At 38.4% G+C, this 1,153,433-nt stretch overlaps 1 protein-coding gene and 1 pseudogene across 5 annotated transcripts; one reads left to right on the forward strand and one right to left on the reverse strand.

Annotated features, from left to right (window-relative positions):
• The first annotated feature begins 217,149 nt into the window (after positions 1-217,149).
• On the forward strand, positions 217,150-217,220 carry LOC112918269 (U4 spliceosomal RNA; annotated as a pseudogene).
• Positions 217,221-265,124: 47,904 nt separating this feature from the next.
• On the reverse strand, positions 265,125-760,861 carry SORCS1 (sortilin related VPS10 domain containing receptor 1). Of its 5 annotated transcripts, none has more exons than XM_072739948.1 (27): positions 759,904-760,603; positions 577,381-577,448; positions 493,716-493,815; positions 444,673-444,831; positions 427,936-428,009; positions 400,770-400,834; positions 385,164-385,282; positions 382,587-382,676; positions 376,144-376,323; positions 367,812-367,958; positions 360,075-360,177; positions 359,738-359,814; positions 357,619-357,710; positions 356,162-356,269; positions 354,306-354,423; positions 352,326-352,456; positions 348,984-349,097; positions 336,495-336,666; positions 316,438-316,624; positions 308,676-308,809; positions 306,352-306,475; positions 299,550-299,662; positions 296,709-296,840; positions 287,026-287,125; positions 270,516-270,621; positions 270,233-270,393; positions 265,125-268,695 (listed from the first exon to the last, which is right to left on the reverse strand). In XM_072739948.1, the coding sequence occupies exons 1-27, from the start codon at positions 760,489-760,491 to the stop codon at positions 268,688-268,690; spliced, it is 3,570 nt and encodes a 1,189-aa protein (XP_072596049.1). In that variant the 5' UTR covers positions 760,492-760,603; the 3' UTR covers positions 265,125-268,687. The 5 variants fall into 5 exon arrangements, with proteins under 5 accessions (XP_072596049.1, XP_072596051.1, XP_072596050.1 ...); XM_072739951.1 differs by having other exon boundaries at positions 265,193-265,408; XM_025990732.2 differs by having other exon boundaries at positions 268,212-268,426; positions 759,904-760,861.
• Positions 760,862-1,153,433: the final 392,572 nt, after the last annotated feature.

Consider the following 1,153,433-nt stretch of genomic DNA (forward strand, 5'->3'; position numbering starts at 1 on the left):
GCCAGTACTTAAGATGCTTAAGTCATGTTTATGTGTGTGACTTACTCCTCAGTGTTTTGATGGATCCTGCCAGATGCATAGTTAGAATAACCAAGTATTGCATGTTTAGCTTATGTTCTGCACAGAGTTAAAACTTTCATATAGTTATACTTAGCCTTAGAAGCAGCATTTTGAAATAAAATAGTATTAATCTCATTTTATAGATGAGGAAGTTAATGTGTAAACATGCTCAGGTGTTTGCCTCAGGTCCCCAGAACAAGTATGAGGACTTCTAATACAGTTTTAGGTTCTGAAGGCATTGAACTTATCCACTATCTTTGATTTCTTACAATCTTCAGCTTCTTTGGAAATGTTGTCCAAACTCATCAGAAGAATTCCTCATTTAATCTGTCAATCAGTCTACAAAATCAACAAGCATTTTAAGAGCCACATACTCTGAAAGCAGAATGTTAAAGACTTAAAAACAATGAAGGCAGCACGTCTATCTTCAAGAAAGTCTTATTCTTTTATGTTCATGATTCAATATGTAGTTAATTTTTAAAATTTAGGTGAGAAAAGAATACATATTCTTTGTATTATAACAAGGGATTATAACACCGCTTATAACATTGGGATTATTATTAATAATTGCCAACTTTTTGCAACATCACCTATAAATTAAGTTCTTTACAAAAATTATGCCATGCAATTCTTTCACCTAACCTATTTTCATTGAATAGACACTATTATCATTGCCTTTTATAATTATAAAAAAATCATGAGGGCTTAAATATGTTAAAAAACTTGCCCATGTCCGGTAACTAATAGGTAGCAAAGTTAAGATTTCAGGGTGATACATTGAATTTCACCTACAAACTTAGTACATTTAACTAAAATCCTAATAGAACGTACATGCTTTAGGATTCAAACCATTATGTATTTTTATTTCTATCTCCACATCTCTCAGTATAGATGTATTATATGTTACAAATGTTCAACAAGTATTTCTTGGAAAAATAATGGGTAACTATTACATGCTCTGCAATGACCCCAGGGTGAATTCTGAGAAGGCTATAGAAAAATCAACCATCTGAGTCACTGAAAAATAATTTAACTGAAAACAAATCAAGGGATTCAATGAACAATGAATGATAATATAGTGTAATAGTACTTTCCACAAACCCTCAAGCCACTATTAGTTGTTAAATTTTTAAACTGTAGTGATAAATTGCCCATAATTACCAATCATCAATCCATACCTTTCTTTCTTGGAATCAAACTATACCTCCCCCATTTACCTAGAAACAATGGTAGCTATAAAATGTTTTTTTTTATCCCAAAGAGGATGCTATTACTGCATTTCACATTTGTCCTAGAAAAATGAGACACCATTTCTCAGAAAAAAAAATTAGCATAATCCATCCCAGCATAGGATTACATGGCTATTCCCAGCATCAGCTGGTACAACCCAACCCAGGTGAGACTAGCATAACCCACACAGCTGAGGCTATCAGAGCCCACTCACAGAACAGAATGGCACAACCCAACTCAGTCACAGGACTGAACATGCCCATCTAACTCATCCAGGAAGAAGATTGGCAATACTAATTTCACAGTATCCCTGTGAGAGCCAGTATCCCAAGAAGAGTATTACCTCTCCCAAAATGAAATCAAGTGCCCATTCAGCTGAAAGACATGCAATGTGATATTTGGGCTTTCAAATTCTAAAATCATAAACTAATCTAAAATCAAATCATGATAGGATTCCATCATATTATATTTTACTTCTACCTCATCCAATGTGAAGTTAAACTACAATAGCTAAACTTGGACCCCTCTCCTTTGATGATGATAAGGAAGTCAGTTTGAAATTCTAAGCAAACAAGCCTTTTTTATTCCATCTAAAAATTCCAAAATGGCTATGTTGGTGGCAGCAGGCTGCATACAGAAGAGGGAACAAGAGAAATTATCTCTAGGAGCTCCCATACCAAAGCCCTCCAACTCTTCTACATTCTAATCCAGTTAAAGGGAGTGAGCTAATGGTCATATAGCCACTTGGTGTTTGCAATGCCTTGTTAAGAGTTTTGAAAAATGAAAGTTTAAGTAACTTTACATGAAACAAAATATTTGTGTGTGTGTGTGTGTGTGTGTGTGTGTGTATGAATGCCCACCAACTTGGGGTAATTCGGAAACATGAGTCTGACCCTGAGTTGAAAACATTGTCATTGTTAGTAAAAGACAACTATTGCATGAAAAAAAAAATATGTTGTTTGGTATTCTGCTCTGTTGATGATTCAGAGAAGTAGACAAAACCCTAAAAAGGGAATTTCTGTACCCTTGTTGTGATATGGTGAACGTTACAGATAGCAAAAACAGAGGATTGGCTGTCAGCCCACCTGTAACCTGAAGAAATGCACAAAATTAATCCACCTGTTATAGGAATCCAGATGCATCTATGAAGGGAAATGCTGCAGGTAGTTATCACCAGTGAGGGACTGACTCCCCCTGCTGGCTATGCAGGTAGTTCATACACATGAGTCCAGGATTTAAATTGTAGTTTCCCAGCGCTAGGACTCCTTTCTGTGTTTGGCCTCTTTTCTGTATACAGTAAAGTGAGGGAGGGAGAAGAGAGTGTCTCATCTGAAGACAGAGATCACTCCTGTGTACATTCAACCCAGAAAACCCAACCTAAGGTACCTGGATGACTTGAACCTAATCTCCTTTTTGCTTGGGAACTTCAAGTGGGTCTCAATATGGGGAAACTCCTTCACCTGGTATGAAATAATATGGTGAATCCCCTCATGGAAATATTTGATAGGCCAAGAGGGAGTCCAGGAAGATATCAGATGTACCAGCCATTTGGTAGCAAAAAGTGTGGTAGAAGGCAAGGGAACTGGCCTGAGCTTCACTGTCACTAAAGCCCTTCTCAGATTCAGGTTTTTGGTCCTATCTTCCTAAGACACTGAAAATTTATAAATAGTGTCAACTTTTCAAATGGAAAATTGTTTCAGTGGAGATTTTAAAGCACCAATGTATTAAGTGGGAAATTTAAAATTAACTCAATTTGCATAACATTTTCTCATCTTATAATGTGAAAAACTCAAAAAATGGGACACCTATACCTTGGTTTATATAGACCATGAGATGCTGATTGTAGGATTTGTACATATCCTTTGCAAACTTGTATCGGCTCTGTTTGTAATTTCTGTTAATGTTTTTCTCGTTTGTGAATAAAATTCTTTTCTAATACCAATATCTCAGCTTTTCGAACATGACTGGCTAAAAGATTCATGTTCATTCTGAAGTTAGTGAGGTAGAAACAGGGCTGATAAGAGGAAGAACTGAAGAACTATTATGTGTCAGTTCCAGGATCAAATGCAGGGACACACTTAACAGTGCCTTGGCGAACTCAAATTTAGGTGACTCTGCGTATTATCCATTTTCATAAGGATATGAAGGCTGCTCATGTACAGCACAATGTATCCTCTGAGGACCCTGTTTGAACAAGATTACATCCAGCTGTTCCATTTGGCAGAGATAGGGATGAATCCAAGCGTCCCTGCTTCTGAGTGACCACAGGAAGCTCAAGCCAGGGTTACAGCCTTCTCTGGCTGCCTTGCAATTAGCTAATACAAAAATCTCCTCAGTCAACTCACAAGCAAGCAGTAAAAACAGCAAAATTCTCTGTTTTTCTTCTTTTGGCCTGTCACAGAACCCAGACGCTGGAAAAAGACCAAATCTGCATAATATCACACATATTATTTGGTACTTCTAAAGAAAGTTTGCAACAAATGTTTCTATTAGAGGGTCACTAAAAGGTACATGCTCATTGAAATCTTGAGGAGAGGGGCTGCATGAATCAAGAGATGCTTTCTGGCTTTGGAGAGGCATTTGTCACAGACAACACCACTGGAAACAGAGCTTACCCGCTGATCCTCCGACAAGCTGAGCAAGGAGAGGCTCCCTATCTCTATGCCTACCCTGCAGACTAGCTTTCAGGCATAAAGCACTAGGGCTCCTACTGCTTCAGGATAAAGCAGATCAGATGCTAATGCTTCTTGTCTGTGTACAATGTCTCAGAACATGTTCCCATAGAAGGGAAGCGGCTTTCAGCTCAGAGAAATCCGGCTTTATCTGCTCTGCTGCAGTGTCATTAAATGAATACACTCGCAGAGGTGATAAAGGAAGGAGGTAAGGAGAGGGGGTAGAAAGAGATGCAAACTGATGAATGAAAAGTGAGCTTTCAGGCTCAGTATACAACATCTGCCTGTGGTCAAATGAGGTTTGAAAAGTAGAGAGGACAGGCAACTGCTCACTGGGATAAGTCCCTGAAGAGGGAAGATACTTCTTTAACCCCAAGACATCACTGACAGGTAAAAGACCCTCAAACAAATACAGCTAATCCTTGAACAGTATGGGTTTGAAAAAGACAGGTCCACTTATATGTGGTTTTTATTCAGTTAATATAATACAGTACTGTAAATATATTTTCTCTTATGATTTTTTAAACACAGTGGGTATTTTAAGATTTTTATTTATTTATTCATGAGAGACACAAAGAGAAAGGCAGAGACATAGACAGAGGGAGAAGCAGGCTTCCCTCAGACAGCCTGATGCAGGACTCCATCCCAGGACCCCAGGATCACTACTTGAGCCGAAGGCAGACACTCAACCACTGAGACACCCATGTGCCCCTCTTATGATTTTCTTAATAATATTTTCTTTTCTCTAGCTTACTTTATTGTGTGAATACAGCATATAATACATATAACATATAAAAAATGTTAATTAACTGTTTTAGTAAAGTCAGCAGTAGGCTCTTAGTAATTAAGTTTCAGGGGAGTCAAAAGTTGTATGTGGATTTGTGATCATGTGGGGTGTCAGTGCCCCAGCCCTGCCATGTTGTCCAAGGATCAACTGTATTTGAAAGGATCTGAATTAAAGTCTTTAGTGTTTGTTGAAGGATTGCAGAGATTACTTAATTCCGCTGCTTTTAAAATCAGTATGTTTGAAATGCATGCTGCCAGATGAACATCCCCACCAGAATCAGTTGGACTTTATTATTTATTTATTTATTTATTTAAGATAATCACACAAAGAGAGAGAGAGAGGCAGAGGGAGAAGCAGGCTCCATGCACCAGGAGCCCGACGTGGGATTCGATCCCGGGTCTCCAGGATCGCGCCCTGGGCCAAAGGCAGGCACTAAACCGCTGCGCCACCCAGGGATCCCTCACTTGGACTTTAATTCAGCTATACAAATTACAATCCCTGGGGTAGAGTCCAGAAGGAAGGCCCCAACCCAGGCACCCAGGCCTGGGGGGATATTAGACATCCTAATGTTGGAGATCCACTGCCGCAGAACTTGCAGGGAGGATTTATCCCTGAAAAACTATTGGATTGTCCCTCTTCTGAATCTGGCCATTCATGCCCTGCATCTTTCTGAATTTTTTTATCGCCTGATATCATTTCCTTAATTTCTGTATCTTGAAATTGCTTGTTTAGATATATTTTCCTTTTTTTTTTTTTTTTAATTTTTATTTATTTATTTATGATAGTCACACAGAGAGAGAGAGAGAGGCAGAGACACAGGCAGAGGGAGAAGCAGGCTCCATGAACCGGGAGCCTGACGTGGGATTCGATCCCGGGTCTCCAGAATCGCGCCCTGGGCCAAAGGCAGGCGCCAAACCGCTGCGCCACCCAGGGATCCCTATATTTTCCACCCTATGTTTTCAAGTGCATCATTGATACAAAAACTACCCTATGAGTTTCAGGTCTATCCTCACAGTGCCCAGGCCACAATTATCTTTTTTTAAAATATTTTATTTATTTATTCATGAGAGACACACACACAGAGAGAGAGAGGGGCAGAGACACAAGCAGAGGGAGAAGCAGGCTCCGTGCAGGGAGCCCGATGTGGGACTCGATCCCAGGTCTCCAGGGTCATGCCCTGGGCTGAAGGTGGCGCTAAACCACTGAGCCACCCTGGCTGCCCTCCAGAGTGGCTTTTAACAGGATTATCTTCAGAGCCTGCCTGACTTGGCACTGCTATTCCTCGCAGCCTTCAGAGAGGTTTCAGCATTAAAGAGTACCCCTACTCCCATTAGAGAGACATTCTTATTAATGGTGAGCAATTTAGCAATATTTATGAAACAAGATTTTTAACTGTATTTACTTATCCAGTAAATACATAATTAGTGACATACACTAAGATGACAGTATTCAATCTATAATGGCTAAAACTTGAAAGCAACTTCAATGTATATTAAGTAAAATTTTATATTCCAAATAAATGAATGATATTAATATTTAAATATCTTTGCCATGTAATATGAAGGGCAATCTTTTTTAAACAATGTTAAATCTGATCATTTAGTTTGGGCTCTACAGCTTCTGTTCCCAAAGCTACCAGTGCCATTAAAAAATGAGAGTAAGAGTAAAAAAGAGAGAAGGAAGGAAGGAAGGAAGGAAGGAAGGAAGGAAGGAAGGAAGGAAGGAAGGAAACTAAAATTTAGAACAGGCTGTAGGGAAGAAGAAAAGAGAGCAGGAAATAAAAATTAATAAATAAAATTATTAAGCACCAAAATAGGTAGAATATGATTCCAAAGAGTTCATTAAACAGGCTGTCACTCAGCCCCCACCAGCAGGCCCCAGAATGCTCTCACCTACACGTAATTCATAAGGGATTCAGTGAAATCACTGGCCTAGCTGCTGGACATGAAAGAGCTCTAAACTATGAGCATTGCCAAAGGCAGTAGAATTTCAGAAAAGACATCTCCCCTCCTCCCCACAAAAAAAAAAAAAAAAAGATAAGAAAATAATGCAGTTTTTGGTGTTTGCCACATAAAAGCAGGTTTTCCCCTGACCTAACATGTATAATAAACATGGTTGCAGGAGACAAATTGAATAAATAGCTGTAGAAAATTCAACTATGAGAATGAGTCTTAGACCACAAACAGAGGTGCAAAAAATAGAACATTCTTTAATTTTTTGTATTGCACTAAATTTCTATTTCAACCCTTCCTCTGCCAAGGTATAGGAATACCAGATCTATTTCAATTTATCTGCCCTTCACAGCTTTTTCTCTCTACACTGACTCTGAATACCAAGTCATGAGGCCTCATCATGCTGTTAGTTCAGCTTGTCATTGTTAAGTCATCCTTTGTAACCGTCCACAAAACCCCTTTATATTAACCAGCTTTTTCTATTAACTTTGTGCCATTCATGGGTACAAAGGAATCTTCCTGACACTTCAGGGCCTTGCTATGCCCTGGAAATATCTGCAAAACTGCCTAAGCTCCATTTGTCTAGGCACATCAGATAGTCATTTACTTTCTGGGGGGTCTTAAGAGTTACATTTTGGGACACCTGGGTGACTTAGTGGTTGAGCTTCTGCCTTCAGCTCAGGGCGTGATCCTGGAGTTCCGGGATCAAGTCCTGCATCAGGTTCTCTGTGTGGAGCCAGCTCCTCCTCCCTCTGCCTATGGCTTTGCCTCTCTCTGTGTCTCTCATGAATAAACAAATAAATATCTTTAAAAAATAAAAATAAGGGTTAATTACATTTTAAATATTAAAATTTTAAAAATATTGACACAAGATTTAAATAGGCATTTCACCAAAGATCTACCAATGGCTAATAAGCACAAGAAGGGAAGCTCAGCATCGTCAGTCACTAGAAAAATGCAAATTAAAACATTAATGAGACAATGGGGGACTAGGTGGCTCAGCTGGTTAAGCATTTAACTCTTGATTTCAGCTCAGGTCCTGATCTTGGGGTCCTATGATCAAGCTTCGCTGTCTGGCTCCATGCTCAGCAGGAAGTCTGCTTAAGATTTTCCCTCTTCATCTCCCTCTGCCTTCCCCTGCCCCACTCTCTCTCTCTCTCTCTCTCTCTCTCTCTCTCTCAAATAAATAAATCTTTTTAAAAAAACATAATGAGACACCACTAGAGTGGAGACGATGATAGTAGCTCATTTTAGTTTTAATTTGCATTTTTAAGATACTGATAGTACTAAATGTCAGTGAGAACATGGAGAACACAAAATTCTCTTATACTGCAATTTTGGAAAAAATTTAGTAGTTCCTCAAAAAAATAAACATGTACTTCCCATACTGCATGCCTGCAATTCCACTCCTACATCTCTTTTCAGAGATATGAAGATATATGTATGCACAAATGTTCATTGCAGCAATTATTCATAATTGCTAAAAAAAATGTTTGTCAATGAATGAATAAATGAAATTTAGGATAGCAACACAATGGAAAACTACTCAGTAATGAAAAAAACTCATTATTTTTACAAGCAAAAAAAAAATAAATATATATATATGCCTGCAAAAATGTTCCATGAAACAGAAGAAGCCAGATACAACAGATGATATGGTGCATGATTCCATTTATGTGAAATTTATTTATAAACACAAAACTATACAAACAGAAAGCACAGTAGTTTTTTCTTGGGGCTGAGATTAGGTGGAGAAATGACCTGAATACACTAGAGGGAACTCATTTGTGTAATGAAACTCCTCAAAAACTAGATAGAGACGATGCATGTACAATAATATAAATGTATCAATAATAAATTATCTGTACATTCACAATACATAGAACATTTAGATAAAATGGACAAATTCTTAGAAAGACTCAAACTACTTAAACAAACTTCAGGAAAGAGGAAATCTGAATAGACCTATAAGATATAAAATGCTTAGGAGCACCTGAGTGGCTGTCACTTAAGCATTTGCGTTTGGCTCAGGTCATGATCCCAGGGTCCTAGGATCCAGTCCTGAGCCAAGCTCCCTGCTCAGCAGGGAGTCAGCCTCTCACTCTCACTCTGCCCCCTCTCCCTCCTTCTGCTAGTGCTCTCTCTCTCCCTTTCTCTCTCAAATAAATAAATAAAATCTCTGAAAGAAAGAAAGAAAGAAAGAAAGAAAGAAAGAAAGAAAGAAAGAAAAAACTGCCTAAGTTAGTAAATAAAAAAAATTTTTTTTAAAGAAAAACCCAGAAATAGTGTCATTGGCAAATTCTATCACACGTTAAAAAAAAGAAGGAGAGAATTAACACCAACACTGTACAAATTCTTCCATAAAGCAAAATAGGGAATTCTTCTCTATTCATTTTTTTAAAGATTTTATTTATTCATTCATGAGAGACAGAGAGAGAGAGAGAGGCAGAGACACAGGCAGAGGGAGAAGCAGGCTCCACGCAGGGAGCCCGACGTGGGACTCAATCCTGAGTCTCCAGGATCACGCCCTGGACTGAAGGTGGCGCTAAACCTCTGAGCCACCGGGGCTGCCCTCTATTCATTTTCTGAGGTCAAGTATTTGGACTTAGCAGCCTCCCAACTATGTGAACCAAATCCTTAAATCAATTTCTGTCTGTTTTTTTCTCTCACATTCACACACAAAAAAAAATATATATATATATATATATATATATATACACACACACACACACACACACACAACAGGATATAAATAAATAAATATATATAACATACATGCATATACATACACACAGAAACATATTAGCATAGATAAACATGTTTGTATCTGTATTTATCTGATTATCCCTTTTTCTGAAGAACCTTGAGTAGCATAATCCCTTATGAATATAAATGCAAAAATCCTCAACAAGTATTAGCGAAATAAATCTAGCTATATATAAAATGATTATACAGTATGACCACATACAATTTATCCTAGGTGAGGTTGGTTCAATATATGGAAATCAATCAATGTAACGGAGCATATTTAATAAAGGAGAAAAACTCACAATGATCTCAACAGATGTAAAAAAATCATTTCACAAAAATTAATATTCTTTCATTATAAATACACCCAACAAACTAGAAGTAGAAGAGAACTTCCTCAACACGATAAAGAATATGTATGAACAAATTCATAGCTAACATCATATTTAATAGTGAAAGACTAAAACATTTTCCTCTAAGATCAGGAATAAGATAAGAATGTCAACACTCATGAGCCATTTTAGTTCAACATTGTAGTGGAGCACTAGTAGCATCCAAGTACAGAAGAAAGAAGTAAAAATGTGTCTAATCAGAGATGATGTAATATTGTATATGAAAAATCCTGAAGAATCCACACACAAAAGAAGGTATTGAATCTATTAAATGAATTCAGCAAGATTGTAGGTTACCAGAGAGAGAGAGAGAGAGAGAGAGAGACATGGAAAAAGTGATGATACAAGAAAGCCAAGGAACAGTAGCAGGAGAGAAGTCCTTGAGTAAACAAGAAACAATGGAACTTAGAACCTGAGTGTCAGATCTGGCTGGTCACACATACAGAGCAATGAGAAGAAATACCAAGAATGTGAGTGCGGTTGTATAAAGGTTGGCAGATTCAGTGGTGGATGATGATGCTTTTCTTTACGACTTCATCAAAAGTGCAGGGATCTGGTGGAAGATATGAGGTTTAAAGAAAGAAGACAAGTAAAACATTCTGGGAAGAGAGAAAGTGATCTGGCTGGGGAAATTTAGAAGAGTATTTGGACACTTCTGATAAGTTCTGAGTCCACACTTTAGATTTGTTGTTAAAAATTTAAACTGAATCCTAGCAGTAAGGTTATATGATTTCTCTAGACACTGCTTTACGGAAACAAAAACAGAGTAGGGAGAGTTAGGTTTAGGAAATACTGAACTTTTGTGAGATTCATGGTGGTAGGAAGGGTGCAAGGGAATTGAAAGAAAATTAAAAATAAATGACAATGATGGTGGACTATGGAAACTAAGCTTGGTAAGAGGGACTGCGTGCACACACCAGGAGAGAGTGGAAAATGATGGGGGGAAATGGGTGAAAAGTTCACGTGGAGTTGAGCTGTTGTCATGGAGGGAGTAAAATAAATGAGCAGAAATACAGGAGGTGGTGGCCAGAGACATTTGAAATTTTGGAGATGGTATCATTATTACTAGTGGTGTGTAAGCAATGAATTTAGGACTAGATAGCCAAGGTAGGATGGTAAAAATATGAGAGCCCAGGGTGTACTAGAGAAAAGCCCATTACTGCCAATATCACCAAGAATTATTTCAAATTATGAGTCAAAAGAAAATCAGTGAACCAGGTGCTAAAATTGCAGGATTGGTAGATGATAGCAATAAGAAGGAGGAGTAGGTAGTCAAGAGCAATGACAAGCCCTTTATAGGAACAGGAGTTTTTGAGGAAGAAAGATCTAGAAATTACTATTAGAATCAAGAAGTAATCCTGGTTCTGGAATTTGTGGTATAAGAAGTATACAAGTGAAAATACAATACAACTTCATAGAGCTGCAAGTGAAGCCATGGATTCAGGATGGATTCAGTATTCATAAGAAAGATACCAGTAACTTATACTAAACAAAGCAGCAATAAAATATAATCACCCTAAAAAAAAAAAAAAGAAAGAAAGATACCAGTAACTGAAGAAATTAAAGACATGGAGGACTTACATGCTGACAGATTATGAGATTCTGAGGGTTTTGAGTCTTTGAGGGGAGTGAGTTAAAGTGTAGAATGGAATCAAAGTGGGGTATATACATATTCATATGGGAAATAAGCCATCTATCTACACATAGAAATATGGAATTTTAGACTTCCCACAGTGATGGAGGTAAACAAGAATATAAAAATGGTTCTTTCCAAATATTTTACCAGAGAAAGATGGAAATATTCTAATGATATCCTCTCCTAGAGATTACCTGAGATAATAAATCATAGTCTTTGTGTCATGACATGGGTTAGTGGCTTACCAAGAAAAAGAAGAGCTAAAGAAACACCTTGTTTCTTATTAAATGATATATGATAGCCAGGAAGAACATGTGAGGTACTAAGGCTTCTGTCTACATTCAGAATTCGTTTTTAGTAAATCACCCTATGTTAGCCCTGCAGAAATGGATCTGTGCCCACTGTACTTACAAAACTATCTTGGATTTTGCAGAAGAACTCTGAATCTTGATGATTTGATCAGCAATTCCTTAAGGAAAGCCATGGTTTTACTCTTTCTCCAATTTTTTTGTCATGAGCCTATTCCCTTGCATGTGAGTAATGCAGAAGGAACAAACTGAAATTAGCATGGCTTTTTAGCAAAACAGCACTGGTGTGCTTAGTGCAGTCTATGAAATCTAAAGAGGACCTAAGTAATTGGGCCGTGGAGTCCTAACATCTCCTCCACCTCTCCTCCTAACACATTCATTTTCAAATGTCAACGTTAATACTTTTCCACCTGAACTTGCTAAAATGGTGCAGGAGGATTATAACCTTATCAATAAAGTCAGAATGAAAAAAAAAATGCACTGCAAGATTTAATTTTCAGATCCCATGAATTTCTATTGATTTGGGAGTACACAGCCAAGAGTAGTGAGAAAGTAATCTGCAATTTGTATCAAGGATGCCTATTTCAAATGCCTTTGTGTTCCCAAGCTGTTATATCGCAGAAAAATGGTAACTCTGCTGATGGGAAAACTCATGAGAACCTTCCTAGATAATGTATTTTCCTAAAATTAGTTTTAAATGTGAGAATAAGAAATAGTGATAACCTAGTAATGCTGTGAATGTATATATATTTTTTAAATGTAAGTGAGGCCGTGAAGATTAAAAAAAAAAAAAAGATCACATTCAAAATGACCTTACAAGAAAAACTTATATGTGGAAGAAAGGTTTTCTTGTAATTGTATCTTAGAATTTATCCTTCAGGCTTTAAATGGCCAATTATTAGAATTAAATAAGAACAAGTAAAAAAAATAACTGCCAAAGAAATAATTTTGCCTAGAGATATGGCATTGTATATTTCCATGTGTGTCTGACTTTTCCGGTTGAACTAGAATAAAAGCAGATGAGTAAATTTAGAGACTCAAACAAATGAGGATCATGCAAATAGTTGCTTCAACAACAGTGTTTACTCAGTTTCCTTTACAATATCTAATTTGGGCACTTTTACTTCTAGATCAAGGGTAAACAGAACAAAGAGTGGGAGCAAATGAACATTGATGTTTTCTTCCTCATTTGCTGTGGGAAGAATACACAGGCAGCAAAAACATGGTCTCTGCCAGCAGAGAACTTATCCTCTACTTGCAGAGAGAACTTATGTAAGTGTACATCTAGAAATCTGAAAGTTGCTCAAAAGAGTTCTTAGAGTTCAACATTGCTCAGGGTGAGTTGGAGGAGGCTGTGGTCCAGAAGGGAGATTGCCTTAAATGAGTGAGGGGACATGGTCTAGAGAGGAGGCGTTTGAGTCTAAGAATTTGAACAAAGCCCAGATAATGAAAACCTCAGGTACATAGGATACATCACTGTTTCTGCTCAAACAGCAGCTTTGCCTTAAATTATACATTGGTATGCTTGGATTTGACAAAATGAAAACATGTTCTTGATCTAATAAGTTATTTTGAAAACACCTTTTTTTTTTATTTTCTACATCATACTAAGAAATCAATATTTCTCTGGAGTCTCTTAAAAAAATAATGTCTAAGAATTTTTTGTTCTTACAATCTTTTGGTTTATGGAGTCCTTTGACCTTCAAAATGCAGAAACACATACAACCAAAATGAATTTTGCATACTTCTGGATAGTTATGGGTTCCCTGAATCACTGGTGGATCAATACACCAGGTTAAAAGTCTGTAGATTGCTACTTAGTAGTGCATAGTTTCTGTAGAAAATACAGACAAATACAATGAAATGCACACATTTCTCTCTCTGAAAATTAATATATTAGGTTTTATGAAGAAATGTTTATATTGATTAATATATTGTCTTTCCCTCTAGTATTTTTCAAAGTATTTTTATGAAGGCTGTGAAACAAATACAATATAGATAGAATAGTATATATGAACTCCCATACACCTATCTCCTAGCTTCAACAATTATGAACTCATGGTGAACTATGTTGAATCTATGCCCCATCTACTATCTCATCATCCATATTATTTTGAAGTAAATCTCATCTACCATATAATTTCATTCACAAATATTTTAGTATGTATCTCTAAAACATAAGGACCATTTTCAGATCTAAGAACAATACCTCTTTATACCAAAAATATGTTATTTCTTAATATAATCAAATTACAGCTGTTTTCAAATTTAGCTGTCTTAAAGAAATCTTATTTTTGCCATTTATTAGAATCAGGATTCAAATAATACCCTCACACTGGGATTAATTGACACGTGCTTCAAATCTTTTTTTACTCTATATTTTCTCTCTCCCTTTCCTCTGTCTCTGTCCTACAATTTATTAGTCAAACTAGGTCATTTTTTGTGTGGAGTATTATAAAATCAAGATTTTGTTGACTATACTCCATGGTAGAGTTTAACATGCTCCTTTGTTATCTATATTTCTTATAAATTAGAATTTGGATCTAGAAGCTTGATCGAATTTGATCAGATTTTAAGTATTTTTTAAGACTTTTATAAATGATGTGTTTTTCCATTAGAAAGCAGAAAATATCTGATTGTTGCTCTCTCTTTTTTCTTTTAAGAGTTTTATTTTATTTTATTTTATTTTTTTATTTAAAGGGGAGAAGAGCAGAAGGGGAGGGAGAGGGACAAGCAGACTCTGCACTGAGCACAGAGCCCAATGCAGAGCTTGATCTCAGAACCCTGAGATCACAACCTGAGCCAAAATCAAGAGTCAGACACTTAATTGACTGAGCCACCCAGGTGCCCCCTCTCTCTTTTTTAATATAGGCAGTCTTTGATGTTGAATGTTTAGACTCATTTCTTGATTAGAGATTGAAAATGTTTAGTATTTTAACATTAACATTCATTTTTATTCATTATTTCCCTTCATCTATTTGGTTACTCAATTAGACAATGGCATAGCAAAGCAGCATAAATTCTGGACTCTTCCTTTATTTAGCACTTTCCAAATGATGAACTGATTTCTACTATATTTTAATGATAAACACTATTTCATTAAGATCTACTATTTAATCAGCAGGAAAATGCAAATTAAAATTACAAGAAGATACTGCCTTACACCTGTCAGAACAGCTAGTATCAAAAAGATAAGAAATAACAAGTGTTGCTGAGATATGGAAAAACGGGAACCCTCATCTACAGTTGGTGGTAATATAAATTGATGCAACCACTATGGAAAACAGCTTTTTCCTCAAAAAACTAAAACTAAAAATATTATATGAGGGGTGCCTGAGTGGATCCGTTGGGTAAGCATCTGACTCTCAATTTCAGCTTAGGTCATGATCTTAGAGTTGTGAGATGGAGTCTTGTGTTGGGCTCTACACTAGACATGGGGTGTCCTCAAGATATTCACTCTCCCTCTCCATCTGTCTCCCCTCTCCCCACCCTTTCTAAACAAACAAACAAACAAACAAAAAACATATGAATCAGTAATTCCACTATTGGGTATTTACCCAAAGAAAGCAAAAACAGTAATTGAAAAAGATATATACACTTCTATATCTATTGCAGCTTTATTTACAATAGGCAGAATATCGAAGCAGCATGACTTTCCCCTGATAGGTGAATGGATAAATATGTGGCATATGCATACAATAGAATATTACTCAGATATAAAAAAAAGAATGAGATCCTGCCATTTGTGACAATATAGATGGACCTATATTAAGTGAACTAAGTCAGAGAAAAACAAACACCATATGATTTTACTTACATATGTATCTAATAAAACAAATTAACAAGCAAATAAACAAGACAGAATCATAAATACAGAGACCTGGTGGTTCCCAGAGTGGGGCGGGGGGGGCTCAGGGGATGGGCAAAATAAGTAAAGAGGATAAAAAGGTACGTATTTCCAGTTATAAAATAAGTAAGCCATGAGGATGAAAAGTACAGCATAGTATAGTCAGTCATATTGTAATAACATGGTACAGTGACAGATGGTATCTATACTTATCACAGTGAGCACAGCATCATGTACAGAACTATCAAATCACTGTATTGTATACCTGAAACTAATATAGTATGTCAACTATAATTCAATTAAAATCAGATTTAAACACATTTGATATGCTTTAATTGTTTCCTGTTGTCTTTATAGAGGATCAAATTCTCACATCATTGGCCAATTTTTTTGGCCTTTTTTTTTTATAAAAAAGATTTGTTTGTTTTTAGAGAAAAAGAGAGAGAGCACAAGCAGGGGTAGGGACACAGGAAGATGAGGAGGGGGAGGGGGAAAAAGAATCCTCAAGCAGACTCCTGCTGAGTGTGGACCTTGATGCAGGGCTTGATCCCACCAACCTGAGATCATGACCTGAGTCAAAATCATGAGTCAGACACCTAACCAACTGAGCCATTCAGGCGTTTGAGTGGAAGCCTCTTAAAGTTGACTCCTGGCTGGTTGTGACTTGACTCTTGCTACTTACTATAAAAATATTTTTCTCATAATAGGAACGCAATGAATAAACAAAGAAAGGAAAGCTGGTTATTAGTCAGTGGTCACTAATTGAGCACTTAAAATTTGTAAGCTTAAATTTAAGGACTTTACAGGAGAATACAAAGACATATTCTTTGACACTTTGAATGAAAAATAATTGTGGAAACAAAACATACAAATGTGGATTATATAAATGGTGATGCCTCCTTGAACTGAAAGGTCAGAGCCCAGTGAGAGGTACAGATAGCAGGTACCATGAACTTAAATGAAGAGATTTCCAAAGCACCAGAGTGCAAAGTTGCTGCTGCCACCCTTCAAACTATATCCAAGACAATCAAGGAGCCCCAGTGACAGAATGGTAAACGTCAGGTTTGGCTTTTGCTGAGAACTTGTGTTCTATCTGGTAAATGTGTAACTCTGTATATAGTTTCTATCATCAATGAATGTAAAACATTCAGCAGTTTCCTCACTATTTTGCTTCATTCTCCACAAGGTTGTGTTCACCTGTATATATTCACTGAATCTATGCATTTGTATGATATCTAGTAATAACAATGGTTCATTTCTTTTCTCTAGTAATAGACTCTACCTCCAATTAAGCAATGCTCATTCAAGAAAGACCCCAGCCAGTCAATGTTGCAAACTCAAATGAGAGCAGATATATGTCAGTATGGGAGAGGCAACTGCTGATCTAATATTATTAAATAATATACTTTTTAATGCAACAGCAATTTAAAATGAGACTGTGTCTCATCTTTCACTGATTCCCCAAAGGCCTAGACTAATACAGTAAATTGTGTAGAGAAATTAGGCGCTAGGCCTACTAGTCAGGACGTGGAAAGAGATTGTAAAAATGTCCATACTGCCTTTACCTTACACCCCGCCTCAAGAATATAAAAGGCTTTAGGTGGGAAGGCTAGAAGGGAAAGGGCAGTGTTTGAAGAAAGATGTTAATGTTACTTGCTGTGTGTTCTTTCTCTCCAGAGAAGAGGAGATTGGAGGACTTTTCAATCACCCTGTGCCCAACCAGATAGGCTTCAAGGGAGTCTGGAGTGTTCACTGCATTTCCTCTCAAGTGTGGGGATTTGTGACTTGGCTTCTGATGCACTCCTGAGAAAAAATGGAAGTGACAGCCTGGCCACGACTGACAGAGCAAAGAGAGAGAGGATTTATTTAGAGAGAGCAGGTACTGTGCTATTTATATTGCCAACCATGAGGGAAAGTAGAGGCAGACTTCCTCAATTCAAATTAAGACAGAAGGATTGCAGAAGACTGTTCAGTGACCCTGAAAGATACCATCTGGAATATAAGGACCATGGTGACTTGTGTTTGCCCCACACTTGGGTGTTTAAAGTTGAGAGTTTATGACTCCGGAACTGTGGAGTATGGAGGGCTGTGTTGAAGATCAAGCTGCCTTTTCTTTCACATTTTGTAAAGTAAAAACCTGCATATTTTCTGGAAATTTGATGTGGAACCCCAAAAAGTGAAGTGGACTGAGTTCTTCTTCAATTCCTACAAAAGAACACAGAAAAAGATAAAGGGGCTCCACTTACAGCAAGTGGAAAGTGGGTCATAACTGATCAAAGGAGGTACAATAATCAGGAGGAGGAAAGGACCCGAGCCTTGAAGATATTTAAAGAACTTGCAAAAATGTCTCTGAAGAAAAGTCATCTTTGGCCAACTCATGCCAAGCGGACACTGACACTAGACTGCATCTGTACTAGCCATGTAAAGCTTTACCCTTCTCTCCCTAAACTCCCCTCCCCTAGACCCAACCCTGGAGGGGTACAGATCAGCAGCAAGCTAATGGGATAGGTAGTGAATGAAAAGAGGAATGAAGCCAACCAAGACCCCCTTCTCTACTGCAGTCTTCCAACCTTGAAGCAGGCTGGATCATGGGAGGGGAAAAGTTTTAGCTTTGAAAAATTTTAGAGTTGTGACATCACGTCATTAATGCTTGAACATGAACAAAGTTCTTTTTATTGTCTCAAAATAACTGAAATAGCCAAGAGGTCTGCCTGAGATTAATCCAGAGACTGAGAAAATGGGGAACCATAAGGCAAGTTAGTGGGAAAAGGCAAGGAAGAATGACATTTTCATGATTGCACCTTAATTAAGTTTAGCTCTTTCCAAAATCTGGATATGTTCAACTATTATATCCAATGGGTAGGAAATAAAGGACAAGTTCAAGGAGAAAGCATAATGCCTATAGATGGCTCTAACTGTTCCCAGAAATTCCTAATTTAGGCCATATGTGGTAATGATATTTTATTAGACATATAATCATTCAAACTTTCATCATCTACTGTATGCCAGGTACTGTTTTGAGTTCTAGGGATATGACAATGAATAAGACACATGGACCTATCTTTTAATAAAGCTTAAATTGTAGCAAATGGAGATATGATAACTTAAAAAAATAATGGGGTGCCTGGAGGCTCAGTCAGTTAAGTGGTCGACTCTTGATCACAGCTCAGGTTTTGATCTCAGGGTTATGAGTTCAGGCCTCACATAGGGTTCCTTGCTGTGTATGGAGCCTACTAAATAAATGTATAAAAACACAAATAAAAACTAGGAATTTTAGATCGTGGTAAATGTTACAGAAAAATGACAGAGAAATGTGACAGAGAGTAACTGGCATGTGTTTGTGGGGAGGGAGGGTTAATAGAGCTAACCATGGAAAATCTCTCTCAAGAGATGATTGATGAGGTAAATAATGAAGAAGCAAGACAGGAAAATCTAGACGATGGGTGCTTTTAGTAAAAAGAATGTCAGATATAAAAGGCCCCAATACAGGGAAAAACAGGGTGCAAAGAAACCTATCAGTCTGAAGCAGAAGAATTGGAGGGACAGTGAAATAAAACTGGGAAAGGCAAAAGGACATAAGATCTTGCAGACCACAATAATGCTATGCTGAGTATTTTTGCAATGTCAGAATTAGGGGTATTATGCAGACAGGTTACAGAGATTAATATTACTTCAGATCACTCACATGTGACAGCCTTTCGAATTAGAATAAACCATGAAACATGCCCTTGTAAATCTATGAATAAGCAATTGCTTGCTGCCACTAAGCACCATGTGACTCTTGAAATCCTCCCATTTTCATGTCATAATTACCATTGAACACAACTCAAAGCATATCATCATGTATCTATGTGCCATGGACTTGCTGAGGCATGAACTCCAGCTAGAAAGAAAACCATCTATCTCAGATATACTCTCGCCTTGTATCACACAAGTTAATTTCTGACATTAGTAGTGAGGAGATGAGTTCCCAAGGTATCTCAGACAAGATACTGGATATAGTTGTCTACACAATGAGGGTTGATGAGTTAGTTCCTAAAGCATTCAAAGAACCTCTCCATCGAAACTTTAATTCTAAGATAATTGCTTTAAAAGTATTCCCTCTCCATCAGAACTTTTTGCTGGGGTTGTTTTAAATGATCAGTCACAGTAGGATGCAATATTACTATTATCTTCAATAATCCCAGAGTCTATGCATCTTAATTGTAAAGTAAATACTTTTAAAAAAGTTTTTCTATAATATTCAAAATCTCATTCAGAAGTATATATGAGATATATATGTGATATATGTTATTTTTAAATATATCTTTTCATAGATTGTAAATATATATAGATGTGAATATATATACATACAGATGTATATATATTACCCTTGTACAACTACAAAATGCTCTTATAAGCTCATTATGAGACAAAATCAAGATATACCTTACTATGTCTCACCATAGGCAGACATACATGTCTCCCCTACTCCCCAAATTCCTATGGAAGGATGAAATGCAAAAATACTATACAGGATTAGTTGTGATTGGCAATGTACCTTCTAAGAAAGAAAGATTAAGACTTAAAATAAATCACCACCAAGAAGTAAGCAAAATTCTCCTAAACCCCAGACTTGTATCTGCAAGGTTAGTGGTTAGAAAAGTCTTTGGACTTAGTCTATTGTTGTATTTCACATAAAATTAGCTTGAAGACATCTAGAGATCTCTGCTGTAACTTCTGGAGCTCCTTGAAAATATTTTAACTTAATCTCCCAACCTCACCCAAGTCCCAGTAAATTTCCTAGGGAAATAAGCCAGGAAAAAAAAAAAAAATATATATATATATATATATATATATATATGTATATTTCATTAGCATGTAGACTTCTTCAATACTAGAACCCCACTCCCCAAACTTCACAAATTTTATATCCATTAGACAATAATAGCTCCAGAAATGTAGAGAACCTAATGCTATGGATCCCTCTACAGGGGACTGGTGAGGGATCACTTAAAGTTTACTATGTTTGGACAGCCTGGGTGGCTCAGCGGTTTAGCGTTGCCTTCACGTCGGGTTGTGATCCTGGAGTCCCGGGATCCAGTCCCTGTTGGGCTCCCTGCATGGAGCCTGCTTCTCCCTCTGCCTGTGTCTCTGCCTCTCTCTCTCTGTCTCTCATGAATAAATAAATAAAATAGAATCTTTTAAAAATAAATAAATAAAGTTGACTATGTTTGAAGTCTGTGTGGGAAGTTCATCCGTTGTTTGTTTTAACATCTTAATTCTTTGATTCCTTTCTGACATTCACTAAAATTGCATCAGTGCTGGAAATGGTGCAGACATTTGCATATCCAGGTTATAGTCGGTGGGTGTTTTTCAATAGCCAGTGAAAATGATTTTACTACTGCTTTCCAAGCAAGCTGAGCCCAGGGTCCTCTAGGACCAGGGTCATGCCTGAGAGCACTGCGAATTGAGCTGGTTCTTACCAATAGTCTAGTGACATTATCCTTGATTTCGTTTTGCATAAAATAAGAAATGCATAGAGTAGATACTCATTAAAAGTTCATCTCCTCCCACTTTCCTAACTGAGATCTTTCTACTTCTGGGAATCTCTAATTGGAATGCCAAGAGAGACTAGTAAGGAACCGGTGTTGATGGCTATCCTTATATCCAGAATACATGGTACAGCTTTGCAGGATGCCTGTTACATGGTGGTTACTCCATTGTTACCTACTGAAGAAATATGAATGAATCTTTTAGACAGTTGGCACCATTTTAAACATGCAATACTTTCTAGCAAAATAATAGTCCAGCCCCGGTGGCGCAGCGGTTTAACGCCGCCTGCAGCCCAGGGCGTGATCCTGGAGACCCTGGATTGAGTCCCACGTCAGGCTCTCTGTATGGAGCCTGCTTCTCCCTCTGCCTGTGTCTCTGCCTCTCTCTCTGCATCTCTATGAATAAATAAATAAAATCTTAAAAAAAATTAAAATACACACCTAATTTTTCATGAATTCAGCTCAACAATATTCATGAAATGAGCAAAGGTAGGGTAAGACACAGATAAGACCTGATTGTACCCTCACAGAATCTGCAACTACATCGGGGAAACAGACATGTTAAATAAAATGTGTAAGGTGGTAGGATGCACACCACTCTAGAGATGGTACAGCAGCAGAATGAAGAGGGAAAGCCCAGCCTGTGTGGCTCAGGGAAGGTTTCTTAGAAGAAAGGGGCAAGTGCCCAGCAGGCAGATCAATTTTGGGGCAAAGGCACTGCAATCACAGGAGACAGCATGTGTCAGGGCACAGAGGCATGATAGCATGGTGCATTTGAGGATTCTAAGTGGTTTACTATGGCTGAAGAACTGAGAGGCATGTTTTGTTTGTTTCTGATGAAGATGAACAGATAGATGCCAGGACACAGAACTTTTTACATACAGAATTTGGAGTTTACCCTAGAGGAAATGAGGAACCATTGAAGATTTCCCAAGCTGGGCCAAGATACTGCTAGATTTAGGTTTTAGAAAGATCATATGGTAACTAAATATACATAGGAGGTGGGTTAGACAGGAGTTTGAGAAATTAGTTACAAAACTATGGGTAAACATAGCATAATGTAGAAACTTGTCAAATCACTATGTTGTATCCCTAAAACTAATGGAACATAGTGTGTCAACTGAACCTAAATTAAAATATATTTTTATTAAATATATATTATTTATTAAATAATATTATTATTTAATAATATTATATTTATTGATATTATATTTTCAACATTTATATTATTTTATAGATTTATATAAATTTATTAATATAAATAATTATTTATATAAATTATTAAAAAATATATATATATGGGATGTAATTATTTTAGGGCAACTTCACCTAAAATGCTTTTTACTATCTCCCAATATAGGTTGTCATACGACTTATGATCTCAGAGGATGCTTTTCAGGGTGAAATTAGGTGCCATCAATAATTACTTGAAAATAACAGAAGTAAACCAGAATTATCCCAACAGACCAAGACATGTAGGATGATCTTAAATTTAGAGTACCTCAGGTACTTAAATGGCACTGTTTTCTTGAGGGTCTATAATGCCATAGTTTTCATGCATTGTTTTTCTTGTCTACTGCCCTCACTGAACTCTATGGTTACTAAAAAGGGAGTATCTTTCATTATATTTCTAGTCCCTAATATTGTACCAGCCCATGTGAGGTTCCCAATAAGTTTGATTGAAGTTAACTGAAAATCAGTGAATTAGAATTTAATTGTAATTGGAATTAGAAGAGTTGATACTGGATTGCATCAGAATGAAAGAATTTTTTATTTTGGTTATTGACGTTCTTGCTCTTGGCTACAACCTCCATTCAATAAATGTCCTTAACGTCTCTGAAACTGTAGTTTCTAGTCTGTAAAATGATGATAGGTATTTCCGACTTTCCATATAATGCAGAATATCAGATGAGACAACAGATGGGAGAATGCTATATACATATGAGGGTTAACTAGCTTTTTTCTATCTACTATGTTCCTAGAACATGATTTCTTTCTTCTATTCTCCATAGCCATTTGCAGAGATATAGCAATTACTATATCTAGTCAATCAGAAAAGAATTGGGGAAAATTATTTTTTCTCAATTTTGCCTGTTAGCCCCTTATCAATTTTGTACTTTGCTAACAAAGCCAGAATGCCTTAGATTTTCTTGCACTTTAGAAAACAGTAATTCTAAAAATCCCAGCAACTTAATTTCCCTTCCATTAACATCTATTCAACCAAAACTACAAACTAATAGTCATTACTGCTTTTCTCACCAGAATTCTAGATATAATTTTTCTTCACAAATTAAGTGTCTGACTTGCAAGGAAGATTACAAGCAGTGCTTGTAATCCCTGCTTTGTTTTCATACTTTAAGAAACAAGGGTCCCTAATCAAGCCAACTAGTTATTTTTGCTTTCAGAGAATGAAGAATATTTTTTTAATGTTAGTTTGAGGCTGTAACAAGATCCATGAAACCCTAATACAACTTAAATTTGATGGGTGTGATTAGTTTTATTTATTTTTAAATTTCTATTTACCTATTTGAGCAAAAGAGAGCAGCAGAGGGAGAAGAAGAAGCAGACTCCTCACTGAACAAGGAGCCCAACATGGGGCTTGATCCAAGGATCTGGAATCATGACCTGAGCTAAAGGTAAATCCTTAATCAGTTGAGCCACCCAGGTGCCCTGATAAGATTAATTTTAATGTTAAAGTTATTCCAAACAGGACTGGGGTGGGGTAATCTGTATTCACTTAAAGAAAAATACCAATACAGAAATTAGAGTTACCTTTTGAAATATCCTCATTTGAGGGCCACCTGGGGGGCTCAGTTGGGTAAGTGTCCAACACATTGGGCTTGGTCCCAGGAACCTAGGATCATGACCTGAGGTGAAGTCAGACAGAACCAACTGAGCCACCCAGGTGCCCCTAAATAAATCTCTTAAAATAGATAAAATAAAATATCCTCTTTTGATTTTTTATCATGACCTAAGATTATTTTAGCTAACAGTTCTCCCTACCATGTCTGACAATCTTCAACTATAGATATTTTGCTTATTATGGTGATTAAATTACTTTAAATGGCCAATCATATACTCCTACATTTCTCTTCTTTTAAATCATCATGGTTGTGTGGTGAAGGTAATTAATTAACTCTCTGGAATTGGAGAAGTATTGACCAGATACTCCAGCAGAGCAAAATTAATATTTACAAGGAAAGAGGCCAGACTGGAGGTCCTGTCCATTTTTTTTTTAATTGTTGCCAATTAGGTAACCAGCTCTTAATATCTAAGTACTACTGTCCTGCAGAGCTCTTACTGACTAAAGACCAAAGGTTCTGGCTCAAAAAGTTTTTATAAACTTTAAAGATGAGACTGATCCTTGCTTGTTTGGTTTTGCAGCACTAGAGATGAGGGTTAAGTCCTCAAACCTTCCTCCACTTAGAGAAACAAAGTGAATAAGAGGTCCAAAATCTTCTCTGACATTTCACAGCACAGATGGGGAAAGGAAGAGTAAAGGGGAGAGGAAAAATTAAAATAATCTCTTAAAAAGTAGATTTAAACTCTACCACTCAGATATTCTATGCCAAGCACTATAATTTCTTTCACATTATTTTATAGGCAGGTGTCATAAGGGAGGGTGGTAGACACTCCAATCTTCAGGAACTGATGTTCTTCCTCACTGAATAGCAATGTCTGATCATTGAAGAAAGCCTAAATGCCTGGGAAGCCTATCTGTCTGGGAAGAAACATATGAAATGAAGAACTCATCTCTGATGTCATAAAGCTTTGTGATCCTTTAGAGGAAGCACATATACACAGGTATGACTTTTGTAAACCTCTACTGAATTAAAGGCAAAAATTCATTCATGGTCAGTTGTGTTTTTTTATGGTCAGTTGTTTTATATTTAAATTATTTACATTAATTGGGGTATAGGTGGGAAAAATCACTATTTTTTTAACCAACAAAGTCTCTACCTATGACAGGTGCTAATTCCAAATCTAAGGATACAAACTGGTTTTGAGATGTATTGACTGAGAACAAGATTGAGATCCCTAAGATCTTGACTTTCATCTAGGCTCCATTCCAAAAGGGCTGTGTGACCCTGAGCCAAGGTATTTCTCTTCCTTAGACTAAGATGGTCACCTAGGGAGATGGAGATTACATTTTTACATTCTTTGAATTCTAAAAGTCTGTGATACATTGTGCCAGAGGATCATGAATATCAGTCAATATCCAGACTATCATATCTTGTTAAGGTCTTTTCGTGCCATTGATTTACTGCTTTTCCCATATTAGTGTTGCTTGCAGGAGGTGGACTATTCCTTCACAGTTTAGATACAATTTAGGATCCCCTTGTGTTACACAATATTGCCGAGTGATTAAATTTTAAGTAATGTTAATGGGTAAAATTCTAGATGTCAGAATACTGGGATCAATATATAAGAACTTAGTCTTCATTATTTCTTTAGGGGAACCATAGATAAGAGATCTCTAAGGGAGAGCTGACCTTCAACTTCATCTCTACATATACAACATTTCAATATTTTGAATAGATCCAAAATGCAAGCACAAAGAGTATTTTCATCTTCCATTACCATGTGCGAAAACCAGATACCTCTTTAAATAGAAAAACTACTTTGGAATTCTGTTTGCTGGCTGTGGATACTGATTAGCTCTCTGCGGAAGAATTTTTGTTTCAAGTATAAGAAGAAAAATGCTTATTGTCACTAATGAGTACTTCCATATGGGAATGATAAAGATCCCTATTACATTTGGTCCTTAGGCTGCCCAAAGCCTGGGCTATGTCCTCTGAAGTTTGAGGGTGAGACTCCAGGTTGAGGTCTGCAGTAATTTAGACAAAGCATTGGAAATGATCTTAGCCATGCTAATACAAATGGGTTTAATTGAACCATTTGGTTTAAGGGCCAAAGCAAATCAAATATTGTGAGATGTTTCAATTATAGTGATTGATTCTCTTGAAAGAAAGGTTTCATATGCAATAATTTCATTCTATGTTCCATTTGCTTCTCTGAGCTCTTAGAAAACCCATTCAATGTCAAGTTTCCTTGCTATCATGAAGGGTAATTAGATCTCACTGTGGTATGGATGACAAGCACCATTTTATTGCAGCACACGTTTACCTGACTTATATATGTGGACAGGGTATCCAATTTTACCTCTCTAGGAGTCGTCCTCAACCTATGTTGCACCAGATAATTCACTCGGATAAACAAGAAAATATTAACGTATGTTTGTATTTATTTAAAATCAAAAAATTAAAAAAGTAAGTTTTACTAGTATTTATATTGCTTCTATAGTTGCTGTTATGGTTACTGGTGCACTTACCCAGCATATGTGATAAGAGATGTCCTGAAAGAAAAGGTGACTTAAAAAGTGAAAAGATTTAAACTATTAAGCATTTACCCAAAGACTATTAAAAACACAAATTCTAAAAGATATATGCACCCCTATGTTAATTGCAGCATTATTTACAATAACCAAATTATGGAAGCAGCTCCAGTGCCCACTGATAGGTGATGAAAGATTTATATTTATGTATGTATGAACATATACATACACAGCAGAATATTACACAGCCATAAAAAAAGAATGAAATTGTGCCACTTACAACAACATGGGTGGATCTAGAGAGTATAATGCTAAGTGAAAAAAGAATGAAATTGTGCCACTTACAACAACATGGGTGGATCTAGAGAGTATAATGCTAAGTGAAAAAAGAGAAAAACAAATACCATATAATTTCAATCATATGTGGCATTAAAGATACAAAACAAACAAAGAAAGAGTCAAACCAAAAACCAAACTCTTAACCACAGGAAACAAATGGTTCTCTGGTTACAAGAAGGGGGGGTGGTGTTGAGTGAAATAGTTGAAGGGGAATAAAAAGCACACTAATTTTGATCAACACTGAGTAATAGAATTGTTGAATCACTATATTATATACTTGATTATAACACTGCATGTTACATGTACTGGAATTCTTTTTTAAGTCAAAGGATTTAGTAAAGGCATTCTAAAATCCTTGTTTATTTTCAATGTTTTGCAACTTAATTCATTTATGGCTTTCCAGTTAAGACAAATAATAGGGAAATTAACTGATTTTACTAACTCTCACAAAGTATCTGTGTGGCTTGAAAAATACATAGAAAGTCATTGGGGATTAAATAAAATATAATGTAAGCACAAGCAAACAACAAGAAAATAGCAAAGGACACTTCTCAGAACTAATTTAAGTCCCCTCCTCTCCACTTTTTACCCTGTACCTGATGTCTAAAATACTTTACCTAAATCTCTATTATTCCAAATTAAAATTTTCTTTGACAACCCCCTTCAAATTCCATTCTATCCATCATACCTAAACTTCTGATTACAGACTTCCATGGATTGACACCACCTTAGCTGAACTCAGAGCCTAAACTGCCAGTCATGTTCCTTTGATGATTAAATAGGCAGGGCCTTATGATAGTTATTCTACTGTTATTTAACAATGAGTTTTTGCATCTTCTTTCTCCAGTTGTGATGGAGTATATGAGTTTTGTGTTCCCCATTAAAGGACTTTCTGTCCAATAAAACTATGCAATGAGGAAATGTTTTATATCTGCACTGTCCTACGTGGTGAACATTGGGCATAGGTGACTTCCTGAGCCCTTGAAAAAATCATTAGTGCAACTGAGATTTTATTTAGTTTTAAGTAATTTCAATGGAAACAGGTTCATATGCCCAGTACCTATCATATTAGATACCCTGACTCTAAAACATCTGATATGGTCTTCTTTATATAGTAAGTGTTAATTTTTACTCCTTTCCTTCCAAAACAAGAAAAGCCTCACTCCGTTACAACCCATGCCTCAGTGTCCCCCAAACTGAAAATCTGATATCACTTATTAGTGAATCCTTTTCCTTACTTGAAACCTGCCTTGCTTCCACGTCACTGAGCAGTTTGGGAGCAAGTTTTAATTTGTCACAAAGATTCTACTACATTCAGCTTTATATTTTTCACTATGTAGATGATTTTTGAGAAACTATTTAACTCTCAACTCTCTTTTCACTCTGAATCTTGACCTTCTTTTTTCACATGTTGCACATGCAAAAACATTTTAATATCCACCTCATTAAAATGTGTAATTGGAAATAAAAGTATGGATCAGCCACACACACACGCAGAGTATTTTTTATGACGTCATGATTCAGTTCAGAATATCTGTGCCTTTTTTCAGAATAAAAATGATTGCTACATTAACATTCTCACATCAATTGGCTATCATCAAACCACAAGTTCACAAGTTCACAGAAATTAGACAGTAAAGAGAAAGGCCTCAAGCAAGAGAGGGTAAAAACCAACTTAATATTTTCTCATTTTAATTTTTAAAAAGTAATAACACAGATACGTATTTTGACATAGGAAAATTTGGATGTATATAAACGAAAATGTTAATGGTAGTTTTATCTAGAGGGTAGAATTTCTAATGGTTCCTTTAACATGTTCATGTATTTCAAGCATACTAACTTATAAAAATTGAATATATTTTGCATGTGTAATGAAAACACTCATAAAAATAAAATAATGAATGCATACACATTTTGTAGTCTGGTATGTTGATTATATATCAAGCTATTAGGAATTTAGTTATCTGATACTTTGCATCTCACTATATTCTCTGATTTCAGAGGTCACATCCTAGGACATATTCCTCCAATCTCCTGAGGAAGCTCACACACATGGTCACAGCACATCGGCCTTTTGATTCGAGCATATTGCTGAAGCAGCTGTGTCCAGCACTGCTCTCCACTGTGTCACCAACTCACTATTTTCCAAACTCTTCCCTAAACTTTTCTAATCTAGCAAGTCTTTAAATCTCAAATAGTTCCTGGTCATTCATCTTGGACAGTTTTCTCTACACTTGTACCTCATAGTCAATCACTGAGCCCCCATTATAAATGGTTTGACTTCCTGTCCATTTGTTCTCAGAGCCATCCTCTTCATTAGCAGGAAGGATTGAAAGAAAACCACAATCCAAGAGAAACAGCTGCAGTGAGCTGGAACAGGGAAACTACAGCTATGCCATTACCACATTCATTTATCAGTTCATTCCCCAAGGTCACATTTGTGGCTACATACCAGATATTTGTTCCATATCTAGGGAATGATAGTGAGAGGGAAAGACCCAAGTGTCTGCCCCAGTGTTTGACTCTGGTTGAGCCATAACACTTCTCTAACTTGTGCTCTCTCTTCTGCTCTCTAGGACTTGGGAGGCTCTCAAAGGTCCTCTTTAGCTCTATATCCCATGGATTTACACCTTCTTTTCTCTCTATTAAGAGAGAAGTATTTCTCTCAGAGAAGACTATGCTTGTGTCAACTCTAAGACAAAAACACAATTATGGGGAAAACAGAAGGGGAAGAGGAATGTGAACTAGAGAAGTTTCTCTTACTGTGGTGTGTCCTGTGAGAGTCCTCCCTCATCTCTAGGAATAAATGTAGCAATGGTAATGACATTTCCTGTTAATGACCTCATAAATATTTTTACTATCTTGCCTTGAAATGCTAGACATTATTGAGTCAAGTTAAAAGAAAATGAAATTATCCCATGATATTTGATATCTGGCTAGGATAATGGCCAATGCTGTCTAGGAACAGGACCACATACTGTGTATTGTTTTTGTATATATTTGTATTCTAGAGTGCAATGGCTTCAGTTCAACAGGGATATCTAAAACTTTGCATCTTCTTGTCCCATACCTAGATACAGCCTTCAATTTCTATTGCTTGGAATGTCCATGTGATTGAAAGTATAGTTCCCACACAGGTCATTAAATGAATTTCTCCTTGCTGAGGCTATGATTAACAGACCTTGATTGTCTGTGTTGCAGTGTTAAAAAGTTAACGGTCATATACATGTATCTCAACAAATCAAGTTAATGATCTGAGATGTTATGACATTGAGCAAAGTGAGGAATAAGGGGTTAGAATCACACACACACAAAATATGAAAAATGTTTTGTGGTCAGGCAATCTACTCTAATTAAAAATAAACTTCTATAAGTGCACTATCATGAGATTTAAAATGAAATGCAATGAGGAAAATCTTCCCATGCCTCATCAGTAATTAATTGGTGCTCTTTTAGTGAAATATGGAAGTATTGAAGGACCTGCCATCTCTAAATAGTGTGATTAGCAGAGCCTGGTCTGTAGACAGCTGACTGTAGTTAGTAAACTGCCCCTTACTTACAAGGTGGTTGTTTCTTGGTGGACATAATTCTAGAGATGTTACTGAATATAGAAGGATTTTAAAGACATTTTGTTTTATGCTTGTTGTGTAACTTCCCTTTGATACCCCCTTAAGAAAATCTTCTGTAAAGATGTACATGATTGTTTCAAATCTTTTGGAGTTGTTATGTGGCCATTTGTTTGTATCACTGTGTTGAGACCAGGCCATTTCTGTGATGAGAGCAAAACAAGCCAGTTTTATTTAGATTACCCATGAATGTTGGTGAGGTGGAACAATGACGTACAAATTGCAGTACTGACTTTTAAGTCTAATATGCAAAACTTACAAAATATCTTTCCTATTGCCCTCTGAACAGTAATGATTTCTGATCTGAAATTAGATGCAAACAATTCAGAAGACTGATTTTATTATTACCATCTGTTCCTAGAGTGTATTGGAGACTGTTTTTTTGTGCCCAAATCCATTTCCAATCATTTCTGACTACCTTACATATTTTTTCCACCCCAATCCATAGAGGGTCAAAGTATTATAATTTATGATTATTATTAATTTTAATAGCATGAAATTAAATAACGTAAAAGGATACCAATTAAGAACATTCAATTTTAAGGAAAAGCAAATCTGACTGCATTTTAATTTTGGCAAAATAGCTTAAGCATTTGATATTTCAGAATGTCCTTTTTTTACACCATTCTTTTTGGCTCATCTAAAATGGATTTTTTAAATTATTTTTTGAAGTGACTACAACATGGCCCTTTATGCCAAACGTCTTTGTCTGGAAAACTCTGACAGACCACTTGTGTCTTAGGAAGACATGACATGACGGAAAGTGGAATTTTATAGACCTGAATTCAAATTCTGACTTTAATTTTAAATTTTCAATCTCTTTATCTTTTTAACTATGCAAAGCAAGGCATGTTATTTAATTTCACTGAGACCCACTTATCTACAAAGTAATATTTTTAAGAGTATTAGATATATAGATTTACATGGAGACATACATATCTCTCAAAAATATAATTTTTTTGCTTCTCAGTTCAAATTTTTTAAATTCCAAGAACTACTTTTTGTTCACAGAAAATAATATGGTGATTCACTTTATCTGATTTTTTTTTTTACAATATTACTCTAATAACATTATCTCCTTTGCTATTTGGGTAATATTTTTCTTTTAGTTCAGAAGAATTAGGGGGATTTTTTTCTCTTTTGTGAAAAAAATTTTCTCCTTCCAAAAAGGAAATCGCACTGATTTTGATAATCCTCTACTTGACATTAGCCATTCTGAATTAGCAGCTGAGCTACTATTTTTCTGTAGCTAGAGTTGAAGTTGCCTGCAGTTTTGTGGAACTACTTTGCACAGCAACATAAAAATGTATATTATATATTATATTTATATTATAAATATAATAAATATATAATGAATATAAATAAATATATAATGGTATATAAATATATAAAATATAATAAATATATAATATTATATAATATATATACTACCTATATATATATAATATATATATACTACCTATATATATATGCACTTGAAGCTCTGAGCATGTACCTGATCTTTCCATGAAGCATTTTATAATTTTATTATTTAATTGATCTAGGGTCAACACATACTTTGGTCAGTAAGCAAGATGATGTTACAAATGTCTGTTCCCCCTATTCATACAATGTAGGGGTTCCTAGTCTGTAATAATCTGGATTTGAGTAACCAGTAGTACAAATCAGGATGGGGTGAGGGTAGCAAGCCAAGAGGTAAGCCATTAAAATGAAGGTAACTTCATTAAATCTACTTTATGTACATGGCTATCGACCTCTGCTCCTAGCAAATATCTAGATCTTAGCCAGACCTAATAACACAGACCTTAATAATACAGACCTGTATATCCATTTCACCAACTTATGCAAGAGACTATTAATTGCTTTGAAGGAAAAGTCACAATATAATCAGCCTGAGATTTTGATGAAATCATCTCTCTTCAAAATACAGGATGTAAAAATGTAACTCAGTGATTGAGTCTTGCTCCATATAACTCTGAGGTAAATAGGTTTCCTATGCCTTGGGGTAAAGATGACAAATGAGAGAGCTCAGTTGCAGGACACGTAGTGGGGTGCCTCAGATAATTCCAGGGCATAATCTTAAAGTCAACAAAAGATATGTCAATCACAACTTCATTCCTGGCTTGCCTACAAACAACTGGCTAAGTACTTTCTTGAGAAGTCTTAAACTGTTTCCTCTATTGTTTTTCTTCTTCAGAATCTTAGCAATAAAAAATCTTATGTATCTTCCAAAACAATTTGGGTCTATGCAGATGCAAGTGTAGCAATTGGTCCCCTTGCTTCTGGAGGGATTAAGGGAGAAAGTTTTAGAAAGCAAATAATCAAACATAAAAATGTAATTTTATGTATGTATTAAAAAGACAACAGTGGTGTTTATTGCACAAATTACAGAAAGTAAAATTTAACAAAATCTGTGTGGCTGGGGAAAGAGGCAGGTTTTTGTTTTCCAAAGTAGATGGTAGATGGTGGATGGCCATATCATAATCTGGAGGAAAGTAGGTGGTTTTTTTTTTTGGTGTTGAGATAGATTGGATTAACCAAATAATCCCATTACAAGGCAGAGAGCAGAAGAAGAATATTTGTTTGCAGTGTAGTAGTCCAAAATAAGTGTGCAAGCCTCAAGAAACTACTAATATTTGTCTTGTGAGGCTATAGTCTCAGGACCCTACCATTAAATTAGGATGCACACTCAGTGTATCACCTATGCCACCAGCTTCTTGTGATGCTTTAGCACATTAGTTGACAGTTCTTTGCTCCATTAATGAATCACTCATGACAAAAATAAGTAGAACTGAAAGTAATTTTTAGATGGCCTGAGAGTGACTTTTAGTCACTGTAGATGTTTTGCTTTAGAATTGAAGAAAGCCTTCCCTGCTGCATTGGTGTGCTTGAGCTCATTAGTAATGGAGGGTAGTCGGAAGAAAGGCAGGTTGGGGCAAAGGGCTCCTGTCCTAAGAAGAAACCACCTGTGAAAGGAAAAAGAACCCCCCAAAACCATCTGTTATTCTACACCACTCTGAAAATAGCCCTCCACACTTTCCCACATAAACAACTACTAGATCGTTAGATGAGCACATGGACAAAAACTTGACGAGGTGACAGGCACATGGAGGGCTAAGCAGCCTAAAACAGCCCACCAACATTTGCATAGAAACCCCTAGACTTAGAAACTCCAAAGGCAACCGTCCCAGGTCTCCTCCCTCTTTGGGAGTTTTGTACTGCAGCCCAATAAATGTTGATTTGCTGCTCACCATTCTTCATCTGGTCTACCTCTTCATTCTTTGAAGTAGTGTGACCAAAAACAGAGGGCACTAAAGGAAAAGAAATCCTGAAACATCAGGATCAAACTTCTATTATCTTATTACCTTTCCATAAAATGAGATAACAACACCTTCCTCAAAAACATGTCATCAGACACGTTAAAAGACACCTCCAACTACTTTCATTTTGACCTCAGTTTGTACTTCCAATTAAATTCCTCTTTCCAATTTATCTCTTAACTCAGGCAAAAGACCCTCTGGGCAAAGCATCCCCTGATGGGAACCAAAACCACCCCCTTAAACAATAAGGACTTGAGCCTGAAAGTCCCCTCCCATTATTGACTTCAAGATAAGGATAAACTTGACCTTCACTTCCCACCTGCTGTACCCACTGACCTTTGTCCCACATTTTCCTTATATACACCAAGTAGCATTTTTTGCACTTCAGAGATAGTCTTTGAGACCACTCCAGTCTGCTGTCTTCCCAGGGTTGGCCTCACTGGAACAAATCCCATTCTTGTTTCGCCACCACCTGTCCCTCTGCCTTTGGATTTTGTTAGCAGTGAGTCTGCCCTGGAGCCAGGCACTCTTGCACCCCTGTACCCCAGTGACAATGTGACAGCAAATGTAACTCTGTCCACTTAGAAAAATCTCCTGCCACTTTCCAACAGCTAAATGTGTTCCCTAGGATTGCATTTTAAACAACTCTTGTGGACTAAAAATATATCTATTGGTTTTAAGAATACCTATTTGGATCAGAGACCCTAATGATACAGGAAAAACTACTTGGGAAAACCAATGATGGCAGTTTTGTTTTGTTTTTTGTTGTTGTTGACATTTTTTAAGCACCAAGGAAAAAGAATAAACTAAATATTTATGTGGAGTTTTATGCCCCCAATAATCAATTTTAAAAAGGTTCCATATATGGAGTTTTATGCCCCCAATAATCAATTTTAAAAAGGTTCCTCTTGTGATAAGTTTTGGAGAAAGCAAACTCATTTGGGCAATGGCCAGGAGAATTTCAGTAAAAGTTTGAAGAACGAAGCAGAGAAATAAAACTAAACAACTTATTTTTTTAAAAAAGAAGTAGACAGAGAATAGCAGAATAACAGTAAATGGTATACCTAAAAATCAGTTTTTATCAAACATTAAAAGGTGACTTGTGAGTTAAAACAATAACAAATATTTACCCAAATTTCTGGGAGCTTTTCCAAGCTACTCTACAATTTAGAATTGGTGGGATTTTACTCCTTACACATTTTTTAATAAGTTGTTAGTAATGAAAATAATATATTATTGTTATTTTTAATCTCACAATGAATCATTTAGAATGAGTTCTCCAAAAATAGCTTCTATTACCTCACATTAAACAAACTACTGACAGTTATTATTTTGAGAACCAGCATATGCCCTTGTACCGACTGTTCTGTAATAGAAAAAAAAAATATTTAAATTTAGAATACGAAATTATTTTTTTGGAACCAGGTGGCTTCTGGTATAAAAAATGAAACCAGTGTCCAATGCCACTTGGGGAATTACAGAAGACAAACATAGGATGTTAACGTAAAAGAGATTTTGGCCACCTGAGTTTTGCAGATGAGGTTATTGAGGCCCAAAGAGACAAATTGTCTTCCAATATGGGTACTTAGAAAAAGAGAGAGAGAGAGAGAGAAGCAAAGTAATTGCTAATCAAATTCAAGAAAACAAATTTGAATCAAAGACAAAGCTGAGAATAGAAGGAACTGTCACAATTATTAACACAATCAGCCTTTAGAAGTCAGAACCATATCTATGCAAATATGAGGCTGAGTAAGGGTGGTGGGCATTATAGATTGAGTAGAAACATTAGCTTCTCTGCATGGCTCTGAGCAGAAATAAAAGAAACACAGATTTTTCTCCATAAATGTAGAAAATGTTTGACTAATCTCTGATTGCTATTTTGCCCCTATGGTCCTACCTATTATTAAGTTTCCTGGCAAATCAGATTCTTTCATTTGCTTTGGCTATAATCATATGAATTACAGGTTTCATTTAGACTCATCTCACCTCTCCCAGTAGGAAATATCCTTCTGTCATTTTCACCAGACAAAAATAACATTTGCCAATATGAATAAGGAATCAAATATGCTCAATTACACAGTTGATCTCTATGGACATCTGAGAACCTTGTGCCTTGCCCAGAGCTGTGTCCAGATGGAAAAATGCATAATGAATGTTTGATTTTTAGAACTTCCTTTTGGGTAATATGCACACGATAGCTATCAAGACCTATTATACCCTGCATTCTGTTATCAAAAACTACACCTTTGCCTCCCTAGGCTATTAATCTTCCTGAGACCTCAAAATTGCTGAACAGTATTCAAACTTGAAAATAGATTATTGGTTTTGTAAGAAGTTTCATTTCCCATTTATTCTGACATTTCCATTTCAGCCCTGCATTCTAAATGACTACACAAGAAGCTAAATGAAAGCACTTTTAGAATCTAACTAGCAAGGTGGACACACATGTACAGGTATGGTGCATACTTATTAAAATCATTATGAGGATGAACGGGAGACAGAGGAATGGCCATTGCTTTGTACAATCTATGGCCAGGTGGGACTCCATGCCCTTGTAATGGGTGAAGTTTCTCAGTGACTTGTCTGAAGCCCTATAAATTAGGAACCAACTTATGTATCACCTCCTCCAAAAAGCTTCTCAAATAATTTACTTTTATTTTTTTATTTTTTTAATGATTGTATTTATTTATTTGAGAAAGAGAGACAGAGCATGAGTGGGGAGGAGGGGCAGAGGGAGAAGGAGAAGCATGCGCCATGCTGAGCAGGGAGCCAATGTGGGGCTTGATCCCAGGACTCAAGGATCATGACCTGAGCTGAAGGCATTTGCCTAACCCAGTGAGTCACCCAGGCATCTCAAATTCTAAATAATTCTCAAAGGGACATTTAGAGGTGGGTAGTGGTAGAAGGAAAAGCATAATGAAAAAAGAAGGATACTTCAGGAAATAGGAATGAGGTAGCTTCTTTTCCTTATGCAAACTACTGCTTGTCTTATTAAATGTGTGTGTTCTACAGTATGAAGCAGCTCACAAAAGTTTTTAAATAGCCCAAAGATTTAAACATTTAATGACAGAGAACTGTTAACCTAAGCTATAATCTAAAACCAAAGAGAATGGTTCCTTTCATTTCTAAGAATTTAGAAGCAGTGAAAGCCAAACCCTATAGGAAAGTAATGAGCTTCACATTTTGTGCATGTATTTTTACAGATATCCTTAAGGCATGAGAATTTATCCTTTCACCAGAGACTATAATTAATATTTCAAGGCTGAATTAGATCTGTTCACCAAAGATGGAACAGAAGACCCCAAGGAAAACACTGTTGGGAGGAGGGTGTATAAAAAGACAAGATACGGTCTGAAAATGTACTTTTAAAAAAGTATGGGAAGCTTCGACAAGAAAGGAAAATGCTGCCAACTTTTTCCTGAGAAAACGTAACAGAAATTCCTGTCCAGGTCCCTTTTGCCTGAGGTAAATATTTAAAATCTAAATGCAGTATATTCCTTTTGGAGGTAGACTATCAAATCGCTTGAGAGTCTTTTTTTTTTTTTTTTTTTTTTTTTGAGAGTCTTTGAATATCACACACAGAACCAAGCAAATCCAGAGAATAGTTTAAAAGGTAAAGTTTTCCCCTATAGCCCAAGTTAGTCTTCCCAGGCCTCCAACTTAACCTAATTCCCCAGTCCATAAATAACAAAACAGATGTCTAAATACTGATTCACAAGAAAAAAATCAATCCCCTGCAGGCCAACTCTACCCTGGAGATAGTTGGTTTCTGCATAGAGTTCTTATAGTTAATAACCATTTTAGAAATAGCTTCAGATAGAGAAAGCAATTAGAACCCTGGCATCTAAGAATAAGGATAACCTCTTCATTTAAAATAGAATATACCAAAACTGACATAATTCTTATTTAAGTCCTTTTCATTGACACTGTTTTATTTGGCTTTCTGAGCTCATGGTACATCCACAACTGGCAAACTATAACCCATGGGCCAGATCTGGCCTGCTGACTACTTTTGGATGGCCTATGAATGGAGGATGGTTTTTACATCTTTAAACCACTGAAAAACATTGAAAACAAACAGTATTTCACAGCATGAAAAAATTATGTGAAATTCAAAGAGTATACCTAAATAAAGTTTTATTGAAAGAGTTCTCATTCATTTATGTATTATGCATGATTACTTCACTCTATAACAGCCAAACTGAGTAGTTATAACAAAGAATGTATGACCCACGTAGCCTAATATAGTCACTATCTGATCCCTTACAGAAAAATGTTGTTGATCTTTGATCTACAATTCTGATTTTCTGGAACAGAACTAATTTTCAAAGTTATCTTCTTTTGTGAATGCATGTGTCCTAATTGTTGGATAAAACGTGTGCTAACTCTAAATCTTTATCTGTATGTTATAAAATGACTCGACTCTCAAAATAATCAAGTTTGTGACATTAAGTAGGCACCAAGAACAGGAATTTGTTATATACTGAGTGAGCCCTCTTTCACACTAACACCCTAGAGAAGAGTCCAAATTTTGACCCATTTTTATCTAACACCAAATGACTGGGAATCATTCATAGTAAAACACCCATAGGAATGATCTGTGAGTCAATTCATTTAACAGCTGTGTTTAGAAAATCATCCACATTCTCTCGTGTATAGGACTTAATCCAAAGAATGGGACAGTTTCTACCCTCAAAAAAACTTACAACATATAGAAGAACACCTAAGGTGAGAAATCACATTAGGTGTCTGGGTAATAAACTGATTCTACAGTTTATATGCCATTATGGGAATTTTTTATAGGTTGTTGGCCAAATTAGGAAAATAAGCACAGAATTGTTAGTGTTTTATGAAGACAGGTTGGCCCAATTTAAAAACAGCCATTTATTCCAAATTTGTAATCTTTATAGTTTTTTAAAGTTAAAAGTCTTCATTTTATGAAATAATGATGATATAATTATAGGAGATGGCATTTTTATTTCTATTTTTTTCTGTTAGTCTTATGTATTATAATCTTCGATATTAAGCATATGTCCAAAGCCCAAAATCAAAATTATAATTAATAATCATAACAATAATATAAAAACTCATGAAATCCTGAAGTCTGGAAACTACTGGTCTGGTTGGCAAGACTAGAGTGTCCAAGAAATACAATAGTTAGTAAGGTTCAAAGGTGAGTTTGGTGTATTCAAATTATCCAGAATCATGACAGTCAAGTGGAAATTTTTAAATTTAATTTGTAAGTCAAAGGGGAAGGCATTAAATTTTTGCATTAGAGAATAATATAATTAGAGCTGTGCTTCAGGGTGATAAATTTGGCAGCAGCGAGGATGGGTGAGTAAGAGACTGGAAGTGGGGTATCATTTAGGATAAGATGGTCCAAATGAAAAGTAATGAAGTCCTGAAACTGATAGTGACCACGGGAGTGGAAAGGAAAGAACAGAAAGCAAAGATCAGATACTTATGGAGTCAAACTTGACAGGACCTTGTGACAAACTAGATAGAAGAAATGGGAGGACAAAGTCAAAGAAGATGCCATAGTTCAGAGCTAGGCAACCAGGTAGACATGCATGCTATTAGAAACTGCAAATGGTAAAAAAGAAACAGATCTGGGAGAAATCTAAATGCAATATGAATTCTAAAATAAAGAACAAAACCTAGGCTAGATATAAGGCGTAGGGTATGGCCACTGGAAATATGAATTTGATTATGTAAATGCTGTAACACTACTGTGGCCTCTTTATTATAATTTCTGCCCACAGGAACAGAAACCTAAAGAATTGTATTTCCAAAAGACTATGGCATTTTACAAATTGAAGTAAACAAATACAGTGAGAGCTATCCTTCCTTAACTGACAAAGTACCCTAGAGGAAATGTAGATCATAAAAGTTGAGCATCTTTGCAGATTCCTTAGTTTTCTGGACATGATAACAGCTCTTTAAATTCCCACAAGAAACCAGCACTTTCTGTGTATGTGCTGCCTGGCTCCATCAGCTACCTATTTGGCTCAGAGAAACAGTCAGTGTCAGTGTGCTATAGTATAAAACTATCACTCCCACTGCCTAGTTACCAGCACCTAAGACCATGGATCATAAATAATTCTAACAATTCTAAACTTCAAGAATGTAATGAATTATGAGCTTTTCATCAGAAGACATGAGGATCAATAGAAGCAGAAGGTTTCTAGATAAGCACATTCCATAATTACTGCTTAGGACTGAATAAATCAATTTAATACCACACTTCAGAAAAGTTTTCAAAATGTATTTTCCCCCAGATTTATTAGAGTAATGGTGTATTGGTTCATGGTTCCATCCCATCTCCTTCTTAATATAACCTTTTAAGGAAATTTAATTTCTACTTCAAAAGGAGTTACATAAAACATCAATTCTCTGTAACTGGATTTGACACATTTCTGTTTTATTTTTTTCCCCTGGAGGAGATGAATCAATCATCCAGTTACTTCTCAATTTATCTTATTTTTTCACTGTGCCGTTAACTTAAATTTATCAGGCTTATTTTGCAATTAGATAATAAATAGGTATTTAAATATTCTTTACTTACAATCTAATCGCCTAGGTAATGAGGCTGAAATAGACTGCATGATGCATGACAAGCTAGCCACTTCTTTCACATTTAATAAACCTTTTTTAGAGCAATTAAAAATGCATACTTACTGATCACCTAACCAGTCTACAATACTGTAAATAATTGAACATTTTAATGCTCAGTGCCAATAACTGTAAAAAAAAATTATTTGGGTTATTATTTCTGTTGTAAGAGCACATTAAAGATTAACAGAGACCATAATTCAAATGTATATATTTGATTTGTGATGAGTGTGTTTGTATCATAGTATATATAATTAAAAATTCACTGGTCTTCTAAAGAATTGTCTGCAGCATATAAAATAGGATTGTTTAACAGCTCAACACTGCAAAATGCTTCAAGGTTAAATAACTGATGATGTCTTTGAAAGTGAAAAAAGAATCTTGATAAAACTAGTGCCATCAAACTCTTCAAGGCTTTCTTATGTTCTTGTCAAATGACTATTGTATTTGCTATTTTTAAGTGTGTAGGACTTTTAAAAAATATTCTATAAGAAAATAAAATGAGAAATCTATGAGTATACAAAATAAAAAATAATCAGGATAAATATCAGCAAGGTCTTGTAGAAGAGATCTTAGTTATTAAAGCAAGTTGTCAATAATGCCCACAGAAATTCTTTTGCTATTGAATTAGATATTAAAGATCTATGAGCCAAAGAAGATCAAGAACTCAGAGTGAAAGGGGAAATAACAGATCTTGGTAGTCAAAAAACTCCTTACCCAAAGACTTGAAATGGAAGGAATAGGAAGTGAAGGCTCTCTCTATCTATCTTTCTCAATCCAAAGGACCCCACAAAGGCACAACCTCTCCAAACCAGGGTCCTAGGCCACATCATTATAACTCAACCCTAAGAAAAATCAGAGCATTTGGAAGCAAATGGAAATTTTGGGGGACGGGGAAAGGTAATCAACATAGTTATAGAAATAGCTGTTTTAGAATTTTCAATCAGGCAAGGATTTTTTTCTAAGTGAGATGTTGAAAGAAACATTTGGGGAGAGTGTCATATTGCTTTGTATCATGTACTTTTTTATCCCTGACAGTGTGAAGCAGTTCCTCACTCTGTAGTTTGTTTTATTTTGCTTTATTCTAACAAGCAATTTTCAGAAGACGATGATTTTATTCTTTAATTATCAGGGCTTTTTAAAAAATCTTACTTTTTTGGTTAATCATATATTGAATAAAATAAGACCCTGGAAATGGAGTAGTGATTCTTCATTCTTTATGAAATGTTTCTAATAAATAGAGAATCTGGTATTAAGAATACATCGTGGAATACCTGGCTGGCTCAGTGGCAAGAACATGCAAATCTTGATCTCAGGGTTATGAGTTCATGCCCATGTCAGGTGTAGTGATTACTAAATAAATAAATATACTTTTTTTAAAAAGAAAAGTTCCCACAGCAAAACAAAGATACAGAATAAGAATTTGGTCTAACCTTGGAAGTATTAGCCAACATCCTGAATTTTGCTGGATTAAAAAAGAGGCCGGTCCTTCAAAGCACTATAAAAAAGGCTTTTTAAAAAATTATTTATTTATTCATAGAGACAGAGAGAGAGAGAGCGGCAGACACAGGCAGAGGGAGAAGCAGGCTCTATGCAGGAAGTCTGACGTGGGACTCGATCCTGGGACTCTAGGATCACACCCTGGGCCGAAGGCAGCGCTAAACCACTGAGCCACCCAGACTGCCCAAATAAAGGCTTTAGAAATCAAGAACTTGAATTAAATAATTAGTAACTCACAGAAGTTCTAACTACAAAGTAGCATATTTATATACATTCCAATTTTCATTCTCTTTCTTTAATATTTTACAGTAGATGTGATGATTGTTAATTTCTGAAAATGACACTTACCAAAACAAGTGAAGGCAAACAAATAGAAAAAGATGGCTTTGAGTTATCAATGTCCCAGGGATTAAGGTTGTAATTGGAGTTAAGGACCAGTTTCTACCTTGAAACACTTACTAAAATTGTGTTGAGATTGATTCTAAGCATGAATTAAACTGGAGGTTCTCTTTTCAGATACTTACCTGAAATAATGAGTTTCCCTCCCCTTCTCTGGGCCTTTGTACCATTAGCATGGTTAGTTCAGGGTGACTTTCTGCCAATATTACAAGTGCAACTAATCTTACCAAAGGGAAGATATGTTGAAACCTTTTCATTAAATCACATGTCTGCTTACAACATCCTTCTCAGCCACAGTAAACAATCTTCCCAGAGAGAGGGAAAACAGAAATAGAAAGAGAGGAACATCTTACAGGAAGGTTTCTGAACTCCAGACACACTGGTCCTTCTGCATGGCTGCTTCTGACTGTGCACTTCATTTAAGCTCTCTTGAGCCAGGGTAACAGGAGCAACCTGCTCAGTACACAACCTAGTCAGCTCAGTAATTTAAAAGCTTTGTAAGTACCAAAAATAAAAAATAAATCTAGAAAACAACAATTGGGAGGAAGTTAAATTCTGAATTCCAGACACCCTGATGAATTTGCTTGTGGTAGAACAAGAGTAGAATCACATCCCTTTAGGAACAGACTATAACCAGAATAATCATTGTTTGGAAGGGACATCTACAATAGCCCTAGTTATGAAAGAAAAGCAAAAGAAAAAAAGAAAAGAGGGAAAGGAAAGGAAAGGAAAGGAAAGGAAAGGAAAGGAAAGGAAAGGAAAGGAAAGGAAAGGGAAGGGAAGGGAAGGGAAGGGAAGGGAAGGGAAGGGAAGGGAAGGGAAGTGAGAGAGAGAAAGAAAGGAGGAAGGAAGAAAGAACGGGAGGAAAAGAGGAAGAGACAAAGAGAGGGAGAGAGAGAGAGGGAGGGAGGGAAGGAAAAGATTCCCAAGAAGTCACACTGGTTAAAAAAAAATTGAATGATTAACGTACAGAAAATTCTTCTTTAGAGGGTTTTAGGACACTCTCAATGGGAAATTCCAATCTGACCATAGTAGCACCCAAAAGTATTTTAACTTATGCTCCGTATATATTTAGATCTCAGGTTCTGAAAAAAAAAAAAAAAAGAAAGAAAGAAAGAAAAGAAAGAAAGAATTAAAGTGAGCCTGAATTGTTCTAATTATTTTATAGAAAAAGTATTATTTTATGATATTTTGTGTCATATTCTTTGTGTTCCTTTCTACAAAGTCTTACCCCTACTTTAATGAGGAGGGGAAATGCAGTGCAATAACGTAAAGTATTGGTTTGAAAGTCAGAAAAGCATCAGTTTCATGTCCAAATCCCTTTTTTCTAGCTATGGAATCTTAGGAAGGTAATTTGGCTTTTCATGCCTCAGTTTTCTCACCCATAAAATGATAATAATAATAGTGATCTAAAAAAATTTTTTTAATTAATTGTGGGTCTTAAGTGAGATAATGTAGATGGTTCCTGAAATGGATATGTTCAATGTTACATATAATTCTCATTCTGGTTTTTTTTTTTTTTTTTAAGATTTTATTCATTTACTCATGAGAGACACAGAGAGAGAGGCAGAAACACAGGCAGAGGGAGGAGCAGGCTCTATGTAGGGAGCCCGATGCGGGACTCGATCTGGGTCTCCAGGATCATGCCCTGGACGGAAGGCGGCGTTAAACTGCTGAGCCACCCGACTGCCCGTCGTCATTCTGCTATTGATAGTAAGATTTTTTACTGTTGAAAATTATTTACATAACCCACATACTCCCTAGGGAAAGTATATTATACTATGTAAAGAAAATAGAGACATCCTTAGCTTCAGGTTCACATACCATAACTATCTTAATATTTTTCCCCTCCATGTTGGTTTAAAAAAGGAATATTGGTATTTGGGGAAGGAATTTCTGTACTATGACTGCCTTTCCTTATCTGCATTAGAACACTTTTAAATATATCTTACAGTAAAATGGAAAATAAAATAAGAAATATTCAAATTATATTTATCAGGGAGAGGATTAGTGGAAAACACTCAGACCAAGTGGTACAACTGCAAACGTGTGAGTGGCAACTTGACCTTCCTGAGACAGGAACCATTAAGAGAAAAAACAAAAGGCTCTTTTTGAAAAAAGTTCTGTGAGATCTCCATAAGTAGACTCTTTACAGACTTAGTGAATTTCTTTTAGTACTCAAAAAAATATTTTATTCATATTCCAAAGGCACCATAAAAATCAAAAGTCCTCGGACTTGAGAAGGTCTTTGTCCAACCTTGAAAAGACATTAAGAATAAATCAATGCCTATTCTTGCAATTTTATTTAAATTGCAAATTCAAATATCTCTTCAGTACAGGGTTTTTCTTTTATTTGTTAATGTTATCCTTGCTCTAGGAGAATTCATGAGTCCAAATGCTCTACCTGATGGGTAGACAGACATCTCCAGAGGTTACTTGCAAGAGTCAGGGCAGAATAAATCTGGAATAAATCCACGTCTGGAAAAATTTTGGAGAAACATTTAAAGATTTAGTGTTTTCATGGTCAAGTTCAGATCATTGCCATTTCAAAGCTTGTCCTTGATTGGTAGTGTAGCTACCTCTAAACAGTTTTCATCTCAGGAAAGGATAAGTAGGTATAAGGAATCCATCAAGGCTTCAGTTACTACTAATGCTGCAGAGCTGGAGACCTGAATAAGTTTCAAGCAGTAGATTGTAAATGTTGCAAAGGGACCCATCTATGACCATTTAGTTCTGCCAGCCAAGTCCACGGTCCAGAAGCAAAAGAATCTCTTTAATTTCTACCAATCTCATTTGATAGATCAGGTAACAGCAGAGAGAAATGGTCCACAAAGGACTTTTTAATGATATACAACAATAGGAATTGAAACAGTCATTTAGTCACTCCTCCAAACACCTGACATTTATTGAAAACGTGCAATATATGTCACCCAGAGAGTTTATAATCTAAACTTGAAGACAGACGTGTAAACATCTAATTACATAAGAAAGATTTTTGGAAGTGTGGTTATTAACTAGGGCTGTGGCATGGCTCCTAATAAAAAAAATACATTCACATTACCACCAAAAATAATAAGAATGAAATACTCAGGAATAAACCCAATAAAAAATAAATGCATATGTCTTTATAGAGAAAAGTGCAAAATTTAAAGTTACTTTCTTAATTAAATTAATTAAACCAATGCAAATTATATTAAAATCTAAATAGAGTATTTCATGAAACGATGAATCTATCTCCATCTACCTTTCTATTTGGCTTGCTACCTAGCAACACAACACCAAGAATAATAAAGATAACCTTAAAAAATAAGGGTAGAGAGAGAAAACTTACTCTACTATATATCAACATTTATAACATCATTGTAATTAAAATACAAGATAGTGTTAGCAGAGAGATAGACAAATTGACCAGTAACTAGACGAGCAATTACAGAAAGAAAAAAAAAACTCATGAATATATTAATATTTCATTTGATATCTTCTTTATTATATCATTTAACAAATATCAAATTATATATTATTTAGAGGTAGTATTACTTAATAATGATGCTGAGTAATTACTCATATGGATCTGTACTTTAAATGGTACACAAAAATAATTTCCAGACATATTAAACATCTCTATGTAAAAACAAAAAAAAAGATTTTTGAAAAGAAACTGTAGGAACACACTTAATGACCAGGACATTGAGAAAAACTTAGAAAGACAGAAAAAAAGTGTGAACTTTAAGGGTAAAGATTGATACATTAAAATAATTATGTAAAGATAAAACATTTTTATAATAAATAAAACCCTGCAAACAATTTTGAGATGGTATCAGCAACACACAAAACTGACAATGTTTTGTGTTTAGGATATATAAATCTCTTTCTCCCTCATACCTTATAAATCAATAAAAAATAAATAAAATAAACAAGGAATATGAACAAACAATTTACATAGGAGAAAGCACTAATGGCCAGGAAAAAAATGAACATATGCTCAATTTCACTGGAAGTCTAAGAAACGAAAATAAAAACAATAATATATCATGACCATAAGTCTTTCTTTTTGTCTTAAATCTCAAAATGCCACATGTTGCCAAAATCACAGAGGAACTAGAATTCTTATACTCTATTTAAGGGAGTGTAAAGTGTTCTAAAACTATTATTAAAAAGTATTCTAGCAATATTGTGTAAAGCAGAAGATAATAGAAGTTCCATCTACAGGTAATTCCTTTCCTGAAAAATTTTAAGGAATGTTCAGGGAGACATATGAAGAATATTTTTCATACCATTGTTTTCAATAGTGAAAAAAGAGCCCAAATATTTATCACAGGAGAGAGGATAAATATATTATGGTAAAACTTCATAATGGAGTACCACATAAACATTAATGCAAATGACCAATATCTCTATTTATACCTACACCTATATCATTACCTATTGGCCTAGGTAAATCTCCAAAAGTAATTTTAAGTAAATAAAGAAAGTTATAGATTGGAAATATACTATTCATATAAAATGTAACAATGGAGAATATATGACTATACTACATATTTTATAAAATATATGTTAAAATGTCTATATATTTTGTTTTCAAATTATAGAAATGTTTATGAGGAATATAAACAAGTCCAAAAAAGAGATTACCTAAGGAGTAAAAAAGAAAATATTGGAAAAACATACAAAGACAGGACCAACCATACCTATAAAGAGAGAACAAGAATAGAAAGCAAATGTGCAAGCTATATTTAAAATGGAAAAATATAAGATGTGTTAAAATTGTGTGATAGGCACAGGTGCTGGTAACATTCTCCAAACTTTCCCTTATATTTGAAATAATTCACTAAAATTACTTAAGAGGTTGAGTCAAAATTATTAAGAATTTCTAGGCTAAAATATTTTAATTTGAACTGCTTAATGGGAAGTCCATGAAGGTTCTTAAATCATAGAGTAGCTAAATAAAGATCCCAATTTCCTCAGCTTAGCAGCAGAAAGTTTTCATTTCCTGCAAATAATTATGATCAGCCCTGACCTATTTTTTGAACTCACATAAAGAGCTGTATTCTTTACATCTGTACTTGCATGTTCTACCTCTAAACGTCCCAGATAGGGTTCCTGGACTCCCTACTAAGGTGTGCTTCTCCTTTAGTCTTCTCATTTTCAAATAATGGCAATCCCATTTTTTGAGTTGCTTTACAAACCTTGGAATCATTTACCACACTTTTGTTCATTTGCCCCTATTTTCAAATTGTACCAGCTCTAAATCAAAATATGCTCAGGTTCTTAGCATTTCTTAGCACTTCTATTACTTGTACATTTCTTCCAAACCACCATCTCTCTTGCCTTGGTTCTTGAAATGACCTCCACAGGGGTCCCTCTATTTCTATTCTTAATATTTTATATGTTAAAACAGATCCAGAATTATGAGAAAAATAAGTTAATCTCAATACTTTACTTAAAAAATCCCCAATACCTCCCTGAACTGAATGCCATGGTGTCACTCAGACATCTATCTAATGCAGTAAAAGCACATTTATTTTCCCAGCTGCTGGGAGCGTGGGCTGCTAAGAACTTATATCTGAGTCTCTTTCCAGTAATTGTCTTTGGCCAAAGCAAGTAGCCTCACCCAAGCCTGGACTCCCTTCCCAGAAGCAGCTCCCATCTAATGGCTGGTTAATGCATGTGTACAAAGGTCCAGACTCTTTTGCCTCAATTTGGAACTGAAGGATCCACTTAGCTCTAAACTTCCTCATATGATTTTTGGAAGTTCTACTGCAATTACATCATGGTTCAACTTCTCTCTTTGCAAAATCCCACTTCCCTCACTTCCTTCAGGTTTTCTTCCAGAGAGCACTCCCCTGTCGACCTCCCTGTTCATCTCTGCCTGCAAATCCCTGCACAATTTGCTTTCCTTCTACTCCCTTGCTTCTTTTCCTTTACTCTCTCCCTCACTCCTGCTCCAACCCACTGGTCTGCTGGTCGTTTCTGGGAGGTACAAGGCACAGCCTTACCTCAGAGCATCTCCACTCATGCTTACTTTTGCCGGGAATACTGCAGAAATACCTTACTCCTCTGTCATAACCTTCAGCTCCCTGTGCTCAAAGTTTACTGCACCTTATTTAGAAATTGTAATCCTCCTCCACTGCCTGACTCCCACATCCTATGCCCTTTACTTTGCTTTTTTCCCCCATATTGAATTCATCACAATGTTATATCAATATATCTTATGTTATTTAATGTCTCTATCTCCACCTGTAACAAAGATCGAGGACAGGGGATTTTGTAGGGCCCAGAACATGACCTAACTAACACACACTGAATGAATCAATGAATTAAAGTGCATTCAGGACCAAATTAAAGAGGATATTCGCATTTCAAAGAAACTTCCAAATGATTCTATTTCCTGCCCCAAATGTTTCCATTCCTCCTCAAATAAGTATCTGAAATAATATCCTTACCCCAAGTGCACCACAAATGCTCCTGAGAAGGTAGGAATTGGTACCCACCTGGGAAAATATAAGTAAATTTTCATTAAATCATAGGTTCCTAAATGGATTTTTTTTTCTTTTTGTTAAACTAAATTTTTGTATTAAATAAGATCATTCCCCTTACCTTCCCAAATATGGAGGTGGGTAAGGGAGAGGCAGAGGAAGGGTTGATTTTAAAAGAAGTCCCACATCACAGTCTTGAGTACAAGGATTGAAGCAAAGGATGGCAGAAGTTTCAAGGCTATAAAAGTGTAATGAAAGCAAAGATCCAAACTTACTCCTTACTAATGGATGGCTCACAGGTCACAAGGTCATCAAAACTTACATTGCTTACTCGGCATTGATTTAGATTTTCCATACAAGAAAAAAATTACCTCCCCAGAGTCTCTTTGATAAGATAATAGTAATATTCTGCATTTTGAATACATTTAATGCATGTCTAAAATGATTTTATATCCATTATCTCATGTGATCTTCACACAAAGTCACTAGCAAAATCAATAGGACCAACTTTATTCCCATATGACATCAAAGGACAGTCAAACACAAAAGCTTTGTTAAATGTTCAAGATCATACTAAATTCATCAAGGACTTTGAATCTTTCTACTAAATATATTGCTCCTTACTGTTTTCTGTTAGAACTGCTGAGCTCTGAAAAGGGGACTGAAAAGCTCCAATGGATAATTATGAATCTAAGATCAAAAGGTGTTTTCAGGTTTGTGTCAGAAAAGATATGTTAAAAAAAAAAAAAAAGCAAACTATGAAGACATTAAAGAACCACACAGGAAAAACCATAAGCTCACAGTGGGAAAGGAAATTTTTTTTAAAAAAGGCCTTTCTTGACAGGAGATATTCAGTACAAGTAAAATTGTCATTTATTGCACATTAAAAAAGTATATCCCCCTTTGTTTTGTTTCTAAATTATAAGTAATATCAGTCACTGGAGAAAAGCAGTAGAGCAGAATGTCTTAAATCCCCTAGATTCAATAAAATTCTTAATTGGTATAATTCAGAGTACCCTCCCCTTAGATTTCTTAAAATCTCATTTTATTATAATTGAAATTTAATCAACATGCAGTTCAGATTACTTATACTTGTGAACAAGTTATTAAGACGGTGCTTACAGGATACCATAACTACCAGTTAGTTAAGTAAAGGGGGGAGAAAAGGCAAACTCACTGTTAGTGCTCTGGAGAAGAAATAACAGTGACTTGACTCAGAATTTTATTTTTAATGACTGTGTGTAGGTAGAATTTAAATCATTTCTCAATTATCTTCACTCATTTGCCTAAGATATAACAAGCTATAATTTCTTTGCCAGAAATGTATCCTACCAAGTGAATATAAGCTTGTGAAATACTCTACAGCATTAGTCAGGTCAGTACTAAAAAATATCCAGTCCTACCTCACCCAATAGTACGTGATTACTGTTATCATCATGTGTTCAGCAAGCATTTAAGTTTTTGAATAAATAATTTTTAAAAATTGAGGAACACTGCTAACAGTCCACCTTGTGAATATACAGACATCCATATAAAGATAAAACACTGTAAAGAGAGAAGAAAAAAATCTATGATGGACAAAGGAATGTTAGGCTTTAGCTGTGCCATGTGGTTTTTAACCACAGGCCACCACATTCTTGGTCTATTAGAAAATTAGTATGTACGTGGGTCCCTAATTTCTACCGCTAGTCTAGACCAGCATTTATCAAACCATTTATGGTAAAGGAAAATTGTTCCTTTTTCTTCCCTTTCAAATCCGCCACTGATGGATGTTTTTGTAAAACACAGTAAATTCATAGATTACTAGAAAAATGAAATAAAATGCCAAAAATGTGTTAAACTCAGCCCTTTTTCATTATTAGATTCAAAAGGCATAAAATTGCCCTGGCAAATTGCCATAAAACTATTTAAACGCTTATGCTCAATTTTGGTACTTATCATGGACTAGCGACAGTTTGAAGACTGACAACTATCTGAGGAACACCTACCATATAGCACTAATATGTTGCTTAGAGGTCATAATGAGAATGTTAATAGTGATAGGTAAGGGTTATGAAAGTCTTACTACCTGTGAGACGTCGTGCTAAATTATTTCTACACATTCTTCATTCATCAGTAAATGGAAACTCGGGCTACTCTCATAGTTGAGCTATTGTAGATAATGCTGATAAACATACATTTCTTCAAAATTAATGTTTTTGTCTCACCCTCACCTTTGATGTCTAAGTCTTTGGCCTACTTTTAGCAAGAATCTTGTTTGATTCAGAAAGAATCCTCTTAAGATCGAGGTCTTCTCTTAGTGATTTTCCATCCACTGGGCTTCTCGCTCTGCTCCTTGTCTACAAATTCCCAACTGTCTTCACTGTACTTGGATTTGAGCCTTATCTATCTCCCCTATTATGATAGCTTTGAACAAAGTCTTCCTTACTGTTCTAATAAGTATCAGAAGAATTTTTTTCTTTAAATGAAGGTAAGCCTTTCTTACCCATAAACCACAAGCCTTACAAGGAAAACAAAATGTTGAATGTATATTTTAAGTAAACCACATAGGCAGTACACCAGGGTGGTTAAGAGCATGAGCACTAAAGACAAACTGTACCATTTACTGGCTGTAGGACTTTGACCAATTCTATGTAGAAAGCACCTCTATTCTTCATTCATCAGTAAAATGGGAGTGTGATACCTCATACGACTGTTGTTAGATATCAAGATGTATAAAACGTGTACAAAATTGCCTATCTCAGAGTAAATGTTTCAGTGTTAGTTATTTTTATTCTTATCACACTCCTACTCAAGTAAGGGTTTTAGATATCAGATATGAAATGTGATACTCTTGAAAAGTTTTTCTTATTGTATAAAATCCCACTCCATCTTATGGATCATTCATCCATAAATATTACTGATGAATACTCAGGTGCTCTAAAAATCACCAACATTTTTTATCCTTCATTTAGATCACTTATTTCAGGGCTTGGCTAAGGAAAATGTATTTTTAACCAATTCTTGATTTTTACTGGGTATAAACACAGGCATTTTCCTTCTTGCTATATTCCCATAAGGAAAACCAAGCTTCAGAAAAGAAAGCTTGCTTCAAATCATTATATTAATATAGTGGCCCTTAATAAAGGGGAAAGGAGAAAAAATGAGAGGGAAATGTCAGAGAGGGAGACAGAACATGAGAGACTCCTAACTCTGGGAAACGAACTAGCGGTGGTGGAAGGGGAGGTGGGCCGGGGGGCGGGGGGGTGACTGGGTAACGGGTACTGAGGAGGGCACTTGACTGGATGAGTACTGGGTGTTATATGTTGGCAAATTGAACTCCAATAAGAAAATAAACAACAACAAAAAAGAATGATAAAGGGGAAAGGAGAAAAATGAGTGGGAAGTATCAGAAAGGAAGACAGAACATGAGAGACTCCTAACTCTGGGAAACGAACTAGGGGTGGTGGAAGGGGAGGTGGGCAGGGGGTGGGAGTGACTGGGTTACGGGCACTGAGGGGGGCACTTGATGGGATGAGTACTGGGTGTTATTCTATATGTTGGCAAATTGAACACCAATAAAAAATAAATTTATAAAAAAATAAATAATCTAAAAAAAATAATATAGTGGCCCTTTAAATATTTCATAGTACATTTTAGCCTTTGGTTACATTACTTAAATTCCTAACTAGAGGGGCAATTTGCACACTTCAAATCCCTGTCAATTGTGGGTGAAAGGAAAATATACCACATAATTACTACTGACCAAGAAATAACTTTATTTGCATAAATGGACATCTTTTGCATATTTGTATTCCTTTTCATTATGGAGTCACATGAATAATAAAGTTGTAAAGGGCAAGAAGAAAATTGTCTCTCCCCACAGATCTCCCAGCTATTACCAGATATTCTGTGATAGAGCCTACCTACTCTTTTAGAGAAAGAGAGAGTGTCAGAAAGTTTGTCAATCTTCCAAGGCCACTGAATCAGATGGATGCATGACACATTCTATCATTTTGGCAGCCAGAGGCATCTCATGATGTCCAGGTGTAAAGGGAGATATTTAAACCACACTTGGTACCTTTCTGAAAAAGTCTTCATGCAACCAGTACCACAGATTCATATATATAACATTACCCTTTCAAACTCATACCCTAACACATAGACACATATTTGCAAGTCTAGTAAAGAACAGATCACGGCAGGACTTATTTCAGAATTCACTATGTCTTTACTATTTTCTAAACTGATACTAACCTCCAGGATGGCAGAAATCACCTTTCCTTTAGCTGTACATCAACCACATTATCAAAGCCTGATGCTTTGTGCCCAGAGGCATTCAATATATATATATATATATATATATATATATATATATATATATATATATATATATAATTTAGCCGATTATTGTTCATCTCTAGAACCAGAAATGGTGTGTTTATTTAGGGAAAAGGGGACTTTGATGACTTAAAATCTTTATATAAATAAAGATAAAATGTACATTATTTCATTATATTAGTAATCATAGCTCTGTGAATACAGTTACACAGGGATGGCTTTAACATAATCAAGGACAAGAAATAATTGTCTCCTCAGTCCAAAATGCCAACATTTTGCAAATTATGTCACAAAAATCACCATAGAAACATGGGTTTTTTTCTTTCCCAAGACCAATTTAAAGGAGGAAGAATACTATTCAGTTTCAATAATGCAAGTGAGTAGAATTTGTCCTTAAAAGTCATGTTGAAATTGTTTTTAAAGTTTGCATGACTGTAATTACCCTGGGGCTGAATGTTGTAAATACAATCTATAAAGCAAAACAAAACAAAATAAATAGAATTAGCCTCACTCCTCAAATGATTATGCCTTCTGACTATGAGGGGGGAGGATTTCTTTTTTAGAAGCACATTCCTCTTTAGATTGCTAAACAGAATAGCTCATTAGAAGGACTTCTCCTAAACAGAAATATGGAAATCTAATGGTCTCCTTTTAAATAAAATAAAAATTGAAAATAGATAATGCAGTGGATTTTTAAAGTGTTTATCAGAGAAGGAAAATTGAAGTAATGAGGTCCTAATATGTTTTCTGCGATATTTAAGATTTAATCCATATCAAAAATAAATAAATAAAAATAAAAAGGTTTAACACATATCCAAAGATTCCCTTTTGCTAAGGCTTTATGCATGTATATATGTATCATAAATCATCAACAAAGCTTGTCTTTGTAGACTGTATGATAGAAACCTATGATAGATATAGGTTTATCATAGATAGCTCTATGGTATAGAGCTATTTGTCTAGCTCCGTAGAATCCAGTTCCCACTCTCTTCTTATGAGACCATCTTCATGAATCTGAGCAACTACGACCCACTCAAAATTGGGCTGGTTTCTGGTTATACTATGGTGGCACAAAAATAGGCTAAGTCATAGATACCTATGGAAATAAAGAAGCCTTTGTCATCTTTAAAAAAGAGGTGAGAAACCAGAGTCTAATATCATCAAAGGATTAGAGTGAACTGGCCCTACCTCCCCTAATGATCTTGGAAATATCAACATATATGGATGAGAGTTAGGGAAGAACTATTGACACAGGAATGCTAAAGGAAATGGTTTTGTTTTCTATTATATCCACCTGTGTGTGCAGCTAATACAAACAGGTAAAAATGTCATGCCAGTATTAGAGGTTCTAAAATCTATTATTCAAGGCAACTTAGCCCTAACTTGTGGTCCTCCTACAACCCACTCCTGTAGAATAATGTCTACAAATTTTATTATATTCAATCATCTTATAAATATCTGTTGTGCACCTACACTTTAGCAGACACTATGTGAAACACAGAGAATAACCCCTAGTTGCTCAGAATCTCATGGTAACATGTCTAAGGAAAACAACTGTGGTATTAAAAAAAAAACCCTGTTATGTAGAAGCACACATAAGTGAGTAGTCAATTCCTTATTGAAAATCCATGGAACACTTCAACAGACAATCAATCGCTGTATGTATTTACAAGTTGAAGAAGAGAAGGAGGATCTGTGAAGCTTAATAGTTTAACTCTCTAGATTAAAGCCATCCATGGATTCTTATTGCTCTCAAAACTAACTTTAACACCTATTAGTAAAGTATTTAGGGTCTACAGGATTTGTCTTCTCATGATTTGTTCCACATTATCACTGGATTTTTATCCACTATGTTTTTAGAATATGCATTAATAAGTATTTATTATGCTTCTACCATGAACTAAGAATTGTGTTAGGCACTGAGAGCACAATTGTGAATCAAAGAGACATACTGCTACATGGCATCTAAAGTCTAGTGGGGGAGAAAGACAATAAGCAAGTGAATACCTAAATAAAATTATGTTATATAGGAGGTGTGATGAAATAAAGTGGGAGTTAGTCCAGGGATAGGAATTGGACTTACTACATAAGCAATACTTAAACAGAGATCTGAAGCTTAAGAAGGAACTTACCTTGCTAAAAGCCTGAAAAACATCTTTCCAGTCTTAGGGAACTGTTAATATAAAGGTCATGAAATAGAAATTAGTTTATTGTAATATTTTTTTAAAAAGTAATATTAGGAGGGAGGGGTGAGCTCAACAAAACAGATCTTTGTAGGTCCCTACTAACAACAAGGCATAAAATAATATGCACTGTATTCTTTCTCATACTGAGATTTTGCACATATGGTCCCCTCTGCCTGACCTAGTCTCCCTCTCCTGTCTTCACCTGCTGTTAGTCACTGATATGAGAGACCAGGTATGAATTCACTTTTGCATCTTCAGGGCTTGCTTATATTATTCTGTTCCATAATTGAAGAATGGAAATATGGCGATCATCCTCTTGCTTAATAAGACCTTGAATACACTGTAGAAAAATCTCTTCTGAACTTTAGTGAGAACATAGCAAATAATATTAAGATCTGATGAAATAGGAGGGAATTAACTCAAGTTTGAGGAAGGAATACACCTGCCCTCTTTGAGAAATATACATACTATGTATATACATATATATATACATATATATGTATACATATATATATATACTCTTTACTTTTGAATTAGCAAAGTCTAATTCCTTACCTTTTGCACACTCAGTATTTTAAAATCAATATTTTGGTCTTGATTTATCCCACCACTTTTGAAAAAATATATATAAACATAGGTATATGTCAGTTTTATAATGTGAAAAAAATGAACACTTTTGCATTAGGTCACCAAGGATATTGAAGAACACCAAAGCAGATACAATTCCAGTGAACACTCAGCCTGTCTCTCCTTCATGAAGATGATTATTGTTTTAATTATGAATGGGTCATTGGTTATTATATAGTCTATAGGATGCATGTTACAATCTAATGATACACTTCTTTTTTTTTAATTTTTATTTATTTATGATAGTCACAGAGAGAGAGAGAGAGAGAGAGAGAGAGAGAGAGAGAGAGAGAGACAGGCAGAGGGAGAAGCAGGCTCCATGCACCGGGAGCCCGAAGTGGGATTCGATCCCGGGTCTCCAGGATCGTGCCCTGGGCCAAAGGCAGGCGCCAAACCGCTGCGCCACACAGGGATCCCTAATCCCTAATCCCCACACAGGGATCCCTCACTTCTAATGATGCTGTCATGGTACTTACCACCAATGGGAATGTATCCATCACTGCTGTTATTGTTAAGGATATCCTTAACACATTTCACAAGGAATTCCCTAACTACAAGATGGAACCTCATAGAGCAAATTTCCAGAACAACTGGTGAGCAGAAGCATCACACTTTCTCAGTGCAGAGAACTCCAATTGTGCAAAGGGAAAAGGAGCCAGTTGCCATGAATAATGACTAATTAGGAAAATTTTGACAAGGGTATAATTTCAATTGGTGGTTTTCAGCACTGAGATAATTTCATGCTTTGTGAAAACCATTTGGTGAAAAGTTAATTCAAGTCTAAACTTTATTTTTGTAGGAATTCAGTGAAATTGATTTGACATTGGCTAATGGTTTTTTAACAAGCAATCAAGATGAGAGGCCTTTAGGGAAAAATTTTTAAATCCCTCTTTTTCTTGGTTTGCTTATCTCCTTTTTTTCTCCTATGATCATTTGACTCTTAATAGAGAAAAAACTGATGATTACCAGAGGGGAGGTGGGTGGGGGAATGGGTTAAATAGGTGATAGGATTAAGAAGGGCATTTGTTGTGATGAGCACCAGATGTTGTATGGGGGTGTTGAATCATTACGTTGTATACCTGAAACTATATTATATAGTATGTTAACTACCTGGAATTTAAATAAAAACTGTAAGAGACACCTGGGTGGCTCAGCGATTGAGCGTCTGATTTTGGCTCAGGACGTGATCCCGGGATCCAGGATGGGGCTCCCTGTGTGGAGCCCTGCTTCTCCCTCATCTTGTCTCTCTCTGTGTCTCTCATGAATAAATAAATAATAAATAAATAAATAAATAAATAAATAAATAACACTTTGTGAAAATCTCTTTTGCTTATGTGATGTCTCGGTAGTATCAGAAAGAATTTCACTGATATCAATAAGATAGAAAAACATATAATTCAATCTTGGCTAGATGGGTGTGGGGAAAAGCCTGTATATTTATTTAACCTTATTCACTGTTCCACAAGCAGAACATCTGTAAACATTCATTTGATTTAACTTATGTATTTGAAAATTTCAATTTACTACATTTAAGACAGTCTTTGAATCCTTAAATGTGAGATAGATGAACCTCTTTACAGAATTTGGCATCCAAAAGTAATATCAAATTCTATACAAATTCTCTACTTCTTGAGATATCGGAAGGGAATTGTATTTTTAAAACTTGATCCAGCTAATGTAATTATTCTTCCCTTTGTAGCAACTACTTTCAATGACAAATAGATCATTTTAAATCCTTTAATGCAATGAGGATTGTGATGAACATTAAAAAATTCACAATTCCACAATGTGACTCATATTCTATGCTGCAAAATACCCTGTAAGAAGTGTATTAATCAACTAAGTAAAGAAATATCATAAGATCTATTCATGCCCTAATAGAGCAGGAATTGGCAAATATTCTATAATTGGCCAAATAGTAAATATTGTAGACATTGTGGGCCATACAGTCTCTATCATAACTATTCAGTGCTGCTTTTATAGTTCAAAAGCAGCCATAGATAATAGGAAAAGGGGTGTGTTTGTGTTTTAATAAAACTTTATTTACAAAAATAGGAGATGAGGTGAATTTGACCCATGGGCTAAAGTTTACCAAATTCTCCTATATAGGAATAAGAGATGGTTTATATTAAATATGTTATAAAGGCGATTTTATCATATTGAAGCCATTAGCTTTTATACAAGCTTCAGAAAGGGCCAGATATTAAATGATATTTCATAGTAATATTTCATATATATATGAAAGCAGGTATCAAAGCAATTAGTAATACTTTGTAGCCATTTGTGCTAACACACAGTAAAAGTATTGCTTTAAAGTTATTGTAGATTTTTAAAATAATTTAGATCACTCCTTATGCACAATAACTCAAAAATGCACAGCCAACTCCCATAAAGTCTACTTCCACAATCATTCAGATCTGTTCACTCCTCTGTATCCCTACAGTGGCTCACGTCATCAGCATCATCTCCTTTCTTGACCACAGAAACAGTTTCCTAACTTCTATCCCTGAAGTCAGTTATCCATTTTGTTCCACAAGTCCCTGGCAATTCTCCATTCAGTTGCCAGAATGATCTGTGATAAATGAAAATCTAATCATATCTTCTGTCTCCTGTTTAAACATTCCAAAGCTTCCAACTATGTTCAGGGTAAAATTGTATGTTAAGGTGGCTTGCAAAGTCTTAGCTTGATCTTGCCTGTCCTCTTGAGCACTGTATTCTTTCAACTCATCATGATCCTTTTGCTTAAAGACATTTGCACACATGGTTCACTTTGCCTAGACTTCATTGGTAAGTAATGATCTCCCCACCAGGCTCCATGAGGGGAAGAGTGGTAATGAATATTTCAGCACTTGACCCAGGGCTGACATAAAATAGATCGCTGATATAATAGGTCCTCAATAAATATATGTAAGTCATGAATAATTGAATGAATGAATGATATTCTAGAAGATCTATTTAGACATTTGTTCAAGATACATCATAGTGGAAATGGGGCAAAACCATTCATATTGCTCTTACCAATGGTTATATGTATACTGTTGTTTCCTAGTTTATATTTTTTTTTCTGTAAAATCTTATAAGAGTTCCTTTCCCTTCCCCTGCCATATAGTATATCAATCAGCTTTCAAAATACCCAACTGAGATTTTGTAACTTTTTTTTCCCAGACCACTATTACTAATTATCAAGCAGGATCTTTCATTCCCTAAAGCATTCCCAATCTGAGATCCTTGCAGAGAGTTCAGAATAATGGAAAGCTGGACACCTTTCCAGGTCTTAGATTCAACCCGCTGATGGCTTACAGTTACAAACTATTCAGAGAAGCAAAGCTGTTAGATCAATTTGTCTTGTGGAAGTTCTAAGACAGTTGGCTCATGAACACTTTCTGATATGTTCAGCAGTCTACAGCTCTTTTGCTGAGTTGATGAGAGATGTGATTTCCCAGATGTTAAAACAGCTGTCATATTCACCCCTAAGGGATCACAGCAATTGCTAAAGTTTTGCATTTTTTTTTTTTTTACCTTCTGGATGAAATTTGCAAAATGTTTGAAACTTTGCCCTATGAGAACTGATCTTCAGCATTTAATGTTGCTACAAAGCCTCTTATACATTTGTGAGCTGTGTGAGCGCAGTTGTGAAATTAGGATAGAAAGGTCATAAATGAACTTGGGATAGGATTTGTAGGGGATACTTTTATTTCTTGATGCAGTGGACTGAAGGGTATCTTCACTTACTTCAAAATTCAGATAAAAGCCCAGTATTTAAAGAGGGTGTACTGGGGTGGCTGGCTGACTCAGTCAGTGGAGGATATGATTCTTGATCTCAAGATTGTGAGTTTGAGCCCCACATTCAGCACAGAGTTTACTTAAAAATAAAATCTTTTTAAAAAATAAAGAAAGAAGGCCCACTGGAAAGAAATTTGAAGTGCCAGAAAGACACTAATATGTAACTGGGGCTCAATGTATCTTCAAATCCCTATGCATGTCTGAATATATACAATCATAAGTTAAATATTCTTGATTAGGAATCTAAGTGCGTTCAATAATTTTTAACAGTTTCTTATTAGCATTTTTGTGATGATAAGAGGAGAGGAAATATATATAACATATATATTCAGATATATTTATATATATAATATATAATTATAGATATGTTATATCTATATAATATATATATCTATTTATATACTTCTGAATATATATGTTCACAAATATTTTTGGAGAAACCAGAAATCATATTATCAAAATACCTTATTTTGCCAATAATTAACTTAAATAAAAATATGAAATGTTAAATAATTTGCCTAATATCACAGAACCAGTGGCACAGTCTGAACCAGCAACTAGATATCCTGATTAATATCTAAGCTATTTTCCATTATATCACATAGATAGTTGTATTTTTAAAAATCCCTTCAATTCTATCATTTTGCAAATAAATTTCTAGTTGAATTAAGATGCATGATGGTTTATTTTTTCACTGTACTTTAAAAATTACAACTCTAAGTCTCATGCAACTAAGATTTCCTTCCTCTTGTCTCAAGAAACTGAATAAGAGTCACATATTAATTTATACTAATTAGATGCATTTGACATCCAAAGGAATAGAAGCTTTCAAAACATAAAGAAACAAGAAAAATAATTCTATGTATTTAAAAAACACACATGTATATTATTTTTTGAAAGAAAGATTTTTGTGCTAAACCAGAATGAACAAATTGCAAAATAAAAACCTAGGGACATTTTACTCCAACTAATATTTTATCTTCAAATGCAGTTTTAGACATTCCTGCCTTCTGCTCTCCTGAAACTAGGACAGGTTACTTACAGTAAACCACCAGGGTAGTTCCTAAAGCCTCCAGCTCTGTATTTACATGTACAAAGCAAGCATAAACTTACATATATAAAGCAAGTAACACCCAAAGGGATGTTGAACAAAAAAACATTATTTTCTGGTGAAGACAAAAAGTGACATAAATGTACATCAACAGGTTCTATCTACGTAAAGGAGAAAAGTTTTAACATAAGTGGAGGTGACTGATATAATCCCTACTGTTAGTAATTACAGTAATAATGACACTAATACTGCCAGGAATTATGGCTATGCTTTCCATTTTGCCCCAAACAGAAAGAAGTTTTGACATATCTACTTGCTATATGGATCCTGTGCAATGAAGCAGCTGATAAGGATCCTTGTCCTAAAGGGTGAAATGTTTTATACTTTGTCACACAATTATGCAGTCATACATTGATTCATATCCTGAGCTGAAGGAAGTGATCTAGAGAAAGGACATTAATTTATGAAATCTCTTGGGTTAGGATCATCCCAAAAGGGCATTCAGGACTGCAGATTGAGCACTTAACCCAACCAGAAGCTCCATATTAGGTCATCTGAAGTCAAGATGGCACAGTTGCTGATACAGAGTGAATACTAATAAATAAAACTAATATTCCAAGTTGGTACAGGTGTTTTTTTAGATTATTTCATTTTATTTTCACATCAACCCCTAAATCCAGGTCAACATGGGAGAAGACAAGCTGAGGGATGAGAATGACACATTGTTAGAAACTGCTTTTGGGTTACAGAGATGTTCTGGATGAAAGCTATTTTTCTGTAAGGTATCACTGACGAGTTACTGAGGTCACTTCCTGAGCTTCTGGACTTCATTACTCAAAGTTCCTCCCCCTAGACAATCTCTGTCTTCACCATCTGATAGAGCCTAATTCTGTAGAAGAAGCTACCAGTGAGGTATCTTGAATACATTATGTCAGAGAAGACATTGAATATGCTTGGGAAGAGGGAGTATTACTGCACTCTCAACTTTCTACCCCTTAACCTTGTTTAGTGAACATGTTAATCACTTTGATGGAAGTAAATGTCTTTCTCTTCATAAATGTCTAAAATTCAGGAGTATAACTTATGTAAGTAGGCATTATAACCTCATGTACCTGCCACTCTTCCAGTTTGTCTGAATAACCAAAGAATATTTTGAGAGAAAACTCAAGGTCTAAGAAAGTTGAAAACTCAAGACTTTATGAATTGACTGGTCCTTTAAGGATATACTTAGAAATGGCTGCTGTGTGGGTTCTTTTTTCTTTCACTATTTGTGGACAGAGCTGAAAGCAATAATTAGTTATGGTCCATACATCATCATATGCCAATAATTCCTATAATTGAGAAAAGTAGCCCAATATATTTGAAGGCAGTACCATATTATAAAATGTACCCAAACTGCAGAATGTCATAATACCATCAAATAAGAGCACCACATTGTAATTCTTGTCCTTGATAATGGTATGATGACAATAGCATACCTGCTTTCTTTTTACCTCAATAAAAGTAAGAGTTGAACTATTAAAGATCCAGAAACATAAAGTAATTCATAAGTCTGGATACAACATTTACAATGAAGAGGTTTCACATAGAGGTTCTAAGGAGGGAAAAAAGCTAGGACAGACTTAATCGAGGGATTTAACTTTGTGAAGGTCATACACTAACATGGTTTCTATGTGTGCTCATTCTTATTCTTTCTCTCTCTCTCTCTCTCTTTTTCTATCTCTCTATCCATGATTTTACAAAACTATGAACTAAAAATTACTTTCTCAAATTAAAGGCCTAACATTCAGAGAAGCTGCACTGAAGAGTTTCTGTAAGCGGTATGTAAGCAGTATGTATTTCGGAGTTAACTTTGGTAGATGACCTTGGGGATATGGTATTCAGGATTTCCTGATTTGTAATGCTTAATTTTAGAACCTGAAGGGACTTTAGATAATTATCATTTATCAAGCACAGATGATGAGCTAGGCATTTTATTTAGATTATTTCATTTTATCCTCACATCAACCCCCAAGTCCCTGAAGACTATTATTATTTCTATTTTAAAGATACAATATACAAGGTTTGGTGAGGTCAAGTGATTTATGCAAGAAAAGATCTATGACTAGTGGAATTGAACTTCCTTTTGAGGCTTTAAAGCCTCTACTTTTAGCTTTTGTCTTTGGGTATCACTTAGTCTAACCCCTACTCCTTCCCCTAGGAAAGATTTTTTTCTTTTCAAAAATAAGATTTTGAAACATTAAGTAATTGACTAAGGTCATATGACAAGTTCATGATGGAAGTGGAATGGAAATTAGTGCTATTAATTCAGAACACTATCCTTCCAGTCACTTGATGTTATGGCTTTAGTTTAAAGGACACTAGTGCCTGCCAGGAGGTCATGTGGCATAAATCCTCACCTGGTAGGTGATCTTAGATAAGTCAATTAGTCTTTCTGTGTTCCATTTACTTCTTGTTTAAGATGAGGACATTGTGCTGTTAATGAAGACTCTTACCATTTCTAAAATGTGACACTTCTGTTTCTGTGGCCTATGATGCTAATGTCAATTTATGTAGCAAATGCCTCAGCTATGATCTCAACTTTGAGCAATCAAATCAGTAGAGTATGATTTCTGGGACTCTAGTCATGGTCTAAGGACCCCAGACTCTAGGTTCCAAACTGAGCACCATTTCCTAATTATGAGAACTTGGAGAATTTCCTTAACAGTTCTAAATCCCCGATTTCTGATTTGTAAAGTGAAATCCAAAATCATCCCTACATCAGAGGGTGGTAAGGGTTAAATGAGATATCTCACACAAATTCTGAAGAACTGCCACTCAACAAGTGGCAAATGGTGATGTGAGGATGTTGACAACAATGGTGAGGAGGATGGTGACATTGAGATGTGTCATCCTATAATTACAAGGCTTTTAAGTCTGTTTTTATGCTGCTAACCATAACATAAATTTCTTCCCAGTGTGGAGATAATCTTTTATAGTGATGTTCTGCAAAGACTTAAATTAAAAAAAATTCTAGATGGAGATGAATGATTGCAGTTGTAATTAAGGCTGATAGAGACAGAAGTCCTAGGACTAATTTGACTACATTCTCTGTGTCTTGGTTCCCCCAATCTCTCCTTCCCCTCATATCCTCTCTCTCTTCCACATCCCTCCATTCTTTTATCTGATTTAAATGGATGACTTCCCTAGCAAAACAATAATAATGAATTTATGAGGATATGAAGTTATACATAAGATATGTAAAATTATTACAAAATATCTAAAATTTACACACTCTTACAAATATGTATATGTATGCATTTGTATAAAATTTCACTCAAATGTTAACATATCTGTATAATGGAATTACTGGTGATTTTAACTTTTTTCTTTATAAATTCCTGCCTTTCACAAATAAGTCTGCATTACTTCTAGTTTACGAGGGAGACTTTAAATCTGTTAAAGTCATAACAAAAAGACTAGAATTAATCAAAATGTCTTAATGCCTATTTCAAGATGACAGGATTAAAGATGTGTTCATTTTGCTCTTTATCAGCAACTGTTTTCTAAATTTTCTAGTTGAGTGTGCATCTTTTTAAAATTATTTTTAAAGTATTTAAAACCACATACAATACTGTATTATAATATGGTAGATTTCTACCAGTATTCCCCCACTTGATTTATGGGCTTAAACAGCTCCGCCTGAGACACAGGGACATCTTCAAACTTCAAAGAGGTTTCAAGTTGTTTGACAGTAAGCAAGTTATTTATGTCTCCCTTTCCTTTCCTGGGTGATCTAAGATAAACACATCCCTTTCAGAGTGATCATGAGGATTAACTGAGAAAATATACATGGAGTGTCTGTAACAATACTTGTCACTCAATCAACTCCAAAACATTAGCACTACCCCTGATCCAACATGCTCTCCGACCTCTGCTGCTGTCTACAGAAAGAAGACAGAAGCCTTCAAGCCAACAAATCGCTATAGAATTCAACCTTCCCTGGAGTCTCTAGTACATCTCTGCACTCCCATCCCATTGTAACCTGTTAAGAGTTCTGCAAAAGATCATAACCATTAAGATGACACCACATAATTGAAGAATTAATGTGTAAGTTAACAAAGCCGGTATAAATGTCTTCAAAAGCACAAATAGAGAGTTGCATTATGATCCTGAATCAAAGAACTGTTTACCCCCATGCTTGTTTTCAGGCTTAAGTGCAGGACAATTTGTCTACACAGAGTGGTCTCAATGCACGGTTGCTCTATCAGTACTGTGCCCTTCTCCAATGATGTGGCTTTGAAAGGAATTGCTTTGGGTAAAAAACATCAATTCACTACACATTTAAATTTCACACTGTTCTTTCATCGTCTCTGCCACATGAATTCTACTGCTCCTTGTTTACTGACAAACCAAAACAGCAGAATAAACTTAAACTTGGATCTAGCTTCTCAGTCTGAGAAAAACTTGAGACTTGGGGCTGTCATCTCACCTGTATCCAAGTGCCTATTTGATTGGGAAGATGCAAGTTCTACCACAAACTTCTTGCTAGAAAGGGTAGTGCTACTAAATCAGAAACTGCAGTAACTATTTTGCTGAGGCCAAAGGCAAAGCAGACATTTTCCCCATGGCTGATTATCATGAGGTGCATCCCAGGTCCCAGTACATAGGAGGCATTTGATGTTTATTTGGATACATGGGAAAATATACACATAATTAATAGTAGGTTCTCATTTGGATTTTAGTTTCTTGAATAGTGAACATTAAGTGTTACTAACCACCTGCTTTATACGATGTCTGAGCTTGGTATTCTTAAATCTATAGTCTCTATTTGAGAGGCAGTAAGGCTGGGTGCATGGGGTGCTGCAGAGAAGGGGAATATAAAACCCAGTCATAAATGAAAAAATGTCAGAATTAAATAATTGTTCTCAGGAACAATTTTCAGGAATTATTAAAAATTACATTATTTGCTTATTATAGATCAGACATTTTAGTATTTTATTATTTCATTTAGTCTTCCCACACAATTGTCTTCCATTTATGACTAGTGTTTCCATTCTGCAGATGATGGAACAGTTTTGTTGTTGCTAAACAAACTGTAATCATTTTATTGCTAAACAAACTGTAATCATTTTGTTGCTAAACAAACTGTAATCATTTTATCATTTATTTTACATTTTATTATTTATGAGAATGGTTTTTCATGGCTTCATGATATCTCAGATCTCTTTTGGGAGGTTCAAAAGCTGGGTGATTCGAGAATTGGAAGATGAAATGCTCTGAAGTCTTTCATTCTCATGTCAGGCTCCATGATGACTTACAAACCAATAGGCTTGTCTTCCTCAAAATATGTCACCTTGGTTTTGGCAGACTTCTCACCTGGTGGCTCAGGGCTCCAAGAGCAAGTATTCCAGAAAGCAAGGTATAAGCTGCATCATCTTTAATGACCATGCTTCGTGAGCCATATAGAGCCATTGCTTTTGGTTGGAGAATCATAAGCTACCCATACTCCAAGGAAAGGTTCATAGCCCCCACTACCTGACGGGAGGAAGATCAAAGTCTTTGAAAACTATTGGACATCAAGGAGTTAAGGAATATGACATGTCTCAGACATGGAATTGGGGCCTAGTTCTTTTAAATTCAATGCACAGGCCATTGGTCTTTTACTCACATGGCAACCTAAGGTTTTCATGGAGGACATTTTTGGGGATCAATTTCAACAGCAAACAAAAAAAAAAGGTAGGGGGAATGTTGTAATTAACTTTATTATTTAAGAGGGTTCAGTTTATAAGGTAAAATATTCCCCCCAAAACTCTTTTGTTATGTACATCTTCCAACAAATCCTTAGAGGAAAAAAACAAGCAATAATGGTGCATTAGAGCTCAGTCTGCCTGAATTATAACAAATATTGAGTTAATGAAGTCTGAACTAATCAAGTTTAATGCAGCAATAATTGTGCAGTCCCAGTGAGAGAAAGAAGAATGGTCATTTAGGCTTTATTTGATTTTAGAAGAGTATGCTGTGGCTTTCAAGATACTTGCTAAGCAACTAAGCATGTGCACATGCAAAACCCTCAATCCAGTATTTGTCAGGAAGACAAATGTATCATAGTTTGGAAGACTTTCACTGATGAACTCTATAGAACACGGCTCTAATAAAAATCAGAATCCACTTCTAGACTTGTGGGTTATTTTAATTGCTTGAGAAATCCAGCTCATGGTAGGCAAATTTGTTTTATAAGAGATGGATAGTAAATAGTTTTCACTTTACAGGACATCTAATCTCTGTTGTACCTACATAATTCACCTGTCATCACCCCCAAAGCTGCCACAGACAGCACATAAACAAATAGGAATGTCTGCATTTAGTAAGACTTTATTTACAAAGACTTGCAACAAGCCAGATTTGGCTTTTGGGCTATAATTTTCTGATCCTTGTCCAAACCTTTCATTTTACAAGTGGGAAGACTGATTTTCAAATCACTAATTTGTGAATTAGTGAATCACTAATTTGAAAGGATACATGCACTGAGGCTCAAGGACCACAGTTTATTCTTCCATTGAAACTAAAAACAATGGATGAGATAGTAGAGATCTAAAAAATATAAAATAATAAAAACACATATGCCTGATTTCCTAAGTCCTAAATTGTCCTCTGAGTTTCATCATTGTCAATGAACATTTTTTGAATATCCTCCTGAATGCAAAGTTCTGTTCCTTGCCTTTGGCTTGTCAAGTGTCCCTTTAGCTAGGTTATATTCACTGTACTGTTTTGTTGTTGTTGTTGTTGTTCTATTTTCTTGCCAAAGATATTCAAAACCCCTTCAAATTTCATCAATTTTCAGTATGCAAGTTTGAATTTGTTTAATTTTCTTATATTGAAGTCTCTAACACTCTTTGAATCTCTTTACCGCTACTTTATTAAAGGATTCAGAAAACCAATGATAGTGGCCTGTTAATGATGTCAAATCTCCTAGCTCATAGCTGTCAATATTTTCTACTCATATCAAGCATCAAACATCTCCATCTGAGCATCTACAAGACAGAGATGTTTGCACTAGCCAGGGAACAACCATCTATTTCATTGCTCTGGCCCATGTCTATTCTTCTGAGAATCAACATCTGAAAACACAATAATCTTCCAGGTGCATGCTCCACTCAAGAACACTTGACAAAGAGTGATGAAGTGTAGTTTTGCTCTTCAGTGATTAGCTGTATCAAATAATAAGGAAATATTTCTATCCTGGCTAATTTGTGGGGGAAAGTGAATATATAAAAGAATGTGACAGAGACAACATACAGATAGCTAGCAGACACATGAAAAGATGTTCAGCTCATCAGCAGGGAAATGCAAATCAAAACTACAATGAGATACCACCTCACGCCTGTCAGAATGGCTAAAATCAACAACACAAGAAATAATGAGTATTGGTGAGAATGTGGAGAAAAAGAGACCCTCATGCACTATTGGTAGGAATGCAAACTGGTGCAGCCACTGTGGAAAACAGTATGGCGATTCCTCAAAAAATTAAAAACAGAATTACCAAATGACCTAATAATTCCACTACTGGATATTTACCCAAACACAACAAAATCACTAATTTGAAAAGATATATGCACTCCTATGTTTACTGCAAAATTATTTACAATATTCAAGATATGAAAGCAACCCAAGTGCCCATCGATAGATGAAGATATGTTATAGATACACAATGTAATATTATTTAGCCATCAAAAAGAATGAAATCCTGCCATTTGCAACAAGATGGATGGATCTGGAGTGTATAACGTTAAGTGAAATCAATCAGAGAATGACAAATACCATGATTTCACTCACATGTGGAACTTAAGAAACAAAACTAACAAACAAGAAAAAAGATGCAAAAAATTAGAAAGGAAGACAAACCATGAGAGACTCCTGACTCTGGGAAGCAAACAAAGGCTGCAGAAGGGGACGTGGGTGGGGGGATGGGGTAACTGGGTGACAGGCATTAAGGAGGGCACGTGATGAGATGAGCACTGGGTGTTATGCTATAGGTTGGCAAATTGAATTTAAATAAATTAAGTTTTTAAAAAGATAAAAGATACAAATAAAATATAGATCTTTAAAGGCTTATTTTTCTGAGAAAGAGAGAGTGGTGGGGGAGGGGCAGAAGGAAAGGGAGAGAGAAAATCTACAAGCAGACTCCTCAGCTTGGACTTGATCCCAGGACCCTGAGATCATGACCTGAGCCAAAACCAAGAGTCAACCACTTAACCATCTGAGCTACCCAGATGCCTTGCCCCAAGATAGATTCTTAAATGTAGAGAACAAAGTGGTGGTCACCAGAAGGGAGGTAAGTGGGGGGGGGGGGGGGGGGGGGCGCTGGGTGGTGGATGAAATAAGTGAAGAGGATTAAGAGCATACTTACAGTGATGAGCACTGAGTAATATACAGCATTGTTGAATCATTATATTATAAACCTGAAAGCAACATAATACTGTATGATAATTATTCTTGAATAAATAAAAGAATGTGACAGTTTAGAGTAAACCACCTTTTCCATCTTTGTGGGTACATTGTCTTTCTTAAAGTCAGGTAGAGATGTATAAAAGAAAACTTTGTCTTTAAGACATAATTGAATAAATAGCTGAACTCTGTTTTGCAGTCTTTGGGGCCAAAGAGGACATAAGCATCAGCAGATTAATTGCTGATACTTCTGATAACCTATTTATGTTCCATCTATTGAACAGAGGAAATGACCAAAACTCATTAACTTGGCATTCAAGGTACCCAACATGCTTACTTTAGTCTTTCTTTTCAGTTCTATTGTCTGCAGTTTTTATTTTTATTTATTTTTATTTTTTATTTTTATATTTTTACCAATTCTATATTTACCAAACTGCTTTTCGATGTGTTAATTCACTTCCTCCCTGTCCAATATCTCTTAAACTTTGCCCTTTCTGGAGGATCTTCCAAATGTCTATTTTATCATGGGATCATTCTTGATCCACCTGGCTAATGTTATTCATCCAGCCAACTTCTTCCATATTTAACTCAGAAATCACATTAATACTATATTTGTTACAAATTTAACACACACTGTTTTGTATTGTAATTGTTTATATGGATCCTTCAAGATTTTTATTTTATGCACCTCTGCGTCTTATTCAAACACAAACAGCTTCCCCCTACTATAGATAATTATAAATAGTTTAAGGATGAAAGGATAGTTGGATAAATACATTTTAAATTTTGCCTCAGGATTCAAATTTTGCATTATTACTCTTCATAATGACATTCAGAACATCTCTTGTATATGTTAGAAAGAGATGTGAAATTTAATTTTACATTTACTTTTTTAAATGCCTAAACCTACTCTATCATTTGAGAACACAATAAGACAACTCCTTGTGGGGCACCTGGATGTTTCAGTCAGTTAAACATCTGACACTTGGTTTTGGCTCAGGTCATGATCTCAGGGTTGTAAGATCAAGCCCCACATCAGATGCCATACTTAGCAGGGAGTCTTCTTAGAATTCTCTCTTCCCCTTGGCCTCCCTGAAATAAATAAAATCTTTAAAATAAAAAAGACCACCTCTCTCAGAGAATGAGCCATGTCCCAAGACACTTATAAAATAAAAGAAATTATAAAAATCCCAAAACTAATTTAACCCTAGAATATATTTTATATTCTATAAAAAAATGTACTCAGTCATGACCAATAACTAAAAACGATTAAATTTTGAAGAATTTTATCTCTCTCCTTTCACACAACATATCATCTCATTTACTCCTTTTTCTTTTATATATGGTCCATTTTAAATATACTCAAATTCCTCAAGAAATTGGCAAATTTATAGTAATAAATAATATTGTTTCATTATTTGGAAACAATGTTCTGAAGATAATATTTTTAATATTTGATCTAATAGAACTCATGCATTTTTATTAAAGCCAACCAAATATAGTCTACATTGGCTGGGTTTCATGTAGATTTCAGTGGCCATGTCACTACATAGTATTTCTGTCTTGCCCTTGATTGAAGCTAAACCCATGTCTCATCAGATTATTCTTAATATGAGAAGGAATTTAAATGTTAATGCCCACAACTTGTAAATTACTCTGAATCCACCTGTCCCCAAGGAAGTTTAAAGCAAGAGTTTTGTCATTTATTATTAATCAAGAGAGAGTTTGGGGTTTTTTTCTAAAGATTTTTTATGTATTTATTCATGAGAGACACAAGAAAGAGAAGCAGAGACACAGGCAGAGGGAGAAGCAGGCTCCCCACAGGGAGCAAATGTGGGACTAGATCCCAGATCCCAGGATCATGCCATGCCCTGAGCCGAAGGCAGATGCTCAACCACTGAGCCACCCAGGTGTCCCAATCAAGAGAGAGTTAAAGTGAGAAAGTCAGAGTATAAAAAAGTCATGGATCTTTCATGTTGAAGACAATTGGAAAAGTTCAAAACCATAAGAGAGAAAAATGCAAGGATCCTTGGAAACAATTCTTGCTAAAGTAGCTTTGGTTCTGGCTGCAGTTTTATCTGAATGATGTACAGGATATTAGCTGACTATTGTATAGTGAAGTGGAGAATACTCTTTTTTTTTTTCTGGAACTAAACAATTGATGGTAAATAGACCCATTTTCAGATTGCCTACCAGAGCCACAGCCCCCTTCTGTGTAAACTATCTCACCCACAGCTCCTATTTATTCTTTGCAAAACCCCCTAAAGACTCTATGACCTTGTCTTATCCCCAAGGATGATGGGGTTCTAAGACAATAATACCCCAAACAGTAAACTTTCAGGTTATCAGGTGAAGTGTTAGAGCCCCCCCAAAAATATAATGTTCTGAGTCAAATAGAGTCTCAAGAATTCAAGCTAAAATCAAAGCAGCAGAAAATCAAAAAAGCAGAAAATTAAACTATTAGCAGATTGAAGGATAATCAAAGAATACCTTAAAACAGAATTTGATCCATGACAGTTCTCATATGCCAAAGCTGTGAATGAACCAAAGTTACAAGCAGCAGCATGAAGGAAAGATCAACAGTATATGGCAAGGGAAAGCTATCAGAAAAGGAGAGAACTTAGACATTTCAGTCGTCCCAGTGTTACTGAATTTCTTTCCCTCCTGTTGGTCTGTCTTGTCAGTCGCATCATATTTTACTCAGAATTTAGATTCTATAGTGAGTGCATACAATATACACTGAAGACAGTCATCTTTTCCCCTGAAAATTCATTGGGAGAAATGCCACTACAGATACTAAAGTATCTCTTTTCTCCCCTTCTTTTTCTTCTAGCTTTGGAGCACATCATAGTTTCTTCCATTGAGTACCAGATGAAGTGACTGTCTTTCAGAATAAATTGTATGTGAAAAATATGCTTTTTTAAAGATTATAATCTCCTCAGGGTTTTATGTGATATTCTTGCTATGAGAGAGAATGACCAAGGAAACAGAAGATTCCCATCTTCCAGCTCATTCTCACTCCTGGGTGTCTATTTTTTAAATGGAGCAGTCACAAGAATGCCCCACACATTCTGAATGTTCCACTTCTCTCCCCTCTGAGAAAAGCAAGTACAGTGGAATTTGCACAAATTGACAATGCCTACCTCAAGATGTGCCCTGGGTTATCATACATGTGTAGCTTCCTAAATAATCCTGGTGCTTTAAGTAAAATGAGAAAGCCTCAGTCCCTTGCAACCAAAAGAATCTAATAGAATGGGAAAAATCATGTGTTTTATCACTTTATCTTCTTACAGAGAAATAGACAATCAAATATCTAAAATTAGCCCTGTTCTTAAATCATCAAGTAGAATTAGAAAGTATGTAGCCTAAAAAAATGCTATACTTCTGAGATGAAAAATCAATAAGCTAGCTGTGGTTTTATTAAAAATAACCCCTTATTTCTAAGATGGATTTGCCCATTATTGGATAGTCACTTCTCTTCCATTTCACTTAGCATACTCTACTGGACAAACCATGTGCTCCCCCCTCACCATCCTTTCGGCCCACCTTGTATTCGAATCACTGCTGTAGCAACCAGCCTCTTCAGGTGTAACTACAAAGCATCTCACCCAGGAGCGCCACTGCTCTGGCTCTTTGCCCTTTTGCCTCTTTGGCTTTGCAATTTTGGTATTATTGGATAGCTTTGGAAACCAACCAGCACTCACGCACATGCAGACTAGAAGGGAAAAGGAGTTAACATCCCAATTAGGTGGGTGGAGGGAAGTGCCCAAAGATAAATTTCCCTTTCTTCTTTTCCTCCGATGAGTAATCCTGAAGCATATTCAATGTGTTCCTTAGTCCACATCTATACAAAAACTTTCTCCTTTTTCCTGATTCCCTCTCTCCTGCCTTCCATTTATGTTTCCTGAAATCACTTCCCAAAATAAACTACAACATGAAAGCTCTTGGTGAAGCCTTGTTATCCAAGAGTCCTCAAATTAAGACATACCCCAAAGCATGAGAGAGGATATAGAAGACAACTATCTACTGAGAATATACTATGTATGGGATGTTCAACATGTGTTATGTCATTTAATCTTCCCAGTCTTATTGGTTGGGTATTAGGACTCCCTTGCTTCTCATGAGATAGCTGAGATTCTCAAAAGTAATGGGATTTGCAGAGGTCACACAGCTAATTAGAGATAAAATAAGGACTTTAAATCATTTCTCTGATTCCAAACTCACCTTCTTTCCACCATTACCAGAGTCTCCCTGTTATATAAATGAGCCAAGGTTGATTTCCACATATTCATCCATTGGTAGTTTAGTTTCTCATAAGAGACTGAGACTCAATAGATCAAAAGCCTACTGGCATCAACTTCTTTTAAACACATTGTTATTTTAGACATTACCTAAATAAGCAGATCTTTATCCACTTAGAGTCTGCCTACTTTGCATACCCATGAAACTTTACCCAACATATGCTGCTATAGATAAACCCTATGGCTGTGCATACCCCAAGCTGCTGCCACCTTTTGCATATTTCTAACTCAGAGACTTTCCACCATGCTGCTGAGCAATGTCATCCATTACCTAGATAGATATTAAGCCTCCTCTCTTATCCACCTCTCCTGGGAGTGCCTTGCCCTGTTTCCCTTCCGAGTGGAGCTCCTCCTCCTAAAGTCTCTATGTAGTGTTTTTTTTTTTTTAATAAGGAAATGTTTTTAAGATTCTATTTATTCATTCATGAGAGACAGAGAGGAGAGAGAGAGAGAGAGAGAGAGAGAGAGAGGCAGAGACACAGGCAGAGGGAGAAGCAGGCTCCATGCACCGGGAGCCCGACGTGAGACTTGATCCAGGGTCTCCAGGATCACCACCTGGGCTGAAGGCGGCACTAAACCGCTGAGCCACCCAGGCTGCCCTCTATGTAATCTTAGGCTGTAAGAGATTTCTGCACCTGCAAACCTGTCAGAGGGTCACCAAAACAAACCTTGTGTGTGCTACTGCCACCTCGTGGCCATATATTTTTGGGGCTCCGTTCCCAATCCCTCAATGTCACACACTCTGTTCTCTAGCTTGACTACGCTTCCAGTCCCTCTGGCTAGTATGATAAAAGTTCCCCTTAAAAGTCAAAAGTGAAATTGTGGAGTGACAAAAGCAACACTTATTTGAGAGATAAATGAACAAATCTATAAAATGTATTATCGTAAGAGGTGACCCACACTGAAAATACAAATTTATGTCAAGATGTATGAAAAGATGACAAGACCATTCTGAGTTAAGACTGTGACTTTTTAATTATATAGGTATTTTCCATATCTACCTAGTACAATTCTTTTTTTTTTTTAAGATTTTATTCATTTATTCATGGGAGACACACACACACACAGAGAGAGAGAGAGAGAGAGAGAGAGAGAGAGAAGCAGAGACACAGGCAGAGGGAGAAGCAGGCTCCACGCAGGGAGCCCGACGTGGGACTCGATCCCGGGTCTCCAGGATCATGCCCTGGGCCGAAGACGGCGCTAAACCGCTAAGCCACCCGGGCTGCCCCCTAGTACAATTCTTAATAACAATGCTTAATGGATGCTCATTGAGAAGAAATCAATGATTTTTCACAGCCCATTCTTCAGTGTTACTAATGGAGAAATATTCTAATTCTGTGGCTTAAAGGTGCATGAGGCAAGACTATGGGAACAATTTTAAGGCTTTTGTGCCCATGCCCAGTTTTGGCCCAAATCTATTTTATTCTATTTTATATAATGTATGCTACTAATTTTCATAAGGCTTATGTGCTAACCAAGATTCAATCCACTTGATTCAAGGACATGAGCTGGAACAATTTAAGACCTTAAACACTTTTATTGCCATCAAAGTTTCCAAAATATTCCAAAATGTTATAAGGTTTCACAACCTGACTTGAGTCATGATAATCCTCAAATTACTTATCACAAATAAGAATAATTACTGTATGGATTTAGAATAAGAGTGCATCCAAGGAAATTTTGAGTATGTTTTGGTTTATCACAGTGAATGAGGTTATGACTAGAATCTACTAGATGAGTGCCGGGATGCTAAATATCCTGCAGTGCATGACTGCATCATCCAATAAAGTATTATTCTAAATCCTTCATGACTTTTGAATATAACTTATTTGCAAAGACTTTAATTCTTCCTCATTTCTCCACTTCAAGATTTCACAATTTCTCCTGGCATATTTTCCCTATTTCACATAAGCATTATCTTTCCTTCTTGTACTATACTCAAATCTAGTTGATGGATACTTAAACTGATAGTTTTATTCTAACCTGTACTCATATAATTTTATTTTAAATTCCTGACTGTCTCCTATGGAAAAGCTTCTGATCTTTTACATCTAAATTAGTTAATTATAAGTGGTGCTACTATTATAATCTAATATGATCATGCATAAGTATTTTTATACATGTAAATTTGTATTTTTCTCTTTCCTCTTATTTCTCCTTTATACTACAGGGTTTTATATTATTTTATTATGTGTTTAAGTGGGTTATATTATTTACAAGTATCATTTTGTGACAGTAAATAAAATATAAAAATATTTATAACAAAAAAAATGGAGTAGTTGGGTCTGATAGGTCTGAAAACCACTTTTAGAGTCTATTAGAAAAAGGTCATCTTGGATGCCTGGGTAGCTCAGTGGTTGAGTGTTTGCCTTTGGCCCAGGGCATGATCCCAGGATCTAGGATGGAGTCCTGCATCAGGCTCCCTGCATGGAGCCTGCTTCTCCCTCTGCCTGTGTCTCTGTCTCTGTGTGTGTGTGTGTGTGTGTCTCTCATGAATAAATAAATAAAATCTTAAAAAAATAAGAAGTCCATCTTACCTCTTACTGGCTGTTGGTTTAGTGATTGTGTGTTCAAATATTAAATTTGAATGCTATCACAGATTTTTATATGCAAAAAAGGACTCATGATACTTGTTTCATTAGAATAAGTTTAGGTTGAAATGAAATAATACATGCCAGGGTGCTAGGCTCATACAGATAGTCCTTCCTACACGATAGTTTCAAATTCTACATTAAAAAACAGATGTTCACTCCCAAATAACAACACAAATCACCCAATTTTTAAAATAGGCAAGACATCTAAACATGTATCTTGCCAAAAAAAATACACAAATGGGAAATAAGCATATGAGAAAATACTTAACATTACTCGTCATTAGGGAAATCAAATTAAAATGATAAGATATCCCTGTAGACCTATAGAATGACTCAAATCCAAAACAAAAAATAAAGAAACAAACAAACAAAAAAACCTGACAGCATCAACTGCCGATGAGGATACAGAGCAGTGGGGACCTTTTATCAATTGTGGGAATGCAAAATGGTACATCCACTTTGAAGAACAGCTTTCGGCAGGCAGTATCTTACAAAGCTAAACATGGTCTTACCTACAATCCAACAAATGTACTTCTAGTTATTTACCTAATTTTAACCTGTTTCACACATAACTGTGTAACTTGAGTATTTACAAAAAGCTTAATTCAAAATCACCTAAAAGTGGAAGCAACCACAAGATTCCTTCAATAAGTGAATGGATAAGCAAATTGCCGCACATCCACCCAAAGGAATATCATTAAACTGATTTAAAATAAAAAGCTCTTAAGTCACCAAACACATGGATGACATTCAAAAGCATATTGCTAAGTAGAAGAAACTGTTCTGAAAGGGCTACATTATCTGATTTCATTTAGATGACATTCTAGAAAAGGCAAAACTATAGAGACAACAATCAGATCAGTGGTTGGCAGATGTTAGATAGGAGAAGTTTGAAGAAGTGATGCACAGGTTGTTTCTCGAGGTAGTGTAACTATTCTTTTTTTTTTTTTAAGATATCATTTATTTATTCATGAGAGACACACAGAGAGAGAGGCAGAGACATAGGCAGAGGGCGAAGAAGGCTCATGCATGGAGCCCAATATGGCACTCAATCCCACATCCCGGAATCACACCCTGAGCTGAAGGCAAATGCTCAACCACTGAGCCACCCAGGTGTCCCAACAGTGTAACTATTCTAGAGAATAGTGTAATGGTGGTACATGATATGTGACATTCACCAAGACCTACAGAACTTTACAGCACAAAGAGTGAAACTTAATTTATGCAAATTCTTAAAAATCATTTAAGAGGGCAGCCCCAGTGGCTCAGCGGTTCAGCGCCACCTTCAGCCCCGGAGTGTGATCCTGGAGACCCAGGAACAAGTCCCACATTGGGCTCCCTGCATGGAGCCTACTTCTCCCTCTGCCTCTCTCTGTCTCTCTCTTTCTGTCTCTCATGAATAAATAAAATTTTTTTAAAAAAAGGAAGAAAGATTTTAAAAAATCATTTAAGAAGTCGGGGCATCTGAGTGCAGAATGCAAAATATGAAAAATCTAAATGTATTGAAATGTATGAAACAATCTCATTGAAGAGGATGGATGAAAGGTGTTGATAGAACTAAGGGAAGGAGTGGACTCTATAAGACTAAAGGCAAAAGAAACTGTATTTAAGAACTATACTCCAGCTGAAAAAGTTGTTTCCCATGGAAATATGGGCTAACAATTCTGAAACCACTCTACCTATTGTTAATGGGTTGAATTGTGTCCCTTCCAAGGAATTATGTTGATGTTGTAACCCCCAGTATCCGTGCGTGTGACTTTATGTGGAAACACAGCTTTTGCAGATGTAATCAAGTTAAGATGAGGTCATCTAAAAATAATTAAAAAAAAAAAAGATGAGGTCATCTGGAAGGGCCCTAATCCAGTATGACCTGTGTACCTGTAAGAAGAGATGAGATGCAGAGATAGGGACAGAGGGAAGACAGTCACATGAAGACAGAAGCAGAGATTGGAGTTATGCTATCTCAAACCAAGGAATACCTAAGATTATTAGAAGCTGGAGAGATGGGGCACCTGGATGGCTCAGTCAGTTAAGTGTCTGCCTTCGGCTCAGATCATAATCCAGGATCCTGGGATTGAGCCCTGCATCAGGCTCCCTACTTAGCAGGTAGTCAGCTTCTCCTTCTCCCCCTGTCCCTCCTGCTTGTATGCATACTCTCTCTCTCTCTCTCTCTCTCTCATTCTCTCTTTCTCAAATAAATAAATGAAATCTTAAAAAAAAAAAAAAAAACAAAGCTGGAGAGACAAGAAAGGATCCCTCTCCTAGAGGTTTTGGAGGGAGTATGGTCTGATCAACATCTGGATTTCAGTCTTGTAGCAACAAAGTAGAAATGTATTATAACCCCATAGTGTAAAATAAATATCCATGAGTACACACTAATATAAATAAATACATGGGGGAAACAACAAGAGAGAAATTACAAATTTCCCATGCAAAAGAATTCCAAGTAATTTATCTAGGTAATTATCCAAATTTGGATAATTTATCCAAATAATGTATCCACTTTTAAGGGGGCTTAGCTTAACTACCCATTCTATAAGTAACATTAAAGAAAACCTTAGGAAATCTGGAGGGAAAAAGGATATAATTAACAGTAATGTTTCAATACTGATTAATAGTGAATACAACTTAGTAATGTGAAATGTTAATAATGATGGAATCTTTGGTGTGGGGTATGTCAGAAATATCAATTACTTATTATTGTAAAATAAGAAGTATACTATACAAGTAAAGTAGATGTTTAAGTCTGAGTCTAAATACAGTTCCAGAACTTCTTTATATGTGATGGGCAAGAATTTAGATGATCCCTAGTCTAGAAGACAGTGGTAAGGATTAATAAATTAACATATATGAAGGGTCTACCAGCTAAATTCTAACATAATGCCCTTAAGGATTCTGGAACTTTTAAATGTTTCTTTTCTTCTGTCTTTGTGAATATATTTTCATACCTAGAGAAGCCAATTAATTTGTAGGAAAAGAGAATAATATAAAAAATAATTGTGATTTGAAAGCTGGGCTTTCCAAACTGTTTCTAATGTGAATTTAGCTAAATATGAATTTCTTGTTGGTTTAAGGGAGAAGTTGACTGGAAGTTGAATTTCTCTTGGATGAGGCACAAAGTCAAGCCATCTCCTAGATCTTGGCTACTGGCTGTGCTTTGTCAATGTTTGTGACTTAAAGTGATGATATCATGTGGCCTACAGATAAAATGAAAATGCCTGCTCGTGGAATGTTCATTTGAGTCACTTAAGAGTAAATATGGAATTGTACATCAATTCCAAACTTATTGAAGCACTATCACCCAGTAAAATGGTGTTAGTAATTAATATTTCCTACACAGAACCTATTACAAACCATCTCCATATAAACCTCAATAAAATAGAGAAGGTTTCTTGTTTAAATCAGCTAGCCCACCTCGGTAGTTGGGCAGACAAGCTACAATTAATGTAATGGAAATCTTGTCTTTATTTACCATCATCTCTGCTTACCCACATGGGTAATTATAACAGCTTTATTTCAGTTTGAAAGGATTGTGTAATATGGAAAAAATTCAGAGAGTTATTATGAGTCTGTGTACTTTTGTTTCCAATACCATCTGGACAAGCTCTAATAATGAACATTTTCAAACTCTGGAGTCTCCAAAATATATGCCATCATCAATGCCTTTAAACGTGTAACAATAATGTAATCAAACAAAAGCTAGTACCACATGAGTGCTTCAAGTTCTACCTCCCTTTGCCCATTAAGAGTAATTTTGGCTTGACTCTCAATATCCTTTTCCCTGCCCCCAACCCTACATTTCAAGAATGGGATTGGGAAGAAGACAAGAGACTTCTGGAGGGCCTTAGGGAAATTATTGTTGCAGTAACACATTCTATCTCATGGTGCTCCAAAACCCAAGGAAAGAACTTGAGTCATGTTCATGTTGCCCTTGGTTTTTAGATTGTTTTATTTTGAAATCTATTGCATCTATGAGAAGAATTAAAGAAGCAAAATGAAACATTTGCTGGGGGGTGGAATCCCAGTTTTACTCCTCATTGGTTACAAAGGCTTCCCTACTTCCACTACATTAAAAATTATGGTTAGCTCAGGTGGGAATATACCTATCAATATTTGATTCCAGCTCCTTCACTAGTTGAGATTTAGATCCCAAATTTCTGGCTTTTGGCTAAATTGTTTCATCTCTCATTATCTCACATTCCTCATGTGTAAAATGGAGATAATAGTAGTGCATAGCTGATAAGACTAGTAATAAGAAAGAAACTGTATAACCTGTGTATAAACAACAGAATAGAAACTGTATAGTAAGCACACAAGAAATGTTAGCCAAGATTACATTTTCCTTTATATCACTTCTCAATAATTATCTCTATCTCATTGTTCTGTTAAAGCTTTTTACCTGTAAGGAAGTAAGATATTTATATTAAACAAATATGTATTTCTTTTGTAATAAATTTTCCCTTATTGGGACAGCTAAGTCTTGAAAGTATAGTTAGAATGTTCAACCCAACGTTTGTGCCATTATATTGATTCCTGCTCCTGACCGGCTACAAAGATGATATATTTTGTATTCAGTGAATATAAAATGTAAAATAACCAATTTTCTGAGTACCAGGATTTTAAGAGACATATCTTAATTTAAATAAAGGGCTTTCTAATTTTCTTTGCTTTGATGAAATGATGACACCCATCAAGTTGAACTCATGTCTATGATGCTTAATATTTCTGATGTAGGGATCCCTGGGTGGCACAGCGGTTTGGCGCCTGCCTTTGACCCAGGGCGCGATCCTGGAGACCCGGGAACGAATCCCACGTCAGGCTCCCTGCATGGAGCCTGCTTCTCCCTCTGCCTATGTCTCTGCCTCTCTCTCTCTCTCTCTCTCTCTCTCTCTCTCTCTCTGTGACTATCATAAATAAATAAAAAATAAAAATAAAAACAAAATTAAAAAAAATACTTCTGATGTAGGCTGGCCACCAATACAGAAAGAAAATTAACCCAAATGGAGCTATCACAAATGGTTCAGCCAGCAGCAAAAATAGTCTATGAGCTGAAAAATCAGCCAATAGGGAAAATATACAACAACAATAAAAATATCTCTCACCATTTAGATCTTTTAAAAAATATTATTAACTTTACAGAAGCAGCTGAACCACAGTCTGCACCCAATTGCTGACACTTTTTTCTAACCATATTGAGAATCCTTTCTCCCCAAGATATGCTTTTGCATCTTACCGCTTTGGGGAACCAATGGACGAAAAACAGTATTATTTATGTTAATTGTGCTGTGAACTGTATTAATAAAAGAGTTTAAAAAACATTTGTGATATTATGCATTTAAATTCTGTCTGTATCTTCACCCTTCGGTGACAGCAGCATTTGCACAAATGGTAGAGGACTGAAAATAAATTCATTTTTTGTGACAAGCTTGCAAATGTGAAGGGGAATATTAATGGCAAAGCATGGTCGAGTGGAAAACATTGAATTTTCACAAAAGAAAATTTCAAGTAGCAATGCACCCAAGAACAGAATTTAAGGGTAAGCAGGTAATTCATCCAGGTGAATTTCTATAAATTAGGCCTGCAGTAATGCAGCTGCCCTTGCTTAAAATGGAGGGCTACCCTGAGTGCTATTAAGGATATTAACAATTGATCTCTTCTTAACTCAAAGAAAAACAAAACAAAACAAAAAAATTCTAAGTAAAAAATCTTCCCAAGGTAGATGTATAATTAATAGTAGCTCACAGGAAGTAGAGGAGAACTCATTAACACTGTTCATACTTCCACTTAAATAGCTAGCATTCTATAGTTGCCATTGGCTTCCATGTGTTCTATGTGATAATTATTTAAATAAATAATTTCAATTTAATCTTATAATAATCCTTTATGTAAGAAGGGCAAATATTATCTTTCCAGAGTTAAGAAAACAGACCAGAGAAGTAGTGATTTGCCCAAGTTGACAGGCAGCTATTCTCTGCATTCAGACAATTAACTTTGTGAGAACAAACCCTTTCAGAGAAAATCCGTAGATACTGCTAAATCAAGTCTCTCAAGTTAGTCAGTCTTCCATACATTTACTGACTAGTAACATTTTATCTGTTTCAACAGAGATACTTTCTGCCATATACAGTATACTTCTGGCCTCATCACTAGTGCTACATAACAATATTACCACAAACATAGCAGCATAAAATGACACACATTCACTATCTCACAGGGTCTGTAGGTCAAAAATCTGAATATGATTAACCTGGATCTTCTGCCTACGGTCTCATAAGGCTGCAATAAAGGCTAATTTGTCTGGGCTTGCAGTTTTACCAGAGGATCAACTGGGGAAGCTTCTGCTTTGTAAGCTCACTCATGCCATTGGAAGAATTTAACCTTTTGCAGTTGTAGAACTGAGGGCTTCAATTTCTTCCTGACTATTGACCAGAGGCCATTCTCAGTTCCTAGAGGTCATCTATGGTTCCCTGCAATATGGAATTCTCCAACAGGGCCACTTGCTTCCTCAAACTAGCAAAGGAGGGAGAAATTCTAGCAAGAAGAGCACTACAATCTTGTGTAAATCATATAATCACATACAAATAATCATGCACATCCTCTCATTTATCATATTCTACTAGAAGAAAATCATATGTGTGGTCCACACTCACGGGTAGAGGATCACATAACAGTATGAATACCAGGAACCCAGAATCTCTAGGGCTACCCTAAAAGCACATTTGCCACAATCGTTATCAACTTATCCAATGATATGAGTTATTCATTGTATTTTTGCCCTTATGAAAAGGTTAGAAAAAATTTAAGTGTGCTGATGTTACTGATAACAACTATTAAATATAGCAATTCCATACAAAGCTAGAAACTTATATAAATATTAAGTCTGAAAAAAAAATATTAAGTCTGCCAGGTGCTATAGTTTAAATTGAAATGAAGAAAACAGGAAATTAAACATGTACAAAGTTCTAAATATATATTGACATGGTATCTTAAAGAAAATTGGGAATTTATAATTTGTTGTAGTTCTCTTAAAACTCTTATAAAGTATAAAGATACAGTTTAATTTTTGTACAAATTTCATACAATTACACATACATTCACTGGACATGAAAGCATTGCTTCTAGTTAATAAGTGGCCAAAAACTCAAAAGTAGATTCTGCAATACTTACGAGAGGTTTTTTCATCTCAAGGTTTTACTATCAAAGCTTAGATCTAATTATGGTAATGCTGCTTAAAATTGTCCAAAGGCTTGCTGTTGCATATAAAATAGAAAATCCCTAATAGTGCTGCAAAGAAGTGTAATCTGATTTCTGTTCATCCTTTCCAGGACTCTCCCCATACTCTTACCTCAACACTGTTGGCTTCTCATATAACCTACACCCTTGGTATATATCACTTGGGCAGCAATGAATGCTCCTTCATCGCTCTCCTGTTAATTTATCACTTACTAATATTGCAAGTAGGCTTTTCTCAGTAAAGGCAAGTTATTTTGTTAGTTCCTTAAGAGTGATGTTCCTTTCCTTTATAGAATTTATCTCAGCTCATAAGTATGTAGTTATTTAAAAGATGCATGGTTTGATAAATGCCTTCCAAGCCATTAGAGCAAAAGTTGGTAAAGGCAGGATTCATCAAGTCTAGTAATGTACATTACTGTATCCTTAGTGCAAGCATTGTACTCAAGACATACATGATCAGTAAATATGTTCATAGATGAATCAACCAACCAACTGACCAATCTATCAGTGATTACCAATGCTTTTACCCCTTCCCATCTCTTAATTCAATCTCTATTTTTTGCCCCATTGGAATCATTGATTTTTCTATGTACTTTTATTTTTTTAAGATATTATTTATTTCTTTGAGGGACACCTGGGTGGCTCTGCCATTGAGCATCTGCCTTCGGCTCAGGGTGTGATCCTGGAGACCTGGGATCAAGTCCCACATCAGGCACCCTGCATGGAGCTTGCTTCTCCCTCGGCCTATATGTCTGCCTTGCTCTGTGTGTCTCTCATGAATAAATAAATATTTTTTTTTAAAAAAAGATATTACTTATTTCTTTGAGAGAGAGAACATGAGCAGGGGGAGGAAAAGAGGGAGAAGCAGATTGCCCACTGATTAGGGAGCCCCAGGTGGGGCTCAATCCCAGGACCCCAAGATCATGACCTGAGCTGAAGGCAGACCCTTAACCAACTGAGACACCCAGGTGCCCCTCTATGTACTTTTAGAAGTAAACCATAACCCATTTTTATTATTATTATTTTTTAAGATTTTATTTATTTTATTCATGAGAGACACAGAGAGACAGAGAGGCAGAGACACAGGCGAGGGAGAAGCAGGCTCCATGCAGGGAGCCTGACGTGGGACTCGATCCTGGGTCTCCAGGATCACGCCCTGGGCTGCAGGCGGTGCTAAACCACTGGGCTACCAGGGCTGCCCCATAAACTTTTCTTTTTTTTAAGAACTTTATTTTTTTTTAAGATTTTATTTATTTATTCATGATAGAGAGAGAGAGAGAGAAAGGCAGAGACACAGGCAGAGGGAGAAGCAGGCTCCATGCCGGCAGCCCGATGTGGGACTCGATCTTGGGACTCCAGGACTGTGCCCTGGGCCAAAGGCAGGAGCCAAACCACTGAGCCACCCAGGGATCCCCTAACCCATTTTTAATATGTAAACAGGATGTGGGTTTTTGTTTTGTTTTGTTTTGGAGAATAAAGGGATGTGATTAAAACCTTGAAATTACAAGTACTTAAGAATTTTTTTTTGGGGGGGGTCTATTTTCAATGACGATTCGGCATTAAGCTTCTTGAAAGAAGAAGGTAATATGGAAGGAAGAAGATACTGGAATTTCTGGTATCAATTTCATCATGGGAAAGTAGGGCCCAATCTTTTATCTTCTGTAGCTTGCAAGAAAGAACTTTTGGAATTGGGGGATGGGGGGGGGGGGCTCTTGTTAAAGTCTTTGTTTTCTCCTGAATTTTTTGAATTGTAGTAAAGTAGCAAAACCTATTTTTTAAGAAATAAATTTCCTGAAAACTAAATATAGGAAGCAGTCCTCATAGAAGTTAAATATCTAAAGAGAATCCACTTTTTATATTAAAAGGAAATTTTAAAAGTAAAAAGAAATTAAAAGTTTTGTATCATGATCTCCTATTTAATCAGCAATTACATTCAAAATCAGAAGAAAGAAATTCACAGTGATTCTGAGATGAGTCTGCATGATTTACCCATTGTTATTTCATGCCAGTCTTGACATGGAGATTTAAATCTTAGAATAAATGCTGATTGTATACAGATCTCGGATAGCCACTCCCTCCTACATTCTATAATAACTATTTCAGCCGAGTTTCCCATTTGCTAGCTCTATAAGCGAACTACATGGGTTCTGCAATTGCAAATTGTTTTGTTGACCAGACTTAAGCAAATATGTGTTAAAATCAAATGAGTACATCACATGGGTCTTTTTGGATATCTCCTTTAACCTCTAAGAAATTTCTGTAGAGAAAATTTGGTTAAACTATCTCCATTAAACCCAGGATGGATGTTGCAATCAAAATCACAAAGAGTAAACACATCTGCTATATAAAAGGAAGCAACAGTGTCTGGAATCAGCTACCCTTTTCTCCTACTTCTGCTGCACAGAAAACTAGAGCAAGACACACTTTTCCCCAAAGCATTAATGGTACACTTAATCCAAAGAAAGAAGGTTCTTAAAACTTCAAATTGATTTTAACATTATTTTCTCTACACATAGCATCTCTGCTAAATTTCCCCCATTGTAACAAGACATTTGAGTCCCCAAACCATTTTTTATGTCATTGTTCAAATCTTCTATTATCAGTATTATTTGAAGTGAATGCCTAGATTTTAATGGGAAATGTTGCAATTATGTCTAAGGTTTTTAATCTCTTTGTAAGTAGGTTGAGCTTTTAAGAAATCTAGACACTTTTCATAAGGAAACAGAGGATTTATCTTCAGAGAGATCAATAGGGCAGAGCTTTCAGGCTGCCTCTAGTTACAAAACAGAAAGAAGTGTGAAGGCCATTTATTCGGAGCATTTGTTCCACACTGGGTCAACCAAGCCCCAAGCACCTGTTTTCTCTATTAGCACACACAGTGCCTGAATTACCCTGATTATTGTCTCAATTCTTCCTTTTACTTTGCCTATGGGGACAGTCTGCCAACATTCAGGGTTTCAACCAAGAATGACAAAAACCCACAGGAGGCTCCATTTAGCTCTTGCCAGCCAAGGAGAGAACTGGAGCAGAAATATGAGCTACTCATTAGACTTTCCCAGTTGATTTCAGCCTTTATCTATCCTTCTAACAATAACCGTAGGTATTTTTCAAATGTATATTATAGGTCAAATCACATAATTCACGTCAACTGTCCTCTAAGGCAGCTATTTTAAATAGCACCCAAATTTCCAAGTAAATGAGAATTTACTGATTCAAAGTTCCCAAGTCTATCAATAAGGTGTTGGCAGTTTCAGGATGGAAAGTATCACTGAGGAGGGTATTATGCTGAGTGAAGTAAGTCAATCGGAGAAGGACAAACAGTGTATGTTCTCATTCATTTGGGGAATATAAATAATAGTGAAAGGGAATAGAAGGGAAGGGAGAAGAAATGGGTAGGAAATATCAGAAAGGGAGACAGAACATAAAGACTCCTAACTCTGGGAAACGAACTAGGGGTGGTGGAAGGGGAGGAGGGCGGGGGGTGGGGGTGACTGGGTGACGGGCACTGAGGGGGACACTTGACGGGATGAGCACTGGGTGTTATTCTGTATGTTGGTAAATTGAACACCAATAAAAAATAAATTTATTATAAAAAAAATTTCTTACTACCCACCAAAGACAATTTAAAAAAAAAAAAGGAAAGTATCACTGAAACCTCAACAAGAAATGCATCAATGGACCTGTTTTGCTAGATTGCAAAATATGTGACTGTGGGATGTGGGATATGTGGGCTTGAAAAGTACACAGTTCAACATCACTTCCATTTCTACATCCAAGTAGCTAAGAAGAGCACATCCTGCCCAAAATGTGGAGGCAGTTAGATATGAGAACAGGCTATAAAGACATACATGGGGGTGCCTGGATGGTTCAGCTGGCAGAGCATGTAACTTTTGATTTCAGCGTTATAAGTTTGAGCCCTATGTTGGGTGTAGAGGTTACTAAAAAAATAAACTCTTTTAAAAAAAGGACATACATGACTTTATTTCTGTCCCTGCCTCCAGCCTATATTTTAAAAGAATACAATTTGATTAGGAAAGGAAGGGTACATATACAAATGCTAAGTAAAGGATAAAGGAAAAAGAACTTTAAAATCAGATCAACAAAAACGGTTTATGTATTAAAAGAGGGAGAGAGTATTTCTGCAGAGTCAAATGGCAAAGTAAGATATCAGAAAGACTTCAGAGAAGTAAGTGTACCTGTGAAGAATAAATTAGGAAGAAAAGGGGACACATCATGAGCAAGGTATTCAAAAAATCTGAGCATCTTTGAATGTGATCATCTTCATTCAGTTATAGTAAATCAAATAAGTAATTTTTTAACAAAAGACTTTACTCAAATAAAGAATGAATTTAGTATTCTTAAAGCTTGCTATCCAGTGCTAACAAGAATAGAGTGATTACTTTTAACAGCTGTAGGAAAGACTAAGCATGAGAAAGACAAAAAAGAACAAATGTCCAAACTCCAAAGAACTGGTACACTAGTTTCCTTATGCTGTTTAACAAGTTATCACAAACCTAGTAGCTTCAAATAACACATATGCATTTTTTTTACAGTGTTAGAAATCTGGGTTCAGTATAAATGGGTTTTTAGCTCACGGTATTACAAGCCTACAGTGATGGTATCAACCATCACTGTATCTGTGATCTTTTGTAGAGCTAATGGTCATCTTTCAAGTTCCTGTGCTTTTGGGCAAAATTTAGTTCCTTATGGTTGTAGGACTAAGGACTTTGCAAGGGCTTACTCAGTTCCTTGCCATGTGCACATCTCCATAGGCAATTCACAACACAGCAGTTTGCTTCTTCAAGACTAGCAGGAGAGTCTCTCTCTCCAGCCTGCCAAGATAGAGTCTTAGATAAGCATTCCATCATCTTTGACATTTAACATAACCAATAACATCTAATTACCTTTGCAATATTTTGCTGGTTAGAAATAAATTACAGATCCCATTCATACTTAAGGAGAAGGGTTTATACAAGGGTATGGATCACTGGGGCATCGCCTTACAGTATGCCCAATCCCACAAATGGAAATAACAATGATATCGACCTAAAGGCACAACTGGGCACTTCTATTTGAACAAGTATGGACTATGGTAATTCATTTTCTTTCTGTGTTTATAAAAGAATAAAATTTACACACAGTAACAACCTTAGACTCAGGCAACTGGACACTGTCCTGGGTCTTATGTATGATGTTGAATCCCCTCTTACGGCACTCTCTAGTTCTGTCCCTCCATATAGGAAGGGGGACGTGTGGGGCCAAAGAAATAAACCCAACTTGAGCTCACATATCTGTTTTATGCTGCTCTCTAGGTACTGGAGTCTCCAGAACTCCCTAGCTGAATAGCACCAGGCCTGCTTCCTATAGCATGTAGTCCTTTTCCTCAGTCTGCACTCCAAACCGAGAGCACCCTAATGATGTACATACCTTTAAATCCCGAGAGTTAGTCAAGAGGTGGCTCTTTTCAAGAAGGCACTGGCTGACAGGACTGGGACTTATGGTCTGAGGTCTCCACAAACATGCTCCTGGATCTCTACAGTACCACCTGGAATAAGGGGAAAGAATTGAAACTATAGACATTAGATGAAGGACTCTCCATTTGTTCTCTTTCCCTGTTATCAGTGGGCCTGTTTACATATAGAAAACAGAAATCCCACTTTGACCAGGTAATTTTATTCACGCTTATGGTGTGAAGTGACAGCCGACTCAAATATTTTCACTCTATGGTGAGTGAAGAATGGTCTCTTGAGGAGTTGGAATAAAAATGCTATCTCATCAATAAAAGCAAACACATGAAAACAAACAAACAAAACCTCACAACTGTTCAGGGGAAAAATAATTCCCATAAGGTAACTGATACTTAAATGTTTTATACCATGCATTTTTTTAAGGAAGTGAAAGGATATATGAGAATCAATTTAGACTCTTATCATATAAAGCATAAGAGATACAATAAAATATTGAATATAAAACTCAAAAGAGATACTGGAGAAAAATATCTCAAAAACACATTAATTAGATATACTGTTCAGAGATGAAAAAGACATGTCTGACTTGGGGTTTTAGTGCTAAGCACATGTGCTTTTGTGCATCCTCTATTACTAGAAGAATGCAAGAGTATCAGGTATTAATGCTACCCCTTGGAGGCTGTCCTGCCTGTTTACAATATGGTATTGGAGAGGTTTGAAAACTCAATAGCTCCCTTCCAAGTTTTCGGTTTCCAACTTCATGGCCATTCCAGATAAACATCTGTGCTTCATATCGTGTGCTGGGCACATTGCTACTGATGTGATATCAAATGGCTTTCCCTCCATCTGTTGCCTGCTGATATAACACTTGATTAAAAAATTTTTTTAAAGCAGTTCAGTCAAATCTCCACTTCCACAACATTTGACCCCTAAGAGGAAAGAAAATCTGGGCGAGAACTCACTTAACATTAATAGCAAAATGAATTTGCATAGATTGGACTTTTTGTAAGTTATTATCATTTAAGCGTCTTGGGAGGTATATATAATAATTGGCCACAGTTTTCACTTATTATATGCATCCTCACGCTGAAAACTTATGGCAGAAAATACATTTAATAAAAAGCCACAGAGAGTGTAGATGTGTATGCATGATGTTACACAGAAATATTCACTCCTTAGCTTATAACCTTTTTTTTTTCCAGGAGTATTCTGACAATATAGCTGGGTCACATCTAAAGTATAGTGAAAGTTAAGAAGATAAAGTCAAATGTGGTTAAACTTTTCACTTTAGTCTCATCAGTACTGACTTAACCGCCAGTTCAGCTTGCCAAACAATTTTTTAATTAAAAAAATGGCAATAATTTTTTTCATGAGACCCATGGCTTGAAAGTTTGTTTCCATTAATTAAACAGCACCTATCTACTCTTAATATGATCATTGTTTATTACAAAGGCATATTTGCAATTGCTAATCAATGTCCTTCAATATTCTGATACTACTTACATACTACAGGAATGTAGCTTGAGCTCTCCAGAAGTACGTTTTGAAAAAGAGTTAACAGGGGAAATCAAGCATGAGAAGGGGTGAAAGGGCAATTTTTATTGTGTAAGCATTTGGAAGGCAAAATTTATAAACTGATTTGCATAATAAACAGTGTTATGCTAATCTAGCATCAGAGAAACAGCTGTCACAGATCCAGAGAGAAACACAATTCTCCATTATATATTCTTGCCTCCTTTGTCATAAATTAATTGGTCATATACACTTGGGTTTATTTCTGGGTTTCCTATTCTTTTCTAAAGGTCTATCTATCTGTTTTTATGTCAGTACCATACTGTTTTGATTACTATACCTTTGAAATAGAGTTTCAAACAGGAATAGTGATGACGCCAAATTTGTTCTTTTTATTAAAGTTTGCTTTGGGTATTCTGAGTCTTTGTAGTTCCATATAAATTCTAGGATTATTTTCCTCTCTATTTCTGTGGAAAATGCCACTGGGATTTTGACAGCAGTTGTATTGAATCTTTAGATCACTTTTGGTAGTATTGACATTTTAATAATATGAATCCTCCCAATCTGTGAACATGGGATATCTTGCCATTTGTCTTTATCAACTTCTTTCATACATTTTGGTGTACAAATCTTTCACCTCCTTGGTTAAGTTTATCCCTAAATATTTTATTCTTTTTAATACTATTGTAAATCGGATTGTACTTAGTATCTTTTTTGCATAGTCTGTTCTAAATCATAAAAATGCAACCAATGTTTGTATATTGACTTTGTGTACTGCAAGTTTATTTCATTTATTAGTTCTAACAGGTTTAGAGTCTGTATGATATTTTATATACAAGATGTCATCTGTGGAGACAATTTTACTTTTCTGATTTAGCTGTCTTTTATTTAATTTTCTTGATTAATTATCCTTGCTAGAATTTCCAGGACTATGATGAGTAGAAGTGGTGAGAGTGGCAATACTTGTTATTTTACTGATCCTAAAGGAAAAGTGTTTAGCTTTTAACCATTGAGTATGATGGTATCTGTGGGCTTGCCATTTATGGCCTTTATTATGCTGATGTATTCCCTTGGTTTTTATTATTATTATTATTATTATTATTATTATTATTATTATTATTTTAGAGAGGGAGTGAGTGCAAGCAGAGGAGGGGCAGAAGGAGGAAGAGAGAGAGAATCCCAAGCAGGCTCCAAGCCCAACTCAGGGCTTGATCTTAAGATCCTGAGATCATGACCTAAGTTGAAATCAAGATGCTCAACCAACTCAGCCACCCCAGGCACTTCTTTCCTTTATTTTTTAACCAGAATATTTCAAAAGTTAACACTTGAAGAAAATACTCCTCTCATCATAAAGAACTAATCATCCAATAAAAAACAGTTACAAATTTAAGCAATTAGAGGTACATCATTCTCTGCATTTATCTTTATTATAAACCTATTCTTTAAAATATCACTGTAGATAATTTTTTAAAGATTTTATTTATTTATTCATGAGAGACACAGAGAGAAAGGCAGAGACATAGGCAGAGGGAGAAGCAGGCTCCCTAGGGGGAGCCTGATGTGGGATTCGATCCCAGGACCCCAGGATTATAAACTGAGCCAAAGGCAGATGTTGAACCACTGAGCCACCCAGGTGCCCCTGTACATAATATTTTTTTCAAAAAAAGGAAAAGCTCATTTTCACCAGTGATATTGAGGTATGTTCAATCTATCTTTATCAAACTCGTGAGCAATCTTTAAATCAATGCTATCAATCGAGGCCAATAGATTGCATGTTATATATGATAGAAACAATTATTCTCCTTAGGGGAACCTTGTTATTTAGAGCTTCTGCATCCATTCTCCAGGAAGGACTGGCAGCACACTACTAGTACTCACTGCACCTTCAGTATGTGAGGCAACACTCACTTTGTTGGAAGAATTCAGTTCTTTGCAACAGCCAGAAAAGGGCTTCAGTTTCTTGCTGGCTGTTGGCTGGAAGCCACGCTTACTTTTAGGAGCTGCCCACAATTTCTTGTTATGTGAGAATTCCCAAAACAACCACTTGCTTCCTCACAGTGAGCTAAGAAAGATTCCAGCAAGATGGACTACTATTTTATCAGGTATAATTATTTACATCCCATCTTTGCTATGTCCTATTGTTGAAGCAAGTCACAGGTTCTTCCCACACTCAAGCAAAGGAAATCATGTGATAGCATGACCAACAGGAAGTAAGGACCACCTTAATTTCGGTCTGCCACATAGGGGCAGAGCAAATATTTGTTGAAGTGAACCAGTGCCCCCCCCCCAAAGAACTCTGCCTCAGTTAGTCCTCAAATGCAAGATCAAAATGGGGGTAAGAAGGGTTTTAGACATTACATGCAAAGTTAGGGAAGTGAAGATTGGGGAGAGGATGGAGACATTAATTAAAACATGTAATTAGAACTTTGGTTTGATCGGTTTAAAATATTCTATTCCCTCATGCATTTATCTATATTATGTGCACTGTTTAATTCAAAGGGAAAAAATGCAAAATACAATGACTAAGATAGTTTATAAGGATTTCTGAAGATCTGCTTCTGTACCCATTTTCTCTGAGCACATCTGTCAAAATACCCTGTTTCTATCAGATGAGGTAAAAAGACTTCTGACATTTCAAATGCATCACCCTAATCAAATACTCATCCTCCAGATTGATTTCAGAGAATGTATTACAGACCTAAGGAATGTTCCAAATGCCTAACGTTTCAAGCACAATAGACCAACCTGGAAAAAAAGTTAGAGATAAAACTAAGAGGTTAGGGGTTTTAGATCAGGTGCCTTCATATTTGTTATGATAGAGGCAGGAAATTGTCCATATATGTTTTGGAGCAAATGAAAGCATATATCTGTGCAGGAATAGAACAACTCTTTGAATGACACATTTTAGTTTTGCTATTTGTAGTGCCAATTCAAAAACTGTCTGGGGCAAAGGAGAAGCTCTCTGTGTAAAACTTAAAACTTTCATTGGTCAGAAGATATGAGCTGCTGGTCTTCCTAGACTCTAAACTGTCATGGTAGAGAGACTGTACTGCAGATACTAGGTTGATAACATTTACTCTATTAAATATGACTTGGGAAAAGTAGTTTACCTCCTTTGAAACCCAGTATCGCTCTATAAAACGAGGATATATGTCTATCATTTCCATAGTCAGCCGATTGATCTTTAAAGACATTGTTTTGGGATGGGGCATCTGGCAACTGGCTCAGTCAGTTCAGTGTCTAGATCTTGGTTTTGGGTCAGGCAATGATCTCAGGGTTATGGGATCCAACCCTGAGTTGGACTCCTTGCTCAGGAAGGAGTCTGCTCAAGATTCTCTCTCTCCCTCCCCCTGCTAGCACACGCATGCACACACACACATTCTCTCTTCCAAATAAACAGATCTTTAAAAGATAATAAAATACAAAATAAAAGCATTGTCTGGGAAGCTTATTTAAAAATACTGACTCACCAATCTCTCCGCTAGAAATTGAGACAGCAGGATGGGCTGATCTGAGAATATGTATTTTTTTTTAATTTTTCCCCAGGAGATTATAATGTAGGTTTGGAAACTGCTGATCATTAAGTATATTTTATAATCAATACTTTGTGATTCTCCTATCAACAGACTACCAGGTCTTACAGGTCTTAGGGAGAAATGCTAATCATGAAAGTGTGAACCCTAAGGTTGACTTGATTTAGAAAACTAAATTATTGGTTCTTATTGTAAGAATAATGAGAGGATTTCTGGCTGATCAGAATTTGCCTCCATTTTAAACTCTTGTTATTTATTTTAGGTTGTGATTACTCTCCTTTATTTACCCACACCATAGACTATTTGTGTCCCCCCAAAATTCCTATGCTGAAACCTAATCTTCAATGTAATGTTATTTGGAGGTTTGGTCTTTGGAAGTGCTTAAATCATGAGGGTGGAGCCCTTATGAATGGGATTAATTAATGCATTTATAAAAGAGACTCCAGAGAGCTCCCTTGTCCTCTCCTCTGTGTGAGGACACAGCACAAAAGATGGTTGTCTACAAACTTGGAAGTGAGCACTCACCAGACACTAAATCTGCTGGTACATTGATCTTTGACTTCGCAGCCTCCAGAACTGTGAAGAGCTCATTTCTGTTGTTTAATAAGCCACCCAGTCTATGGTAATCTGTTACAGCTGCCTCTAAGGACTAAGACAATCCATTTCAAAACCTTAACTTCCGGTCAGTCATCATCATTTTTCTGAAGAAATACTTCATCTTACCTTCTGTTTTATTCCTTGGCTACAAGTTCCTTGTCACTTCCAGCCCTAGTTTATTTGCTTTCCACTTTGATTCACAGCACATATACAAAGAGGGTGCCAAAACTCCCACTATATAATTTGGCGTTCATAGGATCTGGGTTGCATTGTACCTGTGGCATAGGTATGGGGGGGATCAAATGGGCAATAAGAAATGTTAGAACAAAAGGAAAAATGGAAATAAACTTGAAACCTACTAAAGTGATGGAAACATACTTTCATATATGGAATGATGATCTGAGTTTATGAAACTTGATTCCCCTTCAATAGCTTCTGCTTCTCTACACACTTCAGGCATTACCCTTTAGCAAATGCAAAGGGTTTTTGCATTTAGACATTTTATTTGGTAGGTAGAATAATACCCTTCCCCAAATATGCCCCCCTTCATCATAATCTTAGAAGCTGTAAATGTTACTTAATATGCAAAAGGGACTTTGTAGATATGATTAAGTTAAAGACGCTGGGATAAAAAGATTTTAGTGGATTACCTGGGTAGGCTGAATCTAATCTCATGCATCTTTAAAGTTGGAGAACTTTTGCTATAATTAGAGAACCAGAGAAATGGCAGCCTAAGAAAGACCTCACTTGCTATTATTGGGTTTGAGAAAGAAGGAAGAGGGCCATGAGTCAAGGAATCCAAGATCTCCAGAAGCTAGAATAGGTGAGGAAACAGATTCTCTTCTACAGCCCCAAGGAAAAATGTAGACCTGCCAATTGCTTTATTTTAGCCCAATGAGGACTTTTAACTTACAATTATAAACACAAAATGTGTTGTCATTTGTGTCATCTTAAGCCTATAAGTTTGAGGTAATTTGTTATAGCAGCTAAACAACAACAATTTATCACCCAATAAAATGCTCACCATTTCCCTTGAAACTTCTTCAGCTGACTGGTAAACAAAGAGTGAATACCTCCTCCAAATACTTTGCTTTCTGAAGTTTTGCAACTTTTGTTCACAAATAGTTTAACCATTTGTGGTTTCCCCACACTCTTTGCCTCTCCATTTGATCCTACATTTCCTTTAAATTCCAAAGTCCTACTTTATTAACCTCGCTCATATTACATTAAATGCTATGTATGTTATTTAAATTTTCATAGCACTGTATTCACCATTAAATTCACTTTTTTTATAAGCTTATATTGTTGGTACTTTTGTCAGTATTTAACTCTTAAAAAATATTCTTTAAAAGGCAAATTCTATCTCATAACAATTTAAAATCCCAATTATGCCCCAAAGGGAGATAGAGTAGCTCTGTATTTAAATACTATAAACATTTGCTATAAAATCCATTCACCTGGAGGCTGAAGTCTAATAAAAAAAAAAAAGAGGTATTTAAAGATAAAGATGAGAGAAAAAATATTTTATGACAGCTACTTAACCAAAAGGGGGAAGGGATGATGAATTACTGTTACATAATGCTCTAGTCAAAGAGGGGAAGTGTGCTTGAGAAATGGTAAAGCAAATGACAAAGACCTTGACTGGAAATTCCATCTCCTAGAGAACAAAGCAATCTAGGAGAGCAGTAGTTCTCAACCAGTGTAATATAACTGCTAACAAGACACGTGACAATGTCTGGAGACATTATTACTGGAGGAAGGTGCTACTGTCATCTGATGGACAGAAACCAGGATATTGCAAAACAGCATGCAATACATAGGATGGCACCTCACAACAAAAACTTATCCAGCCTAAAATTCAATAATGTTGAAGTTGAGAGATTTTTTTTTAAGATTTTATTTATTTATTTATTCATGAGAGACACAGAGAGAAAGAGAGGCAGAGACACAGGCAGAGGGAGAAGCAGGCTCCATGCAGGGAGCCTGACGTGGGACCCGATCCTAGGACTCCAGGATCATGCCCCGGGCTGAAGGCAGGCGCTAAACCAGCTGAGCCACTCAGGGATCCCAAGTTGAGAGATTTAAACTGACTTTGGCCTGAAAAGGAGTATTGATTGGTGAAATAAAAGTGGCATAATTTCACAATGGGCTTTGAAATAACAGTTAACTGTGAATAAAATGAACAATTTCCTTGTTCAGCTCTAATATATGTGGCTATCAAATATCTAACATGGATTTTCAAGGAGCCAACTTTTTCTATATTTAGGTCATAGGAGTGATTCCATAACATTTCACACTGGAAGGATGTTGGCTTGAGGAGATTGTGATGTTCTAAGAAACATAATTTGAAGTCACAGGTATAAAAGGTACCAACACAGGGAATGTAATTTAATGGTATAAGAGCATTGTGTGGTGAAAGGTGGCAGCTCCACTTGTGGTGAGCATAGACTACTGTATTGAGTCATTGAATCACTGTTGTACACCTGAAACTAACACAATGTGTATCAATCATACTTCATTTTTTTTAAAAAAGGAAAACACATAATTCTAACCATGCAATTGTAAAGCACCTCAGTGATATAGAAAAAGGAAACCAGGGTGGTTGTGTAACAAAACCTGTAAAAAGATCAAATGAATGAGGAAATATAGAGACAATATAAAAAATGATATCATGACAAGCCGTGATGACTATTGTCAGCAAAACCAAAACTACTTTGTAAAAAGGATTAAGAAATGAGAAAACATCAATTGTTTTAATGTCAGTGATTGAGAAAGATACACTTGAGCTATTCTACACCTACATTTTCTGCCTTTTCTGATAAAGAAAATTACATGCAAGTAATTGTGGTAAATGGTTAGGGAAGGTCTAAAATGGGTGAGGAGACTAAACAATATTATAGCAATTACAGTCTGAAGGACTGCATCCTGGGATGCTGAGGGACCCAAGTGAGTTTTCCAGTCTAAAATCGGGCTCTTGGAAGAATCATATAGAATGGGAATGATGCAAAGAAACTGGAAATGGGCTGATGTCTTTTCAAGACTCAGAAGGAAACAGGTAGAGTTTCAAACTTCTCACAGGCAAACTTTATGTCATTTCCAGGAAAAATTCAAGAAAGATGTTTTAATGGAGTGGTGTGTGAGCATTGGGAGGCAGAAATGGATTTGTTAAATACATGAGTAATTGAAAATGAGCAGTCTCATACTAATCACATTCCATTTTTTGTAGAATTGAGAGATAGTTAAGTTAAACATTGTACACATGGGATAGCTGGGTTGCAGTAAATTTGGAAATCTTTTATTGATATCTATGTGTAGTATATAAAAATGAGTTTGAAACAAGGAAAATTTAGGAGATTCATAATTGATTAAAGTTCCCTATTTAAAGAGTAGCACCTAAAGAAATGACTCCTAATTGGGCTTATCTCGATCAATATTTTAATCAGTGATCCTGCTGAAGGTGTCGGAGACCCTATTTATCAAATTTGCAGTGACATAAGCCTGAGATTATGACTACAATACATAAAATTATCAGGATCTTAAATTAACTAGATGGAATCCTAGAAAAAGAAACATAGTAAATCTTCACAAATTCATAGTGTATTAGGGTTGGAGAAAATTTTAGTTGAAATCTTCTTTTGTAGGCCAAGAAAATAGGCCACAGAACGTTAACTGTAAGTAGTTCACATATGGTTTACAGGAAAGCAGGAACCCAATGAGTTTCTAGGAAGATAAAGGGCTGATTCATTTAAAACATGCACATACAGCCACAATAGGGATGATTGTCTCAAGCAATTATTTACATTTCAATAACTTACAAATTATTGAGCTAACAAATATAGCAGAAACAAAACAAACTATCAAAAATTAAAAGACCTGGGCAGCCCTGGTGGCGCAGCAGTTTAGCGCCGCCTGCAGCCCAGGGCGTGATCCTGGAGGTCCAGGATAGAGTCCCACGTCGGGCTCCCTGCATGGAGCCCGCTTCCCCTCTGCCTGTCTCTCTGCCTGTCTCTCTCTCTCTCTCTCTCTCTGAATGAATAAATAAATAATCTTTAAAAAAAATTAAAAGACCTACTGCATCTTATTCTGCATAAGTAAAGCTATAGTTCTTGATGACAAAAAGGTAACCATGTCCAGATTTCTTCCCTTTAGTTTCAGTACATTTAGGAAGTGTACTATAGCTATTTACAGACACTAAAAAGAGAAATCAATCACCCTGTATACTGAGGCTTTGTTTTTGAAAAAAATGATCCACATGGGACTAAACATATAAAGAATGCCTTTGTAAGGCAAACAGATGTGCTGGGGGGAAAAAATTAAACTTTATTGTTAGCAATGCTTATTATAGAAATGAAAATACACTATGATATCCTGAGTTCCTGGGTAATGCCAATAAAATGTATGTGCTGGCAAAAGAACTTGCTGTCACTACCAGATAACATCAGATCAGATCGAACAGAAAGCCATGGGCTTTTATTTTTTTATTTATTTTTTTTTAGCCATGGGCTTTTAAAAAGTCTTCAGGTAAGAGTGTTGATAAAACAAACAAACGAAAACAAATTAGCAACTATTATGACATGAACAAGTACCATCATGATATGTCATAAAAGAAATAATTTCAAAATCAAAAAAGTAGGAAAGGGAAATATTAAAGAACCATTTAAAATTAATGGCAATAGCATTAAGAATTGACAACGTTCTCATTTTGCTATAAACCAGTAAAAGTAGCACTGGGAAAAATGCTCCATAATCTTAATACCCCCCTACTCAAAATCATACTGTCTAGAACAATCATCTTAAATGTTTTGGAAATCATATCTTACCATACTGGACATAGAAGACCTTAGCATATCATTCTTTCTTTGACAGAAGGAACCATTCATTAAAAGTCACGACTGTCAATCACATTATGTATACTTGAAACAATTCTTGAATTGAAAGATTTACCTCCCCTCATACAAATTTCCTAAATCTCTTCAAACCTTGCTTGCCCAGTCCTCAAAGTGAGTGACATGGTTGGCAGGCAAAGGCATTCACTTAGTATCTGAAGGAAATGAGATTATGCCTCCCTTCAAAACCCCTTAGAACCATTTCAGTTATTAGAGATTATTTTTATTATCAGTGTTGAAATGTTTTCTATGGTAAGAGAATGGCAAATGTTACATTAGCTACAGAATTAGGAGTTTTGCCCAGACTAATGAAACTGAAAATAGTTTTAAAAGTCAGAAAAAGCTTTATGTTGTAAGTAGATGGCATAGAGCTGTCAAAATAAGAATAATTTTGGAGGGGATGGTTGTCGGTGGGAAAGGAAAGAAAAAGAGTTTAAGAAAGAATTGTAGCGGGCAGCCTGGGTGACTCAGCGGTTTAGCGCTGCTTTCATCCAGGGTGTGATCCTGGAGACCCGGGATCGAGTCCCACGTCCAGCCCCTTGCATGCATGGGGCCTGCTTCTGCCTCTCTGTGTCTCTCATGAATAAATAAAATAAAATCTTTAAAAAAATAAAAAAGAAAGAAAGAATTGTAGCAAATTGCATAATCCGAAGGAAGGCTCTCTAGATCCACTATCTCCAAAGTACTAGCTTAATTTGTTTTCTGGTCTGAGCATCAGTTGGGAATTCACTTCAAAAGCATGATTTTACTTATAATTAGAAGCTTATTACACTTTATGTGTAATAAGTTAGCTTATGAACAACCACTTAAAAAAGGGACTGGTAATCCTTTATTACATTAAAGATCTCTCCTAGGAAAGAATTGCCAGTGTTCATTCAATGTTGATGCCACTGCAGGGCTAGTATTTATGCAGAATTATATAGGAAGAGCAGATCTCATTTCATAAGTATTCTTCTTGAAAAAATATAGGGGTCTCCCATAGAGAAGCCCCATGTCATATATTATTCTTTTCAACCTAAGTTCTAAATATATTTGCTATCTGCAAAAAGAGACTAACTGGAGTTTAGCCACTGAGCAGTACATAAGGACCTAGTTACACAGCACTGTCTTGGTAAAGGCGGTGAACTAAGTCTCATTTGAATTTAAAACTTGAAATGACTGTTCACTTGAAATTACATAAGATTTGATTGAGTTACACATTTCCATCCATGCTCAGTGTATATGTGTGGTAATGAGCCATCATTCCTTATAATAGACCTTCTGTATCCCTTGCTACATTTTTATATAAAAATGGATTCTATAATCTGTTATGGTCTAAATATTTACCTTGTATGAGTATGAATGATCATCCCAATTCTATATTTATACGGCACATTTTGTTTCCCTCAAAAAATCACATTACTTCATTTCAACCTGCTAACATAATTAACCAGTAATCATTAGCCCCCACATCTGGTACTCAACTCACTTAAACAACTTATCCCATAACACTAAACAGAAAAGCTCTGGGAACCTCTACTCAGAAACGAAAAGATCCTACTTCTCTCCCACAAATAACATCTTTTCAAGCATGTATAGTGTCTCTATAATCACACGCATGATATATTGTCTGACAGAATGAGCTGTTTTTCATGCATCATTCCAAACCATGTCATCTTAAGGGCATCAACTTAGACTTCTTTGAATCTCTGATATACACTATAACGTATTTGGCTTAAATGAGTATGAAAATCAGTTTGGCAAAAATACACCTAATTATTACTGTAAGATAATAAGCTATCTAACTACTGGAAAATTGCAAAATGGGATCTGTTTAATGTTAAGGTCCCAAATATGAAGTGACTTTTCCCTTCAAAGAGTCAAGAAAACTCTCTCATTGGTAAGTATTGACATCATAAGTCACATGAATGCCCTGCTCCAAGTTCTATCAGAAATGGATAGAAACTTAGATGTGATGGATTCTATTTGAGTGAAATAATGACACAAAAGAATATAAACTCTATGCTTCTATGTATATAAAATTAAAAAAAAAAAAAACTAGACTATTCTATGGTGCCAGAAATCAGGATGGTGGTTGGTTGCTTTTGGGGAGAAGTTAGAAAAGGATGATTGGGAGTGGTTTCTAGAATGCAATAATGTTCTGTCTCTTGATTTTTGTGGTGGTTACATGGGTGTGTTTATTTCATAATAATTCACAAAACCTTTCATTTATAATTTGTGAACTTTTTGTGAAGGTTAGATTTCATTACAAAATTTAATATACACAAATGCCTAAGCCTACTTCCAACCAATTAAATCAGAATCTCTAGAGATTGAGCCCAAGCACTGGTAATTTTTCAAAGCTCAGAGTGCTGATTATGCTTTATTTGCTTCCCCACTCCTGGCCATTCTTGGATTTGTACTGTGGGAGGCTTACAGCTAAGAACTGCCTTACCCAGCCCCCTTACCCACTGTCTTACCCACCCCCCAATGGATTTGGGAATAGTAGAAATCTGGAGAAGAGGAAGGATATCATAGGATTTGTTCCTTCCGCCATGCTGTCCTCCTGATTGACTGTGATTCTGGGTATGGCAGTGTTTCCTCCAGTGACCACGACAGTGACTTTTACTGGGCTCAAATTATACTCTTCCTTTCCTTTGCTTCATTGGTCTAGGTGTAATAATGGCATCTGAGAAACCTGACTCTTGTAAAAAACCTATTTGTGAATTTTCAGGCCTGACCATAGGCAATCACAAGTGCTTTTACCTGGGTGGGCCTCATGGGGGAAAGTTGCCCTGCCCACACTTGACGTCGTATACAACTAATACATTCCATGCCCTGGAGAGAGTTGAAGGCAAAGGTTCAGACCTCTCTGGTTGGACATGTTCTTAACACATTTGTATTCTATGCCTTTTGACTTCATTCCTGGGTCTCTATCTGAGGCCTGGGGCATAGGTCTTCTTCAGGTGCTTCCACTGAGACTTCTTGGGGGAGAACAGAGAAACCCTGAGATGTTTGCCCACCCTATCTCAATACCTAACACTTTTCATTCCTAGCCCTTCTCACTTACCCACTCTCTCCCCATTTCTCCCCAACTCAAGGGTCTATTAAACTGCCACAGGCTTTTATTTGGGGCTCCCTCAACATTGAGATGACCTTCACATCCAGGCTAACCTATTTGACTCTTGACTGGAGTGCCATTCCATGTAGAACAATGGAACACTGAGAGTCTAGACTTTTTCTGGTTTTAGATTTTTGCTTGTCTTACCATCTCAGTCAACTGACTGAGGCTTAACTCTCATTCTTGGCTTGTTCCTTTAATTGGATACTCCAACACTTCGCAGTTCAGCTCTCCCTCTCTCAGCTCAAGGGAGCTCCTGACGGCATGTTGCTGCTGATACTGCTAGAGGCTTCACTATCATTTGGTGGTTCTCATAATCCTGCCCACACCTCTGTAAATAATAACTTTATTAAATTCTTTTCAGTTATTCCCATAGAGCATGCCATGTATCCTGAGAATCTAAATGATACACTACCTGAACAGTTCCAGTGTGCAGTGTTGAGCAGTACTGATGGAAAACTTATGTGCCATTAGAAAGCATAAGCACTTGACCTTTGCATTTGTTTCCCACATCTCCCATAACAAGGTTTCATAAACTGGGCAGTAGTAACAGCATGAATTTACTGTGTCAAAACTTTGATGGCTAAGAGTCCATAAACCAAGATGTTGGCAGGGCCATGCTCCATCTGAAGCTGCTAGGGAAGGATCTGATCCATACCTCTTTTCCTAGCCTCTGGTAGCTTCTTGGCTGGTAGCAACATACATCCAATTTTCACATGAGGACTCTTGGATCTCTGTTCAAGTTTTCCTTTTTCTTTTTCTTTTTTTTTTAAGATTTTATTTATTTATTCATGAGAGACCCCGCGAGACAGACAGAGAGAGAGAGAGGAGAGAGAGAGAAAGAAGCAGAGACACAGGCAGAGGGAGAAGCAGGCTCCATGCAGGGAGCCTGATATGGGACTCAGTCCCAAGATTCTAGGATCACACCCTGGGCTGAAGGCAGGCACTAAACTGCTGAGCCACCCAGACATCCCAAGTTTTCCTTTTTCATTAGGGCACCACAAATACTGCATTAGGGGCCCACCCTTCTCTAGTATGGCCTCACCTAAACTAATACTATCTGCAATGACACTATTTCCAAATAAGGCTAAATTCCGAGGTGAGAGAGGTTAGGACTTAAATATATAAATTTTGGGGGCTCACAATTCAATCCACAACATCCCTGTAAGGGAAATGAACTTCTGTTTCAATGTTGTTGCTCTTATTTTTCATTTCTTCCTTTGGGAAAATTATCTTAGTAAATGTGGTTCAAGTGGTGCTGATACCACTTACTGACTCCATGTAGAACAATGACCCAAATATGATTATTCAGAACATTCCATCTGCTGGGCTAAATTGATCATTAGTTCAGGGATGGCAACTGACTCCGGAGAGACCAGTGAGAGGAATCCCCCCTCAAACTCTAAAGCAGCCAGAAAAAAAAGTAAAGGTCTGAGAACTATCAAAGCCTAGAGCTGCCAGTGCCCCTCTTTGTATGTAAAGAACTTGTCTATAAAAGAAATAACCTTGAGTAAAACAACTCCAATTGCTCAAGAAAAGCACTGCTATAATGATAACATTTGAACTCCAGTATGGTGAGGTATACCTTTGACTTCCAAATAGGGGAAACAACAAAAATACTCTAGGCTTAAATTAATACTCTAGTGTTTCTTTTTTTCAATGATGTCCAAAACAAAACCAAGTCCCAAGCTCCAGGGCTTCAAATGACTAGATCTGTGGGTTGTTTTCTCAGTATCAGAAACCATTTGCACACCTCTTTCTTGACACTTGTAAACAGCGTAGTCCTCATATATATACCCAGGATGACACAAATAGGTGTCAATTTTAAGGCATTGGTTCTTAAACTTTAGTGAACTTCAGTATTACCTGGAAGGCTTGATTTAAAAAGAAAAAAAAAAAAAAGGAGAGACGGATTCCTGGCTCCTGTCCTCGAAATTTCTGGTTCCATAGATTTAGGGAAATTCTTGAGAATTTCATTTGTGACAAATTCACAGGTGATGCTAAAGCACCCAAGGCTGGTGATCCAGGAACTACATTCTGAGAGCTACTGTTTCAGAGAGATCATTTAGGTAGTAGTTTGGTGGATGGAATAATTTCAGCCAGGAGGACAGAGGATTATATTACCTTTATTCTTCTTATCAGTTTTAAAATTACAACTGATTCAATGAAAATGTTATTTGGTATCTGGCATCATCTAAGTGTTTCTCTTTTTCAGTGATGTCCAAAACAAAAGCAAGTCCCAAGCTCCAGGGCTTCATCTAATTTCCATGCAAATGACTAGATCTGTGGGTTGTTCTCTCGGTATCAGAAATCATTTGCACACCTCTTTCGGAGTAGTACTTCATTGCTACTAAACTGATGAAATTTTCCATAGCAGAACTCAAGCTGTAACAAATCCCTTGAGGCTAAAGGAATTTATTATTACCTAGCATCGACACCAACTGAAAAATGTAATCACATGCTGCCTGTTCATGTATGATGGATCAATTCTGACACAAGGCACTCACCTATGACCTCTCTAATGTGAAAGCATTCCTCCAGGGATATTCATTTCGATGACAACTTTTCCTGAACCTTAATAAGGTCAAAGTGTTTGATCAGTGAATATATTTCTGGATTCAATATAGTATATACTTCAATATAGTATAGGCTCTCAGAGAAGACAGGGGAAAGAATGTAATGACTAAGACTCCAAATTCTCAAAGCCTCAACACTCAGTGGCCTGGTCGAAAGGATCTAAGATCTAGGAGCATAGTACTGACCTAGGAATCTAGAGACCCACCTTCCATAATGGTTTTAGCAACAATGGAATGGATTACCTGGGACAGTTACCTAACTTCTCTGAGCTAATCTGAAAAGACAATGAATTAAAATACTTGAATTCTATATTTTCTTTTATCTCTTTGTGTTCTGCCTATGTATAGTTTCGATTCCAACTGGAGAGGTGACATGCTGACTTGGTATCTCATTAGATAAAGGGAAAGCAGGGTAAGGGAGTTCAGAGAAAACCAAACCAGATCTGGATTCAAGCACAACTGGCTCTGAATCATGGCTCTGCCACACAACCGTATAACCCCAGATATATTTTCCAAATCACTGTGAGTTAGAAATTCCTCATCAGTAAAACCGAAGTAAAAATACCTACCTCGAGGGTTCTTATGAGGATTAAAGATAATATATGCAAAGTACTATGCATGAGTTTTAAATCAAGGGTCGTATAAATCACTTGGCATCTTAAAGAATTTCTGGAAGTAGAAGCTTCTGAATGTGGAACAGGTTTTAAAAAAAATAAAATCCAGCAGCATCAGGAACCAGCCCAATAGAGCAGTGTTTCTTTGCACTGATGAAGCATCCAATGTGTGCTGGGTTTGACCCACATTGGCTTTCTACCTTCTGCTTCTGCATTGCCCTGAATTATTCTTGCTCTTCAGTTCTAGCTTTACCTTGGCTTCATTTCTATTTCCCTGTAATGGCTAGCACCTGTCTCTATTCTCTCCAGCTTTGGACTCCTCTTTAAATGAGAATTTTGGTGCCTGTCACTGGCTCACAACATGGCTGCTATATCCCTTGATTCCACCTCAGCCTTAGTTCTAATATGCATAAGGGTTTATGTAACCAGTATTCCTAATAAAAATCAACTAAAACGAAACACTGTGTTTGCAGCTTACTGATTCCTCAGTTCCAGTATGAAAGCAAAAGAGCAAAATTGCTGCTATGACAGCAGCAACAGATAATGGAAATAATCAGAAAAACCAAAGCAAGACTGGAAAGGAGCTTTAGAGGCAAAGGAACGGGTGCCCACAGGACAGTGCTGTGGGCAGATACCCATTTCTAAATTTAATGGTGAGAGACAGAGACATAGATCTCCATAGAAAAGATTATATCCTATAATAAATAACAAGAGACTGGCATTCCCATACCCTGGTAACCAAGACAAGGACAGGTTCTGCAAAATAACTCTAAAGCTGGTAAGACTTTGAACATCTGAATGTAGCAGTCACTCTGGAATCACCAAGCCTAATGTTGCATTTCTGATAGCTATAAACAAACTAGAATTATTCAGCAGGGCAGTCCAAATGTCTGAGCCACTCCTAAATTGGCCTAGAGGTAGGAAGATGATCTTAATGATGTATGACAAGACTTGCATTACAAAATCATTTCAATTACTGGACACGTTAAAAAACCACTTTGCAGCTGTTAGAAAAATTTACAAATAGACTTTAAATACATCTAATGGAGAACAGGCTTTAACCTTCCTGTTCCAATTCTAATTTCACTCTAACCTTTGGAAACAAGCTGGAGAACTGATCCAGGGATGAAGATAGGATGTTCTCAGGGAAACTGGGATGAAACAGAGGCAAATAAAGCCTTCACCAACTGAGAAATACTTCCTTATCAGAGTCACATCAAGGACCAGAGGATGTCTCATTATTTATGTTGCAAATTGCACCAAAATCCTAACTCAACTTAAAAACTTCACTCTCTAGGCCACTAAAAAACTTCTTAGAGACTCTTCCATAGAATTCTCACTGGAATACTCAACTCTCTGACTGCCTCCACTGAACCTGTGCAAGCTCTGTGTTTAAACACGAGGTGCATTTTTACTTATCACAGGTAATTTACAGAATTACCCTTTAAACTAGGTAATAATTCCGGCATGTTAAAGAACTGCAGAAAACCTAACTTTCTGGATTGTAAACTAGATATAAAGCCTTCTAATGTAAATTTGTTTTGAGATTTGACAAAACCACATTCCTCAAATGACTGATTAGACACATTAGAATAAGAATAGCTCTTATTATTAAGGGACATCCTCAGCTTGAATCACACTGCATTATTGTTCTCCAAAGGCATCAAGGTTTTGCTTTTTGATTCTCACCAAAAAGAGTGCCTTGAATCTTCCCCAACTACACACTGTCTACCTAAGTTTTAAGATCTAATTCAAGTCTCCAATCCTCCATGTATCTTCTGCATACCCAAAACATATTGATTTCTCACTTTTCTGAACCATCAAATTCAATGATTCTTCTCATTTTGACAATTATATAAACCAGTTTGCCCTATTCAACTGCTTCAACTGAGCAAACCAGAAATGAATGTTTGAGATGATAAAATGTTTTGTGTATTGTGCTGTTGTTTTTGTTTGTTTGCTTTTTGAGTAGAGTTGCCACACAATATTACATTAGTTTCAGGTGTACAACCTAATGATCTGACCTGATTTTTAAATCTCTTTGTTATTCAAGTCCTAATGCCATGAGATCCACAAAGTAGTGTAAAAAGATAATTCTCAATTATATATCTACATTTAATAAATATTTTCTCACCACAAAGACAGCCATGAATACAACTTAAAAACCAATACAAGTTAACTCATATTGTAAGCATAAAAATGAACAGGATATTAAATCTGTTTTCCTTGGTTGCAATTTACAAGTTCCCATAACTAAATGCCAGGAATAGGGACAGCAGAATAACACAACCTGGTCTCTGTCTGTCTACTGGGCCTGTTTAGCTGAATTCTCACTGTCTTTGAGGTACTACTATGGTATAGAGATCCAGGCCCCCAGCCCATCTTGAGGAAGATGGAAAAAACAGAAAGGAAAACTTTTCTCCCAGCAATCCTAACAAAAGCCTTATTCATCTTATTGACACTGATTACATGCATATCATTGAACCAATTACTTCAGCCAGGGGCATGTGATATTCTCTTTGGCTAGACTAAGAAATATACCCACCCTAGGGCTGTCAATTTAGACTCTACAGAAAACCTACAACCTGAAAGTGGGATAACAAGATGGTTCTCCTCAGGAAAGCTGAAGCACTGTTAGAAGAAGAGTGAACACTTCTGGGTAATATAATACAATACAGGTCTCTGCTACAGATGCCCATTTACTTGGTTAATATTTAAATCTGTAGATATGGAAACCCTCTAAGTCTCCCACCTTGTACTTTCTTTTTAATTTCTGAAGAAAACATCCATGAGTACATTGTATAAAGTTAAGAACAATTCTTTGAAGAGCCACAGTTCACTGAGTTTTCCCCATTATGTGACCTATTGATTTCCCCAGATCATTCAGTGGTATGACTGGAATTCCTAAAGTCCATCTGCCTGGGCTATGATTAGGCCAGAGAGGAGATCAAAGGACAAAGTACCAGTATGATTTCAATCTTCCCACACAGAATATACCACAGAGCTCTGGAAGGTCACGAACAGTAAAAAATAGTCTTCCACTATGAAATTATTTTTCTTTCCACTAAGCATCCTGTAAAAACAGGATGCTAAGAACCACAGTCATTATGAATTCTCATCTCCACCCCATATTCTCAAAAGCAGATTTCCATTTTGGTTAATTACATGCTGCCTCTGAAAATATTCAATTTAAGGTCCAGTTTTCTCACTCTATTTTCAGTCACACTTTTGTATTGTGATTTATTTACTCTAATTCAAATCAAATTAGATGTTGTTCTTATTTCTTCAAAAAAAGAAAATAAACCCATGCCCTACAAAATGTCAGCAATGTAGAAAAAGAGCAACAGCTAATATTTACTGAGAATATACCATAAAGCAGATACTGTTTTAGTCTCAAAAGATAAGGGCTCTTCAGGGAATGAAAACAGGGCAATATGGTAGAAAGGATGTCATAGTCAAAGGAATTTTTTTTTCAAAAGGCTATAGTAATGTTGAAATATCAATGTCAAGAAAGGTAGACAAGGCTGAATAAGGGAAAAAGCATTCCAGAGAAATTAGTGCAAAGACACTGAATATTTCTGTCCTCCCCAAATTAATGCTGAATCCCTATTGTAATGGCATTTGGAGGTGGCCCACCATGACACTATATGAGAGATTGGGCTCTCATGAACAAGAGTTTAGTTTAGTACCTTCGTAAGAGGACAGAACGCAAGCTCTCTTTCCATCACGTGAGAACATAGCAAGAATTCAGTTATCTGCAAACCCGGAAGTAAGCACTCTCCAGACACCATATCTGCTGTCACCTTGATTTTGATTTTTTTAGCCTCCAGCTTTCTGAGAAATAAATATTATATAAGCTATCCGGTTTCTGGTATTTTGTTATAATAGCTGGAACTGACTAACACCTTGAAATGTGACCAAGGTCAATGTGTTGAAAATAAAAGAAGTAATTTGTGTGTGTGTGTGTGTGTGTCTGTGTGTGTGCGTGTGCGTGTGTGTGATTGTTGTTTTGGGGTTTTTTCTTGATTACATTATACTCAGGGAAGACTAGAATGAAATGAGTTCTGAGACTGGTCAGAGGCCTGGTCTTGTAGAATTCTGTAAATAAGAATAAGGGGTTAGATTAAAATTTGAAATTCCATCTGAGGGTTTTATTTGCAGCAACAGAAGTCAGATTATCTGTAAGTTTTTTTAAAAGACTTATCATAGAAAGTATATAGAGAAAGGGTTATAGTAGAAGAAATTGAAAGCCAAATATTTATTCAAGATAAGTAAGCAGGATAGGATGATTATTTGGATGAGAGCTATCACAATAGAGAGACAAAAGTAGGGATGCCGGGGTGGCTCAGTGGTTGAGCGTCTGCCTTTGGCCCAGGATGTGATCCTGGAGCCTGGGGATCCAGTCCCACTTTGGGCTCCCTGCATGGAGCCTACTTCCCCCTCTGCCTAGGTCTCTGCCTCTCTCTCTCTTTCTCTGTGTGTGTCTCTCATGAATAAATAAATGCAATCTTTTTAAAAAGAGAGAGAGAGAGAGAGAGAGGCAGAAGTGGATGAATACTTGATACAGGAGTAAAATTAAAAAAAAAAAAACTTTGGTAGTGGATCTCATATGGTAAAAGGAGGAAAATGTAAGGCTGAAAATTATTGACATAAACAACTGAGTGGGTGATTTTAATGTTTACTTGAATGGAAAAGAATACAAGATAAGTAGAGTAAGTCTAGGCAACAATCGAGAATTCTAGTTCATAACTTTTAAGCTTGAGATCTAAGACAGTATCTAAGCAGTGTGATAAGTAGGTACTTACATATACTGGTGTAGCACTGAGAGAATAGATCATGCTGTGACTAGTAAATTTGAAGGTTCAGGGAAAATAGATGCCATTTGTAAATAAGAGGCCAAATTTATCTAGGAAGAAGGAGTAGTTAAAAAAGAAAATTACCCCATGGTTTATCACTGAACCTGGGACAATGCAACATTTGAAAGTTGAAAAGAGGAGTAGTTAATAAAGTGGGTCAAGAACAAGAGGCCTTCAAAGTAGAAGAAAGCCAGGAGAATGTTCTGTCACAGAAGGCAAGGGGAGAGATTTTGAGGAGTAGTGGAATCACCAGCCATGGTTAGTGTTTAGGTAAGTTTAAGATAAAGACAGAGAATTAATTATTGAATTAGCAACATAGATGTCTTTGATAGCTTTGGGGAAATGGTCTCAGTGGAGTGGCAGGGATAAGAGAACAATCATAGCAGGTTGATAAAAGAATGCAAGATGATCATGTGGAAATAGCAACCACATCCCACACTATTAAGAATCTCACAAAGAAAGGAAAAATTTTAAAATAGGTATTGGTAACAGGAAGTCTGGTAGAGTCCACAGAATGCATTTTATTTATTTTTTTTAATTTTTATTTATTTATGATAGTCACAGAGAGAGAGAGAGAGAGAGAGAGAGAGAGAGAGAGGCAGAGATACAGGCAGAGGGAGAAGCAGGCTCCATGCACCGGGAGCCCGACGTGGGATTCGATCCCGGGTCTCCAGGATCGCGCCCTGGGCCAAAGGCAGGGGCCAAACCGCTGCGCCACCCAGGGATGCCACACAGAATGCATTTTAAAAGAGGAAATATTTGAAAATGGTTTTGTAATGATATGGGTAACTAACCATGGAAGGGAGAAATTGGTGCTCAGGAATATGTGTATAAAGCAGGAATGAGGCCCTTGAGCACAAGGGTATAGATTCAGGGGTCCAAATGGAAGGGTCAGCCTTGTCTAAGAACAGAAAAATACCAGTCATTGTAAGATGAGAGTTTCAGAATGAGTGGAAACTCAGGTAGGTCATTGGTAAATGAGATGGTGGAAAGATGAGGAAGTGTCTATTGATTCATAAGCTCAATAAATTATGAGGGAAGTTATCAGCTGAAGGTAAAGAATTATTAAAATGGAAGACACTTGAGGAGAGCCAATAAGGTCATATATAGTTGTTTGGAGAGTGGGAAAATATACATAGTTGACATGTATAATAGGATGCCTGGAGAATACTATGTTTGTGTTTAAGATAGAAAATGAATAGAGTAAACAAAATCAGTATGTTTAATTATTCTTCACCAATCCTTGCCATCCCCCTATAAGCAGGAAAGAAAGTAATGTTTTGAAGTAACTCCATTATTTCTGTAACAGAGATATAAGCCACGAAAAACCAAGGAATGCAGATCCCTGGGTGGCTCAGCGGTTTAGCACCTGCTTTTGGCCCAGGGCGTGATCCTGGAGTCCCGGGATGGAGTCCCACATCAGGCTCCCGGCATGGAGCCTGCCTCTCCCTCTAACTGTGTCTCTGCCTCTCTCTCTCTCTCTCTCTATGTCTATAATAAATAAATAAAACCTTAAAAAAAAAAAAGAAAGAAAAACCAAGGAATGTTTTCTCAATAAAGGACAAAAAGTTGTAAATATTGACCATCCAGAGCCAGAAGATACTGATAAGGGAACACTGAACTTTCAGAGCAGAGTGAAAGGTAGGAGGCTGCATTGTACACAAAGAGTAAATTTCCCAGAAAGTAACAAGCAACACGCAGGACTGAAGATTAATATATTAAAGGAGAGTGAAGCTTCTTGCATCTACTAAGAAATGACAACCATACTAGCAGTGTGTACTTTTTGTAGTGATTGCCTAGCCCACAACTTCTGTCTGTGGTATTTTCCCCTGCTCAACTCAAGGGATGGGATCCTGCAGCCTATTTGCCCTAATGATCTTCTCTCCATGGTCCTTGCCAATTCACGCAGAGATGGATATCTCATCCAAATTGGTCAATCTACTTTGTCTTTGTTATTTGAATATTTTATTTATTTATTTATTTATTTATTTATTTATTTATTTATGACACACAGAGAGAGAGAGAGAGGCAGAGATATAGTCAGAGTGAGAAGCAGGCTCCTCACAGGGAGCCCGATGTGGGACTTAATCCCAGGACCTGAGATCATGACCTGAGCCAAAGGCAGATGCTCAACTACTGAGCCACCAAGGCATCTCTGTCTTGGTTATGTGAATCAGGATTAATTGCTGCTTATCACTGGCTCATCATTTGGGCTAGACTTGCAAACTCAGGACCTAAAGAAAAAAGGAGAAATGCTGATAAAAAAGCAGTCATGAAACTGTTTCTAGGTAGGAAACTCATTCTTTCAATATGTTTTTGTTCTTGAGAGCTTTATAGTCCCAAGTTTCAGGCCTCCTCAGACTTGATTTCACTCCCTAAACCAGGGTTCTGGGAGGAAGTCCTACATTCTTATGATCAAGTTTATTCCGTGGTTAAGCATTTTGAGTAGGTTTTTGTAATTTGTAACAAAGAGATAAGGCTAAAATTGAACTTTAAGTACATCAGCAATAATGAGACTCTCCCAAAAATCATAAGATATGATGAGGAAATAAAAGCTCAGTGTGGACTCCCACGTGCTTAGTCACAGGACATAGAGAAGAACATAAGTAGAAATTCAGGTTCTATCAAAACAGGACTCTTTTCTCAGCCATACTCAGCTGAGAGATTTCATCTGCTACTTAATTAGGAACAATAAAAACGCAATATTCCTCTCTATAAAATCAAAGTTGCCTTAATCAAGCTAATCTAGAAAATGTAGCACAATATATATACTTATTCAACTATGTGGATTCATGCAGTCTCAATCTTTCTGTTGTTTTCTTGAAGTTCTAAACACTGAAATCTTTTCTAGAAAATGTTAAAGACAACTCAATGGAATGGCTTTTTCATAGATATGATTCTTATGGTCAGAGTGGATAAAATAAGATAAGCAGTGTATCTGGAAAAGAAATATTTAACCACACATATCATTTTAGATGCATTATGAGTTGTATTGCAATTAAATATTGAGATGAATCCTGGCATCTTGGAAGAGACATGGGAGAAAAAGGTCTGAGGTAATTGCCATTGCTGCCAAAATCTGCTATTAACTGAAACTTGCTCTTTGATGTCAGCATGGATGCCTTGGGAAATGCATAGGAATCCACCATATTTTCCCTACCAGGTCTCCCTATGCCTCTCATGTCATCTTTCTAATCAAGAACGAAGACAAGACAGACTCATGAACAAACTCCAAAAACAAATGTCAGGAAAACAGAAGTTTTTCATTTTAACATTGCCAGTACTCCGTTGTTTTGGATTTCATCCATGGAGTCTGTAAGAACTTTGGGAATTCTGTTAGTTTTTCTCATTTGCAGTTGTTTTTTTTTTTTTTTTTTTTTTTTTAATCTCTAAGTAGATTTAGTTAATCTCTAGTAGTCATCTGTGCTTTTACAATTTATTACAATCAATGCAGAATTTCAATTTACTTAACTCAAAGTTGGCAATAAAAATATTTACTCAATACCTACCTTAAAGGTTTGCTACTATGTAAGCTACCAGAGTGAATCTTTAAAGCAAGGATTGGTATTTAATTGAAAGCAGAGAACTAAACCTGTATTTCTATTTTAACTATTTTAATGTTTCGTATGAGCCTGCAAAGATGGACTACTTAATCTTTTAGTCAATTTAAAAATCTATACAAGCAAATGAGTAATAAATGTGAAGGGCACTGAATTGATTCAATTCAATTTGACAAACATTTATTGAGTAATTATTATATGCTGATCTGTGCAATAGGTACAGACTGTGAAATGTTCCCAGATCTTGAGGTGTTCATAATCTTGAAGGGAAAGAGTTTTATAAGGAAATATATATTAAGGAAATATACTACATAAGTCACATAATAAATTAGTATATAGATATATGTTTACACGTACATGTGTGTATAATTTCAGGTGAAGATAAAGAATGGTTACAAATAGATAGGTAACAGGAAGAGGAGGTGGATATTCTAGCATGGTCAGTCAGATGAGAATTCTGAAAAGGTAACATTTTTAAAAGATGCAAATGAAGTGAGGGGGTGAGTCATTTGAAGATGTAGTGGAATAGTGTTCCAGACAATAGAATACCATGCTGCTAAAGTACAATCAAGTCAATGTGCTTGGGAAACCATGAAATGGCCAGTGTGGCTAAAGCAATATGAATGGGGAATAGGGCAGGAACAGTGGTCAAGGTGGTAAACCAGGACCAAAAAGAGAGTTTTTAGTCACAGAATTTTATTCTGAGTGTGATGGGAAACCACTGAATGGCTCTGAGAAATTAGTAACATGATGTGATTTTTTTAAATGTCACCTTAGATATTGCTTGGAAAATTGATGTGAAGAGGGCCAGGAATAAAACTGGGAGGCCAGGTTAGAGATCAACATAACCAGCTAGCTCAGAGAGAATGTCTGTTTGGATTAGGGTGTTAATAGGAGAAGTGGTCAGACTTGGGATAGGTTTTGGAAATAATGCTCATGAAGCTTGTTGATTGGAGATGTATGTGAAGAATCTAGAATGACATGCTGGCTTTTTATTTGAACAAGTCATTTAAAAATAGAGCTTAAAATTCTATAGAAAGGAAATTTTGTGAGAAAATTAGTAAGGTATGTTTGTCAAGGATGTATCAGTAGTTCTGCTTGGGACATGTTACTATCAAGATATTCAGTAGATGTTGAATCTACAACTGGATGCTCATGCATGGAGCTCAAGAGAGAGGTCAGAGCTAGAAATAAACTGGAGAGTCATCAGCAAATGCATGACATTGAAAGTCATAAGACTGAATTAAATCACTTCTGGAGTGAGTATAGAATGAAATAAAGAATAATGAGTAACTAAGATTAAATGACATCATATATGTAAAACAGAGCCCAGTCAAAAATGACTTTAGGAGTTTGGGCATTGATAAAGTTATGATCTAAGAGGTTTAACATAAATGATGGAAGATATATACACACACACACTGAAAATTCCCTATACACCTCAACAGGACAAAATAGTTACAACTTTTTGTATTGTCCTTTACTATGTTTTTTCACATACCTTTATATTTTTTTGTAGAACTGTAATAATACACTATATAACTGTTTGTTACTCAGGTATGTATCATAAGCATGTGACTCATACTGAATGAAGGGCAAAAAGTATAATTTCCACATGATGGAAGAGACTACAGCAAAGAGTTCAAAAAATATTTGCTAAAGTAGTGAAAAAGTAGGTGTCCTCCATATCCAGTCTCCAAGTCAGAAGTTCTATTTATGAATCACTAAAGGAAAAAAAGTCAGAATTGCCCCCTATACTCATTCAAACTCCTTAGGAATTGGAATTATTATTGGAATACTATTTTCTCTTTGAGCAAATGTGTCACAAAGTCACAAAGGCCAGATGGCTGTGCACATTCCTCCCAGCTTCCACATGACTCACTTCATTTAAATAAAAACATATCATTTAACTGTGAAAGTAGAGCCTCCTTATCCTGGTATTTTGCTTTGTACCCCATCACTGGGGGCTTTGTAAGAAGATCTCAGGTGTGTAAGAGTAGTAGAGATCAGTCCATGTGACACTGAAGCATTTTCCAAGGAGTAGATTAGCATACTTGGCACATGGCCTTACTGACATTGCTTATACTAAGTTGCTTTTACTAGGGAAAATTAAAGGGAACTCTCCCTGGGAGCACTATTTTAGATAAAAATATCCCTTGTGCTATGAGGATACTTAGAGAAATCTATGGTCACTAACTGATGTCATTCCATATTGATAACATATAATTTTCTCAGGGAACCCACCCAGAAAGACTGTGTGTGTGTGTGTGTGTGTGTGTGTGTGTGTGTGTGTAACAGTTCATACTAACTAAAAGAATGAGAATCAAGTATGACAATGACAAAATTCAACTGACCTCCCAATCTGGAAGAAGCTCAGATCTGCCAACAAAGCAGGGGAGTCATAGGGACACTGGTATAATTAAATAAGCAATGAGTCAGGGCAATAATCAACATAACATAGGGACTTGCCACACCAAACATATTGGGAGAGGTTCTATTGACAGAGGATATGACACCAAAAAACAACAAGAGTAGACAAGATAGAGGCCAATGTTTTCTTTTTTTTTTTTAATTTTAATTTATTTATGATAGTCACAGAGAGAGAGAGAGAGAGAGAGAGGCAGAGACATAGGCAGAGGGAGAAGCAGGCTCCATGCACCGGGAGCCCGACGTGGGATTCAATCCCGGGTCTCCAGGATCCCGCCTTGGGCCAAAGGCAGGCGCCAAACCGCTGTGCCACCCAGGGATCCCGAGGCCAATGTTTTCAATGAAGTCTCAGTCTTTTAAATTATGGGAGTGAGAAAGACCTGGGCTTGAGTCCAGCTCTTTCGTTTACTAGTTGAATGACCTTGGCCAAGCAAATTCTACGTTTCAGTTTCCTCATCTATAAAGGGGAATGGTAACAATACCCAGTTTATGGAGCTGTTAGGTGGTTTGTAATGACAATGCAAGCACAATACCAGGCATTTATTAAAAACCCAATAAAGGTTGGTGGAAGTGGTGATAGCAGTCCATGTTCAATAAATGTGGTGCTGGTCTAGGAACTGGACTAAATGCATTTAATCCTCCTAATAACCTTGTGAGATAAATGCAGTCATTTTCCGCCTGTAGCACAGGAAGAGACTGAGGCACAAAAACCTAAATTAACTTAACTGTGGATCTCTGGCTTACATGTAGTCTAGTGAAACTGAAAGCAAGGCCAGATGGCTCTAGTATCTAGGCTCCTAACAGCTAGGGCATGGAAATAACACCAGTAGATCTATAGAAGAGTAGTAGTTTATTAAAAAGAATTAATATCATCTTACTTTAATAATACATTTAATAATTCATTCATTTATTCCTAAAATATAAAATAAGTATTTTCTTCCTGTCAGATACTCTGTGACATTTAGACAGCAGTGACTGTTCACATTAGCCTGAGGATATCCATATTGCATACATGCACTGGGATTTGAATTCAAGCTCTGCTGGTGCTGTGGGACATGGGGAATGTTGCTTAACTTCTTCAGCTTCAACTTCTTCTTTGGTGAAACTTCATAGCATTGCTATGAAGACTAAATTAAAGAGGATAATCACATAAGACACCCAGCATATCATAGAGTATGTGATAAACGTTAAGCCTGCTGTCATCTCTCTTTCTTGTAAACTAGTTGGGTTGATTTGTAACTATATCTGAAAAGTTAAACCAAACAATGGAAGTTTAGGGATACCTTAACATAATACATGCAGTTTCAAATTTCTTCCTTCTGTCTTTCCTTCTGCCCGTCTTCCTTCCTTCATTGTGTTGTCTACCCACTCCATGTACTATATAACCAATGCATACCGTGCCTTGTGCATAGGACCAAGGATATAACAGACAATAAACATATGATTAAGTGCCACACTTAGTGTTCCAGAGGGAGAGATCACTCTGTGCTGAAGCGATCAGGGACAGTCTCACACATAAGGGTTTGCCCTTGAGGATGAAAGACCTGGATAGAGAATAATAGTCTAGGGTAGGGGGTAAGGACAGAAAAAATAAATTAAAAGCCTGAATGTGTGAGGTACTTGCTTGTCAGTAAAGGGACATCATTTGGCTAAAAAAAACAGCTCATAGAGGACAACCAATATAATGAATTCCCCCAACACTCCTATGGAAACGCATTTTTAACAATAACCTTGTAGTGAAACCCAATGCATAAACCAGATAAGGTTGACGTATTCTAATTGAAGTCAGAGGGAAAAGTGCAAAGATCTTTCCAGGAGCATGTCTTTAGCTCCAGGACATCTATGAAGATTCCTTAGCACTTTTTAGAATAAAATGTAAAGTAAAGAAAAACAAAATCTCCCTTAAGAGAGTCATCAAAGTTTAAAAATTCATCTAGGAACAGCCTAAGGAGAATTGAGTGCAAGTCTGAGTAAGCTTGTATACAATAGAATTGAATGGAAAATTTGAACAGGAAAATAGTATAATGAAAGTCATGTTGAAGAAAAATAACCTGACTTAGATGAACAGTCTGACTTGGGGAACTAAAATGTTGCCTGCAAGGTGATTAAATGGATTTTACTACAATATAGTCTTAAAGCACCCTAAGATTCATGGAGGGAAATCAAGAAGGTCTGAGTTGTAATAAGGATCCAACCACAAATTTGCATAAAGCTCTAAGTGTCTTCTTCAAAAAGGAAAATGGAGCCCTCCTACTATTTTCTCTCCACTTTTGAAGTGTGAATGAATACTTTTGTGTATGAAATCAAACACATGAAACCATTCTTCCATAATAATTTCTCAGATCCACGACAATGTGAACCTCCCTCAGTAGTTTCTATCTTTATCCATAAATCCAGAATCTCAAATACAGGCAAAATTGCACTCAGTAAAGTAGCATTTGATTTTATTCAAAACATTTCTCATTGAACAATGCTAATAATCTGTTGCTTTTAGATTGATAGTGCTGATTGGTTTATCTCTTAAGGAATTCAAATAAAACATCTGAGGTATTTTCCCAACTTATTGTTATTCTCTGTATGGACCATATAGTAGGTAGAATAATGAGCCCTGACAGATGTCCATGTTCTAATCCCTGGAGCCTTTGAATAGGTGACTTCACGTAACAAAAGGAAAATTTTCTGTTGTGATTAAGCTAAAAGTCTTTAGTTAGGAGATGGTTCTGGATTATCTGAGAGGCCCAATGCAATTATAAGAGCCCTTCCAGGGATGCCTGGGTGACTCAGTGGTTGAGCGCCTGCCTTTGGCCCAGGGAGTGATCCTGGAGTCGTGGGATCGAGTCTCACGCCGGGCTCCCTGCATGGAGCCTGTTTCTCTCTCTGCCTGTGTCTCTGCCTCTCTCTCTCTCTCTCTCTCTCTCTCTCTCTCTCTGTGTGTGTGTGTGTGTGTTTGTCTCTTATGAATAGATAAATAAAATCTTTTAAAAAATTTAAAAAATAAAAAAAAGAGCCTTTCCAAGTGAAAGAGGGAGCAATAGTCAGAGAGAGAGGTGAGACTGAAAGCTAGAGCCACATTTATTCCAACTGAGAGAACTCCATTGGCTACTTCTGGAAGATGGCAGGGAGATTACAAGCCGAGGAAGGTGAACAGCCTCTAAAAGCTGAAAAAGGAAAGGCAATAGATTCTCTTTTAGTTTCCAGAAGAAACAAGGCCCTGTCAACACTTACATGTTAGCCTACTGAGAAACTCATTTTGTTCTGATCTTCAGAGCCCTATGATTAAAAAAAAAAAAAAAAAAAGTGTGTTGTTTTAAGCCACCAAGTATGTGGTAATTTGTTGTATCAGCAATAAGAGACTAATACAGAACAATCTCAATATCTAACTTGAAAGATCTTTTACTAGAGAGAAAATCTTGAAGTCAAAGAGGCTCATTGACTTGTTCCAAGATTATATTCTTAAAACATCTCTTTTCTGGCCATTATTCTTAAAATTTCCCAATGATTAGCTATGTCCTCAAGTATTCAAACCATCTTGAAAACAATACTCCAAGGCACTAATCAGTTGCATGTTTATGAAAAAAGTAATAATCCTCTCTAGATTTCAATTTCAATTTCTTTAAAACAAGTTTAGTAAAAGCACCCACTTCAAGATTTTTCTAGGGGAAAGGGAGACTGAAAGCAAGAACTGTATAACTTAATATGTTCATCTTAAAAATGTGTACATAAGAAATATAACTACTCTGTACTAGACATTTTCTTAAACAATACAGTCAGGGCCTCTACATCAAGGACCTCACAGTCTTACACATTGCAGATGTTCTATCAATATTGGCCCTACAGTGTTAGCATATAGTAAGTACTTATAATGATGACATTTAGCCAAGTTTTTATGATGTTGGAGATAGTAAATGTCAGTAAATATTTACCAGCATTGTTGGTAAATATACATTTAGCTAATAAAGACATGGTGGGTCACTCAATAATTTTACACAGTATGAAGTATCTTAAACACATGCAAGGATACTGTAAAAGTGTATGAATATTTTCTCCATGACTACACATAACTCATCTAATTATTGAAAATTTACTACAATATGGTCTGTGTCATGGTGATAGTAAATCCTACTATAATAGTTATTCTTGGCTTAAAAAATGAAAAATTCCTTTGTAGTTGTAGCATACCATGAATTGTCTTTTCTGGTCCATGATGTTATGCAGAAGTATGAATGTATTATCAATGTGCACTAATGCTCAAATTAATGAGCTGTAACAGCTTGTCTTATATGTCAAATTGACATGAGGCAGTTAGCAAATTCAAGGAAATTTCTAAGCAAAAGGGAGATCCTTACTTTACTCACCTCCAAATTTTTCCAATGTTCAAGTCTCCCCAGCAACAGCAACATGCACGCACTCCATAGAAGCTGCCAAATGGAAAGAGGAATACAAATAGAGTGGTATACTGTCACTTCAGTAAATCACACCAGCCTTGAAGGCTGGGGAAGGTAGTAGGGCAAGCTGGACTTTCTTGAAGACAAGATTAAAGTGCAGTTCAGGGAAAAGTCACTGAAATGAATACTTCATATTCGAAGGCAACATATATTTACAGAAAATGAAATCTTGGTTAAAACATTTTTGAATCATGTCTAAGTGTTCCCTATAAACTAGAAAGATTTTGCTTGATTTACTTGGTTCAATTTCTAGGCTTTTTCCCTCTCTGTGTTAATGGCAAGCTATCAATCATCAAAGCTGTAATCAGATTTTGCAGAAGGCCACCGGCATCATTTTCAATCATTTAAACTTTGCCAGCCTGCCTCCCTTCTTTATGAATCACAGAGATTAATGTGAAAGGATTTTTAAATGCATTTTAGAAAAATTAGCAAATTATGAGTGTTCTTTAACTCACAGCTCACCATTTCACCAGGCATTATGCATAGTCTTTATTGTGGCTTCTAACAGCTTTATTGCTGGGAGGAAGAAAAATAGCAAAGGCATTCTATACTTAATGTTGGGATGGCTCTTTGGACAGATAATGCATATATTCAAAATAGAAAGCTTTAGATAAATGTGCTTTGGCGGTTATATTTTTCCTCCAAGTGATTTTCCTGAATAAATACCTCCCAAAGTAGTCTATGGTTTAAATAGCAACAGCAACTTTTTTTTTTTTTAATCATGTAAATTTTTTTTTCTTTAGGCTGATCACCTTTTGAAATTCACAGAATCTTCAGGTGCAAGAGTTTTGTTTCAAATTAAAAAAGAACATTTTTAGATTTCAACCATAAATGTTTTATTTTAAAAACTTTTTTGATCCACTGAAATCAGATTTGTTTTCCTCTTTATGTAAACACTGCATGTTCATTCTAAAATAAGAAATGAAAGAATAAAGTAGGGCAATAAATTTAAAGTGACCTAAAATCCCATCAGCATGGTATCATCTGTTAATTTTAGACAGTTATTACATATATGTAGATTTATTTTGACCTCTTTATTCTTCATCATTCCTTCTCTTTCTCTTATTTTCTTTTCTTTTTTTTCTCTCTCTTATTTTCTTAAATATTTTCCCTTTTGTCCTCATACTTCAATACCCTTATTCTCTTTGTTCTTCCTCCTTAAAACTAAAGTTAGCAGCTTGATGAGTTCCTTCATATTTTCCCCAAATTCATATAAAACATACAAATAATTATATAGAATATACACATACGTATGCACACACACAGCAAGCAAAAAGTCAGCAAAGATGTACTTGAACACAACCATAAAAACAGTCATTTGGATATAATCAATATCTTTAGGCTAATTAATCTAACAATAGCAGAATACACATTCTTCTCAAGCTAATACTAAATATCCACCAAGAAAGACTCTGGGCCATAGAACATACCATAACATATTTAACATATTTAAAAGAAATCAAGCAATGTCTTCTTTCAGACAGCAATGGAATTAAACTACAAGCCAGTAACAGAAAGATGACTGGAAAATGTCAAAATATGCAGAGATTTAAAAACATAAATCTAAATAACACAGGAGTCAAAGAAGAAATCTCAAGAGAAATTAAACATTTTTTAATTAAATGGAAATGAAATGCAACTTATCAAAATTAGTGGGATGCAGCAAAAGCAGTGTGTGGAGGGAAATTTATAGCTTTGGAGGTATATTTTAGGAAGGAAGAAAGATCTAAAGCTAAGCATATAAGTTTCCACATTGGGAAACTAGAAAGAGCAAATTCAAACAAATTTAATCACTAATTAATAACTTTCCAAAACAGAAAACACCAAACTTTGATGGGTTCACTGGTGAATTCTACCAAACATTTAAGGAAGAAATTATACCAACTTTCTAAAATCTCTTAAGGAGAACAGTAGCAGAAAGAATACTTCCTAAACTTCTGAGGACAGTATTATTTTAATACCAAAACCAGACAAGAAATTACAAGAAAACTACATGCCAATATTTCTCATGAACATTAATGCAAAACTCCTCAACAAAATATTAACAAATCAAGTCCAATAATGGGTAAAATGAATTATACATTATGATTAAGTGAGCTTTAATCCATGTATATAAGGCTGTTTCAACATCTGAAAATCAATTACTATAATCATCATATATAGAAACTGAAAGAAAAATCACATAATCTTGTCCAAAAACACAGTAAGAGAATTCAACAAAATCCAACAGTGATGCATCAAAAAAACAAAAAACAAAATACAAACAAATATTAAAAACTAGGTAAACTAGGAATAAAGGGATAATCCTCAACTTGATAAAGAAAATTTTAAAATCATATGGTTAAAATCAAACTTGCTTGTAAGAAATTTGCACTTTCCAGCTAAGATCAGAAACAAGGTAAGGATGTCCCCTTACACCGCTTATTTTCAACACTGTGCTGGAGTACAAATACCTAACGCAATAAGGTATAATGGCGCCTGGGTAGCTCTGTCAGTGAAGTGTCTGTCTTCAGCTCAGGTGTGATCCCAGGGTTCTGGGATGGAGACCCATGTCTGGCTCCCTGCCCCCTCATCTGCTTCTCCCTCTCCCTTTGCCACTCTCCCTGCTTCTGCTCTCTCTCTCTCTCAAATAAATAATATCTTTTTTTTAAAAGACTTTTTAGGTACAGCATCAATGGCAAGATCTATGAAAGAAATAACCGAGAAGCTGAATTTTATTAAAATTAGAAACTTTTGCTCTGTGAAAGACACTGTCAAGAGAATGAGAATACAAGCCACAGAATGGGAGAAAGTATTTGTGAAAGACACATCTAATAAAGGACTGCTAAACAAAATAGACAAAAAACAAAGCTCAGCAATAAGAAAACAAACTAGATTAAGTAATAGGCCAAAGACCTTAACACATACTTCATCAAAGATAGACAGATGACAAGCATATGAAAAGATGCTCCACATTATATATCAAAAGAAATACAAATTAAAATAACAATGAGATACTAGTACATACCTATTATAATGGCCCAAATCTGGAATACTGAAAACACTGGTGAAGACTTGGAACTAGAGGAAATCTCTTCATTACTGAAGAGAATGGGATTGGAAAATGGTACAGTCCCACTGGCAGACTGTTGGGCAGCTTCTTAAAAAACCAAACCTACTATTACCATATGATCCAGCAGGTAATTAACCTTGGTTAATTAACCAAAAGAGTTGATTACTCATGTCTACACAAAAATCTGCTCTTCATATTTATAACAGCTTTATCAATAATCATCAAAATTTGGAGGCAACCCAGATGTCCTTCAATAGGTGAATGGATAAATAAACTATGGTACATATAGACAATGGATTATTATTCAGTCCTAAATTCAAATGAATTGTCACATCATGAAAAGACATGGGGGAACCTTAAATGCCTATTATTAAATGAAAGAAGCCATCTGAAAAGGCCACATACTTTATGATTCCAACTACATAACATTCTGGAAAAAGAAAAACTATGGGTACAATACAAAAATGAGTAGTTGCCAATATTTGGAAGAGTGAGGAAGCAAAGATTAGGAAGAGCATGAAGTTATTTTAGGGCAGTGAAATCTTATGATACTATAATGATAGACACATATCATTATATATCCAAACCCATAGAACATACAACACCAAGAGTGAACTCTAATGTAAACTATGGACTTTGGAGGATCATGACGTGTCAGCGTAGTTTCAATGATTGTAACAATTGTATAAGTATGATGGACGATGCTGTTAATAGGAAAAAAAATATTCATTTGTGAGGGTGGATGTATATGGGTAATCTCTCTACATAAAAATGTTCTTAAATAGTCTCTTAAGAAGCAGTTTGAAGGATAATTTTGACTCTGTAAGAGAAATTAATTTGTTTTTGGATATATAGTGAGGACAGAGAGCCATTGTCTTAACTCAGTGTTTGAAATTATTCAAAGCTTTGTTTATTCCTTTAAGAGGGATTTCAATGTCCAGTTTGCTTCTATTTGCAGGAAGTAGCACATCCAGGTTCAAAGCTTAGGTTGCCTATTAGTGTCCTTTCTACTTGGTGGGCAATGAATTCTAATATTTTGTTCTCCTAGATATTGTAAAATTATGTAAAGCTCTGCTTCATTTCTCAGCCATGATTTTTACTTTCAGAAATCACAGGGATAACCAATGTTTAGAAATTATCTCAAAGGGAAAAACAGCACCAGGCAAAGTCAACTTTTTTTTTAAAATTCTTTTGTCTTCTAAATTGGCTCAGCAAATTAACAGTGTCTTTGATACCTCTCTCATTCCTTCAAAGAAATTCCTATTTAATACTTGATTTAGTTTAATATTTGTTCTTAGCAGGAAAGCCTGTCTGAAACAAAATAAATAATCTGGAAGCAGTTTCCTTTTGTAAATTTTCCCTCCATGTCCTTGTTCACTTTTTTTCTTTTGGATCAGTTGTCTTCCAAAATAAATTATTATCTATTAATATTGCATAATGTTTAGATCATTTTAATTAGCATCAGTAACTATACCTTTCACAAGTGAAGAAAGCTTTACTTTCCTTTTAATTTTTTAACCAAAAATATTTAATGTTTTCCTATTTGTGAAATACTACACCAGGTGCTAGGAATACAGTAAGACAGTGAGTGTGTGTGTATACATACTATATATATATGTAATATATATAGTATATATATAAATATATATTATATATAATTATATGTCTGTGTATATGTGTATATACATATATAAATATATATATTAGGGAGCTACTATATATGTCTGTGTATATATGTATAGTAGCTCCCTAATATATATATTTATATATGTATATATATGCATTTATACACATATATATTTACATACATACACACATATACACATATATGAATATTAAGTGGTAATGCATAACCCTTATTCATATTTCAGCCAGCTAATTCCTGGCCTGTATGTGCCTTTTCATGACATATCCTTCCTAGATTTACAGAGCTTTTTTCTGAAATACTATTTCTTGAGCATTCAGACTTAACTTGTTGGGAAAATTTCTTGCAGAGCAGCTAGATAAACCTTATGTATTTGAGGGTCTTTGATTTATTGTTTCTTCAGTTTCAGGGGCTTCTCAAAGGGCGCTTTAAAATTAGTATTAGAATGAAGTGTGCCCTTGGAAAAGTAACTTTTATACACAGATGGACCATCTGTCTTTGTTCTAAAGCAATATCATATAAGCATAAAATAATCTTCATTGAATTCTCTTGGATCATATAACATTCTGGACAACTGAAAAGACTCTTTCCTGGAATTAGATATGGAACACTGCAGAATATTCCTGGCTCTCTTTGGTTGCAGGAGTACATTATGTGCTAGGGCCAACACTTTTATGGCTCAAGAAAGTCATGATCTGCATCATCTGGAGTTCAGAAACTTGTTTAAATATTTCGGAGAAGAAATAAATTGTAGGCAAAATGTGATATGAATGCTAGCATGCAGGAGCTCATCTAAGACATTGATAGTCTCCCATCTCATTTGTTTTAAGGATAAATCTATTGCAAATAGAAATCCAATGCTTTTAACAGAGTAGATGCTGACAATCTAAAACTAAGTGGAACAAACCACCTCCAATAAATTCATCAGTCAGTGATCATTATTCTTTCATTTTATCAAATTCCCAGAAATAAACTTGAATTTAATTCATAGAACTTCAGGAATCTGCTATTAGCAGAGTAAAAGCAGCAAGAACTTGATCTTACAGGGTACATTATTCACTGCTATAATATGAGCTATTTGATACCCAGACTTTGAACTTCATCTCAAACTAGGCATTTGATGAAGTTAAAAAGAAAAAAAAATGAAAAATAGTATCTTTGTTTACATATTTACTATTTTAATAAGAAAAAAATAGAAAATATTGGCAAATAATTTTTAAATGCTGTTTTGGGTAGATTTTAAATTATGGAGTCTATCTTGAAGGCTAGGATTCAGTTTGTTAAAGTTTTGGCATCATGTAGAATATTTACCCTCTTTTTAATCTCAAAAAGTTGCTCAAAAATATGAGAATTTTAGGTTCTCTTTAGAAGTCACATGTGATAGAACCCGAAGGATGGTTCTACATGTCCACTTTGGCAAATTGCCACATTCTCTTACAACTGCTAAAGATAAGAAAGTAACCCAAATTAGTGGAGCCCTTCCAGGCCTCAAAACCCTCCCCTCTTTAAATGAAAGTTTGTTAATCCAAACAGCACAATTATTTTAAAATGAGTTAATCAGAGGGTGACTATGTCAGGAATTTCATCAATCTTGTGATAAGGTAGCATCACAAATGTCCCTTCAATGTCCTTTAGTCGACTCTACTGTTTTGTTCATAAGGAACCTGAAACCCATAGATATTTGAAAAGTCAAAGTGATCTAAGTAAAAGGAAAGATTTCATTCCATTATTCTTAGACTAGGACTCTTTCTACTCCAGTACACAAGCTTGCTAGCTTGAGCTAGCCCAGATTTTAAAATTCCATGCTGAAACTTCCATTACACATTGCCTATCCACAAATTTGAAATGATATTGAGAAACTATGCTGTTTCAAGAGATTTTCATAAGCCAATAAGATAGAAATAGATTAAGTAATTTCACCTTAATGTCTAATCTGGCATTTCTCCTAAAACTTGTTTGTTTGTTTCTATCACCACCAGATTCAAATACAGTTATAAATAATTTTTAGAAATTACTTGTCTGGTGATCCTCTGGGTCCTGTCAATGAATTGGGATTCTGAGAACCCAGGAGGAATAATCTTTATATAGCCACATCCTTCATAGCATCATTTATTTACATGAATTACAGCATAAACACATTTTAAAAGGAGTCATTATGAATTTTCCAACATACCAAAGAATAGTTAAGTAGTCTGTGTGACATATCAGCATATTTGGACAGGGAGGGTGGGGTAGTGGATAGGATCATATATACCATAACATGTAAATATTCACAGGCCTATGTGGTTTTCTTCAGAAAAATGAATTTCGCCATTCCTACTCATTTTCATGCAATATTTTAATTGTGGTAGAAACACAAAATTGTATAATGTGAGAAGTAATCAGTTATGTACTACTTTTTCAAGAAGCCTACTGAAGATTTTTAATAATCACAAGATGACATGAAAATTTCTGCTCTATAAAAGCAATAGAGCTCTTTTCTCTTTGACCTCTTTCATTTAAATTTTACCCAGAACTTCTGAGGTGAAAGTCGAACTTACAATTTGTCCTTTTTACCTTTTTCATTAATAGCATACTATTGCCTACATATTGAGTTTAAGGCAATAGTTTGGAAATATACAAATGTAGCTCTCATTTTAAGTGAACAAGAAGAACTGTAATTAAAAAACCTAGGCATCCAAAATGACTGCACTTCATAATTCATTCAAGAAAAGACATATCCTCACTACTCTACTATTGTATTGTCCATGGCTGATTTTTAAAATCATCAAATGGGTATTGAGTCTTTGCCATGTCCCAAACATTGTGCTTCCCATATTCTAGTAAGAAGAGAATTTGAAATTCTGAAATTTTGTCATTGTAACAATGACAAAAACAATGACAAAAAATGACAATGACAAAAAAAATAGAAAACATATAGCATGTCTAGGGGTGGCACATGAGAAGGAAAATAAAGCAGGAGAAGGGACACAGAGAATGAGGCACCATGTGGGTGCTATTTTATATACAGTCATGGGAAGAGAACTCTCTACTAAAAGTGCTATTTGAATAGAGTTTGGAAGCCAATGGAAGAGTGAATCATGAATATGTCTGGAAGAAGAGCAAAATACAAGTGCAAAGCACACTCCCTGAACTGGGAGTGTGATTAGCATGTTAGAGGAAAATAATGGAGACCAAGGTAGCTGAAGAGGAATGACTGAGAGGGCAAGTGGCAGGGCATGAGGTAGGATAGATGCTAGGGGTTAGGACATAAGACTTTGACTTTTTCTCTAAGATGGAAAGCCATCTGGTTTTGAAGGGTTTTGAGTATAGGGTTAATAAATAATGGCTGATGGAGGCATAGGCTAACCAGATAAAAGTGGAAACAGGGAGCCAAGTTAGGAGTCTACTGTAATGATCTGCATGAGAAATATGGCAGCTTGGCTCAAGTAATAACTGAGGAACATGTGGTCTATTCTTTCTCAGGAGGCCTTCCCTAACCTGGTAGACTCTACCTACTCAAGCAGCCTTCTCTCTGCTGAATCTACCACCAAGAACTTCTGGAGTCTGCCACATTCTCTTTCTCTTCTCTAGCCTGGACCATCACCACTACTGTGATGAGCATGATAAGCACTGAGGTGACTCTCAACTCTATTCAAATATTTGGAGACCTAGGGAAGCTCACAATTGCAGATTATTAAATTCATTCTGTTCTCCCTATGGACATCCCCCTACCCCCTTTTAGCTCTGCTTGGGTCTCACATTATTAGGTTTCTTCCAGACTGTAGGAGAAAGCACCTGCGCCACTGGTTTTCCCCTCCACTGATACCTATAGAGAAGGATATATGTATGAGCAGCTCTTCTCCCCTCCTTCCTTTTAAAAGGAACAAAAAAGATAAAAGAGGTAACTTCTGGGATAAAAGGCTTAACTTTTGTTCAATGATCTTTGTGGCATATTATTGTAGTTTTTAAGTAGGAAGAGTTTGCCTAAGTATAATAGGAATGCTTTTTCTCTAAGGGAGGAGAAATACAAAGATCTGAGTCTGAGCTTTGTTCTTTGTTCTTTACAGACTTGCTAAAGACAACTGATGGCTTTGTTAAAGAAGTCATGTATCTACTTTCTCATTATTTGGGGTAAAATATCCAACAGTTCAAATCTATTGGCTGACTTGGTTCATGGTTCATCTTTCTTAGAGATCTTTTGATCAAATATTGAAGTATTGACAGTCCAAGACTGTTATGATATTGTCACCAACTGAAAATCAAGAGCTCACAGTTGTCATTCAAGGATTTAGTGAAAGCTAATAACATTTATACATCTCTCACTCTTTCTCAAAATTATTATCTCTAAATATACCATAATTACTTATACAATTTGTGGAAAGGCCATAATAAGCTTGTGGAAGCATACACAAAAAGACTCATACCATGAAGCATATTTTTGCAGTCAGCAAAAAGGATAGAGTAAGGATCAAATTCAAATCAAATCATCTCCCCTATAAAAGCAACAAGAACACCTTCAAAAACAGAATCAAAACTTTTTAGAACTCTGGAGATTAACCAAAGGTATGCAGCAATCTGGGGAATGCTTAGTACAGAAAAACAGCTGACTCTCGGGAAGAACTCCAAGATTTGTGGCAATTTAACATGCACTATTCCCAGGTCTATCCTCCCCAGATCGGCAGTATCCTTGAAAACCGAAAGTCCATAGTCACAGTAAAAAACAACCAGGAAAAGATAGAACAGTGTTAGAGCTACTTCAAAGCCCAATTTCCATGGGTTTCTTATTATTTGACCTGTCTTTTGGCTTCCTGGAATATCACTTTTGCCAAAAGGACTTTATTTTACTGGACTCAGCATACACAATACAAAAAGCCTTTTGTCCCAAGGTATTTATTGAAAACTGTATGTAATTGTTAAACATTAAGGCTGCCTAAAATTCTTTAACAGGGTAAGTAATTGGCTAGCCAAAATTCTTAGTAGGAAAAGCTGAGGAATGAAATGTCCATAAGTGGATTTGAAAAGCTCAAAAATATTTCTGGGAAACTAGGTCGTGCATATGTATTGGGCAGTGAATATGCTCAGTAAAGACCTAAGAAGGCCCTGAACTCCCACTTCTGGCTAATCTTGAGGCTCTGTGCAAGCAGAAATTGAAGTTTAATAAGGAATTGTAAACTGTCTGGCTGAGTGAAACACCAAACCCACATATGGATGTCTTAACAAAAACTAAGAGACTTGCTGGCTCTAGACATCAAAGGAAATACCTGTCCAATCATTGACTATTGAGCCAACAGAGCAAAGGCTTTAATGACCAGAGATGAAAAAGAATACAAAAATCACATAATTTTAAAAAGTCAATAAACAAACAATAACAATAAAAACAGGAAATGAGAAGAGTCTGATTTCCAGAATTGACACATTATACTATTTAAAATGCCCATTTTTCAACAAAACCCCCCCCAAGTTTTGCAAGTTAATAAGAAAGCATGTCCCATAGAGAGAAAAATACAGCAATCAATAGAAACAGAACCTCAAGAAGCCTAGACATTGGATTAACTAGAAAACGACTTTAAATCGGGTGTATTAAGCATCTTTAAAGTCCTAAAGAAAACTGTGTCTAAAGAAATAAGGGAACTACAAAAATGTTATGTAACCAAATAGAGAATACCAAAAAATATATAGAAGTCATTTAAAAAATATGGATTGTGGAGTTCAAAAAGATAATAACTGAAATGAAAAAATAATCACCACAAGGGCATAACAGATTTTAACAAGCAGAAGAAAAAATCAGCAAAATAAAGACAAGTCAGTTGAGATGATCCAGAGTGAAAACCAAAGTGAATGAGAAAAATGAACAGAGTGTTAGAAATCTGTGAGATACCATCAAATACCAATATATGCATACACACTCTGTAGGAATCTCAGAGCACAGGAGAAAGAAAGGATCTGAAAGAGAACTTAAAAAATAATGGCTAAGATATGCCAAATTTAATAACATTAAACCATGTTTCCAAGAACTCAACAAATTCCAAGTAGAGAAATTCAAAGATCTCTATACCTAGACATAACATAATCAAACTGTTGAAGACGAAGAACCTTAAAAACAGTAAAGGAGGGACATCTTTCCATGTACAAGGGTGTGTCGATAATCAACACCTGATTTAACATCAGAAATCATGGAGACCAGAAGAATGTGAGGTGACATTCAAACTGGTTAAAAAAAAAAAAGCTGTCAACCTAGAATTCTATATAAAACCTAATTACCCTTTAAATATGAAAGTAAAATGAAGAAAACATTCTCAAATAAATAAAGCTAAGAAAATTTGTCCATAGCAGATCTGCCATAAAGAGGCAGATTATTAGGAAATCTAAGGAAATTCTTAAGAGTGGAGAGAAACAGAGACACTATAATAAATCCCCATAAACAATTAACAACACTATTAAAATGATGATTTAGGTAAATATAAAAGACAATAAATATCTCTTTGATTGTAACAAGTTTTTTTCTATTTAATTTAAAAAGATAACTGCATAAAGTACAAATTATATCTGGAATGATGTATATACAATGTACAAATATGCAATTTATAAGACAATAACACAAAGAAAGTAGGGAATGGGGGCTATCAAAAGGAAAAATTTTGCCATATCATTATCATTAATCATAATCCTCAGAGAAGCCACTATAAAATAATTTTTTCATAATATAGTAAAGGAAATGAAAAGGGAATTAAAATAGGATGCTAGAATATATACATTTAATACAAAATAAAGTAGTAATGGAGAAATAGATATGTGAAAAAATAGAAAATAACCAGTAGCAGATATAATTATATTAAATTCAAATGAATTAATTATTACAATTATAATAAAGAGATTGGTACAAAGGTGTTTTAAATAATCCAATTATATACTGATTCAAATACACAAATAGGTTGAAGGTAAAAAGATGAAAACATATACATACCATGAAACATCAACAGAAGAAAACTTGGAATGGGTATACCAGTATTGGACAAATGGACATTAAGACAAAATTGTTTTGTAGGGACAAAGAAAGGCATTTTATGATAAGCCTAGCAACCTGCTTAGAAAATATGCAAGCCTCTAACATAAGAGTCCCATAGAAGCAGAATTGTGCTTCGTGTATTATGTGACACGAATTGTGCTGACAGAATTGTGAAGTGAAGGGAGAAATAAACAATTCAGTAATGATATTTGCAGACTTTAGTACTACAATTCAATAATGTATTGAGTGACAAGACAGAAACGAACTGTCAAGATTACACAAGGAGAAACCAAGTCATGTAATGAGGCCAATGTTACCCTGATAACAATACCAGACAAAAATTTAAAAGGAAAGCAAAAACAAAACACTAAACACCAACTTTGCTCATGAATATTGCCACAAAAATTCTCAATAAAAATAACAAACCTAGAAACCCAGAAACACATCAAAAACATACACCATGACCATGTGGAATGTATCCCAGACTAACTCAACATGCGATTAATTAATAAAGAAAAACCTACATGATTAATAATGGAGAAAACTCAATACAAACAAAAATACAGAAAAATCATTTGAGGGATCCCTGGGTGGCGCAGCGGTTTGGCGCCTGCCTTTGGCCCAGGGCGCGATCCTGGAGACCCGGGATCGAATCCCACGTCGGGCTCCCGGTGCATGGAGCCTGCTTCTCCCTCTGCCTATGTCTCTGCCTCTCTCTCTCTCTCACTGTGTGCCTATCATAAATAAATAAAATTTAAAAAAAAATTTTTTTAAAAAAAAAGAAAAATCATTTGATAAAGTCCAATACACTTGAATCAGAAAAACTTTCCACAGACTGGGAATAGAACTTCCTCCACATGATAAAGTTATCTAAGAAAACCCATAATAACTATATACTACATGTTGACAGACTGAAAACTTTCCAAGATCAGGAACAAGCCATAGATGTCCATTCTCACCACTTTTATTCAACATTGTACTGAAGGTTGAAAAATTAGGCAAGAAAAAAAAAACACACAAGATATTTTGCTATTTTGGAAAGGAAAATTATTGCTATTTGCAAATGATGTGAACTTACATGTAGAAAATTCTAAGGAACCCATCAAAAAAGCTATTAGAACAATAAAAAAGTATATCAAGTTGAAGGATAAAAGATACAAAATTCAATTGTTCTTCTATATATTAGAAGTGATGAATCCAAAAATGAAATTTGAAAAATAATTCTTTCTGAAATAGCATCAGCAATAAAATACTTATGAATAAATTTATCAACTCATTCCTACAAAATAAGAGTAGTTTAAGACATACACTGAAAACTGTGAAATGCTGTTGAAAAAAAAAATAATGAAGTCCTCGATAAATGGAAAGACTTAATGTTGTTAAAATTGCAATACATCTCAAATTCACTATCAAAATTTCAATTGCCTTTAGAATTTTTTTTAATGTTTCTTTTTTCACTTTTTAATTGCTTTTTTGCAGGAACTAACTGATCCTAAAATTCATTTTGAAGTGCAATGGACCCAAAATAGCCAAAACTTGAAAAAGAATAAAATTAGAGGACTCTCTCTACCGAATTTCAAAAGGTACTACAAAGCTACATAATCCAGATAACAATAGTACTGGCATAAGAACAGACGTATAGATCAATGGAATAAAATTGAGAGTTGATAGACTGGTAGATAGGCAGGTAATGAGACAGATGGATATCCACATGCCCATGATCTCACAGAACCATTTATATATATGTGTGTGTGTTAATAATGTATAGTGCTGTCAGGATACAGTTGACCCTTGAACAATTCAGAGGTTAGGGGTGCTGACTCTGCAGACAGCTGAAAATCTATATTAAACTTTTATTCCCCCAAAACTTAGCTAATAGCCTTATCAATAATGTAAATACTTGATTGACACATATTTCTTAAACCACATTATGTACTATATTCTTACAACAAGGCTAGTAAAAAATGTTAAGAAAATCATGAGAAAATAAATTTGCAGTACTGTATTTATCAAAAAAAAAAAAAAAGTCGATGGATATGTAGACCTGTGTGGTTCAAACCTGTGTTGTTCAAGGATCTACTACTGTATTATCCTTGAAATATAGGTTGAGGCTATGACTGCAAAACAATGTCCACCAGGTAAAAGTATACGTAAATTTCAATAGAGTCATTTTATATATAAAGAAATCAGCCCTGCCAAAGAATGTAAGTGCTTCCATGCAACTGATAAAAATCAACCTAGATGTAGGGACTACTGGGTAGCACAGTGGTTGAGCCTCTGCTTTTGGCTGGGGTTGTGTGATCCCTGGGTCTTAGGATTGAGTCCCATATCAGGCTTCCCCAGGGTTGCCTGCTTCTCCCTCTGCCTGTGTCTCTGCCTCTCTCTGTCTCTCATGAATAAGTAAATAAATTTTTTTTAAAATCAACCTAGATGTTGATCCAAATAGACTTATGAAATTATGTTTTTTCTTAGTATCATCTGATAGTTCTAAACAGGCTTTATTAACTTTTCTGCAGTTATATCCCAAATAAGTGTAGAAAATAAAGTTAGCGCTATCCTAGTAAATACATAAAGAAAAAGTTAAATTATCTTTTTAAGAGAGGCAAAATAAATATGATTGGACAGAGAAAGCAATGCAGTAATCTTTCTGATAATTGGACAATCTTTATCTGTATGCAATAATGCAGACCTTCTTCTTTACCAACCAATGTGCCTAATTGACTTCTACATTATGTGGCTACAACTTTCCTTCTAGCCACTGATTGGAAATATTTTATATCATTGTCCTACTTTAAAGATCGAGACACCTGCCTTGAGCTATAACAACTGAACAGTGAATAACAAGGCAAATAAATTATCAAGCCCCAGAAGCCTGGCTTCTGTAATGAAGTTCTTTGTTATTTTTCAAAAGTAATCCTTGGGATATGTAGAATGGGAAACAGTACTTTTATTGATGAGAAATGAAGATTATTCTCTTTCCTATGATGAAAATTTATGAGAATGGCAAAAAAGGAATTGCATAATGCCAATGTGTTAAACAGAAAAGTCTTTTCTCCACAAAGTATGCTGTCTGGAGGGAAAAAGTGAAAGTTCGTTTCCATAAAGCCCACGGCCAACCCAGAAGATTAAGATGATGTTGCAAACTTAAATTGCTATTTCTTAATTACATGGTTCAGGTAAACAAATGTCAGCTAGGATTATTTATTAGTTTAAAAGCCCCCCTGAGGTCTTTGCTTATTTTAGTCTTATATCACTGCATAATTAATTACCACAAATTTAGTGCCTTAAGACAAAACCTTTTTTCATAGTTTCTATAGGTCAAAAGTCTGGATATGGCTTAGCTTAGTCCTCTGCTCTGGGTCTTAAAAATACTATAATTAACAATTCACTTGGACTACATTCTCATCTGAAGGCTTGATTGGGAAATAATTAGTTTCAAACTCAATCAGGTTGTTGGCAAATTTCTTTCTTAAGGTTGTATGACTTGAGTCCAAACTTTTTGCATATGGACTAGAAACCATCCTCGACCCCTGGAAGCCATGCATGGTTCCTAATGTCCCCTATAGTATCTTACCACACAGACTTCTCCAACATGCTACTTACTTCTTAAAAACCATAAAGTCTCAAACTGCTAAAATGGAATCTCATAATAAAATATAACATCCCATGATCTTTTCCACATAACATAAACTAATTAGGGGAGTGAGACCTCACACCTTTTTCATATTCATAGGGGAAAAAAACACAAGTTCTGCCTACACTCAAGGGGACACACAAGCCTATATATGTCAGAAGATAGGGATGGTTGAGTATAACTCTATAGTCTGCCTACCACACTGCTCTTTGGCTACTTCAAAACTTGAAAACGTATTCCAAAGACCTAGAAGTTAAAAAAAATCTATCCTCAAAATAAGGCAGACATTTCTGGGACTCATTTTATGCTTCAATAACTAATAGGCATTACTTCCTTCAGGAATACCACTGCAATAACAACCCGTTAATTGGTACCGACATGCTGAAACACTAATTTCCTCATCAACACCGCTATTGGTTATATCCATGAACCTCGCATCAAAACTCCAGTGATAGGAATACAAATACCACTCCTAAATAGAGATCAATTTAAAAGATAGCAACCACAAGCTGCAGTGTAATCTCCCATGGGAGGATGATGTGTGTATCCTTATGCCTTTGTATTCTGGGCATAACTTCCTTTTGCTTCTAAAACTAGTAGGCTCAGCTCTTGGTGCCTTGAGGACCCAATTAATTGAAGGCCAAAATAGAACATTCTCTCTCACTTTTTTTTTTTTTCAACTGCAATTACCTGAAGCTGAAAACACATGCACCTGTGGTATCCTAGGGATGAGTGGAACCACACCTGTCACCTGTACACCTCTAAGAAGGCGAAAGTCCAGAAAGCCACCCAGGTGCTTGTCTTGCTTTAACAATATTTATATATGCTTTGTCTTCTTTCATTTTGAGGGACTAAATTATGCATCAGACTCAGGTCTCGAATTGATGACAGGTTGATTCAAAAGCAAGCATTCATTGCTGCTTTGACCTAGCAGTGAATCATTTCCAAAGCAAATCTCAGTTCTGGCAAAAGTGATAAATTCTTAGGGAAAAAAGGCATGAAGGTCTCAGGTGGGAAAAATACAGTTGTGGACTGAGGGGGCAGGGCAGCTTTGGTTTCCAGGAAACACCCAACGTATTCACAGGTATTTGTTTTCCTTTGTAATTCTTGAAACTAACTTTCCAGGCTGACCTATTTGAAACAAAGAATTAGTCCCCACTGGCATTTAAGCACAGGTCATTATCTTGTTAATATAAAGCATTTTAAAAGATTTTCTTTTTTTTTTAACCTCCCTTGCTCATTAAGAAAATAAAAAGGATGGTAAAATTGTTCTCTATACATCTCAAAACCCACTTCCCTCCCCCTGCAAGCAGCCTTCAGAGGTGAACTCATCTGCTCAATATTTTCATCAAACACAAGCTTGTGGGTGTGGGGAGAGGTGAGATAACTCCAGAGAAGAAAGTACCTCCTGGTTTGGGCGGGAGGTAGAGTGAAATGAGAGAGGGGGATGTAAAAGGATGGTAAATGGCTTAGAGGCACAATAATATATTTCCAGTGTTTTTAATGAATTGCATTTTAAAAGATGTCAATTCGGTAGTTCTCAATCCTGGCTGCACATGAGAACTACCTGGGGACCTTTTAAAAATGCTAATACCAGGGCCTAATCTAGACTAATTATACCAGCATCTCGAAAGGTGAGGCCCTGGTATGAGCTTGATTTGAAAGCATCCCAGGTGATTATAATGTGCAGCTATGGTGGAAAAACCTCTGCTTCAAGCTAGAAAATATCAATTTTGTACGAACACACATGCCTTCCTCTGTGCTAATTCTCTTGGGCTACACTTGCAAATGCTGGGGCACATCCACAAATCATCACCAAGTTCTCTGAGGTGGTGCTCAGAATAATTTTTTTGAGCTTTCAAAATTATGATGCAATCCTCTTGACTGATCTATGATTCATAGGCTTTTAGAAACCACTGCTCTAGGCTGATGATCCTGTTTTTTTCTTATTAACCAATAACCATTTGGGGTTTAGGATAAAACATTGTCTTGGAAAAATTGTTATTTACTAGACTCACTAACATTTATGTCCTATCAGTTTTGGGCTTACATATAAAAAGATGCATAATACTTGGTTGCCAGCAATCTGGGAAGCCTCTTATTTAGTGGTATTGATGGGGGAATCGAGGACTAGCTCAGGACAAAGCATATTGACAAATCCTCGAAACAGGCAGAGTGACATTTTTCTATGGACTCAACTACCTCTATGTTAATACTTTGCTAAGGGCGAAAGGCAATCTTAGCCTGACCTCCAGGGTCCTGTAAGTCTACTTTAACATATAAAAATTCCTTGAAATTTCCTTTATCTATAAACCCCCCAAGAAACGTGTTGGCAATCATCCTCCAAGCACATGGCCCACTGATATACATCGGAAGGGTCTCATGACTCAGGTTTTATTAGATGGTAATAAGTGACCTTTACCCAACAATAGCTAGCTCCCTAAAGGACCTGGAAACTTTGCTTCCAAAATGCCTATCCTCAAACCCCTCCCATTTCCCAGGTATATAATCAGCCACTCCTCACAGGCTTGGGGCAGCATTTCTTCCTGCCCATGGATCTTGTCCCCATGCTTTAATAAAACCACCACTTTGGACCAAAGATGTCTCAAAAATTCTTTCTTGGTCATTGGCTCCAGACCTCATCTATATTCCAAAACTTCATCAGTATGAGTTATTGCTCCCGAATGGGGAGCTAGTGAAGTTAGATAAATCCCACATAAGGAGTACACATAAGAGGAAGCTAAGATTAGAGGTACTAATGAAAGAAGTATACAGAGAGGTGTTTACAGAATAAAAACAGAGAGATAAAAGATTAAGGTACCTTGGGAAATGGTAAACATGTTATGCTGAGCCATAGGGTTAGAAAATACTGAAAATAGAGCCCAAGAGATGATTGAATGCCAGCATTTAGGGTTTATATCCTAGAGGCAACAGATCATGGTTTAAGTTTATGAGAACGTATTCACATTTATTAAAGTGGACAATAACAACTAACCACAAACAGGCACATTTTGTGACTAATTATTGATAGACATATTAGCCAAAGATGAGATGAATATCTATAGACTTTGTGTGAGTCAATTGGACATTTATTCAGCATCCATATTGTCTATGTACTAGCTTTTTCCATCTGCTTCTTGTCATATTTTTGCAAAGCAAATATACATACACGTGAACACATGCATAATTCAATGTGGGGTGAAAAAATAAATTCTTTCTACATGTTGCTTGTCCTCTAAAAAGGATCATGCCAAGAGGGTACAATAAAAATATTCAAAATTGTAGCTTTGGGGATTTTAGTTTCATTCTAGTAGCACTTAGCAGTGTCATCTTAGGAAGATTGCTTCCAATTCAAATAGTAAATTTCTACATATGCACACAGAGATGGGGGGGAAGTAGGAGAGGGAGACAGTGGTGAAAGGGAGGTGAGAAAGAGAAAGTCTTTAATATTTCCAGGATTATATGGCATAAATGTTTTATGCCTTAGTGGATGTACCTAGATACTCTTCAATGAATAAACCTTACCTTCCTGCTAACAGTAAGATCATCAAACATCTATTTTCAAGCGAGTTATTAGAATACATTTGAGATCAATTGGCTGACAACATGATTATTCGCAGTTTGCCAAAATTCAGACTTTTCCCTCACAATGACCACAATCTAAAACTCTGAAAAACATATACAGGTGCAAAAAAAAAAAAAGAAGGAAAAAATAAATACCAACTGGTCATAATTGATCATAGCACATCTGTAGAGCAGTCTCATCCTATTTCCAAATTAAAACCAAGCTATTTTCGCTACATTTAAAGACTTCTATATATTTACCATGGATTGAAAAGCAGCTGTTACTATCTTTCAAAAATTGCATAAAGCAGATTAAATGATTGCTTACCACAGTGATAATTTTCAGGGAAAAAAGTGGGGCACCTGGGTGGCTCAGTTGGTTAAATGTCCGACTACTGATTTGGGCTCAGATCATGATCTCAGGGTTGTGAGATTGAGTCCCATGTTGGGCTCTGTGCTGGGCATGGAACCTGTTTAATTCCGATTCCGATTCTCTCTCTCCCTTTCCCTCTGCACTTCCCACCATTTCTCTCCCTCTCAAAAAAATAAAGAAAGAAAAATTTCAGGGAACTATTTTTTGAATTGCATCATAATTAACATACAGTGTTGTGTATGTTGATATAATGATATAATGATTCAACAGTTCTATATATTACTCAGTGCTCATCATGGTAAATGTACTCTTTAATCCATCACCTAGTTCACCCCCCCCCACTCTGATAGCCATCAGTTTGTTCTCTATATTTAAGTCTCTTTTGTCTCATTTTTTTCTTTCTTAAATTCCACATGAGTGAAATCATATGGTAGTTGTCTTTCTCTGACTGACTTATCTGACTTAGCATTATACCCTCCAGATGCACCCATGTTGTTGCAAACAACAAGATTTCATTCTTTTTTTTTTTCTCTTTTGTGGCTAAGTAATATTCTATTCCACACTCATACACATATTACTTCTTTATCCATTCATTTATCTAGGACACTTGGCCTTCTTCCATAATTTGGAAATAATGCTTCAATAAACATAGGGATGCACATATCCTTTCGAATTACTGGCTTTGTATTCTTGGGTAAATATCCAGTAGTGGAATTAGTGGATCATATATATAGTGACTCTATTTTTAATTTTTTTGAGGAATCTCCATGCCGTTTTCCATAATGGCTACACCAATTTGCATTCCCACTAACAGTATCTAAGGGTTCCTTTACAGAGAGAGAACTTTTATTCAATGTATAGATATAAAAAGATGTTTCATATAAATATAAAAGTTATATATGTAAAAGATGTTTTATATACAAATATATATATATAAGTGTTTTTAAGCACTTTCTTACTTTCAGGCACTCCAGTCTCATCCCGTATGTTTCTCCACAGAAGTCCTAGAATCAGCCATTTCTCTAAGGATCTAAGTTCCTTTTAGTGGAGAATGGTATTAGAAACCAAATTCTGCATACTAGGGGTGCTCATCATTGTTCCTGAGGTATCATTTCTTTTAGGCCTTCTCAGCTGACAGAGCAAAGAATTGTTCAGGTAGGTATTAGTCCATGTGCATTCATCTACCTATATAGATGTGTTTCTATGTAACCATCTCTATTTAAAACTAAACCTAAGTTCATATCAATGTCTCCAACTCTAACTCATTACCACGGGAATCATTCCTGCCACCTCTTCTCATCTGTAAATTCCCATTCCAGCAGTGAGAAACCTAGTTTGCATGAGGTCATCCATTTACTTAATTGTTCAATTCTGTTGTATATGTATTGTAGTATCAGACTTGTTAACTTATATCCTTCTGAGAAACTTTCTCAATGGCATACAGTACTTGCATACAGTTTCTTTCACTTGTTTTTTACAAACTTCATTTCCAACGTTATTTGTGCTAGCACTTTCCCCTACTGCCTCAGGGAACTGCTTCATATTTTTGTAATACAGATTGTTTTGGTACATTCCGCATTCCATCATGAAATCCCTCCACTTTCTATATGATTTTTAAAATTTGTATACAGTAAGGTTTATGCTTTGTTATAAAGCTCACTTTTGACAATTGCATACAATCATAAATCTGCACTTAGTATCACACAGAATAGTTGAAGCACCCTAAAAAGTCCTCTATGTGTCATATACTTAATCCTACTCCCTCCTTCCAAATTCGTGACAACCATAAATTTTTTTAAACTGTCTTCAGGTTTGCTTTTTCCAGGACATTAGCTAGTTAGAATCATATGATATCTAACCTTTCTTGTGGTCTTCTTTTATTTAGGAATATCCATCTAATATCCATCCATGTCAATTCATTACTTGATAGCTCATCCATTTTTATCACTGACTATTCCATTGTAAGGATATACCAGTTTGCTTATGCATTCACCTATTGAAGGACATCTTGATTGCTTTCAGTTTTTGGTGATTATGAATAAAGTTGTTATGTGCATACATAAGCTTTGTGGCAAATGTAAGTTTTCAAATCAGTCGTGTAAATACATAGGAGCACAATCTCTGCACCATGTTATAAGACTTTATTTAGTTTTGAAAGAAACTGACAAACTGTCTTCCAACATGGTTGTAAATTTTTCAATTCCACCAGAAATGAATTAGAGTTCCAGTTGCTTCACATTTTTGCTAGCAAAATGTTTGTTATTTTCCTTTTTAATTCTCATTTACTCAATATGTTCTTCCTTCTTTCTTTTCTTGCGATTAATATGTTAAAGAAACTGGATTTTTCTTCTCTGCTATTTTATGGATTTTTATGATTTGCATCCCCATATTTTTCTGTCCCTTATATTGTTTGGAATTGAATATTAAATCTTGGAGTATTATCAGATTTACATTTTACTTTTTGGCAAAAACACTTTATAGATTGTTTAATATGCTATCTATTGCAACCAAAATGGTCACATATAGTTTTTGGTTGACTCTTTTTGTGACCTTAAGCTAGATCAATAAACTTAGGTATAGTCATTCTGATGCATCATTTATTATAGTCCTTATCAGTTTATTTTGTAAATGCCTTGATCTATTATTAACAGTTGTCTCCCATTTTAGACCAGTGTCCCAATGGAAATTATTCTGACTTCAGTATTTTCCACCTCTTAGTATTTGTTCAACTTCTTGTCAACTTTGCTGACAAGTATTAATTTTAAAATAACAAAAATTTGTTATATATTTTTTTAAGATTTTATTTATTTATTCCTGAGAGACACAGAGAGAGAGAGGCAGAGACATAGGCAGATGGAGAAACAGGCTCCATGCAGGCAGCCCAATGTGGGACTTGATCCTGGGACCCCAGGATCATGCCCTGAGCCAAAGGCAGACACTCAACCGCTGAGCCACCCAGGCATCCCCAAAAATTTGTTTTCAAACTATAGGACACTCATTGGATTCAGATATAACCCCCTAATGGGATTTTTTTTTTCATAGCCCACTATCCCATGGCAATTCAATACCTTCCACCAATTTTACTTGCTCTACTCTTTAAATAATTGTGTCATGTTATGTCCTCACTTTATCTCTTTTGGACCACATTTTTGCCTGACAGAACCTCCTCTAAAGTGTTTCACATCATAAATCACCACCTGAAGCTCTTTCATCATTCTTCTCTTTTCTAAACTGCCTCTGATTTATTCATTTGACATCTTTCCATCAATGTATTACCCCAAACCCAAAGCCATATTATAAAAGGACAATTAAAATTGACATCTATCTCAAGGGATTATCTTAAAGATGAAAGGAAATTATATATATATATATATATATATATATATATATATATATATATATATAGTTCCCATCACATTTTTAACACATAATACTTAAAAATTGCTTGCTTTTAAGTCCCCCAATTTTATGACTTTTCTCAAGAAAAATTCATATATATATATATGCTTTATATACATATATACATATATATATATGCTATATATATATATACATATATATGAAGGAAGGAAAGGAAGAAATGGCCACTGTGTACAGGTCTCACTGGCGTCACTAATGTGTTAAATTTTTCATTCTTCTAAACTGGTAAGAGTTTCTAGCCATAAAATTGTCTCTTTGAGACCTCAAATGAGGTATTAAAATTCAGTTTCTCTCCAAAGTGGGGGAAAAAAATTAGTTTCGCTTTAAACCCAAATGAATCAGAATAGCTTACTCTTTTCCAAACTAGATACTTTGCTGTTGATATTTTACTGTTTGAGACCTTAAGTAGTTTTCCACCCACAGGCACTACTCATTTTCCAGAAAATTTGAATTGATATAAATTTCACTAGAGACTATCACATATAATAAAATAAAAACATATTACAATCACTTCCTTTCCATAGTCTATTAATTTAGTAATCCTATCAAAAAGCTATTAAATTCCATCTGTCAAAAATTTTTTTTTATAAACCAATTCTATTTATTGTTCATGATTTTGTTACCTTTGAGAGGTTTTTACAGGTTCTTCTTTTTAATAGTTATCCCATTATTGAAGGATTTAAGTTACATTCACTGAACCATAATTACCATGATAGCAGTTCTTTCTACCCTGGAAAATTGATACAATGTTGGCATTCAATTTTGTCATTTCCCAGTTCTCAGTAAATTTTCATAAATAACCATCAGCAGTGGTTCAGTAAGTTTTCAACAAAATCTATTAACACCTTAGCTAGTAGATCATTCAGACCTTGCACGCTTATTTTGCCCAAGTGTACCCTTACCTGTTTTTAATCAACAGCTATTTTTGAAAGTATTATGTTATATTGAAATCTTAGAGTAAGAATAATGATTTTGTGTAAAGTAATTTCTTGGCATGAAATAGAATTCTTGTATTTGTACTGTACAATAAGAGTGCCTGTATTCTGAGGATAGATAACATAGGTAGGCTTATAACAAATAGTTTGTGGTTTGTATTTAGAGAATATCTCCTCCCTGACTATGAGTAGTCCAACTTACACTTTTCCCTCTTGGTTGTATGGAAGATATCCGATTATGCCAGCAAAACATCTTTAGTCTGAATTTGAAAATAAATCACATTTATCCAAAAAAATAAAAAGAAATTTTACTAGGCTAGATAGCAATCCGCAAAAGACAGAAGCTTACAACTTTACCTCCAAAATCTGTGAAGTGATTGGAAAATGGTTCTTTGCAGATAGTATTAAGGTAAGGCTCTCAGGATGAGATTCTAATTTAAGAGTCCATATAAGAGAAAGAAAGGTGGGGGAAGGAGACCTGAGACAGGAATACAGAGGGCAAGATCACATGGGGACTGAAGAAGGGATTAAGTGTGTCACTATAAATCAAGGGATGCCAAGAGTTGCTGGTCACCAAAAGCTGGCAGAGAAACATGGAATAATATTCTTTCTGAGCCTCCAGAAAGAACTAATCCTGCCAATACTTTGATCCTGAACTTCTAGCCTCCAAAACATGAAAAGAATATATTTCTGTTCTCTTTAAGCTAACCATTTTGAGGTAAATTCTTACAACAGCCATAGGAAATGGCTACATATCCTTTGGGAAGAAATGATAAAACTGTGGTCAATAATATTTAAATATACAATCGCTTCTCAGCCTTTTGGCTCAGATCAAGTGTAATAATATCTAAATATACAAATATATATTTTTTAAAAGATTTTATTTATTTATTCATCGAAACACAGAGAGAGAGACAGAGACAGAGGCAGAGGGAGAAGCAGTCTCCATGCAAGGAGCCCGACGAGGGACTCTATCCCAGGTCTCCAGGATCAGACCCTGGGCTGCAGGCTGCGCTAAACCGCTGCACCACCAGGGCTGCCTTACAAATCTATTTTTAATCAATTTATGTTCAAGTAAAAGCATGAGGTTATTTTTTAACTAGAATTTTTATAAAGCTGATACTTCTTGGTAAGAGTTCTTAATTTCTTTTTTTTTTTTCCCCCCCAGAGGCCTATCTTTTTACCTACAATCCAACAAACTCACCTTGAGGGTAAATTGGAAAGGTGGATCTTTCCCCAGACTTGGCTAACATTATTTGTGCTCAGAGTCCACTACTTTATCCATAGAAAAATAGGATTAGTGAGGGATTTGAGTGTTCAGCTATTTGTTGCCCTTACTAGGTATTGTCACAATTCTGATCCTTACCCCATAGACTTTAAGAGAGATTGACTACAAATGAATACTTGCAAAACTTTAAAAATTATTCTATGGAGGAAAAAATGAAGGTCTCAGTTGAATATCATTGCTCTATAAAGAAACTAAAGTATTCATAGATCCTAAGTTGCATATGTTTTACTGCAAAGTAATAAAGTAACTCATCCAAAACTATTTTTCTAGGTCTTTAAAACAGGTGAAGTCATCTAACTGGTTTCCAAGCCAAGGCACTTTCTTTGAGCAATAGTTTTCTCTTCTCATGTATGTGTGAGAATCTAGAAAACCATGTTGAAACTAGTATAGAATATTTTAAAAAACAAAAATTTTAACATGCAGTGATGGCAAAGGCACAAGGAAACTTCCAGATGGATAATGGACTTGAAAGGGGAGATGGAAGATCTCAATGAGAAAACAAGAAATAAATCTATCTATCTATCTATCTATCTATCTATCTATCTATCTATCTATCTATGAGGCAGGGCAGGAGGAGCAGAGAGAAAGGGAGTGAGGGAATCATAAGTAGACTCCACACACAGCACGGAGCCAAACACTGGGCTTGATCTCCTGACTCTCAGATCATGACCTAAGCCAAAATCAACCCCTCAAGGAATCTATTTTAAAGTGACCTGTGATAAAAATTTAATTGTTGTGGACAAGACATAAGATCACCATTCATCAATAGGTTAAGTGAAAAGAACTGAAGAAAACATCTACAGATGCTCAATAAAACCTGCAGACATAAGTTCAAAAAGTAGTGATGTTTACCACCATGACACATCATATATACTAAAAATGAAGATAGAGAAAAACAAAATGCCATAAGGCTGTAACTAGAATTATGTTTAGGTAGGTAACAGAAATTCTAAAACAATGGCACTTTAAGCAAAATAAAAATCTGTATTATATATACATATATTTTTAAATCTGGTTGATCAGTCAGGGCTGGTGTGCTACTTTGTTCTACAAAGTTCCCAGAGATCCACATTTCCTTTGGTATTCTACTGCACTGTCAAAAAGGAATGATCCACATTCTTATGAGCCAAGATAGAATTTGGATGATAAAATGATAAGCAGTATTATTATATTCTAAGACACAGAGTGGGAAAAAATGAGGAAAACAGGCCAATAATGCCTCACATCTATCTCTTAAGAATTTCCTCAAGATTGATAGAGGATATGCTTATATTCCATATAGCTGCATGGAGGTAGAACTTATTGTCTTTATTCTAAGAGATAATGGCCTGTCAAAAAGTTAGATTATAGGGGTACCTGGGTTGTTCAGTCACTTAAGCATCTGCATTCAGCTCAGGTAATGATCCTGGGGTCCTGAGATTGAACCCTCAGCAGGGAGACTGCTTTTCTCTCTCCCTCAGCCCCTCCCCACCCACTCATGTTCTCTCTTATGCATTCTCTCTCTCTCTCAAATAAATAAATAAAACCTTTTTTTAAAAAAAGTTATAGAAGAGATGAATGGTTAGATAGTAACATATGACATATATAAATCCTGAAATAAGAGAAAATATTTTTTCAACTATCTATCACACATATACTAAAATTGACTAAAATAAAATAGATTCTCCAAAATAAAAGTAGTACTCTATAAGTTATATTCAATACAATTAAAACTTAATCTCAAATGATAGGAAACAAAATCTCTAATTTTAAGAATAAATAAAAATTATAATTGCAATAATGAAAACCTATCTCTGAGCAGTTAAGGTACAGATCAATAAAAAAATTATAGCTTTTAATATTTACATTGTAAATAGAAAGTGACAAGAAAAAATTAAATAGTAACATTTAAAGCAAAGAGACAGCTGGACTGGCTATATTAATAGCAGAAAAGTAGATTTTATAAGATGGGAAATTAAATAGGATAAGGAAAAACACTGCATAATGGTAAAAAAAAAAAAAATCTGCTCTCCAAAAATAGGTAACAATGTCAAATGTGTATCCACCTAATAACAGAGTTTCAAAATACATGAAGCAGAAAATGAAAGAACTGAAGGGAGAAATGGACAAATGTATAATTATAGTTGGAGACTTTAACACTCCTCTCCCCATAATCAAAAGTAGATTGAAAATTAGCAAAAATATAAAACTGAGCAACATCAACTAATAAGATTTAATTGACATTTATAGGACACTCAACTAACAGCAGAACACACATTTTTTTTCCAATTGCACATGAGACATCTACCAAAATAAATCATATTTGGGGCCATAAACTTTAACAGGTATAAAGTAGTTGACATCATACAAAGTATGTTTTCTGAGTATATGGAATTAACCTAGAAATTAATTACAAAAAGATAACAACGATCGGAAATATTTGGAAATTAAGGAATATATGCCCATAATCTATGGACCTGTGTGAGTCTCATGGGTTTTAGAAAATATTTTCAATTAAACAAATATGGAAGTACAGAATGTCAAAATTTGTGGAATGCTACTAAAGCAATAAATAGGAAGAGTTTGATAGCAACAAAGCTTATATTAGAAAAGAAGGGGGTAGAGGAAATGGGAATATATTGGCCAAAGGGTACAAAGTTTCAGTTACCCAAGATGAATAAATTCTAGAGATCTATTTTACAGCACAGTGATTATAGTTAGCAATATTATATACTTGCAGTTTGACAGGACTACTGATCCCTTTTTTTTTTTTTTTTTTTTTTTTTTTTGAAAGAAACAACAATGCAGTATTTATTCAGCTGAACTGGGTAAAGTAAGCTCTAAAAATTCCAAATAGTTATCTCTAAAGGAAATCCCTCATTTACATTGTTTTACATATTAATTACTCTGGAAAGTTTTTGAACTCTGTTTAGTAGAAGATCTCCTTTCTTGATAGTTTCTTGGTACTGCCAGTTCTTGCTATCGGGTCTGTTGGTCTCCACTATTTCATTAACTTTATCTATTTTGCAGTGTAGTCTCCCTGCAGCAATAAATCTGGAGAGCTCCTGATCAATGAATTCCACGCCAACACCAAAGGCTTCTGCCATATAGCCAAGAGTCAGTGACCTATATGATTCCAGCAGCTGGCTATATGCATGGATCCTCATTTCTCTTACGTAGTATCGATAATGAGGAGCAAAAAGCCAGTGATATTAAGTAATCTCACTACAAGAAAAAGAAGTAACTAAGGTGATAGATATTTTAACTAGCTTAATAGTGGTAATCGTTTCACAATGTATACGTTTATCAAAATATCCAGTGTACAACTAAAATATAAAGCTGAGGAAGGGGGTAGTTTTCAAAGCAATAATCTTCTTTTTTTCTTTCAGAGTTTTTATTTAAATTCCAGTTCACTAACATATAGTGCAATATCAGTTTCAAGTGTAGAATGTAGTGATTCATCATCAAGTGCCCTCCTTAATACCCATCACCTATTTAACCCATTCTCTCACCCACCTCCCCTCCAATAACCATTGGTTTGTTCTCTATAGTTAAGAGACTATCTCCTGGAGGCACCTGGGTGGCTCAGTCATTAAACAGCTGCTTTTGGTTCAGGTCATGATCCTGGGGTTCTGGAATCAAGCCCCCCATCAGGCTCTCTGCTCAGTGGGGAGTCTGCTTCTCCCTCTCCTTGAGCCCCTCCACCCATCTCCAGCTCCCCCCCCTCTCTCTTTTTCTCCTAAATTAACAAATTTAAAAAGAGTCTATTTCCTGGTTTGCCTCTCTTTCTCCCCCCACCAAGGTTCATCTGTTTTGTTTTGTAGCTTCCGTATATGAGTGAAATCATATAGTATTTGTCTTTCTCAGACTGACTTATTTCATTTAGCATAATACTCTCTAGCTCCATCTCCATCATTGCAAATGGCAAGATTTCATTTTTTGATGGCTGCGTAATATTCCATTCTATTATGCATAACTGCATGTACACACACACACACACCACATCTTCTTTATCCATTCATCAGTCAATGGACATTTAGGTTCTCTTCATAATTTGGCTATTGTTAATGTTTCTGCAAACATCAGGGTGTATGTTCCCCTTAGAATCAGTATCTTTGTATCCTTTGGGTAAATACCTGGTAGCATAACTGCTGGTTGTAGAGTAGCTCTATTTTTAACTTTCTGGGGGAACCTCCATACTGTTTTCTACAGTGGCTATATCCCACCAACAGTTCCCCTTTCTCTGCATCCTCACCAATAGCTATTGATTCCTGTGATGTTAATTTTAGCCATTCTGATGAGTGTAAGATGATAGCTCATTGTAGTTTTGATTTGTATTTCCCTGATGATGAGTGCTGTTGAGTATCTTTTCATGTAGCTGTTAGCCATCTGTATGTCTTCTTTGGAAAAATATCTATTCATGTCTTCTACTCAATTTTTATTTGGATTATTTCTTTTTTACATGTTCAGTTTGATATATTTTTTTAAGATTTTATTTATTTATTAATGAGAGACAGAGAGACAGACAGACAGACAGAGGCACAGGCGGAGAAGCAGGCTCCATGCAGGCAGCAAGACATGGGACTGGATCCTGGGTCTCCAGGATCCGGCCCTGGGCTGAAGGCGGTGGTAAACCACTGAGCCACCCAGGCTGCCCGATAAATTCTTTATATATCTTGGATACTAACCCTTTATCAGATATGTCATTTGCAAATATCTTCTCCCACTCCAAAGGTTGCTTTTCAGTTTTGTTGATTGTTTCTTTTGATTGTTTCTTTGTTTAGGAGCTTTCTATTTTTATGAAGTTCCAATGGTTTATTTTTGCTTCTGTTTCCCTGGCCTCAGGAGACATATATATTAATAAGTTGCTACAGCCAATGTCAAAGAGGTTACTGTCTATGTTCTCCTCTAGCATTTTTATGGTTTCCTGTCTCACATTTAGGACTTTCATCAATTTTGAATTTGATTTTTGTGTGTGATGTAACAAAGTGGTCCACTTTCACGCTTGCATTTTGCTGTCTAGTTTTCCCAGCACCATTTGTTGAAACGACTATCTTTTTTCCACTGGATATTCTTTCCTACTTTCTCAAAGATTAGTTGGCCGTAACTAATGGGGTCCCTTTCTGGGTTTTCTCTTCTGTACCATTGATCTATGTGTCTGTTTTTGTGCCAGCACCATACTGTCTTGATCACTACAGTTTTGGAACATAACTTGAAGTACAGACTTGTGATGCCTCTGGTTTGGCTTTGCTTTTTCAAGATTGCTTTGACTATTTGGGATCTTTTGTGGCTCTGTACAATTTTTTTTTATTGTTTGTTCTAGCTCTGTGAAAAACACTGGTGGTATTTTGATAGGAACTGCATTAAATGTGTAGATTGCTTTAGGTCGTATAGACATTTTACCAATATTTGTTCTTCCAATCCATGAGCATGGAATGTTTTTTCTATTTCTTTATGTCTTCTTCATTTTCTTTCATAAGTGTTTATACAGTGTTCAGAATATAGACATTTTACCTTTTTCATTAGGTTTATTCGGAGCATCTTATTGATTTGGGTACAGCTATAGATAGGATTGATTCCTCTTTACAATCAATATTTCTGCTACTTCATTATAGAAGCACAGTAGGTTTCTGTACATTGATTTGTAGTCTGTGACTTTACTGAATTCATGTATCAGTTCTAGCAATTTTTTGGTGGAGTCTTTTGGGTTTTCTATGTACAGTGTCATGTCATCTGCCAATAGTGAAAGTTTGACTTCCTCCTTGCTGATTTGGAGGTCTTTTATTTCTTTTTGTTGTCTGCCGAGACTAGCACTTCCCCTTCTATGTTAAACAATACTGGTGAGAGTGGACATCCCTGTCTTGTTTCTACCATAGAGGAAAAGCTTTCTGTTCTTCCTCATTGAGGGTAATATTAGCTGTGGGTCTTCCATAAATGGGCTTTATGATGTTGAGGTATTTTCTTTCTATCACTACTTTGCTGAAGGCTTTTATCAAGAGAGGATGCTGTACAACATCAATGCTTTTTCTGAATCTGTTGAGAGGCTCATGTGGTTCTTATCCTTTCTTTCATGAATGTGATGAATCACAATGATTGATTTCTGAATATTGAACCACCCCTGCAGCCCAGGAATAAATCCCACCTGATCGTGATGAAGGATTCTTTTAATGTACTCCTGGACTTGATTTCTAGTACTTTGTTGAGAATTTTTGTATCCACGTTCATCAGGGGTATTGGCCTGTCATTCTTTTTTAACAGGGTCTTTTTCAAGTTTTGGATTCAGGATACTGCTGGCCTCATAGAATGAGTTTGGGAGTTCTCCTCCCGCTTCTGTTTTTTGGAGCAGTTTGAGAAGAATAGGTATTAATTCTTTTTTAAATGTCTGATAATTCCCCTATGAAGCCATTTGCCCTGAACTCTTGTTTGTTGGGAGACTTTTTATTACGAATTCAATTTCTTTGCTGTTATTGGTCTAAGTTTTCTATTAAAACATAGAAATCAATCGTTTATATATTTCTAGGAATTTATCCACTTCCTTCAGATTGTCCAGTTTGTTGGCATATAATCTTTCATAATATTCTCTTATAACTGTTTGTATTTCTGTGGTGCTAGTTGTTTTTCTCCTCTCACATTTGTGATTTTATTTACTTGGGTCCTTTCTTCTTTCTTTTTGATAAGTCTGGCCTGGGGTTTATCAATTTCATTAATTTTTTCAAAGAACCAGCTCCTGGGGCACCAGGGGGGCGGGGGGCTCAGTGGTCAAGCATGTGCCTTTGGCTCAGGGTATGATCCCAGGTTCCTGGGAATGAGTTCTGCATCGGGCTCCCCATGGGGAGCCTGCTTCTCCCTCTACCTATATCTCTGCCTCTCTATATATATTTCTCATTAATAAATAAATAAAGTCTTAAAAGAAAAAAGAACCAGCTCCTGATTACATTGATCAGTTCTGTTTTTTTAATGTTGTTTTTATTTGTTTATCATTTATTTCTGCTCTGATATTTATTATTTCCATTATCCTGCTGGCTTTAGGCTTCATTTGTTCTTTTTTTAGCTCCTTTAGATTCTCCCATAGGTTAAACTCTTTGAGATTCTTCTGGCTTCTTGAGGTAGGTCTGTATTGCTATATACTTCCCTCTTGTGACCACTTTTGCTGCATCCCAAAGGTTTTGGACTATCGTGCTTTCATTTTCATTTGCTACCATGTATATTTTTTATTTCTTCTTTAATTTCTTACTTGACTCATTCATTCTTTAGTAGGATATTCTTTAACTTCCATGTATTTGTTTCTTGTGTTTGACTTCAAGTTTCATAGCACTGTGGTTGGAAAATAAACACGGGATGATCTCAATCTTTTTGTACTTGGTGAGCCTTGATTTGTGACCCAGTATGAGATCTATTCTGGACAATGTCCCATGCACACTTGAAAAGAATATATCCTGCTGCTTTAGGATGAAATGTTCTCAATATATCAGTTAAGTCCATCTGGTCCAGTGTGTCATTCAAAGTCACTGTTTCTTATTGATTTTCTGCTTAGATGATATGTCCATTGCTGTAAGTAGGGGCTAAAGTCCCCTACTATTATTGTATTCTTATCAATGAGTTCCTTTATATTATTTTTATATTTGGGTGCTCCCATTTTGGGGCATAAATATTTATAATTGTTAGGTCTTCTTGTTGGATAGTCCCCTTTATTATGATATAGTGACCTTCTTCATCTCTTGTTATAGTCTTTGGTTTAAAATCAAGTTTGTTGGGGGACTTGGGTGGCTCAGTGGTTGAGCATCTGTCTTCAGCTCAGAGCGTGATCCCAGGGTCCTGGGACTCAGTTCTGCACTGGGATCCCGCAGGCAGCCTGCTTGTCCCTCTGTCTATGTCTCTGCCTCTCTCTCTCTATGTCTCTCATGAATAAATGAATAAATAAAATCTAGTTCATCTAAGTATTGCTATTCTAGCTTTCTTTTCATGTCCATTGGCATGATAAATGTTTCATCATCACTCCGCTTTCAATCTGCAGGTATCATTAGGTCTAAAGTGTAGATAGCATATGGATGGGATATTTTATCCATCTGACACCCTATATCTTTGGAGTGTTTAGGACATTCATATTCAGAAAATGATTGATAGTTATATATTTAGTGCCATTTTGTTATGTGTTTTGCCATTATTTCTGGAGTTTTTCTCTGTTCCTTCTAGTCCTTGTCACTTTTGGTCTTTCCTTTTCACTCAAAGGGTCCCTTTAATATTTCTTGCAGGGTTGGTTTAGTGGTCATAAAATCCTTTAGTTTTTGTTTGTCTAGGAAAGTTTATCTCTCCTATTCTGAATAATAACTTTTCTGGATAGAGTATTCTTGGCTACAGATTTTTCCCATTCAGCACATTGAATATATTATGCTACTCCTTTCTGGCTTACCAAATTCCTGTGGAGAGAACTGCTGCTACCCTTACAGGTCTTCCCTTGTAAGTTAGAGACTGCTTTTAGGACTTCTTTTTTTATCACTAAATTTTGTAAATTTAACTACATTATATCTTGGTGTTGGCCTGCTTTTGTTAATTTTAATGGGAGTTCTCTGTGCCTCCTGGATTTGGATCTCTATTTGCTTCCCCAGATTAGGGAAATTTTCAGCTCTTATTTCCTCAAATAAGCCTTCTGCCCACTTTTGTCTCTTCTTCTTCTTCTAGGATTCCTATGATCTGATATTTATTATATTTTAAGAAGTTGTTGAGTTCCCTAAGTCTACTTTTATGATCCATCATTCTTTCTTTTTTGCTCAATTTTATTATTGCGCATAATTCTGTTTTCTGTATCATTTATTTGTTCCTCGGCTTCTTCTATCCTTGTATTCATTACATCCAGTCAGCTTTGAATCTCAGTTATTGCATTTTTCATTTCTGCCTGATTTTTTTTTAGCTCTTTTATCTCTGCAGTAAGGGTTTCCCTCATGTCTTCCATACTTTTCTCAACCTGGTAGGTATCCTTAGGATTGTTGCTTTAAAATCTGTATCAGGAGCACCTGGGTGGCTCAATTGGTTGAATGTCTGCCTTTGGCTCAAGTCATTATCTCAGGGTCCTGGGATCAAGCCCCACATCAGGCTCCCTGCTCAGTGGGGAGTCTGCTACTGCCTCTCACTCCGCCCTTCTCCTCTGCTCATGCTTACTCTGACTCTCTCACTCTTTCTCTCCCTCCCAAATAAATTAATACAATTAAAAAAAATCTGCAGCAGGCATATTACTTCTACCTGTTTTGATTAGATATTTGGCCATGACCTTTTATTTCTTCTTTTTTTGGTATGACTTCCTCCATCTTGGTATTTTGTCTAGGTCTCTTTCTTCTTCAGTATGTTAGAAAATCCTGTTATGTTTCCTGCTTTATGAAAAAGTGGTCATATAGTATCCAGGCCTAGGGCTTCATAGTGTCTCATGTGTGCTCCATGCATTCTGTTTCTGTGTTTTGACTGCTCTATCCCTTAGGTCAGTCCTCTGCAGAGGCTTTCCTTGCCTGCAGTAGTCAGTGTTTGGCCCTTGGCTAGAGTGTGGTGAGTTTGAACCAGATGTGTTCTGGTCTGCTTGTTAAATGACACCTGATGCTATTTCCACTAGAATTGAAGCTTCGCAGAGGCTATGGTCAGTAGACATGGTGCATGAGGGTGTTTGTGCTGGTCTAGGGAAAGGTGCTGGTACTTGCCCAAGAAAAGCAGTACCAATGGAGCACAGGGGGCAGGACTTGGTGTGAGCAGGTTAGGCAGCCAGTGTTGGCACTGTGCCGTTTCCTGAAGTTGGTTTATTCTGAGAGGTGGGGGATGGAAATGGCACCAGCCATCTCTTTTGTCCCCAGAGAGAGGAATCCATGCTTGCTCCTCTCAGGGAACCCTCTCAGAAAAGAAAATAATTCCTCTTTGTGCATCTTAGGTATTTTTCAGATGCTGTTTTTACATTGTATGTCTCCATGTTGTTTGCCTACCTAGAGCAGCACAGTACACTTTGGGCTCTATCTTAGCCAGGCTGGTTGGGTTTTAAAACTCCAAATTTTAGTGACCTTGTATGGCAAGGACCTGTGCTTGTCTTCTGGGGGAAGGTCTCATCATACTGGGAATGATGCAGGTTTGACCCAGAAGGGCAGTCATGCCAGAGCACAAAGGTGTGGAATTTGGAGCAAAGCAGGCTAAACAGCAGTGTCTGGGTTAGCCACCCTCTGCAGATGTCTCTGTGCCTATCAAAACAATCATCTCAGATTTTATCTTAAGAAATAAGAGAAAGTAGAACAACATGAATCCAAAGCAAGGAGAATAAAACAATGAAGTATAGAAACTAATGAAATTGAAAAATAGATTCTTGAAAAGACCAGTAAAATTGATAAACCTCAAACAAGACAAGACTAACTAAAGAAAACAAACAAACAAACAAATTACTCCTATTAAGACTGAAGGCAGACTATTACTAGAGACTCTGAAAATATTAAAACCATAATGAAAGAATACTAAAATAACTCTGTACATTTGATGAATTAGATGAAGTTGTCCAATGCCTTGAAAGCCACAAATCACCCAAACTCACTCAAGATATATTAGATAACCTGACTTTTCCTGTAATTGTTAATATATTGAAATGACAGTTAAAGTCCTTCTAAAATAGGAATCCTCAGGCCCAGACAATTTCACTGGTTAATTCTACCAATAACTAATATGATATGTCAATTCTACATGAACTTTTCCAACAAGTCTCAAACAAGAGAATATTCCCTACTCATAACATAAGGCCAAAATTAATGATACCAAAACCAAAGGGTACAACAAAATAATGCTACAGGTAAATTTATCTTATGAAAAGATCCCAAAGTCCTTATATTCACTAATATAAGTGAATCAAATTTAGCATCATATAAAAATAATACATGATGACCAAATAGAGTTCATTTAAGAATGCAAAACTGATACAACATTCAAAAATCAATGTAACCTAATGGAATATTATTCAGCCACCAGAAAGGAAGAAAACTTACTATTTACATTGATGTGGATGGAACTGGAGGGTTTTATGCTGAGCAAAACAAGTCAGTCATAGAAAGACAATTATCACATAGTTTCACTTATATGTGGAATATAAGAAACAGCACAGAGTATCATAGGGGAAGGGAGGGAGAATGGAATGGAAAGAAATCAGAAAGGGAGACAAACCTTGAGAGACCTTTAACTATAAGAAACAAACTGAGGGTTGCTGGAGGGGGGTGTAGAGAGGGAATGGGATAATTGGGTGATGGGCATAAAGGAGGGCATGTAATGTAATGAGCACTGGTGTTACATGCAACTGATGAGTTACTGAACTCTACATCTGAAACTAATAATGTATTTATTATATGTTGACTAATTGAATTTAAATTAAAAAATCGATGTAATCTACCACATTAATAGTCTAAAAGGAGAAAAACTATGTAATCTTGTCAGCTCATGATAAAACTTTTGACAATTCAATATTTGTGATAAAATTTTCAACAAACCATAATTTCTAAAAAAATGATCAAGAGCATTTATGCAAAAAAAGAAGCCTACAGCTAGCATCAACCTTTGCTATAAAAGACTTAATATTTTTCTTCTATTATCAGTGTCAAGGCAGGGTTGTCCATTTTCCTTGTTACTAATCAACTTTTTATGAGAAGTTCCAGCCTAACATTAAGTCAAGAGAAAAAAAATAAAGGAATACAAATTGGAAGAAATAGGTATCCCTATTCATAGATGACATGTCTACCTAGAAAATTTCAACAAATCTATCAAAAAGAAATTTCCAGAACTAATCTGGGTTTACCAAGGTCACAAGATGCAATATGACAATTAATCATATTTCTATACACTATTAATGTATGATTATATACTGATAGTAAATGATCTCACTTAAAATAGTTTCAAAATATTTTGTTATGAATATAAGAAAACATCTAAAGGATCTACATGCTGAAAACTTCAAAATGCTGATAAAAGAAATCAAATGATCCAAATAAATAAAAGGATATACTATGTTGGTAGATTTGAAGATTCAAGGAAGTTCAGAATCTGGCAGAAATCTACAAATAGGTCTAGATATCTTAAATTCAGTTTCTCATATTCTCCTTTCTACCTTCTGTCCAAATTCAAGTCCTAATCATAAAAAAAGGCAAGAGAAAAGGAAGCCTCCATAAAGTATTCTGCAACTTCTTGTGATCACTGACAGATGTAAAATGGTTGCCCTTGGTTGGATAAGGTCAAGTTAAGAGCTTTGGAAGCATTTGTGAAACAAGAAAATCGATAGTTTTGTGTATTTAATGTCTCCTCTGCAAGCAGAGTCACAGAAGAAAAACAATGCCACTTTGGATGTAGTGTTCTAAAGGAGATAAATCCTTTCAAAGGATCTAGTTGGAGGTATACATTATCTGAGAATTGGCAATTTAGCACGAGCTGATAAATCATTTCACTTGACTGAAAAACGTGTAGAGAAGAGGTGATAAAATGGCACCCAATCCACACTCTCTTGATGCGCATATTTTACTTGGATGACTGATGGCTTTTTTCACTCCTTCTCTGTAACATAAATTTAATGTACTATTTCTGATATGGGAAGCAATTTTTTTCACTCACAATTCAACCACATTGAAAATATTAAATGTCAACAAGTTTTGTCATTGCTGGTTTTCTCTGGTAATAGTAACGCATCTCCCATGTGGTTGTCCCACATCCAAGTGGAACATCCCCACACATTCACTCTTGGATTTACTTCAACATGCAATTATAGATCCAAAATATATCTGCAAGTAAGAATAATTCACAAACCCTTATACAATCTCCCTTTACAATAGAACTCACATTTATTATGCCCTTTACATTCCATCCCTTGCTATCTTAACTCATGTCCTACATGCTCCTGTCTTATCCTAATACAAGTCCCTTAAGAGTTGTTCCCAGTCTTCTTTCCCAACTCCAATGCTATGCTAGATTGTTTTAAAAGATTTTATTTATTTATTTGAAAGATAGGGAGCCCAACCTCACATGAATCCCAAAACTCCAGGATCTTGGCCCAAGCAGAAGGCAGATACTTAACTGACTGAGCAACCTAGTCACCCTGGATTTTTTTTTAAACACTGTTCTATTAATAGTTTTCCCTCTTCAAATTAGTGGTTGTTTATTACTCTTTTAATCAATCAACACCAATGCATACATTCAGAACCCTCTGTAATCTGGCCAAAGTCTGTCCTATACATACAAACATACTCTAAACTCAGCCACACTGAACTATTTTTCATTTCCTGAACATATTAGATTCATCTTCATAAGTTACTGATATACATAAAGTTCTCTCCCTTCTAATTTAATCATATCTACTTAAATGCTTCCATTCATTAAGGCAAATTTCAAATGCACCTTCCCCCATGAAGCCTTCTCTCATCATTTCACAGATAAAGGTGATCTTCTAGGTCTTATTACTTACATAATATTTTCTATTTAAGTTCTGTGATAACTACTGGTTAAACATCTAACAGAACAAAAGTATTGCCCATTTTCTATCCCTTAATGATTACAAAGGTCCCAGTCTCCTTTCTAAATCTAGGGATGCTTAGTCTATTTCTGGTACACAGAAGTATTCAGTAAAAACATGTGGAAAGAGAGAATATAAAATCAGCCATGATATATCTAGATTTACAATACATATTTCCCTCCTAACACATAAAATACTTAGATTTAATAATTATGTCTTTGTTTTAACAAATTTTCTCTCACAGAAAACCCATTTTAAAGTACAGATCCCACTTGGAGAAGAAAAAGATTTCCTGATATTTTTTATTTATCAGATTTCTATTTTTGATAAAAATTGTGTCCCTTCATAGAAGAGCTCTTTAGAGGTATATGAAGGGGATCTGAACTCATAAAGTGAAGTCCTGAAGACAAAGGTGTCTTGGCTTTAACACTAATGAGAGGTGTGGTGTATAATAATAAACAGATATTATATAAAATGAGTAAGGAGGGCTAGAGAGCGATAAAATGTTAACCCATGAAGGAAAATAATAGCAGAATTAAGCCTTTAAGAATGGCCCATAAAGGGAGTATAGTAAAAATGGCAGTTGTGCATTTGAAACAAATAATCTTCCCCAGATAGTAGGAAATGGGAATTTAAAGAAAGCTAATGTTTACCAAGTTCCAACCATAAGCTATGTACTTATATCCATTATTTTATTTGGTCTCCATGGAATATAGATATCACTACCCTCCTTATATAGAGACAAGAAGTGATATTGATATACTTTTTAAAGCACATGCTATTTGGGCAGCCTGGGTGGCTCAGTGGTTTAGCTCTGCCTTCAGCCCAGGGCCTGATCCTGGAGACCCAGGATCAAGTCCCACGTCGGGCTCCCTGCATGGAGCCTGCTTCTCCCTCTGCCTATCTCTCTCTCTCTATCTATCTCTGTGTCTGTGTGTGTGTGTGTGTCTCATGAATAAATAAATAAATTTTTTTTAAAAAAAATAAAGCACATGTTGTTAGAAACGATGTTACAAGGTTTTGAAACCAGTTCTGTCTGATGTTAATTCTATGCTCTTTTCAGTACATCACATTGATCTAGCAGAGGTTATTTTTCCAGGATAGCTTACTTTAAGACATGACTAAATTGTGGCACGTTAAGATTAGGAGGAGGTAACTTTGTATAGTAGGCATTAATAGCTGATAATAGTACTCTGAGTTCAGATTCTGCGTCAGCAAATCTAGGAGAGGCCACTAAAAATAAGAGTTCTTGGGGCACCTGAGTGGCTCAGTCAGTTCAGTGTTCAGCTCTTGGTTTCAGCTCGAGTCATGATCTCATGGGTTGTGGGATCAAGCCCCACCCCAGGCTCCACAATGAGTGGAGCTTGCAGATTTTCTCCCTCTGTCCCTCTTCCCACTCTCACGCACACACTCTCTCACTCAAATAAATAAATGAATCTTGAAAAAAAACAGCACCAAAAATATAATAAGAGTTTATTGTGTATTAAGCTTATGGAAAATTCCTAATGCCGGTGACGTTTTTAGCAGAAATGAAATGAGCACTGTGATTGCTGAGATTCTCTGGCCTAGAAACTATGTCAACATCAACAACAACCAGCTAACCTAATGAAAATTCAAACTCATTTATTCTTAAGTAACACTTTTTAAACAAGGACATCTGGAGAAATCTATTATGGAGGCAATTTTTTTTTATACACACTTCAAAACTAGTTCACTACAAAACTCATTATGAGAATTTACAATAATCACTATTACTCAGCACATTTTAAGGGCTGAGCACTGGACCAGACTTTTAAAATATATCATCCCTAATTAAGTCTGGTTAACATTTGCTGTTCTTTCCTGCCTAGATCAGCAGGGTTCATTTGACAGATCACTATGAGCACAAAAGTGTTCCCTTCTTCACCAGTTTGTCTCTTTATAGATTCTTCAAAATCAGTATAAGTATTTGAAGAGGGCCTTACCAAATAGAGGATACTCTGCAGTCAGAGCTACATGCTATCCACCAGAAATTCCCATATGGTTTCCTCGAGTCCATTTGTAAGAAATTAAAGAAGCAGCCGTGGCAGCCTGTAGAAGTACTTGAATTAGCTTAAGACACCACCTCTGAATAGTTATTTGGCAATTACAGAATGTATGGCAATTAAGAACTGGGCCTATCAGTTGACTAATCAGTTTCCCCTTCATCTTTCTTTTCTTTGGGGTGTATATCAAATTTATCAATTCACATTGCTTAAAACATTCCTGTGTATTGCCTGTTTTCTTAGAATGTCTAAAATACAAAACGTCTTCCTGACCTAGCATCATTCCACTTTTTCAACTTTATCTTCACCATTCTGTCCACTGCTCACACTGTCCTCATTTTGTTGTTTAGTCTCTGCAGCCATTTCTTCCACTGTCTATCTTCACTTCTTATTCTCTCTGCCTAGAATATTCTTTCCTCATTGCTTCTCAGGCTTAGTCTTCCCCTGGTAGGTCTCAGATCAAGCATGCCTAAAGATAGCTCTACCTTACCACCCTGGTTACTGTTACTGCCTTCAGAGACTGTATCACAATGTCTATTAGGCTTTTTTCCTAGCTTACTGCAATTCTCACCATACTAACATTGCATTTCTCTCATAATAGGATTCTCTTTGATTATATCATTAAGTATGTACTGAGCACCTATTATGTGTCAGGCACTGTTCTAAGTGTTGGACATGTAGGAGTAGACACAAAGTCCTTGCTCCTAAGTTTATACTATGGGGGCAGGGGTTGGTGGACAAAATGCAATCAATTCTCATTATTAAGCAGCAGTTACATTCTATAATGTCACCACAAACACTGAATTAATGAATACTTAACCATTGTTCCTAAGGGAAAAGAGGTTAGATACCTGCAAGCCTCTGATTACATTTTCATCAAGCAATCAATACATACCTTGTTTTATGTGCGTTTCTGTTTAGAAACACTTTATTTAATATATATTATCCATTCATTAACAGTGAACTCATAGCAAGCAACTAAACTAAGCTTATCTAATACAGGTATTTTCTCTTTAAGGAATAGTAGAGCCACTTAAGTGATTTTAAACTGTGAACTCACCAACAACAGACAAAAATGAGAAAAATCTGGCACTAATCAACTACAAAGACAGTTGTTTACAGTTTGAGAACTGAAGTAAGAAATCAGAGCATCAGGTTGTCTGACCTCAGCTAGGACATGCATGCATCATGCACTCCAATTTTTCACCACTTTGCACATGTCTGTGAATGGCCATGAAAATGCTGCAAGTATTGACTTGGGAATTACAAACCCATTTTATCAGGGGGAGAATTCACAAATATGTAATCTATGAATAATGGAAGATCAACTATAATTACAGATGATTGCAAAGATGAGAAATACTAAGAAAAATTTAAAGGCAGAAAAAGGAGAATGAACACATTAGTCCAGGTGTCTTGGTCAGGGAAGGTCACCCAGAGGAAGTAAAATTTCAATAGTCACTTAAAATGAAAGACAAATTGTGCAGGTATTTGTGGGGGAGAATAAACCAAACAAAGGGAAGACCAAGTGCAAAATCTGGGGAAGATGTGCTTAGAGTTGGAGGTGGACAAGGAATAATAGTTTGGGGCAAGGGGTGGGGGAATGGTGAAAGCAAACCATGTATGAGGTCACGATTGGGCCTCTGTTACCTAGAACAAGATGGGAAAATCCCAAGAGAGTTTTGACCAGTTATATCAAGTTCTAAAATTTTTTAAATGTCCTTGCTGGCTGCTCAATGGAAAATAGAGTCTAAGGGTCAACATTGGAAACTGAGACCAATTGGGAGTAAGTACAATATGCCAAATAAGAAAATTTGATGGTTTAATGTAGCCTAAGAGGAGAGATAATATTTAGAAGCCATGGAACAGGAAATCTATTTCAGGTTTGCCATTAATAGAATATATCCTAGACTGGATTTAGGGAAATGCAGTGAGATGGAATGAGGGAAAGAAGGAGGGAGAATGATTACAGAGGAGTGCAAGATTTTTAGCCAGATCAACCAGAATGAAGTTAGTATTCTGTGGATGGAGAAGGGAAGAGGAATAATAGACTGGAAGATATATGGATGATGAGAGGGAAAAAAGTTCCATTGTTGCAGTTAATTTAAGTACCAAGTCATCAGCCCAGTGAAGAGGTCATCAAGGAGATATATACCTGAAGTTCAAGAAACAGGTCCACAGGAAAGATCATTTGTGAGTCAACTCTTTATACATGACATTAAAGCCATAAGTCTGAGGAAATTGACTAGGGAGTGCCAAACCAGGAGGTGTGAAGAGGTCAGAGGACAATGGAACACAAGCTTCAAGAGGGCAGAGATCTTATCTGTCTTATGCCCTTAAAACCTATCATCATTTTCAGGGCACTGGGGTGGCTCAGTTGGTTAAGGATCTGACTCTTAATTTCAGCTCAGGTCATGATCTCAGGGTTGTGAGATCAAGCCCCATATCCATCTCCGTGCTTGGGTGTGGAGCCTGCTTCAGGTTCTCTCTCTGCAACCTCTACCCCCACAAAAACCTAACATTTCAGTGTCTACACAAAAATATCCTCAGTGAATGTTGAATTATTTGAAAATACATTAATATTTTGTGCCAATAAAAATATATACAATTTATTTTTTATTTTGCTTTTTAAAAATCCTGTAAATATATTTTCCATATAGAAAATATGTATGTAGAGAAAATATGTCTGTAGAGCCAGAAAGAATAATTCTGCAGTAGCTAAGGTTTTTTCCCTTAATTTCATTTTATTTTAACAGAATTCATATATTCTTAGGCCTTGCTTACTGTTCAGAAGAAATGGTTTCTATAAATCTAGGTTGATGATTAGGGTAAAAAAGAATTGCCTCCAAAATGTCAATCAAACAGAGGAAGTTTATTCTCCTGTTTGACTTTCCACACCCACTTCGAAACTAACAGCTTTCTGAAATAACAATGGTAATTACTGTTGTTGTTACCAATGTTGTGAGCTGGTACAGAAGCAATTTTAAAATGTTAATTCTTATGTTGGCTCATCAGCATTTCATCTTTTTTCAAAGGTTATCGTATCCTCCTAATTGAGCAGCCTTCTCTGGAGAATGAGCCAGCCCATCTGACTCATCATTAGAATACAGCCTGAGAGGCATCAAAAGGAAAAATAAAAGAGACAAGGCAGCACAAAGCCCTGTTATAGCCTATTGCATTGTACATATCAGAGATTTAAAATTTCCAAAATAAAAGTGCTGTCTTGAAGATTTTGAAATCAGAGTACAATGATAAATCTCCTTGCCCTTGTCTGTAAATTTTCTTGTGCAGCTGAGCACTTCTCAGCATAATCAGGACTTGTATTTAGTAACTGCATTTCCAGTTCAGACCTCAAGATTGAATTACTTGCCCAGGCCTACTCACTTTGAAGAAAGGTCCCCATTCAGAGCCGGAGACTTAGTCTAAAGTTCTACTAGCTTATACATAGCAGCAGAAGCACAAGCTTTTTTTGTTTTTAATCAAATGTGGTTACTGATTTTGGTCCACTTATAAGCTCTTAGTGAACAGTATTTTATTCATTTACCCCTGAATCTCACGGCAAAGCACTCTTAAAATGTCTGTCAAATGAATGTAGGCTTAAACTAGCTGTATCATAATTTCACTTTGGCAGTTCTGATTTCTCCAAGAGAGGAGTCCAGTTAGCATTATCCAATAATCCCTAGTTAATCAAGCATCTCTGATGAGATTACAAGAACAAAGCTAACAACCTGAGACAGGTGGGCATGAGGACTACTTATTTCAATGAGTTCTTGAAATCGTGCCTTGACAAAAACCACTTTTCCTGATGTCAGATGGTAGATGAATAAGATATCATGTGTCTTCCTAGCTATCTATATCCTGAGACACAAGTGCCTCTGAATGGCTCACAATTGCCTTAATTTTCCATTCTTGAACAAATATCAATTAAAAGCACTATCTATATGCTTTGATGGAATATGTGCAAATGCTTTGTCATGGGCATTATCATTTCATGGTAAAGGCATCTCTAACCCATGGCACTATCCTTAGTAAGGATTCAACAAAGGCCTTTTACTGCTTCAAGTAAATACAGCATCAGAAGATCTAAAATATTAATATATCCTTTCAAATCAGCTAAGGATGAGGGCGTTCCTCTGAGTAGGAAAGCCAAGTGGGAATAACAGACTCTGGGTAGGGCATAAAGGTGAACGTAAACGTTTGCACTCAAGTGAATTACAGATAAAATGAACAGTTGATAAACTTTTAGGTGCAGGAAATAAGTGGTGAGCTGTCTCACAGAGAAATTGCTAGGAGGGGAAGAAATCCAAATATGGCCTTATAAAACTGCTCTAAATCTGAACCATAGATTATCTTTAGAGGAGCAGCAGGACCCTGTGTTGTGTAAGCCTCACTAACTGTAGGGCTCTCATTTTGTGTTCCTCCTATTGTTGCTTAATATTTAAAATAATTCTTTTTGAAAATGGTAATCTCTCATGAATGCACTATTAGAAGGCTAAGAGAGGCTGGATATAGTGATGGTAACAAAAGTAAAAGTTAAGGGAAGGAAAACCCAGTGCCTACTTGGGGGGCTTGTTACAAATTCCTATTACTGGCCCTCCCTCTAGACCTACTAAGTCTGAATGCATGAATAAGAAAACCCAGAAACAATTTTTTAAAAACATCCCAATGAGTCTCCAGATCATTCAATATTGATCCTTAACTTGAGAGGAAGTTACAACCCAGAAGTATCACCTTCATTACCTTCTCTTTCTACCCAGCTCACTACGGATTCTTTTCTGCGAGATATTCTGGGTTCAACATTTTCTTTACATAGATTTTTTTTCCGGAGTTTTTTCAATGGATCTTGATTTCACCACATTTCTATCAATAGTAAGAATTCTAAGCCTCAAAAAAAGTATATTTGAACAGCCCTTCTTTACCTAGCCAACATCCACCTATCTTTTGAGACTCATTTCAGATGTCAATTTCCCCCCTAAAACGTCCCCTATCTCCCACTAAATTAGGTAGCCCTCCTCCATATTCCTGGAACACGCTGTATTTACCACCGAGACACTGTGTTTGTACTGAGATGTACATATCATCTATGTACTTGTCTGTTTCTTAAACCGAGAGTCCTCCGTATCAGATTTTGCACTATTTGTCATTCATAGTTTTACCTTCAGCTTCTCAAACAGCACCTGGGACATGGTAAGTATTCAATAAGTGTTGGTTGAAAATAAATATGCATGCATAGATGCAAGCATGAAAATACGATTCTGAAAGAATCATTGGACTAAGCAAGCCTGAAGCTGCAATTTTAGGAACTAGAGCTCCAATTTCTAGTTGACACTTAACAACATAGAATTACCTAGGAAACAGATCAGATTATTGGAGTTCTAGGACCTTGATAAAATAAAATCTAGTAGTTATCTTGTCATGGCATCTATTTCCCAAAGCAACTGAAGGAAACAACCAAACCCATTATTCTTTTTTTCTGGTTCCAAGATTACTAATGTCTCGGGTGTTTTACCAACAGCAACTAACATGCTTTTACACCAGATGGGTTTCCTATTTGCCATGAAATGCAGACTGGAAAATACAATTAACCAACTAACAAATATAGGGTAATAAAAGAAGAACCAAAGATACTGGGGAGAGAAACTCCAAACTGTTACTCTACCATAGGCCCCTTATGCTTTTAGAGTATGCTACCTGGCCAAGATGGAGAGAGATTTTCCTACCAAGGTGAAATAAATGTTACGGCCACATACATATATACTAAAGTAGTACACTTAACTGTATACAGTACAGACATTTAAGAAAAAGTATATTTCCTAGTGTTAAAAGGTGGGGGTTTTTTGGTTTGTTTTTTTGTTTGTTTGTTTTACATGGTATGAGGTTAGATTGTACTAGGAGAGCAAGTTTTCAATGGAGAGCCACTTTCTAAGCTCATTTCCAATGGATGGCCTCAGAGTCACCAGCTCAGACACTAATGAGCTATAGTCTAGCTGCTTTCCCACAAATCACCAATTAAAGGTAGCCTCTCATTGGTCTAGGTACAGCAGAAAAAAATAAAACAAGCTTCCCTAGTACCAGTCTGCTGAAATTAAGTGGGATATAGATTGACTCATGGTAGCTTCTATAAAAAAAATCCATAAAAAAAAAAATCCATAAATAATGTCTAAAGAAGATCAAGATGAGAAAAATGGCCTAAGTCATCTAGCTGACGATTGCCTCTTCAAGACTCTAATTTTTCTGCCCTAATTTAACACTAGAAAAACATGTAACTTTATCCAGTGCATAGTTAAAACATTTTCAAACTCACTATAATGATTCTGGTTTTGTTTGATGGTTGCTTAATGGCATAAGGGAATCAGACTTTTCTTTTTTAAATTATAGTTTGGAGGACCAAAATTAACTTGTATACTCTTAGCTCTAAGGCACACATTCCTCTCCTGTGATGTCCCCCCTTCAAGTGAAAATTTTAAATCAAGCACATAATAGGATTATAGCTCCCCAAAGGAAAGCATAGGGCCAGGAAATCTCATTTTGGTGAAGAATCTCAGGAACACCTGGAGACCCATTCTCTAAACTCTTTCTAGCCTGATAACATGAAAATGAGTGCCCTCGCATAACTACAGATCATTAGTAGATTAGGAAATCATGGGGAGAAACCAACAATAACCATGCACATAAACCACACCATGCAAAACATGATTTATCTTCCCCTCAAAATGGAGGCAGCTAAGTGATACAAATGGTAGATTATTCATAATTCTAATGCCCCATCCTTCCATAGTCACTCATTTTTCATCCATTCTATATAATTCTATTGAAATCCAAAGGAAATTTTATTAATATTGTCATAGGCAGTGTTTTAGAGGGCTTTTTAACTACTAAGCAAAATGTTAACATACCTATAATCTCATTTAATCTTCTCAATTTATAGGACAGGAGCTCTTCACATCCTCATGCTTTCCTTCATTTTATTTTTATTTTGAATTGAAAAGAGTACACAAATGATTATATATATATATATATATATTTTTTTTTTATTGGTGTTCAATTTGTCAACATATAGAATAACACCCAGTGCTCATCCTGTCAAGTGCCCACCTCAGTGCCTGTCACCCAGTCACCCCCACCTGCTGCCCACCTCCCCTTCCACCACCCCTAGTTCGTTTCCCAGAGTTAGGAGTCTTTCATGTTCTGTCTCCCTTTCTGATATTTCCCACTTATTTTTTCTCCTTTCCCCTTTATTCCCTTTCACTATTTTTCATATTCCCCAAATGAATGAGACCATATAATGTTTGTCCTTCTCCGATTGATTTATTTCACTCAGCATAATACCCTCCAGTAAATGATAAAATTTTTAACAGAACAAAGAAAAATACAGTAAAATGTGATTCTTTTTACTTATGATCTATGGTGTCCCAGGCAACTTCCATAGTGGAATGATTACAACCAATTTTTTATTCTTCCAGAAATATGCAAGAAAATATATTTTTCATGCAAATGGGCAGACACTGTGCATTACATTTTACAGATTGTTTATAATTAACTGCTGATTTTTAACATCCTGCCTTTTTGGCACATGAAGCTCTATCAGACTCTTTTCAATGGCATCATAGATTAGATGTACCATTTCATCTTGATAGATGCCCAGCACAATAAAAATAGAATAAAAACAACTTTTTAAAAACATATTAGCTAATTTAATCCTCATAATAACACAGTGAGATAGATGCTATTAATTTCAATATATGGATGAAGAAATAATCTTGAAAGATGAATAACTTCTCCCAAGTCACAGAGATAATATATAAAATCTATGTACTTAATCATGATGTCTGAGTAAGCACCCTGTTTATTTTCTCTCTCCTCTCTTTCTTGCTTTTTCCATCACTCCTCCCTACTCCTCTATCATGCACACATATTACCAGTTATTCTCTTATGATGGTTGGCCAGGTGTGTGGGCAAAGCTCAGTTAAGTCCAGAGTGAATGGGCTTCCAAACCTTAAAAGAGCCCCTCAAGAATGAATTGCATTGATACAAATTCCATCACACCTTCCCAAGAAATTCTGCTATGTGCCTTATTCTTAGTGGAAGAAATCACCACCTATAGCTCATCTCCCTGCATTCTCTTCCCTCCTCCCCCATCCTTTTGTTCTAATTATCTTTAGTTGTGGTCAATCCCATATAAAAAGTAGATACTTTTGATTCAGAAGGAAATAAAGATACACAACCATGAATGCAGATCTCTTTCTTATCAGTAAGATGCTCAATTTCCATTTTGTCCGCAATCAAATCACTAAGTTGTTTTGACTTTTGTGTTTTATTTCACATGTTAATTTGCTTTTCTGAAGATGTCAGATGTTGTTTCTTCATCTCTGAAGCTCTTGCTCTTCTCTGCTGGTCTGTCCTGTCAGCATCCAACTCTACATGGGACTGGTTGTAGTAGTTCCAAAATGAACCTGCCAATACTCATAGCTATGAGTAACTGTGCACCACACATTGCATCATACCTCTGGTTTTCCTGTCCTTGACTCCTAGAATAATACCCACTCACCAAATGACCAATGTCGGATTGGCAGAATGAGTAGGAAACTAGGACTGTGAGGAAATAGTATTAACAGTAAGAAAAACTAATAATAATTGAGAATTTATTATGGCCAACTATGTGTATGTATTAGTTTGCTGAGGCTGCTGTACTGAAATGCCACAAACTAAAGGCAAAAAAGACTTGAAATGCATGATCTCAGAGTTTGGAAGGCTAGAAATCTAAGATCAAACTGTTAGCATGATTGGTTCCTTTTCAGGACTGTAAGGGACAATCAGTTCCATGCCTATCTTAGCATCTGCTGACTTGCTGGCAAACTTTGGTGTTTCTTAGCTTGAAGATACATGACCCTAATCTCTGCCTTCGTGTTCAGAGGCTTTCTGTGCGCCTATCTCTACATCCAATTCTCCCCTTGCATTAGAACACTAATCATAGTGGATAAGTGCCCTAAAGAATTATTTAAACTTGATTATCTCTATCCAGACTATTTCCAAATCAGGTCATGATCTAAGGTCATACCTTCTTAGGGGTTAAGACTTCAATATGTTTTTTTGGGGGGCGGGGGGGACACAATTCAACTCATAACAATGTATTATCAGGGCAGCCCTGGTGGCGCAGCGGTTTAGCACTGCCTGCAGCCCGGGGTGTGATCCTGGAGACCCAGGATCGAGTCCCACATCGGGCTCCTTGCATGGAAACTGCTTCTCCCTCTGCCTGTGTCTCTGCCTCTGTGTGTGTGTGTGTGTGTGTTTCTCTCATGAATAAACAAATAAAATCTTTTTAAAAAGTGTATTATCAAATTTTAACTACTCTTGAGAAGTAGGTGTATTATCATCCACACTAAAAAAACAAAAGCAAAAACCAAAAACAAACAAACAAACAAAAAAAACACAGTATACTGAGACTTAGGAGGATTAGTAATTTACCAAAGGTCATACAGAACATAGTAGGGCTCAGACTTACCCAGGGCACATGAATCTACATCCTGAGTCCCCAGTCACCATGCACTATTGTCTCTACATATAATAGTTTCCTCTTGTGTAGACTTAGCTGGGCTAATATATATTCTCTAATATAGCATCACCTGTGCATGCGAGGGTATCTTTATTCCAAAAGCATAATTCAGTTCACGTAATATCACCCATTAATTTTATCTGTTTATTTCAGAGATGAAATTCTGAGTGACTACTGCCAAAGAGGGTTCACTGTTATCCACAAGAGAAGAAAAAATTATGCCTTATTCCTAAACTGCAAACTGCTTTGATGGGCAAAAACTTTTACCACTTAATACTATTACATGTTAATTTTGTGCCAGCTCTAGCATGAGTATGTCTAAAACAAATCCTTTTGTCAACCTTTCCTTTGTTTTCAGGACAAAATCCATAGTTCTAAATATGAAATTTGAAGTTTGCTTTTTTCTCTAGACTTATCTTCAGAATCACCTAATATGTGTTATCTCCAAAAACATGACTTTGCCAGAAAGAACTTTCCCTACCCTATCCTGCTTTCCCTTCCTCTCAAATACCTCAATGTCCAAAAGGCTGCTCATCACTTCAGAATCACATCTCTTTTTATCTCCTTCAGAATGTATTTCTTGACCACCCCCAACCCCTCACCCCCAACATCCCTGATGCTAGGCTAGATGATCTGCCACAGGGCCTACTTTGAGTATATCTCACAGATTACTGACCAGAAATAGGTATTTATTAGCTTGTCTGTATCTTTTACTTGACCATGAGCATCTGAAAGACTGGATCCATGACTTCAGGACCAGATATTCTAACTTGACAGGGGGTCACTACTAAATAAATGTTATAAAAACTAGGCTCAAGTTCCTATTAACTGAAGCAGCTCTGAACACCCAAGAATAAGTTTATTTTCAAAAAGGTAAAAAATATCACTAGTAGCAAAAGATCAGTATGTTGAAAATTACATGACATTGATGAAAGAAATTGAAGAGAAATTAATGGCAAGGTAACTGGTGTTCATGGATTGAAAGAATAGTTAAAATACCTGTATTAACCAATGTAATCTACAGTTTCAGTGCAATCTCTGTCAAAATTCCAATGTCATTTTTCATAGTAATAGAATAATCCTAAAAATTTATATGGAACCACAGAACACCTTGAATAGCCAAAGCAATCTTGAACCAGAAGAATGAAACTACAGGCACCACACTTCCTGATTTCAAATTATTTTACAAAGCTAAAGTAACCAGAGCAGCATGGTATTGGCATAGGCCAGTGGTACAGAATACAGAGCTGAGAAATGGATTCACACATATACAGTCAAGTAGTCTTTGAGCAAAGGTGTGAAAAAACAAAACAACGACAACAACACAATGGGGAAAGATGTAAAAAAAAAAAAAAGTGAAAACATCATCAATAATGGTGTTGGGAAAACCAGATATCTAATATCCAGTTTTAAGAATTAAACTGGACCCACATTTTACACCACTTACAGAAATTAATTTGAAATGAATAAAATTTCAGATGTAAAACTAAAATTCCTAGAAGTAAACATAGGAAGAAAGCTTTTTGACATTGGTCTTAGCAATAATTTTTTGAATGTGACCCCAAAAGTATAGTCAACAAAAACAAAATAAGACTACATCATATTAAAAAGCTTCTACACAGCAAAGAGAACAATCAACAAAATAAAAAGGCAACCTACAGAATGAGAGAAAACATTCACAAGCCTCTGATAAGCGGTTAATATCCAAAATATGTATGGAAGTCATACAACTTAATAGCAAACAAAAACAAAAATTAAATGATCTGAATGAAAGTTGAACAAAGGACCAGAATAAAAATTTTTCCAAAGATTATATACAAATGGCAAACAGGAAAAAAAAAAGAAAAACAAATGGCAAACAGATGCATAAAAATGTGCTTAATATCTCAAATTATCAGGCGTATGCAAATCAAAACCACAATGAGATGTCAGTTCACACTTCTTAGGATGGCTTTATTCAAGAAAAGCAACAGATAAAAAATATCAATGAGGATAAAAAGAAAAGGGAAGTCTTGTACATTGTTGAATGGGAATGTAAATTGGTACAGTCATTATGGAAAACAGTATGGAACTTCCTAAGAAATTAAAAATAGAACTGCCAGATGATCCAGTAATCTCACTTTTAGATATATCCAAAGGAACTAAAGTCAGGATCTTGAAGAGACACCTGTACACCCACTTTTATTGCAGCATTATTTACAATAGCCAAGATATGGACACAACCTAAGAATCTGTCAAAGGATAATGGATAAAAATGTGAGATGACAGATTATAGATAATGTAATATTACTCAGCCAAAAAAAAAAAAAAAAGAGTAAGATCTTGCCTCTTGTCATTTGTGAGAACATGCATGGAACTAGAAAGTATTAAGCTAAATGAAATAAGTCAAAGAGAGAAAAATACCACATCATTTCATTTATATGCAGAATCTAAAAAATGAACAACCACCACAACAAAAGACATAAATGCAGAAAAAACTGGTGCTTGCCAGAGGGGAGGTGGGTTGGGGGAAGGGCAAAATAGGTGAAGGAGATTAAGAAATACAAACTTCCAATTATAATATAGTCACAGAGATAGGGCGCCTGGGTGGCTCAGTCTGTTAAGCAACTAGCTCTTGATTTTGGCTCAAGTCATGATCTCAGAATCATGAGATTGAGCACCACACTGGGCTCTGTGCTGGGCAGAGAGCATGCTTAAGATTCTCTCCCTCTGCTTCTGCTCCTCCCCCACCTCATTTGCACCATCTCTAAAGAAGTATACATATAAAACAGTCACAGAGATAAAGATAGGACAAAGAATATAGTTAACAATATTGCAATAACATTGTATGATTACATATGGTGACTATATTTATAAGAATCAAATAATGTATAGAATTGTTGAATCATTATGTTGTACACCTGAAACTAAGACAACATTGTATGTCAACTGTTTCAGTAATAAAAATTTTAGGGGCACCTGGGTGGCTCAATTGGTTAAGTGTCTCTTGATTTTGGCTCAGGTCATGATCCCAAGGTCATGAGATCTTGTGCTGGGCTCTGCACTGGGTGTGGAGTGTGCTTCAGATTCTCTCTTCCTCTCCCTCTGCCCCTCCCTCCCTTCCTACACAGTGCATACTCTCTCTCTCTCTCTCTCTCTCTCTTAGAAGAAGAAGGAGGAGGAGGAGGAGGAGGAGGAGGGAGAGGAAGGACAGAAAGAAAGAAAGAAAGAAAGAAAGAAAGAAAGAAAGAAAGAAAGAAAGAAAGAAAGAAAGAAAAGGAAGGAAGGAAGGAAGGAAGGAAGGAAGGAAGGAAGGAAGGAAGGAAGGAAGGAAGGAAGAAAGAAATATTTAGCAAAGGCAAATTAGAGAAAAAGAAAAATGAGGAGAGAATTCATGCCAGCTACTTTCTAACTTCATTGTGCATATGCTTCAGAGTCTTCTTTTAGGAGTTCTTAGGTGAGACAAAGACATTTGCCATTTTAATAGGCATCAGGAGTGACTATTATAAGCACTAAACTCAGAATAATTGCTGTAGGCCTTATAGTGAGTTGATAACAAAAAAAAAAAAAAAAAGCAACACAACTATTGCCCCCCCTTTTCTTTTTTTATTCCTTTTCAAGGCATAATGTTATAATTTAAAACAAGAGCAGATTCATTAGTCATTCTAGCTGCATGATTTTCTCCTTGTCACACATCTCCACTTTCCTTTGTGCAAAGCCTGGCTAAGTCATTCCTCCTACTTCTAATTCAACACAAAGCCCTTCCTGAAAACCTGAGCTTCATTACTTAATTACATGTCATGGGGGCTCTGATTGAGAAATTCATCCAAAGACATTTTATTAAGTTGTCTTGAAATAAAGAAGAATTGTAGCTAAAGACATGAGTTTGTAAAAAAATCAGGTAATGAATGCAGGAAACTACCTCCCATTTCTAAAAAGCAGTATAAAAGTATCTTTCTTAAAGATGATCATAATTAGAATTTTTTAATGTAAATTTATTCCTGGTCTCAATAGAAAAGAACCATAAACACAGATATGAGGGCGTTTGTTCAAATAGTTCCATCTCAAAAAAAAAAAAAAAGAAAGAAAAGAAAAGAAATGAAATGAAATGAAATGAAATGAAATGAAAAGAAAAGAAAAGAAAAGAAAAGAAAAGAAAAGGAAAGGAAAGGAAAGAAAAAAAGAAATCTGACCTTGTGTTGGCGAACTATCCAAGCTTCCACCTCTCAAACACCCTACAAATTCTCTATCTTTAAGGGGTGTTAAAATAATCAAATCTATTCCCTGGATGAAAGATGCTGCTGCCATAAAGTACAAATGCTGTGAGAAATCACAGGCCCCAGAGGGTTCCCCTGTCTCTTGTGGTTTACTAGTTTTATCACATTAACAAATCACTTAGTACTTACTCCAGGTCAGCGATATTATCTAAAAGGAATTTCACATCCAGAGATTTAAGAGAATTAGGAACTCTAACAACCTCTCTGGCTATACACCCAAAGTAAAATGAATCATCTTTCAGGAACTGAAAATGACTTTAGGAATAAATATAACCCTGGTGGAAGATTAAAGCCTATCAAGAGAACATGTTGGCTCCATACCCAAACACTCCACAACTACTTCAAGAACTTTTGCCCGTCTATACCACAACAAGCTGGCCCTTCTCACTTTCCAAGAAGTGTGTTTAATCTCTTGATACAGAATGCTGGAGAGCTCTCCAGAGTGGATTTGTGGACCCCTATCCACTTAAGATTGAAATGTCATCAAGACACTTAAGATTTATACCTTGATGATTTGAACAGTTCTGAAGAATTCAATGTTACCTATTTTGTAAAAAAGAGAAAAATAGGAGTTAGCAGAGTATAGCATGCAAAGGGACTTCTTAGTAATAAACTAAATTAGAGCTGTTTAAAGATATTGAATATTATGTGTCAAGAACTGTTCTTTTTATGTATCAACTTTCTTCACACTCCTGACACTCTAGGAAGTAGGATTATTCCATCTGACTTTGCTCAGAGGTACTAGGGGTTGAGCAACCTGCCCACAATCATACTACCAGTAGTGGCAGAACAGAAATTCAACCCGGTAGGCCTGATTTTCAAGCCCAAATACTTAACCACTGTGTATAGTGCCTCTGCCTACCTCTCATGAGTGCCCCAGTATCCCCAACTCCTTCATAGTAAAAGAAAGAAAAGTTAGTCTTCATGAAGATGAGATTTTATAGAAATTGCAAACTATTTCATTTACAAAGGACCCTGAATAGGGCTTGAGTTAGGAATAGATTTTAAAACTCCTCTGCCAAAGTCAATGTGAGCTATTTTGAGCTTTAAAATAATTTTCACTCTTGAAGTTTTCCCTCGCCTATCTTCAGAGCAGTATTTGTAGTTCTGAGTTTTGACAGATACCCAATGAGCCAAAATTCTGTTGGAGCAGCTGTTCTTGAAGCATTTCTAGATTGACTGGAACCACGAGACATTGAGTACACCCTATTTGTTCGTAAGCATTGAAAATGGAGGCTGTTTGTTGCTTAAAATCACCAAAGACAGTTGATCAAAATTTACCAGTGTGATATATGTGGATGACAGATTTCTAGGCTTTTAAATTGGTTTTCTTGAATTACAATGCTCCTCGAGGCCATCCCAAACACTAATAGTAGCTAGTGAATTTTTTAATATATAATACAAACAACGGTGAATATTTGTCATCATCATGTGAACCAGAAAGTGCTAATACCTCTATATTCCAGATGTTCCAGATGGATGGGTTTATTAAATTCTAACGGTCTCCTTTGACAATCTGGCATGGAGATTTGACTATAGAGTTAAAAGGTTTTTCTGGCCATTGTGTTAATGGGTAAATGAAATCCCAAGCTTGCCAATACTGCATCTGTGTTTCAAATTATGATCTTCAGTTATCTTAAATTCATTTTCAATGTGTATTTTATAATTATTTGAATGAACTTAATTAACTTTTCCCCCTATTATAATTTTGGTGAATTCTTTGCTCACAACATTAAAGTGCTATTAAATTCATGTGTAGCCTACTATTTCTGCCAAACATATCTTTCTTCATACCAGAATTTCTCAGACAGAAAGAAACCCTTCAGCATTATAGTTTAGTTCAGCAGGTGTTCTCAAGAAGTTTCCAGATTGAAAGACATATAGGCTTTTCTCTACAATAAATTCAGATAGGATAAATCAGAATTTTATAACCTAAAGAAATATGGAAATGAATCTAGTTCAGAGGTCTTCAAATCATGCTCAGTGAAATTCTATTGTTTGGTAGATTAGCCTCAGATGCAAAGCCAATTTCCCAAGGAATGCACAACCTAAATGTGGAAAGAATTTGAATCTCAAATAATATCATGGAACCTACCCTAGGACCCTCTACCTCTGTATTTCTCATCCATTTTGAGTGGTTTCTTCTGTGACCCATCAAAAGCATCCTAACTGATATTCCCTCTAAACTTCTATTGTCCAATATAGTAGCCACAACTCCTGGATGTGAGTAAGATGTACTGGCCAAAGCTGAATACCCATTTGAACCAAAACCATAAGAACTCCACTTTTCCCTGACATTTAGCAGTGCATGTGCACACACACACATCACATATTCAATTTCTTTACTCCCTGTTTCATTAACAGATTAACTCAACTTTTAAAGGGAAAGAGATTATCATACAAGTTCTGAACCTCAATACAACAATTGTCAAATTGAAAGAAAATTAAATGGAAGCAATGTAAAATTCTCTCCAACCATTCATCAAGCTGCTCTAAGGATTGGTTATTAATGCTCTTAACTTGCATCCTGATGTTAATGCTGTATTGGTTTTTGTTTGTGCTTTCTTTTCCCTAGCAAAAGGAATATGTGTGGTTTCTTTTGTGAAATTTCCAACATAAATCAAATATGCTTTTTCTACTAGCTTTATGTCTAAGAATACATACTCTCTTGACAACTCAAGTCTTGAAAGTTCATCAGGACTATAGTTCCTTTGGAACCATACTTTAACCCGTGTGTGTGTGTATATCAACACACCACATATACATCAAACTATCTGATTCAGTTTGCATCAAAATGGCACATCTTTTTGTGACAATTTCTAATTTGCACTGCTTGTTCAGGTGAAAGCAATCTTCAGAAGAATTAATATGTGCATGTGTGTGCTAAACTATGTTTTACTACAATTAAGTATGTGAGAAGCTCGTGCTAAGATCTCCAGTTTGTAGTCAAAACACAGTTCAATAAATTTGCTAAAACTTTCTAGATCTGTGTGGTTTCATCATTTGTTATTATGAATTTTGCCTATGTTTTCTGCTCTGCTCTCTTTTCTGAGGTCTATGCCCAGAGCCTTCTGTTTTGAAACAATGACAACATTTAAGATGTTGCTTGATTCAATTCCAGATATGTGATTTGAATAATACCAGTTAGCGGTCCTACTGTGCTTTAGTTTTCAACAAGTTTCTTTCTACACTTCCTCATTTACAAATTGGACGTAAGAACATATGTCAACAAGAAGTGACAGGACTTTTTGCCCCCTCTGTGTTTAGTTCTCTAGAAAGGCAGACTATTCCCTAGAGCATTGCTGAAACGATCCCATGATCTAGGCTTTCAGATTTTCTTCCTATTCTATCTTACTGACTACTTAAGCACACTCTCATCTTCTTGGAGAAACTGGGAAGGCAGATGTTCAGTTGTTACATCTTATATAATCACACAAAATCCAACTCATTTTGAGTTGAATTCCTCAATATTAAGGAAAATAACTCCTAAGAAACACCAAGGTGGGGCAGCTCCAATGTAGCTCACTCATTAACACAATAACATCAAGGACACATGTAACCTCCCTTTTCCCCTTAGCCATTTCAGTCTGCTGGCTGTCTTGACAGTCATCAAATGGGTTCCACAATTCTAGATACAGCTTTCAGATACAAAAAATTTCAACAGAAGGACAATGGTCTTTGTGTCTGTTATTTCAAGTAGGGCTAACTTTCCCAGAAGCCTTTTCCTTGCCTGCCATTGGTCAGAATTCTATCATGTAATTATTTCCAAACACAGGGAAGGAAAGAGGAAATTACTGGGAATGGCTTAGTTGGATATAGAACCACACTTAGAAGAGTGAATTCACAAGAAAAAGCATTGTTTTATTAGAATCTACTGGAGAGGCAACTGGCCATATCTACATGTCCATTGAAGTGTAGAAGGATAAAGGCAGTTATTGTGCTTTTACTCAGTAGCTCAGAATTCATGTCCAATTGCAGACTCAGCAAAAACACACCAAAATACACTGAAAAAAAATGTACAATTTCTTAAGTCATTCAGAGTAACTAGTAGAAGATTAGGCCAGTCTAAAGAAGGTAGGGCAATGAATTCATTTCAAATATGGCATGGTTATAGTCATATTTTCCTAATGCTTTGTAAGTCAAATCTGAAGAAATATGCCAAACATCCAGAACAGCTCTAAGAAAGAAGCAGCACACAGCAGCTTAACTGTGATCCAAGGGGCACTGCAAGTCTTCTCCAGGGCAAACACAGCTCCCCAAATCCCGACCATCAGGGACTCCAGATTTCTAAAAAAATGCAAAGAAGGCATCTTCAAACATAAGCAGTATCAAGTTGAGAACTGAACCTCACTCTTTATCTCTATGTACATTTTAATGTGCCCTGCTCCTGAATATAATAAATTTGCAACATACTTTTTAATGTAATACTAAAGTACAAGGGAGAAAATGTGGTTTTCATAAATATTGTGGAAACATCTAGGAAATGCTTGCTGTATTGGGATTATTAGTTTTTCAACAGTGTACAGTTTTTATAATGATGAAAAATTAAAGTATAAATCTGACTATCATCCCATTTAGTTACAGACCAGTATCACACCTATGTACTGTGTAGATACCTAATACTACTGGTTTTATGGTTATGCCTAAGGCTGCCATCAGCCAAGGGATTCTGGGAAAATGAAGTAGTGCAAATATCCACTTTTCCCCTTAATGTAATTTTCCTTGTGTACAAGAGATAGTCAATAATCTAATGATCTGTTACACAACAAGAGCCTTCTCTTAGCTTTCACCCCCTGTCAATTTGTCTTCTGACTTACTGGGAAAAGAATTTCTTGAAAGAATGTGAGTGTTAAAAGAGCAAATGTAGGAGGTCAAATCTTTTTTTAATTCAAGAGTAGTATTTTTTAATATCTAGGGGTCTTAGTGGATCATAAGCCACCTAGCTCAAGTTGACAAATCCTTTTGCAATTCAAACTTAAGTCCATTTTCTCACAGGGTTCAGTTCAAACTTAAGTCTATTCACAGGGTTCAAAGTCCTGTTTAAGGGAAGAGTTTGAGCTAAACCAAAAGAACCCTTAATTTCTGCTATTAATCATTCCCAGGCACACTTAAGACTAGCTCATAACAGTACATTTTTAAATTTCAAATATCATTAACATCCTAAGTATTATTGATTTTCCTACTGTTTGCTAAACCAGAACTTTTTTTGCTTTCACAACAGATTCTTAGAGCAGAAGGCAGCTCTGAGGAACTTAGTCCATTTCTCAATTCTATTAAACTTGACTCTATTTCTAAATCCTCCCTAAAAGTGAAATTTTCAGCTAAATCTCTATATCATTGAATCTCTTAACTGTTACAACCTTATTAGATACAACCAGAGACCCTTTTTATTTTGGAAACCAACCCACAAAATCCATTATCAAATGCGAGATAAATGCTGCCCAACTGTTTTAATTAAACCAACCAAATTAATTAGTTCCTTGGGTATCTTCTAGCTCTAGTCACACGATGCAAAGGTGATCCACTGGGGGTATTACTGAGTGTTGTTGGTGTACAGAGTGACTTCACTCAGTTTAAGGTCCTAGAGGAATTAATGTTCCAACACGAGGTCAGGAGTCTCAAAAGAGTCATTTACTTAGCCATTACTGTTTATCACTTATGTCTACCCTCAGAGCCAGCAGCTGGGCAAACTTGGGCCTATTTCTTCATCTATACAATGAGAGAGCTGCTCTATATCAAAAGCTTCTTCCACCTTGAAAATTTGATAGTTAAATGAATGATAACTGGGACACCTGGGTAGCTCAGTGGTTGAGCTGCTGCCTTTGGCTCAGGGCATGATCCTAGGGTCCTGTGATTGAGTCCTGCATCAGGCTCCTCTCGGGAGCCTGCTTCTCCCACTGTGTATGTCTCTGCCTCTCTCTGTGTCTCTCATGAATAAATAAATAAAATCTTTAAATAAAATCTTTCAATAAATAAACAAATAAAATGAACAATAACTGTATCTGCCAAACTAATCAAAAATTGGTTTTACAAACAGTCATGGAAATATTTCAGAACAGTGAGGATAAAGGACATTATCAAAAATGTCTTCAGGAAGGTTTCCTTAGCTGACATTCTAGGAGACCTCAGAGACTATGGTCATTTGCACACCTGTACTTCAGGCAGATAGAGCAGTAACTTCTACAGAGTTCTTTTATAGTTTTACCAAGTTCTTCCATGCCTGTCGCACTGATAGACTCTCAAAATAAGCCTGTAAAGTAAATGGTTCATGTTTCCCATTTTACAAGTAAGTAAATTTGACTCAGCTAAAAAAAATAATAATAATAATTTACTCAAGCCTTAACATTTGTACATGGAAAGCAGGGCTAAGCATTTTGCCATGGCAACACATTTAGAACATCAAAGATGCTCCCTGAAACTCACTGTGATGGCAGAGACTGTGTACAGCCCTTCCCCTGGTCTGGGTGCCAGTATCTCTCTGATGATCTAGCTCTCTCTTGTTTGCTAAGTTGTCATGCAATTGATGGATATGGCATTTTCCAATATCATCTCCCCATTAAATAATGCAGACCGGGTCTCCACTTCTCAATGTTTTTTGTCTCTCAGTAGTTTTTTTTTCCCATGTAATTACATTTTTTATTTGACTTTTTAAAAAAGATTCATTTACTTATTCATGAGACACAGAGAGAGAGGCAGACACACAGGCAGAGGGAGAAGCAGACTCCCTGCAGGGAGCCTGATACAGGACTTGATCCCAGGACCCCAGGATCACAACCCCAGCCAAAGGCAGCAGCTCAACCACTGAGCCACCCAGGTACCCCTATTTGAAGTTTTAAAAGAGTATTATATTCTCTTCCTCCTGTATTTTCCAATTTATTACAAATATGTGGAAAATGTGTTTTTACTTGTAGTTGGTTACTTTAATGAAACATCTGCTTATTCTTATCAGTTTTAATTTTGTACACCTTGCTTTTATTCTATTCTTTAACAGAACAAGACCAATTTATTGTAAAATAAATTTATGCTTAGTATCAATGAAAAATGCTAAAAGCAAATAAGAAAAATTTAAATCCCATTCATGGTAGTTCCATTCAAGTTACCATTCATGGAAAGATAAACTTGAAAAGTATTTTGATATATCATGATACAAATTTTCTTTCCACTTCTTTTTTCTGTGTCTTCATGGGATATATTTTTTTTAATTTCTTTCTGCAAAATTGGAATTCTATAGCATATACAATTCTATCTTCCCATGTTTGCTCAATATTCTTCAGGTCATTTCCTCATGCCATTTCAATGTGTTTTCAATGACTATATATTTCAATGAATGGATATAGCAAAACTTAATAGCAGTAAGTGAGTTGAATTGTGGTCCTCAAAAAGATATAGTATAGTCCGATCAGAAACTCTGAAACCTGAAAATATTACCTTATCTGGAAAAAGGATCTTTTGGTAGATGTTATTAAATTTGGGATATCATCCTGGATTACATAGGTAGTCCCTAAATCTAGTAACAAGTGTCCTTAGAAGGACACATACAGAAAAAAAGGAGGTAACATGACCATGGAGGCAGAGAATGGAATGATACAGCCACAATTCAAGGATTTCCATCAGCCACTGGAAGACAGAAGATGCAAAACTCAAATTCTCCCCTACAGCCTTGCCCACACTGATTTCAGACTTCTAACCTCCAGATTGAGAGAGTTCTGTTCTTCTAAACCCCCATGCTTGTAGTAATTTGTTACAGTACCCATATCCAACAAGTACAATGGCTAACCTAATATTGTTCAATGTTTACACTAGTTTCAATCGTAAAACTATAAATAACACTATAGTTTACGTTCATCTGATTTTGCACTAGATTGTAACTGCTAGATGAGAGTATATGAAAAGGGTATGAACAGGGTAAGATCATTTCCAGGGAAGTTGTACTTACAACAAAATGTACTCCCAAAAGTCATAGATGATGTTCTCTTTTTTTTTTTTTTTTAAGGTGAAATCGATTTTTAAAGTCGGCGATTTACTTTTTTTTTTTTTATGATAGTCACACAGAGAGAGAGAGAGAGAGAGAGAGAGGCAGAGACACAGGCAGAGGGAGAAGCAGGCTCCATGCTCCGGGAGCCCGACGTGGGATTCGATCCCGGGTCTCCAGGATCACGCCCTGGGCCAAAGGCAGGCGCCGAACCGCTGCGCCACCCAGGGATCCCTGATGTTCTCTTTTCACTGTATCCTTGTCTATAACATATAATGTAATTTTGCATATTTGATGACAAATGTTTTGATATTTTAATTTAAAGTACTTTAATTATTGGCATATTTGGATATGTTTCCATAAGCTTATGAACTATATTTATTCTTTGATTTATTGTTATTTAAAATCATTTTCTTTTGGGTTGTTTATATAGGAACTCAACGTAGTATTAGTGTACTAATACTTTGCCTTGTAAATATTAGCAAATTTAATTTTTGATTTGATATTTCATTTGTCTTTCAATTTTATCACAATTTTATCATAATTTATGCAAAAAACTTTATCCTTTTGAAGCAGTCAATATTATGTTATTTCCCCATTTTGAAGACATGGATATAGATGCATATTTCACACTTGCATGATCATATCTTGCTATTGGAGATACCTTGATCCAAAAAAATGAAATTGAAACATACCCCGCAAATAGGTTAATGGGCTGAAAATTATGCATTTGTGTGATAAGTTTTGGTTTAGCCTGAAAAAGGGAGGGCGTTTACAGGTAACTGGGAGCTGTATGGTAAACCAATTAACAACATGATGTGGAAGCTATTTTTAGCTGAATGAACCCAGTTTCTGACCCCTGTGAAAATAATTACAGGTACCAGCTTTCATAACTGTTGACATGTTTTGAGACATGCGGACACAAGCAAGACAGCCTCTGGAGAAGAGCTATCCTCCCCTTTCTGCATGGATTCAACAGCTCAAACTATCAGGAGGCAGCTCTGGAGGCAGATCTGTTGCTGTCTCACAGGAGAATGTGGAAAGAGTGGCACTCCTGTGTCACATTCCAGCGCGTTATTGGCCATCAGGCATCATTTGAGGGAGAGAGTTATCGACACAGGAGAAGAACGAAACTAGATGCTCCATGGCATGTGCAACTAACCGATGGGCTTGTGAACACATGCCCACAAGATTTTCTAGGAGCTGAAGGTCCTATGGAGACATGAAATGACAAGATGGAGCCAAGTTTGTGTCAGTTTCACCTAAATTTAGCAAGTCCTAGGGAAGTTTAACCAGTATGAACATCATTCCTCTAAGGAGCCCTCTCAAACTCCAGCAAAGTGAGAAGAATAGGAGTTCTTCCTGTATTGGCCAAGTGTCTCCAGTGTTGACTAGAGAAATGTTTATTTAACTGCTAAGATGTCTAACTGTCCCTACAAAAATAAGGAAGCATAAAAGATCCAAGTATGGGAAGCTGAGGTCCTGCCATAAATATTTACACATGTAAATATTTTTACATCAATTCATAGCATCTCTTGAGACAATGCAAGATATTTCAATTGAACAATTCTACAATTAAAAAAATGTTTAAATTAGATGTAAATAAGAGTCTGGGTATTTTTCCCCTTATTAAATCAATAGCTATGTCTCTTCATTTTTTATTTTTATTCAAGAGCACATTTGATTGGGGGGGGTGCTTCGTGCAATTTAGAAGAAAGGTTCTGTGCTTTCTCTTTATTCAGGAATAGCACAAATAATATTCATTTTGATTTTTTTTTCAACATCAGAATTAATCGCCAGACACTAACCTGTGACATTCTGAAAACAGGGCACTCCACTGTGAAAGTGTTCTTTCCAGATAAAAGATTACTATTGCCTCCCTTTTTCTGGCAACTCAAAGAATATTTTTTAGGGAAAACTCTCAAAAAAAGCCAATGAAAAGGAGACTAGATTTCCTTTCCTTGCCATTTCCTGAATTATCTAGGTATTTTAAAGCCAAGAAATTTTTGTTTATTGGGGACTTTTAGTGGACACCAGTCGGGAGATTTTTTTTTCCCAAATGAAAGGCATAGTTAAAAACACAGCTACATGTATTTGCCACAATATTGAGATCATCATTTGCTTGAGATCTTGTTCCCATCTGTTAGAGCAAACTGGTTTCTGGTCAACTTCTCATGCTTGCCAAAGACAGAAATAAACTAATTTTTCTGCAGTTTACATCACTGATCATTTCCTTTGTAAAATCTCTCCACCTCTTTGGCACTGAATTTTCCTTCTCCCTCTTCTAGGACTTTGGCTGTTCTTTCTCAGTTTCGATCACTGGACACTGTTATTTCTACTCACAAGATGCAGACATTTTTCAAAGTTTTATTTTCAACCTCTCCTTGTGTTCCCTCCCCATCTCCTCCCCAGTCTCTCACTGGTCTCATGTGTCCCCATACTTTGGCATCACCTCACTGTGGATAGCTGCAATGGTCTCTAGCCACATTACATCCCCACCTGTTAGACAACTCCTTTCTGAAACCATGCAAACAAACCTCAACCTCCTTCACATGCATTATGCTCCCTGTTTCAGTTATAGCACTACCTTGTTCCTAACCACCTGGGCTGGGAATCCCAGAATCCCAGCCATTCCTGACCCCTCCCTGCTCATTCATTTTCCTGCCTAAATACTCAGGAGCCAAATCTTTTACATTTGATCCCAGTAGGATTTCATAGTTGTCCCTCTAGATATATTTACTACTAAAAACAAGATTATATCTTATTAAAATGACCATGACAGTTACAATAACCTGTCACAACTGGAACCCATATTTCCTGTACCTTCTCCCAAACAAAATTGGCTGATGTTCTGCAGAATTCCACATTTGTATACATTATACAAGTGCCTATTAGGCAACAACTGCCTGTTGTGTAATGTATAGAAGCACAGACTTCTCTCTCTTTTTTTTAAGATTTTACTTATATATTCATGAGAGACACACAGAGAGAGGCAGAGACATAGGCAGAGGAAGAAGCAGGCTCCCTGTGGGGAACACAACACAGGACTTGATCTCAGGACCCCAAGATCACTTTCTGAGCCAAAGGCAGATTCTCAACTGCTGAGCCACCCAGGTGCCCCAGAAGTGTAGAATTCTGATTTCATTACTGCTCTGCACAAGTTCCCTATTACTTTCATCCCTGGCATATAAATCTTTCCAACAACTATTATATCTGTCCATCTGTCTCTCTCTACTGTTGTTTTTTTCATAAGAACTTTATTTCTCAAAAAGAGGGAAGAATCTAAAGTATTAAAATAACCCTCTAATTTTTGTTTTGGAGGGAGAGGGTACGATGACAAAATAATTCATATAAAAATTTCAAGCATAATTGCTATAGATCCTTCATCTTGGGACTTGTAGCTCCAGGTTCCAACTGCATCCCCAGTTAATGCGAAATCTTCTGGGTCTGGAGAGGCACGAGCAACTGGAATGCTGCTTTATATTTACCCGACAATAAGTATAAAAAGTCAGTCTTCCCAGTGGAAAAGATTCAGTCCACCTTTGCAACTGTTTCTAATGAGAATGCAAAAAAGAAGAGCTTCCCCTCTTCTAAATTCTTCCTTATCTATTGCCTTATTTTTATTAAAAAAAGGACTAATTTTCTAATGCATCCCCTGTGGTAGGTCAAATTCTAAAGAGTCCTCCCACCCCAGATTTCTATCCTCTGGTTACCCAAACACTTATCTCGATACTGCAGGAAAACTTTGCAGATGAATTACTAATCAGTAAATATGAATCAGCTGATTTGAAACTAGGGTGCTTATCTTTCATTATCCAGTTGGGTACAATGTAATCACAGGAGCCCTTAAAAGCAGAATGGGAAAGTAAAAGAATCAGGTGGGGAGATAGGAAGGATGAGGAGACAAGTCACTCACTAACCCAACTGCCACAGCAGGAGACAAGGGAGGCCAAAGGCAGCCTGAGAGGAGGCTAGTCCACAGCTGACAGCCAGCAAGGAAAGGGGACCTAAGATTGCAAGGAATCAAATCTGGCCAACGCATTAACTGAACCTGGATGTGGATCCATGTCCAGGACCTCCAGAAAAGGACACAGCTCTGTCTTCCCTTACTATAGCCTTGTGAGATTCCAAGCAGAAAGCCAGCTACATGAGACTGCACCTAGACTTCGACCTACACAACTAGATGGTAGGTGGGCATGGTTTTAAACCACTAAATTTGGGATAAATCATTTGAGATAGAAATCAAATACATCACCCCCTGCATACATTGCTTTCTTTCTGCAGTGGATTCTACTTTCTAAACTGAGATACTGCTCTGTGGCCTAGTCACAGCCTTTCCACTGCCACATTATTGTCTAGAAATGCCTCGGGCCACTCACCTACGCCCAAGCACCCCCATATAGATTTCCCTCTTCACAGTCAATGTTGCAGCTGGACCAGCCCTTGTGCTTCTTATTATGATTACAAGACACACCTCAGCCATGACTATCAAATAAATGAAAAACAAACAAACAAACAAATCTTATTACACAGAAGTCCTGGAGGGTACGCTGTATACTCGGGGCCCCATAGCAGGGTGGAAGGGAGAGGGAGCCTTCGCACGCGCATACAGCATGCAGGCCAGCATTCTGCTTTTATGGGAGGCCGGTTGCCTCAAGGTTTCTCAAGTGCACTCTTTATTGGTGAAGGTAAAACATATGAGTGGGAAGGGAAAACAAGCAATCAAATGGTCAGTTACTGCATCAACCAGAGATCTCTAAAACAGAGAAACGTCAGTGGAGGAAGCCTGGCTGTTTTTCTAGGTCTATATCTGGCAAAGTGTGTATTGGGGATAGCTGTGTTGGAAGTGGATGCTTCCTCTAAGCAATCAAAAGCTTAATATCAGGCACTTGTGTTACCAAAAATAAATAAAAAGCAACTGTCAGTTGCTTACACCAGATACTTTCTCTTTGCTTCCCTTGTCTCCCCACAATCGGATCAAATCTTACCCTCCCTTCAAGAGTACTGCTATCCTACTCATGAAGTCTTTGTAAACATGAGGCCTCTCGCTGCCTCTGTGACATCACTTCCCCAGCATACTTTTTTTTTTTTAAGATTTTATTTATTCATTCATGAGAGACACAGAGAGAGGCAGAGACATAGGCAGAGGGAGAAGCAGGCTGGTGTCAGACTTGATCCCAGGACCCCAGGGTCACGCCCTGAGCAGAAGGCAGATGCTCAACCACTGACTCACCTAGGTGCCCCTCCCCAGCACACTTAATACTACTTTCAAGACACTTATTTACTGAATAGGACAGTCATTTAATAGTATAGTTATTTAAACAAACCATTATTTCCCCCTCTAGATTCAAATATATATGAGGGCAACCTGAATTCCTATTTTCTCTTTTTCTCAGTCACCTTTTGCTGTGTAGCAAAAACTCCAATATCTTAGTGGCTTAAAACATTTATTCTCCTGCTCTTTATCAGGTTAAAAATAAATTAGCTGATCTCAAATGAGCTCTGCTGGGGAGTTGTGCTTTTGCATAATGGGGCCCAGCTGTTCTAGGATACAGTCTGGTGCTGGGCATGGATCTGCTCCGTATATGTTCATCTCAGGTCTAGGCAGAGGGCGAAGTATTCCAGCAACTTGCTTTATGTGGCAGATCTAAAGACACAAGAATGAGTTGGACAATACCCACGCATGCCATTCTTCTGCTTCCATCACATCCATTAACAACTCATTTGCCACAGGAAGTCACATAGCCACCACCAAAGGGAAAGAAAGTATATACACCACCACATGCCAGTTATGAGTGTAGATGTAGAATTCTATTATAGGAAAATGAAAAATTGGAAACTTCCATTTGATTTACCTAGGTATTCCTCATGATAATACCTTTATTCTTCCCCCAACCAATATAAATAAAATATCTAACACATAACCTTCTGTTATGTTAGGTGGTCAGGAAGGAATTGACTTAATCTCTCCTTGTGAGCACAGTTCTTTTCTCCATATCTGCTCCCTTCCTGATCACTCAAAACATGCATTCCCTTTATTATACACTTACATACACTTGCCTATGTTCTGATAAGCATTCAGTTCATTTATGATTTTAAAAATTATTTCCCATATATATGTTTCACCTCCCCAGAGAAGTGACGAATTCCTAAAAGGCAACTCTGCTTCATTTGCTTATTCTAAGTCTCCCGCACAGTGTCTAGCCAAGGGCTGAATAAAAAAGTAGATATCCAATATGTTTCTGATGACTGCTATTTCACAGTAAAAATGATGGCTCTTCTCTGGGAATTTTCAGAATCTGTTCCCTGCCTTACTATACAGAAAACATCAATGGTGTTCATCTCATTACAAACATGAGTGTCAGCTTTAGCTGTATTTCATTTAAAGGTGAATAATGATACATAAAAGCTTTCATAGAGCCTTAAAAAGCTGATATGTGGCATTTCCTGCCATTCTGAGCTTGTTCTGTCAGAGTAACTGACACTGTTATTGAAATCCCCACTGGTAGAGAGCACAACTGTACTGTTGAGGAATTAAAGAAATTCTTTCTTTTAACAAGTTATTGGTGATAATCTTATGCTACTATTTGTTTGTTGGACACTGATATTGAGTTGTTGAGGCAAGGCAGCAAGGAAGGAAGCACAGGGGTTGGGAAGAGTGTGAGTGCTGTATTTGATTACATCCTACAGGATGGAAGTGAGGGCAGGAAAAGCTCTTCAGCACTCCTTTAATGCAGCAAGGTAATCTCATCTCCTGACTTCATTATTATTCATAGATATGCCTCTGACAGGTTAATAAACCATTGCAAAAGGCTTTGGCATTGTAATCCATGCTATTAGGAAGAACCATGACATTAGAAGTTAAGCTGAACATGTTTCTTAAAGACCTCCAGCTATTTTATGCCTCAGCAGGTGACTGAGTCATGCTCTGGCTTCATCACATCAGCTGACACCAGAGGTATTGGCACAATAATTGCTTTGGTAGATGCATATGAAAATGAGTGGCTCTCCTTAAACCAGAAGAGCAGAATACATGTGTGCAACGTTCACAGCAATACATCAAGGTCACATGTTCAGATTGACTTACGTATAGTGTAATATGATAACATTATATAGGCCTGCAGCTACTATGGAATCAGAGAAAGACGGATTTAATGAGTGACTGCCTGCCCACTAACTTCAAAGTTTCAAAAGGACAGAAACTCTATAAGCATCTTTATGTTGGAGATTCTAGAAATCATGCTACAAAGTATACAGGAGTTAATGCCGCCATATATATTGCATTGACGGCGTGGTGTTACAATGGCTTTAGGCAATCAGTTAATCTCTCTGAGGCTCTAATGTCTCATCCATAAAATGGAAAACTGTCTTTTTACCTGCCTTCTCTACTTCCTAGTATTGTTGTGAAGGTTGCATGATGTCACATTTGGAAATGGCCCTGTAAACTAGAAATAATCACATATAGAGATCGATGGTTAAAAGTTTGCATTTATAGGAGAGGCAAATAGGATACAGAGAAACTGACTTTTCCAAAGCAAATATTTATTGTTATCTGTGCATACTTATCAGATAGCAATAATAATTTTTAAAATTGCTAGCACTTAGTGGAAATTTACTAATGTGCAGACATTCTTAAGCCTTCTATACTATAGTACCAAAATTAATCTTCTCAGAAACAAACTACGAAGTAGCTACTGTTATTATCTCCATTTTCCAGATGCAGAGTCTCAGAGATTTTAAGTCACTTTTCTAAGGTTATACAATTAGCAAAAGGTGGGGCCAGTATTTGAACCAAGAAGTTTACATTCAAAGTCTCTACTTACTGAACAAAATGACAGTAGTATTGTTTTTACAGATATCCAAGATCTGCTTTTAATCAATTTGTAAGAGTTTGCTGGGTGTCTATTATGAAAGCTAGAATAGTGCTTTGTACTTTTTGGAAGTCCCATAAGGAAATGTGACCTTTTTCTCAGGCTATTCACTCTTTCTCCTCTAGGTCGTCTATAGAAATTTGGTGGTGATGAATTTGTTTTATTTTGTTGTTTTATTTTAGTGTGTTTTATTTTCCTCATGGCTCTGTCAATCAGTTTGCTGAGTATTATATCTGAACAGTAAACGAGCTGATTCATGGATCAACTGAACATGAGCTGATTCATATTGTCTGTGAATCAACCACACTGAACCCTGACTTTTCATGCCACAAATACCTTAGAAATGAAGGACCTTTCAGTCAACATGAAATTAATCACCAGGCTAAGCTAGTAGCTTCCCTAGATTAAAAATACATTGTGATTTCTATGCAAGTCTAGTGACAACCTGCCCTTGCTAAAACCACATTTAGTTTTTTTAAAATACCTCTCCCTCTTTCCTTCTCTGTGTCTCCTATTTCTTTTCCTCTTTTTCTCTCTCTTGCTCTCTCTCCGACACATGCACACACACACACACACACACACACACACACTCAGCAAATTTCTTGAAGTGAATTGCTTTTTGACTAAAAGATTTAGGCTTAATCCTATAGATCACACTTTAGCTTTGTTACTAAACATCTGAAATATAACCTCCTTTTTGTTGAGGGGAAGTCTCTCATACTTAACCCCTGCCTGTTCCCTTGCCAGAACAAATGAGAGAAAATATAAGGCTAGAGAGAAATATTTCTGCAGAGTTGCTCATAAAGTTGAAGATTGCCAGGAAGTCTTCTTAGAGGACATTGTCTCTCTTTTATGTAAACGCATGGATTAGGTTAGTTACAAAGAGTCAGCCGCACCTTCCTGACTTCCCCTGCTACTGCACCCCAGGCTGGGCTCCTGAGAAATACGTTACATAAGTATACGGGAAGAATTATGTTATATAACTATTAATATTTCTGCTTGACAAAGAATGAAAAATATATATCAAAGTGACACCAAGTGGCTACTTTGCAGATTGGCCATGAGAATTTTTGGCATAGAACTGCACTTATGGGGATATCCAAATCTGTAATATTCTCATACACTTTGTTTTGTAGTGTGCTAAGTTTTCTAGGTAAGTATCATACATAGAGTAAACCACTGTTGTCTCTACCTACTTAATATTTTACTCCAATTTTTGGACCAAGATCACAGCTTTTATCTGAGGAATCATCTTTCCTCCTTTATATATGTTATTGGTGGGACTTCTCATCAGGAAACCCAACATACTTTTTGGTAATTTGAATCAGGCAGGGCTGATTCTCTGTCCCCAGAATTTATCTCTTGAGAGGAATAATGTAAGGACAAGAAACAGATGGAGCTGATCGCTCTAAACTCTTGGAGATCTAAACCAACTTTCCGTTAAGTCTGGTTATTACTATTTAGAACTTGTCCTTTTTAAGATCTATTTATTCATTTAACTATTTTCTGTCCTTGAAGTGTTCACATCTTCTTTTGATTTTCTCTACAAGCTTTTGTCAAATTTAAAAGAAATTTAAAACTAAAAATCAGGACTTAGTAAGGACAGGCTATTCAAAAGGAATGGGAAGGGATTGTTTCAATAAGGAGAACGCTCAGACCATAAAATATCCAAGTGTTCTCAAAGGTTGGGCAAAAACATTTTCTTTTATAGAGAGGAGTAAACAAATTTAGAAAGAATCAGGCATAGAAAAGTGAGGGGAAAGGCTGGTTTGATGGATAGGAGGTTAGAGAATATTTTACCCTAAGAGTAATCTATTCCATGAGGGCTGTCAAGCAAAGTTGGTTGAAGGTTCAAGCTGAGGATGGGCCAAAGTTCAGGGACCTGGAGAAGGAAAGAAACTTAATCAAATTTGATGAATGACCCATTTTGTTCCAGATGATCAGTGGGGATGAGCATTTCAGCTCATCCTTTAGGAGGCAAAAAGAATAGGAATTTGGAATGTCTTTATCTGGTCTTCTCATAAGTAAACAAGAGGGGTATCTGTGAGTCTATTTAAGTTCTATGGGGATGGGTCACTCTTTAAACTGTTTCCCAGAACATAAAAGGATCAGAGGATTTCCTAAAAGTCAGTGTTTTCCAGAACTGCAGAAGTCCTGTGAAATTCAGTATTGTTAGTTTCCATTGCCTGCAACAAAAGAGTAGAAAATAATGCACTATGTTAATTTCCAGATTATTTGATCTAGAGTTGCCATTAATTTCTTATGTCAACTTATGCCTGGTGCAGGAAAGATAGAAGGGAGGAAGGAAAAAAGGAAGGAAGGAGGGAGGGAGGAAGGGAAGAGGGAAGGAAGACAAGCATGCTAACTTTAACCACATGATGCAAGCTGAAGAGAATGACTTTACCCTGGACTCATAAAAGGGTATTGTTGGACCCTGGCTCACGGGTGCCAACGTGTCCCGGCAGATGTCCCAGGGACTCAGACCCCAGACAGGCAGATGCAATTAGCAAGAGGGTTTATTGGATGTTTGCGCAAACGGGCTCTCCACCTCCGAGGAGGAAGAGAGCCCCGATTAGCAATTACAGGCATCTTTTAAAGGCAAAAAGACCGCTTAAAGGCAAAGAAACGGGGGGAGTAGCATAGCATCCAGGTTATTGATTTCTCAACATGAACCTGTTCAGGGACATTTCAGTCAGGGCGTGGGGGGGAATGGTTTTCTTATCTCGGACAACCAGAATATTTTTTTGTTGCTTAAATTCCAGGGAGGTGCAGGGATGGGCTGCCTCTGGATTAGGGCTGGTCCTACTCACAAGGGGGGCAGGGGTTCTTCAGTATATTACTCACAATCTTAAAAATATGCAAACCTGCAAAGGCTAGCAGAGACCCAGATTACTACTTTACATGCTTAATCTAGCCTGAGAAATCTTTGGGGACATTCTGACCATCTCTTTAGTGCATCTCAGAAAAAAACTGCCAAAAGTTTGCCTTGCATATGCATTCTGGTGTAAGAACTACACACACATGATGTAATGAATTTCCCCAAATGCCTCATCCTCCAGAATATGAAAAGAAAGGACATGAAGTGTGAGATACTTTGATAATAAAAAGACCTTTCCTCTTGAGTTCATTTCCTAGTCTGCTGCCAAGCCTTGCAGAGAGGATATTGTAAATTTTTCAGTATCATTCTAAATAGGATTGCATGCTAAAATAATCCTTCAGAAAATCTGGTGGGCCCATTGCATGATGATCCATAATCACTCTAGAAAGAAAATGAAGAACAATTTAACATATCCCCTTTCTTGCAATAAAGCATATCACAATATAGTATCTTCTCGGAAAAAGTGAGAATATGAAAATCTCATCACTACTCCTTTGACCACCATTGTAGATGGTAATTGATCAGGGAAGAGAAAACTTGTTAATAATATTCAAAGAACCATACAACATCAACATGTTTTTTAAAGGAAAGGGAAATAATCACACTTGGCTTAAAATACCTATAAATGCCTCATTAAAATCTCAAAAGTACGTTGTAAATTCCCATTTGTCCCCTAGGACATGACTTAATTATTCCTGGCTTGTAAGTGTTCATCACCTCTTTATGCCTATTTTAACCTCTTTATGCCTGTTCTATGAAGTTCCATCATGAACAACAATCTGCTTCTCTTAATAGCACCTCCTTTATAGACACATCATTTCCATTTATCTGCTCTTGGACTGTGTGTTAAATCCAACTAAATCAATTTTAACAAGCCCCTTCTTCAATTCTGAAGAAGCAATTAGCACCCAGTGATGTCACCCAAATTCCGGTAATTGTGAAGCAAATGTCTTCCATCTTTTCTCACAGGTTTTAAAATTCTGACAACTTGGCATTACTGATCCATTTGCAAATGGAATTTAATTTGTCTTTTTTAAAAAGTACCATTTTCCCTAAGAAGTGTGAGTTATATAAGAAAAGAAAATATCCTGACACCCAGAGAAATATCTATGAAGTATCTTGGCTTTTATGCCAGTCCTGCCTCAGAGGCATTCTCTTTTTAAAGCTGGGGACCAATTCTCAGAGAATATGGTATCCGATTGGCCTTCCATTCATCCCTACATTGATTTGTTGTGGCCTAAGTGAAGGATCTTCACTACTCTTCTTTCTGGTTTTTTGCTCCCTTAATTCTGGTCTCATTACATTATGCTAATCCTCATCTTGCTGACTTTGTTGCCTATTAGACCACATGCCGAAATAATCAAAACCCTTCAGTGTTTCAATGTCATGGACTTCTTATTTTCCCCTTACTGAATCCCTCCAATATCATTTCAGGCTTCCAGATGACTGCAAGTCTCCCTTCTCATCCCAGCCTCCCCTATAGGAAATGTCATGGGGATGACAGTGAGCTCTCTGAAAATGCGGTGTCTTTGGTTATTTAACAGAGACCTTGTGCACAAAGTTCCCATTATTTTGGAGAGGAGGTAAATTTGGTTTCGATTTGGGAGTGGATTTCAAGTTGTCTCAACTCCACCTCTAGAGCAAGGGCCCAGAATCTAAAAGCATGTCCCCATGTTTGAATCTACTTTCATTATTATTGAACACTTAATGCCAAGTAAGACTGGAAGATGAAAGGAAGAGTAAAAGGAGCACAGAGAGGACTCCATACTTCCCCACCTACACTAACAGTAATAGTCCAGTAGGGAAAAAGAGAGAGAGAGAGAGAGAGAGAGAGAGAAGAGAGAGAAGATTTTAGAAAGCGATCATTTTGAAAAACATGAGTTTTCAGAGATTCTTTGGATAAAGCAATGAAGGGCAAACACAGCTGGCTCATGAACAGACCCCTGAGAACGCTGGGTCTGCATGCTTTCTGGGCCTCGGAGCCTTAAATCCAACCCCCATACTACCTGTACTTGTGCATTTTTCCTCAAACCATCATTGCATACTTTGGGTTAAATCATTTTTTAATAGAAGTGCTTCAAGGAGTGTTGTCATTCCAGTAGCAGCTCTGACTTTAGTGTAAATTCGTTGTTTACTTTTCCTTCACAAATAGGTTAGACCAAAAATACTGAGGAGACAGAACATGAGAGGGATATATACTCCTGGAGCATAAAGTACCTTGAAGAGGAAAGTAGGCACAGGTTTAGAGACATAAAAGCCTGAGGTGAAAAATAGAAGGACAAAGAACTATAGAGACACAGGATGCTTCCAGAACAGCTCTTCTTAGTTTGCCTGGGGTCAGCCATCTGCTCTGGAATTGGAGAGAAGTTGTACTCCTTTCTTTTTATAATCTCTGCCTTCGTGTGCTTTCTGTTTATTTGCTTTCTACCTTCTTTCTCCTTCACTTTCAACTCATCCTCTGCTCTCCTTCTCTTCTTTCCCTGCCTTGATTCTTTCACCCAAAGGTTCAAAAACCAAGCCACTATTATGCAGATTGAATTGCATTATAAGATAAATCAGTTTGGAGGTCTCCTTTGACAAAAACATATATATACAACCCATCAATCTGAAGAAAAAGTATTAAGAGTTTGTAATAACCAAATTACAATCAGATTTTGGGACAAAAAGAGTGTGCAAATTGGGTCTTGAATTCTTCTGTTCTCCAAGGCACAGATTATACATCTTCTGATTTTTAAAATTTTATTCATTTATTCATGAAAGACACACAGAGAGGCAGAGACACAGGCAGAGAGAGAAGCAGGCTCTCCACAAGGAGCCCAATGCGGGACTCAATCCCGGACTCCGGGATCACGCCCTGAGCCGAAGGCAGAAGCTCAACTGCTGAGCCACCCAGGTGCCCCACATCTTCTGATTATACTGATCCTGATGGAATGATTTTCCCAAACATAGCTGACTCTGAACAACATGGTCCACGCCTCAGCTCCAGGACAAAAATGTTAGAAAATTATTGAAATATAAGAGATAAAACACACTTTTTTCCTTCCCAAAATTGCCACAGCTTTGACTGTTTCTGTTGACTATAATCATCAAATGTAATTATATTAGTTCAACTGTATCATAAATACTTCCCTGTTTTTGTTTTATTGAATTTGCTTGGAATCCATCCAAAATACTTTCTATTCTTGATCACTTCATTACAACTGCAAAAGAACATATTCAGGGCTTAAATCCTCTGCCCTGAGATTTTGTGCATGAACATTATGACCCCATAGGTTGGCCAGAGATGAAAGAAATAGACCTTTCCTTTATAGAGAAGCTAATTCAGTGGAACAGAGTGTTTCCTCCAAACGTAACATTTCTACATGTTGCTGGTTACTTCATGGGTATGTGGCTATTCTTGACTTTATCCCATAATTAGATTAAATAATAACTGCTGATAACCCTTTAGCTTATCAAGGTTTAAATTCCTATCATGTAAGCCACATTACTAGACAAAAAGGTATAAAGATCCAAAAACTCTAGAGCTACAGCAGTATTCTGTGTGCTAGTGTTTCAATAGAGAGTTACAGGTGTGGGTCCCTCCTGTAGAGCTACTATCCCCATTACAACGCATAAGGCCAAATCCTGACATTAAGTAGCTTCTTTCTTCTCATCCTCATTTAAGCTTTCCTACTGCCATTGAATTTTTATCTACAACCACAGAGAAGTACAATTTAAACCCACGATTTCATTTTGATCATTTTATAATTAACTCTTCTGACTCCCACAATAAACTGGCATTACATGAAACAGACAAAAGATAGTATTATTCAGGAAGAGGTATTAGATCATAAGAATTATAAAACAATGCCATTTATTCAATAAGGTAGATTTCATTGTGAACTAACAAAAACATCAAGATAATTTTACCACCATTTAAGAACAAGTCAGCCCTTAAAGAGCTAGCAGATGATCCAGCTTGGATTTAGAGGTCTTCGTATCATCTTGGTGCCCTCTTACCTATTCATTTAGGCATGCAAGATGCATCCCACCAATAAGATGCTTTTGGAAGTGCTGCTTTAGAGGACAGAATGAATTTATGCAAATCAAGGGAGAAATAAGAATACAGAATTTGTGTTTAGCCTTACCTACAGAGGTCTATTTATCTCTAATCTCTGGCAGTCGGACTGATAGACTTACCTACAGATTGACCCCATAAACAAAGTTCAATCCCTCAAATGCCAAAAGAACCTTTTCTGTTTAGAGTTTCATCTCTGGACTGTTCTTTATACTTTAGTCCTATTTATGCAAGTCAGTTTAAATGTCCCTTCCTGGACTAACACAGATCGTATGGCCTCATGATAAACTCTCAAAGCATCCTCTGTGTTTCCTGGTAACAACCACACATTATAATAAATTCAGTTCATAGAATAGCACAAGAGATTTGAAGATAAGACACTTTCAAGCTGGCTTCTAAAATTAGACAACTGTCTTCAGAGTTTCTCTGAGTCCTGTAAGGTGTGGTAGCCTGCCAGCTGGCACTGTCTTTGAACATTCTGTGGTCACTATGAAGTTCTCCAAACACTCTTGATGGATTCATTTCCACCTTTGGCTCTTGGTGTCAGTGAACATACATGAGAAAGAATTTCATCCAAAAGTGGAGTTAAGTTCCAGGATGGGCTGGGCACACTAAAAAAGTCTAGTCTTGAAGGGAGAAACAAAGAAAATTCCCCATGTGTATAAACAGTGATGCTGCAGAAATGAACAGGTTAAATCACAAGGACAGAAGGGGATAGTGATTCCAAAAATGGTGTGAGACTCTCTTTTTTTTTTTTTTTTAAGATTTTATTTATTTATTTGACACAGAGAGAGCACAAGCAATGGGAGTGAGGGCGGCAGAAGGAGAGGGAGAAGCAGACTCCCCAGGGAATGGGGAGCCTGATGTAGGAATCCATCCCAGGACCCTGGAATCCTGACCTGAGTTGAAGGCAGATGGCTGAGCCACCCAGGCACCCTTACCATATCTTTAACCCAGACTCTGCTTCTATCAGTTGAGGCCCCTGGACAAATATCTTATGAAGATGTGATTCTCTCTTTCTGAGGACTAACTTTCATTTACAACATATACTGTTTTGGGGGAGAAGGCAGTAAATATATTATCAGATTTGTCACAAAAGGCAGTTGTTTCTGCTCTCTGTCACATTTGATATCACCTCTTATGTACCCATTCAGTTATCTGCTTTTGTTTTCATTTTTCAAGGAGTTTTCTGGCCACTAAATAATTGTGCCAATCAGCCCATTCTTTACTTACAGTTTCTAGAAATGTGCCAGGAAGTGAGTCCTAAATTCTTTTGGCTGTAATTTCCATTTTAGTCTCTGTCTACATGGCTTTCTCTTGACTATTAGATTCATCTCTGGGTCCTGATCATTTCCTTATTCCTTTCTCCTTAATGACTATTGCTGGGACTTAAAAAATTCCTAGCCAAATCTCCTAACTCCACCTTAATTTATGGATTAATTTTATGGTATCACACAACATTTTGTTAGGAAGCTTTTCTCCCAAATAATAATATCTGTTGAGTCTTCACTATGGAAACAGGCACTGTTTTGAACATTTGCTATGTATTCACTGATTTGATCTTTATAGCACTTGTGGTGAAAGTAATCCATATTCTATAAATGAGGATACTGAGGCACAAATGCAGCTAGTAAATGGTAGATTAAGATCCAAACCCCATCTGTCTAGTTTCAGAGCCCAAATCCTAGCTTCATCATTTTAATAAAATTTAAGTATTATTGATGGGGTAAATATATGCCAGCTCTATCACCAGATACTTACAACAGAATAGCATTTCAGACAAAGTTAAGATTCAAATATAAAGCTTGTGTTGAAGTCACTTAATTATCAATTTAAACTTCTGAAATATAAATTAGATTATAATAGAGCTTAATGGAAGGTCTTGGTTTCATTCTTTAGGGACAGTAATTATAGTCAACAACAGAATGGCTCCTAGAAGATCAAAAACACAGTCAAAGATTTCCATCAATGTCTAGTGTTGTGGAATGACTATCGTATTTAGTGTCATGATCTGGATTTAATTTTATCTCCAACACTTAATACTTGTATGATTCTTAAAAGTTTACTTTTCTAATACTCCATTTCCTCATGGCACTGGAAATTAATGTTTTGCTGACTGTCTACCACATGCCAGGCTCCCTGCTGGTGCTGTATTTGCATTACTTCATTGAATTGTCAGATCTCTTGGGTTTAATATAGTCTCCATTATCTAGGTTGGAAACTGAAAGGTCAAAGACATTAAGTAACTTGAGCAGAGACAATATTCAATAGTATAGCTAGATTTTTAATCTAGTTCTGCTTGGCTTCAAGATCTCTAGCTGGTACCATATCAACTTGGATAGCAACGACCTTCAGAACTAACTAGCTATTTCCTCAGTCTCAGGTAGCCATGGACAGGGCTTCTCCTACCTCTCTCCTTGGTCAGGGGCTGACCCTGATAGGAAATATGGCATGAAGAGAAGAAAATTAAAAAGTCTAGAGCACGTTAATATTCAAGACAACACTTTAAACTTTAATGCCAACATTCCTTTTTTTTTTCCAAAATGTTGGATTAAAATTTTTAATCTAATGACACTCAGAGAACAATTAGACTTGAAGTACAACTTTTCCATTTCCTGTATTTCTTTAACTAGATTTCAAGAATAAAGAGAGATTGTTCATACTATTACCTGATCTGTTGTCAGCCTTAGATTCTACAGATACCAACAAAGTCAAGGTTTATAATCTCAAAACAAACAATAAACTGGTAATGTGTCTCAAAGTCTGCCTATTTAAAAAACTGGACAAACATTACATTATAGGTTACATTCTAATACAAAATGCCCATCTATATCTTAAATGCTCACCCCAAAATATAAAATTGTACTTAAACAATGAGCTAATTGTTATCATTTAAAATCATGTTTTTCTGCTATGGCAAATAAAAGTTAAGAATAGTTTAATGATGATTGTGATTTTATAATTGTAAAATTAAGAAGTTTGAAGATATCCTAAGATGTCGAGTTTATTGATAAATTATAATGGAACAGAAGACTTTATTTAATACTTGCTAAATCAAAATTTAAGAAAAAAACATATTTAGTAGATATTCTCCAAAAAGCAATTGACCAATGCCAAATAATTTTAATTTTACTTTACTATAAAGAAATAATTGTGATCAACATCTTGCTAATAGGCACACTGTAATTCAGAGTTCTAAACATCAGATGTTCTACTGGAAACCATAAAGACCCCTTCACCTATCCTCCACCTGGCCTTTGCCCCTCACCTATCCTCCACCTGGCCTTTGCCTTTTATAGGTCCCCTTGACTTAAATCTAGAGTCAGTTGTCCACTGAACCCCAACACAGCCACCAGAGTCTCTTGAAACCACCATCATCACTGCACATGACACACTCTATTATGATATAATAGAGCTTCCTGTATAATATTATGTCTAATATAGCCTCTGTATAATTATGTACCCTATATAATATATTTCTCTGTTATGTATAATATAGCACCCTATAGCATATTTTCAGGTCACTGATGACAGTTACTATATATTATCTATCACCTGCCTCAACCATTCTAATCAGAGGTGAGCAACTTATAAACTATCAGTATTTTTTTTCAATGATTATAGAAGCCCCCTGAAAATACTTTCATAGAGTTGAGGCATCTAATTTGAAATACATACCATTAACATTGTCATGTATAAACTATCTATCCTAACTGAAATACCACAAAACTCTGAGAGTCTCAACTAAATATTTACCCAGAAAAATTTTAATGTATCCTTTTGATTCTTTCTTTATTTAGGTCATCAAGAACATAAATGGAATACATATGCAGAATATAAACTTATTCTATCTAAGCATGATATTCTAAAACATGTGGATCTCTCCTTATCAAAATTAAAGAATATAGGGCTCTTAACACACTCATCAGACACATGTATCACAAACTGACTGTGATCCTTTCTTTGCAACATTTAATGCAGAGTTTAGGGAATTATTATCCAATTTTTAGGTCTCCTACTTATCCACTGAGGTAATTACTATAAGGTAATTACTATAATATTTAAAAACTATTCCTTGATCTTTTGAAAGCTCTAGACAAAAAGATTATTACCTATAGGATTTTGTATGGAAATTAATACAATAATATTTCCAATAATATGAAGTCCTTATTAAGTTGAAATACCACTAATTCTAATTTTTTTCAGAATTTGAAATAGCCATGACCAGAAATTAATTTGTAGTTTATCTTTACAAACATTATGTAATCACACACATAGACATAAACACACATACATATATACACATTCAATAGGATAATTGATATTGACAAAATTATAATATTAGAGTAAATATGAATAATACAAAACCAAATTACTCCCTTTGGATTTTCCTAAAACCTGCTTTTGATCTAACTACACAAGAAAACATATCTGTGGCAGAATATTAGGAAATTAAGAATTGTCACCTCTTTTCACCTTCAGATAGATTGGACTATTGGTATTTCAGTTGACATCATTAATATGTATATTTAGCTGAGTTCTTTTCAGCCATCTCTAACTTCAAGATATATTTTTCTCTTTGATTTCTTGTGTTTCACTCTTTTCCTTATGTCATATGCTAACCAAGTGTTCATGTAATTGCTCTCAAGAACGGCAGAGGAAGGGTTGAGCTCAGTGTGGCTCAGTGGTTGAGCATTTGTCTTCAGCTCAGGGCATGATGTCAGGGTCCTGGGATTGAGTCCCACATCAGGCTCCCCATAGGAAGCCTACTTCTCCCTCTGCCTGTGTCTCTGCTCTCTCTGTGTATCTCTCATGAGTAAATAAATAAAATCTTAAAAAAACAAAACAAAACAAAAAACCTGTGGAGGAATAGGGGGTAAGTTATGGCATTTTAGTATAGTTGACTAGACAGGATATAAAAGCACATAAAGTGGTGTTAAAATAGTAAGAAAGGATGTTATTAACACATTTAAGAAACAGGCAATGATTTTTTTTTTTAATTAATTTTTATTGGTGTTCAATTTACCAACAGGCAATGATTATAAAGACCAGGGTACCTAAGAAAGATTTCATGGAGGCGATGACATGAGGTTTCCCTTATTGATCTAATAAATCAATGAAATTTTAGAAAATAGTAAAAATAAGAATCATTTGTACAATCTTCTCAGAGGAAGAAAAACCAGATTTCACTGTGAGGGGGAGAAAAAAAGGGAAATTTTAGAAAATAAACAGTAAAAGTAAGAATCATTTGTACAATCTTCTCAGAGGAAGAAAAGCCAGAATTCACTGTGAGGGGGAGAAAAAAAGGGCAAATAAGTCCAATAGTTTGAATAGGGCAGAACCAACTACGGAATCATTTGTGCCACATTTGGAGATTACGTAAGACAAAAAAGAAGTACTTTGTCTTTGCTCTCACGAATCTCATGTTTCTATAGAAGAGAAAGCTATGGAAATAGTAATGTCAACAATAATTATGTGGCAATATAATAAAGGCTATGGTCAAAACACATTTGAGTGCCATGAAAATACCAGGAGATGAGAGATTTGCTCTGCCCAACAACTGATAGGAAAGCCACTGATTAAAGCATTTCAAAGGCTAGTAGATTTTTGACATTGTATGTGTCTGGCATCCATTCACCCATATATCAATAACTACGCTTGTATACTAATAACTGAAATAAATGTTGTTGTGTGTGTTTTTTCATTTGTTTGTTTTCCAGCGAGAAACGATCCTTCTTCTACTTCTATCCCAAGTTTTGACAAATGACCCATGCCTGGTCAATTAGATGCACTCCATGACACCTAGTTGGAGTAATAGATTCAGAGATGGGCCTGGGAGCCAAGCCAATGAAAGGCAGGTGTGGGAATTGCTGATTATGCTCAGCTGATGAGACAAAGCCTGGAGCTGCATATACTTTCACAAAGTGTAAACCTGCTTAAGAATACAGCCCAAGAGAAGGACAAGCTGATATATGGAGACAAATAGACTAAGTTCTAATGACATTACATAAGGTCCTGAATATAGTTGTGAAAAAAGCAAACTCCAACGTGGGCTTCTCAGGAGCATGATTTTGAGAAGAGAAGGTGTGCAAGAAAGTCCCTTTTGCTTAACCACCCCCCCCCCCCTTTGAGTTTTCCATTCAGCAAAGAGGAGAAAATGTTGAGTGTTATAAGGAATTAATGATGAGCAGGTTATTCTCAATGAAGAGTCAAAAAACCAAAAAACTACACATTAGCCCAAGTGAACAAAGAAAGAAATTTTCTGAGAGAGCCTGTAGTTTTAAGATACTATGACCAGCAACACCTGGCATGTGATTGTGTATTTTGCTTTCAAACATACCCACCAATCACAAGAAACTCTATTCCTCATTCTGTGAAACATCACCACTAAACTGATACTGTTTGTGCTGATAAAAATCCTCTTAGAGACTTTCCTTTGTTTGTTTGGTTTCAGACACAGAATTTTTTTCTCTGTGCAATTTCTCTTATTTTCATTGACACGCCAGCGGTATGAGAGACAGATTGGTGTGATTCCACTCATTGGCACCTCCTGAAATGAAAGCTGCCACATAATAATTACTGGTGAGAGGGTGCCTGGTTGTAGAGTCGCCAGTTCCAACAAAATAGAAATGAGTTTTACTTAATCTCCCTTTCCAGGAGGCTATTTGTCTCATTATAGAACCTGGAAGTACCTTTCTTTCTTTCTTTTTTTTTTTTTTTTTTTTTTTTTTTTTTTTTTTTTTTAAGGGAACAGGATAAAGATGCAGTAAGGATTTGCATGCTTTCATTGAGTAGAGAACTAGAAATTGTTCCTGAGCTGGAAAACTATTCAGCACTAATAATACCAGGGGGAATGAGTAAAGATAATAAAAGGTATTTGTCACTATCAAATGCAGTGTCTTTCTTTAATCTGATTGTAAATCCCCACTGGGAAGTCTAAAGGTACCTTTAGCCGTCAACACAATCTGGTTAGTTCAATGAAACAACTGGTTATTTAAAAAGGCTCCCTAGGAGGAGCCTGCTTCTCTCACTGCCTATGTCTCTGCCTCTCTGTGTCTCTCATGAATAAATAAATAAATCTTTAAAAAATATAAAAGTAACTACCTCAACAGCCACTATTAATGGGACACTGGAGCAAGCCATGGTTGTGGTAGATTATGGGGACAATTATGCTGACATTACTTACTGATGGTTTTTCAAAAGGGCTAGAAAATGAAACAAAATTGAATAGAGCTGCAGAAAAAAAAATGATTATACCAGCATCAGCTTCATTAACACAATCCCACAATGTGTTCATTGTAAATAAAGGCTACCAAAATGCCAAGTAAGAACTTCTGAATTTATTCCAACAAGTGATTACTAACTAGTTTTGTAAAACTGGGTGTCAAGGAATTCATGAGTTCAGCTGCTCTTTTATGTTTTGCTTTTGTCTCTTTTGTCTTTTTTGCTTTTTATTTTATTTTATTTTTTATTTTTTATTTTTTATTTTTTTTGAGGGTAGCAGTTGTCAGGTTGTGGTCATGGAACAGTGGAAGATTTAGTTCTGCCATCCTAGGTAAAAGGTCACCATGAGGAGGACCATCTTACAGATCATTTCACCACAATCTATTGTCAGCATCCATCTCATTTCGTAGGCTACTTGTGGGCATAGAACGAAGCTTAGCAAAAAATAAAGATAAAATAAAAATAAATGCAGCTTTCTTCAAACAGGTCAGGGTCTCAGAGTCCTAGAATAGCCCCACATTGAGCTCCACACTCAATGGGGAGTCTGCTTAAAGATCCTCCCTCCCTCTCCTCTCTCTCAATCTCGGTGACTCTCTAAAATAAATAGATGAATCTTTTAAAGAATATTTGATTTATTCACATTTTTGGTGTCCATTCTCCTTGAGATAAGTATATCAAATGTATCAACTATAAAATGAGAAAACAAAAACAAAATTAACTAGCTTACTGTCACACACAGATCTGATCTAAGAACTATTAAGTAAAACTCTCCCCTTAATGGAGACAGGTTGAGAAAAACACCTTACCCTATGCATACAGTTAGAATACATTAATGATTTGCAAGAGTGAATTAGGCTTCTTGCATAATCAAGTCTATCCTTTATCATTTCCTTGCCCTGACCAAAATCTTGAGTTAACAGGAAAGAATGAAGTAGTAGTATGCTCCACTGGAAAACTTACCCATAGTTTTTCATAGTTATCCAATTTACGGAATTATGGGGTTCCCATTTGGTTTTGATTAATTTTCACATTTCCATGTGTCTGCAAGATAGCTCTGCTCTGAATACCTCCAACAGAACATGGTCAAATGAAATCAACCACAAATCGACTACAACTTCACTGCAAATCACCTCCTCAAGACTTCCCTAGGTTTGCTAATGACTCCACTATTTAGAAAACACTGATTTAGACTTTTTATATTTCTTGCCATTCAACCAAATTCTCCTTAATAATGATGTTAAACTTATCAAGACTCTTAAATCTGTGTTCCCCTTTATATTTCTGATACATTCACGATAAGATTCTCATAGCTTCTTAGCTGGAAAGCTTCACTGAGCTCTGGTTTCCTCTCTCCCGTTTGAATCTACCCAACATTCCACGGCTCTGCTTCCAGGAACATGGGTCCCACCTTAGTTCAAAACTTCCTATGACTTCATTTGCGAAGGCATTAGGCCTAAATAAAATAATCTGTGGACAGAATTATTAGTACACTGTTATGAAACTGACAGGCTTGGCACCACCTTTGCCTTATTTCCATGTTTTAGCATTTTATCCCCTAAAAACCGGTAAAGAATGCCTGATGTACATGCATCTATAATTGTCTTCTAGAGCTGTGTTGCACTAGACAAACGAATAAACAAAAACTTGTTAAAGGCTAGATAATGGTTTCATATTATTTATGGAACAGTAATAATTCCTACACAATCCTAACCCTTTGCCAGACAATGCTCTAAAAGCCTTACTAAATTAACTCATTTAATCATTACAACTCTATGAAATGAGTAGAATAAAGAAACAATACCATAGTTCCCTTCTTCCACTGTCAGATTAATCTTTCTAAATTGTAGCTCAAAATATACCATCACCTTAAACCTTAAATATTTCTCTCTTGATTTATAAGTTTAACTGCCTAACGTGGAAATCTGAGCCCTGGATGTTCTGACTCTAAGCTGCCTTATCACCTTCTACTCCACCAGCACAAGGCCACGTCAAGGCCTCCTTCCATAAACACATCTCCTGCTTCCCCACTTCCACACCTTTTTCCAACTTCCTTCCACTACTCCCAAATCTGCAAAATGAAATTACATTCAGCCTTTATCCACCATTTTTTTCTACCAGTTGTTTTTCTGAAGATTTTAATTAACACGTTTCTATGTGATTCTCCTTCTTCAATACCTAATATATATTAGCATTGATCACTTTACCATGTTCCCTTCTGAAATATAGCAATTTATGAATTCTTTTTCTCCATTGTGGTGGAAACTCACTGAAGACAAGTCTGTGCCATTTTTTTTTTAATCTCCACCCCCCCCCCCCCGCCCAGGACAATGTGTTGTGCCCAAGATTTCGAATCTGAGAAGCCACCAAGGAGCTGACACCGATGCAAGCGCACGAGGGTTTATTAGCAAGCTCAAGCTTGGGTCCAAGTATACCTGACCCAGGAGAGCAGGGACTTGGACCCCCAAGTGGGTTACAGCTGGTTTTTTTATAGGCTGGTCTAGGGGATTTTCAGAAGGGGGGGAGGAATTTCTCAAGTTCTGTTTACATTTTGATATGGGGCTTTCAAGGGCATTGAGCTCTGTTCTCATTCTAATATGAGACTTTCTACCACGGTGTGGGCTCTGTTGTCTTTCTGATATGGGATTACCTGACATTGAGGACATTCTGCAGTTTTCCTCATAAAGTTCAGCTCTTATTCACAGGGGCCTAAGATGGCTGTACTTGTGCTAATGCTAAACTTGAGGTAGAATGGCCTTGATTTTTCTCGACCTCCACAAATGAAATAAGCTGAGTATAAATGATTAGAACTGCACCTACTATATGGTAAATGCTCAATATAGTGAGGTATTATTAGCTAGAGAAACTACTGAATTTTCATGAGAAATTCAGCAGCACCATGGTCCCTTTGTCACCAGCGAGATCCCAAAACCTGATGTTTACTGCCTACCTGCTTGTACTCACTGACGTTTGTCCCACATTTTTCCTTAAGCTCTGATTTCCAGCTTATCTCTTCACTCAGGCAAATGAAAACCAAAACTGTCCCTGAGGGCTAGCAGTGCTCAAACAAGACTTTCAGATGGGCCAGACCACCCAGACCAATTTGAGCTTATTTCCTGACTCACATCTGTGAAGATGAACCATGGAGTGACCTAGAATGACCACCAGCTACCTTTAGCTCATTATAATACTAAAATCTCCATTCCAGATAAAGATTCAGCCTCATTTGCATAACATAACAGTCAGTATAGACAGGTTTCCTTAAGACACATGCAGGGCCTTTATGCCTGTCCCTACATTTAATAACAGGGCTTCCCTATCTAAATATTCATCCTAACCCTAAAAAAAGGAACCCCCTTTTACCCTTTCTGGGGGAGTCACAGCTTTGGAAGCCTGTCTCTGTGATCTCATTTGCTGCAAATCAGATTTTCTTTGTGCAACAACACCTGGTGCAGTTTCTGACTCACCAAGGTGTGAACTCACATTAGGTCAGTTACACATTGACTTACATATGGCTATTCCCATTTTAGAAGTGAAGAATCTGTAGGTCACACAGACTAAATGGGGTTCTCACATTTTACACAGCACACAGTGGCAGTGCAAGCAAGGTTTTGAACCAAGATATTTTTTACTTTAAAGCTGTCTCTAGCTAGACCCCGCTGTGGTGCCTAAATGGGATGTCTCTCAATCAGATGGGGGCCCCCAAATGTGGAGCGATGATCCAGTGGAAGCTGGTGGGGGAGAAAGTGGAAGAATCCACCTGGAGAAGAACAAAGGAGATAGAAGTTTATTGAATACACCGCAAGGGAGCTGAGGGCAGGGCAGCAGCAGAGGTCGTGAGTTGAGATCAAGAATTAGATGCTTAACCAACTGAGCCACCCTGATGCCCCTTGTAGGCTTTTAAAGGGGGAAGATGAGGAGGTGGGGTGCTGTATGAAATTCTCCTTTTTTGGGCACCTGTGCCTGGTTGTCCGTAGCCCATGAATCCATGGGTATTTTGAGGAGGGGCGCGTGATGAGCCCTTTCTACATTCCATTGCTCAAGGCCATTTGCCTGAAAGTGGCTCCACACCCAAGACCTGACCTTTTTTTACTGCTCACCTGCCTGTACTCACTGACATTTGTCCCATGTCATTCCTTAAACTCTTCTTTCCAGATTATCTCTTCATTCAGGCAAGAACCCTGTGGGCATAACACCCCAGGATGGAAATAGAAAGCATCCCTCAAGCAGTAAGGACTCCAGCAGGCAGGAAGAGCTCTGGTGGTCCAGGCCACTCAGACTAGTTGGAATGTAACCCCAGACTCACACCTGTGCAGACAGACCATGAAGTGACCTCTAGAATGACCAACAATTACCTTCACCTCATTCTAATACTAAAATCTCTGCCCAAGGAGGAGCACAAACCTCACTTACATAACATACAAGGTACATATAGGCACGTTTCCTCAAGGGGCACACAAGGCCTTATGCCCACCTCACCTACCGTGACTAAGTTCCCCTTTCTAAACATTCACCCTAACCCTCAATAAAAGGAACCCATTCCACCTTGCTCAGAGAGTTCCAGCTTTGGAAATCATCCCCTTTGTTCTCCTCATTGTCTGCAGAGAAAGTTTCCTTAGGGCCACAACTCCACCTGGTGTGTCTGTGACTTACCAAAGGGCCAGCTCACATTGGTTCATTTACAAAACCAATGCTCTCTTCGTGTATTTTGCTGTCTGACAACACATATCGGTTAGGTTAGTGCTCATGTATTAAGTTAATTATGGATTCTGAGGCTAAAAGTAGGATTAAGGGTTGCTGATCCAAATCCTTAATATCAGGCCAAGTGTGGCTTGTTAATGCTAAAAAGAAAAGCACAGGCCTGAAATGAGTCATTTAAGCCAAGTCCCCAAACTGGGGTTTAATACCTAATCAAAATTTCAACCTCCCCCAGAAGGGCGGTCTTAACTGGCCAGGAATTTCCTTTTCAACACCAGTGAGGTAACCTGTCACATTCCTGACCCCCACCCTGACCCCCCAACAGCTGGCAGACCTGACAGATGAGGTCATCTGCATGGTGACACCCCTTGCTCTTTTCCCCTAAGGGACATGACCTTGTCTCAAACAATCCTCCCTTTTTTTTTTTTTTTTTTGTTATTTCCTTGCCTCACCTTCCTTCCTATAAAAACCTCCCATTCCACACAACTCCTTGGAGTTCCCCTCTACTTGATAGATGGGATGTTGCCTGATTCATGAGTCAATCATTTTTTTTCATGAGTCAATCATTAAAGCCAATCAGATCTTTGAAATTTAGTCAGTTGAATTTTAATATAGCCTTTCCCAATTTTCTGACCTCAGCTGGACGTCCTATAATTCAACTCAATTCTGACACCGCCCAGAGACAGCCTCCGATTCTGTGGATTATGGGCTCCAGTCCCACAGGACTGCCTCACCCTCCCTGCTTTAGATGCCAGTCACAATCTCAGGTCCTTAACTGTGCTTCTGACCCACCAGCTATAGATTGAGCTTCCAACGCCCCCCTCCTTGGGTTTGATTAATTTGCTAGAGGGGCTCAGGACTCAGAATAACATTTTATTTACTGGATAATGGTTTCTTATAAAAGGATATAACTCAGAAACAGCCAGATGGGAGAAAAGCCTAGGGCAAGATGTGGAGGAAGGGCAGTTTCCGCGCCTCTCCTGAGCATGGCACTACCCAGGTCTCATTTTCATTAACCCAGAAGCTCTCCAAACCCTGTCCTTTTTGGATTTTATGGAGGCTTCATTACTTAGGCACAATCGATTAAAGCATAGGCCATTGGAGATTGATTCAAACTCCAGTCCCTCGCCCCTCCTCAGAGGTCCGGCATCCTTTGGTGCATTCCAAAAATCACCTCATTCACATAACAAAAGACACGGGTCTGCTCATCATTTAGAAAATGCCACAAGTTTCAGCTCTGTGCCAGAAATGAGGACCAGATATCTACTTCTTATTATAAATCACAATTTCACGGTTGTGTATAAAGTTTTACAGGGATGCAGCCAGACCCCTTCGTTTACATATTGTTTATGGCTGCTTTCATGGGCAGTTGCTTAGTTATTACAGAGCTGTACAGTTGTGACAGGGCCTAAAATATTTCCCATCTGGGCCTTTACAGGAAAAAAAAAAATGCTGACCTTTGGTCTCTGTCAGTGATTCTCAACTCTGTTGCATATTAGAATCACCTACCATCGGGTTCTCCTACCTCTAGAGACTCATTACATTGCTCTGGAATGGGAATGTGGGCATTTATGGTTTTTAAAAACCTTTCAGGTGATTCTAATGTGCAGTCAGGCTTAAGAATCACTGGCTAGGAAATGCTTTTACAAGCTGATTGTGATAACAATCAAAACCACTGGAGACAAAATTAGAAAATATGACCAAGTCCCAATTCAGAATTTTGTAATATGCCTGGTTGGTAAAGATACTGGTATGATTTACTCAGTGATTGCATGAAACTCGCAATGTATAAGCACTAATTTTCTGGCCCTGATGATAAAGCCACTGGAAAGCAGAGAGAGGAGCCCCATAATAAAGTCTGGGATGAGTCTAACACCTACTTGATTTCCCTAAACAAAACTACATTTTATTTCAGAGGATCAGACAAAGGCAGTTAATTAGAAGATCATTTATGTCTTGATTAGAAGTCTTACTCTGTGAACAGTACAGAATGCCATTCACATTAAACACAATTGAAACAAGAGGAACTCTACTTCAGTGCACTTGTATTATTGATCATCTACCTAATCGGCTTATAATTGTAGCTACTGTTGTCATATTTATAACATAATGAAGAATAATTCTTTATAAAGAATAGGCCCCCTACACACAAACACACACACACACACACACACACACACACACACAAACACACACTCACCCTCCAGTCCCTATTTATACAGAAAGGTTTATAAGTCACGCAATCACAATTTTTTTGGCTGTGAGTATGTGGAGGGGTATACATGTGTAGGTGAGAGAGAGAGAATCACCTAACAACACTATTACGATATTCTATAGCTTGTGTCCTAATTTTATAGAAATGTGGTAGTCCCTGTGAATTACAAAAAGAGATCCAAAACGGAATCAATCTGTGAAGAGAATTTCTCTAGAGTTTCCATACTCACTCATCTCCTAACAGATACTCCCAATACTCCCAATATTGGTATCTCACCCCAATACTTCCCACAGAGTTTAGGGAGTTCATAGAAATGTAAACTAGGAGGAAGGATATTCAGAGTACAACACAACCAGAGTCTAGAATTTACTATCCAGTGTCATTAGAATGAGTTATGGTAGCCAGAGAGAAATCATGCCAAAAGCTTCCCTATTCACTGTGAAAGTATTTACAGTCCTGCTCACCACTAAGACCTGTGCCCCTAAGATCCTCACAGAGAGTTGGATCCTGTGTCACTGAAAGAGAGGGGAGGCCACAATGATAATGGAGATTATAATATTAACAGAAATCATTTCCTTCCCCTTAATTCCCCCCACCGCCCCCACCCCCCCACAACCTGTATGCAAGGAACTTCTACTGCTCAGAGGTCAAGGGAAGAAATAATATACCCTTCTTCCCTCTCTCTCTGTTGGAAGAGGGATCATTTATTCGATTGGTGAGACCACAGAAGGACTGCAGTCACTGGTCCTTACTTCTCTCTCAGGCAGCACTGATGTGTTAAACGCTGACTGTGTCACCTGAGTCTCAGAATCTTGCCCTTTTTGTGCTTGATAAGGTGTGAGGCTGGCCACCACCTTCCACAGATCCAGTTAGGTGAATGTGTGCTCTGCAGATGCAGACCCCTTCCCTACCCAAATTTTAGGTTTAGAGAGGAGAGAGGATCTGTTAGGAAACCTAGATTCATGTTCCAGCTATGCTTTTGAACCAAAAGAGGCAGAAATAAAACTGGCCCACTGATTCAGAATTTGGAGTGGAAATGCATGTAATTAACTAGCAGTTTCAAACCCCCAACAATACCATTTGAGGTGTTTACTATTCTTCCCATGATTCAGGGCACAAGTTCTTTATAATAATCCTATGAGGTCACTCAAATAGGACTTGTTTCAAATCATTTTTGAAAGTCTGGCTATCCCTTGTCAATGCACTCATACATCTGCTGAAGAATCTACAGCAACTTATTTCTCCCTCTGCCTATCCCTCTGCCACACCTCCAGCAAACTTATTTCTTTTGACAATATGCATTGATTATTATTCCAGAGAAGTTCTCAGTCCCTTAACTAAGCATGAGGAGTCACGAACTGCTTTTAAGAATACACCTAGATGTAGAAAGTGGAATATAATGGGACTGCCAGTTTCATTCTTTAAATAAGTTATTGACTTTTTCTACCATGTGCCAGGCACTGGAGATACAGAAGCAACACATCTGCTGTCTCTACTTTCAGAGACATCATGTCCAATGCTTAAAGTTTAATGGTATGTTATCTTGACCAATCATTGGATCTTATACAAGTCCCATCTTGTGCTTTTGTTTCCCTGTTCTGTGCTGCCCCATGATGGTGCATGTGGTACCTTGAGAAGAATAATATGCTGATATAATAGTACAGCTGCAGAGAAGAAAGGCAAGAGCAAAAGCCATTTGGGGAACTATAATGGGAGTTCTATTTCTCGTTCCTCATCTTTGCTTTATTCTAAGTAAGGATGTGAAGGGGATTTTGTGGAATCTGTTCCTCTTCTTTGCCAGATCACAGAACAAGAAAACTACCCATCAGATGGAACAAAGCAACTCATTCATCCTCATGGCAACTAATGAGAAAAACAAAGAAAAAAAATTAGAACTTCAAGTAGGAATAGAGTACTAGAATTTAATAAACTTTTAAAAGCAAAAATTATTTCTCTATTCAACTGTCTTAGAGAAGAATTAGCTAAAACTAGAAAGTAAATAAATAATGAATATGAACAAGACTGAAGATAGTAAATAGCCAGAATCGTTTCAAATTACTACTGAACATTTTTTTAGAGATGGCCCTGAAGCATCAAAGACTCCTTTAACGATGCAGCAATCAAATAAACACAATTTGCACAACACTCTGAATTATTATTATTTTAGTAATGAGAAGCACTTTTCAGAGATTGGTTCTACATTAACATACTGGAAGGCAGATGGTCATCATAATTTTAAGAACATCATGAGTTAATCTTGGCCATGGCTTCCTTCAAACATTACAAATCACGCAACTTTAAAATCTGCCAGTTAGAGTGCAAATTGTATCTTTTATGTTCTTTTTTTTTTTTTTTTTAATAAGCTCTAAAGTTTTCTTCTTGAAGGAATTAATCAATCTCTCACGGATTGTGGAGCAAGCACGGAATCTGGAAGAGGTCTGCTCAGTTTGGGTAATTGCACTGAACACTGTAATCTTCACTAACTTAGTCATAAACATTGATCTGATTTTTGAAAAGAACTAGAAGACAACCATCAAATTATATAGGCCCACAGTACTTCGGCATGTTAACAATATATTAGTGCAATTTTGGTTTTGGTGGTTGTTTCCTTTTATGTATGTTTCCCTTTATGACTTTTATCATGACATTCTATTTACAGTTTTTAAAAATCAAGTCTGAAATCACCAATGCTCCTTCTCTAAGAGCACACAGAAATGTAAAAAAAAAAAATCTATTTTGGAATCCTAACGCTGCTATTTCTCAGCTGAATGTCTTTGGAAAAGTGACTTAACTTCTCTGAAGATTTCTCATCTATAAAATAAGAATGATAGTACCTACCTTAAAGGTTAGCATAAGGAATAAAGAAATTTTATAATATTCTCACTTCTCCAAGCAGCCCACATCAAACCAATCTTCACAGTAATTCATATATTTCAGCATTTTCCCAACTATTCTTCTCTGATATGTGTGTCAGTTCTCATGGAAAAAGGAGATAATTTTGCTGAAAGGTATTTTCATTGCTGAAAAATGCTAGAAACCAAATTATTTATGGTTCTCCCACTGAGTTCAGGTTTTAGGCTTGAGATGTGAGTTTTGACCCTGGAGTGGTAATGGTTAATGGCTGCCAAGAAATGCTGCTGGCCTCTAAATATATAATCATTTACCCATGTGAATTATCTCCTCATGTTTGTTGAGAGAACAGTGCTTACCTGAAATGCTGCAGTTATCATAAAATCATTCTTCAATAATACATTCTGGGTGAAGGGGGATATGTCTGTCAGACAGGATTCTCAGGCCATAAGATTTAAGTAATCAAGTCAAGTAATCAATGGGTTTTATAGCTCATAATGGATAAATTCAACTTTCACTTAAATAACCTGAGTAGCTAAAAGCTTTTGGTAATTTTCTCATTATAAAATTCAGTTGTTTAAAGACAAACTGTTTTTCTAAAATCGACCAAGCATATTCTATAAATCGCAGTTCTGGCACCTTGCTCTTATAACCCCATATAAATACCTTCCTTTCTGAAGTAGATTTTGGATTCATAGAATATTCATTTGTGTGCCTGGACACTCCATCAAACAAACAAAAAAATTCTGCATGATTAAACAGAATATATTGTTCTGCCTCTGTATTTGCATAATAAATCAGACCCACACTGTGGGTCACTGAGTGTTAGTTACAGCATCTAAGAAGTTGTACCTTCAACCTAGCTCTCAATTTTCAAATTAAAATAATTTTAAAGGGATACAAAGTTTCCACAATTATTGAATTGCAAATGGGTATTCAAGAACATGTGAACTATTTTAATATGAACAATGCAGCTATGTGATGCCAAAGTAAATAATTCTATCCATTACACGGTTCAGGGTTTGACCTACTATACAAAGACTCATATAGCTACTTTTGAGATTGAATACTGTATTAGGGTATCATAGATATAAAATTCTTTCACAGTCCAGACTCAAGTATCAACAATAGGATGTTTTTGCTTATATCACTCTGTGTTCCGCTTTTTTTTTTTTTAAGAGTTTATTTATTTATTCATGAGAGACACGGAGAGAGAGAGAAAGGCAGAGACACGGGCAAAGGGAGAAGCAGGCTCCATGCAGAGAGCCCGATGTGGGACTCGATCCCGGGTCCCCAGGATCACGCCCCGGGCTGAAAGCAGGTGCCAAACCGCTGAGCCACCGGGGCATCCCCTGTGTTCCATTTATTGCCTGTTTAGGTAAAAAGGTATTAACCATACTATCCTCAATAGAGGTATATATCAAGAAAACTGGACTCAAGTCATAACACATTCAACTACTAAGTGTTTAATTTTTAAGATATTAAAATTGAGAGTAACAATGATCCAAAACTGATCTTCTTTCTGTTCGTAATTAACTATTTAAAGCATAATATGTGAAAAAATGTTATTCAGGGCCTCTGTGATAGTATGGCAATTGAAATCTATTTTACACGTGGATACTTGTCAACAATGAAGAAATATCTTGAATGTAAAACATACAACTAATAATAGAGCACCTCTATATTAAAGCAGGTACTTCCAAGTTGGAAGCTAAATTATTTCAAGGTTTCAGATTTATCTGATCATGTCTGAAATGGGTAAGGAAGGTCCTCCAGAAGTCTATTCATATAATGGATCCAATAGCCTTCTGAGAAATATCTAATCTCAAGAGAAAAGAGAGTTGAGCAGCATTAAGCTGGTCCAAGAACAATAAAATAATGCCAAAGAAGAAGAGTGGTCTTGAGTAGAGAAGAGTATTGATCACTTACAGTTTTATAATCCAATCTTCATGAATTTATGTCTGACAGTTGAGTAGACTGGTTAGAATTTTTTTTTAAATCACTAAAAAATAGCTGTTATACTGAACTTTGTGAAAATATTAAAGAATTGAAGTAGTTCTACATTGTACCTGGGAAACACAGTAAGTCAAAAGTAGGGGAATGGCTATCATCTCTCTTGGTCTTATATATGTGGATGTGAAATATGAAAGTTCATGTGAGTGAAGATATAGACCAGAGAAAGCAGGAAAGAATATAGAACATCAATAAATTTTTGGTGACCTTAAGAGAAGACAATGGAACAGAGCAGAAACAAACAAACAAACAAAACAGTAAAAGGCATATAAGATGCCCCTGGAAAATGTGATGTCAGCTTTGCACAGTGGCAGTATTGTAGCCAATGAGGTTTATCCAAGGCGCGATTATTGCTAATTGAAAATGTGATGTCTATTTGGGTTGAACTACTTGTTTGCAACTTTTCTCCCTCTGATTTTATAATATACAAACAGTATAGGAAAATGAATAGAAAAGACACATATTAGAGAAAATATAATTAACTTCTGACCTTACGAAAATCAGGAAGAATTAGAGGAAAATGGAGTTCTTGGAGGTGAATACAACAAACAATAACCACAACAAAATCTTATTGCTGATATAGTGATCTCATGTTTACTCTTAACTGGGATAATCTCGTTAATTTCATATGTTTACCTTAGCATACTGTAATTACCCTAAATACATTTCTTATTGCAGTCATTGACTTATTCCTTGAATAAACCATTTCTCCCTAATTACTTAGAAGTCAGCTTTTCTTGTCATGTCTCTATCTGCAAATGTAGGCAGTGGCATCCTAGAAACATGAATCATGAGGCCAACACAGTATCTAGACAGTCTCAGATGAATTTGTTCTTAGTTGAGCGCTGATGATTCTTGGCTTACTTTTTTCCCCCTTGAATTTCTTTAATACATACTACAGCAGCCTACCTCCTCCAGAAAAAGTCAACATAGTGATTAATACTGACCCTTGGGGTATAATTTCATGTCATTAGCAGAGTGAAACCAACAGCAGTAGCAAAGTGATGCATTTTTTAAGCTTCTCTGCTCAGCCCCATTTCTATGATTTTTAATATGCCATTATAAGTCAAGTTTTGTCATTTTCTCAGAAAACTGAATGTCTGGGATGATATTGCCTTCATTTATTGTTGCTCCAACAAATGTTCATGTCTGCAATATCATCAGACAGGTCCCTAAAAATTGCACCACAACAATATAACACAATTGAGTTTGGTATTGTGGTATAAAAGACATCAATGCCAAGGCATTATAAAAGGAAGAGTCCTTTGTTTGAAAATTGTATAGGTAAAATTAGTTAGGGATTTGAGCTGAACATTTTAAGGCAGAGTGCATCAGCTCCGTATCTTTAATCAGTTTCTGAACATTTGAATCCCCACAAATTGCATATTACCTGACACATAACAGATTTTCAAGAAATGTATATTGAATAAATGAATGAATAAATCCTTCAATTTTGAGAGTGCAGGAGAGTTGCAAGTGCCTAGTTTCATTAGACTAAATAGCCTCTCTAAGATGGACCATAGAGGATGGAGTCAGATGACTGGTAGTCATTACGTCACTGCTTGATTCCTGGCACCAGTCACTTGGGATTTATCTGGTTGGTTTTCTTGTTCATTCTGCACCTACCTGTCTGTCCAAATCCCATGCTTTGTCATTGTCTCCGCCATTTCACTCATCTGACCAAAGCTCCTCATTCCCTATTGCAATAGCTGTGAATTTCAATTCCTTTTCTTGACTTTTCTGGATGTCTATGATTTGTGGCCTATTGTACCCCATTTCCCATCCTTCTCTTTCCAATGACTTTATCCTTTCCTTGTCTTAGTGTTCATGCCTTACTGATCCATGGCCATTCAACAACCACTCCTATCTCTGTAATTTATATCGTAAAGCTCTCCATTGTTACAAATACTCTGTTCCTTTCTGTCCTTTCAAATGCTAATCAGTGTTCAATACTTAGATACAGGGCTTCTACGAAGTCTTTTCAAACTCATTGATATCTCTTTAACCTTTCAGTCATTCACTGCTCATTTACTATGTGTTGAGATATAAAGTTACCAGCTGCCAGGGATGCAAATACTAGTATAATGTAGGTCCAAGTTTCGAAATTCTTATATTTTAGTGGGAAAGATGAACATGTAAATAAGTGATTACAATGTAGATAGATAAGAACAAATCTGAATATATACAGATGGCTACAGGAGCACATTTACAATTCTTAAATGTCTTTCACATACTTGAGAACACATTGTATATTTATTGCCTTGTTGTCTTTTGATGTTGTATATGCGTTCAGTATGGTTTTCAGGACATGCAGCTTGAGGACAAAAACAATGACTGATTGTACTGTTTGTATGTTCTTCCCACTGCTTAGCATAGGGATTCTTACTTGTTGATTTTTCTTTTCTCCCTGTGGTTACCTAGATTTATAGAAATAAACAAATTGACAAATGAAACTATTATTTTTTGGCATCATTCTTCAATATGTTCTCTTTTAAAAATCCTTTGATTTATACAAGGAGAATAAGCAGATAATTCATACAAGGAGAATAAAACTAGAAACTACAAGTATAGAAAGATACTCACAAATTATTAAAGTTTTGTAAGATAAATTAATGGGTTATCATTTGATACAAAATTTTATAGCTTTAGAATATTCTGGGTTATATATTACATAAATCATACGATATTTGTTGGTAAATAACATCTACATTGTACCTGGGAGACACAGTAAGTCAAAAGCCACCTGGGTAGAAGCCATTTAAATACTAAGGGTTTATAAGAAATCTAGAGGCATGTATAGCACCTCAATAATTCTGTCAGAGAGTCATTCATTCATTCATCCCACTGGGGATTCAGCAGTGAACACAATCATTGTTATTCTCTTGAACGTTTATTCTAGCTATATTGGGGTTTGGAAGTAAGAGACAAGTGGAAATAGATAGATAGGTAGACAGGTGGTTAGATGACAGAAGAGAGATGCAAATACTAGTATAATGCAGGTCCAAGTTTTGAAATTCTTATATTTTCAAAGAGAGATGAGAGATAAAGAAATGTAGAAAGACATGTGTGTATAAATATATACACATAAGCATACACATGCATATTAGAGCAGGTAGTGATAACAATTAAGAACGATAAAGCAATGTCATCTGGGTGGCTCAGTGGTTGAGTGTCTCCCTTTGGCTCAAGTCATGATCTAGGAGTCCTGGGATCAAATTCCATATGGGGTCCCTGCAGGGAGCCTGCTTCTCCCTCTGCCTATGTCACTGCCTCTCTCTGTGTCTCTCATGAATAAATTAAAAAAAAAAAAAAAAAAGAACAATAAAGCAAGATAAGATAGTTTGGCATTTCTAACTTTCTACTCCTCCATATTAGTCAGCAAGATCTCGATTCATATTCACAGGATGACTACAGCAGTATCATTCACTCATGTGATAGCTTTTTTTTTTTTAATATTTTATTTATTTATTTATTTATGAAAGACACAGAGAGAAAGAGAGAGAGAGGCAGAGACACAGGCAGAGGGAGAAGCAGGCTCCATGCAGGGACCCCGATATAGGACTCGACCCCAGGTCTACAGGATCAGGCCCTGGGCTGAAGGTGGCACTAAACCACTGAGCCACCCCGGCTGCCCATGTGATAGCTTTTAATAGAGGAACTGTAAGAATAGAGGGGGGATGGGTGGATCTTTTCCTGAATCTTTCTGTTGCATGGGATGTTTCCCAGAATTCACTCAGCCAGCCTCCCCCTATTTCTGGTCAGGCAGCAATGAGTCACATGTCCTCCCCTACACCAATGATTGAGAACAGTGGGAATATCGTGACTGGCATAAAAATGGTTCATCCTCTGGAGCCACACAAGGGGTGCACATTCCCCAAGCACCATGCTCAGTTTGACATGGGAACCAAATCAGTCCTCTGTTATCAGGGAAAGGAGGAGGAAGATGGCTTTAGAGGAAGTAAAAAAATGTTGCCAGTCACAATTAATTTAGAAAGTTAAACTGGCTGCCCAGAGTCACATGGCTATTAATTTGCAGAGCTCTAACTGGAATCCAAGTCTTTTGACTCAGGTCTCAGGGGTTTTTCACTACTGAGCACACTGTAGCTCCCTGCTGTCTTTTTCTACAACGTATGCACGCACAGCTAGCCTAGTCACGAACTAAATGTGTGTGGAAGGAACAGGTGAATGCAGAGAATACACTGAATAGAAACACTATCATGTTTCTACAGAATGTGTTTGGGTTTTTTAAAATACATTTCCATTTTTCAATTGCCTTCCTAAAATGTGTACACAGAACTGAATACAGTGCTGAATTTCAGGGGTTTTCTTATTATAAAACAAAGGGTTAAACCTTACAATTTCAATGGCCTCTCAGCTTTATGTCCTCTAAGTGAAGATGTATTCTTACTTTCCCCAGGGAAAAAAATTCTTATTCCTAATCGATAGAGCTCTAAGGACCTTAATATTTCCTAAAAATGCATCATTTCAGTCTCATTATAAACAAATTATTAAATAGCTTACTTTTTCAGAGGGATACAGCATTATAGGAGCTTGCACCCTAGAACAGGAACACATAATGAGGTAGAGAGAAAACACACATCTCTACCATGGACTATTTTTCAACTAATCTCATTCCATACTGATTTCCCATTGGCTTTCAGCTTGACTTTCTGTACGTGTAAGAGATTTTCTAAAAAAGTGGATAGACCCTGGACTTCCCATTTTACCTCTACCATTAACTTGGCAAGTGGGCTTACCAAGTCATGTGATCACTTATAATCTCTATTTCTTTCCCTTAGAAAGAAACTAGCTGCATCTTCCTGTTGAATTTTGGCTAAGAGCACATGTGATTTTTATATGTGATAATAAATACACAGTACCCGGCACATAGCTATCATTTATTAAGTGATAACTACTGTTTTTAATAATACATTGCAGTTTTTATGTCTATAATTTTACTTTATTCCTTAGTAACTTAGTTTTACCCACTAGTCATGCCTTACTGGATCATTTCTAAGAGCTTAGAAAGCAAGAAAAACAACAAATTATATCTTTATTATTTTTGCTTTGCAGATTTCTTGATGCACAGCAATTAATAGTAAATATATGTTAAGTTAAACTATCTATATATGAATGAATATAGTGCTTGCTGTGGACCCTCCTCATAAAGAAATGATCAATAAGTAACACCAAAACTCAAAAATCTTCTGAGTTGATGGTCCTAAAATCATAGATTTTGATTAGCTATGAATCTTATAAATGATATAGAAAGCCCTAAAAAAATTCATTTTTTTTCCAATTAAAGCCAAAACAGGGATAAATAACAAAAACTGATATGAACTATTTTCTCAATCTGCAAAGACTGGGGGCTTTTTGATATAAAATTCTTTTTTTTTTTTTAATTTTTTATTTATTTATGATAGTCACACACACACAGAGAGAGAGAGAGAGAGGCAGAGACATAGGCAGACTCCATGCACCGGGAGCCCGACATGGGATTCGATCCCGGGTCTCCAGGATCGCGCCCTGGGCCAAAGGCAGGCACCAAACCACTGTGCCACCCAGGGATCCCTTGATATAAAATTCAAAGAAGCTAGCTAGTAGAACCTCTCATTGTGGAGGCCGAGAAAATTAAGGCCATTCCACTTTAAGTTCAGCGTTAGCACAAGTACAGCCATCCCAGGCCCCTGTGGATAAGAGCTGAACTTTACCTTACTTCAGTTACAGGAAGAAGACAGCTTACAGCTTAACATCCTAGAAAGCCCCATATTAGAATAAAAACAGAGCCCAAGCCAAGGGCAGGAAGCCCCTATTAGAATAAGAACAGAGCTCAATGCCCTTGAAGGCCTCATAACAAAATGTAAACAGGACTTGAGGAATCCCTCCACCCCTTCTGGAGGTCCCCTAGACCAGCCCTTAAAACTAAGCTGAAACTCACCTCGGGGTCCAAGTCCCTGCTCCGTTGTGTTGGATACACTTGGACCCAAGCTCGAGCTTGTAAATAAACCCTCGTGTGTTTGCATCGGTGGTGTCGGCTCCTCGGTGGTTTCTCGGATTTGGCACAACACTCATGAAATGTTGGACAGAAAACTATCAGATTTAGCCAAGGTATTTGAAATGAAGCCCTGTGTGGAAATAGGAGGAAGTACATTAACCTGGTTAAGTCTTCTCTTATTTTATGCTAGAAGAATAAAAATTACTTTTATCAAAAGTATCCTTTGATGTTGATGGCAGTTCAGTTGCCCTCCCAAAGCAAAAGTTCAGTGTGGGGGTTGGGGAGGTGGGGGGGTGGGAAGTTTATATTTCCCATTCAATTATCTCCAAGGAAGATATATGAAGCATATATTTGCATGAGTCTGAAACCAGCCTCAGGGAAAGGAACTGAAGCCTATCTGCTTGTGAACAATGGGCTGCATTTCATGCTTTGTTCTAGCAGACAATGGACTTTATTCAATCGCTGAAGAACAGTAGCTAATTTTCCCTTCCAGTCCCCAGGGCACACTTGGTATTAAGTGAAAACAGTAAACTGGCATATAGAAAGCATTCAATAAATGGTGGATAACTTCTTATCTAACCTTTAGATCAGTCCTATTGAAGTAGGCTTTATTCTCATTTCATAGATAATGAGATGGAAGCTCAGGTGTTTTATATACATTTGACATCCAACAGACCTGGATTTGAATCATAGCTTTGCCATATTCTAACCCTGTATCCTTGGGTAAGTCTGTCCTCTCTCCACTACTCCGTAATAAGTTCATTTTTTCCCTCCAAAAGACAATTGACTTCCATGGAACTCATATTTTGTGAACCTTCCACATCTACCACCCGATCTTTACTTTGAACTCCATGGAGTGGGTACAGACCTGCACTGAGCTCTCTGGATTTATTCTCATCACGTCAGGATGCATAACCTTGCTCTTACACTGTTAGTGCCAAGGGGATTTAGAGCTTATTGTTCTGCTTATGTAAAGCTTAAACTCATGGGCTAGGGCATTGTTCCAGCTTTTCATAAATGATTTGTCTTTTTGATAAAATTTCATCTGATAATTCATAAAAAATGAGGAAAAGCCATCACCGCAGGGCACCTTGGGTAGATCAGAGCCTAATATCACAGAAACTTTTCTCCAATCTTTTTAGATCATCAAGCTAAATAATGGATCTGAAGTTTCCCGATGTCTTTTCTGCCATGAAGTTTAAATTAGATGTGGTCTCCCCTGGGTACCATTCAAAAGAGTTCTAATGACAGTGTAAAAATATTGAAAGAAGCTAAACGAGATTCTTTTATTTAAATATACATAACTATATATGTACTAACTTCACTTGATTGAAATGAAAAGGAAAGAGCTAACTTCAGTGTTAATATCATTCTCTCATTGCTTGACTTTATATGTAAATGCCAATAATTCTGAGGTTTTGCAAGATGGATATTTATAATTACTGCAGATTTCATTAGCTAAAAAGCCAGCATTAGAAGGTAAAAATTAGATTTTAATGAACAATTCTTTGGAAGGATGTCATGAATTGGTATCTGGAGGATATAAGCACAACTTAAAAATCAAGCAGATTAAATGAGTCCAGAAAGGACTGTCTAGAATAAAGATTAAAATAACTTCAAAGACAGGCCCCTCTTGAACCACTTTTCCTACCCCCTGGGGAAAATGACACAGTAAGAAAAGAAATAAGAAAGAATAAGAAATGTAGGCTTTAAAAATGTAATTTGTGTTTTAAGGCTTTTTATTTGATGGGGAAAATTTCGGTTGACAATTTTTACAGTTGTGATTTAACACAGCAAATTAAAGGGTTTGGCAGCAAATAAATAGATTCACAATGATTGGTGCTGAAATTCGATGGCCTTCCACAGGATATTGTCCAAACTCTGCCTTGTCAGACTTCATGAATCCAGCAGCATCTCGGGCGAGGTTAATGATCAAAATAAATTTAGGGTATGGGCTTTCCAATCAAGCCGAGCCTGGGAGGAGATCTTCCGCTGAGGATGATAGAAATAATAACAAGTAATATTGTTATCATAGCCAAATGCACAGAGCAGTTTTCTATGCCACATACTGTTCTGAACGTTTTATATACATAAAGCATGTTTACTTGAAGACATGATTTAACAAGGAGATTGAAGAGCCGAAAAGTAAGGAGAACCTGGCTTTGTAGTCCTAGTTTATTTCTGTTGAGTATTGTGTATTGGGTCATAATAGCTTCACATCAGTTAGACTTGAAATTGCATTTATATTTTTAAAATAAAGTTTTTTTAAATATAAGAAATGGGAAAACAACCACCTCTATCTATGCAGTGGTAATCATGAAGCAAGAGCATTTTATTCTAGAAGCTAACACTTACTTATAAGAAGTTATGGAATCTCTATGACCACCTCACAGTATGTGCTTGGCAATAGATTGTAGTGAGTGTGTGTTACTCTGGCAGAAGACTGAGAATTATAATTCAGTCTAGGTAGTGGGCCAGTAATTCTCAGCTCACACTCATGGCCATTCATAATCCCCTTCCCTTTTGCTAAAATACATCTTCCTTTCTATGGTCTCATTCGGAAATATCTCTATCTCCTGTGATTCTTATTTTATAAATAGCAAGGAAAGGAGATTCTTTATGGCTCAGTCTTTGATTATTCACAATTCTGTTGTGGGCACTAATAGCAAATCATTTCAAAAACTGACCCTGCTTACCTGTTTGAGATATTCTGGCCCTTCTGGAAAGTTCCTGTTTGGTGTTGTTATTATTTTTGTGGAAGTGTGTGTGTGTATGTGTGTGCGTGTGATGATTAGTGAGTGGAGTTATAATTACAACAGGGAGAAAACAGAACATGTTAGCATCCCAGCCTAGCCCTCAGATATCTTCTATTCCTCTGCAGATCCTACTTACAAAATAACTGGGCTATTCCTGGTATTTGCCACAAGATAGTCTCTTCTGCCACAAAACTCTTGCTTGCCCAGACCTCTAGTACTTTCAATATCTGTCCACTGAAATAACCTATATTTGGGGGGTGTAGGTAAAAATGACACCATGTCTGTCAAGTCATCCATTAACTGTTAGTCAAATTTTCCATTCTAATACCAAAACCTTTAGAAACATCCCATGGAACTGCTCTATATGATACATCACTAGTCATGCACTTTCTCTTACTGACTAAAAGGACCTTGAGGATGGCATCCATGATTTATATGTCTTTATCCTCATCATTGCTCCTTATTCAGAGCTCTGCATTTTGAACACATTCAATCAATGTTACCCAGTGATATATATCTAAAATAAAATTGAAGTCCTATAGAATTCTGTCCTTCAAGACTCCATTAAAAAAAAAAAATGGTTCCTATAAACAAGAGGAATTCCTTATTTCGTTCTGCAAACCTGGGGTCAAATGCAGAAACTTGGCTGTCAGATTACCCATATCAAATCCCAGTTCCTTGTCTGAACAAGTTACTTCTCTTTTCCTTGGTTTCCTCATCTGTGAAGTGAACTTGATAATAATAAAACTGATTATTAACACCAATCTTATAGGGCCATCAGAAGGTGTAAATACATTGTTACATATAAAGTACTTAGAAGTGTGCTCACCCAGCATGTGGTATGTGCTATATAAGCATTAACTGCATTGTTATCTATTGTATGGATGAAGATTTCAAAGTCTCATCCACAGACATCCACAGGCTAGATCTGTCCTTCAACCATGCTGTGTTTTACATAACACTGTTGTTAAACACAATAATTTTTAGTTTGTTGCCAACACTTAAATAGGATATTTTACATTAAACCCAGATTTCTGGATTTCCTTGGGAAATCATGGAAGGCTTGGTTAACATTGAAACCTTTGTTTACTAAATGGAAAAAATTCAGCTGGAAGCATGTAATCTCTGCTCTGTGTAGGCAGTACAAGTGTTTTCTAGCATTCTAGGCTTCACAGCTGCTTGTGATTCCCTACCCAGGATCCTGAACACCACATGCCATTCCTCACATCACACCTATTCTGAGACTTTTTTACGCTATCTAGCTGGAACATGTGGGCACTGGATTTAAAAGACTGAAATTTAAAAATTAATAATAATAATAATAATAATAATAATAATAATAATAATAATTTGGGAATACATGACTGATAATCACTTCTACAAAATGACAAGCCCTGGATGTTAATGTTACTGTTGTAATAACTATGACCTTGACTGTCTCTACCATTGCTGCTCCACGTATACTGAGTACACATTATTTACCAGGCACTGTAATAGATGCTTTACATAAATCATGTCTGCTACTCATGAGAAACTTGCAAGGTAGGTATCATTAATTTACTTATTTTATAACTGAGGAAATGGAAGGAAGCTCAGTAAAATATAACCACTTGCCCAAGGTCAATGATGTTGTCAGCAAGGAAGCACAGGACTACCAAGCTCCAAACTCAATCCTTTTCCATCATATTCACCTATCTTCCTCTTGTCAATCTTTCTGGTCTTCTCTCACAATATTTATCTACATACCGAGGAAGACCAAAAGAGGTTAATTTTAGCTTTATTGTACATATGAGGAATTAAAGCATAGACTGACCCCTAAGGAAGAAAGAGACAGAAATAAGTCAGCATTGCCCTGGGACAAATGCAGACCCGGTTTCTCTATTAGAAGTACTATGTAGGGCAGCCCCGGTAGCTTAGTGGTTTAACGCTGCCTTCAGCACAGGTTTAACGCTGCCTTCAGCACAGGGCGTGATCCTGGGCATCGAGCTCCCTGGATGGAGCCTGCTTCTTCCTCTGCCTGTCTCTCTCTCTCTCTCTCTCTCTCTCCCTGTCTCTCTCTCTCTCTCTAATAAATAAATAAAATCTTAAAAAAAAAAACAACAGAAATACTATGAAAATTAACTCAGAAAAAGATTTTGCCATTATCCATAGTAGAGCCTCTTCCAATTGATTCCTCTTCCAATTGAGACAAAAACCTTTAAAGATATAATTTTCCAATTGCTAATGCTCAGCCCTATTTTAGAAAATATAAAACTTCTCTTTTGAAAGCATAACAACTCATTTCTAATGAGGCAAGAAACAATGTATTTCCATTAACATTACAAACTGGGATGGGTATTTCAAGTAAGGGAAAACTCACTACATGTATAGTGAATTAGTTATCCATTATTCATTCTCATTAGGATACATAACAAACATTTTCATAATTTTACCAAGAATAATTTTCAGTTGCTGGTTAATTTTTGTTTACAGCTTTATTGAGCTCTTTGGAGCTCAAACTATTATTGTTTTGCTGGATCATTTGTAATATTACTAGAAATTATACTTTATGTCTGTTGGAGAGAGAGGAACCATTTTCTACAAATCCTGACTACCTTTTCTGATTCTCCAAGAAGCAAAGTATTCAACGCCATGCTTTAGTTTCAGAATCAATTACTCGAGGTGCCCTGAAGTTGTTTTCTCTACTTCTCTCTCTGGATAAAAAGGAAAGCAAGCTATGAATTGCCACAACAATTGTATGGCTGCTCTGATGTCCAGTTATCAAATCATATTTATGCTGGATTAGTTAATATTTTCAAAAGATAACATTATATGTAGATGAGCTGGATAATGTTTAGGAGAAAAGAAACAAACAAAATATTGAAATATTGCAGGGATGGGACACCTGGGTGGCTCAGTGGTTGAGCATCTGCCTTTGGCTCAAGTCATAATCTCCACCCTGGGATGGAGTCGCACATCAGGCTCCCCAGAGGGAGCCTGCTTCTCTTTCTGCCTTTGTCTCTGTCTCTCTTTCTCTGTCTCTCATGAATAAATAAATAAAATCTTAAAAAAAAAAAGAAATATTGAAATATTGCAGGGAAATCACTTAGAGACCAATTCCTGCAAGCTCCAGAATAATTAAATTCAAAGAGTTCATGACCTCTTGAATGTTGATGGGCATTCCACCATGGCAGGCACTAAATAAATTCACCCAAATTATTTACAAATAAATGAGCTTTTGCTTCAGATAACAGGAAAACTATATATATCAAAATTCTTTATACTTGTTCAAATTTCCATGCTTGCTATGCTCTGAGCAGGCGTAAAAGGAAGGAAAACCCTAATAAGTAACACAGAGGAAGAATCCCTTGATCTCTATTTAAATGACAATGAGAATTGATAGCCATAAGCAAAGTAAACAAGTGACTAAGCTCTGAGTTCTATTGGAATTCACCTGACTCTTACTCTGATTTTGCTAACTCATTCTACAGTAATTGAAAATGTCACAAAAATAATTCCTCCCTTACTATAGTGTGAGATTAAGCAATTACTGTAAATAAGGAATAATCAAGTTCAACTATTTTAACAATAAATTGTCATAATGCTGTTTTTAATCTATATGTACAAAATAATTTATCATTTATATAGCACCTTCTCCCTTGAATATGTCAACACATCAATCTGGTTTTCTGTCTCCTGCAAGTTTTCAATCATCTTTACATGAGCAAACAGTCACATTCTAAGGGAAGCAAACATCCTAATATATTCATGCTATTATTGTTCCTTGGAAAAGATCCAGAGCCTCAATAAGGCAGTGATTGGAAATGCACAAAGTATTTTAATATCCTAATTATTTTGATTTAACTTCCTCTAATAGTTTAAATTGATACTGAATTTATTTAGAACCCATTAGGTTTTTTTTCTTTTTTTCAACAGATCATAAACACAGACTGAACTTAATCTCAAGACAAAATTAATTATTCATGCTTCAAATTGCCAATACACTTTCCAAAAACCTGCCACCCCCTTCTGCATTCAGGCTTTTATTTTAATTCTTTTTCCATTTTAGGAAAGTAATTACTGGCAATGTATATGTCATTCTGAAGAGAAGTGAAGCTTTCTACTTACTGATCTGAACACAAAACAGACACTCAGAGCCACAAGGAGAAAAGTTAGTAGTTGTCATCAATTCGAGTTCATTATGACAGCCTACCATCATTCCCCTGAATCTAAGTTACCATGTAAAAAGGACAGAAGTTACAGGAACCATCTCTCCTGCATTAATAACAGGAGAATCAATTATTAAATTATCTCACACACTACGGAAGACTCAAGGTGGTGTTTTCAATGAACACAGCGTATATCTTTATAAGTTAATTCTCACCTTTTGGTTTTTGTGCTGAGTTCAAATGGCTGTTTTCAAGAGGAGTAGGTGTTTGATTCAATGAAAACATTACATATTCAGACTTAATAGCCAACTATGGCAATCCAAATCTTTTTGACCCCTGTTTTCCCAAACATGAGATAATTATAGCTACGATTAACCAAAAACCTACCAATACCACAGATGGTGCTAAGCATTTCACATGCATTATTAATCCATTTCAATTCTCAAAGAATCTTATGAGATTAAGTTCTATTAGTATCTCTATTTTACAAAGGATTTTTAAAAATCTCAAAATCAGGAAGGTGAAGCAACTTGCTCAAAATTCTACAAATTGTAAGCAACAGAGCCAGGTCTGTTTACCTTTTAACCCTGATGTGAATAACTACATCATGGTGCCTCTCTGCTACAGGGGCACATGTACATTTAATTATTCATTCAACACATAACGCAGGACATCCTTGTGTAGGGCTCTGGTATATGCCAGAGGCTATGAAAAATACCAAGATGGTTAAGACATGGCCCCAGTGCTCAAGAAACTCCTAATGTAAGAAAACAGGAATACTTAACAAATATATGTTTTGTTTGTAAGAAATGAAATTGGTGATTTTGAAGAAAATTTATTTTTTTCCTTAAAATGAGAGATAGCCAATAATGTAAATAGAAGAAAGTTAAGACAAAGGCATACACCATCTAGTTCGATGAGGCAGTATCTAGACATGCAGCCCTGGTTAGCCCTGTCACTCACATCAGCATTACCTTGGCAAAATCTTTGACTCTTGGCCCAGATTCCTCAACTGTGAAGAGGAATTACTGATCAAATTAAAACAAAAACAAAAACCAACAAAAATACCCCAAACATACTAAAAACCACTTAGGAAAAGAATAAAACGTGATCCAATTATGGAATGATATTATCTCTAGGTTCAGGGACACTGTTCATTTCATCTCTGTCTTCTCTTGTAGGGGACAAGAATTGCTTTTAAAAAGCTGGAATGCTGAATTGTTTTGTGTTACTTTCTGGGTGAAGGAAAGATTTTTTTTTTTTTTTTTTTTTGTCTATTTTTTCTTTCCAGACTCATGTTCCTTAAGCAGAGAGGGTCACATCAGAAATATTACCCACAAGCCAGGACAGAGAAAATGGTGCCATAAAAGACAAATAACAGGATGATTCAACAGGCCCATGCTTCTTTTATTCTTATAGAGGTAACAAATAGAGAGTAACTATGCACATCATCTGTCCTGATATGGGATGTAATCTATTTCCGTGCTTGCCTTTCTGGTATTCTGAACAACTGCCCTGGTGGGCCCTGCTACAATGCAGGACCAGCATGCCAAGGATATGATCCCAGTAGATTTGACTTTGGCATAAATTATAAGCTTCCTGAATCATTGAGTTCTCCCTTTCCTTCTTCTTCCCTCCAGTGATTTACCCTTCTCTTTCACATCCAACCTCTTCACAACCAACCTCTTGTTCACTTCTTGCCTCCCATGCTGCCTTCGTTGGCCGGAGTTTGACTGTTAATGAAAATCTCTGAAGCTGACTTTTGACTCTAATACTTCATAGCTGCTGTAAGTTTAGGCTGGTTACTTAGAGATCTATCATCTATCTATCTATCTATCTATCTATCTATCTATCTATCTATCATCTATCATCTATCTATCATCTATCTATCTGTGAGCGAGAGAGCCAGCAGGGGGATGGACAGAGGAAGAGGTAGAAGGAGAGAAGCAGAGTCCCCTCTGAGCACAGAGCCTGAGGTGGGGCTATATCCCATGACCCATGAGATCACCACCTGAGCCAAAATCCAGTCAGATGCTCAATCAACCAAGCTACTTAGGCACCCCTGGGCTAGTTACTTAAAACGTAGTAAGGGGGGATCCCTGGGTGGCGCAGCAGTTTGGCAACTGCCTTTGGCCCAGGGCGCAATCCTGGAGACCCAGGATCGAATCCCACATCAGGCTCCCGGTGTATGGAGCCTGCTTCTCCCTCTGCCTGTGTCTCTGCCTCTCTCTCTCTCTCTGTATGACTATCATAAATTAAATAAATAAATAAATAATAAATAAAAAATTAAATTAAAAAAATTAAAAATTAAAAAAATAAAAAATAAAAAATAAAATGTAGTAAGGTATCTTTATTCCTAAAATGAGAAATATATAGTAAATAAATATATATATAGTAATAGTTATATATAGTATATATAGTATATAGTAAATAAATAATAAATAAAAAATTAAATTAAAAAAAATAAAAATTAAAAAAATAAAAAAAATAAAAAATAAAACGTAGTAAGGTATCTTTATTCCTAAAATGAGAAATATATAGTCCACTGTAAGAATTTAAACAAGCTAACATAGGTAAATGTATTTAGCACAGTGCTCTGTTCTATTTTTGACAGCACGTCTAGAATTTTTTTTAGGTGTGGCTCTCTAATTCAATTTTAAGGATAAAAATATATGAGCTATTCATTTTTGTATTCTCTATAGTATCTAGTAGAGTGCATTCATATAAGAGGTGCTCGGTAATATTTTTTTGTATGAATAAATGAATAAATAGGTGAAATACTTGGCTCCTGGAGTATAGCCTATGGCAAAGCTTCATCTAAATATTTTACTTGTTGGTTCTTCTGCCCCCATAAGAGTCTGAAATTTGGATTATCTCCCAGCCTGTGAAAAGTTCCTTCCCTTTTCATATTCCACTGCATGAACTACTCAGCCAGGATTCAGCTCTCAGCCCATTGCGGCCCATTAAGAAAGGACAAAACTCACACTGGCAGTGCTCAGGCAGTTAAGACTCCAGGACACACAGCAGAACAGGAGTCAGGACATTTGGTGGATTGACAAGAAGATACATTAACATTTTAAGAGTAACTTTGAGGCAAGTGTGGAAAATAATGTAGTTACCAAACACTCAAGATATTCTTTCTAGAGGGAACAAAGCAGTCTTCTCTTGTATACAGATCCTGCACCTGCTGAGACAGAGACATGTCATGGAAATCATCCTGACCTGAGAGTGAAAGCAGGAAAGACTGGAATTCCTGAATGGCTTTCTGTGAGCTTGGGGAAATGACTCCTCTCTGCTGCACAGTTTCCCTTGTGCAAAGGAGAGTAAACCAGATGTCCTCTCAGATTCATTCCAAAATGTACAGTTGTATGAATATAAAGTGTATAACACATATAATAATGAATAACATAATAAGCCAGACCAGCATGAAGAAAGAGGTGGTTAAAAATAGGAGAAGTAGGAGTGCCTGGCTGGTTCAGTTGGTAGGGCATGCAACTCTTGATCTCAGGGTTGTGAGTTCAAGACCCACATTGGGTATAGAGATTACTTAAAAATAAAATCTTTAAGAAAAATAGGAAAAGTGTTTTGAAGTCCACTTTAGAAAAATAAAAGCCCCATTTCAATGGATCAAGTTCATACAATTCAGTCAAGATTTAACATTGTCAAAGAGTCACTTGATTTGGAGTCAGAATATAAGGGACAGAGGAAAAGATGTTAGGTCCCAAGTGAGACAAATTAGAGCCCATTTTGAAATAGTGCAAAAGATAACTTTTTTTTTTCAAAAAAGTTTAAAAAGTTAAAATTTGTATTGAACTTAGAGAAACAGTGTACAATATTGTTCTTATAGGTTTTTGGGTAGAGTAGGTAATGGAAACAGGCTTTTTTTTTTTTTTTTTTTTTTTTTTTTTTTAATCATTGCTATCCCAAGGAATGTGAATTCAAGGGTAGGTATCTGAATTTAAGCAGTTCCTATTGTTTAAAATCTGGGAGCTGAAAATTCTTCATGTGAAATTCAGATAGGAACAATCTAACAATTTTCTATAGTCATCCCAGGACCCTTTGATACCCATCATTCTCCTCACCTGCTCCAACACCCACACAGACCCAGTATCCCTGTCTCTTCCAAAGGAGATGCTATAGGGGAGAGGGGAGGATAAGGCAGTGAAGGAAGCTATTTTCCATTTGTAACTATTTCCCAACAACCTGCAAATGTTCCAAGTTGCTTGGCAGTATGCTGCACATAAAATTAAATTTGAAGTGCTAATTTGGCACAATTTTTTATTCATAACACCAATTCTCAACATTAATTTTGACATGTCCTTTTTTTTTTTTTTTTCTTTTTAAGATTCCAACTGGAACTGAAAAAAATCACTTGGCGAAAGAAGTATCTGGTAAGAAGTGTGAAGTCCCTGCTTCTGGCTACAGGTGAGCTGTGTTCCCGCCTGGGTAGGTGGGAGCTATTTTCTTATTAGGCTTAGGAGCCAGCTCTTACTCTGTCTGCCATTGATTCCAGAAAGCTGATAAATGGCACTTATTTCTTACTCATGACCTAGTTTGTAAGCTCATAAATCACTGTGAGCACTCTGAAATTCATTTGCTGGAGCCTCTACTTGATAAACCAGAGTTAGGTACCTACATAGGAGAGGTCAAGAAGCCTGCTCAGAGATCTGGGTTTGACTCCGAGAGGCTATTAGGTTGAGAAGTAAGTCATTTCTGTCATTAAACACTGGCCAACTGGAATGTTTAGCATTAGAAGTGTATGTGCATGGTTGTGGCCAAGGAGGAGGGTTGTTTGTGCTTGCAGCACAGAGGAAGTAAGGGCAATGCAGAGGGTAGTTACGTAATAACACTAAAAATCAGAGTACGTAATGAATCACCCTAGCCTGTGTCTTAAACTAGTTTCCTGACCCATAAACTCCAAGCCTTCCCATATCACCTCTCCATATGGTCTTTGCCACATCTGTATTCCCCATGTATTAATTAAAATTCTTACTTATATTTCTATTTTCAACTCAATATCTGCCTCAAGTCTTGTCTTTAAAAATATCAACTGTGAAATTAAGAAATTTATGTTCTGCCTATGTATTTTATAATGTATACAAAATAAACACAGAACTACTAGAAGTTTTTTAAAAATGATCTGTGTGGCATCTGAAATCATGTATTTCTCATTAGTAAATTGTTTACCACACTCTGGGAAATTGCTCTAGAAGATTCACCATCAGTGACATTAAAGGTCAGAGTACTACAAAAAAGCAAAGTTCTTGATGAGTGTTTTTGCCTGTTGTACTACTAAGACCAAGTAACCAAATGGAACACTGCTGGGATTATGTTGCAGAATTCAGACTTGCAAGGGGCCTCTAGAGACTTAAAATCCAGCTGAGAAACTTTAATAGATAAGACTCTTAGAGTACATTAGTTAATCCAAAAGAAAATGGTTTATGATTGGAAAGGCAATATACCAACACAGAGCAGTGAGTGTTACCAAGGAAGGATTTTAGGCTATTGAGAGAAATTAGCTCAACAGTAGTTCTTTTACCTTTGGGAGAAAGTGAGAGGCCTAAAGTTATCAGCAGTATTGCAAATGAGTCTTGGATCAAAATTGGTTATAAATGACTTTCTAAACCACACTATATTGAATTCATTTAATTAATTCACTTAGATTTTTCACGGTGGAACAGGCTTGGCTTATAGGCACAGACCTTGCTCAGAATTAAAGGTAGAACAGAAAGGATGAGGCCCTGATTTTACTGAGCATCATGTATTGGGTACGGTGGCTCTCTTGGTCTTTAGGAACTCCTGAACTCTAGCCATTTACCCTGCTAATTGTGCTTACTGAGCTTGGAGTGAGATCAAAGTGCTGTGTAGGCAAGTAGCTTGGTCATGCTCTATTAGCACATATCATAAGAAGTCTTGTGTAAATGGGAGCTTTATGCCACAAGCAGAGCAGAGGCAGAATGTAGATGGCTTGGTCCAACTCAGCTTTAATCCTGGGAAAAGTCTGTATGCTTGCTCTAGGGTCAATGAGGAAACAGAAGAATATTCCTGAAAGTGCTAAAGCCATTAGTCCATACAACAAATTTTACTACAAAGACTTGGATGGCATTTGGCTACATGAAAGCAGAATATTTCTGATCATGACTATATTTTAAAATGGATTTGTTTTGATTTTTAAAATTCAACTTTACTCTTTTAAAATTCAAAGAAATATTGTTGTCATCTTCATTATAATGTATTATCTATAATGTAACATAAATTATATGCAACAAAATGCACTCATTTAAGTGTATAACCAGAAGGGTCTGAGCTATGTACTTGTGAAACTAACATTGCAATCAAGATAAAAAATATCAATCACACCAACTTTATCTTCCTATCAACACTTCTCTGTGGATTTATATTTTAAATGGTTTTATTGTAGACAGTTTACAGTTGGCACTCCCTTTGTCCAATTTGAAAAAAATCTATGCTTTCAAGTATAATATCTATATCATTTAAATTTATGATTTTCAAATATGAATAGGATTAAATCCATAATCTTTTGTCTCCTATTTATCATGTCTCTGTTTTTCCCCCCCTCTCTTTTCCCTTGCATTTTATTGGATTGAATTATTCTATTCCACCTCCTCTGTCAGTTTAGTTGGTGCTTCAGAGTTTATAATATGCATCCAAAATGTAAAAATGTATAAGCCTTACTGGAATATTCTTTAATTTTCCTCTTCTTGTTCTTTGAGATATTCTTGTCATACATTTTTCTACATATATTATAAACCCCACAATGCATTGCTATTGTTGTTTTAAATGGTTGTCTTTTAAAGACACCTAAAAATGATGGAAAATAATTATTATATTTATGATTTGTGGTGGTCTTCATTCATTTATATAAACTCAGGTGTCCCTCTGGTGTTATTTCCCTCCACCTGAAGAACTTTTAAAATACCCTCCATGGTATGAATCTGTGGGCATGAAATTCCTTCAGCATTTGTTGTCTGAAAATTTTTCACTTCACCTTAATTTTTGAATTTCTTAATTTTTAATTTAATTTTAATTAATTTCTTAATTTTTGAATTTCTTAATTTTCTTTTCTTGGTTGGATATAGAATTCTAGGTTACCAGATTATCCTCACAGACACTTGCCAGTTTGGCTCCAAGATCTTCTGATGTGCATACTCTGTAAGACATCTTCAGTTATTCTTACCCTTGTTCTGCATTTCCTATGTCTGTTTTCTCTGTGGTAATTCTGATCTTTATTCCTCCATATTTCAAATGTCTGTTAATATTCTGGTGCTTTCATGTTATTTTTCCTTTTTCACTGTTTTTTTATCCATTTGATTATGATGTCCCTTGGTATGGTTTCATATAATCTGTGTGTTAGAGTTTGCATCAAATCTGGAAAAATTTGGTCATTATTTCTTCAAATATTTTTCTGCCCCTCTCCTTTGTTTTCTGAGACTCAAATTCTGTGTATGTTGTACCAAGTGGTATTATTCCATAGGTCACTGAGGCAATGTTCTTCTTGTAGATTTTCTTTTTGTCTCTATGTTTCAGTTGGGGTAACTTCTAGTATTCTTTGTTGAGGTTAGATCATAATTTCTTTTGTAATCTCTAATCTTGTATTAATTCCATGCTGTGAATTTTTCAATTCAGATATTTTTTATTTCTAGATGTACCATTGGTTCTTTTATATGTCATTTCTTTTTTTTTTGAAGATTTCATTTATTTATTCATGAGAGACACAGAGAGACAGAGAGAGACAGAGACACAGGCAGAGGGAGAAGCAGGCTCCACGCAGGGAGCCCAACGTGGGACCCAATGCCAGGACTCCTTGAGCTAAAGGCAGATGCCCAACTGCTAAGCCATCCAGGCATCCCTATATGTCATTTCTTTTTATCATGCTAGTCTTTAAAAATTTTTGCATAACCATAAAAGTTGTTTTTACATCCTACTGAGCTAGTTGTATTATCATTGTCCTTTCTGGATTTTTTTTTATGCAGACTTAAGTTTTTATAACAGCTTTAGATTCACAGCAAAATTGAGAGGAAGGCACAAAGATTTTCCATATATTTCCTGCCCCCACACATACGTGACCTCTATCATCAATATCCTGCATCAGAGTGGAACACTTGTTACAACTGGTGAACCTACACTGACACATCATTATTACCTACAGTTTATAGTTTACATTATAGTTCACTCTTAGCATTGTATATTCTATAAGTTTAGACAAATAAGTGATGGCTGGCATGTATCTACCATTACTGAAACATACTAAATATTTTCATTCCCCTAAAAATCCTCTGTGCTCAATCTATTCATCCTTCCCTATCCCCAAACTTTGGAAACTACTGATCATTTTACTTTCTTTGTAGTTTGCCATTTCCAGAACCCCATATAGTTACAATTATGTAGTAGGCAGCATTTTCAGATTGACTTCTTTCCCTTAGTAATATGCATTTAAGATTCCTCTGTGTTTTTACATTCCTCCTGGCTTTAACAGCTCATTTCTTTTTTAGCATTGAATATTTCAATGCTTGGATGTACCATAGTTTATTTATCCATTCACCTATTGAAGGACATCTTGGTTGCTTTCTGGTTTTGACAATGATGCATAAAGTTGCTGTAAACATCTTGTGCACGATTTTTGTGCAGATATAGGTTTTAACCTCTTTTAGATAAACAACAAGGAGTGTGATTGCTCAATCACATGGTAAGAGTATGTTTAGTTCTATAAGAAACTGCCAAATTGTCTTCCAAAGTGGCTGTACCATTTTGCATGCCGATCAGTGATTAATGAGAGTGCCTATTGCTCCACATCTTCTCCAGCATTTGAGGTTGACATTCTTCCATATTTTGGCCATTCTAATAAATGTGTAGTGAAATCTCACTGTTATTTTAATTTGCATTTTTCTGATGACAAAGATGTGGAACATCTTTTCGTATGCTTATTTGTCATTTGGGTATCTTCTTTGGTGAAGTGTCTGTTTGGATCTCTGGTCCATTTTAAAATAGGGCTTTTTGCTTTCTTATTCTTGAGTTTTAAGCCTGTTTTACATATTGTGAAATCAGTCCTTCATCAGATATTCTCTCCCATTCTGTGGCTTCTGTTTTCATTCTCTGGACATTGTCTTTCTTTCACAGAGCACAAGTTTTTAATATTAATGAAGTAAGTCCACCTTATCAATTCTTTAATGGATCATGTCTTTGGTGTTATATCAAAAAATGCACTGCTGTGCCCAACTAGGTTTTCTCTAAAGTTATCTTCTAGGAGTTTTATGGGGTTTTGTGTTTTATGTTTAGGCCTATGTCTACTGTGAATTAATTTTGTGAAAGGTGTATGGTCTGTGTCTAGATTCATGTTTTTGCATACTCATCTAGTTGTTTTAGAACAATTTGTTGAAAAGACTATTCTTGCTCTATTTTCTTGTCCTTGTTCCTTTGTCAAAGATCAGTGGAGTATATTTATGTTATGATTATATTTATGATTATGTGAATTTTCTTTTCTTTTTTTCTTAAGATTTATTTATTTATTTATTTATTTATTTATTTATTTATTTATTTATGATAGACATAGAGAGAGAGAGAGAGGCAGAGACACAGGAGGAGGGAGAAGCAGGCTCCATTCCAGGAGCCTGACGCGGGACTCGATCCCGGGACTCCAGGATCGCGCCCTGGGCCAAAGGCAGGCACCAAACGGCTGAGCTACCCAGGGATCCCCACTATGTGAATTTTCTATTCTCTTTTATTGATCCATTTGCCCACTGTTTTACTAACATTACACTCTCTTGATTATTGTGGCTTTATAGTAAGTCTTGAAATCAGGTACTGTCAATCTTCCTACTTTGTTTTATCAAAATTGTGTTGTCTATTCTGGGTCTTTTGCCTTTCCATATAAACTTTAGAATAACTTTGTCAATATCCACAAAAGAACTTGCTGAGATTTTTATTGTGATTGCTGTGAATCTATAGGTCAATTTGGGAAGGACAGACACCTTGATAATATTGAACATGGGATATATCTTCATTTATTTAGTTCTTCTTTGATGAATCTGTTTTTAATTACTGGTCTTTCTCCTGGTTACAGATTGCCTTTACCTGCTTTTTGACTTGCCTGGTTATAGCTTGATTTTGTGGAAATTATATTGCTGAATGTCTAGAATTAAAAGAGCACTGGGATTTATTCTGTCAGGCGGTTATTACTTGTTGATCCATATGATCCCTTCATGGGTGTGATTTAAGTTCGTTTTTTTTGTTGTTGTTGTTTAGGTGGGGCTAGAACTACAGTAGCTTTCACTCCAGGGTAGTTCAGCCTTCCTCCTAGAATGTAAGATATTTGGAATTCACTCATTGCTGTGGGCATCACAAAGGACTCTCCATTCTGGATGGTTGAAGCTTGAACATCTCTTTACCCTCTGTGACATTTGAGTCTGGTTCACCTTAATCTTCTGCGATCCTTATTTGTTCATCTCTTTGGTTTCATGCTGTAGAAGGGTAGCTTATTACTTAATAATTACTCAAGAAGGGATGTCTGGGTGGCTCAGCGGTTTGGCGCCTGCCTTCGGCCCATAGCTGATCCTGGAGTCCCAGGATTGAGTCCCACGTCCAGCTCCCTGCATGGAGCCTGCTTCTCCCTCTGCCTGTATCTCTGCCTCTCTCTCTCTCTCTCTCTCTCTCTCTCTCTCTCTCTGCGTGTCTCATGAATAAATGAACAAAATCTTTAAAAAAAATAAAATAAAAAAATAATTATTTAAGAAGATCCTTATATAGATTTCTAGAGTTCATTTTTTACATTGCTCTGTTTCAGAGTTCTATGTACACTTCCAGAGGCCTCACCCTCCTTGAATTTTGATCTCTATGCCCTCCATTCAGCAAGTTTACCAGCCCCTGTTCATTCACTCTTCCCTGTAGTATTGTTCAAAAATTGCCCCAAGAAATTTATTCAGGGAAATTGTAGAACTCACTTCATTTATTTCCCATCTCTCAGGCATTATATTACAGCATTTCCTAGTGCCCAGTGTATGAATGAAGTCAGTTAATATATTTTGCCCAGTTTTATAGTTGTTTGTGGAGGTTTTTGATACTTCATTATGGCCAAGAATGAAAGGAATCCCTTAACTTCCCATATGTATTTTAAATTTTGATGAAGTTGAGTATGTTCACAAGATAGTCTGAATTTTCAACTTTCTGAATCTCATATAAAACACTGAATTTTGTATTTATGTCATGCCAAGTAGCTAATAAACCATAGTCTTTATCTTTTCCAAAGCCATAGAGAAATTCCATTGTTAAAAGAGAATAAAAGGAACATTTAAGTTAATCCTTGCATGATATCTGGATGACCTTCTACAGAATTCTTCTGTCTTATTAGGAGCTTATATCTGAACATCTGTAATGGTGTGGAACTCCATTCTTTCAGAGGAATCATATCCCATGGTAAGACAGAAGTGTTATAAAATGCCTTCTTAAGTGAGCCTAACTTCTTTCCTCTTGTACTTTCCAATATCTGACCTTTTTGCCAGACACTGGAATCATCTGGAATGTAATTTTTAAAAAAATCATTGATATCGTACCTGCTTCCAAATCAGATTTGAAGCAGTATATTTAGAAGATACGCATGGCAGATATTTGATGGTTAAGAATAGCTCTCAGGTCCCTTAGGCATACTCTAGCCCAAATTAAGTATTCCTGGTCCCTCAATTATTTCTCATATGAATAGGAAATAGAGCCTTTATAAGAGACAATGGAGAGTAGAATGGTGGTTGCCAAAGGCTTGGAGAAGGGGGAAAATGAGAAACAGATTCATATTTCATATCAACTTTATATTGAGTGAATATAGAGTTTTAGTTTTGCAAGATAAAAAAGTTATAGAGAACTGTTATTCTACTGTACTGTGCACTGAAAAATGATTAAGATGGGAAATATGTTATATATTTTTTGCCAAAATAAAAAAAAAAATTACAATGGATCCATGTAATAAAAGCAGTTAAAGAAATAAGCAAAAATAGAGATCTCTTCCAAAGCTCATGGTGATGTTTTCATTCTATAGGCATAGACGGTAGATCTTATCAATGGACATTGTCAGATCAAACTTTGTTTTAGAGATCTTTTGAATCGGCAACAGAAAAGAAAAGGGAATTTGGATTATGGCAGGGGGTCCAAGAATGAGGGAATCAGTTAAGGCAGGTAGGCCTTCAGAACCAAAATTGCAAGCTCTACTGTTGCTACTATACTGACCAGGGATTTAGGGGTTTTTACAGTAGATAAAAATCAACATTTTGACTTCAACTTAGAAACTAACAGAGTCAGTGTAAATTAAAACATTAATGTCTGGGCTTCTGGGTGGCTCAGTTGGTTAAGCTACAGACTTTTTTTTTTTTTTTTAAACTACAGACTCTTGATTTCGGTTCAGTTCATGATTTCAGGTCCTGAAATTGAACCCCGCATTGGGCTCTGTGCTCAGTGGGGAGTCTGTTTGCCCCTCTGCCCCTTCCCCTGTTCATGCTCTCTCTGTCTCAAATAAATAAATAAATAAAATCTTTAAAAATATATATAAAGTTAATGTTGTGGGCTGGAAGTCAGCCAGCTAGCTCTGGAATAAGCTGCACACTAGATTCAGACCAAGGAAAGCATCTGTGTCATCCACAAAGTGAGTTTACCTTTGAGCTCTTACTGTGACAAGCCTCGTCACTGAGTCGGGCCACATGACACTGCACACCATGGTTCTGTGGTCTTTTGAGAAGATTCTGTTGTTCTGTCCATGCAGCATCCACTTCTCTCTCATCTAGTTTGAGCATCTGATTTTCATTTTGGAAACTCCCAATCTTAGTATATGGATGATGCTGACCTACTCCAATACTCAACTAGACAGACAACCTGGGCCTTGTCAATAAGTGAATTTCTGGCTGTAGAGATAGATTCAGGGATTGCACATAATCTAAACAATGACTATAAGACTCAAATTTTCTGAAATTACTGAAAAAATATATTTCTTCAGCTACAGTTACTAAGCTAAAAGAAGATAAGGTTCTAGAAGCCATTGGAGAGACAGAGAGTGAAGTGGAACCAAGGCACAGGTAAGTTCCAGGTGACACTTTTGGACTTCTGGATTTGGCTGGGCCAAGTCCAGGGGTTTGAAATTCCCTTTTGTGCCTAAGTAAGTCTGAGCTGGTATTCTGTCCTTTACAATAAAGAGTGATTTGAAAATAGTACTACACCAAGTGAGATTATTCCATAGATGTTTCTACTCATTCCATATGTTTGTAACTCATGCCCCAAATTAGTTCATAAATTCCTAGAGCTCCAACAGAAGGCCTTGCTCTCCTTTGTTATTTATCATAATGCATATCACAGTCCCTGAAACATAATAGATACTCAATAAATAATTGATGATTAACTTCTATTTCCCTCACCATCCCCACATTAATTGCATTATTCCTGAGTTTGGAAGTTCAATGTTTTTCTTTTTTAAGACTTTATTTTTCATTTATTTGAGAAAGAGAGAGAGAGAGCTCAAGTAGAGAAAAGGGAAGAGGGATAGGGAGAAGCAGACTCCTCACTGAGGGGGAGTCCAACTTGGGTCTCAACCCCAGCATCCTAGGATCGTGACCTGCGCTAAAGGCAGACACTTAACCGATTGAGCCACCCAGGGGCCCCTCTGGGTGTTTTATTTATTTTTTTCTTTGTTTTCTTTCTCATGAAAGTGAAACTCTAGTGTGTGTCTTTAGAAAATGTATTAGGTTTTTCTTTTGTATCAAAACCAAGTCCCCCAGGAAAAACAAACAAGCAAACGGGCACAAGAATAAAAATCGATCTCTTTAGACATCTTTATATCTCAGTACACCGTCTCTCTGCCAAAACCTAGATGATATGTTTTAGAACTTCTATTGCAGACACAACCTAAACATTGCTTTCCATGTTAGGGATTTAAAGATTCCTAACCATGAGTATACCAAGTCTTTAAACGTGCTGTATGTTTCCATTAAATGCTTTGAATATTTAAGATTAACATGCTTCATTTTCTTATATCTCTAGGAATAAGAAGGAAGTGATAAATGGATATTTTAATATCAAAAGGAAAGAGGGCCTCGGACAAGCAGATTGCTTGAATCATAACTTCAGTTTACCTATTGGCTACAACAGGTTTTTTGAAAAAAAAAAAAAGAGAGAGAGAGAGAGAGTGAGGGAGGGTGAGGAAGGGAGAAAGAGAGGAGGGAAGAAAGGAAGGAAAGAAAAAAGTAAAGAGAAAGAAAGAAGGAAAGAGAGAAAAAAAGAAAAGAAAAAAGAAAAGAAAGAAAGAAATTACAAAAGACATGGTAGTTGTCTTAGTGATTTAAGCAATATCATGGTGGTGGGGGCAGGAAGGGTTTGTCTGGTCCTATTCTGGTGATGTGATTGAGAGTGTTAGATTGTTTGAATCATCCCTAATTAGCTCTATCACTTGGAGTAAAATAGTCACCTCACTGTGACTTTATTTTCTCCTCTGTAAAATGCATTCATCTTAAAATCTACCTCAATGGGTTATTATGAACATCAAGCAATCCAATACACATAAAACTTGTAAAACAGTGCACAAAGTAGGCTTTCAATACATGCCAGCTTTATATTACAGAGGAATGTAAGGATGAGTAAAGGCTCTTTGCATAGGGAAAGAAAATCCTCCTCAGTGAAAGATGATTAAAACAAGGAAAAAAAAAAATAGAACAAACAAAAGCAAAAAAAAAAAAACCATCCTCTCATTTTCTCCAGAGTGTTCTTCCTTTCTTTCCCTTAGTGGGTGGAAAAAGGCAAGACATTTCTGAAAACAAATAAGCAAGAGATACGTTTATATGGGTAACTCCTACAATCTTCCCTAGTTGCTAAGAACTTCAATGCCAATGCCCCAGATTGGGGAATATCATTTCACGTCTATCTTGATGTGCCATGCTTATTTTCTCTGTTGGTATCTTAAAAGAACGGTAAAAGTCAATATTGATAGAAACTGTGTACATTTTTCTCATTGTTTTGGTAGTAACATGCTATTCACTAGAGGGTAAAGATTCGTTTTTTAATTTGAGTGCAATGGACTAGTGGAACAGGTAGAAAAATAGGTAACCCATTTAGGCAGGGACACCCCCATGGTTTCCCTGTGTGTTGGAAGAGGTCATTGAGAGGACATGCCTGCCAGTTGACTAGCAAGCTAACCCTGTGCCCCTTTGCTACTTCACTTTGCCCAATCATGGGCACTGACTGATAATTTGTAGAAGTGGGGCTTAGCCGCTGGAACTCATCCTCCAATTTACTACCAAAGAGTCAATCTTTGCCCCTTTCTGAACTGAGCCCAATAACTGCATTGCCTTATTCATTTATCCTCAAATTTACACTTTGCTGCTTTACTGCTTATTTACAAAGCCAGGGCTTGCATTTCCTTTCTCTATTGTTTCCTTTTCTATTTTATTGGGGGGAGACTATAAGACTAAAAAAAGTCTTTTTTATAAGACTATAAAAAATGATGGAGAAGGAATTTAAGGTTTTTCTAGGAGACAGCATTGTGTAGAGTAGTTGTATTCAAATTTAACCTTTAAAGACACACACACACAAACAACATTTCTTCCAAGTCATTGAGATTTCAGTTCATATCCCAACATAAGAATCATCGATAGGAGGGAGAAAGAAAGAGACATAGGAGTTATCTACTTCAAAATCAATGGCTAGGATTCTCTTGAATTCCTACATGATTTTTTTAAAAAATTGGCATACATTAAGTTCACTTTCATTCATTAAAGTTCAATGGTTTTGAAAGATGTACAATGTATATATTCACAATTGCAGTATTGGACAGAATAGTATCACCTTTCTATTCAACCCTCCTTCCTCTTCCCTAGAATCCTTTGCACCCAGTTTTTGATAATTATGAATCAAGCTGCTATAAACATTTGTGTACAGGTTTTTGTGTGGACATAAGTTTTTAACTCATTTGGGTAAATACCTAAGAGCCTGATTATTGGACATATGGTACGGCTATGTTGAGCTTTGTAAAAAACCGACAAACTGTCTTCCAAATGTCTGTACTCTTTTGCATTTTCATCAGCAATGAATGGGCGTTCCTGTTGCTTTGCATTTTTGCCAATGTTTGGCATGGTCAAATGTTTTGAAATTTAGGCATTCTAATAGGTATAAAGCCATATTTCATTACTTACTTTGCAATTTCCTAATGACGTCTGATGTTAAACATCTCATATGCTTATTTCCCATTTGTGTATATTCTTTGATGAGAGGTCACTTGAAGGCTAGGGTCCCTATTTTTGTGCTTTTGTCATCTTTGGGTTACAAAGTTTTCCTTAGAGTCTATATTTGCAGTTCTCTTAGCTGCAATCCCCTATTATCATCCTGCAGCCTTGTTGGTATGGGGGTTAAGTGTGGGGAGTGGGAAACATTCTTTGTCCCAGACTTTTAGTGGATCTATGTTCCTAAGCTGTGACCTCCACAGGGCTGCTTAGCATTTTCCCCATTAGGTGAATAGGAAAGCTAGAGATGTTTGGAGTGGGGGAAAGCCCCCAAATCCAGCTCACTGAAGGTTCTGATAAAGTACTTTGCTCCTGAGAGCCAGCCATTGTTATGAAGATTCTGGGGGTTTCCACAAGGATTACTTATCCTACCTCTGGCAAAGTCACGAGAGTAGAGAGTATCTTTCTTGGTTATTAACCAGGAGAACCTGGAAGTCAAACTCAAAAAATTGGGGGAGCCCCAACTCAGCACCCCGGGAGTCTCTTCAATGATTCATCAAAATTACCATCAAAATGTTTTTACCATGTTATGGCTCTCGTGGATTCTGCTCCAAGTAAGCGTGTTTTGGCTATGACTTTTGGGGTTCATCTGTTCATTTGTCTCAACACGTTTGGGGGTGGTAGTTTGCCTTTGACTTCCGTTCTCTGATAGGTCAAAGAAAAGCCTTTGTTTCAGTTTGTTGAAAAGCCTTTGTTTCAGTTTGTTCAGGTTTCTGTTGCTGTTGTATGGATGGCAGTGACAACTTCAAATCTCTTTACAGCTCAGAGCTAAAACCAGATGTCTGTATTTCATTTACTTCATTCTTAGAAAAGCCCTTTGATGCAGTTTTCCCCATTCCTACTTCCCCATTTCCTACAAGGAAAATAGTTTTGACCAGGGCAGCTGGTAGCCTCGTAATCAATCCAGAGCAATTTGCACACTCAGGTTTCAGGGTTTAAGGCCAGTGTTCTTTGCAACACACTTTCATCTTCCTCAATACCTTTTGCAAAACAGGCTAATTATGCATTTGTTCCATCAACAAATGTTCCTGCATACCTAGTGTCCACCAGTATTCTCAATGCTCTTCTATAGCAGTGAACAAAACAGCCAAGGATTTCTGCAAAGGGGCTCACATTCTAATGAAGGAGATAAATGATGTAATTTATTTGCCTTATTTGTGTTTTTATTGGTGTTGTTTAGAGAGTTATGTCATAAGAAAAATAAAGCAGGGAGGATTTTAGACAAATATGTTGATTATTGGGTATCCTTCCGATGGAAAACTGGGTTTTATGTAACTGACTCATAGACACTGTAAGTATGATTTATGTTAGAACCTGCCTTTACATTTTACTGGTTCAATCATTAATTGATGAATTAAATGAAATATTTGATATCTGTTAATTTGATGTTGTATTGCTCCAGGCTATTCAAAGAAACAGAATCAATAGGATACATAGACACACACACACACACACACACACACACACACACACACACAGATTGAGAGAGAGAAAGAGAGAGACAGAGCCAGAGAGACTAAGAAATGGAGAGACAGAGAGATTATAAGGAATCAACTCATAAAGTTAGGAAGGCTGGCATGTCCAAAACCTGGAGGGTGGGCCAACAGGTTGGACTCAGGAGAGCTGTTGGTGCAGTTCTAGTTTGAAGGACACAACCTGGAGATCTAGAACTGATGGTTCAGTCCCATTTTAAAAGAAGGCAGCTTCTTTTTATGCTAGTCAAAACTTCAACTGATTGGATGAGGCCCACCCACACCATGGAAGGCAATCTGCTAACTTGAAGTTCACCAATTTAAATGATAATCTCTCCAGAAACATCTCCCAAGTCACACATTAAAATGAAGCATCATGGATATTCATATGAAGCTGAAAGATTTTCAAATAAATTATCTTTTAACCATCACAAATATTTATATGAACCGAAAGGTTTTCAAATAAATTATCTTTTAACAAGAAGGATAGGAAGTGCCAGCAGTAGTGTTGAAATTTCAGAAAACCCCATTGAGATTTAAGTGAGGCAAGTCCTATAGAAAATTAAGGGAAGAACATTATAAACATTGTTGGAGTTTATTTCTCAAGGAACAGGGAATAGGCTAGTGTGGCTGGAGCAGCAAGAACACAGAAAAGTGAAGTGGGGTCAGAGTGGCAGATGCAGAGTCAGATCACAGACCATTGAAAGGACATGAGATTTTGATTTGAGTGAAATAGCAAGCCGTTCCATGGTAGGAGCAGAGAAATAATATAATTTTATATTATGATTTTATTGATATTATTTCAATGAAAGTAGTCCTAAATGGCAGAAAGGTAGGCACTATTTCAGACATGTCTCAGATGTCATTTGAACTGAGTTCAAAGCATTTAAGTGAACTATTAAAGGTCACAAAGGTAGCAAGTGACAGCCAGTTCTGATTTTCTTTTCTTTCTCATAATATGCTGATGTCCAGGTTGTTCTGTACCTTTTAATGACCTGCAGGGCCTCCAGGTCATTATTTGGTCATTTGGGGTAATGATTATTAGATCTATAATTTCGAATTCTCAGAAAGGAGAATCAAATTAGTCCAAACTTGAAACAATCCATATCTTCTTTCCCTTTTTTTGTGAGCTCCAGACTAGGATTTATATGCTGTTATGGAAACCATTCCTACCTTCTACTAATGTTCTTTGCTTAAAAATGTCAGCTTGTTCATTTTCCCAGATTTCAATCTACTTAGTGATATAAAGAAACATGTTTTTCCCCTTTCCTCTAGACAGGAAGGTAAGAAATATTTCCCTGGATGATGCTATTACAATATTCAACAGCAGGTCCCTGGAGAGCAAGGATAATTCAAAATCTTAAATAAGATATTCAATTTGAGATTAGTTAAGTGGCTATTTGGCTAAAAGGGATTTGACAAACAAGAAGCACTTCTATATCTTCAGGTAAAGGAAATATTCAGTTGGATTTAATTAGCAGCGGGATTTTTCTGGCACCTCTCCATTATGAACCTTCAAGCATTGAAAGGATAATTAAAATTTCTGCAGGTTAATAATCACAATAAAGTTTCATTTTAAAAATGAGGATTCTAGGCTCAAGTGTAAACACTGGTGTGAGATTCCCAAGGGTATTTCCTCTGAGATCATAGTTAATATACAGACTGTAGTCATGCATTTTATTAACAGTTGTGGTCTTGATCAATTTGCTTTAAACTCACACAGCTTTCAAGTCCTGTAATTTTAGGCTTGGGAGAACATGCATCGTGAATAATGTTGGCACTGAGTTTCTTCAAAATTTCCCAATAAGCACGTTATCCCCAATAAGCACAGAAGAAATATTTACAGTTTAGAAGAGTACTCTTTCTTTGTATTGCTTTTGTTGGGATTCCTTTGTAGAGAGGTGGTGGCTCAGGACCAAGAATGCCATTGACCCAAATCACCATGATGTGAGAAATAGGAGTGTTCTAGCATAAAGAGGTAGTGGGTAGCTAGTCTTTCACTATGAAACCTCATTTTACATATTCTGAGTGTGGGAGGACATGCTTCTACCTTCTTTGTCCTTTTATCCCTCACTGTTCTTATCCCTGGTTGATAATCTACTACTAGATGACAGATATTAGAAAGTTCTTTTTTCTTTCTTTCTTTCTCTTTCTTTCTTTCTTTCTTCTTTCTTTCTTTCTTCTTTCTTTCTCTTTCTTTCTTTCTTCTTTCTTTCTTCTTTCTTTCTTTCTTTCTTTCTTTCTTTCTTTCTTTCTTTCTTTCTTCTTCTTCTTCCCTCTTTTCCTTCCTTCCTTCCTTCCTTCCTTCCTTCCTTCCTTCCTTCCTTCCTTCCTTCCTTCTTCTTCTTTCCTGCCTTCCTGCCTCCTGCCTTCCTTCCTCCATGAAGAATGTGAGTGTTCAAGGCAAAAGGTTCATCCTGGAGAAATATGGCTGCTGTGAGGTGAAGTCAGCCCTGGTGAAGGAGTGATGGAAGGAAGGAGGGAGAGACACTAAAAGAAAGTGAGCTGCAGGTGGACATGTGACACCAACAGAAAGGGACACAGAGAGTACAGGGGGGAAAAAGCTTTCCTCTGTCCTTCTGGATATTGTGAAGAGTACTAGAGGCTTTCTCAGAGTACGCTGTGCCTTTCCACAGTTAGAAGCCATTAAGTGTAAGTTACCATATCTATTTCCAAAAGTCTAAAAGAATGTCTTATATATACCCATTCACCTCTTAGTTCCCTTCAATGATATGCTGCAAGCAGCTCATACAGATTCATGAGAATCAACTGTCAAATCTTCAGGAGTTTTGTGAGTCAACTCTTAAACCACTGATAGCTTATAATTGGCTATGATGGATTTATTGACATTGTGAAGTCAGCAAATGCTACAAATCAGGGACTGCCCTCACCTACACAGAGAGCCAGATGAAACCTTTTTCATCACAGCACTGAAGTCTTGCACTCATTACTTGACTCCATAACATGTGGGTTTGCCTCCCTTTCCATTCCCATTTATAATCCTCCTTTAGATATCACAGAAGACATAACTTTCAAGTACAATGTCCCATACAGTCCACATCCTTCCTGACTTCTCAGCATTTGAGAGTATAATCTGACTCCGCCTACCTTTCTTCCCACAATACTGTTATCTCTTGGGTCCCATGCAGTTCTGAACTCTCTTAGTTTCTACAGCTTTCTTTCTTCTTTCCTTCCCAGACTCATTCCTCATGAGTCTGAACTTAACCGTCTGCATTCTCTCTTCCTTGGTCAACTCATTCATTACCTGGTTTATGTTCCTCCTCAGTGCAGATCATGGCCACATTCACCCCTCTATCTCAGGCTCACTGATTAGTTCCCGGTATTTCAACAACCTGTTGATGTTTGCACATGGGCGACCTGCTGATAATGCACACTCAGCCTTTCCAAAAACAAACACACTATCTCCCCATCTTTCTTCTGCTCATTCTTAGAGTTTTTTATTTATCCAACATCATCATCAGACCAATCCAGTTTACAATATCTGATGATCACATGTAATTTATAAATAAATAAATTGAATATCTTTCTTCCTTCCTGCTTGTATAATTTATTGCATGCTTTCCTGAAATCTTTCTTCAAAATGTATCTTGCATGTGTTGCCGCTAACATTTCTTTTACTACCACATTGTGTTAGCTAAGATCTGCTTGTTTGGTCCCTTTCACTACTGCACTAGCTTTCTGATTTGTTTTCCTGTCCCAGACACCTGTTGGGATGGGACACACCAGGTATAAAGTAGAAAATCTTTGGACATTCTGATGCTCAACTACTTATATTGGTTTTAATTTGGGCCCTTAAATTACTATCTTTCTCTTCAAGAGATGGAACCTAATTATACTCCCCCTGAGTATAGGCTGGACACAGTGACCTACTTCTAATGAATGGACTAGAGCAAAAGGAGTAGTATGAGACTTTGGGGACCACTCATTAGAAGTTCCAGGCTTCCTCCTCACTCATTTTATCCTGGATCATCCATGCTAAAGGAAGTCAGCCTCTATGTCATACAGAGAAGTTATTTAGGAAGCCTTGTAGAGAATTCCATGTGACAAGAATCTAAGGATTTCTGTATCCTCCAGCCCACTGAAGTCCTGGCCAACAGCCTGATTGCTACCTCATGACTGCCTCACTAACTATTCCTGGATTCTTGCCCCTTGAAGATTGTGAGACAATAAATGTTTGTCATTTTAAACTGGTAAATTTGGGGGTAATGTCTTATGCAGCAGTAGATACCTAAGAGACCGTCTGTCTATCACTCTATTCCAAAGCAAACTTTGGAATTTACTGCATGCTTAAAAGTAGAATTCTGACTATGCCATATTATTGTTGAAAATTTCCAAAGGCTTTAGACATGAACTTTCTACTAGACACAAGTCCTGTCTTTTTTGTCTGGTATTCAAAGGCTTCTACAATACATCACCAATTCAACCTTTAAGCTGTATATCCCAGAAAACTGACTACTGGAGTCCATATTTCAGCATATCTGGAAGATCATCCTCTCTGTATAATAGGCCCTGTATTTCCTATCACATTCCTATTCCTACAGAGGGATGTAATGGCTTTGTTAGAATAATTACAGAGACTTTTAGCTTCACCATCTTTTTAAAGCTTCCTCATTGAGGAAATCCAGATACTAATGCTTAAGTATAGCAGAAGGATAGAACTTTGAAGGAAGATGAGGACTAGAATGTACTTCAGGCTATCTGTCCTTTTGCAGTTGAAGACTCTGGAATCATTCTGTTTTACTTGGTCAGGAGTGTGACTCTGTCCTCTTTCACTGCTCTTACCCTTTACTGCCTATGGCTTGGGTCGATCTCTCAGGAGCTGCTACTTTTTGGAGTACCCTGTCTAAATATCCATTGCCTTGACTCCTACTTGATCATGACACTTTGTTCCAACCTCCCAAATATTAGAGAATTACTCTATTCCCAGTTTGACAGTAGGAATGACTAGTTTTTGTTTTCTTCAATAGCCAATTTCTAATTCTATAGCTCTTCTACTTAGACTTATAATTAAATTCAGTTCAGCATCTTAGTTTCATAAAAAACAAAGTATCCAACACACACTCCCTCTTTCTCAGAGGGTCTCCCAGACACCTTCACCCTGCCTGGAGGTTTGAGAAACAATATAAAAGCGGTGAGTTTCCCCTCCACCCTTCTGGAAGCTTCTCCCCACATATGGAGCAATGACTTCCTGGAGTTGGTGATGATTATTGCATGTACCATCTGCCTAGAAACATTTCTCCCTACTCCCTCCCTTTCTCCCCTGCTCTTTTATCTTGTTCTTGCTTTCAATTTGTAAATCTTTATCTCTCTTGCTTAAGTGCCATTCTTCATGCTTTCACCTGTGGAAAATGTGCTTCTGGAAAAAAAAAAGCCAGTTAATATTTTTAAATTTAGTGAAAATGATACAACAGGAGTTCAATCCTTGTGGATGAGCAGCTGCTGTTGCAAGGGCTGATTTTTTACTTCTCCTGCTTGGTATCTTTGGGTTCGCAAAGGGGATATCTCCAGTCCTGATGTGCACTGCCCCTTGAGCCATCTTGATTTACTCATATGAATAAATTAAGGCCTATTTTTACTCAATTCTCTCATGAGAACAGAGCTGTCAGGTGAGCCAGCCATCCAGCTATACCTTTAAGGCGGGCCATGCCTTGTCAATCCTTCTCACCCCCTGAAGTATCAGACTCTGCTAATTTTATATCTGGAAGAGGAAAAAGAAAGGTTATATTTGGTTCTTCAAACTGGTTACATATTTGTGTTATATTTCTTACACAATGAACAACTTTCCTATATGAAGATAATTCCTAGAAAGGGGCAACTTTCCTATATGAAGATAATTCCTAGAAAGTTTCCTTCAGACAACTGAGGGTCAAGTGGCTTGCCAAGGAGACCAAGAAGAAAGGAGAATCAAAGGGACAAACAAGAGTTTACCCAATTGTCATACCAGTTCAGAGTCCAGGGAGTTACACTGATGACATGTGATGATTAATTAATTTTATGTGTCAGTTTGGCTCTCGTGCCCAATTATTTGGTCAAAGACAGTTCTAATTGCACTGTGAAAGTTATTTTTTAGTCATGATTAACAATGAAATCAGTAGACTTTGAGTAAAGCAGATTATTCTTCATAATGTCAGTGGGCCTCATCCAAACAGTTGAAAGCATTAAGAGAAAAGACTGAGCTCCTCAGAAGAGAAAGAAATTGTGCCTCCAGATTGCCTGATGAATCAAAACTATAACATCAACTCACCAGAATTTCTAGCCTGCTGGTATGTCTTGCAAATATCAGACTTGCCAGCCCCAACAACTGCATGAGCCAATTTAAAATCTCTCATGTACATATCTCTTTGGTTCTATTTCTCTGGAGAACTCTGATTAATATATGACAATACTGCACTAATGCCATGCGTATCATCCATGACCTGAAATAATCAGGTAAAGGAACATTTGGCACACTGTATTGCTACCAATACTGCTATTACTAGATTTCCTGGCCAGCATTTATTGAGTTCTTACTATATACCAGACTGTGCACTAAGTATTTTCCATAGATTATATTTTTAAACCATACATGACTCATTTGAAGTTGTTGTATACCTTATTTTGTACATTTGGATTTAAAGAGAAAAAAGAAATGAGAGTAGAGGAAGGGCAAGGAAAGAAATGAAACATTTGCCTATGCCACAGTCATTTAAGAGGAAGATCCAGTACATAAATCCAGATTAACTCTAAATTCACATTGATACCAGTACACTGAATTTAGAGGCAGGAAAATCCATTAGTAACTTGTGAATTGATGCTCTGATATTAGGAACTCCAAGCACATCGACAGAAATCCAGTTTAGTAATCCTATTTACCAGCATTACGACTGCAATTTCTAAGTAGCTGGCCCTTGTGAAAATGGGTTACACCTGAACTGAAAAGAAAAAAAAAAGATGAACAGTCTTCACCGAAAGATAATTCATAACTCAAACCTCCAAATTTGTAGGTTTCTTTAGAATAATTGAAATATAGTAGGTTCACACTCCACTTAGTTTATTTATGTGGCAACTTTGGGGCATCAGGAGTTTTACATACGTGAAGTTTTATTAGTTTTCATTTTAAAATAACTAAACTATATCATTGTAAATGCCAAAATATTTTTTAAATTATTGTCAATGGGTTTTTCGAAAATACACTACACTTGCCATCCCCTTCCTCCATAAAGAGACTCTGAATAATACAAATGCATCTTTCTGATGTAGATCATCATTATGACTATATATCTTTGTTCATAGAGACACCTTCCAGAACTAAGTAATGACGTACTTAGAATTTTTTCCTCGGCACTAAAAAGCCCCAGGTGTCTAGGATTTTATATTTTTGTCTACTTCTTATGTTTCAATTTCCTTATACTATCTGCTGGAACTGCTCGCCATAGCTGTCAGAGGGTCCTTACTGCCTCTTGCATGCAATGTATCTAAATCTGAAATCAGTATCTTTGCCAAGATCCTCTTTTGCAAATAGCATCATTATTCTCCAAACTCCAAATCTGGCATTACTGTTTAACTCCTTTTTATTTCTTGTTTCTCATGTTTGACATATTGCCAAATCATACTGGATCTACTTCCTCCTATTAATACATATCATTCTCAGGCAAGATTTATGGGAGCATAAATGTTCCCTCCCTTCCTTTCATCCATGTGTTAAAGAGATCATTTGGAAAGCAGAATCAAGTGAATAGGAAGAGTCTGGCCAGAAGCAGGGTTTAAGCAGTCTGAGTTGACATCCACAATCAAGAGTCCTGGGTGGTTGGTACAAGCCAGAATGGAGCATACAAAAAGAGTTACCAGGAGCTTGGGTTTTGCTGCAAGAGATGCCAAAATAATCAGGAGAAGGAGAAAATTGGGACATGTCAAAATGCTTTTGAAAATTGTTGTTAGGGTTATGAATCATTTCCCCAATAATGGTCCTTGAAAGATGCAAGCAAAGGTTAGAATTGCTTTTTAAAAAATTGCTAGTTGATAACAAGGCTGCTGCTTTGGAAGCTACATACCTCAGAGACTGTCTTGTGGTTCAGTAGTTAGATTGTCGAAGAAATGAATGGGTACACAAATGCTCTATTTTTCATGGATTGGGGGCCACGCCCCATCCTCAAAGCCTGGGTTTGAGGGCAGTCGTTTTTCTCACCTATCCTGGATCCTCTTCTCTTCACTCCAAGGATCTTGGCTGTGTTCTATACAAATGAGGGTGGAAGAAGGTATCACAGAGAAAGGAACAAAGACTAGCAATGTGATATCAGAAAGAGGGTTTAATCTGGATGCAGGAGTCTTTGCTCTGTTGATAGCTTGCTATGTGTCCATGAGAAAACAGCTGGATCTCTATCAGATGAGGTGATTGGCCAACTTGATAGTCTAACATGATACATAGCACTTAACCAGTGCTCAAGAAATACTTAAAGAATGATTTTTTAACTTCCCTTCTAGTTCTAGAATTCTGAACCTATGATTCTAGCAAAGCAGTTGTGGCAGACATGACTCTTAATAGAGATATCCTCTGAGTGCTGAGAATTTTGGATTCAGGCTGAGTTTTCTGCCTCTGCTTCCCATGAGTGGATGGATGGTGGTCCCATTTGAAAGGTCTCTGAAATTACACAGAATGGGCATGATAATATGGTTAATAAACTATCCTGGTGTTGCTTTTGTTTTGTTCCTAAAAACTGCCTACCACACATTGTACCAAAAAGAGTGCATCTGCATATACAGAGTAAACAAAAGTGCTTGTTCACTAAAAAGCTTTCCCTGAAAAAGAGTCGAAGGTGAGTTGGTGACATGTTTACTGGCTTTATTTGTTACCCTCTAAAACTACACAGAGGTAGGCCCCAGATCAATGCTGATGGCAAAGAGAGACAAATGGTACAGAGAACGGGGGAAAAGGAAGTGCAGACAAAATCTATTTGGGCCTACTAACAGATGAGCAGTTACTCTCATTTGCTTGGTTCTTTCTTCACGTCACTTTTTGGGAGATTGTCAAAGGGATTCAGACATAACCAGAGAATCCATTCCCAGAGGGTTTGGAGAAAGTGGAATCCATTTTATCCCAGAACCAAGACTATCAAGGGTTGAAGAATATAGTAGAAGTCTCCAGCTCACTTCTTTAGTCCAGGAGAAATTGTGATGCTCTTAGCTCTGGTTCCCACGTGCCTGGGATTAGCTCTTAATGCTTGTTTTTACTGAATCCCCACTAGTCTCTTGTCTCTACCACATGGCTCAGGCCTAGGTATTTGGCCTTTGCCTCAGCATTTTGCTTAGATTCCAGACCCTGCTCTGTCCTGCTAACAGCCCACTTGAAATGGAACCTAGATGCTCTGATTTGTTCCTGTCATCTTGTCTTTCAGGGTCAGACCTCACCCACCTCCCAAACACGGGTGCTTCAGTAGAGTTTTATTCATAATAGACTTATACTGATGGCTGAGGACACACAGAGGCCACAGGGATCATAGCCACCAGCCTGGCTTCTAGGGTAATCACTGACCAGAATCTTCAAGGACATGTTTCATCTATGGGATTATGCCTAACACAGCCTAAGATTTTTATGCCTCTATGGCTACTACATTCAAGAAACAGCCATTCAGCTGGGTCAGTCCTGTCTTACCAGTGTCCTTTCCAGTCTTGCTGTCTTTGTCCTTCCCACCTATATCTCATGCTGACTCAGCAGGACATCCCCAACCAAGTAGGTTTTTTTTCCTATTTATACTAATACTGGATTCTCATCAGTTAAAACACAAAAACAAAACCCTGCTTCCTCAAATATGCTCATACATAATAGAGCACAAGGCTTCATTGTGAGTTATTACAAGAAATTTCTTACTCCATGGGGAAAGGTCATGCCCTGCAGTGAGGCTGCAGAGGCATGAGGATCACAGTAAATAGTCTAAACTCCAATGAGCTAAGCCATGTCTGTTTCTATGGTGTACTCTGGGTGATGTATGAGCTCCTGGGTTTCAGATATCTTAGTGTTGGTATTTGGAAAACACTTCCTCTATATCCACTTGTTTGCCAAAGTTAGTAGCAAATATCACTTCTTTCCTCTGGGAGAGCTTAGACGGCCTATCTTCCCTGTGTACCACATCAAGTAAGGTCAAAGGAATAAGTCTTCATTTGTGTAACTCAGCAGCAAAGGCTGAGATGAGATTTGATGTGTGCTGTCGAAAGAATGGTAACTCTTCCTGGTGTAAACTCTTTCCCACAACCGCATGTGGCGCAGGGAACTGAGTAAAGGTACAATTTCTCATTTTAAACCGTCTCCTGTTTGTGGCTTACCTGTAGAAGGACTGGGAGGGAAGAGAGGGTAAAGTGGAAGGAGGAGTGGGTACGTCCTTTAGGAGTCCTGGGTTAAAATTCAGACTTTATTATTTTACCAGCTAGATGACCTTGGACATGCACCTTAAACTTTCCAGACACAGATTTCTGCATTATTAAATGAACTTACTACCTTAAAGCATCTGCAGGTTTTAAATCATTTATTCCTTATAACATAGCAGATGTACCACACATCAACCACCAACTTATTCTCTTCTCCTTTTTTGCCTTATTTTCCCCTTGTTACACACACAAAAAAATTGCCATATCCACCTGTCCCATAGCCCCAACACACTTGTATATAATGCATGGAGTTAAGAGGCTAAAAAGAAGAAATAATGCATATAACACATTTGTAAATACATCTAAAAATTAGGAATGATATACTGGGCAGACCAATGAACTGATTTGTTTCTCTGCCATAATTAAAAACAGAAACCGGTAATAGTTCCCCACCCTTCTAGATCCTGGGAGCATTTCCAGATTATTTCTTGGGGAAAAATCTCATGTTTTTTCTTCATTCTTGCTAGTCCAGCAATTTACCTCCCTCCCAAAACCAAATGCAAATGTGTGAGAGAGATGCATTTTACCAGTTTATGTCCACCCTCCCTCCCTAGATGCCCAGAGATTTAATTCCATAAATCCCCAGGGACATCTATCCAATCCCAACCAGGGGGAAAGCTCTGCAGAGCTAGAAGGAAGAACTGAATCTTTTCTGGGCATTTTTCCAGACAGCAGTTTGGCCAGGCATGTCACTGAGGATGACTGTGTCTTTGTTTTGAGCCATCTGAAATGCGGCACACTGCAGGATTCAGAAAACAGTCCTCCTATCGAGCAGCTTTCTTTTCTTTAGTCCAGCGCATGAGAGGCTTTGATTTAGAAGAGATCCAGGAGCATTTCTAAGCTGTCCAAGCCCCAGGCCTGTCTGGTCTTTGAGTCTCCACCCACCCTTTGGGTCAGCCCACACCACCAATTACCCAGCCACCTACTAACCACAGCGATGAGTTTAAAATATTGCTCATCTTGTAGGAAGCACAGCACAGAAGGAAAAGTGAACTTTTTGATGTCATACAGATCTGCTACCCTGTGATCATGAGTGAGTCATGTTACTTCTCTGAGCCCTCTTTTCACCAAATGTAAAAGAAGAAACCCATTCTTACTTTGGGAACTTGTGTGGATTAAATGAGACAATGACATATTAATAATGTTACAAAAGGCTAGCTGCTTTGTTATTGTCGTTAATATGTTTTCCACTCACAACTTCCTCGTTTTTATGCTTTTGCTTCATTCACATCTTTTATGTAACGCTGAACTCTTGGCTTAGGAATTAAAGCCATGATAGCCTTTGGCTCTTTGGGCTTAGTGTTCAAATATATTCATACCAGTGCTTGGACCTAGACTTTACACTATGAATTTGGTTTGCTTCTACCTCTGGCTGTCAGTGTGGCCTCTGTGTTCTGGCCTGGACAATGAGAACATCCTGCCTAGTTATTTAGTGAACATGTGGTTAAGCCAGTCCCAGCCATTTGTCATGTGCATGCATGTGTGTGTGTGTGTGTGTGTGTGTGCACGTGCGCGCTTGTGTGTAGTATTATATATTACATGCTGGTGCTATTAGGAGGTAGGGTTGGCACCTTCTTGTGGCCAGAAGATGGTGGGGAGAGTGAATACCTGCTGGTTGAACAATTAACAATACTACTACAGAAATTAACTCAGGGTATCCTCCAGAAGCGTCCACATTTTTTTTCCTCTAGAAGTAACTCTTCTGTTTATGCATACCTTCCTCAAAATAGTTAGGGTACTGACCATGAATACGTAAGAGTGCGAAATATTCTTCAGAGAGCGCTGGCTTGCAATACCCAATATGCAGCCTAACCAACAGGTCTAGACTCACTAATAGGACATGTTTCTGTACGTGTATGGCCTGTAATTCATTACTGTACTTCATTATTGTGTATGTCTATGTGTGGAGGTTCATTTCCACAGGTATGTACATATATGTAAATATGTATGTATATTTACATTGTATTTATACTTTAAACTTTTGTTAATCATGTAAATATATATGTATGTATGTATGTATGTATGTAATACCTATATACACATGCCTGGTAACTTACACAGCTTAAAGATTTTAAACTTTGAAATTTCATGGATTAAATTGCAAGTATGAGAGTAGCAAAATAACGTTTTCATCTCAATATGAACTTAAATTGAAAAATGGGATAAAATTTGTCTTTTTATGTATAGGAACTATTTTTAATTTATTAAAGGAATTTAATTGAACAATCTTGAACTTTTCTATAAACTACATAGTAGGTTAAATATATTATTCATAAAAAAGTAGTTGCATAATAAAATAAGCAAATATAATATAGATTAACTTCACAGTATATTTCTTGTAATTTTTGGTTAAAATAAAACTTTTTCAACCTTACAACTAATATATGGTCATTTTAGAAAAATTTAGAAAATATGCAAAAAGGAACAGAATTTTCAAAACCTAGAATTTTATGCATTAGAAATAAGCAGTGTTGGGGTGTCTGAGTGGCACATTTGGTTAAGTGTACCACTCTTGGTCTTAGTTCAGGTCATGACCTCAGGGTGGTAAGATTAATCCCTGTGTTGGGCTCTGAGCTCAGCACAGAGTCTACTTGAGATTGTCTCTCCTTCCCTACCCTGCCCCTCTCACTCATACTCACTCATACTCTCTCTCTCTAAAATAAACAAATAAATCTTTTTTAAAATTTATTTTATTTTATTTTTTTAAAAATTTATTTATGATAGTCACACAGAGAGAGAGAGAGAGAGAGAGAGAGAGGCAGAGACATAGGCAGAGGGAGAAGTAGGCTCCATGCACCGACGTCGGTGCCCCACATGGGATTTGATCCTGGGTCTCCAGGATCGTGCCGTGGGCCAAAGGCAGGCGCTAAACCGCTGCGCCACCCAGGGTTCCCAACAAATAAATCTTTTAAAAAAGGAAGCAATGTTACTATATTTCAAGCTCTCAGCCTGTCCCTATATATTTTCTGTATAAATTGCTTTTATACTATGTAAAGTCTTAAATTCTGCATGCTTCTAATATCGCAGGAAAATGTTCTCGTGCCATTAAGTATTCTTTAGAAAAATAGTGGAAGCATTCTATTTTATTATATGGACATATAAAAATTTATCACTAATTAGTTTATAAATACTGTTTATTTACTGCATCCCTTTTCTCTACGTGCAAGCTGTATTCATGCTTCCATTGGCAGGGAAATTTCATGATGCTCTCTGTATGTGCATACATTGAAATATCTTACTCAGGATTGCCCATAAAGTGTTTTTATGATCTAGATAGTTTATTTTTAAATATTTCAACATTTTTCCTCTTTCATTCTTCATAGAACATTTATATAAATGTCTTTTTCATACTATTCTAACAAAGTTTTGACCACAATTTAACATTCTTTGAGCCAAAGACATTTCTAAACACAAGTAGCTATAGTACACAGAAGCTAAGTGATGCTCTGAGGTCTGTGTAAGTGGTCAGGCTGCTGGCCTCACAGCAAAAATACTCAGGTTGGTGTGATGATAATGAGGATCGGTGCTCTATTCTTTTTTTCCCTCCGAGGTCAAGTTAGACTCTTCCTTCTAACAGTATATCCAAATTACTTTTAAACTAACATCTGAATTACTCTTAGGCGTGTGACGAAACTTTTCTGAAGATGGACATTTATTTTAATGGGATTGATAGAGAATTCGAAGATAATGTAAAATTTGTGTGTATGTGTGATTCTGCCAGTAAGAAACCTTAATCAGATGAAACTGAACTCTGCTGGATTCAGCTACATAACCACACACACATACCCTTCTAACATCTACCAGCTACCTCCATTTGTCTCATGTGTTCCAGTCCATACCATCCATTTGGTGTTACTGCTTTCTTTTGGATTTCAGGTAACTCTCCTTTTTTGTAATAACTCACTTCACAATAACCCATGCCACAATAACTCACTTTACAATGCTATAAGCACTCTAATGCCCACTTTCATAAACCAACACTGGGTCTTTTTCGAGGTGTTTTATCTGTGTATTTTGTAAGCATTTTACACCATGGAAATGTGTTACCATTTTTGTCACGTTTTGCTATAGTCTAAATGTTTGTGTCTTCTCCCAAACTCTCATGTCCAAAATTTCATGCCCAGAGTGAAAGTATTCAGGGGTGGGGCCTTTGGGGGGGTGATTATAGCCTTTACAGAAAAGATGCCAGAGAGCTCCCTTACTCTTTCTACCCTGTGAGGACCCAGGGAAGAAATTCTGTGTATGAGATGGAAAGCAAGTCCTTGTTCTCAGACTTCCAAGCCTCCATAACCATGAGAAATAAATGCCTGTTATTTTGAAGCCACACTGTCTCTCGTATTATAATAGCAGAATGAGCTAAGACAGGTTTGTATCTTTTTTTAATGTGTCTTAGTATGACGCATTACATATGTGACACATTACGTGTGAAGTTAACACATAAGAAAGTTTGTGTATATTGTATGTTGTGTCTTGGTCCCATTTCTCTTCCTAAGCCTTGTGTTTTTATTGTGCTCTTCTGCGCTGTGAGGTCAGTTTTTAGGAGCATGCATACCACATAACAAAACTAATCATATATACAATTCCTTGGAGAAATGCCTGTACAGGACCATTGTGAAAGCTAATTTTCCTTAAACTCAGAAGCATTTCCAATTGCTGTGCTGAGAGGTCCAAAACTGTTTGTTTTCTTTGAGGTGGATCTAAGACTGACACGGAACAAGTTGGGACAATGTATGTCTCCCAATGGCTGGCTCTTTTTCAGCTTTCAGATCTCCAAGAAGCTGGGGACCAACTCCCCCTCTCCTGGCCCCATCCCTAGTCACTCTGCTCTCTGCTGTGTTTTCTTTGATTTTTACTTATCAAAATTATCTTAATGTATGATAACATTGTATATGTTATGTTACATGTTACTTGTTTATTGTTCCTACTAGAATATACACTCATAAAGGCAGACAGCTTATCTGCCTTGTTTATAGTTGTATTATCACCACCTAAAGAAGTCTGCAAACACATGGGGATTAACACATGTTTGTATTTTGTCAACCAAAGATTCCTTTTCTGGTGTTTAACATGAAAACTGTAATGCCTATTTCCTTGTATAGGTCCATCCAGAATTATTTTGGGATTTTCCCTGTTATGAAAGTGTCAGGCTTACATGCATTTTAACACTATTAACTTCTAAGAAATAAGTAAACACATAATGATTCAGAAGCCAAACTTAGGCCTTTGTTTATCATACTGTTTTCTAACCAGTTTTTCTTCTTTTTCTAAACTACAATTATTTCACTTAAGTTAATATCTAAGAATAGGCCCCTGAATTCAGCAGCTTGAGTAGTAAGAGAAAGGAAGGGCAAGGATGTTGTTGGCTCTTGACAAACACCAACTGAACATGTAATTAGACGTGCTGGCTGGGTAAGGGGAGTTGGGCCAAAGGCAACTTAGAGACTTGCTCCTGACACAAAGCTGAAAATGAGTTTCAGCAAACATTTATCTAGTGCCCCCTAATGGCAATGTCCAGTGTTAGAGGCTGAAGGAGTAAAATGAAAAATAAAATAAACATCCTTTGCTACATGAATGTAGAATTCGGTGAGAAAGGTGTATAAAGGGGCCCACGTAAACAGATTCCCATTTGAAATACATATTGTTCAAAAGGAAATACTATTTAACTACTGTTTAACGAATTGCCTTTGGACTGGGGGGAGACTGGATTTGATGTGGGCTGAACCTGAAAGAGGGACCATGCCAGTCACCTGCCTGTGTCCTCTCAAGCCATTCCCCACTCCTCCCTGCTATGCTTTGTATTTCAGGAACCTATATTTATTTCCCAGGGTCCCAGGGTCCAGTGCCCACTGTCTTGTAGATGGGTTTGTCCGGTGGGAAGCTTTGGCTGAAGATGGGAGGGCCAGAGCAAGGGGAAGAATAAGCTCCCTCTCTCTATCTCCTTTGCTTGGGCAGCACACAGCAGATTGTAGCTGTGACTTCTCTGTGGTTCCAGAAAGTACCAGCCATGTCCTCCATGATTTCAGTGTCAAGTTGATGCTCCTGGTCCTGGGCTCTGAGAGGATCTGTGTCCTTTTAGACCAGGGAAGGCACAGGCTCCCCTCTACTGATGCTCATTTTGGTGTTGCCTCACTTGCTTTGATTTGGCATCTTGGCTCTTCAGTTACTCGAGCAAAAAAATTCCCTGTATTAATTAAATCTCCTCTGAGATCTCCAGGGATGATTTTTGTGTGATTGCCTACAATCTCGACGAAATAGGAGATAAATTCCTGATGGGGAAGTACCACACAGGCTCTTGTCTGGAAAAGAATGAGGGTCCAGGAGGAAGGTTTAGCCCACAGGAAAGGAGAAGTTCAAGGCTACCTAAAAGCAGGGATTCTCAGACATGCGGAGACCATGTTGTTGAGGCAAAACCATCCTGATCCTGGTGGGTCTTTGGAAGGCTAAGGAAGGTTCTCTTTCTACAAAAATATCAGGGCGAAATGTTGCCCAAGAAGGGATGCCACCTACGTAGGTAAGCCACAAGGCTGGAGGATTTTGGATGCAGTCAACCTCTTTGTTTTCTATGGAGTTTAAATCTGCTATAAGGGGCTCTCGGGAATGACTCACTCACTCAGAACACCAAAACTGGAAGTTGTCTTCTTCCTTCAGATTATATGCATGAGGACACTAAAGCGGTTGTATGGGAAAGTGCTTTGCTCAAGGTCACACAGCTGGCATAGCTGGAAGGAGAACTCCACTCTAATTTCAGGGGCAAAGCCTTTTTGATGATGTCACTGGAGCCTTTACCTCTCCTCCAGTTTTGGCTCATTACATTACATGCAAGTTTGCTCCTTCTGTAACTACAAGATTCTAAACAAATTTGAATGGGTTGATCACATGTTAATAATTTCTAATTTTGAGCTAAACATAATAAGCATGTTACTCATTCCAAAGTAACCCATTTGGGGTGGTTTTTAAAGTAGAATAAAGTAATTTAATAAAGCAACAGACATTATGTAGTCAACTAAAATGCAGGTAGAATTCAGGTAGTAGAATATATTCTCCTTTGTTAACAAAACCAAAAACCAAGCAAGCAAGCAAACAAAAATAAACCTTCGAGACTGGTATTTACTACATTCTCACACAATTAGCCTTTAAAAAATCCTACAGTTGTATCACTTCTGTATGAAGACTGCCCGTCATGGTTTGGTTTGAGATAAAATAAACTCCTGGAGGCCAAGACTTTAGAGACATTATCTGTTTAATAAATATGATTGTAAAAGCAATAAACAAGAGCAAGTATACATTACACTACATAGTATTTAACAAAAAATACATCAAAAAAGTCATTTTAAAATTAGAAGTAGTTCCAATACTATAAGAAAACTTTCTCTCTTTTTTTTTTTAAATTGGCTTCCTATAAAAATAAGTTGGCAAATGAGGGATTTCAATGCTCAGTTGGAATCCTGGAAAACACAGAACAGCTGCCAAACACCCCATTGCTCTCAAAGTTGCTGTTTGGAACTTCTGAAAAAAAGCAAAGCAAACCTCTACATTTTGGACAGTGAATCCAATTAGGAATAAGGCAAAGGAGAAAATGTCGGTTGGGTAGTTCAAGGTAGAGCGCGCACAATTTGCCTTCTGGGATTTTCGGAAAATGTTTTAATATCAGATTTTTAGCTTGCCCTGAATCCACATCCATCCCTCCCCCGCCACTCCTCTGGCCAGAAGCCCACCACACTCCTCTTTGTACTGTTTGCACCTGCTGTTAGCGAGTCAGTAGGCACTTGGGTCCCTCCCATTTGTAGGCTCTCATTACTACCTTCTCTTTGGGACTGAGCTGGAGTGGCAGAGTGCAGCAGTTCCCAAACTTCTGTGTATATCACCATAAACTGAAGATCTGGGCCCTACGCCCTGGAGTTTCTGATTCAGCAGGTCTGCAGTAAGGGAACCCCAAATTTTCATTTTCTAGTAAGTCTGAGGTGATGCTGATTCTGCTGGGTCCAGGTACCACACTTTGAGAATCACAGAGCTAGATCATAAGAACAATGAGGTCCCCTCTGAGCAGTACCTTGCCTTGCTCATCTCCTACAGGTGGGAGGGAGCTTTGATGAGAGGCACATGAGGATGCTGGAGATGCTGAATAAAGAGCTGGCCATCTGTAATCATGTTCCAAAATGCCAGGCATCTCATGTCTACCTGTATTCTTAATTAGGATTTATATACCCATTTTTTCTTATGTTTTCTCATGTATTCTTCCATTTATTCCTTCCACAAGTAATTTTCTTAATACCTATTCTAGGCAAGGCACTGTGCGAGATTAAGAGGGTTATTCCCTTTTTCATAATTTTCCAATTAAAATTAATTGAATTGCAACTCTGAGGACTCCCTGTGCTGTTTTGAGTGAGCCTCTTGGTTTCCAAACATTTTGTCTTCCAGATTAAACTTGGAAGGCTCCAACTGAAGCGGATCGATGAGGATGTTTCCTATGGGATAGGAAGCCTGGCAGGTTGGGGATCAATTGAGTTCTACAAACAGATGGCTGCCTCAGGCATAATCCATTTCCCAGATTCATACTGGGCATCCTCAGCCACAAAAACTTCTGTTTAACTTCTGACTGCAGCTTTGCTACTCTTCCCCTGCAGGGATCGTCAGGATCTTTGGGACACCCCCATTATCACCAGGACCCTGTCATAGACTGTGATTGGCTTGGGAACATGGCCCAGAAGGAGGCTGCTCTCTGTGAATGGTTTTCAAAACCGCTTCCTCCTATATTTTAGAGTGGGCTTTGCCCCATTCATAATCCTCCAAGGACTTCTGCTCAACAGACTTTTGTTTCCTTCTTTCTCTGGGCCTTCTTTGATTATTGCCCTGGGCAAATGGGGATTGTTTATACTCTGAGCCAATCTGCTTTGTTTAGACATCTACCTCCTCCCTTTGAAGCTTACTAATTTTTCCTTTGCCAATACTATGATACTCAGAGATAAGAGAGCACACCTGTGAAACGTCTGGGATCATCCTACATAATCAAAATCTTATCCTAATGTAAGATAAGACTTCCATATACTCTCATATTTTTTGACACTCTTAAATATTAAATCCATTAACCTGCTTCTTCTTCTGGTTAAAATCAGTTTTATTTTACAAATATTTTTACTGTACTGTGAGAGAACAAATACTGGGTAATAGCAACCATTACAGAAGGAGATTGCCCTGCCACATAGTAACATGTTTGAAACATTTCTCACAAGCATATTCTGGAATCTGCACATGAGATTTTTGTTAAGGTGTGAGAATACCACCATTCATCTGTCTGCTTTCTTTCCCAGTGTACATGGCCAGGTCTGAATTGCTTTGCATACATCAAACTCTTTCACACACTTTGCATGTTTCCAGGTGGGACAAGGCAAGGCTATTTGGAAGAGGCAGGTTCTATAGGAGAAGACAAAGGAAACATGGAGCCGAACCCTGCAGGGCAGGATGCAGCCTGGTCAGTGTGCAGGAAAGCGGGCATGCTGACAGATCATAAAGTTGTGAGTGTTGGGGGGGCGGCGGGCAAGTCTGGCAGAGGCTAGGCCAGTATTTAGGGAACACCAAGGTTAATGTCTAGAATTCAGTAACATGTTTGGGAAGAAAAAGGAGGACGAGTTGAAAGACAACTTGGAGTTTGGAAGGAAGAGGTACAAAGACATCAACAGAATCATGACCACACCTGGGTAGCAAACAAATGGGGAGGCCAGATGCTGGAACTGGGATTCTATTTTCTATGTTAACTTGGGATGAGAGTATAAAAGCTACCAGGGGAAGCCTTGGTGACAGAAAGGGGTGAACAGGAAACAGAGGTCCACGTCTGACATGTTTGCCCCTCCTGCCTGCCTTCCCTACTCTGCCTGCGTACATGGAACTTCACCTGGCTCCTTCTTCCCTGTGGCCACACAGAATGCAACACGCAAGCAGCCTTGTGGCCACTGCTGGCCGCCAGAGCTACCAGAGAAAACTTAGAAAAGAAATTGGCAATGAGGAAAGTGGGACAGAGAAACAGCTCAGGGTTTCACACTCCTGTGCATGTCTTTGTGTCTTATGAAAGGGGCTGGGGCGGCTACTCCCCCCCATCAGCCTCTAGTGCTAAAATAGCTGTTAAATCTAGAGCCAAGAATATTTCCAAAAACACATGCAGATTTCCTTGGCCTCTATATGTTATGAATTTTCTACAAACACGACCGATCAGAAAAAAGAGAGAGAAGAGGAAAGGGGGAGGGGAGTGTTTTTTCCATTAAAATAGAGCACCTGTACACTGCCCCTCCAGCATGTTCTCAAGGTATTGTCCACATGCACAGGCTTAAAGCTAAAAACCCTTGTTGTCTGTGTCTGAAGAATTAAAAAGTCCCGATGCAGTGAGTGTTTGTTTGTCTGTTTGTTTGGATTTTTGATTGTTTTTATTTTATTTTTGTTTGTTTTTGTTTTTACTGGCGTCCTCCATTCAAACATTTACATAGGTAGGGATTTCTTTTGTGCTTTGATTCTCAGCAACTATGGAAATACTTCCTGGCAAAATAGGAAACAGAACAACAAAGGAAAGAAAAAAACATAAAGTTAGTGGTCATGAAGGATGGTGCACTTGACAAGAGCGAAATTCTTTCCTGATCAGCAGGTCGCCTGTAGCCTTTGGGGGTTTTCCTTAAATTGCAAATTGTGCCCCAGCAGATCCCCGCTTTGGCGTTGAAGGTGGAGTGGCGTGTCTTGCTCTTTGCAATCGGAGAGATGAGTCACCAGGTTGAGTAGAAGGGGAGGGAGGGGAGGGTAAAGCTACTCTCCTAAGAGAAAACGTGTAACACTTACTCATTTAATGACACTGACAATGGAAAGGTGTCAGAGACTGTGCAATGTGCTGCGGGATGCTCCTCTCCTGGTGAGGGAGGGATTGCTACTCTCATAAAGTCAACAGCACTGTGCTTCATACCCCGTGGAAATGGGATTGAAAACCAAATGACCCACAAAAATGCACTTAGAAGCTTTAGAAGTAAATAGGGTAAACGCTTCTCTGGACTTGAAGACAGAGAAGCCTTTTCTTTTGAACCTAGAGCAATTACACATTTATCACCCTGTCTCCCCAAATAAAAGCAAGCACGCTGTGAACACTGGACCCCAGATGTGGCTCCAGCTGCTATTATTACCTCCGATACAAGCCTGCCCTGAAATTTCGCCCAGTGCCGCCACAGTACTCTTCCACAGCCATTGAAAGAGAGGGTCATGTTTCCATTTAGGCGCTCATTTCCCCTTCTAAGTAACAGATTAAAAATCTGAGGTAGTGGCCTTCTAGACATTATTTGGTATTCAGACATTAGAGCGAGGCACGAATGGTTATCTAAGGATTTATCCATCTTGGTCAGCAATGCAGGACTTGAGGTGGCAAGATGACAGCTTCAAGTCCTGGCACCAACAGACAGGAGGAAACAAGGGCAGCCATGGATCACAGTGGTGGCTTCACGGCTTTCTCTACTTTCCTGGAAAATTTTCTCTGCCATAGATAGTAGACTTAGCAATTTCGCCTGAGACTCTAGACCTAGCTGTTGGGTTCCCAGCTTACTTCATAGGCAGAGAGAGAGAGAGCTCGCTCTAGTGATATATGGTAAGTCCACTGTAAGACTTCAGGATAGGGGTAGGCAAACAGGAGGAAGAAATCTCCCCATGTGCTCTCTAACAGTCTAACTCTTCCAGTGGTCTCCCTTAGGAAACCTCTCTCTTGGGATGTTCTGCAAATTTTATACCTCTTGTCCTCAAAATTCTCAGGTTTCATATTTCCATATTTCCATTCCTGGGTGTAGTTTTTAGATTCCAGCGAATTAAAAAAAATCCCAGGGTGATCAGCTTGGCCCTCCTCTATCCTGTCTCATGATGTCACTTCTCTACAAGTATTCTAGAGCAATTTGCCCTCCAAAGAGTTGTCTTGGGCCCAGGCTGCTCTGTCCTATCCTGTCCTTCCCTACCCTGCCTGGCCCTCCAGATCCCCAGAGCCAGCCTCTGAGGCCTGTCCTTCTTGTACATTGTTAGAGCAAATGCTCTGCTCTTTGCCCACGAACATTCTGAAGCCCCGTATTTTAGAGCAAGAGTTTTTGCAAAAGGAGGAATAAAGTCACGAGAAAGAGAAAACAAAACACTACATAGGAGCAAGAAGGCTTTTTTTCCCCTCCTTATTCCAATGGCAGGAAGCAGGGGGAGAGACATCTTAGCTGTTTGTCTCAGGAATGTTAGAGCAGGAGAAAGTGGTTACGTGAAGCCAGAAAGGGGTTAGATAGAGTCAGCCGCAGACTACCCAGGCTGAACAGCTGATGGCTACTAGGAATCATTTACCTATGAGCTGTGATTCCACCTTCTCATCTATCAGTTGGCCAGGCCTCCTTAGTTCAGTCTGAGGGATATGGGCCCTGCTTTCAGGGTGAATGACCCGACTGACCATCTCTCGTTCTTTCTCATTCTGCATCTGGGCATAAACATTAATCCCCGGGATCTTCCTAAAACATTAACAAACAGCATCATTGCTATGCACGGGAGCTGTACATCACGGCAGCACATGCTTCTGAACCTGTCAGGGAGAGGGAAGGGCGAGGGGAGATGTGGCTGGGGGCCCACGTACCTTTTAAACTTGTAGATGACGAACACGGCCAGCCCCACAAACACCACTGAGAGCAGCATCAGCATGGCAGATCCACTGTGGGTCGGAGTGAGGTCCACCAATGGGGCTAGGGGAGAACACAGGCACGGTCATGGGCAGAGATGCGGGCATGCCTGACCCTGTAAGATGCTCACACTCTTCATGCAGAGGCATTGTGAGTCCCAGGAAAGCACGTGGGGCCTACACACACTGATGCGGGTCACCCGGCAGACCTTGGGGTGCATTTGAGCCTGTCCGAGCCCCCAGAATGCTCCAGCTGGCCTATTCACCAGAAGCAAAGACCCTGGAGCCAGGCCTGCTCTACAGCATCCTGGCCCTGTGCTTCCAGGCAAGTTATTTCACCTCAATGGGCTTATGTGGTGAGAGAATAACAGCACGTATCTCATCGGGTTTGCGTGAGAACCAGGTGAGTTCATGTACGTAAAGCACTGCTAACAACGTGGGACACACATTAAGTCTTTCATAAGTATTAGCTTTTATTGCTATTGCTGCTGCTATTCCTTCTAATCAATATTGATGAGACTATAATTATCACACTTTCCTGTCCTGGAATGTAAGCTTTTCTCACACTAAGCAACACACATCACCAGAAAAACCAACAGGAAGATTTTTATGAATTATCTGCTCTCACTCCTGTCCTTACACCTGTCATGTGAGACAAAGACCTGGAGAGTAATGGAGCACGCTTATCTTTCCTGCATGCAGGAAACTGATGGCTCAGTGAGTATTTCACAAGAGCAGCCATGGTGGTGCAGGCAGAGGGGTGTGCCGTCCAATATTGTCTCTACAACTTTCCAAAGCCCTGACAGCCATGCCAGGAAGCGCCAGCCTCTCAGATGCCCTAAGTTCTCCTTTTGGACCAAATAGACGTCTTTGCATCCATTAAAGATTCTCTCTCCCTAAGTTTACCCTTAGATCGTAGCTCTCAGGAGCTTCTCTTTCCACCTGCAAATCCTCCCTAGTCTTAGAGTCAAATCTGTTGTGCTTTAAGGACTCTGTTTGCAATTAATTTTCACCCTCTCAAAAACTGACATTTTGCAAAAACAGCATAGCTCAAGCATAAAAGACAAGCCACATGTACAATTAGAAGGCCCGGATGCTGAACTTGACCTTCCACCATTTAGTAAAGTCTGATGTTTAGAAATATAGGTGCCCTCCAAGCACCATTTTCTGTTGCTTTTTTTCTATTGAGAACCAAGAAGGCAATGCTCTGGTCACCTGGGTACAAAAGTTCAAGAAGAGGTGCCTGTATACTGATGGACTCCAAAAAGACTCGAGGCTCCAATCAGTGCAACTGGAGAGCATGTTCCAGATACCAAACAGTTTTGGTGGGAATGAGGTCAAGCCCTCTTTCTCAGAAAACAAGTTTAGTTGTTTTAGTAGACTGAACTTTTAAGAAGCAGGAAAATTATGCAACCCCTTGATTCTCTCTCTCTCCTAAGTCAAGCAGAGCTTATGCTGTGCAGGGCTCGTGGGTGAGTGAGTCTGTGTGTGAGGAGGCCGCAGGCAGACACCCAAGGCACATGTGCTTCTAGGTCAAAATGAGAAAATAGAAGTGTCTTTTATTTACTTAGGCAAATATGGCACCATCAGCAAAGGAGTCCAGAAATACTTCAGAACTCACACCACAATGGGTAGGATGTCACTGGAGAAAGGGACACCGTCGGTTTTTCATAGATATTATTGCAATCGACTTCCACAAATGGAAGGCAAGGGCTGTGACCTCCACTGAACAGATAAGAACAGGGAGGCTCTCACTGGTTTATGTCCTTCCAGAGCACTCAGAAGTAGGAAATGGAAGAACTAAGAGTCCTATCACTGAACCTGAGTCCTATCACAAATACACACCCACACAGAGCTAATTTCAGTGAAGATACTAGAAATTTAAGAATATATTTCTGAGACAGGGAATTAGGGCTCAAACTATAGTGTGAGAAGCAAATTAAGTGACCCAAGTTAAAATATTATCAAGTCTTAAAAGGACTAATTAGAATCCTAAAGCATACACTCCTATGCGTAGGTGATGTATGTACATACATAAGCGTATGTGTATACACATGCATGCTCCAGGTGCAGGGAGAAATGTACCCAGAACCTGGCTGCAACAAACATCGACCCACAGACAGTATTATTCTATTTTTATCCCCATCCAGTCCCCACAACCTCAACGGTTGGATTATTCTGAAGCAAATCTTAGCCATCATGTAATTCCATCCCTAATTGCAAAAGATAAGGTCTTTCTCTTGACATTATCACAATACTGTTATCACACACAAGGAAATAAAAATGGGAAGATATTTTATAAGTAATCTTCTAAGGCAAACCCTTAGCTTGACGGGGAACATATGTGGGTTCAGGGAGGGGCCCCTCTGTTTAGGACGGTTGGAGGCAGGTTAGCTTTATTAAGCTAAACTTCTAATTCCTAGCTGCATGCTCTTTCAGAATAAGCAGAGAGCAGTGCTATGGAGTAACCAGGAGGGATACTAAGCCTGCTTGAAAGGGTTGGCATTTGAAATAAATGGAAAAGTAAAGAGAGGAAATTGCTTTGGCCAGGTTCTTGCTACCAGAGAAAGCAAACACACACACACACACACACACACACACACACTCTTTCCCTTTTCTTCCCTTCATCCTCTTTCTCCATATCACAAGCTTCTGTCATTCAATTTTAAATCATTCCTACTTAAAACATCATCCAAAAACAAGGAACATTAGCACTAGTAAGTAATTAGCATAGTATTTCGGGAAAATGAGCTTCTGTATTCTGAGTTCTAAGGCAGCTGCACCCCCCTCACGTAGCCTCAGAGGCAGGCAGGCAGCAGCCGGCAGAGCAGGGGCAGGCCCGACGCCGCTGTCCTGTGTTCTGCGGTGCTGCTGGCTCACCGCACCTGAACATAAGCGGGCCTATTACTGCCGCACACAACAGCAGCTGCATTATCTTAGTGTGCCCGACGTTTAGGTGAGTTTGTGTGTATTCTGCTGAGGAATGGAAACTTGTGATAAATGGGCTTTAGCTTGTTGTGTGGAATTAGCATAAATTAATCCTCTCCAGTTGCAGCCTAAACAAGGTAGAAGCGTTAAGGAAAGTGCTGAGCAGTTTATTTGCCATCATCCACACACAGAGTAAAGCATGGGCACATCAGTACTGTAGGTGACTCCACATTTCCTTTTTTTTTTTTTTTTTTTTAAAGAGAGGGAGTGGGGAAGGGGTGGAGAGAATCTTAAACAGGTTCCACACCCAGCACGGAGCTGGATGTGGGGATCGATCCTTACAACCCTGAGATCCTGCAGCTGAAGTCAAGAGTGAGAGAGTTTACTGACCAAACCACCCAGGTACCACTAACTTCACATTTCTAAGTCTGGGCCCTGGCACACACAGTTTCTGAAATCCTGGGAGAACTTAGAAATGCAATGAATTATGTTCTATTCATGAGGACCTAGGGTGATTATAACAGCAGCACTGCTACAGAAATGACAATAGTCTTCCTGTGAAAAGTGACTGAAAGATATAGTGAGTGCTAAATAAATGCTCACAGCCTGTGTGAACAGCAGCAATCTCAAAACGTCATGTCTGGGGTGAAGAAATTGATATGGTCTCATTTTGGAATCAGATTCTGAGTCTGCCACTTGTGGGCTTAAGTGACTTAAATAGAACCTCAGTTCCATCATCTGCATAATGGAGATAAAACTAAGTGCTAGTTTTAGAAAGTTGTGAGAATAAAACAAGATGGAATTTTTATAGCACTTGGCATAGTGTCCAGGACATAGTACATACTCAGTATTTGTAACATTGTCATATCATTGTTAGTCCCAAAAGATGGTGAAAGTTCTATGGTTAAATAATTTTGGAAAGTGGTATATACAGCATTCCTGAGGATTTGCAATCCTCATCAGTAATTAAAAGTTCACAGCTGTCCTAGGGGGCACCTGGGTGACTCAGTCAGTTCAGTGCCTGACTCTTGGTTTCGGCTCAGGCCATGATCTCAGGGTTGTGGGATCGAGCCCCATGTTAGGCTCTGTACTGGATGTGGAGTCTACTTGGGATTCTCTCTCGCTTTCCCTTTGCCCACCACCCCTGCCTCTAAAATAAATAAATATACCTTAAAAAAAAAGTTCACAGTAGTCCTGCAGTAAAGAAACTCATTGAACTCTATACCACAGTGTTTCTGAAACTCATATGGCCACAGCCCCTTTGCAGACCAAGGTGCCACACAACATGCTTGAGGAAAAGTTTTACCTGCGGTGCCACTTTCCCCTTTGCTGCAGCCCTGCCCCTTTGTTGAGTTTATTTCCAAGTTGTAGCATCAATAATGTGGTGGCATTAGCTGGTGAAACCATGCTAAAAAACCCTATAGCTCTTTGTATTCACTCCCATTCTATCAAAGGGACTTCCTTGGAGAACTTCTACCTGCATTCTGACTCAGAAACCCTGAACTACATTTTTAATCCATTTCTACATTTCTAATCCAAAAGTTAGTGTGGTCAAGAATTTACAAAAGCAAGTTTGCCAAATCTTGATTTTCTTTTTGGCTCTCCTGCCTCCAAGGCAGAACTACGCTGGGCTTTAGTAACATGCCTTGAATATCACAATCCATGTGGTCTGAAATCTCTTTTTCAGAAATTAAAGTGATATGGGAATGGCACAAAGTTTATTTAGAAAACAGAAAGAGCAAAAGGTTTTCATTTACAAAGCATTCTTTCTTGGCCAACAGGCCTTTCTGTCAGTTCAAATCCAAACCCAATCATGACAGTCTTTTTATTTTTTTTTAAAGATTTATCAGAGACACAGGAGGAGGGATAAGCAGGCTTCATGCCAGGAGCCCGACATGGGACTCGATTCCAGGACTCCAGAATCGCGCCCTGGGCCAAAGGCAGGTGCCAAACCACTGAGCCACCCAGGGATTCCCTAATCATGACAGTCTTAAGGCCTGTCATACCCTTTTGGGATGAAACCATGATCCTGGAGGCCTAACGGCCAGTGTGAGGATTCCAGAGAAGACTCTAATGACCAGTGAAGCATTGCTGCTGGTTTTAAACTGAAGATGAGTCTTCAAGAACATCCAGTCATAGAGTTTAGGTCACTTGGTCAAGTAATGACAACTATGGGCACCTCGAATACCAAACTTAATTGTAATTGACAGGAAGAGAAAGATGCATTTTAGTTTTCTAGGGTTGAAAGTCAACAAGAAATCCTGTTTACTTTGTAGTGTTTCTCAAAGTATAAGTTTACAGACTACCTGAATCAGAATTACCTGGAGAATGTGTGAAAATGCAGTCTCTTAGGCTTCAGTTAAGAAAAAAAAAATCTATCTATCTGAGAATCAATACCAGAAATCTGTATATGTAACACACTACAAATGTTATTGTTATGCATACTAGTTTGAAAGTACTACATGTTAGGTCCCACCTACTATTATTCATAAAGCATCCAGTCCTTATTTTTAGGGTGTGCCTGACCTTTATGTTCTCTGGGTCACTAACACAAAATGAACAAATAAAAACATACCCCTTGATTATTAACAGTCGCTTAATCTGGTTATGACTTCAGGAGAGCCTGTGAGACTACCTAAAAGCATGTGAAGTCTCCCCTAAGAGAGTGTGGAAAGTGATCACATTGCTGGGTCAATTTTCTACCCTTCTCTATGTCCAAACCTTCTGCAATTTGATTTTGAAGGTTTTTTGCACCAAGAGGTGAAATCTGTTTCCTCATCCCTTGAATCTGGGCTAGTATTATGATATCCTGTGGCCATGGAATGAAATGGGAATGAGGGTGTGCTGATTGTAAGCGAGGCTTCTGCACTTTTGCTCTCTCTCTCTTGGAATCCTATCATTATCATGTATGAAAATGTCCAGAGTAGCCTGATAAAGTATGACATACCATGTGTAGGAGAACTTTCTCCTAATCAATCTTGTTCTAGAGCAGTGTAGAGCCAACAGACGCCCATCACCTGGGGCAGCCCCGCTAAGACCAGGAGAACTCCCTACCTAATGACCAATAGCTGACTGTAGACACATAGTGAGCACAGATAAAACCAGGACCATCGAATTAATCCATAGACTCAACAGCAATAAATAAATGCTCCCTGTCAAGCCACTGAATTTCTGGATGGTCTTTGTTACACAGCAATAGCTTACTAATACGGTCTCTGTTCAAAACTCTTCCCTTTCAACTGGTTAAACATTCAATTAACCAATTCTTATGTTTGGGCTCTACATTACTCAATTCTTGCTATGGATCTCTGCCCTCATTGGCAGGGTGGCAGGATATAAGTAAGATAATCCTAACTATTCTCTTCTAAACCACAACACGTTAACTAATGAAAAGGAAGGCTACTGAAATTTATGCACACATTACAGATATAATCCAGGACAGTTCTGGTCATTCTAGATATAAGAAACTCAGTGTCTAAAAGTAGGTCCTCATAGGTTTTGGTGTCTTCTTTGTCTTTTATATGTGTTCTCCTGCCTTCTGTTTCCTGCCAGTTTCTCTGGACAATACGCCTTGCCTTTCCCTTGGGGAACTGTATCTCCTGCATCCAAATTACTTATTACTTCTACTTATTTCCAATGTGATACATTTTTGTACCCTGTCTCTGAATTGTTCATCTGATCATTCCCTCTTGACCATTTCCCACCCAAGAATTTCTAGAAGCATCCTCAGGCTGGGCCAACTCAAGACAGCTACCAAGTAGATATTTCAGGCTTTTTTATGGGTCCAGAAAAATCTTAGGAAAAAAAAAAACAACGAAAAAGAATCTATTAGAAACTAAAAAGCAACCTCAGTGCTGGCCCCTAGTATATTTATGAAAGCATCACATTCATGTAACTGCACTGGGGAAAGGGGGATGTTTAGGTATTTTGGTACCTATTCTTTCTTGCCATAACACCATAATGGCTTAGCAGTTGTCAAAAGCCACTGGGTCCACATGTTGTGAAAAAGTCTAAATATTTGTGGAGGAAAAAAATATATATATTTATCTGGGGGACAAAAAAGTAGAAGAAAGGAAAAATACTACTAGAATGACTTTACTCACAAAGACTTGTAAATAACTGTGTAGATAACAAGGAAGCCAGAGACTAAAGGGATGGATGAATTTATTGGCCGTGGAAGAATTTCACTAGCACTAATTTCACCCCTAAATGGAAAATGTTATTGCAACAATTTATTTCACTTTACAGTTCAGAGCCTCACAACTCCACAAAGTGGCATCTGCATCCATAATGATGTGGCTTACATTATATTGTATTTTTCTAAGCTTCTCAACTAATGCTAATTCTGCCTTCAAGTGGAAAGGATCCTTCGCAATGTGAAACTGTCAGGCAGAAATCATGCTGTTTCCTGATCTAGGTTGAAATTCTGATTCCTTATCCCCTCCCACGTTTACTCATAACATATCCAAGGGAAGCAACTGAAGCCCGGAAATATTAATTCTCTAATATCTCTGTGATAATATCTTTTTATTACACCAAAAAAAAAAAAAAGAAAAGAAATTGAACCAGTCAGCAGCAACCACGGAGGGCCAAGATCACACAAGATAACAGTTTTATTAAAAACCCACACATACCCTTGACAAAGGACAGCTTTCCTAAACCTAAAAGCTTATATCAGGTGACTGCCAGGCAGACAGGAGGGGGTAGGAGCAGTTACTGTGTATGTATTAAATTTTTTTTTAATTCAACCTGGAATTTGAGGCTCTTCCTTTGAGAAATATTAACCTTTCTCATTTTTTATGATATGTATCCAAAACTCAAGAAGAGCAGAGACCCCACCGGAAAGCTGAGGGTGGAAGGGCACCCAGATTCTCTAACACATGCAAAATTACAGGGAGATGCAGATGTATCATTTTCTGCTCACACTAGCACATTAATAGCATCTAGATAATATAATTTGTTCAACTTTCATAAAACTCATGGCTATTCAATTACATCTGCCACTAAGATTCTAGTTCACTCTTTAATCATTTTTCAACTGCCTCACAGCCACAGCTCTTGGCTGCCCTTTGCCATTCATCTAAGTTATGGATATAGTAGATCTCAGATTCAGAGACATGTTCCATTTTTTTCCCCTTCCTCCCACTGTCATCTACCCATTCTGCCAATTAGGTTGGCTCCAGATATGCAGAAAAATTAGATTTTAATGTTTATTACTAATTTCCTCCTACACCTAATATCACAGACCCTTCTTTTTCAATGCATGCCTCTCTTTTAGTCAATGCCCTGAGCTGTAAATCAGATTTATTGCTGGTGAGAGACTTGCACCTCCCCTTGTTATGCAGATGGAGGTGTGTCTCTGGAATGTTCCAATGGAGTGGTTGGTAAACCTGGGGATAGGCCTAGCTGTTTATGCATCATCAGAGGCACTTGTTAAAAACACAGATTTCCAGGTATTATTCATTGGGATTCAGATTCAGGGTGTGTGCAGGGAAACCTGAAAAATCTCTGTTTTTGTAAATCTGCCAAAATAACCACAAAGTAGAGTGGGGGGCGAGGGGGGGGGGCAAGAACAGTTGTTTTATCGCTGGAATTATCTACGCTGGTTTGTATGGAGTCTTTCCAACCATATCTCTTTTGAGGGAATGATCAGTTCCAGCCCTTCTAGCTCTTCTAGGTCCTCTGTGGAGCAGCCCCTACACTTAAGTTTTAGTTTTTCTGTCCAATAAATCACTCCTGTGAAATTCAAATCATCCTCACAATGCTGTTGTTTGTAATTTAGTGTGAATCAATCTAGTTAGGTCTTGTGTTCTCAAATAAGATGCCAGTGTTACCCCTTGCTTGCTGGATGAGCAAGTTCCATTCTTGTACAGAATCTCTCCTCTTCTACCTTGAAAGAATCAACACATTTTTAAGTTACTTTCCCCCATTCCCACTCTCAAATATAATCATTGAATTTATTCATGACCACAGGTCCTCACAGCAACAAAGATAAACAGGGTGTGAAGTAGCTTGAAAGATTTGTACCAGCAATTAGGGCTTTGATCTATCCACTGCCAGCCTACCCCTCCCACTCAGGAACTTGCTAAAAGGTGGTAAATCAAAGCTCTGAGTTGAATGTGCAGTCTGCTCCTGGGCTCACCTGAGTTTCATCCTCTTATTCCCCAGCCTTGAAGTGGGGTTTTCCACTCTTAGGCTTTATGACATCAAACCCAACATGAATCTTTGGCAACGCAAAAAGAGGCTCCTACTTCTAGGTCTCTATTTCTATCAGATAAATTATCATCTCTTGCCTCTTAGGTTAAAAATGTCTTGTAAAATGCGTACATACTTTGATAAAAAGAGAAATGATTATTGACTGATGCCCAAACTTTTTATTTAAAAAATCCTTCCATCTGCCCCTTCTTTCTTTTTCCATATTCATCATACTTTGTAATTTCAAAGATGCATTAATGAGAGTTGTCTCACTGGTCTGTGTGGATGATGAATGACAAAGTTTATAATATAAATGAAGTATCAAATAATGGCAGATTTGATTTCCCTGAATTTATCCCTCTCTCTATCCTCTGCTCATAATTTTCCCTTCAATAGTATACCAATTAGGATATCTAAGGATATATATCTAGATATTCCAAACCATGTCAAACTATGCATCACTTTGTACAGAAACCACATGTGACCTTGCTCTGCCTCTGCTCAACACAGTCCCTCAACCTGGTATGCTTATTTTCTCTTTCTCTCTCTCTCTCTTTTCTTTTTTTTTTGAACTCATATCAACATTGAGGCTCATCTTTATTGAACCTTCTGCATGGGATATTCTTCATCTTCTTTATTTAGAATTAGTAAAGCTTCATGCAAATCATTTTTGTGCCTCAGGTCAAGCCAGTGTGGATTGAGTGAGGGTCCTAGCTCATCTCACATCCTCAGACGAACCAGATTTTTTTTTTAAAGGAATCACTGCAAAGTGAGGCACAGAGTCATGTGAGGCATAAGACAATAAATCTTAAATGGACCTTGTCCTTCAGTAAATTCCAAGTTACTAGGGGCAATGAGGAAACTATTGGCATTTCAAGGGTATTTTCTTAATAGCTCAGGCTTGTTCTTCCATAAGGACCTGCAGAGATGAAATGCTCTGCATCAGATTTGAAGCCTTCTAGTGAGTCTTACTGGAAAAACTCTCCCTGGTATGACATCATAGCTCTTAAAATGTAGGAGAGTCAAGATTCATAAAAGTAATCTAAATAAACAAATAGTTGAAGGCCAGGGTAAAATCACGGATGAGGGAGAGCTCTGGGGAGATGTCACAGAAGATGTGAAGAAGGGTCTAATCTGATGGGGTCAGGAGAGTGCAATCAAAGGTATTGATCCTGAGCTCTGCCATGACGTGAGGCTGCTCTCTGACAGGGGAAACACTCCTGCCAGACCAAGGCTGATAGGTAGACTTGCTGCAGTCTCCTTCAGGAATAGCCCTCCTGCAGGTCCTTCTCTCTCCATCTCTAGGTTCTCTTGTTCCAAGACACAGTACTCTAATTTTTCTTCAACCTAGTCATTTCTCACAATGTGTATATAAATGATTATGATACCTCCTGAAGGGATACCTGACATAAGAAAAACACCAAGATGCATTTTCCTCAGATGCTTGTCGGGTAAATGAAGGCAAGGCTCCCCTCACGGGCTATTTGGTAAGAAAGAGCATGTCATGGAACAGGTTCACAATTGAATAAATGGCACAATTTACAACTGAATAAACTAAAGATGAACTGAGGAAAGGGGATTTTTAATATCTCTCTCTAGTGGTTATAAACTGATTACATACCTAATTATTTATAAAAGTAATAGTTACTGAACACTTAATATGTGCAAGTTCTCTGCAAGGTACAATAGTTACCATCACCATCATCAGACAAAATAAGTTTTAAAAATCCATGTGAGTTAAGAGAAGGGATAGATGATATCCAGGTAAGAGTCTCTAGAAAGACACCAGGCAAATGTTGGTGAGTTGAGCCTTAAAATACAAAGAGACTTAGGAGATGGAAAGAGGTGGCTAATGGGGGAGAAATATTCCACTTGGGAACAGCATGAGCAAAGGTATCCTTCAGTCAAAATACCAGTGTTTCTAGTCCTGGACCCAGCTTGATCGATATCTCTTCCTGGGCCGTGTAACATCATGGCCTGTGTCCACTCAACACGGCTGCTTTTAGGTCCCCAAAGCCAAAGAGAGCTATTCCGCTCATAGCCCTCCCTCAACTTCTCCTGAACAGCTTCTCATTCTCACCCTCTTCACATGCAATTTCAAATCCCTCTTTCCCTCAAAGAAAATTTCAGAAACACAGTTATCATGAGTGGCTGGGCTCTCAAGAGGAATTGAAGAGAAAGGGAGAAGCACAAGAATTGATAAGAACCAAACAAGGACAGCATTCTATGTTTACCTCAGTGTAGACACCAAAGCTAATGAATTCCAGGTAGACCATGGGAGGAAACAGCCTAAAGCCAGTCTCTAATGACATCCAGACCTAGAAGTGCTTACCTGGTGTTCCCATAAAAGCAAACAGGGAACTGAATTTAAAAAAAATAATAAAATAAGGCCAGTAAATTCCTGAAAGGAGACAGTTCTTTTTCCTTGGAGACAAACCAAATTATGCACTGCCTCTCTCACTAGCAACACACTCTGGCTCAAACATTTTTAAAAGAAGGCTGCTGAACATCTGCTGGGCAATTAATGGAATGCAGCAGCGTGCTGTAATAGTCCCTGGGAAGGTATTAGCAATCCTGCTTATGAGACATGAAATGTTGCAAACAGTGGTCCTTTCTCTCTCTCTCTCTCTCTCTCTCACTCTCTCTCTCTCTTTTTTTCCCCCAATTTTTATGTCTTCCTGCCTGCAGGAGGGATGAAAAGAAGGGAAAGGGAGTGAGGTAGAAGTTTGGCATCATATATTCTTCCTCACTGTGTCCTCTTTTCCCCTGGTATCTTCCTCCTCCTCTTCCTAGCCATCCAAATAAGAGTGTGCTGATTTTCACTTACAGAAATTGAGGCAAGTGTCTCTATCCACTGGTCTCCCACCTCAGTGTCCCCCTTTTTCTAGGTATAAAAGGAGAGTATTCTCCTCCACAGTCTTAATAGACATAATCTACTACTCTGTTCAAATAGTTTACAACAATCCAGATGGGCCAGGGCTAACGTAGGGGCACTCTCCAGTGGGAGACTGATCCCTCACATGTTTCACTTCCTCACCAGGGGCATTGAGGAGGGCCCATCTTCACATAAACCTTGTCTTTTGTGGTGAAAGTCAGCCTGAGAGTGACGCTGCACCTGTGTGTGGGGCCAATTCTACCATTCTTTTGAGGAACCTGGCAACACTCAACGCAGCCAAAGTTTCCAATTCCATTATCCTGTCCGCCTTTGATGTCTTCTCCCCATATTCTTCAAACTGGAGCTGATTATTCACATATAAGGCTACCTCTACTGCAGGCACTGAGCCAGTCATCATAGGAAGATCAATAAGGCCAGTTATTGAGGTTTTGAATTATCCTGCCAAAAGGTCCTACTAACTATTCCAATAGAGAAGAACCCTGAACAACCCATAATGGTTGGAAGTCAAGGACTTTTCTCACTTTCTCTCAATTGCCTAGTCTAACACTGGGGTTTGGCCTCAACTGCATTTTTATTTTAGTCTCTTGGTAATCCTGCATCATACTGATCTCTGTTGCCAGGTGTCTTCAAATCTTAGGGTGTTTACATGAGCTCCCAGTAACATAGCTTCCTTTGGCCACCCTCTTCTTCCCATAGATCAGAGTACTGCTTCCCAAGTTCCCAGTGATGGAATGAACCATGAACATTAATTAGAGAAGTTTTCCAGATCTTCCCAACTTTGCTATCTGGAACTTACATTAGTGGAATTAAGCCTTCATGGTTATCGGGAATGGACTTTCTTTCCCACATGAAACTATGAATTCCACACGGATGCCTTCGCGTGCCGTTGCTGTGTTGGTTTCCCTGGCCAGGCCCTGGCTAAATCAGCTTCAGCTAATTACCACTTTTTTGATCCCTATTTTTCAGCCTGATCTCAGCTCTACCAATGGCCATTATAGGGAAGCTTCCTTAAGTAACATCTGAAATAAGGTTTCAAATTCAGCAAGATATTCAGAACCATCTATAGTGTGTGATGTGAAAGCCAGTTAAATAAAAATCAAGCACATAAAATAACTGATGGAAGAGAAGTATGGCAGGAAACAAATGTGTGAAATGCAGGTGGCCTTCAGAGCTATAGGGGTGAGCTTAGTTCTCTGCCGAATTTAACCTAAGATGGTCCCCTTTCCACCAGAGGCCCCTGGTAAACAGTAGGGGACTTCTTTCTAATAAAATCAAGTTACTCCACAGCAAAATATGTTGTCTGAAGATAGCATTCATTTAGAAACTGACTAGCTGTAAACCAAATGTTGTACTACAAGGGATGGTCTAGTTGGCCACATCCCTTCAACTCCAGAATTCATTATGGAATATCAGGCTCAGTTGTTTTTTACCTCTAAACTGAAAGGGAGCAAGTAGCTCTAGCTATTATAGGAGAGGATGATAGATTCAGTCTGCCACCTAAACAGGCTGGGCTGTCTAATTAGATTAATCAGTAAGTCTATTTAATATTTAAAAAAACCTCAAGTTGTTACTTTGCATTCATTTGAAAAATGTGTCAGTGGCTTGACTATCAGGATGACTACCACTGATGTTTTTGAACTCTGCTTCCTGGGATAGCCAGCCATATGTCATTGCCATGTGTCACCATCATTCACCAAAGACCAAAGGTCAACCTTTTGGTAGAAACAGCTAATCTATATTTTCAAATGCCTTGAGAGAAATTGGCAGCTTTCTTTCATGCCTTAGGGTTAAAGGGTGCTGTCCTAGGTTTTGCTAAATTGTTTTCTATGCTCTCACACCTTCTAATTTTTTAAAAAAAAATTTTAAATTTAAATCCAATTTGCCAACATATAATACCCAGTGCTTATCTTATCATGTGCCCTCCTTAATGCCTGTCACCCATTTCCCCATCCTCCCATCTACCTCCCCTTCAGCAACCTTAGTTTGTTTTCCAGAGTTAAAAGTCTCTTATGGTTTGTCTTCCTCTCTAATTTTTCCCCACTCAGTTTGATCCCCTTCCCTTATGGTCCCTTTCACTATTTCTTATAATCCACATGTGAGTGAAACCATATGATAATTGTCTTACTCTGACTGACTTATTTCACTCAGCATAATACCCTTCAGTTCCATCTATGTAGATGTAAATGGTAGGTATTCGTCCTTTATGATGGTTGAGTAATATTCCACTGTATATATAAGCCACATCTTCTTTATCCATTCATCTGTTGAAGGACATTGTGGCTCCTTCCACAGTTTAGCTGTTGTGGGCAATGCTCCTATGAACACTGGAGTGCAGGTGTCCCATCGTTTTACTATATCAGTATCTTTGGGGTAAATGCCCAGTAGTACAATTGCTGGATCATAGAGTAGCGTTATTTTTAACTTCTTGAGGAACCTCCACACAGTTTTCCAGAGTAGCTGTACCAGTTCACATTCCCACCAACAGTGCAAGAGGGTTCCCCTTTCTCCACATCCTCTCCAACATTTGTGGTTTCCTGTCTTGTTAATTTTAGCCATTCTGACTGGTGTAACACTTTCTCATTTTCTTCATGGCATTTTCATCAGCAATACAATTCAGAAAGTGGCATTTGTTAATTTGTTCCCTGCATGGCTTCCTTTCCCCAGTGATGGAAGCTTCATGAAGGCACAGACTATCCTATGCTGAAGACATTCCTTGGTTCAGAGTTAGCAGGTGCTCAGTAAATGCCTGTTCACTGGATGAATTAGGATGGCAGGCTGGAGAATACAAAGTCGGCCCTCCTCAATCTTTCTAGCTCTTAAGAATCATCCTTCTCAAGGGATACTCTGAATTGGTCACACCTCATTCAAACATCTTGACAGCTTCCCAGAGCACACCAAAGTAAGTACAAACTGCAGCCTGGCATAGTCCACACTCCCCTTCCATATTCCATGCTCACAACAGTGACTTTTAAATATTTGTTTTATGTTTTTAAGGCAGTGGGATTTTTTTCTAAACAAAGTATTTCATGAAACCCTAATAAACAAACCAACAAAAAAGAGAACAGAAAAGAGGTCAGCAGCTAACCTGCTTGGCTTTCTTCTAGGCCTAGGCACTCCAGAAATACAAAGAATGGAGAATCTCCAGAAATCTCTAGAAATCCAAAGAATGGAGGTGGGAACTGCTGCTATTTCCACTTATCCAGCATCCCCAAAGCCCTGGAGACTTTCATACTCCATCCTTGGGGTTTTGGTGCCTGAAATGGTCTCCTGAGGTCAATCCTTTCCATCCTTTCCCAAAGGCCACCTTCTCCGTGAAGCCTTGCTGCATCATTCTGACTACACACACTTTCTTTCTGCTTTAAGTTTTCTATACAACTTTGATTGTTAATAATAAAAAAAGAAGGAAAATAATAACTTACTATGTGCCAAGCACTACTCTGAGTGCATTACCTGAATTAACTTCATCCTCATGCAATCTCATGGACATAGATGCTCATGCCATTTCTAAGCCTCCAAGAAGTTAGGTCTCTTCTTAAGATCTACATGGCAAGTATGTGAGGGAGATAAGACCAATGATCTGGCTGCAAAATTGTAGAATCTAAGTGCTTAAGTATAGTGCCTCTCTATATAAGCATTTATTCATTTTGCTCATCAAGATACCCTGCTATTGCCCACTTTCTGCACCACACCACACCACCATGACCATTACATTACCCTCAAACTATATCACACCACAATCAGATTATATGTTTTTTGAGGATAAAGACTATTTCCTATTGGCCTTTGTATTCCATGCAGCACCAGCACTGTACTCTGAAAAATAATTACTCAATAAATATTGTTAATTTATTATTAACATAATACAATAACACCTATTTCTATACACTCGCAATTACCTGAATTATCACTGAGATTTCTATAGAGCCTTAGCAGGAGGATCTCCCCAACCCCAACCTTTTCCAGGTGAAGAGACAGAAGCTTAATGCTACTAAGATCATGCATGGCTCATTCAGGATTAATCTTGGTTAGGGCCCTGTGCAACTCGTGAGTCCTATTTAATCCTACTCATTATCCCAAAACTTAAAGAAAGAAAATTCTTCATAACGTAAACAACTGAAAATAAGGTTGTGCAGCAAGATCGGAAAAAAATTATTTGTAAGGTTAATTTTATTTTTGAGACTTCTGTTGAGATGCAGCGTGCCGTCATTTCAGGATTAAGTATCTAGTTGATTCCCTGACAGCTTTTCCCAGCAACTAGGTAAGAAAGTCACCTTATTCTGCTGTCTTACGAGTCCCTATTAGGGCAAAAATGCCAAGCAAGGGAACCTCCAAAGACTGGTGCTCTTATTTGTCATGAGCGGTGCCATCATTTCATCTATGCTGAAAAGGGAGACTGGGATCCCTCTGTGCTAGAGCCACCAGCCAGAAGCCAGGGACCTGAAAACTGACCTGCTGTTAAGTGGGCTGCGTGGACAAGGATTTGGACCCCGGGCTTCAGCTCAAAGTGCACCGAGTTTTGGTTGAGCTTGTGGATCAGCAATTCTGATATCTGAAAGAAGAAGTGTTACAATGAGTGCCAGCAAAATCACCATATCAAGTATAAACAAAAATGCTCAGAAATATTGACTGTAGTTACCAAGGCATTCTAATATTATACCTGTGAATTACATAAATGAGTCTTGTATGATTTTGAGTTTTTATTTATTTTTATTTTTAAAAGGATATTTATTTATTTATTCATTCATTCATTCATTCATTCATTCATTCATAAGAAACACAGAGAGGCAGAGACATGGGCAGAGGGAGAAGCAGATTTCCCATGGGGAACCCGATGTGGGATTCTGTCCCAGGATCACATTGAACTGAAGGCAGATGCTCAACCACTGAGCCACCCAGGCATCTCTGATTTTGAGTTTTATTCCAGAATATGCATGCATAATGATTTTTAAACCATCATCTGAGTTTACATCCTCATTGCTACAAAATGGGACAAACTCTTAATAAACACAAACATTTCTGCTCTTAAAAAGTCATCCTGTGTTATCCTACAGAAGTCACCCAGTTGTTGTTTTTTTCTTTTTTTAATATTTTTCATTTATTAGAGATTCAGAGAGAGAGAGAAGCAGGCTCCATGCTGGGAGCCTGACGTGGGACTCGATCCCAGGTCTCCAGGATCACACCCTGGGCTGAAGGAGGCACTAAACCGCTAAGCCACCAGGGCTGCCCTCACCCAGTTTTTTGAAAGAGCATTTGTTATACATGAACACTTAAAAGAAGTAATTATGTACAATTTATACATTCTGGTAAGATTTGTATGCATTTATTTTACTTTTTGAGAGCAGACTCCATCTTATTCCTCTCTATGCTTGCTTCCCCTTCCCCTAACTGTACCCTGTGGCTTTCACAGAATAGATACTTTATGAATATTTATTGAACGGTAAATATAGTTCCACAAAAATAATAAATTATACAGTTGGAAAAAACTGTAAGCACAGTCTAAGTAATGCATGGGCTGATCCTGGTTTCCTGCTTACGGACATTAGCTGAGCTGCTCTCCGCTGACACATGTGTACTGGGCAGACCTCTGGCATTCCTGGCCATGAAATATTTAACCCCAACAAAGGGCAAAGAACCATGTTTGGGTAATAACAGCATAAGGACAGGTTTTATAGAAAAGGTAAAACTCTGTTCTGTTCACTTGCCTAAAGTAGAAAATTCAGCTCAATTTTCTTATCCTTCTGGACAATTTCTGAAAAACTATTAGGGAAAACTACACTCCTATTATTTTTCTAGACTCTTTATTTTTAATATTTTATTTAACATGCTATTGAGGTCTAATTAGATGCTTTTTGAGCACCATTTTTTCCCCTTTTATAAAAATTTGTTGAGATTCATTTAGCGCAGTGAGTTGCCAAAACAACACCTTTGATTGATCCTTTTATCAATTAAGCAGGGCCTGACGGCTTGGTTTGGATGCAGAGAGTCGCTGGCAGACCCTCCGATGGGTAATGGAACTGAACTGCCCTACAGATGAACTTCTTTGCTTAACAACAGGAACTTGGGATGACTGGCGGTGACCCGTGGTTGAGCACCTGGGATCCAGTGCAAGCTCAGCATCTCAAATGCTTTCATTTGGCAAACCATGCAGAAAAACAAGGTTGTGATACAATTATGTTGAAAACAACTTTATCTTATATGTTTGGCTCTATATTACTCTTTTTTCCTGGGCCCTGGGAATCTTCTGGAATGCTCCAGCTTTATAGGGACAGATTTCTAGCACAGACTATGTAGAAAGTTTTTCCTTTGTGATCTCTAAAGTATTGCAATATATAGGTTCTTACTCTATCTTATAATTCAATTGGTAAGGTCTTTACAGGAATCCGACAGGATGTTTGGTAGAGATTAATCAGAAAGGTTTTGGCTAACGAAACAGACACACACAGACACACAGCCAGAAATGTGTGTGTGTATATATGTGTGTGTGTGAAATATACACGTTTACATACAAATACATATGTGTGTATGCATATGTACATTTATATTTGCAGAAAAATATTTTTATTCAAATGGGAAAGACTTGTCAGAAGTAATTAAAGAATTGCTCTGTTTTGCTGAGTCCATCATGTGGCCAAAAGGGAAATATGTATTCGCAAGAGAAAGATCTCTCAACTAGTTGAAGTGATATTTATTTCTTATTCCTGAGGATGTTTTTTCCTCAAGTGAGAGGTACAAATAACTAAACCAGAAAGTAGGGTTCGTCAGAACAGCCTATTTCTAATTTATAATCTCCATGAGAGTTCCTTGTGAAAAATAATTAACTTCTTGGATTTGTTTTGGTTTATAGAATTGGTTCAATGGATTTATCTGTATCATTTACAAAATTAAGCAGGCTATGCCAAAATAATCTGGTACGTTTCATGTATTTAACTTGCATCAAAGGACATGCAGTAAAGAACCCGTATCTATGGGAAAGAAATTATGCACAAAAACAAAACTAAATGAAATGTACGTTGCATACAATAATCTCAATTAGAACCATGTAATTCTCTACTCAAATAAACAAGTAGGAAACTGTTGACAGATTTTCATAATTTTAAATGTTTTTCAAGCCACTTGCAGAATTGTTTATTCTGTATTTTTCCATTAGATCATGAGCTGTTATATATTTTATATATAATATACATAAATCTTATACATGCCACATATATCATACATATATATTGAACACGTTATATTTGCAAAGTTGCACATTTCTGTCTTTCTAACATAGCATGTCTTAGGTATTAGGGCTGGTATCTCTACGTAAAGGCCCATGGAGCTTACAGGACATACCTAAGTTTACTCAGTTAATATTTGAAGAGTTGACACCAGACTTCAGTTATGTTTGACTCCTAATCCTGGGGCATTTTCATTAGAAATATTTTCCTTGAACCAGCTGGCAAAAAAGAGAGAGCAAAAGATATGGGGAAGAGGACTGGCTGACCAGGCTTAGGATATTAAAAAAAAAAAAAAAAAACAGAAAAAAACCTGCAGCATTTCACTAATTATGCTGCCATCTCTTATTCATCTGTGAGATGCACAACTTGTAACACCAGTCCCATGTCAGCTGACCAGTATGAGCTCCGTGACCAGGCAATTGCCAACCCTATCCTCTGGACTGCCACATTCTGTTCACCAGTCAATATAATTTGCAACATCTGGGAGAGACTTTGGCTATGAAAGAAGTGGAATAAACTGGAATCTGTCAGACAGGTGGCAGCAGCCTAAGTAGGAAGAACAAAACTTTGCATGATAGAAACTAAGTGGGATAATGTGTGACTGCTGGGACATTGAACTGCTAAAGCCAGTTCAATATATTTATTTTTCTCTCTCCATCCAGGGAAAGTGTGTTGTCTTAGCAAATTTTACGTATCCTTTGTGCTGTGATCCCTCTCCTGCTGCTCACCGACAGAGTCCATTTTCTACTCTCCTTCAGCTAAATAATCATGACCAAAGAAACATGTTATTCTTGGTATCCGCCTACTGGTAGACTCTGCCTGGGAGTCCAGTACAACCAGTTCCTACTGCAATTAAAGTACCGGTTAAAAATGCAGTGGGATGCAATAAAAACACTTGGAAAGCCACTATCCACAGGGCATAGCAGGAGGGATCTGCTACAGGAAAGACACCAATTCCTTTCTGTATCCTCTTCACAATGTATAAAATTTAGGTATGGCAATCAGAACAGGCTAGGTTAGGCTGGGGTAACAGTGTTAAAGCCAGAATTGGTCACATGGTTCTGCCACAGAAGAGGTGCCTGGTGCCACCCTACTATGTATCCAGAAGGAAATGAGCTGGAAATAGCCAACAGCAGTGATGGTTGCCACACAAAGAACACATTTGACACCTTAACAATGTTTAATGAAACCAATAGGAGAAAACACACTCTCAGATTATACGAATGAAGTGTCAAACACTGAAACGTGAAAAAAGAGAAGTTTAAGAACAGAGCAGTTGGTAAATTTATGGAACATATAAGCCAAATAAGTGGTACAAGGTGAAGCTCTAGGTGCAAAATGGTCTTTGGCAGGTTTATCAATGATAGAGCTATACTGGGCCAAAATACTAACATTTATCTCTGAGGTGGGCAGGAGGATGCAAACCCTGCTGAACATAAACAGCATTCTGGTGCCACGTTCAGAGATACTTGCCTGTAATGACCTTGGAGCTGACCCACTGGATCATTCCTGATCCTGTTACATTATTAAGCTCCTTTGAAATAGCAGTTGAAGAATCTTCCTTTTGGATTCAACAAAGAAAGAACTTTCCCAAATCAATCATACAGCCTAATTTTTGGATTAAATCATAGGGGGGTGGCGGCCAATGAAATAAACACTAATTCTAGTTAACACTAGCTTACCCAGATCCCTTCATTCTTAGCACAAAAGAATCATCTTGATTAAAGTGACTAAGAAGTTGCCTGGGTGATATACTGAAGAAACACATTGGCTATACATATTTCCTGTATTCCCCATCACCTGCTCTAAATTTCTGTCTCCCTTTGCCATATTCCTTCCAGTCCAACTCTTAACCTAATTGACTCTATTTCTTTTTTTTTTTTAAAGATTTTTATTAATTTATTCATATGAGAGAGAGAGAGAGAGAGGCAGAGACACAGGCAGAGGGAGAAGAGGGCTCCATGCAGGGAGCCTGATGTGGGATTTGATCCTGTGACTACAGGATCACGCCCTGGGCCGAAGGCAGGTGCTAAACTGCTGAGCCACCCCGGGATCCCCATCAAATCTACTTTCAATGATAGTTTCCTGCTTTCATGATCTTCCTCATTAACTCCAGAGTATTTCTATGATTCAATTTCCCATGTTAAAAAAATATGAACAGGACAGATTATGTGGGTAATAGTCTGAGATTATCAATTATAGTTCATAATGAATCTTTAATTCCTTAAAATGTCAATTAGACTGTTCCATTTTCATAGGCACCTTTCCTTTTCTCTGGATTTTGGTTGTCCATTGGTCAAAGCATATGGTAACAGAAAGAGCCAAGGAGGAAATTCAATGTTAATGGTTGACAATTTTTTTCATGATCTTTTTGTTTCTTTTAAACGTTTTCATGCCCTTTAAGGATTCTGCAAGACAACATGCAGGCTCCATATCTCTCCAGCACAGTATCACAAATAATCTTGACAGAACATGATGGTCTTTCCTCCCTCCAGGAGAGCCAGATACAAATCTGCTCACCTCTGAGGACTCAGAGAGATGCGCAGCAGTACAGGCCTGGGGGAGGGGGAGGTTGCTCCATACCTGAGCAGCTGGGGCAGCAGGATGCACTAACCCTGATGAGGTCAGCTAAGGGCAAGTGAGCCTTTTCTCACTCCCCAGAGATCTGAAATAAAGACTGGTGGAACCCTTCCAGACAGAGGTCACTTGATTAACCCTGCCCACGTTATCCTGATAACAAGGTCAAGTACTTCTCACTGTGAGGAATTTTCAATTTATTTCACAGACAAGATAGCTTGATCTGAGCCAGCATGGCTTCTCCCCTGGGGAAGCTAAAGGGAGGAGAGCCCAGAGCCCTTTGTAGAGGCCTCATCCTTGCAGGCTTCCAGGCCCATCTGGCTGGGGTCCCTCTTCTTCCTCTGCTGGGGGTTCTGTGTGGAAAGCTTACAAGAAAGGAGCCAGAGCATTAAGAGAGGGATAAGGTCAGCCCTTCCCAAATTCCATCTGGGATTTGGAGTGCAGACCTTGAGGGGGCTGCGGGGAACATTTCCTTCTGTTGTTTGGTTCTGCTTTGCATTCATTTAAAATTTCTGTGGAATTTATTACTGAAGGAGGCAGCTGCTTTTGTCTGCCTGCTGTTACCTCTCTCTCTCCCCATATCTCTTTGAGGAGCCATATCCTTCTCCATTCTCTGGAGGAACCATGTCTTCTCCATTCCCTTAATTCTGAAGAGGCTTCCTGAGCCCCCTGACCCAGGCAGCATATAAAACATCTGAGTGGTTAGAGCCAGCCCTCCATCCCTCTGACTACAGGACAGGGTAAGGGCTGCCCACTTCACCCAGGTTGGGCCAGTGAGAACCATCCACCCGGAGCTCTTGGGGTGCTCTCAGGGGAGAGGCACTGCTTTTCGGATGGGGCTGGAGGTGGATTAGACAAAGCCCAGGGCCCTATGTGGCCATCCTTGCCCTCCTCCACACTGGCTTCATCCTCAGGCATATCCTTCACGTGGTAATAAAGAAAAGAGATGGGGAAAGAGGGAGAGAAGGGAGTATTTGGTGGTATTTTTGAGTGGCTCTGAATTCCCTGAATGAATCCATGCTTGAACTGTATCCCTGGACTCCCCTATTAGGTTTGCCCACAGCTTCACTGTTTTTGCTTAAACTGGTTTGAATTGCCTATCAATTGCATCAGAACTTTAAGAAAAAGATACAAAAACTCATAACAAAGCATTTGTCCGGGCAGCCCTGGTGGCACAGAGGTTTAGCGCCGCCTGCAGCCCAGGGCGTGATCCTGGAGACCCTGGATCGAGTCCCACGTCAGGCTCTCTGCATGGAGCCTGCTTCTCCCTCTGCCTGTGTCTCTGCCTCTCTCTCTCTCTGTGTCTCTATGAATAAATAAATAAAATATTTAAAAAAACAAAACAAACAAAGCCAAAGCATTTGTCCTTTGCTTCCTGGTGCAACAGCCTTGGTATTTTCAGGCCCATGGAAGCAAAGTGGCATCCAGTCCACATCTGCAGCAGGGAGGAGTGGGGCGGCCACGGGCTTGAGTTCCTTGCAGAAACACAGCTAGCCTATCATTCTCTGGAAGAGCCATGTCACCTCAGGCAATCACTTCTCCATGTCTGGGCCTGAATTCCTTTACTTTAAAGGTGCTGAATCAGAGAAAAGAGTCAAAGAACCCCCTTCAGTTGAAAACTGCAGGTTCCCAAAGGCAGCCGCTGTTTCATAGCATCTCCACACATGGCTCACTTTTATATGTCAACTTTGTTATTGCACATTTTATATCAGGGTGAGAATATTCGCCACAACAAGGACACTCATTTCTTATGTGCCGGGTTCTGTATTTGTTTGGGTAGAGTCCTATATAAGGCTGTTGGACTTGGGATTTCCTTAAACAGATGTGCAATGCTAGCCTGGTAGCTTGCTTTCCTTCATGCTGCAAATCCTCGTGAAAGGTCAGAGGGGTCCCCCTGGCTCCTGTGTAGTCACTCAGGCACACTCCTTCAGTTTCTTGCTGTCCTTGTTCTCTTCTCGATTTTGTATCATTTCATGCGGTCATCTCCTGCCAGCCTCTCTCTTCCAGTATCTGCCCTTAACTCTACCAAATAGTCCCTTTCACAAGCTTCACCTTCCCTTTTGCATTTCCAGATATTCTGTTCCTATCATGAGATGGCCACATATATCTCCAGAATTTATTCACCACTTACTCAACATATATAAGGAGCCAAGTACTTTGCATATCATTTCTTTAATATTCTCTCAAACACCCTAGTAAATGGGAACTATAGATTGTGTCAATTTGGCGAACTTATATGACTTTCCTAGTCCTAAATTACTTTATCTATAAATAATAGATACAGTGGATATCAGAGGTGAAACTAGAAACTTGGTTTATATTTCTCCACTACCGTGTTCCTTTTTCTGAAGGGTTTTATTTATTTGGGGGGGGGGGAATTACTGGGAGGAGGAGCAGAGGGAGGAGAAGCAGACTCCCTACTGAGCGTGAAGCCTGATGTGGGAGTTGATCCCAGGACCCTGAGATTATGACCTGAGCTGAAGGCAGACGCTTAACTGTCTGACTCACCCAGGCACCCCACTCCCGTCTTCTTTCTAGTAAAATGGCTGGTCTTCAATAATGTGTGCCAAATGCTAAGTCATATAGCCTTCAAACAAGCCAGCTGCCTTCAGAGCTCTGACTCAGTGGTTCATCAATGACATCAGGCTGCCTCAGGGACTGTCACTCAACTCTCAGAATGTCTTTACAGGACACACCCTTCTTTCCACATGTCTCAAGGGAAAAAAAAAACCCTAGGAAATATGATACTTCTAGAAAAAAATGGAAAGTGTGAGAAACAGAGATGCACAGATGATGTGATGCCTCAGATACTGGCTGGCTCTAAGTCCGGACTCTCTTCCATCCTTGAAAAGATGATAATCTGGAATTCATGGAAGATCCATACGATTTCTAGAGGAGCAACAATTGTACACGCTCAAATCTGAAGGTCTTGGATACTCATCCACCTCCCCTCCAGTTTCTCAGCAGTGCTGGGATAAGAGGCAATCCATCTCATTCTCCCACAAAGTTGCAGGTGCAGATAATAATTTATGGAAAACAATGGGAAGCTGAGTGCCAGAGCTGAGCAGAGTCACATGCAAATCCGAGGAACTACCTGCTGCTGGCTCTTCAATTGCAGTTCACTAGAAACGGAGTTCAACAGGGCTTTCCAGGGCAGCTTTGTTCTTCATTACTTGCATGTGGAGAAAATTACAGGGGTGAACCTTCTGCCAAGTGAGAAAGCTCAGTTGAAAGGAGGGTGTGTGCTGGGAGGTGGGCCATGCTGTAATTTGGGGTTGTTGTTAATAAGGTTGTCATGGGAGGATCTCAAGCCATCCTTGAAGACTGGTGATCATGGGACTAGATTATGGGCTCATTCTAAGCAAATTAAAAACTCCACATACTGGAGGGGAAAAAGCCAGTATTTATTCAGTGTCTGAGAAGAATCTTATTTTTAATCGTTCTGCCAGAAAGCACTGAGAAACCAAAATCATGCCGTTTCTAACAGGGTAACCAGAGCAGGACTGATGATTTTAACTGAATGGATGATGAAGAGGAAGGGGAAGGAGAATGGGAAGAGGAAGAAGAGAAAGAGGAAGGATATAATAATCATCCTCACTATACAGATTAAAGACTCCTTTGAAGGAGGAGAGGGGGAAACAGAGATGGAAGGAGGCAGGAGACACAAGCGTGCATGTGCACACACACACGAGCACACACGTGCGCACATACACACATAGTCTACTACTCCAGAAGGTGGTGGACATGGAGAAAAGATGGGCCCTACATAGCCAGGAGAGGTGGTCTGGAGCCAATATTACTTCATTTATTATAAACACAAATCAGGTCATCTTAGCATGATGCATTATGATGATAATAAAGAGGATTCATGATTTGTACAAAAGTCGTACCTTTTAAAAACAATATGCATAGCACATCATTGGATTCTAATGACACTCGTGATGGAAGTGAGAGAAGGAATAAATGGGTTCAACTTCCATGTATTATTCAGCAACTTGCCTTTCTCCCCAGTTAATATCTTGGGCAGTTTGTCCTATAGATTTATCGAATTCATTGTAAATGCTCTACAGTGTGGAGATATATTCTGAGTAGGTTAGCCACTGCCTACAATAACCACTCTTGCACGTGTTTTGTGGTAAAGCCGTAGTTAGTATCAGCAGACTGTGGATGTGAAACAGAGGACAACAGAGTCGAGGACTCCACAAATAGCCAGCACCCTCACCCTCAAGGCCAGATCCTTCAGAGCGGCTCAGAGTTGCTTTGCGGGTGGTGAGGCCCCAGCAGGGTGTGTGGCTCAGCTGGCTGTGGAAGCTGAATGTCACCTGGGGGGGGACTCACCTGCTCCAGATCTTCAGCTGACCTTTTGTTTTCTCCAGTCGGATCCTGATAGGGTAAGACAAAGAGCTCAGCGGCGGTGGGTAAGCCAGGGAGCACCGCCACCAAGATGTGCTGGCCTGGGACCCCTGTGGCCTGAGGGAGAAACAGAAGCTCACATAAGTCCCACAGGAAGAGCTGGTGAGAATGCATGGAGTACTCAGTGGGCAGGAGGGCGGCACAGGGACACCAGGGGTGGGGTGTGCAGGTAGGCAGGCAGGCAGGATGTGAGCCTCCAGGATTGGGCCATGACGTGGGGCGAGGCAGCGGAAGCCTGTGCCAAGGGCACCACCAGGGGCTAGGATACTGATTTCTCCCTCAGGGATGTGGGTGCTGCATCTCTATTTCTGCCACAGCACAGATGGCAGATGCAAGAAGGTTAAACAGTGGCTCAAGGCCATCCAGGCAGCGTGTGGTGATGCTGAGTTTGGAACTTTGGTCTGACCACGAAGCTTTTCTTCTTAAGCAGTGCTCTACTGCCTCCCTTCGCCTGACACTTCGCATGCAGGAGCCCCTATCACAGCTAACATTCTGTTTTATGGCCCTTCCAGATTTTAAACTCAGAGATTGTATCTGAATCATCCTCCTTATATGCAAACCTGTTGACTCAATGACATCTGATTAAGGATTTCATTGTGAAACATCAGCAGAAAAACCCCATTGGATGAGGTAAAGGGAACTGATTTTACATCCAATTCTGTTACACAGTAAAAAGGAAGAAAACTGCAAATAAATTGGCCCCAAGTTGTACCTCTTGTAGGGTTTATTGGAGTCCTCTTGACAGTATGGTACCTCAGGGCTTAAGGAAGTAGCCAAATACAAATACTCATCTCAAAGACAGGGTGGGACGCTAGGAACTAGGGGCTGGGTCAGCTGCCTCCTGAGATGGGGTAAACAGGGAGCCTTTGAAGCTGGAAGGAATTGACTCGCTCTACCCTATTATACACTGTCCTGAGAGATGTTGAGCCAAACTGTTTATTCTGCCTTTATCTGATTATGCTACACAGCAGCCTGGAAATATTGATGAGCAGTAATTTCCAGCCCTCTGGACAGCTGGTGGAAAGGTAGAGGCCCAGGGGATGTGTTCCCTAGGCTATAAATGTGAAGAGAAAGCAGCCTGGAAGATGGGTCACTGCTGAGCTAATGCCTGGTGGATAAGTCACCTGGGAGAATGGGGCAGCTACCTGGGAGGTCTGTGGGGACATGGATGCCTAGAACACTACAGATGGAAGGAAGGGGACTGTGGACTCATCAAGAGGTGTCAGTCATCTCTCTTGGACAGCACAGGAGAGAAACCAGTTGTCACACCAGGGACAAACAGCTCCAAGGGCAGAAGGATTTATTCTGGGGGGCCTGTAGTCTAGTAGCTGTGTCCCTTGGGGGCCATGGTGTTTAGCCACATGGAGGTGGTGGATGCCGAGGCACGAAGACAAAGGTGAGGTGGCCTTTCTGCAGAGGTGCATGAAGACAGCCCTTCTTCACCCCACAGTTCCACGTATCCCTGTTTCTCCATGTGAGAAACCAAATGATGGCCAAAGACTGGAAAGGTTAGGAAACCATGAGGGTAGTCTGACTCCCGGGTTTGACCTTTAACAGTGTGGTTGTGGACAGAACAGCTGAAGTCTCTATGTTCACTTTCCTCATCTGCAAAATGGGAATGATTACAGTAGCTGCATAAGCTACTTCTGTGATTAAATGTGCTGAATAATGCAAAGCACCGAGGAGAGGTTTGGGAATACTGTAAGTGTGAAATAAATATCAACAAAGAGCATGGCGTGAGAATGGGGAAGGCTAGCCCTTTGCCAACGGGCTGGATGTAGAGATCTGTTTTCTGAGCAGGCATTATCTGAATGCTTTTATCCCATCAGCGCTTTGTGTCACAAGGCATCATGTGCTGGGTACAGGAAACAATGTATAAAACACCCTAAATTGATTTTCCTGTTAGGCTAAGAAGATGCCCTGGGGAGGGAGAGCTCATCTCTGATTTTCTGGGTTTGTACAATAAATCTGAGCAGCTCCATGAGCAGATATTCTGTTTCTCTGCTCACTCATGAAAGTGGAGTATGCAGGGGGTGATGTGCCTAAAAGAAAGTGTTTTCTCAAACTGTCAGCGATACTTACTCAGACAGGGCTAAGCTTCACCGCCTTGGTGTTCTCCCAGAAACCACAGGGGACCGTGTTTTATGTGTTCAATCCCAGTCACTGGACTCAGACCCTTCGCTTCAATTCAATACCTTCATCACTCATCGGCTGTGAGACCTAAGCAAGTTATTTAACCTCTTTGAACCTCAGTTGCTTTGCCTGCAACATGAGGACAATAATACCTTCCTCTTGGGGCTGTGGCAGGAGAGACATGCCTTTGAAACAACTAGGACAGAGAGAGATGACTGACCATCCAGGGCTGAGTGCTCACTGCCGGCCAGGCTGGAGCCCAGGGCTGCTCTCACTAGGTATACTCACGCTGCGTCCCATAAGTCCTGGGCACAGTGGCGGATTGTACACTTGCTAGTGACCTGATCCAGAACCCTGCCTTGTGAAGATGACTGTCTTTCTTCTCGAGGCAGAAGGAAAGTTTCACAAGGCACAAGGGCCATGTGTTTGATCCCAGTTTCATCCCTCCACCCAGAGCATCTTGGCTGCATCTGCCCATGCAGGATTGGCCATGCAGACAGCAGGTGGTCAGCCAGACCTCCGGTGGGCTCCAGCCCTTCCCAGCAGTCTTCGCACAAGGCTCCCTCACCATGCAGCTCTTGGAGGATAGAGAGAAGATGTGCTCCGGCGAGAGAAGAACCTGCCTGCACTCACCTCCACCAGGGATTTTTTGATGACTCGGCTGATGTCCCTCCTCCACTCAGGGATATCAGGGTTGTAGTCGTCCAAGTTCGGAGAGAAGGAGAGGCGAAGGGATCGAAATTCCTCTGGGGATACAATAGGAGGGTGATTATGGAGAGTTCAATGGTTTTCTCAAAAGCGTGTTATATTTTATGCAAAGCCTTACTAAAGGGCCCTTTCCCTCCACACTCGCCAAAGATAACCTTCCAGAAGGCAAACTGGATATCCCATTTGAAATCTGCTGTCTGTCCCAGCCCTCATTTTCTAAACAAAGCCCTAGGTCTGGCCCAGGCCTCGCTCTGTAGCCTTTCCCCACTGGTCCTAGTTCTAGACTGAGCACTCCAGGACACAAGAGCCTCGGAATGCCCTGAATGCACTGCAGGTTTGTGACCTTGGCCTCTGCACACACTGTCCCCCTGTACAACACCCATCCTTCCTACCTGCCCTGCACACAGTATTCAAGCTCTAGTTGGAGCACTTCCCCACGGCATACTCTCTCCTGCCATGATGCAGTGTTCCTTGTTATGGCACCACTGTGTGTGCACATACTCCCATTATCGTTGTATGATTGTACCATTATTATTATATGATTACATGATTATAATTATGATGAGAGTCATTCTACTGCTATGTTTTGTTTGAATGGAGTTTTATTTCATGGAATTTTAAACTCCTTCCCTCAAAGAATTTGTTCATTGTCTCTGTAGCCTCTGAGTCTGTCTTGGTCATCCTGAAAGTAGGATGGGATTGTCAAAGCAAAGGTCCTATGAGGAGAATATGGGAAGCCTGAGGAGCACGGAACACTGCAGCACGGAGAAGCATTCATGACACTTATGGAAGACAGGGAGGAAGGCTTGGTAACCACCCTGTGGTGTCAGGAAGGCTCAGCAGGACTGGCAGGGGATCTCTGTGCCCACATCAGTGACGGAGGAGTCCCCTGAGCATCAGGAATGAGTCTGCTTTCATGTCCCTGTAGCATTCAGGTCATTAGCTGGGATCAGCACATGGGAGGTGTGGCCTTGGCCCAAGCAGAGTGATGGGTTTCAGAGCCCAGCCCAGTACCAGTCAGGTCATGTCACTGCCCTAAAATCTGCTAGTGGCTCCACATGGCTTTCAGAATAAAAGCTTAGCTTCCTAACCACAGCTTTCCTAGTCCACATAAGCTGGGCCAGACTTTCTCTGCTGCCTTACATCTTGAGGTTCCTGGGTGTAGCAGGACCATATCCATCCCCATGCTCTTCCATGCTGCCGTGTTCCTTCCCGTGTTAGTGCATTTCCACTTTGCCAGATACAGCACGGTCAGCTCCTTCTCATCATCATTCAGTCTCTCCCAGGAGAAACCTCTGCCACTAGCAACCTGAGTTATCCTCCCTTCTGCTACATCAGACACCCCTCATCATATGACCCTATCTGTTATCCTCATACTTCTTGCCACTTAACTGATTTTGTCTTTACTGTCTGTCTCCCACATGGGAATAAAAGGTCAATGAGGCCAGGAAGACCATGTTCCTGGCCCTGTGAGATGGTGCCCAGCACATGGTAGGTTTTTGATCATTATCTAGTCATTTAATTAAGAAGTTTGTTAAATAAATAAATACACAAATTACACTGGAGGCTCTCTGTAATTTATGCATTTACTTATTCAACAAACATTTCTTTCTTGTTTTAAGCATCTCCTCATGCTTCAGTAGGGGCTCAGTGACATCGGCAGTGCTGATTATACATTCGGGAAACATAATAGCCCACTTGCGCATTTCCTAACAACGCTAAAGACGTATCAGACACAGGCTTTGAAGACTCTTAAATTATAAGGAGCGTATTATGGCAGTTAGCCTATTTCAAAGGTGTATTTTTCGAAGCTTGACTATTTTATGAGATACTGGTCACCTGTGTGAATATCACCACTTTGGTTCTGGTGGAGAATAATGAAATGCATCTTACTTAGCAGCATGGTCAATGGGAGCACAAAGGTATCACCCACTCAGCCCTAACTTTTCACTTTAAAGATATAAACCAATGCCACTTTCCCTTTCCCTGAACCTCTTACTAAATCATAGAAACTTCACCTACAAGGGAAGCTGTTTATCTTAATTAAAAAAAAAAAAAAAAACAAAGAGAAAAATCATGCAGCTCTCTCTGTAATAACTTAGCATGCTCAATAGCAGGACACAGGTGTGCTACACCTATGTTTACTCAACAAACAGGGGATACATGTGGGAACACTGAAAAAGGTAAACACCAGTGATAAATAAATACATAAATACACACACATATGAAGAGATGAGCCTTGAACAATGTAGGGGTTAGGATGCCATCCCTCACCCCAGTAGTTGAAAATCCACATTGAACTTTTGACTCCCCAAAAGCTTACCTACCAATACCATACTGTTGACCAGGAGATATAATGATAACATAAACAGTCAACACATATTTTCTTTTCTTTTTTTTTTTTTTCAACACATATTTTCTATGTTATGCTTCATATACAGTATTCTTACAGTACACTTAGCTAGAGAAAATGTTATTAAGAAAACCATAAGGAAGAGAAAATACATTTATAGTACTGTACCAAAAAATATATTTATGTATAATTTATAATTATATATAATATAATTTATAATTTATAATTTATATATAATATATATTTTAAAATATATATTTTATATATGTGTATATATATACTTACCAAAAAAAATCCATGTATAAACAGATCCTTAAAGTTCAAACCTGTGTTATTCAAGGGCCAACTCTGTGTGTGTGTTTGCAACTGCTGAGGCAGATGAATTCTCACATTTACATTGTCTTTTTTGTATTTAAGAGCAAACTTTGCCGTAAAGCAAACGAAAGAAAATGATACAAACTAGATTTTCTTTCCTATGGTCTGTTTTGTGGGTTTGAGTGGACAATGTTTCCCCTGACTGTGATGGCCTCACTGTTCCCCTCAGCTTAACTAAATTTTAGACAAGTTTCTTCCTGACTGCAGGTCTCTTACCTCCCTTTACTTATAGCATTTACTTTAGAAAACCTGGAATTGTAAATTCCTTCCCTGTTCTTTTGAGATACACATCTTCTCCAACCCAGGAACATCTTTCTCAGGGACCTGGGAGCCACCTTTTTGAAAAGTACCATTGAGGGCTCCTGGGTGGCTCAGTGGGTTAAGTGTCTGCCGTCCACTCCAGTCGTGATCTTGGGGTCTTGGGACAGAGCCCCATGTAGAGCTCTCTGCTCAGCAGGGAGTTTGCTTCTCCCTCTCCCTCTGCCTCTGTGTTCCTGCCCTTTCTCTCTCTCAAATAAATAAAATCCTCCCCTCCCCAACAAAAAAGAAATGTAACCATTAAGAAAGAGAGAAAATTAGTGTGGAGGTTCCTCAAAAAATTGTAAATAGAACTACCTATGATTTAAGAACTCCCATTTCTGAGTATTTACTAAAAATAAACAAAAAAGCTAACTTGAAAAGATATCTTCACCCCATGTTCATTTCAGCATTATTTACAATAGTCAATATATGGAAATAACCTAATTATCCATAGACAGATGAATGGATAAAGAAAGTATGGTATATACGTAGAGTGGAATATTATTCAGCCATAATGAAAAGAAATCCTGCCATTGGGTGACAACATGGAGGAACCCTAAGGGTACTGTGCAAAGTGGAATAAATCAGACAGAGAAAGACAAATACTGTATGATCTCACTTACATGTGGAATCTAAAAACAAAAGCAAAACCAAAACCTCAGATACAGAGGACTGATGGTTGCTAGAGGTGGGGGTGGAAGGTGGGCAAAATGGGTGAAGGGATCAAAAGGTACAAACCTCTGGATATAAAATAATAAGTCATGGGGATATAATATACAGCATGGTGACTATAATTATTAAGGCTGGATTGTATATTTGGAATTGTTAAGAGAGTAGATCTTAAAACTTATCATTATAAGGAATAAAAGAATTGTAACTACATATGGTGCTGGAGGTTCACTAGACTTGTGATTATTTCACAATATCTACAAATACTGAATCATTATGTTGTACACTTGAGATTAATATAATGTTATATGTTAATTGTATTTCAACAAAAGAGTAAGATTGATACTACTGTCATGTATGCTAGAAAGGGGATTGGAGGGGAAGGAGATAGGACCTCTGTCTCCTAGAGGGTAGGTGCCTAATTTCCATAAGCACCAATTAACAAACACAGATGATCTAATCACATTGATAATCCCCTCACCCCCATATTCCTCCAGTACTTTTCCACTAGGTCATCCCAGGATTTAAAAATATTCCTGACTTTGGGAATCCTGGGTGGCTCAGTGGTTGAGAGTCTGCCTTTGGCTCAGTGCGTGATTCTGGTCCAGGGATCGACTCCAGCATCAGGCTCCCTGCAGGAGCCTGCTTCTCCCTCTGTCTATGTCTCTGCCTCTCCCTCTGCATCATGAATAAATAAATAAAATCTTTAGAAAACTATTCCTGACTTTTGTTTTAGTTGAGATCAATCTTGCCTGTTTAACTCTGTGCGATATAATTTGTCTTTAATAGGTCACACATGTCATTAAGATTTTCCACTAATACATAGGAAACTCTGACACTTCATCTGACTGAAGACAAATTGACGATGTTTGCTCAGAAATTTGGTTTTAGGAGGGAAGACCACTTCCTTGCTTAAGCTTTGGATGAAGAAACTGTTTTTAGTGAAGGTAACTCATCTGATGGAGACTGATCCACTCTTGGAGGACACCTTTCAAGACATTTTAGGAAGAACAGTAACTAAGCCTGGTGAGGGAGCAAGGTGGTTAGAAATATTCCCTCTGGATTCAATTCTAAGGCTCTATTTGTTTATTACAGTTATCTCATATTTTCTCATTTGTAAAATAAGAGTAAATATAGCATATTTCTCGTATAAGTCTGCTCAGAGGATTCAATAAGACGTCCTATTTATCAAGTGTTTAGAACAGATGCTGATAAGGCCTTTGTCAATGTTAATTTCTACCACTACCATCACTGTTATTACCAGAGCTGTCACTGAAGAGCAGAATGACTTGAAAGCAGCAATTTCCCACTTCTGGGCTACAATCTCCTATCTGTGAAATGATGGGATGGGCCAGATAAGCCCCAAAACCTTCTGGGTTTAACGTTCTCTCCATGGTTCTGATGAGGTGACTGATAGATTTAATCAAGAGGGCATGTGTTGGGAATCACGGGTCAGTGCCTGTCAGTGACACCCAGGATATGCAGGAAGGAGAGCCTCACATGGAACAGACATGAGAGCTGGTTAGTGGGGCAATTTCAGAGCATGGGCCCTGTGTCTAGATGGACCGTGTGAGGAGCCCAGCTCCACCATATATGAGCTGGGGCAAGTTGCCTGCCTCACCGAAGTAAGGAGAGGAATAACATCACCTACCCTATGCTAGGGTTGCTGAGAGGATTCGGTGCATTCCCAAAGCACAGAAAGGAGATGGGGAAGGAAAGAGAAGTGAAAGCTCTCTTCCATTCTGGCCACCTGGCTGAGAGGTCTCCTCACTGATGGGACCTTGTGAGGAAAACCAGAGCCCTGGTTTGCTTTTACTTACTGTTTGGGCTTATCAAGCCTCTTGTAGGGGGCCCGGGTGGGGGATGGGGGCAGGAGGAGGTAGGAGGGAGGAGATATTATGAATGTAACACCTGGCATGGGAGGAACATTGTCCTCAAACTTGTTCAAAGTTGCTTACAAATTACATTTTGAATTTGAAGGTCACGTTGGCAGAATGAAAAATGAAAAAGCAGAACCTGCATTAAGGATTCTGCGACTGGGGCAACTGATTATTTGGACCACTGGCTAGTTTGTCTCTGTCTCAGTCTCTGTCTCACCCTTCCTCCTTTCATTCCTCCTTTTACTCTTTCTCTGCACAGCATTCATCTTTCTTATCTTATATTAAATTCTTGTTGTTGTTGTTGTTTTTTAACTTTTCCATGATGCGTAATTTTACATTCTTACTATCTACTAATAATACTCAGCGCAAACTTATCTCCCTGGGCAGGGAAAAATTACCAAAATGAGATCCAATTTGTATAAACTGCTCTTAATCCCTCATTTTCAGCTGGGGATCCTACCTTTCCACTTTGGTAAATTTTCATTTTGTGCAATATTGACTATATTTAACTTCCCCCACTGATTAGAAGATTTCTGTGTAGTTGTTCTTTCAAACTCATATCCCATCTCTGGCAATATGTGACATCTGCTTATTTGGGGCCTCCATCGCTTTTAATCCAGCAGGGTTTGTTTGTCTGTTTTTTGTTTTGTTTTGTTTTGTTTTGTTTTTGTGTGTGTGTGATACATATTTGAGGAAGAGATTTTCAGAATATTTAGATACTGATAGATTCTTCTTAACAATCAAGACTCTTAAAAGTTGAACTTAAAAAAAAAAGCCTCAATATTAACTCTTTTTTTTAATAATGGGTTTTAGTTATTCGAACACCATAAAAATACAAATAGAATGAAGTAGCTTTACCCGTAATGAAACTCATTCTGCCCCACTTCAGGTGAGTGAGGGTAGAGTTGCCCTATGTGCACCTGAGCCATTTGCAGAAAACAAACTTATAAATGCTCTCGGGGTCTTGTGACCATAATTGTGCTGGTGAACCACATCTCTCCTAGAGGGCGAGACCAGACCTGACTTGGCTCTTTCTCTACTACTATTCTCCGTTCTCTGGGTAGAGGACTGGTGGCTTCTGGTACCCTACAAGCACATTGCCTCATCTGAGCTTGGGACCAACCAGGGCTTGATGCCCAGGGGCACTCACCATACACTGCGATGGTCTTTGTGTCTTGCAGGATGGCATTCCCAGCGGACACCTGCACTGTGATGGTGTTCATCCCTTCAGAAGTAAATTTGAATGATATGCTTCCTTCCAGGGTGATCAGAGGCTAAAATAGGTGAGGGTATACAGAGTGAGTGGACAACTGTTCAGTTCCAGAAGAGACAGCCACTAGCTCGGAGCCACCAACAAGCCAGTTAAATTGACACAGGATTTTCCTGGCATGTCTCAGTGCAACTGGCTCCATCTGGGCTTCCCCATCAACTCCATCCAGGCCAGAAAGGAGCTATGAGAGCTATGACCCCACATGACTCTGCCCATCCCTTGTGAATGTGACACCTTTCTTCTGGTGTCATCCTGATTCAGGGCTGGTGAGATTGATAGGTCTTGCTCACTGGTGGGATAGATCTCTCTATTGTAACCTACTCATAACAGGTGGATCTCTTAATACAAAGAAATACTCAAATCAGATGAAAACAGGTAGTTCATATTAACCCAGATTTAAGCAAATCTTAAGATTTAAGAAAATCTATAGGCTTCCAGTCATTCATCTCCAGGGTTTACTATTCATAGAAAAACAATGGAACACAGCAACCATGCACACCAAGAATGTTCTAGTTGGACTGGAGTGGCCTTGTGTGGCTTGGCCCCTCTGAGAAGCCCTATCAGCAGTTTCTGGAAGTAGCTGCTATGGAAACAAGTACTAATTGGATAGTGGTTTGAGGGCTGGAAAAAAAAGAAAAACCACAACAATTTGGAGTAGTGCCTGTAATATAATCGGACACCGGGGTCCTGCAGGAAAAGATAATTAGCCTATTGACCTCCCTCAACTCATTCCCCATAAACATTTCTTTCCTCTCTTTTCTTAATTAATTTTAAAATCCAAATTCATGTAACTCCCTATATGGCAGAGGGAAGACTAAAGCCCAGCACATGACATAAGAAGTCTACTCAACATAATCTGTTGAGAATTTGGTTTCCTGCTGTAAGGTCAAAAAACATTTAAAAAGGAGACACAGGAGAAAGTTCTTTAGTACATTCACCTCCTAGCACTAGATTTTAGGCAAATAACTTAGATTTCTCTTCTGTCACTGTGGGTAGTGGGCCCAATGTGGGCCAAATTTATATGCATAATTTCAGAAGAAATAATAAAAAAAAGCCTTCTTTTCAGAGGAGTTAAATTAGCAGTAGAGGTGAAGAGTTTCCTTCCTCTGCCAGGCATGTAGCAGGTTTGGCATCAGAAGAGATTTCCTCTCTGGGCCTGTGCAAAATCATGTCTCTAGTTAAAGCCAACATTCAGCTCTGGGGTAGGAAAAGATTTGTATCAGAAGAAGATGCACTGTATTTGAAGAGCAAAGTCACCAAGTTCAAGAGAGCAGCTCTGCTGGAGAAAGATGAAGCCTTCTAATCCTGAGCAACTCCTGTAAGTGCCCTTTCTGGGGGCCTTAGACTGGACCGCCTGAACTGATATATAGAAGCAAACTAATCCCTGAGAATGGAGGAAATTCAAAACAGAGCTTGCAGCCTGGTAGGAGGGCAAGAAAAATCCCCATAGGTATGGGAAGGCCTCGGATCTGGCCTCCACATGAAGCAGTCGAATGAGGCAGGAGGAAATCACTTCATGTGTGTCCGCCTGACTTTTTTATCTGCACAATGAGGGACTTAGAGTAAATAAGATTTAAGGCCTCTGCTGGTTTTAGAGTTGCTGCTGACTTTTGCTCATGGGGCATGTTTCGGGAAAACATAAAGGGTGAAATTGAGAGAAAGGAGAGGCCACATGAGGAGGGCCGCATGGGGGTTGGGTTATAATAAATAAGTCTTTGTTGCTTTTGACCATCCGGTATCCACTGGTTTTTTTTCCTTTTGAGGACCATTTCTTAGTCCATGTGGTTCCAAGGAGGCTGACTTCAACACCTCTTCTTCCACCCAGCCCTGGGAAGGCGAGATCACTAATGCTCCATTCTGGGACTTCTTTTCAAACTTCTGTTAAAGCCAGTTTATGTTCTCTGCTCAGTTGTGAGAGTATAAAGCTCAGGCTGCTGCTAAGGCTCTTTGCAAAGGGAAGTCCAACTGGAGAAGAAGGCTAACATAGAGGAAGCAGAGATGAGGTGTAGAAGTGGCGTGGTGAGACAGGGACAGAGGGATAAAAGGAACACACGGATGAGACTACTGGAGCACTATGAGCCTGCTGTCCCCGAAGCTAGGACTACCCCTAGACTCCTGAGTTCCATAATCCCCTTCACTTCCTTTATTTCCTCAGCCAGTTTGAGCTGGGGTGCCAAGGGATCCTATGTGGAAGGCTGACCTACCTCGGTGTTGTTTCCGTACCACCACACGTAAGTGAGGGTGCCCACTTGGCTGGGCCACAGCACTGCCGTCGCGTTGACCTCTTTGTTCTTTGTGGTGACAAAGGGAAGAGACAGGTGTACATGCTCCAGGGGACCTGAGGCATAAGAGAAAAGACGAGGCATAGAGAAGGAAGAGCTTTCTCTGCTTCACCTTTCCTGCTCTGAAGAGAATACATATTCATTCTGGAAGTCTCCAAAACATCAGTCATACTCCCTAAGGAAGGTGCCAAGGGGCTTTCCCTACCTTAGAAAAAAGATATAATGTGACCCATTGTGTCTCAATATTTTCTATTTACTGATCTTTCTTCTAGGCCTAAAACTTGAGTTATTTATGTGTGAAACTTAAAAAAAAATACAAGTAATTTATGAAGTCCTCAAATGAACAGGCATAATATGAGAATTCAAAGGAAGATGTGAAGTGTTTCCAAGAGGTCAAACCCATGGTGGTAAACCAGGATGATGAAAACCTCATGGACTGGATGTGGTGACAGCAGGAGCTGGTGGTAGTGGTGGTTACAGCAACAAATCCCCAAACCATTTTAGATATAATTATTCTTGAGGCTTTGTTGGCATTGTAAAGATCAATATATATGTGTAAATCTGTATTTTTATGTATGAGAGCATGTGTGAGTGTCCCTCTGCATGAGTATACGTAACACTACCTGGTTCAAACTGTTTGGTGTTGAGTTCAGCTTGTCCAGGACCACATATGTGTGAGCAAGTAGAGACAGCCCTGTGGTTCTCAGATGTATTCAACTAAAAAAGGGGATGATTCTACCTATGGAGGCCCATTAGACAGAAGCCTTAATCAGATGCCCAAACCCACAAAGCTATGAGTACCCTCTTCATAGAGAACCAGTAGGGCTCTTCCTCTGACCCCTGGTCTTCCCTTTGAGCTACTTCTCCCAGGCAAAATGCAGTTTCCTTTGAGGTGAATGTGGCAAAATTCTGTCATCCCATCATTATTCCATGAAGTGGAGAAGAAAGTGATAGCTTTCCATCTGATTTAATCACCACTTAATGTGTTTCCAAGGGTATATACGTTGGCCTTTTTTCCCCACCATATACTCAGCATTCTGCTGAGTAATATCATCCACACCCTGGCCTTCAACTATTATAGGACGTGCTTAGAACTCAAAAACCACCTACTTAACTCGGGACTCAATTAGAAGCCAGATGTTGAATAATGAATAAGAAATTCATTATTTCCCCCGCATTCTGTATTCTCCATATCTTGATGAATGAAACCAATATTTATCCAGGGGACCAACCCAGAAGCAAAAAGTCAATCTGGATTCCTTATTCCTTGTCATCCAGTCTATGTTGGGAATCAATTACTTGGTTTCATAAATATCTCTCAGTTAGAGTTCCCCTCACCATCTCCACTCCTTCCCTGGCTCATACAGCTGGGCTGTCATGACCCGCACAGATCTTCCTGCCTCCAACCTGCCCCCACACTAATAATCCAACCTCTGGCTACGTGTTCAGTGCCTGCATTCCTAAGTAGTAGATAAGCTGCACCAACTTCCAGGGTCCTCAGCACCTGGAATAAAACATACACTCCAGGGTGAGAGTAGAGCAAGTGCAAAGATCTTGAGGGGGAGATGGTTCTCCATGTTTGCAGAAGAAAAGAGAGCCTAAGTGACTGCAGTAGAGAGATGGAGGGAAACAGAGGGAGCCAATGAGATCTAAGAGGGATTCAGGACACAGAGCATGTTGTTTTGTAGGCTCTGAAGTATGCATATGTGTGTTTGTCTGAGTCCATTCTTACATGTAGACACATTATACATTCATACGATATATGGCGATGACTATGTACCTTTTCACACCACAAAGTGTTGTGAGCGTGATGTTTCTAGAAAGCCAAGTTGATCATACTACTCACTTGTTCAAAATTAAAATTCCCATTACCTAATAATGATGATGATAGTTAACACATATTGATCTAAAATTTGTGAGACAGAGAACACAGGCTGCAAACTTTTGGAGGGTAAGAGTTTCTCCTATCTTTGAATATAAAAAGATTAGAAGAGTTCCTGAGATGTAGCAGACAATCGAATGTTTGTTGGGTAGATGATACAATTTCTCATTTCTGCTTTTGTCTGTGCTTCTCTCTCTTCCTAGAATTAGAGGCTTGGTGACCAGCATACAGAACAGAATTGATTTTCTGGCTTATAAGCCATATGATAAGAAGTAGTTGTTCATAAGTCAGAATGGTTCAATGTACTAATAAAAGGGCAGCATTTACTGAGTGATGACCATGTACCACATATTCTGCTAATGACTCTTTTTACTCTCATTTGCTCCTCACAACAACCTCGTGAAGTAGGCACTACTATCGCTTCCATTTAGAGATGAACAAACAGAGGAAAATGACTTTCCCAAGGTCATGAAGCTAGGAAACATCAATTCCAGGGTGTGAGCCCAAGTAGTTTGATTTTAAAGCCCATGCTCTGGCCAGCTGACAAATGCTCAAAAAGATCTTTCCCATCTTCACAAAAGAGCTATTGAGAGTCAGTATCTACCGATCACTTAAATACATGCCAGGCATTAGCAAATGCACTTTACACATGCTCTCATTTCTTACATGGCTCTTGCTGTTCCCTATCACTCAGTCTGCTCCAGCAGGCTATGCCCTGTTCTCCCCTGCAGTCTTGGCTTAGACACCTCTCTGAGGGCACCTGCCAGCCTTCAGTCTCCGCTCCAGTGACCAGGCTTCTGGAATGTCCTTCCTGTCTCCCCTGATCTGAGTGAATGACTCCGCTAGAATGCAAGGACTAGATAAGCTCTCTTAGACATGCCAGTTCCATTCTAAAGGGGTTCAGCATTTTTGTCTCTCTCACATGAGTATTTAATATTTTTTAAAGTCAGAACATCAAAATAAGAGTGGTGCCAGTGTGTCCTGTTAATAACAAAAATGGGATCTTTTCAGTGAAATGTGGTCATTAATTCATTCAATAGTTTTGGAGTGTTGCCACATGTCGGGCAGCACTCTAGGTGCTCGAGACACCTGGTACTTGGTGGAGGTTATGTATTATTGAGGGAGGGAGGCAGGCACTAAACACATAGAGCAGAGGTAGGTGCTATTTTTGTCTCTCAGAAGGAATGACATTTGAGCAGTGACCTGAATAAACTGAAGGAGTTCACCACATACTATCTGTGATGCTCCAGGATGAGGGTAGAGCAAGTGCAAAGATCTTGCAGAGGAAGTTTGAACAGCAAGAAAGCCCAAGATGCTGCAGGGGAGAAATGGAGGGAAAGAGTGGAAGCCAATGAGATCTAAGAAGGATTCAGGACACACAGCATATCGGCTTGTAGGCCCTGAAGGATGCATATGTGTGCTCGTATGAAATCATTCTTGCATGTTTGTACATTACACGTTCATTCAAATATGTGCGATTTACTTTTCATATTCCCACCTTGTCCTCTTGTAGTCATTTAATTTTCATGTGTTTAACACATCTAGTTCCTGATGCCCAAAAGCCTATCTTTTAAGCATCTCTTCTATGTGCAGAAGGTGCAGTCTGCACTAAGTGAGTTGTGGAAGTGGAACTCCAGCCCCTGGAGGCCCTCAGCTGGCTGGATGCACTAAATCCAGAGCTGAACAAGCCAGCAGATGTGGCTCCATCAGACAGGTGCCTGTGATGCACAAAAGGGACGGCAGGTGGCGCTGCATCACTCCATATGAATCTTCCTGACTAGGTGGGTGAGGGAACTGGGAAAATACTTGTGTGAATTGGGTCTCCCTCCTCTTTTCTTGTTTAGCCTTAATGTGCTACAGGATGCAGCTGATGTTTGTGAGGCTGAACATTGTGTGTGTGTGTGTGTGTGTGTGTGTGTGTCTGTGCGTGTGTGCACGCATGTGTATGCACACAAGTAATGATTGCTCTGGACTGTAATGACTGCTCTGCCATTTGTTTTGGAGACTTCCTTTGACCACCAAATTAAATATTGTGTATGCATTATATTGCTGATTGTCTGAAATGTTCAAGAGCGTCTAGAAGAAATAAAAGTAGTTCAAAGAATAAAGATGAGGTCCTAAAGCAGAGTTCCTTAAACTTCAACATACATAAGGATTATACTAATCTGTTCAAGGCAGATTATGATGCATACTACTAGGAATTCCAATTCAGCAGGTCTGGGAGAAGGCATAGGACACTACATTTTTATCATGTGATTCTGGGGCAGGGGGCTCATTAAACCACATTTTACAAAACTCAAGTCTGACATTCTCTGGCCAATATAATAATCATATGAAAAGTTGTAAAGCCACAAAAATTGATCAAGAAAATGATCCATTTACCGTAAGATAGAAACAGAAAGACATCTACCTATGTAGGGAGGTAGTTGGAGAGAAGAGATGGGAAGAACTAGAAAATCCGTATCATCTTTTTTTTTTTTTTTTAAATCTCCCATTCTGCAAATTTGCATAGTTTTCAGTGACTTTTTTCTGCAAGACTTGCTGAGGTGGGGTGGCTTTCTGAGCAGAAATCTGCATGTCCTCTAAATTCTACCCCCTGCCCCGCCAGCTAAAGGCAACACTGGCTGCACCACATGTCTCCTTAGTTTGCAAACTAGCAGAGCACAGTAAATCCTATCCCCAAGGACTTTCCAAATGTCAGGCTACAACAGATTACCCAGCCTCCCAGTGAGAAAGGCTGGCCCACTCTTGGAAACATTAGAGCTGGCACATCATCTCCATTTGTTTCTGATAACCTTTGCAAACCCATATTAAAAAACAAAACCAAAACTAAAAAACCCTCTGATTTGGAACGAAGTCACTTTTCTGACCTGGAGAGTACAGAGAGAGCATGCCATCAAGTCAGGCATTGGGGGTGAATTGCAGCAAAAGGGAGGGGGTATTGGTGAGAGAGGCAGAGGGCAGGCTTCACAAAGGGAACCAAGAACTGCTGCTCAGAACCCACTAAATAGAAACACACATGTTATTTTGTGATGGTGGAAAAGAAAGCTTTACTAGTTGACAGACCACAGCATATTTTGCTGGAAAGAACCTTTGAGAAACAAGATGTGTGTTCCTCACATGCCAGGGGAGAAAACCTAGGCTCAGAGAAATGGAGTGAGTTGGCTGGGAGTCCAGGCTAGCATCTGTACCTAACAACTGCCAATTCAATCGAGTGTTTGTTTTTTTTCTAAAAAGACCACCCAAACCCCTCTCCCCCCACACTGTGGCACCAAAAGTTGCCATGATCCTCTTCAGGTTTGAGGTCTGGGGGAATGTTGATCAATTATAGTCTTGTTCTGACTTCCTGTAAGTGTAAAACAGTGTCAAAGAGAAAGTACTTCTCCAATCTTTGCTTTCTCCATCTGAAAGACATGCTTGTCATGGTAGAGGTGTCAGGTGAGGCAAAGGAGTCCTGCTTTGATACAGTTAGTACGAAAGAGTTAATTCTTAGGCCCAAAGTTAGGCTTAGGAAGGGGTTCCATTATATGAAGTATGCTTATCCAAACACTTAACCCAAGATGAGGCTAACAAAATTAAATCGGAACACAAAACTTTCCATTATAGATCATCTGCTACTAGGGTGAAAGTCAAACTGCCGAGCCACTCAACTAGGCTAATGAGGAAAAAAAAAAACAAGAACAAAGAGCTTTATTTCTTTTAGAAGTCCTGGCTTCAGCAACCTCTGATCTTTGTGCTGTTTTCCTTCCCAGGGGTGAGCAAACCTAGCAGAGGGCCAGGGTAGAGTGTTAGCCCTCAAGGGATATGATCATTTTTCCAGGTGAGGAAGAATCCAAAGGGTGACCAGGAAGGCAAGGTGTGGATGATCTATGGGAGAGCCTGAGAAACAGAGACCAAAAAGCTGCTGAATTTGAAATCAGTATTCACATACAGTTAGAGTGTGGAAGATGTTTCATACATATGCAAGATATGGAGCAAAATCGCCGTAATTCTTCAGGAGAGCAGCTCTCAAACAAAAATCCCCCTTGTAGAATAAGTCAGGATATGACAGGCTGCTAGGTAGGTGGCCATTCTCAGCAAATGTACTGGCGTTTATGTTAGTTTTGCTACCAATAACCAATGTTTGTGATGTATTTCTGATAGATTTGCTGACCGTTACTTAGTAAGGAAGATTATTTCTTAGGAAGAGACAACTCCAGAAAGTCCATACAGGTCAGCCTGGAGGTGAGGGTAGCCATGGTGTCAGCAGGAAGGGAGCCTATGAAATGTGCCCTGAACCTATGTAGTTGTATAGCAAGTTGCTCATGCTCCTTTAGGACAATCTGCAAAGTGGAGGGGACAAGGCTGCTGGAGACAAGTGCCATCACTGACAACAACCTTAGTGATCAAGAGACAGGCAAACCTGAATCTAAAGCCTGGCTTTGTAGGCTGCAATTTCAAATATATTATTCAAGCCCTCTGATGCCCACTGTTCTGGGTATAGGAGGGTTTCTAATAGTGCCTTCTTCATCAGGTTATTTTGAAAAGTGAAATCATACAGGTAAAGAGCTTGCTTAGCTTAAGGCCCGGCACATAGTAATTGCTTAATAAACATCAGCTGAAAAGACGTAGGAGGAACCATGCAGGTTGGGAATCTTGTAAGGGTTTGTTTAAACCTAAAGAAGGGAGGATGTGTTTCTTCAAAGCACCTTTGTCATGAATGTGTGGGAGAGAAAGACCAAGAATCACTAATACTGCCGGAATTGTCGGTAATGAACAATTGCTCAGGGACTCCCTAAATAGTCATGTCCTCCCACTGGACCACAGTAGCTTAAGAAAAAAAGATTCTAGTTGGTATTCTAGTTGATACTCAGTTCAGTGTGCAGGTAAGAGGCATGGAATATGGCCCAGCCTTAATGCTCTTGGTCTAGAATTTAGAATTAATTTGGACAAGGCCATTCATAGAAGGAGCTACTTTCATTTTAGAAGGCCAGCACCCTATCCATTAGGTCACTGGCACTTCACATAGCTACTTTTATTTCAAAGCAAAGCATTTCTGTAGCAACTGAAACAAGTCCTAAGCCTGTTTGGGGACATTCACACACCTGCCACAAGAGGCATTTGTGGCACACAGTTGTACTACACAGAACTTAGAAGCTGTCACAATCTCCCCATATTTAGTACATCTTTACATTCCTTGATGGGACAAACACTTCAATACTTCTTGGAATTACTTCTAAATGCAGCTCTTTCCCTCTCTCAATATCACCTTGCCTCTAACACCAAACATTACAGATTGAAAAAAAAAACAAACAAACAGGAAATACTTTACAAAAAGGAGCAAAGGTCTTTAGAAGTGTTATAAACAGTGAGATATATCATGAAAAGAGAAGAATAACTAAATGGGTAGAAATTCCATTGCTTGCGCTAATTCTCATTGTATTAGATTGAGCCATATGTGAAAATTGTTTTCAAATGGTTTTGACTAAGAAAAAAAAAAAAAAGACAAATTCACATGCAATCAGAGAGCTCAGCAAGCTGCTCTGGCCCAGCCCGCAGACCCAGGTATGCAGTCTCGGAGGCCCCCTGGAAAAGGCACAGTACGTACAGCGTGCATAATTTCAAGCAACACAAATTCTAGGATTATTCAAGTTCCACTCCCTGACTTTCTTTGTACTTTCTCCCCACTTGGCTCTCTTTTTCTCCTTCCCCATCTCCTTAGAGATAACTGGTGAGCTGCTTCTAGACATGAAACTTTGGGTTATACTTTAAAAGGACGCAATATTTTAAATATGTCATAAACCAACAACAGTAATAACATACAAGTTACATGTAAGTACAGGACGGCGCTGTCAGAGCCCAGACTGTTGTCCACCTGCACGGTCACTCGGAAAATGCCCACGTTGTGATAGACGTGTTTGATCCCGTCTTCCATGGAGCTGAGGTTGACATAAGACACTGCGATGCCATCACCAAAGTCCACTTGGATGAGTGTCCTCTGGACGTCACCCTGAAAAACAGCCCACCATCAGAGAAGGGGAGTTGGTGCTGGCTGCCTCCCTCCAGAGGCTGGGGCTTGTTCTGCTCCCTGGCTCAGGGCTAATGGCAGACTCTGGCTCCCTCTGACAGCTGGGAGCATCTGTCTGCCTCTGACAGAATCTCTGTGACAGTCCCTGGCAGACAGGAGCTCACCAACATGGATGTTCTCCAAACGTGAAGGGCACCGACATCCGAAAGTTTCAAGGTTTGGAAAACTAAGTGTTTGATAATCAGCTCCAATTTGATATTCAACTTCCCTGAGGCATCTGTTTATACTGTTATCATTCACATGAATAAAAGGTGTCCACACACAGCTTTAGAGATTAAGCCTCCCTTACATGGTCATAGACCCCTTCCCATATGTTCAGGACTCCTGAATCCCATTCTTATTTCTGGTTCCCTAACCATGTTAGAGGAAATATAAAAGACACCTTGCCTCACACCTGATATGACATTGGACTCAACCCTATCATTATTTAAGACAATGATGGTTAATTCTTTTATACTTCGGTATTTTGTGCAATCAAAATGTTATCATTCTATTCTTCATGGAATCTTAGTGGGGAGAGAAAAATAGGCAATGCTTGCCCATTTTATAGGTAGAGAAACTGAAGTATGGAAAGATTTATGTATTTATTTATTTTTTTAGTATGGAGAGATTTAATTATCAAAGTTAATACAGCTAGTCAGCAGCAGACCTAGATGTGAATCCATCTCTCTGGACATGCATTTCATTCATTATAGATGGATAAAGCACAGATGGCTCCTCCAGGCTTGAATCCCAGGGTGCCATTAACAAGCCATATGACTTCATGCAGACTCCTTGGGTCTCAGTTACCTCATCTATGAAATGGGCATAGATGTCTTAACTCAAAGGTTTGTTATACAACATGTGAGTTAATTAGTCATCTGTAAAAATCTGGATCAAAAAAATGACTGTCAAAACCATGCAACTGTATAAAAGGCGTGCCATATTCCTTTTACAGTGGGACTGGAATCATACAATTCTAAATTGCCTCCCATGGGAGGCAAGGAGAAGAAGGATAAAAGTCGGCTTTCCAAAATCCCACACCTGTAAGAAGAACACTTTTGGAATAACAGAGATTCCTAAAGAAACCAGCTTCCTTCTCATGCAGCCCATCCTTTATCAAGTTCCTCTTGTTTTGTTAGCTTTTCCCATTCTTAGGAGGAAAAAGCCCTAAAAACATACATATATACACACATACAAAAAAAAAAAAAACCCTTTGAAGTAAAAAAAGTATTTTCGATTAAGTAAGGTTCATATGGTATCATATTTTTTGAAAAGGCCAAGTTTAAAATGCTGACATTTAAAAGATTAATTCACAGGGAAAGGAAAAGCAGTTCAAATTCTATGAATCTCTGTGACCTACTCTTCTGATCTATGCCCAGCCAAGCATTGTGTGTGTGTGGGGGGGGGGGGGCGGGGGGTAGGGGAGTGTACTCAGGGGCCAACTCTCTGGGAGGACGTGTCCGGTGGACAAAGAAACTCCATTCAGAACTATAAGAGCAATGATCCACAAGCCCAGACTTTGTGTAATTATTTGAATTCCCTTCACCAATAAACATAAATGTCAACCATTCTTTCTGACTTGTCCTTCATTTGCACAAATCAGACTGGTCAATTTCTCGGTGCCATGTCTGGTCAGTTCTCCCCTGTTTTCTAGATTGTCCACAGAGCTGCTGCCAGCCAAACCCAGGTACAGGCACAGAGGAAGAAACCACCTTAAAATCTACTCGCATGTTTTGGGATGAGTATCTGAGCAAAATACAGGAATAACTACCTGGGTTAGCCATGGAATAAAACAAGCAATATAATTTCTGAGAGAGGGGCGGGTAGTGAAGAGGGAAGGAGAAAAAGGGAGAGAGGGAGAGGGAGAAAGGGAGGCAGTGAGGGAGGGAGAGAGGATAGGGAGGAGAGAGGGGGAGGGAGAGGGAGAAAGGGAGGGAGGAGGAAGGGGAAAGAGGGAGGGAAGGAGGCAGGGAGGGGCAAAGAGAGAGATACTGAGAAATAGAGAGCAGACATGACATAAGGGTCACCATGGGCAAGAGCACAGAGGGGAGGCTCACAGGTCAGTCCCCACGAGTGACAGCAGCTACCCACACACCTGGGGAAAGTCTGGCTGGGGCTGCCCTCAAGTCTCCCTGCCTGGCTTTTTCTGTCTGGTATTCACCAGTCTGCTTTGGTGGGCCTGGACTTCGATCTCTTTCCACTACCTAAAACTCCTCCCAAGCTCTGTCTGGATGTCCACTGTGTGTCATGCTATTCTCTCTGGCCTGACAGTATTCCTCATTATCCATCCTGACAAGGTTCCCCGTGTATGTAGCAGTCACAATGTTGGGACTGCTCTAGCAGTAGAGCTGCCTTCAGAGGAGTCATGCTTTTAGAGTCGGTCAGGTATTAGGAAGCTCTGTTGATGTGAATACAGGCCCCTGGGCTTGCTACTCTGCACAGGAGACAAAAGCATCAAGGGGCCAAGGCAGAGGATTTCATCCCTGCTGTTGCAGCTTTGCCCACTCAAGTGAAACAAACTAGATGTCATGCTTTTGCCTTCAGAAGCTCTCAGGTGCTTCACAAGCCTAACACGGCTGTCAATGCATCTTTTTTGGGCTCATCAGTCATCAGCCTCTGACTTCTTTGGGCTGTAATTATCATCTGAAACAGGGATGGCAACTCCTTTCAGAGAATAGGAAGGAGAGCAAAGGCAAGAGAGCCTAAGTCCTAGATCACCATGGATTTCTGGTCATTCATTCATCCAACCAACCAACCAACCAACCAACCAATCAGCCAACTGGCAGATATTTATTGAGTGTCTATCTTATGTCAGGCATGACATGGGAAAATGATGGCAAGTAAATTATAACAAACCAAGCAAAACAGATATGGTCTGGGCTTTCATGAGCTTCTAGACTACTAAGTGAGACAGATGAAATAATCACAGATAAATAAAATGTTTTTACAGGGGATGATATGAAAGAAAGAACACGGTATTGTAAGTTGCACAGTAGGGAAAGGCAGAGAGCTAAAAACATGATCTGATTGAGAACTTCAAGGAAAGTTTCCCAGAAGTTATATCTGAGCTGAGATGATCTTAAGGAAAGAAATAACTTAATCAAACAAAGGACACAAGTGAGTGAGATGAAGGTAAGGAGTTCAGGCAATGGTGACAGAGGGAATCAGATGTGCAAAGGACCTATGGCAAAAGGGGGATAGTACAGTCATAGGAAGCTGAAGATAAAGACACCGTGGGAACAGGTTATGAAATCAGACTGAAGGGGAGAAAATGACATTTTAGGAATCGTGGCTGAGTTTCTGATTTTCATTTTCTTCCTAAGAGCAGTAGGAAGCCATTAAAGTATTTTAAGCAGAGATTTAGCAGAAGATGGCATGATGATGTTTTTAATTCAAAAAGATCACTCTGGTTACAATATGGAGGGTGAATTGGAAGGAGGCCCAAGTATTCTGGGAAGCTAATTAGGGGTAGTTCAGGGTAGATGATGGTAGATTGAAATATGAGTTGCAACAGGAAATTATACGTACCTTCCTGTCAAAATTAACTCCCATAGTTTATTGGTTTTGAAACCAATGAATCTCAGGATTTGATATCAGCACCTCTTATAGAAATTAAAAGAAAACGTACTGATGCCCAGCTACCACCCAAGACGCCCCTTTTCCTCAGGGCCTCTGGGGAAGATCTCGGGTTGGTCCTGCTGTGGTCTGAGAAGGTCCACAGCAGATGCTGGGTTGCACCACAGGTTTTGCCCCTTGGGATCAGATTGTAAAATATTAGGTTTTCTCATCATTTAATCCATCTGAAGATGAAGACCACTCAACACAGGCTGATGTGACCACATTCCATTTTGATGTGGGGGCAACACTTCTGTAGGATGTTTTAGGATGCTAAGTGTGAAGGGGGCATTAATGAAGAAAGAATGAAAGAACTAAACTCGTTTTTAAGTGACTGGTGCATAACTACAAACAAAAGTTCCACAATGCATGTAGTCAAGGTTCGTTAACTTCTGCAGGAAAACAAGTTGCTGACTAGTACCCGAGTAGTTTGTATAAACTCCTGGGTGCTGAGATGTGTCCTTCCTAGGTGTATCCTCAGTACCTAACACGGTGCCTGCAGGTCACTCTTTCCCATTCAGTAGATTTTGAATAAGTATGTCTGCTTGTTCATCCAAGTGCTTTCTTATATTTCTTATATATTATCTCAGTTGGCTGTTAGGACTCCAGGGAGATAGCAAGAGCAGATGTGCTTTTGGTTGCTCCCCCAGGAGAACTGGGACAAAGGCAGGTTAAGCAGGATGCCAGCAGTCCGCTGAGGCATCCTGTGAGGCTGAAGGAAAAGTTTAAGATGATCTGTGGTTTAACTTTGTCCATGCAGCTCGGTCCTTGGTGAGCTTCTTTAATTAAAAGTTACTTGTAATACCTTTCAGAGTTAAAGGTGAGAACAAAAGCAAAGTATCACTTTCTTTTCTTGTTAGACTCCATCCCTGGTTTTGACTCTTTCCGCCTCTCACAACAGCTTTGTTTAGAAGTGGAAAGATGGATTGGCATGAAGGCCATACTGCATTCTGAGGTCTTCCCTCTAGTGAAGCAGTATTGTGTTCAAGCCATAAGGAAGACAGAGAATATGGGGAACAACAGGTATTCATAATTCAGTAGTCAGGAAAACGTGCTGTATAATTGAGAGTTACTTTAATAAATCACAAGTCATCATTCCCAAAATGGCACCTAGGCTGGCAAATATCTAAACTGTCATATAAAATTTTTTAGACCTACTGCCCTTTTGTCACCTGCCCTGATATAGATATAGAACTGAGAATATTAGCTCAAAAGATGTGCCCAAGAAAAGCACAAAAGCCACATGAAATCCATATGGGGATTCTCCAAGGGCAGCACTGACTTCGGTAATAGAAAAACAAATATATCAAGTGGCCACTAAGGAGCCAAGATTAACCTGAGGAATGGAAGGTGTGTGAACCTATCAGTTCTTGCAATGTGGCTTGGGAGAAAAATGGGAAAACAAATGCTACAGTAACTCAACACTGGCAGCCTCATCCAAAAATGAGACTCCGAGACATTCCTGAAGGCATTATAGACTCACTGCAGATAGGAACGTCAGAGTCTGGGTCTGGCAAAGCTCAGGCTTGCCTCAGACTTCACTGGAATTCAGTCTTGAAAGTGATCTTAAAGTTCACGTAGCAAAAACTACATTGTAGAAATCCATTTTTTTTTTTTTGTCAAAAACAAAACCACAACAGATAACAATATATGCACTGTGTGTGTGTGTTTGTATGAGCCTAAAAGTGCTGGCAAATGTAACCCAGTCTGTTAACACTGACTCCCCCGGGATGGGGGGTGAAGTGAAGTGAGGGGCAGTGAGAGACAGCATGTAGGATTAAAAGAGGGAGGGGGGAAATGAGGGGAACTAGAGAGTTCACCAATTTTAAAAGGAGGAGGTGGTGTTGGGTGGAATACAATAAGATGCAAGGAACATTGCAAAACACATTCTATTTCTACCATTTCTGTCAATATTTAAATATTGATTAAGTATACGAGAAATAACCAGAAGTAACACAGATTGATAGCAGATTGATGAGGGAATACAACCAACTTTGGTTTTAGATTTTTCTTTTTAATGCTTTTTTGACCACAAAGTAAGATTTAAAAAAAAATGATTAAGCAGCATTGAATGACAGAAACAAAAATCAGATATTTCAGCCCTTTCTTTTTTCTTTTTTTAAAGGTTTTATTTATTTATTCATGAGAGACACAGAGAGAGAAGCAGAGACACAGGCAGAAGGAGAAGGAGGCTCCATGCAGGGAGTCCAATGTGGGACTCGATCCCAAACCCTGGGATCACACTCTGAGCCACAGGCAGAGGCTCAACTGCTGAGCCACCCAGGTGTGCCTCAGCACTTTCTTTCTTAAGAGTAAAAATATTTAGCAGAGTGGGGAGCATGAAGTGAAAATAACCCACCTATGCTTTGCATACCCTACTCCAGGTACATTTACTTAGTTTAGACTCAGGTTAGTGGAGTCTTGACAAGAAAGAGGAAAGGAGATCACTACAGTACAATGAGCTCTGGCTTTCAAAGAAGAGATTTCATCAGCTGGTAGAAATAAGTTCAGGGGGAGAAGTGCTATCCACCTTGTGCTTTTCAGTAAGGCCGACCTACGGCATATGACTTCTGATATAAAGTATGCAAGTAGGATTGTTCTAGAACATCCCCTGGTGGTCACTACGGGAAAAGATAGAGAACATTTCCTGAAAGTTGACTGTGGCAGAAATATTAACTGCTCTCTAGATAGTATCTCATTTAATCTTAACCCTAAAAGATTGCTAAAATTTGCCCAGTCACAAGATTAGTTTGAACCAAGTTCTCCCTAACTCCAAGTTCAGCACTCCTATTTTATTGTCCTCATTCCCAGTGGGAGCTCTTAAAGAATGGATTCACTCATATGTGAAACCAGAAAACTTTTATAAGCTTCAGTAACCAAAACCCTTTAGAGGAATGCCAACATGGATTAAATTCTTCATTAAGTAGCGATAAAAGAGGAGCCCAGTGTAATATGCCAGGCTCTATAAAATACTGTTAGCTGCAAAACTTGTTTGTAAAGACCCTGCCCATGTGAATGCTCAACAGAGTGAGAGGACTATAACCAAGAATCAACTGCTGTAACTGTGTCAAGCCTGTCCTTTTACAATGGTAAACTGAGTGCTTCCAGCATAGACAACACCAGTCTATGACAAAAAGTAGCTGCAAATGCCCTATCTTCTGTTCCTAAGCAAGTCCTGGGTCTCTCTGGTATCCTTTTCAAGAGGTGCTACCATTGTTGAAAGCTAAGGCTGCCTCACTAGATAAGCTGGGAAAGTATTTCCTGAATATTTGGTTCAATTCATGCTCGATGAGCTTCTCTTCAGCTTCAAAACTGAGCTCTGGACAGAGTCCCAAGATACTTAGATATTGGCATAATTACAAATTAAAGAGTCAGTCTCTCTCCTTGTCTATTCAGAGACAGTTATCTATAGCATAGGTGCCTCTCTGAAGATGCCAACCCCCCTGCCTCTTACAAAAAAAGGCAGCAGTGGGCTTGGATGCTCTGACTGGGAGGAAGAATATTCACAACAGTGAGGATGGTAGTGCATACATGGGGTTTTATTTTTTATTTATTTTTTTAATTTTTTTATTGGAGTTCAATTTGCCAACATATAGCATAAGACCCAGTGCTCATCCCGCCAAGTGCCCCTCTCAGTGCCCATCACCCAGTCACCCCAACCCCCGCCCACTTCCCCTTCCACTACCCCTTGTTCATTTCCCAGAATTAGGCATACTTGGGGTTTTAGATTTCACCAGAGAATTCATGTCTGACAAGGTCAGCGATGTCAGAAGACCAGACTATGGATCTACCAAACCACTTGCCTGGTTCTGTATTTTACTTTCTCTAGGATGAAATGCAGATGGCTCAGCCCTTCCATGAGGACTCTGAGCCTTGAGACTTGCCTCATTAAATATCCAAAAACTTCTGCATCTAATGCTCAGACCAAGAATTTCCAACTGAAGAATCATCACAAAATGGTTTAATCCTTCACTTGCAAATGAGCCACACCACCATGTGTTTGAATGAAGAGCAAATTTCCACATTCCTTTTTTATGTCTTCCGTACTAGGTGTCTGGCTTAGAATGGGACAGAACCCATAAGGCTGGAGGAACATTTGGCTTGTGAAGCAGATAAATAATTGTAAGCTGAGGTCTCTTTACTCTATCTAGACAGTGTGGTAGAGAGAGGTCAGAACTTTGACCCATTATGTTTTGAAAACACTTTTTAGGTAATAAAGGACATTACTATACTGTTACCACTACATAGTGACTTTATGAATTAGCTCAGCAGGATTTGGTATGAAAACTATGGTGCCACCAAATAATAAAAACTATAAAGATGTTTTTGAATGTCTTCAAAAATCACTGTAAAGGTAAAGCATTCAGGTGTGTAATAAGAATAAGATTATGCTTTTTTAAAAAAAGAAAAGAAGGAGGATTGCTTTAGGAATAAACCTATGCAATAAGTTTTTCCTACTAGTAAGATATGTAATGGAAATATGTAAGGTCAATTAGAAGAAAGAAGAAAAAAGAGAAAGCCATGGAGAATTTATAAAGAGAATATAAGAAACACATAAAATGAGGAAAAAGGAAATTCAAAGTACTCATAAGCCTACCATCCAGAGAGATCACCGTTAGATTGGTAAATACCACATTAATAGATGAGAAGCATATGAACATGCACACACACACAAACAACACTGTCAGGTCATGCTTTCAAAATTTCTAAACAGCTCTCTGAACTTTTATATCTAGCATCACTTGCTAGACTTAACCAAGTCATAAGATCTTATCTATGAAATGGATATATGATTTCTTACCCTGGATGTTACTTCATCACTTTTCCAAATTATTAGGTTCTTGAGAGGTCTCAGTGACTTTACAGAGCTCTACAGAGGTATTGTACATGGCAGTGCCCTCCAGAAGTCAGGTAGTAAGCTGGGAGTTATGTGCCCTTTGAAATTCAATTTATATTTAAACCTCAATTTCTTTACTTATAAAGATAGGCAGAATGATCATGATCCTAATCATCAAATCTAGTGTAGGTGACCATCTGTTTTTATAATTCTACTATCCGTGTTATGGGTATTATTGAAGATACACTCATATTCCAGCATGGAATAAAGGCAGTTAAAATAATCTCAGCTCTCAGGTGAAGATGGAGAGCTCATTTAAATGCTGTTGGGTGGATGGCAGAAATTTTCTATCACCCATAAATGGTGGATCACACTAAGGATGAACTGATACGGCCCAGAGTCACAAGATAACAAAGGGCAAAGTGCAAAGCCAGAAATCTGAGGAAGTCACATACTTGGGCAAAAATTGTTTTGTTTGGGTGAAGTTATCATTCTGGGGTGGTGGCCACCCGTATGGATGGAAGGGGGGCACCAGTGCTGCAGGCCTAACACAGACAGGCCGAGAGACTGCAAATCCATCTGAAACTAATTTCCTATATGAAGACGATGACCCCCAGTCCTTGGAATGTGCACTGAACTGAAACTCTCAGAAATAAGCCATGTATCGCTCCTTGCTTACCAAGGGAGGGAGAATGAAGTCCTTCGCAAACACACATTCCCTAAAACTGTAAAGAAGAGCAAAATGCCAATGTTTGTGGACCAGAACTGAGGAAGGAAAAGCAGAGCCTTAGGAAGAGTTGCTCACCAAGCCAACCTGAACTTCAGCTGCTAGGCCTCTGGCTAAAGACAACCTATACTGCCCGCCTCATTTCCCTCTTTCCTTTGTAAGCCGAAGCAGCCAGGGAGAAGAAATGAAGTGGCTCAATTACCTTGCTCGACTCAAAGAGAATAAAGCTGAATGGAGTAAGGAATAATACATGAGAAAGGCTCTTAAGTCTCCACGGCTCATTGAAATCATCTCCCGTTCCTTTGTGTGGAAGACCGAGGGTTCTGAGTCAGATCTGGGCCGGCTTAGAAAACTCATACCTGCCTAGATGAACAGTGCTTGCGGACTCTTTGTGTAGTTTCTAAAAGCCCTGATTTTCTCCCAGATGAAAAAGTAGGTCAAATTCTTTTATGAATTCAACAAATGAGGGTCTCACAGCAAATTTTATCAAGAGTCATCTTCTCTACCATCCGACGGCTGGTAGCATCCTGCAATATTTATGAAGTGTTATTACATTGTGGTTACTTTTATGCTGCCATAAGTCTTTCAATGTATGTGAAATTACAGATCATTGAAATTCATTTAATGAGGACACAGCCTTCACGTTTTAGAGTTAAATCTCACAGAAGAAGTTATAATCATGAATTTTCCTTATTAAGTTCCAGTCTTTGTATGTAAATTGAAGTATTAAGACAATGAGATACAGATCAAAGTTTTAATTTTAGTCCCTTGCCTCAGATTTAATTTAAAAGTCTTAAATTATGCAGCGAATTGCATCTCTTTATTCTTACAGCTGTTTAAAACAGATTTAATTATCTTCTGTAACACGCAGACACTACTTCTGCCTAGCAGTCCTCTCAAATGAATGCCTTCCAAATCGGTTTTGTTGAGTTCTTAAGACTGATTAGGCCCTTTGCCATCCATCCTGTGCCTTCAGGTTCTCGCATTGGATTTCTCCAGGAAGCGGAGTTATCGCATTGAAAGTCTATAGGCTCATTAGGTGCTCATTAGTGGTCCAGAGAACATCCGTCTTAAGCAAGTCTCCAGAGACAGATGCCACCTCTCATTGGATACCTGGATCTCAGTGCAAAATACCTTTGATCAGCTTCCTCAAATGCAGGCGTACTTGGAAAATGTTTGGCTAGTTAGATACATCTCTATGGACCCTTCCTCTCCCCTCTTTGTTGATTTCTGGATCAACTGTTCTTTGCCCTCAAGGAAACAGTGATGCATACATACAGAGTGTATGTGAACGTGTGTGTATCCGTGTTCTTGGATTAGCCATACTGAAGGAGTCTGGGATGGAAGAAATATTGTCTCCTTTGACTTATTGCTTCTGATCAAGGTTCCTTCATTACAGTGCAGGAGAGAACCCTGAAAAGGGCAGGGATATACTTCTCAACAATGGGGCTTTTCATCAACTTCCATTGAATTATGTGGTTCTCTGGGTAATGGGTGTGAGCCAAGCTTTGGGATTTTGATGGAGTCATGTTATAGAGCCATTTCTGTTACCTAGATGTGGAGGGTGGCCTCTCGTGCTATATGCAGGAAGGGATTCTATAGCTTGCATATGTCAAATCTGCAAAATTGTGACTTGGTTACTGTGCATGGAGTTGCAAGCTAGCATCAGTGTACCTAGCCTTTGATAATCTTCTGTCAATAAGAAGTTCTCTTTTGCTCTGATTTTAGCATGGTTTTCATTGATACTCTTATGTTAGAATTAGGACATGCATTAGTACTGAATAAAGGAAGGGGTTTAGATTTCAAATGAAGACTTTAACATGTTTTGGATGTTATTCACATTTTAAGAGTCTTTCCCTTTTAAGTTTGGGCTTTATCTCCACTCTTCTTGGGGAAGTCTATCCAAATCCACACACATTTATTGAGTTCCTATCAACGCATTAGTCACAGTGAGAGGAGATGCTAGAGCTGTGACCAGGCACAGCTTGATTCCTACCTTAATGATATTTATAATGTTATGGGGGCTGCCAAAAATATTTTTTTACAATCTAATGCAATAAATTAAATTTTATTTTTGTTTTGAATGAATATAAAATATTTACTATTTTCTATTTCATGCAGTTAGATTTTTATTTAAAACTTGATAGAGAGGAGGGCCTAGTTAATCTAAATACATAATTCCACAAAATGAATATGTCTTGAAGGAAAAGTACATGATATAAAATTGAAACTTGGTAAAATAGGGATCCCTGGGTGGCGCAGCGGTTTGGCGCCTACCTTTGGCCCAGGGCGCGATCCTGGAGACCCGGGATCAAATCCCACATCGGGCTCCCAGTGCATGGAGCCTGCTTCTCCCTCTGCCTGTGTCTCTGCCTCTCTCTCTCTCTCTCTCTGTGACTATCATAAATAAATAAAAAAATTAAAAAAAAAAAGAAACTTGGTAAAATATGTGTTGAAGAACAAATAAACACATACGCCTAACTACTTGGTGGGACAGTTCATTGCTCAGGTCACTCACACTTCAGTTGGTATGCACAGGAGATGGAGCCTACACAGAGGGGTTCGTATGCACATACCTGGGGACAAAAAAGGGGTGATGCTTCAGTTCCTAACCTAACTCAACCCAACCCCACAGAGAGAAGACAAGTCTATGGGAGAAAGTGGAATTATGACTAAGCCATGAGACACAGAGGCATAATTCTTGCCCAAATGACAAAATATGATACTGACCTGGAGAGTCTTCTGCCAATCAGAATGTAGTGGGTACCTCTTGGTTCCCTTGTCACCTTGAGGACTTACTGCTCAAGGAGTATCAGAAGCTTGGCATTAATGTCACTACTGCTATGAAAAATTGGCACTAGGTATGGTGGCAAGAGCCAAATGTTATATTCAAAGTAAATTTAGGACCATCAAACCCAAATGAGAAGTGGATTCAGAGATTTGAGGGGGATAATACAGACCCCACGTATTGCCAATGGTATATGTCAGGGGTATTTGCTTTTGTTTTGGATTTGATAGCCTAATTCATACCCAAGACTCTGGAGAGGTTTGGTATACAAGAATGACAAAGTCCTTGAGTGTTGCATTCATATCCTACGTTTTACAGTATTCTTTAGAATGGATAAAGTAATACCAGATACACAGAAGCCATTCAATAAAGATGTAATTTTGCAAAGAGAAGGAAACCTAGAGAGGATTTGGAATCTCTCTTTGCTGAAATGGCTTTTAATGAACTAATTACAAGCCATGAATACTCTAAGAAAATCCAGGAGGAAAATCATATTTTATATATTGACTAGTGTCTAAGAATATAGCAGCAGCCATGGTATAGGCCAGATTGGCTAGGGCATAGATAATTTTGCCGATTCTTTCTATCCTTGGCCTTTGTTACTACCTGTCCCCAGTGAAGTGTTACTAGGGAGTTTTAGGAACTACATGAAATTATTTCCCAGAAAATGGTTCTTTCCACCAAAGAGAAGTAATAAAAAGGTAGGATACTGTAGAGCCTGGATTTGACTCCTGACTTGATACTTTAGTTGCTGTGTAATCTTAGGCAAGTTCTTTTGCCTTTCTGTGCTTTGGCTGTGCCATTTGTAAACTGCAATGAGGACAATAACACCTACTCACATAGGGTTGCTATGGCATCTAAATGAGACAATCCGAAAAAAGCATTCTCAAACTGGACTACAGTTAGTGCTCAATAAGTGTTGGATATCCAGATTGTTATCACTGTGTCAAATTTCAATGCTCCTCAGCTTCTCAGAGCCACTCTGCTTTCCTTTGTTTTGTATCACTCATTACATGCATCCCCCATGCCTATGTGTAGAATCCCCAGAGGTTAATAGAGAAACAGGTTGTTTCTGTAAGGAGATCTTGTGAATCAGCACAGAATCCCACAGCTGAATGTGAGGTCCCCAGGGCCTCTTGATGGGGGGACAATCTTTTTGGCTTCTACTCTGCCCTAGGAGATGAGCATCAAGGGGCCAGGTCTGACAGCTGAAGACAGCAGATTTCCTCTCTGCTGTTGTAGCTTTGCCCACTCAAGTGGAATGAAGTAACTTGTGATTTTTTTTTTCCCTTCTTGTGCCCAGAAGGCATGAATTTACACATCTTAAACCAGATTCCCCAATCTGTTCTCACATCACTCAGCCAAATCTGAGATGCCTGATGATCTTTGTTACACAGAAAGGAAAGCTGAATGGAGGAGAGCCTGGCCTCTGTCTCTGGAGGGTGGACAAAGGTCAGAAGTGACCAGGTGTGAGTTCCTGTTTCAGATCTTGCCCTATTGTGTTCTTAGAAATGGAACAAAAATCTGAATTCTGAAGCCTGCTCCAGCACAAACATCTGCTGCTTCAAAAGATCATGTTCTTCTAAGTTATCATAATCAGGTTCCTTTTATCTCTGGGAAAGGGACTTCACTATACAGGGAAATACAGGGTATAGGATTGGCTCAGAAAATAAATCTTTCCCTAAATGTCCCCAAAGTTTTCTTTCTTTTTTCTTTTTTCTCTAAAGATTCAAATACAAAATGTATAAATAAATGCTATTTGAATTTCCCAAATGAGTTTTAAGTAAGCTTTTGGCGGGGCATAAAAGACATAAAGAAAAATATGTAAATTGAATATACAGCTTGATTTTTTACAAAATGAATGCATCCATTAATCAACAAAAAATTAAAAATTTCCAGTACACCCTTAAACTCCCTGCCACTTCCCCTCTAAAGGTAACACTCTCACTTCTATCACCATAAACTATGTTTGCAGTTTAAATAGAATCATACAATACATATTTTTCAGTCATTTCTTTAGCATAGTAGTGGATATGATATTCATCCAAGTTTTTGTAGGTAGCAATAGTTTGTTCTTTTTCATTGTTCTGTCACATTCCATTTTATAAATATACTGTAACTTATTTCTCAATTGTACAGTTGATAAATGTGTGTAACCAGTTTTGATCTCATGAGTAAGTCTGCTATGTATATTATTTTACACACATCTGTTGCATATTTGTATTCACTCTGATGAGTGTATACTTAAGTGTAGAAATTCTGGATCATGGGTTGTGCATATATTCGGAGAAGAGTACAGTAGTTAGTAGTCAATGTCAAACAGATTTCCAAAATGGCGGTAATAATCTACACTCCAAACACCATTGTAAAAATGACTGTTTGCTCCAACAACAACACGTGATATTATTGGTCCTTTAAAATATAAGTCTTCTGATGGGTAGAAAGTAATATCTTATTTTAGTGTTAAGTTGCATTCCTGTGATGAGCAGTGATGCTGAGAAGTTTTCATACCTTTATCAGCTAATTTGGTTCCCATCTTTGAAAAGCCCATTTAAGTCATTTGTGTGTTTTCTATTGAGTGGCCAGAATTTTTCTTACTGATCTGTAGAAATCATTTCTAATTTTCTGGTTATGAGTACTTTATTGAAATTATGTATTACAAATAACTTCTTACCCTCCAGGGTTTACCTTTTTATTTTCTAAATAGTGTATTTTAAAGAAAAGAAATTCCTAATTTTAATGTAGTCTAATTAAACCATATTCTTCTATCTATTTAGTGGATTTTGTTTCCTATTTTAAAATAATCTCTGCCTAACCCAATGTCATGAAGATGCTCTTCTGCATTTTCCTTTAAACACTTATGTTTTATCTTTCATAATTAGATTGACAAACCAGTTACAATTACTTGTGTTAAGAGAGATCAAGATTCATATATTTCCACTTGGATTTTGATGTCATTACACACCTATTGAAAAGATTATAATTGATCTACTGTACTAAAGTGTCTCATTTGTCATAAAGAGTATGTGTGCATATCTGTGTGTGTTTCTTGACTCACTATTCCCTTTCTTCATCAGCTTGAGTATGTTGTATATATATATATATATAACCACACCCTCTTTATTACTATAGCTTTATAATAAATCTTGATATCTGTAATGTAAGCCATTCATTGGGTTTGGTATTGGGAGTCATTTTTAAGATTATCTTTGCTATTCTTGAGCCCTTGCTTTTTCATATGCCTTATGAACATGTCAATTTTAACCCACAAATATATTTTAGAGACTTTACTGAAATTGCCTTGAATGTAAGATCAATGTGGGGAAAACTGGCATCTTTTCATAATATTGCATCTTCCAATTTGCAATTATCATATATCTCTCCATATATTTATGTTTTTCAAAATGTTTTCCAAAAGTGTTGAGTTTTCTGGGTAGAGATATTGAAAATAAGTTGGTAGTTTTGTCTTTAGGTAAGCATTGTTTTTATGCTATTATAAAGCATATTATATATAATTGTATATAATATACAACATATATGGTGTATAGACCTATGTGTGTTATATATATATATATATTGGTTGGTTCAGAGGATTTATACATCCAGATATATAGACTTACTTTAAATCTAGAGTAATTAAAATGTATTTTAGGGGCACTTGGGGTGGCTCGGTTGGTTAAAAGTCCAACTCTTGGTTTCAGTTCAGGTCATGATCTCAAGGTCATGAGATGGAGACCTGTGTTGGGCTCCATGCTGGTAGTGGAGCCTGCTTAAGATTTTCTTTCCCTCTCCCTCAGCCCCTCTGTCCCCTCCCCTACCCCTCCTCCTGTTCCCATGCTCTCTCTCAAATTTTTTTTTTAAAACTGTTTTAAATGATCGCTTAACACAGGTTTGAGAATCAAAACCAACAGGACAAAATAAAATATATAGAAATAGATCCACACAGATATGTTAAGTTGATTTAGGACAAAGATTCATAGCAATTCAGGGTGAAAAGAATTGTCCTTCAAGGGTGCTGGGTCAATTGAATATGCAAAGAGAAAAACATATAAAACCTTGGATTTATTCAAAACAGATTATAGACTTAAAGAAAAAAACTTGTGGTGTTATTTCTTCACAATCTTGGGTTAGATACAGCCTTCTTAAGCAAGCTACAAAAATCACTATTTTATGCAATTAATGATAATATTTGGGTTCATATATACCATTTCAATACTTATTCTATTAGTCTTTAATATAAGTATGTTCCTTTTTCCTCTTTCCTGCTTTTTCTTGGATTAATGAGGCACATTTAATATTATTCCAGTTTCCTGCCAATAGTTTGATAGTTAAATGTTCTCTGACTATTCTTTTAGCTATTTCTCTAGATATTAAAGTACATATTCTGGACATGCTGGCATCTAATATAAATTAGTACTTCTACTTCTTCACAGACATTTCATGGAACTTAAAACACCTTGGCTCCGTTTAATACATACCGAATTATAGTTGTCATGTATTTTAATTCTACACATATTTAAACCCACAGTGGATTATCATTATTGGTCTACAAAGTTATTAATTTCAATTTACCCACATATATGCCCTCTTTCTTGCTCTTCATTCTTTCCACTATTGTGTTTTTGTCTGGGTTTCTTTTTCTTTATGCCTGAAGAGTTACCTTTAGTGTTTCTTTTTATAAAAATCATCTTATATGACTCATCTCGGTTTCTGTTTGAGAAATGTCTCTGTTTTACCTCCACGTTTGTATTTTTTTCTCTAGCACTTCAAAGATGTCATTCCAGTTTCTTCTGTGCTGCTTTTAAATTTTTCTCTTTATTTTTTGATTTTGGTAATTTGAATATAATACCTAAGTGCCATTTCCCCCTTGTATGTATCCTGCTAGGGGTTGTGCATTCTCTCCAGTCTACATTGATACTCTGATACCTCCTGTCAGTTTAGGAAAATTCTTAGATATTATCCCCTCAAAATGGATTCTGACTTCTTATCATCCTTCTCCACTCTAGGACTCTAATTATATCTATGTTAGCCATTTCCCTCTTTCCCGTGTGTCTCTTATTACTCTTTTCTCTATTTTATATCCTTCCTCTCTTATGCTCCAAATGTTATACTTGCGACTGTCCTTTCTTCCATTTAACTTATCTTCTATCTGTCTGGGTTTGGTTGACTGTCAATCCATCTAACTTCTTAGTATCAGTTATTTTTTAAAAAAATATTTATTTATTTATTTTAGAGAGAGAGTGTTTGTGCACATGTGAGTGGAGGTAGGGGCTGAGGGAGAGAGAGAGAATCCTCAAGCAGACTCCCTGCTGAATGTGGAGCTGATTTGGGTCTCCATCCCATGACCCAGGAGATCATGACCTGAGCCAAAACGAAGGCTCCAATGCTCAACTGACTGAGCCACTCAGGTGTCACTTAATATTGGTTATTATATCTTTATTTCTACAACATCCATTTGTTACTCCCTCTTACTGATGACTGCTGGGGATTGCATTTTTCTGTCTTGACCTATATTCATGAACATACTAATCATATCTCAGACAACTGTTCTCTTTTTTGATGCTTTTTTTTCCTCTTCTTGGGTCCTGTTTCTTGATATATATGTAGTATTTTAAATTAAATGCCCAATATTTGATGTGAAAAATATAGGTAAGACTTCTGATTTATGTTATTTTCCTCTAAAGAGGATTCATTTTAGCTTCTGGAAGATATTTAGGGTGGGGGGGTGGGAATCACTAAAGCTTTCAGATACTGAAATATAATTCCAGATTGGGTTTCAGCATTTAGAGAACATGATCTGGTTGTCATGTGTCCTTACTCCTAGGATGGAGCCTTCCAGGAGTTTCAAGAATCTCGTGTTGTATTATTTATCAGGGATTTCCTTCTTGATAGTCTCTGAGCTCTAATTTTTTTTTTCCCTCAAAATGTAGTACTTCTAAAAACTATACATGACTTTTTATCCATTTAGTAACTACTTTCCATTCTGCTTATATCACTTGGATATTGTCAAACAACTCAGAGAGAAAAAAATGCACAGAATATTGTGCGACTTCTTTATGCTTCTCTTCTCTCTGGGATTTTATCTGACGTCCATTTTTATCTTCCCAGCCTTGAGAGCCTTCTGCTAGTTGTTTAGCCAAGACTTTCTATATGGCCTTCTAACTAGGAGTTTGAAATCTGACCTCTTCCACAGTATGATGTATGAATTGGCAAAGTACTTGAGGGGAAATACAGCATGAATTGCTGGACTTGCTATAATGAATTTCCAATCTCTGAAGAAAAGAATTTTGCCCAAATCTTTTTGATAATTCTCGCATGCTCTTCTTCCTCTCTCTCTCCTTCCCCCCTCTCTCCTTCTGTCTCAGAACCTCACTCCTGCTCTAAATATATACATATATATTTGATTTTCTGCAAGCTAATATGTCATAGCCTCAGGCAGAAGTCTAAAGATTTTATTTCTGTAAAATTTGAGCAACTCCAATTTGCTTAAATTGGTCTCTATCTTTCTAGTTCCAACTGCAAAATTTTTGGGAACCTTGTATTTAGAAGAATGTGTGTGGTAGAGAGGAACTTATCAAGGAGATAACAGAAAGGGGTATTAGGTTAGAGGGACGGTTCTCAAAGTGGTCGTTGGTCCAGAAGTATCAGCATCATCTGAGCTGTAATTTCAAACTCATTATTTCACAGTTGTTCCTGCTACAGGAATTAAAATACCCATAATGTTGATCAATCCTGACAAAGTAATCCTAAATGTTTCATCTTCTCCCTTTCAAGTCATACTCCGGAGCCTCTGAAGGCTACTCTCTCCCCCTTGGCTTTGCCCTTGTTTTGTTCTGTTTATTCTTGAAGCACAAGCATGACCTATAATCTTGTTATAAATGCAAATTCTTGGGCCCCACCCAACCTACTGAATCAGAATCTTTGGTGATGGGTCCCAGAAAACTGTTTTAACATATTCACCAGGTAACTTTTATTCATGCTAAAGATTGAAAACCACTGAGCTATCAGGAGAAGCTGGAAGTCAATGATGTAGATCTTAATCCTGGTATCAGTATTAACTTTTTAAATACCTTTCTGTTCATGAGGCCTAGCATAGTGCTGCCCATATTTAAGTACTCAGAAGACATGGCTGAAAGCAAGACTGTCTGGCTTGATAACTGAGATCATTTAATGAAATTGTTGATCCTTTAGAGAACATCATCTTCCTTTCTAAGATGATAAAGATGCCTATGCATATTTAAAAACATATGGTATAAATTTTATCTTATACACTATCTGAATATTCAGAAATCTCAGAAAATCACAATTTGTCAGTCATTGATGCTCATAATGATATTGCTGAAGTGTTAGAAAATTACAAACTCTCAATTCCCAAAGAAAGCATACTCAATTACATTTATATTAGCTTTGGTGTTATATGTATGACCAGCATGCTGCCTTGGGAAAAGAAAAGCTAAGACGTCAGGGTGACAGAGAAAGACAGCATTAGTAGCCGTTAGGTTGAACATGTATGTTCAACTATTTTTGGAATACTATTGATGTATTCTGAGAAAACTTTTGGCTGGAAGTGCCAATAAGGCACAATTAAATCCAAAAAAACTTCCAAGATAAGAAGTGATATATTGAGAGTGAAGAAGGAGTTGCAGTGAACTGAGAATAATTGAGGAAATGTGGCAGGGAAGGAGAAACAAGAGCAATGACAACAAACCAAGGAACCAAAAGCAGAAAGAAAAAAAAAGTCAACAATATTTAAAATGAAAAAAAAAATTAAAACAAAGACATACATAGACCAAATCTGATTTTCTACCCTAGAAGATAAAAATGGTTTGGGATCTGGTCCTACCTCTTCCAACTGCACCATGAGGGTAACATTGTGACCTTGCTCTGCTGTCAACTTTCCATCAGCGGTGACAATCCTCAGCCCCCGTGGGGCCTTCCCAGGACACTTCTGCGGTTTGGCAGTGTACTGTTCTCTTACTCCATCCGTGCAGTTATTGGAAACCACTTTCCTGTACCTAAATGGAGAAAAGCTCAAGTTGTAATCCAGCTCATTACCATTTGGACCACTCCCACTTTTTTTAAGGCTAGACCTACTACTGTGTAGCCCGGAGGGATACTGGTAACTACACTTCATGGTGCTCTGAGGATTAGAGCTAATTCCTATAAAGTACCCAACAGAAAGACAAATCATCAAAGTAACATATTGGACCTATTGTTAGCATTTTAATATAACTCTTATTTAGTCCATCAATGAATCATTTCACTTCAGAGCCATGGGAAATGCACAGCAGTAGAAGACATGGTCCTTGCCCTTACTATGTTTATAATCTTGAAGTGATATACACGGATAACCCAGGAGTTATTTTAAAGGTTATATAACTGAGAGTTTGAATGAGTAACATATATTGCAAGGGAATTTGAAATTCAGACAAAGAATAGATTGCTATGGATTATGTGATTTAACATTAGATTCCATAGAGGGTGCTATGGTCATGGTGTAGCACAGAAAGTTGGCTATATTTGATAGTTTCTCCTCAATATATTATGAGGGACTGTAATGGCTAAGTACTGAAAACTCATATTAAGGAGACCAGTCTGCAGATTGAATAAATCTTGCCTCCTCCTTTCATTTCTTATTTTAGCTTTACTAGGGAAAAAAAAGGATTATTCTACAAATTTGTCCTATGTAATTTATCAGATTCATAAAAAAATTGGAATTGTGGTTTTAGGACAATTAATCTTTAAGACTTTGAGCTTCAGTGTTGTCGTTCATCATCTTTTTGTGTGGGGTCCACAGTAACCACTCTGTGTACTCATATATCAGACTTCCCAAGCCTACTTACTAGAGTGAGTGTTTAAGCTCAAAGTCAAAGTAAAATCTCAGGTCTTTCCACTCTTCCAGACCCGAAGTTGAAATTTTTAATATCAAGGGCTAGGTAGGAAATGTTCTAGCTTTGCCAGCTATATGGCCTTTGTCACAAGTACTCAACTCTGATTGTAGCGTGAAAGTGGACAGATAATGCACAAAAGAATGGAGACAGCTGGGTTTCGGTAAGGCTTTATTTATAGATATTGGCAGTGTGCCATATTTGGCCTGCAGGCTATATAGTCTTCTAACACTTTCAAATCTGGCCAATGCCTTTTCCTCTGTTTCTGAGTCTTACGATTGGCTACCAAAGATCATGGTTGAGAAAGTCAAATTAAATATTGTCTGGGAAAGTACTTTGGATGCTATGGATCACTACAAGGTCAATTATTAATATTTAATTCACCTCATAGGGTAGTTGTATAAATTAAATGGATTAATGTACACAGAGTATTTAAAACCGCCCTGATGATTAGCAAGTGCCTATGAAATGCTGCCAGTTATTTTTATTTAATATTATTTCTCCTACCTATTCATAACCTTCATGGTTTCCAAACGTCCTTAGGATAGGTCATAAATCTCATAATCTTGTCCATGAAACCCTCCACAGGCTAACTGTACTTTATCTCTGAATCCTTATCAAAAAGCTCATCTTCCCTTCAAACCTCTCTTTCAAACCTCTTGAAAGTACTTATTTTCTTTTGCTCTTTCTGCTTCTGTATCTTCTCTCATGCTCTATCAGCTGCCTAAAACTTCCACTCTAAGTTACAGCTTCTCTCCTCTGTCTTTTCCTGACTGTGATAGTAAAATAATAGTGAAATAAAAAGAAGTTCACATTTAGAGAGTACTTACTATATTTGCACTGTGTTAAGTTCTTAGCATGACTTTTGTCAATTATCTTCAAAATATCCCAGAGGGTTCTGTTTAAGGAAGGTATTATGATTTTCAATTTACAGATGAAGAAATTAAGATTCGTAGAAGTGAACCAGTTTTCTCAAGATCACCTAGTCAGAACCCCGGACAATTTGCCTCAAGCATATCCTTGTCTCTAGGCACTACTGTACCATATCTTTAAATGGAAGGAGATCTCTTAAACATCCCTCTCTTAAACTCTTAAGGGATCCTTTAGATTTATTAATAGGAACCCCCTTATGTTTTGTAGGATTGTCTCCCTGTGTGTGACTATGAACTTTAAGTTCCTTGGGGGTACCCTTGCCCCTAGGGATATGCAAAGCTGATAATCAGGAGGTCCATACTGGGATCACTGTGCCACATAGAAATGCTGAAATATCTGCACAGCAGGTGGTTATTACCACTGCCCTCAAACCCTTCAAACGCCTCACTAGAACCAGAGGCAACTAATCCTCATCTTCAGAGCCCCTGCTTCTCCTCACACTAAGGGGTTAACATCCAGCACATCAGATAGCTTTGAACTCTCCCCCTGCACTAGGATCTCTACCCATTTCAGTTGGTCAATATCAAGTCTCAGCATTTTTAATATCACTCTACTACTTAAGAAAATCCACTGTAGGTGCTTATGAGTGCATGCCGATTAAAAGAGAAAATAATCACAGGTGGGAGAGAAAAGAAAAGAAAAAACAAAAAAAGGATACCCGCACTAGAGAATGCTGACATTCTGGCACCAGCAATAGTAGGTAGCAAGAAAATGACCAGTAATGTCACACAACAATTATGGATTCCCACGGAGTCTGTGCATCAGAAACTCCCTGCGTGTTTCAGAGGCAAGGCACCATGCAAACCAAAGGCAGGTTATGATTTTTAATCACTTAGCATCCAAGCACACCTGTGACTGTCTTGACGCTGCTCTAGAGGCATGGGCTCGCCATCACCACTGGCATCATGAACTGAGCACATTCCTTTTGTTTGGCGTTGTTCCCACCAATCATTGCCCCAGGCTTTCCACCCCCCCACCCCATCCTGCAGCAACAGTTCTGCTTAAATCCTAAGCACGAATCCATTCCCCCTTCTGCCACAGAGAAGACTGTTGGTAATTTTTTTTAAAATGCTCATTAAAAAGCATTCTGAAACCATTTTATTTCCTGGATGAAAATGGCATCACATTAGCCCTACCAGACCTGTCCCTGAAATTTAGAAGAAAATTGTGCAGAAATACAGAGTTCATTTACTCAAGTAAGCACACACCTGCTTTTTGCATTACAGAATGGTTCTATTTTCATCCCAGCAGCTGTCCCTGGGTCTGAGTTACATAAATGAATAATGCATTTAATATGTTATTAAATGGGGCTGCTACCTCCATAATAACAAGGCAACTTATGATTATGTTGGACCTAAGCTCTGAATATTACTGGGATGCATTTAGTTGGTAAAGCATTCTTCAATCCGCCAAGAAGAAAAGTGCTTTGTAATGGCCAGGGAGTCTTTGTACAATTACTGAAAAGGAAACATTCTGCAAATGTGCCTTTGATATTACCGACCGCTTATCAGTAGATAGTGTCTTAATACTTCAACAGCCCCAATTTCAGCCATTCTCTTCCTTTCCATCTTGAAACCCCTTTGTCACCTTTTCCTTTTTCACCCCACCTTCTTTGATTTTTCTTCTGTGTTGTCTGTCAGTATTAAGACAGATGAAGGCCATAGTTTCTCTTCCTGAGTGTTAAAACTGGGGAAAAAAAGCCATGAAAGTCTTCATATTCTGTGATTTTAGTATTTAGTAGTTTTGTTTTTCTTGTGATTTGGTGCGGTGGCGGAATATGGATGTTTATGACCATTCACTGTATGTTAAGGTGACAGTCTAGCCTAGCTCAGTGCAATCCAGTCTGTCCTTTACAATCAGTTGCCGGCACTTTTCAAGTAAATGGATGCCAAGATCCTCCTCCCAGGGGTCTTGATTTAATTGAGAATTAATTAAATTATGATTTAATTGAGAATCCTGGGCATTAGTGTGTTTTTGTTTTTGTTCTAAGTTCCCCTGGTGATTCTTGTGTGCATCCACAATTAAAGACCACTGCCCTGGTGGTTACAGCTATAGTGTGTAGAACCAAACTGTCAGAGTTTAAATTCAGGCACTTACTGTATGAACCTGGGCAGTTACCCAACCTTTCTCTAATGCTTTGGTTCTCTGCCTGTCAAATAGGGATAATTACAGAATCTTTTCAATAACCTTAAGAGGATTAAAAGAGATACTGCATTCAAAAGGACTTCACATAGAGTCTGGTGCATTATTAGAAACTTAATAAATATTAAAATATCAGTAATTAGTTTAAAAGTTAGCATTTAAAGTATTAAACACAAACTTGCTATTACACAGCTAGTTCCCAGGAAAAAAAAATGTGGCCTTCTTACTGCCAAGATTATTTTAAGATCAAGTCATCGGACCATGTCAATTTTTTTCTTAGACTCATTCGCAACTTCCTGGGGGCTTATAAAAAAGGGTCAAGTTGAAGTTTTAAGTACAGCCCTCAATTTATCCTCAGTGCATTTGTCCAGCTTCAGCTCTCTCCCAACATGCTTCCTGAACCCAGGCCATGCTCAAGTCCACAGGCTTTCTTTCTTCCTTTGATTCATTCTTTCTAGAATGCTCTTTCCTCCTGTCAAGCTTTTACTCATTCTTTAAAAATCAGCTTAGAATTCCTGGTTCTGTATGAAGTTGCCTCTTGCCTTCTTAAGAGTAGTTATCAACGTCATGACCATAGGTCTTCTTGTAGTGAGAGGCAGAGATTACTGTCACTGAGCTATGTTATCCCTCCTTTGTGCTCACAATGTGAAGAATTTAAATGGTTATTTTCTTGGATGGTGCTATGTGCCTCTGCTTTCAAGGGTAAAGTGCCATGTCACGACACTCAATAAAACGAAACAAAACAAAACAAAACAAAACAAAATGAAGCAAGCCTTACAGAAAGAGAAGGGGACTAGCTGTGGATACAATGTATGACTAAGACTTAATATCTTCCTGGACCCAGTATGCCCATGTTTCAACAAAAGACCTGTGTAGGAACCGTAACACCAACATGCAGAATGAATGAGGTTCCATGGCTGACTGAGAGGGTTCTCCCAGTTTCTCTCTTCAAAGGAACAGTTCTCAGGACTTCCTTTAAAGTGAGTAAGCAACCTTGGGATTAGGAGACCAGGAGGAGATTAAATGAGGGGGAAAATTTCCCTGTAATAAGCAGGGTGGAAGCACAAGTCATTTATTTTGACTAGTAAACGGAATGTGACATTATTTTGAATGCCAACTTGATGAAACATATGGCCATGTTCAACTAAATGACTTAAAATCAAGAATCATGAGAATGACTCATGGAATCCACACTTTCAGACAACGAGTTGTACAACTAATTTATGTAAAGAAATTTTCTTTGTTTTCCTGAGCACCTGTAGTCCTAGGAATCAATACTGAATCACTTCAAATTGGTCATGGATATGTCAGAGTCTGAAGGGATAGCAGAGATCATCCAATACAACCCTTCCATTTTTCATATATGTAAAATCAGATTTTAGAGTTTCCCAAGGTTACATGGGAGCAATTAAAAGCTCTGGGCCTTTGGAGAGTTTGGTGTCTCTTGCCACCTGGATGAGAATCATTAATGCCAATACCACTGATGTGGGTAAGAACAGCTATATGAGGAACTAGGTCTCCACACAGTGATATTCACATTCTTTTTTCATTTCCCAACCCAGTGTCATCCCATAAGAATATGGAAAACCACATCTAAGCAAGGTGCTCTGAAGAGTCAACTTCATGGAAACAATTATTGGGTGTCTGCTGTGACACCAAATGGTTCTTTGCTAGAAAACCTCTACAATAGGCCCCTGTCATGTTGAGTCTGTAAATTATGCAAGTGGTTTCCTTTCTGTGTACTTTAAACACATGTGCCGCTTTTAGAACCAATTATTCTCCATGATGCACACTGACAAATCTTGCTGAGCAGCTCAGACTGAACATCAAAATCTCCTCCGGGCATGGGAGTACGGTCATCTGGGAAAAGCCCATCGCCCTCAAAGCCCCTGGAAATGGCAACTCCAGGGCGATGGCAGGCCAGCCAGGGTCTATGTGTTCTCACGGCTCACACAGAAAGGAGTATGTTTCTAGAAAGCATTTTTAAAACATTCCAAATGTGTGTTGGTAGTATGGAGATTACTGTTTTGCTAGAATTTATGTGTATTTATATATTTTTTCCCAGACCCACTAAATATTCTTACACAAATACTGAAATAATGTTAAAATTTAATGCAAAATTAATGCTAAAAATCTGTAAGCCTTCTGAGTAAATATCTTTGTAGTATATTAAGAAACTAACCCTGAGGAACAATAAGAGCTGTCATTGTACGTTCTTTTAGGAGGGATTAATGGCTTCTCAAAAGAAACTCCACAGACGGAAATTTCTATACACAGACATTTTTTTTAACACATCTAGAAATATCTCTAGCTTAATAGCAAGAAGAAATCTGTCCCCTGAGAAGATTATCTTGGTTTCTTATAATACACCAGCCCAATGCCCACTTTATTTTATATTTACACAATCTTTTACGGTTGGCATGAAACAAGCAATGTCCTAGTTAATTTAGCAACTTAAATTTGCAGCATGTTCTCTGGATCCAAACCGTATAAACAAGATTTAACCAAATATAAGTACAACTAGAGATTGTACTTGTGTATGTGCAAACTGAGATATTTATAGACACAGATGGAGAAACAAAGAGAAACAAATTTAGGGTAATTTCAGCACTAAAATACAAGAAAATACACAAATGAATACCTATTTCATTCTATTTGGACAAAAGGAACTTATTCAACTAATCAGGTAAATGTGGTATCTGCCTTGAGTGGTAGAGAGGGACACACGTGTGTTTTGCTGCCTAGTAGTCTCTGATCATGTGACTCTAGAGTGTAGGCTGGTGATTATTTGTTTTATAGATGAAAAAAACAGGGGCTTAAATATGTCCTAGATCTCAGTACTGCAGTGACTATTAATGTCGAGACCAGAGATATACAAAAAAACAATGTCTCCCCTTTCTTTTTTCCTTCACTCCAGAGCAGCTGTTAGATGATGACTATTGGTGATGGCATCTGCATTTTGCAGAGTGACTACCATTCACTGGGCACTGGGCTATCTGCTTTATAGACAGGGCTGCATTTAAGTCAAACCCCAAGAGCAGAGAGCAAAATTTTATAGGTTAAGAGGTGAAGCTATTTGCTAAGATAACAGTAAATGGCAGAAGTCACTTTAAACCCCTACCTGTTTCATTCTAAAATATTTCTCTTTTTCACCAGACAAAATATCCCAATTATACTTCACTTCCTGCCCATAACAGGCTGTGGCCTTGCTCTGTATCAGTCTTCTGGTTTTCCATAGAACGGCGTGGGGGAAAGTGTCAGGGCAAAGGGTGAAAAGAGGCAGGAGCTTACAGTGGAGAACATGGCAGAAATTTGCTCACATGTGGTTCCGTGCTGTGAACCTTAGAAATCAGATGCCACTGCTCCAAGGACTAAGGACAGGTAGTGCCAGCCACCTGGAGGGACATTTTACACTCATTTTAGCCCTCATTCCAACTCTCTTTTCTAAAACCTAGCCAAGAACTAAAACAAAAGTTGCACAACTGTTCATGTCTATACAGTGAAGCTAATATACATTTTGGCATCTCCTAAAAACAGCATTTCTATTAGGCATAATAATAACCGATGCTAGGCTTTTTCCATTGTGGTGAAGTAAGCAAACCCACAGACACTGCTATGTTTACAGGGTAATAAGGTGACTGTGAAGGCAACTATAACCATTTATAAAGTGAGATACTAACAAAAAACAAAAGGAGAAGGAAGGTTTACCTGTGTGCTTTGAACCAAATTCTCAGAGGGAGCTGCTGGGAGATTTGCTTGTTAAACTTCACTGACAAGGGGCGGTGGTTCAATAGACCCTTTCAGTTCAAGATCTGACTGCCTGTCTACACCATGTGCTATGCTAGAAGGGGTGTAGTGAAGCAAGAGAGGTACTTGGGGGTACCACTGGCGAATGCTCTCATTTGCGGGCTGACCTTGCCCTTGTGATCCCTATTTCATCCTGGCCTGACACTGATACAGGATCCATTCTGACAGAGCACAGGATGCCTACAGATAGCTCAAACTGACATGGGAGAGACCTGGGGGTGCAGGGTGGCACCTTGGTCTATCATCCAGTTCCAGGGACTGGCATTAGGTGATCTTTTCAGCCTGGTCATCTCTTACTCCTATTGCCTGATGTGATCTTCCTCACTTTGTTACCTTGGGAAATCTCGCTCAGCTTTCCCTTATAGAATCCATTGGAATTTGTATTTTAAAGGAGGATGGTGATTACTACAAATGAATCTGTAATGTGTGGGGCTCCTGGAAGTGTGTGAGCCAGAAGCTAGAGTTTTAATCCTTATGGGGAAATATTTGGCAGTGCCTGGATCCTCAAGTCTAGGAAGTAAGAAGTTGGCTAGGGGGGATTTGCCTTACAAGTTAGCAAAAACACTTCTAATTGCCAAAAGAGAATCCAATTATCTTTGTGTTTTTTTTTTAATATTTATTTATTTATTTATTTATGATAGTCACAGAGAGAGAGAGAGAGGCAGAGACATAGGCAGAGGGAGAAGCAGGCTCCATGCACCGGGAGCCCGATGTGGGATTGGATCCCGGGTCTCCAGGATCGCGCCCTGGGCCAAAGGCAGGCGCCAAACCGCTGCGCCACCCAACAATTATTATGATACGAGGATGTTAATTGCAACATTGTTTATAGCGGCAGAAAACAGAAAATAACCCAAATATCAATGACAGGAGATGACCGAGCAATACCAGGTACTTTAATACTCTCAAATTAAAAGAAATTAGGGGATCCCTTGGGTGGCTCGGTAGTTAGGCATCTGCCTTTGGCCCAGGGTGTGATCCTGCGGTCCCGGGATCAAGTCCTGTGTCGGGCTCCCTGTGTGGAGCCTGCTTTTTCTGCTTCTCTCTCTCTTTGTGTGTCTTTCATGAGTGAATAAATAAAATCTTTAAAAAAATAAATACAAGAATTTAGATGGAACGTAGCCCTATATACTCTGTCTTGGAAAGTTGTTTAAGGTATATTTCTGAATGAAGAGGAAAAAATAATAATATATCTAATGGGAAATGACATACAAGAGCAACATCCCATATTAATTTTCTATTATTTTTTCTTGGCAAGATTATTTGATGGCAAATGCAAAGTGTCTGGAAGCATACACAGCAAAGTGACCTCAGTTATGTGAGCAAAGGGGGCAGGATAGGAGTGATGAACTAAATTTGTTTTTAAAGCAGAAAACATGCATACATTTTTTTTGTAATTAAATGTTTTTAAGTGAAAAGCTAGGTGTTTGATGGCAACAGTATACTGGTTACAACATTAAATACTGAGTCTGTGCTTATGAAATGCCACCAAGTCAACACATAGCCAAAGGGCTTTTAGGGTGAAGGGCTAGAGGGACATTGCATTGTTTTTCAATTTTTATCTATACACTACCTCTTGCCAACTTTTAAGTTGGCTACAGATACAGTAAATAGGAATTTGATGGGATGAGGTGAGGCCTTCTTGAAGATGATTTTAGGTACCTGTACCAGCAAAGGGTCTCCTTACTCTTAATGCAGAATATTTAGAGAGGCAATATGCCCATCATCTTCATATCCATCCCCCTGCCTTTAGCCCTTGGGGCCCTGTGAGAGTGGTCAGTCTTCCACCCATGAGTCCTTTGCCCTTGAGAGCAGGGCACTTATCCTACCTGCTGATGGCTGGAATTTATTATGTCTCCCCTTTACACAAGCTTGCTCACTGATGGGGGTACTATTCTGGACAAAGTCCGAATGGAATAGATGAAATCAGGAGATGTAGTCACTTAACAAAAATTTTGGGGGGTCAGACACTAGCATATCATAATACCCACTTATATGAACACCGCTCCCTAGGGAGTAAGGTCTGTGATTAATAAACATCACTGTATTGACAAACATGTATATACTTGGACACTTATTGCTGAATCACAGTTTTAATTGAAATCTTAGTTTTATGGGGCAGAGATGAAAAATTCCTTTGAGTAGATTATTTATTGTGATTTAATCATCTCTGATGTTTTATTTTAGAGGAGTTAAGAGTTTATGTGAATTTCACATACTAAGTTTACCAAAGGAATGGGGAAATCTATTTAGGGGTAGCTTAAAATGTGTGAGTGTGTATGTATGTGTGCGTGTGTATGTGTACTCTCAATAAACTGAAGAGTGAGAGTCGCTGCCTACACTCTGCCCTATTCCAGTGACTTGAGTAGCATGTCGAAGAATTTGGACCCCTCTGTACTGGGAACTCCCCTCATCAATACCAAAGAGAAAATGTTATAACTTCCTTGACTGATTGAGTTAGTGAAAAAAAAAAATCAATTCAGAAATTAGCAGGAGAGGTTCCCAATGTCCTTTACAATGTCTAAACATGCTGGTGCATTCAAGTAATAAAACTTGGTTCTCTGGTGCTCCTTCACCATTAAGCGTACTCATTTTGGCAGCCCCCTTTCTGGTTTTCCCATGGTTCTGCATGGTGAAGGCCTCACCAACCCACTGCTATCAAAAGGTCATTTGTACTTTCCTTAGGTTTTATGTTATAGTGCAAATAAACCACAGCTTATTCCTGGATTCAAAAGTTCTACGAATCTCCAATATCAGAGATAAGAACATTTGAGGGCACAGGTCTGTGCTGTTTCCCTCCTTTACAAGATTATTATATGCTATTTTGCTCATTTTCTTCTTAAGAAAATTGGTAAACATTTCAAATACAGATGCACAGAAATGGAAATGTGGAAGTCCTCACCCCTGTGCTGCAGTTGGCATGAGACTGAGAAGAACAATTTTCCAGTGGAAAAGGCCTGCTTGGTTAGGCATCCCCCACCCTCTCTTCCCTCCCCTCTTCCTCAGTTCCTCTGTTTTCACATTTTAAGATCAGGATTTTCAAATATGCACAAATGAGAGGAAATAGTTAAAATAAATACTCCTGGCCCCTTATTAATTTACTTTCAAACATTTTCAATATTTGTCTGTTTTTTTTTTAACATTTTAAAACAAATGTCACACATGTATCCTTAAAAGATTAAGTTTCTTCTTTTCTAGTCAAACCAAAAAACCATTATCATGCCCAATATATAACTGTATTTTATTAATATAATAAATATAATATGAATGTTTATATTTAGATAAAGCCTAATATCACCTGTGATAGTTAACTTACATGTCAATGTGACTTGCCCATGGGTGCCCAGATATTCAGTTAACCACTATGCTGAGTCATTCTGTGAAGGTTGTTTCTCGTGAGGCTGGCATTTACAATAAGAGACAGAGTAAAGCAGATTGCTCTCCCAATGTGGATGAGCCTTGTCTAATATGCTGAAGGCCAGAATAGACCAAAAGGCTTATCCTTTCCTGAGCAAGAGGGTATTCTTCTTGCCTGACTGCTTTCAAACTGGAAATTCATCTTTTTTTCTGCCTTCACACTCACACTGAGAAACTGGCTCCTCCTGGGTTTTGAGCCTTCTGAATTTCAGACAGAACTACATCATCAGCTTTCCTGGTTCTCACACTTTCAGACTTGGACTAGAAACAAACTGTCGGCTCTCTTTGGTGTCCAGCTTGCAAACTTGGACTTGCCACTTCCATGATCACGTGATCCAATTCCTTATAATATATGTGTGTGTGTATAGAATCTCCTATTGATTCTCTTTCTCTGGAGACTCCAGATTAATACATCAACTAATCACCAGATCATATTCCATTTTTCCATATGGCTCAAAGATGTCTTTTTATATATCATTTGAATCAGAATCTAAATAAGTTCCATACACTATTTTTAAAGTCTATAAATATCAACTATACTTGTGAAATGAAATGTTTTCTTTTTTATTGTATTTCTCAAATAATATTGGATAAGCCCTACAACACAGAACATTAAACACAAGCTTTTAGAATCTGATTCCATATTTATAAAGATAAGAGTATGTGCCTTAAATGCATCAAGATTGGACACAGGGAGAAAATAAAATACATTTCAACTAATAGCAGTATACTCCTAAAAAGTCAATGATCTTCTTTGTTCACTCTAGCTTTCACATCTATAAAATAAGAAATGCATCTATGAAATATTTACTTAGTCTTCCTCACAGAGATGCAGTGAGGAGGAAAGATAGCCTCCCAGAAACATTTCTGAAATAAAGTAGCATAAAGTGAAGGAATTTATAGATTATCATTATCATCTGCATCCAAGGAACCTGTTTCGTTTCTTTATTTACAACTGAGGTCTTACTCTCAGATGAAAATCATACTATTAATACAAATCTGTGCTGGATTACTAACATGAACAAAAACAAATACATTGTGTTATAATGAAAAAGGCCTGGTTGTCAATCAAACATAATTCTGGAAGTTTAACACAGGCTGAGAAACCAGACAGGTTGACCTCTCAGGTCGCCACCTCAGACACTCACCCAGTACTGTTGAGATAACTCTGTCCTAAGCTGCAGTCCTTTGACAGAGAAGATGGATTGAACCAAAATGCCGGCAGACACTGACCATTGCTGTGTCGCTCATACCCATAGTCACTGTGGGGGAAAGAGCCAAGAGAGACTTTTCAGTAGGTGGCAAAATTACTGGGAACAGTTTCATGGTAGTCCACAGCCAACTTCCAATCTAGCCAATTAGTCGAAAAGTAAGAATTCACTGAATCAATATCTTTCCCAAAATGGATCTGTTTTTTTCCCCTGTGGAATATCTGTCAACTAATTACCCATGACAATATCCTACAAAACCCATTTTTAGAAAAGCAAAATTGAAAGCAACACAGAAGCCTGTGTAGACAGAGGCTCAATGACCAATAATTCCAAGGAAATGGCTTTAGGTTGAGAGAGTAGACTATGTTCTCATTAAGAGAATACACAGTATTGACGGTGGTTGGGCCCCAAGAAAGCTGCAATTAGAAAAGAGACATTGGTGAAGCTCAACCCTCAGTGTAAACATCACTGAAACAAACACAGCCACATGTGGCACAATTCTCATTCCTGGTGATGTCTTTGGGGTGCTCTTCCAAGACATCTGGATCTACCACATAGAACTGAGCCAGTTCTCTCCATGCACACTCCATATGCTTCAAAGTCACGGCAGAAAAGGAAAATGTCCTTGAGGACTGTCACGAGCACTCCCCCAAGGAAGTTTTGTCCTCATCAGGTAGCATTGTCAGTTGGGACTAACTGCTCTAAATTGTCTCTCGACTTTGGAAATAGTCAAAGACCTTTCTCTCTGTATCCTCTCTTTCTTGCCTCCAGGGGCCTCTGCATGGCCTGATATTCTTGGCTTCTGGAATATGAACTTGGGCACAGAGGATGACAACAAATTGCATCTCCACATGCACAGACAAATCACAGACAGTAACCAGCAAGCATTAGTATGAATTGGCCCGTCTGTGTAATGGAGGTGAGATGCTGGTACACAAGGGTCAGGAAGGAAGAAACAGGCTTGGCCAAGGGGCCTGTCACCAGGCAGCTGGCACTTAGAATTCTGCACAGATCAGCTGGGTCTGGTGCTGGTTCAACACAGCATGGATAGAAGACTTCAGAAATGCTGCCTACAGGACACCCGATGTTCATTGCTGGGGATTACTTTACAAATGTCGAAGAATGGCAGGCAAGGTCATGTGGGAGACCGTCCAGGGGAGAGCCAAGCTAAGAGGGAGCATTTAGTGACAACCACCTTTTATTACACTGCAGTCAAGTGGAATCACCAAAGCTCTGGCTACTAGTGTAGAGACTCAACAAGGTCATGGTGAGTTTTCCAAAAATATTTTTAGAAATCATGCAGTAAACAAAAATCACATTTGACCAGAAAACCTTAAAATGACCTAATTTATAATTCACAGCCCACTTCTCAGAATAGATTTGAGTTCGTGGCATGAGTAGCAGATTCCAATCACAAATAAATACAAGAATTGGGCCAAGATCAGAGGAGAGTTGAGATATAAAGAAAGGGAGAAGACTGACTGCCTTCCTTACCCTGTGTTCCTTTCACTCTAGACTAGCTTAAAACTGAAAAAGAAAAATAACACATGACAATGACAATAACAAAAGACTAGCTTATTATTTTTATTATTTTTATTATTTTTTTAAGACTAGCTTATTTTGGAACCTTGTAGAAAAGTTGCCTCCAAACCCCAAAATATCTCTAGGAAAAATCAAGGAATCAGGACATCTCACCTCACTTTTTCTCTTTGGTTTTCTACAGAAAAACATTGCCCTTTACAAAAGGACGACTATTTGGTAAGGCTGACATTAAATGACTAAGATAAAATGTTAACTTCCTTTACAACTCTTCCTTGAGGAGAGGGGATAAAGGAGAAGCAGTCAGAAAGAGGGATGGGATGAAGGACCTTAAAATTCCATGGATGTTCTCCCTGTGACTGCATTTTGGGGTGTCAATCCTGAAAGGTAGGGAGAGGATAGGATATTTTTATCATTGTAATAATGGTACATTGGCCAAAACAGAAGTTACAGGTGGGGAGACCCCTGTAGAATTCCTTGTGAGCTCCAATGTAACTCAAGTTCAACTGACCTCTGGCTGAACCCAAGAGAAGCACTGGCTCTTGGCTTGCCTTGTCTACCAACAAAAGGGGAAAAAGCCTTGGGTTATCAGACTGAGGGCTGGCGGCCAATTCTGGAAGGCCTGTTCAGGACTATTTATTCAGAGAATGTCTCCAGAGGTCTACCATGGGAGAAGACTTACTTTTTCTAAGCTATATGATGTGTATGCACACAGTATCTCAGCCCAGTCACTGATATTTAATGGTTAGATAGGTGATCTGTGAATGCTATACAGGTAGATATCCAATACGAGAGGAATGACTTTGGTGCCTCATGCAGGTCAAGTTTCCATCACCTAACACTGATGTATATATTTAGCAATTGCTTTCTCTAAACCAAAATATATAACTAAATTTTAAGAAAAGGAAAGAAAAGAAGAAAGAAGAAAGGCATTAAATGAGATGGATATGATGAAGGGAGTTACCACCTACTCATCCTTAATAATTTCCAACCTCATTTGACAGCCAAACTCTGACCTAGAATAGAACAAGGGTAGCACTGCCCCTCTGGCGAGCTTTCTGCTTACCAGATGCTTCAGAAAGGATGCTATGGCACACAAATATTTCAGTCCTTTCTAGTTTATACTAGCTTAATCCTGGAAAAGGGAGAAGTCTTCCATACCATCAGGTCCACAGAACCACAGATTTCCAACTGCCCCTGAATCAATCCTTGCATTGAGATCAGAAAAATCTTCCATACCTTGCAGGAGTCATCATCAGCCAATCAACCACTGGCTGAGAACCTCCAGGGACAGCAAGTATCCTGCCTTCTGAGATCATTGCTCCACTACTAGGAACCTAGAATCTAGGAAGTTTTTACCTTGAGCACAGATGCATTTACTGTCTGAAAAGTCAACTTCCTGTTTTCAGTGTTGTTGTCTAAAGCAACTTGGTAGATGTGGTCCTTTTTTTTTTTTTTTTTTTTTTGGTCCTGGGTGCTACTAGATATGTGAAGCTAATTACCAGCGATCTTGTGAATTCTCTTTCAGCCCAAAGAAATTTCTAGTGTTTCCATATATGTATGCATACATACGGCTAATACACTATGCTGTCTTCAAGAGGTAATTCGATAAGAATATGAGGCTTGTCACTTCACTCATATGTATATGCTACTATTATTTCAAACCTTAGCTTTCATTAAGGCCCATGTGGATCTGATACATGGAATGAATGATTCCATGGAGTCCCGGCACAAGCTTACCAGTCAAAATCGGCCTCTGTGCAGACACAGGGTTCAGATTCCATAGCTCCTGCATATTTGCCTTGCATACACTTACGCTCTGATTTTCGCTTCTTATATATCCTTTTTGCTCCCATGATGCACGCTTCCCCCTGTAAGGAGACAAGCATCTCATGCAGTTGGGCACAGAGTTTGGACCTTCTCTGATCCACATTGGGACATTCAGGGAGATGTTTTCTAGCTTTAGTGTAATCTGGACACAGGTAGCCTGCTTTGTGCTAATGGCATTTTCTTTTTGAGGTCTAGAACCCTGGTATGGAATGCAACTATGAAGACAATCCCAAGAAGCATTGAGGGTGTGTCAGAAACATCCTGAAATCTTTATGTATTTGGCAAACATTTACTTGGCAAGGTATGAGGCACCATGCTACAATGGACATACAGATGCCTAAGACTTGAGCTATAACAAATGCATTGCCAACAAATCTATGGTAATTAAGTTCACTTCATCTATAATAAAAGATTTATGCATGTAATCATTTATGAGCATCTGAAAGAAGAGTATTGCTAAGAAATATAAAGATCCATTTTGCTTCGATTTATTATGCCTCTGCCCACACAACTTTATAGCACTTATTTTATGTCCACCTACCAGACAACTGAGAGAACTAAACTCAGTGTTTCTCCACAAAATAAACAAAAGCTTTGAATATCACAGTGCCTGTGTATCCCAAAAGGGGAAATAGCAGCAACGTAAATGAGCAATAATTTTATTGTTGAGTCTTCAAAAAGACTGTATGATTCTAGCTGATGCAGCCCCAACTGTCAAACACAGCTTTGTGTCTGAGGGCAGAGAAGAGTTCTGTGTGGGCTAGTATAAAACTAGATTTCTTGAGCAAATTCACTTTGATCAGCTCCATCACATATACACATCTCTATATAAATATATTACAGTTGACCCCTGAGCAACACAAGAGTTAGATGTGCTGACCCTCGCACACAGTCCAAAATCCACGTGAAACTTTTAACTCCCTCAAAACTTTACTGCTAATAGCTTATCACTGACTGGAAGCCTTACTGATCACATAAACAGTCCATGAACACATATTTTGGATATGTACTATATGCTGTATTCAATACAGTAAGCCAGAGAAAAGAAAATCATAAGGAAGAGAAAATATGTTTACAGTACTGAATTATATTTACTGAAAAAAAATATGCATGCACGTGGACCGGCATAGTTCAAACCCACGTTGTTCAAGGGTCAAGTGCACTTAGTCTAGCTTTAAGGATATGATGTGTCACTGTCTGAATATGCTGATGGCTGTGCAGTGGGAATGTCTGCTGTGTCCTTGGTGAGACTTGCAGAATGACTTCCACCCCGGGAAACTGAAGGAGAGATGCTTTCAGCTAAACATTCTGATACAAGCTGATCAGCTGAGGGGCCAGAATGAAGGGAAGCTTCCTATTAATAATTCTGCACCCTTTGTACCTTGGAAGGAGGCAAGAAGCCCTACCTAATCCCAGAGAATCACAGGGTGACAAGGAAGGATTTTACTGGCACCGCTCATCAAGTGTAATTTTATTATTTTATGTCTCTGTTTGCATTGCTAGATAAAACTGAAGATCTTTCCTCACCCCTGCCCCTATCCTCCAACCACATGACATGCTCAGATAAATTCTATTTGGATCTACGTGCTGAGTTGGTATTTCATTTTGCGTTGTAAGTCTAAGCCAAGCACATTTGAATTTTATCTCATTATATCCTAGTACAATAAAAAAAGAAATTACTTCACAACAAGTCATAAATGTTGAGTTTGTTCACTGCTGTGGAACACAAAACGTGTAAGAAAGCAGCAGATGTAACTTTAGATGTAGCCGGAGAGGTAAACCGTAGCTGTGAGGAACCCCAATTCCTACACTCATGTGACTGACTGTCTTTCCCCCAGCATGCCTCATGCCTTCCACCCAGGACCCTACCTCAGCCCTCCCCCTTCCTACCTGGCTGTGCAGCTGCCAGGGTCTGTAGTCCTCCTCGGCACACCGCCTGTCGAAAATGGACTTGTAGTCCACTTTGACCAGCTGCCATTCAGAGCGGTGGCTGAAGTGTCCAAACACTCTACAGAGTTCACAATGAGAAAAATAATCACAATGGTAACAACTCCAATAGCTAACGTTTGCTGGGTGTTTACCACGAGCTTAGCACAATGCTGAACACATTACAGTGATCAGGTCAGTTCATCCTCAAAACACATTTACGAAGAGGGTGACTATTATTGGCTCCGTACCACATATGAGTAATTTGAGGCTCAGAGAATTTTGCCTTCATGCAAAACACCAAAGCCAACTCACTAAGAACCAGTAGAGTCAGAACCCAGAATCCAGGTAGAGTCTGACTACAAACCCACTTCTGCATGTTGTACCACAAGAATGGTTGCAAAAAAAAAAAAAAAGAAAGAAAAGAAAACAATCACAAAACAATCACAAATGCCGCCTTCCGCCTTTTATGTGGTCCAGGATTATACTTTTATGTCCTTTGGTTAATGCCCATGGTTCCTAGTTTCCCTCCAATTTCACCTTCCTGTCAGTCCCTGAGGAGAGTGGGCATTGAGCTCGGTAGTGAGTACTATGTCCTGAACTCGCATTCTACTCTCCTTACCACTCAAACTCGGGTATCTAATCAGGTGTCTGAATCACCAGTCAGAGCCATCTGTGGATAAAAGCCACAAAGTAGCCTTTGCAAGCAGCTTTTTTTCATCCGTGTTCTACAAATATGAAAACTGATTAAAGACAAATTATGGAAAAAATAGCTAATCTGGCTGTGTGTACTGTGGGCAAAAGTGGAGCTATTAGGCTTATTAAATTTTTGTGGATCTTTTCTATCATTAAAAGGAGGGAAGAAAAAATTAGAAAATGTACCAACTAATTCACTATGATTCTAAAATTTTCATTGATGACAGGGTTGGCTACCTTAAAACCTTCTCTCTCTTTTCCATGTCCAATTTTCCAGGGGAAGGAAAAAAAAAACCCTCATAGTTTCAAATTTCACATTCAAAGCTCATGTTTTGAAACCCTTAAGCAGGCAACTCATTAATCAAGTCTTTCACAAATTAATGATCATCACTTTCCAGACAAGAATGAGTGCAAATACAATTTCACAAGAACAGACTGTTCTCACAGTTTTTCTAATATGCCTCACAAGTGGGTTAGGTAAAGAGCCAGGGAAAAAGAAAATCCTTTGTGGGGTTTTGATCAAGCTCTATGTTCTGCCTTAAAGTGAGATAATTCTTATATGCCTGTGATTTTCTGTATATTGAGTTTACTATTAAAGTTTTAAATGTATAGTTTTATTTTCTATTGAAATAATCAATTCTAATTTCCCTAAGCCCACTCAGTATAGGAAGAAATTAGCTGTGTCCTTCTGCTGCCAACCCTCAATGTGGGTGTCCTAATTAGTAAAGAGCCAAGAAAATAGTCACCCACATTTTTCTTTCCCCTTTGCTGAGAAACCATGAAGTCAGATGTACTGACCTTGGTAGCAATTTCAAATCTATCCAGGCTTTGCTAAAAGCAACACGTTTCTGGGGGCATGTGGGTGGCTCAGTTGATTAGGTGTCCAAATCTTGGTTTTGACTTAGGCTGAGTTCTCAGGGTTGTGAGATTGAGCCCCACATGAGGCTCTGTGTACAGCATGGAGTCTGCTTGAGATTCTCTGCCTCTGCCCTTCCCCCTGCTCATGCGTGCTCTCTCTCTCTTTCTCAAATAAATGAATAAATAAAATCTTTAAAGAGAAAAGAAGAAACAACATGTTTCTGGATTTATATTAAAATTAGAAGACATCATACTTTTCCACTTACGTCATGATTAGAGTCTCTTCCCCAGGCTCACCCAGAACTCCATCCACAAAAAGTGGAATAGATGTGAAACTATACTTGCTCCAAGATCTCCCTTCATCAAAACTCAACCTAATGAAAGAAGAAATAACAGGCATCAGATCTCAAAAGAAAAAAAAAATCCTTTCAGAGGAAAGATACTATCAGCCAGGAGAGAATACATTTTAAAAGCACCCGGGGCACTGTCAAAGTAGGCCTTTTATATGAATAAGTATTCTTAATTACATCAGAAGGTAGAAATACAGTTAGCCAAGTGATTTGGGACCCAGATGTGTTATAACAGCCGTAAGGGGAGAGCCGCATGTAATGGGAATAATAATAAGTCTTTGATAGAATTTTTTTTAATTTGGATATTTTATTAGATCTCAGATCTCAATGTGACCCTTTCCAAAACACTGCAATCTAGCAGCAAGCCTTACTGGTAATTCTGAAGAGCAATGGCCTTATGAGATCTACTTGGATGGACTTGAACCAGCTGCCTCTAAGCAAGCAAACCCTTAGTGGCTTCCCTCCTACACTGTTAGGAATCCTAGCTGACTCATTGAGGGAGTGGGTACAGAGGACTGGCTCTCGAGAGTAAGAGAGGTCTGAAACTCTGCTGGTCACACAGGATGTTTCCTTTGCTCTGCCTTTCTCGGTGGATTTCTTCCCCCATGCTAAGTTTCCATTTCTCTTATTTCTGCAGCTTTCCTGTCAGTCTCCAAAGTAACTAACACCAGAGGGAAAATCATGCTTTTGGTTTTGAACAAGCTTGCATGTGGAGAGAGACCCTTTCAAAAACACAGATGAAGGAGTCTACTAGAAACCATTCTGGAAGTTAGGCCTTGCACGTCCATCTGTGTGAGATCTACAGGTAGAGTTGCAGATTGTCACCCCACCTTCTAAAGGAAGCTAAGGAAGTAGGATCAGGGGAAAGGAGACAGGAATAGACATGCCCTGAACTACTGATCTCTGTGCAGAACACATATAATGAACACATGTTAAGCTACTCTTAACTTCTACCCATTGTATACCTGACACACCGCTGTCCCTGTGAATATACCTGAAGGAATAAGGAAAGTACTGGGGAGGGTCTTGACATATTTGAAAAACATCACACAGCAACTCTCTCAGGGGCAGAATCTCTCTCTCTCTCTCTCTCTCTCTCTCTCTCTCCCCCCCTCCCTCCCTCCCTCCCTCTCTCTCTCCCTCCTCCCTCCCCTCCTTTCTCCTTTTCATCTTCCTATCTCCTTTCTTCCTTCTTTTGTGAAACTTCAGGCAATATAATCTTATTTTAATAAAGGCAAAGGTATAAATTATGTTCTAGTAGCCATTGACGTTTTACTACAAACACAGTCCCTATCTGATAGCCTGAGTACTCAACTGGTCTTAGCAAGATGGAGCCATCCAGTGCATGACTCATGGGCAACAGGTGTCCTTACCAGAGATGTCGAATTGGGAGAGATGTGTGCTTCATAGCAACCAGAACTCCACCCTGATCCAGATACAAAACACTGTGTTCTTCTTCAAAGATCTGCAAGAGGAAAACACATACAGATGGACACATATCCACATCCGCACACACTCAGAATTAGTCTTTGTTAGAGCAGAAAAATCCCTCCCACAATAGAACAGGGTCTCCCAAAATCTTTGGAAAGATGGTTGCACACAATGTTTCCTAAGGTGGGCCGCACATACCACTGGAGTTACATAAAATGACTTTAGGTGTGCCACAAAAGAAATCTTAAGAATTAATAGTTATGTATTCATGTTTATATTCCCATTTTTTTTTTTGCAGTAAGTTTTGTTGATTCCCACTGATGACCATGTCAGAATACTGGGTAGCCATAATATTGTGTAGCATCTGTAGAAGGAAGAAATCTTAGAGACACTTTACTCCAACATTCTCAATTTTACAGATGAGAAAACTAAGGTTTAGGAAGATGTGACTTGCCTAAGGCCATACATATAGTAACACAGAGAGCTGGGACTTGCAGAATTACAATGTCCTTCCCAGAAGTAATTGTTTCAGAGTTTCCAAGTGTTACAGAGGAAAGTTGTTCTTGTCTAATTCATAGATTCTCAACCAAGCCAAAAAGTAATTCTGATCAAAGTGGAATCAACTTTGGGTAGATGTGTCATTTAGGTTTTTCTCCAAATGTGGAGAAATCAATTTGAAGTCAAGTGGAAACGGGCTGCAAACAATTTCTGTGTCCTCTCCATAAAGGATGTGTGCTCTTTCCTCATAATTGCACTGTTGGTATTGGCTTGTCTGTGGCTACACTACAGACATAATTATTTTTCCCGTTGTTTACCTCTTACACCTAAGGTGTTATCTCAGGACTACAGATGTAGAGAGTTCTTTACTTGGTTTAGGGTGCTGGGGGAAACAAAATGGGATCCTGGCTCTTGAACTATTCCTCAGAGGCAGGTTAATAGTGCATGTACCTACATACCTTCAAGATCAATAGCCCTGAGGTTTCTTTTTTTTTTTTAAGATTTTATCTATTTATTCATGAGAGAGAGAGAGAGGCAGAGAGAGAAGCAGGCTCCATGCAGGGAGTCTGATGCGGGACTCGATACCAGGACTCCAGGATCATGCCCTGGGCTGAAGGCAGGTGCTAAACTGCTGAGACACCCAGGGATCCCCAGCCCTCAGGTTTCTTAAGCAAATTTCTTCCCTGCTTCTCTCTCTCGTAAAATCATGTGAATCACACCGAGGACCTATGAAGGTTCTGAAGCTAGGAAATGGTAACTGGCCATAACACGGACATCTCTGTCTAAAATTTAAAGCAGAGTGTTCTCATTTCTGTGTGATTAGATTTCAATTTATGGTGCTAGTTATTGTATGATAATTAAACGTCAGTAGGTTATTAAAATATATTTATTGAAGTGTAACAACCATGCATTAGGCACATATCTTGTTATGATTGCTAAACCTCATTAAATGCCTGTTTTATAAGCTATGGGTATCTAATTTTCATTTAGAAGAAAGAGAGGAAGCATTTAAGCTAAACACATTGGTTTAAAGTGATTCCATTTCCACCTTTCCTAACATATGCACCCTGATGGTTATTACTCTGTCTTCTGCACATGAAATTTAAACATTTTAGGATACCACCTGGGTAATGGCTGTTTCTGTGTCACTGCATTCCTCTCTACTCTGACTCTAAGGCAAGGGAAATTTATGGAGACAACCCAGTGTTGGGTATATAATCTACCCCCCAGGCCCCATGTTCCCTACATAATAACCTCTCTGGAATCCTGATTTTCTTGGAAAAAAAATCAGTTAGATTCAATTTGGTTTCATTGTCACTTATAAACTTTCTTAGATACAGGCTCTGAAAAAGGGTCATTTTTATTGAATGACAAAAAACAATCACGTTGCATAAATATCTGCTAAACTCAAAGACTTCTTTAAGACTCTCATAAAACAAAATAGGAAAATAAACACATCGATGAGCCTTAGAATTTACGTAGGGTCGAATGAGTTCCCAGAACTTAACCAAGTTAAACAATGTTTATGTCATTTAAACACCTCTGCCTGGGATGCCTTCTTACCTGCCTCCAGGTGTTCCCTGCATCTGAAGAGACAAACATGCTGATGTCATTGTCTGATAATTCAGAACCAATATTACCTAGAGAAAGCATATCACCATTAGTGGGAGGAGATTTTTGCAAAAGCTAACAATGGGCTATACTGGCAATCTATGCTGCCCTGAGATGGGCTGAGACTGTAAATATTATATACGAGCAGGGTTTTTCAGTATAGTTGCTTCAGTCAATAGTTGAGGCGACTTGCAAGATATTTTTGCTTGCTTGTTAAGTTCCCAGCACAGATATCTAGCTTATTAAAATAAATACAATTTCCAACAGCAAGCCAAGCAGGCAAGCTTACCTGAAGCCACTATGATGCTGGGAGCTGTGTCTCGGCTGGCAATGATCCCTGACGTGTAGGGATTCTCGGAGACCTTAAGGTGGAGGTGTAGTGAGCAATAGGGCTGAGAAGAGGAGAAATGAAGGTCATAAAAGCTTATAATCTCAATGGTTATTTAAAGTCCAGATTCAGAGGATCCAGTCATTCATCCAACCATCCCATCTAGCTATCCATCTATGCACTCATCTTCCATTCAGCAGATAACTGGTGTCTGCTAAGTCTAAGACAGGTACCAAATTGGGGAAGGAGGGAGTATCTTCATTTTGAGTCTGACCTACTGCCTTGATTGCCATTTGGTCATTCAACAAGTATTTTAGTACTCTATGTGTAAAACAGGATTATGAAAGACTTACATTGACTAAAATTTGGTCTCTGCTGTCATTAAGTATTTAAGATTTTTCTACTGAATATCATAAAAAGAGACTATTGCAATAGCCATAAGGTCAGTAAAGATGAAATATGAAGTTCTACAGGCTGACATGACTATGTCCAACTTTGGATCGGGGAAGGCTTCAAGGAGAAAATGGTGCCTGAGGCAAAGACCAACTGCCTGTGAGATGTTCAGGAAGATAAATAATATTTTAGGCCTGAGTGATATCAACAACAAAGGAAATTAACAGAAGAGTTTAGACATGTAAGACTGAGGAGGAAAAATGGGATATCAAGTCAGAAAAAAAGTTTTGGTCAGGCTGGGAGGGCTCTGAAGAAGTCAGCAGGCACCTCTTGGCCACTGTCCATTGGAGACCTTGATCTCAATTGTACAGAAGAAGCTGTATGGCATGTGAAACTCTCTTAACATCTACCAGGCAATCAACACAGTATCCATGTCAGGGTATTATCAGAATCAGTATTATTCAGTATAAAAGTCAAGCTTGTAGACAAAATGCACTAGTAATAACAATTTAAATGAAAATTTAAGGGACTTGTTATCTGTGTGCAAAAATCTCGATCAAATTCTCTGATTAAGATATCAACAGTTTTCAAACACAGGATAATAAATCTTATATCAATTTCATTTAAGATAGTTCTGGTACTGAGTTGTCAAAAACTACAAGTTTGTGTCTGAATCCACATCTCTTTTCATCTCTCAAAAAGATTATTTTCTAATCTTATCGGCTTGAGTTTTTGGAATCACCAATGTATCTCTGTTATTACTTTCATTCTGTTCTGTAGGTCTCAGCCGGCAGATATTCAGAGAGCTACAGAGATACGATGATTAAATTTATATGGGATAGAGTAAATGACAAACTAAAAATGAAGCTCAGGAATAAGAGCAGCCAAAATACTGGTGAAATGAAACAGTAGATCGCAACAGGGCCCTTCCCCACTGCCAACGTAGAGAGTAAACTCTCAAGGGATAATGAGAGTAATAAATGATGGGTTTTGCCTGAAAATTTCATGGAAAGCTTTCCAAAAAGGAATTTTTACTTATAATGTTTCATAAAAGTAGGGAAGACTGCTACTATGAAAGACTCAGTTGGACCTAAATGCTTGGCTTCCTTTTGCCCAAGAGGAAGACGGGAATGGGCACTGTTATGTTTGTGGGGGTTCTAGGATAGTGCTGTTCTACGGACAGACACTAAGGCAGGAGAAAGTGGAGATGTCAAGCCATTTCTCCGTGAAAGTTTTCCTCACAGCTGCAGCCTATCAGAATCTCCCCTTCCCTGATTTATCTGAACATGTGCAATCTCATATTACCTATTTGAGGTATGAATACTTTTATCTCCCTAAGAGATAAGCTCTATAATTAAAGAGAAAACATCAAGTACTAATATGAATTATCTGTGGAACCTAGCATCAAATCTAAAAAAGACAGCCAATAAACGCTTGAAATATCAAGCAACGCTTTATGCAGGACCTGAAAGACCTTTGTTGACTATTTTATTCAGAACAGTGCTAGAGGTAAATTGGGCTAATTTATAAACCACATAATCAGATTAATGTTGAGTATTTCCATGGTATTCCAAGAAGTACATAACTCCTAGAGGATTAGCCTTGTCACATGGGCTTCCTGGAGGGCCTTTTGTAACACAACAGAGCAGAATATCCTCAGCTAAGGGAGCTCCCAGTTTGCAATCTTGAGCCAGATGCTTGCCACATACTTCATCACTTAACAGTTTAGAAGATTGTGAAGCTCAGTTGCCACCTGACGGGATCAAGGATTATTCGATATAGGGTGCTTGCCATTACAAAGGAAAGACGGCATTTTCAATCGGCCATCTCAGCACTGCTCTGTGGCTATGGCTTTCAGGGGCCCGAGATAAATTAATTTGAGAAAATATATACCAATTCAGGCCGTAGCAAAAACATTAGAAGTGCTCTTTTTGGTGCACTTTTTTCCTGCACTCTCACATTTGCAGTACTGGATTGCCCCCAGCTGGTATGAGGAGAATATTCCCTGACTTTTTTTTTTTCCTTCCATTTTTTCAAGGCAGATAGTCTACATCAATGCTCAAAGAAAAACAATGTTAAGTGATTCATCTTTACTTTTTTGAGTTAAACTTTTGTACTTGACCAGTTTTGGAGATCTGTCAAAATCAAGTCACCAAAAATTATAATGGCTATCAAGCCACGGCAAATTCCTGTGGGACACCACTGCTGACAAGGCTCTCTAATTGTTATACATACATACATTGCCCAGGCAGGGGGCACTCCACCTACCTCTCCTTTCCTTCTCTCCAGCCTCTTGCCCTCTTTTCTCCCATTACCAACCATGTCATAAATATCTGATTATCTTTCCAGAGTTATCTCCAATTTAGGAGAGTCAAAGTACAGCTTGTCACAAAGGCAGCTATGTCCCTTATCTTTCCACATTGAGAAAATGCAGAACTGTCCACGGAAACCACCAGGACCCAGCAGCTGACTTACAGAGAATGGAGAGAGCAGCATGCGTGTTTGGCAACTGCTCAAACCCAGTCACGGGGCATGGCACATCATCAACTCTTCAATATCAGGAGCAACTAGATCTTTGTTTTTAATCTTTTCACCATCAGGTTTTGAGTTTGAGGATCTGAGGCAAATTAAGGACTCTATCCCAAGAAAAAAAATACATAAAGGCAAATGCACACTGAGTTCTGTATTCAACTTCAGGGAGTTCGCAGACTTCCTGAAGCCCAGCATGGATCTCTAGGTCCTAATTACCTTTCTCTTGCCTTATTCTTTTCTTTCTCATATTTAACCAGCAAAATCCTTTGGCCATTGCTAGTGCTCACTAAATGTCTGTTGGATTTAATTGATCCATTCATTAACCAGCTACTGCTTTCCTAGCACTGTGGATGGCCAACAGAGAATTACCAAATGACAGGAGATGTGCCTCCCAACATGAATTAAACATAAAATAAATTAAAAAATAAACAACAACAAATTGTTAGATTATTTGAGAATCAGCTTCTCATTCTACTTCTTCTTTTTCCCAACCTCCTGCTAACAGCCTTTAAGTCTTCATGGTACCCTTATCCCTAGGGCTCCTAATCTGAGTATTACACTGAAAAGCCAAACCGAACCTTTTCTAAATAACAAGGCAGCAGCTAAAGTCTTAAATAGTATCCTCCAAAACCACTCCCTGCACACACACATTTGTGCTGTTTATGGCCCTGAACTGGAGCTAGAAATCCATTCAATTTATAGTAAAGAGTCAATGGCAAAGAAGAGAGAGGGCTCCAGGCCAACAGGATGAGTCTGGGGCATTCAGCTCCACTCCAATCCAACATACATGCAGAGTCACAGCCTGTGCAAGCGAGTGGAAAACACAGTCAGGAATCTCCTGGGGAATCGGGCTGCCTAGCTCCAACAGAGAACCGTCAACTGAATCCACAAAGAAGTCACTGCCTCTCTCCACAAAACACTATGTTTTCCCTAGGGACCCAAAGGATTTGACACAGGCTCAGCTCGCATCTTGCCTCTTGGGAGCCCAAACCAGAGGCTTTGGAGGCAGGTGGACCATGACCTGTAATACTCCATCTAAGTGTACAATGTACTCTTCTGAGAAAAGAAATCCTAGCTGAGCCCTCCAGGCAATCAGTCTAAAAGTCCTAAAAATGCAGCTGCAAATTACTCTGGATGTCTTATTTCTCTAGAATACATTGTACCAGGGACATTCTGTTTGGGGCTGTAATTCTGAACCTGTTCCACAGTTGTAACAGCCCTGCTGGAAAAACTGCTTTCTAATCACTAGGCTGGGCTTTCAGTGACACTGTCCCTTTCCAAGTGCTCACAATCTAAAATCACTTTTTATCTCTTCTCTGCCACCAGCTCCCAAGCCTAAAGAAGGTTTTTAATGGTCCGGGTCTCCTGTAGCTCAAAGATTTACTTTCCTATTTTGTGTCTTTGGCAGATTTTTATAAGTGATTTCGGTCCCTGCCCCTCCCTCTGCCCCCCACTCCTTTTGCCATTTCCTTTCCTCAGCCTGTTTTGTAAAACTCAGATTGAAAGTACATCAAACAGGGTTAATGAGGGAGGCAGGCCAAAAGACTCCTGGGTACCATACATCTAGAGCCCATTAATTCATCTTTCCTGGATCTTAATGAGCCTACTGATTTTGTTAACTGAAGGGTCAACCTGAGCCTCTGAACTTCGGAAGTGGATATTATGACAGATCCCTCAGTGTGGCTGTCAGTGGCAAGGGAAAGTTTCCACTGAGGTCCAAATGTGAAACTGAAACTACACCTGTCAATGGAGCATGGACTTTAGACAAACAATACTCATAACATCAACACACGCTGAACACCTGCCCCGCGGCATGAGTGATTCTTGAGCTGATTCTTTGCAGTGGCCAGAAAGACGGCCACAGTACCTCAACAGGGCTCACATTTTAGCAGGAGGAGGGAGACAAGACAGTCAACAAACATATGTGCTGATTCCAGAGAACTAGGAGGGTCATGGATAAAAAAGAATCAGGCTAATACCACCGTAGAGGAAGCTTAAGAAAGTCTCTGAGATTAAGGTAATCAGGCAAGGATCTGAATGCCAAGAAAAAGCCAGACTAAGGAAATGACATTTTAAGAGAAATAATGGTGAATGCAGAGCCTAAGACATAAAGGAGCACAGTGAGCTCAAGGAATGGAAAGAGGTGGTGTCCTCCCATACAGTGGCTTATGTAAGGGAGGAGGGAGAGAGGCTGGAGAAGCAGGCTGAAGACGGACCATATGAGACCTCGAAGGCCACAGTATAGTACTGGAATTTTATTTCACCTTAGTAAGAAAGTCATTAGAAACTTTAAGTAAAATAGGGATAAAATCTGATTTTTTAAAGCTCAAGTTGATCTCGTTTACATAAAATATGAGAAAAGAGAAATCCAACCTACAGTAAGGAAAGCAGATTTGTGGTTGTCTACAGCCGGGGGTATAGAAACTGACTGCAAAGGGGAGCAAAGGAATTTTTGAGGGTGATGAAAATGTTCTATCTTGACCATGGTAGTGGGCACATAGGTATCTACATTTGTCAAGATTCGTCAAACTATACTCTTAAGACGAGTACTTTTTTGATATAGTTTTTCGGTTTTACCTCAGTAGACTTGGATTACAAAAGAAAAGATCTCATTGGCTGCTGTCTAGAGAAGAGATTGCCAGGTAGAGACAAGAGGACCAGTTGGGAGTCTGTCACTGTAGGGCAGGTGGGAATGACGGTGGCTTGGATTAGGACAGTCTCAGGGGAGATAGGTAAGCAAGCTGCTACTGCATTTATATTTTGGAGGCATGGCAGTAAGACTTCCTAAGCACCTGGGTGGCTCAGTTGGTTAAGCATCTGCCATGAGCTTGGGTCATGATCTCAGGGTCCCAAGATCCAGCCCCACATGGGGGGGGGTGTTCTTGCTCAGCAAGGAGTCTGCTTCTCCCTCTCCCTCCACCCCTCCCCTGGCTTATGCTTCTCTCTCATGCTCTCTCTATCTCAAACAAATAAAATCTTTAAACACAATAAGAAGCCTTCTTAAAACCGGGCTGGAGGTAAAGCAGGAAGCACTTCACTAAGTGCTTTGTGTCTGAGGCATTTCTACTGACCCATTTATGATGCCAGAGTGATCACAGGCAAGCCGGTTGGGTGCTATGGTTAATTCTCTCTCATGGGCATTTAATCTCCAAGTGCATGGTGGGATGGAGGACCACATTGAAGCACTGGTGCATCTCATGCTTCTTTGGCTAAATACCATGTTGCCTTAACTTGGAATGGCTAAACTAGGAAGGTCGCTCTGTTTTTTAAAATGCTACCGAACAATGCCTTGTATAGAGTAGGTATTCAGTAAATAACTGTTACATTTACTTGCTCTGTCACTGGCTTTGTGCACTTACTATTACAACTGGCTTTTTTTCCCCCAGTACATCACCAGTAATAAGGATGGAAGCTGAGTGGGAGGCTGAATTTTAGACTGCTTCCCTGATACACAGTGACAACTGTGATATCCTTTGCAACTAATAAGGTCAAGCCATGGCTGCTGGCATCTTCTCGAGTAGGAGGGTGACCTGCCTACAGCTGTGTGAGATGAACCTGCAAAGTGACTGTTCAGACTTCATGGGACAAAGCAAGCTGAGTGTGGATAACATCAACGTTGGAACTGTATGAAGACTGTGAACGCTGATACATATTCGTGTGTGTGTGTCCACAACCAAACCCTTCAAACTAAAACTAAGACATCTCCCCTCAAGGTTTACATAGAGATCTCTCCTTTAGATTAACTGTTTCACAGAAATTAGCACTTAGGTATACTTTGTTTTGCAATTAATCTCTTCCTCCCCTCCTTCTGTGTTCACTCAGTATCTGTTCACACATCAAGCTTGGGGCAGCACCAGAGCTACTATGAGGAGTGAGATGTGGCCCTATTATCTCTCATTTATTAATCTAGTCTCTTTCAAGAGGACTGAAAACTCCTTGAAGGCAAGACTCAACTCTGATCCCCTTCCTGGACACCTTCATATAATAAAAGAAGACCATACTTCAAAGCAATGGTCAGTAAGATTTTCTTTTTTTAAGGGCCAGGTAATAAATACTATAGGCTTTATGGACCATACATTCCTTGCCATGTCTATTCAGTTCTGCCATGTGGGCAAAAGCATCCACAGTCCATATATAAACAAACATGACCATGTTCCAGTAAAACTGTATTTAGAAAAACAAGTGGTAGGCCATTTTTGCCTCCCAGGTCATATGGTTTACCAACCCCAGCTATACAGAATAAGACACAGATGAACAGAACATATTACAAAGAGTATATATGAGGGTTTGGATTAGTTCTTATCCTTGTTTGAGGTATAAACGCCTCTGAAAATATGATTAAACACCTTTGCTGGAAAACACATCTACAAAATTTACATTTGCTTTCAGTTCATCAATTCTACAGCTGAATTTATGTATCAGTGGATATATAACAAGTCATTCATGGGAAAGTAAGGGTGTATATCCCCAACATAGATGGAAACTATCACATTCTCCCTTAAACTATAACTTGAGGTCCTCAACAGAACTTGGCTGCAAACTCAGAATCCTTGATGTGATGCCTTCCTTAACCCCCTCATGCCCTCTTATCTTTCCAGTACATCACAAAAGGCAGCATAGTGACTCTTGCACACACTCTGCCTTCATGCTCAGCTCTGTCCCCTTTTGTTCATCAGTTAAACAACAAGCCTTGGAACCACCTTCATCTGCTTGTTTAGTATCCACTTTCGCCCTCCAGTGTGTGCAACATTCTTCTCCAAGGTGAAAACTCACCAGTAAGCAGTGCACAGGGTCCCCCCTTAGATCCGTGTCCGGCGCCTGCAGCAAACGCCAGTCTCGGCCTTTGTTATATGTGATGAAAGTCTTCACTTGGTTGTCAATCTTCTTGTTAGCCAAGAACATTCCCTTTATCCCTGCTACCTGGGAAAAATTGACATGGCTGAAAAATACATCAATTTGAGATAGGATACATTTGTTTACTTAAAAAATAAGCATACTGTCAAATTACGCTGTAAGGACTCGTCTTAGCAGAAAGAGAGGGTGAGGCTGGGGGAAGAGGGGTAATGCTGAAGTATAATGACTCCCTGAACTGTGGGACACAAAAGCAATAGATCTATGCCCCTTACAATATGGCAGTTGTGTTCTAAGTTTGATGGAAGCTTCTTACTTCGTCTAAGGTAGGTTTGTGATAGTTTGCAGTTGCCTGGAGTTAAAACCTGGTGCTTTCAGTTCTGCTGCCTGGCAAATGATGCATAAACAGGGCTACTTTAATTTTATGTTAGGCATAGTACCCATGGACTTAAATACTTTATTTTCTTTAATCTTTGTAACAATTCTCCTAAGTATGACTTATTTTTTTTTACATATGAGGAAACTGAGGCTCATCCAGAAGTAAAGTGACTTCTCCAAGGTCATGCTACAGAAAGAGTCACATAGAGAGTAAGTGGCAGACCTGGAATTTTAACCCAGAACTGATGGCTTCATAGACTATGCTCTTAATAACTATCTAAATCGTTGAGCTATTTACAGCCTTGGGCAATTGAGAAAGGTCAGTTTAAAGCTCATGATCCAATTGCTATTGCTTTTTCCCCTCTTTTTCTTCTGTAAAAAGATGGCTCTATTAAGCCATGGAAATACACTGAACAAAACAGAACAGCTCTTAAAGGTAAGAAGCAGTGGTTTCCCTAAATTGTCAAATCATTCCCTCTTCCATTCCTGTAACACTTGTTCGATGTTCCCACTGTCAAGAGTCCTTATTAATTACTTGGCTCTGACAATATGATTGCTTCTCTCTTCCATACTTGAGGAAAGAGGTAAAATTGGTAACTTGACAAAACCGTGTGATAACAAATCGTTAGTTGTGTACCATATTTTTCAAGAGTCTTTGAGTGTATTAAATACTTCATACCTATTTTACTCTACTTGGAATTATGACAGCCCAGAAAGACTGGGGGCCAGGGAAAGAAGGATTTGAATACATGCAACAGTGTAGTACAGGCCATCTCATTCACTTCTTAGTAACCATGAGATAGTTACCAGCTGCCACATTTAAGGATAAGGAAACAGGTGAACTTAGAATGAGTGGCTTTGTAGAGCACAGATTGGGAGTAAGTGGATAAGCTAACAAGTATATTTGAACCCACTTATCTCAGCCCTTTAGAGGAGAATATGAAAGTTTTTAATCAAAAGGATGAAAAAATAGCATGAGTCAATGCCATTCACCCAGCACTATGCCCAGGGCCTCTGGCATTCACTACAAAGCTGCCTGACAGCTACAGCCCAGATTCTATGAATGAAGAAACTGAGGTCTAGACAAAATTTAATTGCTTATGATAGAGAGAGTTGGGGTTCACATTCAAATCTGTCTGATTTCCAGTGTTCTTTTAACAAACACAGCTCTGAATTTCTCAACTCAGAGGTTGCGTTTCGATCAACAGAATATGTACATTTTACCTTGGCTTTTGACACAGTCAAACCTCATTAGTTTGTACCTGCTGATCTGGCATATGGGATAATTTAGAGTTGGGCCAACTTTGCATTCCTTTGGAATGATAAGTTTGTTAAGCAAATAAATGGTATAAACGAGTAGCTGGGAGGAATACTTTAAACTACTTAGGAAAACAAGCCTCTTTCTGGGCCATCGACAGCAAGCCGACAGTTTCTTATGCATTGTTGATCCTCGACAAATGTGGAAGACATAAATTCCAGGAGCACTGTACCTCCCAAGGATGGAACGATAATTAGGAATAGTATTTACTTATTCACTATACCAGCTCCATAAGGACTGCTCACCAGGGAACCCCATATTGCTTTTACATATGTTCCAGAGGCTGTTACATATTTAAATATGATTAAACTGCCAGTTCTTTAAAAACGAAATTTCATAAATCATAATTTTCACAAAGTCATACTCATTTTTCCCTCTGCAGCATACTCGTCCATGAGAAACAACGCTGTCTTAACCATTCAACACTCTAGGTTACAATAAGTACAGAAAGAATGAAATTATTACCTATTCCAGGAGTTCTGTTGCCCATTTTCCTTCCTGCCCTCTCCCTCTTTTGGCAAGTGTGTCAGAGCAGGGTTATACGTGTTTAGGAGCTGGTTCATTTGATTTGCAGAAGCTGTGACTTTACTGGCCCTGGCTGCTTGGCATTATCAAATGCCACTTGAGCATAGAGCTGCGCTTTGTAATTCATCTTTGGCAGCTTGGCCTTCAGGTTTATCTTGGGGAATAAAAACTTGCCAAAGCTGAGGAGGCAATGTGTGACAATAGGGGATGAGCTGGCATGGGTCTGCTTATTTTCCTTTTGCGGCCAAGGCACTTTATCTGTGAAAATCCCATTTGTGGTGGCTTTTTATTTTTCTTGCTTTTTTTGGTCTGGTCTGCAAAGATGGTCACCCCTGCTCCTAAGTTTTCTGTGCCATCAGCTGCTCCTTTTGCTCCAGGCCTGAGAAGCTCATCTTTGTGTCATGGTGCACCTCTATGCACAAGGCACTTCCCTCAAGGGTTTTTTTTTTGTGAGGTCTCACCTGATATGTCTTGAAACTTCTAGCTTCTTACTTTGTATGTAACTTTGGAAATCAAGGAGCAGCATCAGTGCCCCATATGTGGAATGTGTGTGCACATATATGTGTATACATAGGTATAAGGTCTGGGGTTCCATTGAGGATGGGGGACGTTTATGTTACCAGATAACCTCCCTCAGTATTCACTCTATGTGCATATTTGTGTGGAATGGAGCGGGGGCTAAGAGATGGCACAGGACTGGAAAAAGTAATAGTCCTCAGGAAGATATTCACAGTGACACAGATTTTGAGGAAGGTACTTCTATGGGAATAACACATCTTACTGTTGTGAGTTTGTCTTCTTTTGGGGGAAAGACCTGTTACCATTTTTACCTTTCTGAATTCTTCAGAAAAATGCTGAGGGTGTTAAGAAGCCACTTATTTTTCTTTGCCTCTCTTATGGGGAGTTTGATTCCAGAAGCCTCAAAGCTAATTAGTTATTATTTCTTATTCTCTAATCTCATATGAGCCAAAATAACATTTTGGTTAGATGTTAAACATGAAGTGTTACAGCTCAGAGCTCAGGCCAACACAAAGCACATCAGCACACTTACTGTGCCCTAGGATGATAGCTTCAGAGTGTCACCCTCTTCTCTTTTATTTTACTCCCCTTGTTCACATGGGCTATCTCCCATTCCCTTGGATAACATGCTGATATGTCTCTACCTATTCACTTCCTTTTTTTTATATGCATCTCTAGAGGGTGCTCATCTGTCCCAATCTTTCTTTCGTATCCTCCATGCAGAGGCTAAGCTGGGAAGACCCCTGAACAAGAGTTTCTGCTTGTTTCTGACTCTACTGCTAATTGACAGATGATCCCTCTTACCCTCTTGATCTCAGACCTCGGTGTCCATCGAAAGATGAATGGATAAAGAAGATGTGGTTTATGTATACAATGGAATATTACTCAGACTTCAATTACAAATCCAAAGTGTCAAAATTTGAAGATAATAAAAATTATGAATCAATAAGTATGGCAAGAAAGAGAATATATCTGTGACCATAATTTCTTTCGGTACTGGGCATAGGATATTTTTCTGTTCTAAAGAGAGGATCGCAGCCAGAAGAGACACATACTCAGAGGGAGAGGGGCCAGGGGTACCTCTGCAGTCAAGGAGACCACTCCCTCTAAAATGTCCAGGTGTTATTTTCTTCCCTATTTCTTCCCTTGCATTCCTCTCCTACAGAGAGAATAAACTTAAATGTAATTCAATGGTACATTCTACATCCTATAAGAAACATGCCCTGGAATGGAGAGCATTTTTCTTCTCTACCTCCTATGGTGGGATTGTAAGAGGCACCTTCCCCCAAGAAATCAAGGTGTAAGTACATCATCACAACTGTTGAGCTTTATCTTTTAAAGAGGGGGAACTCGTAACATGCAGAAGACACGATGTGTGTAACTAAACATGCACTGCTCATTGGTTATGTCTTCCATGATGCCCACTGTGCTTATTCATGTATGTGCACATTCTGTGCATTCCGAATTTTCCAACCAAGTGGCTTCACTCCCATCACAACCCTCCACTTGGCTGGGGTGAACTGTCATTGTCCATTAAGCCAAAGTGCTATTCATCATCATTAATTAATATTCCCTTCCCAGAGGAGGGAGGATATTGTCCAAAGCTGTCAGACCCCCTCTCATCATCCACACCAGACAAAAACACTAGGAATCACACGTCTCAGACACACTCATCATTGTCTCCTTTTCTCTGGGTACCATCAGGCGTGCTGTCTTCTGTTACCCATCCCACGTGATGCCATTGGAGCATTTGTGCTATTCAGGAATGACAGAATTTTAGGATGCTTGTTTCTAGGCTTCTCTTATGAAAACACATCCACCAGACAAAATTGGGAGGCACAATGATAGCACTGCCTGAATTTAGCTGTAAATGCAGACTTAGGACTTGGGTCAGAAGGTGGTGAATAGGTCCAGAACGATCATTTGTGGATTATGTTTATGTTGGCTTCTTGCCAAGACTGTTTTCTTTTTCTTGTCTGGTTTCTTCTACTTTTAGGTAAAGTCTAATACTATTTATCCTGTCCTTCAATGGCCTTCAGTCTTAGGGCTATTACTGGACCACGATCAAATACAAGCCCAAATCTTTCCAGAGACACCAATAGTTTGTTGTTAAGAGTTTGCATACTCTAGTATTTAGATACTAAATCTGCCACTTACTAGCTTTATAATCTTGAAAAAATGGTAGCATTTTCTGAGTCCATTTACTTATGTTTAAAGTGGAAGTAATTAGAGTCCCAGTATCATAAAGTTATTATAGGATTGAATGAGATAATTATGGAAGGCTCTTTACACAATGCCTAGCACATACTGGCACCCACAATTTTATATATTGTTATTATAATCTCTCATCAACAAAAATCACTATCCAGCATTTTTGCTCTTTGGCCACCTTTCTTGGCTCACATTTCTTAACTCTTTCAATGTGGTCCATGTTCAGTGACCAAACGACACTGAACAAAGTACTCTGGTATTTCAATAATTAAACCATGTAAGATGGTCACTAAACACTTTGTCCCCAACATTCCCTATGTTATTACATACATACAAGTACTTCTAGGGCAGAGAGAGCCATATTTGTTGTAAAGTTCCAAAGTGTGATGTGAACAAAATTATTGAATTTAATGAGAAATGTGCTTCCTTTGGGATTTCCCACAAAGACTCATCAACAATACATATCCTTGATATACAGACTCACACCATTATGTATTATATTACACAGTCTGCCTCTACCACAACAGCTTAAAGAACACACAAGAATGACAGGTAATTGGCATGCAGAAGCATACAAGCAAAGAACTCACACCACCCCCCTCAGTCATCCCTAAATATGAGCAGACATGCACTCCATATATTCTATCTTTGTCACTCCTACCTCATATGTTGCTCATCTATGCTCCTTATTAATTCATTTATGGATTTTCTTACTTTTCATTTATCTCTAAGCACTCATCATTCATTGCAATTCTACTGGGAAATTCATGCTGGATGGCTTTCAGATTCCTGCTAGCCAGAACAATCAGATTTAAGGAACATTTGTGCCAGGTTCCATGTCAGCCAATACTCTTTCTATCTAGGTAATCAGCAGATACGGCACCGCCGTTCTGATCACATCAATTTCAATTCAAGTTGCTGCAAACTGTCAGGCTAATAAAACCAAAGACTCTTCTTCCGGGGTCCTGGGATGCAGAACACCTTTACATAATGCAGTCACACCACTGCTTATAGTGATGATAATAAGAGCCAACAGTTTCCCTACAGATACTCAACTGCAAGAGAGACATAAAAGGAAAAACACAAGGATTAACCAAGGAATGATTTGCCATGTCCAGAAGTCACCCTTTTTCCTCTTCTCATTCCATACCTGTTAGCAATGTCTGAATTCAGAAAACCATTCATGGAAACAGGTGTATATAACAGAACATTGCAAAATCGTTCCTGCCCAAATATGTCATCTCTTTTACCATCAAGGGACTAATTAGAATGGTCTTTGTTTTGGCAGAAAACAAAGTTTATCTCCCAAAAAGAAAAATGCAACCTGAAAATCAGAAAATGTTTTTGGGAGAACAAGGACAGAGTCAAGGCCAAGGTAGCAAACCAGGTGATTGATCTGGGGCAGCTGCTTTGACTTATCAGACTCTTGAAGCAAGATATTTCCATTCTAAGTGCTGGGATATGGCGCAAAAACACATGGAATTTCAACAGAATGCTTAAAATTTAAATGTTTGTATGACATTTACAAATGAGGAAAGAAGCATGGCAATTTACACTTGTTTATAACAAGATGACTAGTTGGCATTAAACGATGTCCTATGGCCATGCTAAGTGCAATACAGGAAGAAACAGAGATCCAAAATATTGGAAGTGTGTTGGATATTTAAACAATGTGGGTAGATTTTAAGACTATAAGAATAGAACATTATATTGGGGCTTAACCTTATTGGAATATAATATTAATTATGCTATCTATAATTTGTTGAGCACTGATGCATTACTGGCACTGTTCATAATACATACGGTAAGAAGATTAACAAGTAATCCTCAGAAATTCTATCAAGTAGATACCATGTATAGCTCCATATTTTAAACAAGGAAACTGAGGCTTGGAAATTCTTGGCTTTGTCTCTAGAACACATACATCTGGTGTAGCAAGGATTTAAATCCAGGCAGCCTGACTCCAAAATTTATACTGTAAATCACAATTTTATCCAACATAAATTTGAAACTAAATCACCAGAATATGTAAATGTTTTCCAGAATACATGTTCAGTTTGAGGCTGAGATATATGATACTACTATATTTATCTAGAACCTGGACAGAAAAAGAGTGGAAAAACCTTGTGAATGTGTAAAAAAAGTTTGCAGTAGATTTTTCTAAATACATACATACAGACTATGTCTAATGCTAGTTTGGGCTTTGAATGGAGCATATAAGTTTGTTAATATAACTTTATATATACAAAGAAGTTTAGATACTAGAAGATAATCCCCAAGAGCTCCTAAAGGAGAAGGGGGGAGTTGATAACATTAAATGGAATTACAATAAGAGGTTTAAATTATTAAATTAAATTGGTTCCTTTCTTCAATATAATTCCCTTGCTTCTAGTTATATAAACAACTTCCTGACTTTATGAACTTATAATCAACCAAAAGATAGTATCATTAGGACTGTACATATTTGAATCGGTTTTAGATGTTTTTTTTCCAGATAGGATATAAGTAAATGAGTGCATTTCCCAAATTCTGAATACATTTTGTAATGGCTCATTATAACCCATTATAAATCCTTCAGAGTGCAAGATAAGACTGACAAATGGCTAAAATCCATCCTCAAACAGCAGCTTTCTTTCTCCCTAGCTGTGCTTTAAATGGCATTTGTTATGAAAGCTAACCGTTCTAACATAAATGATTTTATTTTGTATCCTGGTCATTTTGAGAAACAAAGGTCCACAGTTGTTTAGGGAAGTTGGTTTTTTTTGTCTCTGCCTCCCCCCTTCCCATTTAGGATAGAAAGACCTAACACTTGGCTCTCACTCACTGGCCATCTGAGGAGATGATAATTAATCAGTGAAAGTTATCAGGTTAGAAAGGTCCAATGGCTTAGGAAAATAATTATGTGAGAATATTAAGTGATAGACAAGTTAAATTCCCTAAAAAAAAAAAAAAAAGAAAAGAAAAGAAAGGTCCAATGGGAGCATCTTCTAGTGCAATGCAAAGATGTCTCCCTCATCCTCACTGGCCCTTTGCTCACACTATGACACCCTGTTTGCTCACTCTCTCCAGGTCCCGAGACATCATGGCTTGTGGATTTCATCAAAAAAGGATGCCTCCCAGAGGTGGTGTGTGGATTGTAACTTAACCAATAAAAATGTTCTACAAATCCTCGCCTCCCCCAAATGAAATGAGGCCACATAAGGAATTGGACTTAAAATGATGGAGGCAATGGCCAAAGGCAGGCCTTCACCTGCCAGCCCAGACATTGCAGTGGCTCAGGACCACACACACTTCGTGACATACCTCATAGAGGTCGATCATGATGTTGCCCTCTGGACCTCTGCTGCTCTGAACATTCTCCAAGGCCAGCGTGAAATAGACCCCACGGGTGTCTGAGATATAGAGGTTGTATGTGTCATTCTGGTTCCATTCTTGAACCGCTGCAAACACTTGATTCTCATCTGTGCTGATGACATGCATGTCCTGAGGACAAAGAGAAGTGAAAAGGATGATGAGGTTCGTACATTAACATGGCATATGTCCAAAGAGAGCAGAATCTCGTGAAGAATACCAGACAAGGCTCTTAAGGCACTGTCACGGAAGGTGAAAAATTTTCCTTTTGCATATTTGTGAAATAATAATTAATAAGGAAAGTGTTAATCATATATTTCCTTTGTTATATGTAGGGTTAGGCAGTAAGATCATGAGAAAATAGGGCAGAGAGATGCTTGGTAGCTCGCTTATAATTTAGTTACCTCATTAGATAACTGAAGAATACTTTCAAGTGTGTATGACTTTGGAGAATCAGTCATCCTCATAGACTTGCCAGGCACAAACATGGTACATGTTCAGAAAGCTTATGTGGGGCAGAAATGAGGAAAAGTTGGAGAAAGAGAGAGAGAAAACCAACAAGTCCTGCATCTCTCAGTGTGGTCCATGGGCCACCAATGTGGCCCTGCAAGCTTGTCAGATACACAGAATCTCAGGCCTCACTTATTGAATCACCTGCAATCACCCGTGGCCCTGAAAGCTTGTCAGATACACAGAATCTCAGGCCTCACTTATTGAATCAAAAATCTGCATTTAAATACAATCTTTGTGTGATTCATATGCACATTAAAGTTTCCAAACCATTCCCCCAGGCTCAGCACCTCCCAGAAGCCCTTGAGGAAAACACCTGAGAACCCCAAAGCACTAATCTTTCAGGTCAATAAGTGTTCAAGGACTTAGTGGTTTATCTAAACCTTTACTCTGAGAAGTTTAGCAGGAAACCTTAAGTGAGAGAGGGAAAAAGTAGCCTGCTTTCAGACTCTGGTAGTCCTGGAGATAAAAACAAGGCAAAGGTAACGTGGAGGCAGTGAGCAGGTGTGGGGGAGTGGAGGAGGCAGGGGATGAGTCCAAATCCTTTCTTCCCCATCAAAACTCCAGAGAAGTGGATGTCTGGCAGGGAGGATAACACAGACCAAGGCTTGTTGTCTTCTGTGCATATGCTTTGGCAGCCGTCTACTGCCTTTGCTCAAGGCAGTAGACACTGGTATAACTTTCAAAAACCAGAAATCAAAACAAAACATACAACAGAATTACATGTAAACACAAAGAAAGAAGAGCAATAAGGAAAGTTTCTTAGCCCATGTGTAGCTTAGTACTCAAATCTTCACAGATGGATCATCCTCCACCCTTGAAAAGCTTCAAGAGATCTTTCAATCTTCTTTGGCAAGAATTTCAGTGCTAGAAAGTTCTACCTAACTTCTAACCTAAATTTCTCATTGTAATACATGTCCGTGTTCTCTCAACCCAACAATCAGTAATTCAGGTTGGAACCTGCTCTAAACACACAGGAACAAGTCTTTTCCTCCTTTACCATGATCACAGTGAACTCCTATGATCCCAGAAGGAAGAAGTCTTTATCCAAAGAGTTTTATATTCCTCACCCCTACTTGGGTCTTATGTGCCATACTTTAGTGTTTGGTAATAATTTTATAAAAAGAATACAGAGTGGGAGGCCAAAAATGAATCCTTCCCATTAATTCAATGTGGATCAATAATGTAAACTTATGTTTGGTATGGAAGTTGGCCATTGCTTATATCAGCCAAACATCTATTTCCATTTCTTCTAATAATGGTAGTTGATGTTCTTTGAAAAACACCCTTATGACTCTCAGACAAATTTCCTCCCTGTACTTAGTCTTTGCTACTTTTTTCTATCCTCAGCACCAGAAAAGCTTGTTGGCCTAGCATTCGGGATATTCAATATCCTTGACCACACTGGTTGGATCAGTGTTGGGTATGCAACATAAAGTCAAGAAGACATAATTCTAGAATGATACCAATATTATCAAAAAGTTAAAAAAAAAAAAAGTCCAGATCTGATGGAGACATATCTTGGAGGGGAGGCAGGGGAGGCAAGGGATGCATTGTCCTGAAGAAAATAGGCTCAAAAGGGAAATAGGCCACATTCTGTGAATGCTTTTGGGTCTTTGTGGACAACTAAGAAGCCTGCCGCACCTGTAAACCTTTCAGTTAGAGAGAACAGTAGAACACAATGGTTAAAAGAATGGACCTTGAAGTCAAACTACCTCTGCAACATAGCTATGTGAACTAAACTCTGTGCCTCAGAATTTCTACCTGCAAAATGGATAGCAGTATGCCCTCCGTGGAGTTGTGAGGATTAAATCACTTACTAGGTGTAAGTGATTAAGCATTATAATAGTGCCTGGCACAGAGTATCTGTTCCATCCACGCTACTTATTTTCAGTTACATAAGCCCTTAAATCCCCTTTGTTGATTAAGCAAGAGTCATATGGCCTTTCTGTTCACTGCAAATGTTGGGGGACTGGCTAGTATACCTAATAAGAAATAGTTCATGCAAGTATTTTGCTTCTTTCTAACAGAGGGAATTAGCTATAGAAATTAGCCCAAGGGCCATTCAACTGAGGGCCAAACTTTCTATGGGTCCCCACTTCCTAAAGGACAAAGACCCAAATCCTTATTCTGGCATTTAAAATCCTTAAATAACTGCTTTCAATTCACATTCCCCCACCAGTAGGATGCAGTATCTTCCCTGAATTCAAGTTAAAATATTTAAGCACAGATCTGGCCCCCATATTTAACCACAGATCATGGACAACATACCTATTGCCCACCTCTGTGCCTTTGGAATGAGTTTGTGCACTGGTGAACCTTTGAAGTCCAGGTCACCACAGATATCTTAATAAATGCTAGGGACAAGAGTGCATCAACTATATTATCCCAACTCATATAAATCTTTATTTTGTAGTTTTGGAACCAAAACACAGGGCTTCAAGGTCACTTAGAGAACTACTTGAGTAACAATAACAGATTCAAATGGCCATTTCTAGATAAGGGCCAAGATCAGATCTCTCTCTCCATATAATCTAATTACATTGTAGAGACTTAAAAAATGTTGGTCTCAGATATCTTAATTGAAAGATCTGACATGTTTAAATGTCATCTTTCTTTCTTCTTCTTGTCTACATTGTTCTCCATCAGGAAAATGTGCTCTTTCTACACAGAGTGACACTTTATGTTGAATATTTTTACTAAGACACAAAATTTTAAAATGAGAAGTGACCTTTGGAATCTTTTACTAGAGTGCTTTCCAAAATCTGTTCCATAGGACACCAGCATTGATGGATTCTAATAGACTTTTTTTTTTTTAATGGATCCCTTTGTAAAAAGCTTTGATTAATGCTGAATTATATAGTTTTCTTGCTCACAGGACATCCTAGAGCTTTTGACACCAGTGACCTACCGATACTCTTGAGGCAAGAGACATAGAATGGAGCTTATTTTTTTCTTAAGCTTATTTGATCATAGAACCAAACTTTTGTGAGGCATCTCCAAGGAAATTATATTCAGAGTAATGTTTACTTTAATTTAAAAAATGTAAAAACCAAAACCAAAACAACCAACAGACAAAAAACAGAGAAAGAGAAATTGATAAACCAGTCTAAGGCTTCAAAGCAGGTTAGCGACAGATGCAGGGCTGGAATCTGGGCCTCCTGCTGTCAGCCTCTGCACCACCCACGCCCCTGTTCCCATCGATCCCCCACCACACAGACAACTAGATCCATACTGATAATAATATTACCTTGCTTTTATAGAGTATCTGTCCTCCAAAATGCTCAAAGCACTTTCATATGTATTGCCTCATTCATCTCCCTTGAGTAGCTCAGAACAAGCTCCAAATAAGTTAAGGGAAGGAAACTGTCACCAGGACTCCCAGTCTGGGGGCCTCGTGCTTTTAACAGCAGCAGCGGCATTAAAGTCTCCCCATCCCCCTCTCTAGGCAGCGGTACCATATTATCATTATCATTATTTTTTTTTTAAACACAGCTCAAGGTAACCATGGTCTTTCAAGAGTTGATACAATGGCAGTGGATGATTACAGAAAATTTGAAGATGAAACTGTGGTTTGTCTTAATTCCTTTGGTGGGCACGAAGCTTTCCAGCTAAGGCAGTCCTGGCTTTGATAGAAGGCCATGGAACTACAGGCACCTTTCTGGCAGATAACTCCACCCAAGCTGGGGCTATTCTTTGAAGGTGTAATGGCATTGTAATAAGGCATCTCATTGCCTTAAATAATATACACTTGTTTGGATCACATAATACATTCATTTGCTCTACTGGCTCCTATTTTTCTGGGGACAAGCGAAATTAATCATTGCATTCTACCCTCATACCTGGGATGAAACTAGTAATGGAGGATGCTCATCTGGTATAGAAAGGGGAGGGTACAGACAGCTGATTCAGGCTCAAAGTACAACTTTTCCTTCCAGACTGGCTGGATGTTACTGAGGGCAAATGTCGACAGTGATCTGTGTGATGGTTATGAACAAGCAATGCAAAGTATGTGTTTCCTAACACTCCAGTAACAGATCCAAAGATGTTTCTTTGGTTTTAAATGGCCATTTCCAGGGCTCCTTAAGTCCATGGGACTTTTTGACGGCCCTGCAGTATATCAACATCTGTGTGTGTGTGTGTGTGTGTGTATGGGGGGGGGGGGGGAATCTGCTATCTTAATTAAGCTATTAATTTCTTTCAAGAGAAGAAAAGTATAATACAAAGGATGCCAGTTTAGGAGCTCAGGAGACTTGAGTGTTAGCCTCAGTTAGGTTATGAACAGCATTTGGTTTAGCTGGGACTTATTCCACACAAAGAGTATATTCCCAGGAGAGAGCACAAGAAGAGTGACTCAGATCTGCTGCTTCCTGATTGGGTCTCAATTCCCACATGCCTCTTGAGCAAGAGCATCTCCCTGCATTGACTTTAATTCTTGTTTTTAAAGGTATAAATCTTGCAAGCTAAACTATTGCATTTACTGATCAATCAAAGAAATAGTAATTTATTTCAGCACTCAAGGGGGGGGGGGCAAAATGGCTCTGTTGGACTTACTGAGAAGGCATGATCATGTCCCTCATGGGCTTTCCTAAAAGATTATCCAGGGTAATTTTAACAACACTCAAATTTAGCTTTACATATGGACTTTACCCAATTATCATCTAAGGCACAACTCCAAAGTTGTAAGTGCTTGTCTTTTTGGAAAACATTTTAAACTGAATCAAGAACAGGGAGCATTTAAATGTATACAATCATAGACATGTAGTTCTGGGCAATTGCCACTGTCATTAATCTCTTAGTGGCTGAAAATAGTAACTTCTATCATGGATATCCTCCTTTGGAGTCAACAGTGCAATTTAATGTGTGTTACTATCTTGAATGAGCTGGCATCTCAGCCTACCTTACTAGTGCTAGGCTTAGGGGCAGAGTGATGGCCAAGAAAGAGAACTCTGCCTGGCAAGGCCAGAGCAACTGGTGACCATTGGCTCTCCTGGAAGAGGAGACCTGTGAAGCCCTTGTTTTATATCTATCACATGATTTTCAGGCAGCTAGCTGGTGTTGGTCCAGGACAGCATACTACGAAGTTATGGATAAATACACAAGATAAGGAGTCATGAACATTCAATCAAAAAAAAAAAAGTTCTCTATGCTCTTTGTCCAACCCAAAGGTTTCAAAGCTGAGCTACAGCTATATTTAAGCCTACACTGTCCCTCTCCTACAGCCATATATACCTCCCTTGTTCTAAGATAAGGCACAATATATTAACTATTTCAGACCACAAATACACAGCTTTGAGCTACCAAGTCAGTTTGACCTCCACTAGGTGGCGCTCCGTATTAACGCAGTTCTTCAGTGTTTCTGGAAAGACAGCTCAGGGATGTCAGCAGTTGAGAGGGTCTTTAACTTTCGTCTGTCATTATTTTCAAAGGAGTAGGTCTTTGGGGAAGTCCAAAAAATTAGCTGTGCCTCAGAACTAAGTCAAAGAGTCTCATAAATCCTACTGAGAGAAAAGGCAAAAGTTGGATGCCACATAGATGCACCACCTCTCAATAATTAACAATAAAATGAAATAGAAATGTATTACACCTGTTTTACTGATATAATGTGTATCCAAAGCCTATTTTTTGCCTTGATAGAATACCCATACCTTCTACTTGAAAATCTTTACTACTGAAAAGTAAAAGCAAATCAGTTAATCTATTCAGATGCCTTTATGGCAAGAATTAGAGAGAGAGAGAGAGAGAGAGAAGCTGAAAAATAGTCATAGGAGATGAGAAGAGATAAATGATTATGAGAAACTGAAAGGGTCCTTGGGAAAGGGGTGAAGGCAAGAATATGGGAATTGGAGAAAATATGGAAATGAAGAAATCCATTTAGGTCATACCTTAGGCAAAGCATATTTGGGCAGCTTCATTTGGGCAAACGCATTCCTTCGGTAGGACACGTAGTAATGTGGCCGTCCTCCTGATGTCAGCTGGATCATAAACACAAAAGTAAGAGGAGCTACTCTAACAGTTACAGGCCATAGAAAAAACAGCCGTGAATGGCAGGGGCTAGCTGCCAACCCAACAGTGTGAATGACTATTGTGGACAAGTGTAAAGAACTAGAGTTCCATTCAAAAACAACTCATACGGTGTATGTGAGTTGGTCTGAGGCCCCAGCTAAACCCATAACATGAAAATATAATTCTTCAGTTTGCACTGTGGCTCAGAAGCCAGGCAATATTTTCAGTGTCTTTTCTTTTTCTTCTTCTTTTTTAATGCCTCAGAGGATATTAACTTAATGTCCATCAGAAGTCCCTAGTTGTCTAGCCCAAGACTATGGACGTGCAAACAGGTCCCCATGCCATATAGGAAGGAAATGGCCCAGAGCTGGAGCCTCTCATCTCTGAACATTGAATGCCATTTGATGCTGTCACACTAATGACCATAAGTATGTCTCAGACACGGCACTGCTGCTGACACATTAGATGGAAAGCCAGCCAGGATCGTGGTCCACAATCATTATAAGAGCTCTATCTCCCAGAGGAGAGCTGTGAGCCACCTCCTCCAAGTCTGCCCAGCACATATAGCCCAACAAACCCCGTGGGTGCCAGGGAGGGCAAGAAGGAGTGTGGTCTCCATCTCAACATGAACACTGTTTAGTGCAGGTAGTGTCAAGGGCTGCACTGCCAACCTCTCCTCTTTGTAGCCATTCTTTTCTTCCAGCTTCATTGAGATATTATTCACATATATTTAAGTTTTAAGATGTCCATATGATTTGATACACATACATACTGCAAAATGCTTATCACCATAAACTTAGTTAACACCTCTTTCTCCTCATTTAATATGATATTTTGTGCATGGTGATAACATTTAAAATCTACCATCTTAACAACTGTCAAATATATAATACAGTGCTGTTAATTATAGTCACTATGCTTTACATCAGATCCCCAGAAGTTATTCATCTAATAGCTAGAAATTTGTCACCTTTGCCCACATCTCTCCACTTCCCAATCCCTATCTACTATCTATTTCTATGAGGTGGTGTAGCTATTCTTAATCCATGTAAGTATATGGAGTTAGAGTATCAGCCAGAGTTCACATACTTAGATTGTGTCAATAAATGTTCTGGGCTAATGTCCATCAGATTCATAAAAAGGTGACCAGAAGTTATCATATTCACCGATATGGGGTCAGATAACCTCCTAGTCTCTGTGATGGGTTACAGGACCACATTCACAGTGGCATGGGTAGAAAATATATGACACTCTCATTGCAGAATTGATTCCCATTTGTAAGTCATATCTGTGGATTATAAACCATTATTAGAAAACAGAAAAGGTTCCTGGGAGAAACAGTGATAGAAAAATGAATTATAGATAGAAGCAAAACGTGCTTCCATTTTAATGTCACTTGATAATTGGGTGCTGAAGTTATCAGAGTACTCATTATTCATTTCCCTAAAGAAAATTGAAATATGTGTGTGTATGGGTCTGTATAATCATTTGTGAAACATTTTAAGAGAACATAAGCTGACGTTGGGCATTTTGAACATCTGCTTCCTCAAAACATGAGACTGAATATTCTGAATTATGATTTCTTATCCAAATAAATATAATAGTGTTTAGAATATGTCTCAATCATATTGAAATTGTGCGTGTATATATAGTACACATGTGTATAAATATATAGATAAGTAAATACATATATAAATATACAAACTATATAAACTATTTAGCAATTGTACTTTTGTTACTCTTATTATGGGAAGCAATAAGTGAAGTCTGTCCAAACTTAACTAATAACTGAAGCATTATCCAAACAAACCTAGAATTTTCCTTAAATGCTGAAAAGAAGCAAAGCATCCTTGCTCCCTGTCTCTTCTAACCACTCAACCTCAAAAGGTTTCCCACTCTCTTCAGGGGTGAAAAAGCCACCTGACTACATCTCATCTCCTCTATTTCTTATCCTAATCACAGGCAGAGCATGACAATAATGGCTGATTACTCTCCACCTCGCCTCTGCCTCCCACCACCTCCAGCTACCCCACAGCTTCCTGTTCCCATCTATTTCTCTATTTTTAAGGTGAGTATTGGGGAACAGGCTGATTGGCTGACTGTTCGGATAGGAAGAGACTGATGCATCTGCTCGGTCCCATGAACGCAGAGGAGGGGGTGAACAGAAGTGTGCATCATTCTGAGACAACCTCCGGACCATTCGCAGTGTTTCCATGACCTCGTGTTGATAAAGTCCTCCAGACGTTGCCCAAAGGAGCTAATTAGTATTCCGTGAGCATAGAAGCTTTGACACTCAGTAATGTTCCTTTTGTCAAAGAGATGATTTTTTTTCCTTTTTTTTTTTTTTTTTTTTTTTTAACTCGTAAGGGGTGTAAGCAGGCAAAGGAGGCTGCATTAGGAACCGAAGCGGGAAAGAGAAATGTCTGAGACAATCAGCAGAAGTGGATCTTTCATACCTGAACAAACACGTAATCATCCTGGACAATCAAAGAGTCTGGGTCAATGTAGCCTGGGAAAGGCTTATTTCTGTTGGCCTCTGTGCAGTTCTGCATTCGGCAAGTTAGGTACTGTGAATCTGAAAAAAAAAAAAATGGGTAGGGGGGATGTATACACCCAGTATTGGACTCGGAGTGGACATTTTCCATTTCCCTTGTCATCTCCAAGTCTTTAAACCAACCCCACATTCTTTAAATGCATTATTCTTACCATTATTATTGTTAATAGTAGTGTCATTATTATTTTACTCACTTTCTAGCAACACCATCACCACCATGCCCCAGTGCCTCCACCAAATCTTGCCATCCCGGAATACTAAATTCTCATTAATTAATTCTCCCCTCCCAAACCTAAATGAAAACATTTTTAAAAACTGGCATTAATACTTGTGATTTTTGTGATTATTATTTTGCATTTGTAGGCTCTTCTTCCACACTCTGACCTTTGACCAACAGGCAGGAAAACATGGACATACATGCAATCACCCAGTCATCTCATGAAAGAAATGCACTGTTATAAACAGGAAGATTCCATATAAGATAAAGGCTTTTCTTCTACTAATAATTGCAAGCGAGACAGAATAGAGAGGAGATTCCTGAGCCCAAAACTCTGTTCTCATTTTATAGATGAGTAGACTAAGACCCTGAATGCCACCAGAGACTCGACAGCAGATGGTAAGCTATCAGTTATAATAACTCTTATGTAGATTTGATATCTATTGGTGGAAATACATTGTATCAGGGAGGCTACCTTGGTTTTTCGACTACAACTATTCTGACCTGTCTAGCTGTCACTTCCTTACTTAAAACTCCTTTTGCCTCATTGCATTTAAAATAAATTCAAACCCTACAGGACCACCACTCCAATTTCTCCACATGCCAATCTCTTCTTCTATCTGTGATTCTTCTAATCTGGCCTCCTCTATGTTTGGAAATGGTGCCAGACTTCCTACTACGTAAGAGACTTTTTATTTGTACTCCCTCTGTCTGAAATGCTTGTCTCCAGGTTGCTCACAAAGAAAGTTCTAGATTTCAGCCCACTATTACTTTTGAGGGTCTTCCATGATTAGTATTTTCTTAATTACTACCACATACAATTTTATTAATTCCCTTCATGGAATTTATCACAATATAAAATTATCTCCTCCTTATTTATTTCTGTCTTTCTCCATTAGAATATAATCTCCTTGAAGACAGTAATGGGTCAATAAGTAAATACTCATTGGATTGTGCCCCTTGATTGAAATACATATTTTGAATGAAAATAAAGCTGTTTTACTCTTTTTTTATTTGATGCTGAGTGAATGGATGAGTTTGATTTTAGAACATAACGATATATACAGAAATCCACTTTTCCAAATTAAAGGAAATCAGGAGATGAAGACTTACATGAAATGGGGTAGGCAATAGTATTGCATTGGATACAAGGAAGGATTCACAAATGACTTCCCTTGGGGAAATTTCCTGGACCATCTTTACCTAAGGAACTTGGGCAAACCTACATTCTAGAAGGAGGACCACTAGGGAGCAGTATGCACATTTGCTCCATCTGACCAATGACTGCTGTAATTGCTGATAAGGTCTTAGGAGACTAGAGGAGAGCTTTACCTACAATATTTCTTCATCCCACTGCCATCTGTGGGGATGGGATGGCTCTGAAATACTTTAAGATGTCTAGTCCCAGTGAAACCATCTCCAGAGGTAAACTAAAGAAGAGCCATGTACTCACTCTTACTTACCTCTGTTTTCAAACATTCTTATAGTTTTATTTTTGGGCATAACTCAAGATCTTTCTCCTTGAAGACAACTTCTGTGATTCAGTCCTTCCCTATCACTATAGCACACAAAATAATTACCTCACAATTTCACACTCCATCAGATCCTTCTACAACTTTTAATGGACTTCCATTTTTCTAAAGGTAGCTTGGGGTCATAGAAACAATGGACACTGGCAGCTGGGAGACCTTGTCTTGAGTTCTGGATTGGTCACTTACTAGCTGTATAGTTCAAAAGAAATAATCTCATCTTCCTGTCTTGCCACCCTCATCCATTAAATGGAGATGCCAGTTAATGTCAACTTTCTTATAGTTTGGCTCTAAGAATTAACTGAATTAATGTATATGCAAAATGTTCTAAAACTCAAATGTGTACAAATGTTAGTTGTTATCAATAGTGGTAATATTTCTATTCCTTTCACAATGATTAGATCAGGTTGGGGTTCATAGTAGGTCCTTTAAAAGGCTAGTTAAATTGGATTTGAGTACTCCAGTTGTGTTTCTGTATCAGTTATGTTTCATTGGTGACCTGCCCAATATCCATTCCTCCCAGCCTCTTTGATGGAAAAGCCAGTACTGGATTTGTTGGCCTGTCCTTCCTTCTGTGTGACTGGCAAGCGCTCATATGCAAATATTAATCCTTTTAGGTCTACACCCATTCAAGGTCTTCCAACTGCCCTTGTCACTGGTTATTTCAGGGAAGGGCATTAAAATCTTGTTGTAGTAAATAAGAGGGGGAGGGAGGTCTTTTAAGGGGTTAAAGGGGAGGGACCAAGAGCTGCAGGAGAAGACTCTCTTCTGCCTCTCTAGACACTGCACCCAATGTGATGCTAAGGACTGCTCTAGCCTTCTTTTTATATAGAGGAGCCAATCTTACAGTTGAGCTTACATAATGAGATTGCAAAGAGATGAAAAGGACCTATTTCCTGATGACACTGAGTTACTGATTGTACTGAGCCCAGAGCTGCTCTTTCTCTGTGCGTTTTATGTGAGATAATGAATAAAAACAATGATTAACCAAACTGAATCAAAGGTTCTTGATTAAGAGGTCTTGGTCTTCAAATTACAAATACAACTTCCAATCAGGATTTCTTAGACTGCCACCTAATGAAGACTTCCTAATAAATACACAGTGCTTATTTTATTTGTAATGGAGTCTAAGAGTTTCTTTCTTAAGACTTTAACCTCCTTTTCAAAGGTTCTTGAAGAAGCATAAGATGGAAAATATAAAGATCCACTTTATATAACTCAACTATTCAGAAATTATGAATCTAAAGGATTTGGGAAGACAGTAAAAGAATGGGGAAACTAACATTTGTTGAGCATATATGTACCAGGTATTCTGAAGCATGTTCACCTTTCTTTCATACATTTAATCTTCACAGTACATAAATATAATATATTGACTAATTTTTTAGATAAAGAGAATGAAGCTTAAATGGATTATGATTTATAGAAATGGCATTATGGATTTCAAACTTGGTTGGCCCCAAGGCTTTTATTTCTACTACTCTATGTTGTGTGAAAAATGTCAGTGAGTTAGGGTCAATTTTTATTAATTATATTTTGTCTTTGATCTAATAAGCATCAATGCATATACCTAGATACCAAAAAAAAAAAAAAAAGATCAGCGAATTTATATTTTTTTGTGGAGTAATTTGGGAATATGGATCAGAAATCCTTGAAAATGGTATCTTTTGACCTCATGTTCATTTTTGAAAATTCTACCCAAGGAAAAAGATTTAGCTATTTCAATATTCATTAGTGTTATTTATAATAAAGAAATAAAAGCAAATGGCCAAAAGTGGAGGAATGATTTTTGAAAACTTCAGAACATGCACAGTTTGCTATTAAAGAGCATACTAGTATTTAGGGAAGTGCTTAATATATTTCACATAGTAAAAATAGGTTAACAATTAATATTGTATCAGTGTTAATTTCTTAGTTTTAAAAAACAGATTTTAATTGTTCAAGATGTAAACATTAGGAGAAGCTAGGTAAAGCTGTACTGTCTTGGTAACTTTTCTGTTTACCTAAAATTATTCCAAAATAAAAGTTTTTAAAAAGTAGGTTACCAAAATATGTGCGTATCAACCTGATTTTGTGAAAGTTGTATATATAGATATCTACATATGTATGTTTGCACTGGAAAAATGAATAAAAGATATATATGAGATGTCAACCATAGTCTACACGCAGTGATGTGAGAGAGGGAGACAACCTGTGTGCAAATCCCTGGTCACCATCTCTCAGCCAGAGCCTGGAGGGGGCTTGGTCTACAGTGGGCTTGTGAGATCAGTTTCACAAGAATTAGAGAATCATCTCTAACTCATTGACTTTTTATCTTCCTCCACTCACCATGACTCATATTGAGGTGGAGCACCATGAGCAATATGTGCAATGAGCCTGTTCTTAGGCAAAAAAAATACAGAAGGTTCAGCTGGGTGACACAAGGAAAGCCTCAGAAAGAGGTCTTAAAACCATTTCTTGCTTAGAGTGGCTCAAAGTGAAATTTGCAAGCTGAAGGGGAAATGCACAATTTTGAGCTGCCTGTCCCTGGTAAAGAGCTCCTGGTTTGTTCTCTTTCTCCTTCTAATGGAAATAGAAAGAAATTGGCTGCACTTCATAATGAGGGACCAATCACTCTTAGGCCCCTTGGGGCTTGCTGTAATAGCATTAAGTATGATGAACTCTTTCCATATTCAATTCTAGTGAGTGTATGATGCGATTCCATAGGAAGTATCTTGTAATTTGGCATTAATTAACGTCAATTAATGCATGCAACTGCTAGACTCTAGAATTAATTTCATTACTTTTCCCACACAGATGTTTTCCTTGCCATAGGTAATTAGGGCCCTGTGCTGCTCTTCCCAGGCATTCTCTCTCTGTGCAACAGCTGCTGCTTGGCGTAAGGCAGCTCCCACCCCTGCAAAATCTGTGATCTAGGGTAAGGCTGCCGTTCAAAGGCTAGGCTTTGAGCAGAGGGACAGGGCTTTAAATGCAGGTTCAAGGCCTGCTAGCTTGGTAAACCTAAGCAGTCACTACACGTCTGTGAAGGCTGATCTGTAAAATGGGAACAGGTGCAAGGCATCCTGCCAGCAGTTGTGACAACAGGAGACTGAAATCCTGAAACCCACAGAGTCCAGGGCTGGGTTAGTCAGTGCTCCGGTAACGGCAGCTCTGGCTGCTACTGAAGCGCAGGCTCTTTGATCAGCAGTACTGCCCACTGTGTCTCATGGGAAAAGACTGCAATGCGCTCCCAGACGCTTCCATCTGACTCAGTATCTTTCTTCATCAATGTTTGGTTTGGGTCAAAGACTTTTAAAGTAATTTTTTTTTAAAACACCATGAAAAAATATTCTCCTAGCATAATTAATAGCCAATGGTGTGAGGTCACAGTCAGTAGGCAGAACCGGAACATAAGGAGGGCTATGGGGAGGACCCGGGGGGTGTGCGGGTGCCCAGCACTCAGGGCCAGCCAGCAGTGCCCATACCACTTTGCAAGCATGCCCCTCTGTTGGGAGTGACATTCGGGTCCTAGGTCTATCTCCACCACATCATGTGACTCAGAGAAGGTCACTTACCAAGCTCGGCTTCTGATTTTTTTCTCCATGTAATAAGGGTTATTAGAACTTTAGAACTCAAAAAGGATGTTAAAAATCAGACATTACTTTACCATCTGACAGGTCTTTACTATACCCCATTGAAACCTGTCTGCTTCCCACCTCTGCCCCAACCAACAAACCTCTGTGATGTGGTTGGTGAGTCTGTATCTTCAGGGTGTCTGCTATTTCTAAACAGCACGTTCATTCCTGGCTGACACCCTATGTGCATTCAGATGGTTACTCTGGTTTGAACTGCCCTTTCCTTGCCTGCCACCCTGTCCAAATACTTCCTGGGCTTTCTTCTGCAGAGTTTTTCCTGAGGCTCAGACTGACCTCTCCCTTCCCAGAATCTCTCCAATGACAGCAGCAACAGCATTAACCTCCAGAATAACCAGAACAACCTCTCCTCTGGGCTAGGAGCCATGCTAAATGGATTGCATGCTTTTTTTCTTTTAAACTTTGTAAAAAAAAAATCCAGAAAGTGGTACTTTTCACAGATGAAGAACTCCAGATTTATGGATGAGATTTGTATAAGCTCATATGCTAGTAAATGACACAGCAAGAAATGCATCATAGATCTCTAGGACTCTACCACTGTGTCTATCCTTCAACAAATATTTATTTAGCACCAAATCCTTTCACGTACCTTAGTATTATAAAAGTTTCATTTTAAACAAAACCATAAGCTCTGTAGGCAGTCACAAGAACTTTAAAACTCTCCTCATCCTCCACTAATTTTCAACTTTAAAACAGGGCAGTTTTTTTTTAATTTTTAATTTTTTTTAACAGGGCAGTTTTTAAAGCCCATGTATCTGTATATATATCTTCCTTTGGTCTTTACGTTGTTCTATTATTTGTTTCAGAACCTTCATATTAAATGTTCCCACCCAACACACACACGCATGTGTTGGTATGCTTGTGCTCACATACACTTCATTACCATCAGGGTTCTTGAATCTGTGGCATGTACCAGTTACAAATTGACATCTGCAAAGCTTAAATTCCAGCTGTGGCCCCTGAAGAGATTAAGTTCAATAAATTTCTGTAGAAATTATAAACTTAAGATCAAATGTTCTCCCTTGACATAATGAGATCATAGCATTGCTTTCTTCTATGTAATCTCTTGATTCTGGTCCTGTATAACTTTCTAAATGTTGTCTTTTGTGGTTAGCCTTCTGACATTCAGGAGGCCATGATTACTACAGGAAAATGTCTGAGATCTTAAATTTTTTGCTAAGCACGGGGTTAGAAATTAGGGACACAAGGGAGAACAGAAGGACATAATAATAGAAATACAGAAACATCACTTGCCAACTACAATGCAGTGTGATGATTGTCTTCAGGAAGGAGCAGGTGCTGTGAGCTCACAGGTGAGGGACACCCAAATTTATACCTCTCCACAGATGGTCTACCTTGTGTCAGGACTTCTCCTGTGACTGCATCTATTTTATTTTGTATCACACAGAATTGTGGGCCTGGTATGCCTTCCTGGCCTACAGTATTTTTGGGGATAGAGACCACTTTACAACTCACTCTAATGCATCTGTGTCGGGGTACAGCACCCATGGAAGGCTTCATGAAGGAGCTGAGAAAAGCCTGGAAAACTTGGAACAGTGACAGGGTAAGTGATAAGGATGAGTCCAGAAAGAAAGAACAGTGGTGAGAGCACAGAGTGATGAGGGGGAGGGTGTAAGATGTGTTTGGGGAATACTCCCTGTCTGTTCTGTGAGAGAGCCACACCGCAAATCCAGTTAAAGTTGAGAACAGACATAAAGTTATCTAGAAGATCATACTGAGCGCCATGAAGAACTGAGAAGCACATTTGTTTGGACAACTTTCCAAATTGAGTTAACAAAGACAGGAAGGGATGGGGGGAGGGTACAGGAGGGAGGCATAGGTAGGAGGTGGGGAGCAAATGGTAGGAAAGAAAGCAGGAATAAAAGTGGGAAGGACTGGGATCCCTGGGTGGCGCAGTGGTTTGGCGCCTGCCAAACCCGGGACCTGGGATCGAATCCCACATCGGGCTCCCTGCATGGAGCCTGCTTCTCTCTCTGCCTATGTCTCTGCCTCTCTCTCTCTCTCTGTGACTATCATAAAATAAATTAAAAAATTAAAAAAAAAAGTGGGAAGGACAGGGAGAGGAAGGGAAGAAATGAAAGCAGTTTGGTGCATGGGGGAGAAAACACACAGAAATTTTTCCAGGGTGTTTTTGGGGGAAGGGTGTACAGTATTTATTTCGATGTGTTCACATGTTATATGGTCAATTTCAGGACAAAGAGTCAGATTAAGGGATTTTCTCTGAAGCAGGTGGGTATGTTCAATCCACTGTTTCTTCACTTAATAACTTTTCATTTTTAAAGATTTTATTTGTTCATTTGAGAGAGAGTGAGCGAGAGAGAGCACAGGCTGGATGGAGGAGCAGGCTCCCCACTGAGCAGGGAGCCCAACATGGGGCTGGATCCCAGGACCCAGGGATCACGACCTGAGACAAAGGCAGACACTGAACCACCCAGTTGCTCCAATAACTTTCTATTTTTATCATCCTCAACACCAAACATCATACTTGGAACATGGTAGATGCTGAACTAAGACCAATAAGGTACAATTTCTGCCTCTCATGGTGGAATAAAAAAAGATGACACACTGACCTGTCCTCTCTATATTTCAGCTTCTCTGTATTCCTGACTTTTTTGTTGTACCCCGACCCATGCCAAGCATGGCAATATTCCGTATCATTTGCATGTGCTGTTCCATCTGTCCAGAATGCTATTCCATCAGACTGTCTCCCTTACTTCCATAGGGCTCAAACATCAAATGCCACCTTATCAGAGATTCTTCCTTGACATCCCCTCCACCTCTGTTACTACTCCCCTTGCTCTACTCTGTTCTACTTCCTGGAACTTACTACCACTTGGCATGATACACTCGCGTGTAACGTCTTCCCTAACTACAAGATAAACTCCATGGGAGTGGGGCCTTTGCAATGTTCCCTACAATCTCTCACTCATGTCTAGGACATGGGAGTGGGGCCTTTGCAATGTTCCCTACAATCTCTCATTCATGTCTAGAACACCTGGCATAGCACACAGGTCCAACAATATCTGTTGAAGGAATGATGATTAGGTTTGGGGTGAACCAGACCAGGCTTCAAATTCCAGCCCTGAGGCAATGGCAAGAACATTTAATCACTAAAAGCCATGTTTTCCTCAAAGTTACAATGAGAAAAATGACAATAGAGCCTATTAACAAAAACCAGTATAAGTAGTGCAGCTGAAAAGTACCTAGTGAGTAGGGATGATAGGAAAATAATGTGTGATACTAGCATCACTGTTGCTTAAGAAAATAGAGAACAAAGGAAGGAAATGTATGCCTAAGTGCCAAGATCTTTAGGGCCCCTTCTTTTTTCTTTTCTTTTCTTTTTTTTTTTTAAAGCAGGAGTGAGAAGCATGAAGAATTTTCCAGATGCTTGGAAATTGCCACACATGTTATACGGACTAATGCTACTGTGTCCTGGGGGATCCTGGAATCCCCAGAGGAATGCAGATCTCTGTCATAGAGAGAAGGCCCGGGAAAAACAGATTTCTCTTGCACACCTCTGTCCTCTCTTCTGCAGCCTGGGAGGAAAGGACACAGTCCTTCTCACCGCTGGCTGGGCACACAGCATGCAGGGCAAAAAACCCACTCTGAAAGTTGCCCAGGTGAGCCCGTGGCTGCATGTCCCTGTCAGGTTTTCATTGCTGTGTGGGGAGGCCTGTATTACCGTGTTTCATGCTTTTCTGGTTAGTTTTCAGGGCTGTCTTTAAGACTGCTAAATTAAGAGAGGCCAAGCTGAAATCACTAATAGTTGAAATCAAATGGCTTTTGCAATATGAAAAATGGGGTCAGAACGTGATGGCCAGGGAAAAAAGCCGAGTGCCAGGTGCCAGCTGCAGGGACAGTTGACAGGGGAAAGGTGCTTGTTCAGCATGTTGGGGAGTAGTAGAGAGTGATCAGAATCTGCAGCTGCCCCAAACTTCTAGCCTCTGCCCAGGCCCCACCCCACAAACTATTCATAAATAAACTGGCTGAAAAGAAGGTAAATGAGAGTCACGAGATGTGGAGTCTAATAATGCCAGTTGGTTGGCTAGTGTTGGGACCTTCACTGGCATGGGAGCAGCCAGTTTGATATTTTTTAGATTTGAATAGAAATGCCAAAGTGTGCATCTTCTCTGGAATATGAAAGAGACTTAATATCTTTTGAAGGTGCACTGATAAAGAAATACAAATAGCCAAGAAAAATAAATAAAATTTCTTAACATCATTCACAATTAAGTAAACCCGAATGAAAACAATAAGGATATAGTTCTTTGCTCATCAAATGGGTCATGCCAAAAAAATCTTTGATAATGTCTTGGACTATTTATGGCTTGCAAAGAGGAGCATCCTCATACTGACAGTGTGCAATGATACAGTCATCTCAGAGGACAACGTAACAAGATCTACTAAAATTTTCAATCACATACACTCTCAGACCCGGGGATTTGCCTTCAAAAATTTCTCTTTTCAGCTCTTTTGTGCTCACTGCCTGCACAAATTTGAATGCTTCCTAGCCCAAGAAGTAATCTGTGTCTATGTGTATGGATGTATTAGCACTGTGTGAGAGAGCCAAACCTTTAGAGGTCTATTAATGAGAGAAGGGCTAACGAGAACATAGGTGACAGCACAGTGGGGTTTTTTTGTAGTGATCAGTCATGAAGTGGCCACACTTATATGTGCTGATATAGAAAAATTTTAATTTGTTGTTATGTTCACCAACAATGAATTTGGCCTAACAGTTTTATAACATGAATGTTTGTTGAGTGTGTACATATGTGTACATGCATACATATTCACCTGGATAAGCCCAAACAATTTTGGAAAAAATGCAGAAGAAATATTTTAAAAAACATAACTACCTCTGGGAAATGGGAATGGAGGTCAGGAAGTGGATGTGACTTTTCACTTGATGCACCTGAGCATGGCTTATCCTTTTAACTGGCATCACTGCTACTTTTGATGTTATAAAAGTGATCTATTTTTATAGGAAGAACTGAAAGCCCCCTACAGGTAACATATTGAGGCCTGATGAGAACTGAGTCTCCATCACAGCCCCTCGGCAATGCAGTCACACTCCCCCAAGCCCAGGGCTGCACTCAATATGGAAGTTAACCGGAGCGCTGGAAAATGGGAAGCAGAACGGGATGTGCAGTTCTCACCCAAGATCAGAATTTGCAGGACGGTGGTTATATAAAGTTGTGAATCTCCTTTGATTTTTATTTCAGCTTGCAAAATGCTAGTCTGTGGTTCATTTAAGCAAGAGTTTTTGGGCAGTCATTTTCACAGTTGGTTAAAGGGCCAAGGTTGTTTTTCCCCAGTGAAAGAGATTAGTCTTTGTGCAAGTGGTTACAAGGTTACTTACTCATGCAAAAAGACAATGAGCTCAGTAATTGTCCCCTGTCCCCTCTCCATGCCAGCACGGATCACCACCATTATGGAAACAGTCATGTCACTGGTTAGGCCTTTCATTTCAGAGGTGAAAGGGAGGAGCGATAAAGGTCAAACGTGGTACTGCAGGTTTTCTTGCAAGATGATATTTACAGATGCGCATAAATATAGAACTATGCATCCCTGTGTAATTGCCATGTGAAGAATTCTGATTAAAGTTACATTCCTTTCCTCCAAAATCACATATATGTAACATGTAGGACACGATATCAGTGAGTTAGTGAGGTTCTTAACTTCTCCATCGGCCCTTCAGGACTCTGCAGACCCTATGGTGAAAGTCCTTCTTTAAGAATACATGCTACACAGATAAGGTTATGTATTAGGTCAACAAATGGGTCAGTCTCTGAGCTTTGTTTGTACAAAGAACCAAAATAAAATGAGATACGGCTTTTCACAAAGCTTTTAACCCAACAGTTGATCAACATTTTCTAACTACATACATTATGTACATATACACAAATATACCTGTTTTAGGTGAATCAATAGGATATAGGTTTCCTTTTTACAGTTTTAATGCAATGGGTAGCAGTTTTAATGTACTAGGTACAGATGATGCCTGAGTGCATGCACATTCATACACACACACACACACACACACACACATACTATCTAAACAATAACATCTTTGTCTCCAGGATGAAGACCTGTCAATTTGTCCTCAGTTAAAAGCAGGGGCCAATAACAAATGCCACATCCAATAAACATGTTCGAAATTTTCCAATAACAATTCCTGTGATTGACTGCAATTGAGGTTGCTCTCCCCAGCCCACCTCCCAAGGCAGAGAGGTAATGCAAGGAAGAGTAACATCCTTGGCACACTGTAAACTACTAGACAGTCAGATCCCAGAGCACAGGGGTAGAAATGTCTGTGGCAGTCATAGACTGTCACAGAGCAGGACAAAAGCTCTTTCCAGAGCTTACCTGCCCTCTGCTATGGAGACTTCAGTGGAGACAGAAATCAATTATAAAGTGTAATCTAGGGAAATCTGAAATGAGACTAAAACTGAACTTTGAATAACAAGCCCAGATATTTGTAAGCCACCCTATGAGGATGAGCCAAATAAGAGAGAGAGGGATTTTTCCTGTGTCAAAATAACAGAATTCCGGAATCCATTAAAATCAGAAAGAAATTACTTATTCAATGTCAGAAATATTGTATTTTGACATATACCCTATAAGATGTATGACCTAGAATATAAACAATGGGCTGCACAGACTTAAATTTTTCCTAACTAATACTGCAAGGATAGAAATACAAGAAGGATCTCAATCAGAAAATAGAGAAAGAAGTAGCACACAGACATTGGAATTTCCTGCAGCAACTGACCAGCCTGGAACCTGAGTTTAATAAATACGGTCTCCTCTACATACACTAATACCTTACTACTCTGATCAATCTGCTCTTTCCTTCTTTCCTCTTCCTCTCTGTTTCTTTGACTGGTGTCCTGGTTATCAAGTACCTTGAGGAAGAGGAAGAGGAAGGAAGAGAGAGAGGGAGGGGGAGAAAGACAAAGAGAGGGACTGGATATGATACTGAAAAAAAATATATCTTTTTTTTTAATACCCAGTCAGGTCAGGCATTATGCCTAGATCCTTTATTTCAATTGGTAGGTAATTTTTTTTTTCTGTTTTGTTTTGACAGGGATAACTTTTCAAATTAAATCCCTTTATTGAATTTTCACTCTTGGGTAGTTTCTGAAGATGCTGCCTTTGCAAAAAAGTAAAATAAAATAAATAAAATTAGAACTGATCTATTTCATGCCATGTGAAAGCTGAGCCCAAGATGACAGTTTGGCATTATCAACCTTCATGGCTGCAGGGAGCATAGGAATAATGTCGGGTGAAAGAAAACGTGCACATCAGAGTAAGTGAGGGACTTATTGTTTTCAGGATGTGGGGTTATGTGATTAGATGCCACAAGCCAGAGCAGTATTATCCCCAAAAGTTTAAAAATGAAAGCAATCTGGGATGTTACCAATTCCATCTGGAGCTTCCTAAACAAGAGGTGCAGTCATGGGAGACAGACCCTAAAGCTCTCTTTCATTAGTTTTTTGTTATGGGACTTGGTTACTCTTAAACATGTTCTGCTGACCAGCAGCATGGGCTTCGCCTGGGGACTTATTAGGAATGCAGACTCTTGGGCCTCTATTGAACCAGAATCCACATTTTAACACGATCCCTTGTTGAGCCATGTTATGTTCAGATGTGAGGCACAATGCCCTAAAAATTTCCAACAACTTAATCAGTGAGTTGTTCAATTGGCCAACTATGTATTCACTCACTCAACAAGTATTTATTAAGCTCCATCTACACAACCCTGTGGCACATGCTGCTGAACATGAACAAAGATACACACGGTCCCTTCTCTCCTAGAACCTGGAGGCCAAGTCATTGTAATTAATCACTACGGATGGCCCAGATATAAACACCCATTTCTATTTTTTGTTTAACTGGTTATGTGAAATAATTTTAGTCTCACATAAAGGCTGCAAAAACTAGTTTAGAGAGTTCCCCTGTACTGTTCTCCTGGCTACCCCCAAAGGTAGCATCCCGTATAACCATAGAATGAAAGCAAGCAAAATATGAATTGTTTTAGATGGAGAGTTCAAGAAATGGATTGTCCTGAGAAATGGATGTCTTTTCTGGTTTTGATATTATTCTACAGTTTTTTCAACTTTCCTGTGAGCCAAAAATTATTTCAAAATAATAAGTTAAAAAAATAGAAATGGATGTTTACACCTGAGCCACCCATAGTGATTAATTACAATGAACTGGTCTGGGAAGGGAGAAGAGAAGAGGACAGTCCATGTGAAAGAACCAGCAGGTATCAGAATCTTGTGGTGAGACAGAGGGCCCTGCATGTTCCAATGAGAACAAGCCTACAGGCCTGTAGACAAGGAGTGAGGAGAAGACAGAATGAGATGAGCCAGGAAACAGGCAGGTACTGATTATGCCGGAGCTACAGGTCAAGGTGAGAACTTTGACCAAATGTCATGAATCGTTCTGCCTAAGGAAAAGATTGCTCTGGCTCTTGTGTAGTAAAAACTGAATTCTGGAATCCAAGATAGCATCGTCAGTTCTAGAGCTGAAAGGGTTGCCACCAGAAAGAACCCACTGAAGGGGTGGCTCTAAACTTTCAGCACATTCTGTGTCAGGCACAGTGCTGTGCATAGTACATATGGCAGTCCCACCTGCGTTTATTTTTATTTTTTTCCCACCTGAGTTTAAAATGGAAAAGGTGAGGTCAGCTTGGACCCTGATCTGTCCCCTCACTGATTCTGCCAAAGAATATATTCATTCCCCAAAGGGGGAGCAAAACCTCTGGAGATGAAAATTTTCATGCCCTGTGCATAGTAAATCACATAGATGTGGTTTCTAGAGAGTTTGGAGCACAGAGGTGACCTGCTTCTTCATGCAGTAAGCTGGTAAGGGATAGGTATCTTCCGCTTTTGCATTCAGATGAGCTGAGGGCAAGTGGACAGGAACAAGAGACAGTGACGATGAAGTTATTGGACTGTGAGGGATATTTGTGAAACGTAATGTCTCAAAATTAGATTATCACCTTCTGGCTCGGTGCTGGACCCCCTCATTGGTCTGGGCTACCTGCAGATTGTCAATTCTCCTTCTTTCCTCTACACTTGAGACAACTTCTTCCTCCCAAATGCCATCCCTCCAGCCTTTCCTCATCTCACCTCTTTTTCTTCTACATGGTTCCCCTTTTCTCTTTCTTTGAATCCTTTCACCTGCGGTGCCTTATCTTAGGTCTGGGGGATTCCTCCCCTCCCTGGCCCTTCTAGAGATCCTCTGGATCAAAGAAGGAGAAGGAAACATATGAAGTTGCTGCTGTTGTTTAAATATATTAAACTTTCTATGCTTTGGTTTCCTCTTCTGTAAAATCAGAAAAATAACCTACAAGTTGTTGTGGGGATTGTGATAAAATATATAAAGTGATTAGCATAATTCTGCATATAGGGAAGTGCTCAGCCAATATTTAGCTAGGACAGGAATCACTCTGATTAACTTATTTCATTTACAGATGGAGAAGCAGAGGCATGAAGAGTTTAAGTAGCCTTTTTAAGTGACTAATTTTTCACAATTAGTAAGTGAACTTTTGAGTCCACTGACATGGGTTTGGATCCGGGACCACATTTTTTCTGTATCATGTCCCCAAAAGCTGCAATCTCCATACAAAGTGCAGGCCCTACAGCAGCTCTGGCTAAGAACTACTGAGATGCCACTGAACCTACTCAAGGGATGCTTCCCTCTACCTGGTAATGATGAGGGATGGTTCTCTTGTCCCTGTCCTTTCCAAGTGCTTTGTGACTTTCCAGACAAAACATGGAGACACTGCCTAGACCGTATCTGATAAAATAAGGAAACTAGAAAAACAAATCGAAACAAAACGGCAACAATAACATAATAATAACAATAGCTACAAAAACACTTCAGTAGTAAGAAATTGGGGTGTTTCCCCCTTACCTGGAAAAGAAAAACACCTTGATTGGATAAGTAATGTTAGAAATGTTAGAAATCATTAAGACAATTCTGGATGACTAAGGACTTGGATTATTACTGCTGTGATTTTCCTAGACACAGACACAGCTCATGGCAAATTGGTAAAACTAGCATCACTATGAAAATCATGGGGAAGTTGAATTACTTACGACCATCTACAGTTCTGGCCTCGAGATGCACAAGGTCTGGTTCCTTATTTGACCCCATTACGGACCTAAAAAATGGAGAAACAGGAAAACGAATACCAACATTAATGACTTCACCATGTGCCTCAGAGAAACTCAGCTGAGCCCCTGGCCTACTAACATTCACAGAATTCAAACAACACAATCCTTGGAATACATCTACTGTATTTATTTATATGGTCTGACAGTAAAATTTCCACTTCAAATAAAAACTATAATGGAACCTTTATTTGATGAAGGCCAGCCTTAACTCTGACAAGGATGTTGTGTTATTAGCTCAGACTTGCAAATAAGTCCGACACATGGCATGTGTGTCCTCCTGTGACAATCTCACTGACAGTATATTAAACTTTCAAGACTTATCAGGCAAATTCCAGGCAGGCTGTTTTAGCTGGGTGACTTGAACAGTGATTTACATAGCAAGCTAATCTAATTAATTTTTCCATTTGAAATGAGGGCACCCCCTGTGGCCCAGTGGTTTAGCATGCCGTCAGCCCAGGGTGTGATCCTGGAGGTCTGGGATCGAGTCTTACATCAGGCTCCCGGCATAGAGCCTGCTTCTCCCTCTGCCTGTGTCTCTGCCTCTCTCTCTCTCCCTGTGTGTCTGTCATGAATAAATAAATAAAATCTTTAAGAAAAAAAAAGAAATGAGCAGTACTATGTCCCTCTTTCCTACAAACTAAACAATCCATGTGACCCCACCAATGCAGTGGGCAGTGTGGCACAGGGTGATCATTCTCTGTATTGTTGAACCAGTGTGAGGAAATGCAGATGCACCTCACTTAATGATACATGCCTGAAACTATATGTGTAAGTAAAATAAAATAAAAAGCAAAATAAGAGTCTATTTTGAATGCCTTAGAGGCACTTATTATTTAGTGTAATCTTGCAGTGAGCCATATTAAGTAGAAAATAATTATTCTGTTACCTGAGCTATAATAGTCAAATGTTGAATGAAAGAAGGAAGGAAATGAACAGAAGGAGGGGGTATATAATGGTCTGTGAGCTCTTTGAAACAAGTAAATTAATCATTGTCCTAAGGGCATTCCCAGCACTCTTCTTATTTGAACTCATTTTCTTAGCTCAAAGAGTCTGAAGCATAGCTAGCTTAGTTTCCCCTCATCTTAAGAAAGAAGACTCCTAAAGGCCCTATTATCACTGTCAGTAACTTTTCTCTGATTGATGCATGGCCTGAATTTCAGAGTCTGTGCTTGAAACATTACACCCTGCTTTCTTTTTCCAGGCAGCAGAAATGGCCTAATAAGGATTTAATAATAAACCTAATAAGGGTTTAATAATTTTCCTCAAGGAGACAGGGGCCCAGCCCGTGGCCACTTCACATCATTGGAATCTGAATGTGGGCAGTTGGTGACTTTCTGACCATCACTTCAGTCAAGTACTAGAGCACCTGTTGGTCTAGGGATGGTGGTTCTCCATTTCCCACATGGAAGCATTGACTGGATCCATAGGCGACCTCTTCTGACAAAGCCACAATCGTGATATTAAGAAAACAAGCTCTCTAAAAACCTTCAAACTAGAAATTGCAGCAGCTGTTTTTTGTGAATTATTAATGGGTAGTTACATACTGCTCACCTCTCACCATGCCTGTTGCCCTGAGTTTCTTCCTTGAAATGACTAGCACCTATGATGCCCAGGAGAAGGCTAGCATCCCAGAGGCACATGTTAAAAACTAGCATGCAGACCTTCTGCTGGGCTAATGGTGAGTGTCAATGCGAGACAAAACAATTACTCTGCATCCAGTTGCATCTTTCCATGTGCTCATGGCCTTGAATCAATAATAGCAGTTGGCTCGTAAGATCTTTTGTTATTTCTAAAGACAGGATCTGTTGTTTCATGTGATGTTTCCGCTCTTATCAATTCACAAAAAGAAACAGGAACAAAACCGAGTCCCTTGTTTCTCTGGAGTCTACTATGGCTAACCAAATCCCCTTACCCTGGCCATTTTTTTTCCCCATCTGGAGTAAAATAACTACAACAAAATAAAATTTTAAAGTCAAACTACAATGTTTCCAACAACTTTTATTTGCTACTAGGCTCACCCCTTTTCCTAGTAGTCTGGGAGGACCTCTAGATCTGCAGTCACAGATCATAAAGAATTATTACTGCTTTTACTTCATGGCCCTGGTAAATTCTCAAAAGCTGAAGCCAAACAATGCTAAATGTCTGCAGAGGTGCTGGTTTTAATGGTCCTGTCATTGACCAGACACCTTGCAGAAGCGCATCACCGCAGTTGACCACGAAGTATCATCCTCTAGCCTATTTATACATTCTACTTGTGGCCCTGGCGTTCAGCGGTTATCTGTGTATATTATGACCAATTATTGTGCTTTGCTTACTAATGGTGACAATAATGGTAACAGGTGGTTTGCCATGGATTGGCAGGAGGAGAAAATGGGGCAGGATGGTTAAAGGATACAAACTTTCAGTTATAAGATGAATAGGACCTGAGGATGTAATGTACAGCTAGGTAAGTATAATTGATAATACTGTATTGTATAACTGAAATTAGTTAGGAAAGTATAACTTTAGCTTTGAAAGATGAAAGAAAGAAAGAAAGAAAGAAAGAAAGAAAGAAAGAAAGAAAGAAAGAAAAAGAAAGAAAGAAAGAAAGAAAGAAAGAAAGAAAGAAAGAAAGAAAAGAGAAAGAAAAAAGGTAAATATGTGAGATGATGGATCTGTTAACTCAGTTGTGGAAATCCATTCACACTGGATATGTTTCTGAAATCAGCACATGGTATACTTTAAATATAACTTTATTTGTCAATTACACCTCAATAAGGCTCAAAAATAACAGCAAATTAAAAGTGCATAAACATAAAATTTAATCCAAAATGATCCCTTGATATCTTCTTTTCACAGTGAGAGCTTAAGAATGTCTTCAAGTATCTGTATCCATCATGACAGTAAGTCTGACTTTTGGTATTAAGCACAAAGGGTTGGACACCCTTGCTTTATGCTTTTAGATTGCCCTGTATATATGTATTCCTGTCATGGTTCATAATGGTTTGCTCGATCTCTTTGCATAAATGCCCCTTTTACTTTATTGAGCTCCCACAATGCAGGTGCTGTTTTATTATCACCAAATTCTCTGTGCTTACTAGAGCATAGAGATGAATGTTTCCTCAGTAAACATATAGACAACATTTTTACACTGGTTAGTATCTACTGTAATATCTGATATATTGGGTTATTCAATTCTGGGACTCAAAAAGAACCTCTCTGCAGTATGAGATGAAAAATTTTGATCCAGGGTCCTTTAATTATATAAGAAGGCAATAGGTGGCTGTATCTAATATATCTTTATATTGCCTGTGTGTCTATTTGAGAAAATGATTTCCCTTTTTGAACTAAATTTCACAGAAGGGCAGGGAAGTCTTCATGTCTTAGCAAGTGTGTGTGTGTATTTGGGGTCTCTGGAATTCCCTTCTACCCTTATTCTACCTTCTTAACCCTTTTTAAAAAATGTTTTTGTTATTCTGTTTTTTAAATTTTCATGTATACAATAAAATGATTTAATAATCCTATACATCTCTCAGTGCTCATCAAGATAAGTATATTCTTAGATCCCTTTATTTCACCTATCCAACAGCCCACCGTCCCTCTGGCAAACACCAGTTTCTTCTCTGTATGTAAGGGTGTTACTTTTGGGGGCACCTAGGTGGTTCAGTTGGTTAGGCAGCTGTTTTCAGCTCAGTTATGACCTCAGAGTCCTAGGACTGATCCCAGGGTCCTGGGATTGAGCCCCAATTGTGCTCTCTGCTTAGCGGGGAATCTGCTTCTCCCTTTGCCACTCCTCCTGCTTGTGCTCTCTCTCTCTTTCTCTCTTTCAAATAAATAAATAAGATCTTTTTTAAAAAAGTTTTTTTTGTTTCTTTTTTTTTCTTTGACATTTGTTTCTGAAGTTCTACATATGAGTGAAGTCATATGGTATTCATCTTTCTCTGACTGACCTCTAGATTCATCCATGATGTTGCAAATAGCAAGATTTCATTTCCTTTTTTTTTTAAGGCTGAGTAAAATTCCATAGTATACATATACCACATATTTATCCATTCGCCTACCAATGGTAACTTGGGTTGCATTCATACCTTGGCTATTATGAGTAATGCTGCAATTAATTTTTAACTATCAGAGTGGCTAAAATAAAAAGCATAAGAAATACCAAGTGTCGGCAAGGATGTAGAAAAAAAGAAATCCTTATGTACTGTTGGTGGGAAGGCAGGCTGGTATAGCCACTGTGGAAAACAGAGTGAAGGTTCCTCAAAAAATTAAAAAATAGATGTGATCCAGTATTCCATTAATGGGTATTTACCCCAAGAAAAAGAAAACATTAATTTTAAAGGATATATGCACCCCATGCCTTCTTAACTCTTATAGGCTCAGCAGCAGATATATGAAGTTGAAAACAGACTTTCCAGTGAAGATGCCACTTACACTAAGTTGGTTACTCCTCCTGAGACTCCCAGAATCAAGCACATACTTTTGCATAGCATAGATTTTCAATTAATGACTCATCTGTCTACGCCTACCTTATTGACTGATGAGCTCAAACATTTCTGGATTTCCATGCCAGGCACCATGTATGGCATGTATACCCATCCAATAAATGTTTACTGAATGCTTTTGGAAAAAGGAGAAGTATACAACCAACACGCAAGCATTTATCAATGTATTTGTATATGTGAAATTTGGCAAGTTACTTAATATCTCTGTGCTTTTTTTTTATTGTTTTAATCAATAAAACAAAGCTAAAATAAGTCTTCCTAGAATATATATCTTAAAGCACTTAGCAGATCCTTTATAGATAGCAAGGGTTCAGAAATGTAGCAGATTTCTTTCTTTTCTTTTTTTCCTTTCTTATTTTAGGAGGTAGATAGGGAATGTAAATGTAAATTCACTTGAAAATTATTTATTTATTTATTTATTTATTTATTTATTTATTTATTTATTTTTAATTATTTTTTTTTACTCACTTGAAAATTAAAGCTAATGTTGGTAATAAAATTTTTTTGGGATTTCACGGGTCCCCCGTTAGCAAATATGATTTATCAACATGATTTATGATCATAAATCAAAAGATAAAAAAAGAGTCAACCACCCAGAGAGCAACTATATGAATAAAATCACTTTTTTTATTCAGTGAAACATTCCAAGCCCCTAATATATGGTAAGAATAAGGCTATGGATTCCCTGTTCCTAAGAACTTTTGAGCTAAGGAGGAGCTCCATAGTCACCCATGAAACAAGAGTTTTCATAATCAAGGTGCTCTTTGAAGACCTAGGAGGAATCATCTTTCACTTGCAGATAGAAACCTGTGGGAGAAGGAAGGGCCAGGACTCCTTTACAGTAAATGAATTCCATCTTCAAGAATATGCAATATGATCAATGGACAGAAGGAGTGGAAAAACATTCTCCTTAGAGATGAATAGCAAGTAAAGATGAATCTGCAGGTCAAAGAGAGGATGGCGCATAAAGGCATCTACTAGCAAGTCAACAGATCTAATGTTTTCAGAGCAGCAGTAGAAAATAAACATTAGGCAGAGGTCCAGTCACGAAGCATCTTGTGCATCATTCTAAGGTTTTTTATTTTATCCTACAAGCCATGAAATATTACTAAAGTATAAGTTAAATGGGCAAGACTATATATAGCTAAAAGGAAGAACTTCTGGCCTCATATAAGTGTAGGCCTCCTCTGCACCTAAAGCATTAGGTGAAGGCCCTCAGGCCATGCTAGATCCAGCTCTGTTGAAAACAAGACAAAACCAGCCTCACACATCTATGTTTCCAGTATCTTAAGTTGCTGTTCCCACAGAGGAGCCACTTTTGAATAAAATCTAAGGACTCCTAGAGTTAAGAATGCAAATAAAACAATCACTCCCTGATATAGTGCACCGTGATATTAGCAGTGCAACATCAGCCTTCTGAAATGCAATCAGCCAAATGCAGCCTTTGTAGACGTTTTCTACAGAGGAACTCAGAAATGTCACTAGTTAATCATTCTCTTGGCATTTTATCTGAGTTTATACCAGTTTAATATAGTGCTCAATAAATGCTGCAGAGCCACAAAATGTCCTGATATAGATAACCGCAGAGCAAGTATTAAAAAATAAACACCGTGACGGGATAGCACCTATTTATTCAGATTTAGAATTGCAGTTAATGGTATACGGAAGAAGGAACAGGGATCTGCAGACTAGCGGAGGCTGGGAAGCTGGAGACACCTGCCTTCTTTTTGTTTCAAAGGAGCATGATATTCTCACAAGCTCTCTCCATAAATGAAGCCCAAAGAAGCAAGTGGTTATATCTGCCCCAGAGAGAAGCAAAACCTGTCCAGGTATTAGTGGCTGGCTCTCTAGATTTCCTCTTCTGTAGCCAAGAGTTTCCTCTTCCCCTGGCATCATAGGCTGTCAAGAGAAAGATCATCAGGAAAGTCCTAGTGAACGCAAGAACTCTTATTCTAGAACGAAGCAGCTTATCCTGAGGTCTCATCTCCTCCCCATCTAGGGAAAATGAGTTAGAAAAAAAATAATAAAAAGCTGCCTAGTGGAATCCCTGGGTGGCTCAGCGGTTTGGCGCCTGCCTTCGGCCCAGGGCGTGATCCTGGAGTCCCGGAATCGAGTCTTGCGTCGGGCTCTCTGCATGGAGCCTGCTTCTCCCTCTGCCTGTGTCTCTGCACCCCCGCCCCGTGTCTCTCCTGAATAAATAAATAAAATCTTTAAAAATAAAAATAAAAATAAATATTTTTAAAAAGCTGCCTAAATGTGTCATTTTAGCCTCTCTCTTAATCCTAAGACATAGGCTTGCTTGATTTCTTCTGGGATCCACACTGTCACAGTGGTTTCCCAGAACAAAGATAGCTGCTACAAATAAATAAATAGAACGACCAAAAACAAAGAGATGCTTTGTTTCTTAAATGCATAATGGCTACTGAGAATCAGCAGGGCCAATATCCACAGGAACAACAAATTCTGCATTTTGCCATCTTTACTCCCTCAAACTAGAAGCCTAACTGTTGAATTATATGATGTCTGCAACAAAGTGTATGTGAGTGTGCATATGTGTGTGTGTGTGTGTGTGTGTGTGTGTGTGTGTGGTTATAGGAGCAAGGTGAGGAATGGGGTATCTGACTCAGGATGAAGGCATACATAAAGCTCAGGAAGGTAGTAAGGGGAAAAGGATGTTTGTTGAACCAAGTGGATGGTGGAAAACAAAAGTGAAAATTGCAAGAGCGATACTGAGCAACAAGCAACATGCTTCTTCAGACATCAGAAGACCAGATCTAAGTCAGCTGGACAAGCCATTCTGCTGCAGTACTGCCCCTCCCCCCACTTTCCCTTTATTTTAATGGCTTCACTCCCAAAACCATCGATTCATTTCCCATTTTCTTATTTCCTCACTGTTTGGACCCATCTCCTTGCTTTCATTGTTCCCTGAATACAGATGAGGGGATCTAGAGAGGCACCAGGGAAGATGACCAGATCACCAGTCCAGTCCTCAAACAGAAATCACAGTGCCAGTGAGATACAGAGAAATATACTGAAAATGATCAAACAGTTTGGGATTGAGGTAAAAGAGTAGCTCACAATATTTTTAAAAATAAGGTTTCTTTTTATCTTTTCAAACTGTCGTGTTATCATACTCTATGCATTTTTTAGCAACTTGTTAATTTTACTCTAATCCATTTTAGAGACTGTTCTATGCCAGAACATAAGATTAATGGGCTAGATCTCTAACTACTTTATTGCAATTTATTAAATTAAAATATCCAATTTGTCTATCTATTGTCTATTGATTGACCCAGAGCAAAAATGCATAATAAATGAAAAAAAACCCTGGAAACACACAGACAAAATTCATGATAATAGCCATCTCTGAGAGGTTTTGGAATTGAGGGTGACAAAGAGATCATTATCCTTATCAGTAATTTAAAATTTTTTACAACATATTTATGCATTACTCTTATAATTAATATTAACAAATCTGTACTATTAAGAACAACAAGAAAGTTTCTTCAGTTTGGAAAACAAAGTCTGAGGAGACATATCATCAATGTGTGCGGTCACAAAAGGATAGAGACAAGGAACGAGTGAAGTTAGGATGGAGAGGAGACCTGAAATATTCTCTAATCTCAGACTACTCACAACTCTGCCACTATCTTCCTATGAGTACGTAGAAAGCTAGTGCTGTGGGAGAGCTATGGCAGGGAGAAAACAATGCTAAGGACACCAGGAAGTGTGTGTTTGTGTTGTTCTTAAATTTGGAGTGAAAGGGAAAATGTGTGGACCCACATCAGGCTTAGGACCAGAGAGACCATGTTAAGAGAAGACAGGAGAGGAAAGAACATTACCACTTCCCCTTTCTTTCCCTTTCTGTCAAGGACAAAAGTCTTCAGACTAGAAGGTAGAACAAACCTGCATAAAAGGATTGAAAACTGAACATTTTGCTGCTGGAGAGAATTTGGCCCAGAGAATTTATTCTCTATTAGGGAATTCCAAAAACAGTAATATCCAAAGTTTTAGTTTGAACATACCAAGGAAGAAAAACAAGAATGAGACATACCAATATATGATGACTTGTTGGGTGTAAGTTGAGGAAATGTACGAGTGTGCTTATGCTTTAATGTAAGAAAATATACACAAAATAGAAAGTAAAAATAGCCAAAAAAAAAAAAAAAAGCCAAACCCCACAGGAATTATAGTATCTTCTCCCTACATCTCAATGAATCATTTTGTACACCCCTGGGGTAATGCTGCAGCTACCTCACCATGGAGACTATTGCTCTAGACTGTGGGTTCATGGGTTATCCTTAATATTTAGCACCCAGAAGTGCAGACAACTGATTCTCAATTAAGTTTTTTAATGAATGAATGAATGAATGAATGAATTCAACAAATATTTATGACTACTAATAATATGCAAAGGCAATTCTAAGGTGCTGAGGGCTTGGGAGTAAATTAAATAGAGGATAATGCCTGTACTTCATGAAGCTTCCATCTCCATACAGAAGGTAGGGAAGGTATAAAAAAACATAAATATATATCAGGTGGTGATAACAACATTTATTGAAAGTTGTGTAGAAAAAAATATACAAACTATAAGATGGTTTAACTACATCAAAAACACTACTGTCATATGGTGTTGATCAAAGGCTGGTGTCCATCTGTTAAGTGTAGAATCGATATCATACAGGGCTTGCAAGGCTGTGCCCCTGTTGGCATCCTGCTCATCAACTGTCAACAACTTGGATAAGAATATCTATTGTGTGCCTACAAAATTCACACATGACACAAACTGAGGAAAAATAATGACTAGATAACAAAGGTGGTGGTAGCTCTAAAAGCAAGTCACTTGCCGAAGGGCATGTAGCTAATAAATGATATAATCAGATTGGAACCTAGGCTCTCTAATTTTTCTACAGCTCCATGTATCATCTGTAAAAAGGATAAAATAAATAAGATTGTTGTGAAGGGTACAAGAAAAGAGTAGGTGCAGCATCACTATTGTCAACAGTATGAATTAAACGGTCCTTTAGAGATGAAAAGTCTCTTACAGATGAAGTAGTCCAAACAGCATATGTCACAATTAAGGAAGTCAAGGCTTCAAGACAATAAATATCATGTCTGAGGTTACACCACTCAAACAGCATCAAGGCTAGAAATACTAAGCCAGGGACACCTGGGTTGCTCAGCAGTTGAGTGTCTGCCTTTGACTCAGGGCATGATCCCCAAGTCCTGGGACTGAGTCCCACGTCGGGCTCCCTGCATGGAGCCTGCTTCTCCCTCTGCCTGTGTCTTTGCCTCTGTTTGTGTGTGTGTGTCTCTCATGAATAAATAAATAAAATCTTTAAAAAAAGAAAGAAAGAAATACTAAGCCAGGTTCATGACTCCCTCCGATGATCTTTCTCATGAAAAATAATTCATTTCTCTTAACTCCTTAGTGTCTCCACAAAGACACTGTTGACTCAAAAGACAATGTGTATGTCTTATACTGGAAATACAAGGAGAGATGATGGGAATAATTCAGATAATTTGACATCCTACAAGGGTCATGGGCTGCTATGGCTTGGTTGTTTGTGTCTCCCCCAAATTCATATGCTAAAACCTAATTTCCAAGGAGATGGCATTAGGACGTGAGCCCTTAGGAGGTGATGAGTGCCCAAGTGCAAGAGGCCAGAGAGGGCTCCCTTGCCCATTCTAGCATGGAAGAACATGGCAAGAAGGTAACTAACCATCTGCAACCCAGAAGAGGGCCTTCATCAGACCCCCATCATGCTGGCAGTCTGATCTTGGACTTCTAGTCCCTCAAACTGTGAGAGAGAAACTTCTGTTGTCAGTCTGTGGTATTTCGTTAGAGCCACCCACACGAACTGAGACATGTGTGGTGGGCATTAGGTTTGCATGGGCCTACGCGTATTTGAGAGGGTGCCATGTCTTGGAGTCTGGAAATAGCTTGCAAATAAGTTTAGTTTAGATCCTCAAATATCAGAGCCTCTAAGTGTGAAGGAGGCTTCTCTGCAGTTACTTGAAAATAACTAATAGATTTAGACCCTTGTGAGAAACACAATGTTAGTCTCCACACTAGACTGCCAGGTCCTCAGCCCTCACCAAAGGCTTGTTTAACCATCCTCGAATAGCTCTGCTCTACTTTTTCTTTCTTTCTTTCTTTCCTTTTTTTTAAGATTTTATTTATTTATTCATGGAGACACCAGAGAGAGAGCCTGATGTGAACTCGATCCCAGGACTCCGTGATCATGACCTGAGCTGAAGGCAGATGCTCAAGCATTGAGCCACCCAGGTGCCCCATCTCTGCTCTACTTTTTGAGCCTGTTATGAAACAAACACATTCTTTTGTTTTGTTGTATTATAGATACTGCAGAAAAAAATACCCCCAAAGGCTCTAGCTCACAAGCCCCTCAATGTAGAAGGGAAAGTGACCCAGTCACAGTAGAGCTAGTAAAGGAACAAGGACAGAATCTGGTTGGATAATGAAGAAATCAGATTCATCCTCACAGCATGGGCCCAAGTTCCTGGGGTGTCAAATGGCAGCTACTCTCCTCAGTACTCTGCTTATTTACAAGGAATTTCTAGAGTTTTGAGTACTAGGTATGCAGAGATTTGGAATTGGGCAAATATCGTGATGATAAAACCTGTGAAAATACTTTGAAGGCCGTGCTAGTGGCCTTGGAACTCATATTAAACTGCGTGGCCAAGGAAACAAATGTGATGATGGAAAATGAGAAACACCTAATTTTTTTAAAAATTCATACTCTGCTAGTGATGCAAATTCTACAGTTCTAGTCAAAAACATCTTACAGCAACAGAAAGAGAAGAGAGGGAGATAGGGAGGGGAAGTTGGAATGAAAGGAAAGGAGAGGAAGAGGAGGGAGAGGCTATGAAAGAGGAGATGAGGAAGAAAAGACTTGAAGAAAAGAGGGGTAGATGGCAGGGTAGAGATGTGATGAGGATGACAAGAGGGAGAGGACAGAAGAGATTCCCTTCTAGCTAGCCATGCTGCAGGTCACATTCCTGTTGGTCTTCCCCCACCACCCACCCCAAATTCCACCAGCTGGGAAATAGGCATATATTATTCTTATAATTGGCATAATTTCTTTAAAAAACACTGCTTTCAGGAATCTAATTGGAAAATAATGCATTTTCATTTAAAACACAATGGAAAGTGGACCAAAGTATAAAAAAGGAGAATAAAGCATTCACACTGTCCTTCCATCTGGAAGCAGTCACCTTTAACATTTTGTCATTGATCCTTCAGAGTACTTTTTTATGTTTCTGTAGGCATTCCCTTTTTTTAAAAAAAAAAAAAAAAAACTTTTGTATCATACCATCAGCACAGCACAGCATAACATACTATAATATTGGAGCAGACTATTTTGCAGCTGTACAATATTCTGTAATTTACCTAACTGATAGGCTGACCATGGACTATCACTCGTGTCTATCCATAATACTGTGCTGGTTATCTTTGTAGGTAAATATTTGCATGTCTCTCTTATCTCTCAGTTTTTCAATAGGCAGAATTATTAAAAGAGGGAATTTTGCTAATTCAAAGTGAATGAACATTTGTTTAAGACTCCTGATAAACTGTCCAACTGTCCTCCAGAAAGTTTACATAAGTTACACTCAGAAGAGCACATGAGTGTCCATTTCCCAAGCCTTCACAAGGCTAAGTATTATCTTCTCAAAAAACCTATCCCTTTAATAGATTAATTAATGGCATAGCCTTTTTAAAATTTAATTTATTTATTCATGAGAGACACAGAGAGAGAGATTGGCAGAGACACAGGCAGAGAGAGAAGCAGGCTCCATGCAGGGAGCCCGACATGGGACTCAATCCCGGGTCTCCAGGACCACCCACTGAGCCGAAGGTGGCGCTAAACTGCTGAGCCACCCAGGCTGCCCAATGGCATAGCCTTTTTAATTTTTATATACTTTTAATTTTAATTTCCTATTTGTGAGATTCAACCTTTTTATGTTATTTTTTTCTTTTATAGATTTCCTGTTCATATTCATGGGTCTTATATCTACAGAGATGTCTTTAGTCAAGTTTTCATTTATAAGAATGATTGAAATGTTTAGGATATTTATCCACTTCTTGGGCTGTCTTTTTCATATATATTTTTAATTAGGTCTTTTGGAACCTGAATTGTTGGGGGATTTAATGATTTTATTTTATGTAAAAAAATTTTTAAGTAATCTTTACACTCAAATAGGGCTTAAACTCACAACCCTGAGATTAAGAATCACATGGCCTTCTAACTGAGCCAGCCAGGCACCCCTGTTTGGGGAATTAAAATCGCTGTTAAACAACAGAGGTCAGTCCTGTTTCACAGAGGTTTGTTTTTTGATGGGGAGCAGAAAACCTTGCTTTTTTCTTTGGTTAGGACAAAAAAGATGGGGAAAGGGGGATTAGTGTGTGTGTGTGTGTGTGTGTGTGTGTGTGTGTGTATGTAATGGCGAGTACCTCCAAGTCGCCCTCCTGAGGGTGAAGGTGGTGTGAGGTACCCAACTGAACAAACTGGGGGACGCCATAACTATAGGTTCAGGGGTGAGGAATCCTCTGCTCTAGGACAAATAAAGGGACTGCATCATTAGGAAAATCCATTTTGTTCTGAGATCTTCATCTCAGGTCAGACCCTAAAATGTTCCTCTAAAAATAATTTTATTAGACAACAATATCTTGCCCTTAATTAGCAGGTGGTGCCTTAATGGCATACTGGCATCTAACAGGGATTGTGTGCCTATGAGCTCAGAGTGAGAACACAGAGGTCCCTGAGGTGAAGAAGAGACAACAAACATAATCCAGAATTGGGCTTACTCACCATTTTTTCTGGTCACTTTGTTAGCTGAGCAACTAACCGATGGCATAAATAAATAAATGGTCAAATGGGACAATTATTCCTTACAGAATTCCAATTAATACATATATAAGAAATGATAGAAATAGAAAATTTCTATTAGGACACCAGAGAAATCATTGCTGAAGGCAAAATTCACTGATGAATATTGAAATTAGTGAGTGAAATGCATAGCTTTACAGTATCCCTCCCAAAATATTTATTAATTATTGTAGTGCTTTTAGCATATGTTCATACAATTTTTGATACTCTTCCTGCCAGGAGTTGGAGATTAATTCTCCTTCCTTTGAGTATGTACTGGACTTAGTAGCTTGTTTTTAACCAATAGAGTACAGAACAGGAAAAACAGTAACTGCATTGGAGAAACCTAGCAGATCCCACCTAATCAAGTGATCAAGGTTAGTTAGCATCACTAGTAAAAAGACATATTGATATTTTGCACTGTTTGATATGATGTCATGAGATGGGCACATCATTTCTGTGATATTCTCCCCAACAACCTATAATCTGGTAAACATGAGAAACTATTAGACTAACCCAATTTGAGGGACATTCTAAAAAATATCTGACTAGCACACTTCAAAATTGTGACGAGCTGCCACAGATCTGAAGAGACTTAGAGATATGAGAAATAGGGATCCCTGGGTGGCGCAGCGGTTTGGCGCCTGCCTTTGGCCCAGGGCGCGATCCTGGAGACCCGGGATCGAATCCCACGTCGGGCTCCCGGTGCATGGAGCCTGCTTCTCCCTCTGCCTATGTCTCTGCCTCTCTCTCTCTCTCTGTGACTATCATAAATAAAAAAATTAAAAAAAAAAAGATATGAGAAATAAGTGCCATGTGGGGTTCTGAATTGGATTCTGGATCAGAAAAAAAGGGACATTATTTAAAAATCTGGGGGAATCCAAATAAAGTCTCTAGTTTAGTTGACAGCCTTTTAGTACTATTAATTTCTTAGTTGTAAATAGGGCTCCACAGTCATTAAAACATGTTAACTTAGGAGAAGCTGACTGAAGATCACATGAAAATTCTGTCTTATTTTTGCAATTCTTTTTTTTTTTTTTTTAGGGATATTTTTATAAATTTTTTTTTATTTTTATTTATTTATGATAGTCACAGAGAGAGAGAGAGGCAGAGACACAGGCAGAGGGAGAAGCAGGCTCCATGCACTGGGAGCCCGATGTGGGATTCGATCCCGGGTCTCCAGGATCGCGCCCTGGGCCAAAGGCAGGCGCCAAACCGCTGCGCCACCCAGGGATCCCAATTTTTGCAATTCTTAATTGTAAAATTACTTTGAAATAAAAAATTAGGGAGAAAAAAATTATAGCCAAATCTTTTAAGGTTATACTCAATTACACCAAAAGTACTACAAGTAGGAAAGTGACCTTTTCTTTCAATTTTTCCTAAATCATTGTCACTACATGGAATGGATGGATCACGTCATTTTATCATGTAAAAGCAGGTTTAAAACTACTGTAGCATATCAGTTGCTGTAAGTTTGTGATTCATAGGTTTCAATAATCACAACAAAGAAAGCTATTCTAAAAAAGATAATATTGGAAAAGTGGCTCTTATTATTGAGATATTCTCACTATTTGTGTAGAAATAGAAAACAATGTGGACAGCCAGGAATTTTAATAATTCTAGGCAGCCCTGGTTACTACAGGAAGAGCCTGATTGCAGCTGACAACATAAATATGTTGGCCTAGGAACTGATGCAGTGTGAGGGTGAATGGGAAGGTGTGGCTGATGTGGCTGTACGCTCCATCTGCCTTGGGTTCCTCTCTCTTAGGCAACTTATTTTCCTTGGCTACTGAATTACTCAGGAAGGCTAACTGCTCATAAGAGGCACATTCTAGAAGAGCTAGTTTGTTCCCTGGGTTAGTGATGCAGAAGCTATCCCAGGCACATAAATATTCTAACAAGTTTCATCCTGTCACAAGAGAGTCACAAAATTGCTCTGTTCAGCACATGATAATGGCTCTGTAATTCAATTATTGGTAGAATTTGTCTTCTGGTATTTATCTGCCTTAAACTTTGGGCACTCATGGAAAACCCTTTACCATAAATTTCATCAGTGCTGCAGCAGGTTCTGTCCTATACCTCAGGGTACATCTTGCCATGCCTGTGAAAACCTTGACAGCTTTCTCTAAATTATGGAATTGCTTTGTTTAGGGATGTTCATGTTTAAAGTGCCAGAGCCAAACAATAAAAAACAGTGGGACAGATCCATTCCCTCTGGTTATTTTCTTTAGAGAATGAGAGATCCTGACAGACAGATAGAAGACAAAGTTCATTCTCAATCCAAAAGGTTATTTTCAGCCATTTATCTAGAATTATGTAGAAGGGATTCCTGCAACTCATAGGAGGTCAGATGTGATAGCCTTAAAGTTTTCTAAGAATCCTGATAACATTTTTAACACATTCATGAAAACATCTGGGCTGGTCATATATATGGATTCACTAGTCTCAGAGTTGGTGTTAGGATCTTCCTCTGCCCACTCCGCCTCTCCTTCTTATCTAGTCAAATAAGCCAATTTCTGGGTCTTCTCTACCACTGTTTAGAATTTATCATCCCATATCTCATCAGTTACCTACTAAGACAACCTTATCTAATCTTTGATTTGAAAAGTAGATATCTATGGTTACCTCAATCCCCATATTCATTTTCCAATTTTCACATATTCAATAGATATTTACTGAGCACCTAGTCAATTTCAAAATGTTCATTTTTTTTTTCTATTTGAACATTTCTTAAATCAGTATAATCATCAAAATAATAAAGTTTAACTGGCAGGGTTTTTTTGGAGAATACACAAAATAAAGGTGTATCTTCATTCAATGGATTTTAGAGTTGATGATATATGGTATGTGCCAGGCAGTGTTCTAGGTATTTCACTGTACTAGCTCTTTGATCAATTTTTTTTTCATCTTTGTCCTATCAACAGACAAGTCCCTCTCCTTAGAAACCATTCCCCAGGAACACTGCTATCATAATTTAATATGGATATGTATTTGTGCAACGATCTTCTTTTTCCTTCTCCTTCCACTTCTCAGTGTTTCAGCATGTGTTAATAGAGGTTGACCTTACATCTCAGTGTTCTGAATATAAAAAGGGGAAGCATGGCTCAGCTAGAAGAGGATTACCACTTAGAAACCATGTGACAAACCATGTGTGATATGCAAATTTTATTCATCTTTTTGGGGAGGCTTAATCATGTTTTAAATTATTTGGGAGACAATCCCATTATTGTAGGTTGAAGCATAATTGTGTTTTTGTTTTTATTTGGAGATTATATATGGTTTTACAAGGTGCACCAGGTACCAAGTTTTCAAAGGGTAGACTGTAGTGATCTTGTACTGGATCAGCTTGGACAACCTACAATTGTATTTGTTTCAAAGTAGAGTCTCCATTTGTTTCAAAGTAGAACTGACCAAAAAGAAATACATGTGAGGAGTGGAAGACAGGAGAGGAACAGCAGCCAGTTCACTCTGAAGGCAAGGTGTCGAGAGGCAGTGACAAAGTGCTGGCAGATCTCTGTCTTTGCTCTTCCCTTCCCAACTCTGTGTCTGCCTCCTCTTCCAGGCTGCAGTCTTGTGCCCTCAGGCTGCAAGCCAGATGGAGGGCTGCAAACTCAGATGGGGGGAGGCGGGGTTCCACTGTAGTCCAATCTCAGCAGCTGCAAACCCCTTGAGGGTAAGGGCTTCTCTTAACGCATACTGTTTCCAGTATGTTCTTACAGCCAGGAGTTAGATCTAAAAATTACTCAATTGATATAGATTAAATGAACTGAGTAAGAAGGGCTTTTAGGTAATCAAGAAGCTATAAAATTAAACACTGCATTGATTTATTCATTGTTCCTGATTCTGGGGCAGTAGAAAGGTAAAATATGTGTTTGCATTAAAAATTCCCATCTGAGGGGCAGCTGGGTGGCTCAGTTGGCTAAGCACCCGACTCTTGATTTCAGCTCAGGTCAGGATTTCAGGGTCGTGAGATGGAGCCCTGTGTGGGGCTCCTTACTGGGCATGAAGACTGCTTGATATTCTCTCGCCATCTGCCCTTCCCCCCACCACTTGCATGTGCTCTCTCTCAAAAAAAAATTCCCATTGAAAATATAAATTGTGACATGGGATATCAGAATGAGATGATTTCCATATTCCTGAAATGAATGCCCAATTCTTCCTTATTAACTGTCACTTAAAAAGGACTATATCTTCATCAGGTACTGCACGTGTCTAGAGTTGAACCCGAGTTCCCATTTTAATCCTGACAAGTAGATAAGGAAGACCAGGGGATCTCTGGGAGGCTCAGCGGTTTGGCCCCTGCCTTTGGCCCAGGGTGTGATCCTGGAGACCTGGGATCGAGTCTTGCGTCGGGCTCCCTGCGTGGAGCCTGCTTCTCCCTCTGCCTGTGTCTCTGCCTCTCTCTGTGTGTCTCTCTCATGAGTAAATAAATAAAATCTTAAAAAAAAAAAAGATAAGGAAGACCACACGATGACGATACACAGATGAAGACAGTAAGGTTTAAAGATGCTAATTAAATAGCTTATTGTCACACCCCTTGAAAACAGGATTCTAACAAAGTCATTCTGACTCCAGAGCTTTCACTGTTAAACACTAAACACCATCTCTTACTGGCTTGAAGCAACACACAAAGGTGACCTATGACTAAATGAGCAAGAGAAATAACATACTCAGGTGCTGTATAAACCCACAGGCTCCTGAACTTGAAGGCTAAGTGAGGTCTGATCTAGGGCATAAGTCAATTTCTCTTAATATTCTTCTAAATTAGGAAACCATGACGAGGAGGATTTTTTTTCCTGTCTCTCTTGTGCTCCTTCACTGCCATTCCCTGCATTCTGCTATCACAGCAGTTGTTAGTGGGAACCTGGAGAAGTGACTGAGTCTCGACCGCTCGCAGATGGAGGAGCTGCAGCCCATGGAGACAGGAAATCATCAAGATAAGGAGGACAGGGATCAATGATGGCCATTAGTGAATGAAGGCTATGGGAAAAGCGATGGGCTCACACGCTGTAGCAGGGGGAATTTAACTTAATTTGTAGGGAAAATTCGATCATCATAGGGAGAGATTACTAAGTGGAGGAAAGTGCAAGCAGATTAGAAAATCGCGCTCACGGGGAGATCATTAACAGAAAGAAAAAAAGTATAAAACATCAGGCCTCTCAAGGATAATGAAAATTCTCTTATCTAGCATGCGCAGCACAGGGACAAGAAATGCCCCGGTGCAGCTCCAGGGATGTGATCTGAGGAATGAGTTCCCACCACTTCTCCCTGCTTCTGACCCCAACCACAGGCATGAGTTCAGCTCACAGGATAGGGGGCCAGGATCAAGAGAAGACTGTCTGGGAGAAAGAGGGAGAGTGTTAAGAGAACAGGCAATCAAGTCAATACTCCGAAGAAAGGCAGGTCCAGGGTTCTTCCCCTGAACTCCATGCTCTTAGCTGTGTAAAGGATCTGCCAGTTGGGACACTCTGGGCAGCAGTCACTTTGTCCTTGCTTACATGGATCTCATTACCATTAGGACAGCCTCTTGGGTTAATCAACTGCCTACTGCATAAAAAAGTGTTCCTTTTACTGATGTAGAGTTCTTCCCCTTCAATATACCCTTAGATGGGCTGGGAGTCTAACCTTTTTCATGCTTGAAAGAAAGATAGGTCATCTACTAATGGCTCTCTGATGTGACAAGCAAAGTCCATTCAAGATGTGTTTCACTCTGAATGTGTATGTGGGCTTATGTGTGTGCATGTACATACATGTGCATATGCGATGAATTTCAGTACTGTGTGTGTGTGTGTGCATACACCAAGTGTCTACTGTTCCATTTACTGTCATACAGATGATAGAAAGATATTAAAGACAGGTCCTTAAGGAATTATCTATTAGCGAGAGAGGAAGTGAGGAAATAAAAAGATATGCAGAACATACTAAGTGCTAAGTTATCTAATAATAATTATGATAATATGTCATTTTTTCATTCTCAAAAAGTGCCTGGTAAGAAAGAAACTGAAGCTCAGGCAGGTGAATTAGTTTCTCAAGATTGCCCAATTAGTAAAGAGCAAAGCTGGAATCTGAAACTCAACATGCTGACTCTCAGCCTGTGCTCTTTCCACCAATCATATATATAGACTTACAGTATAACACATGTAGGTTATGATGCACTGAGTTTTATTTGTGACATAAGCACATTTAAATTCAAAGAAAGAGATTCTTTTTGTCTACAAAAACAAGAAGCATGAATTGAAGAAGGTTCCAAGGGTAAAGGCCATAAAGATCCACTACTGGGATCCTAATAATGGCAAAGATCCTCATCCATTGTCTTTGTGGTCAAAACCAAAACTATCCTAACACATAGTAATTGCTAAAATTTAATCTCTGCTAAAAAACAAAATAAGGACAGTTTATTCCCAGGTAGGAGTATTTATCAATAATCATAGAGATGTATAGACTGGTTCATAGACCAGTGCTTCGAATTATTTACCTGGCCTTAAAAAACATTTATTTGGTCTTTTGGGAATTTAGCATATAGAATTAGGAGTATGGGGTGGGAGAGGTCAAAAAACTGTGCACTCAAAGTCAGGTGGCAAGAATCTAGTTATGTTCTGACTCGTTATGCTGTAAGCAATGAGGAATCTCATTGCAATGTTTGATCAGGGAAATGTTTGATCAGGGAAATGCTTACAAGACTCCTGAGGCAGTGGTATATGAGGAGAGGAGGGCTTTTTCACTATCCCTAATGAGCCAGGGTAATGCGAAGGAGAACAGAAGAGGAAGTGGGCAGGTGTAACTTCACAGAGGTAGGAGTGATGGGGATTAGAAACATGACATTTGAGATGAAGTAAGAGAACAGAGATGAATATGGCTCAAGTGCTAAGGGTGGGACACAGGGTATACAGAAATACAGAAGCCTATAAATAAAAATCTGATTCTGAAGAGTGTGAGATATTCTACTCCCAGCTCAGCATAAAATCGAAAGCTAGTGATGGTGTTTGTTGAGAAGTTCACTGCAAATAAAGGGAATACCTGCTTTAGAGCTTTAAGTGAAGAATGAAGCAGAGTATCTTCAAAATTCAAAAAAACAGCCTTACTCCCTTCCAATTACAGTACACCTAATTTTCTAGTTATTTTGGTAATGTAGAATTTTACATTTTTATTCTACTTCACTAGTTTATTCTATTCTATTTATTTTATTTTTGTAATATCATTAGATTCCAACCCTTTTCCACCTTGCAAAACATGGGGAAGGAAAAGTGCAGAAGATTCCCTTGTGGAATCCATTACAACTATCTGGGGAAAGAGAAAAGAATTACAGACAGTTCACACCACACCCTCTATGTCCCTTTGGTGTGAATGGCTTAGAAGTCTTGAAGGTGTCATGCTCAATGGCCAGCACATCTGAAGGAGGAAGAAGAAAGGTCACAGACCTGTTGTATATACAACAAACTACCAAACAACAAGGAAAAAAAAAAAAAACAGAACAAAACAAACACCTCTCACTGGCCCAGCAGCAATATTCAACGAGGACTTGAGGAGCAGTGGTAGCAGTATGAGTCAGAAACAGAGAGAGAAATTGCCTTAAGTTCTGAAGTGTTTTCTGGCATGGTCAGATAACACCAGCCAAAGTTTATAGATCTGTGTCTTCTGCCTGAGGTTAGGTGAGAAAACACGGGAGAGGGATGACAGGCCAGGTATAGAGACAAATGGGACTTTAATGACTGGGCATAGGGCCCAATGGGAGTGAGGCCAAAGGAAATAAATGCCTGCTAACATAACAGTTCTGAGGAAGAAGAAAGCTCTGTGGAGCAGGGTCCTCAGCAGAGCTTCAAGAAAGCTGGTGCTCAAGCCAGGCTTTCTTGGTCCCTAGCACAGTGGGGCTTGTGAAGGTACACGGAGGCACTATGGTGTAATTAAACAACACAGTCTCTTCAGCTAGTCATATCCGGGTTTAAATTCCATCACCATAGCTGATGAGCACATAGCATTAGTCAGGATTATTTAACCTCTCAGGATTTTACTTTCTTACTGATCTTCTTACTTCTTCTGGAGTAAACCTGGGAAAAGACCTGCTGTTAGAGATCACCAGGAAGAAAGCCTGCCTGAGGGTAAAGCTACCACCAAGGAGGGCGGAGTTGACATATCAAGACAGATCAACTCACTGAGCATCCGAAATGAGTGGAGACTGGATAAAGTTGGACCTTTTGACTTTCTAGATACATGAGTTAATACCTCTTTTAAAAAACCTTTTTCTTTTTTGTTAACCAGGTTGCATTTTTCTATTACAGATAAAAAGTTTTGATGACTAAATTACTTCAGGTCATTGATTTGAGGATTGACTAAAACAGCGAATGCAAGGCGCTTAGCATAGGGGTTGGCACACAGTAAGTGTTCAATAAATGGGACCTCTCAAAGATACGGAAGGGAGAGTTATTCATATTGGCTGGCACTGAATCATGGGAATGAATGATAATGTGTAAGCATGCTCAGAAGCACTGAGTATGGACTTGCAAGTATTCTTGTACCTCTCCACTGCACAATACAGCTGTCACATGCCTGAAACAAGACTGGCATTCTACAATACAACAGTTCATTGTTGAGTCAACTCTTAATTTTCTGTGTGTGAATCAGTCACAGAAAATATATAATCACCATTCAGTTGTCCCTACTTCCAGCCAGTCCCCCTATATGTCAGAACAACATAATCAATAAGGTAAGTCTGAACCTATTTTTAATTAAGTGAAACAGCTCTAAGGTTGCCTTGTCTTTTGCATAGATAATAGATTGCTGAGAGGTTTATAATGAAAACTGCCTTCCATTGCTTTGTTCAAAAGTTGAAACAGATCCCAAAAAGGCCACATTCAGCAACTGCTAATAGTGAATTTGGTTTTTGGCAGGACCTTCCCTTATTCAAATATTTTGGATACCACTGATCATCCAACTCTATGCCCTTGTCAAAGTCAAAGCAACACCTTGGCTCTTATCTATTGAACTGTTAAACTAACAGCTATTATTGGGAGATGCAGGTCAGAAATAAATCTTAAATATAGTGCTGATTTTTACTATTGCAAGCAAGGGCCATGGGCCCAGACAGACCAAGTTTCAAAACTTGGCTGTATCATGCATTATGTATGTTATGTTGGATAAAATACTTCACTTTTCTATTTTATCAAATTGAGGCTAAGAATCCCTATCTCACAATCTTGTTATAAGGATCAAAGGACATGATTTATCAGGTGCCCAGATCATTCTATAACTTAATAGAAATCCCCATTATGGAATTTTATTTTGCTGACACTTGGTTCTCCCATCTGTACTTTTTTTCCCTAATGAAAATCTATTCTCCCTTTTTATGATAACAGAATCCTGTTTTCTCCTTCTTAGTAATCATCTCTCCCCTAACCTTGAACCATGCGGTTGGAGTAGGACTCAACCTCATCTCCTATTTCAATTCCCTGACCTACATGAGTAGTCTACCACCTTCTACAGCCTTGACCACTCAGATTCAAACTCTGGAAATATAAGGAAAGAGGCAGGTTGGTTTTATGGGGCTTCTAAACTGTTAGAAAGTGGACTAAAGCTGATAATGTCCATCATTGCCACAAATGAGAAAACCAACCTGAGGATAAAGCCAAGAAGTGGGAAAACAAAACTAATAGATATAGAAGGTCAGCCACTATTAAGAATATTATTACTATTAGTCAATGGGCATTTAATACAATTCTTAGGTTCCAGTCATGTAAACACTTCACGAGAAACATCTCATTTAATGAAGTAGGTATTAATTATCTTCACATCACAGAAGTGAGAAAAATAACAACTGAGGTACACAGGAGTAACTTCTCTGTGATCCCTTACTAAGTAAATGGTAAAGCTGGACTCACACCTCAGTATCTCTGAGCCCCTTAATCTCCAGGCTTTAATTCCAGTGTGACTGATCTCTGACATAATAAAGAACAAGACTGCTATCACAGTCAAATAAAAAGGACACCTACTCTATTAAGTGTAATATTGTACTAAGATGTGTTTTATAAACTGCTATATAGACATGTAAATCGGTTTTAAAGACAATATGAACTCCTTGGAGGAAAGTTCATATTTATGTTAATTGTGGCAGTGCTAACAGCAACCACTGTGATAATAAGAATAAGCTCTCATGTTCCATAGTTATTTTCCAATTGCCATCGACTACTTTCAGAGATGGCATTGCTATTGCCACCCAAGTAGGTATTTCTCAAGTGGACTAGGTGATAAGGAAAAGACAGGAATTCATCTTCATTTTTCTCTATGGAAAATGCTATGTTATTACCCAGAGTCACTTACACCAGAAAATTTATCACTAGAAAAGTTGCCTCCATCCTTCCACACCCCCACAACCAGGCTCCAAGCAAAAATTATTAAAGGGGGCCTCTTTTAATTAAGCTTGCTGAGTAATCCTAGATAGCCCCATAGTTCCTGTGTAATTTGAAGCAATTGGTTTCCAGGAGTGAGTCTAATAAATATTGCTTTGACTGACATCTTTGCTGCCAGCCTCAGGAAGTTGCTCAGTCAGAAATACAGACCATGTGGCCAGAGATCAAGAGATTTTTATCAACAGTTATGTGTACTGTGCAATTTACAAGGTCTCATGCCTCTCTGGAAAAACTAACAGAGCTTAAAGAACCCACGGGGGCCATCTGCCAAGCCCAGTTGGAGAGAGACTCATGCAGGCTTGGTGGCCAAAAGAGCTTCGGGTTTTCTCTACTCATCTGCCTGAATGGGTTGGATTTCCAGTGGCTCACAACTCCAGCCCAGAAATAAAGGCCAAGAGGCAGAGGCAATGGAGTCCATTGATTTAGCAGAGCATGGACCTTGGAGCCAGACTGCCTGCATTTGAATCCTGGCTCTGCTATTTTCCGGCTGTGTGACCTTGGCTAAATTAGTTAACCTCTCCATGCCATAAGTTTCCCATCTGTGAATGATGATAATGCAAGGCTTACTTCATTAAATTGTTAGGGGAATTAAATGGCTTAAGTTTGAATCATGCTTATCACAATGTCAGGGGCTTGAATGGGGGAAGATGTGTCTCTCTGTTCCCAAAGGTAGAAGGAGGGGCATTATTTATTTTATTTAACAGACAGATTAATCAGAATTCATCCACAATCATTTTTATAAAGATAAAGATATTAGGACATTTGGTTACAAGGGCTTTGCTAATCAGGCTTTCAGATAAAAGACCCCTACTCAAAGAATAGATAAGAATGGAAGCAATTAGCATTGGCCAAAGCAAGGATGAGGTCTGTTCACTTCATAATGCTGTGTATAAATAAGACCATTAGTGAGCTACAAAATATTGTGTACCATGTACACTTAGAGGGAAAATATTCTCATCTCAATTTTGTTTTTTGTTTTTTGTTTTTTTTTTTTTTTTGGTCCATCTTTTTAGTTAACATTTTTCTTTGTTTCTGTTGGGAAGAGCACATGTCCATCTAGTCCTCTGTGAAGTGGAATTTTCTACTTTCCTTGGCTGGGTCCACAGGCAATTTCAAGTCACTTGGAAGCAGAACTTGAAAGACTGGCCCCTTACACTTTCTCACTGGCAAACTATCCACTCCATTTCCAGGTTAAATAAGGTGGACCTCATTCATTTATTTTAGCCCTTCATTTGTTTATTTTCTGAAGCCTTTCTTTGCACACATTGCACCAAGTAAAGACAGAATGAGAAAACAAAAACAGAAACAAAAAACATGGCCCCTCTTTCCAAAGAGTGACTTTATAATTTATGGGCAAAATATACAGAGATGCAAGGTGTCACATGAATAAGTGACAGGATGAGCAAGAGAGAAAGAGAAGAAATGTTGACCAAAGATGGGAGACTCAGTGACAGCTAGAGTGGAATTCCTAGAGAAGGAACAGGCTAAACCCCGGGAGAAAGGCTCAAGCCAACGCTGAGCAAAAACAGCAGTGGGAAAGAGGTGAACAGCTTCCGTGCAACAAAAGCCTTCTTGAGTTATAAATGTCTCTTTCTGATGGGAGAAAATAAGGCATCTTTCCATATAGAATTCTCTATGTGTTATCTTTGAGCCCATTTGTTTGCAAATGACTTGTCCTTTACTTTTTTGGGCAGTTTCACCAGCATTTTAAGACACTCTTCTAATGCAGTTTCTCTGGCTTTCTACTCCCATGGGGGTTTTTAGGGCAGCGCTTGAAAATAAGAAATATGAAAATGCATTCCCCTTAGAAGTGAGAGAATTGGGATAGGTGTGGGGAGCTATCAGGGGCCTGTAAGTCCAAAGGCACATAAGAGGCAATGTGATTTCAGGAGGAGTAAAGGGGAGACACTTTTCAGAGTTGCAGGGAGCCTACTGGCCCCTAAAAACTCAGGGTTCCAATGATTCTGAATGATATGGACATGAGATATTGAAACCTTTGTTGGAGCTAGTTCTTATAGTACTGTTTACACCAGCAAAAGTCTAGAGACAACCTAATGTCCTTTCCATGGGCAGATTAGGTCAAGGAGGGTAGAGTCATATGTTTCGGTAAGGGTTAGGCTCTAAATTCAAAAGGGAATGATAGGTACAGTCAAAATTACACTAGAATGCTTCTTACTTTGTTCTTACTGTCCCAGGATCTAGGCCTTTGGAAACTCAAAAACCCAAAGGAACTTATATTATTCCCTTTCTTTTCAGCTGTGGCTATGGGTTCCTATGGAAGGAAGCCACGTCTAGTTTAAATGGGGGGGTGGGCCCAGGTGGTAAAGAAAAGAAAGAATATTACTTTCTTTGCTTCTTTCTTTCTTTTGCTGCTCCTCTGTTGCTCTCTCCCATGTGCAGACACAGCAAGAAGGCAGCCCTCTGCAATATCCTGTACTATCCTCTGAAACATCTTGCAATATCCTTTGAAATATCCTGGTCTTGGGATCCCTGGGTGGCGCAGCGGTTTGGCGCCTGCCTTTGGCCCAGGGCGCGATCCTGGAGAACCGGGATCGAATCCCACGTCGGGCTCCCGGTGCATGGAGCCTGCTTCTCCCTCTGCCTGTGTCTCTGCCTCTCTCTCTCTCTGTGTGTGACTATCATAAATAAATAAAAATTTAAAAAAAAAAAAAAAAAAAAAAAAAAAAAAAAAAAAAAAAAAAAAGAAATATCCTGGTCTTCACCAGGAACTGAATCTGCCAGCACCCTGACCTTGGACTTCCTTGGCCTCAAGAACCATGAAAAATAAATGTGTTGTTTATGCTGCCAACTCTATGGTATTGTGATATAGCAATCCAACCTAAGGAAAAAAATATGTTTGGTAATACATAGAACATTTATGGAAAGAAATAAGAAACTAAAAATGCTGGTTGTGCCCCAATGAGGAGACGTGAAATCAAGGAATGGGGGGAAGATCTACTTTTAGACTAGTAAGATCTACTTATCTACACTGAAAACCCTTATTTTAACTTGTAAGATATGTAACAGTGTCTGTTTTACAAGTCCCATCAAAATATAACAAAACAAAGCCCTTGTTACAAAGCCCTTGTTGTTCACTGTTCTACAGGATCTATTTTGGGCTTACTGAGTAATCTGTGGCACAGCTTTAACATTTCCTTGAAATATTGACTATTCCAATATCACATCCTGCCCTAGGGCAATGTGGGCGTAACTCAATAAGGACAGACCTCACGTGACAGATCTGGGTGAGGAAAAGACCCCAATGCTCATTTACTAGGTGATCTCTTAGTGGGGTACAAAATAAAATGAGACTTACCAGTAGAACCTGTTTGGTACGACCCCTTCCTGGATAAGCTGCCACCTTCTCCCAAATTCAGCAGAGCTGTATAACTGTAGAGAAGAGAAGTTACTTAGCATCATGACCCCATGGCACACCAAATATACAAATATTAGTTCACTGGATCAATAACAACAAATAACAACAGCAATAGTATCTATCATTTGTTGAGCACCTGCCATATGCCAAGAGAATGATCCAAATATCATCACTACTCCTCACATCCATTTTGCAAGGTAGATGTTAGTATCTCCACTTTACAGCTGAGAAAGCTGAAGTTCAGGAAGATGATGTGATTTGCTGGAAATCATATACCCTCTAAACATTAGAATGAGTGGGGATTCATCCCCTTTTCTACTTGGTGACAAAGTCATCAGCACCACTTGACCTATCATATGCAGATCATTGTGCAGAATATAAAGAAGTGCAAACTGGAGATGTGGCTCTCGAGGAGTAGACAGTATAACCTGAACTAAAATAATGAGAAATGCACGTGGCCACAAGTGACAGAGGAATGCCAAGGAAGGAGAATCAGAAGTCAGAGAGGGATGCTTCACAGATGTGTGCAGATTCAGCTGAGATCTGAATGAATGGCAGCACTCACACCAACAAAAATGGGACAGGCATTACAAAAGGAGCAACGTGGGCCCGAGGGGTTAGATACACAGGGATGGTATACAAATAATCCTGGCTCATCTAAAGAAGTGTAGATTGGAAATGTGGGAGGCAGCTTGGAAAAAGGCTTTCAAAAACAAGTTAGGGAGACAGAACTGATCCTGCAGTCCAGAGGAGCCAGTGTTGGTCGTTCCAACAACAGCCAGAGAAGCTTCAGGCCATTCCAGCAGCCCACATGGACTACACCTTCTCTGTGATCCAAGTGCTTCCTGTGCGTTATTTCATCTCATCCACACCCCATCCCCGTGATGATATCTGAAGTTATTTTACAGAGGGCTCTACAGCTGTTAAGAGTTAAATCCACATGTGACATTGCTTTGGTACTCTCCGAGGGCAATGGTCATGAGACAGGGTTTAATGCTCCACATGTGGAGCATGTGTGCGTGTGTGTGTGTGTGTGTGTGTGTGTTTTCTCAATGTCTTTTTTAATTGATCCCCCTAGGCTTGGATTCAGAATCTCTGGACCAGTCAAGTATGTCCCATGATATTTGTTTTTATCTTCTTCAAGGGGCTGCTTTGTTATTTGTGAGCATCCAGAGGGCCCTCAAGCAGTAGGTGTATCAAACAATCCAATACCGTCCAAACATGATTCTTCTTTTACATCCTGCTCTTTATCATGGCTCATTCCACATCTCTGCCGTTCTCCAATAATCTTTACAACTCCATGGAAGTGTCCTCTGATGGCAGCCTGGAGATTCCTGGGGCTCCAGGTATTCTGGTTCCCATGGGCTACTGGCTACTGATTTGATAAATATCATTTGGAACATCTCCTTTCTATGTGCCTGGTCTATAGCCCACTGACGCCTCCAATCTTCCCCCAGTGCATTCACCAAATCCCACAGTGAATGGATAATGAGTCATACCGTACTGAGTACCATGATTACCCAGCCTTGTCCTCTCTCCAGCTCCAGCACTCAGTAAAGGGTCAAATGACTCACCAAGTGATTCGCCAAGGTTGCAGATGTGCTGGGCATAGGAACAGGTCAGCTCAAGTGAGTATTTACCAATCCTTGAAAGATGCTACCTAACAACATTGTGTCCAATTGGATTAAAACATGTTCTGAAGCCAATTTTTTTTTTCAAAGCTGAAATATGTGATTACTAAGCAAGCAGCTTAATTGGCTCTAACTACACAGTATTTGGGCATTTGGTCAAGGAGAATTCACGGCTTTTTCTTTCAAGTCTTACTATTTTTGTCTTCTTCATCATGCCTGGGTACATTTTATGCTTGATTCCTCTTAAGAGTGCCAAGGAGAGATGGGGAGGCAGTTCCTCTCACAGAGATAACAGAGGATGAGACAACTCACTCCCTCTTAACTCAGAACCCAAGCATCCAGAGCATGCACATCTTGCTTCTTATTCACTAGCATGTCCTAAACTCCTGGCATTTGAATACAGAGACTTGTAGAACAACAGTAAGCACCCAGTCTGGGAGGGTCGGCTTCTCGAAACTCTCCCCTTGCTCTAACTTTTTTTAAGCCCAGAGCTGTACTTCTTCCCATGAGTTTAAAGAGAATAGAGTTCACACCATTCTGTGTGCCTATGTCTATATATAAATGTATGTTAATATCTATATTTATATATGAAGATTTATGCAAATGTAACAGAATCAGGATGGCTTGATATAATAACAATTCTGTGCATGAGGCTGGACTCATATATCTTGAAAATCAAATATTAACTCTGAGGGCTCATATGGTGACATCAAGGAACTCAATCCCTGCCCCCACACAGCATTTATCTTTGGGAGGAATTACTAGGTGCCAGCATATGTGTGTGTGTGTGTGTGTGTGTGTGTGTGTGTGTGTGTGTGTGTGTTTTCTCAATGTCTTTTTTAATTGATCCCCCTAGGCTTGGATTCAGAATCTCTGGACCAGTCAAGTATGTCCCATGATATTTGTTTTTATCCTCTTCAAGGGGCTGCTTTGTTATTTGTGAGCATCCAGAGGGCCCTCAAGCAGTAGGTGTATCAAACAATCCAATAAACCAAGCCTCTCTCATTCTACTCGGTGACATTCTTTTCAGTTTTCTCTCTTAAAAGGTATCTCTTGGTGCTGGTGAACTCACCTCACTTTCTCATTCACACCTGAGCAGACTTCCTGTGCTGTCTGCACTGGTGTTACCCACTCTGGCTGAGGTGGCTTCAAGACTTGCCAGTCTTCTTTTTTTTAGGTCCAGAACAAAATATGCCTTTTCTATGAATCTTCTACATGCTAAAATTCCCAGTGGCCTCATTTTAGAAGATCTATGGTTCAACAGATGGTATCAAACTACAGGCCACATATTTATACTTAATTTTCTTAGTAACTTTCCAAGAGAGCCATCTATGAATGCAAGGCAGATATTTCTTCCTATCTAAAGTCACTCGAAAATATCTGAGACTACTCCCTGCCCCTTTAATGAGACTATAAAGCTTACAGGGATGGCGAATTATTTCCTTCTAGAAAGAAGCTAGAACATAATAGATGGGCAAGGGGGAAAAAGTATCAATTTTGTGACATACAAATTCCCTAGTGATGCTTCTGTCTAGTAAAGTATCCAGGTTTCCCAATGGGTGGACAACGGTAACTTATCAGAGGATTATGTTTTATTTCCATGGGTCCATAGTAGAAGCCTATTCCTAAGAAACAAACAAATGAACAAACCAGAGCTATAAATATCAGTACATTTGAAACTTCCAAACATTTGGAAGCAGGGTCCCCCATATCTACCCTTGGCCAAAGTTGCTCTGTTTACACCACCTACTATTTCAAATATTTTCCCCTTATTGTCCAGCCTAGGGTTATACCTAAAGGAGAAAACAGGAACTCACAGTCACTCAAACTAATGTGTTAATTAAACCTTCAGAGTCTGACAGCAAAGTTCTCCACAAAGAAGAGAAAAGGATCAAAGCCTTTTACCCAATGACACTGTCTCAGCCGCCAGTAGAAGGCTTTTCTTGCAAAATGAGTCAATGTCCTTTAATAAAAATCACAGAGTTGGCAGCACCTAAATAAGATTTATTTCCCTCTCTGTCTCTGGCTCTAAGGTTTCTTTTGACTGTCAGAACACAGACCTGAGAACTATCATTACTGTATGTCACATCAGAGAAAGCAGAGCAGCTTTCTCCAGCAATGCTAAAGAGGGGGGAAGGGGAGGGGAGAGAGAGAGAGAGAGAGAGAGAGAGAGAGAGAGAGAGAAAGAGAGAGAGATCAGGGAGAGGAAGATAGAATATATGAATTAGTTTTAGGAGGGCAGCATTCATCTACTAACCTCTGCCATAAACCCCAAAATACCATTCTCGAAGGGTTTTTAGTATTGTTTTTTATTGGACTGTGATACAAAATATTGGGGAACATTTTTGAAGGAGTAGAAATTTCAGAAAGGGAACAGGGAAAGGACTCATTGCCTAAGAATGCAAGGCAGAAAGTCCTTCCTGTCTCAAATCATCCTAAACTATTGGAGACCACTTCCCTGCCTCAGTAAATAGAACATAATGAGCACAAACCCAATGCTCATCTATGCTCAAGATCTACTGTCAGCCTCAGGGCCTGACCCTCCACTCTGTCATTATGCTAGTCCCCGACTGTCAATACTTCTCCCTCCTGCCAGGCTCTTCTCCTGAATGGTCTCTCTGTTTCCTCCTTCTCCTCCCTCCCTCCCTCTTTCTTTCATTACTTATATTTTTTTCCTCCTTGAGACATCTCTCACATTGGCTTGTGTTCTTGCCATCTGCCTTTGTCTGCTCTAAGAAGAGTACAGATAAAAATACAGTTAATTGCAAAGGATGCAATGGCAAGGGTTAGTTTTGTTATGAGCTTTTAACCAGTTGTTCAGCCGTCCCTGGTACCATCCTCAGGAGGCTGCAGAGCTGCAAGCTGGATCAGGAGCACTGGCTCCGAGGGAGGGGAAATTGGGATGCCACTGGGAGACAAAGAGCTTGGGGGTGGGAAAGACTGAGATTCACCAGCCTTGCTCAGCATTCCTGATCGACAGCCAACTAGGACTGGGTGGGAGAAGGGAGGCACGAGAGCAGCTGTTGCTAATGCCCATTTTCCACCTTCTTCTCATTCACACGGTCGGTCGGTCGGTCGTTGAAACCCTAGCAGAGTAGCAACTTTCTCTGAAGAGAAATTCAACTTCCTTGTGCTGATGGCAAGAGCTCATACTCATCACTGTCCCTGCAAAGTCATCTTAATGTTTCTAAATCAGATCAACGTAGCCCCTCTTTTAACATCAGACAGGTAGACATTAGGGATTTTGTTCTTGGCTAGGAAGTTGGTACAAGGACACAATTTGGTAAAAAGAAGAGTGATAACATCTTTTAAACCTTTGTTTGATGGGACTGAATGCTTTCCCCACAAAGCTTCTCATGGAGACTTTCTCAGTCAGGAGGCAGGTCCCTGGGTTTCTGCCACACTGACTCCTTAGAGGCTGCCATATTGACAACACGTCCTGCCATGGGCACTTTTCAGGATTGCCTGCTCTCTCCTCTTTGCTTCTTTGCCCTTAACATTTTAGAGGCAGGAGGCCTGCAAATTGCACTTCTTGAGAAGGCTGACAGAAAACCTTGCCAGTTTTATTTTACTTGCTCATCCTAATACTGCCCTGGAGGATGGCCTGGGTACAAAGCACTCATCTACCTCCTGATTCTCTAGTTCTCACTGCTGTTACTGATTCTTTTAAGGAAGAAAGAGATGGTACCTCGAGGACTTCAAATGAATCCCTAACACCAGGCTGGAAACACTGCAAATATCAAGCTCTTTCCTCCACCAGCTTCAACAAGAAGAAAGAGAATCCGTCCACAGAAATCCACGGTCTTCAGAAGTATGCTCTGATGCTCTGGTTCTATAGTACAGGAGAAGGCCTGAACTCACTCTAAGGGAAAAACACATCCTGTTGTACCTAAAACAATTTAATAAAACTTCATGAAGTGCTGGCCTGAGCACTTTTCTTTTCCTTGGCTGGTAGGTACAGGGATAGAAGGTGAGAGAACCATGATGGCCATCACAGACCAGCTCTCCCATCCCAAACAGATGAAAATTCCTCAAAGAAAAAAAAAAAAAACAAGAAAAAAAGAAATAAAATTCCTCAAAGAAAAGGCTAGCTTATCAGGGAACATCACAGACAATATATAATAATAATGTGTCACATTTTGTTCAGAGTCCTATGGTGGCCTATGTAGGAGAGGGAAAGGTGGGTATCCAACAGAGCGTTCAAGGTAGACCTAGGAGTATACTTAAAATTCCTTAAGATAACTATGTGGAAAAAGATGTGTGCCAGAATGAATGGATCGGTCTGAGCAAATAAACAGAGCAACAAAGCTTAGGGTAATGTTTTTCTTCTTTTGTGAATGGCAAGAGACCCAGCTTAACTGGCCTGCATGCAGAAAAGTGAAGCGGGAGCAGAGGCTATAAACAGAGCCTGCATCCAGGCAGGACAGATACAATCCTACCAGAACTTATGGGGAGCTAATAGAGACTGGATCCAAATGTCACCAAGGTCCAAAGACAAGCATCAAGGCTGCGTATTCAGCCTTCGCTGATGGACAGTAAGCAGGAATGATGACACATCGCTGGCTTCATCAATTTCTCCTGTGGCTGGATTTGTCAAATCTGTCACTGGCCATTCCCCAGCTGTCACTGAAGTCTGTCACATGCCCCACAGTTGGGTCTGGCACTTTGAGGCAGGCTTGGGGGATTAGACATATGGAACTAGGGCTATCTGGGAAGAAGGGTCCACATGTGACCAAGGGCCACTTTCATCTGTGGATACTTCCCATGCACTCAGATCTGGAGGTATGTATAAAAAATTATCAGATGGATCCTGGTCTTAAAGATTATCTAATATAGATGGAGAAATAAATACAAGATAAATAAAATAATTGGAAGCTGAAATCGGATGTATGTTACCAATCTCTCCATATCAATGAGTAGCCCTCAATAGCCATATGATCATACCATTATGTAAATGCACAGATGATAAAGCTCAGCAGCTCTGAAACAGAACTGGAAGATAACTGGAACCATGCCTCTGTAAGATGGACGCATCAGGACTGTGAAGATGGGAGGGAGGAGAGACAGACTGGTGGGAAGGTGCCACAACAGTGTGGAGGAGAGGCGAGTGCCTGAATTAGCTAGAGCTGCTGGGTATGAGGAGGAGGGAAGGGGACATCATTAAAAAATATAAACAAACAGGGATGCCTGGGTGGGTCAGTGTTTGAGCATCTGCCTTTGGCTCAGGTCATGATCCTAGGGTCTGGGGACTGAGTCCCACATCAGGCTCCCTACTGGGAACCTGCTACTCCCTCTGCCTATGTCACTGCTTCTCTCTCTGTGTCTCTCATGAATAAATAAATAAATAAATATATATATATATATATATATATATAAATTTTATATTTAAAAATAAAAAAGAGGGGATCCCTGGGTGGCTCAGCGGTTTGGCGCCTGCCTTTGGCCCAGGGTGTGATCCTGGAGTCCCGGGATCAGATCCCACATCAGCCCCCGGCATGGAGCCTGCTTCTCCCTCTGCCTGTGTCTCTGCCTCTCTCTCTCTCTCTCTCTCTATCATAAATAACTAAACAAACAAATAAATCTTTATAAAAATAAAAAAGACATCTGACCAGAAGTGGGTCCCTTCTCCTAGGCAGGGTAAAATTTTACATGCAGACTCCATTCTATCACCTGGGATGTGGGGGTGCCTAGGAGCCAGACAGGGGTGCTTTTCCTCTGGCTCACAGATCCCCCACCCCTTGCTTCCTCTCTCTTGTGATCTTCAAACAACAGTCCTCCCTCTGCTGTGAAATCAGCTCCTGAAATGGGTACTGCAGCATCTGTCAGAGGGAAGAGTGGTAGGTGGGACAGGGAAGAGATTGTTACAGAAAAATGAAAAAAAAAAAAAAGACAATTACAGAAAATTTAAAAATCACACTGATTTTCCTAGAGAGGCAAATGGCTTTTTTGCTTTTTGGTTTTTGGATTTATGGTACAATGAGGATGGACTGTGAAGACATTCAGACATAGGCTATAATATGGCTCTAGCAATCTCTTTACAGGCCATCTGAGAAAATTGTCTTAATTCCTTGAAGCCTCAGCCCCAAATGCTAAAGGGGCATAATACTATCTCTAATGTGTGCTCTAAGAATGAAGTTGAGGGGCACCTGGGTGGCTCAGTCAGTAAAGCATCTGCCTTTGGCTCACATCATGACCTCAAATTCCTGGGATTGAGCCCCAAGTCAGGCTCCCTGTTCTGTGAGGATTCTGCTTCTCCCTCTTCCTCTGTCGCTCCCCTTGCTTGTACTCCCTCTCTCTCTCAAATAAATAAATAAATAAAATCTTAAAAAAAAAAATAAAGTTGAGCAATCGATGTAAAATGCCTTGCAGAATGCTTGCTACAGTGGTCAATTCTAGTACTCTCTCACTCATTTCTGTTATGTATTATTGCCTTTGGCATTCACTGACCTCAGACCTTGAGGGAGGAAGGAAGGAATGACAGGCAGAAGTAAACGACACTGCCCTCGTCTTCCAGACTTCCTGGAAGCAAGGGAGGGTCCTAGACAGAGCTTCCAATTTCCGAACCTCTAAGGCTAAATATTTTTTATCATGGTCTTTCCTAGAGCAACTGAAGCTGTTTGGCTTTGAATCTCAAGTCTTCTAGTCCTGGGTTATTTTCTCATCATGCCTGTAGTTGGATCAGCCAGGGAGGTGTTCGGGTTGAGCAAGTCAGGAGAGTGAGAGCCTCGAAGGTCTGTATTGGTGCCTTTTCCTTTGGTAATATTTTATATTAAGAATGTAATTCAGTAAAGGAACCTGGAAATTTTAGGAGGAAATGTGACTTCTGGTTTTTCTGCTCACCAGCTATGTGATCTTGGCCTCTGGGTCCCTTGGGGCAATGGCTGTGCCATTTGTAATTTGTATTTACAATATCCTGGTAGGAGACTGGACAAGAAAACATTTTTAGTTTTATTTTTTAAAACATGAAAACCATCAAGTCATAAATTCGCAAAACGTATTTACTCACAAGGCCAAGCCTTCTTCCTCCCAAAATCACTCTCCTTTTTGGCAACACCATTGCTTGCTACCACTCTTGTCATGGAGGAACTCAGAAATCCTAGCATTATTCGATTTCTAAAAGCCCCCTACTCCCCTTAGAGGCAGGTCTTTCCAGGTATCCCATGAGCTTTTTAAGAAGGAGATTCGTGTTCTCTTATGAGATCAAATGTCCTTCAAACTCTCCCAGATTAGTGCCTGGATTAAAAAGGTTTCATAATCCATTCAGACAAGTGCTAGTAGAGCAGATCAAAAGAGCTGGCTAAAGAGTTGTAAGCGAAAATATAACCCTCTTTCAAAGCTTAAATAGCTACCAAATAACATAATTGTGCCTGTTCAAACCTTAATCCCATTGACTTCTTTATAAAATGTCCACTTTTCCTTATTCTTGTAGCCCATTCCCTTCAAACTGTTAGGAACAGATAGATCAAGGTGTCCTAGGTTGCAAGTGAAAAATAATGATACAACCTGATGAAACAAAGTATCTAAGGTGAACAGAGGCTTCTCTTGTTTACATATGATGGCATTTCAGCTTGAGAGTGTTTTATAAACAAGCATTGGGGATGACATTTAGCAAGCTCCCTGGTTTCCACTCTAATTGCCAGTTTTGTACTTGGATACTTAAATTATTTACATATTCATGAGATTAGAAATCAGTTCTGACTTCGGAAAATTTCAAGCACATGGAAATCCTACCAAATCAGCATGGAATATAATGCTCCACATATTTCTTATAAATAACTGAGGGCTTTTTTACCTAATGTAGTGCCTTGGGGAAACAGGATGGCATTAGGTAGATATCAGTTTCCTAAGTGTGTGTGCTTGTGCAGAAATTATTTGAGTATCTCCAGGGGGCTGAATTTCAAGGATCTATTTATTTTTTATTTAAATCTTGCCCTTTTGACATTAAGGGGCTGCTAGGTCTATTCAGAGACAAACAGAGTTACTGTGAAGACAAATGCTTTAATATTTAATAGTTTACTGTTATTATAATCAATATTTTCTGAGTACTGTGTATTGGTTTTTCCTTTGCTTCATTCATTTTGGTTCCATGGTACCTTTTAGTAATTGAACGCTAAGAGGGGATTTGACATTGACTAAAACGTCTAGGACTTCGGGTGGGGACGACACTACCACTAAGGCAGCATTGTGCCTAAATTCAGCTATGCCACACCAGGTCAGCTATCCCTCAGGCCTTTGAAATAATGCATTAGCTGGCATCTCCACGATGCTTGCTCTGTACCAGGCTCTGTGTTAAGTGTTTCATGTATGCCATGTCTGCATCCTCACACCATTTTGTAATGCAGGTATTGTACACTTCATCGTTGGAGAACCAACAAAATGTCAGTGGCCTGCCAGAGGTCCCCCTAGCCACTGACAGGGCCTGACAGAGGAGAGAGCTCAAGCTCTTACCTGCCTTGCTGTATCACCTACCACCGGTGAGAAACCAATATGACTGAGTTTTGGAAAATGCTGACATTCCTTTTCTCAAGCAGTCAAAATCTCCCAGGGAATTCCCAGCATCCAAAGGTGCCATGATCAGTAATAGCCTTCTGTTAGGACCCAGTCAGGAGAAGTGCAAAAGATGAAAAAGGAACGAAGGGAAGTTGTTGTTTTTTTTTTTTCCCCCTCCTAAGAATGGACATGAAACTAAAAGTATTTTTTTAATTTACTTTCATGCAAGTTACTAAAATTCTATGGTATGTTATCAAACACACTGGCAGTATAATTTTCCTTTTCTATCAATATATCATTTTAACTCAAAGTTGGTCTTCAGTCCCATAGAGAATGCCAACTGTTAGTATTTAGAGTTTCAAGAATCTGAAAAAGAGACTCCTTATCAAAATGTGTGCTCCCCCTTTAAAGTCACGTTTTGGTTTTGTGTGTATCTTACACATACACATAAGTGCCAAAATATTGAAGGTGAGGCTAACATGCAAGCCTTAGGATCTCTTATTTCTTTTGTAAACCGTGATTTGGAATGCAGAGGAATCACACAGGTCCTCAGGTGATACCACTTGTACTGCCAAATCACAGAGCTCCAAAATTAATGAAACAACACACACTGGTGAATATCTCAGAACTGCCACAAAGTAAGGGGGGCCCACCAAACTATCTCAAAGGTTTTTTCTTCTCTCCACAGAACTGATCACCCAAATTGGATGCATTTTTTTTTTTTTTTGATTCACAAAACAATTTAGCATCTCTTAAAATAAAGCAGACAGGGAGATCCATGAACAGGAGAAAAACAAAGATGATGGGAAAGGCAGAAGGGATACAAAAGTGACTGGGGACCCTTGCAAGGCAGCAGGTGAGGTTTATTTTCCCTGCACAGTTTGCTGTTTTACATTTTTGAGTGAGTTATAAATACTTGAAAAAAAGAAAATATCACATTTCACATGAAGCAGGATTCCTTCTCTTGAAAAAATACGAAAGTCTGGTGACACTGGGTGAGCCATCCTCGGTTGAACAGCAGGCTGGAGCTTCCCAACACCTCTCCGCCCCCGCCCTTCTGAATGTCTACACAAACACCTGCTCTCCACTTCTCCACAGCTCAGACCCCACCGCTTTGTTCAGTCTGATTTCTTGCTTGTGGGAGGGGGAATTAACATTCATGGCCTCGCAGGACCTGGATGGACATCCACAAGCCTGACGACAGGAACTATATTGCACAGGACCAGGAAAAAGGGGTCAAGGGCGGCAGGCCCCCTGGCAGAGCTTGGCCAACCTGGATAAGCAGAGCGAGGGGGCATCTCCTCCCCAGATGCTCAGGAAACTTCCTGTCCCTTTCATGACATTGCAGACCCTCCCCTTCATCAATTGTTCCCCAGGCATGCCCCCAGTGGAGAGGCCTGAGCCCAGTGCCAGGCCATGGTGGCCTGCAAAGCGGAGGTGTGTGCATATCCTTATACTTTTCTCCTCTTTTTCCCTTTCAGTCACATCTGCGTTTTGTTTTCTCTCATTTCCAATGTTTCCCAACACATCATGTTTAGTGAGGTGTTTAAGGCAGAATGAGAGATGCCGTTGGAGGCAATGTTTTATAGCACAGTTTGTACACTAGTTTATTGCCAAATTAAAATAAAGATGTAATCTGGCAGGCTCAGCCTGCTGCTAAGCTTTCCTTGGGTGGTTTCCTACACGGAGGCAAGAAAGTGAGAGGAACTCTCTCTGGTTTCCATACCTGCTCGGTATCCACCGGCAAAGAAACAAAAAGGAGGCACAGAATGCTTGCTTCGCCTACTGCTTAATTACAGAAATAAAAAATAAATAAAGGAAAGAGAGATTTTGGTGCTCCTATGCTAAATGCCGTGAGTCCTTCATAGTGCCCACAGTGACTGCTGTTCTGTAAGAATTCTAAGCAGTGGGACTTTATGGGACCAGTATCACTTGGTCCATCTGACACACAATTTCCATAATGTCTATAATGTTTATTTTTTTCTGGAAATTCCGAAGCTTTCCAAAGGCACAGCCTCACACAGACCCTTTAGAAGCCAAGGAGGCTAGCTCCTATGTCTATATTGTATAAGGTCCCAGACAGGAGCTTCCTATGTAGCCAGAGTACTTCTTTCTGACTTCAGAGGAATGAGGGCTCCTAATCTCCATGCCCATTCAAGAAAGCTTTTACCTCTTGGCAACCGCCTCGACATTGCATATCAGACAGATTTCTCTCAGGAAAAAAAAAAAGACTAAATCAAAAAAAAAATCCTGATTTTTTTGAATTCTGATGGCATTCATCCATATGCATTTCTTGCTGATTAAAAGTTATTTTTCTAAAAAAGTCTGATTTCCTATGGAATTGATGGCCAGTAAAACTCTATCTTGGGCCAGAAAGGACAATCTGCTCAACAAAACTCTTTGAGTCCTTTAGAATGCTTACATCAAAAAGCCTCCACTGGGTATCGAGGCATTCAAGATGAAATGCAGGCAGAGCAGAACACCACAGCCCATATGGGCTCCATCCCGCAAGCCAGAGATCCAGACTCTGTCCTCAGGGCCTTAAAAGTCTCCTGCATTGAAGGAGAGAAAAAGCCATGGCAGGGAAATAAGGGGAAAACACAGTTGGCAAAAGAGGGAGAGTGTATACACAAAAGAAGGAGAGTGTGTATGCAACAGAAGGAGTGTGTATGCAATAGAAGGAGAGTGTGTATGCAACAGAAGGAGAGTGTGTATGCAAAAGAAGGAGTGTGTATGCAACAGAAGGAGAGTGTGTATGCAAAAGAAGGAGTGTGTATGCAACAGAAGGAGTGTATATGCAATAAAAGGAGAGTGTGTATGCAAAAGAAGGAGTGTGTATGCAACAGAAGGAGTGTATATGCAATAAAAGGAGAGTGTGTATGCAATAGAAGGAGAGTGTGTATGCAAAAGAGGGAGAGTATGCAAATGAGGAAGAGTATTATGCAAAAGAGGGAGAGTATGTATGCAAAAGAGGGTAATATGGATGCAAAAGAGGGAATGTATGTCTGAGAAGACAATGTGGATGGGACACAAGGAAACAGGGAAGAGAGGAAGACCCCTCTGTTCACAGGCGAGTCTGAACAAGTTGCCACCTGAAGAAGATTCTAAGAGACAAAACCTTTTGCTTGAGAATTCTGTTTGCCATAGGCTGGTACAGAAAAGCATCCAGCGAGCGAGTACAAGCGCTGAGGCAAGGGTCTTAGCTAGGAGTTCTGCCGCAGTAGCAATTGCTGTGTCACAGAAAAACTGATGAGCAATCCTTACATGAAAGAATAAAAGTTCATTTTTCCCGGGCAAATACAGTTGCTGGCCTGCGACCTTCCTCGGTGCTCACTGCTGCATCTCGTCAGTGGTAAACACGCCATGATTCATGGGTGATTGCCACCTATTATTTCCAGATCACTGACCCACCTGAGTGGTCACAGACCCTCTCAACTTGACTTCCAGCCAAAAGCACCAGCCAATGGCTTATCTGATGGCTGCAGCCCATTCCCCTCCCAGCAAATGCCCCTCTCCTTCATTCTGTGATTTAAGCCCTGAACCAGGGAGTACTTTAACCCCGATTTATATTAGAAGGTTAGTCACAATTTTTTTTTTCCAGGGTGATTTCACCTTCATTCTTTCCTGGAAAAAGAAAGCTCAGCGGAAAGGCTGGTTTCTGCCTATCTGCTAATCTCAAGATGTCACACGTCAAATTTCATGTAAGCCTTCATTCTATTCACTGAACTTTGACATGACCACTCAATACCAATGAGTGGTATTTCCCTTTGGGGAAACTCATTAACTTCTCAGGTGTGTGGTTTGCTAGCTACATACCTACAAGGACTGTTAAGGCTTCCTCTAGCTCTATGATGACAGAATTCATTGGTTCTGTGGTCATAGAGGATACTTTCTGGTCCACACCAGGACTACAATGATACCATCCTAACTGGTCTTCTTGCCTTTTTTTTTTTTTTTAAGATTTATTTATTTATTCATTCAGAGAGAGCAAAGAGAGAGGCAGAGACACAGGCAGAGGGAGAGGCAGGCTCCACACAGGGAGCCCGATGTGGTACTTGATCCTGGGTCTGCAGGATCACACCCCGAGCTGCAGGCGGCGCTAAACTGTGCCACCAGGGCTGCCTGTCTTCTTGCTTTTGACCTCATATTACCACAGTTCATCCTAAAATCGCTACCAGATTACCCTTTGTAATCTATACCTCTGAACACACCTTTCCACTGACCAAAATTTTTACAAGTCTCCTAAATACAAAAACAAAACAAAACAAAACAAAACAAAAACCCCAAACTTATTCTGTCTTGTAGTCAAACAGTCAAACAAATAAAAAACAATCAAGATCAGATTCCAAATATATACACGGAATTAATATTACTAGAGTTTTCAGTTTTAGCCAAATGGACATAATCCCAACCATGTAAGCATGGTTCTTCTAACTTTTATTATAGTTCATGACATTCTTCTTGTGTTAAGTATGACCCTCCAAACAGAATTATGACATATATTCTTTAAGATCAAAGTGAAATCATTTCATAAGATCTCCATCTCCTGAACTTTGGGCTGCCAATTTCATATAATCCATCCAGCTACTTCAACTGGGTATCTATTATGTGTGAATGAGGGCACTGCCTTTTTGGCCTCTCTCAGACTACTGGTGAACTCATGTACGTTTATCTTCTCTTCCCACGTGGACAGAATGCTCCTTGATAAAGTTATTTCAGACCAACAGTTCACCACGATGAGCACCTAAAACAGATGTGGATCTGTACACATCCATTTCAAAGCAAAGAGAGCCAATGCCAAGTACTGTTCACCAAGTACTGTGGCTGAGTTGGGGCCACAACTCGGATGTCCTCACTCCTCCAAGGTTATCCACTCTGCCACAGTGATTGTGGAGGGCACTGTTTGAAGTGCTGGGACATGAAGGGTTACACTTCTGGGCATCTCCTCTAGCACAACTGCAGAGATGCAGAGTTTTCACTTAGGCAGGTAAATCTGGCCCTCATCATGCCTCTGGGGAAAATTAACCAACTGTCAAATAAAATATAATAACCCAGTGGATTAAATGACTAATATGCTGTGTCCTGAGCTGCTCAGCCTTGCCTCTGGTAACTGCACCATCCTGGACAGATGCACTGTGGCTTGACTCCAGAAGTGGAATTGTACATTCTGCTGAAAGGGGAGGGAGGCAGGCTGCTTAAGAGGAAAAAAACACTAATTGTAAATCTTTTCTATTTTTAGGCCCAATGTGCATTTTACTTGGCAGTAAGGACAGCATGAATAAAATTCCAATCCTAAGTATTTGAATTTGGTCCCTCCAAAACGTTCATATCAGTGTAGAGACCTTGAAAGGTTGCTTCCATCATTCCCCTACTTTCAGGAAGAACCCTGCACATCTAACATCTTCCCAACAGAAACAAACAAACAAACAAAAAAACCTTTAATACCCTCCTCACTCACAGAAATCTAGTATTTCTTTTAATGTAAGTAATTTCAAGCAGCCCCAGTGGCTCAGCGGTTTAGCGCCACCTTCAGCCCAGGGTGTGATCCCGGGGACCTGGGATGGAGTCCTGCATTGGGCTCCCTGCATGGAGCCTGTTTCTCCCTCTGCCTGTGTCTCTGCCTGTCTCTCTCTCTCTCTCTCTCTCTCTCTCTCTCTCATTAATAAATAAATAAAAAACCTTTAAAAAAAGAATTTAATGTATATAATTTCTAGCACAAGATTCCTATAAAAATAATTTGCAGGATTCATGCACTTCACAAAGAGCATTCAAACACTGCACCTACTTCCGGTCAGCTATAGTCTGTTATTTGCCTGTGAATATTTTATGTCTTTAATTATATTTGCTGTTGCTAGTCTTATGTTCCACCTGAAAATTTACATTTCTTAAAGGCAGGAGTGAAAGGTATTTTATAGTGTATCTGTAGTATAGAGTACATAATATATTTAATAGTACATATCCCATAAAATATATACACATATCACACAGACACACACACGACTTCATTCAATGCTTTCTTAAAAAGTAGACTTATCCTTCTATCCAATCATCAAGAGCAGACAAATCTTGAAACTACTTGATTCTGAATAATATCATCTATGGACATTATTACTACTCCTCTGGCCATTTCTCTCACTGTTTTAGCAAACCCCTAAGTTAGTGCTCTTCACCTTCCCTTGTCGTTCCGTAGAAGGCTCTGAGAAAAGCAATGGGTCCTTCATCCAGAAAGATGATCACATTTCCACATGTACAAAACAGTCTAAAAATCCAGGGGGGTTGGGAGCTCCTCATGGTCTGTAGCATCTAGGTTGAGAACTGCTTCTCCACAATGCCTTCCTTAGTGTCAGGCTTTTCCCTTATATCCTGTTTCAGATGTTGACACAGCTCCAGCAAGCACCCTGAGATCCTCCCCACTGCCCCTGACCCCTTGGCTCAGAGTTCAGGCTACCACACAGAACAAAAGTCACCACTGAGAAGAAATGTAGAGATCATTAGCTAGTGGTCTGTTCTCCAGAAAGCCGTGTACTGTTGTCTCAAACAAGGTAATCATGCTCACCTTTTGGTCTTGGCTGTATGCCAGAATCCAGTCCTCTTGCTTGGGGTGGAAAAGTAAGCTTTGGATATAAAAGTTCAGCCGGTACTTTTGATAGGTGGCCCCTTCATCTGAGCTGATCAATAAACTGCTCTCAATCTCCGGGTCTGTGAGTAACATAATCTGCAGCCAAGAATTGTTGGGGAAAGAAAACAACAGAAAGTTAAGTTTACATTCTACAAAACTTAGAAACAAGCTAAAATTTTGGAAAGAGAGGGAAAAAAGAGCAAAGAATGTTCAGTCAAACAAGGACCTTGACTCTGCTGGTTTGTTCTCCTGGACAAATGCCATGAAACTATTTTCTCTAAAAAAACCTCAGAGGCAGAAACAGGTGGAAGGAAGGAAGAGTTCATAGAGGAGTGCATTTTATTTTCCTCTATGGGGCTCCTTGTTTTTTCCCCAAGGTCATTTCCTTAATCTAAAATATATCCCAGTCTTCCCCCTAACCTTAGCCTTCTTTTTTATTGTGTCTTGTATACTTTTCATTTTGGGAGAATAAAAGAGCAAGACTTGTCACAGTCTGTTGTGATTAAGGTGGAAAGAAACAGAAATAGGATGGGGTCCACCAGTTTCTCTCTTTTACTATGAGCCCTCCTATTCAGATCAGTAATACTCTCATGTCATTCTATCTTTGGTCTGATTTTCTGAATCTTGACTCAAAGGCTGGGCTTCCTAAAGCCTTCTCTGGAAATTGTACAAAGGCCACTTTAAACTTTTTAACCTATTTTATAATTTCCTTATTTATTTTGCTTATCATCTACATACTCCCTAGTAGTACATAAAACTCCATGAGAATAGCGGGATTGGACATTTCTTTCTTTTTCTCCCCCACAGGTATATTCTCAGCAGCTAGAGTAACGCCCAACATATTTTATAGACTCAATAAATATTTTCCAAATGAATGAATAAGTAAATAAATGAATGAACAAAAAGAGCTCTCAGAGTAGTCACATGGAACTAGAAAGACACCCAGAACAGTCTGAGTAGGTACGAATGGGAGCGCCATGGAAAGAGGAGCAGGATGGCCTTCTCAATCTTTAGCCTACTTACCAAAGAATATGCTTTACATGTGTACACATTCACAGCTTCAGAGGCTTTGCACTTTCTTGTTAGGACAGTTAACCATGGCCAGAGTGGTGTGAACAATCCACAAAAGGAACAAGATGGAGGAGCTGCCCTGACTGCTTTTTATTCTCTCATTTTATGCCTCTAGGAACGTGTGATAAAGTACCTCATTCCCGACTCTCTGCAGGTCTGCTTTCACTCACTCAAAGTGCACACCTAATGCCTCCAGACAGGTGGCCTTAATGCTACCCACTGACTTCTTCCCCATCAACTTATTAATTGGCACTTTCTGAGTTTGGTTCAGAGAGGCATGAAAGATGTGCTTAATGTGTGGCCATATGAAGAGAAATCACTGCAGCCCAGGGTTTAAAGATTGCCAGCTAAGGATGTAGTAATTCCAGGAAAAGAAGAGAGAGGAAAGAAAAAAAAAAAATAGAGCCACGTCACAAAAGATCCACATGCCAGACAAACACACGGAGCTTCCTCAAGCATTTGGAGGCAATCGGATTAAAACCTCAGAATAGTTAGTGTCATCTTTGAAAGTGGTGTCCTGTCATTGCAAATGGCACATGAAGAGCGCATACCAGACACTCTCCGAATGAACTGTGTTTGTGTAACCCAGGAGGAATTCAAGGTTCCTTGCCATTCCTTCAACCTGCCCCTTCTTGAAGAGGGGAAAGGGATGTGCTGGAATGAGGGGAACACTGGCTGTCAGCCACACTCCAGACAAGATGAAAGGCACACATGAAACCGGAGTCTAATTGCCTCATTCTGTGTTCCAGGGAAGCCACTGTCTACCAACCAGAAATTCTGACAAAGTTATATAGGTTTCTCTGTCTCACATTCACCAGCAGACAGTGTTCTCTCATCAGATGGCCGAGACAGAACCACCAGCTAATCTACTAAGTACAAAGTCACATACCTTCCTTAAAATCTAGTGTATGCATTAAGCAAGGATGTTCAGATGGCTCCTAAATTTACAAGAATACTTCCAGGTGATTTCATATTTATTGGCACATAAAAGCTGCCATTTTCAAAATAACAAATAAGCCATCAAATGATCACATTGCTTTGTGTCTCCAACCACAATTAACAATAATATATAACAACCTTTTGCCACTACTGCCCAAAAGTAATTTCCATGATAATGTGAAGCGGTTCAATTTTATAGAGCACCCATTTTCTCAGGCAAGGTGATTTTTTTTTTCCTCCTCTGATATTCTAGCTCCCTGTTAACCAAAATATGTTTTCCTTTCTTCCCATGAGTGCAGATTTCACCACCTGCTTCTTCTGGCAGAGTATTTCATCAAAATAAAAACAGTAGGCCTACAGAATATCCTCAAATCAAGCTGATTTTCATGTGTCATCTAAAATCTTTTTGGGGCCCCTGGTGGCTCAGTTGGTTAAGCATCTGCCTTTGGCTCAAGTCATGATCTCAGGGTCCTGGGATCGAGCCCTGCATTGGGCTCCCTGCTCAGCGGGGAGTCTGCTTCTCCCTCTCTGTTTCTCTGCCTCTCCCCTACTCCCTGCTGACGCTCTCTCTCTCTCTCTCTCTCTCTCTCTCTCTCATATGCTCGCTCTCTTTCTCAAATAAATAAAATCTTTAAAAATAATAAATAAATATCTCTGATACTCATGTATGCTCTAAATCATCAGACTATTTGAGATATTCTGCTTCCAGATAATACTGGATGAGGGAAGATAGAATAACACAAGTATTTTTAAACATACGGATACTTAATATTGAATAAACAAAACTCATGGCTTCCTTTATTTTTATTCTGAGTGCTGAAAATATATAGACCAAAATCTCAACTTCACTCTACCGTCCTCACCTGAAACCCTCTCTCTGAAAATCTGTGGAGGATGTCAGGAAATTCCCCCTGTAAAATTTATAGATGTGTCTGTATTATATAAGCTTTCCAGTGGTTCCTCTCTCAAATCTCTGTTCAAATCTACGCAAAACAAACAGGTCAATCTGGATCCATTTTTATTTAGCCATTTTTTATTGCACAAACTTTGTAAGACTGCCAGCAGAATTCAAAATACAAGAAAAATAAATTGTTCATGACCCTATTCCTTCAACAAGTCAAACTATATGTGTGTTTCCCTCTACTTCTGTATTCACATCTATTTAATATTATGGATGCAATGTTTTTTTTTTTCCATTTAATGTTATGACCTACGTTCATTTGCAACCATAAACACACAAGTGCCTGTACACACATGAGTATGTACCACTGTGTACGATGTATTTCAATTACTTAATCACAGCCTTCAACATAATTAGGTTAGAATCAGTGCAGTGGCTGAATGGCAATAAGTACTTAAATTATTAACTGAATAAATGAAATTTTATTATTTCAGTCTTTAAATTCAAATTCTTCAGTAATTTATTCCTACATAAATTGGGTTTGTTGTGTCCTTTTGAAGGTTATTAAAAGTAAATCAAGTTAATAATAAGGAATTCAAGCAAGTTCTAAACAGAAAATGTTTAACCTATTTGAGAAAAAAGTAACAATGTAAACATAAATGTGATCCAATCTTTAGACATAAATGATGTATGTATAAATAAAGTCCTATCTTCTGCAGTAGGTGTTCTCTTGGGAAATATTATCAAAATAGTACCTTCAAGTTAGTGAATACTCCTAAGAAAATAACAGATTACATTTCTCAGAAATGTTCAATGATCCCTGGTTTTGCTGGTTTGCCTTGGCTCTCTGCCCCCTTCTGGTTTTTCATGTTTAATCTTCTGCATTCTAGAATATGATCAGAAAGTGAATTTTAGGAGGACCAGGTAAAAGGCATGAACCTAAACTTCGTGCAGTTCCTCCAGTGAACTCTCTAAAAGGGATCTTTGTTTACCTGTCATAAAGCTTGGTCCACAGTAGGTCCATCCACCTTTGTAAATAAATTAATGAATGAATGAAAAAATCAGTGAGTGACTAAGTCCTCTTCATACATGACTTTGGTTGAAAGCAGCCCATGGATCCCTGTGACACTGAGAGCCTAAGTTGTCTGGAATAAATCCCTGCTGTCATACTTGGAGGCAAGGGGGGGTGGTGGGGAGAGGCAAGGGGAAGGGTGTCTTTAAGAGGAAAGTAATTATTCTCTGTTCAGATCAGCCCATGAGTGATTAGAACCAGTTTGCTTATGCCTTGCAGGGTGTGCAGACACTGCACTGACTGCATCTGCAGATGAATTGTTTTCCATAGAAAGTCAATAATGGCGACACAGGCTCCCGCCACCCAACCCTAAGCAATCATTCATCATCCACTTTGGGAGAGGAAAGAAACTTTATTTGCTTTTCCTAGAGGTGACAAATGAACATGAAATGCAATTTATGGATTTAAAATATGTCACTTCTCCCTTTTTTTGGTATTAGTCCTTCTGACAACTCAGTGTCATCAGAAATTAAATGCATCTTTACTCTCTTTGACTTGCTCCAGATTCAACATATGGCTACATGACGTAATTCTACAAAAGGCTGCCTGGCAGTCTTCTGATCCTTCCGGATGCCTCCTGAGGACACTCCTCCCTAAGGAATACTGCCATGGTTTACTTTTCCAGATTCTTTTCCTAGTTGTATTGTTTTTGGAGTTCTGTCATTTAACCTCTTTAGATGAGGTGGGAGATAATCAGGAGCGGCTTCACCACCTGCAGGAATATACCTGTCCTACCATTCCTTTGGTCCTAAAGCACAGAGTATTTATTTATGTGTGGCTCATTACTTGTTTGCTCATTTGTCTACCCCTTGTCATTCACGGACTGTGATCACGAAGTGGCAATATACTGGGGATATCTCTCTCGCGCTTTGCTTAAGGTGTAACTCAGATCCAGATGCCTGTATCACAGGTACATAGCAAATACTTTCCATAATGATAATTACAATGACAGAGAAAAATAGCGATTGCAGCAATTGGGCACTCCGGTTGTCTAACACCACTATATTCAAACAAGAGTCTATCTATAAACATCGTATCAGGCTATTTGCAAACCTCTGGCTTCAATATTAAAAACAAATTAAGTAAAATTGAATCAGAGCAAGCAAATAATTTGCTGATCAATGTAGGTGCAAAAGCTGCTTATTACCAATGTGAGCTGAGTATTTATCAGACAAGCAGAGGGTGAGAGCTATAAGCGCTTATTAATTGACTACTATTTGGAGGACAGTATTAGGGAAAGTTATACAGGATCCTAGAACGACCCATGAAAAGGAAATCACTGAACTATAAACAATAGCAAGAAAAGAACAGGGAAGTGATTAAATAGAACAAAAAAAAAGTTCAAATAAGTAAACACTGATAGAATCTGTGGAAAGGTATACCTAGTGTGCAATCACTTGCCCTAAATCCCACTCTTACCCACCCCCCCAAACTCAGTGAGGCTCATCTAATGCACAATCCATGTTCATTAACACAAAATCAGGTCATTCAATACTAAGAGACCAAGAGAACGTTTGGGCAACAGACCATCTACTCATGACCTGAAAGCTGAGTCAAGGATATTGCTGGGAAACTTTGGCATCATATTCTAAAGAGTTTATTTTCTGAGTTTAAACTTTTTTTCCCTTCTTAATGCAGACCCAAAGGCTTTGACTTTTTAGGGGGAAAAAAGAATTTCCAGAAGTATATACAATTTCAGTCCTTCACATCTCTTACTAAAGCCTTGTCAGAAAACTCTACCTATTTATTATTACATAACAATAAGCTACACTCGTTTTGCCCAACCCTATAGAGAACACAGAAGAAGAATAAGGTTCACCAGGAATGACATTGTATGGGTTACACTCCTTGGAAAACAGTTCAAGAAAGAAAGCTTTAAAAATCTTTCTCCTTAGGGTGCCTGGGTGGCTCAGTCAGATAAGCATACAACTCTTGGTTTTGGCTCAGGTCATGATCTCAGGATCTGGGGACTGAGTGCTGAGTAAGGAGCCTCTCTTTCTCCCTCCCTCTGTCCCTTCCCTAAAAAAAGTTTTATTTCTTTTTTTTAAGATTTTATTTATTCATGAGAGAGAGAGAGAGAGGCAGAGACACAGGCAGAGGGAGAAGCAGGCTCCATGCAGGGAGTCGAACATGGGACTTGATTCCAGGTCTCCAGGATCAGGCCCTGGGCTGAAGGCGGCACTAAATCGCTGAGCCACCTGGGCTGCCCCTCTTATTTCTCTTAGAACTAATGAACATAATCCTCTCTTTTGACTCAAGTTCGAGAATCTCAAACTAAAAAACACCATTTCACGGTAAAACTATTTCCATTACCATAGATGAAACTGACCCTCCCACAAAGGAAACCTATGCTCAGGTATGTATTGCTGTGAATGTCTGTACGTTTTCAGAAAAGACAAAGAAAGAATGTATGTTTGGCGAAGGTCATTCATGTCATGAGAAGAAGGAAAAACACACCATAAATATGTACTATCATCATAGAAAATAACACAGGGCCTAACTCCAAAGATGGATATGAGTTTCATCTCTGCTATATATCATTTATGCCACTTTGAAGAGCTCATAGCTCACCGAATCTTCTCATAAGCCTGTTTTCTTGTTGAGAGTAGTGATACTATAAAAAAGTTTACATTTATTGAGCATCTGTTGTGTAACAAACACTCTACTAAACCTTTAAAATATTACTTCATTAAATTGCTTAAAAATACTTCAGGTAGCTATTACGTCCATTTGGCAGGTGAGGAAATGAGGTGATCAGTTCAAGGTCATACAGCTTGTTAGCGCTAAAGCTATCTATGGCGTGCACTACATGGGTTTATAATGTAGATTAAAGAAGATCACCTGTGTGAAAGCAATACTAAGTTTTGTGCTCATGTTACTATTTTTACTTCACAAAGAATGGCACATTTAGTGCTTTATGGTTTGCAAAAATGTGATAGTTGAGTTTAAGAGGGAGGAAGGGGAGAGAGGGAGGGACAGAGAGAGAGAGAGACAGACAGACAGAGAGAGAGAGAGAGAGAGAGAGAGACCACATTGCAAATACTTCATAAAAATATTGCCTAGATGGGAAAAGTAGGTTGGCAGTAAGGAATTAGGAGCTAGGTAACAGAGACTTTCAAGAACAAATGGCTGGTATGATAGTCCTGAAGAAATAAAGACAGTTTTGGGTTTTCCTTTTTTTTTTTTACCTTTAAATATAAATCTATGAAATCAAAATACCCAAACCTGCTTTTACACTCAGATTTTTCACAATGGTCCTGGCCTTCTTTTCCTTACCCTTCTAGTATCTCTTCTCCATAAGACTGGTTTTATGGGTTATAAAAAAAAAATGACAGGAGTGAGTAAAAAGCACTGACTTAATAATAGTCCAGGTAGGGAAACAAACATTTCTCACAACAGAATTCTCCAAGAAATTTATGCTAAAACCAATAAGAATCATTCCAGTGCTGGTTTTCTAGGACACAGATCATATGACTAACTGGCATCTAAAAACTGAAGTCACTTAGGCCAGGGAAATAGCTATTGTCATACTAAGGGGATAGTAGAGAATATGGAATATTCATTAATGCTTAGCATTGTATCATCTGGTTTTTAAAAATGGCATTTTAGAGGAAGAGAATGATAGACAAAATTGAGAAATATTTTTATTCCTGTAGCCACTATGGAGACTGATTAGATACCTTGAGAATATCTGAGCTTCCTTAAAAATCCCAGCATTATCCCATAGCCTCTGCTCAAACTCAATCAGAACACACATCCATAGGCAGTACAAGTCCCAGAGTAACTTCTCTCTTAAATCCCCAAAGATCTATAAATGCCAAAAGGTTATATCATTTTAAAATGTTAGCTGCTATCAGAAGGAGCAGCAATGCTGGGAGAGGCGGACATTCATCTTCTTTGCTCATGGGAAACTTTACAAGAAATGAAGTTCATTTAATGATAAGAAATCTCTTTATTCCACCAGAAATGATAAAGGAGAAGAGGTGGGGAGGAAGAGAGAGCAAGAAAGAGAATCCATCGGTATATTTTAACATTGATTTAGGTGAGGGACACACCATTTTTGGTTAAATCTCTAAGTTGAGCATTTGATTTTAGAGTTTGAATAAATGTCAAGTTGAAAGTCAAGAGAATGAAAAGAAGAACCCATAGGAATGAATCTATTCTAAAAATTAGTGAACAGAATGTACCCACATTCTTCATTCCTTGCTTTACTTGTACCATCATCCTGACAAGTATGTTTTAGTTCTACTTACTTATATTAATGCTTCATGGTAAATGGGCAAATATACCAGGGTGGATCAGGGAAGATTAATGAAGTCTCAGCCACATGAGACCTTGCTAATGCGTTTGGCTATTAAAGCTTTCCTGAGAAGACTGTGGAGACCACCAGGGGTTTCTCTCAAACAGGATTTGCAGATTAGTGAAGTGAGAATCGCCTCTGCAGCTCCACTGCAAAGCTCCCAGGAAGATGGCGCTGAAGGGGAACATCCAGGGAGAAGTGCCTCCTGTTAACAAGGAGCTCTGTTTCATATAAAATTGTTTTTCTTAGTTCTTCAATTATTTAATGACAGACACTGATCATTTCAAGTTGCTTTCGAGAGGCAGAAAAGAGTGAGTGTGCTTAATTGACACACCCCTGAGTATAATTACATTATCTGCTGCTTTTCCTCTATACTTTCTTCTTTCCTTTGGTCAGAGCAGGTGATATAATAGTGTAGTATTTTAAGAACAGGATTTTTTTTCATGATTGCATTTTCCATGAAGTTCTATATCTTGGGTTAATTCCATCTCAAATTCATATATCATAAATAACAGAACTGATACAATGTATTTAAGAGGAAAGGACCTCGGTCCCACTTATTGCTGTGTAACAAACTCCCTCATAAAAGTGGCTTAAGACAACTATTTATTTTGCTGGTGGTTTTGTGGGTCAGGAATTCTGGAAGAGCTCAGCTGGGTAGTTACTTTCAAATCCGTGTGATGTCAAATGTGGGGCTGGAACCAGAGGTTCCACTTGCAAAATGGCTTCTTCACTGCTGTATTTGGCCTCAGTCTCTCTTTCCCTTCCTACATAGAAGGACATTCTCTCCATGGTCTGAACTTCACAAAACATTGCATTTTTCTGATTCTGGATTTCTTAATTGGTAGCTTCCTTAAAATGTGAGTGTCCTAAGGGCAAGTATTTCAAGAAACTCATATGGAATCTGCAATGCTCCTTTTGACCTGGCTGCAGAAGTCCCAGGACATCCATTTTGCCACATTCTTTGATAAAAACAAGTCACCAATTCTCAGCTAGATGTAAAGGGAGGGGAAAAACCCTTTTTCTTAGGGGAGGAAAAACAAATATACATGCATACAAAAGGGTGGCAAGAATTGGTGGCAGCCATTTTGGAGATACATAATGACAATTATTTATTGTGCAATTTGCCACTTACAATTAAAAGAAGGAGAGTATGATCAAAAGTTTGTTATTTTCATTATATTCAGTATGAATAGCAAGGTGTTGTGATCATAGTATACCTGACATAGAGATGATGAAGTTGTCAGATTTTTCATTGGGTTTCAGCTACCTTAAACTTTTTTTTTTTTTTTTAATTTTTATTTATTTATGATAGTCACACACAGAGAGACAGAGAGAGAGAGAGAGAGAGGCAGAGACACAGGCAGAGGGAGAAGCAGGCTCCATGCACCGGGAGCCCGACGTGGGATTCGATCCCGGGTCTCCAGGATCGCGCCCTGGGCCAAAGGCAGGCGCCAAACCGCTGTGCCACCCAGGGATCCCTACCTTAAACTTTTTGAAGGCTGTACAGTCTAATCTGATATCAATTCAAGGTGAATATTGATTGATAACTAAATGATTTTTATTGTTAGTCAGTCACAACCAAGAGACCCAAGGTCAAGAAATTCCAGGCTGTGGAATTTTAGGGTACATAAAATTCTCAGATTAAATTACAGAAGGATAAATCTGTTTAATTAATCTGTCCATTAAAGTGTATATAACTAAGTCTTTATTAAGGGAGCCTATATCTAGGTATTACAATGTCATCATTTGATTAAGGATCTGGTACTTTTTAAAAAAGGTTTCTTAAGAGCAAGTCTTGTCTCTCTATGTTCTCAACAAAAGCATCGCTATCAATTACAATATAACCTAGCAATTGAAAATAGGATACCTACTGTTCTCTTGGGCCTTAAAACAAAAGCAACATCGACAACAACAACTGAGTTTTAGGTAACCTTGTACCAACAAAAACAACAAAAGGGTATTTGGGTCTGAGGGTGAATGGTCATATGGGAAATGTGTCCCAGAAACATATAGAAATTTCCATTTTTATCATGGCACAGGTCCGTGTAAAATAATCCAAAATTTTATTTTATGTTTTTTATTTTATATTCGTCCTGCTACATAACTCAATTCCTATCAATACTATGTCAACCCTATAAAACACTCATCTGCTCCAAGGTACTACCAACAGAGAATCTGCACTTTAAGAAAATAACCACAAAATCAGCTCTCTTGACTTTGGTGGTATTTCTTAGTACCCTGATTCTAAAAAATGTGTTTAGGGGTGCCTGGGTGGCTGAGTGAGTTAAGCGTCTGACATCAGTTTAGGTCATGATCTCTGGGTCCTTGAATAAATCCTCAGGTTGGGCTCCCTGCTCAGCAGGGAATCTGTTTCTCTCTCTTCCTCTATTCCCCCCATCCACGCATGTACTTGATCTTTCTCTCAAATAAATAAATGAAATTTTTTTTAAAAAAAGAGTTCAAAAAGAACCAAAATTTTGCCTTCATAGAACCTCTGTAAACAACATGATCTTTTGTGTGTCTAAGCTAATATCGTTTATGAGTCTTGTCATCACAATTGCTCAAAAGTTAGCACCCTTAACAATTAGATTGATTCTTAATCAAGGTGCATCCCACAATCCAACTATAAAAGTGCCATTCTATGTTGTGACTGTACAAAAGCATTTTTAGACTGAGATTCATATATACGATGACTTGAATGCACCTATAAAGATACCATCACTTACAAAGTTGGCTGATGTTGATTTAGGAGGTGCTTTGACAATATGACAGTTCACAGCTAGTTTGGCTTTCTCTGAATGAATCCCAGATAGGGTGAACATATGTCAGATTTTGTCCAGGACAGTCCTGGTTTAGTCATGTTGTATCGTCATAAATATTATTCCTGACACTCAAAAATGTATGGTTTGGGCAGTAAATTATAAGTCAACCTTGACCTGAAGTCACTTCTTTATCTGAAACCCTCAGAAAAGTTATTCCAAAAGCAGGTAGCTGAGCAAATTAAAAACAAACAAAACAAAAAAATCAGTGATTACATTTAATGAAAGAAAAAAATCTTCATATTCACAGATAAACCCACATCCTCTTTAACAGAATATATGGAGTATCATTGACCTTTCTCTGAACCTCAAGGGTCATGAAAATATATCTCAATTAATTCATGTTACTATAATATAGTAACACTTTCTGGAACTACGAGGTGTGCTAAGCTCTCCACTGAACATGAAATAGTTCTCTGAGGTCAGATCATTCTTTTTATCCCGTTCCCAGCCTTTCCACTGTCAAACAGGCTCCTGCTAATTTAATAGAAATCTCTCTTCCACCTTCAATCTAAATAATTCTTCCAAAGACAGATTTTATTAAATTAGGAACACATGTCCAAAGTAAAACCTGTCTTAAAACCAATTTGGGGCACCTGGGTGGTACAGTTGGTAAAGCATCAGGCTCTTGATTTCAGCTCAGGTCATGATCTTGGGGTCATGAGATGAAGCCCTGTGTCAGGCTTCACACTCAGCAGGGAGCCTGCTTGAGATTCTCCTTTTACCTTTGGCCTTTCCCCCCCCAAATAAACAGATAAATCTTTTAAAAAATTATATATGTTTTTCTAGAATTCTTACTCAAACATGTAGATCATCAAGTGAAGCCTCACCTATGAAACAGTGATTGGCTACTTCACAGTTCTTAGATATTAGCGACTTAACGCTTGTGTGGAGCAGCCTGTGAGACTGAGCAGTTCTTCACCTATCATGGTCTTTTCCTCCAACGGCCACACTTACAACTGTCAGGCTGCAACTCAGTCTTGCTACTGGAGAGCCCCTCAAACCTTCCTCAATTCACAAACAACTGGTCCTGGACCTAATTCCTTTAATTCAGAGTAAAAGGATGAAGACAAAGAGCTCTCCTAGTGGTAGGAGTACAGGTGTTTAAGCTATGTGGCAGGTTTCTAGTTTTTGCTAAATATGAATGTGCCAATGATATAATAATTTTTTTAATTACTCATCTTGCTTTAAAATTTAGCATTTTTTTTCAAATATAAGCAAGAATTAACATGTATTTATTATAGTAAACTTTGAAAAATGACCCCAAAAAGTGCTTAGGGAAAAGAAAAATCATTCAATCCTCACTATGCAGAGGTAATTTCACCCATGTTTTGATATTTCCTTTCCCAATCTTTGTTCCTATGTGTATACAGACACACACACATATATAAAAGGGAGGGGGGAAGAAGGGAGGAAAGGAAAGAGGGAGAGAGAGAAAAGAGATTTATATAGCAGGAGAGTAGGTTTGTTTTTTAGCCTGCTTTCCTCACTTTAAAAATATGCTGCAAGGGATCCCTGGGTGACTCAGCGGTTTAGTGCCTGCCTTCGGCCCAGGGTATGATCCTGGAGTCCTGGGATCGAGTCCCACGTCGGGCTTCCTGCATGGAGCCTGCTTCTCCCTCTGCCTGTGTCTCTGCCTCTCTCTCTTTCTCTCTGTCTCTCATGAATAAATAAATAAAATATTTTTTAAAAAATTAATTTAAAAAAAAAACTATGCTGCAGACATTTTCCAGGCTATTACATACCCTGTGATAGCCCACGTTTTATTGGCTGCACAGAATTTGATTGTATGGATATGTGACTATGTAATTAATCCTTTATTAGAAGGTGTCCAAACTTCACTAATATAATCTTATAAACCAATGTATATTAATATTTCTGTACATCGATTATTAATCTTTCAGGTAATTTACTCCAAGTAGAATTTATGTATCAAAGAATGTGAATTCTGTAAATCCTTTTGACTCATATTACCAAATATCTTCCTGAAAAAGAGAGTAGTAATTCATCGTTCCTTGGCAGGGCTTGGGACGCACTGATCACCAACATGAGTTTTTTTTTTTTTTTTTCTCTCTTCTTATAATGTTTCCAAAGCTGACTGGGAAAATGGCATATTTTGCATCAATACACATTATTAATGATACTGAATCCTTCCTTCCTCCCTTTCTTCCTTTGGTCATCTGTGTCTAGTCATTTGAATATCCTCATTTGGTCGACTGCCAGTTCATATTTTTTTCTCTATTTTAAATCATGATTCTGTCTCTTTTTCTTATTGATTTGTATAAATTGACATTCCGACCTCATTGTCTATTTATAACAGTGCCTAATGTGTTTTATACACATTTATACACGTTTCCTGTCCTTGTCTAAGTTTCTGGAAAAAACAATGGAGTATTATTATGCATATATTATACACACATAAACACGGGTGACCTCAAGTGAATATTTCAAGTTTGAAGACAAGTTCCTAAGAGATTAGAAACTCGACACTGCACAACATTTCCCTAATTGTGTTCCCTGAATAAAGAAGCTGCAGGAAAACATTATCTTTCCATTTTTCACTCTCCCATCAATTCACAGGCAAACCTTTCTCCTCATCTATTTATTGTAAATTGTAAGATGTTAAAAAGTAGTTTACTCACAAAGAAATTCAAATCTGGTAAACTACTATTTAAGGAGACTTTATACATACATGAAATTTTCATTTAAGCATGGTACAGCATTTACAAATGTGAATTGAGGTATTCCACCTGGAACCTGAAGCAAACTTCAAGGGAGTGAATTTAGGCAGGGAACGAACGGTATGATGATGTCACTAAGATAATTACAGATCATTTTTGGCATTTCCATGGCTCACACCTAAGGACTTAGTTCTCAGGTTGCAACCTAAACATTTAGACCACAGGATAAGCAGACCTCTGAACCAGTGAGTAAACTGGTCCAAGCTGGGTTGAGTATTAACCAACTCTGTCTCAAGCATATGAGAAAATATAAATTAACAAATTTTCCTCTTTGATACAATTTACATTCAAGTCATAAGTGAAACACTAAATGGAATTATGATCTGTCTTATTTATAGGATATGTCTTTTTTAAAGATTTTATTTATTTATTTGAGAGAGAGCGCATATAAGCAAGGCAGAGGGAGAAGCAGACTCCCTGCTGAGCAGGAAGCCCAATGTGGGGCTTGATCCCAGGACCCATAACCTGAGCCGAGGGCAGACACTTAACCGGCTGAGCTGCTCAGGTATCCCTATGGGATATTTCAATAAAAATACTCTCAATAATTAAAATTCTTACAATCTCTTTTCAGGCATTTTGATAATAGAAAAATAGGACTTTTAGGATATAGAATTTTTTTTTTTTTGAGAGAGAGAAAATTGTCACTCTTTTTGGGATGGCCAGATGCCAATCTTAGGTACCAAGTGATAGCTGCTACTGTACTTAAGACTAGGAAGTAAATGATGAATTAGACACTGAATGCTGTACTAGACTGAATTCTTCTGGAACCAGCTCTGATACAGATATAACGGGCAAAATTCAGTGGGAACGGTATAGGTGCATAGGTACTGGTAGACACAAAGTAATGTGGAAACAAAGAGGAGCACTTCTGTTCCTGTTCTTGGAGTGAGGGGAGGGGCTACAGAACACCTGGCACTAAAAGTGGTTTTCAAGGCCGTGTATGTATTTCAGAGAAGGGGCAGGAAACATTTCGTGGCAGATAAGTCAGCCTGCAAGGACAGAGAAATGTGAACAAGCGCTACATGTGCAGGTCATAGCAAGTTCCTCAGTATGGCGGAAGTTACATAAAGCAGTCAGCAGCCATGGTGAAAGAGCTTTGGTAGTCATGGAAAGGGATTTTGACTTCAACAGCGAGAGAACCTATTTATTCTGAGCAGTCCACTCAGGTTCAATACAGGAAAATACAGGAAAAAGAAAAACTATGGCTCATTTAGGATGTTCACCTTGGAAGTAATAAAGAGGTTGGATTAAAGAGAAGAAAATAGAGAGTCAAGGAACTCACTTAAGAGGTTATTGCAATGGTTCATCTAAGAAAAGTTTGTCAGGAACATACTCAGACAATCTTAGACCTAATAAGATTACCCCTAAAGCTGGCCACTTCCACAGGGATCCTAATCCACTGGGATTCCAATCATACTTTATAGTTATTTCCAGCCAAATTTATAAGTATTGGAGATCCTGAAAAAAGATTTTTTAGAAGCACACCACTTGGGAAATTACAGCAAAGGCTGACAAGCAACACTCTTCAAAGATCTAACAGGAGGGGAGAATAAACATATGTCTCCCCAATTTAATGCTTGCCAATGTAAATGAGCACATGTGCCTTTTTAGCGTTCAACAAATTCCTCAATCCCACAGAATGTGGAATTGCCACAAAGGAAACCATCAGTATAAAAAGGATCATTTCAGTGAGAGACTTTTTTTCTTTGGCAAGTAGCACAATGAAATGCAGAGGTTAAAACCCGCTGGTGCAAGGATAACTCTGACAAGCACCCACGTTCTGTTTGGTATAGAAAATATTAGCCCAAAGAATACTGTTGATCAGCCAATTTTCCAATCACATGCAGATTTACAGAGACCCTATTCCCATATGGTCATAATCAACAAGAGCTTTAGAGCTGCCATCCCCGGCAGGGGTCATACGTTTTCCAGTTTAACACAGCCCACATCATCCTTGGTTGCCTTCTCAACACCAAAAGTTGGCCTCTGTTGGTACTTGTCATTAATATGAGAGGAAAAAAAAAAACAGCATAAACTCAGAGCTAAAAATAAAAAAAGAAGTACCGCATCTTTGTTGCTGCTCAAAATGGGACAACAAACAACAGATTGGGAGGACAGGGAGCTCATTAGACTGAGGATATTCCTCACTTCCCCCAATTCATATGCTCTCTCTCATTTTTCTTTCTTGAAATACAGTGCCTGTGCTCAAAAAGTCCCTTGTCATTTAACTTATCAGCAATTAACTGTTCAAGCTAACAGGTATTCAAATTGAGCCTCCTGTAGGAACTGGGAACCCAGGCTTACCTGAGGTCTCAGTTAGGCTTCTTATGAGTTGTGTGACCTTGGGAAACCACTTCTTATGTCTAATCCTTTACTTCCATGGCTATGAAAAAGGGCTAAAAATGCCCACTTCACAGAGTAGGTATTTATGATGATTAAAGAGGGCCAAAGCAATGAACACAGCATTTTCTTAGCAAAATTGTTTTAAATACTTAAAAAAAGTGTTCTGTAAGTCTGAGGAATACTAGCATAAAGAAAGAAAAACAATTCTTTTGGTTTACTAAAGTCTCTGGAGAGCACATCATGAAGCAAAATGTGGGAGATCATTTGTAACATCTACCAAATGGATGAGAAGACAGAATGTGTTCTTGTTCATGGAGCTTCTCAAGAAATAGGGCTCTGGGGATGCACTTTGGGAAGTACTGGTCCACCATCTACATTATTGGCTCAGAGAAGACATGTCACAGTTGTTAGTCCCCTCTTACAACTCTCTCTCACTTCTGTGGCTTTAGATCACTCTCACTCCTTTCAAATTTATCTGTGAGAACAAAACCCAAAGTAATCAGGATGGGAACACAGAGGAACAGATCAGGGGATGCCTCTGGCTATAGATGTGGAAAGAAGCAATGGCTTTGGTGACCCTTCGTTCTGGAAAGATGATCAAATCTGCATCTATTTGGAGTCCTTAGAATAATGGACTTTTCTGTTATCTTCAGCATTTGTGGGAACAAGCTGTTTGCTAAATGCACTTGAGTTACCCAACATGAGGAAGTTAAAAAAAAAAAAAAAACTGCTACAATTATGGGACAAGGAAAGAGGTCCACTGTTCCCAACTAGGATGCTCTGTTAAGGTAGTGGAGCTGCAGAAAAGATCATGGGGAAAGGCAGCATAGGGCTGGATGGGGAACTGAGTTCCGTTTCTGCCACTATCTAGTTCTTAGGCATTGGAAAAGTCACTTAATGTCTCTGAGCCCAAATACATCCTCTTAAAATGCTGGGGTTGGAATGGAAAGATAGTTTCTAGTATCTCTTTTGGTTCAAAGAGGTATGTAATTTTGTATGTAATTTTTCTAGGCTAAAAGGTACATTCTAGTGAGATTATGGGCATATCAAATTCTAGTGAGTCAAATCCTCTATACCTATAAATGGTATTACCTTTTCCAAAAATATCATTCTTCATCTTTAATTGATCTTTTTGGCACTAGATATTGGCATTGGAGTCTTAATTTTTCCCCTTATTTAGTAGAATGTATAAGGATTGCCTGTTATTTCAAATAAACCTGTGCTGTTTCTTTGTGTTAAGTGAAGAATTGCTTAATTTACACATTGGCAGTTCAGGTTTTCTGAAATCAAGGTAAACCTATGGTACCAAAAACAGCCGAAAGAAGTGTGTGCTAAATAGAAGCTTTAAATTGTGGAAAGTTCAGCAAGTTTCTAAATCTAAGATCACAATTTTTTAAGAAGATGTATATCTTCTTGACATACAGCATTTCTCACCAGTCCCTTTATCAAATTTGTTTTCTCCCTGAAGGTAAATTCTAGTGCTGCTTTCTCCCCATAAGTCCCATCCCACTCAGGCTCAGTTGCCAATGATACCTATAAGATTATATTTACTTCTTTGAGCTAAAATGTAAAGGTCACTCTGTTTATTAAAGCTCAGCCTTGAGGCTAAATATTTTTCTTCACTTTTCCTGGGGTAAAGGAAGGAGCGAGAGACAGAGAGACAAAGAAACATGGGGAATAGAAACTTTTACTGATTAATTGATCTGAAACTGAGTTCCCTGGATTCTAACCAAATTTAATTTGGCTCATGCACACTTGAACCAGAATTTTTGCTTTGAACCAAGAATAAATCTTACATATAAGAGATAGCACCTTTCTTTGATCTGATAACCACTTTTCTCACTGATATATCACCTTTGCTCTAAGAGATTCAGTAAGATTACCTACTGGGAAAAACAGTGCCATTTTGTTCTGGCTTTTTTTTGTCTGCATCTAGTGCATTAAACACCTCTGAGCATTTTGGAATTCACAGGCAATAGGATCCAACCTAAATTTCCATTTTTCAAATATAGCATTTGGCTAAAGGATGTTTTGCTCTAAGACTGATTGAAAAGTAAACTGCATGATGCTGCTAACTCTTGGGAATCTTGACCTGAAAAATACCCCATCTTTTCAGTTTACAGCACTCTACTTAGGTGATTTTCATGAAAACTGCACAGATTTGCTTCTAAGCTCTGAATACGACCCTTTTCCAATTTAGTCTCTTGCTGGGGAGGTTTTTGGCTGTACCAGAATATCTGAAAAACAGAGGATAGGAACAAACAACCAGGTGCATCCATGAATTTTTTAAACCAGGTCTGTTGGAAAACATGCAAAACAAAACCCCTCCAACCACCCTTGGGGTAAAACATCAATCCAAATATTATCCAGTATCATTTCTGTTATGAGTCTACACCAGCCCCAGACAGATGGCCAAATTGCTTTTACCACCTTCAAGTCCCAACTGATGGCTTTTGCAGGCTGGGGTTCTGACTGAGCAGTTTGGACACCCAGGAAAATGGAACATCCCCAGAGTGGTACAAGGATATAGAAAGAGGGCAGCCCAGGTGGCTCAGCGGTTTGGCACTGCCTTTGGCCCAGGGCCTGATCCTGGAGACCTGGAATCAGGTCCCACATCGGGCTCCCTGCATGGGGCCTGCTTCTTCCCCTGCCTGTGTCTCCGCCTCTCTCTCTCTCTCTCTCTCTCTCTTCCCTGTCTCTCATGAATAAATAATCTTAAAAAAAAAAAAGGATGTAGAAAGTAAAGCAGTCACACAATCCTCCAGAACACACACACATTTTTTTTTTTAAGGTATAGTAGTCATAGATTGGCCAAGAAGTAAAGCTGCCTGACACAAAAAGTTTATTTAACCTTTCTTTAAAATATGAGGTACCATTTCTTAAGAGTGATAAAAGGAGAATTGCCTTTGGTCACTTTATTTTTCCATTTCCTGCATGGAAGCTTACAATTCCTAGATTCAGGCAAAGATCTATATGACTCAAGGCAAAACCATTACACACATTTCCTCAAATGTCGCATTGGCAATAGGGATCAAGCAGGCCTTAGCACAGAGCATGAGAATCAACTGCCAACTCTATTTTGCTGCAACTTAACACGGACCAAGCTTCTGATGGTGACACCCTGCTGCAACTGGATGCATTATCTCATTTGTAATCGACCTACAGTGAGTTGTGTCTCCCAGCACTTTAGCTCTAAGCTAAGGCTCCAATCTCTCAAGCAAGAAATGATTCTGTTAGTGAACAATTAAATGCACAGGTAGGACTCACATACCATGGAAACTAATGGCTCATTTCCATTAATCATTTTAAAAATAAAAACATATTCCCCAAATAATGCCTATATAAAGCTATAAAGCCAGTATATGACTGCAAAGCTCCCTAAAGGTTGGTATCTCTGTTTTCCAGAACATTTCTAGGACTATAAGCAGAATCATATGTAAGGGGTTACTGTGTCTACATGTTCTAGTTCACCAACAAACTACTAACACCACAGACTGAGAGGCCAGAAAATAAACCAGTTGTCAACATTGAGAAGAGAATCCCCTACGGTCTCAGCAGGTGGGGATGGGTGACGTTCCTCTGTGCTTCGGAACCACACTAGATGTGATGCTATCCCCAAACCAATTGCTCATTGTTGTTGCTTTACTTGTATGTCTTTTTCTTTTTAAGATTTTATTTATTTATTCATGAGAGACACAGAGAGAGAGAGAAAGGCAGACGCATAGGCAGAGAGAGAAGCAGGCTCCATTCAGGGAGACCGATGTGGGACTCGATCCTGGGACTCCAGAACCACACCCTGGGCAGAAGGCAGACGCTTAACCACTGAGCCACCCAGGCATCCCACTTGTGTGTCTTCTTTACCAGACTGGGGTATCTGCAGTAGACTCAGAATCTTTCATCTTCCTCTAGCGCCTTCTGCACAGTAAGTTGTTAATATTTGGTGATAGAATGGACAGGAACAGAATTTTTTTCGTATTTTAGGATAATTTATTCACTACTTAACTCGTAAATGTTTAAATGAGCACTTTATATTCACATATTATTACACTCCTTAATATATGTGGCATTGTTTCTAATTTTAAAAATAGCAGCTGGGACAAAGGAAGAAAGGAAAAGAAGGAAATGAGGAGGGAAACAGAATAGGGAAGAAAGGGAGAGAAGAGGAATAGCAATAACATCTCTAAACAGAATTGTTTGAGGCATTGAACTAAATCTCTGTACATGTGTTATGTATTAACTGTAAGTAGACTGTAATTTTGATGTTTTTACTAATTTACGAATAATCATATTAATAATTAAATATCAATAGCCCTTAGTACAATTGTTCTACAATTTGTTCTAAGGGCTTTATATATATTAACTCATGTAAGCCAATGATTCTAGGAAGCAGCTCCTATTAGTTTTATCATTTTACCAATTAATATACTGAAGCACAGAGAGGTTAAGTGACTAGCCCCAAATCATACATAATAGGTGTCCAAAGCCAGATTTAATGTAAACATCTAGCTCCAGAGTAAAGTTTCCACCTATTAGGCTATACAGTCTCACTGTGAATTTATAAGCATTTACCAAGCACACTCAAAGATCAACTCAGTCAGGCACATGAGGGGTAGATAATGTCTAAGTCACTGTCTCCTAACACCTTTTACGTTCAGTTCCTTTGCTGAGTATATATCATATTTTTAAAATAGAAAGTAGCAATCTGAGATTAAAGACAAATTCTAAAATGGGGTGTAGATACTGCAGAAGAAAAGTGTTGGAAGAAATGTTTAAAGATTGACTAGTCATAGAAAGCATCATGAGGCAGGTAAGGTAGGCTTGGCCTCAGGGGGATTTGCCTGGAGAGAAGATAAAGAAAAGCATGTATAATGGAAGAGGTGCTCGATAAAATTTGACTTTAAACAATTAAAAAAGAAAGAAGCTGTAGGAAAATGCTGGTTTAAATGCAGATGAAATAGGAAGGAAAGAACCATCTATTGATTACTCGGGGATAATCTTATTCCTTCTGATAAGGACTGGGCCACTTCCCTTTTTACCTGATCATGCGCATGGGCCTCACTGCCTGCAACATGAGTTGAAAGCAACCTAGAGCACAAATCTTGGGCTCATACCTTTGTTCACTAGAGCAAAGTCACCTAGTTTGCAAGACTTAAAAGGAGATGCTTAACCAATGTGCCAATAGAGAATGAGACGTAGTCTTCTTGATGAACCAGATTTGTTTTTAAAGATTTTTATTCATTTATTCATGAAAGACACAGATAGAGAGAGAGGCAGAGACAAAGGCAGAGGGAGGAGCAGGCCCCCTGCAGGGAGCCAATGCAGAACTCAATCCCAGGACCCTGGGATCACAACTTGAGCCAAAGGTAGACACTCCACCACTGAGTCGCCAAGGTGCCCCTTGATGAAACAGATGTAATGACACAATCATTTCTACTGATCTGCCTTTACAAGGAAGTATATTTTACATTATAAAAGGAGCACACACCTGGGTAGAGAATATTGAACAGTGGTGAAATATGCAAGATCGGGGCACTGAACTTACACGTATATGTATTACAGGAGGCTATATACTCATTGACCTACGTGTGCACACACAGAAACACACACAACCCTGACACCTGGCAGTGATCTACATTCTCCTAATAATTAGTATGTTTTAGTGGTTAGATTCTGTTCTCTTGATAGCATGGCCAAAGGTTGCTAGTCAGAATCCAAGCTGTTCTAGCTACTGGTAACACTCAGTATCTCTCCTCCAACATCTATCAGCTCTTTAGGACTCGTTATCTCAGTGACACATCTTGGCTTATCTCCAGCTAGTATATTGTTTATTGATTGATGTGAATAAGGCAAGGAGAGTAGAACATTCTCTGAAAGTTATGAACAACTGATAAAAGAAGTTCTGAATGCAGTATCTGTAGAATCGTAAGAGCCAAGGGATGCAATGAGATAAATTACTGTGCATCTTCTCCTGGGCTCCCAATCTAAGCCTGCAGCAGAGAATGGCTAGAGAAGGTTTCCTATTACAGTTGATTTCTACAAGGACATTTTTCATATCAAAATCTCCAAACTTCTACTGTATGGATGATTTGTGTGAATGAAACTGACATGCAACCATTGAACAATCAGCCTATCTTACAGGTTAAATTTGAGGAGGATATGGGGCCAATTTGTGGAGACTGTCAAAAAAACGAGGGTATTTAGAAACCTGGTATTTCATTAGAAAGAAGTCTGCGATGCCTGTGTGGCTCAGCAGTTGAGCCTCTGCCTTTGGCTCAGGATGGGATCCCGGAGTCTTGGGATCGAATCCCACACCAGGCTCCCTGCGAGGAGCCTGTTTCTCCCTCTGCCTGTGTCTCCATATCTCTCTGTGTGTCTTTCACGAATAAATAAACTAAATATTTAAAAAGAAAGAAAAAGAAAGAAAGAAAGAAAGAAAGAAAGAAAGAAAGAAAGAAAGAAAAAGAAGTAAGTCTGTTGGGCAAGGCACAGGTATGTCAAACAAATGGAGGGGAGAGAAAGAGCGAGAAAGTACTTGTCATAATTGCTGCATCAAAGAAAATGTCTTATTCACAAAAAGAGGACACTGTGCCCAGAGACTAATTCCACTAGATGCCATATCAGCAGGAGTTTGGAAACATAATTAGCAACTGTGTGTATGGAAATAATTAATCCCATGCTCTTGGGGAAAATGTATGGTGAAATGTTGTCTTTCAGTAGAGACAACAGAGGATGATGTTTTGGAATCTGGACATCTGGAAGCAATGCTGGAGGAGGAGAGACTTTGAGGCCAGTGATGTGGGGATATGCCTGCACGCTTCTTGGATGCCTTCTGAGACAAGAAATGAAGGAAGGGTATGCTAGCTACAGACACAAAAACCCGAAAAGAATTCTGTTTTAGGAAAGCAAAACATCCACAGATAGCCTTGAAATCCCACTGAAATCTAAGGTCAGGTACTACTGTTCTCAAATTCAGAGGACTTCCTGTTTAAATCACCAGGGCAAAATCCTTTCCCAGAAGTCTCTAAGTAAACCTTAGGTATTTAAAAAGTTTTATCAGTAGGAAAAACCTCAGAATCTCTGAAGGACAATGTATGAATGTGGGAATTCTTGAAATTCAGGAGGGTGCAGATTCCACCTGCCTTCTGCTTTTTCAACTAGGACTTCACCGAATAAAACAGTAATTTTATTCCTGGTGTTCTCGAATCTCAAGTTTTCATATCTCAGTATGCTTGGACTTTGACTCTTTGATCAAGTGCCTGGTTTTAGTCCACATACGTACTTCTCTCTGTCTCCTGCAAACTGCACGCTGTAGACCAGTGTTTCTACTAGGTAGTAGGTTACATTAGCTAATTTCTCTCAGACTCAGCTGCCTGGGAGATAGAAATGCATCCTCTTTTTCAGAGGTTGCTGCCTTGGGCTCCTAAACCTGTGCTGTCTTCACTCCTGCCCTGACTCTCCAAAATACATATCTGATCATGTCCATTTTCTACCTGAAATTTTCAATGTATTTCCATCCCTTTCAGCATGATATTTATTTATTTTTTTTTTATTTTTATTTATTTATGATAGTCACAGAGAGATAGAGAGAGGCAGAGACACAGGCAGAGGGAGAAGCAGGCTCCATGCACCGGGAGCCCGACGTGGGATTCCATCCCGGGTCTCCAGGATCGCGCCCTGGGCCAAAGGCAGGTGCCAAACCGCTGCGCCACCCAGGGATCCCTCAGCATGATATTTAAACTCAATTTCGTACACAAAACCTTTTATGATCTTAATCCTGCCTCTCTCTTTAGCCTTGAATAACTATTTCTGCCATAAACTCAAAATTCTTGTCACAAACTGTCTTTGAGCCTGTGTGTGTTCTTTCTCACTGGTGTTTGACATGCATACTTTTAGCTGGACATACTTTCTCACTTCCCGTAATTCTTTATTTTCTTAATTGCATATGGGCATCTCTACCCTTGGAATACCTCTCCTGACCTTCTGCCTACCTCAAATCCAGATCAGTACTCTCCATGGGCTTTTATTTAAGGAACCCTGACCTGTACGTGGCAAAACTCTTAGAAGTTAAATATTTACTATATAACATGTATATTTTTTTTCATTCGAATGCAAACAATGGAGAGGATGTATCTGCCCATCTTATCCTACACTTTTGACTGTTGCCTCACATACAGATGTTCAGTAAGTGATGGCTGAATCAATTAAAGAGCATGGCCTTGTCTGTGACAGAGCTAGAAGCTTGACACATGCCCATAAAACCTTGACAAGTATAGCTGAGTGGTCCGAATGCCATTAGAAGACCTGTGATAGAATTTGTCTGCCTTCTTCCAGAAATATTTTCTAATGCGCTTTCAAGCCTATCATGGACATCCCCACATCAGAGTGGGAACCACATCAAGTCATCTAGCCCAGTGTCACCAGTAGAGGAATGAGGTGTGATTTGGGTCATAATCCATTTTCAACAGAAGGCTCTTACCCAGCCTAGGAATGCTGTACTGATGGAAGTTGCTTCCCTCAGATGGTGATGCTCTGACATTTTCATTCTGGAGGTCAAAGGAGGATGAAGTACATGCAGGAAGACTGTTGTTTCTTTCTTTTTTTTTTTTTTTTCACTCAGAAGGTACCCATTTCTTCTCTGCTTCAAGTACACAGGTGACTGTACTCTGAAGATCCTATATGGACCTTCAATTATAGATACCACTCTAGCAAAGCTACATCCTAGAAGTTTGGGTGAATCAAGCTAGGATTTCATCCTGATGTGTCAGTGATAAACAAACAGCATTGTCTGAAAGTGTTATGGGACAGGAATGAAAAGCCAGGCAGAGAAAATTTATGTCATTTGGAAAAATGCACCTTGTTCTTAGAGAGCTATTACAGGTAAGCAAAGCATTAGGTCTTTCTTTCTTTCTTTCCTTTGTATGTCAAGTCTTATTTAAATTCTAGTTAGACAACATATAGTGTAATATTGGTTTCAGGAGTAGAATAAGAATTAGTAGCATTTAGTGATACATCACTTATGTATAACATCCAGTGCTCATCACAAGTGCTGTCCTGAATCCCCATCACTCCTCTAGCCCGTCCCCCACCTGCCTCCCCTCCAGCAACCCTCAGTTTGTTGTCTATATTTATGTTGTCTATATTATGTTGTCTTATGGTTTGCCTCCCTCTTTTTTTTTCTTCCCCTATGTTCATCTGTTTTGTTCTTTAAATTCTTTTTTTTTAAATATTTTATTTATTTATTCATGTGAGACACAGAGAGGCAGAGACATAAGCAGAGGGAGAAGCAGACTCCATGCAGGGAGCCTGATGTGGGACTCGATCCCAGGACCACGGGATCACACCCTGAGCCAAAGGCAGACACTCAACCGCTGAGCCACCCAGGTGTCCCTGTTCCTTAAATTCTATATATGAGTGAAATAATATGGTATTTGTCTTTCTCTGATTGATTTATTTCACTTAGTATAAAACCCTATGGTTCCATCCATGTTGTTGCAAATGTTAAGATTTCATTCTTTTTGATGGGTGAGTAGTATTTCATATTTACACATATGTAAATGTAAATGAAATATATATATTTCACATCTTCTTTATCCATTCATCAGTACTAGTTAAGAGGGACACAAAAGTCCTTCACTTTCATAAGAAGCTTATCAAAATATTATTGTTTCAATTTAAGCCTTTATAAAATTTTCATCTCTTTCCCATTTCAGATTTGAAAATTCCTTATGAAAAGTAGCAAAATGAAAACCTTAACAGTGTAGCTATAGGAAATTATTTATCCAAGGATGGATTTTTTTCCATACGGTAAAGAGAGGCAAGCAAAGCAAGCTAACCACGACAAAAAAATAAAGAAAAAAAATTCAATCAATAGAGGAAATTTATATATCACAAGTATCATGAAGAAGAAAAGCATATTTAAAGTTCATATAATGGGGCAGCCCCGGTGGTGCAGTGGTTTAGCGCCGCCTGCAGCCCAGGGCGTGATCCTGGAGACCCTGGATCAAGTCCCACGTCAGGCTTTCTGCATGGTGACTGTTTCTCCCTCTGCCTGTGTCTCTCCCTCTCTCTCTGTGTGTGTGTCTCTATGAATGAATGAATGAATGAATGAATAAATAAAGTCTTTAAAAAAATAAAATTCATATAATGAAAGAAATAACAAATTTAGAATATTTTCTTTAATAAGGTGAGAAAACAATTTTGAAATATTTTTAAGTAAAATTAAAAAGGCACTATTGTCTTTTTTTTTTTTTTTTTTTTAGAGATTTAGAGAGAAAGCTTGTGTGTGAGCACATGGTGGGGGAGGGGCAAAGGGAAAATCTCAAGCAGGCTCCACACCTAGTACAGAGCCTCACCTGGGGCTTGATCTCACCCTGAGATCATGACCTGAGTGAAATCAAGAGTCAGATGCTGAACTAACTGAGCCACCCAGGTGCCTTAGGCACTACTGTCTTCTAAAAGATAAGCTATAGTTACCTAGAAAATCCACTTCACTAGAACACTGAAATCCCCTAGCATGGTGCACCCACAAATAATACTGAAATATCTAGATCTCTTCCTGAACATATCACATTATAGCAGACCCAAGTACAGAGGTATACTCAGAATTAAAGGAGATGCTCTAGGAAAGAACATCATTGTTCTGAAGATAGATAATCCATTCTATGGAATATGAATGCACTAAGAAAAGAGAATTCATTTATATTTACTTATGCAAACTAGCTCCAGTTATTCAGTATTTTCAGAATGACCTTTCACTGATGCCGTAGGACTAATGTGCAAACTATAAATATACAAAATTGAATTTTAAAACCATTTGTATCAACCGCAAGATCCAATTGTCATAACCTTTACAGCCTTCCTCAGAACTACAGATTTATCTCTCCCAGGCCTTCCGAAGGATTTGAAAAAGGTTTGTTTTTTTTTTTTTTATCTCAATATATAGCATTTAAGTTTATTCACTGTAATCACTTGCTAATGGACATCATTGCTGCAAATTAGACTACAATGGTGTTTAGAGATAACAAATCAATTGGTTAGATTAAAGGATATTATCTAGCAAGTTTCCGAAAGCCTGATAAGGATGACAAGGCACTAACTGTGGAGATTTTAAAGGATTAACTTACTACTGGAAGAGGTAAGGCTTGGAATCTATTACCTTCAGGAACCCCATGCAGAGGCCAGAAGCTACAAATTACTACTTAGTCTTACAAAGTAAAGGTCAGGTAAAGAGAACAGATTGTAGTAGACATCAAAGGAACTAGAATATGTTAAGTAGAAAGGACCCCATGGCATTTATATGAGATCTTAACGTTACTATCCATTTAACTCATTTAAAAAAAATCTTATGATGCTATTTTATTCCCACATGCCAGGAAGATAAGAAAAGTTGCCCAAGGCCACTCAGCCTATTGACTGGCTTGTCAGTCAGAGTTCTCAATAGTGAACTCATGCCATCAGAAACTGATTTATATGCCCATGTGACATCTGGGTATAGCATTTATTAGCTTTTTTTTTTTCCTGGAGAGATATATAGAGATATCGATTATTATTATATACATATTTTAATAGTTTATATAATATATATATAATTCACATATCATAGTAATCTAAAGGAAATAGAGAAAAGAGTGTTTCTACACTAGGGTATTCAGAACAGCACTGAAACTACAAATTTAAAGTAAGCAAAATCCTGTGGGACTAGAGCCCATCTGATGGTAGAGGAAGCCCTTTAAATAAAGCGGACAACTCCACCTTCCCCATTACCCATGACAAATGCATAATTGCTTGGCTCTTTTCAACATCGTGTCCCACTCACTTACCATCATGCTATAAGTGGAGCTGAGAAACTGTATTTTAATTTTCATAGTCCTGAACAGAATATCAATAAAGCCATGGGAGAAAAGCACATATGTTTACCATCCTTCTTTCCTTGGAAATTCAGCACAATGAGATTAACTCAAGGGACCCCAACTTGGTTTCCCTTTCTTTCCCATCTTTCTCTTTAGATTACTCCCGTAGCCGTTTAGCTTGTACTGTAATGTAGGTCAACGACACTCTCAAAAGGCATTCCACTAACACCATGATCCGCTTTGGAGCAAGAAAGATGAAAAGAAAGGAGGCAAGGGAGAGAGGGATTCCATCAGTAAAAAGAATGCGGGTCTGGATTAAAACAAACAACAACAAAACTTTCTCTTCCTAATGTTTGTGGTCAGGATAGAGACCAAATAGCAGCACTGAATGAGACGGTGCCCCTCTTGAAAATGTAAACTTCTCTAGAAATGGCCCTGAAGACTTGATATAATAAACTGTTTCACTGACTTAGCACTGGGATGGTTTTGACAGCCTGCTCCTCACCTGTGGGCCCAGATGTGGAATTTGCAGATGTTTGTAAGAACAGTGTTTCTCTGGGGGATCCCTGGGTAACTCAGCGGTTTGGTGCCTGCCTTCGGCCCAGGGTACAATCCTGGAGTCCTGGAGTCCTGGGATTGAGTCCCACATCTGGCTCCCTGCATGGAGCCTGCTTCTCCCTCTGCCTATGTTTCTGCCTCTCTCTGTGTGTCTCTCATGAATAAAATAAATAAAATCTTTTTTTTTTTTTTTTTAAAGAACAGTGATTTCTGGCTGTGTGGTTTTATAGGCTCTTTAATGAGATGGAAAACAGAGGTCCTGACCACTCAGAGCCATGGAGGCTCCCCAGAAACTTTCTGCAAGGGTAAATGATATCAATAGCAATTGCCCTGGCCAGATTCCATTCCAACTAATTGTGTTCCACCAGGCACTTTGTAACAAAAGCCTCTCCCCATGCAGTCTTCTTGGGCTCCTCTGCCAATAAAATACCAACTGCTGGGCTCCAACTACTTTTGGGACAAAGCAGTTTCTGGAGCTCGTAAGTGATGCAGAGAATATGTACGGTGTGCCCAATCACCACAGCTCCTCTGTCATCTGCCGTGATTCCCTCATTAGTTGACAATGTCAGAGCATTCTTTAAATCTTCCCATTTGCCAAGTTCCAGGCTCAAAATTTTTCTCTTCCCAGGAGTCCTTCAAAACCCTGCCTGTTGGGATTAATCATACCCACCCCCAAGTTTCTTCCCTGTGGTATTAATACAGTGTGAAAATGCTGGATTTAGTTCAATAAACATGCATCCCTTTGTGTTTGTAATTTCCTGATCCTTGCCCCTGTGCAATGAGCTAAGAGGATATGTGCTATTATCTCAATTCACAGATAAAGAAACAGTAGCACCCAAAAGTATGTGGCTTTGCATATACATCAGATGAGAGAATATTTAAGGCAAAGTGATGAGAGGATGTCTTTTGTTAGATGGAGTGGTAATTAAAATCAGAAGCGTCTCTGTCTCCAACCCACTTGGAGATCTTTGTTCTCTTTCTGAAATTCCCTCTACTCTGTAGGTGGCACTTTCACAATTTTGCAAAAACCAAAGCACCCCTGCCAGTTGTGATCACAGAGCAATCTGCTTGCTACTTTTTTTTTTCTCATGTACATTTTTCTCCATACCTCAAGTGATGCCTTCTTCACTTAATGCACAGTTTCCTTCCCCATCATTTTTCTAAAACACTGACTTGGGAGTAACTATGAAAACATTGATCTTGTACACCTGAACCTCAGTTCTGAAATATCAAACTATCTTTTCATATATGACTGCATTTTACTCTTTTAATAATCTTGAGGCAGAAGAATTGGTACTTTCTCCATTTTCCAGATAGAAGATGTTTGGGATTCTATTACTGGTTCTGAAATGAACCTACTATACAACACAGAATGAATGATTATAATCTCTCTGGGCTTCTCTTTCCCCAAGACTGGTGCTACTAGTCCATATGTGTCTAAAACAGGACCATCTGCACCTTGCAGCAAAAGTGCCCTGAAATAGCAAGTATAGTGTGTCTTACACAGACACACACACACACACACACACACACTGGAAAGAATTCTCCCTTGCAATTGCACTTTTAGTTTTTTCTACAAAAGGTGCATCAGAATGAAATGTCCAATGGCTTCTGACTTCACAAAAAGCAAAGCTGGTACTTTGAAAGAAAAGGATACAGATCTTGAACACAGTACTCTGGAATATTCACCATATACTTTGTCACCACACCCCTTCATCCATGTCATCTTCCCTATTGCACAGAGAAGTATATCCTTAAGCACACACACTAGTATCACCAAAGCTGGGATATAGGGTGGAGGTTGGTTGCTTTGAGGAGCCACACTTTGTTTTCTTAAGATTTTATTTATTCATTTATTTGAGAGAGAAAGAAAGGGAGAGAGAGCACCAGTGGGCTAAGGAGCAGAAGGAGAAACTGACTCCTGGCTGAGCAGGGAACCAGACAATGGGCTTGATCCCAGGACCCTGAGACCATGATCGGAGCTGAAGGCAGGCACTTAACCAACTAAGCCACTCAGGCTAACCTCATACTTCTTCTTCTTCTTTTTTTTTTTTTTTAAGTTTTATGTATTCTTTGAGAGAGAGAACACCAGCAGGGTGAGGAACAGAGGGAGAGGGAGTAGCAGACTCCTCCCTGACCAGACCCTGAGATCATGACCTGAGCTGAAGGCAGATGCTTAACTAACTGAGCCACTCAGACACCCCTAGGAGCCACACTCTTAACTATCCAGTCAACATCGCCTAAATGTCTGTGGGACAAAGGTACCACTTCCCCTGATTTATTCTGCCCATTTTCACTGTCACACCCAGTAATCACACTGCTTCTTGTTTTCCTACAGGACTTAAGAGCTAACCCAGAAGAGCAAAAGGAAATAAAAAGGATATTGAACTTGTTCAGAGAAAAGCTGAGATGGTTTTGAAGCAGTTGTCCATTTTACTGCCAGTTGTAAAGAAAACAAGATATGGGATTTGAGCCAAGTCATCAGACTCAGATTCAATCTTTGCATATTTTTTTTTTTTCCGAGCCAAGGCAAATTTTCTCCCTTTCTTTCTTTGTTGCCTGCTAGCTTGCTTGCTTTTGGGGCTGGGTGTGGGAGACTAGGGAGAGACTATGCAGGTATACAATAAAAAACAGACAAATCCCTCCCAGACTAAAAGTCTACTCCAAGTTCTTGGACATCAGAAATGAATCCTGACCAGGGGGCTTGGCACAGAGACAGCAGGTGCCAAGGATGAAGGAACTTACTCTTCCCCTGCTGATATGCTCTGCAGCCACGCTGCCCTTTGGAGAAGACAGCAGGATCCGATCTGCACTGGTCTCCCAGAAAGGCCCTCTTGTGCCAGGAACTCCCTCCCAGGCCTGCTCAGCCCCAATTGTCACTGCAAGAACTTGAAAGACATGACAGCCAAACTGCAAAATGGAGATGATTGACAGCTAAGCTTTGGCAATGCTGAGGCAGAGAAAGCTGAGCTGCCAAGTACAAAGGAAAGGACTGGAAAGGGGGCACTGGGTGGTATCTAAACCATTTATTCTTCCATTCATTCTGCGGCCTTCAGAGATTCTCCTTCAGTATTAACGAGATCTCCAGAATCTGTATGGTGGGATGATATGAGCATCTGTGCATTTGTGTCTGTCTCTTTTTCCAACTCACATTGGTCCTTTTCTTCCTGTTTTTTATTTCACTTATCTCATGTTTGTGGGTGCAGAAGGGGAGGCATTATTGGAGACATGAAAAAAGAAGTACTCATGTTCACTACCATCCTTCTTTCTTTTAGGATCTGGGGGGAGTTTAAGTTCAGTGATAGGTGAGGGTTCACACATGCATGCTTCCTTAAAACTACGCTTCTGTTGACCCCGACATAAAGCAACAACAACCCCCCCGTCACTCATTTTGCTGACAATGACACATGTTAGAATTTATTACAAAATCTGTTTTTCAAAAAATACCTGCCATTTTTTTTAAATGTTCCTCTCTCTTGGGCTCTTTGAACAGCACTTTTTATCTAATCACCCTGTGTGGGCTGCCTGTGTTTCATACTAACACAGAGCCACTTGCTGTGCAAAGGAATGAAGTCAGAACCCTGGAATAATGGAGCAGAACTCTCAAAAAGTAAAATTTCAAGAAGCCCCCTCCCTGAGCTAAACAAATATCTCTGAAACACCATAACAGGAGCCTCCCACAGCTCTGCAAAGTTAAATAACTAGTAAGCAGCTCTCTGCCCTAAAGTGACTGAGAATTATTTATTCCAAGCCCTACTTACTTCATTGACGTGGAAGAACAGAAGGCCAACTTACTACCTGCATTTTGTGCTTTCCTAAGTTACCACTAAAGATTCCTAAACCCATGTCCTTGGGTCTTAAAACTGCCCTGGGTGTGTGTCTACGTGCTTTTGACCTTTATCCCGCCCAGCAATCAAATGCATAAACACTTGTCTTTCTGTGAGGGCAATGATGAACCCAGTTTTAATGTCAAAGGGACAAATGCAGAGAAAATAGTCTAATTTCACATCAAATCTTCCACTGTCCAGCAGAGGGCGGCTGGTTCCAAACACAAAACTTGAATATACTTGTGCCACCAACACCAAGAGCCATACCTACTTATTTTACTTTTTTAAAGAAAAATGAAACTGAGAGAGTCACTGAAAAATGATGCCTTACTGTTAGTACAGCTATTCCCTGTTGGACAAAATGTAGCCCTGGGTCTGTGCGCAGCAACACAGGGACACAGAGAGGCGGTACCTGCTGGTTAACATGCAGATTCTCAGGGCTTGTGACCCAGAATCTATACTTAACTATCTTTCTCTCTAGATGATCCTAACATCTAGTATATGCAGAGGCTGAGGAACCTCAGAACTAGTCTGGCCACTTCATTCCACAGATTCCTGAAAGGCAGGTGGACATTTTTAAAGGATTTTTATGTATATCAGGTAACAGACAGCAAAACGTTTAAGCTATAGCATTCTGTACAAATGGCTTAAAACCAGAATCACTGCTACTGCTCACTTCCTTGAGCAGATGCTATGGTCCTGCATATGCCCTTATAGGAAATAAACTGTGGCTCTAGGGAGAAGATACTCTTTAGTTAGTATGTAGGGAAGGTGAATATTAACTTAAAAGCTCAGGAAAATCTGCACACATGCTGCCAAGTCCATGTGCAGTTACCAGCTACGTGACCTGGACAACTCACTTTTTTTGTTTTTAAGGGAGATCACACATGAACAGGGGTTGGGGGGATGGGCAGAGACAGAAGGAGAGAAAGAATCCCAAGCAGGCTCTGTGCCCCATGTGGAGCCTGATGCAGGACTCGATCTCATGACCCTAAGATCATGTCTGAGCCAAGATCCAGAGTCAGATACTTAACCAACTGACCCACCTAGGCACCCCCGGAAAATCCACTTTTTGAGACTTACTTTTCTCAAAGTTAAAATGGATTTTATGGTCCTTTTCCTGCTGATTTCAGAGTTTTGTTTTGTTGGTTCTGTTTCTGCATCAACTATCCTCATACATGGGGATGTTCTCAGTACGTCTATGCATATCCTACAGCTGACAGTTTGCTGTACTCACTGATTTGAGAAGCAGGAACCATACATTTCTATTACTTCTTTGACAAGTGTGAGAGTCTGGGTTACTTCAAACACAACTTAGAGCTCCAGAGGCAAAGGAAGATTTCAGGTTCCAATTCAGGTCTCGTTGAAACAACTTTCTTTTTGATACTTCCTTTTACATCTCTTTCATAATGTGTATACTTTCTTTTATACATTTGATATAGAAAAAAAGTGAAAAAATAAGTAGGTGATAGTCAGCTTTTTCACTTGGGCCCATGTGTCAAATCTTAACAGGGTTTTGTTTTGTTTTGCTTTGGCGTGGCTACTATAGAGGAAATTGCTTGAAACAAGATCTCTAAGGAATTGAGAGGAGTAGTAGCCACTGCAGAAACAGCTTGTGTCTAGAGATTTAGTGATGGTATACTTCAAAGTTTAAATGCAATGATGGAGTCACAAGGTCTAATCCAGGATGCCTGGGTGGCTCAGCAGTTGAGCATCTGCCTTTGGCTCAGGGCGTGATCCCGTGGTCCCAGGATCCAGTCCCACATTGGGCTCCCTGCATGGAGCCTGCTTCTCCCTCTGCCTCTGTCTCTGTCTTTGCCTCTCTCTCTCTGTGTTTCTCATGAATAAATAAATAAAATCTTAAACAACAACAACAACAACAACAATGTCTAATCAGAGCCCATGATTAAAGCTATACAAGGGGAAGAACAAGTCCATCCCAGTGTGTCGGGGCAATGATGTTAGAACCATTTCTCAGATGTCATTTCTTCAAGGAGCACCCTTTAGGATAATGGAGTCTACTTCTCAGTAGATCCTTGCACCAAACATTAACTAGTTGGTTTGCTCTTCAGGTCCCTGGCCACAGGTGTGATGGCAGGATAGGTGTGTTTCTGATATGCATTCCCTCTAGTGGAAAATAACAACCCAGGGTCAACAAATACACATTGCGAGTCAACCAAGGCAGCCTACTGGGCCACCAGGAAAGCTCAGAGCCAGCATGAGGAATAGGGCCAGTGACAGGACGGCATGGCATCGTGGAAAAGCACTGTGAGCAAAAAAAAAAAATTAAAAAAAAAAAAAAAAAAAGAAAAGAAAAGCATTGTGAGCATTACTCTGTCCATCCTCCTGCTCCTGTCAGAGCAAATCTAGTTTGATTCAATTGGGGTTAAAAGGAAGTTTCCTTCTAAAAAAAAAAAAAAAAAAAAGGAAGTTTCCTTGGGAATGTATATATGGAGTCCTTTTCAGATTTCTAAAAGTATCAGGTTTATCCTGTAAAGCTGTCAGGCTATTATCATGAAATGATAAGCAGGAAGCTGAATGATTTTATACAAGCTGACTTCAAATGTGACATATGGTTTGCCTTTACATTTTCAGTGCACTTTGCATTTTATCTGAGATTATATAATTCATATTTTAAACATGAAATTTATTAAAGGTCTGCAGAGGAATCAGCACTTAGTCTCAAGGATATATACTATTACAAAGTAACCTCCCAGACAAGACAACTGGGGCAATATTTAGGAAATGGTGAACTATGATGGAAAGAACACAGACCAAAAATGGAAGACATGGGTTCTAGTTAAAGGTCACCAGTCACTAACAAGGTCTCAGATATAAAACACTAAACCTCTCCTCTCCATCCAGTGTTTTTGTATGCATGACACACACACACACACACAGTTTTGTAATCATGCTGAAAATATATTCTGTGTAAAATACATAAGGTGGTCTTGTTACTCTTTTACTCTCTCTTCCATACAAATAGCTTTGGAAAGAAAGAGACCAAGAGAGAGAAAATATGGAAGGAAGGGGAAAAGTTGAACGGGAGGAGTGAGGGAAATGAAAGTAGAAACAAGCTAAGCAGTGGGAGATAGGTAATATCCAGTTTCAACACGCTCTCCCCTACATATTTATTTGAGAGTTCTTTGTAATTCCCCCAAGGAGGGTTTGCATCGGAGGACCATAATGAACCATGGATGAAAACTTTGTATTTGTAATAAATGGAGCCAAATGGTTTGGGTTTGATAATCTTGTGGGCTTTGTCCTATGAGTTTAACCAGGTTCCACTGGTTTCTGGGTAATGGAATGCTGACAAGGATCTCCAGGGAGCCAGATGGCTTCCCATTTGCCGTGTTACCCTCCCAGACTCTACCAAGGCCTGCAGGGTGGGAAAAGTGAAATGTTGGTGGCTCTTGGGAAATTTTAAGCCCTCATATAAGTATAATCTTCACAAGTCTATAAAATTTCAAATAGTAAAGAGAGGAGAAAAGAGGGAGTATAATATAACTTTAGGAACCATCCTTTCTGCAGATCAAAGAATTAATTGCATTCTCGCAGTCTGGCTCACACTAGCAGTGCAGGGACAAGGTGGGAGGGAGAGGCTGTTTCTACAAGAAGAGGACAGTGCTTTTCTTCAAGCTTTCACTTGCTTAGCTCTGGAATTTTAAATTAAACAGGGAAAGGCAAATTTCAAGCTCCATTTACTTTAAGCAAATCGGGACTTCTTGTCTCAATCTGAGAACAGAGACTTGTTCTTGGGCCACTTGTTCCTATGTTTACCCTATAGCCATTTCTCCTAAAATAACTGGTTCCCTAGAATTTGTCTTCAAACACCATTAAAATGTCAGCATCATCATACCCCCAGCACACAGAAGGTGGGGATATAGAAGAGTAGAGTAAGTTAGAAAAGAGGTGCTATACCTCTGAATACACTGCCATGTTTGTTTCCCCAAATTAGCACATCTTAATTTGCTGGTCTGCCAGAAAGAGCAATCTTTTTATGATGATCATCTGTGATCTCTCACAAACTACTTCCAACTCTAAACACCCTGATCTCATAATTCATTACAGAAAGGAACTTACGTTTACATAAAAGGCTATTGTCCTAGCATTGTGCTGGTAACACATATAATGTGACATGTAGAGGGCCTGGCACCTAACTTCCCTCAAGCTGGGGCTTTGGTCTCTGTCAGCTAGCCATGGAGCAGGCCCAGCTCTTTTTTAGGGCAGAATGACCCTGTAATTAGCAACAAATCACCACCCAAGAATAACTGGAGAGCTCTGCTGATACATAAATCAGAAAGAAACCTGTAGGGAATGTCCCAAATTTTGCCAAGTCATACTATTTATTTAAGGTCCTCCTTTGTGTTGACACAAAAGGTGATGTAACTGAAAACTCTTGTCCACTCTGATGGTCTGCGTCTTCTTCCAGAAGCATGCATGCGCAGGTCACTCTCTTCTTGTTTGGGGAAGAAAAATAAGAAGCTGACACTAGGAAGAAGGCATCCTACCAGTTACGCTGGGCAGGGAGCCAGAATTACAGGAAGCACTGCAGGAGTGAATAGCAATAGATTTTAATTGGTGCCTGGGGGTAAAGGTCAGCTCTCTTAGAACAATGGGCATCTATGGTGGTAACTGACTGAATCCTCCGTGGGAGTTTGTAAATGTCAGCAACACACTTCCAAATGGAAGCACAAAGGGCTTGGGCCCAAGGAACAATGACAGCATTAGCTGGTGGAGAAAATACGTAAGTCTGTTGGTTAAGTAATGCATTCATAAAGCATAAGGGGGTGGGGAGACACACAAACATGCCAATAAAATAAATTCAAAATAAAGTAGATTGCTTCCCATATCAGACAAGTGCCTTCCTATGATCCAACATCTTTTTCCTCAGCACGAGTTCGTTTTCTGTTTTTATTTTTCCTGGACATCCTCTGGAATTCAAACACCACACTTACCTGAGTCAAGCTGGATGGGTTCAGCTCCTAAAGCTACATCCATCCTAGTGAATTTTTTTTTTTTTGAGGGGGAAAAAAGCCTTTATTGATAAATAGTTTACAATGAAATAAATAGTGACCGTTTGTTGGGGAATAAAAACAGAGGCAGGACCTCAGTGTCTCCACCCCAGCTCTAGCTCTCAGTCGATGCCTTCCTACTGGCCAGTTTGGATGAGGAGGCCTTGGTGGGCATGCCAGCCCTCCTAGGGCCCCTGGGGGCCTCTGTCTTCCTGGCCAGGTGTTCAGGCAGCGTCTTAGACCTGCCACCATTCGGAGGAGAGCAGCCTTGGCTTTAGGTCCCTCCTTGGCTGCATGGGCAACGACTTCTTTAGGGACATGGTTTTCCTTCTTGGCTGGAGAAGCAGCACCATTCTTGCCCTTGCGGATGGTGGATTTTGAATTCCGACTCCCAGCTTTTGTTTTCCTGTGGGTCTCACCACCTGGTTTGGGAGGAGCAGTCCTCGCCTCTCCTGGCTTCCTGGGTCCCCTTTTCACCTTGTCTGGATTGGGAGGGTCCTTCTTTGCCTCCTTTGGCTTCTTGGGGACCTTCTCCTTGCCCTCGCTGGGTCTCCTGGGGGCAGTCATGGTGGAGGTCTTCCTGGGTTGAACTTTCCTTTTATGCTTGGGAACCAATTTGAAGCTGCCGGTGGCCCCCTTGGCCTTGGAGTTGGTGGGCCTGACAAGGAGGCCACGCGGTGCATGCCAGTGGAGAGAACATCAGTAGTTTCTCAGAAGCTCTGGCTATTTTCTGTCTCAAGAGAATGTGGATCCGTTTTAGAAAGTAGCCATAGGGGAAGGATGAATTGCTAGTCACTGGAACACCAGAAGCCCCTCCTGACCTCCTGCAAATGCTACCCTGTTTCTCTTGTTGCCTGGTTTCACTCTATACTTCTCATTCCCCTGTCATCCCCCAAATTCACCTACTGCCCTAATCTGGGCTCTCTCCTAAGCATTCAATAACTTTAAAGGAACTATATTTTTGAAATCAACAATTAGGATAAGCAAAGGAGCACTTTAGGGAGCACTTTTATAATGCAAAAGAGTAAGATGTGTAATATATATTATCAGATTATTAAGATTTCAGGACATGAAAGGTGTAGTATCTGCACTAGTGTAAACACATGCTCATCTCTACCTACACACCTCTCCCTTCACTTTCCATTTTTATAGGCAGCACCCTGTTTTATGCATGTTTGTATCTCTACAACCTAGTACTAAATGTTGGTTCAACTAAATTATACTCTTCTGTTGTGAATGCCACGACCCTGTGTCATACCAGTCTGCTTCACTAAGCGACTTAAGCCCCTCTCATGCTGTTTTCCTGACTACCTCAGATTACATTCCTCTCTAACCTCTTAGAGCCTTTGTCATTTGTACTATGCAATCCATCATCTTCTGTCTTGCACTATTCTTTAATTGCGTCCCTGCAGCAAGATAGTAAACTCTGTAAGGGCTACGTTAAGGTCCACACTTTTTTTTTTTTAAATCATTCACCAATGTGCTCGCAAAGAACTGGGCACAAGCCAAGTGTTCAATAAAATGGGTCAATTGGTTTCTAAAAATTGCACCTCCAAATCTCATCAGTAGTTCTGAATGATCAGTAGTTAACTTAAGATAAATGCTGAATTTATCAATAGCAATCAACTATAATAAGGTAACATTTTCTTTTATTAATTCAATTTTAATAATGTCACTACTGCCCATTTGTTGATTTTATAAGACATAAAAAAAGTTTTAACAATTGAAAAGACATGGTGTTATTATTTTAGAATTACAATTCAAATGGGGCATGAAGGCATTTTTTTGGTCTAATTAGTATAGCCAGATATAAATGGAAATTAGCATATTTTAAGAGTCAAAATAGGCACATGCTTATTCATTTAATATTTGCAAATCAATCAAAGTTATGTATGCACTGTGGTCTATGAACACTGGTTTCTCACTACACATGCACTGAAAGACAGTTTTCATCTTTCTTTTCCCTTCTCCTTTGACAAATATTTGCTTCTCTGTGAAGCCTTCATTGAATCCCCAAAGATAGAGTTCTATGTACACAGCTATTATGATACATAAGTTCTGTACTGTAGTTGACTGTTTATACATTCATCTCCTCTACCAGGCTGCACAATCCTTAAAAGAAAGGACAATGTCTTATATTTTTATTCTACTTCCTACTTCTTAAAAAGATCTGGCACAAAACAGACATTTAATAATTTTGGTTGGTTTGACAAATGACAGCATGCCATTGGAAAGGGATAATAGTGGTAACGATGAGACTAACATTTATAGAATGTTTGCTATGTATCAGGCACTGTTCTCTGCTTATTGTGATTCTTCTCCTAACTACCTTATGATATTGACACAATCATTCTATTTTATTTTAGACACGAAGAAACTGTATCACATAGAGGTTAATAACACACAAACCAACAAATAAAAGCTGTCTAAGGGCATACAACTAGTATGTGGCTTGGCTGGAATTTAAAGCCAGGCAGCCTGGCTCCAGGATCCATTATATGAACCACTACACCACAACTAATGACTCCACCAGGCAAAAATTTACAATGACCATCTTCAAATAACAAAGTGTAGCTCCACAGTGACTGCAAGTAGGTGCTGAGTGGGTACACCTGCCAAGTGTAGAAATTACAAGGTGTACACTCAAATAGGAGAGGCCATTACACATAGGGATAGGGAGTAGCTAGGAAAGATGGCATTAAAAGGACAAAAGTTCATTAAGTTGTGGGCAGCAGCAGTGATATTTGAATCTGCCTCTGGGGAGCTGGAGAGCCTTGATGGAGGCCTGTTACTCCCCCATACTTGAGTCATAATTGTGTTTTCCTTTCTGGCAAAACCAATTTCGGCCACAGCCATCAACATCCTTTACCCCTCTGCAAACACCGAGGAAGAACAGAGAGATAAGGGTAAATTGTGCTCCCTCTGAAAGTCTTAATAAGTTCCCAGTAAATTAGCCCTCCTCTCCCTGAGAGATCTCAAGAGATTCTTAATCTACTGTTGAAAATATTTATGATTTGATTATTTTTCTTCTACCTTATGTCTTTACCCTGCTCTTTGTATTAGCTTTCTCTAATCACTATTTTGTTACTTTAAATGCTTTGTAGTTATCTCTGTCATCTTCTCTCTTGGTTCAATATCTGTGCCTCTCCTCCTATACATCCCTTCTTATCAGTGAGGTTGCATATTTCAGATGTTTCCCCTTCCCTATTCTTTATTTTTTGGACTCCTCCACATCACCCTCTTCTCCACTACAAGCATGCTCATTCTGGATGGCAAATGCTGTCAATCAAGGCAATACTTAGTATTCTAGTCCCCAAACACACACAGACACACACACACACACACACACACACACAGCCCCAAGCAGCCAGAAGAGATTTCTCTTTTGCAGTCATCAAAATGTATATCCCATACAGCAGGCCTTTCCACCTATGAAGATCTAAACCCATCTTATTATCTACAAATATTAGTATTTTGTTCTGCAAAATTTATGTTAAGTAGCTGACTTAGGAGGTTATGGAATGAGAAGTAAGTTAATAGTTAGGGACCCAATAAAATGGGAGGCGGTTGCTTAGAGGAACAGAGGGGCAAAACCATCAAAAGAAGATTTGGTCAACAGAAAGGTCAGGTCAGAAGAAGGAATGTTTAAATGAAAGCAAGTTAGTCCCCAGGCTTGTGGTGTTCTCTTAATTTCTCCAGGGGTTAAAAAAAAAAAGTGGTTTTATTAAAGATTCATCGATATTGACTTTGTTTTTCCTGACAGCACCAAGAGAAAGCTTGAGGCAGATCTGATATATTGGAGTGAGACATCCCCACCCTAGTAAATATGGCAATTTCCTGTAGCGGCCGGCATTCATCTCCATCCATCATGAGAGCAGCTCGGGCTATTCACTAGAAACAAATGTTCTAGATACAGTATGTCAAACACCGGATGATGGAAACCTCTGAGAAGCCACAGGGAGTATGCTGGAAGCAAACAGACCAGAATGTTGAAAAGACCTCTGACCATTTTCCACAGCAGAGCATAACTTGGAACCAACCTGAAATAATGCATTTGACCTTCATAAAAGGGTAATGGATGGGCATTTAACATTAGGCCAGCCAGACTTCAGAGAATACAACTTCTAATAAGGACAGATGATGAGGCAAAAATAAATTTTAAAATAGGCAGACAGAAAACGAAAAAAAAAAACAACAAAAAACTGTTCCCCATAGAAGGTTAAACAGATAGTCTATTGTGCGTATTTGAAGAACGATCAGCCTCTGATACAGGCTTCCTTTCCTTTTTGAAAACTTCTGTTCATGTGGCCACAGAGGCAACCTGCCTTTTCAGACACAGCCAGTGGTAGAAGAAACATGCAGTTTCTGGACTGGTTTTACTTCATAATATTTGGAGAAGAATTCAGACTATATTTATTACTTACTATAACAATTCAGATATATTTATCCTGATTAGCTTCATTTGTTTAAAAAGAACAAAACCAAAAGACAGAGTTCTAAATTTTCCCCCACTGTATCAAAGAAATACTACCTGATGCCAACCAGAAAGCATTATCAAAACTTAGAAAGGTTGATCTATGGATCTGTCACCATTCTACCTACCTATTTGTCTAGCTAGCTACCTGCATATTTTTAAAACATAACTGTGACTAATAAACTCTGAATTTTAAGAGTAACATCCTATAAACTTGATCTTCATCAGATATAACTTTTTAAACAGCATCTCATGATTAATATTTAATGTATTAGATGCTGATATGTAATAGACACAACATCTTACAAATAAGGAATAACAAATATGTAATGTTAATTATGCAAGAAGCTTCTTCCTAACAAAAAAGTACTTAGCACTACTTAATTCTACATGAAATAAAACTGTAATCTGTTACAAAACTGGATCAGTTCTGAGAACTGATATATTATTTCATATATTTATTAATATGTAAATAGTTTGTATTATAAACCTATTTTTTTACATCAGTGTTACACAGATAAGATTCAATAAAAATCAACTAGGTACCTACTAAACTATCATAATGCCCCCAAATCAAAAAGCTTGTGGTTTTATTCACATATACTTATGAATGTTATCTCAGGTGCTTTGACTTAATATAATACTGTACAAGGTGCATGGCATTCCAGGTATAGTTTAATATACAGATGATCAGGATGGACTACATCAGTATTTTTTCCCCAACTGTGCCCTGTGGAGCCCAGGAGTCCCAGAGGGCTCTCCAAGTCCATGTTGTGGGTGATGAGCGACTTTGCTAGTGGGCATTGTCCTGGCACTCGGCCCATTTCAAGCAGAGTGCTTTGCACTTATTATTCTGTAACTTGTTTGAAACCCAATGGCTAGGATGACTGTTGGAAAATTACCCAGAGGAAAAAAAATGTACATGCAGCATGTTTTCTTGGATTTGATTTTCTCTTTGAATGCTCAAGAAGAGAACAGAACAGAGCCTGATGGACTCAAACAGTATACACACTCAACTGTACCCAGGAAGGATCAAAGGAGATGGTCTTTCCCTTTAGCCATCATTGCCCAGGTTAAGTGTAGGCAACTTTGGAAAATGCCACTTCCTCTATGTCTCTGAGTTCATGCATTGCACTTCTTTATGAATGAAATACATGTTATTTTTAAAAGATGAGAGGCAAATGCATGATCTTGTGTACAAAGGGACAGATGAAAGAGTTAGGGTGGAATGAGCAACTGCGGAATGTCTGCCAAGGGAAATGTCATGTACCCCCTTTGATGTATTATACAATACGCTAGTTCCCCTTGGCCTCGCCAGATAATGTCGAGTGAGTGCTATGCAAAGTCCTGGCATTTTAAATATTAATCATGCTCTTCTTGGCTAGAAAAGATAAAATTATACATTTTGGCCTAGAAATGACTAAAATCTACAGGGATTTTTACTATCCTTATTTATTCACTTGAAAGAATTAATTTCATAATTAGAGAAAATAAATGAGTCAAAGCTGGTTTTACAATGTACTTTGCTTTTCGAGTACAGCCTAGGAGCCCCAAACTCAATCAAGTTCAGGTTAAATCCTCGGCCATGTGTTGGACACCTACTATACTCCACAACAGGGTGCTTGGCCTGTTACAGCCGAGGAAGCTGGTGAAGGGGGGCCTTATCCCCCTGTGACCTCTCATTCTAAATGAGGCATTAGACAGGCTCAAAGCCAACTCATCATGAGTGAAAGAAAAGTGCTAGAAAAGAGAAGCAGATACCTGGAAGATCGGAGGGAGAACATCTGACTAATGGAATTGATTAGAGTTCGTGGACCAACGAACGGTTCACCTTAAAAGTCTAATGACCTTAGCTTTTCTTTCACCAGTTGTCTGTAACATCAGGCAAGTCACTAAACTCTAAGGACTCAGTTTCCATGTCTGTTAGCTGAAAAAGAAGAATCTGAATACCTGTGACAATCATTTCTGATTCAATGATTCCATATTTTTCCTAAGAGAAGTTGGCAGATGCTATCAACCACACCTTTTCCCTGTTCCCCAAAGTCACCCACTTTAAATGCGTGCGTGTGCGCACGCACACACACACACACACACACACACACACACCTCCTAAGGAAATGACAAGAGGAATTAAGCATGACCTGGATATAAAGAGAAGAGGCAAAGAGTCAGTAATCAAAAGCTTATTTAGAAAGTGCCACATACAGTAAGGTAATTAAAACCTAAACATCTGGAGAAAATGCAAACAGTGTTTAATGCTGGCCTGTGCCAAGAGACCCGCAATAATGATCAATGTGTCTGAGAAGCTGGGGTCCTATTTATAGGATGAAAGTCTTGGAAGGCTCTCTCAGCAGGAAAAGTATTAATTAAGTGGCAATAACAAGGAAAGGAGATGAAATTGGGGTACGAAGGGGCACAGGAAAAATAAAGAGCAAATACTCTCTAGGTTTCTTCTTTGCTGAGAACATACTGCATGGAGAGCACAAGGAGAGAACACTGACATGAACTGGATGGTCCAAGTTTTTAAAATACAAAACACTTTTTTCCCAACTTTTCTCCCCCAGTGAATTCCACTTGGGTGAATTCCAGTTGAGGTTTTGCATTCTTTAATCCTTGAGGATGTTATATGTCACCTTGGGAAGAGAGGCCAGCTACAGTCAGTTGGGGGTAATAGGAAAGGTATTGCTGACAGACACACCCAAAGTATTCAAGTTTTCTTGAGGCAGAATAAAAATAAACTCAGTGAGACTTTAATATTGAGACTAAGACTTCAGCACTGATTTTATTTGTCTTTGTTATATTTGTATTAGTTCTGTCCATCACTGTCCCAATCTCAGCTGCTCATTTTCAGGTTAAATCATCCCTTCTCATGGAAGATTATATGTATGGGGACAATAAACCACATACTGACACCAATAAGCCTTGGGATTTATCAGGGAACCAGGTGAAGAACGCTGTCCTTTGGAGACACAGTGACAGACAGCTAGCCTTCCTCTCCTCTGGCACTAGGATCCCTCTTATCCTTGTTCTTTTGGCCCACCTCATCTATCAGAGGCTGCGTGTATGATTCTGATGAAAAAGGGGCTGCATGAGCTAGGATTATATCCAGAGTAGGCTTTCTTTGTCTCTTAGTCAAAATTTCCTAGACTGGCCTATGATGAGATGACAGTTTTTACTGTAACAGACGTATCCAAGGAAAGCCACTGTCATTTACAGCAGCTTGCAGAGAAATAGCCAATGGATGATCATTAATTTAAACTGTAAATAAGGGCCTGTTTTGTTCTGGACTCTGATCCCAGTCATGCCCCTAACAAGCTGTCTGCAAAGCCAGGGCATGATGCCCGCTGTTGGAGACACGTTGATTGAAGAACTGGGCTTCTCCTCACAAGCAGCTAAAAATAGCAGTAAGCATGTGAAGGCAAAACAGGTTTCTGGGAAAGCAAGGCAGTTTCCCCGATGTCACTTTTATTCCAGTTGCTCCCACTGATGTGAAAAGCAGAGAGACATATCTGGTACAAAAGATGTTAACTTGCTAGATAGCACCCTAGGGACGGAAAAGAATTAATACAACCCCAGAAAGGAGCCTGCCTTTTCACTGGAGGACGCACAAGTCCTAGGAGAATTGCAGCGGACATGAACTTGAGTGCCTTTGTCCTGCATAATTAATAGAGCCTGATACTTCTTTCTTTTTTCTTCTTCGTTTTTGCCTTTCTTTCTTTCTTTCTTTCTTTCTTTCCTTCTTTCCTTCTTTCTTTCTTTCTTTTACATAAACTCTCATTGATTGGGGGGAAATATGTTCACACTTTAAAATGTTGTACAGGTACTATCTCTTTGGTTCAAGTAGGTCCCGTTGAGGGGGGAGTACATATTTCATGATGATAAATTCACCTCATAAGTAGAAAAACTGTACACAAATATACTGCTATGTCAACTTTATTGATTTTTGCACCATTGTAAAGACCTTCATCGTCCTCCAATATTTCTTAAATCTATCAGCATCTCAGAAAGTGACCCTGAAGGCCTCATTTATCTGTACAGGAAAAGATCCCTTCGCTTAGGTTCACCCATAAACATTGTGATTTAAACAGCTCAGGCCCACCTCTGCTTCTGGAAGGTAAAAGGCACAGAGAAAGCTGTTCTCTCATAGTCATGGGCAAGGACTTCTCTTTCTCGCGAAATAGGGTCTGCCAAGTTTTAATTTTAGCTAAATTCCATGGCCAGTGACTTTTCAAAGCCTTGCAGATAACTGGACTAAAAATGTAGCCTGGGTGATGCTGGCACAGGAAAGTGAATGGGTTAGAATTTTGGGCTCCTTGCTATACTCCTTCTAAGCTTTCCTTCCCATCTTAGGAGCTGCATCTGGACTTGAGCATCTCAAGTTTCAAGCACTGCTCCAGCAAACAATCTTTTTAAAAAACATATTCCTTTTTTAAAAAACATTATTTATTTATTTATTCATGAGAGACACAGAGAAAGAGAGGTAGAGACATAGGCAGAGGGAGAAGCAGGTTCCCTGGACCCCGGGATCATGCCCTGTGCCAAAGGCACTCAACTGCTGAGCCACCCAGGTGTTCCTATTATATTCCTTTCTAATAGCATCAATAAAACAAAGACTATCACTACATTAGAGTAATTCTAAGAACTATTTTTAAGGTCTCTCCCAGCTGGAATTCCTTTATTTTTGCCTCTATCACTTTACAAATAGGAAAATGTAAATGTCTCACACAAAGTCATCTGTTAGGTGGAAGCAGAGTCAAAGGGCCTTTCAATGACAAAAAGGCATATTGCATTTATTACTAGAATACAAGACCTTTCAGGGTACAATGCTGACTTATTTCTCTTTGTATCCTATGATACTTACAGATTGTTGATTGTTAAATGAAGTTTATTTAAAAATGTGAAACCAGAGGAAACATCAATAGGGAATTGAAAAATTGAGTCAAAGCTAACAAACATAACTGAATCGTATTACAAAACTTACGGGTGTAAGTCCTCAGTTTAGGACTATATACAGCAGGTCAAATTGTTCAGATGTAACTACTGATAATGGACCAATAATTATCCAGTAAGAGGAAGAAGGAACATTTGGTGTGTATCTCCACATTTGTGAGGTTGACATTATCGAGCTATGCTGTCCAATACTGAAGACATCAGCCACAGGTGGTTATTTACATTTAAGTTAATTAAAGTTAAATTAGATTTAAAATCCAGTTCTTCAGTCACACTAGCTATATTTCAAATACTCAAAAGCCATAAGTGGCTAATGTCTAAGGTACTGGGCAGTTTAAACGAATATTTCTATCATTACAGAAAATTCTACGGAACATTGCTATTTAGGGAAGATGATCACAACTATTACTTCTAATAATTATATGAAGAAGGAAGAGGAGGCAGATGAGAAAAAAATAAAGAGAAAACACTGATGAGCCTTAGCTGTTCTGTGCTAAACACTTGAAATGCCTTATTTCATGTAATAGTTACAATTTTTCACGTGGGGTAGGAATTATAATTATCCCTAGTTTAAATTTGATGACACCGCTTGGAGAGATTAAGTAAATCACCATAGTTATACACCTATTAACTGGTTTAGCTGGGTTTTCACTCATGCCATCTGACATCAGAGCCTATGCACAGCTGCTAAGTTATGCTGCTTCTATGAAGAACTTGAAACGGTTAGGGCCAGAGGCAATGTTACACTTTGCATAAGCAATTCTCAATCCTAGATGCATACAAGAAACAACTGGGGAGCTTGCTCAAGGTACAGTTGCCTGAGCTCTAATCCAGAGCAATGGGGGGTGAGACCAGGGCTTGCACATTTGGGAATCACCTAACAGTGCTTTGGATGTGCAGCCAGAGTTAAGGAATGACCACTCGGAGATGTTCTCATCCACCTCCCGTAGGTCAGATAACAAAATGAAATACCTACCAAAGGTCACTAACAGTAACTACTGAAAGATCTGAAATGAGAACCTAGATATCACTGCTACCATCATAAAAGAACAACAGCTTAGGACATATGAACACTTCTGTCTTTCCTGATGGATACTGTTATTTCATGTAATTCACACAATAGTTAGAAACTCTATGTCATAATTCAGAATCTGACGATGCAAGTTGATAAAACCAAAGAATGGATGTAGTGCCATTCTCCTCCTGAGAAAAGTATAAGTCTTTCTCATTTAAAAGCAAATACTGTCGGGTACCTGTGTGGCTCAGTGGTTGAGTATCTGCCTTTGGCTCAGGTCCTGATCCTCGTGTCCTGGGATTGAGTCCCACATCAGGCTCTCCATGGGGAGCCTGCTTCTCCCTCTACCTCTATGTTTCTCATGAATATATAAATAAAAAATTTAAAAAGCAACAAATATTGTCTTCCTTGAGAAAATGACATCTCTCTCTGAAGAGGAGGTAAACTCTTATACCAGAAGCAGTATAATGCAGAAGAAACAATACAAGTGCCAGCCAAGAAGCCTGAATTCTAGCTCCAGTTGCACTTATAACTCTGCAATGGGGCAAACCATTACCTTTCACTGAACCTTAATTTTCTCATCTCTAAAATTAGGGTGCAGTATATGATAATCTCCAAGGTTCTTTCCATATGCTTCCTTCCTGACATTTGTGTGCAGGCTGAGTAAACTTCAGAAAGCAAATATCCAACATGCTACCGGAGGACACATTCACCACAATTCTAGTTCATCTATTTACTCATGTCAAGGGAAAAGAGGGGACTTCAGATGAAAACCCCACCTTCTCCTCCATCTTGTCAAGGCTCATTCTGATTCTCGTGACTGACTAGTCAGAGCTCTGACATCCACTCACAGAGACCCATTCCTTGGAGCTACCTTTCAGAAATGATAATGATGTGCCTGCCTCTCACCCTCCTACATTCACAGCTGTTGCTCTGAAAATTAGGAGGTGTCAGGCATCTCACCACCTTAACATCCATCAACTTATCTTCACACCTCTAATCCCGGTGTAACCATAACAGATTTTTTTGTAGCTAGAGAGGCTAGCCAACCAAGACAGGAGTCACGTCAAGAATAAGCAGCACATTGAATATACAGGCCTTACCTTACGCTTGTTGGTAGGGCACACGTAGAGATAGCTTAAAATTGTTTTCAACCCAACTTTATCATTCAGCTTCTCATAAGTTGTTCCGTAATCAGTTGACCTACAATTCAAAAGGAGCATTAATGAGGATAGAAGTATACGTCATTTGGCTGCTTGTCAGCATAATACATGTTGTACATAGTAGAATGGCTCTCAGGAGGTTTCTAGATGATTCATGTAGTATATAATGATGCTTCATTATGTACACAGTAGCATCATGTGAGTGGTTAACATTTGCATTTAAATTGAATTGGTAAAAATTAAAACTCCATCTCTTTACTGCTCCTTAATGTACGTACATGGCATACAGGATGTGCTTAATTCTAAAAGATTAAGAGATGAGGGTGTCTCTTGAACTGACCACAGAAATAAAGAGTTTTTACATAGATCTGACATTTTCAAACTTTTGCTTTATCTTTGACACAGTGGAAAAGCAGGTTCTCCTAATTTATGTACAAATTATGTTTCCTTTCATGAGTCATAGAATAGATGGCAGGCCAGTCCCTTCAAAGGTCATTTAGTCTTTTCTTATTATTTAAGAGTAAGAAAACATCTTAATAATACATGAAATTTCACTATCTTACTCAGTGGCCTTTTCTGGTATTAACTAACCTGGAGATAAGAGGATGTTACTTCTTGGAACTGACCCTTTTTTTTTTTTTTTTTTTGAGTTTCATCTTAGTCTAGTCCTTGGTCAATAACTTATTAATTCTGACTGAATCAATGGGCTTTAATCACCATTTCTATCAAAGTTCATTTCATATTTCAAAATTGTAATCTCATTAGATCATCATCACAACTATGTATGTGCAGGAGGAAATAGTGCCTGTATTTGAAGAAAGTAGTTGACAGAACATAAGTGACCCATTCAAAGAAAACAGCTGGAAAACTGCCAGCTAGCATTTGAATCCAGGTGTTCTGGCCCTAAACTCTGTGTTGCTTATATTATACCCCAGTATTTCTCTTGTTTATGTTTTGTTTAATTTAAAGGAAACATACAATTTCCTCTTAGCCTTTCTTTTAGATATGGGAGATCCCAATTCATTTATTCATTCATTTACAACGTAGAACTCCTAAAATGTACCAGACCCTATGCTATGTACCAGGATACAACACATTGCTGCCACTCTCAAAAACCTAACAGTTTATTTGAAGGGCAGAAATAAAAGGCTATAACGTGTTAAAGTTCAACGCTATAGATAAGAATTAACAAGGCTTAGAAAATATAGTTGGTTTAAATACAAGCACAAAAATGTAACCATTTTAATTCATTTCTGATATTGATAAAAGTACAAATTCCTACAGGTCATAAAGACTACGCAGAAGAAGTTTGTGTTAACAACCTCATCACCATGCATTAAGAATCTATCCCGGACCAGGCAGGGGAGCAGGAAAGCTGCATAAATAACATGTGATCCTGCAATTAAGGGATTAAGAATTTAATCTGGCTGGAGATCCAGGTATTTTCCCCCTAAAATTTGTATTTATAGATAATACATAACTATATAATAAATTATGTAATAAATTATATATAATTTTATAATTGTCAACACTTTATAGAATTAAAGTGATGCTCCAAATCAGTAAACATTGGAGTGTTAGGTAAAATTTCTTGAAGAACTACTACACTTGAAAATGGAAAATGGGTAGGGCTTTAGGAAAGGGAAGTAACCAGAGCATCATGAACTAGAGGGCACCACGTGTTACCCAAATATTAGCTGGCTTTCTTCTGGACCAGCCTGTGCTCTATCACAATCAAACACACTTTGGCTTAATAGTCAAGGATATTTGAAGAGCATTCAAAACTTCCACAGGAGATCTTATCCATGAACTACAACAGACTTCTTTAGATCCTCCTTCCATGTTCATCTTTTTCCCCTCAAACTCATGCAGATGTGAAATTTCCCCTGTCTAACAAATATCTGAGACTTCTTTCTTCACTCAGTCCAATCCTGGTGTTTTACTTATTTTTCCCTCACTCCTACCCTGGCCTCACTAGGTCAATTTTCTCTCCTTCCTGACTTTCAAGTCTCTGAAACTTCACTAGCCTTTCTCTAGCTCCTTTCATTTGATAACTTTTTCTAATCTTGATTCTAAACAATACTTACAAGTTCAGGAACAAAGAGATGCAAAAATCTATGGGGGGGGGCTGGCAATGGGAAGAGGACAGAGTGTGCAAATACTGCCACATTGGCAGATGCTTTCAAACATAGGTGGACATCAGCAGGACTGTGTTGGATTATGAGAGAATGGTTTAGTTCTCTTAGTAGGATAATGGGCAAGAAGGATGGAGAAAGAGAAACCAGCCCATGGTGGGGGCAGGAGGGGGAAGCAATAATGAGCTTCTTATCATTTCTATCAATGTGATCCTTGAGCTATTCAATGAATACATTTACATTCAAAATGTATACTCTACAAGGGCAAATGAGGATGACTCCATAAGGGTTTTATATGGAATCACTTTCATGCTTGTGTGTGTGTGTGTGTGTGTGTGTGTGTGTGTGTGTGTGTAGCTCATTATGACAAGATGATAACAGAGTGATTAGATCAGACATACATTAGGAACTTTGTTCTCAGAGAGCTTCTGATATGTTAACCGGATACTTTCCCCATATTGTAACATCACGAGCCCAGATCCTTCAAGCTGTCTGGCACCATTGTTTAAAGCCAACTCTAGCCCCTTGATTTTTCAAAGCTCAGAAACTGAATCAAAGCTTGTTAATTCTCAATTCCAGAAGAGCTAAATGTTTAAACATTATGGCAATATAATAATTAACAGAGGAAAAAAGGATGGATTTCCACATGCCCCAAACGGCACAGATTAGCAGTTGTCCAAAGTTGTCCCACAAAACTATAATTAGATAGAAGGCTACATGCATCATGGGTAAAACTAACAGTCAGCCAGGATATATTGATTCAAGGGTAGAGAAGTGAAAATATTTAATATCTGCAAACCAGCTGGTAAATAGTTACTGCACTAAGTTCTCTGAAGAGCACTTCTGCCAGTCTTACCACATGGCCTCTCTCTTGGAGAACTCCTAGATTTCCTCACAGTCTAGCAACCAAAAGATTGAAGGTTGGCACAGCTGAGGGCCTTAAGAAATTTGCTCAGCACTAAGAGGATCACCTGCTCTGATTGGTTAGTGCTTGTGCCAATCAGCCTAAGCCCCAGTGGAGGAGACAGTGACCTTGGAGAAGTTACCTCACCCTGGAAAGCAATTCCTAGTGCCCATCTGCAAACTCCCCTTCCCAGATAACAGATGCTTCCAGTTATCCTTGCATGGTCAACGGTGGGAACTGCAGCCCCCTAGGGATCTGGGCTCGGAAAGAACGGATGAGAGACAGACAGTTGAGCAGCAGGCTGACTGGTGAGCCAATGTACTGGCTGTTAAATATTTTAAGTATCATCCCTAGGTATAGGGGAGAAGAGTGTTATCCAAGATCAAAAAATGTGGGGATCCCTGGGTGGCGCAGCGGTTTGGCGCCTGCCTTTGGCCCAGGGCGCGATCCTGGAGACCCGGGATCGAATCCCACATCAGGCTCCCGGTGCATGGAGCCTGCTTCTCCCTCCGCCTGTGTCTCTGCCTCTCTCTCTCTCTCTCTCTGTGACTATCATAAATAAATAAAAAATTTAAAAAAAAAAAAATGTTAGGAAATGCTTGATAAGGCAAAATTTAATGTTCCTCTACTTCAGAACTTATACATTTTATTATTTGCATATACATACACAAATTTTATTATTTTAATATATGCTGTGAATATATTCCATGCATATTCCATGAAGCATTTTCCAAACATATTTGATTACAGGATTCATTCTTGAGGGATATCTAATTAAATTAGTGTTCTGAGCAACATACTTTGGAAAAGCATATCAAAGACCAAAAAAAAAAAAAAAAAGGTAAAAGACAGATTATGAATCTTGGTTTTATAAGAATAGGGGAACAAAAAAATATTTAAAACAAATCAAATTTGCAAAGAGAGATGCCAGCCTATGCTAACCATAAAGTGATTGCTTTTGTCAAGACAAAAAAAAAGGATTCTTAAAAAGATATGTCGCACACAAAAATGTATTTAAGATGCATTTAAGATGCAATATAAACAGCCTTGAATTCTCAACTTGCACCATTTTTTATATCATTCTGAAACAAACATTTTTTCAGGTTTTATTTACAGGTTGACTTATATACAGATGGAAAACAGGGTTTCTGTCAACATCTATGCTGTGCAAGAAAACACCGAGAGCTTAAAAAAATAAGCATTTCCAGGAAAATAAATATGCAAGTGACTAAATTATGGCATTCATGTTTTTGCTTTCGATCCTTAATCCTTACATTACCTTTTTAATTTTTTTAAAGATTTTACTTATTTATTCATGAGAGACACACAGAGAGAGAGAGAGGCAGAGACATAGGCAGAGGGAGAAGCAGGCTCCCTGCAGGGAGTCCCATGCGGGACTCGATCCCGGGACCCCAGGATCACACCCTGAGCCGAAGGCAGATGCTCAACCACTGAGCCACCCAGGCATCCCTCCTTTTTTTTCTTTTTTTAAAGATTTTATTTATTTATTCATGAGAGACGAAGAGAGAGAGAGAGAGGGGCAGAGACATGGGCAGAGAAATAGGCTCCCTGCGGGAGCCCGATGCAGAACTCAATCCTTGGACCCCAGGATCATGACCTGAGCCAAAGGCAGATGCTCAACCACTGAGCCACCCAGGCATCCCCTTACACTACCTTTTTTTTTTTTTTTACACTACCTTTTGGCAAACATATCTTAAATAGTGACTTTTAGAACATTTATATCTTTATTTAAGTATTTACTATATTCATACAGCTGAAACAAGTTGCCCTGATGGATGGAGAAACCACATCCACTGCATGGCACCACCTACCTTCCAAGACCTTGGGCTCTCTTTCAGATGGCAGTGTCCCATCACACTCAAAGAAGGGATCAATACAGAGCATGACTAGTTTCCACAGGGAGTGGCAGAAATAAAAATGTAATTTTGTTTCCACTGCTATAATCATATACCATCAAATGAGATAATAGATAAGCACAGAATCCTTTGTAAACTAAATTAATCCATAAAGAGTACTAAACACAATGACTGGCATGTAATAGGCAATCTTTAAATGATAGCTTTTGTTTATCACTAATTTTTGTCTTGATTATTTTTGGTATCCTTACCCAGCACTTACTGAAACCCACAACATGAACCCACAAAAAATAATTTAGATTTGGCTTTTTTAGAAGAGAAAATATTCATGAAGTTGCTACCATTTTTAAATGTAACGAAATCTAGTGTATCACATATTTTTCAAAAGATTTTATTTATTTATTCTTGAGAGACAGGGAGAGAGAGAGGCAGAGACATAGGCAGAAGGAGAACTAGGCTCCCTGCAGGGAGCCCGATTTGAGACTCGATCCCAGGATCCTGGGATCACAACCTGAGCCAAAGGCAGATGCTCAACCTTGACCCACCCAGGTTCCCCTAGTCTATCACATTTTAAAGGATATGTGTCCTAGTAGCTTTGTGTGGGCCTTGAACTGGAGAGGTAAGGGTAAGAACTGGAATTTGAGAGTGAACGATTCCACATTTTGCTTCTATAATAAGTGTGCTAGGATTTCCTGAATGCACTATTATGCTTAGGAAACCTAACTTATAATAAAAATTAATGTTTATCCAGGTCCTTCCAATGTGATCTAAGCCCTTCACAAGCAGAAGCCCGTGAGATGGACACTGATATTAGTTACAGGTTACAGACAAGGAGGAACCAGGAGTATCATCCAGGCCACAGAATTCAGAAGATGCAGCCCTCAAGCAAGCTGCCACTTGAGAGCTTTCATCCTTAACCTCATGCTGCGCTGCCTCTTTCAAAAGCCACATGAAAAAAAGGAAATATATTTACAAAATCTAGTTTAGCGTTTCTTTGTCAAAGGAATATGAAGTCAAACTGTTTGAAGTTTTACATGGTGTAGACCAAAACCTGGCTTTTCTGAATATCAGGGAAAAGGACAGAGGGCCTGCCAGAGAGAATCTGTCATAAGAGAACCATCAGCAGAAACTGTCACAATGTGGTAAGAAGAAGAGAAGGTAGGTCTTTCATCTGGTCTACCATAGCTCCTAAGAAGGCTAGGAATATGGAAAAAGTAAGTGGGTTAACTCGTTAATTATCTGATGATGCCTCATGAAGATTATCAAGATGTCACAGCTTCACAGAAAGAGTCAGTACTTGAGGTCAAAGAGAACCAGACACAGACACTCACATGCAAGGTAGCCAGTCAGTCCCCTGGGTCCCTCAACAAATAAACTTCAGATGTGCTTTGGACAAATCATATCAATGATTTGTTTTTTATCTAATAAATTGGTAACATGATAGATGCCCAACTCATAATCCCTCTGCCTTTTCTGCCTGCCCCCACCCCAGCCCACTAGCTGTGCTAATCCGTGTGTCTGGAAAGCTCTTTCCTAAAATGGTCTCCCTGTTTCTTTCTGAACATTGGTCATCCTGTATGAAACAGCATCTTTCCCACACCTCCAGCACACTCAATTCTCTTTAGCCTCTTCTATTCCCTCTATGCATAGTATTTACCCCCATCTGATAGATTTCTACTTATTTTCTGTCTTCCCCCCTCCAGAATGAAAGCTCCATGAGAATAGACTAGAAAAGATATCTGTTTTGCCCACCACTGTCTTCCTAGCTCTCAGAAGAGTGCTTCAGACATAGCAGGCACTCATACTCTGCTCTTCACTGACTGGCTAACCTGCTGGAAGCTTGCTCTTCTTGTCTGGCCAGCTGGACTTCTACTAAATCAAAATTAAGAAGCTGCATAATCTGGCAAGGATTACTACAGTCCCTGCTAATAGCAGATTCAATCAGCCATGTGGGGTGAAGTGGGACTAGAGCGGGGAACATGTTCTACGCTCCTCTACTTTTTAATCAAGAAACCCCTGCCTAGCATCTTAGACTATTCTAAGTGCCAGAAGGGTAGTGGACATATGTTTGGTCACCCCCAAACCCCCAGGTCTCAGGACACATCAGGTGTCTTCTCCATATGGAAGGTGAATGAATGCAGAAGCCTAATGGACACTCTTTCAATCAAGAATGAGCTAGGCCACTTCTTCAAAAAGGCTTTAGAAAGTATCCAGCAATTTGACCTCTTCTTCCTCTACCTTAGGACCCCAGAGAGGTAACATACCCTTTCCCATACACACCAAGCCATACTGCCAAGATCAGAGAACAAAGACCTGAGCTGCAAAAGGGAAGGAAGCTTGAGGAAAGGAGCAAGGAAGCACTGGGGCATTACTTAAATCAGTGCCAATGAGAGGTCCCGAAAGCAGGACAACGTTCTCCTCTAAATCAAGCAGCTGTGGCTTCTGTGTTTTGTATCTTTCCTAAAATCATTAAGAGCACCCACTTTCATTGCTCCTAGTGCATTTGGCAGCATAAAAATAGCTTCCAAAGCCAAAGGCGCATTAGCTGCATCGCAGACACTGCTCCTTAATAACTTAGGATGCATGAGGTTAAAGCAGTGAGAATAATTTAGGGTTTGGAAAATGTTTGCGAGTGAGTCGACATTTAAATAACTTCATTATCATTCATTGACAGATTTTTTTTTAACCTGTCAGTGCAATTGATATTTCTATTACCATGTTATAACAAACCCCTGCACATTTTAAATACAGTCACCAGATTCCATTAGTCTACCCACTGTCAAGAAAATATCTCCAAATCCATTTTTCATAATACCTCAAGAATATAATAGGCAATCTACATCAAACGATGACGTGGAGCTGAAGGAAATTGTCTCCTGCTTTCTAAGGATTTTGCTGTGAAATACGTTTGCCTGTCAGCCTAAACATATAATTTAAACGTGCTGCTGAGACGTTATGGTGCATCCTGAGCTGAACAAGCTTCCCTCTGTTTCTTGGATACCCTGAGCTTTTCAGGTTAATTTGCAGAATTAGAGAGAAGGGGGTTAAATAGTGGGTTTAGGGAGAGGCAAATCGATGTGATAGAAAGGTATTCCTACTCTGCCACAGGTCACAGCATTTCCAATTTAAGTTGTTTTGTAATTTTTTAAAGTATTTTTTAAATGTAAGCTATGGGTGCCTATGTGTCCACAGGTTGTAAAAGTTCCCGCTCATCTTTCTGGTCTTTTCTGTGCCTCTGTCTTCTTTTCTTTGTTGGATTATCATGTTGTGTTCCTGATGTTTCTCTCTAGTCACACAGGGTAGCTGAGATAAGAACCTTGAATGCATTTGACTGTGACTATGTACTACTCCACGGAAAAGGTGGCATTGTAGTCCACAACACACTGCCACGCGTGCCGCGCATTTCCACCGGAGGTAAGACTGTTCATCTAGGACACAGAGAATACCAAAGATGGGGGTTACTTTTACCTCTGAAAGATTGTTCATTAAGTATAAAAATATCTAAAATCTGCACTGATTCCTGGATCTCTAACTCGTTTGCCCAAGAAAGGGAGGGCAAATAATTTATTTTTTTGAGGCTTTTCTTAATATCTTTTTAAAATAAATTTATTTTTTATTGGTGTTCAATTTGTCAACATACAGAATAACACCCAGTGCTCATCCCGCCAAGTGCCCACCTCAGTGCCCGCCACCCAGTCACCCCCACCCCCTGCCCACATCCCCTTCCACCACCCCTAGTTCATTTCCCAGAGTTAGGAGTCTTCCATGTTCTGTCTCCCTTTCTGATATTTCTCACTTATTTTTTTCTCCTTTTCCCTTTATTCCCTTTCACTATTTTTTATATTTCCCAAATGAATGAGACCATAGGTCTCCTTTTTAAGGGAAGTTTTCTTTTTCGGGAGCAGGTACAGGGAAGAGTATTATCCTTAACTAGATGATGTCCACGACTTCCTTCTCTCTCTCTCTCTCTCTCTCTCTCTCTCTCACACACACACACACACACACGCTTGTCTGTCTCCAGCGTCTCTATCTGTCCCTCCACCTCGGTGCTCTTCCAAAGCTGGGGCAGGCAGTCACCATCCTGCTGCGGCTGGAACTTCTTGCAGGAGCAAACTCAAGCTACCACCCGCTCTTTCCCACAGGGCCAGCTGCTTTTGTGCCCCCAGGGCTTTACAAGTCCAACATCCACTGCTCAGCAGACACGTTGGTAATGGCGAGGGAAGAGGGGACTTCCTCCTTTGTATCTTTCAAGAGTTCACTCCATAGTCGCTTTCCCTGGGACACCTCTCCTGGCAATGCTAGATGTCTAGCAGTCTTCACTCTTTCTTCAGTAACATCCCAGATCCCTGCACGTTGTATTGAGGCTGTCGATGCTCACAGCTTTCTGTGTTAACAGACTATGTTCTCTGAAGGCAGGACTAGCTCATATTTATCCTTTCACCCTTCTTTCTGCCTGCTTCTCTATTTCAAAGCTGGACTCAAATATCCCTTCCTTCACTAACTTTCTCACACCCCTCTGCAGAATGGAGCTCAAAGTCATCTGAATGTCTCCTACATTGTTTCTATACTCTTCTGTGTATGACCTTTTCCGGTGCTGCTCTCCGTGTCTGCTACCACCTACTAGAGAGGACGGTGCATTTATGCTTACTCTTCTCTCTCCAACATCATAGCTGCTTCTTGACATCCAGAAGGGGCTCAAATCATGTTGCTGATTGAATTGAACAGCACTTCTCTTAAATGTTCTCCTCTGTTATTACAGAATATAATTGGAGAAATTTCACATTGGGTGATTGCATTTCTTTTTTGCAGGGTGAGGGGGCAAGAAGAGTTCAGGGCTCTCCTATGCTGAGTTTATGCCAGGCAAGAGTCATTATGAGAAATATAAGAGAATTTAGGGGCTTACTTAGGAAGAACTCATACAAACATGTACGTAAAATGTATTATACATTATTAAAGTATTCTATATAACTATAGCAATGGAAAACATAAACATTTATGAGTTACACAAAGATAAATTTGTGGGGGCATGTCTATTCAGCTTTACCAAGGGCTCTCTCTTCTGATATGATCTGAATCCCCTGGAATTTCGGATCCATTGCATAGCATGTCCATCCTCATGCTGAGGTCACATCTTCACAGGCTACATTACCCCCCATTCAGAACTGCTTGCCAAATTACTTATGAATAATAATAGTGAACATCTATTGAATACTTAAAACATACCATACTCTGGCTGAGCACTTTACAAGGACTGGCTCACTTAATTTTCATGGCATTCCATGAGTTAAGTACTGGTATGATTCACATCTCCCGGATGAGGAGATCAAGACTTTGAGAGGAGTCTGACTTGCCCAGTGCTATATGGCTGCCCACTGCTACATGGCAACAATGAGTAGAGTCCGATTCACACCAAGGCAGTTAGTCTCTGAAACCCAGATGCTTAATACAGAGATGTAGTGGCTCATGCATTGAAATTGTGCTCTTTATAGAACGAGAGTATATCTGGAAAAAGGAAAAAAGATGGAATTTCCCAGCCAAGCACACAGAACTTAGATCACCTGCCTTTCAAACAATGAACCACCACTATGTATAGTATCTGCCAGTTATAATCCTAAAGTCAATTCTGTGTTTGAATGAGGATCCCCCAGGCCAAGCATCTAATAAATCAAGACTCAAAGGTATTAATGGAACTAGGGAGCACTATGGACATTCCTTCTGGTTGTGGAGAGTGCCAGACAGGAATTGGAATATGTATATATAGCCTGTTTTACCATCCTTGTCAGAAAATGAATTTGAGCTTATAATTGCTTATTGTCACATGTGATCTCTGCCAGAGCACTTCACTCTCCTACATGACACCGTGTTTGGCTAAAGAAGCACTGTAATTGTCCTGCCTGGGGAATACGCAAACATTAGTGAAACTTATTGAATGAAGCCTATGTCAGTCAGTCCTCTTAGCTTATCAGTCAGAACATGCACATGAAAACGATGAAAAACATTTTCTGGAATCATAAGCAACTTAAACATTTAGTGGTGACAATAGGCTTTACTTGGTTCCCTGATTTTAAATGATCCAATTATCATCAGGTGTGGAAGTTCTCTGGGTATCACGATCTAGGGCCAAATTTTTAGGGTTTATTTCCCATGGTGGAGGGACCCTCAGCCCCATACGATGGTACATAACTGAGCTTTTGCTACCTTCAGTTTTCAAAAAGTTAAGTGAATGAAAAATGAGTGAGATGCTTCCTCATATATAATTGTAGTGGACTGGTCTAGCTGATCTTTAGCCTTGTAATATTCTAGAATTCCTGTAGCTGGAGGTGTTTGAGGGAACTCTACATCTATAGGGAAGCCTATAACACACTTCTGAGAAGTAAAGCTTAGAGAAAAATACCATGCCAAAATTGTAGGAGACAGCCAGGGGCTGAAGTGTTGAGATGAGGTATATCCTTTGCCTGTTACATCCTATCTATTTTCTTCTTCGTTTATTTAAAAGTGAAATGATTGAGTCTGGCCAGAAAATATGGCTTGTTCGTTGTTACATACCACTGCAATATCTTATTGTGTCCCAATTACTTTCAGGAAAACTAAACTAATTATCACCATTTTTGTGTCCCAATTACTTTCAGGAAAACTAAAGATTCTAGACCATTAGAACTTCAATAAGGTCTTAAAGATGATTTAATCTCTATTCAATGGTTTTCTTCTTTCTTTCTTTTCTTTCTTTCTTTCTTTCTTTCTTTCTTTCTTTCCTTCCTTCCTTCCGTCCGTCCTTCCTTCCTTCCTTTCTTTTTTAAGAAGTAGAGAGTTTAAGCCCTACTCTAGCTATACATTCAACATATAGGAGCTATCCTCATTGAAACACCTGTCCTCTGCTCCAACCCACATCCCCACCCATACATATCCTAGTCTTCCTCTTTTAATAACTCTAAAATTTTCACACAACCTCTGCAGATCACTAAAGTAGTTTCCACACAATGGAATAGGCCCAACTTTATAATTTGCAGATGAGACGCTGAGAGTTGGGGTAAAGCAAGTCAAGCATTAGGTTAAGACCAGAGTCATGAAGAGAACCAAGGTTTTCTGATTCTCGTGCCAAGACACTTCTCAGAATTACAGGTTATCAAATATGTAAAAACTACTTTCATCTCCTCAGAGAAGAAAATTAACTTTATAAAGCCTATCCATCTTAGAATGGATTAATACTATAAGAAAGGAATGTGATACAATATGGGGAAAAAGCCAATGCTCCTCCAAAATAAAACACACAAACAAAAAACCACAGAGGCTTAAATGTTTAAGGAACTTAAACAAGTGTACTTTGGAATCATACCAAACTGAAAATCATGGTGACATGTGGGAAAGAGACCAGGACTAGAGCTGGTAGTCAAAGGGGATATTAAAAATTTAAAAATTACATATAATCCTTACAGAGAATGTATTACAGCATCCCTCATGGAAAAGATTAAACAAATAAACCAAAAAAGCCCAGAAACACTTGTATCATTGATGCGTACCCCCTCCAGTCTGCATGCAGTGATACCTAACTGACCTACAGGCAAAGTCCCTTCCTCAAAATCTGGATCGTTCAGCCGACTAGGGACAGAGTTGTAACCTATACCATCACTCTAGGCCACAATAACATTCATCACAAGTACCCAGGAGAACTGCCAGGTCCCACTGTCCTCAGATTTTCCAATTTAAAAGCAAAGTAATCTAGGAAAAACTAGCAATGCCATCCACAATCTTAAAACAGTCCCTTCCCTTGGGGCATCTGGGTGGTTCAGTTAGTTAAGTATCTGTCTTCTGCTCAGGTCATGATCCTGGAGTCCTGGGGCCTAGTCCCGTGTGAGGCTCCCTGCTTGGCAGGAGGCCTGCTTCTCCCTCTCCTGCTCCTCACCCCCTTCTCCTAGCTTGTGCATAGGAGCTCTCTCGCTCTCAAATAAAAAAATAAAATCCTTGAAAAAAAAATAGGCTCTTCCCTGAATTCTTACATGCTTCAAGATGAACACAGGAGAAATTAAAACACTCAGATCCTTCTTGGCTTACACATTTCTGTGGCATAGGTGGTACCTGAATACTTGGTAACAGGTGGTACTAAATGTTCACTGAAATTCCAGGCCTGAGAATTCCTAACCAGGCATAATGCACAGCTTCTGTGAAGTTAATCTAATTATTAGAAATAGAGTGTAGCCCAATTGCACCATGGTCCATTCATTCACTCGTTCAACAATTATTTATATTATGTTGTGTCTCCAGGTTCCAGGCATTGTTATGGGCCCTGGCAACAAAAGGGAGAAAGGAAAACAAAATACAAAATTGCTATTTTTGTGGAGCCTAAATTCCAGGGAGAGAGACAGATCGTAAACACATACATAAATGCATAAATAATTTTTCAGGTGATGATAAATGACATGAAGGAAAAGCAAAGAGCAGGAGGACAAAGAGTGAAGATGGGGTGTGCTACTTTACATGGCATAGTCAGAGAAAGGCCACTTTGATCAGGTACTTTAGGAAAATAGGAATGATATCAAGTGGGCAGGTATATATGGTGAGAAAGAGTATTACATACAGGCAGTGAGGAAAGCAAGTACCAGGACATTAAATTATGTGCAAGCTCAGAGTGTATGATTCTTGGACAAGAGATGAGCACACCTAGTGTGGAGGCTATAAACAAGCAGAGAGCAATAACAGACTTGGCCACTTTATGACGACAGCAGCACCTAGACCACACTGAGCCTCCCACTCCATGTTAAGCCTTTGGAAGGTTCTGAGTGGGGGAAGCATGATATTAGTAGCATCTTCACAGCACAAAGGTCCTGGATTTACATTTGGGAGTTTAGCTTCCCTGTCTGTAAAACAGGGTAAAATGGTATCCATTTTCATAGGATTGTTGGAAGGTTTAAAAGAGATGCTCCCTGGAAAGTTCTCAGTGTGTAGGGAGCCTGATGCAGGACTCGATCCCAGGACACCAGGATTATGCCCTGGGCCGAAGGCAGGTGCCAAACCACTGAGCCTCCCAGGGATCCCCTTGTAAGCAGTTTTATTGTAGTTGGTAGTTGGTTTAAGAGAGTTTGTTTCCAAGGAACAGAGTTAGAAGATATAATCCGGAGGTCCAAGGGGTGAAAATTATATAGAACATAATAGATCACTGACTTACAGCTACTTATCTGAAATCCCAAAGGAAGGGAAGAAATAGAAAAAATATAAAGGGAAGTAATATGTAGCATGATTTCTACAGATCATTCTCCTTTACAGAATATTCCTAGAAGGTATTTAGAAGGACACACTGATAATGATGGAGCCTTTGTAATTTGTATGTCAGACTTCAGGGAATGAAATGCTATATACTTGAAAGCAGATCTCACCCTCAGAACATATTAAAAAACACAGCTTGATGGAGGTGAGTGGGTAGCATATTATTTTAGAGAACTCAGCTTATTTCTGACTAGAACCTAGATCCGATTCCATGATCCAGACTCTTCCTAAAATATTCTGGTCCCACAGCTTATTTCTCAACCCCCAAAGCCACTCAAATTAATTTTCTACAGATATCTCTGCTTTTTACATTCCTACTTTTTCAAACTGTAATTCTCTCCTTCTCTCAAAAATAATGTCCTCTAATTCACCTCCATTAAGTACCATTTTCAATTTTCAATAGCTAGCTCCAGTTTTTAATTGCACCAATAACTCCTTCAACTCAAGGCCTTTACGCTTCTCTCACTTCAGAACATTCAGTGTTTATATGTCTACCTTACAAGAAAAGCAATGAAGGGTCGCCCTTCCAAGAGGAGTCAACGCCAGGGCTTGTCACAGTAATGGGCTTTGAAGTTGCCAATGAAGGCTTTGCCAATGACCTGCTGAGTGACCTTGGGCAACTTGCCCAACATCTCTGGGCTGTTCTTTAATAATGCTTATTGACCTTACAAGGTTGCTGAGAGGAATCACTAATCAACCTGATTGTGAAACACTTAGTCAATAGAGCACTTTATAAATATTTACTAATACACAATGAGCTCATTGCATCTGAGAGCCAAAGAATTTGCATCATCAGAGAACACACTATCTGGACCCTGAAATAATAGTCAACATTGTGCCTGAAATGGCTCTTTTCTCTTAAATACAAGTCTACTAGCATTTTGGGGTGGTTTAGGTTTCTTATCATAAGTGATTGGAGTGAATCTGATCAGTGAAGTTTTAGTTACCTACTAAGCAAAGAAAACAGTGATTCAAGCAGCCCGGGTGGCTCAGCGGTTTAGCACCACCTTCAGCCCAGGGTGTGGTCCTGGAGACCTGGGATCAAGTCCCACATCAGGCTCCCTGCATGGAGCCTGCTTCTCCCTCTGCCTGTGTCTCTGCCTCTCTCTCTCTCTCTCTCTCTCTCCCTCTCCCCCGCCCTCTCTCTCTCACTGTGTGTGTCTCTCATGAATAAATAAATTAAATCTTAAAAAAAAAAGAAAACCATGATTCTAGCCTATTATAGCAGTAAAATGATATGCAGGGGAAAAGTATTTAACACTCCTATAATAAAGTGTGAGTACAACTGAGCTTATCACTCAACAAACCAGATGAACTGGGGACAATATACGACAGACACTGCTGGAGACTGAGGATGAAATATTCAATAAAACAAGAAGGACCCTAGTCTCAAGGAGCATATACATTTTTAACATAAGAGACAATCAATCCCACCAATAATATTATTTGATACCTTATTGTTTATATAAGTTCTCAGATGAAAACAAAACAGGTTAGAGGTGCCTGGGTGGCTCAGTCGGTTATGTGTGCAACTCTTGATTTTGACTCAGGTCATGATCTCAGGGTCATGGGATCAAGCCCCTTATGTGGCCTGCTTAAGATTCTCTCTCTCCCTCTGCCCACCCCACCCACCCCATGCTCTCTTTTTCACTCTCTGCCTATTCCCCTTAAAAAAAAGAAAAGAAAACAAAAGAGGTATTGCTATAACAAGTGATAGCATGGCAGCTACTTTAATTTGGATGGCTTTGGAAGACTTCTCTGGGCGGATGATTTAAGCTGGGCAGGGAAATGCATTTACATCTGAAGCAGAAGAGATTACAGGTTCAAAGGCCTTAAGGTATATTCAAGGGACCAAAGAAAGTTGCAGGTTTACAGCTCAGGGGGTGATGAGTAGAGAGAGGCAGGCAGGGGCTGGATCAGGCAAAAAGCCTTCCTTGGAGTATAGTGTAAGAAGGTTGGGTTTTCTCATTTGTGAGATGGGAAGGCACACTAGGAATGTGATCAAAGATATGACAGAAACAGACATTTTTTAAATGGTTATTTTGACTGCTGTGTGTAGAATAAACTAGAGAAAGGCAGAAGTAGAAAAAGCAGGGAGTCAGTTAGGAGATAAGGGTGGCTTACACAGAGGACCCAGATCATGAACCATCCTTAGGCTTCACTTTTCAGTGAGGAATACTTGTAGGCCATCATCAATTTATCAAATGCACCAGAACATAATAGCTCATAATTATTTCTATTAACAATTTCTAATATTTTCTATTTGTTATTTATATTTTCTAGTTATCATAACTTTTTAAGTTTATGCTTTTTAGTGTAATCCTGATTCAGTACATGAACCCTCCCTTTTCGTGTAGGACTAGGCAACTCCTGTTAGGTCTGATTACAGATACCCTGTATGGGATGTGGCTTCTTTGACATTGAGGGTGCAGTTTTTATAATCAACATGAATAATTCAGTAGTGTATTAGTTGTGCTCTATTATTACCGTTTACTTCAACTTGAACTATAGTTTGAGAGTTATGGACTTTTTTTTTTTTTTTTTTTAATCAGCAGAAGCTCATCCATCACTTTGCATCCAAGGGAGCTACCAGGTTATAAAGTTTGCTATTTATAGCAACAATTGTGATTCGAAATGAGAATCAGTATTTTGTTCCCCTGCCATCTAACCTTAGGTCAAGCACAGGATCTACAGATGGAATTTTACAGGAAGTGAAATGAAAGCACATAGCTGGAGATTAATGCCAGAGAAAGTGCTCAAGGGAATGCATTCTCTGGCTGCTTCCCAGAAGAAAAATGGTCAGTAATGTGGATTGTGTGTCAAAGATACACAGAAGGGTGGCAGAGAAATGATGGACAGGATGCCCCGGCATTTCTACATCAGGGTGCATGAGCCTACTTCTCAGAAAATGAAGGATGATCTCCCAAAACTCTGTTCAGAGATTGCCTTGGGAGAGAAGTCTCCAGGACTTGTTAAATCTTCAGTTCTTTATTGAGTATCATTCATGTGGTTAGCTGTGAGCTATACTTCCCTCCCACATTGCAATGTAATTTCTTGTGTCTCTTGAAAATTATCACCACTAGCAGAACCCACTTAATCAGTTCTTCTATCCTGTACCCAAAGATGCAGTGTCTTCATTAAGAGGGTTTTCTAGAGCAAGCTTCCCCTGGACAGAGACACTTTGCACAGTGCCCAGCATAAGGCCATCAGTAATTAGGTATTTATCTAATTTTTTTCTTATACTGATGAGGCTAATGAGAATCTGTTGCTATTTTCATATCTCTGAAGACATTTCGGCTCTTGTTTGCTTTAAAATGTGTTTGAATATCCTGAGAGAGACCTTTTCTTTTTGCCACAGCTGGGTTTTTATACAAATTATGAATAATAACCAATCTTCCCAAAAATTCAGGGAACAAAACTCAGGTTGCCTAATGGGCTTTAGGAGAAAATTCAAACACTGGCCTATTTTTAAGGAGGTGACAACTCTACACAAAAAAATGGATAGAGTCCTCAGGAAAAAAAAAAAAAAAACCCACAAAGTCTGGTAAAGAGTGGAAAATAAATAGCTTATCTACTGATCATGAGAAACTTCTGGGACCTGATGGACTAGAATTCTGGAGAAGGACTAGGGAATATGTACATTCTGGAAGAATCTAGTTCCTCTGGAAAGCCAATCTCATCTTGCAGATTTAAGAAGCACTTACACATTAAAGAGGACTCATCTGCTTCATGCAGAACCCTGCTCTGGTGCTGTGGTGCAGGGAAGAGAAGCAAACAGAGAGAGCATGCCTAAAAAAGCAGAGGCTTCTTCCATAGCACCTGGCAAGGTACTCTTACAGATACTTTCTTATTTAACAGATGATGAAAACAAGGCTCCAAGAATCAAGGGGACATGTCCATACTAATACAACTGATAATGGGCAGAATCTTGTTTCAAATGTCAATCTGACCTCTACCTTACACTCTGCAACATACAACCAAAGAACAAACTGAATACTGCAGGTCTCCCTGACCCTCACTCCTTACCAGTGCAGATCCCTACAGTTTAATGTTGTAAATGACCTAGGGAATTTGTTTTTGATGTCACTTTGCCAGTAGGTCTCATCTTGGGTGCCACCATCTCCCAGGGGACCCTTTGTAAATTTGTGGGATATTTGAAATGGTCATAATGAGATGTTAGGTATCACTATACATAATTTTCAAATATTACACTAGGTTTTCCTATAGCTGGAAAAGTATCTCTAGAGTGAAACTCCATTTTACATATAAACATACATGGCTTTGAATTTTTAAGATATGCTAAGTTTTACAGACCCTAACTCCCATTTATCTCAAGGGAAGATTATATTCTTTTTCAAAATTTTATTGAAAACTTTTCCAAGAGCTGTTGACCATTTCTTTCCTTTTTTTTTTTTTTAAAAAGATTCCATTTATTTATTTTAGAGAGATGGGCATAGGGCAGAGGGACAGAGAGAACCTCAAGGAGACTCTGTGCTGAGCGAGGAGTCAGACACGGGACGGAATCTCAGAACCCTAAGATCATGATCTGAGAGGAAACCAAGAGTCAGATGCTCTACTGACTGAGCCACCTAGGTGCCCCTCACCATTTCTAAAATCACATAATTGACAACCCTGCTGCTCATGGAACCTGTGTTGCCAATCCTACCCATTTGTATCAGTCTTCAAAATACTCTTCTTTTGGACAACTTGACTTCTTATAGTGTAGGATCTCTACTCTTACATATTAAAATAAAAGAAAAAATATACTCACTTATACATTACACTTTTACCCTTTATATTATAGACAATCTATTTTTGTTACATTTTAATGATGTGTGTGGGTGATGTGGTAGGTAGACTCTTGTCTCCCCCTCCAAAGTTGTCTTTCCTGATGAATATGTTAGATTGCATGATAAAAGGAACACTGCATATATAATTGAGGTTACTAATCAGTTAACCTTAAAGTAGGGAGTTTATCCTGGATTATCTGGATGGACCCAATCTAATCACATGCACTCTTAAAGGCAGGAAAAAATTAAGACAAAGAAAAGCAAAAGAGTAAGCCAGAGTAAGCATCAGAAGGATACGAGGTGCCATTGCTGGATTGAAAATGGAGAGGCCATGTGAGAAGAGATGTGTGGTCTCTAGGAACAAAGAATAGGACCAGATGATAGCCAGCAAAGCAGCAGTGGCCTACAGCCTCAGACCTACAGCTTCAGGAACTGGATTGATCAATAACCTGAATGAACCTGGATGAGAATGCTATCCCAGAGTCTCCAGGGGGCAGCCCAGCCAACTGCCACCTTAACTTCAACCTTTTAAAACCCTAAGCAGCAAGTTCACCTGGTTTTCTGATCTATAAAGCTGTGCTTTGTTAAACTGCTAAATTTATGGTAATTTTTTAGCAGTAATAGAAATCTAATACAGTTGCATGTGAGATTTTTTTTTTTTTCAGAGAAGGAGGGAGAGAAGGGGATGAGGGGGCAGAGGGCGAGGGACAATCCTCAAGAACACTCCTCTCTGAGCATGGAGTCTGATGTGGAGCTTGATCTCACAATCCTAGATCATGACCTAAGCGGAAATGAAGAGTCAGACACTTAACCGATTGAGCCACCCAGACACCCTGGAGATATTAGTTCTAATAAGATTGATAATGATGGACTTGGTGGCTAAAATGGTTGGAATGCAAAGTGCAATCTGTATCCTTATTTGGACCCTAGGAGAAATATTAATCAGGCTCCAATGCAGTCCAAAATGAAGTTTTCGTGTGCAAGAGCTCCGTTTCACTTGTTATGCTCTATTCCTTTTTACAGAATTATTAAAAGAGTCCGCCATATTCTAGTTGAAATATTAACTAGACTAGCCTTAGAACTAAAGAACTACAAAATAATCTTTTTATGTAAAAAAAAAAAAAGAAAAAAGAAAAAGGAAAGGAAAAAGAAGAGTAGATCTATAAACTTAATTGGGAAGTATTCTAAGTTGAAGAGTTCCTAAGTCTTATGTCACTGAAGGGTATTAAAAGGTTAACTCTCTAAAGGACAGTGTGCCTGATATTTATGATGTAGGGTAGAAGAAGGAAGCCTGTTAAAAATTCAGATCCCTGGGTTCTCTTCCCCAGAGCTTCCAGTCCAACGGGTCCTAAAACTACTCAAAAATCTTTAACTTCAAAAGTTTCCTAGATTTAGAACAATCTATTTTGGGAAAAGGTTCAGAGTGTTTGAAAGTCTATCGTATAAACAAAGAGGAGGCTAACAAACAAGTAGAAGAAAGAATGTGGAACAAAAGTATCAAAATTCCTCTTTGTGGGGGGGCACAGACCAGTGCTACCCTAAGAACCAAGCAGCAGCCCCACTTAACAAAACAAAGTAAATCTATTCAAAAAGGAGAGCAAGGCCCAATTACTTTTGAACAGAAAGTCTATCATGGTCCAGTGGAAAGACTGGGGTTTGTGGAGATGGCTAGACCTTTATTCATGTCCCGAGTGATTCCCTCACAAGGTGACTCTAAGTATTTTCTCCATCTTCTTCAAGTTTTAGTATCTTTCTCTGCAAATGAGAATGATGTCTAACCCTTAGGGTGGTGCTGAAAAGGAAAAGAACTATTATGATTTTTGGCACACTGTAGCTATTAAGGAAATATCTTTTCTTCTGTCTGCTCCCTGTTTGAAACAAAAGTTCCAAGGGTGATAAATATATTTTAAGTTGACTAATCCCCACCCCTGGTCTTTAACCTTTTCAGAGAGAAGAGTTTGCATCCCATTATTTTTTAAAGGCCAAAAAAGGAAATGCATTAACATCTCTTGGTCATTTGTTCCAGTAACATCATTTATACCAGGAATGCCTTTTTCAGATCCTACCTCATAAAACTCAAGCCTATTTTCTATCCACAACATGTACTCATGGAGAAGAGAAAAATTAAATTGAGACAACTAAAGGTAGTTAAAGACCAATGGGCTTAATAGCAAGATCTGAGAAGATTAAAATCTGCTGCCACCCTACGAATTTACCATTCTTAAATATATTTCTTACCTGGTAGCCTATCAATCCCCAGTGGATTGGGAATAATTATGGTGCCAGCTGCCCTTTCATATGCCTGTATTCATTCAACCACATGTACTGAACATTTGATTATTTGCCACAGGCCCTGTAAATACCTTGGACACAGAAAGGAATATGAATCAGTGCAGTTCCCTTAGGATTTCTAAGGGAAATCTCATGTAAATGAAGTCTAAGTTACTATCAGATACTCAATAGAAGTAGTAAATGCCTAAATTCTCTGCCTATAGATTTACCGTAGTTACTCCTGGGTTGTCTGTGTATCATTCTCATCTTGAACAAGATTCCTGTAGATGGCTTGCAGTTCATCTGGTTCTACCAACCTGACCCTGGGCATATTGTTAACAAAATTGTCTAGATCAAGGTTTAGTAAACTTTTTTTCTGTAAATGGCCAGGCACTAAATATACTCAGCTTTGTGGGCCAGAATCTCCCTTGCAATTCAACACACAGAGGGGGTAGCTGTGGTCCAATAAACCTTTACTTATGAAAATACACAGTAGGCAGAATTTGGCCATAGCTTGATGACTCTGTTCTAGATTCTTTTTAAAAAATATTTTATTTATTTATTTATCAGAGAGAGAGAGATAAAGCGAGTGCACAAGCAGAGGGACTGGCAGACAGAGGGAGAGAGGCAGGTTCCTAAGTGGGGGGACTGGGTCCCAGGACCCCGGGATCATGACCTGAGCCAATGGCAGCCACTTAACTAACTGAGCCACCCAGGCATTCCTAGATTCTAGATTCTTTAAGACTAGAATTCCTAGTTACCAACTCAGCTTTTTATTCTGAGATTTTTTTTTTTTTTTACAGTCTCTCTCTCTCTCTCTCTCTCTCTCTCTCTCTAGTGGGATAGGAAGGGAATGACAAAACAAAACCAAAAACAGCAGTTCTCCTGATAGAAGGTTTTCCTAAAGAATTTTAATAAGAATGGGATAAATAACAATTTGCATTATCTGGAGATGTAGCCCAGGGCTGAATTTGGAGCTCTGTACTAAATGACCCCTTGATGACTGCTGTGGTTGAATGATTCAATTAAAAAACAAACAAACAACAACATCCAAAAGACAGCAAGATCTTCGTGGACTCAAATTCCATTGTGATTATAGTGAATAACTGTCACTATGTATACATTAAAAATCATATCACTCTGCCCACAAAAGCCAGATGATATGCAGAAAAAATGGCTGAAAGTCTCAGAAGTGGTCCAACATAAGGTGTTCTAAGCACGCTGAGGAGATACCTAGCCAGCCTGCTCCCTTTGCCATTTGTAGAGTCATTGACATTTCAGAGTAAGCAGATGTCTTTCAATTTGATTTGATTTCAGAAGAGCCACTTGCCACCAATCTCAGATATGTGTCTGATCTACATAAGCATGTTATAAGCCCTAAGAGTACCTCTGAATGAGGGGCGAGGTTCCTAAGTTCAGAATATATTATCAGCAATATTAATAACACCTTCAAGTTTTTTTTTTTTTCCTTTTACCCTTTGAAAGAGTTTTCAGATGTCTTTTATCTAGCAGGTTCTGTCATGCTCAAACATTGAATGGGACACACAGGAGCTAAAGTGGACAATCATGAAAAATAATTAGTAAGTCTATTAAGCAATGAATGATCTTGGTTGCATCTCTGTTACCAGCTCCACTCGTTTGTCTTAAGCTTTTCTTACTTGGAGGAAAGAAAATTATGATTATTTCTGACCATGCACAGGGAAGGTGACTCTGTCCCGCTTCAGTGTCAGAGCAAGACAAATTTGGGGTGTTCACTGTTCTTATATTTTGGCATCTCTAATCAAGGCACAAATTCTTGCTCAAACTTCACAGCACACCCATAGCTGGAGATCTGAGCCAATGGATTGTTATATTCCCTGCTGAACACATCAGCCATTTCTCAGGCCACATCTCTAGAACACTAGTTCCTCGCCTTAATTCTGTGAGCTACACAGGATCTAGGAAAATTGTCAAAACTTGCCCCTCCTTCCCTGACTCCTCCTCTTTCTCTCTCATTCTTTCTTTCTCTCATTTGAAACGTATTTATGAGACTGCTACCATGGGCCAGGAGATGTGTGGCTCTTGGATTCCAGTGATGTCGAAAACTTAGCACTCCATCACTCATACAAGATTGCAAATAGTCCAATACACTGACTGTGGAATGAAGAACTTTCTTGCCCTCAAACAGAGTTCCAAGACAATACAAGAATATCCACTTGGCAGGTGAGGCACCTTAACCTTCACATCCCTTTTTTCCCCTTGTCTTTTAAATTTATGGACACCATTTAGGGAGATCTCAATTCCCATTAATAATATGTGCAATTGATCTACATTTAAAAGAATTTAATCATGTCTTAGCGACAAATTTAGCTTAAAGCAGAGCTTCACTTAGGACTTTCAAGTAAATTTCTGTTGAAAAGGTCAATTTCTAACATTTGTCAGTTAAAGTCCATACTAGACAAATTAAATTTTCCTCCACTTGTCTGGAGCACAAACACTTTCAATACTGAGTATCACCAGTGGTTGTCAATTAGGAAAAGCACCCAAAACAACAGAGACTGAGAACATTTTTTTAAGACCTGGTTATTCATTTATTTATTCATGAGTTAGATCTTTTTTCATACCAAAAAGCTATCTCAAGATGATAATGGAAAAACAAAACAAAACATCACCTTACTGGATAATTAAAATCATTTCAATGCCACAAGCGCTTGAACATCTATTATTGAGGGAAGAAGTAGAAGGAGGTTTAAACTCTCACTAAAGGTTATGAATTTCACTAGGGATACAAAAGCACATGAACAACTGGAAATTAATGTGTAATCATCATTAGGGGCAAGGTTTGCTAAAATTATGGTCCTCATGTTATGCTGAAGACAGAGTTTTTGGACAGTCAAAAAAACTTATGTTTTGGATTTCTGGGAAAGCTTTATTGAACAGACAGGATATCATAAACAGGCACAGACAGGCAGTGCAAAGTGATCACATGGTTTGTTTGTTTTTTTCTTTTGATTTTCAATGTTTTCTAATTTATACATCAATTATTTTATCAAAAATGTAATAAAAACTTTAAAGAGAGAGGAGAAAAAGAAAGAAAAAAAAAGAATTTTTTTTTTTTCCACTTTCCTCAGGTCAGTTTCATATCAAATAGGACTGCACATCCTGGTTTCTCTGCTTTTTTTGGCCCTGGATTATTAAATAGTTCATAATTTACTCTAAAGGAAAGGACTCCTGACCAAACATCTAAAGATGATTTTTGTCCATGAGGTCAGCAGCAAGAGACTGAGATTTGGCAGGCCTTACAAAAAGACTGCATTCATTGTTCCAGCAAATATGAGCAACTAATAAGGCTATCTCTCTCTTTTTTAAAAAAATACTTATTTATTTATTCATTCAGAGAGAGCGAGAGAGAGGCAGAGACACAGGCAGAGGGAGAAGCAGGCTCCATGCAGGGAGCCTGATGTGGGACTCCATCCCGGGTCTCTAGGATCACACCCTGGGCTGCAGGCAGCACTAAACCGCTGTGCCACCAGGGCTACCCAATAATGCTATCTCTGAGCACCATTTGGGGGGAAACGTAGAAGACAGCCTCATGATAGGGTAAACAGACATGCTTGTTGTGCTGTTTACATGCTTATTTTCTGATAAAGAAGAAGACAAGATGTAGCAGCTGTGAATTTTTATTGTTGTTTTGTTCTTAGAAATCCTTAAAATCAACTGTTACACACACACACACTCTTCTGGTGTTGAGTGGCAACACTAACTAAGCTGTCCCAAGATTATAGAGGAGGCTGTCTTTTCCAAGCACCCTGTGATTACTATCGATCTGTTCAGCTCATTGCAACTCAACCTTACCAGACTGGTCATTGAAGAAGGATGGATGTTATTAAAGATCCTGAGTAGCTGCTCTGCAGGTATCATTCATTAGAAGTAAACTAAATGTACTGCTTCCAAGCATGCAGAAAGATTATGTAGCAGATCCATTCCCCTTCCAGAACCTAGAACCTGTAATATCCAAAAGCACAGACAGGTTTAAGTGGAAGCACCTACTCTCAAAGTGTGATGTGGAACCTCAGCTTCAGTAGACAATACAAATAAATGAGCAAAGCCAGGATTAGAGAAGTTGGATCAGAACCCAGCAGTTACTTATTTTTTTTTTAAATTTTTTTTTTTTTATTTATGATAGTTACAGAGAGAGAGAGAGAGAGAGGCAGAGACACAGGCAGAGGGAGAAGCAGGCTCCATGCACCGGGAGCCCGACGCGGGATTCGATCCCGGGTCTCCAGGATCGCGCCCTGGGCCAAAGACAGGCACTAAACCGCTGCGCCACCCAGGGATCCCCCAGCAATCCCCCAGCAGTTACTTATTAAGCCACCATGTGTCCAGGGCTATTCCAGACACTAATCAGAGAATGTTTAGAAAGAGATGACACAGGAAAGCTTTACAACCTTGAAAACAGAGTGGTCTGTAGAGAACCAAGTCAAAGACTTCTGAAATAAAATAGAAATATCACTTACAACAGGTGTAACAAATAGATTCATAAACACAAATAAAGTACCAATATTAGTCGCAAAGGAGAGTATTAATGCTAATTCATACTAATAGCAATTAATATTGATCAACAATCCTGATTATGTTTCAGTAAGTCCAATAAAATTAAATATATTGTTAAAACTACAGAACAATGACAAGGTAAAATGAAAATGAAGTCAGAAATGTGTTAATTTACACTATTTGGGGATAACATCACTAATTCAGGAATTATTTACATAATCACTTTTTATAGTATTCTGGGTTAAAAAGAATAAAGAGATGAAGGTGGCAAAATCACAACTGCCATGCAATAATGTTAGATGGATTAAAGGGTTATTGGAAAATGAAAAATGTTATTACTGTGCACAGAGTTCATGAGACTAAATTCGAATAAAACCTCTCAATAAAAAAGCAGATGTGAAGTTCTTAGCATGTAGTAGGCTTTCAATAAGTGGTAACTCTTACTAGTGGGACAAATAATTAGCTTACAAAATGCTTGCCCATGTGACAGTTACACAATCTAAAAAAAAAAAAAAGGATCTAGTGTTGAGCACTTTAGAAATTTACTTTTTTTTAATTAAAACTTTTTAATGTGGTAAAAAAATTCTAAATTCACCATCTTAACCATTTTTAAATGTAATACTCAATAGTCTTAAGACTATTCACATTGGTGAGCAACAGATTTCCAGAACTTCATCATCTTGTGAAACTGAAACTCCATACCCGTTAAAGAACTCTCCGTTTCTCCCTCCCCCAGACTCTAGAAGTCAACATTCTACTTTCCGAGTTTCACTATTTTAGATATATCATGTAAGTGACTGAGCAGTATTTATCTTTTCATGACTGGCTTGTTTTATTTTTTTATTATTTTTAAAATATTTATTTATCTTTATTTTAGAGAGCAAGAGTGCACATGTGGTGGTAGGGGGCAGAGGGAAAGGAGGAGAGAAACTGAAGCAGAATGCATGCAGAGCAGGAAGCCCAACGTAGGGCTCAATCTCAGGACCCTGAGATCATAATCTGACCCGAAACCAGGAGCTGGACACTTAACTGACTGTGCCACCCAGGTGCCCCTATTGTCTTTACTTTAAAAAAAATTGTTTTTAAAAGATTTTACTTATTTGAGAGAAAGAACGACAAAGCAGGAGCAAGGAAAGGGGCAAAGGGAGGGCAGAGGGAGAGGGACAAGCAGGGAGCTTGGGAGGGAGGGAGCCCAACATGGGGCTCAATCCCAGGACCCCAAGATCACAACCTGAAGTCAGATACTCAACTGGCTGAGCCACCCAGGCGCCCCTTTTTAAACATTTTAATTACAGTGCAGTTGATATACAGTGTTATATTCATTTCAGGTAAGCAATATAGTGATTCAGCAATTCCACATATATCTCAGTGCTCATCAGGGTAAGTGTCCTCTTAATCCCCATCACCTATTTCACCCATCTTCCACCCATCACCATCCACCTCCCCTCTGATCATCATCTATTCTCTATAGTTAAGCATCTGTTTTTTGGTTTGTTATGTCCTGTAATGTTTAAATGACTATAATACTCATTACAAATGTCTTGTTTCCTAATGTGGGGGCAATTTACTGCACAACCTGTATTTCTATGTACTTTCTCTCACATACAGATACACTATACCCAAAGAAGGAAGAGCTGTGCAAACAAAGCCACAAACTATGTGCTCACCAACACAGTTTTCTATTGTTTCCTATATCACAGACCAGCTCCTTGGGCCTTCATTTTATCAACTATAAATGAGGATGGTGTTGGCTCATTCCCACCTTCCATGGTGTCACAAAGTGACACAGAATCTGAGAATGTTCTTTGGCTCCTTAGAAGAAAACACAGGAAACACAAATCCTTTTCCATTCTTTGGAAGCTGGTCTGAGGCAGTATACATATTTATTCAATGTATGGGAAGAATAAAATGTTAGTGACCTAATAAAGGGGTAAAGCTTCTGATCTTCTAATAAAATCAAGCTCATCATAGCTTGGTTGACAATTAGAAGTTATCTGCAGAAGGTATCTAAGAAGGTTAGAGTTCTCCCCCTTCTCTTTTTTTTTCCTCTCTTATGGTAAAAACGGCACTGAAAAGAAGTCAGAAGATGGAGGCTATGAGCAACGTAGAGGAAGTAATCAAGATTGACCTGTTTGTCACAGACTTACCTGCTCACTCTGGGGAATCAATTAGCCTTGGTTACATACTTAAACTGAGGGGAGTAATATTTTCTCTTGTTGGCCTCACAGATTTTTATTCCATGACCAATGCAAGTGTCACTTGAGTGATGATCCCAGATAGAACTAATCTATTCTCCACTGGAATGAAGGTCCTCTTTGCATACAAAATGAAAATACAGCCAGTGATACAAACCATGGAATGATGTCTCTTCTTCTCAATAAAATTATAAGCTTAAGGTTAGAAGAACCCATTCTAGACCTTGCTCCAAGCATTGTGTCAGGCCCTGGAGGAACAGACAGAACTCATATTCAATAAATTAACTACAGGGCACCCTGGGTGGCTCCGCGGTTTAGCGCCGCCTTCAGCCCAGGGCGTGATCCTGGAGTCCCAGGATCAGGTCCCACGTCAGGCTCCCTGCATGGAGCTTGCTTCTCCCTCTGCCTGTGTCTCTGCCTCTCTCTCTCTCTGTCTCTCTGTCTCTCACTAATAAGTAAATAAAATCTTTAAAAAAATAAATTAACTACAGATGTGAAAGCACCTGGAAAACTTGAAAGGATTTAAAATTATAAGGTGCTGTTTTTAGGGAGAGGCCTATGTGCAACAAGAACAATGGGAGAATAATTACTTGCAAAACATCAAGGTCATTCCAATAAACTCCCTGGGAGGTAGTTTTTTTTTTTTTTTTTTTTTAAAGTAAGAAAACCCCACATGCTTCTCTTGGTGTTATGTATTCAGAGATTAGATATAATCCTATAGCTTCAGAGAATGTTGGCAAAAGTCAAGATGTCACTCTGCAACAGCAGGCTGAATCCATCTTGGAACTAAGCCCCATTTGCTGGTTCCCTACATAACCCCAGACATTGGCAGAAAGCCTGACCTCCTTATCTTATGACTTTTGGTAGTTCTAATGGGTAGACAACCTGGCCCTGGCCCTGCCAACTCGTCCTCTGCACCGGGGAACCAAGAAAAACAGACCAAGTTTCAGTGCACCCCAAGTGCATGCCACAGCCCAGGAGCAATGGCATCATTCCCTGGAGCTTCTTAGAGGAGCACAGAGTCTCACACTTCACGTAAACCCAATGAAAGAGAACCCCAGGTGATTTGTATCCACAGTACAGCATAAGAAGCACTGCCTTTGACCTAACTTTATACTAGGACAACCTGCTCCTCCACTATCTTTATACTGTTTCTCAAAGTGCACAATGCAAAGGACCACCTTCTAGGGTGAATTATCTTGGCTGGCGGGTGGGGGGAGTTATAAAAATACAGATTTCTGAGTTCTCCCAAATACCTACTTAAATTGCTGTGTGGGAAACAAAAATCTATCTATATATATTTTTTACCATTTCTTTCATTTTTTGTGATATGATTGACATGTAACACTGTGTATGCTTAAGATGAACAATGTGTTCATTTGATACATTTCTTAACAGCAGCAATCTAATTTTCAAATAATCACTCCAGTGATTCTGAAGTTCAATTCTGGGGATCACTGCATTATTTATCGATGGAGACTGGTTCTGAAGACCCTCTGCTTACTATATTTCTGTCCTATCTTCCTTTCTCATTCAGAACTCTGACATTTCAGGTTGTATTTCTTCTTCCTTCTAGTTATACAGATTGAACCTTTTTTCAATCTCTAAATCATCTGGGGATTGTTTTCCTCTAATAAAATGGCTACAGTCCTGATTAAGGAATGTGATAAACCTGCTGTCAATTACCTTAATTGATCTGACAACCTGATTAGACCCAGAAAGGGGAAGATCTCCTCAGTGGAGCCTTATTAAAAAGGAGAAAACAAAACAAAGGCCCATGTAATTAAAATGTGATCGCTGGTGATGAGTATGTAAAATCAGCCCTGAGAGGCATTAATGATGGGGAAAACTTTTCTAAATGGCATCTTAGGCAGACAAAGGAACACAAGATGGTCAAATAAATCAGTGGGCTACTCCTAGGGGAGAATGCTGAACAGAAACAGAAAGGAATTTCCTCAATTCTTAACTCACCAGTAGTTTTGAAATTAACATAATCTACTCTTGGCTTCAGGAGGGAAAAGTCTAGTTACTGTAGTTTCTGGCCATGTTTGGGGCATTAAGGAGAATGACAGTTATTGGCACCACTTTGGTTATATGATACATATATCAATATATTGATAGATACAGATAGGTTTTTGTTGTTGTTTTTTTTTCCTGCAACTGTGTTAGAAGTAGAATCTTGAGTCCATATCTCAACAGAAGCTAAATAAACTGTCCTATGGGACAGAGTTCAGAGCATCGATGCCAGGTCATAGTAACCATGACTGTTCGAGCAAAAAGGCAAGCACTTAGCATGTGCACCAGATTCAAAGATAATTCTTTTAGTAATACTTATGATCCATTTTCTTCTCTTACTCTCAGTGGAAAACATCTAAACTTTTTCCACATTTGGGAAGAGGACACACCTTTAGATAGAAAGGCAATGTGGTGAGTGTGTTATTTTACACAACAAAAATATCTAGGTCCCAAGAGTGCTGAGAAATAGAATATTATTAGCTAATTAGGATGAACTGTCACACTGGAGTGTTTGATTAAATTAATTAATCAAGCTGATGATTGGTCTGGAGGGGGTAAGAAGCTGTTTTTACACAGTGCACCTGGTAAATTGTGTTATTAACCAGTGGCCCCATAGAAATTTAAAGAAAAAGTATTTTGGGATGAGAAATAAACAAGTTAGCATAAGTTGACAGAGTGATCACAATGAATGATAATGTCTGTGTACAGTAGGTGCCAAATACATAACTGAGTGAATAGATTTGAATTTATAGTTCCTTTGACCTATATCAATACACTAAAGAAATCATAAGTTTCGATTTCAATCTTTAAATTGAATATAATGATTTCCTCTCTGATGATTACACAAAATAAAAGATTAAAACAGACCAAAAAGGACTCACATCATACACTTTTGTCTTACAGTTTCAATTAAACCAATCCAACTATCCTTTATTTTTGTAAAGACATAAAGGAGAATTAAAAGGCCTCTAGCTTTGACAATCTTCCAAGCCTAACTCGCTTCAGATGCATTGTTCTTTCTTTTTCTTGGGTTCCACAGATAAACTATTTCTTCTACGGTAGCTTGCCCACTTTGGTAAGGATCAACACTGCCTTAATTCTGACCAACTCATTCCAAATTTAACTCTCAGTGCCGAACTACATTTACATATGAATATGCTTGACACCACACCTTCTCTGCATCCCTGGGCAAAAGTCTTCCTGGTGTTTTGTACCCTATATGCAGGTTTGCTACTAGGCTAATCTGAAAATGTGAAATTGAAGAAATGCACCAAGATTTCCCTGGTAGTCAAGTCAACCAGGGTCAACAATCCTTGGTGACCCTAGAATTATGCAGCAGTTCAAACAGGATTGCAACTGTGTGCTATTTCTCAGATTCAAAAACAACATATTACTCTAAATCACCTAGAGTTTTTTAAAAAATAGATGTGATTGTTTATGCATTTTAAATAGTCCATAGACGGGGGATCCCTGGGTGGCTCAGCAGTTTAGCGCCTGCTTTTGGCTCAGGGCATGATCCTGGAGTCCCAGGATCAAGTCCCGCATCAGACTCCTGGCATGGAGCCTGCTTCTCCCTCTGCCTGTGTCTCTGCCTCTCTCTCTCTCTCTCTCTCTCATGTCTATCATAAATAAATAAATAAATCTTTTAAAAAAATAGTCCATAGACAATGTCCTCAACCATACCATAGCTGGAAAAACTCAGGGTCTGTGTCACTGTTATGCTCTACAGAACACCTGACACAATTCACTATTCCACACCAGCATTTAACAAAGTGCCCCTTCGTTCAAAGCCTTTAAACTTGAGTAACAAAGGTAGTAGGTATATGTGTTGGGACTTCATCAAGGCCCATGGTTCATCCATTCATTTATACATCCACTCCAATTATTCCAGTCTTTCAAGGACTTTCCTTCAGGAAGGATGTAAATATAAATAAGGATTATCCCTATCCTTCTAGGGTTCACAGTGTCTAGTACTGACATTCTAAAGGGCTTTACACAAATGAAACCCCATATATTATATATCGAACTCCAGGTTTCAAATTTTAAAAATTACTGTGTTTTTTATATACTTTGCAAAACTTCCTCAATAAAAATCACAGGAAAAACAAAAACAAAACCCATTTGAAAATTTTATCAATTGTCATTCTCCTACCCTCATCCAAGGACAGCATTTTTGTCATCAGTTACCGAATATGTTCACATTCAATGAATACTCTAAAAAATTATAATACATAAAGTCAACAAAATGAATGAGGAACAGCTCTTTTGATCTAAAATATTAACCTTAGCTCAGATTTTAAAATGGTACATTAACTTAAAGCTACTTACCTACTGTTCTTCTTTTCACTTTTTGCCGAAAAACTCCATGAGTGCAAGGGCCATGTGCACTTGTGATCATTAACATGTGATCTGCCCCTAGTTCAGTGCCTGACACATCCTGCTCTCACTAATTATTTATGCAATGGATACAATGAATTAAAGAATGAGATAAATTAATGCAATATAACCTTACACACAGAAAATTATGAATATCCCCAAATAGTCTTCAAATTAAAAGATGCTGGTATCACATGCTGCATCAAGTCTAGGGGAAAAATAAGTAGAAAATCAATGCACATAATTGTAAAGGGCCAGGAAGGGTAATTTCTCCTCCCTCTAAAAGAATCACAGGAAAAAAAAGAAGTGGGAAGAAGAGGAGAAGGAAGAGTAAAGGGAGTGTTCAGCTCAAAAGACAAACTAAACATTTTTATTCAACACTTCACAGTCTTCCAAAATGGGTAATTATCTCCCAGCTCTTCAGGCCAGCAGCATGAGGTTGAATACATCATCAGTTCTGATATAAAACATGAGTTTGCAAGTAAACAGGAAGTTTATCTTATAAAATGGGGCTTTTTATTTGCATAGAAGTTCTTCATTATTAACAGCGATGGACTTTCAACTACTCCCTACAGCTGTGGCTCTCTCCCTGACATATGGGGCTTCTTAAATGGAAAAAAAAAAACACAAGTCAGGAGGATTTCTTAGCAAATTCAATTCCTTTTATTTTCCAGAGGGGCAGGGGTAAAGCAGCAGGTGGCAAATTCATTTTTATCTAATAACATTTGATCATGTGATATATTTTAGTTCCACAGTCAATATAACTTAATGAACAGCAAACTGGGAAAATCTGTCAGCATGAAGGGAGTTAGTGGGGCATGTGTGTGTGTGCGTGCATGTATGTGTGTGGATGTGTGTGTGCATGTGTGCACAGATGAAGAGCAGGAAGGCTTTTATGGTGAAGGTAAGGGAAGAAGAAGGCTGGTTTTACATGGTCTGTATAAAAAGCCATTTATTTTAAAGCAATTAGTTCCAATCCATGTTGAAACCAGTCTAAAGCCATTATGTTGGCAAGAAAGACCATCCTTATTAAGTGACATATGGTGATCTCTGGCCAGGTCATTAAAGGATTGGACTTACAAAAAAAAGAAGAAAAGAAAGAAAAGAAAGAAAAGAAAGAAAGGAAAGAAAGGAAAGAAAGGAAAGAAAGAAAGAAAGAAAGAAAAGAAGCCCTGGGAATGACAGCAGCAATGCTAGAGCCCTCCAAGGTGGGATTACAGAGATTGTGGAATAAACCTAGGAAGGAAGGAAGGAAGGAAGGAAGGAAAGCAAAGCAAGGCAGGCAGTTAGTAGAGGGAGCTGTCAATCTGACCCTTCCCACCAAGAAAAATAGTTGCCCATGAGTTTCAAACAAAGTTATACCTAGTTTTAGGTACGTGTGAAAGTAACAAAACAAAGCTTTCTAGATACGGAAAACAAAAGTGAATTGCTGTTTCATCACGTTATTGACATTATGAAGAATCCCCAAATCTAGAATAGCTAAGAGCTATGGCTGGATTCAGAAACATGTAGTATAATCTCAAATTGTTTTTCACAGGCATCAGTTTATCAAGCCACAGAGTAGGGATTATCTGACAATGTGTTTCATACAGCTATTGAGAGATTATGTGAGTCTTTTTTTTTTTTAAACATATTAGCTGTCCTCATAACAGATACAATCCAGATATCATCTGGGAGCCTTCCTGATAGGGATCCCCAGGTAAACTTGATGTACTTGAGCCCTTAGAATGAACCCATTTTAGTTCATTTGCCAGTAAAGTCCAGTTCAGATCCCAATGTTAGATGTTTACTTGCTGACCTTCCCCAAGTCCCTCTTGGTCTTATCTCACATACCTTTGAAGCACGTATTTTGAAATCACCAGGAGCTCTGAAGAAATGATGAGAAACAGCATTTTACTGATCCCCATCTACTCTAGACACAAATTCTGTACATGGTCTGTGACTTTTGAGTAGTTTTTGTTTCAAAGATAAAATGAGGGCAGCCTGGGTGGCTCAGTGGTTTAGCACTGCCTTCAGCCCAGGGTGTGATCCTGGAGACCAGTGATCTAGTCCCACGTCCAGCTCCCTGCATGGAGCCTGCTTCTCCTTCTGCTTGTGCCTCTGCCTCTCTCTCTCTCTCTCTCTCTCTCTCATGAATAAATAAATATAATCTTTAAAAAAAATAAAAGGTAAAGTGAAGTTGGTGAAAAATTAGATAAATTGCAATCTGTGTTCACTGTGGGTGATATTCTAAAATGGTACAACCACTATGGAAAACAGTATGGAAGTTCATCAGAAAATTAAGAATAGAATTATCATGATGACTGAAAAAGAATTATATAGGATCACCATGATTGATGATTATAATTATCTCCTAATCCTACTTCTGGTATATATCTAAGATAATTGAAAGCAGAATTTCAATGAGATTTTTGTATACCCATATTTATGGTAGCATTATTCACAATAGCCAAAATATAAAATGCAAAATGCAACCCAAATGTCCATCAATGGATGAGTGGATAAACAAATGTGATATGTGTAAACACACAACACACACACACACACACACACACACACACACACTGGAAAAGAAAGAAAATTCTGTCCTGTGCTACAACAGGGATGAACCTTGAGGACGTTTCCCTTAGACAAATGAGCTAGTCTTAAAAAGACAAATACTGTATGATTCCACTTACTTAACTAAGCATTCTAAAGTAGTCAAATTCACAAAAACAGAAACTAGAGGGGTGGTTACCAGGGCTTATGGAGAGGGAAGAAAGGGTAGTTATTGTTTAATGAGTATACAGTTTCAGATATGCAAGATTAAAGAGTTTTGTTTTATAACAGAACTGTAAACTTAAAAATGGTTGATGATTAATTTTATATTGTTCTAATTGCAAATTATATTATATACAATTTTATTATATTTTTAAGGAGATAAAAGTAAACTTAGCAAACATACCAGATCTACACTCTCTAGAAACTTTCCCTAAATTAAAGCATCCACCCATAGTATTAAAGCTGAACCACAGTTTACTAGAGTTTAGGAAAAAGATGAAGTAACTCAAGGTCACAGGCTCTGGTGTTCTGGGGTCTACCCACTCCATTTCCATTGTTCCTGCCCCACATACCATTTTATTTGTGAGCCTGGGCCCAGAAATGGCAGAGAGGTTTGAGGATATTTGGTTGCCCTATGATTGATCTGCTGTTTGCTTTTCTTGACCCTTTTTCTATCTTTCAGTTTACCCTTACACTATGGCCTGTAGAAAACGGAATGTACCTGTTTCCTATTTATTTCTCCTTGGCTTGAAATCTTAGTATTTGATAATCCCATCATAAAAAATCAACTTTTGTAGCTGGACTGTCCTACCACCTCCATACCACTTCCACATTGTAAATTTGCCTTCGTGTGTGTATGTGTGTGAGCACTTGGTTTGACTCCAAGTCCATTCTTCCCTCCCAACATTCAAATTCCTGTATAGGAATTATCTCTACACCACTGAGAAGAATCTTGAGAGGGATGGTTGAAAGCAGGTGTCTTCTCTCTGTAGAATTCAAAGGGGTTGGAATCCTTTTCCTTCCACTTTGTAGAGCCATAGAGTGATCCTGTAGCCAAAATTTAGCCAGTAGGACACACTAGCACAGGGTTTCGAATTTTAAGTAAGAAACATATGGGTGGAAGAAACAACTGAGTTTGGACATTTGCTATCAGTATCCTGACCTGATGGAACCGAAGTCCCTGTTTTTCAGACCTCTGGTGCAGGTTTGGCTACCATCCACTCCTAGGCTGGGACATCACCCCTATTGATTCTGTGAGCACCAGTTATCCTACAAGTAAACCCTCCTTCAATTAATTAGACAGAGTTAGTTCTTGCTGCTTGCAAACAGAAAATACTACTTGACAATGTTTATTTGCACAAATAACTTCAAAAGAGCATTGTTGTGGCCAACATCTTAACAAACTACTAGAGCTCTGGGAAAGCCTCTCCCCCCCCACCCCTTGATTCTTTTAAGGCCAGGTTTTGAAAATGTCTCCATGTTTCTATTTCCAGTCTTGTTATTTTGCTCTTCAGATTTCTTTGAACTCATGCTGACCAGCTGGTTCTACCTACCAATGTCCCAAACACTATTAAACTCACCTGTAACACTGAGCCTGTTGTTAATCAACCTCCCATCTAATTAGATGTCTGACAACCAAACTCTTCAGCAAGATTTCTGTTCTTCTGTTGGACTTTCTATGCAGAAGTTTTATAGGTAGATTAAGAATTGGTTAGCCGCCCACATCCATAATGTTCCTCTGATTATTCACAAAAGAACCACCATGTGAAACATCTCAAAACTTGTGTGGCACGGGAAGCCACAGTCCCAGTGTCAAACAAATGGCTACTGTCACTAATCAGAAGATGACTTTTTGTGTGGGGTGCTGGGAGTTGCCTCTCAGGGTGCAGATCCGAGTTACTCAGGTGAGAAGATGTGGGTGGTGTGTTTTACAAGAGCCAGGGCCAGTCTTGCGGGGAGTGAAAGACAGGTAGGGCTGCTAGCCTGATTACATCATTCATCTCACTCTCTTTGTTTTCTCCTCCTTATTTTTCTCCTAAGAAATGGTTTCTGATTTTATTTACCATTCTGATGGCTTCTTTCCCTGTTATAAGTCATATATTTCTGCCTTCTTCTTTATTATCACCTTTTACCACAAACCTTAAAGCACAATTATTTATATTCTGTACCCAGTTCAAAGGTAAGGGACATACTGCATGGTCTTAACTACTCTTGTCATAGTGTTGTTTTAATTTTTTTACTTAATTTATGTCCCTTATTTTGTGGATTAACTCCTTTTATACTAACACAGTCCTTAAGGAGACATATCCTTTGCTCCTTATGTTGTTGATTTCTCACAATAGTCTCTCCAGGTGCTAAGGGACCCATTCCAAAGTTCTATTGGTAGGTGAGAGGACTGTTGGATTGAGAAGCCAGGGTTAAATCATGTTGGTTTGTTTGTTTCTTCTACAGTAGTTAAAAACCCACCCTATTCCAACTCATTTGCTTTTTCATGCTGTGCTTGAACCCAAATGGCAGCCATGAAGTTCTCTGTATGGATTCCCTACTGAGCCCTGAGAATTTCACAATGTGGGTTTGGCAAGAAAAGTGAAATTGGCTCCACTGAAAATGATGATTCAAATAGGCATTGAAGGGAAAGAACGGTGGATACCAAAGAAAGAAACCAACACCCTATTACATCATCCATCCCCCTAATTATCATTCTCTCTCCAGCATCCACTTGATGAGTGGCACAAGCATGTAGTCAGTTGCCTAGTCAGAAATCTTGAAAATCATCCAGGGCTGTTCTACCTCACTTACTTGACTCCCCAACCCTCGTAACCTAGCTCATAAGCTTTTTTTTAAAGTTTTTTTTAAATAAATTTATTTTTTATTGGTGTTCAATTTGTCAACATACAGAATAACACCCAGTGCTCACCCCGTCAAGATTTTTTTTTAAAGTTATAATGTATAATGTTAACAATAGTTAACAGTATGTTACTGTTAATTTCAGGTGTATAATACAGTGATTTAACAATTCTATACCCTACTCATTCTCACATCCTTTTGATTCCACCCTCATTATCACCACTTAAATCTATTCTGCCGCTAGGGCTTACTACTTTTTTTTGCTATAATTTCTGCAGTTTTCCCTAAACCTGGTCTCTTTGCTTCCAGGATCATGTCTGTACAAAGTATCATCCAAATAGCACTCAAAATGCCTTCTTGTAAAGTTTTTCCATGACCCATTAAGACTTTCCCAAGATTCTAACCATTTCCTTCACCAGGTCCTCTATGGCTTAGAACTAGTATGGCCCTCTAGACTCAACAACTACAACTTGACCAAATGAATCCTTCTTTCCAGGTATATGGAAGTACTTATAAATCCTTGGACAAACCATCTTATTTCATTACCCTGTGCTTTTACTCATTATATAACATAATGAGTAAAATAAATATAATAAATATAATAAATCTATATAATAGATTTTCTCCCTGGGCTATCCATCTTCTTCTTCTTTAAAAGGCTTTCACCCACTCATATCTCAAAAGGAAGCTCAGAGGTCACTACTACTGGATCCACCCTCCAAACCACTCACTAAATAGATGTGACTTCCCCTTGCAAGTTCTCATAGTTGTCTCTCCCAAAAATTTTCATCAAACCCTGATTTTGCACTTGAAATTGTCTACATTTATCACACTGTTGGCTTACTCTACGATTTATAATAACTAGATTGTGAACTGCTTGAATCCAGAATCCATGTCTTAGTCATTATATCCCCAGTAGCTTTCACAGTGTCTGGCAACAATGTTTATTGACTAGGACTGAAATCAGAAATTACATTGCTTGTGTTTGACATAAGGCATGCTGATCACAGCAATGTTCAGGTACAGACTATCCAGGGATCTGTAGTCTCTCTGGTACTGGATATCAGCTAAGCTGACAGTCCTCTACCCATAACTCCTTGGCCTCACCACTATAATGTTTTCATAGCCCTACTTCCAACAGCCTGTGGCTTTTCTAGGGTTTCAGGAGCCCTCCATTCTAGCGATTGCAGAGGCAGGCAGGAGGTGCCAGGGAATTAACACCCCCTACAGCAGCCCTCAAAGACTGATAAAAGTTGGTATATAAATAATCTAATTCCCTCACCCTTTATATAGAATAACTCAGGGGTGTGAGTTCTACACTGACTCCCAGACTTCCCTGGTGAGATTAAGCTCTAATCACCCACAGTGTTGACTGATTTGATAACGTATGCTTTATTGTACCCTTTCTATGCCAGTCTCACTTTCCTACTGTCCAAATTTGGTTTCTAGGAATTATCTCACAATAAATATCTTGTAGTAGAATCCTACTCTCAGAATATGTTTCTGGGAGAACTCATCTAAGATAGTTTCCAATACAACTTTTTTTTTTAAGTTTAAAAACAGTTATAACTCTATGAAGTAGGAACTAATATCATCAGTATTACACATAAGAGAAACTGAGGCATAGACAGTTTAAGCTTCCATTCAGTTTAGAACATGTAACTGAAAGGACAATGTACCTTAAGTAAGATTTCACGGGTTTTTCCCCGCCAGTTTTTCTTTTTTTTCACTAGCCTTTCAAGTATCTTTAAGTAAAAAGCTTACATAGCTGTTGCTGATGGTATCCTCCAACCAAAAGGCTGCTCTCTAGATAAAGTCTATAGCATAGCACCTATAGAGTGGCAAGCTGAACTCTCTCCCTAAAAGAATATAGGGCCAAACACAAAGATCACTTTTCAGAGTCTTGGGAACAGTGTCACCATCACAATGATTATCCAGGATACAAGAGATGCATTCACAATAACTAGAAAGCACCCCAATGAAATGCCAAAATACACAAACATAGTACACAATGCAGTACATGAACCTACAGATTTTTAAAATGAAAACCAGACAAGATGGAAAATTATGTAATAGATACACATTTACCTACAACATGAAGAGAACAAATTTAAATACTCAACTTCAATCAAAGATACACAAAGTTTTAAAAATGAGACTTTACTATTCTATTACAAAATAAGCAAAGATTAAAATAAGATAATGTGCAATGCTTGTGTGACTTCAGTAAAATAGGCACTTGGTATAATGTCAGTGGAAGTATAAACTGGAGAACATATTTGAAAATTAATCTGGCATTTTGTAATAGAAGCCTTAATAGAGATCTTGAAATGTGACCAGTAATTTTAAAGTCTCTAACATTTAATATTTTCCCCTATAGATTTGCCTTACAGATGTAACTCCCATACACATATACAACAAAATATATCCTAAAAAATTACATTATGACTTATAAGAGCCAATTTTAAAAATCACCTAAATGCCAACGAAGAGAAGAAAAACAAATAACTACTCAACCATATGTTAGAATAATTAAACATTAAAATTTGAGGTTTTGAAAGCTACAGAATGGCACAGAAAAAATATATAAAGCTTAAACAGATGTAGGGCTTATAATTTAATAAACACTATAAGCTTACTTTTTTAATGTTAATAAACCTAGATAAAAAGACAGGAAGAAAACATCAAGTGATTTATAATTACTATAACTGGCAATGGAATTATGGGTGACTTATTTTCTTATCAATACTTAGAAATTTCCAAACTTTCTGTAATACACATGCATTATACTTATGTGAAGTTATTTTAAAATATAGATTGGCTACGCCTGGAAAGCAGATCTATGGATGGTTATCCCTGCATAACAGGATATCAGGCATTGAATCAAGAACAAGTACTAGCAGGTGAAATAAAATAATTTACATAGCATTCCATTTGTCTAATTCATTCTTCAAATTTGGGTGGTGCATGCCTCCTTTCTCCTTCTGTTTTAACGTTTTCAGTCCTCAAGTCCACCACTGGAGAGTCTTGTGGTGAGTGGGTATGTGCTAATCCTAAGGGCTCATGGACCCCAATGAAACCATTTGTTTCTATAATTTCAATTACGGTGATGATTGACAAGCATAAAAAACAGCAAAACCACGGAAGGCTGTGCATCTGATAATGAGCTGTTTTCCTGAATTGAGAAAAAAGATGTTCACTCTGAATGCCAGTTGCTTCTTGTCATTTCTAGGAGTTGCAACAGAACAACTGTTAGAAAATAAAAAATACAATCCAAAACAATCCTGTTTCAACTTGGCTCTATAGTGATTTCCCACACCATCATCTCTTAGTGCTTTTGCCTAAAATTTCTGTAAATTAATGAACATTGTTTATTTTGGAAGATCAAATTGACCCAGCAGGACTTTCTTAGAGACAAGAAAGAATGAAGATTTTGAAGAGAAAGTAACAACTGAACCAAATGTATTTTTAATTACCTTTAAATTACACTAATAACAACATTCTCAGTGGGACAAAGAAATCAAATCCTACTTACTATGAGATTCCTCATTAGCTTGGGAAAAGGTTTCCTTTCTTCATTTGTTCAGTTTTGTCTTAAGGACTGGACTATAGATATACAGCAAATCTTATAAATTCCATCAATGGTTATGCAAAAGACTATATGGTTTTATTTGCCAGCTGACTGGTTTCTCTAAGGCAGGTGATGGGGTTGGCATTATTGCCATTGCTTGCCATATAATAACTTAGAAAAATCAGCCTTTTTCCCCCAGCCCTAATGTAGAATCTAGGAATGAGAAGTCTTAGCTCTAGGAAAACAAAGCTTCTTTTTCCTTATGGAAGAAGCAGAGAGAAGTGAATCAACATTGCCAAAGTTCACATATTTGCTTTTGGAATCATGGATATCATCCAGCTCCTTTAAATTTCTTCTTGGAATATTTTCAATAGTTGATACAGTAAATACATATATACAGCTCTGCCTATCCCCACCAGTCTCACAGGTAGCCAAGAAATTTGATGCAATTTACCAAATCAAGTAGATTTACATCAACTTTAAGATTTAAACTTGGTCTTAAGAGTTAAAGTTTTAAAAAATCTTACTCAGGGCTTATTATGTATATGACATACGCTCAGGTCTATTTTAAGACATATAAAAGAACCCCAAACATTTAAGAAGACCTTTAAGAGCTTACTTTCTAATGGAGAAGAGGATATTTATATTCAACAATGGCTTAACCCCAGAAAGAGGAGAAGCAAGATATGCCAGAGAGGAATACATCTGAGTACCACAGTAGTTTAGGGATGAGATAAATCACACCATGGGGCTTGAGAAAAAAGTAATGGTAAAGCATCCTGGGTACTTACAATGATACTTGCAATAGATCATTAACTGTTTTTGATAAAACTGTTAGTGGCATCCATCTCTCTCTCCCCTCCTTTGTACAAACCTATAAAATCATGGAAAGATCCACAGTCGTAGAAGTTGAAAAATAAGCTAATAAGTAAACTGTGAAACTTGGAAAAAGCCTACCTAATCATCTCACAGTTGGGTCCAACAGAGTGGAACCCTTGTTGGCCAATTTGTATGTAGACATCTGGTATAAAATAAGGAGGAAAGGTGGGGCCTGTGACTTCTATACTGTGCTGTATAATTTGCTAACTTCAAGAAGTAAAAGTAGATTATTAAATAATTTTTTTAAAAAGAGCAATGTTATAATAAGAAACCAAAAACACTCTCCAAAGAGAAGTACTGAGTGAAAGAGAAAATAAATTTTTCTCTACAGACTAATTAGAAAATAATGAAAATGCAAACACTATTATCAAAACATGGGATATACCACAAGTCTACTGTGCATTTAAATAAATGCTTCAGCTCAAATGCTTTAATAATTAAGTAGTTTAAATGAAAGCAAAAAATAAGGTAATTATTAAATTTAAGAGGGTAAAAAAATGACCATAATCTTTACAAACAAATGCAAGAGGGAAATCACAAAAATAAAGGTGAGAAAGCATAACTTAGAGAAGAGGAAAATATTAAAATTTCTCAATAAATCCAGGAGTTGCTTCTTGGGAAACATAATTAGCATATGAATATTAAGCATTAATAGGTGAATCTGGTGAATTTATTAATAAAAAAGCAAATAGATAAAACTGGAGAAGGAAAAGATAAATGCCATGTTTAAAGAACATATGAATTTCTTTACTCAATGTAATGTTGATATATTTGAAAACCAAGGTCAAATAAATACATTTCTAAGAAAATTGATATGGTCAAAATGTAATAAAGAAAAATTTGAAAAGCTAGAACTTTGAGGCAATATATTTTTTTAATTGTAGCATGCTTGATTTGACACACAATGTTATATTGGTTTCAGGTGTACAATATAGTGATTTGACAATTACATGCATTATGAAATGCTCACCATGATAAGTGTAGTTATCATCTGTCACCAGATGATATTATTACAATATAATATTATCGACTACATTCCCTATTATGTACTTTTCACCCCTGTGACTTACATGGGGCAGAATTATTAAAAGGTAAAAACTTATTTGTGCTCCTTCCATATCTTTCCCCTCTTCAAAAAAGGCTACAGAGTAAGATTATTTTGCAATACATATTAAAATATATATGTAATTTTTACTCCACATTTTATAATTAAAATGGTCAGTTACAACGGAAGAGGAAATTAATTTGAAAACAAGTTTAGTGGTTCAGGACTGGTTTTCCAACAATTCACTAACTTCCATCAAATTACTCTACTTCTCACTTTCTTTGCCTGTAATACAAGCACTGGTTCACATATGCATGAGTGTATGTGTTTTTGTGTCAGAAGGACTTATAGTGAATGCCAGCCAAATCCACTATCAACTGTGAAGAATTTGAGTTATGAAGCTTCAGAATGCTTTAAAATAACCTCACAATTTGTTATTAGTAACCTCTCATAATTTATTGTAAACTCTTTGTATGGTCTCTGAGGTTACAACTAACTCAACTTCTCTTGTAACCTAATTTCGTCTATCTCACATCAGCACCTCTCTCTCCTTTGGGGAAACATTTGGGTTCAACAACTAAAAGTTGTAATAACAGGTAAGTCTGCTTTAAATATGAACGTGGGAGTCCAGAGTCGGGAAATCCACATTCTGCTTGGATCCCAAAGCCTCTTTAAATCAATAGCTGAGCACACGACTGAGGGATGTGCCAAGTGACCAACTTGCCATAATGTAAAAGAATCAGCCTCCAGATACGATGAAGGGCATATGGGCAAAAACAAAACAAAACACAAAGAAAAAAAAATATTCACCAAGCCTTCTTTCCAAGCTAGCAGAATGACAAAAACTGAAGAAGAATGATAATACTCATTTTTGCCAAGTGTATAGGGAAACAAGCACTCAAATAATTTTGCAGGTAGTTGTATATTCAGTGTAACTGTTACAGAAAGTAACACATTAAGTAAGATTCACATTATTTTGTGTGAATCTTTGCAAGATTTCTTCATTATTTCCTAGCAGTGAAATTGCTAGGTCAAGGGTTTCTATCCCAGTATTACAAATTAGAGTAACACATCAGAAAAAACCTAATGTCCAGCAATGAGGGCACTGGCAAACATATTTTATAAATCCATTACATGAATATGAATATTATCATATATTAAAATAATGAGGTAGATAGGTATTTATTGACATGGAAACATGATTAGTACACACTAAAATGACAAAAAAACAAAAGGACATAAATCAACTATATTATGATTAAACTAGCTTCCTATTTACACCTACTCATATAGAAATGAAGCAGCATACATATACAAATATCAAAAGGTATTATCCTGGAGTACTGAGAGACAGATTTTATATGCTCCTATTTTTCTAATACTTAAGGAATAAATGTTACTCTGATAATCAGAAAAGTAGAGTATTTCCATTTTGATAACAAAAATAAAATAGAAATATCTATGAATAGGGTCAAAAACAATAATGCCACATGTATAGAAACTCAATTCACTGTAAGTATAGTCCTCGTTCCAAATTTCCTAGGAAAGCTTAATTAACAGCCACAGACTGCTGTCCTTTCTCTGAAGTACTGAATGTATCCATAATTTTTTTCTCAAAATATGCAGCCTTAAGTTTTTATTCGACCACTTTCTCTAAGGAGAGGTCAGCCTACAGTGGTCAGCAATCATAATTTATAGGCATATATTTACATGTCTCCACACTTGTGTCTCTGCCCCCCGACTCTTTTTTAATTTTTTAAAGATTCTATTTATTTGTTTGTTTGTTTATTTATTTATTTATTTATTTATTTATGAGAGACACAGAGACAGAGAGGCAGAGACACAGGCAGAGGGAGAAGCAGGCTCCATGCGGGGAGCCCGACGTGGGACTCGATCCCGGGACTCCAGGATCGCACCCTGGGCCGAAGGCGGCGCTAAACCGCTGCGCCACCCAGGTGTCCCAGCCTGCCCCCCAACTCTTGAACCTATCATGGCAGCTTATCTACTGTTACACCAAATACTTGCACCCCCCTCATCATGGTCAGGTAACAGCTCCAGAGGACCTCTGAGCCTATGCTAGTACTCCTTGTCTTAACTCCGCAAAAGTCTTGGAAATGTTACATGTTTAGAATAGATGCTTTTACACTGAGTAGTACTAAGAAGTTTCATGAGCATACAATACACAGAATTCAGATGTTAAGCCTGATGCTGATATAACTTGTCTATCAACACTGAAGGCTTCCAGGAACCCCTAGCATTGATCCTCTTTTATTCCAATGAACAATTTTGTCCTTACTATGGACTAGCATGGTTGATAGGGGGAAGACTTCTCTGCTTTAGCTGTATAGCTGAAGAAGTTCACTGTGTAGTGAAGTCTGTTCCCTCTGAGAGTCAAGCTGGATGCATCTTAAGTAGGATATGCAGTCTACTGTTTCCCAAGGGCCCCCTAGGCCATGGTGAACACTGGAGGGACCTTGAGACAGAACTGCTCCCTTTGTATCCCTAGAATCCATCCCAGGTAGGTAGGCGCACTGCTCTGCTTCTCCTAGTCAGCTCCTGGGAGGTTCATTTACAACTTCAAAAATAATCCCAGACTGCATCTAGGGAAACCACTGCACTAGGAATCTTTAGGCTCTACCGTTGTCCAAATCCTGTCCCTTCAACCAACTTTAAACACTCCATGCACTCCGGTTTTTGTTTTTGTCTTCATGGTACTTGTACCCTTCCTGTCTGTCTTCCTTGCTCCTTCAGATGCTTTGGAGGAAATGTGTGCCCATCTTCAGCGGTCAGTATCTCCCTAAGATGCTCATCTCGGCTAATCACGTAACATTCACTAGGCAAACAATATCTTGCTATCTCCACCCTCTTCCCTCCCAGACTATAGGATTCTAGCCCTCTTCATGTTTGGGAAGAAGGCTCTGACACAGGCTTTTAAAAATCCACAGAATACATGGTCTTTGAGGACTGCATTCAACTTTATGCTGGCTGCATGGCTGCCTTGCTTGCTCTCAATCCATAGCTCTCATAGTGAGGACCCTCGCTGACTTCACTGGGGTGAAAAGAATGTATTTCCTTTTGTCATGAGTCATCATCTTTTTTCTTGCAAAGTGGCTATAGGTACAGAGTAGAATATAAAGCACAGTAAGAGAGGAGCAGAGAAAATACACTCAGGAATAAAAATCGAAATGGAGAAATGCAGACTCACACATGTACACACAGTTACAGAGACAGAGATTCTTTGCTCCCAGTCCATGGCATCACGTCAACTCTGAAATCCACATGCCCATGTCTCTACTACACCTCTGCCAAGAACACATGGATACGCCTTTTCTAGTGACTACGCACTATTGTATAAATTGGAGGTGTTAAAGTGTGCTCGTCCATCCCATTAACAGTTTAATCTCTTTACATTCTCTCGAGATTTTTATGCATTCTCAAAATACTGCATTTTCAAAATTACTTCCAACTCCAAACTGATTTCTCTCTCTCTCTCTCACTTATTAACTCTAGTCGCTGCTCTGTGAAATCGCATCTGTGAAATCCAGTCCTGTTTGCTTGGTATTTCTCAAAGACACACACGCACACATGCACAACACACACACACACACACACAGACCAAACAATACCTATCCACATTATACATGTGCAGTTATTGCTACAAGCCAGTTGCTGATTTGCAGGCAGTTAAGTCTCCAGAGCTTGGCACAGTGGGAAGGAAATCATGTTGCATATCATGGCAGGAAAAATGACTTTAAAAGTTCTTTAGTAATTTTCACTCATACCTACTTACTGGCATTTTTTTAGCCACACCATCCTGCTTTAGCAAAGTAAAACAGCTTTGCTAAATACATAATGCAGAACAATTCTGTTCTCCACAGCCTCTGCCAGCAAACTGAGCTGACCCTGCTCCCCTTTGCATATGCAAAGTCTATAACTGGTTGAGATGCAGGAAAGTAGTTGAGTACTGGGCTCTGGATGCCAGGAGCCTGGTTTTCTACAGTGTGAAACCAGGGTAGGCTACTAGACAACTCGTGCCAGTCTCTACATATAAAATGATATGGAGGTAAAAGAAAAGGATCTATGTAGGGGAAGGATATTGAGCCACAGGGTTGCATGAGACATACAAGAGATGACACAGGAAAGGTGTTCGTCAGACACCTGGCACAGAGCAAAGCTTCTTAAGGGTTCACCCTAGACAGAGGGTCATGCACGAGTTCACATCCTGACTCCTTCTCCTGCAGGGAGCATATATTACCAATGACATCAGTTACTACAACTGTTTTTTTCATGAAAGGCAAAAGAAATTATAGTGGAAGCTGTAGTAAGTTGTTTTTGGACTTCACAGTTTCTCTCTATTTAACTTACCCAATGATTATTATCTACTGAACATATATACACACACACTGATGACAGGTCATCTGTGTGCCACCACTGGGGATCCACCCCTATCGTTGAACCACATGTGCTATTATTCATTCCACTTTTCTTTTTTCTTCTTTAAATAAGCTCAACAATTTTTCTTAGTCCTGATCTAAGCTGACAACCATGACATCATAGGTCCAATGTGCTATGAATCATTGATTCACATTCATAAAATAAGTCACAATAACTAAGATTTTAAATATGTCTATCCACGTCCCAACTATTATAACTGTCTGCATTTGGAAGCAGCATCACAAGAATTATGTACCCCAAAATCATCTGGTATATTCTCATCCTGTGCCTTTGGGTAAATAATTTAAATTCTCTGAACCCCACTTGCCTCACTTGGTCCAGTTCCCAGGTATCTTATAAAGGTCAAGGAGAGGAACTCCTGGGTAGATCAGCGGTTGAGCATCTGCTTTCAGCTCAGGGCATGATCCTGGAGTCCCAGGATAAAGTCCCAGATCAGGCTCCCCACAGGGAGCCTGTTTCTCCCTCTGCCTGTCTCTCTGCCTCTCTCTGTGTCTCTCATGAATAAATAAATAAAATCTTCATTTAAAAAAAGGTCAAGGAGAAAATGTGTGTGAAAGGGTCTTGTAAGCCGTAAAGCACTGGACAAGTACATGGGGTTTTCAGTTGCTGTCCAAGAACTACTTTTTGTTACTGATAATATCTGTAGATTTTTATCAATAGCCATCTTTTCTTTCATCCATAAGCTCCCTGCTTTATATCTCACTCGGGATCCCATGAACAAGTACACCCCTGCCAGTGGCACATTGGGATTCCCTACTGCAATAGCTGATTACTGACATCACCTTTGTAGTCCAGTAATAAAAGCTGCATGTCTTTTTTTTTTTTTTCTTCTCTTGACATTTTTTAAAAGGCCTATTTATTTGGGAGAGAGAGAGGGAGAGCACCATAAGTGGGGTGGGGGAGGCATGGCACAGAGGGAGAGGAATAGAAATCCTCAAGCAGACTCCCCACTGAGCACACAGCCAGAAATAGGGTCTGATCCCAGACCCTGAAGTTATGACCCAAACCAAAAATCAAGAGCTGGAGCTCAAATGACTGAGCCATCCAGGGGCACCTTGACTTTTTTTTTTTTTTAAGTCACAAAGTCTTGGCCCTATTCTCTCTACAGATTAGTGTCATGACATCAGTATAAGGGAGTCAGGATCCTGGCCTCAGTATCAGGCACTATGGTCTGATGAAGGATGAAGGATGGAGAAGCTGACCCTATCAGCACTGTCAGTATCCACAGTCACAGTAAAGCTCTTTGCATTTCCCAACCAACCCAACAACTCTTGGTCTTTGCTCATTTCTCTAGGATAGTGATTCTCAATCTTGGTTGCATCTTAGAAATCACATGGGGAAATCATTTTTAAAGTACTGGTCTCAGCACCATCCCAAACTGATTTAATTAGGATCTCTTAGTAGATGCAGGGGATCGGGTATCTATCTATATTAAAAGTTCCTCAAGTGGGCAGCCCTCGTGGCGCAGCGGTTTAGCGCTGCCTGCAGCCCAGGGCATGATCCTGGAGTCCCAGGATCGAGTCCCACGCCAGGCTCTCTGCATGGAGCCTGCTTCTCCCTCTGCCTGTGTCTCTGCCTCTCTCTCTCTCTGCATCTCTATGAATAAATAAATAAAATCTTTAAAAAAATTTAAAAAAAAAGTTCCTCAAGTAAGAAGACTGCTTTGGAACCACTGCTTTACATTAACCATAGCTAGACAGTAAGGCTGCATCTACCAAGCATGGAGAGAGGTAGGAATGAAACCCAATTAATGTGCTTACATTGGCCAAATCCTAGAAATCAGAATAGCCAAACAAGAGCAGAACAAAAACAAGCAAAACATAAGAGCAATGACATGTGCCAATCTGCCTGCACTGCTTTTTCTCATGAGATGATCCTTTTATTTCTTGCACAAGAATATCTTGTTAAATTGTAGGTGCCTGGTAGTACTACCTCTAACCTACAGGAAATTAGAGTCTCTGGGGGCCAGAGAATTTGCATTTCTGCAGCTCCCCAGAGCAGCTAAGTCCACAAAGGTTTAGAATCACTGCTCTCTATGCGATTACATGAGAGAGCTGCTTAATCCCTTCTGGGCACTGTAATCCTTCTGGGGTTCTCCATTCTGGTTGCACAAGCAGAACTGAACTCTTTGAGCTTTAAAGTCTACTCCAGGCATCCAGATGTGGGATCTACACTGCTGAAGTTTTTAAGGCTTCATACAGGATTCCAATAGGCAGTCAGATTATGAGCCTCTGCTATAATGGCAAAACCCCTGGGCAATGAAAATGACAAGAAATGCAGCGACTACATTGCCAAAGTGCCTTTTTCTGGGGCCAGGTGTCATTACCAAAACACACTCCTCTATGTCAATTCTCTTTAGAATGAGAAAAACGAAAATCTCCTTCCTGTCAATTTGCCTTTTGCACAGAAGGGAACACAAATTTAGAAAGTATTTAAAGCAGCAAGCACTCCGAATGTCCATTATTCAATGCCGGAACCAGAGGCTCCCCAGGCATTATTAAACAAATTGATGAACACTGTGGCTGGATTTAGAGGGAAGAAAAATGCTGCTGGAACTGAAATACACTGATTCTTCATCTAAATGTCTTGTAAGTAAAGATCCAGGAACTGACTTCATGGATTTTCATGCAGAGGCGATGGTATTTACATCTGAAAAGCCCACTTCCATTGCCTTTACAGTTAGGCTGGCCATTGGGGATTCAGAGAATGAGCACAGGATGAAATGCAACTTAATTCTGTCTATTAAGGAGAGAGGGGTGTCACAGCTCACCCCCTGGGCTGTGCATGGCGAGGCAGTTATTAGGGCCTGCACAAATGAAAACCCAAGCCAATTACTGCTTCAACCTCCTGGTTTACTTTTCAGTAGGACTTTGAAGCATGCAAGATGGAATGCCGGTTCTTGTCTGGTTCATGGCATAACACAGAGGGTTAAATCTTGAGGGCAGGATGAAGCCCAATGAGCGGGCCCCTCTGTTTCTAGTCAGTGAATGGCTTCTAGAACTGGACATTTGAGGGAGAGAAGCTTAAGGAATCTTCTTGTGCCCAAACCATATTCCCTTGGGTGACAAAAGGGAAAAAGAAGAGCCACCTGCCACTCATAGAGAAAAGAAAATGCAGGTGGAGTTTCTGCTCTGCTTGTGAGTCCCTCCCCAAACCTAACAAACCAATGCACACACCAGTCAAGGGGAAGGCAGCAATGAATTCCTGTCTCTCCTAAGTCTGTGATTGGCTTCAAAACACTGTCATCAATCATCCTAATAAGCACTTAAAAAGTAAATCAAAGGCTATTAAAACACTTTTGACACTGAGCTTGCTTCCTCAAGCAAACCATAAATGCCCAGAATTTACAACATTTGCTGGGGAGAGGGAGGAGGATGCTGGGTTTTAAAAACAAATTTATTAGCTTGTTTCTTATACTGTTTTTCCCCCTTTCTCCCCTTGGGACAGTAATAAACCAAAATTGCTGGCTGCCATAACGGACTGCTAAATGTGTAGCTAAGGTTCATACCATTATCTAAGCTATTCTGGATTTCAGTTGGGGGGGGGGGATTCAGAAGTACATGCCAGCAAAAAGCAACAAAACACTTCCTTTCAGCTAAAGAGGCCTAGGGCTACTTGATCAACATCTATACTTGAAGTGTAAGGCCGTGAAATAATACTCTGCGTTACTCCTTTCACTACCAGAATTCCAGGGGAGAGCCAAGTAGGGCAGTGAAATAAATTGGGATAGATGGCAGCCATCCTCTGTCATTAATATGCAGAATGAACTGGGGTAAGCCATTTATCCTCCCTGGACCTAAATTTCTTCAACTGCAAAAGGCATGGATTGGTCTAGATAACTTTGAAGATCCCTTTCCAAAATACACTCCTATCATCCAATTAGCTCATTAGCCAGCACAGCATTAATCAGCTACTTCAGGGCTTATATGAATGGCTAATGTGAGATCTCAATTCTCTTCTCTCCAAATTATGTGTGGTAGATGTGCTTCCCCTTCATGCTGGCATATCTGATTTCCAACCCCTCACGTTTTTTCCTCCCTAGGCATGTGTTCAATAATTAAGCTTGGATTTTAAACTCTCTTTGGCTCCTTGATTTGCTTCAGAATAGCAATGCTGTGTGCCTGGGTGGCTCAGTTGGTTAAGTGGCCAACCCTTAAGTGGTCATGATCTCAGGGTCACGAGATAAAGCCCTGAGTCAGGCTCCACACCAAGGGTCTCTCTTTCTCTCTGCCCCCACTGACTGCCCTCTTAAAAAAATAAATAAAACTGTGATAGCCTCTGCAGAGGATAGACTGTCAGCTTTCAAAATTAAGCAGGAGCATGGTGGCTGCTTATCTGCATTCCCAACCTCTTCTCTGAGCTCCTCCATGTGAGAACTCCTGTATGTGAGCACCTGCATGTGAGCACTCCTCTTGGATACTGCAAACACACCTCAAAAGTAACTTTTCTAAAACTAAACCTGTGACCTTCTTCCCCAAAATGGATCTGGCTGCAGAGCTTCCCTCCCTCAGTGATTGGTACACTATCTATGCTGTTACACACTTCAGACACCTAGCCTTCAACCTTGACACTCCCATCTCCTTCAATTGGTTTATCCCCAAATTTTATACTTCAGCCTCCAACCCCTGCTGAACATTTCTTGAACATGAACAAACCAATGCATGTTCCTACCATCAAGACCATTTTAAGGGGTGCATTATTCCTTTCCTGGTTTTCTGCAATATTTTCCTACATGAGTTGGCCGTACTTTCTCCTGGAGCTTCCAAAATGCATAGTTGTCCATTTCTCCCTATCCCCACTGAAATCCACCCCATTTTCTCCACACCTTCCCTACAGGTGGGTCTCATTACATACTCTACAATACCCCTTCCATTCCAGTTACACTGGAGTTCCTTCAGTTTTTCTTTCAGGCCATGACTCTTCCTTCCACATGCCAGTACCTTGGCTGAGGTCTTTCTGCTCTTCCTTTCCATCCCACTTCACCTGGCCAACCTGTATATGCCTCTCAGCCACCACTTTTTCAAAAGAGTCTTCCCTGTCATTGCTGTCTAGATAGAATCCTATAATTATAGGTTTTTTGGAGGACAAGTATCCATTCATTTCAGTATTTAACTTTGTGAATACTTTATTATTTTAGTGGAGTCTCTCCCACTGAATTGCACATTTCCTGAATGCTGAGAACCATTTCTGATTTTGCTCCCCAAATATTCCAGGGTCTAGTGCATCAAAGATACTCAAACACATTTGTTGAGTGAATGAAGTGGATAGTTCCTGATAGCAATGTTTTATCTTTTTTTTTTCCCCATCCCACCGGCAGTCAATCCCAGGTCCACATCTCTGCTTCATCTAACTGTATGACTTTTCCCTGCTAGAGAGCTTTTCGACAAAAGTTCCCTGTACCAATCCTTTTACAAACAAGGGTCTGCATTCCTGAAAGTTTCATTTTTTTTCCTGTCACTCACATACAATATTACCAAGAAAGGACTCCATTTAAAAAGCACTCTGATGGTAGTCAGAGTTCATCTCTCTAGTCTTGCTTTAACCCAGGAAGGCCAGATTTTTTGTTTCCCTTTATAAACCATATATGCTTACTTCTCTCTCCAGATCATTGGCTATAGATCTCCCTGCCCCCAAACAGCTTCCTATTTTTTCCTCTAGATCTTTCCTTCCTGGTGACCCTTCCCTGTATTCATTCCTCTCTTCCCTGAGTTCTGACTGTCCTAACTGGCTTGGCTGCATCCAATCTCTATGTTCTCGCACAAAGTGCCCGCATTACTCACAACCAGGAGTTTTTTTCCTGCCTCAGGGCCTGGGGCCCCATTGCTCTTCTGCTTGCCTCCCTCCCCCCATCTTCACTTCTCACCTGGCCAACTCCTTCTCAGCTGAAATACCATCTTTCCAGGGAAGCTTCCCCTGATCACCCAACCTAATCTTCCTGCTATTCTAAGGACAACACTGATTTGCCTTCCCATTATGAACCATCATCTCATGATACACTGAACGATCAGTAGGTTTCCCTTTATACTATGTGTCCTCCTCAGTACATTCTATGCTTCTCAGTACAGATATTACCATGACTGCTAGTAATGCTAAAACCTTGCAGATTCCCTGGCAGACAGTAAGTGCTCAGTAAATGTTTCTGGATGTAGCGGTATTTCAACTAAGGACATATTATTCTGGCCTCTGCATTAGTTCTCTAAATTTCTTGAGGGCAGAGGTCCTATTTCCTCCCCATTTTGTACCTCCCATGGTGCTAACTTCACATGAAGGGTTAGGCCAGGGTTTGTCAACTCTGGCACTGTTGTTGCCCTGGGCCCACTAATGCTTTGTCATGAGGAGCTGTCCCAGAGGCTGCAGGGAGTTTATCAGAATTTTCAGCCTCAGACTACAGATGCTAGTAGCAATTCCCACCCTCAGCCATACCAACCAAAAATGTCTCCAGACATTGCCAGATATCATGTGGGAGTAAAATCCACCCCTCAATACCCTACTGGGAACCACTGGGTTAAGTGTTTAACTCAATCAAAGTTGATTAATGGATTGCAAAGCAGCCTGGCAATCTCTAGGTTCTAAAGGGTCCCTCAAAGTCTGAAGGAACTGTTCCACTCTAGCCAAGGAATACAACAAATATCTAAAAACACCTGACAGCTCCCATGAGTGGTGCTCACTTCAAGGGTTAGAGACTGCAGCCAAATTGGCTGGAGACCTATGCTAACTTCTTCCTTAGTAATTGTTTTCTCAATAGATACAGTTCATTTTGAGCATCCTTGGAACACTAGGTGAATTTATATCTTGTTTACTATTCCCCGAACTCACCAATTAAGTTTTCATCATTGTAACTACCTTTTGTATTTTTTATCTTCCTGTTCACTACGTCCTCCTGAGAGGTAAGAATCTGCACCTGTTTTATTGCAGTGCCTTCTGCCAGATACAAGAGCACCTGAGCAAAGTGGCTTCTTAATAATGAAGATTTGGTTGAACTTTGCCATTTGCTGTGCATTCTCATGCATATTATCTCATCAAACAGCTGAAAGACAGAGACACACAGAGAGAGGGAGACAGAGAGAGACAGGGACAGAGAGAAATGAATAGGGTAATCAGTGGTTTATAAGCTATGACCAGGAGTGAAAAACAAGTAGTTAGTCCCTACCAGAAGTTTCAACATCTAGGCTCAGACGCGAAGAGAGGAAGAGGCAAGGCTGGAAAGTTTTATACTTAATTTTAGTGGCAAATGAAAAGAACTAACAGGAGTTTTCACAGTGACTACCTTGGAAATTGTATAATATGGTACATATTTTAATGCCTTTTGTAATACTGGCCACTTAAACACCTCTTTAAAAGGAGTGGATGGAAAGGGAGCAATGCTCTTTCCATGGGGAGAAGTTATGTATTTGCTAAATCTCATACAGTAAGTACCAGTGTGAGGTACTTTTGTTTTATTTTTTAATTTTTTAATTTTTATTTATTTTTTTTTTTACTTTTTTTGGGTACTTTTGATTTTAAATCTTATATACTTTCCAATATGATCTCACTGACTCTTATAAGGACCCTGCCTGGGGATCCCTGGGTGGCGCAGCGGTTTGGCGCCTGCCTTTGGCCCAGGGCGCGATCCTGGAGACCCGGGATCGAATCCCACATCAGGCTCCCGGTGCATGGAGCCTGCTTCTCCCTCTGCCTATGTCTCTGCCTCTCTCTCTTTCTCTCTCTGTGACTATCATAAAAAAAAAAAAAAATTAAAAAAAAAAAAAGGACCCTGCCTAATTTTACTAATTCCTCATGTACTATCCTGACAGCTGTGGTCATTTTTCCCCCTATACCTTGAACATGGTCTGCCTGGGAAAAGAGTATCTGTGGGGACCTCTAACAGGAGCATGTATGGATTCCTGGAGAGATTACACATTGCTTTATAATTTGAAATCTCAGTTTAAGTGCCTTGGCTGGATTCTGATAGAGGTGTGTGTGTGTGTGTGTGTGTGTGTGTGTGTGTGTGTGTGTGTGTGACTCATAATACCATCGAGCATGAAGTGAATAAAAAGTAAATTCCCTGAGCTATTTGGTTCAGGGGATGCTTAATGGTGTTACATAGTAAATGTCATGAAGCTGCAAAAAAGCAGGGTAAGATTTTAGCTCTCACTTAGAGCAAAGAGGAAAAAGAAAGAAAGAAAAAAGACCCTCTTTCTTCTATACATCAGGAGCAGCAGAAGATGGGTAGAATGACAGCATAGGTACTGCCTTGCTCGGGACTATCCCAATTTATTCCTGTTGTCTCCACATGATTATTCATAGTGTCTCTTCTCAAAAGAGTTGCAGTTTCAAAGCTAAATTATATAATCATGCTAGATATGGCTCCAGGTTCACAATGCACCTAACTAGGTTAGTATATTATTAAGTTTCATGTATTATCACATTTTAAATAGTGGTATGCTTCCTCCTGTAGGTTGTATATGACACTGGGTAGGTTTAGGGACTAAGTGACAAGTTCCTCCCTTCTCTTCAAAGGCTAAAGTCTCACTTCCCAGCCAAGAAGTTTTGTACTCCCACCACTGCATGCCACAGAACAATGGCCAGTGCAGAGAGAAAGGCAGACATGAAGCAGAACGTAAAGAGACCCCACCCCAGCCACTTACTGACACTCGGGAGGACATCCATATCCACACGTACATCTGTAACTACAGCATTAAACAAACATGACTAGGGTCTCAAAACATGGTTTTGTTTCTTCCTCTCCTTAAATTTTATTCTTTGGTCAATCTTCCCTGGATGAAACCCCGGAGCTTTCTGTTTATTTTAATATAACCGCCAAAGTCACTTTAAATCCCACATGCTGTCTTAATTCAGTAAATAAATCGTCCAGGTGAAGTGAATCAAAAAGCTATATTTGGATGTATTAATTCCTCTCTCTTCTCCTTCCCCTCTGCCTACTTTCCTGCCTCCCACCTGCACCTCCAGGCCCCATTCTTCCTGCCCTGAACTCCCCCACCATTCAGGCTGACACCTGCATTGTGGGAGGGAGCCCTTCAGCTCCCTGAGCAGTCTAACCGAGCTCACTGAACTCTCCTTCCAGAAGGGCAGGAGAGGAGGCGGTGAGGAGGTAAGGGCCATTCTATCTGCCGGGTGGTTTCCAGCACTCTGGCCACAGCAGATGGTCAAAGTGACTCTCCCTTTGGTGAGGGCTTCACAGCACCCAGCTGCCCCTCCCTCTACATTCCCAGGGCCTGGACAGTCGCATCTCCAGTCAAAGTAATAACTGGAGACCCTCTGCCCAGTGGGTGATCATCTGGAAGCCCCACTCCACGGCTTTTCATTTTCCCATCAGCAGGGTTTCCTTGTCCCTTTGGACAGGCCTCCTGAACAAGAACCAAAAGGATGCCAGTGACTTTCTCTCTTGTATGGTCCTTGCTAAACACTCCCCCTTCTCAGACCCAGGGCACCAGAGCAGCAGCTCCCTCTCTGACCCACCATCTCACAGGCCAGTGGTTCCTGCTTCCTGATTTAGACCCTCCCGGCAGGAGTCATGCCTCAATCTAGAAAACATTTATTTCAGCCAAGAGTCAGGGGCCAGTCTTCCTATCTCCCAGTTTGGGGAGTCCATTCCTCCATCACCCTGTCATGGCCACAAGAAGTAGCTCAGTGCTCTGACTCTTTCTCAAGAAATCCTCTTCACCCACCTCCTCGCATGTGAGTCCTACTGAACGCCTCTGCCTCCTGATCCTCACCAGGCTCAATGGATGTGACCAGCACCGCCCTTCCGAAATTTACAAAATAGGGCTCAGGGTACCCACCTGACAAAATTCTCTCATCTTCCTCGCCTATTCGCATATTCTCTATCCCACTTCTCTATTTGACTAAAGGGTGTGAATGTCCCGAAACTGGTTACAAATACCATTTGTCTTTTAAGTCAGTACAAGGTGCCAAGGTTAAGGGTGAGGTGGACTCCCCCCGCCCCAACCCCTGCCTCCTCAACCATGAACTCTATCACACTGGCACTTCAGCAGAAATTATACAGAGTCTGGCAATGATAAACTCTTTGGGAGCATTACCATGAAGGGTTTAGTGCCCAGGAACACAAAACCAAGTTAGCAGGCTGACATCCCTTCTCTACCCATTACAAATTCAATCTGAACAATGCTTATTTCTTTCTGTGTTGCCTGAGTTTCTGGAAAAGCTCTCTCTAGGGTCTTACCTCACACAATCCAAGCACCTTACTCCCACAAGGGAAATCTAAGAAATTGCTTTCCTGTGTGCTCTATCTTATACTGAGTTGAGAAATCCCCTCTGATCTGCTGAACTTTTGAAGTCCCAGAAGTAGAAAACACTAAGAAATATATAATAAGGTCAAGAATCTGAAAATGTCACTTGTAAATGGACAGTCGTATTGAGTAGACAGGTCTCCTCAGGTGGTGAACTTAAGGCTTAAGAAAGAAAAAGGGATAAGTTACTTTGGGCAGTTTAATTTTGTGGCAAGGACAAAGTTTTTATATCCTTTCCATGTGGCATGTGCTCAAAATGCAACCACTCCTGAGCGCTAACAGAGAACCTCAACAGAATAAGAAATTATAGGGTTGCCTCACAAGGGACATGGAAGATGAAACTCCTTAGCTTCAACTCAACATGAAGACTCCAGTAGGTTCTGTCATCTGGAAAGGTCCCCAGATCCCCTTTGAAGGGCTTATAAGAGCAAACAAACACTACAAACAGATAAAACTGTTGATCAGAAGTCAAAGCTTTGAAACCATCAAGTAACAGAATTCATCAAATACTTTTTTAAGTTCTATTTTTTAAAAATCGGCATTATGTTATTTAAACCAATTTTAGATTCATAGCATAATTAAGTGGAAAGTACAACGACTTCCTATATCCTGGCCTCCAACATGTGGTCTTCCCCACTATCAACATCTGCACGCAAGTGGTAAATTTGCTGCAATGGATAAACCTACACTGACTTTTTTCAACACTCAAAATCCATAGTTTATATTAAGGTTCAACTCCTGTTGTTATATATTCTATGGGTTTTGCGAATGTATCTAATGACAAGTACCACCACTGTAATATCTCACAGAATAGTTTCATTGCTCTAAATACTCCCTCTTTTTCATCTACTCATCCCTCCTCTCCTCCCCAAATCCTGGTAATCACTGATCCTTTTATAGTCTCAATAGTTTTACCCTTTCCAGAATGGCATATAATGAGAATCATGTAGCCTTTTCAGATTGCCTGCTTTTGCTCTGAAATATACACTTAAGGTTACTCTATGCCTTTACATGGCTTGATAACTCACATCTTTTTGGTGCTAAATAAAAATACATTGTCTGAATAAACCACAGTTTATTTATCCACTTACCCACTAAAGGACATATTGGCTGCATCCAAGTCTTGGCAGTTATGAATGAAGTTGCTACAAACATCCTTGCCCAGGTTCCCTCTTGTTGGCCCCAAGCTTGCTTACCGATATGTAACTGGTTGAGACCCCAGGACAGGAGCCAGGGTCTTTCCAACCCTGAAGAGCAATTTCCCCTTCACTGTTCCCAGCGTTTGGAAATTGCTTGAGAGAAGAAGAATGTTTGAGCCCAGTTTATGTTTCCTTTGATGTCTAGATAAACTGAAATTTGTTCATGTAGCATTTCACATATAATTGCTTCAAGTCTATTTCTGTATTTTGATGATGAAATCATTCCTTCCCAGCAAAACAACAATTTATTTGGGTAAATACTAAGGAGCAAGACTGCTGGATCATATGGTAAGATTATGTTTAGTTTTCCATAAACCTGCTAGACTGTCTTCCAAAGTGGCTATACCATTTTGCATTTCCAAAAGCAATGAATAAGAGTTCCTGTTACTCTAAATCCCCCCTACCATTTAGTTTTGGTGGCATTTTGGATTTTAGCCATTCTAGAAAGTATAAAGTGGAATACAGTTGTTTTAATTTGCAATTCCTTTATAATAGAGGATGTTGAACACCTTTTCATATGGTTCTCTATCTGCATATATTCTTCGGTGAGATGTCTGTTCACATCTTTTGGGCTTTTTTAAGTGGATTCTTAGTTGTGAGTTTTAAGCATCCTTCAGAAACTTTGGAAAACATGCCTCTATCAGATACATCTTTTGCAAATATTTTCTTTCAGTCTATGGCTTGTCTTCTCATTCTTTGGAAAAGGCTTCTAAAGTGAACATCTACTTTTTCATTAAAAAATCATATGTTCCAGTAAGAAATGCATGAGGACAGAGATATCAGATTCACTGCTCAATGATTGAAAGGGATCTTTTAGCCTACTGGATATGATAATAAGACCCCATATGGTAAAAAATAAAACAAGCAAAACAAAATCAAAACAAATAAAAAAAGGCTCTGACACTTGTTAATATTACGAAAATCCCAGAAATTTCACTAGATAGATATAACATGCTTACTATACACCATCTATGTAGGAGCTGTTTTTGAAAAGGTATGCAAAAGGCAAAAGAGAATTTTGAAAAGAAAGCGTAAGAACAAGAGGATAAGCAGCACAGAAGAACTCTGTTAAAGCAGCTGCTCACCATGCTCTCTCTTTCTACAGATGTTCATGCTGCTGCCTGATATCCCCTGGAGTGACTAGCAACATAGTAATCCTCTACTCGTTTTTTCCTTTTACATTTAACTATATTTTGTCTTGTTTTCATTTTAAGGTAACATGATTGTAAAGTGAATTGACTTTTCTCTTTGCAAAAACAGACCAGCTGAATGTATTCCTTGAGTGACTTTCCTATCTGTGGTTTTGCAATCTTTGTTTTGCTTTCATCAAACTTCAGATGCTTTGATTTATGCAAAATAACAATTATTTTACTCACTCATGACATATATTTATGCTAAAGAAATACACACTTTCCAAAACATATCAATTTCAAAATTGTGAAAATTATACTTTTACTCTTCAATCCTATGGCATGTATCATATCGTATGTGCTAAAATGTCATTTTGCAATCACTAAGTCCTTGTAAATTAAAATATCAAAATTCTGGCAGAATGACTAATTTGGAATAGACAAAGCCTCATAATTCTGGATAAACGACTGTCTTCTATATGGTTTTCTGCTGTATCCCACAAAAGTCCCCTCCCCAATCCTGTCTTCCTCTGCACCCAGAGCAGCCTCAGATGTCCCCCAGGGCCTATTGCTGGCCACTACTCATGCTATACATACTGCATGATTCATTTTCCACAAAGCACAGCATTCACTCTCTGCTTTTGGACTCCTGGATGGGACCACCACCACACTTAACTCCGCTGTCCCTGAAGCACAAACTGAACACCCAAATTACACTGGCTCCCTGCTTAGCATGAAATTGACTTGAAATACAGATGCTAATAAGCAGCCCCTGTTGTTGGCCTCACGCTTGCTTACTGATATGTAACTGGTTGAGACCCCAGGACAAGAGCCAGGGTCTTTCCAACCCTGAAGAGCAATTTCCCCTTCACTGTTCCTGTCATTTGGAAATTACTTGAGAGAAGAAGAATGTTTGAGCCCTGACAATTAGTGTTTCCTTTTATGTCTTGATAACCTGAAATTTGTTCATGTAGCATTTCACATATAATTGCCTCAAGTCTACTCCTGTATTTTGATGATGAAATCGTTCTTTCCCAGCAAAACAACACAATACAAAACAATTGCCCTATATCTTTGGAGGTAATACTCAAGCCCAAGGGACAGTGTGTTCTAGGGAGTAGTAAAGCCAATGACAGCGCTAAGATTTTCTTGATGATGGAAAGGAGATGCAATTACAGGTATATCAGGCTCTCAAAAATAGGTGTATCCCTGGAAATTTGTGCACAAATCTAATGTTTTATATAAACACATTACCTGGGCTCTGCTGTTAAAAATATTCTGAAATAAAACACTTTCAAAGTAAAAAAATGACTTAAAAAAAAGGTAAACTTCCTTGTTGATATCTCAAGGCTCATGATGTTATCCATCTATGGAGAACACAGGATTAGATATGGAGATAGAAAATACATTCATTCTAACACATATGGTGATATGTATACTAAGACTTCTATTTACCATAGCATTCTTCATAATAATGAAAAAATAGCAACAATGTAAATATTAATCCAGGGATTTACTATTTTAAAGTTAAAAATACTAAGGTAGATCCATCTAAGGAGCTATTATGTTGCCATTAAGAATACGTATTTTTTTTTAAAAAAGAATATATATTTTTTTAAAAATAATGTGTGCCTTAAATAAAAAACTGAATAGTCAAAGAGAATTGAATTTTAATACTGGCTTGCCTTCTTGTCTGACATCTAATACTAAACAGCCACTTTACCTTTATGAGCCTCAATTATTTCATCTAAAATGTGGGGATTTAAAAACAACCCTGAGTGGACTGTTCTGGGACTTAATGAGAATGGGAAGTACACAGAAGTATGCAGAAAATGATAAAGTCACCTTTTATGGAGCACTTCCTGCTATCATAAGATCAAACCATTTGTAGTACAAACTGGTCAGAAATTCACAAGCTCATATGGCTAAAACTAAAAAGAATAGTAGAGAAGACAGGATACAAAAGCAGACTGTGAAATCTCACCCACAAGCGTAAGCAGGTACACATTGGATAGTTACTTCTAAGGTCAAAGAATTATTAAAGAATGGTACTGCCATTGAATTGATATTAGATGAAAAGTCTTTTTTTTTTTTTAGATGAAAAGTCTTAATCTATAGCCATTCTTTCCACAAAGATATATATATATATATATATATATATACATATATATATATATATTGAGGAGACAATGACTAAAGGTTATGTCAGTCATAACATGCGTTACTAGGAATAGAACATAAAATTAAAATACTATATGGTACAAGGTTGTAGCCAGGGTTCTTCTGAGCTAGGTAGGTAGATGGCAGAGATAGGACAGAGCACGAGGGAAGGCAAGGGCCTGTCCTGGCTGGGCCCTGGGCTCACATAAGCAAGGGCCCCAACTGAGCATGGGATCTCGCGTTTCTTTTTGTTGTTGTTGCTTTAAGATTTTATTTATTTATTCATCAGAGACACAGAGAGGCAGAGACACAGGCAGAGGGAGAAGCAGGCTCCCTGCAGAGAGCCTGATGTGAGACTCCATCCCAGGAACCCGGGATCTTGCCCTGAGCTGAAAGCAGACACTGAACAACTGAGACACCCAGGCGTCCCAGGATCTGGCATTTCAAGTGTCCATGGACAGAAGTATTCCATTCTTCTGGGAAGAGGCTAAGAGGAGTAAGGGAAAGGAAGGCTGCCCTACACAGAGGAAAGGAGGTGCTAGCTTCCACCTACCCACCCCTGCCCCATCTCTACTTTTTCCCACTTCAAATGTTTTCCTAAAGTGACTGTGATTGTGTGTATGTGTCATTTTATAGGGAAAAAAAGAACATAAGAACATTTTCTTTTACTTGCAGTTGCATCCAATTAAAGACTACAACTAAAATATACTGATGATGAGAAGCATCAAAATACCCACAGGACAAAAAAAAAATACCCACAGGAAAGCCACAGACTCTCACAGGTGAGGTATCAATGGCTCCTTCTGTGCTGCTTTGTATCCATGAATATGCTTCAGTGGTTAAGAACTGCTTCATGTTCAAGGGTGGCTTAGCCTTAGAGGAGAGACTTAGAAGGGGATTACGATTATATCAAAAATCAGAAGAGAATGAATTTTTCCAGAACAAAAGATTTCTAAAATCTTCTAAAATTGCTCTGCCTTTTTCCATCTCCTTCCCACTATACATTATATGTATGTCTCCTTGTAACAGTTAATAGAAAAATTCAAATCATAAAAGAGAATGAAAAATACCCTGGCATATTAGAACAGAAAAAGATGTGAATTGACCCATTAGAGAAAACTGAGATCCTCAGAGATATGATGGAGTGTTTACTTTCTATCCCTATAAAAATGGCCTTTTTAGAAGAGAAAAGGCACTGCTTCTTTCTACCTCTTTCCCTCTCTCTAATAAAGAAGCCACACCAAGACAGATCAGACCCCTAATCAGCTTCTGGAAAAGTAGATCACCTAAGAAAGGCTATTTTGCAGTCTTTCTGGTTCATTTTCCCTCCATTGTTTTAGGATGCTTGGTATATGGAAAATCAAACTCTGTCACTTATGCTGCTGTTCACGGCTAGATTTTGGAGCAATAAGCAAGGTTTCTATAATAAACAAATGACCACATACCCTTGCAAAGGTATATGCGCACTGCACACACACACACACACACACACACACACACACACAGAATAATCAGAACACTCAGTTACCGAGATTCCAGCCAGAAGGATGAAAATAAATGGTGTACGGTCATTAAAATTCCCAAACTAATAATTTCGAGGATGGTACAAAATGAATGATTGCTAAGAGAGAAGGAGTAGAAGTGCTCCCTCTGCTTAGGCAAATTAATTAATTAAAGGGTTAAGACTGATTGGTTAGAAAATTATCAGGAAAGGTCACTCTTAACAGAGTCATTATGCTCAGAGTAAACAGTTATCAGCTTACCCTGCAAAATAAGTGGCAGGGCTGCTGTATATCTGAATACAAATGATTTGCTGAACCCTCTGCTAGCCTTGCCTCATTTTGCCATGGGAATATGCAGAAGCTGGCATGTGCAGGTTTATGCATGCATGTGTACATTTGCACATCTCATTATAAATCACTGTCTTTGTATTAAAAAGAATGGACAGCTCACACACATGGCATATATATATATATATATATATATATATATAGGAAAGCTCTACCTACATGCCAAGTGCTTAGATCAGATGTGGCTTGTTTTGTGTTCTGCTTTTTCTTAAAGACATGGTGGTTCTTAGAGGAGGAAGAACTCCTGTTTTGTTTTATTTTGTTCTTTAATCACACTGTTAGTCAGGTAAGGTTCCTAAGTGAAATTTCTATCAAAAGTTTAGGATGCCTAGTGTCCTGATGCTTCCCATGACCTCCACAATTCATATCTGCTCCAAGCCTTGGTAACCATAGACAGATGTGAGGGAATCTGCCTTTCAAAGATAGGATAATCTCCACCCATTTCTTTTCTTTTCTTTTTTTTTTTTTTCTCCACCCATTTCAACAGAGCTTTGCAATCAGAATTTCCTAGAGTTGAAGTGTGGTGAAACGGGCTAGGTGGTATACGAATGCAGATACTGTGGCCTTAACATCTCCACAAATTATAGGGGCATGATCCTGGAAAAGCCACATGTTGTAGGGTAGGATCCTGGGAAGATTAATACAGATTTCTTTCCAACTTCTGAGAAGACCTAGAATTCCCTATTCTGCTACTAGTCTCCTGGCAAACTCTGAAGGCACAATTAATATTTGGGTGGATTCACTTAGATCCTACTTAGAAAATTCCAGAAATTTCCTTTTGGATCTTTATTCATTCATTCAGTTGGTCATTTAATTTTAATAAGCCAACTTTATGTGGCAGGCACTCTAGTCAGCAAGGGACACACAAAGCCACGTTGTCCTACCATCAAAGGGTTTACAGTAGAGGCAAGACAGAAAAGTGACGAAATGCATCCAGTGAGATAAAGCTCAAAGCAGCTGCAAGAGTCAGGTCTCAGAACTCATCAGGGAGAGCATGGAAGGGGGTGGAGGGGATACTTGGTAATAAAGGCAGAAAACTCTGTTTTACCATGCTGGACTCCAGCGTGAAGTTCTTTCTCTGAAACTTGGCAATCTCCCCAAGTGCACAAATACAGATGTTTGCTTGTTTCTAACTCCTGAACCGGAGAGCCACCAGCTCAGAGGCATCATCACGGGACAGCCTCCTGCGGTTTTCATGGATCATGCCTTATGAATAATGGAAACTTTCAAGAATGATTTTGGTTTAAGATCAGGGATAAGCCCTTTTTGTGGGGCTGTATATGTCAGCACTCTGCCCTGGTAAATTATCTGCAGACAGCATAGTCTATCAAAATGAGCACACCGCAGTTCATTTTTTCCTGCCTGCCATGCTGTTTATTAACTGCCACCCATTATTTTAAAAACATTTCTGGAATCAAAGGTAAGAGTAAAGAGAGAAACAAAAGGGCGATAAGAGATAAATGCACTGCAAATCCAGAATGCATGTGCTAGTGAGATAGGACAAAAGTCTGGGGAGAAAATGTAAATTCTTCCAAAAGAGCAGGAATGGTCAGAGGCTTGCACCAATTCAGGAGGCTCAAGAAATACAGGGTGTGGGGACAGTAAGAGTCATAGTCTGGGGGTGTTCTCATGGGGAAATGATGTGTCAAGCAGATCAGCTTGATCTGATCCCTCATCTCTGGAGCAGTCACATTATGTGAATTTGTGCCCGCCCCCATGCTCACTTAAAAGCATCCTATGATACTAAAGATTCTACAAGTATATTATTATTTTTGAGAAGTGTGTGACATTTTTTGAAATATCTGGAGATACCCCCGGGTTTTTAAAAACAGAGTAGAAATCACTGCCTTGAGTAAAAATGACTTCACATGTGGCTGCGGATACTCCCCTGATACCATTCATTTGGCATCTAATCACCCTTCCTTGAAGCACCTCACAGCACTCCTGTCACCCTGTGTTATTACTAGAAACCTGAGTTGTTATTTCACTTTGTCACTGGGTGACAAAGCAAAGGTATATGTTGCTGCCTTGGAGTGATAGCAATCTTTTCCTCTAGTCCTCAGCACATGTGTGCGCGTACTGTCTACTAGATGACTTAAGTTAGCTGTTTAAGCAAAATGACACATTGGTAGGACTCAGGAACCAAAGCGGAGCAAAGTGTTATCTGTTTAAGAGAAACAAAGCAACGTAGTTTTGAAGAATCCAGACAAGGTTTTGCTCTAAGGACATCCTCATCACACACCCAGAAGGAGCCGGCTTGCTCTGCAACCCACAGAATCAGGAGTACCTTCAAGGTGAGCACTCCCCTGTAGTAGCAATGGCAATATTTAGCTGGTTTGTGCCAATACAGCTGGGGAGCAAACACTTAAATAGGAACTAGCCTCCAATTCAAACTAGCTTTCCAGGGCTGCCTCCTCATTTCATAATGTTATGGAACAATTACTGATAGTTGGGATTCTGAAACCAGTCTGAAACCCAGGCCTCTGCAATTTACAACATATCAGTGATCTTTGTCAACATTAATTTTCTCCATCTTGATTTACGTGTTTTCTTTCACACTACAAAAGGATCTACGTTTATGATTTACATGGAGAGCACGGCTCTGTTTCAGGACTAGATGCAAAAAAGATTATACTCTTAATGTGGATGATAAATTTGCATCCTTGTTAAAGTAGAATATTTTAGCCATGACAAATGCGAAGATGGGAGAACATGTTCACTGTAACTTGGATGCCCAGAAGTAATTGGCAACATTAGCAAGCAGCCCAGTCATGCAAACTCCAGGAAAACAATGGATCAAGAGTTCATTGATTCTGTGTGTCTCTCACACATTAAAATCACTTTGGTAGATTTTAAACTACCTATGTACCGGGCTCAGTCCTAAAGATTCTGATTCCATTAATTTTGGGTGGGGCCACACACATATTTTTAAAAGCTCCCCCAGGAGATTCTAACATGCCCAGGATTAAAAGCAACTGGCTATGAAATATACTGAGCATATTGCCAGGCATATGATCAATAAAATAGAAACTAAAATAAAAATCAGGGATTTATTAATTCATTGATTCATTATAGAGATACTTACTGAGTACTATGTGACATACAATTTTCTCTGGTCCAGTGCTATAAGGCAAAAAAAAAAAAAAAAAGTTGCAAGCTAAACTTATTCTCAAGGAGACCCAGATCTAGTGAATTACAATGATACTTAGTTGCATCTGGTGGGGAGGTTGGGAGGTGGGCGGGGGTGGGGGTGGGGGGGAACTGCCAAACTGGAGGAAACACAAAGGTCAAGTTTTCCAATCCAACTAACTACAGATAACTTTCTCCACAGAGCACTTTACACTTGAAGAACATGGTGACCATCATGATATCTGGTTACCAGATATTTACAGAACCCTTAACTAAGGAAAGCATTTTTAAAATCCTCATTTTACAAATTTATAAAATTGAGGCTCACAGAGGCTTTTCAGTAAATGCTCCCAATTCTTCCCCTCTGCCTTTACAATCACACCTGAGTTTCAGTTGTTCTACCTCTTAAAATGTAACAGAAAAGTTCTTTTTTTTTTTTCAAGACTTTATTTATTTATTCATGAAAGACACAGAGAGACAGAGACATAGGCAGAGGGAGAAGCAGGCTCCCTGCAAGGGAGCAAAGGTATATGTTGCTGCCTCAATCCCTGGACCCTGGGATCACAACCTGAGCCAAACGCAGAGGCTCAACCATTAAACCACCCAGGTGCCCCAACAGACAAGTTCTTAAAATTTATTAACTCCTTATTGATAGAATTATTATTATCCTCAGTAGGATATGGATATCAAGGGTCAAAGACGTAAGGTGATTTAAGCAAGGTAATTCTTTGTTTTCTATTATAATAATTTGGGATATAGGTTTTCTAATTTAATGGCCATAAAGTCAACCTGCAAAACCAGAGTGAGTTTGCCAGCCTCTACCTCTAATCAACTAGCAATGAACTATAATGGAGACATTTAAGAAAAAAGATTCCTAAAAAAAAAAAAAAAAAAAAAAATTCCTAGAATAAAGGTACTAATATTTCCTCATTAGCAGTCCAAAATATATGAGGCCTATTTGGGGCAACAATTCTCAGAGATATGGAATGCCAACGCTATACTGAAAAACAGAGTCCATGTAGTACATACTTTTCTTCTTGTAAAGGAGGAGCCTGGGACTCTGAAATAAAATGATTTGGCTAAGATCACCTAATTAGTAAGAACAGTGCTAAGATGAGAGCACAGGATGTGTTCATACCAACTTTCAAACATGCACAGGACAGACTATTTACTTTCCATGGGACTGACTAAAGTATTGATTTAACAGATTTAATATTTTGATGTATCTGCAAAAGGTTGAGGAAAATCTAAGGACATAAAACTTATTCAATTTTCACTTAGAATTTCTAACTTTTTTTTTTAAGATTTTATTTATGTATTCATCAGAGACATAGAGAGGCAGAGACACAGGCAGAGGGAGAAGCAGGCTCTATTCAGGGAGCCTGATATGGGACTCGATCCCAGGACTTCAGGATCACGACCTGAGCCGAAGGCAGATGCTTAACTGCTGAGTCACCCAGGGGTCCTGAATTTCTAACATCTCTAAAAAATACTCTGAAACATAAGAATTAAATTTAAAAACTGGCAGCCTGTAAGCTCTGTTGTTGTTTTTTTTTTTTTTTTGTAGGTTTGTTGTTGTTATTTTTTTGGTTTGTTTTGTTTTAAAGTTCTGTTCTTTTGTATACACACCTCTGATTGGACCATATTTGAACGTTAACTATTCTTTTCTACCTCCTGAAAATCTGCAAAAGTGATCTTTGCAGATGATTCAGGAAGTTAACTCTTCTTAAATGCTGATTTCCTGCCAAAAATCTCAACTCCCCTCTTTTCTAACTTTCAGCTTGGCCTCAAAGCATCAGCTGTGACATAGGCATTTCACCAAGCTCTTTCCTTTCTTTTTTTTTAAAATTAAGATTATGTATTTATTTATTTATTCATGAGAGATACAGAAGGAGAGAGAGGCAGAGACACAGGCAGAGGAGAAGCAGGCTCCATGCGGGGAGCCTGATGTGGGACTTGATCCCAGGTCTCCAGGATCATGCCCTGGGCTGAAGGTGGCGCTAAACCGCTGAGCCACCCGGGCTGCCCAGCTCTTTCCTTCCTATGTCTACTTGCATCCTGGGTCATATATTGGGCTACTAGTTGCATGATTTTCTGAGGCAAACCCACAGGATGGCTACTAACTCACAACACCAGGATCCTATGCCCAGAAAAGAGCACAAAACTGAGATGAAAGGCAGTGAGGAGACACTCAAGTCCATGACAGGAGACTAGATTTGGTGAGTGAAATCTGAAAGCAGGTTTCTCTTAGCCCTGGTGCAACTTTCAGAGGCTTGAAAATAATGTCTTCAGCCAGAAGAAAAGAATAAAGTACAAAAATACTGTTGATAGAGGGAACTTACATTTAATGAGCCCTACCATGCACCTGGAGCTTCAAAAACATTGTTCCTCATAGCAAACTAACATGAGATATACTTGGAGGGAATGAGGTTTTCATGGATATTGGGAAGCTGGAAGCAGAGCAATTGTTCAGGGATTTAGTAAACCCCGATTTCTTCCATAGATCAGATGTGGCCAGGATGATGATAGATTTGCCATTAGCCCTGGAGGAAAATGAAAACTTAAAAGGAAGCATCAAGTGCAAAGACTGTTGTTGTTGAATATAATGTAAGCCTCAACTCGAAAAGCATCTTGGAAAATCATAATACTGGACTTCTCAGATATGGTAGCAGACTATCTTACCCAGGCAAAATCACTAACAGTTCTTGGTGATCACTCTATTTTTCATAAACCTCTGCCCTTGGTTAAATACAATAAAAAACTCAATCTAATTTTAAATTAGCATATGTGTGTTCCCTGAGAGGAATGAGGACCCAAGAGGGTAGTTACACATCTTAAGTCTATCTCCTCCACGAGGATAAAGAATCCATAAGAAAGGAAGGGCAGCATTATTTCCAGTGGCTACAGAAACTATTGGTGACAGAAAGTGTCAAATCAATGAAGAAGGCTAGCCCACAAACTAGAGGCAAGAGGAACCAAAATCCACAATCTAAATCTGCTCTAGCCTCTGAGGCCTATTTCAGGGCTTATCACACCCCACATCCATCAGTTTGATGTCTGCCACTATAAACTAGATTGGATTCTGTACCTTGACCTTTGCCCAACTACGATGGGTCTCTGGAATAAGAGAAATTGCTCTAAGTTTCAGTCTGAATATACCCTGCAGAGCTGTATCTGGAAAAGATGAAGAACACAGATGAATTAGTGCCCAAGAACAAAGGTGGCACAAACTGATGTACGTTGGGGTACCATGCTGGCTTGCCAAGCTAAGCTAACCAGGACTATAACGGAGGCAGCATTCTTAGCTGTTCCATGCTGACTGGAGTCCAGACAGTAACAGACTTCAGTCACCCCCCTCCCCAATCCCAAATGCTTCTTGGTGATTGGAGGGGCAATTGTATCACGTTGGTTTTAAACAATGAATAAGTAAGCAGAGCCCTTTTGAGTAAGGGTGTTTTAGTTCTGTAGATAATCTGAAGCTGACCTAAATTAAAAAAAAATATATATATATATAGTAGATATAGGCAGAGCCCATAGAATCATATGTCATCTCAGCATCAAGAGCATCAGCTTCTTTGCAGAGCTGCCAAGAAGGGGAAATTAGAGGCCAGACCTCTATCAAGAATGCAGCAGTAAGTAGAATCACCTGATGTCAGCAAAACTCTGATCGCTATAGGCTGGGACCCACTGTCACCCTGTAAAAGTATAGTGTCCATGGTATAACATTCATTTAAGTTTTGAAGAGACAGGTTGTTGGGATTACTTTCTGCAACCCAATAAGAGGAAATGTCCCATGCAATATAGAATGAAGAGGGTGGTTTAAATTTGATACTCCTTTGAGCTCAGAAGTGATAGATTCCCAATTGAGAGTAGGCAATAATAAATCAAGAATGGGTGATCTAGGAAGTTGGGAAAGTGAGAGAACAAATTTCATAATAAATCTAATCAAGTTCTAAGGATTTTCAGATGGAAAAATCTTGCTCCACCAAGGAAAGGAATTTATGCATCAACTTATTTATAGGCATGGCTAATCCAAGTCCCCAATTATTTCCAAGCATATGGAATAATGCATAATGCAGCAAGTATAAATTTCCCAATTAATGTGGTATAGAGTTGGGATGGAGAAAACAGACTTTTGTCAAGTCCTCTTACTTCTTTCAAACTCAAAGTGTTAAAGCTAAGTTCACACTGGCCTGATTCAATGTTCTTATTTGAAAGGGGTGAAGAAGCAGGACACTCAAAGATAAATTCTTTTCAAAAAGCTCTTTTAAGTCCTGGTCCCCAGAAATGCTGGCAGAAATAAATATACATTTTTTAAAAGAAAAAAAAAAGTCCTGTGCCTTTCATGAATTGATTGCATCTCCTGCTTCTGCAAGCTAAGAAGTCATAATCCTCTGCAATCACAGATTGTTTGAAGCCAATAAACCAAAGGTGATGACCTTGCTAATACATCCCAGCAGGAGGAAGAAATAAAGCCGTGCTGAGGAATAACTCTTCATTCGGCACACCATTTCCCTTTGGAAAGAGGAGCATGGAGCCGAAAGTACCCAGCTTGATTTATGGATGAACAGTATTTCAGAAACCTCACCTGAACCAAGAAAAAATGTTTTCTAAAGTTCTCCAATAATGCTGTGTTCATTCCTCTTGTCCTATGACATGCAGGGCAAGCCCCTGCTCCTGGATACCAGCTTTGTTGACATGTACAACTCCCCTGGTCTCTGCTCACAGGGAGCCTGCTCTATCATGATTGCCCCATGTCCTTCTACCTAGAGTTAATTCTCTGGTGACAGCACAGCATGCAGCACTCAGGATCAGGAATTCAAACAGGCCTAACACATATTTGTTTTGAAACAACTCATGCTAACTGAAGGAAATGCAACCAGGAGACACGAATGGGAATAATTTATCTTCCTTTTACTATCATACCAACTCCTGACACTCATGGAAGCATTGCTATAGACATGTGACATAACAGTGTCAAACTACATGCTGAAATCAAATTAATATTTGTCACCTCCTTCATGTGCAATGTCAATAAATTATGGCAAGAACAGACATTTGAATTCAATGACAGAGGGTAGTTAACCTCTGATTATCTGTGATATACAGTATGGGACAAGCTTTATACCAATTAATTAAGCCCACAGGTGATAGCATTTTTAAAAAATCTTCTTTCCCCAAAATATTTGTCCTGGTGCTCCTTTTAATGAAACACATACTATAGGCAAAGAATTTTGCTTGGCACTGGGGATATAAAAGAGAATAAGATGACAGGCAACCTTCCAAATATTCCAGTAAGGGGAATAAATATACAGAAAGTACTTACAATTCAAAGTAATGTGTTCAAAAAGGAAAACATGTATGACAGTTAAGAGTTGGCACAGGAGCAGTAATTTATTCTCTGTATGAAAGGGAGTGGTCAGGGAAGGGGTCACAGGGAAGAGAGAGTCACTATTGGGTTCAAAGCCTGGGCCCTAGACCCAGAATGCCTGGATTCATCTCTTCTCTTCATACCCTTCTCATTCATACCCTTATGACTCTGTGTACAAGCTTTCTCATCTATAAAATGGGTATAATAATACCAACTTATAGCATTATTGGAAGAATTAACTTAGTCGATATGTATAAAGCACTCTTACAGAAGTTCTTGGCACATGGTAAATAGCCAGTTTAAAGGGCTATCATTATTATATATTAGATAAATTGAATATAGAAAAAAGTATTTCAAGCAAAAACAACCAGAGAAATATAAAATCCAATGTTTTTGCTTATTTTGCATTATTTGCTGAGTGTTTAGTAGGTGATACACATTTAACATAATTGTCACCATAATCCTATAAGATAAATACTATTACAACTCCTTTTTTTTCTGAGGAGGAAGTGGAACAGAGAGATTAAGATACCTCCCCACCACCTCAGAGCTAGTAAGTGGACAGAGCCTGGATTCATGCCTAGGCATTTCAACGTCCAAGCCCAAGCGCTGACCTGTATATGGACCAGGCTTCCAAGAGCACTCATTGTCTGGAAGAACCTACATACTTGTAGATCACCATGGTTAGACCATATAATGATCATCCTTTATTGAGAATCCTAGTAAATGAAGTGATCAAACTCAAGGAATATGGTTATCCAAAGAGATGGGAGAAGCCAAATACGACATCAATTTAGAATCCAGAAAATTAAAGTCCCAAAGCTAGACTTTTAAATATAAAAGGAACAAATCATTGGTATGGGTTCCGGAGCAAATTATGGGAAGGAAGAAAAAAGTGAACAAAAGAAACTCAACATCATTTCAATATGACATCTTAACTGGTGTCTGTCTCTGTCTCCTTTTTTCTCTCTCTCAACAAAGTTATGACAGTGTCCACCAGATGTGGTTAGTACACAAGCCTTAGGTCTTAGCAGTAAGAGCTGCCTGGGGAAATATCTACCATAACCAGATCAGAGGAGGCTGCTTAGTGGTGCCCAAAGATGTGGAGGTAAGTTGCCACTCACAAATACCTAGGAACATGGGGGACCTGACAAGCAGATCCAGCTGTTCCAAACACACGCAGAAAAATAGCAGCTCCTTCTCCTACAGCGCTGAGTGGATTTCTCAACAATACCTTTAATAAAAGGCTTTTCTGATAAACTCCTCCTGCTCTACTTCCTTTTCACAAAGTCCCCTGGGGGCTAGATATGTACTAAGTTTAATAACATAAAAAGTCACACTCCTCTGGATATTATTTCTTAAGTGTTCTGTAAGCTTTTAACACTCTTGGATTGGGGGTCCCGCTGTTCCACTCTTCGTCCTCCTCCCAGCCCCCAGCTTCATCTACCTCTGTAACCTCCTCAGCTCCCTCACCCTGTTGTCTTTCTTCAGCATCTCTCAGGAACTACATAACCAACTGCCTTCTTGAGTATTACACAGGGCTCACTGCAGAGAAAGCACAGCCTATAGCCACAGTGGGGATCTAAGCACGCCCAGCATTGCATGTGCAGGCCCCTGAGCCATCCTGCCTCATGCCTCCTCAGCACCTCTTCCAAAGTCTCGGTCCTCTTCTCAAGTCTGTTTCTCACTCGCCATAAACCCAAATGTCAGGAACCAGGAGTTAACCTGGTCTCCCAGGAAAACTGATCTATGTGTGTCCCACTCTGGCCTCCTTGCTTAGTAAAAGAAATGCTCCCCCTGCGCTCACCCCTCAGCCCATCCTGATCTACCATAGCTAAATAATCCCCCTTATAAGCTCCCAACACATATCTTTTCTGCCACTCAACCTTCTACCAATTTGATTCATTCTGAGATTTTTTTTTTTTTTTTACGTTTTCAACATCTTTCCACTGATTTATTCTCCCATAAAACATAGCCAGAGGTGCCCTCTCTCTAAGAAAGGAAGATATTTCTTTAGTCTATGACCTCCTTTATGGAAAATTATGTTTCTTCCTTTATTTCTCTTCACAGCTTCTTCCTTGGAAGAGTTGTTTCCATAACCTTTTCTCATTCACCAGTTATAGGTGCTCAATAGACATCAATAGAACAGGTGGATGCAGTACGTGACCTCATCATCTACTATCTATCCAAGACAACAGCTGGAAAGTCATTGTAGAAATGTCTCTTCCTTTCACCTTCTCACTCATCCAACTGGTCCTGTTCATTTTCATTTTATAAGATTTCTTAGAATCACCACCCCCACGACATCCCATACTCTTATTTCTTCATGCCTTCTGCCAAAAGACAGGTCCTTTTTGTGTCTTACTTTACTGACTACTAGCCTCATTGGTCACCAGTCTTGCTCTTTCCAACTGAATCCTTAATATGATACTATGATAATTTTTTTTCCTAAAAGTCACATTTCATCGAGTCTTTCCCTTGCTTTAAACTTTCAATGATGCATTACTTCCTCTGGGATAAATGTTAGAATACCTAGCAGAGATGAATTTGAAATGACCCATTTCTATTTTTCCAATATCATCTCCAAATACTCCATCCATACACAGACTATACTGTGATCTTGTGTAGTCTACTTAAGATGCCTTGTCACCAGCATGTAAAGATGCCTGGGATATGGTACACACTCAAAAAATAAATAATTAGCCTTTTTTACTAGCCCGATTACTACTTATTCATCGAGAGTCAGATCAGGTACCCTTTCTGAAGTTTTCCCTTCCCCAGTCCAGAATATGCGGTGCCTCTATTATGGTCCTTGACACATTAATCTCTCGTTTATTTATCTGTCTCGTCCACCAGACTGTGAGTTGCTTACGGGTGACAATCAGATCTCATTCATATCTGGATTCACACTATTTAGCAGGATTCCAGGTTTGTACTTATTTATACATTCAGTTAATTTGACAAATCTCTCTTAAATGGCAGTTTGCCAGGCACTTTCCTGAGCACTTGAGATAAAACAGAATGTGGAAAAGATAAAGTCTCTGCCCTCAGGGAGCTTATATTCTGGCAATGGGCATTAGACAATAGACAAGTAATAAAATCATTACAGGGCACTACATGTACTGAAAGAAATACACAAAGATGTGTGGTAGACAAAAACAAGGGCCTTCTTTTTAAATAAGATGGATATAAATAGCTTATTAGAAATAAGGTGGTATTTAGGCTGAGATCTGAAATATGAGTTGTGTTGCCTGAGTGAGACTATAGGTTGCTACATATGATAATTAAACTGTGCATATTCTGAACTTATTTGTGTCCAGAATAGAGTTCTGTACTCAAACACTGGACTAAAATGAGAATTAACATTCTAAGTACTTACTGTGTCTATAACTAGCTTTGATATTGGAATGTTAGTTGCTCTGCTTTCTCTAGTAAAAATTTCTTGTTTCCTGGGCTCATAATGAGAAAGTTACGAGAACATCGGGGCAATGATTGCTTTTCAGTGTATCCAATCCATTACTTGCTAAAAAGAAAAATGAAGGACTCAGTACAGAACCAACCATTGAGACAAATGACGAGTGCAGAGATCCAGCCCGAGGCCCGACCCTCACAGAGATCTCAGGGAGGTCTAGAGTCTATAGGCAGAATGTAGCCTGATCCTTGCAGAAACGGCCTCCATGTGGGTATTCCAGAAGATTTTGTCAGAATTGAGGAGGCCAACAAGCATTCATGGTCCTTTATGGACATAACCAGGTTTCCAAAGTTGAATCTGGGCTTTTCCCACTTGGCCCTGGCTGTTCTTACTCCTTGATCGAGTGTGATGGCATTTCACAAGATCATGCACCACATTATTCAAAACAGTATCTCCCATGTGGATGACATGAGGTTAACTATTTAGGATATAAACAAGCATAAGACACAGACCCAGTTTTCAGAAACCCTAAACCATTTCTTAATATACTCCTTCTAAGCAAAAAAACATGTAATGATATTTAATATGTGCCAATTTCTATTTTAGGTGTCAAGGAAACAAAAATAACTAAGACACAGTCACAGTCTTTGAGTTTCCAGGCCAGTATGGAAATAGATGAATGTTGATAAGAGCTCGTGCATAACTTGTGTGCTGCATTGACCACACTTCTATAATCACCCGCTGAGTGCTTGCCCTTCACTAGATTTGCAGTCTTTGTAGGGAAGAAACAATTTCTTACTTGGACTTTTTTTTTTCCCCAGTGTCTGCCTAGAACAGTGCCTGGCCTGGCACAGAATAGGGGGCTAGTCAATGTTTTTAAACTGAACCAAATAAATATTTATCTGATAACCATCCTAAGACAAAGACATATAATGAGCTGCAGGATTAATGATGAAGGAACAATTTACCTTTCCTGGGGCGGGGGGCGGGAGGGGGGGCAAGTGGCAACAGGAGTTCTACAGAGCCACAGAGCAATAAACATGAAAAAATGTTCAACAACACTAGTGGTCACAGAAATACCCAGTAAACCACATGAAGATCAACACAGCATTTTCACTGAAAAGACTAGTAAAATTTTCAAGTGAATAAAATTAAAATCTTAAATTCAATTTTTAAATAGAAAATCTCCAATGTTGGTGAAATCACTGGGAAATATATAATCTATTACTGCTTGTAGGTGTGTGAATTGTTCCAATTTTTTTTAAAAAAAAAGTCATCTCAGGTATCCATTACCATTGTATATGCATACATTTTTGATACCACAGTATCACCGTTAGGACTCTAGAGTATATTATAGCAAGAAAATTACCACCATGTAAGGACATGATTACAACTATGTTTATTGAAGTGCTACATGTAATAGCAAATATAGTGGACATGAGCTAAAGATCCATTGGGTAATGGGGAGGCAGTGTGGCACAGGCATTAATAGGATCCTTCCAGGGTCCATGTCCCAGCTGCACGATGCTGGGCACATTACTTAACTTTCCAAGCCTCACTCCTCTCATCCATAAACTTGGGATACTAATAGTACCTGGTTTATAGTGTTGATAGGAGGGTAAAAAGCACTGAGAACATTTCCTGGCAAACACAAAGCACTACTTAAGTTAGGATGCATACAACATCCATACAATCTGATTCTTATAAACCTGACTTTGTCTTCTTAATATATTCAACTGGACAGACATCCATGACTCATTGTTAAGTGAAACAGGTTATCGGATTCTGTAAATAGTTTCTCCTAGTTTCTTAAATGAACAAAAAACTGATCCTGACATACATATATATATATATATATATATATATATATATATATATATATACATCTCTGTTGACCTTTTTGAGTTGGGACATAATAATATGGACAGAAGCACCGAAAACTCTTTAGCATCACTGACCTCAAGAAAGCTAAATCTGTGTGGGAAGAGACTATTAACGTTCTTATTTGTCCCCTCATTGTTTGGCTCATTATAATAAGCATATATTACATTTTTTTCTAATTAAAAAAAAATACCAAGAAGGTTTAATACAATAGTCTCATAACTCCAGGAGCGACAAGCAACTTCATGCGACACAAATATGGGGAAGGGAGTGAGACTTAGAAAGCTAAAAAGAAACCAGACTCCAGAATCCCAAGCACATTCTGATCCTGCTGGGGAGCTTGGCTCTCTCCTTGGGGCCCCTGGAAAGGCGCTAAACATTTGCATGCACAGGGATGAGTAACATCATCAGAGCTGTGTGACATGAAGAGTCCCTCTGTGGGGAAATTATCATACTCTAGCTTGATTCTTTTTCTTTTTTGTAGGGTGGGTATCCCTGTTTATATCTTTAGTTTTGTAGGTGACTGAATGCTAAATTTTGTAGCAATGCATCCTTCAAAGCAGGGACTAACAACCTGTCCCAAGCTGCTCTTTGCTATTCCCCCTGGATGAGGAGGGGGAAGGCAAGAGGGGACCAGCCAAGGTATATCCACCACAGGGCTGGCGCGGTCACAGACTTCAGGTCAGCTTCTATCAGCCTGAACCCCAGGAGGCTCTCCAGGGAGCACTGTCTGCTGCCAACCCCACACAGACACTGCCTCTAGGCACTCACTCTAAGAACATTCTCTCCACCGAGACTCCACGGGAAAGCCTCTCTTGATAATTGCTATATGTCACACCCAAGAAGAAATAAAGCTGCTCCTGTGACAAGGAGACAAGGCTGGGTCCCAGAGTGGACTCAAACAGAAAGCCTAACCATTCTCACTACCTTACACATGCTCCTTGTCCCCAGAAAGCAGGTACTGCTGTTTGAAAAGCTCGTAATCTGGAGATGTGCTCAGACACTTGCTTGTGTTTCACCTCAATCTGAAACGGTGGTATGCTGGATCTGAAGGGAAGAAAGCCCTATCAGCCAAGCTCTCTGAGGACCAGGCACTTCAGGCTGCCTGTCCCTTTAAGAGTATCCTTTCTGTTCCTTCCAGAATTGCCTAGGGCTTTCTCACCAGCTAAGCCTCCCTCAGCAAAGTGCTGATTACCCCAGAACTAGAGGGGAAAAAAAAAATGAATATATTTTTCTCAGAGATACTGTATCTAGATTTTGACATTTTATTTATCTCAACCTTTAAGCTTATCTTGCTCCAATATGGTAAAACCACCAGCAATCCCAACCCTCAAAGCTTAATCCACCGTAAAGTGGAGAAGATTCTCGGAGCTGTAGTTAATTGTTCTGTGTCAGACCATTCCCCTTTCCTCTCAGTTTGAGTTCCTGAGTGAACAACCACACAAAACAAAACAAAATCAACAACTTGCTCCAAGATTAAAGGTATAATCAATGACAAGACCAACTGGGAGCAAAAGCTCATTAATTTAGTGCAGCAGCATCTCACCCTGTCATCCAAGGCTTGTTGATCTAGCAAGGTGTAAAGCCCTAGGACATCACTGCAAGGTCAGCTGCCTCTTGGCCTGGTTCCTATCCTGATACTCTGAGGCATTTGCCACTTGACCCCTTCTCACTGTTCAGTGGGAAAAACTTGGAAAGAATAATGACTCGTTTAAAAAGTGTTTGCATCTATTTGTTGGACAAGAAGCCATTTCTCTGTTACCCAGTATTTTTCTGGGATAGTAAGAAGCTGCTCAGAATGTCACAGTGCTTTGAAAACTGTATTTATTTTGTATACTTATGATTAAAGTTTTGTTTGCTTAGGGACACCTGGGTGGTTCAGTGGTTGAGCATCTGCCTTCAGCTCAGGTCATGATTCCAGAGTCCAGGGATCAAGAGTCTCTCATCAGGCTCCCTGCATGCAGCCTGCTTCTCCCTCTGCCTATCTCTCCGCCCCTTTTTCTGTGTCTCTCTGAATAAATAAATGAAAATCTTTAAAAAAAATGTCTTAAAATTTTTTGTTTGCTTATTTGTTCAGGTCCAAAAAGAGTCACTGGAAGGCAGATGGGACTCCAGAAGACAGGTAAGTGGTGAAATGGCTGAAGTTTATTAACTAACAGCCCCATAAGTGTGCAGACTATTATTTACTAATTGTATGACCTTGAGCACACCATAAAAATGAAGTAAGAGGATGCATTACTATACGTGCGGCACTTAACTGTGTGCCTGGCACATAGTGACCGCTCAATAAAAGTTAGTTTTTATTAATGTTGTCATCATCATCATCAGCAGAATCATCGCCGTTATCATTAAACCAGAAAGGTGCCGGGTTTAAGGATTTAAAAAGTCTAGTTGAGGAGAGAAAATATACACATGAGCAAAGTGAAGAAGCAACACTTATCTCGCGTCTTTATTACACTTATGGCTGTATGACAGTTTGTCTGTTTATGTAGGATTTATCTTCTTCTGGGATCTAGCAGCTCCAGGTGGCTGCAAAGCTCCCGCTCCCAAACAATTATAGAAGGCATGTCACATACAAGTACACTTATCTCTCACCTGAACTGTCCACAGGTCTTCGCCCTCTCTAGACAATGAACACTCGAGGGACAGTTAGGGCTTATGCACTCTTGATCTATGTACACCCCACATTCTCCTCCCTGGACCAGAACAATCTAAGACCTAAAGGAGTTCATCAATACATCTTTGCTGAAGAAATGAGTAAGAAAGAATAGGACATTATAGTATTCACTGGTCTGTTCAAAAACAGATGCTTACCGAACATCTTCTGTGGGCTAAGTCTAGTGCTCTGTGCTGGGGATGTAATGAGAATACCTGAAACCTGGCTAGTCCCCAATTTTTAGCAGGGTTTCTGAGAAGAAAATAAGAGCTGATACAGGAGAAAATGAGTCTACCCTTGGCACTAGTTTTCTCGAAGCAGGGCTAACCCAGACATCTCCCTTTCCTCTTCTGTATTAACACCCCCCAAAGAGATCCCCTAAAGACCAAACATGGCATCATGAGCCACCCTAAAATGCAAGCCCTATCAAAGCATTTATGAAGCATTCTGAATATTTCTCTTTCTCCTTCCCTCTTTTCTTTTCTAAATTATATTTTCATTAAGCCATGGGTTCCTCTATCAAAGCATTAAAATGATAGTTCTAATGATATAAAGCACCCACAGTAGTTATTTGCCACAAATGACACGTGTAACATAGGACATATACAACACTATTGTGGATATATCAAAGAACTAAATACATGTAGGTATATTATCTGTGTATACATGTATGTGTGTGTGTGTGTGTGCATATATATGTGTATATATCTTCCATCGAAATCCATCTGAAGACTGAAGGGTCCTCAGATCATTCCTGCCACACTCTCCTCAACCTAATAGCCGAGGGATGTTGCTCCTTCAGAAGAAAGTCCTGGTATTACTGGAGTGTGATGCTATTTTTAGTTTATTAACTCTCCCTCTTAAGATGAGAAAAGAACATTCTCCCTAGGCTGCGGCACCGTCACAGTGCCCCACGAGAGGTACAGGAGCAGTCTAGGGCATGCTGCGCCTCGGTCCCCGGGGCACGCCCTTCCCGCTGCTCAGGCTGAGACTTAGGGCTGCTAATAGCCTCTGTCCCATTGAGACAGAATTGCCTATCTTTTAATTTTCTAATATGCCGGCTACACTTTATACAGCAGATGCGCTGCGGAATAAAAGCTGGCTTTGACTTTCATGTATGTACATACATTAAAGAAATCTATCAAAAAAGCATAAGCTTACTCAGAGTCACAGAGAATCTGATGAAGGGGTCCTGAGTTTAAACAGAGCAAGTGTCAAGCCCTTCATGCATTAAAGAATCGCACTTTGTGAGGCTCCTACCAAACTTCCCACACTTTAATTTAGTTACATCATTTCCTTGGGGTAGAAACTCTGCATAATTAACCTTCTGGTAGGGGGGGGAGTTCAATAATCTAAACACCTTCCCAACAAGCACAGAACAGGGTTCCATCCTTTTCTTTGTTCTGATGGGGTTTTCCTAAAGCACATTAACAATTTATTTGGGGCTTCTTATATACAGTGGGAAGCCTAATGGAAAAGTGCCATCAGGTTAAAACAAAATTTAATGCACAATCCTTTTGCAGGGTAGATTCCTTTAGGGCGTGGAGTCCATGATCCTCCTCTGGGTGACAAGTGCATGGCCGTAGGGGGACATGGCCTTGCAACCAAATTGCTACTATTTTGCAACCAAATTGCTCTTATCTAAAGCCAGTGCAGTTACTCCTCCACCCCCACCCCTACCACCAGTCTGTTCTCTGTTCTCTGTAGCAGGGATATACCTCTGACACAAAGGGCAGACTGGGGTCTTTCTCTCTAGACATCAGCCTGAGGGCCCACAGCTAATCTCTCCCGGTCATATTAACTGACAGGTGAGGAAGATCCCCTGATCTCATGAGGAGGACAGCAGCTGGCTTGTGTCTGCCCAGACACTACTCCCAGCTTCTCTGTTATTAGTATAACCTCTCCCACTTAGTCTGCACACACAAGTGTGGGGTGATTGATCAGAAGCAATATTCAACATATTTAAACCACTGCTATTACCAGGGCACTGACCGATCAGACTCTGGACTGGATACCAACTCAGTGATCACTGAATATTACCCGTTGGGTCATCTCCATCCTCTCCCTGGCTCAGGGATTGTCATAAGATCCTGGCCTCATCAACCAAGCCCCTTCTGTGCTTGAGGTTGGTTTGGGTGTGGACACATGATGTAGGGTGGCAAAGATCCCATCAGGATGAGACCAATAAAGCAGATGTTCAGAAATAGAAACAATGGAACATATAGTCCCCAAGAACAAAAGGAGAGAATAGCTGCCTGGTTTTCTGAGGACCTTCCTGTCCCTAGTTTCAGCCCAACTGCACATTGGCGCTGGTGTTCAATGAGTTAGCCTGATCCTAAAGGATCTATAGCATTCATCTGAAAAAGAATTTATTGCAAAGCCTAAATGTGTGAGGTAATACAGTGTGAATCCCAGAGACAAGGGCATGTATGCAAGTGTGTTTGTACACCTGTGTGCTAGTGAGCTGAGGGCCAGGAAGGGAAGCCGTGGAAAAGCTACAGGGGTAGGGTGCTTGGGCACCATAAACCCAGAGGTGGTGTAGATATCCTTTCTGCAAAGACACCTTCATTCTTTTGCTTCTGCTCCAATAAGTTCACAGATCAGTGAGAACTGCAGGTACCAAAATGCATAAAGACAACTTGAACAGTTTAGCAAAAAGACCTGTGACCCAAACAAGGAGTCTGTAAGAGAAGTAAGGATCTGGCCTGCCTGGAGATAAACCCCAACCCATGACTAGGGGAACAGCAAACAGATGAGGTGATGGCAACACAGACCCAAAAATCTTTGCCCTCAGGAAAAAGGGAGTGTGGACCAGCAGTCATGGGTGTCATGTTTAAGTAACACAGGAATCGTTAGCTCACTTTATCTACATACCTCCAAAGCGAGCTCTCAGTGATGCTCCCCAGGTTATAGTCATAGAGCTTTGTCAAAATGAGAATCACCTGAAGGCAAAAGAAGAAATCATGGTTAGTCTCAAACAATTACAATCTCATAGAACTGAAATGGCCCAAGGGAGGACTTAGGACTCCTTTAATGGGTGCTTAACGCAACTGAATGAATTGTTAGGGCATCACTTACACTGACTGGAGACGGGTTTGCTAGTGCCTTCCTCTGCATGCTCAGGCCTGATCCTTTCCCCAACTTTCTCCCTCTGTCCTGCAGGAAGAGTTACCTGCCTATCCAGGCATTCCTAACCCTGGCGGGTTTACGGCTTTTGGCAAAGGCTAGCAGAGCTGTCAAATATGCACCCTGTAAAGGAACCCCTGAGCAGATGGTCAGGAGAGAGGAAGGTCAGTGATGTAGGTCCCAGCCCTAGTAGCTGTGACACACTGGGCAGGTTGCTTACCTTCCCTGAACCTCAATATCCCCACCTATTAAGAGGGCGGGGGCAGTAAATGCTATCACCCAGAAAGGCTTGCTGTAAGTAGTTAAAATAGGTAATAAATGCTCTTTGCATGGGGTTCTTACATGTCAGTCCCTTCCCTTTCTTCTCCTTTGTAGGCTTTATCAGTTTCTTTTGATTCTCCAATTTCTGGGAAGGCCACTGGATGGAATCCAGAGGCTTCCAGGAGGGCCCAGCAAGAACATTTCAACAGGAACATATTTATGTTTTATGGGTTCCTGAAGCATACAGTTTGGGGAACCTTCTGTAAGGAACAGAATATAAACACACCAATTCAAATGTTTAAGACAGGTCCCAGGACACTGACACTTCAGCTTCATTAGCTTCACAGCAAACCCTTTTCTGATTTGACCCCATTGCTATTCTCAAGATCACTCAGAGGAACTCCAACTATGTAATTCCTTCTCTCAGCATTCAACACTCCTTGAACATTTACTGGGAACCCAGGATTTCGCCTGATGCCCGAGGAGAACATAACTACAGATGAGGCCTGGTAGTCTATGATCCAGTTAGGACAGGACAAGCTCATCAAAGAAAATCTAGGCTGATGCACAGCTGATCTAGCTCTCTTCAGTCCCGCGGACACTCATGCCCACCATGGCAGCTTGAAAAGGCTGCTTCCTCCAGCAATTGCAGTGATGACCAGGGTCCCCGTTCCCTGGAGTGCATGAGCACCAGGACACTTGGGAAGATTCCACAGAGGAGTATGTTCCTACCCAGTGAGTTCTCATCCCTCACTCACTCTTCTTATGTAAGGACAAGAACTTAATGGGTCTGCTCTGTTTTCCGTTGAGATTTCTATTTCTCTCCTGCCTCACATAACCGAGGACATTTGGCCCAGTCTTGCTGTTTCCAACTCAGCAGAAAAATGTTGACATCGACTTCCAGGATTTTCCCTGAAGGCCAAGGGATCAGTTCTAGTCACAGTGAGCACAGAACATTGTAACCTTGAATTCCAAGGCAGCAAGCTGCCAAGGAGTACGGAGCCCTTCCAAGTTCCACTCTGCTAGCACAGGGCTAGATTTACTGAAGGCACAAGCATCAATGAGCCAATTCCAAACACTTCTTTCACAGCAAGCAAACTGGAACTGCACAACCTCAGGTTTGTCCAAAGTTCAAAGGAATTAAGAACTAAGGTAACCCAAAGACAGGCAGAGATCTGAGGACCTGTGTTCTAAGGCCACCCCTCTCCTGAAACACCGTGCAGGCCTTCCTCAAGGACCTGTTCAAAACTTGCTTCTTTAGCAAAATGTGAGCATGTGTGAGGTACTGGGCACCCTACAGGTGCATCAGATGGTGCACCTGTGGTGGGCGCATATGCTTAACAGGTCTGCGTGCCAATTAAGTCACTCTAAGTGCTAAATTTCAATCACCGCCATCCCAGGATCGCTGATCAGTGACAGCGGGGTGGCTGTTTGTTGGAAGACACAAAGTGACGTTGCCACTCTACCTTGGTATGATTTTGCCAAATGGACCTATAAATCCCCCACCAAGAAAATGGGGGTGTGGGCAGAAAGCATTTCTCGGTAGTAGCTCTCTTGATACAATACAGCAGTAAACTCAATAATGAAGTTCAGCTGGGCATAGGCGGCATCTCCCATCCATCTGATGAGGGAATTCAGAAGAGCCCAGGAGAAGGAACCCATTAACCCAGTAGGTAATGGTTTGGAGCCCGTCGCGTGCGCTTACACACACACACACACACACACACACACACACACACACACACACATTGTTTAAGCAATTCTCAGGCAGGTGGGCAGGGAGGTAAAAATCCACTCCCTGACTCTTCTCCAGGGGCTAGTAAAACGAAAATGCCACTGATACACTCAGGCAGTTTATCAATACTGCACCAGAAGAGGTGTCCTTTCTGGCATTCCAAAGTATATCTGCTTGAATCAATCTCATCTTCTGTTTTCAGAATGAGAGCAAGAAAGAAGGGAGGACCGCTAACCTTTAGTTATGTCTCCAATCGATTCCTTGCAATCTCTCTCCCCCTCTTTTTTCCCTTCACTGTCTATGTGCATTATTTACCCCCACTCCTGGATAGTGATGCCTCATCGTATTAGAGCTGGTTTGTTGTCGTCTCTTGGCTTTTCTGTCCTGGTTAATTAGCAATACTATATAATAGAATTAGTACCTGTTAAAGGCCCATGACCCAAACTACCAGTATCAGATGAGAAAAGGGGGAGAATGCAATTGCCTCCCTATTCAGGTCTCACTGTCTACTATTTTTGTGCATTTTTCAAATTTAAAATATAAGTGAAACTTTTTCATCAAGTGAAATGTTATATGTACTTAAAATACATAAAGAGTAATTTATTTTTATTCATTCAGTAAATAATTTCCATGTATAGATTTAATTCTATGAGCCCAACTGCATAGAATTTAATTATAAATCCAATCAATGAGAGCAAGGCTGTTTTGATGCATACACACACAAAATGGAATACTCATCAGCATCTTGTTTCTTTCTATGCCTCATTTTCATTACATAGTACCAAAATATCCCTGATTCCAAACAGTAACTGATGACCACTCGGTAATAGCTTTTTTACATTCCCTTTTAGATCTTAGGTACTTTCTTTAAATTTCTGTAATCCAAGTATCAATGGCTTAACAACCTCTACCTACACTGTGCCAGGACCTCAGCACCATTATTTCTAAGACTTTCCACATGGCATGTCTGCAGATTCCTCAACTAGTCTGGGAGCCACTGTCACCACATGCCATGTGTCCTCTTCTTTTGCTGTGGCTCCTTCCTGACATATCCACAGCTTACAAAACTACTGGGGGGAATGCCACTTTGTCCATATGTGTAAAGAACATGGTGAAGCTAACCCACCAAGTTGTTATTTTCAAATCATCCATTCTTTAGATGGCAAGAGTGTGCCAGAAACAGTGCCAGGGTCTGTGCAGGGATGAATGAGGTTCTTCAGGGAAGTGATCACAGGCTTCCTCCCTAGGACTGAGCTAAATTTACACTATCTGGATTCACAAAACTATTACCCCTTTTCCCAGATTCTTCCAAAGCTCCTACTGAATATTTCCACCAACTCCAGCCTCTCACCCACCCCTCTATACATAGGAGCTAAGAAGCCATCACATTAGAAAAATGTGGTATATATATATATATATATATATATATATGCACAATGGGATGTTATTTAGGCACTAAAAAGAAAATCCTGCAATTTGTGTCAATATGGATGAAGCTGGAGGGCATTTTTCCAGGTGAAATAAGCCAGATAGAAAAAAATTTGTACTATTTTGTATCACTTATATGCGGAATATAAAACAAATAAAAACTGATTTCACAGAGACAGAATGTAATGGTGGTTGTTAGGGACTGGGAGGGGATTATGGGGAGATGCAGATCAAAGGATCTGAAGTAAAAACTTTCAGTTATAAGAAGTTCTGAGGCTCTGATATACATCAAGGTGACTATAATAATACAATAATGTCCACTTGAAAGTCACTAAAAGATATTAAGCATTCTCACCAAAAAAGTAAATAACCCCCCCCCAAAAAAAAACCACAAAAACAAAAAACCCAAGAGAGACAGAGAGAGAGAACTATGTAAGGTGATGGATGTGTTAATTATCTCGATCTTTACAAGCATCACATGATATCTAGATAGATAGATGGATAGATAGATAATCTCAAAGCACTATATTGTCTACTTTAAATATATACAATTATATTTGTCAATTACTCCTCAGTAAAGTTGGAGGGCAGGAAGCAAGTATCACAATGGACGCTAGGCAAGGAAAATGTCGATCGATCTTTCCCCTCGTCTAACTCCAACTTCCCTCTGCACTGGGTTACCAAACAAAAGCATTCATAGATGTAAACAGAGACACCAGTATGCAAGTGGCTATTAACAGTGCTCTCTTGAGAAACAGAAAAAGCCAGCCAAAAATATTTTGTTGTAGCAAAACATCAGGACAAGCCTTATTTCCAAGTGTGCATTTGATGGTCTTAACATGACAGCAACCTAAGTTTACGTGTGGGCAATCTTCATTATGGCCAGTATTTGTACATATGACACCTTTGAAGGTGCCAGCATGTTTTCCTTAATTAACATAAAAATATAATTTAGAGGGGCATGTGGGTGGCTCGGTGGTTGCGCGTCTGCCTTTGGCTCAGGGTGTGATCCTGGAGTCCCTGGATTGAGTCCCACATCGGGCTCCCTGCTTCTCCCTCTGCCTGTGTCTCTGCCTCTCTGTGTCTCTCATGAATAAATAAATAAAACCTTCATATATATAATATACATATATGTATATATATGATTTAGAAACCAAATCCTGAACATTTAAGGAACCCCTAAAACCTGATTTGACACAATATATTTTTGAAAACGTGTATTAATTACTGGACCAACATTTATTCCACACTTCCCAAGTAGAAGGATAGGAATTCTTCTTTCCTTTTCGTAAGGAAAGAACATAGTATACTGACTTTTCCTTTGCTAACTTAAAAAAATGTATCCCAGAGGAAGGGGGATGGAAGGTTGATGGACAGCAATATATCTCCCATCCCACCCCTCACCCACTCCCTGAAGAGGATACACATATCCCGCCCCCCCCGCCCCCCCCCCCCCCCGCCCATGAGTAGTCTCTCCCAATTCTTTAGTAGCAACTTGGTAGAGGGCTACTGAGGATCTTTCTTAAAGGAGAAACTTGTCTAATAATCTTACTATTCTTCTTAAATGATGAATTTAGGTTAGGGTAACTGTGGCAGAACTTGTGGACATTTAGGGAGACCTGAGTTCTACCAGAACCCTTGGCCTGGCCACTGCCCTTCACCTCATCTCATCTTCTCTGAGAAATCTTAGAAAAACAAGACCTGTCCTTTCATTTTTAAATTATTAATGATTTGCCTCATTTTTTTCTTTGTGTCCTATTGGAGAAGTAGATTCTAATCCCAAGGAAAACAGAAGTGTGGCCTTGGGCTCTTCGACACTGAGCAGTTTGGACTATAAAATCCTAAAGTCTCTTCTATTCCTGAAGGTCTATAGTTCCAAATCCTGAACAATGCAGATGATGACACAGGCCCTAGTCTATAAAACAAGGCATTCTTTTCTGTATTTCTCTCAGTTATTATTGATTCAGGGCTGGCCTGGGCAGGTGTTTTTGTCATTGTAATACTGAACTCATCCATACTAACATTCATAAATTCTACCTACCTGGGGTGGGCCACAGTCTAGCTTAAATGAGCAATGGCAAAGCCCCAATGATGATGCCAGTAGGTTGGTTCAGGGGCTAAATTTGGCTACCTCCATCTCTTCTCACCAACTTCCAGCATGCCCTGGTGTTTCCTCATTGCCCTATCTCAAATGGCCTCTTCTCTGCTTACTATAGTTGCTTGCAAGAGACCAGTTGGTTAGATATTTTTAAAGATGTGGATAGAAGTGATAAGGCACAAAAAATTATAAGGTCTGACGAGATCTGGAACAATCTTTCAGGGGACTGAAGAATTGGATACAATGTAAGAGGAGTGTTCAATAGCCAGCAATTTTTTTTTGTTTTGTTTTGAGTTGTTTTCTTTGCACTCCAGTTTTAGGGAAAAGAAGCAAACTTACAACAGTGGTTTTCCTAAAAATATACACACTCCAGATTGTGTCTTTGGCTCAGAAAGCATTTATTCAACTTTCTAACTTAAATAGAAGTTCTCATTCTTTAGAGTAGCCATGAATTCTTTAAGATTTTGATCTAATAAAATCTATGAGCATAAAACAATAAATAGAACTTTAATGATATCACTGATCTCCTGAATCCTAGGGGGGTCATGAATCTAAGAATAAGAATCTCCTATAATTCCCAGAAAATGAGAGCTTTCTTCAGAAGAAAGAACATGCAGCTCTAAAATTCTACACATTTAATTCAATAAACATTTATTAAGCCTTCTTAAGAGGCAGGGATTTAAAAAAAAATCTGTGCTGTGAGGACACAAAGGGAGAATGAGACTCGGTACTGGGCCCTGGAAGCTCACAGTCAAGTAGAGAGGCAGCACTGTACACAGATGGTTACGCTAAGGAAGACAAAGGTTTAAGCCGGAGAAAAGTGTTTAAATCTCTTAGGGAGCATGAAAGAAAAGTATAATCAGGTAGAGATTCTTACAAAAGAAGACCATCGAGACAAATCCCAGAAGACGTGTGTGATTCTGATGGTGACAAAAAGCTATAGAGCTGGTTTCCTAAGAGAAGGGAACATGAGGATCATAGTGCAGAGGTGTGAAAGCTCACAGAGCAGTCAGAAGAGACAAAGTCTCTGAGTTTAGCTACGGCTTAAAATATGGGTAAGGACACACAGAGTATCAGGATAGAGAAATACATTTGGCTCTAATACATTTGTGGAGGCCTTAATGATAGGATGGTGGCATGCTCTGCCAAAACAAACAAGCAAACAAACAAAGGCTTTGAAATCAGAAGAAGACCAGACTTTGAGTCTTGGTTTAGCTACCTTATCTTTTAGAATGTCTTTGGCAGCAAGAAACAGGACACTAAAGATAACTCAAGTAATAAGGGACATATTGTCTCATATAACAAAAGGTCCACAGTCTATGCAGTTCCAGGACTAATAGAGCCTAACAACACTATCACGCATCCACATGATGTACATATCTCCTCTCTGAGAGTTTAATACTTAGCTCTGCATACCCTCATGTTTGCAAGGTGGCCATAGCACTTCTCTGTAGCATGTGCAGACACAGCTACACTCAGCACAAAAAAGAAGGACCCTTAGTGTACATCTGCTTTGTGTTTTTAAATTAGAAAGGAAACTTGCCCCAAAGCCCTTCCAATATCTCTATGGCTTCAATGGCCACTATTCAGGCACATGCCCACATCATGGCTTCAGTGAAAGTTGGAAAAACAAGGAGGACAGAAGTCTAGAGATGGACTTGCTGTTTTCTATGGTAAGAGATGGGCTCTGCCAGTAAAGAAAAAGTGGGTAGTGGCTGCTGAGCAACAACTTGTAGTATCTGCCACTGTCTGACCTCAAGTCACTTAAATACTGAAAAGACTTATTAAAAATAAACATAGAAAAGGAGACAATGTTATCTCTCTCCTTAGTCTTTTAGAAATGCGAAAAGCAAACAATAGAAAGTTGAAAAACTCTGTGAAATGTTAAAGTACTCTGTAAATGTAAGTAGTTGTTATTACTAATAACATTTAGCATTTACTGGAGGCCTACCCTGTGAGCCAGGCAAATTTCATTATTAAGGGTATTTCAAGTAATTCTCTCTCTCTCTCTCTCTCTCTCTTTCTAATGAGGAAATTGAGGCACACAGAGGCTAATTGAAATTATTCAGCTGGCAAGAGGTGGACAAGTTTAACTCACATTATACATAGACTCTTAACTCACTGTGCTTCATTATCCCCAAGATATGTTGTCCCAATTGAGTATTTCTGCTACTAAAGGCCAGTCAGAACTAGTGAAGGATCCTTATTTTCCGTCCAATTCAAAAGTACTGTAGACCTGTATCCATCAGACATGGTACTGGCCACAGACTCCTCCTTTACTCTGCCTTGTTTCAGACATTCCTTGAAAATGTCTTCCTTATAGGAGATAAACTTGAGTTTTAATTTTTTTTGAGTTTTAATTTTTTATTGACCTTAGGTCAATGGCATTTTCACTTGTCATTTTTATTCATTTAAAAAAAACTTTTGAACCTTGGTGAAATCCATCATTAGGAGATGATCCTTCTATTTTTTTTTAAAAGATTTATTTATTGATTGATTCATGACAGACATAGAGAGAGAGGCAGTATGTCTCTGGCAGAGGGAGAAGCAGGCTCCCGGAAGGAGAAGGAGCCTCATCCGTAACTTGATCCCAACCCGGGATTCCAGGATCACACCCTGAGCCAAAGGCAGATGCTCAACCACTGAGCCACTCAGGCCTCTGGATCCTTCCATTTCAATCACAGAAGTAGGTGGCTTACAGATCAGAGACAATGAATGTATGCACATCGAACTGCAGATTTCAACAGAATAGCATATAGAATCTTCATTTTCTGAAGATGTAAGTGAATGTGTAATTGCATTCCATCTGAGTCATCAAAGGGCTGAAAAATCAATAATAGCTAAATCGGATTAAGAGACCCCCAGAGGGGAGCTGAAAGGTTGGTATAATGGTGTGTATAACAACCACACATGGGCATCTGAAGTCATCAGGCAGAGGTAATCTAGCACACACAAACACAATCTGAAAAAGAAAAACCAAAAGAAAAGGTGGAATGAATTTGGGGTGTGATGCCAGCCAGAAAGCAATAAGCAGATTTTTGCCTCTGGAGAGTCCTTATTCCCAAATGGCCTCCATGTTTTCTAGGAGCCCAACACATCATTTAATATAATGTTTATTTATGTAATATCCTCTGGATGACACTGAAGTGGTGTGAGTTACATGGCTACTGGACCTCCCCTACTGGACCTACTGGGAGCTTAAAAAACCAGATAGCCAACAGTGATGCAGACACAGGGGTATAGGTGGCTGACTCAACATGAGGCACAAACTGTAGAATATGGAACAGCCCTTTTGGAGAGTAGAATGTTTTTAAGTAAGATTTGCTATATTCTCCCCTGACTCTGTTTCCCCCTAGAGGTCATTTGCAGCTAAGATGTGTGGTGACTGATGGCAAATGAGCTGTTGAGCACTGTCCTCTCAAGGCAACTCACATCTCTCTCCCCTTTGTCTGCTGAAAGTCAAGTTCTTCCCTGGTGGTGACTAGCAAAGAAATACATGTAATAAAAGCCTATTATACTCTCTTTCTAGAGCCATGTCATTATATTTAGAAAAAAAAATCCAATGGACCTAAGTTGTTCTTTGATGCAAGTCTTGAAAAGAGAACTTGTTTTTCTATTCTTCAAGGTGAGGGCCAGTATTAACTTCAAAAAAAAAAAAGTCTTCTCCCCAAAATCTGTTAACTTCACAATGTTCAACATTTTAGTCCTACAGATCCTTCTTTCTCCTCCCCCTCTTCTTTTTTTTTTTTTGAATAAAAAGGAAGATAATTCCCAAAGCATATATCCATATCTAGTGGATGTTAACCATTTCATATCCTCCTTCCTCCATTTAAGTTACTTTGCCCTAAATTATACTCTGTTTTAACCATCTGCATTATACCAGGGGAGCTGGCAAGATGCTAAATTAAATGATCTTTTTTTTTTTCCTAGAAAAAGCCTGATACCAGTATCAATATAACCCCCAAAGAGAACCAAGATAAAATGATATCTGAGGAAAATGCATATTTAAGACAAAACCTCTCTATAGAGGGAAAGTAAGATAGAAAAATCAAACAGACCTGGAGGGATGCCTGGATGGCTCAGCAGTTGACCATCTGCCTTTAGCTCAGGGCGTGATCCCAGGATCTGGGATCGAGTCCTGCATCAGGCTCCCTGCAGGGAGCCTGCTTCTCCCTCTGCCTGTGTCTCTGACTCTCTCTCTCTCTCTCTTTCTCATGAATAAATAAAATCTTAAAAAAATAAAATAAACAGACCTGGAGAGACCTAATGGTAGAGCTTCAAGATATGAAAGCAAATGAGGCTAGGGAGGATGGGGAGAGAATCAGACAACTCCGTGAGTTGTTTGGAGAGACATAGTTCAAGGAAACCACATAGAATACCCAGTGCAATTCCACTGTTTCATAAAGAAACAAACCACGTACATGTTCTCCTCATTCCTCTCCATATTACTTAGAAGGCACCAGATGGACCATCTCCCTCTGACTTAATCCCAATTTGAATTAGGTCACTTGGTACTTAGTTATAGAAACACAAATAAGGAGTTGTAAAACAGTAGGAAAATATTTCTTGCATTGTCTTCTCTCTGGAAATCTAGAAAACAAAGAGAGGAAACTCCTATGTCTAAGTGAAAGGGGAACAACCTGAGGTTGGCCACAGAGGGAGAAGAAATGGAGAAGTTCCCTTTCAACTTCCCTGATACACTCACCTGAGGAATAGAGACCTCAAGGCTTTCAAATCATTCTCTGTCTGAATTATAGACACTATCTAAATATTAAACTCTCCTGATGTGAGAACCCATGCACGAAATGAACACACCATTAAGCAGCAAACTGTGTGTTAATGATGAGGGGCCCTTCTGTTCTTACGCTTTCTTCTATTAAGCTTCAATACAAAGAAATGAACCAAGTCATTCCTTTTTTACCTTTGCATATTGGTTTTTATGTTGTTATTAGTAGATCTGAAGAGGTTAACTCAATTTTTTTTTTTTTGGTTAACTCAATTTTTAAAAATATTCTTTTCTAAGGTTAACACTACGTACCAACAGGAAGCTAATAAATAAAGATATGCATCTTATGGTGATCCAAGTGTCAGAAGATGAACCTCAATAAAAATGGAATTTAAAAAATGATAATACAGGCTTTAGGGTTTTTTTTCTTTTTTCATTTTTTCTTCTCATTTGCCATATAGTGAAACTAACAAAAACAAGAATAAAAAATCAGGGACAGTTAATACGGTAAGTTCAAGTATTTTCCTTTACCTTGGGAAAATCATAAGATGAATCAGGGAGGAAGAGAAACATTTTACTCTCTTTTAAAATGATAAATAAATTAGCAATAACAACTGACCTCTATTAACAGATCTTTTGTTCGCCTTGTCTGAGTGTTAAGGTGTGATGGGACACAATTTGCCCAAGAGGAAATTCAAAGCTTAAAAAAGCTGGCTTGAAAGTGAAATTTAAATAACATCTTGAAATCCCAAGTAAAATCTATTAATAAATAATAAAGGTTTCTGTCTGAGGAAAGAATCCTATAGAAGTTAAATGATTCTTATGCATTTCTTGTCATTTAATCACAGAACCCAAATGCTTCTATATGACTCTAGTTCTAATTCTCTACAGTGGCATCTAGATGACTGGTGGGTGGTTTATAAAAATATTTAGCATTTTTTCACTCTTTTAAAGGAACCTTAAGACAAAATTGGAAAGGACTGCAAAGATCATGTAACTCTAACCACTTCATCTGACAAATGGTAGAGGTTATACTTTTGGAAGAATCTGTTCTTGAATAAGGAGCTACTGAGAGTAAGGAATAATCTTAACATACCATATGCTGACTCGGAGCATGAAGCAGGAGTTCCTATGTACAGAAGGAAGGACTGCGGTGGGGGCTGGGGGTGAGAGTTGCAAGAAGTCAACTGAGGACTACAACCAGTAGCATCAGGCCTAGTCTACAGTTTTTTGAGGATGAGAGTCATACAATTTTAGGGCCTCTCTTCAAGATACAGAATAAAAAAATCATGAATAAAATGAGGCTTAACAGTGAACATTTATGAGAATGACAAATTAGCTCACAACAAGTTACTAGTGCCTTAAAAACTCTCATACTTTTCTTCTAAGATACCTTTAGGCAGTGTGGCAAAAATGAGAAGATAGAAATGTTTTCTGATTGCAACCTAGATTTTCCTCTGCACCTGGAACAATCTATGATTCCCCCAAATGTCCAGCATGCGCTGCAGCCCATGCCTGGGCAAGCTCTCAATCCTGAACTTCATCAGCTTCACTATAAAGCCACCTTTGAATGAGATTCTAAATTATATGCTCATTAAGCCCTTTTCAATGGAACTATCCATTTCAGCAGTCCTGGGCTATAAATTCAGAGACAGACCTACACCTGAACTCTGTGACACCGAGAAAGCCAACGCACCTCTTCGGGCCTCAGTCTCCTCCGTGGTTACACTACACATTTGTAAGGCCTCATCCCATTATGATACCATCCAATGCCAAATACTTCAATCTACTCTATCTTCAGTATTGACAAGCTTAGTAAATACTATTGTCATTGCTCAAGCTAGAGCTCTGAGTCTTCCTTGACTCTATCCCCCAGGTTTTCTCACCAAACCTAATCAGTCATTAAGCCTTACAAACCTTTTTCATTAATCTCATCCCAACTGTTCTGGCCTACTGCACTGCCTCTGACATTGCCACCAGCCTCTTGTTTTGCTTCCTTCAAGCTACGGTCTGTACAGCTACCACTATACTTTTTAAAAAGCAATATTATTTTTTCCCCACTCTTCAAAACAAACATCTATATGTCCTCCCATTGATTTTAAGTTTAAATTTCATAATCTGACCTATAAGGCCACATGCGACATGGCTCCTACATGCACATTCAAATCACTCTCCTTCCAATACTCCTTTATTCTCACAACTGCGTGTAAACCCAGACATAACATTCTCTTGCTGACCTAAAGATCTTCAATACTTGTTAATGGTCTAACTGACTGTAGTTATATTGATGATGGACTTTTCCAGGCATAAACAACATGTTCCAGTTACATGAGCAATTATTGTAGCAAGTGTGTAGAATAGAGTGGGATCAAAAATCTGAGTAACTGGGCAGCCCCGGTGGCTCAGCGGTTTAGCACCGCCTTCAGCCCAGGGCCTGATCCTGGAGGCCGGGGATCGAGTCCCACGTCGGACTCCCTGCATGGAGCCTGCTTCTCCCTCTGCCTGTGTCTCTGCCTCTCTCTGTCTCTCTGTCTCTCATGAATAAATAAAAAAATACTTTAAAAAAATATGAGTAATTGTAACACAAGAGCATTGCTATTTTATGAAATTCTAATCTTAGGAATGATATTTCAAACACTTTGGATTTCCTCTTGGAAATTTAGGCTGATTAAGGGATTAAAGGCTACAGACAATTCAACGCTGCCGTCTGTCTTTTGGGAGGGCTTGGTAGTTGTAAAATGTGCCTATGCACCAATCCAAAGATTTACTGATTTTTCTTTCCTTTCATTCAAAAGTGTTAGCTTTCATGCACAGATGTGCACGATACCTAAAAGTTGGCCAGGAACTATAGAGGCCTACTTCCCATTCTGAGTTTTTTCTATTCAGAAATGGACAGCTCTGGATAAATACAAATATATCAGGGTGGACATTTGGGATCAAAGTCTAAATTCCAGATCTTTCAACTATTTCCTACAGGACACTTAAAATCGCTTCCTCCGTACCATGGGACAAAGCCAAATCGAGTCTGTATGGATGGGGACCTAAAGTTAGAAATTGAGAGGGCTAGATTCTGGTTACAGAGCCAATTTTAATTACTTGTATGCTTAGTCAGGCTACCACCTTTGCTCCCTTTTCCTATTGAATACGATTGATAACATTAGAATTCCATTTCTAACTGGATTATCAACAGCAGTCTACTTTATGGGATACTCCTAAAAAATGTTTTTGTCACTCTGCTAAGCATTTTGAATAATATAATCCTATGTATATCCTTTTTAAAAAGATTTATTTTATTTTATTTATTTTTTTAAAGTTAATCTTTTTTTTTTGGGATTCTATTTATTTATTCATGACACACACACACACACACACACACACACACAGAGAGAGAGAGAGAGAGAGAGAGAGAGAGGCAGAGACACAGGCAGAGGGAGAAGCAGGCTCCATGCAGGGAGACTGACGTCTCCGGGACTCGATCCCCGGTCTCCAGAATCAGGCGCTGGGTCAAAGGTGGCACTAAACCGCTGAACCACCTGGGCTGCCCCAGATTTATTTATTTTAGAGAGAAAGAGCAAGCACGAATGCACTTGAGTGGGGGAGGTGCCGGGGTGGGGAGAGTCTTCAAGCAGATTCTGAGCACAGAGCCTGACGTAGGGACAATGAGATCATGATCTGAGTCAAAATTGAGAGTCTGCTGCTTAACCAACTGAGCCACTCAGGCACCCCAGTCTATGTACATTCTTAACTATCCTATGAGGCCTGAAGGCAATGCCTTTTTTTTTTTTTTTTTTTTTTTTTTGGCCATTTCAGATGGCAAAAGAGAGTTTAAGGAATTTGTCCGATATCATCAGCTAGCACATAAGTGTGAGGTTGGTATTTGAATCCAAATAAACTTACACCAGAGTTTAGGTGCTTAACCACCATGCTACATGGCCTCTTTGGAAAATAAAAAAACAGAGCTTTATAGAGTTTCAGAGTATACTTCTTGCTTTCAATCAGCCTGCTGCCAAGCTCTATGTATCTATGTATGTATGTATGTATGTATGTATGTATCTATCTATCTATCTATCTATCTCTATCATCTATTTGGTTGTTTATCCAGGCACTGTCCACAATCCATATTTGTTTTTCTAAATGCTACTGGGAATGCAAAAAGAAAAAACAGATAACCTGCCCTCCTTGCACTGTAGCTGAGAAGGCACTCATGGAGCTGAATGCTTTAGAAAGGTAGTACTGTGGGAATAAAGAGAAGGGAGCAATCCCTAGCTGGATATAAATGCTATCTTTTCAAGTTCTTACAATAAGCCAGCTGCTTAACGAACACAGTATGTCATTTAATTCATTTCACAATGGTGGGTGATAGTATTTGCGACTCCCACACAGGAAATGGGATGGCCTGGGGCATGGGTCACACACATGAAAACTTAGATCATCTTGGCTTCTGATCTGGAGCTTGCTTATGGGGCTGGCCGAGTTAGCATTTCCACCATCCTGTGCTGAGGGGTCATCTCTGCGTCTCTCCTGCTGAGACCTCAGTGGACTCCACAGGCCAGTGACCCACATCTCTCCTCACCCACCAGCAGGTATAAAACATGGAAGGGTCATGGTCAGAAAAGAGGAGAGAAACTTCCCAAGAATCTACAAGATCATTTCTCTGCCCCCTCTGCTAAGGAAGGAAACTGAGTCACTCAAAAGTCCCCAGTTCAATCACGGGCAACAAGGCTTCAGTAAAAAAAGGTAAAAAAGACTAGAAAAGAATTTTATCTCTGTCCCACATGGGAGCTCAGTTGCAAAAATGGATTAGTATGTCACTGCTGCTTCTCTCTTTTTAATCCCTTAATCCTAAATCAAGACACTAGTGAAATTTAGAAACCCAATACTCTGTCTGCCCTCAGAAATGCAAATCTCCCAGGAAAGAACCCAGTACCCCCACCCCCACCCCGTGGCAGAGTGGGCCACTGTGAATGGCCCAAAGGGGGTGTGTTGTTCACAAGGCTGACTAGGAGTGTGAGGGGCTCTCCGGCCCTGTCAGTGGGCTTCAGGAGGTGATTCAGAGGCTCTGGGGGAAGAAGTGCACCTGCAAGACTTCACCGCCTGGCTGCTGTAGGAGGCTAGAAGTAAAAAAAAAAAAAGAAATCTATTTTCTTGAAAATGGAAACCTCTTCTTTAGATTTCCTCCTTTTTTTTTTTCTTTAAACTGTCCAAGATTAATGTGGCAAAAATAAAATGCCCCACAGGCTGCTTATTTTGACGCTTACTACAGCACATAAAAGTGAGGAATTAGCATGGAATGAATAATTTATTTAGTGCTTTACTGTTGTTTTAAACAAATCACTTCCATGAAAGCAATGTGTATTCAAGCAATAAATCACTGTTTAGCACTCTGTCGTGAGGAAAAGATACCACTTGGCAGAATTATTGAATGATAGTGCCTGGCGGGAGGCAGGCACCATAAAGATAAAGGTGATGTCCTTGTACTTTGTTTGGGACTTCGAAGGAGGTTGGGTGTGAGTGAGATTAAGTAAGGAGACCCTTCCCTTTATTCGCAAGGTTTAAATGAGCACCTACTTCTGCTAATGAATCTGATATTATGATTAGCAGGGCAGAATTTATTATTACTTCAGAGCTATTGTTATTTTATTAATGCCATGGACCAAGCACAGAACCTAATTGTCTGGGATACACTGTTGAAATAAAACAGTGAGTTCCACGCCCTTGAGCTGATCTACTCTGAGGGGTTTCAGACCACTTTACACACACAACATGGTAAGTATGAAGACAGTGGTGAAGATAGTGGTGCACAGAAAATGGATTTGCAGTAGGGGGATGGGAATCTGAAAAGATTTCACCAAGAAGGGGCTATAACGTTGTATCCAGAACTTGGTCTAGCTAAGGGAGCTAGAAAAAAAGGAAAATAATACACTATGAGAGTTAGGTGGGAGGAGAGGCATGCAAGCATGAAATGCACATGGTATCTGGGTGGAGAAGGTGTGCTTGAGGTGGTGCAACTTGGTGAGGTTGGAGAAGGAAATGAGAGAAGGAGATCAGCAGGGATGCAGGATGACCTTCACAGACCCTGTGCAGACACTGTGCCTTCTCGATAAATTGGCTTGGGAGACCACAATCAAAAACCAGGGTCAACCTGCAAGGCAAGGCTGTGAATGCTGCGCTTTACTGGTCTTGCTAATTAATTACCAAATCTATCTGCACGGGAACCACAGCAAGGCCGACTGGTTCAGGCCAAAAGAATGATCCTGGGGCTCTCCTTCCAGTCAAATCAGGAAGTGTAACTGCTCTACTGCCCCAGCTTTTATGCAGTTCTCAGAATGAAGTAATAATCTTAGTTTTTGTTGAGGACAGAAACAAAGCAGTTCCCAAAGGGCTAAACCGAGATTACAAATTTTGAAATGTCTTTCTTGAAAAAAAACAAAAACAAAACAAAACGGTGTCACAAACATAACCTGAGGTCAGATGCTTAAAGCTGAGATGCCCATAGCCCTCCATGACTTCTGGCAACTTGTGACAATTAGTACAGGCTGGTAATTCCTGTCACTTTTAGTGCAGAAAGCTGACAGCTTGATGTTTACACATCTGAAGCAAGAGCAAAAGCCTTCCATTCTATCAACTGCATCAAAAGCTTCTGTGGCAAAAACCTTCATCTCATTTCCCTCTGGCTTAAATAGTAATAATTAATAGCATGTCACCCTCAGGGAATTTAGAAAACCAGTATTCCCCCGCCCTACTTTAAGCGGTTTAAGAAAGAATAAAATTTCAGCCTCTTTTAGATAGTTTCAACTTTGCCAAAAATTTGCTGAAAGCTGAAAACAACACTTCTGGCCACTGGAGTGAAGGTGACAGGAACTGAGAAATGTCACGAATTTGAAGCTTCTTGTCACCTTAATGATATTTGCTGCTTTTTTTTTTTTTTTAACTATCTTGGTGTCAGCATTTTATCAAGCTCAGACAAAACTCAAAATGTTGTTGGCTACTAGCCAACCAGAAATGCTTCACCCTCAGGAAGAAACTAATCAATGAACAACCATCTACTGAGTGTTCGCTATGTTCAAGACAGAACTGGTAGGCCCTATGGGAGACAAAAGGATATAAAACATAATTTCTGCCACCCAGGAGTTTACGATCTAGGCAGAATCTGATTATCGCTCTCTTGTTCAGAAACATTCAAGGTTCCCTTGCCTCAATAGGACTAAATTAATTCTCTCTTCTTTCACGGGACGTGGAAGGTCCATTCTATGTAACTCTTTTCCTCTTTCTATTTTTATCTGTTGCTACTTCTCCTTGCAATCTTGCCTTCCTGACCTCCCTGCTATTCTTTGAACCACCATGAACTTTCAGGCTTCTGGGGCTTTCTCAATTTCCAATACCCAGCTCAAATGCCATCTCCTCCATGAAGCCATCCCAGCCTCTCTGAGCAGAGTCTGTGACTCCATCTGTGCCTCTTTAATGTATGTGTTTCAATTACGGCCTGAGCACACCATTTTCATTACTTGTTTATCTGTCTCTTCCATTAGGTTATCATTTAGTTGTCGAATTTTTAAATATAATTTCTTGTGTTTGGGGCACCTGGGTGGCTCAGTCAGTTAAGCATCTGCCTTTGGCTCAGGTCATGATCTCCAGTTCTAGGATCAAGCTCCATGGCCCGGCTCCCTGCTCAGTGCTTCTACTTCTCCTTCTGCCCCTCTCCATATCCCTCTCTCACACCATTTGTGCTCTCTCTTGTTCTCTCTCTCTCAAATAAATAAACTATTTTTAAAAGTTTTAATAAAAATATAATATCTTGTGCTATGATGGAATATGACATAAAAGAACTCCCAGTACATGGTCAATGAATAATTATACAATGTACAGACATACATGCTTAAAAATGTGAGTCAATTTGGAACAAATGAAATTATTTACATGTGGAAGCCCACTGCCATCCTTGATACAAAGTAGATTCTCAATAAAAATTAGCTTGGTGAGAACCAAACACCCACTGAATATCATAGTTTGAAGAATGATGGACTATAAATTATATTGCTGGCAGCACATTCTCAAAAGTTCAGACTTGGGGTGAGCATGGTATATTTGTGGTTCATCAATTAAACCAATCTGACCAGAGATGACAATGATGTTGAAAAATATGGCCAACAAGCACATGAGAAAATGCTCCACATCACTTGCCATCAGGGAAATACAAATCAAAACCACAATGAGATACCACCTCACACCAGTGAGAATGGGGAAAATTAACAAGGCAGGAAACCACAAATGTTGGAGAGGATGTGGAGAGAGGGGAACCCTCCTGCACTGTTGGTGGGAATGTGAACTGATGCAGCCACTCTGGAAAACTGTTTGGAGGCTCCTCAAAGAGTTAAAAATAGACCTGCCCTACAACCTAGCAATTGCACTGTTGCACTGCTGGGGATTTACCACAGAGATACAGATGCAGTGAAACACTGGGACACCTGCACCCCGATGTTTATAGCAGCAATGGCCACAATAGCCACACTGTGGAAGGAGCCTCGGTGTCCATCAAAAGATGAAGGGATAAAGAAGATGTGGTCTATATATACAATGGACTAGTACTCAGCCATTAGAAATGACAAATACCCACCATTTGCTTCAATGTGGATGGAACTGGAGGGTATTATGCTGAGTGAAATAAGTCAATCAGAGAAGGACAAACATTTTATGGTCTCATTCATTTGGGGAATATAAAAAGTAGTGAAAGGGAATAAAGGGGAAAGGAGAAAAAAATGTGTGGGAAATATCAGAAAGGGAGATAGAACATGAAAGACTCCTAACTCTGGGAAATGAACTAGGGGTGGTGGAAGGGGAGGTGGGCGGGGGGGTGGGGGTGACTGGGTGATGGGTACTGAGGGGGGCAATTGATGGGATGAGCACTGGGTGTTATTCTATATGTTGGCAAATTGAACACCAATAAAAAATAAATTTATATAAAAAAAGAAAAATACGGTTTGTAAAGATAAACTAATTTTTCGATGGTCTCTAATCCAGGTTGAGAAATCTCTAGAACTCTGTGTGTGTCTACATGGTAAAATATGGAGAGCAATTTAAGATTTTGAGCACAGAGATGACACACATAATACTGAAGTTACAAAGCTATGTATTTTAAGGCTGAAACCTATGTAAGAAATGTATTAGCAGGTATCATCAAACTTTTTCTTAAAGAATAAGTGTATTAGGCTTATGAACCACAAAATGTTTGATACAACTACTCAAGTCCACAGTTGTGTCATGAAAGCAGCCATAGACAGTATGTCTACAAATGGCTGTTCCAAAACTCTTTATTTAAAAAATCAGCCGAAGGGCCAAATTTGGCTCAGACTATAGTTCACCAACCCCTGGATTAGAGCAATAAGTGGCTGAAAGTCAAGGAGACATTTAAGGGACTATTTAAATGCGTAAAATTTTGGAGGCTTATGCCAGAGTGGTAGGAGTAGAAATGGAAAGAAGAGAACAAAAGGAAGAGAGATTATAGTGGGTTGGGGGGGATAAAGGGACTAACTGATGCTATAGGGAAAAATGAGCAAGAATCAAAGGTAGTAATTCTTTAAGGTTTTGAGAAAAGAGGACCATAGGACTAGAGGCATCTTTGACAGAACAGGGTCTTCTGTGTTAAGCATTGGGGAAAAACTATCCTCAAAAGTTTGGAAGAAAGCAATGTGAAAAGATGCATATATGGAAACTAGAAATGTGAGATCATCAAAAAATTCTACAGAATTCTGGTGCTGGGGATACTTAGAGATTACTAAAATTGTTAAATTAGTCCAAATATGCCATTTGATAGTATAGCAGGGGAGGAAGCATTTAAATTCGAGATCATTAAGCAGAGGACAGTAAAACCATTGCAGCCCCAAACCATGGTTTATTTGTCCTACACAATACTGGCTCTCACCGAGTCCTAAAAATGACGTGGATCCAACTGCCAGCACTTAAATATCAGGAATTTATATGCTTAACTGGAATTCTTACTTCTCTTGAAAAAAAATCAGAACAATCTAACAATACTAGGTTCACATTCCTACACAGCAAAATTAGCCAGCAGGATATAGCAGTTGCTCCTCCTTATAAAACATGAGTTCTTCTCTCACTAGAGCAAAATCAATGCCATTACTCACAGACACCACTCATGTGGTGCTAGTGAGTCCTGATTTCAAAGTCTGGGTATTGGAGGCAAACTGCCAAGGTGGTGTTCTGGCTCGGCCAATTTCTTATGGGAGGTAACCTGACTTCCATAAGCTCCAGTTTCTTCATCAGGAAATGTGGAGTAATTTCAGCTCCTTAGAGGCTCTCAGAATTATTGTGAGGATTAAGTGAGATATTATATATAAAGCACTGGTACCTAGCAGTCCCTCAAATGTTAGATATTCTGATTATTATGATGAGGGGAAATAGAAGCCCAGAGAGGTCACGTGAATTGCCCAAGTCTGCATTCAGTTTGTGACAAAACCAGTAATAAAATTCATTCTCATGACTTCAAGGCTATTTCCAATACTCTAAAAGTATCACTACAAGTGCCACTGGGACGTTTGAAAAACCTAACAAAGGTATGCCCGCCCTATAGCAAGAAGCAAAAGTAAAAGGAACAAGTCAGATATGATGATGGGCCAGTATGATGAACCATTTTCATGGGTAATATCCAACAAATGTAGTATACTGGAACAAACATACAATACACGTGTGTCTGTAACTTACTTTTTCTCCCCCCAAAGCCACATAAAGGATTTCTAAACATTTATTCTACCATTTGTGGCAGAGTAAAAACCAACCCACAGCTCAAATCAAAGTTTGGTGACTTTTAGCTGCGTTCTATCCTAAAGAACAACTGTCGGTAGAAAGATTAGCAAAAATACCCTGGAGCTACTTTGTCCTGCTTATAAATTCTAAGTCCCTGTCTGTTTCAAAAGTGGAGGAGAAAAAGTGCTAAGTCAACCAACTTCAGCTAATTAGTTCTTTCTATTTGGTGACTGTAAATCAATGACAAGCAAACTTCTAATACTTTCGCCCTGGCCAAGAAGTTTGCTGCCACTCACCATCCATCACTTCTGCCTGTAAGTGGCCTTGCTGAGCTCTTTCTAAATGGCATCCAGTTCTCTGGTTATATGCATTCCCTCTTTTCTGCAGCCCACAAGAAAATATGCTGGTCACAGCTGTTTGTAATAAGCTGAAGGCTTTGTGAGACCAATTGTAATGCAAAGGTCATATTTTCTAAGCTGTTTATAGATTGCAATTTGTAAGGTTATAATGTCACATGCTGTCAATAATTCAAGGTGGAGAATTACAACTGTTAATAGGTCATCAATTCTTCATTCTTCTCCTTCAATGTTCATTCTCTTGAGAGATTTAATTTGTTTCATTAAAACATGATTCCTTGAACTTTGAACTAAAGGTTTCATTTGTTTATGAGGGGAAAAAAAAACAAAACAGGGAGGTTTATGGTAAATAATTCCTTAAGTTTCAAGGGATTTGAACAAATCAAAAGACCATGGTTAGGCTAGGATATTCATAAAGTCTTTTTTTTTTTCCAGGAATGCAGTGATCCAGAAGATGTCTTTATGTTGTCAATATATGAGAGGCTTAACACTGGCCTTTCCCCCACAACAAAAAATAAAATAAATTAGGAGACAAATGTTGCCGAAATGCACCCAATACTAGCAGCTAAAGGAGTTTCAAAATGTTTGCAAGAATGCATTTGCTCTAACTGTGGGCTGCCAGGAATCTGTCCAAATGCTTCATGAGGAAGAGTAAATAAATCTGAATTCTAGTGAGATTGTGAGTTCTGTTATTGCACCTGTTTTTTTGGGGGGGGGGGTGGGTGGGTGGATGGGTAAAATTTTCTTTGAGTATCTCATAAAAGCTATGGACACTAGTTACACCACTTCCAACGAACAATGGCTATAAACAAAATTCTGGGGCAACTTTTTGAAGCTCATTTATTTAATTCTGGGTAAAGAATGTCATTGGTTTTAGAAATGCAGATATTCTCATACAACCAATGTACCTTCAAAACAGAAGATAGAGGCAGACAATGTAATCACCTCCCTAGGACACTTATAACCTCAGAGGATTCAAAGGAATAATTGATTTTTCATCTTTGAGAATTCTATTCCTATCTCTAACTTTAGACTGGGCATACGAAAAAAGCAGTGCTTGGAAAAATAACCAGTTATCCAAAGAGAAGACAGGTAGAACAAGGCTCCTCATTACAGTTCAAAGGGGCATTTAGCAGCCTGCTTGTTTTGCTGTTTGATTTTTCCTGTCATCTCCTTTTCTGTAAATGTATTCTCAATTGCTCGATTCTTCAGTGTCCATTAGGGTTTGAAACTCTCATGGATATCCTCTGAGAAGCTCAGGAAACACTATGAGTACCAAACATTCATGGAGGGTTACTGAGCTTCTGACCTCAAGACCCATATAAGCCCACTGGCTTTCATCATGTTTGTAGACTTCAAATCAGTTGGCAAGAGTCAGACATCAATACATTCGCCAAAACATGGTAATTATTTATCTAAGGATTTTTGTACCTGTAAATGGTCAGGTATAATTAAAAGAGATAGAGCATAGTCTTGGATTAGATTATGTGTAAGAGGCTAAACTGGATTCCTTAACTACAAGAAAGGCCATTATTGAAATTTGATCAAGGAAAATGCAATCTTTAGATTCAACCATGACTTAATGCCTAAGACTCTCACAGTGCTGACTTGTAAGAGTAACATTAATATATATAAAACACTAGGGGAAATATATATTTATATATATGTGCCAAATAAACATAAAGCTAAATAAATATTGATATAGAGGCATTGCTGGCAAAATTGTGCTTCTGTCTTCCAAGCTAAGGATCATGCTTTTTCAACATACTGTATATTCATTAGCCAAGACAGCTAGGCTTGAAATTTCACAGTATGTTAGTCCATGGAATGTGGAAATGTAAACAGAGAACTGTGCCCAGTTTCAAGGATGAGAAAACTAATTTAGATTTTAAGAGGAGTGGGGGGAACTTTTCTTTCATCAAACTATTACCATTTCAGAAATCTATCTGAACTCACAGTTAAGAAAAATGTCTTTTCAAGGCACTCAGTTGTATGTTTCTTATGGGTGTAATTTTGCTCCCAGTCCCTTAAAGAGATCAGTACCACAGGTAAAATAGACATAAGACAACAATCAAATATTCTAGAAAAGACAAAGTTCTGGTTGTAGCTTACCAGAACTGCATTTTAATATTATTGGAACATTATCAGAGTTTGCCTAAAATTTCCCCACTATATGTTGATCTCCCAGTTTTAATTTTTTTAATGACATAAAATAACCAAATGAAGAACATTTGATTATTCCTGAAGACAGTCTATGGAGATTTTTTTTAATAGGAGAGGCCTTATTATGTTTATTTTACACCATGAGTGCCTAGCTTCCTGGAACAGGATCATTATAACTGTTGGTCAAATGAATGAAATACCAAAGGTGCTACTAAAAAAGAACATTCAAACTTGTGCTAATTTTTATTCAACAGTATACAGCTTATTGCCTAACTCAGAATGATTATATATCTAGCTAAAGTCTGATATTATTTTCTCATATAATCCATCCTTGAGGCAGTGGGCAGAGTCTTGGAAATCAGAGACAGTGTTTTCTCTTTCCATAAGTCGATGGGGACCTGCCAAAAACAGCACTCCTTTTTTTTTTCCTGTCAGGTAAGAGGTGGATATGGTTATCTATTCAAGTGAAAAGTGCTTCCTGATTCCCAAGGATTTCCTACTGCCTTTTTGTCACCTCTAGAGTTCCAAGAGCAACACTGCCCATCATCTTTGAAACCAGACTGTGACCACTTTCGCAGCCATTCTTACGAATAGTAACCACTGGTGGGCATTTATTCAGGTTCATCCAGTGCTTTGCCATCTCTGTGCTTGACTTCACCACAAACTTTCTGATTGAAGAACTCAATACAAAACAGCAGCAACAGCAAGACAGAAGCACAAGTCACCTAAACACCAGCAATTGTGAGGAATACCCCAGTAGGGGAACCAACGGAAAGATTCCTGTTACCTCTGAGTTGTCCAAGGCCCTAATAACAACTTGCAAAGGTCACATCTAACTTTGTGTTCATATGCAGGGTGATAATTATTAAGAAAGATGACGATTTGTTAAAGACCAGCTGTTAAAAAATTTTAAATGCAAGAGTTAATGATTTCTGCCAATGTCTGGGTTAATGGAAATTACCAATGCATTTTATGAAACTGGAGTAGAATAAGGGACTACATATTTAAACAGGATGATACAGTTTTTAAAGATTTATTTATTTGGGAGACACAGAGAGACAGAGCAGGGAGACAGACAGGGAGGGAGAAGGAGAGGGAGAGAGAGAGAGAGAGAGAGAGAGAGAGAGAGAGAATCCTCAAGTAGATCCCTGCTGAGTGCAGAGCCCAACAGTGAGATCATAACCTGACCCGAAACCCAAGAGATAGGCACTTAACTGACTGAGCCACCCAGGTGCCCCCAGGATGATGCATTGCAATCAATTATAAGAGAATCCTAAAACAATTCCCACTAAAGCATTTTTTCAAAAATCAAAAGGTGAGATTTTCAGAGGATGGAATAAGTTATATCTGAGAGTGATTATGTTTTTAATCAATTGAGAAATACTTCCAATGACACAAGCTTATTTATTAACAAGTAAATTGTCTAACCAATGTCTCAAGTATTTGTCAGATTTCCTTGCAAAGCTTTAGGCATAGCTAAACCAATTTGACTTTACAGAAATGACAAAGTGATCAGCATTCCTCATTATAAGAATTACTATTCTTGCCATCGTTCATGTTGTACTAGAAAGACATGGAAGTGAATTTCATCTTCATGGGCACACACTTAAAATTTATTTCAGAGATGCTTTCAACACTGAAGCTTCATGGACACATGAAAACAATGAAAACATTAGCAAATGTGAACTACCTTCTTACAAAAAGTTGTTTAAAAACATGGATGAAAAAAAAAAAAACATGGATGAGCAAATTTTCAGACTTTTATGTTTTCCATGCATGTCTTCCAAAGCCTTAGAAGTGGAAACATGTCTTGCAAGTGGAAACATTGTATGAAATAGTTTAAAATTCCACGTGAAATTATCAAAGGCCTTTGATTTAGAATTAGAAAGTGGATTTTTCTCTCTCATAAAATATACCCTTATGTATATTCATTCCATAGAATACCCAGAATCATGTATACTCAAAAGCACTCTAAATGCCTGGAAAGAAGAAAAGAAGTGAGCATTTAAAGAGTGCCTCTCATGGGGCCTTATGTTAAGTCTGCATCTCCTATTATTTCATTCAAGCTTCATACAGTCTTTTGGGGTTTCTATGGTTACTGACAATCTTACCGATGAAGAAATGTGACACAGGGTGTCCCTTTCCCCAAGGGTTCAGTCATTAAGGATCAGAGCCAGAATTCAAATTCTGGGTCTTTGTTCACAGATCTAGCATGTTCCTTCCACATCCTTGTATTCTAACGGCAATCATAACAAAACAATTAAAAGTTTCTTAAGGATCAGCTCCATATTAGATAGCAGCTTTGTCTAAAATGAGTTTTGAAACACAAATAATGTTTTTTAGCAACTTGGCTATGATGTGGCTAAGTGGTTTCCTTTGTATCTATCATACTTGGGGTTTGCTGAGCTTCTTAGATATTTAAATATTTTAGTCAAATTTGGGGATTTAAATTATATATATATATATATATACATATATATATAATATATGTATAATACATGTCATATATATATGTCTAAAGACCTGTCTTGAAGTTTATTAATCTTTCCTTACACTCTGTCCAATCTTGTCCAATATGTGTTTTCATTTTATATAATATTTTTTCCATTTGGCTCTTTTTTTGATAGTTGCCATTTTTCTTCTTCTCAGACCTCCATCTATTCTCTCAGTACGACCACCTTTTCGCTTAAGTCCTTGAACATATTTATAAAAGCTACTTCAAAGTCTTTGTTGTTAATCCTAACAACTAGGACATCTTCAGGTGGGTTTCTCTTGACAACTTTTTCCCTTGACCATAAGTGACATTTCCCACTTTTGTATGACTAGTAACTTTTTAAGAGCTTAGACAACATCATTGATGCCAGATGCTATGTTGCAGGGAATTACATTGTTACCTTCTTATGAAGGTTTTTTTTTTTCTTTCAATAGGCTATTAAAAAATTACTAACCAGTCACCTGAAGCTTGTGAAAACTTAGCTTTACACTTTATCAGCATGAAGCAGTTTTTTTTTTTTTTAAGATTTTATTTATTTATTCACGAGACACACAGACAGAAAGGCAGAGACACAGGCAGAGGGAGAAACACACTTCCTGTAGGGAGCCCGATGTAGGACTCAATCCCAGGACCCCAGGATCATGACCTGACCCGAAGGCAGACGCTCAACCCCTGAGCCACCCAGGTGCCCTGCCATTCCCTTTTTTAACTCAATTTCAAACAACGTTTGGAAGCTGACAACAGTTCCTTGCTTAGGTTCAAGAAAGCTTTTTATTCTTTTCTGATTTTGTTCAAGGTGGTTTTCAGGGCCCCCTTTAACAAAAAAGTGATAGAAACAAAAACACACTAAATGGTTAGAGCAAGGCCATTTTGGCAGACTCATCCTCCTTTCCTCTTGCTGGATCACAGAGGAACATGGGAAGCCGTCAATCTGCCATTTCTTTCCATGCTCGGTGAGTTTGCAGCATCATGTCAAATTAAGTCATCAAAGGAAGCAATGGGAAAGGCAGACGTGGACTTCTTTCTCACACATCAACTTTGGAAAGTACCTTTATTCTGTAAAATGTGAGTCAGGCCATCCCCACATTCATGTGGGACAAAGGCATTGATGGTCTAAAGTAGTGGCGGGTTCAAAGTTCTTGTTCATTCAGAGAGGTGCCCCAGGAAGGGCAGTATCCATGTCTCAGCTGACAGGAAGGGTGGTGGATGGGAAATACCTCTGTTTACCGCTGATTAGGGTAAGGCTACTTAGTCCTAACACAGAGTTAGAGGGTTGATAACTGTGCCAGGCCTTCAGCTCAAGTTCCGTGTATCCAAGAAAATCTGTCTACTTCTGGAGAGAATCTCATTTCTAGGGAACCACTTGGGTTAAAAAGTGGGTAATCATTTTAATTTTTTTAAAAGACTCCTTTGCAAAAGGGCATCCTTTTAAGTGTAAAATAGGACAGCTCCTAGGAAGCTTTTGACTGCTTTTCCAGAATCATACATTAGCGTGATGCCTAGGTATCAGTAGAGCAGGAAAAATGCATTAATATTTAACACTCATATAGCAGTATAAATGCTTGCAATGCTCTATAATAAATAAAACCAGGTCTCAAAATGTGCCTTTTTAACACAATTGTAACACAAAAATATCTTCAGAGTTTGTAATAACCTCCCAGGGGAAACAGCCAGAAGTCCCATCACGTAAAACTGTAGTATACTGAGCAAAGTGGAGGAGACTATTCTATAAAGCACAATCTTGTACTGATGAGACAAGGATCAAATGTCCCTAGGAGGGGCTTTTTCCCCTTCTGATTTAAATGATGTTAGAATATTGCAAGTGCCTTCCCCTAAAACTCCCCTTCAGGCTGTCTTTCTCCCTTGGCAGTACCCTCATTCTGTCAAGCTCACTAATAGTAAGCAATAACCTTGATGTATGGAGAGTTAACTCTTTCTCACTTCTTTTCTCTACTGCCCATCTCCAAGCCTCAGCTGTTTCTTGTCTCTATGCAGCAGGACACTGCTGATATTTTAAAACTCACTGCTGATATTTTAAAACTCAACTAATGCAGTTTCCCTAGCAGAGCCCCTCCCCATTATCCACCATCACAATCCTCTCTCTCTTATGTCAGAGGATGTCTCAAGTTGAACAATGGGCTCTGGGTAGGCCTTCACTGACAATCCATTCGAAGTCAGAACTTCTCTTTATGTGCACATCCTTCCTTAATTCAGCTTCATCTAAATTGCTCTTACTATTAAGGATCATTTATTGAATAGGTACAGAAAGGGTCACCTTGTAAAAAATCCTCTTGTGATGAAGACAGCTCTGAAATGGCACATAGTTTCCTTTTTAAGATCATTAGCTGAGAAGCCAGCAGTTAGGAGGAGACAGTCTTCTTAGGTCTCTTCAAACCTAACACATCTTATCCAGTCAAGGCCTGACTGATGCAAACATTCATACTACTCTGAAAATCGAAATCCTTCTCACAGCTTAGGATGTCTACTACATGTTTCAAATTGCTCTTTCTTCAGAATGAATGCTGCTTGCTACCAATGTCTAGTGTATGGTAGCACAGATCACAAGGGTAAATGGAGACCAAATAGTTGCAATTAAGAATAACAGGATTTCAGGAGATTGAAAAGAACCTAAGTCTTTATTTGCTACTTTCCATTTCTACCTATATCCTATCCATTTTGCATGCATGCACATTGTTAACGCAATAGGTTGACTTCTAAAAGAGTATGAGTAAATTAATTCCTTAGAAAGGCAATTAAAAATGCAAAAACGATTGTAATTCTATCAAAAGTTTGTAATTTAAGGAGATTTATGGGGGATCCCTGGTTGGCTCAGCAGTTTGGTGCTTGCCTTCGGCGCAGGGCATGATCCTGGAGTCCCGGATCAAGTCCCACATTGGGCTCCCTGCATGGAGCCTGCTTCTCCCTCTGCCTGTGTCCTTGCCTCTCTTTCTCTCTCTCTCTCTCTCTCTCTCTCTCTCTCTCATCTCTCATGAATAAATGAATAAAATCTTTAAAAAAATAAAGAGATTTATGGACACCTCTTTTAATTGAGGCAAATTACCCTTCTGCAAAATGAATAATGGCTTCTTAATTTGTGCTTTTCATAGTATAATTGTTGACAAAATAAGTTTGCTTTAAGAAAGTCTCATCCATAGCCAATGATTACTGGAGCTCAGTTGTTCTACATCATGGTGAAAAGAAAGCTGTCACTTTTTCACCTGTTCAGTATTCCATGAGCCTAACTAATATGACTTATGTTTAGGCATTTGTCAAATACCAGGTACAGCATAGAACTTTATGTTCCATTGCCTTTGACTTACGTTTTATATTTGACATGTAAGGCCCTTGGGATACAAGAGAGCTTTCCACCCAAACCAATGCCTACTCAGCATGTGTTCCAGAAGCAAGAGTGTTATTTCAGATTTCTCGTTTCCTGGTTACAGGACTCAAATGGCTCAGTAATTCTCCCCACAGTGATGTGTTTGACAAGCTGGATAGGGAGATGGTACCCTCATTCTGTCCTTTTCATTCCTCAAGTATACGAAATCAAAACGTGAAACAACGAGAACATGTTTAGTTGGATTTAACAGGTGAGCTAGGCTGAAATGGTTGAAAGTGCACAGATCTTAATTGTAGTGGGCAATTCAAACTTGAAAATTGATTTTCTCAGAACATATCTCTGTGTGAGTCCTCAACGTATGCCTGCCAGCTTTACTGACAAAAGTACTTATGCCTTTTGGAACAGAGTCAACAGAATCAAGGAAAGGTGAATCCATGATTTTCAGCCTTGAACATCACTAATAATTATCTATCTTTGATTAAAAAATCATTACTCCAGCAGAGCTGGATTTTAAATCCCAAGCAGTCTATAGAAAATGCTAGAAGGGGGAAAGAAAACAGAATACACAGAGAGAAGGAGAATGGAAGAAGGAGAGAAAGAACAAGAGAGAGATGAGAAGGGAAAAAGCAAAACTGAGGTTGTATAAAGTCACTTTTGCATTTTCTATTTGTAAGTTCATTTTAAAAGTATGAAAATGTCTCATTAATTTCTACATTTAGAATCTGATTCTGATGGTAAAAGTAAATTAGTCTTTTGGGTCTTTTTATCTCCACTTCTACCAGTGACACATCTGAAAAAGACGAAATATTTTATGCAATTAAACATCATATGTTATGATGTGACTCAGTGTGAATACTATCTCAATAACTTAGTGTGAAGAAAGGTACAGAGAATAAAAAGGTGAAGACTGAGCAATCAACACAGGATCACAATGGATAGCTTGTAGGATGCCTGCTTGTAATTTGGTTCTTGGTACATCTCTAAAGAACTATAGTCTGTGTGGGCTTTAAGAAGCACAGGCATTGACAAAGGAGCCCCTGCTCTGTACAGACTCCCTCAACATTCACGGTGTTCCTCCTCTCATTGTCATGATAATGAGAAGCTGGAGTGGTCTTCTGTATAGGCTCAAACCAGGAAAATAGAGGCTGATTATGGACTCACTAGCAACAGATTATAATAGAGTGAAAAGTATAATACATTTATCACAGTATTTCCAAGATGGGAGAACTATAAAGCAGTTTCTAATGATTTGTATCCCAGATTCTTTTACTATGCTTTCCTGTCAACACTAAGACCTTGCTGGTTTCTCACAGGGTTTTCATGTTGGGTCAAGATGCTACTCCCTGGGCCAAGGTTCTAAACACATACTCAGTTCCCCTTGGAGCTGGCAACTCTTCCCATGCCTGGGTGCTAAAAGCAGACTATGCACTTGCTTTGATTTGTGACACCAACTTCACATGGTATTTTTGATTAATATAATCTCAAAGCATCTGTCTTACTATTTATCACATCCATTTCACAGATGAGAAAAATTGAGGCTCAAAGAAATAAAAGATCTGTCAATGACATAAGGGAAATGACAGAGGCTGAACTTTGGATTATAATGCTTGACGCCTAGATGAGTGTACAAGATTTCCCTTTTTAAACAAATAATTTCTTAAAGCTAAAAACTAGATAATATTTTGTTTATTCTATAGCAAATATGAGTATCAGGCTGGCATGGTATCATGCCCCAGCACTCAGAGTTGAAGCTATCTGCACTTTACTTGAATGTGCTATAGATGAGGGGGGAAATGTTCTTTTCAAAATTAATAATCAACCAAGTAAATTTTATTCATCCAAGGATATGATATGAAGAAGGAGAAATAAGATATATAAAAGGGGAAATGAGAAACAAACACATTCTTAATTCATGTTTCTGATATGAAAAATAAATATACTTTGCTATAATATGGGGCTATTAAAACGCTAATTAAATATAGTCCTAAGGGGTTTCAGGGAACTGCATGATACTGAAATTCTTCTACCTACAGAATTGATGTTTTTTTGAGGTCAGCTCTTTATGGAAAATGACCACAGCATGACAACAATCCTTAGAAAATATGCTGAATGTCTTAAAAAATAGAACTCAAAAAAATATATAATCAGGTATCCATTTCTCTACCAGTATGTTACTATTCAGTATGTAATTCCATTCTAAGTAATCAGAGAATTAAAAAAATAGGATTATATCATATAAATAGCAAATAAAGATCACAGAGATATAGTTACAGCAATTGACTCTATTTAAGCCAACAGATATTTTGGGAAAGGATTCTGAAACCATTTTTTAATGAAAATGCTATCAATTTAAATGGCAATTTTGACTTTAGCAGTTGATTAAAACTATTTTAGACAGAAGTATATGCCAGTGAGCTGTTTTTGCCTTGAAGTAAAAGTAATAGTTTAGATTCAATTTAAATTTTGCTGGCGAACGTGCTATTTAGCATTATTTAAATGTGAAAATACTAGTAAAGTTTGAGCAACTCAGTATATAACATTTTGTAATGGTCCTGAGTATTTCTGAGGAGAAGGGTAAGATGAAGAGGCCATAACTCATTTTTTAAAAAAAGATTTTATTTATTTATATTCATGAGACACACAGAAAGAGGCAGAAACATAGGCAGAGGGAGAAGCAGGAGGAGGAGGCTGATGTGGGACTCAATCTTGAGACCCCAGGATTATGACCTGAGCCAAAGGCCAAGGACGCTTAACGGAGTCACCCAGGTGCCCGAGGCCATAACTCATTGATAGCAATCTGACTAAGAGTTGACAAATATTCTAGACAGGCAGGCACCAAAATGTGTTTTGCCACCTTTCCATCCTTTGAGCACAGAAAGCGAAGTAAACCTACCAGTCCATCTCCTAAAACTCAAATAGAAACCTTGTCAATAGAATGGCTATTAGTAATACCTACCAGATAACTACCAGAAGGGTGTGCTATAGGCAATGTAAAATTTTCCACTGAAGCACAAATTTTTCACACAGAAAACCAAAACTGAATTATCTGAGCTAAAACTGGAAATGCAAGATCCTCAGAAATCAGTGTAAATTCCACATTAAAATCACAGGCATAACTTATCTCAGGCATTACCCCAACTACCACCTGCCTTTTTTTGGTATCAAGGAATCAAAAGCTTATTGTTTTCAGAGCTACAATTTTCCTATTTGCAAATGAGGCATCCCAATGGTATAATAGCAGACTGACAAAGTGGTGATCATTCTGGATGATTTGACCGGAGCGTGTCACCTACATAATATGACTAGTGCTGACACTCTGGAGAGATGATAAGACCCAATTTGTAAGGAACTTAAATTCAATGTCTCTAGCACTCAGGGAAACTTGCCCAGTGCCTATATGACAGTTATAAAGGAATATCTATGATATTTTCTAAAAATGAAAAAAAATATATTTAAAATCACAAGAGAAGCATATGGGACTCCATTTCCATTGCTATTTTTTTCTTGGAGTTTTTCATTTAGGAAAAAGGAAAGAGTAGGAGGAATGCATAAAATCCTTTTCACATCCTTTTTTCCTTATAAAGAAAGCTTCACCAGAATAGCCTGGTGCCTTTAAGGTGTGGGATACAGTGTCATGGCTGCAGAGCTGGTGCCACATAAAATGATCCTCTGATACTCTCGTTCACAGTAATTTTAACTACCTGGGGGCAGGAGCTATGAATGATTTGTCTTTATACTCAGCACAATGCCTGGCACACAGTAGGTGTGTTATAAATCATTGGTGAACTCAGCCTTCATCCTGAGCTCTCACTGTGGGTCCATCCTCACCTCTGTTCCTCAGTCCTGTTCCTGATTGTCACTGCTTCTGAATTTCTGACTCATTTTCCCACACTTACAGCTTTGCCATGTTCTTAGAACTTCCCTGCTGGCACAAATTCTCTGAATCTGACCCAGTGCTTTGCTCTTTGACTATAGCTAGACTACACTCTCATAGATATGCTGACACAGAGCAATCCCCAGCCCCCAGTAACATAACTATCCCTATTCATCTCATGTCCCAGCACTTTACGCTCATGCAAAGAGGGGCATGTTCCAAGCCCTCTGAAGAGAAATTATGACCAGCACGGAGAGATTTCCCTTATTCAGGAAACCTTCCATAGGGCATCAAAAGTCAGGGGAATGTGTACTACTTCTACTGAAGGTTTTTCCTGAATGTCTACATAAAAGCTCAAGAATATGATTTGGCCATTTTTGCAGTAAAAAACCATAAGTGAATTTGAAAATGCACTTCTACTTGGTGAACTACCTGTCTCCCCCACACTGAACAGTGCCCCTTCTCACTACCTCTTAGCTGCCCACTTCCCTTGTTCATTAGCTGCGTGGGTGCGGAAAGGAGAGAGACCATTTATTCTGGTCACTTCTCAGAGATTCAGCAGATACTTACACTGTCTGCTTTTAATTTAGGAGAAGACTTCCCCTGCATGGAACCTATGAGCAGCCTGGCAAATGTAAGTAAGAACAGAAGCCTAATGTGCAAAACCTCCTTGTACTGATAATGTCAACCCCCACAATTCCATAAGTACATCCTAACACACGCATTCACGCATGTTCATAGCCACTGCCTTCACAGGACTTTCTGCCTTTTATTAGGATGTGCCTGAGCCATGGGGCCTAGGGCTTTTGATGCAAAATAGCAGCAACAAGAAGCAGCCGAGGTTGTGAAAACCCATGCCTCTGTAGCATTAGCTTAACAGCAGGCTGGCCTGGTTATCTGAACTACTGGAGTCACTCGCGTTGGCCTTTCTTGTCATCAGGATTCCCAACCTCTGGCTTCTTTCATGTCTTTAATGTTCAATTAAGAAACACATTTTGTTTTTGCAAGGAGAGCTGGGTAGGGGTGGGGTAAAGGAGCAATTGAGCACAATTTCATCTCAGACTCCTTTTCTTTTTAAAAGTGTGCTTTAATATGACAGCCAGTCTTAAACTACTTTTAAAGGCTGATAACTTGACCTGGAATAAAAATAAGCTGTATTAGATACTTTCAGATACAATGTTAAAGTGGAATGGCCATTATCTTTTTTACATTAAAAGAAGGGCAGAATGCCATCCTCTTTCATTTCTCCAGTAAATCAAATTGAATTATTCATTAGCACTAAATGTTTCCAAATTCCCTCCCTCTACACACATACCATTACCTCATTTTGAACAAGGAGTGGTTTCATCTCTTTTAAAAATGACCTCTCTGATACATTGAGCTCCTAAAGTTTTGGACTCTGCAAAAATTAATTTTTGTGGTTAGGAAAGCTAAATGTCTCTTGAGTAGAATCAGACGGTAAAGACAATAAACAAGCAATTAAGAGTAGCTCCTTGTAAACTGTTTCTTGGTTCTTCCATTCGTCACTGACTATACAACTTCGATGCTGAATAATTCCTGGGAGCTGAGGTTGGCAAGGAATGACTCTAAGTAAAATCTTAAGAAATAACTCGTAATAAAACTGCATTTGGTAAAACAGGGGATGCCTGGGTGGCTCAGCGGTTAAGAGTCTGCCTTCGGCCCAGGGCGTGATCCTGGGGTCCCGGGATCGAGTCCCACGTTGGGCTCTCTGCATGGAGCCTGCTTCTCCCTCTGCTTGTGTCTCTGCCTCTCTCTCTCTCTCTCCCTCTCTCTCTTTCTCTCTCTCTCTGTCTCTCATGAATAAATAAATAAAATTTAAAAAAAAACTTCATTTAGTAAAACAAAGGCAGGTCTTCCAATGCCTTCCCAAAAGCCTGTGTCAAACAACAGCTTTAGATTTAACGCTCTCCAGGTTTAATAGAAACACACGAAGAATACCCAGCACCTCTAGACCACTAAATACGTACTTATATATACATACATTCCATCAAACACACAAACTGTCAAACACAAACCCTGATACACACATCCATCATACACACATGCTGCCAAACACACATGATGGTACACACATCCCCACACACATCCCATCACACACACACATCATACACACATATGCTGCTGAACATACACATGCACACCACCATCACCTCCACACTGAATCACGCCTCCCCACACACATCCCATCACACATACATAAACACACAACCACCCTCACAGACACACCATCAAACACACATGCAGCCACACATGTGCACACACACGTGCAAACACATGCACACCACCACCACTACCAAACACACACACTGATACATGCACACATAAACAGATAAACATCGTATTTCCTCTCTAACATCAGATCTGCAGGCACTAGGGTCTATATTTCATATGGAATCCCATCCCTGGTCTTCTACTCTGATCATTTTGCATCTGCTGTGTCCTGTTTCATTAACAGGAGCTCATCAGAGCCACATCAAAAAGTGAAGATGCATTGTTTCTATTACCATTTATAGCACCATTTGTTTCATTTAAGAAAATGTGCTTAGTCCCTGGCCTTAAATTACACAGCAGAAACGGGATTCTAGAGTTCAGGGCACATATTTATTCTCCCATCTCTTCACTTTGTCAGAAGAGGAATCACTTAGACTTGACTTGTGAGACAAACTGTTTCCATTTGTACCAGCAGAAGCTCAGCTCTTTCAGACGATAACAGCTTCAGGGGCTTCTAAGCCATTCTTATTTCCAGATGGGGCAGTAGCCTCAAGAATACACCTCCTTAATTCAGGCCTTACAAATTCAGCCAAGGGCTCAGCCTAAATCTTACTTATGTATGATGAAAATAGAATTTCTCAGGTGCAACAATAGGGAAAGTTGTATTATCTTAACTGTTGACGCCAGAATTCCTCTTGGATTCAGATCCTGGGTTTTTGTTTTGTTTTCTGTCTTCTTTTATTCTATTTGTTTATTCTGGAAAAAGATCTCCGCAGATGATGGCTGGTGGGGACACTTGGGAGTTATGGGAGCAATCTAGAAAGGGGCAGGTGAGGAGGAGAGAGGTGTGGAGAAGGAAGAAAGAAATAAAATCCAGGTCTTGGTGAAGACCTATATTCCTGGGTCCCCCCTTTCCACTCCCCGCCCCCAAATCTTCACATAAGTCCACAAAACTCACAACAATTTGAAATTGCCGATTTTTTTTTAAAAAGGTTTCTACTGTAGAAAGATTTGTATTTTACTGTGTGTGGTGCACACCCAGGAACTGGCTGCCAAAGTGGTCCTGAGAACACACTTCTACCTTTCTCCCTTAACTGGCTTAAACCTTGGGGATGTCATTAACTATAGGAGTCAATTTCACCTCAAAATTCAAATTTCAGGGGATACCTGGGTGGCAAAATTGGTTAAGCATCCAATGTTTGGTTTCCCATCAGGTTGTGATCTCAGGGTTGTGAGATCAAGTCCTGCATCAGGCTCCATGCTGGGCATGGAGTCTGCTTAAGATTCTCCCTCTCCCTTTGCCACTATCCTCTTCTCTAAAAAGAAAATAAATCTTTAAAACCTTGAATTTTAGTAAGCCTAAAGCTAATACCTATCTTACCCATTATGAGCGTTTAGATTTTACAGGTAATATGGAACAAATACATATCAATTAAGAAATGATACTCCTATTTTTAAGACCTTTTCTCAGTACTTTGTTTGCTTTAGAGGACCCATGGAATGAATGACATGATTTGGTTCCTGTGCTTGAGGGGGTTACTACCTAGTGGGGGGATAAGATATGGACCTAAGTAATTATACAGATCTTTCTCAACTTAAGATGGGATTATGTCCCAATAAATCCATTGTAAGTTGAAAATACCCTGTCAACAATCCATCTGATACATTTAACTTACAAAACATCATAGCATCATAGCTTAGCCTTACCTACCTCAAATATGCTCAGAATACTGACAGCCTCTGTTTGGACAAAATCATCCAACACAAGCCTATTTTATAATAAAGTATTGAACACCTCATATAACTTACTGAATTCTGTACTGAGAGAGAAGGACAGAACGTCTGTACAGATATAAAATGGTGGCAGGTGTATCAGTTGTTTACCCTGCTGATCATGTGGCTGACAGAGCTGTGGCCGCCTCACCCAGCATCATCACAAGGATCCCACCATGCATTGCTGGCCCTGGGAGAGATCCAAATCATAATTCCAAGTATAGTTTCTACTAAATGTGTATCACTTGCATGCATCATAAAGTTGAAAAATCATAAATGTGGGACAATCTATAATCTGAGGCAGAATAAGAAGTCCAGTGGGAACACTACGCCAAGAGAAGGGTAGGAAAGGAGGATGTCAGAGAATAAGAAAAGAGCATTTTTTTCTTTTAAAGATTTTATTTATATATTCATGAGAGACACAGGCAGAGGGAGAAGCAGGCTCCATGCAGAGAGCCCGATGTGGGACTTGATCCAGGGTCACCAGGATCACACCCTGGGCCAAATGTGGCGCTAAACCGCTGAGCCACCCGGGCTGCCCAGAAAAGAGGATTTTATTTGTATGCACAAAATTAGTGGGAAGTAAGGGAGAAGTTATTTGATTTGAGTTTCTTCCTTAATTATCTCAATATCTCTCACATTACATTTAAAAGTAGTAGAAAAGTCTCACCCCTATAAGGTAGATCACTCTGGAGTGACCAGCTCATGTCTTAAACATAGGAATTCCTTAAAATCAATGTTGAATTGAAGCCCAGGATGAAAGTGATCATAAACACAGGCAGACATGCAAAAAAGAGCAAGGTGTAGACAAGACATTTCAGAAGTCTAATTTGTCTGGAATTTAAGATGTGTAAGGGGGAAAAGTGCAAGAAAACTGAGGTTATGTGGACAAGGACCAAATTTGGAGGTGTCTAAATAGAATTTCATTGTTTTCTGAGGCAATGGGAAGTGTGCTCTATATTTCCTTCACCCAGAAGCCTCCCAACACATTTCAGGCCAGGAAAAGCCAATTCAGTAGTCTACAAAAAAGCCAAGCCATGGAGGGTCACACTAGGGTTGGGATAACAAGATAGACACAGAATTTGGCTGTTTATAAGCTCAGGCTGGCTTCAAGTAAGCTTTACAACTTTTAATTAAGCATCTATTGTGTGCCCTGGCTGAAACAGTTAAATTTGGATCTAAAAGAATTCATGTCAAACTGTTATTAGTGGTTATATTTGAGGTTTGACTTGAAAGAGAAGGTATTTATTAACCTTGTTCCTCATATAATTTATTTTCCTTTGACTTGTGACAGTGGTAAATGTGTCACTTTTATGATTCTGAAGGAAAAAATTCCAAGAATATACCAATTTTTAAAAGGGAGTTACATAGCAAATGAACACAGCAATGACTACTGGATTTGTATGCCAAATCAGAAAAAAGAATGGCCCTGAGAAAACTAAGAATCATCTTTTTTTTTTTAAAGATTTTATTTATTTATTCATGAGAGAGAGAGAGAGAGAGAGAGAGAGAAGGAGAGAGGGGGGTGGGGGGCAGAGGGAGAAGCAGGCTCCATGCAGGGAGCCTGACATGGGACTTGATCCCGAATCTCCAGGATCACACCCTGGGCTGAAGGGGGCGCTAAACTGCTGAACCACCCCGGCTGCCCTAGAAATCATCTTCATCTCATCATTAAAGCAGGCCCAGGAGCATCACCACAAATGGTGTTAGGCTCCTAGTTTGTGGTTTTGAATACAGCCCCAAGTAATAAAGACGTGATTCAATTTAAAATGTTACATTTTTCATGCTTCTCATTAAGTCAAACTAATATCTCTCTCAATAATTCTGAATTAGTAAAGTCAGACTATATTGGAACTAAAAAAATAATTATGGACCAAGTGAACCTTCCCAATCTCCTTTAATTACTCTGTCAGACCCAGGCCCTGGGAAGCTCTAACCTAAGACTAATTTAGGAAGCCATGAGGAACAGGCACTCTTTGGCACCCCTGGATGCCCTGCCTCCCTCCCTAGTTGCCCCTTCTTCCAGCCCACAGAGCACAGGCTGAAGCAGAAACTATAGCTAATGAATCCTCATTTCCATAGCTACAAAAACCTGGGAGAATTTAAGAAGGCACAGTGCAACTTTCCTGAATATGCTGGATCACATGAATTGCATGTATGCTGGCATTGCCTATACATGAACTAAGACAATTATGTTTAGTAAATCCAGGCCACATTCTGTACAGAGAAACTCATCTATATCTATCAAGAGCTCAACAAGTAGGTTCCAATATACTCTCTTCATAACTTAATACACCTGATTTTAAATCCTAGGAGAAATAACATGGGTTATTTTTAAACTAAAGTGTAAAGGTTCCATCTGGCTTCTGCCCCACTATTTGCTGACATGCATCATTCAGTTGGCGGCTGTCACTGAGAGTCCATTAGGAGACTGGCATTCTAACAGAAATCAGCATAGGGTTGTATTGCTCAGCCCACCCACTTCTACAAAAAGTTGTTCTATAAAAGCTACCTACATGCATAAATAAAATATCTACCCTTTGCATTCTTTCAGTGGAGTAGCAATAGAAGAACACATATATCTTTGCAAACCTAAAGCAGGTGTACAAGTAGAGATCTATCAATTACCTACCTACATATTGATAAATTTGTTTCCTTAATCTATTAATCATTTAAGTAAATATCCAAGGGGGAATATTAGATGTTTTCTTGGTGTCATTTCCACATATAAAATCCTAGCTAATAAAAGGGTGCCATCACACTACCCTGCACTCCTCAGGGCCAAGAACATTATCTGCAGTATCTGTGAAATGCTGGGTGGAGCTTCTGGCCAGCTAAGGAGGATGGCCGACTAGGAGGGAGGCTGTGTAGGATGAAGGCCATATCACAGAGAAGATCCCACCTCTCACTCAGGACCACTGTGCCTCTCAGTATGTAATTAATATGGCCCTAAAAATTTTGGAGGAAGGAAAGTAAGAGAGGGGGAGGAAGGAAGAAGTAGGAACAGGGAAGGAGGTAGGAAGAAAAATACAACTACAGAAACTCACAATTAAAAGGCAACCCATCTAACTGTAATCAATAATTCTGTATTGTATACTGTAAAGTTTCTAAGAGCAGATCTCAAGCATTCTTACCACATGCACAAAAAGAATTAACTATTTGAGGTCATAGATATGTTAATTATCGATCTTGGCAATCATTCCATAGTATTTATGTATATCAAATCATCACATTGTATGCTTTAATATACACAATTATATTTGTCAAAAAGGCCTGATTCAATTATACTTTCTATTCCCTAATCTATTTTAAATGTATAATTTACCAGTAAGTTTCCATTATAAATACATACACAAGCTTTACACCATAATCCCCATAATGTTTCATTGTATAAATAAACCAATAAACCTTAATGTCTTTCCTTAGTAAACAAACAAAAAAAGTGTCAGTAAATGATTTACCTGGTGATACTTTCAATACCATTAAGTGTATTTTATATAACTCTGCATTAAAAGCAAAAGTTAATAAAGAGGTTCTTAAAACTTCCCTCCAAAATAAATAAAAAATACATCCATGGCATATTCCTTTTTAAAGCTAAGAATCTACTACTTCTGTGTGTAATAAACTCCCATATACAAACATGGAATTTTAAACAGGCCACTACAATCATTCTCCAGTTTCCTTCTTTGGTTAATTCCTAATTATTCTTCATAATTCAATTCAAGTGTCTGATTTTTTGGGAAGTCCCCCTCAGACTCCTCCTTTACAGGTCCATACATCAGGTTACAGGCAGGGCAGGTAAAAATGCAGAATATATCACCCCCATTGTAGTCAAGGCATTTGTAAAAGATGAAATCAATAAAATCCCAAGTATGCTGGGGTGTGTGTGTGTGTGTGTGTGCCCACACACGTATGAGAGAGAGTGATACTTTCATGCAAACTTCAAGAAAAGAATGTGTCTACACATACAAAAAAAATCCTAGAATATTCATAGCTATTCCAAAAATCACAGATACAGCAAACAATTCTAAGCAAATATTTGAAATATGGTCAAATATAGGCATGTTAAAGTTCACCACAGTATTATTTATAATAGAAAAAAAAGCTAGGGGGGCCTGGGTGGTTAAGCATCTGCCTCTGCTCGGGTCATGATCTTAAGGTCCTGAGATCAAGCCGGAGTTGGGCTCCCTGCTCAGGGTGGAGCCTGCTTCTTCCTCTCCCTCTGCCTACAGCTCCCCCGACTTGTGTCTGTCAAATAAATAAATAAAATCTTAAAAAAAAAGAAAAGAGAAAAAGCTGAACACCATACAACCTTTGAAAATAGAGGATGATTACATTGCAGAAATTTCATATAATGTTATAACAATTCATGTCAGAAATTATGATTTTTTGAAAGGTACTTCATGAATAAAGGCTGAGTAGAGAATTTTAACTGAAATATATATGAATTTTTAAAATTGCATAAGCATTATGACCCCCAAATTGTATTTACCCTTGCTTTGTTTCTATATGACTAATATATATGACTCCATATAATATGTATTAACATAGTTATTTCTTGCTAGAATTCTAGGTAAATTTTTAGTATTTTTTTTCCTTTTCGTGCTTTTCTGTACCTTATGTATTTTCTACAATAAGAATGTTTTTGCTGTGGTAATCAGAGAAAAAATATTAATGAGATGAGATCATAAAAAGAAAGAGAATGGCAAAATAGGCATATGATCTCGGGGTATCTTCTGACACTGAAACTGAAGCTATGTCCCCTTTTTATCTATCTGTTAATACTTAATGCTAATTATCTCAGTAAAGATTTGAATTAGTTAGAATTAATAAATATTCCAACTTGTATACCATTATGATTGAAAATTATATCAATTGTCCATTCTTGATTTTGTGGCAATTTGTTTTTGGCTGGGGTGTGTAATCTCAGGCTGGATCTGGGTCCCCCCTTCATATGTCCATTATACACTGCATATCTGTTAGGATATATATTACAATGAGTTTTAATTACTTACTTTTGTATCTCGCATTAGGTTTTCAGTTCACTGAACACTGTGAACTTTCATTCATGGACTCAACACTTATTGACAACTTATCTCACAGACCCTGTTCTCGGTCCTGGTGATAGACCAGTGGGCGGAAAAGAGACAGAAAAGTCTAACTTATGTTATTTTTCTTTGCATCCCAGCTCACTCTGTCCTTAACACTTAATAGATATTCAACAGACATTTCTTAAATGAATGAATTAATTAAAATATATTAAATTAGAGCAACAAAAGAAGAGACAACACAGTGACACACTATATAAACAATGAAGAAACTAAGAAGCCCAGGAGGGTAAGAAGCAGAACTCAGAAGAATATCTTTGCAGAAAGACAAAGAATTCGACTTTGAAAGAAGAATACATGAAAATATGTTTCAAATTATGTTCCATGGAACCCCAGACTATTCTGTTACTCTCATTCCTTTTAAAATATTTTCAGTATTTTTACAGATTATAATTAAAAAACAAACTTCTGTACTCAAATGTATTCTACAGCAAATACTAATATTCCACAAGCAATCAAAGTTGTTCATTTTTCTTCCAGGTTAGGCCATTTACCTGTGTTAACCTCAGTCTAAACATCTCCTGTATTCCGTGTGTAATTATTTGGAATTTCTTGTACAGATTCATTTACTTTCAAGGCGGTAACTCTGTTGATTAGAGATGGGTCACAAATTCTTTGACACTGCTTCCAAAAAGAAGGAGAGTCTTTGGCTCATCCCTGTGAATCTATGTAGGTCTTTGTCAGCTTTGAATAGAATACAATGCAGCAGAAGTGATGCTGTGCCATCTTCCAAACTAGGCCTTAACAACCTGTCAGCTTCCATTTCCTGTCTCTGGAAATACTCTGTTTTGAAACCCAGTCTGCATGCTAAGAGGAAGCCCAAGAAACCCTGCAGAGAGGCACCAATGAAGAAGGAAGGCCCCTGGCTGAGTTCCCAGGCAATAGCCATCACCGTCTTGCCATGTCATGCATGTAAGCCATCTTGAAGACAGATTCTCCAGCCCCAGATGAGCCTCACCAGTTGATACTACATGGCAATGCCATTGCCAACCCATGCCCAAAATGAAGATCCATAGCCAAAACAGGTAATATTGGGGTTTTAGGCTATAATGTTTTATAGTGGTTAGTAACTCAGAAATAGCTAAGTGGAATATTCTATATAACTCTTTAAAAAAGATTTAAAAAATCAGACCTTTGCTGGTTCGTTACACAGGAGTATACTAAAGTGAATGAACCACTTCAGCACATCTGTACCATGTCTAATTGAGTACCATTTAAGGCTCAGGCCCTTGTCATAACTGATAAGTGAGCAATAACAAGTGAATGAATGCACAGTTGACCCTTGAACATAGGATTAGGGGCACCGATCTCCAAGTAGTCGAAAATCCATGTACAATTTGTGACTCCCCAAAACTTAACTACTAACAGCCTACTACTGACCAGAAGCCTTACCAATAGCTTAAACAGTTGATTAGCACATTTTGTATGTTACATGTATTAAATACTATCATTTTATAATGAAGAAAACTAGAGAAAAAGATGTTATTAAGAAAATCATAAGAAACAGAAAATACACGTACAATACTGTATAGTAAAAATTCCACATATAACTGGACCCATGGAGTTTGAACCCATGCTACTCAAGGGTCAACTGTACAAAATATTCTTATAGAATTTCAGTGCTTATTTAAGTTTTAGGCCTTACTATAACTATTATAAATTTTTTGTACGTTGTATAAATTTCAAGAATATTTTCTTTTTTTTTTTAAAGGATTTATTTATTTTTTAAATTTATTTGTGATAGTCACAGAGAGAGATAGAGAGAGGCAGAGACACAGGCAGAGGGAGAAGCAGGCTCCATGCACTGGGAGCCCGACGTGGGATTCGATCCCGGGTCTCCAGGACCGCGCCCTGGGCCAAAGGCAGGCGCCAAACCACTGCGCCACCCGGGGATCCCCAAGAATATTTTCTTTAGTTACTGCATGTTAAGTTCTTATATTAGAAATGTTTCATTACATTTATGGATTTTTAAAAATTAGAATAGACTGCAATAGCATTGATCAGTTTCAAAATGTGATAGCAATTTATACTAACATGATTCTTTGACTAGTGCCAATGACAACTTCAATAGTACATAAAATAACAGTGCCCTCAATATTTCATAAAGTCACTCATAAAAGGATAGTACAATAAGCATTTATCATTAATTTCACTTTTTAAGGTGACAAAAGTCCCAACCCTCACTGTAATTTATGCAGTGCAATTTTGCATTTCAGTATTTCAGCTAAGTCACAGGTCATTTTTACACAAAATACAAATGTGCATCCTAGATTCTCTCAGAGCCCATTAAATGTGTAAATGTCATTAAAGAGATGAATGCAAAAAAAATTCAAATATGTTGATGAAAACACAGTTGTGGCATTGTCCAATATGAACTGCTTCATCAAATATAAAGGAGGTGTGCCCACAACAGACAAAAAGGGTATTGATACCTGACCATGACTTTGCAGTATGTAGTCTGAGGAAACAGATCATGTTAAAAAACAATCAGAAACATTATTTGATAACAGGGCAGAGATGGAGCTGAGAAAGAGAGATAAATCTGTCCAAATTCAGGTTATTTAGGAATGTGAGAATCCAACTGTAAATGAAAATGGTTATCATAGACCTCTCTCCATTTTGCATATTTAGGTAAGTTGTGAGCAGGCAAAGAGATATCAGAAGGATTTGTTTTTTGATTATCCTGTTATACAACCGGAACTCTTAAGGGTCTGGATCAGTTTTGTTTTCTTAAGAGAGAGAGACAGAGAGACAGAGAGAGAGAGAGAGAGAGAGAGAGAACCTTAAGCAGACTCCATACTCCGTATAGAGACCAATGGAGTTTATTTTTTTTATTTTTTTATTTTTTTAATTAATTTTTATTGGTGTTCAATTTACCAACATACAGAAAAACACCCAGTGCTCATCCCGTCAAGTGTCCACCTCAGTGCCCGTCACCCATTCCCCTCCAACCAATGGAGTTTAATCTCATGAACCTGAAATCATGACCTGAGCTGAAATCAAGACTCGGATACTTAGCCAACTGAGCCACGCAGGCGCCCCGGGGTCAGATTTTTAAACATACAATGCGGTATGGCAAAAATGTAATCACATCTGTAGGGTTGCTGAGAAAACAACAGGAAAATCTGTAAAACATGATGACCCTTGTAAAAGCTAGTCCCGTAATATGTTCAAGTAGCCTTTGTATCTTGCATGGAGTAGCACCACCTTTTATGATGCCATCTTCCATCAAAATTCTGTTGGATGATGCATTGTATACTGTTCACTAAATTACAGACATTTTAAAACTATTTGGGCAGTGAGTTCCAATTTTTACTTTTTCATTGGAGTTCTACAGCTCTTCTGACTGATGCAAGGTTCAAGTATGAATACTTCAAATGAGACAATGTTTTTTTTATTTTGTTTCTCTCAAATACAGATTCTTGTGAATCTTGTTGAAGTTTTTAGTAAGTAGAACACGCTCAATTTGGCAATGTAGGCTATAATGTTTTTGAGCTTACAAACTATGGACAAAGGGACTGGAATGAAATGGAAATTTAGTTTGTAGTCAGCATGCAAAGCAAAATAAAATTTTCTGTTTTGAAGTGCTGAGTCACTGAGAAACTTACCAAAATATGCACAATTAAAAAATGATTGAAAATATCACAATCTCATAATATACACACAAGTATTTTGCAACAAAAAGACTACATTCACTGAGGAACCTTTTTTTTTTTTTTTTTTTTTTTTTTTTTTTTTTTACTTCTTTCAATTGGATTTTATCTTTTTGGAGACGTAAATAATTATGAAATGATTGCAGTGATTCCTGGCATTCAGTGGATTCAACTAGAAAGAAAACAGGAGGAAAGCAGAAGTACATTTTGAAATTGAGATTGCACTGTTAAAATATTGTTACGTCATGTAACTACTTAACTGTGTGGGCTAGTGTATTCCCATTTCCGGAAAACTGCACTAGCATAAACAACTACAGCATGGAACATATTTCTAAAAGCAGTAATAATCATCCATAACATCTGTCTTCAAATCTTTGTTCATCAAAATACCCTTAATGTTTAAGTTGCAGATTTTATAAGTACATGTAAATCTGAACTTATAAATTAGTTGCGTGAAATACTATTTAAATTTCTTTATAGGATAGAGTAAGGAAGATTTCACAAAAAGTCTCATTATTACAATGGGCTCCTAGCTAAAGAAGTTTGAAAATCCACCGAGCCAGAATCATTTCAAACAGCTACTCCGCAGAACAGGATATAAAAGAAAACTCTAGCCATACTTGGTCATGCTCCATTGATCTGAGGCCTAGTTACCTGCTCACAAGGCTGAGCATTTTCCCCCCAGTTTTCTCTGAATGACTCTTGAAAAGAAAATGCCATTCAGCTACACATCCTGCGTTGGTGAACATTCATCACTCAACTCATCTCTCCAGCAGATGTGTTTATCCACAGTTCTGGATGTCAAGTACTGTGGCGTCAGTTTCTATCAGGCTCTTCCCTTACTGCCAAGCACAAAGCTTGGAAAATCAGCCCAGCTTAGAGAATTTAGTAGGAACAGATGGAATAATAAAGTTAACCTCAGGGCTATGGTCATTGAGGGAGGGCTCATATCTCTGAATAAGTCAGATGTTGCTTTTCTAAAGCAGACCTTGAAGTTCTGGTGGCCACAATGGGCCATGGAAGCTTCTGTTGGCACAGTTGTCTTGCATCTTAGTTTTCCTAACGTATGGAACACATCTTGCAGATAATGTTTTAGCTTTTTTCACATCAGAACTTTCAAATCAGATATTCTCACCAGAGAGAGACACACAATGACGTTGCACATACCCCACCAGAAAATGCGTAAGTCAACCGAACCATGTGGAGCTGAGGCTTGTTATTCTGTGACACCCTGTGAGATCTGCCCAGCATGACAAAGTCCAGTCCTACACGCTGGTCTGGACAGAGGAAAGGAGGCAGGGGAGGAGAAAAAAATAATTCTGCCCCAATTACCAAGTAATCCAGATAGGTACCACACAAATAGCAGCTCCTTATATTCAGGGCTCCACCTTCTTGGCCGTGGATAAAACAAAGTCTCCTTTTTTAGGGTTGGTTTTGGTTCTACTCTCCCTTTCACAGATCATCGTCCACAGGGGCGGAAACTTCCAATTCTTATTTCTCAAGCCACTTTTCACTTATTCAAATGCCACCTCCTGCAGGAAGAACGTGCTCATTGGAAGTCTGCGAATAAGGAATCAAATTCCCCAAGAACAGATGATAAGAAACAAGACCTTCCCCATGAAAGAGAAAAGAAACTTCATATTTTCTTAATAGAAATCCTTGTAAGCCTCAAACAATCATTCTCCTTCCCTTCTGTAAATGCTGTATCTGGGCTTTTGCCCTGCGAGCCACCTGATGATCACTCCTTTCAATGCTATGTGGACTCCCATCCAATCTCTATGGACACAAGGTTTATCTTGCAGCTAGCCACAACCTCCTGCAGAATTCCAGTTCTGTGGAGATCCTGACAACTCTCCACCTCTTAGAAACCTGGTCCACGGAGGTGTTTAAAGATTGATCAGATGATGCAACATAATACAACAGAGAACATAACAGAATGTTCTATCTTTTCCCTGCATAGCTCCCACCTAGTTATTTCTGACTTCCCTCAACACCAAAAATCATTGTCTGCATGAGGGGTTCTCAATCCCCAGGCTTCTTCAATGTATGACACAGAGAACCAGTTGAGTTACCATACTTGGAGTATTCTGGATCAGAAGACACTGGATTGAAAAGGCAAATGTGTTCACTGATTTCACTATTTCAACTTTATGATGACCAGTAGGATAAGGGGATACTCATTTCTAAAAGGGAGAATAATCACAAAGTATGTGTATTGTTTTACCTGCTTTCTTGGCAATGTTTAAATATATTTTTAATTTTTCTTTATTTATGATAGTCACACAGAGAGAGAGAGAGAGAGACAGAGACATAGGCAGAGGGAGAAGCAGGCTCCATGCACCGGGAGCCCGACGTGGGATTCGATCCCGGGTCTCCAGGATCATGCCCTGGGCCAAAGGCAGGTGCCAAACCTCTGTGCCACCCAGGGATCCCCTCTTGGCAATGTTTAACATCAGAGGTAGTTGTCTGAGGACCACGCGAGCCCCACCCACATGGTTCCGGCCAGGCCACAGAGAGTGAGTGAGTGAGCTGTTACTGCAGGGGGTTTGGACTTTGTGAATTCTTACACAAACCTGCCTAAAAGTTAAATGGGGATACCTGCTTGGCTTCATTTGTGCACCTGCCTTCTTTACCCCATATCATTGTTTAGCTGCAGGGAATAACCTGCAGTATTGATCCAGTTTCATTTCTCACACTCCCTTGCTGACTTTTTGGCTGGATATGTGTGGCATACCAATAGTGAAACTACAGTGTAGTATTATGCCAAAGCCAAAGTCTTGACGTTGGACAGGTTTGGGGGAAAAAATCCAAGCAGGGACACTCACAGCTCATAGGAGAAATAGTGGAGATGATGACAGTATTAATCACATGAGGTGTTTAATAATAAAGAACAATAATCACTAATTTTTATTTAGTTCTTACTATGCTAAGCACTTTCCACATATTAACTTGTTTTTCACAAGAACTTTGTGAGAAAGACAGTATCGTTATCCTTATTTTACACGTGATAACTAAGACCTGAAGAAGTTAACTGAACACCCTGCACAGAGAGACAAAGTTACCTGCCTAGGGCCACACTGTTCATTGTGGAAGAATCAAAATTTGAACCAAGACAATCTATTTCCAAAGTGCATGTACTCTACCACTCTTTTTTTTTTTAATTTTTATTTATTTATGATAGTCACAGAGAGAGAGAGAGAGAGAGGCAGAGACACAGGCAGAGGGAGAAACAGGCTCCATGCACCGGCAGCCTGACGTGGGATTCGATCCTGGGTCTCCAGGATCGCGCCCTGGGTCAAAGGCAGGCGCCAAACCGCTGCGCCACCCAGGGATCCCTCTACCACTCTTTTAAACATGAAAACTGAATGACCATTAATGGAATGATTGTTAACTCCCCATGATCCTTTCTCCTCCATCCCTGTCTTAATGTTATACTTCTCCAAAGATACTCTATGACTCATCATGTTTATGTTTTTACTTAGAACATTTTATAACATCGATTCCCCAAGCTCCTCTCTCTCCCCATTTCCCTGCCTAACTCCTGTAAAACAGTAAGGTTGCATGTCAAGCCACCATGTGCAGTAAGAAGCCTGCACCTGCTCCTTCCAGCAGGGTTGCTTATTCCTCCGCTATAATTTCTTAATACTTGTTCATGTCTCTGCCATTATCTGTCAATGTATCTAATTCTGTGCCTTTATCAGGCCCCTAAAGAGCAAGGAAGGAGCATTCCATATCCCAGGGGCTTGCAGAGTACCTGATACAAAGTAGGCAGCTCATTAATGTTGAATCAACGAACAAGAAGTCTAGGTACTGTCCCCTGGTACTCGGGAGGCTCCCTTCACAAATGTTAAACTCTTGACTGCCTCCAGTAGGTTTGGAGGAGGGCAAGGAGTGGAACCTGTAAGAAAACTTGTGTAACTCACGTGGCTTTTAAGCCAGAGCCCAAGCCTTGCTGAAATTCAGTCAGAAGCCTCGCACAAGTTACAGTACATGGCATGAAACTAGGTAGGAACTCCACAGAGCACTGAAATGAAACCTGCCACCAGGAGGAAGGCAATTAGTTCTGAGGTAACTGGAAATCACAAGTAGCCAGCAGGAGACTGACTCACTCTAACTTTGAAGGGGCTAAGAAGAGGCCCTTATCCAGGCTTCCTTTCACTGCTGGCCTCCTCAGCTGGCACCAGCACTGGGATTGACACCAATAATGGGCTGCCTGGGTATTTACACATTGTAATTAAGCCTAGGTGGAATCCGAAGGGCTCTTGAGGATTATTTATGAGAATGCAGAACCACCTCAGCCTGTAGGCTCCCTTGGCTTGTGGTCAAGAAGACAGCATTAACTAAAACATGGACTCCATGATGACACAGTACATTTCCTCCAGGCCTCCTGCTGCCAATGTTCCTGACCTCCTGGTGCTACAAGGATGTAGGTCCAAGTTGAAGATTTTGTTTCCAACCGGCTTATCAGGGCAAAAAGGTCTGGGAAAATGTGTAACCCATGTAAGTCTTGACTCCCACTCCTGCTAATTCAGAACCTCTAGATTCCCACAAAGAAGGCCCACTTGGTTATTTCCCTTCGTTCTCGGGGGGCAACTCGAATGTGCTCATTAAAAGAAGGGAAGGAGGGGAGGAGGGGGAGAAGGAAAGGAGGTGAGGAGGAAGAGCATAAAGAGAAAAAAGGCAGGTGAGCGGAGGAAAAAGGAAACATTTCCATCACGAAGCATCCACTTTCTTCCACCCTTTCTCTGGCTTTTGCTTAGTGCTGCAGGGCATTGGGTCCCACCATTGATTTCAATAAATATTCCGTAGCTGTTAAAATGCTTCAAAGTGTCAAAGTTTGGAAAGTTTTTCCTGTGGCAAACTGTGAGACTAGGGAATGCCAAAATGCTTCTTTCTGTCTTAGGGTCACATTCAAAGGGGTGCTGAAGTCCAGCATGATGTAGGAAAAGATGTTAGGGTTTGAAGCCAATGGCCAAGAAAGAATTCTTGAGATGTCTTTGGTGCAAAAGGTGATTTTATTAAAGCATGGGGACAGGATTCGTGGGCAGAAGGAGCTGCATCGAGGTCACAAGGAGGGGCCCATTACACATTTTCAAGTTGGGAGAGGGTTAGAGAGAGTGAATATAAGTCTCTGAGGAATTCTGAAAGTAAGGTCTCCAGGACCTTGGGGGGGCTAATTATTGTTAAAACCTGAGTCATGACAGATGTATATCGGTGGGCTGTGTGGTGTGCTACATGTACCTTGGGGCATTTAGAGGTAAAGGAAATTTCTTTTTTTTTAAATTTATTTTTATTTTTTTATTTTATGATAGTCACAGAGAGAGAGAGAGAGAGGCAGAGACACAGGCAGAGGGAGAAGCAGGCTCCATGCACTGGGAGCCCGACGTGGGATTCGATCCCGCGTCTCCAGGATCGCGCCCTGGGCCAAAGGCAGGCGCCAAACCGCTGCGCCACCCAGGGATCCCGTAAAGGAAATTTCTAAAGGAATTTTTACATGTTAAAATAGACTTACAGGGTTCTGAGGGTTGGGCCAAGTTTGCTTTTTGCCCTAGGCAAAGTATTAACACCAAGGCAGTTGAGTCCCTAGAGAAATGTCACTCCACCTGTTTCCAGGACTTGTCCATGGGCTGTGAGTAGTAAGGAAATTTAATGAATTTCCTTCTGCCTTTGTTTCCCACATCACAGAGCACTTGCTTTCTGATACGCTGTAACACTGGTTCTCAAAGAGTGGGGCCTGGACCAGCAGCACCTGCACAATCTGGAAACTTGTTAGAAATACAAATGGTCTGGCCCTAGGCCAGTGTCGACAACAAAACAGAACAGGAGGGTTGGAGCCCTGCAGTCTGTGTTGTACAGAATTTCTATATAGAAAAAAAGTTTTGGGATGCCTGAGTGGCTCAGTGGTTGAGTGTCTTGGGGTCCTGGGATTGAGTCCTGCATCAGGCTCCCCACGGGGAGCCTGCTTCTCTCTCTGCCTATGTCTCTGCCTCTCTCTCTCTCTCTCTCTCAGTCTCTCACGAATAAATAAAATCTTCAAAAAAAAAAAAAGAAAGAAGAATAAAAGTTTCATTTTCCTTCTATCTTGCATCTTCCTTGCCTCTAGGACACAGCAGTGAATTCCTAGGGAAAGAAACTGCCAGTTTGGTCAGAATCATCCTTTCCTACAAACACTGAAGCAATATATTGTTGGATTAAAATGCCATGTTTAAGATTAGGATGGGTTCTTTCCAGGAAGTCCTCAGAATCTCATGCACACCAACTGATTTTCTAGAGTTGCCACACTCTTTTGCTAGACTCCCACACTCTTTTGCTAGACTGTTATATATATATATATATATATATATATATATATATATATATATATAATCACAGGTAGACATGGATTGGGCTTAAGAAAGAAACTTCATTCATTCACTTCATTCTACAAATACTTGCTGAGCATGTGCAGGGTACTTCCCTTCCCTTGGGATATTATAGTTAATACAGCCAACACCTCTGCTGAGGTGGACAAAATGACAATATAGATGACCCTTAATCAGAAATATGTTAGATTAGGTCAGAAAGTGACAAGTGTCACCATCCTCACAGATACACACACCCACACACAAACAGGACAGGGCAAGAGGTTAGTAGTGCTAAGTTGAGCTACAATCAGGTTTCATTGAGAAAGTGGTGTTTAAGCAAGGTTTGGAAAAAGGTAAGGGAGTTAGACATGCCAGGAATGGGGGAAAAACATTCTAGGCCTAAGGTACAACCAGTGCAAAGGCTCAGAGAGAGGCAGAAGCACCCCTGACTTGAACAAGGACAGTTCTCTTGGAATCAAAATACAGAGAACTGACGTGCTATATTTGAAAATAATATATAGACTTTGAAATAATATTAAAATAATAACCATAATAATACAATACCATATAATACATGGCTCCCTGGTCTCTGAATGAACTATGGTCTTAAACAATGAGGACAGATACTTGGCATGGGATCTTCCCTATCATCAGGCAAATGTGCAGGAGTTAAGAATTTCATTCTTATTGTTTCTGATTGTAGGTGACAAATTGATGAAGGTCTCAAAGAAATAACTGACTGGAAAATATCTAAGTCATAACAGATGATTATAAAATAATAATATACACACATATGTATATATGTGTATATATTTTTTCTTTTTTTTCTTTTCTTTTTTTTCTTTTTTTTAGAGAGAGAGGGAGAGAGGGAGGAAGGGCAGGGCGTAGGGAGAGAGAGAATCTTAAGCAGGGCCCACACCCAGCACAAAGGCTGGCAAGGGACTCCATCTCATAACACTGCGATTATGACCTGAAGTAAAATCATGAGTCAGACACTCAATCAACTAAGCCACCCAAGTGCCCCAAGAAGATCCAAGAATATCATAAATAGCAAGGAAAATTTAGAGGACTTACACTACCAGATATTAGGATTTTCTGTAAATCTGTAAAAATTAAACAGAGTGAAAGGCTAAATCAACAGGAAAGAACAGAGGATTCAGAAAGAGGCTCATAGTGATAGAAATGTGATTTGTAGCAACGGTGCACTGTAGCGGGGAAGAGATGGTCTTTTCAATAAACGATGCTGGGTCAACTGGATATATCCATATGGAAAAAAAATAAATCCTGACCCTTAACGTGGATCATACACAGAAATCAATTCAAGGTGGACTGTAGATCTAAATGTGAAAGGCAACACAATAAAATTTCTAGAAAGTAATTTAAGAGAGTATCTATCTGACCTTGGGGTAGACAAGCAATTTCTTAGACAGGACACATAAAGCACTAACCAGAAAGTCAATAAATGGTAAACTACTTTAAAATGAGAAACTTCCTCTTATCAAAAGAAACCATGAACAGAGTGAAAAGGAAAACAAGGTGTCAAGTGGGAGAAGACAGTTGCAATATATGTAACTGATAAGGGACTTATATCTAGAATATATAAAGAATCCCTCAGTCAAAAGGAAAGACTGCCTAACAATAAAAAGAGGGCATGAATCAGGAGTTTACAAAACAGGAGAGCTAGGTGGCTAATAATCATTTAAAAAATTCTTAACTCGGGATCCCTGGGTGGCGCAGCAGTTTGGCGCCTGCCTTTGGCCCAGGGCGCGATCCTGGAGACCCGGGATCGAATCCCACGTCAGGCTCCCGGTGCATGGAGCCTGCTTCTCCCTCTGCCTGTGTCTCTGCCTCTCTCTCTCTCTCTCTGTATGACTATCATAAATAAATAAAAAAAATAAAAAAATAAAAAAAAATAAAGGTTTAAAAAAAAATTCTTAACTTTATTATTCTTCAGGGAAATGCAAATAAAGGCTGTCATGACAGACCTAAACATACCCCTGAGAACAGTTAAGAGCAGAAAGACATAAAAATATATAGTGTTGGTGAAATGTGGAGCCACTGGAACCCTCCTACACCACCAGTGCAAATATGACTATTGATTTCATTAGTTTGCAAAACTCTCTGGCAGTGTTTATACTAAAAGTGAAGAGTTTAGAGTGCCTGGGTAGCTCAATAGGCTAAGCATCCAACTCTTGGTTCCAGCTTAGGCATGATCTCATGGGCTGTGAGACGGAGCGTCACACAGAGCCCCTTGCTCCCTAGGGAATCTGCCTGAGATTCACTTTCTCTGCCTCTCCTCCACTCACACTCTCTCCTGCTCTCTCTCGAGTACACTCTGTCTCTCTTTAAAATAAATAAATAAATTAAAAAAAATAAAAGTTAACAGTGCTTACTCTATAACTCAGAAATCCCACGGCTACACATATCCAACAAAAATTCATATATTTGGATACTAAAAGACAGATACAAGAATGTTCATTTCAGCATTATTTGTAGAAACCAAAAACTAGAAACAATTCATATGTCCATGAACGGTGAAACTGATAAATTAATGGTAGAATATTTATACAATAGAATATTACAATCAGTGAGATGAGCAAACCCCCCACTACATGAAACAAATGGCAATAAATCTTAGAATCACAACTCTGATCCAAAGAAACCAGACATGGAATATAATACAAGGTGTCTAATTCAATTTACAAAAAGAACAAGAATAGGCAAATTCTAAAATAATCTACTGAGTCAGAAGTCGAGAGAGTAGTTGCTTTGAAGATTAAGGCGGGGACAGACCCGGGTTCCTGGCATGCTGGGAATGCTCCATCTGTTTACAGGGGAGATAGTTTTATAGGCACATTCCCTTCGTGATATATTCATCGAGCACTGAATTCACGATTTGTACTTTTTTATGTGTATATGTGATATTTGAACAAGAAAATAGATTTTCAAAACTGAAAGAAATAAAACACAGGTTAGGACAAAGCAGTTTGGCAGAAAGAACACCAACCAAAAAAACAAAAACAAAAAACCGGAGTTGCAAGTTTTAGCCCCAGCTCTGTTATTTAATAGCTGTATAAATTTGGGTAACTCACTTCACCAATCTCAACTTCGGTTTCTGCACCTGTGAAGGGGATCCTTACCCATCTCACAGGGTAGTTGTAAATACTAAATGAGATCACTGTGAACTGTTCTATAAACTCTGAAGCAGCACATAAATATACAACATAGACTAACAGGTAAATTGTAGATTAAGAATACAGATCTAGATTATAAATAGAAACTTTTAATAAACAGACTTTTTAACATTCAGATTTGTCATTATGACTACTGGTTTGCTATTGTTGTTGCTTTAAAATCTGAATAACTTGCAACCCTGGGCTCAAATCCCTGAGGGAAAGAGTGTACATGAGAAATACCTGCTCCACTTTCAATGGACCATATATTCTCAGGCTCACCACAGTCTCCACCATTCATTTTTATTGCAAAACTGGTCATTATAGGAATAGGAGTCTGTGAACCACAAAACCCATTATTATAAAGATTGTGTTTTAACTCATCTAAAACAGAAAAGGCAATCGGTTTGCAGAATTCCAGACTGAATTAGGGTTTGGTCAGGGTCTGCTGAAGGGGAGCTTGCTCATTCACTCTGCCAATCCCTTCTCCTGTGCTATATACTTCAGTCTCTGCAGGCTCCTTCTAGAAGTCATCCCTTTTAAAGTCTTAAAAGCCCAAGTGGGGGGAGTGCCATTCAATCAAAATGTATCCCTAGCATTTCTCAAATGCCAACGGCAAGTACAGATGGGCTGTGCTTTCTGTTCCAACAGCAGGATCTGTCAGCCATGCACCACGTGTGGTATGTTGTACCAAGCCCGCTGGGGTGTGACTCTGCCCTTTTGGAACTTAGGATCTACTTAGGGAGGCAGCTCCAACACAGGAATCTGTTGGACTGACAAGGAAAGTAAATGCCAGAGCAAGAGCTACAAACAGAGTGAGTGCTCTGGGGTTCCAAGAAGGAGCAATCACTGTAAACTACAGAAAAAGAAAAAAAAAATCCAAGAAGGCTTTTTATAAGCCATGCAGTCATTGAGGATATGGACCCAAAATTCAATAAGCCAAGGCCATTCTGTTCCCTCTTCCTATGGAGAGTCACCCCATGTCCCCCATGGTGATAACCCCTGAGTTGAAGTCAATTTGGGATGAGTGCTTTTATCTCAAATTATCTAAGTCACTCTGCCCAGACAAGAATGACTAAAAAGAGCCATGAATAGGACAAATGCCTTTACCTTTAAGCTAACAAATGTGCAGCCTCTAAATCTCAGAATTTCACTAATGGGCTTAAAAAAAAAAAAAAACTCTTTTGGTTAGAATTACATGTAGTAAATGGACTGCAGTATGGAATTAAAATAATCCCCAAATGACCTGGCCTATAAGATTTTGTTCAAAACGGATGCCCTGATGTGTTGCCTAAATTATCTATCTTCTGCAATGCTGAGAGTGGAGGGAAAAAGGAGGATGGTGAGGGAAATGTCTGATGTTGAGACCTTTGACTTTTGTTCCTATAGATGGTGGCATATCCAAGACCCAAAACAATTCTTTATGAGGAAACCTGTTTAGACTTAGCATTCCTACATCTTTTTGTGATTAACACCATTAATTAACACTGATGGAATCAATGTTCCTCAAAAGGCACTTTAGGGAAATTCTGTTCCAGGGCTTCTTTTTTGTACCTAAGCCCTCAGACAGTGTAGAGAACAAATGCACTGAATCTCTGTGTTATGTCTTTTCCCTGCACATTTAGAGACAAACCTCTCTAATGGAATTCGGAAGCTGTGCAAAATTTCAGACTTTCGATGGGGTGGTTGATTCAGAGAAAGCAATTCTAAGGAATTCTGAACAACAGAGGGCAGTCATCTCTAAACTTCCTAGGTAGGCAGAAGACTTTTTTTTTTCTTCCCCTGGGGAACTAAACTCAACTAAATGGACTTTATCCCTCCCCACTTGACCCTCTCTGCATACATACAATACACACTGTAAGATATAGAACTTTCATTTGGGTAACTAAGCTTTTTCTTTTCTCCATTAAAATTTTTTAAAAGATTTTATTTATTATTTATTCATGATAAACAGAGGGGGGTTGCAGAGACACAGGCAGAGGAAGAAGCAGGCTCCACAGCGGGAGCCAGATGCGGGACTCGATCCCAGGACTCCAGGATCATGCCCTAGGCCAAACGCAGGCGCTGAACTGCTGAGCCAACCAGGGATCCCTCTTCTCCATTAAAATTAAAAAAGGGAAGAACATCCTTATATTTATCGAGTGTCTACTGTGTGCCCAATGTCTTACATACAATATCTCAAGGAAACCTCACAATTAAACGAAGTAGATGGGTAACAGACCCAGAGAGCATGTGTTGCATGTGTAAGGTAGCAGAATACCAGTCTAGATTAAAGCTGAGGGCTGGGTTTGTGCATGCACATGGGCACATGTGTGTGTAATTCAACCCAGTCAGAACAACACAGCAGTGGGTCAGACTTCAGGGGGCCCAAACCCACTTGGTAAAAATACAGATTCCTAAGCCCCACCCTCAGCATTCTGATTCAGGGAGTGGGGAGAGAGGAGCACAAACACCCCAGGAAGCTCCCCTCAGGTTCAGGAGACCACACTTGAGACACTTCTCTTCAAAGTGAGAACCTAATAAGGAAGGGTATGGCCTCCAAAACCTGAGGTCTGTGTTTGAACCCTGATACGGCACAGACTCAGAGAGGTCCAGTGGCCTGTCCAAGTTCACGTGAGCTGTGTCTTCAGGAGAAGGAATGCAGTAGTAACCACCTGCAGTGGTACTGTGAGAGTTATAGTGAGTGGATGATTTATGTAAATCACTGTATCCAGAGCACGGCGCACTCGTGGCTACCATCTCCTGAGCTCCACTGAGAGCTACAGGCCAGGCACCTCGCTCACTCTGAGTCAGGGCACCATCCAGGTCTTCTGGTGTCCATAGCACACTCTTTCACCCACACACCCAGAGTTTCCCAAGAAACTCTGGCCTTCCTGCTACAAAGAGAGATGATCAAGGGCCCTTGTTCGCTCTAAGATGAACTTTTCCATCATTTTACGCCACACTCTGTCCCCAGAAGACCTTTCCAGGGTTTAAATTGGATGCATTATAGCATTTCAGAATCTAGGCAATTATCTACCTTTTCCTCCCCCACCCCGAGGACAACCTAACTCTAGAAACACGTGTTAGGAAGGAATAAGGGTACAAAAAACATAAAGCATAGTTGGGACATGAGAATTTTTGCAGTCTCAGAAAAACAGTAACACACAAATTTAACAAGCCAGGATACTGTAAGAGTATAGATAATGCATACAAGAAACTAGAAGGTCTAGTGAAGCTTAAAACATGGAGAAAGAAATCTGTTCTAAAACAAGAAGTAGGGACGCCTGGGTAGCTCACTGGTTGAGCATCTGCCTTTGGCTCACGACATGATCCCTGGGTTTGGGATCGAGTCCCACATTCGGCTCCTTGCAGGAAGCCTGCTTTTCCCTCTGTCTGTGTCTATGCCTCTCTCTTTCTCTCTGTGTCTCTCATGAATAAATAAATAAAATATTTCTAAAAAATAAATAAAACGAGGAGTAAAACCTCAAGGAAGTCACGGAACTTGAGTTAAGCCAAGACGGACAGGAATTTGTTCTTGTAGGGAAAATTCAAAACATTTACAAATGAGAAGAAAATATTATAACACCTTACTTCTCAAAGCTTTCAAAAGTGTGGTCAGAGGATCAGCACATCAGTGTCACCTGGAGGTTTGCTAGGAATACAGAATTCCATGCCAACCCCGGATTTCTCAAGTCAGAATCTGCATTTTAACAAGACCATCAAGTGACTCCTGTGCATTCAGTTTTGAGAGTTTGGAGTATAAAAAGCACCCAAGTACCCACCATCTAGGTTCAAGAGTCACCCATAGGCTGTCTTGTTGTATGTGTACCTTGACTTACTTTCTCACCTTCTTCCTGAATTATTTTAAAGGAAACCCAGTATGCCCTATCATTTCATTGGTAATTATTTCACAGGGTACATTTTTTAAAAGGCATGGTCTCTTACAAAGAATAATAACTGTAAGACATTTATAACTGTAAGACATTTGCCACATCTAAAAATATAGTAATTCCTGAATATCATTAAATATTCTGGAAGCATCTGAATGGGTTAGGAAGAGAAAGGATACTCTATTTTGGAAGATTCTGCAGAGATTAACCTAGCCTGCTCGGAGCCGAGGGATAGTCTTCTCTGTAGTGGAGAGCTTGTGAAGCTGAAAAATGCCCACAAAATTACCTGATGCAAAGCACAGTATGTCACTACTAGTATCGAGTTATGGCAAATGAGTTTTTGCCAAGTGTTATGTAAGGAAAAGGGTAACAAAACCAGAATCTAAAAAGTCAGGAGGGGTACATTTTCATAATGGCTTACCAAGGGAGCAGAAGGGACTGAAAATGTTAAAACTAATAAACAAAACAAAACAAAAAAACAAAACTAAACAATCAAAAAACCAAAAACTAAAACTAATATTATAATAACACAGTGAAAAATTCTAGATAAAACACAAAGATTTAGAACCACTGTCATGGTAGTCTGTCTAAAAGAAGGGATCAAACCCAAGAAATGCCAGCTTGGGTATAAATAACTCTTGAAGGCTCAAGCAGACCCCAGATATGTGGCTAAGAGTTGTAGGAAGGCTTGTTTTTTTTTTGTTTGTTTGTTTTTGTTTCTATTTTTAAATTTTTTTAAAAGATTTTATTCATTTAATCATGAGAGACAGAGAGAGAGACAGAGAGAGAGAGAGAGAGAGAGAGAGGAAGCAGAGACACAGGCAGAGGGAGAAGCAGGCTCCAGGGGGAAGGCCGATATGGGACTTGATCCCGGGTCTCCAGGATCATGGCCTGGGCCGAAGGCATGCACTAAACTGCTGAGCCACCCAGGGATCCCTATTTTTAAATTGTATTTATTCATGAAAGACACATACACAGAGGCAGAGACACAGGCAGAGGGAGAAGCAGGCTCCCCATGGGGAGTCCGATGTGGAACTTGATCCCAGGTCTGGAGGATCATGCCCTGAGCTGAAGACAGATGTCCAACCACTAGGCCACCCAGGCGTCTCTCGTAGGACGACTTGTAAACTTAGGGAGCTTCCAAGAGTCATTCCCCTCAATTGAACCAGGTAACTGAAATTACGATGTAAGCCTAACCATGAAATGAATGATCATGAACTATTTGGGGGGTTTAGGTGAGACAGAGGTGTGGCAGTAATAAGTTTCACAATGCTCAGTATATCTTAATACAGAGAATATGAAGAAAATCAGGTATATTATAAACAAGACCTTCCAAAACCCAGTTGATTATAGAGTATAACAAAATGGTTAATTTCTTTTAAGAAAATTTATTTATTTGAAACAGAGGGGGGGAAGGCATAAAGGGAGAGGAAAAAAGAATCTCAAGCAGACTCCCTGCTGAGCACAGAGCCTAATGCCAGGCTTGATCCCCAGAACCTCCGAAATCATGACCTGGGCTGAAATCATGAGATGGCCATTTAGCTGACTGAGCGACCTAGGTGCCCCCAGAATGGTTAATTTCTATGTTTCAAGGAATACCCCAGGGGGAATCTCAAAAGCATGGCATGTTTCAGGAAGGTAAACTCTGGGAGAAGAAGGTTAATTTCTGGAGTACCCTATGTATCAGAGTAAGAAGTGGAACTTAGTGCCACAGGCAGTAGGAAGCCATGGGAGTCTTTGATGGGATAAAGAGAGCCCCTGAGGGAGGTGCATCTGACAATAGCAGTAAGCAAGAGGGAGATCCTAGAAGTAGGAGGGCCAGTGGAAGGATTGCTGAAATAACCCAGGCATGAAGAGATAAGCCCTGGAAGGGCTGAAGGTCAACTGAATGTCAGCCTTGAGAGTTACGTCAGCCTCTCTTCAGACAACTTAACAGCCTTCCTCTCTCCCACCCAGGACCCCATGGTTGCCAACCTAAAAATCTACCATCTGCTGCAGGAATGTGACCACCCACATTAAAAGGAAATCTTGAGCACTGTGGTGAAGAATAAATGACTCCAAATCTCTACAGACTTTCAAATGAGTCTGAGCTAAACTTCATTTATACACTGAAATGTTTCTGAAAAGTTTCGCACGATAGAGAAAAATGTTATTCAATGAAATTTCTTTTACAGTATTTCTTCAGATGACTAGAGCAATGGGTTTCTTTGGAAGAGCAACAGGTTTGTTTGTAGGGAGTACCCTGATAAAATTTGAAACAGAGGCTAGCTACCCCTAAAACATATTGTTTTCCAGATGGGAAAAGAGACACAGAGAAAGAGAAGAGAAGAAGTGAGGAGGGGAGGAAAGGGAAAGATTAGGAAAAGAGAGAAAAGAGAAGCTCAAGCATGGTGGTGAGACAGTACCCAGTATGAAGTGTCACTTCCCCAGGACCCATCACATTGGTAGTAAAGTCACCAACACACAAGACAAATGATATGGCTGGACACGTACATCTCTGGGCAGAAAGATGTAGAAATGAATTAAAAAGCTGAATGTCAGCAAACCAGAAATCTAGCTTATATGCACAATTAAATGTCTATATGTCATCTGTGAGTGCATGTCTTAGAGGAATCTCGAATGAGTCCTTGAACAATAGGAATAACTCATGCCCCTGCTTGTCTAGTTGACAATTAAGGTGCTTGACTATCAGGTTCTCTCATACTGTGGTGGTCATGTAACTCCTCCCAGAAGACATGGCAAGCAAGAGAAAGCTGGGTTGCATGATTTGTAAAATATTTACTGTTTAAAATAGGGCTGGGCATGGGGTAGGGGAGGAAGATCTGGAAGCCTTCCAGGACCTGGCTGAGTGATGTGCCTCCTCTCACCTGGATAATGATGTTGTCAAGGGCTGACTGAGGAATGAACGGGGTGATGGTGTCTCTCCATTCCTCACTAATATCCCCACCTGAGCATCCATTTTCTCATTGACGATCTCCTTGACACTGACTCTATTTACATGGCATCGGGATTAATCAGCCAGGAGTTTTTTAGCTGCAGGAATCAGGCAATCTGTGTAACTCAGCATGGCAGCGTGACATTATCACCAGCTAAGCAATATTCGTTCTGTATGATCACCATCTCCAGGGAACTTGCTGTGTGATAGGACGTCAGGTGCTGAAGTCATAAACCATTACGCTCATCCCCGAGCAGCCGTATGACACCTTTCCTCAAGGACGGCCACGAAAGCCACACAGTGGATCCTCCCTGATTTATTAGCAGGATCGGCAAGGGCACTGCAGAAGTTTCAATCACCCACTGCCGCAGGGAAAGGCTCCATCCTCAACTCCTCTGGCAGGTCCTTATGTACAGAATTACCTGAGACCCAAACACAAGCCACCGGCTCCATGGCAAATGGATTTCTGTCAAGGTACCAAAACCACTGCATCACGATTATTTGTTGGCCTGTCCGTCATCCCTCAGTGAGAATGTGAACACTGGTGGAAAGAACAGAGACTTCTTTGTATTCTCAGTTCTCTACCTGGTGTCTTGTAAAGGAAGTTCTTAAACTATGTTTAGTGAGCAAATAAAATAATGAATAAATGAGTGTTGGCAAAGGAGGGTAAGGTTATTTTACCAAAGGAAATATAAAATTGGGAGTTGAATTTACTCCTCTCTTTAAAAAAAATTATCCCTCACAAATTGAACTAATTGGAAAGTTTTGATGGCAAGGGGTTTGCTAGATCAACTGACCCCTGCGAAGTAGATTGGGGGCCTCTATACCTTTACCTTGTAAAACTATTCAGTTCAAAAGGAATTTCAAGGTTTAGGCTAACATATATTAGATGGTGTGGCATTAATGTCTTCTGACTATCCTTAATGTTGAATTTCCCATCTTTTCCTCAGGTGAAACAGCAGACGGAACAGAAAAAAAAAAAGTGGGGCATATTTCAGGCAGGCTCCCATCTGCACCACTTCCTATCTCTGTAATTATGACAACGTGTCGATTGTCCTGGAGCCTCAATTTCCTTATCTGTCTAGACCACATGTGATTGTAGTGCCTACTTGACTTTAAGTGAAATACCATGCTGAGTGTAAGGGTTTGAACATATTGCCTGGGGTCTAAGAAAGCACTGTTAATCTGTGTTCTTGAGAGGGATTAACAATACCTGGTTTGTGTGAAGGATTGGCTATATTGACTAAAACCTCAGGAAATCCTTTACAACTCAACTAACCATTGTTATAGCAACCAGCCAACCAACCAACCAACCAACCAACCAACTGTGGGGAACAGCACTGTGAACTGTCTCTCTCTTTTTTCTTCTTTTTTTTTCTTTAAGATTTTAATTATTTATTCTTGGGAGACACAGAGAGCCAGAGTCATAGGCGGAGGGAGAAGCAGGCTCCCTACAGGAAGCCCCATGCAGGACTCGATCCTGACACCCTGGGATCACAATCGGAGCCGAAGGCAGACACTCAATCACTGAGCCTCCCAGGCATCCCTAGAACTCTCTTAACCACGTGCTACATCTACTGGTGTAGCCCCAAGGTTCTCATCTCCAAGCAATTCTTTTTCTGTCTCTCTCCACTTCTCTTCACTGCAGGGACATAACAGATTACATACGCTTACTTCTAAATCAAAGAAGCACATGTATGACCTTTGCCAAGTCACTTAACCTCCCTTGGCTTCTCTTTACTCTTTGTTAAAATGAATCAGTTGGACCAGAGAATCTCTAAAGTCATTCCGGCTCAATGGTCTGTGATTCTAGGAAATGAACACTCATAGTTGCTAGATAACAAATCAAGAAGTCAGCCCAGTTAAAGATATTAAGCCAAATGAAGTCCTATAATTTTCTTAACTTTGCTCTAATGGGAAGAAGATTAATGTATATTAAGCCCATAGGATGAACAGACATTCTGCTAGATATTCTCATAAGGGATTTCAATCAATTGTTATTCATTAAAGCAGATTCCCTAAGGCAAGCTTGAAATTTAATTTTGTTTTTATAAGAGAATGTTTGGGTCATTCACACAAATTGGCATCTTTGTGTAATACTGGAAGAGTGCCATAAAGACGTGCATTCTGGTCAATATTCCCTTCCGACAGTCAGGGAGATGGGTTGATTGGTTTGGGAGCACCTTAGTCAGGAAAAGTCACACTAAATCTACCTATTCACCTAGGCACCCGCAGCCTCTTTACCATACACTACTCAGGCATTCAACTGCAAAAATCAGTCTGCATCTCCTTTTCCCTGCAATTCCCCCAAACCACAGTATGTGGTAGACATGGACACTGAATGTTAGCTCACTCACCCCCAGCAGAACCACACAATTGAGGAGAGAGTGTCTCCATTTTAAGCTTGTTTCCTAAATGCTCAACAGTTGATTGAATTAATCCAATAAATATACACACTGAACTATTATTTTCTGTCAGACCAGAACTAGGTATTTGAGATATGGGATGAGGTAAAGAAAGTATGCCTTTGATTTGACAGACATAATACAATTAAGGGTGGGAAACAGACAGTAGTCAAATAGAAGCACATACAGTTGCATGTATACATATACAAACAAACTCATTCTGTCTCTTTTTCACTCTTATCCAAGTTCTATGCTGGTAGGTGGGCTTTTTATTCTTGTATCAGAGAATTACTAGTGTTGAAAACATAAGTGACATCCTAGGCACAATGAACAGCTTGTGTGACGTCTCTGAGGCAGGAAGGAACATCATAGCAAAGGAAGAGCTGATAGAAGGAAGGTGTGTTTGGAGTGCAGCTAGTGAAAAATAGAGTCATGGAAGATAAGCTTTGGAGAGGTATACAGGTCCAGAGAGGATTACCATGGCATGTAAGAATTTACAGTTCTAAAACTATCTGAACCATTTTGCCACTTGAAAAAATGAAGAACATCAAGAACATCAACTCTATGCTGATTTTAGTCATAAGAATTTCTCTTTATTGGTCAAATGCCAGTTCCCACATTTATTACTACAGATGAACTCAGACAAGTCTAATAACAGTATTATTAATAATAATGGTGATCATTTATTGCGAATGCCTATAAACCTGGGTGAAGTCCTCTACCTACATCATCTGATACTTTATCCTCCTCTCTACACCATGAGGTAAGTGATATTTTGATCCCAAAGGTCACTGATAAGAAAAAAGGATTAAATATCTTGTTTGAAGACATACAACAACTATTACTAAGTAGATGAACCACATCTAAATCCAAAATCTGTACATTCCAAAGTCCACTGTGCTTTTATCTATGTCTTCTCTGTGTCTCGGCTCTCCATACTTATAGCTCTGCTACGCAAACAAAGAGAAATCACAAGTATAAAGGTATTGACATATATTAATAAGACTTTTTAAATATTTTATTTATTTAGTTGAGAGGGAGAGAGAGTGTGAGTAGGGAGAGAAACAGAGGGATAGGGACAAGCAGACTCTACACTGAGCAGTGGCTCATGACATGGGGCTCAAGCCCATGACCCTGAGATCATGACCTGAGCCAAAATCAAGAGTCAGATGCCTTACCAATTGAGCCACCCACCTGCCTCAATAAGACTCTTTTAAGTCCAAATTCACAGAAGTGAAATGGCAACTTTAATTACTCACTATTTTTCTTTGTTTGGAGGGATAGTGAAAGTTTGCAGTAAAAGCATATTCATGGCCAAACTCAATTTTGAGCAGAAAAAAAAAAAAAAAGAAAAAACAACTTTGCTCAATTAATACAATAATCACTTTAAGGGCAAAATTCATTTTTACATTATACCAAAAAGATCTTTAAAAAAACATAAAAAAGAGAAATGAACATAAGGGAGAAAGATAATACAAGAGAAAAGAAAAAGTGATAAAAAACTAAGGGAAAGGCAGAGAGAATCATGAACATGGAAAGGGCACAAGAGAAATGCCAGTAAGAGAAGGGCCACAACGTGGAGACACACAGGGGGCACTGAGTCTTATAAGTATCCTCTACGCAATTCACCTGAATCCCAGAATCTTGACTCATTGCTGTCCTCAGAGAAAAAATTAGAAGGGTAACTACTGCTCACAGTTTTCAAACTCCTCTTTTCTCAGAAACTGGCTTGTTTCTTATTGGGAAAGCTAAGCCTACCTGGGGGGGGGGCGGGCATTATCACCTAGGCTGAGGCACATGTCTGAGCACACAAAATTACAGCATTACAGCATAAGTGACAAGTGTTCCACCTCTGGCTGAAAATATTGATATAACAATCTCTGCTTTCCCTAACCCTTGAGGTAGGAGATCATGAGAGATCATGAGAACGATCGGCACGTCAACAGTTTATCTTTTCTTTCATTGCTAAGCTACCTCATTTGGTTTCATTAAAAAGTAACTTTCCAGTGATCCTTCCCAACCCCTGCCAGATTTTTTTCCCCCATTTTAACACATTTTTTCCTAGCCATGGCCTATAATACTCATCAAATTAGCAATCCGAAAGCAATTGATCATGTCCAGAGTCATTTTAGGAATCAATGCCTATGGCCTGGAGGCACAGAGTAATATAATTTGGCAAACTGCCTTGAATGACTTTATTTCCATTCTTATTGAAACTGATTGACTTTTTTGGAAGGTTTCTGTGATGCTGGTCAGAAAGAAGATCTCTGCAGTAACAGCCTCAAAATGTGAATGACACCCTATCTCCATTTAGTCCCAGCTTTCAGGTAATTATGTTTAACTACTTAGAGACCATTCTCGGGGCTTCTCTCTGACACCTGAAAGCATATTTGTGTTCCATACTAGCCTCAGTCTCTCTTCTCCTTTCCTCTGGTTCTCTTGCGCAACTTTTTCTGCACCAGGACCCTATGTAGCTCTGCTTTCCAAAGCCAGAAATCTGGACTAACTCTGATATGTCATTCTTCCTCATATGTTATTCGATCACATTCAGAATCTCAGACCTAGGCACAATTCAGTGGTGCCAACAGAGAGAAAGGAGAGCCCATCCGAATCAGTGGCAGCAGCATTTGCAATGTCTTGATAGACCCAAGAGCAGAGCCTCATTGCTTCTCTGTGGGACCGAGCCTCTGAAGGATTGCATTCTGAATTGGATCTGTTACTCAGAGCTGCATTCCAGACATATAAATACACTCAAGACACAAAGACATACATCTATTAGTAAGGACTCTTGTGGTTGCAACAATTAACAGACACCAGATGGAACTAGATTAAGCAAAAAAGAGAAAATAAAGGAAAAGTTATTACATGCACAAAGGGGCATAGCATGTATTGAAAGCCTTGGGGCTGCAATCAGGCATGAAAACCATAAAGATCCAATGAGGACTCCTCGTCCATATCTTTTCTTGATTTCTCTTCTTATGTGAATGCTTTCCCCTCTCTTTCTCCTCAGTCCACATGCTGTGTGGAAAATGGTCTCCCCAGAACAATCAGACTTTCTGTTAGCTGTACAAATCAGTTGTACAAATGGCTGGTCTCCCTCAGTCCCTATTCCAGTTTCCTAGAGTGGGAAATCACACTGATTTCAACCAGCCTTAAATGATGAGAGGTAAGTCACTTACCATAAACAAGCCTGCTAGGAACCTCCTCTTGTTGCCCTGCAGGCATGTGGAGATGTCTCCAGAAAAAAGAGGTCTTATGAGTTCGGTGGTTCTTCACAATTTCCAATGTCAAAGTAAAATAGCAACAGGACTATTGTTACTTGAAATTGTTCTGTTAGAGGCAATCGACACTTAAGCCTCTTGCTGACCCTCACCCTCGCCCAGGACACTTTACACCACATCACTTCTTCTAACTCACTGCTGCAGCCATTAATAAGGAAACAAAAATCAACCACTGGAAGGATTTTTGTCACAATCACTACCAAACCTGTCCGTCACAAAACCTGCCAACACAACAAGCTCATTGTCTTCTTGTTAAAGGGAGGCCTGAGTCCAAGAACCAATATAATATGACATGCCCTTCTCTTGTTTCCCACCAAGGATCGGTCTCACTGCTACAAATGGCAATGGTTTGACTCCTGTCCAGGGCACAGCATGGGCTGTGCAAAGTGTTTGGTTGCTGTAGCCAACAGGTGATGGTGAAGGCCTTAAACAAAAAGTAACTTATCTACAAGTAAACACTAATGTCTATGTGCCAAGAGCTATGCTAAGCTCTTCAATTAATTAATAAATGACCATGCAATAATTCAATATAGTAGGGAAGCTCTCATTTTACAAACAGAAGAACTACAGGTGAACAAGATTAAATACTCCTATTCACAGTCTAAAGACAGCCTCTAGGTTTAGCAGTTGCTTCTTCCCCTCTTTGAGGTATATGAAGTTTTGGCTGCTTTTCTTAAATCTTTACCCCCACTTCCTTATTTTCTAAGTTCTGCTGTCTATAGTACAAGTGGATTTTCTGCTTCCAGGAGAACTTTTCAGCTATGTGGAGTGAAGAAGCCTGGAGCTGGTAAGCCTCCCAGATAATGAAATAGAGTTAGGAAAGCCAGCTGCATGTGGCACATTAATCACTCCTGATGCTCTGGGAGAAGTGAGATACAATTATAAGTCCGTTAATCCCCCAGCTCATTGGTAGTGGGTTGGGGAAACTGATAATCAGCATCATAAACACATTTGGAAAGAGAGTTCCACGGGACAGCTTGGAGAGAAGAGAGATAGGCAGATCAATTCAACAGGAAAATCTCTTTATTTGTCACATCTGGAAGCACCGTGGCTAAGTCTTAATTAGTCTGTGTAGTAAAGAAGGTCTCATAAACAGAACCAGTGAGAAGGGACAAGACAGGAGCTTGAGATGGTTGAATCAATGTGTCCAGTTGGCCTCCCTCCAAGGATCAGAGGAGAGTGGAGAGTGGGGAGCCCAGAGGCTGCTTGAGGAAGTGTGGCTGAGAAGCCACACTTAGGAGCCTACTACCTTTCCTTCCTTTGTACTTCGATGTAAAACAATGATAATGATTCTAATGAAGAAAATGGAACCTTTCTCCAAGATCCATTCAGAACCTGAAGGATGGAAGAAATACCTGTCTCTCTGAGGGGGTTGGATTACCAGGATGTTGACTCCTATCTTTTTTTTTTCCCTACCAGAACACCATTCATGGTGTTCTCCCATAAACACCAAGTTTTACCATTTTAAAAATAAATATATTGTGAGTTATCTATTTGTATTAAATATATAAAAATGTTAACCTGACTTCTGAATCATTTTTATAAACTCAGTGTAACCCTCAGCATATTAAAGGAATACCTGCCAAAAGCTGAATGATTTAGCTATTGTGTGTAATTAAGACCACAAATATACATAGACTTTCAATTGGGCATCTATAATATATAAAAAAAGAAGCAGCTTAGGCTATTTATTATCACTTTTATTTATTTATTTTTTTTATTTTTTTTATATTATCACTTTTATGACCCCAACAACTCTCTACAATAAATGGAAGATTTTGCTATTCATAATCACTGGGTTCCCTGAAACTTTACAGATGTCAAAGCTGAGAGTCTGCTCCAACGTTCCTATAAGCCATCTTAGAACATCTTGTTTTGGTGAATTCTTCCAGAAGAAAATAATCTTGACATATAACATTTTGAGGGAAAAGAACAGGGAATGAGGTGCTTTGCTTCCCACCAAAAATGTCTCTTCCCAGTAATAAAAACAAAACAAAACAAAACAAAAAAAAACCAGAAAAACATACCAAAAAATCCCCCAAAAAACCCCTTCAAAGTGAACCCAGTGACTAAAAGCCCCATCTTTTGGGCAACTCCATAGCAAAACCATGCTTTGGTAGAAGAATGGAGTAAACACCTCATATTTATTATTATTAACAGATTAAAAGTCAATCAGGATACTATGTATGATGCTTTATCATTGCCAATGAGGTTTTCCACAGATTACACACAGGGCTCACTGAATGATTTCAAATATCACCCATAATTTGGGGTTTTCCTCATTTAATTTGCTTTTGCCTGTCATTGGTATCTCAAGTCAAAGTTATTTCACATTTGAGCATCATTAAATCTCTAATGTGTGACTGAACAGACTGACAGTTAAAGGAATAACCCTTCTAGAATTCTGGAACTCTTAGTGCTTTATGTGGATGGCTTGACTTTATCCTCACAAATTTCCTATGAAACTGACATTATAATTACTATTCCCATCTTATACTTTATATCTCAAAGTCATACTTACTGTAAATGGCACAATCAGGATTTGAACCCAGACAGTGTGATTCCTGAGAGTACATGTTTATATTGTGCCAAAATGCTGTACCTGCTAGGGATAGAGTGACTTTAAAAGCCTGCCCTGAAAGCATTTTTGTTTAATGTAGCCAGCATAAAGTGAAAGTGTTTACTGTTTTGGTAGTAAGAAAGTCTGGGTTTTAGGTTCCTTCATTTTAGACAAGTTCAGGCGCATTCAGAGTAGTATGGCCGTAGTCAGGTTCCCTCATTTTAGACAGCACTTGGAGTACTTTGGAAGTACATATGGGGAAACTTGAACCAGAGCCAGGATACTTCATATTCACACATGTACACACACACATACAATTATGTTGACGAGGGTGTTACTGATACATAAATGAACTTACATTCTCTAGCCCATCAAACCTGTAGGTGACCTCATCAAGTTATTTAGGTTGTTTGGCCTAGAGATTCACTGTTTCTCTCTGAGCTGGTTCCACATGACTGTTCATAATGGTGATTTCAACACAAGTGAGAACTATATGTTAGTGAACCACAGCTTCAGACCTGTGATTGGAGACCTCCTTAGGGAGCATTTCCTCCTTTTCTACATCTCCTGAATACTCCCTGCTAAAATACCTACACCTGCACCACCCAACTGTCATTCAGGTGAAGGAAATCTCTTGGTTAGGAAAACTTCAAGTTCTAAAATATTTAATTGGGTGTTATTTTTTTTAAATTTTTATTTATTTATGATAGTCACACAGAGAGAGAGAGAGAGAGAGAGAGAGAGAGGCAGAGAGAGAAGCAGGCTCCATGCACCGGGAGCCCGATGTGGGATTCAATCCAGGGTCTCCAGGATCGCACCCAGGGTCAAAGGCAGGCGCCAAACCGCTGCGCCACCCAGGGATCCCTTAATTGGGTGTTATATTCACCCTCCCTTATTGTTCAGAGTTCCATTTAAAAAACAAGGCTCCACTTTTGCTAGTTTTCTATCTGGTCACTTATGTTTTTAAAATTAGGAACCAAAGAAATGAAGCCAGTCATTCAATGGGTTCCATGATTATAATTATGCTCCCATGGTGACACAAGTCATGTAACCAACCTTAGTGCATGAGGATACACTAGTACACAACCTCCTAGAAAGGAGGAAGGAGTTTTTGTGCTAATTTTGGGACTCTATTCGGCCCAGGTGGTAGCTCAACAAGGATTAAATGACCATAATACATTTGCATTTTCTCTCTGGCTTCTGGACCCAAAGAAGCTTGAATAAATATTGGCATATTTTATAAATGAGTTTCAGGAGTAGGGAAATCCAGTGTCTTTCTCATATAAAAATCATTTCCAGGCCAAACCGTGGGGAAACTTGGTACAATTCTCAAAATATTGAATATTATATTGTTATTCCAGCAAATGAGTCCTCTAATTCTTATAACGTCCCTTTGAGGTAAACACCAGAAAAGGATCATTAGTCCTAATTGCTTCAGCTGGAGAAGCTAATGGGAGAAGCTTGCTCATCAGGTCCCAAATAAAATTTTAAAAGAAGGAACTTTGCACTTGGTTTTGAGGACACTTTATTCATGGGTTCATTCTTCTACTTAGCTATTTATGGCCAGGTGTCACCAAATAAAGCTATAGAGGAAAAAGGAAATTTGTTAAAAAGTACCATGTTGAGACTTCAGATGCTTCTCTAAATGGAAAAACAAAACAGAAAACAAACAAGTTTCTCCTAAAGCTGTGGAAAATGCATAAGGGGGAGAAAAGGCAAGGAAAGGAAAGCGAGCATTTAGCAAGGTAGGGTAATGAATCCTGGACTCAGACAGGAGTGAGTTCCACCTCCGAGTTAGCGGCTCAATAACTATGGTCCCTATGGAGCCTGCTGAAATTCTTTTTGTTTCTAACTGGTAAAATGAGGGTGAGAGTGAGAGTATAATGTCCCTGAGAAGGGTGGGCCAGTGGTGTGGATTAAATGACAATGCAATTTTTAACATTCCCAGGTGCATGACACACATTTCAAGGGCAATAAAGGTCATAATTGTTAGTACTTCTGTTAGAAATGGAACATAAACTTGCATGACAGACTCTTATGCTCCAAATAAATATCTACCATCTATGGGAGGAGAGTCAGCCTCCCATTGGCTCAGTCAGCTACTTATAGTATTTGATAGAATGCTCTACTTTCCAATCCCTGCCAAGAGGTCAGCGCCAATGGGTTCTTCTTTTGAGGACCTTGAGGACCACAGAAAGAAAGACCAATATTAAAACATGATACGTCTAGATGTTTAAAAAAAAAATGCTGAAGACAAGCCACCAGGGTTTATGTCAAAACAAAGAGGAATCATTTACAAGATCAAGACAGAGATAAACTACCAAACACACTTAAGCTAAACAGTATGAAGGTAATCCAAAAAGTGTAAAATAAAAAGTATCCCAGACCTCTTTATCAATGGACTGAAAATTCTGGCCCTTCTTATTTGTTCTATAGAAACTTCTAAAATTTCAATGTATCAAGAATATTTTAATATTCTCTAGCATGAGCCAAAGTATCTTAAATTTATCTGGTCTGATTATTTCTTGGTTCTCAGAATAACTAAGCTCAGCTCATTCTTGCTGGAAGAGTTGGAAGCAGCCTTCCCTCCTCTCTGGATCTCCTCTGGGTTCAGCTGGGAGGCATGGGGTGCTTTTTTGACTCAGCAGCTTCCAATTTACCACCTCCTAAGAGCTCAGCAGCTGATCTACCTTTTAAAGAGACCAGACAATCTTCCACCACTGCAATTTATGTTAAATAAGCTAAACATATGACCACAATAACTGAGGGTTAAATAAACACATTTCTTCACAAGATTAAGGACATCTGGCCAGGATTAATTGTTGAGCTTGAACGTCCAGGAAGCCAGCAACAAAGTGACAAGGCTTACATCTTTTCAAGAATTCCTAGGTCACTATCATCCCTGCATTAAGCATGTTGCACAACAGCCAATGATTGCACTGTTGTCTACATGACCCACTCTATGGAATGTGTGCTGCTTTAACCAATGGCCCTTTTTTTTCCCCACTTTTCTCCATGCCATCTTAATGCTCTCTGGGTTGCTCTCACATCAGTAAGAACCTCAGTAGCAATTTTCTTTTATTGACTTTGTGTTTCACTCCACATTTCATTATGCCAGATAATAACTGCAGAAATACTGTACTGTGGTACACCGGGATAGAACATTTGGGGATGTGCTCTTTAGCATATATGGCCCAAGGCTCGGGGTCAAATTTCTTCCCTGACCAGCTGGGTTAGTCCAAGAAATATACCCTCTGCCTTTAGAACATAAAGTTCACCTTTGTTTATTAAGACAATACAAACATCTTTCTAAACTTAGCCAAGTGACTAGAACTCTCTGAGCCCCAACAGACTCTTCTGTAAGCAATCATGCTAGTATAAGCATGTATCTCACATATATGGGTAACCCTTCTTGAGCTGTTACAAGGATTAAGTGAGAACACTTGACAGGAGTACCTGACAAAGAGTATGTATTTAATACGGAATTGTTATGAGCAGCAGCAGCAGCAACATTATTTTAATGTGAAAAACTAATGAGACTGATGAAAATTTTAGAGGTCAAGTGGCATTCATCAAAGGTGGAAAAGCCCATAGCTTTTAACCCAGCAGATCTACCTCCTGACATCTAGAGAAATAATCTCATATGTAGTCCAATGCTGTTAATATGATATATTATTTGCAAAGACAATAACAACTCACATAACGTAAATGTCCACTATTGGTAAAATTCTTAAATAATCAATATTCTATTTGTACAATGTAATACCATGCAACAGTTGAAAAGAATAAGATAGATCTACATGTATTCACATACACACAAACATCTATAAAGTATTGCTAAGTGAGAGGGAAAATGCAAGTTCAGAACAAGTGTGTAGTATGGCATAATTTGTATTTAGGGAAAGGAAAAAACTCTACTAAAATGCAGCATATTTAACTATAAATATTCCTATCTGATGATTCATCCAGTAGCACGTGGTCCCGTCTAATGCAATGAGAGGCAGCCACAGACCCGTGGTTAATGCCATTGGGAGAGACCCTCTCTCCCTCTGCTGTGGCTTAAGCCCCTTCGTGACTGTAGGCTATCTTGGCCACCTTTTGAAAGATCCTGGCTAAGAATGAAACCTACTTGAAGAAATGTCCAGACGAAAGCTGGGAAGGGAGATTTCTGATGACTAAAGCACCAGGCTCCAAGGGTGCCCGAAGCTGATGTAGTTACAGGCGTGGTAACCCACTCTGCTCTGGAGTCAGGGGAGTCCCAGTTGTGTTATTCATTTGCAAATGAAATACACTTAGACTTCGAGCTCATTTTCCTTCCTTCACACCCATGGTTTTTAAACATTTTTAGCTCTACATTCAAATAGAATTTTACATAAAAGCCCAGTAAATCCAGCTATGCAGTGAAAAGTGAGGAGGAATGAGATCACAGACCTCAGAAGCCTTAGCCAGCAGGGCTGGGGGACTGTGTTTCAAACAGCACTTTCAGAGTACATATCTGTGTTTCCCCTGACAAGCCAATTAACCTTCCAATGCCTCGATTTCTTTATCACAAATGGGAATAGTAATATGTTTCCTATCTACCTTTCAGGTTTTGATAAAAAAGAAAAGACCAGCTCTTAAGGCATTCTGGAAAAGTGTAAAGCTTTTTAAAATTAAAATCCTTGTTCAGGTTTCAAATCTGAGTCCATAACAAAGATTCATTAACCTTCAAATGCATCTTCTCCAGCAAAGGGATGATAGCTTCCAAAACTTTCCAATACTGTCAACTCTGAAGTACAGCAGACTCTTGAGCACACCCTCTGTAATTATGCCTGTAACAACCACACTAAATAAGAAGGTGCTGACAAACCAGATAGCCACAGATCTCTCGGTGTGGTTTAGAACTTCTACATATAAATTTCACTCTTTGTGTCTGGTGTAATCATTTCTGGCATTGTACTGGGAAAAATTACCCAGTAACTCAACAAAAACAAGAATGATGAACCAGAATAATAACAATGCAGAGCTCTTACCTGACAGGAAGGGGCCTGATACTGAATTCTAAGACACACACCTCCAGGAGATTCACATAATCTAGACTTCCAAAGAACTTTGTAAATCATCGAGAGCTATGCTGGCAAATAAGTGTTCTCTCTGGTGCTAACTCAACTTTCTTGGTAGTATTTTACAAGGCCATCCTAGGGCTGTGGAATCTCTGCCCTCAGCAAGCCCTGAATGCTGCTGTGTGTGGGAAAGCTCTGACCCAGCTCAGATGTCCATGTACTAGTAGGAAAGTGAGGACTGACCATTACGCAGTGATGCAGTGGCGGGAGGGCAAGAGCTCCACGTTGCAGATGCTACGGCTATCCCAAATTCAATGTGCTAAAATATTTGAGCTAGATTTCCCAAGTATTTTCTCAAACCCCCGGCTTCTAATTTGTTCCTCTGCATCATCTGTCACCCTTCAAATCAAGAATCAAAGGAAGCGAAGAGGGAGAAAAAAAAAGGAAGAAGAATCTACAAGACAATCCGATTTGATAAGAAAATCTTTTTCCAGGGAAATATTGGGACCTGTGGATTCTTAATGATGAAAATCTGGTCCAGGCAAAGATCTGGAAAGCATATAAGGAGACGAAAAATAAAAAACATTTTAGCATGTACCCAGGGAGGAGGACTTGTGTCATAGGTCCTTTCTATCACAGTTTCTATTCAACCCGCGGGTTTCATGTTGGAAAATGTCTTACAACATTGCCTTTGCATTTGAAAGGTTTCTGTTCTCTCTTGCTAGATGAAAAGGAGATAGAGAAACTAAAAGGACCCCATGAAGGATGCTGGTTTTGCTCCTTTTGCTGTTCCTATTCTCACTAGGACTGACACTTCCACTTTACACATGCCTTGTAGAACAGATAATGCATGTTTTCCTTGTAAACAGCAAGGAGTTAATAATTTCTTTGGTGTCTTCTAGCACGTAGACAACATCTAAGAGTGACTGGGTGCACTTGTCACGATGTTTTCCAAGACTTCTTGCACCAGGGTGGAAGTGACTTACAGAGGACACCTAAACACTCACTCTTCGTTCCCAGCTACCTTAGAAGACACATGCACTGGATGCCAATCCTTGATTGAAACTATAGCCCCTAAGCTGAGACTCACTTTTCTTTCCTTTCTGAGTCTCCCTGACACTCTGTTTGTATCTGTACTGTCTTCAAAAACTGTTCTCACTTCCTCTCAGCTTATGTTTGATTTCTATCCTGCTTGACGCCAAGGACCCTCCTGGCTAGTCCTGCGGGACCCGGTCTGGGTCCTCAGACTCAGCCAGCCTGCATCAAAATGATGCTCTTTCCGTGAAGACATAAGGGAAATAGGAAATAGGTGTATCGAGGTTACAGGAAGAACAGCTCTCCAAACACATGAAGCATCGTATCTTTCTTTCTTTAAAGTCATTAACAAGGTAATGAGTATTTCTCACCACTCTTCTTCCCTTCCTTCCATGGCCCCAAAACTTTCTAAATATATATTTTCTCTATTGCCTTAAAATGCTCTAAGTTCTCACTGCTATCAAGCCACACTCCTCACTGCCAAGATCTGGCCCTATCTAATCCCTCCAGCCTCATGTTTCATAGAGAGCCCCCTTTGCCCCTGTCCTTCCACAACAAACTGTCTGTGACATTTACAAGAATTGACAATTATATTTTTAGTTGTAGGATTTGATGTTTCATGTCTTTCCACCTACTAGTGTAAAAAGCTCCATGATATGTGTCTTTGGTTCAGTAAATATTCAATGAATTGAGCTGAACTATCTCTCCAAAAGCCTTGCTAGTTCCTGTCTCTGGGCTTTGATAGTGCTGTTTGTACTCAATTTTAAGTTCCACAAGTAAGGAGTGCACAGCTTGTCCCTTTTTATATTCTCCCAGATAGGCACTCACACTTTGCCACATCGGCTCCCCAACCTTTGCCCACTCTAACAGCAGATCGCACAGCATTGGTTCCTTTCTAGTTTTTCTCTTCTCCCCCTTGTTGGAGAAAAAGAATAAAAACAAACAAACAAAAAACCTGATGATGGAGAATTGTTTATAAATGAAGTCAGAAGAGCCTTCATTTTTAACTGTTTTCTTTAAATATTTTTCTGGTAATTTTAACCTTGCTTCCTAATCTCAAACTTATCTAATCCAATACACGCCTAGCTATTTTCTCATTTAAAAAGAAGAAGAAAAAAAAATTAAAAAAAAAAAAAGAAGAAGAAAGAAGGAAGGAGAAGGGAGGAGGAGAAGGAGGAGGAGGGAGGAGGAGGAGGGAGGAGGAATTAGAGGAAGGGGAGGAGGAATAGTTAGAGGGAGAGGGAGGAGGAGGGAAGAAGGAGAAGGAGGAAGGGAGGGGGAGGGAGGAAGAAGGAGGAACAGGGGTAAAAGTACATGGTATTTTGCAACTCTTCTGCTCTAAACTTGTCTATATATCACTGACAGGTGATTATTTTATTACCACAGCTCTGATTAAGCCACCTTTCTGTCTGAAACTTTGTCATTAAGAACTGTCTGCATTTTATATCATGTGTGTACAAGAGAAGGAGGAGGAGGAGAAGGAGGAGGAGGAGAAGAAGAAGAAATCAAAGTGCTTAGTCTTAAGGATTTAAATAAATAAATAAACAAATCTTGTGTACACACACACAAACAAACATAAATAAATAAGAAATGTACTCTACTTTTGAGAAAGAGCATTGCAAGTTATAACACAATATGAAATAGGCACTGCTCTAAAGAAACAAATGTTCTACTCCTAAAGGTAAAGTCGCAAATAAACAAATGCAATAATGTGTCACAGGTGGTGTATCAGTCATGTGGGCAGGGCACAGGGAAAGGAGAGGATTTTATACCCAGGGGTCAACACAAGCTCAGGAGAGCATCTGGCATTTGGTAGGAGCCTTTGAGAGACAAAGGAAACGCACAGGTCTCTGAAAGAAGGAGATTTTGGTCCAAAGAGAAGGCTGAGCACTTGAGTAACATCAGGTACTTCAGCCTGGTTGCAGAATGAGATGCCAGGCTTTGAGAGGTGTCAGACCATATTACGAAGGACAGTCGGTGTCAGGTTAAGAGTTCAGCTTTATCCTATAATGGACGATTGAATACTAAAGGAAAGGAACACTTTTGTTAGGACAGTGGCTACAAGCCCATGTGTGTACATGAGATTTCTATGCCTCACACACTGTGACTTGGATCCAAAATGCCCGAGGCCATTAAACTGGGCCTAAGAAGCTGAAAGTCCATTAAAAGGGGCCCTAGTTAACTGCCCCTGGTGGTTCTCGTGTAAATATTCGGAAGCTGGTGGTTCTCATGCAAGTGCTCTATTTTTTTTCCCAAATCCGCTGCAAATAAGAGACTACAGCTGCCACTACTGACCAGAATGAAAAGGTCAGTGAAATGCATCTGACCTTTCCCCATGTTCCTACTGGAGAAGCGGAGGTATTTTCAAAGTCTGCAATATCTGACTTGAAGTCCATATTTGTAGTCTTATGGGGCATGAACAACTTTGGGTCTAGCAGTGCACACAGGTTTTTAATTTGGCTTATCATCAATTCTCCACAGAAAGGAAGAAACATCAACCAACTCTAGAGGCACAGTAGCAAGAGTTCCTAAGGCTCACATTAGTTTTAGAGGGCCAGGGCAAGGTTGTAACTTATTTTAAAATCAGAAGAAAAAAGCAAGTTTTAGCTCAAATAAAATTTTTAAGTAAATAACATAGATTTGTCTTTATTTAATTCAGTCATAAGGTATAATTTTAATATATTTTTAAAGAGAAACAGACTCCATAGGCAAAGTGACTAGAGCCCATAAAAGTCCATATGCAGCTCAGAAAGAGAGAGAGAGAGAGAAAATGCAACAGGTTGAAAAAGTCTTAACAAAACATCTGAAAAGTGGAAGAGCTTTGATTCTTGGGAAGCAATCATCTGCCTTTCTACTAAATTCCTATATTAGTTATCGGGATTTAAAAATCCTTGCAGAAAAATGCAATCTTTTATTAGGATCAGTCTCCCTTGATGCCTCATAACACTTTGGACAACCATTTATAGTAGAAAGTGCAAGAAAGAGCATTCAGCAAAATTGGCTTGGTCATCTGTCAAACAGTCCATATAAACCATTATGGTGGCTGCATATTTGAATTTCATAGGGTTTCTGGAAAAGGCCCATTCAATGTTATTTTAGACAGAACCCATATGTCACCAGAACAAGTAATTAAAAACCAAAAATCAAAACTATTGTAGGTGACGTCAGTAAATGTACATGGTATTTTGCAATTCTTCTGCTCTAAGCTTGTCTATATATCACTGACAGGTGATTATTTTATTACCACAGCTCTGCTTAAGCCACCTTTCTGTTTGAAACTTCATCATTAAGAACTGCCTGCATTTTGTCATGAAAATGTGTTATTTTTATAATCAGAAAAAAATGTTTTAAATATACATATTTTAAAGTCGCTCTTATATTCAAATTTCTCACTTGGCATACAAAGCCCTTCAAAATTCGGCCACAAGGAAACTCGACATCTCTCTTTCAACAGTTGCCCATCTCTTTTGCGTCACTCTAGCTGAAATGGGTCATGCGTTACTGTAGTGCATTGCCTATACTTTCCCAATGTCGTGTCCTTGCTCATGTTGCTCCCTGTAAATGGAGCCCCATTTCCTACCCTTTGCTCTGGGTCTTTCTCTTTTTTCAAAGCCCTTTGACACTGTACCCTGCATCTCTTATTGGCTTGCTTATTTCCAATATTGTTTTAACTATTTTTAGGATTCCCTATCTCTACCATCACACTGAAAGTGCATGATAAGAAATGAGCTATTAATACAAAGCAGTGCATCTGATTGGTGCTCAGTCATCCCAAGAAGCTCTTCACTTACTAACACAAATACCCTTTGCCTACCATTTCACTGTCTTTCTGCTTTTTCTATCTTATTTTTCTTCATAGCACTTAACACCATCTGAAATAGTACAGCCTGCATTTATTTATTGTCTTTCAATGAGGTATAAGCTCCATGAAAGCAGGAGCCTGGTGTTTTGTTCACTGTTGTACCTCCAATGCCTGGGACCCTGCCTGGGGTATACTGTTTGCAAAGTAAATGCTTTTTGAATGAACTTATAACTAATAGGCTCAAAATAAATATTTTATGGGGTATGTGAAGGTGGAAAAATGTCTTATGACCTCTGGAATTGAGCTATATCTTCTATGTAAGTTTACTTAAGTGCAACTTCACATCCATTCAAAATGTAGGGGAGACAATGTTTTGGATAGAGTAGAAAAGTAATCTGTACTAGGTTTGAATGAAAAGCCATGGAAGGGATGTAATGAGCAAAACGAAGGACAGGTTTTATGGAGGAGGTATTTTGACAAAGCCACACAAGGCCACATTTTATAACAGTAACAGAGACTCTGTGTTTGAAAACCTATATTAAGGACTCTTAAAATAGGCGAAAAGGCAACACAAATCATAAACACATTATAATCTTATCCAACCCAAGAAGATCACACACTTTAGGCATTTCAGAAGTCTGCAGATATGACCTGAGGGTCAGAGAGCTGCCTTCATACAGATAAAAATAGATGGAATGATAAACTATAGCAGCTTCGAGTCTTTGATAAGAGGAAGGCACCAGTAGGTTGGGAACCTATGACACCACTAGTTGGTCCAGCCAAGGGACCCCCATCCGCGAACTGAACAAACACCTGGTGAGCGTCTGTCAGTGTCAGGGACTCCACTGGGCATAAAGTTCACACAGAATTCACAATCTAGCCTCCCAGTAAACTGTCTCCTTGAGTCCTTCCTGGCACAGAGACAACAGGATATATTAGGCGTGAGGCAGGGGCATTACAGGCAAGGCAGGGTGGCTGGGAGCAGAGTCAGGGATAAACACGCTAGGGCAGGTGGTCAGCTGGTTGAACCCAAAACTACAATCACCTAAGGAGACACCTATTTCACTTCTGGCTGAAAACCTGCAGTGTGGGCAGCCCGGGTTGCTCAGTGGTTTAGTGCCACCTTCGGCCCAGGGTGTGATCCTGGAGTCCCGGGATCGAGTCCCACGTCAGGCTCCCTGCATGGAGCATGCTTCTCCTTCTGCCTGTGTCTCTGCCTTAAAAAAAAAAAAAAAAAAAAACCCGCGGTGAATAAATTCTAAACCATACTCATTTTTACATTTCTATTAATAGGAAACTCCATCATCTATAACATAAGAAAACTTTCCCCTTTGTTTTTTTACCAAGCATTGAAGTATATCTTTAATGTATTATTCAGGTTGGGCAATGATTAATTAATCAGAACCCTTTTGTACTGGGAGAATAGAATAGGCTCTTGGCTAAATAACACCAGATGCTCCAAGTTAGATTCTGTCAAGAGGATGACAGTGTCAGACATTATTGTTAATTATGCAGTAAAAATTACAAGAGTCTAGAAATGAATCTAGATTTTTAGGGAAAAGATTTTTCCAGTACTTCTGGCCTATAGAGGATATTACTGAAGTTCCAGTTCTGACTAATGGCTTCTATGATGAGAGACTAATCAGTAAACAAATGCAAATGCAATATGCCTCAGTTTAGGATTTTGGCTTGAAGCCCATTTAATAAGGGATATTAGTGTATGAAATCGGGTTTGTTGTTCACAAAGTACACATATATATCCCAAGAGTTTCAGGAAACCTGGCCCGTTAACACATGCTGCTGTGGGAAGAGGTCTAAGCAACCAGAATCTGTAAGTTTTAAAAGCTAGCCTAAAGGAGAGATTTCGTCAAAACAAATATGTTTGTTAATTAATCTTTCTGAATCTTAGATATTGGTAGATTTGGCTCAATCGCTGATGCTTACATCCAAGGGTCATATATTTCCTTTTATTTTGCAACTTGCTAGCCAGGGCTGACAGGCTTTCAGAGAAAATGGTCACTTTTAAACACTTGACAGAGCAAATCCAATGTGAGGTACGAATCAATCAAATAAGAACAGGAATATAGGCTTCGGCCATAAGAAAAATTCCTTTTCCACAATCAGAAGAGGTTGATTCCTATGAGGAGAAGAATCTAAGGCATTGCTTTCTGATTTTGAAGGATGTATTTTGATTGCAGAGCAATTCAACAGAAATCTCAGTGATAAAAATGCCACTCCATTTAGGCTTTATTTCTCGAACCTTCTAGTCCAGCTGAATAAAAGGAGGCACAAAATGCTTTTATTGGAACCTCTCCTCAAAACTGAGTTCTGGATAGAATTCAATATGCTAAGAGTTCATCTTGTCAGCAGTTGAACCAAAGATCCTGTGTATATCCAAGAAGTGGATCAATGGATAGCTCAGTCCATTGGGACTAGGAATCTTCTTTTTAGAACCAAAAGTACCACCTAGATCCACTTAAGGACTAGATAATATAAAAGGCTTTGAAGGCTAGAGAGCAAAAACTCTACTATGCCAAAGAAAAGTAGGGTGAATTTTGCCATTGCTCAGGCACCATCTTTCCCTCCGCATTTTTACAATCTTAGTGAGTAGTACTTTTCTTTTTTTTAAGATTTTATTTATTTAAGAGAGAGAAAGAGAGACAGAGTGAGAGCACATGAGCAAGCAGAGGGGCAGAGTGAGAGGGTCAAGCAGGCTCTGTGCTAAGCAGGAGCCAACACCGGGCTTGATCCCAACACCCTGAGAACATGACCTGAGCCAAAGTCAGACACTTAACCTGACTGAGCCACCCAGGCAGCCCTCAATGAGTAGTATTTATTTATTCATATATCCTTTCAGTCCTGTAGTCACTACATCATTTAACATATACTATGTGCCAGGTCACATGTGAAATAAAGATAGGTTTTTTTCATTTCTCCCTGCCACAAATAGCCACTGAGCACCTATTACGGATCAGTTTTAGGTATCAGGCATATGGCAGTGAGTGAGAAAATCAAAGACACTGTTCTCAAGGAGCTGGTAGTTTGATGGCTGGCAGCACAAAGTGAATGAAATAATAAACAAGAACTTTTCACACTTGGGCTGGCCTTGTGTTATGAGGAAAACAAAACAAGGCACAGCGATAGAGAGTACCTGAAGATGGAATAGTACTTTAGACCTTTCCAAGGAGCTGGCATTTTTTCATCCATGAAAATATCTAGGGGATGGCAAGAGTAATAGCAATTGCCCAAGCTCTGAGCTGCAAGCCATTCTGGCATGTTGAATGTAGAGAAAGAGCAGTGTGTGGCCAGAGTACTGAAAAGGAACTTACAAGAAGCTCACAGTCCCGTGCCGAGGTTCTAATGTGTCTTTACTTGTCAACACCATCAAATACATGATGAGACCTGTAGACACTTTCCCCAGAAAAACACCCAGCCAAGCTCACAGGCGCACACCAAGTATTTAGTATATTATCTCAGAGGGTTTGAAGCCCACCTTTATGTTTACTAGAGACTCATGGGCTCTTGATATAGAAGAAAGAACCATTTTCAGTGCTATGACGCTGCTCTTTTTTTTTTTTTTTTGACGCTGCTCTTAAAATTTGGTTCAACCAATCCGTATTGAGCGACATGTGTGCAACAAACATTTTCAGATACATAATTATTTTTAACATTTACTAAAGGAACTAAGAATCCCAGAGATGCAGAAAGTCGTTCAAAACTAGTTAATCCATCAAAGGGCTGGAATTTGAACCAAATTATTCTGACACTAATCCTATGTCTTGCCAGTATTCTTTCTCTGACCTAGAGATGAAGGAAACTGTGGCCACAGACTTTTCAAAGACATAAATCACCTCTGTGCTCTGCCTCACTTTGGTCTTATGGACTACTGATATTGCATAAAATTGCTTTGCAAAGTCACTCTAAATGGACTTTTATGTGCTAGCCTCTGCCTGGCTTGGATCCTTTTTTATTCATGCTTCAATTGTTGCTCCCAACACCTACAAATTTAGTATCATCTGCAGGTTTCATTAGCAAGCTGCTTATCACAGCTCTTCCAGGTCATTAATGGAGCTGTTAAATACCTCTGGTCCTGACCCACCCCTGCAGACACCTGCTGGTTACAGGACAGATTAATTTTTCATTTCGCAGCAGTTGGGAATCTACAGACCACCTCAGACATGAGGATGATATTTTAGTCCAAATCAAGGATCATTTTCAGATTTCAAGATCGGTCCAGTCAGCTGCATCTTAGTTAATCAAGTCCACCAGGTAGGACTTACTACATCTTAGGAAAGTGACCATATAAATGAGCTATTAACCATGATATTTTTGAAAGGGGCACCATGAAAAACCATCCAGAACAGATGTAAACTGTAATCCTCCAGGACAACTTTCCTAGATGTATGTTCACCTTAGTTCTCTGTATCTTCAGATTCAAGTACCATTTACTGAGCACCCACTACTGGCATGTATAAACACATGTATAGATATAGATAGATAATAACGCCTCCTTAATAATGCAAAGGCATACACTGAATTCCAGCCTCTGCAATCACAGAAGCACTTTTCAAAACAACAGTATTACAGAAATCCTAAATCTGCTTCTAGCATCCCATGGATTCATTTGCCTTCACTTGCACCCATGAATTATTTTTCAGCTATTTGTAAACTTCTACCCTACAATGAGAATTTTTTAAAATCTGATTTTGTGGATCATATTGTAGTAGAACAGGCCTTTTTAGAACATCAGTGATAGAAAAATGTCTGAAATCCGTATCTGCAGAACATGATTTTCTTCCCCATTGAACTCTATAGGAAACTCATTGCAAACAAAGGAACTCTTGCCTCTCCCTTCTCAGCATTTTTACTGCAACCCATACAGCTCACTTTATTTTAAGGACATAATCAGTACAAAGCAGGAATCAACTATTTTCTAGGTGTGGTGAAATCTTGAGGCAATGACACATCTAACTTGGGAGTACATTTTCTGTGTCCGTTAAAAGCCTACCCGCAAAACCCATCACTTTTTCCCACTTAAAGCCATTCAATCATTCATTCAAATGCTTAAGAAACCCTGTCCCAAGCCAAATTCTCCTATTTAAACTCCTTAATTGTGATTTCCACTAGCAGAGTACTGATGCATTAGTCTCTTCAAATATGTACCCCACCCTCACTTAAATTTTAAAATGCATACTTCTAGGGAAATCCACTTTACACATTTATGATTTATTATATTAAAATAAGAACAGCTTTTAGCGGTCTTTTTTCCATTACTGGAAGCCTTTAAACATCTTAAAAAAATTGCAGAACACATTTTACTACAGGTAAATGAAGTTGGACAGGGAAAGGTTAAGCTGGTAGTTGAATATGAACTGCAGAGTGAGCCAGATATGAATATTTATACTTTACCATTTGTGTATTTTCTTTTTGAATCAGAAAAGCACTTTTAGTCAAGTGACTCCAAATGGAAAAGAAGGTTGACTTGCAACTTCGAAGAGCTACAATATTTGAAACGCACACATGGATAGTCCTCCTACAGAGTTCACTGAAAATGCTTGCAAAAATCTGCCTGGGGCAAAAGAGGAGGCAAATCAAATGATTCAGAAGTTGAATAGGTTTCATTAAAAGTGAAACTGAGCAGAAATCCTGGTGTCTTATAAAGATTTTGGTGTCTTACCATCACTTGTAGGAGTTTGCAAGAGTCCCTTCAATCACACAAGTTCACCTCCTGCTGCACATAACTTGTCTGCATTTATGAAATGCACACACCTGTTTGTCAAAGAGCATGTCTATACAGAGTCCCTACGGTGCACAATCACCATTCAGATGAGTAGTTCTCAATCCCCGTGGCACTTTAGAAGCCCTTAAGGGAATACAAATGTCGATACCTGGAACCTACTCCAAACAGATGCCAATATAATTGGTCAAGAGGAGGCTACCAGAATCCTTAAAAGCTCCCTAGGTGACCTTGATATCCATCACATGTTGAAGACCTTTCACTTAGGTGATATTCTGAAATGCCTCAAAAAATGGTCCCAGAAGAATATGCACTATGGTGCAGAAAGAGAAAGCAGAAAGTGGAAACCTTCATAACAGGTAAGATGCAAGTAGAAAAGTGAACTTGAATATTTTTTTATTTTTATATCTTCAGGGTGATAGAGGTGATGATACAGTGATGAGCAAATATAGTCAAGGGCCCTGAGACACATAGAACTCTAACTGCAATAAATTTTGAAAAAGAAAAGATGCATGGTACTATGAGAGCGTGCATTTGGGGGCTCTGGCTAGAGGATATCCTGAGGAAGTGTCGACTGAGGTCTAAAGAAGAAGAAATGTGTCAGGTGAAGAGGGGAGGGTTCTAGACAGAGAGACCAGCATGTCACATGTTACCTGTGTGACAGAAACAGAGGGAGGCCCATTCCAGGGACAGAATGAAAGAAAGTCTGGCTGGAACTCAGTGTAAGAGAAAGACTTGAATTGAGAGTCAAGGATAACCAGGGAAATGTCACATTCACAACTCTGCTAAAAGAATAACATGATAACTCAGGGCAGGGGGTGAAATGGTTTGGGTAAGTGTCGAGAATTCTACTCCTTCGGATGTTTATTAATCAATATCCCAGTGGTAACAGCTGAGCAGGAGCTCTGCACTGACCAAGGTGGGTTTGGGGTTGCCAAACTCAATCCCAACACTTAGGAAATACTATCTTACATGAGCAAATAATTTACCATCTCTTTGTTTTATCCATAAAATACCATAAAGTGTGGAGCCTCCTCCTAGTGCCTACTAAGGAAAGATCAAGTGAGATCACGCCTGTTGAGCCCCCGTCACTAGGGCAAGCCCAATAAGTGTTAGCAATGTTTACTAAGACTCACAAAAGCCTGCCATGTAGTTGGAGACCAGATGTGAACACAGCCGCCTTGGCTCCAACAGAGAACGCACTGTGGACCACGGAGGAGCTGAAATAAAATGCACAGAGGAAAAGGGCACTGATTCTGAATTGTGGGACTAGAGAAGACTTCATGGGGAGAGAAGATGTCTGAGAGAAACCTTGAAGAACAAAGAGCATCATCTTCTTGACCCCCTCTGGTTTATTTCACCTGTACCACCAGCTCTTTCATCCCTGTTACCTTCTGTGTTCTAAACAAGAGCAAAGCAGTAGTATCCTTTCATGTTAAGCCAGGATGCAGGAGAGAAGCAGAGATCTGGCCCAGGGGAAAGAGAGATGGGCATAAAAGAAGAGTTGGTAAGTTCAATGTATACAGGAAGGATTTAATAAAGGAGGGCACTTGTTACATGTCCAAAAATTTCCTGTTACTTACAATGAAGATGACTTTGACATCACTTTTATAACTATACAAAAATCATTTAAAAAATACTTTTTAAAAGTAGTATCTGCCTACATTTTTTGCACTCCACCAGTGGGCCGGGAATATTGCTATGAGCCTATTGGCGCTATTGTAAGTGCACTCTGTTCCATCTGACTTGGTGACAAACTTGTCCATTACTACACAAAGTTCTGTGCTTATTTTCCTACTGGACAGAAGCAATGACAGTTTGCTTCAAAGGGAAGAGAAATCCATAGGGGTGACAGGAGACTGAGAAAATAACACAGTGAGACATTATCTAATTAACATCTGGAGTTGCCTCGTGGTTGCTTCAGAAATAGAGAAGATAGCAGGACAGGCCTGGCACCAGCCTGCTTCAGCATGGGCTGTATCAGGACAGAAACGAGGAGAAATACTCCCTTCAAGGGAGCTGCTATCAGAGCCGATCCGTAACTCCCTTTTCTCTTCTGAAGGCTGAAGTCATCCATGAGGGATTACTTTGAGAGATTACTCTACTTTACACACCCCCTTTCGACAATTTGTGCTCCAGCCATGGAGAAACAAAGCTATTTAATTTCAGAAACCAGTAGTTTCTTTATGACATTTGGCAGAAAAGAATGTCAGAAGTTGTAGAACTAGCTCCTTATAGGCACTGGTTGTTACAGAGTACAGATGTCTGGGGGACTTTAATCACGATAAACAGCCCATCTACCATTATAAAAAATGTGCTCAGGAATGGGAAAGAACCCCATAAAGGAGCCCAGATGAAGTGATGTACTCGTATGGTTCAGTGAGCTGAGCAGTGGGTTAGGACTCAAGAGATTCTAAACCACCACCATGTCCTGGAAAAACAAGGCATTTACCATACTCTGCTCTTTTGCCTCATTGGGAAAGCACAGGGCACGACCACCACCCCACCTTGCAGGGTGCACGGGAGAAGGGCTATGGACCATCAGTCTGGGTGACGTAGATAAAATATCCTGCCTCTGCCACTGAGCTTTTCATTTTAATTGTTCTCTGCCTATTAGTGGGAAATAGAACGATGTTCCATATACTCCAGTGGCACAGAAACTTGAGTTTGTAGAAGGAAATGGCTCATGAGGGCAGGAGAAAACAATCTCCAATCATATACTCAACACGTAACCTCTGAGAGCTAATTCAAAGATGTACAGAAAGCAGAATAAATTGCTCTTTTTCATTCAACTCATTTGTAAGTGACCAAGGGCAAGAGGGCAAGAAATAAGGGAAATAAATTGATTCCATTGGCTAATGCGCTGGTGAAATTTACTGTCTCCTTACCCAAACTTTTTCCAGGCCAGAGAGAGAAAGCTGGGGCTGTATTTCTAATCTTACTGTTTCCTTATAATGACTATCTATGGCCCAATCATGTAGGGTAGGTTCATGTCACTAAGAACCACAATTAACTGATAGACCCATAAAGGAATACATTATATATTCAGTTTATTATTATTTTCTATTTATACCTTTTCCATTTATTTCTCTTTCTCTGTGTGCTGGGTGGCTTCCTTGTCACCCCATGCTCAAAAACTTTAATTATCAGCTCCAGCACCCAGTCTTCACTTCCTAAATCCTCATGTTTGGCCACTGACCTCTCTGTTCTAAATGTCATCATTAAGACTCCAAATAATATGACTGAGACAAAAGAAAAGAGAAAAGCACACCACTAGAGCACAAGGGACACAAAAAGGCTGAAATCCCAATCATCCATTCTCAAATAATAAGTGTGTAGAATCATTTTGTGAAACAGATGTATCCTTCCAGATATAAAAAAATTGCCCATGAGTTTCTTGAACACAAGTCTCAACTTAAAGTGATCATTATAAAGGCAGTCAACATATTCTTTCTTACACACACATAAACACAATTAGGTAAGTAAGTTTAATTAGAAAAAGGAATCCATTAAGATAATGGGCTATCTTTTATATAACAGGCATTACAAAATATTAAACTTCTCTGCCTCTTGGGCTATGTCTCCAGTCATGGCTCACCTTCTCAATCCACACCTCCTGCAATGAGAGCCCAGCTGCTCTCAACTCCTAAACCTGAACAAAGTAATCTTGTTCTCAGGTTTAACTATAGTTAGGTATAGAATTTCTGTCCATGAGCTGTAGATGTCTCTCCTTTTCTTTATCCCTACCTCTTCCTCCCTCCCTCTCACTCTCGAAATCCAGGTTCTGACAATGTGTGATAGAATAAGCTTCAGAATCTTATTTAGCTCATAGATTCTAGCATTTAACAAGGGCAATAAGAGAAAAATATATTACATTTTAGATGAGATTTGTTCTCAGTTTAGAAATTCCACATTCCACATAGTCCAATTTTAAGTTACACACTTAAATGTTACATGAAAATAGAAGTATACTACACTTGACACATTAATACCAATGCTTCCACCAGCTCCCTTGTCCATAGACTGCTATACCCTCACAGGGCAGAAGAGGCAAGGGAACTCCATGGAGCCTCTTTCATAAGGGCACTAATCCCATCCAGGATGGCTCCACCCTCATGACCTAATCACCTCCCAAAAGCTTCACCTCCATATACATTAGGTTTCAATGTATGAAGTTTGAGGGGATAAAAATATTCAGGCTATAGCACTTCAAATGAAAAAAAAAACAGTTGATTTGCAGAACATTTTTGTTGCTTGTTGATGGATAAAAAGGACACAGAATCCATTACAATGCAGCTATTATGACCCAGGAATAACAACCTTCCCATAGTGGAATGTGTCGGTTGGACCTAATTCAAAAGTGAGACATCTAAAGTCAACTTTTATTCAATGAGACAGAAAAACAGAGATTGCCGGTTAATAAATATTCTAGCTAATTTTCATTTCTATTTAAATATTCAACATGGATTTTTATTTAAATATTCAACACGGATTGTCATTCAAAAATATAGAATGTGTTAGATTAAGAAACAATAAAATTATCTTGGCTGCAATTTTCTTCACTGATTCAGAAAGGGCTTCAGGTTGTTTGCTGTCCTTTCTCAGGGAACAAGGGCTCCCAGTTCAGAATGACTGAGTTGGAATCCCAGCCCTGCGACTTACCAGTGGGGGTTTTGCATCAGCAGCTCACCATCTCTATGCTTCAGTTTTCTTATGGCTAAATGGAGATAATAATACCTCGTAGGGTGATAAATTTGTATAGAAAGAACCATGCATGACACACGAGAAACCAGAAAACAAGTGTTAGCAATCACATGTTAGCAATTGTAAATGTTAAGTATTGTTACATTCAAGTGTGGGATGACACAGAATTTTGGTTTATAATTCCAGTTGCCTAAGATTTTCAAGTAGGACAGGTTAAAGCACTAAAAATCTGAATCTGTTTGATATCAAAATGGCATTGAAGTAAGCACAATTTTTCAACTTTTCAGTGAAAACTAGGGAACTCACCAACTGTAAAAGCACACTGCTAATAGTGGTACCTGTTTTTTTTCCTTCACATGTCGAAACTCTTCCTTGTCACGTGTCTTATGACAGAAAACCAATATGCCATTTTTATGTTTTCATTGATCTGAATTTATTTCCTATGACTAATGCCTGTATAAAAATTTCTTAGCATAATCTAAATCATCTCTAACACAGAACATAAAACCTGTCTTTGTGGTTTTCTCATTGGAGCATAGGGTTACAGGCAGGCCAGCCAATAAGCTCAAAACAAGGGACTGCACTCCACAGAGCTAGCTCCTACAACGTGAGGGCGAAAGCAAATCCCACGCACACATTAAAAAGACACTCTTTCAGCAAAAGTGACAAATGCAAACAGTCTAGTTTTGCTGAAACTGTGACATGATATGGCTATAGTTTCCCACACAATCTTATTTTTCAGTGTTTTCTCTTCCAAGATAAGGACCTTAAAACAAAAGCAATTACTTTGCTATGTTTTACACTGTTTAAAGGCATTATCTCTGGTTGAGACACAGCCTCTATGCAGCCTGATAACTGCTCAGATGGTAGGAGAGATGTTCAAAATCCCAGTGAAACAAGAAGCTCAGATTTCCCACGAGGTCATAAATGACAATGGAAGCAAAAGTCTCAGAAACACTGTGGATGTCAGATTCAAGGACCTGCAGTCCTACTGTTGTAAAGAATCCAGGGGATTCTGTATAAAAGATGGGCCTGTTTAGTGCTTTGACTATGAGCTTTATTGTGAAAGGACCTTCGGACCAGTCGGATGAGTCGATAATGAGTTCTGTAAAATGAAAGGGACCTCAGAAGTCCATCTGGCCCATCCTCCGGCTATCAAGCAGGCTTATGCTCCAAAAGCACGGACAATGGAGATAATACTTTATTTAATGTTTTTGGATGTCAAAAAAAAAAAAAGTAAATTAAAACAAACAAACAAAAAAAACCCCTCAGTAATCTACTCAGACTCCAGAGTAGATGTTCTACCAAATGAAATAAAATTCAATTATGAAGTATATCAGAATACCAGAGATTTGATTATCATGTGGGTCAAAGAATGCTTCCGACAAACATAGTGATCTTTAATTTATTATTTGTCCTCATACACAGAATCCTTACCAGTGATGGAACACAGCTCTACTGTAACTCAAAATGCCCTGCCAGACCCTGCCATGCACGTGCATACACACACACAACTATACTTTTACACATGGTCACTGCAGTATTAAAGTGTAGAGAGCAGGATGGAAATGGCAACAAGGATTTAGAAAGTCTGAGGTCGGGATCCCTGGGTGGCACAGCGGTTTGGCGCCTGCCTTTCGCCCAGGGCGCGATCCTGGCGACCCGGGATCGAATCCCACGTCGGGCTCCCGGTGCATGGAGCCTGCTTCTCCCTCTGCCTATGTCTCTGCCTCTCTCTCTCTCTCTCTCTGATGACTATCATAGACAAATAAAAATTAAAAAAAAATAGTCTGAGGTCAAAAGCAAACAAACAAACAAACCAAAAAAGTCTAAGTTCTACCCCCTGTCTTCCATGCTTTTATCTATAGGACTCTCAGTAATTTATAACCCATTCACCTTATTTTTTTTTCTCATCTGTAAAACTGGGATAATAGTACTAAGGAGGGTTCCTGTGAGGTTAAAATTCATTAACCCATGTGAAATGCCTTCAAAGATAACAAAGTGTCCACTGAACCAGATTTCATTGCTCTAGTTTTTATTGTCCTGTACTTGGTGAGGTCTCAGAAGTTCCAACCTGCAAATGCAGGCTGCTAGGCTTACTCTGTCCTCTGTTCATACAGGGTTGTTCCTGCCTTATAGTCCCCAGCAGGCTCTCAGCCCTTGAGCACCCCCTTTTGATCAAAAGCATCCCTGTGTATCATGAAAGGAGCTGCCCAATTCAGTATCTGTGCCAACAACTCTTTTCCTTTACTTTGTCATAATTGTGGCCTCAAGCCCCAGCTCACAATTCTCCTCTCTCTGACACTTCCAACTATGTTTACTCTTAGACAATACATTTTTAGATGAAAAAAAATTACTGAATGTAACTTATTTCATTCCTCTCTTATTGCCTCATGTTTGTCTTCCCTTTTTTACTAGATTTTTAAGGGGCTTAAAATAATATTTTAGGGGTGCCTGGGTGGCTCAGTTGGTTAAGCCTTAGGCTCAGGTCATGATCCCGGGGTTCTGGGCTCCCTGCTCAGTGGGGCTCAGGTCATGATCCCGAGGTTCTGGGCTCCCTGCTCAGTGGGGAGCCTGTTTCTCCCTCTCCCACTGCTTGTGTTTTTTTCTCTCTCTGTCAAATAAATAAAGTCTTCTCAAAAACCATATTTTAATTTTATATAACCACTAGACCCAAATCAATGCCTTAAAAATGTTTACTGAATCAAGTACTCACATTTCAAATATACCTTCTTTTTCTTCCCAAGTTAACTCAAGAAAATGTATCCTCTGTCTCCATTCCACCTAGATACATCTGAGAGTAAAAAATAACAGTAATCTTCCCTGACAAGTATAAGAGCTATGCTAGTGATGTATTCCATCAAGAAAAAGGCAACTTTAAGGAAAATTAGATGTAAAAATGAACCAGTTCAGACTCTTTACCAAGTAATCTAATGATACTCAGCCCTAATTTTCACCAGTTATTACCTAATCTATTTCAGGGAGCTAGGTATACAACTTAATAACCAAAGGGTAAAAGAAAAATAACTTGTTCAAAAACACCCATAATGGAGCTTATCACATGGAAAATAAATTTAATAAAAGTAAATTCCCAAGCAAATATCATTATAACATCATAGCAAAAGACTACATATTTAATTAAAATGCTTACTTCCAACTTATAAAAGGCAAAGAATAGGGCAGCCCGGGTGGCTCAGTGGTTTAGCGCCGCCTTCAGCCCAGGACCTGATCCTGGAGATCCTGGATCGAGTCCCACATCAGGCTCCCTGCGTGGAGCCTGCTTCTCCCTCTGCCTGTGTCTCTGCCTCTCTCTCTTTATCTCTCTGTTTGTCTCTCATGAATAAAGTCTTTAAAAAAATAAAATAAAAGGCAAAGAATAAAACTTTAAGATTTTTCATGATATTTGTTATAATAAAACTGCTAATAAAGACACCATCCACACTGTTTTTCAATATCCCTCATGTAAAGGCCGATGCAATACATTTCATTTAGATTGCAGTACAAGAAAAAAACTTTGAAAAACCAACATGGTTTCCTTATAAGACAGTAAAAGCTCCATAATTCAGTTTTCCTTTTTGCCTTTTTTTGTGGGCAGTGCAGAGCAAACTCCAGGCCTTGAATATAACAGCTTTCTTAACCTGGGTACTGATGTAACTGTTTTTTCACCCTTTTAGTAATGTGGCTGTCTTATTTTATTCATATAACTTATTATTTCATTTTACCTATCATATAGTGTAAAACACCTTAAAATTAATTGAGACACAGAAAAGTAATCTGTCCAAAACCACACACCCTGCAGGACACACATATATCACTTCAAATACTCCTCACCATAGTTTTATCAATATTAACATTTTAAAATGGATTAATACCTCCATGATATCGTTTTCTAGTACAGATGAGTGAGGTAGGTGAAATTAATTTGAGGAGGGGGCGCTTTGGGTTATAATTAGAATTAACTTAAAACACTGTCTTCATTAAAATACTCATAGAAACAGGAGATGTAATGTTAAAACACCACAGGAAGCTAAAACTATTCATCACCGGCCTGCAATAGCTCAGAATAATTAATACAGCCCAGCAGAGACATGAGGTCTGGATTTCAGGGTCAAGAGAAGAGAAGTTAGTTGTTCAAACACTTCACAGAGACTACCACAAAAGGAAATGTGGCCACACTTAGGAGTGCAGGGGGACTGATTTCCAAATCATTTGGATTTTTTCTTAGTACCTCTTCTTTCTCCAGTTCCCAAGAATTCCACAAGGTCAGCGATAACACACCCTGAAATGTGAGGTCAGTGGTAAGAAATGTCTGGAGACCTAAGAGTTTTACTGCAGTTCAGTGGTGTTTGCTTTTGTTATTTCGAATAATTCATTCTGGCCAAGGGAAAAATTCCATAGTGCTCGTTTCAAATTATTAAGGAATGAACATCCTTTCATAAAATCAATCAGACAGTAGAAGTGAATGACCTTTCCCTGAATGACTGCTAGACACTAGGAAAATGGCTAGAAGCGCTACGTGTACATAATCATTCTCACGTTTGTGTATGTATGTGTATGTAAATACCTATGTGTGGATACATATATTGTTATATATATTTATGTAAATGTGTATGTATATAATGAAATGCACCAACACATTAGGGGTTATTTCTTATCAGTAGAAAAATGGGAGCTTTTGTGTTCTTCTTTATATGATTCTCCATTTTCATACTTTCTAAAATGAGTAGACAGTGGTTTTATAATTAAGCCATATTAAACTTTTAAAGAAAATCAAGATACTTAAACACTATTATTATTTCTATGAGAGGAGAGGAGAACATTCCAATGTGACCAGCAGCTGAGAAAGTTCTCCAGAACCGACCATGTAAGATCATCTAAAACCTAGGGGTGCCTGGGTGGCTCAGTTGGTTAAGTATCTGCCTTTGGTTCAGGTCATGATCTCAGGGTCCTGGGATGGAGCCCCACATCAGGCTCCTGCTCAGTGGGGAGTCTTCTCCGGACCCTCTAATTCATGTGGACACTCTCTTTCTCTCCCGCCTCTCTCAAATAAATAAATAAAATCTTTTTTAAAAGACCATTTAAAAGCTGGTGGCTTTTTCAATTCTGGTTAATAAAAAGTAACCATGTGTACCATATGTAGAAAATCAATTCACAAACACTAGGATGTGTGAGACTCATAGATTTTTAACATGATTTACTATCCATGTGATAATTTGAAAGGCAATCAAAATCTCATGGTGCCTCATGGTCATAACAATAAAAATAAATCCTCATTGACTGTGAGTCTAAAGCAAGCCAATCCTCACTGACCATGACTCTAAAGTAAGCCTGGCTATGAGTTTTCATTTTGCATTTTTTTAAAAGATTTTCTTTATTTATCTGAGAGAGAGGGACAGCATACAAGTGCGAGTGGAGAGGTGAGGGAGAGAAGCAAAGGAAGAAGGAAAGCAGACTGCACTGAGTGCAGAGCTGCCATGAGGCTCAATCTCAGGACCTGAGCTGATACCAAGAGTCAGATGCTCAACCCACTGAGCCACTCAGGCACTCCCTCAGTTTTGCATTCTTAATAAAAGGAATTTGGTTTTATGTTTATTGCCCCCATATTATAAACATACGAATGTAGATGGCAAGATTTTGATATCAATCCTTACTTACTTTTCTCATATCATAGTCCATAGTCCAGTACCTAAATGAACTTGCAACTTCTTCCTCAGTTCTCCACATTCCCATTTAAAAATGGAAACTCACTGGAAATGTGCAAAAGTTCATAACAGTAACTCTTTGGCTGCAATGAAATTTGAGTGAATTTTAAAACACTTGAAGTAAAAAAGTAAAAGAAAATATACCAAGCTTAACATATTCAGTAGAGTTCAATAGTTGCTAAACCTCAAGTTGAAAGACATTTAACAGTCTTCATCACATCCTCCCTTCACTCTCACTCCATTCACTAATAGTGCTTGTTCACAGAAGTTTAAAATTCTTATAGGCAGCTACCCGTGGCTTTAAACTATCCCCCCCCTTCTGAGTAGTTTACTCATTTCTACCATTTAAACAATTGTCTTGGCTAATAAAGGAAGAGATTAAATAAGGCACCAGCAGCTGGGGCTTCCATCTTAGACTCCTAAACTGGGAACTGGAAAGGACATTAAAAATTATTATTATTATTACGTTTAAAGATTTATTTATTTATGTGTGTGTGTGAGAGAGAGAGAGAGACAGAGGCAGAGACACAGGCAGAGGGAGAAGCAGGCTCCATGCAGGGAGCCCGACGTGGTACTCGATCCCGGGACCCCGGGGTCACGCCCTGGGCTGAAGGTAGTGTTAAACCGCTGAGCCACCCAGGCTGCCCAAAAATTATTTAGACATATCTGTCCTACCCTTGCCTCCCCTAACCACCACAATCAATTGACATATTTGTCTTGATTGATTTTAAGCCTTCACCAGCCTGTTGCTCAATGCTATACTTTTTTGCACCTGAGGGAGACATATAGAAGAAGCAGCCCCACTCTGGCTCATGGTTAACAGCTGTTCCCAAGGAAACAGCGTATAGGGCAAGAAGGGATAACCGCTAAAGTGACTTCCCTCCAGGCTGCCTCGCATTGAGCTCCAGGTAATGTACACAGTCTGCCGTACACTGGCCTGCACTTTATATGCTGGAATTTTATTAATACTTAATCTCTTTGAAGGTGTGTTTATTGAAAATCTACCCAGAAGTGGAATCTGCCTTCCTGATTCTACCCATCCCTTGGCAGACATGATTCCTCCCTCTTCTTACTGACAGCAATCTTTTATTGTTGATGCACTGTGTTATGTGTTATATTTCTGTGTAATCATAACATCTCTGTAAGCTCTGTTCACAAGACTTCACTATACACCCTCAGTGGTCTTGATACAGATTAAGAGGAAGTAGTAATTCTATAGTGCTATTTTTGCAAATAGCTTCCAACCATCTTCCAGACAATCATGAATTGTCATTTACTGTGATTCCCATTTAACAGAAGATGAAATCAAGTCTCAGAGTTCTTGCCTAAGGACAACATCTAAATGGTGGCAAAGCAGAGTAGTGAACCCAAATAAAGGCAGTACCACTTGGTTTTGAAATCCTAGAACTGTCTGTATTTTGAATGAGTATTCTCTTTCCCTACCAATACCATGAATCACAAGAAGCTCTGCATACATTCAGTATTCCTAACTAGCATGTTCTGACTTTAGGCCATAAGAATATACCAAAAAACAATAATAAAAAGACCAATGGTTAACATTTAGTGAGTGCTTCAAGTTTCTAATAACATAATCTCATTTAGTCTTGTCAGAAACTCTAAGAATAGGTACTATTATTTCCCTCATTTTACAGATAAGAAAATCTGAGGCTCAAACTCAAATTTAAAATGTTGCAGAGACAGGATTCAAATCCAACCTGTTGATTTTAGGACCCAAAACTTAACCAACACCTCATCCTTATAAAGAAAACCATTTCGCTCAGCCTTCTTAAAGCAAGTTCTCACTCCTAGGGGAGACTGTACCTTTGAAGAGAAGTAGAAATGTTCATGGTCATTAATATTTTTATGACTTTTCCCCCCAAGTCCTAAGGTTATCTCAAATCAATCTAGATGGCTGATTTTCTCATTCTGTATGAAACTGAGAGGGCATCTGCAGCTTGGAGTCCACCCTAGAGTTCCAAGCATCACGAGCACTTTCTATTACCATTTAGGGATGAAATACCTGCTACATTTCACTCTAGAGTTTTCTCCATACCCTGTATTCTGAGAGCCTCAAATCCCTTCAGGCAGAAAACTATAAGTTGCTACCACGTTCATTATCCATCAATCGCTTTACCAAATAAAAATGTTTTAGAGTGAAATGAGAGTGTATTATGCAAACCACAAGGAAATCTGGAAATATTACTCAGTATCTTTAGTCCTCCTTTTCAAAGATAATAGTTATCTGAAAGTGAAGAGCCAGCCATCTGCTACCAGGCTCCACAAATCAATCTATTGCCCAGACACTGGAGACCCACCCACAGCTAGAGAGAAATGAAGTTCAGTGATCAAAAGTCATTCTGTTAAGGCTGATTAGGCTTTGACTCTTATAAGATTCAAGATGCCTACTTTGTTATAATAATTTAATCATTTCTATCACTACTCTCTGAACACTAGTGAAATTTTTCTAGGGGCAAAACACAAAACAGGATTGGATCCTTTAATAAGATTAAGAGAAATAAAAGGAAGAAGAATAGCGTGTCCCCAACCATATAAGTGGAGGAAAGAAAAAATGACAGATTGTTGACTTGTTGCCACTGGGATATGAAAAAATCTGTTTCTGGCCACAGTTGGGCCCTCTGTAACATAACCTTGCTTACCTAATTAGCCAACTCTAATATTAGAAATGTGGGGTTAATACAGAAAATTTTAACACCTACTACATTGGTAAAACTCTAAAGAATTGATAGGGTAGCATGGCTTCATGGGAACTGGGCTGAAACTCAAGATCATTCTTGGGATGAGGCAGTTACAGGGATTTTAGCTGTGGGATTCTGAGGCCATTCCCCCTGGGCTCTGCCAATCATGGATTCATCTGCTCTGTAAACGTAGCCTGCTTTCTCTCCTACCACTGACTGACACAGTTTCCCTGGATCCAAGTCCAAATCCTGGGGAGAAAAGCAGCTACCTGGCTGCCCATCTGGGTGACCATCTTCTGATGGTCTGAGAGAAGGTCACATTGGCCTCCTACACTTGTCCTTTCTTCCAGGTGACAGTCAAGAACATTTCCTCTGAAATGGGGTATCAATTAGTCTAGCACTCCAAAGCATCTTAGTATATTTTTTTGATATTTATATAACTATGTTAGCAAGATGTATGCAATGTTGTGTGCTTTTCAGGCAGAGGAGGTGTGAAATCTGGTCCATAAATAACACCTTTTAAGGAACTATTAGTTCCCTTATTGTATACAAGATTTAATTCATCATTGTGAGAGGCATATTACATGGTGCCTAAGAGCCACTGGAATCAGACTGACTGAGTTCAAAGGCCTGTTCTTTCCATTATTAACTGTGTTACCCTGGACAACTCACTCTACCTCTGTGGTCCTCACTCAGTTTCCTGATTAGTAACAGGAAGAAAATAAAGACCACCTACTTCATAAAGTTGTTATAAGGATTAAATAAAGCAATATGTGTAAAGTGCTTAGAAAATATCTGGCACATTTAGAGCACTACTTTGAGTGTTGGCTATGATGACAATGAAGATAATGATGACAATGGTGAGTCTAAGCCCCTATCACACAAACCTGTCAAGAGAAAAAAAAAAAAGAAAGAAAAAAGAGAAAAATCCAGCTTTTTTCTGCTTCCATTGCAAGCCAAGATATAGAATGATTTTGTTAGCTTTCTTAAGACCCCATCTCTCATTTCCTCCCCAAGGTCTTGCTTCCATCATAACGGTATTACTGAGAAACAAAACAAGGGCTGCCTTGCTTTTTAGTGACTATAATTCCCCTCCCCTCTCTAGCGTGGAGGAATCTTTTTCTTATCTACTCTGGAGAACCCTGTTACCACAAATCCTGAGTCTACTCTGGGCTTGGGCTTTTGTAAAGAAAGGCCTGGAAGATTTGTAAAGCACATTCATCATGTTTCTTACCAATTTCATCACTGAGGCAATTGAGCAGCAAGCACACTACCTGTCTGAATTTGGTGAAACAGTACAAGGTAATAAGAAGAAGCAATAGTTTAATTCCTCAAAATATGATTGAGTCATATATGCATTATAGTTTCCAAATCTTATGATAAACCACGAAGAACTGGTTACTTAAGTGGTTAGTGTTTTTTGTTTTTAGGTTAAGTAACTAGTAAATATTTGAACAATCATTACTTTAGGCACAAATCAGTCTGACTCTAAAGCTTGAGGTTTCATGTTTTGTTTTTCTTCTTAGCTTACTATGATCTTTGGTGGTGGGGAAGAGTGAGTGGGCATTATCCAAATACAACAATAATTAATTACGTATGAGACCTAGCTGGTGAGAGAACATACTGCTAGCAGATTCCCAATAGTGCCTAAGGCACATGCTTATATTTTGTTGTTGTTGCTGTTTATCTCATCTTTCTAATTATAAACTGATTTCTTAATCTAAAGAGTGTCCATGACTTCAGTTTGACACTGTAGATATAGCTACTGATGAATAAGCACCTCCTGAGAAGCTAACGTGGTCCAGCTGAGGAAATCCTCCAGTGTGAGCATGGAGGGATCTTACCAGGGAAAGGGAATGCAACCAAAAAACTGCAAGATATCCAGGCTGACTCCATCTGTATCTCTGACATGTTGATGTTTCCAGAATTCCATTGCAGATTACATTTTAAAAATCATAGTCTGTCCCTAAAAATCTCTTTTGTATTAGGCAAGTCCTATACAAATAAGTTCAAATAAGCAGTCCGTATTTGAAAGAGGCAGGAGTACACAATTTAATGTCTTATGCAATGATTCTCTCTATGCAAAGCATTCATTTTTATAAATTCTTTTTAATTTGTTTAATGAGACGTAATTCACATACCCTGAAATTCATCATTTTAAATCATACAATTTAGCGAGTTTCAGTATATTCACAAAGTTGTGCAGTCGTCACCACTACCTAATTCTAGATCACTTCCACTATTCCAAAAGAAATCCCAAGCCCCTGGTGAGTCACTCCTTTTTCTCCCCTCCCCCAAGCCACTAATTTATTTTGTTTCTATTCTCTATAGAATTACCTAATCTGGATATTTCATATAAATAAAATTATATAGTGTACAACTTTTTGTGTCTGGGTTTTATCACTTAGCATGTTTTGTGTTCATCCATGTTGTAGCATTATCAGTACTTTATGCCTTTTTATGGCTGAATAATATTCCAAAATAATGGGTTGGCTACCTTTTCTTGATCCATTCATTAGTTGACTGACACTGTGTTATTTCTACATTTTGGCTAGTAGGAATAATGCTGTTATGAACACTCACATACATTTGCCTATGACTATTCTCTTGTGTATTTACCTAGGAGTGGAATTGCTGGGTTATATGGAAAGTCTACACTTAACTTTTTGAGGAACTGACAGATTATTCTCTACAGCAGCTGCACCATTTTACACACCCACTTAAATGCCTCTTTCTTCACTTTGAGAGAATAAGAATTAATGAAAAATAAGAGAGCAGAATTGCAGAATTGAAAACTCAGTTGTGAGTACTTATTCTCCATTTAAAGCATCTTTTCCTAGGCTTCCTACTGTGCTCAGATATGATGGATACAAAATCAGCCTCAAGAAAGACAATTTACTTTCCCCTCATCGTTTTTTTTTTTTTAAATCTCTCTTTTTAAATCCAGTCTACCAACTCTCAGAAGGCATGAGTAATACAGAAAAATAATACATGGTTTGTCATGATTGCATAGATTGTTGGAAAATTCTAAAAAAAAAAACAACCTCTAATCATTATTACTTAATGATGATATAAATATTTTGGATAATCTAATTCATATATACATTTATATATGAATATATATACATATATAAAGGTATATATTTATAAATAAATGCATTTATCCTGCGAATATAGGCTACATAAGGAGAGTAATATAAATCTTCCAATGATTATTTTTAAAAAAAAGATAGTGTCATAAACGAGGCTTTGCTATTGACCTGAGTTAAGTTATCAGAAAGTTTTTTTTCTTTTTCCCCTTCTTGGCATCTACTAAGTGTTAACAGTGAATAATGCAAAAGATGCAAAATGTAAACATTTACTTTGGCTCTATCCAGTCTGAGGTCAGGCATGCTAGAATGACCAGCACAAGTCAGAAACACAGCCCATCTGGCTCAGAATCATGCTGCCAAAAGATGGAGCACGGACCTTGGCAGGGAAGAGGAGTTGCTCTTCCCAACATCAGCCTCAAGGGCAGGAAATATACTGCTAGACTTTTTATGTGGTTATTTTTATTTATGTTCATTCCCAAAATAATTCTAAAGGCTTTAAAAAAATCCACCTATATTTTCCTTCCAAACAACCCCATTGCAACTGTGTTTCTTAAATTTTTATGGGTCAGGGCTCCATGAAAAATCTACTGAAAAGAAAAGCTTGCACTCAATTTTTGCACACCACTGCAAGACATTAGGTGAATCCCCTGCAACCTATGAACCTTCACAGAGACACCTGCCTTAGAGGGAGTCATTTTACCTCTGTGGTACTGGCTATGGGCAGAGACTAAGGTTCCCATGGAAAAGTGAGACCTCTTTCATTTAAGTAGCACTGCAGGCACCACATCCCTGGAGAACCAGATTGGTACGCTTCCTTGGCTCTAAGAAGTATACAGGTACTTAGCAAGCCACCACCAAACTAGCATTTACCAACTGGCCTCACTCCAGCACTGCCAACACAGGTGCATGGACCCACTGGCAGCCCGTGTACCAGGTGGAAGCCACATCACTTATCTCCACAGGCAGAATTTCAAGCGAAGATCTGTGAGCTACGTATAAAACTGTGAACTAGGTAACAATGACTATGGCTAAAGAGAACTTAAAGCTATCATGAGGTGAGTAACTGCAGCAAGCTGAGAGGAAGATGGGAAGAGGCTCAGAAACTCATACCCTCAAGAAGCACAAGCTTAGCTTGTGGGGCATCTCTAAGGGGCACCATGAGGTTGGCTCTTGAAGTGCTGGAAAAATCGCAGCTGGGTTCGGCTGCAACTACAGGAAGGCAAGCACTCTGGCTCCTCAAGTGAGCAGCATTGCTCCTGGTAACCCAAAGACAGGGGAACCAAAGGCAGCAAAGGAGTGGGTTGGCCTCCCTTCCCACCTGCCGGGTTGCTCTAGCACCCTCTATGGGCAGAGCCGAACACGGAGTCCCAGGGAAAGCAGAGGGGCAGTTAGACGAGGCCCCTCTTCTTCCCACAAACCACGGAGCACCGAAGGATAGCTTTGGAACCAATAATACCAGGTAAGCCACATTCTGCCAATGAGAGCCTTCAGGATTTTTTTTTCATTTTCAAATCAGCAAATAAGTTTCTATCTTCCTAACCCATACAGATGCCTTAGAATGCCAATCACACTACAGCATGCACTGAGCACCTGCAGATGCCAGAGTGTAATTTAGTTAATCCGTACTATTTCATTCATCTCTATAACTTGAATTTCTTTCTCTCTTTATATATGTATATTGAGTACATATAATATAGACACACATATATAGATAGACAAAACCAGAAAAAAAAAAAGAGTGAGCACTTAGTCTTGCATAAAGAAAGAGAAAGGAAATGAGGGGCCGCCTGGGTGGCTCAGTCAGCCCTCTCACTCTTAATTTCTGCTCAGGTCATGAATCCTGGGGTTGTGAGATGGTGCCGGCATCAGGTTCCACACGCTCAGTGTGAAGTGGGTTTGTCTTTCTCCTTCTGCTCCATGCCCCACCTCTTCCTCCACCTCTCCCTCACACATACACACATAAATAATGAAATCTTAAAAAAAAAAAGAGATAGAAAATGAGAGTACATGCATTATTCAGATCAATTCTAGAGATTATAATACTCATTTCTGAATCAAACATAACAACAAAAAGGAATTAGCAAGACCAGGGAAGTTTGAGTAATTGCCCCAGAAGCCACATGCAGACCTGACCCTCAACCCTAGGCTCTTAACTGCTCCATCTACAGTACTATTCAAAGCCAGTAAGAGACACACCAGATCTCTGTCTTTAAAAGGCCACTTCCCTAGTAGGGCTCTCGGCGATATTCAGTGGCATTGACACAAAGGCCCGTTGTGCCCCAGTGCTGCAGGGTTACTAGAGTTCAGTGGGCTAGGAGAGCACCGGGACACTCTGTCTACTTGATGCCTGCTGTGCTCCTTCTAAAGCCCATTCACTGTATGGTCTCAATTACTTTTAATTACAATGAGCTACTGCTTCAATTACATGTAGCACAGATATTCTTATATAATTCTTCCCTAAGGATACCACTTTAAACAGAGGAAAAGATTTGGAGAGATGGGATCAGCCAAGGTGGAAAGGCCATGAATAACAGGGTAAAGAGATGCAACTAATTTTCTAAGGAGCATTCACCTGACGTTTACAGTTCTTTATAAATACATGAAAACTGTAGCAAAACCGTGAGGAAAAAAACTCCATAGGCATTCATTCAGCACGTCTATTCAATAAAAAAATATTTATCCAGTGTCTATAATTTGCAATACAGGGATGAATGAGGTATGACCACTATCTTCAAGGAGCTTACAATCCAATGGAGACTAGGGACATGAATTCAACAGCAATCACCATTTTTTAAAAAGATTTTATTTATTCATTCATGAGAGACGAGAGAGAGAGAGAAAGAGAGAGAGAGAGAGAGAGAGAGAGAAGGAGAGACACAGGCAGAGGGAGAAGCAGGCTCCATGCAGGGAGCCCGACGTGGGACTTGATCCCAGGTTACCAGGATCATGCCCTGGGCCAAAGGCTGCGCTAAACCACTGAGCCCCCTGGGCTACCCCATTTTTTAAGTACTAATACTTACCAGTCTCTGTTGTAAGTGCTGAACATACACTGAAATACTCACCACACCTTAGAAGGCGGATATTCTTAGTATTTCCATTTTACAGATAAGGAAACTGAAACACAGAAAGGTGAAGCTATTTTGCCCAAGTCAAACTGCCAATTATTGCTCAAAGCAGCATTTAATTCCAGGAATCCTGACTCCAAATCCTCTGTGCTTTCCTGGGCCATAACTGCCTCTTACAATGACAACAAGGAAATGCAAAATGTCATATAACATTTTGGACACTTAGGGGCTGGAGAAATATCTTCTAAGTTGAGGACCAGGTCAGATGGCATGGAGAGGATAACATTTAATCGGGATTGGGGGGGCTCTTCAATAACATACATTCTATAATGGTTTTCATTGATAGTAATAACTCACATTTCTTGTGTGCTGAATGTTAGGCAGTAGTCAAGGCATAAATATTCAAAAAGGGGTAGTATGTATCTGTAAAAAAATCAGCCTTATTGAATAAATCTTCAAAATAATCACTAGAGATTTTATCAATTGGACAGTTAATATTTATAACTAATAGAATATAATAAATTTTATATGTTAAAATAGAGGGCTTGACGTTCTGATACCACAAACCAGTAATGGTGACTCCTCAATTAATCCCAACTCAAGAAGCCACTTCCGTTTTAGAAAGCAGTATGTTAACAACATGGTATGGAAGTAGGCAGGTTTTGCTTTGAACCTCCAATCTTATATGATGGGGTGCCTTGATCCCTCTGGACCTCAGTTTACACATCTGCAAAGTAGAGTCAATGCCTTCTTTATAGTAAATGTTCTTGGTACACAGAACTCAATAAACATTACCACCACACAGAAGAGAGACTGTTAATATTCTCACATGATAAACCATGAAGATGACCAGAAATCCCTAAATTCACAAATATAGAATACTTCTTTGGGCCCCTGAATTCCTCCATTCATGTCTCTAAAATTCACACCCTTCCCATGTATAGCTTTATACGCAAATAATCTAGCTTTTTACCTTTTAGTAAAGTTATTTTTGTTATACAGAGGACACCTTTTGCCCTAGCTAGAGAACTTAGTAATATCTATTCTTGAACCATTCTAGCTCCCATACAAATCACATGTTAGATGTGTTTCTATCTAGAACAACCACAGCTGAATTCAGTTTTTTACTCCTCAGTTGTGTCTACAGTTTCTGTTTTCTGGCTAACATTTCTTAGCTTCACATTCACTTTATCATTGTTCCTAGCCATATTGGCTGACTTTCTTCTGATGCCCGCCCTCTCACTTTTTTTTTTCCAAAAACAAACAAAGCTCTATTACTTCAAAGGGGTCACACCACCAGGAAAAGAAATTAAGTATGTAGAAAACAGCTGGGCTTCCTGATTAACTAAAATGATTTTCTTGTACAGTGCCTGAATCTCAAATACTCACTTGGACAAAATTAACAACTATCTCATACCACAGGCTTCTAAGGGTGGCTGCAAGTTGGTGATATTGTAATATCTAAGTCTGTTGTTGGGTTTCTGGCACTGTGTTTAGCAGAACACCAGGATGGTGAGATACTTTGAAAAACTTAGGCCATAGTGAAATAAGTAAGACAGCCTTCTTGGTGATTCACAGTGCACACCAGCGTATTGAAGTCTCTGAAGTCCTACAGTCAAGACATCTACTTAATATTGCATGAACCAGCATATCCCAAACATATTTGACTATGGAAGCCTTTTTAACAGTTTTGTTAACACATATTAATATCCTATAGCATTGACATTCCTCGGAGCAATCTCCTCTAAACAATTAGCACAGGACCCCCAGTGAGTTCAAAACTATTGGTGCCCAGCATACTGTCCATGTTTGAACAAGGTCTAATTCATTCATCCAACAATCATTTGCCAATAATGAATAATATATAAAGGCAAGTTGTTTATTCCCCTGGTTCAGTCTGAGCATAATTCACTTTCCTTTTCAGAGTCAACACTTAATGAACCCAGTGACAGGACTTTTGAGAAAGCACCATAGAGTTATTTGTAAAGGAAATAAAAGGTCGGTATTTTATTTTGGTTCCTGCTGAGGTGAAGACCATGATAAGGAGGTGTTCCTGCTAGGTGTTCCCTAGAGTTTATTTTTCTGATTGCTCTGACTGTGGTAGGTTGTTATTCCACTCATATGTCTGGAGCCATTTCTCATAATACTGTAGGTATCTGGGACATTGGTATAAATGAAAGATTTGCGTCATGAGAGAAGCTAGTGTGTTTATCCAATATATTTAACTCCTTTGTGAAAATTCTTCTATTGGAGCACTCTCATTTGACATGCATCCTTTATCTGTTGTGCTTCTTCAAGATGAAAGCAGCATGTTGATTATGTACATCTGTTACTTCTAATAACTCTACCTCAGAGGGATTTGCCCTATTTTTTTTTTATTTCTAATCATGCTTTTCTTCCCTCAGACTTTCAGTCTCTGATGACCTACAGTTTCATGTGTTCCTGTTTCATTTTTCTCCTCTGATGATTTATTACTTTTTCCCCTACGGTCGCTGTGGTCTTGCATGTGGTTTAGCTGTGTTTCCAGTTTTTAAAATACTTAAACATTTAATTAGGTAATCAAATTCATAAAACTGAATACCATTCTTATAAACACTTTTAGCTCAAATCAGATGGCATAATGAATGTTACCTGCTGCATAAATTCTAAATTCAGTCTCAAATATTTAAAAAATACATACTTTAAAATCATACCATTCTTATAAACTGTTCCTATTTATCTACCACTAGTTATTGTCAAACAATGGGCTTAATTTTACTGTGGTAGCTTCTGGGTGCTTATATGAAAAGAAGTATAGGATAAAACTTAGGAAAACAGGGATGCCTGAGTGGCTCAGGGGTTGGGCATTTACCTTTAGCTCTGGGTGTGATCCTGGGGTCCTGGTGATCAAGTCCCACATTAGGCTCCCTTTGGGAGCTCCCTTCTCCCTCTGCCTATGTCTCTGCCTCTCTCTCTCTCTCTCTCTCTCTCTCTCTCTCGAATAAATAAAATCTCTAAAAGAAAAAGGGAAACATACATAGAGATCTTTATGTATTCATTTACTAATAACTGAAGTTGAATTTGTTAAAATATAAGCACTGTATTAAGCATTGTAAGTGCCACATCTTAATTCTCACAATAATCTATTTTTAGCTACCATTATTATATACATTTTACACTTGAGAGAACTGAAATGAAGAAGAGTTGAATAAGTAGGTCAAGGCCACATCGTTGTGTACCATAGAGCTAGATCTCAAACTCAGATCTCTGACTTCAGAGCCTTCCTTTCTTCCCATGATGTGTTGATGCCTCTAGAAAATGACAACTGCCCTCTCTATTCTACCTATAGCAAGAAGAAAGGGAGAGGTTTAGGTGAGAATATGGCAATTAGGGGAGAAGGAAACATTTAGGAAGAGAAGGAGGGTGAGAATTTGGGACATCAGGAAACTCATTTTCAATGATTTTGCAATTCCAAAACACCATTTAATGCCTGGGAAACTTATGGCTCCCATCTGTTCAATGTAACTGGCTATTCCTAGATCACATACAATCGATATAAAGTGTTATGTGAGTAAAAGTGAAGTAGAAAAACTTAGAGGAAGCCCAATGTTAGTTTTGAAATGTTTTTCCTTCCTATGTGATGCGCATTAAATACTCTTGTAAAATGTTTTAGGACAGTGGTTCAAGTTGATTAATCCTATCAATGGAGTCTTCCAGTGTAACAATTTTAACTTTTCTTAGAAGGCCACACTGCTAGATAACTTACAGCCAGAAAATGGGGTTCCACCCTGGAGTAGTAGAAGTGTTTAGGATAAAAAAAAAATACTCATTCAATTCAAACTAGTTCTAGCTCAGCTTGCAGAGAATTCAAAATCAGATTAGAAACAAGAGTGTAATTTATTACCCAAGGGAGGGGAACCTGTATCTGACAGCGAATCGTGGGGCAGGGACTTTGCATGTGAACTCCTTATGTGTAACAGTCTTGTCCAGATCCCAGACTACAGTGTTCTCTGGCAGTGAAAACAATTACAAACATAATGAATGCCTTTGGTCTGGACACACCTCTTCCATTCAACCCAGTCCCCAAGGATTCCCCCAGTACCTGATCTTCTCACACAAGCTGCTCTCCGCATTTTTCTCCAACTGTGTTTAGGAAACTTCTTCCCAGTTGAATTACCTAAACCTTTGTACTTGGTCATTCTTCCAGGACCACCACTGATTTTGACTATCCAAGATCCTTCTCTTCTGAGCTTCCAGAGCAGTAACATCCCCTATCTCATAATTTAGCACCAAACAGCAGTAAGATCATTCACTGTTTCACAGTGGTGGTATTTATGTAAAGTATTGACCACAAGCCTTAAATTCATTGAGCCCAATTGCCACATTTGACTATACTGTATTCCCCATGAAATACATAAAAGCCTCTCAGGAGTTAATTGGTTATAAATGGTGGTGAAATCCTAAAGGACTACTCTGAAGGAGATAATACCTTTCATTATATACAGAGTTTTCACCCTTCTCTGGAAGAGTTCCACAGGTGTGTCAACACAGATTCTACCTGGAATTGGGTCACTGGTGTTGAGTCACTAAGCACTACACATAATTAAAGTAGCCATGTTCTATAACATTGGCTAGAATGGAGGGTTGGCTTTGATGCTTTATGTGTTCTTAGCACTTAATCCTGAAGGAAATATCAAGGAAGTAAAAAATCGTCACTTGTTCCAACAGCCACCATTACTAAAGATTCTTTGCTCCATCTTTCAGTGTAAAGCAAAGAGCAAAGAAAGAGAAAGGTTGCTAGGTGCTAAGATACCAACTAATTAACCCTCCAACAAAAATTTTTCCCCTGATTCTGGAAAACAGATAATGAAAAAAATTGAGGCGAAGATTTTCTAGACACAAACCAGGAAGGTCCTGTGTGAGAAACTCATTCCATCCTACTGTCATCCTTGGTGGAGTGACAATTCCACTAAGTGCTGAGTAGAAGTCAGCACAGATGCCACACAAACATTGCCAAGGGGAGAACTCTGAGTTGTCATAAAACCTGGATTTACTGGCCAATAATGAAGGTATCTTGGATGGACCCCAGTGCCTGCCTTTGGCTGGCTAACAATTTTCCTCATGAGCTGCTCCCATCTAAAAGATTAATAAAATAAAATGTATGATGAAAACAAAGAGAGATTTAGTTTTCAAATTGTAACATAATTATGCTCATGCAATCCAAATAATTCTCACCAGCCTGAAACTCCTCAGAGACCCAACTGAATATATTACAAACACTCTGGTCGTAAAGACCATGTTTCCCAGCAATAAAATTGCTGCAATAAACATTTGGGTTCCTTTCCATTTTTAGAACCATTTTGAACAACCTGCTTCTAATGTATTTTATTAGCACCCTCAAAGTCTTCCAATGAATGACAAAACCCCCAGTGGTGTTTTTGAGTGGCTGACACTAAACAATAATGTTATTTTTCAGCCACTGCCAAGTAAGAATTTTCTCTCAGGTTCCCCAGTACTAAATCTCTCCCTCCAAGATACCTTTTGCAATCCACAGGCAACTCATAAAATGAGATGATCTCCCTTAAACCCATGTCATTTCAGCATTAGCCAGAAGGGATTCTGAACACCAATAATGCTTCCAATTTAAAGACAACTTGCTTCCATGGATTGAAAAAAACATACTCTGAGCAACTACCCACAATCCTTTCTCCAAGTCCCTGTGTCTAAGTAACAAGATACTTACTTATAGAAAACTGTCTTTAATCAAACAGTACATCATTTTATAAAGAGCTTTGCACATGAAGAATTTTTGGCAGTTCTGTAACCAAAGAGTTAAGAAATTACTACACTGCCATCAGAAGTGCTTTTTGCATGTAAGGGCTAAAAGTTGCCCCATGTAGCAATTAGAAAAGCAAATTCTAACAAATTCTCCTCTTTATTCATCCTTAAAACCTGATTATTAAAACAGTAAAAATAATACACAATATCCTAGATCAACTGTAACCTGAAGATACTGACTGATCTCAATGGCTTACAAAATACCCTATTTAGAAAATTCAAAGGCATGGTTAGTCCCCAGTGTACTATTATGCACCTAGAGCCTTATCTTCATTCCCTCCATCCATCTTTCATCATTACAGCTAATATTCTCCTTAGGAGACAGTATGTTAAACACATTACTTTTTTCATCTCATTTTAGTCTTATAACCTCATGAAGTATTATCAATATTCCCATTCAATAAATGAATCCACAGGGCCATTTGGAGAGGTCAGTCAACCTGATCACAAAGCTAGGAAGTATTCCAGACACAGTTCAAAGTCCTTCTGACTCCAGAGCCTGTACCCCAAAGCACTTTGCCAAGCTACCTCATTAATCATTCCCTCTCTCTTCTACATGACTCCAATCTTACCATAACTTTACAACTTAAAGGATTATGAAATAATCCCTGAAATTCCTGAAATAAGTCCCAGGTCACTGAGTCACAGTCTGACCCCAAATAAAATTATCTAAGTTGAAAGTAGCTTATGTTTCTTCACCAGGAATCTTAAGTAAGTCATCAGAATAGAAAGTCAATTTGATTGCTTCTCATCTATCATGTGAACAGAATGTGAATTCGGAGACATGGCTACCACTGTATGAAACCACTGTAGCATTGACCCACGAGGTTTGCCATTTTGAGAGCTGTTCTCAGCTACCCCATCCCCATGTCTGCCTTATGTGGGTGAAAGACTCAACAAGATACTTCCTTTTTTTTTTTTTTTAAACTGTGGTTGACTTTTTTTTATTTTTTTTTTTTTATTTATGATAGTCATACAGAGAGAAAGAGAGAGAGGCAGAGACACAGGCAGAGGGAGAAGCAGGCTCCATGCACCGGGAGCCTGATGTGGGATTCGATCCCAGGTCTCCAGGATCGCGCCCTGGGCCAAAGGCAAGCGCCAAACCACTGCGCCACCCAGGGATCCCAAGATACTTCCTTCAACGCTGCTTTCTCCCTTTGCCTTCTATAACAATTGATTCCAGCTGCATTCAGAACAAGTTAATCACATGTTATACATTGCCTGCCCATGGCTACCCTTAGTCCATTTCTAGATTAGCTGAGTTTTAGACCTAGTGAATACATAATGACACAAAGAGAAAAAAAAGACAATATATGATGGGAAGAAAAACAGATTAAGAAGAAACAATATGAAGGAGATGAACAAACAAAAATCAAGAGCTATGCAACTGTCATTGGCCCCTTCTATAGCTCTCCAACTCATGATGATAAACATGACCCAGAGAGAAGACTTCCACTGAGAAGACTTCCCAAAGCAAAACACTGCTATAAACGACCTGAACCAACAGGAAAGCACTAGAAAAAGATCCTCTCAGTCTTTCAACTCACAACAAATATACATGGTTATGTTTCTATGTCAGTGAAGAAAAAAACTCCCTTTAAAACTGATAAGAGGAGATCCCACAAAGAGACAGCAGCACTTTCCCATTTGGCATGTTTGAAGTAACAGTGCAATTTCTAAATTGTCAAATTTGTTGTGAAATTGCACAATTATCCTTCATTTTAATTTCAGGCTTTGTTTTTTAATCACACCTGCACTCCCAGAAACTCTCAGAGCAAAGATTTTCCTGTTGTCAAAGCCCAGTTTCCCAGCTGTCTGAACAGAGCCTCATCTGCCCCCAGGGGCTCTGAGGTAGAATTAAAATGGCCTCAAATGTTTGAAACTTTACTTTCACTACTCTTTAAGAAAAGCTTATTCTAATTAACTTATTATTATTTTTTTTACTTTATAAATATTTCTTAGGTATACATTTTTTCCCTTTTTCATTTTAGATACAGTTCTGTTCAAAGGTGAAGAGGTTGGTTTTTTGTTTTTGTTTTGTTTTGTTTTGTTTTTTACTAAGCAGGGAACTAGATTTTTTAAATAAATAAGGTCCTTAAAAATCATCCAAGAGCTGGATTTTCTGATATGACAAGGTGATATGACAATGGGAGTGAGATGCTTAAGTATTTAAAAGAAAAAATTTAAAGGAGATGCTCATTCCCACCAACGGGTCTTGGAATTTTGGTGAGCATATTTGAAGAGAAGAATATTTAAATCTAAAGCAACATCCTATGACATAAAATCTCAGACTACTGTTAATCTTATAACATATATTTCAAAACAGACTTCTGGTTTTGTTTCTTTTTTTTTTTTCATTAGACTTTCAAATGATTTTATTTCATTTGCCAGTTTTATTTTTTCTCTTATTTTTATTCCAATCCCTTGTCACATGCTTTTTCATTAACACCCTTCTTCTTGCCTAAGACCCAGCCATTTAAAGACAAGAGTGTCATGGGTCATACTTTTTTAAATTTTTTAAATCCTTACTCTCAGAAAGCTTAGCAGTATCCATAACTGTTTTTGCAAATTTGAGTAATCCTTCAAATCAATTACTTCCCCAATTCTAGGAAACGGGACACATTCTTAGAAGATTCCTAACCTATCCTTAGGCTTCCAAATGAGTCATAACCTCTTTCAGTGAAAGCTTTTCTTGTCTAGACAAGGGATCTACATCTTTATGAGAAAGAGGCTGAATAGGCCTCCTTCTGGGAACACTGATAGGAATTGGGCAACCCTGGCATTCATTTAGATTCTGACTGCAAAAGGATTCTATTAAGGGTTTGGAGGTGACACTAGCACCAGCACCTGGCCTTTTGTCCTGCCATTCAGGGCCCACTGGAAAGAGAGGTGTTGGATACTCTGGATGAATATGATATATCCTCCCACATTCTAGCTAAGGATACTTTTAAAAGTATATACATCTAAAACTATTTGGTATTCCTAATGCTAATGTAAATTTCTATAGTAATGGAATAAAAAGTTGTAAATGAACAAGAACTATACTATTTTTTTATTATCAGAAGCCAAATCTTCCTGTAAGCCATAGTTTGCATAAGCACAGATATCAGTGTGTGTGTGTGTGTGTGTGTGTGTGTGTGTGTGTAGGTATGGACAGAGAAGGGGTGCAGAGAGGGGAATAGAAGGAAAGGGAGGAAGGGGGAATAAAAATATCACACTGAATTTTCTGGTGTGAAAAATAGGACTTGGAGATTTGAAATATATTTTCATCTATTAATGGTCAGTAATAGTCTACAGCAGAGTTACAAATGCAAGCTAATCAAATGCACTCTTTGGCTTCTTAATCTAAAAAATAAATAGAAGTACAATAATGCATTCTTTGATGGATTTCTCAACGAACTTCCTGCCCCATAATGAGACCAAGTAAATGCTATGAAACCACAAAGCCGAATTATTCAAAAGATATTGTGACTTCATCTAAAAAGAACACAGCTTCCAAAATTATTTGGGGGCTCTAATCTATGCCATTTCCTGAAAAAATACTGGGTCTATGGTTCATGAGATGCTTATTACAAGCTTATTACAACATTAATGATCCACCTCATATAAACTCAAGGGCATATAGATTTTCAAAATCTTTCCATCTGAAACTGTGTGCTCATCTCTCAATACCGGCAGCGGGTCTTAATGAGGGGTTAGAGAAGCATGAAGCCCTCAACGCTTCTGTTTTATTGCAGAGACCTCAGGTTCCAGATACATAAAATCTTAGAAACACAAGAGGCAAGTCCTCTAACCCATTCACATTTGAACAGAACAGGGAGAGAGAGAGATAGAGACAGAAATACCACTCAAGGTCACGCTGACTCTGGGCTTTTCTAAATCATCATATCTTATATAACTCTGAAAATCACATTGTATGAATTTTAGGAAAGTCCCATTTGTCCATAGGTAATCACATTTAAACACAACAACAAACAAAAGCTGGCCAGAATATCAACATGCCATATCTGAGCTCCCCAACATGGGCCTCCCCAAGTTGGAGTGACTTACCATGCAGTTTAATTGTTAGTCTTCCGCGAATAAATGTGAAATTTAATTCCAAAACACAGAAACATGATTAAAGCTCATTTTATAGTTTGTCCTTTATGGATAATTCGTGCCGTGTTTTATTTTATTAAACTCTTAAATAATTTATTTACTATCAAATAGCATCCTAATTAGAGACTACAGTAAGGACAACATAATGTGACCATGGGGAAATGAGGGTGAAAAAAATGCCAGGGGCTATTTTGAAGGGAAATAGGGCAAGTAATTCAAGTTCCCTAGTGCATTTGCTCCATTTCCCAACCCCGAAAATACACAAGTTTGGTGACACCCAAATGTATGTCACGTGCTGAAGAGGGATCTTAAAGATCCTACTTGGCTGCACATTGTAGAAATAAGGGCAGAATCCTTTGTAACAGCTATACAATGTTTTTCTCAGGAGGAGTTGACAATAAGCATTTTGTATTTATGCCGAGGCAATTGCATTACAGACACTAGCTCTACATTTTACAATCACTCACAAAGCAATTGGAATTTGACAATAAAACAAACCAAGGCCTTTTCCCCATTACCAAACAAATTTCTAAGCTGCGTTGTTCAAAAGAATAATGTGATTGAATAAAGAAGTTCAAAGCCTGGAAGTGACTTGGGGTTTAAACCACTTCCACAGATGCTGTCAAAATAAGAATTTTCAAAGCTTGCTTTCAGAGTGAAGAGAATTCAGGCACCAGAGAAGCATCTGAGTAATCTCATATAAGCACAATACCTTGAGGGCTCATTGCTTTCTAGACACATATAATCATTTAATAGCTTCACTATTCATAAAGAAGTCCTAATCCATTGTGTCTTGTAGTAAAACCCAGCCAATACCACAAAAAGTCCAAGATGTGAATATACAGATGCAAAATTAATCCACCCTCAAAACTCCAATCTGAGTAAATGATGTGTTTAATAACACAGATGGATTATTTGGGGGGAGTCAGGGGTGTCTAAACTCATTAAGAGACTATAGGTTTTAATAGCTAAGAGAAGTTAACATGAAGTAGTTTAAAATGTTGAGGTATTCTGAAATTTATCCCTTCAGATAAATTTATCAAATTAAAAATAACATGTCAGAGTGGAAAGACCATGAATTAGGAATCAGATAGGTCTAGATTCAATATTTTGACTTGGTCTCTTCTAACTGTGTGACTTTAGGCAGTAATCAATCTCTTGGGTTTTTTGTTTCACACTGTAAAAAAAATAAAACATAATGAAACAAAATTATTGAAGTAACATGTATATCACTGTTCTTGGGTCGATTAAGTGACCTACCAGCATGGTTTGGAAATAGAGCACTACTAGCATGTCATGCTATTTAAGTCCACCTAGAAAATAATTCCCTTAATCAAAAGAGCAGTAACTGAGAATCACAAAATTTGGATTTCATTTTTATTCCTCTGTGGCTGCTTCTCTTATACTTAAAGGCTTGGTCTTGTTCTTGATAATGACAAATAATTATCCTCTATAAAATTTAAGAAGCCCAGTGCACTTTATCTGCCACCATGTGGCTGGCTGGCTGGTTCTTCAAATTTGGAGCATTATCAGTGGATTTAGAACAGCCTTTCCCACCAAGTTTTTTCTTCCCCCTATAAAACATGGCACTCCATAGTGACACTAGCCAGGCTGATTTTATCAAGCAGCTTCAGCCTTGTTCCAGACACTCAGTTTTCTTGGAGAAAAAGATGTTTTTATTTCATAAATAAAAAGATAACATAGTATAATGCAAATAACCTGAAAGACATGTATATTGGTTCTATTACTTCCTAGCTGTAAAATTGGGCAAATGTTTAATATATCTGAATAGCCCCTACATTTTCTCCAAATAATAATCTTTTAAATTGTAAAAACTGAATTTTTCATAGACATATATACAAAACTATAACTATACATATAACTATATATTCAAGCCTAATTCCTGGAGCCTGGTGGGAGCTCAATACATAGTAATAGGGATAGTGAAGATGATGACAAGTTAAAAATATGAAGTGTAAGATTACTAGAACCTTATACAGGCAGGGCCACCAAGGAGTCAAATGTTTGAAGAATAAACATTTCATTCATCATGAAGTCATGGCAACAATAAAATGAAGAGTGGAGGAGGGGAAAGATAAATATTAGAGATTCCTGTCTCCAAAAATCTTCCTTATTAGCAGCCCCTTATAGTCTCCATCTCTTTCTTTACTTCCTAGAGTTTCTCAGTTGGCTACAGTTTAGGTAACTGACTTGCCCATTGAATTTCTTCTTATTATTTTTTTAATGGCTGGGTTCTTGTTTAGTTCCCTAATCTTTTCACCAAATACCATACATAGATTGCACTGGTGATAGTAAAATTCACCTTTTTATCCATGAGTCTCAGAACTGTGAGACAAGATCAAGATAAACATTAGAGGCAAGCACATCACCTAGGAAACTCAGTGATGGACAAGCTGCTTTTTATAGTGGTTATTGCACTCACTGCATTTGGAGGCAGCCTCTGCTTGAGACTTTGGTTTTTTCCTGGTTGGGTAGGGCATGAATGGCACTCTGGTTGTCTGTATAACAGCTGGATAGTCCTAGGCTGCATTATCTTTGATCTATAGGGAAAATAGTATACCGGGATATGGCAGACACAGAGATGTAATGAAGCAGGTCATGTGTCTCCCATTTCTCAGAAAGTCATCCCTTACAGCCAGGCCTGGGTGATCAGTGGCCTTCTGCCTCTAACCTTCTGGACATAGTCATGTATAATGCAGATGCAGAGTTGCCATCACACCAGTGGTAGGTCTTAGAATAAAGTTCCAGGACAACTTCTACTATAGCCTCTGGAATTTCCAGGGTTCCCGCTTTTCCTGGAACTTTCTGGTTCAGCTCTTCCTAGTTTACTGGAAGGAGATGTGTGTCTCTTTTAACTAGTTCCCCCTTTATCTAACTAATTGGAGAAAATTACTATTAATGTTACTACAATTTATTATTGTCAACTAACATTAATTGCTGCTATTAACCGCACTCAAATTGCAATAGGAGGCAGACTCAGAATCTCATGATGTGCAAAAGTCATTCATGAAAAGTAGTTTGTAATAATCAATGGCTAATCTTTAAAGCATCAATAGGTATGATCGCCTAAAAATCACATCCCTATGTTTTTCATGTGAGTATATGGCAAACTTTGCCATTTTTTGAGCATTTTACTCATTAATTTCATTTTATTGGCATCTTTGTTAAGAGTAAAATAAGGAATAAAGCCAAAGTTTTCACAGAATAAATGAACAAATAGGCCGATGTTACTTGATGTGAACTCAGAATATTTATTGAAGTTCTCAAAAAATGGCATAGATGTCTTAGTTTTTGTGTGATTTCTACCCAAATAATACTAATACTGTACATGGTCTAGTACTCTGAGCTTCAGGAAAGAGTAGTCTAAACTAATCCATGCACATGAAAATCTCTCTTGTTTTAACACATCCTGCCTACTCTGAGGACTCACTGTGTGTCCTTCTCACTGCCTCGTTCCCATCACTAAGTGCAGAGTCAAACCTGAGCAAGGGCTCAAACTGGTTATTATATAATTAAGTTAAAGAGAGAATAAATGCATGAAGTAAAGAGGTAAAATAATCTAACATAATCACAACAGGATTCAAGTCTGATGCTGTCAGGAAAAAGCAAACCAGTTCTCCCAAGTATAAAATGGATGCAGTGCTGTCACCTCTACACCTTCCCAAACCCATCTCTTATCCATCTAAGGTACAGAATGCAGAAAAATGGCACAAAACTAAATTCAAGTTACTATAAGTTCTTATAGCCTTAAAATAAACCCACCAAAATCTAGCAATACTTATTCTATCCATCTTTACAATCTTTAAAAGGGCTCTATGATTGCTAAGGCTTTTTTCAGACTTAAAATCCTCAACAGAAAACTAGGAAAAATGAATCATCCATAGAACCACCAGATCCCTTAAGTCTGTGTTTACTTCACTTCCTAACTCAGCCAACAATGACAGATCGAAAAGAGGTAAAGAGCCCTGATGCATTCCATGGAGAGAGGCTCAGCAAGTGAGCCTCTGGGGTGAAGAAGTCTTCTTATCTCCATCCCTCTCACTCACAATTCCTGTTAAGGGGAGGAGGAAGAGCATCAAAGGCATTCTCTCATCAACCACCTGTCACAGTCTATCCACCTCTAGAGAGAACCCTGTGGAAGCCTAATCAGGTACTATGAGGGAGGAAGTAGAGAAGAGAGATAATGGAATGAAAAGCATCAGCTTCCAGTGACCATGTAAGTTGGAGAGAAATGATGGGTTTCCCTGGCGTGACTAATCTTCTGTTGTTGTTGTTGGTTGTTGTTTTTAGTGTTGTCTCCATAGAAAGAGTAAACGCAGAGTAGATTTGTAATTTGGGCTGGGTCAGTGCTTTGCTGACCTTCCCTTTCTCCTGTGTAAAATGATGGTAGTAGTAGTAATGATGATGAAGGTGACGATGAGGACTAACAACAATATAAATAATTTCTACCTTCCAATACTTTTAATGATATTAAGAGAAAGTATGCAATTACTTTACACATTTAAAGCTGTGGGTGACTGCTAGTTATTCTTTTCCAACTGTGCAGAACCAACACTAAACCTGGATGCTTAGTGGGGTTGGGAAATTCTGGGCATGGGAGAGAAGGTAAAATCATAAATATTAGTAGCCTCATTGACTACATACTTAATTTGGACCAAAGCCTTTATTCTGATGAGGCAAGGTTCTGGAAAGGTTGGCCAGTGACATTCTGAGCAGTGATACAGAACCCATGTGTGTCAGACACACAAGCCAAGCTTTTCATTCTATGTTCTCCTGCCCTTTGCTACACCCAGATTTCACAGCTGAAATTATATGAAGAAACACTGTCAGGAGAAATCCTAAATATAGGATTGATGGGCCAAAACAACATGGCCAGAAATTTATTCTAAGGTAAACACATAAGTGAGCATGCGAGCCTGCAAGCATGCATGTGCACACTCACATGCACACCCTAATCTGATGAGTGGAACAAAAGGACAGATAGCCAACACCTAAAAGAGAGCAATCATAAGGGAAAAATGTATTCCCTCCATTTTTTTAACCTTTTAACCTTTTCTAGAGGTTAAAGTAAGGGAGACCCAAGCCTTCTCGTATAGTGCAGCTTGGGAAAACACCAACCAAAGCAGTTAACACAGCCATCCTTTACCACAGTTGTCACAAATCTTGTCCCGTAGCTGCCTAACCTAACTGCACTACTAATCCCTTCCCTGCCTGTGCAGTGGAGCTGGGGAGTGGCCCCATCTGAGCTTTCTCTGATAAATTCCATAATCCTCACCACTTATTTATGAGTCTCCGGCATTAATAACACCGATGTCTTAGAATTCCAAGTGAACACTGCTCCCACTCCCTTTTTTATGGGATCAGCCTTGTGATGATGACAATCCATTGTTTTATCACTCAGTGGGGTTCTATAAACAGGAGGGGGATGTCAGAAGTTAAGATGAGACATCAATTTCCATTTCCGGCAGGATAATTCTTCTGAAGTTTCTAAATCTGTGCCTCTGGTCTTCTGACAATCCTGCAAACTCAGGAAGATGAATGAATTGTCCTTTTAAAGTCATCTTTAACAGTTTAAGCAAGGGCATGGGCTTGAAATTCCAGAGACTGACTGAGTTTATTTGCTGCTAAAGTGCCAGGTGGAGAATAAGTCACTGAGATTCAAACACCTTTAGCAATAATGCTCACTTCAGAGACCCCTGCCTAAAAGCATCTGAATGTTAAAGATCTAGTAAACACTGGAGACCCCCACCTGCTTCTAACAGCTGGACCCTGCTGCCTCAAAGCATAAATGGTCCATACGGCTAAATATTTTCTTCAATTTGTTTTACTTTTTCGGATGGTGAAATGGAAAAACCCAAGGATCCCCCCAATAGCCAAGTAGCTGCCATATGGTTTCATGACCCATCACTCACTTTCTTATTATTCTGCCTTCGTGTTCAAGTGGGCCCTCAGTAATGCCATCAGGATGCACAACTCTCTGAGCCTCCCTGCCCATGGGAGCACCTACAAGGCTCAAAGATGCTGGTCAATCCAAGGGAATTAGGAAAAGAGCAGCAAGGATGATTTAAAGTATTGAGAGTTGATTTATGAAGGAAGATGAGAAGCTATCCCACTTAAGCCAACTGTGGGAATGTAGTAAAGGGAGCACATGCACATATCTGAAGTACAGATATGCTCCTACATAGAAGAATTGGAAGCCATGCTAAATGTAACTAAAAAAAAAAATGTGAGCTCAAGAAAAAAGAGACTCACTGACTGTTAGACATATCCTCTGATAGACTGTAAGATGCCAAGAACACTTCAAGAGTTGATGTTGTCCAAAATGGAGGTAAGCTAACTTTGCAGTGAAAAGCCAGGATATTAGACTAAGATCCTTCAGCAGATGGCTGTTTATGTCCATGGAAATGAGTAGTGTTGGGCTTCACTTATCTAGGAAGCAGGAACAATATCCTCCCTATTGCAGGATGAGAGTTACGGATGCAGCATGGGGCTTGGTACATACTAAGCATTGAATGCAGGACAGCTACTCATGTTGACTCATGATGGTATCATCCTCCCTGCCTTGGATAGGAGAGGGCTGCAGTCCAATACGTCTGCCAGGCAAATGGCTCCTCAGATCTCTCATTCTTCCTACTGAATCACCACTTGGGAACCAAATTCGTACTACATAATAGCAAAGAACTGGCTTGAGAACTAAATTAGGTGATGTGAGAGACCTATCGCAATTTTCTTTTTACACTCTGTTTTTGCAGTAACCATAAGATGCCAAACGTGTGTCTTTGTGCCTTTCAACTTAAGAACTGAGTGTAGGACTCAAAAAACAGGAGGCTCTGTATTTTACTTCTAAGCACCTACGCTAGACAAATCCTGAAAGCAGTGAAAGCTTTTTGGAAAATAACCCCAGATGCATGGGCTGAAAACAAACCATGAAAAAGAAAGAAGAAAAAAAAAACCCTAAATGCTCTGTGATTCCAACTTTGCTTTTCTCAAGTTCAATGATAAAAGTAACCATGACAATAATGATGTCAGGTGACAGTTTGAGTTTTTATGAGCTAGGCACTGTTTTTGTTGCTTTTCATGTCATTTCTCATATAAACCTTTTAAAATCCCCATGTGGCTTAGGCTTTAGCGGAATTCTCTAGGATTCCATAGTTAGTAAGTACTTAAACTACAGCTTGGACCCAAGCAGCCTGACCGCAGAGCCTGTGTGTGTGTGTGTGTGTGTGTGTGTGTGTGTGTGTGTGTGTGTGTTGTGTGCTTTCTTCTGATTTTTCCCCCTTTGTTTTGAACCATAATGCAGTACTGGCTCCCAAAATGTATGAGTGATTTCCATATACATACCCAACACTGTGAGCACCTTCCTCATTTACATGCTGCATACCTGGTCTGAACCAGCTGTCACTTACTTCAGTTTCTGAAATAAATTCCTGAATGGAATCTCTTCCTTCTACCTTTCACTCCAGTCTACTCTCAACTAGAACAATTCTGTTGAAAGGTGAGCCTTTTGTGTCACTCCTTGTTAAAGATCTTCCCTAGGATCCCCACGTTCCTTAGAATAAAAGCCACTTTCCCTACTATGGCCTTCAGGGCCTCACACTGTTTGCCTACCACTACCACTTCCTCATCCCTTTCTACTCTCCCCTTCACTTGTTCTGTTCCAGCCACTGTGTCTCCTTGCTCTGTCTTGAACACACCAGGGTGATTCCTGCCTCAGAAACTGTCCGATTGCCATGCCCTTGCCTAGACCAGTGTTGCTCCAGATGGAGACATGGCTCATTCCTAACCTCCTCAAGATGTGCCAACTTTCATCACTGTATTTAAAATTACAGAAAGCCCTGCTTTTGCCAGATTTCCTGCCATTCCTCTGGCTTTATTTTCTCCATAATACTGATGACCATATAATGTCCTCCATATTTTGCTGATATAGTATATCTTTTCTATTTCCTCTCTGGAACATCAACTCTATGAGGGAAGGGTTTTTTTTCTTTTATTTGGTGCTATATTCCTAGCCCCTAAACAGTGACACATGGCAAATATTTGTTGTAGAATGCATAACGCATAGGCTTACTATAAGGGGTTTCTGTCAATCATATAGAGAATCTTTAGTGACTGGAAAATCTTTTCTATTAAGTATTCTCCCAAATTGACATTTGCTCCCATTTATTACTAAAGTTGGCTAATATTCTTAAATATTACCTAAATTATATTTCTTTTTAGAAATTTTTTTCCCTTAAGCAGTCCTTCTTCCTTAATAATTGACCAGGAGGTTAAGGTATATAACTCAAGAGAGGGCACCAGTAACAGACTAGAGAATTTCATTATTCAACATAAATTCCAAAGAATTATTTTTTTTTCAAAGCCATAGCCTATACTAGTGTTTTAGAGCCCAAGGCATTTGATTGGCAATATTTAGATACAAAAAAATAAAGAGGTTGTTTTTGTTTTTAATTTTTTAAGAAGATTTATTTTTTAAATCTGTGAAACACACACACACATAGAGGCAGAGAAATAGGAAGAAGGAAAAGTAGGCTCCCTGTGGGGACCCTGAAGCAGGACTCCATCCCAGGACCCTGGGATCATGACCTGAGCTGCAGGCAGATGCTCAACCACTGAGACACCTAGGCACCCTGTTTTTATTTCTTTTAAAAAATAAGTCTCCATGTATCAATGGTTGGTAGAATGAGAGAGTAGGGTAAGCTTTCAGCATAAAAAAAATGCAGGAGCAGTTTGCCAGCTAAAGAGAGAGAGAGAGAGAGAGAGAGAGAGAGAGAGAGAAGCATTTGGCCCAGATGGAAGAATACTGAGAATCAAAGAAGCAACACGGTTAGATTTAGGTATGGTCCCCTGACACAGCCCTGCCCCCTTGGAGAGAAAATCTTCAGTTAGGAAAACAGCAGGAGTCTCATAGACAGGTTTGGTGATCTGTGGGTAGTAGGAAATTCATTTCTTTCTGGGAATGGGAGAAGGCAGCCTTTCAGGGTATCTCATATCAAGGTGGGGTGCCTGCATGAAGGGATGTGGAAACTACCCCCTGGCCTCATGTAGGACACAGATGTTTCCTAAGGGCACCGGCTGGTCATCAGGCAAGAGGTGAACATGGAGAAGAATTAGGGTAGCCAGTCCAAAGTAGGGATTAAATGGCAGCGAAAGTCACTCTTAGGGAAAAAATATCATATAAGGGGCAGCCCAGGTGGCTCAGCAGTTTAGCGCCACCTTCAGCCCAGGGCCTGATCCTGGAGACCCAAGATCGAGTCCCACGTCGAGCTCCCTGCATGGAGCGTGCTTCTCCCTCTGCCTGTGTCTCTGCCTCTCTCTCTCTCTCTCTGCATGTCTCTCATTAATAAATAAAATAAAATCTTTTAAAAAAAAATAAAAAGAAAAACATCACATAAGTAAGCCTGGAGATGGAGGCCTCCTCCACCAGAGTAGTGATCTCAACATGTAACACACAAAAAGTCCACTGGAAAAAGGACAGTCTCTTCAATAAATGGTGCTGGGAAAATTGGACAGCCACGTGCAGAAGAATGAAACTAGACCACTCTCTTGCACCATGCACAAAGATAAACTCAAAATGGATGAAAGATCTAAATGTGAGACAAGATTCCATCAAAATCCTAGAGGAGAACACAGGCAACACCCTTTTTCAATTTGGCCACAGCAACTTCCTGGAAGATACATCTAGGAAGGCAAGGGAAACAAAAGCAAAAGTGAACTACTGGGACTTCATCAAGATAAAAAGCTTCTGCATAGCAAAAGAAACAGTCAACAAAACCAAAAGACAACCTACAGAATGGGAGAAGATATTTGCAAATGACATATCAGATAAAGGGCTAGTTTCCAAGATCTATAAAGAACTTATTAAACTCAACAGCAAAGAAAGAAACAATCCAATCATGAAATGCGTAAAAGACATGAAGAGAAATCTCACAGAGGAAGACATAGACATGGCCAACAAGCACATGAGGAAATGCTCTGCATCACTTGCCATCAGGGAAATACAAATCAAAACCACAATGAGATACCACCTCACACCAGTGAGAATGGGGAAAATTAACAACACAGGAAACACCAATTGTTGGAGAGGATGTGGAGAAAGGAGAACTCTCTTGCACTGTTGGTGGGAATGTGAACTGGTGCAGCCACTCTGGAAAACTGTGTGGAGGTTCCTCAAAGAGTTAAAAATAGAGCTACCCTAGACCCAGCAATTGTACTGCTGGAGATTTACCCCAAAGATACAGATGCAGTGAAACCCCAGAACACCTGCACCCCGATGTTTATAGCAGCAATGTCCACAATAGCCAACCTGTGGAAGGAGCCTCAGTGTCCATCAAAAGATGAATGGATAAAGAAGCAGTGGCCTATGTATACAATGGAATATTACTCAGCCATTAGAAACGACAAATACCTACCATGTGCTTCAATGTGGATGGAACTGGAGGGTATTATGCTGAGTGAAGTAAGTCAATTGGAGAAGGACAAATATTATATGGTCTCATTCATTTGGGGAATATAAAAAATAGTGAAAAGAAATAAAGGGAAAAGGAAAGAAAATGAGTGGGAAACATCAGAGAGGGTGACCTAACTCTGGGAAATGAACAAGGGGTAGTGGAAAGGGAGGTGGGCGGGGGGTGGGGTGACTGGGTGACGGGCACTGAGGGGGGCACTTGACAGGATGAGCACTGGGTGTTATACTATATGTTGGCAAATCAAACTCCAGTAAAGAAATATACAAAAAAAAAAAAAAGAAAGAAAGAAAGAAAGAAAAACATTTTCCTGGAGGTTATGATACTTTGCCAGATTTTGGAACACTTGCTTTAGGCCATATTCGGATTCATTTCTAATGCAGGTTATTCCTAGCCATTGATTAACTCAATGACACATTTGCAAGTACCTAAGCCATTCAATTATGCTATTTTGTAAAGATTTTTTATTTACTTATTTATTTATTTGTGATAGACAGAGAGAGAGAGAGAGAGAGAGAGAGAAAGAGAGGCAGAGACACAGGCAGAGGAAGAAGCAGGCTCCATGCCGGGAGCCTGACGTGGGACTCGATCCCGGGACTCCAGGATTGCACCCTGGGCCAAAGGCAGGCGCTAAACCGCTGAGCCACCCAGGGATCCCCCTCTTTTTTTTTTTAAGATTTTTTATTTATTTATAATTATGCTATTTTGAAGAAAAGAAAAATATATAAATAAAAGATTCAAATAACTAAAAAAAAACAAACAAACAAAAAAAAAACACCCCGAAAGGAAAGAGAAAACAATTGCTCTCATTTAAAACTACATCAGAGTCAAAGTCAACACTAAAGACAAGGGGTGATGTTCTTCAATGGAAGTGTGTAACCACCAGAGGCTGAATGATGCCTCTTCCCCATGTCAGGGTGCCTCATTTGGCCCCTGAACTAGTGGTTGGTTTCCCTGAACCCAGGTGAAAGAGCAAGAGAGGGGATGAGTTAAAAACTCTGAAACAGTATCTCCCCCAGAGCGTTGGAGGATTGGATTTAACCTAAAAGATGCAGACTGAAACTGAAAGTAAGGGAGATAAATTCAAGTGGCATATGAGTATTCCTTCCTGAGGCAGAAATGGGTGCTGGTGAGCAAGCAATATTCAGTTATGGAAAAATAAAGTTCTATTTCTACCCACCTAAGTCACAGTGTATAAATTTTAAATCCACTCTATATGTAAGGGCCAGTGATTTATCAGTGCTGAGTTTTACAGTAAAATAAAATTTTAGAAAGTTACCAAATGGCAGAAATAATGGGGAATATAAAAGTTAAAAAAAAAAAACTTCTCATACAAGGAGGCATGATAAAAGTGATTCAGCTAAAATATTTTAAAGACAAATATGAAAAAAAACAGTTATGTGTCCTATTTACAATAAACCATATAACCCCAACATAGTTATTTCCAAATGGTGCGTGGGATTCAATATGCATAAAAACCCAAAAAACACACTTTACAACTTGCCCAGGAATTTCCCTCTTGTATTTATGAAACCCTCACTGTGGATTCTATTTCCCTCAGGCTAGAAACAACCATCACCATTATAAAATAAACTAAATTGACACAGTTACTTATGTTTGCTAATAGATGAGTTACATCTTACCCAGTATTTGCGGTCACCTTCTATGTGGATAATATATAGCTAAGTTAATGTTGTACTGGAGAAGCAACATATAGACAAAGTTATGTCTCACCCCCACTTAAGAAAGGAGGAATAACAACCTGAAGGCTTTGTGCATTGCTTTAATAAATGTTTCAAGGTAGCAGGAACTGGCCATGAGGTAAACCAGATTACTAGATTCAATTCAATTCGGGTTTGCCACATATTACTGCTATGATTTTCAGCTACTTTAATGCCTTCATTTTCTCTGGATAAGTGCTCAAATAGCTAGGGAATACACAGCTTATATATGTAAAGAACACAGCTTACCATGTTATACTCTCTGAAGATTTACTAAAATCATCAATATCCTTAAAGAACAAATTACAATCAGAAATTCACTCCTAACCCAAGATTCTTTCCATGAACTCCCCCCCCCCCACACACACACGATTCCCATTTTGATCTTCCCTCTGATTTTCCCCCATTCACTTTTCCATGCTATCTCAACACTAATTTTCCCCAACTCTCATACTTTATTAAACAACTCATGTACTTTAAAAGGAAATAACATTTTCTTGGTTTTGAGATCTGTGCCCAAAGACAAAGAAGCATGCACCACTCTCACCATATCCACTTGTGATGAATGTAAAGTTCTAGGAAATGACTGGTCAGTGCTAGGATGTAGTCTTCAATCAAGGAACTAAATTAAAAACCCTCTGTGCTCAGAGGATAGATTTCATGAACCTAGGCTGATAAAGTCTAACCTAGCACTTTATATTATACAAGTGAACCAGAAATGGAGAACTTAGAATTTCCGGAATCAGAGATGTTTGATTGTATCCCTTTATTGCATGCTATTAAGCAAATCATCTATTCACTCTGGGCCTCAAGTTCCCTATTTGCAAAATGAAGGCAAAAAAATGGCTGGATAATTTCCATTTGCTTCTCTAGATTCTTTGCTACCTTCCCTCTTCAAGCTGTCTGCCAAAAGATGCTGATATTGGGGCTGCATCAACTGGGCTCCTTTGTCCTGTGGATTCTGGCTGGGCCAAGGGGAGGAAGTGGCAGGAATCTCAAGGCTGGAGAGAGAGACCAAAGTTTTTGTTCCTCTCTCCTTCCCATCTGCCTCTTTCTCAGGCCATTGATAAGCAGTGGCCATGTTCCTCTGTGCTTAAAACTCTCCTGTTCTCTGCCTCTGCCACTGCTACGGCTCCCTCTCTATTCTGACCACTGTATTCTCTCCTTGCCTCTTTAGGACTAGAGGTGACATTTGCACGCTCTTGTTAGTGTCTATGTGCTTCCTCATTGCTTATTAGTTTTCTTTAACCCTGACAATAAGTCTTGAATGGTCCCTTCATTAAATGTTCCTCTATTTGCATTCGAGTGTGCCATCTCTTTGCTGCCACAATTGACACATAAAAAAGTCTACATCATTGAGACACTGTAAAAATGACATGAAACAAGGGAAAACGCCCCATTCTGAGCCTGCTGCAGTTAGGTGATCAATGAATATCTGTTACATCCTACTGTGAAAGCATTTTCTCTTCTTTTCTTAAGATTTATTTATTAGAGAGAGAGAGAGAGAGAGAGAGAGAGAGCATAACTGAGCACACAGAAGGGAAAGGGAGAGGGAGAAGATGAGGGAGAAGGAGAAGCAGACTCCTCACTGACCAGGGAGCCCGATGAGGGGCTTGATCCCAGGACCCCTGGATACTGACCTGAGCTGAAGGCAGACACTTAACTGACTGAGCCACCCAGGTGTCCCAGGTATGAAAACATATTCTGCCAAGCAGTATCATGATAGGACTTTTGCAGATCAGGTCCTGTGTCATATGTAGATGATCATTAGGTAAGCTGCAGAGCAAACAGCTTTTGTAACAACTGCATTTTCTGGCTACTTCTCAAGTTGTTCTTCACATCAAGTTAGACAACTTTAGGCAGGCAGTTATGATATATCTCCTTAGGCCTTTCTTTGCCAGCTTGTCTATATTTCTTTCCATCTTTCCTCCCAAGTCAATCCATTCCACCCCTAGGCAATCCTGTGGCTCTTCTTGGAACATCTAGAGTGCCACTTAGCAGATACTGAGGGCTCAGAAACAACCACCATTTCCCAGGATCTGTTTGCCACCCTAAAGAACTAGTCCTTTTTCTGTATGTAGTGTGGTTAGCTCTTCCTATGGTCTAGATCAATAATCATATGTTTTGTTTTTTTCCCCCCATAAAGTTTCTAGGCTAACTTCATCAGTTATAAGAATAAAGGACCTGGCATATGAGTGGGTATCATATGTCATACAGTATGTCCACTTAGAAAATGTATTGTTTTCTGCTTGTGCTCACCCAACACCTTGTTTGCAGATGACATCATTTTAAAAGGAATGAGGGAGTTTAACTAATTCCTTATGGCATAACTCCCCACTTTTGAATGCCTTTTTCCTGGAATTGAAGTTAGTTCCTTTGAGATATCAACCTGAAGCTCCAAAGTTAGATCTACTCTTTTTTTTTCCGCAGTTATTTTATTTTTTATGTATTCTTTTTATTGATAACATTTACACATGTAAACTTTCTTTCATGAGATCCTCACACATTACCCTTGGGAAGCACTTATTAATATTTTTGTTTTCCAATTAAGAAAACTGAAAAGTATTGTTAGACCCAAGATTCCTAAGAACATGGTAGAGACAGGACTAGAAGTCAGATCTCCTGCCACGAAATTTCATTCTTTTTCACTAACTATTCATGAAAGACCAACCATGTGTGAGATATTAAGTTAGGCCCAGGATAGCTTTTGCACAAAAATAAGTAAGATATGATGTCCATTCCATTAAGGAAGTTTGATACAAAATGTTTTCTTCCTTTCTTAACTACAGGCTACATAATATATCCTCTGTATTTTAATTTAAACTCAAATTCCATCTCCTCTTGAGGGAGGAACTACTAGGAAATACAAGAGGTATCCACATCCAAAAACATGACCCTTTCTAGGGCAGCCCGGGGGGCTCAGCAGTTTAGCGCTGCCTTTGGCCCAAGGCCTGATCCTGGAGATCCGGAATCGAGTCCCATGTCGGGCTCCCTGCATGGAGTCTGCTTCTCCCTCTGCCTATGTCTCTCCCTCTCTCTCTGTGTGTGTCTCTCATGAATAAATAAATAAAATATTTAAAGAAATAAAAATAAAAAAATAAAAAATAAAACATGACCCTTTCTATAAGCAGGTCCACTGAGCTCCTACTCAATAGTTAAACATTATTCCCTAAAGTTAAGAAAGGGTCTATGTGCTATACAGTTATTACAACCACTTGCCACATACGGCTGCTTAAGTTTAAATTAAGTACAAGTAAATTTAAGATAAAAGTTGTTTCTCAGTCACACTAGTTACACTTAAAGTGTTTGCAGCTACATGTGGCTAATACCATATTGAACAGAGGAGGCTTGGAACATTTCTGTCATTGTGGAAAATTCTACTGAACAGTGCTAGTATATGTTTGAAATACATTTTCCTTGAAACTACTGAACCAAAGAACCACAGAATCACATAATAAAAAGCCATAAGGACATTATAGATGAAAGTGTTCTAAATTCATTCATTCATTTGTTCTGTATGGATTTAACAATTAAGTATTAAGTGCCTACTATATGCCAGGCATTGTACTTGTAGTAGAAGATATATTTAGCAAAATAGATTTAATTCCTGACCTCATTCATCTTACAGACAATAAAATATGTACTTTCAATAGAATGTGATTACTTACTGCCCCTCTAACTTTGTTGCAATCACAACAAATGACAACTCTATTACGTTTACATGTATAAAGGGGAACAAACTCTTTTGTGTCTTGAGAGGTTACAATCTTTCTGAACCACAAAGAACCCTCTACTAACTAAAGGGAAGTTTTCTTCTAGACATTTCTGTAGGTTATTGAGGTTTGACCTTAATAAGAAGCATTTACATCTATTTACCTCATATAGATTAAAATATGAGTCTTTCGGACATGGGTACATTTTATAATCTGTAATAATAGGTAACTAAAAGATCTCTTAGGCAGGCTTTATGATAGCATCAAAGTGATGTGTCTAGAGATACAAGAGAAGAGAGCATTGAGAATCTCAAAAAAAAAAAAAAAAAAAAAAAAGCCTGAAAATCGGCCTTTGATTAGGTTGGCTTAAGTCATCCTATTTAGTAGAAGAACATTTCTTCTATTCAAACTAAATATTACTCAGAGGAGCAAGTACTAGTTCTAACCCACGACTTTGGTGTTTGTGGGCTGAATCTTGATCACTCCCTCTTGGCATTGTTTTAAGATCTAACTCCTACAGAGGATTTAAGAGTAAGATCAAGAAAATACTCATATAAGAGTAAAAGTTTATCTGACAAGATTCTTAATGTTATTTTAAAATTATCCCTCCTTAAGAAAATACTTTTTTTTCTGTTGAGAAACAATGCACATATATTCTTGAATGAAAGCAGTAACTTCAAATTTAAGAATGTTAAAATATTTCTAGAAGCAAGTCTTCTGTGGACTAAATGTGTGTGTGCTTATGTTTGGGAAAAGTTGATTCAATTTTCTTTAAAATAAAAATAACCTGAATGTCGCTAAGCATGACATTGTCCAGTTAATTACGAGTCTCATTACACCCTATAAACTTTAAGATGACCCATTTTGTACAGAGACGTAACCTACTCAGTCTCTTTAGACTTTGAATATGCAAGTCTTAGTTGACCATGATCTATTTGTTATCTTTTTTCCTTGATATGGAATGTTCAATGTCTTCAACTGGATTGGATAAAAACAGACAGGAAGCTTTCCTTTATAGATCTTAAGAGACCACATATATCTTGCTCACCATTTTGCCCTGATGACTAGAGAATGCATCACAAATAAGTATTTGTTACATCAGTAAGTATAGAATCAATGAATACATGAATGGTTAACAATAATCACTGCATTTTAGACACGTGTCACTTCATTATTTTATTATTTTTTCAAACACTGTGGATATGAGAGAATTTAAAGTTCAGAGGGAAAAACTTGTGGCCTTTCTCCTGCAAACCAACCTGTATATCTTACTTCTCTGGAGCTGGACGTGAAGAGACCTATGAATTCTGAAAAGTCAGGGGAATGAGTAAGGTATTAGGGATGTGGGCCAGGAGAGCAAGAATAAGCAAGTTGTATCAAGTGAAGCCTGGTTTCCAGCAGCAGCATGGTGTCAAATTGTTCATACTTTTAATGGTATCACCTCTTTTGAGTTACACATAAAAAGGGAATCTAACTGGGATTTGTTAAAGGTTTTTTATTTTGCTTCCTATATCTCACCAGGCATTTCATTAGGGTTTTACTTCTGTTCTAAAAAGAAAGAAGAAAGAAAGAAAAAGTCTTGAAAAACCAGAGGAGTCTGAGCATCTACCTATTAGATGCAAAGCTAGGGATTGGAGTTCTTTTACCTAACTCTGCCTTTTCTACTCTGACAACTGAAAAAGCTAAAAATGCACACACAATTAGAGGGTCAAAGAAAGAATACATACACACTAAAGAGTAGTGCAAATCTTTACATTTTCTGAACATAAAGATGTTCTGTGGTCATGGTCATTATAACGCCCACCCTACTGAAGAGTCACATAGTGCCATAACATTGCTTCCAAATTTTTGCTATCAATCTTCCCTCTTTGGTGAAACAGCATCAAAATGGTGTAGAAGCACTCTCTGCCTATTGTATGTCCCCATACCTCTCTCTTTCCATACTCTTGACTGGGCAGTTGTTCAATGTCACAATGAGCTCAGGAGAATATGATCAGAAGGTACTGTATGATTATTATAATTCCTTAATCCCTATACCTTGACAGAGTTGCATTATTTAAACTCGGGTATTTTGATTTAACCTGATTATAAGCAGAAAGAGAATTGGGTCTGCTCTGTAATTAATCATTTCTGCATTACGTTTTCCACAAAACAATACAAGAAACAAAGACCATTCTAACCCAGACCCTGATGTGCAAATAATTGGCCTGGCTTGGCTTTTGTCATTGTAGAGGACAGTGGCCCTAAGGTTAATTAATATATACTTTCTAGAAAGACACACAACACTGTAAGTCCTGCCCATCCTGAAGCCCTGGGAAATTCACAGAGCATGCCTCACTTTTCTGTTCCTTCCTTTTCCCTACAGCTTCCCCTACATAAACATTCTTTGTCCAAAAATGCTGGTTTTGATCTTCCTCCTTTTAAATACCATAGAGTGCCTAAGGCTTCAAAACTACATGTTTCTTTGCTCTTGGTTCAATATGCTCAGTGGGAGAAATTTGTCATCGGAGTTGTTGCTGTTGGAGAAATATAGAAATCTCCTTTCCCCTCAGTCCCCAAAGCATCTGTTGCCTGGACTTCTGTTTGTATTAATGAAATATGCCATCTGCATTGTGTAGGCTTCTACATTTCAGTAGGAAGCAAAGAGGGGAATCCCAAAGAGTAATCCATTAGCCATATAATGCCCCCTTTGTGCTCCTTCATGCATGATTCAAAGACCAAATGCTCCTGACCACCTGTGACCACTGCCATGCACACCATTTTAAAGCAGGACAAACTCAAGTTCTAAACATGCCATCATTTCATTCTGAGCTGACTCACAGTCCACTCCTTTGTTTGGAAAAAAAAATCACAGAGTTTTTTCCTCTGCCTTAATGGGTGGCAGCTTAGAACCCCTTTAGACACAAATGACAGAAATCTAACTCTATTAAGCTTCAACAACAAAGAAGCTATATTATTGCCCATGAATCTGAGAAGTTTAAGGAGAGAATCTTCAGATCTAACTGCTCCTGGTGCCCAAATGTTCTGGAAATAGCCTTTTCCCATCTATTAGCTCAATTTTCCTTGCTGTCACATTATACTCAAACAAATTCTCATCAGGCTTCCGTCCTTTTGTCCTGGGTTAATATCTGACCTGTTTCACAGCCATATTATTCATTAGTTCCAGCAAAAATATAGAAATTGAGTTTCTTTGGCTTGAAAGTTCTGGCTTTGGTCACCTTCTCTCTTTTGAGCCAGTGTTTCCAGCCAAGAAGGATGCTATGCCCACATTGACAGAACTCAGTCATGTGTCCCTCAGGATCTGGAGTGTGGGATCTACTCTATTAGAACCATATGGCCTGAGAGTAGGGAAAGGAATACCAGTGTGACATTTCCAGTAGAAGGCATGTTTAGACAGAGCAAAAGTAAAGGTGTCTACTCCAGAAAGGAAAGCCTAAAAGACATTCTAACACTTGGCATTTTGGAAAATGATTTAACCTCATCTCATCACAGGACTGCAGAGTCCTTTCTTTTGCTTACTCCCTCCCATCCCACCCCTTTACAAAATCCTCTAAAGAATGCAGAGAAATTCCCTTGGGATATCAATTACCTTTTACAGGTATTAGTTACCTTTTAAAAAGTCATATCTGAGTGTAGGTTTCAAGAAAGGACAGGTCAGGAGTTAGTGGCCAGACCTAAGAAACAGGGAGCTGGCAAGCATGAAACAACCTTAGTTATGTGGGAGATAGACGCATCAGGGGCAGAACCAGAAAAGCCAAGGATGACCTGAATATCAGCGGTGTATCCAAAAGAACCAACCAGGGAAAGAAATGCTGGACAGAAAGCCCAATTTTATTTCTCAATAATCAACATATATCTTCAAAGTATAATAATACTAATACTAGCAAACCATTAATGTGTATTGAGTGAATACTATGGATCAATCACTGGGCTTAGCATACCTAGCCTAATGAGGAAACCAATTGTGGGGATAAACATAAGAGTGGCCCCAATGAACTATTTGGAGACTCAAGGAAGTGTAAGGACAGAAGGTGATATCTCAGTTAAGATGTGAAGGACACTGTAAAAGGCTGAGTGAGAGGGAGATTGATCTAGAAAGTTAACACAGTATATAAAGCTCCTGTGATAGCCAGAGAATGCAGAGATTAGGAAAGAAAGAGTCCTTCTTCATGGCTAAAGCACCACATGAAAAGGGCAGAAAGAGGGGAGAAAAGAGTATAAGGTATTCAGAAGGATAGAAGGGTAAAAAAAAAAAAAAACAAGCTGTGCTTAATTTGGATTCTTCTGACCCCCGGGTCAGATCAAATCAAAAAATGGTTATGCCTCTGCTGTTGGATGCAGATAATGAGAAGTTAGGATTAGGATCTCCTCACCAAATGCATTCTCCTGTTACCATGTACATTCAGATGATATAAATGAGACTCACTCCTAGGACAGCTTTATGCTGGACAAATTCAAACATCACTCCACATTTGACAAGAGCAAGATGCTTTTCCCCAACAGTGAGCATGCAATCGGTCAATCCAGATACACAATGAGCCCCTAATCTTGGTATTTCCCAAATCAGGCACATTGCCCAGCATATTACAAGCTCAGTAAGTATATATTGAATGGATACTATGGGCAGATGAGTACAAAAGGTATTTTACTGGAATCAATCCAGACCTGAGAACTACCTATTTACTCTGTACTTACTTAGCCACTCTTCCACCAGCCATCCATCTAAATATTGAATGCATTATAAGACAAAGCTGTTATAGCTCTTGAAGGAAATGGCTCCTGCAGAGTTCTGAAGAAAAATCACACTCAGCTCACAGTATCAGGAATAAGAAAGACTCTGAGGCACCTGAGTGGTTCAGGCAGTTAAGCATCTGACTCTTGATTTGGGCTCAGGTAATGATCTTGGGATCCTGAGATCCAGCCTGCATTGGGTTCCACACTGAGCAGGGAGTCTGTTTGAGATTCTCTCTCTCCCTCTCCTTTTGCCTCTTCCCACTCTCTAAAATAATTAAATAAATCTAAAATAAAGGAATAAGACTGTTCTCCTTAACCACAATTCTTTAACCAAATGAACATTGTTAATCTTATAAATGCATGTGTATAGTTTTGTTTTAGCTACTAGAAAGTTTATAGTGAATGTAGGGGCATAATCCATGAGTTGAACAGAACTATACTGTATACAAATGCTCATGACAGATTTGTTCTAGGACTTGATCATTTTCTTCCACTGACTTACTTAATATCCAAGGTCCGTCCTTTGATTTAAAAATTACCCCTTATTCCATAAGGTTGTAAGGGACTTGATAAAAATGTATATAATATAAAAGGATAAACAGATCAATGGGTGACTACACAAGTGAACTGATAAGTATGTACACAATGCTTATTAATTAATTACCTTAAATAAGGTTATTAAGACCTTATTAAGTAAGGTCTTTATGACTTTGTCCACTTTCTTTTAGTTTTTCAGGATATCTGCAATACTAACAACATTCTTCCCTTGTAATAATAACCATATAGTAAGCACATATCAGCATACTGATTGTTTCTAGGCATCTAAAGACATGTGACTAGACGTGGGCAATGTGTAGTGATAAGAAGTGACATATATGGTTTCCAGATCAGAACACTTAATTATAATGTGAGATCCTCTGTGGTTTTCTTCCCTACCCTCAAAATGAGCAAAGTTACAGGTGGTGAACTCCTCTCAATGTCTGGGTCCCTTATGCAGAAGAGAGTCCCCAAATGACTTACACTTGTCACATAATATAAATAAGATACACACATGGCCTGTTCGAAGCTTCTGATAATTCAGAGTTGCTTGTTATTGCAGCATCAGCTAATCTGTCCTGCTATATACCTTAATGAAATGTAGTATACAGCCAGTAAAATGAAAGCAGGAGACAATCTTCCAAAGGAGCTGAATCTGCTAGTATAGGAAGTGAAAGAATAAGGTAAAATAGCAAAAGTTTATTGTGGCTTTTGAAATTGTGCAAAAGAACTACGAAGAGTTCAGAGATGTATGACCAAAGTTACTAGGATGGACACAGATACAAACAAACATGAGAGGTGCTATTATTGTCCACCTGTAGATTTGTGTGGCTTTGTACATCTCATATACTCAGCTGAGATATACACAAATCTGGCTTTAGAGAAAGGATATGGTTTATATAAGGTTTGTATTTGAATGGTCACTAGCAGAAATCCAATTAAACCCATTCAGAGAATTATACAGCAGGAAGACCTTACTATGTATCGGGCCTTGAGAAAGTTAACAGCCTTGCTTGGCCTTGATTTTTGTTTCATTAGTAAAATGGAGAGAGCATTGTGCCTGTCTTACAGCATTATTAGGACAATAAAATAGTCCAAATAAATCCTTGGCCAGAATACAAAACAAAACAAAACTTCAAGAATTGTTAGAAGCCTCTTCAAACTTTTCACTCTACATATGAAAAATCATATGTGCAGAGAGGTTAACCTAGTAGCCCATGTCCCAGAACTGGTCAGTATAGCTAAGAAAAAAGTCTTACAATTACTTATAGGTGCTGGGTACTTTTTATATTTCCTAGAGACCAAACAAGCAGATCTGTAACAAATTAAGCCAAATTAATTTTAGACAGGTAACATAATACATGTATTGATCATCAAGACAATGTAGCTGGGGAAAATGAAGGAATCTGGAGAGTATCTGTGTATGGAGTTATCCACTGAGATCCAAGACTGATCACAGCTACCCCAAAACCTGCCACTCAGCAGAGCTCTTTATGGTATCTTCCAGTTCATTCTACCTACCTTTTCAGAGCACAAAGCATATGCCATCTAGGATAAATACCAGGCTTTTAATCATGGCCTACTTTATAACCTATCTCCTTGTTATCATTGTTATTAATTCCGCTTCATATTGGCATTACCTTTGCAAGTGAATATATTTTGTATCAGAAACAAATAATCAGCCAAACTCTTTGAGGGTAGGTGTTGGATGTTGACTACCTTGCATCCTGGTATATCTAATAAAACACATCACATACTGGTAGGTCATTAGGTATTTCTTATAGTGTTATACACATAGAAGGCACTTAATTTGTATTTGCTGAATGAATAAATAAATGCATGAATAAAGAAAAAAAGTAGTAAAAGAAACTCTCCTGCTTATAGCCAAGTGCCTGGGAGAGATGATTGTATAGTGCTATATTATTCTATTCTCTGATGGTAAGAGTCTGATTTAGACTGGAAGATTCAAAGTAAGTAAGAGGCCATTCAGACTAAGCAAATCACAATAGTGATCCTTATTAGTTTATAGAAAGAGACCAAAGACTTATAACATGGGTCACTTGAAATAGGGATAAAGCAAGGACCCAGCAAATTCACAGCAGTAAGCAGTCTCATAATGCAAAGGATAACCTAATAGATCTTTCCCACCTGTTATTTCTCTAAGGGAGGATTCTTTCCATGAGACCAGAGATGACTAACTTGAGAGGCAAAGCACGACTGCTTAAACCAGCCATGCATCACTGGCACCAAATTGCTACAACTGAAAATACGAAAAGCAGGCTAACCACATTCAAGAAAACCCATTTAATTTCCATAGAACACCCCTTCCTGTAACATGCTCCTTGTAGGGAAGACCACAGTGAGGCTCCAGAGCAAAAAGCAGCAAGCACTGATCTATGTGGAGGGGTGGAGGAAACCTGGCATATGATAGCTTTGTTGAAGGGTCTATATGAAGAAATGAACAGGACGAAGAGCAAAATAACCAGCACTTTGACAATGAAGTTCAAATTAGAAGGTAATATGGCACAGTGCAAATCACAAATGTCTTCGGAGCCAGAGTATTTAAATTTATAATGTGCCACTTGCTGAATGTGTGTGTGTGTGTAGTCTCAGACAGGTTACTTCATTTTCCTGAGCTTCATTTTCCCTTATAAACTGGAGGCAGTTTCTCAGAATTGCCATGGGATGACATGAGGTCAATCATAAGTGTGTCTGGCATATAGTAGGAGCAAGTAAAATATAACTCCTTTCTGGCTCTCCTCAGACATTCTTGATTCAACAAACATGTGTGGCATGTTGAGATGATCCACAAAATGCCCAGATTTCAGTGCAGCAGGAGTTCAGAGCTGAGCTGACCACAAGAACATAAGCATTCTCCCTGCTTTCCATGAATTAGGCTTTCACAGTGCAAGATCCATACAATGATGCGTTTGGGCTGATGCTATCTGGCTTTTCAGGTGTTTCAAGAAAAATACAACAGAAAAGACTAGATGGTGGCTGTAATCACCATATCGTTTAACATATTAATAGTAAAATGGCTGTGATTCAACCACATTCTAAAACACCATCCTATAGTAAAAGTCGCATGCTATTCTTTTTTTTTTTAAAGATTTTATTTATTTATTCATGAAAGACACACACAGAGAGGAACAGACACAGGCAGAGGGAGAAGCAGGCTCCATGCAGGGAGCCCAACGTGGGACTCAATCCCGGGTCTCCAGGATCAGGCCCTCCTGGGCCAAAGGCGGCACTAAACCGCTGAGCCACCTGGGCTGCCCCTCATGGTATTTTTTAAGTAACACCATGGCAAATGCCAATGAAATATCATTTAAAGAAAAGACAAAACTGTATAGTGGCATATACAGGATGAAACTAGTTATTTAAAAATCAACAAAAAATGCATTTTATTTCCCTTTATGTGCATTTCCATACACAACACAAACACTATCTGAAAATAATACGTGACGGTTCCCTTTGGCAAATGAACCATAGTTTGGGCACAGACCAGAGAAAACCAATATTTTTATCCAATTGTTTTTTAATCTTATACAGCAAAAATTTGCTCATGTATTATTTTTATAAAGCAAAAAGGAGATAAGGAACTAAAGGCAAGCACATCTACATGCAGACATTGGCTGGTGTATGAGGCCTGTGCCGAGGGGAGAGAGCAACAACTGGATGCCTCCGTGAATGCAGATGTGCCGGGCTGCACTAAGTGCCAGGCTCGACAAGTGCTGCAGAGCCTGGTTCTGGCCTCATCTGCTCCAGAGGGCACAAAGAGGTCATCTCATCAGGGAAAATATCCTTTCAAATTACATCCTTGTTTCCATCTCTCTGTTCTGGTCCCTAAGCCCAGTACAACAAAGTGCCTGCTTTTCCTGACCTTGGTCAATCCTGATATTTCTTCCATGTGTTGTTTTTTTTTTTTTTTTTCCCTTCAAGTAAAAACATCAGAAGTCTGTTTTTCATTTTCTTCCCTTTTTTTCACTATTCAGAATGAGAACTGCTGAGCACAAAGTAGCAGGAGTTCTGCTCTAATGTCAGGGTTCTGCTTCTCTGATCACTAAACCAGGAAAGGTGAAGAAGCAGCTACTCAAATTAATTATAGATAAAAATAGGACATTTGACTCTGTGTGTGAGAGAGAGGGAGAGGGAGAGTACCAGAGAGAGGGGGAGGGAGGGAGAAAGGGGGAGAGAGAGAGAGAGAGAGAGAGAGAGAGACAGACTGAAGAAGGAAAGAACACAAAGCCCTATTAAATGATTCATAAAGGAATAGCTATAGATTCTGTTTTTTTTATTGAACAAAAGTATTGATACTGACATTGATGACACAATAGCATGATACAGCTTCAGGAAAACCTCAGAGTCTAAATGTCTATCATCTCTTTACAGGTTAAAAACAAAGAGAGAAAAAATCCTGTCTCCATGGTCCAAAGTGAGGAACCGATTTAGCACTTGTCTTACAGCCTGAATTTGCAGCTGGAGATAAGCTCTGAATTGGGCATGAAGAGAAACAGGAGAGAAAATTCAAGTTGGAATAATGCTAAGTAAATCCTCAATGTTGTTGATGTCGTTTGAGACATTGTTAGAGATGCACAGACAGTATTAGTCATTTTGACATGCCCCTTTCTGGTCATTGTTACTGCTTTCCCTCATATCCAAGATGAGAAAAATATAGTGCTTTACATCCACAATTTCCCCTCTCTCTTTTTCACTTTTTTTTTTAACTTCTAAAAATTATGGGGCAGAAACAAACTGGCAAAAAAAAATAATAATAAATAAAATAAAATAAAATAAAATAAGAAAGAAAACAAGCAAACAAATTGAATGTTTAATTAAAGAGCCAAAGCAATTTCCAACTTAGAAGTGGGTACATGGTGAAAGATTCTAAAAAAAGTTGCAGCTCCCCACTAAAAAGTGAAATAATTGGTCCTTACATTCACAGTTTTCCCACAAATGATGTGGAGTGCTTAGAACAGATGAAATAATGCACATATGGTCACGAAGCAATATGGCAGGCAACCATACTGCTCAACAACCAGGAAAAAAAGAAATATAAATGGGCTGGAACTATGTGAATGTTGATTCTTGAAAGTAGGTCCAACTAGAGAATCTTGAAATGAATAAATGAAAAGCCACAGGCAGAACTTTGAGAGCAAGCAATATAAAACATGTTCTAAACTCATTTTATACCCCAGCAATTAGCCCAGAACCCAGCCCAGGAGGCACACCCAATAAATACAATGGGTCACAAATTAATACCAAGATTATAAGAAAGACTGGGGTTTGTCCAGAGTTAAAGATGATGTTATTGCTGGATAATTTTTAGAATGTGTAACTCAAAATGCGACAACCTCCTTCTACCTATAAGATACAGCTTAATGTTTAAATGTTAAAGTCTGTGATTTACCATTTTATGAGCTGGGTGACTTGAACACTTTACCCTTTCAAAGATTTAGTTTCCTCTTCTGCAAAGTGGACCCAGCACTGAAACCCACGGAGTGAGGATTCAATAATATAATGTGTGAAAATTGCTTTAAACCAGGCCTTTTAGTGTCGGTGTGCTTTTAAAACACGTGTCATCGTTTTTTGTCAAGCATAGAAACTCCGAAGAGAGGAGATGTGTGCAGTGGTCTCAATAAGCGTGGCATGCTCCAAGCTGCAGCTCCCAGGTCTGACCGCTGTCTGCCCTGGAGACGAGCCTCTATTAAATGCACCTAAGTCCTACTCCCTCTGCAAGTCTGATTCCAATGTTAGGATCATGCATGCAGTGGGAAACCTGCCTGACAGCTGACATGAAACAGAATCCAGGATGGCCAGTTTTGAAATGTACATTTTTATCCCAAACTGGGGACTTCTTCAGCTAGCTCTAAAGTGTTCATAACTGAGTACAGAAAACTGCAAAGAAAGAAAGCGTATCATTAATAGTGTCCACTCCTGCCTGTCTACTTTGTCTTGGCAACTGGTAGCTGGTCTGACCTGAGCACTGGTGTGTGTAGTTACCGGTAGTGGGAAGTACAAGACAACAAGGTAATCCAAACTAAGAGTCCGTGATCCATCAACTCGAAAAGTTACGTTAGGACAAAACTGGAAAAAGGAAAACACGCAAACCTGGTAAAGAGTGTATAAAAAGTATGATTTTCTCTTTACGAAGCTCACAGGGCAGACAGCAGTTCTCTGACCTGATCACGGAAACTGTCGCCTTTTGGTCGGCTAAATGCAACTGTTGAGAGCTGAATTCTCTCTTACTGCCCACTGTTTCCAGTTTTCCCAAAACAAAGATGCCCATTTTCTTTATTTCCAGAAAGGTCCAGAAGCTTTGCCAATTTTTCTCAGCCAGAAATTTGCATGGATTATAGTGATATTAGGCCATTTCAACATGAAAATTGCTTTGTGCCCCTGGAAGTTGGGACCGACTTACAGCATCCACCTGGCTGTGGATGCTCTCAATAGAAGGGCTTCCTTAGAAATATTAGAGCAGAAGAGCCTGCCTCTCTGGATCTCCCTCTTAATCAATGGCACAGACAACTGATATTGTACTTCATTCAAACTCCCTAGATCAGTCTGATTTTGTTACCAACGTAAAATCAATCAATTATGAACTAATGACTAATCAAAATAAATCCATTCACCCAAAGCCCTGAGTATCACAATACAATTAAAATCAAGCTATAATTCCTCCAAAATTAAGAGTTAAGGGACCTACAGACAAATTCAATGACAAGAAATTCAATATAGAAATTATCATTATAGGAAAATCTGCTGGTATCTAACATGTAGATTCAAAGATTTTTGTGTGTTTAACTTATGTGTTTGCTTTGGTCTTTCCTGGTGTTTGTAGAACCATTTCACAAAATTATGTAACAGAGCTGCTAGAAGGATCCAGGGAAATCACAGAACATTCTCCAGTTTATGGAAGAAAAACAAAACAAAACAAAACACAGGTGTTCTCAAGTACTAAGCAGTTTACATATCACTGAACATTAACAAAGCTGGACCTAAAATTCAACATTCTTTGGAGGTGTTTTTTTTTTTTTCCTTTTCCCAACAAATACTGCAATTTGTTTCTTAGAAATTGCTAGTGAGATATATACAAATGTGCCCTACACAAGCATCAGGAAGTTTCATTCAGTCCCTTAGTCCCAAGAAGCAGTATGTCAAACCCTGGCAATATCTTCCCAGCTACACTCTGGAAACAAAGCAAAGAAGGAGATGTAGACACTTGGTCACTGCTCACCTATCTTCCCGGTGGTGGCTATATAGTCTTTCTATTCAGAAGAAGTGACTTAATGTGTTTTGAAATGGGCTCAATCTCTGAAAATCTGGCAATTAGGACAGCATGGGAAGGCTGGGAAGCTAATAATAATGGTGAATAAGGGGGGAAATAGGCTTCAAGCTACCTTGGAAATCAGTATTTCTTGGTCATAACAGGAAAACTAATTCAGTGCCACAGACATCTGGTTGCTTGTGTCTTAATTGAATCACTCAGTTGTGTGTTTCTTTTTTTTTTTTTTTTCCTCCTCTGTGCTAATAACTGAAGTTTAATGGGATTTTAACATTTCCAGCAAGGTGGCATACATCCCGAGCTCTCGCAGAAAGGTAATTGACCAAGATTGTATTAAACCATCATTATGGGAAATGCTTCAGGTCCCAGAAGAAAGGCTACCAATGCTTCTAAATTGGAATGTTCTTCCTTCTTTCATCCCTAAGGTGATTTGCCAATAAACTAACATGTCAGCAAATGTCTATAACACATGATTAAACATGATCCAATCTGATTAAATACCTATTTAAGGTCACATTTATCTCTGCTTGACTTTATTATCTCCTCTTTGACCTACATGTCCCTTTTCTTTCCTTCTGGTCTATGCCATTGCTTTGGAAGAGTCTCTTGAGTCACACCACATTCCTCTTCATTTTAAGCTCACTTTAAGCCTGACCTCCTCCAAGGAATCCAATGATCACTTGACCCTGTCTAAAACAAAACAAACAAATGCTCCAATGCCTGCTTCTAAATTTAAAAAATGCAATAAATAAAACACTTAGGTCATCAGCCTAGAAGAAGCTGACATCCTAGGACTTCTAGGACTCGTGGTCAGCATCTTTAAAAATTTCCCTGTACCACTCAGAATACTATGGTTCATAAACAAGAAATATCTTAGACAGGTTTCTACTTTATCAAATTTCTTAGACTCTAGATTATAATAAAATTTTAATGAGAAACAAAAATAATCTGACCTCCTGTGATGTTTAAGAGAGAAGACCCCTGTGATCTTTTGCATTCCACTAATTTGATCTAAACCATTTTCAGCCTCTGGGATGAAATCAGAAACCTTCCTTAGGACCTTTTCCCTGCATGTGTGTGGAGTGCCTGCGTCCATGTCTTGAGCCTCATTATGAAACACCAATGAGAAGTGACACAACAGTTCTTCTGCTCATCACCAGGGTACTTCTTTTGATGGATGGGAATTTAATCTCCTCTAATTGTGGGCATTTCCCTGCATCCTAGTTATGAGGGAGGATCTGTGACCTCAAGATAATTGTATTAATGAATCAATTCCGAGCAGAAGGGACACAGTTTGTCCATGACAGAAAAAAAGTCTAAAAGATTTGTTAGGAACTAATGAGCAAATGGGAGAATATTTATAAGCACTCTGCTTGCCATAAATAGCAACAGCAAGGGAACAGCATACAACTTAGCACCATGGGCAAGTAGCCTTTCCTTCCCCAACCCTTTCATTTGAGCCCAGCAGTGGTTAACATGATTTACAGATCTTTGGTGGCTTCGGCAGCAAATGAGATGCCAACCTCAATCCTGTTCATGACAGGCCGATTATTCAGAGGAGATGTGTAATTGCAAGAACTGCCCATGGTACATTGGCTCTTCAAGAAAGCTTGCTGATAATGAGCCAGATCTTGCCAGGTAAGAAAAATTACCTGGTTCACGATTCTATGTTGCCATTTAGGGCATTTCTTTTCCTTACATTTCTTGGACCAATGAATGTACTTTCATTGGATAGAGCTTCTGCTTTTAGTGCCATGATTCAAATTCAAATTCCTGAGGATGTATCTGCTTGACCCTGCAGAGGTTCTAACCCCATCACTACTTTGGTTTTTTAAGAAAACATGTTATTTGTAGGCATTTCTTTGTAACTAGTATGTCTTTCCTTTCATTTTCTTAAGTGCCCACAAGTCATTTCTGGGTATCTTCTTTATTTTACTTTCCCACATGGTATAGCTTTGCCTACCATCTGATTAAGTATCAAGGTGGTGGGAAGATGGAATCATTTTCCCAAAGGCAGTAGAGGCAGAGGCAATTCAACAACAACCTCTGATCATGTCTTCTGTATGCACCTCATGCCTTTCTGATTCTCTCTCACTTCACATATGCTACCTTCCTGTGTAAGTGATTTCCCCTCTGCCCTCATGCTCAAACTCTGCCTTTCCAATATGGCTTGGTTCAAAGCCTGACACATTGCTTGATTTCTTCCAACTGGTAGGTTGGAGCGGGTCCTCCTCTGGGTCTGATGGCACACTGTCTTATACGATAGGGAGGTGGGCAAATATGGCCATAAAGACTGATTTTGGACGTAGGTACACCTGGGATTAAATTTTGCCTCTTTCATTTACTAAATGTGTGACTTTGGGCCAAAAACGTGTCATCTTGGCACCTTTTCCCACTGTAAAATGGAGACACTAAGAATGTCTTCAGCTGTTTCAAAGACTGAATAAAAATAGTTCTGCAAAAGAGCTAGGAAAGTGACTGGAACTCGGGAAGTTCTCAACAATGCTACTTTACTTCCTATCATTTCTACTAGACTATAAGCTCTTCAGGGTAAGTGGATAGTCTTACAAATCTTCATAGGCAGCAGAAAAATTCCACAACACTTGCATTTCTGCTCAGAGGTATTAGTTTCTTCTTTCAGATGAATATAAACTAGGTTAAATCATGCCCTATGTAAGGAAGAACTTCTACAAAAGCAACAAGAGCCTCAAGCGTCCTCTGGGAAAACAGGATACAGGGCTGAGAATATGTACCATACTCCTTTCAAAGTTAGGAAAGCCTTCCAAAAGCAAGAATGAACTTCCACTTGCATGGACAAGGTATATGCACAGGGTAGTTAAGATTTTGGAATCACCGGGCTTGTAAGTGGTTGACTCTATCTCTGCCATCTACCAGTTGTTTGGCTTTGGACAAGTATCTCAAGCTTGTTGAACCTCAGTGATCTCTCCTGCAAAATGGAAGTAACAAGGGTGCTTTGTGAGGATTAAATCTAACAAAAAATCCATATAATGTGCTTAGCAAAAACAAACAAACAAACAAAAAGAAGCAGACACACAAAAATTTTAACCACAACATAGGAGATTAGTAAATAGTTGCCAATATTATTTTTCTAGGACACATTTTCCTGGCTGAGATTTCATGAATTCTAACATCCCTTTAACTTGGAGATGGAGCATTTCTCATAGTTTTCTCCTTGCTTCGTAATGGGGATTAACATTAGTTCTCTGGCATTTCTCCATACTGCCCTTTAGTTATCATCTCAGTAGTTGATAAAGTTTCCTGAGTTTTATTCTCAGGGGGTGCTACAATTTCTAGTAACCACGCTCCCAGACAGAACACGTTTCATTTCATTTGTACAAACTTGTTCTGAAGATGGTTGCTGAAAACAGATCATACTTTCTAAAGCCCCTTTAAGCCAATAAATTATTTGCAAGTAAGGATGCTCCTTCCCATCACCTGTCTCCAAACATGAACTTGTAAAACAGCAAGGCGAGAGTGAAAGTTTCCTTTCTGATTCAAGATGCCAAGCACAAGTCCGGCTGAGCAGGCTCTTCGGCTGGTTGCTACTGACAGCAGCCTGGGTGAGATCGTTCTGAAGTACCACATGCATGATAATAGCTGTCTAGATACAGCAAATAGATATAAGCAAATGAATGGTCTTGGAACTGTCTGCTGTCATTCATTTAAAAGAGAATCTCTTGGCGGCCGACTACCTTTGTTCAAAAATAAATTTAACTAGAATTTAGTTGCCGTGGGATGAAAGAACATGGAATAAATCAGTCAGGCTCAAGCAAGAGCTGCCATTTCCTTCAACGGTAAGAGAAATACAGTGATTGGGCTCCACTGGACACTGGCATTAAAAGGAGGGAGGAAAAAGAATGTACAAACAACCCCTGTTATCGAAGGCTCCGCACGATCCTGAATGATAACACAATTGCCCTTGTTCACTAGGGAGAAACCAGGTAGAGATGGATTAACTTATTAATTAGGAAAATGTTTCACATAAACATGATTCACATTTTTCTATTTTATCCACTTTTCCCAACTTACCATTTGAAAATGGGAGGGCAGATTTGTCATCTTATATTCAAGAGGCTCCTCTGAATAAGCCCTCCAAGAGAGATCTCCTCTCCAACTGCTCTTCTAATTCTCCTTTCTCAGAGTCCCTAATAACCTCTTTGATGCTTTGGCTGTAATTTTTCTTCTTTATTGATTTTAGTTTTCTGGTCACTAGCACTACTGCTATTGTTGGGTTCTACATGAGAGACCATTGATCATTTTTTGAAGTTCACAAAAGCTCTGGCCTGCTCAAGTGGGAGTTTCTGTGGGTGTCAATGTCCGTTTATTTACTGGAGATGGAATTATCTTGTTTTGCATTACAATGATCCCATATCCTGTAACTATAGCAGACAATAATATCTTCAGGTATAGCCAAGATTTCTGTGTATTCTAAAAAGAAAAGACCAAACTATCAGGGAAGAAGCGATGAGTTTCACACACAAAATAGGACTGATTAGAAGGAATCCCTGTTTTATGATCCTGAAACTGAGACTTCACATTGTGAGTCAAGAGAATGCAAACGCTCTCACCAGAACTACCAACAGTGAGGAAATCTGGGAAACTTAGTCATTTGACAGCCCTTAGGGGCAGACTAAATTTTTCAAAAAAAGTTAGATGCTTTATTTTATGGCTGCTTTTATCTGCAGAAGGAACAAGTTGACTGCTATAGAGTTAGACTACATGGCAACCAATAATCAGCACTTCCTGAAATCAAGCTTGATACTTCAAATATCCTTAAAATGAAAAATGCAAGGGGATCCCTGGGTGGCTCAGCGGTTTCGCGCCTGCCTTTGGCCCAGGGCGTGATCCTGGAGTCCCGGAATCGAGTTCCGCGTCGGGCTCTTGCATGGAGCCTGCTTCTCCCTCTGCCTGTGTCTCTGCCTCTCTCTCTCTCCCTCTCTCATAAATAAACAAAAATAAATCGTTAAAAAATTTTTAAAAAAGAAAAATGCAAAAAGCTCTTTAAGCACTGACAAAGTTAAATAACTTGAAGAGGTAAATTAATTAATTTAAATTTTTGAGAAAGGGAGAGAGAGAGGAGGTAGAGGGACAGAGGGAGAGGGAAAGAAAGAATCTCAGCGCAGAGCCCAAAATGGGGTTTGATCTCACAACCCTGAAATCACGACCTGAGCCAAATTAAAAGTTGGCCATTCAACCAACTGAGCCACCCAGGTGCCCCAAGGTAAACTGTATTTCCTTTTATTTATTTCTTTTTAAGATTTATTTATTTGAGAGTGAGTGAGAAAGCATGGGTGGGGGGAGGGGGAGAGGGAGAGGGAGAAGCAGACCTCCCACTGAGCAAGGAGCCCAATGTGGGCTCAATCCCAGAACCCTGGGATCATGACCTGAGCTGAAGGCAGTTACTTAACTGACTGAGCCATCCAGGTGCCCCAAGGTAAACTATTAAATGATTAACCATAAACCCTCCAAAGTCTACCCAGAAGAACAAAGACTGGAAATAATTAATATATAGAGTTGCAAGAGTAAATCAACATCATAGTGGTGGCCTCTCATGGCTTAGAATTCCTTTTGTGCAATATAGAAACATTGACATGACCATAAAAATACCAAGATCTTAAGATTTAGGACCTGTCTGATATCATTTTCTACTTCTAATTTGGCCCTTGTGCAACATGAAGTTGAAAAGATTTCCTTACAGACTTTGAGCCTAGAGTTTTTTTTCAAGGTTGTTTCTGTCAACCTGAAAGGGCTAGTTTTTATTATTATTATTCCAAAATATACATAAGATTTATCATTTTAGCATTTTTAGGGGTGAAATTCAGTGGCATTAAATGCATTCTCAATGTCTTATAATCATCACCACTAACTACTTCCAAAAGGGTATCATCCTCCCAAACAGAAACCTGGACCAATAAAGCAGTGACTCCCCATTTTTTTCCCTCCCCTAACCCCAGTGACCTCCGTTTCACTCTCTGTCTCTACGAATTGGTCTATTCTCGGTATTTCATACAAGTATAAAGGGCTAGAAGCTGAAATCACTTTTCAAGGCCTCCTTGTTGCAAACACCACACATAAGTTGCCAGATCCTGGGTACTCTCTCCTGCTCCCTACCCTACTTATTCCAACTCTGAGCTATCTTGCACTTGAGCTCTTTATGCATGCCTGTCCACTGGCATTGGCATGGCCATCATGACTGGCACGTCCCCTCCCTTAGGCCTATTACTGAGATTTTAAGATCACTTTTCTGTCTTAGTCCTTTCCCAATTCCAGCTCCCCTGACCCCTACACCTCCCTCTCCTATGACTGATTTACCCACTGCAAAGCTTCTTTCAAACACTGCTGATCCCCATGGTCTGGCTTCAACCCCTCTCAGGGATGTTGTGGTATCTTATAAAGGGCACCTCACGCTTTTATCATTTAGAATATTTCTAGGCAGAGTCTATACTATGCAAAGGACACCACCATGACGATACTTTATGACTGAGTTATCTCCCATCCATTATACAAACTGGGCAGTTGAGGCACAATCCTAGATGAGAAAATCCTCATCTTCCTTGTCCACTCCTTCCTGTCCCCTGTCCCCAGCCTCTTTCCAATGGGTCTGCCATTGAGCCAAAATAGAAAATTTGTTTTCTATCTGTGTTTCTTTATTGAAGAAGAATAATGTGGTAAAATAAAACCTCAGAAATTCTCTCAGACTCAACTGAGCTGGAATGTATGGTAATTCTCTTTTTCCTCACATTGAAAGGCTTCCAATGTTGATCTCCTGCTCCTCCACCTTCTCTCCTCCTCTTATACTCCCCCTTTCTCCCCTTCATCATCCCCAACCCTCCTCCATATCACCTTACCAGGGTCAAGTTTCCGTAAACTCCAGGAAACCCCCATTACATCTTCCTATAACCAAGCCTTTCCCCATTTATGGGAAACTTTCCATTTTTTTGGACCCAAACATACCTATTCTAAAACATCCAGTGAGAATCTGCTGTATTCTACAAAGCACTATCCCACTCTCTCAGTTCTCATTTCCCATGCTATATGTTCATTTCCACAAGGTAGCTTTTAACTTTTAAATTTGTTAACATAAGTCCTTAGTTGTAGACTCAATCTCCTTCAAACCTGGAGTCATTATATATTATTTATGTTACATATCCACCATGGTTCCTAGCAATCCTTAGCACACAGACAGTAGACAACAAATACTTGTTGCTTGATTGATAATTCAGTCACAGCTGGGCTGAAGCTTATCTCCTTACTGTCAATGAAATAAAGGGCTTGCTAAGCAAATTAATACTGTAAACAGAGAGAGTTTGGCCTACTTTAATGTGAAAATCAACACACTATTTTAAGCAGCACTTCCGTGGCTGCTTCCATTCAAAGAATCAATGTGCTGATTGTGATTATTGTCTGTTGGTTAAAGCATTAACAAGATTCACTAAGATTACGATCTTCAACAGCCCATGCTGTTCCCCTAAGCATCCAAACACGTTTCAGCTATTATTTCTTCTCTGTCATATATTTTAAGAATAAAATCTAGGAAAATGAGTCCTTGCACAGCTTACTTCCACATACACATGCCAGCTTTTTCTTGGCTTTGAAAAAATAGTCACACTTTTGGAAGAGCCTTAGAGCAGTTTTGTTTTGTTTTTCCCTTGTCAAGAATATAAGATGTTTTTAAAGGGGCCAGACATTTAGACAGCAGGACAGACTTTGTGGGAAGAGTCCTTCAACATAGCCCTGCTGCTTTCTTCACATCCTTCTTTCTGCACCTCTTTGGCTACCCTTGGCATCTGAACATGACCACAACTTTTGAAAATCTCCAATATCCCAACTCCAGGAATTTGAAAGCCAGGAAAGGGTCGAGAACAGAATGGAAATCCTTACTGGATCCCCAGATTTCAGCTCCAGTTGAATAACTGCCATTCCCTGTCTGTTGCTATCTCTGCAGCAAACATGAGCAGCTTACTCCACATCCTTCCATTACATGAGGGAGAGCTGCTGAAAGGGATAACTAAGGAGTTCCACAACCTTCGCCACAGGTCGCTACAATTTCTGTGTGAGTCATTGAGATTACTGTTCCTGTGCGCTGCTGCTGCTGCTCCTCCTCCTAAAAATAATAAAGAGGTCAGAGGCATATGGCTTCTGGGCAAAGTAACTGGTCTCCTTTCACCCTAACAGGAGAGATGTGTGTGGTGGGGCCGAGATGTGAGGAAGGAAGAGAGGAAATGGTGTGCGTATGATTCATCCCATAAAAGTACAGCTATCATCTCACTACAAGGTTTTATCACTTTTAGACTTTATACTATTAATTTTTTTTGTATATTTTTTATTGGAGTTCAATTTGCCAACATATAGCATATCATCCAGTGTTCATCCCATCAAGTGCCCTCCTCAGTGCCCAGTCACCCCATCCCCCCACCCACCACCCCTTCCACTACCCCTTGTTTGTTTCCCAGAGTTATGGTGTCTCTCATGTTCTGTTGCCCTCACTGATATTTCCCACTCATTTTCTCTCCCTACCCCTTTAATCCCATTCACTATTTTTTATATTCCCCAAATGAATGAAACCATATAATGTTTGTTCTCTGATTGACTTACTTCACTCAGCATAATACCCTCCAGTTCATCCACGCTGATATACTATTAATTCTTACCACCCAGTCTTCCCTCCCTCCATCTCTGACTAGAGCGGATCATTGAAGATGACATGCCATCAGTCTACAATAGTTTCACGCTGGTGGACAACAATGTGAGGGGTAGGGTGGAGTGGGCTATGGGAAGCTCAGCAGGGGCTTCCATGATTGTTTCCATGATTGTTCCCTGTGGGGAGCTGTGAAGGATTTTAAGAGGAGTGACAAAATAAAATCTTTGAAAACTGAACTTTGGCTCATGGTGGAAAATTTGGAAAGGAGATGGAGTTGCTTTGGAAATCACACTCATGTTCCCCCACATGTAAATATGTACAATGTATCTTTGATTGAGGGTCCTGTCTTGTTTACCACTGTAAACCCTGAACTGAGCAGAGAGACCAATACACTGTGGGTGCTCCTTGACTATTTGTAAGTTGATTTCAAAGAGTGAAAAGGGGGGCCATGAGAAAGAACTATTATACAGTGACAGGTAAGTCTTTGTTACAGTAAATTTATTCTGAAGAGAGGTCTTCTGCTTCCTTTAATCATGGCATGCCTCTCCTAGGACTTAGCACAATTATAAGATTTTCCATATTATTTGTGTATGCTACTCTCTCCTACTGGAATACAAATTGCAGAGGGCTGCAGACTATATCTGCTCACCCAACTTGGCACTGACTGCAGTGCTTTGCACACAGTAGGTAAAAAATTGAATGCACTGAAGCATAGCTGTAGTTTAATCTTTTCTAATTAAGCATTGAAGAAGTAATAGTGTCATACACCCGACCAGGATTCCCTTCAACAAAGGAGAAAGACATCCAGATGATTACGTGGCCAAACAGAACTTTAATTGTATAAAATGAACAGAAGTCATGCAATAGTACTGATCAAACTAGCCTCCCCATCCAACACCTGCCAATCCATAAGTGCTCCTTCTAAGAAGCTCAGAACATGCATTAGGAGTTTCCTAATGGCTCCAGCTATAAGTGTATCAGATTAATACTGTATTCTCCAGAAAGCAATATATCTCCCGCTGTTGTAGAATAAACAGAAAATTACCATGAGACGACATATATTAACATATCCAGTAAAGTACCTGGCAGGTAGGGGATCCATGACACTCCACAGTCATTGTTGCATTTGTGTTTCTTTTTCAAGTATTGTTAAAAATCACATGTCCTTTTGTAAAATGATCCCAGGTGAGTTTTAGAATCAGAAACCAAAAGATAGGTTAGATACGCTACTAAAAGCAAAAAAGAGAGAGAATACAGATATTACATATGGTTGTTATAGCAACCGAAAGCGTATCTGATCTCCTCATTGGCCCCCTCATTGGACCCTTTGCCACAATCCTGTTTGCAGATAAATAACCTCTGGTTTTTCTTTTAAACTGCTCATCAGGACAAAAGGGAAAAAAAAGTAAACTGTGGCCTCTGTTTAGTAGGAAGGATTCTGAAATCATAAGGGAAAAGAGAAAAAGATACAGAAAGGCTGAAAGGAACAAACAACTTGAGATCAAGAAAGTGGAAGCCAGAAATTTGTTTATGCAAAACTTCCTGGAGTATTTTTCATTCGCCTTTTCATAGGAGTGGCCGGCAAACCCATATGCAAGGACAGTGCAAAGAATCCTGCCTTGTCTTCATGCAAATAATCTGTTAGAATCTTAAAAATCAAAAGGGGATGAGAGAATAGAATACAAACAGCAAATCTTTATTTCTTCTGATCAAATTTAGAGTTCCAGACAGCTTTCAATGAAAACAGAATGCATCAAGTCCAGACTGAGTCAAAGCTTGAAAGCCATGGGTTTCATTAGACAAATTTAGGGCTGTGACTGTCAACCTTGGAAGCATAAAAAATATACTTCAGCACCAGGCTATGTGATCATACCATTTTAGTTCTAGAAAAATTACAAGTGTTACCATCAGAGGGAGACACAGAGATCTCAGAGCTTGGGGTGTAGGTGAAAGAACTGAGTCTCAGAGAGGGAATGTGACTTGTCCAAGGTCATAACTGGTACGTGCTAGAGCTCAATTAATGCTAACACAAGATGCTGAGATATAGCAGACAGTGTTCTACACGCCTTATAATCATTTAGTCATTGTGTCTGCCTTTATTATGATGTCCATGTAATATATGAACAAACAGACATGGAGATTAAGTGTCATGCTCAAGACAACCCAGCTACTAAACAGACATGTCGAGATTCAAGTCCATGCCATCTGATCTCAGGGTTCATTTCTCTTAGCCCCTTTGCAACATTTCCTCTCCTCAGGAACTGCTATTTGCTGAGTAAGCCACTCAGCCATTCCATTTGTCCTTGCCCTGCACCCAAACAGAAATAGATAGGAGGTCAAGTTTCTAATAAAACAGTAATATTCTCTTGGCCTTTCCATACTTCCACTTGCCCAGTGCACCCTGGCTGCTTCCCTATCTCTATACTCCACTGAGCCTCCCCGTTCCTTTCTTCCCATTTGCAGAACAAATCTGGGAGAACCAGTCAGTTCCATCTAATTCTATGTGAGAACAAATTCCCTTCAAATCACTCCACTAGACAGGTCTAAGACCATGGTCTAGCCATCTCTCTTAATGCAAAACCATGTCCAGTGTTCCATTTTGAAAAGTAAGTGTTAATCAAAGGAAGAATCTAGGGCTTTGTGTTCTCAGGGCTCCTGCTGTCTCCTGCCAGGGAAGCCTTGCATTCTGTGGTTACCAGCCTGGCCCTTCAGTCATCATTCCTCCAGCCTGGGAGCCAAGTACAGAAGGAGAGGGCTGGGAAGTGGGACTGGCAGAAAGGACAGAGTGGACCTGGGTTGTTGCATGGGTAGTAGATGACGCAGGTTCTGAAGGAGGTGTGAAGCCCACTGCACTGATCCCCCTCAATCCCTAGTCATTCTTGCCCTGGAGGAGCTCTGGAAATTGTTTCCTGCCCTGGAGGTTAGAAGTTACATTCATTCTGCCTGACTGCATTCCCCTAAGCTGAATTTCACTTCTTCCTAAGTTTCTTCTGCCCCACTAAATGAAGTTAAACCTCCTCTATATGTGCTTTCACAGAATGCATCACACTTGTTGCAATATTGCTCTTTACAAGAATGTTCATGGCAGCAGTATTTGGCCCCAAAGTTGAAACTACTCAAGCACATATTATGGGGAGAATGGATAGATAAATGGGGGTTTATTCACACTGTGGAATACTACAAAGCAACAATAGTGAACAAACTACTACAATATGGAGTAATGTGGATGAATGTCATAAAAGCAGCCAGTTACAAAGAGTGTATATGGTTTGGTTCCATTTATATCAAGTTCAAAAACAGGTAACATTATTATTATTATTATTATTATTATTATTATTATTATTATTTTGCCTTTAAGAGTAATATAGTGATTACCCCTGGCGGGCAGTGACTGAGAGAGAGCACAGGGCATTTTACGGTACTAATAATATTCCATTTCTCGATCTAAGTGCTAGTTACACAAATGTGCTAACTCTATGAGAATGTACCATTTATGAGTTGCGTGTGTCATACTTCAATAATTTCTTACCAAGAAAAAAATTAATACTGTTCTGTATTTGATATCTTTCTCTACCTACTAAACTCTGATTTCCATGAGGGCAGGGGCCATGAGCATCAATTTCATTACAGGACCTCTGTCTCCTATTATTATGTTCCTAGAATATAATGAGCTCTCTCATATGCCTGTTGAATGAGATATGGAATAGATGGATAAACAGTTTCTTTTCAATTCTCATTATCACAAAATAATCAAAGCTATAATCATCTCTCCAAGGTCTTGATATTTGAAATGTTTCAGGGCAAAATTCCTATTTGCTTTGTTACTGTTGAATCTCCTGTTCCTGGTATGGTCCCCAGTGCATAGTAGGTACCCAATCAATATTCTTTAAAATAAAAGAATGAACGGTTGACCTCCTAAACAATCTTTCCACCTCAGTAATTCTTTCTGAACTTCATGCCTGATCACTCTTATTTTAATGCAACTGTCTTTAGGTCATTTTTATCTATTTACTTTTAAATATTTTATTTATTTATTAACAAGAGACACAGAGAGAGAGAGAGGCAGAGACATGGGCAGAGGGAGAAGCAGGCTCCATGCAGGAAGCCCAATGCGGGACTCGATCCTGGAACTCCAGGATCAGGCCCTGAGCTGAAGGCAGATGCTCAACCACTGAGCCACCCAGGCGTCTCTAGGTCACTTTTTATTTAAAGTATTAACTTATCTTTAATGCTCATGAGAGAAAGATAAAACACTTAGTGTCCAGGATCCAAACTAGGTTTGCAAATCTATTGTTCATTATTCCTCATGAGGATCCATCTTTCCACAGAGAATGTCTTTTCTCCTTCCCAACCTGCCCTGACTGCCTCACCCCTCAGTCACCATGTCTGCCTATAAACTCCTTCCAAGGTTGATGGTCTATACTACTCACCAAGTTTTGCCAGTCCCTCCTTTTAAGATGAGCAAACAGAAACATCAATTCATATTTACATTTTACTTCTCAAGTAGACCAGGCACATTCTGAGAATCGTGTATCTTTTTTGAAATCTTAGACATTACTTTTAACATTAAAGATTACCAGGAAAATTTGATTGATGGTTCATGGGTACCTTTCAGCATGTGCAAAAACACATCCTTTAATTTCAGATTCCGCATTTAAAACAAAGACCACAGTTTAAGCAACAAACGTGCCAGGCTCCTGAGACGTGGAAACCTTAATGCCTCTATTTGCTTCATGCTCTGTGCTGTCTTTGAAAAGACTAACTCCCATGAAGAGGCCAGACAAGCATTCATTGCTACAAGACTCAGTCCTAGGGCCAAAAGTGTCCCTTCCCTACACTTCCCACTCTTTTCCTTTTCTCAAGCCACACAAGACATAGCTTTGCATGAGAGAGAAATTCCTTTGGTGCCAAACACATGAGGGTAAACAAAATCCATCTCCCCTGGCAAAGTTTCTCCAATCTAATTTGTGTAATTACCTATCTCCCTAATGATGTGCTTGTTTACAGATTAAAGCTATGAATCTAAGCACAGAAATAAGATTAAATCTTATGAATTAAATTCTCATTTGCTTAAATCATCTGGATATTCTTTCTTGAAAAGAAATTGCAGGTAGAAAGGAGGACATTTAAGTTGCTGGTTTTAGAAGAATACATACATAATTTTTAAAATTAGACTCCAAGCTGATAATAGGCAGAGGTATACACTTAGTCTTAGCCTTGCTGATGTAAGATGAGCTTATCTGGAAAGCCTGGGGGTGGGGGAACCAAAACAAAATACAATTTCCATTATTGTTGTTTATCCTTCTAAAATCTTTCCAAATAAAATAAGGACACTCCCTCCTAGACCCCGTGGTCTGCCCTTGAAATCAGTTGGTGACTTAGCAGTGAACTCCCAGTAAATCCTAGCGGACACAAATGAGAGGGCAAGGAGGAGAGAGAGAGAAAGAGTAAAGGAAAGATAGAGGGAAAAATGGAAAGCATACCTTTAAAGGCATAGTGAGGCCTTCACACATATACATCAAGACTTCAGAATTAGCAAAGTCTGTATGCATGAGGCTCTTCCATCGCCATCCAGAACATAAAATGTAATCAATCCTTATGGACTAATCTTTTGGCAGGATATTTTTTTGAACTATTTCTAGTGATTGCACAGTCCTTTCTGAAAAATCTGGAGTCACCAAGACATGATAATAATAGCCCAGACATAAAGCTAAAAATTATAACTGGCAGGTATTTGGAATCTCCACCCACCTAAGCCAGCACAAAGTGCTTCATATGCATTCTCCCATTCATCTCTCACAACACTTCTGTGAGGTCACCATTATCAACCCCATTTTGAATGTGAAGAAACTGAGGGGTAATATATTTTTTTTGGATCTGACTTCAAAGGCAATGGCAATGAAAGCAAAATAAACACATGGGACCATATTAAACTAAAAATCTTCTGCACAGTGAAAGAAAACATCAACAAAATTAAAAAGGCAATTTTCTGAATAGAAGATATTTGCAAGTACATTATCTGCCAAGAAGCAAATATCCAAAATATATAAAATATATAAAGAACTCAGACAACTCAATAACAAGTACAAAACCTATGCAATCAAAAAGTAGTCAGAGAGTCTGAATAGATATTTTTCCAAAGAAGACACAGAAATGACCAACAGATACATGAAAAGATGTTCAATATCACTCATCATTAGGGAAATACAAATCAAAACCCAATGAGGTATCATCTACACCTGTCATAATGGCTTATCATTAAAAAGTCAAGAAATAACATGTATTATTGGAGAAATTGTGGAGAAAAGGAACCCTTTTACACTATTAGTGGAAACATAAATGGGTAGAGCTACTTTGGAAAATTGTATGAAGGTTCCTGGATGAATGAATAAAGAAGATTCATTCATCCAGTATACACACACACACACACACACACACACACAATGGAATATAATTAACCAGACTTACTGTGGTGACACTTTGTATGTGGTGCTATGCAATATTGAATTTTGTTGTACCCTAAAACTACTATAATGTTATATACCATTTTTACCTCAATAAATAATAATGAAAATAAAAAATGTGCTATGTTAAAAGTTGTTAAAATTCAAACTTCTAATTTCATGACATGCAGTTTAGTAAAACTAAATAATTAATCAATAATTCCATACTATCATTTTTGTGGTCTGCTTCTTTGTGGCTGACTTTTAAGTGTTGAGTTTTCAAATAAATGAACATATATTCATTTTTCTTAGACCATGTTGTCACAGACTGAGTTAAAGCTCTGAATGTTCTCAGTGAATGCTTATAATGTTACTTTTTAAGGAAAATGCATTCTACAATTGCTTTAAGTAGAAACTCTTCTGTTATAAAGGTCTGTTGTCTCATCGACCTTTGTGATATGGAAAAATATATATATATATATATGCACATATGTTTATATATTCCTGTAACAAATTATCAAGACATCTATAGATACATTCTCCCAAAGGTCTTTCAATGTCCCAACAGCTAACATGTGCGGTACTTAGTTTGGACTAGTATTGCTCAAAATGCTTTGCATGTATTATCTCTGGTAAGACTCAGGGAAATCTAGGTGGATGTTTCATTTTATGGGTGAAGAAGAGAATCTCTTGGAGAGAGTAAGTGACCTATCCAATGTTGCCCAACTAGGAAATGGCAGAACCAAGAATCCAAAGAATGGCAGAAGCAAGAATCCAAACCAAGTCCAAATTACATCATCAGTATTTTGAACTCTTTGTAAAAATCAAAAGCATCCACTCTGAAGTCCTTCACTGCAAAATTTAGTTTAGTTTCTACAGTCTTCAGATTTCTCATCTGTAAAATGAGGGCATCAGATGGAATGACCTCAGAGATCTTTCTGCTTCATAAGGGACCCAACACTTAACAACGCTCAATTACCAAAATCAGACTGGTGGAAAAGGAAGGAATAGAAGTATCTAGCAAAATATCCACAGGCACTCAAATTGAGTTCCCAAGAACCTGTACAGATAACCCTTTGGGCAAACTTTTATCTTGACCACTTTTCCAGAGACGGACATCATAGAGGGGAGAGGCTCAACCATATTATTTAACATTAGAACAAATTAAAATTATTACTGTCACCTTTAGGTAAAAACATAAACTTCAACATTTCCTCTTTGAGACAGCTGTTCACACTGTTACAATTCTCCAAGCCAGAACAAGCTGAGAAGGTATGCAGTGTGCCCAATAGGGATTACTGGACTATTTTTTCAAGAAGGTGGTAGTTATGTAATGCAGACTTGCTTTGGGGCAGGGCTCAGATCATTAACTCAAAATTGTTCCTGGCTCTTTATCATGTCACACAAAGAGGTTATTATTACTGTTTCTTGTCTGTGTGCATGCAAAAGTCCTAGGTAGCATGAAGTGGTGAAGAGTATAGGGCAGAGGAATCCCTTGGGTTCCTAGTTAAGGGCTTAATTGGGTCTATTTTAGAAGCTGGCTGTAGCAAAGAGGAGTTTTCGCCTTTGATCACAACTCCCCAGATGCCTGGCTTCATGCTGAATACAGGAGCTTCCCCGGTACAGTCCCTGTGGCAGGTCCTGCACTTAGGGAGCTATGCTGAGGCAGCAGTGTCACTTTCTGTCTTCAATACAATCTCCCATTGGCTTCACTGAACACAGCACTATAAAAAACTCCAGTGTTCACCTTTCTGAAAAATAGCCCCATTCTTTCCCCCTGACTTGCAACACAGTCCTTGACAACTTAACACACTTAAATAAAGCTTGATTCTAAGGAGACAGAAAAAGGATGGTGGAGGAGGAAGAGAGATCAGGCACCTTGCATTATCCTCCCCTGCTTTAGTCTTCCAAAGCTTTCCCATTCAACTTTGGGAAAATGGATCCTGGGGTAGCCCTCTCATTTGCTGCCTCCCAGGGACATTCACCATTGTCTTGTGGTGTTCTGATGTAGCAGAAGTTTGGGAGGAGGAAAGATATTAAAATGTGAGCCCAGGAGATAAGGATTCTAGGAGAGCTCCCACCGAGGACTGCTATCACGAATCCTACTGGAGGTTGTGTGGGAAGCTTGAATTTTGTGGCATAGAGAACCTGCACTGCAAGAAGCAGCTAAGGCCATTAGTGCTATTCTTACAAAAATTTCCAATCATGCTCAGAAGAAGGCATTTTAAATCATCTCATTAGCTGACATTTCTCAAGCATTACCGTGATAAGGGCACTACATTAGGCACAGGGACTAGAGGAATATAGATGTCATCTGTTTGTTAGAGCTGCCTAAAATTAACTTGAATATTTACTAAACACCACTTGTATGCTCAGCAGATTTATCCATAGCCTATATTTATATACTACCTGTTTAGTGAGCTATATTAAAATGTTTTAGCATGGTTCAAATCCATACTCTCTATCCCTACAAAGTCCTCTCAATCATTAGTACTTGAGAGTAAATTCCAGTTTCACCTGTGGCTCCTCTCCCAGGTCTTCCTAAATACCATTTCAAATCCTTCTTACCATTAGATCACAGGTAGGATCACATTTATAGGTCTATAGATTGGACAAGATCTTGGCTATTGCCCTGTCTGACATTTCCATTTCAGAAGGGAGAAAGTAAGCCCAAAGAACTAAAATGAGTCACATCAGGTATCCAGAAATTTATGATGGAAGTAGGGTCACACCTGGGCTTCCTGAAGTCTACCACAGGTCTCTCTCTAGCTGGCTTCTGGCTTCTTGCATTGCTGAGGTCACACATGTTATGTTTCCAAAGATGAAGGCTGAAGTAATAACAGACAAAAGGTATCACTATTGATCACACACATTTTGTGACACACTGTGTGTGTTGGCCCTGCCCTCTGTAGTGTTATCTTGAAAAGTATGTGTAAAGGTCATAAGGCACATATTAGCACCCACAGTCAGGTACTCAGCTGTTCACACAGTGCCTCACAAATGTGCTCAATGGACTAGTGAGTTCTGTAAGGAGCTTTCTAACCAGGCCCACTTTCTCCAATGTTTCTTCCATCCAATTCATTATCACCATGTTTCTTCTTCCAAACTGAAATGCTGATCATAGCACTGCCTAATATGTTCAGAGTGGTACCCATTCAGAACATATTAGGTTAGTGAAAGGGAATATAAGGGAAGGGAAAAGAAATGTGTGGGAAATATCAGAAAGGGACACAGAACATAGAGACTCCTAACTCTGGGAAATGAACTAGGGGTGGTGGAAGGGGAGGAGGGCGGGGGGTGGGGGTGAATGGGTGACGGACACTGGGGGGCGCACTTGACCGGATGAGCACTGGGTGTTATTCTGTATGTTGGCAAATTGAACACCAATAAAAATAAATTTATTATTAAAAAAAAGAACATATTAGGTTTTGTTTGAAAGACCCTTAAGGATATGATGGTTTGCTTTGCAAGATCCTTCAGGATATGATGCTAGCTTGCTCCTCTGGCCTCATCTCCTTCCTGCATCTCCTATACAATGCCAGTGGCTCTCCCTACCCTTCATGGTCTGTCCCCTCTGGGACCTCTGAGCTGCCACATGCACCAACTCTTGCTGCTTCACCTGAAAATTCCCATTTATCCTTTTTATTTACCAGGGACATGATGTGTTACCTCTTTTTGGAAGTTTTTGCTGATGTCATCACCTCACCCATCGCCTTTCTGGCTAGATTCTTCTCCCCTGTAAATACCTGTATATGGCACTTACCAAAAGTATTTTAACTATGTATTTCCCCCCCCCCTTAGACTGTGAGCCACTTGAGAAGAGGACTACTTCTGTATTCTCAGCCATAATAGAAAATTAAGCACGTGTAAGGTTTGTGTGATGCTACAACAAAAGGCAAAAAGTTAGAAAATATAAAACAAAACTGGGAGGTAACCCAGTCCATATTTTCAACTATCACTCTCTCCTTCCTCTTATAAGCTTTTATTAACCACAGATGATGTTCCTGAGTATCAGAATAGTCAGCTACAGAGCTAGGCACACACGTTGGCCCCATCTCTTCATATAAAGGGATATACTCACATGGAGTATTGCCTGAGTTTAAAGAGAACATAATCCTGCAGCAGTTAACTTGTCTCCCCCAAACAAATAAGAGCCCTTGGTCTTGCCCAGGTGGGCATGTAGCAGTTGAGTGGCTGAAGCCCACAGCAAGAGCTAGGTTCAGCACTGCCTCACAGGGAACAGCTCCACCTGCTGAATCCCTCCCTATTTCTCTCCCCATTCAGCACAGCGTTCCTCTAACCTGCGTAGCTGTGTTCACATTTTTTGAGAAACAGTAGCTTCAGAGAGGGGAGAAAGGCATTTTGCATTCAGCTGGAGGATTATAAGGATATATGTGTGACAAATAATCACACCACTTCTTGAAAAAGAGAAAAAAAATAAATGGTTACGTCAATATGCCAAGACTTTCTGTAGTGCCTCCTTTAAAGAATTAAGCTATCAGGGTGCATGGTGCTATTTAATCTACCTCCCTCTTCAGCAAGGTAGTGATAATCTCTATCTTCCCATGGATAAAGGGGGAGGTATGAAAGCATTCTGATTTCTCTACTCATATCCATCACCAAACAATGTGATAAATACCGATGTGAGTGGGAGGTGGTGTTAAAACACGGGCAAGCAATGAGTAAAGCAGATTGTTTGGTAGGAAAATCTTGGGCAAACACATTAGGCATTTCTGGCTGGTACAAGATATTTGAACTACCAGGGATAGCGAAGTGAAAGTTGCTGAATTAAATCACCTACAAGAAAATGAGACTGGAGAAAGGCCAGAAACCAGCAACTTATGGGAAGGAAACATTTTGTCAGTCATCCCAGACAGGCATATTGCAGAAATCGTCTCGTCTAAAGGATGTGAAACTCATTTACTATCCTGGTTTTCTGTCTGGACTGCAGTCCAAATATTGCATTTTAAGAAACTCTGTCCAACAAAAAATCACTGTGCAGGAAAATTAAGTAGCACGCACCAAGTGTTTTAACAAAGAAAAAGAATAGGTCTTAACTAGAAACCCATGATTTTGCAAGCAATTTAGCATAAGTAAAATGTAAGCAGACCTAAAAATAAGGAAGTCCATTAAAGACACAAAAAAGTTGGCTATAGGGTAGTTTTAATAATAGATCAAGGTCAGACAATTCAAATGTGTTCTGATTGAATTAGGGCCACTTAGCTGTTAGGATGAAATACAGAAGTTGCATACAACACTATCTAGTTTAAACAGTCCCTGATTTAGAGAAAGAATTTAAGGACTCCTTCTTAAATAGAAAGTAACATTCTTCAAGTAAAACAAGGAAAACTACTTCAAGAAGAAACGACCTTAAAATTTTTGCTAAATAACTGTCACTTTAGGTCTACCTTTAAAAAAAAGATTACATTTATTTATTTGAGAGATAGTGAGCACACAAGCAGGGGGAGCAGCAGAGGAAGAGGGAGAATCAGGTTCTCCACTGAACAGGGAGCCTGACAGGGGCTCAATGCCAGGACCCTGAGATCATGACCTGAGCTGAAGGCAGATGCTTAACTGAATGAGGCACCCAGGCTCAGCTCTACTTTTAATTCAGTGCTATAGCTACTGCTGCATTTGAAGCAGTTTTATCATTTTTTCCCATCTATAGAGAAAATGTTTGCTTAATCACATAACTCAGGCAAGTAGTTTTGTTTTCATTGAGAAGCAGCCCTATAGTTTGTTATATGCTTATATAATAGAATTTGCCTCAAACTCAGAAAACAAAGCAGAGACACTGAACAAGATTGTCCAGCTATTGGTATAAGTATGGCTGATGATTTAGATATGAAGGCAGAAGCAGAGATGTGTATGTATTTATAAATGTCCTTCACACCCACACCCACACCCAAACACTAATATGCCAAAGTCCATGACAAAGAGAACCCCTAAGTGTTTATATTTCTCTAGACAAAGATTTCTGTGAATACATTTTAGCCATGACAACCAAAACTCCACCTGTTGCCTAATAATGTTCATATCATTAAAAAATGTTTCTCCCACATTTCTTTTCAATTAACTACCAAGGAATGAGTAAGCCTTAGGAGTTCTGAAAAGTCTACCTCTCAAAAGGAGTCCTGGGTCATAATCTTTTAAATCCTACAGAGAGTCTATGGATGAACCACCAAGCTCTAAGTACATGAAGGGTCAAGACAATTACTGATTTAATCATGAACAAATTCCCAGAACCTGGCATACACCTAACATGCATTAGGCACATGATAGATGATTTACAACTTGAAGAAGTTGAAGCTACTTAAAGATGAAATATCATAGTGTCCCCAGTGCAGTAGAATATAATGGCAAAGAGCTGAGTTTTTTAAACCATTAGCTGTCTAGATTGAAATCCCAATTCTACCTTTTGCTATCCTAATGACCTTGAGTGGGTTGTTATTTAACCTCCCATTTTTCAGTTTCTTATTTCTAAAATGGGGTAATGACATTGCCTACTTCCTTTTGTTGATATGTGTCTTACCAGGAATAGTGCCCGGCACACTGTAAACAGTACGTGTTGGTTATTATTTTATCAACTTTTGCCTAAGTTCTCGATACACAGCCGTCCTTACCTACCTTTAATTGAATTCCCACTATGTCCAGACTCACTTGGGAAATCTACTAACACCTTCGGGTCACTGTGCCTGAGAAAACATGTCCGTTAATCCACAATTCTTTTCTCATTGTCACAGTGCTCTCAGTTCAGTCTATTATTACAATGCAATTTTATTTCTCACAATGCAATATGCCCTCACCATTTCTCAAATGCTCTGGCCTTGCTGAGACTTCTGTATCATGGGGGCTGGTTCTCAATCCAGCTCCTTAAATTAGGAGCATGAAGTTATTTTCTCCCTCAGGCCTGAGGCAATGCTAGCCCCTACCAGCCATCAGCACATCCTGGCAGCAAGAACATCAGACTTCATTAAGACACAGCCCTATCCCACCTGCTATGAGGATGCTGTGACTCCAACACAATTTGATTTATTTGGTTTGAATCTATGCTCTCTTTCTTGATCTCTCTCTTTGTGTCTGTCTGTCTGTCTGTCTAATTTTGGGTCATTTTACTTGAATTCTGTGGATGAGCCAATTCAGATAATTTATACTTCATGAATAAAGACAGTAAAAATATCCAGGTAGCCCATCATTAGGTGTCTCAATGTTGACCAGTAACCTTCCCTACCAAAAAAGGCCAATAAAATGATCCTATACTGCTTTAGTGTTCTGATATTTTAGTTTCAAAAGATTTGTTTGAGAGAGAGAGAGAGAGAGAGAGAGAGTAGAAGATGGAGAGAGACAATCTCTAGCAGACTGCCCACTGAGTGCAAAGGCCAACAAAAGACTCAATCTCAAGACCCTGAGATCACAACCTGAGTGGAGATCAAGAGTCAGACTCTTAACCGACTGAGCCTCCAGTGTTCTGATATTTTAAAGTACATTTATCAAGCACCTCCTATGTGCCAAATACTGGTACATAAAAATGAATGGTACAGAGCCTTGTCCATTGATTGGAATACAAGCCAGTGCTTAGAGAGAGACATGAAGAGAGTAACTTGGCACATAAGATCTCTTCTCATAAGATTTAGGTGTCTCTTCTGGGAAGTGTTGAAGAAACTCTCACCAAGGAGTTGATATCCAAGCAAAGACTTAAAGAATGAAATGGATTCAACTGGGCAAAAGCATGACTAATTAAGTTTCTAAGCAGAGGAAATTGCGTGACTTCCTCTCTTCCTAGGGAAAGAAACAGAAAACCAAAGGTCCACGCTGGAATTGAGAATTTGCAGTGGCTAATAGTGTGTATGCCTGTAAGGCAAGAGAACCAGGGTCAAGCGACCACCCTCAAGTAACATGCAGTAACAATTCTGGTATCGTCATTGTGCTCTGCTACTCACACACTCTCAAATCTCCTCAAACAGGGGATGGCAAACCTTTTCCAAAAAAGCAAAGAGCATAAATATTTTAGATGTTATGAGCTATGTGATCTCTGTCACAACTATTCAACTGTGTCATTTTATGTTTCAACTTTGTTCACTTTTGCACAAAATCACCCAATACACAATATGTAAGTAAATACATAGGGTTGTGTCCAAGAAAATGTTATATCAAATAATTTTCAGGTATCACAAGTTATTCATCTGCTTTTTATTTTTCTCAGCCATTTACAAATGTAAAAACCATTCTTATCTCGTGGGCCATGCAAACACAAGTTCAGGCCAGATTTGGCCCATGGGTCACAGTTTGTTTACCCTGCCTTAAACAAACTACCTCAAATCTTACATGTAAAAGAAGATAAATTAATGTCTCTCCCCTCAAATGGTAATATAAGTGTTGCTTCTTTACAGATTTTTTCAAGACCTCATTCATTCATTTTTTCTTCCAATATATTATTTAAATTCAAGTTAGTTAACATATAGTGTAGTATTGGTTCCAGGCGTCAAATTTAGTGATTCCTCACTTACATGTAACACCCTATGCTCATAACAAGTGCCCTCCTTAATGCCTATCACTCATTTAATGCATCCCACTGCCCACTTCCCCTCCAGCAAACTTCAATTTGTTCCCTATAATTGAGAGTCTCTTAAGGTTTGCCTTCCTCTCTGTTTTAATCTTATCTTTCCTTCCCTTCCCCTATGTTCATCTGTTTTGTTTCTAAAATTCTACATCTGAGTGAAATTATGTGGTATTTATCTTTCTCTGACTTATTTCACTTAGCATTATATGCTCTATTTCCATCCACGTCATTGCCAGATTTCATTCTTTTTGATGGCTGAGTAATATTCCATTATATACATCTTTATCTACTCATTAGTCAATGGACATTTGGGCTCTTTTCATAATTTGGCTATTGCTGATAGTGCTGCTATAAACATTGGGGTGTATGTGTCCCTTCAAATTACTATTTTTGTATTCTTTAGGTAAATATCTAGTAGTGCAATAATTGCTGGGTCATAGAGTAGTTCTATTTTTAACTTTTTGAGAAACCTCCATACTGTTTTCCAGAGCAGCTGCACCAATTTTCATTCCTACCAATAGTGTAAGAAAGTTCTCCTTTCTCTGCATCCTTACTAACATCTGTTATTTCCCAAATTGTTAATTTTAGCCAATTTTGACATGCATGATACGGCATCTCACCGTGATTTTGATTTGTATTTCTCTGATGATGAGTGATACTGAGCATTTTTTCATGTGTCTGTTAGCCATTTGTATGCCTTCATTGGAGAAATGTCTGTTCATGACAAGACCTACATTTAGGTTGAGCAAGAGGTACTTTGGTATTTCCTTAGTTGATGAGCTTTTAAGGCAAATACAATTTTTCCTTCTCCTTTTCCTAAGATTTTAATCTAAATTAAATAAATATCAAGGAGACACTTACAGGAAATGAGGCTTAGGTGACTTACAGAACTTGTTCTGTCCATTTAGGCTGCTATAACAAAATACCACTGACTGGGTGGCTTATTAACAGCAGACATTTCTTTCTCACAGTTCTGGAGCCCAGGGAGTTTAAGATCAAGACATAGTAAAATCCAGTGTCTGGTGAAGGCCCACTTCCTGGTTCCATAATTGGCAACTTCTTGCTGTGTCCTCACATGGTAGAAAGGGCAAGGGAGTTTCTTAGGTCACTTTTATAAAGGCACTAATCCCATTCATGAGGGTTCCATCTTCACGACCAAATCACCTCCCAAAAGCCCTACCTCACTGAGGGTTAGGTTTCAACACATGAATTGCCGGGTGGTGGTGAGGGGCACATTCAGACCACAGTAGAGTTCATCTTACACTTTGGGGATAGTCATTTATATGTCTCAAGACATATTTATTATTAGCTGAAAAGCACATTTTCAAGTCATTTCTGTCTGAATATGGCGAAATTCCTGAGTCACTGAATTGACTACAGCAGCTTCAAAAGCCTAGGCAAAAATTCCTTTTTTTTTTTTTAGGCAAAAATTCCTAAGTCACAAGTCCGAAAACCAGATCTGGACCTTATAACATCATCTTAAACCACAGTCTGATTTAGAGTCATGTGCACGGAAAACTCAAAGACCACAGAAATGTCCCTTCAACCACTCATAGGCTGGTGAGCCAATGCTGAGAGCACATCGCCCTTTATCTCTGACCATGCCTTTCCTTACCTGCTACTCTTTTCTGTTCTTTTTGTCATTTTTCTTCTTTGTGTACAAGAATGAAGAAAAGGGATCAACCAATTAAAGGCTAAACTTATTCCTATATATTTATACATATATTCTTCCTCCTATTTGTAAGTTATACTAGTTCAGTATGGATAACGCGGATATGCATTCTCTTACTGCCTGGAATAATAGTGCCATCCTAAGGGCTGATCATCCAACTCACCCTAATGCATCCAGTTCCCCATACAGATTTGGGAAGCATCCCCAATAAAATGACAGAAACACCCACTTTTAACCCTTTAAAGGCAGAAACATATAGAATAGCCCAGAAAAAAAACCCATCACTGCCTAATCAAATTCTTCTGTGAATAGAGAAGATAGCCATAAGATTGTGTTTGTGTTTGTGTGTGAGAGTGTGTGCATCTGTGCACATGAATGTACTAGCATACATGGGTACACAAAGATTCGGGGGGAAAATTTACCCCTTGGGAAAATCAGGTTCCTTTTGTTAGTGTGAGTTCAAGAACTTAATAGGACTTTTTTTTAAAATTTTTCTTTATTTATGATAGTCACACACAGAGAGAGAGAGAGAGGCAGAGACATAGGCAGAGGGAGAAGCAGGCTCCATGCACCGGAAGCCCGATGTGGGATTCGATCCCGGGTCTCCAGGATCGCGCCCTGGGCCAAAGGCAGGCGCCAAACCGCTGCGCCACCCAGGGATCCCTTAATAGGACTTTTTAAACTAGGGACTCTAATCTGATATTTAAACATATTGTAAGCCTTAGTTTGAAATATCTTGGGCACAGAGATGACGAAGAAAGAGAGTGCCATCCTTGTCACAGCATGTCGACTGTGCTAACAACCTAAAATGAATCCAAGACCTAAGATCTGGGGAGTTTAAAATAGGCAGGACTAGTCTTTCCCCCTGCCTGGTCCTATTCTGTCTGCGAAACTCCTCATCTTGTATAAAGACCAGCCTAAATGTCACCTCCCTTTAAAGTCTTGCCTCCCACTCTCAGGAAAAATTAGTTGTTCCCTGCTCATCTTTGCTCCCATAGCACTTTGACCAAAACTCTATTACAGCTATTATGTACTTATCATACTAAATTGCAATCTATCTGTTTATGTGTCTGTCTATTTCCACCAGAATATTCACCCTCAAGGGTAAAGGTCAGGTCTTATTCATCTTTGTATTCTCAGCACTCAGCACAGTGCTGACACAACAGCCACTTAAAGCATGTTTTAGTATTTTTATTATTAAAGAAATGCATGCCCATGTTAAAAATTCAAAACAGCACAGACTGGTATAAAAGGAATGGTTAAAAGTTGCCTTCCCAGCATCTAGACCATCAGTTCCATTTCCTACAGGAAATCACTCTGAAGACATGCTTAAAAATGGATAAATACTACATGCACCCCTTCCAGCCCACACCCAGCTGACCAACATGCATGACTCTCAGAGCTGCCACATATGCAAGAGTGGCTGGCTTCACTGGCAACATGACAGGGCTGGGTAGGAACCCCCACCCAGGGCGAAGGCCAGAGAAGTGCCGTCTCTACAGGACAAGGGTGCCATCAGACTAGGACTCAGTTCTACTCCGCACTCTTTGGGTTGATAGTGAATTCACTCCACCCACTGACACACTTTCCTCTCTATTTCATCTCTTTCTCTCTTTCTGTGATTTATTCCAGTGCTTCCGTTCCTCTGCTTATAATTCTGTCTTTGTCTACCTGCCTTTCTGTCTCTGGTCTGTCTGTGTCTTGCCTCATCTTCTCCTTACCCTGTTCCCTCTTGGTCTATCTCTGATGTCTCTGTTTTGCTCTTTGTCTTTCTCTCTGCTTTTGTAAGGATCTCATATGTCTCTCCCTCTCCCTCTTATTCTCTCATTCTCTCCAGTTCTCTGCTTCTACTGTCTCTCTGTCTCTTTCCTGGGTTTCTTTCTCTTTCTCCTTGTGCTCTGGATGTTCTTCCACTCAGCTCTCACAATCAGTGAACATCTTTACAGTAATGTCTAATATTCCACTTTTGAGAGCAGAGATGTAAGTGTTGTACATGTTCAGTGCTTCAGCCTCAGTGAGCATATGGAGACGGGGATGTACACATCTATTATATCTGTGCTCGTATGTACATATATGATTTAGAGACGGAGACTGAGCTCAAGACGGAGACTGAGATTTAAAATGAAATCCATAAGAAAATAAAATAAAATAAAATCCATGCTCTTTTATTGGAGACGAGAGGCTACTAGAATTTCTGGCAGGGGTTGGCAGTCAGGTTGGTGAAATTACCTCCGGATCTCTCGTTCTGGAAGCAGCAAGGGGGTAAACAAAAGGCCTGGTAGCCCCTGCTGCTGCTCACTCTGAAGAGAGACACAGAGTGATCTTGCTGCTTTTCAAAAACCCTGGGCAATCGCTCTCTCCCAACATCAGTGATTGGAAGCAAATCAGGAAACTTGAACGTGGGCTCTTTGTTTCGTTCAGTTGCTGGGAATTCAGTTCTAATGAGGCCAAGTTCAAAATCTCGCTTGCTCACTCTTGTTTTGTTTTGTTTTTTCCATTTTTCAAATAACTTTAAAAAAATAACTCAAGCAATGCATGTTTATTGAGAAACAACAAAAGCAAAACTATGGACAAGTGAAAAACATTACCTATAAACCCAACATTCATTATAATCACAGAACATTTTGAATCACACCCTTCCTCTTATTTTTTTTTTTTTACCAGAAGTGGTATTTTACAGTATATAATAAATTTTTTAAAGTACTGAGCCCCTTCCATGTGCAGGTATATTTCTAGGGGCTTGAGATATTTGACAGAACAACACAGACCAAAAAACCCCGACTTCATATGGCTTACATTTGTACTATTTTGTAACCTATATGTTTCCCTTCCCAGTATTTTGTGGGGGTTTCCCAATTCAATGTATATATTTACACAAGCAATCTTTTAGTGGCTGAATATTCTACAACATACATGAACAACATCATGGGTTGTTAGTTCTAAGTGAAAAGCCATCTTCCCCATGGAAATAGCAAATAAAACACCATAGTTGCTAAGGTCTGGTCCCTAAAATGTGCCACTTTGGTGCAAAGATTATTTCAAGCTGAAAATAAAGCCCAAAAGACTTAGGGAAGAATTTCTGACCTTCTTCCAACTGCCCAAAAAAATTGAGATGGAGGACCTGCTCCAGGAAGGGAGCTATCACCATAGACAACATAGTATAATATGAATTAGGTGTGGGAGACAGGGAGGAAACTAGCAAGGTCTTTGTTAAAATTGCTCTCTGTGCCCTCTTGTTTCCATATAGAGCAGAAAGCATTTTATTTACCATACATTTATTCTTTTTCATCTTCCTGTGAATTGTCCTCCGCCCTCAAGTCTCATACCCCTTTCTCCTTAGTTGAAATGACATACTTATTTATACACCATCTTTGGAATCTCATGTTTATGTGGATTCCCTACATGTAAGAATTAAATTTTATTTTCTGTTGCTGTGTCTCATGTCAATGTAATCCTTGGATCAGCTAGAAGAACTTTTTTTTTAAAAGATTTTATTTACTTATTAGAGCATTTACACACGTATGTGCATGAACAGGAGGAGGGCGAGAAGGAAAGGAATCAGATTCCTCTCTGAGCAGGGATCCCAGGGGCGGAGCTTGATCCCAGGATCCAGGGATGATGACCTGAGCCAAAGGCAGATGCTTCACCAATTGAGCCACCCAGGTGTCCCTAACTAGAAGAACTTTGAAGGACAGAGGAAATTTTCCAACCACCACCACAACAAATATCTAGTAAGCAAGTTGTGATACTGTGACTTTTAATAAGAAATGTATATTTTATCTTCATTTCACCTCTGGCACCAAGACCCTTGAAATTTCCTAAGTTGTGAGAGAGATGTGTTAATGAGAGGACTATGGGACCACACCTAAGGATGGGGCCTGGTTGAAAGAACAACCAACCCCCTGATTGGAGGGCTGGAATTCTCAGTCCTACTCTCTAACCTCTGGAAATAGGAGAGGGGCTGAAGGCTGAACTGATGGCCCATGGCCGATGATTTAATCAACCACGCCTATGTAATAAAACCTTCATAAAAACCAAAAGGACAGGGTTCCAAAAGATCCTAGGTTGGTGAACATGTGGAGATTCAGGGAGAACAGCATGCTCAGAGAGAGCACAAAAACTCCAGGCCCTTTCTCCACACCTTGCTCAAAGTATCTCTTCCACCTGGCTATTTCTGAGTTATATCCTTTGTAATAAACTGGCAATTTAGTAAATAAAATGTTTCTCTTAAGTTCTGTAAACTTCTCTAGCAAATTAATCAAACCCAAGGACAGAATCATCAGAACTTCTGAACTATAGCTGCCTGGTCAAAAGCAACAGGAGACAGACACCCTGGCACCTGAATTTGGGAGGTGGAGGGTGGCAGTCCTGAGGGACTGAGCTCTTAATTGGTGAAATCTGATGCCATTTGAGTAGATGGTGCCAAAACTGGTTATAGCACATCCTGCTGGTGTCAGAGAATTGCTTGGTGTGGAATCTCCCCCACCCCAACACACACACACACACACACACACACACACACACACACTGGAAATTAGGTCCAGAGCCTTATTACAACTATTCTGTGCAAACAGCCAGAGACATTGAGAGGGATGACAAAAGAGTGATAAAGAGTCCTGGACTTATTACAAGAAAACAAAACTGGAATGGAAGAATGAATGTAACTGCAGAAACAGAAACAATATCAAGGGACACCTGGTCGGCTCAGGGTATGATCCCAGATCCTAGGATCAAGTCCCACATCGGGGATCCCTGCAGGAAGCCTGCTTCTCCCTCTGCCCATGTCTCTGCCTCTCTCTCTCTCTCTCTGTCTCTCATGAGTAAATAAGTAAAATCTTTTTAAAAAGAGTATTTTGGAGGGTGCCTGGGTGGGTCATTTAATTAAGCATCTACCTTCAGCTCAGGTCATGATCTCTGGGTCCTTAGATGGAGACCCACATCAGGCTCCCTACTCAGCAGGGAGTCTGCTTCTCCTTCTCCTCCCCGTCCCTCCTCCAACTAGGGCACATGTGTGCACTCTCTCTCTCAAATAGACAAATAAAATATTTTTTAAATGAGCACATTTTGGGAAGGGGAAGACCTTTTGCTTTTAACCCCTCAACTCTCCCCCCAAAGACCCCAAAGCAAAAGGATCTATGGCCCATAATTTTGTGTCTCAATAGTCTCTTCTACTCAGGTTAGGGAAGATGACTAGAGGCTCAATCCATTGGCTTCAGGACACAACATGATTAGTTGGTGGTCTGATAACATGATTCTTATCAGCACTTTCTTTAGAAAGTGTTCAAGTTGTCCATACTGTCACTCTAGGTTCATTAGCCAGAAGGGAGACACCAAATAGCACATCCCATGCATCCTCCCAGAATAACAGAAGACATGTATTAATAACCCCAGGAGAGCCACTCATGGGGACGGATGGCCCTTAAGGCTTTGATCAAGCTGCATCACGAAACAGTTTATTGCCAAGTAAAAAGTATCAAGTTACTGCTCTGAAATCAGGATAGGGCAGGGAAAACCCCGAGGTGGGGTGCTTATGCCAGGAGTTCCCCTACCACCCCTCTTCACTGACATGTGAAGTTTTCTCTAAAGAAACTCAGAACTGAACCCTTACAGAGGGTCAATGTGATCAAAGAAAAAGCTTTGGAGCCAGAAAGGGCAAAAATCAAATTTCAGCTGTGCCACCCTCTGGCTGGGTGACCTTGGGCAAGTTCCTTAAACCACAACTCCCACAACTTTAGAAAGAGGACAATAATACCTCGCTTGTATTATGGTAGTGGGAGGATGGATTGAAATAATGTGATACTCTAGAATGTACTTACAGGGAAGCTGCCCACTAAATTGTTGGTTATTTATATTATTATGAAGAGGGGCTTCTATTATAATCAATATACCTTATCTGGCTCTAGAGAGCTATCGTGGTGTTCAATCAATTATCCTTTGCTCACATCCCCATCCCCACTCTCAAAGTCAGAAGTAGTAGAAAAGGCAATAGCTGGTAACTCAGTTATAATCCTTGAGCAAATAAAATCCATGAGTTTCAATAGGCATCTTTCATTTTGACTACTCCTGCCCACAAATGTTGACATGCTAGGTTCCCTTGCCTGAGACCGCACTTACTATTATTTTAAACTACATGTTCTCTACATCCAACAATTAAGGAAGGGAAGAGGTGTCTATGCCCCTCTCATCCCCCAATTCGCCCCTACAACTAGCTCAGTTATAAGTAATCTGACCTCTGAAGTCCATTAGCAGTGGAATGTGGAGAATGGGTCTTTGCCAGACACCTTGCTTGCAGAAAGTCCCATCATCTCTCTTTGGGGTCCTCTTTGAAAGGTTTAAACACTGCCAAGGAGCATGACTTTTTGAGACCACTTGCTCTGAAGCCCAGCATAAATAATTTGAATAGCTGAGCCTAGAACTCAGGAGCTCCATGGCAAATATCCACACTTCTTCCCACATCGGCAAACATTATAGACACAGGTGCACAAGCCTCAGGCAAACAGAGAGGCTAGGATGCAGCTGTGTTCTAACTCTTGCCTGTGGAAAGCCAACGGTGGGCCGAACCAAGAATCAGTCATAGTGTGATAAAATGCTGTTGGCAATCTTCTTCCACTAACTGACCTGCTTAATAGCAGTGCCTTGACTTCCCTACCTGAGAAATGTAGATGATATTTGTCTTTCCTATCTCATAGGCCTGTGGTGAGGGGGAAAAAAGAAAAACTGAGGTAGGGGAAATAATATTCCAATCTCTGAAAGCTGAGGCATTTTGCAAAGGAGATGGCTATAAGTGGTCTAAAGCGGTATAACAACATCCAGGAGTGCTATAGAAACAGACACAGTATCTTTTATACACATGGAAAATTTCACTTGGGATTTCCTAAGAACATTCACGTCCTTTTACTCTCTACTTACAAAGGCTCTGTTCTTGTCTTATTGCTCAGTATGAGCCCACCTCTGTTTCTTGCCAACCATTTGACAATTCCATTCATCCCACCTGAGCAGAGCCCTGCCCCTCCAGAGTAACCATCCCACCAGCATGCTGTCCGGCTCCACCTCACACTGACCATGCCTATACCCTGCCATCCCTGTTGGCTGCTGCAGCCACACCATTTTGGCTAGTTTCCTCTCTAGGACACATGGATGCATTCTCCACCCTTTCTAGCCAGAGATACAGAACAGTAATGGAGACATCCACAAAGACAGGGACAAATATTTTACATATGTTCAGTGACTTAGCATCAGCTGGCTGGGAGCCAGATTAACCTACCCTATGGGCAGCCTGTCCACTGATGTTTCTGACCAAGGGCATAAGCAAAGGAAGACCCTTTGGGGAAAACTGTGTGTGGCAAATGTTTAGGTAAAAATGAAACAACGATGTCTCCAGCTGAGATTTAACGTTCAAATAAAGGCAATCATATCTTGAAGTGGACATACTGGTTTTATTTTCTTTTGGGGCTTGGATTATACCCAGAGTCACTGGAAGATGAATGTGTATATTTTTGCTTAAGGAATATTTTTAAAAACTATTACTAATATTAAAACTTCAGTTAAACCTAGTTTACATTTAATGTAGGCTCATTTCTTGGAATACATAGTTTAGACATCTCTATGCTTGCCCTTCAGTTACACTATCCATTCAGCTCCAAATATCCTTGTAATAATCTCCATCTCCTCACCAAAATATACTGTCTCAAGGTCCACTTGAGGCATCTGCTCTGCAGTGAGGTTTGAAGACCACCCCAGTTTATGGATGTCTGATCCTCTTCTGAACTCCTATAGCTTGCTGTACCCTCAGGGACACCAAGCTTCTGTCTCTTCAGGGGACTCTTTGGGTACAAGATAGAAAGGGCCCGAGGGCACATCTATGTGCACCACTCCACACATACCTCTATTCTCAGTGTCTAACAAATATTAGGACTCAATACATATTTGTAGAATTAAAAGTAAATATGGTAATTTGTGTAAGCTTCTTAGCACAATGCTGCCACAGGGCCATCTCTCCTTGGAGGTGAGCAATTGTTCTTCTTTTAAATAAATTACCAAAGAATTATTAAATAAATAATTCCATCAGCTTTTGTGCCTTAGTCTATGAGTTTCGGTGGTGGGGGGGGGGGGAGTTCTCTGTAAAAGAAATGTGGCTAGAGTTCCCAGAGTCAACATTCAGATTATTTCCTCTAGAAAACCCCACTAGCTATCTTAAGAGAAGCTAACTTCACAGTCTCATCCAAAGCTCTTTTTGTTTTGTTTTGTTTTGTTTTGTTTTGTTTTTGTTCAAAGATAGAAAGTTCCTTAACAGGAAGATGTGATACAGTAAACATAATAAATTAGGTTTTTAGGTTTTGCTGCAAATCTGCATTGAAATGAATGCCTGCTTAGATCTCCAATGTTTTGATTTCCTATAAATAGATATACACATAAACCTTAGAAAAAGGAGGAATCATGTGAGATGAAAGGCTTGTTCTCTGTAGGTCATGGGTATGGGTCATTGTGTCATTTGTGCATCCCCAACACTCCGAGTGCACTTTACTTAAATGTAGTAGATAAAAATATCCGCAGGCTGAACAAACTAATAAATGAATTTTAATCTGTAAGGGATTTCTGTGGTGCTCTGGTCTGTCTGCATCCTTTTAGAGAGGATGAAACTGAGGCCACACAATTTTAACAGGATACATTATGACTACATATCTATTTTTTTTTACACAGTCAAGACTGTAACTCGGTATTCTTCTCGGCCAAAAGAGTTATTTCTGCAACAAAAAGAAAAAGTAGCATTTATTGAGCATTTACTATATATCAGCCACTTCATATATGTGATGTCAAATCTTCGGGAAAAGTCTGCAAAAGACATCCTAGAAAGTGAAGCTCAAAGAATTTAATTGCCTTGTTCAAGGTAGAGTGTGGCAAGCAGGAGAGCTAACATTCAAACTCAAATTTGTCTGCTTCCAAACCCACTGCCTTCCATGTCACACCATATTAACGTTCATTAATAGCATAAAGCACTGATCAGAAGGAATTATGTGGGCTTGTGAGAGAAAGCTAAAATCACTTATCATTTTACTTCATAAAAAAGGTAAAAAAATGTTTAAATGTACAAAGCAAGTGTTTATATACAACCTCTTTATAAAATCAGATTTGTAAGTAACTTAGAAAAGGAATCTATTCCTGAAGAACACCAGATCCGAGAGCTGAATGATGGCAGGTTACCTCGTGCTCAATGAATCACCAGGTGCAGATTCCATGTCTCACTAAAGATGAAGAGGTAGGCGGATAAGAGAACAACCAAATCACTACTTAAGGTAAGGAGTGCAATGTGACAGGCTCCTGTTAAAGTCCTTGCCTTTCTACAAGGAGATGGGGCTCCCAGCTAAGAAAGTGCCCTCCTCCACCATCATCTGAAATCCACCCAAGAGAGGATTATTTAAAATACCGACTCCCAAGAGGTTTGAGTTTTTCTGTCCTACCTGAAAACCTTAAAGACGGGCCAGCCACTCTGTGATGTTTAGAAGCCATCTCACTCAGGGTGCCAGCCCCAAATTGCCACTGACCTTTGTTACATCTAAGTTAGCTTCCAGAGTCTCATCTTTCTTCTCTATGTAATGAGAATAAAAATATCAACTCAGGACAAATTTTTTTTGGAAAATTAAGTGAGATGATAAAACGTAGGGCAACTACCCCAAACCTGACTCAAGTTGGGAGTCAGTTTATTCACTAAGGTTGGATGGTAAACGTCAAGTGCCAGAACAACTGGAAGCAGAGAGGTAGGTGGAAATCAACCAGGCTATCATCACGGTCCATACAAATCCAGCATTCAAGTATCATAATGGCAAAATACAAGTAAAAGCCTCTGTTAACAAACCTTGTAACACCACTGCCAGTGAGAAAAGGACAAAGAAATGAACTTAAATATTCAAATTGACTCCGGCATAAAAATATGAAAAATAGATATTAACACTTGCCACTTACTTATTAAGCTACCAAGGATGCTATAAGGGTTAATAAGTGTAGCACTCTGAAATTTCTTGGAAATAAAGAATAAACACATGCCCCATCACACATGCATATATAGACAAATATGTATTTTAACAAACTGAGGATTACGGTATAAATTTAGATCAGGGCACAGCATGCCTAGGATGAGTAGGGTAGGAACAATATGTTCTTGCTTACGACACCAAGCTCATGACAAATGATTCATACCCAGCACCTTTCATGCCAAAAGATCCCCCCAGGTGTTCCACCAACTCCAGCAACACTTTCCATCAAGCTAGACTGCAGTATAGAGGAATCACATCACTCCCACGGATGAGGCAAAACAGTCATGTCTTTACACAACTGCACAAGTCCAACAGCGGAGGGGGCAGGAAGGAGAAGGGAAGGAGGCGAGAGAAATATCCAGAATTCCTCACAAGTTTGACAGGCAGCCTATAATTACCATACATTTACACCTTTCATGCAGGTGTTATTGTAATCAGAAACCCTACTTAGCAAGGCTTTTAGCTAAAGGTGAGAGAGGTTCAGAGGATGTGTATTGCCTGTGGCCCTGAGTGGGCTGGGGGCGGATGGAGTGACTGGGGTCTGACATCTAAATGTGAAGAAAATGAGAGCCCCAAGATGTTCTCCTCAGGTTTAATTTAGTGGATTTCTTGCCCTGGGGAGAAGCCAAGTGCTGTTGAGAGATCCAAACAGGTGTCCAGTACTTGACGGTCATGACGCACTCATGTGTAACCTGGCAGGTGATGAACTGGCATGGGCCCTATCTTGGGGATGAGGAAATTCAGACTCAGAGTGCAATCAACTTGCCTAGATCAAACCACACAACAAGCAGAACTAGAACTCAAGTCCCCACACTGCTTTTCACATCACAAAGTTGCCCAGAAAACTTTTTCTGCCTTCCTTCCTTCAAAAACAACCGTTAAACTTTGTCTCTCCTGTGAATCTGAGCCAGCTTTGTTTCGTGGGACCTGGATAAAGACTATTGCTCTCCCTCTAGCAGCTGCATATATATACTAAAACCCCTGCAATTTGTGTGTAAACAGGCAGGGATGGGGAGCAGGGGGGTTCTTTAAAGAATTAAATACTTCAAAGGGTAGAAATCTCACTAGCAACATGATTTGAGCGCTCAAACCTTGAACATGCACTACCTTGATTATCTGCTACATTATCTCAGACCTCCCTGCATACTGCCGGTCCAAGCCCTGACCCTAATAAGTCCAACTGAGCTTATAAGCATCATTAAAAAAAAAAAAGGCTGGCAGTGCTTGGCGCCATTTCTTAAATGGAGTTTAAAATTTGCCAAAGATGTACTCTCCTTTTCCAGCTCTTTCCAAGATCTTTCAAGAGATGAGAACTAAAGTAAAGGTCTAATGGATGAGTGATATTTTACAGTTCAAATTACATTAAAAGCCAGAAATATTTAGAGTCCAATGTCCTTTACTTCTTGATACAACACGATATAATATGTTTGATGTGTCTAAAATCTCCCTTAAAGCCAGAAGCTTTGAGTTAATCACATAAAGCAGTGTGAAAGTTATTCAATCGGTTTAAGAAGATTCAAGTTCAAATTGGGGGATTAACTTTAGTGGTTATGATATGAGAGATATGATGGTTAAGGTAAGAAATGAGGGCAAGGGTCTCCAGAACGTGAATGGAAAGAATTTCAGCTTCAATTATTTGACTAAACCATTCCTGAGAACCAGAGAAAACCACAGCCTCCGTCCGAGACCTGAATTGTAGGGAAAACCTTGCTGATGCTCTCAGGACAGAGACATCAATGCAAAAATACTATTTATCATGGTTTGCCTTAATGCAGTTTATATCTATAGACCCGAGGAACCTATAATGACAGACTATGATTTTAAAACGTTCACAACTTTCATTAAAAAGCTGACAATGAGCACAACTCACTCAAGCGGCGCTTCCCGGGGAAGGTTTCTGGCAATGACATCACAACTAAAAACATTTTGAAAGGGACCAGGCTGCCCAGACTGTGCATATTACAAATACTACAATCTCAATAACCTGACGGAAGCTGAAAACTGATTTTTTTTTTCTCCCCATTTTACCCATCCTTGGTTTGCATGTTCTTCTCGTCTGCTTAACGGCAGCTCAGAGAACTTTCCACACTTTTAAATCATCTTCGGTTATTACCATCAAAGCTAGATCTTTACTATTTCAGCTCATTCAAGTTTCCCAGGTGCGCTTTTAGCTGGAATAGCTACCCCAGATTCCAGACACGCAGGCTTTTCTAAAAATCTAAAACCTCCCGCGACGTGGCCAAAGCTCACCGACCTGCAGCCACTCTCCCCAGTGTCACCCTCCTGGGATCCAGCAATCCCTCTGGTCCCCGCATAAAAGGGGCATCTAAGTCTTTCTTTGTACTCCTCTTCTCTAGAGGAGGTCAGGCAATGGGGAAGAACAGGGGGTTGTTGTCACTGGGATATATCTGATCTTCCTGGGACTGATCATGCCGGAGAACAACCACTCATTCACAGGCTGGAAAGCCCCAGCTCTCAAAACACACTGGCTGGTGCTGTTAGAAGATGCTAGAGAGTTCCCTTCCTGAAACTTGCATCCACTTGGGCCCCAGAAACAGAGGATACATTAAGGGCACCTTAGTGTCCACTGCATATCTCCTCCTTATGGGGAAGATGGGGCGAAGAGCTCAGCAGAAAAATTAAAAGCTTACAAATAAAGTCCTCTCCATCTCGCCTGTGCTCACCCTTAAGTCTAGCAAGTAAAGGCAAAGTCACTTGAAGGAATGTCATCCTGCCTGGAAATTTAACCCATTCACCTCCACATTCAAAACACTTTCCCACCCCACCTCCCCCCAGGTTTGCCTGGTTTTCAGCTCTTTACAGCCTGGGAGACCTGGAAATGGGGATCTGCGTGTCCTGTTGGAAGCTTTCAGGGAGGGGGGTTGGAGAGGGCTCTGATGGTGCCACGGGTCTCCTGATGGGTGACAGTAGCTCCTAGGGGAGGTGGGCAGGGAAGACTTTAGTTCGCAGCATCTCTCCAGTCCAGAAACCCCATCCCCCCCCCCATTTCCCCATCGGGTCACACAGCCCGCGTTAACCCTTCGCATCTGCCGCCCCAGGAACTCACGCTGCTGTTGTGGCCCGACCAGTGGACCATGGCTTGGTTGTGCGCGGAGTCGCCCGTCAGCGCGAACGTGGTGCTGCTCAGCCTCAGCTCCTCCATCCGGAAGCGAGTGGCTCTGTCCGGGTCCCGCCGCGGAGTCCCGGGCTGGGGCTGGGGCTCGGGCTCGGGCTCGGGCTCGGGCTCGGGCCGCGCTCCGTCCCGCAGCGCTCCCCGGGGGCCTCGGCTCGCGCGCTCCCCGCCGCCGGCCTTGCCCGGGGCCGCTTCCCTGCGCCGCCGCCGGCCCGGGCGCGGGGGGACCTCGGCGGGCGCGCGGGAGCCGGGGGCCCGCGCCAGGGGCAGCGCTCGGTCGCCGGGGGCCACGGCGAAGAGGGGGCGCCCGAGGAGGGGCAGGGGCGTGGCGGCCGCTCTGCCCCGCGGCCCCCGGCCAGGGGCGTCCCCGGGGGCCGGGGCCGGGGCCGGGCCGGAGGGCGGGTCGGGGCAGCGGGGGGCGCCGCCGCAGGCGCCCGGGGCGCAGAGGACCAGGAGCCCCGCGCCCGCGAGGAGCGCGCTCAGCCGGGCTGGGGAGCCGCCGCCGGCGCCAACTTTTCCCATGGCGGGAGCGGAGAGCGGCGGAGAGCGGCCGGGCGGCGGCGGCGGGCGCTCAGGACCCCAGCTCCATCCAAGGGGGCGCGCGGGGCGGAGGCGGAGGCGGCGCGGGGCAGGGGCGGCCGCTCGCCGGGCCGGGCTGGTGCCGAGCGCGCTTCGCACCGAGCGAGCCGCCGCCGCGCGGGGGTGGAGCCGAACTGAAGTCGCGGGCGGCGCGGGCGCGGGAGGCGGGAGGCGGGAGGCGGGAGGCGGGGGCTGCCGGGGCTCCGGGCGCCGGTCCCGCTGCCGAGCTGCGCGGCGCGGGCGGCCGCGGGGACTGGAGGCGCCGCCGACCCTGCCCCTGGGCGCCCCGGGCTCGCCGCCGCCCGCTCCGCGCCCCGCCCCGCCCCGCCCTGCGCCCTGCGCCCTGCGCCCCTCCCGTGGGGGCGGCCGGGCCCGGGGCGCTCGCCGCGCGGGGGCTTCCTCCTCGCGCCGCGTGGGGTCCCGCGGTCCGCGCCGCCGCCGCCTGCCCTCGCGCCCTCCGTCCCCGTCTCTTCCAGCAGTTTAGACGAGGAGGCTGGCGGCCTCCTGGGCTTCCCCCGCTCAGTCTCCGCGAGTTGGCAGCGCGACCTCAGCGGAAGCGGAGCCTGCGGTCCCGGCCCGGGAGGTCCCGGCAATGCAAGGGCAGGGAAGGCCGGGAATGATGCGACTGAATGACCGTGCGCGTGTGTGCGCGTGTGTGTGCGCGTGTGTGCGCGTGTGTGGTGTTTGGGGGATTCTCCCATCAATTACTACCCTTGGGCTCCTTCCCGGACCTCCTGAAGCGCCCGCTGTGCCTGAATCCAACCTTCCCGCGTCTTGGTGGGCGTCTATCTCCGCTTCCCTAAGAGGCCACTAACTCGCGGAGGCCAGGAATGGGGAGCAACTTGGAACAAGTGGCCGGTTAATTTTGTTTGCCTTTTTTTTTTTTTTTTAATCCCCCGCTCGACACACTGTCCTATGCGGTAGGAATATCTGTCGGTCGTTAATTCAATAAATACATATTGGGAGTCTGTTATAGGTCTGTGTGCAAGTAGATACAGGAAGAGAGGCACCGTGCCGCATCCAGTTTGCGTCTTTTGTGCCTGGCCCAGAGCTGTGAGCACGTGCCTGAGGATTCCCATCCGCAAACTTCAAGTCTGTGCTGGATGCTCGGCGGCTAGTCTGCTGTGGGCCCTCAGACAAAGTGGCAATCTCTCAGCTTCCTACGCTTTAAAATTAAACGGTTGCATTAGATGACCTTTAAAAATCCCTTCCACTCCTAAAATTCTATAATTGTATGATTATAATGTCTGCCCAGCCCAGCTCCCCTGCTACTGTTCAAAAGTTCAGATGAAGATTTATAGTAGGTGAATGGGCTTTGAAAATTACAAAGAATTTCTCAAAATCCAAGCCTTTTTCAAATGGAAAGTTTGCTTCTAAGGGTTGAAATGCCTTCATATTTCTTTGTAGTCTTCATGTGCCTAATAGCACTTCCCTATGGCATGGTAGCTATTAAATTATTCAGTGCATGTTTACTGATTAGATAAATGAATGCCACGCAGAATAGTACAATCTTCAGTTTATAATTACTTTTTTTTTTCATTTTCACACTTGCAGAGGTAACCACCCTGAAAAATCTGAATTCTGAGTTCGTGATGGGACCAACTTAAAAGTAGCAGTGATAATTATTCTTCAATTAATGATACCCTTTTTGATACTGTTCAAGAGGAATTTCCCTTATATCAATTCACCCAGAGCTGTGTTACACAAACAAGAACTTAAATTCTTGTTCTTACACCCAATCCAAGAAATATGCAATACAAGGGGGCAGACTACTTAGTCATTAAATGTGAGTAAAGACAAAGATGACCTATTTGCTTTTAAGGGAAACACAGATTGTTCTTCCAAAAGCACCTTAACCACCCAAGCCTGGATCCTCCTAAAAAAGGAACGCTGTCTGGCAGGCTTCAAGGTGGAGAGGAGAGCCAGAGGCCCCCCTCCTCCCAAAACTGCAAGTGCTCTTTGTTAAAACCCAGGGCAGCTGTTTTCCTCTCCTAAGAAAGGTTTTCAGAGCTTTACAGGATTGTTTGCTTAATGCCTTCTTTCTATGCCCTGCTAACCTCCTTTCCAGTCTGGATGAGTGTGTGAGAATTCCTCCAAGAGTGGAAAAGACAGATGAAAGAGTCAGAACCTGAATAAATTCCCATCCAAATATAGGACTGGAAAATGCAAAATGGAAAAAAAAAATAGTGAATTCAAATTTTCTGGGCTTAGTCTATTACTGTCTTACCAAATTTAGATTGGTTTGATTTTAAAATGAAGTTCCACCTGAAGAATTGGTAAAAAGCTGATTTTTCTTTCCCAAATCATTTACAACTCTCATCTTCTAAAACAGACCCATTACAATAATCTGTTTAAAATGAAATCATTTGCAATCCATTTGCTGAGAATTCATAGAGGGCAGGCGCTTTTTAAATGCCTGATTCTAATTACTCATTTGAGAAAAATATTACACAGATGTGGGTGAAATTGGCTTCAAGAATTTTTTTTAATAAATTCATTTTATTTCTTATGTCCCTGATCCCTTGTCAACAAGCAGAAAAGAAAGGTACCAGTAATTCCCTAACCTATTTTCTTTTTCCAAAAGACTTCAAGAAATGGACTAATCATGGGCGAAAGTGGGCTAGCCTATTTCAAAGTATTTCCAATGCAACAACTCACCGAGGAACCCAATAGATTTCATTAATGTACTGCATGAAAAATGGGTTATTAGGAAAATAGTTGCTATCAAATGCCAGTAGAGAGCATAGATCTGTAATTTCAATAAGGAGTCTTTTCACTGTCCATATGAAAGATAGATATGCCATCATCTCGTCTGTGGCCATCATTTCTCACCTGGACTAGCGCAACAGCCTAACTGCTCTCCCCATTCTGCAGCTGCTCTACTCTACCTCATCTCTGCAATTATCATCTCCAAAGTGGGGCACAAGTACCCAAATAGTACCACAAGATAATTCATTGTGTGTAGGAAGAAAACAGCCTTGTTAATATTTAATTACCAATTAACATATATAAATGTATGTTTTATCTATGCACAGAAAGAATATGAACATTTTGGAGCTAGTTCACATGCGAGTTGGTGTGGCATGATCAGAAAAGTTCAGATGACTTGCCCTGCAAAACCGTAAAAGTGATCTTTGAAATGTATATGAAAATATTATTCCTTGCCACTATTTGAAAATCTTTATCGACTTACCATTGCAAACAGAATAAAATCCAGGTGGGATCCTTGCATGGCCAATTAGGCCTGCAAGAGGTGAATGCTACCACATTTGGCACCTCTCTCCCCCCTCACCCATATGCTCCAGCCATTCTGGGCATCCCTTCCTCCTATGTGCCAAGTTTTTTTCAACTCATTCAATTTTGCATATGCTGCCTGGAATTCCAATGACCACATTGACTTCGCATGGCTGACTCCTCTTCTTTGACATCTTCCGTTTAAATGTACTTCCTTGGAGAGACTTTCCCTGACTCCCTATCCAAGAGGAAATTCCTTCCACATTTTCTGTGTCAGTCCCCTATTACTTTCTCCCTAGCATACAGGATAGTCTTCATTTCATTTCTATTTGAGTACTTTCTGCTAAAACTCCCCAGAAGACCATATGTAGACATGGAACACATCTCCCGTATTCATCTGTTCTTTCTCCAAAGCGTCCTTCAGTGCCTGACGCATTGGGAGCACTGGATAAATAGTATTTGGCTGGCTGAACCACATGGGTGTAGCAGCCTTATCTGTACAACTTCCAGTATTAACCCTTGGTCAATAGATGTGTACCTGTGCCAGAAAACTTGCTAAGGATTTTACATGTATCATCAGCTCATTAATTAATTGATTGATTATTTTCCTACAAAACTCATCTCAGCTAAGTCCTATCATTGTTCCCGCTTCACAGATCCCTCTACACAACTATGCAGTCACATAGCAATTTGGTGCAAGAGGAAAACTTCAATGATCTTACTCTTAATATGGTCTCAATTTTATGCAATACTACTTTTTCTCCAAATCCAACTAATAACAGATGATGTTTATTGGTGATTTATTTTGTGTCAGGCACTACAATTAGCACTTTGAATAATTTCTAGTAATGTTGAAGAAACGCTTTTGAAAATCAGTTGTTCAGGATGAAGGTAAAGTTTGTATTCTCCAATTTATATATTGCTTTTATTTGGTGGGGGTGGGGATTAACGTTAAAGACAGTGGTGTATTCACTATACACATAACCTTCTTGCATGAGTTATAGGAGCTGTCACATTGGTTTCCTGTCTTCTCCTTTCCCTAGATCTTTCCATATCTAGTGGATAACTTGGCTTCAGCTGCACTAAATCACATTATATGCTTTGTCATTAGAACAATGTCTTTTAATAGCTCTCAAAATACTTGGCTCCCCTTGGATACCATTGAGACAAGGTGTCTTGCACTTCAGATCAATTACATGAGGAACCATAGAAAGAAAGTGAGGGAGAATAATATGCAGACTCTTCTGATTATGTACCAAGGGGATGATGGGACTTTAAAAAAAAAACAAAACTGCCCTTTAAAATACTTTCAGGTGTCAACAAATACTGGCCTGGGACTGAATTCAGAAATTGTATCTCTTCTCATATTCAATTTACGTCATTTTAAAGAAGGGCTTAAACTCTCTTATCTGTAAAAATAGGTCTAAGATTATCTACTTTACTCATAAGGATGTTGTAAAAGTTAATTCAACTTCATAAACCTCTTGGAGATAAAAATACAGCTTTGTATTTATGTAACTCCTATGTCATCAGACCTCTAAAGAGTTTTTGGGTTTTTTCCCCCTAGTTTAATAAATCTTGCAACAGCTTCAAAAGGTAGGTAGGGGGCAGTTTTTGCCTGCATCATACAGAACAAAAAGAAATTTATCCAAGGTCATTTGAGAAAAAACTTAAAACTGAATTTTGTTATATTTCACCTGTACCATTTAGTCCAAATTTGCAATCAATTTGTATATACATGAATTAAAATTCCACATTGTTTTTGTTTAGCTACAGTACATTACCTATGCAATCATTTCAGGTTTCAAAAGAGTTTGTATAATTAAATAAGAAGAAAAAAGCATGAAATAATATCATTGTCACTGTGTGAACTTATATGTGCATATATATTTTTCCCATTTAAATAGTCCTACTTAATGTGAAATAAATAAAGTGTGCACTATGACTAAGTAAGTTTATTTAGAGTGGTATTATTAGAATTTTAAAAATATAATTTTACCAAAAAGTCTTAGAGAATGTATTTAAAAATTATTGTAGTCTTAAAATGATCTAGAAACTATAAAAAATGACTTCTATCATCTCTCCCCTGTCCTCCAATTGTCTGTTAGTCCGACATAAAAAGGCTTTATCATATTAAATAACAAAACCAGCTTCATAACACTTTTTTTTTTAATTCTAGTCTCCTTGAGAGTACAAATAGTAAGAAATGAACTGTGTTGGACCTACATTTTGTTTCTTTTTTCCTTGGGAGTACTAGGTAGAGGAATGAAGAGAGAGAAGCAGAAAGTGACTCCCCAAGTCATTAAGGGCCACTGAGATGACAACCAAAAGCTCTCATATCACAAGAAGTCTTGGATTATTTCTGCCTCTTTTCCATAGAACTGATCCAAGGATGAATGAGGTTAACATTGAAACCAAATTCAGTAGATTTCTAGAGCATAATATTCTAGTAGAAATACAACTCCATAAAATGTACAGTAGCCATTGAAAAATAAGATCTTTGGGACTTCTCTCTCAGAGCACAAGAGTAGCTTGCAAAGAAAAGAAGGAAACAAATCAAAGGATAAGTAGTACGGTTGGGTAGACATTAACACTTTACGCTGCTTCCCATTTCTCTATTTGATCTGGACAAAGAGTAGTCCAGCCCCCTAGAGTTCAGATATCCCCAATGCTATGTTAATATCTAATCAGAGCACGGAATGGAAGGGAAGAGAAATGATCAAAGCCCAGAGTTTATTGTGCCTATCAGCCTCTGCTGCTTGGAAGTAGTGCAGTGTGGGGCTTAGATTCCTAAATTTTGAAGTCAAGATCCTAGTTTTCAATCAAGTATATGCCACTTACTAACTGTACAAGATCATTTGACTTTCTGAATCTCTGTTACCTAATCTGTAAAGTGGACATTCCATTACCTTCTACAGGTAAGGCTGCTCTATATGGCATGTAGGAAATACACAAATCAGAGCAAAACATGTTAGCTGTTGTTAGAGTTATTTCATAGTTCAAATGTCACCTTCCATTTAACACTGTTCTCCAGCATGCCTCCCTAGATGAAAGATAAGAAGTTAAAATACAGACAAAAATAAATTCATTTCCTGTGAGAAATAAAATAAAATGTAAAGGCCACAATACCGATAAAATATAATAAGAGAAGTAGAAAACAGGGGTTGAAACTCAGACGTTTTGTGTTGTAATTAAATTAAAAAGATGAAATGAACTACTGCCTTCCTACATCTTGTCAGACCTGTCTTGTCTATGAATCATTGTACAAGGAATCTGCCCTTGAACTTCTCAAGCTTCTAGGATGTAAACAGTAGATTGGTAGTCTGAAAGTTTGACTATGTACTTGAATTATTCTTTGCAATGTGGGAAATTTACTTAAGAAAGGTCAGAGGGAATCCCTTATTTAATACATCATGGAGTAAATACATGCAATTTATCATGTAGAGATATCCTAGAGTCTGAAGATGTAAGTAAGCTTAGATCAACACTTAGACATAGGTCCATAATTGTTTGCCTTGCACAATGTTACTAGGAAGTACTCAGCCAACTACCTTTATCTGATCAGTTATTATTACCAGATATGGCTTGGAGTCACATTGTGGGTAGAGGCTGATTCATTTTCTAAAATCGGATGTGGTCCTAGATATGGTGCTGTGAAGAACTCCTATCTAAGAAGGCGACTGGTTTAATCTGGTGCTACGCGTCTGCTATCTAGATGCTGGACTTTTTTTTTTTTCAGAGGTCCTGCACCAAAGTCTTTCATTCCATTTTTCCATCTCCTAGTCTAACTCCCTGGTATTTCTAGGTTTTGAAATTACCTTACCTTACCTACTTAGATTCACGTTATCTACTTCTGTTTCCTTGGTATCTGCTGACCATGGACTCAACTCTGAATCAATTGCCTCATGGTACCTACCAGTCATCTTTTTTTATAACCTAACCCTTGGTCCTTGTATATCATGGCCTCTGCCATTACCCGAAAACCCTAGCATTTCATTAGGAAATGTTTGGAATTTACCCATTCACTTTTAAGGGTTCTTATTATGGAGATTATCTTAAAATACATATTTTGGTGCTATTGTTTTAGTGCTAAATAGGTAACCCGTATCTATTTTGTATTTTCTGTCATCCTGCATCTATTCTGACATTATATTGTTGTTATTATAATCATCTGTCTTACCCATTCATCTTCTTCATCAGGCTGCAAACTCATGTGGACTAGGGGTCCTGAATGTCTTATATTTATCTCCTAGCCTTAGTATCCCACCCAATTCAGGCACAGAGTAGACATTCAGTAAGTTTGTTGAATGAATAAATGAATGACAAAGCTGATGTTCTCCTACCTTTGATAGGCGTTCTTTTTTTTTCCCAATAGCTTTTCTTAATATTGTCAGATAATCATCACTAGGATGAATCACAGCCACCCACCACAAATGTCACATAAAGCTAAATTTATACCCAAGGCAAAAGTTAAATCAATAAATAAGCAATTAAAAAATCGTTAGCTGAAATGTTAATGTCTTCCAACCTATCTCTATTAGCTACAACTTGTTTGAAGGGAATCCTGCCCCTAAAAATGACAACGCTTTTTAGCATTTAACATATATTTTAGTAAATTATTTTAAAGTTTAACCTACATCCACAAGAATGTCCAAATCTTAACAATTTTGTTCAGTGATTTTACTCTTACACACACACATGCATGTGCACACACACAAACAAAAATAGAATTCTTTTCCAGAATCACAAAGGCTTCTTGAATGTTACCAGTCAATAACACCAATGTGCATCCACTTGACAAAGAAATGCCTTTTCTGACTTCTGTCACCAGAAATTAATTTTGCTCTTCTTGAACATATTTAATAGAGCCAAACAATATATATTCTTGTATCTAGTTGTTATAATTTAATGTTATATTTGTGAGACTTGTCATCCATATAGTGTGTACTAGTGATTGGTCCATTCGATTGTGGTGTAGTATTCCAACAGTATGAATATACAACCATTTATTTTTTCATTCTGCTGGTGACAGGTCTTTAAGTACCTTCCCCTTTTTGGCTATTATGAATACAGTAGCTATGTACATCACTGTTCATGTTATTAAGTAGACATAAGCACTCACTCTCTAGGATACATTTTTGGGCCTAGAATCAAGAAGTCCTAGGAAGATGTGTTTACTTGTACTACATAGTACTGGTTTTTCATAGTGTTTGTTCCAAATAGCAATTTATGAAAGTTCCAGTAATTTTACAACCTCACCAACACCTAATTTAAAAAAAATTTTTAGCGCTTCTGGTGAAAGTTTAGAGGTATTCCATGGTCATTTACTTTATATTTTCCTAAAGAATAATGATGCTGAATATTTTAAAAGTATTTATTGGCCATTTGAATATCTATTATCTAAAGGAGTGCTTGTTTTTAGGCTTTAGTCACTTTTTAAAATTTTTATTTATTTATTTCAGACAGAGATAGTAGAGAGAGAGAGAGAGAGAGAGAGAGAGTGAATGAGCAGAGTTAGGGGCAGAGGTAGAAGTAGACTCCCCACTGAACAGGGAGCCTGACATGGAGCTTGATCCCAGGACCCCAGGATCATGACCTGAGCTGAAGGCAGATGCTCGACTGAGCCACCCTAGTGCTCCCAGACGTTAGTAATTTTTAAAAGCATTAGGTGGTCAGTTTCTCTTATTGATTTGTAGAAGTTTTTATATAACTCTTTTCCTCATATGATTTACAGACAGTAGTGATAATTTATATATAATGTCCCAATCTGTGGTTTGCTTTTTCTATATTCTATTTTCTGATAAATAAAAATTCTTAATATTTATGTAATATAATTCATCAACCACTTCAAAACTTTTCTTTATGGTAAGGCTTTTTATTTTTAGTTTAAGAAATCCTTTCTTCCCCCATATCCATGGATATATTATCTTATTTTTCCTATCTAATTTTTCCAATAAACTGTGCTGTTTTACTTACCAATTTCTGTCTATAATCCATCTACAATTAATTTTTGTGTGTGGTATGAGGTAAGGATGACATTTCACATTGATTCATATGGATACCAATGAACCCAATTCCATTAATTAAAAAGACCATCCTTTTCTCACTACACTGCTGTGACATAATTACTATAAATCAGATAACTATATGTGTATGTGTCTGTTTCAGAGTTTTCTGTTAATTGATCAGTTTGTCAAATTTTGTGCTGATAAAATACTTATTAATTACTGTAGTTTTATAATAAATCTTGATATCTAGTGTGAAGTCCCCTGCTTCATTCTTCTAGATCATTTGAGAACTACCTTGTCGATTTTGAAAAGTCTAGACATTTCATGGGATTACATAGCATGTATAGATCAATTAGGGATAAATTAACATTTTAAGAATAATGAGGCCTCCAATCTGTGAATATATTATTTTTCTCTCTTTATGTAGACTTTCTTTCAATTGTCTCAGCAATATTTATTAGTTTTGAGTATAGAAGTCCTGCACACCTTTCAATAAATTTATTCCCAGGTATTGGAGGTGTTTTGTGACACTGATAAATATTATATTTATATTAATTTTCAATTGATATTTATTAGTCTATATAAATGGGATTCTTATATTAATTTTGCACCTAGTTACCTTATTAATTTTACTTATTAATTCTAATAATTTTGAGAATCTTTTAGAATTTCTATGTGTCTAATGATATCATGTGCAAATTGAATGTCTTTTTTTCCTTCAAATATTTCTGTCACATACTTATTTATTTATGTATTGTTTATTGCTTCAGATAGGAAGCCAAATATGTTGAATAGAAATGGTGGCAATGGGCTATTTTATATGATGGTATTGGGCTCAGAAAATCAGGGGGAAGATTTCCTTATTTCAGTATTAAGTATGTTTGGCGGGGATTCTTTTGCAAATGACAATATCACAGTATTTTCTTAATTCATAGTTCACTGCCTTTTTAAAAGCCATGAATAGGTTTTTGAATTTTATTACATGCTTTTTCTGAATCTTTTGAAATAGTCATATATTTCCCTCCTTTGATCTGTTGTTATAAATTGATTACCAAATGTTAAAATAATCTTGCATTCCTGGAACAAACCACTTGAAAAAAATCTATTATTCCATTACAGTGTGAATCTGATTTGCTTATATTTTGTTGAAGGTCTTTGCAAGTATATTAATAAGGTATCTTGTCTTTTAATTTTCATTTCATATAGTATTTTTGCCAGATTTTGGAATCAAGGTTATGTTAGCTTCATAAAACAAAATAAATTTTCTCACTTTTTCTGGGATAATCTGTGTAAGATTGATGTATTTTCTTTCTTATGTGTTTGGGGAAAATAACCCTGAAAGTGGCCAAGGCTTGGAGTTTACTGTAGGGGAAAATTTTATTTATGTACACAATTTCTTTTGTATATATAAATATGCATATTTTAGAAATAAAAATAAATTAAAATATAAATAGTTATACATTTTCAATCTAAAACAATATAATCTAAAATAAAAAAAATATATATTTCTTTTTGCATTTATTTTGGTACATTGTATTTTTTCAACTAACTTATACATTGAATCTGAACTTTCAAATCTGTTTCATAAATTAGTTTCTATTACCTCTTATGCTACTATTATTATTTTACTATTAGACTTATATTAATGTTCCCCTTTTGATTCTTGATATCTGTAATATTTGTTTTCTTTCATTTTTATACATCAGTCTTTCAAGAAGCTTATCAATTTTACTAATTGTTAAAAACAACTGGCTATACCCATTTTCTATATTTTTCTTTCCTTTTTTCACTTTGGACTTCATTTACTATTACTTTTTTGTTCTCATGATGTAGGAGCTTGTGTTATTTTTTCCAACCTTTTTCACACACACTCGTAAACTTAAAACTTTACACTTCCCTTCTATCACTGCTTTAACAGCATCTGATAAGTTTTGATACACCCTATTCATGATCATTCACCTTAAAATATGTCCCAATTTCCATTATAATTTATTTTTTAAATTAGCTATTAACATGTATCATCTTTAATTTTCAAATGTTTGTGTTTCTCTAATCACTGTTTTGTTTTAAATGGCTACGTTTCTTCCATTATGATCACAAAAAAATACTGTATATGATTTCAATTATTTGAAATTTGTTAAAATTTGCTTAATGGTCTACTCTGCAATCAATAATGATAAATGTTCCAAGAACACTTGAAGGAAGGAATGTGTTCTGCAATATTTATATTTGGTGTTCTGTATATGTTACTTAGATTAAGATTCCTAATCATGTTTTCAAATATTCCATGATCTTAATTTTTTGCTTAGTTTTTACTTACTAAGAGAGATATACCAAAATTTCCAATTCCATTTATGTCTTCTTGATTTTTAAAAACTTGTTGTTATACTTTGAAGGTATTTTATTAGGATTAAATAAATTTTGAAATGTCGTATCTTCCTTTAAAATTCAGACTTTTATCATTTTGAAATGCTCCTCTGTCTCTAGTATTATATCTTGCCTTACAATTGACTTCGTATGCTGTTAATACAGCCATGCTTGCTTTTTTTTTTTTAACAAAGTGTTGCATTGCATTCATTTTCCATCCTTTCACTTTCAATCTTCCTGATAGTTAAAGTCTTTTAAAACAACATAGGTTTTTTTTTTTTTTTTCTGCTTGTCATTCTTTGCTTTTTTAAAAGTAAACATCCTTAAGATTTCTCCTATTTTTTTCTTATAGTTTTAAACTTTACATTTAATTCCATGAAATATTCAAGTTAATTTTTGCATAAGGTGTGAGACTTAGATGGAGGTTCTTTAGTTTTTTATTTTGTGAATGTTCAGTTGCCCCAGCATCATCAATTGAAAGCCTATCCTCCTTCCATTGAATTGCTCTTGCACCTTTGTTGATGAAATGTTTGTTGCTTATATTCTACTTGGGTTCTTTGATTTTCTTCTTCTGTGGTTGAGATTTGAGAGTTAATATATATATATATATATATATATATATATATATATATTTCAGATACTCATCCTTTTACAGATGTATAGTTTGCATCCATTTTCTCCCACTACAGAGCTTGCATTATTAATAGCAGCCTTCACTGAATAAAAGTTTTGGGGGGCACCTGGGTGGCTCAGAAGGTTGAGCATCTGCTTTCGCCTTGGGTCATGGTCTCTGAGTCCTGGGATCCAGCCCTAGGTCACCAGCTTCCTGGTTTAGCGGGAAATCTGATTCTCATTCTCCCTGTGTATTTCCTTCTGCCTTTCCTCCCTGCTTGTGCTCTCTGTCTCTCTCTTTCTCAAATGAATGAGTAAAGATTTTTTAAAAAAAAATAAAAGATTTTAATTTTGTGAATATCCAATTTACCAATTTTTCCTTTTATGAGTTATGCTTTTGGTGTCAAGTTTAAGAATTCTTTCTTATCCCTAGATTCTTAAGGTTTCTTCTATTTTTTAAGCATTATAGTTTACACTTTATGTTTAAGTCTATGATATATTTTGAGGCACTTTTTGCATAAGATGTGAGTCTTAAGTTGACAAGGCTATCTTTCCCCCATAAGACTTTGCACCTTTGTCAAAAATTAGTTGGGCATATTGATTTTTCATTTCTGAGCTCTGTTCTGTTCCATTGATTTGTGTGCCTACCCTCCATACAGTCTTGATTACTATAGATGTATATAACACATCTCGAAACCAGGTAGGTCAATTCTTCTACTTTGTATTCTTTTTCATCACTTTATTCATTTTATTTTATTTTTTTAAGATTTTATTTATTTATTCATGAGATATATACACACACAGAGAGAGAGAGAGAGAGAGGCAGAGACATAGGCAAAGGGAGAAGCAGCTTCTATGCAGGGATCCTGATGTGGAACTCGATCCCGGACTCTAGGATCACGCCCCGGGCCAAAGGCAGGTGCTAAACTGCTGAGCATCCCAGGGATCCCCTCACTTTATTCATTTTAAAGCAGTATTCAGTGTACAACGAAATTGAGAGGGAGTTTACAGAGATTTCTCATAAACTCCACATATACATAGCCTCTCACATTATCAACACTACTCACCAGACAGACACCTTTTTTTTTTCTTTTTTAAACCAAGCACAAACTTACATGACATTTTGTAACCACATAAAGTGCACAGTTCACCTTAGGGCTCACTCTTGATGCTATACATTCTATGAGTTTGAACAATGTATAATGGCACATTTCCATCCATTAGTCTAATAACAGAGTATTTTCATTGCCCTAAAAGTCGGCAATGCTCTGCTCATTCATTTCTCCATGATGCTGGATCTCTGGCAACCTTTTACTGTCTTCATAGTTTTGCCTTACCCAGAATGTCGTAGACTTGGAATAATATAGCACGTTAACATTTCCATACTGGCTTTGCTCGCTTAACAATATGCTTTTAAGATTCCTCCATATGTTTTCATAGCTTATTAGAGCATTTCTTTTGAGTTCTGAATAATATTTCAATATCTGAGTATAGCAGTTTATGTATCCATTCACTTACTGAGGGGCCTTTTGGTTGCATCCAAGTTTTGGCAATTGTGAACACAGCTGCTGTAAATATCCTTATGTAGGTTTTTGTGTAGGCATAAATTTAAACTACTTTGAGTAAATACAAACAGGCATGATTGCTGGATCATATGGTAAGAGTATGTTTGGTTTTCTAAGAAACTGCCAAACTGTCTTCCAAGTTGGCCCTATCATTTTGTGTTCCCAGCCAGCAATGTATGAGAGTTCCTGTTGCTCCACATCCTTGTCAGCATTTGGTGTCATTGGTGTTCTGTATTTTGGTTATTTGAAGGTGGGTTGTTTTAATTTGCAGTTTTGTGATGACATATGATATGGAACATATTAACCTTATTTGCTCTTTGTATATCTTCTTCAGAGAGGTCTCTGTTATGATTTTGCTCACTTTTAATTGTTTGTTTTCCTATTAAAAATTTTTAAAGAGTTTTAAGAATGTTTTGTATATTCCGTATGGCAATCCTTTATCAGATGTCTTTACTTCCAGTCTGTGACTTGTCTTTTAATTCCCTTGACTTTTTCTTTCATAGAGGAGAAGTTTTAAAATCCAGTGAATTTTAGGTTATTAGTCATATCTTTCATGGATTGTGTCTGGTTTTGTATCTAAAAAGGCATCACCATACTGAAGGTCATCTAGGTTTTCTTTTATGTTATCTTCTAGCAGATTTATAGTTTTGTATTTTACTTTTAGATTTATGATTTGTTTTGCATTGATTTTTGTGAAGCATGTAAACTCTGCCTAGATTCATGTATTTAGTTTTTGCTTGTAGATGCTCACTTGTTCTAGCACCATTTGTTGAAAAGACTATATTTGTTCTATTGTATTGTCTCTGTTTCTTTGTCAAAAATCAGTTGACTATATTTATGGGAGTCTCTTTCTGGGATCTCTATTTTGTTTCATTGATCTATTTGTCTATTCTTTTGCCAATATCACACTTTTTTAAAAAGATTTTTAATTTATTTATTCATGAGAAACACACAATGAGAGAGAGAGAGAGAGAGAGAGAGAGAGAGGGGCAGAGACACAGGCAGAGGGAGAAAGCAGCAGGCTCCATGCAGGGAGCCTGATGTAGGACATGATCCCAGGACTCCAGGATCACGCTCTGTGTCAAAAGCAGGCGCTAAACCACGGAGCCACCCAGGCATCCCTGTCTTTTTCTTTTTCTTTTTCTTTTTTTTTTAAGATTGTATTTTTCTATTTAAGAGAGAGAGTGTATGAGCGGGGTTATGTATGGGAGATGGTGTGGGAGAATTAGACTCCCTGCTGAGCAAAGAGCCTGATGTGGGACTTGGTCTCAAGACCCTGAGATTACCACCTGAGCTGAAGGCAGATGCACTAACTGAGCCACCAGGCACCCCATACTATCTTGATTAGTGTAGCACTATAGTAAGTCTTGAGGTTTGGTAGCATTAATCTCCCAATTGTGGTCTTTTCCTTCAATATTGTGTTGGCTATTCTGGGTGTTTTGCCCCTCTATATAAACTTTATCATCAATTTGTTGATATCCACAAAATAAGGTGCTAGCTGTTCAATTGAGATTACATTGAATCTACATATCAAATTGGGAAGAACTGACATCTTGACAATAATGAATCTTTCTGTCCATGAACATGAAATATCTCTCCATGTATTTATGTATTTATTTATTTATTTATTTATTTATTTATTTTTATCTCTCCATTTTTTAGTTGTTTATTTCATTCATCTGAGTTTTCCTTTTTTCTCATACAGATCTTCTGCATATTTTGTTAGAATTATATCTGAGTATTTAATTTTGATGGGATGCAAATGCAAATGGTATTGTTTTATATTTCAAATTCCACTTATTAATTGTTAATATATAGGAAAGCAATTGCCTTCTGTGTATTAACCTTGATTCTTGCAACTTGCCACAGTTGCTTATTAGTTCCAGGTTTGTTTCTTTGTTTGTTTGTTATGGTCAATTCTTTCAGAGTTTCTACATAATTATATCATCTGTGAACAAAGACAGTTTTATGTCCTCTTTCTTGATCTGTATAACTTTTGTTTCATTTTCTTGCTTTTTGAATTAGTGGAGACTTCCATGTGATGTTGAAAAGGAGTAGTGAGAGTTGACATCCTTGCCTTGTACCTAATTGTAGTGGCAAAACATTGAATTTCTCATCAAGTATGATGTTAGTTGGAGATTTTTTTGTAGATAGGCTTTATAAAGTTGAGAAAATTTCCCATTGAGAAAATTTCCCTCTATTCCCAGTTTACTCAAAATATTTGTCATGGGTGGATTTTGTCAAATGCTCTTTCTACATCTATTAATATGATCATGTGATCTTCGTTTATACCCTGTTGATATGATAGATTACATTAATTGATTTTCAAATGGTAAGTGAGCTATGTACAACTCAGATAATTCCCAATTGGTTGTGGCATATAATTCTTATTATGCTTTTTTGGGATTTGACTTATTAATATTTTGTTGATAATTTCTGCATTTATATTTTTCTCCTGTCTCCTCCATTCTTCTTCTAAACCCATCTATTGAGTTTTACATTTTAGTTATTAAATTTTTTAGTTATAAAATTTTCATTTGGTTCTTCTGTATCTTCCATTTGCTTTGTTTTCTATTTATTTATTGATATTTTCTATGTTTACATTTATTTCAAGTGTGTTCATAATTGTTCATTGAGGCATTTTTAAAAAAGATTTTTATTTATTTATTCATGAGAGACACACACAGAGAATGAGAGAGAGAGAGAGAGAGAGAGAGAGGCAGAAGGAGAAGTAGGCTCTATGCAGGGACCCCGACGTGGGACTCGATCCCAGGTGTCCAGGATCAGGCCCTGGGCCGAAGGCAGCACTAAACCGCTGAGCCCCCTGGGCTGCCCCATTTTGAGGCATTTTTTGAGGAGTACTTTAAAACTGTCAGGTAATTCTAATATTTCTGCCATCTTTGCTTCTAATATTTCTGTCTTTGCTCCTATTGCTTGTCTTTTTTTCATTTAGATTGTGATTTTCCTGGTTCTAGATATGATAGGAAATTTTTAATTGAAAATTGGGCATTAATGATATTATGTTAATTTTTTTAAAAGATCTTATTTATTTATTCATGAGACACACACACACACAGAGGGAGAGAGGCAGAGACACAGGCAGAGGGAGAAGCAGGCTCCACACAAGGAGCACTACGGGGGACTTGATCCCAGGTCTCCAGGATCACACCATGGGCCAAAGGCGGTACTAAACCATTAAGCCACCGGGCTGCCTGATATTATGTTAATTAAACTTCTGGCTTAGTTGCTTCTTCCCAACAGAGAAAAGGGACTGCTGCTTCATTACTGCCGGGCAGAGGAAAAATTCCACATTGACCCTTAGTCTCTTTGAAAGTCACAAGAGTGTCTTCTTCCTTATGAATAGCAGACCGGGTTAGAGTTCTGGCTCTCCACTGGGTTAGCACTAATACCTTGCTGGCTAGGAGACGTAAATTCTTAGGGCTGCTGGCTGCATAGCCTCAACAATACCCAGTGACGGTTGCCTTGTTACCACTGGACAGTTGTGAATGTTCTGTTTCTCCACTAGACCTCCTACACACTGCCTCAGAAGGCAAAGAGAGGGACTCCTCATTACCTTCAGTACACGTGGAAGTCTAAGCTTCTGTGGTCTTCACTGTGGGGAAGGAGTGCCTTATTATTGCCTGGCAGGGATGAAAATCTTTGCTCCCTATTTTGTCTTCTCTACACCACCCAGATGGGTGGGATTTCACATACCTTGTCACAGCCTGGCAAGGATGGAAGTCTAAGGGGCACCTGGGTGGCTCAGTTAGTTAAGCATCTGCCTTTGGCTCAGGTCGTGATCCCAGAGTCCTGGGATCAAGCCCAGCATCTGAGCCCTGTTCAGTGGGGAGTCTTTTCTCTTTTCTTGCTCTCTCTCTCTCTCTTTCTCCCTGTCAAATAAATAATTAAATTCTTTAAAAAAAAAAAAGAATGGAAGCCTAAGATCCCCACTGGGCCTCTGTTGACATGGTTGAGGGAGAGACCACAAGTAGGGATGTTTTTGTATGTGGTTTTTTTCTGTCAAGTTTGGCTTAAGTAGTGCAGTTATTGACTAAGTTTGTGTCTTGCTTGTCTGTACCTTTCCTTGTCCTTTGCCTAGAGAGAACAGTCTTTTGTTAGGATTTTTTTTTTCTGTGACTAATGGTATTTTTAGGTTGCCAGCTTTTCCAACTTGAAATCTGTGATACATAAGGCAAAAAGAAAACCCAGGAAACTTGCCACCGTATTGTTCTCTGGGCCTCAAGGTACCCAGCTGATCTGCCTTCTTGTTTCCACTTTTGAAAATCATTTTCTTTGTGTAATATCTAATTCCCAGTGTCCTTACACGGATCACTGAGAGGAAGAGGGAAAAGTATTTCTACCCCATCTTCTCAGCAACTTTCTTTAATGTATAGAGAATTTAGTACATTTATATTTTATATTTTTTGCTATTGCCACATAGTCCTGCATAAAAAAAAATCCTTCAAATCATTAACTTAAAGCAAGAATTATAAACAACAGTCTTTAATTCTTAGTCGTGCATCTGCAGGTTGGCTGTGATAAGGTGATCTTTGATAGTTTGGCTGGGCCTATGTAAAGGAGGCATCTGCATAAGGGCTTTATTGTTTGCCATCCCCCTTGGGTCAGTAGGCTGTCTGAGATATATTCTTCCATTATGATAACAGAAGAATGAGAGAAGAAGCCCAAGTGTGGAAGTATTTGCCAAGTCTCTTCTGTGTATTGTATGCTATCATCTAATTAGCGTCAGCAAGTTTCATGACTGGGTCCAAAGTAAAAAAATCAAAGATGCTCATGCTATCTTCCATGTCATCAATGCAAGGCATGCAACCAATCCAAGACTCCCAAAGCTCTAATTAAGTAATGGTATCCCAGGATATCCTTTTGTTCTTGATGCTATATTTCACTCTTTTTTTTTTTCTTGCCAGTTTTGGAGAGTTATATTGGCCAGTATCTCTTCAAATATTGCCTTTGAGTCTTCCCTCTTTATAGAATGCAATTAGAAGTGTGTTGAAACTGCTGTGCCCTTTTCTGTGTTCCTATCTTTTTTTCCCCCTAAGCATCAATCTGACCATATTATTCTGACATCATTCCCTGTGAAGCATAGTCTGTTCTTTTATTACACCCCCTTATTGAATTCTTAGTTCAAAATTAACTTTTTTTTTCAGTTGTAGAGTATTTTTTATAGCCTACAGGATTTTTTGAACATTATTCATTTTTCCTCTATTTTTTAGAACATATTCATTATAATTATTTTGACATGCCAGTTTATGTGACTCATCTGTGGGTCTGTTTCTATTCTCTCTTTCTCTGCCTTTCTCTCAGTATTTTAGTCCTATTTTGTTGCATACTGTGTACCTTTATTTGCATCTCAGACACAATATAATTATTTAGATACTCAGGGTGAATTATCTTTATCATACTGTATAAACATTTCTTTTGGATGATGGATAGAATACACAAACTTTATCTGGGTCAGATTTGTTTTTAGAGTTTGTTAGAACTGCTCTATGCCAGTTTTGTCCTTGTTACTATGATATGACAGCTCTAGGTCCTCAAACAAAACTAGGGAAAGGACCACTGTACCTTGATGGCTTTTTTAAAAAAGATTTTATTTATTTATTCATGAGAGACACACAGAGAGAGGCAGAGACTAGGCAGAGGGAGAACCAGGCTCCCTGTAAGGAGCCCAATGTGGGACTTGATCCCAGATCCTGGGATCAGGCCTTGAGCCAAAGGCAGATACTTAACCACTGAGCCACCCATATGTCTCACCTTGATGGGTCTTGAACTTCCACTTTTGTTTCCCCAGAACTGTATGATGACTGAAATCACTGTGCAGCTCAGCTCTTTAATCTTAAAGCAGCTACTACTTTCTGCTGCTTTCCTTGATGTTTTATCTTGAAATGTGCAAACCATGAATTTCCAAGGGGAGATTACATACATTTTATTTTACTCTGTTTCCTATATCTGTAGTATCTTTCCTTTAAGTCTTAAATCCTTTGTCCATCCTAAATTTAAGCTTCTGTCTCCTTGGCCCAATGTGACTGCTACTTTGTTAAGGAAAATATTCCCCCAAGCATGAACTGATAAATGGACTCCAGAGTAAAAACCTTGGAATATGGTGCTAAGCTCATTGTATGAGTTGTAGCCTCTTGAGTCCTCTGTGCATAGTTTATTTCCAAGGCCTTTAAAATAGTCATTTTATGTTATCACCTAAATTTTACAGTTGTTTTCAACAGGGGGATTATTCTGATTCAAGTTCTTATACCTTGGTTATAATCGGAATTTTAAAATATTGTAGTGCTCTTTTGTTTTTGTGTGTCCACTGGACCCTTTAAAATACATCACTGGATTTTAGTCATTGCCAAAAAGATTATGACATTTTTATGCTGGGAATTTTTTTTTTGATAGACAAGATTATAAAAATTCTTGGCTGTTGCTGTCACCAACAGCCCTTGGTTTTGAAAGAGCTAATTGGAAAAAAAGAATAATGAGAAAAATGAGAAGATTGTAAATAAAATGACCTATGAACTGTAGTTGTAGTTTTTTATCATTAAAGATGGTATGTTTTGTACTGCTTAAAATAAGCCTTTTTCTTTGGTTGGCAAATAATTCCAAAATTATTAGAGACTTTAATTTTTAAAGAAAGGCATTGTTTTTTCCTTACTTCTAAAAACTGGAAAGAGCAACAGAAATGCCTAACACCTCAAGAGTTTCGAAATGTCTACTGACACTTGTGCAGTAACAACTGGGAACTTGTTAGAGATGTAAATTCTCATGCCCCACTCTGGACTTCCTAGATTAGAAACCCTGGGGGTGGAGCCCAGCCATCTGTATTTAACAAGCCCTCCAGGTGATTCTGATTCATGCAAAAAACAAAAAACAAAAAACACATAACTCATGCTGGTGGACCAGAGGCCACATTTTGAGAAACACTGTCCTAGAATACAATATCTGTTATATATAGATGCTTATTGAGTAATTGAGTAAATAGATGGATTGATAAATAAAATCAATCATAGTGCTAGATAGAATCACTTGTAATTTGGAAACAAAGGTCCTAACCTTATGACACTAGGCTCAGAGATGATGGGAGGAAGGATTACATTTATTACATTTTATTTAATTAGTTAATTATTTTTAAAAGATTTTATTTATTTGAGAGGGGAAAGATCACAATCAAGGGATAAGGGTAGAGGGAGAAGCAGAGTCCCCACTGAGCATGGAGTCTGATGAAGGTTCCATCCCAGGCCACCAGGATCATGACCTGAGTCAAAGGCAAACACCCAACTGACTGAGCCACTCAGGCACCTCATTTGAAAATTTTATATAAGAAGTTCACATGTATGAATTTTGTATATCTCCCAAATGTTAACTCCAAGACAGTTCCGTTCCAGAGCAGGGATACACTGGCATTCTGGTGTCCTACAGTAGTAGTTCTCAGTTTGTGGCCCCTGGAACCAGCAGTATTAGTATTACTTGAGAACTTGCTAGAAATATAGAAACTCACTGAATCAGAAAAAGAAAGTTCACAGACTTTCCAGCGGATCTCAATGCACACAAAACTTTAAGAACCACTGCTCTACGATATGGATTTTAATAAGCTGGCAATGAATCACATGGAAAAGTTAATTACAGGTGATATTTCAACTAAGCACCAAGGTACAAGAGATGGAAAATTCCAAAGTAACTTTTCAATTTAATATATGCAAATATTCAAAGGAAAGTCTTTAGACTACTTCTACAACTTTGGGAACTTTCAGCTGGATAATATATACAGTGTGTGTGTGTACATGTTTGTGTGTATTCCTGGGAATATAGGAAACCTAATATATGATTTCTGTGGTCAAAGATTATAGTCTAACTCTTTTTAATGAAATCTTGGTGGTGTTACAGGGTCTGCTTTGTGATTACTTTGCAATAAACCTGCATTACTCTAAGAATTGGTCAGTACAAAGGATAGGCAGTCTTTCTCTTGGGCCAGTGGCAGGTCATGTGGGAGAATATTGTCCAGCCTAGAGTCACCTTAGGTCATCTGGTAGTGCCACCAAGAGAGTTTAGGAATGAATTTCAGGTCTTAGCAGCAAAAAACTAAGGGCTCACCCTGGATACTAGGGATTGCTGAAGTTAGGGCAAGCCATTAACGACAATATGATGTCCAAAGTATGAGATCTATAGACAGGGGGACGAATAAAGAAACTTGAGTCTCTGACAGCCTCCAAAGAGAAAAATCGGGTCTAAACATTTTCCCAGAGAGCAGAAACCTAGCTCCTGAAATTACCATTTAAACAAAAGATTACTCTTTTCCATTCTATTCTCCCTCTGGTCCAACTGCTAGAAGTCTGAAACAACCTGGCAAAGTGAGGTGAGGGCAGTGAAAGCACAGGTAAGGAAATACAAAAGAAGTCAACCATGGTTTCTTTTCCAACCATGTTTCATCTTCCAGAAGGTGCAGAAGCCTGTTTGGGAAGGTGAGAGCTTTTTAATACTAAATCAAGTCCAAAGTTTGCATTAATATCTTGAACTGGACATTTGACTTCCTGAATTAGGGCTGGTTTGTTACTTAAAGTGACTCCAGGATATTTTAACTAAAAGAAGTGAGCAAAAATATCATTGACTTGAAGTTTTCATCCAGGGGCAGAAAAACATTATCACAACTGAACACATTTTGGAAAGATGGTGAAAGACAAAAATAAAGTTTTGTTTTGATTATGTCAGGAGTCGTGCTTGCTCAACACACTGGTTACACACAGACTGAGCCTTAAACAATTTGGTTCATATCCAAAAATTCTAAAAACCCAGAGCTGAGCCAGCTCTGTGCACGTGAAGCCTAGTCTACAGCAAGTCCACATGTGGGCAAGTGCCCAGATGCCCACAGAAATGTTGACTGTGAGTTTTATGTTTAAAATAGTTTATAAAGATATGGAGTGATTTTGTAGGGCCAAAGTGGTGTAATAAATATAGATTTCCGGCTTCTGTTTTCAGTACTTTCTTGAAATATTAAGTCTGCCATTCCCTAGCATGTGATACAGAGTAAACCACTAATTCTGTAGGTCTCAGGTTCTTCATCGGTGTTCTAGAAGACTTGGTTAGATAATTTTAAATATTGGCAGTTATGATTCCATGACATCATGAAAACAAATTAAGGTGTGAAATATACATTTAGTTTAAGCTTTTTCTATTGGCTCAAAATGAGATCTTTAGCAAGTCTCTTGATTTCTCTATAATTCCTTTACATGTAAAATGCCCGCCTTGCATTCCTACACGTGGCCAAGAAATTCAAAAGATGTTGGCATTTAGAGTAACACCCTCCAAAGATGTCCATGTCCTAATCCCTGGAAACTATGACTCTATCAATTTACATGGGAAAAGGAATTTTGTGTATGTGATTAACGAAAAGACCTAGAAATTAGTACATTATCCAGGTCTGCCTAATGCAATAACACAGGTCCTTAAAATCAGATAACCATTCCCAGCTGTAGTTAGATGGGACAATGACCATAGAAGAATGATCAAAAAGATGCAAAGCTGCTGGCTTTAAAGATAAACGGAGCTGCAAGCCAAGGAATGTGGGAGGTCTCTAGAGCTAAAGATGGCAAGGAAACTGCTTTTTCCCCGTAGCCTTCAGAAAGAAGCACCATCCTGTGATGTCCTGATATTAGTCCAGCAGGACCCAGACTTTTCACCTCCAGATAATAAATTTGTATTGGTAAGCCACTACACTTGTGGTAATTTGTTATGGCAGCCACAGAAAGCTAATAATAAGGTAAATATTTTTAAAAGTTCAAAACCCTGTGCAACTACAGGCTCTGGTGGTGATAAAGATAGATATTCTAAAAGGATATGAAATGAACATTGGTTTTAAAAAATGCTACTAAGAGTGGGGAGGAAATTCTAAAGGTTATCCAGAGAACCTGCTTCTTCCTCCACCACTCATTCTCCTTCTTATCCAGATGGCATATTCTTTTCTTAAAAATCTCATGCACAGAGACTCAGCAAATACTCTTAGTCACCAATTCCAGAAACTCACCATTTTTATTACTGCAAAAATCATTTCATTTTAATTAGGACAGATTTTTTAAAGCGCGTAATTATTTTATTCTTAGTTATGCTACCATGAAGAGAAACAATCTTTGCTAACACATTAATATGGGCAACTATTCCCACATTAAGTAAGCTTTGAGCTAATGCCAAATATCTTTTATTCCCATTTTTAAGTAACGCCTGCAATTTGTTTTGATTTTGGGATTATTCAAATCATTCGGTATGTGGTGATTATCATAGTAGTGTCTCGTCTTTTCAATCTCACCCTTTTATTCTAGGGGATGCTGCACCTGGCACTGCATGCAAATTGCATTTCTCTTCTGTCTGCCAGCTTCTTGATTGGCCCTACCAGTAGGGGGAGCTAGATGGAGTCTGTTAAGAATGACAAATGAACCACCACAGAAACTGTTCAATCCTGACTGTCATTTCTGTCTCAGTGGTGAGTTCTGATTTGCTCCCTAGAGCTCCTTCAGAAATATCAGCACATCTTCCTTGGAGGTCTGAGTCCCATCTTGATGAGTGTGCTTCTCTAAGATTCTGAAACATGGCTTCCAGTCTCCTGGTGCCTTCTCCTCAGAGCTGAGTGTCTGCTTGTTGGGACTTCTCCTCTTCCATCCTCTTCCTTTTGTTCTCCCAGGTCCTAGGGGTGGTAGCTGTACATCAGCGATCTCTTTTGCCTTTTGGTTATCTAATATCTGCTCAAACATGATATGTTAAATTTGTTCCATTACTGTTTGGTGGGCGGCTCTGTATCCTCATTGGAACCCAAATGATGCAGAAATTTGTGGTCCCAGGAAACAAACCCTTGAAGATGACATTTTGGGATTGGCTTGGCTATGTCTTTGGGTTTGAATGCAGTGCTGTACCCCTTGAGATAGTAATGGAGTGCTGGTAATCTGCGGCATTTAGTGGTATAATATAAAGCAATTAAATTATCACCTATGGTTCTGATAAAGTGCTCTCTGAAGTAAGACATATGGGAGATGTCTTACTCCCATATGCTTGCTGCATGCTTGCTGCATGCTGACTATAATGACAGAGATGATCTCATGAACTTTGGTGTGGGGTAACTTCTTTTGAATGCCTTGGAGTGCTTAAAGAAAGAAATGACAGATTGAGGTAGCTACCAGACAGAGAACCAGTTCTGAACTCATGTTCAGCTGCTCACCACTTAAAAATCAATACTTGAGAGAAGCTATGCCGGGAAAGGAAAGGTTGCCTTAATCATGAAGCTGGCAACCTGGGAAGATGGTGGACTAACATCCCAAAGACCATCTTCCCCATCTAGGTGAAGTCAGAGGACTTTAAAGGGGGAAGGCATGGAGGAAGGAAGGGAGGATATGTGCAGCATTTGAAAAGGTGCTTTGGCAGTTAGTCATATGTGGACATGATCCTGAAAAGACCTGCTGGCATGGGTGGTAGATGTTTTCAAATGTAGTCAGGCCTTATTTTTTGGGAAGGTTTGATTATTCATTACTTGAGGCCAGTGGTTTAGAAATCTCAAGGAAAGTAGATTAGTTTTCCTACAGATCAAGGGACTGAGGTCAGTGAACAAGGAGGGCATAAGCTTGAAGCAAGTTAACTTTAAAGACTGGTTGAGTGCTGTCACAAGGTCACAACTAAGCAACCAACAACTTCTCTGGTGGCCCCTAAGAGCAAATCTTATTCTTATAGCCACAGAGTTAAGCTCAATAAATCCAGACACAAACATTAATTGTGCAAGTCACAGAATTACAGCTTTCGCTGGATTCAGAGCTTTGCCAAATATCTCACATGAAAGTTAGGACATTTACCAGAAACTATTGGGATCATCATTTGGAATAGGATTATATAGGTGAATTCAGATGAAGCTAAAATCTTGATTCTCAAGTTATTTTGAGTCCCTTTTGCCAACCGATACAGCCTCCCTTCTTGTGTCTGAGGAGTCTAGTTATCTTTGTCTTAAATACCTTATAATTTCATCTGGGGTGTTGCCTTACAGGGGACTGTCTATTATCCCTAAGTTCTACTATATGCCCACCTATTATTACCACTAGAATCATAAGTTAGAATCCTAGGATAATATTTTAGAATCCTCTAAGACAAAAGCTCAAAATTTGCTTTGCAGAAAATAGCTGTACTCCTAAAAATTATCAAGATCATGCTAATTTATACCAGCAGAAATCAGGGGCTATATATGAGAATGGATTCTAACAGCTTCTATGGTAGCCCCTTCAAGACAAAGGAGGCCCTAGTATAACTCTTGATTACATTAAATATGTTTATATAGATGTATTTACCAGAAATTCTGGATTTACTATTCACCAATCTAGAAGAGTTTAGAACAATTTCGATGGTAGACTAAATTTTGAACTTAATGGTTTCTCTCATTTAAGGGGATTGAGATGCCAGAACTTCCGTGAATAATGTAAATAATGTAAATGAAGGAATAATGTAAATGAAGGAATCCAGAAGTTTAGAGAGGTAGAAATGTGGACAAGAATTAACATTGGAGGCATGCATTTCATCACATCCCCACTACCTCCTCCAGGAGTGCCCAGAAGGTAAAAGATTGACTAAGGCATTGAGGAATACCTTAATGATGAAAGCATTAGTATTGGTATGAGAATAGGAAATAACTCCCTGATTTCAAAGGAGATCCTAGGATCAGAGGAACAAAGGACAATTGGGAGTACATAATCACCACAGACAAGTTCAGAATATTTACCATAATCAACTGTAAGGATATGGTAGAAATCAGACTATTTTTACGTGTAGGGATATTTTGAGTTCACTAATTATTATGCCTTTAGGAAAAATAGATGGTTGATCTAATAAATATTACTTGATACACATTAAAAAGAAAAAAACCACTCTAGTTCTGGTGGTTTTTAATTACCATCATGGAGAGGCACCTGGGTGGCTCAGTTGGTTAACCGTCTGCCTTCAGCTTGGGTCATGATCCCAGGGTCCTGGGATTGAGCCCTGATTTGGGCTCTATGTTCAGCAAGGAGCCTCCTTCTCCCTCTCTCTCTGCTCCTCCCACTGTTTGTGTGCTCTCTCTCTCTCTCTTTCTCTCTCTCTCTCTCTGTCATGAATAAATAAAATCTTATAAAAATAATAACCTCCATCACGGAGCATCATGACCAGTCACCCAGTTTTTAGATCATAGCCAGCTCACAAACCCGGAGCTGTTTGACTAGTGGTGTCATTGCTTCTTAGGAAAAGGGCTTGCCACACTGCCACAAATATATATTGAAATATTCCTCCAACCCTTCTTCAAAGGGGCATGAGGCCCTTTAACAAAGGGAAATGGGACTACTTAGCACTCACCAAGATCAGTAGACACTGTTATTTGATCTGACAGTAATTTCTGGGAATCCTAAATGTGACTATGATCTACAAGTTAATTAGAAGACAATGGAGTTTAGGCAATAAATGAAATTTTAAGTCAAATTTGAATTAAAATAGGCCCAGCATTTTTGTTGATACACTCTAATATATTTTCCCACTGCTTGAGTAACTGTAATAGACAGACACAGCAAATGTAAGAATTTATGCATTTCTTTGACCATTGACTAAAGGCCATTGTGAAAGTGAAAACTAAGTGGGAGCCCCAAGAGTTTCCCGTCCCTTACCAGAGTAAGAATCATACCATTCCCCTATGAAGACTGCAAATTTAGTGCTTCCATCAAATACTTGAAATATTCATGAATCCTAATACCAACCATACCTCATTAGTCCTATTCAACCCATGATAAAGGAATAAGGATCTCCAATGTCATTATCTTAAACTTCATTAAGTGGCAACTCCAAATAGAGCTGCCTTTCCAGATAAGGTAAAGTAACTTTTGAAACAAATGAACACATTTCCTGGTACCTAAAATGCAGCCAGCAAAACTTTTCTTCCCCCTCTATACCCATTTGTTTTTTTTATATTTTTTATATTTTTTTATTTTTTATTTTTTTTAAATTAATTTTTATTGGTGTTCAATTTACCAACATACAGAAAAACACCCAGTGCTCATCCCGTCAAGTGTCCACCTCAGTGCCCGTCACCCATTCCCCTCCAACACCCACCCTCCTCCCCTTCCACCACCCCTAGTTCGTTTCCCCGAGTTAGGAGTCTTTATGTTCTGTCTCCCTTCCTGATATTTCCCAACATTTCTTTTCCCTTCCTTTATATTCCCTTTCACTATTATTTATATTCCCCAAATGAATGAGAACATATGTGGTTTATGTATACAATGGAATATTACTCAGCAATTAGAAACGACAAATACCCACCATTTGCTTCAACGTGGATGGAACTGGAGGGTATTATGCTGAGTGAAATAAGTCTATACCCATTTGTAAGAGATCCATCCATTGGAAGCAGTTCTATTCTATCTCACAATTAATCTTCAAAAGGTTGCCTCATGGCAACATTAAATCTCATACTATCTATCACTCATATTTTAGTCCGCAGAAATCCCGAAGGTCTTAACAATGCCCACTAACTGATGATGTTGTGCCAATAAGACCAGAAAAAATAATAGCAATTATTTCTGCTGTTTTGGAAAATTGCATGCAATCCAGATGGAGATGAACTTTATGAAGGATCACGTGATCTTTTTTAAAAAGATTTTATTTATTTATTCATGAGACACACACACACACAGAGGCAGAGACACAGACAGAGGGAGAAGCAGGCTCTATGCAGGGAGCCCGAGGCAGGACTCCATCCCAGGTGCCCAGGATCACACCCTGGGTTGAAGGCAGCGCTAAACCGCTGAGCCACTTGGGCTGCCCTCACATGATCCTTATGAAATATCTGCAGGTCCAGTGAAGTCTGCTGAGTTATGCCCTCTGAAGTGAAAGACAACTTGCTTCATCATGCATTGATACAAATACATAGAAGGCATGGTGCTTAGCAGAACTTTTCATATCTTATTGGCCAATCATTCATATTTTCATATGCCACTCTGAGAAATGCACAAAGATAGAGACATGTCAGCTGTCCAGCCCCTTCCCCTTAGTACTGTGAGTTGCAGAGCCACTGGGGTTGACCTCCAAGCTTCTTATGTTATGACCACTGGTCTAGAAGCAGCCATGGATCAGTGGTCTTGGTCCCAGCTCTGCAGGAACACGCTCTGAGCTTTTGAGGTACGCGTGGTAATCAATCAGTAGTAGGTCCTCCTCAAAGACCTGAGATCTGGGACTGGGTGGCTCAGTGGTTGAGTGTCTACCTTTGGATCAGGGTATGACCTTGGGTCCTAGGATTGAGTCTTGCATCGGGCTCCTTGCGGGGAGCCTGCTTCTCCCTCTGCCTGTGTCTCTGCCTCTCTGTGTCTCTCATGAATAAATAAATAAAATCTTTAAAACAAAACAAAACAGACCTGAGATCTAGCTCCTTCTGGTCACTTCCCCAAACCTGTATGTTTAATAATCCCAACTTCATCTCTTCACTGCCCTCCAAAGGCAGGAGCTCTTTCCTCAATCACTGCCTCTGCCATACCTCAGATTCCTCTTTTTTTAAAAAAAATTTATTCAGTTTTCTAATACCTGGTTAACAATATATTATGTAAATTCTTGCTGTTAAAATAGAAGGTCTTGGTTCCAACCCCTTACTGGAACTTGACTGATAGTTCAATGGAAATATGTTTGTGAACTGAACTTTCTCATTCAGAAACCATAGTAGAAAAATGTTTCTAAAGAACAAGAGGAGACAATTCACTATTCATAGTGTTAAAAGAAAAAAAACCTAATAATGATATTGAATGTACCAATTTCTCTCATCTAACATCTTCAGTATTGTATATATAATTTCATGATCCCACAATGGCTCAGCTTGCTCATTTACATTTTTATTTGATCCTATATTTTGCTATAAAGTCCCTTTAAACTATTCCTAAATTTAAAAATCTCAACAGTTGTTCTCTAGAATTTTGACACAACTGGGTCTCCTTTCTCTCTTGTATCTGTGACTTCAAATTCTTTCAGCCAATAAACAATAATATAATAATATTTTCATCATCTGAATTGTCCCCTTATAGCTTTTAGGCTAGAAAAATAAAATGTAATCATGAATGCATTTGTTTTTTATGTCTTAGATACCTCTCAGAGGGTCTTAATTTTTATCCAACCTCAATATGTTTCAATTTTTGTGGGTTGATGATAGTAGTTGCTTGCTGTTAAAATTTTTTTAAATTAATTCCAGGTGGTATTTTGGCATATCCGTGTGGTATAATATTGCTAGTATTATTGTTTGTTTAGTGCTTTCAGTACTATAATCCATAAAATATGAGGATATACCTGGTTTCCTGGCTTTCAACTTCTCTTTTTTCCCCTCAAGATTCTCTTTCCTGTTTCTAATGTGGAGATGGTGCTGTCTACTGAAAGCCATGAAAGCAGTAGGGGTATAGCATTTCCCCAGGTCTTTCTTGCAGACCTGAGCCTCCATGATGAGGAGGCAATTGTATTCACTTCTCTTTGTCTCCACCGCTAAAGGCTCTGGCAGTAATTCTTAGAACTGCGCTCAGAAAATTCACGGAATGTAATTATGACAATAGGGACCACCTGCTTCACGGAGTTACCATTTTAAAAAGTGTGAAATGAGCTAAAGAAAAGAATTTCAGATATTCAGAATTGCCCCTAGATTGGCACTTAAAGGAGTAAAGAAAATAAATAATTTTGTAAAGTGTACAAATGTTACTTTCCAAACAAACAAAACAAAACAAAACAAAACAAAAAAACAAAACAAGGAGAGATGAGAGAGTTATGGGGGAATCCAGATGGAAACAGATAACTAAGCAGTCTAGAAGAATCATTTTATACACTTTTCACACACACTTATTTTTTCATTCAATTTGTTGGAAATGTGTCTATGACTGAGAAGGTTTGACTGATGCAGCACAATAAAGAAAATCAAAGGGAGTTAAGTTTGAAGTTGAATTGGAATGACTTAAACTATGGAAGTGTGTACCTTCTCTGAACCAGAGAATACACAGAGTGAGAAATGATAAGAAATGTTCACCACAGTTTATTATTTAGGATAATCGAGATTGGGATTAAATATTTAAGTTTTGAGTCACACAAAGGTCAGAAATTCAGTACAAATTCTCCAAAAAATGTTCCCTGTTCAACATTTTTAAGAAAGATTTTATTTATTTATTCATGAGACACACAGAGAGAGAGAGAGAGACATAGGTAAAGGGAGAAGCAGGCTCCCCATGGGAAGCCTGATGGAGGACTTAATCCCAGGACCCCACGGTCATGACCGCAGCCCAAGGTAGATGCTCAACCATTGAGCTACCCAGGCACCCCTCAACATTTTTTAAAGGTTATATTTTGTTAGGATAACTCTTTAGATGTTGATAAAAAGATGTTAGAGGAAGAAGCCCTACCCTGGAACAATGCCAGGCAGGTCCCCTCATTGAAAAACTTGTTTTTACTGCACGGGTCAACATTATAATGTGTTCTGCAATAAAGAGAATGGTTAACTCAACTTTCTTCTTCTGATATCCAAAAGAAAAAAATAATCTATTGTTATAACTCTGGTTTACTTACCTGGAAAGTAGAGATTATAATAGTGCCTATATTATAAGATTTATGTGAGAATTAATGGTGATCATTCATTTAAATCATGATGTACTATGTGTCATGCCTGGTACATAGAACTCTCTCAATAAACATTAGCTATCACTATTATTATTTGTAGAGAAGGAGTTTTACCTAACACTTTTCTGACACAGGTCATGCAGAACACTGCTTGGAGTTCTTCAACTAAAAGTAGATTAATAGTGGGCACAAAATCTTCTCTAGTGTATTAATCATATTCTCAATTTTCTATATCTTATGGTATTTTGATATTTTGGGGGAGCCTTGCTGGCTAAGGAGAAATTGTCCCTTCCAGAGCTAACTACTTCCTCAAGATAGTAAACAGCTTGTCAGTGGCCTGCCTCTCATATAGAAACCAACCAACCCCAAGTCCATACCCTCAGTCATCTTTTTTATCTGACTTCTGTACACTAAGCCAATATTTCTCCAGCCCTAAATCAAAGCAGGGGCAGATACCAGATAATTAGGGACAGCTTCCACGCACCAGAGTCCAGAGGAATTATTCAAACTGGCCAATCCTTAGATGTTTACCTTGTCCTGCCTTGTCTTTCTTGCAGAAACCCCAATAAAGGCAGTGATGTATGTATTTACCTTGCTCTTTTCTGCCTCTGATTGACACTGGTTTTTGCTTCTGTGACCTGTGTGGTGTGCCTTGCCCCTCATTTCTAGGGAAACTACAAGTGACATTAAATTTGTCTTTCAATGACACTGGACTCTCCATGTCATCACTTGGTCACTTCATTTTTGTTTTTATTTTCAATATTTTTTAGAGAGAGAAAGAGAGTGCACATAAGCTGGGGGTGGGGGGAGGAAAGGACAGAGGGAAAAAGAGAAACTTAAGCAGGCTCCATATCCAGCACAGAGCCAGATACAGGGTTCCATCTCAAAACCCTGAGATCATGACTTGAACCAAAATCAAGAGTCAGATGCTTAAGTGACTGAGCCACCCAGGCACTCCTACTTGGTCATTTCTTTAAATTAAAACCCCACAAGTACACTTTGAAATACCCACATTTTTCATCAAGAGGTGTGCTCAAGTCCCCTCAGACATTTACTCAAACTTGATCATATGGCTGGCCTTGGGCAATGGGCTATCAGCAAAGTCAGTCTTGACAAGTGCGCATTAGCATGTTCCCTGTTGTGAGGTTGTCCCGAGACCTTCATGCCACATGGAAGCTGATGTCTCCTACTGGCAAATGACACACATCATAGAGAACTGAGGCAAGCCAGCCCATAGGCAACACAGTGACAGACAGGTGAGTGAGGTCCTGTGAGACCATCTGCCTTTCATGCCATATCTGATTTCAACTGCATAAGTGAGCCCAGTGATCTACAAGTGACGTCAACATAAGAACTGCCCAGGAAACCCACAGTGTAGGGAATAACAGTAAATCATTGTTTTAATTAACTAAATTATAGGTGGTTTGTTATATAGCAATAGAGAAGAGAAACACAAAAGCAACTTGTGATGAAATTGTATGGGTTAGTAAGTGCCTTCTATATACATTCATACCAACACACACACTTTTTCTACATAATAACCAATTAATATGCAATAGGAGACAAATAATGAAAAATTCTAAAAAAATGAAAAGATATATAAAAAGACAAAAGCATCTTTTTATTAACCAACATAACTTTGGTTAGTAGAAGTCAGGAATGAGATTAGCCCACTTGGGTAACATAGAACCTTGTGCCAGACCTTAAGGAAATATAACAGCAATTAAGGAAATATAACAGCAATTTCCCTCAAAGTGTTGTTTTGAGGTTTAAATGAAATAAAATACAGAAAGCACATAGTTCAGTACTCAGCATATGTTAAAGAATCTAGTATGGCAGCCACTATGATCCCATACCACTTCCCTGAGATAGAATTATGATGAAATTCTTATAAACCAACAATAAGAAGTCAAGCAACCCAAATAAAACACATGGACAAACAAATCAAACAGATAATCCACAAAAAAAGATAACTGTATTAGTCACCTTGGGCTGCCATAACAAAAAAAAAAAAAAAAGCACAGGTTAGGTGACTGTAACAATAAAAATTCCTTCTCACACAATTCTGGAGACTGGAGGTTCTAAATCAAGGTGCTAGCAGGGTTGTTAGTATCTGGTGAGGACTCTCCTCTTGGGTTGCAGTTAGGTAGTTGGTTAATCACTTCCTTAGAGACTTTATTTCCAAATACAGTCACATGGGGGTTGGGTCTTCAACATAAACATTTCATAAGGATACAAACATTTAGTCTGTAACAATGTTTCAATAGACAAATAATCTCATGAAATAATACTGAACACAATTTTTGCCAGTAATCGCAAACCAAGTCCTCAAAGATGCAGTATGTCACATATACCAAAAGGGCAAAAACAAAAAAACACCAGATGTTGGCACTGACCTGGTGCAACTGGCATTCTCAATCATTGATGGTAGTACTGACAATGGAAAATTGTTAGAAAGGTTCCTTATAAAGGTAAACATGAATATACTCCTAGGTACTTGGCTAAGATAAATGAAAATAAGTGTCCAAACAAAAGTGTAAGAATATATATAGTGATCTTATTTATAAAAGTTAACAACTGGAAACATGGGAACAACCTAGAAACACATAAACAGAAGACTATATAAACAGGTTGTCGTGTGTTCAAATAATAGAATGATACTCAGCAATAAAAAGCATATATTACTGGTATATACAGCAACATGATAAATCTTATAGCATTATATTAAGTGAAGGAAGCCAGACACAAGAAAGCACATGCAGTATCATTTTATTCATATGACATCCTAAAACAGGCAAACTTAACATCCAAAGAAATATTTTATTTGGGTGGAGGCATGACTGAGTGAGTGATAAGGGGCACAGATGAATTTCCTGGGGGTGATAAACATTTATGCATTTAAAAAATTCTTGAATTTCACACTTAATGTTTGTGAATCTCATTGTATAAGCATAAACATTCTACAAAAAATGTGGGCAAAAAGAATCATAAATAGATAACTGTATCAGGTTTATTTTTGTTGATGGTATGTTTGCTGTTATGTGACTATTTCCATGTATTCTAAGATTGAGCATTTGAGTAACTTTATAGATAGTAATGGGAGGAAGGATTTTCATTGTTAGAAAAGGTAGTTACAAATGTGGAAGAGGAGAATACTTTAATACCATGTTGTGTTAGATTGAAATGAAAAATACCAGTTTCGAGAAACATATCTACAGATAGACCACACAGATATTTAGTAGAATGTGCTCCTGCATGAGCCTAGAATGCCAGAATGTAGTCCTTCCACAACACTGCAGCTTCAGCTTTATGACAATTACTAAATGGCTAGCTAGAAGTGCAAGCCAAGCCACCTATGGAACTGTTTGGAAGCTACCTACCTGTGTCCTGAGTGGCCCCACAGATATGTAAGCCCCCATATGGCCTGCATGCTTTGATGACCTTCTGTCTCTGCTTGCTCTCTGGAGAATGGTTTATTGTTTACCCAGTAAGTCCAAACGAGCTCCAACCTGGCCAAACCAGGACACTTATCTACTTTCTTGTGGGATGAACCACACCTTCTTCAAAGAGGTCTGAACTTCTTCTAAGTTTGTACTTTCATAGGTACTCTCCCTCTGCCTAAAATACCACATAGATTTTCTTTGTAGTTATAGTCTAGAATTTACTCTTTTATCACAGCTAATAACTCTTTATGTCAAACTTCTCCTATTTAACTTTCTAGTATTTTATGTCTTCTGAAACTTCTACGTGATCAAAACTAACACCATCAATATTGGAACTAAATGACATATTGTAACCCTTAATATGATGTACTGGTAGAGACACAGAATTTTTTTCCTGCCATTTTCTGCCAAAATTATATAATTGCACTTAATCATAAGGAAACACTAGATAATCCTAAATTATGGGGCAATCTAACAAATAATTGACCTTCAAAAAATGTCAAGGTCAAAACAGAAAGAAAGAAATACTGAAAAAGTTTTTCAGATTAAAAAGGACCAAAGAGACATGACATGTATACAATGCTTGATCCTTCATTAGATCCTGGACCTGATGAAAAAATATCTATGAAAGATATTATTTGGGCATTTGACATAATTTGATTATGGCCTGAGAATTAGTTAATAATATTGTATTGTAGATCTCATTATTTAAAAAATTGTGCCATGGTAATGTCAGAGAATAAACTTTTTAGGAATTATACATCACAGAATTTGAGATAAAAGAATACAATGTTTCCAATCTGCTCTCAAGTAGTTCAGGAGAAAAGTGTGTGTGTGTGTGTGTGTGTGTGTGTGTGCATATATGCATACATATAACACAGATCAAATGTGACAATATGTCTACAGGTTGGAGATTTTGGTTCAAGGTATATTTTTCATGCAATATTTTTTTTAACTTTGCTAAGTTTGAAATTATATAAAAGTGAAAATTTATTTTTTTCTTATTTTTTATTTTATTTTATTTTTTTAGCGTTCAAAATCTTTTTAATAACAAGGCAGAATCTGGGGTTAGTTTTTGTAGCCTTGGCTGGCCCTGCAGCCTCTGGCACACTAAAAGTGAAAATTTAAAAAAATAAGTAAGCTCAGGGTCTGGCCTGATATAAGTCCTGAACCAACCTTCTTTCACTGCCTTCCTGGAGGATGTCCTATACACTCTGTTTCCAGACCCAGGATTATTTTCACTAGACACTAGGCTTGGCCCTGCTCCTACCTTTTCTAATTCCCTCTGTATTTCTCTCTTTTTCTACCTGCAATGGCTTTTCTCTTCCCTCTGATGAGCTAACTCCATTTTCTTTCATTTTGTTTCTTTTCTATTTTTTAAATGATTTTTTCCTTCAGCTAAGACAGCAGAAGAGATGATTTATTGTACACGTGTTACATTCAGCCACAAATTAAAATGGAATAAGTCCCAAAAGTCACAAGTCCAGGGCGAAGGATCAAAAAGAACTGTTTCAGTATGAGCGAGGCAAGTCTCTCAAAGGTGGTCATTATGATCAGTCAGCAATGATGGTCTAGATCCATTGATTCAAGTTGTAGAAAGTAAGCATGCAGTCCAATAATTTATACCAGCATCTCTGGCCTCTAGCTTTCCTTATTTCTGCTCCTGTGGCTTCCATGGATGCCCAAGCTAACAGTTCATTTGGACCTCTGCATCATCTTTCTTCTTTTCTACTTCAGCCTGTATATTTGCTTCTTATTCCACTTGACTTTTTGGAGAGGTTTCCAAAAAGATGGCACAAAGGCTAATAATAATTTTTATTTTCAAAGCCAAATTCAAGTCCATATTATTGACATCACTTAAAGTGCCTTCCCAACTCCCCAGCTTAAAACACACTAATCGGTCTTCTACCCAATTTTATTACATTCTCTATTTTATACCTTGGAACAATAGTCCTAATGTATCTGAAGTGCTTTTATCACCTTTATTTTGGAAGCTCTTATGCTCCACCACATAACTGTAGCAGAATCCTTAGATCTATTTGATCTCATAGCTTGGCTGCACAATTTATTACCTGTGCGACTTGTGGAAGATGCCTAACCTCTCTGTACGCCAGTTCAGTCTATAAAATGGGAGTTATGGGAGTAATGACAGAACCATATTCATAATGTTGGAAAATCAAAGAGGGTGATGGATGTAAAGTACTTAGAAGATTGTTCTTCATATGGTAAATGCTATGGAAATATTCACATTTTTTTAATGAGGCACAGGGCCTGGTATAGGAAATAGATGTTCATTACTTCCTTACTAATAGGTTGATTGATTTAGGTACTTTATTTTTTTCTTCACACTATGAACTTTTAAAGTCCATATCACAATATTTATATTAGCTCTTTAGAATAATTATTATATTAGAGAGTCAAAGATTTCCTTATGCAGGTAATGAAACAAACAAATAACAAACCAACAAATAAAGCTAGCCTTGCTCCTCTCGTAGTATGTTGCTATGAGAAGAACACAAAACTAACTGCTAAAAAAACAGAAATGGAAAAGAAGCCCCTTATATACAGTAATTGACATTCATTGTTATTTTTGGCTATTTTCACACATTTTAACACTTGGGATTGAAATCGTTTCAGTGGAAAAGCTCTCAGTTAAGAATCCTGGATTTATGTTTATTATTAGCTTGGCAGCAAGGAGACCTGGCCCAGCTTTTAAGCAGCATGTTTTCCTGTAGAATCAAGGCAATGTGGGAAGATGTGCCTCAAGTTAGGGGTCTCAGAGACTATTCTTAATTCTGTCAAAGTTAAATTCAATATATTAAGCATCTACAACCTGCTCTAAGTACTTCTAGGAGGAAATCTCTGCCTAACTTAATGTCTAAAGTGCGTTATACCAGGCATCATGTGATATGATTAATCTGAAAGGCAGAAAGATTTGAGGATTTAGAGGAGACAACTTAGAACCACCTAAAGAGCAGTATGGCAAAAACTCAGTGGGTGTTAATAGTATGACCCCAAAGTTTGGGAGGGGTTTCAACTGAAGAAAAGGACAAGAAAAAGCTAATAATTTGTGTTTGGATACACAAACATGGTAGAATCAGCAAATAATAAGACTGTCCAGAGATGGTACGTTTGATTTAATTGGGAGGATAGAAATTAGGAATAATAGACTCAAATATTTAATTATAATGTCTTTGGCACATAAAGAATACTCATAGTTAAGTTATAATCCAAACATCGTCTCATGGACCATGTAAAGGTTATTAAAATCATGATTGGATAAGATCTTTATCGATTAAGCTACATATCAAAACAGATAGGTCTGTAGCAAGAACTAGAAGTTCATAACTGTATTGGGTATCATACTCTAAATGATAAGCAAGTGCACTTTTTATTCTTTATAAAAATAATGCCATTATCTTATGCTCAATAAGTCATATGCTCTGAGATTCTGCAGGGATGGTGCCACTCTGCCAACTGGTTCTCTATAACAAAGACCCATATTCACAAAATGACCATCATACTAAGAGTCTGGGATTTAGCAACAATGTGAATGAAACTGGTTAGCCCATGAAGCCATGGGACTCTGCCTACCAGATTGCCTCTGAGCTCTAGTCTCCAGTTCATGCTGAATGAAATAACTAATGGCCAGTGACATAAGCACCATACTCTCAAATAACTGGTCACATAATGCTGACCTTTTCTACATTATTTTTTCTTTGTTATTTTCACTAAAAAGATAATACCTCTGCAGGGTAAAAGTCAAGTGAGGGATTAGGCTGCCAAGAATATATTTGGATTGATTTGTTTTTTTTTTTTAATTAATTTTTATTGGTGTTCAATTTACCAACATACAGAAAAACACCCAGTGCTCATCCCGTCAAGTGTCCACCTCAGTGCCCGTCACCCATTCCCCTCCAACACCCGCCCTCCTCCCCCCTTCCACCACCCCTAGTTCGTTTCCCCGAGTTTGGATTGATTTGAAATGGACTTTTCTTTTAGAATCAGATATGACAATTTAACAAAATGACTGGCAAACAGTTAAAAGGGAAATCAGTGAGGCTTTATGAATATTATTCTGCTCTTTTACTTAATATTTTCCTCTTCTGTGAATTTCTACTGTCTTCCTTCCTTTGTACCTAAAAATGGTCCTAAAAATGTCCACATTAGTTCTAAATTTCCCAATATTGGCTCTGAAATCCAAACCAATATTTTTGGACCATATTGCCCTTCTGCTTGTATGCTTTCCATATCTTCTGAAAGCTCTTAGAATAAAGGCCCTATAGTACAGTTAGGGGCTGCATCATCTGATGTCACCCTTCTGCTATGGACTTACCCCTCATCACATTGACTCCACATATATTTGTTCCAGTTTCACAACCCTTCTTTCAGCAGCTGGTAGCTTTCCACATGGGCATTTGCACATGCTGTTCCCCAGGCTTGGAATGCTTAGCTCCTCTCTTCTTCACCTGGTCATGCCCCATTTGCTATTCGGGTGTCAGTTTAAATACTTTTTTTCAGGGGAGCTCTCCCTGACCTTCCTGATGAGCTTTCATAAACCCTCATATCTTCACATGCTGCTCTTTCTTATCACTCATCACAGCTGTGAGTTTCCATTTCTGTGATAATTTGCCTAATATCTGTATTCTCTATTAGATTCCTATAAGCTAATGAGGGTAGGGGCAATGTTGTTTTCCTTCATATTGTATCACAGAAACCGGCACAATACTTAGCACATTCTATTTGCTTTTATAAATAATGTTCTATTTATCTTATAAGTACTGATCAAATACCATATAACTATACATGTGACAACTGCTGAAAATGAAAAAAAGTAAAGAAAGAGTAATGATTATAGGCTGTAAAGTAGAATATATCAAGCAATATATCATTATAATATAAAAAAGTAAATATAAACTTTTTTATTTTTTAAAAAAATTTTATTTATTTATGATAGTCACATAGAGAGAGAGAGAGAGAGGCAGAGACATAGGCAGAGGGAGAAGCAGGCTCCATGCACCGGGAGCCCGACGTGGGATTCGATCCCGGGTCTCCAGGATCACGCTCTGGGCCAAAGGCAGGAGCCAAACCGCTGCACTACCCAGGGATCCCTATAAACTTTTTTATAAAGTAAAAGTTAGTAAAACAATTTCAATATTCTACAAAGGAAAGTTTTTTGTATGACGTGTGTGTGTGTGCACATGCGCCAGTTGTCATAAACTTATGGCTTCAGAGGGACTACATGTGCATTTGTGTAGCAAGAACTAGAAGCACTGAAACAGTAGTGTGAAGAGTGTTTTAGAGGTCTAGAAAATTCAGCTTGGGGAAAATAATTATAACTATAAATATTTATAGATATATAAAGCTATAAATATACATGCTTGGAAATACATCTAAAGGTATCTACTTAAATTATGTGTCATTGCATGGCATAACCACACTATATCTGGTAAAGAACTGTTAGATCATCTTATCTGTATGGAAATAGTAGAGCCAAAAGACTGAATGATAGCTGAAAAAGAATTTTACAAACTAGGCTTATTTATGTCATTTCAGAAGTATCCAGAAAACAGTTTATTTCAGAATGAAAAAAAATGTCCAAATAAAAATCTCAACTTTTAAAGAAAGATTTGTTTTCACTCACATGCTTGAAAGCATCAATTTGAGTGTTTGTATCCATGATTTGCTCAACTGTGGAAGGAATATAGTATATGACATCCGCCTTAGGCATTGGATTGTAAATATTTCATGGCTTTATAAATGTATCATGATTAAGTGTGTTTTAGTAGTCAACTGAATAACGTTTTACAGCATCAAAATGAAAAAGCTTTTTTTTTGTCTTTATTTGAGAATACATCACAATGTTCATTTTACTTCTTACATATGAGGACCCAGCCCAACGTTCTCCTGATGATACCAAGAGTGAGAGTCGTGAGTTGTGATTTGCAATGCTTTCCTATTCTAGGAGGAAATGTAAAAAATCTAATTACAAATCCTCAGCTAGGCCATACATTTGTTTCAATACCTACTGTCTACAAAATAATGGAAAAGATGTCCACATCCAAAACCCTGGATTTGTGGTTATGTTACCTTATATGGCAAAGGAGATTTTGGAGACGTGATTAAAAATCTTGAGGTGGCCTTTGAGGCAGAAACAGGGATCATAATTAGAGAGACAAGTTAGAAGATGCTCTGCTGCTTCCTTGAGAATGGAGGAAGTAGTCACAAGCTAATGAATGCAGGCAACCTCTAGAAGCTGGGAAAGGCAATGAAAAAGATACTTTAGAGCCCCTAGGAAGAATGCAGTCTTGCCAGAACCTTGATTTTAGTTCACTGAGACTCTTTTCAGACTTCTGATCAGCAGAACTATATAGGATATTATTTTTTTTGTTTAACCATTAAGTCTGTGATACTTAGAGATAACTAAAACAGGACACTAACTAGGATACTAAAACAGTAACAAATGATATCTATTTGGTATCAGTTTTAATTAATACATTAATAATGGATGAATAATAAATGAAAGAATTTTGTTACAAAAATCAAGCAAGCAAACAATTAAAACTCAACAAATGTTTTTGAATACTTATTATCTCAAGGGCTTTTTTATTAGCCACGTATACCTATTTTAAAAAAAATATTTATTTATTTTAGGGGGGAGGGGTAGAAAGAGAGAAGGATGGAGTGAAAAACTCTCATGACTCTGAGATCAGACCTGAGCTGAAACCAAGATTGGGGCTTAACTGACTGAACCACCCAGGTGCCCCCCTTAGTCAAGCATATCTTCTTAGCATGTAGCTTGGTTTCCCAGGCCCTTGGAGATATAGATGTTTGCATTGTACTCCTAGTTCCATGTCCTGTAGAAGTCTAAATTCCTCTAAAGGAATTTAGCATTCAATAGAGGTGATAAAGCAAGTTCAGAAAAGATTATAATATAGGAAAGAAGTAATGTGGCTACAAAGGTTTGGGTGGGGGAGGGAGGGAAGGACAGAAGGAGGGAGGAAAAGAAGGAACAAGAGAGAGAATGAATATGAATGCCCCGTTGGAAGAACTAGAGGCTGGTTTTTAGAAACATGGCATGTGAGGTAAGGGTGAAACCATTACAGAAAAAGGAAATAAGATGAGTAAAAATGTGATTTTAGGAAATCATGGGGAAGGAACAGAGGAAAACTTGCAGCTGTGAGAGTAAGATTGGAGAACAAGCAAGAAAAGCCAATTGAAGACCCTGAAAGCCAAATTCAGGATTTTGTTTTTTTATTCTGTGGGCAAAGTAGAAATTACTGCAAGTCATGTAACATAAATTGCTTTTCTTATCCCCTTGTACCGCTGTCAAAACAAGCACTTCTGATTTCCTTGAGGGTGCTGTTAAGGAGAGAAAACCTACCAGGTTCCAACTTCTCTTTCCAATATCTCACTTCTGGATGAACCTCCTAAAGCAGAGCAGAATTATCTGTTCGGTGAGAGTAGGGATTTACATGCATGCTTGGGCTGTGAAAAAAATATTTCTCAGGAAATTCTTCAGTACTTTGTGTCTCCCTACATCTAGACAGGAAATAGGAGATCATAGCAAAGAAGAAGTGTGACCCATACTCTGCCATTAGGTGTAGCCCAGGACTGAGTTTTAGTCATGGAGTGTAAACAGCGGGATCAAACCATTTCCAGAAATGACCCTTATAAGGAACTCTCATGCTTACTCTGTTGTTCCTCCTCTGGCGGGGTGGGATTCACAAAACTACCACAATGACCTGGAAGGTAACATGCTGAATATGGCGGAGCCTCCATGTACTCTGCATCTCAGAAGGAGATGTGAACTTGTATTTGGCAATCATTCGGTAGCCTGTAACAGAGGGAATAGGTAACAGTTATCATTTCTCACCAGAACTTCCTTGGATCTTCTGCTCAATGGAGGTGGGGGTGGGTGGGGTTGAGGTTGCAGGTGCCAGGGATTGAATCATGAGAAGTGAGTGCTCTAATAAAATTACTTTCACATTTATCAACTAGTATATCCTCATTTACACAGGAGGGCTGATATTATACTCAACAGAATGAAATTGTGAAAAGCAAATTCAATATGAAGTGGTATAGCATGATCTCTTATATGTAGCAAATATTTACTCCAATGCTCCGAAAGACTCCCTTGTGTTGAAGAACCCCTGGTGGTTGTACATCCATTTGTCATTTGCATCTTAAAACTAATTACTCTTTCTTAAGACTGACCCAGATGACATTATACTTGAAATCTGCTACTTGGTTCCTTCTAAGGTTACCTTTGGTAAAGGAAAACATCATGTGTCTTTCTTAAAGAGCTCTCGCCATTCTGATCCACCAGCCCAATCCTACCTATCATATTCTAGTCCCACCTCCTCTATGAAGCCTTCAGTGATAGCCTTTCTTCATACAAATCTCACTGCTTCCTGATTACTCAAAGCATTTATTGCCTGAATTATATATTTTACGTAGCAGCATTTACTTTTTATATATACTATTTCAGGCTCTGGCTTCTTTTGAAAAAAAGTAAAGTTTAAGTAGTTATATAATGTATTTTGAAATATCTTTGGTGATTCTATAAATATACATAATATACATTCCTTTCTCCTACAATTTAATTACATCACTATTTGCTTAGAAGCCTTTGATGGTCTCTCTGGCTGATTTTTTGCTGACCTCTAATTAGCCATTCTCCACTGATTTTTGGGTCATATCCTAATTATTCAATCTCCTCTTCTTAGATAAAATTAGAGGTTTAGTTCAGCATGAAACCATTTTCCTGCCTTCCTTGTACTTGGATATCACCAGGAGACTAAATGAACTATTTCCCAGTTTTATCTGAATGCTCAATTAAGACAGAACTTGTATTTTCTTTGTTGAATAGCAGTGTGGAAGAGTACAAAAAGGAGCATGATTAGAAGTCATGCCATCTAGAACCAGATTCATCCACTTGTAGCCAGGTGTGAACCATTTGCCTAGGATAGCTTCAAGTTACTCAGTTGTAAAACTGGGATAACAGTATCTACTTTAAATTCTTCTCATTTGTGACTGGTCAGCTGGTATGGCCAGGTATTTCACAAGCATCATGCATTGCAGCTGTAGGTCCACAAAAATATCAAGCTAGAAACACCTTTTAGAAATTATGTATTCAATATTGTCATTTCACATATTAAAATTTTTCCTTTCACATATAAAAAAAATACTGTCATTTCACATTAAAAAAAAAAGGAACTGACCAACATCCAACCAAAAATACTCTGAGGCCAGGCAGGTTTAATGAGTTGTCCAAGGTCACATGACCCTAAGAAGCTGCATCAAAAAAACCCCTCCAGCTTCCTGACTTTGAGGCTGGGCACTTTTAAATGCACCGCCCTCTGCTTCAGTCCTAAGGCTCAATCAATCCTTTGTTCTTTCTCCTCTTTCTGGGAAACAAACAGGAGCGAAAACTGTGCCTCTGAGTCATTTATTGAGCTAGTTCACTAGAATTTATCTCCAGTCTGGCCACTGTGTGACCTTTCCTGAATTCCATTCTCTGGGAGTAGGAGGGAAGCCCAACCCCCCCCCCCCCCACCTCTCCTCCCTGCATCCTCTGCCCAGCTTGTATTCTTGGGAATTCTCTCATTCTGTCAATACCACTTTTAATGCACCAAGCTGGTGTTTAGGGTAATAGCCCATCTGAAGTTTATGAAACAAAAGATTGATACCAGCTTCACAAAACTCAGGCAAATGCAATATCTTTTCTACATCTTGTTATGCCTTTAATTCTAGGAACCTTTATACTTGGGCCTATTGAAAAATGATATAATTAGAAATAATAAGGGGAAGAATGAAAACAACAATTAGAAATGTCTTCCTAAAGCCACCATTTTTGTTAATGTTCTCTCTTTATTGATTTGGTGACAAGGAAAGGTATACTTACTACTTTCTCCGGGTTATAAGTGTATTTTCTCTGTTTAAAAGAAACTGAAAGCTTCTGAGTATATGGCTTAAATGTCAATGTGTTGTTTAAAAAATACCTACCTGACTTATGCACTGGAAACATGGAATGCCAAGATGCATAGCCACAGCTAACCTATTCTTCAAGCCAGGAGTGATTTTGTGAAAAAGACATCCTTTTTGTAAAAGCCAACTTCCAGAAATTAAGTCAGTCACATAACTTTCTAGGAGTTTATCTCACTTCATGTATCAGGTTATTATTTTTTGCTCATAGAGACAAGTAGCAAATAACTCCTATGATTCAGTACCACTAAAAGTTGTTTTTTTATCTTCTCTAATTAACAAGCATGTAAATCAAGTGGAAAAAGTCATCATAAGTAAGTCACCTATACTTTTACCTTCAGTTTTCTTTAGCGGTAGGTCTTTTAAAATAAAAATTAAATTAATTCATTTTTTCAGCTTTGAGATGTAACTGACATATTGTGCAAGATTAAGGTGTACAATGGTTTATTTGATATGTATTGTAAGATGATTACCATCAAAACATTAAAATTAGAACACTGAGGAGGATTCATTTCTCTTAAGTAGAGAAATACTGAGAACTTACTATGTGTCAAGTTCCATTTCAGGATTTTGAGCAGGGAAATGATACCATTTGATTTATCTTTGTTAATTAAAGTTCAGATTAACAAAAATTTGTTGATAGCCTATTGTAATTTAGGCCATAGGACAAGTCCTGGGAGCAAGACAATCAAGGAATTTACCATTCATGGCCCTTGCCTTTGATGAGCTGACAACCTAGTTGAGGATTTGACATGATAAATATGATGGTGTCCAGAATTGATCAGTTTGGGGGTGTCTGGGTGGCTCAGTCAGTTAAGCATCTTCCTTTGGGTCAGGTCATCATCACAGAGTCCTGGGATCGAGCCTCACATCAGGAAGTCATCAGGGAGAAGAGAGTCTTCTCCCTCTGCCCCTCACCCTGCTCATGCTCTCTCTCTCCCTCTCTTTCTCTCTCTCAAATAAATAAATAAAATCTTAAAAAAAAGAAGTGATGGGTAGGGAGTCAGATGAACAACAGAAGGATTTCCTAGGGGAGATAATCCTTAAATAGCTCTTAAAGAATGAAAAGACTTGGGAAAAAATTTTAATGACATGGAGAGTTCAATGTTGCTGTGTGGAAGCTAAGCTTTGTTTATGTAGTTTCTCCTGCCTCAAATTTTTTTCCACTTTCAATCTTGAGCTCCCATGTACATCTTCTTTACTCTCCACTCTTGATTAAAATACTACTTATTTGAGCAGCCCTAGTGGCTCAGCGGTTTAGCGCCACCTTCAGCCCAGGGCGTGATCTTGGAGACCCGGGATCGAGTCCCATGTCAGGTTCCCTGCATGGAGCCTGCTTCTCTCTCTGCCTGTGTCTGTGCCTCTTTCTGTCTCATGAATAAATAAATAAAGTTAAAAAATACTGCTTATTCAAAGAAACTTTTCTGATGCCTACAGGAAAAATGTATAGGTGTCTCTATTGTGTGTCTAATTGTCTCTAGACTGAAAAGACTTTGCAAGTATCCATACCTATCTTATAAATGTTCCACTATGTTTCATAGCTTGCATATAGCCAACAAATCTTCCACTGCCACTTCAAATTTCTATATCTGAACTCAAATATCACTTCATAAGGTTTGGTTTACTAAATTTATTAGGTCTCGATAACTACTACTTGTAACACCCCATTATCATTGACCACTTTCAGTTTAACCAATGGTCAACGTCCCTTTATTATACTCTAGTACCTAGCATCTCAGACCTGAGAGATCTTAAAATTCATCTCTAGCATAATTTACAACTCCAACTGCACATTAAAATACAACAGGTACCATTGAAATACAGCAGACAAACAGTGGTCTTTTATATAAGCAGAACTGATTTCAGTTAGCTATCCATATTTGAAAAAAAAAGTAGCTTTGACTCTTGCTTCATAACATACACAAAAATTATATATAAGGGCTATATATGAAAGATAAATTTATGTATGTATGTATTTATTTATTTTAAAAGATTTTATTTATTTATTCATGAGAGACACACGGAGAGGCAGAGACATAGGCAGAGGGAGAAGCAGGCTCCCTGCAAGGAGCCTGATGCAGAATTCAATCCCAGGACCCCAGGATCACAACCTGAGCCAAAGGCAGATGCTCAACCACTGAGCCACCCAGTTGCCCTGAAAGACAAATTTAAAAGCTTCAAGAAGAAAATATTGGAGAAAACCTTCATAATATTGAAGGTAGCATAAATGTCTTACAAATAACACAAAAAGCATAAACCATAAAATGAAAAATGTATGATTTGGTTGTTGGGGTGACGCAGAGATGTTACACTTGATCCCCCTATGAGGAAGGACTTGTCCCAACTGCAGGGAGGGCTGTCAGTGGACTGTGTTCAGCTACCAATCAGCTTTAGGGACTTCCTCAGGTGCAGAGAACTACCTTGCCCAACGTCATGCTCTTCCAGGGTCAGATCAGTGAACTGATCTAGTCAGAGGCACAAAAGTTCTGCCATTTTCGCTAACACAAGACAACTCAAAGAAATTATATATGTTCTAGAGCTGCTGTGGTCAGCTGAGACTGTTGGGCATGCACACCATCAACAGACATTTCCTTTTCTCTTTCCCATCGGTGTTGGTCCAAAGGACAGTCTGTAAACATCCTGAACACCAGCTCTCTCAGAACTTGCTGTCTAGAGAACTCAAACTGTTAGAAGTCATTCAAACTAAGAAATTCTATTCATCGAAAGACAATGTTAAGAGTCACTAACTGCAAGAAGATATTCGCAACACATACATCTAAGGATACATCTAAAAACTGTCACACATTAGGGTAAATGAAGAACTTCTACAAATTCATAAGAGGATGACAATTGCATTAAAACTGAGAAAACTCAAAAACACACTTTACAAATAGAATACCCATAGGGCCTGTAAACATAGATGAAGGTATTCTATTCTTACCACAAGTGAGACTGAAACAGACAAATAGACTGCAAAAACAAACTGCGAAGCAAAGTCATATGCTACACACTCTCTAGAAGACCTAAGATCACCATGACTGACAATGGAAAATATTTATAAGGATGGGGAATAGCTGGACAACCCATATATTGCTGGTGTGAGTTAGACTGGCTCAACTACTTTGAAAAATATTTCGGTCCTTTCTATTAAAGGGAAATACAGAGCTACCACCCTATACGCCAACAATTCCTCTGCTAGATATACACCTGAGAACAGTGTATTTTCCAAATGATTTGTACACATATTTTCATAGTAGAACCATTTATTATATGCATGATTTTGGAAACAACTCAAATATCCATCCACCATAACATGGGCTAAAACTTGTGATGTATTCCAATAATGGACTACTTTGAAACAATAATAAATGAATGAGCTGTACAAAAAATTTATGGATAAATTGTACCTATTTAATACTAAGTAAAAAACCAATTCAGAATAAGACATATTGCTTGTTCCAGTTATATTAATGATAAATGATCTATGGTGCTGGAAATCAACATGGTGGTTACTTTTAGGGTATGTGTATGGAGGGTATTGATTGAGAGAAAACCTGAAGGAATCTTCTTTAGTGGTGGAATTGTTCTATTGTATTTTTGATGCAGAATGGAATTACATAGGTGTATATACAGTAAAAATACATTGAACTGTACACTTAAGATTAGTTCACTACATTGCATATAAGTGATACCTCAACAATAACAAAAAGCACCTGGGGTTATATATGTAGCTCCAGACTCCCCACCCTCCAGAGACTGATTTACTTGGTCATCCTTGTCATGGGCCTGGGTGCTATTGAACTTCAGCAAGCACCCCTGGTGATTCTAATCTGCAGCCCATGTTAAGAACCACAGATCTGATGATACTTTCTTATGCTTCAAATTATAAGAAAGTCAGCTCTGAGAGTCAGGTAACTTACCCAAGGGGACATAAAATAATCTGATTAAAGCCACAACAGGCTCTGGAACCACACGTGCATCTAATGGTTAATATTGTACTTTTGATCACGACCACCCTGAATTGCCTTTTTTTTCACGTTATCAAGACACCTCACATAATGCTTTCTGAACCCTCTTCCAACCCCCCCCCCCCTTCACAGGAGAGCAAGTATTCCCTTCTCAGCCTTTCCCCTTGGTTGCACTAAGTCTATTCTTATGTGCTCAGCTTTGAGGGACAGAATTTGTTTTCAAGCAGAATTAAACTACATTTCACAACAGAGATGCTTTCACTTGTCTGGATTTGCTAATCAGCTGGCTGTAATCCCAGAGATGTCCATATTGGAAAACGTTTACAAGGACAAAGCTTCACTAGATTGTCACTGTCTCTGGATTTTGTAGGATTGAAGGAAACAACACAAATAAAGCTTTTAGCAGAGTGTGTTCAACAAATGGCCATGATGATAAGAATAATTGTACTACTACTAATGATGATTATAATTTTTAACATGAGCACAACACAGTTATAAGCCTCAGTAAATTTCACATTAGTACCATACTTTGATCTAACACTGTGTTCCAGTTTCACCAGGTGACCCAATATATCCTTTAAAGCATTATTTACCCCCAAACCAGAATTTAGTCTACAGTCAGGTGTCACATTTAGTTGTCACTTTTTAAAAAGATTTATTTATTTTAGAGAGAGAGAGAGAAAGAGTGGGGGAGGAGGCCAAAGGGAGAGTCTTTAGCATTAAGTGTGGAGGCTGACGTGGGGCTTGATCTCATGACACAGATCATGACCTGAGCAGAAACCAAGTCTGATCCTCAACAAACTGCACCACCCAGGTGTCCCAGTTGTCACATTTTTAGCTTCTTTTAATCTGCAACACTTACACAGCATGTTTTTTTAAAATAACATTAACATTTTGAAATAATAGAGTCACCTTGTCCCATTATTAATAAACTATTACTCATTTTGTGTTTGCCTGATGTTCGCTCAAGATTCGATTCGGATACAAATTCTAGGCTACAATACAGGATGGAGAAGCCATGTTTTCCTCCAGGTATCACAGCTGAGGCACATGATGGCCATATTTCCCTTGTTAAGAGTGTAAATTTAGATCAGTCAGCCATAGTATTGTCTGATATTTGCACTGTATAATTTTTTTTATCCATTGCAAGTAATCAACATTTGGTGATTTAAGATAATGCAAATATCCTGGTTCTCATCAAAATTTCCTCTTAGATTTTGCATCCATGGGTGCTTCTTGCCTGATCCAATTTATAACTGAAAAGTAGATTCACATACTCAAGTTATTCCAAACATATTTTAAAAGTTTCCAATAACTGAATTAAGTAAAAATAAAAATCCTTCAGTGTATGCATCCACATTGATGACACTAATTCATCTTCTTTTAGAAAAATTGATTTGACTTGGAGGCAAAAGTGCATCCATTTCAATACTACATCTGTCTCTGTTATACACATTTACTAATTCTTGTGTCAGGGTATCCTTACAACATAAAATTCAAAGGGGTGTGATATAAAAATTGAAAAGCAACTCCAAGGTATCTTATGCTTTTGGGTGCAATTGTAAATGGGATTGACTCCTTAATTTCTCTTTCTTCAGTCTCATTGTTAGTGTATAGAAATGCTACTGACTTCTGGGCATTGATTTTGTATCCTGCCACACTGCCAAATTGCTGTATGAGTTCTAGCAATCTTGGGGTGGAGTCTTTTGGGTTTTCTATGTAGAGTATCATGTCATCGGCAAAGAGGGAGAGTTTGACTTCTTCTTTGCCAATTTGAATGCCTTTAATGTCTTTTTGTTGTTTGATCGCTGAGGCGAGGACTTCCAGTACTATGTTGAATAGCAGTGGTGAGAGTGGACATCCCTGTCTTGTTCCTGATCTTAGGGGAAAGGCTCCCAGTGCTTCCCCATTGAGAATGATATTTGCTGTGGGCTTTTCGTAGATGGTTTTTAAGATGTTGGGGAATGTTCCCTTTATCCCTACACTCTGAAGAGTTTTGATCAGGAATGGATGCTGTATTTTGTCAAATGCTTTCTCTGCATCTATTGAGAGGATCATATGGTTCCTGTTTTTTTTCTTGCTAATATGATGAATCACATTGATTGTTTTACGAGTGTTGAACCAGCCTTGCATCCCGGGAATAAATCCTACTTGGTTATGGTGAATAATCTTCTTAATGTACTGTTGGATCCTATTGGCTAGTATCTTGTTGAGAATTTTTGCATCCATGTTCATCAGGGATATTGGTCTATAATTCTCCTTTTTGTTGGGGTCTTTGTATGGTTTTGGAATTAAGGTGATGCTGGCCTCATAGAACGAATTTGGAAGTACTCCATCTCTTTCTATCTTTCCAAACAGCTTTAGTAGAATAGGTATGATTTCTTCTTTAAACATTTGATAGAATTCCCCTGGGAAGCCATCTGGCCCTGGACTCTTGTGTCTTGGGAGGTTTTTGATGACTGCTTCAATTTCCTCCCTGGTTATTGGCCTGTTCAGGTTTTCTATTTCTTCCTGCTCCAGTTTTGGTAGTTTGTGGCTTTCCAGGAATGCGTCCATTTCTTCTAGATTGCCTAATTTATTGGCGTACAGCTGTTCATAATATGTTTTTAAAATCGTTTGTATTTCCTTGGTGTTGGTAGTGATCTCTCCTTTCTCATTCATGATTTTATTAATTTGAGTCTTCTCTCTCTTCTTTTTAATAAGGTTGGCTAATGGTTTATCTATCTTATTAATTCTTTCAAAGAACCAACTCCTGGTTCTGTTGATCTGTTCCACAGTTCTTTTGGTCTCGATATCATTGAGTTCTGCTCGAATTTTAATTAACTGTCTTCTTCTGCTGGGGGTGGGGTCTATTTGTTGCTTTTTCTCTAGTTCCTTTATGTGTAAGGTGAGTTTTTGAATTTGAGATCTTTCCAGTTTTTGAATGGATGCTTGTATTGCGATGTATTTCCCCCTCAGGACTGCTTTTGCTGCATCCCAAAGATTTTGAACGGTTGTATCTTCATTCTCATTAGTTTCCATGAATCTTTTTAATTCTTCCTTAATTTCCTGGTTGACCTTTTCATCTTTTAGCAGGATGGTCCTTAACCTCCACGTGTTTGTGGTCCTTCCATACTTCTTGTTGTGATTAAGTTCTAATTTCAGGGCATTATGGTCTGAGAATATACAGGGGACTATCCCGATCTTTTGATATCAGTTCAGACCCGATTTGTGACCCAGTATGTGGTCTATTCTGGAGAAAGTTCCATGTGCACTTGAGAAGAATGTGTATTCAGTTGAGTTTGGATGTAAAGTTCTGTAGATATCTGTGAAATCCATCTGGTCCAGTGTATCATTTAAAGCTCTCGTTTCTTTGGAGATGTTGTGCTTAGAAGACCTATCCAGGGTAGAAAGAGCTAGATTGAAGTCACCAAGTATAAGTGTATTATTATCAAGGTATTTCTTGAGATTGGTTATTAATTGGTTTAAATATTTGGCAGCTCCCACATTCGGGGCATATATATTGAGGATTGTTAAGTCCTCTTGTTGGATAGATCCTTTGAGTATGAGATAGTGTCCCTCTTCATCTCTCACTATAGTCTTTGGGGTAAATTTTAATTTATCTGATATGAGGATGGCAACCCCTGCTTTCTTTTGAGGACCATTTGAATGGTAAATGGTTCTCCAACCTTTTATTTTCAGGTTGTAGGTGTCCTTCTGTCTAAAATGAGTCTCTTGTAGACAGCAGATAGATGGGTCCTGCTTTTTTATCCAGTCTGAAACTCTGCGCCTTTTGATGGGGTCATTAAGCCCATTCACGTTCAGAGTTACTATTGATAGATATGAGTTTAGTGTCATCATATCTATTCAGTCCTTGTTTTTGTGGATTGTTCCACTGAACTTCTTCTTAAAGGGGAATATAAGAGTCCCCCTTAAAATTTCTTGCAGAGCTGGTTTGGAGGTTACATATTCTTTCAGTTCCTGCCTGTCTTGGAAGCTCTTTATCTCTCCTTCCATTTTGAATGAAAGCCTTGCTGGATAAAGGATTCTTGGTTGCATGTTCTTTTCATTTAGGACCCTGAATATATCCTGCCAGCCCTTTCTGGCCTGCCAGGTCTCTGTGGAGAGGTCTGCTGTTACCCTAATATTCCTCCCCATAAAAGTCAGGGACTTTTTTTCTCTTGCTGCTTTAAGGATCTTCTCCTTATCTTTGGAATTTGCAAGCTTCACTATTAAATGTCGAGGTGTTGAACGGTTTTTGTTGATTTTAGGGGGGGAATCTCTCTATTTCCTGGATCTGAATGCCTGTTTCCCTTCCCAGATTCGGAAAGTTTTCAGCTAGGATTTGTTCAAATACATATTCTGGCCCTCTGTCCCTTTCGGCACCCTCAGGAACCCCAATTAAACGTAGGTTTTTCTTCCTCAGGCTGTCATTTATTTCCCTTAATCTATCCTCATGATCTTTTAATTGCTTGTCTCTTTTTTCCTCAGTTTCCCTTTGCCATCAACTTGTCTTCTATGTCACTCACTCGTTCTTCCACCTCGTTAACCCTCGTCGTTAGGACTTCTAGCTTGGATTGCATCTCATTTAATTGATTTTTAATTTCTGCCTGATTGGATCTAAATTCTGCAGTCATGAAGTCTCTTGAGTCCTTTATGGTTTTTTCTAGAGCCACCAGTAGCTGTAAAATAGTGCTTCTGAATTGGCTTTCTGACATTGAATTGTAATCCATATTTTGTAACTCTGTGGGAGAGAGGACTGTTTCTGATTCTTTATTTTGAGGTGAGGTTTTCCTTCTAGTCATTTTGCTCAGTGCAGAGTGGCCAAAAACAAGTTGTATTGGGAAAAGGAGAAAAAGAGAGAGAAGGAAAGAAAAGAGAAAAAGAAAAAAGAGAAAGAAGGAAAAAAAAAGGGGGGAAAAGAGAAGAAAAAGAAAGAAAAAGAAAGAAAGGAGAAAAAAGAAAAAAAAAAGGGGGGTGGGGTGGGGGAAGCAATCAGAAATCAAGAAGAAAGATAAAAAAAGCACAAAACAAAACAAAAACAAAAACAAAACAAAAACAAAAACCACGGGGGAGTATCTTCCGATTCTGTGTACTTTAAGTCCCTTGACTTCCCTTGGAACTGGTCCGTGTCGCTGGTCTTCTGGGGGAGGGGCCTGCTGTGCTGATTCTCAGGTGTTAGCACTTGGGGGAGCTGCTCTGCCCCTGCCTGGTGCAGGGCTCAGTGGGGGTTGTTCACCCCGTGAGGCCCCGGGAGGAAGCCACAGTGGCGGGGGCAGCTCTGGGACCCTGGAGTCAGCCCCCGCAGTAGCTCCGGGGCTCTCCGTCTGCAGGGCCTGGGGGCTCCGGGCGGGGCCGCTGATCTCAGCTCCAGGCAGGAGCGTCCTCGCTGTCCTGGGCCCTCCCGGCCTCTGCCTGTCCCGGGGGAGGCCGAATCCTGGCCTTGTCCCGGCGCCCTGTGCCCGGGGCCTGCGCTGTTGGATTCGCGCTCCCGCCCCGCAGCCCCCTCCGCGGAGCCGCCGCCCGAGCCCCTCCGAGCTGCTCCGGGTCCCGCCGAGCGCTGCAGCCCTTAGGGAGCTCGGTGCACTCTCCGGGGCGCAGGTGCCTGTTAGTGTCCCCACGAGCCCGAGGGCATCCCCGCCCTCCTGGGTCCTGCTCCCACTCCCTGTGGGCCCCTTTCTGCCGGGGAAGGTCGGTGCAGCTCCTGCTCCTCCGGGACGGGGCTCTCCTGTCCTGGGGACACTCGCCCCGGCCTCAGCCCGGCTCCTCGCGGGCCCCTCCCCCTCGGAGGCCTTTTGTTCCTTTATTTCTTTTTCCCCGTCTTCTACCTTGAGAGAAGCGCGAACTCTTCTCACTGTAGCGTTCCAGCTGGTCTCTCTTTAAATCTCAGGCCGAATTCGTAGATTTTCAGGATGATTTGAATGTTTTCTAGGTAATTTGTTGAAGACAAGTGACTTGGAGACCCTGCTCTGCCGCCGTCTTGCCCCTCCCCCCCCATGTGCTTCACTCTTAAAGCAAAATGCTACTGTCCCAGAAAGAATGATAAGATGGTGCTTCACACACTTACAAAATTCATGCTGTATCAGTTTTAAAATTTAACTTCCAATTTAAGTTCACTAAACTGAAGCAAAATCTAAAATGCTGTTTCTAGGTTGCACTAACCACATTTCCTGTGCTCAGAAGGCATGTGTAGCTAGGCGCTACCATATTGGATGGTGTAGGAGAGGGCCTGATTCCATGAAGGGGACACTTACCCTAGTAGACACATCATGGGTTTCACTAAACTTAAAACTGTTACTACTGTCTGATAAGTTTGGTTTCCTCATGACAGTATACCAGAAGACAAAGAAGGGAGGCACTTTTTGATAAAAATCTTCTTGAGGAGACAGGAGTATTTTATGCTACAAGAAGGTGGTAGTGGGAATATGCTTCACAAGTGAGCTATTGGTATCTCTTTTTTTTTTTTTTTTTTCAGAAAGAGAAAGAGATAGAGGGAGAGTGTAAGCAGGGAGGAGGGGCAGAGGGAGAGAGAGAAAGAGAATCTCAAGTAGGCTCCACACTCAGTATGGAGCCTGACATGGGACTCTATCTCACTACCCTGAGATCATGACCTGAGCTGTAATCAAGAGTGGGGTGCTTAACTCACTGAGCCACCCAGGCACCATTTGCTGTCTCTTGATGCTTCCTTAGCCAGGTTTCCCCCTGAATAAGCAAGTACAGTAGATACAGCTAAAAATATGAACACTAACTACCGAGGGTGGATGCCTCAGTAATTAGGTAGGTATGATGCTACATGATAAGTCATCTAGACCAACAGAAGTACAAGGAAAGGTTAAGTGGAATGTGAAATGGATCTGCTAATTTGGGGGGACAGAGAGTATGAATATCAGTTATATCCTGGAGATTAACTGCAACAATAGGTGCTGTAGCTTATCTTGCTAAACTTCTTTTTGAAATTTGAAAGATATTGAACATATCTCATTGACAGCACTAATTGAAGGAGTGTGAAAAATGGAAATAAAACAGACACATGAAACTACACTCAACATCACTAATCATCAGAGAAATGCAAATCAAAACCATAATGAGATACCACTTCATATCTGTCAGAGTGGCTAGTACCAAAAAACCCCATAGGAAAAAAAAAAAGAAAGAAATTCTGGTGAGGATGAGGAGAATAGGAACCATTGTGCACCCCTGGTGGGAATGCAAAGTGGTGCAGCCACTATGGAGGTTCCCCCCAAAACAAAAATAGAAATATCATACTATCCATCAATTCCACTTGTGGGTATTTATCTAAAGAAAATAAAAACACTATCTCAAATAGGTATATGCACCTCCATGTTCATTGCAGCATTATTTATAATAGCCAATATATGGAAATAATCTAAAAGTGTCGTTTGACGAATAAATGGATAAATGGTGGTATATATATATGTGTGTTGTATATATATGAATATTATTCATCCATCAATAAAAAGATTAAATCTTGTCATTTGCAACAATATGGGTGGATCTCAAAGGCATTATGCTAAGTGAAATAAATCAGAGAAAGGTAAGTACCATATGATCTCACTTATACATGGAATAAAAAAAAATAAACTGAAACAGAAATAGAAACCAAGTTCGTAGATATAGACAGAAGATTGGTTGGTTGCAAGAGGCAAGGAGTTGGCCAGGAGGAGAGAAATGGGTAAACTAGGTTTTTTTGTTTCATTTAAAAAACTGAATAAAAATTTAAAAAATAAATAAAACATAGACCATAATTCATGTAAATATTTCCGTGCATAAAACTTGTTAATCTCTTGACTCATCCTCACTTCCACTGTAAAACAGGATACACAAGACCTGTCTTGCAGACTGTGGAACTTGTGCTTTACTGAAGTCCCTAGCTCAATCTCTTGCATGAAAGACCCTTAGTTATTTTTTTTGCTATTATTATTATTATTATTATTATTATTATTATTATTATTTGTGCTATTTCCAGGGGTATTGAAGAATTATTTATTTTTAACAAGTAAAACCAATCAAGTACATCCATGCCATGCCAAGCCAAATTAGAACCTGAGGCAAAGGAAAAAAAAAAGTCATACTGATCTTGTCTTCATTTAAAATGTTGATATCTTGTCATCACTGTTTTTGCATTGCTTTTTGCTATAAAATATTGAGTTAAAGTATCTATTTTGACTATTGACTTTTTGTGCCCCCTTAAATTTTGCTTGGGAGGCCTCATTGGCCTCGTCCCAGTGCTGACCATATTCTCATTATTGTATTGATGTTTTGATGTTTCTGTTCTTACGTTGAATATTGTGCTGTGTCTATATTCTCCTGATTAAGCCCTGGAGCAATCCTTTCCTCAGAGGCTGAGAACTACTGGCAGATTTTTGCTCCATCCCTTCCAGAAATTACCCTTCATGAATGGCAGCTCTCTTGTCCAGATCATGTGGCTCTTCCTGGGGGACATACAGCAATAATGACTGGAGAATGTGAGATATAAAGATCCTTGTCCTGATTGGAGATAACTCTAAAGGACCATCAGAGTTTCTTGCTGGACTGGCTCAGGCCTTTTGCTTGACTGTCTCATAGCCCAATTTCTCCCTTTCCCCAATTTTACTTCCTTTACTTCCTCCATAGGAGTTGATTCTGAGAGCATTCCCTAATACGTTTCCTTTACCCCCAATCTCCATCTCAGAATCTGACTCCCAAGAATAAAACCTGTGACAGTTGGGTCCAGGAGTGATCTGAGAAATCAGGTCTCACAATCAGATTTGGGAGCTGAAGCATCAATTGGAGGCTGACAATGAGAACCCATTACTGGTGTTTATGTGGAACATGGATAGACCCTGGTGCAAGACTGCAGTACAATTTTAAAACTTTGACAAAAAACTGAGATAATACTGGAAAAAGAAATGTACTAGCAGGAGGACGATATCCAGGATTTGAGTAACATTGGGAACTGGAAACAAAGGGATGCTGTTCCTGGAAGCAGTAGATGCTTTGAAGAAAAATTATAAAAGGCTGAAGACTCATTCATTTGGGGAATATGAATAATAGTGAAAGGGAATATAAAGGAAGGGAAAAGAAATGTTGGGAAATATCAGGGAGACAGAACATAAAGACTCCGAACTCGGGGAAACGAACTAGGGGTGGTGGAAGGGGAGGAGGGCGGGTGTTGGAGGGGAATGGGTGACGGGCACTGAGGTGGACACTTGACGGGATGAGCACTGGGTGTTTTTCCGTATGTTGGTAAATTGAACACCAATAAAAATTAATTTAAAAAAAAAAGGCTGAAGACCAATTAACCAACAATTAAAAGCAAAGAATGAAAGCCAGAGGACCTTGCTGATGGCATATAAAGAGATTCATATCTCCTAAAGCTGGATTGCTGGCAAAGATGAGCACAGTTCTCAGAACTTAGACCTCCAGAACTTTAAAGAGGGCTGGGTTTCCCGAGCCAAGATCAGGGTCTTATTTGGGAAGGAATAGAATCCTGGAAAATGGGATTGGGTTGATGAACTAAAAAAGTGTTGATTCCTTAGATTCCCTCAAATTATATATGCTGATGGAAGTATGCCATTTTTCCCGCTTTCTATAGAAGTGCTACCCTGACCCCACCCCCTTACTTGAAGACTATGTAGACTCCTTTGCCTTGCTAGATAGAACCTCCACTTTTGCCTACGAGGTGGATAAATCGGGTTAGTACACAACATAAGCCAGTTAGTAAATGCTATGATTATTAAAGGAAGGAATGAACTATATTCTTAAAGAGCTGTAAGACCTACTAACCATATATAGGCAGGAATTGGGACAGTACATATGGAACAAGATTCTGAAGGTGTTGGATCAAGGGTTACAAAATGTGGAGCGGGATTTTGCAGTTTATTGATATGGGTATACTCTCTCAGGAGTCAGAGAAAGCAATGGTCCTTGCCTTATCAAATAGAAATGCCAGTATTTTTGTGGAAGAAGGACGATGAAGGATTCAAAAGGCTCAGAAAAGTGAATTTGTTAGAATTATATACCATGTAAGTCTTAAAAAATCCACAAGATGAGTATTTTTCCTTAGGAAGACTTGAAAGACCATCCACTTACCAAAGCAGTAAAGAATGTGCTGGGGAGAAGGAAATCAGCTCCACTGAGAAGCTCAGAGACTATTACCCTCTCTTATCCTGTGTTATTATAGAGTCTGAAGAGACCGAGGCCATCTGGACACCCTGCAGAGCATCACAGTGATGAACTTATTTATGACATTAGCTGATCTGGCCAGATAAGAAAGAAGTGACAAGTTCACTGGAGGACTTGGTAAAAGGCATGCACTTCAAAGAATGGGAGATAAAGCCCATGAATATTCAGGATCTAGCTATATTAGTTATTTAGGATCCAATGAGGCATGCCAGGCCATCACCTCCAGAGGACAAAATATTGCATCTCACAATACTTACCATGAAGAAAGAAGCACAATGCCTAGTAGACCACTGACCTTTTGGAGGCAATACATTCCACCTTCAAGGTGGCCCAGGGCCTGATCCTGGAGACCTGGGATCGAGTCCCACATCAGGCTCCCTGCATGGAGCCCGCTTCTCCCTCTTTCTGTGTCTCTGCCTCTCTCTTTCTCTCTCTGTCTCTCATGAATAAATAAATAAAATCTTTAAAAAAATAAGAGTACTGTACTGACCCTCATATTAGGTCACAGAAAAGGCATCAGGAAAGGATCCTGTAGCAGGACCAAGCTCTGGTGAAAGCAGCCCTGCTGCTCGGTATATAGGATCGGCCATCTGAGGTGACTGGCAGAAAAAGATGCTCAGTAAATTCTGGCAAGCATTCAGTGGTAGATTCCACAATGTTTTGCCCTGGGGTTTTGAGCAAGACCATGTAATTCACAGTATATTTATTAATCATTTTACAATAGCCTTTGGCTTATAGCCAGTCACTTTGGGCCACTTTGAACTGAGAAACCAGCAGGAAAAGAGTCACTATCATGACAGCGGTCATGATCCTATCCATTGAGAGGAAGTAGAGAGAATGTTCTTGGAGGTGGGGAGAAATATGATTTTCACCCAGTTGATCCACAGAGGGGTCTCTTGATACCAATGTTGGTAATTATTAGACAAGTACAATAGCCACATCCTGACAAGTGCAAGTGTAAGTCACCTAGACAAGCAAAAGGGAACATAGAGGGAAGCGATAAGTGTTGTGGCCTTAAGACAAGTTGCGGCAGTGGGAGTCACTGAACTCATCCTTCCTCTTGCAAGTTTACGCTAAGGAAAGAGGCCACCAGAATCATGAAAAAATGGCTTCTAGAGCTCAAATGAAAGAAATAAATTGGAGTGTCTCATGAAGAGAGCTGTCATGATGCCACATGGCCTCCTCCAATTCCCCTGCTTCAGACTGAAACCCTAATTCTTCCAGCTGCCAATGGTTTTGGAGACTTAAGGTTCTGTAACTTAGTATCTACAAGATCCTGCCATAAGCTGAATATAAATACCTGCTTTTCTTGGAGTATAATGGAGGTATAAAGGGCCAGCACTCCCTTACCACAAATTGTAACAACTCTGCAGGGTCCTCTCAGTATCCGGGTTCCCCCATAAGATCAACTGAGTCCTTTATTATGATTTCATTGTAATCCAGTTTCTCCTGAAAATTCTCTCCCTTCACTTCTTCCACACTTGATTTCCTTCTTTCACCTGACTTTGCTCCTTCAAACATTTCTTGCAGAGTCAGCTTCCTAGATGCCCTGATCTTTGGCAGGTCCTATTGGCACACCATCCCTACCTTAAAACTCACTCTCCTATTTATCCTCTTATTTATTTATATACAGGTTAAATTGTCTGAGATTCCTATTTTTCTCATTCTCCCCACTGCATGGAATCTTGTTTTCTTTATGTGGTACCAATTCTGCTTTTTCATTTGAGTAAACTTGCCCTCTGCAATTAATTCCAAGGTTACTATCTCTGTCTCCAAGGGAAAGTGAGAACATGGTATGTATTTGCCTATTTCAATAATGTCAAACTTCTTGCACCTGATGTGTCTGACGGATTCTAAATTGAGAAGCATCTGAATGGAGAAGACCTGAGCCTTGTAAATGTACTTGTCACCACTGAGATGTCATCCTCAAAGACTGCATCAGCTGGGGATGCACAGAGGGCACACTGCGTGAGCAAGATGAACGTGAAGAGGCATTTTTGGATTTTGTTTTATGCATCCATAAACAAATAAGCCCAATTCAACCAATGTAGTAGATTGAAATCAGGAAGTGAGGCAAAATATCATCTGAAGTCCCCACCCAGCGGAGTTACTCCCAGGTTTTTCTATGTAAAATCATGAAAAGATTAAAAAAATAACTATTAATTCTCTTCAACATAGTCTATTGCTGTCACTCAGGGCAGGCCCACCAGTCATTGTGGCTGACATCCTTTCTCTTCCAGTATTTAGTAAAATTAAACTGTCAGTCTTCATTTCTCCTGATGGCTTAGGACTGTACCCATTTCTGACTAAGAAGATTTTTAAAATATTAATTTTAAAGAGAGTCTTGGTGGATTCAAAGCCTTTATTTTCATATTGACATCTTCAGATGAGATCCAGGATACTGAGACAAAGACATCAAGAAAAATGAAGGTTGGCAGCATAAAAGCAGAAGAAAGCATTTTCCCTTTTGTTGACTTGACATTCTCTAATTTGGAAACTTGGGAGAGATCCAGGCCCAGAAATGGCCTCGTTGTTGCTGGGATGGGGTATGCGAGGCCTGTCACTGTGCCCTGAGATAAAATCAAATAGACTATAGATGAGGAGGGCCCTTCCCACCAGAGAGGCAAAGGAGCAAGCAGAATGAGATCACTCACAGAAGTGGCCACTTCCCCAACTCTTTACCACAGGCATCCCTACAGGCATATAGCTCATCCTTCTTATGGTTTCAGCAGCCCAAGTTACATCACAGAGTGTGCCACCTGGATTCAGGAACTGACCCCGCACTCTGATCAACTGGATCCTCCAAATATAGCAACATAAACTAGATGTACTTAAAACTGGAATTGGGGACACCTGGGTGGCTCAGCGGTTGAGCGTCTGCCTTTGGCTCAGGGTGTGATTGTGGAGTTCCAGACTGAGTCCCACATCGGGCTCCCTGTGAGGAGCCTGCTTCTCCCTCTGCCTATGTCTCTCTCTCTGTGTCTCTCATGAATAAATAAATAAAATCTTAAAACAAAAATAAAAGAAAATAAAACTGGAATTGTACACAGTCACCTTCTCACCAAATCTCCTGTTCAGCATGACTTTGGTGAAATTGTTCAATAGGCATGTTTACTATTAAAGGCCTTCTGGTCCAATTTCTTGTTTTTTTCTCACCTCTCATCTTCTCATTTACACAGATACCCAGGGTTTTCTGTAAGCCCAGCCTGACCCATACTCAGTTCTTGTGAAATATTGTGATATTCCCTGACTCAAAACCACATCCCTTCACTCTCCTAATATCCAATTTTACATTCTCTAATTATATCAGAAAATGCTACAGTTACTAATCAGTTACACTTCCATTGAGACCAGTTTATTTAGTTAAGGGTTGGAAGAAGGAAATACATAACAGAGATTCAGTGAAAGGTAAAAATAAAGTTTTATCATTTATGGAGTATCTATTTTTTAAAGAACAGCACATTCTAACCAAAACTGAGTTCCCTAAAGACATATATGTATCTCATTCATGTTTCTGTATCCCTTAGTATTTGCCACAAATTGTTACTGCAATCAAATGAATTAAAGTCACTAAATGGAACTCTATGGAATATACTCCTTCTATATTTAAATTCATAAGCTTTTGGTTTTTTAAAAAAGATTTTATTTATTTATTTGAGAGAGAGAGAGAGAGAGAGAATGAGCGAGAAAGAGAGAGCACTTGTGCACTAGTGAGGTTGGCAGAGGCAGAGGCAGAAGGAGAAGCAGACTCTCCCTCCACTGAGCAGGGAGCCCAATGTGGGACTTCATCCTAGGACCCTGGGGTCATGATCTGAGCTGAAGGCAGATGCTTAACCAACTGAGTCACCCAGGTGCCCTCAAATTGTAAGCTTTTGGGTCAGAAAGGCATAGGCTAGTTTCTGGCAATCATGTACTTGAAATACGTTTTGTGGGCAAGTTATTCAGTACTGATGAATTCCAGTCTCCTCATCTATAAAATGGACATAAGAACATTACCTGTCTCACAGTGTTGGTGTACGGATTACAGAAATTTGGAAGGTGCTCTTCATAGTGACATTCACATAGGTAATGCATGTTGATGATAATAATAATAATAATAATAATAATAATAATAGTAATGCTAATGTAAATAACTGGATTCTATTTCTCATGACTGCAGACTCAGGGTTAATTTAGTATAGTAATTCTCAACTATTTCTTTGATCTATTTGAACTGCAAGACAAATAAACTTTTGTTTTAAAGATTTTATTTATTTATTCATCACACACACACACACACACACACGCACACACACACAGAGGCAGAGACACAGGCAGAGGAAGAAGCAGGCTTCACGCAGAGAGCCAATGTGGGACTCCATCCTGGGTCTCCCAGGATCAGGCCTTGGGCTGAAGGCGGCGCTAAACCACTGAGCCACCTGGGCTGCCCAAATAAACTTTTAATACTTAAATTCTCATTATTGTTTTATTTAGTTATTGTTTTATTTCTGTGAAAATAAAAGAGAGTGAGATTATTATACTCAAAACTGTTTAGAATAGAGCAGGGATCAGCAAATTTTTCCTGGATAGGACTAGATAGTAAATATTTTGGATTTTGCAGGAAGCATATGGCCTCTGTTGTAACTATCCAACTCTGCCATGGACCCATAAATGAATGGGCTTGACTGTGTTCCAATAAAACTTTATTTACAGAAATAGGCAAAGACCTGAAGAAAGTAAAACCAGAGGAAAACATTGAGGTAGTGAAATTCAACATTGAGTGATGCCTCATTCAAGTGTTTTCCATCTAGCATCCATGAGACACCGTGGTATCCTTATAATAAACTCTATTCATGTGCTTTAAAAGGCCAGAAAAATAACATACACACACCACACACATACAAATAGAAGAAGCAGTCGGCTGGATTTGGTCCCCAGGCTATAGTTTGTAGAGAACATTAAAGGTTACAATAGAGTAAGTGAATGAGTGAATTCACTATTGTTTTCATCAAGAACTGACAGGCGAAACTCTCAAGAAGGCCATTCTCTCCCCACACAGAGATAACCTAGTTATACCAGGGAAAACACTTTGCACAGAGGCTACTAAGACATACATCGCAAGACCATCGAAGAACATGTAGCCAAGGTGAATCAATTCAATAACTAATGTTAGCAACTTGTCAATCTAGTGTTTTAAGTTTGTATTTCTTTGTTGGGAAAATAGCTGGTTAGGAAATCAGTTACTGTGGCAAGCTTCCAATTTTAGTCCAATTTTAGAGTAGAGAGTTTTACTGGGTTTTGTTATACAGGCAAATAATGAGAGAGAAGCCAGGGAAGGAAACGTTAACTCTTTATCAATGTGAGTTGTCCCACAGCTGGGGTGTCTTCTTTCATTGGGTTATTTACAGAATATGTGTACAGCAGACTTAACTACAACATACAATCAGCCATTGGGAAAAACTTGCCCCATTACAATGGAAGAGAGGGAAATGGGAAACCTGAACTCCACTCATTGATGGCACTGAAGAGTGACCTGGGAGACCTCCAGCTATGCCACCAAACTCCCTCATCTTTCCTCCTGCTTTTCAATTCCACTTTAAAAAAAAAAAAAAATGGGATCCCTGGGTGGCGCAGCGGTTTGGCGCCTGCCTTTGGCGCAGGGCGCGATCCTGGAGACCCGGGATCGAATCCCACGTCGGGCTCCCGGTGCATGGAGCCTGCTTCTCCCTCTGCCTGTGTCTCTGCCTCTCTCTCTCTCTCTGTGTGACTATCATAAATAAAAAAAAAAAAAAAAAAAAAAGGCTTTAAAATAAATCTGCTAGCTCCCACTTCCAACCAGAAGTCCCCTTCCTTTTTTTGAAATAGAAAATCAATGGCAAAAACTGTCACCAACCAAGAATATGAATATGACTAGAGCAATCAGAATGAGACCATCAACACTGGGCAAGATTCCATAATCTCTGACCAGTCTCTGAGAATATAAGAACTGTTTTGAGCAAATTGATTTTTAAATGTTGCTTACACATAAATGTATATTAGTTCAATCTGAGCCTTATGATAATAGATTGAACATGAAAATAAATTACCCAACCCTTGTTACCTTAGCTATAATAGCTTGTATATGACCTAAAGACAGTACTGGGGTTGGTTTTCGGCTCTTAAAAGTTTGAGAATGTGGATGTGCACATAAATTGCCAAATAAGCCCAAACTGCAGAAGCCAGTTTATCTGAACTTCCAGAAAATCATAAAGGACATTAAACTTGAATGAACATTACGAGAACTGAAACTCAGCTTGAATTGATGCATTTTCATTTCAATTGCATTTGATTATTCTTGTTATGTTATTACTATGTTCATAACTGTTATGATTTGTCAGTACAGAGTGATTTCTTCCCCAAAATAACATGGCTTGAAATCAAGTCAATGATGGTTTTCTCTGAGCACCCATTTTAGAGGTAATTGGTCAGGTAGTATTTGACTTAGGGAGATCAAAGTAGTATGTTGGTCAGTTTTTGAATACTTGTAATTGAGGAGAAAGATCACATAGAAAAAGCATGAATTTGAACTTAAGCTCTGTTTTCAAATAGTTGCATGACCATGGTGTGATGCTACAAATCACATAATTAACCCCCCTGGACTCTGCAAAAGGTGTTACCTCTGTTGGAAATGCCTCCCTTCTTTCTCCAAGGTCTTGGAGAATTCCTCCTCTTTCAAGTTTCACCTATAATAGATATTCCCTCTGATTTTCCTCTGTAGAGTTGATTACCAACAATCGTTGAATAATAATAATAACAATGACATGACCTTTATTATTTTCATGCATACACAATGGTATGATGTTATTAGGGTTCCTATATCATTTTGTACTTCAAGTTTCTGTTTTTCTATCCCTCTTCTGCAATACACTATTCATTTCTTGAGGGGAGGAAAGGTTCTTTGCTCAACTTTATGTTTGTAGCATTCATGACACTGATGACAGAGTAGAAATTTAATAAATATTAATTGCATATGTTTTTACTTCTGAACAATGAGGATAATGGTATTTGTATTTCCATCTAACAGAGTTGTTATAAGAATCATATAAAATGATGTGTATGAAAACACTCTACAGATACCAGAAGTTATAGTGATCTCTGAACTAGGTGACCATGATCTGTATGGGAATCACAACGATGCTCATTAATACCACTGGTATCTGGGTGTAGTGAGCATTCAGGCTATTACTTCACCAACTTATCAAGAACATAAAAAAAATCTAACTTATCCTTACCAAACTTACAAAAGTCAGTAAAAATCCTTACAATATTAACTTTTATTTTTCAAATTTATTCAAATTGCTTATTTGAATTTATTGCACATCTCTGTTTTAACATGAAATAATGTTTGTTTACAAAGGTACTTAAGTGCACAGAAATCACCCTGGAAAGCTCAGCCACAACATTTAAATTCCAATATCTTCTGCATTATCATCACATAGCCTGAAATTTGGTGAGCTCAGAGTTAGATTATCCTCAAAGGCATTAAATTGAAGGAGAAAATTCTTCCTGCTGCAGCTCCTCCCTACCTCACCCCCATAACAGACTGGCAATTAGTTCTCTTCTATCCCATGATATATTCTAGTCTGAAACTTGTTCTTTGATTAGAAACTTATGGGCCAGCAAACTTATATGTATTTCTTCAATAGATCTTAAATTCATAAGTTTAAAAAAATTCATAAGTTTATTTATTGATGGATGAAATTCATGCCTTTCTGGTCAGCCAGCATCTCAAATGTGTGATTGAGTTAGGTTGACATCAGTCATTGAAAAGTTTCTCTAGTTTTATTTTTTTTAAATATTTTATTTATTCATGAGAGATACAGAGAGAGATAGAGAGAGAGGCAGAGACACAGGCAGGCTCCACACAGGGAGCTAGATGTGGGACTCGATCCCGGGGCTCCAGGATCACACCCTAAGCCGAAGGCAGATGCCAAACCGCTGAGCCATCAAGGGATCCCTGTTTCTCTAGTTTTAAAAGAATCATGCCACGGTCATTTCTTGCCATTATGAGAGGTCACTTGCTTGCTTACAAGCTATTGAAAAGCTTCATTTAGACATTTTATTCATTATTTTCATGTTTTATTTTTCTTAGTAATTAGATGTATAATGGCAAGATTTGCTTCAACAGTGGTAAACAACTCTATTTTCTATTTAAGAATGCCTGAGTTTCTGAGGATTAAGAAATGACAACAAGAACCAAGATTACAGAGGAACTTAATACATTCAATTCGTACAGTTGCTGGAAATGCTTTGTCAACTTTCCTCCTTCTGCCCTCTCATGCCCATTTAATCCTACCAGGGGCAAAATAAAATTCACCCTAAGTTGTGGCCTTTGGGAGAATACTTCCATAATGAGAAAAAAAACATTACAGAGGGCTTAAGTCAAAGTGCTGTCTTAAGTGTTATCTTAAATCAGAACTCTGTCTTAATCCCTTGGGACAGGGAGGGAGGAGCCCCCCTCTCCAGGTGGGTGGATTTACTTGAAAATTATTAAAAGTAAGAACACAATCCTCAGTTTGAAGGACATCTCAAGGACACATCCCTTGGTCATCAGAAGTGACAACTGCATGCTGCAGAAAATAATTTTTCAGTTCCAGAGCAACTAATCATCAGTAAGTTGTCTTTTTTAAAAATATTCATTTATTTTTTATTTGAGAGAGAGAGAGAGAGAGAGAGAGAGAGAGAGCATGGGGGAAGGGGAAAGAGAGAGAGACAGAGAAAAGTCTTTTTTTAAATAATAATTTTATTTTTTATTGGTGTTCAATTTGCCAACATACAGAATAACACCCAGTGCTCATCCCGTCAAGTGCCCCCCTCAGTGCCCGTCACCCATTCACCCCCACCCTCCCGCCCTCCTCCCCTTCCACCAACCCTTGTTCGTTTCCCAGAGTTAGGAGTCTTTATGTTCTGTCTCCCTTTCTGATATTTCCTACCCATTTCTTCTCCCTTCCCTTCTATTCCCTTTCACTATTATTTATATTCCCCAAATGAATGAGAACATACAATATTTGTCCTTCTCCGATTGACTTACTTCACTCAGCATAATACCCTCCAGTTCCATCCACGTCGAAGCAAATGGTGGGTATTTGTCATTTCTAATGGCTGAGTAATATTCCATTGTATACATAAACCACATCTTCTTTATCCATTCATCTTTCGATGGACACCGAGGCTCCTTCCACAGTTTGGCTGTTGTGGGCATTGCTGCTATAAACATCGGGGTGCAGGTGTCCCGGCGTTTCATTGCATCTGAATCTTTGGGGTAAATCCCCAACAGTGCAATTGCGGGGTCTAGGGCAGGTCTATTTTTAACTCTTTGAGGAACCACCACACATTTTTCCAGATGGCTGCACCATTTCACATTCCCACCAACAATGCAGGAGGGTTCCCCTTTCTCCGCATCCTCTGCAACATTTGTGGATTCCTGCTTTGTTAATTTTCCCCCTTCTCACTGGTGTGAGGTGGGATCTCATTGTGGTTTTGATTTGTATTTTCCTGATGGCAAGTGATGCAGAGCATTTTCTCACGTGCATGTTGGCCATATCTAGGTCTTCCTCTGTGAGATTTCTGTTCTTGTCTTTTGCCCTTTTCATGATTGGATTGTTTGTTTCTTTGCTGCTGAGTTTAATAAGTTCTTTATAGATCTTGGAAACTAGCCCTTTATCTGATACGTCATTTGCAAATATCTTCTCCCATTCTGTAGGTTGTCTTTGAGTTTTGTTGACTGTATCCTTTGCTGTGCAAAAGCCTCTTATCTTGATGAAGTCCCAATAGTTCATTTTTGCTTTTGTTTCTTTTGCCTTCGTGGATGTTTCTCGCAAGACGTTACTGTGGCCGAGTCCAGAAAGGGTGTTGCCTGTGTTCTCCTCTAGCATTTTGATGGAAATTTGTCTCACATTGAGATTTTTTATCCATTTTGAGTTTATCTTTGTGTATGGTGAAAGAGAGTGGTCTAGTTTCATTCTTCTGCATGTGGATGTCCAATTTTCCCAGAACCATTTATTGAAGAGACTGTCTTTCTTCCAGTGGATAGTCTTTCCTCCTTAATCGAATATTCGTTGACCATATAGTTGAGGGTCCACTTTTGGGTTCTCTATTCTGTTCCATTGATCTATGTGTCTGTTTCTGTGCCAGTACCACACTGTCTTGATGACCACAGCTTTGTAGTACAACCTTAAATCTGGCATTGTGATGCCCCCAGCTATGGTTTTCTTTTTTAAAGTTTCCCTTGCTATTCAGGGTCTTTTCTGACTCCACACAAATATTAAAATAATTTGTTCAAACTCTCTGAAGAAAGTCCATGGTATTTTGATAGGGATTGCATTAAACGTGTAAATTGCCCTGGGTAACATTGACATTTTCACAATATTAATTCTGCCAATCCATGAGCATGGAATATTTTTCCATCTCTTTGTGTCTTCCTCAATTTCTTTCAGAAGTGTTCTATAGTTTTTAGGGTATAGATCCTTTACCTCTTTGGTTAGGTTTATTCCTAGGTATCTTATGCTTTTGGGTGCAGTTGTAAATGGGATTGACTCCTTAATTTCTCTATCTTCAGTCTCATTGTTAGTGTATAGAAATGCCACTGACTTCTGGGCATTGATTTTGTATCCTGCCACACTGCCAAATTGCTGTATGATTTCTAGCCATCTTAGGGTGGAGTCTTTTGGGTTTTCTATGTAGAGTAACATGTCATTGGCAAAGAGGGAGAGTTTGACTTCTTCTTTGCCAATTTGAATGCCTTTAATGTCTTTTTGTTGTCTGATTGCTGAGGCGAGGACTTCCAGAACTATGTTGAACAGTAGTGGTGAGAGTGGACATCCCTGTCTTGTTCCTGATCTTAGGGGAAAGGCTCCCAGTGCTTCCCAATTGAGAATGATATTTGCTGTGGGCTTTTCATAGATGGCTTTTAAGATGTTGAAGAATGTTCCCTCTATCCCTACACTCTGAAGAGTTTTGATCAGGAATGGATGCTGTATTTTGTCAAATGCTTTCTCTGAATCTAATGAGAGGATATGGTTCCTGTTTTTTTTCTTGCTGATATGATGAATCACATTGATTGTTTTACGAGTGTTGAACCAGCCTTGCATCCCGGGAATAAATCCTACTTGGTTATGGTGAATAATCTTCTTAATGTACTGTTGGATCCTATTGGCTAGTATCTTGTTGAGAATTTTTGCATCCATGTTCATCAGGGATATTGGTCTATAATTCTCCTTTTTGTTGGGGTCTTTCTATGGTTTTGGAGTTAAGGTGGTGCTGGCCTCATAGAACGAATTTGGAAGTACTCCATCTCTTTCTACCTTTCCAAACAGCTTTAGTAGAATAGGTATGGTTTCTTCTTTAAACGTTTGATACAATTCCCCTGGGAAGCCATCTGGCCCTGGACTTTTGTGTCTTGGGAGGTCTTGGATGACTGCTTCAATTTCCTCCCTGGTTATTGGCCTGTTCAGGTTTTCTATTTCTTCCTGTTCCAGTTTTGGTAGTTTGTTGCTTTCCAGAAATACGTCTATTTCTTCTAGATTGCCTAATTTATTGGTGTATAGCTGTTCATAATATGTTTTTAAAATCGTTTGTATTTCCTCGGTGTTGGTAGTGATCTCTCCTTTCATGATTTTATTAATTTGAGTCTTCTCTCTCTTCTTTTTAATAAGGCTGGCTAATGGTTTTTCTATCTTATTAATTCTTTCAAAGAACCAACTCCTGGTTTTGTTGATCTGTTCCACAGTTCTTCTGGTCTCGATTTCGTTGAGTTCTGCTAGAATCTTTATTTTATTTATTTATTTATTTTTTAAAAGTTGTAAGCCATTGTACTTTATTTATTTATTTATTTTTTAAATTTATGATAGTCACCGAGAGAGAGAGAGAGGCAGAGACACAGGCGGAGGGAGAAGCAGGCTCCATGCACCGGGAGCCCGATGTGGGATTCGATCCCGGGTCTCCAGGATCGCGCCCTGGGCCAAAGGCAGGCGCCAAACCGCTGCGCCACCCAGGGATCCCTACTCGAATCTTTATTAACTCTCTTCTTCTGCTGGGTGTAGGATCTATTTGCTGTTTTTTCTCTAGCTCCTTTAGGTCTAAGGTTAGCTTTTGTGTTTGAGTCCTTTCCAGCTTTTGAATGGATGCTTGTATTGCGATGTATTTCCTCCTCAGTACTGCTTTTGCTGGATCCCAAAGATTTAGAATGGTTGTATCTTCATTCTCATTAGTTTCCCTGAATCTTTTTAAATCTTCCTTAATTTCGTGGTTGACCCTTTCATCTTTTAGCAGGATGGTCCTTAACCTCCACGTGTTTGAAGTCCTTCCAAACTTCTTGTTGTGATTTAGTTCTAATTTCAAGGCATTATGGTCTGAGAATATGCAGGGGACGATCCCAATCTTTTGGTATCGGTTCAGACCTGATTTGTGACCCAGTATGTGGTCTATTCTGGAGAAAGTTCCATGTGCACTTGAGAAGAATGTGTATTCAGTTGAGTTTGGATGTAAAGTTCTGTAGATATCTGTGAAATCCATCTGGTCCAGTGTATCATTTAAAGCTCTCGTTTCTTTGGAGATGTTGTGCTTAGAATACTATCGAGTGTAGAAAGCACTACCAAGTATAAGTGTATTATTATCTAAGTATGTCTTAACTTTGATTATTAATTGATTGATGCATTTGGGAGCTCCCACATTTGGGGCATATATATTGAGGATTGTTAAGTCCTCTTGTTGGATAGATCCTTTAAGTATGATATGGTGTCCCTCCTCTTCATCTCTCACTACAGTCTTCGGGGTAAATTTTAGTTTATATGATATAAGGATGGCTACCCCTGCTTTCTTTTGAGGACCATTTGAATGGTGAATGGTTCTCCAACCTTTTATTTTCAGGCTGTAGGTGTCCTTCTATCTAGAATGGGTCTCTTGTAGACAGCAAATAGATGGATCCTGCTTTTTTATCCAGTCTGACACCCTGCACCTTTTGATGGGGTCATTAAGCCCGTTCACATTCAGAGTTACTATTGAAAGATACGAGTTTAGTGTCATCATGATATCTATTCAGTCCTTGTTATTGTGGATTGTTCCACTGGACTTCTTCTCAAAGGGGACTTTTAAGAGTCCCCCTTAAAATTTCTTGCAGAGCTGGTTTGGAGGTCACATATTCTTTCAGTTCCTGCCTGTCTTGGAAGCTCTTTATCTCTCCTTCCATTTTGAATGAGAGCCTTGCTGGATAAAGTATTCTTGGTTGCATGTTTTTCTCATTTAGGACCCTGAATATATCCTGCCAGCCCTTTCTGGCCTGCCAGGTCTCTGTGGAGAGGTCTGCTGTTACCCTAATACTCCTCCCGATAAAAGTCAGGGATTTCTTGTCTCTTGCTGCTTTAAGGATCTTCTCCTTATCTTTGGAATTTGCAAGCTTCACTATTAAATGTCGAGGTGTTGAATGGTTTTTATTGATTTTAGGGGGGGAATCTCTCTATTTCCTGGATCTGAATGCCTGTTTCCCTTCCCAGATTAGGAAAGTTTTCAGTTATGATTTGTTCAAATACATATTCTGGCCCTCTGTCCCTTTCGGCGCCCTCGGGAACCCCAATTAAACGTAGGTTTTTCTTCCTCAGGCTGTCATTTATTTCCCTTAACCTTTCCTCACGGTCTTTTCATTTTTTGTCTCTTTTTTCCTCAGTTTCCCTGTTTGCCATCAACTTGTCTTCTATGTCACTCACTCGTTCTTCCACCTCATTAACCCTCGTCGTTAGGACTTCTAGTTTGGATTGCATCTCATTCAATTGATTTTTAATTTCTGCCTGATTAGATCTAAATTCTGCAGTCATGAAGTCTCCTGAGTCCTTTATGGTTTTTTCTAGAGCCACCAGTAGCTGTATAATAGTGCTTCTGAATTGGCTTTCTGACATTGAATTGTAATCCAAATTTTGTAACTCTGTGGGAGAGAGGACTGTTTCTGATTCTTTCTTTTGAGGTGAGGTTTTCCTTCTAGTCATTTTGCTCAGTGCAGAGTGGCCAAAAACAAGTTGTATTGGGGAAAGGAGAAAAAGTGAGGAGAGAAAGAAGGAAAGAAAAGAGAAAAAGAAAAAAGAAAAAAGGAAGAAAAAATAAAAAGAGAAGAAAAAGAGAAAGAAAAAGAAAGGAAAAAGAAAAGGGTGGGGCAAGTGAACAGAAATCAAAAAGCAAAAAGCAAAAAAAAAAAAAAAAAAAAAAACATGGGGGAGTATTTTCTGATTCTGTATACTTTAAGTCCCTTGACTTCCCCTGGAACATGTCTGTCTAGCTGGTCTTCTGGGGGAGGGGCCTGTTGTGCTGATTTTCAGGTGTTAGCACTTGGGGGAGCTGCTCTTCCCCCTGCCTGGTGCAGGGCTTAGTGGGGGTTGTTTACCCTGTAGAGGCCGCAGGGAGACAGAGAAAATTTCAAGGAGACTCCCTACTAAGCACACCGAGCCCAGCTCAGGGCTTGACCTCACAACCCTGATTTCATGCCCTGAGCCAAAACCAAGAGCTTAACCAACTGAGCCACCCATATGCCCTATCAGTATGTTGTCTTTTAAGATAAACAATTTCACATGAGAAATCGGAATTAATCTCAAGGGGAAAAAGTACTGTTATCCTTGAATTTACATTTGGCAAAGCATGTCATAATTACACATATTGAAACAGATCTCCAAAGTCCACTTGTTTCTCATCTAATAGTGTCTTAGTCCACTCAGGATGCCATAATAAAATAACACAGACTGGGTGGGACTTATAAACAACAGAAATTTACTTTTCACAATCCTGAAGGTTGGGAAATTTAAGGACAAAGTGCCAGCAGATTCGGTGTCCAGTGAGGTCTTGATTTCTGATTCACAGACACTTGTCTTCTTGCTATGTCCTCACATGGCAGATAGGGTCCCTTTATAGGGCCACTGATCCCATGCAGGGGGGCTCCACGCTCATCACTAATCACCTCCAGATGCCCCGTATCCACATGCCATCACTTTGGGGTTAAGTTTCAAAGTACAAATTTGGGAGAACACAAACATTCAGTCTACAGCAAGAGCAACCCATATTTATGAGTCGCTGTTAACCTAGTACTTCTAACTATATAGATAGAATCTTCCTTACTGAATGGAATGACTTCTTAGAATAGACATAATATATTTTTCCTTGAGCCGATTGAAAGTAAAAACATGAAATGGGCATCAATTATCCCTGGACTTCAATAAATCTAGAACACTAGGTTTAAATTAGATTGAGGTAGGGTGATAGCTGCTTGGTTATATTTGAAAATAGAACTTTTAATTTTATTTATGAATTTGAATCAGAAATTAATTCTCTCTCTCTCTCTTTTTTTAAGAAATTAATTCTCTTATGGCAAAGAAATGCAGAGATGATCATTCAAGTGGAAGCTAATTGCTTCCACTCGCAGGCTGAGATTCTATTTAAAATAACTATAGCTATATATGTATTCACACACATACATAGTATATGTAAATGTGTGTATATATACATATACCTAAGGACTTCTCAATTAAATGTCACCAGTGAACAAACAACCAACAGAAGGAAGCAGTGTTCAGTATTACTTGATAAATGTGATGATGGACACTGAATAGAGAGGGTAGGAAGACAGGAGCAAGAGAAGAAATCAATGAACAATTCACTTGCTTTGGAAGAAAAAAACCCGTTAGTGTACTGCATGTCTTCCTTTCTCTCAAATGTCTCCTCCACCTTTTCAGCTTTATTGAGGTATAATTAAAAAATAAAAATCGTCAATATCATAGGTCATAATAATACAAATACATAAAAAAGTTGGACTAGTTTATACTCCAGTCAATAGTAGCTGAGAGTACCTTTTTCTACTGTATCTTGTCAACAGCAAATATTAACAAATTTTTAAATCTTTATCAATTTGGTAGGTGAAAAATGGTATTTTAATTTGTTGCTTGTTTACTCATTAGGTAACATTTTCTTATTTTTTGCCCATTTATATTTCTTCTTTTGTAACTTGCCTATTCTGACATTTTGTTGATATTTTATTCTTTATTTTATTCTTTATTCTGATCTGTAAAAGCTTTTTACATTTATTAAAATTACCAGCTCTTTGTCTATAACATATTACCCATGGGATTTTTTTATGCCCATCTTGTTGTTTACCTAGGGAATCTTTTTAGTGACTTTTAAAAAGTTTTAAATTCTGTGATATCTGATCTTATAAATAACTTACTATCATGTTATCAAGTACAATAATAGACACTCTGAAATTTACAAAAAGAGAAAGCAGTGTCTCCTTCATCTGTAGGTGGTTGTCCTCAAAAGGCTCTGATATAAATGAATGATGGAGTTTGTATGGTATAGAATCATAGTATTATACATTTTATGATGTGTGACATGCATAGTTTTTTAAACAATTGTTTAGGAAAACTTGCATATTACCAAAGGGTAAGGTTAAGCACTACAGATCAAAACTCAGTTCATTACCCCCACTCTATAATCCCACCATATGACCGCTCCCATTCTTTATCACCCTCAGGGTAATGTCTAACTTTAGTTATGTTTACATAAACTAGTTTTGACTTTTTTTGAGTTTATATAGATGACATCTTAGAATATATACCCTTTCATGTCTTTTATGTCTTTTTTTTTTCCTTTGAGGAAGCAACTGAATTTATTTATTTATTTTTTTATTTTAATTAATTTTTATTGGTGTTCAATTTACCAACATACAGAAAAACACCCAGTGCTCATCCCGTCAAGTGTCAGCCTCAGTGCCCGTCAGCCACTCCCCTCCACCCCCCGCCCTCCTCCCCTTCCACCACCCCTAGTTCGTTTCCCCGAGTTAGGAGTCTTTATGTTCTGTCTCCCTTCCTGATATTTCCCAACATTTCTTCTCCCTTCCTTTATATTCCCTTTCACTATTATTCATATTCCCCAAATGAATGAGAACATATACTGTTTGTCCTTCTCCGATTGACTTATTTCACTCAGCATAATACCCTCCAGTTCCATCCACGTTGAAGCAAACGGTGGGTATTTGTCGTTTCTAATTGCTGAGTAATATTCCATTGTATACATAAACCACATCTTCTTTATCCATTCATCTTTCGATGGACACCAAGGCTCCTTCCACAGTTTGGCTATTGTGGACATTGCTGCTAGAAACATCGGGGTGCAGGTGTCCCGACATTTCATTGCATCTGAATCTTTGGGGTAAATCCCCAACAGTGCAATTGCTGGGTCGTAGGGCAGGTCTATTTTTAACTCTTTGAGGAACCTCCACACAGTTTTCCAGAGTGGCTGCACCAGTTCACATTCCCACCAACAGTGTAAGAGGGTTCCCTTTTCTCCGCATCCTCTCCAACATTTGTTGTTTCCTGCCTTGTTAATTTTCCCCATTCTCACTGGTGTGAGGTGGTATCTCATTGTGGTTTTGATTTGTATTTCCCTGATGGCAAGTGATGCAGAGCATTTTCTCATGTGCATGTTGGCCATGTCCATGTCTTCCTCTGTGAGATTTCTCTTCATGTCTTTTGCCCATTTCATGATTGGATTGTTTGTTTCTTTGGTGTTGAGTTTAATAAGTTCTTTATAGATTTTGGAAACTAGCCCTTTATCTGATATGTCGTTTGCAAATATCTTCTCCCATTCTGTAGGTTGTCTTTTAGCTACTGCGGGAGCTGACTCCAGGGTCCCAGAGCCCGGAGCTACTGCGGGAGTTGACTCCAGGGTCCCAGAGCTGCCGCCCGCCACTGGGGTTTCCTCCCGGGGCCTCACGGGGTGAACAACCCCCACCGAGCCCTGCACCAGGCAGGGACAGAGCAGCTCCCCCAAGTGCTAACACCTGAGAATCAGCACAGCAGGCCCCTCCCCCAGAAGACCAGCGAGAAGGACCAGTTCCAAGGGAAGACAAGGGCCTTAAAGTATACAGAATCGGAAGATACTCCCCCGTGTTTTTTTTGTTTTTGTTTTTTTGTTTTTGTTTTTGTTTTGTTTTATGCTTTTTTTTTCTTTCTTTCTTCTTGATTTCTGATTGCTTACCCCACCCCACCTCACCCTTTTTTTTCTTTTTTCTCCTTTCTTTTTCTTTCTCTTTTTCTTCTCTCCCCCCCCCTTTTTTTCTTCTTTCTCTTTTCTCTTTTTCTCTTTTCTTTCCTTCTCTCTCTTTTTCTCCTTTTCCCAATACAACTTGTTTTTGGCCACTCTGCACTGAGCAAAATGACTGGAAGGAAAACCTCACCTCACCAAAAAAAAGAATCAGAAACAGCCCTCTCTCCCACAGAGTTACAAAATCTGGATTACAATTCAATGTCAGAAAGCCAATTCAGAAGCACTATTATACAGCACTGGTGGCTCTAGAAAAAACCATAAAGGACTCAAGAGACTTCATGACTGCAGAATTTACATCCAATCAGGCAGAAATTAAAAATCAATTAAATGAGATGCAATCCAAGCTAGAAGTCCTAACGACGAGGGTTAACGAGGTGGAAGAACGAGTGAGTGACATAGAAGACAAGTTGATGGCAAAGAGGGAAACTGAGGAAAAAAGAGACAAGCAATTAAAAGATCATGAGGATAGATTAAGGGAAATAAATGACAGCCTGAGGAAGAAAAACCTATGTTTAATCGGGGTTCCTGAGGGCGCGGAAAGGGACAGAGGGCCAGAATATGTATTTGAACAAATCCTAGCTGAAAACTTTCCTAATCTGGGAAGGGAAACAGGCATTCAGATCCAGGAAATAGAGAGATCCCCCCCTAAAATCAACAAAAACCGTTCAACACCTCGACATTTAATAGTGAAGCTTGCAAATTCCAAAGATAAGGAGAAGATCCTTAAAGCAGCAAGAGAAAAAAAGTCCCTGACTTTTATGGGGAGGAATATTAGGGTAACAGCAGACCTCTCCACAGAGACCTGGCAGGCCAGAAAGGGCTGGCAGGATATATTCAGGGTCCTAAATGAAAAGAACATGCAACCAAGAATCCTTTATCCAGCAAGGCTTTCATTCAAAATGGAAGGAGAGATAAAGAGCTTCCAAGACAGGCAGGAACTGAAAGAATATGTAACCTCCAAACCAGCTCTGCAAGAAATTTTAAGGGGGACTCTTAAAATTCCCCTTTAAGAAGGAGTTCAGTGGAACAATCCACAAAAACAAGAACTGAATAGATATGATGACACTAAACTCATATCTATCAATAGTAACTTTGAACGTGAACGGGCTTAAAGACCCCATCAAAAGGCGCAGGGTTTCAGACTGGATAAAAAAGCAGGACCCATCTATTTGCTGTCTACAAGAGACTCATTTTAGACAGAAGGACACCTACAACCTGAAAATAAAAGGTTGGAGAACCATTTACCATTCAAATGGTCCTCAAAAGAAAGCAGGGGTTGCCATCCTCATATCAGATAAATTAAAATTTACCCCAAATACTATAGTGAGAGATGAAGAGGGACACTATCTCATACTCAAAGGATCTATCCAACAAGAGGACTTAACAATCCTCAATATATATGCCCCGAATGTGGGAGCTGCCAAATATTTAAACCAATTAATAACCAAACTCAAGAAATACCTTGATAGTGATACACTTATACTTGGTGACTTCAATCTAGCTCTTTCTACCCTGGATAGGTCTTCTAAGCACAACATATCCAAAGAAACGAGAGCTTTAAATGATACATTGGACCAGATGGATTTCACAGATATCTACAGAACTTTACATCCAAACTCAACTGAATACACATTCTTCTCAAGTGCACATGGAACTTTCTCCAGAATAGACCACATACTGGGTCACAAATCGGGTCTGAACCGATACCAAAAGATCGGGATAGTCCCCTGTATATTCTCAGACCATAATGCCTTGAAATTAGAACTTAATCACAACAAGGAGTATGGAAGGACCACAAACACGTGGAGGTTAAGGACCATCCTGCTAAAAGATGAAAAGTACAACCAGGAAATTAAGGAAGAATTATGTCTTTTTTAGTTCGTTCAACATTATGTTTATGGGATTCATCCATACTTCTGCATGCAGTTGAGGTTTACTCTTTTCATGTATATTATACTATGTTATAAATACATGACAGTGCAATTTTCCATTGTTGATGTACATTTGAGTAGTTTTCTTTGATTAATTTTAAATGGTGTTTGAATGAACTTCTTATAAACCTACAGTTAAAATACATATTATATGGTATACAGAAAACTGTACTTTGGGTGATAGCAGCAAATAAAGGGCTTTCAAAAAATCATACAGGATTAAGTAGGCAGAGGAAGACTTCAATTAAAACTGTCACCACAAGTGAGAGAGATTGATCTCAACCTGGTTGATTCATAAGGAAAACAAAACAGAGGCAGGACAGTTTTTAACCCTGGGGAGTAGAAAGTACTGGAAGAGATTATGGAAAAGGTTTGTGTATGGCTCTTATTACTCCCAGTGGAACTGGAAGGTAAGCACCTACCCTATTTTCCCCTAATCATTACACTTAAAAGGTTGGTTTCCTGGTCTTTGAGAAGACATTCCTGGGCTATAAAACTAGCGAGGACCTGGGAAAAGATTTACATCTCAGAGGGGGATAGAAATAATTTACAATTGCAAGTTTTCTCAAGTAAATGTACTAGGAAAATGGAGGGCAGGGGTTTATAGTCAGGAAAAAACCTGTCTGAATGAACATTAGGGAAATGAACATTAAGGTCATGTTGGTCATAGAAAACATGTTAAAATATTACCTAGTACCACTGCTGGTTCATTTAATTTTCATTGTCTTTATTCTAATCTGCATATTGCAAATTGCATACTATTTGTAATGAATATCTTAGTTTTCTTCTTAGTTTATTGATTATTGACATTTATTAATAGTTCAAATCTTACCAAGTAAAGCCAATGGTGTAGAGCAAAACCATGCTTCTCTGAGTAACATTCCACAAAGGGAAGAGAGACTACTAAGACCAAATTGACAAAAGATGTAAAGCGAAAGTTTACTGATCATCCTAGGTTCAAGCCAGAGAAGGAAAGCAAATCGTTAGCCCTCACATCCTCCAATCCTTTTGATTATAAAGAAGAAAATAGGCTGTTCTTTAAGACGGTGATCATCATGTAAAATATGGGGAAAAAGGGGCAACACACAAAGCTGACACTTGTTCAAAATTAAGATGACATTATAATGCTGCGTTATTACCATGGAGACCCTTCAACTCAAGGAATGGTGTCAGTAATTTAGGTGGGTTAATTTCCCACAATTCTCACTTTTCCTGAGAGTTCAACATGCATCTCACATAATTATATACACCTGCTCGATACCCAACATTTTCTTATTCTTAGATTACTTTTTAAAATTAAAATCTACTTTAAAATTTTTGTGATTTTTTTCAATTTTATTTATTAATTGTATTCTGAGGCTCTGTTTTGGAGAATGTACCTGAGTATTAGAAATATAGGACATAAACCTTTTATGAACTTTTTCTTCTTATAAATCCACAGGTACATTTACATCTGTGCCAGTGGACTGCAATTGTGTTGCACTAACACCTTTTCTAAGCACTATTAGCAAACCTTCTTTGGCGAAAAACAGTTGGAAAAACTGGTTTAATTTAAAGACAGTTTTCTTTAAGCATTTCTTGGAGACTTAAGTCATTGAGATACTGCAGGAAGGAGAGGTTACATTTTAAAGCATTTCCAATTCCAATTATTTTACTTGAGTAATTCTTTGTGTGTGTATATATTCTATGCATATGTCTATTTAATATATCATAGAACTGATGATATTTTGGTATACATTTATCAGTGTTCCCTAATTTAAATGCCTGTGAATACCACGTAGATACTGTAAATGAGTAAGGAGACAAGGTAGGGATTTGACAAATAGGAAAGATTATATTCATAAAAATGGGCAGTTACTGCTCTGCTCCTGCTGAGCAGAATATAAGGCATATTCTGTATGTGGAGAATATGAGGCATAGTATACTCTGATCTTTTGATTTTCCAAGAGAATTAATAATCCAGATATTTATGTGAAATATTCTTATTTTTAAATATTGACAAATAATTACAAAGCTTTAAAAATACCATATAAACCAAACAAAATGATGTGCTGACCACATTCAACCAACCACCTATTATAGTCTCTGAATAACATGCATTTGTTATTTTTTGATCTATTTTGCATGCCATGTTAGAATGATATTTGAGCCACACATTTTTTTTATTTTTATGTAACGAAATAGTATTTTACTGAGCATTACTTATCAAGCACTGTGCTAAACACTGAATTTGTAATATTTCATTTAATCTTTAAGAAGTTATACATGGTTCTGATTTTAAGGCCACAAAATGGAAGCTTTAAAATAGGGTAAGCAGCTTATATAAAGTCAAAAATTAGTAGGTGGAAGTGGCATGATTGGGGCTGTGCTTCACGTTAAATCTGGACGTCTGATCATTAATGCTATATATTGCTGTAAGCCAGACAATATTTTGCTTATGTCCAATTAATGTCTCTTGTTCTGAAGTGGGATGTATCTTATTGAGGGTGGGAACCATGCCTCATATATTGTTCCCCGCCCCCCACATCTTGCAATTCCCTTTCATATAGAAGACTTTTACCAAATGTTGATTCAAAGCTTTGGTGCTAGGGAATAAGCTTATTTCTTCTTCTTCTACTTTGTTAAAAAACATATAGAGATAAGTGTATTATTGGATCTCAAGAAATCAAATATGAAAGTAGAGTAAGATGGAGGTCAATGAACTAGTGTTCTGGTCAGTAACTTTACATTTGAAATATATCTTGAAATATAAAACTAGGCACTGTGCTCCTTAGTCTTTTCATTTCTAAATTAAAAACATTGGATTAAAAATTCTCACTTGGGATGCCTGGGTGGCTCAGGGGTTGAGCGTCTGTCTTGGCTCAGGGCATCATCTTGGGGTCCGGGATTGAGTTCCCCATGGGGCTCCTTGTGGGAAGCCTGCTTCTCCCTCTGCCTATGTCTCTGACTCTCTCTCTGTCTCTGTCTCTTATGAATAAATAAATAAAATCTAAAAGAAACTCTCACTTTTAGTGACTCTATTTTTTTTATCATTATTTGGAAATCAAGCTTGAAAATTAACTTTGGTCCAAGTTCCATGCCATTGTATCACTTATGGAACACTTTATGTTCCAAATACTAGGAAATCCAACTCATCGTATCTTAAGCCAAAAAGGAACGTGATAACTCCCAGAATTGTCAGGTCCAGAGACAGGGCTGATTTCAGGTGTGGCTTGAACAACATACCCAGGATACTTTTTTCTCTCTCTCTCAACACAGTGTTACTCTTGTGTTCTGGCTTTATTCTCAAATGACACCCTTTGAAGAGGGTTGCAAGATAGCTACAGAAGCTCCACAGATTACATCATTTTATCATGAGGTCCAGCTTAAAAGAGAGAACTCCTTCCGTAGGCCTTGACAGTTGTGTAGGGCTAGTATCTCACTGGCTTTTGTTAGGTTGCATTCCTATTTGTGAACCAATCATTCTGGCCAGTGAGATTATATCTATTGATAATCTTATACCAGAAGCTTTAAGATCTAGATGGACACACTTTAGAAACTCTTAGGAGATTTAATTACTTTGGTAGGTTTACTACTCTAGAGAAATTAGGTCAGAATATCTGAGAGTGAGATCCAAGAATTTATTTTTGAAAGTATCCTACTAATTCCACTATAAATCCTGATTTGGCAAATTCCAGTTCATACGACCCAACCCTGGAGATCTGATTAATGCTAACTCATTTCAAAACACGTAAGCTGATAATTGGTAAAAGATAATTTCTCAAACTTTAAGCAACTCCTTATCAGAAATTACTTGATGGGTGCCAGACTTAGATAAATGTTGGGCTCCACTATTTTCAACGAAAAAATTTTGGCCTCCCCCTTTTTCCCATTATATCTCCTTATTCTTTCCTATGTGAGCATGAACTAAGCAATAAAAGTACTATGAGTTCCTACAGACATATGGCAACTTGAAGGTTGAGAGTTAAAATCTGAGAACATATGGATAGTCAGATCTCTCTTTCAAGAAGTCATTTTGTTGACACCGGTCATGGGTGGACACAAAGGCCTTTCTCTAAAAAGACTCCTTAAAACATTGCCCTCTCTGTGGATTTATCTGTTTATGACTTTCATCCACAATATTCACATCATTCCCATGTTTCATGAGGTTTATTTCTTACAAATAACTGACATGTACTCCTGAAGAAAAATGCATCCCTGGTTACTGAAAATGTAAATTATGATTTTAGTTCCAAGCTTCACAGGCTGAACATACTCTCAGGCAGTATAGCATGGGAGAGCAATATAAGACTAATAATAATAATAATAATAATAATAACAATAAAACAATATGAGCTTTGAAATAACACCCAGACACCTGAGTGCTTCTTTCAGGAAATATGTACTCTAAATGAGCCCCATGCTCAAGGGTCTTAGAAATTTCAAATGCCCCCAGTTCTGAGGAACTACTTTGTCATTCTTTCAATGCTATAGCAGATTTCTCATATGCAAAATAAATCCCTTCACAGTCTGGAAAATTCAATGTTTCATACTTGAAGTCACACCTGGGTCTGGTTTCTATGCACTTTTACCTCCAGCTTCTCTAAAATTCCTTGACAGAAGTCCATCTCCTTTATAATATCCTTTACAGAGATCTTCAAAGATATAACAACAGATGACAGAAAGAGAAAATAAACTAAACCCCATGTTATGGCACACACTATAATAAGGATTTAGAGTTAGCAATTTCACTACAGCCATATGAGGTATATAGCATTCTAATCTGTTTCCAAAGATAAAGAAACTAGACACAGTGAAAGTAAATAATTGGTTTCAATTTTACACAGCCAGTAAGCTGAAAAGTTAGGTTTGGAACTTGAGACTTTTTATTATACCAAGTCTTAAGTGTTTGCCTACCCAGAAATTCAATAATTTCCACAAAAGTTAAAAGACATTGACTAACTTAAAAAAAAAAAGTTAGTTAGTGTCTAAGGTTTTGAAATTTTTTTTCAGAGTAGTGCCTTGTTCATTGTGCAGTGTCCTGAACCTAGTCCAGTACTCGACACAGACTAGAAGCACATTAAACAATGGTTGAATGAAAAAGCTAGGCAGGCAGATGGTGAGGATATTTTTGCTGTGGAAATATGTTCACTTTCCTACTATCTTAACTCATACTCAAATATTATAGCTCATTAATCAATTCTCTGCTCTCTTCAAAGAGTTAGATGTATCCATATTCCTCTTGGTAGGTTAGGGGCACCAAATCATCTCCTTTTACTTACTCTCAGGCCAAGAGAGTAACAAAAAAATATGTGTAACTACCTCTTCCTTTCCAGTTTTTACCTTCTGACTCTGCTTTGGCCCCATTGCTAAATCAGTGCTTATAGGTAAAATGTATAGCTTTAAATGCTTGCTTTAGAAAATAAGAAAAACCTAAAAAATCTGTAATTGAGACTATCACTTGTGAAGATAAAAAATAAATTAAACCCACAAGAAATAGTAAAAGGGAATAATGGAAATGTAGAAAACAATGACATAGGATAGATTTAAGAACTAGAGAAAATTCAATAAAATCAATATCTGGATTTTTGAAAAGAGTAATATTAGTAATCCTGTGTAGGTCAATGAAGTAAAAAGAAAGAACACACAAATCACAATATTAAAATGAAAAGCTGAAAAAAGTGTGATATTACAGATCCTATATAGATTTGTAGGATAAGTGGACTTATTCCACTTCTGGAGTATTTGTGTGAGACACGTAGATCCATTCCACAACAGTTGTAATCTCTGAATGGCAATATTCCTCAGGACCCAGCTTCTCCCTGGGGAAGGAAGGTGTTCAGTCCTGCTTCCAATGCCCCAAAATTTCTGTGGCCTTGTCAAAATACTGGATTCCATCTTGCCTATCTCAGAGAATTAACATGATCAGTATACTCTTGCTTCCTGGTAGCTAGTGAGAACAAAGATGATAATGTGATCTAGCATGCAAGTAGTTGTTATAGTTTCTCCCAACTTTATTAAAGGCAAACATGTAGAAAAACTTAGATCTCAATGTGTCTCTGGGGAGGGAATGAGTTAGACATCTCAAATTAGATGAACACAAAGAAGTCAACACTGAGACTTACTATTATCCAATTGTAAAAAATAAAAATAATTTTGAAGCAGCTTGAGAAGTGCCACACTTGAGGGAATACCCAGATTATCAGTGAAGTTTTTAGCCAAAACTTTTGCAGTCTAGAAAGGAGTGGAGTGATATATACAAAGTGCTGAAAGAAGAACAAGAACCAGTCAAGAATACTATACCCAGCAAAACTGTCATCAAAGATGAAGCAGAGATAAACGCCTTTCTAGACAAATAAATGGAAGAGTTCATCACTAGATCTGACTTCAAAAGGAAGGTTAAAGGGATTTCTTCAAATTGAAATGAAGGACGCAAACATGATAGAATAGTAATATGATAGCAATATATATATAAAACTTGGTAAAGTTAAATATATAGACAAATGAATGCTTTGTTAGTGTAACAGTGGTAGCTAAATGACTTGAATTGTACCATAAAAGTTAAAAGACAAAGTTAGTAAAATATTTCCCTGATGGCAAGTGATGCGGAGCATTTTCTCATGTGCTTGTTAGCCATGTCTATGTTTTCTTTGGTGAAGTTTCTGTTCATGTTTTTTGCCCATTTCATGATTGGATTATTTGTTTCTTTGCTGTTGAATTCAATAAGTTCTTTATAGATCTTGGATAATAGCCCTTTATCTGATACGTCATTTGCAAATATCTTCTCCCATTCTGTAGCTTGTCCTTTAGTTTTGTTGACTGTTTCTTTTGCTGTGCAAAAGCTTCTCATCTTGATGAAGTCCCAATAGTTCATTTTTTATTTTGTTTCCCTTGCCTTGATAGATGTATTTTGCAAGAAGTTACTGTGGCCAAGTTCAAAAAGGGTGTGGCTTGTGTCCTCCTCTAGGATTTTGATGGAATCTTGTCTCACACTTAGATCTTTCATCCATTTTGAGTTTATCTTTGTGTATGGTGTAAAAGAATGGTCTAGTTTCATTCTCCTGCCTGTGGATGTCCAATTTTCCCAGCACCATTTATTGAAGAGACTGTCTTTCTTCCAGTGGATAGTCTTTCCTCCTTAATCGAATATTCGTTGACCATAAAGTTGAGGGTCCACTTCTGGATTCTCTATTCTGTTCCATTTATCTATGTGTCTGTTTTTGTGCCAGTACCATGCTGTCTTGATGATCACAGCTTTTTAGTACAACTTGAAATCCAGCATTGTGATGCCTCGAGCTCTGGTTTTCTTTTTTAAAATTCCCCTGGCTATTTGGGGCCTTTTCTGATTCCACACAAATCTTAAGATGATTTATTTGGTATCCATTGAAAGATGAATGGATAAAGAATATGTGAGATACATATATATATATATATATATATATATAGATAGATAGATAGATCTATCTATCTATCTATCTATCTATCTATCTATCTACCTATCTATCTATACAATGGAATATTACTCAGCCATTAGAAATGACAAATACCCACCATTTGCTTCAATGTGGATGGAAATGGAGGGTATTATGCTGAGTGAAGTAAGTCAATTGGAGAAGGAAAAACATTATATGGTCTCATTCATTTGGGGAATACAAAAAGTAGTGAAAGGAAATAAAGGGGAAAGGAGAGAAAATGAGTGAGAAATATCAGAGAGGGTGACAGAACGTGAGAGACTCCTAACTCTGGGAAATGAACAAGGAGAAGTGGAAAGGGAGGTTGGAGGATGGGGGTGACTGAGTGATGGGCACTGAAGGGGGCACTTGAAGGGATGAACACTGGGTGTTATGCTATATGTTGGCAAATCGAACTCCAATAAAAAATACAAAAAAAAAACAGTTAGTAAAATAAATATAACAAAAATTTTTTTTACAGATGCATAGTATAAATAGATACAAATTGTGATATCAATTAATATCAAGTGCATAAGTTCTGATATCAATAACAAAGTGAGGAGAAATAAAAGTGTAGGGTTTTTGTATGAGCTTGAAATAGGTTCTTATCAGCTTAAAATAGACTTACAACATATGATATGTAAGCCCATGGTAACCACAAGGGATATTCTTATATTCTATATTCTATAACTTATAGAAGTTACACAAAAGAAAAAGAAGTCATATCATATGAATACAAAACATGAAACACAAAGGAAGATAAAAAGAGAGGGAAAGAGGGACAAATGAACTACAAGACAAACAGAAAACAGTTAACACATGCTATACAGCAAATACCTCCCAACCAATAATTACTTATAGATGGATTAACCTCCCCAAAAGACATAGGGTAGCTCAATGGATATTAAAAAAGATCCGATTATATTCTGTCAAAAAAAGATTTAATGACACATATGTGCTGAAAAAAAGGGATGGGGAAAATATTCCCCGTAAATGGTAACCAAAAGAGATCAAGATAGTTATATATATATCAGACAAAATAAATGTTAAATTAAATACTGTTACAAGAAAAAAAGGGCAGTACATAATGATAGTGGAGTCAATCTACCAGGAAGATATAACAATTATAAATATATATAAACTTAATATCAGGATTCCTAAATATATAAATCAAATGTTGACAGAACTAAAGGGAGAAATAGACAAAGATACACTGATAGTAGGAGAATATAATACCCCCACTTTCAATTATGAGTTAAATAACAAGAAAGAAAATTTAAGAAGGCAAAAATTATAACACCACTATAGAGCAAATAGACTTTACAGAAATATACAGAATATTTAAGCCAACTACAGTAGAATAAGCCATTCTTCTCAAGTGCATATGGAACATTCTCCATGATAGACCACATGTTAGGTCACAGAACAAGTATTAACAAATTTAAAGACTGAAATCCAACCGAGACTATTTTTTGACCACAATGTAAGGAATTTTAACATCAATAGAAGAAGGAAAACTGGAAACTAAACAAATAAGTGGAAATTAGCACACTTTTGAACAACTAATAGGTTAAAGGAAAAAATAAAAAAGGAAATTAGAGTAATATTCCATTGTATACATAAACCACATCTTCTTTATCCATTCATCTTTCGATGGACACCGAGGCTCCTTCCACAGTTTGGCTATTGTGGACATTGCTACTATAAACATCCGGGTGCAGGTGTCCCGGCATTTCACTGCATCTATATCTTTGGGGTAAATACCGAGCAGTGCAATTGCTGGGTCGTAGGGAAGATCTATTTTTAACTCTTTGAGGAACCTCCACACAGTTTTCCAGAGTGGCTGCACCATTTCACATTCCTACCAACAGTGCAAGAGGGTTCCCCTTTCTCCACATCCTCTCCAACATTTGTGGTTTCCTGCCTTGTTAATTTTCCCCCTTCTCACTGGTGTGAGGTGGTATCTCATTGTGTTTTTTTTTTTTTCTCATTGTGGTTTTAATTTGTATTTCCCTGATGGTCAGTGATGCGGAGCATTTTATCATGTGTTTGTTGGCCATGTCTAGGTCTTCCTTTGTGAGATTTCTGTTCATGTCTTTTGCCCATTTCATGATTGGATTGTTTGTTTCTTTGGTGTTGAGTTTAATAAGTTCTTTATAGATCTTGGATACTAGTCCTTTATCTGATACGTCATTTGCAAATATCTTCTCCCATTCTGTAGGTTGTCTTTGAGTTTTGTTGACTGTATCCTTTGCTGTGCAAAAGCTTCTTATCTTGATGAAGTCCCAGTAGTTCATTTTTGCTTTTGTTTATCTTGCCTTCATGGATGTATCTTGCAAGAAGTTACTGTGGCCAAGTTCAAAAAGGGTGTTGCCTGCGTTCTCCTCTAGGATTTTGATGGAATCTTGTCTCACATTTAGATCTTTCATCCATTTTGAGTTTATCTTTGTGTATGGTGTAAAAGAATGGTCTAGTTTCATTCTCCTGCCTGTGGATGTCCAATTTTCCCAGCACCATTTATTGAAGAGACTGTATTTTTTCCAATGGATAGTCTTTCCTGCTTTGTCGAATATTCATTGACCATAAAGTTGAGGGTCCACTTCTGGATTCTCTATTCTGTTCCATTTATCTATGTGTCTGTTTTTGTGCCAGTACCACACTGTCTTGATGAACACAGCTTTGTAGTATGACCTGAAATCTGGCATTGTGATGCCCCCAGCTATGATTTTCTTTTTTAAAATTCCCCTGGCTATTCAGGGTCTTTTCTGATTCCACATAAATCTTAAGATGATTTATTTGGTATCCATTGAAAGATGAATGGATAAAGAAGATGTGAGATATATAGATATAGATATAGATATAGATATAGATATAGATATAGATACAATGGAATATTACCCAGCCATTAGAAACGATAAATACCCACCATTTGCTTCCACATGGTTGGAACTGGAGGGTATTATGCTGAGTGAAATAAGTCAATTGGAGAAGGACAAACATTATATGGTCTCATTAATTTGGGGAATATAAAAAATAGTGAAAGGGAATAAAGAGGAAAGGAGAAAAAATGAGTGGGAAATATCAGAAAGGGAGACAGAAAGTGAGACACTCCTAACTCTGGGAAATGAACAAGGGGTAGTGGAAAGAGAGGTGGGCGCGGGGATGGGGTGACTGGGTGATGGGCACTGAGGGGGGCACTTGAAGGGATGAACACTGGGTGTTATGCTATATGTTGGCAAATTGAACTCCAGTAAAAAATAAATAAAAATAAAAATAGAAAAAAGGAAATTAGACAATATCTTGAAGCGAATGAAAATGAAAACACACATAGTAAAATATATGGGATGAAGCAAAATCAGTACTAAGAGAGAAGTTTAAATGGTAAATGCTTAAAGAAAGATCCAAAAAACATAGAATTTACACCTGAAGGAATTAGAAAAAGAAGAACTAAGCCAAAAGTTATCAGAATGAAGAGAATAATAATGGATAATATCAGAAATAGAGAATAGAAAAACAGAAAAAAAATCAATGAAACTGGGCTTCTTTTGAAGATAAGATTAACAAGCCATTAGAATAACTAAGAAAACTTTAGAATCCAAATTTTAAAAAATAAATAATTGAAAGAGGAGACATTCCAATGATGCCACAAAAATATATATGAAAAATTATACAACAATGAACTTGATAACTAAGAGTTGAATACATTCCTAGAAATATACAGATATATAACTGGTAAGAATATTGAATCAGTAATCAAAATCTCCCAGCAAAGTAAAGCCCAGTACCAGATGGCTTCACTGGCAAATTCTACTGTACAATTAAAGAAGATTAAAAGCAATCCTTCTGACAGTCTTCCAAAAAATTTAGAAAGAGGGAGCACTTCAAAACTCATTTTATGAGGCAAGCATTACCCCAAAACCAAAGCCAAAGACAGTACAAGACAAGGAAATTGTGGGCCAACTTCCCAGATGAATATAAATGCAAAAATACTAAACAAAGTATTAGCAAACCAAATTCAATAGCACATTAAAAGGATCATATGCCATGACTAATTGGGATTTATTCCTTGGTTGCAAAGAGGATCAACAAATGAAAAATCAATCAATGTGATGCACCACATTAAAATAATAAGGATAAAAATAATCATATGATTATCTCAGTAAATGCAGAAGAAACATTTGACAAAACCCAACACCCTTTAAACATAAACACTCTCATCAAATTAGGAATAGTGGGAAACTACCTCAATATAATAAAAGCTGAATATGAGAGGACATATTGATGAGAGCTAACATCATTTTAACAATGAAAAACTAAAAGTTTTTCTATTACGATCAGGAACAAGGCAAAAATGCCCACTCTTGCCATGTCTCTTCAACATAATACTGTCAATTCCTAAGTAGAGCAAATTAGCCAAGAAGGAGAAGTAAAAAGAAAATCTGAAAGAGAGAAGTAAAATTGTCCTTGCTTGTAGATGACTTGATCTCATATAGAAAGCATTACAGATTCTACCAACAAACTGTTAGAACTAATAGATCTACTATAGTAAAGTAGCAGGATACAGAATCAAATACTAAAGCCATTTATGTTTCTATACACTGATAATGAAATATCTGAAAAAGGAATTGGAAAAACATTTCAATTTATAACAGTCTCAAAAAGAATCAAATACTAAGGTATGAACCTAAGAAAGTGAAATACTTGTATACTGAAAGCACCAAACATTGATGAAAGAAATTAGATTTTATTTTTTTTAAACTTTTTTTTTAATTTTTTTAATTTATTTTATGATAGTCACAGAGAGAGAAAGAGAGAGAGGCAGAGACATAGACAGAGGGAGAAGCAGGCTCCATGCACCCGGAGCCCGATGTGGGATTCGATCCCGGGTCTCCAGGATCGTGCCCTGGGCCAAAGGCAGGCGCCAAACCGCTGCGCCACCCAGGGATCCCAAGAAATTAGATTTTAAAAAAGGAAAGAAATCCCAGTTCATGTAATATGAGACTTCATATTGTCAAAATGTCTATACTACTCAAAGCAATCTACTGATTCAATACAATCCCTATGAAAATCCCAGGGGACTTTTTATAGAAGTTGAAAAAACAATTCTAAAATTCATATTTAACAACAACAACAACAACAAAAGAAAAACAACCCTAAAAGTCAAAACAATCTTGAAAAAGGACAAAGGTAGAAGTATAACTGATTTCAAAATATATTGGAAAGCTGCAGTAATTAAAACAGTATGGTACTGGCGTAAAGATAGACATACCGACCAATGGAACAAAATGGAGAACTCAGGAATAACCCTATGTATATGTGGTCTACTAATCTTTCACAAAAATGTCAAGAATACATAATGGCGATAGGAGAGTGTCTTCAACAAATGGCATTGGGAAAACCGGATATCCACATGCAAAAAAAATGAAATTGGACCCTTATCTTACATCATAAACAAAAAAATTCAAAATTCATAAAAGACTCAAACACAATACTACCACACGAATAATCCTTATAAATATTATGATTAAGTAAAATAAGTCAGTCACAAAATATCACATATTGCATGATTTCATTTATAGACACATCCTGAATAGGGAAATACATAGACAGTACTTATGTTAGTGGTTGTATAGGGTTGGGGTTGGTGGGGAGAAATCAGCAATGACTGCTAATGGGTAGTGGGTTTCTTTCTAAGCTGAGGAAATGTTCTAGAACTAGTTATAATCCTTGTGGATGAACTCTGCAGATATGAAAAAAAAAAGAAAAAAAAAGAAAAAAAAACCTCCTCCCCATAAACCCACATTAAATTGCATGTTACACAGGGATGAATTGTATGGTACATGAAGCATACCTGATTAAAGCTGTTGTTTAAATGGGAGAATACAGGAATATTATGAAGAAATGTATACCAATTAATTTGATAACTTAGTTTAAAGATAAAAATTTCATAAAAGACACAAATGACTGAAACTAGGAGATGAAGAAGAAATCCAAATAGTCAATATAGAAGGTAGTAAATGAACTAAATCAGTAATACATTAACTTTCAAAAAAACAAACTTTTGGTAAAGATGGCTTCTCAAGTTAATTCTGAGTTCTACGTTAATTCTTTCAGAACATGGAATACAAAGAAAACTTCCCCATTACATTTTGCAAGACTAAGTTATCCTGATAGCAAAACCAGATAAAGACATTACAAAAATGATTTCAACCATTTTTCTCATGAATTTAGACAAAAAAATTTAAGATAACTTTATAACAAATATAATTATATAATTGATGATATACAACAACTGAGGAGAATTATACCAAGAAGCAAGGTTGTTTTCACAGCAGAGTAACAATTAATTCTATTGACCATATTACACAAAATGAAAGGAGATATGATAGGATTATATCAATATACGCTGAAAAAGCCTTTGACACAAATTAACACAAATTCATTACATAAACAAAGAATAGAAAAGGACTTCATAAAATTGATAAAAGGCATTTATTATTAAAATTTAATAGCTAAAATCATTCTTAAAGATGAAAGAATGAATATAATCTCCTTAATGTTGAGAATAACACAAGGTTATATACTCTCATCACTTTTCCTCAGTATATTATACTAGAGGTCTTAGTCATCAGTGATTCAGAAGAATAAACTAAAAGCACACCGTTAGAGAGGAAGAATCTGCCTAACTCTCATTTGCCTTAATTCATAGATTATCTGATAAGGAATTTACAAAAAACTCTCCAACTCCCCCCCAAAAAAACCCCTACTAAAATAAAATAAAATAGCAAAGTAACCTGATACAAGTTTTGTAATTACTAATGAATTGCACGCGTGTGTGTGTATGTGTATATATATATATATATAGATAGATAGATAGTAATAAATACTTGAAAATAAAAATTAAATACTTGAAAATAAAAATTAAAAATAATAGGATTTATAATAACATCGAAACATGAAATACTTAAGATGTGAATACAGAAAAATATGTGCTTGAACCACAGACTACAAAAAAGAAAATATTGGGCAACCTGGGTGGCTTAGTGGTTTAGCGTCACCTTCAGCCCAGAGCATGATCCTGGAGACCCAGAATCGAATTCCACGTCGGGTTCCCTGCATGGAGCCCAATTCTCCCTCTGCCTGTGTCTCTGCCTCTCTCTCTCCGTGTGTATCTCATGAATAAATAAATAAATACCTAAATAAATGGAGATATGTGCCATAGTCGTAGATTGGAATATTTAGTATTGTTAAAATGTCAGTTCTGTCAAAATTTATCTGTAGATTCAACACAAGACCTGTCAAAATATGAGCAGCATTAAAAAAAGAGAAAAAACAAATATAATCTGATATTAATTTTTTATGATACTACAAAAGATTTATAATATATAAAATATTCTTTTTAAAAAAGATTTTATTTATTCATTTGAGAGAGAGAGAGACAGCACAAGCAGGGAGGGGAGAGGGAGAAGCAGACTCCCTGCTGCACTGGGAACCTGATGTGAGGGCTTAATTCCAGGACCTGGAGATCATGACAGAGCCTAAGGCAGACACTTAACCATCTAAGCCACCGGCACTCTGAAGATAATCTTGAAAAAGAAAACAACAGAGGAATCACACTGAACTTCAGCAGTTGAGACACTGTCATATTTACATTAAAAATATATATACATATCAATTGAATACATCAGTGAGACCAGAAGCAGTTTGTTTGTTTACTCAGTTGATTTTCAGTAAAGATGTCAGATGTCAAAGAATAATCTCTTCATGAAATGAAGCTGGAACAACTGGGTATCTATTTGGAAAACAAAGTAAAACAAAACACTATAACAAAATACTTTGATCCTTACCTCACACCAAATGCAAAAATTTACTCAAAATGGATCATATAACTAAAATCACACAATATGAAATAAATACAAGAGCAAATTTTTTTTTCAAAATTTCCCTTTGGGAGAGCACAAGCAGGGATAGTGGAAGAGGGAGAGGGAGAAGTAGGTTCCCTGCTGAGCAGGAGGGCTGGATGTAGGAATGTATCTGAGGACTCCGCATCATGACCAGAACCTGAAATGCAGACACGTAACCAACTGAGCCCCTACAGGAGCTCATCCTTTTTTTTTTAAACCTGTGTTATTATTACTTAATCTTTTTCTTTATAATAAATTTATTTTTTATTGGTGTTCAATTTACCAACATACAGAATAACACCCAGTGCTCATCCCATCAAGTGCCCCCCTCAGTGCCCGTCACACATTCATCCCCACCCCCACCCTCCTCCCCTTCCACCACCCCTAGTTCGTTTCCCAGAGTTAGGAGTCTTTATGTTCTGTCTCCTTTCTGATATTTCCCACACATTTCTTCTCCCTTCCCTTATATTCCCTTTCACTATTATTTATATTCCCCAAATGAATGAGAACATACAATGTCATCTTTATGGCTGTGGGGAAATCACAATTTTCTTAGAGAGGACCTTATAGTAAGGAAGAACTGTAAAGAAAAAAAATTGATTAAATGGGGCTTCATGAAAATTAAGACTTTTTTAAAAAAGATTTTATTTACTCATTTGAGAAAGAGAGCATGAGCATGAGAGAGAGAGAGAGAGAGAGAGAGAGAGAGAGAGAGAATGAGCAGGAAGAGCAGAGGGAGAGGAAGAAGTAGCCTCTCTGCTGAGCAGAAAGCCCAGTGGAGGCGGATCCCAGGTCCCTGAGATCAAGACCTGAGCAGAAGGCAAACACTTAACTGATTGAACCATCCAGGTGCCCCAAACCTTAAGAACTTGTATTTTATAAAAAGTTTAAAAATTAGCATAGTCTATCCTCTTAGAAGTGAGGGAGTAGCTACCTAGTAGGGTGTTGTGACTGTAAGGGAGCAGGAGGTAGGGGCTTCTGCAAGGCTATTAATGCTCTCTGTGACTATATATTTCCATAGGGGTGAACACATTTTGGATTCCATTTTCCCATCTTTCGCTTTGCTTATATGGTACCATATATGTAGGAGAGATGGAGGTTTGGAACTCAGGATTTTCATGGCTCTGCTTATGCAGTTTATTAGTCAAAGGAAGAAGAGAAAGAGAGACATTCTTTCTAATCTTTGTCAACATGGATTTTACGTGTTATTTATATGATTACTGACTCTGAAATCATGGTTATGTTCAAAACCTAAGGAAAGCAGCAATGTATGTTAAACAGTTAATATTTACATAGACACTGTGCTATGCAATTTATAAATATTAAATTATGTCATCTTCTGGAAACCTTGTGAGGTTAGGTCCCTAATTCATAGATAGGAAGTTATTAACTAGAACCAATGCACCTGTTAAATGACTTTATATTTGGTCCTATGTTACCCTCATGAAATGCTTTTTCATTATACCGTATTCATGAAATTTGCTGGCTAAATAACTCAATTCCATTCATGAATAATTAACTCAGACTTGGTCAAATAGATGCCACGTGGCAGAAATAGTAGCAATGAATCAGGCCTATCTCATCCTTAGAAAGTTTTAAGATTATGTAAGATTTCAATTCCCTTTGGTAAGTCTTTGGAAAACTCAAAATCCCTGGAACATCTTTTGGTTATAGAGGCACAGAATTATTTGGTTGAAACAGGAATTGATAATATTTCTATTAAATTCTTTCCTTTTGGAGCTGAGGAACTTGATGTCCTGGAGTATACAATGCATTGCCCAAAGTGATGTTGGAAGATCACAGCGTTAGTTACCAAATTCTGCCCTCTTGCTTATTCTGACTATTTCCAGTGATAGTTTAGATACAAATTCTAGGTGATGGGGGTGGGTGGGTGAGAATGCATAGTGAATCAGAAGAAAATAAACCATTCTAGTGGCATTCCTGACTTTCTTTACCACATACTGAAGGACAGTGAGCGTATAATAGACATTGGCAGCAAGACAGCAGGAGCCTGCAGTATGGAGGAAGTGGGTGGACCAGAAGGCAAATATCATTAGCATCGGATGTTGGATGGACAGATTATTGATTTTCTTTTCACTTTAGTCACGATGCACATCAGTAAATAGCACATCGTGTCATGGGAGCCACACTGGAACCTGGCAACGGTGGGGAGAAATAAAGCCTGGAATGGGAGGCTGACTGTTGTGGCAAATGTGTCACGTCCACAAGTCCCTTATGGCCGTTCTTCAGGTCAGAGAAGGTAACTGATTCCAGCATTCTTCCAAGTACTGCAAAGTACCACAGCTTCCTGCCTGTAGTTCTATAGTTTTCTTTAACATTTACGGGTAAACAAGAATGAGAAAGCTTGGTTTCCTGGGAGGAAACCTTCCAGGGAGGAGGATAGAATTGGTACTTCCATTATCATGTGGCAGATAGAGGGTGAGTGATTTTGGACAGTCCTGAATCCTCAAGTTCTTGCCATGACCTCAGCCCCACATGGTCTAGCACCTGCTGAGAAAACCCAATCCTGGACTCTGTAAGTTTAGATGTCTTGACTTCCATACAGCAGTAATGCTACTAACTTGCACACAGTAACTATTACCCAAATGTTGTGAGCTCCTCAAACCATCAGGCAAGGAAAGGAGTCACTATCATGGCATATGTCATTGGTTCTGATCATTGGACGGAGCTAAGATTACTGTCATAAAATGGGGCAAGGAAACATGTTTGGCACCTAAGTGGCCCACATGGGAATCTCTTGGTTTTGATGGTAAATGAATAAACATAGCAACCTCATCCAGAGAAAGTCCTTGGCAATTCAGCCAGGACTGAGGATCTGTCACCCAACCTCTACCAGCAAAGAGGGTAGGATGGGAAGAATCTGAAATCCAAGGTAGATTAAAAAGATGGTAAGTATCTGTTTTCTCTAAGAAATACCACAAATATTCTCAGCAACTCACATAGTGGAAGAGGTCAGGGAGCCTACTAGAATCCTGAAGAAGTTGCTTCTAGAAGGTACAGGATATAAATAGATCCAAGCGCCCAAGAGGTGTTCTGCAATAGACACGGTGTGTGCTGACCAGATTTAACTTCTCTGGGACTGAGATACTCATTCACTCAGCTGCTGGTAGTGTTAATAACCAACAGCACGAAACTTGGTTTTCCTTCACAGCATTTGCCCCTGACTTTAAACAGAGCCATCTTGTCCAAGAATCACTCCTCACTTCCTGGAGAAGTCTTCATGCAGAGAACAAAAGATAAAAGGTTAGTAGGGCCTGAAGGATTGGCTGAGGCCGTTTTGGGTCCTATATGGCAGCCAAATTCCTCTGCTGGATTCTACATCTTTATTTCCCCAAGGTGTTGATTCTGAGAGGACTCTCCAGTGAACATTGTGTGCACTTCCTCAAAAACCTGACTTGTGGCATCCCCACATTTTCCTCTTTCCTGTGTCTTTCATTTTCTTTGCAGTTTCATATTTCTATCTGGGTTCATTATTTTTCAGGTTTTAGTATATTTTACAGCAAGTATATGGGCAACAGATTCTTCTAGTTCTGTTCATCTGAAAATGTCTGTAAATTGCTCTCAACTGTGGAACATGTTCTCCTTGGGACAGAATTCTAAGATGGCACATTCTTTATCCCCTTTCAGTACTTTAGATACATCATTTAATTGACTTCTGTTTTTAATCATTCACATAATTAAAACAGCCATCAGCTTATTGCTTTCTTGAAGGTAACTCATCTTTTTTTCTCCTCTCTGGATGCTCTGAAGTTATTGTCTTTGGTTTTTAATTGTTTGTGTATGATTTGTCTAGATGAAGTTTTCTAAGATTCTTTTTCCTCTTAGGATTCCTGGAGTTTCTTGAATTATGTTTGAAATTATGATTAAATTTATTATGATTTAAAAAAAGGCTAGTATTTCTCCACTTTGTTTTTCACCTAAAACTAATTTCATGCTTTGTATATTTTTTAAAAATATATTATATGTTTTTTTATAGTTTCCTTTTTTTTATTTCCTATCAGTTTTGGTCTCCTCCTTCAACTTGGATATTTTACATTTATTTAGGGCTTTCTGCTCTTTCTTTCTTTCTTTCTTTCTTTCTTTCTTTCTTTCTTTCTTTCTTCTCTCTTTTTTTTCTTTCTTTTGAGAGGAGAGAGATAGGGGGTGGGTCAGAAGGGGAGAAGGAGAGACAATTTTAAGCAGGCTCAATGCCCAGTGTGGAGCCTGAGGAGCAACTCCAACTCATGACCCTGAAATCACGACATGAGCCGAAAACAAGAGTCAGATGCTTAACTGACTGAGCCACCCAGGCCCCCCTTTGCTATTTCTTATATGATATTATACCCAATACTTAATTTTAGTGAATTTTTCATTTTTATAATTTTTGATTTGAGCATTTTCATGTTTTAAGTCTTTTCTCAAAATTTCTTCTATTTTTTTGAATGCATTCATTATAATCAGAATTATTTTTCTGGGGATGCCTGGGTGGCTCAGCCATTGAGCATCTGCCTTCTACTTAGGGCACAATCCCAGGATCCAGGATCAAGTCCTAGATCAGGCTCCCTGCGAGGAGCCTGCTTCTCCCTCTGGCTATGTCTCTGCCTCTCTCTCTGTGTCTCTCATGAATAAATAAATAAAATCTTAAAAAAATAATTAAAAGTATTTTCTGAAAAGTCCAATTTATTTAGTCTCTTCTTTGTTATTTTTCCTATTTTACTATTGATTTGATGCCACTCAGTCTTCCTTTTTTCCCATGTATCAATTAACCGGATACTTGACTTATACATTAAAAAATAAAGGAATTATGATGTTTTCTTTCTGCAAAGATATTTATATTTTATCAGGCAGGTAGCTGTGCAACAAATAAGCTTATCCTTCAAGAATGGTTTTAGGCTTTATTGATTGATTTGTTTAGTTTTTGTGTTTAATCCTAGGGAATGGTCATAATTCCCAAGGCCAAATCCTTCTCGAGTTTCAGCAGAAATCCCCTGAAGTTTGAACTCCAACTTGCATCACCCCTGCTCTGGGTGACAGCAGACACCTCTTCTCTGGTCTTTCATTTACTACCTAATATTTTGTAGTAAGGTTGTTTTGTAGCTAGATTTCATGGAGTTTTCCAGAAAGACGTTGGATGTTATTCCATGACTTGAGAATATGTGTTTGTAGATTTTGAGAATTGTTACTCTGTGGTTCTCTCTGCTCCCAAACTTTGTCCCTCATATTGATGCTATCTGATAGCCTGGAGCTTGGTCTCTGACTATTCAGACTCCCCAGTCCACTGAAACTGACACTTATTGCTTGGGATTCTATTCCCTGCACTGCCAACCAGAAAATATCCCAAGAAAAATCAAGAATAATATATCCCTCACTTTGTGTATTATCCTATCTCCAAAGACTGAGGCCCCTCAGGTACTCTTAGATACAAACATCTAACCATAACCATAAACATGCATATATATCTATGTATATGCATTTATAATTCTTTTCTAGGATAAGATTAATGCACACATTCATAAACTGTAATCTCTGCTTCTCTTGCTAACTTCATTTTTTTTAAAACGGCTGCTTCAATGCATTTAGTATACTGAAATATTTAGTATTCTCTGAATATTGGTCTTACTTCCCTGATTTTACATATAGCATTCCCTCTTTCCTTGATACCTTTTCCTGTCTCACTGACTTTGTAAATCACTACTTATCTTTCAAGTTACTACTGACTTAACTAATCTTAATGGCCTCTTTTCCCACACCAGGATGAATTGTTAGTACTTTATATGAAACTTGGAAATCTGTCCTTAACTATTCCCATACCATTTTCATAATACATTATTAATCAGATGTTCATTTGTCTGTTTCTCTCCCTAGATTATGAGGTTTTTTTCATTGAGAGGTATTCTGTTTTGTACATTTCAGTATCACTGGTATCTGCTAGTATAGTGCCTGACATGTAGCATGTGCTATGTCACTTTTTAGTGGGTTTACTTATGAATATTTTTGCCTCCATCACTATAAACTTCATACTTAGACTGAAAGAGATGAACTTTTGAGCCCTATGATTCATAAAGGGAAAAGTTTGCAAGACGGAAAATCTTTGTCACTACCAGAAGACCGCCCAGGAGGAAGTAGGTACTAATCCCAGGTCTTTATGTTGGTTGAAGTACTTGGACATACTAATTTTGGTAAGATTACTGGATCAAATATCAAGTTACCTCTGTAATGCCCACTTCTATCCACCTATCAAAATGTCACATTGCTATCAATATGCAATGTACTTATTCCACTGGAATAACACCATTTAGTCTCCTATATTGTTCCTTTCTTCCATACTTGGCACATACAATATATCCTTCACGCACCAGACTATACTCCTCCATTCCATGAAACCTCTGTGGACACTCATGTCTCTTTATTTCCTCCTTTGATATATCATCAGGTCTTCTCTGATTCACACTCAATTTGGTTTTGGCAAATTTCCTCTGGGTTTTACATCTCCTCATGATAGACTATGTGTTTCTTGAGAATAGACAGTAGATATTTTATCTTACCCCTGTTTTGTCAAACACTAAAGAAACAAACACACTGGTGAACTTATAGGGTAATCACAAGAAATATTGGTCAATAAAATGTGTAGTCATCTGACTCTTTTGGTTGGGAATGGTACAATTATATTGATTAATAAAGAATCAAAAAAAATTAAACAATATACTCATAAGAGCTTAATAGCTTCTACCTTATCCAATTTGCCATAACTTTACCACCTATATCATTTGCTTAGTGGTATTTCCTTAAATTGGCTTTAAATTCTTTCTCCTATCTATGTATCTATCTATCTATCTATCTATCTATCTACTTACCTACCTACCTACCTACCTACCTACCTATAAATCACCTATAGAATCTACTTAGCCTCATACAAAACATGAAAGCATGAGTTGAATATATTACTTAAGCTTTATTTTTTCTTGTTAACAATGAAAATAATTTAAAAAAAAATCTCTGTACCACCCAACTTTTCCTGCAAGTTACCAGAGCTGGTTTGTCCATATGGAAGATAAGCTAGTCTTTTTTATTTTTTAAATAATATTTTATGTATTTTTGTCCTTCTCCCTAAGCCCTAGGGACATGTTTTCACTATAATTAGATACCATCCTGATACCATTCAGCTTGGGGAATCAATCCAGGCTCTACCATTTACTTTCTGCCCTTGCCTTGCCTCATTGAGCTGATTTCTATACCATCAGTTTTTTTTTTCTTCCAAGTTTTTATATAAATTTAAGTTAGTTAACATATAGTGTGATATTGGTTTCAGGAGTAGAATTTAGTGATTCATCACTTGCGTGTAACACCCACTGTTCTTCACAAGTGCCTTCCTTAATTTACCATTAGTTTTGAATCCAGATTCTTTCTTCTGTTTAAACCTTTTAGACTCATCACTCTGTTTAGCAGTCTGCCTGGCCTTTTTGATGGGCTCCTTAGCACTTCGACTATAGATCTTCATCTACTTTTCCTGAGCCCAGTCCTTGTTCATCATGCAGAGAATATGAGACAGAATCAGAGACGTATGGCTCAAAAGAGTCACCATTAAGAAAGCCAGCTATGCATTTTCACCCTGCCTAGCAGCAGTAGAAAGAATATTTGGTTATAAATCAAACCCAGGTCTGCGTGCATGTGATCTTCAAAAGTACACTTAATTTTTTAAGCTCAATTTTAAAAAAGATTTTATTTATTTATGAGAGAGAGAGAGAGAGAGAGAGAGAGAGAGAGAGAGAGAAGAGAGAGAGATTGGGGCAGAGACACAAGCAGGCTCCATGCAGGGAGCCCGACTCGGGACTCGATCCCTGACCTCCAGGATCAGGCTCTGGGCTGAAGATGGCGCTAAACCGCTGAGCCACCCAGGCTGCCCTCAATTTTTCCTTTTAAATCTAAAAAGATAAAGTGAATTTAATGTAGGGGCTGTAGGGGCTAAATGAAAATAAGAATTAATGTCCTTACTACTTCTAGCATAGGAAAAACTCAATAAAAGTTTATATCATTATTTTAATGCTATTATTATGCTTATTAAGTATACCACTACCACTATTTACAATGGGCCTTAGTAGCTGGATCAATTCCAAATACTCCATTTCTTGGCAACTTCTAGAGAATCCAAAGAGTGTTGTCTGCTGACTCACCCTGCCCTGGCATCTGGCTCTCAGCTCTGTTGGCTGTCTGTGTAGGCAGCTGTTTCTTACAAAGGCAAGTCTTTTCTGAGGCAACCATGAGAGCAAGGACCCACAAGGCAAAAATCTAGAGAAGTAATTATTTTAATTATTATTTTTTCTGAGATGAATCTTTACTAAAAACCAGAAAGCCCAATATTACAGCTATTATTTAGTGGAAAAAAGATATATACAGTAGATAAACAACACTTTGTAGATAGGTCCTATGGACAGGAGACGATGACATAATCCTCTGTTAGGCAGACCTGAAGAGTTCATCCTTGAAGGACAACTGAGTGGGGATCTGCTTAATTTTTTTTTTTTTTTTTTTTTTTTTACTGAGGCACATTTCCTCCTGAGCAATATTTCCAATATTCCAACTATTCAATCTATGTCCACTACTTTGCCACTTTTACACCTGTCATCCATTAGGCCAGGGCTTTGAGGCTTTTGGTGGTTATCCATGACTTACCAAAGGCACCAATCAGCTTCAGGAGACAACAAACTCTTGCTTATAACAGTAGGGTAGTCAAGCATTGCTTGGCCCTTCTGTTAACTCTAGTCAATAGTAAGCTATTACTATCCACACAAAGGAAAAGCCTTTAAGTGTTGTGGCCTGATGGTAGTAGAGGTTGAGTTAATAAGGGAGTCAGGGAACAGAGAGCCTTGCAAAGTCATCACAGAGATAAGGTATAATGTTTATTTCCTCATCCTAGTAACATAAAATCCAAGGGAATTTTCATGAGAATTTTTCTGATTGCAAATAGCCAACAGGAATTTCTTCTAGGATACTGATTTAAACATTGCATCTATGTGTGTGGTTATTTGGCCAGGCGTATATAGAGGACTGGGTTAAGAGGCAGTGAGTATTTAGCAATGAAACTCATCTGAGTTTTTCTGGAGTTAAGGTCCCAAAAGCACTTTTAGAGGGATCGGGGATATACTAGAAAGGACACATAGCTTGGGTTCATACATATCTATGTTTGAGTTCCAGCTCTACCTCTTATTGGTCATGCAATACTGAGAAAATTATTTCCCCCATCTGAGCTTTAGGTAAAATGAACAACCTAACACTTAGAAATAGGAAATAACTTCAAATAGAGTTAATAGCAATAACAATACTTATACCTACTTTAACAAAGCACTTTTCAGGATTAAGTGAAAGAATACTGGTGGAAGACCCTGTATTAGTTTATCATTACTTCTACAAAAAATGACAATATACTTGGGGAAGCTTAAAAGAACAAACATTTATTATCTTACACTTCTATAGGATAGATGTCCAACACAGGTCTCAGTGAGCTAAAGTCAAGGTAGCAAAGTGGCATTACTTTCTGAGGTTCTAGGGAAAAATCCATTTCCTTGCCCTTTCTGGCAACTGGAGGCCCTCAACATTTCCTGGTTCATGTCCCCTTCGTCATCTTCAAAGTCAAGTGGTGGGCCAAGTCCTTCTCTACTGCATCATTTTGACTTCCTCTTCTTGGCCCCTCTCCCATTTTAAGAACCCTAGTGATTACATTGGGCCCACCTGATAATCCAAGATAATCTCCCCCATTTTAAAATCCCTAATTTAGGGACTCCTGGGTGGCTCAGCGGTTAAGCATCTGCCTTCAGTTCAGGGCATGATCCTGGATCCCAGGATCGAGTCCCACATGGGGCTCCCTGCATAGAACCTGCTTTTCCCTCTGACTATGTCTCTGCCTCTCTCTCTCTCTGTCTCTCATGACTAAATAAAATATTTATAAAAAATCCCTAACTTAATCACATTCACAGAGTCCTTTATGCTGTGTAATACAACATATCCATTGGATCCAGGGATTAGGCTGTGGACAGTTCTGGGGAGAAATATTCTGTCTACCACAGAGCTTTATAAACTGCAGATCTATGCTCATGACATTATTGGCATATCAGAACATTGTGGTTTGTAACTGAAATTCTGGGGAGGGGTGGGGATTATATTTATCTCACTTTCGCCACTGTCATGGAAAGTCATTTCACCTTTCCTTGGGCCTAGAGGGCTCGATGATAGGGGTGTTGACTTACCTCAATGCTTCGATGCATTTATGTCACATATGTAGGATCAGAAAAATTGTAATACTACGTAACAGTGGTGGTCAAACTGCCAGGTGAAGAGATAATGAGTCAAATTCAAAGTTAGCAATCAAGCTTTTTTATTTATTTAAATTCAGTTTGCCAACATATATTATAACATCCAGTGCTCATGACATCATGTGCCCTCCTTAATGCCTGTCACCAAGTTACCCCATCTCCCCATCTACCTCCCCTTCCACAAAGGCAAGGAGACAAAAGCAAACATGAACTATTGGGACTTGATCAAGATAAAAAGCATCTGCAGAGCAAAGGAAACAGTCAACAACAAAACTAAAAGGCAACCTACAGAATGGGAGAAGACATTTGTAAATGACATACCTGGTAAACAGCTAGTATACAAGATTTATTAAAAAACTTATCAAACTCAACACCTAAGAAACAAACAATCCAGTCATGAAATGGGCAGAAGACATTTCTTTTTTTTAAAGATTTTATTTATTTATTCATATGAGAGAGAGAGAGGCAGAGACACAGGCAGAGAGACAAGCAGGCTCCATGCAGGGAGCCTGACGTGGGACTCCATCCCGTGTCTCCAGGATCAGGCCCTGGGCTGAAGGCAGTGCTTAAACCACTGAACAACCCGGCTGCCCTGGACAGACATGTCTACAAAGACCTACACATGACCAAGATGCACATGAAAAAGTGCTCCGCATCACTGGCCATCAGGGAAATACAAATCAAAACCACAATGAGATATCACCTTACACTGGTGACAATGATGAAAATTAAGACAGGAAACAACAAATGTTGACAAGGATGTGGGAAAAGGAGAACTCTCCTGCACTGTTGGGAATGCAAGCTGGTGCATCTATTCTGGAAAGCAATGAAGCTTTTATTCTCTTAGGAGACAGCACAAGCAAGAGACAAAAGGAAAAAGGGCCAACTCCCCAGTGATCTATTTTTCCCCTCACAACAGTACCTGGCTGTAAGGAGTATATGTAGACAGATGACATGTAGCCTAAGTGGGGGAATCATCTCACTGCTGAGAAGCCCTGCAGAAAAGGCTCATTCCTTTTCATGGACTCAGGGACCAGAGGAAGAGAGAAGGAGGGGTAGGAGTGGAGAAAATGGAGTCACAGTGAAATATTGGGTATCACCAATGGCCCCTGATCAGGAGGTCTTGGCAGAAGTGCTTCTGGATACAGCTGCCTGAGCATGAGACCTCAACTGCAGCTTCCTCCAGAAAACGGCAGTGCCCAGAGTGTGGATCATGAAGCCTTCTTGGCAACCCTTGAAAAAGACCCTGGGAAAAAAAAAAAAAAAGAAAAAAGAAAGAAAGAAAAAGCCCCTGGCAGGCCTGGAAGATCACATAGGATTTGGGCCTTGAGCCAGACTTCTCAGGTGCTATATGTTTTAAAAAACAAACAACCCCCACCCACAAAAATAAATAAATAAATAAACAGACAAACAAATAAATAAACAAACTTCAGATGAATTGCTATAATAACTTACTGTCAGAAAATAGGTGCTTTTTTGGTGACAAGAAAGTATTACTCATCTGTAATTAAAAATGACACTTAAAAATTGTAGGAAGTGATGTATAAGTAGGCACATTTGCTGAAATGTTACATACTGACTTTTTCCCATATAATTTCCATAGAATTGCTATTGAATCTGAAAGAAATCTGAAATTAGAACTTGTGTCCTAGATTTTTTTACCTGTTAGCTTATGAGTCTATGCTACTCCTTGATAAACAAAGGGAGAATCATCTTCCCCTCCCTTGTTTAAGGAATGTGGAAACAGGGAAACAGGGAATATTTTTGTCTGCAGATACAGTTGATCTTAGCAGCAGCATCATAATTCACCCTTGAGAAAAATTGGGCTAAGGATGGAAATAAATCTTTTATGTTCATTTTCTTCGTTCCCATTTGGCTCAAGCTGTGACGTTCCTGGTAGCACATATTCCATGACTTTGTCCAGTTGAGTTTTAAATAACTCAGAAGATTGTCCTCTTACTATTCCTCCTGGGATCCAATTCCACCATCAAATGGAGCTGACTGTTCTTGATATGATATTCTTCTGCTGAATTCTGGAAGAATTTTCCTTTACTCAATTTTACCTCCGTAAAGAAAATCAATAAGAATACACATAGAAAAGCAAGAGAAGAAAGTGGTAGTGAGATGAACTGGAGCAAGAGAGTGTTTGTTCTGTTTTGTATTGTTTTGTTTTGATGGGGTGGGAGAGGGATAGAAGGAGGTAGGAAGCAGGCTGTACCAGGACACACTAAAAGAAAAGACAAGTTGATGAGACACAAAAATAAAACGGGCCCTTCAGAATGGCTCTGAGGAGACAGCCCAGCCCAGAGTCAATGGCAAGCCCCCTGTCTGATTCTTCCCACTCTGTGTGAAATGAACCTCAAGGTACTGATTTTGGTAATGTCTGTGGATTTGCTGGAGTCTCTGGGTTGTTAACTTCAGATTGATATTTAACCATTTAAAAAATCAGCACAACAATAGTTTGAACATTTGTGTTGGAGGAGTTGGGAAATCCTGGTGAAGAGATTAACTCTCTTACAGATTCTAATATTGTCACCTACCTGTCACCTTTCCCACAGACAACCTCTACTCCCCTTTCCCATCCCAGAAGATATCCTCCTGTCCATGGGTCTTGGAACTCCGTTCTCCATGGATGCAATTCTTGCAACTAACAACAAGAAGCTGGCGGGTCTCTATTGTCTCCAGAGACAAAAAAAGCACTAGTTTCTCCCCACCCACCTGTCAAGGTAGTCCTTCCAGATGAGTGCCACAAAGATAAAGGCATCTAATGATATTCTTCAAGTTGTTTTGTAAAAATATTTGCAGAAATGGGAATGATATTAAAAGAAGTATTTCTTTAGTGTCACTCCAAAACAGTAATTCTTTAAATGGAATCAAGACCTGCTCTACATTATATACATTTAATGTCAGAGTTTCAAGCCCTCAGGATGCCTCTAATTATATCACTCTCCTGTGTATCTCTCCTCTTCCTCCAGCCCAATGGTTAACCTAGTTTTTGAAAGGGATTATAAGGGAAGGGAGAAGAAATGTGTGGGAAATATCAGAAAGGGAGACAGAACATAAAGACTCCTAACTCTGGGAAACGAACTAGGGGTGGGGGAAGGGGGGAAGGCGGGGGGTGGGGGTTAATGGGTGACGGGCACTGAGGGGGGCACTTGACAGGATGAGCACTGGGTGTTATTCTGTATGTTGGTAAATTGAACACCAATAAAAAAATAAATTTATTAAAAAATAAATAATAAACCTTTCTAAATTTTTACAGGAAAAAAAATTCCTGAACACCATCCATTAGACTCAGCCTGATCTGAAGTTTGTGTTTTCAGTCTCACGTCTACCCTGCATTTTATCCCCATTGATTAACTTTCTAAAATGAGTCACAGCCCTTCACGTCTCAGAGGTCTCAACATGCTACAGTTCCCTTGGCTTTTACTGCATCCTCCAGTACTCGCCTCTTTCCCTCATCAAAGTTTACTCACTTTTCCTATTATTATTTAATTGTCACACCTTCAGAATAAAGTTCTCTGAGCACCCATACTAAGTCAATTTACCTGTCATGAGCTCTCACAATGCCCTGCATATATCTATTACAGCAGGTAAAATCACACTGTTGTATAGGTAAATATGCAAGTATGTCTTTCCCCTCTATCCTCCCCCATTAGCATGAGGGACCCCTATGAGGACAGGGAGGGACCTTGTCTATTTCCTGGTACAGTGTACATTACACAGCTTTCTGTTGGGTAAATAACTTTGTATGTTACAATCCTGAGAATATCCAGAGAATAACCATACAGCAACTGCCCAACTACAGAGACCTTTGGGTGGCTGCTCAAAATAACTGAACTGAATAAGCAAAGTGTTTTCCATGTGGAAACTTGTTTGGTGCCTTTTTGAGTCCTCAAATCAATCCCTAAACATGTACAAACACCTTATAATAGATGCCTAGTGTTTTACACAATATAGCACAGACACTACTTCACTAAATACTTGAAACATCCTCACTAATAGTTACATTTCCATTAGGGATTCTGAAAAATCTTCCTTATGGTTTGTACATGTATATATATATATATATATATATATATATATATATATATATACGTGTTTATGTGTTTGTGTACTTTTTTCTGATTCAAACTGTAAATCTACTAAAATGTGATGACATCTTATTTTGTTACGGCATAAAGTGAATTGTTAAGTAATAACTTATTTAGTAGTGTGCTGGAGCCAGCTTATGTTGGCTTGTGAGAGCTGATTGTGAACTTCTCTTCCCAATTCTGTATTTGATCATGTCAAATACGTAGCTTGAAGCCAGACATGGTGGGAATATTTACACCAGGAAAATCAGCAAACACTAGAAATCAGGGCTGTCTTCTATGGAGGATTGGTTGTTAAATATTTACCAGATAAAAAACAATGGTTATAATACCAGTTAAAGATAATAATTGCCTGTATTTTGAGAAAATTCAGAGGTTCTCAGAGAAGTCTACAGTTAGTGGATCACTAACAGTGAATAGCTAATTGTGATAATCAAATTCCTGTACAGGTAAGGACTGTCGTAGAAGACTGGAGGGTCCTATTATTGGTGGGAACAATTCCTCAATTATTCAGAAGCTGAGCAATTCAAGATACAAATAAAAGGAAACTGGCAAATTTAAAATCCAGCATTAGCAGGTGTCAAGGTTAAAAAAAAAAACCCACAAAACAATGCTGGTTATGTGGAGAAGAAATCTATTCCAGAGTTATTACTGGGGTGAAAGGGCAGGGATATTTTTAGGAATAAGAGTGAATAAACAGTGTTTGATGCCCTCTGCTAGGAAGACACAGAAGCTTAGAAATTATATAAAAAGAAGCATAAAAACAATCAGTGCACCAAGTATAGGTTGGTAAAGAGCATTCCACAGAAATTGGTACTGAGAGTTGAAAACATCATGAGGCAATCTTATAAGCAGGGTCTCATGGTTATCACGTTTAGAAAATCTCTAAATTGTAATTGGATATTTAGCAAAGGGTGATACTCCAACAAATTTGTACCACACTTAAGTTGAGTTGCCAAGGTCAGCATCCGAAGACCCAAAGATGGGTGACCAGAAAGGGAGAACCAAGCTGAGCCTGGATCTGTGGGGCTGAGGGAAACTGAGCCCAGGCTCCTTTCCTATGTGTGGTCTTCCTTCACCCATTAACCCGTCCCAGTAGTCTCTTTTCACTTAGTCTCTACTGCACTTATTGCCTGTTTTGCTCACAAGGCAATAAGATTTTGATGCTTGTGGTGGTCATTCTCTTCAAATGTAGCACCTTTAGTCATTCTCCTTGCTACCCTGTGCCTGGCACAAAACATGATGCCTGAAGATGCTTCAAGTTTGAAAATAGTCATTCTTTATATCTAAGTCACATGCATCATTTCACCTATGGTGCCAGCAATCATCAGGAACATTCTACCAACTCTTTTTTTTAAAGATTTTATTTATTTAATCATGAGAGACACAGAGAGAGGCAGAGACAGAGAGGGAGAAGCAGGCTCCCTACAGTAGCCAGATGTGGGACTCGCTCCCAGACCCCAGGATCACGCCCTGAGTCAAAGGCAGATGCTCAACTGCTGAGCCACCAAGGCCAACTCTTTTTACATATTTTGTCCTGAATGCTGAACCCCCAACCACACAGCTGTAAATGTTCAGTCCTGGCTACTCCATGTAGACATCCTCTACATCATCCATGTATGGCAACCAGTACATATCTCTCTTGGAGCTAACTAAAGCTTTGGAATTTTTTTTTCTTTTCTCTCTTTTATTCTATCTGTTTTGAACAAATTCCAGGTATCAGTGATACAGGTGGTCCAACTTTGTACACTGCTATGTGCTTTAATTAAGCTTGCTTCTGGATCAGACTTTTGGCTCCCTGCTGAGTGTTCCCAGATCCAGAGCTTGGTGGGGGTTCTGGGAAGGCCCTTCTGTTCTCTTGTTGGATCCTGTAGTGGGTGATTATTGGTTTTTAGAGATACTTGGGCTCTACAGACTTATTTAGTTCACACTGATTTCTGAAATACACCCACAGTCATTTATGTTTATGTCTCCTGCTTGTGAAACTTCAGATTTAATATATAAGCACATTATCTGACACTAAGAAGTTAGGAATATATTCTTTTTTCCATTCTGTCCTTATGATCCTTGTTTTTAATTTTTGTTGTGGTTTTAGCTAAGAAACTAACCAAAGAAATGTGTACGTTACTTTATTTTCTTTTATTAGTTTGGATGGTGAAATGAAAGGTGGCTAAGAACAGAGTGTAATTTCAGCCTTGTTACTACCTCACTGAATGATCTCGAGCAAGTCACCTCATCTTTTCAGTTGTCTGCTTCCCCATTTGCACAATGAATAACTCCAATGCTGTCTCGGTTTTAATATACTATGGAGAGACAGCCCAGAAGCCAGAAAGCCGTGGAGAGGGACACAACTGCTTTAATCCACTGGATACTTGGTTAAAGACTGAAGTAGAGATCAGTGGATATTAAAAAGTCAAGAGGCAATGCCTTTATTTTCTCCTAAAAATGGTATATTATCCATAGTGTGTCCATTTATAACATTAATGCAGTAAGGCAAGATAAGAAAAAATACAGGGTGATAAAAAACAGATCTTACAAGATGATACATGCAAATTGCTAGCCATTGTGCTGATCAATTTGCATGTATCTTATTTATTTATTTATTTATTTATTTATTTATTTATTTATTTACTCATGAGAGACACAGAGAGAGGCAGAGGCACAGGCAAAGGGAGAAGCAGGCCCCATTTAGGGAACCTGATGTGGGACTCAATCCCAGGACTCCAGGATCATGCCCTGGGCCAAAGGCAGGCACCAAACTGCTGAGCTACCCAGGGATCCCCTCTGCTTTTATAATCCAACAGCTCTATAGGTAGGCATTATTGTCTCCATATTACACATGATCCTTAAAGAGGTCAAATAATTTGCTTTGTGTCAGATCACTAACAAATTGTGTGCATCACATTCCAACCCAAATCTTTAAGTAAGTAACACTGCCAACCCGAGAAGGATGGAGACCAGGGCCATATTTTTTAGCAAGTTTCTGGATTTAATAGTTGGATGCACTCCACCAGAGTCCTCAACAGTGTACGGGAAGATCATAGAAGATTTTATTCCAGGGTATATGAAGAAATCTGGAGTTTATGTGGTTCGGTCAACAGTGTGATTTGACTAATTAAGAGGTCTCCTTCATGTCAGGCAGATGCAAGATGGAATTCTCTTTGTCCTTTTTCAGGCCACAGCATCTCTGCCATGTTCACCAACAATATTCCCAAAGACATGATCTTCCAACTTGCAAACCAGTTTTCTGAGAAAATGGAAAGTAGATTAATTAGATTACATGGTGACTGGGTGACGGGCACTGAGGGGGGCACTGGACAGGATGAGCACTGGGTGTTATACTACACGTTGGCAAATCAAACTCCAATAAAAAATATACAAAAATTTGATAGTCTTGTGCCCTGAAACAAACAAACAAACAAACCAACAAACAAACAAAAGCAAACCCCAAAAGACCCCCAAACTCTTCTATCCTTAAGCAGTGTTGTTTGTACAGGTCATTGCTATTTGCAAAGATAATCATCTATAAAGTAAACCTCTGTCACTCGCTGTTCATTCTTTGGCTTATTGCTTTCCCCCCCCCTACTCTTACATTAAGAAAAATAATAATCCTGGAGTTAATGTGCTTATTCTATACTCCAAAAGAGGGTGTGCAGTGAATGTGTACATAATTGTTATGTTCTCCCAGGAGACTATATATACATGAGTTGTTTGTGTAACATGAGTTATTGACCTACTTTTGGGTGTTTTTCACTGATATTGGTAACATCTGCAAGTGTGATGAAAGCATGGACCTCTCCTGACAGCCAGATCCCTCAAAGGAGTCTCCTCTATCATTTCTAAGCTACAGGTGACCTGATCTAGTCTAGCTTCCTATTCACCAGGGCTGGGATGTTGAGTGCAGTGAGGGACACAATATAGAACTTTGCCCTCATTAACTTCCTCCTGTATTTTCTGGTAATGTCTAGTTTCAAATTACAGGGAAAACTTTTGATTTAGTGTAAAAATAAAATTGAAATGTATTTTAAGAATAAGGGAAGGGTCTCAAAGAAGCAGAAAAAAGCTCTTGAGGCTCAAGAAGGAACTAGAAGCAGGATAGGGAAAGATGTCAGGAATCAATAGAGCCCTCTGTGCCTCTCACATTTCTGCTTTATGCAGTCATTCTGCTTCATTCTTCTCTTTCTCTGTAAACTGGCTTTGCCCTTACCCCCACATTCAATTACGTGGTACAAAGGGCTGTTCTTTGACTCATGATAAAAAAAAAATAACTGTTCCATGTCAAAGAAAGTTTCCTGACTTTCATGTGTTAGGTGCTGTGCTAGATTAAATCATTGGTCCTAATTCATTATTTCCCTGTAGAAGAAAAATAACATTCTTACGCTTGTCATGGCTTCACAGTGGGGAGAGACTACTCTTTGGGCTTCAGTGTGTGATGTGCTTTGGCTGATGGGATTTAAATTGATATAATGGAAGCAGAAGATTTAACTGTGTTCGGAAAGTTGTCTTTTTACACTCCAGTGATCTGCCATTAGAAGAACATGCTCTGGGTAGCTGCTGTTCCTTCAGTACAGACTTCAGAATAAATGTATGTGGTGCAGGCATAAATCAAACATGTAGCCTAGAACAGAGCCAGTCTAGGTAAGTCAAACGACAGCCAATGTACAGACGCGTATAATAAGATCATACCGGTGTTGCAAGCTGTTGACATTTGGCATGGCATATTTTACAATATTACTGTGCAATTGCTGACTGAGAAAGAAATTGGCTTTGAAAATGATGTGTTACCATAACAGAAGTCTAAAACAGAAGGCTTTGGTACTGGGAATGAGTAGTAAGGAAACATTTAGAGGATGCTGGAAAAGTGGTAACTCATCTTATGTAGTGGCAAAATATTTGGTAAATCAATCACCTGTGGCAACGTGGAAAACAGGAGATATTCTTAATAAATAAGCCTTCAGCTAGGTGGTTGTGAGTCATAATATTGAAAATGTGAGCTGGTGACTACTAGGTGAATTTGATAAGCTCTAATTACAAAAAAATGAGCACAAAAAGAGAAACAGGAAAAAAGATTTGTAAATGTAATTGAGAGGAAATATATATGGCGCACATATTCCAAGATTCACAAGGTTAAAAAAGGTTAAAAAATAAAACTTTTAAATTATTTCAAAGTTTTGGGTATTCAAACAAAGCTTTAGGACAAAGTCCCAAACTGGACACTGCCATTAGGAGGTAATCTAAAGGCAAAGGAAGTCTAGGATGTGGTTGTCACATTCTTTGTTAAGAATTTCTGGAAGGATTAAGGTGATCTAAGTGGAACCTTTCAGCAGAACAAAAGAATTCTTAGAAGTATTAAAGGCATGATCTGATAGAAGCTTGATAAACTATAAGTTTCCTTAATTAACTCTGGATTCTAGAGACAGGGTGAGACATGTCAGAAAAGAATTGTGAATGTGGCTTCTTGGCATTCATATTTTCTGGAACTCAAAAGTATATATTTAGAGTAATCTCAGACTTACATTTCTTACCTGAAGATAGAAAAAGAGCATCTTCAAATTACAATTGAACAAAGGATTTCAGGTGAGATCTATTGGTTCTTTAACCACCAATTTTCCCCATCCCTGTGTCTGTCTCATGTTTGACTTGATCCTGGGAACTAACAGACACGGCTGGGTATATTGTGTGAGGCCACACTGCCCAGTCAGAGCCCACACCTTGCCTGACACGTCTCTCTTAGACTTGAGTAGAGGGTAACACAGTGAGGTGGAGAGCAGCTGGGGCGAGTTACCTACAATCTGCCAAGAAGGAGATGGCTCTAGGTCACAGGAGACTAAAAATCTCAGAATTTTATTGTGTTCATGAAAATTATCAGAATATCTAGGGAGACCTTTAAAATAATGAGTTCTGCATAACTCTGGGAAACGAACTGGGGGGGTGGAAGGGGAGGTAGGTGGGGTGTGGGGGTGACTGGGTGACAGGCACTGAGGGGGGCACTTGATGGGATGAGCACTGGGTGTTATTCTATATGTAGGCAAATTGAACACCAATAAAAAATAAATTTATATTAAAAAAATAAAATAATGAGTTCTGGCCCACAAAATGCAAAACAAATATGGCCTTTTTTATCCTATATCATCATTACATTTAAAACTTACTGTGTTATTAAGAAGGGTCTTATAAATGCTTAATGTTTCAAGTAGATTCCCCACTAAAAAGCCTGCCTTGAGGACCACAGGGAATTTGAGTATAAAGAACAGGCAACAAGGGGCTCTCATGTCTGCACACCAACACTTCACTGATTTGATGTGCAGACTTTGAGAATGTGATACTCTGGGGCTTCTGCTGGCTCTGTTTACAGAAACCCAGCAGATGTCAATGCTCAGATCTTTGTGCAGGTTAAAGACATCCCTTTTATCTTCAAGAGGAAAGAAAAGGGACTCACTAAGCCAGTCCAAGTAAGTGTGGTTTGGTCAACACATAGACAGCTGGACTTGGAATCAAGGGAGTTGATGCTCCGGGACAAACAGAATCTTGCCTATACAAAACACATGGCTCTTAGGTTTTTGTTTTGTTCCGTCAGCTGTAAAATGGAGAATAATGAGAGCTAAAACAAAAATGCTCCTGCATCAAGCTAACACAAAAAGGGATCTCTCCCCTTTTGTTGCTTCATTTCCATCATCACTTTCTCATTTATGCTGGTTGTAAAGCATCAGATGCAGCTATGCTTGGCTTGTGTCTATTGATCTTGACTTTCTGAATGTAAAATGTTCCATTTTAGTTACTATTGAGCAAAAAGGCCTATACTGAAGACCTCACACAGATATAAGGATGGGCTGAGAGCAGTGGTGGTTTTTATATTGTCTTTTTTCAGCAAGATGATCCAAAACCCACCTGTTGGAAATTATATTCTCCCAAAGATATTTTTGACCCCTGCACCACCATGGGACACCCTGGAATATTGTAGCATGCGTCTTTACTTTTTCTCTATTTACCCTCTTCTACCATATCTGTCCGTAGCTACACGTTTTCTTCCTTGATATAACACAACACTCCAGTGATTATAGTTGTCAGTGACTTGAGTTTGCTCTTGGGGGTTTTACCTCCTACCCAGACATCATACCCCTAAGAAAAATTTAGTAAATAATAGTATTCTCATCCCTAAGATTCTTCATCCTAGGACTTGTGCCTATAAGAAATGCAGAACCGAAGACCTTCCTGGACCACATTAAGACGAAGCTCCCTAGTTTCTTCTTTTAATAAAGAGTGACTTTTGTATCCGATTATTATTGATACTTTTCGTAAAAGAGTTCACAATATTTTGTTGGCTCAGGCTCCATTAAACCTAAATTCAACCTTTCTGAAAATTCAGTGAGGATGTCCCTCTGCTTTCCTCTCTACTGCCAGGCTACCCAGATTTTCCCCGAGGTTATTTGGGCAGTATCATAGAAAAAGAAAACTGCTCTAGATGGCTATTGCTAGGGTCCCAGGGCCTCACAGGTGGATTACTGTTTTGCGCATTGGATATGAAAGATGGTTAGAGGCACAGAAGATAGAATTCTGGGAAAAAGGGATTATGTTAGAACTAGCAGGAAATAAAATAGGGCCATTACACCCTAAACACGTGGTGGGAGTTAGCAGTAAAAGTACTTGATGGAGAAAAGCTAAAAATCCATGGAAGAGAAAACTGACAATTTACTATTGTAGGGGCACTGAAGACATTTGAGATGGGCAATAGAGCAGAACACACTATCTAAATGACTTGTCTCTCTAGCAGTTGCCATGAGCGAAAATAAAGATTTTTCTTTTTTGTTTAAAAGAAATATGCATTTCAAAGAGAACAGCTAACAGCGTTTAAAACCACTAAGTACTACAAGAGAGAAATCTGAAGGCAAAAACTATCAATTTTAACTGAAGGGATGAAGTAAGAGAGGAATGGCTTTATGATGACCAGTAAGATTTTATGATTCTTAATGATAGGAGTAGAACCTTTTCAAAAATGCTCCACTAGGCCAGATATTGTGGCTATTTTATGACAAATTCAATGCAAACACCTGTTGCTTTTTGGATGTCACTGTTGCCTAATCTCAACCACATCTTTTCCCTCTTTTACCCATAATACAGAGGTGCTTGCTTCCCAAAGAATGAGTTAAACTACTGCAAAATACCTTAAGAAAGAACGGTCTGCATTTTCTTTGCTTCTTATCACATGCATTTTGTATTCCCATGTATTTGTATGTTTCCTTCTAAAAATTCTAGAACTTTTTCAGTGCTTGTTTTTGCTACTTTCCCATAAAGTTGCAAGGTCCATGAAGGAAAAAAAAAAAGGGAAATAGCAATTGTATTTCTTATATTGCCTTTAACAATAGAATTCGGGTAAATAAATATTTGTTATCATTTCTGAATTATTATTATTATTATTATTTTTTATGGTAGGCACACAGTGAGAGAGAGAGAGGCAGAGACATAGGCAGAGGGAGAAGCAGGCCCCATGCACCGGGAGCCGGACGTGGGATTCAATCCTGGGTCTCTAGGATGGCGCCCTGGGTCAAAGGCAGGCGCTAAACCACTGCGCCACCCAGGGATCCCTGAATTATTTGTTTTAATTGTATTTTTGTAACATTGTTAAAAACTTTTCAGGTATTTTTGCTTTTTCTTCCCAACACAAGGAATATTTTAACAAAAATACATTAAGTTTCAGGCACTTAGCTTATTCATTGTTTGTTCCATCAAAAGCTATTTCTTTTTTTTTTAATTTTTATTTATTTATGATAGTCACAGAGAGAGAGAGAGAGAGAGGCAGAGACACAGGCAGAGGAAGAAGCAGGCTCCATGCACCGGGAGCCTGACGTGGGATTCGATCCCGGGTCTCCAGGATCGCGCCCTGGGCCAAAGGCAGGTGCCAAACCGCTGTGCCACCCAGGGATCCCTCAAAAGCTATTTCTAATGCCCACATTTGAGCATACAAATTTGTCTTCTCACTAAGGGCAAGTATAACATCTTCATCAACTCTGTAATCTCCAATATCAAGTACAGTTCTTTGTACAGAGTAGGTGTCCAGTTATGTTTGTGTTTTTTTGAAACTGTCTTATAATTCCGTATTCAGAAAGTTGGGCATGTAAAGATACATAAGACACAATCAATCATTCAACTCACTGGAAGTGGTAAGATGACTCATAATTTGGAACAATGTAAGAATTTTTAAAAATAGTTCCTTAAAAAATATTGCTAACTACCTCTTTGAAGGTAATAACATTCCCCTATCTACATCACATTATTCAGTGGTTTTTACACAAACACTTCCCACATACCTCAAACATAGAAGAAGCCAAAGCTTAAACAGAAGTATAAGACTTTTATTAACACTAAAGGGATATTGGAATGTAATAATGGAATGTGAAACTGTGGCTTTAATTTACATATGATTTTAATTTATATTTCAGTAACACTGGATATTAAGTCTGATTTAAACAGAAGTATAAGCATTTCAACATCCTTAGTCATTTGGATGCATATAAAAATAATACCTGAGTCACAGGCATTTTCCTTTCCACTGTTTTCCCTAATGCATTTATTTGTTGAGTAAGAATGGACAAAGTACAGAATGTTACAGTGTACTAAGAGACATCACAAACCAACTCACAAAGTATTGGGGGCAGTAATAGAAGCTAACTGATACACAAAGCAAGGAAGTGAAGTGATTATTGCCACATTTTCACATGTATGTATCATGGACCTTCTGTTGCAGGGTTCTGAATACTATAACGTGGATAAGATAATGTGTATGTGTTTTTTTAATGTGTTTTCCTATTTCAGACTAAAGCTGTTGTTTGCTTCAGGTTCTGATTATGCAACATTGCTTCATGGTCTCCCTGACAACTGATAGCAGTGATGACTAATGGTGAAGCCATATTCCCATGATCTCCTGGGCAAGGACTAGCCTCACCTACTTCAACCCTCTAGTTCACTTCCTGTGGCTTCTCCTCACACTTCTCCTCACACCACTTTAATTTCAGATTTGGTTAACATCCCACCAATCCATGAATGCTCTATACATGTCCCATCCTCCTTGCTCTTAGACCTGTATTCTCTGAATGATTCAAAGTCCAAGACACCTGATGTCTAATTTATTCCTCTGAACATTCATGCAATTTTGCACACATGTTAAAATACTTGATGGACTCCCATAAAATCCAAAGTCTTGGCTCTGTTCTATACTGTTCTGAATCATATACACCCTCTTCACTCCTTATCTGTCAGTTCATGATTTGCTCCTAGCCCACAAGGCTCTGGCTACATCGACCTTTCCTTTCAATCTCCCAAAACCTGAGCATTGGGGCTTGTGACAATTCCATCCCCTCCCCATGCCACAAGTTGCTCTCTATTCTTCGCTTGTTCATTTCTGACTTAGGCTTCAATTGTCAGCTTCACTTACACTTAGAAGCAGTCTATAAGGGTGTGATAGTTGGTACTCTGTGAAATAGTGACAGATTCATATCTCAGTGCTTTCTTTTTCTAGAAGCTTGGCCTTGGAAAACTTGTTTAATATTTAAAGCTTTGTCTCTTTTTCCATAACATGAAAATAGTAATGTTAAATAGCTTCAGGGATTGTGAAAAATAATAAGATAATCTAAGGAAACTCTTAAAATAGAAATCATAGCACAATTTAAAACACTTTCCGATGCCCTGAGAGACAGACACTATCTATGTAGCAACAAATATGCAAGCAAACAACATAACCAAATTGGAAAATGTCTGTCTCCGTTAACACCAGTTAAGATGTTTTTTCAACATGAATTACATAGAATGTGTGGATAAACTGCCATCAGTCACAGTAATTATATTACTAAAAACTTTGCAGGGTAAAGCAAAGGGGAATAACTAGGCACCTAGTGGGCTTGACAGTCCCTAAAACACAAACAAACAAAAAAAAGTGCATGAATCGACATGCATTCACTGGAAACTTCAGACAGCTAACTTGAAAACAGCTGCTCCAACTGGAGAGGCTTTGCCAACTCCAAAAGGGAGGGAACACAGGGTGTTGATAGGAGCTCTAACAGGCCTGAGCAGTTTGAATCTCATGAACTCTTAAGTCAGTCAGGAGAAGCTCTCTTTCAGGAAAATCCTTACCCTGAAGAGATGTACTAGATAGGCAGAAGACAATCCACATCCAAATGGAGGAGAGGAGCAGGGGAAGGAGCTTTCAAAAAGAAAATATATTTCTAACATCACACCAAAACAACAGAAGAGGGTACTCAAGAGCCATGAAGTGAGGGGAGAAAACCCTAATTTCTTATGCTACAAATAACAAGAAGATTAAGATGAAATTTTATACAGTCTTATAAGAAAAATAGAGTAAGGAGGGGAATGATAGTCCCACATCAAGGAAAACATGCCAGAAAATATGACTACAGAAGAGAGATAAGAATTGTAAATATTTCAAAGAAAGATGAGTACAGAAATATAATGGCACAAGATATGAAATATAATATAAACCATAACTAGAAACAGTTGCATATGTATTAGTTCTTAATAAAGATTTGTAAATAAAATTTAACTATAATTAGCTCAGAAATCAAAATTAACTATGAATGAACAGAAGATTCAATCTTAAAGAAAGGAAACAAATGACTTGAGAGGAGGTGGTAAACCTAAATATACGTAAGAAGATATAGCATGATATAAAAGATATCTCCAAAGAATAACAAAATGTAGAAATAGAATGAATACAAAAAATTCTAAGTATTTTTTCTGAAAGTAAAAAAAAAAAAACAGAATTAAAATTACATCTTAAAAAGGTCCATTACATCCTTAAAACATGATCCATAATATCTAAATTTGAGATGTATTTAGTAAAATTTCTTCACTTAAAACAACAGCAACAAGAAGTCTGGGTACCCTGGCAAAATTATAACACCTATAAGTGAAAGAAAGTCAGTTTATCATCAGTATTGTATAGCGCAACACTAATTTTACAAGGAAATGTAGTGACACTTTAAATATTTGTAAAGAAAGAAAATAGAATCCAAGGATGTTATATCCAGTCAAATAAATTTCCAAGTATAAAGATGGAAGGATAAATTGTCACTAACAACCGTTAACTCAGAGAATATTGTTCCCATGAGTTCTTCAGAATTCTACTAAAAAACAAGCTTCAGACCATCAAAAACAAATATCTCAAGAGACATTAACACAAAGGCATGAGAATTGAAAAGGAAAAAATATTGGTCATTTTTTATCAACTAACACTATGTCATTTTTATGTGTAACTGTGCTTTTTCCATATTTATTGAGATAAATAGACACATATTTTGCTTATTTAAGGTGTATGCAGTGTTGTGATAAATGTATACATTATGAAATAATTACCAAAATCAAACTAATTAACACATCCATCAAGTTACAAATGTACCAACTTCTATCTTTTGTGGGGAGAAGGCATGATACTTTCCCAGCAAATTTCCAGTACACAATATATATGCTTCACTGGTAGCCACCCTGGTGTACATTAGGTCTTCAGAACATATTCATCTTATGACTGTAAGTTTGTACCTCATGACCAACATCTCCCTGTTTCCCCCACCCTCCAGCCCCTGGTAACATCATTCTATACTCTGTCTTTATGTGTTTGGCATTTCTTAGATTTCATACAAAAGTGAGAGAACATGGGCACTTGGGTAGCTTGATGGTTGAGTGTCTACCTTCAGCTCAGGATCCTGGGATCCAGTCCCGCATTGGGCTCCCCACAAGGGAACTGGCTTCTCCCTCTGTGTATGTCTCCACCTTTCTATCTGTGTCTCTCATGAATAAATAAATAAAATGTATCTTTTTAAAAAAAGTGAGAACATGCTGTGTTTGTGATTCCGTGTCTGGCTTATTTCACTTAGTGTAATGTGTTCCAGTTTCATCCATGCTGTTACAAATGGCAGGATTTACTTATTTTCATTTATTAATGATTGAATAGTATTTCATTGTTTCACCAAAATATTTCAAAGTATTTCAGCATTTCTTCAAAATATTAAAATGAAATAAAACAGATACAATTACCAGAGTAGTCATAGTGGAACATATTTGCAAGCATTGGGAGAAGACAGGGTAGAGATGTGGAAGAAGAGAAGCCTTCCTGTGTTGAGTTTGTAAAGGCAGCCGTTGTGCTCCAGCTAACCTGCCGTCTCCTCTTGGCCAGCAGTTGAGGTCTAAGGGGCTAACTGTGGTGGGAATCCAAAATTGGAGGCAGGGAGCCAATTCTTGGTGAAACCAAGAATCTGGAGGATACAGTTCAGGAACCAAACAAGACAGCAGCAAACAGGAATTATTTTGTCAACATTTTCATAAACATTTTTGGGGTCTTCCCAAGTTCCCTTAATTTGTGAATACGTGCATAGCCCACAAGAATATAAAGTTGTTTACAGTTTCACACTTAGCTTCAAAAATGTGGATTAAATTATACCTAAAAGAAAGGTATATTCATCAGTTTTTGTTTTCTAGAGAAACAAAAGTGATTGTGTGTGTGTGTGTGTGTGTGTGTGTGTGTGTGTGGTCTGCTTTTAAGGAATTGACTCATGTGATGAAGAAGGCTGGCAAGTGCCAAATCTGGAAAGAGGGCTGGTAATCTTGAGGCCCCAAGTTGTAAGTTGAGTTCAAACACAGTTGGCTATCATATTTCTTTCTTTCTTGGAGGTAGTCAGGGGTTATTTATTTATTTATTTATTTATTTATTTATTTATTTAAATTAGGGTCTCAACAGATTGAATGAATCTCTCTCAAATTATAGAGGGTAATCTAGTTTAATAAAAATAAACTGACTTAAGTTTTAATCTTATTTAAAAATTTCCTTAACAGAAACATCTATAATAATATAACATTGGTACCATGGCCTAGACAAAATTAGACTTTTGTCCTTCTAGATAATTTACCTGCTACTTCTGTTTTACCAATATAGAACTCACTGCAATATTTAATCCTTTGATTTATTTTTTTGTTATTCTTACTGTTGCTTGTCCTTCTCACCATTTTTCCCTTGCTAGGTTCTATGATCCGTTTGATTATTCTGTCCTACAAATACAACAAATTATTCAATCCTTTCACCTCCATTGTACTCAAATGGAAAAACTCAAGTCTGGTTAAACCTTCTTGTCAATTACTGTAAAAGTCAGTCTCCATTTCTAGTTCTGACCTTCCCTACCAACAGCACCTGCCTCCTTAGCATGTCCATTTAAGTGAAGGGCACTACAAGTTTAAGATGACCAAACTGTAACAAGTGGTTCCTTCCATAAACTACTCTTCTCCTACAGTGTTTGTGCCAATAAGAAAAGCCAACCTTTTTTATGCAACTGCTCAAGCTAAAAATCTTGATTCTTGAATTTCTTTTCCCCCTCAAATACCACCACAGACACATTACCAAATTCATTGATTTTTTTTCAATTACCATGCTGACTTTACCTACTCTTCTTCTACTTCTGCTACTATAATATTCTACATAAAATAATTATCTCCCACGTGGAGTGTTAACAATAGTCTCCCAACTAGTCCTTCTGATCCTACCATTGCCTTCATTTCTTCCTTATCCATTTTTCACTTGGCAGCTAAAGTGATCATTTTAAAAGTGTAGATGAGTTTATGTCATTCTCATACTTAGCCTCTCTAATGCAATTTCCCATGCATTGTTAGTGAATATAAAATGGCATAGCCACTTTGGAATATGGTTTGGCAGCTTCTTATGTAGTTAAACATGCTTACCACAGGACTGAGCAATGACCCTCCTGAGTACTTATTATAGAGAAATGAAAACATATAGTCACATAAATACCTATATACAAATGTTCATAGGAGCTGTATTTGCAATAGCTAATAGCTAGAAACAATTGAGAAATCCTTTTTTCTTTTTTAAAATATTTTATTTATTTATTCATGAGAGACACACACAGAGAGAGGCAGAGACATAGGCAGAGGGAGAAGCAGGCTCCCTGCCGGATGCCTGATGTGGGACTCGATCCTGGGACTCCAAGATCATACCCTGAGCTGAAGGCAGATGCTCAACCCCTGAGACACTCAGGTGTCCCTCACAAATCCTTTAATGGTTGAATGGATGAATGCACAGTGATATAACCATACAATGAAAACTACACAGCAATAAAAATAAACTATTGATACAGGCGACAATTAGATGGATCTCAAGGTATATTAAAATGTCTGACACCATTTTAGATGTTTGACATTTGCCTCTTTGCAACCCACACTTCCTTTTCCCCTTTTGTCTCATATGTGGGCAAGCTGATAAGAAAGCTTGGATTCTCTTTCCTTCGGTGCTGGTGAAAAGTTCAAACCACACAAGCCCTGGTGATTTTTTGGGAACATTCACCACAGTCCCACTTCCTGACCACAGTGAAAGACAAAGGTACTTTCCCCTCCTTGCTCTCTCAAGATACTTTTAAACCTGCTTCGTGGAGATACTGTGATTTCTCCACAAAGCTTTGTTATATTAGAAATTAACACTTTTGAGATGCCTGGGGCACAATGGGTTAAGCATCTGACTCTTGATTTCGGCTCAGGTCCTGAGATCAAGTCCCGAGTCAGGCTCCATACTGAATGTGGGAGTCTATTTGAGTTGCTCTCTTCTTCTCCTTTTGTCCCTGGTGCTTGTGTTCTGTCTCTCTCAAATAAATAAATCTTAAAGAAAAAAAGAAATACATTCTAATATGTATTTGTATATATGCTTCTATATAAAAGAAAAACATTTTATACCCTGTTGGTAAGTATGTGGCATCTAAACTAAATTATGACTCCAGACCATATTTTGGATCAAGTGTCCTTTTCATCTCTGCAAGATGACCACTAAGAAGGGCATTATGTTGAGTGAGAATAGCTAACTATAAAAGTTACCTAGTATATGACTCCATTTATATGACACTCTAGAAATGACAAAATTATAATGATAGCTAATAGATCAGTAGTTGTGACGATCAAAGGGTAACATGAGGTAGTTTCTTTGTGGTGATTCAATCATTCTATATCCTGATTGTGGTGCTAGTTATCCGAATCTATATGTGTGATATGATTTCATAGTAAGACACACATACCCACACACACAGTGCATGTAAATTGATGAAATCCACTCTGTAGTTAGCAGTACTGTATCATTGTCAATTTCGAGAATGTACTTGTAAAGATGTTTTCATTGTGGAAAGCTGCTTGAGAAGTATACGGGAAATCTATACTGTTATTGTAAACTAACAACTAAAATAAATATCCATATAAGAGTTCCTTTCCAATGATTTATCTTCTCACAGTAAATCTGGAAGTAAATCTTGAGGCTCCTACAGGTTCTGAACCTGTTTTCTTTCTTGATCTCATCTTCTGCTCTTACTCCCTCTTGCCCACTGCTCATCATATTGAGCCTACTTTGTTACCTGGAATATGTCAAGCTTGTTTTTATTGTGTGTTTTTATTGTGTAGCCTTTAGGAGAGATATCCCTTGCAGTCTGGAATTTTTTCCTCTTATATTTTCATTTAGTGCTGGGAAAACCATGTTTAAAAAGCATGTGAGGTACGGGTGGCTCAATTGGTTGAATGTCTGACTCTTGATTTTGGCTCAGATCACAATCTCAGGGTTGTGAGATTGAGTCCCAAGTTGGGCTCCACACTCAGCATAGGATCTACTTGTCCTTCTCTCTCTCTCTACCTGTGTTTGCACTCTCTCTCTCTCTCTAAAATGAATAGACAAAATCTTTAAAGAATTAAAAAAATTAAAATATGCAAACTTCCAGACTCGTGTCATTTACAGTGCAGGGGAAGTGATGGCCATTGAAGAAATGATACCAATAAGAAACAAACCATATGTGCTATAGGAGAGTGGCACATGGTGCTATGAGCACTAATAGGTGGGAAGCCTGACCCAGTCTGGGGAGGCAGGGAAGACTTCCATGAAGGAGTAACATTTGAGCTGAAAAATGGACGGTAGGCTGGATTTAACTATATGAAGAGTAGAAGAGAGTTCCAGATGAGAGAAGAACATGTGCAAAGTCTCTGTGGCTGGTGAAATGGTGATATGAGAGGGAAGAGGAAAATCATAGGTAATAAAATATAAGCCAGAGACCTGGGAAGAGGCCAGATTGGTTAGGATCTTAAGAGATACGGTCTCAAGGGTGATTTCAGTGGGCTCCACAGATTACAACCTGCTTGTAGGGCTAGAAAGTAACCAAATTCCACTCAGTAATTGATTCTTTTAGACTGGAATTTAAACACAGATGGAACGAATGTTCACGACATCTTGGTGTAAATGGTGTTTCTGAGAACAGATTGTATGAGGAGAGAGGTGGATGAATTCTCCCATGAGAGCTTTAACTGAAGAAAAGAGAAATATTTGGAGGCTGCTTCATAATTTGGCCTGTGATGGCCTTTTTGGAAATGCCATGGTAAAAGCAGGAGAAAATTCTCTCTCTTGGCCAAACCCTTTCTCTTCTTTGGAGGGCAAGGAGCTCGCGGATAGTTCCTGTGAGTCAGGGAGCAACAGTCCCAAAGCTCCTGCTCTGTGGTCAGGAGAACCAGTGAGGCCAGGCCAGTATGACATGGAATGTCTGCTGAGCTGAACCTCCTGGCATCTGGTTATTCATTTCCATAAATTACAGGAAAAGGGAGCAGGTATCTCTTAGAGATATTGAGCATTGTTTGATAATAAGAGTGACATTAGATATGGGCCCAGTTTTCCAGAAAGCTGAGCAATTGAGACACATTATGACTCCACATTTGAGTTTCCTCTGTCTCTTTGTGTTTCTCAAAGTGTATTTTTTTCATTCATTCCTGCTATCCTTAATCTTGCTTTCCTGTTTCCTCCAATCTTCATCCTGCCCTTTTCCTGTATTCTGAAAAAGGAGAAGCTTACGTGTTTGATAACTCAATGCTCATTGTACGTCTCACAATCCCCTGGTTTGACCATCAGCCTCAGGCTTCTAAATCTTAAAGATGATCACTGTCCATGGGATTAGGGTCATTTATATTTTCAGAGGGTAACTTTTTCATTTAGCCTCATGAAACATAAATCTTGTTTTCCCTCATAGCTCATCCAGTATAACTTCTCTACAAATCCCTGATCCTTTATAGGTTTTGGGAGCTCTGATTGCAATGACAAAATTCATAACCATCTTCTGAAAACCAACGGCAGTGGCTGTCCCTGTTAACTTGACCTAGACCCTCCAGTTCAGTGGGATGAGCTGGCAGGAGGCCAACAGCTCACTTTAATGAGCAGGACATATTTTCTAGTGATTGATCACTTCCTCTATAAATTAAGGAAAAGCACCTTTGCTGAGGCCAATGACTTATTAAGAAGTCTTTCAAGCAGTAAATCCCCTCTCTTTCTACATTCTCTGGGCAGTAATGGCATCATTTAAGTCACAGAGAAATACAAGACTACCCTTTGTTGAGGTGACCCTTTCTTCAAATTCAAATTTTTACTTGCTAAAGCCATAGCGGGGAAGACTTTGGGCAGGGTCAGCAACTTCAATCAGCAGCCATATTTCCCTCTGTTATCATTTTAGCAGAGGATTTTATTATTATTATTACTTAAGTGTAATTGACATACAATATCCTATTAGTTTCAGTTGTGCCTTCTAATGATGCTGTATTTTTATACATTACTAGATTATCCCCACAATGAGTCTATTACTCATCTGTCACCATACAAAGTTATTACATTATTGACGATATTCCCTAAGCTGCACAATACATCCCCATCACTTACTTATTTTGTAACTAGAACTTTGTACCTCTTAATCCCCTTCAACTATTTTGACCACCCTCGAAACCCTCTTCACTCTGGTAACTAGCATTTTGTTTCCTGTATCTATGAATATATTTCTGTTTTGTTTGTTTGTTTGCTTTGTTTTTTAGATTTCACATGTAAGTGAAGCCATATAAGTATCTGTCTTTCTCTGACTGATTACACTTGGCATAATACCCTCCAGGTCTACGTTTCACAAGTGGGAGGATTTCACTCATTTATGGCTGTGTATTCCAGTGTGTGTGTGTGTGTGTGTGTGTGTGTGCGCGCGTGTGCGTGTCTGTGTGCGCGCGTGTGCGTGTGCGTGTGTGTGTCACATCTTATTTATCTATTCATCTATCAGTGGACATTTAAGTTGTTTCTATATACTGGCTACTGTAAGTAATGCTTTCCTTAGCAAGGAATATTGAGTGATCTAGACTGGGATCCAGAGCTGGGTTCTTTGAAAAACAAAATGATGGTGAAATGACTCTTTAGAATACCCTGTTGGATAAATTGAAATATATATAGGTTTTATTTGGTTAGGTTTTGATTTGGGCAAGAGTATATCTGATTGTTGACTGATACAAAAGGGACGGGCAAAGAGAGCAGAAAACAGAGAGAAATAAATGGTGTATATTTTTTCCTAATCACTTATTTCTCTTATGGTCCTTGGCCAGGGAGAGCATAGGGAGACAGTGAAGGGTCTATTTTAAATATTTTTTTAAATTTTTTTATTTATTTATGAGAGTCACGGAGAGATAGAGAGAGGCAGAGACACAGGCAGAGGGAGAAGCAGGCTCCATGCACCGGGAGCCCGATGTGGGACTCGATCCCGGGTCTCCAGGATCGCGCCCCGGGCCAAAGGCAGGCGCCAAACCACTGCGCCACCCAGGGATCCCCCTGAAGGGTCTATTTTAATGAGGGCTCTGAGTTTGTGTGACCCAAGTGTCAGTCTGGGGCTGAGAAGACAACATGCTTTGTGGAACTGGAAAAGGACCACTTCCCCTAATGCTTTATGGTTCTCCCTTGTCCTCTTCAGGACGGATGGATTTTGGAGCATGGGGCCTGGCACTCCAGACTGGCATTGGTGTCCTCACAAGACTGAAATGGAAGAAGAGAAATATTAGAACAGACATGTTGGCTAATAAATGGAGCATTCCTGGAAACTCTTAGAAATTCTTGGGAGGGTTCTGATGGGGCACTTCACTTACTTTATTTTCTTATAATAAAGTAACATTGAAGACTTGGGTGGTATGAAGCAGAGTTTAGGGTACTAGTGTAGAAAGAACATAGGCCAATAACTCATCTAGCATATGTAGTCAGTAATACTAAGTAAACCCTTGAATAAATTCTTTTTTGTGGGCCACAATTTCATCATCTTAAAATGAGCAATTTAAGGTTAAAGATATAATAGCCCATTCCAGCTCTGGGATTCTGTATCTTTCCCCACTTCTCAGACAAAGGCATCCTTGAAAATATTAACAGCATTCAGATTAAGCTGTTTTCATGCGCAAAACTTCTCAGTCTCTCACCACTGCATATGGAAATGGAATAAAACTCAAGTATGATTCGTTATCTCAGGATTTGCCTGATCTGGCTCTTACTTCTCTTTCTACCACTTCCCTGTAAGGTCACTGTGCTACAAGCAGTACTGGGTCTTCTCTGGTCTTTAAATATTCAAAGCTCATTCTCACCTCTGGGCCTTTGAACTAACTCTCTCCTCTGTCTGGAAGGCTCTTCCCAGAGATTGTCTCACAGCTGGAGTCCCTCATCATTTAGAAATAGTTAGTTGAAATATTTATCAAAGAAACTCATCAATAAAATTGTATCCCCCACCCAGCATTGTGTTTTAGAGTTTCCAGTTTTACAGCACTTGGATTTTATAATTATCTTGGTTGTTTGTTTATTCATTCTGACTCTCCATCTTTAGAATCTTAGTCTTTTGAGAACTGGAACATTGAATATCTTAGGACTTTGAACAGTCCCTAGTTCATAGCAGGTGTTAAAAATAATTTAGTTAATGCATCAAATAAATGAATAATAATGCAGCATCCTGATTATTGACTGTACAAGAGTGTCTCATGAGCAGTTGGATCTGTGAAGACTTGAAAAGGGAGGCTTCTGAACTTAGCTCAGATTTGGGGCTTTTGTTTGCTTGTTCTATGTTTGGATACTGATATAAGAAAGAAGTAACTTCTGCCCCGAGATTCCAGCCAAAGTGAAATCTGAAAACAAGGGAAGGCTTTGAAATCAGGTGGGTAAAAGTAATGTTTATTGACTGCCTACTTGACCCACACAAGGTACATTACTAATGTTACCTCCTTTACTCTTCAGAGCAAACCTGTCCTACAGATGTTTTCATGCTCATTTTTCAAGTGAGCAAACTGAGACTATATTTTTTAGAGATTGTTTATTTATTTGAGACAGAGAGACAGAGATAGCGACATATGGCATGAGTGGGGAAGAGGCAGAAGGAGAGAGAGAAGCAGGCTCCTTACTGAGCAGGGAGCCTGACACTGAGCTCAATCCCAGGGTCCTGGGATCATGACCTGAGCTGAAGGAGAAGCTTAACTGACTTAGCCACTCAGGTGCCCCAAATCTAGACTCTGAAGTAATGTCGCTTGTTGAAGTTTCACAGCTAGTAATTAGCACACTGGAGATTAGAAGTCAGGGAAACCCAAGCTTTGAGTCTCTGTTAACTAGCCTCTCACATACTCTATATGTTGCTGCTACCACTGAAAAAAATTGGTTTTGTGACATTTTAGGTCCAAGTAATCTCCGTCAAGAAATGCAATTTGCTTTCTTCTACTTCTGGCAGACAATTGAAAGAAGGGAGGTGTTGTGATTTAGAGGACACATAAAATCAAGGTCTTTGCCACTTATAGTCAATAAAATCTTCACAATGCATTTTCCATGGCTGTTCTGGATAAATTCCAGTTGGAACAATTAGTTTTAATGCCTTTAAATGTCCCCAACACTTTAGGTTGCTTAGAATATTCCAAGTGTCCAGCTAATTTTCAGTACATTACTGACTGTGAACTGTGAATGTCAACTTTCTCCAAACCCCAGAAGAGAACACATTCCAAGGAGAAAGAAATGAATGTAGTCAATGTATTATAGCAAGCATGAAGGATATAAACTCATGGAGGGAGAGAGCGAAGAAGGAAGATACCAGAAAAAGTTATGAAAACTAAAAAAGGAGTAAAATATAATCATTATAAGTATTAGTAGTAATAATAATAATAATAATAATAATAATAATAATAATAGTTTGCTTTTTATATTGTAGGTAATATTCTATGAATGTTTATTCTATCAGTTTTTAAGCATTAATTCATTCACTCCTCACAATGATCCTATGAAGATGGTAGTATTATCCCCATTTTACAGATGTGTAAACTGAAGCATAGGAAATTTATTTTTTTTAATTTAATTTAATTTAATTTTTTTATAAATTTATGTTTTATTGGTGTTCAATTTGCCAACATACAGAATAACACCCAGTGCTCATCCTGTCAAGTGCCCCTCTCAATGCCTGTCACCCATTCACCTCCACCCCCCCGCCCTCCTCCTCTTCCACCACCTCTAGTTCGTTTCCCAGAGTTAGGAGTCTTTATGTTCTGTCTCCCTTTCTGATATTTCCCACACATTTCTTCTCCCTTCCCTTATATTCCCCTTCACTATTATTTATATTCCCCAAATGAATGAGAACATATAATGTTTGTCCTTCTCCGATTGACTTACTTCACTCAGCATAATACCCTCCAGTTCCATCCATGTTGAAGCAAATGGTGGGTATTTGTCGTTTCTAATGGCTGAGTAATATTCCATTGTATACATCAACCACATCTTCTTTATCCATTCATCTTTTGATGGACACCGAGGCTCCTTCCACAGTTTGGCTATTGTGGACATTGCTGCTAGAAAACATCGGGATGCAGGTGTCCCGGGGTTTGACTGCATCTGTATCTTTGGGGTAAATCCCCAGCAGTGCAATTGCTGGGTCGTAGAGCATAGGAAATTTAAGTAACTTGCTCTGGGTCATTTATCTATTAGAAATGTGAGAAGGGATCAGAAACCAAATGCACTGAATCCAGGGTGTATAAACAAAATGATACAAAATATGATGACATGATCCATCTTCAGCATGTTTCTTTGGAATAGAGCGATGAAGACATAATAGTTTTCCTATGTTTATGATGCATTGAAGAAGTCTCCCAGCCTCAAATATCTTTCACATTGATCTATCAATGATAAACTTTCTTCTAAGTTGTTTTTCATTGTGATAACTAAGATATAACTTCCCACTTCACTGCAAACACTCCATAGTTTGCTTTGCATATTGGATATTTCTGAGTTCTTTCTCCTCTCCTCTGGGTTCTAAAATTCAGTGAGGAACTAAAAAGAAACTTGAAATGGAGAACTCAGCTTTAGAGAAGGGGACCATCAGAACTTTCTATTCTTTTCCCTATTGAAATGGACTGAACCTCCATCCAGTGACACAATAAGAACCTGGGAGAATGGTGGGTTTACTCAATCAGGTCTAGCCTGATTTGCTCACCAAATGGGCAAGACTGCCAAAGAAGATCCTCAGGGCTTCTCATTCCATAGATCATGTAGGGTAAATTGTCCTACCAGGGACAATTTGCCAGGGTAGATAAATCACTCCATGTATTCAAAACAAGGGTGAAGGAAGGAGCCATGGAGGATGGGAAAATTATTTCACAAACTTTCCCTCATACATCAAAACAAAAAAAGCAGGATAAACAGTACTTCCCATGATATTCACCAGTCCTTTTCAACTGATACTCATCTAAAAGAAGAAAGCAGTGAAGGGACATAGGACTAAAACAATGTATTGGTGTAGAGGAACTGGTAATGTTCCGTACAAATATATCAACTGGAGAGGGATGGACCATGCATGCATCTTCTCTGGGTGTCTAGAATACAACAAGAAGGCAATATTTGACTGTGATACATATGCCTGTGATACCATGTAGAAGAGAAGGTTTGTAAGAAGTCAGAAAATCTTAACATAACCTTAGCTCCTTCTTAATTTTACTGTTGGCATCTGACTCTAGGGTAAAAGGTAGACCAACAGGATCATAATAGATTATTAAAAGTAACAATGAGATTTTTGTATTTTTCTAAAGAGCAACCAACATTTAGTTACTTCTGTATGTGGCTACCTAATACATCTGTCATAACAATCAAATGAACAGCTAATCTAGTTGTTAATAATGAAGATATTCATCATAGTATTGTTGATATATTTGCTAATTTTTGTGTCAGGATACCCAGAATATAACACACAGCTCTGCAATATTCCATTGGCAGTCTGTGATAATTAATTGCAATTGAGTACAAAACTTGAAATATTCCAAGGTTGTTTACGACAGTGTGAATGAAAACAAGCTAAAGTCAGTATTGTTGATGCCATTAAACATTACTCAGATAGGAAAAGAAAGCTATTATGAATGTAGGAGAGCCAATTTGCTTCATTGAAAACATATTGAGCTTTCCTTTTCAGAGAAGATTTTATAATCTCAAGTGGTGAATCATTTGACTATCAAGCATTGCTCAGAGATTTTTTTCTTTTAGAAATTGATATGCATTATCTTGAGATTATGCATGGATTAAGGACAATTAGCACTTTTTTTTTCTAGATTAACGTTGTCACACAAAAAACATTAGTATTACCATCTTGATGAACTATTTTGGCAGGGCTGATAATTTCAGATGGGTTAACGTGGCCACTCCATGAAATTATAATAGTGTATTCTGATGTTTGCAAGCTAACAAATATTGAAACATTAGCTTTTCTTTCTCTTTTCCTTGATTTATGTGGAAGATGTGAATTAATTTCACACTTGGCATCCCAGTTAATGGGGAGGGGAGTATGTGCTCTATCTGCACAATTTTGTAGAGAAGGTGGGGTGGGAAATTATTTTTGTTTTCTCAATACATGACCACTAGAAGTTCATGTAATAAAAAGGCACTAGGTAAAGCCATTTTATTTTTATAAACATTGTTTATAAGTAAACTTTGACTTTTTTCTGCCTAATTTTCTTCTTTTGTTTATCTGTGAACCCTGACACGGACTATAAAAGGATTAACAAACAAAGAAGCACAGAATGTCAGATGTTAAGGAACCTGGGAGACTAGCTGGTTCTGTAGCTTAAAAAATCCTCAGTGATCCAAGGTTGCAATTTAAATTGGCAGCAGAATAGAAATTAGGACTCAGTTCTCTGGGCTACAAGGTATTTCTATCTTGCAGTTCTTTTTGGAATACTTCCTGAAAGGCAAAGTAGATAAACATGCATTTATTCATGGTGCTAACCCCTACTGTGTGCCTAGAAGTGTGCTTTGGCCTTGGGGACACAGTTGTGCGCAAGATAGACACAATCCCTGTCCATGATATAACAGGCAAGACATTAAGATATTGAACATTATTATAAATAATGTATTATTTATATTATAAATATAATCAGAGTCTATTGAAAGGTCTAAAGCAAAAGTTTGACAGGGTCAGAATTGCATGATAGAAGGCTCTTGCTGGCTTCAGGGTGGAGAACTGTGTAGATGGACAAGAGTGCTGTCAGAGAAAATGGCAAAAGATGAAGAGTTACCACATCGGAGATGGAAAATGTTTGGGAAATATTTAGGAAAGTGAGGCCCTAATTTGCCAAGGCCTAACTTGGCAATGGGGATGAATAAAGGGAGGAGTCAAAGGTAACTTCTCATTTTCTGAATTGAGCAGGTTTGTTGTTGGTGGTGATTTTTACTGTGTAGGGAAAACAGTGTATTCAGTTACACACACAAAGAGAGATAGCCACTCAGCAGTGAAAGGTTAAAGTTTTGGCAAAAGTCTATCATGCATCTCGAAGACCAGAGTCCCCTCTGATGAAGTATCGGCAGAAACGGCTCCTATTTGGGAGGGTTTACACCTCACCTGAATGGAGTCTTTGGTGCAAATTAGAAAAGGTCACATTTGTAGGAAAGCAATTGCCCCGTTAGTGTGAAGAAATCCCCACGGTGTCCACCTTGGGAAGTAAGGGACAGTGGCTGATGGCCTGGCAAGAAGAGTAATCATTGTCTAAATTTTAGCCCTGTTCTCTGTGTCCAGGGAGGCTTTGTGCAGTGTTCTAATTCTGCTCAGAACAGGGACCACCTAGTGGGCCCAGCCTATGGGACACAGCACTCTTTTTCAGACCATCCCACTTATAGTTTCTGTGAGATTAATATAGAGCAGGGAAGGATGGAAACAGAGATTATGAGGTTATTCTGCTGCAGACTCCAACTTCACCAGCTTCTTCTTAAGGAGGCTCTGGCAATGTGTCTGGGAGAGAAGTCAGGGGCACTTTGTTTCAAGTGGCAGTTCTGCTCCAAATACGTGCAGAAAACAAAGCCATTCTTCCTTCCTCAGATTACATGGATCCTTATTTTTCTAGTTTTATTAGAGCTTTTAAAAAATGTTCTTTGTTGGGATATGGTGTTTGCTTTCTGGATGCTTTTTCATGTTCCTGTAAACATCCCTGCCTCCCTAATTTTGTCCCTGAAGGTCAAAGAAAAGATTTGGGAGCACAGAAAACAGAGTTCTATTATACCTGTTCTGTCAGAAAGTCAAGAACAAATTGGGACAAGAAGAGCTATGGCTTCTAAATATATAGGACCATTTTCTGATATCTTTGGGGAATTTGGCAAAGATCTCATCTAATTTTCTGCAGTGAAACTCAAATTGGCTCAATGTGTGATGTTTCTGTCCCTGCTCAAGAAACTTATAGCTCTTGTTGCCAATTCTATCCAGTTTAGGATTCGTTCCTCTGGGCAGCCTCATTTCTTCATTGCCAGATTTCTTTGTCAAATGTATATTTTTAAATTTCTCCTTTATCTTAATAGTTACAACAAATAATACGTGGATATTTCTGGAAGAAAGCTATAAAAACTTTAGCAAGCCTACGTGAAAGAGACTGGCTAGATGCTCATCAAACCTAGTTCATCTTTATGGCTAATGTCCTGGCATGGGATTCACATCATGCAGGGTGAATTCTAGGCTGTGGCTTCTCCATCTTCTCTCTGTTCCCTCATTCTCCAGTTGTGTGATCGTAGTGAAATTTCCAAAGCATGTGTTGAACATGGTGGGGCCATAACCCAGAAAGCTGTGATCTCTGAGCCACTCAGGGGAATTTTACAGTCAGGAACATCTATGTTAGATTTTTCACATAGAGTATAAGAGAAAGAAACCGTTATTGTGCTAGGACTTGGAGACCTATTTGGGGATCATTTGCTACAGAGATAGTCTATTTTGTTATTCCAAGGTTGAGAATATAAATTGATGCTGTATATCAGACTCTCACCCTTCATTAACTGGACAAAATTTAACCTTATCCCGAGAAATAAATTATTAATAGCAACCAAACAAAGGGAGAGGCAAAATAAAATTCAGTGGCTCTCAAACTTGTCTGCCTATTAGAATTTCGTAGGTAATTAAAAAAAATAAGGATGCCCTGATCCTACCCTGGACCCATTAAAGCAGATTTTTTGAGAGATAGGAACTAGGTATTTGCATTCAAAACAATTCCCAAATGAGTTTGATATGCATCTAGGACTTAAAACTGAAATTGATAGTTTTCAAAAACAGGTGTACAGGAGAGAAACAGAAGATTCTGGAAGGAAGCAGGGAGCTACAGTGACACTTTGATTCTTAAATGGATACCCACCACCCCAAACAGTCTTTGTCATGACAAAATTCTGAGAATTATTATTAATGTATCTAACTGGGAAAGAAGCACCCTTAAATTTATGGTTCCCACCTCTTTTGACTTAAGAGAACTGCAAACTGATAAAAAGGGAACAGACTGCCTATGACAAATATTGAGATTTCAGGGTGATACAACACACTGGCCTGCAGATCTGATACATGTCCAAGGATTCCCTCATCAAAGTAAACTAATGAAGAAAGGAAAAGAAAAAAGGAAGCGAAAGACATCACAAAAAATAAAAACAACTAGACCTAAATGAGAAACATATTTCAAGGAAAATAGGGAAACTATTTATAATTTCTTCATTTTATGTCACTACATAAAAATAATTTTGATTCAGTGAAGTGAAGATTGAAAGACCAGAGAAAAGGAAGACAGAAGGAGATAGAACAGAAGCTTCAGATCTGAGTAGAAATTCAGAATGATAATAGCCAAAATAAAAACATGAATGGACTGGGGGTGATGGAAGGGGAGAAGGGCTGGGGGTGGGGGTGAATGGGTGACGGGCACTGAGGGGGACACTTGACAGGATGAGCGCTGGCTGTTATTCTGTATGTTGGCAAATTGAACACCAATAAAAACAAATTTATTATTAAAAAAAAAAAAGAAAAAAAATGAATGGAGGGATCCCTGGTGGCTCAGCAGTTTAGCATCTGCCTTCAGCCCAGGGCATGATCCTGTGTGGAGCCTGCTTCTCCCTCTGCCTGTGTCTCTGCCTCTCTGTTTCTCTGTGTCTCTCATGAATAAATAAATAAATAAATCTTAAAAAAATGAATGGAAGCAAAAAGTAAAAAATAGAAAATTATTGGAAGAAAGGGTAGGTTTAAACTAATTGCAACAGTAATATACATAAAAAAGAGAACATGGGTGCCTGAAATAAAATATATCATGAATTTAAAAAATGAGAACTATATCTAAATATTGAAAGATTATAAAAAATGTGTTATGAAATCTGATTGTAAAGCATACAAGCTGCTAGTTAGGCTCCTGAGCATCAGGAATAACCCTAAAGATATGTCTGACATCAAAAACGTAAAAAAAAAAAAAAAAAAAAAATCAGGTGCGCTTCAGATTTCTCTACAGAAACAATGTTCTGAAGACAAAAAGAAATGATCCAAGAATATCCAAATACAAAGGCAACAAGCAGGCAGTCTCAAAAATGAAATATCTCAGAGAACAAAGTACCCATGAATCCTTCTTGAATTCAAACATTCTAATGTTCAAATCCTGTGATTTAAGGTATTGTAAAAACTCTCTTAGGAGCAGATAAACTGTGAAAATGACTTATGGTGGGCAGTTAATAAGTTTTATACAGAAACTATATCAAATGACACACAAAACAGCCTTCTGAAGAAAACTGAGGGTGGAAAATAATAACGTAACTTAAAACATGAAAAGGGAAAGGTAAGGCATGGGTGAGCAGTCCGCTACCCTCATCCTCCACCGGGGAGCGAAATGATAACACATTAAATTGAAACAGTATGTTAAAGAGACACGTTATGCTTTTACCTCATTTTCTCCCCTTAGTCTTTTATTCCTTAGCTTTAAGTTATAAATTTGGAACTATCTCTATGGTAATGCTTCACATGTTTTAAATTTAAGAATGACTTTAGTTTACTATCCTTTGTTAATTTAAATAAAATTTAAATTAGTACTTTATTTTCTCTTTTATCTTATTTTATTTAAATTCAATTAATTAACATATAGTATATCTTTAGTTTTAGATGCAGAGTTCAGTTATTCATCAATTGCATATAACACCCAGTGCTCATTATATCACATACCCTCCTAATGCCCATCACCCAGTTACCCCATCCCCCACTCTCCTTCCCTCAAGCAACCCTGTTTGTTTCCTAGAGTTAAGAGCCTCTTATAGTTCGTCTCCCTCTCTGATTTAATCTTATTTTATTTTCTTTCCCTTCCCCTATAATCCTGTTTTTTCCCTTAAATTCCTCATGAGTGAAAACGTATGATAATTGTCTTTCTCTGATTGAGTTATTTTGCTTAGCATAATACCCTTTAGCTCCATCCATGTCATTGCAAATGATACAACTTCATCCTTTTTGATGGCTCAGCAATATTCCATTGTGTATATATACCAAATTTTTTATCCATTCATCTGTTGATGAAAAATTAATACTTTTATATTTAAAAAATCATCTATACAATATGAAGTCATACTTATATACACACATGACTTTCTTCTCTCTGCATATACTCTTAATACATTTCTTAAGAGGGGGGCGGGGCAGGATGGCGGAGGAGTAGGGTCCCCAAGTCACCTGTCCCCACCAACTTACCTAGATAACTTGCAAATCATCCTGAAAACCTACGAATTCGACCTGAGATTTAAAGAGAGAACAGCTGGAACACTGCAGAGAGAAGGGTTTTCGCTTCTAACTAGGTAGGAAGGCGGAAAAAAACTAAAAAAGAATCCAGTGGGGGAGGGTTTCTGCGAGGAGCCAGGCTAAGGCCAGGCTAAGGTGCGGGGGGGCGGGGGGCGCTCCAGGTCAGGAAGGTCCAGCCCTGGAGAAGCGGGAGCTTTAAAACTCCGCCTGGGATTCTTCCTGGAGGGAGAGGCACTCAGCAGGGACCCGGGCAGGAGCAGGAGGGGCAGCGGGGCCTCCAGGCTCCCGGGGTCACTAACAGGAGGGGCACCCGGGGGAGAGCGCCCCACACACCTGGGCCCATCTCGGTAACGGGCTGGAGCGCCCGGTGGGGCCTCGGGGAGAAGCCGGGGGCAGGCGGGGGCTCCGGGGGAGGGGGCTGTGCCTGCTGCGGAGCCGCAGCCCGGGAGCGCGATCCCAGCAGCGCAGGCCCCAGAGCCCAGGGCCCGGGGGACACAGCCCAGGACCCTGTGCTCCCCCGGGACAGGCAGAGGTGGGGAGGGCCCAGGACAGTGAGGACGCTCCTGCCCCGGGTGCCCCCGAGCTTTGCAGGTCAGCGCCCCCTGCCCCAGAGCATCCAGGCCCCTGCGGACCGGGACCTGCGGGAGTTACTGCCGGAGCTGACTCTAGGGCTGGAGAGCTGGCCGCCGCCAGTGTGGTTGTTCCTCCTGGTGTCACCCTGTGCCTGGGACAGAGCCGGGCTGCCAGGGAACAGGGACCTCACAGGGTAAACAGCTCCCACTGAGCCGTGCACCTGGCGGGGGGCAGGGCAGCTCCCCCAGGTGCACACACCTGAGACTCAGCACAGCAGCCCCTCCCCTAGAAGACCAGCTGGAAGGACAGGGGAAGAGCCAGGTCTTGACCCAGCAACGCTGGAAAGCTCCAGGGGAAGTAGAGGGATTTACAGTATATAGAACCAGAGGGTACCCCTCCTTTTTCTTTTTTCTCCAGGACAACTCATTTTTGTATCAGACTGTAAATTTATGATACTTTTTCTCTTCTCCCACCTTAACTACTATATTTTACCACCTCTTCATTTTTAAGTTTCTTCTTTTTTGACTGTCATATTTCTACAGTTACAGGTCCTAGATATATTTTCCACTTCTAGATTCCCTTCAGCATGCTCAACTTAATTTTGAGAGATATGCAAGATATGTTTTTTTGTTTTGTGTTTTTTGTTTTCTCTGCCTCATTTTGTTCTACAATTGTGGAAATTAATACCTTCTAAAACATGACTAGCATGCACCCAGAACCAAGCTGTATACCATGCTGGTTAATTTTGTGAGATTCCTCATTCCCATTCTCCCCCCTGTTTTATCTCATTTATGTTTTGGTGGTCAATGGTGGGGCCCTCTACAAGTATTTCTGGTTCATACAATTTTCGGGCTGAGCATCTTCTAACATACAGAACAATATACTCATAAAAAAGAGGACCACCCTCTAGAAACCTTCAGGTAGACCACATTCTCCCTCCACTACAACTTAGTAACCACCACCATCTCCCAGTGCCCCCCTTTTTTCTTCTCCTTTTTAAAATTTTTCTTTTCTTTTTTTTCTCTCTTCTTTAGGATTCCTGGCCTTTTATTTTTTACTACTTTGTTTTACAATTTTTCACTTTAGTGGTTTTCTTTTGTTTTATTTTGTTCTGATCTTTGTTTTCAATTTCTGGTCTCTGACCTCAGCAGAATCATCAAGGATGAAATTTACTAAGGTCGTGGTTGATATTCTTGATGCAGCCTGCTCATACAGCCACTCTGCACTGAGCAAAATGACTAGAAAGAAGAACTCACCACAAAAGAAAGAATCAGAAACTATACTCTCTGCCACAGAGTTACAGAATTTGGATTGCAATTCAATGTCAGAAAGCCAATTCAGAAGCATAATTATAAAGGTACTGGTGGCTCTGGAAAAAAGCATAAAGGATTCAAGAGACTTTGTGACTGAAGAATTTAGATTTAATCAGGCCAAAATTAAAAATCAATTAAATGAGATGCAATCCAAACTGGAAGTACTAATGATGAGGGTTAATGAAGTAGAAGAAAGAGTGAGTGACATAGAAGACAAGTTGATGGCAAGGAAGTAAGCTCAGGACAAAAGAGAAAAAAATTAAAAGACCATGAGGAAAGGTTAAGAGAAATAAATGACAGCCTCAGAAGGAAAAAAATCTATGTTTAATTGGGGTTCCAAAGGGTGCCAAAAGGAACAGAGGATCAGAAAGCATATTTGAACAAATCAAAGCTGAGAACTTTCCTAATTTGGGGAGGGAAACAGATATTAAGATCCAGGAGATAGAGAGGTTCCCCCCCAAAAAAATCAATAAAAACCATTTAACACTTCAACATTTAATAGTGAAACTTGCAAATTCCAAAGATAAAGAGAAAATCTTTAAAGCAGCAAGAGCCAAGAGACCCGTAACTTATATGGGGAGAAATACTAGATTAACAGCAGACCTCTCCACAGAGACCTAGCAGGCCAGAAAGGGCTGGCAGGACATGTTCAGGGTACTAAATGAGAAGAATGGTTTATCCAGCAAGCCTCTCACTCAGAAGGAGAGATAAAGAGCTTCCAAGATAGGCATAAACTGAAAGAACATGTGACCCTGAAACCAGCTCTGAAAGAAATATTAAGGGGGACTCTGTAAAAGAAAGAGGAAGCCCAAAGAAATAAGCCACATAAAAGGGAATGAATAGGTATTATGATGACAGATTCATATCTTTCAATGCTAACTCTGAAAGTGAATGAGCTTAATGATCCCATCAAAACATAATGCTTTGAAACTTGAACTCAAACACAGGGTTTCAGACTGGATAAAAAAGCAAGACCCTTTTATTTGCTGTCTACAAGAGACTCATTTTAGACCTAAGGACACCTACAGCCTGAAAATGAAAGGTTGGAGAACCATTTACCATTCAAATGGTCCTCAAAAGAAACAGGGGTAGTAATCCTCATATCAGATAAATTAAAGTTTATCCCAAAGACTGTAGTAAGAAATGAGGAGGGACACTATATCATACTTAAAGGATCTATCTAACAAGAGGACCTAAAAATCATGAATATTTATGCCCCTAATGTGGGAGTTGCCAAATATATCAATCAATTAATAACCAAAGTCAAGACATACTTAGATAATAATACACTAATACTGGGCACTTTCTGCAAATGACAGATATCCTAAGCACAACATCTCCAAAGAAACAAGAGCTTTAAATGATACACTGGACCAGATGGATTTCACAGATATTTACAGAACTTTACATCCAAACACAACTGAATACACATTCTTCTCAAGTGCTCATGGAAGCGTCTCCAGAATAGACCACATACTGGGTCACAAATCAGGTCTTAACTGATAACAAAATATTGGGATTGCCCCCAGCATATTTTCAGACCATAATGCTTTGAAACTTGAACTCAAACACAAGAAGAAATTTGGAAGAAATTCAAACACGTGTAGGTTAAAGACCATCCTGCTAAAAGATGAAAGGGTCAACCAGGAAATTAGAGAAGAATGAAAAAGATTCATGGGAACTAATGAGATTGAAGATACAACCATTCTAAATCTTTGGATACAGCAAAAGCAGTCCTGAGAGGGAAATACATTGCAATACAAGCATCCCTCAAAAAAACTGGAAAAAACTCAAATACACCAGCTAACCTTGCACCTAAAGGAACTGGAGAAAGAACAGCAAATCAAACCTACACCCAGTAAAAGAATAGAGTTAATAATGATTCAAGCAGAACTAAATGAAATAGAGACCAGAAGAACTGTAGAACAGATCAACAAAACCAGGAGTTGGTTCTTTGAACGAATTCATAAGAGAGAAAAACCATTAGCCAGCCTTATTAAAAGGAAAAGAGAAAAGACTCTAATCATGAATGAAAAAGAAAAGATCACAACCAATACCAAGGAAATAAAAACAATTTAAAAAACGTATTATGGGCAGCTATATGCCAATAAATTAGGCAATCTAGAAGAAATGGATGCATTTCTGGAAAACCACAAATTACCAAACCTGGAACAGGAAGAAATAGAAAACCTGAACAGGCCAATAACCAGGGAGGAAATTGAAGCAGTCATCAAAAACCTCGCAAGACACAAAAGTCCAGGGACATATGGCTTCCCAGGGGAATTCTATCAAACGTTTAAAGAAGAAACAATACCTAATCTACTAAAGCTTTTCGGAAAGATAGAAAGGGATGGAACACTTCCAAACTCGTTTTATGAGGCCAGCATCACCTTAATTCCAAAACCAGACAAAGATCCCACCACAAAGGAGGATTATAGACCAATATCCCTGATGAACACAGAAGATTAAGAAGATTATTCACCGGGAATCCCTGGGTGGCTCAGTGGTTTGGCTCCTGCCTTTGGCCCAGGGCGCGATCCTGGAGTCCCGGGATTGGGTCCTGCTGTTGGGCTCCCGGTGTGGAGCCTGCTTCTCCCTCTGCCTGTGTCTCTGCCTCTCTCTCTCTATCATGAATAAATAAAAATATTTTAAAAAGCAGATTATTCACCATGACCAAGAGGGATTTATTCCCAGGGTGCAAGGTTGGTTCAACACTCATAAAATAATCAACGTGATAGATCATATCAACAAGAGAAAAAACAAGAACCATATGATCCTCTCAATAGATCCAGAGAAAGCATTTGACAATGCTTTCCACTCCTAATCAAAACTCTTCAGAGTGTAGGGATAGAGGGAACATTCCTCAGCATTTTAAAAGCCATCTATGAAAAGCCCACAGTAAATACCATTCTCAATGGGGAAGCACTGGGAACCTTTCCCCTAAGATCAGGAACACGACAGGGATGTCCACTCTCACCACTGGCATTCAACATAGTACTAGGAGTCCTAACCTTGGCAATCAGAAAACAAAAAGGGATAAAAGGCTTTCAAGTTGGAAAAGTAGTGAAACTCTCCCTCTTCACAGGTGACATGATACTGTACATAGAAAACCCCAAAGACTCCACTCCAGGATCGCTAGAACTCATACAGCAATTCAGCAGTGTGGCAGGATACAAAATCAATGCCCACAGTGGCATTTCTATACACTAACAATGAGACTGAGGTAAGAGAAATTAAGGAATAAATCCCATTTACAATTGCACCCAAAAGCATAATATATCTAGGAATAAACCTAACCAAAGAAGTTAAGGATCTATACCCTAAAAACTACAACACTTCTTTTTTTTTATTTTTTATTTTTTTTAATTTATGATAGTCACAGAGAGAGAGAGAGGCAGAGACATAGGCAGAGGGAGAAGCAGGCTCCATGCACCAGGAGCCCGACGTGGGATTCGATCCCGGGTCTCCAGGATAGCGCCCTGGGCCAAAGGCAGGCGCCAAACCGCTGCGCCACCCAGGGATCCCCAAAAACTACAACACTTCTGAAAGAAATTGAGGAAGTCATCAAAGAGATAGAAAAATATTCCATGCTCATGGATTGGAAGAATTAATATTGTGAAAATGTCTATGCTCCCCAGGGCAATTTACACATTCAATCAACCCTATCAAAATACCATGGACTTAAAAAAAAAAATACCATGGACTTTCTTCACAGAGCTGGAACAAACCATCTTAAGATTTGTGTGGAATCAGAAAAGACCCTGAATAGCCAGGGGAATATTAAAAAAGAGAACCAGAGCCGGGGGATCACAATGCCAGATTTCAAGTCGTACTACAAAGCTGTGATCAACAAGACAGTGTGGTACTGGCACATAAAAAGACACATAGATCAATGGAACAGAATAGACAACCCAGAAATGGGCTCTCATTGCTTTGGTCAACTAATATTCGACAAAGCAGGAAAGACTATCCACTGGAAAAAGGACAGTCTCTTCAATAAATGGTGCTGGGAAACTTGGACAGGCACGTGCAGAAGAATGAAACTAGACCATTCTCTTACACCATACACAAAGATATATTCAAAACGGATGAAAGATCTAAATGTGAGACAAGAATCCATAAAAATCCTAGAGGAGGACACAGGCAACACCCTTTTTGAACTTGGTCACAGCAACTTCTTGCAAGATACATCTATTAAGGGAAGGGAAACAAAAGCAAAAATAAATTATTAGGACTTAATCAAGATAAAAAACTTCTGCACAGCAAAAGAAACAGTCAACAAACCTAAAAGACAACCATCAGAATGGGAGAAGATATTTGCAAATGACCTATCAGATAAAGGGCTAGTATTCAAGATCTATAAAGAACTTCTTAAACTCAACAGCAAAGAAAAACAATCATGAAATGGGCAAAAGACGATGAACAGAAACTTCACCAAAGTAGACATAGAAATGGCCAAAAAGCATATGAGAAAATGCTCTGCATCACTTGCCATCAGGGAAATACAAATCAAAACCACAATGAGATGGTATCTCACCCCATACCAGTGAGAATGGTGAAAATTAAGAATACAGGACACACAAATGTTGGAGAGGATGCGGAGAAAAGGGAACCCTGTTACACTGTTGGTGGGAATGTGAACTGGTGCAGCCACTCTGGAAAACTGTGTGGAGGTTCCTCAAAGAGGTAAAAATAGACCTGCCGTATGACCCAGCAATTGCACTGCTGGGGATTTACCCCAAAGATACAGATGCAGTCAAGCGCCAGGACACCTGCACCCCAATATTTCTAGCAGCAATGTCCCCAATAGCCAAACTGTGGAAGGAGCCTCGGTGTCCATCGAAAGATGAATGGATAAAGAAGATGTGGTTTATGTATACAATGGAATATTCCTCAGCCATTAGAAATGACAAATACCCACCATTTGCTTCGATGTGGATGGAACTGGAGGGTATTATTCCGAGTGAAATAAGTCAATCAGAGAAGGACAAACATTATATGGTCTCATTCATTTGGGGAATATAAAAAATAGTGAAACGGAATAAAGGGGAAAGGAGACAAAATGAGTGGGCAATATCAGAGAAGGAGACAGGACGTGAGAGACACCTAACTCTGGGAGACAAACAAGGGGTGGTGGAAAGGGAGGTGGGCAGGTGTTTGGGGTGATTGGGTGACGGGCACTGAGGCGGGCACTTGACGGGATGAGCACTGGGTGTTATACTATATGTTTGCAAATCGAACTCCAATAAAAGATTATACAAAATAAAGGGAAAAAATCAGCATTTCACAAAAGATGAAAATAAAAAGAAATTTCTTAAGAATAATAGCAGTTAATATAAAAGATAGCTAATTTCTGGGTGGCATGACATGAGGTGTTACTTTTATTTTGTGTACTTTTCCACATTTTTTGAAATATTTATAATAACCATTATTTCTACAAATGATAAAATGGAAGCAAAAAGCAGTAGTAAACTGTGGTTACTTATCAGTAATTGCAATTTGGATACTTACTATTTTCTCCTTTTTCCTGTATTTTTAATTCTCTCTTTTTTTTAAAAAAAGATAAATAGCTAAAGTCTCCTTTGACTACATTTGAAATCTTTCTCCTTTCCTAGAGATAGTCACTGTTACCAATTTGGTGTGTTTCCTTTCAGATTCTTTTTTAATGCATGCACTAACATACTTACATATATAGTTTCATTTTTATTTGTGTTTATGTAATATTTTTGCTTTGCATATTTTGTTCTATTACTTTTTCTTTCAAATTGCTAAGTTACAAAGGTCTTTAAAAGCAGGTAAAGATCTACCTTATTCTTCAAACTCTGTTTAATATTTCATGATACAGACATTCCACAATTTAACCATTCCTTCATTCCTTGTCATGTAGCTTGTTTCCGGATTTTTGCAATTTGAATAAATGCTAAAATAAGCAACACTGGGCCTGCCTTTTAAGCCACAAGTGTGTTTCTCTAAGGTAGATGCTGAGAAATGAAAATGATGGATCATTAGGAACATAGACTTTTTTTTCCTTCGAACTGCCATCCAAAACATCTTTACAAATTTATATTATCGGCAGGATCATACCTGCTAAATGAGCTGGTTCCATTCTCTTATGTTTACTCCATGTTACCTCCCTACTTCAGTTCACGTTTTGCAAATCTTATATTTAGAATGAATTAATGATCTAGTAAATGTCTGTGACTCAGTCTCTGTGTGTGCACACTGTGTGTGCACACATGAGTGTGTCATGGTCTTGTGGGAAATAGAGAAATACTAATAAATAATTGAACCATTAGAAAAATAGAAATGAAATGATCAACTCAAGTTTTAGAGTATGTCAAAGCATGTTTGAATTGTGCTAAAAGACCAGAGTGTGGGGGATCCCTGGGTGGCGCAGCGGTTTGGCGCCTGCCTTTGGCCCAGGACGCGATCCTGGAGACCTGGGATCGAGTCCCACGTGGGGCTCCTGGTGCATGGAGCCTGCTTCTGTCTCTGCCTCTCTCTCTCTCTCTTTGTGTGACTATCATAAATAAATAAAAATTAAAAAAAAAAGACCAGAGTGTGTTTTCTGAGTATGTCTGAATGATGAGCCATCTGTTAAAAAAAGAGATTTGAAGGACATGGGTTGTGATCTAGAAAACTGCTAGGGACCAGGGAAGGAACATAAATAGGTGAAGCTGGATAAGACTGATAGCCTAAGAGAGAAGATAATGTCTTGGCCTTGTCATTGGGAGACAACAGGGAGAGGTGAGCGAGTATAAGACAAACTGGAGGGCTCAATATCTATGTAGAATTTCTGAATTTTTATAGATGAAATATTGATTTGAAAAATTTTTATGAATACCTTATAAAATACTTACAGATAATCACTGGCCCTGTAAAACTTATTTTCCAGTTATTAAGTGTGCCACTGCCTTGTATTCTTCTGTGTATCTCTTCTTGCCCTGCTGCAGAGGACATGAGCATGTGTTCAATTCTGCAGTCCACAAGCTATCAGTTCTCTGGCTTCTCCACTTCTCACAAGAGGCAACAGAAACCGTACGTATTATTTTTGATGAGAACAAAATTCAGCACTTCTATCTGAGGATTTGAATTACATTGATCACCATAGTAACTAGACAGAAATACAGTTCATGTCATATATTTGAAAATAATATGGTGCAGAGGTCATTCCTGGGCAGAAAAGAGGATGACAAAGGAAAATGTAAGATTTAAGTTTCTTGTAGAGCAATGCATACAATTGAATTACATAATACCAGTTTTACATCATTAAGAGTTCATTTTATAGTGGTCGAAAATGAAGTCCAGAGAAGTTGTGTGACTTTACCAAGGTTATTCGGGAATTAAAGCTGGGATGTTACTTTCTGTTTCCTAAACCCAATGCTTTGCTTCTTCTTTTTTCTGTTTTAAGTAAATTGTTCCTCCCATATGTAAGAGAAACTTATTTAATGACAATTGGTCTTGTTTTCAAAAATCTACTGGACAATATTACAGACAGCGCTCTGTTTGGTGGTCTTCCAGAAGCCAAGTTTGGCATAGGAATTTTATTTGGGAGGTGATTCTAGGACACATTGGTAGCTACCTGAGGAGGGGATATAGGGAAGAAGAGGCAGTCAATAGCATGCATTGTTATGCAAGGTACCATTTGGTGCACAAGGCTTACATCTTCGGAGAACTGTTGAAGCTGGTGTGCTACGTGTGTCTCAGAGTTACTTCACCCAAAGGAGGGGAAATCATTTGTAATTACTACTATTACACATTTGTTGAATTTTGCTCATCGTTGGTACTGACTGAAATGTTCAGCATATGAGACATGTAGGTAAAGCTGGCAGAAGTACCGAAAGAACGCTTTGAAGCAAAGAGATGCATTTATGGTAGGAGAGCATGGTTCAGAGAGCAGAAGCTGGGCCGCACAGCCTCCACTACAGTCCGGTTTCTGTTCCAGGCATCCAATCAGCAGCAGCTTAAATGTGCTTCATCCTGTCACGAACACTTTAATGCATGGCCTATCACATGATTTCTGCTGCTGCAGTTGTCGCTAAGGCACTCACTGCTCTTCAACGTCTCTCTTCTACCCGGCATTATAAAATCCCCTTCAAAGTCATCCAGCCCATGGCTACTCTAGTCTGTGTCATAAACCAGACCAGCATCCCTATGGGGTCTGATCTATTTGTCATGCCCTTACTAAACTCCAGTTCTAACTTCCCATTCATGGTTATAATTGTGGATAGAAGAACCAAAATATATCCCAGTGAATACCCTAAATTACAGACATCTCTTCTGTCCCATTATGTAGCAGCAACCAGATCTCATGATAATTGGGAAGATTACCACTACCAGAATAGCAACTCTTTTCTTTGCCTGCTCATATAACAACAATAAGAGACCAAATGACCAACAGCAGCTATATTCTCAAGTTTAAAAGAACTTTTATTTTATCCCTTAGCAGAAGCATTCTCAGCCTGGAAACTGAAATCCTAATTCAGCAGAGAACAGAGTCCCCAAATTCACAAATGCATTACTGAAAGTGCTGGCAGATGGACCCATTCCTAAGTCCACCTTCTGGTTTCCCACTCCTGGTTTTCATCTATTAGGGAAATTATCCCGTATAATGGCTGTTGTCTCAAAATATGAAACAAGTTTTAAGGGACAGCATCTGAATCTCTCAGAGAATCATTCTCACCTGGTGCCTTGGATAAACTTTTAGGAGGTCATTTCAATACTGTATTAACTGGTAGTGTCTGGGGGTGTGTATATGGTTATGATGAATGGATTCCAAGGTCATTTGCATTTTTTGCATCTCCTTCAGAATGGTAAAATGGACACAAAACTCAGCACATATGGGCAGCTCCAGTTATGTATGCATTTGACAGGCGTGGTCAGGTCCGTAATACACACAAGATGAGGTAACATAGGACATAGTGCTTTATTCATTCATTTATTCAATCATTCATTCATTAATATATTTTACTTCATTCAATTAAGTGAACATGCATAGTAATCTAATCTTAAATGCAAAATTCAATACATTTTTCATATGTAGTCACCTGAGTAAACATTGGAAAATATCAAGGTATAGACTATTTCTAGATCACGACAAGGTCCCCCGAAAAGCACTTCAAGTTAATACTTCCGCAGAAGTAATGTTCTTAGGCTAAAACTTAGATAAACATATAGATAATTTTAGCCTGTTCTTAAGCATCATATAAACAGAATCTTACAACTTACGCTATTTTGTTTCTGGCTTCTTTAGCTAAACATGAAGTTTGTGAGCTTCATCCATGTTGTTAGGCATATAAATAATTTGTTCTTTTTATGAATATACAACAATTTACCCATTCCAGTGTTAATGAGCATTTGTAATATTTCTGGTTTAGGGTCATTATGAGTAAAGTTATATTTTGGTGGCTTTATTTACTTATTTACCTTGGGTATGTTCCAAGGAATGGAAATCTCGAACTATAATATAGGTATGTTTAACTTTAATGAATTCTACAAAGCAGCTTTCCCAAGTGGCAGAATTAATTTGCACTCCCAGCAATATTCAAAGGTTCTGGTTGCTCCCATTTCTGCCAGTATTAGTATTTTAAGTCTTTTTATTTTATTCACCTGGTGGGATTTCAGTGGTATCACATTATGCTAATATTTGCATTGCCATGATAAATGGTGATGTTGAACAACTTTTGATGTACTCATTAAGCATTTGACTATCCTCTTTTATAAAGAAACTGTTCAAAATTTTCACCTATGTCTAACTGGGTGGTTTGATATTGTTATTACTGATATTTGAAAGTTATTCATGTATTTTGGATATAGAGTTTTTTCAAGATATATTCTATTATCAAAAATACTTTCTAAGTCATCATTTATCTATGTCTATCTCCCTATTTCTCTGCCTATTTACCATTTATCATCATAATTTATCTGTATCTATCTATTACAATGAGTTCATTTGTCACTTGCTCAAAAAATCCTTAGGTTCTAAAGATATCATCTTATATCTTCTAGAAAGATTTACAACTGTAATTTTCATAATTAGGTCCATGATTCATCTCTAATTATTTATATTAGGACTTAAAGATATGGTCCTTATAAATATACAATTGCTTCCCCATGATTTAATACCAAGCCCATCCTTTCCACCATACTACTATACAGGCACACCTTTTGTCATAAATTATAATTTGCCCATTATATTTTGATCTATTTTGGGAGTCTATCAGTCCATTCGTTCATGTTTCTGGCAATATAACATTGAAGTAACTATTGTGTTTTATAATAGACCTTGACATCTCTAGCATAATTACTCTTTCTTTGTCTTCAAAATTATCTTGAGTCTTATAGGTCTTTGTATTTCCCTATAAATTTCAGATCCATCATGCTAACTTTCACCTTTTTATAAAAGACTCAGTATCATAATTCTCAGAGGAATGTTTTGAATCTATAGATAACTTTGAAGAACACAGACATCCTAAATTGTTGAGGTTTTTGATTCACTGGCATCAATTATTTCTCAGATTATTTAGTTCTTTAATTTCTCATAGCAGTATAGTTTGCAGAGTAGAAGTATTTTCTTAGATTTATTCATAAGTATCTATTTTTATTCTGTGGTAAATGTAATTTTTTAAAACTTTGTTTTCCATTATTTTTGACTACTTGTGTGTAGAATTTTATTTTGTTATTGAATATGGATTCAGAAACTTGGTTAAATTTGTAATTTTCATAGTTTGTTAGATGGAAAATACTACAACACAGTCTTAAGATTAATCAGTTAAATGAGTTTTCTTCTTTTTGATATTCACAGATTTTATATCTGTCTGCCTTTCTTATATGTATATCATCTACCTACATTATTGGCTTGCTGCACTCACTAACACATTAAATACACTCCTGAAAAGAAGCTCCTTTATATTCTTTCCCCCTGTCCATCACCTCTATCTGTCCTCTGAGGGGCTGGTGTCTCCTTTTCCATGATACTGGTCTGAGTTTTCTTTTAGTCTCTCATGTGCTTCATATTTCTTAGATTTGCAAATCTTGAAATTGCATTCTCTTTAGAACCTATTATTTTTTTCTTTCCTGCATATCACTGTACTCCCCTCTTCTCTGGGCTGTTCTCTCCATGGGGAAAACACAATTTTGCATGTAGTGGATATCTAGACGTAACCCTAAATGAAGCCATGAGGTTTATAAGGAACCCCAGGGCCATAAGAATCATCCTAGAGACAGAGAACTAATTTATCTACCATGGGATCTTTGTGATCATGACAAAGGGAAGGGAAGTGAAGGCTGGTTGTACTCCCACCTCACAGGCTGGTAGATTCATCCATCTCTCTTCATTTAAAGTATACTTGAATCTGAGGGTAGTGGGGGTTCCAATCCCTATCTCCAAAGATCTCCTGATCCTTTCTGAATACCTCTCTTCCATAGTCTACCCAGGGTTCACATGCTAATAGTTAAACAATATCTCATTCTCCCAGAAAGACATTTATTCACACTATGAAATACATATGTCACTTGTCTTGTCACTCCTAATACAATTTATCTTACCTAAGCTACTTATTCATACAATGTGTATTCCCAAATGCCTTGGATAACACTGTTCTGACTAAATGTTATTTAAAAGCATGCTTTACCAAAAGAATGCCACAAATTATCACTCCTTGGTTATTTTAATTTTATTTTATCATATCTTGGCAATGCATAATAAGCATACATTGGAATAATGAGACATTATACAGCATGGATTAATTACCATGATATTAACAGATTCTGTGGCTGTGATTTAGAGCTAACTATAGCCACCTGGGGCAAAATTTGAAAATAAAAATGTCTGCTATTTTTTCTCCAAAATGGAAAATATATTATAAATGTTTTGCAAATATTGGCTTTATTTTTATTTTTTATGCATTTTCTTTAGTTATTCTAGGAAGAACAACACTAGTCCTAAACAAGAGAAAAAACACAAACTGATGACCTTCTAGGACACAGAAGCTGTTCAAGGGACAACTACAAGTGTCACCTACACATGTTATTTATTTCTTGGCTGATATTCTTTTTTGTTCTTGTTTTAGTTTAGTGTTTTGTTTTTTTTTTTCAGGGAAAAAGAAGTACTGAATGTCTTTTTCAGTTAATCTTTGGTTCTTTTTTTGATTTGCATAGTCTTCCTCCAAATGTCATCTCTACTTGTTAAGCATTCCATCATTCCATCTAGTCAGATGCAGTAACACATTGAGATGCACCAGAATAGTGGTTAGTTATTTGTGCTCTGGAATCAAAATTCATTATTTTAAGTCCCAATTCTGCTATTTACTAGCTCACTTCAGGCAAGTTACTTTGTCCCTCTGAATGTTAATTTCCTGATATGTAACTGTACACAGGCAAATCTATAGTTGCTATTCCCAATTTCCTTAGGGGATATATATATATATATATATATATATATATATATATATATATAATGAGCTATTATTATATAACTGCCAATAATGGCAGTACAAAGTTGGCCTCCTTCAGTTTATAGTTTCTCCTCATCCAATAGTCTTTTTATTTTTACATATATTTTTACATTCTTAAGAGCATTACACTTGCTCGATGACAGGGTGATACTATCCTTGAGTCCGTTTTTTAAAAAAGATTTATTTATTTTTTTGAGTGTAAGAGGGAGTGCATGTGTGAATGAGAGGTGAGGCAGAGGGAGAGGGAGAGAGAGAATCTCAAGCAGACTCCATGCCCAGCATGGAGGCTGCCCTGGGGCTCAATCACACAACCCATGAGATCATGAACTGAGTCAAAATTGTGAGTCAAGTACTTAACCAACTAAGCCATCCAGGTGCCTCCCATTTTTAAGTGAGTATGTCAAAGTGCTTCCATAAGATGCTACTTATTTCTTCTATTTTTGTTGCGATTTAGATAGCCACTAAAGGTTTCATTACTCTAATTGCCCAGTTAAAAATAATTTAAACACATTTAAAAAATATTTAAACATCCAGTTGAATATATGTGTCCTCCAAGAGTTCAGCAAAATACCATGAGACTTCTGATTCTGCATTACTTTTTTTTAAATAATAAATTTATTTTTTATTGGTGTTCAATTTGCCAACAAACAGAATAACACCCAGTGCTCATCCCGTCAAGGGCACCCCTCAGTGCCCGCCACCCAGTCACCCCTATCCCCTGCCCTCCTCTCCTTACACCACCCCTTGTTCATTTCCCAGAGTTAGGAGTCTTCCATGTTCTGTCTCCCTTTCTGATATTTCCTACCCATTTCTTCTCCCTTCTCCTCTATTCCCTTTCAATATTATTTATATTCCCCAAATGAATGAGACCACATAATGTTTGTCCTTCTCCAATTGACTTACTTCACTCAGCATAATACCCTCCAGTTCCATCCACGTCGAAGCAAATGGTGGGTATTTGTCATTTCTAATGGCTGAGTAATATTCCATTGTATACATAAACCACATCTTCTTTATCCATTCATCTTTCGATGGACACCGAGGCTCCTTCCACAGTTTGGCTATTGTGGACATTGCTGCTAGAAACATCGGGGTGCAGGTGTTCTGGCGTTTCATTGCATCTGTATCTTTGGGGTAAATCCCCAGCAGTGCAATTGCTGGGTCGTAGGGCAGGTCTATTTTTAACTCTTTGAGGAACCTCCACACAGTTTTCCAGAGTGGCTGCACCAGTTCACATTCCCACCAACAGTGTAAGAGGGTTCCCTTTTCTCCGCATCCTCTCTAACATTTGTGGTTTCCTGCCTTGTTAATTTTCCCCATTCTCATTGGTGTGAGGTGGTATCTCATTGTGGTTTTGATTTGTATTTCCCTGATGGCAAGTGATGCAGAGCATTTTCTCATGTGCATGTTGGCCATGTCTATGTCTTCCTCTGTGAGATTTCTGTTCATGTCTTTTGCCCATTTCATGATTGGATTGATTGTTTCTTTGCTCCTGAGTTTAATAAGTTCTTTATAGATCTTGGAAACTAGCCCTTTATCTGATAGGTCATTTGCAAATATCTTCTCCCATTCTGTAGGTTGTCTTTTAGTTTTGTTGAGTGTTTCTTTTGCTGTGCAAAAGCTTCTTATCTTGATGAAGTCCCAATAGTTCATTCTTGCTTTTGTTTCTTTTGCCATCGTGGATGCATCTTGCAAGAAGTTACTGTGGCCAAGTTCAAAAACGGTGTTGCCTGTGTTCTCCTCTAAGATTTTGATGGAATCTTGTTTCACATTTAGATCTTTCATCCGTTTTGAGTTTATCTTTGTGTATGGTGCAAGAGAGTGGTCTAGTTTATTCTTCTGCATGTGGAAGTCCCATTTTCCCAGCACCATTTATTGGAGAGACGGTCTTTCTTCTAGTGGATAGTCTGCATTACTTTTGATTCTGTATTAAGAATCATTAATTTTCTGCACCTTTGTGATGTACTCTCTCCCTAAGAACCATCATCCTGACATGAAACTCAATATGTTCTTGTGGTGTTAGTAGACCTGTCAGAGGGTTTTTTGAATTCTAGAGGCTGGAAAGAGACAGGATTAACACAATGTCTTATACAACTTTCAGCAACTTTTTGGCTCTTCTCTCTTCCTTTCCACTTTATTCTGGATTGTTCCCAAGAATTCAAAATTCTTCTCTGTCTAAACTCAGTTTCTCCTCTATTTGACATCTTGGTGTTTTGTACCCATTCACAATGGTGGAGATCTCACAATGATTTGGGGGCTAGGTGGAAGAAGTAAGGAAATGAATGATATTATATAATACAAAAGGATAGACTCATACAGAGGGATGCCGTAAATATCTTTTTTAATTTATGGAAACATGTTGATATTCTAAGAATATATATATATATATATATATATATATATATTCTTATATAACCCTGCTAAATCCATAAATGATAGTGAGCTAAGGCAAATAATACCAAAACTAATCGACCTGACTCAGTCTCAAAAGGATAATATAGCTACATTGAAGGAAAAATGAAAACAATTAAAAAACCTAAGGGATCCCTGGGTGGCGCAGTGGTTTGGCGCCTGCCTTTGGCCCAGGGCGCGATCCTGGAGACCCGGGATCGAATCCCACATCAGGCTCCCGGTGCATGGAGCCTGCTTCTCCCTCTGCCTGTGTCTCTGCTTCTCTCTCTCTATGTCTATCATGAATAAATAAATAAAATCTTAAAAAAAAAAAAAACCTAAATCTAACTTTTTATACACAGATTTATACTAATTTGATTATGCATGTTTATTTGGTATGGGAGGAAGTAAACTTGATTCTGCTTTGACTTTAAGTGGTATGGATGACACAATTGTGAAACTATTTCCTTATACTACCCAATTGCACAAATGAGCAAAAAGTATTGATAATATCAGGACCCTAGTTTCTCACTGTGGACAAACGTAGATACAAATATGTAGTGGAGGGAAGCAATGATAAATTATGTGGGAATGAGCTGCACTATAAGTTTTAACTATTCTTACTGGCAAAAAGTTTCTCCAAGTAAGAAATGATCCCAGTGTAAAGATAAAATCTTGATTACTGCATGTAAGACTTGGTCTTTGGGTAAAATACATCAAGTATATGGTCATAACACCCTTTGTTAAATTTATAATGCTGCTGTGTGAGAATTGTCAGGTAGAGAACTAGAGCGTGTCCAATAATATTAGGCATCGTGTCCCACAGCACCCACCTTGACAATCCAAATGCCAAAGAGCACTTCAAAGGGAAGGGGTCCTATGAATTCCGAATCACTGTAAGGAGGAATAGGCTATTCAGCAGCAAGCACGGGCCATGCCTCATGGAAAAGGAAGAATGCCTTAGTGGGAAAAGAAGTATCCAGAGTCCAGACAAAGGAACCACAGGGAACAACTGTGTGTGTTTTTGTGTGAGTGTGTGCATGCCTTTGGGAGATGGGGGGAGAAATTTTTCCTTTACCTTTCTGTTGACATTTTGTTTTTGTTTGTTCTTCCTTTTCCCTGCCATGGTCGTGTTCTTCCCAAATGTGAAGGAAAAGAAAAGAAACAACTATTGCTGCTGTGGTACTACATCTCCATACCATTTGGCCCTTCAATCTTAATTTTTTTCCAGGAGTTATCCCTGAACAGATCCAACAGACTCTATATAGGAATACTGTATTCCCATATAGGTACAAAAGCAAATCTTTTAATCGTCCTTTTAAAAATTAGTCTGGATGTAGGCTGTTGAATTTTGTGACTATTTGAATTAGAATCCCAGGAATGATTTTTCTCTTAAGTTGAAAATGAAAAGAAAAGTGAATCAAAAACAATTAGGATAGGACATTCTCTTTTATTCCCTCCTCTTTATAGATATTATTTCTGAAGTACTCATAATATGGCCCAGACACTAAGTATTTCACACATATGATTGTAATTATTTTACACATCCTATTTAGTTCGCAAAATTATAGTACTGGGTATGATTAAGTCATATGGGAAATAGGACTTAATACTTCTCATAGGATTTTCTAAGCCACAAGTTTCACCTACTCAATCTTTATACCATTGTTCTAAAAACTTATCAAGTAGAATAGAAGTGGAAATTGTGACACTGTTTTCTGATTCATGACCAAAGAAGCTCTAAGAAGGCAGACATGAACTTCCAAGAAAACCATCACACTTATGAAATAATGAGGCCTTGGGATGGCTTCTGCACTATTTCTCCATGAGATAATCCAATCATATTTATATATAAAAATATATGATAACCATAGTTAATTTAAAGATTCTATAGAAATTACTCATATAGTATTCTGAACTGCTAGAAATATCTTCAGACTTTCAGGATGTCTTTCAACATATGAAGTATTGTTGTAGATTGCTATGGAGAGGTTTCAAGGATAGGAGAGGCTGGGCTATATTTTCTGAGGATAATTTGAGTTTCAGCATCTAATTTCCAATTCTGTGTTTCTATAATATGATTCACAGCATATCTGTGAGAAAATTGTCAAAATAAAAATTCTTGCATCTATGATTAATTAGAGTTCCTTTCTAGGAACACCCAGTAGGGCCTCTCAATACCAAAGATTACTGTTTCAGCAGAGCTGATCATATTACAATATCATAAAATAATGTGTACTACACATACATTGTGCCTAAAGCATTTAGGGGATTTTAGGCTGTAAGTTACATCAATATAACCATATTAACAAAGAATAGTAGCCTAATCTATAATGGCATTTAAACTTGAAATTCAGTTAGACACCTGTAGGCCATGATATGATGTTACAATAATGCCGTGATATGATGTTACAATGCCCTATAACAAATGATAGTTTTTTCTGCTTTTCCATTCTCACTCTGCTGATGAAATCACTTTTTATATTTGCAACATGATTCCCTCCTCCAAACATCAGTTTCTCGTGCAATAATAGAGTCTAGAACTGGAAAATGAGAGCAGGGAGAAAATGTGGGCTTTCCTTTGTAAATCTTATTTTATTGTGGAGTACAATATACTTCATATTAAATTGTCTTTACATTTAACCGATCAGAGTTAGGTCACATAACCTCTTTTAGATTCAGGGAAGGTGGATAATGCAGCTTTCCACCCCCACCTATAAACATCCAGCATGCAAGTAGGCAAAGCTTGCAAAGTATGACATTCAATAAAAAATTATCAAGCATATAAACCACAAACTGTGTTGAAATATCTGCTAATTGGGATGCCTGGGTGGCTCAGTGGTTGAGCGTCTGCCTTTGGCCCAGGGCGTGATCCTGGAGTCCCAGAATCGAGTCCCACGTCGAGCTCCCTGCAAGGAGCCTGCTTCTCTCTCTGCCTATGTCTCTGCCTCTCTCTCTCCACATCTCTCATGAATAAATAAAAACTTTTTAAAAAAGAAATATTTGCTAATCTGATAAATTAATATCAGAATATATAAAGAACTCTTGAAATTCAATAAGAAAACAGCTCAGTTAAAAATTAGTTACAAATTTTAAGACTGAGGGAGATTCATGGGTGTCAAATAAGCATATGAAAAGATTTTCAGTATACTTATCTATTAGAAAAGAAAGTCATCATGGAATACCACAACATAAAAGCATATTAAATTAACAAGACTCACTATGCCAAATGTTGGTGAGAATTTGCAGCATTTGAAACTCTCATACATTGAAACTGAAAACATGAAATAGTACAAACCTGATAGAAACATTGGGCAGTTTTTCTTAAAAAAAGATTTTATTTATTTATTCATGAGAGACACATGGAGAGAGGCAGAGGGAGAAGCTGGCTGTCTTCTGGGAGCCTGATGTAGGACTCCACACAGGATCCTGGGATCATGATCTGAGCCAAAGGCAGATGCTCAACCATTAAGCCACCCAGATGCCTCGGGGCAATTTTTTTAAGAAATTATTTTTATAGACACACACAATATAGTATAGTATATGTCTATATCTTATATAGATACATATTTACACATACATACAAGCACTGTGGAATCTTATTTAGCCTTAAAGAGAATAAAACCCTGAATCAAACTTGAGTCTATTATGCTAAGTGAAATAAGTGAGACAGAGAAAGACAATTTCTGCACACTATCTCTCATATGTAGAATCTTTAAAAAAAATTAAAAATTCAGATTAATTAAACAGAGCAGAAAGGTGGTTTCCAGGGACTGCAGAGTTGCATACATGGAGAAAGGGTGGTTAAAGGGTACAAACTTTCAGTTATAAGATTAATAAGATCTGAGGATCTAATGTATAACATGGTGATAAAGTTCATAATACCATATGTTTTTTTTAAAGATTATTTATTTATTCATGAGAGACAGACAGATTGAAGAGAGAGAGAGAGAGAGAGAGAGAGAGAGAGAGAATGGGGCAGAGACACAGGCAGAGAGAGAATCAGGCTCCATGCAGGGAGCCCGATGTGGAACTTGATCCCGGGACTACAGGATCACTCCCTGGGCCGAAGGCAGACACTCAACCATTGAGCCACCCAGGCATCCCTTAATACCATATGGTTTAATTGAAATTTGCTGAGTTGAATTTAAGTGTTGCTAAAAAAAAAAAAAAAAAAAAAAGAAGAATACGGAAATGTGTAAGGGGATGTGATGGATATGTTTATTAACTTGACTGTAGAAATGCTTTCACAGTCTATACTCATATCTAATCATTTTGTTGTACAATTTAAATATATTATCATATTATTTGTCAACTATATGGCAGTAAAGCTGAAAAAAAGAAGTTATATATATACCTACCAAATGATCTAGACATTCTTCCTACTTATGTCTTAAGCAGGATGAAAATGGGTATCCATGCAGAGACTCACACAGAAATGCAAAAATGTTTACAATAGCTTTATTCATAATAGACAAATTAAAAAGCAACATAAATGTTAATCAGCATGCAAATGTCTAAACAAATTGCTATATAGCCATACAAGAGCTTGCCACCCATTAATAAAAAAGAAATGACTGATATATTCAGCATCATTAATAAAATTTAAAAAGAATATACTAAGAAGCCAGATATAAAATTACAAATATTTGATTATACCAGTACACATTTTTAGAAAAGGCATAGTTAAAATGAATGGATGAAATATAGGTAGTTGTCAAAGACTAAGAAGGGAGAGGAGAATTACTAAAAGCTACACAGGAAATATTTTGGAGTTGATGTAAATGGTATATGTAATGATTAAGGTGGTGGTTAAAAAAACACTTATTTATCAAAACTCATTGAATTACACACTTCACTTTAAATTGTTGAATTTTATTATATATAAATTATGCCTCACTTGAAGCAAGGAAGAAAAGGGAAAATTATTCAATCAGTGGATTTACAAGCTAACTGGACAAAGAATTCGTGAACTCAAAATCTGATCAATTCCAACAAATTCCAAAATAGATTTTTATGAAGAATAATATAATGTAGAAGAAAAAAAGAAATCAGAATGTAAGGGCTACATGGGGGCATATGAAAAAGTTATAAGATTAAGAAGAGTCACAGATATAGAAGAGAGAATGGATAATATTTTAAGATAAAATGCTTGAAAAAATATCAACATTACTGTAGATTTGTAGATATAAATCTACAAATTCTAGGAGCTCAGCAAACACTAGACAGGATACACCCATACACGCACCAATACAATACACACTTTGGCATATTATGCAAACTATGCTGAAAACCAAAATGAAAGAAATAATATTAAACACAACACAAAATGAATAAAAGACTTTATCTCCAAAAGAACAACAATGAAACTAATTTCTCAATACCTGGTTGAGAAAGTAGTCAATTAAAGCAGTGAAGGAAAATAATTTCTAACTTAGAAAGAGATAGTGAAAAAATAATTTAAAAATATGGAAAGTATATGTTCTGTTTAAAAATGTTGACATTCTAATAAAGCACTTGGTAAAGTGATGATTTTCATTAGATTATAATTAGTCAAGTTTACATATAAAGCAACTTGCTTTATATTGTAATCTGTTGTCCCAAACATATCCAATAAAAATTATAAAAGACAACACATTCCTAGAATCAACTATATTAAAATACATTAATTCAAATTAGGAAAAGTTAAAAAAAAACAGCAAACATAAACCAAATAGAAAATAAAGGTAGGAGTTACAAACTCACTATATCATTAATAGCTTCTTGTAGACATTTAAAATACTCTTATCAAGAAAACCTAGATGACACGCTATGTAGATATAATATCCCATTGCTTACTTACTGAACAGTGTCTTAATATTTCCTTCATGGATATAATTTTCTATTTTTTGTCCTATTAGCAAAAATAATTTCATGTGCAACCCAGAGGAATAGTTTGAATTCTATTCAGAACTTGGAATGGTAGCCCAAATTCCATATGGAACGTGGAAACTGATTTGATATATCCAGATGACCAATCTTAAAGAAGATTTCAAAAAAGGAAATTTGGCATCTTTTCTTCTCTTACTATATCCAGACCAGACAGAGTTTTAATAGAAGACTTAACAAGAGACTATGGCTTGTGATATACATAGCAGAGGGCTAACTCTCATCAATTTTATCCATGCAACTGGTTAAAAATTGAAAAAAAAATTCTCTGATATCCCAATTTTAGCAATATGGAAAGAGTTATATATGTTTTCAAGTACATTTTCCCCACCAATACCCTAACATGTTTTAAAATTATACTGACAGAGAAACAATTGATGCAGCTTTTAAACTAATGATACAATCCCATGGATAATTTCCTCTAAATAGCTCATAGATGTGAATGAATGAACCATATATCATTGCAGGAAGCAATTTCCCTCAGTGAGCTTTACCTGCTGGAATCTCAATTCATTACAGATTGAGTAAAAGCTTTTATTTGAAAGAAGACTCTGAAACTGGCTCTGGAGCAAAACCTAAACCCTGAAGGGAGACAGCTGTGAATATATTTAGAACTTCTCACTCTCTGAGAAGGCTTGTGTTCCAAACATCTCTCCTCTATGCACAGGAACTTGGTGAAGTATTCCAGTGGCATAAGTGATTTCCAACAATCGTGCACAGATTTTAATCTTCTTAACTTGGTGTTCCTTTTTCCTGATGAGTTGTCATCATCCAAGTGTTGTAACAACATTCCCCTCTAGTTTTATCTCCGTCTTCCCTTCAGTATGGCACAGGTATATGAATGTTTGTCGTCTAGGCAAAGAATCTTAAAAGCCAAATGCCTGTAAGTTCCTGGAAATATGCAAAAAGAAGTTAAACGTAGGCCAACTCCAGAGAGCATTTTGTATCTTTGGACTGCTTTTGAAATGTGTTTAAAGAAATATAAGGCGACTTGCCTTTATACCAGAATTTAAAAGTAATAATGTAAATCTCTCTCCTCAAGTTAAAACAGAAGTTAGGTGCAACGTCTGTTCGCTTTTCATTGCCTAACTGCTCCTTTGCTTGACTTGGTGTTACATCTGTGGGAGGGAAGGGGACAGCTTACCTGAGGAACTTAAGATTCAAGGAGAGAAAATAACTTACAGTAAGTTTAAACCTACTCCTCATGGACTCAAGAGTCTACAGTAAGTCTTTTAATGTTCCCTCTTTACAGTCATAATCTGCCTTATGCTGGGTCTTAGGATGAGTGTTATTCTTGTCTCTCCACATAGAACAGGTACTGGACTGCCATAGTAAAGTGCCACAAGCTGGAAGGCTTAGAACAATAGGTGTTCATCATCTCAAAGTTCTGGAGGCTGGAAGTCTGAATCAAGATGACAGTGGGGCCATGCTCCCTGTGAAGGCTGGGGAGCATCCTTTCCTGTCTCTTCCTACTTCTAGTGGAGGACATGAATCCTGTTGTTCCTTGGCAGGAAGCTGCCATAACCTCCCTCCACTGCTATCATCATGTGGAATTTCCCCCAATGCTGTCTATATAGGATTGGATGAAGTCCCACCCTAATGACCTCATCTTAACCTCATTAAATCTGCAAAGACCCTCCTTGAAAATAGGGTCTGTCACATTTACAGGCACTGGGATTTAAGACTTCAGCATGTCATTTTGGTGGCACAATTCACTAAGTAACAGACCATATACTCTTTATAGACAAAAAAAAAAAAAAAAAAAAAAAAGATCCTCTTGTCCTCTTCTGTGTCACCTATGTCTTCTAGTAGTGTTGATCACACTAATATTTGGCGTTTGGTGTGCTACAGAACATGAACTTTGTTGACAACTGACTTATGGCAGGTAAAAGGACTTTTAGATGAGAAAGCTACTTTGGACAAGTGCATAATACATTTGATGGGAGGTGGTGTTCAAATATATCATATGGTATAACCATTGATGGGAGAACCAGAGAGGTGGGCAGAGTCAGATGATTGGGGCTTTGGCCCTTCTGTGTTTCTTAACTAATTTAATTACCTTGTAACTGTGTTTCTTCATCAATCATAAGAGATCATATCTCTTCTGCCTATCCTACTTGCATGGTATGAATACAAAAGACACAGGGATGTAAAACATGTGTGATGCCATGCAAATTCCCAGGCATGAGTATTAACCTGAGCCTATGGCACCATAATGCTCTCTGGATGCCAGAAAAAGTTTAAAGTACAGCAGATGCTATTTGTATTCTCCAGGTCTGTTTTGATGCCCTTTACTATACCTCTGCAATCATGTATGGATTAGCTTTCCTGAGAAAGGCTTCCACCCAGAACTTTCTTCAGAGTATACTGTTGGGCTATTGGGGTACTTTACTTTTATGGAGATCTAGAATTCCAGGGAGTTGTATCACTTTGCTTGTTCCACAGCAGCTCACAACCAGTTAATACTTGGTAAAGGGTGACAAAATTTCAGCTTTCTTTTCTCTCTCTTTATTTTTAAAAAGATTTTATTTATTTATTCATGAGAGACACAGAGAGAAGGCAGAGACACAGACAGAGAGAGAAACAGGTTACTTGCCGGGAGCCCCATGTGGGACTAGATCATGTAACTCTGGGATTTCGCCCTGAGCTGAAGGCAGACGGTCAACCGCTGAACCACCTAGGCATTCTTCAGCTTTTTTTTCTCAATATAGGACAAATCTGAGTTTTTTAGATGCTAGGACTTCTTGTGAGATCAGATTAAGGATGAGGTTTCAACTGAAAAGGAGTCCTAGTTTGGCTTCTTTTTATTAATGTACCTTCCCCACTCACTTCCTAGTTTCTCCCTGGGAACATTTCCTTACTAAACCTCTCAAATATGCACTCTAATTTTGCAGGCTTCTTTTAGAAAATCTGACCTAAGACAGCTGGTACTTCTAAGAAAAGGATCCTGGAGCACTCATTGGCCAGCTGGCAACGAGGAACCTATTGTAGTGGAAAGTGAGTGTTGGTAATCACTGGCATGCAGTAGCACTGCAATCCACTAAGGCTTTTATCTCTGCAGAACTGGGGCAGGGTACTGATGGGACGGGTTGTAAGGTATCTCTGGGATTTGAGAGATAAGGGAAAAGTGGAAATTATAAGGGCAGTAGAACTGGGATATTGCTGCTGAGCATCGCTAAAGTACTAAAAGGAGAACAAGACAAATGTGACCAATTAACAATTTAAAGTAATATATGAAATCTTGGTGGTTTACATGGCAACATTTAAAGTGTCCTTCCCCAGTGGCTAGAGAACAAAATGTAGTGACCACCAAGGACTGGACTTAATTATAGAAGTAGCAGTACCTGAGAGAAGCCTGGATTTGTAGGTTTGGTAAATTTAATGTGCAAATCGGGGCCTTGATGGAGTAGGAATAAGTGGGGGATGTTGGGTTATACTTGTGAACTTCGAAACGTCAGGTTCCCCTGGAGCCCCTGGGCCTGGAGAAACAGATTGCTTCCCCTTGTTACAGGCCTGCAGCTCATCTCTTGGCAAAAGACTGTGTAGACATTTCAGGTGAAACAGATGCCTGGGTGCCTTGATGGCTCAATTGGCTGGGTATCTGCCTTTGGCTTGGGTCATGATTCTGGGGTCCTGGGATCAAGCCCTGTATAGAGCTCTCTCTCAGTGGGGAGCCTGCTTCTCCCTCTTCCCCTTTCTCATGTTCTCTCTCTCAAATAAATAAATAAATCCTTTAATGAGAAAGAGAGACAGAGAGAGAGAGAGAGAGAGAGAGAGAGAGAGAGAGAATGAGAGACAGATGCCTGCCAAGTCTTTCCTGTGAATATCAGAATAATAACTAAAGGCAAATCTCAATGTGGCCTTACTGGGATGTACCATGCCAGCTAAGAAGAGAAAGGGATTATATTCAGGGATCATACAGTCCTGAATCATATATCCAGGTAGGATCTGAGAGGTTACACCTACCAGTATATTTTGTGTCTATAGGAGCACTCTCTTGAATATCAAGACTTGACACTCTGGCCAGCACCTCTGGAGCTGGTTCTAATATGCTTCTGTACTGACTCGTAGAAGGTAGGGAAAAGATAATAGCCCACAATAAATGTAGTAGAGATGCCAGAACTGCTTTGGCATAGTGTCTGGATAGAGAGTAAAAGACTAATAATTTGCAAAGCTAGAATGGAACTATATAAAACTTGAAAGATTGTCATCTAGCCATGCTCCTCAAAGAGGTCACCCAAAGACATTCTGACTATGATAAGGAATGTGCTGGTGAGGAAGTCATTGGTGTTAGTGAGAAGTTCAGCCACAGGTATTTGTTGCAGGCCAGAGAGGACAGCAGGAGATAATGTTAGGAAGTTGGGTTCCCTAGCATCAATGGAGTTGATAGGGTTCTGGAATAGCAGAAGACAGGTGATAGCACATAAACATGAAAAGTAAGGTGGATATCATTATGGTAGATATTCAGTGGATCCTGATCTACAAAAATGATGTATTTTTGGGTTTAAGCTAGAAGGGCATCTGACAAGGATTTGAGATTATATATATATTTAAAAGAGATTAAAGATGGATTAACAAAAGCTTAACATCAGCCACACCAGTAAAGGGTAGGATGCCTTGCCTAGTTTCCATATCAGAGCCAGTTGTCAGACAAAAATATGTCATTTGAAGGTTAGGAAAAACCAGCAAAAAACAAAACAAAACAAAACCTTCAATGGCACAGCTAGTGCAACTATAGTGATTCTTTCTAAAAGGGGACTTTCCTTGAATTACCCATCTAAATGCAAGTAAGAGAGAGCAGGAAGCCCCGATCTTTCAAGAGCTGTTAGATACAAATGATGTGGGGAAAAAAAGACAAAATAAAAATTAAGTTTCCTTACTACTTACACATTGACAAGTCCTTGAAATAGGCGGAGTAATATTTCTCTAGGAACTCAGTTGCCTCCATGATAATACTTTGCTAAGGACAAGAGGCAATCTTAGCCTGACCTCCCCTCAGGATCCTCTAAATCAACTTGAACATATAAAGATTCCTTTGAAAACTTCCTTTATCTCTACCCTCCAAGATAAATGTTGGTAATCATCTTCCAAGTATATGGCCCACTGGTATATATCTGAAGGGTTTCATAACTGAGTTTTTACTAAACAGTAATAAATGACCTTTTCCTAACAATAGCTAGCCCTCTTGTTTCCAAAACCTGTTTCCAAAATACCTTGGAGATTTATGCTATCCCTAACTCCCTCCAAACTTGAAAGTATATAATCAGTCACCTGTCACAACCTCAGTGCAGCTTTTTCTGCTCACGGGTCCTGTCCCCAGGATTTAATAAAATCACCTTTATGCACCAGAAATCTCAATTCTTTCTTGGCCTTTGGCTCCAAACCCCAACATTTCCCACATCACAAAGAGCTGTCCTCATAGATATAAAGAGAAACAAAATGCCAAAAATCTCTGTGATGGTTAACTCTTATGTGTTAACTTAGCAGAGTGCAGTGCTTGAATATGTGCTTAAACATTATTTTGGATATTTCTGTGAGGGTGTTTTTGAATGGAATTAACATTTTAACTGGTAGACTTGGAGTAAAACAGATTGTCCCCCTCCCCATAATGTAGGTTGACTTTATCCAATCAATTTAAGACCTGAATAGAACAAAAGCCTGACCTCATCTGAGCAAGAGGGAATTTTGCAATCAGAGTGCCTTCATACTTGAGCTACCACAATAGCTCTTCCCTGGGTGCTCGAACTGGATCTCTAGTCTGTTGGTATGCTCTGCAAACTTTGGACATCCTATTGGGTCTGTGTCTCTTGAGAACCCTAACCAATACATGCCCCCTCCAAAACTTCATAGCATATAAGTAGAGGCCACACCTAGGTCTTTTGACAGAGGTAGCCATATCACTTGTTCACAAATATCTACTTATAATTCTGGGAAAACTGAAATCTCTTAAGAGCTGCTGTAGCACAACACTGAGCTTATAAGACAACCTCAGATATTAGCAAAAACAAAATATCATTAGACTTCTGATAAATCAAGAGTATCTGAAGAACAAGTAATCAATGTATTCCTGGCTTGGAATGGAGCACCATAGGAAGTCCCTTCCTATTTCCCAAATGCATAATTGTGCAAGACAAGATTTTTTTCTTTTCTTTTTTTTTTTTTTTTTACTGTAACTGATCAGCATGTCCTTGGGTACGTAAAATTTGGCTATCGATCTACATAATGCATTATATTCAATATTCATTGTGACATAACCTACATTCATGACATAACCTACATAACCTATATTGCCTGTGAAGGCTCAAAAGACATCTTCTTCTCTAAGAAATTGATTCATATATTTGTGAGGAGAACACCTTCAATCTTGAAATTATCTCCATTTTCTCTCCTTTGTAGGCCAGGCATGACCATGGGAAAGTCTTCCAGTTAGAGATGGGCTTTCTTATTTTACTGGCAAAAATGGGATCCTTGAATAGCAGAGGCAAGGTGGTGGAATTTAGGAGCTATAGATAAATGGGCACATTTATTTATTATTTATTATTAAAGCGAGTAAGGAAGTATTATAATCAGAGTCATTTTGAACTTCAGTGGTAAGGCAATAGGTAGTAGGTAATCTTTTATCATGCAGCTCATAGAATCGATGTGGTTCTTCCTCTTACATTCTGAGCCTTCTTGGTGACACCAAGCCTGCCCAAAGACAAATGTTTAAGTGGCAACACTCTTAGATCTGCCTTTCCCCTATAGTCAAAAATCAGAATAACAAAATGCACCTCAGTATTTCCCTTCACTGTATGTTATAAGGAGAAACTAAATCTGCCATCTGCTGTTCCTTTTGCTATGAGCTAGAGCATCTTCATATTTCTTTTGATTACTGCTCTTATTTATGCTTCGCAGCACTGATGACATTTATAGTTGAGAAAGAAAAGCTATTATTCCCCAGAAAGGGGCTAAGCAAGGTCTATGTGGAACTATTTCATAAATAGGGATTTGTGTCTGATGAATCTTGCATGCAATAAGCTAACTATGCTCTACCACTCACCTCGTCCAGATGGCAAAGGCCACAGTCTTCACTTTCTGGCTTACCTGTCCAGGGACCCAAGCCTCTGGGGAATGACAAGTCACTTATTTTTAGAATCACTATCTTTCATGAAAAACCTAATGGAAATCTAAATCAGAATTCAGTGTGGCACCCTATGAACAGCCTCTAGTGATTTGGCATTGTTATACACGTTCACACATGATTGGAAGCACTTTTCTTGAGAACTATGGAGACCCAGGGTCTCAGCCCAGTGCTGCCACAAATTAGTCCTTTGACCTTGCTGTTTACCCAATCTAGGTCTCAGTTTCCATTTCTGAAAAATGACTAACGTTTAGAGTAAGAGATCCCTAAGGTCCCATTCTCCTTTGACAGTCTATGAACATAATTTAACAGCAACATGCATATCATTAAGTAATGTACATGCAAGAGGATAATCACATTAGCAATGTTAAGCTACTCCTATGAGTTCCAGATGTCTAATAGGCATTTAACAAAAGAGTAGTATTATTGTTGCCATAATCTGTTTCAGGGTTTTCTATCTGCTGTTTAATGATGATGGACATCTTTGAAAATATGAAAAAAAGTCACATGTATTGCACATTACTCTCTATTTGGTTTTACGGATGGGTACATTTTCTCATTAGCATCACGCAGGCTGTAAAAAATGGCTGCCTGTTTTTCAAATGTATTTGAGTGAATGCTATTCAATGAGCACTCTCCCTCCTCTTTCTCTGCTCTCTGGTATCATCCACTAATCAGTTGAGTGATCTTGGATAAATCACTCCATTTCTCTATGCTTTAGTTTCCTGTTTTACATATTAATAGGATTGGCTCAGACCAGTGTTCACCAAAATGTGTTTGGCAAGACAAAGCAATAGTCATAAGAGTTTCCTGATCAAATAACCTGAAAAAAAATGTACTCAACATCTTCTATATCTATGCTTAGAGAATAACCATTCTCATATTCTAAAGGCTCTGAAAATTCCTGCTGCACAGAAACATACTTCACATTTTTTCACTGAACTTCTAGGCTCATTTACTCACAGAATCCATTATCATTGACTGACAACCACTAATAATGTCCTTCAGATGAAAGTATCTAATATAATTTATTTAGGATATCCCAAACCTGATAATCTCTGATATTTCTTAGTTCATATTTTTCTTCAGATTTATTGAGGTATAAGAGACAAATACCTGTACTTCTCTTGTTTTTCTCTTAGCATTTAGAAGTAGGCTTATTTTGAAGTGTGAGCTCAGTTAAAAAAAGGTATATATACTGAATAAATGAATGGACAGATAAATATATGAAAAATTTTATTTTTTCAGATTATACTTTTAAGATTTTCCAATGAAAATATACAAATATTTATACATTTGACATAGAACAGCACAAGTACATAGAATAGTACAAGTCGTTAAATGTGCCTTCTAGATACCTATGTAGTGAACATCCAGATACATCTCCTTTTGTGCTCAGAAGTAACTATAATATTGAATGCTTTCTTCTTTATGGAGGTCTAATAACAAACATTATTGTTTTTTTTCGTGTTTTTAAATGTTATACAGTTATTACATTGCATTTTTCTGTATTCTTAAGCAACTTTTGCAACACATTATATTAGGAAATAAATACGTTATTAAATGCCTATTCTGGATGCACTGATATGCTGCTCAGATTTTCTCTCAGAACTTCCAGAATTGAGCCGGTCATTCTTTCCCTCAGCAACTGAATATGTTGGCTACTGATTGCTCTCAGCTGAGACCCTCTCCATTAGCTCCCTCTCCAAGGGGCACCCTCAGCCAAAGGGATCTGCCTTGTACCTGGTGACTCTTCCCCAGGAGCAACTGCCCACTGAATAGTTAAGATACAAAGGTGTGCCCCCCCACACACACCTGAATTTAGGATGATGAAAAGGTTCTGCATCACAGCAGAACATCTCCTTCCCTAGAGCAATCCCTGATAAACTTCTGTGAGAAATGCATGACTCAGGGTCTGTTTCTGGGGAAACTTCAACCTTGGATATGCTCTTCTACTGAAGTTGTTTGCTCTTTTGAATAGTGCTCCATTGTGTGGCCATACTCTAATTTATTTACCCATCTACCATTAATGAAAATCTAGATGGCTTCCATGTTTAAATAAATATTGAACACTCTTCTGGATGTCTTTGCATGCACATGTGGGTAGGTTTCACTAGGGATACCCCCAAAATAGCAAGGATATTTCTCTAGGGATACCCCCAAAATAGCAAGGAATATCCTTGCTGCCAAGTGCTGTACCTCAATGCCCTTTGCCAATCTTTGTTGTCTGTTCAGTGACAGAGGCTCTCCCCTAACTTGATCCAAAAGCACTGCTATTCCTCCACTACAGCTGCATGCTCTGAGACTACCTTAGTTACTCAATGTCCAGAGTGTAAAAATTCATTTCTCTTAATAATCAACTATTCAGAGATTTTTCATTCCTTTTTTTTAAGAAAATATTTTATTTATTTATTTGAGAGAGAGGGCACATGTGAGCCCATGAGTCAGGAGAGGGACAGAAGGAGAGGGAGAAGCAGGCTCCCCATTGAACAGGGAGCCCAACACTGGTCTTAATTCAGGGACCCTGAGATCATGACCTGAGCCAAAGGCAAGATACTTAACCAACTGAGTCACCCAGGAGCCCAAAGATTCTAAATTTCATATACAGTTTCTAATAGAATTGATATTTTGCTTTTAAAACAAAAAAAAAATTGTGTTTAAGTGTTGTCTGTGTTATAGGACTGTGTGGGATATAATTCATGGGCTCCTACTCTTCCTGTTATCTGACACTCTTAATATCCTGTTCTATTATGCTGTGGGATTACAGCACCCCAAGCAATAATAGTGCTGTTAATATTCTGTGGTCATTGTAACTAACTAGGTTTCAACTTAGTACCTTTTATCTTCAATTTATTAATATTCTAGTGTTCAGAATAAAGTTTATTAAAACAATTTGAACTCCGTAGTAGTCAGGCTATATTTCAAGGAGAAACCTATATTAACTAGTCATTTAAAAATTTACTGCCTGGAATAGCTCACCCTGTTTCAGAGCTGAGGGTATTACTGATATTCCTTTCCTTACTAAAAGTCAATTTTGTCTCCAGAGTTCCTATATCAGTTGGTAATTCCTACAAATAAAGAATTCTCAGAAGAACTGGATTTATTTTATTTTCATACATATTTAAAGATTGTATTTATTTATCCATGAGAGACACACAGAGAAAGGCAGAGACATAGGCAGAGGGAGAAGCAGGCTCCCTGTGGGAAGCCTGATGAGGGACTCATTCCAGGACCCCCGGACCATGACCTGAGTCAAAGGCAGAGGCTCAACCACTGAGCCACCCAGGTGCTCCAATTTTCATATATATTTATACATAGTCTAACCTTTTTTTTAAAAGGTTTTGTTTATTTACTTGACAGAGATAGAGCAAGCTGGAGACAGAACAGGAGTGGGGGGAGGCAGAGAGACAGGGAGGGAGAGAAGCAGACTCCCTGTTGAGCAGGGAGCCCTATACAGGGTTCAATCCAGGACCCTGAGATAATGACCTGAGCTGAAGGCAGATTCTTAACCAACTGAGCCACCCAGGTGTCCCTATACTTAGTCTTTTTCAAATAAGGATTTAAATTTTGCTAGAAATTTTGCCTAAAATTTAAATAGATATAAATGTGAATTAAACAAACTATTCTTTTTATCTGTGACTCCATGAGACCTAAAGAGAAGAAACCTCCCTCACCTGAGGGAGGTAGGGAAAATTTAGGGCTAGATCACGGGCCTCCTGATGCCCTGATCATTTCCATTTTGTTGTGTCTTATAGCTACTCTCTAGATCTTCTCTTCAACTGAAATGTAATAAAGAATGCTCTGATCTTTGGAGTGACACTATTTTACTTCTATAGTATGGAGGTCAAGATTATCCAGTTTCTACTCATTTGGGTACCTTCCTTGTCTGGCACCTCTCTGAGAGGGAAATTTTCCTTCTGAGGATAAACACACTTTTTAGCACTTTATGGTTAAAGAGTAAAGTATGAATAAAAAGCTGATTGTAATTTTCTTAACTCATATGATAGAAATACTATGTAATGTTTTACTCTATATGAGTTTTCCTGTGGAAAAATAATCAAGCATGTCAATTATGGAAAAAATATACAACAGTTTATGATCTGGAAACAAGACACATAGACACCCAATTTTCCTGACTTCAAACAAAACCTCAGTGTGAACCAGCCTCTGAATTTTTGTTGATTGAAATTTCAGTGTGCAGTGATGCAGTAGGAAGTATTAAAAATTCAGACAGATAAACTGGAGTCTTAATCCCATTTCTACCATATGAGCTAAGGGATCTTAGACAAGTCAGCTCTGTTATCTAATTCTCAGTTGTTTTTTTTTACTGGAAAACAGGAAAACACAACATTTACTTATAAAGCTCACGGTAAGGGTTAACAATAATATGTAAAAATAGCTTCACCCAGTTCTTGCTCATTAAAATGCATTATTAAATGAGAAATACATCTAGAACTAATAATGAGTATGTAATTATTTCCATTGCTTCTATGAATATCCCAAATCTATCCTTGAAACTCAGGTGGAAGCTAATATTCTCCATTCTTAGTACCTATCTAAAACATTGGCAAGGGCCATTTCTCAACTCCAGCAGAGAGATTTAGCTGACAGAGTGATATATATTCCATGTAAATAAGAAACTATGAGTATGCAGTCCCTCTAGGAATATTGAAAGAAGGAATCCTCATGGAATTGTCAACAGAACCCATGCTTGATTAGACACTATTCAGAGAGAGTGGGTATCTATAGACATCCTCTGAGTGGTTCTTACATTGTTTGAATCAAAATGGCAGCCTGAAAACAAAAACACTAATTTGAAAAATATGTATGTACTTTATGTTTGCTGTAGCATTATTTACCAAAGCCAAAATATGGAAGCAGCCTAAGTGTCCATCAATAGAAAAATAGATAAAGATGTGATACACACACACACACACACACACACACACACACGAATATTACACAGCCATAAAAAAGATTGGATCATGCTATTTGTGACTACATGGATGGACTTCTAGACAGTGTCATGCTAAGTGAAAGAAATAAGACTGAGAACGACAAATACCATGATTTCGCTCATAGGTGGAATCTAAAAAAAGTGAATGAGCAAAAAGGAGAATCAGACCTATAAATACAGAAAACAAACTGATGATTGCCAGAGGAGAGGGGGTTGGTGGACAGGCACAATGGGTAAAAGAGTAGGAGATAGAGGCCTCCAGTACAGAATGAGTAAGTCATGGGAATAAAAGGCAAAGCATAAAGAAAGAGTCGATAATATTGTAATAGCATTGTGTGTGATAGATGATAGCTACACGTGTGGCAAGCATAGCACACTGTATAAACTGGTTAAATCACTCTGTTCTACACTTGAAACTAATGTAACATTGTGTGTCAACTATACTCAAATTGTTGAGTGGCATCCTGACCTGATGGTGCCCCCAACTCTGTTCTCTAATCATTAGTGATGTGGGGCCTGCGCAGAGTCCCACAGAAATGTCTGACCACCAGAGGTGGCTCCCTGCTCTGTGTCCATATACACACATGGATCAAGTCACTGAACAGTGGATAGCCACCGTTTATTTTCCTCCTCCTTCTTGTCTTTCTTTTCCTATCTCACCTCCCTTGATGTCACAATTGCACTCTGGGACCACATGTTGGTTAGAGACCATGCAGGAAATCAAGAAACCTTAAAGTGGGTATAAACTCAGAAAAGAAAATCATTAGGGATTTTCTGACTGGAGAGACAACACAGCATTGGCTCACATTTGTGAACAAAAGATTTATTTCCCACCTTGCCTGACCTGTGATTTCTCAGAGACACAATTCACAGTCCAGAGAAGGGAGATGCTGTAAAAGTTTAGAAAGAATCACAGACTGCTTTTTGCTCAAGAAATTGATAGTGAACTGGGAGCCTGAGGATTTCGGAGCCTTTGCTATGTGCAGTCTTAACCTACTGAGAGTTTCATATCTCCCCTCCCCAACTCATTTCCACCCACATGTAGAAAAGAGAGGACCACTTTAGGACCAATAATTTTCTAAAAGCTGTGCCTCTTCACACACTACTGACTAGTTAAGCTTTCTGTAAAGGGCAGTGGCCTTGGAATGAGAGACTCTGGGATGGATCTCAGGTCTTTGACTTGCTCCATAACCTCCACAGCCTGCCTGAACCTCAGTTCTCTGATCTTTGAAACATAGCTAAGCTCCCACCCACAGGATAGTTGGCAGGTATAAATTATGTCTATGAAAATGCCTGGTATATAGGAGGTATTTAATAAGAATTAGACAAAGTTGATATCATGTCATTCTTCTGCTTAAGAGCCTGTGGTGGCTTATTACACTCTCAGGTATGGGCCCAAATTCCTTTGCTTTCTGTTTTCTGACACAGGCATCTAAAACCACAATTTGTACTTCTGATCTTGGATCTCACATTGCCTCAGTACACATATTACTCTCCACTAGCTGTACACCACTTTCTGTTTTATGTGCATATTGTGTTTCCATCCCCCTCAATACCTTGAATGATCTTCCTGCAGGGCTGACCAACTCATGAGTTTATTAACTAGGAATATCGTAAAGCCAAAAACACTAGTCATTTCTATAGGTAGATGATATTACCTTAATTTAATCATTAACTTTGCATTTATTCATCTACTTGTTCAATAATTTATTCCCAGAATTATGTACCAGACTTACTGTTGGAAATACAGGAGTAGGTGAGGTAGACAGAGTCCTGGCTCTCAGGTAGCATTTAATCTAGGAAAGGAAGTAGGAGAAGGGAATGAAGCACAGCAAATTGCTTACCTTGACAAGCACCAGCCACCTTCTTGATGGGAGACTTTCAAACATACACACACCACACATGCACAAAGTAAAAACTATATATATAATATTCACATATGTTAACATTCCACAGGAAACAAGGCACTTAATCAATGCTGCCGTACTTCTTGATGACAGATCAGTTCTATCTGACTTGTACCAGAGAGATGCCATCTAAAAATAAACACCAGAGCTTTTTAGTTCAACTAACATTTCTCTCCTACACCATAAATAATTTGAGAGGAAGTTGTTATATTTATTATATTTAAACCAAATATATTATTTTTTGGACAATCAGATTTTGAGCATGTTAAAGATAGTGACATTTATTTTAATGAGATTAGAAATATATGCTCACTAATAAATAACTATTTTACCTGAAATTTATTTTTTTAAGGTTTTATTTATTTATTCATGAGAGACACAGAGAGAGAGGCAGAGACATAGGCAGAAGGAGAAGCAGGCTCCATGCAGGGAGCATGATGGAGAACTCGATCCCAGGATCCTGGGATCATGCCCTGAGCCAAAGGCAGATGCTCAACTGCTGAGCCACCCAGGTGTCCCTCCTTTAAAAAAAAAAAAAGAAAAAGATTTTATTTATTTATTCATGAGAGATACACAGAGAGAAACAGAGACATGGGCAGAGAAGCAAGCTCATTGTGGGAACCCAATGGGGGACTTGATCCCAGGACCCCAGAATCATGCCCTGAGCCAAAAGCAGATGCTCAACCACTGAGGCATCCAGGCATCCCATATCTGAAATATTTAAAATATGAATTTGTCAAGCAGAGAAATGAAAGGAAGTTATTAAGTATTTTGCTGAATCAACTGGACATTTTGAGTTTTACTAAAGAAGAATAATGGGAACCTAAATATATTTTGTTTAAAATAAATAGCAACAGATAATGAATTTGGGGAAAAGTACGATCTGGTTAGGCTCTTACTACCGCCCATTGCACAATATTAGCTTGGGCTTCAGTGAATACAAAGCTTCTATCTGTCCTCTTTTGCCATCTGTGTGTCCAGCATCACCTCAGCTTCAGCTTAGGACAGAGATCTTTATTTCTATCTTTATTGCCCCTACCCTGGGTGAAGCCACCATCTTCCCTTGTCTAAGCCAATCTGACAGCCTCGCCCAGCTGGTGTCCTTGTGCACCCTCTAATCTGTTCGTCTCACTGGGACTAGAGTTTCCCTTTCCAAACACAGATGTGATTATCAGAGGAAGAATACAGTTCAGCTTATAAAGGAAAGGGATTTGGAACTCCTAGAACAGCCCTGAGGGGGAAGGTGAAGAACAGACATAGTAGTACAGAGCTTCCAAAGACGGCCAACTGATTCTGCACTCAGGCCCCTTTTCCTGAAAATCCCCTAAAACCCCGTCAGTGACTTCCCATACTTGTTTGGATAAAAGTGCCTGTCCTTAAATGAGCACTCTAAATCTCAATATTATTTTATCACTGTATCCATCTGCATCCTGAAATTGCACAAAATCCTCTCTGGCATCCATTTACAGCTCCTTTTAAGTATTTCAGAAGGACCTTGCTTCAGCCTCCTTATGACCTTTGCAAGTATTTTCCTTCTGCTGTGAGGAGTACTTTTTATTTGTCATCCCTATCTCCCTTCTTATAAAATTATTTTCTCTTTATCCTTCAGATCTTTATTCCACCATGCCTTCTCAGATAGGCTTTCTCTGAATCCTTTGTCCAGGTCATATGTCCATTCTACATTCCCATACTTATGTGATACTTACATATTTACATTTTTTAAGATTAAGAGTCTTCTCCTGTAATAGACTATAATCTCCAAGCACATCTGTCCTCACCATTAAATCCTATTCCCTAATGCAATGGCTGGCACAGAGAAGGTATCTCACAAAGATTAATGAGAAGAACGAAACAGGTCACTCTCCTCACTGGTGACTTATGAAAATGAGGACAGTGGGATCCTACTCTAGCGTTGAGAGAGACATGAAGGAAATCGACATTAACATGTAAGTATAACCTCTCTTGGTAACTATTCCCAGTTCTGTATTTATGAATTCAACCCATTCTTTCCAAAGATACATATAATAAGTATCTATACTCCTTATTTCGTATCTATGAGGAACTTGCAGACTCTTAAGTATTGATAGAGGGCAAATTTCACTTCTCAGTATAGGGATGAGATACTCCTTCAACTCCTCTTATAGCTAGGATATGGAATATGACCGAGATTCTGTAAATTGGAGGCATCCACACTCAACTTTGATTCCAGAGCTAGTGAGGCAAAAATCAGAAAGATAAGCATGTTTTAAAGTCCATTTTAGGGAGGGCAGCAGCAAAAAGAGCCACTTGCAGTGCCTAGAGCAGTAGTGGTTGCAGTAGTGACATTTCAGCTCCCTGTTAAGTACTTGAGCACAATGGCATCTTCCTGGGACATGAGGCCTGATATTGGCCTTTTTTTTTTTTTCCTAGGAGTATTCCTTCCTTCCTTCCTTTCTTCCTTCCTTCCTTCCTTCCTTCCTTCCTTTCTCTTTCTTTCTTTCTTTCTTTCTTTCTTTCTTTCTTTCTTTCTTTCTTTCTTTCTTTCTTTCTTTCTTTTTCTTTCTTTCTTTCTTTCTTTCTTTCTTTCTTTCTTTCTTTCTTTCTTTCTTTCTTTTCCTTCCTTCCTTCCTTTCTTCCTTCCTTCCTTCCTTCCTTCCTTCCTTCCTTCCTTCCTAGATTTTATTTATTTATTCATGAGAGACACACACAGAGAAAGGCAGAGACATAGGCAGAGGGAGAAGCAGGCTCCATGTGGGGAGCCTGATGTGGGACTCAATCCCGGATCCCAGAATCATGCCCTGAGCCAAAGGCAGACGCTCAATCGCTGAGCCACCCAGGCATCCCTTGGAATAATCATTTCTTATCTCCCATCATCTCAAACTACGAACTGCAGAGGCAAAATTTCTAGTGAGTGTGGCCAAAAGTGTGTTTCTCCCTCTTCCCACAGGTAAAGCAGAGGCTCCACTTTAGGCATAGCAGGCTAAGAATAATAGGAACCCAATTGTTTTTGTGCAGCTCACTCATAGTACAGAGGTTTCATAGTGGGAAAGGCAAGCCTAGAAGACCAAAAGCTACTGTCCTAACACAGCTCCCTTCTCGTTAAGTAGGGATAAATCTACCAGAAAAACAGAACACTGATCCTGAGCCTCCAGTTTCCCATCAGTAGCTCTGAGACTTCCCCAGGGTAGTCCTAAAGAGCAGAGAGCCCAGAAACAATTTAGCAGAGACTGTGCCCCTGGTCAGAACAAACCCCAAAGATTAGTCTCAAAAATGGCTCAGTAGAAAGACTTAAATGTAACTGTCCCAGACTAAGTAGCAATTTATGTCCTAGGGCATTGTCGATAACAATAGGGCAATCCACTAGCAACTAGTGAGGACTAACAGGTGGTGTGATACTAAAAGAAACAGAGGAAGAGGCATCTGGAAAGAGACAGAGACACTTGCTAAACTCACTGTCATCCCACATGACTTTGCATATGCCCAAAGCAGCGCCCTCTGATGACAGCTTCAGAAGCTTAGTTGTTTTTGTTTTAAACAATTTAGTTTAAGATGATTGGTTTTGCAGCCACATATAAAGGATAGAGTGTTTATGAGATAACATGAATTTATAAAGTACTTAGCATGGTGCCTAGCACAGAGGATACAATCAATAATGTCAGCTGCTCCCCTGAGTCACTGAAATAAACAATCTATAGATGCAATGCTAGATTTTTAAATTTCTTCCATGCATGCACACCAGGTGCTACGTTGGATCCCAGAAAAGGAAATAAGGGAAAGTTTGGTTTCTATCTTCTAGGAGCCCATAATATTATATCCAAACCACCAGAAAAATGTACCCTCTATACACTTCTTTCCAGGAGTTAGCCTCAGTGAGGTCAAACACTCTTTAAACCTATACAGAATTAATTCCAATTTCTATTACTTTTATTTTTCATCACTGCCCCTCTGATGATTAAAACAGTAAATGCAGAGGGAAAATGAAACTGTCAAACGTAGCTCTTATATCTACTAATAGACATGGAGAAAATGGTCCTGGTGCTGCTGTAGGTCTTGCTTAGGTCTGAGATTCTCAACATCCAACTGCATAGGGCTCTCTCCAGGGCTATCATTCTTCCTCAAGGAAAAGAGATGATGGTGGGGAGTGATAAAGGATTATGAATCATTCTTCATTGTTTATGATGAGTATAACAGAATATAATTGCCAAGAACTGTGCCAGGGCCCATCAAATATACTCCTTCTATCTTAAACTTTAAATAAATAATATTTCTGAATAATTAAAAATTATTAGTTACTTGTGTCAGTTTGGTTCCCTTAGAAGCATACCTTGACACAAGGAATCCAGGCAAGTAGTTAATTTAGTTAGGAGGTGATCCCGGGGGGGAGTGAGAAGTGAGACAGGGGAAAAAAAGAGCAGCTATCTAGGGAAACTTGCCAGAGAAGTTATTCTATCTCTGTTTATATATATATTATTATATATAAGGGGCTCAATTACATATAATCATTATGATTTCATCTATATTTATATCATCTATATTTATATCCCCATCTCTCTACATACCATATCTATATATATTATATAACATATAATTTTGCCACACATAATCATATATAATATTAAAAACTCTGCTTTTGGATATGTACTATTCTAATTTAAAGTGTTAGAAAAGTGGAAAAAAGAGGTAAAGCAGATGTGTAAAGGTCAGGTATATATAATTAATAACAGAGGAGAAAATAATCTGAACTTGGAAAATTGTATGGTTTTCAATTCATAAATTTTCTAGTTATAAATTTATACCCCCAAATGACTGGGATCACACTATAATAAAAAACAGAAAATATCAAGTGTCAGCATGTAGAGAATTTGGAACTGATGTGCACTGTTGGTAGAAATATAAAATGGGGCAACCATTATGGAAACAGTATGGCAGTTCCTCAAAAACAATAAAATTATGCTACAGAAATCTCACTTCTGCATATATGTCCAAAAGAATTGAAAGCAGGATCTGAATGAGATATTTACACACTCATACTCATAGAAGCATTATTTATAATAGGCAGGATGTGGAAACACCTGAAGTGGGTGCATGGATAAACAAAACACACACACACACACACACACACACACACACACACACACACACAGGAATATTATTCAGTCTCAACAGGGAAGGAACTCCTGTCACATCCTGCAACATGAATTTACCCCTAGGACATTACCTTAAATGAAATAAGCCAGATACAAAAACACAAATAGGTAAGATTCCACTTGTATGCAGGATTTAAAGTAGTCAAATTCATAGAAACAGAAAACAGAATGGTGATTATAGGGATTGGGGCCGGGGAAAATGGAGAGTTGTTTCATGAATATAGAGTTTCGGTTTGCAAGACGAAAAGGTTCTAGAGACCTGTTGCACAATAGTGTAACATACTTAACACTATTGAACTGCACGCTTAATGGCAAAATAAATTTATCAAATGATATATTTTAAATATGTGCAGCTTCTTGTAGGTCAGTTATATTTCAATAAAGCTATTTTTAAAACTACTTTCCTAGCTAGTTTCTTGGTACTGGATGAGGCCTTGCTTTGCATCTTCTCATCTCACCCCCTTGATTCAGAAATCTTCTCAATTCACTACCTTCAAGACAAGCTAGCTCTTTTTTGGATAGCTCGGGTTATCTCAAAAAAAAAAAAAAATCACCCTTATATTGAGCTGAAATTTGCAAACCGCTGACAATTCCCACCAGTATGAGGACCTAAGAACAGTGCCATAATCTTGCCCCATATCAAGACTGGTCTTGTCCTAGCACCACTTCCACCTTGGAACATATCTTCTGTTTTGTGGCATCATTTCTATAACTCCCCAAATATATAAAAATGATAGCCGTACAAATATCTAATTAGGAATCATTTGAAAGTTGGCCAGAATGTTTGAGGTTGTTCAGAAAAGAGATATACCCTCCCTACCTCACACATTCTGTGCTACTACTCCACAATTATATCCTATAAATGAATCCAGAAAGCAGGGTAGGAAAGAGTTCAGGATATGTTTCTTTTTTGGAAACTTATTGAGGAAATCAATAATCCAAAGAACTACAATGGTGTGCAAGAACGCATTGTTGCTAAACTGTCAGACCACAGTATTTTCTAAGTGTTGTCTCTGATTCTCTCATTTACTAAATCTGTCTCCACCATGAAACATTACTACCAGCAGGGCATGACTTTGACCCTAAGACCTCAAATTTTCCTTCTGTTCTATGCTTTAATAAAATTGGTATCCTTAGTACTGTAAGTGATAATTAAACTACATCAAGTACTTCAAGCCTTTTTTCCTTACAGATATGAGCTGAGTATAGTACTAGTACTATAAATACAATTGAAAAATAAAATCACATCCTCCCTTTACTCATCTCCACTGGAGGTTATTGCTTCCAAGTCTACAGTGTTCATGATAAGGTGATAACATATGCAGTCTAGCATCAAATTTTATTTTTCTCTTTATTCTGGAATAAAGATTTAACCTCTTGAGGAAAAACTTGCAGTTAAAATGAATATAAGAATATTTTCTCCATGTCAACTCCATGTAGTTCTATTCAGGATAAAGTTTTTTCATCCCTTCAATTCCCTACAGGCAGAGATAAATCAAGATAGCTACTAGGTCTCTTTTGTACCAAATGCATTTTATTATCTAATCTTAAAGGTTGGAAGATGATTTGTACCAAGGTCCAAGAAGTTCTTCTAATTTCAAATGGGTCTGTGCATGTTGAGATGAACTGAAAATACAATGTCATAGGAGGAAACAATAAAAAATTGAAATTGAAACCCAGAATCTGATCAAAACGAAATACTTTTAAAGGTACAGAGACTCAGTGTTCACAATTTGGTTGAGAATTAGTTATTAGTATCAGGGTGATTTGGTGCATGTTGCATCATCTCTGTAAGCCTCATTTTCCTCAGCCTACCTTTATTTGTGGGAAAATTAATTGAGGAAATGCTTTCCATGGCCCCGGGCAAATGGTTAGTGTTGGTAGCTATTATTGGGAAACAGTTTGTGATGGTGGCTCTAATGTAGGTCTGAAGTTAGGCTGCCCAGATTCGAATACACACTATGAGATTTACAAATGGTATAATCCTGGGGAGGTGACTTCTTATAGCTTTTCCTCCTTTTCCTCTTTTATAAAGTAGAATAGTCATATTGCCTATTTCCTAGGATGATGAAATTTAATGAGGTAGTTTGTGGACAGTGCTACAACAATGCCTGACACACAAAAGCATCCACATGTCACTATTATCATTGCCAGCATAGCATTACAAATGCATTTTGTTTCAGGATTAACAAGCAACTATTCAATACAATGAAATAATATCCATCAAATAATAAACTAGGACATGCAATGTGGAGGAAACTCAGGTGCATCATTCTAAGAATCCAGATCCCAAAAGTTGCACACTGCATAAGTCCATTTATACAACAGCAGAAAGCAAAACTATAGGAACAGAAAACAGATCAGTGGTTGCCAGGGACGTGGAGAGGAGAGAGACTGATTACAAATAAAGGAACAAAACAAAAGAATTTTGGGGGTGAACAAAAGAATTGTTCTGTATTTTAATTGTGGTGGTGGATACAAGACTGGATGTGTTGGTGAATTTTTTTTTTAAAGTAAAAGAACTGCTTTTCTCTCTCTCTCTCTCTCTCTCTCTCTCTCTTTCTTTCTTCTTTTTTTTTTTTAATCTACGATACTCACAGAGAGAGAGAGAGGAGAGAGAGAGAGGCAGAGACACAGGCAGAGGGAGAAGCAGGCTCCATGCACCGGGAGCCCGACGTGGGATTCGATTCTGGGTCTCCAGTATCGCGCCCTGAGCCAAAAGCAGGCGCCAAACCAGGGATCCCTGTAAATACATTTTAAAAGTCAACTAAAATGATTAAAAGTTTCCCATCTCCAGAATACTTTAGCTCAATGAGAAAAGTCTTTAAAAACAAGGCTTTGGGCTTAAGTTTAAAAAATAATCATGTAATAACATATCAGTCTGTTGCTAAAGAAAAACTCTTTCTTCTAAAGACATTTTCAGTACTTTCCTAACTTCTTTGTGGTTGAATTGTTGACTCTCTGGGCTCCAAAGACCAGATAGTAGATCCTCAATGCAGCCTCCTGGGTCTCTCTAACGTCTTACATTGGGACCAAACTATTAAAACAGAACTTTCAGGATGAGGGGATTCTCAGGTTATGGCATCTCATGCATTTAGTGAATTAGCCATTTTTAATATAGAAGTTCCTAAATTATTAACAGTTCCCAAAGTGATATTTGATGGCAAAAGTAATATCTTTGTGAAGTATTAAGTGATTTTTGTGAAAAAGTAGAATAAGCTGACAGAGAGTAATAATTACACTGTCAAAGAATACAAGATTCCATTTTCTCAAAGCCAGCTATATTGCCTAGTTTCAGTTGCATGGGCTGTCATCAAGACGGTAAGATTTATTTCTCCTCTAATTGAGCCATGGCAGCTAGTTTTATGCAAGAGATATCCATAGTGCCCACTATTCCAGAAGGGTGCAAAATCCATGGCATTGCTGATGTAGGAGATTATGTACACAATTAAGATAATGGTTTGTGTGCCAATGGAACTAGGGAATAAAACCTTTCCAGAGCTCTGAGATGCTGTTCAGATGTTTTAAAATATAAAACAACTGGTGATTTATTTATCAGCTGGAAGGTGAAAAGTATTCTCCTTCCACAATAGTTTGTTACAAACTGTAAGCTCAAAGGACTGCCCACCAGAAAGAAGATTTTGACCTCTTTTGTGCAATTCTTGTGGTTTGTGTTTCTATGCATTAGGAATGGAGGATGTACTATTAACCCATTATGGTTGTATTAAGGCCTGTGTGTGGCCTATTCTCATAACCTTGGAAATTCCACACATAAATCATTAGAGACGTATAATGATCTAGTGCTTAGAACCAGGGAGCATAGTCAATAGTTACACTGCTCTTTCGATCTGTTACTTGTGTCAGTGGAAGGCAGTCTGGCTGGTCTGCCTTTATAATAACGCCACCAATGCTCATTTTTCTTCAATATTGTTTATTGATAGGAAACCTGTAGGGATACCTTGTTTAACTCAGGGAACACGCAGAAGCATATGGTATGTCTCAGTCCTAAGGATGCTTCATAATAGCACTGGAGAATTAATATTTGTGTTTATGAAAAACTGGAGGACAAAACCCCCCACAATATTATCAACTGTCAAGTGCTGAAGTGAAAATAATTAGATGTGTCAGTGGGTGGCACAGTAGAGCTTAGTTACTCAGAGTGCAGTTTTTAGCATCAGCTTTCCTAGGTCTGAATCTGACTTCTACCACTAACTAGTTGTGTGGCTCTAAGTCAGTTAGTTAAGCTACTGTTTTGTCATCTGTAAACTTAGGATTATATTACCTGCCTCATAAGCTGTGTATAAATGAAATGCAATTTTCCATGGAAAGCCATCAGCACAGTTCCTGACATTGCTCTAACTATGACCGTGGATGACTTCTTATTGCAAATCTTATCACTTACGGGAACTTTGTCACTTGACTCATGTGTTGCACGAACAATACTTCAATGAACTTCTAAATCAATTTCACCTATTACCCTTGGCAACACTGACCATGATTTCAAAATGTGCTTCTTTCTCATGCTCCTCTCTTTCCATCTTAAATGCTGGTGTTCTCTAGAGACCATTGTGGATTTTCTTTACTTCTCATCTACTTAAGTCTCCCTGAGTGGCCTCATTTACAATGATTCTATAAGGATAAGGCTAGAGATAGGATGTTTGGAACCAATGTTTATTCATATAGTTCACTTGGAAGTCCATATTTTCAGCCCAGAGCTTTCTCCCTAGAGACTAGTATGCTCAACTACCTACTGGCCTCTTCACCTAGAAATTTCCAGTTACTTCCAAGTCAGTCTGTTTCAATAGCTCATCCCTTTCTTACAATAAGTTGAGTTGTCTTCTAGCTCATTTTCCCATTATGTGCTATTTCAACCGACCAAGTGATGCAAGTCATTAAACTAAGGATCATATTCTTTTTTTTTTTTTATTTTTATTTTTTTAATTTTTTATTTATTTATGAAAGTCACAGAGAGAGAGAGACAGGCAGAGACACAGGCGGAGGGAGAAGCAGGCTCCATGCACCGGGAGCCTGACGTGGGATTCGATCCCGGGTCTCCAGGATCACGCCCTGGGCCAAAGGCAGGCGCCAAACCGCTGCGCCACCCAGGGATCCCCCTAAGGATCATATTCTATCTTTGCTCATTTTCTTCCACATCAAATCAGTCACAGAGGATAGCTGATACTATCTTCAAACTGATTTTATTTTATTTAAAAGATTTATTTATTTATTTGGTGGGGGAGGGGTACAAGAAGAGAGAGAGACACTCTCAAGCAGCCTCCCCACTGAGCATGAGCCCAAAGTGGACCTTGATCTCATGACTCTGAGATTGTGACCTTGGCTGAAACCAGGAGTTGGATACTCAACCAGATTGTCCTATCCAGGCACCACCCATCCTTCAGATTGATTTTAATCCACCTTCTTCCTGTTGAATCTCTTCTCACAGCAGCTACCAGGTCACATCCTCCTAACCTCAGGCATCCTTCCAGCCACTCCCTGGCCTCCACACAAGTAATGTAGTGGAAGCACTCAGACAATTGCAACAGATATCTGACTTTCTTCCCCCTAACATTGCCCCTCTACTTCCTTTTTCAGTAAAATAGTTGATTCAAAAATCTTTCTAAGATTCCTACTTAGAATATCTTAGAGAAGTCTTGCAGGTTTTTTAAAAAAGATTGTTTTAAATTTATTCACGAGAGACACACACACAGAGAGGCAGAAACATCAGCAGAGGGAGAAGCAGGCTCCCTGTGGGGAGCCTGATGCCAGACTTGATCCCAGGACTCCAGGATCATGACCTGAGCCAAAGGCAGATGCTCAACTACTGAGTCACCCAGGCATCCCGAGATGTCTTGTAGTTTTTATGAGGAAAAAAACCTCTTCATATTATAGGCCCTGGAATCCCATAACCTCCAAGGATGAACAAATAGACTTACTCTCTTTGTAGTTATAGTGTGTGACATGGAGTAGGTTCAAAATAAACATTTTGTTGATAGTGTTAGAGAGAAAATTAAAATTCGATTCCTGCCTCCCAAATTCCACAATAGGAATCCTTTACTCTAGCTATAGAAAAACCACTTGCAAGCCTCTTAAATTCCTTGCTGTGTTTTCTGCCCATGTTTTTGCATATGATACATCCACATTCACATTTATTCAATAAAGTTTTATTGAAGAGCCTACTATGTCTTAGGGACTTTGTGAACAAGACTGACACAAATTTTGTACTTAGAAAGATTACAATTTACTGGGAGATAATTAAACAGTTATTTAAAATATAAGGGTAATAGGATTATGTTTCCTACAGATTCAATTTAAAAAGAAAAACAATAACATCTTGAATATTCATAAAAATAGTGTGCATTTATTACAGAAATGACTGTGAATTCAATAAAATGATGTCTATATTTAGTAATTGACATATAAAGATGTTTGTGAAATATTGTTTGGTAATAAGATCAGGTTACTTAACATGGACTTCCCCACATCTGTTTCACCTTATTTACCACTATTCATTCTATCTATCATCTATCTATCTATCTATCTATCTATCTATCTATCTATCTATCATCTATTTATTTATTTTAGTTAACTTTGCTTCACTATCATCTTTGCATAAAAATGCTCCTGACTATCCCAGTTATCCTGGGGACTCTCATACCATACTAACATGGAACATTTATGAGGCATTTAGAATATTATTTTTGAATAATTTTAGATTTACAGAAGACTTATAAAAATAATAAAGAGACTATCTTGTATATTCATACCTTCAACAGTTATCAACTTCAATTACCCAGGTACATTTGCAAAAATAATACTATATACTGAGTGATGAACATTGTTGTTGTAAAAAGATATTGGAGTTCTTGGAATTATTTGTGTATCACAGAACCTACTCCCCATCTCACCCAGTGTGAAGCCTGTCTCAGATCAGGCACCTGTTGAGAATTTAAGGGCTCCCTCACCACTTGGGTCAAGTTACTTAAGTTTTTCTTGACTTCAATTAAATATATTTCTATGACAAGTAGTTGTTGGGGTTGCTAGTTTCCAAGTCTATGCTTTCTTAACTATACTCTACAAGGGGAAGAACCAAGGTCTGCTCAGTAAGTGAGCCTTATCTTAAGAAATAATTGCAAGGGAGCATCTCCCAGTCATTTTTACCCCAGTCAAGGGCCTGGGCATTTACTTCTTTCATCCAACTCTCTAAGGATATTATTAATCACCAGACATTTTCAGGCTTTTCTTAAAGGTAACAAAAGCAAGTAAATTCGTCAATTGAGGATATTTGAAGGGTCAGTGGATCACATGACCTTGTGATTTTAAGCAAAGCTTTTGAGGAGTTTATACAGTATGTATATTTAATTAGTCCTTTGTTTCATTTGTATATAAACGTTTTAATCAAGTTATTAATTCTTATTTTTGACATTAATATGGAGGTTATCCTGGATTTAGACCTAAATAGGCTTCTGAACCAATCTTTTCCTATGGCCTCTATAAATCAGCTACATAAGCATTTATTTTATTTTATTTTATTTTTTTAAAAGATTTTATTTATTTATGAGAGAGAGAGAGAGAGAGAGAGGGAGAGAGAGAGAGGGGGCAGAGACACAGGTGGAGGGAGAAGCAGGCTCCATGCTGGGAGCCCGAGGTGGGACTTGATCCCAGGGCTCCAGGATCACACCCTGGGCCAAAGGCAGGCACTAAACCACTGAGCCACCCAGGGATCCCCCCTACATAAGCATTTAACAATATTGACCAAGCACCTGCTGTGTGAGCAGCCATGCACAGGTTCTGGGAGAAGTAATCTCAAGCTTAAAAGTTACTTGCCCTTGAGCACAGAGCTAAATGCTGGCAATCACCAGACTATTGTGAGATTTGGTATCTTAGTCTGTTGATCAGGAATTAAAAAATCCTCTCTCTACTTCCTAGTGTATTGATGTAAGAATTAAATGAACTAATCAATATTGATAATAACATTAATATTAATAACAGAAAACATCTATATAGGATTTTTTATGTGCCAAGATTTCTTTCAAATGTGTTCTGTAATATTAATTGATTTAATCAGAAAATATCTGTCAACTGTCAAATATTATAAAATTCAAAGTGTGTTTGCTACTCCTGAGCATGTGAATACATCAAGCAGAAGTTAACTCCTAGAGATAATGGAGGCCAAATAAGCTTGGAGAGATTACTCAGACCTCAGGTGTTAGATTTGGAACACAGAGCTCTGAGATCCTGGGTCACTGTGACACTGCCATCATCTCATTATCATTGTTGTCATTAGTGCCATCAGCATCATGGTTGCCACCATCACACTCTCCATTTCCTATCGCCTACCTCATGTTAGGTGCTTTGTTTCATTTCATCAGCACAAAAATCCTGGTAAATAGGTCTTATCATTCTCATTTTATGGATGATGTAGAGCAAATATGTTACTTACATGAAAGTTTAAAAATTACTAAGTGATAGGACAAAAATTTCCATCAGTACTTGGTTGACTTTTCATCAAGTTTCTTTCTAGTACTTTTCATGGCCTTTTGTGCTGGGAAAAGGTGATAATTCTCACCACCTAATTGTAGCTCCAATAATAAGGGCACTAACCATTCTAACTTCCCTCAAGAAAGCTAAAGGATGCCCAAAACAGCAAAGCCTAATGGACATAAGGTAGTCTGTTTTTCTAAAAAAGAATGAAATTTGTCTTAATAAGGAGTAATTAGCTCTCCATGATAGACTTCATAGCATCTACATTTACACTATCATCATTACAATAGCCTTGCAATTATAAAATGCCTCTTCTTCCTTTCTCTCATTTGCTTTTCCCAAACAGGCAGAGATTCAGAATAAGATCTAGTCCTTAATTTTTCTGCCAGCTACTTCATATTTTTTGTCATATTCACATGAACTCTTCAAAGGTAAGAATAATATCTTCTTTTGTATTTTTATTATAACAACATCCAGCACAGGACTGGGAATATATCAAATACTTCCATCAATCTATTTAATTTTATTAACATTGGGCGTAGGATAGCCCAGGTGGTTCAGCGGTTTAGCACCACCTTCAGCCCGGAGTGTGATCCTGGATACCCGGGATGGAGTCCCACGTCAGGTTTCCTACATGGAATCTGCTTCTCCCTCTGCCTGTGTCTCTGCCTCTCTCTCTCTCTCTCTCTCTCTCTCTCTCTCTCTCTCTCTCTCTTTCTCTCTCATGGATAAATAAATAAAATCTTAAAAAATTGGGTATAGCATGTGTTTCTCAAAGACATACAGGCATTTGAAACAGAGAATAAAATGATAATCCTGCCTTTGCCATGCATTTGTGTCCTTATTGAAAATACAACTTAGCGATTTAATTCTTCTCATTTGAACAAATAGGATTATGTTCCACAAACAATGATTATAACAGTAAAATTATAGACAAATTGGTCTTAACACAGTGCCTTACAAATAGCAGGTGCTCATATAAATATGAATCAATAATATTCAATAGTATTCAAATAAATAGGATTCCTTCCAGTGTAAGGAATACAAATATGTGTCAGCTGTCTTCTCTGGAGCAGACAGTAATAATCAATCATGTCATTTTTTCCTTAGTGAGTCCAACCAATCTTTGGAAATCTTGTCAACACAGAGCGTCATACAACATCTACCGACTAATTGGATTTGATATGTAGGTCATGATCTTTATATTTTCCTTTGTCTAACTGGAGACACCAACAAGGAAACAGATAAATTCAAAACTGAAGAAAGGGAAAGAAGGTTAGAAGATAATACTTAATACATAATAAAAGAAAAGGAAGTAGGTTGAGAATTGCCTGCAAAGATCAATATCAAGGCAAGCTCAGTGAAAAGAAAATGATCTTATATGTACACAGGAGTAAAAGGTACAAGGAAACACAGAAAGAAAGCTATAGAGTCAATCACAGGCCAGATGACAAAATATTTATAAGCTAAGCCAGTGAATGTTTTATGAACAGGAGGGTAGATTATAATTGCACTGTAGTAAAATTTCTGTGTCCACAATGTGGACAAGGATTGATTTATGGCATGAATTGAACCCGAATGGTTTGTTCACAGCTTGAAGCAGAAGATAGGTAAGAGGAATTTAGGCCTCAAGTGAGATGATAGTGGTTGTGGAACTGAGGAGAAGTTAAAGAGACTTGAAAAATACTACAAGGCAAGAAAAGAATAGGTATCATGATTTGTTCTTTATGAGAGATAAGAGAAAGAGAGAGTAAATGCCCAGCCTTAATGGCTTTAGCTCCAAGAGCTATGATAGAAACCAATGAATAAGGGCAAAGAAAAAGACAACTGGGTCTTTGTGATGATGTTGAAGTGGAGAACCATTTGATAGCCAGTTGGGGAGGCCCAACAGCCATGTAGTATGGTTTGTCTGAAACTGAGAAAGAAGTTGGAACAAAATCTATATAGGATGTATCATAACATAGACTATAATACAAGCAAAGAATATAGATAAAATTATTCAAGATGAGGACATGGGGAAAGAAGGAAAATAGCTGAATATTAAACCTTGAGTATACAGTATTTAAGGATATGGGGTGGAAGAGTATCCCTTGAAGGATTCTTAGAAGAAAAAAACAAACAAACTATGGAATCATGGGAGCCAGCTGTACAAAGAGGTTAACAAGGGAAGAGAAGAAAAACAAAACATTTTTCAAAGAAATCGATGGAGAATATTCAAAAGGTTATATATCACATAAAGAGGTAAAAGATACAAAATAGCCAATTTTAAAAAGAGAAGAAAAATTTGAAGAACTGAGACTACCTGATGTTAAAACTTACATGAGGCTATAATGTCATGTTGATGACACACAAATGAAACATTTCAACAGACTTGAGAGTCCAGAATAGACACAAATACAGTAAACTGATCTTTGACAAAGGAGCAAAGGCAAAATCATAGAGCAAATGAAGTCTTCAACAAAATGGTTCTGGAAAGAGGTGGATATACGACATGCAAAAAGATAAGAATCTGGACACAGACCTTATACTCCTCACAAAAACTAAAATGAATCAAAAAATATAAAATGCAATATTATTAAACTCCTAGGATATAATACAAATTAGAAAATCTAGATGATCTTGGGTATAGTGAGAACTTTTAGGTATAACACTGAGAGCATGATTCAGGAAAAAAATAATTGATAAGACAGACTTCATTAAAATTAAAAACTTCTGCACCATAAAAGAGATTAAAGAGAATGAGAAGACAAGTCATAGCATAGGAAAAAATATTTTCAAAAAGACATCTGACAAAGACTGATATCCAAAGTATGCAAAGAACCTTTAAAACTCAACAATAAGAAAACAAACAACTGGATTATAAAATAGCCAAAGATCTGAACTGACACTTAATCAAAGAAGATATACGAAAAAAGCCAAAAAAGCCTATGAAAAGATGGTCCTCTGGACATATGTCATTGGGGAAATAAAATTAAAGCAAGGATATCTCTCATGGCATACCTACTAGAATGTTCAAAATCCAGAACAGTGACAACATCAAATGTTGGACATCGGTGTACATCAACAGGAACTCTCATTCCATGGTTAGTGGGAATTCAAACTGGTCCAGCCATTTTGGAAGACAGTTTGGCAATTTCTTACAAAACTAAACATACTTTTATATGATTCAGCAATTATACTCATTGGTATTTTACTCAAAGGAGTGGAAAACTTGTGTCAGTACAAAAGCCTGCACTTGGATATTTATAGCAGCTTTATTCATAATTGCCCAAGCTTGGAAGCAACTGAGATGTCCTTCAGTAGGTGAATGGATACTGTGACACATTCAACAATAAAATATTTTTCAGCACCTCAAAGAAATGAGCTATCAAGCCACAAAAAGACATGGAGCAAACTTAAATGTATGTCAATAAGTAAAAGAAGCCAATCTAAAATGACTAAATACCTTATGATTCCAATCAAGTGGCATTCTGGAAAAGGTAAAACTATGGAGACAGTAAAAAGATCAGTGGATGCCAGGGGTTGGGGGTGAGGGAGGAGATGAATAAGCAGAGCACAAAGGATTTTTAGGGCAATGAAAATCCTCTGTATGATATTGTAATGATGGTAATAGGCATTATACATTCATCTAAACCCACAGAATATGTAACACTAAGAGTGAGCTATAAACTATGGACTTTGGGTTATCATGTGTCAATGTAAGTTCATCAATCTCTGGGAAATTTCTATACTTTTTGCTGTGAACCTAAAACTGCTGTAAAAAAACAGTCTTCAAGAAAAGTTATCTAGGTAGGTAGATGGTGAAAATTCAGTAATACTCTGACAGCTGGAAATAGGATAAGATAGGGAGGAGGATAAAGGTAATTTAAACTGGTTGAGCAAAAGTGAAGGGGAAGTAGACAGTCTTTCTTCACAGCTTCTCAATCAACTAACGGCTAGTCCCATTAAATGAATGATTCATTGGCAAATTAACTGATTGTAAACTAAACTGGAATCTTCCCACTGTAAATACTATGTTCAGTCCACCACCATGTGCAAGAATATCTCAAACTACAAATTTGGCCCAATTATCTACCATTAAAAAGTTCCAAAATCATATGCTACTGAAAAATGATAACCCACAATCAACATTTTCCAAAACTTTTCAGAGGTCCCCTAGTGAACAGCAGTTGCTTTGTACAAAGAACTGCTAATGCCATTCACGGGTCTGGAACTTGCTATTACTATTTTGAGGTTTCTATTTTGGATAGAAATGTCAATTATATTCAAGTGATTTTAAAAGGTAATTTAGAGGATTTTCTTTCCAAGCTAGCCTCTATTCCTCAAAACCTTTCAACATCACCTTTTTTCCTAAATTGTTTCAGTAATATAGAGCACTTACCTCTTAATAGGACTTTTAAAAATCATGATTATGTGATCAAAGCCTTCCATTAATAACTGGGCTTTTCTTCTTGGCTGCAGGGTGTATGTTCTCTTTCTGCTGCAAAGTAATGTTCCAAGAGTATGAGTATATACATGGAAATTTGGCTTATAGAACCAGTGTTGTTTGCTGTAAAGCAACCTTGACAACTACTGGACCAGCTCTGACCCACTGATGGCTATTGCTTGTGCCACACAATGTTAGCCAGCACAATATTTAATGTTCTTTTTCAGAAGTTATGAGCATTTACATTCAGGACCCACAACTCTGGATTTCTGTCGTCTCACAAAATTGGGGATCTAGTGATACTGAGTTCACACGCTTCCCTTGTAACAATCAGCAGGAGTCATAGATTCTCACCTTCACTATGTCCACTCCACTTTGTCACTATCCTCATCTCTCCCTATTTCCCCTCAATAATGAGTTTCAGCGCAAGTTGTCTTTTTGTTGCAATTGTACTCAATTTTCCAACAATGTTAATGGAAAAGTGAAATATTCATTGGTCACACACGTTTAGCAGACTCGGGTAAATTAAACGAGTGCAAGAGAATTACATGCTTCAATAAAAAAAGGAAGAAAGAGAGCAAAGAGAAAGAAAAAGCACATTAATCTGTGGAAGTGGAGACTATTATATATTTACTATGCAAATTGAGAGTAAATGTGTAAAGGAAAACAATTATGCCCAGCCTGCTTCATTTCTGTTTCTGTTTTAATCAGAAGCCAGTGAGGCGATGGAACCCACACAACTGTAGGAAACCATTGTTGCCACCTCTGGGGTCCAATGAAAAACAGGTAAGTGGTTGTACCTGTTAAAATGTGGAGGGCTTGGGAGGGCCACTCAAGAGCTGCAATTAGCCTTTGAGAAGGAACACTCTGAGGGGCACACTGGGCTTTTGCAGAAAAGAGCACTGTTTGGGGTGCCTGTCTTTGAAAAGGCATAATGAGGCTTAACCTGCAAAGGCTGGACAATTGGCACACCGGGATGAACTGCTAGTGCTGGAATGTACCGCTTTTACGGGGGTGGTGAAATGTGATGCAGTGATAGAAAAAGAAAGGCAAAGTAGGAACAGAAGGAAAACAGGAACTGAAGTCAAAGAGGAAAAAGCAGCAAGACAGCAAGGAGCAGCTTCTCAGTCCCTGCTCCAGCCCCCGGTCTCCCTCCAGCGCTCTCTGGAGGCGGTTTCCAGTAGTTAGCTAAGCCAAAATGGGGTTTTCAGACACTAACATACAAAATAATATAAAGGAAGGTGTGTGAGACATTGAGAGTCAATAGCTTCATAGCTGATAGAACTGCCGAACTGGTCCTTTAAAGATTAGAGCTTGTGACCTCTGCCTTAAGGAGAATATGGAAGTTTTAGAAACCTTTAGATAGTATGTATTGTATTATGTTTTACAAGTCCTCTCACTTTTTTTTTTTGTTTTTTGGTTTTTTTTTTTTAATCAGTTGAGTATAGTTCAGCTCCACAGTTACAGAAGGCAGGAATGGCAGACATGATCACCTGAATTTCCCATATGAGGAAATGGGACTAGAAGGCCATTCATATGCCAGCGTCATATATGTCACAAAGGCAGAATTGGAGCCAGGACATCCTGTCTACCAGCTCATTGGCTAATCACTGTTGCAGTGACTCCTACAAATCCACAGGTAACTGAATCCCTGTAACTAATGAAGTCCACAAAATCTACTGCCTTGGGACAAAGAACTCTGTTGTTTCACATGGCTCATTGTCCCAGGTCAGAGATGAAATCCATTTGTTTTCTGACTGATTTTATTAAGTTCTGAACAAGGAAAAAAAAATTGCATCTCCATTTGAAGGTATTGGATATTTGAGGGAAATTGAACTTAATGTTTCTTGAAACACCAATTTTATGTTTTTAAAACATAAAAACTCTATTTTTTTTTAAACCCTGAAGGAACACAACTCAGCTTACCACCTTAAAGGAACCATGTCTTGGATCACACAATTTCTTCCAGTGCCAGTGAAAAGCATAGCTCTGAGATGCATGGGGATATTTTCCTAGCTTCAATAAAGGGTGAATTCAGGTGAATTAGAAAAAAGAAAGAAAGAAAAAAAAGACATTCTTTCCTTAAGAAACTTTATTGCCATCTGCCGGGAAATTGAAATAATAGCTACACAATCCAGGAGAACAACAAGGTGAAAGTCATCGTCTGGACTTGTGCAGTGTACAACTTGAACAACAGTAAGTGGTTACCTCTGTTTTCTCAGACAGTAGTTTTATAGACTAATAAAAATGTTATATGGGGAAATGAGTGACTGATAGTTATATCTAACTAGTGTTTGCTTTGTTTTGATTGTTGTACTTGCCATATCCTTCAATAGACTAAAAGGTTTTATAGATTTCCAAACTGGAGGATGACTGCATTCCCCAGAGTTCTAGGCACAACAGAGGAGGAGGAGAATAAATCCTTTTCTTAAGAGACAAACTACAGGGAAAATGTTCTGTGAAACAGATCTGGAACAAAATTTATCTAAAGAAATAACATTCCTCATTTTTCCTATATTCACCATCATTTACTTCAGCTTTGCTAAAAAAGAGGAATCCAATTACGTCCCACGGGATGATGTGTTAGTATCTGTTGGGGTGGGCAGGGTCCTTGCCTCTCACTTATTTCTCCATGATTCCCTGAGATTTTTCAGATTCCTTAATCCACACACACATGTGCATATATACATGTACACAGACAAATATGCATACGGCAAATTTAGCATTTCTGAGTGAGTCTTTTTGTTTCATTTGCCAATTCCCTCCCTCTCTGTCTCTTCTGAAACAGCAATTTCCTAATCAGAGAAGAGATACTGAGGGGAATGTGACATCATTTGGATTATCTCCCACAAGAAGGCATGGCTACTGAACTGAAATACTGGGAGTGGGGGCTCATCTGACTATTTCTTTTTCTCTTGAATGTTGAGTATTTGCCCCATATTACAGAGCTTACAGGACCAGATCCTTTTGCTCTTCTTTCCTCCTCCCAATGAAGTAAATCTCCCATTCCCAGTCTCCTCATTTCTGATCTGGCAGGTCAATTTAAATCAAGGTCTGAAGTAGGAAGCCATAAACAATTCTCCAATCCAGCTTTGCCAGTAATAAAATGAGGGCACTGTCAACCTAATCTTCATGAGGTTCTTGTGTTTGATTGCTATCAATTTACTGGCAATGAGATGGTTGATTATAATATTAGCACACTTAAAAATTCAAGATAACCTGTTGAATTTTAACTTCATTATGATTATGAAATCCATTTTGTATCCTAGAAAGGTTATGGACTTTCCAATAAAGCCATTAGCTGCCTTATTACCAGAGGGATTACAAAAACAACCAGGTGAGTGCTTGCTAAGTATATTGGAGGGAAGTTTCAAACTTTGGGTGTTGACCTAGGTGACATTTAAAATTGTGTATAACCCTAGGGTCTATTTTTGTAGATAAATTCCACTAAATTTTTATCTCAAAAAAAGCTAAACAAATATTGATGAGAGCCAGGATGGTGTATTGCTCAAGATAATGAACTTGGAATCAGATAGTCTTGTGTTTGAGTTCCATTTCTACCATATTTTTTGATAGCTTGAAATTGCTTAATTTTTGAGTGTCAGGATCCTAGCCTATGAAATGGGAATAAAAATATTACTATATAAAAATATTTTGAGAATTAAATGTAATAATTAAAGATGTATAGCATAGTGCCTGCCACATTCTAAGCACTCAACAAATACTAGCTGTTATTATCATTAGTCATATTATTGAATGTAATTGAAAGCAGAAGGGACAATAAACAATTTCCCCAGCAGAAAACTAACAAGCTAGCCAAACAGAAGAGGTTTTTGAAAGAGCAACAACAAAAATGCAGATATTTCCTTGGCTTGGAACATGGAGATGAGGAGAACGATTGGCATCTCAGCATAATCTGTAGTATCCACCCATGTTTGTAACCTACATCCCTGCTCTGGGTCTTTCCTTCTGCCAATCTATAGCCACTATGCTCTAGGGCCATTCTCGACACATCAAATGGGAGTTATAAAACATGGACCTAAAAAACTATCAACCATTAGTCATTCATTCCCTTAATACAATATTTATTGATATCTATGTTACAGTAGGCTTGGTTCTAGAGACCAGTTGGAAAGTAGTAGGCTTGTTCCCTGTCATGATGTAATAATTTAACTTGTAGTTGGAGTGGTGTTAGATGGGGAGATGATATCTGAGAAAATTTCTCTCTCACTCTCTTTCTCTCCTCTTCCTGAACTTAGCAATGGCAGGGACATTCTTTTGTAATGACCATGACTTTGCTGCTCCTCTCAACAATAAGAGTAGTCTCTTGCTCTTTTCTTAGTCTAATTGCCCATGTTACCTAATTTGACCAATGGGATATTTAAAAATGTTTCTCACACTGAGACATATAAACTGCTTGTCAGCGGGTCTTGCTATCTCTTGCTGCTACTGGGAGGCCCATCATGTATGTGTATAGAAGTCAGAATTTCACTGAATTCTTTGAACAGGAGTGTGTTGACTGAGAAGTGAAATGATGGAAACTTCTGAAAATATTTTATGTCCTTATTGGGATGGTAGTTACACATATATGTGCATATGTGAAAATTCATATACCTTAAGTATTGTATCCACTTGTGCATATTGTCCCTACTCCATATACACAAGTATGTTCATAAACACACACGTGTGTGTGTGTGTGTAACTAGAGGATTTGCCACAGGTTATAAGAAAAATTGGGTGAGTCCAGTATCAACAGAAGTTCGAGATAGGAGTGGTCAAAAGACTGAGAGAAATAAAAACTGTTCAGGACCGACCAACTTGAAGGTTTGTTGATATACTTGAGGAAAGCAGTATTCATGGAAACAGTTGGAGAGAAATCTCATTGTATAGTAGGTGTGTAGTAAATAGGAGGTTAAAAATTTGAGATGATATCATATTTATCATAATGGGGATGTTAATATATGCTTGTATACAGATACTACTCAGGAGACAGGAAGAATTTGAGATAGAGAAAGAGAGTGGATAAATGAAGGAGGGGTGTTTTTCTTGAAACTTGAGATTTAAGAGAACCTGCCTTTACTGTGTATTATTATTGATCTGCTCTATTAATTGGGGTTTAATACATGTCAGGTGTTAATCCTGCATTAGTCCCATCTATACCTTAATGTAGCACCTAGACCCACCCAACCCCTCTGTAACCCCTGAATGTAAACAAAGAGGCTTGTCATCAAGACCTCTTAGTTCTATGGCACAGTTTCAAACTTGAGTTTTTCTTTTCATCTTTGTTACTGCGGGTAACCTGCTTTGCCAGTTTTCTTATAAGCACCATGAAAGATTACAGACAGAAAACATGCTAAAAAGCACACCCTGCCCCTGGCTGGGAATCCAGATTTATCAGTAGAGTGGTTTTAGGGTAGATGCGTCTTTAAAATTTCCCAAAAAGGCCCTCGTGTCGCTTCAGGTTTCAATTTCTCTCTTTCATTCCCACAAACCAAGTATATTTCCTCCTTCCCCTACAAAATTGTTTTGTCACTTTTGACATTAATGTAGAGAAGAAATCTGTGAAAGGCTGTTTGCTTCTCTTGATCTTATGGCCTGCCTCAGCTCAGGCATCCTTCAAGAGATAGAGGGGAGACAATGGGCTTTACTTTCTGGATTTGAAGGAAGATGAGGAGAGGGAATGGGGAAGGGCATTGGGCAAGATGCTTGGATCTTCCCATTTCAACTGTTTTCTCTAACCTAGATCAAAGAATATTAGACCTGAAGGGCTTTGGGGATCATTTAAATCCATTCCCATTCATTTACAGATAAAGAAACAGAGTGGTGAGGTGATTCGCCTAAAATATTAGTTAATTATTGACAGAGAGGGTCTCCAACCTCCTCTTCTATGCCTGTGTGTTTACTGGGAAAGTAGCTTTATGTAGCTGAGCTTTGATGACCTATAAGTGATGGTTCTCAAACCTGTGTGATCATCGGACTTAGCTATAAATCTTTTAAAAACCTAAATCTCACACCATAGCTTGTGATATTTGATTGTATGTTAGTGTCCCTGTCCTGAAATCTGTAATTAGACAGGAAAGAATTAATATAGCATGCCTGATCTTTGGCTAGATTTGTGGGCACGCTGGCCCTTGTCTGGTGTCTGGGTACTCGGACCTTGTCAACTTCTCTAAGTGATAAGAATACTTTGCCTGGCTGGCATGCCAATCACAATCACCTGATTTCCTTCTAGGAGTCTTAAGCTTGATAGTTATGGCCAGACGTGCCTATGTAATCAATTCCTAATAAAATTCTGGATTCTGAGTTTCCAATGGATATTCCTGGGCAGAAGAACAGTGCATGCATTTCTTTCTGCATTTCAAGGGTGGAGGGAGAATGTGCTCTGTGTGGGCTCTTGAGGGAGAGCAAAAGAAGTCCCACACATGAATTTAGACCCTGGATACCGCTTGATATATCTTTCCCCCTTACTGACACAGTTGCATATTCTTGCTGTGATGTTGCAATGTATCTTGGCCATGAAAACTATGCTGAATCTCAGGAATCCTTCTAGAGAAGTTCCATGTTTGAGGTGGTCATAGGGCTGCTGAAACAAATTTTTGTCTAAAGTGGTTCTATAAGTAATGACACATTGTTGACAAAGAAATAGAAACATGTCTTCTTCTGTGTCTTATGAGCAGCCAGGTTTGGAAATTCCTACAGAAGATGGGTTTGAAGGTCATGAGGAGATACCCTTAACTCCAGTTTTGTCTTTTACATAACCTTTCTCAATAGTAAAAGCAACCAAGAACATATTCTCCATTTGATACAGGCATTTCAAACTTAATAGCTTCAAAAGCAAAATCTGGATTTTTCATTCAAGGTCATCTATGATGTTCTTTCTCTTTCAGTATTTCTGATTACTAATTCTTAATTTTTTCAGACCCAAAACTCTAAAGTCACTCTTAATTCTCTTCTTTTTTTCATCCCACATTAAACTTTAATTCCTAGGGAGACTAATTTCACAAAATGTGACCACTTCCTCATAACTCCAGCTCTACCAGTCTGGATCCAGTTGTCCTCTCTCACCTGGACTATCATGGTGAGGTACTGTCATATGGATTTTCCACCTACCATTGTCACTCCATGAAGACCCAGATCACACACACTCCATGGTTAACCTATTTGCTCCATGGTGTCTCCTTAAATCAAAGGTCACAGAATATCACATCTCACCTCAACAGTCATCACTGGCTTCCTGTCTCAGAATAAAATCCCAAACCTGTATCACAGCCTGCAGGCCTCTATACTCTAGCCTCAACTATTGCTCTGACAAACCAATCGCATACCTCCCTTTACCATGCCCTCCCTTCCAACCGCATTCTCTTTCTTACAGTTTTCATGTCCTCTTACCCAAGTGTCTTTGTAATTGCTGTTCTCTTTGCCTAGAATGCTTTTTTTTTTCCCCAAATATTGGCCTGGATCAGCCTCACATCTTGCAGATCTCAGCTCTTGTGATCATAACAGATAAACCTTTCCTGAGCATCCGAAGCAACACAGCTCCCTCCTATCTTGCTCTTACTAATTGCCTTACCTTATTTCCTTTTTCTTCACAGCACTTCTGAACCCTGGAAGTTGTATGTATACAATTGCTTATTTGAATACTGATTTCTTTTTCCCCTTGTTTCTGCTCCCGGCTCTATGTATCTAGGATAGTAACTGACTCAGAGGAGGTGGTGAACAATAGGATAAAGGAGAGAAAGAGTTAAGATATAGAAGGTGAGGGGTGACTATCCAGTGAAAGGAGGTGGTCTAGGGAAGGCTTACTGAAGCCAGCTCCAGTGTGAATGGGACCCTGGGGAAAGACACAGGAAACTGATTGTTTCAGACACCAGGGGACAAAGCAGTTAAGGCAGTAACATACTACAGGGACTGGACCGAAGTCAATCTCCCTTTGGTCCTTCCCTCTATCTCACTGGGTCATTCTTTACAGTCAAAGATTTTCTCAGTCCTCAATTTCAAGACTAACTGACACAGGGGATTGACACTGAGGACATGGGAACAGCTCTTCCTAGTTTTTGTTCATGCTATGGAGCCTTTGTTAAGTCAGCAAACCTTTCCTTTCCAGGGCTGTATCCCCTGACAGAGCTGGGTTTCAAGGCTATTCCTCTGGGGTCCTGCAGAGCTAGATGAATTGATGAGAAGAATGGCCTTGGACCTTCCAGAGAAAAACAGGAGAAGAAAGCCCATTTCTCTTTCTTTTCCTTTATTTTTTTTAAAAATAGGACTCTGAATTCCAAATAAGCCAAGACTATAGAGAAACTTGAAAGTGATTAAAAAAAAAAAATCTTGGGCGCAGGACCCAAAAACTCCTCAAAGATTGAAACATTTGTTTGAAAGGGACAAAGTGCCATGCATTTTAAAAGCAGAATCACACAAAATAGATCTCTCACTCTCCTTCTCCCCCTCCTGCTGCTTAAGGGGATACTAGGACAAGTGACATTTCTATTACAGATAAAAATATATTTTTAACTATGTTTTGGAGATATTTGCCAGCTGGCCTATTATGGCTAGAAGGGAACTGCCATGAAGAATGAAACTCCACTCAGGTTATTTGGGCATTTGCAAGTTTTGCAAGAAAGACATATGTATAATTATGGAAAGGATATTTCGGACTAAGCTGGTGGGAGCAGGTACAAAAGTAGATGCACTCAACATCACTTTTTTTTTTTTCACTGTTGATTTGACAGAATTTAAACCAGATTGGAAATGTATTGAGATGCAGTTACATTCCAGGAATCTGAGGTGACAATAGCTTTCTTTTTTGGAGTTTTGTAAGTCAACACTCTGACCAATAACAAAACTCATTTACTACTTTATGTAAAGAAATCCCAGGCGGCTCAGCCAAGTCCTGAAAACCAACGTAACATAGTTTAAAATGTGGGCTGAAATCAGACCACCTGAGATCGAAGTTCAACTGCACTGTCTTACCAGATGTGTACCTTTGAACCACTTACTTAGCCTCTCTTCTTTCGTTTTGTCGTATTTTGTGTTATTGCAATGATGAGATCAGAGAGTCCCTCTGGAGCTTGTAGAGTAGTTCTTGTCAAATAATGAAGCCCAATAAATGGGAACTATCATTATTATTTATCTGGGACACTAATTCAGTGCTAAGTTAATCACAATCCCAATAAATATTATTCTCTTTTTAAATTTATTACTCAACAAATATTTATCAAATTCTTAATATCTGCTGGGTACCAGCCTATATAACATAGCTGACACAAAATAAAAATGGCCATTCCTTCTCTTAAAGGAGCAGGCAACAGGGCAATACAGTAAGGTATGAATATATGTTAATGGCATTGCAAGCCACTGTATTTATGATAAAGTGCCAAATAGGCTGTATAAACAATATATGCTTCAAACTGAATGGAGAGAAAGATTGGTGTGAGCTATGGAGGTACCACTTATGGGAAACGGTGTAACTTAGACCTTACAGGAGAAATACATATGGTCTGGATAAAAGAGAAAGAAAGTACATTGCACACTTAGGAGGGAACTGAGCAGGATATGGTGCTTGGAAAGGCAGGCTCTGGTCTCTGTGCTAAGTTGTCATGGTCAGTGTCAATGCAAAACTGAGGAAAGTAGAATGAATTTGATATTTTAAACTCACTATCAGTACTGGGAACAGGGTAGAAGACAGAGCTAGACTTCAACCTCTTGCATACTTCCTTTCCACACTAGCCCCTACATATCATCACCTCCATTTGTACATGAATCTTGACTTCATTCTCTCTCTTTGGTGGCACATGTTGTGTAAGTCAATGCCATGCACATTTATCTATTCCCTCCTCTGACTTCTCCATGAAGTAGGCATTGTTTCTTTATTCACCAGATGGATAAAGTGGTACTGAAATAGGCAAGTCAACAGCCCAAGGTCATAGTCTTTAGCTACCAGAATCAGGGCTTGAATCTAGAACAGCTCTGTTAGATGCCACGTATGACAAGTTTTTGCTTCAGGACTTTCTGGCTATACCACAGAGGCCTTGTTGCCAGGGGCCTGCCACCCACATGCTGTCCCCTTGAGCCTTGGACTTCAGGGTACCCAAGGGCATCCCAGTTTGGCATCTTCCTTTGGCTTTATCCCTGGGCCCCTAAATATCCTTTTCCCTTTTTTCTTAGTCAACTATGTGTTCCTTTAAAAACATATACAACCCTGCCTGCTTGCCATTGACAGAAAAGATGGTTATAGGATGGACCCTTCTAGAATGAATGGCCATATAACACTCACTGGGAAGGGCAATGATGGAACTTTACCGAGAAGAGCTTTAGGATCTGACTCAGTGCATCCCCTCACTTGCTGAGTTCCCTCAAATATCTTCTTAAACACTTTGGACCTCAGTATCTTCATCTTTGAAAAAGAGAACACTGCCTGCTGCAATAAGGATGCAATCAGATCATTCATATGGAAGAAATTTTAAATTATAAGCCATTAAACAAATGAAGAGCATTATTATTTGGCAGGCAGACTTGCTGTACAGAAGCAATCAGATTAACAGGAGCTGAGTTCACAAGAAAGGGAAGTAGAATAGGCATCCCAAAATATGCCACTTTGGGACCCACTCTGGCATATTGATTATCTTGAATTAAAGTTGCTTAAGAAATAGCAAGCATAAGAAGGACATGGACCTTCCTTTGCCTTCCTAAAAGCAGAAAATAAATCTCTCATGTGAAGATACCCTTCTTGTATTAGGAGGCAGGGAAACATTCTTATTGCCAGAGATAGGGAATTTGGGATCGAGAAGACTATATAAACAAACGTTGTATTTCTTCACTAATTAGCTCCCACAAGCCAAACCCCTTTGTTTTGTCAGTTCCTCACAAATTTATTATTTATTTGTCTATGAAGTATAAAAACTGACTACTTCGCTCGCTTCTTTGAGTCTCATACTTTCGGGGCTTCCATACATATGAAATTAATTTTATTTTTCTCTTGCTAATCTGTCTTCTGTCAAAGAACCTAGAAGGGAATAGGAGGAGAGTTTCCTCCTCTGTAATACCCTAGTGCTGCCACTTACTGTTGGAGTGACTTTGTGAATGCCACTTAATCCCTGAGCTTCAGTATCTGAATCAGAAAAATGGGGATTTCAGATTCCTAACAGGGTTCCTGTGAAGATTAATTAGGGTGTTTGCTTAGAATTTAGTTGTTTATTAATCATTCTAATCTTTACCATAATTGATTATTGGTAGGACATAAGGTATTTATAAAATACAAGTAAATATACACAGAAATTAGAGATGAGAGTGATTTGTTGAAAGGACTTCTGGTCCCTAAAGGGCCTTATGAAGGCTCTAGAATAAAGGATTATGCTGTACTGGATGGTTATGCTCCATAGTCTGAGTTGGCTGAAAAAGGGTCAACTGCCTAGGATTTAAATTTCTCTTTAGTGATGGGGTTTTAAGAGACTTGGTAGGTGAAAGCTTATTCACTATTACCGTTACTAATATTACTCCTCCTCCTCCTCCTCCTCCTCCTCCTCCTCCTCCTCATTCTATTCCTACTCTTGTCTTGATAAGAACAGGAGTTAGGCAAGTCTATGCTCTTCCTCTTTCAGGAGAAGAGAGTAAGGTGGGTCTGTCTTCATCAACCTCAGCCCATTGGTCCTTGGGAGAGCAGAGGCAGGAGTGTCTTATGTGTAGGATGAGCTGGTCAGAGCAGTAATGTGGAGCAAGGCCAACAACTTTCCTCATAACTGTGGCATCCACTTCCATATCTGTTAGCTGTACCCCAGACTTACTCAGTGGTTGCGGCCTGGAAGCCTGCTGGCCTGCAAAGGGATAGTCTTGTTGAAATTGAGATTCTAGAAATGAGGATGGCAAGAACTAAGTCTTTCTATGAGAAAGTAGCAGCATAATCAAGGTAAACAGGATACATTTATGGTTACACCAAGGGCTTGGGAACCCGTATACAATGGTACAAACCCCAGCTCTGCTATTCAGGATCCTTACAGTTCTCTGCACATTATATATGCTCTTCCAGTCTCAGTGTCCTCATCTATTTGATGGGAATAATAATGCCAGCCTCCTGAGCTGCTGTGATTTAATATGATTAAATAAGATAATGAATGCAATCAGAGGAGTGTTGTGATGGACACACACTAAATGTTCAAATATGAAAGCTATTTATTCAATGTTTTCCTCTTTGGGGAACATAGGCACAAATGCAAACTATATGTTAAGTTTCTGCCTGCTTGTGTCAAAATGAAGGCCTGATTTAGAGCTAATCTTGGACATGGCAATTTGCTAGAAGCTTTGAGGAATAAAAAGGTGTTTACTCAGTAGCCTTGTCTTTAAACAGCTTCTAAGCCAGTAAAATGTAAGTAGGAAAAGAATGAGTTACAAAAGGTCATATACATATGGGACCTAAGGAATAGTCAAAATAGCAAGTATTATAGGAATGGAGATGAGTAAATGGAATGAGCTGGGAAAACATTTCAGACAAAAGAATCTTTTTTTTTTAAATTCATTCTTTCGTTTTACAGTTAGCCTGTTGATTATTAATATTAGTGATACTCATATTGTCTTAAGAAATGTGCTAGAGGTCATGTTTGGTTGGGACTTGAAGGTTAAACAGGAAATACATGAAGAGAAAGGGGCAACTGGGATTATTTCTCCCTGGATTTAGTTGACTAAGAGAAAAAAAAAAAGAATGCTATTCATTTTTTTTTTTTTTTTGCTTTGGCTTTAACAACTTACTGATAATTACCTTATGTGATTATTCTCTCACTAGTTCTTGGAAAGTAGTTCTCTATCCTAACAATATCTCAGATTCAGGACATTCTTACATGTATTGGGAGTGTTATATTTACTTTAAAAATGAGCACTACATATAGTTCCTATCTTGACTGAGATCATTACTATGCCTATTAGGAAAGGTTATCCGTCCCTGCCTGTTATAACTGGGTGTGCCAAACCTCAAGAACTATCCCCTGGCACCGAGCCATTTCTGTTGTTAGTCATGTAAGCAATTAAGTAGGACAAGACATCTGCAGCATGACTACAGTACAACTACTCACCCCCTGAAGCCTGGGGACTCTTCTATTTACTGCTTGCTATAAAATATACTGGGCCATTGGCCATGGTTTCTTCAACTGCAGTCCATAGAGTGTGTAACTGCCATATGGGCTTATCACATCCCTCAGTGGGCCTTGGGGACACACATTGGTAAGTCCATGCTCACATTTCCTTCTCTGTTCTGTTCAGTGACTAATACCTTGTCTTATTCTGATCCACTGAGTCTCAAGGTCTACTTTTTGCACCTGTGGAGTTATTGTAAACCAACCTGCTTGCTGGCCTAGCCATGTTCTTAAGGGTCTTGTTACTCCTTGCTCTATGAGATTAGGTTCCTCTGATATGATCCATTCTATAGTTCAAGTTTAAATTTAACATTTTTCCAATTCTTTCCTCTCTCTGGATCTTATGACACTATTGTGTGATCAGAACATCAAAATCTTTCCACTCCAGTTTTATCCTATCCTTTGCTTCTTCACATTTCTCCTAAGGTTATTCTCCCTAGCTGAGACCTTCTTCAGGTGATTACATGAGGGATTTTTTTTTTTAAAAGAAAGTCTTGATTTAAATCCCAACAACACTACTTGAATTTCTTAATATATTAGTGCCTTCTTTTCCTCCCCAATCAAATGGGTTCAGTAAGAGTACCTAGCTTATAGTGTTTTATGAAGCTTATATGAATTAAAGCATGTAAAGCACCAGTGTCCAGAAAATAGTAGGAGCTCTGTTAATGTTCACCATTATTTAAAAAAAAATATTTTCATCATGGACTCCAACTTTGTGAGTCTAGCTACCATACAGTTTTTATAACCTTATCACTCACATACTTTAAAGCATATCTATGGTCTTGTCAGTAAAAAGGAAGGCAAACTCTTATATCTTTGGCCGTCCCAGACCTAAAACCATGCTAATTCTGTCCTTTGAATACCCTCTAACTTCATGGAATATTTAGATCCTAATACACATGTCCTTCTTCAAACATAATGCATCATTTTGTTTCCTTTCAATGAACTTCTTCCTGGCTTTCTTTTTTTTTTAAATAATAAATTTAGTTTTTATTGGTGTTCAATTTGCCAACATACAGAATAACACCCAGTGCTCATCCTGTCAAGTGCCTCCGTCAGTGCCAGTCACTCATTCACCCCCACCCCCAGCCCTCCTCCCCTTCCACCTCCCCTTGTTCATTTCCCAGAGTTAGGAGTCTTTATGTTCTGTCTCCCTTTCTGATATTTCCTACCCACTTCTTCTCCCTTCCCTTATATTCCCTTTCACTATTATTTATATTCCCCAAATGAATGAGAACATATAATGTTTGTCCTACTCCGAATGACTTACTTCACTCAGCATAATACCCTCCAGTTCCATCCAAGTTGATGCAAATGGTGGGTATTTGTCATTTCTAATGGCTGAGTAATATTCCATTGTATACATAAACCACATCTTCTTTATCCATTCATCTTTTGATGGACACCAAGGCTCCTTCCACAGTTTGGCTATTGTGGACATTGCTGCTAGAAACATCGGGGTGCAGGTGTCCCAGCGTTTCATTGCATCTGTATCTTTGGGGTAAATCCCCAACAGTGCAATTGCTGGGTCGTAGGGCAGGTCTATTTTTAACTCTTTGAGGAACCTCCACACAGTTTTCCAGAGTGGCTGCACCACTTCACATTCCCACCAACAGTGCAAGATGGTTCCCTTTTCTCCGCATCCTCTCTAACATTTGTGGTTTCCTGCCTTGTTAATTTTCCCCATTCTCACTGGTGTGAGGTGGTATCTCATTGTGGTTTTGATTTGTATTTCCCTGATGGCAAGTGATGCAGAGCATTTTCTCATGTGCATGTTGGCCATGTCCATGTCTTCCTCTGTGAGATTTATCTTCATGTCTTTTGCCCATTTCATGATTGGAATGTTTGTTTCTTTGGTGTTGAGCTTAATAAGTTCTTTATAGATCTTGGAAACTAGCCCATTATCTGATACGTCATTTGCAAATATCTTCTCCCATTCTGTAGGTTGTCTTTGAGTTTTGTTGACTGTATCCTTTGCTGTGCAAAAGTTTCTTATCTTGATGAAGTCCCAATAGTTCATTTTTGCTTTTGTTTCTTTTGCCTTCGTGGATGTATCTTGCAAGAAGTTACTGTGGCCGAGTTCAAAAAGGGTGTTGCCTGTGTTCTCCTCTAGGATTTTGATGGAATCTTGTCTCACATTTAGATCTTTCATCCATTTTGAGTTTATCTTTGTGTAGGGTGCAAGAGAGTGGTCTAGTTTCCTTCTTCTGCATCTGGATGTCCAATTTTCCCAGCACCATATATTGAAGAGACTGTCTTTCTTCCAGTGGATAGTCTTTCCTCCTTTATCGAATATTAGTTGACCATAAAGTTCAGGGTCCACTTCTGGGTTCTCTATTCTGTTCCATTGATCTATGTGTCTGTTTTTGTGCCAGTACCACACTGTCTTGATGACCACAGCTTTGTAGTACAACCTGAAATCTGGCATTGTGATGCCCCCAACTATGGTTTTCTTTTTTAAAATTCCCCTGGCTATTCGGGGTCTTTTCTGATTCCACACAAATCTTAAAATAATTTGTTCTAACTCTCTGAAGAAAGTCCATGGTATTTTGATAGGGATTGCATTAAACGTGTAAATTGCCCTGGGTAACATTGACATTTTCACAATATTAATTCTGCCAATCCATGAGCATGGAATATTTTTCCATCTCTTTGTGTCTTCCGCAATTTGATTTAGAAGTGTTCTATATTTTTTAGGGTATAGATCCTTTACCTCTTTGGTTAGGTTTACTCCTAGGTATCTTATGCTTTTGGGTGCAATTGTAAATGGGATTGACTCCTTAATTTCTCTTTCTTCAGTCTCATTGTTAGTGTATAGAAATGCCACTGATTTCTGGGCATTGATTTTGTATCCTGCCACGCTACCAAACTGCTGTATGAGTTCTAGCAATCTTGGGGTGGAGGCTTTTGGGTTTCTATGTAGAGTATCATGTCATCGGCGAAGAGCAGTCATCAAAAACCTCCCAAGACACAAAAGTCCAGGGCCAGATGGCTTCCCAGGGGATTTCTATCAAATGTTTAAAGAAGAAACCATACCTATTCTACTAAAGCTGTTTGGAAAGATAGAAAGAGATGGAGTGCTTCCAAATTCATTCTATGAGGCCAGCATCACCTTAATTCCAAAACCAGACAAAGACCGCACCAAAAAGGAGAATTACAGACCAATATCCCTGATGAACATGGATGCAAAAATTCTCAACAAGATACTAGCCAATAGGATCCAACAGTACATTAAGAAGATTATTCACCATGACCAAGTAGGATTTATCCCCGGGACACAAGGCTGGTTCAACACTTGTAAAACAATCAATGTGATTCATCATATCATCAAGAGAAAAACCAAGAACCATATGATCCTCTCAACAGATGCAGAGAAAGCATTTGACAAAATACAGCATCCATTCCTGATCAAAACTCTTCAGAGCATAGGGATAGAGGGAACATTCCTCAACATCTTAAAAGCCATCTACGAAAAGCCCACAGCAAATATAATTCTCAATGGGGAAGCACTGGGAGCCTTTTTCCTAAGATCAGGAATAAGACAGGGATGTCCACTCTCACTACTGCTATTCAACATAGTACTGGAAGTCCTCGCCTCAGCAATCAGAAAACAAAAAGACATTAAAGACATTCGAATTGGTAAAGAAGAAGTCAAACTTTTTCTTTTTTTTAAACCCCTTAAATGCCTAAGCTATCTATGTCTCAGCACAGTGAATGGAAAATTAAAGATTCAGTCAATATTTCCTTAATATATAGATGAGTGAAAAAATAAAGAAAGAAAGTAGGGAAAGAAAGAAGTAATCAAGCATTAGATCTGCCAGGTAAGAATTCGTGCATTGAGCATGAATTAATTTTCTAGAAGAAGATCACAATGACTATAGAGTTTCTTATGGCCCTCATGAAAATTCAATGTTTCATGTATGTATATATATTCACCATTTTTTTATCTTAGGAGGAACAAAAAAATCTCACTGGATAATTCTTATTTATGATTTCTTGCTTTCTTTAAATACAAATTCATACTTCTCTTTATTCTTTATTTTCTAGAGAGAATAAATCAGAATTGGGTATCATTCCTGGGATTTGAATAAATAGGTTTATATATGTGTTTATATCAAAAATCCTTATTTACATATAAGAAAAATATATGCCCAGCTTTGCCAGGGAAGTCCCAGTTTATGCATGTTATTTTGGTGTAATTATTAAGAGCTCCTCTTTTACTCTCAGAAGTATCTCAGTTTTGAGGAAAAATCATATTTTCATACTAGTCATAAGGAAGTTTTATGATTAAGATTGCATAAGAAATCAAAGAGTCAAATATTATTAACATGGTGCAGAATATTTAGGTGATCCATCAAAAATGTTTATTGAGTGTTCTCTGTGTACTAAGCTCAGTATTAGTTGTTTCTTTGAATGATGACCAGACAGGAAGATATTGCATCTCACACATCTTCTCTTCCCATTTTTACCTTTATTTGGAGCTGCTTTACTTAACCTACAGGTGCAGGGTGTTAGGAGGTCAGATAAAAGGATTAAAAACAACTATTTTAGTCCTGATTCTCAGAAATATTACTTGGATTTTCTTAAAGGAAAAGTAAATTATTGCCTACATAGATAAAAAGTTCAAAGCTATATCATTTCAGGAATAGTTGGCTTTGGATGTTCAACCAATGTTATTGAGAAACTGTGTCTATCTCAGCTTTTTGCTTTGTACCATGCTGGCTTCATCCTTAAGAAAGCTTTCCCTCATGGAAAACTCCAGGAGATCCAAACTGACTTTCTTGTAGCAACAAATCTATTAGAGATTTTTCTTTCCAGTTGGCTCTAGCATGTCTCAAGATTCATTTTCATTGGACCATTTTTGTTTATGAATCCATATATATATATGTATATATGTATATACACACACACACACACACACACATATATATATATATATATATATATTTTTTTTTTTTTTTTTTTCCTGAGGGTTGCAGTCAGGTAAGTATCCAACTCTTGGTTTTGGCTCAGGTCCTGATCTCAGGGTCATGAGGTAGAGTCCCACATCAGGGTCTGTGCTCATTTCAGAGGCTACTTAAGTTTCTTTCTCCCTCAACCCTCTATCCCACCTACTGCACACTCTCTAAATAAATCTTTAAAAAATAAAATGAACACTTATTTCATATTCTATAGCCTGACCAAAACTTTCTTGGCATTTTTAATTGGGCTGGTGTCTGTGCATGTTTTCTTCTTCTTCTTCTTCTTCTTCTTCTTCTTCTTCTTCTTCTTCTTCTTTTTCTGAATGACTTCTTCAGGTATCACTCAGGCTTTCAGGCTTTTTCTACCTTGAGACTTACCATCTGAAAATTTTCTTCAACCAGTCACAACTAGGGAAAGATATGGAGATTGGAAGGATGCATGGAATAGTTATATAGGCCAGGCCTGGAGATATGTATAAGACTTACATCTACATTTTACTTGTCATAATTTAAGAACTTAGGTAAACCTAACTGTAGGGGTATTGATGATTCAGTCCATCTCTGAGCACAGAAAGAACTTGCACCTTATTCAAGGAATCAAATATATGACTTCTGGTTCTTAGGGAAAAAAAAAGAAATCCATACTCCAGTCCAAAAGAGGAACTTCTTTCTTTTTTCTCTATGCCTGAACCCCAGCCATTACTATAGTTCTAGTACTTTGAGACAGGAGACTGATGTATTTGGAAAGAGCCACTACTTGTCCAAAGGCTAGATCTCAGATGTTGCAAATTGTCAGCCTCAATTACGAAGTAATTTTTGTCTTATCCTGGAGGGGATGTCTCCAGGCCAGGTGAGAGTCTGTTCTGACAAACCTAACCTTGCATCACAACTCTATCTTCAAACTGACCACATTAGTTCTCTTTGTGTTGGTTGCTATTTGCCTATTTATTTATTTATTTATTTATTTTAATGCAAGAGCCATTAAGTATGAACTCTCCCACATTCAACAATTCTTATGGCAGTATTTCCAGGCTTGCTTTAGTTAACAAGCCACCAATCCCTTGACAGCAATCCCTATTTATCACTCAGCTGTAAATATTGTCTCCAGGCAAAGCTTGGCCTACATGGTCTGAGCCCTCAAGCAATTTTATTTTGACTCCTTCTAAATAAAACTTGAATTACTCAGAGTGTGTGGGTGGGTGAACAGGAAAGAGGAGGCCCACATGAGAAGTAGAAAAAGGAGAAGGCAGAAGAGGAGGAGGGCGGAAGAGGAGGAGGGCAGAAGAGAAGCAGAGGTAAAGAGAGACACAGAGAGAAAGTGCAGGCTGTCTGCACGGTGGTCTCGGGAATCTTTCAAAGAAGGAGTAGGAGAAAAAATATATAACCACCTGTTAAAGAATCAGAGAAAGTGAGAAAGTAGAACAGGTAGGAAAATGAAAAAGAGGCCAAGAAAGGATGAGGGGAACTCATAACTGAGAAAGTGTACAGAGAAAAGATTATAGAAAAATAGGAGAGGGGTCAGTAAGAAGCCTGTTTAAGTACAGCTCTCTGTTTTCCCATTTCCTCTTTCTCACCAGCAAGAGAATTGATCAGTGAACATCAAATGAGCATATAGTATCTTCTGGGTATATAAGTCTCCTCAAATGCATCTTTTGAGGTGTGTCTATCATTTGTGTAATGGTGGGTAAGTGGCAAGTGGGTAGGACAGATTCTCAGAGGGACAGGCTTTCAGAAGTGGAAGAGGTCTGTGTCAGCTGGAGAACTGAGGAAAGGATTCATGGCAGAAATGAAGGTTCAGTGAATCATAGGAGCCAAAGAAATAGAATCAAGGACTGACTGAGGGTATTCTTGGCAGAGAGAGGCAGAGACACACAAAAAGGCTGAACTGGGAAATCTGCAGTACATGATCTTAAACTATAGAAGTATTTGATGGAGGCAGGGATAGAGAAAAAAGAGAAGCCAATGACAGATTTTAAGGAAAAATAGAAGTGAAGAAAAGAAAATAATAGAGATTGAAGGGAAAATAAATTTTAAAAAAGGCACGGGGAGAGAAAAGAACAAATGAGCTTTCAGATGCTTTCACATTTTCTGGGCCTGAATACCCTTGTTGGGCTAACACAGCACTCCAAGAATAGTTAGCCCTGCCTTTGGCTGATCTAGATCTGTGCCCTTGGTAAGATGCAGAAAGAAAAACTTCAGGCCAAACCATGTCCTGAATTGCAGGCCTGTGGGCAATGGAACAATGTTATACACCTGAACATGCCCAGCTGAAATGCTGGTGTTAAGACAGAAACAATGATAGGCAAGGAAGTCCACAGTCAGGTTGTATTTCTTTTGGATAATTTTTCTAGAGAATTTTTTTTAATGTGGCACACTTGACATTTAAATCCTAAAATATAAAATACATTTTCCTCAATCTAAATAGGATTAAAATACATTTGGGAGTGTGTTATGGCCTAATGGTTTTTAGTCCACTTCATAATTTAAAGTGATTCCTAGTTATAATAATTGTTTGTTGGTTATCAACTTTCATACGAGACAAATGTATTCATCAAATTCCTCATCAAAAGCCCACATACCCTAATACCATCTATAGTCTTGGTTTTTCATAACTGGACAAAACAAAAGCCTAACTATTCTTGCCTCATCCTTCACTACTCAATGATTCATACTCAGAAATTATGCTAGTTGAACCACTTTTGGTAACATGAATAATTTCATGCATCTCCTAGGTTTGTATTCAGGTTGCTTGCTCCTCTAAGAGTATTTGGCCCCTACCCTTTATTCCCCTTCCTTCAAACTATCTTGCTAGGCTATCTTTTTTCAACCATTCTTTTAAAAAAATTTTTTATAATAATAAATTTATTTTTTATTGGTGTTCAATTTGCCAACATACAGCATAACACCCAGTGCTCATCCCGTCAAGTGCCCCCCTCAGTGCCCGTCACCCATTCACCACCACCCCCCGCCCTTCTCCCCTTCCACCACCCCTAGTTTGTTTCCCAGAGTTAGGAGTCTTTATGTTCTGTCTCCCTTTCGGATATTTCCCACACATTTCTTCTCCCTTCCCTTATATTCCCTTTCACTATTATTTATATTCCCCAAATGAATGAGACCACATAATGTTTGTCCTTCTCCAATTGACTTATTTCACTCAGCATAATACCCTCCAGTTCCATCCACGTCGAAGCAAATGGTGGGTATTTGTCGTTTCTAATGGCTGAGTAATATTCCATTGTATACATAGACCACATCTTCTTTATCCATTCATCTTTTGATGGACACCGAGGCTCCTTTCACAGTTTGGCTATTGTGGACATTGCTGCTAGAAACATTGGGGTGCAGGTGTCCCATTCTACTGGCCAGTGATTAAGTTAAAATCAGGTTGTGAGGGTAGATCCTAATCCAGTCTAACTGCTGTCCTTATAAGAAGGGGAAAGGTGGACAAAATGGTCTCATTCTCTCCAGTCCCTATAGCCATTGCCCTCTCCCCAAGAAAAGTAACTGATACATGGACTTCTAACACTTTAGATTATTGCTGTCTGTGTTCAAACCTGATAGAAATGCATATATATGTAGCATATACTTCTTGTGTCTGGCTTCTCTTCCTCAGAGTTAGACTGTGATATTCATCTACACTGCTGTATGCAGCTCATAGTTCACTCATTCTCACTGTTCCCTAGTGTTTTTAGATGAGAATATATCACAGTTTATTTCACTATTGTTGAAAATTCTTTTGTAGAGCTTTTGGAGATTTAGAATTTCTATTAAGTAGATACCTGGGAGTAGAATCATTGCACCATAAGAGATGCATATATTCAGCTTTAGCTGATGCAAAGAGTTTTATTTTTTAAAAAGATTTTATTTATTTATTCATGAGAGACACAGAGACATAGGTGGAGGGAGAAGCAGGGTCTCTGCGGGAGAGCCTGATGCAGAACTCGATTCCAGAACCCCAGGATCACAACCTGAACCAAAAGTAGATGCTCTACCACTGAGTCACCCAGGTGCCCCAATGCAAAGAGTTTTAAATCGTGTTATAGCACATTTATACTCACAGCTGCAGTGAGTGTACCACTTCTTCATTACCTACATTCATTACCTATTAATATCATCTGTCTTTATCATTTTAATAATTTGAGTTTGTAGGGGTTTCTCACAGTAGTTTTTTTTTAAAGATTTTTTTTTTATGTATTTACGAGAGAGAGAGAGAGCACAAGCGAGCACAAGAGAGGGTCAGAGAGAGAGAGGGAGAAGTAAACTCTCCATGAGCAGGGTTTCTGACATGGGGCTTGATTCCAGGACCCTGGGATCATGACCTGAGCTGAAGGCAGACACTTAACCATCTGAGCCACCCAGGCGTTCCCACAATAGTTTTAATTTACATGTCATAATGACATGCCTTTGACCATCTTTTCACATAGTTATTTGACATATCTCATTCTGTGGAGGTGGTTCAATTATATTATCCATTTTCTATTGGGTTTTAGCTTCTCAATCATTAATTTGAAGGGGTTATTTGTATATTCTGGTGATGAGTCATTTATTACATAAATGCATTGCAATATTTTCTCCATTTAGTGGTTTTCTTTTTCATTCTCTTAATGCTGTTGAATGGAAAGTTTTTAATTTTAATGTCTGTATTATTAGTATTTTATTTTGTGGCTTTTATTTTGTGGCTTGTACTTGTTTTACATTTAGGCAATTTTGCCTTCTCCAAAATCCTATTTCTCTAATTTTTAGAAGGATATCTTTTAAGACAACTTATGATTCATTTCAAATTAATATTTTAAATGCATGGTATAAAGAGGGCTTGTTTTTTGACCTACCTATATATCTATCTATGTTTAATGATACAGATTGATATGGAAGTATGGGAAATGGACTTTTCTTCGCTTTCTTGATACCTCTTTTGGTTTAAGAAAATATGAATTTAGTCCAGTTTAGCAATAGTCACTTTTTGAAAAAAGCATTTGCCTGCCTTAAGATAACAAAGATATTTTCCTATGCTTTTTAAAGACAGAGTTATTTTTCTAGTTAAATTTGTAATTTGCCTGAAATTTAAAAAAATGCTCTGGGTGGTAGAGTACTATATATATATTTTTTCAATATGGGTAGCCCATATAGTAGCCTAAATTATTTAAATATCCATCCTTTTCCATTTATACCACATCATTTTTGTATAGAAAGATGACAATATAATTGTGGGTCTGTTGATGATTTTTCTACTGTGTTCCTATGGTAATTTGTCAATCCTTGTGTCAATACCACACTAACTCTATTACTGTAGCTTGGTAACAAGTATTATTATTTGGTAGTATAGTTTCTCTGGCTTTTTTTTCTTCCAAAAGATTGTCTTGGCTTTTTTTTCCTCTTAGAATTCCCAAATATACTTTAGAATCAGTTTACAATTTCAAAGTATCCTAATGGGACTTACAGTCTGTGTTCACTTTATAAAACATTTCCAGGAAAATTAAATTTTTCACATTATTGATTTTTCTAGTTCATGCAGCAAATATGTACACTTCTGTAACCTTAAACATTTTATATCAATAACGTTTGTGGTCTTCTGTATAGAGTTTTGGACATTTTAAAAAATATTTATTCCCAAATATTTGATGATATTTGTTGCCATGTAAAAGCAGACTGACTTTAAAATTTGTTACATTTCTTTATTGGTGATATGTAGAAATAAAATTGACTTTTACATATGGACCTTACTGCTTTGTCAAATTTATTTATTAATTTAATCTTCTGTACTCTAATACTTTAATCTTAGTACTTAGATACTAAGGGCATATTCGACATTCAAGAAAACTAGCAGATATTTAAACAAAATAAAACAAAACAAAGCTTTTCCAAACTGATGCCTTTTATTTGCCTGTCTTATTGAAATAGTTAAGATATCCAATAAAATGTTAAGTAAAGGATTATAAAGGGCACATATATACTCCTTTTTCCATCTTTCTGTGGGTAATTTATATTCCACCACTGATAATGATGTTTGTTCAGATTATTTTCTATTTTAATATCTATATAAATCTGAAATGATCTACCATTCTATAATGTTCACATTGATGACTTTTTTCTATTTTTCCTTGGTTCATTTTCATAAGTCTTAATGAGGAATATTATGTTACTGTTGTTATCAAAGAACTGAGACTTTTACAAAGTCTTATTACATGAAAGTATTTTTATGCCAAGAGAGTGTCAGGATTTCTTTGTTAACATTCTTCAAGTCTGGTTTGCTGTTCTTTTATTCTAACTCCTTAAAATAAAAGCTTTACTAAGGGCCGTGGCTCAGAAGTAGATTTCCACCATGACAAATGCCTGAGGCCCTTCACTTCTGAATAGCTCCAGCTTTGGATTCTTCTTTGCTGTCTGAATGTCCGAAGTACACGTCTTGCCTGGACTTTCTCTACCTTTTAGAAATGTATATACTGACTTCCTGACCCCTTTAATCTGAGTTTGTACAGAGTATAGGTCTATGTTTAGAGTAGCTTAGTGCTTCTTGCAGGAAACTGAATTTCTCACCATGTCATCTGCACATATTTAGTATTATCATAGTAGGAAAGCAGAATATAAATGCTCTTTTCACTTAAATATAAGCATAACACCTACTTCTACCCTCTCTAAATAATGAACTCTTCGATGAGTCTGCACACACACACACACACACACACAGAATTGATGTTAAGTGAGGATGTGCTGAATGTTTGGGATATGCAGTGAATAATTTAATGTCTGGCACAGAAGAAGTACCCCAAATAACAAGAATGAAGGAGTAAATAAATAAAAAACCTGGAAGGATGGGATGATATCTTTTTATGCTAAGATTTATTCATTTATTCAACAAACACATGATGAGTGGGAGACATGAGTTCTTCAGCTTCAGACACAGAAATGGAAGAAGGTAATGCATATATAAATATGCACAATATGTAGGTTCTTTCTTCAATTGATTTCCTGTTCAATAAAAAGAAAATGGCTAACAAATAATACATGGCAACATGAGAATATTACCATGTGACAAGTGTAAAACATGCATGATGGCAACAAGTTTATTCATTAGTGTATAAAATCTTGCATTTAATCAATTTATATTGAATTTCTAATCTATTTGAAGAACTGTGCCAGTCACTGTTAGAGAAAAAGAAGCAAAGTACAGAGTCACAATTGACATAATCACTGGCCTAAAATGGCTTAGCATCAAGCAAAGAATAAAGTGTATGTCCAAATAAACCTAATATATAAAAGAATATATTATAGAGATAGATAGATAGAAGATAGACTCAGATAAATCTTATATAAATCTTATATTTTATATGTTAGACTCTACCCATTGATTCTTTAATGCAGCCAGCATTCATTACATCTGGTTTTTCATTAGACATATGTGAGAGGCACTCAGATATGCTACTTATCTGAAAACAAAGACTCTTGACTGAATATTGGAGGCAAGGTAATTAAGTTTCTGGGAGGCATTATTTCAGGGTAGGATTCTATATAAGCAGTATGGAAGGGATGAGCACCCCAAGTATGAGAAGTGGCTTAAGTTAAATGTACAGGGACAGGGGAAATAATTCCTTAACAGACATACTGTCCAATCTGTATGCAGGAGAATTATAAAATAGAAACTAAGACAGGGAACTTAGGAGTAAGGTAAAATTGGCAAGCCTCTTTTTAAGGTCTCAGCCTTTTCATCAGTATATAAAAATTCACTTTAAGGTTATTCTACTCGTTTATTTATGGCATTGAGCATTGTCAGATCATTTCAATTCAGTGAAATCCAATACAATTAATTCAGTACAAATTGATTGAATGCAATAGTACATATATTAAGGAATTAACTTATAGCCATGATGCATGTTTTCTACTAATAGTTTAGCATTATGTAGGTTGCCTTCTCAGATCAGTTAACATAAGCTCTCAGTCATATTTTTATTCACAGTGACTCAGAGTAAGAGAGTGAAACAAAGAACCCTGAGACCTCAGTGTCCGTTTGAACAAGATCTTCTCTTGGAGATAAGATGCTCAAAGTCATATTTCCTCACATGACCAGATCATATTTAATAGAAGAGCATACTTAAAGGAGAATACTTTTGAAGTCAGAACATCACAGAAGGAACCCCAAGTGTTTTCTCTGTATCAGGAAAGAGGCAGGAGTAGGTGCAGAATGATTCATAATGAGAATGAATGCAACATCCCTAGTGTAGGTATTGTCCAAGAAAACATATTGCCTGCTTTCCTCTCCAAGTTTGGTCATTCTATCAATGGACACTATGACCCCAGCAGAGAAGCATGAAAAACCAATCTATGGTTTATTCAGGTGATCACATTTTAATTCTAAAAGCTAAATATTATCTTGACTAGTTGGCACTCAGCTGAAAAAAAAAGAATTTCAAAATCCTAGGTTTCATACTTATTAGCCAATCGGAAGTAATAATTCCAGCAAACTTGAACTAAGAAAAATATTTTTAAATGCTCAAAATCTTCACTAATATTTTTCTCAATTATTTCATTGTACAAAATTATATATATACAAGAGCAAATAAATTTCAAGATAACCATGAATAAAAACTATTCATCAACCCACCATCTAAAAATAACCCTCTCACTCTAAATTTTTCCCTTTTGAAAATGAATCTATGCTATACCTTGTACCTTTTTAAGGCAACAAAATGTGAACCTATTTCTACCTCAATATACTTACATCATTTTAATAGCTTTATCATATTCTATTGTATAGAAGTTATAATTTAACCAATTACCATTGTTGAACATGCATATTATTGCAGATTCTCCAATACTATCGACATGGCTGCGATAAACTCTCTTTACTAACTTTTCCATTTTAATTCCAGTATAGTTAATGTGTGATACTGTATTAGTTACAGGTATACAATACGGTTCAACAATTCTATGTATTTCTCAGTGCTCAGCGAACATTCTTATATTTATATCTTTACACACTTCTCTAATTACATCTCTAGAGTAAATTCTGAGGGTGGAATTATTGGATATAAAGGTATAAAGTATACATTTAAATTAAAATTTTAACCTAAATGATATTTTTAATTTTCTTTCTTTACCATATGCTAAATCTGTAGCTTCAACTTATTTCATGAGTTGATATAAAAATGTGTAAAGATACCTAAAGTTATGCATATTTTCATGTTCATTGCAGCATTATTTACAATAGCCAAGATGTGGAAACAACCTAATTGCCTAATTGACGGATAAATGAAAAAAGGAAGTATTAATATGTATGTATTATTAAGTCATACCAAAGAATGAAATCTTGCTGTTTGCAGCAACATGGATAGACTTGAAAGCATTAATCTAAGGAGGTAAGTCAGACAGAGAAAGACAAATACTATACAATCTCACTTATAGGTGGACTCCAAAACAAAAACAACAACAAAAGAAAGCTAAGCTTGAAGATTCAGAGAAAATATGGGTGTTCACCATGGAGGAGGGAGAAGGGAAATGGAAAAAATGGGTGAAGGAAATCAAAAGGTACAAATGTCCAGTAATAAGATAAGTCATGGGAATGTAATGTACAGCATGGGGACTATACTTCTGTATTCCATATTTGTAAGTTGCAGAGAGGGGCACTTGGGTGGCTCAGTCGGTTAAGCATCTGCCTTTGGCTCAGGTCATGATCCCAGGGTTCTGGGATCAAGTCCTGCTTCAGGCTTCCTGCTCAGTGGAGAGTCAGCTTCTCCCTCTCTCTTTGCCCCTCCCCTCCACTCATGCTCATCACTTTCTCTCATAAAATAAATAAATAAATAAATAAATAAATAAATAAAATCTTAAAAAAATAAGTTGCAGAGGGAAAGGATCTTAAAAGTTCTGATCACAGGTAGGGAAATTCTCTAACTATGTATAACGGTGGATGTTCACTCGGTTTACTGTCGGAATCATTTCATAATATATACAAATATTGAAACATTATGCTGTATACCTGGAACTAGTATAATGTTTTAGGTCAGTTTTACCTCAATAAAAAAGATATGCAAAAACATTAACTATGAACCAACAAATACATGAGAAATTCTTATTTCATTTTTTGTCAGATTATGAATCGATTTAGTTAATTCATTTCCAGAATTCATCTCTCTCTTTGTTACATTGATGAGGTAATCCCTATTGTAATAGCTATTTAATAACCAATGACTAGTAGTATTTGGACTTAAAAAGCTTTTGGTGGGGAAAAACTACCTATGCCTGGAACTTAGATTTTCATGAGTTCCATGAATTTGAAATTTCTATTTGAGATATCAACAGAACTCATGTGGGGCAGCTCATATGTAATTCCTGGATTTCTGGCAAAAAAAAAAAAAGTTAAAACTTCAGTAGAAACACATGTATGCATGGAGCAGCTATGCGTAATTTTTTTATATTGTGGTAAAATAATAAAATTTACCACGTAACCTTTTTAGTATACAGTCAGTGGTGTGAAATGCATTTACAATGTGCTACCATCACTACCATTTATCTGCAGAACTCTTCATCTTGTGGAACTGCAACTCTACATCTGTGAAATACAAACTCCCCATTCCCCTTTTCCCCTTAGCCCCTGGCAACCACCATTCTGTTTCCTCTGTGGTATAGGATTTTGACTTCTCTGAGTACCTCATATAGGTGGAATGATACAGTTTGTCTTTCTGCAACTGGGTTATATCACTTAGCATAGTATTTTCAAGAATGATCCATGTTGTAGCATGTATTAGAAATTCCTTCCTTTTTAAGGCTGAGTAATATTCGGTTGAGTGTGTATGTGACATTTTATTTCATTCATTCATCAGGGGACACTTGGGTCGCTTCCACAACTGACCGTTTTTGATGAGATTAAAATGAGATAAAACAAAACCAAAATCCTCTAGAGCTATTATTGATGAAATAAAAATATAAATATCAAATGAGATTAATAGGAGATAACCAATCACATATCTTAATAAATCAAAGGCAAAATATAAAAGAGATTACTAAATAACTATAAAATTGTCCAAGAAGAAAAAATGGCAAATATCTCTAGATTTTTAAGAAATCTATAGAAAAAATAATGCATTTGAAAGATTGTAAAAAATGTAACATAGCTTAGTGCAGGAATGAAAGAAGCTAAAAGATAAATTACAGGAAGAAGAGAAGGGGAGAAAGTGAAAATGGTAAGCAAAATAATAAAACAAAAATATAATCATAGTAAATTAGTAAGTATAAATTAATTATATTTTTATGTTTAAAGAATGTGTCTCAGATTTTTAAATAAGTATTTTATATAATGACAAGTGGTATATCTAACAAAAATAGAGGGAAGATAAGCAAAATAAATATTAAGCAACAATCTGGTATATCAATATTGGTATTGCAGAAATTGATTTGAATACAAAGTTTTATAATATATAAGATATCTGTTATGAAGTTGTATGTTTTATACTAACACTTTTTCATCTCAGAGATCCTGATATTAAAATAAGTATAGATATGAACTCACTTGTATTTATGAATAGTCACATAATAGTAATACCCATATTTACTCTCTCAGGGAAAATATATTGTGCCCTCCAATGACACTACATATTCGGAAATAAAAGTGAAAAAAAATAATTATTGCATCAAGAATGCTAAAGACAGATTTATTTTGATGACATCTAAGCATTCCACCTAATCTAAGAATTCCTACACAAGAAAACATCTCAGCCCAGGGACATGAGATATACTCATTTTGAGCCTCACATATCACTGCATCGCCACAGCACTTAAAATAGTGCTGGAGACATAGGCCTTTGATCAATCATGCATTGACCCACTTAATCCTTCATTTATGCATCCTGGGCTTCAGTTGTGAAGGACTCTTTAGGTTTTGTTTTCCCTAGTGGCAGTAGGGATTTAGGAAGCAGCGTCTCTGAATAAGTTTCTAGCAATATAAAGGGTAAATATAGTTAATTCTGAATAGGATCAGATGATTTTGTCTAATTCAATCTCCTTATTTCACATGTGGGGCAGCTCATATGTAAACTTCTCACTTACTTAACTTCTAGCTTACTGAGTCACATAGCTGATTTGCAGTTTTAAGTAGAAGAACCCTTATTACCTGTTCAGTGATGGACAGGATAGTTCAGAGTTTGAAAAATGAACCAAAATGTAAAATCTATCTCCATGATTGAACTTGCTTTTGACTTCAGTCATTTTATTCCATTTTTTTTTAGATTTATAAATAGAGTTTCAAGAAGTTAAGACCTTTGAAGAATTTATAAGGTAGGAATGAAATGGTAGTGTTTGTAAAACCCGTGGTACAGGGCGTGACAACATAGTTTGTGGCACTTGATCAATGAGGGCTATTATCAATATACTGATTATTTTATTAACATTACTCCTATGACATCAGCTGCCCGTCTTAGTTGGTTTCACATCTTCTAGGAGTCGGATCTGTACTTCCCTTTGTTCGTTCTCATGTACACAGTGGAGAATGCTTTCTCAGCCTCATTTCCATTTCTGAGTCACTTCCACTGCCTTGGAAAGTCAACTCCATTTGCGCCCCCAGCATCAGTTCCTGAGCTACTGCACTTCTCCAGGTCTTATGAGTTTTGCTTGTTAGATGCTAAATTACTGCCACCGGAAAGTGACAAGTCTCACTTTGCAACCTTTTTGCCACAATAAAATTCACTCAATAAAAACGAAAGGAGCCATAGAAATGCAAGGTTTGGGGGATCATAAAGCATATATATCTGTTGCGAGCAGTTTGTGTTTATCCAAGTGGCAGCATTCAGTGAATTAATGCTTAAAAAGTAGACAGCTCCTGTTAATGAGACAGATTATTTAGGAAAACAGAACTGTCACTACTGCTTGCCATGTAAAGCAGTGGATTTGTTACTTTTGAATGTTGGCTGCATTAGTAAAAACATCATTTATTCATATTGAGATGTTCCCCAGAGCTGCACTTTGGTTAATAAAGATAAAACCCTTATGTTGGTTGTCAGATGTTATCTTCCTATCCCGGGAACCCTTCCAACAGCAACCTGGGAACTTCTTCCCTGAGATGATTTGCTTAGTGGAGGATCTCCGTGTGTGTTTTCCAGAACCCCAGGTGGTTTTTTTTTTTCTAAATTGATCTCTTGGGAAACCTCCTATGAGAAGCTAAGAGCCACACCTGCATGGCTTGATAAAGCATGGAACTAAAGGGAATAGTAATAATAAAAACATAGAATCTCAGGCCCAGAGCAAATTTACACATTTGCATTGAAAATCTTTTGCAGCTTCCAATCTCTTTTTTTAAACTCTTTACAGCCAAACTTCCTCCTTCTCCTTCATGACTTCATCTCTCCATCACGTGTCAATTTTCACTGAAATCAAGAAGGGGCTCCTTGTCATTAAACCAAATAAATAGTTTTAGTTTTTTTCTACTCTATTAAAAGAATTTGACATTATCAATATGTCCCCGCTTCTTCAAAAACCAGAGTCAATTAGGTTCCATGATTCTGTACCATTCTGGTTTCCCTCCTACTGCTCTTGCTAAATTTATTTCCCTCCACCCGCAGGCATTCAGTGCTAGTGTTCCTCAAGCCTCAGTCCAAGCCCTGCTCTTCCCTCCTCCTATTCACTCTCCCTAGAGAACTTCACCTACACCAACACCTTGAACATTGTCTATTTGCAGGCAACTCACAAACTACCCTGCATCTCTGACTCAGATATCTCTTTGAGCTCTGAACTTCCCTACCCAGCTGAACCTCTGACAGCTTCCAAAAGATGTCTCAAAGTCTTCACAAATTCTCAAAATGTCTGGTCCAAAGGTTTGAATTTCCTCCCCAAACATAAGTCTCCTTCGAAATCACTGAACATTTTGTTTTCCACAAGCCAGAAAGTTGAGTTATCCTTAAATTATGTCTCTTGTACTTCATACCCCAAACTACCAACATGGATTGTCTACTTTAACTCTTAAATATTGATCATATCTATTTACCTCTTTCTACTTACAGACCCTAACGCAGAGCCTGAACATAAGGGAAACTCAGAAGTCAAATTTTGAATTAAAGAATCTCTTATTATCAACACTTCCATAAAAGCCTGGCCTGGGGGAGCCTGGGTGGCTCAGTGGTTTAGCACCGCCTTCAGCCCAGGGTGTGATCCTGGAGACCTGGGATCGAGTCCCAAGTCAGGCTCCCTGCTTGGAGCCTGCTTCTCCCTTGGCCTGTGTCTCTGCCTCTCTCTCTCTCTCTCTCTCTCTCTCTCTCTCTCTCTCTGCCTCTCATGAATAAATAAATAAAATCTTAAAAAAATAATCTGAATGGATAAAGTATGGTTAAAAAAAAAAGCCTGGCGTCTTGCAGAGCTTCAGAATTTATCTCCTCAATCCAAATTTGCTCCACTGTATGAATTCTCCATTTTGCCACTAAGTTGAATACTTTCCAAAAGATCATGTCATCTCCCTTTCCTCAGCTTGAATAATTTTAAATTTTTGATCTTCAAGAATCACATCAATTCATCAATCTCTCTTTACAGACCCCTCATACCCCACACACTGTCCTTTCTCTCCTTGTGACAACCAGAGGTCTGCTCTCTGCTCTTGACACCTGTTGTACTCTCTGGACACACACCCGATCTTCTATCTGGTCCTCAGTGCTCTCCGTGACCTAATTAATGTGCACTCATCCTTTATGCAAACTCATTTCTTACTCCTTGAGGAATATTCAGGGTAACCTCACTGACAAGGTCAATCATTTCTATTATACACTCTAACAATAGAGAAATTAAATTACAACTAGCTATAATATAATTTTTCTGTATTTGATTAATATGTGTAACCTCTCCTTAAAATATATTTTCTAGAGTACAAGTTCATTACAGGTAGGATGCCTGATTATCCTCCCCCTGTATCTCCAGAAACAACTAGCTGGCTATCATTGATAGGATATGGAGATATATATGGTTTAGTTTACCTAATCTAATATGAGTGAGTGTGTGTGTATATACATATCTTGAGTTGGACAATTAAGTTTCTCTGGAGCTCAACTTCCTTATCTATTTATTGGGGCTAAAGTCCTAATATCTAAAGTCTTCTCCTGTCTAGATATTTAATCTCTCTCATAATAAAAATACAGAAAACAAAATTATACCAGATTTCCATTCCTTATATACAAGACTGGTGAAAGATTTTTAAAAAATATGACAATAGGGTCTGTAAGTAAAGAGGTGGAAAAACAGTTACTCTGATACTCATGAGATGCTCTTTGGAATAATAGTTGGTAATAAATTTATGGAGATTTTGTCAATATTCAACAAAATTACATGTATCTTCACATTAGTCCAAGAAATACAATTTCTAGGAATTTATCTGAAGATATAACTCCAAAAATAGAAAAATTCCTATGTAGGAATATCCATTGCCACTTTGATGATAAATGAGAAATTTGCAGACCTATATGCTCATACAGAAAAGAGGGGTTCAATAAATTATCATATATCTACATAATGGAGTACAATGCAGCCAGAATAAAAGGTTGGGGATAAGAAAAATTGCTATGATATGGAATAATTTTCAGGATATATAATTCAAAAAAATCAAAACACAAAAACACACAAAGAATACCATTCTTTCTGTAAGGTAAATGAGAAGATATGCTATCTTTTAACTGAACATGTAGAAACACAGAAAAGATAAACTAGAGTTTAATGAAACTGGATACTTACAGAACATGGGTGAGAAAGATGGGAAGTAGAGAAGTATAGGGTGGGGAATAACGTTTCTCTGATGAGCCATTTTTGAATAGTCTCACTTTTACAACTATGTTCATGTTTCAAATTCTCATAAAAGAAAAATATAAAAATGTACAAGGGGAATACTAAAACATAATACAAATAGAAGCACATTTTGTAAACCATATTTGAGGAAATAATGTAACCACAGTGGAGGAAAAGAAAAAAAGAACTAAATAAAGTAACTTTTCAGTAGATTATGTGCTTTAGTCTAAAGACAAAATTCTAAAATATGTTGGGCTCTGGTTCATAGGTTTCTTTTTCACAAAGTAATTGGTTAACAAATCTGAAAACTACTTTCTGCATATTCATGGTCAAAGCAAATAATTAACCATATTGTAGAAAATGGGAGCCAGGTTTCTTATTGTCATAAAAGAAAGTTACAAATATTGAGAAGGAGAAGGACATTGTGAATTCTCTAGTATTCAGTTGAAATTGGAGGCATTGGTGTGAACTGATGACTTTAATATAAATAGGTAAAGAAATAATTATAGATATTTTTGGTTGTATATGTATGTTCACACATAAGTATACATGTATGTGGTTGTGTATATATGCATGCATCAATATGGATACATTGAGAAATAAATATAAATACACACATCAGGGTATACATATTTGTATACATACACACATCAGGGTATACATATTTGTTTGTACATACATATAGCTCCTAGTTCTCTGCACTGGGAGAGACAGAACCTAAGTAGCAATGAGCATACCTAGTGGTCAGATCTTGATTTCTCATACCATCTTCCACTTAAAGAATCTAGGATACTTGACAGAAATGGCTGATTTCAGACACAGGATGGTAGAGAACTAGATATGCTTAGAATATTATTTTGTGCCATAAGGTAATGAAGTACCTTAAGAATGCCAGTGTATGGGGCACCACATGCTAAATTTGGTACCATTTGAGCACATCTAAATAATAGTAGTAGAGTTTTTAATCCATACAATAAAATCATAATCCATGATTCCATTTGGATATAAATAAAATTCTTCCTTACAATAAAAATTTTAATAGTAAATGGAGAATGAATGATGGAATTAGAAAATCACCATTTGGCAATCATCATTATAACTCATTGTTTCAGGCAAAAATCATTAATGGATGCTGAAAATGGTGGGTGAAAAATTGATGAATAAGGGCATATTTGCATTGCTACTGTCTTAGTCTGCTGGGGCTACTGCAGCAAAATCACAATGATTGAGTTGCCAAACAATGTATATTTACTTCTCACATTCTACATGCCAGCAAATCCAAGATCAAGGTTCCAACAAATTTGGTTCCTGCTGAGAGTCATTTTTCTGGCCTGCACATGTCTGTCTGTTTGCTGTTTTCACATGACCAGGGAGCCGAGGGATGGATGAAAGAGAGAGGCTGAGAAGGGGGGGTTAGTGTTTGTCTCTATTCTTATAAGGACACCAGTCTCATCATGTAGGGCTGCACCCTCATTTAAACCTAAATCCCGGGATCCCTGGGTGGCGCAGCGGTTCGGCGCCTGCCTTTGGCCCAGGGCGCGATCCTGGAGACCCGGGATCGAATCCCACGTCAGGCTCCCGGTGCATGGAGCCTGCTTCTCCCTCTGCCTGTGTCTCTGCCTCTCTCTCTCTCTCTCTGCGACTATCATAAATAAAAAAAATAAAAAAATAAAAAAAAAAAATAAACCTAAATCCCTTGGGCAGCCTGGGTGTCTTAGCGGTTTAGCGCCACCTTCAGCCCAGCGCGGCATTCTGGAGTCCAGGGATCAAGTCCCAGGTCGGGATCCCTGCATGGAGCCTGCTTCTCCCTCTGCCTGTGTCTCTGCCCCTCTCTCTCTGTCTCTGGCGAATAAATAAAATATTTAAAAAATAATAATAATAAATAAACCTGATCCCTCCAATAGGCCCTACCTCCACATGTCATTACATTGGGGTTTAGTTCTTCAACTTGTAAATTTTGGGGAGGACATTGTCAGTCCATAAGTTTCCAAATATATCTTACCAAGATATTTAAAAAGGTGCAGCATATTAACTATACTTTGGAGACACCAAGCGATCATAATTAATATCACCAGAAATATAATAGATCAACATCATATGCCTTGGGACAAGATACATTGAGAAGGACAGATTACCACTGATGTGGAATTTCAGCCACTAATGATCTGAATTTAGTCATTTGGAAACATCAAGCAAGCCCAAATTTAGGGGAAATTCTATGAAACAGTTCTACAAATTCTTGTTTTGGATTATTCAAAAATATCAGTGTCATGAAACAAAAATTTAAGACTTCTAGATTAAAGGCCAGTAAGGAAATAGAACAACTGACTGGAACAAGTGATCTAAATATTTCCTTTGGACATGATTGGAACAGTGGTGAAATTAAATAATATTGTATCAGTATTAAATTTCTGATTTTGATAACTTCACTGTGGTTATATAAAAGAACATTCTTGTTCTTAGTAATTATGCTCTGAGTGATAAAGGCACATCACATCTGCAACTTATATTTTTTCAGTTTTATTGAGGTACAATTGGCAAATAAAAATTGTACATGTATAATGTATACAACATGATGGCTTGATATACACATATGTCATGAAATTACCACTATTAAGCCAACTAAAACATCCGTCACTTTGCATAGTTCATTTTTTTGGTGATGAGAACATTTAAGATCTATTTTCTGCAAATTTCAAGTATACAATACAGTATTATTAACTATAGTCACTGTGCTATACATTAGATTTCCCAAATTTGTTTATTTATTTTTAAAGATTTTATTTATTTATTCATGAGAGACACACAGAGGGAAGGTGAGACATAGGCAAAGGGAGAACAAGCTCTCTGCGGAGAGCCTGATATGAGACTCAATCCTGGGATGCTGGGATCATGACCTGAGCTGAAGGCAGATATATAACCAACTGAGCCACCCAAGTGCCCCTCAAATTTATTAATCTTGTAAGTGAAAATTTGCACCTTTTGACCAACCTCTCCCCATTTTCCCCACTCCTCAGCAACTGACAACCACCATTTACTGTTTCTCCAAATTAGACTTTTCTTTTAAATTTTTATTATTTTTTCCCCAAGTTGGACTTTAAATTCCACATATAAATGAGATCCTGCTTTATTAATCTTTCTATTTCTGGTTTATTTCACTCAGTATAATGCCCTTCAGTTTCATCCATTAGTCCCAAATGGTTGAATCCCCTTTCTTTTAAAGTCTGTAGAATATTCCATATGAGTACAAAATTCATCCATGTTGTAACACCATCAGTATTTTGTATCTTTTTATTACCAAATAACATCCCATTGGGTGTTTATACCAGGTTTTATTTATCTATTCATAAGTTGATGAACATCTGGATTGTTTACAGATTTTGACTATTCTAAAAAATGACACTATGAACATTTACATTTAAGTTTTTGTGTGGACATCTAATCTTAATTCTCTTTGGTACATACTGACTGGAGGACTTTCTGGTTCATGTGACAACTCTGTGTTAAACTATTTGAGGAACGTGCAAATTATTTTCCAAAGCAGCTATGCCACTTCATTCCTACCAGCAGTGTATGAGGGCTCCAGTTTCTTGACATCCTTGCCAGCACTTATCTTTTTTAGACTTCTGTATTCTGAACAAAGACCTCAAAAATATTTGGATTTATTTGTGCAAGTTTAGATTTTCACATTAGAGTAAGAGTATCTAGATCAGATGTGCTCACTTACGGCGTGGGGGTGAAATGGGGAGTGTTTATTTAAACTTGTGGTCACATGTTTGCATGCAGAAAGGTAGCCCTTTGATTAGCACCTGTGGGAGGCTTCTGCTTCCCTTTTGGACACAAGTGAAAATTAATCCCATTTTTTTTTTTTTTTTTTTTTTTTTTTTTTTTTTTTTTTTGCTGGGAAGGGGGAAGCATCAAACTCCATGAGCGCAGGAACCGTGCATATTTTTTTTTTGTTAATCTGTGAATTTGTCAGTCATAATTGGGACTATTATGATAGATGTAGAAAATAGCAAAAGAAATCAAATCAGGAAAACCTGATTTGACAGGAAAACCTAGGAACCAGAGATACGGTGATATCAGAGCAGAGCAGAGTTCCATGTCCTCACTAAGGAAGGCTAACTAGCCCCAGAGGCTGGGGCCTGTCAGACTCAGCCTCAGGCAGGAGACCCATCTGTAGTTGCAGGAAACAGTCATCTCCTTCCTGAACATCAAGGTGCCTAGTGTTAAGAACAGTGCAGGTCTTGCAATTTGGCAAGGCTAAGTCAGGTCTAGTCCAGTTCAAATACCAAGTAGAAGGCTAGGCTAAGAATAAAAGGACTGGTAGATTGATTTGGGCCTGGAAATCTTTTCAGTAAAAGTATCTTCTAACCAGTCAACCAGGTGTGTCCAAATGGAAGTTAAACATAGCAAGTGGAAGCTGTAATAGGTAGTTCTGCTCTCAGGGGCTGCAGGTCAGAGAAGCCCATGTGTGATCAACATAATATCTTTTATCAGACTTCTTTGTTAATTAAAAAATTTAAAGGATGTTGAAGGGACGGGAGATGTAGGAGACCTAGTAAAATCCCTTTATGACTATTTTGATGAAAATTCACCTGAATGTATTTTTCTTTAAGGAGTAGTTTTCCCACTATTATAAAATGAGATCCTCACATAAGGTTAAAAGAAGAAAAAATCATAAAGAATAGAGAAAAAAGGGGCTCAGGCTCTGGACCATGTGGTAATGAGTGTGTAGAGTAGCTTTTCCTCATAATCTGCCTCTTCCAAGGCTCTGCCTGGTTATCACTCTAAATGACAAGGGATTCAGATTCCAGAAAAAAAAATTCCATTAGAATGGTGGTATTCATGTTCTTCCTAGTACAAACCACAAAAATATGAATATGTTATACATGAATATCTTTGCACATAAAACATAAAAGTGAAATAATCATGTAACAGAATATCAATTTAATATCACTGAAATATTCTAAAATATTTTTCCTCTGAATTCCTGTAGAAAACTCCAAAGATAATTTAAACATTAAAAGAGATTTTATTGGTCAGCAATATATTTCAAAACGTAGTGAATTGAAGCAACAAGAATTTGCTGTTACTGATGAGTCTATAGGTCAGTGGCAAGTTCCACAGGCTTCAGTTGTGCTGGAGCTGGTGTGTCAGCTGGAGGCTTGTTTGCTCTGGATTGGCCTTGGCTGGAACAGCTGAGACCTTCTTCCATGCTGTCTTTCATGTCCCAGCAGATTAGCTAGGACTTCTTATTGTGTTGGTGGTGAGGTTCCAAGAGAAAGACAGTGTAGCAAGCAAAAGCTCTTGAAACCCTGTGTCACATTTCTCATGCATTCCATTGCCCAAAGCAAGTCAAAGGCTAGCCCAGATTTAAGGATTGGGAAAATATGCACCAACTATTTATGATGATGGGAGGCATTTACACATATCAAAGGATGTGAATGCAAGGAGGAGTAGAGAATTGGAGTAATTTTGTTAAAATTTTGCATGTATTATCATCAGTATTAGGCACAAATGGAAGCAGGTATATTACTAAATATTCTTGTACTACAACCTACCCTTTAGAACATAATCAGCTAATATTCGTGGCATATAACCCAAACACCCATCAGATGATTAAGTTCAATCTCTACATCTCTACCAAGGCAATCTCTCCAAAGATAATTTATCCTGAGTCATCTCTCAACTGAATTGTAGGCCCACATATTGCTGCAAATAACTCTATGTGGATGACCTAGAAATCCTTCTTTGCCAGGGCAGAAAGTAAACACATTATTTCCTCTGTAAAATATCAACATTGAAAAAAACCCAAAATTTTGGCAAGTTTTCACAAACGTCTGATGAAAGAGTGATGGTCACATTTTGTTGAATCTGACTCCCCAAAACAAGGTCAACAAAAATGGGAATTAGGCCAATTACACAACTTAGTCATGCAAGATTTCAAGTGAGTCTTTTATTAGTTTGACCATATTGATCTTTCTAAAAAAAAATCACTATTTTTGATGTTAAGAATACACTATTTAACTTTGAGACAGTATCTACAATTTGCGGAGGAAGTTGTCTTCTCCTATCTTTTATTTATTTTCAAATCCCCTGAACTCGCTCATCAATCAGAGAATGCACTAGAGGGACAGAATTTTAACAATACATTTTGAATCTCCAACCTTCAGGAATTTTTAGCACAAGTCTCATTTCATAATTTTTTGCTTTTGATTCCAAATTATTTCTGTAGGTCTTCCTCCTGACTGCTCTGGGTTATCTGGCAATTAATGGTGGAATTATTTGTAGACACAGAAGCTTGAGAGGAATCCAGAACTGCCTGCCAATTTGTAGTTTGTCAAAATCTAGCTCTTTGCTTTCCCTCTTATTTGTCTCTTAAAACCTTTCCAGTATAACCAACTTTCCCTATTTGTCTTTCTGCTAAAGATCATGATTTATAAATAATCTTTATTCCAAAAGCACTTCTGATTCCTTTTATTTCCTGTAAAGTGACTTTTTTTTTTTTTTTTTTTTTTTTTTTTTGTAGAGGGAATCACCATCTCTAGTATATTTTCATGGCTTATCCAGGAAGAATATGGAGGCATAGAATGGAGAATTTTAAATGGCCCTCCTTTTTTACTTTTTTATTCCTGGGCACATAACATTGCGTTTGAGATCTCATATACTATTAGGAAAGATAAACCATTTAGAAAAAAGGAGACCTCTTGCACGGTAATTTCAATAAGCTATCATTTACCCTAATATTTTTTTGGTTTTATGTTTGATACTTTTTAATGTAATGATTTATTGTATTGCTTTGACTTATACTTAATAATTTTATTACAAAATGAATCAGAATTGATTTGGAGTAAATGTGCATACAAAATAAACTTGCTATTTAAGCTCAAATATGAAGAAAAGGATAGGAGTAGAGAAACATACACACGTATTCCTGGACTCTTCTACACACATATGCACCAGATTTTTCTTAACTAGGGTGACAAAGTAGTAAAACGATACTGAAACATATTGTACCTCCATACAATATATAAATATAATAATGACTATATTTATTCTTTTTCTTACAACTACATCCAATTCTTTTTCCTTCAATTTATATATTACAATATTTTACACAAAATATGGGCAAATGTGCTATTAAGCCTTTTTAAAGCCCACGTATTTTGGGAATTGTTATGCTATTATCTCAGCAATGATCATTGGTTAAATTGGTGGAGACTGGTCATGCCTGTTGAGAAACCATTAAATCCCTTGAAACCCACAGAAAATGAGGAATCCTATATCCTTTAGAAAGATATCTCTTTTTTAATCCATGAGCCTTATTAGATTTTCACAGAAAGGTTAGGAAAAAAATTTAAGAAGTCTTTTATGATGCAGGGCTGGGGAGGGTACCAGGAATTCAAGCAGAAGAGAGAATTCTTTTCTATCTCTTCCAGGGAACAAAAGCCTTCATCTGTGTGGGAAAGGGTAAAACAAAACAAAACAAAACAAAACAAAACAAAACAAAACACTGTTGTGAGGTGCCTGGGTGGCTCAGTTGCTTAAGTGTCTACCTTCAGCTCAGATCATGATCCCAGGGGCCTGGGATCAAACCCAGCATCAGGCCCCCTGATCTGCAGGGAGTGTGCTTCTCCCTCTCTCTCTGCCCCTCCCCCTTGCTTATGCTGTCTGTCAAATAATAAATAAAATTTTAAAAAGATAAATTAGAACACTGTTGTACTTAGGGCATTGGTGAAGACCTATTCTAACTAAGGGAAGATAAGAGGGCAAAAAAACCCCGCCCTATCCGAGGGAGAGTCAGGAATGAATGGTGGGCTCAACACTATAGCCAAGGTAGGAGCAGGAGCTAGTGCTGTAGGCTATATAATGTAGACTAGATTCCCCAAGATCCAAGATACAGTGCTGATGAGGCTGAAGGAGAAGCAGCATTGAAAACACTACAAAATATCTGGAAACCATACACCTCTTTAAATAAAGGATAGTGCTATCTGAAGAATGTGATGCATGGACATCACATAGTAACAAATGTCATAGTAACATAGTAACAAAAATGTCAATATCAGTGAAATTTCTAACTACATTAAGTCAAAGCTCAACAATAAAAGACCAAGCAGAAAGAAAACTGTGCCCATTTCTAGGCATAAACTCTGTTTATCTCTGTATTTACTACCCTACAGAAAATATCTGGCTTTCAAGAACAAAGCATATAAAGAATGTGAAAGAACACCAAGAAAATAAGCACTACCAAGAACATGGAGGTTAGGATTAACTGATGGGATTTAAAATAATTATAGTTAGTAGGATCCAGATTTTAGTGGAAATGCTGAACAACACAAAAGATCAGATAGGTGATTTCAATCCAGCTGGGAACTCTAAGAAACTATCAAACTGAAGTACTGATGATGAAAACCACAATAATGGAAGCGTATAGTGCCTTCCACTGCTCACCAGTAGACAGGACACAGAAGAATAAAGGAATGTGAAGGTTTGTCAATAGAATTAACAAGTGTAATAAAAGCAGAGATACAATAGGACATCAAGACATGTGCAGAATATGAAATGATCTAACACACGTGTAATTAGAATCACAGAAAGAAATGGGAAAAATGGGGCTGAGAAGATAATTCAAGAAAGGACTGAATACTTACTAAAAATGACAGACATTGAAAACCAGACCTTAGAACCTCAAAGCACGCCAAAGAGAATAAATGCCAAGAACACTACATCTAAGCATATAATGTTCAAACTGCTAGAAATAAAAACTAAACACAAGACATGGGGGGGGGGTGTAGCAGGGACGCTTAACACTTAAGAGTAACAAAGAATTTCAGAAGTCTTGTATGAAAGTATGCAAAATAGAAGGAAATGAAATGATACCTTTAAAGTAATGAATTCAAAAACATACACCAAAAAACCAGCACATAAAACCAGAATTCTACGCTTAGAGAAAGTAGATTTCAAAAATGGAGAAATAAGGACTTCCTCATACATACAACAACTGAAATAATTCATTTTCATCCAACTTTATACAACATGGGAAATTGTATAAAAATACTTGAAAATCTGATAAATTAAACTTGTTTGATCCATTAAACAACTGGGCAACCCCTAAAAACATTTTTCTGAAAGTTCATTACTTAAAAAAATACCATTTACAATAGTAAGCAAGAAATGGATTGATTATAATCCTGCAAAATATTTGCAATCTTCTTGCTGAGAACCACAGAACTGATAAAATAAATCAAGAAGATTTAAATAGGGACACCCGCGACCGAGTCTTGAGTCTGGCTCCCCATAGGGAGCCTGCTTCTCCCTTTGCCTATGTCTCTGCCTCTTTGTCTCTCATGAATAAAATAAATCTAAAAAAAAAATTAAATAAGTAGAAGGCTATACAGTATTTAAGTTGTGGGCAGAATTCAAATCTTTGTGGTCCTAGGACTAAGATCTCTGCTTTTTTGTTGTGTTAGCAAAGTGTCTCTATCTCCTGAAGACCATCTGAATTCCTCATCACTTTACACACTTTTATCTGAAAACAAAGGTTGGGGTGTCAGGCTGTTACATGTTTCAGCTGTCTAACTTCACCTTTGCCACAATGTCCTCTGCCTCCAGCCAGGGAAAATTCTCTTTTTAAGGGGCTGTGTGATTAAATTAGGCCCACTCAAGTAATCTAGGACACTCTCTCTACATAAGGCCCTAACTTCAATAGCATCTTCAAGGGTCGCTTTCATCATGGAATAGAAAAATTTTACCAGTTATGAGGATGTACATATTTGGGTGGCTATTCTTCTTACCACAAAAGAAATAAAAAAAAAAAAAGATTAAAAAAACTGCTAGAAATAACACACAATTTACATACACCACAGATACATATATGGTGTTTCCATACAACTTTTTCAATAATCTAATACATTTTCAGTAATCTGTTCACAACAGAGGAACAATTAGCCAATTTGAAAATAGGCCAACCAAAATTGTCTGAAGTAAAACAAAAAGAGGGAAAAAATGTGAAAAAAACTACCCTAAGAACATCTAAGAATCATGGGACAGTATCTTACATTATCTTAATATATCTGTAATTAAAGTCACAAAGAGAAGAATAAAGGTTTGTTCAAGAAATACTTGAAGTGTTAATGGCCAAGAATTTTCAGAATTAATTAACTGTAACTAAACAAGATTCAAGAAGCTCAGAAATCCTTATTCAGAATTTGAAAAGGAAAAAAAAAAAAAAAAACCAAACAAGATCAAACCAACCAAACAGATAACACACTGACATATCATAGTCAAAGTCTTGAAAAATAAAGAGAAAGGAAAAGCTTTGAGTATAGCTAGAGGAGAAAGAAACATAAAATACAGAAGAAAAAAAATATGGATTCCTACAGATCCCCTTTCAGAATTTGGGAAACTAGAAAACAAAGAAGCAACATCTTTAATATTTTCAAGCAGTAAAAGCAGGGGGAGCTAAGCAAAGAATAATAAAGCTATCTGGTCAGAGTTCTATAGTCATAAAAAATATCTTTCAAAAATAAATCAAGTAAAGGCTTTTTCAAACAAATAGACCTTAGAATTAATTGCCAGAATAATAAGAAATACTGCAGAAATTTATTCAACCATACGATTGTTTCCCTATTTGGAGAAGTAAATTTGAAAAGCTTAACTTTTATCCATCATAAAAACTCTCAAAATGAAATTAGAAGAGCATTTCCTTAATGTAATCAAAAGCGTGTATGAAAAACCTACAGGTAACATCCTATGCTGAATGGTGAAATACTGAATGCTTTTTTCTTAAGATTGGAAAAAATATATATATATCCCTGTCTCCTCTTATATTCATTATTACACTGGAGGTCCTAATCATTGAAATAAAAAAATTGATTTCATGAACAGTCTTACAAAACCTGCAAAACAACTTCTAGAAGAAGAAAATGCATTTAGCAAGATTGTAGAATGATAGTACTATCTAAAAATCAAAAGTATTTTATAGTATACTTATAAACTAATGAAATACTGACACAGGTTTGAGTTAAAATTCAGTAAATGTTAACATTTATATATTTAAATATATAAATCTTATCTAAGGGGGGGCAAAAACTAAATGAACATTGAACTTAGTAAATATTTGGGATGAAGTGCAATGATATATGTAAGTTATTTAAATACATCAACAATAAGATGGAGAAAGTTATGGATTTATGGATGGATACATAGTAAAGTAAAATGTTTGTGGCACAATGTACCTACATGAATATAGAGGCTTACTGTAAGCTTGAATGTAATGATGCACCTACTGAGCAAAAAGTTCAGAGGACACAGAGACATATATTTCACTACTGTATTTGTAATAGTAGCTCTATAAAAACTATGAAAGCAGTGTGACTATTTGTGACCATATTGGAGAGCTCACAAAACGAGAATTACAAGCTCTAAATTTTAAAGCCAGCTTAAATCATTATCAAGGAATTAGAGTGCATCTTTGATATCCCCCCGGCATTCTCTAACTTCTTTTATCTGCAGGGATCACTTTACTGATAATTACATGGAAAATTTATTGGTTTATGTTGCAGAATTTTTTTTAATAATAAATTTATTTTTTTATTGGTGTTCAATTTGCCAACATACAGAATAACACCCAGTGCTCATCCCGTCAAGTGCCCCCCTCAGTGCCCGTCACACATTCACCCTCACCCCCCCGTCCTCCTCCCCTTCCACCACCCCTAGTTCATTTCCCAGAGTTAGGAGTCTTTATGTTCTGTCTCCCTTTCTGATATTTCCTACCCATTTCTTCTCCCTTCCCTTCTATTCCCTTTCACTATTATTTATATTCCCCAAATGAATGAGAACATATAATGTTTGTCCTTCTCCAACTGACTTATTTCACTCAGCATAATACCAAAATGGATGAAATATCTAAATGTGAGACAAGATTCCATCAAAATCCTATGTTGCATAATTATAACATAAGTTGAATTCACAGATTTTCTTTTTTTTTAAGATTTTATTTATTCATTTCAGACACACACACACACAGACACAGACACAGACACAGAGCACAAGCAGGGGAAAGGCAGAGGGGGGTGAAGCAGATGCACTGCTTGTGCTGGGAAGCTGAAGTGGGGCTGGATACCAGGACCTGGAGATCACAACCTGGGCCCAAGGCAGATGCCAACCATCTGAGCCACCCCGGTGCCCCTTGCTGCATTTGTTTGCCATAAACAAGGCATGGATAGAGACAGAGAGGGGTTCTAAAAAGTTGGTGGGAATAGCTGGATGGACTTGGAGGTTAAAGACTCTTGCAATTTTGAATGTTTCTATTTAGAAACATCATCTTACAATATCCAAGAAACGTACCCTGTCCTTTCTCTACCTAAAAATCCTATAATAAATTCACTGCTGGAATAGGTAGTGGGGTTTTAATTTCCTGACAGCACTCGAATACACAATTCTGATCTTTTAATTCTTCATAAAATCGTTTCAAGATGTGGGAGAAAAAATGATAATAATTACCCATTTTCCTTCACAAAGTCTTTCTGTTATTTATTCCTTATTTCCTGACCATATTGCAGGGTCACACTTTGCTTAGGAGTCCAGTATTTTAAAAAATTCAAAACTTCCAATTCTTAAATATAGAGACTTTTAAAAAAGTTTATTTATTCATCCATGAGAGATACACAGAGAGAGGCAGAGACATTGGCAGAGGAAGAAGCAGGCTCCCTATGGGGAGCCTTATGCGGGACTCGATCTCAGGACCTCAGGATCACGACTTGAGCCAAAGACAGACGCTCAACCACTGAGCCACCCAGGCATCTTGACAATCTTTTGATATAATACCAACAACACATGACCAATACTTTTATGCCCTTTTGGGGGTATTTTTCTTACAGTGATAGCAGCTATTTGTAAAGCCAATTGCTTAAATTCAACTCATGACCTTTTTTCAGACCTCCTCTTTTGTTTCCTACCATCACTATTACAAATATGTAGAACAGGTGCTGGCAAACATTAAGTCCCAGAGGTTAAATATTTTAGACGTATAGGCTTAAAAGCTATGTGGTCTGTGGTAGAACTAATCAAACCCTACCACTGTTACCACTATGGCACAAAAGCAGCTATGAACAATATGCAAACTAAGGGGCAAGGTGCTCCAATATAACTTTATTTATAAAAACAGGTAGCTGGCCCTTAGGAAGAAGTATGCTTACTTCTGATGTAGGCACTACGCCTAATAATTTTTAGCTTCTATGCCTAATCAAATTCCTAATTCAAACAGTTCAAGAACTTTTATTGAATACGTGCTATTTATCTGATATGGTACAAATCTTTTTTTTTTTTTTAAGATTTATTTATTTATTTATTCAGAGAGAGCTAAAGAGAGGCAGAGACACAGGCAGAGAGAGAAGCAGGCTCCATGCAGGGAGCCCAACGTGGGACTCGATCCCGGGTCTCCAGAATCACACCCCGGGCTGCAGGCGGCGCTAAACCGCTGCGCCACCGGGCTGCCCTGATATGGTACAAATCTTATTTCCACAGCAAATTTCATCGGTGTCTACCACTGTATACTGTTAAACTAATTAAAGAAAGCCATTAGGCTGAGGTATTTTTTTTTAATTTTTTTTTTTTTTTTTTTTTTTTTTAGTATTTTTGATGCTGTTAAAGTAAACCCAAACCTAAGCCTGAGATAACTTAAAGTATAAGATGGAAACCTAAAGACAACCAATCACAAAGAGTCAAGCAGGCTTTCCTTAAGCAAGAGGCCATCAAATAATTTCCTTGATTCGCTTCTCTATTCACCTAGTTCCGCTCAGTGGAGCACTGCTAACCACTTCTGGTTTGGCTGTGCCCAATTCAAACCGATTTTTGCTTAAATAAACTCTCAAAATTTATAATATGCTTAAGCTTTTCTTTCAACAATAGTATTACAGTCTAATTGTTTCTTCTTTTTCAAGTTTTTAAAATTCTATTTAGTTAACAAACTGTGATATTAGTTTCAGGTTTATGGTCTCATTTTATTTTACTTAAAATTTTTTTTTGTATATTTTTTATTGGAGTTCGATTTGCCAACATAGAGTAAAACACCCAGTGCTCATCCCGTCAAGTGCCCCCCTCAGTGCCCGCCACTCAGTCACCCCAACCCCCCGCCCACCTCCCCTTCCACCACCCCTAGTTCTTTTCCCAGAGTTAGGAGTCTCTCATGTTCTGTCACCCTCACTGATATTTCCCCCTCATTTTCTCTCCTTTCCCCTATCATCCCTTTCACTATTTTTATACTCCCCGAATAATGAAACCATATAATGTTTATCCTTCTCCGATTGACTTACTTCCCTCAGCATAACACCCTCCAGTTCCATCCACATTGAAGCAAATGGTGAGTATCTGTCGTTTCTAATGGCTGAGGAATATTCCATTGTATACATAGACCACGTCTTCTTTATTTCAAAGAGTTAAAAACAGAACTATCCTACAGTCTCATTTTAAAGAGCTACCTACTTAGTTGTCTCATTTCTTTCTACACCATCCAGATTGTATTTGTTGACAAGATTTGAAGATATTCTTGCTTGGTATCTCATATTTTGTGCATGACAGACTATGTCAACACAGCCCAATTCATAGTTAAGGGGTGTTAAAAAGAAAACCACAGGCTCCTAAATGGAGTCACTTAATGTTAAAGCCCCAGGTCAGTTAACCAAAGCATAATATATAATGTAACTGCACTTTTAACTGCCCCAGGAATATAACCTTTAAGTAGCCAAACTGGAAGTTCTGGGTCAACATTGAAGGTACTACATTGATAAACCCTTCCATTCCAGGAGAAGGGTGACCTTGCCTAAAACAATTCAGTCTTTACTAATATCTTCCTTTTCCCTACTCCCTGGCTTTAAAAACCTTTCCATCCATTATCTGCAGCTGGATAGAGCCCCTTTCATTTGCTGGGTAGGATGCTGCCCAATTCATAAATCTTTTAATGAAGCCAATTATATCTTTAAATTTACTCTGTTGAATTTTGTTTTTTAACAAGAGAGAACTGTCATACCATATCTCAGAGGCCATCTGGCTTCCATTGTTATAGTCTTATTACAGAACACAAAACACCTGAGTAAGCATAATTGTACAATACAATTACCTCACTGTTATTTTCAGAAAGGTCATTATCTCTAATGCAAATTGTATTATTTAAAATAGTGAAATGTAATTTTAATGCTCTTACATGAATAGATATGTCATGCATACATGCAATAATTGGCCCTTGTCTCAGCTGTTTATGATTTTGGTATTGTGACACGTTTTTTCCTGGGTCCTGCTGACGGCATCTGCCAGTATCTTCATTTGATTAAAAAATGCTAGATGCAACACTGGATGCTGATTTTTTGTTAATGAAGAAAGAGCCCTAAGATCTGACTTATCCAGAATCATTTTAATTTAGCAAAATTTGGTCTGCCATGCGTTGAAAAAATAATCTGGCTTTCTTACTTCTCTTGTTCTATCCTGAAGGAAAAAAATAAAAAGGTGAATAGAGTCATCTGATCATCACAAAATGCCCATGCTGTCTTTCTTCAGGCTGAGGAGGCATCAGAAATGGCTATTTATAATGGTCCTGCCAATAGTACCTTTCTTGTTCTGAAACTGGTTAACCTGATCGTGTTTGTGCTTTATTTATTCACCACATGTCCTCTCAGTCAGCAACTTTGAGAAAATTCTATAGGTCTCTAAGTGTTGATATACTTTAAATTTGGGCAGGAAGTCAAATTATTAATCAGACAAATACATTGCACTTGGAAAAACTTTTTTTCCCCCAGATTCTTCAACAATTCCCTTCCCCATTATCCTTGTCCCTTGAATTAATTTCATTCATGTGCTACAGAAGGCACTAAGTACTCAGGCGTGGCTTGGAAGACTAGCAACCGCAATTGTTCTGTGTGAGGTAGAAGACTTTATAAGAGCCATTGCTCATAACAAGACTTACACCAAAAAAAAAAAAAAAAAAAGACTTGTACCAGTGTTACTATCTTCCTGGAAGCACCTTCTTTCTGTCATTCTGGATCCTCTGATTCCAGGGAGAACTCTTTTTAGTCACAAAGAAACATGCAGCAGGCATTATGTGCAGTGGTTTTCTACTTAATCACTGCATAACCTCAAAAAATATCAATTTCCTCATTTTTAAAAGAGCCAGCCCCAATGGAATAGGACACCACTCGAAAATACTATGAATGGAACGCCAATATCATAGTCCACCGTTTGTATGTGTTCAATACGAGGTAAATATTTTAAAAGCTATTTTAGAGAATCCTAAATCTGAAAGAGGACTTTTGGAGAACTTAGTCCATTGGTTTCAGTGGCAGGTGGCTACAGCAGAGCCACTGGGCATTGCTTGACCCAAACACAAGTATGCAGGCTTTTCCTACCCCTATTGAATCATATTCTACTATGTTTGCATATTTAAAATCTTCCTAGAGGATTGTGATGAGCAGTTGGATTTGTGCAGCAGTGCCACATTCACCCCACCTTTTATTTTTTTTTATTTTTTTTAAATTTTTTTTTTATTTATTTATGATAGTCACACACACAGAGAGAGAGAGAGGCAGAGACATAGGCAGAGGGAGAAGCAGGCTCCCTGCACCGGGAGCCCGACGTGGGATTCGATCCCGGGTCTCCAGGATCCTGCCCTGGGCCAAAGGCAGGCGCTAAACCACTGCGCCACCCAGGGATCCCTCACCCCACCTTTTAAAGCTCAAATCTCTCTCAGCATCCCTATTTGCTCTTCTAGCTTCTCTTTAGAGATTTTCAATAATAAGGAACTTGCTGGCTCTTGAATAGGTTTGACAGGTGTGAAAAGTACTCCTCTTTTGAAAAAAAAATCTGCCTCCAGATGCTACTTCTAACATGGAGCTATGAAGAAAAATTTAACCCTTTTTCTCATTAAAAAACCCTGAGGTTATTTGAAAAGACTTATCTTCCTGAGTCTTCTCTGTCATATATGGCTCTGTTTGCATCCTGACAATCCCATGCCCCAGAATCCCAGCTTCCAGTTTATTAAATTTTGCCAAATATATTCCACTGCTGGAGTTTCAGTTGCCCTTATCCTTACTATTCTCTGATAACTGCCCCCCTTAAAGTTTTTTTTTCTTTTTTGATGCTTTATTCTTTCTCAAAAGCATAGGGCATATGTTCTTTGTTAAACTTTTACAGAGTCTCAGATCTTTTTTACTTATGCAATCTACATATCCTCAATTATAATGTAAGTTGCTCATGATCAAGAGTGTGATTTATTCATGTCGAACCCAAAGATCTAGAATGGGAGAGAGATGAAGGCATTAAGAAAACATAGGATGCAAATTTCTGCCCTAGGACCCATTTTAGAGATAAAACATCAGAGATCCTAGTAAGCTAAGATATTTCCTCCTGTCTTTTAGTTCAGAGGTCATTACTCTAAATGATTTGTGTAATCCATAGAACTCAGGCTACCATTATGCAGATATATTTTTCTGTTCATCTTGGCCTTTTAAAAGATGTTTGAGAGAGGGATAAACATGTGGTTTATGTATACAATGGAATATTACTCAGCGATTAGAAACGACAAATACCCACCATTTGCTTCAACGTGGATGGAACTGGAGGGTATTATGCTGAGTGAAATAAGTCAATCGGAGAAGGACAAGCAGTGTATGTTCTCATTCATTTGGGGAATATAAATAATAGTGAAAGGGAATATAAAGGAAGGGAGAAGAAATGTTGGGAAATATCAGGAAGGGAGACAGAACATAAAGACTCCTAGCTCGGGGAAACGAACTAGGGGTGGTGGAAGGGGGGAGGAGGGCGGGTGTTGGAGGGGAATGGGTGACGGGCACTGAGGTGGACACTTGACGGGATGAGCACTGGGTGTTTTTCTGTATGTTGGTAAATTGAACACCAATAAAAATTAATTAAAAAAAAAAAAAAAAAAGAGAGAGGGATAAACAGAGATAGAATGCAGAATTAGGGGGAAGGCAAAGAGAGAGGCAGAAGTCGACTCCCTGCTGAGATGGGAGCCCTACCCTGGGCTCCATCATAGGACCCTGAGATCATTACCTGAGCCAAAGGCAGCTGCTTAACTGACTAAGCCACCCAGATGTCCCATCATAGCCTTTTCTTAGCTAATTTTCTTAAAGTCAAATATTTCACTTACTGTTCCTGAAGAAAGGTTAAGAGAATTTACAATTTTAACTCAGCATTCCTGCATAGTGAGTGACAAAAGACTGGAGTTTGTAAAAGATTTCTTTTTTTTTTTTTTTAATTAATTTTTATTGGTGTTCAATTTACCAACATACAAAAAAACACCCAGTGCTCATCCCGTCAAGTGTCCACCTCAGTGCCCGTCACCCATTCCCCTCCAACACCCGCCCTCCTCCCCCTCCACCACCCCTAGTTCGTTTCCCCGAGTTAGGAGTCTTTATGTTCTGTCTCCCTTCCTGATATTTCCCAACATTTCTTCTCCCTTCCTTTATATTCCCTTTCACTATTATTCATATTCCCCAAATGAATGAGAACATACACTGTTTGTCCTTCTCCGATTGACGTAAAAGATTTCAAAACAGAGAGAGTGAGAGAACAAGCATGCCTAAGAGAGTCTTTTTAAAATAGAGTTGAGGCCAAAAGGGAGGAGCAATTTATGCCTTTCCTCACTTGGAGGAACCCATGAGACTTTTGCCAGTTGCATGCCCTCAGCCTGAGGGCACCTGAATCTTTTGCATTATTTGAAAGGTGCAGACTCCATTTGCCAAGCCCCAATTACTTGTTTGCATATTAACTCAACCAATCCCAGCTATCCTCTTCTTAATCCCTGTTTTGCTAGGGAACCTAAATGACCTTTGGCCTTAAATTCTGCCCTCTTTGTCTTCCTGGGAATACAGTTCAGGTCTCTAACCTGAATTTGTGTCTCCTGAACAGCAATTCTAATTGCTTAAATAAATGCCTCTTCCTTTAAATTTTCAGTGAATTCTTTCTTGGTTGACAGGGTGAATGTTGCTTGCTCATTTGAGCAGGAATTACATGCTCCACACTACCTGTCTGTACAATGTAAGCATTTAATTTTAACTTACATTCTCTTGTATCCACTTTTATTTTATCACCTTGAACTGTAGGTTATTCCTATGCAATACACAGAAGTGGCATGTGCATACACACATGCTACAGATGTTTATGTATAGCTGAGGTCCCTAACAAGAAAGGTGGTGACATAGCTTTAGTAGTTTAGAGTGGTTTCCAGAATCAGTCTGCTGGCTTTAAATCCCCATTTTAGCACTGACAAGCTCTGCAATATTAGGCAAATCATTTAATCTTCCTTAACATTGTTACTTCAACTGCAAAATGAACACTGTAACAACATTAATTGAGAAGTTCAACTGAGAAAATGAATGAAAATTTTTAGCTAAGGGTTTAATAAACCCTAGTATCCTTACTTTGTACAGACTGGGCACCAGGACCCATGCCTCTTGAAACAAAAAAATGGGGCTCTTTCTATTGTGCCTTCTTTGTATACCTCTTGTCTCATGTGTCTCCCTAGTCCATAGGTTCTGGAGATTCACAGAAGAAAACCTCATTGAGGCTGTTAATGGGCACCAATGAGCCCCTGAAACTACTCACCATTCGCCCCACCCTGGAACTGCTTATATAATAAATATGCAGAAGATTCTATCTGTGAGGCCACCCCATGATCTTACAAAAAGACTATAAGAAGGACTGAATTCTTTTATGAGCATTTTGCAGCAACTGGTAGGAATCAAAAATGAAAGATTCAACTTACATGATTTATTAGGTGAACGATGGCCTGGGATTCCAGCTGATGATTTTCACAAATCCCAAAGAGGGGTACACAATGTAATGGCCACCAGTATATGGCTTTTTCCTGTCACATCATCAGTTTGGAAAATTCACTTATGAAAGACCTGTACTACTCAACATCTCCAGGCCCAGGGGTGTCTTCAAACGTCATTCTCAACAATGATCCCTACTTCCAGTCTTCACCTAAAAAAAAAAAAAAAAAAAGGATTTTGAGGGCTATGTGGCTGCGTGGCGAGCAGAGATGTCTTTTCTTAAAGAGCATTTACTAATGATTCAGGAACACTCTTAAAAGAATCAGCTGAAGGTTCCTCATAAACCTTTTTTCAGTTTAGTCTTTCCAGACCTACCTCAGAATAATTTGAGTTAATATGAAAATAAAAGCAAAATTTTCTGAGTCTATCCAAGATCTTCTAAATTGAAACCTTAGCTGGGGCTCCTGGGTGGGCTCAATGATTGAGCATCTGCCTTTGGCTTAGGTCACGTTCCCTGGGATCTAGTACCCCATCAGGCTCCCTACAGGAAGCCTGCTTCTCCCTCTGCTGATGTCTCTGCCTCTCTCTCTGCTTCTCTCATGTATAAATAAATAAAATCCTTAAAAATAAATAAATAAATTGAAACCTTGGGAGCAAATCCCAGGAATATGGGTTTAAATATATATTTCCAACCCCCCTAGATAATATTGAAATACAACAAATTTGAGAATAAAGACATCAGGAGTTAGAGAAATATGCTAACATATGAAGGAAGAATTGGGCTCACCAGAGCAACAAGGGTTACTAGAAACTTAGGTGTAAGGAATGCAGAGTTGTGAGCCCAGCTCTTTGGGTGTGTGGAGGCTGCTTTGACTCTAAAAATGTAAATAAAACAAAACCAAAACCATGAGAAATATGTAAGAAGCAAAAACTCCCATGAATAATACTAAAGTGAATTATGCTCATTTAAATGATAAATGATATATGGTTTCAATGATTGACCAATGAACATAAATGGTGATGATTTGGGAAGGAGGTGGAAGATAAGTCTTAAAATGTGGTCAGGATTTAGATTGGATGGTTGAAAGAGAAAAGAGATTTTATGGTGGGGAAGAAACAATATGAATAAATGTGCAGTTGAGAGGAATACAGGGTTTAGGTTAACAAAGAGCTGAGAGAATGTATTGAGGATAAAGGGTACAATTCTGTACATGTCCAAAAAGAGTGATGGGAAGGTGTGAGATCCAACAATTTCAAAGCGCATTGTTATGTTTTATAGAAAAGGTCATATCTTGATCCAGCATGGAGAGCCTACATGTTTTTCTGTAACAGTTGAACGTGCCTGGGCACTTGATCAACAGAATCCCTTATCCCCACAAAGACATGGTTTAGAAATAAATATATGGACCAGTTTCACTTTGGGCAAAGGGGATGGTAAATATATCCATGGCAGAATGAACCATTTGTGACAGCAATATAACCCTATTCAAAGAACAAGGGGAGGTGAACAGGGGAAAATAAGTTGAAAGTCAGAGATTTATATGTCTCTGCTTGTCTCTTTAGTTGTGTCTCAAAGGCCCATTCCTCTGCACTGGAAACCTGAGCAGTACCTCTCTGGTAATCCATGTGGGCAGCAGCATCAACCTACAAAGCACAGTTTTGTAAAATATTGTAGCTGAAATGGGAACTGGCAGCCTCATTCATTTTAAATAAGACTAAAACATAGAAACACATTCTTTCTCAAGGTTTTAGATTGCATTTAATATTTCTTATGGTAAATCCCAGATAGGTAGGAAAAAAACACAAAAGATTAAACTTATGTTCTTGTATATATATATATATATATATATATATATATATATATATATACATGCACACAACACACACAACACTAGAAAAATAGTTTTTGCCATTTCTTCTCCCACCCCCAGCCTTGGACCAGGTCAATGGTTCACAGTGCTAGGTGGCTGGACAGCATCTAAAATACACATGGACGAGATTTGGATGCTAAGGAGTTTGGTTGTGATCCCACTTAAATAGTTAGTGGCAAGGAAGGTGTTGCCTGAGAGAGACCTCCAATTGGCATAAAAGACCTGCATATTATAGCAAATCTAAAAGCCTTCATAATTTTGGAAAGGTATCAATGGCCTTATTTCATGAGTTATTTTCAAACATAGTTTAAAAGAGAATATCCATGTATATACAATGAGTAGATTGTATGTCTGTTATTATTTTAGCCATACAACTTGGCATCCTCCTTCTTTGTTTTTTTTTTAAAGCCCTCGTTTCCCTTTTCGCAACTGCCACACCGTTAATATCAAGTTGTGTGTTTTGCTGGAGCTGACCCCACTGCCAGCTCCACAGAGAGGGATGCAATTTAAGCTTGAATATCTCCCTTGGCCACAAAATTGAATACACAGGTAGTTAGGGAACCACCTGGGACCAATGAAACTAATCTTAGGATGTGGTTAGGATGCCTAAGAGAAGGACGTGCTTTTGTTTTTCCTTTTCCTCCTGGAATTTCTGTAGCATTCTTTTCATCACAAAATGAGAACCTTGTCTGAGAACGGGGCCAATGCAGAGAAGAAAGTGGTGCCCACATATATAGAGAAAAAATGATGTTGTACTCCTGGATTCATGCTATACCTGAAGATAAATTTTATATTTGATTTTTTAATGTATGTTCATGAAAAAATAGGTTTTATATTAAGCCATTAGGGTGGGATCCAGTTACACTGGTAAGCATCAGTTGTATGCTGGCAAATGTTTGTCACTGGCTGTCCAGGCAAGGAGAGGAAGTGGAATGAGGGTGGAAATCAAGTTCTAGTTTGTAGCATTTGGCAATCTCTCTCATGTAAATGCTCTATTATGCAGATTTCAAGCTATTAGTGTGATGCCACTGAACATGGACCTGGAAAGAGATGTGTATAATAGGCTCTTGCAAGTTCATAGGAATTGTCCCTAAAACCTCACACTTTTCTTTTCTCCATCTATAAAATGTTGTTGTGACATGATAATGCTTGGAATATTTCCTCCTTAGTTTGTCAATAGAGGATAAAGAAAAACATCCCTATTGAAACTTTAGTAGGAATATATTTAGAATACTTGAAATATTTTATAAATGAAAGGTAAGATGCACTAAGAACACCAGCATAGAGGCCAGAGAGATTAAAGAGATTAAAGATGTTTCCACAGGAACAGAAAAACCTAAACACTGGCAGATGTGTTTGCCACATTTACTTGGGAAATCCAGGTAAGTTCTCTGAGTCTCATTTTATACATATGTGAAGAGGGAGTGTGCTAATACCTAACACATGAGGTTGATGAGATAATTAACTGTGATACTCTTTATGAAAGGGCTTACCATAATGCCTAAAACATGGTAAATGCTTAGTAAATATGACTTATAATTATTATAATGGTTAACAAACCACCCATTACTTTTTCTCTCTTCTTTTAGATGTTCAAATACATGGTATGGTCTCGAACATTTAGATCTTTCATCCATTTTGAGTTTATCTTTGTGTATGGTGTAAGAGAATGGTCTAGTTTCATTCTTCTGTATGTGGCTGTCCAATTTTCCCAGCACCATTTATTGAAGAGACTGTCTTTTTTCCAGTGGATAGTCTTTCCTCCTTTGTTGAATATTAGTTGACCATAAAGTTGAGGGTCCACTTCTGGATTTTCTATTCTGTTCCATTGGTCTATGTGTCTGTTTTTGTGCCAGTACCACACTGTCTTGATGACCACAGCTTTGTAGTCCATCAAAAGATGAATGGATAAAGAAGATATGGTCTATGTATACAATGGAATATTACTCAGCCATTACAAATGACAAATACCCACCATTTGCTTCGATGTGGATGGAAGTGGAGGGTATTATGCTGAGTGAAATAAGTTAATCAGAGAAGGATAAACTTTATATGGTCTCATTCATTTGGGGAATATAAAAAAACAGGGACAGGGAATAAAGGGGGAAGGAGAAAAAATGAGTGGGAAATATCAGAAAGGGAGACAGAACATGAGAGACTCCTAACTCTGGGAAACGAACAAGGGGTGGTAGAAAGGGAGGTGGGCCCGGGGTGGGGGTGACTAGGTGATGGGCACTAAGGGGGGCACTTGATGAGATGAGCAGTGGGTGTATGCTATATGTTGCCAAATTGAACTCTAATAAAAAAATAAAAAAAATAAAATACATGTATGGTAAGTCACTGGTTGTCTCATGGGTTACTGATATTTTGTTGATCTATCTTCTACTTTTCTTTAAACAATATTTTTTTTATCAATTTGTTTTCATTATCACTAACCTTATCTTTTGCTTCTCAGTTGGCTTTTAATACCATCAACATGTTTTTCAACTCCTATATTGTATTTCAATATCCTAGAATTTCCATCCCCTTCTCTTACAGGCAATTAATTTATCTGTTGATTTTACCTTACGATCTTTCCATTTCTGCTAACTTAACACTAGTGTAACTGATAATTTTTTAAATTGACTGTTATTTCTCTTAATCTTCACTAACATTGCTCTGTTTCTTCACATTCCTAGAAAATTTGGTCTGCTGGAGAAAATTGTATACTGGATATGTTAAATTGTAGATTCGGGCTTCAGCTATTTTCTTCTGAGGAGTGTTCACTTTTATTCTAACAAATAATTATTAGTTACTCACACTAAAATTGTGCATTCTTAGGTTTATACTCTGTAAGGGTTTTTTGTTTTCCTGTAAATTTTCCCTTAGTTTTATGAAAACTAAGAATTCTTAGTTCAGGAATCTTGTCTTTATTCCTAAGGCTTAGTTCCTCGGGAGTTTTCATGGGAATCACAAAGTTTTTACCACATATACATGTTAGTAGGATTCAGACCCCAGACTCTCCCTCCACATGCTGTGGTATGAGCTCAGCTCTTTCAGTTTTGTACATAACTACTTTCTGTTGGGCTCTTTGAGAATTTTCCCTGTGCAAATGAAATGCAGGGGTCAGCTATGGGTTTGAGAGGAGTTAATATGTAAATTTGGGGGCTGCCCCAACTGTGGCTCTTTTCTTTTTTAGGATTATTTTCTCCATTTCCAGCCACTATTTCAGCTGTAACCTTTGTCTTCTATCACATCAAACTAGTAACCCTGACGTTTACAACATGAGTTGTATTTTACAGTAATGCAGAGTGCCCCAAGGATAAAATCCATAAAACACAAATTTCACATGATTTTATTTCCTCCCTTCAAAGCTCAAATGGCCTCATGTTTTTGCCTGCTTTTTATCATTCTCTCAGACTGCAAGCAGTATTTTTTGTAATTTTTCCAGAATTTTAAATTTTTATTTAAGAGGAGTTAATATAAAGTACTTTAGCATTGTTGGAACTGGAATGCACACATTCCCTTTTGATTTCTACCATTTTTAGGATGTTTCTATGTTTCTCATCTGTTACAGTTCCTCCTTCTTATATTGAGGAAACAGTGTATCTTAAAAATATTTTCTCTGGAGATGTCTGTGTGGCTTAGTTGGTTAAGCATCTGCCTTTGGCTCAGGTCATGATCTCAGAATCTTGGGATTGAGTCCTGTACTGGGCTCCCTGCTCAGTGGGGAGTTTGCTTCTCCCTCTGCCCACCTCCCGCTCGTGCTTTCTCGCTTGCTCTCTCTCTCTCAAATAAATAAATATTTTAAAAATCTTAAAAAAAAAAAAGGTGAGGAACTCTTGGTTTTGGCTCAGGTCACGATCTTAGGGTCGTGAGATTTGGTCCTATATAGGGCTCTGCACTCAGCATGTAGTCTGCTCAAAATTCTTTCTCCCTCTTCCTCCCCTTCTTTTTATCCCCTCTCTCAAATAAAATAATAAAATAATAAATAAATAAATAAATAAATTTTAAAATAAAACTATATATATATATATATATATATATATATATATATATATATGATCTCTGGTGGTACCTGGCCAGCTCAGTCAGTAGAGCATGCAATCTTGATTGCAGGGTCCAAGTTCAAGACCCACAATGGGCAGAGATCTTACTTAAAAACAAATAAGCGCGCAAACAAAAATACTATCTCTGGCATTTCTAAGTGACTTAGGGTAGATGAGAATATAGCTTATGCTTAGTTCTTTAGATGAGTAAAAGTTTCTAAATGTAGTCATTGAATTGATAGACATTTGCCTCTAAATGAAATTAAATATTTTTGGTAATGAGTTTAATTTATAAAAGTGTCAGTTTTTCTTACCACTAGAAAAAAAGAATTCCATCTTTTTATTATGATCTAGTGTCTTTTTTAACTAGTGCTTAAAGAATGGGTCCCTAAGGGTTTTGGGTAGACCAATAACTTCACTTGTGTTATATCTGAAAAGCAAGACAGAAGCAGGTTTAGGCTTTCCAGCAACAGGTGGAATTTTTGGTAGTGTCAAGCCTGGCTTCCTTTTGTGCAAATTCTAGTTGGCTTGTGCTTTTCCAGTAGTAGATGTTTCCCTAGTTACCCTCAGGAAACCTGGGCTTTTCCCCAGCTGTCTCCAACCTGCAAAATGTAAATCACCTTAGGCTGCCAAAGAAACAAAAAGAAAAGCAACAATTAAGAAAAAAGAACAGAAGAAACACTTCAAAACTCTACCCTACTGATTTTATGAGAGGCTATAGTTTCTTTCACATCCCTTGTTATGTAAAAGAATGCATCAAACCTACACCAAATAAAACCTACACTGAATAAAAGTTCAATTATTCAGACCAGAAAGGAAGCTCTTATCTCAGCTGTGATCTTAATTAAGATTGATTTGAAATCTAGCTAAGAGTTCTCCTTGACATGAGGTAGAGAGTGAGAAAGGTGTGAAGGTGCAAAGAGGACTCGACGCGGTTCAGAATCCCTTTCCACTTGGGATTAGCAGGGGAAAACGATCGTAATTTTATCACCTTCTGATTTGTTTAGGATACATATGCACTCTGGTACCAAAATCTAGACTATACTATGCCATCTGGTTCCTTTCAAATGGAAGTCTAAATTAATATTCTTCGGAATTCTGTGTTTAATTCTGTGTGTTAAGTGATTTGAGCACTTATTCTATGTTTTCAGAGAACCCTTAAAATTCGGTGTTACTATAGATATTTTGTGTTTTCTAAGTAAAGGAAATTAAAGCTATTTTGGAGACAATAGGAAAGAATTTATGATCATAAACACACAGACTGTAGGATCATTGGGCATCCTGGTTATATTTTTTGTTTTACTTTTTCTTTGTGATGTAGCTGATTCAGCTGTAGATGCCCCAACGTATGTGAATGTGGTCATATGACTTTTAAATCCATCAGATACATGTGTACATACTGTACATCAGGCTTTCTTTTCATTAATTCATTAATATCTATTTAGCACTTAATAAATGCAGAGCACAAACGGTAACTTCTTTGGACAAAGCTAGATTTGGTTAGAAGGGATAGCTGTTTATGATTGTGGGAAATGTAAATGGTTCTGGATAGTTTTCCAAATCAAATATTTTCCTCTTGATGATTTTACACTGGAGCCAGATTTTGTCATTAGAGATTATTTCCTGGGGCAGGTGAATGGCTCAGTTGGTTATATGTCTGCCTTTGTCTTAGGTCATGATTCCAACCAAGATCTTGGGATGGTGCCTAGTGTCAGGCTCCCTGCTTAGTGGAGGGCCTGCTTCTTCCTTCTTCCCCACTTCCTGCTCATGCTTTCTTTTGCTATCTCTCTTGTTCTCACATAAATAAATAAAATTAAAAAAAAAGATTATTTCCCTTGGTTAAGTCATGACTCCTTTGAACAAGCATTCTTTAAACTGTGGTGGCAGTGGGGAACTGGAAATAGGGAAATGACCAGTTTCATTTTTGACATGTTTATCTGTAGGCACTTAGATGAATATGTCAGGTGGAACTATTTTCTCGACTAGGGGGACAGAATAGGGTTTTATTCAGAGTCTGTCTATACAAGGCAGCAGAAACCACAAATACTGATATAATTGGTTAAGGAGAGATTTAAAAGGAATATGAATTGATTGCAGTGAACATATGAGGCAGATAATATCATTATATTTTCAAGAGAAAAAATTTAATCCCATGGTATTTACATAATTTTTATATAAGTAAGTTATGAGGCAAAATTAGAGCTAAGTTCTTCCCTTAACCCAAAAATATTAAGAGTATATACCCTTATTTTTAGACACAGAGAGAGTGTGCATGAGTGGGGGGGCAAAGGGAGAGAGAATTTCAAGCCGACTTCACATTGAGTGCAGAACCTGATGTGGGGCTTGATCTTATGACCCTGAGATTATGACCTGAGCCGAAATCAAGACTCGGACAATCAACAGACTGTGCTCGGCATTTGGTAAGCCCTATAGAGGCAAGAAAACAAGAGTAAGAGGAGAGCATTTGATCTTCCAGAAGTCAAACCGAGACTATTTTTTTCATAAATTTGGAATAGGTCTCATGATCTCCAATTCCACCACTCCCCTCTCTTAGAACTTTCATTGTGTTATCTATGAATCATTAGAGCTTTCAATAATCTTCTTACCCAAACTTAGTTCACCTCTTTCCAAGTCATGGTCTGCACAACAATGCCAGGATTGTCTCCTGAAGATGCCAAATGTTTTACTTTTGTCAAGGAGAAAACATTGAAATTTTCAGTCCAATATTCAAGTTTCCCCTTGGACTAGCCTAACCATGGTCTCCAGTTTTATTTCATTCTTATCCGCAGGATGGGATATATATTTTTCCAGCCAGACTGATCATATCTATTCTCCTATTTTCATTATCTATTGCTATTTAATCAACACCCCAAATTTAGATGCTCGAGCAACAACAATCATTTATTGTTATTTTCTCTCATGGCTCTTGGGACTATCTGAACTAAGCTAGGAATACTTTGATCAATCTTCTCATGTAGCTGAACAAAGATGGCAGTTTGAGGTCTTCTTTATTCATATATATGGTACACGAACTGGGAAGATTTGAAGACCTGGGGGATGAATCAGCAGATCTCCTTAGGCATCTGTATTTTCCTCCATGCATTTTCTCCATGTGTTCTCCCCAGGCAGGGTTCTAGATGACAGTTTAGAGTTCTTAAGTCACATGTGCCACAAAAGAGAGAGCTGGACAGAAACTGGAACACCTTTGATGATTTAATCTTGGAGGTCATGCAACATTATTTTGCCACATTTTACTTGTTTTAAGCAAATCACTCAGGCCAGGATATACTCAAGGTATACTTATCACAGAAGCCACTGGTGATGTCAGACTAGTTTCTTCACTCTTATTTGTTTGTTTGTTTTCTTCAACATTTTACAGCATGCCATACTACATATCATTTTGCACCTACTTCCCTCATGAGAAAGATTTAGTGAAGTCTTAGAAGAACATCTCTGAATGGATAATTCATTAATTCAGTTAATGAGGGTCATTTATTATATAAATAATGAAAATAGAAATTATTCCATAACTGATAAAAAATATAGAGTTTTCTAAATTATCTGCAGAGTGGGGCTCTAGTTAAAGGTTCAGGTTTGGGGGTCAAGAAGCCTTAGCTCTAACTTAGAAACTTTTGACAGAGCAAATCCCATGTTCTCTGAATCTCAATTTTGCACAGTCATAAAATTCAAATAAAACTTCTTCTTTGCCAAATTGAGCCTTTTATTTCTTTTTGTTGCCTGATTGCTGAGGCTAGAACTTCTAGTACTATGTTGAATGGCAGTGGTGAGAGTGGACATCCCTGTCTTGTTCCTGATCTTAGGGGAAAGGCTCCCAGTGTTCCCCCATTGAGAATGATATTTGCTGTGGGCTTTTCATAGATGGCTTTTAAGATGCTGAGGAATGTTCCCTCTATTCCTACACTCTGAAGAGTTTTGATCAAGAATGGATGTTGTATTTTGTCAAATGCTTTCTCTGCATCTATTGAGAGGATCCTATGGTTCTTGTTTTATCTCTTGTTGATATGATCTATCATGTTGATTGCTTTACAAGTGTTGAAACAGCCTTGCATCCCAGAGATAAATCCTACTTGGTCATAGTGAATAATCTTCTTAATGTACTGTTGGATCCTATCGGCTAGTACCTTGTTGAGAATTTTTGCACCTGTGTTCATCAGGAATATTGGTCTATAACTCTCCCTTTTGGTGAGGTCTTTGTCTGGTTTTGGAATTAAGGTGATGCTAACCTCATAAAACGAGTTTGAAAGTATTCCATCCCTTTCTATCTTTCCGAACAGCTTTAGTAGAATAGGTATTGTTTCTTCTTTAAATGTTTGATAGAATTCCCCTGGGAAGCCATCTGGCCCTGGACTTTTGTGTCCTGGGAGGTTTTTGATGACTGCTTTAATTTCCTCTCTGGTTATTGGCCTGTTAGAATTTTCTATTTCTTCCTGTTCCAGGTTTGGTAGTTTGTGGCTTTCCAGAAATACATCCATTTCTTCTAGATTGCCTAATTTATTGGCGTATAGCTGCTCATAATATATATTTAAAATCGTTTATATTTCCTTGGTATTGGTGATCTATCTTTTTTTTCATTCGTGATTTTATTAATTAGAGTCTTTTCTCTTGTTTTTAATAAGGCTGGCTAATGGTTTATCTATCTTATTAATTCTTTCAAAGAACCAACTCCTGTTTTTTTTGTTTTTTTGTTTTTTTTTTTTTTTTTTTATCTGTTCTACAGTTCTTCTGGTCGCTATTTTATTGAGTTCATCTTAAATCTTTATTAGCTCTCTTCTGCTTGGTGCAGGTTTTATTTGCTGTTCTTTCTCCAGGTCTTTTAGGTGCAAGGTTAGCTTGTGTATTTGAGTATTTTCTAGTTTTTTGAGGGATGCTTGTATTGCGATATATTTACCTCTCAGGACTGCTTTTGCTGTGTCCCAAAGATTTTGAACGGTTGTATCTTCATTCTCATTAGTTGCCATGAGTTTTTAAAATTCTTCTCTAATTTCCTGGTTGACCCTTTCATTTTTAGCAGGATGATCTTTAACCTCCACGTGTTTGAATTTCTTCCAAATTTCTTCTTGTGAATGAGCTCAACTTTCAAAGAATTATGGTCTGAAAATATGCAGGGGACAATGCCAATCTTTTGGTTTGGGTTAAGACCTGGTTTGTGACCCAGTATGTGGTCTATTCTGGAGAAAGTTCTATGTGCACTTGAGAAGAATATGTATTCAGTTGCATTTGGATGTAAAGTTCTGTAAATATCTGTGAAATCCATCTGGTCCAGTGTATCATTTAAAGCTCTTGTTTCAGGATCACTGGGTGGCTCAGCAGTTTAGCAGCTGCCTTTGGCCCAGAGCATGATCCTGAAGACCCAGGATCGAGTCCCATGTTGGGCTCCCTGCATGGAGCCTGCTTTTCCCTCTGCCTGTGCCTGTGTCTCTGCCTCTCTCTCTGTGTCTCTCATGAATAAATAAATCTTTAAAAAAAATAAAGCTCTTGTTTCTTTGGAGATGTTGTGCTTAGGATATCTGTCATTTGCAGAAAGCACCGTGTTGAAATCTCCCAGTATAAGTGTATTATTATCTAAGTATGTCTTGACTTTGGTTATTAATTGATTGATGCATTTGGCAGCTCCCACATTATGGGCATAAATATTCATGATTGTTAGGTCCTCTTGTTGGATAGATCCTTTAAGTATGATATAGTGTCCCTCTTCATCTCTTACTACAGTTTTTGGGATAAACTTTAATTTATCTGATATGAGGATTACTACCCCTGTTTCTTTTGAGGACCATTTTAATGGTAAATGGTTCTCCAACCTTTCAGTTTCAGGCTGTAGGTGTCCTTAGATCTAAAATGTGTGTCTTGTAGACAGCAAATAGATCGGTCTTGCTTTTCTATTGAGTCTGAAACCCTGCTCCTCTTGATAAGGTCATTAAGCCCATTCACATTCAGAGTTACTATCAAAAGATAGGAATTTAGTGTCATCATAATACCTATTCAGTCCGTGTTTTTGTGGCTCATTTCTTTGGGCATCCTCTTTCTTTTACAGAGTCCCCCTTAATATTTCTTGTAGAACTGTTTTGGTGGTCACATATTCTTTCAGTTTCTGCCTATCTTGGAAGCTCTTTGTCTTTCCTTCTATTTGTATGAGAACCTTGCTGGATAGAGTATTCTTGGCTGCATGTTCTTCTCATTTAGTACCTTGAATATACCCTGCCAGCCCTTTCTGGCCTGCCAGAGCTCTGTGGAAAAGTCTTCTGTTAATCTAATATTTCTCCCCATATAAGTTAGGGATCTCTCATCTCTTGCTGCTTTAAGGATTTTCTCTTTATCTTTGGAATTTGCAAGTTTCACTATTAAATGTTGGAGTGTTGAACGGTTTTTATTGATTTAAGGGGGGGGGGGGGAATCTCTCTATCTCCTGGATCTGAATGCCTGTTTTCCTCCTCAAATTAGGGAAGTTCTTAGCTATGATTTGTTGAAATATGCTTTCCGGTCTGGGTCTCGGCACCCCTTGGAACTCTAATTAAACGTAGATTTTTTTCCTTCTGAGGCTGTCATTTATTTCACTTAAACTTTCTTCATGGTCTTTTTTTCTTTTGTCCTGAGCTTCCTTCCTTGCCATCAACTTGTCTTCTATGTCACTCATTCTTTCTTCTATCTCATTAACCCTCGTCATTGGGACCTCCATTTCAATTGCATCTCATTTAATTGATTTTTGATTTCGGCCTGATTAGATCTAAATTCTCCAGTCATGAAGTCTCTTGAATCCTTTATGCTTTTTTCCAGAGCCACCAGTAGCTTTATAATTGTGCTTCTGAATTGGTTTTCTGACATCAAATTGTAATCCAAATTCTGTAACTCTGTGGCAGAGAGTACTGTTTCTGATTCTTTCTTTTGTGGTGAGTTCTTTCTAGTCATTTTGCTCAGTGCAGAGTGGCTAAAAATGAGTTGTACTGGAAAAAGGAAGAAAAAAAAGAAAAAATAAAGAAACAAAACAAAACAAAAAACAAGGAGGGCTATCCTCTGGTTCTATATACCGTAAATCTCTCGACCTCCCCTGGAGCTTTCTAGCACTGCTCGGTCAAGCACTTGCTCTTCCCCTGTCCTGCCAGCTGGGCTTCTAGGGGAGGGGCTGCTGTGCTGAGTCTCAGGTGTGCACCTGGGGGAGCTGCCCCGCTCTCTGCCAAGTGCACGGCTCACTTGGAGCTGTTTACCCTGTGAAGCCCCTGTTCCCTGGCGGCCCTGCCCCTCCCGGGCACAGGGTGACACCAGGAGGAACAACCACACTGGCGGTGGCCAGCTCCCCAGCCCTGGAGTCAGCTCCCGCAGTAACTCCCGCAGCTCCTGGTCCGCACTGGCCTGGATGCTCCCCGGGGGCGGGGGACACTGATCCGCACAGTGGGGGTGCCTGGCCCCCGGGGCAGGAGCGTCCTCACTGTCCTGGGCCCTCCCCACCTCCACCTGTCCCAGAGGAGCGCAGGGTCCTGGGTTGTGTCCCCCGCGCCCTGGGCCCCGGGGCCTGCACTGCAGGCATCGAGCTCCTGGGCCGTGGCTCCCACAGGCAGCAGGCGCAGCCCCCTCCCCCGAACCCCCACCTGCCCCCGGCTTCTCCCCGAAGCCCCACCGGGCGCTCCAGCCCCTTACAGAGATGGGCCCGCGCGGTGCAGTGCACTCTCCCCAGGCGCCCCTCCTGTTAGTGACCCCGGGAGCCTGGAGGCCCCGCTGCCCCTCCTGCTCCTGCCCGGGTTCCCTGCTGCGCGCCTTTCTCTCCGGGAAGAATCCCGTGCGGAGTTTTAAAGCTCCTGCTTCTCCGGGTGGGGCCTTCCTGTCCTGGAGATCCCCTTCTTCCCACCCACCCCCCAACCTTAGCCTGGCTCCTTGCGGGGCCCCTCCCCCACTGGATTTTATTTTATTTATTTTATTTTATTTATTATTTTATTATTTTTTTCATTTTCTACCTTGTTAGGAGCGCAAACTCTTCTGTCCGTAGTGTTTCATGTGTTCTCTCTCTAAATATCAGGTCGAATTCGAAGGTTTTTCAGGATGATTTGAAAGTTATCTAGTAAGTTGGTGGGGCCAGGTGACTTGGGGACCCTACTCCTCCGACGTCTTGCCCCTCCCCCCACCCCGTTTGCTTATTCTTTAAAGAGAGCCCACCCGCATGCACAAGTCAGGCGTGGGATGGGGGAGAAGATGCAGAGGGAGAGGGAGAAAGAGAAAGAGAGAATCCTACACAGGCTCTATGCTCAGCATGGAACCTGACACGGGGCTCAATCCCAGGACCTCAAGATCATGACCTGAGCCAAAATCAAGAGTCAGATGCTTTAACTGACTGAGCCACCCTGATGCCCCTGATACCTGATATTTGAATAGTTATTGTTCCAATATGTGTTTGTTGAATGAGCAAATGAATCAATATTATTTTTGCCTTATCTTGCTTCCCTCCCAAGTAACATTACCAGAGCACCTACTCTGTGCTGTCACTATAGTAAGATCCTGTCCTGTCCTCCATGATTGTACAAACTAATAAGAAAAGACAATGTGAAGGATTGTGTCTCAGATTCAATCTCTAGGAAAAAGAATGATTCAGAGGGATGTTAAGAACTGGGAATGATCCTGACAGTATGTTCACATATTCTAAATAAACGCTCAGCTCAATATTTCAGGATAATTATCCCCATTTTCTACGTGAGGTGATAGAGGCACAGAATCTAAGAAACTAAGTATCTTTTACCAAAGTCCTCCTAGTTGATAAAGAAGGACTTCTATGACATTACTACATATTCTTTCTCAAAGACTAGAAAATAGAAAAACAAAAGAAATGAGAAAATGCTCTGCATCACTTGCCATCAGGGAAATACAAATCAAAACCACAATGAGATACCACCTCACACCAGTGAGAAGGAGGAAAATTAACAAGGCAGGAAACCACAAATGTTGGAGAGGATGCGGAGAAAAGGGAACCCTCTTACACTGTTGGTGGGAATGTGAACTGGTGCAGCCACTCTGGAAAACTGTGTGGAGGTTCCTCAAAGAGCTAAAAATAGACCTGCCCTACGATCCAGCAATTGCACTGCAGGGGATTTCCCCAAAGATACGCTGGGACACCTGTACCCCGATGTTTCTAGCAGCAATGTCCACAATAGCCAAACTGTGGAAGGAGCCTCGGTGTCCATCGAAAGATGAATGGATAAAGAAGCTGTGGCCTATATATACAATGTAATATTACTCAGCCATTAGAAATGACAAATACCCACCATTTGCTTCAATGTGGATGGAACTGGAGGGTGTTACGCTGAGTGAAATGAGTCAGTTGGAGAAGGACAAACATTATATGGTCTCATTCATTTGGGGGATATGAATAATAGTGAAAGGGAATAGAAGGGAAGGGAGAAGAAATGGGTAGGAAATATCAGAAAGGGAGACAGAACATAAAGACTCCTAACTCTGGGAAACGAGCTAGTGGTGGTGGAAGGGGAGGAGGGAGGGGGGTGGGGGTGAATGGGTGACGGGCACTGAGGGGGGCACTTGACAGGATGAGCACTGGGTGTTATTCTGTATGTTGGCAAATTGAACACCAATAAAAAATAAATTTATTATTAAAAAAATAAAAATCATAAATTAAAAAAAAGAGATTTACTATAAACAAATATATTCTGTTAAAATATCTTATGCAACAATGAATACATAATACCAGCTCATATTTTAAAATACTCAAAGATGGTCAGGTTTGAAATATGAATTATAACTCAAATCTATTAATGCTGGGGTAATTTAGAACTTTAGCATTAAAGATTTTTTTCACTGAAAGCAAAACTCTTTCCCTCTTTCAAGATTCTACATCTTCTCCTACTGTAGCCAGAAGAGACAATTGGTCATCTTATGAAGATATCAATATTTGCTCACAATATGGTGATAAGACCCAATTTTTGGTGCCCCGCTGCTCCTGGCAGTAATCTCTATCTCAGGACTTCAATTTTGATCATTTCTTAGCTTTGTAGTGGAGAAAGACGGAGTGCTCAGTTTTGAAAAAAACAGGGGTTCTTGGAATCCTATACATCTATAAGTCTTTCAATTCATTTTCATAGCAGACATCATGAGGACATCATGAGGACTCCTGGACAACTCCTCCTCTCTTGCAATGAAAATTACTTGTTCCCATTTCCATAAGGGAAAAATACTTGTCCCTGTCCATAAATGAAATGGGCAGAGTATGTTAATAAATATTTATTCATATTCTAGATATTTAATCATATCTCTAGACACACACAGAAAGGAAGAGAAAAGGAGAAATATCCTGTTCTTAGGAAACTACTCTGGCAAGCAACCATGTGTGAACTCCTTGAGGATGAGGAATGAATCTTTCTTTTCCATATCTCTAATGCCTAGTGTCTGGGTTCAACAATTGCTTATTGAATAAATAAACAAATTATTCAATACCCATTCATTTGACATTATTTGTCATTATATCATTATTCATTCATTTGACAAATATTTATTGAACTCTATTTGGTAAAGATAATGGCAAAATCATAATGGTGGAAGAGAAGAGTAAGCTCTGGGCTAGACTTATATGGGAAGAATTTATCAGCGTTTTCTTGAAGAGGTAGAAAAGCCCACATTAAAGGAAGGAATGTATGTGGCATGGAAGGAGGGAATATTTTACATGATACACAAGAAGCCAGTTTATACAGTTTTATATGAAGGAAAATGTTTCTCTCTACTTCTAGTAAGCATTTTGAACCCTCCTTCTGGTAGTAAATACTACTCTTATCTATTTTCCTACTAATATTTTGTTCTATATTATTTCTTTAAACTGCTTTATTATCCAGATTATTCAGCTTTTCTTCCTCAGAAAATCATAGTCTTTACTACTTTCAGTGACTGTTTGAAGTTTTTCTGCTATTCTTATTTGTAGATAAAGAGTGATGAGTTACAAAGAAAAGTATGAGGGGCACCTTGGTGGCTCTGTCAGTTAAGTGACTCTACACCTCCTTCCCCCACCTCTGAAACACAACAACAGCAACAACAAAATGAAAGTACCAGTATCAAAATGCTCCACCACATCTGTCCCATCAAACTGTATCTCCAATCTTTAATTTCTTCCCATTGCCAAAACCTGTTTTCTTTCATATTAACATAACGGTGCACTTGTGCTTCCTTTTCAAGGCTCACATTCGCTACATTCTCTCCTGTCTGACCATGATCAAACACTTCTCTCTGAGAAAATATCTCTGGCTCTAAACCTAGTCTGAATTAGGTATTCTTCATCCTTTAGCACTGATGCTAATATCAAAAGTTCATGCTTCAGACATAGGTGGACTGAAGGTCTCAAATCATGCCAACAAAAAATCGTGTTTTTTCCCCCAAACTTCTTTGTCCCAATGTTAAACTCACTGTGGAGAAAAAGACTTCATATGCTGGGTTCTGGTCCACCATCTCTGAAAGCAAAGTTAGCCTTCTTTGAACTTGCATTTTTTTAAAAGATTTTATTTATTTATTCATGAAAGACACAGGGACACAGGCAGAGGGAGAGGCAGAAGAAGGCTCCATGCAGGGAGCCTGATGTGGGCCTCAATCCCGGGACTCCAGGATCATGCCCTGGGCCAAAGGCAGGCGCTAAACTGCTGAGCCACCCAGGGATCCCTGAACTTGCTTTAACAAAAGCAGCAGTGAAAGCTTACATTGGCCAGAGCCTGAGTTATTGCTTACCTTTGGAGAACCAGGGTGTAAAGTTTACCCAACTTGAATTTAATAGACAGAGAATAGAAAAAATGATGAATTCTCAAGAAGATGTTGAAGGTGGGTGCAGGGTACAATCACTTAGAAGAAATAATAAGTTAAACAATCAGAGCATGCTAGATGGATGAAGGGAGAATAATCTTGAAAGTGGTGGACAAGGCTACTCGAAGCACAACACACACACATACACACGCATACACAGAAATACCATCTCTGATAATCTTAGTATTCAACAAAAGAGGGGCTTTCTCCTGTAGAGCTGTTCATTTGGCAACTAACGGGAGGTCTTTGCTGAAATGATAGGTTTAAGATTAAATTAAATCTTAGTTTCTGTTGAGAGGTGCTAGACAGTACTAGTCATGGAACTGATTTCTTCTGAACAACTACCTTGATGTAGACATTTAGCCAGAGTGTTGTGGACATTGTATTATCTCATTTAATTGGCCCAACCATCTGGACTGTCATCATCTCTGTTTCACAGATGAAGAAGCAGTCTGGGATATTAAGTAACCTGCTCAGGAATCTCACAGATGGTAAATGTTCAAAAGAGGATTGGATCCTGAGTCTGTATTTGTGAGAGCCCTTGCCTATTACATTGTATCACGGAGGCTGCTTTCCCTGTTCTCTGTTTGGTTTGTGTGTACAGTTCCAACTTTCCATCTGGCATATACACATACCCTCCTTTCTGTCAGTTCTTATATTGTAAACCTTTCTGACTCTAAAACCTGCTGCAGTAAATGAACCCCTTTTCTGCCAATTGAGGCTTCTTTCTCTGATGTTCACACTATCTGGTGAAGCAGCCATGCTAATAATAGGCTGAAATCACATAGCATTGGAAAGCCTGGTTGTTGCCTTTCCCAAGGGGACTGATGTGGAGGGGTACACATACAATCAGCTCTTAGGCAGAATTTTGACTTTATTACGGAGATGTGCTGGTAATAATTTGAAGGCTTGTTTACATGGTCTGTTGCCTACTTGTGTGAACTATTGACCATCTGTGCGTGTTGCCTAGGCAATGGATTGGGAATGAGGAATCCAAGATTTATTTATACTGGTCATAAGCAGAAAAGGGACTTTTCAAAGCAAAGGTTTGATAAAAAATAAATCAGCCTGAAACTGATTCTCTAGATACAAATTACTTAGGGGAGAGAAAAGTGGCCGATGGAAGGTTTTAGTAATACTGTAACTTTTATGAATTTGTTGTCCTTTGAAATAAAGCATAAATAACTGACAGACATGAAATGAGATAAACAATGAGTTATAAACACAAATGAGTTCATAAAATATTTACCTGCCATGAAGTGGATTTGATACTATTTTACAATAAATATATACAAATATAGCACTCCACTGCAACCAGCTTTCTTTCTTAGTTTGTCCCCTAAAAAAATTCTGTTTTGAAATAAACCATTGTTGAGCCTTCCTAGGGACTTGCAAATGTGTTTGCCTGTGTTTCTACCCAGTTGTCTCCTGATGCCAGTATCTTAACTAGAGGGTGAGATATACTTGAATCTGTCCTTGTTATTTAGGGTTATAATGGTCACAATTTTTACTATTTTCAAGCCATTCTAAAGGTGCCTATTTAAGAGTAATTACAGCTACCCCATAGGGTTGCTGTGGAGGTAAAAGAAGAGACAATGAGGGATCTGAATCAAGTTAGCCGTAAGGCTGGTGTGAAGGTGCACATTATGGACCTAATAAACGTTTCTGACTGTCCAGCATTCAGGGTTCAGTTAGTGTTAATTCCCTACACTCTGGAGCCTGTAAGCATAGGGCTTAACAGCACTAGACTCAGATCTTCTGGCCTAGATTCTCAGTTCTTCTACTCCCTAGCTATATGATAATGGGAACATTACTTCTCATTGAAGAATAACACTGTATGATATTAGTACCTACTTTGTAGGGTAAATAGTAGAGAGAGAAAAGTAGGGAGAGAGAGCAGGGAGAGGGAGATTGTGTTGCACATAGTTACATATGTTGAGAGTTGGTCATATTCCAAATGTCTTCCTGTCAATATGGGAGCAACTGTACTCCCCAGGCTCTAGGCTCCTTTGACAGAAGCATAGAAAGGTACACATGTTGGTAATCTCTTCTACTGTAGGAAGAGTCAATAATGTCAATCCTTGCCTTCTTTCCAAAGTCTAGATAAAACCCTCAGAATTCTTCTCAACACATATTCTAGACAGAACTACTAATCTATTCCAGTGCCTGAGATGTAACCAATTTGCCAACCCCACACTGACAGAATGCTGAATTGCAGCTCAGACACAAGAGTTAAGCTGGAAGAAGAACAGGAAGTTGACTAAGGAACAAAAAAAAAAAAAAAAAAAAAAAAAGAAGAAGAAGAAGAAAGGGGAACAAAACTGGCTTCTATTGCCTGCAACTTGGGCTAAACTCATTTCCTGTCATTCTTTGTTAACCCAGTGTTGTGATTTACAAGGCCTTGAAATTAGCTACTTTTGGAAATTTATCAATTCAAAAGCTAACATAATAAAAGTTTTAGGTGCATATAGATGCTTCCATAAAAATGACAGTAGAATTTATCTGTGCAACTTGGGGTATGGAGGAGGGAAAATGCAGAGAATGTCATCTGGCAGTTATTTTTCATGAGTGGGGAAGGATTATGAAATTTATTGTTTCACTTACAGAACGGTTGATTAATCCTCGATGCAGTTAATTATTGGATTAATGCTGGGTTTATTTTTAAGTGAATGGCATTTGGTACATTCTCTCTAGCTCTGGTCCTTTATTTTAAAGGATGTGATGGGAAAAGTCTGTCACACTGACTCCCCAAGAAAATTCTTAGTCTGATGTAAAAAAAAAAAAAAAACAAAAATGTTTTCTGATGGGAAATTGAAATATGGAAAGTGATGGAAAAATCTCTAATACTCTCTTCTGACTGAGGAAAACAATAATCCACCATATTACTTCCTTTGAACTCTTTACAGTTGAGCATTTCTCCTCTAGCATGTTCATTTCCCATTGCTGCTCTTGAAGCAAATCAGTAAGTGAGAGAAACTGCCACTAGGTACCCTGTGTAAAATGGGGAACTGTGGGAAAACGTCTTTGGGCAATTCTTGCTTATTTACATTTTATAGTATCTACTAGTTCATACTATTTTTTTTTTTGACCACAGTATAACCCTGACCCTCTGGCTTTAGTTGATTGAACCATCCATTGGCACTTGGTATAAGTTAGATAAATATTGCCTTCTCTCTAGTAGGTGTCTTGAATGCAGACTGGGAGCTGATTTGTCCAGAGCAAGTCTGGGCTTATGTGTGGAATCAAAATATATGCATTTTTGAGTTGAGGGAATCTAACTTCTACCACTATGTGACTTCTGTAGCAGAGAAAAGAGTTCTGTAAAGAGGGGAGAGAGAAAGAGAGGGAGGGAGAAAAAGAAAGGGGGGAGATGAGGGAAGGGAGAGAGAAAGAGAGAGAGAGAGAGACAGAGCAAGAAACCATGAGAAGTAGAAATGAAGAATATAAAGAAGCTAAATAGCGATGTCCTGGACTTCTAAAAGTTTTAATATTCTGGGATGTGGAAACTTCTGAAGATGGAGCTGCATGGTTTAGTCACAAAGACAGGTCACAGTAAATCTAAGAGAAGCAAACATTGCTTGTTAAGGTGATTATTTGATTGGTTTATTTTTTCCTGCTTGTCCTGCTTTTTTTACAGGACACTCATGTTAGTAGCTGTCAGCTCTGAACATGCAACAGTTTGCTCTGCTGTTTTTATCCCCATTATGTCCAACCTTTAGACATTAGTTCTGCTGCCAATGAAAGATGTTCCTCAAGCCTCAATTAACATGTCAAAGCAATTTCTGCACCTTCTGATCAGGGATTGATAGTTTTTACCTGGACGATTCATTATCATCCCAATCTTTTTAGTCTAAGTCAAGAGGTAGCATGAGAAGGACACATAGTCTTTCCATATTCTCTTCCCATAAATCATTCCTCTTCACGATTAAGCTGCTCTTTCTAACCATTATGAATAATCCTTACAAGAGCCACAGGGTAGATTTATTATTTCCATTTGCAGATGGGCAAGCTGAAGCTAAGAAAATTAGAATGGCATATCCACTGCAAAGAATTGGTACACTGAATGGCTGGAATTTTAATTGAGGGCCGCCAGTCTCCTAAGCCAAAGCTCTTTTTTAGGACCTGATACTGCTTCTTGTTCTTCCTCAGTATTAAGAACTTCATTTTGGAATCTTTGTTTACCTTATTCCTATGGGATTTTATAAAAATCAATGCCAAGAATGATGTTAAGCAGTTTTGCATTTCATTCTTCATTGCAATCCTAGAATGAATGCATTTATTTACATTTGAAAGATAAGGAAACTGACTAATAAAGAGAGATTAATAAACTTGGTAAGGCCAGAACATGTATGCATTGTAATGTAGAACATCACACCCAGATATGCCTGATTGCCGTTCTAATCTACATCTCTTGTGCTAGATATTTACTTTTTTCAAGCATAATCAGCATATATTAAACTGGAACACATGGCCTAGCCTCATGTTGCTCTCAAGATCAGATGCTTTGATGCACTAATTTATTGAAACAGAAAGGAAAATGGGAAGAGAGAGAGAGAGAGAGAGAGAGAGAGAGAGAGAGAAAGGTGCTGCTACCAACATATTAAGAGAGGAAGCAGAACAAGACAGAACACAAATTACAAAAGGAACAAAGGACTCATACAATGAACAAGAAACCTCTCAGGTCTAGGCTATCCTCTGACACTGAGAAAAAACTAGCTTGTCCGATTTTGTATCACATCCCTCTCCTCGCTGCCACGTACTCCAGCTCCATGCTGAAAGTTGCTACCTTATAGCACAGTCTCTGATTTTTATTCCTTCCATACTGTTGATGTTCATTTCACATAGATGCCACTTATCCTGCAGGTCACTGAATGATGGATGCAGGCACTGGGGTCTATCTTCCTATCTTCTCTGTCCTTTCAATTACTACTGTTTGTTCTCCATTCTAAAGCCCATCCAGCTACCTGGTTCAGGTACATGGTTCACCCAACTTCTTACAGGTCCAGGTCCAGCTCATTCCCATTTTCTGAAACCAATATTTATTAAGGTTAGTGACTGAACACACTTTATCCTGCTGAAGAGCTACTCATATTGAATCTGAACCTTTTCCCAGAGATCCACTTGCCCTATAATAGCTGCAATCGCTCCCACCAGACCTCTCTACATTCTGAGGATACTTCGGAACAGAGCTGCTGATCAGCTGGGCCCTCAACATACTTCACTCCATCCCCTCCCTACCTGATTCCTGAAACAGCTCCTTGACAAGAAAGGCTACATAGTTATTCTAAGCTCAGTCCTAGCCTGGCTTCAATAAAGATCTGTTACTAGGAAACTTCTCTGTTTTTATGAGTCCCAAAATGCTTATTTAATCCCTGCCTACACAGAACACAAATCTGTTGGGAATAATAAAGGATCATTCTCATTATAAACTCAAATTTACCTCTATCCAACCCATGGCATCAACTTTTAGGAGTGCAAGTTCTGATCATGAGAAGCCGAAGGTAGTGAACAAAGGTTACTTCCATTTACAATGTGAAAGCAGGCATATCACTGCTTTTTATTTCGGTGTGGGATGGGAGATAGAAAATGTCAGTCAATGGACATATAAAAATAATTCAATCTCGAGGCACCTGGGTGGCTCAGTGGTTGAGCGTCTGCCTTTAGCTTAGGTCATGACCCCAGGGTCCTGGGATCCAGTCCCACATCAGGCTCAGCGCAGAGAGTCTGCTTCTCCCTCCACCTGTCTCTGCCTCTGTCTCTGTGTCTCTCATGAATAAATAAATAAAATCTTTAAGAAAAATGATTCGGTCCCCTTAAGAAGATAGTTTTCTTGGTTGCCTGTCACTTGCCCAGTTCAGTGTTAGAAGGTTCTCTTTCTGAGATGGAAAATGCTGAGGAAGTGAAGGGAAAAAAGAGCAACCCTCGCACAGGCTGGCTGAATATGAAAGAAGTGGAGACACGGGAGGGGTAAAGGAAGAGGAGCAGCAGTTCTCTCAGAAGCAGTAGTTTGTGAAATTACTCCCATAAAAGAAATAATAAACCAACAGTGCAAGTTAAATAGATGACATTTGGTTATTGAAAAATGCACCTCTTCCCAGCTCCTAACGTACTTTAATATTTCTAAATAGGACACAGTGGAACAGCTCTCATTGTGGATGTTTTGTAATAAATATCCGTGTTCTCCTGATTTACCTTTTGTTTAGAGATCCCAAAGTCTTTTGCTCAATTGTAGTTAAAGTTATCAAATTCTCCTTCATGCAAGAAAAACAACAATGACAACAATGATGGGATTTGAAGTGATACTTGTGGGAAGGGCTGTATCCAGCAGTTCCGGGACACCATCAGGATTCTGTCTCTCATTCTTGGCTGTGTGGGCTCTGCTTGGATTCTCTGAGGGATATTCTCTCCTGTGGTGGTAATACTTGACTTCCAGAAGCCTCATTCCTTAGTGTTCCTCAACACTCAGAAGCTTGGAGATGGTCCATCCATCCACCTCAGTCTTCAAAGGAGCTGTTAATGGGGGCCCAGGGCAAACCTTTCCCAGGAAGAAATATGGAACACCCACCCCTTGATTAAGTCATAGCAGAATCCAGAGAGGGGAAGAAAAGATGTCAAAGAGTAACAGTACAGGACACATCATTTTCTGGAGAATTCTTCCCCAATAAACCGTCATTCCCATAAGTCTAGTCCCTTCTTCCTAATACTGATCTATGCCACATAACATACACTGTTGAACTTAGGAGGTTGTTACTGCGTTTCTCCACCTGAGTGTCTTTGCTTACACTGTTGCCCATACAGGAAAAGCTCTTCTCTTGTCCTATTTCCATGAGACCTTCCCTAAGAGAATGCTTAGGTTTAACAGCCTGGAACACCCACTTTTGTGCTTAAAATAGGATATTTTGTGTTTATTGACATTTTATGTTATAATTAGTTTTTCAATACTACTACACATTTTGTCTTCATCATCCCCCGCATCCAACACATTGCATGCTATATACACTGATTAGAAAAAGACCATATATTTTTAATCCATTGTTTAGTGATCCATCATAAGAGGATAAAATACTAACCTGGTATGCCTAGTGTGAAATAATGTCTCTGAAGCACTTACCATTTAGTACTAAAGATCTTATACACACATATCCAATTTTTTATGACAAATTACTCAAGAACAAGGGTTTCAAGCCCAGAGGTGGCATACATCAGGCACTCAATATATGCATTTACAGCTTGATCCTAATACCTAGGTTGTGCTACTTTTACCATCTTTCTCATGGTGATAACATATAGACTGACTGCCACCATAAATATATCTTTTCCAAATTTCATTCCTCAAAAATGAGTGAAAGTCTCTTTTTAAATTTAAAGAAATTAATTTTAATTAATTAACATATAGTGTATTATTTGTTTCAGAGGCAGAGTTCAGTGATTTATCAGTGTTATATCAGTGCTCATTGTATCACATGCCCTCCTTAATGCCCAACATTTAGTTACCCCATCCCTCTCTCTCCCCTCAGAGTCTTTTATGGTTTGTCTCCCTCTCTGATTTTGTCTTGTTTTATTTTTCCCTCCCTTACTCTATGCTCCTCTGTTTTATTTCTTAAATCTCCACATTTTATTTGATTTTTGAATATATGTGTTAAGGTTATAGGAAATATTTGAAAGTGTATTAAATAAGCATAGGCAAGCAATATATGCAAATTCTTCCTAGAGTCCTCCTTCTGGTTCCAGTCTTTGGAGACTAGTTTAAGATTCCTATGCAGTTGTCTGTGGAACTATTTGCTCTCCTCGTCCTTCTGTGGTGCCCATAAGGAAATGATCAGCTGCAACATTTTGTAAAGAAATGCAACTTAAAAGTTAGTATGACTAATTTCTATTTTCAAAGGCTTGCTTCAAGGGAAAAAATTTCATGGGCCTTGTCCCACTGTTTGTTTGAAAGTTTAGAACATCAGGACGCTGGCCACTCTGAGTTTTGGCTTTTAAAGTGATTTTTTTAAAAAAAAGATTTTATTTATTTACTCATGAGAGGCAGAGACACAGGCAGAGGGAGAAGCAGGCTCCATGCAGGGAGCCTGACGCGGGACTCGATTCTCGGTCTCCAGGATCAGCCGCTAAACCGCTGAGCCACCCGGGCTGCCAGAGTTTTGGCTTTTAATTTATGGATCACTCTATTTGCAAATTATATTTATGGATTGCTAAGTTTATTCTTATTTGAAAAATTGCGAATCCTGTAAAATTCATAGGGGTTTAACATAGCAAAAATTGTACATCTTATAAATACATGAATACATTATACATAGATATTTATATATGTATATTTAGATGTGTATATATGTATAATATAAGATATATAAAGTTTCTAGTGCAGAAATCAATGTCATAGCCAAAAGCTTCTTAATGAGAAATGTTCAAAGCTAAAAATTATATAAGGGGAATATTTTGAAACTATAAATATTGAAATCCTAATGTTATTAAGTCTGAGATTATTTTTATTGGATGGAGTAAGGTATAGAGACTTGGTTTCAAAGAACATAGTGGGTATGTATTAGTTGGAGTGGGAGTCATCAAGAATGGGGACACCTGGTTCTGCCTTATTTCTGGATCTTGTAAAGAATCCTGAAAGGGTTCAGTCATGGATTTCTCTTACTTTGAATTCATGGGGAGAATGGAACTGAGTGGAAAAAGTCATGACTTTTGAATCACCTGGACCCAAACTTAACCAAGATTCTATATTTACCAAGTCATGAGACCCAGAGCAAGGTTTCTGCAAATTTCAGAGTTGTTTATGTTGTTTGGTTTATTTGAGTGTCAGTTATATAATTAGGATAATTGTAAAATCTCTTACTGAATTTTCTAAGGGTAGAGTAAATAAGGGAATGTATGTCTGATACATCAAAAGCACTCAGTATAAGATTGAAATAATGGCAATGATGGTTCCAGATATTGCACCTACAATATGATATACCAAAGAATTTTTAGGAACATGATAAAGCTCTCTGACATCCATCAAAAGAGTTCCACATCAAATTGCATAAAGGTTGGCAGTCCAGGTGGCTTAGTGGTTTAGCACCACCTTCAGCCCAGGGTATGATCCTGGAGACCCAGGATCCAGTCCCATGTCAGGCTCCCTGCATGGAGCCTGCTTCTCCTCTGCCTGTGTCTCTACCTCTCTCTCTCTCTCATTCTGTGTCTCTCATGAATAAATAAATAAATAAAATCTTTAAAAAAATTTCATAAAGGTACTAAATCCTAGAAACAACCAATGTTAAAACTGGAAAAAGCACAGTCTATAACACCTTTATTTATGGGAGTTGAATTCAAGTATCAGTAATATAGTTACTGACATGCATGGCTCTAGAGTCTCAGTCCTGTGAATTATATCACATGAAGAATTTCCATGAGTTTCTACCTTTCCCCCAAACACTCCAAGATACCTTTTCAATAAGGTTGAACCTGTGACAACACAGATGGAGCAGTACAGACAAAACCACAGGGAGAAAGCAAAAGTGTAGAGGCAATAAGCCAGTTAGCATGCTCTCTGCACTGTGCAGAATATTGAATACTTGACTGCACATACTGGCTATGAGCATAGGGAATATATTCATTTTTTTTTGAAATTTAAGCCAAGTCAATATGTGACTGATGACATTTATTTCATGGATTACTAAGTGTTTTCTATACCAGTGGTTATGGGAAAATTTCAGAATGTGCCTTTTAAAAAATCCATCTTCCCCAATTATAGAGACGTACATCTTGGTTTTTAGAGTAGTTTGAACAATAATATACACATATAGATGTCATATACAATTCCAGACATGCAAGGAGGGTCACTGTGATTGACTGACTAATACCAAAATGCCCCAGCATTCCAACACACAACATTTTTCAGTGTGACTTGCATAGTCCCAAACCTTCCTATTCCCACCATTAGAGGTGGAATTTATTGCCACACTTTTCAGCCCCATTAAAAATCATTTGGTAACTTGATCAGTAGAAGGCAATAGAAGTGATAGTGTGGCAGTTTTGAACTTAGGTCTCAAAAGGCTTTTTCTTATTCTATTCTGATTTTATAATCAAATCTGACATGAGAATAAATCTGAGTTGGTTTACTACAGGAACCACGTGGAGCAGAAAGAAATTGTCTTATCTAAGATTATCCTAGCTTATTGTTATTGTTATTATTATTATTATTAATTGAAAAGTGATTCCTTTTCTTGAGAGGCACAGAGGAGGGAAAAGCCAACATCTGTTCAAGGATTTGGGAAGATCTCTCAGAAAGATAACCTTTTGATTGGATATAAGATATCATCAGTCACAGAAGGCCTTTAGAGAAAATTAAAAATGTGTAATAACACCAATGAACATAGTGTATTTGGGAAATGGCCAGAGTATTATTATATGGTTGGGACAAAATTCTTTTTTTTTTTTTTAAGATTTTATTTATTTATTCATGAGACACACAGAAAAAGAGAAAGAGAGAGAGAGAGAGAGAGAGAGAGAGAGAGAAAGGCAGAGACACAGGCGGAGGGAGAAGCAGGCTCCACGCACGGAGCCCGACACGGGACTCGATCCTGGTTACCAGGATCAGGCCCTGGGCCGAAGGCGGCGCTAAACCGCTGAGCCACCCAGGCTGCCCTGGGACAAAATTCTTAAATTTTTAACATGACATACAAGAATTTGGATGTAACCTATAGGCAATGAAAAAAACAAGAGAAATGTTTAATCATGGTGGGGATACAGTGTGTGGTATTTAAATCTGACATCAGTGGGTGCAAAATCTAGTTTGAAAAGAGTAGATGTCCCCAGGTATATAGAAATTGGGACTCTAAAAAATGGTGGCATAATCTTTCTGATAGAGCCATTTAATGAAGATCCTACTTTGAGCTAGAGAGGAAACCAAGACAAATGCATTTAAGACTTCAGAAATCCATCTTTTTTTTTTTTCTGTAGCTATGAAAAGGGATGAGGGTTCTGACAATTCACTAGAATACCTTGTCCACTTGCCCATGCATAAATCCTGCTCTAATTGCTAGACAACCTTTACCTTGAAAATTACATTCATGAACTTATCATGAATAAATCATACATGTTGATTTCCCTTAAAACTAATGTAGGTCCTTATGCACTGACCTAAATGTGCTTTCTCCCTTCTTTCACATTGTGACAAAGCAATGCCTCCTTATGAAATCCCTAAATAAGAATTTAGTCACAGCCAGGGACAGAGACTGAATGTAAGTAGGACACCTAGGAACTGAATTCTTCACTATCAACTGCACTGGGCACTGACCATGAACAACTTTAAGAGTATCATTGAGGCACTATCATCCAATCTTTTAGATATGAGTTACTAGATAAGTACCTGGTCCACTTAGAGATAGTTGAGTTTTCCCCACTGCACAAGCAGCAGCTGACTAGCAGCAGAGAACAGAGACTGCACCTTTCCTTGAAATTCAAGATAGAATTGTTGCATGAGCTCCTGAAAAATGGATCCATTTTCAAGCGCTAACCTTGTGCAGTAAACATAAAAAAAAATAAGAGGCTCTGCTGGACATTTTAAGCAGTGCCTCTTCCCTATCCCCTTGGCATTTCTTCCATCATCCCACCTCACATATCCTGTTACTTCCATGATGAATTGAGCAGTCAAAATGCCTCAGCCTATTTCTCTGTTTATTATGGAGACTCCTCGGTACTTGACAAAATGTACTGGTGAAGCTCTGATGACCTCAATAGGCCTCCCTTGCTACTTACATGCTCTCTCATACACAGACAAATGGTGTTAAAGGGTAGTGATGAAGTAAGTGACTTTCTCTGAATGATGGTGCCATGAAGAAATGGAGAATCTCACAGAGAGCACTGGAGATATGTCAGCAGACCTTACAGAAGTTGTTCAGCATACCTGAGCACAGAGGAAAATATAAAAAGTAACGGAGGGTTTGTAAAAGGATGCACACTTACCAAGAAGAACAGTGGAAAAGAAGTGGGTATTCTATTTTTTTAAAGCTTTTATTTATTTATTCATGAGAGACAGGAATAGAGATGCAGGTAGAGGGAGAAGCAGGCTCCCTACAGGGAGCCCAATGTGGGATTTGATCAAGGGACTCCAGGATCATGCCCTAGGTTGAAGGCAGGCACTAAACCACTGAGCCACCCAGGGATCCCAGATAGAAGGCTATGTGTTTTATTTAGGAGTAGAGGGTAGGGCAGAGAAGGACACAAGCTCCCAAGTTGTTTGTTTTATTTTGTTTTGAAAAGGGCCTCAGGTCTGGGAGTAGTATTAAGAGGGTTGTAGTGTGTAGGGACCTTTGTATATTTGCCTACCTACCTTCTCTTCTCCATTCAGCCTTCATTGCTTCCTCGTTTCCCTTGGTGAAGCAGCCCTTTCCTATTCTGAAAGTATTTGTTGAGTTAGGGATGTCATGTCTCCCCTGCTTCAGTCAGGGGCTAAAATGTAGCTCAAGAATGTCAGTCAGAGCATCACATCATCTCAGGCAACAATTTTTTTTTTGGGGGGGGGTTGCGGATACAACCCATTGATCTAAGGCAATAATATTAGGTCCAACTCCAAGGCTTTTGTTGTAATTGACAGGAAAGAAAACATCTCCTTCTGTTGAACTTGAAACTATTTGCTCTCTGTCTGTAGCTGTCATTGTGCCTGGGAACCTGTTTCAGAATGAAGCTCTCACAAGAAGTAAGCAGAGTGGAAAGATGCAGATGCACTTGAGTGGGATGAGCACTGGGTGTTATACTCTATGTTGGCTAATCGAACTTTAATAAAAAATATATATATTGAAAAAAATTTGAGACTGTGGATCCAGATTTGCCTAGATTTAACGTTAATTTGGACAGTGATTCAAATTGTGTGTTTAAACCAGCTTGTCACCTGCAAGCAAGAGTTCTAACTCACACCAAGTATTAAGACATTGGTTTTAGGCTAGGTGATCCCCTCACTTCACTCCTATAATCCATACATCATAGCTGAAACAAGGCTCATGTGCAGGTAATTTATTCTGTTAAATATCAGGCAATAGGGGTGAAACAGGAAAAGAGGGAAGGCGAATCCAACAGTGTGTTTTCAATCTTATACCATCAAAAAGTATGGAGAAAAAGAGGCTGGATCCCATAAGGGATTTTGTGGAAACCCATGTGGAATGAGCCTTGATATTTTATGGACAAGAGATGGGAAAAGAAAATTGGTTTTTGCCTCTGTAGGTCACAGACCATCCCTTGGAGTTCTAATTTCTACTTCCAGACACAGGTATTAGAAATGGCTAAGTAGTTTCCTGTAGGTGTTCTTTTAAGCAGGGCACAGGTAGTACCTGATAATAGTCCATCCCTTAGGTGGCTCAGATCCACTAATGTTAACATTAAGTCCAACCCACAAAAATATTATTAATCTATGACAAACCATTCATCTCTTCCAGAGACCAGGCTTAGTGTAATAAACTATAGCAAGAGTTGCCTCTTGAAGATGCAGCTGAGACACGAGGTTGAGTTGACAATAAGTGAGTGTTGGGCAACATTTTAAAGCTTAAACCAACAGTCATTATATGGTATTATGGTTCCAATAGGTAGAATAGATGAGTCTGAGATTTTAAGGGTAAATATAGGAGTGGACCTTCTTCCCAACCTTCATGGTAACCATTGGTAATATTTGTCTATCATGTGCCCATAGATATAGAGGCACTTCTTCCTAATTAGGGAACCCTTTGACCAAGGGTAAAGTGACCAACTTGTCCTAGTTTGCCTGGGACCATCCATATTTTAAAACTGCCTCCTAAAATCCACCTTCATCCTAGACAAATTGGATGGTTTTTCAACCCTAACTAGGTAATATGAGTTCCACTAACTGAGGAGTCTGTAGCTGGATTTGGTCACTTTTACTTCCCCAGTAAGCAAAGGGTGCTGCTTCATTATGAAGACATAGAAGACTGTGACATCCAAATAATGTATTTGAATATCTATTGCTATTTCCATGTCCATATTTGACTGCAAATTAATTGAAGTTTGAGTAACCATGGTCTGATAAGTGCATATCATGGTGGGCTCAGACCTCTCAGGAATAAGAAAAGTATAACTCAAATTTGCTTAAGAATACAAAGCAACATATTGGCCAAATTCACTATTAAATCTAAGCAAGTCTGAATCCATAGTCAGAAGTGCTGTCAGCTTACACCTGCATGCAACTGGTTGCTCAGCAATTATTAGAATAAAATATGACCTGAGGAGAGGTGAGTTTGGGTAAAAATGGTACACCATAGAGCATACCTACCCATCCACATATTGAGTACTGGGACAAATGCTTTTCTCTCCATGGTCTTCATAAATGAAATTCCTAGGGCTGGTTTCAGGAGTTTATAATTGCCTACATGTTGGAACATCAAGGAACCACTTTCTTCTCTGTTGCCTGAAAGTCTTCATTTCACTTTGTCAGGATATTCACATATTTTCATGATTAGTGGCTTTTCTCCACCAGTATTGAAATCAATCAATACATTAACAATTTCAACAATTATTTATGATAGATGAAATAAAATTAATTGGAGTCAAGAAATGAAGACATGGTTTAGCATCTCTGAGGTTTAATTTGGTAAAAAAGAAACTGAAACATGGATATTCAGTTAGTAAGTCGGAGAAAAAGGATTGGGTATTGAAGTTGGGAACTCAAAAATACAGGTTCTTTGGGAGAACATAAGTGCAAAGGTGAACCTTATTCTAGGCCTGGGAACAAATGTTCTGGAGCGGTATTTTCAAATTGTAAATACATGTTGTTTTCAGAGTTGACTTTTGAAGCTTCAACCATTATAAATGGTTCTGAAAATCCAATAGTGATTGATATTTTGTGAGACAGCAAGTTGAATCCTACATGCAAGACATGCAAGAAAGAGAACTGCCCTTTGGAGCAGCTTAGCCTGCTGCCCTGCATGCACATCCAAATACCCAAAAAGATGAAAGGAATACATGGTGAGTGATGGAGGCCTTAGTGTTTCATGAACTTACAGAAAGTGGCTGGTTCCAGAAAGAGAGGTGGAAGCCCATGTTGCCTCTGGATTCCTTCTGGAACAGAGGCTTGGGACCTAAGGCAAGGAAGGGTGATATGTACCAAATTAAAACAAGTGATAAATCTAACTGGACATTACACTTGGAAAGTCTCTGAGGCAATTCCTTGGCTGAGTGCAGAAGAGTTCCAGGGTTCATAATGGTGGGTAATGGAGAAGAGGACATCAGCACAAATGACTTATAATCAACATCTTTGGAGAAGAGTAAAAGACATGTTGTCTTAGTATGATTCCCCCTAAAGCTTTGTATGAGAAAAGGTTTCTGAGAAGGTATTTATTAGTGTAATCCCGTAGAGAACATATGAAGGACAGAGGAAGTAAAGTGAAGCCAACACAAGAACAAGTTATTGATTTTGCCACAGTTAGGGGTGATTGATCCCAGGCCACTTCTGTGAAGCTTTTGAAATGACTTTCTAAATTTCTTACCCAGGGAATGGAAGGGAAAATTGTGTGTTCCTAAACCCTTGATGCATGGGTCAAGGGATAGCTCCATGATCACTGATTGATGAACTTTCACATTGTACATGCCTGAATGCCAGATAATCTCCCATCAGTTTCCCAGGCCATAGTGTCATTAAGAAAAAGGTAGGTGGCCTGGGCCCTGAGGTTGAAATTGAACAAAAATGAACAAAGTCTGTGTTGAACTCAGAACTACAGCTGTTTCTGAAATCAGATGGACCTCTGACAGGAAGAAGTGTTGCACAGGAGATTATTGATGCATATATCTTGAGATCACCCTTCATTGTCTTATTTTCCACAAGCTTATGCTGATTCTATAAACAAAACAAAACTTGACCAAATCTCACTGATTTGAGGGGGGATGCACACAGGCTGACCTTCTCAGGAATGATAGTGCCTGGATTTTTTCCAAGTCCAGGTTTTAATCTTTGAGTAGTAAATCATGCCATTCAAGCTTAGGACCCAGCTGCTACAAAGGCAACAGTGTCAATGAAATAAAATTAACAGTGCAGCATCCTAATAAAATGGGGGAAATCCCAGTGTTCCCTATTAAAAAAAGGATATTAGCCTGACCCATATTTATTATCCTTTTCTGCAAAAAATTAGTTTTCCCAGAAGCTTTTGAGAAGCACACCAACAGTAATGAAGCAGAAAAATGATGGATGTTAAGAAATTAAGGTGCTCCAGAATGGGTTATAAACTTGTACCTCTTTGTTGCCCACGCACTTTTGATGAGCTTGCAAAGTTTTAGACCTCTTTAATTTAAGATGGAGCAGTTTTATTTCTTTCAGCTACAGTGGAAATAATTTCCTTATCTATCATTAGAATGGTTTAATACTTTCATTAATCCACACATCATAAAGCAGAAAGTGATTTTTATACCTACTCCAATCAGTCATTGTGCCTGCTTCAGAATGGAAAACGGTTGTTTTCTGCTGATTCCAAAGATAGACTTAAGGCCAGTATCTTCATGAGCCATCACAATTATAGGGGCAAGACGAGGACATAGAAATGCTGTTGTCACCACCTCTCTCTTGGCATAATTTGGATTATTGCTATGAGCAGCGAAATGTTTGCAAATAAATCAGAGACCCTTGGCTTTGTGGAAGTACATAGATGTGGGACACCAGGAGACACCAGGGCTGCCTCGGGGATGCAGGCAATTTGTTTAATCGCATCTATAGGAAGCCTGTAGGGTTGTGGATCTTATCCTTCTGTTCCAGCCCTCAATGGCCAAGAAGGAGGGCCAGGTTTTAAAACAGATAAACAAGTCTTAACATAGGAGATTTTATGTTCCCTGGGTTATATATTCCCACTGTGCCCAGATAAGCCCCACCTATGTTCTTATTTCAGTAGTCCACTGAACATCTTCAGGATACTCTCTCCTCCTACACAGAGCCCTAGCTTTTATATTCAAAATGTGATAGAAAGAGAGAAGAGATATTGACAATGTTGTATTAGTAAATTTATCAGTCCCCAGTGATATGGATCCCAATGGGATTTTTAACATTTTAGGTGATTATTTAGTCCTGGTAATTTAAAGAGAATATGGTGTGCAGAAAAGACACTGAGGAGATTACAAGACTCACATTCAGGCTGGTCAGAATTCACAGCAGCAAGGCTCTGGCTTCTGGGAACAGACTACGAACGAAATCCTGAGTGATTCCCAGCCTCACTAGGCAATGGTGAATAATGTGCCCTATGTGTCCTGAGAGGCAATTATGGGTCCTGAGGAAGAAGCATGGAGAACATGGGAAAGAAAAGAAGGAAGAAGAAAATCCAGGAGAAGGGTGGTAAGTGCTCAGTACCCCCCTCTCCATTACATGGGAAAAAGCATGTTCTCTTATCCTTTGACATGCTAAATCTTACTCTCTGAGCAATGCAGAATGTCCAGCAAAGGGTCATTCTATAAACTACTAATAATATTTCATTTTCCCCATTTTTACAAAACTCCTAGTTTATAACACAATTTATTGCTTTAAAAACATGCCAACTTTGTGCTTTTATTTTCATGTCCTAAGAATATCTTAGATACATACAATACTTTCAAAGTATATTCACATACATTACCTGTCTGATTTTTATAAAACTCTGTGAAGCAAAACAGATATTAATTTCCCCATTCAAATATTTTTTTAATTTTTATTTTTATAAATTTATTTTTTATTGGTGTTAAATGTGCCAACATATAGAATAACACCCAGTGCTCATCCCGTCAAGTGCTCACCTCAGTGCCCGTCACCCAGTGACCCCCCACCCCCCACCCACCTCCCCTTCCACCACCCCTTGTTCATTTCCCAGAGTCAGGAGTATTTCATGTTCTGTCTCCCTTTCTGATATTTCCCACTCATTTGTTCTCCTTTCCCCTTTATTCCCTTTCACTATTTTTTATATTCCCCAAATGAATGAGACCATATGTTTGTCCTTCTCCGATTGACTTATTTCACTCAGCATAATACCCTCCAGTTCCATCCACGTTGAAGCAAATGGTTGGTATTTGTCGTATCTAATGGCTGAGTAATATTCCATTGTATACATAAACCACATCTTCTTTATCCATTCATCTTTCGATGGACACTGAGGCTCCTTCCACAGGTTGGCTATTGTGGACATTGTTGTTATAAACATCGGGGTGCAGGCGTCCTGGCGTTTCACTGCATCTGTATCTTTGGGGTAAATCCCCAGCAGTGCAATTGCTGGGTCATAGGGCAGGTCTATTTTTAACTCTTTGAGGAAGCTCCACACAGTTTTCCAGAGTGGCTGCACCAGTTCACATTCCCACCAACAGTGCAGGATGGTTCCCCTTTCTCCACATCCTCTCCAACATTTGTGGTTTCCTGTCTTGTTATTTTCCCCCTTCTCACTGGTGTGAGGTGGTATCTCATTGTGGTTTTGATTTGTATTTCCTGATGACAAGTGATGCAGAGCATTTCCTCATGTGCTTGTTGGCCATGTCTATGTCTTCCTCTGTGAGATTTCTGTTCATGTCTTTTGCCCATTTCATGATTGGATTGTGGGTTTCTTTGCTGTTGAGTTTAATAAGTTCTTCATAGATCTTGGAAACTAGCCCTTTATCTGATATGTCATTTGCAAATATCTTCTCCCATTCTGTAGGTTGTCTTTGAGTTTTGTTGATGGTTTCTTTTGCTGTGCAGAAGCTTCTTATCTTTATGAAGTCCCAATAGTTCATTTCTGCTTTTGTTTCTCTTGCCTTCATGGATGAATCTTGCAAGAAGTTGCTGTGGACAAGTTCAAAAAGGGTGTTGCCTGTGTTATACTCTAAGATTTTGATGGAATCTTGTCTCACATTTAGATCTTTCATTCATTTTGAGTTTATCTTTGTGTATGATGCAAGAGAGTGGTCTAGTTTATTCTTCTGCATGTGGATGTCCAATTTTCCCAGCACCATTTATTGAAGAGACTGTCTTTCTTCCAGTGGATAGTTTTTCCTCCTTTATCGAATATTAGTTGACCATAAAGTTGAGGGTCCACTTCTGGGTTCTCTATTCTGTTCCATTGATCTATGTGTCTGTTTTTGTGCCAGTACCACACTGTCTTGATGACCACAGCTTTTTAGTACAACTTGAAATCTGGCATTGTGATGCCCCCAGCTATGGCTTTCTTTTTTAAAATTCCGCTGGCTATTCGGGGTCTTTTCTGATTCCACACAAATCTTAAAATAATTTGTTCCAACTCTCTGAAGAAAGTCCATGGTATTTTAATAGGGTTTGCATTAAATGTGTAATTTTCCCTGGGTAGCATTGGCATTTTCACAATATTAATTCTGCCAATCCATGAGCATGGAATATTTTTCCATCCCTTTGTGTCTTCCTCAATTTCTTTCAGAAGTGATCTATAGTTTTTAGGGTATAGATCCTTTCCCTCTTTGGTTAGGTTTATTCCTAGGTATCTTATGCTTTTGGGTGCAATTGTGGGATACAACAATACATTAAGAAGATTATTCACCATGACCAAGTAGGATTTACCCTTGGGGTGCATGGCTGGTTCAACACTTGTAAACAATCAATGTGATTCATCATATCAGCAAGAGAAAAAACATGAACCATATGATACTCTCAATAGATGCAGAGAAAGCATTTGACAAAATACAGCATCCATTCCTGATCAAAACTCTTCAGAGTGTAGGGATAGAGGGAACATTCCTCAACATCTTAAAAGCCATCTATGAAAAACCCACAGCAAATATCATTCTCAATGGGGAAGCACTGGGAGCCTTTCCTCTAAGATCAGGAACAAGATAGGGATGTCCACTCTCACCACTGCTATTCAACATAGTACTAGAAGTCCTAGCGTCAGCAATCAGACAACAAAAAGAAATAAAAGGCATTCAAATTGGTAATGAAGAAGTCAAACTCTCCCTCTTTGTCGATGACATGATACTCTGCATAGAAAACCCAGAAGACTCCACCCCAAGATTGCTAGAACTCATACAGCAGTTTGGCAGTGTGGCAGGATACAAAATCAATGCCCAGAAGTCAGTGGCATTTTTATACACTGACAATGAGACTGAAGAAAGAGAAATTAAGGAGTCCCCATTAAAATATTAAAAGTAAGGGAGGCACAGAGAAACTAAGTGACTTCAATATCACCATTTATGGAATATTTTTAGCTACGATGAAAATTTGGATCTCTTATTGGAGCACTTGGCTTCAATGTATTATTTGTGTTGAATTAATTTTCCAGGATTGATTGAGAGAGAACCAAAAATATCAGCAGCTAAAAGAAGGCTAAAAATCATGAAAACAAATGATGATTTGTTCATCCAGAGAGGAACTAGAAAGACTGTAGAGTTACTTCCCAAGTATCCTGAAGTCTTCTTTGGTATAAACTATTTGGATTTGAAAGAAGCCCCGTGAAATGTTATCAATATTGTCATCAGACTGAACAATATCTCAGAAAATTAGATAATAATGCACTGTGGAAAAGGAGAACACTTTCTGATCCTCCAAGGCAATAGTTTTATTTACTGAAACTTGATTATTCTTTTAGCTGACTTAAATGGAATGGCTACAAATGTTATTGGGCACCAGGATAATACCTGGCATCATTAAAATTATGTAACTAGTTCCACATAACCATGGCCTGCTCTTATGTACTTTGTAGCATTCAAGTGCATCATTCCATGAATATGCATCCCATTGGGGTCCAATCTCAGGAAGTATTTGAGGTTAAAACTCATGACTTACTTTCTGTCCTCAGATTCATCAGTGATGAATTCCTGAAATTGTGTGCTCAATTTTTTTGGTAGAATGAAATGACACTCCCTATTTTTCCTACAGAAGGGAAAAAAATCAGACATCCCCACCCCAAATCATTAAATCTAATGTGGGTGCATTTTTCAACGAAGTCTTCTGATCATGAACTGAAATCCCTTTGGTTTGTCACAATGAGAACAGAGTTCTACTGATGGGTTAGGTTTCGTAAGTCTTCTGAGAATCATTAAGCATCTATGTACTAAGCATGTGCTGAATGTGTACCACAGTAGGTTCTGTACCTACTTTATCTTCTGAGATTGTCCACAAGTTTTGATAGTGTCTTTAGGTTGCTCAGGTGATTCCTCTCATAGGAGAAGCGTTTTGAGGTATTACAATAGTTTGGCTTATTTATTGATTTAATGAGGGAAAGATTACTTTGTCTCCATATTACAAAATAAAGGTGTAATCTGTATAGTTTTATAAAAATAACTGTGGGGTTAAAAATAGGGACATTGGGGTGATGAGGTTGGACGAGGGAGGGAGAAGTAAGATGTACCTAAAATTAAGAATGAAGCTGAAAGACAGTGAAAACCAATGAACTTATGCCATAAAGTTTTGAAATGGATTGGTAGGGCATTTCCAGTCTATATCTATTTCTAAAGTTATAGAGTAATGAAGACCAGTCACACCACTCACCTGGAATTTAAGAACTAATGCCAGATTGAAGGGAGTTCAGTCAGGCTTTGTGTTCACACACACACACACACACACACGCACGCACACACACGCACACCTTTTTTCTCTCTCTTAGTGGGTTGCAGAATTTAGTCCAAATGTTATAACTTGGCTTTATCTTATCCACTTCTTCCATTTTTCTCCCTAGATTTCAGCCTTGGTGGTGAGGCTACTGGGAAAGTAGTTGCCCAGGACATTAATCAATAAAAAACAAAAATAATGCTCAAATTTTACAAGAAGGAAATATTCACTGACCACAACTCATTTGAGGGTAATTTTACAATTGTTTAAAGTAACATTTTTCTGGGCTGCTTTGGGTCTATAGTGAGACTTCCAAAATGCAAGGTTGAATTTCATCATGTGGCCGCTACACTAGACACTGCTAAGACAAATGTAACTGTGAAAGTAACTTTGGCTACAGGTGAACTTGGGATAGACACAAAATTTCCACTATGATAGAAATGAGGCAGACTCCCAGTAGTCCTTTCTCTTGACCTTTATCTCAATTGACAGTAAGCGACACATTTTTAAATAAGTAATTAGTTATGTGCATGTGTGTGTATTTATATTAATATGGATTTATTTATAATCATCTAAAGAGACACCCAGATATCCTACTTGCATTTTTTGGCCCTAATTCAGTTACACCAAATGCTCTCCTGTTCCCTCAACACTCTGGGCACTTTGTGTCCTTGCCCATTCTCTTCTCTGAGACAGGAACACATTTAAATGCCTCTCTGCTCCTTGCAGCTCATCATTTTTATCCTCAATGACTTAATTTAAAACATGCCAGCATTTCCTTTTGGCTCAAAGTTACTTCTTCTCTGTAATCTTGTACTTGGTTCAGACCTTACTATGCTGAGTGCAAAGCCCCTTTCCTATACCAAGCTTTTGGATCTTATGAACAAGGAGTGCCTAATCCAAGACTCGGCATTATAGTGGTGCTTCACAAATTATTTGTTGAATTATTCATGGTAAATTGTGTGGTGTGGGTTCCAGTCCTGAGTGAGTTACTAATCACCCACTTAACTTTGGAAAAGCAGCTCTCTATCTGAGGTGTAGTGCCTTCAGAAAAATAAGAAAATTGCCACTGCCCCACGTACCTTGAAGAATTCCTTCCAAATTCAAAGGGAAAATACTTTAAAAAAGTAGGAAAGCACTCTATAATTCACTGACAGAGAGTGAAATGGAATACAGTGGATTAGTGGCAGATCAATGTCCAGGCTTGTGCAAAACATATTATTATAAAGTTTCAATGTTTGATTACAGTCCCTGTCTCCACAGTGAAGACACTATGAAATCCATAAACACAACAATTTGGAATCTTCGTTCTTCCAAGAACACCTTCAAGAAACGGCATTTATTGTCAGTAAGTATGATGCTCAAAGAGCCTAGCAATCGTTTTGTACCTGAGCATCCTTTGAGACACTGTGGAAAGTGAAGCGAAATCTTAGGAACTGGATTTTAAAGTTGAGGCTCAAGATGGCAAAATCTGCTCAGGGGATTATAGAGAGAAAGGGTGTCAAGGGAAGTCTTTGCAAATCCTCTTTTGAAATTGTATATAAAGTGAACCACAATGGATTGAAAGGACATACTGGCTCAAACCAACATTTCTAGATTTATTTATCACTTGGATTCTCTACTTCCAACCCACCTCATCAAAAAAATTTAGGAAACAAGAAACCCACACCTGCTTCACTCAAATTACTGGATTCCATATGTGCTGCTGGTGGATATATGTTATTTTATTTGTCCCAAGTTGCAAATAACAAATTTCTTTTCTATTTTAAATTGCTGTATGACAAATCATTCCCAAACTCATTTACTTAAAATAGCTACTTTATTATTCTTGTGGATTGTGCAAGTTGGGAATTTGGTTATTGTTCAGTGGGGTAACCTATCTTTTTTTATGTCTCGAGCCTCAGGTGGATAGTCTCAGAGACTAGAGGTGACTCTCTAGCTGAAAACTAGATTCATCGAAGGGATAATTTACATGAATTCATATGACTGAAATGACTCAACAATTAGCACTTCCAACCTTAGAGTTTACATGTGATCATTTTATTTGGCTTGGCTTCCTCAAAGCATGGATGCTTCAGGGAACTAAAATTTCTTACATGGTAGCTCAAGACTCCAAAGACAGGTGTTGCAGTGAATCAGGTGGAAGCTGCAATTAATCTGAGTCACACAGTGTCCCTTCTGCTGCACTTTATTGATTACACACAAGTCATATGCCCACTTAATGCAAGGGGGAGTGGGCATCTCAGGGGAAATGGTGGCAGCTCACTCTTAAGGGAATCCATCAGTTTGCGCTTAGGAGGATATATGTGCACAATTGGACACTTCATTTTTATCACTCTTATACCAAGCCTAACCCTCTTCCTCATCCCTGGCAGATGAAATGAAGGCATTGAAAGTGAAGATTTGGGATTAATGTAGAAGTGAGGAAATTGGCATTTTGTCTCAGCACATCATATATCACCTAATGTACTGTGTGTAAATCAGTTTCTTCTATTCCCCATTTCACAAGCCTGCTTTCTTGTATTTGATTACATTTGTCTTTGACAGCTTTAACATTCAGAAGTTTGCCCATCCCATATCCTCATCAGGTGGCTCTGTGACAGTTTCTGTTTTTGGAAAACTCTGTTATGTCATGGGTTCTTCTGATAACATGCCTGGAAATGGGAGCTGGAAAGTTTACATCATATCATGTGTTCCACTAATAAAAAAGCTCTATATAATTGTGATGCAGTGGAATACCTTTTTTTTCGCAATGGAATACCTTTTAAAAATAATACCAGTGAAATATTTAAAGATCTAGAGTAGGATATTTTGGATGATTTTTTAAAAATAATACAATTACTTTAGAAATTAATGTACTTTGGTTAGTTTGTGAGGAGAGGAGTTTTATTTTGGTATGCTTAAGAATGCATTTAAATTAGAATGCACTTATAAAGTAGAATACAAAAGCCTAAAAAGTCTCATCCAACTGAACATATCACGTGGAAGTAATTTGTTCTGTCTCCTTCGACATGGTTTATGGAATCTATATTGTACTAGAGGGACAATAACAAAGTTTGCAGCTCCATGAGGACATTGAAATTGATTTACATTTCTTTTCATTGACGTATACATTTATTTCAGTTGCCATGAGAAAGTAAGGGGTTGATTTTCTAGCTAATTTTTTAAAGCAATCGAGAAACTTATTTTCTTCTCCTGTAAGAAAGCTTCCTAGTAATTTTCGATGGCATAACATTCTTCTCTGGGAAGGTTGAAAGGAGCTTGTATGGCTTACCTGGGAAATTAAATGGTAGAAGATTTCAAGTGAAAGCTGTTGGAAAAACATTAAATTTTCTATGAAACTTAAGTCTTTTATTTTTTTAGATAGAGAAAGAGAGAAATTTAAGCAGCTCTACATACCCAGCATAGAGCCCGACATGGGGTTTGATCTCATAATTTTGAGATCATGACCTTACCAAAATCAAAAGTCCAGTGCTTAACCAACTGAGCCACTCAGGTGCCCCTGTGAAACTAAAGTTCTAATCTATTATGATAACTATCATCAGTAGTTATTTTATTAAAATCACCTGATATTCTTTTGACATTAAAGTGAAGAGAGAAGGAAAGAAGCATAGGTACTTATATAGAAGAGATGAGGAAAAGCTAATATGTTTACAGTTCCTCATGCCTATGGCTGTGTATATAATATAGTACTAAAGTGTGTGGCTTTGAAAATGGAATTCAGCAAATAATAGAGTAATGAACATTAGAATTATTAGAGGTCTTACTAGAGCACATGGAAGTTGGACCAAGCCCTGGTGACCAATGGAATTTGAATGAGTAGGTGAGAGGGCACAAAGTTTGGACTGACCCTGGTATAGGGTGGATGGGAATGAGGCATAAGCCTAGAAATCATCACAACTATGCCAAAGAATGTCTCTAGACCTCCAAGAAGCAAGAATGGTGTGACAAGATATGAATTTGTTTCTAATTAACATGATGGGCATCAATACTTTTAGCACATTTTTCAAATTTCTGAAGACTGGATGACACTGACTAAAACAGTTTACTGTTAGCTTAGCACAATGAATGAAAATATACCCAAAACTAGGAAGATATTTGAGAACTTCAGACTGCCAGGCATAAAGAGAAGATCCCATAAGATACATTAAATATTCTATGATTAGTGAAAGCTTCCAAAAAAGTAAGAATGATCCTCCATCTGGGAGATGGATCAAATAATCCCACAAAACTTGAAAATATTGCAAGACAAAGCAGAGCGAGGGTTTGGGTTTTCACAAAATGACCTGATTTGTTGCCTTATCCAAAGAAAGGTGTTAATGGGAGGAATGTCTTAGGAGATTATAGTGGTCTGGTTGGTGCCAAGCTGGTCCAAGAGGGGAGATATTTTGGCAAAATTGGTACAAAATACATCCTCATTAAAACTAATATTTTGAATATGGGGACCTCTCTTTGGACTGCTTGCCCAGGTCCCTCCCATGCTTGTGTTGTCTGCTGGAGGTTTGGAATCTGCCCATGACTGCTTAGTGATTCTTATTCCCCAGACTTTCCTGAGACAAAATGGGTCTTTCTGAGTTTACTTTCTTGGGGGTTCTATCATTGTTGTTCCTTTGTCCACAGGGGATGAACTTTTGGTGAATACAGGATCTGAGATCCTATGTATTCTAAACAGGTAATATTCAGTCCATTTAAATCATTCTTTATTGAGCATACCTTTTATTAGTAGCTAACATTTTTCAGCCTATTGAGTTAAAATTGACATGATGCCTTGATGTGCATACATTTTGTGAAATGATGACCATGATCAAGTTAATTAAAAATATATCACCTCACATAGTTAGAATTATTAATTTTTTTGTGTGTAAAATGCTTATGACCTATTCTCATAGCAAATTTCAAGTTCACAACACAGTATTATTAGCTATAGTTAATTTTTAATTTACATAAAAGCTAGTGACAGGGCTCTTTTAGCTTGTAAGCAATTAGGATATAATTATATTTAAGTTGAATTGAACATAAGAAAAAATATAGCTGTAATAGATTGTGACTGTGATCCTGCCCAATTTCCACATTGTACAGTTGAGAAAACTAAAGTCCAACAATGGTGAGATGATGGACCAACAAGCTCACCTAGAACGTGGGTGGAAATAAAATAGAAATCTTCTTGAAGAGTCCTATGCTCTTCTTTTTTTACATACTGATCCTTAATAGGGTTCTGATCTAGAAAATACAAACACCCTAACCCAATAAAGCCTTAATAGTAGAACAAGAAGCAGGCAGTTGATGTTAGGTGGCAAAAGGCCAGTCCTGAGGTAGATCACAGCACAACACTATGTTTTTGAAACTCTCACTCAAGTTTGATATTTTTGGGTAGAAATATAATGAATTTGAGCTGGTAGAGGAGAACAGAGTAACTGTCTGTGATTGAGAGAGGACTGTGTTTGAGGACAAAGGCTCCGTAAGATGTGTATAGGTGTTGTAGATACCCCAGTGGCTCAGTTAGTTGGGCGTTCAATCTTAATTTCATCTTGCGTCATGATCTCAGGGTTGTGAGATTGAGCCCCGCATTGGGCTCTGTGCTGGGTATGGAGCTGCTTAAGATTCCCTCTCTCCCATTCCCTCTGCCCCTTCTCCTCCCTCTCTAAAAATAAATAAATAAATCAATAAAAAGCAAATGATTCCACCCTCAGCACAGAGGATTCTTTATGAAAAACAGCTAACACAAACTCACACCTGTCCTGAGCCCAGTATCATGGAATAGTGCAGGATTCTTTGCTGCCTTCGTTTAGCTACCGATTTCTGTTACTCATAAATGCTTCTCCTTCACAGCTTCCAGATTCTGTCTACAAGATCTTCAAACATGTCCTTACACAAATGGCCTTTTGTAACTGGAACTTTGGAAATGAGGAAAATATAGTAGTGAGGTAGAGTAAGAGGTAGGAAACCTGGATGCCCAGCCGACTTTGCTTGTACCTTATCTCTGTTCATCTCTTCTGCTATCCACAGGTATAAATCACAGAAATGTACATGGCTACCTACTCTGGGGTGATGGCCCTGGCCCTTAACTTCTGGCAATGCCCTTTAACAAAAAACAGCTTCTCCAGAGTTACATTTGCTCAAACTTTAAGCTATTTAAATGCACATAAAGTTCATTCCTTGGGAAAAAAAAAAAAAGTTCATTCCTTGGCCTTTCAGAAATCTTTTCCATATAATTAACATTGCTTTTAAAGAGTAAAAAGTGCTTCTTCTTTGTGTGTTTGACGTGAAAGAAGTCTAAAACATGAGGCTGACATGGGACATGGAGTGTTATGAGGTGTGTGCTAACAGGGAGCATCCGCTAACATGAACGTGCGCTAATATGGAGCAAGCCTTCAACTACCTTAAGTACTCCTGAGAGAAAAAAATCCAGGGAAAAATATCTAAACTCCTGATTACAGAGAGATCATGACACCAAAATGACCTTTTGACAACAATTTGAAAAATATTCAGGCGCAAGAGGAATAACAATTTTCCTAACATAGAACTTGGATGAGGGACTTCTAAGGGGGCTGGGGAGGGGGGGACATCTAGGAAGAGTGAAAATTCTGTCACAGTGGCCAAGCCTCAGTTTCCTGAAGCAGAGGTTAGAGAGCAATTGTTTGCCAGACCTGGTGAAGAACTGCATCATTTGAATCACTCTTATTAGGCAGGTCAGCATTCCCTGGAGCACCGAGCTGCCACAGAGTGCCAATCCCTAGCACACCTGGTGACTTGCACATAAGTTGTACTCCAGCAAACATCTGTTGGTAACATAGATGCAAATGGAATAGACTAGAATTTTTTTAGCTTGTTACGACTCATCCAGGAAACAATCTGAAGATTTGAGAAGTCCAAAATGGAGCAAAAAGTTAAGTAAATGGTTATTACATATTTCCCTCCAAACTTTATTTTAAACAATGAGAAATACATCTTTTATTTGGGCTACATTAAGCCCAATGCACATAGAATATACTTAAATGACAGTAAGTTCATTCTTTGACTAGGCTGTTGGCTGCAGAAGTTAGAAATTGACGCTTCCTTCCCTTTTCTGCAACAAACATTAATGGTCTTGTAAAAGGGAACCAGATTAATCCTTTAACAAAGATGAGCTAAATATTTCCTTCTGTTATTTTGCCAGATAGGCAACCACAGCTGTCTTACTTTGCAATCGATCTTAACTGTATTTTCTATTATGTATTTCTGGTTGTTCCAAACAAGACTAATTTATTTTATGCAAGTCACTGAACAGTCACCACTAAAATGAGATTGATTTTGAATCTCTCTCAAGCAACCCCTCCATGTTTCTATATTTTTAAGGTCAGTATTAAAAAAAGCAGAGTCTTGCAAAATTCAGTTTATGTTTATTTTTTACCTGGAGAGCTGTAGACTTCTAAAAAAGTCGTTCATTTGTGGATCAAAAAAGAAACAGGAGATTTTTCCCAAAATAATTTTATAAAATGAAAAAAAGGGGAGGGGGTGGGGGTGGGGGTGACTGGGTGGCGGGCACTTAAGGGGGCACTTGACGGGATGAGCACTGGGTGTTATTCTGTATGTTGGCAAATTGAACACCAATAAAAAATAAACTTATTATTAAAAAATAAAAAAATAAAATGAACCTGAATATTCATTAAAAAAAATCTGAAAAGCATTTTGAAAAAAAAAAAAAAGAAGGTATTTCTTTCTTCACATCCATTCCTTGAGGAATAGGAAATACTCGTTATCACTCAAGGATTTCCTAGTAATTATTTGCTCAGTCTTAATCTAAAATGAAACAGGCCACTGGAAATATTTTTATGTTGTATATAAAAAGTGGTATTTTAGTATATGATTCAAATGCAAGGTTTTTTTCCCTCTGTTTTTCCCAGAATGAAACATCATTTCAGTTATTTTTTAAATAAAATCTCAAGATGACATTTAGCCAATGCTAGATGAATTTTTTTAGAGGTGAGAGGGGCAGAGCAATTGGAAGAGAGAGAATCCCAAGCAGGCTCCATGCCCAGTGACCTCACCTGAAATCAAGAGTTAGATGTTTAACTGACTGAGCCATCCAGGTGCCCCTAGATGAAATTTTGTAGTGTAACAAATGTTCATATGCTACAAAACAATAGTCTAATACATTGTCATTTTTCTTTATCTAACCATCTACCAAATATTTAGTTAGCACATACTATGTGCTGGGTACTCTTATAGATGCTATTTATTTTAATGTTACATTTACTTTTACAACTGTACTTTTCAAACCTAATATAGTTTACCCCACTCCCAATAAAATATCTTTAAATAATACATTAAAAAATAAGATTACAATGTCCTGGGTATTTGAATTTTAAAGATCCTAAGCTGAGCATTATATATTTCCAGCTAACCATATTCATCCTAAAAATCAAATGGGATGATGCTGAGTGAAATAAGTCAATCGGAGAAGGACAAACAGTGTATGTTCTCATTCATTTGGGGAATATAAAAAATAGTGAAAGGGAATATAAAGGAAGGGAAAAGAAATGTTGGGAAATACCAGGAAGGGAGACAGAACATAAAGACTCCTAACTCTGGGAAGCGAACTAGGGGTGGTGGAAGGGGAGGAGGGCGGGGGGTGGAGGGGAGTGGCTGACGGGCACTGAGGCTGACACTTGACGGGATGAGCACTGGGTGTTTTTCTGTATGTTGGTAAATTGAACACCAATAAAAATTAATTTAAAAAAAAATAAACCCAAAAAGCAAAAAAATAAAAATAAAATAAAAATAAAATGGGAGGTAAGACCAGTATATACTATAAAGTGTGCATTTAAAATCATTTCTTATATTTATGAAGTAAAGCTTGAGTAAGACAAGTATTTTAAAGCAAATATGCATAGGATTGTGTGCTGGTCCTGTCTGTACTGTAGTTCTTTGGTTAGATTCTATTATTGCTCTCTGGCACAGAGAGTGCATCATAACTTTGTTTTCATACTTTCTATTTGGAAACCTACAGTCATGTCTCATAACTGTTCTTTGTGACAATCACCAAAACTCAGAATTTGGTGGGATAAGATTAATCAAGGCACCAGCTTTCACCTTCATGAACTTTTCCTATTAGAATGCACTTTCTACATTTCCCCCCTGCAGTTAGCACCAGCACTATAGTAATTGTCCTCACACTCTGAATATGTATGAGTGTGTATGTGTGTGTGTGCACGTGCACAGTTTGTTGCACGTGAGAGTTAAGAAACTTCTCTCTGAATCCTGGTTCAATAACTTCCAGAGCATGATTTGTAAACTCCTTGGTCCTCATTTACCATGGCTGTCAAATGGGCTTGTTAAATAGCTCTTTACAGGATTGTTTTGAGTATTACAAACTTTGTGCATTGGAGCTAGGTGCCCCCGTAGACAGCAGGTGTTTTTATTCTTTTTTTAAAGATTTTATTTATTTATTCATGAGCGACACACACACACACACAGAGGGGGAGAGAGAGAGAGAGAGAGAGAGAGAGAGAGAGGCAGAGACACAGGCAGAGGGAGAAGCAGGCTCCATGCAGGGAGCCCGACACGGGACTCAATCTGGGTCTCCAGGATCACGCCCTGGGTTGAAGGTGGCCCTAAACCACTGAGACACCTGGGCTGCCCAGGTGTTTTTATTCTTGAATAGGAAACTATTTGTAATTTCAGTTTTATATCTGATTAGTGTGTGTGAGAACAAGAGGATGGTTCTCATAAATATAGTAAAGGCCTAATAAATATTTTTAAATTGAATGTCTTTACTCAGTATTCTATGTAAAAAAATTCTCAGTACTCCCAATATCAGAAATAACTCTTCTGATTACCCAATTACTGATGAATGTATAAAATATGTTCCCATCCAACACTGACACTTCACCTTTCATAATTCTTCCTAGGAGCAGATACTCCAACTATTTGAATAATTGCCAAATGATTTCAACATTTAGACCTCATTTTCCATAGTTCATTAGTGATAGTATAAGAATTATGTCAGTTTAAAAAGTTAATATTTATAACAGCTAGTTCAGTAAAATTGCAAAAGTCATTTGGACATCTCATTTAAAAAAAGTTGTGCAAGGAGACATACTTTTATTCCATGCTTTTATAAACTTGTTCTTCTCAAGATTTCAAGAAAAATATTGTCAAGTTCTGACATGGTTTAAGATTGAAGCAAATTATGCTGTCATAATTAATTAAAAGAGAAGACATTCTGAAACACATTGTTTGTTTTTCAACCTCAGTCTGACATGCTGATGAAAGCAATTAAGCAGTGAGGCCTGCCACCGAGAACAGCAGCCCAGCCCAAGGGACACAGAGCATTTGTGGAGAACAATTTAATAACTATATTCCCCTCATTTCCATTTAACCAGGCTTGTTCTCAGAAATAAAATTCACTTTTTAATTTTATTTCAATAGTAAAACCTTCTTTTTTTAAGGTATCACTACTCTACAGCAGTATATTCAACATGGGCTGAATATAGGATGGATCACAGGAAGTTTCCTGGAAGTCAGCAGATGTGAGGCAAACACTACTTTCAAAGAAAAAAGAAAAGAAAAGAAAAGAAAAGAAAAGAAAAGAAAAGAAAAGAAAAGAAAAGAAAAGAAAAGAAAAGAAAGAAACTTAAAAAATAAAAATGCTCCCTAGTTAACAAGATATTAATACGTGATAACTAATTTGCTGTTTTCTAAGTCCCGCAAGTCCTCAAATAGAAGGAGACCTGTGCATGAATTTATTCTGAGGAAGATCCTGAATAAAGCAAGTGGTTACCATATTTCAGCTAATTTCCATACTACTAGCAAGGGATGACTTGGTGGCAAATAGGTAACTAAACCAAGACAAAAGCCACAATTTGGAAACGTGGTTATTATGGATTTAATGGGGTTTCCAGCTCCCTAGACCTCTGAGTGCTTCTGACAAGAGCCAGGAGACAATGAATAATGCTTTCCTATTTAGCCACATTTCTATTGCCCTCAGCCTCTTCCAGAGGACCAGCTATAGAATTTATAGTCTACCTGCCTCAAACATCAGGGTCCTGTGAGCCTTGGGTGTCACTAGCTTAATTCTGAACTATTATTTTGTAATAAGATATGTTTATATCCCTTAGTTCTGGGGCATGGGGAGTCCTGTTCAAAATTTCTTAGTGTTCACATTTTCCTCAATATTTTTTCTACCTTAATCAAAGTTGCATATTTTTATACAATTGCAGAATAAATAATTCTGATGTATGGTTTAAAATTTAGTCATTCTATGTACTTTTCACAGTCCAATTTTATTACATCAAAAATTTCCTCCAACTGCTAGAAAGTAAGGGGAATGTATCATCTCCCTTCTAATATGGTTGTGAATTAAAATATGGTACAAAAGACAAGTGGAGTGAAAAACCCCAAAGAGTCTATGTTGGACTTAAATCAGAAAAAAATTAGCTAATTCAAAATAGCTCATAATAAGTGTGTTTCTTTTGTCACTAAGATATAAAAGAACCCAGGATGTATTCATTAAACATCACAGCGGTGTCAGTAACTGATGAACTTCCAACTTGCTTCTTAACCATTTTCATTTTACTGGCCACGATGCTTGCCTGTGCTTTCCAGATCACAACAGGTCACACACTGGCTGCTCATGCCACAGGCCTTCTACGCATCTGTACTCCATGGCAGGAAGAAATCTATGTCCTCCTACATCTCTTCTGCAAGTATTCCATCTACCTCGCCCACCTCCCTTTCGGCCACAATTGTTTTCTCCTGGTGGATCCTGTCTTCCTTCTTCCAGGCTTCACTGACCTACTCTAAATCCAAATTAACCTCAAAGTAGGCTAGGAAATCAAATAATATTATCTGCATTTTTAGCCTTTATAAGCATTAAAGGGAGCGCAGAGAGAGTTAAAAGACAAGACACCACTTTAATTCAAATAGGGCCATCTGTGGAGTCCCAGCCAAATGTCAGCAGTCTGTATTGAAGATCCTGTGCATGTGCTGTAGTGGGAAGAGTGGAAAGAAGAGATAGAAATGCAGAATGGGAAAGACACTGAGGGATCTTTAGGATGGGCTTTTCCTATAAGCCAGTTTTACCAGTAGGTATCAAGAACTAGTTAGAGGCCAAATGCCAAAGTACTCCATTTGCTTAGGAAATCATCTGGGAAACTGCACTGAAGGATGCTCAGAAATGCAGTTCAGAAGCTTTGTGGTTGCTTGGCAGGGAAGATTTTAAAATCAGCATGTTTGTGGTGCACCTGGGGGGCTCATTTGATTGAGTTTCAGACTCTTGTTTTCAGCTCAGATCATGATCTTGGGGTCTTGGGATCAAGCCCTGTATCAGGCTTTGTGCTCAGCATGGTTCTCTTTTTTTGAGGTTCTCTCTCTCTCTCTCTCTCTCTCTCTCTCTCTCTCTCTCTCTCCTCCTGGCTCTCCTCTCCTCTAATTATATAAATAAAATTTAAAAAGAAAATAAGAAAACCTGTGTATTTGTATTGTGAATGTCACCTCTGGGACATCCAAAAAAAAGCTATTGGGCTTTGATACTTAAATGCCCAGAGTTTGGAATAAGAAAGTGTAGCCTTTAGAAACAGATATGATTTTAATGAAATATTATCACTAGTTTATTTCTTTCAAAGCCTAAAGTTCTGTTTCCAAAATTTCATAGTTCATCATTACAATTTGAGAGGCATCTCAGATTCTGAGAGACATTTTTTTCTGCAGATTATCCATAGGTGTTTTTATATGAGAATTCACAGAATCATAGAATATAAGTTAGGAAGGAAAAATAATATTCAAATCAAACACTTCTGACCCAGGAAACCTAACCCAGGACAGAGTGGGGGACTGGGCCCTTTAGTCTTGGTTCTGCAGGTATTTGTACGCTGTAAGGAAATAAACATGAAATTGGAAGATAGAGACCCAGTCCTCAGAGTGTAGATATTGTACCTAGAGATATTAGAATCACACATGAAATAGTGTAATAATGAACCTCCCAAGAATTTTATGCAGTAGTCCAGAGAAGGATCATGGGCATAAGGGGAAATGTATCTTCTTTGGAGAGTTTTCCCTAAGAGAGGAGAACACAAGTGATACAAAGATAATCAAGTCCTACCTTGAAATCATAGAGCCCTTGAGAGGGTTCATTTGTCAGTAGTCAATTTTGGATGTGTTAATTTTTTCCCATAGTCAAAGCATAACAAGTAAGTTACTGGGTATCTGTACATCTACCTCATAGCCAAAGATGTAGATCATTACCTATTGAATGTGAGCCATCAATAAACCCTCTCAATATTTCATGTGATTATTTCCAAAACACAGTCATGTCCATCCAAAACACTGGAAACTTACGGTGCCAGGGTTATCAAAGACAGGATTTCCTAATTACTTGGAGGATACAAATGGCTAGTCACTCATGAAAATATGTTGTATTACAGCAAAACAAACCCATGTGGTAAAACATTATGGCCTTTTATCTGAATTTTGGTACAACTTTAAAGTTTAGGTTAATGATTTCTTTCCTTAATACCAGGTAATATACTATGTATTTTTCATAAATCTTTTGTCTTCTCTTCCAAGATAAGGAAACTATACCTCCAAGTAACTGAAATCATTGAATAAGAGGCAAACATGAAAATTAGGGTAATTTGGATTTAAACTCAGTCCTCCTGGCTCTAAATCCAGGTCTTTTTCTCTATTATTAACAGCTTTTTCTTTTTAAAAAATATTTTATTTATTCATGAGACACACAGAGAGAGGGGCAGAGCCACAGGCAGAGGCAGAAATAGGCTCCCTGTGAGAAGCCTAATGCAGAACTTGATCTCAGGACCCCGGAATCATGACCTGAGCCAAAGGCAGATGCTCAGCTACTGAACCACCCAGGTGCCCCACCAACTTTTTCATAGACATTTCAAAGCTTATGTTCTGTCATCATTCTGTTTTCTAATATTAATTTATTGTGCATCTGTGTTTGATGGCAAGCTAAGTAATCTATATAAACCTCAATTTACTTACATGAAAAATAGAAATAATATCATAATATATATTTGTTATAGAGTTAACTCCAAATAGTAAGTGAAATTATTGTAAAGTGCTCAGTCCCGTGTCTGACACTGTTAAATAAATTACAGCTATTAATACCTTTACTCTTGGAGAAGATGAATTGAAAATTCAAAAGCGAACATTTGAAAGTCTTTTAAGAGGAAGAGTCTGCCCATGGGGTGAATGATGTGGATGTCATTATGGGTGTGATCATTTGTGAGTGCTAGGGAGCTAGGCTGACCTAACAGTAACTATGTTTGGGCTATGGTCTTGCTTATTATATATTATATAATTATATGTGTAATATAAATGACATATGCATGTATTTATATATATATATACACACATGTATATGTGTGCATGTTTTGTTATTAAAGGATAAATTGCTTATTCTTGCTTAAGCTCAGAATTAATCCAGGCCAATTCAGGGGCACAGTGGATGACATGTTTGTCTCCTCAAGGCAAAAGTGTTTCCAATGGCAAACTTGCAAACTATTTGAATATGAAATCTTAAAGTTCATTCTAATGTTTCAAATGCAAAAAACCCTTCATTCCCAGGAAGGCTGAGGAGATTTTGACGCCTGAAAATAAAGAGTTGCTTTCAAAGAACTCTAGGAAGAACAATCTCGTGATATGGATAGTAATATTTGTAGTCTCTCTACAGGAAAGACAAAAAAAAAAAAAACTCTAAAAAAATCAGCACATGTAAAGCATTTCTTATTCATCAGTCCAGATGACCAGTGAAAATAAGTTTGCATCAACCTAGTGGCATTCTTACATAGAGCTTTAAAAACTGAATGTTGCAAATGTCAACTTCAACAAACCCCATGGGCCTTTCTTTCAACCAAACACAAATACTGAAGTGTACAAGAGCATCTGAAGGTACGTAGTTTGGAATATTGTTTTATGTAGGAAGCAAAGGAATATTTATAAGCAAACACCTGACCTTCTCCAAGATACTTTTTGATATAATGTGTTTCACATTTTGCTTTACCAAGAGACTTTTTTGAAGATTTCTCTAGAATGGATGACAATGATGAAATTTGTTAGGACCACAGACCATTGCCAGCCCTTATGTTATCTCAAAAGAAAGCATGGGTAAGAGAAGATCAAGCTTGTTCCCTATCACAGGAAGAATACTTTCCATAGAAGCATCAAGACCCAAGTTTTATCTCTCTCATAAAATCTCTGCCTATCTCCCCTCTCTTAACTTCGACCACACTTAATTGCTTTTGGAGCATACTCTGGTCACATTTCTCTTCTGTTTCTTAAATGTACCAAGAGTATGTCTGTCTCCCTTGGGTCCAAGCTTTATCTTCTTTCCAAGTTCCCCCTCTCCTTCCCCTCTCTGTTTCATTTATTTCCATTATTCAGAATAATGTTCACATCTGCAGAATAGATTAATTAATATTCAAAATACAGAATATCTTCAAAGTCCAATATAAATTAAGTCCCCTTGTTTTTCATAGTGGTCTGGACTATTCCTCCATAAGAATTTGATCCTGCATTATGTGTTTGATTATTTAGTATTTGGTCCCTCATTTTACTGGGAGTTAAAGGAAGGCAAGAGTCTTCTGTGTTTTATTTGTTAATGTAGTGGTAGGACCTAGCACAGTGGCCAGGACAGAGTAATAATTAGTGTCATTTGAATCAATAAATGGATAGGTACGGTTTGTTCTTACTTCCTAATTCCCCATTTTGTGGAACCTCCACACAGTTTTCCAGGGTGGCTGCACTAGTTCACATTCCCACCAACAGTGCAGGAGAGTTCCCCTTTCTCCACATCCTCTCCAACATTTGTGGTTTCCTGCCTTGTTAATTTTCCCCATTCTCACTGGTGTGAGGTGGTATCTCATTGTGCTTTTTTTTTAATAATAAATTTATTTTTTATTGGTGTTCAATTTTTTTCAAAAAACTCCCCATTTTGTAGAATCAGTTTGTTATGATTGTCTTGTTGCCCCCTGTATTCTGTAAGCTCCATGATAGCAGAGATGCATTCTTAAGCCTTTTGAAGACTAACACTATGTCTTTTTCACAAGGAGACCAATGGTATTTTTTGCTCGACATTTGAAGTGTTCTGACAATAAACTTTATTTTTTGTTTTTTAAAAATAAACCTTTTTTTTTTAAAGATTTTATTTATTTACTCATGAGAGACACAGAGAGAGAGAGAGGCAGAGACACAGGCAGAGGGAGAAGCAGGTTCCATGCAGGGAACCCAATGTGGGACTCAATTCCAGGACTCCAGAATCACGCCCTGGGCTGAAGGCAGACGCTAAATAGCTGAGCCACCTGGGCTGCCCGACAACAAACTTTAAATATCTCATGGAGTAAGTTTACAAACATTATGGAGAGTTTTGCTTCTACTTAGGATGTTAAAAGCTGGTGGAAATGCAATATAAGATAGCTACATAGAAAATGAGTGAGTGGAGTCTCTCTGAACTTATGTGTGGGACTCCAAGATACTGCAGTATAATACGAATTTATGCTAACTACTATAGCTGTCTTCCTGTCTGATGTGCATGTCTAGTGGCAAGAAAAAACAATGCTACAGGTATGAAACAAGAATCTATTCTTCAGGAAACTATAATCCATTATTATTATGAAATTGAAATAGAGTTTGAGAAACACTTGGGTAAGATGTTGAGATCACAAGAGGTTGAGGGTCAGATCTGGAGAAGCAGAGACCAAAAATAGCACCAAGGTTTGCCACAGGGCCCTAACCTCCACATCAATGGCAATGAATACCCCCTCCCCCCAACTCGTACACCTGACCTTTCATTTAAAGACAGTTTCTACCTCTGGATTATGTGGATTTAATAAGGTGGAGGTCAGTAATTTTGCTCTCTCTACCTCTCTCAGGAGTGCTCCTCTGTGCTGAATAGTGATGAATCTGCTAAACCATTTAGCCAGGCATTTGCATGCCAATTGTAAGTAAAAAATGCTCTGATGAAACTGTTGAAGTGAGATTTTTCCCCTCATAAATATATGAAAAATGAAATAGGAGAAATGCTATGTCTAGTCATATGAAGCTGAGATTTTTGTTCAGTGATTTTAATGAATGTGTGGACTTACTTTAACTCCCCCTTCCAGGAATTGATTGCCAGATAAGATCATTGCCAAGCCTCTGCAGTATCCAGTTCTCCCATTACACACACAAAAAGGGATTTCATTTCCATTCCTTTTTTATTGGTATGACATTTCCAGTGCTCCATTAAGAAAATATAGAAGCTGTATACTAACAAACACATACCAACATTCTTGGGCTTTTCTTCCTAGAAAATAGTCTCCCTTGAAGAGACATTGTGATTGGCTGTCACCCACTTAGAGTTCTGAATAAAATGAGTAGATATGAATTTTAAAATGATAGTAATGTCCAGAATGGTAAAATTAAGTACTATCTGAAGACAATTCTGGCCTGATAATATACCAGAGTTTTCTGTAATTTCTCTTCTTGCTTCATTTCAATGGAACTAGCAAAAAACAAGTTTTGTTTCTCAAATACCCAGGAACATTGGGAAAAGATGTTTGGAAGCAATATTTTGTCAATTAAAGGCAAGACTGAAGGATCCAGCCCCTTTATGTAATTGGTTTATTCTCTAAGATAGCTGCCTGGAGAGTCTTAATTAGTGCTAAAACCTTGTTGATGTCAAAGAATTAGTACAATTACAGATCCCCACTTGTCTAGAGCAACAAAATGCATATGCTCCTAGAAAGGCTCCTATGGCCATTCCGAATTTTAGTATCAAACCACTTTGGTCTTGGACATACTTATGGACTTGTTACCTGTTTTAAAACTATTCTTCAAGAAGAATGGCAAGTAGGTCACCCTCATTGTAAAATATCTGTAACCTTACCAATCTTCTACTTTGGTACCTTAAGTGCCTCTTCCATAAAGAGCAAAATGCAAACTCCTGTGATTTCAAAATAAAACAATGAAAATCTGGCTTCAGTTCCTTTTATTATGCAATTAGAACTCTGTCCTATGTCCCATTTCATTTTTGCTTTGGTTCTCTGAAAGATCATTAGTGAGTTTTATATTTCATGACCTTATATGTTTTAAATGTTTTATCTCAGTCCTATCATTATTACTCAGTATTGCTTAATTCTTACTTTTCCTCTGGTCATTATATTTAGCTTTGTTTGAGCTTTGTCTTCATTGTTTTGGGATTTATAGTCAGTGAGTTTTGTCCTGTTTTGGTATTTGTACATTTTATTAAACACTACTTTAAGTGGCTTTTTGAAATCTCTTAAGGAAAGAGGAATAACTGATACCTATAAATAGACTGGGCGTTTATAGAAAGCAAAATACTTTCACATAAAAGTCAAAGTTCCAGTAAAGAGAGCATCATGTATAAGGCACTCCTTGTGTCTCATAATACTTTCAACACAAGAAGTACTACATTATTTCAATCAGACCCTATGTATGTGAAGTGAAGGTAGAGAAAGGCCAAAGTACCTAATTTCATGACTTTAGGTAACCAACACATTTTCTTCACAGGCATTGTGTAAACTTAAAATGTATAATGTAATCTATAGTTTTGATGTTTTCTAAATCCTGTAGTGGAAGTGGGGAAGGCATGAATTTGGGTAGGTTTTAGAGTTAAATGTCTTGGGTTAGGTACCTCAGTTCTTTCACTGCTATGAGACTATTAATAAGGTGCTTGAACTTTATCAACCTTATTGTCTTTAGCTGTGAAATGAAGATAGCGCTAGAATCTGCATTTAGTCATGTGTTCAATCAACAATGATTTAGTGCTTATTAGTGTAAATTAATTTCATTTCTTACTAGCTCATTTGATCTTTTTTCTAAAGAATTTTTCTTACTTTAGTGAGAGCATGAATAATGGGGGGCAGAGGGAAAGAATCTCAAGCAGACTCCCCACTGAATTGCAGAGCCCAAGGCATGGCTCCATCTTATGACTCTAAGACCATGACTCCAGCCAAAACCAAGAGTTGGACACTCAACCTATTAAACCACCCAGGTGCCCCAAATCATTTCATCTTTATTGTTGCCCTATGATTTTGGTTTAAAATAGTGGAAAGAATCCAATGCTCAGGAAGACTGGACCAAGATCATGCAGTTAATAAGAAGCACACGGGCTCTGAGATTTTCTGCCTTTTAATTGAGCTGATATTGAAATCCATCCTTTGGAATTGTAAAGTGTAAGTGTCCCTTTAGCATGCATCTCATCTGGAAAGTCTTTGCTTACCTCCTTCCTGAGGGTTCACCTACCGTTTCTTTGTGCTTCCTTAGCTGCACCCTGGTTCTTTCTCACAGGGGGTAGTACCCCATTGCATGGCAATCATCCATGTGTCTGTTTCCTCTCACTGGACTATAATATGTTTGAAGGAAGGGATTGATCTAGCCTTTGTACTATCAGGACCATTATTATAACTCAATCAACATTTGCTTAATGAGTAAATGAGTATGCGAATGAATTAATATAATTTGCTTCATATTTAGATTCCTCCAAAGCAGAAGCTCATCTGCATGAGACTATGAGAGGTATAGCAGACATGGCTGTTTTTCTTCCCAGTAACCCGCCAACTTTTATTCTCCTTTATATAACCTTTATTTTACTTTGGCCAGTGAGGTGGCAAACTAAAATATTCAATTTCCCAGTTTTTCTTGAAGGTAAGAGAAGCCAAATGACAGTACTTTCCTAGGAAATATAAGCAAATATCTACTGGGAATTTCTGGAAATAATTTGTTTTCTAATGCAAGCATTACCATTTATTGTTGCTTCTTTCTTTTCTTCTACATGGAATACTGACATGAGCCAAAAGGAGGAGAAGCCTACTTGCAAGTTGAGAGTGAAATCCCTGAGCTAAGTTAAGGAAAATAGAAGGAGCCTGATTCTTTGAGCAGCTGCACAAGCCCAAGATTACCTAGCTCTGGGTTTCATTACATGACGAACATCAATAATCTCCATTTGGCTAAGCCATTATAATAGGTTTTCTGTTACATACAGTCTAATAAAATCCATAACTGACAGCATCTAAAAGATTGCTTGAACTAATTGCTTCGGAGAGAACAAATGAATATGTGTATAACTATGGCAGGGAATAGGAAATTCTCTATTTTGTTTCCAAAACTTAATTAGTATAGGAGTCAGGATCCTTTTCTAGGAAGAAATGATAAATTTTGCAGTGCACTTTGCTAGGGTTAAGTGATCACTTGTGTGAAGTTCTAGAATGCAGGCGTGTCCAGAGACTGCTATGTGAGATACCTCAAATATACTCTGTAAGATTTTGTCTTTTAAACATGCACAAATTCATGGCCAATCCCAGCTCCAACTTGAAAGAAAGATATGTACGAAAGAAAGCAACATTGGACTAAAAAGTAAAAGTCATCTGTTACAGACTTAGTTTTTGTCACTTGATGGCCAAGTTATGTAATTTTTAAATGAGTTTCAAATCACTGAGGAAAGCAGCCACCACCTGTCACCCATTTTCCACTGCAATTGAGACCTTATCCTGAAATTAAAACTCCTCTGTTTCCTCATTTACCCTTCCAACTGCTGCCTACTGAGACTCATGGAATTGGCATCTTAAAGGAACCCACACATCCCTTCACACTCTTGAAAACCACAGCCAACCACCCCTGCTTTCTCGCAATTGTTCCCAGGACTGCTTGTCTTGAGCTGTCATCATTATTCACGCAACACCCCCACTGAGCAGGGATCAAGAGAGTGAATTGTCTGAGCTTGCTCATGAGTAAGTTGAGCTGTAAACTCTGAAAAATTGAGTTGTGTAGAGAGAGCCCAGAGTTTTACAGATTGTATTTCTAAGAAGACTTGGAGACAGCTGCATTCTCTATCCTCATCATTTGGTGAAAGATCAAACACCCTCTAGGAAGATGCCTCTAGGGAGGCAGTAACTACTTTGGTGATCCTTCCTTCCTATCACTGTCTGGAGAGCCCATTCTTTTAATGACACAACATATGTAGGGGACATGCTAACAATACTAAATATGACAATTATAATAATTGTAAATCAGATGGTTGTTGGAGCCTCTGGCCCTAAAGATCTAGGCAAAATTGCTTTAAATGTAGGACATACACAATTCCATGGCCTATGGGGGGGTCCCCAAATCCCCAAAAGATTTCTGTGAAATTCATGTGGGCTTCAGTTTCCTTGACCTCTTCTGCTTCTTGGGGCTGGTATCTTTGTTTGCTTCCTGGACACTGATCCAGATTTTAAACTCAATCTTCCAATGCATTCCCCATCAATCCTACCAACACTTATTTTACATCTCTGAAAACTTAGAAGTCATGAAGAAATCATCAATCATGTGACAAGTTAAATAGTAATCAATTTGATAGTTTTCATTAGACATTATCTTCCTGAAGTCCTTTTTAGCACCTTACAACCTGGAATCCAGACCCTTCCCTACCAACTTCTCCTTTCTTTTGTGTAGCCAGCCTTTCACTTTGCCCTAGACTCGCCATCAGAGAGTATCCTGGGATAAGAACACAACAGTCATGCATCACCAGATCTTCAACAATGCAGAGACTCCGAAACCCTGGATGTGTGTATGTATGTGTGTGTGTGTATGTGCATGTGATAGTTCTATCAGTAAGGATCTCTCCATTCACCATAGTCTGTAAGTTTTAGAAATTATAATCAATAAGGTACCAGATATTCTAGTATGCTGGCATCCAAACCACTTTTTCTGGATTAACTTTTATCTCTTGGATGATATTAAGTCTATCATCAGACCAAAGTCTTAACATTAGCCCAGCCACTAGAATCCTTACGAACCTTGAGTGTTTGTAGAGCACTCTATGTCAGTGTGATATAGAGGTGCAACGAATTTGAAACTATATCTTATTGGGTTAGCATGCAGTTTTGGAACATAAGTCATTTTTCTATATCCTAAACTAGTACAAAAATAGTCTACTTTAAGAAAATATCCAACCCAAATCTCTAAGCTTATACCCTGAGAAAGGTGATACATAAATATAATACATTTGTCTTCTTTATCAGGAATATTTATGTCTTATTATATGTTAAAGATTATAACAATATGTAATATGAACATGTGAATGTAGCCAAATATCTTACAATATAAAACAACAATTTTAGCACCTACTCCATGCCAGGCATTTTTCTAAGCATTCATGGGAATTATCTCAGATAATGTCACAATCCAGTGAAATAGGTACTTTTGTCACCCATATGTACTTTATTTTCTGGGATACAAAGCCTGAGTTTTAACCCTTATGCTGTGTCCCAGTATAAGGATTTTTTAAAAATTCTAATTCCAGTATAGTTAACATACAATATTATATTAGTTTCAAGTGTATATACTAATTCAGCAATTCTATGTATTACTCAATTCTCATCATGAAAAGTGTAATCTTAATCCCCTTAATCTATTTTATCAATCTCCCTACCCAAACTCCTCTCTTGTAACCATGAATTCCTTCTCTATAGCTAAGAGTCTGTTCCTTATTTTGTCTGTTTTTTCCTGTGTTCATTTGTTTTTTTTCTTTTTCTTTCTTTTTTTAAAAGATTATTTATTAATGCGAGACACACAGAAAGAGGTAGAGATATAGGCAGAGAGAGAAACAGGCTCCCTGTGGCAACCCTGATGTGGGACCTGATCCCTGGCCCCCAAGACCATGAACTGAGCCAAAGGCAGACACTCAACTACTGAGCCACCCAGGTGCCCTTGTTTTGTTTGTTAAATGCAACATATGAGTGAGATCATATGCTATTTGTCTTTCTCTGACTGACTTATTTCACTTAGAATTATATACTCTAGATCCATCCATGTTGTTGCAAATGACAAGATTTCATTGTTTTTATGGTTGAATAATATTCCATTCTATAGATATACCACATCTTCTTTATCAATTTATCTATCAATGGACATTTGACTTGGGCTGCTTCCATAATCTGGCTTTTGTACACAATGCTGTAATAAACATATACAATAAGCATATCTTTTTGAAATAGTGTTTTCATACTTTTTGGATAAATACCCAGTAGTGGAATTGCTGAATCATATGATAGTTTTATTTTTAACTTTTTGAGGACCATCTAGGCTGTTTTCCACACTGGCTGCACCAGTTTGCATTCCCACCAACAGTACACGAGGGTTCCTTTTGCTCCACATCCTCGTAAATACTTGATGTTTTGTCACCCCTAGTTTTCATATTAAGAAACTGAGGCTCAGAGATATTAGATCAATAAGATCATAAACATAATTGTGCAAAACTGAGATTTGAATACAGATTTGTGTGGATCTGTACAGTACATCTAACTTCTAACATTTGGTTTGCAAATATTTTTAGTGGACATAGCCATTGAATAAAAGTGGCTCACATGGTTAGATAAATTTAAAATAGTTAAGGGAACTAATAAATGGGGTCAATTTAGGGGTTATAGGTTCAAACAAAGCAAGAAAGTATGTTCCTGACAGCACGTCCATTTATATAAGCCTTGTCAGCATTGAATACTCAAACTGGTGAATTCCTAATCCAAAGTGAAGAAAGAGTAGGTGTTCAATACTTACAAGCTTATTCTTTTTATTTATTTATTTATTTATTTATTCATTTATTTATTCATTTATTTTACTTACTTATAAGCTTCTTGATTGCTATACCTAGTCATTAGCAACTGCCCCACCCACAACTCCATCACCAACTGCACTACTCTAGTGGGGAAGCTGTTGGAATGTAACAGTCCATCTGTTCACTTGAGAATAAAGGATCTATCTGCTCCCATTCCAATGTGTGCTGCTTTTACATCATTAAATACAGCACCAGAGGTAGGCTCTGGTATTTCCTTCACTTTTTCTGTCATTTCAAGTTGGAGATCCTAAAACGAACTCTAATGAAGTTTATTATCCATCCACATCTCAGATACAATACGCAATACCTAGGAACCGCACACAGATTCCCAAGTGTGGCTTCATTAGGTAATGTGACTATCTAAGAATAAAAGTGTCCCACTGACTAATAAATGATATCTAAAAGGTAACAGGTTACACTCTGCTGTCATCATGTCTTCTTTTCTAAAGTTCACTCCACATGAGCTCTACTGCTCTGCTGCATTTGGTTGGATAAATATTCTCCCCTTTTTGTTCTCTTTGGAACATAAGCATTGTATGTGAATGTGTTTTTTTTTTGGTATAAAAATTATTCAGTGTTCCATTAATGAGATAACGTATTTATGTATTATGACAATAAACACAGCTGCGAAATGGACCATAAAGAAATAGATGACTTGCAGATTTCTGTGCCCAATGTGTCAACTGTAATTGAGAAATAAATTAAATGATCCATCTGCTTCCCATCATGTACTCCTTTATTTTTGTCAGTATCCATGGTTTTTAAAACCAGTCAGAATTATTTATACTAATTACTTACTAAAAAAAGGAAAATCCATATAGAAATTAAATGACTTTGTAATGCAATTTTGCCAACCCTTAACATACTGTTCTTCTTTCCAACACTCAAATCTAATGACTATGATGAACTCTTTCTCCTTATTAATAGTTTTCACTTTATCATGCCAATACTATTGAATTTTCTCTTTATTACTGTCTTATAGGCACTGCTAAAATAATGTATCATATAATAGACTTAACGGTAATCTAATCTATTACCCTGGTAGTGCTTGCCAAGGAAAAAGAAAACAAACAAACAAGGAATAAAAATAAAATAAGCAAGTGAACAAAAAACCTATTTAATGTAGGTTACAATGGCAAGACTCAATCTGCTCACTAGTAATATTCATAGGTTAGGGTTAAAATAGCCAACAGCCACTGGAACTAATTAAATATAATTGTACAATTTTTTTTCCTACTTTGATGTTATAATTATGCCATTGAGAAACTACACATCAGTGCTGGGAAAAGAAGAAATTTCTTTGCTTTCACAAATATTTTCCCGTTCATACTTCTTTATTCTGGAAACTTTGTTTCCTTGGGCCTCCAGGGATACTCTGAGATAATCCTATAAAATATTTGTAGCATTTGGGGTGATATGGAGGGGAATAAAAATGGGAAACTCCTTTTCAAAGGTATTTATTGACATCATTTTCTGTTTTTTAAATTACAAATGAAATCTATGTTCACCATTAAAAACTGAAGGGATATAACACATAGAAAACCAAAAGAAAAGAAATATTATGCTGAGTGAAATAAGTCAATTGGAGAAGGACAAACAGTGTATGTTCTCATTCATTTGGGGAATATGAATAATAGTGAAAGGGAATATAAAGGAAGGGAAAAGAAATGTTGGGAAATATCAGGAAGGGAGACGGAACATAAAGACTCCTAACTCGGGGAAACGAACTAGGGGTGGTGGAAGGGGAGGAGGGCGGGTGTTGGAGGGGAATGGGTGATGGGCACTGAGGTGGACACTTGACGGGATGAGCACTGGGTGTTTTTCTGTATGTTGGTAAATTGAACACCAATAAAAGTTAATTAAAAAAAAATAAAAAATAAAACATGGGTTTAAAAAAAAAAAAAGAAAAAAAAAAGAAAAGAAATATAAATCATCTCCACCCTAAATAAGCAAATATTTACTTTGCTTACTTGTTACTACCTCTAACATCTTATTTATTCTGGCAGTGTTTATCTGTGCAATTTTTAAAAAAATAAATTGAGATGCTGTGAGATGGTTTCATAGCTTATTTTCCTCAATTAACAAGATGGTACATTTTCCATATTTATAGATGTAGATTCATATAATCATTTTAATGTTGCATAGATACAAATTATGCTGCCAATTCTCCATTGATATGTATACAGTTTACCCTTTAAACAACATGGGAGTTAGGGGTATCAACCCTCACTCAGTCAAATTTCTGCACATAACTTTTGACTCCCCCAAACTTAACTACTAATAATCTACTATCAACTGGAAGCTTTATTAATAACATAAAGAGTCAATATATATTTTGCATTATTTGTATAATATACTGTATTCTTACAAAAAAGCCAGCTAGAAAAAGTGTTATTAAGGAAATCACAAGACAAAATACATTTATAATACTGTACTATATCAGAAAAAAATCTGAGTAAAAGTGGACCCATGCAGATCAATCTTGTATTGTTCAAAGGTCAAATCCATTAGCTATGTGAGTGTGTCCAGTGTATTTGGTTCAGTTTCTTTCTGATTGCTCTCTCAGAGTCTAGTGGGAGGAGTGACATGGGATGTCCCTCTAAAATGAGGATGCTTTAGACCCATGCTAGAAGCTCTATGGATCAGTGACAGCAATTCTTCTACCCTGATCTTAGAAATTACTTTTTTTCTAGTTTTATTGAAGTATAATTGACAAAGAAAATGATATAACTTAGGGTATATAACTTGATGTGGTGTATCACATATACACAGACATGAAATAATCATCACAATCAAGCTAATCAAGATATCTGTCACCTTATATAGTTACTATTTTTTCTTTTTTCTTTTTTTTTTGTGATGAGAACACTGAAGAATTACACTCTTAGGACATTCAGGTATACAACACAGTATTGTTAACTAAAGCCACACTGCTATACAAAGTTTCAGTTATGCGAGATGGCTACCTTCTAAAAGTTACTCTTTTTAAAAACTAGATAAACCAAGGCAAAGCTATTTTTAAGATTTTGAGAGTAAATTATTTTTTCCATGTCTCTAGTCTCGGCATTTCCTGTTGTTGCACAAGCCAAATCCTCTGCCTAGTCGAGGTCTTGAGATTTCTGTCTGTGACAGGGACTATTGTGGTGGGTGTAGGGGAAGCAAGTAAAGTCAATTTCTATTTACCACTATGTCTCTACCTTAACAGTTGCTCTTACCTCAGCCCAGGGTATCCTGCAGAAGAGCTTTTTCACTCAGGATATGTGTGCTTTGGGGCAAGCTGCTTCACTTGTCTCTATCTCTCCATTTAGCCATTTTTTATAATGGAATAATAGTAGTTCCTACCTTATGGGACATATATAATAAAGGAATTCATAAAGCACTTATTAAAGTATCCTGCCTCTTACCAAGTACTTAAAAAATGTCCATTCTCATCGATTAAACTTTAAATATCTCTATCCTTCAAATTCCAGCTCAACTATCTCCTTTAGGAAAACTTTCCTGTACCCTCGGACAGATCCGAGCATTCTTTCTTTTGACCTCCCATTTCCCCAGGGTTTCTCTTTTTACAAAGCATTGTAATTAAATATATTCATTTCCCTTGCTAGACCATATATTCTTAAGAAGCAAGCTATCTCCTTCTTTCTGTTCATTTCTGGCTAAATAGTATCCTCACCAACACCATTACCTCCCCACCATACATACAGATTTATTTCTTAATTCCACAAATCTGTCAATCTTACCATATGGAAAAATGGTTTTGCAGATGTAATTAAGTTAAAGATCTTGAGATGGGAAGATATACTGGATTATTCAGGTGGGTATGATATAATCACAAGGATCCTTAGAAATGGGAGGCAGAGGGAGATCAGAGTGAGACACAGGAGACAGATGACAGAACATAAGGCAGAGTAACACAGTAATGAGCCCAGAAATGCCAGCAGCCTCTGAAAATGGAAGAGGTAAGACAAAGATAGAAGCCTCCAGTGGGAACCAGCCCTACTGACACCTTGATTTTAGCTCCATAAGATTCATTTCCGATTCTGACCTCCAGAATGCAAAGAAAATACATTTGTGTTGTTTTAGGCCACTAAGTTTGTGGTGATTTGCTACAGTAGTGATAGGAAATGAATGCACCATCCAATATGATTATTAGCACATTATAAATGTTTAATAAATATTTAATGAATAAGTCCATTATAAACACAACACAAACTATAAGAAGAGTCCATTTAATCATATCAATTGAGGAGGTCTTAATAAGTTCATAGGAAAAAAGGAAAATAACAATTTCAGAGCTATGTTTTTTCCCCTGGAAATAAAACACATTTTAAAACTGTGGAAGTTAAATTATAATTCAGTTTCATGTGCCCATCACTTAGAGGTCAGAGTGGATTCTCCAATGGTAATTTAATACAACAGGAAAAATAAATCATGACAAATGAGAAAACACTGACTAGGATTTTTTTTTCCATTTTATTTTGTTGTGATGGTACCATAAATCCCTAGAAAATGTGATGATTGATTATACACTATGTTTATGAAACAAACCTCAGCTCTAAGGGGCCTAAACTTGCCTAAAGAAGCATTAGTAGTGTCCAACCACATGTTGCTGCCCAGTCCCTTCTCTGCTTTCTGATATAAATATCTGTTCAGGACATGCCCACACAAAATAATCACTATATTAAGATGGCAATTTAGGAAGAATGACATAGAACAGATTCTGTCTTATGATTTATAATTTATAAGAGATACTCCTCGTTCACCCATATGGAAACATAGAACTCTGAGTATAAGTTGCTGCCAATTTCTGAAACTAGCCCTGCCAGTATTTCAAAGTAAAAATTAGGATGATGTTTCTACCACAAAAATGGAATTGGCCAAATTTTTCTTTCTATCTTGCACTTCTTCTCCCTCTGTGATTCTTGGGATTTGTTTTCTCTGGAGTTACACAGGCAGCCAATCACATTGTGTATATCGAGTGCCTGAGAGCCTATCATTTACCTCCTATGCAGCACTGTTGAGATTAGAAACAGAAAAATCTGTCATGACATACATTAAGAGTCTGGGCAGGTCAGTTCTCAGGCATATGGTAAGAATGAAAAATACCAAAGGATAGAATCTATGTTCCTGAATGTTGTTCTATTGTCCCAAGAATATCTAAAGACTCCAGTATATCCTTTCCTAAGCATTAAATCTATGAAGTAGCTATCCAAGTGATCAGTGTTCCCCATCAAGGCAGGCCAGGCTCACAAATCACATGGCTTCCATGCTGCAGGCAAAGTTCTTCTTTCTCACTAAGTGTAAAGATCTCTTGGACAAAGCCTTGAGCCGAGAATCAATAAACCTACATTCCATTCCTGAGTGTTGTCATTAATGAAGATGCTTTTGGCTACAAATAATGGAAAACTCAACACCACTGGCTTAAACAATGAACAGATTTATCATGTGAAGAGTTTGGCAGTTCAAGGATTATTAAGACAGAAGCTTAACAGCCTCCTCGCAACTGTGCTTTGTCTCTGCTCACCAGCCTCACTGTGTTACCCTTATCCATCAGATGAGCTTCTCTAATGTTCACAAACTACCTGTTAGAGGTTCATATATCATACAGGTATGAAAAGATCTAACCAAAGAAATACTACAATCTCTTCTCTTGTGTTTCTTTTTAAGAGAAAGACATTTTACTCAGAGAGCCATCCAGAGGATTGTTCATCAGTCACATGGATCTCCTTAAACTAATCACAGGAGAAAAGGAAAAAAGGAAAGTGAGAAAAGAAAAAAAAATGGCTAATTTGGCTTAAAGTAACCAATATCTCCCCTCTAAATCACATGTGAAGAAGTTAACATCTAGCACTGATCCTTGGGCAGGAAAATAGAATGGTTATTATACTACATCACTGACTAGTTGTACAAATACAAAAGGCTTATATAAAATTAAAATATATATAATGGAAGCATAACTTATATCTGATAATTCTGGAGTCACTGAACTCATCTAATTCAACAGATATTTATCTAATGTACCTGTTAAGGATAGATTACTAACAGAGATCTGCAAAGGCATCAGAGTTTGTACTCTTAGGAATTACATGTGCTTATGGGGCACCTGGGTTGGCTCAGTTGCTTAAGCCTTTGACTCTTGGTTTTGGCTAAGGTCATGATCTCAGTGTCATGAGATTAAGCCTCATGTGGGGTTCCGTGCTGAGTGTGGAGTCTGCTTGGGATTCTCTCTCCCTGTCCTGCCCCTCCCACCTGTGCTCTCTTTCTCTCTATAAATAAATGAATACATCTTTAAAAAGAAAAGAATTACATGTGTTTGTGGAGAATTTAAGAGAAGTGCAAGAACAGCTATAAGACAGGCTCATTATATAAAGCCACACAAGAAATATAAACTCAATTAAACCTAAATTAGGAGGATATCTAGTTCAGGTTCAAAAGAGGTCAATGAGTCAAGATAGATTTCATAGAAGCAGTAGCATTTTAGACAGCACTTAAAGGCTGGTTAGGATTCAACAGGTTGAGATGGTAAGGGACAGCCCTTCATATGAAGAAACAGCATAGGTGTGATGGAAAGTTATATCTGCCTCTTAACATCAGGTCATTATTTTCTTAATAAAAATACCACAGTTAAAAAAAAAATACCACAGTTGTTTTCTGTAGAAATACCTGTCCTACTTAAATGCTTTTTAAATTCATATAGCTTCATAAATCCTTGCTATATGAAGTGTATGTGATCACAAGTACGTGTGGAGTGTATGTGATAAAGGGCATGTGATTACTCCAGAAGTGTATGTGATCACAAGCATGTGATCTAGGTTCCTTATTCTATTTTCCTGTCCATACTGCTTGTTCAGATCCAACCAGAATTCAGATCCAATCAGAATTAATCCTGAGACTTTTTTAAGTACTGAAAAAATTGGTATCTTTGTCACTGAATTTGAACGTGGTGTATATAGACAGACCTAAAGTTTTTTATAGAAATTTTGCAATTGCAAAAAGATCGAAAAAACAGAGTCAGAAAATGGACATACTGAGATCTGATCACACCTTTTGATCCCCTAGTTTAATCCTCACTCAAAATTAGGTGACTAGTTTCTTCCCTTATTTGGGTCACAAAATGTGTTCTTTTATCAAGATTCTTTTAAAATTTTTGTGCTGAAAATCTGATTTTAGTCAAACATTCAGTCACTTATAATATATGGATCCAATTGATTATTGAACACATGTATAACATTGGAGAATAAAAAAAATTCTCTGTTGGGCAGGCCCAATGGCCCAGCGGTTTAGCACCGCTTTCAACTGGGCATGATCCTGGAGACATGGGATCGAGTCCTACATCAGGCTGCCTGCATGGAGCCTGTTTCTCCCTCTGCCTGTGTCTCTGCCTCTCTCTCTCTCTCTCTGTGTGTCTCATGAATAAATAAATAAAATCTTTTTAAAAAATTCTCTGTAATTGACATTTTTATCTAGTGTGAGTCTGCACTTCACATTTTCATGAAAAACAATCTAGAAGAGAACTCTTTTTATGATTTAAGAGGCTGAAAAATCATTTGCTTCTTTTCCTATAGGGAAGTAGAATCTAATTCTATCTTGTTGGATACAATGTGGTATTAGTGACTTGCTTTACCAAACATATATGATGAAGCAATGTTCTAGGCATATGATGCTAGGTCATTACAAGTCCTGTAGCTTCTGTTTGGGCCTCTTGAAAAACTCATTGAAAGTGCTAAGGTCACAAGTAAGAAAAAAAACCCTGAAAATCCATGCTTGAAAAGCAAAATGTAAATGTTTAGCTTGAGACTATCACTTGAGCCCAGAATTCCAGCTATCCACATCCAGGTACAAGAAATAAGAATCCATGTTGGACCTTGCAGACCAACTCATTCTACATATGAATATAATTCATTGACCTACATTAGTACTATGTGAACAGAAGGATGACACAGCCAATCCTTGCTCACAGTCCTGCCTCACAATATTTATAATTTAAGCCACTAGGTTTTAGAGTAGTTTGTTACTCAGCAATCACTTATTGGAATAGAATTTGGTAATTGGAAGTGGGGTGCTTCTACAACAAAACCTTACAAAGTCTAACATTGAAATAGGACTGGGCAGCAAGCACGCTGAAAGAGTCTCAGGCTGACTAGTAATGAAGACTTGATAAAAAGCAAAACTTGTAATGTGGTGGCAGAAAGTTTGACAACATCGTCCCCTGGGGTAAAATGGAAAATATAAACTAGGATGAACTTGTGATTTGGCTAAGATGATACCTACATATATCATTGAAAGTGCTATCTGGTCTCTTTCAGTGACAGATGATAAAATATGGATATCTATCTATCTATCTATCATCTATCTATCTAGAGAGGTTTTAAACAAAGAACTATTCAGACTTTAGGCAAAATTATATGAAATATAAATAAGCTCAGTTCTTTCTGGATTCAAAAATAAAACTAATTCATTACCAATCTATCTAGAAAGCAAATACCTCTCAAAGTGAGACATGGCATCAGGATAAATAACATTTAAAATGTTTAAAACCTAGGCCCCTTTTTACGACTTCAAGAGAACTTAAAGCTATACTTCATAGATTCTCTTTACAAGATAAAGAAGCTTTTAAGAATCTTAGGAGCCTTTTCTCTACCATTCAGGCTCTCAGCCCACCCAGAGAGGAACCTGCTTTGAAGAGATTTGCAGGTATGATTTCTTCTAATGAACTGAACCCCAAAACATTCAGAAGAATATCATAAAGATTTTAAAATAATTTCAATTAAGAAAAAAGTTAAAGAATGATTCGCAGAAATGAGCTAGGGGCAAGAAGGTAGATTCAATAGCTGCAGAGAAGCATTCTCAGATGGTAGAATTGAACCCTAATCAACAAATAGACCATGTTTCCAGCTAGATTTTGGAATCGATCTGGACCAATGACTGCTATTTTCCTCTTACTGTACTCCTTTTTTTAAAAAAAAAATCAGGATTGTCTATTTCAGCTATTATTCTTTGCAAGACTCTAAAGTTCTTTATCCTCTCACCAAGAACAATCAGTTGTATTGGTCAGGGCTGTGGCTGATGAAGAAGATAGAGGAGTTTCGATTCAGAAGCCCTGTGTTTCCATATTACTTTCTCTATGTACCAGCCATTTTGGTCAGGAAAACTTTCATTTGAGTGATAGATGCTTACTGAAAGGGGGATAAAAAGACCTATCTTTGTAGAAGTGTCAGGAGGACTAAAGATACCACCCATAAATGTACCTAGTTGGCATGTTGCCTGACATATAGTAGGTATTCAGTAGATATTAACCTATATCAGGGATGGAAATAGTACTCTATAAGTCAGATTCTATCAAATCTTTGGCAACACAGACATTTGGCTTTCCATCACTTTTCCTCTTCTTCATGGGATTTAAGGACTGATGTAAATATTTTGTGATCGATAAACCATGACACTAAATCTTAGTGACTCACTGTTTCCCATACTTAGGTTATCATTACTGTAGAACTCTTGCCTATTACTGAGAAGTTTAGTTTTAACAAGTTACTAACTCTTTAGGAGAAGAGGGAATATGAGAAAATAAATAGGACCTGCCATTAACTTAAGCACACCTTTCCTTGGATGGGCAACTTTTCCTGACAGATGTATGTGGCCATCTGAGGAGGGTTGCTGGAATGTATGCACTGCCCATTGGTACTTTTTGATAAAGCAAGCTGAATGTTGCCAACAGAACTATGAATTCTGAATAAGACTGACCCCCAAGAAACTTTTTTGAAATAGGTTTCGTGGATGAAATAACTTAGGAATTAGTGTACATATTACATTCCTTCTTGAAGAGCCACATTCAGCACAAACACTTTAAATGCAACGAGGAGTTCTGCTATATGCACTTTTAGTTAATTTAGAGAGAACCTGGAAACTGTTAATGTGAAAAACCTTTTCACAAGTAATATCTATTAATATTCCAAGGAATTAACCCATAGGGAAAATATTCACAAAATGAAAATCTATGCTGATAGTAAACAGTAGACCTCAGACGTAAGAGCAATTGATGTATCTGTACATGCTGTGAAAAGTGGTTTTCATTTCAACTGGGTTGAAAAATCACTGGGTTCCACTGAAAACCTGGAAAAACACGCTTTTGGAAAAAATAAGATATTGTTTCCCATACATTACCTTCACTTTTATAGAAGCAGTGCATTTTAGAGGTACAAAGGATCTAAGCATCTATTTAATCTGATGTGAGAAGACTAATGCCAAGTAAGGATCAGTGATTTGTTTGGAGTTTACAACCTGAGCCTCTGAAAGAACCGGAACTAGAAGGCAGATCTCCTGACTTCAACTAAGGGGATTACCATGTAGTGATTACTCTGCTCAAATTTAAATCCCAAGCTCTGTGTTCTTACACATTTAATTTATTCTTTATAAACCTCAGTGAACTCATTTGTGAATCAAGGATAATAATCTTAGTACATTGATCATAATGTCATTACGTGGACTAAATGACACAATAACTTGTGAGAATACTTGGCTTATTGTCTATCTTTTAACAGGTACATTTATTAATGGTTACCATATTATTAACAAGTTTTATGATTTTCCATCACATTATGTTTTAGAAAATATTTTAGTAATTTATTTTTTTTTATTTTATTTTTTTTAAGATTTTATTTATTTATTCATGAGAGACACAGAGAGAAAGGCAGAGACACAGGCAGAGAGAGGAGAAGCAGGCTCCATGCATGGAGCTCAATGCGGGACTAGATCCCAGGTCTCCAGGATCATGCCCTGAGCCAAGGTCAGACGCTCAACCACTGAGTCACCCAGGTGTCCCTATTTTCCTACTTTTAAACACATTATTTTCCATGTATTTCTCTGATGCCCTTTCTTCTATCTATCAATTAAAATAAGTTGAATTTGCTGATGGTGTGATTTGGCAGGCTGGAAAGGACTGGCTGAAATCAGAAGCTCATGGTTGCCATTCCAAAATCCACCATTTGCAAGCTCTGTAACTTGAGCAAACATTTAATTTGCTGAAGGCTAAAAGTCTCATAAAACAGAATAAAAAGTTTACCTTCTTAAATATGATATTAGCATGGAGTGTGCCTAGCATAGAGGGCCAGATTTTGAGTATACAATCTATGCCATCACAAAGGGCTCCATTCTTAGAAGGTTCTGCACTTGGTTTTTAAGCTGTACTGTTTCTTACTTTAAATTCTTGGTAGTTTTGAACAAATGAGCTCCATTTTTATTTTTAACTCCTTAAATTATTTAGCTGGTCCTAGTAGCACATTTTCTTTCACATATTAGTGTTCAATAAATATTAGTTAAATCAGAGGATAAATAACTAGCATGTTCTAATTACTTTTTGGCAACACAGAGAACTCTTTTGTTTTTGTTTTTGTTTTCAAGATTTTTATTGATTTATTCATGAGAGACACACACAGAGAGAGGCAGAGACACAGGCAGAGGGAGAAGCAGGCTCCATGCAGGGAGCCTGATGTGGGACTCGATCCCGAGACTTCAGGATCATGCCCTGGGCCAAAGGCAGACGCTCAACCACTGAGCCACCCAGGTGTCCCCAGAGAACTCTTTTGAATGCTCACTGTCTCTGTCTCTTTTATGAGATTGAAAATCCCTTTGAAAGCTTTTGAAACTCATTGAAATTAGCCCACTAAAATTATTTTTAGTGATTTAATTGTCCTTTCAATTAAAGCAATTAGAGAGAGCTTTCTTATTACCAGGAAATTTGATTTTTAATAAACTACTAAACTTGTAAGGGTTGAATTGAGAAAGCTTTTGGGCCCTCCTTTATTATAAACCCATTATTTTGAAACTTTTACCTGGGCAGGAAAATTTTACCTAGCACACAGAAGATCTATGGTGTATTGAGAAGGTGAAATTCCTGTGTTGATATTTAGTGACTGCTTGCTAATTCAACTATAAGTACCTAGTGAGAACAAACAAGATCTGATTATGCCAGCATTCACCAGTCATTTAAAAGGTAGTTATCCCATAAACACACAAATAAGCAAACAAACCTTCCAAATGAAAGTTATTTTTAGTCAAGCAATTTTGGGAGTATTTCCTTGTGTTAATCCTTACTTGGAAAGCTCCATTGTACAGGAACAGATGAAAAATTGTGGTATGAGTCATAACTACTTAACTTTGAATACCTGTCATATATAGTTATTTAATTATAAATATTTTAAATTAAAATCTATTAATATGAGAAACATTCAGAATAATGGAGTAAGGACTGCCAAAAAATGATCTTCCAAAATACCAATCAGAACCCTTGCAAACTTTGTCAAATCAAATTTTCAGAGCTCCAGAAATTAACCAGTATTACAACAATCTGAGGAGCCCTTATTTAAGAAAAATGGTGGAGCAACTGGGTGACTCAGTCAGTTAAGTGTTTGCTTTTGGTTTAGGTCATGATCTCAGGGTCCTGAGATTGAGCTCTGCTTCCTGCGCAGGGAGGAGTATGCTTCTCCCTCTCCCTGCTCATGCTCTCTCTCAAATAAAATCTTTTTAAAAAATGGATAACTCTCAGAAAAAAAAACAATGCAATTTGTAGTATTGTAACTTGGTCAACTCCTATACTCCTCTCTACAGGTCCAAGGTAAACTTGAAAACTAGTAGCTTCAGAAACCATGGAGGCTAAGAAAATCAGCAGTCTAACAATCACCTGAGGGATTAGAATAGGTTTGGCAGTCAGTGCAAAATTGCCATCCCTAGGGAGTTGCCACAAATTGACTTCTTTGGGGACACACTGAAAAATTTCCATTCATAGGACTAGTCTTGTTCCCAGAACTTTCTCACGGAGGAAAGCTTATCCTTAATATGTTTGTTGAAAACAACCAGCAGCAACTGTTTAACATTGTGGCTACCTGAAATGGTGAATAAATTGGGCCAAACAAGAAGCTAGATAATAAACTTAAAATGAAAATCCGGAGAATTAGATGTCTACCGACTTTTTAAAAACTTTAATATATTCCTAGGGATCTAGAAGGCCAGAAACATATAAAGTTTAGCTTATCCACTGGAAAAAAAATCTAAGAAAGCTCCAATCTTTCACCTCTGGCTGACCTTAATATATAAGAAATAGATGAAGACTAATGCAGAGATTTAAACTTCTGGAATGTTGAGGGTGTGTCCCAACACCTGCAGGGAGGCCAGCAGGAAACGGTGGGATATTTTCTGGTTCAAAGACTTTAATAAAATCTTGTTCAGTTATTAGCTGTTACTGAGCAGAGATTTCAGTGGCCATACATGACAAGAATATAGAATATAGTAAAATATATGAAGTGTATGAAAGGTGTGGAATTGAGGATTTTTCCTTCCCACATCTTAGGCTTTGGTGAAATTGTGTCCCTTATAGGGAAGGTGGGAAGAAACAATCTGGGAATGTTTTTAAATGATTATTTTTATTGTACTTCTGATGGAAACACAGGAAATTTGTCTCTGATCTTCACTGTGAGAACCTCATTAGGTTTCTGGAGGTAAACCACAAAAGTGTGGAAGTCCTCAAGACTGAGACTCCAGGAGTCTCTAACTCTCAATCTAGTCCATGCTTAACTTTCATAAATTTGTCAATTACCATTTAATTTTTCCTAGAAGTTTCTGCTCCCAGCAGCTGGACTCCTAGTATGCTTCAATTCTCTGTATTTATCTGTCTCTCCAGTTTCTGGGTCATTTGATTGTTCTGAGACTTGAAATCTCTGATGTATTTAGCAGTTGCTGATTTTGAGTTTGTTCACTTTTTTTTTTCTTATTGTAGGATGGATGTGGTGACTTCCAAGCTCTTTACATGTTGGAGCAAAGGCAGAAGTTCAAGTAACTTTTACTAATACAAAGAACAACTAGGCAGAAGACCAAAAGGAAATAGAAAACCCGAATCACACTATAAATCAACTAGACACAACAGACATCGATAGAAAAATTCACCCTAAACAATAAAATACACAGTATTCTTAAGTGCATATGGAGCCATCCCCTTGTTAGAAAATACTTGAGAAATGTTCATGAATATAAGTAATATGGATATCAACATATGAAATAAAAATTGTGCCCATACTTGGTTATCGTATATAGTTTTTCATTTGAATGACATTTGAAACTGAAGAAAGCATATTTTAGAATAGTGCTGTCCAATAGAATTTTCTTAGTTTTGAAAATTTTCCATATCTGCATTGTCTAAAATGGCAGGCAGTAGCCACATCTGGGTACCGTGCCTTTCAAATGTGGCTAGTGCAACTAAAGAACCCAAGTTTTATGTTTATTTAGTGCCCATTAATATATTTAAGACTCTACTTAAATACCAGCTAGTGTTTCCGATATTGGACAACACAGAGAACAGAGAGAAGGGTGGTTAATTGGCTTCTTTATTCTACTTCCTCAGCTGCTTCACCTCTCTTCTTCCCTCCTCACTATAATTCAATGGCATCAGTTATTAAACAAGTGCTAAATGAAAGGACTAAAAAAAAGCAATTATCTTTTCCTAACCCTGTCTATATATGTCTTTGCTGAAGTAGTAAAATAATTAGTAAAATAATTTTTAGATCTTTAATTTTTAAATCTTCCTTTCTAATGGCTTCTGATCTAAGGATTCAAATTCAGAGGTGTGCAGCATGGGTGTAGGGCTTATTAATTAGAATATTAGCAAATATCAGGAACATTTTAAAGTTCATTTCTTTCTGTAGGAAAATGATAGAAGTTAACAAATCATCCACTTCAAGTAATTTCCTCATGTCAATTTATAAACTAAATAAGACATTAATGTTATTTATTTTCTTTTATATAAACATATTTATAATATGAATTGGTGAACTGTGGTCTGCAATTAATAATTTTCCATTTAGTGCAGCATTATATTCTATATTTTACTCTTCCTTCTATTGATTTATACTATAGGTTGTTTTTGTTTTGGTTTGGTTTATTTTCCCTGAGTATACATTGACATTAGTTATCTGATCTTAGCTTGAGACTTGTCAGGGTTTTCTGTGTTTATAGAGTTTACAAGATTGCTGTTGCTTTCTGTGAATGTGTCAGGACAATATTTTGCTATCTACCATACCTAATCAAGGAAATATAAAACCTAGCTCTTCTTTTCTCCCAAACCACAATCCACTCAAGAGGAGTTTAGCACCTAGAGTGGGTATGGCATTATTCTAATTTATAAACACAGTTATTTTAAAACATAAATGAGAGCTATAACTCTAATATACTATCATATTTTCATTTTAGAGAAATCTCTTTTCCCCAAAGACAAGCATCTTTAAATATTATTGTTGAGAGCAACCTAGTTTTAAAACTCATTGTAACCAGTTGCTATGGCGGATTAACTATTGGACTATTGGAGAATGGCATAAAGTATGTTAAGTTCTACTTTATTTTTTTGTATTTTTTTATTGGATTTCGATTGTCCAACTACTTTATAGGCAAAAAGGAGTGAGAGTGAAGGGAAAGAGCAAGAGAGACTGCCTGCCTGATACCATTCTTTGTGCGGTTGTAGCTCAGAATGAGAAGAACATTCAAATTGCACCCAGGAGTGAAATCTTCTGGTTTGACTTGGATAGAGATTGCCCCCTGATAGCAGTTTTCTTAGAGTATACGGGAGGACAGAATCTTGTAAAATTAAGACAGTGTCATGCTCGAAGTATTTGCCAGTAAATTGAATTCATTAACTCTTTCTCCTGCACTGTCCTAGTTATTGGCCATACAGCTATGAATAAGAAAAATGAGGTTGCTGCTTTTATTAAGCTTATATTCTAGAAGAGGAGTAAAAAATAGGCATAAGATCTACATCTGTTACTGTATGTCCTCATTTCTATGAAGCAGTTTCTGTATCAGTTATCTTTTGCTATGTAACTAACCATACTCAAATTCGGTAGCTTACAACAGCATTTTTTTAAGCTCACAATAATGAGTCAGTTGGGCAGTTCCTCTGGTTGATCTCAGTGATCCTCTGGTTCACTGTAAATCTGTAGTCACCTGGCTGTAGCTAACAGATTGGCTAGCAGGTGGGGGAGCTGGGTGCCAGTCATTCCCATGTCTGGCATTTGGCAGGTTGTCAGCTGTGGCAACAGTGGAGGGCCTTCAAAGCCTCAGTTTCCTCACATGGGGATGCAGAAATCCACGAGCAGCAACAGCTGAGGCTGCAAGACATCTTCAAGTCTAGGCTCAGGACTTAAGTTCACAAGGTCCCCCCTGCCAGAGCACAGAGGAAAGGGCTGGGGACTCAGGCCCCATCTTTATTTAATAGAGGTACTATAAAACACTGTCATCATTTTTATAATCAACTGCAGTTTCCTTTGCAGATTTTTAGCATTCTGTAACTGGTATTTATTACTAATGGTTATTTCTATTCACTCATTATTACTAATGGTTATTTTCTATTCACTCAAAGCTGATAATATTTCTAAATTAAGAAAAAAATGAAAACAGGGAATTATGTTTCTATTGAGCAATATGTGCATGAGAAATGAAATAAACAGGCAAATGCCCAAATGGCACACAATCATTCCCAGGCAGAGTAAGAAAACCTCAGCAGGTGCTATTTTTAAAACTAACATGCTATTCTGTGGCAACAGACAATGCTGCTCTGGGAATGCCTTTCAATAACTGAGTATTTCCACCAGAAAAAGAATTTCAACCAGTGTGGTTTTGTCCCCAGAAAAAGGTGCTCCAGGAGCTAGAAGGCCCTAAAGACACTGCTATTATTGTTCTCTGTTTACTCCACTAATGCATCCACAAGGAAGAGAAAACTCACACATCACAATATATAACATTTGTATGGCACTTTGGAGCAACACTTCAGGAACATTTAACAACATAAGTTTTATTGATTATGGCCTGGCTTCCATGGTGTATTCCCTGACAGAAACGCAATAATCAGCCACCATATAAGAAGAAAATTTTATTCAGTTAGCTTCTAGGAAGACAGGCTCCTACCACAGGTCTGGGAAACCTGAAAATTCTGAAATTTATGTAATAGGGTGAGATAATCTGAAGAAGAATAAAGAAAAAAGGCTTTTTAATGTCTTTAAACCACTGTGAAAGATTCATCTTATGGCCCCCAGATAAGAGATCTACCTCTCTCATCTCACGTGGTTCAAGGAATTTCATTTTTTGAGGAATGCTTCACAGCTGATAGGGCAGATTTTCCCTGCCCCGTGCAAAGAGTTGGCAAATTACATGCATAAATTTAATGGTGTTCTGAAACATCATGGTCAGACTAGGCAAAAGTCTTCCATATCATATAGTTCAACCCCTACCTGATGCCTGCATCCTTGTGATGAGATCTACCATGTGTGATCATTTGGGAAGTGTGAAAATAACTCCAGTGATGGGAAACTTACTACTTTTATATTTATAAATTCTTAACTTTTTCACTTGTGGAATGTATATAATTTTTTTTTTTGCTGTCTCCTATTTAGCAATCATTCTTCCAACAGGGGAAACATAACAGTTATCAAGAAATATGTGACTCCTACCCTAGAGAAGAAAGAATATATTGGGAGAGAAAATTGAGTTAACAGAGATAACATTTTTCCTTATTTGGAACTGTATTTTCCTTAGATTATACACACTATTCTGGGATAACACCTACCATTAGACACAAGTCTAATTTTTCCCATTAAAGATATTCGTAAAGAATTTGAAGACAACCGACAACTGTCAAGTCCCATTGGCAAGCTAAAGATTGTCTTTGTTGTTCATTTGCTTTTTGGTTAATCCATAAAGCAAATTCTAGTTTTGGCTATGTGCTAGGCCCGGGAGAGACACTGGAAAAGATCTGTAGGGGGGGTTAAAAATTTTTCCTCATGGGATGCCTGGGTGGCTCAGTGGTTGAGCATCTGCCTTTGGCTCAGGGCATGATCCCGGAATGCTGCAATCGAGTCCCACATCAGGCTCCCTGCATGGAGCCTGCTTCTTCTTCTGCTATGTCTCTGCCTCTCTCTCTCTCTCTCTCTCTCTCTCTCTCTGTTTCTCATGAATAAGTAAATAAAATCTTAAAAAAATGTTTTCCTGAGCCCTCCTAAGGTCACTGGAAGCGTCTGAAGATCAAACTGATTAACAACAGATTAACCAAGAAAACTGTACTCGTTTATCTACGTTTTATATTGACATGGGAGCCTTTATAAGGAAATGAACATCTGAAGAATGGTTACACTAGGTTTGATGAAGAGTGACAGCTGTGGAGAAACATGATAGGACAAAGATTATGAGCTAAGTGCAATAAAGGATGGAAGCCTTCACAAAGCCTGCTGCTCACCTTTTCTTCATGTTGCTCCATCTTGGAGATACGGATGCTCTTTCCTCTGAGTAAAGAGGGCACTTCTCACATGAAAGTCTTATGACCTGCTTCAGGGGAGAATAGCAGGGGGATGGCCAGAGATACCTTTATGCTTCTGCCATCTTCTCAAACTCCTTCAGCTTAAAATATGAGGTGTCATGTTTTGGGGGAATATGTCCTGAACTCCATCAGAACACAGATACAATTTCTACTTTCAATAGCTATCCTGACAACCATTTCTGCGTATACCAATGCTTGAGATTGAAGAACACTCATGCAAATCTCTCTCCATTTTCTGTTTGAAATACTGGCCACAATAGTATATTAGAGTTTTGTTTACAACAGTATTTTTTAACAGAGGGACAGTTTTTTTTTTTTCCCTCAGAGGATATTTGGCAATGCCTGAAGACCTTTTTGGTCATCACAGCTGTCATGCTACTGGCATCAATTGCAAGGATGCTGCTTAACATACACAATAACGCACAGGGCAGCCCCCAACCAAGAATTATCAGACCCAAAATGTACGTAGTTCTAAAGCTAAGAAATCCTGAATCACCTAAAAGGGTATAAAACAGGTACTGCTTCAAAGAATTTATATTCTGAATTTTATATTTACATTTTGAATATTCTGAATATGGAATCATCCATGTTCCATGTATGTTCATCCATGCCATTTTTATTAACTTACCAGGATAATGTATTACAGAAAAATACATCAGGTTTATATATATATTTCTTTACCAGAATTACAGATAATATCTGAAAACAAGGAAAAATACTTAAATGATAAGGTTTAATTGACATAAATATGGCATAACACATTTGTCCAATAATGAACATTTGCTGTATACTGTATCAAAGGAAGTTTCCTTGAGAAACTGAGCCTGTTGAAACTGGAAGTCTCAGCTCTCTACTTAGCCTTGCCTAGCCTTAGTGGCATTTGGCTGAAAATACCATGGTTAGTGTATAAAAGCTTTCTATCTTGCTAGACTGTCCTTTCCATGGACCTTTGGCTAGAGAGAGAAAAATTTTGTTGGGCCTGTTTAGTCTGCATCCATTAAAATCTCTGGGTTGCCAGACAGCTGGTGCTGGCTCCTTATTGGGATGTGATGAGGCTCATCATGAGAGTGTGGGGAATAAAGTAAATTGTTTTAATGAACTGTTATTTCTAGGATGAACTCCCACAATCATGGTGAAAAACTTCGGCTGAGATGATGCTGAAAGTAACAGAAAGGAGTATATCTCTTCCCTTCCAGAGACATTAAGATTCCTCTCAGTGCCACTTACTGGTAGAGCCTAATAGGGAGCAGCTGGAAAAGTAAATGCATGGTTTGCAGAGTTCTGCCCCAAATGTCATGAAGAAAAGTGTAGAAAGATGGATTCAAAGTGAAGAGACACTAGTTTAAAGCTGCAGCCTTCCCAGAGAGGTATATTCTGACCAGTCAGCCTAACTCGTAACTCTTCCTTACATGATCTTGTCTTATTTTCTTCATAGTTCTTTTCGGTGTCTGAATTGAATTTATACACATATTTAAAAAATCTGTTCCTTATTTCATTTCCATGAAATATGACACCCAGCTAGAATATATGCTCCGTGGGGGCAGGCCAGGCTCTGGTGGTTCTGTATACCAAAATGGTCTTTATTTGTTGAAGGCATGCTTGAGGTGAAGATACATTTGCTTTAAATTTTACTTATCTCACAAAGAACTATCAATTAATCTAGGTAAATGCTCCATCTTAGAATTCATGTTTGGTTTAAATGGTCATATCTCATGCTCCGATTTATTTCTGACAATTATAGAGACATGAACTCAATTACTTTCAATTAATTAACTAATAGATTTGGCTGGTTAATCACTAAACATATTCTTTTTCTTTCAGCATGAAAATCTAGAGTTTGAATGCCCATGTTTACTTTTTTCTTTTTTTTTTTAAGATTTTATTTATTTATTCATGAGAGAGACACACACACACACAGAGGCAGAGACACAGGTAGAGGGAGAAGCAAGCTCCAGTAGGGAGCCTAGCATGGGACTCGATCCTGGGTCTCCAGGATCATGCCCAGGGCTGAAGGCTGTGCTAAACCACTGAGCCACCATGGTTGCCCAAATGCCCATGTTTCTGTAGCATTCCTAACATTTGTGTGAACACACATCCACGTACGCATTATGAACTCCCCACATATACATGTGGTTGGCAGAGAGGAAGGACAAGCAAGGTTATGGGAATCACAGTATGTTCCTTAGTCAGAATTTCAGACTTCAGAAGAAACCTTCAACTTACTTCATAAAAAAGTAGTGCTACACTTTCAAAAATATATATCCATCATTTCTGTTCAATGGAATTCCTTTAGAGGGAAGATTTAGAGTCCAGGAATGATATGAAGGATTAACCAGTTCTAAGATATCTTTCTCAGAGTTAGTTTTGTTTTTTTTTTTAAGCTTTATTTTAAATCATTCTATTTTTACAGAAGAGTTTCATAGTACGGAAAATTCCTGTCCACTTGTCACCCAGGTTCCCCTAATGTTAACATCTTATATAACCATAAAACAGTTACCATAATACAGCTTGATATCAAAATATCAGACTAATATTGACACAACACTATTAACTGAACTGCAGACTATTTGGATTTCAAAACTTTCTTCACTAATATCTTTTATTTCTACTTTAAAATTCAATCCGAATACCAAATTACATTGAATTACCATGTCTACATAATGACTTCCAATCTGTGATGATTTCTAAGGCTTTCTTCGTCTTTCATCACCTTAATAATTTTTAAGAGTAATGGTCATGTATTTTGGGTAGTGTTTCTCAAGGTAGATTTGGCTGAATAGACCTTGTAATTTAACTGGGGTTATAGACATATGGGGAAAAAATGTCAGAGAAGTTGAGTTCTCTTTTCATTGTATCATATCATTGTGTGCATATGTATGTGTGTATTGCATGCATGATGTGGATATACATTGTGTGTATATGTTATTTATTTTGTGTATCATGTATATCATGTATATCATGTTATTTATTTTGCTATTTATATTGTTCTGACCTTGGCCATTGGAATTTCTTTCTGATTGGTTTCAGTCCCTTTTGACATCACTTCAGCATGACTTACTATTGGCGACATTCAGTCTGATAGCTTAGTTAAAGTGAGATCTGCTCAATTTTTTCAGAGATTTCCTTACAGTAATTATTTCCCTTTTCCATATTATATAGGGTGGAAGTAAGTCATTAAGTCCAGCCCCCACTCAAGGGAAGGGAATTAAGCTCTGCTTTCGCAGAAAGGTATATCAAACAATTTGTGGACAAGAGTTAAAGCCACCATGGTATTTAATACCTGATAAAAGATACTTGGAGGCTAGGAAAATGTACTGATTTTTCGTAAAGTCCTGCCTAGAGGATCTTGTGTGTGGTAGTTATTACTAAGGTGTTCTAGTGATAAGTTTTTATTTCCATCATTGTTTTACATTTATTATTTGGAATTCTTAGAAAAGGCAGATATATCCCTTTTCCAACATTCTTTCTTCTTTCTTTTTCTTTCTTTCTTTCTTTCTTTCTTTCTTTCTTTCTTTCTTTCTTTCCTTTCTTTCTTAATTCGTTCATTTATTTATGTAATCATTTACATCAATATGGACTCATTCATTTTACTTCTTGTGTTAGCATCCAATCTTGCTGTTATTTATTTTGTTCATATTGGTGCTGCTTTGCCATTCTGGCATATGCTCATCCTTTCTCTAATCCCAAGCATTGATTTACTCGTTGGTGTTAGTAGATGCTACAGGATCATCATATTTCCCCTTTCCCCAGTTCTAGAATAAGCCAATATCCAAGGGTTCCTGATTTCTTTTATATAGAATGGTATTTAGAAACCAACATCTGTGTTCTAGGTATGTTTATTGCTATTATGGTTTTACTACTTCTAGGACCTCTCAGTAGACCAAACTGGGAAATAGATATATTTATACTAGACAACATATACAAAGACTTCTATATTTATTCAATTATCTATCAGATAATGAACTTTATAGTTCTAGTCTTTCCAGATTGGAACTTTTATAGTTCACATTTATGCACTGAAATATCACATTTTATCCTGCATTATGAACATATTTTCTTATTTTATTTTGGGTATATCCTTGGATGTTCTAATAATAAATGCTCTCAATTTTTTTTTTCCTGCAGATTCCAACAGCTGAGATATCTCAAGGTCATTTTCTATTGACTGTTTTTATCCCTTGACTTTGAGTCATATTTCTTTGTTTCTCTGCATGTCTAGTAATTTTTTATAGTATGCCTAATATTTGTTGATTACATAGTAGAAATTGTGGTGATAAGTAAGTAACCTGGTTTTGAATGACTAACTATTGCTTCTATAGTGGGAAGCCGCTGAAACCTCTGCTTAATTCCCTCATCTTTTTACCTTATACCTTGAACTTGATCCCTTGGTACTTCCCCCTAGTAAGGGTATTCCAGGGTCAGTCATTGAGCTATACTGAGTTTACATGCAGATTGTCATTCTTGCTCTCACTCCTGGTCTTTTTCCTTTCTAGGAATTTCTCTCTTATCTTCTAGTCTATTTGGTGGCCTTAGAGTCAGTCCTCTACTGTCTCAATCCAGTAATATTCTTGCTTTATCTTTGCATTTCAACTGATACCCAGACTATAGGTAAGATATGCCCAGGTGAAATGATGCAGCAATGCAAATGATTCCCATCGCAATTCCTTTATTTCAAGGCTCAATTTTTTTCTAGGTTCTGTTCACCTTTTTTCTGCTTTTTCATGGCTTTGAAGAGACTTTTAAAAATATAATATTTATAAGAATTTATATTTTTTATCTGTGGGAGAGTTATTCCAATAAAATCTACTATTATATAAGTGAAACTAATATCTCCCTTATAATATAAAGAAGAAATTGAAGATTTTCTTTAATATTGGGTAACATAAGTTGTAATTTATATATTATTATTTATTCTTTAAACATATATCAGTGTAGATTTTGCATTTTTCTGGACTGCTTTGACATGCTTATGTCAAAATTCATGCTTTCCTATATCACATAGTTTTTTTTTCTTCCATGTAAAACATAAACTAGATAGTAGTAAGATAGGTGTTTATGGAGATTGAAATTCCCATTATTCCAAAAGACATTTTTCCCCAAAAAACTTTAAAAAGTGGAAATAACATATTGTTCCTACATTTGGTATTTATTGTAGGAGTAAGCAATTGATCAGTTAGGACTGGGACAATGAGCTTATAGTTAATTTATTTGTCACTATTAAGAAAGTATGATTTTCAGAGGATATTATGATGTATTAATTATGATAATAATAGCTGTTCTGTCACATTCTTAGAGACCTGATCTCAATTTTAGTATTAGACATATATTATTTAATTTGATCTTTATAACTTAAAGGTGAGAATAGTGTTTACCTTTAATAAATTAGTAGACTTCTGCCAAGAATATGTAGGTAATTTTTCCAGACTCCCAATAATATGAGAGGTAAAACCAGGAATTCACGGATAAGTAAGCAGATTAGGACTCTATGCCACAGAGAAAACCCATGAATATTTAGAAGAGATTGGTAAGGTATGTTGTGAAAGTATTCAAGAAATTGTGGTATTAAAATTTTGACATAATTCACAACAAGACAAATGACAGATAGATCCTCATTTTATTTTTCTTTATTTTTTTAAAATTTTTATTTATTTATGATAGTCAGAGAGAGACAGACAGACAGACAGAGGCACAAGCAGGCTCCATGCACCGGGAACCTGATGTGGGATTCGATCCCGTGTCTCCAGGATCGCGCCCTGGGTCAAAGGCAGGCGCCAAACCGCTGCGCCACCCAGGGATCCCAGATCCTCATTTTAAATTGATATAACAGATCATCTAAACCTATGTTTAAGATCCAAATCTTATTTATATAACAAGCTATGGCTCCCACCTTAGATCAGCAGCCCTGAATATGAATCTCAACCAGTCTAAGTCACTGTCCTCACGTTTGATGTTTGCAAATTAGCACAAATTAGCCAAAAGCTCAAATTAAAACCCCGTATCCACACATGTACTCATCCTTTTGTTAATTTATTCAAATATTTATACTTCTATAATAACCTGGACACTTAGGTTACTCAGCTTATGATATCACAATAGGTACTGACTTTATACTTTATAGGGAAGAAAATTTAGTGGTAGACAATTATTTCAAATTTTTTGGAAATGGGGTACCTGGGTGGCTCAGTGGTTAAGAATCTGCCTTTGGCTCAGGTCATGATCCCCAGGTCCTGGGATTGAGTCCCACATCAGGTTCCCTACAGGGAGCCTGCTTCTCTCTCTGCCTATGTCTCTACCTCTATGTGTCTCTCATGAATAAATGAATAAAATCTCTAAAAAATTTTTTTTGGGAAATGACATATTTAATACCTTAAAATATCCTTAAGTGATATCTGAAATTCTGATCTTTGTGGAGTAGTTCAACAAAGTCTAGGGAATATTTGTCTATAAGGCATGAGCACTTGTAAAACTTAGTTTTCTCCATTTAAAAAAAATGATTTTCCTTCCAAAAGGTCCTCAGTTTCTGTTTGAGTCCAACACTTTTTCACCACTTCTCATTCTCTTTTCTCCCTCTCTCTCTCTTTCTCTCTCTCCTCCTCCTCCTCCTCCTCCTTCTCCTTTCCTCTTCCTTAAATAAATAACAAGTATGACATGATTTAACATATGAAAGTTTATGGAAGAATTGTCCACCTGACTCTAAAACTGTCAAATCATGAAAAGGCACTCTTTGCTTGCTGAGTGACTACTTACAAGCTGAATATTAATGTGAGAATATTATTTTTAAGTATACTGTAAGGGTTTCAACAATTTCCCTTATATTGATTAATTTTCAAGCAAACTAAAGTTCAACTGTTAAGAATATTGTGTCACCTCTTAAGACGTGTCCTGTGGGTCTGTATTTAACCTTGAATCACAGCCCTTGTCCCTTTAGCTTTTCCGTGGGAGAGAGATTAAAGTAAGGTGTTAGATGACCTCCACACTTTTAAATTTCAGGGGTTCAGTGTGATAGAATTTCTCTTGAGGAAAATTCAGAAATGTTATAGTTAGTTAAATCTCACCAGTTAGAACAAGTAGCAGACAGAGCCCTAATTTTATGCACAATCATAGGGCCATAGGTCACATTATTATAAATTGCCTAAGAGTGGGTTTTTGCCTCTGCCTTGTGAAAGTGAAACACAACTGCATTGATAAAGCTTAGAAGTCAGTTGTTGCACAAATATCTTTTTAGTCTGGTTTTATTTAATTTCATTCATTCATCCATTTATTCATTCATTCATTGAGAGAGAGAGAGAGAAAAAAACACACATACACGTGTACCAGGAGGGCAAGGGGCAGAGAGAGTTTTAAGAGGCTTCACACCCAGATCAAAATCTTTCCTAGGGCTAGAACTCATGACCTGAGATCATGACCTGAGGCCAAAATCATGAGTTAGTCACTTAACCTATTGAGGTTAATCCACCTCAGTCTGATTTTAAAAGTCAACTATCAGGGTGCCTGGGTACCTCAGTTGGTGGGCATCTGACTTTTGATTTCAGCTCATCTCATAATCTCAGGGTTTTGAGACCAAGTCCTGTGTTGGGCTCTGTACTCAGCTGTGAGTCTGCTCAATATTCTTTCTCTCTGCCACTCTGTCTACTTTCTCTCTAAAATAAAAACATATGTATATTTTTAAAGTCAATTATCAGTTACTTTTCTGTAAACACTAAGCTTTTATTTTATTTTACTTTTAATACCCTGGAACTTATTTCTTATTTCATAAGAAACACAAAACATAACCAAGTAACCTAAACAAATTAATCACCTATTCTTTGACATGCAAAATTGATTAAATTCTTGAGTTTCATTACTATTTAAAATGTCAGCAATATTTTTCCTGCTAAGAGCATACATATTCTTCCTGTTTTTCAATCTTTCTCAAAACATTATTGCATATTTTATGAGTCATAGTGGCCAGGGCTTCTAGTTGATGTTTTTTTAAAATTATAAACCCTCAATCTCATGATGACATTTTGTTAAGTGGCTGTTGCACGTATAAGGTTGTGAAGCATTTCTAGAAAAGAAAATTCAGTGAGAAAAATTCTTGTAATAAGATTTATTCTCTTGTGTATGACCTTCAGAAGCAGAAATAATAGGAATTCATTGAGGGAACAAACTGAGGTTCCCCAAAGCATATCAGCTTTCCATTTCACCTGGAAACATAAATAATAATATGACAAAGATTAATTTTAGTACTGAAGATGTATTTGATAGACATGATGTGTATCTACCTCTATTTCCATACTTTAGGGAATACCTTGTAAACTCATTTCTAGGACTCTTTCCTTTATTTAATGTGGTATAGTCCATAAGCTATATCATCCTTCTCAACCTCTCTCCCTCCCTCTCTCTTTCTCTCTTTTTTTCACATACACTCTGTAATTCTGAGAAATTTCAGCTAGCATCATGTGGGTAGACATAATAAGCTATATATGTATATGTACATATGATATAGTGAGAGTCCTGTACACTCCTGTTTTGTTATTTTTGCCCTACACATTGGGATACTGTGAATTTAATAAATTTCTACTAAATATTTCCACTGTGTAAGGTTGCAAGAAAAATCATTCTCCTTGAAGTACATGAAATTTAAGGGGCACATATGGGAAATATAGAGCAAAATAGCAGATGGAAATCTTAGAATTTTAGGAATGTGATTTTATATAATTTTTAATACACATATACCTATATGCACAATATACATTTTACATATATATGTGCATGTATATGCATTTGCATGTGTGTAAATATATGTATCCATGTGTGCATATACATATATGCATATATATTTAATACTTAAAAGAGTGAGAATCTTGGGTGATATGGTAAGTGAATTGCTAAACACAAGTTCTTACATATTATGAATGCTCAATAATTGTTAGGTGCTCTTAAGATTTCAGGACATTCCTCTTTATGTCGTTTATTAAGATTTCATCAAGAGTTTGGAATAAAACTTCATCCTGAAGGTTCCTAACTGCAGCAAGAAAGGTATAGGAAAATCATCCTGTATGTTCTAGGATCCAAAAACAATAACAATGCTTAGAAGCTAATAATATCCAGTGGAGCTGTGTTTTTTAAAGATTTCATTTATTTATATTAGAGAGAGAGAGAATGGATAGGGGAAGGGCAGAGGGAGAGGGAGAGGGAGAAGCACGTTCCCCACTGAGCAGGGAGCCCAATGCAGGATATCCCAGGACCCTGGAATCATGACCTGAGCCATAGCTTAACAGACTAAGCCACCCAGGCACCCCCAGTTGATGCGCTGTTTTTATATAGAAAGGAAGAGAAAAAAAAGAAGAAAGAAAGAAAGAAAGAAAGAAAGAAAGAAAGAAAGAAAGAGAAAGAAAGAAAGAGAGAAAGAGAAGAAAGAAAGAAGAGAGAAAGGAAGAAAGAGAAGAAAGAAAGAAGAGAGAAAGGAAAGGGAAAGAAAAAAGGAAGGAAATAATGGGAGCTTAACAAACTGTTCACTGCCCAAAATTGTACTTTGGAACATATGTAATCAGTGACCTTACAGTTTATCAAACCAGCTTTGTCTTTGGTTTTCTCAGAAAGTTAACCTTATAGAAAGTGATGTAGCTCACTTGAGGACACAATTTTTTATCTGGGGAATAAAGAGTAGTGAAATCGGCAGCTCAGGCCCAATAATTTCTGCATTCTTTTCTTCCTTCTTCCTAAGAACCACATCCTAGCCCTATGTTCACTTTGAAAAAAAGGGGATAATTTTCTCAAGCCTTCTCAATGTTGTATTCATGTAGGAGATGTACCCACCTTTATCATGGTTCATTCCAGATTTAGTATTAGAAAAAAAAAGAGAGAGAGAGGACAAAGTTTACCCTTTATCCCACTCTCATCTATTCTATTGATCTCTCCTTTCCTCCTATTACCATTAAAGATGCTTCCAAATTCTAGGAACTTTGTGCCCAATATTAGAATCATGGGACCTGCCTCTGGAAAGGGATGCTTAAACTATTCCACTAGAGCCTGTTTTCCTATTCCAATCAAAACAAAATTCTAGATATCTTATTCCTTTGAGTTTTAGCTCTTATATTTAGATCTATAATCTTTGTCAAATTATTTTTTTTTAATTTTTTTTAAATTTTTATTTATTTATGATAGTCATACAGAGAAAGAGAGAGAGAGAGAGAGGCAGAGACACAGGCAGAAGGAGAAGCAGGCTCCATGCACTGGGAGCCCGACGTGGGACTCGATCCCAGGTCTCCAGGATCGCGCCCTGGGCCAAAGGCAGGCACCAAACCACTGCGCCACCCAGGGATCCCTAATCTTTGTCAAATTAAATTTTGCATGCAGTATAAGGGGTTCAATTTCATTCTTTTGCATGGGTTCATATAGTTGTCCTAGGATTATTGAAAAGACTATTCTTTTCCCATTTAATTTTCTTGCTAGAAAATGGTACAAATATTTAAAAGGTGATATTTGAACAACTGAGCTTCTGTTAGTATAGTCTAATGTAGTAAATTAATAAATTACATTAGTTTGCTAGGCTTGCCATAACAAAATACCACAGACTGAGTGGATTAAATACTGGAAGTTTATTTTCTCTCAGTTCCAGAAACTAGAAGTCCGGAGTCAGGATTGGTCTTTCTGAGTTTTTTTTTTCCCCTTTGGCTTATAAATACCCATTTCTTCCAGTATCTCCTCATGGTCTTCTCTCTGTGTATGTCTGTGTCCTTATCTATTCTTAGTACAAGGACATCTGTCATATTGGGGTAGGTCCCATTTATATGACTTTGTTTTACCTTAATTACCCTTTTAAAGACCCTATCTCCAGATACAGTCACATGCTAAGGTTCTATGGTTAGGACTTCAACATAGGAGTTGTGAGAGGATGCAATGTAGGCCTTAACATATATAAATACATAGAATTTATCATATTTCCTTTATAAGAAGACTTGTCCAAATTCAGTAGTCTGCATAAATCAGCATGACCACAGCACAGCCCTTTAAGGAAAGCTCTATAATCCCTGACCCTTTCAGATTCTGAGCACTTGATCCAATGGATCAAGAGTATTCACTATTATTATACACACAGATTACAGTTCCCAAGAAATGTTCAGCCCTTTAGACAAGTAGTTAACTGACATGAAGTGGTTCACTATGATGTCAGGCAGCCCAGATAGCTTTGGCTCCAAGAAGGAAATCATATTGCCCCTCCTGTCCACTGCTTTATTTTCTAACTCTTTTCGATTGATTTTCTCTGATCATTTATTTTAGAGTAAAGCAAAGTTATAAAAAACAACAGATAACTCTCTTCCAACTTAGAACTTTAAAGATTGCCACCCAAAGATATCAGGGGAAAACAAGACAGGATGTGAGCCCTGTTTAAAAATAATGTGAGGATAGGGATGAAGTCAGCAAGACATATCATGTGCTAACATCAAAATAGTGTTTCTGAGAAATTCATACTATGTCAGAAAATGAGCTTGCAAAGATACAGAGATATAATCTTGCATATACTTCAGCCTAGAGATCCAAATGTCAAAGTTATGTCTGTATCCACTTCTATAGCCATTCTATGTCTATATCTATTTATTTGTATCTATCTGTATCATCTCCATGTCTCTATCTTTGTCATCTATGTCTTTACTATCATAGTCTCAATCCCTTCCTATCTAGGCTAGATTTATAGGGCACTCAGGCTTCTTTTAAGTGAAGAATCAAATATTTCCTTTCTGGATATGTTTTGGTTTGTAAGTGCTTGATTTTTATTTTCTTGTTAACAATGAAATAATTATAATAAACAAGGTCATATTAGATCACAATTGTATTTTTCAAACCACAGCTTAGTCTATATGCAGAACTATCTGTATACACAGAAGCCCCCAAAGGGGCAGTAAAAATGGAATACAACAAAAAGATACATAGGAAACAAAGAAGATGGTAGATTTTAAACTCTGTCTTATCAGTAATCACATTAAATTAAATGATTTAAACAGCCCGATTAAAAGATTATCAGGTTGGAGCAAAAAGCAAGATATGTGTTCATTGTTGAGATGTTGGTCAAAGAGTACAAACTTTCAGTTTTAAGAGGAGTAAGTTCTGGAATCTAATAATTAGCATGGTGACTATAGTTAACAATACATGACTATAGCTAACAATACTTGTGTTGTATACTTGAAAGTTGCTAAGAGGGTGTATTTTAAATGCTCTCAGCATGTACACAATAAAAATTGTAATTATGTGAGGTAATGTACGTGTTACTAACCTTATGGTGGTAATCATTTTGCAGCATATTCAGGTATCAAATCATCACATTGTACACCTTAAACTTAGTGTTACATGTCAATTATATTTCCATAAAGCTGAGAAAAAAATGCTTGAAATATAAACACAAAAATGAGTTAAAATGAAAGGATGGAAAATGGTATATGACCTAACACTAACATTAAAAGTTAAAGCTAAAGAGGCTACATAAATATTATAAAATTATATTTCACAACAAAAAATATTATCAGGGATAGAAAGGACAGTTTATAATGAAAATTTATTTAAAAAGACAAAACAAATCTAATTAATTATTCTCCTCTGTGCAGGCTTCTCCTGTCCAGTGTTCTGCCCTGAACTCTAGCTCCTTGTCCTCCTGACATCTAGCTTTATCTCCTCAACTCACGGAGACCACCAGTCTCTCCCTGGGTTTCCCCTCACTGTGCCATAGCTTGGCCATGCTGTCCAGGCAGTAAGCTATCAATCATCATTGACCTTGTCCATTTCTCTATTTTCAGGGATCACTGTTCTCATAGCCTGGTGTCCATTGTCGTGAAAACTCTTGCTTCATTTATTTTACTTTCCAGTTTCTTAAATTAGTTGGTGCAAAATGGTTAGTATGGCTCTGGTTACTCTTCCTTGGAGAGAAGTGAAAGTACGCTTGCTTATTGAATTTATTTCATTGATTTTATATAGTTTCTGCCATTATGAACTCATAGTTCTGTGGAAACATCAGGAAATATCAGATTAGATAACAATGTTGTAAGGAGTAAAAATCACAATGCAAAGAAAGTCATTAGTTCACAAGGTGTAGAAGCAAAAGAGGTGATATGTGAGACTTGTTTTGAGGTCTCAGTATGAATTTTTCCAGGGAAAGAAGTCTTAAGTGAAGCATTTTAAGAAGAAGAAACAGTGTATATATTATTGCAGAATCATTTGGAAGCCTGACACATTACATGGACTTAGAACCACCAAAGGGTGTTTAAGAGAAAGGCTAGCATACAATAAAAGCTGAGAAATCATGAAAAGTCTGATATGTAATTCCAGTTAAGGAGTCTGTAAGCTTTGTATTCTGAGATTTAATAAACCACCCTGGGATTTTAAACAAGGAAGAAACAACATCACATTTGCATATTAGTGAAATCACACTGGTGACAGTATAGATAGATGATAAGGGACAAATCTGGAGTCAACAATCTAAGGGTCTTGCAGTAATTCACCTGGGAAAAATAAATACATTAGTAACTTCTGTGGTTGACAGTTGGCAGCTTGAGAAATAACATTGAATGCAAAGTCAACAACCACTGGTGACAATTAGATGTGAGATTTGAGAAAGGACAAAGTGTAGGAAAATGTCTCTGCTTAGATGGCAAAGGAGATAATAATACCAGGAACTGGGATAATGGGTACTGAAAGGAGAAGGCCGAAGGAAAGGAGTCCTTGAATCATGCTGACCCAAGAAGATAATGGACTTTCTGCTTCAGATGAGCAGGAGATCATTAAAAATACAAGTATAGGGCAGCCTGGGTGGCTCAGTGGTTTAGCACCACCTTCAGCCCAGGGCCTGACCCTGGAGACTCGGGATCAAGTTAGGCTCCCTGCATGGAGCCTGCTTCTCCCTCTGCCTGTGTCTCTGTTCCCCTCCGCCCCCCGCCTCTCATGAATAAATAAATAAAATCTTAAAAAATACAAGTATAGATGCTCTTTTAAGACCCAAAGCAGTCATTTTATAACAGCAATAGTATATACATTGCATCAGAGATGAGGCATGGAGGGCCTGGTTACGTGAAATTACGAAGAGTCACAGGAGACTAAGTTGCAAGAAGACCAGGAACGGTAGTAAGAGGAGAGGGGAGAAAAGACTGAAAAATGAAAAAATGATATTTTCACAAACTTTATCTAGTTACTATTGGGGTTTGAAGGCTGTGAAATAATTTTTAGTAAATGCCGTTTTCACCAGGAGATCTCCTTTAATCGGACTCTTTTATCTAGAATCTCTTGGATTTCAGATGAATGGGGTTTTATAGAAGAGAGCAATGAGTTTGAGGTAACTGTTCTATTGCTCCAAGGGGCAGGCACCTCCACAGTGGGCTGTGCCATTGTTCATAATGGCTTCTTGTAGCTAACAATAACCAGCACAGAATATGGATGAGAACTTCTATTGTAAAGTTTGTTGAGCAATCACATATAGCTCAGCAGTTAGCATTAAAACCCCATAAAAAGCAAATCAGCTGCCTTAGTATATGTCACTATCTATGCCACCCCCTCACCTTAAATCTTTTTTGGGCTCAGCTATGTGGAGTAAGGCCAGCAAACAATGCCAGAACACAGAGCTCTTAAGGGGAATCAAGCATGTCCTCATGGGAAAGCAGCGGCTCATAAAGTCAAGAAGTTTCAATTATTATTAATGGTGAGTGAAGAGTGAAGGGGCAGATTTCTTGTCTCCGAGCCACAGCTGTGACATCTGTCATCTTTTAGCTTTCCCAAAAAGCTTGAAAAGCAGCAATGACACCTTTTCTCAACCATTAAAATGATGCATATTCTAATTTCACCTTAAAAGAAAGACTTTCTCCAGGGTAAACAAATCACAGGAGTTATATATATTCATCCTTTCTAGCCTTCTTGGTTGGGTGGTGAGCTGGGAGTGGGATGAGGAGGGGCATCTTGCTGATGAACTGTGCCATAGCCAACAAACATAAAGGATAGAAACACGTAAGTTCCTTCCTTCCTTCCTTCCTTCCTTCCTTCCTTCCTTCCTTCCTTCTCTTACCTTCATTACATAAAAACACTACCCCAGAAGGGACTGAAATAAAGTTCTGCATGCTTATAATTGGTGGCATACAAATTATCTGAATTTTCTTGTAGTGAATATAATGAGAAAAGTTGGTGCTCTTTGTCACTCCCAGAAGTATCAGGTTCTATGCTTAGAAGTCACAGTCCATCTAGAAACAGAAAGAAGCTGTAGTGTGGACAAAAGGAGTGGAGCAGCTTGCATGCATTCTGATGTCTGCATGACAATGAAGAAGCAGAGAGAGAGACAGAGAGAGAGAGAGAGAAGTGAGGAAATGTAGCCATAGGCAATGCTGTTTCATATGAAATTAAGAAGTCAGGAACAGTTGATTCTGAGCAAGTGCTTTCAGCCAACCAGGAATTCATGCATCAAAGTCAGCTAAAACCACAAGCTCTCAAATAGCACTTCTGAAGGACAGTTACATGAGAATAGAATAGAAAGAGCAAGTCAAGACACGCTAGCCTCTTTAGCTACACAAAGACTGGTGACAAGTGCATCATAAATACATGTCATAGACCAAGATCAATAACTATCTCAAGTGTGGAGCACAGAAAAATAATGGCCAAGTCCATTAGGCACACTTCTATCTATCAAGAGTAATAATTTGTTAACAGTGTGATGGTCTATCCTAATTAAGTCATTAGTGGCCATTAAAATGTTTTTCTGTGCTCACTTCTGTTTTAACTTCATATATATTATTAGTTCACAGTAGGACGTCCCTTAAGTTCTATTTCTACAAGCAACTCAGAGCATATGAAAAATAAATCACCTTTCACAAGAGAGGTATAAGCAGACCATTACTTCATTAATTTGCTGAATACTCCCCTTTACCCTTATTTATCTATTTACTAAATGCTTTTGACTTTTAGTATTGGGCAGAGTTTCATGTAAAGCTTCAATATTTTGTGACATCAAAATATAGATGAACTAGATTATTGGTTGTTGAATAAAAGTTGTTGAAGGTTACTCAGATTGCCCTATTTTGGAGAGGAAAGGCAAAGTCTATCTAACTGATAACAGCTTGCATGTTGTCTATATCTTTATTAAGTAAATGCCCAACTAGTATTTTTAGCCTTGTAGGCAATTTATATTCTCAAGCACAGTTTGTTGCCTTTTTCATATATCTTCATAATGAAGAGATAAATAATCAGTATTGTTGGCTGGTTTTCTTGGAAACATAATCAGGGTATTCATTATTTTTTGTATAGTTACTATAGCCTCAACTTGCTTTCTAGGAATGCATTTTAAAGGAAAGTAGAAGAATAAATCTCTTTAGTTGACTGTTAGCAGTAGTAAAATGCAGAAGGTCACTGAGATATTGATTAGCAAAAGGACTTACTCCTGAGGACCTGGAGAGGGGTCCTTCACCCATTTTTCCTGTGGCAATGTTGGTACATTGTGTATGTGAGTGGTGTCTTATCTGCTTTCATTCTATTGGGGAAACATTGTCTAATTAGAGTGCTTAAAACTGAACTCTGGCTTCTGTGTATGTACAAGGAGCTGATCATCAGACAGGAGGTTGTACTGAGGCTGTACCCACCCCTCACAGAGTCCACCACCAAGATCCCTACTGATTTTTAATAAAAAATAATTAAATATCTAAATATTCCTAGAAGACCCACCTACTTTATCTCTTTCCTATCTACAGAAAGTTTCAATATACTACACACACAAAGCATGTGTGTTTATATTTCTATTTTCTGACATCCTTATTGTATAAGTGAGCATAACAGAAAGCAAAAACAAACAAAAAAGATGAACCTTTGCCTTTGTTTATGCCCATTTCTTCTTGTCCCTTTACCCTGGCGGCATAACATTCATCAAACCTGAGCTCTGGGTTGTAACTCAGCTTCCCTGCATCCATCCTCTTCATGAATATTTCAGTATTTACACTTCTGCTCAATGTACCAGGATGGATAATGCTGTCCCTTGATAGATAGCCACCTAGGCTCCTCTGCTATTGATGTTTATTCCCCCTTCTAATTTTCTAGTATAATCTGAAGTTCATTTCACTGCTCATATCCTTCTAGGATGCTCATTTTTCAAATATCCATATTCCAAGATCGTATTGTCAGGGTAACAGCATTTACCCAGAGGAATTATTTGATTAGTGAAAACACAGTGTGGTGTTTCAAATGAAGCAGCCTGCACAGGTTAGTTGGCTTCTGTCTTACCTTCTTTCATGTAGGACCTCTCTGTGAGTGCATCATGACCTGAGGAAGAGCTCACAGAATGTGGACTAGAGTTTGGAACTATAAAGAAAATGAGGGAGGAAGAGAGACAGAGAGAGAGACAGAGAGAGAGAGAGAGAGAGAGAGAGGAGAGAGATTGTGTGTGTGTGTGTGTGTGTGAGAGAGAGAGAGAGAGAGAGGGGTTAAAAAAAGGAGATAGAGAGACACAGAGAAAGGTTATAGAAAGAAAGAGAGAGAGGCAGAGGGAGAGAGAAGATGGAAGGAGAGAGAGGGAATGAAGGAGGGATGGAATGGGGGACGAAAAAGCGATGAGGAAAATGAGAGAGCCTCATCTAGTGAAAAGCGATACTGCTAGAATGTTCTTAAGTCCCTAATTTTGCCAAGAAGCCATTTCATTTTTACCACAACTCTCTAGATAAGAAAGCAAAATGTATACCTAAAAATAAATCCAGGCACACATCACACATGATTTAAAAATCTAACACTGCACACACTATAGCAAAAGACATTGAAATGTGTCATTAGAAAATCTAAAGTTAAATGTAGAATAACAATAACAACATATATTTTTTAGATAGCTCATGCCTCAGAGGACATGATGATTCACTGAAGGAAACTGTGAGGAGATATAAGACAAGAAGAGCCTGGAGAGAAGGCCCTCCTGGGCACTCCTGCCATCTTTGATAGGCAAAACCAGCCAGCTATTAATAGTGCTTACATCTGCATGAGAGTTATATTTATCTTTTATATTATGCTTTATCAATGGTGAGATGAGAGAGAAGTGCACAAATACAGAAACTGAGGAGAATGATGCGCCATGATAGGCAGAGGGGAAGAGGCAAAAAAAAAAAAAAAAAACCAGATGCAGGTATATTCATATTCACCCAAACTACCTTAGCATTTCTCTCAGTTTGACTGCATTTTGTGCTGAATTCTTTCTGCCTCTAGGCTCCTGATTTCCCTTTTCTTAAAGAATTTCCTTCTGAAAACCCGTAATTATAAATCCTTTCCCTGCCCTTTGAGACATAAATCTTTTTAAAAGTCTCTTGCCAATTTTACAACCAGGAATGTCTTTCTGAAGGACCTGGGAGCGATCTGTTTGAAATGTCATCATCAAGGAAAGTATCACTTCTATCTCCCCATTTCTGTGGAAGGGTAGGAGCCTAACTTCCTCTGGGGGGGGGGGGGGAGCGCCTTGCCTGAGTAGTAAAACTACCTCCTGTCATGAAGATATGAGAAAGTTTACTTTTCCTTTGGGTAAAGCCAGTTAGCAAACACAAATGGACTATGATCTCCTCCTAATCGAACTCTTAAGACCCCACTATTTGTTTGTTTCAGTGGAGTTGCATTCAGATCAGTTCCAGCTTCTTTTCCTTATTGCAATAGCCTTGAATAAAATATTTTTTGTCTAATGTTGCCCAGTGCATTTTTTTTGCTTTGACATATATAATAAGGATACCCCTGAATACTTTTTTCCTTCTATTTTTTATCTTGATGCAATGGAGAATGGAAGAACGTTGAACAAATATTGAACTGGTGGGGATCTCTGCTGTGTGATATACCAGCTGTGTATCCTTAGATAATGTATTTAATGGTCGTTGAGATTTTTCTCTTAAGTTATATAGTGAACTCTCTTGCAGTGTTATTATAAGACTAAATGTACAATTCCTGGCACAAAGCAATCAATAAACAGATTTTGGCCCTATCTTCATTTAGCAAGTGTGTTGGGTGCCCTGAGACACATATTCGAAATGTGATTCTTCAAAAGTTTGGTGTTGGTGATGTCAGTAAGGCATATGCTCACAACAGATATTTATTGGAAGAAAATATATACCTTCTTCATGGGAAGCTGTCTTTGGAATTAGAATAGATTCAGTGTTAAAATGAATTGCTTGGAGTGATCATTGCTTTATTATCTGAATGTCAGAGAGAAGTCATATACTTGTGGTCAACAGTATACCTATTTCAAATGAAATAGACCTTACGTCTGGTGTTTTTTTATGCTGCATTTTATTATGCTTACATATGTACATTCATATATACACACGTGCATATAAAAATATGTACCCATATGCATATATATATATATATGTTGTGATATGAAAAGCAAAGCAAATAAGGTGGTTATGAAAATGGCCCCAAAGCTAGCATGCTGAGTTTGTGTAAGTAATTAACTCAAAATCTCATGAGAATAATGCAGCAGCCCAATTTTACTCAGTAGGAAATATAGAGAAACAATTAAAATATAATATCATCTCTACGTGGATTTATATTTTTATTTATAGCAAGCTGTTTTCCTAAGCAAATTTTATTCCAGCTACTTTGAAAAAAAAATTGTTTCTAGAACACCAAATTGTGGCATCACGTTTGACCAGAAATATGTTGGGAGTTGGTGGAGTGAGCCTAGTTGTTACATTTTTTTAACAAGAAATTAAGATCATTGCAACATTTCTCCATCAAAAATCTACTGTGTGTTAAGACCTGAAACCCTTCACTGAGTTGCAAGCAGTTGCTCTGACTATAGCCATTACATAGCTGGCCACCCGTATGAAGCCTTCATTCTATTATCAGGTATGTACTCAAGGACCAGGGTGTCTTTGGAAACAGAATTGGTTCTACCTCTGACTCTTTGTTAGGATAATTTTAAAGGGTTAGTGGAAGTTTTCTGGGAGCCCTGGAAAAAACGTAGCTGCATAATTAGCCCTGGCTGTGATTTACCCATGTGCTGGGTTATGACGTACACCCAGAATGTCCACAGAATACCTGGGATCTGAGAGCAGGTATTTCCAGGCCATACTTTATGGATTTAATTGCAACTTTAAAGAAAGAAGAAGTACCTGCAGATAGAGGAAGAAAACCTCTAGTCCATCTTGAGTTAATGATGTTTATCTAAGATCCGTCTGGTTTGGAAAAGTTTCCTATTGCATTCCCCAAAGATTAAGTATTTTTAAAAGAGCTACTGTTAACATTCATCTCCTTTATTTTTTGTACTGTCATTTTCCTAGGGTTTAATTTGGTTGGAGTCCCAGGGGCCATAGTATATATTTACATGCAATTAAATTTGTAATGGGGCTATCATTAACTGTACCCACACGAAGATGTCAGAATGTGGCAGATATTGCCCCCAGTGAATTACTCCTACCACCTTTCAAGGTATTTAACTAATATAATTAACTAGTGACAGATCCAATTTTCCTCTGGTAGAAAAGTAAAGTTATACAGCTCAATAGCAGTGGGCTGAATAAATGTCCATTGCAATGGCAGAGGGAAACTCTCATTAAAAATTAAGTTTGTAAGATACCACGCAAGGCTTTTTATAATATTCCTTGATAGTCATTGGTACCTTATGTCTTCTTTTCTTCCTGTCTTTTTTTCTTGCTCCTGCATCCTGATCCTCTTTTCCCCACTTCATTCTTTAACTTCTCTATGACACTGATAAAACGTCAGTATGCACTATATATTAGATACAGCACATATTAGACTAAGCACTTTATGAGCATTATCTAATTTTCTTCTCAGAAAAAATTCTGATGAAGCAGGAAATCTCACTATAGCCAATACACATATGAAAATCAAAGGTGTCTTCAAATTGCAGAAACCTAACAAGTTTGCAAATGCCAGACATGGAGTTGTCTTTCTAAATCTAGAGCCTGAGTCTTTAACCATTATGCTATGTCCCCTCTCATCTGAAAGCATGTCTGAACTCTTTGGTGCAGAGGTCTTGGTACTGCTGAAGTGATTAATTAGCATCATGTTTTATCTTGAATATAGTAGCATTTAATGTATAGGGAGTAAGACTGGCTTATTAATGCACAGAAGAAGTTTTCCTAACCAAAAATAACAAATCAGTGTCAACATTGCAAGGAAAATCCAGGGAACTAATGGCTAATCTTTTTTAAGAAACAGCTAAAAGAGAGAAAAGTAATTACTTTTGGAAAGCTTAATGGGAAATGGGGTAGGGTTAGGCATAAGACTGACGCATTTGCTATTATTTCTAATAAGTCTTTTAGCGCATTTTAAAATTGCTAATTACATGAAGTGTTTTTGGAAAAAAATCAAAATTACCTAGGAATTAAAAATCAGCAAGCATGGATTGGAACCTCTGCTTCCAACCTTGATTTTGTAGCTGGAAATGGACCATCCCTCCTCATTTTAACAGTGAGGAAGCAGAATAAAACATGAGAAATGACTGTTTTCATATATTGACCCACTGGCAGAGTAAAGCTATGGTGTCTGATAGCAGGGAAACTAATAATGTCAGTCCTACAATTGTCCTGGCAAGAAATATTTTGCAAATCACAGTTTGGGGGTCAAAAGAAAACCAACAGAACTTGGCAGATGTGCTGAGTTGCAATCTGAGATGTAGTTTAGAATTCAGGGTAGTTGAGACAAGTGGAATTTGAGGAACTGTGTACTAGAGATTTCTCCCTAGGGAAAGAATATCAGAAATCAACTTTCAAGTTCCTTGAGTTTTGGATTCAGTACTAAGAATCATATGACATCCCAGGATACTGGGCAAAAAATTATCAAGTAGCTGCAAGCTAAGTATTCTTAGCATTTACCCAGGGCTGGAAGGTTTTAAAGTCCCTACTAGCCAGAATGGGGAGTCATTGGAAAATATCTAGCACATTCAATAGAAGCTCAAGAAATGTCTTGAACGTCAAATAAAGGCTACTATATCCTAAAAAAAAAAAAAAAAAAAAAAAAAACTAAGACATTTATCTTGAAAGTATGAAGTTGTTCCACACATAACTTAATTGCCTTTCAGATCCAAGTCCAATGATTTGCAAACATGGGTAGAAAGTAAATCAAGCACAAAACTCACCATACACAACAACCAATCAAAAATTACTAGACCTGAGAAGAATAAATGATATCACCATAACATAAGGAAAAATCAATCATTAGAAACCTACTGATAATAAGAGACAGGATGGGATATGCAGAGAAAGGTTTTACCACATCAGTTACAAATATACTTAAGGAGAAAGCATGAATTGAATGTAGAGGGAAATGGGTAACTTAAAAGGTAACCTGAAAGAATTTCTAGAATTGAAATATATCATATATTAAAATTAAAAGAAATAATTAATACATCAGCAGGTTAGACACAGCAGAAAAAAAAGAGAGAAACAATGTGGCTGACGTCATAGTTATAGAAATTATCCAAATTGGAGCAGTTGGGAAATACAAATGACTAAAAATAAGCAAAGAATCTGTGACAACAGCACATTTTTTATGCATGTATAATTGGAGTCCAAGAAGGAAGGAGAGATGAGTTGGGCTAGAGGAAAGAAGGAAGGAAGGAAGGAAAGAAAGAAAGAAAGAAAGAAAGAAAGAAAGAAAGAAGAAAGAAAGAAAGAAAGAAAAGGAAAGAAAGAAAGAAAGAAAGAGAAAGAAAGAAAGAAAGAAAGAAAGAAAGAAAGGAAGGAAGGAAGGAAGGAAGAAAGAAAGAAAGAAGAAAGAAAGAAAGAAAGAAAGAAAGAAAGAAAGAAAGAAAGAAAGAAAGAAAAAGAACAGGGGTGGAGGGAAGGAAGAAGAAGACGATGATGAAGAAGAGGAAGAAGAGGAAGAAAGAAGAAGATGAAGAAGAAGAAGAAGAAGAAGAAGAAGAGAAGAAGGAAGAAGAAAGAAGAAGAAAGAAGAAGAAGAAGAAGAAAGAAGAGGAAGAAGAAGAAGAAGAAAGAAGTGGAGGAGGAGGAGGAGAAAGGAAGAAGAGGAAGGAAAAAAACATTAAAAAAAAGACCAATTTCAGATGAATGAAAACACCATTAATGTACATAACCAAGAAACTAAAATAACTTGAACTAAGAAAATCACCACCAAAAGGGCATGTCATAATAAGATTAAAAAAAAAATAATGAAAATCTAAAAGAAGCCCGAGGGAGCATAAAAACATTATTCCAAAGGGAATGAAGATTAAAATTGCACCTGGATAAAGTCGTGGAGAATGGCAGAATAAGGACCTCTGAAAATTCTTTCCTCCCTGGAGTAACGAGAACAGTGGGAAATATTGTGAAATCAATTTTTTCAGAGCTCTGGGAATTAAGCAAAGGCCTATAACAATGTGAGGGACATTTATTAGGGAGAAAGCCTGAACTCTGGTAATAATAATGAGCTTTACTGCATTTAACTTGCCACACTCCCATCTGCCTCTCTCTGCCTCTGTGGTAGCCTTGAGAATCAGCAGCCCCATAGTCACGGGGAAAGCCACAAAGTCAGCAGCGCTAGACAGAACAGAACAGGATTTGAGTTTCTGCAAAGCCCTGTTCCCAAGGAACCACTATTGATCTGTCTAGAAGTTCCCTGTCAAACTCCACTCATTTGTCTTTATTTGACCTGACTCAGAGTTCACACCATATGGATATACTGTTTCCCAGGGGTGTTTGTAAGAGAAAAAAAAAGAAGTCAGTGTCACTTGTTTAATACCACATCTACCTGAGGTAGAGAAAAGAAATGGGGCACAAAATAAAGTCTCACCAAAGAATAAAAATAATTGCGATAAATGAAAATGCTTGTTGTTCTCGGGGGTCTTTGGGAATCTCTGACACATTTTTGGAAAGGTAGAAGGCCACACACATACACAGGGCTGTTCGCATGTCCAGGGCCGTGCACAGGGGCAGGAAAAGATCTGAAAAGTATCTGCCCTCTCACCTCTGGCTGACCTTGAGACTGTGGTCATGAAACTGAGGCTAAGGCAGAGCTGTAAACTTCCTGCCTAAGCATTGGAGATAAGCACTAACACATATAAAGAACCCGTTGGCAAGGACTAGTAGGGTTACAGCAGTCTTCGATACTCTACTTTCCATAATGCATAGAAGAGCTAGACAGAAGGTCAATAAGGAAAAACAAGACTTGGACCAACGTATAGACTAATGAACCCTAACACATCAATATCTATACAACATTCCACCCAACAATAGCAGGATTCTTCAGAATAAACCATATACTTGGGACTTAAAAAAAATTCAGTAATTTTAAGAGCATGAACTCATACAAAGTATGTTCATCAACCACAATGAAATTTAATTAGGAATCAATAACAAAAGGAAATTTGGGGAGGCAGCCTGGGTGGCTCAGTGGTTTAGCACTGCCTTCAGCCCAGCGCGTGATCCTGGAGACCCGGGATTGAGTCCCACATCGGGTTCCCAGCATGGAGCCTCCTTCTTCCTCTGCCTTTGTCTCTGCCTCTCTCTCTGTGTCTCTCATTAATAAATAAAATATTTTTTAAAAAAGGAAATTTGGGAAATTTACAAATATGTAGAGATTGTGTAGTGCACTCCTAAGTACCCAATGACATGAAAAATAAGAAAGCAATCAGAAAATACTTTGATACAAATTAAAGTGAAGACACAACATACCAAAACTTCCTGGATAAAGTAAAGCTAGATAAAGAAGAGTAAACTGAACTCAAAGCAAATGAATGGAAGGCAATAATAAAAATTCAACCAGAAGTAAGAGAAATAGTAGAAAAACACATAGAAAATTTGTAACACCAAATTGCTCTTTGAAAAGGTCAACAACTCTGCAGGGTGGGTGTTGTTTGAACCTCCATTTCATGGATGCAGAAAGCAAGATCCTGAAAAGATAGACAGCTTGACCAAGGTCTACTTGGAGAGTGATAGAGTTGAGATCTGAACTAAGATGGTCTGACTGCTGAGCAACCCTGTGTTTCCCATAACCAAGTAAAGCAACTGCGGCCACACAGCTCAGCCAGACAATGCTAAGATCAGCAATACTGGAAAATCATAATCTGAATAAGGTCTAAACAACTGCTCTGAGGTTGGAAAGAAATTACACTCAATCGGAGTCAAGTATTGTGTTTTCAACTATGTTTCCCACCTGCCTGTCACATAAACTCAGGGTGATTGATTGGCTTCATAAATCACAAGCTGCTACCCTCCGCCTCGAGATTGGTTTCTTTATCTTTAAATCTGTGGTTGAGGAATACCTATTCTTAGGAAGGGCATTCTTTCTTAATTCCATATGCAGTAACCCTGCAAGGTATCTCCTTTATAAAGGAAATGGATTCTTCTACCCCTGAGCTGACAAGTTAAATTATATTCTTTATTTAAAAATAGTTACATATTATGCAATAATTTATGCTGAAGAATTTATACACTAAGGTCCTCCTCCCTACACACAAACTATAATGTCCGAGACTTTTCCCAAGCCTTGGGGAGGGCTTCCTCTGTTTGTAGAGGCTGTGGGGCATGACCAGACCTGCCCAGGAATAACTATATTTGCTGTGAGCATTCTGTTTGCATTATGACTTCATTTGGTGCTGCATTATAATATGTACAGACCAATTTTCAATTTCTCTAGGAATATTATTTTGTGCCCAAGCTTAGTGCAACTGTCAAAAGTTACAGTTTCCTGCTTGGAGGTTTCAAATCATAAAACTAAAGGTAAATAGGACTGGCTCTTTTTTGTAGACATTTTTCATTCATATCCCCTATTATTCCCCACTTTCACTGAAAAAAAAAAAAAAGGTTTTTTGTTTGTGTTATGGCAGAGTTTATCAGGAAAAGAAGGTAATCACAAACCTATTTCCTGATGATGGGAAAGCCCCACAACTAGTCTATATTCCTGATAAGTGCCCCCATGATATTTTGACGGGACAAAATGAATTAATAGGCTGTTTAAGATGTAGAGAGCAATAATTAAACCAAAAGAGTTTTTATACCCAAGGCTAAAGATTCAAGACCTCTGTATGATTGCTGTGAATGATTATATAGGTTTTTTACTGCACAAAGACAACAGGTTAAGGGGTGGGTCAGTGGAAACTATAAGACATTCTGTGCTTCTTTGATGAGTCCTAAGCTTATGGGGCAACCAGAGGGAATATATTTATTTTAATTTGCACAATGGTGCTATGTAGACCAGAACTGCCTGAACTTTGCATCTCCAACTCAATTATTCTTTGCTATCTTCATCCACACGTACTGATACAACAAAACACCACAGATTGGGTCACTTAAAAACAATGGAAATGTATTTCTCATGGTTGTGGAGGCTAGAAGTACAAGATCAAGGAGCCTGCACGGTAGGCAGAGGGCCCTCTTCTGGGTTTCAGTTTTTGCATATCATCACTTGGCAGAAGGGACTAGGGAGCAATGCAATGTGGGGCTTCTTTTATAAAGCCATTAATTCCCTTCAGGAGGGCTCTATCCTTATGACCTAATCCTATCTCACAGACCCCACCTCCTAAAATTATTATTCTGGCAGGTTAAGATTTCAACATGAATTTTGGGGAGGGAAGCAGACACAAACATTTAGAACATAGCATTTCTTAAAGAATAAATATTTTACTTGCAAGCACTAGAAAAGTAAACGAAGAACAAGACTGTGGTTGGGGCTTAAATATAATAGAACCATCAATGTACTCAAGATGATCTCTCTCTCTCTCTCTGTCTCTCTCTCTCTCTCTCTCTCTCTCACACACACACACACACACAACATGCATGCATGCACACTCATTTCTCTCCATGTGTCAACCTCATTCTTTTCTCCTACCACAGCGGTGCTTTCTACACTTGGTCAAACACACAACTGATTAAAGCTTCCAAGTTTCACATCTTAAAGATGCAACTGGAGAAAGTGACTCAATGATCCCCTTTTTCTGAGATCAAAATGTTGCCTAGGTGACTCGTTTGTTAAGCTTAGGTCAAGGTCTTATCATGAATCAATCAAATATAGCCAGAATATCCAGAGGATGGATGGATAGATAGATGATAGATACATACATACATACATACATACATACATACATACATACATACATAGAGATAGAGATGGATAGATAGAGATAGAGATGGATAGATAGAGATAGATATAGATATGTATATCTCAACAGGGTTCTAGGGGAAAAATAGCTCTAGAAAATATACGGTTTGAGCTAGGAAAGGGTACTCTAAGAAGTAGATTGCTATTCCAATAAGAAATATTAGAGATCAGAGAAAACAATTATAAGCCGCTAAAGCTACATAAATTGGGAAAAGCCCAAATTACTGACATTTATGAATTTAACTTCATTTAAAGCAAAGGATAAAAAAGAGTAACCTACTGTACTCACTCACCCAAAGGCATCAATAGCTCAGCTCTGAAGTCACTTTGAAATCTCAATCTCAAATCTCTCTTCTCACATTTGATGCTATTTATATCCTAGTCACATACAACCCTCACCCTCAGGCTCAATTCATGCCTCACCTCCTCCAAAAAAGCTTTCCCCCAAGTATTGTATCCTATCTTCTCTCCATTCCCATTAACACGGACAACTGGGTTCACAAATTGCTTTCCTTAATCATATACTGTCTTGTATTGTTCATTAACTATTTTGGGCTTATGGTTCATCTCCCCCAAAGAACTGTGAGCTCCATAAATCTATTATAATGAGTATTATTGGTACACTAACAACTAAAATTACCTTTATTCTGCCTCTTACAGTAGATAGCACAATGCTGAGTGTACTCTTGGTAAACATATGAACACGAACAACTTTGGAGAAGTTAAGATTAATGCTAATTGTACAAAGCACATTGAAGATCCTCAAAGCAAGCAGAACAGATGAGTGGCAGGGTCATGATCTCTTTCTAGAGACATAAATGTGGTAATAAATGTTATTATGAATAATGTTAAGGAATAAACTCATACAGTATTTGTAAAATGCTTAAACGTGGAATGAGGAATCAGTATTCTATTTTGCCGTTTCCTTGTTTAATGCATGTCTTGGAAGCAAAGGCAGTTAATAAAATTTATGGAGAAAAATAATTTATTTTCTAGAAAAATGGGGTTTTTGCTTTCACAGAAAATTCCAAGTGTGAGGCTTATAAACTCAGACCATGAAAATGGCTAGCATACAAACTCATTCATTTGGACTAATGGAAATGATCAACAATGGAATCGGGGAAAACCCCAATTGTGAAGTGTATTTAAAAGCTGCAACAACTAAAATCTGAATTAACCAAGCATTACCAGAAAATATCCAAGGTAGATACCTTCCTTAATGAACTAATGGTGAACATGTGCCATTTGTGAATTCATTGCTAGGATTTAATTTATGCTCTAGGAGTTACTCAAAGTGACTTGCAATTTGGAAGTAAGATACATTTTCTCTATTTATTTATATTATTGTTTGTTGAATTCACTTATTGAATTTTTCCCATGTTGTACTGCACATTTAAAAAATCCATTCATATTCTTCATGGCCCCATTTGTAAAAAAAAAAAAAAAAGTACAAAAATTAAAAGAAAAGCATACTTCTGACTCCCTTTCAGAAGCAAAGAATGTAAGCCTAAAAATGCTTCCAGATTTACCTTAGGTTATAGTGTGAATAAAGAGTACAGTGGGAGTATAAGTCCGGGCATAAGGTGTCTTTGTAATACCTCTGATGAAGTAACTACTGCTCTCAACAGCAACATTTCTAAGTCAGTAAGGTCTGAAAAAAAAGTAAGATTTTGTTATATTTTGAGCGTTTAAAGAAAAAAAAACTTGCTGATATGCCCAGAGGTGAAACAATTACCCAGACAAAATATATTTCATCTCCTTCAGATTAATGTCATAGATGTTAGATGTCATGTTTACAAGGTATCCAGGCGGAAAAGACACCTGATTTAGGCTGAGCTTCCTGCAATTATAAGTTATTTGTTTATTGTTTACCTATTTTCCTTGAAAATGTATACAGGTAATAGATACATATTGTCTGTCTCTCTCCTTCCTGAATTGATAGAATCACATATTTAGAACCTAACTGATAAATGGGTGAACTTTGGGAATTGCACTGCAGAATCCTACTCCTTTTCCCTTTTTTTTTTTCCCAGAGGGATGTTTATGGAGGAAATTGGATTTACTGTTTACATACAGCAATATATTTAGCTAGTGGCTGTATGTGCTGGTCCAATTAACTCTTTTAACAATATGGGTGAGATGAAGTTATTGGATTATCTTTGTAGCCAATTATAATTGTTTTGGTTGAATACTCTCTCTTGTAACCTTATTTACAGTTAAGAAAACAACAGTGAAAAATGTTTCTTATCATCAAAGAAAAAGGCCTAGGGAAAAATTGAAAGAATAATTTCTTTTCTCTAGATCATGAAACATGACCTCTTATTTATGTTTGGGCATAAAGGAAAGCCTATTTTTGCAGAAATAAAAATAAAAATGTCAGCCATGAAACACTTTGAATACATCTCATTATCATCATTATCATCATTATCTCTGTTTCTTCATAAAAAGTAATGTCACAGATGGGAAACAACATGATTCAAAGGAAGGAACACAAGACTGACACCAAGTCGACCACAGTTCTAATGTTAGCTCTGCAGCTAGTGAGTCACAACCTCTCTGAATTTAATGTCCTTCATGTAGGAAGTACAAATAATAAACCTGTTATCACAGTGATCAAATGATGAAATATATGTGATGCGCTTTAAAAAGTAAAAAATCATAAGGTGTTGGTTGTGAAGTAGTGTTAAATAATAGGTATTTCTTCTAAGGTTATTTTAAACCATGATGCAAGGAGCTTTTGTTCTAAAAGTTAAAATTATTCCTAGGGCAATGTTAAGATAATTTTTGTCAACTCATATTTCTCTTTCCTTACCTGTTGCAACTATATCATGAATGAAGTTTTCTAAAGGCATGAGAAAAGCCCATGATACTTGACTGGAAAATCAATGAATTGCTGTGATTGAGTGGATCACCAGGAGAAGAACCAATAGCTCTGTAAGAAAATAGAGTCAAATGTCCCAGACCAGGCAAGCGAGTGACTCTTAACCCCAGAACCTAAAATTGTAGGTTTCATTATTTTACAGGTATGGTGAGGTCAACACATCAGAAGACAATTGCCCTTAACAATTGTTTTTTACTGTGAGTAACAAACTCCATTACTCAGAGTTGCCAAGAGGAAGGAGTATGCTACACCTCACAGTGCCACAGGGGAACCCAGAGGGTCAGTCCAGAGGCTGAGGGATCATTCTTGGGAATGAAAACAGTCCATAAGGTTAGTGCTCAGCCTAACTCTCACACAGAGAGACTTAGGCTAGAAAGTACAGATTATTTAGAGCAAACCCATCACCACTATTAGAGGAAACTCCAAGAAGTTCTACTGGCAGTGAGGCAATAGCATCCTTTTGTAAAATATAGAAAACACTGATAAGTTTTTCCCTAGAGCTGGTTAAGTCCATGTGTGCATGTGTGTATGTATGTATTTATGTATGTGTGTATGTATTGCCCTATAAGTACAAATGGTGTTGTATGACCTTTGGCCAGAATTAGTTTACCTATATTAATCATAAAAGGTTATATATTAATAGAACCCGGAGAGCCAAGTGTCTGGCTCCTATAGACTTGTGAAGAATTTTTATAAAAAGACTACCTCATAAAATACATAGCTTTATACATGTGTATCACTTCATGACCTGCCCATAGTTCCTGGAGGGAGTGGCCCAACCTATCATGTCACATGTTCATAGTCACATAGGTAATAAGTGGATAAATTAGTATTCAGGCTTTAGCAGTCTGTGTTCATGGTCTATGCAGGTAATTTCTGCTCCATGCTGTATTATTCCTTTTGATCCTCATATCAACCCAACTATTCTCTCTAGTATTTGGGTGATTGTATATCATCCAGTATCCCATGTACATCCCCAGTATCATGGGGGTACATACCCCCAGTATGTACATCCCCAGTATACTGGATTGTATATCATCCAGTATCCCATGTACATCCCATGTACATCCCCAGTATCATGGGGATACTTTTGAACACTAGTAATAACTAAGTTGGGAAAAATGGCTGCCCTGAGTGAACAAGGAATTAGTTCGCCTGATTTATTTCTGATGTGCAGTCCAAGGCCTGAATGTGCCTGGCCCATTGATGCCAGATCCAGGACCAACCAGGTTTCTGGAGGTCCTCATCAGGGCTATCCCATCTCACTTCTATTGTGTCCTGCTTCCACGGTCCCACATGTTGCTAGCAGCTAACACTGCTAGCCACAAAATAAAAACTACCATAAGGAAGAAGCTATCTCCATCTTTAATTAAATGGTTGATGGAAAGTGAGACCAAGAAGGTAGATTTATGAGGAGAGCTTTCTTGAATTAAAAGAAAAAGGAAACAATCTATTGCAGAGACAAGAGTCTCCCTTTGACTCTAGATCATTGCTCACACTCAGGCCTGCATTTGTAGTATCTACTCCTGTTACCATATTCCTAGGAATAGACAAAGCATAAAACTGACTATGATATTGCAGGAGTCCTCTCTGTTAACTCAGGTGCTTGGCAGGTGACCTGGCAGGAGATGCACCATGTCACATCCTGGGGCTTGTCACTCAGAGGGAACTGATGACTTGAACATTCAGGAAGACCAGTCATCTTGGTGAATGGGATAGTGGTGAATCGTCAGGACTCTGTGATTATGATAAGCAACTTGTAAGAGTCCCTGGTCTTATTGACATGGAAGAGCTGGATATTAAGAACATTATATCTCCAACATCAATGGAAAAGACTGTGCTTTGTCCCTTGTGTGCCAATGTGGCATTGTTGGAAGGCCAGAGGATCTGGGAGTTTAACATTAAAAAGTCAAGGTCTCCTTCTTAGTATCAGTGTAGTTATTAAGAGATTGGGTTTGGAAATAACATAACCTGGATTTGCAGCCTGACTCTGACATTTGCTGGCGATGTGACCATCAATGACTTATTTAAAATTTCAGATCCTCACCAAAACATGGGGATAATGACTATTCATATTTTGTAGGGCTATTTGAGGATTAAGCAGGATAAAGCATGCAAAGTACTTCTTATAGTGCTTTTTACAGGGAAGCATTTAATAACTGGTTATTTTTATTAATAATTTCAAAGTTTAGTATAAAATTTAAGAGGCCCCAGGGAATGTTCTTCAGGAGCTGAATAAGATAACTAATATGCATTTTTTGGTCATGAGTAAAAGGAAGTTTTAGGGTTGTTTTTTTTTTTTTTTCAGGGATTTAGAGAGGATTTCAATCTTCTCTGACATTCTATCAAGCTTAGTTGTCAGAGCATAAACATAACAAAGGCATGGAAATCAAGGTGGAACAATGTCTGTCTATGTCTCTCACAAACCCAGACCCCCACACACAAATCTCTTTTTATCCTTAAATTGCATCAGAGTAGTTTCTTAAAACAATGACATTCTATCACATAATTCAAGCACAATTGGCACAATAATGAAATATAACATCATATAACATTATCATGCAATCCATAGTCTGTATTCAAATGTGTCCAATTTTTAGAGGAATTATCTTTATAACTTAGTTTGCATGTTTGTTTTCTGATCTAGTATATAAGCCAGGATCACAAATTGCATTCAGTGACATGGCTCTTTCGTCTCCTTTATTCAGCAAAATTCTTCATTCTACCTTGTCTTCAGTGAACTTGATTATTTTTTTTAAAGAGAATAGTCTAGTTCTTTTGCAGAAAGTCTGCAGAATTAGTTTACCATTAGTCTGCAGAATTTGTGTTCGATGTTTCACTCATAAATAGGTTTTTATTATCATTTTTGTCAACAAAACCATGTTGGTAAAGCCTCAAGAGGTGCTGCTAGTGTATCACGTGGCCTTACTGACCTCTCCAGCTATACCTCTCCCATCTCTTCCCTTTAACTCTAAACTCCTGCCCTACTGAGCTACTCCATGCTTCCCACTATACCACAGTCTCCTTCATCTCTATGTCGGGAGGCCTCTACCTAAAGCATTTCCCCCCCCCTGCCCCTTCATTGTCTCTCACTCTTTATCATTCTACCTTCTGATCTGAGCTTCAAAGTCTCTCTTCTTCAGCAAACATCTCCTGAGATGAGGTTACATGCCCATCCCTACTCTTCTTTCCCTATAGCACTTGTATTTTTTTTTTTAATGCAGGAGCAGTCTTTTTTTTTTTTTAATTTTTATTTATTTATGATAGTCACAGAGAGAGAGAGAGAGAGAGAGAGAGAGAGAGGCAGAGACACAGGCAGAGGGAGAAGCAGGCTCCATGCACCGGGAGCCTGATGTGGGATTCGATCCCGGGTCTCCAGGATCTCGCCCTGGGCCAAAGGCAGGCGCCAAACCGCTGGGCCACCCAGGGATCCCGCACTTGTATTTTTTTAATTGTGTGTTTGTGTTCTGGTATTTGAGCAACCTGAGCAGATAGGGTGCTGTGTCACACATCCTCTATCCTCCTGTTTAGGCTACTGCTCTAGATACAGAAGGCACCATGGATATCTGTTGAATAAATAAGTTATGCTTTTACTACCTTATTGTTCCTGTAATTTCTGATTGATTGGGGCACTTCACACCTTCTACCCCATGGTGCCATTCCTTTTAATAGGTGTTAACAGAAAAGAAATTACTATTGATGCTGTTGTTACTTATAGTGTAAGACTGACCCTTGAGCCCAGCACCATGCCCGCAAGGTTCAAGGACAACTAACTATAGGAAAAAAATTTCCAAGAAGTAAACTAATTATTACCACATGCTTTGCCTAATATTGTAACTGTTTTTTTTTTTCTGCCTTAGATTTTAAAGAGATCTATATCTTCAATGCATAATAATTGCTTGCCCACCAATTCTTGGTTTGGCTAATAGTTTGGTTAAAAATGCAAGCAAAACTAAAGTCAGAGGGATGGTGAGAAGCTTAGATAAAGTAAAACAAAAAGAATAAAAAGAAAAGAAGAAAATAAATCAAGTAAAAGATTGGGCTGATTCTATAACCAAACACATCACTGCTGGAAAAAATGATTTATTCATTGACTTAGCAGAATTTAGCTGAATTATCTTTTAGAGATCACCAACTAGTCCACCCCAGAGACAATCCTCTTCTCAGGAAGAGGCTTTGTGCAAGGTAGACACTAGATGTTCCTTTATTTCACCTAGATACAGAATCTTTCAGCCTGCCTGCTTCTCAAGCTCCAAGGGGAACTTCAGATTGAAATGAGTGATTTCATTAAGCTTCCTTGGACATGTCAACATAGAAACTGTCCTTGAAAACACAGCTCCACATGCCCATGGCTGCAGAATTTGCTGAGGGATGGGTTTCTATATATATAAATATAATACAGTTCTGGTGCTGTGGGTGTAGCATCTGTTAGCTGCTTCACATCAGGTAGACTGATGATCATGGGGCCAGTGCAGGGAGTATAGTGTGACAGAGTGTAGGAAATAATTATCTTAGTTTCGTAATTTATGTAACAGCTCAGAGTAAATCTCTGTGCAAAACATGAGACAGCTAGACCACGAAGTCCAACAGGAACTGGTGGTTCATGCTGGATGCTTAAGATTGAGCACAGAGCTGGGCACTCTACTGGTATTTAATAATTTTAAGTTCAATTAATTAACTTCCTTTCTTGGTCTTGGCTCTATAGTAAAGAGATAATTAGCCCCCAAAATGTCATGTGTAGATACCTGACCTGGTTAATGTCTTATTTACCTGCTCTTCTTTAGCCTGCTCAGTACAGCTTTAACCAAAGTGCTGTTTGATGTCACCATATTAACACTGTGGCCAGTGTTAATTGCCAGTGATAGAGCTAAGAATCTCTCAACAAATCATACTACTTTGGGGTTGACAATTGTATTATACAAAAATCTAAAAACCTTGATGGTCCAATCGATGTGGTGCAAACCAAAACAGGAATCACCAGAGCAGGCTGTAGTCACTCAGGGAAGTGACAGGTTCATCCAGAGACAGTTATTGTAGGAAAAGAAAAAAAAAATCAAAGCACAGGCCAAAGCTGCCATTTTACTCATGCAAAATGAATTTTTATTGCTTTGAATATAAAAAAATATTCTAATGGTTGCCTATTTTTAAGGTAGTAATTTAAGCTCTACAGAGACAAAGGGGCTTATCTATAAACTGAAGCTGTACCCACTTTAAACCATATTAGGAAGGCATGAAAGAAATGAGAATGGGAGTTAACTCTGTGGGATTCTGAAGTGCATCTTTTGCACTGGTTCAGGGCAACTTCCAGGACAAGATTTTGATTCAGTCCTGGTCCCTCACAGAGGTCTGGGAGTAAGGGAATGTCTACCTGAAAAAGTGACATTTATATTTATATTTAAAGGATGAACAAAAGGTAGCCTAGAAAAAAGGGGCAGGAAAAGAGATGGGAAGAGAAAGAGAAGATGAGCCCAAGCTGGGGGAACTGAATGCTCTTTGACTATAGTGAGTAAAATAAAAAAGAAGTGAATTGTGAGAACTCCATTTTTCAGGTAAAGTGGACATAAGGAATACAGACCTCTCAATGGCTTTCTCCACACAAAGAAAACTCCTTACAAATCTCCTTTAGTTTCCAGTATGTTCAACCTATGCTATTTGTGCATGATCCATTTCTCTAACTCTCCTTTGCTCTGGCTGGAACTTCCCCTGTCTTCCCATTGACCACAACCACTCCTAACTCTAAGCACTTAGTCCCTCTATATTCTTCTCTTTCTCTCTCAACAAGTTCCTCCACAACTACTCATCAATATTTGCGTCTTCCACATGTCATCCCATGATTTCTCATTTCCTCATTATTCAATATTTATTTATTTTATTTATTTATTCACGAGAGACACACAGAGAGAGAGAGAGAGGCAGAGACATAGGCAGAGGGAGAAGCAGGCTTCCTGCAGGGAGCCCGGTATGGGACTTAATTGCAGGACTCTGGGATCACACCCTGAGCTGAAGGCAGACGCTCAACTACTGAGCCACCCAGGTGTCCCTCATTATTTAATATTTAGAGTGAGCTGATAATTTATCAGCTAAACTAGGAAACATGATAGCACATGAGTGCTACTAATAATTATTCCAAGGAGACAGAGATAATGTAAACCGTATTGTCTCTGGGCAAACCTAAATATATTGTTACCCCCCTTTCATATAAAAGGCATATATATCATATATATACATTGTATATATATATTACTATGATCTCTGGATTTTTAAAAGATTTTATTTATTTATTCATGAGAGACACAGAAAGAGAGGCAGAGAGAGGCAGAGAGAGAAGCAGGTTCCATGTAGAGAGCCCAATGTGGGATTCTATCCTGGGACTCCAGGATCACGCCCTGAGCTGGAGACAGGCGTTTAACCGCTAAGCCACCCAGGCGTCCCATCTCTGGACTTTTCATTAACTATTTCATATATGTTTGACTGAGCTTCAACCTAAAATGTCATGTCCTAGAGAACACAGACCCTGTATTATGTCTTTGGCTTTTACAATCACTGCTTAACCCTCTGCTAGCAGGTACACAACAGGTACAGAGTGAACACTTAGTATGCGAATTTAAAACAAAATAAATGATTCATGGCTGATACTACCTAGTAGTCATTCTTAGCCTTAACTGCCTGTTAGAATAGCCTGATAAATTACACACACACACACAAATACACCTTGGTCCCATCTCCAGATGTCAGATATTCTGATTCAATTTGCCATGGGTTTGGCTTGGGTGTCAGGGCTTTTAACTACTACCAGGTGATTCTCATGTCAGCCAACATTGTAGAACAAACCCTGGGGAGGTCCTTTGTCAAGTACTGAGTTGATGAAAACACATACGTTGTGAATGGAGAGGCAAGGGAATAATAGCCATACAGAATCATAGGATATTGGACCTAGAAGCCATCTCATAATCACAGCAGTATTATTAAGCATTCAGACTTTAGAGCCAGATAGATGCAGATTCAAATTACCTGAATAGGACAGACTCTGCTGGACAGAATGACCAGGAAACACTAATCTAATTCATTTCCCCTAGAAAATATTAAAAGATACTAAATTATCCTAGATTCCCTCCAGCCATTTTAATTTAACATATGCTGGCTTGTGGTCAGGCATAAATCCAAAATTGCTCTGAAAACATGATCATCAAATTCCTATACTTCTAGTAAATCACTCTATTCCTCCCTGTGGTGATATGACTTTCCTCCAGATGTCAGAACAAGGCAGTGTAGAAAGATGGTTATTTTCATTGTCTGCCAATTATGGATACTATAAAGCAAACTACAGAGGTTAAAGTTCTTGCTTATTTTTAAAATAAAAATATATTCAATCCTTGATGTTCAACTTACTGATTGGATTCTTGCTCTTGCCTTTAACTGGACCCTGACATATATCCCCCATATATGTTCTGGCCATTCACAATTGCTGTATTATACTTCTTCCCACATCTGCCAACAAAACCTTACTTCACTGTTTCTCGATCAACCTTGATCAAGCAGACAGAGATATGAATTAAAATATTTTTCTCCCCATATTTTTATTTTTGCTCTCCACATCTGTTTACACTCTGGAATGTGAGACTTGCAAATACCAAGAGCATGTTTATTTTATTTTATTTTTCCAAGAGCGTGTTTAATGTTCCTTTATATATTTCCAACGATAAGCAGAGAGCTGATCTATAGTAAGTTCTCAAAAGGATTGAACCAGTGAAAAAAGAATAAATATTGATTATGCACCATTAATGGTCAAGGCAAAACACACAATTGGGTCACTCACATCTATGAGAAAAACATGTTTCCTTATTGATAAGAAGGAAAAGATCCCATCCAAAATGGGAACCGGTTGATACTTTTATTTTGTTAGTTGGTAATTTTATTTTTTTTCCTTTGCTAAGGAAGAAAGCAAAAACTTGCAGCAAAATGGCTCACTCACTATGCAAAAGGCAATTTATTTGCTGGTCTCTCTGAGTAAAGAGAATGTCTGCTTACTGCAGGAGCTTGAAATCCTCCTGCTGTTATAACAGAGGCAGCAGCATGTTGTTTCCACTGAGAGAGGACAGGAAGGAAGTCATGACTTGGAATCCAATGGTCTCCACTATCTACTGGCTATAGGCCATTGAAAAATTTCAGATATGTCTGGACCCCTGTTTTCTCATTTTTAGAACAGTTATGACAATATCTACTTTATTTTCTTAAATTCTAAGTGAAGTAACCAGAATAGTTCAACACGTGGGGCAGAAAAAAATCTTTTGTTTATCCTGCTTTTCTAAGTCATTCTGGTGGGAGATGTTGATAATAGGGAAGGCCACGCATATGTGGGGGAGGGGCTAAATGGGAAATCTCTGAACCTTCCCCTCAATTTTGCATGAACCTAAAACTGCTCTAAAAAATGGAAGTCTAATTTTTTTACTTGAAACCTTGCTGCTTGGAATGCTTTTCCCTCACTTCTATCTGTCAGGGTCACTGTGGTGGATGTACAGTGCGTCTACCAATCATTTCAGTATCCATCAACATATTGAGTTGATTCGCCTATGAATCAAGCTCAGAACTTTTTTATTTGTTGGCTGTTCACCATAGGTGTTAGCAGAGAGTGAGGTAACTAAAGCAAAAATGGGAGATGGCGTGGGTATCTAGGAAGCCTGGTTGATCAACATACTTGCGCCCTACTCCTGCCTAATCTTGGATATACCATTTCTATGTTACAGTATCTAGGTTTATAAGTTGCTGGATCTGAGAGAAATGAACTGATGATGAACAGTTATGGCCACAAAGTCATGTGATGTTATGATCTGCCTCAAGAAACGCAGAGGATCTATATTCTGCTTCTTTAACTGGATCTAGCTTAAACTCTACATGTCATCTTTGCCCATGATAGATAAATGTAATACCAAAGGACACGAGAGATCACATGACGGAATATACACAACATGCTGAATTTGATTCAGAGGCCTTTTATGCTCTAGGATCCACTTGAAGCAGGTAGTATCTTATGCCACTTGGCAAATGCTTTGAAATAATATTAAGTGTAAAATAATGCTGCCTTTAGAACCTGAAGAAAATGATCAAGTTGTGCTTTCTTTCTTAGTGGTGGGAGGTGCAAGAAGTAGTGATTTGTGCTTCATTTTCAAGCAGATATCCTCATGTCAAGAACGTGAGATCTCTTAAAACTCCACTTTTGTGTCTGGACTCCAAACTCTTACAGACTTTACCTTCCAGCTTAGAGTGCATGTGGTTAGCCAAAGGCTCCAATATATTTGCTACTTTTTGCTCATCTGGTCTGATTTACATAATATTATTAAAATAGTGAAACAATATGATATTCTGTAGACTGTCCAGACAGTGAAGATCACTTGAGACTCTGTTATACTGGAGGATAGTAGAATAAATGTAGCCCTAAAGCAGCATAAATGTAAATGTATACTTTTACTTACCCTTCATGAACGCAAAATGTTTTTGATACATCTTGGGGAAGAATATATTTTCCAGATCAATAACCTCAGGGTATGTATTTGAGGTTTTGTCAATCTGCTCTAGCAAAGTTCCCGCTCTGGCACAGCGTCCACAATTAGATATAAAACTTCATGGAGTTTCTGGTAATTTGCTTCCATCTTCCCATATCTATTTGTTTGTTTTTTTTTTTTTTTTGGTGGAGCCATTAAGGATGGATGCAATTTGGATCACCTCCTTGGCATCCTTTAGATCTTTAGGTATGCCACTCATCTCTGCCACTTAGTTCAAAATTGGAGTCAAGGCTAGAGTACATGATTTTGAAAGTGAATATTTTCTTAAATTTTGTGCCCTGAGTGCCTCACTTGTTCCATCCTAGTCCTGGCCTTGGGATACAATATTGTTTTTAATTTAAAATCTTGGTCTACGTGGCTTTGTTACATTGGCAGCTCTTACCCCTAAGGCAAAGGAACCAAAGGAGACACCTACCAACAACCACAAAGGTTTGCTCCAACTATACATTTGAAGATGAAGGGAGTTATCATTGGGAATACTCATCTTCTATTCTAACAAGAGCACCATAATGGCATGATGGGTACCTAGGCTTTAATGGCAAAGCAGATCCTGCATCTAGTATTCTTCAAAATGCTCAGTATCCCCATTTCTCACATGAAAATTATCTATTTATAGTTTAGACTCTATTTGGGAAGAAGGGATTCCATTACTCTATATTCCTGTGATGTTACATGATCCTTCCTCCTGAGAACACAACCTTTTTATCAATGTATAATGTATCTGAAAATTGGTTCAGTTCCATAAAATTGAGCAAATCTAGACAAAGAATTGTGATTTTATTGTTAGGATGTCTTCCCTTAGTCTCTTGATTGTCCTTGATTTCTTTTGATTATAAAAATTGAGCAATACTCTTATTTCCAGGCTAACATTCTTGCCCCTAGTAATGTTATGTTTTATTAACTTTTTCCATAGTTCTTTATAAGTTAGGTTTCCCTTGCTGTCATTCTGACTGTATAACTCATTATGAGTATTGTGCCTACCTATCTAATGTTTCAGTATGACAACCTGGCCCCGGTGATTTTAGTATCCTATCATTTTACTCTTATTAGGTACATCAGTTCTGTAATAGTATCTCCCAGCATAGACTCAACCTACAGATGACAGTCAGTATGAACCACTCAGTGATGCTGGGGCTCCTCTTACCAGGATATACCTTATCTCTTTGGAACACAAAGCCCCCTAGTCCTGTCACAGAACAAATCCAGGTGGTTTTTAAATAACTTTTCATAGTATGTATGCTCTAGTATTTCCGTGTCTCTGAACCTTTCAATCCCCTTTCCCAGCATCCACCTCAGTGGCCCTCACATTTCTTTTTTTCTTTTTCTTTTGGTCCTAACATTTCTACATAAGTTTGTTATGAAACATTTACACTATTAAAGTCTTTAAGAGCTACCCTGGCAGCATATCAGTGCTGTCTCCCAGAGTCTTAAAAGGGGGCTAAGTCCTATACCTTAGAATAGTGATCATTTTCTTTAGTAACCTATTCCTTGCCCAATTATATGTGTTTCTGTCCCTAGATGAAGCATTCTCTTGATCCAGTCCTATATAGAATTTCCTGGCTCCTGTCAATTTGAGCTGGCTTGATTCTTTAGGTTCTGCAGGATCATGGGGGTGGTGTGCTTTTCTCCTTTAGTAGCTGAGACTCTCCTGACTAGCATGTGCTGTGATTAACCCTACATACTGTCTTGGGCCAGCAGGAGTGATAAGGGTTGATTCTCAAAGGGGATTTATATAGGCTTGTAAGGCAGAGGCCTCTTTTTTTTGTCTTCAAATGATGGGGAAGCACTGGCCTTTTAACAGGAAGAGCGTTTTACTTTTGCAGCTTAGGGACTCGTAAGGAATCAAGACTTATGAGTTTACCTATCTATGCAACCCCAGCCCAATTCTCTGGGTCTCATCACTTCTTTTTAGTCAGGACTCTGCTCTAGCACAGCAAACTTGGTAGTTTTGAGATTTCAACCTTCTCTGGATTTCTATTTCCCTTATAATAGAGTAGCAGACTTTATCCCCAGGTTTTTCCTGTCACTGATTTCAAAACCAATTGCTTTTATCTTTAAACTCTTCATTAATCTCCCTTAGAATTTCATTGTCTTTCTAAAATACATTGATCAGCCCTAGCCACAACTATCCTGCCTATTTCTGTACCAACTACTTTCTCCATACTTCTCAAACATCAGAGATATTTCACCTGACCCTGCATTCCCTTTCACCATTATGCCATCCTACTTCGTCACTGGTGGAAGATAAATGCATGCACTGCACAGACATTAAAGAGACTGTCAATACTCCCAACTTCCATCGACGTTGGAGTCTTCACTGCCAGGTAGTGAGTGATCCAGCTCCAAAACATCATTTTAGATTGTTCCCTAGGACTACTTCTGACTCCTTCTACATCAAGTGTCAAAGTCAGAAAATAGACTGGGATGCAGATTGGTGGCTGGGGTTTTAGTTGGGAGTGTTCAATAATAATGCCTGTATGGGAGAGATGGATACAGGAAGACAGAAGAAGTTGGGCTATGATCCAGTTATAACAGAGGTCTCAACTAATCCTTCAAGGAGCTCAACATTTGGAATAACCAGAGATATCCCTAATTGAGGCAAGGGCCATACCTTTATTTCCCTATATCAACCTGTTATTTGATCGGGAGGTACTATAGAAAGGGGGTGTAAACTTGGACAAAGCAGCTCACTTTGCTCAAGAGTATTTTCTGGGGAGAAACTCAGCTGAGATCTATCAGTAGCAACATTCCCTGAAACTGGGTTAGTGTATGCTTAGTCCCAAAGGGGCAAACCTCAGTGACACTTCACAATATACAACACAGATTGCCTTACATTTTATTTCCTGGCTTCTCAGGAAATCTCACGCCTAGTAGATGATAGCAAGAATGTGGGATAGAATAAAAAAGAAAATGGCCAAATGTGGTTAATTCTCAAACAGTATAACTAGTTCCTGGAATATTGCTAGTTCTGTATGTGGTAATGCTAAAGGGAAAACATAATGTTGTGTATTATATTGAACCTTAGAATCCTGGAAAACTGGATTTGAATTCTACATCAGCTAACTTGGACAAGTAACTTTTTCTCTAGGTCCCAGCTTGTCCTTCCATAGAGAATGGTTGTTGTAGCAGTACCTCTCTTGAAGAGTTGAGAAATTTGCCTGGGCCCATGGTTCTGAACCATGGGATCATGGTTCTCAACATTCCTTGCTACTTTGGCAGGAGGAACTTAACAAATTGGATTTATCTCCTATTCCTACCAACAAGCAGTTAATCTGCCAATAGCATGAATGGGTTTGGATTGAACCATCTATTCTTTCTCAAACAAGTTTGTTAAAGAGCTATTTAGAAAGCTGGCTTTGAGTAGGGGTAAATGCATTCTGTGGAACGTGAGTTTTTCCCCATGTGAAGCTGCTTGCCTGGGAAACCTCATGTCACAATTCCAAATTCATTATCTGTATGCTCAGCTGACCATCCCTGGAAAACCAAAGGCTTAGGCTGGACACAGAAAATAAATAAAAGAGTGCCTGCTTATGTGTACTTTTTCACGTGCCCAGTGCTTTGTGTAAAGTCCTCCAAAACTTTAATAATCCAGAACATGCAGACATGTATTACAATTTCAGAATCACTAATGAGGGAATTCAGTTATGAGGAACGATGAAACCTGAAGAAGACTGACTTGATTTTGGATCCAATCAGATATTCAAAGAGAGCCAACAGTTTTCTGAGTCAATCACACCTGTTTAATTAGCAATAATAAGAGCCTTTAGATGATCACAGAGAAATTAAATAGCTAAAGATAAATGACCTAAAAGGGCTAACAATTTAATCCTGACTGAGGAGCAAAACAGAACGCAATGTAAAAACATGATCACAAGCAGAACTGTAGGTTAATGACCTTGTACTTTATAATTTAATGGAGCACACATAGTACCAGGCTGAAAGTAATGGATTATAGAAAATAAATATATATACTGGCATTTTATGAATAAATTATTCTAACACTAATTGCAATTAAATTGCCTTGTTTTAATATGATTTAGTAATTAAGCCACAAGTGGCTTGCTGCCTGGTTATTGCTTGAACAGGCACCAAACAAAAGTATTTGACTCAGCTAAAATATATTTGTGAAATATCCCCAAACTTTTTCTCTCATCAGAACGGAAGTTGTTGGGAATATTATAGTTGGCCCAGGGCCCCTCTGCCCTCTAAGTTTTTGTGGTATTTAAAAAAGGTACCACCTGCAGATGGGCAATGGTTTTTGGCAGACACCCCTGCACAAATTAGAAAAAGGAACGGCATGGAGCAGAGACAGCCCAAATTGAGTGGCATGGTTAGTGCAACACAATTTTCACCCCTACTAACTCCTTCCCCAGAAACCTTTGTATTGCGCACACACTTCATAAAACTGTAGAGAAAAGCTTTAAAAAACTGTTCTACAAATTTTCAAAGATTTATATCATTTTTTATTCTTACAAAGATTGTTTATGGATATGCATACTCTAATTTGATGAAACCCTCATCAAAGAGGAAGAAAAGGAAGTTGCTGCTAATATTGTGTAAAACAGTTTATAAAAATGATTATATAATTAGTAGCAATTTTAACTCAGTAACTCAAGGAGTAAATACTAAGGAAATGTTTTTCTCTCTGTTTCAGAAAGCCTTTATACATAAAGATGTTCAGTGTAGTCTACGGTCAAATTGGAAGTGATAGAATATTCATTAGTAAACCCATTGGAATATAATTCAAAATGTTTTAACTTTTTATGATAACATTGGGAAATGATTATAAGTTTTATTTAACTATAAAATTGTATTTATCCAACTTATTTTTAAATGTATTAAAATACAATAGCAAAACCCATATTGTTTGTTTCTTATTTTCAGGTTTCTGTATTTCTACAACTGTGTGTATTATTTGCATGATTAGAATGTGTTTGCATGATTACAAATATTAGTAAGAGATTGTAAGGAATTTCATACTAAATATGTGTCATACTCTTTCCCTGGCATTATGATAGATTCTCAAAAGATTAAAGGGAAACAAGATAACATGTTCCTTGCCCTTAAGAAACTCATAATTTATTATTTCATAACAAAATATCCTAAAAATTTGCATGCATGTAGTATGTTCTAGGAGGTGAGTGGAAGGAGTGATGGGTCAAAGGAAGAGTGATCCCATATGTGCTCAGGGAAGAACTTCTGGCTGTGTCTGCTGTGGTAGAGTCAGCTGGGCTGCTCTGAGGGTTTCTTATTTTCACATAAGTAAATGAAGAAAATTCTGATGTAAGATAAGATCTAATGAAATGAAAAATCATCTCTAGTATAAAACAAATCCTATACTGCAATACAAACAAAAAAGAAATAATTGTGAGGACACTAGGCTGGGGAGGGAGATTTGGCAAAAGAAACAGTTTATGATTTATAGGAAAAGATTCTACTTTACCCTCTTTCTGGAGGAAAAATAAGGTTATCAGTAGCAAATAAAGTAGGTGCTTTATTTATTTATGATTATTATAAATAACTTCAGAAATAGCAGGATCAACTGATTTATAATCCAGTCATTTTGGACCAGGGCAGTCCCCATGTGTTCTCCAGGGCACAGAGAAGAAGGGTGCCCAAGGAGAACAGCAGAGGTTACCTCCTCTCCACCGGCAGATCCCCCCAAGGAGAATAAAAGGAATCAAACCAAGCATCCCTAGTTTGTTCTTTGCAACTTTACAAACTTTACCAAAAGCATACCATTCCATACCCCCCATGGTTGTGGGAGTAAATGGGCAGAGAAAGAATTCACAAATTACCCTAATTTAGCTCTTATCACAGGGAAAGAAGAAGTGGCCATTCTCAAAGCAAACAAATCACTGTTGAAGCTTGTTTAAAATGCAGGTTTGTAAACCAGACCCACAGAGATCTCATTCCTGGATTCTGGGATTATAGCTCACAGATTTGTATTTTTAACATTCACCTTTTCCCTCACTGACACTGAGGCATCTATTAGCATTGACTCCTGGACCACAGGGTTAGAAACCATAAACTACTCCATGTTGCCTAATTATGTATTTTTCTTTTTGAAGGAAGACCTAATAAGATAATGGTAGTGTGGAAGTAAAATATGTCATTACCTAGTTATTTATTATAACTGATGTTATTATTAGTTCGTTGAATTCCGACGTTGCTTACAGTCTGGTCCACAGAGTAATTATGGCTTTGAAGGAAATTCTCTTGCCTTAATTTGGTTCAAAGGATGGCTACATCCCATATTCAATACACACAGTGTTTCATTATCACTCAAGTGAACGGAAAGCATTTCTTTAATTTCTGAAATAGTAGTTACTGGCAATACTCCTCAAAACTCTGCAGCTGATAGTTCTGCAAGAGTTCTTCACCCAGCCGAGATAACGAACGTAAGAGCCCTTCCAACCCTGGCATTCATATAATCCTTACCCCTGGAGAGGCAGGCATAATTCTAATATTCCTGACACCTCGTGCACACACAGGTCCCAGAAATCCAGTCAGATGCGAAGGTTGGTAAAGACATAAAGGGCTTTTGATGGATGTCATATAGCCCTCGATCGGTTGGCCTTAAGATAGGGAGATTATCTAAGTGAGCCAGACAAATCACATGAGCGCCTTAAATCTGAGTCTAGAGGTCAGAAACCAAAAATTAAAAAAAAAAAAAAAGAAAAACCATTTAAAAAATGGGAGAGGGATTTAACCTGAAAAATTCTCTTGCTGTTTTTGAAGATGGAGAGAGCTGTGTATCAGGAATTTGGGGGGCCTCTAGGAGCTAAGTGGTTCCCTGCTGGCAAGCCAACAAGGAGACATGACCTCAGTTCTACAGCTGCAAAGAACTGATTTCTGCCAACAACCGGTGTAAATTAAAAGTGCCTCCAGATGGGAATGCAGCGTTGAATTCAGCCTGTGAACCCCTGAGCCCGGAACTCAGTTACACCGTGTCTGAATTTCTGACTTTCAGAACCATGAGCATTGTTTTAAGCTGCTACATTTGTGGTGATTTGTGACACAGCCATAGAATAATACTGGGGATATCTTGGCTAAGGCACCCACTGAAGCTATAACATTTTACTTCTCTTTAGTTCTGTCAAGTGGTTTTTCTAATGCCAGTTGAACTGCAATTAGATAAACTCTGCCCCTCTCTTTTCTTGCTCAGCAACACATTAAGTTGGCCAATGGTAGGAGGATGTTGGTTCCAACTGGGAGCCACAGGGCTTGCTCTATGTTCACTTCCCTCTTTCCAGAAGTTTTACAAGAAATATTTTCTTGGTTTGCTAGTGCTGAAGTTGTCAATGTCTGGTTGCTTTAAACAGTTCTGACACCATGCTTTGGATGAAGCAGGAAAAGAAATGCTTGGTTGTCATCTTATTTTGTCAGTGAAATCCCTGTTTGGAGGATATTAGTTTCTTCCCAGATACAAGTTGGAATCAATAGCCATTTCTAGCACCTATCTTAGTTAACAATATATTTCAAATATGTTGGTTTAAAAAACAGAACAAAGGAAAAACTCACAAAATAATCTTTTAGTCCTTAGTGAGGATGCTTTATTATTCTATTATGCTATCATTCTGAAAAGCAATAGGATACTGATAATTCCCCTAACTGCTCATCAACTTCATTTAACTCTGTATAATCAACATACAAAACAGCACCAGTACCACACCGTGTTCTACAAAAATATGTTGAATTAATAAAAAAAAATTACGGCACTTAAAAAAAAAAAACAATATATTTCATTAAATTAGGATGGTAGATGATGGAGATGTCCTTGGATCTGATCAATTATGAATAAGATGCTGTTTGAAGCAAACAAGATGGGCCGTGTCTTGGCAGAGATCAGCCAGGCTATACCTCTGTGGGGACAGGCTTTCTAAATTGGCCGATGATCAGATTTGGCCTTACTGATCCAGGCACCAATCTAGTGCAATCACAATCTCCTGTGCTCAGCCTGACTCACTGAGGACATCTGCCTACAAGGCAGGCCATGACTTTCAGGAAATGCCTGGGGAAATCAGATAAGAAAAAATAAAAAAGGCTCATATGGAGCTAACTGAAAGATGGGAGATACCTGGGTGTCTTGGACAAAGATCTTTAGCAATTATATAAACATAGTATTACCAGTTACATCTACTAAGCACAGTGATGTGATTGTATTAGCTGTGAACTGGAGGGTGCTGTGCTAAGTGATGAATTTGTAACTGCTTCCACCAATTGAGTATGATAGAAGTGACACGATGTGACTTCAATGTCTAGGTGTCTTCCTGAACCATAGGTCTTCCTTGTTCACTAACAAACTCACTCTTGGAACTCTGAGATGCTATATAATTCTAACTCTCCTGACACAACCATTCTAGAAAGTCCACATATACGCTCTTCTGTCTGCAGTACCACCAAGCCCAGCCCTCTAGCCACCCTTACCAAGGTGACAGACATGTGAGGTAAGCCATTATGGATATTCTAGACCAGACCAACTGCCAGTTGTATACCAGAAGAGACTTTCACCAACGTCACCTGGAATAGATCACTCAGTCAAACCGTGCTTGATTTTTTTTAAAATTTTTATTTATTTATGATAGTCACACAGAGAGAGAGAGAGAGAGAGAGAGAGAGAGAGGGGGCAGAGACATAGGCAGAGGGAGAAGCAGGCTCCATGCACCGGGAGCCCAACGTGGGATTCGATCCCGAGTCTCCAGGATCGCGCCCTGGGCCAAAGGCAGGCGCTAAACCACTGCGCCACCCAGGGATCCCCGTGCTTGAATTTTTGGTCCACAAAAGTGTGAGCTATAGTAAAGTGGTTGTCACATTAAGCTACTAAATTCTCAAGTAGCAGCAAGAGATTACTGGATCATATACATATATATAGTGTGTGCGTGTGTGTGTGTGTGCGTGTGTGTATGTGTGTGTTGAGATACAAGGGATACACGTAACCCTGATGGCTTCATTTCGGTCACAGAAATTGACTTAAAAGGGCCAGGGGCAGACCATCATTTTGTTTTCAGTATGTAATCTAGAGCCATCCTTGGTTTTCTCTCCTTATCCATCTTGACCACCATAGTCCAGGGTGGCCTGAGTAGTTTTCAGACCACCTGGTTGAAAAGATGAGAAGGCTGGGGAAGGTGAAGAAAGTTGCTTGGTTTTTATTTTTGTTTTAATTCATGCACTAGTGATTAAAACCATGTTATCAACATCTGCCTTCAATGTGTATGGCTTAAAAGGACTGACATTTTATGATGGAAGTGATAAATGCCAGGTTTTTGACCAGAGCACCATTGAAATGGGAGCAGAAATTTAAATGTTTTTGGCAGAGTTAAATACTAATTATATAGATATATATATGATATGTAAATCACATAAGTTATATATATAAAATTATCAACATAAAATTATAAATATATAATTATATATTATATGCTATTATGTATACTATCATGTACTATAATAATATAATTATAGTACATAATAGTATATTATATAACATTAATAATATATTATGCATTACACTATTATAGTATAATTCATATTATTGTATTATAAATATCAATTATATTATTTTATATTATTATATGTGTTATATATATTGTGTGATAACAACACATTAATATTATTTTTGGTAATACAAACCTATTATCATTGTCATCATTACTAAATTACTTAAGGAAATTAATCATCAGAAGAAATCAATGAGCCATGTAATCACACGTGCTTGTAAAAGTGCTAATTGCTTCGAATTAAACCAGGCTTTGAGGGCAGCCAAGCATTGATAGTTAGCCTCCTCCTCCTAGGAAAAAAATGACTTGAAGCTGAGCAGAAAATGCACCCATAAGCATACACACATATATACATCATAGTGACAGTTTTCCTTTGATGGTGATGAAAGCTGACATATAGCATAGATCCCATCAGACCAGGTACTTGATTTGTAGAGAAACAGGTCCATAAAGAAATGTTAAGTGTCAGTGGGGAGGTAACTTTAGACATGTAGCAACTGGACAAATAAGCAGGCTATTCCTCATATATGGGAGAGGCAGCGTCAGATGCTCTCAACTGGCATATTGGCCCTGACCAGTGTAGTGTGGTGCATCAGAGTCCAGGCTCTGGAGCCTGAGTTTAAATCCCATCTAAACCTCCTAGTTTCTGGGTTATCTTGGATATTATATTTTACCTTTCCAAAAATTTACTCTCTGTAAAATAAAGATAATATAAGCTACTATATAGAGTCTTTTTGAAGATTAAATGAATTGGTGCAGAAGAATCAGACACAGTGTCTGACTTACTTACATTCTCAATATCTGTTATAGAAAGAAAGATAAAATGGTAAGGTTGGATATGACCAGATGGAGCTCAAGGGTCCAATTAAGAAGCCACATCCTAAGGGTATATGAGGCCAGAGCAAAGGTCATCTGAAATCTCACTGCCAGTCCAAACAGGCTATCCAAGAATCACAGTCTTGCTGGGCTACTCCACCTGTAACTGGAGTACCAGATCACCTGTAACTGAGAGAACCAGATCACAAGGGAGGTTCGTAAGCAAAGGGTACAGATTAAAACCTCAGATCACACCAAATTTAACATACACGTGGCTGCAGGCATAAATTTAACATGCACGTGGACTGGCTACTGATGTTAGTAGGGTTACAATTTTTAAAGGAGTGATAGTAATTATGGGCATCAAAAAATAAACATCCAGATCTTTTTCCTGAAATTTAAGAGCCATTCATTCGCCTCTTCCCTACTCTAAGACATTAAATGTAATACAGTCTATAGAGCTGCTATCTTTTCCTGGCACACAGTAGTAAACTTCTGTTTGTTCGACAGTGTTTTTGTATAAATTAAAAAAAGAAGCCCCTTCCTCTGGGTGGCTGAGTTGGCAAGTGGAGCATGGGCAAGATTCCCGACACTATTTTTCTCCTTGGCTGGGGGCCCTTGTGTGATGTACAACCTGCATAACAGGCTGGGCGAGTCCACAATCTTTAAATCATGTATCTATTTTGATGCTTTTGCAGATAACTTATATCCAAATGCATTTCCTTCAGGGAAACAATACAGATACATGCATGGAACTTATGACTAGTATTGTTTTTTCATTCTACAAATAGTTTCATTTTTAAAAAGAGGAATAGTACAGGTGAAAATAAAAGTGTCATCAAGGTTTTCAGCTGGATAAGAAAATCAATGCAATTCATGGTGTTGCCAATATCACCAATTATATCTCATTGGGCGTAAACAAAAGTGGTTTGCACTTACCTATTATAGATTATTTTCTTAACCTGATGCTTGGTCACTTGTCACTCCAACCACTCAATCAGAAGCAGGCTATAATTAAAATAAAACACACCCAACTCTTCTAAAAGCATGGCTACCAGCTAGGAAGCAGTTAATGTACCTCTAATTCAGAGTACATAATTCAAATTAAAATTAGAGGGAAAATGATTTGCTTAATGTCATGTATGTGAAGAGCTAAGTTGCTGACAGATTTATGAGATCCAACATGCTGACACTTTTCACTCAGTGACATTTTTTACACATTTCTGATTGAGGACAGGCAGACCAGTTAATCTTAAGGCCCTTCGGGATGATCTTTCCCTGGGTCTCAACAGACTTTAAACCTGTCAGAGAGAAATTTATTCAACTTGATATGATGTTACAAACGGTAGTGGTCTGAGGCCCCGAGCTGCAGCACCTGTAAAAGTGACACAGGCTTCCCCAAGTGACATTTACAGAGGTGGGCACTATAAAATGGTCTTGTGACATAAGACCCCAGACTGAGGACACTCCTCGGCCATGTTCTGTTCTCTTTTGAGTGTAGGCATGGGGTTGGTGGGCAGGGGGAGGTGCTAGTAAAAAGAACTCAGAACCATGTGATCCTCTCACCTCAAAGGATGATCAAAGGGGACAGTGAGAGATTTTTAAAGAAGGCTTCAAGTCAGTGCTGAGAATTTAGGACTATCGTTTGGGAGAAAGGGAGGACAATATTTTATTGCAGAGCTAACAGCTCCCAGCTGTGTGTGTGGAAGCATTCTAGAGTGGAGATGTTCAGGAAAGCTTTGGTCTAAAACCTCCCTGTGCCAATGATGGCCACAAGAAGGCCAAGAATGGCGAGCTCTTGTAAACTGAGCTTCTAAGGGTTTTTTTTGTTTTTTTTTTTTTCCATCTGTCTGCCTCATAAAGCAGTGTTTCAGCCCCCAACTCCAAACAAGAGGGAACATAATAGGTTTTCCATGAGATAAATCTAAAAGTACCTAGCATACAGGAGGTGCTCAAAAAGGGGTCCTCCCTCCTTCCTCAGGAAGAACTAATTCCCTGGTCTTCTCTTACTGGCATTGAACAAGGAAAGAGTTAATTTTGCCCAGAGAGGAGCTGACACCATGACAGGAATGTACTCCCTCAGCAGTATGGAGAATTTGGGAATCGCCCCATCATCTGCCACTCTGCCTCCAAAAGCCAGGTGAATACCTGCCACAGTGAGTGCAGAAGTACCTCTTCAATTTGCCACACCAAGTATGAATCTCTCTCCCAGATCACAGTCCTATAAGAGACGGGATTTGGGGAGGCTAGAGTAGCCAAATGTAAATGGGTGGAGGAAGGAACAAATTAGCAAGAGGTTATAATTCCCAAGCCTCAGTGAAATTCACATTCTTTGTAGAGAAACAGGACACCACTTGCCATGTATTTCCTCATTATCACAAATATGTCATTACATAGCAACATAGACACTTAAATCTTATTAAAATATGAGGTAGAAAAAAAACTGAATTATAAATTCTAGTTTTTTAAAAGATTTTATTTACGTATTCATGAGAGAGGCAGAGGGAGAAGCAGGCTCCTCACAGGGAGTCTGATGCGGGACTCGATCCCAGGACTCCAGGATCACTCCCTGAGCTGAAGGCAGACCCTAAACCGCTGAGCCACCCAGGGGTCCCATAAATTCTAAATTTTAAACAGAACTAGAAAGTCACATTGCTGATAAAGTGGTAATATTTCTCAAAAGGAAAAGACATTGATGATGGGGGAGAAATGAGAAGTCAGGGAGGAACATATTGCTAAGGGCAATTCCTTAACTTTTAATCATGAGCAAAAGAGCAATTTGAGTGCACAAAGCAGCTCATAGATGACACCGTTGTTTTCAGTGACTGGCATGAAACCCTCTCCCCGATTGTGAGACTCACATGATTCAAGGTGGATTTAAGGATCCTAGTTGTTTGGGAATCCATCCTACCTGTATCTGAACTGTAGGACAAGACATCCTAGATTTGGGACTACAGGCAAGTCACCCTGACTCTCCAAGTTCCAGCTTCCTTCTTCTTAAAATAGGAATAATACTAGTAATGAACTCACAAGACTTTCTGAGGCGTAAACAAGACTATACAGAGTACTCACTCCAAGTGCTTGAGTCACATGTATTATTCTTAGTATTGTTATCATTGTTAATATTCTGAAACACTTATCAACCTAGAGACAGTCATAAGTAGCCTCTGCTAGAAAAATGTGGAAACACATTATAATCTACTTTGCATTTACCTAGATAGTTTTCAGCTGGAAATTGGTCAATTAGTCACACATCCAGAAAGGTATAAGCCTATTTAAAAGGATTGAAGAATGTAGAACTTGCAGCCAGAAACGGAGACTTTTGGTGGAAAAGCTGTCCTAAAGAGAGGCTGCTCAGGGAATCAAATAACTCTAGGGCATCATTCAAATTTCCATCAAGAGAAGATGACTGATCCAGAGTCCCCGGATGCCAAACAGCCCAAGAGGTTTAGCATCCTCAGCAGGGGAGGCCAAGGCTTTATGAATAAATGAGACCCAAGCCACACAGGCAGGCAGGCAGCTGCAGGCTTTCATGAGCATTAATTTTACTTAATATTACAAATTTTAAATTCTGCAAATACATACAAGCATAACAAATAGAAAAGCACAAAGTGATCATTAGGGTTATAATGTGTGTGTGAATATGCGATCAGAATAGGCACACTGCAAATAAAGTTCTATATAAATGCTAAATACTTCACCATTTGCTACTACAATAATGTGTCATATGGCTGAGGTTCTTAAGTACTTTATGTTCTCTGCTGGTATGAAGTCATTAATCCCATTTATACAATTAATGAGGAGACCCTGGGTCCAAATTAGGGACCAGAGCTGGGGGGAAAACTGAAATTAAAGACAAATGATGGGTCATTTTCCTCTCAAGCTGTAATGATGCTTTGCTAAATAACACATTTTTCCGTGAGCCCTATTTTAAACACTGCACAATCCCCTCTAAAAGGAACTGATTATTACCACTACATCAATTACTTTGAGTTGGATGACCTACGCATTGCCACGACCCAGAATGAACTTGGGTCCTTCAAAAGCCTCCTCTAGAGCATTCACATTTCAATCAGCCCTTAAAACTGATTCAGCTATTTCCCAAGTGTCTCTGAGACAGGATAGGGAGGCAGAAGGTCCACTTGGCAAGATTGCTGTTTTAAATTTGTGACCCTTTCATTAGGGAACACAGTGCATCCTAATGGTGTAGGGGATGAGCTCTGGAGCCAGACAGTCCTGCCTTGAACCCGTGCTCCATCTCAGGCTGAATAACCTCTGGGAGAGTTACTTAGCCCCTTTGAGAATAGGATTCTTACTTGGTTATTGGTTATTATTAACAAACGAGTAAATTCAGAGTGAGAACAACGACAACAAAAAGGTAGAACATACACAAAGAAAAGCAAAATCCAGACACATCTTTCAGTAAAAGTTCTGAGATAGGATCTTCTCACAATCTGAGATCTCTCTTCTTGAAATTAATAAAAAAATTCTCAGTCAGGAAAATGAATTTGAAAAGGACAGAAATCACCTTCTGGGGGCCTGACCCTCAAAGATGACCAGGGTAACAACAATCCCCTTTTTTCATATTGATGTTGGTTTGTGGTGGTGATAGTATTGATTTCCTGAGTGTGTGTTGAGTGTGCACATGTGTTTAAAAAAACACTAACCTCCCCAGAAGAAGAAATGAGGAGTTGGGACATTCGCTGTTTTCTTTAGCAGAGAAAGTTTTCAGCTAGAAAGACTTCAGAGAAAGTCCTTGCCCTTTATGTTCAGTTACAAGGCATAATTATAGAGGAAGTAATAACAAAAGAGCCTAATGCAACTTAAGTGACTTTTATTAACCACTATGACCACACATATCCTTAGAACCATTAGGGGAAGTACCTCACTCCAGCTTGGCTCTGCTGGGATCCCTGCTCACGTTACTGGATAGCTACTCTTAGGGGCACTACCTCTGTCCACAGTGGTGAACAGGGTCAACTAGTTGGGTCTCCAGAGAAGTACTTGGACCTCATGAAACTATACTGCAGTGAGAACACAACAATGCCAAAAATGCCACCCAGACCTACCCTTTAATGAAGACCTTGTCGCCCGCCTGCTATGAGAGCTCTCAGCAGAAGGAACCTTCAGGATTCCCTGAGTGGGAGACAGCTGCCCCACCAAGTCATGCTCCTTTCAAGGTGGCCCATATCCAGTGACTGATTGGTGCATCTCAGCCCAACTTGGACAGCTGTGAAGGGCCATCTAGATCCAGAGCTCCCTATGGGATCAGCCAAGGCTGTTGTTGGGCCCACTTGGTTTCTGCCTCATTTGGCGTCTGTCTTCTGTTTTCCACAGGTGATGATTATAAGGGTCATATAAATATGCTACGCCCTGAAACTGTTCATTAGACCCAGCCTGCCTCAGCGACTATGCATTTATCTTGTAAACAGGGACACTTTAGAGAGGAGCAGGTGCTCTTAATAATTTTACTGGGACAAGAGACTTAAATGAATACTGTTCTTAGGAAACAAGAACTTATAGTAACCCTGAGATAACACAGCTAAAGCAGGGAATGATTTAGTTAGATTTTGTACTGTGTTAACTCACATAGAAGACATGATAAGGATGCTTTATTAGCTAAACTTTATCTTTGGGAAAAAAAACCTTGTCTTTTTAAAAAATTATTACATCTTTAAGAAAGTTAACATCTTCACTATGAAATTTTAAACTATATGGAAGAGTACAAAATAAAACAGAACACAAAAGAAATCACATGAAACAGCTTTTCCTCACCAGAAGAAAAATATTAGTATTTTAGTTTGATGAAAATTATTCTAGCCATCACTTTGTTCATAAGAAATAAATGGATAAATGAATGAATGGATGCACATATAGACTGAATAAATTTATCACAATAGGATAACATAACACAGTTTTCAAAAATAGATATGCAATTAATGATACATAAAGACATATTTATACATGGATGCATATATGATTTACTTATTAGATAAAAAGAAACTAATGTAAAATTAAGGAGAGTTTTAATTTCAAATATTCCTGCACACAGGAAGATGAGCTCCTATGCTCAGTACTTCAGGGCCCTGCAAGGCCGCATCCAAGTCCTGCAGTTCATTCAGTAGAACGTGGGTTAAGGAGAAGGTCTGGCTTGTCAGGACAGCCACAGTTTATTTCTCTTATCCAAGCATAATTATTTAAACTCACCTATTTAACTTTCAGAAGTACTAACTTGTAGTAACTTTACCATATAGTTATTGCCTGTATTGAAGAATTTTGCCCAATTTAGGCAGCAGGAAAAAGAGTAAATTTATGGAGACACTTGTATGCATCATATCTCCGCAGCATTGGCCAAGTTACTGGTATTTCAGGATCTTCAGTTTCCATGGCTTTAAAATGAGGATACTATGCGGCAACTGGGTTGCTCAGTGGTTTAACATGTGCATTTGGCTCAGGTTGTAATCCCGAGGTCCAGGATTCTTTCTGATTATAGGCCTCTGAATTTCCTTATCTTGGAACATTTACTTTAGAAAACTTAGAATTGTAAAAATTTTCTCTTTTCCCAGCCTTTGCCAGATTTACAATTCAAGAATGTCTTTCTCAATTACCTGGGAGCCATCCCTTTAAAATAATAAATAAATAAATAAATAAATAAATAAATAAATAAATAAATAAATAAGAAATGTAATCATTGAGAAAGATAGTGACCCTGTTCCCCAGTCCCGGTGAAAGGGTAGAAACCTAATTTCCATAAATAGCAATTAGAAAGTTCATTAGACTTAATCCTACTGACCAACTTCCACCCTAATGTCTTTCACTACCTTTCACAGCTTATCCCAACACTTATAACTCCCCTACCTTTTGTTTCAGTGCAATTGATTTCAATCCCTCTCCTCTATTGCAGTAAATCTTGAATAAAATCCTCCCTGCCTATTTAACTTTATATGGTATATTACGTTGTTGTCTATTTTTAAAGTAGTTAAAAAACTGATATAAGCCTAAGGTCCTCTACTTACACATGTAAGGTGTAAGATGTCAGGGATCCTGAACCATTAAAGCCCCAGATTCTTGCTATAATACTTGCCCAACAATCTCCTAGAAGGTATTTTTGTTTCCTCCTCTGTGAAGTAGAAATAATAAAACTTGATCTGAAAAGGGCCCTAGTAGATTCCACTTTTTTTTTCTTTTTTTAAAAAAAATTATTTATTTATTCATGAGAGACAGACAGACAGAGAGAGAGAGAGAGAGAGAAAGAAAGAGAGAGAGAGAGAGGCAGAGACACAGGGAGAGGGAGAAGCAGGCTCCATTCAGGGAGCCCGATGTGAGACTCGATCCTGAGATGCCAGATCATGCTCTGGGCCGAAGGCGGGTGCTAAACTGTTGAGCCACCCAGGGATCCCCAGATTCCACTTTTTCAAACACAGTTTACACTTACAGTTGTTTAGTGTCTGGCTTCCATTAGACCATAAACTCAGTGAGAGCAGGGACTATGCTCACCCATTCTCTGATGAATCCCAGTGTCCAGGATGGTATGTGATATTCAAAAAGTGCTCAGTAGCGGTTAGACAAAACTGATTACTATTAGAAGAAATGTAATATGACTAGAACAGGAGGAACTGCAAATAAAACTAAAATTTTACTGACTTTAATCCTGAGCTCAAATTAATAGAATGTCCAAATGTACACTTAAGAGAGTGTCAGGAAATCTGGATTTTAATCCTATCTTTGACACTGACTAGAGTTAAACTTAGTTAATTATTAAATATCTCTGATCCTCAAATTTCTTCTGGTATTATACCAGAAATAGAGTAGATAATGGCTGAAATCTCTTATACAAATAGCCTACCATTTCATGGATCAAAATTCTAGTACACAACAATTGCTCTAGAGTTACAGCACATGCTTATAAATCCTGACACTTAGGGCAGCCCCAGTGGCTCAGCAGTTTAGTGCTGCCTTCAGCCCAGGGCGTGATCCTGGAGACCTGGGATGGAGTCCCACATCGGGCTCCCTGTGTGGAGCCTGCTTCTCCCTCTGCCTGTGTCTCTGCCTCTCTCTCTCTCTCTCTCTCTCTCTCTCTCTCTCTGTATCTCCCATGAATAAATAAAATCTTTAAAAATAAAAATAAATAAATGAATCCTAATACTTAAGATTGTTCGTTTCCCCCTCTCCTTCCATTCTTTCATGTACTCATAGAATTGTTAAATGCTTCCTCTGCTTGTACTTGCCCCAGGGAAGTTCAAAAACCTTTTAGAAACCTGCCATGAATTAGGACCCATGTTTTCTGGCTGAAGTCTATCTTCAATGAGATTCAAATTCTGGCTCTGTTTATTCCATTATATGTTTTAAAAAGTTCTTTGCTGACCTTGCTGCATTATGTAAATGACAGAGGCTAATTCTCTTTGAAGCATAATCTTCTGTTGACTTGGATGTCAACAAGATAGCCAAACACACATTGGATGACTTGCCTCACATACCCTTTTCTCTGAGTCTTTTGCCTTAATATGCCTGTGTTTACTTTCTTGACAGATTGCTTTGATTTCAACTATAAATCTGTAGTTTCTATATCAGATTGACTTCAAAGATGTAAACCAGTAGAAAGAACCTACCTCTGACCATATATTCTCCATATTTTCTCTCTCTCTTTCTCTCTCTCTCTCTCTCTCTCTCTCTCTCTCACACACACACACACACACACACACACACACATACTATTTTAAAACTGTAGGTATCATAGTTTATTCATTGGTTCACAGTCATTAACACAGCAATGATCAAATAGAAAGACCCCAGGCAGAGACCTGACAAGACCAAGAAAACAGTTGATTGTTGGAATTCATTTGTAATATAATAGTATTCCAGCATATTGTAAGTTTTTGACCTTAAGCAAAGGAAAGTTGATGACTTTAATAGAGCTTTCTTTATAAACCTTTTCTTTCTGCTTTAAAACTGCTGACTTTTTTTTAGCGTTGCCTCTCCTACAATTGCTTTCAAAAGCGTATTTCTATGTTTCAAAGCCAGAGTTCACTTCAGTAATGCTCAGTTAATTGTGTGGGCACACACACTTGATAGCAAGCCTAAGGCCCTTCTTGAAAGGATAAAATATCACCCTGTATTATCTGCCCCCTTTCTCTTCCATGGAAAGCACTCACCCTAATTATGAGAAAGTACTTGTTTAGTTCCAGTTGTCTCAAAAGTAGCCTAATAATAACAACAATAACTTAGTTATACACCCCAAGAAGTAAGCTATCTCTGTTAATATAGACCTAGATTCAAACACTACTACTAACAGACATTAGTGGTGAAATTTTAGGCAAATGATATGCCTTCTCGAAGCCTGTTGCTCCTTCTCTCAACATGACAGAAATACTATCACCTCAAAGGATTATGGTAAGGGTTAAATAACATGCTTGTAATGAAATTGTAAAGATATTGGGATATACTTTGTACTTACTAAACAATGGTGGTGGATATGTGTGTTCTTGTGTATAGCTGCTACCTGTTAATGCTGAGTAAGCAAGGAAATGTATTTGGTCTTTGGCAGAAGACAGTAACTGGACCAATGACAAGAAAATTCTTCAGTCTGAAATATGATAAAGTCTGCTGGCTCTCTTGGCCAGCTTCGTCACTTCCTTTTCAGCCTGACTTATAACAAGACTCTGTATTTCTGGTATCCCTTCTCATAGCTCCATCCAAGGGGGAGCCTGAATTTACATTCTAAATCAACCTCCTCTATATTTATTATTACTCAGTGGTCTTATATCTCTTTCTTCTAAGAGTTCATGGTTCATGCAAAGGCAATCTTTCTCCATCAAGTTTCCATATTTTCCATCAATTTTTCTGTTGCCAATAGAAAACTAAAAAGCTAATATTACAGAAACTATAAACATGGCCCCATATAAATACATTCTTGGAGTTGCACAATTAGAAATACTGATCTGTCACTCAATAAATAGAAACCTAATACTGTTTGTCCTGAGATGTTTTCTAGACATGTCATTCTTGGAACTGGCCTTAAGATCCAGAGTGGGAGAGTGGATCAAAGGCCTCAGAGCTAGAACTTATTTAGCGGTACTGAGAAGTTAGTTAAGAACCCCATTCTCTCCACCTGTGACAGTTTCCAAGCTGTTCCAATAATAACCTCCCTTATAAGCATACACCAGGGGGCCTAGGTTGAATCATCATGATCTTTGAAAAACGCTTCTAAATTTCCAAGATTGCATCCATTTCTTCCAGACTGCCTAATTTGTTGGCATATAGTTGCACATAATATATTCTTATGATTGCCTGTATTTCCTGGGTGTTGGCTGTGATCTCTCCTCTTTCATTCATGATTTTGTTAATGTGGGTTCTCTCTCTCTCTCTCTCTCTCTCTCTCTCTCTCTCTCTCTCGATAAATCTGGCTAGGGGTTTGTCAATCTTATTAATTCTTTGAAAGATCTAGCTTTCAGTTTCGTTGATCTGCTCTTCTCATTCATATTTCATTGATTTCTGCTCTAATCTTTATTATTTCTTTTCTTCTACTTAGTTTAGGCTTTATCTGCTGTTATTTTCCAGCTCCTTTATGTGTAGGGTTAGCTTGTGTATTTGAGATTTTTCTATTTTTTTGAGAAAGGCTAGTACTACAATGTACTTCTCTCTTAGAACTGCCTTTGCTGTTGCCCAAAGATTTTGAACAGTTGTGTTTTCATTTTCATTCATTTACATGAATTTTTAATAATCTTCTTTAATTTCCTGGTTGACCCATTCATTCTTTAGTAGGATGCTCTTTAACCTTTAAGTGTTTGCGTTCCTTCCAAATTTCCTCTTGTGATTGAGTTCAAGTTTCAAAGCATTGTGGTCTGAAAATATGCAGGGAATAATCCCAATCTTTTGACATTGGTTGAGACCTAATTTGCGACCCTGTTTGTGATCTAGTCTGGAGAATGTTCTGTGTGCACTCAAGAAGAATGTGTATTCTGTTGCTTTAGGATGGAATGGTCTGTATATACCTGTGAAGTCCATCTGGTCCAGTGTATCATTCAAAGCCCTTGTTTCCTTGTTGATATTCTGCTTAGGTGATCTGTCCATTGCTATGAGTGGTTGTTAATGTCCCCTACTATTATTGTATTGTTATCAATGTGTTTCTTTAATTTGGTTATTAATTGGTTTATATAACTGGCTGCTCCCAAGTTAGGAGCATAAATATTTATAATTATTAGATCTTGTTGGAAAGACCCTTTAAGTATGATATAGTGTTCCTCTTCATCCCATATTACAGTCTTTGGTTCAAAATCGAATTTGTCTGATATGAAGATTGCTACCTCAGCTTTCTTTTGATGTCCATTCTCATGAGAAGTGGTTCTCCACCCCCTAAGTAAAACAGGAAGAAATAGAAAATCAGAACAGAAGCATAACTGCAAGGAAATTGAAGCAGTAGTCCAAAACCTCCAAAAAAACAAGAGTCCAGGGCCAGATGGCTTCCCAGGGATCTTCTGCCAAACATTTAAAGAAGAATAAATACCTATTCTTCTGAAGCTGTTTCAAAAACTGGAAATGGAAGGAAAATTTCCAAAGTTGTTCTATGAGTCCAGCATTACCTTGATCCCCAAACCAGATAAAGATTCCATCAAAAAGGAGGATTACAGACCAATATCCCTGATGAATGTATATATCAAAATTCTCACCAAGATACTATTAGCCAATAGGATTCAACAGCACCTGAAAAGATTATTCATGACAACCAAGGGGATTTATTCTTGGGCTGCAAGAGTGGTTCAACATTTGCAAATCAATCAGCGTGATACACCACATTAATAAAGGAAAGGATGAGAACCATACAATCTTTCAATTAATGCAGAAAAAGCAGCATTTGACAAAAAACAGCATCCTTTCTTGATTAAAACTGTCCACAGTGTAGGGATAGAAGGAACATAACTCAGTATCATAAAAACCATCTGAGAAAAGCCAACAGCAAATGCTCTCAATGGGGAAAAATTGACACCTTTCCCCTAAGATCAGGAACATGACAGGGATGCCCACGCTCATCACTATTGTTCAACATAGTACTAAAAGTCATAGCCTCAGCAATCAGACAACAAAAAGAAATAAAAAGCATTCGAATTGGCAAATAAGCCAAACTCACTCTTCACAGATGACATGATACTTTATGTAGAAAACCCAAAAGACTCCACCTCAAAATTGCTAGAACTCATACAGCAATCCAGCAACATGGCAGGACATAAAATCATTGCACAGAAATCAGTAGCATATCTATACAATAACAATGAGACTGAAGAAAGAGAAATTAAGGACTCAATCCCATTTACAATTGCACCAAAAACTGTAAGATACCTAGGAGTAAACCTAACCAAAGATATAAAGGATCTGTACTCTAAAAACTACAGAACACTTATGAAAGAAACTTAGGAAGACACAAATAAGTAGAAAAACAGTCCATGCTCATGGATGGGAAGAATAAATATTGTTAAAATGTTTACTTAGAGTGATCCACACATTTAGTGCCATCCCTATCAAAATATCTCAACACTTTTCACAGAGTTGGAACAAATAATCCTAAAATTTGTGGCAACTAGAAAAAAAAAAAAACAAAAAAACAAATACCCAGAGGAATGTTAAAAAAAAAATCAAAGATGGTGGCATCATAATACCAGCCTTCAAACTATATTACAAAGCTATAATCATCAGGACAGTATGATATTGACACAAAAACAGAAAATAGATCAGTGGAACAGATTAGCGAACCCAGAAATGGACCCTCTGCTCTATTATTAATCTTCCAAAAAGCAGGAAAGAATATCCAATGGAAAAAAAGACAGTATGTTCAATAAATAGTGCTGGGAAAATTGGACAGCCACGTGTAGAAGAAGAAACTGACCATTTTCTTATACCATACACAGAGATAAGCTCAATATGGATGAAAGACTTAAATGTGTGACAGAAATCCATCATAATCTTAGAGAAGAACACAGGCAGCAACCTCTGACTTTGGCAGAGCAACTTTCTTGCTAGACACGTCTCAAAAGGCAAAGAAAACAAAAGCGAACATGAACTATTGGGACTTCATCAAGATAAAAAGCTTCTATATAGCAAAGGAAATAGTCAACAAAACTAAAAGGCAACCTACAGAATGAGAGAAGGTATTTGTAAATGACATATCAGATAAAGAGCTAGTATCCAAGACATATAAAGAAATTATCAAGTCAACATCCAAAAAACAAATAATCAAGTCATGAAATGGGCAGAAGACATGAACAAACGTTTCCCCAAAGAAGACATATAAGTGGCCAACAGACACATGAAAAAATGTTCCACATCACTCAGCACCAGGAAAACACAAATCAAAACCACAAAGAGATACCACCTTACACCAATTAGAATGGCTAAAATGAACAAGACAGGAAACAAAAATGTTGATGAGAATGTGGAGTAAAGGGAACACTCCTATACTGTTGGTGGGAATGCAAGCTGGTGCAGCCACTCTGGAAAATGATATGGATTTCTTCAATATTTTAAAAATAGAGCTAGCTCATTACCCAGCAATTGCACTACTAGGTATTTACCCCAAAGATACAAATGTAGTGATCCAAAGGGGTACCTGCACCCAAATTCATAGCAGTAAAGTCCACAATAGCCAAACTATGGAAGAGCTGAGATGTCCATCAACAGGTGAATGGATAAAGAAGATGTTATATATATACATATATATGTATATATAACATATATTAGAATATTACTGTAATATATATATATAGATTTTACATATATAGTATATTACATATATATTAGAATATTACTCAGCCATCAGAAAGGATGACTATTTACCATTTACATCAACGTGGATGGAACTGGAAAGTATTATGCTGAGCAAAATAAGTCAGAGAAAAGCAGTTATTACATGGTTTCATTTGTATGTAGAATATAAGAAAGAGCACAGAGGAATCATAGGGTAACGGAGGGAAAACTGAATGGAACGTCATCAGAGAGGAAGAAAAGCCATGAGAGACTCTCTTTAATTATAGGAAACAAACTGAGGGTTTCTGGAGGGTTGGTGAGTGAGGGGATGGGGCAATTGGGTGATGGGCATTATGGAGGGCACTTGATGGGATCAGCTCTGGGTGTTATACACAACTGATGAATTATTTAACATTACATCTGAAACCAAGTATGTACCATTTGTTGGCTAGTTGAATTTAAGTTTAAAAAAGAATAAAAAAGATCATCTAGAGTCAACACACTTTAAACTTCAATCAACTACATTGTCATGTTTAACAATCACCAAATTCTCTGCTTCTGTGACTTGATTGTGATTTCAATTCTTTCTTTATTTATCCATAAAGAAATTATTCTACCCAGAAATTTATATTCCCATGTATAGGGATGTATCTGGAGTGATCGTCAGACCACTTTGAAAGCACATACATTCCCTCTCACATTTCTCTACCCTGTGGATGTAAACCTCTCTCTTCCTTTTCTCTTTTCCTCTCATTCATTTGTCCACTATAATCTTGATCATTGTAAATGTGCAGTGTAGTTTCCTTCCTCATGAGCTGGGATATACATGGGAGCCCCAGCCATATCATTTTAAAAGAAACCTAGATGTCATCTATAACTCATAGGACTTAGCTTCTAGAAATCCTGCTTTCCCAGGAAGGCCACTCTGTTGACATCAAATGAAAGGAACATGGATTTTCAGGTGCTAAATTTAAGTGTCAATCCTGACCTTTGGAGGTCAGAGTCTTCAAAGGCATCCAGCCATTATCAACTGTCTCTCAGACATCATAGGTAAAGGAAATATTTTTATAAATTGAAGCCTCAAGTGGAAGGGAGGAAGGTGGGTGGGTGCCTGTAGGGCAGGATGTCAAAGGCATTCAGGTCCAACGCTTCACCCTCTCCACCAGGCTATCATCATATAATTATGCTAGCTTAAAATACTGATTAGAATGTGGTTTTGGTTATTTATTCATAAGCTTTTTAGCAAATTAAATATACATGACAGATTTTTTTTTAATGCATTAGTGGCTAGAAGTCTTCCAGGAAGTTTCAGAAAAAAGCTAGGCAAACATACATGGTATCCCAGTGTACTCTTCATGACTCCACCTGAAGATGTCCCCCCCCT

Source organism: Vulpes vulpes, chromosome 15, assembly GCF_048418805.1.
Source record: "Vulpes vulpes isolate BD-2025 chromosome 15, VulVul3, whole genome shotgun sequence".
NCBI lineage: Eukaryota > Metazoa > Chordata > Mammalia > Carnivora > Canidae > Vulpes > Vulpes vulpes.

What these genes read in the sequence shown, in the direction of transcription:
- SORCS1 (XM_072739951.1), bottom strand. Translation starts at nt 760,491, where the DNA reads ATGGGAAAAGTTGGCGCCGGCGGCGGCTCCCCAGCCCGGCTGAGCGCG. An exon ending in GAAGAGACTCTAATCATGAC is followed by an intron (nt 354,424 to 356,161) that starts GTAAGTGGAAAA and finishes TGAACTCTGTAG; the next exon opens with AGTGTTTGGACACTTCAGCC. An exon ending in GGTGGAATCACAGCTCATAG is followed by an intron (nt 265,409 to 270,232) that starts GTAAATGATTCC and finishes GCTTTTTTTCAG; the next exon opens with AAGTTCCAAACAGCAACTTT.